The sequence below is a fragment of the Moschus berezovskii genome, chromosome 10, assembly GCF_049115385.1.
Source record: "Moschus berezovskii isolate FMDL1 chromosome 10, NW_MosBer_1.0, whole genome shotgun sequence".
Lineage (NCBI taxonomy): Eukaryota > Metazoa > Chordata > Mammalia > Artiodactyla > Moschidae > Moschus > Moschus berezovskii.
The window spans coordinates 95,777,370-96,930,802 of record NC_142469.1 but is presented as its reverse complement, the minus strand read 5'-3'; the positions used below and the strand labels follow the sequence as shown (position 1 = coordinate 96,930,802).

The following is a 1,153,433-nucleotide window of genomic DNA, read 5'->3' as shown; positions in this document are numbered from 1 at the left end:
AAATCCTAAAATAGATTGGGAGAAGCTGAAGGAATTTATATCCAGTGGAAATTTTAGACTACAGAATATAATTGGTAGGAAAATGGGCCTCGAATGTGTAGATATTCTCAGTGAACTCTTTCGAAGAGGACTCAAACATCTCTTAGCAAATATTTTAACACAACTCAGTGAGATGGACTTAATCAAGTAAGTATTGTTTCTCTGAGTGTATGTATTAGTATAATCCATGAACATTTTTGTTAGATAGAACTACCAACTCATGCAAAGATAGTCGTGTAGTCTTGCACTGTAGTTTCAATTGAGGTGATGCAAGTATGCTTTAATCCAGTTACTTCAAATTTCATATTGTGCTAGTGAAAGCTATTTCTGTTAAGTTGGGATCTTTGTTTCTTTTGGTTCTGAAATAATTCATATCTAAGCTACATCTTCTGGTGATAACTATAAAAAACAATAGCCTAGGGGTCTGCTGTACAGGTCCAGTGGGAATTTTATTTTTCTCACACTTGAAAGTATGAAGTAGTTATTTCTGTTCTTTTTAGACCATTTTCAAGTTTAAAACTGATAAAAATGCAGAATCATACAAATGGGTCTGATTACGACTGTTTCTTAGAAACCTTTTACTGACTGCCCTTTCTTCCTTATCCAACAGGAGAAAACCTTTTAGGATGAGATAACAGAATTAGGGCTTCCCTAGTGGCTCAGTAGTAAAGAATCCACCTGCCAATACAGAAGACTTGGGTTTAGTCCCTGGGTCGGGAAGATCTGGAGAAGGAAATGGCAACCCACTCCAGTGTTGTTGTTTTTTTTTTTTTTTTTAATTGGAGGCTAATTACTTTACAATATTTTAGTGGTTTTTGCCATACATTGACATGAATCGGCCATGGGTATACATGTGTCCCCCATCCTGAACCCGCTTCCCATCGCACTCCAGTATTCTTGACTGGGAAATCCCATGGACAGAGGAACCTGGTGGGTGGTAGTCCATGGGATCGCAAGAGATGACGTGACTTAGCAACTAAATCATGAGAATAAAAATGATTATCCAGAGTATTGGATTAGATTTCCTCCAGCTTGGTTCATTTTTGGCCTTTTGAAAAAATTTTAGAGGTACTCTTTGTTACTTTACACTGGTTCATGAAATATAACTGAACCAAAACAGGCACAAGTATTGATTTTTATTATTGACTAGCTTCTTGAGAAATAATCAACAACATGACATTTTTGTTAACAAGATGGATTTTTAAAATTGATTTCTACTAGTAGCAATGTGTCAAATGTTTAAAATTTGTCTAATGTTAATAAATAGCCATATGGGTTTCTGATTTGATATTTGTGGATATTGTGAAAAAATGAATTGTCAGGGTTCATAAGCCTAGATCTACTTAGAATTACTTGATGGTGAACTTTTTAAAAGGCGTGGGAGTGGGAGGGCCTCTGTAGAGCCCTGGCCCCCATTTTAGACCAATTAAACCCAAGTGCAGTCCACAGGGTCGCTAAGAGTTGGACATGACTGAGCGACTTCACTTTCCATTTTCCCTTTCATGCATTAGAGAAGGAAATGGCAACCCACTCCAGTGAACTTGCCTGGAGAATCCCAGGGACGGGGGAGCCTGGTGGGCTTCCGTCTATGGGGTTGCACAGAGTTGGACACAACTGAAGTGACTTAGCAGCAGCAGCAGACCCAAGTGACTAGGCCTGGGCTGTCCTTAAGTCATAAGTGCATGCCGCAGGCGATTCTAAGTACAGTCAGGTTTGCAAAGCACTGCTAATAGAAATTTCTTTTTTGCACTGGTTGTGTTTCTGTAATATATTCATCTTAGCCTTCATGGTGCTTAATATTTTCCTTTATAATCATTTACTTTTCCAGTGTGTCTAAAGTGAGCACAACTTGGAAGAAGATTCTGGAAGATGACAAGGTGGCATTGCAATTGTACAATAAAGCAATACAAAGAATTACTGTAAGTCTTTGCAGTTGTTTTAAGATATAACAGCTAGTGCTCTCTACCTTTGAAATAGGAGAGGGAAATAGTAAAGATAACATGATCTGGAAATCCTTTACATTCATAACTCATTAAAAAAATTCAAAGATAAAGGGGCTGGGATTTTATCTGTTACAAAGTAGTAAAATTATCTACCTATAGAAGATATTTAATGTAGGAAAGGAATTCATTCACTTTGCAAAATACTTAGTACCTTTGGAGATGTTTCTGAGAATAAAGATCAACACACAATTAAAATTTCAGACTTGGGATTTGGCAGACTAAGGTCAAATGTTGCTTAAATTCTCCAGGTTCAGTTTCTTCGTCCATAAGCTGGTGTTAATGAAAAATTTTCTGCCTCAATAGATTATTTTGAATCCATTCATGGTACTGACGTGAGACTTGAACGTGACTATTGCCATCTACTGGTGGTTGGGAAGAATGACCTTTTGTTCTGGTGGTAGTGCTTTCTAAATCATGTATTAAATGCTGGGTACTAGGAAATGGCAACCCACTCCAGTGTTCTTGCCTGGAGAATCCCAGGGACGGGGGAGCCTGGTGGGCTTCCGTCTATGGGGTCACACAGAGTCGGACACGACTGAAGTGACTTAGCAGCAGCAGCAGCAACTAAGCATGTAAAGTAGCTTTCTCAGTTTGTGATTCGTAGTTTCTCTCAGTAACTTAGTTGTTAGGCTTTAAATGTTTGAATAGTTGTGGGTGGCTGTGCTTAAGCACATGCAGGTAAATTGAATACAGAAATAAATCCTTTATATTCTCATTTGCCCTTTTTTACATGTACAAACATAATAAAGATTTCTGATTATTGAGAATATAGGAGGATATTTTTTAATCCTATTCAAACTTTTTTTTTAATTAGGAAAAAAACATTAAGTTTTCACCACACGCTTCGACCAGAGAGTATGTTTTATTCAGAACCCCTTTAGCATCTGTGCAAAAATCAGCAACTCAGACTCTCCCCAAAAAAGATGCTCGAACTAAGTTACCTGATCCAGGTGATCAGAAAGGTTCTACTTACAGTCGACACAGTGAATTCTCTGAGGTAATTTTTTGTTTATCAATAAATTGGAAACATGAGGTATTGATTGTTAAAAGGATTTAGAGTAAGAAAACCATTTATGACTCAAGTAATCAAATTAGGAAAGTACACAAAGATGTCTTTCTATGCCAAAAATAATAGATATGATTTGGCATTGTTTATGACAGTTCAGTGGTGTTGAGCTCTGATTTAGAAACACTTAAGAAAATAAGGAGAAACCTTGAAGTTTCTTCTAAAACTTAAATACTTAAAACATTTCACAATTATTGCCTTTGATAACTGAGGAAGAGAGCTAAGCAAAAAGTCAATTTTATCAGGCATTACATAGATAGGGAAACATGGTAACCTTCATAGCTATATAAAGGTAAATGCCATATAATGTGAAAGGTGGTTTTTTTTTTTAAAAAAAAAACTAGAGGTAAAAGCAACCAACTCCTGATTTCACACAAAAGGTGGCATTGATGTGGGAGTAGCATTTATGAATAAGAGCATATTTGTAGCATTAAGCAATAACCACTGGGTCAGTTGACAGTGGTATGTTCTCCCATTGAGCAGTGAGCTCCTGAAAGGCAGGAATTGTGTGTGATGTTGGTGCTTTATACATGTATTGGGGAAGTGCCCTTGTTTTGACTAGCTAAATTACATTCAGTTCTTAGTAAAGTATGTGTATGGATTTTCTTCTTTTTAGGTTGCCAAAACTTTGAAAAAGAATGAAAGCCTTAAAGCCTGTATTCGCTGTAATTCACCTGCAAAATATGATTGCTATTTACAACGGGCAACCTGTAAACGAGAAAGCTGTGGATTTGATTATTGTACAAAGTGTTTGTGTACTTATCATACCACCGAAGACTGTTCAAATGGCAAGCCCCTAAAAAACAGTTATAAAATGGGTCCTCTGCCTGGTACTAAGAAAAGCAAGAAGAATTTACGACGATTATGATTGCTTATTACATCAGTTGAGATTGATCATGAAGGCTAGTTAGAAAAATGTTAGGTTTTAATTTAAAAAAATTAAAAATGTATTGTGATGTTCAATTTTATGTTGAAATCAGTGTAATACATGGGATTTTTCCCCCTCAGTGAAAAAAGAGGGTATGCAACTTAAAATATTTTACAATTTAATAGTGAAAAAATCTAAAATTCTAAATGTAAACAAAATATAAATATTTTAAGAAAAAAAGGGAAACTGTGATGATTGTGATTCAGAGGTAAAATAAAATTCATTCCATTTTATGGTAAAGGAAGACCATGTCATTTTACCTAGACAATCTTAAAAGTAAATCTTTACCATCTATTAACAGATTATTTTATTTGCTTTACCAAATTAATAATATCTATTGAAATATCAGCTTCTGGTGTCTCAGTGTAAATGTTTTGTCACCTTTGTTTAACCTCTTTTAGAGTGTATTTCCCAAAAAAGTATCGTTTGTGAAGTTTTGCTTGTTTTCCTTATTTGTAAAGTTTGTGTGTTTTAACATTTTGTACATATGTAAATATTTCTGTATTTTTTATGTCAGAGTAAGAAAATGTCTTTTGTATATATATGTAAGTAATTTTTTTCCTATTAATAAAATTGTTACAAGCTTGATAAATAATATGAGTCTTTTATGTAAGTAAACATTTAAATCTTAGAAACAGCTGAAGAAGCTGTAGAAGACTGACATGTGGAAAGGCATTGAGTGGGTCTTTGTCCCCTTATTGGGAACCTTGTGAGATTGTTGTTCAGTCACTAAAGTGAAAGTGAAGTTGCTCAGTCGTGTCCCACTCTTTGCGACCTCATGGACTGTAGCCTACCAGGCTCCTCTGTCCATGGAGTTTTCCAGGCAAGAGTTCTGGAGTGGTTTGCCATTTCCTTCTCCAGGGGATCTTCCCATCCCACGGATCGAATCCAGGTCTCCTGCATTGTAGGCAGATGCTTTACCATCTGAGCCACCAGGGAAGATCATCTAATTAGTCACTAAGTCCTTTCTAACTCTGCAACCCCATGGACTGCAGCACGTAAGGATCCTTTGCCCTCTACTGTCTCCTGGAGTTTACTCAAACTTGTAGAATTACATATTCCAATTTCAATTTTCTTGCCACCCAGTATCTTAGTAGTGGAGTTGGGTCTTGAAATAGCATTTCAAGATGGATCAAAGCAAGATCATAAAACACACTTTGGGAAATACTGGTGCATTAATTCATTCATCACTTTTTCATTCTCTTCTTTCAAGAGGCTCTTTAGTTTTTGTTTTCTTTCTGCCATAAGGATGGTGTCATCTGCACATCTGAGGTTCTTGATATTTCTCCCTGAAATCTTGATTCCAGCTTGTGCTTCATCCAGCCTGGCATTTCTCATGATGTACTCTGCATATAAGTTAAATAAGCAGGGTGACAATAGGCAGCCATGACGTACTCCCTTACCAATTTGGAACCAGTTCGTTGTTCCATGTCCGGTTCTAATTGTTCATGACCTGCATACGAGTTTCACAGGAGGCAGGTCTAGTGGTTTTCCCTAATTAAAGTCTGAATTTTGCAATAAGAAACTCATGGTCTGAGCCACAGTCAGCAACAGCTACTATTTTTGCCGAGTGTATAGAGCTCCATCTGCTGCAAAGAATGTAATTTGGTATTGACCATCTGGTCATGTCCATGTTTAGTTTGTCTCTTGTGTGGTTGAAGGAAGGTGGTGTTTGCTATGACCAGTGTTTTTGATTCAGATTACCTTGATTAATCTCAATCAATGGGTTTCTCAGAGGCTTAAGGGCTTTGCCCTTGATCTCATGAGTGAGTGAAGTCGTTCAGTCGTGTCCGACTCTGCAACCCTGTGGACTGTAGCCCACCAGGCTCCTCCATCCATGGGATTCTCCAGGCAAGAATACTGGAGTGGGTTGCCATTTCCTTCAGGGGATCTTCCCAGCCCAGGGATCAAACCCAAGTCTCCCGCATTGCAGGCAGACACTTTTACCTCTGAGCCACCAGGGAAGCAGAAAACCAAGATAGAGGATTTATCTTAAATGGATTATCTTAAATGTGTCTTTCTAATGGGATAAAATCTCCAATGAAATTAATGATTTTCTTAAAGGAGCTTTGTGAAATCAACAAATAAAAGCATTAAAGTATGTAATTTGACATACACGTGTGTGAAGCCATCACTTGCCAGATGAAGGTAATGAATATTACCATTTTTTCCTGCCCATTTGTAATCTCTCCTGTTAGTCCCCAGGCAATCACTGATCTGTCACTGTAGACTACTTTGCCTTTCTAGAATTTTCTATAAATGAAATCACTTTGTACTATGTGACTACTTTCAGTGAATATTATTTTGAGTTTCATCCATTTTGTGTGCACAGTAATTCATCCTTTCTCTTAATAAATATACTGTTGGATATGCCAGTTTGTTTATATGTATGTTCACCCTGATAGTTGGATGTTTGGATTTTTCACCCATTTTTTTGCTACCAGGAGTGAAGGTGTTATAATCATTTACATACAAGTCTTTGCAAGTTGTATTCTTTAATTTCTTTTGGCAAATATCTAGAGGGGCTTCCCTGGTAGCTGGTAAAGAATCTGCCTGCAATGCAGGAGACCCCGGTTCAATTCCTGGGTCGGGAAGATCTGCTAGAGAAGGGATAGGCTACGCACTCCAGTATGCTTGTGCTTCCCTTGTGGCTTACCTGGTAAAGAATCCACCTGCAATGCAGGAGACCTGGGTTTGATCCCTGGGTTGGGATTCTCCAGGGAATCTTCCCTGGGGAAGAGAAAGCCACTCTCTCCAGTATTCTGGCCTGGCCTGGAGAATTCTATGGACTGTATATAGTCCACGGGGTCACAAAGAGTTGGACACGACTGAGCGACTCACTTTTACTTTCCAATATCCAGTAGTAGAATGTTTGGGCTCTATAGTCATTATATGTTTAACTTTTTAAGAAAATACCAAAATGTTTCCAAAGTGACCACTATTTTATTTATTTTCGGCTGCACTGGATCTTCGTTTCTGTGCTTGTTCTTTCTTGCGGTGAGCAGCTACCCTTTCTTTGCAGTGCACAGACTTCTCATTTCAGGGGTTTGTCTTGTTGCAGAGGAGGATCTCTGTGGCGCACAGGCTCAGCAGTTGTGGCTCATGAACTTAGTTGCCCCTCAGCGTGTGGAATCTTCCCTGATCAGGGATCAAACTTGTCCCTTGCATTGGCAGGTGAATTCTTAACCATTGGGCCACCAGGGAAGTCAGTGAGCACTATTTCACATTCTCACAAGGAATGTATGAGCGTCCCATTTACTTCATGTGCTCATCAGTACATGGTATAGTCTGTCTTTAATTTTAGCCTTCAAATGTGTTTGTAGCAGTATCTCATTGTGATTTTAATTTACATCTCCCTGACGATGCTTGCCATTGTTTGCCATCGTACATTTTCTTTGATCAAGTGTCTATCAAATCATTTGTGTGTTATTATTGATATTTGAGAGTATACACTCGGTACAAGTGCTTTATCAGCGTTTCTCTTGTCTTTCATTTTCCTAGCGTCTTTGGAAGAGTTTTCATTTTTGATCATATGTAAATTATTAATTATTTGTCTTTAACACATGCTTTGAGTGTTACATCTCAGAAATTTGCCTAACCTCAAAACACTCTCTGACATAAATCAGAGCAGGAATCTCTATGAACCACCTCCCAGAGTAATGGAAATAAAAGCAAAAATAAACAAATGGGACCTAATTAAACTTAAAAGCTTTTGCACAATGAAGGAAACTACAAGCAAGGTGAAAAGACAGCCTCCAGAATGGGAGAAAATAATAGTAAACAAAGCAACTGACAATCTCAAAAATATACAAGCAGCTCATGTAGCTCAATACCAGAAAAACAGCCCAATCAAAAAATGGGACAAAGAACTAAACAGACACTTCTCCAAAGAAGACATACAGATGGCTAACAAACACATGAAAAGATGCTCAACATCACTCTATCAGAGAAATGCAAATCAAAACCACAATGAGGTACCATCTCATGCTGGTCAGAATGGCTGCTATCAAAAAGTCTACAAACAATAAGTGCTGGAGAGGGTGCGGAGAAAAGGGAACCCTCTTACACTGCTGGTGGGAATGCAAACTAGTACAGCCACTCTGGAGAACAGTGTGGAGATTCCTTAAAAAATGAAATAGGACTGCCATATGACCCAGCAATCCCACTGCTGGGCATACACACCGAGGGAACCAGAATCAAGAGACATGTGTACCCCAATGTTCATCGCAGCACTGTTTACAATAGCTAGGACATGGAAGCAAGCTAGATGTCCATCAGCAGACATAAGATAAGAAAGCTGTGGTACATATACACAAAGGAGTATTACTCAGCCATTAAAAAGAATGCATTTGAATCAGTTCTAATAAGGTGAATGAAACTGGAGCCTATTATACAGAGTGAAGTAAGCCAGAAAGAAAAACACCAATACAGTATAATAATGCATTTATATGGAATTTGGAAAGATGGTAACAATGACCCTACATGCAAGACAGCAAAAGAGACAACAGACTTTTGCACTCTGGGAGAAGGCAAGGGTGGGATGATTTGAGAGAATAGCATTGAAACATGTATATTACCAAATGTGAAATAGATCGCCAGTCCAGGTTCAATGCATGAGACAGGCCGCTCAGGGCGGGTGCACTGGGACAACCCTAAGGGATGGATGGGGAGGGAACTGGGAGGGGGATTTGGGATGGAGGACACATGTACACCCATGGCTGATTCATGTCAATGTATAGCAAAACCCACTACAATATTGCAAAGTAATTAGTCTCCAATTAAATAATTTTTTAAAATTTGCTGAACTTAAGAACATATATATCTTTCTCCTATGTTTTCTTCTAGAAGCTTTATAGTTTTAAAATTCATATTTAGGTCTGTGGTCCATCTGCAGTTTACGTTTGGAATGTAGTGGGAGGTATCATTTGAAATGAGTGTCCACTTGTTCCAACATCATTTGTTGACAAGACTTATTTCTTTACCAAAATGTCTTTGCATCTTGGTCAGAAATCAGTTTTACAAAAACATGAGGGACTATTTCAGGACTCTGTACTGTTTAATTGACCTATTTGTCTCTTGAACTCCAAAACCACACTGCCTTGATCACTAGCTTCACAGGTCTTGGAATGAAGTATTGACAGTCCTTTTCTATTTAAAATTTTTTTTCTAAGTTGTTTGTCTATTATAGATCCTTTTTATTTCTACATAAATTTTATAATTAGCTTGTCAATTTCTATAAACATACAAATTGGGATTTTGATTGAGGTTGCAATGAACCTTTTCATCTATTGGATTAGATGAGAAGGAGAGAATTGTCATTTTGACAGCACTGAGTTTTCCAACTTGTGTACACAGTCGTTCTTCCATTTACACCTTTTAAAATGTCTCTTAGCAGTTTCGTCTTTTAATTTTCATGTCTTGCACATCCTGTGTCAGATTATTCCTAAGTTTTATATTTTAATACTATTGTAAACGGTGTCTTTAATTTCAGTTTTCAATTATTCATTGTTAATATATTGAACTGTAATCGACTGAACTTGTAGTCCACAACCTTCCTAAACTCAGTTACTGGATTTTCTATGTAGATGATCAATGTGTTCTGAAAATTAGGACAACTTTATTTCTGCCATTAGTCTATATGTGTTTATTTCTTTTTCTTGCCATATTATACTGTCTTAAACCTCCAGTAAAATGTGACTAGAAGAGCCTTTAAAATATCCCTCAGTGAACCCAGCCTCTTGGTATTTACAACTTTGTGTAATCTCCTTCTACACTACCTCAGGTTTGGTCTCCATGACTAACAGACTACAGCAAAGTGATGGCATGTCACTTCCAAGTCTACGTTGTAAAAGACATGGTAATTTCTACCTCCCTTTATTTCTCTCTTCACCCACTGGGGGAAGGTCCATTGTCAGCAGCCTAGACAGGCCCACACTGTAAGGAATTTAGGTCTTTGAAAGAACTGAGTCTGTGAGTCTTCTTGAAAGTAGGTCTTCCTTCTAGTTCAGACTTCAAATTTTAGTCCCTGCTGATATCCTGAGTACAAACTGAGTCACCCAACTAAACTGATTCCAAATTCCTGAACTCCTCAGGTAATAAATGTTTATTGTTTTAAGCCCCATAGTTTGAGAATGATTTGTTATGCAATTACAGACAACAAATGCAAAGTGGGAACACCTTTCTAGGAGCCTTGGACTAGAGAAAGGTGAATAGAAGTCTTTCTTACACCGTTCAATGAGCTGCACTAATCATTATTAAGAATGTCAAGTCCTCCCCAGGGCTCTGAGATGTGTCATTACCTGACCTGAAATCAACATTAATGTGACTACAGGAGGCTAAGCCATCTTGCAGCTGTGTAGAATGTCCCTGAATAAGGAACACATACCCCCACACCAAACCAGATCACCAAAATGGACTATTGGAAGTCTGCCACAGAGGGAGAATGAATAACTTAGAGATGTTGTGCTTTCACGGTGACTGATACATGTGGTGTTGTTTTTAATGTTTCCTTTTTTTGTTTTTTTTTAACAGAAAGTCACACTACTGGCTTTAAGCTTCCTAAAATGTCTTTGTGTTCTGGTATCCAGGGAAACCCTATATGTTTTATGGATTGAATCTAAATAAATTTTATATCAAAAGATTTCTTGGGATTCCCCTGGTGGTCCAATTCTGTGTGCCCCTTTCAATCTCTGTTCAGGAAACTAGATCCTACATACTTCTGCAGTTAAAAAGATCCTGCATGCTGCAATGGAGATCAAAAATCCTGCATGTGACAACTGAGACACGGAGCAGCCAAACAAATATAAATAAATAAATATTAAAAAAAAGATTCCTTACGTGGTTCATGTTGCGGCAAGAATCCATAACTACATTCAGAAGGGCCCTTGAGCTGACCCTGGTCAAATGCGGTCTCTCATGGGAGCTAGTCTCCTAAATGACCACCTTCACATGGCTTCTCTGGTCAAGTGAGTGAGCAGTCTGTACTCTCTTGGCGACTGACTCTAACACAGTGCTGGGGCCAGTTGGTATTTCTGATGGTCGCTGTTAAAGCGACCATCTAGTGGCAAATGCTGCTTCACTGAGGCTTTTATTCTAACGAAGAAAGTTCAGGTTTGGCAGCTCTGTAGTAGTTCTGTCATCATTTAAATGGTAGAGGTTATATTCTTGGATTTCTGCTAAAATCTCAATGCATTCATAGGCACTGGCCTTGTGTGAGTGTTCGCTTTGTCATATTCCACTGGAGCAAATACCGTACTCATATATTAGCACTAAAGCCTTGCTTGCCTTTGACCAGGGTTCGTGTTAAAATGTTATCTGACACCCAGAGTTTGGCATTTCCATAACCTCTACCTGGCTGAGAAGTTTGTCAAGCCCGGTTCATACAACTCAAAGGTCTGCCTGAAAGATTGCATATGAGAGGCAACAATGATAGTTTCTCCATTATTACTTTAAGAAATTTAAGCTAACTTCTTGAAATCATAATCACACTTTTATTGCTTGGAGTTGTCCCCTTTTCCTCAAATTCGGCTTCAACATTGTAAATAGCATTATGCCACTAGATGGCGCACTTACAACATCACACCCCAATTTGTTCATTCTTGTGCAGTTTAACGTAAAAACGGATGAAACAATGTTACTGTTTTTCTATTCAACCTGTACTGTCAGATTACAGCATAAAGCCCACAACATAGTGTTTATCTAGGATCAGTTCAGTTCAGTCGCTCAGTCGTGTCCGACTCTTTGCGACCCCATGAACCACAGCACCGCCAGGCCTCCCTGTCCATCACCAACTCCCAGAGTTCACTCAAACCCATGTCCATCGAGTCGGTGATGCCATCCAGCCATCTCATTCTCTGTCGTCCCCGTCTCCTCCTGCCCCCAATCCCTCCCAGCATCAGACTCTTTTCCAGTGAGTCAACTCGTCGCATGAGGTGGCCAAAGTATTGGAATTTCAGCTTTAGCATAAGTCCTTCCATGTAAATTATTTACCTTTTGGTCTCAGGTATCAAGAATTAAAAACTTCCTTATCTTCAACACTTACGTCCACTATTTATATCCAAAGCTAAGATCTGCAACTGGCCAATGCAGTAGCCACAGAAAGCTGGCAAACAGTTGCAATGCGGCTCATTCAAATCCAAAAGGAGATGAGCTGCAAATATAAAATACACCTCAGGTATCAAAGACTTGGTATGAAGAAAAACAAAATCTCATGCATAATTTTTATACTGACTACTTGTTGAAATAACGATATACTAGGTTAAGTAAAATACTATAAAATCAGTTTTGCCTATTTCTTTTAATAATTTTTAGTGTGGCAACTAGAAAATGTTAAATTACATATGCGGCTTGCATTATGTTTCTGTTGAACAGCGCTGGTCTAAGATCACACAACAAACATGTAGCTGAAGAATCTTTTCTGTCTCCATAGCCCAAACAGATCACGCTCTAGTAATCTAGTACCAAGATCTACCGTGCTTTCTAAAAATAAGTTTATTCGAGGTATAAAGATAGGGCGTCCCTCCAGGCTCAGCTGGTAAAGAACCCTCCTGCAATGCTGGAGATCTGGGTTCCATCCCTGGGTTGGGAAGATCCCCTGGAGAAGGGAAAGGCTACCCACTCCAGTAATCTGGCCTAGAGAATTCCATGGACTATACAGTCTATGGAGTCTCAAAGAGTCGGACACTACTGAGCGACTTTCACTTTCAGGTAGAGAGAGAAGAGGGTATTTGCTGGAAAAAGAAGGACTAAAGGTCATTTAAATAGACTTGGATACTTTTCTCCAGAGCCCCCAACACTCATGGTTTGACAGCAACTTGCTCCTCATCTGACCTCTGCCCTTTCCTTACTCTCAAACAAACAGGTCACCTCTCATAACAACGAAGGCCAGGTCCTATCTCCCCATCACACAGAAAATGCTTAAGTATTTGTGGAAGAAATGAATAAAAAGAACTACTGACTGGATTCAGGCTGGCATCCCTGGAAGTCAATGAGTACAACTGAACTCGGGCTTTGCCTCCACATCACTGGTGAAACCTGTGGCCCTTTCCCCAGGAATAAACTTTTCCTTTCTTCCAGAGCTTTGAGGGCCATAGGGATCCCATAGTTAGAGGTTTGCAAAAATACTCTTTTGCTAATGCCTTGTTTTGGTTATGAGGGTTTATTTTTTGTTCAATGTCATTTTACATAGTGGACGTAGATGAGCATGTCCAGCTACACTTCGTCATTTGGTTTCAAAAAGATGATAAAATGGATAAAGTCAATGAAAGGAAGGGATGGATCATTAATATTAAAGGGAAGAAGAAGGAAACCACCCCCTCCCTTCTTTTAAAAACTGATGATTAAATATCCACTGCATTTCATTAATGTAATTTTACTCGGTCCTTAAGTCATGTCCAACTCTTTGCGACCCCATGGACTATAGCCTGTCAGGCTCCTCTGTCCTTGGAATTTTCCAGGCAAGAATACTGGAGTGGGTTGCCATTTCCTTCTCCAAAATGTAATTTTATGCTGCCAATATTCTAGGAGTTCCTTTACTACTGTGAAGGAAACTAATTCTCATCACCTGTTTTCTTTACATGACAGAAAAAAACAACTTTCATTTCATGTCAAGAGCTAGGCAAACGCCATAAGAAATCATTTTTTAAAGAACTCAGAGTAGGGTGGCAGGAAAGGAAACTCTGCAGTGGTGCTAGAGTTCATGACCCCCTAAGGCAACATGTATTAATGTTGACCTAACTTCAGAACACAGTTTAGTTTATTTCTAAGGACTAGCACTATTTTTTTTAGGGCTTCCCTGGTGGCTCAGAAGTCAAGAATCTGCCTGCAGTGCAGGAGTTGCAGGGGACAAAGGTTTGATCCCTGGGTCTCGAAGATCCCCTGGAGGAGGGGATGGCATCCCACTCCAATATTCTTGCCTGGAGAATCTCATGGATGGAAGAGCCTGGTGGGCTATAGTTCACAGGGTTGCAAAGAGTTGGACACAACTGAAGTGACTTAGCATGCATGCACTATTTTTTTTAAATAAATATATTTTTAGATTTTCAAGTAAAAATTATAAAAATACTCCCATATTTTTAAGGATGAGTTTTTTCAATCCAGAGGATGAACTAGCACTAAAATAAGTGGAGGATGTATTGCTTGAAGATAAATGAGGGCTTCCCTGGTGGCTCAGAGGTAAAGAATCCACCTGCAAATGCAGGAGACGTGGGTTCAATCCCTGGGTCAGGAAAATCCACCGGAAAAGGAAATGGCAATCCACTCCAGTTTTCTTGCCTGGGAAATCCCATGGACAGAGGAGACTGGCAGGGTACAGTCCATGGGGTCATAAAGACTCAGATGCGACTGAGCGACTAAACAACGAATGCTTGTCTTGCTAGGACTGAGAGGAGAGTGAAGAGAAGCATAAGCGGGGAAGTACTTCCCTCCCCGCCTCAGCTGCCTGAACAGGAAAATTTCAGTGTGATGACTTCACACCAGACACTGGAGGCAAGTTCTGCCGGTCAGTTCACATTTAAGACCTACTGCCTCTAACCACTGGAGTGTATAGTCTGAAAAGTGAAGAAATAATATTTCATTTTAAAGTGACTTTTGCTTGGGAGATGAGAGTAGGGAGCATAGAATCAGCCCTCAGGGCCTTAGAAGGGTATATCCCAGGAACAAATGAACGCTGCAAATTCCAACACTAGGAGGAGGGAAAAGCCACATCTCCTGCTAGTAATTTCTTCCTGAGCAGGCGATGAACAATAGCTTCATGATCATATTTTTTGGACATTCTGACAAACACTTTTTTAAATTAAAGTGATTTCTAGTAAAAATTGTAATTCTCATATTCACTTTTGGAGGTTCTATAAGATTCCATCACAGAGTTGTCCCTGTAGAGACTCTCGTGTGTAACCAGTGTGGGAGATCTACGTCATGCTGATTGTTTAGTCTAACTCAGTATTCTTATATCTGGTTCCTGGAAGCCTTTCCAGTCACTCTCATGAACTTGCAAACTTTTTTAGAGCCCAGAATGTCGGGGAACTTATTGCTGTCTCTTCCTGTTGCCCTGAATATTTCCTTGTGTTTCTTTCTTTGGTTTTCCACCAGAGGGCATACTACACCTGGCTAACTTACAGTTTGGTATGGGCACTTTTGGGGCTTTCCAGGTGGTGTTAGTGGTAAAGAACCCACCTGCCAATGCAGGACACATAAGAAATGAGGATTTGTTTCCTGGGTTGGGAAGATTCCCTGGAGGAGGGCGTGGCAACCCAATCTGGTATTCTTGCCTGGAGAATTCCATGGACAAGGGAGCCAGGTGGTCTACAGTCCAAAGAGTCACTTCTGAAGTGACTTAGCAAGCATGCATGGGCACTTTTAATACGTGAAGTTAGACTTTTTGGAATTACCTAGAATGGTTCTAATTTTATTACTGCAAGGTGTTGTGGTTAAGAGCAGCATCTCTGAAGCCAAACTTTGTGAGTTCAGATCCCAGCTCTACTATTTATCAACTTGTGATCTTGGTAAATTTCTTAATTTTCTTTCTAAGCACTACTGTTCTTATTCTCATAAAATGAGAATAACAACCTACATCATAGGATTAAATGACTGTGGATACATACATTAAGCACTTAGAATCATTCCTGGCTTAAAATAAGCATGAGAACTTCTCTGAAAATGTATGAATATGGCAATTTTACTTACCTGTGAGTTACCTGGAAAACACCAGAAAGTTGAAAGCTAATAAAAACTGCTAATTACTACCATTTTTGAGCATCAGTAATGTGCCAAATCCTAGTGATAGCATTATTTCCATGCAGGGCTTCCCAGGTGGAGCTAGTGGTAAAGAATTTGCCTGCCAATGCAGGAGACATGAGACTCTCCTCTTGGGTCAGGAAGATTTCCCTGGAGGAGGACATGGCAGCCCACTCCAGTATTCTTGCCTGGAGAATCCCATGGACAGAGGAGCCTGGAGGGCTGCAGTCAGTAGGATCACCGAGAATTGGACACTGAAGCCCAAAAGTCATAGGAGGAAGAAGTTTGTGTCAATTTATTGACTGATCCATCCAAAGCTAGATCAGTGGCCAGTACGCTGGAGGTGTTTAAGATATATGTTGTAAATGAATGTAAGATAATTGGTATGAACTGTGTTTTCAGGTAAGAAAACAGAGGCTCAAGGAATTGATGTAAGTGATCTAGGATCACACAAGCAAGTAGAATATGTTGTGTCTAAACCATTGGAGGGACTGATGCTAAAGCTGAAACTGCAATACTTTGGCCACCTCATGCGACGAGTTGATTCACTGGAAAAGACTCTGATGCTGGGAAAGGTTGGGGGCGGGAGGAGAAGGGGACGACGGAGAATGAGATGGCTGGATGGCATCACCGACTCTGTGGACATGAGTTTGAGTGAAATCCAGGAGTTGGTGATGGACAGGGAGGCCTGGCGTGCTGTGATTCATGGGGTCACGGAGAGTCGGACACGAATGAGCGACTGAACTGAACTGAACTGAACTAAAACCCAAATGTGTCTGATTTCAAAAAACATCTTTCCATAAAGTTTTCCTACTTAGAAAAAAAGTTGAAGGAATGGAGAAAATGAGCTGCTGGTTGATTCTTGTAACTGAATTATCAGGCTACATTTTTATAGCTATTGGGGGAGTATAAGAGACATTCCCTATAGTAACACTTATGAGGATAGTTAACCCCAGGATTTAAACAGTGCTTAGCAAAAAATTAACCTGAATGAAGGAATTACTTAATTATTCTCAAACAAGTGTAGCCTATATTCCCCATTCACACTTTCCTTGGGGCATTTTTCACCCTATTTCCCGTAATGGAAAGAGAATAAGCAAAATATAAAGAAAAAAGAAATTTGAAAACTTGCTTGCACTTAAATATGCTTTTTGGAGGGCACAATGGCTGGTTCAGAGTTCATGTTCGATATGTGTTTGTTGAATGCCTGAGGGTAAGAGGGAACAGAAACAAGTAACTGGATTAACGATTCTAGTGCCTTGATAGACCACGTGGCTCTGCTGCCCAACTGCAACAGCATCTGAAAAACTGCTAGCAACGCTAGTCTGATTCCACAGTTTAGTAAGATCCCCAGGTGACTTGGAAGAAAAGCTATGACAAACCTAGACAGCACATTAAAAAGAGAAGACATAACTTTGCCAACAAAGGTCCATATAGCTGTGGTCCATCAAAGCTATGGTTTTTCCAGTAGTTATGTATGGATGTGAGAGTTAGACCGTAAAGAAGGCTGAGTGCCGAAGAATAGATGCCTTCAAACTGTGGTGCTGGAGAAGACTCTTGAGAGTCCCTTGGACTCCAAGGAGATCAAACCAGTCAATCCTAAAGGAAATCGACTCTGAATATTCATTGGAAAGACTGATGCTGAAGCTGAAGCTCCAATCCTTTGGCCACCTGATGCAAAGAATCGATTCATTGGAAAAGACCCTGATGCTAAGAAAGATTGAGGGCAGGAGAAGGGAGCAACAGAGGATGAGATGTTTGGATGGCATCACTGACTCAATGGACATGAGTTTGAGCAAGCTCTGGGAGATAGTGAAGGAAAAGGAAGCCTGCTGTGCTGCAGTCCATTGGGTCTCAGAGGCAGACATGACTTAGTGACTGAACAGCAACAACAAGGTGATTTATATGCACATTAAAGATTCAGAATCACTGTTCTACTCAATACGGTTAACTGCGGAAAACAAATGATTGATTCCACTAACTAAGTAATTAATCATTTCTTATGAAGTATGTATCAAAAAGCAAGCAACTGGAAGAAAGTCAATGCTGGGTGCCATAAAATTCCAAAATATGTGTTTTGGAAGGAAGGGAAGAAGAACTCTGTGTTTAAAAAATGGAAACTACACACTTATTTATTTTTTCTTTTTTAAGGACTTGTGCCCATCATGCCAATATAGGATAGGTGTCTCCAAATTTACACAATGATTTCTTACATGGATTACTTATATGAAAGTCTTGAGTTCTCTTTATTTATGGGTCTATATAGCCTGATGTGATTTTATTGTCAATAATACTTTCATGCTATATATATGAATCATCAAATAGCCTGATGTGATTTTATTGTCAATAATACTTTCACGCTATATGAATCATCAAAATGTGTTTCCTAAATCCAGAGTGGAGGTGAACAATCAAGCTAAAATTTATGGAACTGTCATTCCCTGTGACAGATGTCTCGTGTTTGGTTATAAAAGCTTTCTGTCTATGAAAAGACAAGGAAATCTGCAGTGATATACATAAGTTTCAGTTATTAAAGTACACTGTAAACACACCTCTGCCTAATATACTGTATCTCATATATACATATGTATATACACATAAAATATGTGTATACATCTATAGATGTTATTTTAATCAGATATTATTTACATGTATTTTATATGTAAATATGCATAACTTCCATAAAAATTGTAGTATCTTCTCAGATTTTCGTTTAAAAGTTTATAAGCACCAGGACTTCCCCGAAGGTCAGGGGGTAAGACTTCACCTACCAGTGTAGTGGGTGCAGATTTGATTCCTGGTTGGCTACATGTCTTGGGATCTTAGAAAACAGATAACAGAAATAGTATTATAACAAATTCAATAAAGACTTTAAAATAGGTCCACATCAAAAAAAGTCTTTAAAACAATTGATAGACACCAAAATACAATAATTTGTATCCTAAAAGCACATCTCTGTAATTACTTTAAAAATTATAACCCAGAGTTATATTCCAGTACCGGAATATTTTGGTAGATATCCTTTCCTTTTTAGTATTCAACCATCTCTGTATATAGTCCACAACTAAAAATTGTTAATAAACTAGGAATAATATAGTAATAAGGCAATGCTTCACAAAGTTTCTTTCATTAAATTAGCCACACATATATTTTTCTTTCTACAAAATCAAACTCTGTCTTTTAAAAGTAGGATCTTGATTACTATCCTTGAGTAAGTCACTTGTGCCTCTCTGACTTGAAATTAACTCATCTATAGAAGTAAGTATTTGATTCGGTTACCTCTGAAATTGCAAGTTCAGAACCAAAAAATGGCAGTGTTTCTTTCCCTTTGAATCTTGATGAAATTACACAGTCATAGATTTTTCTGTATATAGTGTTTTGCCTTACTCCAGAATCTAACTGAACGAAACAGCAGCTTTCCTTAGCTCACGGTGCATTTGAGGAAATGCACAAGGAAACAAGATGGCAACACTGGCTGTTGCAACACGTTTACCTGAAAAATTACTAACTTTCCATTTTATATTTACTTCTGCGAAGCAGGAGCTTCATTATGCTGAAAATAGTGTGTCCTTGTTTGTGAAGACAGTTGTCTTCCTCTTCCTCTCTTGAACACTGTTGTAGATGATAAGTCTGTAGAAACGAAAAGGGAGCTTTCGCAGTGTTTTACTGATTGACTGAAGCTACGAAGGATGCAGTCCAAGTAAAGAATTTCCTCAGCAGCAAGAGTTTAGGTCGGTAGGAATGCAAAAGTATTTATGAAGCATAATTTCGGTTATATTTTATTATATTGCTTTTGTGTTTTAATTGGAAATGGTTACAGCATATTATGTAATTCATAGTCAAGGTTCCAACCTTACAATTCAATATGTGTAAGAAAAGGGAACATCAAATATAAGGAAAAGAATACACTGTTGGTTTTGTGCTGCTGCTGCTGCTAAGTCACTTCAGTCGTGTCCGACTCTGTGTGACCCCATAGACGGAAGCCCACCAGGCTCCCCCATCCCTGGGATTCTCCAGGCAAGAACACTGGAGTGGCTAGTTAAATATATTCTACGGGAATTTGATCTATGAGGACTGATTAGCAAAACATTTTCAAGGGGTATCTAGCGACAGATAGTTCATGATGCCCAAATGAAATAGAAGATAAGAATGAGTATTGCTCAAGAGCTTAACTGACTTTCCTCCTTCCATTCCATTTCTGTAAAAGCGATTATCTACAAAAAGTAAATCAGAGCGTGTCCTAGATGCTCCAGAGGAACAAAAGTGTCAGGAAAAACAAAATGGTCTGTCCTCAAGGAGGTCTCAATACATTGATGGCCTTAGGAGAGACCCTGGAGTCAGGGCCAGTTTCATGACTGCTGATCTGTACATTCACACTGAACTCTGCACTCAGGAGTCCTGAAGAGCTTACTGCTCTACTGTCACTCTCCCAAAATCCTTGTAATTTTATCTTTTTAAGAAATTTATCTTTTGTAAATGAAGTCTAATGGGACAACTCTGCCTTGTTATTTCTTTAAACAGATTAAAGGTATTTTCTGCACCTTAGTTAAGAAGATATATTGATATAGAAGCAGTGACAGGTTTTATTTTCATGGGCTCCAAAATAACTCTGAACAGCGACTGCAGCCATGAAATTAAAAGATGCTTGCTCCTTGGAAGAAACACTATGACAAACCTAGACAGCATATTAAAAAGCAGAGATATCACTTTGCCAACAAAGGTCCACAAAGTCAAAGCTATGGTTTTTTCCAGTATGGATGTCAGAGTTGGACCACAAAGAAGGCTGAACAGTGAAGAATTGATTCTTTTGAATTGTGGTGCTGGAGAAGACTCTTAAGAGTCCCTCGGACAGCAAGAATATCAAATCAGTCCATCCTAAAAGAAATCAACTCTGAATATTCACTGGAAGGACTGATGCTGAAGCTGAAGCTCCAATACTTAGGTCACCTGATGCGAAGAGCTGACTCATTGGAAAAGACCATGATGCTGGAAAAATTGAAGGCAGGAGGAGAAGGGGGCAACAGAGGATGAGAGATTGGATGACAGCATCGACTCAATGGACATGAGTTTGAGCAAATTCTGGGAGCTTGTGGAGGACAAAGGAGCCTGGTATGCTGCAGTCCATCAGGTGGTAAACAGTCTCATACGACATAGCAACTGAACAACAGCAAAATAGATATAGATACAGATGATATATATATAGATGTAGACATAGATACAGATTAGATATAGACATATAGATAGATAGATATAGATGGACTTCCTTGGTGGCTCAGATGGTAAAAAAAAATCCACCTGCAATGCAGGATACCTAGATTCAGTCTCTGGGAAGATAAAGCGTGGTTTATCTTTGGAAAGATCCCCTGGAGAAAGGGAATGGAAACCCACCCCAGTATTCTTGCCTGGAGAATTCCATGGACAGAGGAGCCTGGTGGTCCATAGTCCATGGGGTTGCAAAGAATGGGACAGAACTGAGCAACTAATACATTCATTTTCACTTTCATAGACATAGATGATACAGATACACATATATTGGCCATGCCACACAGCTTTAGAGATCTTCGTTCCCTGACCAGGGATTGAACCTAGGTTCTGGCAGTGAAAGCACAAATTCCTAACCACTGGATCACCTGGGAATTCCCAGTTGAGGATAATCATGGCAACCAACACCACTGTGTGCCTTCCATGTGTAGGCACTCAGTAAAGCGTTTTACATGGTACAAGATCATTTAACCTCCACTTCCCTTGCGGCTTCCCTTGTGGCTCAGCTGGTAAAGAATCCGCCTACAATTCAGGAGGCCTGGGTTCGATCCCTGGGTTGGGAAGGTCCCCTGGAGAAGGGAAAGGCTACCTACTCCAGTATTCTGGCCTGGAGAATTCCATGGACTGTATAATCCATGGGGTCACAAAGAGTCAGACACGACTGAGTGACTTTCACTTTTCACTTGCCCCTCAAAAACAAACAAAAAAAAAGGCGGGTGCTTTTTAAACTCTTATTTTACAAATCATTTCTTGGGACTCAAAAAGGCTAGGTATCTTAAGCCCAGGTGCATCTGACTCCTGAGTCTGACCTTTAGGTCTGCATGTGCAACTGATGTTGTTCAGTCGCTCAGTCGTATCTGGCTCTTTGTGACCCCAAACACTATAGCACACCAGGCTTCCCTGTCCTTCACAATCTCCTGGAGCTTTCTCAAGCTCATGTCCATCAAGTCAGTGATGCCATCCATCCATCTCATCCTCTGTTGTCCCCTTCTCTTCCTGCCTTCAATCTTTCCCAGCATCAGGGTCTTTTCCAGTGAGTCAGTTCCAAGCATCAGGTGGCCTAAGTATTGCAGCTTCAGCATCAGTCCTTCCAGTGAATATTCAGGACTGATTTTCTTTATAATTGACTGGTCTGATCTCCTTGCAGCCCAAAGGACTCTTGAGTCTTCTCCAACACCACAGTTCAAAAGCATCAATTTTTCAGCATTCAGCCTTTAAGATCCAAATCTCACATCCATACATGACTACAGGAAAAGCCACAGCTTTGACTAGACAGACATTTGTTGGCAAATTAATGTCTCTGTTTTTTAATATGCTGTCTAGGTTGGTCATAGATTTTCTTCCAAGGAGCAAGCGTCTTTTAATTTCATGGCTGCAGTCTCCATCTGCAGTGATTTTGGAGCCCAAAAAAATAAAGTCTGAAACTGTTTCCATTGTTTCCCCATCTAATTTTCTGTGAAGTGATGGGACCAGATGCCATGATGTTAGTTTTCTGAATGTTGAGTTTTAAGTCAACTTTTTCACTCTCCTCCTTTATGACTAAGACTGACCTTTATAGGGACTATTGGTTTTTTTTCCTCTTTAGTCCTGGAGCTAGGACTGCCATCTTAGATGATAAAATAGAGTAAAAACAAACAAAAAACAAAGACTATAAATGACACAGATATGAGTCATAGGAAGAAAATGGCAATGCAGCTATTCTCAAATGACAATTATATTTGGTCTAATCTACCTTTCATCAAATACAGGGTGTGGACAGAGCTATTATTCTTGCTTTTTCAAAATACTTAGAAGTTTTACAATAACTTTTTAATAAAACTATGAGAAAAACAGATACATCAGATGAATAAAATGATACTTTCAAATTTAGCATCATGTAACTGGCTTTTTCATCCCTGAAGGAGGCATGGCAACGCACTCCAATATTCTTGCCTGGAGAATCTCTCTGGACAGAGGACCCTGGTGGGCTACAGTCCACAGGGTCACAAAGAGTCAGACACGACTGAGTGACTAAGCACAGCACAGCACAACTGGCTCTCATATAGATGATTCTCTTTTGCATATTTACATATAAGCACTGTGTCAATTTAGGAGAATTTATGTCTATTTTTCATTTTTTCTGTAGTTTGCATTCTATACTAAGTTAATCTTATATTTTTAAGTGTTCAGCTTAGATTTTTAAGTTATTTAAAATCATTCAAAATGTGTTTAGTATAATCTTTTGTTGTGACACTGTTGACTTAATTGTTTTTACAGGGCAAAACACTCTTAGGTGGAAATAATTGATGATGTTGAAATATTGAGCATTTTATTAAAAGTGACAGATTTCTTCAGGCAGATTGAATAATGCAAGCATGAATAAAATCTGTCTATATTATTATGAGGTAGAGCAACTATGAGTAATTCATTTCTTAGCTATCATCAGAGTAAGAGAAATGAAATTATTTTAAAATCCTAGAATACTCTTAATTAGCCTGATTTTTCTTTTTAGATTATAATGTAACAGCAAAACACACTGTTATTTTATTTATTATTTTTAATGTGCTAATATAATATAATTAATAACAAAAATCAGAACTGGAAAATAATAACTAGATAAATAGACCAAATATTATCTGTAACCATTATGCAAAACAAATGGGAATATCTTAACAGTCTGCCAAAATATGTTCTCTCTTTATGAATTTGAATATACATTTATTTTTAAAGTCTATATTTCCAATTATTAAAAGCTACTATATATGTTTTTGTTTAAGAATATTTTATGGTATAAAATGAGTTTAAAAATAAAGATCATGAGACATTCTTTTATTTATGAACATTAGAGAGTATGGGTTATATGGTTATCAGGATAATTATCAACTGATGCAAATTAACCTTCACATAATATCTGACTTTAAAATGCAGAGGGCTGTGGAAAATGTAGACAGAGTGGAGGTTGGAAAAATGCAGCTTTGGTGGTGTTGAAAGTTAATAATTTCTTCCTTCAAATGTTTGTTTTATACAGGGTGGCAGATTCCATTAGGCACAGGGGATTCACCTGTGAAGAAGGCAGTTATGGTCCTTGAGCTCACAGCACTTATAGCACCGATTCTAGAGGAGAAAACAGATAATTAATTAGGGAATGGGCTTCCCAGGTGGCACTAGTGGTAAAGAACCCACCTACCAATGCAGGAGACATAAGAAACATGGGTTAGATCCCTGGGTTGGGAAGATCCCCTGGAAGCAGGCATGGCAAGTCACTCCAGTGTTCTTGCCTGGAGAATCCCATGGACAGAGCAGCCCAGCAGGCTACAGTCCATAGTGTCACAGAATCAGACATAACTGAAGCAACTTAGCATGCACGGAAGTAGAAAATGGCAACCCACTCCAGTATTCTTGCCTAGAAAATTCTACGGGCAAAGGATCCTGGTGGGCTACATCCATGCAGCTGCAAAGAGTCAGACATGACTGAGTGACTAAACAACAAAATCCTCAGCGATATCTGACCATGAGTAAATATATCAGGGAGACTGCTATAGACTGAATATTTGGTGGTGATTTAGTTGCTGTCATGCCCGACTCTTGCGACCCAATGGACTGTATCCTGCCAGGCTCTTCTGTCCATGGGGTTCTCCAGGTAAGAATACTGGAGCAGGTTTTCCTTCTCCAGGGGAAATTCCCAACCCAGGAATCAAACCCAGGTGTCCTGCACTGCAGGCAAATTCTTTACTGACTGACCTATGATCACACCTGTGTCCTCCCCACCCCACATTCATATACTGGCTTCTAACCTAATCCCCAAGGTTGATATTAATATTTTGAGATAAGGTCTTTGGGAAATAATTAGATTGTGAGGGTGGACCCCTCATGAATGGGATTAGTGCCCTTAGTCCATGGTATCTTGGGTACAGCAGTCCTAACAGTCAAAGATAGACACCTACTACAGTTCAGGAGAGGGTCAAGAGGGTTTCCATTTGGTCATAATTGAAAAGTATAAATTAAGCTTAAATGGCACAGTCAGTTCAGTCAGTCAGTTCAGTCACTCAGTCGTGTCCAACTCTTTGCGACCCCATGAATAATAGCATGCCAGGCCTCCCTGTCCATCACCAACTCCCGGAGTTCACCCAAACTCTTGTGCATCAAGTCGGTGATGCCATCCAGCCATCTCATCCTCTGTCATCCCCTTCTCCTCCTGCCCTCAATCCCTCCCAGCATCAGGGAGTCAACTCTTCGCTTGATGTGGCCAAAGTATTGGAGTTTCAGCCTCAGCATCAGTCCTTCTAACGAGCACCCAGGACTGGTCTCCTTTAGAATGGACTGGTTGGATCTCCTTGCAGTCCAAGGGACTCTCAAGAGTCTTCTCCAACACCACAGTTCAAAAGCATCAATTCTTCGGTGCTCAGCTTTCTTTATAGTCCAACTCTCACATCCATACATGACCACTGGAAAAACCGTAGCCTTGACCAGACAGACCTTTGTTGACAAAGTAATATCTCTGCTTTTTTGAATCAGTGTCAATGCTCATAGCTTAATTATTTAGAAATTCATTCATTGATTAATTCAGTCAGCAAGTATTTATTGGACAATTATGAAGTGCCAGCCACTCTGCAGTATATTTGAGAAAAAACAAAACCTCTTTGGTGAGATCTCATTTGTGATGGCCAGGTAAATTGCACCATTTGTTTGCAGGTTACCAACTGGCTTATAGGGCTGATTTATATCAATCACTGAATGTTTCTAAGCAGAAAATAGAATGCATTAGCTTTGCAAATACTTCCAAAAATTACTAAGCTCCAAAACTTACTGTTTTGGGCTTCTGTATTTTGCCATGTCTTATTCAAAATACTGCTTCCTTTCTGTCCATTTGCCACTTCTTTCATCACTTAGAACATAAACATTTTAAATTTACCTGTAACAAATCAGTCAATCAATAGATGCCTTTATTTACCACCGGTTCTAAGAGCCGATTCATTGGGAAAGACCCTGACACTGGAAAAGATTGAGGGCAGGAGGAGAAGGGAGCAACAGAGGATGAGATGGTTGGATGGCATCATTGACTCAATGGACATTAGTTTGAGCAAACTCCAGATAGTGAAGGATGGGGAAGCCTGGCATGCTGTAGTCCATGTGGTTGCAAAGAGTTGGACCTGACTTAGTGACTGAACAACCGCTATGTGTAATGCTAATGGCCTTGAGACACGCTTGGAACCTCTCCTCTGCACACTCCAGGACAACAGCCATACTGCGTTATGTGCTTTGGGTGAGAAAAAAAGTTTAAGACATGGTGTTTTGATTTTTAAGGATCTTATGGACAAATCTGAGTGATTTGAGTAATATGTATGACATAAGAAAGGATGTGCATGAATTTAAATGCTGAATTTTGAACTATTCTGAGATTTCAAGAAAAGGAAGACCAGAGGGAACTTGACCTGGTATTGGGTTGTTAGGAGGGAGAAAGATGGAGATTAGGGAAGATTTCATGGGAAAAGTTGTGATTTGACCTGGAATTTGAAGGAAGAGCACTAGGATGGATGAGGAAAAGCCTCTTTGTCTAGGCAAGAGAGGGTAAGAGATGAATGAGAACAAGAAAGCAAGAAGCAGGCAGCTGTGTTCATAGGAATGATGATTTTAGGATGAAGCACACCACTGGAAAAATGTCTTGGGAGTTTACTTGAAAATTAAGTTGTATAGGATAAAGCCAAATTATTAAAAAATCTGGAAACCAGCCAAATGATTTAGGTAGCCACAGAAGCTTTGAGAGACAGATGGATGTTGATCATTATGTGAAAGAAAGGTAAATCTGGCAGGGGTAGTTCAAATAAATAGAACCAGAGGGATTAGGTTTGGAGATCAATCTCTTTTCTCGTCTGATCCTATTCAGAGATCCTGTGTACACACACTCTCCATGCCAACACAAGAAAAAAAGCAATGAAACCAGTGCAATGTCATTAAGTACTATTTAGATATTAAGATACCTCAGTGACTGTCATTTTTTGGCATACTTGAAAGATTTTTCTTTCACTCATGGCAAAAGGACAGGTGCCTTATATATTTTATATTCATAAATCTTCAGATACTGGTCACCGAAAAAGTGTCATGTATTAAAGACTTTGATTAAAAAAATAAAAGCAAGACATATTTTCATTTTTGGTAAAATAGCAGAACGAATGAGGTACATTCTTGAAAAACATTCTTTTTCCCCCCTAAGTAGTCTATTTAAGATCAGAAGGAATATAGCTAACATCAGAGATCTTATTACTACATGACGAGACTTTTTGTGATCCCCCATGGACTGTAGCCTGCCAGGCTCCTCTGTCCATGGAATTCTCCAGGCAAGAATACTGGAGTAGGTAGCCATTCCCTTCTCCAGGGGGATCTTCCCTACCCAGGGATCAAACCTGGGTGTCCCACATTGCAGACAGATTCTTTACCATCTGAGCCACCAGGGAAGCCCATATTCTTTCTACGTGTAGAACAAATAACTTTCTAACCATATGGGTTAAGTGAGACCTGATCTTTTTTGTATTCTTTAAGAGACTGTGCTTCAAAGGTGATGTGGACATTGGCACATTATGAGTAACTCTGTAATGTGAAATGCCACTGATTGGATTTGTGCAGCCCAGATGTCAGAGGCCATTCAACAAATGGAACATAATATTGTTGAAACGCATGACAAAGAAGGAAGGACAAAAAGGGATTAATTACCAATTACGATCTGAATAAAACATTTGTTTATGATTACTCACATTTTTAAAGGTTATTTAGCTGCTACATTTTAAAAGTCTGGAACCATTACACCATCTTTATTTCTTTTCAAAAATGATGAAAATAGGAAATTATTGCTGCAAGGAATATAACTTTAATTTAATATTTCTACATGCATGTGTACTGTAATAATGAGATTTTAATTTTCATTAGGAAAAGATAAAGGAAACAAATTGCTGTTAGACATTAATTTACCCCTTTTGTGTATTAAATGATGATTCATAGGCATTCAACACTGATCAGAATATTATTCATATAACAACTACTTTTCCAAGCTTCAAAACTTTGAGCAATGTAAAAAACTTGAATAGATTTCAGGAGAGAACCAGAATTCTATGCTGTTAGAATACTAATCCATAAGATCCAAGACAGAAACCTAAAGGAAGTAAAATCATTTGCCAGGGGAAAAAATTCAAATATATAATATCTTTTCTAAGAAGATCAGAACAAGAAAAAGCTGTATTAGCCAAAAAAATAAATATTTTTGAATAAATATAACGGAAAGAAATCTTTACAGTTAGTTCAAGATTAGACGGTTAAAATGTGATCCCAATGGTCCCTCTTTGGAGATATTTTAAAACAAGATGGAATCATGTTCGTTCATTCGTTCATTCAACAAGTATTCATTAAATAGCAACTTGGGGGCGGGAGGAGACGGGGTCGACCGAGAATGAGATGGCTGGATGGCATCACCGACTCAATGGACATGAGTTTGAGTGAACTCCTGGAGTTGGTGATGGACAGGGAGGCCTGGCGTGCTGTGGTTCATGGGGTCACAAAGAGTTGGACACGACTGAGCGACTGAAATGAACTGAACTGAACTGAACTGAATGTGTAAAATAGACAAGATTCCTGAACTCTTAGATCTCACATTATATTAGGGGTAATAAATAGTGCATAAATAAACTAAAAAGATAGAAATTTCAAATACTAAGCAGTACTATGAGGACTCTAAGGCAATGGGAAAGAGAATGGCCAAGCTGGGAATTTATCCTTTCAATTGGAAATAAGAGAAGCCTCTTTGGAGGTGCCTGCTGGAGAAGGCAATGGCACCCCACTCCAGTACTCTTGCCTGGAAAATCCCATGGATGGAGGAGCCAAGTAGGCTGCAGTACATGGGGTCGCTAAGAGTCGGACACGACTGAGCAACTTTCACTTTTCGCTTTCATGCATTGGAGAAGGAAATGGCAACCCACTCCAGTGTTCTTGCCTGGAGAATCCCAGGGACGTCGGAGCCTGGTGGCTGCCGTCTTTGGGGTCGCACAGAGTCGGACACGACTGAAGCAACTCAGCAGCAGCAGCAGCATTCGTACTGTAACTTGTGTGATGAGATGGAAACATCAATACAAAATCTAAGAGAAAAGCATAAGAGATGGTAAATGGAAAATTTACCCAGAGGCCCTAAGTTGAGCCTGAACTCAAGTGTGTAGAGAACAGGACAAGGAGAGGATGGGAACGCAAGGCTCTGAGGCTGAATGCCTGCAAGGTTTGTGGCTCCAGTTAGGAGTTTGGATTGTATGAGAGTCCAGTGAGAAGCTAGTGGGTGGTAGTAAATAAGTCAGAGAGCTAGAATAGATAGGTTTTTCAGTTTGTTTCATCCATATAATTTGACCATAGCAACCAAAATGTGTTTTTAAAGTGTTGTCTTTCATAGAAAAGGACTCATTTCAAATTTGGACACAGAATCATTTAGTTTATAAACTAAATTAATAGCATAAAAACAATGTGAATCTTAATCTATTAAAGTTTGTCTGAAGAAACCACAGGAATCCAATTATCTTGTGAGCCTATTTAAGTCTCTTCCCATTTACATACCATTTCCAGACAGCATTCACTATCTAGACTGTGGGCCGTGTGAAAGTGAGGACTGTCCGTCTCTTCATCGTTATTCTTAGTTGCAGGAAATAAGAGATGTTTAATCATTGATTAAATGATTGAATCTATTTATTTCAATTTTTGCCATTAAAATTCTTTCTAAAGTACAGGATCAATCCATTTTGCTGATTGAAAAAAACATAGCTTCAAATCATCAAGAATCTTAGAATGCATCTCAATAAAATTCAGATCATCAATTTTTATACATTTTATACATTCCCTATCTATGGTTCATTGCTTTAAAATTAGAAAGAATATTATTTTAGCATCAAATTTAACTTTATGAATAATACTAGCCAGTACATCTACTGAAATTACTGTGCTTCTTATGTTTTCAGTGTAAATTTGTTCACTAGCTTAATATTGCAGAATCCATATTTCTTATATAGGGAAGCATAGATGGAAAATAATCATTTAATCTTTGGTAAGGTAGAGAAAGAAAGAGGTTAGCAAATATTAGGACTTACTACATCACTTGCACTCCAACTAGAGATTCATCTAAAATACCAAGAAAAAGTGACTATTCTCAGGTCACAGAACGACTTCAGACTACTATCCTGGAATCCCAAATTTCCACTACTTTTCTACAACTTTCTGAGAAAGTTTTGAAAGTTTCTCAGAAAGTTGTAGACTTTCTGAGAAGTCAGATGTGGTGCCCAAACAAAGGCATTCTATACAACCAAGCCCTTAAGTTTGTCTTTTGTCATGGGATTCTTACTGTCAAGATGAGTTTTTATTTTAAAGGAGCATTAAAGGAAATAGATTTGGCTTCTATTTCACCTCCACCTATATTTACCCAAATAGCACTTATTTCAAGGCTTTCTTTTGGTGTTTAAATACACTCTGTTAAAGGGCAAAGGACATGATCATACTCACTTTGTTCTGTGCCGTCACTTAGTTCTGTCCGACTATTTGAGACCCTGTGAACTGTAGCCCACCAGGTTCCTTTGTCCATGGAGTTCTCCAGGCTAGAATACTGGAGTGGGTAGCCATTCCTTTCTCCAGGGGATCTTCCCCACCTAGGGATCGAACCTGGGTTTCCTGAATTGCAGGCAGATTCTTTACCATGTGAGCCACCAGAGAAGCCAAATTTAGTCACTTAGTCATGTCTGAATCTTTGCAACCCAATGGACTGTAGCCCCACAGGGTCCTTTGTCCATGGAATTCTCTAGGCAAGAATACTGAAGTGGGTAACCATTCTCTTCTCCAGGGGATCTTCCGGACCTAGGGATGAAATCCATGTCTCCTGCATTGCAGACAAACTCCTCACCATCTGAGCCACCAGGGAAGCCCCCATATAAATCTTTGTTGTTCAGTCACTCAGTCGTGTTCAACTCTTTGCAACCCCATGGACTACGCCTTGCCAGACTTCCCCGTCTTTCACCATCTCCCAGAGTTTTCTCAGATTCAAGTCCATTGAGTCGGTGATACCATCTAACCATCTTATCCTCTGTTGCCTGTTTCTCCATCCTTGATCTTCCCCACCATTAGGGTCTTTTCCAACAGATCCACTCTTTGCATCAGGTGGCCAAAGGATTGGAGCTTCAGCATCAGTCCTTCCAATGAATATTCAGAGATTATTTCCATTAGAATTGACTGATTTGATCTCCTTGCTGTCCAAGGGACTATCAAGTCTTCTTCAGCACTGCAATTCTAAAGCATCAATTCTTTGGCAATCAGCATTCTTTATGGTTCAACTGACATCTGTACAAGACTCCTGGAAAAACCAGATCTTTGACTATATGGACCTTTGTCTGCAAAGTGATGTCTCTGTTTTATCATATGCTGTCTAGGTTTGTCATAGCTTTTCTTCCAAGGAGCAAGTGTCTTTTAATTACTTGTGCAAACCGGTATTTTTTTAAAATGATTTGAATTATGCATAGAGGAGAAGCAGAAAATACAGGAAGTGTGGTGGTCAGTTGTTGGTGGGATTATGATTAATTAAAATGTTTTCTTGTCTTCTTAATTTTCTATTGTAACATGTATAATAATTATAATTATGATAACACTTTTTATTAACATTAGACAATAAAAATGAATTCCATGATTTTCTGGGTCATTTTTTCCTAATTCTGTGTTCTGGGAAAAATAAATATCCATGGAAAATGGAGTGTTTATCGCCACTCCACTGCCTATGTCTTTTGGCAACAAGAAGCATTCAGTTCTAAAGAGCAGCTGCCAAAGATAGCAAAATAGTCATTAATGAGGTTGTACTTATTCTTCACAATTTCCGCCACAATCTTGAAGACAGCCTTATTTACTCCCAAGATAGCATTTGGTGTCACACATCTGGATTTTGTCATCTCCCATGTAGCTGCATTGTAGTATCAGATCATTGAGTTCTAATTACATATTTTAACTGGGATTCAAATAAAGAAGACTTTGGGGTTCTTTTTCAGCTATTCACAGATTTTATTGTTGTGTCATGCAGCTAGATGAATTGTTGGTGGAATGAAAGTTTCAGCATAGCATATCCTGAAGAGTACAGTGATGGACTGACTAGGTATATATCATCTGCATTTGTAACTGGTCTGTGTTTTAATTATTCATTTCTAAAAATGGATGCAATGGCCAGACTGAACCACAAGAATGTTAGCAAAGGTCCAGGAGCCTGTGAAAATGGGGGTCTATGAAAGGCCCCTTTTTAAGGCCTCCTTAAGGGATAGGTGAACAACTATGAGTTCTGCCAACTGGGCTGAGCCAGGAGTGACCTTCGTAATAGAGAGGTAACTGAGGCTGGGTAAAATGCCATGCTCTCCAGGCAGCTGCATTCCTTACTATGATGGCTCTACAATCAATGAAGAACACCAACTCCCTGTCCAACTCAGACAGGTGGTCCTAAGGGGCTCCCCAGTTATCCATAGGAGAAGGAAGTGGGGGTGCTGCTACCAATTCCACAAGGTTCTCAGGCAAGGGACTCAGCACGGAGGAAGCCACATACTCCTGTAATTTAAAAAAGCCTCTCAGGTCAGGTTTCATCCTTTCCTGAAGGTACCATTTCCTCTTTACCAAGGCAGTATCTGTGGCTGTGGGCTTCCCTGGTGGCTTAGTGGTAAAGAATATGCCTGCAATGCAGGAAGCACAGGAGCTGAGGGTTCAGTCCCTGGGTCAGGAAGACCCCCCCTGGAGGAGGGCATGGCAACCCACTCCAGTATTCCTGAGAGAGTTAATTCTTAGGTAAGTTGGTAAGGAGTCCAAGGGCCCTCAAGGAGGAGAAAGAGAGGAATTTTTTTTTTCCTACAGTCCTTCATCTTAGTCACATAAGACTTTTTTTTTTCTTCTTAAGCTCTGAGTTGTTATGACAGCAATCTATTTTTTCTAAGACTAACTTTCTTTAAGCCCAGAGCTAATGATTACACAACAAAACAACACATCTTGCTCAAGGGTATGTTTTTCCTTAAGCTCTGTACTTATATACAAGGTAAGACTAATCTTAATGTTTTATTGGACTAATAAAATTTTTTAAAAGTTTTATTGGACTAATCTTGTCGTTTTTTGTTTTGGGAGTGGTTCTGATAAGACCTTTCTATTGTTAGTAACCAACTGAAAAAATATATAGGGCTTTGGTAAGACTAGCAAGTGGGACACTCTCCTGTCCCCTTTCTCCATCCCTTTTTCACTGTATGGGCTTCCTTGGTGGCTCAGCTGGTAAAGAATCCACCTGTAATGTGGGAGACCTGGGTTCAATCCCTGGGTTAGGAAGATTCCCCTGGAGAAGGGAAAGGCTACCCACTCCAATATTCTGGCCTGGAGAATTCCATGGACTGTGTAGTCCATGGGGTTGCAAAGAGTCAGACACAACTGAGTGCCTTTCATTTTAACTTTCAAACTTTTGCCACATAAAGCTCTGAGTGCCTGAAGTGTCATCTCTAATCCTGAAGCTAAATTCTCTTCTTCAGAGATCACAAATCCAACACCATTCACTGTAAGCTATCGTTCCTGCCTGGAGAATCCCATGGACAGAGGAGCCTTGCAGGCTACAGTTCATAGGGTTGCAAAGAGTCAGACACAACTGAAGCAACAGAGCACACACGCATGCACAGTGGTTGTGCTGAAATTCTGCCACGAGGCATGTCTAACCCAGGGCATTTTAGGAACTTGGATGCAGAATAGTACATCTGTATCCAAGATGTACTGGTTAAAACTTGGTTTCTAAAAGAGCCCAGAAGGATGTCAAAGTTGGCATGCCAGGGAAATATATTTGGGAGCTGCAGGGAGTAGGTACGTAGTCCAGAACTCCATGGGAAGTCAAGTAGACTCACGGTTGGTCCAGAGACTCCTGGAAACACAATGAGATATCATCTTATGCCTGCTAGAATAGTCATTATCAAAAAAGGATGAGATAAATATTGGTGAGGATGTGAGAAAAGATAGCCCTTGTGCACTGCTGGTGGAAATATAAATTGGTGTGGCCACAGTGGAAAACAGTATGGAGAGCACTCAATAAATTGAAAATAGAACTATTGTTACAGTTAACAATACAATATGATATATCAATGTCACACTGGACATATATCTGAAAAAATAAAATAAAATCACTGTCTTAAAGAAATGTCTACTCCCACACTCACTGCAGCATTATTTACAATAGCCAAGGCATGGAAACAACCTTAGTGTCCATGGATGGATGAATAGATAAAGAAAATGTGATACAGATGCAATGGAATATTGTTCAGCCATAAAAAGAAAACCCTGCCATTCGTAACACCATTGACTGATTGAGAACATTATGCTAAGTGAACTAAGTCAGACAGAGGAAAACAAACACTGCATGGCCTCACTTAGGAAGCCTCACTGTGGAATCTAAAAAATGCTGAACTCAAAGAAGCAGACTATAGAATGGGGGTTGCCAGGGGATGGAGACGGGGCTTCCTTGTGTGCATGGGAGCAACGGGGAAAGGTTAATTAAGGATACAAACTTCCAGGTATAAGATGAATAAGTTCTGGGGATATAATGTACAGCAAAGTGACTATAACTATCAATACTGTATTCTACACTTCAAAGTTGTTGAGAGTAAGTTTTAAAAAAGGTAATTATATGAAGTGATGGAGCTGTTCCATTCAGTTCCATTCAGTCGTGACTCTTTGCGACCCCATGAACCGCAGCACACCAGGCCTCCCTGTCCATCACCAACTCCCGGAGTCCACCCAAACCCATGTCCATCGAGTTGATGATGCCATCCAGCCATCTCATACTCTGTCGTCCCCTTCTCCTCCTGCCCTCAATCCCTCCCAGCATCAGGGTCTTTTCAAATGAGTCAGCTCTTTGCATCAGGTGGGCAAAGGATTGGAGTTTCAGCTTCAGCATCAGTCCCTCCAATGAGCACCCAGGACTGTTCTCCTTTAGGATGGACTAGTTGGATCTTCTTGCAGTCCAAGGGACTCTCAAGAGTATTCTCCAACACCACAGTTCAAAAGCATCTATTCTTCGGTGCTCAGCTTTCTTTATAGTCCAACTCTCACATCCATACATACCACTGGAAAAACCATAGCCTTAACTAGACAGACCTTTGTTGACAAAGTAATGTCTCTGCTTTTCAATATGCTGTCTAGGTTGTTCATTACTTTCCTTCCAAGGAGTAAGCTTCTTTTAATTTCATGGCTGCAATCACCATCTGCAGTGATTTTGGAGCCCAGAAAAATAAAGTCAACCACTGTTTCCCCATCTATCTGCCATGACGTGATGGGATTGGATGCATGATGTTAGTTTTCTGAATGTTGAGCTTTAAGCCAACGTTTTCACTCTCCTCTTTCACTTTCATCAAGAGGCTCTTTAGTTCTTCTTCACTTTCTGCCATAAGGTTGGTGTCATATTGTGGTAATCATTTTGCAGTATAGATTGGTATCAGATCTTAACTTTGTATATCTTAAACTTTTACAATATTATATGGCAGCTATAGCTCAATAAAGGGAAAAAACTAAAAAAAATATCATGGAATTAAAATTTTCACTTAATAAAAAATTTTGAAAATCTTCCCCTTTCAATAAATATAGGATTAATTATTACTCTTAAGATACATTTTACAGCACATATTTTGGTGTGAGAAAATACATGTGAAGTGCCCAGCACAGTGCCAAGCATATAAGTCCTTGTTGAAATATATATTAAAATATTTTAAATGTAGATATTCTTAGGTATAATGCAAGTGGTCTTAGAAGGAACAGTAAGGCCTTTGCATAATTTTGAGCTACAGTAATAAAAGCAAGACCTTTTAGAACTAACACCCCGAAAAGATGTCCTTTTCATTATAGGGGACTGGAATGCAAAAGTAGGAAGTCAAGAAACACCTGGAGTAACAGGCAAATTTGGCCTTGGAGCATGGAATGAAGCAGGGCAAAGGCTAATAGAGTTTTGCCAAGAGAACGCACTGGTCATAGCAAACACCCGCTTGCAACAACACAAGAGAAGACTCTACACATGGACATCACCAGCTGGTCAACACCGAAATCAGATTGATTATATTCTTTGCAGCCAAAGATGGAGAAGCTCTATACAGTTAGCAAAAATAAGACCAGGAGATGACTGTGGCTCAGATCATGAACTCATCATTGCCAAATTCAGACTGAAATTGAAGAAAGTAGGGAAAAACACTAGACCATTCAGATATGACCTAAAGCAAATCCCTTATGATTATACAGTGGTAGTGAGAAATAGATTTAAGGGACTAGATCTGATAGATAGAGTGCCTGATGAACTCTGGATGGAGGTTTGTGACATTGTACAGGAGACAGGGACCAAACCATCCCCATGGAAAAGAAATGCAAAAAAGCAAAATGGCTGTCTGAGGAGGCCTTACAAATAGCTGTGAAAAGAAGAGAAGTGAAAAGCTGAGGAGAAAAGGAAAGATATAAGCATCTGAATGCAGAGTTCCAAAGAATAGCAAGGAGAAATAAGAAAGCCTTCCTCAGCAATCAATGCAAATAGAGGAAAACAACAGAATAGGAAAGACAAGAGATCTCTTCAAGAAAATTAGAGATACCAAGGGAACATTTCCTGCAAAGATGGGCTCGATAAAGGACAGAAATGTTATGGACCTAACAGAAGCAGAAGATATTAAGAAGAGGTGGCAACACAGAAGAACTGTACAAAAAAGATCTTCATGATCAAGATAATCATGATGGTGTGATCACTCACCTAGAGCCAGACATCTTGGAACGTGAAGTCAAGTGGGCCTTAGAAAGCATCACTACGAACAAAGCTAGTGAAGGTGATGGAATTCCAGTTGAGCTATTTCAAATCCTGAAAGATGATGCTGTGAAAGTGCTGCACTCAATATGCCAGCAAATTTGAAAAACTCAGCAGTGGCCACCGGACTGGAAAAGGTCAGTCTTTATTCCAATCCCAAAGAAAGGCGATGCCAAAGAATGCTCAAACTAGTGCACAATTGCATTCATCTCACACGCTAGTAAAGTCATGCTCAAAATTCTCCAAGCCAGGCTTCAGCAGTACGTGAACCGTGAACTTCCAGATGTTCAAGCATGAACCATGAGCTTCCAGATGTTCACACAGGTTTTAGAAAAGGCAGGGGAACCAGAGATCAAATTGCCAACATCCGCTGGATCATGGAAAAAGCAAGAGAATTCCAAAAAAACATCTATTTCTGCTTCATTGACTATGCCAAAGCCTTTGACTGTGTGGGTCACAACAAATTGTGGAACATTCTGAAAGAGATGGGAATACCAGACCACCTGACCTGCCTCTTGAGAAACCTGTTTGCATGTCAGGAAGCAACAGTTAGAACTGGACATGGAACAGACTAGTTCCAAATAGGAAAAGGAGTACGTCAAGGTTGTATATTGTCACCCTGCTTATTTAACTTCTATGCAGAGTACAGCATGAGAAACACTGGGCTGGAAGAAGCACAAGCTGGAATCAAGATTGCCGGGAGAAATATCAATAACCTCAGATATGCAGATGACACCACTCTTATGGCAGAAAGTGAAGAGGAACTAAAAAGCTTCTTGATACAAGTGAAAGAGGAGAGCAAAAAAGTTGGCTTAAAGCTCAACATTAGTTTTCTAACTAAGATCATGGCATCTGGTCCCATCACTTCATGGGAAATAGATGGGGAAACAGTGGAAACAGTGACTGACTTTATTTTTCTGGGCTCCAAAATCACTGCAGATGGTGATTGCAGCAATGAAATTAAAAGAAGCTTACTCCTTGGAAGGAAAGTAATGAACAACCTAGACAGCATATTAAAAAGCAGAGACATTACTTTGTTAACGAAGGTCCGTCTAGTCAAGGCTATGATTTTTCCAGTGGTCATGTATGGATGTGAGAGTAGGACTATAAAAAAAGCTGAGCACTGAAGAATAGATGCTTTTGAACTGTGGTGTTGGAGAAGACTCTTGAGAGTCCCCTGTACTACAAGAAGGTCCAACCAGTCCATCCTAAAGGAGATCAGTCCTGAATGTTCATTGAAAAGACTGGTGTTGAAGCTGAAGCTCCAATACTTTGGCCATCTGATGCAAAGAACTGACTCATTGGAAAAGACCCTGATGCTGGGAAAGATTGAAGGCAGGAGAAGAAGGGGATGACAGAGGATTAGCTGGTTGGATGGCATCACTGACTCAATGGACATGAGTTTGAGTCAACTCCATAGTTGGTGATGGACAGGGAGGCCTGGCACGCTGCAGTCCATAGGGTCGCAGAGTCAGACATGACTGAGTGACTGAACTGAACTAAACAATTTAAAAGCTCATTGAATTTTAATTTTACTATAGGTGGGTTAAAAAGCAATCTATCACGGCTTCTAAATGACCTTTCAAGTAGAAACTTGAAGCGTGTGGTGATAGATACAGAATGAATTCCATTATGGTTCTGGTATCTCATAATTCTGTATTTTATTTCCCCAAATAAAAAAATTAAATGACCTTAATTAAATCTAATTAATTAATAGCACAAATAAAAATTTTAGCATTAAACTATTTAGCATACCTTATCTTCCATCTCACCAAGTATCTGTGTAGCCAGAACAGAAAATTTCAGTATTTGATTTGAACTCATAAACAGATCTCAATGACTTTCTTATAGATGTGTTGAACTAAATAACTGTTTTCAAAACCTATTTTTGGAGACATCCTGGGAAACACTGGAGAGAGCAGAGAAAGAACTAAAAGGTTAATTCATCATTTTAGAATTTTGACAGGTAAGGCAAATGAAATGTTGAAACAAGTGCAAAAAATCAGATTTTATGTCAAGGAGACAGAATAGTTTCAGAAGAAAATTAAGCTGTTAGATTATGAATAAAAAGAAATTTGAATTGTGTTTGAAAATAAAAAGCAAGCTATATAGCAGTTCATCGAAACTTGGCAATATTTGTTCAGAATTTAAATTTACTTATTTTAACTCAAGCGTTATTCTTCTTAGTTGTATAAAGACACGTGATCCACATTGCAGCTCATGTAAATATGAATGTTTATAAGAGCTTTTAGAATAAATATGATGGGTATTTTAACCAAGAAGCTAAAACCTTGCGATCTTTTCCGTCTCCCATACATCCACATTCTTTATTATCCCTTAAAGTATACCACTTGAAGGTCATCCATGGTGGCTCAGATGGTAAAGAATCCTCCTGCAATCCAGGAGACTCAGGAGATGCGGGTATGATCCCTGTGTTAGGAAGATCCCCTGGAAAAGAAAATAGCACCACATTCCAGTATTCTTTCCTGGAAATCCCCATGGACAGAGGGGCCTGGCAGGCTACAGTCCATGGGGTCACAAAAGAGTCAGGCACTACTTAGCAACTAAACAACAATGTTTCCCTTGAAAGGGGATCTAATTAATTGAATTCACCTTCCCCTAAACATATTTATGAAGAACTACTTGACTCTTTAAAATATGCTTGAATAACTTTACAAAACTATTTGACTATGTACCTGTACAGCTTTAATAAAAGCCTAAAAATGAAGAAAAAACAAATAGCTTATTTATGAATGATTAAACATTTCTGATCAAGCCTATGTAAGGCTTTAGGAGATTAACCACAAACAAAGATAAATGAGTGTATAATTGTAGTTGAATACACTATAGTTCACATAATGTAATCTTAATGCTATTCATCTTAAGCTGAGTCATTTAAGGGTGAATCACTAATAAATAATGCATAAATGACACTAAAAAAAAGGAAGAACTTGATTTTTTTTAAGTTATTCATCATTTTTTTTTTATTAGATAATTCAGAGTGATTTTTCCAGATGTCATCATACTCTAGTCTGGTGAGGGGTTTCCCTATACATTTTGACACTAACTCAGAACAATTTTTCTTGTGATGCTCCAGATCAGAGTTGCATATCCCTAATTCCCCAATCGAGAGATATTGACTTCATCATATTTTAATATATTATTCATCCCATCTAATCATAAATATGATGGGTACTTTAGCCTTTCTTTCCTTGTCCCTGCAAATGCTGGTCACTGTGAAAGTCTAACATCAAAACATAATGAGTGTAATCAAGTGTTGGAGAGAAAAGACATCTGAAAATGATTACCCCTTCTCCCCGCCCCCCACCTAATGTATAGGTTCTTGTGAAAATGTTCCTTCTGTTATTTTTAATCCCGAAATAATTTCTCATTGAACAAGATATGGAAAATAAATACATCCAGGTCAGGGTCAACCTGGTCCTTAAAGTCCTCCTAATTTATTAGATAACTTCAGCCAAAAGGTAAATTATACAGTTGTGTGAGATCCGAAAGTTAGAACTGGATATGTGGTGACCTAGAAAACGTTAGACTTTGTCAAATAAGAGTAAATCCCTTTCCTCCCCGTGGCTGGATCAAAATAGCCATTATATTATCCCCTGTGCTTCTGTCCGCACTGGCTTCTTTCATTTAATCAGATTCTCCGTTGAAACTCTGTTTTTCCCCTCTCCAGCTTTGTTTCCTAGAGAGAACTTCTTTCTGGCCTAGATTACCTTAGCATGTATTCTGTCTTTCATTTGGTAATAGAGGAAACAAAGAGAAATTTAATGGGAAGTGTCCAACTCACGGTTCCCATGGTAGTGACTTATAAATATGATGTTTGTTAACACAGTTGAATCCAAAGTTAAAGTCATTTTTTCTAAGATATGTTAAAGTACTACACAGGAACTCTAAAATTAAACAAGTTTATGCAATCAGTTTGTTAAGAAGCAACATATTTAATAGTTTTAACCCTATAGGAAGACTATGCAAATCCGTTAAGCTAAAGGAGTGAATCTTTTCTTCATTTAGCCCTTCCTTTTATTTGGTATTATTTCTTTTTACATATATATTTCTTTATTATTTATTATTTTTATATCATTATTATTTATTAATGTTTATTTATTATTATATTATTTCTATAGTATTATTGTTTCTATATTATTTCTTTATATATATGGTATATTTATATATATAAACATATTTGCAGTATATGTATATATTATACATCCATATATATTTGCTGTATATGTATTTATATATATTTGCTGTTTATGTCTTTCCTATATATACTTATGTATTTATTTGCTGTGCATACATATATACTTGCTGATAGAGAACAATGTGGAGTGGAGTTTATTCTCTCACACCTGTGGCCTCCTTGACTCCCTTACAAAGTAGGAAAACCTTACAAAGGGGTAATTTATTGTCTCCAGAGTCCCTGTTTATAATAATTTCCATTGTATTGCCTTACATCTAATTAGTCCAATCATCAAGGTAAATTTCAAAGCTTCTTTCTAAGTACATTTAGTTTCTGGACCAATATATCACAGACAGAACAATTCATTTTATAAGGGAGTATTTAAGAATTTATGGGCTTCCTTGGTGGCTCAGTGGTTAAGAATCCAACTGCCGATGCAGGAGACATGAGCTTGATTGCTTGGTTGGGAAGATCCCCTGGAGAAGAAAATGGCAACCCACTCCAGTATTCTTGCCTGGGAAATCCCATGGACAGATGAGCCTGGTGGGCTATAGTCCATGGGGTTGCAAAGAGTCAGACAGGACATCATGACTGAAAAACAACTCTCTAAGAATGTTTTTGTGCTATATCATAGGCTTGGCTATTGTTCTGGTCACTAATTTTGTCTTTGCTTCTTTTAGCTATGGATTTAACGATGACTTGGAAGGTTTTGTTAGAGAAATGAATCCTGAGGAATTATTTGAAGTAAGACTAGAAAATTGCATTTCTGCTTTCTTAAGCCTGGTCAGAATGAAAGAATAAGTTGAAAATATTCAATTTTTTACACTATCCAGAATTAAATATTTGAAAAATATTTGGTATAATGAGAGAATCTATTCCATCCACATATGAACAATTTGGACTGATGATGATAATGCAATGATTTGCTTGATTTATTGCCTGTGCATCAGCTCTTTAGCAAAAAGACAATGAAAGGGCTTTTGTCATTGTACTTGATGCAAACAACTCTTGCAAGAGTTACCAGCTGACAGTCTCATGAATACCAACATCATGGGTACATAACATGTCATAAGCAAGGGTCAACCCAGGGAAAGGGACATCATAAAGTTCACATCTCAGTGAGTGAAATAATCTTCTGAATTTTCCTCCATAATCCACAATGTTCTATGAAGTCATTTCTTCCCCTGATATAACTGAAACTTAGGGCACTTTAGAATATATTGTACTCATCAAATCAATTTCTGCACAATGTTTTATTAGCCCTAACGATACTAGGGGAGTGTACATTTAATTGACATGAGGATTCTGGGAAGTCTAAAGGAAAGGCAGCTCAAAAACACAGAGCTTTTAAAAGGCTTCTCAATAGCATTTTCCTCAGCCAAGTGGCACCTGGATATAGTAGGTGGTCAATATATTTTTAAAATAAATCAAAGTGTATTAAATTTGCAACTTAGTGTAAATACAATTGTTCACTTTTCACATGACACCCACTAATAATGAAGTTGAAGTTTCAAAATCTTACATTAAAAAATTTATTCTAAAGGTCCTTTATTGAATGCATTATGGAGAACTTCATAGCCTTATGGAGAACTCCCATCAGTGTTTGAGTAGGGGAAAGATCACATGCCTGAGGAAAATGTTACTGAGAAGCCTTTTAAAAGTTGGGTGCTTTTGAGTTGCCTTTCCTTCATAGCCCAGTTGGTAAAGAATCTGCTTGTAATGCAGGAGACCCCGGTTCGATTCCTGGGTTGGGAAGATCCCCTGGAGAAGGGAAAGGCTACCCACTCCAGTATTCTGGCCTGGAGAATTCCATGGACTATGCAGTCCATTGGGTCGCAAAGAGTCAGACACAACTGAGTGACTTTCATATCCAAGTGCCATGGTAGTACCTGTAAAGGGACAGGTCTGGTACAACTTTCACCCTCCAGGATTTAGGGTTCTGGTGTTTGCTTCTGGAGCCTACATCTGCCATTTGACAAACTAAATGCCACACATTTGGTTTAGAGACTCTGGATACAGAGCTCCTTGGAGGTGCAAAGGATGCTTTGAAATTTGCCAAGTTGCCACATATTATTTGATATAAATAGTGAAGGATGAGATTTATATGCAGAGAGCTATATAAAACTTCTGAACTGACTTTTAAGATATTCATCTTGCACAATTTTTCAGTTGAGAACATCAACGATTTGGGAAAACTTCAAGATTACTACTCTACTACTTATGAACAAATAATGTTATCTTATTACATTATGAGATACAATACACCCCAGTGTGAGTCATTTTTTTCACATATTCTTCAGAAAAGATCTTCATTTTCTTATGGACAATCTGTGTTACCAGCTTCAATATGATTCAAATTAAGACAGGTATTTCTCATAAAAGTTCAGGGAATCTGTCTTTGCAAGCAGAAGGACAGATGACCTCTAGGAAATTCATCCATTGTTAGTAATGGGGGTTGAAATACTAACTAACTACTGCAAGCAACCTTGAAGTAGTCTTCTGTGTGGAGTGCACTATTTCATATGAATCTTTATTCTGAGTGCAAAACTGCAATGGATTTTGGACACTAATTTTTTATATGGGCAATTTTTAATTACTCATCCTCTTGATCTTTGTAAACTACATAGAGTTTCAAATAAATATGGTTACCATTAACTACTAAATCATAGGAAATATTTACTTTACTTGATTAAGTGTTAATAACTGGACCTATACATGACTGAAGCTGAAGTATTGATGACCAGTATTTTGGTCATCTGATGTGAACAGCCAACTCATTGGAAAAGTCCCTGATGCTGGGAAAGATTGAGAGCAGAAGGAGAAGAGGCATCAGGGGATGAGATGGCTGGATGGCATCACTGACTCAGTGGACATGAACTTGGGAGTGCTGCAGTCTATGGGGTTGGAAAGAGTTGGACACAGCTGGGTGACTGAACATACACGACTTCATTGCATATGTATGCACTGAGTTGGAATTGATCTTCTGAAAAATGGACTGCACAGATGTTTAAGTCCAATTTTCCTACAATGATGATTCATGCAGTTTCACCATTCCAGAGATCACTGAGGTTTCTGTTAGTGCCTATTTGGAAAAGCCGCTGTTCAGAAGATAACTTGAGGCCAAGTTCTGTCATCATCATATGTTATCAAAGGGTCTGCAAAAATTTAAACAAGAAGCTGCCCATTCTCCTAAATAACTTCTCGAAGGGGCTGAAAGAAAACAGCAGTTGAGAAAAAAATCAAAACAAATGTTGGCAATTACAAAAATATATATAGGTGATCTCAGTAAACAAAGACCAAAGGTGAGTATGCTGTTCATCAAACATTTTTATAAAAACAAAAAACGAAAAAAAAACCTATATTACCATTTTTCTTAGATGATTTGATCACTTGACTTGTATTCCAACTTCTATATCAAAATTTTTTTTTAGTATTTATGTGTTTGTGTTGGGTCTTAGTTGCCCCATGGCATGTGGGATCTTAGTTCCCTGACCAGGGATTGAACCCACGTCCCCTGCATTGGCAGGTGGATTTTTAACCACTGGACCACCAGGGAAGTCCCTGTATCAAAAAATTTTGATGTATTTTTAGTAACTTCCTTTCTTACATTTAGCCTTGGCAGTATCATGTTATCAGTTATATACATAATATACAGGACATTACAGAGTATGTCATATATAAGTATATATTATATGCTGTATATATCATGCAGTGTTCTGTTTATACTCTACAAAAGATATATGTGTATATATATATTTTTAAAAAATTCAGATAGCTTTACTTTATATAACTATTACATTGAATGAAGAACAAATTGTGAACAGGGAGACTTGTTTATGATTATCAGAGGCATTAATAAGAAATAACTCAATTTAACTTTCCATTATGCCCACGAAATAAGCTGGATTTAGCTTTGCTTACATTGCTGAAATGGTTTTATCTGCCTGGGAGATTTTCAAGTCTGGTCTCCATTAATACAGGCATGCATGCTAAGTCACTTCAGTGGTGTCTGACTCTGTGTGACCCCATAGACAGCAGCCCACCATGTTCTCCTGTCCCTGGGATTCTCCAGGCAAGAACACTGGAGTGGGTTGCCATTTCCTTCTCCACCATTAATACATACATGTATATAAAGTCATAGGATATATGCGTGGATTCAGACTGCATTTCGAAATAGCTCTGTCATCTTCACTAATCATGTCTCTTATCTGATGCTGTTCTTAAGAGCAGAGCTTCAGTGGACAAATACCGTAAGGAGCTGTGGTCAGGGTCAGCCCCGATGTTTCCTCACCAGCACATTAGTATGAGAATGCTAGTCTCATCTTTTGCATCAATGTCTTTAGGTATTTTTGCAATGTTTCTGACATCTACCAACTGCCTGATGTTAAAGAGAAAATGATGGCTTTGGTAGATCTTTTCTTTAAAAAAAAATCAAAATAAAATAAACATTCTTTTTATTTGTTTTCTTTAGTGTATTCTGCCATTTCTCTGTTCTTGCCTGGAAAACCCCATGGGTGGAGGAACCTGGTGGGCTGCAGTCCATGGGGTCACTAGGGGTCGGACACAACTGAGCGACTTCACTTTCACTTTTCACTTTCACACATTGGAGAAGGAAATGGCATCCCACTCCAGTGTTCTTGCCTGGAGAATCCCAGGGACTGCGGAGCCTGGTCGGCTGCCGTCTATGGGGTCGCACAGAGTCGGACACGATTGAAGCGACTTAGCAGCAGCAGCAGCAGCAGCAGCCATTTCTCTGAAGTTTTTCAAACATATGTTTCCTGCCTGGTTTGACTCTTTCTTGTGTTTCAAACTCTCTGTAGTTGCTTCCACATTCTCTCTCCTAAATACAAATTTTTTAAAAATCTCACAAGCTCTTTCAGCCTCACTTTATTAGTCATTTCACCTTTCTCTTATGAGCCATAGAGAACTTGTATCAGAGGTTTGCTCAAGAAAAACAAATCACAATCAAAGCTGAAGTTCTAAAGCAAAACAAAAAGACCAAAAGAAAAAAGAAAAAAAATGAAATGCTGAAATTTGCTAAATAGAGGTGTAGAATAAAGTCATTCTGTGTCTAAATCTTGGATCTGTCACTATGTACGTCAACTTGGGTAAATTACTAAACCAATGAGCTTAAACTTCCTTATCTTTCTTTAGGATTGTAAAAACTATTCTTTCCATCAAGGGATAACCTTGTGAAATTTGCCAAACTGTGCTTGGCACCTACAAGCTGCTTCAATAAAATTCAATATACATTATTTTTGTCAAGCACAGTGCCTGACTCTAGCAAAATGAAGGTGAAAAGATACACTGCTGTTCTCAAGGAATTTACAATGTTATTTTGTTCCCACCATACCCCTGACCCCCCTTTTCTTCAAATCAGCTACCCTCTCAATGGAATACAGGAATGCCAGTGAGTTCTGGTCTTGAAATCTCATGTTGGAGAAGGTCTTGATGTGAGGTTATTGGATGAAGGTTTATGATTTGGAGAACATTCTATTGATAGAACTATAAGCACAGATGGCCCAGAGTTCTTTTTAGGGACAGATTTCTGAACCGTATCCATGGCAGCTGGTTCATATGACATGGTCTTTACCAATGGAAGAAGGAATCAGGTGGCCTGGCTCAATTTCAGCTGGGTGGTGCCCCATGGAATTGGACACAATTTAGCATAAATGTCCTGATTTTTGAAACAGATTGTCCTGTGACAACACTGCCCTTTTCTTCTCAAGAGCAGTTTCATTTGCTACAATGCTGAGCTTGGTTATGTCTTTCTAGCTCAAACTTAACTTCTGTGTGATTTACCAATGCCGTTTGTGTTTCAGATAGAGATAAAATTAAAACGGAAATTAAAGGGAAATTTTGTTTTAAATATAGCATAATGGGATGCGGGGCCATGGAGCAAACAAATATTTTAACCCTGCCAATGCTGTTTGGTTTAAGTTAACATCATAGTCAACACTGCTCTTTGTCAATTGTTACTGTTGGACCACACTTTAAGTATGAGAAGCTATACCTAAATTCATTTCCTGAAGTTTGTTTCCTATTTTGTGGGTATATCTAATTCAAGTCTTGATTCATTTAATACTAGTCTATTCTGCTATAGTTAACATGCCACCCACCTGGCAACGTGATGAAATTTTTCAGCACTGAATCAGATCTAAGTGTCATGTTTTCTATTTCTGACCCTCTTCAATTGAGATTAGTGTGTCCTTTCCTGGATTTTCATTGCTCTCTGTTTCCTTCTTTTGCTAGTTACCATATCAAATCTTATATCATTCACATTTATTAAGAAATTAAGATTTTTAATTTAATTTAAAAATTAATTTAATTTAAATTATTAAGAAACAGCTCCTTGAGGGCAGGCTCTGGATTCAAGTTGTCTATTTCCAATGCTTGGCACAGTAACACAGGACTTGGAACATAGTGGTGATCAAAAGTATTTACTCAATGAGAGAAGGATGGTGCTAGACTTGGACCTGGAAAAATGAGAAAGTTAAACGACTTCCAGAGGTTTATTTTCTTTTTAGAAAGTAGTGATTTGAAGATTTTTCAAGATTTTATTTGAAAATGTCAGTAAGAAGGAAAATCTTTCTAAAAAGAATTGTTGGTTGTAGTAGCAAAAGAAGGAATAGGGCAAGAAGACCTATAAAAGTGACAAAGCTACCTTTCTAATGAAACACAGGCTTAACTAGGAGGTTGTTGATGGATAAGATTTGGGAATTATTTGACTTAGCAACCAAACAGAGTTCTTTAAAAGAGTGTGCTACAGTATCTTAGTCTCTATAGTGGTTGCTTGTTTTTAGGTCAAAACAAACTAAATCAGCTAGCTTCAGAAATTGACTCCTTAGAAACATTTTGAAAAAATGTTTGAAACACTTTCTTTAAAGAGCTGCTTCAACATTTGATGTGATTGTTCCATTTCAACACAAAGAGACCTAAGTTTCTCAGAGTGCTTAAGGAAACCTCAAAAAGCAAAAGACCAATAACATCTGACATTTCTCCCACAGAGCAGTTGATGACTGGGCTCGGACTCTCAGTTTAATGTATTTCTTTTCCTTTTCATCAAGGGAATAGACTAAAGGAAATATTTGTCTTAGTTCCTTCACTTATTTCTCTTTCTTCTATCAGCTCTGGCATGTCACTCTCAAAATGAAGGGGTAAAAGCTAAAGTCAAAGGCATCTATTTCCAAGAAAATTAGCCAGGATCAGGAAATTTCTAATGATCATTATTAGAAACTCTAATGCATTCACCAGTTGGAAGAGTGGGGTATGGAAGCTGATTCAACTTTACAGCAAGACCCCAATGGAAAATCCCATTTAAAGAATAAAAAAGTTTTAAAAAATTATTTGTGTACAAAGATCTGGATGTAAAGGGTACAGGTGGTAAAATTTCGAAGTGATGAACTCAGTCAATGTCCTATTCCAGTTCTGGACCTTATTTGAATCCTCTTTCCTTTATCAGCCAGGATTCTGTCAAGAAAGAGAAACCACACGAGTTCACTTAATAGGACTTGATATGAAGAATCCCCAGTCAGATATTAGAGAAGTGAAAAACGCAACTGCATAGGATTATGGATTCACAGAGGGAGAAACTGAAGGAAGTACATTCACCTCCACGGCCGGGATAAAAGAGTAAATGACTGGAATTATTAAATTTAGATATGCGGAATCTAGAAAAATGGTACAGATGAAACTATTTCCACTGTAGGATTAGAGACTAGGAGCAGAGAACGGACACGTAGACATGGAGGGGAAGAGGAGGCTGGGATGACCTGGAAGAGTAATGTGTGTAAAATGTGTAGCTAATGGGACCCTCTGCACAGCACGGAGAGCTCAGTTCAGTGCTCTGTGATGACCTAGAGGAGTGGGATTGTGGAGGCAGTGGGAGGGAGGTCTAAGAGAAAGCGGATACATGTGGACATACAGCTGATAGCTGATTCACTTTGCTGTACTGCAGAAAATAACACAATATAGTAAAGCAATTATACCTCGATAGAAAAGAAAAAAAATAGAAGTTAATTGGAGAGCTTTATAGAGTTGGGACCAACACTTAGGAAGAAAAGGGCTTCCGGACTACACCTGGTACCAGCTGGGCACCCAGGCAACTTGGGAGACCTGACGGTTACAAGAGGAATGAATTGAAGTCTCAGCTTCTGAGAAAATGCACAAGATACTGGGGAAAGTAATCATGTGCATGAAGGCAGCTTGCAAACTGCGAAGTGCTACATAAAAGTGAATTTATAATATGGTTGTGTGTGTGCTCAGTTGCCTCTGACTCTTTGTGACCCTATGGACTCTAGCCACTAGGATTCTCTGTCCATGGATTCTCCAGGCAAGAATACTGGAATGAGCTGCCATGTCTTCCTCCAGGGGATCTTCCTGACCCAGGGATCAAACCGAAGTCTCCTGCATCTCAGGCATTGCAGGCAGATTCTTTACCCACTGAGCCACCTGGGAAGCCCCTTTAATATTGTTATTTTGGTACATTTTAGATTTATATTTTTCATGACCGTTCAAAGAAGTTATTGTGGGGCAGCCTGAACTTCATGTTTTCTGTCTGTTGTCACGGTGTGTGTTAAATGATGGCACTTGAGTTTTGGTTTGGAACATACAATAATCAGCTATAATCCTATGCATCACAGTCAGCTTCTCAACCAACTAACTGGGACGGGACCTAAACTTACTAAAAGTAATGAAAACATTTCAGAGCCCCCTTCCATCCTTTTTGGTATTCAAGGTCTGTTTATTCTAACTTTCCTGCCTAGAGATTCTGTCCTTGATTCTGTGACCTTCTTGGAGAGGAAGTATGGTTGTTGTCACACCTTTTGAGATATTTTAGATGCACTGAGCAGAGACTGAGTCATTGAATACAGGAAAGAAAACACAAGCTGTGTTACTCAGTTTCTGATTCTGCGTTTTCATTTCGTGGGCAAGAATTTGTTTATTGCAAACTTGAAGAATCAGAAAACAGTTCACAAAGAGTCTTCAAATTCCCTCTTCTTTCAGGTGGAAAATAGCTTCGTATCAATCCTTCTCAGTTCTTCTTGGACACACAGGTGGCAAAATCATTTATATTTTGGTTGATTACAAAAGAACGTGAAATTTAAGTATGAAATAATGGACACAGGGAGCACTTCCTCTTAATTTAGGATAACAATCATTTGCTGCCCCCATTTCATACTAGAAATCAGCTTATTACCATAATGTCACATAATATTCTGCATTTTGTCAGAAAAGAAATAGTCTACAAATATCTGCAGCCTGGATCTCTCCCTGTAATTAGCTTCTAATTATGCAGCTCACCCTTCTCTCCACTCAAACAGTCCTTGACACTAATTGCATAATATTTCATTGTCAGCAGAATGCGCAACAGTGCTCTCGTCACTGAACGGAAGTTGGATCCTTAATCCAGACCTTTTGTAAAATGAAGTGCATTGCCTGGCACCATGGTATTCATAAAGTTTTGGTAGATTTATTGACTATTGCTATAATTAAAATGCAGACATACATTTTAATGATACTGTATATCAAGTATATTTATAGGCTTTCTTCTCAACAATTGATCTCCTGATTGGCCCACTATGTCTCTGGTTTTCTCCTTTTTACATCTTAAAACTATAAATAAATGATGTTAAGATTACTTGTGGAGTTTAATAACTCATCAGAAGCTAAGAATTATAAAGTCTGTATTTAAAATATTTATGGTCTTTTTGCAATTATTATCATCTTCCCCAAAGCAATTGTTTTGATTAATAGTAGCAACATTTAACAGTTAACCATTTTGAATCTTTCCTATATGACAAATAATGCACTAAAATCTTTATGATTATTTCAGTTAATATAACGTGATTATGTCAAAGAATGGCAGTGCCAAAAAATGCTCAAACTACCACACAATTGCACTCATCTCACATGTTAGCAAAGTAATGCTCAAAATTCTCCATGCCAGGCTTCAACAGTACATGAACCATGAACTTCCAGATGTTCAAGCTGGATTTAGAAAAGGCAGAGGAACCAGAGATCAAATTGCCAACATCCATTGGATCATCAAAAAAGCAAGAGAGTTCCAGAAAAACATTTACTTCTGCTTTATTGACTATGCCAAAGCCTTTGATTGTGTGGATCACCACAAACTGTGGAAAATTCTGAAAGAGATGGGAGTAGCAGACCACCTGACCTGTCTCCTGAGAAATCTGTATGCAGGTCAGGAAGCAACAATTAGAACTGACATGGAACAACAGACTGGTTCCAAATCAGGAAAGGAGTATGTCAAGGCTGTATACTATAACCCTGCTTATTTAACTTATACACAGAGTACATCATGAGAAATACTGGGCTGGAAGAAGCACAAGCTGGAATCAAGATTGCCGGGAGAAATATCGATAACCTCAGATATGCAGATGACACCACCCTTATGGCAGAAAGTGAAGAAGAGCTAAAGAGCCTCTTGATGAAGATGAAAGAGGAGAGTGAAAAAAAAAAAAAAAGAAAGAGGAGAGTGAAAAAGCTGGCTTAAAACTCAACATTCAGAAAATTAAGATCACGGCATCTGGTCTCATCACTTCATGGCAAATAGATGGGGAAGCAATGGAAACAGTGAGAGACTTTATTTTCTTGGCTCCAAAATTACTGCAGATGGTGATGGCAGCCATGAAATTAAAAGACACTTGCTCCTCGGAAGGAAAGTTATGACCAACCTAGACAGCATATTAAAAAGCAGAGACATTACTTTGCCAACCAAGGTCCGCCTAGTTAAAGCTATGGTTTTTCCAGTAGCCGTGTATGGATGTGAGAACTGGACTATAAAGAAAGCTGAGCACCGAAGAATTGATGCTTTCGAACTGTGGTTTTGGAGAAGACTCTTGAGAGTCCCTTGGACTGCAAGAAGATCCAACAAGTCCATCCTAAAGGAAATCAGTCATTGGAAGGACTGATGCTGAATCTGAAACTCCATTCCTTTGGCCACCTGATGCGAAGAACTGACTCATTGGAAAAGGCCCTGATGCTGGGAAAGATTGAAGGCGGGAGGAGAAGGGGATGGCAGAGGATGAGATGGCTGGATGGCATCACCAACTCAATGGACAGAGTTTGAGTAAACTCTGGGAGTTGGTGATGGACAGGGAGGCCTGCATGCTGCAGTCCATGGGGTCGCCAAGATTCAGACATGACTGAGACATGAAGAAGTTCAGGCATGAACTGAACTGAATGTGGTTATAATAAGATCCTATTATAAATCCAGTTCTATAGATTAGAAAATCCAGGGTTCAAGGAGATTAAGTAAATAGCTAGAAGATACCCAGTTCAGTCCATGGTGTCGCAAGGAGTCGGACATGACTTAGTGACTGAACAACAGTGACAACACAGTTAGCACACAGGAGAGCCAAGATTCAAATCCAGGTCTTTCTTACAGTAAAATCCATTTTGTAAACTACTGCACTATATGTAATAGAATAAATGGTCAGGAAAAAAAAAAGATCCTTTTCCAATTGTAATAGAAGACCAAATGTTTTCAGAAGTAAACCTGAGTTGGATGTGAAATATAAAATAAGACATATCTTAAACAATTGCAAAATAGAGTCCGAAATTCAGAAAAGAAGAAATCATTTGAATAGTCCATTGAGTCGGAATTAGAAACAAAACAAAAACCAAACCAAAAAATCCAGCTTGTATTCCTTAGGCCTCTGAGGGAATTTTCTTTATTTTCCACCCCTTCGAATTCTCTTGTGTTAGGTATCTGTTTGGCTGACTGTCTCTTTCCCACAAGTCTTTACTCAACTCTTACTTTCTCAAAATGGCTTCCCCTGACCATACAAATATTAAAATTTTGCCAACTCTCCTTCTGTTATTTCTCTGTCCTCTGGTCCTGTCCTCTTTTCCCTAATAGATCAAGCTCAACTTCTTTATTTACCAGCACTAATTACTTTCTGAAGTGCACATTTAGTAATTATTGTGTTCCTTGTTGGGGCTTCCCTGGTGGCTCAGACGGTAAAGCATTGTTGTCAGCCTGTTCCCACTAGAATTTAATCTCCTTGAAGCTAAGGATTTGTGTTTGTTGGGCTCCTTTATGTACCCCAAGCATAATATCTGGTATAATAGTATAATGTTATCTATTATAATAATATAATAATATCTAGTATAGTTATAATTTCTGGAAAACTAGTATAATGTCTGGAAAACTATATATAGCCGGTAAATATTTGTGGGATGAATAACGGTTTAGCACTGAGTTGGAATTTTAAGGGAGTTTATTGCCAGTGGCTTTCATGGTTAAGAACCTGCCTGCAAATGCAGGAGACATAAGAGATGCAGGTTTGATCCATGGTTTGGGAAGATCTTCTGGAGAAGGAAATGGCAACACACTCCAGTATTCTTGCCTGGAGAATCCCATGGACAGAACAGCCTGGTGGGCTAAAGTCCATGGCATCACAGAGAGTAGGACCTGATGGAAGCGACTTAGCAGCAGCAACACTGCCAGTAAGTTCCAGTGTCTGAAAAGAGAACCATACATGGTCCTAAGCAAAGACAATCATCATCCCTTCAAATGTACCAACAGGAAGAGAGGTGGCAAAGCAATGCAGTTTCAGAAAAGGAGTCCTCTCTGCTTCCTCCTGGTGTGGCGGGAAGGTCCTCAAAATCAGGCTGCCCCTGAGGACTTCATTTTACTACAGAGCAGGAAATCACTTCTCGTCCTCCCACTGGGATACACACCTCAGACCCCTCCACTCTCCATGGCCCTACCTCTTCTCTATCTTTAAAATGGAAGCTTTTTGGTGATAGTGCTGTTGCTTATCCTCTACTGTGGCTTTGTGAGCTTGTTGGGATGATCATCTTCATCACTAAGCTAGACCAGTTTATCACTTGCTGGACCATAAGGAGCCACATTTGAAACCCACCAAGAGAACTTCACAGCCTCCAGAGATCTTAAACTCAGAGCACATTTCAGCGACTGGATATGACTTTTTGTGTCTTTTTTTGAGACTAGGATAATACATTTTCAGTTGGGCACAGGTATTGGAACAAGAGCAGATGTGCCAGTTTTGAAACTGGATATACAGAAAAAAGAAAGGGTGTGAATGTGGACAATGGAGAGGGCGCTGGAGAGTAATTGCTCTAAACATAAATTATATTAAAAATAAATTTTATTGACAGGAAATATAATCAGAAATTTGTAAAAATTTTAATGGACTTATTACTTACCATAAAGTAAATCTCATGTGACCAAAACCTAGATCAGGAATTAAAATTACCAGCATTTCAAGCCCCACTGCTCTATGCCAACTACAGCTTCTTACCAACCCAGCAGGGACCACTCTTATTGCCTCTAATACCATATATTACTTTTGTTTACTTTTTGCTTTAATAAATGGAGCCATGTAGTATGGTTGTTTTTTGTTTTGCTTTTGTATCTGGCTTATTTTAAAAGATATTAGGTTTATAAGATTCTTTACGATGTCTCAAATAGAAACAGTTCTTTTCATTGCTGTTTAGCTTTCTATTGAATGAACATATTGTATTTTATTTACCCATTCTACCGTTTATAGATATTTGGACTTTTTTCAGGTTTGAGACTGTGCGAATATTCTTGTTCATAACTTTTAATGTGCATACACATTTCTACTGGTTGTCTATCAAGACTGGATTATAGATTTGCTGAGGCATAGGACATATTATTATTGTTGCTTAGTTGTGTCCAGCTCTTCTGAGATTCTAAGGTCTATAGCCCACCAGGCTCCTTTATCCATGGGGTTCTCCAGGCAAGAATACTGGAGTGGGTTGCCATTTTCTTTTCCAGGGGATCTTCCTGACCCAGGGATCAAACCTGTGTCTCCTGCTTGGCAGGTAGACTTTTTACCACTGAGCCACCAGGGAAGTCCATAGAATATATACTCCTGCATATATTCAGGTTTGACAGATATAAGTAAACACTTTTCTAAAGTGGTTGTACCAATTTATGCTCCCAGCAGCCATGTATGAGAGTTCTATTATTTTACAATGGTTATAAGTCATTAAATTTTAGCCACTCTAGTGAAAGTGAGAGTCCCTTGGACTGCAAGGAGATCCAACCAATCCATCCTAAAGGAGATCAGTCCTGAATATTCATTGGAAGGAGTGATGCAGAAGCTGAAACTCCAATACTTTGGCCACCTCACGTGAAGAACTGACTCATTTGAAAAGACCCTGATGCTGGAAAAGATTGAAGGTGGAAGGAGAAGGGGACAACAGAGGATGAGATGGTTGGATGGCATCAACAGCTCAATGGACAGAGTTTGAATAAACTCCAGGAGTTGGTGATGGACAGGAAGGCCTGTCATGCTGCAGTCCATGGGGTCTCAAAGAGTCAGACACGACTGAGCAACTGAACTGAACTGAACTGAACTGAAAGTGTAGTGGCATTTTATTGTGATTTTAATTTTCATTTACCTCCTGAAAAATAAGGATGAGACCACTTCCTTTTTCTGAGGGGGTCTGTCCATCCAGTTAGTCTATTTTCCTATTGCATTTTATGTTTCTTTCTTATTGGTTTGCAAGTGTTCTTATATATGCAAATCAGTGCTTTTTAATATATAAATTACATATATCTACTCCAAGGCCATAATTTTTCACTTAATGTTATCACTTGGTGAATAGAAAAAGTTAACTTTAATGAATCTTAATTTATCTATATCTTATTTTATGATTTTTGAGTTCTGATTAAGAAATGTTTGATAACCACAAGGTCACATATACAGTCTTTTAAAATATTTTCCAGAAGCTTTATTATTTTCTCTTTTACATATGGAATTTATTTTTGTATTTTATATAAAATATCATCTCAGTGGTCAAAATTCTTTTTTTCTCAGTTTACATTTAGAACAGCACTATTTATTGAAAAACACCATCCTTTCCCTATTGCTTTGCAACTCTACCTTTGACAAAAATCAAGTTTTCATATACATGTGTCTCTTTCTATTTTAATTGGTCTAGAGCTTTTCACCAGTACTATCTTATTTTAATATTGTTAATTTATTACTAATTTTGATTTATGGCAGTGCAAATTTTCCAACTTTATTTTCTTCAGGATGATTTTGGCTATTTCTGTATATATATTTAGAATCATATTGACATTTTCCATTAAAATTCCTGCTAGGATTTTGATTGACATTTCATTAGTTTTTATGCTTTTTCTCTTATCTTAGGTTATTTATGTATTAGGAATATAGACCTTTATTATAACATATATTGCATGCATGCTAAGTTGCTTCAGTTGTGTCTGACTCTTTGCAACCCCATGGACTGTAGCCCACCAGGCTCCTCTGTCAGTGGGAAACTCCAGGTAAGAATACTGGAGTGGGTTGCCATTTCCTTCTCCAGGGGATCTTCCTGACCCAGGGACTGAACCCACATCTCTTATATTTCCTGCATTGGCAGGAGGTATCTTTACCACCAGCACCACCTGGGAAGCCAAATTAAGTTTTGAAATCTGTCATCTGTCTTTTGACCTTGCTATTTGTGATTTTTAATATTTCATACTTTAAAATATTAAAGTAAATTTTAACACTTTAAAATTTCAGTTTGGCTCGTAAATTCTTTCAAGAGTTATTCCCCAAGGAAAATATACAGCTGTGACTAAGAGGCATGTAACATGTAATGAGGGTACTTCAGGATTATGCTTTACCTTGCTTATTGCTTCATGGAGTCTTCGTCTATAAACTTAGGTCAGTACGACAGTCTTCATGGGTGCATCTAGAATGCAGCCTGCACCTCCCAGAAGCATTTGTGAGATCTCTGCAGAGAACACACCACATGGGTAAATAGCTGTGGAGAACTAAAGTAATTTTATTTATTTAGGCTCATGTGATATTATTAAGAATACAAAATGTAGAAATGAATGGTTGGTATATTTTTCCTTAGTAGTTAATGTTTGCTTTTCTAGGGTGCATGTATTTATACTAGTTCTCAAATCTCAATCATTTTTGTTTAGTTTGTATACTTACTAACTCCTTTGTAATTGCATCATTTATTCAAGGATGTATGAAGAATAAGTTATTGTCAAATTCTGCTTATACAGATTTTACCAACTGCCATAATTTGGATTCTTATCACCAAGTTTTAATCACAATGATATTCTTCTAATTTGTCTTCACTGACACACTGTACACTCAATTGCCAGATGAATCTTAAAATATACCTTTCACAATAACTGTTGCTGTTATAATTCTTAGAGGTTCCACATTACTTATTGGGTAAAGTCTGCTCTAAATCCTGAATATCTTCTGCTCCTGACATCAGTCTAACTTCCTGGATTTCTCCTATGTTCATTGTTTCACTACATAATCTCCCATCTGTTCTTTGTTTGGCTTGTTACTTAGCTGCTTAGAATGCCCTTTCACTGTTCATTTCTACCTTTAAATATTTAATACCACATAAAATCTCAATTCTTTTGTGAAGTTTTCTTTATGAACCTGTAGCATTTGTGAACATGCTTTTACCTCATCCTTAATGGTTTTCCTGATGGCTTGGTGGTAAAGAATCTACCTGGCAATGAAAGAGACATGGGTTCAATCCCTGGGTTGGGAAGATCCCCCAGAGGAGGAAATGGCAACCCTCTCTAGTATTCTTGCCTGGGAAATCCCATGGACAGAGAGCCTGGCAGGCTATAGTTCTTTGGCTTGCAGAGACAGACACAACTTAGCAACTAAACATCAACATAATCATATGTAACATTAGGTGACCATATTTGGCAATATCACTTATGATATAAGGATATCACATTTAATCTATAATTGTTCATATATTTAACATAGTAACCCGAGGGCTATAGAAATATTAAATTGATCCACAATCTTGGTAAATGTACCATCTAGACTTTTGAAAAATTCTCTACAAAATTTCTTTGCTAAGAAAAAAAGATTTGGAACTCTCCAAATCTCAAGGAGGGTCCCTTAAATGGCCAAGGCTGGCTGACAGAAGAAGTGGCCACTACATCTTTATCTACACACTGCAGGTCTTTATCCTTCCCCTGGTTGTAGAAATGGGCATCAAGAGTCATTGATAAAGTCTGCCCCATAACCAACGTTAGCCACGGGCACAATGGTTTTGAATACATAATAGTCCGTCCATCACATACACCTAGAAAGTCCTTATTAAGACACAGGCTATTACAGTTTGTGACCAAGTGAAGATTCAGTTCAGTTCAGTCGCTCAGTCATGTCCGACTCTTTGTGACCCCATGAACTGCAGCACGCCAGGCCTCCCTGTCCATCACCAACTCCCAGAGTTTACCCAAACTCATGTCCATCGAGTCAGTGATTATCAGTTGTTAAAACTCAGCATACAAATATATCTCAGTCCTAAGAAATGAACATGATACTCATATTTTAGAGGCAGTTGGCTAGAAGATTTTATACCATATTCTAATTTCTGACAGTGTGAAATGGCGCTACTTTAGTGGAATGAATAAAACTTTAAATTTATTGTAGCACATTTCTTGTGAAAGTTCAAAGCACTTTGCAGTCTATAATTTCATTCATCTTGACACAAATCCTCTAAGGTGGTAATTGTAATTCTTTCTGTAGCTTCTCAGTTTCTTCAATTTAATAGGAAAAGCGCAGACAGGACTGGAAAATAAATAAGGCTTGGTAACTGATATTTGGTAGAAGGAGAAAGAATTCTGAGTCACCAATGGAATTAACAGATATGGAACCTATGCTAAATAAAAATCCTAGGAGAGATTGATTTTAAAACCACATGATATTTTATACATGTTGGACAATCTATAAATATTGGAAGTATATTTCCAATTTTCTAAAACCTAACATTATGATATAAAAGTCCTTTCATTATTGATTGCAAAGGAAAAAGAAGAAACAGTGGTATGGCAGGTTTGTGTTGTAAAATATTAACAATCTTAATAAGCACATTCTATAAATACTTAAATATTTTTGCTACTGTAAAATGAATCTAATTATGACTTTCTAGTGAAATTTTCATTTAATCTGAATGTACAATACAGTTTAAAGATTTTCCCACTGAAACTTTGACCCTTTATTGCACTCAATTTGACCTACTTTTATAGATTATGGATGAAAAACCTTTCAATGAGGTAGACCTCATGTAAGCATCTTGGATTGGCTCAAACTTGTGTCATCAAGTATCAAAAATACATTATTCATTCAATATATATTTGGGGCTTCCCAGGTAGCTCTAGTGGAAAAGAATCCACTTGCCAATGCAGGAGACAAAGGAGACGTGAGTTCGATCCCTGGGTGGGAAGATCATCTGGAGAAGGGAATGGCTATCCACTCTAATATTCTTACCTGGAGAATTTCATGGTGGACTATAGTCAGTGGGGTGGCAAAGGGTTGGACACAACTGAAAGACTAACATACACATAACATATATTTATTAAATGTCTGTCATGTATAACTACCAACTCTTATATAATCTCTTGGAACAAAAACCTCAATCAGAAATAAAATGACTTGGAGGCTTATATGTCTACATCTTCAAACATGTAATATTGGCCCCTGTGAGTACATTTGCCTCATTAGTAAACTAGGTAGGAAAAGAACTGTGGAATTTTGCTTTGTTTTTTAACTTAAAGGATTTGTAAAGAACAAGTGAGATAGTTCATGTAAAAGTAATTTTGAAATTCTAAAATTAGAAATTCTAGTTTTAATCCACTCTATTTTTTATATATCACTAGATCATTAAGACAAATGAATTCAGATAATGATCTCTGTTTTCTTACAGTATTTCTCCATAGAAAATAAACAACCAACAATTTCCCAAGTCTATAGCAAAAAAGAAAAAAGTAATCAAGTGGTAATTTTTGTTTGGCGTCCAGGTATCTCAATGGTAAAGAATCTGCCAACCAAAGTAGAAGATGTAGGTTCAAAGTCCAGAAGACCCCCTGGAGGAGGAAATGACAACCCACTACAGTATTCTTGCCTGGAAAATTCCATGGACAGAGGAGCCTGGCGGGCTACAGTCCATAGGGTTACAAACAGCTAGACATGACTGAATATGCAAGCACGCAATTTTTGTTTAGCTCACATAATTATTTAAGAAAAGACCTTTTGTCTTACTATATTTTATCCTTTCCTAGGTAAATGTTTGTGTCTTGTTTTTGAATTCTCTTTGCTCTAGTCAAATTCTTGACAGAAAGTAAGTGCTCAGTAAGTGTTTTTTAAGTTTAATATTTTAAAAAGCTCTTAGCAGATGACAGAAACTGTCAGCAATGAGCCAAAGGGTTCTGATAAAAGCCAACTTGACCATAATAGTCACAGATATTAGAAATCATAACGACAATCATGATTTTGCAATAGTGATTATCTTAATAGTATGCTAAAGTTGGTGCAGTCATAATAAATGACAGAAGATACTGGAATGTAGAACAATTAACTGGTGTGCTAAGTGTGCCTGGGCAATTACTAGAAAGCTGAAGAAAGCTGAGCAGTAGAATGCCTCACCCTTCATATCCTTGAAGAAGGATATCTTACAGTTTATAGGACAATGCAGAATTCTTAGAGGAGACTAGACAGAAAAACCAAGATAAATGCACTCCATAACAATGAATTCATACATAAACCTCAAGAATTAAAAACATCCTTCAGTTGACAAGCAAATAATACATTGAAATAGAGGCAGAAGTTTATGTAACTCCATGTGAAGTTCACATGAAAAGTCCAACAAAAATGAAATTCTGAGGTGTTCCAGCGCACATGACATCTGGAAGCTATGTTCTAGGCACACAAATATCTGTGCACACAAATTTTATCCATGAACTCTGAATATAGGACAGTATCACCGTGGAGTGTGCATGTAAAAATAAGCTGGCAAATTTATTTTGTAATAGATAAATCTTTTGAAAATCAAAACACTGTGTTTATTGTTATGCTTTCAATATTAATTCTGAGATTTCATTTTTCTAAATAACTTGATGCCTAATTCTCCAGTAAAACAATGCCTTTTCAAACGGAAATATATTTCTCTATGTATAAAATAAACAACAATTGCTATTAAATGTTTGACTCAATAACTTCTGACTTACATTTTAATTCTATCTGTAGAAATAAATCCACATTCTCTAGCATGATTTTCAACATCCTCTACAACATACCCCAAGCAGGTATTTCCAGCTTACTTCCCAACATTTATTGCTCTATTGACATATTTTTTCTGTCATCCAGAACCAGCTCACAATTTAACAGTTTTAATCAAAGCTCCCCTAACAAAAATGGAAAAACTCAAACAAACAACAGCAATAAACAGAATCAGACACACAGCACATGCTATATAAGTTCTTTGACATGACATTTGACTTGTGGCTGCACCTGTATTGGTTTCATACTCCACATTTTGACTTCATTTTGAGTTATAATCAACCATGTTCAGAAGAAACGAATTGGAGTTGACAAGATATTAAGAAATATCTCTTAGGAAAATTCTCTATAGGATGAAAAATACATCGACAACCAGGAATCAATTCTTTGGTAATAGGAAACCAGTGACGTGAGATGCTACGTACAGAATAAGAGTGTTACTTACAGGAATCAGATTTAGACAGTTTCAGAGACATTGTGGTACTAGAAATGATAGGAATTGGACTCTTGCTTGGCATGGCTATCAGGTTTCTAAGTCTGGGTGACAGGGAGAATTGTGTTGCCTTTTATGGAGGTAAGAAATTGAGGAAGAGGCGACCATTTGGTGGAAAGGATTTGACCTGTTTTCTGGACAATCAGGGAGAAATGGAAGCTGGAGTTTGGAGAAGATGGCATAATTATGTACTTCTAAATCAAAAAGGTTAATCCCCTAAGTGAGTACCAGTTAGCCAGACCTAAATTTTGGAACACTGCTTTAGCTAAAGGCAACAATAAAGTAAAATTACTTCTGGAGGACCCACATTATAAAATACACCCATTAGCATTAATAACTGAGAATAGAAGACCATATATCTTAAGAAAAAATATGGTTAATGGCTTTAGCCTAGTCCTACAAGACTGTAAGAACACTGTGCAATTACTTTCAAATGTATGAAGACTGACATTTGTTGTTTTATATTGTGATTTTATTTTGTGTTTTCCTAATGATATTGAGACCCAGGTTTGATCCCTGAATCGGGAAGATCTCCAGGAGAAGGGAATGCCTACCCACTCCAGAATTTTTGCCTGTAGAATTCCATGGACAGAGGAGACTGGTGGGATACAGTTCATGAGTCACAAAGAGTAAGACATACTGAGCAACTGTCATTTTCATAAAGAGGTTGAAATGCTCCACCTTCATATGTTCTTACGTGGTTATGAGCAATTCACCCACCTTCTTTTCCTTTTCTTTCTTTTTTCTTCCTCCTTCCTTCCTCCCTTTCTCTTTCTTTCTTTAGTCTATTTAAATCTTTTGATCATCTTTGGCTTCCTTCTTTTAAAATTAAGTTGTAAGTGAACACACTTTTAAATGGCAAACTCTATAAAATATTTGTATTCTATTGAGCCCCCATTCAAGGAAGATAATGAAAAATAGTTATTTGGGGGAATTTTCAGCAAAATTAAATTTGAAAAAGTTGATGTTTCTCAGGTAAGAGGTTATTTAGGGATACTCTGTTGAGAGCTGATGCAAGATCATCCATCAAGGATTGGGCTTCACTTTCATTATGGTGTGGCCCCTGCTTTCAGGCTTGTAAGCTGGCTGATACATCTCTAGGTATCAAACCATGTTCCAGGCAGAAAGAAAGGAGAAAAGCGAAGGACCAAAGGCGTGTGACATCCTAATTTGGGTTGCTTTTATCTGGCCATCCTACCCAGTATGTCTGCTTTTATCTTGTCCAGCGCTGAGTCCTGTGACATCCCAAGCTGCTACAGAATCTCAGGTAGGGCTAGCATATTTTCAATGTATCTATTGCTGCTCAGAAATCTTTTATTAAAGAATAAGATAGCATCAGGCAGGCAACCGAAGTTGATAGTACTATATTTATGCAAATATATATCTAAAGGATGTTCACCACAGAATACTTTTTAATGGAACATTTAATTAGGAAATGGAATTAGCCAATTTTGCAGTGCCTATCACATTGAATTTTATCCCATTAAAATTGCACTTAAAAGATTACTTAATGATTTGGGAAATATAATAAATGTAAAATGATAAAACAAATAACAAAAATAACCACTATTTTGTTAAAAAATCCTACTTTTTAATGTTTATAAGCAAGTGCAGCAAGTTGTTGATAGTATTTATGACTGTACAAAAATAAAGTCAAATGGTAATTTTTTCTGATTTTGTTAATTTTCTTATTTTTTCCAATGAAGTTGAAATACATTTGTCAGAAAAAAACTCAGTATTTAAATTAAACTTAGAGACAGAACTAAATATTGGTGGAGTGGAGTATACCCTATGGTGTCATTATTAAGTATTAAAAGGAGCAGAATGGGAAAAAGTTTCACACTTGTGTCTTGCCCACTTATTATTTTCTTAGATTTCCATGGCATTCAGTTCAGTCACTCAGTTGTGTCTGACTCTTTGTGACCCCATGGACTGCAGCACACAAGACTTCTCTGCCCTTCACCATCTCCCGGAGCTTGCTCAAACTCATATCCATCAAGTCAGTGATGCCATCCAACCATTTCACCTTCTGTTGTCCCCTTCTCCTCCCGCCTTCAATCTTTCCCAGCATCAGGGTCTTTTCCAGTGGGTCAGTTCTTCACATCAGGTGGCCAAAATATTGGAGCTTCAGATTCAATGAATATTGAAATCCTTCCAATGAATATTCAGGGATGATTTCCTTTAGGACAGACTGGTTGGATCTCCTTGCTGTCCAAGGGACTCTCAAGAGTTTTCTCCAACACCACAGTTCAAAAGCATCAATTCTTCGGCACTGAACTTGCTTTATAGTCCATCTCTCACATCCATACATGACTACTGGACAAACCATAACTTTGATTAGACAGACCTTAGTTGGCAAAGTAATGTCTCTGCTTTTTAATATGCTGTCTAGTTTGGTCATAGCTTTTCTTCCAAGAAGCAAGTGTCTTTTAATTTCATGGCTGCAATCAACATCTGCAGTAATTTTGGAGCCCAAGAAAATATAGTCTTTCACTGTTTCCTTTGTCTCCCCATCTACTTGCCATGAAGTGATGGAACTGGATGCCATGATGTTAGTTTTCTAAATGTTGAGTCTTAAGCCAACTTTTTCACTCTCCTCTTTCACTTTCATCAAGAGGCTCTTTAGTTCCTCTTCACTTTCTGCCATAAGGGTGGTATCATCTGCATATCTGAGGTTATTGATATTTCTCCCAGCAATCTTGATTCCAGCTTGTGCTTCATCCAGTCCAGCATTTCTCATGATGTAGTCTGCATATAAGTTAAATAAGCAGGGTGACAATATATAGCCTTGAAGTACTCCTTTCCTGATTTGGAACCAGTCTGTTGTTCCATGTCCAGCTCTAACTGTTGCTTCTTGACCTGCATACAGATTTCTCAGGAGGCAGGTAAGGTGATCTGGTATTCCCATCTCTTTAATAATTTTCCACAGATTATTGTGATCCACACAGTCAAAGGCCTTGGCATAGAAAATAAAGCAGAAGTAGATGTTTTTCTGGAACTCTCTTGGAAGTTACATATTCTCAGGGAATAGCAACAAATGGATATGTATTCAACTTGGCTCCAGTGCTTATTGACATCCGTTATCCAGGGGCTTTAAGATACAGAATGGGTTTGTTTTGCAGCAGGAGTAGAAGTTAGGGAGAGGACCTCAGCAGGACACAGCGGGTTTGGTGGCAGGAGGTCAAAAAGGTGTAAGGCCATCTAAGACATTTGAATCATTTATTTAGGCAACCATTTATTAGACACCTCTTCATCTTTCTTTTATAGCCAATAGTCTAGTATCTGGTACATACTAAGCATTACAAGCATTTGTTGAATGAATAGATTAATGAATGAATGTGGGATGTCCTCTCTAGAATCTGAGATACATATTTAAGTACAGGACATCAAATGAGGAGAGGCAGAAAAAGCAGATTGAATTGTTCTCATGACAGATGTAGCTAAAAGATCCTTTTATAAGATGCCATATAATTCGGGTATAACAATGGTGCCAACCTTTGCTCCAAAGGGTAACAAAGTCATCGGAGAACAACAATCTCTGCCTCAGGGAATGGTGAGGTAGATTTTCCATATGACCTGGTTGGCATGGACTCTACCTACTCAGTAGTACAGATTCAACTAGGTATTGAATTAAAGCCAATTTTGCCTGCAAGAGCAAGCTGAAGAGAGATCTAGTTTGTTTCACAATTTTTGCTTGACTCTAAATTACTTACTCTTAATAAATTTTCTCTCCAACTTTTTCTTAGAGTAGACTTTTACAAATCTATAAATTATTAAAGGAACCACTAATTATTTCATTTGTATATTAAAAAAAGACAAGCATATCTTGGAATCTATTTACTAACTGACTTTTTGGTACTTCTTATTAATTGCCTTATTTCCCCCACAAAATTTTGCATTAAATAATCTCTTTGATTCTCAGAATTTATCTTTTTTTAGTTATATTTGCCAGCCTTAAGGCACTCTCACTCTCACTCTTGTTCTTTCTCTGTCTCCTCTTTTAAATTTAGTGAAATTGGAAGATATTTAATTACAGATATGTACTAGTCAACTCATACAGAGTTTTACTTATTCTATTATTGGTGACAAGTGGGAGGCAATCATATACAGAGCACTTCCCACATGGGAAGGCTAGAATTCAAGTTTCAAAATTTTCATGAGGATTAATTTGGTAACTCTGGAAAAAAAAAGTATAAATAGAATGGAATAGAAGTTAAAAATGGGAGAGAGGAAGAAAGGAAGGAAACTTACACTTCTGCATTAAGAAAAAGGCTGGACGGAGTATAACGCATGACTAATAAGGAGAGCAATGGAGGAATCCTGAGCTAATGAGAGCAACGTGGAGGGGAAGGAGAGGTAAATTCTTCTGGGGAGCTTGGAAATTAAATGAAAAGAGTATCAGCCACTATGGCCACTTTTGAACACACTTGATTTAGAAATGGTAATAGCTGTAATGACCCTTCAATTCCATCAGAGATATTTTGGGGAGATTGTGAGTTCTGTTTCTGCTAACATAGTAACCTATGCTAGGTAGGGTAGAAATACTTTAGACCCAATAAGAATCACAGTGGAAGGTTGATGTTTGTGCAACATTACGTGCATTAAGGATTAGATGTATTACGGGATTTCCCAGGAAAAAATTCTGAAGTGTGTTGCCATTTCCTTTTCCAGAGGACCTTCCCGACCCAGGGATCGAACCTGTGTCTCCTGCATCTCCTGCATTGGCAGGGAGATATTTTACCACTAGAGCCACCTGGGAAGCCATAAAAAGTCTTAGGAATAAAGATAAGTCACCTAAGAAAGTTTCTGTGTACTGGATTTCCAAGTAAATTTTGACTTTGACTAGATTCAGAACTGTTCCTTGGAATCTTTGGAAGTTTACAAGGCATACCCATTATGCCTTCAAACCCAGCACTTTTTTATCCCCTCAAATGAAGGTTTATATATTGGCGATCTTTCATTATGAAATAGGAGTTAGAGTTCTTAGCCTGAGTCATCCTTCTAAAGAGGCAGCTGGTCTCTTTTACCAGCTGATATTACATATTAAATTGTCCCCCAAATATTTCATCAAAATGGCTTGCGGCACACACCCTACATTTACCTCATGTCCCTTTTGTGGCTCATTGTTGATTCACACAATGGGGAAGTCTGGGTGGCAGCTGCAAATTTTCTGGTTTTCAATACACACAGCATGTTTGTCAGCAATTACATCTCAGCCTCTTATCCTGCATTTGTAGTCTCAGTACTGAGTACTGACGGCAAATTCATTATTCCAATGATCTGGACTGGGCACTCCCTTCCCTATAATGTACACTGAAGCCCCTCCAATTCACAGATCATCTAACCATCAGGAAGCAGAGATAAAGAAACTACAGCCTCCATATATTTTGAAATTCTTTGTGGCTTCCCAAATCTTATTCCTAAAGAGAGCATTCTTTTACCTTTAATTTCCAGATAAATTTACTACCTGTATTCATTGCCTTCAAAGAGCACTTTTAACATTTTTCAGTAGTATACGTTTAACGGTAGAAGAAAGTAAATACTCATCCATGGGAAACAGAACACAGCATAAGATCATGGGAAGGTTGAAAACAATTTAATCCCAAATTTTAGCTTAAAGCTATATTAACTTTACGTTCCAACAAAAAAAGGATAATTTTCCATGTCTTCACAATACTCAAATTACTGCATAGAGGGTAAAATGATAGTACAAATCTTGTGTGAAATTTATGCCATGAATTTGAGGAGACCTTGGCACATCCTCTCATATGCCTGACCCCTGTGCGTTCCAGATTTCTAAAGCAAGGGGAGAGATCCCTCTCAAGGAATCATGACTTATGTTTCTGACTCTTGTGACCCTACGGGACTGTAGCCTGCCAGGCTCCTCTGTCCATGGGATTCTCCAGGCAAGAGTGTTGGAGTGGGTTGCCATTTCCTTCTCCAGGGGATCTTCCTGACCCAGGAATCAAACCCGAGTCTCCTGCATTGCAGAAAGCAAGGGGAAAGATCCCTTACAAGGAACTGTGACTCACATTGCCTCTCTATATATCCAATAAAATTCCTTTCCTTTTCTATTACCTTCTTGAAAAACTAGCCTTTCTAAATTTGGAGGATATTTATGACAGCCTTATAAGTTGTTTCTGGTGACCATCTATAGTCTTGTCCCCTAATGACCTTTTAAATTTAAAAATTCCAAATTAATTATTTTCAGTATGTAAATATATACTTAACATAATTCTTAGGTATGGAGGCTTGAAAATCAGATGATCCAGGTTTGAAACATAGCTCCTTCATTTTCCTGATACATGAATTTGAGTTTCCTAACTACTCTAATCTTGTTTTCTCACCAATAAAATGGAGGAGAATATCACACCTACCTTTTAGGGTTATTGAAAAATTAAATGAAATCCTATATGCAAAATGCTTAGTGCCTGGAAATAGTACATGGGATCCTTATTATTCCTAGATGAAAAATTGGGTCTGGAAGAAGTTCTAACTACAGGAAAGTTTTTAGTCATTTCCAAAAACTGCAACCACACATACTTGTTTCTACAACTCTTCCATTAATTCATAGTCACTATTTCTTTCCAGATATCCATCAATTCTGCAAAATGTTGGCACATCTTTCTATATAGCCATTTTCAACAAAAAGCCCAAAGCAACAGGGTATTGTTGCCATCCTCATAGTGAATCCCAAGACAGAAAGCAACATATGCAACACATGAATTTATTCTTTTTTCATTCACTCATTCCACACCCATGACCAAGGACCCACAGCAGGTTGCTGCATAAGTTGAGTACCACTGAAAGTCTATGTATGTGTCCCATTTTATTACAACCAACATGGTAATCCCTGGTCTTGGGTTAGAACCTCCATTTCTACTTTTGGGTACATTTCTAAGAGCTAATGGTTCAAGTCACAACACTGTACTGAATATTTAAGTCATGCTTTGCAAACTTGTCAGCCCTGGTGGCTCAGATGGTAAAGAATATGCCTGCAATGCAGGAAACAAATGCTGAATCCCTGGTTAGGGAAGATCCTTTGGAGAAGGAAATGGCAACCCACGCCAGTATTCTTGCCTGGAGAATTCCATGGACACAGGAGCCTGGTGGGCTATAGTCCATGGGATCACAAAGGGTCAGACACAACTGAGCAAGACTAACACTTGCAAAGTTAGCTGGAACTTTACTATGCTGAACATTTTTCTCTCTAAGAGTCTGTCTGTTGAGTTACCTCCACAGCTCTTCCCAACCTTCCTCATTTTTAAGCCCTTCAACTCTACTATTATCCCTTTATATTTGCCAGTGATTTATTGAGATTTTATGAAGTTCAAGGTTATTTACAGTAAACAACCTCAACAACCTCAAGCCTCTCCTCTCCTTCTCCAAACTGAGTGATATATGAGCCCATCATCTCCTCTCAGAGAAGGAGATGACCCTCTTTGCAAAGGCTAATCCCTTCGCCTAAATTCTTGACCTGCTCAAGTTCTTTGTTTCACCAGTTCCTGTGCTTTCTCCCTCTTACCTGGCTTCCTCCCTGGAAAATCGAACCTTCTTCCCAAATCCTACTGGTCACTAAACCCAATTGCTGTTAGTATCTCGGTAGAAATTTTCTCTTCCAACATCAGTTCAGTTCAGTTCAGTCACTCAGTCGTATCCAACTCTGCGGCCCCAGGAACCACAGCACGCCAGGCCTCCCTGCCCATCACCAACTCCTGGAGTCTACCCAAACCCATGTCCACTGAGTTGGTGATGCCATCCAACCATCTCATCCTCTGTCATCCCCTTCTCCTCCTGCCTTCAATCTTTCCCAGCATCAGGGTCTTTTCTCATGAGTCAGTCGTTTGCATCAAGTGGCCAAAGTATTGGAGCTTCAGCTTCAGCATCAGTCCATCCCAATGAGTATTCAGGACTGATTTCCTTTAGGATTGACTGGTTTGATCTCCTTGCAGTCCAAGGGACTCTCAAGAGTCTTCTCCAACACCACAGTTCAAAAGCATCAATTCTTCGGCGCTCAGCTTTCTTTATAGTCCAACTCTCACATCCATACATGACTACTGGAAAAACCATAGCCTTGACCAGACGGATCTTTGTTGGCAAAGTAATGTCTCTGCTTTTTAATATGCTATCTAGGTTGGTCATAACTTTTCTTCCAAGGAGTAAGTATCTTTTAATTTCATGGCTGTAATCGGCATCTGCAGTGATTTTGGAGCCCAAAAAAATAAAGTCTGACACTGTTTCCACTGTTTCCCCATCTATTTGCCATGAAGTGATGGGACCAGATGCCATGATCTTCGTTTTCTGAATGTTGAGCTTTAAGCCAACCTTTTCACTCTCTCTTTCATTATACGTTCCTCTTCCAATATAACCATGTGTTTTCCACCAAAAAGATCTAAATATGCAAGTAAAAGAAATTAGAAAGATTTTCAAAACACATTTAGCTAGAAATTTCATTACTTAAGTCAATAATTTAGATTATTTCATAATAATTAGATTTAGTTACATGTAGATTTATCTGTACAACATGAGTAAAATGGTTTTCCTGGTTGCTCAGGTGGTAAATAATCTGCCTACAATGCAGGAGACCCAGGTTCAATCCCCAGGTTAGGAAGATATCCTGAGAAGGAAATGGCAACCCAATCCAATATTCTTGCCTGGAGAATCCCATGGACAGGGGAGCCTAGCAGGCTATAGCCCATGGGGTTGCAAATAGTCAGACATGACTGAGTGACTAACATATGAGTAAAATAAAATATTCTGGCTATAAATAATTTCAAAAATCACACAATATTTTCATAACAGTGGTCTGCATAGAAAATAAGGACCAGCTTATTAAGAATTTTTCATGTTAATCTATTTACTGTGTACTTTCCTGGGATTTGCATGGGCTAGATGCGACGAGTTGACTCACTGGAAAAGACTCTGATGCTGGGAAAGGTTGGCGGCGGGAGGAGAAGGGGACGACGGAGAATGAGATGGCTGGATGGCATCACCGACTCTGTGGACATGAGTTTGAGTGAACTCTGGGAGTTGGTGATGGACAGGGAGGCCTGGCGTGCTGTGATTCATGGGGTTGCGGAGACTCGGACACGACTGAGCGACTGAACTGAACTGAACTGAACTGAGATATTGTAAAGGATTTATTTTTGTCCTTTAAGAGTTTACCTTTGAAAAATGCTATAAGCTTCTCAATAGGCCAATGAACTACCATGGAGGTAGTACATGAAACGAAATTGCTTTATAGAGTTATAATTTTCCAGTACTTTAGGCAAGAAAAGAATTGATATTTGATTCTCGCAGCACTCCAGGGAACAAAAAAAAAAAGAGTGTAGAGATGCTGAGGCTACTTGCTTTTAAATATTTAAGTACTATAATCTCCAGGGGATACAAAATGACTCATTAAGTTGGATTTGTTTCACTTAAATTGTGATGATTAGATTTCTGAGTCTGTGTACAGCAACTACAGATCCATATATCTCTCTTTCTATTTCATTACTCACTGATAATTTTATTTGATGTTGCTTTGGAATTTATCTCATAAAATGCTATATGTTCTCACATTGTGATTTGGTCCCACCACTTGATTCTTGATGACATAGAAAAATAAAGAGCCATAGAAAAAATTGTTCTCTGTTTAGGAACATTTCAAATCTATGGACTTTTGAGAGTGAGAAAATGATCATGTTTTAATAAAAACTCTGGTCTCCCACCTAGAATATGCAAAATATTTCTGATTTCAAAAATATATCTCTAATCTAACAATGCAGAAAATGATAATTTTAGAAAATTAAATTAATAATATGTTAAAGGAATTCTGCTTGTCAGAATACCTGAAGAAAAAGAAAAACTTTAAGTATAAGATGTTTGAGATATAAAGTGACCTGGCAAATAAAGATATAACATGTAGTATAAATTTACAAACCAAATAGGAAACCACTGAGTTGAATAATCTTTCTCAGCTATTAAAGTATTACTTAATAGAGAAATGAGAACAAGTAGATAAAGCCAAAAAAGAAAAAAAAAACAGAGGTTATGGAATAAAGGCATGTGTACCATGGCAATATATTTTTATACAGAATGATCTAGAGTTTGAGAAGTGTTGCAAGTAAAATATGATGGTGAAATAGAGAGAAAAACTTCAAGATTGACATAAAAAGATCTGCTGAACTCAAGGCCTTAGACACGGAGTTATTTTCTAAAACCACAAAAGCTGAAAGGGTGAAGAGTTTTGCAGGAAAGACTGAGGGTAGGCTGTTTTCCTTCATGTATTCTGCCCTCCGTTTAAAAACAACTGGAAGAAAAATATATTTTCTGTATCTAAAAGAAAGATATTATAGTCTTTTATTTTTCTACCTTCAGAAGTTTTCATTTGCTAAGCGCTGTAGTTTTCCCTATTGCAAACTTATTGACATTAGGATCACATGATAAAAAAGGCACTGCGGAGAAGGCAATGGCACCCCACCTCAGTACTCTTGCCTGAAAAATCCCATGGACAGAGGAGCCTGGTGCGCTGCAGTCCATGGGGTTGCTAAGAGTCGGACACGGCTGAGCGACTTCACTTTCACGCACTGGAGAAGGAAATGGCAACCCACTCCAGTGTTCTTGCCTGGAGAATCCCAGGGACAGGGGAGCCTGGTGGGCTGCCATCTACGGGGATGCACAGAGTCGGACGCGACTGAAGTGACTTAGCAGCAGCAGCAGCAGCAGGCAATTCTTTGAAGTAAAACCAACAGCATACTAAACTGAAAAAACTGAACATTTTCATGAAGATATTTTTATTTTGTTTTTATTTTCAGGTTCCATCTTATGTACACTGATTTTTTTTATAGCAAAGAGTACACCCAATGATGGATGTATAATCACATTCAAGGCAAAAGGTTCATTTTAAGTCTATCAATCTGAGAAAGAGAGAAAGTGAGAACTGTGATTACCCATGGTGTTTCCAGAAATTATCAAACAGGATAAAAAGATTCAGTTGTGAATTTGCAGTTCTTCATTTCTTTCACTAAAAATTGTGCTCAGTCGTTGCTCAGTCATGTCTGATTCTGTGACCCCATAGACTGCAGCCTGCCAGGCTCCTCTGTCCATGAGGTTTCCCAGGCAAAAATACTGGAGCGGGTTGCCATTTCCTCTTCCAGAGGATCTTCCCAACCCAGGGATCAAATCCACGTCTCCCGCATTTCCTGCATTGGCAGGTGAATTCTTTACCACTGAGCCCCCAGGGAAGCTGCTTACAAATCACTAGAGAAGATTTTAATTTCTATAAAGCAGAAAGTGACGTACAAATCAGCAGATGCTTTTACAACCTAGAGGTCAGCTGGTGCCCTCTTGTTGCTCTCAAAGTCAGGCGTCTTCAGATTGTCTTTAGAAGTTCAAAGCCACTCTCTTATTAGCCTCAATTCCTCGGAGTTAGCCCTCTCTTCTGCACCAGACTCCCTGATGCACGTGGCTTGCCTTGTTTTGTTCATATCAGCCCAGACATAGATCTTAATCTTTTTACATTTTTTCATAGGAAATCAATACAGGTAAGGCCTTTTGTGAGGTTAACAGTCCTAACTGAAGATTTAATGATGACAGGAAGACATCATGTCTGAGGGTGTGAAGTTTATCTTGAGTCTCTTTCCCATTTTGCCTTTTCTTTTTTTAAAAAAAAAATTATTGTAGTATGGTTTGTTTACAATAAAAGTTACAAGTGTATGTTGCTGCTGCTGCTGCTAAGTCACTTCAGTCGTGTCCGACTCTGTGTGACCCCATAGACGGAAGCCCACCAGGCTCCCCCGTCCCTGGGATTCTCCAGGCAAGAACACTGGAGTGGGTTGCCATTTCCTTCTCCAATGTGTGAAAGTGTATGTTACAGTCATTCAAATTTTTAAAGGTTGTACTCCATTTAGAGTTATTATATAATACTATCTATATTCCCTGTTTTATATATCTTTGTAGCTTATTTTATACATAGTAGTTTGTGTTTCTTAATAACCTACCTCTATGGCCCCTTATCCTTCCCTCTTTTGACTTGTAACCACCAATTTGTTCTCTACATATGCATATCTGCTTTTTTTTTTAATATTCACTAATTTTGGGGTAATTCACATGTTTGGAGGTAATTAACCAGCCTCTATATTTATTCTCTAAGAATTCTACTCTCTCCTCCCATAACGTGTAACACTTCTTATAGGCAGTGTATGTAGGCATGGTCCATAAACCCCAAGTCAAACTCAGGTTTATATCTCTAACATTTATCTCCTACCACCAGGCGTAATTCTGACCTAATGTTCCCAATTTATATGGGAGTTAAACATACCTGGAGAAGGAAATGGCAACCCACTCCAGTATTCTTGCCTGGAGAATCCCAGGGATGGCGGAGCCTGGTGGGCTGCCGTCTGGCCCAGTGGTAAATAATCTGCCTGCAATGCAGGAGATGGGGCTCGATTCCTGGGTTGGAAAGATCCCCTGGAGAAGGAAATGGCTACCCACTCCAGTATTCTTGCCTGGAGAATTTTATGAACTGAGGAGCCTGACAGGCTACAGTCTATAGAGTCTCAGAGTCAAACATGACTGAGCAACTAACACTTTCACATTCACTTAGACATATATAATGGAAAGAGAGTAAGGATGTCCCTTCTGAAATATTTCTTTAATAGTTTGTATTATAGACTCATCTTAGTTCTTGAACCAGGAACTTCTAGTTCTTTCTGCTTGTCTTAAATATTTTGTGTTTATAAATGTCTGTCGCAATTCATATCTTTCTTTTGCAATAAGTGCATCTCTGTTAAAATGAATAAGCGAGACCTGTCTAAACACAGAAAAGATCTCTACTTTATAACTGAGCAATCCAAGAAAAGTTGACAGAAAATCCAACTTTAGGTTTAGTTGCCATGGTCCAGAATTTACCTGAGGTTTACCATGCTTAATTCAGAAATGCTGGCACAAATCTTTTATAAGTTATGATAACCTTGCCTTCACTCAATAGTTAACTGTTTTGCACTGAAATAGATCCTCAGTCTAGGATTTTAAGGCTTTATATCTGTCACGGTGTCTACTCTCTTTCCCAGATATAATCATTTTAGTAATAAAGTGTTTTTTTCGTTTAAAATAAGTTTTCATCCATCATCCTAGATACTTCATGATTAAGTCCCAACCTCCTCTACTAGAATAGATTTTAGACATTGAAACATATAACTCAATTGTGCAATTCAGCATTGATCTCTGGGTTTTGTATGTCTCCAGTAGAATTGCTTAAACTACTTGACATTAAACTATGAAGCCATTCTGTCATTTTTTAGCAATTTCCTGAATAATTTCCAATTTCCAAGCCATTTATACACAGGAAACTGCTGATTAACAAAGGTTGTACCCAATGAAGTCAGTAGCTTTTCATCTAATTATGAGCATCCCTATTATCTTCAATTAAGTCTATTGTGACCCTGAAACAACTTTGCATATTTGAAGCTAAACTATGGAAATATGCTAACAGGTATCAGAAGCACGACTCACCTGCCCAAGCAACTAAGAGTTAAGATTCTGTCAAAATCTCTGCTGCAGAGATATCTGGGGCTAGTAGTGGTTTCTAAATAAGAACTGAGGGAGGCCAATACTCTGGCCACATGATACAAAGAACTGACTCCTTGGAAAAGAACCCTGATGCTAGGAAAGACTGAAGGCAGGAGGAAAAGGGGACAACAGAGGATGAGATGGTTGGATGGCATCACCGACTCAATGGACATAGGTTTGGGTGGACTCCGGGAGTTGGTGATGGACAGGGAGGCCTGGCATGCTGCAGTCCATGGGGTCACAAACAATCGGACATGACTGAGTGACTGAGCTGAAGATATGTTGAAGGAAACATGTAAATGAAAGATCGATTATTTGGCAACCACCATGATGGCAACTGTTTCAGGCAAGAAACTTCAGTGGAAACCCAAGCTGGAGGATATAAATTTGATAAGAAACAGGATACTTACATGGTCTTAACGTGTCTTCTCCCTATGATACCTCTTAATTACGAAGTAAGAATAGTGACTTTACAGTGAAAAAACCTGACAGATGCCACCATGACCATGAGATCAAGAGGATCAGTAATGTGGAAAACAGATATAACTTCTACCCTGATTTGATGCACTAAATATACAATCTCACTTCTGTGGTATTGCTTCTCAAAAACACATAAATCTAATCATAAGGAAACATTAGAAAATCACGAAGTGGGCAAAATGCTTTATAATAAATGGCTTGTGTTATTAAGACAGAATGGTCATGAAAGAGTAAGGAAAAGTCCCAGATCAAAGGAGACTGAAAATGCATGACAATTACATTTTTTTATGACAATGAAATTTAAAGGTGAATCTTGGATTAGATTTTGCACACATGCAAAGATACATTTTATCTTTTTTATAAAGAACATTAATAAGAAAATTAGTGAAATTTGAATAAATCCTGTACATGATATAATAGTATTAATTAATTTCCTGATTTTTATCATTGTTAGGTGGTTATATAAGATAGTGTTTTTGCTTTAAGAGAAAGCAAACTGAAGAACTGAAATATAAAGGGAAATCTGTCCACTCTTAAAAGGTTCAGAACAAATTTATATATGTACATTTTACATATAATATACAACATATATACAGAGAAAGCCTAAAGCAAACATGGCAAAATGCTAATTCTTGAGAAATTTTAGTGAAGATATTATAGAAATCATTTTATGATTTTTTCAACTTTTTAATAAGTGTGAATGTTTTTTGAGTTTGTATGAATTTCAAGCCTTACAGAATCCAGTAAATTTTGCTTTTATTTCTTGGATTTATTAGTCAACAGATTTTAGAGAAAAGTTAAGGAATTGAAATGGACAAAACCATGTTTCCAATTCTAGCTGAGCATTGACTAGTAATCTCCTTGAATTTCAAATATATATATAACTGCATTTTTAATATACATGCACTCATTTGCCTCATCATACTTAATAATTTCACATAGCAAGCATAAGCTAAATCCTGTCTTGTTTTTAAAAGAAGATTGGTGGCAAGAAACTGAACAGAGAATGACTATAATCTCAAACAACAATTCTTAATCTCAGTTTGGTAACATACTAATATGGTGTACTGCAAGTCGTTTATTTCCACAAATATATAGACGCTTACTCCTTGGAAGGAAAGTTATGACCAACCTAGATAGCATATTAAAAAGCAAAGACATCACTTTGTCAAAAAAGGTCCATCTAGTCAAGGCTATGGTTTTTCCAGTGGTCATATATAGATGTGAGAGTTGGACTGTAAAGAAAACTGAGCGCTGAAGAATTGATGCTTTTGAACTGTGGTGTTGGAGAAGACTCTTGAGAGTCCCTTGGACTGCAAGGAGATCCAACCTATCCATCCTAAAGAAGGTCAGTCCTGGGTGTTCATTGGAAGGACTGATGTTGAAGCTGAAACTCCAATCCTTTGACCACCTGATGCGAAGAGTTGACTCATTTGAAAAGACCCTGATGCTGGAAAGATTGAGGGCAGGAGGAGAAGGGGACAACAGAGGATGAGGTGATTGGATGGCATCACTGACTCAATGGACATGGGTTTGGGTGGACTCTGGGAGTTGGTGATGGACAGGGAGGCCTGGTGTGCTGTGGTTCATGGGGTCGCAAAGAGTCAGACATGACTGAGCGACTGAACTGAACTGATAAGGTAAAACTTAATTTGATTATTTTGCTTTGTAGATTAGAGCACAGTTACCAGGGATTGCTTCCCTGATAGACTATAAAGAATCCGTCTACAATGCAGGAGATCTGGGTTCCATTCCTGGGTAGGGAAGACCCCTTGGAGAAGGGAATGGCAACCCACTCCAGTAGTCTTGCCTAGAGAATCCCACAGACAGAGGAGCCTGGTGGGCTAAGAGTGGGACGTGACTTAGCAACTGAGCATGAGTGCAGGCACTACTCTAGTAACAACACTGATTTTTCTGTAAGTTTTCCTGAGAGGCCAAGGCCCTGGAAATTGTATACAATCAACAGCTGATACTCCAATCTGTGATTGACGTATAATTTATAAATCAATAAATATGGCATGCGTGAATCATTGCAGTACTTCATATCTGTAAATACTGGTTTTCATCAAAACCTAGTAGCAAGCATAGGAGGAAGTGTGTCCCATATGTGAACATGGTTTGTCATGTATTTATGAAAAAATATTTTAAAAATTGCTTGGTTAAAAATACAAATGATTTTTAAAACTATAACTTTGGTTTATAAATATGTCCATAATTTGAAAAAGGTTTATAAGGGACATTTCAGTGTTTATAACTTATGTAATTATAAAGTGAGAAATCTATTTTTTATTTACAGATAAAATAATTTTCAGAATGAAAACATTTTAAAGATAATTTGACTACAACATTAACTAGAAGAGATTCTGGGTCATCTCAGTTAATATTCCTGTAATAATTGCAAACAAACTTCGATTTGATGAATACGTTATTGCTGGGGTCTGCTCTGGTGGCTTAGAAGTTAAAGCATCTGCCCGCAATGCGGGAGACCTGGGTTCAATTCCTGGGTCTGGAAGATCCCCTGGAGAAGGAAATGGCAACCCACTCCAGTATTCTTGCCTGGAGAATCCTATGGACGGAGGAGCCTGGTGGGCTACAGTCCACGGGGTTGCGAAGAGTCGGACATGACTAAGCGACTTCACTTTATTGCTGCAAAGCTCACACTTAGCTGTTTTAAATTAAATGCCTTTGTTTGAATAGAATTGCCTGGGTCAATGGCTACATTACAGTGAACTAGATTTTACTTTCAAGAGTTAGGATAATCCCTTCATTCAGAACCACAGAGATGATAAGTTGATTCATAATCATCAATTATAAATATTGTTATATAGATACATTTATGTATCAGTCCACTGTTCTCCTACTATTTTGTTAGTCATGTTACCAAACTAAGGTTTGCTTGCTTGCTGCTCATTGGTTGGAAAGGAAGGACGACTTTACCTGGGAGGTGGGCAACCTGGAGAGATGACATTCTTATGTCCAAAAACCAACTCCGAAGATTCTGCTCCAGTTTGAAAGTTTTCAAAGGGCATATCAGTTGGGGAGGGGATCAGAGTCCACAGTGGGTTTCCCGATGGCTCAGCAGATAAATAATCTGCTTGCAATGCAGGAGACACAGGAGACTCGGGTTTGATCCCTGGGTCAGAAAGATCCCCTGGAGGAGGAAAATGGCAACCTACTCAGTCGAGTCCAACTCTTAGCGGGGCTGGGGACTCTAGCCCACCAGGCTCCTCCATCCATGGGGATTTTCCAGGCAAGAATACTGGAGTGTATTGCCATTTCCTTCTCTAGGGAATCTTCCCCACCCAGGGACCCATGTCTCTTATGTTTGTATCTTCCTGGAGGAAGAACTGGGATCCTGTCCCAAGGCTACACTGTTGTTTAAGTGCTTCTCCTTTGAAGCATTCCCTCCCTTCCCCAATAAGCAACTGTTTGAATATGCCCTTTGGAGCTCTGGGAAGGTCAAGGAAGTTGAATGAAACTATTTCCTACAAATAAGAAATGGGAGAAGGTAAGCTAATGTGGGTCCTGAGGGCCCCACAGGGTCCTGCTCGGTTTCATGACTATGGCTCCAGCTTCCTGGCATCTTTGGCTCAGTTTTGTGCACCTGTTCTCCCCAGTGGGGTCGCAAAGAGTCGGACATGACTGAGCAACTTCACTTTCACTTTCTCCCCTTGGGAACATTCTGAAGTTGCCTGCTGCCCTCTCATTTGCATTGCTGTCATTTTAAGTTCTCATGCTTGAGCGCTGTGAGAATGATGTCGATTAATGTTATAAACCTTTTACACAAATTTCATCCAAGTAGTAAGTAGCCTGTTTTGAAAACTGGTCCAGATTGGCTGCTGCTGCTGCTGCTAAGTCACTTCAGTCGTGTCCGACTCTGTGTGACCCCATAGACGGAAGCCCACCAGGCTCCCCCGTCCCTGGGATTCTCCAGGCAAGAACACTGGAGTGGGTTGCCATTTCCTTCTCCAATGTGTGAAAGTGAAGTCGCTCAGTTGTGTCCGACCCTTAGCGACCCCATGGACTGCAGCCTACTAGGCTCCTCCATCCATGGGATTTTCTAGGCAAGAGTACTGGAGTGGCTTGCCATTGCCTTCTCCGCCAGATTGGCTACTCACTTCTAAAATAATTGGAGGGGAGGGGTGATTAGGGTCAAGTTTATAATCTGGAGTTGGGGTGGGGGTGGGGGTGTTTTCCTAGTAGAAGTGGAGAACTACACACAAGTGGCTGTTTCTAAACACCATTTTTTCGCTTGAATCAAATGCGCTTGTAGCAATCAGAGACTCTTAAAGCCAGAATTTCCCCTGACTCTATAAAGGGGAAGACTGAGTACTCTCACAGCATCCTAATCATGTACACCCTAAACATTGTTTATTGTAAATATATTTAGTTTCCTTCCATCACTTTAATACACATATTATGTTATTTATTTAACCTTTTAAATTTCTTATAAGTTTTAAAGCATTTTATTTTACAATATACTTGCTATCGTGAATTATTATCACCACACTTGAAAGTACATTGTGCAATCAAAAAATGTTGACAACTCAGGATGATAGGCAAAATATTTCCACTAATGTCATCTCTTTCAATATATTGTCTGTATTACTCACCAGCTAGGCAAATCTGAGTAATCAACTGAAATGTCTATTTCTTAGTTTTCTCATTATAAAGTTAGGACATGATTAGTATCCACCTCTAGGGACCCACTGAATGTACATGTGCAAAGTGCCCAGAACACTGCCTATTGCACAGCAAGTGCTCAAACCAGCAAGTGTTAACCATCATGCTTATCATTATTAATATGCATGGGGTTCTCCACTTGCAAGTACATTTGTCTTCTTTTGTCTAAATTGTTTCTCATGTTGAATGAATTGGGTCATTCCGAATTCAAAACAAAGCTCAATTACTGTATTAATCTTCTCACTTTGTGAAATGAATTAATGAAAGGGGTATCACAACTTACCGAAGAAATTTTTCTCTTTGTTATTGAATAACAGTAAGTTGGGGTTTTTCCCTGGTGGCTCAAATAGTAAAGAATCCACCTGCATTGCAGGGGACCCGGCTCAGTCCCTGGGTGGGGAAGATCCCCTGGAGAAGAGGATGGCAACCCATTCCAGTCTTCTTGCCTGGAGAATTCCATGGACAGAGGAATCTGGTGAGCAGAGTCAGACATGACTAAGTGACTAACACATACATTTTCTAGAGTAGTAAGGTCCTACATATGACAAAGGATTTGTCTTATTAGGAAATAAAAATAAGGAATATAGTCAGGATGTTCTTTTTGTTATATTTTCCAGACAGGAATAGATAGGAGCTGCTAATTAAGTGATACTGAAAATACTCATTTAGATAGAGCAGGGACACAAAATTCTAGAGTTCTAAGTGGATCTCCTCTGACTGGAAAAAAACATTTTATAGTTCTTCAGATTTGGAGATTGGATGAGACGATCTTGTCTTTAGGAAAATGATGGACAAAAATGAAACTTAAACTTGGAACAGCAGAATTCCACTCACTTAGTCATAGAAATTTGACTATCCTGAAGGGATCTTACAAAATATATAGTTTTATACCTACATCATGTTTTGAGGTATAATGCCAATCCACATAAGCCCATACTGCTTAGGGTAGACCTTGGTCTTAAAACTGTGAGTCTTAGCATATCTAAAACTTGTCTTCCATATCAATGCCTTTGGGACTGAAATTGTATCAAACTCATCAGCAGTGAACTTTGTTCCTAATTTCTCACCTGAACGACTATATATCTGTTATATAAAACAAATGACTTAATGGACAATACCATTTCAGACTTGTTGTTGTTTCAGAGACATTTTGTATATTTATCTTATCATTTTGTATATCTTATATTTATATTTGCTCTTTGGATGAAGCAAATAGCCAGTGGAAGGCTGCTGTGTAGCACAGGAAGCTCAGCTGTTTGCTTTGTGATGACCTAGATGGGTGGGAGGAGGCCCAAGAGGGAGGGATATATGTATACACACAGCTGATTCACTTCATCATACAGTAGAAACTGGCACAATATTCTAAAGCAACTGTACTGTGATTAAAAAAAAATTGAATATGTATATGCTCTTCAACCCAGCAGTTTCACTCCTGGGATTCTGTACTAAATAAATAAAATCATTAGTCCTTAAAAGAAAAGTTATTAATTTGAAGCAAAGGAATAACTCTTATCTTTCTCAAAAAGAAATATCTACATTTGGAAGAGTTATGAGAAGAACTTCTCTCTATCCTTGTTTTATTCTGCCTTTTCACAAATCAAGCATAGAAGGTAAGTTTTTCACTGTAATAACAAAGGTAGCTACTGTTATTAGGAGCTTCTTGTATGTCTATGCACATTGTCTACTTCAGTTCCTATAATAATCATACAAGTTAGAGATTGCTCGGCCCATTTTATCGAGGAAACAACTTAGGAAAGTGGTATGACATGCTCAAGGACACAGTTAGTAAACTGGACCCAGATACTTCTGACTCAGATTTCCATACATTTAATAACTATGCCATAATGCAAAATTTTTCCTTTTTCTAAAAGACATTTAGAAATAATTTATACATACAACTTTTTAAACTATTTTCTTCACTATTTCTACATGTAAAAAATCTTAATGACTTTTAGTCAGATTGTAAACTTCAAAATAGGAATTCTGTATAATAGGCTCCAGTTTCATCCACCTCATTAGAACTGTATACGAGACAGCAAAAGAGACACAGATGTATAGAACAGTCTTTGGGACTCTGTGGGAGAGGGTGAGGGTGGGATGATTTGGGAGAATGGCATTGAAACACGTATGTTGTCATATGTGAAATGAATCACTAGTTCAGGGTCAATGCATGTTATAGGATGCTCGGGGCTGGCATGCGGGGATGACCCAGAGGGAGGATAAAGGGAGGAAGGAGGTGGGAGGGGGGTTCAGGAGGGGGAACTTATGTAAACCCGGGGCGAATTCATATCAATGTATGGCAAAACCAACCAATATAATATTGTAAAATAATTTGCCTCCAATAAAAAATAAATTAATTACAAAAAAACAAAAAACAAAATAGGAATTCACTCTGATGTCTAAAGCCAAGAATTTCTTGTTATAATTTTTTTCAATGCTACAAGTAGATTATTGCTTGTCTTTTTAATTATAGCTTTATTATTTAATATAGATTTAGAGTAAAAATATATGGAGATAGGTAAAAGGAATCTATTCAGTTCTAAGAACAGTATCTGTAAAGTGAAAAAATCAGAATGATAAGTTTCTTTTAGCTTTTTCATGATTATCTATGAGGACTTGCAAAAACAAAGTTTCAGGAGAAAGATTAACTCTCCCTTTCGGAATGCTGACTCCAGGAAAGGGAGGGGGGAAAAAAAGCCTACTACCTGTTTTTGGAGCTTGTGGGTAAGAATGAAGGAGACACAGGTGTTTGATATTCATTTAAAGATTTCCAAGAGTAGCACTTATAAGAACTCATAAGAACATGGTGAGAAGAACCCTGCTCTATTGTGCCAGGTGAGAAGACGGAGGCAACCCCACCACTCCATTCCAGGTCTCCACTGTCCTCAGACACGTGAAAGAGAACTTCAGGATTCTTGTATTCTTATATGAAGGAACATGAATTTAGGGGAGAGGGCAGAACATGTCCCACCTAGGACATTTATGCACCAAGCAAGGTAGAGGCTCAATGTGAGTGGGCCTAGCCATTGGTGGTGCTATAAGGAGAAGAGTTTGTGTCTCACTGGGAAGTTTCTAAAGATCCTCTAAGAACACCATCCATATGATTAGTAGGGATGCTCCAAGGTGTGGAGACCACCAGCAGCCGAAAAAATAGCTTGCACCAGAGGGAGACCCAGGTAACTTGATGGAGCCAACATGGGGCCAGAGTTGCCTCTTCATTACCAATACATGGCCAGGTTAGAGAAACGTGAAGATTCTCTAGTTACCCCATTTTCCTTTCTACCATGGCCCCAGAAGAGTTAGAGCCCCAAGAGAAAGAAGGTGTGTAACTAATGGAAACGCAAGAACCTCCACCCTTGCCCCCCATCCTATCCACTTCAAGATGCTGGTAAAGAAGGACGGGAAGAAAGGTCAGACTTTGTGTCATCCTCACACCTGTTTTCCCCTTGCTAGGAAAGGGGAGTAGCCTTCAGTTGTTTGAAACTGAAACCTTAGACACACGATGACGTGATGGGAAAAGGCTATTACACAGGATTTTGTTAAAGGCAGTGCATGGTGAAAAAGAAAATGCTCATGTCTATATCTTACTGAGCTATTGTCTCCATAAACCAGGTACACTCACATGAGATGCAAGTAGCATGGTGTGAATCTTGCTGTTTTCTTCCTTTAATGATTTTACACAGAATTTAGATATTGCTAGTAATCTTAGTCAATGGTGTATATGCTAAATATTAAATCTAGCAAATTTAATTGATTCAGCCAATGCAATATAATTCAAAGTGTTACGTAAGATGGAAGGCACAAGTTATATAAGATAAGGCATATCTCTTTCTTTTCAACCTGCTAGGGTTTACAATCTGCTAATGCTGGGAAAGATTGAGGGCAAGAGGAGAAGGAGGTGACAGAGGATGAGATGGTTGGTTGGCAGCACCAATTCAGTGGACACAAGGAGCACACTCAGGGAGACAGGGAAGGACAGGGAAGACTGGCATACTATAGCCCACGGGATCGCAAAGAGTCAGATACAACTTAGTTACTGAACAACAACAAGGTAATGTATAAGCACTTTTTGAGTTACACAACCAGACTGAAGTCAGTTAATGATATAAATTCAGCCGATATTCATATGAGACAATTTTTCAAATACTACATTTGTGTCACCTTAGGAAACATTCAATGAATTTCTCATATTTTTTTCAGCTACCTCTTATAATTCTCTTTTGAGTCCATTTTCTTGTGTGTGTGTTAGATCTGGTGATAGCCTTCTAGTTATCCCTATTAATAACGAGAGTGAACAGAATACCAGTGAAAACAATCAGTATTTGACAGACTCTTCAAATAGAAATTTTTCCATTAAGAGCCAGACTGAAAAGGTCAAAACCCTCCTGTTTATTGTTTCTAGAATTTAAACTTGAGACAAAAACTACTCTGATCAATCTTTGCTTATGTGACTATCTGCTTTCATTGTCTTTTTCCCAGAAGGTGCCCAATTAGCCTTTCCTGGAGTTCCTTGATTCTGATGCTTTGCCCAGACAACCTCTTACCACCTTTCATGTCTTTCTAGTTACTATGCTCTCTCCTAATCAACCTAGACGTCTTGTCTTGTCTGAAGCCAGAAATACCTTTAGTGTATACTCAGCCTTACTTGACTAAGTTTCTAGGCTTCACTCCTTCTTGACGAGGACCATGTATAACCACTTGTTGATTTTTTAACAACCTTTTAAAGGTATAATTGATATTCAAAGAATTTTTATTGTTGTTCAGTTGCTAAGTCGTGTCTGATTCTTTGCAACCCCATGAACTGCAGCACACCAGGCTTCCCCATCCTCCATTATCTCCAGGAGTTTGCTCAAACTCATGTCCATTGAGTTGATGATGCCATTCAACCATCTCATCCTTGCCGCCTGCTCCTGCCCTCAATCTTTCCAAGCATCAGGGTCTTTTCCAAAGAGTTGGTCTTTCACATCAGATGGCCAAAGTATTGGAGCTTCAGCTTCAACATTAGTCCTTCCAATGAATATTCAGGGTTGATTTCCTTTAGGATTGATTGATTTGATCTCCTTACTGTCCAAGGGACTCTCAAGGGTCTTCTCAAAGCACCACAGTTCAAGAAAGCATCAATGGCACATACTTTATAGGTAGAATTGGATGAGTTTGGACATATGCAAACATCCATGTTATCATCACAGTAGTAGACAAATTACCACAATTGGGTAATAAATATATGCAATACCCCCCAGAATTTCCTTGTGTCCCTTTATTAGTTTGTTTTATGGTGATAAGTTGTTTTGTGGACTTCCCTGTAGCTCAAACGGTCTTTTTGGCCTTTTGAATTTGCCTGCAATGCAGGAGACAAGAAATTGATCCCTGGGTTGGGAAGATCCTCTGGAGAAGGGAATGGCAATCCACTTCAGCATTCTTGCCTGGAGAATTCCATGGACAGAGAAGTCTGGCAGGCTATAGTCCATGGGATTGCAAAGAGTCAGACACAACTGAGCGACTAACACACACACACACACACACAGCGTGAGAAGGCAAGAGATCTCCTCTCTTAAATTTGGAAGCACACAATACTGCATTGTTCTCCGTAGGCTCTATGCTGCACAGCAGGTTTCTAGACCTTACTTACCCAGCATAACTGAAATTTTATACCTATTGAACAACTCTGTAAACTCTCAATCCACAGACCCTGACAGCCACTATTGTTTCCTGCATATAACTGTTTTAGTTATGTAGGTGGAAAATCACGCAGCTTGCTCTTTCATGACTGGTTTATTTCACTTAACACCCTCAACATCCATCCATGTTGCCACAAATGGCAGGATTTCCTTCATTTTTAAGGCTGTGTGTGTGTGTATACAATATTTTATTTGCATATACATAGACAATTTTCTTTATCCATTCTGCCAATGGATACTTCGTTTGTTTCCATATCTTGGCTATTATAAATAGCATTGCGATGAATGTGAGCATGCATACATCTCTTACAGATCCTGACTTCTGGAGACACAACTTGAAATGGGATTGCTGGGTCACATAGTAGTTCTATTGTTAATTCTTTGATGAATCTCTACACTGTTTCCCTTAAGTGTTATGCCAGAGACAGTGAAGGACAGGGAAGCCTGGCACACCACAGTCCATGGGGTTGTAAAGAGTCAGACATGACTTGGTGTCTGAACAACAACAGTGTAAAAATTTCTGACCAACACTTGTTATTTTGTCTTTTGTTTGCTTTGTTTTGTTTTTCTAAGAATAGCTGTCCTGTAAGTGTGATGTAATAACTCACTGTGGTTTTGAATGACATTTTCCTGGTAATGAATGACATGGAGTTTTTTTCATATACCTTTGGACCATGTCTATCTCTTCTTTGGAGAAATGTCTGTTCAAATTTAAGTAGCAAAGATCCTACCCAATTTTCCATCTGTTTAGGGTAAAAATCCAGTTATTCCCTTTTGTGTCTTTCTTTCCTGTACATCTCTATTTTTACTTAATGATACACTCAGACAGGACACTTCACTTCTGACACTTCTAGTTATCAAATATGAGGTGGTTTTTCCCCCACTCCAGGCAACTCTGTGGCACCAGCTGGGTGTCCTACAATTTGACTCAATTGCAATACTGTAGACTTGGCGATAGTGTTAGATTCCACGGGACTATTCTCAGTCCCACAAGACTGCTCCCACCCTATTTAAATGCATTTGTACATAGTAGAGTTCCAAGGTAACCCACAACTTTTGTCTGATTTGGCTACAAATCAGAGCTTCCCATAATGCCCTCTTCAGGTTTAATTAATTTCCTAGAGCAACTCACAGAACTCAGAGAAACATACCTACATTTACTGATTTACTAGTTTATTATAAAGGATGTGACAAAGGATATGGATGAAAAATATCACAACATCCTTTGTTCATTTTAAAAACTGGATTATTTGCTTTTCTGCTACTGAGTTGTAGAAGTTCAGTATTTTACATGAATAGAAAAAGAAGCCCATAATACATACAGAAACTCAAAAGACCCGTAATAGCCAAAGTGATCTTCTGAAAGAACATAACTAGAGGCATCATACTTTCTGACTTCAAAATAAATTACAAAGCTGCACTATGATACCAGCATAAAGATAGATTATAAGGGCCAATGGAATGCAATAAAGATCCTAGATATAAACCCACAAACACAGTGAGCTTATCATTGAGAAAGGTGAAGAGAACACACACATAGAGTAGTCTCTTCAACAACCAGTGTTGGGAATACTGAATATCCACCCGCAGAAAAGGGAAGGAAAGGAGGAAGGAAGGAAGATGAACCCCTTTGTGTGTGTGTGTGTGTACACCATATACATGAGAACCCCATGAAACTATGAAAAGGCAAAAAGATAGGACACTGAAAGATGAACTCCCCAAGTCGGTAGGTGCCCAATATGCTACTGGAGCTCAGTGAAGAAATAACTCCAGAAAGAATGAAGAGACAGAGCCAAATAAAACCCAGCTGTGGATGTGACTGGTGATGGAAGCAGGGTCCAAGTCTGTAAAGAGCAATACTGCATAGGAACCTGGAATGTTAGGTCCATGAATCAAGGCATATAGGAAGTGGTCACACAGGAGATGGCAAGAGTGAACATCAACATTTTAGGAATCAGCGAACTAAAATGGACTGGGATGGGTGAATTTAACTCAGATGACCATTATATCTACTACCATGGGCAGGAATACCTTAGAAGAAATGGAGTAGCCATCATAGTCAACAAAAAAGTCTAAAATGCAGTATTTGGATGCAATCTCAAAAATGACAGAATGATCTCTGTTCGTTTCCAAGGCAAACCATTCAATATCTTGGTAATCCTAGTCTATGCCCCAACCAGTAATGCTGAAGAAGCTGAAGTTGAATGGTTCTGTAAAGACCTACAAGGCCTTCTAGAACTAACACCCCAAAAAGATGTCCTTTTCATTATAGGGGACTGGAATGCAAAAGTAGGGAGTCAAGAAATATCTGGATGTAACAGGCAAATTTGGCCTTGTAGTACAGAATGAGGCAGGGCAAAGGCTTATAGAGTTTTGCTAAGAGAACGCACTGGTCATAGCAAACACCCCCTTCCAACAACACAAAAGAAGACTCTACACGTGGACATCACCAGATGGTCGACACTGAAATCAGATTGATTATATTCTTTGCAGCCAAAGATGGAGAAGTTCATACAGTCAGCAAAAACAACACCAGGAGCTGACTGTGGGACAGACCATGAACTCCTTATTGCCAAATTCAGACTTAAATTGAAGAAAGTAGAGAAAACCACTAGACCATTCAGGTATGACCTAAATCCAATCCCTAATGATTATACAGTGGAAGTGAGAAATAGATTCAAGGGATTAGATCTGATAGAGTACCTGAAGAACTATGGACAGAGGTTCCTGACATTGTACAGGAGACAGGGATCAAGACCATCCCCAAGGAAAAGAAATGCAAAAAGGCAAAATGGTTGCCTGAGGAGGCCTTACAAATAGCCGAGAAAAGAAGAGAAGCTAAAGGCAAAGGAGAAAAGGAAAGATATACCCATTTGAGTTCTTTGAGAGTTCCAAAGAATAGCAAGGAGAGAGAAGAAAGCCTTCCTCAGTAATCAATGCAAAGAAATAGAGGAAAACAATAGAGTGGGAAAGACTAGATATCTCTTCAAGAAAATTAGAGATATCAAGGGAATATTTCACGCAAAGATAGGCTCAATAAAGGACAGAAATGGTATGGACCTTATAGAAGCATGAGATATTAAGAAGAGGTGGCAAGAATATACTGAAGAACTATACAAAAAGATCTTTATGACCCAGATAATCACAATGGTGTGCTCACTCACCTAGAGCCAGACATCCCGGTGTGAAGTCAAGTGGGCCCTAGGAAGCATCACTATGAACAAAACTAGTGGAGATGATGGAATTCCAGTTGAGCTATTTCAAATCCTAAAAGATGATATTGTGAAAGTACTGCACTCAATATGCCAGCAAATTTGGAAAACTCAGCAGTGGCCACAGGACTGGAAAAGAAAGGCAATGCCAAAGAATGCTCAAACTACTGCACCATTGCACTCATCTCACATGCTAGTAAAGTAATGCTCAAAATTCTCCAAGACAGGCTTCAACAGTACATGAACTGTGAAATTCCAGATGTTCAACCTAGATTTAGAAAAGGCAAAGGAACCAGAGATCAAATTGCCAACATGCATTGTATCATTGAAAAAGCAAGAGAGTTCCAGAAAAACATCTACTTCTGTTTTACTGACTATGCCAAAGGCTTTGACTGTGTGGACCACAACAAACTCTGGAAAATTCTGAAAAAGATGGAAATACCAGACCACTTCACCTGCCTCTTGAAAAATCTGTATGCAGGTCAGGAAGCAACAGTTAGAATTGGAACAACAGAATGCTTCCAAATAGGGAAAGGAGTAGGTCAAGCTGTATATTGTCACCTTGCTTATTTAACTTATATGCAGAGTACATCATGAAAAACCCTGGGCTGGATGAAGCACAAGCTGGAATCAAGATTGCCAGGAGAAATATCAATAACCTCAGATATGCAGATGACACCACCCTTACGGCAGAAAGCAAAGAACTAAAGAGCCTCTTGATGAAAGTGAAAGAGAGTGAAAAAGTTCACTTAAAACTCAACATTCAGAAAACTAAGATCATGGCATCTGGTCCTATTACTTCATGGGAAATAGATGGGGAAACAGTGGAAACAGTATCAGACTTTATTGTTTTGGGCTCCAAACTCACTGCAGATGGTGACTGTAGCCATGAAATTAAAAGACACTTGCTCCTTGGAAGAAAAGTTATGACCAACCTAGACAGCATATTAAAAAGCAGAAATATTACTTTGCCAACAGCAGTCCATCTAGTCAAAACTACTGGTTTTTCCAGTAGTCATGTATGGATGTGAGAGTTGGACTATAAAGAAAGCTGAACAATGAAGAACTGATGGTTTTGAACTGTGGTGTTGGAGAAGACTCTTGAGAGTCCCTTGGACTGCAAGGAGATCCAAGTAGTCCATCCTAAAGGAAATCAGTCCTGGATATTCCTTGGAAGGACAGATGCTGAAGCTGAAACTCCAATACTTTGGCCACATAATGGGAAGAACTCTCATCGGAAAAGACCATGATGTTGTGAAAGATTGAAGGCAGGAGGAAAAGGGGACGACAGAGGATGAGATGCCTGGATGGCATCACCAACGCAATGGGCGTGAGTTTTGGTGGACTCCGGGAGTTAGTGATGGACAGGGAGGCCTGGCATGCTGCTGTCCATGGGCTCTCAGTGTCAGACAGGACTGAGCAATTGAACTGAACTGAACTGATATATCTGATAAAACCTTAATTTCTAAAGTATAACCACTTATTCTGAAACATCTCTCACACACGCATATGCACATATACACACCACGTAAAACCTACAAAGTATTTTGAAATCACAGTCATCAGTACAGTCTCATGTTCACTTGATATAAACAATGCTGTAGATTAGAAAATCATATGCAAAATGAAGTCAGTGTATTATTATGTCCAGAAATCATTTTTTAACTCATTTGAGAACATTTTTAAGCTGACGTCAAGCATTGTAATATGATTTTCTTGATGGGAGGGTAAAATATGACAAGCAAAACACTTGAGAATGTTTAGGTATTTTCTCAAATATATTAACATGATGAGATAAAATTTAGTCCTCAAACTGGAAGAGAGCAGTTAAGGTAGCAGGCCCTGGCCCATAATCAAACTAAGGCTTGCTCATTAAATTGTGCTGCAGATAACAATGCAAGTTGATGATGCCCAGCATTCCATGATTGTCACAAATTGCTGTTACTTATGAAACAGAGCAGTAGCTTGAATATTTTCCAGACCAAAGAGAACTGCTTGCGTATGCACATATGCTTACAGGTGTTTGGTGGCTATTTCTAACTATTTTTAAATGGATATTTTAATACACACAGCAAACTTTGGATATTTTTTTCCTGTGGATTGACATTGTCAAGTACACCATCACTGACAAGATTAAAGCTGGAAATCTGGACTGTCATATACATGTGAATGCATGTATTTTGCATCATGTTTCTATTAGTGTGGTCATGTATCTCAGTGTATTAGAACAGGTGTTAGTCACTCAGTCATGTTTGACTCTCTGCCACCCCATGCACTATAATCCCCCAGGCTTCTCTAACCATGGGATTCTCCAGGCAAGAATACTGGAGTGGGTATTCAATACCAATTAGCAAATGGTACTCAGTTTTAATTCTCAGGATGTAAGTATACCTTAAACCAGTGTTCCCCCCACCCTAGTAAAAAAGTCTTTACCATTCTAAAGAACTCACTGGACGTGGGACATGCTGCCTTAAGAGGGATCTTCTCAACACTCAAAATATTCCTGTGTACCCTAAAAATCCATGTAGCTGTGATGTTAAATTGGAATTTCAAGCACAAGGTAATGGTTAACCATGTTTTGGCTGACTCTGAAGTCCTAATGTTAAAAGCTTCATCACAGAACACAGCAGATGAGGGTCTGATTAACTGACCTGTGCCATGCTGGCAAAATTCAGTGTAAATGACAGGTTCTACAGGTTTGCTGAGAACTGGTTTCAAGAGCACAGAAAAGCAGTCATATGAAACCATGGCTAAAGTGACAACTGGCCTCAGTCCTCAGATTTATATACAACTGATATTTTCAACACTGGATCACCTGGACAGTAGATCAATCAACTGGTTAGGAGAAATTTCTCTAACACACACAATATGGTGGACAATCTAGGGAATGTTTCTATGAAGTATATCTGTGCTATGATTTATGCTCTAACTGATGACAGAACCTATGAAATGATCATTGCCCTGGCTATATCTTTTTATATCACCTTACACCTCTCCTCAGGCTTCCCTGATAGCTCAGTTGGTAAAGAATCTGCCTGCAGTGCAGGAGAGCCCAGTTTGATTTGGGATGGGCAGATCCACAGGAGAAGGGATAGGCTACCCACTCCAGTATTCTTGGGCTTCCCTAGTGGCTCAGCTGGTAAAGAATCCACCTGCAATGTGGGAGACTTGGGTTCAATCTCTGGGTTGGGAAGATCCTTTGGAGAAGGGAAAGGCTACACATTCCAGTATTCCAGCCCAGAGAATTCCACGGAGGATATAGTCCATGGGGTTGCAAAGAGTTGTACACGACTGAGCGACAGTCACACTTTCACACACCTCTCCTCAGGAGGCTTATTATATCTATCAATTTCACTTTTTTATGTAAACTTTCTATTTTATATTGAAATATAGTCAATTAACAATGTTATGATAGTTTCAGGTGCATAGCTAAGCAACCCAGCCATTCATATACATGTATCCATTCTCCCCCATAAATTTCACCTTTTAAGTGATCATTTGATGAGTGGCTGAATCCCTCCACTTAACTGAAGCCATGGCAACGGGACTGCTGTTAGTTATCACTCTGCATTGTATATCTAGCACTTAGTAAAGTGTCAGGCACAGCACGAATGCTCAAACATTTACTGAATAAGTAAATTGAATGAATTTAAGTTTTCTGGGCTCCAGTTTCTTTGTATGTATAATAAAGAGAAAGGATTGTGGACTATTCCTTCATGGTCCCTACCCTTCAGATGCTTAGCAACTATTTAGAAATAGAAGACATGTGAATGAAACTACTAGAGAAAAAAAAGATATAGTCAAAAGTCAAGTGATTTGGGAGAATAGCACTGAAATATGTACATTACCATATGTAAAACCGATGACCTATGCAAGTTGTATGAAGTGAGACACCCAAATCCAGTGCTTTGGAACAAGCCAGAGGGATAGGGTGGAGACAGAAGTGGGAGGGGCAATTCAGGATGGGGGGGACACATGTTTACCTATGGCGGATTCATGTTGATGTATGGCAAAAGGCATCACAGTATTGTAAACTAATTATCTTCCAATTAAAATAAATTAAAAAAAATTTTTTTAAAGTCAAGTGTCACAGGTTGCTGACTTCAGAAAATTTTAAAAAATTATGTTAGAAAGTAGAATTTTGTGATTTGTATAAGGAACATATATGGGAAAATATTTCCAGGTTATCAGTAGAGAAATGACAAAAGCAAAGACAGAGGCAAAAATAAAGATGGGGGATGCTGGGGAATGTGAGGAATGTTTTGCATATTTGTTTCATATTTGCATATTTGTTTGATTAAAATCTTAACTTATTCTATTAATGTTTCTTTCTGTATGTAATTAAATGATGAAGTAAATGTCATAGCCCAGATCTCTGTGACTGGTCTCATCAGAATTATTTAATTGTATTTGCTGGCTCCTGGAAGTTCGGATTACAAACACCACATCTCAAACCTTGGGCAGATCAAATGACAATGCAATACTCTCAGAAGAAAAAAGTGGCCATCTCCATCACTCTGTGTGGAGGCAGATTGTGACAATAGAGATGTTTGCCTCCTTTCAAAGATAAAGGGGAAAACTATAAGTGCTTTAGAGTCCAAAAGGCCTGTAGATAGTAACAGTTTATAATAGTCTCTGAAATGCCCAGAAGGAGAATTCCAATTGCCTTAAATGATTAAAAGGGAGACTTGAACCTGGGAAATTCAAAGGCTCTTTATATAGCCATGGCCCTCAGATTTCTTTAAGGATATATGTGATCCCAGGCACACAATTGTGCAAGTAGAGCATCCTTTTTGCTCGCCCACAAGAATATACAGCCACTTGCACAATGCTTTTGACTAACGCTACTGAAAGTAGAAAGGAGGAATCCAAGCGGGAATCAAAGCCAACTAAATAACACACACAATAGCAAAGAAGGCTCCATTTGTTTAACATGGAGAGTGAAGTTGAGGACTACTCTTTATTTTTAGGTTTTTTTTTTTTTAAAGAAAAGTTAACAAAGTATCTTTCAACAAGTGAAAGCCCTCGTGTATGCTCCTTAGTTTTGACCAGAGGACTGAACAACAACAAGGTACACTTAGCAAATTTTAAACTAGAGATGATTAGAAAAGAAAGTACTTTCAGTGAACTTCACACTAATAAATGAACACATGAAACAAGGATTATAGCAGCTGAGAGCAGAAGGATGACTGGCATCCCACCTTGAGTGACTGTGGCTTAATGAGTAGGACAACCTTTCGGGAATGGAAGATGCTTGAGAAAGGTGGAGGGGAAGAAAGATTGATTTAAAAAAAATGAAGATCATGAATAAAATGAGTAAATACCATAATTTAAGGTCTTCTTCAATATCTGCAGATGTTCTCAATTTTCCTAAATGCTAAGTTTTCCCGTGATCTCTAATATCTTGGGGCCCAATGATTTTCAATCTTGGATTACCTTAAGTTCAGTAATATATCTGACTTTGGAAAAAGCAGACTAATCATGGAGGCTGGCCTAGAGTTCAGAAGAGGATTCTGAAAGCAATGCTCTTATTTTACCAGCAAGCCCTCATTCTCCAGTGGGAAAATGATGTTTGTATTTAAGTATCATTTTTAGTATCTGCAAAGGTCACATACAGACCTTTTGTTTTTACTTCTACAAACTGCACATAGTGTATATTGAGTTAGAAGCCCTTCCAGATTTAAGAGATCTATTTACCTTCCTGCAAAAATATCCTTCACTGATATATGGTATAGACTCATCAAATATCTATCTTCTAATGTAAAGATATAAGACAGTGAGCTAATAATTCTCTACATGCTTTTAATATTGATAAAGAAGGCAATTTTTTTCCCTGTAGCCACTTCTCATAGAAGTAGCAATATGCACTGTGTCTTCAAACTGAATTTCGACTTATTTAAAAATTTAAATCACACTTTGATATAATATGACAATAACATTGAGTATTGTTTTTATTTTAATTTTTTTTAAGTTTCACGGATAAGTAAAGCAATTACCTGTAATTTCACGTTATGATATGCCTTTTTCGATTTATGTTTGTTCATGTGCTGGTTTGTCTATATGCAGTTATAACCCACATACAATTTACCAATTTGCTCTTTCATTTAATGCTGTATTACAAATATTTTTCCATGTTTCTATGGCTTAAAAAATATCTATAATAGTGTCAGTAATTAAACTTATTTCATGCACTTTCTAAATGCTTCTTTTAAATCTTCCTCTTAGTAATCTTTAAGAATTGACTTTATTCAGTTCAGTTCAGTTGCTCAGTCGTGTCCAACTCCTAGCAACCCCATGAACCGCAGTACGCCAGGCCTCCCTGTCCATCACCAACTCCCAGAGTTCACCCAAACCCATGTCCATTGAGTTGGTGATACCATCCAATCCTCTCATCCTTTGTTGTCCCCTTCTCCTCCTGCCCTCATTCTTTCCCAGCACCAGGGTCTCTTCACATGAGTCAGCTCTTCACATCAGGTGGCCAAAGTATTGGAGTTTCAGCTTTAACATCGTCCTTACAATGAACACCCAGGACTGATCTCATTTAGGATGGACTACTTGGATCTCCTTGCAGTCCAAGGGACTCTCAAGAGTCTTCTCCAGTACCTCAGTTCAAAAGCATCAATTCTTCGGCACTGAACTTGCTTTATAGTCCATCTCTCACATCTATACATGACTACTGGACAAACCATAACTTTGATTAGACAGACCTTAGTTGGCAAAGTAATGTCTCTGCTTTTTAATATGCTATCTAGGTTGATCATAACTTTCCTCCCAAGGAGTAAGCATCTTTTAATTTCATGGCTGCAATCACCATCTGCAGTGATTTTTGGAGCCCCCCAAAATAAAGTCTGTCACCATTTCCACTGTTTCCCCATCTATTTCCCATGAAGTGATGGGACCAGATGCCAAGATCTTAGTTTTCTGAATATTGAACTTAAGTCAACTTTTTCAATCAGAGGCACGTTAGTTCTTCTTTGCTTTCTGCCATAAGGGTGGTGTCATCTGCATATCTGAGGTTACTGATATTTCTCCCGGCAATCTCTACTCCAGCTTGTGCTTCATGACTGTAGGCAGTCATAAATTTCTCTGTTTTTACTTGGCTTCCTCTTCCTTTTTTCCTTTCTGTGTCCCACCAACTTTATACTTCCCTGTACAAGTTTTCATGGTGAAAACCTAGGACACATCATTCTTTAAAAATACAGGATAATGTTTTACACACTTATCTGCATCTTTATGCACTCAGCAGCTCCCAGTGGCAACTTAACCAAGTGGCATGATTTGTTCTTTTTTTGGTTACAAGTATTCTTGCCTGGAAAATCCCATGGACAGAGGAGCCTGGCAGGCTACAGTCCATGGGGCTGCAAAAGAGTCAGACACTATTTAACAATTAAACAACAACAAAAAAAACTCATATAAATGGATTCCTTATATTTTTTTGATTGGCATTTTGTCTTGTTTTATAAATTTCTCTAACATTCAAGAGTATATATAACATACATTTAATAATTTAAATAGCAACAGTAATAACAATAAAATCTTTGTGTACCCATTAGCACTTTCAAAGCCTTCTCTGGGGCCAACACTTCCTGATCACAGCATCCTCTCCCTCTGACCCCATCCAATCTCCAAGGTAACCACTATATTGAGATTTTGTGTTAAGCACTCCCTTATTTTCTTTATTATTGTATCATACATATATGAATCCTTAAGCAATAGTTTAGTTTTGCCTACCTTTAAGTTTTCTATAAATAGAATTGCATGTGTGCTTCTATGACTTATTTTTTCCTCCTCACCATTCTATTTGTGAGATTCATCCATTTTCATGCATGTGGCTTTGTTTATTTGTACTTGAATGATTTAATCTTCTGGCAGTTATTTTCCTCTATGGTCTGAGGTAGGGACAGAAGAGTAATTTCTCCCCACATTTATTAAAAACTCCACCTACTGTTTTGACATTCTACTTTTATTATGTATTTAGTTTGTGTATATTTGTCTTACTTTCTCAACTTTATTTCATCAATCCTTCTATTCTGTTATCAGTATTTCACCTGTTCTGTGGTAAATTTCCATTATTCTCTTGAAAAATCTTAGATATGTAGGAATTTTAACCAAAAGTAATAGCATTTTGAAATATCAGTTTTGTTCTGTGTTGGGGAGCACATCTATTTTATTTGGGAATCCATTTGTAAAATCAGTGTACAATTTACCTTGAAAACAAGAGTCAAATATGAATATTTGTTTTGAAAGTGAATCTCATATAAAAGTCAAATTTTCATTTAAAAGACTTTTATGGGGTTTTGTGACATTTGTTTATATGAAGTGTTACTCAACAAATAATGTACCCTTGTAATTAAATAATAAGAAGAAAAGATCATGAATCTAAATGTGATTGGAGTGAACTATTGATAATAATGTCATGAAAAGGCTGATCATGATCTTTGTTGAGAGGTCTGCTTACTATCTATGTCTGGCTAGCATCCAGCTCTTCCCAATCATTAGCAATGTTTTTTTATCTGAGCTCATTTAAAAGCACTTCTAAGAGTCCGGACAATAAGGGCTAGATTGCTTAGATGCTATCTCTGTGGTACACAAGAATGAGTCATATTGGATGATTTCACTCTAGAAAGGCAAGGGTATGTGTGTGCGTGTGTGTGTGTGTGTGTGTGTGCTCAGTCATGTCTGAGTCTGCTACCCCATGGATTATAGTCCGCCAGGCTTCTCTGTCCATGGAATTCTCCAGGCAAGAAAACTGGAGTGAGTATCATTCTCCTCTCCAGGGGATGTTCCTGAACCAGGGATCAAACCCAGGTCTCCTGCACTGCAGGCAGACTCTTTACCATCTGAACAACTCATCTTACAACCCCAAATATTCAGCATTTTTATTCATTCATAGAAATCCATTTATTCTTCATCTTTCTTCTGGATACTTAGGGTATGTCATTGGTTTTGAGGTGAATATAAAATATACAGGTGAAAATGCAGAGTAGGACATTAAATATATGGGTCAGAAGATCTGCAGAGATGTGTAGACCAGAGAATTAAACTGGGGAGTCATTGATTTAGTTTACAATAAGGCAGTTGATAACATCAACCAGAGAGAGGCTGTAGAATTAAAATAGAAGAGTACGGCATGAAACTCTTCAGGAATACCAAATTTAGGGTGTGGGTAGTAAAACAGAAACCAATAAAGGAAACTAAGGAAAAGTTTTCAGAGAAAGAAATATGTGATGAAACCAGGATACAAGAATGCCAAATCTTCAAAATATAAAAATAATTGACTAAAAAAATCCATTAGATTTGAAAATTAGTTGGTCATCTGTTCACTTATCACAAGGCATAGCAGTATGAGGTTGTGAAGACAGCAACTTGAATAGCATAGATGAGTGCGTAGCAAGTAAGACATGAAAATATTGCTTTGCTTCCGTGGAGGGGACTGGGAGGAGAGGAATGTGACATCTAGTAATGTATGAGGGACATGTGGAGGCAAGAAATATATTTTAAAGGAGTAGAATCTTGAAGAAACATCTAAATAGAGTCAGATGGCATAGAGAGAGTGTTAAAGACTAATAGAATAATACAGGAACACTGCTGAAGGAATGGAAGGCAGTGTTCAACAGCATAGATAGTGAGATTTAACTATGAACAGGAAGAAACGTATCTTCACTGTTGAGAATGATTATGGCTTTAAAAAGCATACAATGAGAAGAGCTGGAAGTTGAATACATTTCCCTGTAAAATTCAAAATAAAGTTCTCTGCTGAGAAATGTAAGGGTGGAGGTAAAATGGATCGCTTCACAATGGTGGTGTAGGTATTATCAGTCATTGAGAACTCTGTGAAAGGAGTTGGGAAGTAATTCAGTTTGAGCCAATAATTGTAAATTATGAGATTCCAGTTGCACAATCTCAGATTATTCTCCAATCATTTTTCATTCATATGAGTGTGGAAGCAGAACTGGTGGAGAGCAGGACTGGTCCAGAGATTGAAATTAGTAGAATAGACAAAGAAGATCACAGAGATGAGTGTATTGCTCAGAGAATGTCCAAGTGACTTGATACAGGTTAAGTCTGGGGAGGAAGGTATGAAATGGGAAAGGTAAATTGCAGGGAAACAGGGAACTGAATAGACAGTAAGGGTCCAGACAACTGAAGAAGAGGAGAAATAAGAGGATAGGACGTTTTCACTGAGAGAATGGAATATTGGAATTTAAATTTTCAGATGGTGATGACATGATGGAGTCTTGTAAGAGACTGAGTTTATTAACCATAAAGATGTTTGTAGTTAAAGAGATCAAGAAACTTAAATCATGTCTAGCAGGTTAGCGTACTACATATTTCACTAACTCTCTTGCTGAAAGAAATAAACCAGAAAACTCAAATTACTGGATAAAATATTTTTAAAAAATCATTTGAATATATAAATGAGCTGAAAAACAGTGATAAATCTCCAAAGGTCAAAAACTAAGTGAAAAGGAAAGTCTGAGAGGTAAAATAAAATGGGGCAGTGAAGTAAGCTTTCCTGGAGGCCATGTGTCAACATGGGTTAACTTGAATTTTGGATTCCATGAGTTATGGGACACAAAGATCAGGAGATTAAGCCCAAGATCAATGAAAATTTATGAAATTCTAAGGAGAATCAGAAAAAGTTGTATGTATTACATGTCACTGTTTTTGTTTTAGTCTGTAAGTCATGTTCGACTCTTTGCAATCCCATGGGCTGTGGCCCACCAGGCTCTTCTGTCCGTGGGATTTCCCAGGCAAGAATACTGGAGTGGGTTACTATTTCCTTCTTGAGGTGCTCTTCCCAACACAGGGATGGAACTCGTGTGTCTCCTGCATTGGGAGACAGATTCTTTACCATTAACCCACCAGGGAAACCCCATATATACGTGTGTGTGTGTGTGTGTGTGTGTGTGTGTATTCTTACAAATAGCTGAGACTAAAGAGAAGTGAAAGGCAAAGGAGAAAAGGAAAGATATACCCATTTGAATGCAGAGTTCCAAAGAGTAGCAAGGACAGATAAGAAAGCCATCTTTAGGGATCAATGCAAAGAAATAGGAGAAAACAATAGAATGGGAAAGACTAGAGATCTCTTCAAGAAAATTAGAGATACCAAGAGAACATTTCATGCAAAGATGGGCACAAGGAAGGACAGAAATGGGATGGACCTAATGGAAGCAGAAGATATTAAGAACAGGTGTCAAGAATACAAGGAAGAACTAAACAAAAAGATCTTCATAACCCAGATAATCACGATGGTGTGATCACTCACCTAGAGGCAGACATCCTGGAATGTGAAGTCAAGTGGGCCTTATGAAGCATCACTACAAACAAAGCTAGTGGAGGTGATGGAATCCCAGCTGAGCTATTTCAAATCCTAAAAGATGATGCTGTGAAAGTGCTGCACTCAATATGCCAGCAAATTTGGAAAAGTCAGCAGTGGCCACAGGACAGGAAAAGGTCAGTTTTCATTCCAATCCCAAAGAAAGGCAATGCCAAAGAATGCTCAAACTACTGCACAATTGCACTCATCTCACACGTTAGCAAAGTAATGCTTAAAATTCTCCAAGCCAGGTTTCAACAGTGAACTTCCAGATTTTCAAGCTGGATTTAGAAAAAGCAGAGGAACCAGAGATCAAATTGCCAACATCCATTGGATCATTGAAAAAGCAGAGAGTTCCAGAAAAACATCTATTTCTGTTTTATTGACTCCACCAAAGGCTTTGACTGTGTGGATCACAAAAAACTGTGGAAAATTCTTCAAGAGATGGGAATACCAGACCACATTACCTGCCTCCTGAGAAATCTGTACACAGGTCAGGAAGCAACAGTTAGAACTGGACATGGAAAAACAGACTGGTTCCAAATAGGGAAAGGAGTACATCAAGGCTATATATTGTCACCCTGCTTATTTAACTTATATGCAGAATAGATCATGCAAAATGCCAGGCTGGATGAAGCACAAGCTGGAATCAAGATTGCCGGGAAAAATATCAACAACCTCAGATACTCAGATGATACCACCTTATGGCAGAAAGTGAGGAAGAACTAAAAAGCCTCTTGATGAAAGTGAAAGAGGAGAATGAAAAAGTTGGCTTATAGCTTAACATTCAGAAAACTAAGATCATGGCATCCAGTCCCATCACTTCATGACAAATAGATGGGGAAACAGTGACAGACTTTATTTTTTTGAGCTCCAAAACCACTGCAGATGGTGACTGCAGCCATGAAATTAAAAGACACTTGCTCCTTGGAAGTAAAGTTATGACCAACCTAGACAGCATATTAAAAAGCAAAGACATTACTTTGCAAACAAAGGCCCATCTAGTCAAAGCTATGGTTTTTCCAGTAGTCATGTATGGATGTGAGAACTGGACCATAAAGAAAGCTGAGTGCTGAAGAACTGATGCTTTTGAACTGTGGTGTTGGAGAAGACTCTTGACAGTCCTTTGGACTGTAAGGAGATCTAACCAGTCAATCCTGAAGAAAATCAGTCCTGAATATTCATTGGAAGGACTGATGTTGAAACTGAAGCTCCAATCCTTTGGCCACCTGATGAGAAGAGCTGATTCATTGGAAAAGACCCTGATGCTGGGAAAGACTGAAGGCAGGAGGAGAAGGGGATGACAGAGGATGAGATGATTGGATAGCATCACTGAGTCAATGGATATGAGTTTGAGTAAACTTTGGGAATTGGTGATGGACAAGGAAGCCTGGCATGCTGCAGTCCATGGGATCACAAAAAGTTGGACACGACTGAGTGACTGAACTGAATTGATATATATACATATATATATATGTATTATATATACATATACAGATATATATATATATCTTATATATATATTATATAAGGACTATTCCAAGGACGGAACAGAAGATTTTTGTATTTTAAAAAAAAAAGAAAATCTCAGGAGCAAGAAACTGCAAAAAATGGTCTACAAAGGGAAAGAATAAATTATCTTCAAAGGAATAACAACAAAACAATGGATAATTTCTTAACAGAAGAGTGTAAATCAGATGTCAGTGAAGGAAATGCCAAACTCAGAAAAGTTAATTCTTCAGTAGCTACTTCCAGGTTTCACATAAGGCAATTTTCTGTCTCTGAAATGCATTTAAAGTACTATGTATAATGTTTTGGTTCAGTACTCGTGATCATGATTTAAGTTTTATCAATAAGAAAGTTAAAAATGAAAGAAAAGACTTTTATCATCAATTTCATAGATCTAATTCACTGGCAGAAGCTTATAGGGCAATCAGAACTCAGTTTTGTCTTGGCTGTAATGAAATTTTAAGTCTGCATATCAAGTCAATGTATAGCATTGTCCTCTAATGAATTAAAATTTTGCTTTTTCCATTGTGGTCTGTTGCAAGGGTCAAGTTGGCCTCTAATTAAGACTATTTTCCTTAGTGTTTTCTTATATTTATAATTGATGAACTAATTCAGTGTTGAAAGTGTTAGTCACATCAGTTGTGTCCAACTCTTTGTGACTCCATGGACTGCAGCTTGCCAGGCTTCTTTGTCTATGGAATTCTCTAGGCAAGAATACTGGAGTGAGTAGCCATACTCAGGGATGATATCAATTCCTTTGTTTTGGTCATCTGATGCAGAGACAACTCACTGGACTAGTCCCTGATACTGGGAAAGTTTGAGGGCAGAAGGAGAAGAGGGCATCAGGGGGTGAGATGGCTGGACGGCATCACTGATGCCATGGACATGAACTTGGGCAAACTTCGGGAGATGGTGAGGGACAGAGAGGCCTGCTGTGCTGCAGTCCATGGGGTTGCAAAGAGTTGGACACGACTGGGCGACTGAACAACAAAGCATTAAAAAGCGTTCAGACATGATGAATACACTTATTTAGAAAATAATCTCATGATTCTGCTAGCAAATTAAGAGGTATTTTGTAAACTCTAAAAATTGAATAATTTCCACTGTAAATATTTTCAATTTAACTTAAAGAGATTAGAAAATAGTAGAAATCAAATTCTTTTTTCAAACTCTGCTGTATCTTTAGATGTTTTTGTATTATTATTGAATGGAAAAAATTAAAAGTGGTAATCCTCAGGTTAATGAGAAATAATGAATTAATTTATAAATAAGTTGGAGAGAAAATATTACCTATCCTACCTCATTAGAATTAAATCTGTGGTATCTACAATTCACTAAATAGTGCTATTATTGTTGAAGTTACATCTTAATTTTTTGAGCCCCCAAAAGGATTGTTTATTCAAAATGTTTCCTTTATAAACTTTCATGAAAATAAGCCAAGCAATAGAAAATTTTGTTTTTTTTTAATTTTTGCTTTTCTATTTCATGTAAAGTTAAAATAGAATTAAATGAACTGAAAAGAAAATATTGACTTAACCCTATCTATGACTCAGCTGTTCTTCTTTCCAGGTATTTCCTCCAAACATTTATTGATGTGTAATTGTGATTTTGGACAGTTGAAATAAGGGCATTTTTGGTGTTTTTGTGTTGTGATATTATTACTCTGACACACAAACATTAATTATTATACAAATAATGTTTTTCTTTTTTTTCTACTGACTTGTCAGAAATGTTAAGCTCATATACCAGTGTAAACAACAGAGGTTACATAGAATTGGTGGTTAAAAGAATGCCTTCTGGAGACAGACTGCCTGAATTAAATCCTAGATCAGCCACTTAGACAAGTTATTTAACTTTTGTGTCTGATTTAATTTACTGGTAAGATGGATATGTTATGTCACCTTCTTCACAGGGTTATTATGAAGATTAAATGAGATGTAAAGTTTAAATTTATGTAAATTTCTTGGATTAAGCTCATGTAAGTCTTCCCTGGAGTAAAGTAAGTAAAAGTATTAGACACTAATATTAATCAGCAGAGAAATGGACCTTTAAATAAAAAGCTGTAAAACATCTGTTGAAATTTTATTAAGGTGCTTGTTCTGACACTAATGTTTTCTTTCTACAAAAGAGATTGGAAAATAGTAGAAATCAATTATAAAACCATACTATATCTTAGAAGATAATTTCAAGTGTTATTGTTGAATTTAAAAAAAACTAATAATATGTGGTGATGTATTCTCTGTCTGACATCTAGAGAAGAAACAGTATGTATGTGATATTAAATTCACCACTGTCTCCTCCTGCTGAGAAAGACAAGAATAAATGAAACAGAACTTCAGAACTATGTTCTATTACAGAGTAAATGATCATCAATCAGGGAAGAATTGTTGCTTTAGGGAAAGTTCAGAGATGACCTGTCTGGTCCCTTTCAGTCAGAAGATTCTAGGATTCTAATATTCCTTAAGACATGATCCTAGAGTGACTCAATGGCTTTAGGGACAAACATCATTCTCTGATTCACTGTAACCCTTTTGCTGTTTGCCAAACTGGCTGAGCAATTTGTGACTTATTTGTCAAATGATTAGCAAAACAGATTCAGTCTGGAAATTATTCAAGCAAAATAACAAAAAGGCATTTGGAGGAATAATTAAAAAGACAATTCACAGTGGCACTATAAACTAGGCATTTTAGTGGTATGCTATTTGTGTATTTATATGAATAAGGAATGATATGGGTAGTAGAGCTCCTTTAAGTTCTTTCCATTCCTAAATATCTATAGGATTTTAGATAAACTGGCCGGGACTTGAACTATATAGACTATGGACGTTTGCTAGAGAAGAAATGCTTAGCACATGGTATAAACAAGAGAATGCAGGATTTACATTATTTCTTATTTCACTTTTGCCATTGATTGACTCTGTGACCAGGTACCAGTCACTGAACTTTCATTGATCTGTTTTCATAACTCAAGAATGGGCTACTGCTGCTGCTAAGTCACTTCAGTCGTGTCCGACTCTGTGTGACCCCATAGACGGCAGCCCATCCGGCTCCCCCGTCCCTGGGATTCTCCACTGGAGTGGGTTGCCATTTCCTCCTCCAATGTGTGAAAGTGAAAAGTGAAAGTGAAGTCGCTCAGTCATGTCTGACTCGTAGCGACCCCATGGACTGCAGCCTACCAGGCTCCACCATCCATGGGATTTTCTAGGCAAGAGTACTGGAGTGGTTTGCCATTGCCTTCTCCGCAAGAATGGGCTGCTGCTGCTGCTGCTGCTAAGTCACTTCAGTCGTGTCCGACTCTGTGTGACCCCATAGACAGCAGCCCACCAGGCTCCCCCGTCCCTGGGATTCTCCAGGCAAGAACACTGGAATGGGTTGTCATTTCCTTCTCCAATGTGTGAAAGTGAAAAGTGAAAGTGAAGTCACTCAGTCGTGTCCGACCCTTAGTGACCCCACGGACTGCAGCCTACCTGGCTCCTCCATCCATGGGATTTTCTAGGCAATAGTACTGGAGTGGCTTGCCATTGTAATGCTAATTTTCTTTCATTTCTAATATTAATCAATTTTTAAAAATCCATTCCTTTAAAGAATATTAGACACCTATGTTGCTAGCTAGCAACATACCAGACATGATAAATTACATTGTGATTATAAGGAATTGTTTCTACCTCAATTAGGTTAAATTCAAGAGCAATGCTTCCCTAGTGGCTCGGTTGGTAAAGAATCTGCCTGCAGTGCAGGAGACCTGGGTTCGATCCCTGAAGGGAATGGCTACCCACTCCAGTACGCTGGCCTGGAGAATTCCATGCACTGTAAAGTCCATGGTGTTGCAAAGAGTCAGACACAAGTGAGTGACTTTCACTTCCACTTTCAAGAGCAAGGACTGTCCAGAGAGACTAAGAACTAAAAATTTTAGAAATATGAAGAGGACATGAGAGAATGGTGTCTTAGATTCCAAGGAAGTAGGAGATTTGAGAGAATATAGATTATTCAGTGTCATAAGCTGAAGATTGGCCTGGAAGGTGAGGATGGATCTTCACTAAGAGGTTTGGACTGGGTTTCACTTTGGGGCTGTTACTGGTAACTTAGCATAAGAATAACTGTAGTTGGTAAGAAGGGGCAAAACAATACTGGAAAGAGTTAAAGAATAAATGTTCTCAAAGAAAAAGAGAAGGTAGAGATGACTCTTCATAAAAATTAGCCACGTGGGGAGGAAGGTAAGGTAATTTAAGGAGGAGTTTGGACTTCCCTGGTGGCTCAGGTGGTAAAACGTCTGTCTACAAAGTCATGCTCAAAATTCTCCAAGCCAGGCTTCAGCAGTATGTAAAACGTGAACTCCCAGATGTTCAAGCAGGTTTTAGAAAAGGTAGAGGCACCAGAGATCAAATTGCCAACATCCGCTGGATCATGGAGAAAGCAAGAGAGTTCCAGAAAAACATCTATTTCTGCTTCATTGACTATGCCAAAGCCTTGGACTGTGTGGATCACAATAAACTGTGGAACATTCTGAAAGAGATGGGAATCCCAGACCACCTGACCTGCCTCTTGAGAAACCTGTATGCAGGTCAGGAAGCAACTGTTAGAACTGGACATGGAACAACAGACTGGTTCCAAATAGGAAAAGGAGTACATCAAGGCTGTATATTGTCACCTTGCTTATTTAACTTATATGCAGAGTACATCATGAGGAACGCTGGGCTGGAAGAAGCACAAGCTGGAATCAAGATTGCTGGGAGAAATATCAATAACCTCAGATATGCAGATGACACTACCCTTATGGCAGAAAGTGAAGAGGAACTCAAAAGCCTCTTGATGAAAGTGAAAGAGGAGAGTGAAAAGGTTGGCTTGAAGCTCAACATTCAGAAAACAAAGATCATGGCATCTGGTCCCATCACTTCATGGGAAATAGATGGAAAGACAGTGGAAACAGTGTCAGACTTTATATTTTTGGGCTCCAAAATCACTGCGGATGCTGATTGCAGCCATGAAATTAAAAGACGCTTGCTCCTTGGAAGGAAAGTTATGACCAACCTTGATAGTATATTAAAAAGCAGAGACATTACTTTGCCAACCAAGATCCGTTTAGTCAAGGCAATGGTTTTTCCCGTGGTCATGTATGGATGTGAGAGTTGGACTGTGAAGAAAGCTGATCGCCGAAGAATCGATGCTTTTGAACTGTGGTGTTGGAGAAGACTCTTGAGAGTCCCTTATACTGCAAGGAGATCCAACCAGTCCATTCTAAAGGAGATCAATCCTGGATGTTCATTGGAGGGACTGATGCTGAGGCTGAAACTGCAATACTTTGGCCACCTCATGCGAAGAGTTGACTCACTGGAAAAGATTCTGATGCTGGGAAAGGTTGGGGGTGGGAGGAGAAGGGGACAACCGAGAATGAGATGGCTGGATGGCATCACCGACTCTGTGGACATGAGTTTGAGTGTACTCCGGGAGTTGGTGATGGACAGGGAGGCCTGGCGTGCTGTGATTCATGGGGTCGCGGACAGTCGGACACGACTGAGCTACTGAACTGACTGAACTGAACTGACAATGCAGGATACCTGGGTTCGAGCCCTGGGTTGGGAATATCCCCTGGGGAAGGAAATGGCAATCCACTCCAGTACTATTGCCTGGAAAATCTCATGGACAGAGGAGGCTGGTAGGCCCCAGTCTATGGGGTGGCAAAGAGTCGGACGTGTCTTCACTTTGGGGCTTTTTTGAAAGCCCTCATTCATAAAATGAATGATTTTATCATTTTACTTAATATTTCCAACTGTCAGTGATTGCTTCCCTCTTTGAGATTTTTACTACCTCTTTTTTTTTTTTTTACCAACAACTTAATGAAACAGAGGCATTTTTGTTTTTACATTGAACAATGTTAGAGAATTGTGTCATTGTTACATAGAGAAGTATGACCATTTTCAAACGACTCTTCAGTAAAAGCATTCTAACAAACGGGACAATATTTGAGGGAACCCTACTTCACCTACTCACAAACCTGCTGAGATACAATTATCTACCCTCTGAATTTTCTTATTTTCATTCCCACAGTTTTATTTCTCAAATTACACATTAATATACTAACAGATTTATATTGAGAATTTATTTGCTGACTCTCAAGTGGGGAGGAAGCAAGTAAGTGAAATTATGAAAGGTCAGGATGCTCCTGTCTACCTCAGAAAATACATCTAAAAAGTCTGCAGGGCTTCGCAATTTAAAATATGCAAAACCACCATGCTCAAAAGTAGTATTTGCGTATGTGCAGTTGCTCAGTCATGTCTGACTCTTTGCAAACCATGGACTGTAACCTGCCAGGCTCCTCTGTTCATGAAATTTTCCAGGCAAAGCACTGGAGTGGATTGAATCTCTTGCATCTCTTGCATTGGCAGGCAGATTCTTTACCACTAGCTCCACCTGGAAAGCCCATGTTCAAAAGAAAGCATTATATTATTTAGCAATAGATTAAACGTCTACAAGCATTAAGGAAAAATAACCAGGAATAAAGACTGCAGTAAATATACAACTAAGATAATAAATACAGCAGCTCTCAGAAAAAGAACCTCATTTCAGAAACAATGTCAGAGAAATGGAAGAGAAAAGCACAATACATAATATCAAATTAGTATTCCACAGACGCTGTCCCTGGGGCTTCCCTGGTAGCTCAGTTGGTAAATAATCCATCTGCAATGCAGGAGACCCCTGTTCATTTCCTGGGTCAGGAAGATACCCTGGGAAAAGGGATAGGCTACTCACTCCAGTATTCATGGACTTCCCTGGTAGCTCAGTTGGCAAAGAATCTGCCTGCAATGTGGGAGACCTGGGTTCAGTCCCTGGGTTGGGAAGATCCCCTGGAGGAAGGCATGGAAACCTACTGCATTATTCTTGTCTGAAGAATCCCCATGGACAGAGGGGCCTGGTGGGCTACAGTCCATGGGGTCACAAAGAGTCAGACACAACTGAGCGACTAAGCACACAGCACATATGATGTCCCTGAGGGTGTTTAAGTGACCAGAGGCACATTCTGCATGGAAATGCAGGTGTTTGATGTATGTTAATAATATCAAATACAATATGTTGTTGATTTTCTAAGATAATTGCGTGACAATTTGACCAGAGGGACAGTGGGATGATGAGCTGGTTTTCTCTGAGGATTAAACAGAAGTGGAATCAACACAGAGTAATAATAATTAACAAAAGCATCCTTCATGTACAAATGACAAGGGTGCTTCTTGGCATAGGCTATGTGGTGCAGGTTATAGACTTGCCAGCTCTCTCTCATTAAATTTAAATGTCACAGGCAGCACCTCTTGGGGAAAATGTTCCTTGGGGCTGTGGATAAGGAATCTTTCCTTCCTCACAGAGCAGGGCGAGTCCACATACATATCTTCTGTACACAAGGGAGCATGTGTCTGGGTAAGCGGGCAAAGATGAACACTTTCATAAAGATCATCATGTTCTCTAATTGATTTATTTCACATCTCCTCTTCTTGAATTCTTAAGAAAGAAAAATATATACACTATGTGTTTCTTAAACCAATTTCCCAATGTCATTTGCCAAGTTACCCTAGCAAACAAGTGACACACAACACAGTTGCTTGTGTCCTATTCTGATTTTTGACATTTAGATTTTTAGATCCAAGCTGCTGGTCTTAGACGGTGGCCTGGGGGGACAACAGTTATCTATGTGCAGGCTCAATGAACAACATGCAAGAAAGAAAGCTCCCTAAGACCCTGTAAGTCCAAAGTGAATTCTCAATATAAATGCTTATCCTTTTTGAATCCTGTAGAGAATTGAAAGAATACAATAAGATTTTCTGTCATTTGTGAATCATTTAAGCCTGAAACCAAATAATACCCCTTAGCTTGAGAATTCTTTAGAATAGGGATCCATTTGACATCTACAGAGGCATCATACTTGTGAGACAAGGGAAAGAATTCTTAGTTTGGGGGACAATTTATTTTCTTGCCCCTGAAACATATTCTTGTTAAAGAAGACTAGAGTTTAGTTTGAGAACTCACATCTGGATTCCTCTTTGATCAAATGGACACTACTGCTGAGCAGGATCCAGGCTCAAATCTCTAAGAAAATCTCAGAGGGGAGATTCTCTGGGCCAGTGGATGGCGGGTGGAGTGACACTCCTGTTTTCAGCACAAGGCAAACACAAGCCATTTCCCACAATGAGACATAACAAACATAACTGGCAGTCACATGACCACAGATCATCTCAGAAAGTTCCCAGGAAATACTGTGGTCTCTCTGAAAATGTCTAATTCTGCAGAGAAATCTTAAGAAACGTAGGCCTTTCAAGGCTAGCTGCTTATTATACAGGACTGAGAGTCTGCACCAAGCATTGGCTTCATACAGAGGTTAACAGCCATCTTATAAAAACAATCCACTGAGAAACAAAAGCTCAAAAACTGTCCTTCAACCCCCATCCACCTCCAGCTCCCATTTTCCATCTGTTATTCCAACATTCACACCCAAGCATCTTGAAGGCACAACTTGCTTTCACAAGTGCTGAGTATGTGGCCTCATTAGCAACTCTGAGTAAAACAGGCATGTCACGCTCATTGCCTAGCTTTATGTTAGACTTTTAAATCTACTATGAATCCTTTAAAATATTTCTTTTTTTTTTTTTTTGGTGAAAACAGCATATATTAAAATTTATTAACACAAATAGTTATGATAGGGTAAGAAAAAATTGTATTTTTAAGGTCGAAGACCAAGAAGTATTATGAATTAAAACTTTCTTTATAATAAATATTTTTTAATGAAAAAGATTAAAAACAAAAACTTTGTTGGGAATTCCCTGGTGGTCCAAGAGTTACTGGGAAAGAACCTGCCTGCAATGCAAGAGATAAGGGTTCGATCCCTGGACTGGGAAGATCCACCAAAGAAGGGCACGGCAACCCACTCCAGTATTCTTGCCTGGAGAATCCCATGGCAGAGGAGCCTGGTGGGCTACAGTCCGTGGAGTCAGGGTTGCAAAGAATCAGGCATTACTGAAGCAACTTAGCACACACCAACAGTTAGGACTTTCACTGCTGAGGGCCCAAGTTAGGGGAATTAAGACACTGCAAAAACAAAAACAGAACACTTTGTTCCTTTAGAACCAAAATTCCTCTATTTTGAGACTCAATTTTTTTGCCCTTATTTTTCACTATGAACTGGGGAAGAAGAGCCTCATAAAGGGTCATGCTTACATCTCTGTATTTATGACTTAGATGGAGCCTGAAAACTAGCACACATCTGTGAGGGAAGTCAGTTACTGCCAGATTAGTTCACTGACATTTGGGACAGGGACGGAGAATTTAAAATGGTTAACCCAACACATTATGAACAGAATCCTTGGAATGAGTCTTAAAGAGCAGAAATGTTATGGTGTTGAGTCAGAGTTTGGAGGAGAATAAAGTTTTGTAGTAACAGGTTATGGAGTCACTTTTTTCATACAAATTTTCAAAGGTAATTGTGTCTAAATGCTCCTCCCCACCCCCAACCCAACCCGCTTCATTACATTTCTATAAAAGTATTGACTGTGAAAATCACTACTTGTACTTTTCTTTCAAACTTGTTCATTCCAGGATACTTTTATCAGAAAAAAGCATATCTTAAATGATTTTTAAAATAATATGTATTTTACTGGATGGTTAACACAAATTCAATTATATATGTTATCTCTTTTTTCCAATTTAAAATATTATCAAATATATTTAACATAGGTACTCCATGTTGTAGTATACTATATATGGATAAATTAGTATTTAACTATAGATTTGTGTGGGGCTTCCCAGGTAGCTCAATAGTAAAGAATACTCCTGTCAATATGGGGGAGGCAGGAGACCCGGGTTTGATCTCTGGGTTGGGAATATCCCTTGGAGGGGGAAATGGCAACCCACTCCAGGATTCTTGCCTGGAAAATCCCACAGACAGAAGAGCCTGGTGGGCTACAGTTCATAGGGTTCCAAAGACCCTAAATAACTGGGTGACTGAGTACACACATATAGGTTTGTGTATAAATATATAAATATAATGAACAATGTATAATGCACATTATGAGCAGCTTCAGGTATTTCTTTTTTTGAAGAGGAAATTTGACTTAATACTATTTTGACTTTACTTGCTAATTTTTAAAATAATCCTTAAGTAAGATAAGATGCTATTACGAATGTATCCTTGCAATTGGTTTATACAGTTTCTGCATCAGTGCTGCTTTCATAGGAGAGCTTACTCTCTCCTTCTATGTGTTTCATTTTTTATATTCCAAGTACAAGTGAGATCAAGCAGGTTTTTTCTTTCTGTGTCTGGTTTATTTCACTTAGCATAATGTCCTCCAAGTCCATTCATATTTTTGCCACAGGCAGAATATTTGTCTTTGTTAAGGCTGAATAATATTTCACTGAATGTATATATACTTCAGTTTCTTTATATATGTGTCCATTGACAGACACTTAGGTGGAATGTCTCCCTTTGAGAAGTCAGGATCTTTGGAAAGAAGGTGCTCTTCATTTTACAGCAAAACAATGTTCATGTTGAGAGCCTTGAGGGGGCTATAAGGGCGGTGGAATCTATTAGAAAGGATTCACTAGAAGAATTTCAACTGTATTCTATGCTTATTTTAGTTATTAGTTTAGGCCTTCCCTGGTGGCTCAGACAGTAAAGAATCTGCCTGCGATGCAGGAGACCCAGATTCCATCCCTGGAGGAGGGAATAGTTACCCACTCCAGTATTCTTCCCTGGAAAATGCCATGGACAGAGAAGCCTGGCGGGCAACAGTCCATGGGGTTGCAAAGAGTCAGTTTTGAGTGACTGAAAATGAAATAGTCCCACGCAGCACATTGACTAAGTATTTGGATTTGTTATTCTTTTCCACTTAAACACTATTCTCCCCCCTCCCCATTTTATCACCTTGAGTGTTCACTTAACAAGATGACAGTTGAAGACTCCTCAATCTTTGAAATATAGGTAAAGTTGCCTTCTCTTCCAATTACAATGTATTTCCTTTCAAAGTCCCAATTTCCCCTAAAATTTCTCCAAATTCTACTGGAGTGTAAGTTGGTAACAGGTAAAATGTGTAGTGTACCAGGGCTTCACACTCCTGAGCTGCTCAAATTAGTTTCAATTATGAGTCATCTCACCATCTCAGAAGCTCTGACCCTATTGGGGCAATACATTGACTCAATTATGAAATTTGTCTTAATAATGCTATATGTGACCCCTCCCTCCAAACTGTCCCCTGAACCATTAGAAATTGAACAGACATTCTAATAATCCAGTACAAGGTGGGGGATGGTCAACGTAACAATACAACTTCAACACAGTCATTCAAGTTCCTAAAAGTCCTCTATTTGACCAACTCAAATTTCTGTCTTGCCTGTTGCTCTCTGAATACCGCCCAGATTCATTAATTCTTTCTCTCACTTGCGTTGCTTCTTTTTCTCTCTCTCCCAAGCTATCAACTAAAATCAAATCACTGTTACAAAGCAGTTTGATCATTTTTACCTTGACTCCTGGTAATACCTGTGCCCTGGAGGTTTCATCTTTTACCAAAACTTTTTAAAGCATTCTCCTCCAAAAAGAAAAAAAAATTCTTAGGCTAAACATTGAAGTTATAAAATTTTCACCAGCAAATCCTCTTTTCTGCTCTCTCCTCTTATATAAAGCTCAACTCTCTGGATAACATTCAAATTTTCTAAAACAAAATGATGAGCGTACAATTTCCCATATCTTTGACTTTGTAAGTTGAATGGACTGTTGTGAGCTGAATGGATTGTTGTGAGCTGAATGGATTGTTAGAAACAACCAGTTCTAAACATTACCTTATGAGATGCATGGCTGTTCTTTTCATTTGGATTTAGCAATATATATAGAATGGCAATTATATATGAAGAATTGGCTGAAACAATCTCATTATACATTCCTCACAAACTGCATATTCACAGAATTTATTCCTTACTCAATATAGATAGATGATATTTACCAAGCCTATTTTCAATTATGACTCTGCCTCATGGAAAGAGACAATTCTTCACACTCACATTATTTTCCCCTAGCCTATGATTATTTTTTAAAATGAACTTCAACTCATTGCCCCTTTGCAGTTCAAATTAGAACATTCATACAGACAAACCTATGAGAACTTTTCTTACCTTTATACATACAAAATGGCATTTTAATGTGAGTGTTTTGTTACCATTGATAAGCACTTAAGAAATACCCACTGGTGTTTTTCTGTTCAGATATAATAAGCTTCACTAGTGATTAAAAAGCTATGAAAGAAAGGACAGAGTATGAAAACCAGAACACCGATAAAAGGGAGGAAGGGATAGTTGGGGAGTTGGGGAGCAACATGTACACATTGCTATATTTAGAATGGATAACCAACAAAGACCTACTGTACAGAAGGGTGAACTCTGCTCAATGTTGTGCAGTAGCCTGGATGGGAGGGGAGCTTGGGGTAGAGTGGATACATGAATATGTGTGGCTTAATCCGTTTGCTGTGTACCTGAAACTGTCACAACATTGCTAATCAGCTATACTCCAATAGAAAATAAAAAGGCCGTAACAAAAGCACCAATAAAAAGAGGATGTGGCTATGAAAGATGGCACAAAAGAAACGACTGAAATTATAGGCCCAACTGGAGAAGGAAATGGCAACCCACTCCAGTATTCTTGCCTGGAGAATCCCATGGACAGAGAAGCCTGGTGGGCTACAGTCCATGGGGTCACAAAAGAGTGGGACATGACTCAGTGACTAAGCAACAACAGAGGCACAATAAAACGACTTGACCAAAATAAAATTTAAAAGCAAAACTTGGGGAAGGGCTGCTTGGGTTTGCCCTCTGACCCAACAGTTCTAAGCAGGGTTATTTGGGGCAGCTTAACTTATCCTGGGTGTTCATTGGAAGGACTGATGCTAAAGCTGAAACTGCAATACTTTGGCCACCTCATGCGACGAGTTGACTCACTGGAAAAGACTCTGATGCTGGGAAAGGTTGGCGGCAGGAAGAGAAGGGGACGACAGAGAATGAGATGGCTGGATGGCGTCACCGACTCTGTGGACATGAGTTTGAGTGAACTCTGGGAGTTGGTGATGGACAGGGAGGCCTGGCGTGCTGTGATTCATGGGGTCGCGGAGAGTCGGACATCACTGAGCGACTGAACTGAACTGAACTGAACTGAACTTACCTCTCAGTGGCTCAGTTCCTTCATCTCTAAAATAGGCACAAAAATAAGACCTTCCTTATAGATAAAGTAACACAAAATGTTAAGCATGGCTTTGGAACAAAAAAGAGCTCAAAAATAATATTATTCTGGTGCCAATAATAAAAATGTAGCTAGATTATACAATTATGCAAGTTATGAAGTATAGAATTTTTTTTATTAAGAAGAATGCAATTAGCCACAGAATAAACCATGGTTTCACATAGCTGTCTCAGAGACCATAAAGTAAGCACTATCATTGTTCACATATCAAAGCCTTTGACTGTGTGGATCACAACAAACTGTGGAAAATTCTTCAAGAGATGGAAATACCAGACCACCTGACCTGCCTCCTGAGAAATGTAGGTCAGGGAGGTCAGGGAAGCAATATTCAGAACTGGACATGGAACAACAGACTGGTTCCAAATCGGGAAAGGAGTACGTCAAAGCTGTATATTGTCACCCTGATAATTTAACATATAAGCAGAGTACATCATGCAAAATGCTGGGCTGGATGAAGCACAAGCTGGAATCAAGATTACCGGGAAAAATATCAATAATCTCAGATATGCAGATGACACCACCCTTATGGCAGAAAGTGAAGAGGAACTAAAGATCCTCTTGATGAAAGTGAAAGAGGAGAGTGAAAAGATTGGCTTAAAGCTCAATATTCAGAAAACTAAGATCATGGCATCCAGTCCCATTACTTCATGGCAAATAGATGGGGAAATAATGGAATCAGTGACAGATTTTATTTACTTGGGCTCCAAAATCACTGCAGATGGTGACTGCAGCCATGAAATTAAAAGACACTTGCTCCTTAGGAGAAAAGCTATGACCAACCTAGGCAGCATATTAAAAAGCAGAGACATTGCTTTGCCAACAAAGGTCTGTCTAGTCAAAGCTATGGTTTTTCCAGTAGTCATGCATGGATGTAAGAGTTGGACTATAAAGAAAGCTGAGCTCAGAAGAATTGATGCTTTTGAACTCTGGTGTTGGAAAAGACTCTTGAGAGTCCCTTGGAGTGCAAGGAGATCAAACCAGTCAGTCTTAAAGGAAATCAGTCCTGAATATTCATTGGAAGGACTGATGTTGAAGCTGAAACTCCAATACTTTGGCCACCTGATGGGAAGAACTGACTCATTTGAAAAGACCCTGATGCTGGGAAAGATTGCAGGAAGGAGGAGAAGGGGATGACAGAGGATGAGACGGTAGGATGGCATCACCAACTTGGTGGCCCTGAGTTTGATTAATCTCTGGGAGTTGGTGATGGACAGGGAAGCCTGGTGTGCCACAGTCCATGGGGTTGCAAAGAGTCAGACATGGCTGAACTGAGCCTCTGACTGTCCTCTAAGAATAGGACTTTAAGAGGCAACACCCATTTAGCCAAGGGCAATTATCAGACAAAAAGTACAACCGTAAGGTCAGCAATCAACCCTCACAGCGACTGGGTGGTGGGTGACTGTGGTGATCTGGGTGGGTCCCCATAACATTGGTACCAATTCCACATTGCCAACACCAGGCTACTCCAATATTCATTGATTTCGCGCAGCTCATAACTCCTTCACACCTACAGTTTGTTCTTCACAGGGGATTGAATTTGGGCATTTCAATGTGCTTATCAATAATTTTATATATGATAATTTGTCTGCCCAACTCTATGTCTTGGCATTTGAAAGATGAGTTGATTTTTCTCACACTTTAAGTCACAGTGTTGAACTCTTGCCTGAAAATAATAAGCATGAGGTAATTAGTGGAGTTGCAGTTTATGGAGTATTACTCACTATTAATACTATACTTCTAAGCTTATAATACATACTTTGCTGATCAAAGACCAACAGAAACTGAATGAAATTGAAAAAAATTGAAAATTAAAAATCAATAGGAAGATAAGAATGAATAACGGAAATTCTCTATTGATAGTGAAAGTGAAGGATGCTCAGTCGTGTCCGACTCTTTGCAACCCCGTGGACTATACAGTCTATGGAATTCTCTAGGCCAGAATACTGGAGTGGACAGCCATTCCCTTCTCCAGGGGATCTTCCCAACCCCTGGATTGAACCCAGGTCTCCCACATTGCAGGCAGATTTTTACCAGTTGAGCCACAAAGAACAATCAATAATTTTAGGCAGAAGTTAAAACATTTGAGCAAATGACACAGAAAACCATTTGATGTTCTCTACCAGGCAAAATGTGAAAGATTAAGAATATGAGATTTTACATTTAAAAAAAATCTAAAAACATCTTAAGGACTTCCCTGGTGGTCCAGTGGTCAAGAATTGATTTTGCAAGGTGAGACATGGGTTAGATCTCTGATAGGTCCCACAAGCCGCAGCATAGATCCTTAGAGCCACAGCTAAGACCTGACACAGCCAAATAAATAAGTAAACAAATATTAAACAAAAGTAAATGCACTGTATGTTTTACAACTGCTTAAATTTGCTTAGTACAACAACCGTAAAATGGATTGTTTTTCATGCGGTGAACAAAAGATAGGAAAGTAATCAGAAGTAATTAACTATATTTTTATAGAAAACAAATAAACTGGATGATGATCTAGAATATATGAGGCAACTGGGATAGAGAATGGAATGTTCCAGAAGACTCAGACTGACACATCTGGAAACTAAAAGGAGTGGCTATTATTCAGCATCATAGAAGAGGAAAGATTCCAAATACAATCACGTAATTCACGAGTGTTTCCCTCCTGACCTTTTAAACAGCTAAATATTTTAGACAGTGACGCAAATCTTCAGTGAGACTCAAATGCATTATTTAGGTGAGCAGGTGTCTCTGTAATCATTTCAAAACCTCTCAGTGTACAATCAAAGAAAACAGGTTTAGTTCACAAAGAACAGTTTTAATTACTGCGACCACAGTGTTATGACATAAAGTCTTATTTAACTATTATTTCTCCAAGGCCCAGCTCCCATGGATTCCTGTTTCAGTCCTCTAGACAAGAAATTTAAGTGAAAATAGCAAGTGTCATTTTATTTAAGTATCTCTAAGATACTGGGCAAAGAAGCAGCACCCCTCTTAAACCCACATAGCAAAACAGCACTGTCGGTAAAATTACACACTGTGTTCGCAAAGAACACAGCATAGCTTCAATAATGAAGATCTCAGGAGATCAGAGGAGCCATCTTTGACACATAAAGAGCTTAGCTGAGCAGTAGAGGTCAGTTTTAGGAGGCAGTGGGACCCATCAACCCCAAGGTACCATCCCCAAGGTACTTTGAAAGCATTGAGTGGTGAGCACATAGGAGATATTTCCCAGGGTTTTCATGACAATGCTGGAGGCAAGACTCTGCACACAATCCTTAGAGATCCAGAGATTTCACAAGTAGAGGGTACACCATTTAGGATTTTCTGCTTGGGAACTACACACAGCAACTCATGTGATTCAACAGAAAAGAAACTCACTGGAGCAATCAGCACAGGGGTATGGAGGGGGTGGGGGCCCTCATATTTAAGGGGGAAACAGGAGATCTGGGCAAGAACCAGTGTAGCTGTAGGCACCTGTAGATAGTCTGGTCTCAGACCTGCTGCCTCTATAATTTTCAACTCTACCTTCAATCCTCTTCTCAATCTGTTAGTGATACAAATTCCAGGAAGAACAACTAATCAGTCTAATGTCAGTCACTTGCTTACTCTTTGGCTAAGGAACAGCCAAGTACCTTGACTGACAGACTGCATTTCGTAAGGCAAAAAATAGACTGTATTCAATGGAGTAAAGATAATTCTCCCAAAGGGAAATCAGAGTGTTGTTCTAATATCAGGCATAGTTTGGTGTGTGGGAGAGGAAAGGTGTTAGAACCACTGAAGTTTAGCTGATTATCAGTACACTTATATTGACATGGGAGACCAAAGAGAAAAAGTGACAGGAGATTAGAGTCCTCAGTGACCACAATGTGGGAAAGGAGGTCAAGGAGAGGAGAGGGAAGGCAAACAAGTGGAAGTGGAAGAAAAAGATAGAACTAGAAACCAACTTTTGTAAGTTCCTGAATGCAAATGTGATATGTTTGAGGACTATGTTTTATTTACATTTATTTTCACAGTTCACCACCCACCCCGCCAATTATAAGTAGATAGATGTTCTAAAAAGGTTTGCTGAATTAATGGTGACCAAGTGAGTAAGTGATTAAATATATGAGCAAATGGATGGACAGATGGATAAATTGAAGATTGGTGGAATAATCATGCTAATTTAGAGAAATTAAAGAATCTACCAATAGACACAGACAGGTATTAAGCTAGGTTGCTCCTATTAGAACAGAGACTCAATAACTAAGGTAAGACCATCAGGTGAGCTTCAAGGCTTATTATGACCCACAACTAAATTCCTAAAATTCTGTAGGTTCAATTTTCTTCAATTCTGTGCATTCAGAGAGCACAGTTGGTCAGTCTCAAGCAACCTGTGTTGCAGAAGGTTCTTGATTTTCACGCCACAACTTTGGGAAATGGCCCAAAACACACTTGAATCCTTTCATTTTCTAAAATCATCTATATTTAGTGTCTAGCTACTCTGTTTGCTGTTTTCCCCAGGAGGTTTTCTAGAAGGAGAGCTAGAATGACCGTTATCAGTTCAGTTCAGTCACTCACTCGTGTCCCACTCTTTGCGACCCTATGGACTGCATCATACCACGCCTCCCTGTCCATCACCAACTCCTGGAGCTTAATCAAACTCATGTCCATTGAGTCGGTGATGCCATCCAACCATCTCATCCTCTGTAATCCCCTTCTCCTCCTGCTTTCAATCTTTCCTAGCATCGTGGTCTTTTCCAGTGAGTCAGTTCTTCGAATCAGGTGGCCAAAGTATTGGAGCTTCAGCTTCAGCATCAGTCTTTCCAATGAATACCCAGGACTGATCTCCTTTAGGATGGACTGGTTGGATCTCCTTGAAGTCCAAGAGACTCTCAAGAGTCTTCTCCAACACCATGGTTCAAAAGCATCAATTCTTCGGCACTCAGCTTTCTTTATGGTCCAGTTCACATCCATACATGACTACTGGAAAAACCATAGCTTTGACTAGGCAGAACTTTGTTGGCAAAGTAATGTCTTTGCTTTTTAATATGCTGTCTATGATCAACCTAGCTTTTCTTCCAAGGAGCAAGCATTTTTTAATTTCATAGCTGCAGTTATCATCTGCAGTGATTTTGGAGTCCAAGTAAATAAAGTCTGTCACTGTTTCCCCATCTATTTGCCATGAAGTGATGGGACAGGATGCTATGATCTTAGTTTTCTGAATGTTGAGTTTTAAACCAACTTTTTCATCCTCCTCTTTCACTTTTATCAAGAGGTTATTTAGTTCTTCTTTGCTTTCTGTCATAAGGGAGGTATCATCTAAATATCTGAGGTTATTGATATTTCTCCTGGTAATCTTGATTCCAGCTTGTGCTTCATCCAGCCCAGCATTTTGCATGATGTGCTCTGCATGCTGCTGCTGCTGCTGCTAAGTCACTTCAGTTGTGTCCGACTCTGTATGATCCCATAGATGGAAGCCCACCAGGCTCCCCCGTCCCTGGGATTCTCCAGGCAAGAACACTTGCCATTTCCTTCTCCAATGTGTGAAAGTGAAGTCGCTCAGTCGTGTCCGACCCTTAGCGACCCCATGGACTGCAGCCTACCAGGCTCCTCCATCCATGGGATTTTCTAGGCAAGAGTCCTGGAGTGGCTTGCCATTGCCTTCTCCATAGAAATTAAATAAGCAGGGTGACAATATACGGCCCTGACATACTCCTTTCCTGATTTGAAACCAGTCTATATTCCATGTCCAATTCTAGCTATTGATTTTTGACCTGCATACAGATTTCTCAGGAGGCAGGTGAAGTGGTCTGGTATTCCCATCTCTTGAAGAATTTTCCACAGTTTTTTGGGATCCACAGAGTCAAAGGCTTTGGCATAGTCAATAAAGCAGAAACAGATGTTTTTCTGGAGCTCTCTTGCTTTTTCAATGAACGTTTTCAAATTGTACCTGAATCTTGATTGAAAATGGGAAATAATAAGTTGATCCAACTCCACAGAAATCTTGGTAAAATTGCCACAACTCAGCAAGGATCATGATTATATATAGACTTCCTATTTCAGGAAAGGAAAAGGGAAAGACTGTGTCTCTCTGATGGCTTAGATGGTAAAGAATCTGCCTGCAATTCAGGAGACCGGGGTTCAAACCCTGGATTGGGAAGATTCCCCTGGAATCCCCATGGCAACCCACTCCAGTATTTTTGCCTGGAAAATCCCATGGACAGAAGACCCTGGTGGGCTACAGTGCATGGAGTCACAAAGAGTCAGCCACAGCTGAGCTACTAACTCTTTCACTTTTCTCAGTAACCTAATCCCATGTAATCAAAATCTGGGGAGTGAGTTTATATGAGTTTTAGTCTTGGAGCAAAGTTTTGCTTATTAACCTATGGACATTTTTATCTCTTCCTCAGCTTGTGGTGCTTACTTAATGTGATATTTTCAGACAGACCAGCTAGAAGTTTTTTATGTTTTCAACAGAATGTACATAATCTTTTTTAGTATCCAGTTGTAAATACGTCTTTCACTTGTCTTCAGGAAATTTTTACATCTGACTTTTAAGTAAGGTTAAGGGGAATACTGTGAGCATTAAGACCATAGTTAACAAAAACGATAATGATAAAAAAGCTACCATTATTGCATGCCCATTATGTGTCAGGAGCTGTGTTAGGTGCTCTACAGAAGGACTGAGGCTCAGCAAAACTCTTTTAATTCTTGAGGCTCTTATGTTCCAAACATCAGTCTGTAATCTAGAAAAGGTGACATTGAATAATTGCTCAAAATATTTGTATTTCTTTGTACTATTGCATGCTTTGGCTCAGCGCATGTTATGGATCACATGTATACCATTACAAGAACCTCACAATGCTTTTGAAAGATACGACTTGAAATCATCTTCTTGACATGAAGTAATGGACGAGGCTTAACATTTCAGGATTGGTAATCTGCCTTTTAGGAGTGTCAGAAAGCCAGACCATGTAGGTGCAACAGGATGGAAGAGATGCCTCAGAGCCAAAGTGGAAAATGGAAAGTAGAGGAGAATGTCTGACTGACTTTTATGCAAAAGTGCACATCCCTGGTTAGGAACTTAACTTTGCCATGTGTGTGATAATAATTCAGCCTTCTAAGGCTGACATTACTCTCTCTCTGATTTGTTTCTGTTGTATGCTATAGCATACAGGGAACTGTATGTATATATAAAATTTGCATATCCATATGTATAAAATCTGTGTCCTCTGCACTGGAAGTTTTAACCACCGGACTGCCACGGAAGTCCCTCTATCTATTAGTGAGACGTTTTGGAGAGGTTTTATAAGAGAGGAAAGCAAGGTGAATGGCATCCTGTTGCTAGAGAGACAGAGAAGTTGGTTCTAGGTGTGGATGCTACAAACTGCACCTCTGGATAACAGGTGAAGCCGCAGAACACGGGAGATTCTTTGTTATTGGGTCTTGGCATCCTTTGACCACATTAAATCCTTAACAAATGGAGCGACATCTCTCAATGCTGCTCACAGGCCTCTATCTCGTTTCCTCCTGGGCTGTGTTTGCTCTGACAGTGTATTCTGCAGCCACCTTAGACTTGTTTTCTTCTCCTCTTCTTCCTCTTTTCCAGCCCTCCTCCAGCTCTATCCTCAGAGCCTTTCCAGTGGTAAATGATTCATCCTAGTTTTCTGTGCTTTCTCACTGAGTCTTACTTGTCCTTCTGGTCTCAGCTCAAATATCATATCCTGAGGGAATTCTTCTTTGCCATCAAGTCTATGTGCAATCCCCCTGTTACAGATTCCCAGAGCGAAATGTGTCTTTATGGATGGAAATTGCCTTACTTATAACTTACACTTATATGCATGATTATCTCTTGTCTGTTTTCTCCCTGTACCACAAGCCCATGTTCCCCATTCTCCACACAGGCTCAAGGCATAGGATAAGTATTTGAGGAAAAATTGTTCAGTAAATGAATGGTCAATTACACATCTCTCAGAAGGGTGATTTCTTGGCTTCCCTTGTGGCTCACATGGTAAAGAATCTGCCTGCAGGGCGCAGGCGCAGACTCGGGAGACGCCCGGCTCGGGCGCAACCGACCACGTGCAGAATCGTGGCTGAGATGAGCTACCCCGCGCCCAGGGTTAGGGCGGTGGCCGAGAGGAGCTGTACCACGTTCAGGAGGCGGTGGCTGCTTGGGCACCGGAGGGCCGAGAGGAGCTGCTCCACATTCAAAGCAGGAGGCACGGCCTTGAGGAGATACCCCTCGTCCAAGGTAAGGTGCAGCGGCTGCGCCTTGCTGGAGCAGCTGGGAAGAGATACTCCACGACCAAGTGGAATATAAGAATCCAGTGTTCTGGGGAGGAAGGAACAAGATGGTGGAGGGATAAGATGGCAAGACCACTTTCTCCCCCACAAATTCATCAAAAGAACATTTGAACGCGGAGTAAAGTCCACAAAACAACTTCTGAATAATGGCAGAGGACATCAGGCTCCCAGAAAAGCAGCCCATTGTCTTCTAAAGGAGAGAGAAGAAATCCAGCTCCACCCACCAGAACACCGACACATGCTTCCCAAACCAGGGAACCTGGACAAGTCACCTGTCCAACCCCACACACAGCGAAGAAACTACGTAATAAAGAGAACTCCACAAACTGCAAGAAGAGGGAAAGGCCACCCCAAGCAAAGCAATATAAGCAAGATGAAGAGGCAGAGAAATACCCAGCAAGTAAAGGAACAAGATAATTGCCCACCAACACAAACAAAAGAAGAAGATATAGGGAATTTACCTGATAAAGAATTTCAAATTTTGATGGTGAAAATGATTCAAAATCTTGAAAGCAAAATGGAGTTACAGATAAATAACCTGGAGAAAAGGATTGAGAAGATGGAAGAAAGATTTAATAAGGACTTAGAAGAAATAAAAAAGAGTCAATATACAATGAATAATGCAATAGATGAGATCAGAAACACTCTGGAGGGAACAAACAGTAGAATAACAGAGGCAGAAGACAGGATAAGCGAACTAGAAGATAGAATTGTAGAAATAAATGAAACAGAGAGGAAAAAAGAAAAACGAATTAAAAGAAATGAGGACAATATTAGAGTCCTCTGGGACAATGTTAAACGCTCCAACATTCGAATCATAGGAGTCCCAGAAGAAGAAGACAAAAAGAAAGACCATGAGAGAATACTTGAGGAGATAATAGTTGAAAACTTCCCTAAAATGGGGAAAGAAATAATCACCCAAGTCCAAGAAACCCAGAGAGTCCCCAACAGGATAAACCCAAGGCGAAATACTCCAAGACACATATTAATCAAATTAACAAAGATCAAACACAAAGAACAAATATTAAAAGCAGCAAGGGAAAAGCAGCAAATAACGCATAAGGGGATTCCCATAAGGATAACAGCTGATCTTTCAACAGAAACTCTTCAGGCCAGAAGGGAGTGGCAAGACATACTTAAAGTGATGAAAGAAAATACCCTACAGCCCAGATTACTATACCCAGCAAGGATCTCATTCAAATATGAAGGAGAAATCAAAAGCTTTACAGACAAGCAAAAGCTGAGGGAATTCAGCATCACCAAACCAGCTCTCCAACAAATGCTAAAGGATCTTCTATAGACAGGATACACAGAAAGAGTGTATAAACTTGAACCCAAAGCAATAAAGAAAATGGCTACGGGATCGTACTTATCAATAATTACCTTAAACGTAAATGGGTTGAAATTTTCAAAAAGGCTAGGAAACAATTCTCATAGCCATCAATAGTTCAGTGTTGAGTTCATGAATAGTTTTTAAAGTTTGGGACAAACTGTAGTATTTGCTATTTGAAGTACTATTTGTAATTGGCATATTACGATGTAACATTGGTCTTCATTTCCATCTTAAAACGCCTAAAAATGCCTAACAGGTTTTTAGATTTGTGAATTTTAGTTGAAATGTATTTTACGATGTTACTAAACCTGCAGAAATATTGAAATATTTCAGAGAACTTATTCACTGTACATTTAATTTATTTTATTTATAAAAGTTATGAACTGTAGAAAGTTTTACTTGTTGGGTCAAATGCTTGTTGCTTCAAATGCTTGTTGCATTTGAAGTGCTAGTTACAAGAAAATCAAATACCTTCAATGTATAAATGCTATTAAGTTTTTAAAGGACTCTGGAGTATAAGTAAGTTTGTTTAAAGAAATTTAGTCTGTTCAACTTGAAAAAAATAAATAAATTGGAAAAAAAAAAAAAAGAATCTGCCTGCAATGAGGGAGACCAGGATTTGATCCCTGGGTTGGGAAGATCCCCTGGAGAAGGGCATGGCAGCCCACTCCAGTATTCTTACCTGGATAATCCCCATGGACAGAGGTGCCTGGTGGTCTCCGGCCCACTGTGTCTCAAAGAGTCGGACATGATTGAGTGACTAAGCACAAGCACAGCACACAGAACAGTGAAGAGAAATGAAGAGACATGAGGGCTTTATATAAATTATTCAGTTCAGTTCAGTTCAGTCGCCCACTCGTGTCCGGCTCTTTGTGACCCCATGAATCACAGCACGCCAGGCCTCCCTGTCCATCACCAACTCCCGGAGTTCACTCAAACTCATGTCCATCGAGTCGGTGATGCCATCTAGCCATCTCATTCTCTGTCGTCCCCTTCTCCTCCCTCCCTCAATCCCTCCCAGCATCAGAGTCTTTTCCAGTGAGTCGACTCGTCACATGAGGTGGCCAAAGTATTGGAGTTTCAACTTTAGCATCGGTCCTTCCAGTGAATACCCAGGATTGATCTCCTTTAGAATGGACTGGTTGGATCTCCTTGCAATCCAAGGGACTCTCAAGAGTCTTGTCCAGCACCACAGTTCAAAAGCATCAATTCTTCGGCGATCAGCTTTCTTCACAGTCCAACTCTCACATCCATACATGACCACTGGAAAAACCATAGCCTTGACTAGACGGACCTTGGTTGACAAAGTAATGTCTCTGCTTTTTAATATGCTATCTAGGTTGGTCATAACTTTCCTTCCAAGGAGTAAGCGTCTTTTAATTTCATGGCTGCAATCAGCATCTGCAGTGATTTTGGAGCCCAAAAAAATAAAGTCTGACACTGTTTCCACTGTTTCCCCATCTATTGCCCATGAAGTGATAGGACCAGATGCCATGATCTTTGTTTTCTGAATGTTGAGCTTCAAGCCAACCTTTTCACTCTCCTCTTTCACTTTCATCAAGAGGCTTTTTAGTTCCTCTTCTCTTTCTGCCATGGGGGCGGTGTCATCTGCATATCTGAGGTGACTGATATTTCTCCCGGTAATCTTGATTCCAGCTTGTGCTTCTTCCAGCCCAGCGTTCCTCATGAGGTACTCTGCATATAAGTTAAATAAGCAGACTCCTATATCATTGTGTCCCTCACTTCATTTGTGGGAGGGTTGCTCATTTCACAGAGATGCTCCTCTTAATTGCAACCATGGTGAGACTTCCCTGGTGGTCCAGTGGTTAAAACTTCAAGCTCCCACTGCAGGGGGCACAGGTTTAATTCCTAGTCAGGGAACTAAGATCTCGCATGCCGTGTAGCACAACCAAAAACAAGAAAAGACTGCATGAATTTGAATGTTCTCTGGAGAAACCCAATGCTCTGGAACAACTATAAATTGCACCCTTTGTAATAATATAAGCCTCAGTCTTGGGAATTTTTACTTGTTATGGTATTGATGAGGGAGGGAATGCTGAAATGACATTCCCTTATTGCTGAGGTTCAATAAAAATGGGAAAACTAAAAGTTAGAGAATGAGAAAAGTATTTATGTCTTTAGGTGTGCTACAAGAGCTCTGATTAGAGACAACTTTTCCAAGTTCTTAGAAAAAGAAACATCTCAACAGTGGACAAGGGAGTGATTTCTCAGGTTACAACAGTTTTGAAGTGTTAATTTTTGGAAAAAGGCAATTTTCTTTTATGAGTCTCTGTTTGCCATATCTTGGTATGCATGCAGGTTGACTCCTGAATGTGTGTTTTCCACCATAAATTAATAAACTGATAATCTACAAAAAAAAATAAGTTAAATAAGCAGGGTGACAATATACAACCTTGACGTACACCCTTTCCTATTTGGAACCGGTCTGTTGTTCCATGGCCAGTTCTAACTGTTGCTTCCTGACCTGCATACAGGTTTCTCAAGAGGCAGGTCAGGTGGTCTGGTATTCCCATCTCTTTCAGAATTTTCCACAGTTTGTTGTGATCCACACAGTCAAAGGCTTTGGCATAGTCAATGAAGCAGAAATAGATGTTTTGCTTTCTCCATGATCCAGCGGATGTTGGCAAATTGATCTCTGGTGCCTCTGCTTTTTCTAAAACCTGCTTGAACATCTGGAAGTTCACAGTTCACATATTGCTGAAGCCTGGCTTGGAGAATTTTGAGCATGACTTTACTAGCGTGTGAGATGAGTGCAATTGTGTGGTAGTTTGAGCATTCTTTGGCATTGCCTTTCTTTGGGATTGGAATGAAAACTGACCTTTTCCAGTCCTGTGGCCACTGCTGAGTTTTCCAAATTTGCTGGCATATTGAGTGCAGCACTTTCACAGCATCATCTTTCAGGATTTGAAATAGCTCAATTGGAATTCCATCACCTCCACTAGCTTTGTTCGTAGTGATGCTAAGGCCCACTTGACTTCACATTCCAAGATGTCTGGCTCCAGGTGAATGATCATGCCATCGTGATTATCTTGGTTGTGAAGATCTTTTTTGTACAGTTCTTCTGTGTATTCTTGCCACCTCTTCTTAATATCTTTTGCTTCTGTTAGGTCCATACCATTTCTGTCCTTTATCGAGCCCATCTTTGCATGAAATGTTCCCTTGATATCTCTAATTTTCTTGAAGAGATCTCTTGTTTTTCTTATTCTGTTGTTTTCCTCTATTTCTTTGCATTGATCGCTGAGGAAGGCTTTCTTATCTCTCCTTGCTATTCTTTGGAACTTTGCATTCAGATGCTTATATCTTATATAAATTATTAGTGATTTTTTTTCAATATGACTAAATTTTAAACAGATTTCTTCCTGACTGTGTACTCTAAAACTCCCTTTTCTCAATTTTCATTTCAAATTATCTGTGTTGCCTTCTGCCTCCACCACTTTAAAATGTAGACAGATCTTTTAGCCTCTGACCAGTTTTACAACCCAGGAATGCGTTTAAACCCAAAGCTTAATAAGGACCTGGGAGTCATTTCTTTGCAATGCCATCATGGAAAGACACAGTGCCTCAGTCTCCCAATCTCAGTGGAAAAGTAGAAGCCGAACTCTGATGAGCATCTATTAGCAAACATAGATGGCCTCCTCACATTGATCAGTCTCCTAACGTCCTGCAGTCTTTTTCCACCAGCTCACTTCAGTGCTCAAGAGCGCTCTCATCTTTTGTTTCAGCAGAGTTCAGTCTCTCTCCCCTATTGCCACGGTGTAAATAAAGTCTCCCAGGCCTGTTTAATTCTATTTTGTGCAGTTTTTCTTTGACATGATACAATTGAGCATCAGTTTGGCAGTATCTTTGGCAAAAGATAATATTCTGCTTTGCATGCCAAAAGAATGAATGTGTACCATTAGCTTTGTAGACTTTCTGTGACCAAAGCTGAGAAGCTGGCCAAACTACCTTTCATCCACCCCTTAAACATGAAAGATCTTCAAATGCTAGGGTTGCTTAAGGGATGGCTCTGCCTATATAAAGACAAACAAAAGACTAATTCACTAAATTTACATCTAAAAATACAATTTTCTGACTTAAAAATGTTTTACTCTCTTAAATATTTTTGGGTTTAGCTGTGTCCTACTACCTATGGCATTTCCTTGTTCTCCAAATGCCCTTATATTACTTGGAATTTTAACATCTAGAACTAATTTCACTGAAATGTTTAACTAAATGAGTCAATCACTTAGTCCATCTTAATGAAATGTTAAATTGCTTGTCTTCACTGGAGCATATTTTTCAAAATGGCTTGGTTAGCAGGACAAATCTAATGCTTGACTCATCCTTGTTAGATAACTGGATGCTGAAAGTGCTTTTTAAAAATGGGAAGCCAGATCTTCCAAGAGAAGGACAAGTTGTTTAGGAAAGTTTTAACTGTAGAAATCAGGAAGTTTGGGCAGAGAATTGAAGCACTGGAGTTGGGCAACCAGACAGACTAGTGGAAGGGCTAAGTAGGTGGGTGGTTTGCATTAAAGAAATTTACTAATACATGTATTTCCCTCCTTTCTTCCCTTCCTTTCTTCTTTCTTTTCTCTCACAAGGGTATTTACTGAAAAACTATGCCAGATACTTTTCTAGGCTCTGGGGATACAAAAGTGAGCAAAACAGGTTAAACAAGAAATTCTACTATCATAGAGCTTACATTTTAATGTAACAATCCTTCTTTCTTTTCTAGAATCTGATTTCAGAGACAGAATCAAAGCTTTTCATCGGTCTGACCATTCAATTTAATTCCCAGGAATGAGTTTAAACCCAGGATTTAATAAGGACCTGGGAGCCCTTCCTTTGAAATGTAATCACGGAGGGAAACAGTGCCTCAATTTCCCAATCTCTGTGGAAAGGTGGGAGTCTAGCGGATCTTCCCAACTCTGGGATTGAACCTGTGTCTCTTATGTTTCCTGCATTGCAGGCAGATTCTTTACTGCTGAGCCACTGGGAAGATTTAATTTAGTTCCAGATCAAATGAAAAACAAATGACGTCAGTACATCAGCTCAGTGCTGGGCCTGAAGACTTCCATTAAATTTCCCCAGATTTTATTTAAGCATTCATTATCACTCATGAAGACATATCTCTAACTCCTAGGGATAAATTTATTTAATTTATTTAATTATTATCCTAATTTAATGCTAGGCATTAAAAATTAGGATAATGTTTCAGATTATTGGATTTTAAGTTCAAAATTATCCCTATTACATTCTGCCCTGTGACCCAGAAGAGAAAGATTGCCCCTACTAGGGTAGGGCAACTCTATGAAGAACCTAACATTCAATTGCTTCACAATTTAAATTGTGGTTTCAGCTTGGCTGTGCTGCCCACTGAAAATAATAACCACCCCAAGAGCATTCTATTTTCTTATCTTCTTGGACTCTGTACCATATCTCAATTGTACATGAATACATGAAGCCTTCTTATAGTAAGTCAACTAAAAATCACATAAGTTCCTAACATTAAATTTTTATGTTGGAAACATTATAATTGTTCGCTGGCATGGAGGGCGTATTGGAAATTTTAGTGAGTGCATTGCTAGGCATGAATGTGATTAACCAATTCCATGAGCGTTTGAGAGTATAATTACTTATGATCTGCAATATTTATGTTCATCCTAGGGATCATTATGTTTTCCTCTGTGAGCAACTTTATAACTTGTGTATCCGTAAAGGACCAAAGATATTCAAGTAAGTTTTACTTAATTCCATTCAAAATATCTATATTATATTCATCCTCAACTTTACAAAGATACAAATGAGGATTATGTGAAACTAGTCACCAGAACATAAAAAAATTAAGTATAAACATTTAAAAATAAGTTTGACTTCAAATGATACATGATAGTTTTATAAGCATAAACTATAAAATATGTATGTTACATAAAATGTGAAAATACTAACTTTTCTATAGGTAATTATTACTGCTACTCTTTCACTAATTTGCTACTTATTTTTAAAAAAATATTTTAGAATATATTGACATTGGGGCTTAGCACTGTGCATTCCCAAAAGAAACAATCTCTCCTTTTCAAACAAGGAAGATGACATAATTTGTATGCAGCCAGAAGAGTAGATTAATGAATATATGTGGAATCTAGGAAAATGACACAGATGAACCTATTTGTAGGGCAGGAACTGAGATGCAAACATAGACAATGGATGTGTGGACACACTGTCGGGGGAGAAGGGGCGAGAGAATCTGGGAGACTGGGATTGATTCAGGCACATTGTTATATATAAATAGATGGCTAGCAGGAACCTGCTGTATAGTGCAGGGGGCTCGGCTTGGTACTCTGTGATGACCCAGAGAGGTAGAAAAGGCGCAAGGGGAAGGGAGGTCCGAGAGGGAGGGAATATATGTATACGTATAGCAGATTCACGTCATTGTACAGCAGAAACTAAAACAACATTGTAAAGCAACTATACCCCGATTTTTTTTAAAGTAGATTTAAATATACAAGGACTCTAAGGGAGTAAAGTTAAAGAGTATCTGAACTTCATGTGTATCATTATTAGCTCTTTCCAGCTGAAACTATTACAAACAGTGCTACTATACATTCATGTACAAATGTGTAGCTGGACATGTATAAGAGTTTATTTCTATTGTCTTTTTTGTTCTAAGGCCTACAATATGAAGTTGAATAAAAACAATGATTTTGAACATCTCTAATATGTTCCTAATTTTAAAAGAGGTTATTCTAATGCTTTGCATTGAGAATGATGTAGTGTAGGCTTGGGGATATATAACCTTTACCAAGTTACATGTTTCTATTTTTAAATTTTTTAAAATCATAAATAGGTACTGGAACTTATCAAATGTTTATAGTTGCCTCTTATCCTATGGTTTTAGCTGCTTTAACTTGTTAATGTGGTGAATACCATCCTTAGGTTAATATTAAAACATTCTTACGTTTCTGGGATAAACCCAGCTTAATTGATTTGTGTTATCTTCTTAAACACAAATGAATGTGTTTTGCTAATATCTGGTTTGGGATTTTTCATCTATATTCACAAATGACATGGCCTGTAGTGTTCCCTTTTCCATGTGTGTTGTTTTTGTTTTTACTTTTTTCTTAAAATCTAGTTTTGTTATCAAAAGCTATGACTTCATAGAATAAGTTTAATAGTGGATCATTTTTAAATTTTCTGGAAATTGGTTTAAGATTGGACTGATCTGTCTCTTGAAATTTTGATTGAATTCAAATATATAAGACACTGGGTCTGAGGTTTCCTTTATGAAATTATGTTTGTCTTGCTCCTCTGGACCTGCCACAACAAATACCATAGAACAGGTGGCTTAAACAACAGAAATGTATTTCATTACAGTTCTCTAGACTAGAAATCGAAATCAACTGGCCCACATGTCCAGTGAGCACCTGGCTTGTACATGACCTTCTTGCTGGGTCCTCACATGGCAGGGAAAAAGAGAGAGCAATCTCTCTGTATTTCTTCTTAAAAGGGAACTAATCCCATCATGAAGCCACCAAACCTCATGACCCCATGTAACCCTAGTTTTTTCTGAAGGATCCCATCTCCAAATATCACCACACTGGGAACTAGGGCTTCAACATATGAATTTGGATGTGACACACTCAGTCCACAGCAATGTTAACTTTTAAAAAATGTATTTAATAATTGCAAAGGTTATTTATTCTTCTAATCCTACCTAAATGCATTTTGATAAAATTATATTTTTGTAGAGGTGTGTCCATTGCACTTATAATTTCATGTTTATTGACATAGAAGTTGCTCTCCCTATTTTCTTCTTATATTTCTAATCACTTTTCTATACACAATTTCTCATTTTCATGCCTAATATTTTGTATGTGACTTTGATCTTATTTCTTTTCTGAATTAGTACAACTAGAAATTTCTTTAAATTTCATTAATATTTTCAAATAACAAGAAAGATTGCACAGCTCTTATAGACCTTTATTATTTCCTTATTTTCTACTTTATTGATTTCTGCTACTGCCTTTATTTTTTCCAATACAGTTTATTCTAAGGATAGTTTTCAAACATTATGAATAAAACATAAAAGATTTGTTGATAGAGATATTAAGTAAAATTTTCTATCATTTTTATTGGTTTTCGTACTTTCACACTGATTTAGAAGAGAATAGAAAGAAAATAACTCTCTTCTGGGTGTATACCTGTACTAGTTGTTAATTTCTTGTCTTTTAATTCCAAAAACAGTGTGTATTGCTCTGCTTGAGATACTGGAGTTGGAGGGCACTGGAAGGAACACTACAGAAGGCAAATACTTTTTCCCTGGATGAGGTATGGTGTCTTTCCTTTTGTCATTGTAGTGTTAGGCTAAGCCAGTATGATACCCAGTGGAGTTCACCTCCAGCCAGTTTCAGCAACATCCCCTGTGGGCATTTCCCAGCATCCCCAGTAGGTTACTTCCCAGGATTTCTTGTGGGCATTTCTCAGTGTCCGCTGTGAATGACTTCTCAGTGAGTCCTGTGTGTACTCCAGCCCGACTTCCAAGAAAGTGAACTTCCAAGTCAGAGGTTCATAAACTTCACTTAGAGCAGGCTAATCTGAGATAACAAGTCAAACAAACCTCTTGTATGTGGGAAGGTAGCCATTCCACTCAAACTGCTGAGCTCACTTTAGGAACAGTGGGATCAATTGATCTATGTCAGGGTACAGTGAGAAACTAGGTAGTAAGCTGTGATCCCCATAACTTTCCCATTCCCACAAATGCCTGCCCATCTGAGCCATGCCCCAGTTTCACCTCTTCTTGGCTATGAAGACCCAGAAATTTAGCTATAGTTTGTAGACTATGACCTTTCTAGTCAACAGATGTGGGAAATAATTTACATAACCAAATACTCTCGAGAAGTGTCTCACAGTAGTAAGGACAGTTCGGAAGACTAGCGGTGGTCATGAGAATCCAATTATCACCACAATTTTCCCAAGCCCTTTAAATTTTCTAATTTCCCCCCTTATTGAACCACAAGTTTTATGATTTTGTTGTTTTGTTTTGTTTTTTTAAGACTGTCATTAAATGTCTGAGAAGATCAACAAATAAAAAGTTTTTTTAGTAGCAAAAGAAATAGAAATGCAGTTCTAAACATTATAAAGTTAACTAATTTCTACTTTATTTCGTTGGAGTAGGGAATTTTGAATTTGTTTTGGCTCTGGTATGCTATGCTACTACTGAGAACACTGGGTTTTGACTATAATAAAGTAATATTCTATTCATTACATATATCTAATAACATTTCTTTAATTTTGGCTCTCATAATAATTTATGAATTAAAATAATCTCATTAAAATGATTTAGAGCAGGATTAGCTCATATTGAATAATTCCAAATTCTGAAACTATTTTCTGTGCTCTGACTCAGTTAGAATTAGGATTGGATTTCTTTTATCTGAAATGAATTATGTTTCACACATGAATTACTTTCACTAATAATTTTCTTTTCCCTAAATCCTATTCTATGAAATCTTCACCAGCATTTTGAACATAAGTGAGGAATAGTTAAAGAAATATGGAAAATGGAAACATGGAATAGAGATCTATTTGTGTGAACTCTTGTAGCTATGTTTCAGAAAAAAATAAACACTGAGAGTCAATATTCCCTGTGTTTTAGTTAAACTGAAACAGGAAGAGCTATTTCTGGTTCTGTTGGCCTGTGGGTAGAAATAGTAAGCAAAGAATCTTTGCAAGTTGTCGTGGGAGCAGGAGTAAATTGTTGACCCAAGTTGAAGGTCGGCTCTTGGGGCCATTCAATCTCCTTCTGAGCAGAAGTGCCAGCCTTGTGCTGGCAAATGGACCAGAGAAAGGTCACTGGGCCAAGAGAGACCAAATACAAGCCCTGAGCTGGGCAGCTCTTGAGCTACAGAGCAGCCCTTGGGAAGGAACCCTATGCAAACAGTCTCCTAATTTAGTACCCTCAGAGTCTGATTCCTGGAAAAGTTCGTCTTGCTTCTCAGCTTGCCTGCAGATGTAGATGTCCATGACAGTTCCTGAGCACTCATTTCAATATCCTGAAGCTAAAATTATTTTTAGGAATCCAGAAGGTAAAGATGATATTCTCAGGACTCCTTGAGTCAGTGGGGTAAGCTGGACTCTGCTCTTTCTTATAGGAACTCAAAACTTTAAACTGGAAATGATGAAGTGTGCTTCATTGCTCAGTCGTGTCTGACTCTTTGTGACCCCACAGAGTATAGCCCACCAGGCTACATTCCATGGGGATTCTCCAGGCAGGAACAGTGGCATGGGTTGCCATGCCCTCCTCTCGGGGATCTTCCCAACCCAGGGATCAAACTCAGGTCTCCCACATTGCAGGTGGATTCTTTACTGTCTGAGCCACAGGGAAGCCCAACTAGTAAACTAGGCAGTTTATTATTCGTTATGCAGCAACCCCTGATTCACATGCTCAGTTTCAGTGTGGGCACTAGGTTGCTCTGGTGTGAAGTTCACTGTGATTCTATAACAGGCTCTGGCTCTTAGTTACATTCGGATACTCTTCATTTTCATAGTCATAGACCAATGCTTCATTGTCAGACCCAAGAATGAGTTCTTGGGTGCCAATGAGGATGTATAGTGATATCAGAAGTTATAGAGCAGAGAGGTCCCTAAAACACTCATCTTTACACCCCAGAGCCACCCAAACACATAGACTAGCATTTCAGTTCAGTTCAGTTCAGTTCAGTCGCTCAGTCGTGTCCGACTCTCCGCGACCCCATGAATCACAGCACGCCAGGCCTCCCTGTCCATCACCAACTCCCGGAGTACACTCAAACTCATGTCCACAGAGTCAGTGATGCCATCCAGCCATCTCATTCTCCGTCGTCCCCTTCTCCTCCCGCCCCCAACCTTTTCCAGCATCAGAGTCTTTTCCAGTGAGTCAGCTCGTCGCATGAGGTGGCCAAAGTATTGCAGCTTCAGCTTTAGCATCAGTCCCTCCAATGAACATCCAGGATTGATCTATTTACCCTGCTAGAAAACCAGGGCATGTTATCTGCTAGTCACCCATTTCTTTAGAGTCATGTTTTCTTTCTCATGATATGGACTCAAGAAGTGGCATTAATCAGCAACTTTGCTTATCACAAACACATGAGTGATAATACTGTCTTCCTGGTTTATTCAAGCTAATGTGTGGAAAGTGTTGGTCACCTGTCTCAATGAACATTATCCATTGAGACAAGCCTCTCCTATTTAGCCTCTGTCATGAGTACCCCACTGAGAGCCTTGGGATGCTGCACAAATATGCTGCTTCTGCTTTACTGTTTGTTCAAATATATCTATTACCATCGATATGTGTGAATTACTCCCCAAAAGAAAGTGGGAACAATGACATAAACTCGAATTTACCTATTCACCTATGATTCATTAAATTAATACGATCCATGTAAAATTTGGGAAATAAGATACTCATATTTCATTTTAAAAAACCATTATGTAGCATCATCATAATGCTTTAAAATAAGATTACTACAGTAGCCCCTTCATGGAAGCCAACTTTTGCTATTACCTTTTATTTACCATTTTTCTTCTACTTTGCAGGTATATATATTTTTAATTTATGTATTTTAACTGGAGGATAATTTCTTTACAGTGTTGTGCTGATGCAGGTATATTTTCTTACCAGCTGCTTAACAAGAACTGAAATCTTAAAACAGGAATTTTCTCAGTTGTAATCATTGCCCTTATTTTCACTACCTGCACACAATTTCAAACTTACCCATCTCTGATAAATTCTCTTTTTTTGAGAATATGTTTGCTCCTCCAAACCTCTATCCCAGTCTACAAAGAAACAGCTAAAGTTCATCATCTATGTAAAGTGTCAAGATAAAAAGGAAATGTCTTCCAGGTACTAATGAAAACTAAGAATAATGACATAGTTATTTCCCCAGGAGTAAATTATAACCTTATATGCAATGGCAACTTCTAGCTTGAAGATGCTATGTTTTTTTAACTGGAAAGATAAATAGAATGTAAATTAGGAAATCTATTTTAATAAGTGTCACCTGTGTGTAGGGTCCAATGGAAAGAAAAACTAAGAGACAAAAAGAAATCTTGGGAGATCTATGTGAATATTCTGTCACTGGAACAAACGAGATGGATGTATAGGTAAGGCAAGCAGCAGGAGCTTCCCTGGTGCCTCAGCAGTAAAGAATCTGCAGGCAGTCCAGAAGGCACAGGTTTGATCCCTGGGTGGGGAAGATCCCCTGGAGGAGGGCATGGCAACCCACTCCAATATTCTTGCCTGGAGAATACCATGGACAGAGGAAACTGGTGGGCTACAGTCCATAGGGTCGCAAAGAGTCAGACACAATTGAAGCAACTGAGCAGGCACGCACGCTCGAAAGGCAAGCAGGAGAGCAAGGTGCCCAAGTAAATGAATCCACAAGTCTATAGAGAACAGAAGAGCAAAGGGAAAAGGAACAAAATTATGAAACCAGGGCGAATTTCCAAGAAAGAAGAAAAAAAGAAAAAGCACAATTGTGTGGCGGAAAAATGAAAAATGTTTAAGTGTGAAAGGAGATGACTCTTGCAAGCGACTTGCAATTACAGAAGGCAAAAGAGAAAGACACAGGAAATATTTTCTCTCTCATAGTCAGGGAGAGAAAGCTGTTAACAAAGGACAGTCAAAAGGCAGATGCTTTTTATGTGTCTTTCCCTCTCTCTTCTTTCAAACAATTGCAGCTGCTATCGGTTAACCAGAAGGGGTACCATCTGAGTGTGGAGCATCAGACAAGAATAGGCAAATAAATAATTGGAGTGTCTTTTTCTAAAAATTTAATTCTACCAAAATTTGCAGCTCCAAGTGTTCTCAGGAATTCATAGATATTATTATAGACATTTTAGTCTTTATCCTTGAGATATCCTGTTAGCATAGTTCCTAAAACCCAGAAACAGAATGTGCATGTTTGTGCTATTATTATTACTATAGAATATTTTACATACAATAGTATGTAGTAATGTTAACAGTAATTAACGTTATACTGTTTTAATATTGATAGTATAGTATATACTATGGTATATAGTAATATAAGGGCATCACTGGTGGCTCATCTGGTAAAGAATCTATTTGCAATGCAGGAGACATGGGTTCGATCCCTGGGTTGGGAAGATCCCCTGGAGAAGGGAAAGGCTATCCACTCTAGTGTTCTGACTTGGAGAATTCCATGGACTTAATAGTCCATGTGGTTACAAAGAGTCAGACATGACTGAGTGGCTTTTGCTTTCACTTTCATAGTAATATAATAGTAATGTATACTTTTTTACATAAAAATTTATGGAAGAAAACATGTAACCTTCCTTACTAGACTAAATCAGTTCAGTTCAGTTCAGTCACTCAATCGTGTCCAACTCTTTGCGATCCCATGAACTGCAGCATGCCAGGCCTACCTGTCCATCACCAACTCCCAGAGTCCACCCAAACCCATGTCCATTGAGTCGGTGATGCCATCCAACCATCTCATCCTCTGTCACCTCCTTCTCCTGCCCTCAATCTTTCCCAGCATCAGGGTCTTTTCAAATGAGTCAGCTCTTCGCATCTGGCGGCCAAAGGATTGGAGTTTCAGCTTCAACATCAGTCCTTCCAATGAACACCCAGGACTGATCTCCTTTAGGATGGACTTGTTGGATCTAGACTGAATAGATTCACTTTAACTCTTACAGGGTTTTAGAAAACTAGATATTTGAAATTGATCACACCCAGAAATTATAATATATGCATATAATATAAACATGCCTAAAATACTTTGGCTACCTCATGCAAAGAGTTGACTCACTGGAAAAGACTCTGATGTTGGGAGGGATTGGGGGCAGGAGGAGAAGGGGAAGACAGAGAAAGATATGGCTGATGGCATCACCGACTCGATGGACATGAGTTTGAGTGAACTCCGGGAGTTGGTGATGGACAGGGAGGCCTGGCGTGCTGTGATTCATGGGGAAGAGTCGGACATGACTGAGCAACTGAACTGAACTGAACTGAAGATGCTTGTCATTATCAGTGAAAATGTGATACATTTACAAAAGAATATAGTCCTAAATCGACAAATTCAACATGCTAATTAGACAGCATGGGACAGTGAACAGAATATACAGCATGCATTCACTGATAAATAGGCATGTTGTTGGACCTCACAGGAAGTACAATCGAGGGAAGGTAAAAATGAGTTTTCTGATTTTTTAAAAAATTGTTTTCTGCTGTCTCTTTTCTCCATTCCCTTTTTTTAAAACTTCTGTTTATCAGATGCAAGTACTTCTTCTTTTGATTATCTAAGACTCTTTTTTTTTTTAATTTCCAAATTTAACCCTCACTGTTTAGTCAATTTGCTTGATTTTGACCTATAACTCTTCAGTTTTAATTCAGGCAGTTTTATATAGTTCAAGAGGTTTTTCTTCTCTGTTCCTTCATCAGGTTCTTATATTATGCATGCAGTATTTTTCTAATTCTCTCTTAGACTTTATCGTTTCTTCTCTGACATTATTTTCTTTCGTGTTCGATTTTTAACTCGGGTGTTTTCTGCTTCAAGTTTTCCTTAAGTGCCTGGAGATACCTGGTTGTTCATTCATATTCAGGATTTATAACAGCACCTTCTATCATTAACTTAAGGCCTGTTTGGATAAGTGATTAAAAAACCAAAGGGAGGAAAAGCAAGAGGAGGAGCAGCTAGAAAGTCTGAATTGAGTTGCTGTGAGTAGATGAAGCTCTTTGAAGGCAGGTTTCTTTCCAGGCTGAGCTGAGCAGGATGCAACTCTGAGTGGCCCAGAAGGAACAAGACTTAATTCTGGGGCATCATCTCCCACATTAACCATCCTAGTTCTCCCCAGCAAGTTTTTGTTTTCCATTTTTTAAAGGGAATAACCCACAAAATTTCTTCCTTCAAGGCATCTAGGTGTTTCTGTATTCTGTAGCAAGCATAAGTTGGAGTAGGAAATGGCATACCACTCCTGTATTTTTGCCTGGGAAATTCCATGGACAGAAAAGTCTGGCGGGCTACAGTCCATGGGGTTGCAAAGAGTCAGACATGGCTGAGCATGCATGCATGCATGCAGCAAGCATGGGTGGTCAGCAGTCCTGTGTATAAACCTCCTGTATATGTGCATTGGTGCCAGTCCATCTACAATTTTGCCCTCAGTTGTAATGTTTCCAAATTTCTGAAGATATTAATCTTTCATGTGCAGGAAAGATCAACTAGAACTGGACAGGAATTCTTTAAGAAATTCCCAAATTGTAAGTTGTTTCTTATTTTTCACAATATTCAGATATTTCTAAAGTAATAATAAATAATCGCAATAACAAAAGTGAAGATTTTTCTAGGCTAAGATCACACTAAAAGTTTCAGAGGTTTTCTACCACAAAGACTACATAATAATAAAGACACAGTTTGTTATTATTATATGCTGATATATTGTGACAAAATGATATGTTTCAATGATATTGAAGATTTTTTTTTCCTAATACAGACATTTGGTTATAGAAAAACATTATAAGAAAGGTGCTCCATACATCAGTGTTTCCTGCTCTTGGTTTTGACTTGCCAATAGTGGTGCTATGGACTCAATTACATTCTCTGAAAGTTCACGTGTTAAAGTCGTAACCCCCCTCCCCACCCCACTCCCTGGTACCATAGAATGTGACTGAACTTGGGCAGTAAATGTAATTCAATTACAAAGAGATCATGTTTTTAATTGTGCATTAGCAACATTAATTTATAAATGTAAGCCAGGACAAAAATAAAAGTTTCTCTGCTCCCCAAGTCAATCATCAGCTTCAAAGCCATGGTAAGGATTCCATGCAAAGACCAAGCACTGAATTCAGTGTTTTTTAATATACTGAAAGTCCTTTTTAATTCAAGAGATAACTTCTTTAGAGATTGTCTTCTTAGAAACTTTTGCAATAAAAACTATTTGTATCATTTCAAGAGAAATAAACTGGTCTATTCAATGATAGGCATTTTCCCACCCTGGCCTATCTTTTGAAACACAGCATAACCCAGAACCTCCAGAGATTTCAGCTATATGTGACTACTCAGGAAAGTATTAGTTTGTAATAGCAAAGAACATGCAGGGAACAGAGAGAGAAGGAAGGGAAGGAACAATTGGAAAGTGAGACTTGAATAGAGAAATAAAGTAGCATAGGCTGCTTGGAATGGGAATAGTGATCGCTGATGAAATCCTTGTGACCCGTAGCAAGCTCTGTCCAAGTCCAGATAGAGATCAAGTACCAAAGAGAGAGCTGGGATACAAAAGGGAAAAGGGAGGCAAAGGTGATGTTCTCAGATAAGGCCCATCTGAGACATCATCATATCATCCATGTGTTGAAGATGAGATAAGGAAAAGTACAGGGCAGTTCCAGGAACGTTTCTGCAAAGAACTAGCTGAGGCTGGGTTTCAGGGCTAGGCTTCTGAAAGCAAGAGATGAGGAGAATCTGAGTATACATGAGGTGCCGGCAGGGGGGAACCATAAAGGGAGCTTCACTGGTGAGGTGAGCTCTCTGGCTTCTTACCTGTCTGGCCTCTGAGATCCTTTAGGAGAGCAGGGCAGCCTCTACAGAGATGGGACCAAGACTGCAGGGGGCTTTGAGGAAATCCATGTACTATGCATTGAATTTTGCCAATTTCAGTACTGGATGTGAAAGAGTAAGACGAAGAAAGCATCTGAGGTCAGTCCCTGCTCTGCCACTAAATAATTATGGTATACTGGAAAAGTCACTTAGTCTTTCTGGGGTCTTAAGTAAGACCCATTAGGGGGTCAGTGTTCCAGAGGGTTTCTATAACCAAAAACAGCATAACAGTAATGACCCATGTGGGGACTGCATGGAGTATTTCCACATGAGCTTCCAGGGCTAAGAGTCTGCTTCTCCTTTGTGTTTTAGCTCCCTCATCTAAAAAAAATGGGTTGAAGAATAATACATGCCTTCTAGACTTGATATGATTTAACAATGTGAAGTCCTTAGAAAAGTCCCTGCTGTTAGCTATCTCTACCATTTCCTTTCGTTTCTCATTACCACCAGTCTAGCTCAAATCCTTATCATCTCTGTCGGATAACTTTAATGAGGCTTCCCAGGTGGCGCTAGTGGTAACGAATCCACCTACCAATGCAGGAGATGCAAGAGACAAGGGTTCAATCTCTGGGTCAGAAAGATCCCCTGGAGTAGGGAGTGGCAACCCACTCCAGTATTCTTGCCTGGGAAATTGCATGCAGACAGGAACATGGAGAGTTACAGCCTGCTGCTGCTGCTGCTGCTAAGTCACTTCAGTCGTGTCCGACTCTGTGTGACCCCATAGACGGAAGCCCACCAGGCTCCCCCGTCCCTGGGATTCTCCAGGCAAGAACACTGGAGTGGGTTGCCATTTCCTTCTCCAATGTGTGAAAGTGAAAAGTGAAAGTGAAGTCGCTCAGTCATGTCTTAGCGAGCCCATGGACTGCAGCCTACAAGGCTCCTCCATCCATGGGATTTTCTAGGCAAAAGTACCGGACTGGCTTGCCATTGCCTTCTCCGGAGTTACAGCCTATGGGGCTGCAAAGAGTCAGACATGACTGAGCACAATAACGATCTCCATACCATTTCCCCATTTGCAGTGACTCCAACAAGGACTCAACAACTAGAGTGGGACTTCTTAAAGACCAATCAAGGAGCCTCCTAAAATTCCATGCGTGGACCTATAACATTCAGGGAATTCTCTGAATGCACACAAAGAGTGTGTATTTCTGAGAAAAGCCCTTTAACTTTTATTAAACTTTCAAAATAATTTCAAAACAAGAGAAGTTACCGCAATGAGAAGCCTACACACTGCAACTAGAGAATAGCCCTGGCTTATTGCAACCAGCAATGAGGACCCAACACAACCAAAAGTAAATATAAAAAATTTTTAAGAAAATTATTTGACCTCTTTTTTCCCCCACCAAGTTTCTCCTCTTTTCTTTGCTCCTCTATGCTGGAAGAAAACTCTAGGAGTTATAGATATTCATGGTATAGACCCTTCCTCCCTTTTCTCTTGGGCCCTTTCTGACCTGGCTTTCACCTACATCAATGGACCAGGACTATTATTGTGAAGGTCACTGGTGACAGTTCTCTAATGGCCTCTCATCTCATTCAAAATAAAAGTCAAAGTTTTGCAATGACCTATAGTGTCCTCTGAGGCCTGGTTCCTCATAATCACTCTTTGTTTCTTCCATCTTCTCTTAACCATTCTGTCCACTTCTGCCAACCTGGCCTCCTCTCTGTTCCTCACTGTATTAGGATTGCTCCTCATGCCAGGGCTTTTGCACCTGGAATTCCCTCCTCTAGGATGCTCAAACTCAGAGAAGGCAATGGCAAGCCACTCTAGTACTCTTGCTTAGAAAATCGCATAGACAGAGGAGCCTGGTGGGCTGCAGTCCATGGGGTCACTACTAGTCGGACACGACTGAGCGACTTCACTTTCACTTTTCGCTTTCACACATTGGAGAAGGAAATGCCAACCCACTCCAGCGTTCTTGCCTGGAGAATCCCAGGGACGGCGGAGCCTAGTCGGCTGCCATCTATGGGGTCACACAGAGTCGGACACGACTGAAGCGACTTAGCAGCAGCAGCAGGATGCTCAAACTACCACATAATGGCACTCATCTCACATGCTAGCAAAATAATGCTGAAAATTCTCCAAGCCAGGCTTCAGCAATACGTGAACCGTGAACTTCCAGATGTTCAAGCCGGTTTTAGAAAAGGCAGAAGAACCAGAGAAATTGCCAACATCTGCTGGATCATCGAAAAAGCAAGAGAGTTCCAGAAAAACATCTATTTCTGCTTTATTGACTATGCCAAAGCCTTTGACTGTGTGGATCACAGCAAACTGTGAAAAAGTCTTAAAGAGATGGGGATACCAGACCACCTGACTTGCCTCTGGAGAAATCTGTATGCAGGTCAGGAAGCAACAGTTAGAACTGGACATGGAACAACAGACTAGTTCCAAATGGGTAAGGAGTATATCAAGGCTGTATATTGTCACCCTGCTTATTTGACTTATATGCAGAGTACATCATGAGGAACGCTGGGCTGGAAGAAGCACAAGCTAGAATCAAGATTGCCGGGAGAAATATCAATAACATCAGATATGCAAATGACACCACCCTTATGGCAGAAAGTGAAGAAGAATTAAAGAGCCTCTTGATGAAAGTGAAAGAGGAGAGTGAAAAAGTTGACTTGAAGCTCAACATTCAGAAAACTAAGATCATGGCATCTGGTCCCATCACTTCATGGGAAATAGATGGGGAAACAGTGGAAACAGTGACAGACTTTACTTTGGGGGGCTCCAAAATCACTGCAGATAGTGACTGCAGTCATGAAATTAAAAGACGCTTACTCTTTGGAAGGAAAGTTATGACCAACCTAGAGAGCATATTAAAAAGGAGAGACATTTCTTTGCCAACAAAGGTCTATCTCGTCAAGGATATGGTTTTTCTAGTAGTCATGTATGGATGTGAGAGTTGGACTGTGAAGAAAGCTGATCGCCGAAGAATTGATGCTTTTGAACTGTGGTGCTGGAGAAGACTCTTGAGAGTCCCTTGGATTGCAAGGAGATCCAAGTAGTCCATCCTAAACGAGATCAGTCCTGAGTGTACATTGGAAGGACTGATGTTGAACCTGAAACTCCAATACTTTGGCCACTTGATGCAAAGAACTGACTCATTGGAAAAGACCCTGATGCTGGGAAAGATTGAAGGGAGGAGGAGAAGGGGACGACAGAGGATGAGATGGTTGGATGGCATCACCGACTCAATGGACATGAGTTTGAGTGAACTCAGGGAGTTGGTGATGGACAGGGAGGCCTGGCGTGCTGTATCCATGGGGTCGCAAAGAGTCGGACACGACTGAGCGACTGAACTGAAGTGAACTGAGGATGATCTTCTCATAGAAACTCACGGCTGATTTCCTCACTTCTCTAAGGGTGCATCTCAAATTTACCTTTCTGTAAGAATTTCTCTGGGAATCTCAAGTGACATTTTAAACTTCTTCTTGAACACTTCATGTTCTGTTTCCCTGCATTACTTTTTTCTCCTCAGTATATATCATTTTCTAACATAGCATGTGTTTTACTTATCTATTTATCAGATCTTTTGCTTAATAGAATGTAAGCTACATGGGGGCAGGAATTTATGTCTGTTTTTTTCACTGTTAAATCATCAGAATCAAGAAGAGTGGTGGGTTTGCAGCAGATTCCTTAGATATAGTTGCTTAAGAAATCGATAAATGAATTTCATTTTACATAATAACAGCATTTAAATCTGTTAAGGGTGCTTTCTTCCTTGAACCATTTTCTTCCCTTGTTTTCCAGAATTACTCTATTCTTTTTCCTATTTTACTAGTGTTACCAAAAGGTATGTGTGGGTCCAGCTACTCCCCACTCAAAAGTCAATAAATACGCCAAGTTGAAGGGCAGGAAAGTTTGCTTTATTTCAGATGCTGGCAATTGGTGGGGGAGGGTGGCAGATATCTGTTCAAAGGCTGATTCCCCCACAATGACAAGCAGGGGGTGAGAGCTTTAATAGACAGATTGGGGGAGAGGTTCTACAAGAAGAAACAGCACAGGCATCTCTAAGTCATCTATGAATCGATCATCAGTGAGTGGTCTTACCAGCATCATCATGGCTGTTTTAGGTACAGCTAATATTCAGTCCATTCTAAAGGAGATCAATCCTGGGTATTCATTGGAAGGACTAATGCTAAAGCTGAAACTCCAATACTTTGGCCACCTCATGCGAAGAGCTGACTCACTGGAAAAGACTCTGATGCTGGGAGGGATTGGGGGCGGGAGGAGCCGGGGACGACAGAGAATGAGATGGCTGGATGGCATCACCGACTCAATGGACATGAGTTTGAGTGAACTCCAGGAGTTGGTGGTGGACAGGAAGGCCTGGCGTGCTGCGATTCATGGGGTCACAAAGAGTCAGACACGACTGAGCGAGTGAACTGAACTGAACTGAATATTCACTCCCAGGATCCATTTGTTCCCATTTCTTTGCAGCCAATTCTCGGAATGGTGGGAGCTCATGTCCTGGTATAGTCTGATCATCATGTAGTTAACTTCTCCACCTGGTGTTTGGGAATCTATAAGACAGCTCACAGGATATGACTCTATTATCCACAGCCCTCGAGAAAGGACTAAAGGTCCCTGACTATGCTTCATGACTACATTATTATTACTTAGTCTCCTTTGACTGTTTTCCTTTGTTTCCACATTTCTCACTTCTCTGATTCAACTTATTCTTTGACTATAGTTTTCCACAGACAAAAGACAGGCAGAGGACATGGTCTGTGTGTGATGGGGTGTAAGAACCATACGGTCTGTTTCACTAGCTTTTCTTTTTAGTCCTTTTTACTCCATTTATTCCTCAATAACCCAAACTATTAATGTTGGCAAGTCTCAGTGCTATGGTTCAATTGTTGTGTGTTCAGTCATGTCTGACTCTTTGTGACCCCATGAACTGTAGCCTGCCAGGCTCCTCTGTCTATGAAATTTTCCAGGCAAGAATACTGGAGCGGGTTGCCATTTCCTACTCCAGGGGATCTTCCTGACCCAGGGATCAAACCCGCATATCCCACAGCTCCTGCATTGGCAGGCAGATTCTTTACCACTGAGCCACCTAGGAAGCCCATGGGTTCATTTGTGTCCCCCCAAATCCATATGTTGCAGTCCTACTCACCAGAGCTTCAGAAAATGAACTTACTCAGAGATTGGTTTTTACAGAAGTAGCCAAATTAAAGTGAGCTCATTGGGAAGGATTCCGATCCCATATGACTGGTGTCCTCATAAAAAAAGGGAAATTTGAAGACACACAACACACAGGGAGAACCCCATGTGAAGATCAAGCCAGAGATTGAAGTATCAATTCCACAAGCAGAGATTGCCAGCAAACCACCAGAAGCCAGGAAAGAGGATTCAGTTCTCCGTCACTGTGCTTAGAAGGAACCAACCCCACTAACAGCTTGATACCTGACTTCTAAAGTCCGAAAACAATACACTTCTGCTGCTTGAGGCTCTCTGTATGTGGTGCTTTGTGATGCCAGCCTCATTGAATGAATACACTCAGGGGTTTCAGGTGTTGAGATTTCTTCTCCAGCCACATTCAGTCCCTTGGTGATCTCACTCTTTTGTGTCTTTAAATCCCCTCTACACACTGAAGGGAGAAGGCAATGGCAACCCACTCCAGTACTCTTGCCTGAAAACTCCCATGGACGGAGGAACCTGGTGGGCTGCAGTCCATGGGGTCGCTAAGGGTCGGACACGACTGAGCGACTTCACTTTCACTTTTCACTTTCATGCATTGGAGAAGGAAATGGCAATCCACTCCAGTGTTCTTGCCTGGAGAATCCCAGGGACGGGGGAGCCTGGTGGGCTGCAGTCCGTGGGGTCGCACAGAGTCGGACACGACTGAAGTGACTTAGCAGCAGCAGCAGCAGCACACACTGAAGACTCTCAGTAGTTTATCTCCAACCCAATGTCTCCTCAACTCCTCACAGTTATCCCCAACTCTCCACAATATCAGATTAACCCATCCAAAACAGACCTCATCTTCCCCAGGAACCCCCTTATCATCTCACTTAATGGAAACCTCATCCTTCAAGATGCTCAAGTCGTTTACCTTTAGAATCATTCTGGACTTTTCTCTTTCATATCTTCCATTCATCAACAAAAAGCTTGATTCTCCTTTTGAAGTGTATTCAGAACACTTCTCACCACCTGCGCTGCTGGTGCCCTGGCAGCCATATTGTCTCCCCCATGATTCATAGCGGCAGTCTCCTCGCGTGTCTCCGTCTTCCATCCTTAGCCGCCTCTCACCGTCTTCCCAGTACAGCAGTCAGATTGATCGGGACAACATGCATTTCAGAAAATACAAAAGTCTGCATTGTTTCTTCCCCTCACTCCTCAAGCCCTTAACAGTGGCCTGTGAGGCCTCACAAGTTCTGTGAGGTGCGCTTAATTGCTCAGTCTGTCCGACTTTTTTCGACCCCATGGACTGTACCCTCTCAGGCTCCTCTGTCCATGGGGATTCTCCAGGCAAGGGTACTGGCGTAGGTTGCCATTCTCTCCTCCAGGAAATCGTCCCAACTCAGGGATCAAACCCAGGTCTCCAACGTTGCAGGCAGATTCTTTACCGACTGAGCCACCAAGGAAGCATCGTAAGTTCTAGTCCTTGATAACATCTTTGACCTTGTCTCCTCCTCAGCCCTCGTCCAGCTCATACTGTTCGGGGCATCCTGCCTTCCTTGCTGTTCAGATGTGCCAGACTGTTCCCTCACTTGCTCTTGATCTTGCTTCTGCCTAGAACACTCATCTCCCAGATATCCTCTTGGTACATCACAGTCATTCAGCAAATGTCTCTTGAAGGAATAGGGAGTCAGTTGAGAAGATTCATATTAATGAGATAAAATCAAAACTCTTTAGGGAATTCCCTGGCAGCCCAGTGTTTAGGACACCACATTTTCACTGCCAAGGGCCTGGGTTTGATCCCTGGTCAGGGAACTAAGATCCCACATGCTGTGTGGCATGGCCTGGAAAAATACATAAATAAAATAAAACTCTAGATGCACATTCAAATTGCACTTCAGTGATGACCAACTTTGATCTTTATAAGCTTCTTGTGTGCAAATAGCATCTAGAAGTTTTCTGTTTTCACTGCAGTGAGCGATTTGCATAGAAAAGTCACTTAACAAAGACCTATAATTTGTGAAATCAGATATGAAGGAAAGGAAAGGTACAGTTAGTCCAATTCATTTCAATTTGTATAAACTATTTTCCAATTACTAGTAATTCTAGACGAGTGTCTCTCCTCATGTAGCCATTTGTTCTAATTGTAGCAAATGAAACTGAGCAAGGTTTTGCCTGTAATGATGATGATTCTTCATTAATAGGGGCTACCTGATTCTACCTAACCTGATTTTCCTTGTCATTTCTTTAAGCCTTTTTGGTGAGAATTTAAGATGTGTAGTCTGGGATTTTAAAAAAACCCCTACATGCACCTATTCTTTTTTTTATCATTTTTTGGGGGGCTTTTATAGTTATTGTTGTTGTCTCTGTTTAGTAGCTCAGTCATGTCTGACTCTTTGCAACCCCATGGACTGTAACCTACCAGCTTCCCTGTCCGTGGAATTCTCCAGGCAAGAATACTGGAGTGGACTGCCATGCCCTCCTCCAGGGAGGGGGAGTTATAGGTTTAGAGTTTGTAGAGTTATAGAGGAGGGATTTATAGTTATAGAACCTTGGTTTTTCACTGAGCACATGATCTTCCAGAAAAAAGGAAAGTTCCCAGCCTCTTTTGCAAATGACTGTGACTATAACACTATGTTCTACTCAAGGGAATATTAATGTAAGATATCAGGTAAGAGAGAATCAGTATGCACTCTTTTTTCCCTTTCCTTCTATGCTTCATCCTCCATCCTGCTGCCTTAAATGCAAGTGTGATGGGGGAACCCTAGCTCAATTTTAGATAATGAGAAAAAGGGCCATGTCCTTGAAAATGAGGGGTGAGCTAGAAGGGGTTTAGATTACTGAGGGACTCATGGAGCAGAACCATCATGCTAACCCTTGACATTTTACTTCTGACCTTGTATTAGAAAGAAATTTCTCTATTACTTAAGTCACAGTTATTTTAGAACACAACAAAAGTCAAATATAATTCTACCCTAAACATAACAACAACTATTTAGTTCCTGGAACTTTGGAGCTACAACAAATTACTTCAAAGAATCAAAACAATAGAAAGAATCAAAACAACAGAAAGTGCCTGCAATGATAATCAAAGGTCTTTATTTTCTATATTTAATTTCTTACAATCATTTTGGAAAAATAGTTGTTTCTCCAAATGTACTTTCACTGAGAAAGCTGATATGACCTAAGCATTATCTGAGAGACAATGGAAAAAATATTTATCACTGTAAAACAAGTGTTCTGTTCAGTTTACACGTTACACATACTTAACACAAGCATAAAGGAAAAGTTCAGTGTCAGAAATAGAGGCCATTCTCCTTAACTGAAACATTCAATCAGAAGAGTATTTGGCAATTAGAGATTCAAATTTGAAAGATTTAAACATCTCACTCAAAATAAATGCTGCCTAAGAATACAGAAACACATAACATTTTTTGAAAATCTTTTTTTAAAAGAATTTTTTTTATCTTTGCTTTTGCTATTCTCTTAGACACTCTGAAGTTTATTTAACACAGCATTCTATCTGCTCAACATTCAAATTTAGATGTGCTGATTATCTCCTCCACTCTTCTGAATAGTTAAGTATGTCCTATAAATAAACACATCAATTTTGCTAGATTACTATCCTTCCAAAAAGCCTCATACAATTGAAATTAACCTAGTATTTACTTATCATTAAATATATTTTTATTAGAAAGGATACACAGCACATGAAATCACAGAATTCTCATGAGTTAAAGACAAATTTCAGAACTCACAAATAATATTTACAATGTAAACATCACAGTTATTACATCAGAGTAAAATAAATCACAACATTCACAACACAATGCATTTTATTTGGTTTTGATATTGAAGTAGTTTTCTTGAATTACTTATGAAGAACTCAAAATAAAATTACTTCACTTATTGTTTTCCTTCAAGAATTCTGAAAAAGAAAGAATTAGTGTTTTAAGCATAAAATCATTTTTATTCACACCCTCTGACTTTCATTTACTGATCCACTCATTTAATAAATATTTTTCTTTATACTTGATTAGCAGCTTTTGAGAGGGGATCACATTTTGGAATATCAAGAGAGACTCTTCCAAAGAACTAACTTATTGTTGGGAAGGGAGCCAGAATGTGAAGGGGTTCTTTAATTAGTCATACATAATTACTTATTTGTAATTTTCACAACTGACTGACCAGCAAAACTTCCGGTTAAAAGAATTTGTCCAATATCACCCATTCAAAATAGCAAAAAATGGAGGATGGAATCTCATAAAGGGACAGAGTAATGAATCCTCTGTTATATTGTAGTGCCTATTGTATTTCTTAATTTAATGGAAAAGTCTGATTTGATAAACTCCTTTGAGAATCTGTATGTTGCTCTCTTTTTTGAGCATTCAAGGAGTTTGTTTCTCTGAAATGTCTGTGCACAATGAGGAAAGGGCTCCTGCAGCACTCTTGACCACATCTCTCTCTTATAGGGATCTTTCATGGTACAGAAGCAGAGTTGAGCAGATGTTACAGAAACCAAAAGTTTGTCCCCAGAGTCCTTTAGAGAAAAATTGTGACAACTTGATATAGTGATGCTACAAAATTTCTTTAAAGACTTGCCAAGCATTATAAAAATATTTTATGAGCTACTATAAACATTAATGTAACTCAGGAAAGAAATATGCCTTGAGTCCATGTTCACACAAAAACAATTTTGAGAACAATCTTGTCAACTTATCAAAGAAAAAAAAATCTATTTGTGTTTTTTCTACTCCAAAAATGTTTTACAGTGGATAGTATTAGAGTCGTAGTATCTACACTCACCTTATAGATAAAATAAACTAAATTTGACTTTTACTCCATGAAGTTTATTATGCTTCAAGAACTACAATATCTGCTGTTCACCTGAAGCTCTCACAACTTTGTTAATTGGCTATACCCCAATGCAAAATAAAAAGTTAAAAAAAAAAAGAAACACAATGAGACCCAGGGTGTCTTGGTGATTTCACAGTAACAAACCACACTGTAATTTGGTAGTATTTCCTTATACTTAAATGAGATGCTTACAGTCAATTGTGAGACTGGAGTTTGATAAAAGCAACATGGCTTTACTATCAAAGAGAAAGCCAGTTTTTCTCTGTAGTGTGATTCCGTCTCTTTTTTCAATATTTCTTCAAAATGACAGAAATGAGTCTGAGCAAAGTAGGAGGTACTGAACTGTTTACTCGTGAGCTGTCTCTTTCACGCTATCAGAACACTGCATGAATTGTTTCAGGCTCTACTAAGCTGTGATCCACTTAGGTAGAAGCATCCTTCTTAGATAAGGTCTCACTGGGAGAACATTACGCTGTTTTTTACCAAGTCAGTCCAATCTACTTAAATACTGAGATGATTGCTACTAGCATAGAAGAACACACAGATATACTCACCACTGGGAAGTTGTCAGCAGCTTTGCTCCAGAGAGCTTTCTCATCATTTTTCTAACTCCTCAAGAAAGTCAGGAGACTCTCCTTCACTGCTGCAGACCAGAAAGAGAGAACAGTGCTTGTGAAGGCTCTTGGATGAGAAAGCTTCTAAAGAAAAGGTGATGCATGGCCTAGACTGTACAGGGCACTCAGTTAAGTGCTCTGGGGGCTAAACACCTGTTTCAGGTGAGTCATTACCTATGACTGGCTCTTCAGTCTTAAATTGTCTAAAAGCTTTCTTAAAGAATTATAATCTGGTGGGCAAAGAGATCCATCTTGCTTGATCTCACCCAAACAGAATTGTCTCGCGTACTCCCCATCCAAACAAAAATAACTGGAATAAAAGAAAGGATCGCATTTCCTATATATTGTGTTCCAATATTTGCATGCCATGGAAAGACATAGGTTTTACTGAATCCGAGAAGACAAAATAATTCATGGTTTAATTTTGTAAAATACAGATAATTTAATTTGCAGGTAAAAAGAGAATTCCATGTGGTAACAAATAGCTAGCTGACTGTCCTTCACATGTTTTAAAAAGCAGCACTTTTGATAAAACCTGTTCCTAGACCCAGACTATATGTCTCTACAGTCATCATTTTTAACCCTGGAGGCACATTAGCATCAACTGGGGAGCTCAAAAAATACCAGTGTCCACAGCCACATGCCTAGGGACACTAATTTCCTGGCAATTGGTTTTGGGTTATGGTCAGACATCAGTACTTTTTATATTCTCCAGGGTAATCTAATGTTAGCTAAGGTTTAGAATTACTGCTTCAAAGGTAGAAAGGGAGATATGTCTCCATATGCAACTACTATTTTGAAAGTTAGTTATAACTTCTCATGTTAGCAAGTTCTCATTTCTTTACCTTCGCTTTCCATTTAGAATTGAGTTCAAGTATTTCTTCACAGCCATTTGTTTTCGAAGGCGTGTGTAATTGTCAGTGAAGACAGCATCTGAGTGGCGTTTAATTGGTCCCTGGTCTTCTGAGATGCTATTGCTAAGAAACATGAGGATAAGGAAGTCAAATAATAATTTCTTGGAGTCAGATTAAAAAGGAATTCCACACCCAACTCATTTTCTATCACCAAAAAACTGAAATAAAAAAGCATCTAAGTCTAAGGATGGGGGAGCATGGAATAATCCAATGTACTTTGACCTTTACTATGGTGCCTTTAGACATTCTGTCCTAACTGAGCGAATAATTTATAAAAAAGAAAAAAAAAAAGAGGGACTAATTGAAATTGTGTTCTTCCATTGGAAGAAAGTTCTTTAAAAGTAAACACTTCTTAAAAATGTGAATGAATGCTTCTTCATGAAGAGATGCCAATTTAAGTAATGCCATATAAAATTCAGTTATGAACCACTTAAAGACAAAATCTTCCAATGCTTAGTTTGAGCAGGAAGTAAAATACAAAAGGTATGGTTAGCCTTAAAATTTGCTTCAGCTTAGTATATGTCTTATTTTGTTTTTACTGTGTTTAGTTTAGTTTGTTTGCCAATTTATAAATGATTATTATTTAAGAAAAATAAGTGTGTCTGGAGCCTATGAATATGATATTACTAGGAAATCTTATTTTCTTAATCTATGGGTCTAGTATATTTTATTGAAGTATATAAATTATTTTATAATGAAATTAAACATTATCAAGAATTATCAGTTTTGAATAAAATAAATTTCTTACAGTGAAAATATAATTATCCAATTTAATAACCATAACATGTTTTTTAATAGTAATAAATTCTCTTTACCTAACTCGTTTTCCAATAAGGGACTCAAGGTATTTTTTGGCAGAAAGTTGACCCAAGAGTCTACTATAGTCACTGGTAAAAACTCCATCAGCATGTCTGACATTTCTGAAACAAGGAAAAAAGGAGAGTCATTATTTTGTAGTTTGCTAAAAGATTATTTTGGCTCATTAAATAAAAAAGAAACATCAACTTATTTGATAGCTTCTCATTCAAACTGAAGTCCAAAATGAAGTTTTTAAACAACTGAATAAATAATATATTCTAATGACTTATTTCCAGCCCCAAATTTTGAAAAATTGAAGAAATTAGCTTTTTTTTTTTTTTTACAATATTACATTGGTTGGTTTTGCCATACATTGACATGAATTTTCCCAGAAATTAGCTTTTTAAGGAGCATATCTCAATATTAATGCTCCCTGGTAGAATCTGTAAAACTAATTCTTTTCTAAGAAATATTGGTGAGAAGATATATTTATTTTCTATTTATTCATGGTGATTTATTTCTTCTACTCTGAATAAAGATATATGCAAGGGGAAATTATTTTGATTTTAGCAAACCTTATTATCCCTTTTGCTATTTATTCTGCCAAAAGGTTGTAAACAAATTCTCTTAAGATAGACAGACTCTAAAAGTCTATCAACCAAATTTTCCATCCAAATGAAAAATACTCCATGCTTTGCCTTCTGGATAGAGTTATTCTGTCTATACTGGAATGTTGCTCTGGACAATATTCTATGAAATGAATAGCTTTTATTATTAGACACCCTTTCTTTACATAGAAGTGAAACTCTAACCTTAGAACTTTTTCCCTCATGGAATCTCAAATGCTGTAGTTTTACTACAGTTTGCATAATTTCTGATATTAAAAATTTATTCAACAGAATATAGGTGGATGACTTGCTTAGCTTGGCCTGTTACAATCTCTCCAAGTAAAAATCATGCAAGCGTCAAGAGTTTCAATAAATCAGGCTGAATGAAGCCACGACACATGGAAACTCATAGTGCAATGCTATGAGGATAGCTTCATGGCAACACAAAAATAAAATGTTTAGATTTCAAAAAAGTATTTGCTAAAATAAAACTCAATAAAAATGAACTCACCTGGATACATCATAATAAGGTGTGTCATTTTCAGGTAGTGCATCTTGTAAAACGTCAGTGTCTGCTTTTAACGAAACTTGATCAGGTTCACTTGCTCCTTCAAATGGCATTCTGTCCCCCATCCTGGTAGGAAAAGATACAGTAAAGTAAAATACATTCCTTTTTCAGAAGCTGGTGCTTATGGTTTTACAGTCATTTGAGATAAGATACTCAAAATCTTAGGAAGTATCACCCACTCATAATATATGGATGGCAAAATTGAATTAATGACTTCTATAGTTGGACAGGGAGGCCTGGCGTGCTGTGATTCATGGGGTCGCAGAGAGTCGGACACAACTGAGCGACTGAACTGAACTGAACTGATAGTTTATGAAAGTGCAAACAGTAAAATTCTCATTTATCCCATAAAACAGATGCCATACAACGTTTACAAGCTGTGTGTAACAGAAGTTAGAACTACTTAGCTCAGTCTTTCAGAACATTAAGCAAAGTACACTTCCTTGGCAATAAGTAGCTTCACTTTGCAAAGTACACAGGTAGAAAGATCTTACACAAAATAGAAACTTTGGAAATTTTTTTATATTCAATATGAAAATTGCAAGCAATTGACATATTTCATGATGGCCAGTATCATGTGTCTCAACATTTCTCAAGATCTGAGTATTAACTATTTTTCTTTCTCTGAGTCCATAAATTTTATTTCAAAGACTCTGGTGTGGTGCATTTCTATGTATTGACCAAGTCCGAAGACTCTCTCTGTCTCTGAATAATCATTCAAACTCAGTGAATTTTGTTTTCAATTCCATGTAGTAGCACAGTTTTAATAAAGGATATACAGTGCTTCACTGGAAGGCCAAGAATTGTCCTGCCTATACAAGGACTATGTCGGCACATGCACATTTTGAACACCGCACACTGTTAAAATTATATGTGTGCATGTTTTCACTGTTACCCTATTAAGAACTGTGTTGGCTTCTGGGCACTTATGTATCTTTGGGTAAGGCAGTTCTTGGTAGTCAGGAGCAAGCAGCCCTCTTTCAGAGTGAAGTTTAGCATTAATGTAAGCTTCAGCATTCTTGAGATTATTCATCTCTTTTGATATAACTGTTCAGATAGACTAGATCTATCTAATTATCAAAGCAACATACAATCTGGCTTTAAGCAAATTTCATAGAAAACCACTAACAGCTAAGAGATTATTCATTCTATTGAGCAAATGCCTACCTTGAACAAAGAACTGGAAATGAGAAAATAAGCAAAGACATGTAAACTGGAAAGAAAAATAAAGCTAATGTAGTTCCTTTTACTCTTTCCTTCTTTAGCATAAATTTATTTCAAAGAAAGCTTTAAAGGTGAGTTGTATTATGAATTTGAAATATGAAATGCAATGTAGAGAGCAGTAAAACTAAGGATTTATGGTAAAAACTAAGTACCTTAAAATTCACTCTTTGGGGAAAGGTAACTCAGTAGATTATATCACAATTTTTAATATTGACAAATTGATTCTGCCTAGATAGTCTGTCCAGCATGATTTTATACATATTCCACTAATCTACTGCTCATGGTTATTTGCTGCTTGCTCTTGAAAAATGAATTCAAATGAAGTGGGCAACTAGACACCTATTTTTCTATCAGAAACTGAACTGAAGTGAGGTGACAATGGAGAACAGCTAATTACTCAACTGAAACTGGTTTGAATGAAAGGAAATCCAAGACCTCTTTCTGCCTTGCTTGGAAATGTGATCCCTCTTATGCATAAAACTAGTCATCGGCACTGTCTCTCTGGCCCTGAGAGTGAATTCCAAAACTCAGAACAATCATGTTGCCCTGAAGTTGAAAAAACTTGCTTAACAAGTCAACCAACAGATATGAATAACTAATACATAGTTTACAAAATTGAGCTGTCTGAAATAACATATCAGAAATTCCCATTTACGTGGAGGAAGAATGTTCAACTGTTTGAATTGAGAAAGAGCCTACCTCAGAGTTGAAGGTGCTCCAAAAAGGGGCCACGCCAAGGTCTGGGAGAAGAGCACACTGAACAGCATCAGGAACACAAAAAGCTGGGGCTTACTTCTTGTTTCCATCGCAGGACCTGGAAGGGGAGACAATCACAGCTGTAAGTTTTTCCAACCACAGCTGTGCCTGAAAGGTAACTCTGTGTCTAGCAGTAATTCCTGAGGACTCCTGAAGGGTTTAGAAAAAGCGATTTACATCTTATAGAAAAGCATTAAGCTGCGGTATGATTACTTTTTAAATCAAGAAGGTTTGGGGGTGTGTGAACAGTGCTTGAATAAAGATTGGGATCCTTTCAACTTCTGCCTATCTCTCACTAGGCACAAGATTGAATGCAATACTTTCATAGTACTGGAAGCAACCATAAGGGCAATTTTCTTATAACAGAGTTGTAACATCCATGCTTAGTATATTTTCTAACTATGAAGCAGCTTCAAGAAACTGACATTTCTTCTTCTACTTTAAGTTTTTATTACCTGAGTAATAGAAAAGTGGAGTGTCATCTATATAATAATTTGTGTATACTAATACATAGATACAGATCAGTAAAATTATTTTGTATATAAATTTTTCCTCTTTTAATTATAGATTTTACTGGGAGTTTAATCTCCTTAAGGAGTTTGGGTCTGAACAAACTAATTCGATTAATAGTGTAAATTAATACCAAAAAATCACTGAGGCTTGTATTACCACCAAAATAACTTCTGCCATAAAAGGAAAAATATATCAAATGCAAAGTTTGTATATTTTTACATCTAATTTACTTACACATTTCATTTGTAAATAGGGTGCAGATAGAAACTTCAGAGTTTGATGCTTGTTTTTTGTGCTGTTTGTAAGACTCACAGCATTTAAACTCAGAAGAAAATAAATGCTTTGTAAGTTCACATAATTAACAAATGAAATGGAAAGAACAGCACTAAGTAACAAGTTGAAACTTTCAATGCATATGTACCCACTGAACTTTCAGTTAAAAATTTATAAACAAGCCAAAAAAAAAATCCTACTTGAAGGCATTATTTTAAAGTTGGCATTGAGTAAAAAATCAGGATAAAGCATTTTCCAACTAAATAATTTAGAAAACCCATTCATATGTGAGAAGTTGAGGCATTTCTATACTTACCAGGTGACGAGAAACTTGCCTTTTTATTGTTGTAAAGAAGGAACACCGTAAAGTTATTTTTCAAGATAAATAAAAACAATATATCCCAAGAAAAGTTCCAGAGTCAGGGGGAGAAAAAAAGAAGAAAGGTAAAGTTTTCACTTACTTTGCCAAGTAGTGTCCTTTGAGAGCTTTCTGTTCTGAGACTGAGAGCTGTCTCAGGTGCTGAAGTCCTGGGAGTCGACAGTCTTCACGAGTTCTTTTGCCCTAACAGCTGAACCAGAACTTGGTGCTGGCTGAGGTTGGCTACTATTGCCAGCAACTGCTTCTCACTCTACCCTGACCAGCATTTCAAGCCCATCATTTTATAGGGCTTATGCGTTGGGCTGAGCAATCACACAGCTCTCGGAAAGACGTCACAGTAGTACTCTCATGGGATGAATAGGACTTGAAGTTCTTATTAAATTGTCATTATGCTTGATTTATATAAATTTAGAGTGAGTAACTTCAAGATGTAAGATATAAAGAGGAAATTTCTTTAAACAGAAAAAGGTACTGAACTTCATGTGAAATATTTTAATCTCTAATTAGTAGTAATGAAATAAAAGACTGATTAGTATTATGCCCAGGGCCACTGGGAATGCCTTTAGAAAATAAGAATTTTATGTGTAGGAACAGATGCAGAAAGCAACAAATACTTAGGCTCATGGGCTTACCAATGTATAATTCTCCTTTATTACAAGGCATCAATTGCCCTAAAGCCTTTTTATTTTTATACTATTCATATAGACCCTGACTTAATCTTTTCTGAGATCTAAAAGCACCAGAAACAGATTTCCATATTTTTTCTATTATTACATTTTCCTTATATTGAAACTAATCCCTGGATAAATTTTCAAAAAACCTCTAAGAGAGTGTAATACGGACACTGTTGCATAGAATAGTAGCAGTACTGCTGTTTCGCATCAGTAGAAAATGTCATCATTCCTAATGCATTTTCACATACATGATCTCAAATGAGCCAAAAAACTTAATAAATTATCATACTGGATAGCCCCAAAGGGTCATTTTTTCTTTCTTTTTAAAAGTCATACTATCAATTTTTTAAGTTCTTGCCCCATGTGGAATTTTATGTATCCCTGAACATATACCAATATCCATAGCAGCTTATAACATTTCCAACTCAGTCACTTGACAGGTGATTTCAAAGAACTGGTTGGAAAGCTTTTATGGAGTACTTTGACAAGTACTTAATTTCTATTTGTGGGTTTCTAATTCAAAGTAGCCTAGCATACATTCAATCAGAGTTTAAGGTAAAAGACACAGAAGCCTGAACAACTTCATGGACAACAAAGTAAAATGCTATCCTTCCTTTTACTTAAAAAAATGGCCGGGATATGTATTTTTACATTTTTCTTTGTAAGTTCCTGAGGGAAGGGGTAACAGCTCTTAAGCCCCCTTTCCTTCTACTTTATGATTTCAGTATCTATTTGCTTCATTCAAATCCAGTAAAAGAATATCCTGCTATGCTTCATCATATTTTCTAACCCAGTTACAAGAAAAATTAAATGAATTAAATTTCAAAATGTCTGGAAATTTGTTTCCCAGTTGACAGCTCTGACTTAAGCCAGAGTTCCTGTGGCTTAATTCCAGGAAATCTTTTTTTACCTGATGGTTACAAGCTAGAGGTTGACATTATTCTTATATGGAATCTTTTTATCTTTAGCTTTTCATCACCTAATTCCCAGGGAAGCAATTTTATTTAAGAACAGCAACAGCAAAATATGTTGATTGAGAGTCTCAGGAAATCCAATGCTGAAGGGAAGCAGAAAAAACCTAAAAGTAAAAAGACTTAAAAGTTTATTTACTTGGTCTAAGCAAGCACTTAGCATTTACACAGAGTACCCACAGTAGGTTTTCCAATGGTGAAGACAGTGTCTCCAATTATAACAATAAATTATAATAATAAAACACAAAATAGAATTAATTCAACCTTAATACCTCTGAATAAAAGTAAATCAAAGAACTGCATTTTCTCCTATGAATTCAAACTAATAGAAAGCAAAACTGAATTTCAAAATGGCATCATAGCACCATCTGCAGGTTCATAAGTCTTAAATCACAGATTTTTTTTTAAATGTGTGGGTTTTTTTTTTTTTTTCTCTTTTCTTGAAGGAAATAGATATAAACCAGAGGTCTTTTAACCAGCTAAATTATGGAATTTTCCAGAAAAATAACCATGTGAAAAAATACTGTAGCTGTTTATCCTGAACACTTTGTTACTATAAAATTCAGTGAAACACAAAACTACAAATACGAATTTACTGTTTAAATCTGCTTTCCCCCCTACTTTGGCGTATCTTCCCGTAATGTTCCCACATCTCTAGCAGAACTTATTTCTTACCTAAGACTTTTCATTAAAATAATATTATAAAAGGAACAATCAGCACACAACAGATTCATTTCAGTGCCTGAAAGCACATTTTTAAAAGGCTGAAAAATATTAAAAGAAGAAAAATGCTTTGTTACATTTGAAAATTATACGAAACAAAATTTCAGTGCTCATCAATGAAGTTTGATGAGCTGGAATTCGTCGTGAGTTCCAACTCCGTGAATTAGAACACGGAAATGCTTGTCAAATATGTATTATCTGTGGCTGCTTTTGTGATGCGATGACCAAGCTGTATAGCTGTGACAGAGACCGTATAGCCTGCAAGACCTAAAATGTTTACTATCTGACCCTTCACAAACAAGCTTTGTGGCCATCTGGCCTAGAGCCTCCTGTCAAGGAAGATATTTAAGAAGTCCTGTTAAACTTAGCATCCTTAAATCCTTTAGATTTCAATAACTTGTACTGGGAAATATATGCATGTGTGTATATATATACTTTTAATATACACTACGGATAATATAGCTTCCCTGGTGGCTCAGATGGTAAAGAATCTGCCTGTAATACAGGAGACCTGGGTTCGATCCCTGGGTGGGAAAGATCCCCCAGAGAAGGGAATGGTTACCCACTCCAGTATGGAGAATTCCATGGACAGAGGAGCCTAGCAGGCTACAGTCCATGGGTTGCAAAGAGTCACATACAACTGACTGACTTTCACTTTCACTTTCTTGGGTAATATGCATGTATGTAAATACCTATGTGTTATATGCATAATGTATGCATATATCAAATGCCTCCCTCTACTGAATACTCTCCAGTTGCCCCTTTGCATCTGTTCTCTGCTCTGCTATGCTCTGTGGTCCTCTGGCTTCTGGTTGGACTTAGGCAAAGGGAGGCACTAGTAGAAAACTAAGGGACTGAAGATTAGAGAAAGAAGTGTTCTGAATATTTATTCTCCATAAGCTATGGTTTGGAAGAGACTACATTCCTCTCTTAAGACCCAGAATCTGCACAGTGGCCCCTCTCCTGCAGCCCTACAGGTGCCAAAAGCTCAGGGGCTGAGGCTATGCCATGGGTCCTTTGCCACCTCATTAGTTCTCAACATATTTACTAAATTCTCCTCAATCCTTATTAAACTCTGCCATATCTTTATGAAACTCTTTTCATCTAACCTCTGGAGAGACCCATGTGTGTCCTCCTCAGACCGTATCTCAACCTCACGCTTCAAAGAGTAACTGGAGACATTGAAATTTGGATTCAATAGCTTCAGAAAATAAAATCTGTCACTGTTTCCTCTTTTTCAGTGACATACTTTATTTCCTTGGACTCCAAAATCACTGTAGATGGTGACCGCAGCTCCAAAACTGAAAGATGCTTGCTCCTTGGAAAAAAAGCTATGACAGATCTAGACAGCATATTAAAAAGCAGAGACTTTCACTTGGTCAGCAAGGGTCTGTATAGTCAAAGCTATGGTTTTTCCAGTAGTCATGTACAGATGTGAGAGCTGGACTATAAAGAAGACTGAGTGTCAGAGAATAGAGACCTTCAAAATGGTGCTGGAGAAGACTCTCGAGAGTCCCTGGATAGCAAGGAGATCAAACCAGTCAATCCTAAAAGAAATCAATCCTGACTATTCATCAGAAGGACTGATGCTAAAGCTGAAGTTCCAATACTTTGGCTGCCTGATGGAAAAGCTAACTCATTGGAAAAGACCCTGATGCTGGGCAAGATTGAGGGTGGGAGGATGAGGGGGCAACAGAGGATGAGATGGCTGGATGGGATCACTGACTCAATGGACATGAGTTTAAGCAAACAGGGAAGCCTGGTGTGCTGCAGTCCACTGGGTCGCAAAGAGTTGGATTATGACTGAGCAACTGAACAACAACAAAACTTCAGAAAACTTTCTTGTTTTTAAAGTTCTAATATATTAAACTTGAGAGAATCCTTCGCATAATCAATGTGGAAGCTTATAGGAAGGTCACTCTAGCCCTGAGCATGTCTGCCGGACTGGTGAACAATTAGTTTTTGAAGGTTGTGAAACACACATAAACAAGAAGCCCTTTCAGACCCTGTTGTTACTCAGGTCCCTCCAGGAAAAGAGGCTGGATCTATTGTGACACATATCAGGAGGAAAGGTCATTGTACTGCCAGAAGCCAAACACCAAACCCTGATGGTCCTGGGAAGGACATCTGAGGCCATAACAGCCTCCACCTCCCAGGGCTCCTGGCGCCTGGTCCTCAGGAAATAGATTCTCACTGTCTAGGAAGCAGGAGATGTGGCCATTTGATAAACTTTATTTTTTAGTTAATCATCATTCTAATATCCTGTATCTGTAGTCATTTCTCTGTACTTCCCAGGCTGAGAGACTGATGTTCTAATTTCTGACTCATAAAGCCATGATTTTTAGGTAAAAAGAATGTAAGATAGTGTTTTATCTTATCTGCCGGTTTGTTTTGAGAGATTGTCAGGCTTTGATATCCAAAAGAGGCATCAGTTTCTATTTCATTTAGGGACACAGAGTTGAAAAGCCAAACTCTGTTTCCTATCTTAGCTCTCTAGGGGAGCAAAGATCAATGGAAAATAGAGACACTGAATACATAATTATAAGGTTTATGAAAGGCAGAGCAGGTATTTCTGAGAGCATGATATCAAACCAGAGATTTACTGAGGGCGTGAGCTTTGGCTTCAAAGGAGAAAAAGAGGGACGAACATTCCATATATAAAAACAAAGCAATAACACATTTTAGAAGAGTTGGAGGTATGACACACATGAGAAATTGATATGGAACTTCATCTTAAGGAAAAGGAGCACCAATAGGTAGGGAGATGATATGAGCTTCTATTTGCTTTGTCTGCTGTAACAGATAACTTACTGGGTATAGAAAGACCAGAATGTCAGTCTGCTGAGACTAGTGTTCTAGTTCCAGAGGACACTAAAGCAGATTTTCTGTCCAAAAGAAGAAAGGAAAAAGCAGAGTCCTTGGGATCTAATAAGGAGAGAAACTGCTTTAATCATTGATAAAAATAAGAGTTAGAAATTGGATGCTATCATCAATTGTAGTTTCTTCTAAGAGATAGTACGTTTCAAATGTATAAGGACTTCTGTCTTTACAAAGATCCCACCAAAGTCAATTCATCCATGAATTGTGATTTCGAGTGTAAAAAATGGCCAGGGTCTTTCAAAAATCTCCCTGTCAACATTGTTATGTGACTCACCAGACATGAGTTTGAGAAAACACCAGGAGATAGCGAAGGACAGAGAAACCTGGCATGCTGCAGTCCACGGGGTCGAAAAGAGTTGGACACGACTTACCAACTGAACAACAGACAACTTTTGTTAATCCAAGTGGCATCAGTTAAATAGCTGGCTTAAGTTACTAAACTAATACAGGTATGGAGAAGCTAAATGCTTTATAAAGCCAAATTGAGAAAAATATATCTTAGCTTTGCCTCAATAGCTTTAATCTTGCATATTTCCCTCATTCTCAGAAACCATTTGGAGGACCTAGAAAATGTCAGTAGTTTGAAAAATAGTAATTAAATAAACAGTAAGATCAATAATTAGAATAAATTAAACAAGATAGTCACTAAATGTGGAGAATCTTAAACTAGAGAAATATCAAGTGTATCACAAAAACTATACAGTATCAGATAGTCTAAAGCTAGTGCCTCTGAGTTGGAGGATAATTGTCTGCTTGCTTGTCTCCTTTTCTGGGGTAAGAGAGGTGAAAGTGAAGATGGTGGATGGCTTATTAGAAAGGAAAGATAGAGAAAATAGAAAATCTTTTTTTAAAAAATTTTTTAACTCTCCTGACAGCCTTAACCTATAAAGAGCTTTCAAAATTAACCTTGCATCCCTAAAACTATTTTCTAAAGAAGGTGTTTATGGCTAACAGAAAAATATATCTGTAAATCGATATGACTAAATATGCTTTCATTTTTATATAAAGTACCAGCTTTTCAAAGATGAAGAACATTTGTCATTTTGTTCTTCCTTCCCAGTAAGACACCCCAATCTGAAAATGATTTCCTCTGAGAGAAGCCCACTTGTTTAAAATGACTAAACTTCAGCTTCTTTTGAAGCAGAGTAGTTTACTTAAATGTCTCACACATTAGTGCAAAATCTAAACACTTCATAAAATGGTAACTGAATTTGCCTCTTTCTTTCTCTCTCTCTTTTGTTTGTTTTTGGCTGCTCTGGGTCTTCATGACAGTGTGGGAGACTTTCTAGCTGTGGCATGCAGGTGGAGTTGCCCCACGACATGTAGGATCTTAGTTCCCTGACCAGGGATCAAACCAACATCCCCTGCATTGGAAGGGGGTGGATTGTTAATCACTGGATTACCAGGGAAGTCCCTGCTTATCGGTTTCTTTTTGGTTTGTTTTGCTTTTTAAACGTATACTGTGTAGTGGGTTTCCCTGATAGCTCAGACAGTAAAGAATCTGCCTGCAATGCAGGAGACCTAGGTTCGATCCCTGTGTTGGGAAGATTCCCCTGGAGGAGAGCATGGCAACCTAAGCCAGTATTCTTGCCTGAAGAATCCCCATGGACAGAGGAGCCTGGCGGACTACAGTCCATGAGGTCACAAAGAGTTGAACATGACTGAGCAACTAAGCACGACTCAGCACATACTATGTAATAGGAGACATTGTATTAAATACAATATCATTTGATCCAAACAATACTATGGGCTAAGTGCTATTTTCTCTATCTTCAGCAGGGAAAAGAAAATGCCATCTAGGGGAATTAATTAGTTGGTACAATATTGTCCTACTAATGAGTGGAGGACCCAGTATTTAAAAGATAAGAAGTCCACTAGTGACTAATGAAATCCTGAAAAGCTCTAATGAAAACCCTGGAATTTGTCAAGGAGTTTTCAAATATTTATGAAATAAAAATCACAAGATCAAGGAAAGAATGAAAAATATTTATAATCCCATTACACAATGACTATTTCCATTTCTTTCACATTTTTATATATATATGTTTTTAGTTGTCGAATGTATAACAGTTGTTAAGTATATGTCTATAACAGTATTTTGCTATCCTTTCTTGATGCTTAGTCAGATGTTTTCATGAGTTTACAAATTTTTATAACTTCATAATAGTTTTATAATATTTCACTGTGTTGATATGGTGGCGCTAGTGGTAAAGAATCCACATGCCAACACAGGAGATACAAGAGACGCGGGTTTGACCCCTGGGTTGGGAAGATCCCCTGGAGGAGGAAATGGCAGCCAGCTCCAGTATTCTTGTCTAGAAAATTCCATGGATGGGGCTATAGCCCATGGGGTCTCAGAATCAGACACAACTAAGCAATTAGGCACATACAGACATCCCCCTTAATATAGCATCTCTGGGAGGTGGGAGAGGGGGTTCTTCCCAATATTTTCTTATATTCTCTTATAAATAAAGACATGCTGGATGTCTTCATGAATATATATAGCTCTTTTGCTTTCCTTAAATAGCTTCACTGGGATAAAATCCTTGAGTAGTATTGCTGTGTCAACTCTGGTGTAAACAGTCATACAGCTGGCTGGAGAAATTTGAAAGGATGAAGAATAAACCATTTAAGTGGATGCTCTTAATTACATACAAATGCAACAATACTTCCTACACTTAAACAGTAGCTGACTAAAAGGAGATGTCCAGCTCTTCTGTTAGCAGCTCTCAACTTCTCTCAGCTGTGCAACCATAAACAGAATGATCACTGTACAAATGCTCTTGAAGAACATGCTTGTGTGCTCAGTCGGGTCTGACTCTTTGCGACCCCATGGACTGTGGCTTGCCAGGCCCCTCTGTCCATGGAATTTTCCAGACAAGAATACTGGAGTGGGTTGCTACTTTCTCCTCCAGGGGATTTTCCCTATTATCTTGTTCTTCAATAATTGAATAGCATTTTGAGTGCAATAGATGAGTTGTTCCTCTTCTAGACACACACAGTGGAAAGGCATATTCTTTTAAAAGTAAATAGCGTGATGGCATTTGTCTCTTGTATCAAGTCTCTCGTGTCTCCTGCATTGACAGGAGGATGCTTTTACCACTAGTGCCACCTGAGAAGTCCCATATATTTTGTATATTTTATGTATTAAGAAAAATATATTAGAATATACACACATATATTTATATAATTTCATACTATGGTTATATAAATATAAATTATATAAACATATAGTATATATTGTTTACGTTAAATATAAATTAATTATATTTATATTAATAAAAATATTAAAACTATATTTATATAGCTTTAATATATATACAGTCTTAAGGTCTTGGCTAGATTACAAATATAAAAATTTATTATGCATCTTTTGTGTATGGGTACAGCTTAAGATTTCCTATATATTTTATTTATGAATATACATAAATGAAAATATGTATTGACTTTATATCTTTTATCAGGGCTTCCCTGGTGGCTCAGACGGTAAAGAGTCTGCCTGCAATGTGGGAGACCTGGATTCTGTCCCTGGGTTGGAAAGATCCCCTGGAAAAGGAAATGGCAACCCACTCCAGTATTCTTGCCTGGAAAATCCCATGGACAGAGGAGTCTGGCAGTCTACAATCCATGGGATTGCAAAGAATCAGACATGACTAAGCGACTTCACTATCACTATATATCTTTACAACATACTTAATATATAAAATATATATGAAAATTTAAGTTGTATCCACACACAAAATACACAATAAATACTTATACTTATGATTGAACCAAGATCTTAAGAAACTTCTGGCCTGACTGGCTATTTCTAGAAACAAAACTTTTAATTTTTTTAAAGCTAACAATACCATTCAGCAAGGTATCTCATTCATTTACAGAGGAATACACTTTGCAAGCAATTTCCGTTAGTATATTGTTCCAGGAAACTACATCACTCAAAGCCAGACTGTCTATGGGTGATTTATTCAACGTTTCTTTTGTAATGTTCAAGATAAGCTCCTGATTACACCAGCTTTAAAATATTCATGTTATGCTTATCAACACACTGACTGAACTTTTTTCATTTCATCTGGAGTATACGCAAAATTATTTTCTATAAAAATTTTTATCTTTCTTGAAAATACACTTGGCCTTACCTCTGAGCATATATGAAGCAGATTTCTCTTCCAATCAGTCCTAAATCAGCACCTCAGATTTTATAAGAGGTCAAGTCAATGGTGCTAGTGGTAAAGAATTTGCTTGCCAATACAGGAGACATAAGAGACATGAGTTCGATCCCTGGGTCAGGAAGATCCCTTGAAGGAAAGACTGGCAACCCACTCCAGTATTCTTGCCTGGAGAATCCCATGGGTAGAGAAGCCTGGCAGGCTACAGTCTACATGGTTGCAAAGAGTTGGACACAACTGAAGCGACTTAGCATGCACACACAAGTCTGCTATATTGAACTGACTCATGGGACATATGTTTTCTTTTTTTAGGGGACATGCAGAATTTTTTAGTTCTGAGAAGCAGGCAGAGAGCATACTCTCAAAACTCATTATCATATATATTTTTGAAAAGCTCATTAAGAAAACAGTATCCATGGACTTCCTTGGTGGTCGAGTGGCTTAAGAGTCTGCCTTCTAATGCAGGGAACACGGGTTCAATCCCTGGTCAGAGAACTAAGATCCCATATACTTCTGGGCAACTAAGCCTACATGTCACAGCATCTGAGCCTGCATGCCTTAACTTAGATTCAATCCATTCAAAAATAAGAAAATAAATAAATGTGTTTTTTTTTTTCAAAGAAAAAGATATCCATAATGGATATGCAGCTTCTTTACTTTTGTAAATCAGTGGTTCTCAGTCTTTCCTCGAGCAAAGATCCTTCTGATAAAAGTTACAAACCCTGTCCTCAGAAAAAATGCATTCATGCCCACTCACGACCTCTTATGTACACAACTTACAGGACCCCTAGAACTTTTCTTATAATGTTTATCGATCAACTCCCTTTGGGCTTTTGAAACTGGTGAAAAAGATTTGTTCCAAATACTCCATCTCTCAAGATCTCTAAGATGCTGTTTATCTGGATGATACTATAGCATTTCTTCTATGCTTCTAAGTGATTATTTTTTGTCATAAGGACAACTGCCTAAATTAAGATACATTGTCACCAAACTCTGCAGTAGCTGTCCTAAGCATATTGCTTAAGGTTTTGTTCATTTCATCACACAGATCCTGTTTAGGATAAACTTCAAATCAGAAGATACTGTGCCTCTTCTTTGTGAATAAGTTGCCTTTATTTTATGAGCACTCTGAATGATATGACTATTCATGTTTCTGTTTTTAAATTTTCAGCTGAAAAGCTAAAAACCAAATCCATGGTCCTTTGCTGGTAAGTGTTTAGGATGTTTTGAGCATTAATCTCATTACTGACTCTGTTTTACTTCCTTTGGCCCTAACTTTACCACATACTTTTTATTTATGTTACCTTGCTTAAAACCTTTTATGAAAATTTTATGACAGTTCAGTTCAGTTCAGTTCAGTCGCTCAGTCGTGTCCGACTCTCCGCGACCCCATGAATCACAGCACGCCAGGCCTCCCTGTCCATCACCAACTCCCGGAGTTCACTCAAACTCATGTCCACAGAGTCGGTAGAAGGAAGAAAAAAGACAACAAAGGAAAATATAGAAAAGTTTTCTTAAATTAACTGTTACATTTCTTTAATGGCAATTTCTTTAAAAACAAGCAAGTAATCAAATATTTAATTCTGATTTATATTTTAGTTTTATATGGTTTTAGAAAATTTAGGGAAAAAACAGAAAAATGGTAATAAAATTTTGTTAATTCACATGTGGCAAAATCTCAATTGTTAAAACATTTTAAAGCTATGAAACACTTTAAGAAATTTTTATTATTGAAACAACCAAATATATAGACAAGTAGAGAAAATGGTATATATGAATACTCCTTTATACACCCATCTCCTAGATTTCAAAATTTTGCCATCAGTTCAGTTCAATTCAGTCACTCAGTCGTGTCCGACTCTTTGCGACCCCATGAATCACAGCACGCCAGGCCTCCCTGTCCATCACCAACTCCCGGAGTTCACTCAAACTCATGTCCACAGAGTCGGTGATGCCATCCAGCCATCTCATTCTCTGTCATCCCCATCTCCTCCCTCCCCCAATCCCTCCCAACATCAGAGTCTTTTCCAGTGAGTAAACTCATCGCATGAGGTGGCCAAAGTATTGGAGTTTCAGTTTCAGCATCAGTCCTTCCAATGAACACCCAGGATTGATCTCCTCTAGAATGGATTGGTTGGATCTCCTTGCAATCCAAGGGACTCTCAAGAGTCTTCTCCAGCACCACAGTTCAAAAGCATCAATTCTTCGGCGATCAGCTTTCTTCACAGTCCAACTCTCACATCCATACATGACCACAGGAAAAACCATAGCCTTGACTAGACGGACCTTGGTTGGCAAAGTAATGTCTCTGCTTTTTAATATGCTATTTAGGTTAGTCGTAACTTTCCTTCCAAGGAGTAAACGTCTTTTAATTTCATGGCTGCAATCAACATCTGCAGTGATTTTGGAGCCCAAAAAAACAAAGTCTGACACTGCTTCCACTGTTTACCCATCTGCCATGGGGTAAACATGAAGTGATGGGACCAGATGCCATGATCTTCGTTTTCTGAATGTTGGGCTTCAAGCCAACCTTTTCACTCTCCTCTTTCACTTTCGTCAAGAGGCTTTTGAGTTCCTCTTCACTTTCTGCCGTAAGGGAGGTATCATCTGCATATCTAAGGTTATTGATATTTCTCCCAGCAATCTTGATTCCAGCTTGTGCTTCTTCCAGCCCAGCATTCCTCATGATGTACTCTGCATATAAGTTAAATAAGCAGGGTGACAATATACAACCTTGACGCACTCCTTTTCCTATTTGGAACCAGTCTGTTGTCCCATGTCCAGTTCTAACTGTTGCTTCCTGACCTGCATACAGGTTTCTCAAGAGGCAGGTCAGGTGGCCTGGTATTCCCATTTTGCCATATTTGCTTCTTCTAGTTTTCTTCTGTCAAAGTATTTTAGAGTTACTGAAATACAAAGCACACAAAGACTCTTCATACTACGCAAAGTATGAAAAGACATACAGATGAGTTTTTTGTCAGACAGAAAACAGAGAAATTCATACTAAATAATGCATCAAAAACAATGGCTGTAACACACCCAGGAGATACACATCTATCTGTAGGAAGCAGAAGAGTTTTCCCTAGAGAAACCACTTTCAGGAGATGATTAGGTGGACCTCTATCTGTCACTTGGCAAGTGAGAAATCATCTTCAGTATGTCCTTTGTCATTGTCTTATATGTAGGTGATGATGCAATTGCAAATGTAGTCCCATCATTACTGAAGACAACTGATGTGATGCTGGAGGGGTATCTATGGACCCAAAATATTTACAAATCCATCAGAACCACTCATGGCAGGCACATTGTTGATGTTAAAACAAATGGCATTGACTGGAGAAATCCCCTGGGTATTTTTTTCTTTTAGCCTTGGACACGTGAAAACAAGCTTCTACTGTGCCTCAGGACTCAGCAGGAAGTATTCAACAGCCACTTGGCCTCCAGAAGAGCTTAATACATAACTCTGCTTGTTTGAAAATGCTCAAAGCAGTGAGCCTGGTACCTGAGGTTGGACACCCAGCACTGTTGCACAGAATCCGTGCTCTGTGATCCCACGTTAATACTTTACGGCCCGCCTTGCTCGCAGTCAGCCATGTTCAGACACCGAGAAGGTTCTAGCACTGTAAGGAGTTCTGGGGTTCCACGGATTAACTGTCAATCGCAATGCCCAGTGACCACCACCGTCACTTCTGGACAGAATTCACCGCACCGATGCGGCATCATGCGTTCCAACAAGATTTTCTTGATCAGTGTTGGAATCATGCATTTTCAGTCAAGGGTTCAATCCCCCACTCAAAGTGTGTTTTGGATCGTTGAACACACATCCCAGACAGCGCTGGATGCTGGTACTTGAGCCGGACAACCGGAACACTGCAGAGAGGCATCGCTGAATCCCGGGAGGAGACAAGCAGGAGCTGGTCTTGGGACTGAACTTCACCAAGGAGACTTTTCCTTAAGTGGGTGGTTCACACTGAACTCATTACAAGCAAGCATAACGGGCTTCTCTCAGAAGTGACTTCACCGCCGTCTCCTCCCGACTTCCCTCAGACATTACAGTTTTCACCTTTTAGCGTGCATCTCTGAAATGGAAACATCTTTCTACAAAATCACAATAACATTTTCACACCTATTAAAATTTATAATAATCTCCTAGTGTCACACTAAAACTGTCACCAAACGTGTGTGTGTGTGTCTGTGTGATAGCTGTTCAGTCATGTCTGACTTTTTGTGACCCCATGGATTGTAGCCTGCCAGACTCCTGTGTCCATGGAATTCTCCAGGCAAGAATACTGGAGTGGGTTGCCATTCCCTTCTCCAGGGAATCTTCCTGACCCAGGGGTCGAACCCAGGTCTCCTGCATTGCAGACAGTTTCTTTATCTTCTGAGTCACCAGGGACATCCATGAGTTCAGTTCAGTTCAGTCGCTCAGTTGTGTCCGACTCTCCGCGACCCCATGAACCACAGCACGCCAGGCCTCCCTGTCCATCACCAACTCCCGGAGTACACTCAAACTCATGTCCACAGAGTCGGTGATGCCATTCAGCCATCTCATTCTCCGTCGTCCCCTTCTCCTCCCACCCCCAACCTTTCCCAGCATCAGAGTCTTTTCCAGTGAGTCAACTCGTCACATGAGGTGGCCGAAGTATTGCCGTTTCAGCTTTAGCATCAGTCCCTCCAAAGAACACCCAGGATTGATCTCCTTTAGAATGGACTGGTTGGATCTCCTTGCAGTCCAAGGGACTCTCAAGAGTCTTCTCCAACACCACAGTTCAAAAGCATCGATTCTTCGGCGATCAGCTTTCTTCACAGTCCAACTCTCACATCCATACATGACCACTGGAAAAACCATTGCCTTGACTAGACGGACCTTGGTTGGCAAAGTAATGTCTCTGCTTTTTATACCGACTCTATATTCAAATTACCCAGTTATCCATATACCTTTTATAACTGCCCCAAATTCTTAATCTTCGACTATTTGAGGTAAGCTACTCAAAGTTCTTCTTCACTTCCATTTAACCATTTTGTTCACCTCTAAATGCCAATATATCTCTAAATGGTTAAGAAAACAAAATGATGAAATTGATTGTATTGTGGTCCCATTCAACAGTAAGAATTAATGACTCTGTAAGTCATTAATAAAAATTATCTTCTGGGAAAATTTCAATTTTCAATATTACTACAAAATAAGATGTCATTTATTATGAATTTTCCAAAGGTTCTAAATATTAATTAAAATCAATATACATTGGCTTTTAAATATAGGCTAAATGTACCAAAAACCTTACTATGTATAGCATTTTTAACTTTGAAATAAAGAGAAACTTCTCTGTCTGTTTTTTTTAACACAATGCTAAATATTATCACCCCTGTAACATTTGATAATGCTCTCTGCCTCCCTTTTAAGAAACTAGATTCGATCATAATAACTTATACTGTTCTTTGTATATTTTCTGCTCCTGTTGAACATAGTCATACTCTTCATGCATTTTAAAAATGTTAGACATAAATTTCTTTTTAAAAATTTCTTTGAGGAGCATTATCTCATAAGCATTGCCTAATTTTATAAAGCAGCTGTAGATCAGGGATCTGGCCTATGTTGTTTTATTTTTAAAAGCAAATTTCCAGTAAATGCAGTTTTCAGTTTACACTTACGAAGTCAAAATGTCAAGATGACTCAAAAACAATAGGTTAAATTGCAAGTGAACTTTACAGATTTGATTTGGTAAAGATAGCATGAGATTCAGTGAGGCCAGACCCTGCATCTACAATACAACAGGCCTGAGTGAGCAGTCAGAGATCATTCAGGAAGATAACGTCAAAAGGCCAGACCCACACCACTTATGCAAATACCTTCGGGGGGAATTAACCTAATAGGATGAAACATTTTCCTCAAAAAAAAAAAAAAAAGATGTCAAAGCATGTGGGAAATGTTACTAAAGTGTCTCATCTAATGAGAAATTCAGAGAGGAAAAAACTATGGAAAAGCATACACTTCAAGGTAGGACTCAGAATAAAAAAAATATCCCTGCACACAAGTCTCATCACCTACTTCTACCACTGGATGGCTGTGTGTCCTTCCAGTGAGATGAACAGAAGTGTCTAAACATAGACTGAAATTATCTCAAGCAGCACCTTTGATCTTGATGTTTATTACACATGAGCATCTCCTCTTTCAAAAACCTTTGGGGAAAGGGATTGAACTATAGAATTCTATAGTTGTCCAGAAGAAATAGGTTAAATGAAATTGTGTATTTAGCAGGCAAGTTGGAGGACTGAAAGAGAACCTTGGGAAAATGGTCCAGATTTTGAAACTGAGATACAATGTGATGGTCTTTTAGCCAACGATTGGCATTGCATATCCTTTAAAAAAAATTTTTTTTATTGTGGTGAAAGTTTCATAATGTTTTATGCTAAAGAATCCGCCTGCAATGCAGAAGACCCCAGTTTGATTCCTGGGTCAGAAAAATCTGATGGAGAAGGAATAGGCTACCCACTCCAGTATTCTTGGGCTTCCCAGATAGCTCAGTTGGTAAAGAATCCACCTGCAATGTGGGAGACCTGGGTTCGATCCCTGGGTTGGGAAGATCCCTTACTGATGGGAAAGGCTACCTATTCCAGTAGTCTGGCCTGGAGAAGCCCATGGACTGTATAGTCCACAGGGTCACAAAGAGTCAGACACGACTGGGCGACTTTCACTCACTCACTCACTCAACCATGTTTAACTGTACAATTCAGTGTTACTGAGTACATTCACACTGTGGTGCAGCTTTCACCATCATTCACCTCCTGAATTTTTCACTTTCCTAAACTGAAACTCTGTTCCCACTCAACATGAACTCCCCATTCTTTTTTTTTTTTTTAATTTGTTGATTTTAATTGAAGGCTAATTACTTTACAATCTTGTGGTGGTTTTTGCCATACATTGACATGAATCAGCCACGGGTGTACATATGTCCCCCTGTCCTGAACCCCTCTCCCACCTCCCTCCCCATCCCATCCCTCTGGGTTGTCCCACTGCATTGGCTTTGAGTGCCCTGCATCATACATCGATCTTGGACTGGTCATCAGTTTCACACATACATGTTTCAATGCTATTCTCTCAAATCATCCCACCCTTGCCTTCTCCCACAGAGTCCAACAGTCTTGTCCTTTAAATCTGTGTCTCTTTTGCTTTCTTGCATATAGGGTCATCGTTACCATCTTTCTAAATTCCATATATATATGCATCAATATACAGTATTGGTGTTTTTCTTTCTAACTTACTTCACACCATTCTGTTTCAACTCACAAGAGATTCATGGCTGAGAAAGGGTTGCCATTAAAATCAACCAACTACTCCCAAAGGATGGTTAACTCTCACCTGTCATTTCATATCATAACAAAAGCAGAGGCAGGGGCATCACTACAGTATTTGGGTGAAGAAATGATAGGTTGTTTCTAATGTTTAGAACCTATGTCCTTAGATTTTTACAGCACTTTTGTCTAAATTCCAAGATAAGCAGAAGCACTTTTGGAGTGAACAGAATGAAGACCTCTGAAATTTTTCTCCTTCATAAAAGCAAAGAGGACACTGATCAAAATTATGAACTTTTTCAGTGGTCTGGAAATTAGCTAAATACTTGCAACAACTCAAGGAGTATTTATTCAGGAAAAACAGCACAATCTTGGTAAGAACACTGAATTGTGTGGCATTTTTAACTTACCTACCCCCAGCTCCTTCTTGTCAATTCTGTCATAGCTTGAACATCAGCAGCCTTTGCAATCACACTGGCGATGAAGATCAACAGCCTAACAGTCCCTGAGAAGTCAAAGTTCAGTTCAGTTCAGTTCAGTTCAGTCGCTCAGTAGTGTCCGACTCTTTGCGACCCCATGAACCACAGCACGCCAGGCCTCCCTGTCCATCACCAACTCCCGGAGTTCACTCAAACTCATGTCCATCGAGTCGGTAATGCCATCCAGCCATCTCATTCTCTGTCATCCCTGTCTCCTCCTAACCCCAAACCCTCCCAGCATCAGACTCTTTTCCAGTGAGTCAACTCGTCGCATGAGGTGGCCAAAGTATTGGAGTTTCAGCTTTAGCATAAGTCCTTCCAATGAAGTCAAAGTGGGTTTTGTCAAAAAGCAAACAGAGCTGGACAGTAAAGTGGTAAAAGCGGATTTTATTCAGAAAAGCTATTAGCATAGGGGAGAAGAGACCCCACTGGAGAACTAGGTTCAATGCTGAATACAATAAAGAATACTCACAATTTATAGTCAAGGAGCAGGGTAGGGTTCAGTGGGTGGAAAATTACTAAGAGGAAACATCACGGTTAAGAAGGGAAACTGGCTAGATTGGCCTATTGAGATTCTTAGTTAAGACAGGCCAGAAGAGCAAATATTACCTGGGGGATGGCGGAGGAAGAGGAACCTGATTAGATACTAACAGTGATCAAATATCAAGAGTGGAGGAATATGGGTTAACTGCCTTAGCAGAATTCTTGCTAAATTTGGACTATGCAGAGACAAAAATGGAAGCCCAAAAGTCAATTTGAGAAGAACACTGGGGGGAGCCTGAGTAGAATTTAGGCAAGGAGAGAATCTTTGTCTGTTTAGAGTTCGACAAAGCCCCATGCTAACAATTTGACCTGACTGGCAGCTAACTCCCTGAAAAGCCCGTCTACAAGGCATATCTTCACATGGCCTCATTCAGAGCACACTTAACTCTAACCTTAGTGTTAGCAGCTCAGTCGTGTCCGACTCTTAGTGACTCTATAGACAGAAGCCCACCAGGCTCCTCTGTCCATGTAATTCTCCAGGCAAGAATACTGGAGTGGATTGCCATTCCATTCTCCAGGGGATCTTCCTGACCCAGGGATTGAACCTGGGTCTCCTGCATTGCAGGCAGATTCGTTACCAACTGAGCCACCAGGGAAGCTCAACCCTAACCCTAGCCCTAACCTTAACCACTGTCCAGCCCTTTGCCTCAATTAGGGACCACTCTGAAGGACCATGCTAGCTCTGTCCACAAGACTGGCTGAGATTAGTATTGGAAAAGCCACTCATTTTCTTTCCACCCTGTCCTGCTTCCCTGGCTCATTTATATTCTTCCTGAGATCCCCCATTCCAAATTTTTGCATACAGATCAGTATTTGAGTCTAATTTCCAATGATCTCAATTTAATTTGGAATTATTAATGCCAGAAATACTAGTACTTGAACCAGTGAAATCATTAAGAAGGAAAGAGGGAATTAAACTAAAAGCACTAGTCAAATATTGACTGAAAGAGGGACATTTTCTCCACTTTTTTTTAATAAGGTCTATTTGATGTGTACCATTTTTTTAAAGGTCCTTGTTGAATTTGTTACAGTATTGCTTCTGTATTATGTTTGTTTTTTTTTTTTTTTTGGGCACGAAGCATATGAGATCTTAGCTCCCTGACCATGGGTGGAACCTGCAACCTCTGCCTTGAAAGATGAAATCTTAACCACTGGACCACCGTGGAAGTACCTTCATTTTCGTAAGTAGGGTGGAAGGCATAGGGACAGGTGGGAAATGATAACTGAGAGTTATTATAAGGCCATGTCAAATGAAGAATGTTTCCGCTAAGAAAATTAGGTAAGCAAAGCCAAGCAAGTGAAACACTTGTCCAGTACAGGTGGAACTCAAGACCACAAAATAAATCTCAGAAAGAGCTGGAAACCGGAGCACTAGAGAGCTGTGGGGAAAACAGGAAGGATTCCCGTTTTCTCGTCTTCCCACTTCAGTCATGTTTCTCTGGTAGTCTGTTTTCCTTTTTCTCCTTCCACTTTGTTTATTCACCCTGGTCAGATTTATACGGGCTTCCCAGGTGGCGCTAGTGGTAAAGAACCTGTCTGCCAATGCAGGAGACACAGGAGATGCGGGTTCGATCTTTGTTTTAGGAAGATCCCCTGGAGAAGGTAATGGCAACCTACTCCAGTATTCTTGCCTGGAGAATTCCACGGACAGAGGAGGCTGGCAGGCTATGTCCATGGGGTCACATAGAATTGGACACGGCTGAATAACCAACACTAACAGATTTATACTGTCCACTTCATCTTTTACTTCTCCACGACCTCTGGTTCTAGGTCCTACAATTTATTTGTAACCCCTGTTTAATACCTACTTTGCTGTAGGACACCGGGCTTTTCTGCTTGAGCATTTGCAGAACGTGACCTGTATCTGAGTTCCGAGATTTGGGTTTATTTTCTCAGTACAGTGTACATAGTACAGTGTACAGTGAGAATTTTAACTTTCACTCACTCCCTCTCTGACTGTAAATTTAAATCCCAGTTCATCTCACTAGTCAAATGATGACTGAGGAAGCTCTAGGTCAAAAGCACATTTTTAGTCCAGTGGAGACGTAAGCGGGCTTGGATTTGGGAAAGGGGCTTGTTTTTATGATGACTAGTCAGTGGAGGCTTTGGTTTAATAATCATCAGGTCTCTGAGGAAGTAAGTTACAACATAAAATTTTATAATAGCTAGGATTACTTTTCTAGGGCAAATGATTGTTTAATCCTCAAAGAGTATTTATATGGCCAAAGTCCACTCCAGAAAAGTTAATTTCAAGGCCATATTAGCCATTTTAATATCTTTATTTTGCAAAAGAACTGATCCATTGTGCATTTTTCACTAAGGTATTATTTTTCTGAATTAAACAGTAGAATATTCAATCCATACTAAAGCTCCTACTCACAGTTCATAATTTGCCTTTTAATAGGCTTTAAGAGCATCCTCTACTTAGGTAATGTTTAATCTTTTTTTTTTTTTTTAGATTCTTAAAAAAAGCTTTTCAGAGATTTCCACCTCCAGTCAAAATAGATAAAAGACATAAGATTACTCTTCTGACAACAAACAAGCTATAAAATTGAGCATATTTAGCTACAGGCAGTTTTTAAACAAATGAGGGAAGTCTGACAATCACTCCTATTTCTTTTTTTGGAAGACGTATTCCAGGGCAGGAAGAAGGAATGCTAAGCACAGCACACTGGTCTCACAAGGCTCGGCACAGTTATTATACAGTAGGAACGAACCAGGTCAGAGATCTTTCTGACTTCGGGGTGGATGTGTGTGAGCTCAGCTGCTCAGTCTTGGCCAACTCTTTGTGATCCCATGGACTGTAGCCCACCAGGTTCCTCTGTCCATGGGGCTTTTCAGGCGAGAATACTGGAGTGGGTTGCCATTTCCTCTTCCAGGGGATCTTCTCGACACCGAGATTAAACCCCCGTCTCCTGCAGCTCCTGCATTGTCAGGAGGATTCTTTAGTGCTGCGCCACCAGGGAAGCCCTAAAAGCTGAATAGGCTAGCAAATAAACAAGTCATAGTGGATGCATTCAGTGGAATATTATTCATCTACTAAATAATGAATCCATAAAAAAAGTAAAAATAAAAAATGAATCTTTGAAACATGCAACAACATGGATAAATTTCAAATACTTATCATGAGAGAAAGAAACCAGAGGCAAAATAGCACATATTGTGTGATTTCATTTGTAGAGAACTTAGGCACAAATAAACCTAATCCATAATGACAGGAAGTACATCTAAGTATGTTTAAGTGTTGGTTGCTCAGTCATGTCTGACTCTTTATGATCCCATGGACTGTAGCCCACCAGACTTTTCTGTTCATGGGATTTTCCAGGCAAGAATACTGGAGTGGGTTGCCATTCCCTTCTCCAGGGGATCTTCCCAACACAGGGATACAACCCAGGTCTCCTGCATTGCAGGCTGATGCTTTACCATCTGAGCCACCAGGGAAGCCCACATATGTTTAAAGATGGAATTAGAAAATGAAGGTTGATTGGGAAGGAGTATAAGAGAACATTTTGTGATGATGGAGGTGTTATCTCTCTTTCTTTTTTTTTTCCTTTTGGCCAAGCCATGCATCATGTGGAACTTTAGCTTCCCGACAGACCAGGGGTCAATCTGGTGCCCCCTACAGTGGAAGCACAGAGCCCTAACCACTGACCTCCAGGGAATTCCCAGTGTTATGTATCCTGAATATTGTGACGATGATATGGGTGTCTGTGTTGTGTGTGTGCTTAGTTGCTCAGTTGTGTCCAACTCTTTGTGACCCTATGGACTGTAACCCACCATGCTCCTATGTTCATGGGGATTCTCCAGGCAAGAATACTGGAGTGGGTTGTCATGTCCTCCTCCAGGGGATCCTTCCAACCCACGGATAGAACCCAGGTCTCACACATTGCAGGCAGAGTCTTTACCATCTGAGCCACCAGGGAAGCTGAAGAATGCTGAAGTGGGTAGCCTATCTCTTCTCCATCAGATCTTCCTGACCCAGGAATTGAACAGGGGTCTCCTGCATTGCAGGCAGATTCTTACCAGCTGAACTACCAGGGAAGCCCTTAACATGGGTGTCAACCTATTTAAAAATGGATCAGATTCAACACTTAAAATGCAATGAATCTAACTGTATATGAATTAAATCTCATAAAGTTGACTCTAAGTATAAATTGTAAATAGCAAGATTTATTAAAAATATTAAACTTCAAAATTAAAAAAAAAACGGATTAAACACTATCCAAACTCACTCAGAAAAATTATTTCCATGTAAATATTTTTTAAAATATTTTTCTGTTTTTATTATATGCCTTTATTTTAATGGTTACATTCATTCTTCATTTTAAACTTATTTTAAGATAATGAGAGAGATATTTTTCTCTTTCACCATCTAGTTTCCCCCAAAACATTTGTGAATCAGTTTTCTCATTTATTAGAAATTCTACCCTCAAGTAATTTTCCATACATACTTTGTTCTATTTCTGTATCGTTTATTCTATTAAGTTGATTTTTACATTATTTTCTTTTGATTTTTTGTTGAATGATTACTTTAGCTTTAAGAATATTTTAATAATAGCCCAAATTCTTTCTCATTACTCTTCTTTGTCAGAGTTTTGATGACATTGTCTCAAGTTTTACTTCCAACGTGACTTCCATCTTCATCTAAGTTAAAATACAAACAAAAACAGATACAAAAAGCAAAGCATAAACCCTTACAGAAGGATTCTGATTGAAGTAGGTTGAATGTGTAAATTAATTTAGGTATAAAATGTCTTAAAATATTGAGGCTTCCTAGCTATGATTAAGGCATGTCCCTCACATGTATTCAAATATTTCTTTATATCCCTCAGTGTGTTTTTAGTTTGCTTTATGAAGACATTTCTGGTACTTTGCTATTAATACTAGCTACCTAAGTTTCAAGATAATTTATATCCTCATTGGGATTATGGTTTTTAATGTTATGAAGTGATACTCTTTATTCACATAACTTTCTCTGATGTTGGTAATAAGTGTACTTTATTATATCTTTGCCTTTACTTTGTGTGTGTGTGTGTGTGTGTGCTGGGTCTTCGTTTCAGCACCCTCTTCATTGTGGCATCTGTGGGCTCTCTCTAGCCTGGTGGCTGAAGGGCTCTAGGCGTGGACTCAGTAGCTGTGCCACATGGGCTTAGTTGCCCCAAAGCATGTGGGGTCTCAGTTTCCCAATCAGGGACAGAAGCTGTGTCCCCTCCATTGGAAGGCAAATTCTTAACCACTGGACCACCAGGGAAGTCCCTGTCTTTACTTTCAGTTTTTCTGAATCACTTCATTTTAGGCAAGATTTACAATTGGCTTACAGTTGGAATTTTTTGATCCAATTGAAGCTATAATTTTGTGTATTTATCTCATTTGTGTTAATTTTGTAAAGAATGGATTTTATTTTAATAATATTTATGTAGATTTATTAAATTCATTTTGTTGATATTTTATTTTAAATCTGATATCTGACACTTTCACTTATCATTATTTCCTTTGTTTTCTATCATTTGTCATCTCATCTGTTCTTTGCCTATTTTCCTAAAATAGATACTCTAATTTTACCAGCGGCTGCTAATAAAATTTCTCATAATACACTTATGCCCATATTTCTTAATTCATCAGCTTCACAAATAAAGCAGAATATATTAAATTTCTGTTTTGTTAGAAACCTTTTCGGCAAGTGATTGTAGTCTAACTCAATTTGATCTATAGAAAAATGAGAATTTGCTAGAAAGCTATTATAGTATTCAGTTGAATCCAGGAAAGATTTTATTACTCTTGCCTTATGAAGGCAAGGAATGTGTCCAGCCTTCAGGAGCTACAAAAACTAAGGATTTCAAATCCATTGACTATACCATTTTTTAATTTCTCTCTGTGGATCAGTTTAATTTCTTTCCTATCACATGGCAGGAAAAAGCTTCTACATCTTACTTCTTACAGTTTTAACCATCTAAGAGATACCGATCTCTCTCGGGATCCCTACCACAAAATCCTTTTCAAAGGACCACAGAATTGGTTTGATCAGAGGCCTTCTAGACCAGTCAGTGAGGTTACACTGGATGTGGTTATAGTTCCTGCTATAATCACATGGGTAGGTAGTCAGGGAAAGGAATTTGGTTTTCAGACTAGTAGAGGATTTGGCAGCCAAAAGAGCATGTCCTGTACTCTCACTATGAAAGATAGGCAACCTATCCCTTTTGTTCCCGACACCCAGTAGCTAATTAATTTTGGTAATTTCTAGCTTAATTTTTTTTCTTTCTTATATGTAAATCAGATACTATTTGCACTAAAATTAGACACTTCTGTAGCTCTGCAGTTTCTTTTTCTTGCGATTTTCATGCATTACTAGGGTTCTTTTTCTTAATTTCAGAAAGTTTATTTCTTGTTGTTTCAAGACTAGGCAATATATACATTAGGCAAAATTCCAAATGAACTAATAAGACTGTTTACTGATATCAGAGAACAGAGAGTCAGACATGATGAGGAGGGAAGTGGAGATCAAAAGGGTGAAGCTTGTCAAAAAAAGGCATAAACATCTAGCTATGAAATAAACAAACCCTGGAGATGTAATGTACCACATTGTGCTATAGTTAATTGTACCATATTGTAAATTTGAAAGTTGCTGAAAATAGATCATATACATTGTAAAGATGGATATATCCAACCAGTCCATCCTAAAGGAAATCAGTCCTGAATATTCATTGGAAGGACCGATGCTGAAGCTGAAACTCCAATCCTTTGGCCACCTGATGGGAAGAACTGATTCATTGGAAAAGACCCTGATGCTGGGAAAGATAGAAGGTGAGAGGAGAAGGGGACGACAGAGGATGAGATGGTTGGATGGCATCACTGACACGATGGACATGAGTTTGTGCAAGCTCCCAGAGTTGGTGATGGACAGCGAGGCCTGGTGTGCTGCTGTCCGTGGGGTTGCAAAGAGTCAGACACGACTGAGCGACTGAACTGAACTGAACTGAGAGTAGATCCTCAAAGTTCTCATCACAAGTAAGTGTGGCTGCAGATGTTAATTAGAGTGGACTATGGTGATCGTTTTGCAGTACATGGCACATACATATGAATGGCACATACATATATCAAATCCTTATGTTGTACACTTAAAACTAATATAATGTTAAAAGTAAATTATATCTCAAAAAGTTTATTCTCTAAAAAAATTAATTAAACAATTCTGGAATTGTTTATCTAGTGAGATAAGAATCTAAATTCATGTTTTTAACAAATAACTTATTTTTCATCTATATTCATTAAAAATTCTGTTTTTTTCTTTGTGATCATACATTTTTTCTGTTATACATTATTAGATAAAACAAGGTTTGTGTCTCTGGAATAGTTTATAAAGAATGATTTTTTTTTCCCATTTTTTAGAGAATGATCTTGATTGAGTTAAAATACCAAAAAAATAGGAAACAGTCACAGGCTACTCAATAAATAAACTCTGAATCAAAATTGACATCAGTTTAATTTTATTTCATAATCAACTAAATATTTCAAATAAAATAATTACATTAAGAAAAGGCCTCCAGTTTTTGTTTTAATTTCACGTTTTATAAATTGCACATTTACAACATACTCATTTTGATCATTTCATAACTTGGTGAGGGAAGAGGTAATAATTCTTTCACATGGTTAAATACACCAGAGAATTTCTACTCTCGTTTTCCTTATTTGAGAGAGATGAAGCAGTTTTTACTCTCAACATAAATTCTACACAAAAACCATATACTTTGCTTACCTCGCATTTTAGACATTAAAGATGGCATACAGGCAAAGATAGAATTGAATGGCACCCCTGACTCAGTGGACATGATTTCCAGCAAACTCCAGGAGATAGTGAAGGACAGGGAGGCCTGGTACGCTGTCCATGGGGTCCCCCAGACTTGGACACAACAAGCAAAGATCTGTTGAAATTTTATGTGTCTATAAATAAGCTTTTATAAAAAACCTTGCAACAAATTTGCTATTTTTTGAGCTTTTTTCTCTTTCCTTCCTTCCTTCCTCTGTCCCTTCCCTCCCTCCTTCTTCCTTTCAGGTATATTGCTTTAGAAAGCATCTCTTCGTAGACATTTACTATAGACATCATTAAGCATAACTGTCCTTAAGGAACAGTGGAAAATGTAAGCTAAAAAAATAAAAATGCTATATAGAATCTTTTATTGCGTAAATATCTATTACAGTATTGAATCATATTCAGACACCATTAGCTGGGACTGCTGCATTGCAGAAACTATCAGGAGAGGACATTTTTCTTCATGGAAAACCCCAGTGTTCAGAGAAGAAACAGCAACATAAGCTAAATATTCACTATATTAGAAACAAACCCCAGGTCTTTTGAGTAATAATTCTGGGAACTCATGTCCTTAAATGAAAAAGACCAGCCAGGCATCTCTGGCCACTGAAGCCGTCTTCCTTTAAAAGGGCAGCTTCTTGTGGAAATGGACTCCTTAAATAACTGTCTGCACCAAGAACCAGTTAGCATGGTTTCATCTTTGTACAAAGACTCTTCACAGAAGCTGAGGTTGAAATCCATAGAGAAGTAAATAAAAGATGATGACTGATGGGCCCATCCAGGAAGGAAGATTCTTCACGGCTGTAACATCTAATTTGGATTACAGACTTTCTCTCTACTAGCACTCCTTTGTTTGCCTGTGAAGTTACAGAAAATCCATAGGTAACCAACTTTCCCCTTTGCTAGATTTAAATGTAAGAAATAAAGTTTATCCCTTAAGAAAAATGTAAAGTCAGTATTAAAGTTTGTTTTTAGATCAAATGAATTGGATTTGCTACTGTTTTTATAACAATATAACGAAAACAGTAAAGAAAGGTCAAATCATCAAGTGAGTAAATCCAAGGATTTTGCCTCAGTGAAGAGGATAACTATTCTTAGGAAAAGAACAAAGGGAGTTGGGGGAAAAATAAGTGTAAGAATTGCACTATTCTGTAACACTCACTGATTTCAGCTTCCTTTGCTTGATTTCCTCACATCACAAATGAGTGAAATCAAGGAACTTTAGAATCTCCTATGTTCCATCATTTGATGTCCATAAAATCACTAAAAATCCAAGATTGTCAAATGATTCACTTGTCTTTCTAAAGAAAGTTAAATTAAAATCCCTTAAGACAGGAATTTTTTTAAGTTACACAGTAATTTTTCCCCCTTTATAGTCACATTGGACATTGAGTGAAGATTGTAAACCACAAAAATCCAAAGATTTTGTTTTAGTCTAAAAATATATACTGTATTCAGCTGATTCTTAGGTAAGAATCACTATCTTTAAAAATTCCCACATTGAATACAAAATACATAAATAATAACTATTTGGAAAATATTATTTTTGTGTGTGAGACAAAAAAAAAAGGAAATGTTTTACACTGTGATGTCAAACTTGTGTGTGCACATTTCAGCTTGGAAACTCATTAGGCATTTGGGCCATGTCCTCAAAATTCTGTTTGCCTATTACTAATTTCCCTTCAATAAAAAACAAGAAAAGAAAGAAACAGAAGCACCCTACTCAAGAGTCTGAGAAAGCCTTTATGATGGACTCGTAGGCAGGTGGGGGTGGTGTTGAAATGCCAGTCCGAAGATTGTTATTGGACCAGTGGAAATCCGGACGGCCCAGGCTGTGGGAAGTGTTGATGGTGGAGGAGGTAGTGGGTGAAGGGAAAGTTACCAGCTGACTCTCAGTTTCCACAGGAAGTGGTGGGCATTGCAGAAAGGGGTGGAAAGTTGAGCCCCTGAAGCTTGATTTTCTTGGAAAGGAATTGGCTTGTTCCAGGGAAGCTTGTCGCTGGAAAGTGAGGCTCGCCAGGCTGAGGTTGCTTCGACGTTCACAGCCACTGTGGCGGTAAAATCCATTTCTGTTGAGGCCGTGGGTGTACGAAGATCTGGATCGCCGGCTTGAACTCCACTGCGAGATGGGGGCGCTGGCCCTTCTTCGAGACAAACAGACAGACAAAGCCCAAATAAATCCTCCGATTACAAGTACCGTTGCCACGGATACCGTGAAGGACGTTATCACATCCTCTGAAACAAAGAAAAAAAAATAGGTAATATGATTTATAGATAGGTGTTCAACTAAATATATAGGCAAAATGCAAATGAGGACTATGGAATATGTGATTAACTTACATTTTGGATTTGGGAGATAGAAGATGGTGTTGGGTGGGTATAAATAAATGAAGCTTATACGCTTCCATTTATCAAAGGAAAACAAAAAAGGATGTAAAATGACATCTTTTTAACTGCAACATTCCACATTGCTTACAATATTTTCTTATCTTTAAGAAATTAATAATCAAAAAGTCTTGTATTTTGAAAAAAGGCTCTTCTTTATTTAGCTCATAAATTTTTATAGTTGCAAATATAATCCAAAGATTACTTCCTTTTGAATTACAGTAGTAACCAGTGTGCCAAAAATTGATAAAGAATTTCATAGATACATTGACTTTGCCTTTTCCTCTGTCTGCTTTCAAATCCCCCACCAGTGTCTCCCACCCTGCAGGCTGCATGATGCCTCACATCCTGTTCTCATTCTGAGACAGGAAGTGCTGGGCTAGAACCATCTGGGGGGCTGACTGATTTATGTCATATTTCCAGAACTCCTGGACTGTCACCTTTATCTTTGACTCATTGATGACATGGGCTATACAGACTGCTGAGCTCTTTCTTGGTCCCCAAGCTGGTTCATGCTATTATCATGCCCTTGTGATCATGAAATTCCTATCCCCTAAACCTCCATAGGATCTCTGCTATACACCAGTATCCTGCAGTTCACAGAACTTGTCCAGATTTCCTGTTGTAAGGAAGGAAAAATGCCTTTCCCAAATACCATATTGCTTCTTTTTGTGAACTAAAAACATATACTTGAATAAAACTGGGTAGTGGAAAGACATGCTGAATATTAGAAGACCCCTCCACCCTTATCATCCACCACACACAGACACACACACCCATGATCTAACCCACAACCCATATTGATTTTCACACTATCCTAAAATCTGTTGTTCTCACTCAAATTCCATACATTTCAGTATATTTTCCCCTGATACCTGGATATAATTTTAGAATTTTCTATTTGGAAAACTCAGTATGTGCTGAATTTTTAAATACAGTCAACCCACCAACTGAATATGGTTCATGAAAAAAGACCAGCAGAAAATCCGTCAAGCTGATCCCAGCCCAAGTTGCCCACCCACAGAATTGTGAGCTAAGTAAATGGGGTGGATTGTTACACAGCAAAAGCTAATTGATTCAGGGTTCCAAACTCAGAGCTCTATTCCTAACATTCTGTGTGATTTTTATAAAAATTTATTTAGATTCACTTATTTTATTACTTTCTTCAAATGAAGGAGTTAAGATTTTATGATGACAAAAGTTCTCTCCAGTTTGTTAATATAGTCTATGACAGTATGCCACAGATCCATAATATAGAAATAACAAAACAAGCCAATATTATAAATAAAAAGAATATTCATTGTTCCTTAATTTTTGGATCTATTTTAGCATCCTTCTACTTTATATTGTCATGTTTTTCTCCTGTGGAAAGACCATGTTTGTTATGGTCCAGTGTTTACAATGATCACAAATGCTTGTATCAAAATCTCTAAAACAACTCTTTATGTCAAATCTAGGCAATGAATTCTTTATAACAGGAAGATGACTTCTGAAATACAAGATGATTTATGGCAGATCTTCTAGACCCAGGATTGTTCTTCAAAATTGTCTCTCATCTAATATTGAGTCATGGCCTTAAAGTGAAATCTCTTGAGACTGGAGTTTCATAGAGTTAGGCTTTATCTGGAAAAAGCAATAAGCACAGTCAGAACCTACAATTAGCCTTATTGATAATACAGTAAAATTCCAAATTAACTTGTAACTATCAGTTCCCCCAAATATTTGGAACTTAAAAAGGGAATTATAGAAAATCTGGGCTGCCAACACAATGAGACCATGTAAATCAGGATTTTCCAAAGTTTCTTCTGAAAAACAATAGAGGACAACAAGATGACCAAATAAAAAATACAAAACCATGCTTTCAGCAGAATTAGAAGATAACAAATATCCAAACTCCAATTTATCTAAAAGAATAAATGATGGAAAATAGAAATCAATAAATTATCTCCCATACTTTTACCATGTTGTAATGGAGAAGAAGGGCAAACCTGGAAATACTTTAAAAATAAAATGAAAAGGTGTTTTGGTCCATGAGCATGCTGACCAGGAAAGAGACTTACAAGTGAATATAAGAATGGGAAGAGGCAGTCTTGGAAAGTTCTTCCTGTGAGGAAGAGTCCTATCACAAAAGGATCACACATTTTATGATTCTACTCACAGGAAATGTTCAGAAGAACGACATAGAAAGAAAATAGATTAGTGATGGTCTAGGGCAAGGGGCTGAGGTGAAAGGGAATGGGAGGACCTCTAAGTTGGGACAGCGTTTCTTTTTGAAGGACGGAAGTGGTGAAAGTCGCTCAGTTGTGTCCAACTCTTTGTGACCCTATGGACTATACAGTCCATGGAATTCTCCAGGCCAGAATTCTGAAGTGGGTAGCCTTTCCCTTCTGCAAGGGATCTTCCCAACCCAAGGATCGAACCCAGGTCTCCTACATTGTAGGCGGATTCTTTACCAGCTGAGCCACAAAGGAAGCCTAAGAATACTGGAGTGGGTAGCCTAGCCCTTCTCCATCAGGGAAGCCCTTTTTTTAAGGACAAAATGTTCTTAAATCAGATGCTGGTGGTGGTCACACAACTCCTATAACAAAACCATTTAATTGTATGCTTTAAGTGGGGGAACGATATGGTCTGTGAATATATCTCAATAAAGTTGTTTAAAAAAAAGACAGGTGCTTTTTGGAAACCACACAATGAAGGATGAAACAGGTAAGACTGAGGGGAAACTGGAGGATACTTCAAAACAAAAGAAAATTTGAAACAAAGGACATGCAATTCCTCCTAACTCCACTCTCTAAAAATTAAAGTCAACCAGCAAAAAGCAACCGACCAAACACACACACAAGCACACATGCACACACAGTCAGCCAATAAAAACACCGCATTTTGCTCCCCTGAGGACAGGATGAACCTAGAATGACTCCCAGGTTCTGGTGTGGGCAAGTGAGGGTACATAGGTGCTTACTAGTATCGTTTGTCCCAATAGGGAAGTAATGTGAGTCTGTAGAACTGGGGCTGGAACTGATATTAGGAAGATGTTGAATTTGCATGTCCCTGGAGTATATATTTGAAGAAGGAAATGGCAACCCACTCCAGTGTTCTTGCCTGGAGAATCCCAGGGACAGGGGAGCCTGGTGGGCTTCCGTCTATGGGGTCACACAGAGTCGGACAAGACTGAGGTGACTTAGCAGCAGTAGCAGCAGGAGTATATATTAGGGAATTCAGGGTTAAATAAATATGAAGTTAAGACGATGCAAAATTCAGAATCTTCATGCTGCAAGAGAGTTCAACTATCCAAGGAACGTGCTTCTATTGAAAGAAACGAATGTGTTTATAGAAGTGAGTTGAGAACAAACTTCCAGGAAAACCAGAATTTAACAGGTGGTGGAGGTCAACACCAGGGAAACACAGAAGGGCTAATTAGGATGGCCCACAGAGACAAGAAAGGTTACTAGCAGTGAATCAAAGTGAGAAGAGACTTTTAGGGACAAGTGATTAGCAACCAGGAGCCCCAGAGAAATTTTTCAATTCATTTGTTAGCATATAAAGCACCCACTAGATACCAAGTACTGCTAAGTACAGAGAGAGCAGGGAAGAAAATAGTCTGTAGTGGAGTTAACATTCTAGAAGACTTAGTAAGAAAAATGTCCTTTAGATGGGACAGTGAGTGGATCATTGGCCACTTTACGCACAGTAGGTTGGGGGTCAGATGATGGAAGGCTCTGAGTACTTCTCCAAGAAGCTCAACCTCTTCCCTGTGGGCAAAGAAGAGGCTTGAGCAGTTACCCATAGGAAGGATAAAGATGGAGCTGGTGTTGGTATCTGCGGTAGACTGAAAACAGAGAAGCAGGGAGGAGAGGGAAACAGTATTTGAACATGCAATAACAATGGCTTAATCTGGGAAGATGTAGTAAGAATAGGAAAGAATCTGATCATGGGAGTCTCAAAGTGAAGAGAATATAAAAATTATTCCATAGTATCACACCATCTAATGTCCTAGAGATAAGACATTGAGGAGCCTAATGGTGATAAACTGAGGCTTAGAAGCTCTTGCTCCTAAAATCTAAATAATAATGTTATTTTATAGTAATAATTTGATAATCAGATCAAATTTTAATGTTTTAGAAATTCTATCATCTGCTTACTTGATATTTACTTGCCTTTGCCATTTTATGCAGCAGTAGTTTATCAGAGAATAGATTTACTAGATAAAATTTTAATTTGTATTATAATCATTGCATCTTTCCTTGAAGTTTTGTGTAGTTTATAATAGCTATCTAAATTCTGGATTTCACTGAAAAATGTTTTAATTGTTCCTGTAAGAGAACTAAGTAAAAATCATAAACTACTCAAATACTTCATAAAGCCCAGTCCTTTGTCTTCTTCCAAATAAGTATGTGAACCCAGAAATTTTACTAAATTTGGTTCTTTTGTTAAGAAAACTACCTAATTTTACTATATTTCAGTGAGGTTTAGCAATCTTTGTTCCTGTGAGGTGTATTGCACAAAATTTGAATAATTTATTGTACATTATTAAGTGGTCAGTTGTCTCTGGAAGAGCTTATGCATTAAGTAGTTTATGCTCCAGAGGATCCATAAGTGGATTACCATGATAAACACTTTAATCAAAGAATATGAATAAAGTCACTCAGAAATTCTTTCTATTTAGAATAGATGAATGAGAGATATATTATGATTCATTTTAATGTTATTGTGTCTTTGAGTAGAAAAATAATGCATTAAGTTGAGACTTAGTTGGTAAACTGTATGCTCCTTCTAAATTTGAACTATCATTCTAAGAAAGGTTTTACTAAAACTAAGATTAAGAACATTTTTATGTTGGAATGCATGCAGTTTACAAAAAGCAACCCTATTTTTATTTAACTATTTTGGTAAACAGTAATATGCATTTCTAATCTGATTAATTTAATATAGGGTCTCGGGCACTATTTAAGTGTATTACATCCTTTAATTGTCAAACAACCCCAATTAGGGAAAAATTCTTTGGTGTGTTGTAAGAAAATATCAATCTGAAATGAAAAATTTGAAATGCATAAAACTGTATTGATTTAATACCAGATTGGTAGCCAATTACAGATAGAAATACTTGGGGGAAATGTGGTAAAGCAGTGTTATATATTCTGCAATTGCATTTCTGAATCAACAGCCTCCACTGGAGAATTTTAAATATCAACAACTTCAGATATAAAATCAGAGATATAATGTTTCAACTAAAACAAACTGTTGCCTCCGCTCAAACTCATGAGTTTTTTCATATTGAAACAGAGTCATGCTTTAGAATTGTGTGCTGAAGAAGACTCTTGAGAGTCCCTTGGACAGCAAGGAGATCAAACCACGCAATCCTAAAGGAAATCAACCCTGAATATTCATTGGAAGGACTGATGCTGATGTTGAAGCTCCAATAAATACTTTGGCCACCTGACATGAACAGCCAACTCACTGGAAAAGACCCTGATGCTGGGAAAGATTGAGGACAGGAGAAGGGAGAGACAGAGGATGGGATGGTTGGATGGCATCACCAACTGAACGGACACGAGTTTGAGCAAACTCTGGGAGATGGTGAAGGGCAGGGAAATCTGGTGTGCTGCAGTTCATGGGGTCCCAAAGAGTCAGACGTGACTTAGCAACTGAACAAGAAGATTTATGCTACAGGTGTGTGTGTCTGTTAGTCGCTCAGTCGTGTCTGACTTTGCGATCCCGTGGACTATATAGCCCACCAGACTCCCCATGGGCTTCTCCAGGCAAGAATACTGGAGTGAGTTACCATCTCCTCCTCCAGGGGATCTTCCCAACCCAGGGATCAAACCCAGGTCTCCCACATTGCAGGCAGATTCTTTACCATCTGAGCCACCCACTGCACGTAAATAAAATATTTAATTTATTTTAATAATTGAATATTGACAACCAACACCAGCCAGGGGACTGTTGCATTCACTCAGGTATGACATAAAGTGAGAAAATAAATATTAAAGTCTGCAAAATATTGGGTTGGCCAAAAAGTTCATTTGAGTTTTTCCATAAGATGTTACAGAAAACCCAAGCAAACTTTTGACCAAGCATGCTCTTGCTTTTGTGTATAAACCTGTGTAACCACTAGAGTCTGATGGAGGATTCTGAATCTCTCAGTATATAAGCATGTATAATAGATGAGATTAAAGAGACATACTTTATTTCAACTAAATGAAGCTAAAAATCTTAAAATCCCATAAAAACATTCAAAGTTTACAAGAGTCCCTTAACGTCTCAGTGCATATGCCCTCTGAGCCCTTCTACCACGGCCTCGTCAGACAGTGTGTTCTGAAAGGTTAATCTACAGCCAAAATGAGCGTAAACTTCATTTCAAGAAAAAATTAGAAACTTTTAAAATGTAAAGTCAAGGGGAAACAATTTTACTTCAAGTAACAACAATTATAATGCAACTAAAAAGGTCAAATGATTGCTTTGAAAATGACAGATCCCCCTTTAAAGGAAAAAAGGAACAAACTAACATTAGTAAGACATGGCATATAACTTAAGTGTTATCCTATTTTATAACTCATGTCTGTATACCTACTAAGGGGCTGGCACATTGGTCCTCAAAGAACGACAGCTTTTATTACTAATGGATGTATAAGCTTTTCTGTGTCATTTGACTCTTCCTAGCCTAATAATGGCAAGCCACTCCAGTACTCTTGCCTAGAAAATCCCATGGGTGGAGGAGCCTGGTAGGCTGTAGTCCATGGGGTCGCTAAGGGTCGGACACGACTGAGCGACTTCACTTTCACTTTTTACTTTCACACATTGGAGAAGGAAATGGTAACCCACTCCAGTGTTCTTGCCTGGAGAATCCCAGGGACGGGGGAGCCTGGTGGGCTTCCGTCTATGGGGTCACACAGAGTCGGACACGACTGAAGTGACTTAGCAGCAGCAGCAATCCGTACCTAAAATTCTGGCCACTAGTATCAAAATTTAGTAAACGTCACCACCTAGTGGCCTTGAGTTGAATTGTTCTAATGTCTGAAAAGTGATTTTATCTTTGACAATAGAACACTGATCAATTCACAAAATCCTTTGCAATCTTAAGAATCATTAAGCTTAGCTATTACTGAAGTAGACTGTGCTATTCTTGATACCCTAGAGAATATGGCAGGATGGTTCAGACAGTAAGATATTGGCAAAAATTGTTTTTAGGAATAATTATATTTAAGGTTCAGAAAACTTAATTACAATAATTTAAACAAAAGCAAGCATTTCCTATGTGTATCTCATCTCCCAGAAAATCCTCTTGGCTCTATTGTCAGGACGTATCAAGAATTCAACTTCTCAGTATCTGCTCTGCTGCCTTCCTGATGCAAGTCCCCATCATCTGGGACGTGGACTATTACTATAGCCTTCTCTCTGGTTCCTGCTTCTTCCTTGCTCAGTTCTCGGTACAGGAGCCAGAGAGAGGTTTCTAAAGTGTTAGTCAAATCACATCACTCTTTCGTTCTAAACCATTCATTTCTCCCAGAGTATGATAAGATGTGAACTCTCCCAAATAGCCTTGAAGTTCCACCTTGATCTGTTCCCTGTTATCCGTGCTCCTTACCACTCTTCCCCTGGCTCATTCATCTCCATCCACACTGCCCTCTTTGCCATTCCTTAAACACATCATCTGTGCTCCTGACTTAGAGCCTTGTGCGAATTGGAACCTATGCCTGAAACTCTGCTCAGCTGTTTACACGGGTGACTTCAGGTCTTCACTCATGTCACCTCATTGAGAGCTACCCTGACCACCCTATTTAAGGGTCGTCCTGTCCCACCCCTGATCTCTAACTGCCCCTGTTGGTTTTCTTTTTTTCTTTCTAGATTACTAGAAACTAGACTAACTATATTGTGAGACAAATGAAAAATCTTGGAGATTTGGAAATAGTTTTGATCAAAAGAATAATAAGTCAGACTATGAATATAATTATTCAACGGTACTGTTAGAGTAGAAGGTGAGTTAAACTATGTTTAGAAGGAAGAGGGTAGACCATCACCTTCTGTGTGTGATAAACCAACTGTATCAAACAGTTGGGACCAATTATAAAATACAGATCAAAAATATATATTTTAAAATCTGGGTGTAGTCTTTAGGGGGCTTCCCAGATGGTACTAGCGGTGAAGAACCCACCTGCCAATGCAGGTAGACATAAGAGATGCAAGTTCAATACCTGGATCAGGAAGAGACCCTGGAGGAGGGCTTGGCAACCCACTCCAGTATTCTTGCCTAGAGAATCCCAAGAGCAGAGGAGTCTAGTGGGCTACAGTCCATAGCATCACAAAGTGACATGGCTGAAGTGACTTGACTTGTAGTTATTAGAGACCTATCCAAACTGCTAACTTCAAGGAGAAAATTTTAAGAGAAAAGAAAATCCCTTATCACAATAATCTGTAAAGAGAGGCAAAAAGTCTGAGTAGAATTCTGTGAAATCTCAGTAGGTTCGGAACACAAAAACTGGAGTTCAGGTGATACCAAGGAAGGTAGACTTTGGGAAATATTCTAGACTCTAAGTTGGGCTTCCAAAGAGCTACTCCCTAAGAGTAATAGCAAATAAGGAAAAAAAGTAAACCTCACAAAGATAGAAATACTGTTAACCCTTGAACAACATAGGTTTGAACTGCACAGTTTCACTTATACATGGATATTTTTTCAATAAATACATGGTAGTGATTTCCTCTGGGGATGATGTAATCAGGGTTGACTAAGAAGTGTTATTATTAGGGAACTTTTCAGGTTGGAGATAATGTTCTATATCTCTTCTGGGCTTTGGGTTACTCAGGTGTGTATGTCTTTATAAAAATTCAACAAATATTCAGTTATGATCTGTGCACTTCATTTTTTGATCATTTACACATTTTATTGATGTACATTTGACCTTAAAAGAAAAAAAACTAAAAATATTAAATTCTTATTAATATTATAAATGCTAAATTAATTAGGGGGAAGCATACTGATATCCTCAATTTTCTTAGAAATATAAACTAAGATTGCTTGATAAAATGAATATTATAAAAATATTAATAGTAGAATCTAGGAGTAAGTATATGGATACTCACTGCAAAATTCTTCAATTTTTTCTGTATATTTCTTTCATAATAAGTTTTAGAAAAGTATATGAGAGAAGGTCATGAACAACTTTATGGCAACACATTTAGAAATTTAATTCAAATGGGCAAATTCCTACAAGACACAAACTGCCCTAAAGTAATCAAATGATCAGTAGGAAATCTGAATTATCCAATATTGTTAAACACACTGACTTTTCACTTAAAACTTTCTTATTAAAAATACTACAGATAATTACACTGGTGAATTCTTTCAAACATTTAAACAATAAACAATGCTACTCTTACACAATTTTTTCCAAATAGAATTTTTTTTCACTTCCTAACCTGTTTTAGGAAACCTGCCTAACATTGATACCAGAATCTGACAAGGCTATTATAAGAAAAGACTATTATAAGCAAATTTCTATCATTAACATAAATGCAGAAGTTCTAAAGTCAGGAACCTATTAAAAAATTACATTCTTCTAAGCTCTGCCTCATCCTACTGAGCCAATCTCTGAGCATGGAGTTCAGTGAGAGATGAAACATGAAACTTCTATCTGTGGAACTGAGATACAGCAGTTTTAAAGACAAGCATTTATAAACACTTATCAATCCAACTTCCTAGGTAACTGATATAAAGCAAGTAATTATCAGGCTGTTAATATGAAATGTTGCATAGATGTCCAAGAGTTTTTAAAATACAAATTAAAAATACACATTTGAAACATAGTATCTGTTTACTATTTAGGAAGAGGGGATATAAAGAACATTGTTGGGGTGCATGCCCAATCTATAAGCTTTCTCCCTCCTCAACCTCTCTAGAAACAACCTTCTTCCATCTTCTGGGGATGATGGAAGATCAAAGATCCTTCTTAGATCCCTAAGTGACATATTTTTCTCAGGTTATGAAATAAAGTTTTCAGCTATTAACCAAGGTTTGCTGCCCTTGACAGCACTTGATTGCCCAAGAAATCAATTAACAATCCTCCATCTCTTCAATTATCTTGGAGAGGATTAGGGCTGTTATTAAAGATGCACAGAAAAAAAGAAAAAACTGGTGCTCAGAATTACTAACAAGATTATTAAATCCTTAGAATAGAAGATAGTCTTGAAAACAAATTGTTTTACTCCAATCAGCAGACACTGTGAAAGACACAAGAGTGTTTTGGGTTTTTTGTTTGCTTGTTTGTTTGCTGCCATTTCAAAACACTGAGCGCCTAAAAGACTCAAGAACATACCTTTTACTATAATGAACAGTGCTGGAAAAATAAACTGTGGTCCATAAGTCATGCCCAGGTCAACTAGGGCTGCTGTTTAAATACCACAGACTGGGTGGCTTCAACAACAGACATTTATTTCTCACAGTTCTGGGAACCAGGATGCCCAGCACCCAGGTGCCAGCATGACCAGACTCTGGTGAGGGCCCGCACCCTCATCTCAGTGCTAGCACACAGACGGAGAAAGAACAGTTCTCTCTCTCCTCTTATAAGGCCATTAACCGCATCACGGGGGACCCACCTTCTAATTTGATCCCAATTACGCCTCACAGGCCCCATCTCCAAATAACATTGCCTTAGGGGGTTAAGGAGTCAACATTGAATGGGGGAGGGGACTTAAATATTCAATCCGTCACAAGTAAATTTTCAGAAGCAGTGTGAAGAGAAGTTTTGGAGACCAAAAAAGGGCTATGTGACCAGTGAGGGTCCTGGATAAGGGGCCATTACTCCATTTCTGCCTGTGAATGAGCTACAGATTCATTTAGGGAATCCCAGAGAAATTGGTATCCATTTCCAACTTCTTGGGATCCAGATGGGAAAAATGACAAATCCCTCTGAGAAACTCTGGGTCCCTGGAAAGCAGAGTAGGGATGAGGAAGTATTGACATTACTATATCCAGATCTAAGGGTCTTATATACAGACCAAATGCCCTCAGGTCCAAGGTTACGGAAGAGCATTCAACATTGTTCTGTGCCAGCTGAGACAGATGGAAAAGAGCCAATAGACTAGAAAGGAAAACTCATGCCATTAGCCAATGTCGCACAGATCATCAGATTTTATGGTAATAATCTTCAGCAGTAAAGGCAAGAAAAAAGGGCAATGCCCCTAAAGCAGGTGAGAAATACACATCAGTAGAGTCAACAGAGACCAGAACTTGACCAAGAACCATAGCCCTCTCGTTCCAACACACTTGATAGTGTGGAGTTCCCAGTTCTGTCTCATCCCCTTTCCAGCTTTAGAGGAAAATAAAGAGGGAAGTGGGGGAGCTTGAAGTAACTAAATTAAAAATAATTAGGTTAAATCAGATCTCCTGCATTACAGGAAGAGTCTTTACTTCTGAGCCACTAGGGAAGGCCAAGGTTAATCAGGTCTCTGTCCACAGAATTCTCCAGGCAATCTTTTACAGTATACTATAATACTGGAGTGGGTAGCCATTCCTTTCTCCAGGTAAACTTTTACAGTAACAGCCAAAACTACACAAATCTCTCTCAAGTCATTCAGTTCTCTGAAAACTCGGCTTGTGTATTTTTAACTTCTGTATATTTGCTGATAACACTTTTTCCTAAACTTCCTGAAATTCTCCAACCATGCCATATTTATCTCACAAACACTAGGCACATTGCCTAATATATAAGGAGTGGTCAGTCAATGCTTCTGAGTAAACTAATGAACTGGATAGATAAACAGATGAAAGAATGATTTAATAAGATAATATAAGAAATGTGAGTGACTACAATGTTCTTCCTAGAATTGTCTCCCTATTTGAACCTTATCTGATTTATAGAAACAGGTAAAGCCTCACTTTTTTTTCGGGGATCAGGTGGTTCAGACAGTAAAGAATCTGCCTGCAATGCAGGAGACCTGGATTCAATCCCTGGGTCAGGAAGATCCCCTGGAGAAGGGAATGGCTACCCACTCTAGTATTCTTGCCATGGAAAGAAGAGTCTGGCAGACTATAGTCCATGGTGTGACAAAGAGCTGGACACAACTTAGGGACTGACACTTTCATTTTTCTAACTCATAACATTCCTTGCCATTTTACTGAATATTATCTTGCATTATTCCATAGCAATATAGACATATGTTGCAGACATATGTTTGCATATGTATGAACACATAATCTCCTCCAAAAGTGTAATCTTCTTTAGGACAGACATTATAGATTTGATAAGGATTAAATCAGGTGAATAAAAGCAAATTCCTAAACCCATAAATTCTCTAATTTTTCACAATACTAGCCAAAACCACACATGGTAAGGCAAGAAGTATAACCAAATGGTCTTATTTAGGACTCTAAATACGAAAAGACTAAGTTTGATGACACTTGTCTACAATTTCATTAAAGCAGAGTGCAGCAAACTCTAACAGGTTATGTTTCCTGTTGCTTTCATTGGGATGGTTTATAGAGAAGGGAAAAGCATCAAAGAAAGCAAAAGTGAGAAATGCAAGCCTTCAGCTGTGTTGTCAGGCCAATTTTATCGATTGCCTTTTCACTAATTACTGTCATGTTTGTACAACATTTAGTAAATTTTACTGGGTGATTATCAATAAAATGTAAACTATCATTATTGGTAATAACCTGATATCTTTATCTAATTTTTCAATATTCTTTAAAGTAAACCAGGGAAATTACATTTGAAAAACAATTTTTTGTGCAACCTTATCATAAGTCTGGGAAATTTGTATGGTTTGATGTACAAGTTTTGCTTTTCTTTCCCTATCTTCTGAATTCAAAATGCCAACAAGCAGACAATTGATTTTGGAAGCAATAGACAATGCATTGCACCGCACTTTACAGGATTTTCAAATAACATTTTTTGTGGAGACAGTGGACATGATAGATATCAATTTAGACAGAAAAAGGAAATAAAAATTTTAAAGGTCAACATTCATATTTTAGAAAATTTTTACATTTCATAGATTCACATTTTTGCATTTTACACTTAATATTTTTTTTTACCCCAGAAGACATAATGGGATCTTCTATATATTTTCCCCTCATCACCAAACATTATAATATTATATCTGCAAAACATATCTGTTTGGCTTTGTTAATGTTTAGCAATGTAACACTCCCCTTCCTGGTTTTCATTATTTCCATCTACTTTCCATTGTATTCACAAAGTAAGATAAAGAAACACTCAGAACTATCTTTGGAACAATAAGTTTGAATTCTTTCTTAAGCATAGATTTCTATACTAAAAAAACGTTATTGTAGGATTGGTAAATTGCCACTAAATATTCCGTTTTTAACTGGGGTTATTTTATGATTATGCTCCGTGTTTTAATCAGTGGATAATTATTTTTTCCCTTAAATCTTTATATAGTCTTGAAAATTTGACTTTGGTCTGAAAAAAAATTGATTTGGCTTTTACAGGTAATTTTGCAGTAAGAATTACTTTTCAATAATTTATACATCATTTTTGCAATGAGGAATTAGTGTAAACACATTCTCACTATTTTTTAGCATCTGTTTAGCACATTCACTTTCTCCATAAAGGAGGACAGCAAACTGTATTGTAAGAAACCCATGTAATTAAGACTCTCACAATTCAGACTTGTCTTTTGGTGTAAAGTAGAATAACATTAGCAAAAGCCATTCTTTACAATATGCAAGTATAATTTACTTTCTTTCTCTTAATTATTTAAGAATTGCAATAGGATATCTACTAATATCTATCATTTTCAGACATGAAATGAACATAAATGTTGATGGTAAAAAAAGAATTCATTCCCTCCATGAAAATTTCTGTGATGGTAGAAAACCAGGTAGGTGGTTAGGTGCAGGCAGCACCCCTGCCCATTTTTCACCTGAGAGTTCCCCAAACATACTTTGGAATCACAGCAGAAAGTGTTAAATAGTTCCCTTGGGGAACTGATCTCTTCATGAACTCCACGATCTCCTTTAAAATTTTTTTTCTGGATTTAACCCAACTTCTCCCTTTATTTTTAAAATTTCCCTAAACCCAAGCACCCACATCAGTTTCATGTCTCAGCCCTTCTTCCCTGAGAATGCAGCCTTGGAAGACACGGATTTTACCTCGGCTCCATTCTGTTGCTCAGATTGACTAGAAGTGGTGTCTGAACCCAGCCAGAAACTACTTTCGCATTGTTCCCTTTTCCCTGTGATAAGCTTTCTTTATTTGTGATGTTATTTCCACTTAACTTGTTCTGTTACAGTTTTTCCCTCTAATTTCATAATATGATTTTTTTATTTGATCATGTCATCACATTCCTTCAGTACATTTATTATTTGGATTCACTTTGGAAATTAAAGAGTATAACACTAACAATGTAAGTTAAAATTAATCTCTGTAGAAATTCTTAGTGTCATTAAATAAGATACATGATCTGTATAACCATAAAACAAAACAATTTTCCAACAAAATCCATATTAATATTTTCCAAACAGCGATGACTTTCATTTTTTTCATTTTTATTCTTCTTATTTTCTAATTATCATTTCCTATTATTTTCTTATTATTTTGTAACACCAGCCAAAATCTTGTTGCCCAGATTCTACTTGAATGATTTCACAGCCCATATTACAGACATTTTACACGAACAAATTTTTTTGTACTAAATCTATGAAAACGTTAGGTTGTCAGTTTAGAGTAAGCAAAATGGCTCAGGGATTTCCAAGGTTTTAATCACCTCTAGGCAGTACATTTCTCCACATTCTAATTTTAAATTAAAAACAGCTAAAGAAAATCTTACCCCAAAAGTTTTCTGGCCATGGGCTCCCTAAACTTGTTGTGTTATTAGCCATAATATCCACAAAGAAGAGAAGAGAGAAGAAAAGCCAGTGTTTCCAGAAGAACTTTGAGTCTGTGCCTTTGTAGTTCGGCAGGAGAAAAATAATTTTCACACAACCTCTCATATACTTGTGTTTGCATGAAAGGAAATAAGTGTTTCATGTTTCCTGCTTTTATACTCAAATTAGCAACTGTTTTTCTTATCTTGGAATTCCACACAGTTCCTGAGACACAAAACAATTTCCTTCTCGTCATTTCCTCAGCTCAGTTGCGAAGTGCCCGCCTTTCCCCCACCTCCAAACTGCTTTGGGGACATGAGACTCCTTTCTATCCTTATCTCCTACTGACATGTAGAGGATGATTTCAAACTCTCAGCTACAACACTTGGGGTTAAATTTGTGTTGGATAAAGAAATAGACTGAAAAAAAGGACTGCCTTCCAATGTTTAAAAACTATAATATTGTTTAAAAACTTTATTTATATAGTAAGTTGGGGGTGGGGAGGGAACTCTTCAGAAATCCATAGTCTGTTCCAAAGCAATTAATTTTATCCAATACCTATTTTTTATAATTCTCATTTACTTACTAAAATTCGAATGCCTTTGGCCCTATTTTGCATATTGAAAAGGGAATTCTGTTTTTCATAAATGCCTCTAAAATGTAATCTATATTTAATTTTTTAATTTAAATTGGTGTGTAAGTATGAGAAAACAGCAGTTTCTATATTGATGGGCCTTATTTAAAACCAATTAGGGGAAACCTAAATGTAAACATTTAATTACAACAGAATGTTAAGCACTACGTTGTAAGGAGTACGAGGATAACTATGTTTTTCTTCATGATGAAGTGATGACTTTGGTACTGTGTATGACAGTATGAAAATGATTGTACCAATTGGAGAAAGAGTAAGACAGCAACATCAACAAAGAGAGGAGTTCTGACCACACTGGATATTCTGGATATCACTGCAGTGAAAGTGGACTCTGAGAAGGAATTACATGAGACGTCTCGGGAAACATAAGTTAGTTAAAATTTCAAGAGTCTTTGCAAGTTTTACTACTTAGATTGGATTCTCTGAGCGTTGGGAAGGCATTGGAGTAGGAATAGCAGTGCCACGCCACTTATAACAGCACTCCCTGGTGGCTCAGAGGTTAAAGCGTCTGCCTCCAATGCGGGAGACCCAGGTTCGATCCCTGGGTCGGGAAGATCCCCTGGAGAAGGAAACGGTAACCCACTCCAGTATTCTTGCCTGGAGAATCCCATGGATGGAGAAGCCTGGTTAGGCTACAGTCCACGGGGTCGCAAAGAGTCGGACACGACTGAGCGACGGAACGGAACGGAAACTGTTAAGAGTCTGGTTTCCTCCATCTTTGATCAACTCCAGCATCAACTCTTGCATCATTCTCATTCATCCCAACTGTCATCACAATATGATTTAGTGTGAGGCAATAATAATCTTCATGAAACCTGTCATATATTCCTGAGTATCTCTAAGAAAATCTGAAAAACCATAATATGAAGTTGATCCCATATAAATTTTTACAGTCCTGATTCTCTAAAATTAGGTTGTTTCTGCTCATTTTTAAAATTTTGATATGTTTGCATCAACTTTAAATTCATTGGAAATTAAAATATAGCCACCTAAAGGAGAATAATGGAATGTTATAGAAAATTTAGAGACTCCACTGTGTAAATATGAAAAGTCATCATCTCTATAATAGTCTTGCTAACGTTTATTTCCGTATAATTGAATAACTAAGATACTCATTTTTTGCTTAGGAAAAACAAAAAAAAGGGGGACTCACATTTTAATAGTTACTTTTCAATATTTTCGACAGAATTTATAAAAACATAAAATTAAAAAATTATCTTATTTCTGGAAAAACATAATCAGGATGAAAATATGTTGTCTAAATTCTTGTGGGATTTGTCAATCATTAGTTTTTTAAAGTATTTATTTATTTGATCTCTAGTTACATCAGGCAAACTCTTAATTGTGACATATGTGATCTACTTCCCTGACCAGGAATTGAACCTGGGTCCCCCTGTATTGGGAGCATGGAGACTCAGTCTTAGCCACTGGACCACCAGGGAAGTCCCTACGTTATTTTTGAGTGCACATGTTGTATTATCGGCTACCTAAAACAATACACACTAATTACAAACATGGATATGTTTTTATAAAGAGTTATATAGAGTGCATTTGATCTAAAACCACAAACCAGATGAGTGGAGTAGATGACTCTGGTGTGCTAGAAGTGCCTTCTGTGTGGAAGCTGGTCTCATTCCATTTCAAGGCTGGGATACAGGTTGAGACTTCCTTTCATTGTTTCATGTTTAATTATCTAGATTTTCTCCCAGTTTTCACTTTTGCAGATGTTCAGAAGCCAGTAAAAACTCTGAAGAAATTTATTTTCTAGCGCTTTATGGCCTAGGAATATTTTTCTTTTCTGTAAACAGATGTGTGTAACATTTGCTCTTATCTGTGCATATAATTTGCTTGGTAAAAGATTCCTATTTTTTTTGGCAGGGATCTACAGAAGTGAGTATTTATGTCTATGCCATTTTCAAATATCATGGCTTGTAACAACAAAACAGGAAATTGATTTTTATCTGTAAAAATTTGTTAGGTCTTTTCTTCTCCCATTCATTATTTCAGAAGATAGGTCTTTAGATCTGGATTCCCCAGTAATCATACAACACATCTGGAGTCTTGTTCTTCCTTATAGAGGTGGCTGAGACTGTAAAGAATGTGCCTGTCATGCAAGAGATGCAGGAGACACAGATTTGATCCCTGGGTGAGGAAGATCCGATGGAGAAGGTAATGGCACCCCACTCCAGTATTCTTGCCTGGAGAACTCCTTGGACAGAGGAGTCTGGTGGGCTACAGTCCATGGAGTTGCAAAGAGTCAGACATGACTGAGCATACACACATATAATGTTGTATATGTATACACACATACAATGTTATTAAGAGCACAACAGGCTTAATAACAGGCTCATATTAAATATTTGTTTAATAAGAGAATGAAATAATTCCAAGGAATCTGAAGATGAAAGTGTTACTAAACCAGGCTTGTCTGCTGTGCAGCAAGCTAAATGCTGAGATCTGCAGCACAAAAAAGGTTTTTTTCAAGAGGCAGCCAAGCAAGTAGATGGCAAAACAAACTTCAAATCCACCTCCCCAAAGGTGAGGGTCTTGGGATATTTACAGGCAGAGTACAGGGTGGTCAGAGGTTCAGAGGAAGGTGACTGAAGGCAGGAAAAAGTGAAGCAATTGCTGCTCTCTACAAGTCTATCTACATTACCTGTTTCTTCCTGGGATGCATGTTCAGAAAATAGCAGAATTAACATAACCCGAGGGTGGAGTTTTTGGCCCTCTGACGTTGAAAGGTTGTCCACTGGATATTTACATAGGTCCAATTGAATTGTGAGTGGTCTAGATTAACTTGAGCTGGGCTAGAACTAATTCCAAGTTGCTGAAAAACAACTTAGGCAATCATTAATATTCTGGCCCACACATTAGAGGTGTTATCTATATGGGACACTTAAAGGAGTCTTGTGATATACTGTCTAAGAAGCTATGTGAAGCTTGGATGGTATACAGTTTGCAAGAACAATTAAAGTGAGCTTGGTTAGTGAAGGTAAGTTATAATTTACTGTTTATTAGACAAGCAAGTTATAGTTTAATGAATCTAATCCTCAGTTTCAAAAGTATTCTGGACATCCCAGTGGAAACCAGAAACAATGAAATAATACCCAAGCAACTGATATACTGTGAACCCATTTTTCAAAGATAAAATTAAACTACAGATAGTTTAAAACAGAAATTGAGTGATTTTATTATTCTAAGAATTACCAAAGAATAAAGATCAGAAAGAAAGAAAATCATTCTAGAGAACAAATGTGATATAAATACTGGCAAATATGTGGGTCAACCCAAATGTTTATATTATGAAAATAATAACAATAAGTTCAAAATTATTGAATTATTGGGATAAAAAATCAAGACAGAACTAAAAGTCTGTAGGAAAATAGAGTCTATAAGTAAAAGGTACAAAATGAGCTAAAATATTCAGATGACTCACTTGTCTGAAAAAGGGATAAAGATATTGATGACATAGTCTAAAGAAAAGAGAGAAACTTTTCTTAACCTGAAATGTAGTATGAACTAAGAAAAATTCAGTTAAAATTATAACTATAAAGAAATACTAAAGCACACCCTTTATAATTCCTTTAAAACATTCCCTTTAGAAACAAGACAAATCTGATCACTACCAACATTTGCATTCAACATTGAGCTGCATAGACTTGCCAGTACCATAAGAAAAAGAAATAAATATATGATGTAAGATTATTGAAAAGATAGAAATGAAACTATGTTTTTATATAGATTGTATGATTCTCTACGTTGAGTTTAGTTCAGTCACTCGGTCGTGTTCGACTCTGCGACCCCATGAATCTCAGCACGCCAGGCCTCCCTGTCCATCACCAATTCCCGGAGTTCACTTAGACTCATGTCCATCGAGTCGGTGATGCCATCCAGCCATCTCACTCTCTGTCATCCCCTTCTCCTCCTGTCCCCAATCCCTCCCAGCATCAGGGTCTTTTCCAATGAGTCAACCCTTTGCATGAGGTGGCCAAAGTATTGGAGTTTCAGCTTTAGCATCAGTCCTTCCAATGAGCACCCAGGACTGATCTGGATCTCCTTGCAGTCCAAGGGACTCTCAAGAGTCTTCTCCAGCACCACAGTTCAAAAGCATCAATTCTTCAGCGAACAGCTTTCTTCACAGTCCAATTCTTACATCCATACACAACCACTGGAAAAACCATAGCCTTGACTAGATGGACCTTTGTTGGCAAGGTAATGGCTCTGCTTTTTAATATGCTATCTAGGTTGGTCATAACTTTCCTTCCAAGGAGTAAGCGTCTTTTAATTTCATGGCTGCAATCAGCATCTGCAGTGATTTTGGAGCCCAGAAAAATAAAGTCTGACACTGTTTCCACTGTTCCCCATCTATTTGCCATGAGGTGATGGGACCAGATGCCATGATCTTTGTTTTCTGAATGTTGAGCTTCAAGCCAACCTTTTCACTCTCCTCTTTCACTTTCATCAAGAGGATTTTTGGTTCCTCTTCACTTTCTGCCATAAAAGTGGTGTCATCTGAATATCTGAGGTTATTGACATTTCTCTCAGCAATCTTGATTCCAGCTTGTGCTTCTTCCAGCCCAGCATTCCTCATGATGTATTCTTCATATAAGTTAAATAAGCAAGGTGACAATATACAGCCTTGATGTACTCCTTTTCCTATTTGGAACCAGTCTGTTGTCCCATGTACAGTTCTGACTGTTGCTTCCTGACCGGCATACAGGTTTCTCAAGAGGCAGGTCAGGTGGTCTGGTATTCCCATCTCTTTCAGAATTTTCCACAGTTTGTTGTGATCCACACAGTCAAAGGCTTTGGCATAGTCAATGAAGCAGAAATAGGTGTTTTTCTGGAACTCTCTTGCTTTCTCCATGATCCAGTGGATGTTGGCAATTTGATCTTTGGTGCCTCTGCCTTTTCTAAAGCCTGCTTGAACATTTGGGAGTTCACGGTTCACATATTGCTGAAGCCTGGCTTGGAGAATTTTGAGCATGACTTTACTAGCGTGTGAGATGAGTGCAATTGTGCGGTAGTTTGAGCATTTTTTGGCATTGCCTTTCTTTGGGATTGGAATGAAGACTGACCTTTTCCAGTCCTGTGGCCACTGCTGAGTTTTCCAAATTTGCTGGCATATTGAGTGCAGCACTTTCACAGCATCATATTTCAAGATTTGAAATAGCTCAACTGGAATTCCATCACCTCTACTAGCTTTGTTCATAGTGATGCTCTCTAAGGCCCACTTGACTTCACATTCCAAGATGTCTGGCTCTAGGTCAGTGATCACGTTATCATGACTATTTTGGTCGTGAAGATCTTTTTTGTACAGTTCTTCTGTGTATTCTTGCCACCTCTTCTTAATATCTTCTGCTTCTGTTAGGGCCATACCATTTCTGTCCTTTATCAAGCCCATCTTTGCATGAAATGTTCCCTTGGAATCTCTAATTTTCTTGAAGAGATCTCTTGTTTTTCCTATTCTGTTGTTTTCCTCTATTTCTTTGCATTGATCGCTGAGGAAGGCTTTCTTATCTCTCCTTGCTATTCTTTGGAACTCTGCATTCAGATGCTTATATCTTTCCTTTACTCCTTTGCTTTTGGCTTCTCTTCTTTTCACAGCTATTTGTAAGGCCTCCTCAGACAGCCATTTTGCTTTTTTGCATTTCTTTTCCATGGGGATGGTCTTGGTCCCTGTCTCCTGTACAATGTCACGAACCTCTGTCCAGAGTTCATCAGGCACTCTATCTATCAGATCTAGTCCCTTAAATCTATTCCTCACTTCCACTGTATAATCATAAGGGATTTGATTGAGGTCATATCTGAATGGTCTAGTGGTTTTCCCTACTTTCTTCTATTTCAGTCTGAATTTGGCAATAAGGAGTTCATGATCTGAGCCACAGTCAGCTCCTGGTCTTGTTTTTGCTGACTGTATACAGCTTCTCCATCTTTGGCTGCAAAGAGTGTATTCAATCTGATTTCGGTGTTGACCATCTGGTGATGTCCATGTGTAGAGTCTTCTCTTGTGTTGTTGGAAGAGGGTGTTTGCTATGACCAGTGCATTCTCTTGACAAAACTCTATTAGCCTTTGCCCTGCTTCATTCCGTGCTCCAAGGCCAAATTTGCCTGTTACTCCAGATGTTTCTTGACTTCCTACTTTTGCATTCCAGTCCCCTATAATGAAAAGGACATCTTTTTTGGGTGTTAGTTCTAAAAGGTCTTGTAGGTCTTCATAGAACCTTTCAACTTTAGCTTCTTCAACGTTACTGGTTGTGGCATAGGCCTGGATTACTGTAATATTGAATGGTTTGCCTTGGAAAAGAACAGAAATCATTCTGTCGTTTTTAAGATTGCATCCAAGTACTGCATTTTGGACTCTTTTGTTGACCATGATGGCTACTCCATTTCTTCTAAGGGATTCCTGCCCACAGTAGTAGATATAATGGTCATCTGAGTTAAATTCACCCATTCCAGTCCATTTTAGTTCACTGATTCCTAGAATGTCTACGTTCACTCTTGCCATCTCCTGTTTGACCACTTCCAATTTGCCTTGATTCATGGACCTAACATTCCAGGTTCCTATGCAATATTGCTCTTTACAGCACCGGACTTTGCTTCTATCACCAGTCACATCCACAACTGGGTATTGGTTTTTCTTTGGCTCCATCCCTTTATTCCTTCTATAGTTATTTCTCCACTGAGCTCCAGTAGCATACTGGGCACCTACCGACCTGGGGAATTCCTCCCTCAGTATCCTATCATTTTGCCCTTTGTTACTGTTCATGGGGTTCTCAAGGCAAGTATACTGAAGTGGTTTGCCATTCCCTTCTCCAGTGGACCACATTCGGCTGTGGTCCATGTGATCAGATCGACTAGTTTCCTGTGATTATGATTTCAGTGTGTCTGCCCTCTGTTGCCCCCTCGCAATACCTACCTTCTTATTTGGGTTTCTCTACCTTGGGCGTGGGATATCTCTTCACAGCTGCTCCAAGAAAGCGCAGCTGCTGCACCTTACCTTGGATGAGGTGTATCTCCTCAAGGCCGCCCCTCCTTACCTTGAACGTGGAGTAGCTCCTCTCGGCCACCGACCCTGGCCTCAGGCGTCCCGTGGCTCCTCACGGCCGCGTCTCTTCGCATGGTCGGTTGCACAATAACAAGGAGTTATTAATAGCAACAAAATACAGAAAAGAAAAAAAAATTGTGCAAAATTTATATGGAAAATGATAGCATTTATTGAAGGATGTGAAGGAAAACTTTTAAAATTTGGTGATACAACATATTCATAGATGGGAGTAATCAATACTGAAAAGATGTCAATTTTCAACATGCATATATTTTTCAGGCATGTTGTTTTTTAATTCCTTAAAAATTCCTAAGGGCATTCTTTAATAAATTTGGCAAATTTATTCTAAAATATATATGAAAGACCAAAGGGCTGAAAACAGCCAAGACACTTAAGAAGAATTAGCTTCAGTTCATTCAGTTCGGTTCAGTCACTCAGTCGTGTCCGACTCTCCGCGACCCCATGAATCACAGCACGCCATGCCTCCCTGTCCATCACCAACTCCCAGAGTTCACTTAAACTCATGTCCATCGAGTCGGTGATGCCATCCAGCCATCTCATTCTCTGTCGTCCCCGTCTCCTCCCACCCCCAATCCCTCCCAGCATCAGACTCTTTTCCAATGAGTCAGCTCGTTGCATGAGGTGGCCAAAGTATTGGAGTTTCAGCTTTAGCAATTAGGGGACATATAAAGATATTATGACAGACTTCCTCTGTGGTCCAGTGCTTAAGACTGCCTTCCTCCTCCTTCTGAATTACAGGAGTTGTGGGTTTGATCTCTGGTCAGGGAAATCAGATCCCACAAGCCATGGGGTGTGACCAGAACTTTAAATAAATAAATAATAGTTAATATATTTTCAAAAGATATCGTGGCTCATTATAATGTGCTGTAGTTAGTACAGTAAAATTTTGATTCAGGGGTGGAATGTTGTGGTGGTTTAGTAGCTCAGTCGTGTCAGGGTCTTTTCTAATGAGTCAGCTCTTCGCATCAGGTGGCCTAAGTACTGGAGCTTCAGTTTCAGCATCAGTCCTTTCAATGAATATTCAGGACTGATTTCCTTTAGGATGGACTGGTTGGATCTCCTTGCAGTCCAAGGGATTCTCAAGAGTCTTCAACTCCACAGTTCAAAAGCATCAGTTCTTCGGTGTTCAGCATTTCTTATGGTCCACCTCTTACATCCATGCAGTGGTAGAATAGCAAAATAGAGAATTCAGAAATGGATCCTTGGTGGATGACAGATCTTGGATTGATACAATTATTGTTAATATTGAAGGTCTTACAGCCTAGACATATTTTAATAATAAAACTAATTTAACATGGCATGACTTGCTCTTATTGCAATAATACAGGCTCCTGCAATTATCAGTGTTCATTCAAAAACTCATTCTAAAACTTTTAGGATTGATGGCAAAAATTTACCTTAAATTTTAGGAACCAATTTCTTATTAAAACTGAAAATTTTCCTATTCTCCATGGCTCTCTAAACTTACATTTAATGTTAATATTCAAATTCCCAGTATGTTAGAAACCAGCAAAAAGGGGGAACAAACCATTGCAACATGTAAGTTGGATGAATCTTGAGGGAATCGCAAAGGAATAAGCGCACACACTCACACTCACACATACACACACTCACAGACACATGCACGCATGTAAGACTGGGAACATCTAAATAAGATCAAGGGATTGTTTCAATGTTAATGTCCTGATTACAATGCTCTCCCATTGGGAAATACTTGGTAAAGTGTACATGGGATCCTTCTTTATGATTTCTTACAACTGCATGTGAGTCTACAACGATCCAAAAAGAAGGAAAAGGAATTTCCAAACTTTGTGAAAGATTGAAATGAACTATGAAGTGGTTATTAATGAAACAGGACAGAAATACTAGATGGGGCCTCCAGGAATCAAGTCTCTGTCTCATCAAACCTCAGAGAATCTTGGGATGCAAAAATGCTTTATTTGAGTAAAAATACAAGAGATGTGGGAATCAAAGTAAGTCGACTGATTGTAAATACATTTTTGCAGCTCAATACCAGTTTCCCAACAAGTCCCCCAACCTAAGAATAACTGAAAACCAGATAAGCAGATTCTACCATCTCCCAACTCCTACTCCACCACTACTCCCCTACTCCTCCATCCTACAAAAAGTGATTTTCTTTTCTAAAGTGATTCTATATAGTTTCTGGGGAAAACTAGAGCACCTAGTCTGGGAGTCTGTGTTCCAGAGCAAAGTTGATGAATTCTAGCATTTACAGAGCTACAGCCATCTTGTCACCTAAAAACTGGGTTTACCCCTTGGTCAGACCACAAGATATAACCAAGCCAAAGATCAGGAGAAGGAAGAATTTATTACTTCCAGCAACTAACTGCTTCCCCAAAGCAGTGTCTTCCTGAACAGCAAAACTGTGGGAATTTTAAGTTAACAGTACATGCATATTCATGAACAGGCTTGGGCAGTTGACAGTTCCAGTTTTAACTGACTGAAGTCAGGAGGTCTAAAGCCAACATCATCCTACCTTATCTGACAGCTGTTCTGGTGATTGAGTGCTTCAGACAAATCTTTATCGTTGAGACATCCCTGGGAGCCTTTACAACTGATTCATTATCTTTGCGTTAGTTACTTCTCTTGTATGCTGCTGCTAAGGCGCTTTAGTCATGTCCAGCTCTTTGTGACCCTATGGACTGTTGCCCACCAGGCTCCACTGTCCATGGGATTCTCCAGGCAAGAATGCTGGAGTGGGTTGCCATTTCCTCCTCCAGGTAATACTCTCAACCCAGGGATTGAACCTGGGTCTCCTGAGGTTCCTGCATTGCAGCAGATTCTTTACCACTGATTCACTGCCACTGGGGGAATTCTACACTCTTGCATGATAACAGTCATTTGTTTTTGCATTCTTTTGTTCCCTTGAGATCATTAATTGCCTGAGATCTATTCAAGGGCAAGGGTTGTGGCCAGGTCAAGAAGGGCATGACTGTTTCTCTTTCTCCAGGGACGTCTCCCTGCTCCTTGCGATCCTATCTGCTTCTGATTTCCACATCCACTCATTGTCAAGCAAAGGCTGTATCTGTAAAATGGAGATTCTAATATCAGGCATGAATGGTTATGTGCATGCATCAGTCATGTCCAGCTTTTTACGATTCCATGGACTGTAGACTTTTAGGCTCCTCTGTCTAGTAGTTCAGGCAAGAATTCTGGAGTGGTTTGCCATTTCCTCCTCCAGGGGATCTCCCTGACCCAGGGATTAGGATGGAACCAGATCTCCTGTGTCTCCTGCATTGCAGGTGGATTCTTTACCTGCTGAGCCATTAAATAAGAGAATTGATATGAATGGAACCTCAAAAAATGTTGACAAGATATGCAAAATTTGGTTAGTAAAAGAAAAACCTATAACTTTACAAAGTATGATATGCCATGTGCATTTGGCAAATAAAAATGCAAGATTTGATTAATAATAATATTGTTAAATCTGTTAATGTAACAAGGAAAAATCCCCTCTATTATACTGAGAGGATTTTAACGCCATAGTAATTTTAACAAAAAGGCTGAGCACTAAAGAATTGATGCTTTCATACTGTGGTGCTAGAGAAGACTCTTGAGAGTCCCTTGGACTGCAAGGAGATCAAGCCAGTCAATCCTAAAGGAAATCAACCCTGAATATTCATTGGAAGTACTGATGCTGAAGCTCCAAAATTTTGGCCGCCTGATGCAAAGAGCTAACTCACTGGAAAAGACTCAGATCCTGGGAAAGACTGAAAGTAAAAGAAGGGAACAGCAGAGGATGAGACGGTTAGATAGTGTCACCAATTCAATGCACACGAATCTGAGCAGACTCTGTAAGATAGTGGAGGACAGAAGAGCATGGCGAGCTGCAGTCCATGGGGTCCCAACAAGTGGATGTGATTTAGTGACCAAACAACAACCAGATACTTAAACTTTGTTTGCCCTATAAATTTATTTTACATGGAAATCGGTTGTCTGAGACCAAAAAGGGTTTATAATGGAATACTCAGAAAGCAAGAGAGCTTCAATTTTATCTTTCAAATCATTTCTAATCATAGATTGGATATTTAATTTCCTCTTGCATAACAGATTTTACCTCTTTTGTTTTTTGCCTATTGATTTCTTTCTTTCATTTTTTCCATTCTTTCCTAGGTCTCTGAAGTTGAATTTCCTTATATACTAATTGAGGTGATTATAATAGTCATCCTAGAACTGACAAGTGATTTAATGAAAGGCCTTGTTTAAAACGTTCAGATCCCAAGGTCAACATATGGTAATTTTAATTAGTGCCTGATCTACAAAAATTCTATTCTTAATGTCTTATAAAATGACTTATATTAGAAAATTTCTAAGAACTATTCTAGTTCTTATTTTAGCTAATTTTATGGTGATAATTTCCTAATTATAGTGACTTATTATACTGAGTTCTCATTGTTTAACTGTCAGGCTATTTATCAAGGAGATAAAAAGTTAAAACGAAACAGTGGCAGTGGACTTCAAGAGTACTGAAATGGGTCTTCGTGACCCCATGGGCTATAGCCCACCAGGCTCCAGGCAAGAATACTGGAGTTGGTTGACATTTCCTTCTCAAGGGGGTTTTTAACGACCCAGGATCGAACCCAGGTCTCCTGCATTACAGGCAGATTCTTTATCATCTGAACCACCAGGGAAGCCTAAAATGGGTCTACTCAATATCTAAATACATATTTTAGTAGAAATTATTTTATATACAGTGACAAAAAAAATACATGTCTTATAGAAATGGAAAAGGAAAACAATAGTAGTATTTTTTGGTGAATATTAAATCTTGAACATAATTTACTGTTGTTTCTTACATGTGACAGTAGCATGATTTTATAATTTTGAATAATTTAAAATAAATTTTACTTGAAGATATATACTTACACAAAAAAAGAGAAAGATAGTTTGTGTTATCCCACATGTGGGTAAAACACCTCTATCACATTTACTTGTTTCAAGAGAATTCATGACACATAGAAGCTTATGGCTAACCAGCTTGAATGAATTGTCCAGACAGAAAATATTCTCAACAGCGTTCTCTGCAAAATGTACTTTTTGGTTATAAATAAAATGTGTCTAAGCTTTGAAATGGTGCTATTAAATTAAGAGAAATATAATACTCTAAATAACTATTATTTTTCCTCTGACCTTTGCTTCCACCACCTTTCCCCCTATCTTTTCTAGGTCATGAAATTTTTGAAAACAAAAAGCGAGCTGGAACTGCAGTGGTTGTTTTTAAGTTTTATTAAAGGCTCATTTCCTCTTACTTGGCTCACACCCTAAGGGAAGAATTCTAAGGGAGGAGACAGTGGAGAAATGTCCTTGAAAAAGCTATGTATAATCAGTAGAACTGTATGCTCCTGAAAGTGATTTTTTTTTTATTATGCACAGCTTACATTAGTGAACAACAAATGCCCATACATTCAGAGTTCTCAATGCCCAGATACTTTCATTTTGTAACTGAGATTGTGTTATACACTCCCAAGTATGAACTCTTCCTTGAAACAACTCTGGTTTGCTCGTTACTATATCCTAAATTGGCCCTTATCAAAATAATTTCAGATGTATTATATGTAGGCAATGGATATACTCCCCAGATATACATTATATAATCTCTTCTTAATAAAACATGGTAGTTCATTATTAAAGGAGCCTTTGGAGGATTACTTTTGGTGAGATAATGATTTATTTTAAAATACAAAAGAATCAAACGATAAATACTATTGTGAAAACAAGATGGATACATACTCTATAGGTCCACATTACGTCTTTACATAATTTGGTTTTTATGGACTGCAAACAGATTTCATTGTGTGTTTTGGTTTGTTAGGCAAATATGTATATGTATACACCCGCCCACACACACACAGATACATGTATCAGGGAAGTCCCCAAGCAGATATATTTTATCAACAGCATGTTTTAAAACATGTGTGTGAATACATCTTACCCCCAATTCATTTTGAGTTTTTTTTGATATATAAGTTACATGGCATAGAGACAATATCCACCGTGTCGAGTGCATAACCTCAGCCTTTTTGAGCTTTAAATACTAAATGCCTGAGTACAAAGCATTAAGAGAACAAGAGATGATGCCATGGGGTAAAAAAAAAGAGAAAAAAACCTGCCATGAATCAGTGGTGTTAAAGAAAACCTTTACATTACACATTGAAGCTAATTAAGTCTCAATTAAAGACAAAAGTGTTGAGTTATTAACATTCATTGTAAAGAAGCTAACCAAGAGCAAAGGTGTATTGTGATGACATCGGTCATGACTGAGCGACTGAACTGAACTGAACTGAATATTGTTCTTAGAAATTAAAATTTAAACATAATTTCCACTAATACCCATGACCATGATTATAAACAGACTCTAATAATTTATTTTGCCCTTCTCACAGTGATTTCAAAGTGGCTAAAAGGAACAGGAAGATCTGAAAGTGGGCAAACAACGCTGTGAAACTACTACAATAGGAAACAATTGTAGGAATGCTTGTACATCCTATAGCTACCCTAGCTAACGTGGTAGTCACATTTGGCTGTTTCAAGCTAAATGTAAATTATTTCAGATTAAATTATAAATTCAGTTTATCAGTCATACAAGCCACATTTCTTTGTTTAAGTTTTATTTTTATATTGGCTTATAATTGATTAACAATGTCGCATGAGTTTCAGGTATATAGCAAAGTGATTCAGTTATACACATATGTGTATCCATTCTTTTTCAAATTACATTCCCATTTAGGTCATTAGGTGACTTCCCTGGTGACTCAGATGGTAAAGCGACTGTCTACAATGTGGGAGACCTGAGTTCGATCCCTGGGTTGGGAAGAAGGAAATGGCAATCCACTCCAGTACTATTGCCTGGAAAATCCCATGGACAGAGGAGCCTGGTAGGCTATAGTCCATGGGTTCGCAAAGAGTCGGATGCGACTTCACTTCACTTTAGGTCATTACAGAACATTGAGCACAGTTCCCTGTGTTATACAATAGGTTTTTGCTGGTTATCTCTTTTCAATATAACAGTGTGTGTATGTTAACCCCAAACTCCTAGTCTATCTCCCCTCCTATTAACCATAAGTTCATTATCTAAGTCCATGCCTTACTTAGTCTGTTAGTCTGATTTTGTTTTGTAAATAAGTTCATTTGCATTCTTCTTCTTTTTTAAAAATTTCACATATAAGCATATGATATTTGTCTTTCTCAGTCTATCTTACTTAGTATGATAATCTCCAGGTCCATCCATGTTGCTGGAAATGGCATTATTTCATTCTTTTCACTAGCTGATATGTTCCAGTGGCTGGTATATATGTACCACATCTTCTCTATCCATTCATCTGTCAATGGACATTCAGGCTGCTTCCGTGTCTTGGCTATTATAAACAGCTCTGTAATTAGCAATGAGGTGCATGTATCCTTTTGAACCATGTTTTTATCTGGATGTCTGCCCAGACATTACTGGATCATAGGATGGCTTTATTTTTAATTTTTAAAGGAACCTCCATACTGTTCTCCGTAGTGGCCACACCAGTTTACATTTCCACCAACAATGTTAGGAAGGTTCCCTTTTCTCAACAAACTCTCCAGCATTAATTATTTGTAGACTTCTTGATGGTGGCCATTCTGACTGGTGTTTTTTTAATACTGAGCTTCACAAACTGTTTGTGAATTTTGGAGATTAATCCCTTGTCAGTTGCATCAGCACACCAGCCACATTTCACGTGCTCAAGCTACATGTGGCTAGCAGCTGCCATATTATTGGTCACCATGGATATAGATGTCCATCATCACAGAAAGCTTTACTGAACTGTGCTGGCTTACAGTTCAGAAGAAAGTTTCCATGAAACTTGTACTGTTTGTAAATGTCTTTGAGGTTATTCAAATTTTATAAAGAAGTGATGAGATAGAAATATGCTTCTACCATTTAGGTTCCTACAAAACCTAGTTTTAAAAGATTATATAATCTCATGAGAAGAACACAAAACTTAGTGTCAGATAATTCTGAGTTCTAATATTACCTCTGCTGAGTGATCCTGGATATATTATTGTTAGTGTTTGAACCTTTCTTCCTTATGTGCACAGCATAACCTTACCGAATAAAAAGTTTGTAAATATTAGAAATAATGTACGGAAAATGATTAAACAGTACCTGACACATCAGTTCAGTTCAGTCGCTAAGTCGTGTCTGACTCTTTGTGACCCCATGTATTGAGTCGCCAGGCCTCCCCATCCATCACCAACTCCCAGAGTTTACTCAAACTCAAGTCCATTGAGTCGGTGATGCCATCCAGCCATCTCATCCTCTGTCATCACCTTCTCCTCCCTCCTTCAATCTTTCCCAGCATCGGGGTCTTTTCTAATGAGTCAGTTCTTCACATCAGGTGGTCAAAGTATTGGAGTTTCAGCTTCAGCATCAGTCCTTCCAATGAATATTCAGTGAAGAGAAAAAGTTAAAATTTTATGTAAACTCCTCCTTCTGTCTCTGTAACTCAGCTTGCCCCTTGCAAAGTCTAGATCATTTAGGTCACGTAGTCTCAGAAAGTGAGTACTGGCAATACTAGGAACTGGAGTTTATCTCACCTACCCTTGTCCTGCTCTTTGCGATCATCTGGCCCCTGATAACTTGCTTAATCATGCCTGTCTGTGTAAAAACCAGGCATCTCTCTCCCCATCTTGACTGCTATTACTGAGCGCGTAAAAACCCTTAGTTTAAACCAGCCTATTAACATCTAGTGTTGCCCACTACAGTCTGTCTATAAAAACCCTGTAATCCCTTTGTTTGGGGCTCAGAGCTTGGAGTGTTAACTCCTCTGGGCCCGCTGGCGTAATAAACCTGAGATCTCAACTCTCCGAGTGTGTACTTGGTTTCTAGAGTACTGGTTTCTGCAACATCAGGACTGATCTCCTTTAGGATGGACTACTTGGATCTCCTTGCAGTTCAAGGGACTCTCAAGAGTCTTCTACAACACCACAGTTCAAAAGAATCAATTCTTCGGTGCTCAGCTTTCTTTATAGTCCAACTTTCACATCCATACATGACTACTGGAAAAACCATAGCCTTGACTAGACGGACCTTTGTTGGCAAAGTAATGTCTCTACTTTTTAATAGGTTGTCTAGGTTGGTCATAACTTTTCTTCCAAGGAGCAAGCATCTTTTAATTTCATGGCTGAAGTCACCATCTGCAGTGATTTTGGAGAGCAAAAAATAAAGTCTGTCACTGTTTCCACTGTTTCCCCATCTATTTGCCATGAAGTGATAGGACCAGATGCCAGATTTTCGTTTTCTGAATGTTGAATTTTAAGCCAACTTTTTCACCCTTTTCTTCGCTTTCTGCCATAAGGGTGGTGTCATCTGCATATCCAAGGTTATTGATATTTCTCCTGGCAGTCTTGATTCCAGCTTGTGCTTCATCCAGTCCAGCATTTCTCATGATGTACTCTGTGTATAAGTTAAATAAGCAGGGTGACAATATACAGCCTTGACATACTCCTTTTCCTATTTGGAACCAGTCTGTTATTCCATGTCCAGTTCTAACTGTTGCTTCCTGACCTGCATACAGGTTTCTCAAGAGCCGGGTCAGGTAGTCTGGTATTCCCATCTCTTTCAGAATTTTCCACAGTTTATTGTGATCCACACAGTCAAAGGCTTTGGCATAGTCAATGAAGCAGAAATAGATGTTTTTCTGGAACTCTCTTGCTTATTCAATGATCCATCGGATGCTGGCAATTTGATCTCTGGTTCTTTTGCCTTTTCTAAAACTGGCTTGAACATTGAGAAGTTCATGGTTCACATATAGTTGAAGCCTGGCTTGGAGAATTTTGAGCATTACTTTACTAGCATGTGAGATGAGTGCAATTGTCCGGTAGTTTGAGCATTCTTTGGCATTGCTTTTCTTAGGGATTGTAATAAAATCTGACCTTTTCCAGTCCTGTGACCACTGCTGAGTTTTCCAAATGTGCTGGCATATTGAGTGCAGCACTTTCAACATCATCTTTTAGGATATGAAATAGCTCAATGGAATTCCATCACCTCCACTAGCTTTGTTTGTAGTGATGCTTCCTAAGGCCCACTTGACTTCACATTCCAGGATGTCTGGCTCTAGGTGAGTGATCACATTATCGTGATTTTCTGGGTCATAAAGATGATTTTTGTATAGTTCTTCTGTGTATTCTTGCCATCTCTTCTTAATATCTTCTGCTTCTGTTAGGTTCATACCATTTCTGTCCTTTATCGAGCCCATCTGTGCATGAAATGTTTCCTTGGTATTTCCAATTTTCTTGAAGAAATTTCTAGTCTTTTCCACTCTATTATTTTCCTCCATTTCTTTGCATTGATCACTGAGGAAGGCTTAGGGATTTAATTATGGTAGTTATCATTGTTTTCAATTAAGAATTGGGAAGAGACAGAATTGTTAATAGTTGCACACAAAAATTATACCTTTGAATAAAGTGTGAGGTTTTATTTGCTTAAAAAAGTGTCTTAAAAGGCCTCAGTTCATACCAGAAGCTTCATACCAAAAATGTTTAGGATCATGGTAATCACAGGATAGGAGGGAAATGACTGAGCTAGGACAGGAAAATATATAAGCACAAAAGAATCAGTGAGTCAGGAAGAGGATGATGAGAATATGAACTGGTAGGAATGGAAAAAGGAGAGAGGGTAAAAGAAAGGATACAGATATACAGTGTAGGAAAGGGAAAAATAGTTCCTCTTGGAAATGTACCAGAAAGGAGTGTGAAACATAATGACATAATCATATAAGGAAGGAAAAATCATCGCTCACTACATGACTGGGAGGAAACAGCTTTTCTACAAAATTATTTTTCTTGTTCTAGAGAGGCACATATATCTAAAAGATTCAAGATAAAAAAAGTGGCAAAATTGGTGAAGAATATCTTCTGGTGTCATTTCAGCCTTAAACAAATCACTCTAAACTGATGTGCTGCTGTTTTATGAAAAACAAAATGCACTTGGTAAACTAATTGATATTTAATCCCTCCAGACTCACTATGTAATACATGCTGAGAGTAGTTTAGCTCTGACAACCAAATGTGCATCCTCTGAGATCCTTCATCAGAAAGAGGCAACCCAGGAAAGACACAAGTTCCACCTGCAAGAGGAGCGTGCGTGAAGAATGACACGGTAATGGAGAACAGAACTGTCCCAGGTCACTATGGTCAAATCTTTTAAATAGAAAATAAACAAATCAAAAAGATAAAATTTCACCACGGTGGAAAGATCTCGGGCATTGTCCATGTATTATTTCATGGGGATAACATTAAGTGCTTGAAATTAAGCAAGATTTTGGAAGAGGAAGCAAGTCACCTCTTTCATAGCATAACTGGGGCTTAACAGCCAGCCAGAAGTAACAGAAATATGTTGGATAAAAAAGGTAACAAGGTGAGGAGCTTAGAAAATTGTGAGATAGCCCAGAGGCTTCAGACTCAGGAATCAATTTCCATTTGATTCTAAAAAGCCTAAAGTCAGACTATATAAAGACAATAATAAAACCTATTTTTGTACATATACTGAATACCCAGATTGTACCATAAATAGTGCTACGTATTGAAGATGCAGTGATGAACAAAACAATCATAATCCCAGCCCTTTGAAACTTAAAAGCAGTCTGTGTCTAAAAGTAGGTGATTCTATCGGAATTCCTTGGTGGCCAAGTGGTCAGGACTTTGGGCTTCCACTGCTGGTGGCCCAGGCTTGATCCTTGGTTGGGGAAATAAGATCCCATAAGGGGAATTAAGATCCAAGCCAAGTGGCATGGTCAAAAGAAAAGAAAAACTAAAAATAAATAATTCTCTTTCAGGCATATTTTACTTTGTTAGCTTAATAAATTCATATATTCATATTGATAAGGACATTAATTAGGAAAGTCAGCCACATTAAAGATCTATTGTGAAATCTATCCACCATCCGATTAGGTACTACAAATATGGTATGAAAGTGACGTTGCTCAGTCATGTCCAACTCTTCGTGACCCTGTGGACTGTAGCCTACCAGGCTCCTCAGTCCATGGAATTTTCCAGACAAGAGTACTGGAGTGAGTTGCCATTTCCTTCTCCAGGGGATCTTCCCATCCCAGGGATCGAACCCAGGTCTCCTGCTTTGCAGGCAGATGCTTTACCGTCTGAGCCATATACCTACAAAAATATACCTATGATGAAAAAATTTTCCTATTCCAAGAGTAAAGCAGAAAGCAAGGGAGAAAGGGAAAGATACAACCAACTGAACGCAGAATTCCAGAGAATAGCAGGGAGAGATAAGAAGGTCTTCTTCAGTGAAGAATGCCAAGAATTAGGAGAAAGCAATTGAATGGGATAGACTAGAAATCTCTTCAAGAAAACAAGCAGAAGAGATTAAGAAGAGGTGGCAAGAATACACAGAAATACTATACAAAAAAGGTCTTAATGACCCAGATAGGATTCTCCAGGCAAGAACACTGGAGAGGGTATCCAGGGGATCTTCCCAACACAGGGAGCGAACCCAGGTCTCCTGCATTGCAGGCAGATTCTTTAAAGTCTTAGCCACCAGGGAAGAAACATATTCATATAATAACATGATAATTAGCAATATAAAGTTATAAATTATTGGTAAAAGAAACAATATGAATGAATTGTAGAATCAGTATGTTTTGTTTGCTTTGTAAAAGAAGCCAGGCACTAAAGGATGCATATAATATGATTCCATTTCTATAAAATTCTACAAGATGCAAACAAATTTGTAATAACTGAAAGTAAAACAGTGGTTGCCTGGGGAAGGAAAGATGGATTACCAGGGGACACAAGAATTTGTAGGGAATAATTAAACTATTTTTTTAACTTGATTATAAAAAATGTCTTTACATAGGCATTTGTCAAAAGTGATAAAAATGAACAGTTTAAATATGTGATATTTATCATATCTGGACAAAGTGTTAAAAAAATTAACCAATAAAACTAGAAATAAACAACACATAAGATATCCAAGTACCCGCCCATGTAACACTTTGAATACCCTCTCAAACAATGATTCTTTCAGAGAAAATAACCTTCATGACAATTACAGAAATTGAGAGAAAAATAGTTATTACAGAAACAAGTTAATAACAACCACTGGAGTTAATCAGAGCATGAAGATTTTTCTCTGAAAACTGGAAACTCAGAGAAAATAACTAAATATTTGTTTTGTGTTTCCTGAACGAACTATACATCTGGGTAACTCCAATTGAGGGAGCAAAGGCTTTCTTACAGAAGAATCCCAGCTACAAAATGTAAAAGAAATGATCAAGTTTTTTTTTAATTTTAGAGTACCATTTAAATGTCATCATTGAGTAAACCCATCAAAAGAGAGATTAAAATGAAAAATTTACTGTTAAAGTATCAAGTTTTGTCATCTGAGCCCACCAATCATTTTTCCCCTCAGGTTATTAGAATTAGGTTTTATTGGTAAAAGCAGAGAATTATCAAACCTTAAATACACGAGTGTAATTTTCCATCAAATAAAATATAGCAGAGGCAGGTTGCCAGAGATGATAGGATGGCCTTACAGCATCCGGTGTTTCTTTTCTATTTTATTATTTTCAGTGCCAGCTTTCTTCCTGAAACCCCCACCAGTCATTTTTAACTTCACAAAAAGGCCAGCCAGACATCATGTGTCTCCATACATGAGGTGATGTCAAGCACACAACAGCACGGATGAAAAATTTGCAACCTGAAAGTGTTCCTGAACTTAATCAAAACTTTGGACCCGATTTCCACTTGCATGGACTACAACACTACAAAGAAGTAAAGAGATAAATCCAGAATGTTAGGCATTATGCAAGACAGTTGACCTAGTTTCGGTAAGAAATAATGGCAGGAGAAATCAAGAGGGAGGAGCAGGACAATTGCTCCAGATAGAAATCTACTTAAGAAATTCAATAATTAAATACATTGTGTAGACCATGTTTGAATCCTGAGTCTAAAAAAGAGAAAAGGGAATCAGTGCAAGGGGCCCAGATTGGATCCTTGTGTGGGAAACTAGATCCCTCATGCCACAACTAATGATCCCACATGGATGAATGAAGATCCCACGAGCCACAACTAAGACCCACTGCAGCCAAGTAAATAAATAAAATATTTTTTAAAAATTTAGAGATGCATACTGAAGTATGGAAGGATGAAACAATTCAATACCTAAGATTTGCTTTAAAATACTTTATCAAAGTATTTTTAAACATGTTAAATATTTGGATAAAGCAAAATCTTGAAGATTCTTAAAAATAGGTGATGGGTATATTGGGACTTCCCTCTGCTTTTATATTTGTTTGAATTTTTTTCATCACAAAATGTATCAAACCACACATAGAATCTTATTAATATAACATGAAAAGAAGCATCTGGTTCAAGACAGCAAGTAGTGTACTTATTTGCCTCTCATCCATTTGACACTCCAATGAAATTTAAAAAATAAAGCATGAAAAAGGAATAACCACAAAATGAGACAGATTATAAGAGAGAGTATCTTTAGCATAAGAGAGACTCCAACACATTTCTGGAAGACTGAAGGGTGATGGATGGACTCAAACTGACTCAGGTTTTATCAGATTTCTCTTTTACGACCTCAGAGTCTATAAGACAACCAGTTTCAAAATTCTTTGGGAAAATGACATACAGGAAGAACAAGTTTCTATAAGAAGAAAAATTTAGGTGTAATTTGGCAGAAACAGAATTCAAATGCCCTATGAGGATATTCACAGCCTCTTTATTAATTTTCACACCCAAACCAGCTTTGCAAAGAGAGTTTAGACTGGAGGAATTTCTTTGAGAAAGGGTCTTATAAACTGACCACAGATGAAAACTGTGACTCTTTGCCCAAGGCTGTTTAGCAGGATTACTGGAGACAGGGGAAAACCAGACCTTCTGGAAGCAATCGGATTCTGTCCTGATTTTGGGTGAACGCCAAACACCCAGTCCATTGTCAGATATGGGACTTGTGGAGTCTGTGATGATCTTGTCCATGTCTGTCTTCTAGACTTGGATTACTCTTTATAGATGCTTGACACTGCAAATTTTCTTTTAATAACCCAATATTCATTTACACATTTAGTTTTTAATTTGCTAAGTGTTAGTAGGTTGGCATATATTTTTGTGCAATTAAGAAAGTTAAAATTATTTGCAAGATTTATTATCAATGAAAGTGAAAATTAGTCTCACAGTCATGTCTTACTCTGCGATCCTAAGGACTGTAGCCTGCCAGGCTCCTCTGTCCACGGAATTCTCCAGGTAAGAATACTGGAGTGGATAGCCTTTCCCTTTTCCAGGGGATCTTTCCAACCCAGGGATCGAACCCAGGTCTCCTGCAATGCAGGCAGATTCTTTACCAACTGAGCCACTAGGGAAGTCTGCTAAGTGAAAGTAAAGGTCACTCAATCGTGTCCAACTCTTTGCAACCCCATGGACTATACAGTCCATGAAATTCTCCAGGCTAGAATACTGGAGTAGGTAGCCTTTCCCTTCTCTGGGGCATCTTCCCAACCCAGGGATTGAACCCAGGTCTCCCATATCGCAGGAGGATTCGTTACCAGCTGAGCCACTAGGGAAGCCCAAGAATACTGGAGTGGGTAGCCTATCCCTTCTCCAGAGGAACTTCCCAACCCAGGTATCAAATCCGGGTCTCCTACACTACAGGCAGATTCTTTACCAGCTGAGCTACCAGGGAAACCCTTATTATCAACAATAATTTCAAATTTAAATCCCTATATAATAGAAGTAGAAGTAGTTAGATTGCCTTAGAAATGAAGCTGAAGCTTATTTTTTTTTTAATCTTCAGCACCTGACAAATAATATATAAGCTAAGAAGTAGTTTCTTCTGTCTAGTGTGATTAGTGTTTTCTAAATATAATGAGAAGGTATTTTTACCCAGATGCAGCAGCTTTTTAGGTTTTGTTGTCTTGTTTCCATTTAGGGGCAGGGATCTCATTTTTTACTGTATTATCATGACATTTCTCTCCTAGATTTGCTTGTAGATTGTTCCATCTTGTGTACTTCAAATAGCAAAGTCAACAGAATTGACTTATCAGCCATTTTTTGTAAGAAGAAATTACAGTAGTTTCTAAACTTGTCTTATCAAAACCAGCTTTGCTGTACCTGAACCAGTATTCAAGTCTTATGTCAGACACTGGAGGATAGTTACTCTTCTCTCAAATTGGCTCTGAACCTGGCTATGCGTCCAGACTTGCTGAGTTTATGTAAAGCACTAATTTTCATGCCTTATCTTAGATCTAGAAAATCAAAATGTAGGAGGTTGGGAGTCCAATAAAACCCCATACCTTTAGTAAGATCCTAAGATTATTCAGATATAATAATATTCGGAAAACATTGCTATTATATACATCTCAAAAACTTAGAAAAATACCTTCAAGGAAAATAATTTCCATTGTAATCAATTTTCTAACAATTTTTCATGAATTTTTCTAGCTTTCATTCTTATAATATCCTATCTGAGTTCCCTCATTTCTGACTTTGTACCGACCTATTCATATTTTAGTCAGCATCACTTTGGAAAATTTAGCTCCAAAAGTACAATTTATACTTTGTAAAGGAATGCTTCTTTATTTGTATTATGTTTCTCTCCTTTCAAGCGATTTCTTTGCATGGACACTATGATCACTTTACAAGCAAGAGCTTGGACAGAATGATTCTCGAGGGCAGTAACTGAAAACTAATAAGAAATGACAGCAGAGATGGAAGGGAAGAAGATTAACCAAGAAAAAGAGATGAACTTGTAAACAAACAAAGCGATCAAAAGAAACAACTGCAGTGCCTGAAAAAGTAGGAAGAGGGGCAGGAAAGAAACAGGTAGAAGCGACATGCAGGATTTGTTTGCTGGCATTATCAAGGAAGATTAACCTCACAGGGAATGTCAGAATTTCTGCTGCTGTAGTCAATTGGAGGAGATGGGAAGCAGAGAAAGATAATGGGGTGGAGGTGGCTTCTAGAGAAAATAACAGAAGGACGAAGTGAAAGAGGAAAATACACGTTTTAATACAAAGAGGCTGTATTTTTGCTTAAGGACATTATCATTCTCCTTGTCACAGAGCCTCAACACTTGTGATTTATCATTGATTCCCCTCTCTTGGTCTCTATAGCCAATCAATTGCTTAGTCATTGTAGCCTTTATCTATGAAATGACTTTCCTATCCATCTTCTTTTCCTTTCCACTATGATTACTTTGGTTCAGATCCCAATTTCCTCCCACTTTCGAACTTCGGTGCTGGAGAAGACTCTTGAGAGTCCCTTGAACAGCAAGGAAGTCAAGCTAGTCAATCTTAAAGGAAATCAATCTTGAATACTCATTGGAAGGACTGATGCTGAAGCATCAATATTTTGGCCACCTGATGCGAACAGCTGACTCACTGGAAAAAACCCTGATGCTGGGAAAGATTGAAGGCAGAAGAAGAAGTGACAGAGGATGAGATGGTTGGATGGCATCACTGATGCACTGGACATGAACTTGGGCAAACTTTGGGAGATGGTGAGGGACAGGGAAGTCTGACATGCTGCAGTTCATGGGGTCATGAAGAGTTGGACACTACTTGAACACTGAACAAACAACAAGAAACTTAAAATGCTATTCTTCCCTCTGGAGAAGGAAGTGGCAACCCACTCCTGTTTTCTTGCCTGGAGAATTCCATGGACAGAGGAGCTTAGCAGGCTACAGTCCATGGGGTTTCAAAGAGTCAGACACAATGAAGCAGCTAACACATGTTCTTGCCTCTGTTTTCATAATCCTCTATTATGGACTGAATTGTATCTCCCCAAAATTCATGTATTGAAGCCCTAAACAATGGGACTATATTTGGAGATATGACCTTTAAAGAAGCAATGAAGGTTAAATGAGGTTGTTAGGGTCCTTATAAGAAGAGGAGGAGCCACCAAGGATGAGTGTGCATGAGTGTGCATGTAATGTGCACATTAATATTGGAAATGCATCTCTGCTGTTTAAGCCATGCAGTCTGTGGTGTTTTGTTATGCATCCTCGGCAGACTAGCACACCTTCACACTGATGGCTGATAATACGTTTTAAACTGCAGCATGCATACTGTTCTTCTCTTCCTCCCAAAGCGTTAATGACACCCCATAGGGATTTCTCACCTCGGTTTTCAAAGGCATTCTTCCTGGATTTACCTTTCACCATCCCATTGTTTCAGTGAGATATCATTCCTCACCATTTCTTCACAGGTCAAATAATTTTTTACTTCCACAGCTTTCACAGTCTATGCTTCTCTATAAGGAAATGTACTTCTTTTCTCCAATCTCAGTAACAGTCAGGTGTAGGAGAAACCCTACCCAGAGAAGTCCCAGGGAGCCACTTCCATGATATACATGATGACCAGACTGAGTACACCACCAGAAAGTCATGGGAACAGCAGCCAAAGCAGCAGAAGTACAAAAATCCTTCTGTAGCTTATCCCTGACCTTCCAGTCCTGCTAACACTCGAGTCTTTGAGAGTGATAAGCCCCTGGTTTTTAACTTGCTTGGCTTCCAGTCATGAAATCTGCTTTACGCTCCAGTTGGATTTCCCAACACCAGCCCTGGCTGAGCAGAGACAATACAAACAGCATTAGGACAAGAGCTCAATATCTAGGCATCACATTGGCTATACTGTTGCTCCAGCCTGCGGTGCCCTAGTCATGTGTTTGATTCTCTGTAACTAGATCTCTTTCAGAACCAATGAATTGCTTCCTTGTTTTATGATGATCAAGTTACTGCCCAATACTCAGAGTCCTATTGTTGTTGTTTAGTTACCCAGTCATGTCCAACTCTTTGTGACCCATGGACTGTAGCCCACCAGGCTCCTCTGTCCATGGGATTTTCCAGGCAAGAATACGGGAGTGGGTTGCCATTTCCTTTTCCAACTCAGTCTATTGAAGCCAGAATGACCACAGTTCACATTTCTAGGCATCTCTGAAGCCTCTCTGCCTAAGCCTGTATTGGTCACCTGGTGTAGACCTGCTTTTTCCTAGCCATTCTGGCCTCACCTTAACTCACTCTCAGTCTCATCCTGTATTAAGAAATTTTGCTGTTCCATCCATCCCAGTTGGCCCAGAGTTTTGCTTGTGTATTGTTCCAGGAGAATGGCCTGCTTTCAATTTCAGACCTGTAAGAGTTCATGTTGTCTACAGAATCCTTTGGAAACTTTGGAAATACTCTGCTGGTCTTTTTTTTTTTAATAATTTTATTTATTTTTGGCCGTGCTGGGTCTCTGTTGCTCTATGCAGGGCTTCTCTAGTTGCGGTAAGCGGGGCTGGGGGCTACTCTTTATAGCAGGGGCTACTCTGCATTGTGGAGGACAGACTCCAGGCACATGGGCTTCTGTAGTTGCGGCACACAGGCTTGGTGGTTGCAGCCCACAGACTCTAGAGTTTGGGCTCAGTAGTTGTGGGGCGTGGGCTTATTTCCTCCACCGTATGTGGAATCTTCCTGGACCAGGGATGGGACCCTTGTCCCCTTCGCTGGCAGGCGGATTCTCATCCACTGCACCACCAGGGAAGTTCCACATTCTGCTGCTTTTAATGTCCTAATGACTTTTCTCTCATGAGCTACAGCCAGTCTGTGAATAAATTTCAGTCTTTCCCTTCAAAATACATTCAGAGTCGAATCACTTCTTACCACTCACACTGTCACCATGCTGGTGCAGGCAACAACCATCTCTCACCTGCTCTTCTTCAATGGCCTCCTGACTGGTTTTTCTGCTTTTGCCTTTGCTAACACAGTAGCCAGAGTTTTCCTAAAATGCAAGTTATATCGTGCTATTCTTATACTCTGGTGGCTCAGATAGTAAAGAATCTGTCTGTAATGCGAGAGACTTGGGTTCGATCCCTGGGTCAAGAAGATCCCCTGGAGAAGGGAATGGCAACCCACTCCAGCATTCTTGCTGGGAGAATTCCATGGACAGAGGAGGCTGGGGGGCTACAGTCCATGCGGTCGCAAAGAATCAGACATGACTGAGTGACTAACACTTTCACTTTCATTCTTATGCTCAGAACTCCCCAGTGAATTTCCACATTGCTCAGAGTGACAGCAAAATCCCTAAAACGGCTAATCAGGACTAAACCACCACTGCTCACTGTTTCTCTGGCCTCCTCTCCTATGGCTCTCCCTACCATTCTCTACACTCCAAAAACCAGCTTCCTACCTATCCCTGGAACAGAACAGCAAGTTTTAATCTCAGGGCCTTTGCACTTGCCCTCTGCTCTCCTTGGCATGCTTTTCCCAGTTATGCAATCACTTCTTGATTCGCTTCCTTCAGGACTTTTCTCACAAGTTGCACTTTTAGAGCTCTCTTTCCTGACCACCTTAACTAAACTTTCAGCCATTTACTGAGTATAACTTTTATCTTTTCTATTTCGTATTTTTCTTCATCACATTTATCATTATACAATACTGCATATATTTGTGCACATATTTTTTGTCTCCTTCCCCATCTAGAAGATAACTGTATGAAAGAAAAAATGCTTTCTGTTTTGTTCATTGCTCTAATCAGCACAAGGGACATTGCCTGGCCTGTACATAGTAGGCACTTAGTAAATATTGAAAGAATGAATGTTCTGGGCCCTAACTCTGCTTCTCTTCCTACATTTTGAGTCCTGCTTTTTCTGATCCTGCCTCTCATTCTATGCTTGTGTCCCTGTCATGCCACGTGAAGGCGGGAAAGAAATCTGAGGGCCCTGCTATGCATCACAATGCCTTGACCATCCGAATTTCTTATGGCCAGTCTACACAGAGATGGAAATGTAATCCACTGGTCCAACAACCAAAACAACTGTCACAATAATAGTCACCCTGGGACACCTTGTAGTTCTACCTGGAAAGGAAAATTAAATTTATATCCATTTGTAGGCCCTGTTGGTTGCCAGGTTTATCTTAAACCATAGGCAGAGGAATCAGAAAACTGTGCTCAAAAAAAATTCAGGGACAAAAACTTTGGGATTTAACAGATCCTACGGTCAAAATTCTTCCTCTATTTAATCCAAATATTTCGTTCTAAAAGTAAATTTATTTCCTCTTATTTTATGTTCACAAAAGATAGGTAATAGAAGGTCTCTTTCATCCACATGATAATCTTTCATGTGCCAAATACTTTTGTCTAGAAAACTTTCCTAGAAGTCATGTGATATGTCTTAATTCAGTTCAGTTCAGTCTCTCAGTCATGTCTGACTCTTTGTGACCCCATGAACCACAGCACACCAGGCCTCCCTGTCAATCATCAACTCCTGAAGCTTTTGCAGACTCATGTCCATCAAGTTGGTGATGCCACCAAACCATCTCATCCTCTGTCGTACCCTTCTCCTCTTGCCTTCAATCTTTCCCAGCATCAGGGTCTTTTCAGATGAGTCAGTTCTTCACATCAGATGGCCCAAGTATTGGAGTTTCAGCTTCAACATCAATCTTTCCAATGAACACTCAGGACTTATCTCCTTTAGGATGGACTAGTTGGATCTCTTTGCAGTCCAGGGTACTCTCAAGAGTCTTCTCCAACACCACAGTTCAGAAGCATCAATTCTTCAGTGCTCAGCTTTCTTCACAGTCCAACTCTCACATCCATACACGACCACTGGAAAAACCATTGCCTTGACTAGACGGACCTTTGTTGGCAAAGTAATGTCTCTGTTTTTTAATATGCTCTCTAGGTTGGTCATAACTTTCTTTCCAAGGAGTAAGCATCTTTTAATTGCATGGCTGCAATCACCATCTGCAATGATTTTGGAGACCAAAGAAATAAAGTCTGTCACTGATTCCATTGTTTCCCCATCTATTTGCCATGAAGTGATGGGACCGGATGCCATGATCTTAGTTTTCTGAATGTTGAGCTTCAAGCCAACCTTTTCACTCTCCTCTTTCACTTTCATCAAGAGGCCTTTGAGTTCCTCTTCACTTTCTGCCATAAGGGTGGTGTAATCTGCATATCTGAGGTTATTGATATTTCTCCCGGCAATCTTGATTCCAGCTTGGGCTTCTTCCAGCCCAGCATTTCTCATGATGTACTCTGCATATAAGTTAAATAAGCACGATGACAATATACAGCCTTGATGTACTCCTTTTCCTATTTGGAACCAGTCTGTTGTTCCATGTCCAGTTCTAACTGTTGCTTCTTGACCTGCATACAGGTTTCTCAAGAGGCAGGTCAGGTGGTCTGGGATTCCCATCTCTTTCAGAATGTTCCGCAGTTTATTGTGATCCACACAGTCAAAGGCTTTGGCATAATCAATAAAGCAGAAATAGACGTTTTTCTGGAACTCTCTTGCTTTTTCCATGATCCATCAGAGGCTGGCAATTTGATCTCTGGTGCCTCTGCCTTTTCTAAAACCTGCTTGAACATCTGGAAGTTCAAGGTTCGTGTATTGCTGAAGCCTGGCTTGGAGAATTTTGAGCATGACTTTACTAGCGTGTGAGATGAGTGCAATTGTGCGGTAGGTTGAGCACTCTTTGGCATTGCCTTTCTTTGGGATTGGAATGAAAACTGACCTTTTCCAGTCCTGTGGCCACTGCTGAGTTTTCCAAATTTGCTGGCATATTGAGTGCAGCACTTTCACAGCATCATCTTTTAGGATTTGAAATAACTCAACTGGAATTTCATCACCTCCACTAGCTTTTTTCATAGTGATGTTTCCTAAGGTCCACTTGATGTTGCATTCCACAATGTCTGGCTCTAGGTGAGTGATCACACCATCATGATTATCTAGGTCATGAAGATCTTTTTTGTACAGTTCTTCTGTGTATTCTTGCCACCTCTTCTTAATATCTTCTGCTTCTGTTAGGTCCATCCCATTTCTGTCCTTTATCGAGCCCATCTTTGCATGAAATGTTCCCTTGGAATCTCTAATTTTCTTGAAGAGATCTCTAGTCTTTCCCATTCTATTGCTTTCCTCTATTTCTTTGCACTGATCACCAAGGAATGCTTTCTTATCTCTTCTTGCTATTCTTTGGAACTCTGCTTTCAGATGCTTATATCTTTCCTTTTCTCCTTTGCTTTTGGCTTCTCTTCTTTTCACAGCTATTTGTAAGGCCTCCTCAGACAGCCATTTTGTTTTTTGCATTTCTTTTTCTTGGGGATGATCTTGATCCCTGTCTCCTGTATAATGTCATGAACCTTTGTTCATAGTTCATCAAGCACTCTATCTATCATATCTAGTACCTTAAATCTATTTCTCACTTCCACTGTATAATCATAAGGGATTTGATTTAGGTCATACCTGAATGGTCTGGTGGTTTTCCCCACTTTCTTCAATTTAAGTCTGAATTTGGCAATAAGGAGTTCATGATCTGAGCCACAGTCAGCTCCCAGTCTTGTTTTTGCTGACTGTATACAGCTTCTCCATCTTTGGCTGCAAAGAATATAATCAGTCTGATTTATTAACCATCTGGTGATGTCCATGTGTAGAGTCTTCTCTTGTATGTCTCATTAATTAGCTAATATTCTTTCTGTAGTTGTTGACACTATGATAATAATACGGGGGAAAGTTGCTCAGTCGTGTCCAACCCTTTGTGACCCCATGGACTATACAGTCCAGGCCAGAATACTGGAGTGGGCAGCCCTTCTCTTCTCCAGGGGATCTTCCCAACTCAGGGATCAAACGCAGTCTCCCTCATTGCAGGCAGCTTCTTTACCAGCTGAGCCACAAGGGATGCCCATGATGACAATAAATGCGATTAATTAGGAAAAGTCCATGCCTCGATTGGGGCAAGAGAATACTCCTAGGCATATAATGTGTTATTCTAAGGATTTTAAAGAAAATACAGTTGCTTCCCTGAATATCATAGGAGTCCATAGTTAGACTAGTGAGTAAGATACTTCTGATCTGTAGGGAATGTTGACTGGTTGTCTCCCCAGGATTTATTATTCCCTGCATCCTTCTTCAAAGTACCCAAATTTTGATTCAGATACTGTCCAGAGCATAATCATTTGTCCTCCCAGCTCTGTTCTCTGCCCCTTTCCACTGTGTGCCCTGCCCCAGAAGGCTGAATAGCATGAGACACATCAACAGGACTTCTGCACCCTTAGTGCTGGTCTGGTTTGGACAATGGGAAGCCCCAGTAGAAACAGGAAAAAACAAGAATATTGGAGCCTTAGTTCCCCTCGCTCCCTCTCAACCTCCTCTGAAGTTACGTGTGTTCCTAACAGCTCACTATTCCTTTCAACACAGCGTCCTCCACATGATCCTCCTTCTAGGTTCCCGCCCCTCTTTCTTTGGCCTCAGGATTAGTAATGGCTCTGTGGTTGCTCTCTCCAAGTTTCTGTGCTAGGCCTTACAGTTCTACTGCACACCTTCGTTATCTAGCCTTTTGAATTGAAAACAAAAATCAATACATCTCACCTCAAATTATCCTAATTCTAACTGATCCTCGTGTGGACTCTGACAAATACAGATATCTAGTTTGTTCATGTAGACCACTGACTTTGGAAAACTATTTTGTCATGTTTAATACCCAATATGGGTCTTCATTGGTGAAATGAGAACATTTTATTCTTCTTGGCCACAGAAGTTGGTTGGGATGAGAATGTTAGGCATATAACCTAGGCCAGCCCATTTGGGGTGGGTTTTAGAAACTTCGCCTCAAACATTTAGACAGACATAAGTGTGTTATTTTCTAATGGGTGAACCAAGATGTATGCAGTCCAATATTTTGTTAGAGTTAGTCTACAACCCTCAGGGGAATCAGCCTTAGGGTGAAGCCAACACGTGGGCAGCAGAACAGAGAGGAAAAGAAACCAAATCCTTGATGGAAACTTTGGGCGAATCCTGAAACCTATTTTTCAGACTTTCACGAGCTAATCATTTTCTTTGTGGGTTTTGTCAGTTTCAGTTGGGTTTTGGGCTGCTTGCATCATAATGTGAAACATGATCGCACGGAGACTTGATTTTGATGATTTCTCACAAATTTTTCAGTTGGAAATGGGCATGGGTAGTGAAATAAACCAAGAAGAAGAAATTCACAAGTAATTCTCTCTGTTCCTTATTCCAAGGCTCCTTGAAGTATTTCCAAGAAGCCAATAAAACTGTGTGTACCAGTGAGCTCATTCAGCCATTCTGAAACACTCTTTGTAGGAATCCAATTAAGAAGTTCTTCAATCCATATGATCCTTCCCCACTGCAAACCCATCTACAACCTGATGTCATTACTGGCACAGTTATCTTATAAACAAAAGCTCCATTCAAAACAATGCTTAGGAAAGTCACTATCAAAAGTGAGGAAGAATGGGGGCAGCCTGTGAAATTATTTTTTAAAGTATCCATAAAATGTTAATAGTTTTTTGAAAAAGAAAGGAATAAGGACAAAAGTAGATGATCTTAATATAAGATATGTGGGGTTTCCCTCATAACTCAGTTGGTAAAGAATCTGCCTGCAATGCATGAGATCTGGGTTCGATTCCTGGGTCGAGAAGATCCCCTGGAGAAGGAAATGGCAACTAACTCCAGTATTCTTGCCTGGAAAATCCCATGGACAGAGGAGCCTGGCGGGCTACAGTCCATGGGGTCACAAGAGTCAGACACGACTTAGCGACTAAACCATCACAATATAAGACAAAGAACAAAGAAAAGACTCCAATATGACTAGACCTAGACAGAAACCCAATGGAAATATGAAAAAAAGCACAAAATTGAAGTTAATTTATCAGGGGATTTCAGAGATGTCTACTTATCAGGAGCCATGGCATGCATAAAACTATACATCCAAATAGAGCCAAATGTACAGCAACCAGTGTGCTTTGGAGTAGCACTTTTTGTTCTACTCCAAAAAAGAAAAGATAGAATGGAGAGTTGAAAAGAAAGAAAATCAATATTAGAAACGTGGGGTTATTCTGTGCTGATGGCCCACTGAGGCCCTAGATACCCTGGAGGTTTGGGTAACAATTTTCCAAATGTAAATTGATAATATTGTAACAGTATAGTTGATGATTTGTAGAGTTTTATAATGTATAGTGAGATTGATATATTATTCATTTATTTATTCATCAAATACTTATTGAGCTACCTTTTATTCATCTGTTTTAAAAGCTAGGAATATAAGAGTTAATAGATAAAATATCTGCCTTTGTAGCAGTTAGACAGAAAATAAACTAGATAAGGGAATGTACACACAATGTTGCTGTTAAGTGCTGGAAGAAAAAAATAAAGTGGAAAGAAGGATAGAAAGTTCAAGGTAAAGTGATGAATGTTTAAAATCTTATATAGAAAAGAAGTGACTAGTAAACCAGATAAGGTAGGTAACTCACAGCAAGTTGGGGGAGAGAAATGGCCAACAGTGAGTACAGCCAACCCTTGAAAATAAGGAAAGAAATGGGTAGTGTTTAGAGTTCAAATGGTAATCAAGAGGGGTTTTTTTTGTCTTTTTTTTTAGTATGAGATAAATAGCATATTTCCATACTGATGAGAAAGAACAAGTAAAGAAAAAAAGAAACAATTCTGGGAAGAGAGGAAAGTATTGTTGGCAAGAAGGATGGATTGAGTAGGTAAGTGGAGGAACTGCATTATCTAGGAGCTTGAAGAACTCTTGTGTAACAATAGCAGACAAGTCTGAATATTGTATAAGTCACTGATGCAAATAGTGCAGATGTCAGTGGAAGCTTATGGAAATTCTCTGGATTGCTTAAGATGTTCAACAGAAATAAGAAGAAAGGTTGACAATTGAAAACTTAGATGTGGGGAAAACTGTTGGAAATTTGTGGAAATGGGAAATGTATGAAATTTGTATAGGGAAGTGGGAGAATGTGTTGATCAGAGAAGCAGAATATTCAGGTGTATGTGGTTCTGTGATCATAAATGCAAAGAGCAGTTAGTATGATTGGATTTTTCTCCAGCCATAGTCAGCACTCTGAGTGCTGGCACCAAACAGGCAGAGGTGCGTGGTTTAGCCAAGTGAGTAGGAGAAAGGGAGAGGAAAGGTACTTGGGATAAATGCAAGGAAAATAAGGAATTGAAATCATTTTAGGAGGGATAAACATAAAAGGGGTGGTGGACAAGGAAAAAAAAATGGTAGGATCAATAGTCACAAGCTACCACATATGATTAATATAGGCTGTGTACTATATATACCTAGGAATACCCCTTCTAACTGGATGCTATTCATATTTGAAATATTATTTGCATATTTATTATAATAATTATTTGGCAGATGGTACTCAAATGTCTTGCTTTGTTTAAAAAGTGTCTTTTATGACATTTGTGATTGTCTTTCTAATTTCTCAAGCAATATATGTTCATTTCTGATAACTGCGTGCTAAGTTGTTTCACACCAACCCTTTGTGACCCTATGGACTGTAGCCCACCAGACTCCTCTGTCCATGGGATTCTCCAGGCAAGAATGCTGGAGTGGGTTGCTATGTCCTCCTCCAGGAGATCTTCCTGATCCAGGGATCAAACCCGTGTCTCTTACATCTCCTGCATTGACACGCAGGTTCTTTACCACTAGTGCCACCTGGGAAGCCCTTCTGATAACTAAAAACACATACAAAATAAAGTGAAAAAAAAAACCAACCAATCACCCATAATCCCTACTTCCCACATATAACCATAATTGGCATTTTGATTCATTGCTTCCCAGGGTTTACATATTTATTTGTTTATCTTTAATGCTTTAGATTTACTTTTATTTTTGGCTGCACTGGGTCTTTGGTGTGCACTTTCTCGAGTTGAGGTGAGTAGGGCTACTTTCTGGTTGCAGTGCTTGGCTCCTCACTGTGGTGGCTTCTTTTTCTGTTAGGAGTTTTATGGTTTAGGGTCTTACATTTAGGTCTTCAGTCCATTTTGAGTTTATTTTTGTATATGGTGTGCAAATCGTATTCCAGTTTGATTCTTTGGCATGTAACTGGTTCTCATAGATTTTGGTGGTCTTCTTAGGATTTTCTATCTATAGTATCATGTCATCTGCAAACAGTAATGGTTTTACTTCTTAAAAAATGGCCTACTATAACAGTCTACAAAAGAATGAACTGAAGCATCTTGAGGAAGTCTCCCTCTCTAATACAAAGTCATCATAAGGGCTGGCAGTGGCTTTATCAGGGGCTATAAGGTCCTATTTAGCTGAGGAATTCCTGGAATTGAAGAAAGAGAATAAAGGGACTGGAAACAAAAGAGGAAGCAGTCAGAGAGTGGAATGTTAACATCCAGATTATCAGTATCAAATGATTGTTATTGTTGATAATGACAAAATCAAGGCCATGGTCATGGGAGAGTATGGTTAAAGCAGTGGAGAGATAATACTAGTCTAAAAAGGAACAATGGGGAGAAAGTGACAAGATTACACTGGGTAGATGTCATCTTAAAATTCATCAGATATGCTATTTTTTGTGTTCTTTTAAAAAACAGTCTTAAAATTGTGGCTCTTGAAATTCTAAAATACTATCAATATGAGAGTTAACAGATTTAAAAGACTCAATGTTTTAAACTGGAGTTCCTATGAGTTATAATTTAAATATGTTTGCTTTTCTCTCCAAGTGTGTGTTTGTACTGAATATTGTTTGTTGGAAAACAATCTTTGCTGTTCATTCTATGCACACTCCCTGCATCTCAGAGGTTGGAAGTATGGGGATTACGTTTCCCAGGCTCTTCCCTGGGGAAGGGTGGGGTGGATGAAGCATACATTCTGCCAATGTTCTCACATGAGACTTGGAAGGCAAATGGATCATGGAGAAATTGGCCCTTCTGCAGCTATGACAGCAGTTCTACAGTGATTGACAGCAAGCTCCATCACTAGGAGTCACAGCAGAGACAGTTGTGACGCAGATAGCCATTTGCTGCAGCACCTTGACCTCTAGGTGGCAGCAGTGAGTCGCCGAGGTCTGAATTGCGCCTGCAATGGCAGGTGCAATGAAAGACAATGGAAGAAGGAAATGGCAACCCACTCTAGTACCCTTGCCTGGAAAATTCTATGGACAGAGGAGCTTAGTAGGCTACTGTCCATGGGATCACAAAAAGTCAGACACGACTGAGCAACTTCACCTCACCCAGCCTTAGCAAAAATTTTGAACAACTAAATCCCTGTTTCAAAACCTCAAGCTGCTTTGATTTTTCTTTAATGAATCCTGGCTGACACACTATTTCATGCCATGTCATGGTCCAGACCTTCAAAGGTGAGACTCTCAAACTGGTTAGTTGACCTGTCTGGGTTCACATACAGGGATGAAGGATGATATGATTCCACTGCACAAAAGAATTCTAAAGAGACATCACAAGGAGGGGGGAAGAAATTAACACTGGGAATTAAGGGCCTCCTGAAGATAAGAATTTGGAGACCAATTTGGCTACTGTTGTGGAATCTTACAGTAGGAAAGAGAACTAGGAGAACTATGGGATGTGTCAGTTACTTCTGACAATGAAGACCATAAAGAAAAGAAAGAGATAAGTTTAGAAACTTTACAATCTTAGATCAAAGCATGGTCAGAGGCCAGATAGCTTCTAGGACTCTTACCCTTGCAGTTATTACAATTCTGGAAGAGCGAAAAATCAGACAGACCTAAGGTGTGTTGCTGTAGCTTGCAAATTTATAATGTAAAGTGAGTTCAAAGGCTTGCTAGGCCTCTTATGTGAAAGTGAAGGCCCTGTTGAGAACTGCAAAAGGGACATCTCGGCGGATTTGGTTGAACCCTCGTTCTTTGGACCCCAAATCCTCCTGAGCTTTCCTTCAGGTAAACCCCTTCCTCCTTCCCTGGCTGCCCTTCCCCTCCCCTTGGCAGATGGTAGTAACTCCACAGAGGCAATTACCACTAAGGGGCTGCCAAACCCAAGCAGACCATTACTGACTGTGTCAATGCGAAGCCCCTTTGCCTTTAAGAAGCAAGAGCCATTTTGTTTAGCGTTTCCCTGCACTGTGCATAGAAGTTTGTTTTGAAGGGACTTAAGACTAATGGAAGCAGGTGGAAGAAGAGGCCCGCTTATTGAATTTCACTTGTGCACATCTCTGAAAGAGGCACCTCTGGTAAGACCCTGGGTTGTTGCTTTCAATAAATCGATAACATATTTAATTGTGGTAAATCTTTGCCATGGTATTAAGAAAATTACATAAAAGGGAAAGGATAGCCATATAAGGGATTCGCTGTTGATTTCATTTGGCCATTGGGATTTATTTTACAAATACAGGGAACACAGTGATGCAACCATGGGGATAATGCTGAACTGAAACCTGGTGGCACATTTTTGCTGTTCTTTTCCATCTCCTATTAATGCAGGGAAGAGGTATTGGTGGCCCTGTTGCCATGATGCTTAGGAGTAGGATTCTGTGTGAACTTGGAGGGTCTGAAGAGTAAACAGATGAGGAGGACAGACCTCGGGCTCCCTGGAGGAGGAAATCAAGTTGCTACCCAGACTGCTGTCTCTCAGCGTGTGATGGCCCCATGGGTTCTATTTTGCTGCTCTCAGAAACTGGTGTTCTAGTTGCAATCAGTCCAATCAGCCTGTTGCAAAGTGAAGTAGAGTCAGTATTTCCTTTATTTGCCAACTTTAGAAACATCTAGAATCATGGCAATAATAACTATAACTATAAAAATGGCATTAACTATATTGCACTTCCTGATCGCACCAGGCTCTGAACTATGAAATCTTGCCAATATTAGCTCATTTACTCCCCACAACAGCGCTATGAATGAGATACACTGTTATAATCCTGATTATGGGTTTGTAAAATCTGAGCTTGTGAGAGGTTAAATTACTAGCTAAAATTCACACAGGTAGTTAATGATGGAGTTGAGACTCAAGTCCAAGCCTTTCTTATTTCAACATCCAAGACTTTAACTTTATACTATTATGATTTCCTTCTGCCACATATGACCTTATGTCTCATACACTTTATCTATTAAACATCCCTTGAACCCACGCACTTTCCCCACCACCATCACTGTAATGATGAGGGCTACGATCTTTGTAAAAGATTACTGTACAACTTCCTAACTGGTCCACCTTTACGCATTTTGGCCCCACTTCTAATCTGTTCTCCATATTGTAGCCAAAGGAAAAGCTTCAAGACTTAAGTGTTATCACATTGTACCACTGACAACACTGTAAAGACTTCCCCTAACAATCCAAAATCACTGCAGATGGTGACTGCAGCCATGAAATTAAAAGACATTTACTCCTTGGAAGGAAAGTTATGACCAACTTAGAGAGCATATTAAAAAGCAGAGACATTACTTGGCCAACAAAGGTCCGTCTAGTCAAGGCTATGGTTTTTCCAGTGGTCATGTATGGATGTGAGAGTTGGACTGTGAAGAAAGCTGAGCGCCAAAGAATTGATGCTTTTGAACTGCGGTGCTGGAGAAGACTCATGAGAGTCCCTTGGACTGCAAGGAGATCCAGCCAGTCCATTCCAAAGGAGACCAGTCCGGGGTGTTCATTGGAAGGACTGATGCTAAAGCTGAAACTCCAATACTTTGGCCATCTCATGAGAAGAGTTGACTCACTGGAAAAGACTGATGCTGGGAGGGATTAGGGGCAGGAGAAGTAGGGGACGACAGAGAATGAGATGGCTGGATGGCATCACCGACTCGATGGACATGAGTTTGAGTGAACTCCGGGAGTTGATGATGGACAGGGAGGCCTGGCGTGCTGCGATTCATGGGGTCGCAAAGAGTTGGACACGACTGAGCAAATGAACTGAACAATCCATCTCTTTGGGATGGGTTTTAAGACGTCCACAATCTGCCCTTCATTTTGTTTTGAGTCTCAAGGGCCCCATTTTCCCCTGAAGTCCTGTTCCCTCCCTTGCTTTCTCTTCTGCAGTCCCATGGGTTTTCACTTCTTCAAAAGCACTATGTGCTTTTCTTCCATGGATCTTTTGCCCTGGAGCGTTACTCTAGACCCCAGTCTATCTGCTATGCTCTTAGTTAATGTTTCTTTTCCTGCAGATCACAGTTCAAAAGTCACTTCCTTAACAAGGTCTTCCTGATCTTTAAATTGATTCCTTTCATTGGAGGCTTTCAAAATATTTGCCTTCTCTTGGAAGCTGGGGTTTTATAATTATTTGTGTGGTTTTTTGATAAATATCTCTCTTCCTGATTATACTGGAAGCTCAGTGAAGGCAGGAACCAGGTTTGGTTTTATTTACCATTGTGGCTCCAACAGTTAGGACGATATTTGGGATATGGTAGGTGTTTGAACAATATGGTTGAATAATGAAGCTACAACACACTTCCCTGGGGTCTATGAAAAAAGACAAGCCTTTTCCAAAAGTCGATGATGTGCTTAGTCCTTTGGTGGAGGGTAAAAATGAGCTGAGAGTGGACATTTAGTTCATCAGGCAACCAATGCCAGCCAGAAAGCCCTAGGCTCCTGCCTGTCTGCTCCTGGGAGAAGAGCAGCTGAGTCTAGGGAGTGAGTTTCAGTTGGTGAGTGAGCTGGTTAGATGAAAGCACAGATTGCAAAGAAGAGCTCAGCTACCCTCTCACCCTCTCCTCCTGAGTGGCAGGCAGGATCTCAGTCCAGTCATATGCAGGCAGAGGGTAGTAACTGCACGACTAGGGTGTTCTGGGCAGCCATGCAGTGTCACCCTGAGACAGAGGATATGTGCAGAGTGGCCCCCAACACCACCCTCTCCAGGCCCGTCTCCCTGACGCAACCAGTTTCTGCAATTAGAGAGTCATTCCTTCGTCTCCAAAATATGTAAATACAAGGAAACATAGCACATCAGATTAACTCACTAGATTCATTTCAGATATTATTATTTTGTTAGAATCCAGAAAGAAAAGACTGAAGAAAATGCAAAGCTAGAGTGGAGTGTTGGCAGCGAGTTAGGGAAAGGCAGCAGGCAAAAAAACTTCATCCACTGAAAAGCTCCAGCCTCCCATCCTGCAAACATAGATAATGGGAAAAACTATTTGTTCAGATTGAAAATTCGAGAGAGTAATTATTATGTTTAAAATTCTTGCAACATGGCTGTAATTATTTGAGTTGCCCGCAGTCCCGTTGGACCTGGGCTTCCTTGTTGGTGAAGAGAGGTTGTGTTTGATTTTGCCTGGAGACCATGAAACCACAACAAAATAAATTCTTCAGGAGGCTACCCGGCAACCCCAGGATCTCCTCTACACCTTGAGAAGGACTTGTGATGACAGAGGCCGAGAGAGCGAGGAAAGAACCTGAAGGCAGTTCTCCAGCGTCATCTTCACGAATAACCAAGACGAAATGTCATTAAGAGGTCGGGTGTCTCCTCAGGAAACCGAAGCTTTATAAACCACAAGAACAGAAACCTATAGTCTGACCCGTCTCCCTAAAATTGCTTGCTACGGAAGAGGTCAGCCGTTAGGATCTTTTTCGAAAGTTGATTGAAAAGGATCCAGAGAAATGTCCTCAGTGAACCGCATCACTTCCTTCCTGGGACCATCAGCGAACCTGCCCAGCCTTTCAAGATAGGTTCTGCCCTGAAAGGTCAGCCGGGCGGTGGAAACCCCAGGCAAAAGTTAGCAGCCGGGGCAGAGCATCTCCTTCCCGGCAGGCGCTCTCGGCCATTTCTTTCCTCCTCGACCCCCGGGGAGGTGGACCGGGTGGAAAGGCTCCCCGAGAAAGAGAGCCGCGGAAAGCCTTTGCGGCTGCAGCAAGACGCTGGAGGCGGCCGAGCATCTCCCGGAGGTAGGCGAAGCCGGGGAAAGAGCCCGGGCGCCCGCCGCCAGCGGCGCCGGGGACCCGCGCGTCCCGGGCGCGGCGCGGGGAGGGGCGTGGCGGCGCGCGGGCCGCGTCGGGAGCCTGCCCGCGGGACGAGCCCGCCTCCCCGACCTCCGCCAGCCGATCCCCGTGCGGGTCGCGGGGAGAGGCCTGAACCCCCCTCCCCGGAAGGAGGGATCGCCCCCCGAGGGCGGGCGCAGGAGTGAGTGAGTGTGCGAGCGGCCCGGGAGCGCGGCTGCGGCCGATCCGCCACCGGCCGGGGAGCCGGCCCCCGCGTGCCGTCCTCGGTCACCGGCGCCCCGCAAAGCCCCGCAAAGCCCCGCAGCCGCGCGCCCCGGCTCCCGCCACCGCCGCCGGCCCCCAGCGCGCCCGGCCGCCGCGGGTCCGCTCACTGCGCTGCCCGGCACCTGGACGAGCCCGAGAGAGAGAAGGTACGACAGAGGCTTTGGGTGCCAGCCGAACACATTGCAGACAGACTGGAAGCAAGTTTGCACTTGCAGGCTCGGGTCGTGCGTGCTTAACGCGAGGGAGAAGGGGGTGATGGTGGCGGCGGTGTGTGTGCGTGTGTGGTACTCAGGGAGACACGGAGGCGGGGGGCGTCCTGCTGGCATCGCCTACGTACAGACCCCTATTAATATCCGCCCCCCACCCCACCCCGACTTGACATTTCGGCTTGTGGCACTTCTCCCGGGGTCCAGCGACGCAGAAGCAAAAGGCAGCCGCCCTCTTGTTGATGGTCGGGGCTGCTGCTACTATCAGATGGGAGATGTAGGGCGTTGAACAAATTCCAGGAGCCTCCCTTCCTTCAGACTATTTTAGGAAGGGCTGGGGGAGGGGACATGGGTAGCGCAGCCCCGGGGGCTTGAAGAACCGAGGAGGCCGGGGCTTCAGACTACTCCAGCTGTCGCCTGCGATGGCAGGCAGGCGGAGCCTACGCTAGAGGGCAAGATAACTTTCATCTCCTTTCCAGAAAGACACGTTTCAGACAGATTTTTTGCATCAGTGCCAGAGGGAGTTCTGTGAAATGGTGGTTCGCCGAGTGGCAGGTGTATGGCAAAGGGCACGAAAATAATGTGAAATAAAGCAGCTATTAGCCATCAGGGAGAGAAAGCCGGTTGAGAAACGGGGTTTGGAGCTCTGTCTGGGTAACAGATCTGAAAGGCTTCAAGTTCAGGCCCTTTTTCATAAATAGAGTTAGGTTCAGCAGGGGTGCAGGGTGGGGGGTTGGACAGGAGGGGTGAGGGCGTGCGGGGCAGTGGGGAGACACCAGCTGTGAGGTTTAGCATCCTAGAATGTTCATTTCTGAGCTTTTCGGTTGGGGGTAGAAAACCTGTGTGCATCTGAAATTTTTCTGTGCATGTTAAGAAAGTTCAAAATGAATGATTTTTTTTCCCTCCCCCTTCCTTAATGCTTGTCTATTTTTGTCTTCATCTGAGATCCACTTTTCCAAAGAGAACATTTGTATGCAGGAGCCAGACTTGTGCAAGAGAAAGTATGATAATTTTCGACTAAGCAAAGGTTGTTAATATGACCCCCATCTGTATAAAATGCTGACTTAACCATGAGTCATGAGGATTGTTCTTGGAGAGGCTTGCTGTTCTCCATGAGGAAAAAGATTAATAAGATCCTGACATCACCAGAAAGGTGTCATCAAACAACATTGCTATTTTGTCTTGCATTTTTGAGTCTGTTTATTACTTTGTGGCAAATTGAGAACAAAAGTGCCCGATCAGTGCTGCCTGAATATATTTATTTCACACTGAAGATAAAGGCACAGCCTCAGACTGACTCAGATAATAATATTGCTAGCCTTTGGAAATACTTGCTCAGTTATTACAGTAGAGCTTCACTTTGATCTGTCTTAACTAATGATTTCTTCACAAAATGGTTTATGTCTTTTTTGTTGTGAGAATTTTTTTTCCCCCACTTGATTCTTCTCTGCAAAGGAGTAAGAATTGGGAAAAGGTGGTTTGCTGTTTAAAAATGTTCAAGAATTGCTGTGTTCAGTGGAGAGGGTGCTGCAGTAGGACCTGATTTCTGATAATCATGCAGCCCACACAGCTGCTTGGAGGTGAAGGAGGTGTCGCCGGATGTAAGAAGCCCATGATTGGGCAAGGTTGGTGACAGTTTCTCCCACAAGGCAGGCAGTACCAGCCTAGAGACTGCAGCCACACCCTGTGGTCTGAACGGCAGTCCTACAGGACCCAAGACCTCTCTTTGAGGAAATCGGCTTATCTTCTCTTAAAAGTGTCAAATGTGTCCTTCCTTGTTCTCTAAACCAATGAGAACTTCTGTTTGGCACCAAGTGCAGTCTAGACTCTAGCCAAGCGGGGAGAAGGGAGCAGATATCTCTGGGCGGGATTTACACTCCAGGCGGACTGAAAAAAGTTCAATCACGATACAGCATTTGTCATGCACGTCAGCTCTGTACTTTTTTTAGTTAGTTCTTCATATTTTTGTTCTTCCAAGGACAGGACCAATTTTTGTTTGTTGCCCTGTAACATTCATAGATCATGGGTGCTTGGTCACGTCTGATTCTTTGCAACTCAATGGACTCCTCTGTCCATGGGATTCTCCAGGCAAGAATAGTGGAGTGGGTTGCTATTTCCTTCTCCAGAGATCTTCGCAACCCAGGGATCGAACCCATGTCTCCCGATATTGGCAGCCGGATTCTTTACCACTGTGCCATCTTGGGAGGAGGTGTAACACTCATAACAGTGAATAATTACCAGCACTACACACTGATAGGCAGTACACAGGTGTTAGTAATATATTTGTAGAAACTACAGGATATCCCTCTTTTTTTCCCCGCCATTTAGCTGTCTTGGTATTCATTAATTAGTGCCATAACTAAAGGACGTATAGAGAAAAACAATAATTAAATGTAAAATTAGACATTATGTGACTCACTCCGGCTGAGGACTGATAGAAGGGGGTGTTGGAATGTGTTCATTAGGTTTTACAATTTTTGTTTAATAGTGGATTTTAGCGGGAGTGCTGCTGTACATATTGAGACACCTAATGAAGTGCTGCCTACAGTGTGAATGTTTTATGGTCTCAGTTCATCTTTTTCGCCTGGAAATGAGCCACATCATTTCTGGTTGTTGCAGAGGTTGTAACTTTCTGCTGTAGTTTCCTAATACTTGTTACATTGCTTGAAGATATAGTTTTGCGGCTTAGCAGTGTTTCTTCTAGTGTTGTTGTTCGGTCACTGAGTCGTGTTCGACTCTGTGACCCCATGAATATCGGCAGGCCAGGCTCCCCTGTCCTTCTCTGTCTCCCCGAGTTTGCTCAAATTCATGTCCACTGAGCTGCTGATGCTATCCAGCCATCTCATCCTCTGCCACCCCCTTCTCTTTTTGCCTTTAATCTTTCCCAGCATCAGGGTCTTTTCTAATGAGCTGGCTCGTCTTATCAGGTGGCCAAAGTATTGGAACTTCAGCTTCAGCATCAGTCCTTCCAGTGGATATTCAGGGATGATACTGAATTCTTTTCTAATAGCACAAACAGGAGACTGCTTTAACAGTCAGTTGTCCATTCTGCTTAGAGACTGGAAAAAGTCAAGTTGTGATGATTCACTCCTGAGCTTTTCACAGGTGTCGGGGTTAAGAAGAGCCCTTTGTTCAGACAGGAGGATCCCAGATAGCAGATAGTCTAAATTCCCTCTGCAGCCCACACGGTAAATGCAGCAGATGGTATTGATTGGATGTTCTCTTTGCTCCCACAGTACCCTGCACTTTTCCATTACAATACATGACCTACTTTGTTATAATGCTGTTTATATCATCTTTCTCTCTGGGACACAAACTCTAAGGGGGCTTATCTATCTTGTTTACTGCTGTTTACCCAGTACCAGTGTGTCCTTTACATGTGAATTCTCAATGCATTTCTGTATGAAATAATAAATACAGGAATCTCACCTTTCTGCTAGATGTAGTGGACGTTGCTTGCCACTTTGAAATCTTAGTTCCTTCTCTGGAGAGGATTTGGAGACAGCCTGAGGACTATTAATTGGTCTATGACCCGTCAATGTTGCTCGAATTCTCCTTTCCCATCTCCTTGCACCTCTGCCCCTACAGTATATTGCACCCAATTAAAAACTGTTAATTACCCTGGGGGTAGTGAGCTCGCTGATGGTGCTGGACCTTCCTCTGATGCTCTGGTTCCGTAGATCATGCCTACATGGACAGGAAGAGGCAGAATTAAGAGTCACTTCCATGTCTTTTTAGTCCAGAGTCTGTGCCTTTATGGGGACCATCCTGCACATGTCAGGAGGTTGTTGAGGACGTTGCTGAGAACCTCCCTACACAGAACCAGCTCAGAATCATCCTGATTGTCAGAACAAAGTGTTAGTCACTCAATTGTGTCCGACTCTATGCGATCCCATGGATTGTTTCCTCTGTCCCAGAAATTCTCCAGGCAAGAATACTGGATAGGTTGCCATTCCCTTCTCCAGGGTATCTTCCCAACCCAGGGACAGAACCCGGGTTTGCTGCCTTGCAGGCAGACTCTTTACAGTCTGAGCCACCAATGAAGCCCAGTCAGAGCAAAACTAAGTTTGAACTCACATCTTCTAACCTCCCAAACACATATCTTGTAAAAACTTTCTTTTATGATCATTGTTAGATTCATTTGAAATTTCTTATCAAGTTAAAGGGGCATATTTTCCCCTTTAAATTTAAGTATCAGTAAAAAGCAAGAATATCAGAATTTCACAAAATAGGAAATGATGTGTGTACAAGAATGATGAAAGCAAAATATTTAATCTCATGCCCAAAAAGGGAAGGATATTGCATCAACATCTTCTACTGTGGGGAGGAACGAGTTTTCTGGGGGTTGTTCTGCAGAGGTAAAGTAATGTGAACATTGTTCAATAAAACAGAAATATGTTTTAGGGGCTAGGATGTGTTCAGGGATGTAGTTGATATCAATGGGTAGGATGTCAAAGCAATAATAGTTGTAATCTCTGTGCCTGCAAAAGTTTCACAGCCTGGTTAGAGGGAGACGAGATTAATCGGTGGGGCTATAAGATGAATCGCGCTTATCAGAGTGTGGATTGTTGACGCAGAAGGAATAGAGGAAGCTGTGCTGTGTCTAGGTGTGGCTTCACACACAGTGTGGGTCCTGGGTCCAGCGAACCTTTGGGTTAGATTAGCTGAGAGTGTGAAGGAGTCATTAAGAAACTGCTCAGCAAGAATGTGAGGGTATGAAAGGCAGAGTTTGGGGAAATAATAACTTGCACAGCCGCTCTAGTGCTGAACTCAGCCCATGACACCATAGCCCACACAGAATCTCAAGTCAGAACCCTGAGAGTCCTCAAGATCCCCTGGCGACCCCACCTCCCACTTCCCGTCTCCCCTCCGCCACCAGTCACCAAGTCCTGCATATCTTGCCTTCTTAAGATATTTTGGATTTTACCCTCCTTTCATTCACTATCCTGTACATCATGTTTTAGCTGGGCCCCTAAGATGCTTTCCTGACTGATCTTCCTGGAGCTTTGTGTTGTCAACCTCAAATACACCCTTTAAAAATGTAGCTAGAATAATCTAAATTGCACGTGATCACTTCCAGCTTAAAATCCCTCGGGGTTTCCTGTTGCCTCCTGGGGACTCAGAACCTACTTCTGAGCAGAGCACTCAGCCATCTGGCTTCTCCCTCCTTCTCCAGCCTCAGCCCCAGAATGTCACCTGGTCGAGTCCCTCACTATTGGGGACTCACTGTTGGTCAAGCTGTTTCTTGTGTCCATGCCTTTGCTCAAGTTATTCATTCTGCCTGGAATGCATCCCATATTTTTCACCTGATTAACTCTAACACCTTTACCAAGGCTCAGGGCAGAAGCTGTTCCCTCCCAGGACACTCTCAGAACCTCCAGATTGGTTCAGTGCCCATGGTTTATATCCCTCATTTCTGTATTTGCACTGAGCCATGATTTTTTTGTTGAATTATCTTTTCTATATTCTAAGCTTCTCAAACAATAGGTTATGTATTGTATTCATCCTGTTTATCTAGCACTGAACTCTGGCACTCAGAATGTATTAGTTATACCGTGGAAGTAAGACCAGGTACATGAACTAAAGATGGACTCAAACAGAGAAATTCTGAGTTTAATGTTCAGTTGCTAAGTCATGTCTAGCTCTTTGTGACCCCACAAACTGCAGCATGCCAGGTTTCCTTGCCTTTCACTATCTCCTGGAGTTTGCTCAAAGTAATGTCCATTGAATCAGTGATGCCATCCAATCATCTCATCCTCTGTCATCCCCTTCTCCTCCTGCCTTCAGTCTTTCCCAGCATCAGGGTCTTTTCCAGTGAGTCAGTTCTTCGCATCAGGTGGACAAAGTATTGGAGCTTCAACTTCAGCATCAGTCCTTCCAATGCATATTCAGAGTTGATTTCCTGTAGGATGGACTGGTTTGATCTCCTTGCAGTCCAAGGGACTCTCAAGAGTCTTCTCCAACACCACAGTTCAAAAGCATCAATTCTTCATCACTCAGCCTTCTTTATGGTCCAACTCTCACATGACTACCGGAAAAACCATAGCTTTAACTATATGGACCTTTGTTGGCAAAGTGATGTCTCTGCTTTTTAATACACTGTCTAGGTTTGCCAGAGCTTTTCTTCCAAGGAGCAAGCGTCTTTTAATTTCATGGCTGCAGTCATGGTCCACAGTGATTTTGGAGCCCAGGAAAAGAAAGTATGTCACTGTTTCCACTTTTTCCCCTTCTGTTTGTCAAGAAGTGATGGGACTGGATGCCATGATCTTAGTTTTTTGAATGTTGAGTTTTAAGCCAGCTTTTTCACTCTCCTTTTTCACCTCATCAAGAGGCTCTTTAGTTCCTCTTCACTTTAAACTTTGCTTTGAGTCTAATGTGGTATCAAAATAAAGACAGACATGTCTGAGAGAGGGAGGGAGAGAGGGAACTATTTCAGTCTTACTCCACCGAGAAGATGGACATGATCTAGAAGGGCCAGGAGCCTGGTGATCTGCAAGGCAATGGCATGAAGAAATCCCTTTTAATTCTCTAATTCTTGATTGATGGTAGGGGCCTTGTCTTAATCATCTGTGAAATCCAGTGCTGAGCAGGGCCTGGTGTGGGGTAGCTATATTAAAATTAATTTCTTCCCTCATTTCTACCTAGTATATCTGTAGCTAGCTAGCTAGACTTCAGAAAGTTATAATCTTGTATTTGGAGAACCTTAATTTGTAACAGTTTAGGAAAGCCATTTGTAAGATCCTTCAGGCATTGCTCACTGTCCATCAGTCTTCAAATTAAGTTAGCTTTGGTATGTGGGCTGGTGGAATGCTTTTCCCCAGGACATGGAGGCTACTAATGGGCACACAGCTCCAGCAGGACTAAGATCTTGATGGATTAGGGCTGGCTGGTAGTAATTATTTCTTCTCTAAGAATCCCTGGGGGAACTGCCCCCACACAGATACCTCTCTAGCTCAGAAGCTGCCAAATATTGGGTCCTACTTCCAGTATCTTTGCAAGTAGCCAAGAGAAATCTGTCTTTACCTTCTTATGAGGTAATGCTGTTCACTGCATCACAGCCCCCTAACTTGTTAAGTAGCCAGTACACCCTTTCTGGCCCCAGAAATGTGCAAGGTAGCAGCAGGGTAGAGTGTTTTATATCCTTTTTAAGGTGGTAGTCTAAAAACGACTAAATGCTCTCAGCTTATTCATACAGTTCAGCCAGGTACCAGTATATGCTAGTATTAATGCCATTTTAAAAATCCACTGTAATCTGTAATCACACTGTATTAACCAATTCTTCATAAATATTGCGGGCTTTATGACCACACATTCACGTTATGATGTTTGGTTGCCCTCACAGACTCTTCTTTTTTCCTTGCTAAAAGTGGACTGTCCCACACAGAGGAACTGTTTTCTTCACAGTTTTGATTTTGTCCTTTCCTACCTCACCCTATTTCTTTTCTTCACCTTCATCATCACAGTCCAGAGATGAGTACGAATTGTAAAAGTGTCATGTTCGCATCGGCCCACTTGGTTTGGCGTCTTGGTTAAATTTCTTTCTCTGTATACATTTTTCATGCTCCTTTTCTTTCTGTCATTGATTGTCCTATTCGTGGCAAGACCTCTGCTTCAGTCAACCCTAGGGTAAGAAGGGAGAAGGAAATGGCAACCCACTCAAGTGTTCTTGCCTGGAGAATCCTGTGGACGGAGGAGCCTGGTGGGCTGCTGTCCGTAGGGTCTCACAGAGTCAGACACAACTGAAGCGACTTAGCATGCACGCATGCATTGGAGAAGGAAGTGGCAACCTGCTCCAGTATTCTTGCCTGGAGAATCCCAGGGACAGGGGAGCCTGGTGGGCTGCCGTCTATGGAGTCTCATAGAGTTGGACACGACTGAAGCAACTTAGCAGCAGCAGCAGCAGCAGGGTTAGGAAATCCTTGTTCAAAGCACATGTCTCAATGTCAAAATTTCATCAACTGCTCTCCTACTTCTTTTTTACTTCCCCAGCCCAACATGATGAATTAAACTTGACCAAAGCAGAGAATTCTGGAAGAGGTTAGAAGAAAAATGTTCTCTCTTGCTTAGCCCCCAACCCCACCACAGCCTTACAGTTTAGAATCTTTCTATGGGGAGGGAAAAACGAAATCAAATCCATTTGTCTCCTTAAATGACAGAGTCTCAAACTCAACAGGGAGGCCTGGAGTGCTGCCGTTCATGGGGTCACAAAGAATCAGACAGGACTTAGCAATTGAACAGCAAATTTTATATTTATCCTGTTTCAGTTCATCACATTTTAGGAGCTAAGATCTGATCTCATTCCTGAAAAGTGTACAAACAAAACAGAGCAGAGTAGGTGTGCAAAGCTGGCTAAAATAGCCCAGATAAGAGAACTTGTGAATATTGAAAAATGCTTGGTGTTTTGGGTAAAAGTACTTTTACTTTCATGGTGAAAAGAAGACGAGTTTAAAAAGAAAACATGGAAAAAAGTGAACACTTCTTCTTTTAGCAGCCAAATTTATTGTGTATGTTTCAAGTGTTTGTTTATCAAGCATCATGGGAATTTCTCACATTTGGCCTGTGCTGTGCTGTGCTCAGTAGGGTCCAACTCTTTGAGACCCCATGGACTGTAGCCTGCCAGACTCCTCTGTCTGTGGAATTTTCCAGGCAAGAATACTGGGGTGGCTTGCCATTTCCTACTCCAGGGGATTGTCCCAAATCAGGGATTGAACCTGCACCTCTGGCATCTCCTGCATTGGCAAGATTCTTTAGCTCTGAGCCACCTGGGAAGCCCTCATATTTGCCTACCACTTTATAGATTTTTAAGTATTTTACATTAGTTATTTCACTTGGTAATGAATCATTTCTTCAAATTAAATAAACATAGCTCTACTTTTTGCACTTGGGTGATCTATATTGATTTTTTAAAAAATATTGAACCTTTTCTATTTGGTTTTCAGGATCCTGAGTTCATTTAAGAAGACAGTCTTAAAGTAAGAGAAGAAAAAGAAGTGGTTGGATTTCTGGGAGATTTCCTCCCGGACTGCTGTGAGTGCCTGGGACTTGGCAATCGTCTGTCACTTGAAAGAACTGGAGAACTTCAAGTATGTTTTCTGGAGTGGTCTAGGGACACACCGTGCTGGCCACAGAGTCTCCCGTAGTGGTTCCACCCGCAGGAGCAGCCATGGCCGCCTCCAGGGCAGCCTCGCGGGCCCCTCGGGACATCGCCAACGTGATGCAGAGGCTGCAAGGTAAACAATGCTTTGAGGGTTTTTTGTTTTATTTTACTAGAGGCTCTAAATTTGCGATACTGACTTACCTCAGATTCTTTCCAAATTTGCTTGCCTTTTTATTCGATTTTACGAAACTACAGCAAGGGAGTAACACAATGATGGCTTTTATCCTAGTGTTTTCAAACTAGTCCGCACTGTTTTAAGATGCTGTCTTCTTTAAGTAGGAAAAAAGACAAAGCTCTTGTTTTGGTGTTGTGTCTGGTTGAGCATGACCTTAATGGCTCTTAGTCCAGTGTCCATATGGGAATTCCGAGGTATTGGCAACCTGTCCTTCAATAAGAAATGAAGACGCAGTGCCATGACAAGACCCTGATAAGGATATCATGACAATGGTGAACAGTTAACTGTGTGCTAAAGGCAAGTGGTTCACTTATCCTAGGGAGAAAGCTCTTAGATATTTAGATAGAAAGTCTGTAAGTAAAAAGAGACAAAGAGATCCAGAGGGGTCATGTGATGGGATGAGGTTAATGACTAGCAGCCTGGATGGACTGGAACCACGTCTCTTACCTGTGTTCTTTCTCGGACAGCAAACTGTTTTATAGAAGAGAGTTAGCAGTAAAATGTTATGGCAGCTGATAGATGAATTTCTAATTCTGAATTTTCTTTAATATGAATATTTCTGGAATCATAAAAAAAATCATGTACATGTACGCATATATAAAAATATTGCTCTTTGCCACAGTCATCACTTCTCTCAGGCTTCACGTGGCTATTTTCAGGATATAAAAACACCCATACTTAGCAAGGTTTTGCTCTAATCTTTGTCAAGAGAGCAACATAATGCAGTTGCTTGGCTTTTAGGTTTTCTAGTGTCTGCAGTCAGTGAGCCTGTGGTTTGGCACCATAGCCATCACATTAAGTGGGAAAGCCCGACTTTGCTTGCTTATAATGCATTTAATGTGCATTGTGGTCACTTCCAGTTGGGCACTTTTGATTTTCAAATACAGACCGAGATTCTACATCTGGGTGTTCATGACCTGGTACATGCTTCCAGTTATAGAAAATCAGGTAATCAGTGAAGCTGAACGTTTTTCTTGCCTGAACAAAGACCAGGAATCTGACTGAAGCAGTCAGATGCCGTCGTGTGGCCCCCACCCGCATTTGTCTGCCTGGGCTGATTTGTGGTGGCCAGTGCAAGTGGTACTTGTTTCACATTGATTATTGAAAAATCCCACTTGTCCTGCTGGATAGAACCTGGTTGGATGAAAGACCGATCATTGCTTAGTATGTGCAGAAACCCCCTCCACAGGCTGAAAAAACCTCCGACTGGGTCTGTCCAGTGCCAAGGATCTGCAGTTTAAGTTGTGTATCTTTTCTTGGGCAGATGAAACACTGAACTTAGAGTTCCAGTCCACTGTCTGTGTCTGCCTGGGTGCAAAGACTGAACCGTTTTGTGCCTCAGTAACCTCAGCTTCAAAATGATAAGCAAAAGTGTGAGGAAGATAATTAAGTAATAAAGCAGGTTATCCTTTGAGTGATTAAATGTGACATTTCCCTGGATAAGATACATATTGACAACAATGGAAAGTTGTAGACAGTAAATTTCAAAACACTTCATTCAGAATCAGATTATGGTTGTATGAACATGCTACTCTTTATACTTACTTTTCTTTTATTAAGGTAGTGGTTGCGGATGAGAGGAGAGAAAAATATATACCTCAGTTTTTAATTTATTTTTGGTAGTACAGCAACAAGAATGAACTTAGAGGCCATTATGCTAAGTGAAATAAATCAGACAGAGAATGACAAGTTTTATAGGATATTGCTTATATGTGGGATCTAAAAAGCTATGGTTTTTCCGGTGGTCATGTATGGATGTGAGAGTTGGACTGTGAAGAAAGCTGAGCGCCGAAGAATTGATGCTTTTGAACTCTGGTGCTGGAAAAGACTCTTGAGAGTCCCTTGGACTGCAAGGAGATCCAACCAGTCCATAAGAATCTTGAGAGTCCCTTGGACTGCAAGGAGATCCAACCAGTCCATTCTAAAGGAGATCAATCCTGGGTGTTCATTGGAATGACTCCAATACTTTGGCCATCTCATGCGACGAGTTGATTCACTGGAAAAGACTCTGATGCTGGGAGGGATTGGGGGCAGGAGGAGAAGGGGACGACAGAGAATGAGGTGGCTGGATGGCATCACCGACTCAATGGACATGAGTTTGAGTGAACTCCGGGAGTTGGTGATGGACAGAGAGGCCTGGTGTGCTGTGATTTATGGGGTCGCAAAGTCGGACACCACTGAGCTACTGAACTGAACTGAAAAAGCTACAACAGACTATGAATATAACAAAAAAGAAGCAGACTCACGGATATAGAGTGCAAACTAATGTTTCCCAGTGGGAAGAAGGCAGAGGGGAGGGGCAGTATAGGGCTAGGAGAGTAAAAGGTACAAACTACTATGTATAAAATAAGTAATCTACAAGGATGTTGAAGCCCACAGGGAAATTAGCCAGTGTTTTATGATAGCTATGGAGTCAACAGTGGCCTGACCCTGGGGTCAGGGGCATGGCAGCAGTGGTCTTGGGAGGCGTGGTGTGTTGGCATAAATCCTCTTGAAGGAGGTCACCGTTAGCCCTACCACAGAGTCTGCAGACTCCAGGACTGGGCTGCCTCAGGGCAAATCTCAGGCAGAGAGCACAGCCCCACCCAGTAGCAGAAAATTGGATTTACAGAGCATGGCTCTGCCCACCAGAGCAAGACCCAGTTTTCCCCACAGCCAGTCCCTCCCATCAGGAAGATGGAGTATCACCTTTAAAAAGTGTGAGTCACTATATTATAGGCGTATAATATATAATATTGTATAGTGACTGTGCTTCAGTAAAAATATTTAGTTAAGGTAATGTTTAGGGGTGAGGGGAGAGAAGGGTACTGATGCCTCAGTGTTTTGTTTGTTCTTGTGGGTGGGGACATAAGTGGTTTTTCTTGAGAGGTGAGTGAAGTGTGGGAAAGTCCTGGAGCCCCACCCTCACCCCACCCTCACCCCACCCTCACCCCACCCTAGACCTGTGATGATAAATGTCCTAATTCACATCTATGAGTTCAGGGACCCCCACTTGCAAAAGGTGGACTGTTTTTACCTTGCTTAGCTCTCTCAAGATTGTTGTCAAGCTCAGTGAGATAATAGACAAAAAGTGCTTTTAAAGGTGTGAACACTGTCGCATGACAAACTGTCCCAGTAGTCATGGAAGAAAATTGGATGAGAAGATGTGACCCTAACGGTTTGCCACAAATTGGGCTCATCATGGAAATTTGGGGAGGAGTGTTAACTTTTTAATATATTCTGTACTCCTTCTGGAGAAGGAAATGGCAACCCACTCCAGTATTCTTGCCTGGAGAATCCCAGGGACAGTGGAGCCTGGTGGGCTGCCGTCTATGGGGTCGCACAACGTCGGACACGACTGAAGCAACTTAGCAGCAGTAGTACTCTATAAAGCTAGTCATTTTATTACATAATTGACTGTACTTGCTGTATAATTTTTTTCTTTGTAGTATAAGAGTTATAACATGTCTTAAGGGTACCTGACACATTTAGAACAGTAAATCTTACAATTCAGGAGAGAAAATTCCTTTGCACGAGGTATCATTAACTTTTAGCATCAAGTACTTCATAAAATAGGTTAATTGGTGACAGTGAAACTTAAGGTCTGCTCAGCTACAGGATGCTACCCATCTAATCTGCATTCAGTTTAGTTCGGTTCAGTTCAGTTGTTCAGTCGTGTCCGACTCTTTGGAAGCCAGATGGCAGAGGTGGAAGGAAAGTTGATCAGGGGGACTTCTCTGCTAACCTGCTGATCTCCTGGGTTAATGCTGCTGATTCAGCTGGAGAGGCTTCCTCCTCAGCTTAGCTCTCACCGTGTCCTTCTCTTGCTCTGAGCCCAGAGAGGCGTCAGCCTCCCCTGATGGAGGAGACCTGTCTTCTGCCAAGGGTATTGAGCAACTGTTCTTGCCTGTTAGAATCTCCAGACCAATGACCAAGATCCTAATAAACGAGGGGCTGCCATTATTGCCCAAATAATTAGGACAAATGAGTGAAATTTCTTTGAGGAAAAGTAAATGCCTATTGGGCTTCCCTGGTGTCTCAGATGGTAAAGCATCTGCCTGCAGTGTGGGAGACCTGGGTTCAATCTCTGGGTTAGGAAGATCCCCTGGAGACGAGAATGGCTACCCACTCCAGTATTCTTGCCTAGAGAATCCCATGGGCAGAAGAGCCTGGTGGGCTACAGTTCATGGGATTGCAAAGAGTGAAACATAACTCTTTTACTATATACTGTTTTATTTCTATTAACTTAAATAGAATCAGAGTTACTATTAATATTTTCAAAGTTCAGTTCCATAAGAACATTCTTCTAGAATCCTCATTACTTTGCTGGATAGATAATCCATGTAACTAAGGTTTTTTTTTTTCCCCCTCTTGGGTTTTACTGTCATATCAGCTCCAAGCCACTCCAGTACTCTTGCCTAGAAAATCAGCTCCATAAATAACTAATAAAAAGTATGGAGATCTGAATAATGACACCTTGGCTTTTCTCTTACTTATTTAGTTTACATTCATAATTGTTGTCTGTTTTTTTTGTCTTAGTTTTTGTTTCCAGTGCTAGGAAATTAAAGCATAAGCACAGATTGCGACATAAATTAGCTCCTACTATAGCAGTTCAATATTTCACCTTTGCCAATATTTGTGCTTGTTTGGGCTTAATGTTTTAGGCTGGGATCCTGAATTATGGATAAGCAGACAGACTGCAATGCAGAGTTTCATTTGCTGTTAAGAAAAATGAATGTTTCTGTAACTTTCATCAGTTTAAATATAAGCATTTTAATATTTAAATAAAAGAAAATAGTAGACACTGGCATAGTACAGGGCATTAAATTTTAATTGCGAATAATATGTACATACATTTTCTGCTCTTAAAAGACTTGCTGTTGTTGTTTAGTTGCTAAGTCATGTCTGACTCTTTGCAATCCCATGGACTGTGGCATGCCAGGCTCCTCTGTCCATGGGATTTCCCAGGCAAGAATACTGGAGTGGGTTGCCATTTCTTTCACCAGGGGATCTTCCTGACCCAGGGGTTGAATCCATGTCTCCTGCATTGGCAGGAGGATTCTTTACCACTGAACCACCCGGGAAGCCTAAAGGCTTACCAGGGGAATCTGTTTAACAGGTGGTTCATGGAGTCACTTTAGTTTATGGTGGTGGTTTAGTTGCTAAGTTGTTTCCGACTCTTGCGACCGCATAGACTATAGCCTGCCAGGCTCCTCTGTCCATTGGATTCTCCAGGCAAGAATACTGGAGTGGGTTGCCATTTCCTTCTCCAGATAATCTTCCCAACCCAGGAATCAAACCCGGGTCTCCTGCATTGCAGGCAGATTCTTTACCGACTGAGCTACAAGGGAAGCCTGATCTTCCCAACCCAGGGATCAAACCTGCATCTCTTACATATCTTGCATTGGCAGGTGGGTTCTTTACCACTAGCGCACCTGGGAAGCTTCTTTAGTTTATAATCACATCTGAAAAAGTAAATGTTGAACTGTTCGGATCATAAATTTCTTTAAGATAGTGACAAGAGGTTAAGGCTTTTGTCATTTTCTCTAGGGCTTCTGCATAATGTTTGCTTTAAAAGGGTTCGTTGACTGACTTTTATCAATTACATTGTTTTCATGTGAAGATCATCTAGAAAGATTTTTATATGAAGTATCAGTGTGGGTTATTTGAAGGCAGGGTAGCATTCATGCAACTTGATAGAGCAAGAGGTAAATGCCAGAGAAGACCAGATGGGCGTGCTAGGGTGTCACCCGGAGATCAATTAAATAAAAAGAAGGATCCTTGATGGTAAGGTTAAACTTTGATGTTTGGGGTGGGGGCTGTGCTGGGTCTACTTTGCTGCGGGGGCTTTTCTCTGGTTTTGGGGAGTGGGGGCCGCTCTGTCGTTGCAGTGCGCAGGCTTCTGTTGCCGTGGCTTCTCTTGCGGAGCACGGCTCTAGGGTGTGTCAGGACTTGCTGCCCATGGACTCAGTCGTTCCCCTTCCTGGGCTCTGGACCACAGGCTCACTGGTGTGGTGCACGGGCTTATTACGTGCTCCACAGCATGTGGGATCTTCCCAGACCAGAGATCAAACCTCAAACCCGTGTCTCCTGCATTGGCAGGTGGACTCTTCACGGCTGAGCCACAAGGGAAGACCCTGAGCTTTGATTTTTAAACATTGTGAATAAATTCAAAGAGAAACAAATGAGAAGCAGGGGCGTGGGGTGGGGTAAACATTGACTCTTGGAGATACATCTATGAAATTTGCTAACTGTTCAAAAACCATAATCATGACCTTCCCCTAAAATTGTTTTTAGGCGCAATGTTAAACTTTTTTGGCTACATATAGTATTTCCCACAGATACTGTTTTGCGTTCATTTTACTGTTAAAGATAAAAGACCTCAGACTAAAAAAAAAAAAAAGATGACTGAAAAATAGAATAACCGATTTTCTTTTAACATAACATTAAACATTGCGTGGAATGTAAAAGTTTGTCATCTTGTAACGATTCTGATTTTTTATAGTGCCTTGAAGATTACTTTTTATACTTTGTTACTCTGACTTAATGACTCTTCTTATTAAAGTACAAAGTAGTGTCAAAGATCCATGTATCACATCTAGGTTGAACTTCTCCTTTTAATTTAATCTTTCTTCCTATAATGTATATTATATGGTAGCATCTCAAATTTAAATATAACACAAAGCTTGACACAAAACAGTGATATGTTGGAACATGTTAGTTCAATGACTATTTGATGAATGACTAGATAAATCATGATCTCTAAATTAAAGAACTGAAGATGAAATTAGTCAAAACATATGTTAAAACAAAGGACGAAACCATTTAAATTGGATCCTACCTTATTTGCCTTCTTTTGAAAAGTCTTTTTCTGAGTTTTACTCAGAATTGGGCTTTGACCATAGAATCATTTTCAGGACGCATGTCCAGCCTGAGTGGGTGACTATGGTGGCCCTCGGATATGTGCGTGGTATTTGAAACTGTAGTGCTTTAAACACATTTCTCCTCCCTAAAGGTGTATTGCACCCTCCAATTACTTTTCAATGTATCAAAGTGTTTCCATTGTATAATGCCCTGTCCTGTAAGCCTTTCCTTTTGCAGAGCCTTTTTATCCACTGTGCATTATGGAGAAAGTGCCTGGGGCCTTCAGGATTTTTAAAGGCCTGTAAAAATATTGACTCTCAATTAGAAAAAGAAAACTGCTAAATCAAAATTAACAAGGGTTTACAAATGCTAAAATTATGTGAACTAGTCAAATGTAAATCCAGCCAATTCAAAAATTATTTATGTATAAAATGTATTTGACATGGGATATTTGTGCACTTTCTTGCTGTTGATACAATGTGTGGCAGGCCTTTAAACATAAGGGCCTCTAAGGCTTACCAACAAAACAAAATATTCCTACACTTTGCCTCCAAATTAATTCTCGTTGACATACTACTAATTTTGTTACATTCATGATGAAATTCTTCCTAGACTCTTGGTCTCCCTATCAAATCCCAGCTTCTTGGCTTGGCATCCTATTCTAATTCCATCTTAACTGTCGAGCATTTGTTTCCTCTGAATCCCCTACCTATCCCCAGATATCTGTCAAATGACACTAGCGGTGCTCTCAAGATGTATGACTTTCCTGTCTCCTGCTGGGACAGTGTTGGGAAAGACTACACCTAAAACTCCGCTTATCTTCAAGGCCCAATCTAAATACAGTGTCCCCAATGAAGACCTTACTGACAATACATCGGAAACTCCCTCCCCTCTTTCTAAATACCTTGTTGCACTCTTATGTCCATTGTTTGGATTGTTTGGTACTGCTTTGCATTATGTTATGTGTAATAAACACCTTGAAGGCAGAAATTAGGTCAAATTCATGCCAGTGCCCTATACGTTGATTAGCACAGTGCAATTCATAATATGGGTACTTCGTAAGTATTGTTTGAGAGCATATAATATGAATACTTAACATCATACTGATTTTCAGTAGTGGAAGCAGGGAGGCCTGGAGGGTCAACTCTGGTAAGTCAGAAGAGATAAGAATGGTTTTGACTGGATATTAAATAGTGGATAGAGAAGTGGTGAAAATCTAGATATAGTTTGAAAGTAAAGCCGAAAGATTTAGCTGATGGATTGGAGGTAGTCTGTGAGAGAGAAGAGTGCAGGGTAGCACCTTTGTTTTTCATTTGGAAATGAGGAAAGGCATAAGACTGTTGGGAACAAGGCTGAGAAAGAAAATCAAGAAAGTCACATGTAGTGTCTAATCCACCCACTCAGAGGATAAACACCTTGAAGGCAGAAATTAGGTCAAATTCATGCCAGTGAATCAATCTAAAATGAAACATTTTAGATGGCTGGTGGACATTCAGGACAGTAATTGTCTATGACTGTAGATCGAGAGAAGACACGGCTGGGAAAAGAAACATTTGGAAATCATAGGCGCCCGTAGTTTTTAAAGCTGTGAGATGGGCTGATACCTCCCAGGGAGCAAGGACAGATAGAAAAGAGGTTAGAGGAACAGAACATCCAGCATCGGGGGCTGAGGAAAGCCCCACATATGAGGCTGAGAGCTGCAGCCTACGTGATCAGAAGAAAGAAGACAGAAGCCGAAAGGAGGGAGTTCAAGGAGGGAGTGATCAACCGTGTTCTCGCCGTTAATGTTCTTAGCATGTGCAGGATTCATTGTTTATAGTATATACAAATATTGTGTGTTTTTTGTACATAAATATCGAGCCTGAGTTGGTGCAAGGACATATGCATATCATTTCAAAATAATTTCGGGAAGAATAAGAGAATGGTCCTGTGTGTTGCCCATGGAGAGTTACGAAGTTCTTGGAAGTTCATTGGATACGAGCAATTCCTTAAGTATTAATGAAGTCTAATTCTGTATTGACGTTGAACCCAATCAAAATTGCATCCTAAGGATAAAATAACTCTCACTCAGACTAATCAGTTCTCCACCCTCGTGGAGTTGGCGGCCCTGCTGTGAGCTGAAGGATTGTCCTCGTGAGAAGGGTGCGCCCACGGATGCCGTTTTGGATGCCTGTGTGTGACTTATGTCTCAGCACGCCTCCTCCACTCATAATCTCCACTTGCCTCCCTTGGTATTATCTTTCTAGATTCATTCCCCATAACAAAACTAATAGCATTCCCCTCATGTTTTGGAGAAAGTCTTTATGGAGTTGGTGTCATCTCTTTGCATTGTTTTGGTCATGGTTGAGTTAGCTCCTCTAGGACTTAATAAAAATATGATTTTAGGAGTGTTTGTATTATTTGGTTCTGGGATTTTCCACCAAGACTGAGGTGGTAGGTTGTTGTTATTTAGTTGCTAAGTCTTACTGTCTTGCCCCACTTCCCCAAGGCAAAGGCAATGAGAACTTGCATAGCTGTTTCATTCAATAGTGGTCTGTTGTTGTTATTTGATCACTAAGTCATGTCTAACTCTTTGTGACCCTGTGGACTGTAGCTTACCAGGCTCCTCTGTCCATGGAATTCTCCAGGCAAGAATACTGGAGTGGGTTGCCATTTCCTTCTCCAGGGGATCTTCCCGACTCAGGGATTGAACCCTTGTCTCCTGCTTGGCAGGCGACTTCTTTACCACTGAGCCACTTGGGAAGCCCTTCCCCCAAATGCTGTAACTGAATTTGGGAAACCTATGTTTGCCTTTAGGGGAATTCTTTCAGTCACTGTTCCGGTAGCTATTTAACCCTGCCTGTGTTGAGTCAGACCTGGGGTCTTGTGTTGTCCTCTATAAGAAAAGTTCAGGTGTCCTTGAACTTAAGACTTTCATGAATGTATAATTCAGGTAATAGATACTGATAAAGGGGAAAATGCTAGACTTTAAATGTCCTGTGCTAAGTTCCTCGTATATCCTAAGAGCCTTACAAAAATAATTCACACACCCTAGGTTATTATTTTTCTCTTATATTTTCCTTCTAATTGGAGCTAATGAGAAATGTTGACACTTTTTTTTATGTTACTCACACCTGAATACACAGTTCCTGATCTTTGCATGGCATTTTATAATTTAATTAAGCAACTATTTATCATAGGATTCAGTTAATCAAGCATCCATTTAGTTTAGAAGTTATCATGTAAGAATCTATGCAGTTTTGCCATGATTCTAAGGAAAGGCAAATAGTAATTTTCTGTTTGTCTTACTCAAATCAATGAATGTAAATAACAGGGAAATGAAGGAATTGACATCTGTCTCAAGCAGGGTCAAAGACAAATGTTTTATGTAATGTTTTTAATTCCTTGGATATAGTGAAGTACGCTTTAGTATTTTTTAAATGGTTTCTATGGTAACCTATGTTCTTTTTCCCCCCATTGTTTGTAATGACCTCTTGGAGTAAAAACAAACAACTTCCTTCCTCTACTGATATTAATCTTCCATGTTTAGTAAACATTGGTCTCCACCCATGTTTTTTAAAAATCACTTACCTTGAACTATACAGTTGTTCTCCATTCTTTTGCTTCCCTTCTCCTCACATGTGTCACCAACATTGTTCACGTGACATTTTGAATCCCTTTTATCTGTTTATTCTTTATTATACTGATCACTTGTTTTCAGGACTTATTTTGTGAGTTTTTTGTTGTTGTTGTTACTGATGTTATTATTTTATGAGCCGTGGTGTTCATGTTGCCAAGAATTACACTAATTACATACTCACGGTCACATTTTCATCTTCTTTACTTCTTTGAGAGTTCTCAAAAATTATCTCATTTTATCCCATTGTGGTTGATAGGAGCATTCATTGCTCTAGTATTGAACAGAAAAATATAGAATTCTTACCCAGAAATTTGGGAGCTAAACTCCACTGTCCCCTAGATATTTTGATGAGAGAGCTCATTCAAAGTACAACTCCAAGTGGGTCTTTTGCCCTGTTTAAAAGCCTACAGTGACTTTGGACTTCCCCGGCGGCCCAGTGGTTAAGACTTTGTTTTCCAGTGCAGGGGTGGGAGTTTGATCCTTTGTCAGGGAGCAAAGATCCCACGTGCCTCTGGAGCCAAAAACCCAGAACATAAACAACAGAAGTAATATTATAACAAATTCAACGACGACTTAAATACTTGGTAAAAAAAATACAGATAAAAGCCTACAATGACTCATAACCTTCAAGACAAATTTATTGTTCAGAATTGATCTTCGTATGTGACTCCTTTTCATTTCTGTTTGTTTCCAGTCACTCTACATTGATGATGTCGTCTCCGTCACCCTGAACCACTCTAGTTCCCCTCGTGTGACTTCCTTCTCACTTCCACGTCTCTGCACGCTCTCTTTCTCTGCCTCTCTCCTTCCTTCTTTGTGATTTTTCTAGACTCTGCTCAGGCTCCATGATCCAGCTCATGCACTTTCTCCTCTGGGACACCTCTTCCAATACCGCCAGCCAAAGTGAAAGGACTCCTCCTTGTCCTCTACGTTCAGTATGTCTCTGTTAAATTATCGATTATATCAGGCTGTCACGGTTTGTTTCTTTCCCTCTGTGTCCCATTAGAATATTCCTGAGAGTAGGGGTCTTATCTTAGTCAGTTTTGGATCTCCAGCACTGATCGTAAAACTCGACATGTAGTAAATCCTCACTTGTTCATGCCTGCATTTAACAAATATTTTTTGAGCATCTGCTATGTCCAAGTCCTCTGACAACAGATGTGAATATGATAACATGGGGTTCTATCTTCATGGGGCTGGAGTCTACTGGAGTGACATGATAATTAACAAGGAATTTATAAACTGGGTGATAGATATGATGGGTGAGTATATGTTTGATAAAATAATGAATGACTAAATTAAATTTCCATAAAACACTCAGATGTAATTAAGTACATTGACCAGACTAGCAAACCATTTAATGGTCTGAATTATTTTCATATAATCTTTTACTCTGAATGTTGACAACACCTTATTCTTGCAAGCTCAAGTCCTCAGTTTTATGGAACTGGTGTGATTGTTTCAATTGGAAGGGACTTAGTGTTTATAATTTGATGTACTTATTCTACAGATGAAATAACAGCGTTCTTAAGCATGGAAGGGGTAAGCTAAGGTCATAAGTAGATATTTGAGCAACTCTAGTCTCTGAGAAAATTGAGGGGTAACCTGCTTTTCATATGTTAGTGCATATTCCTTCAAGATTATTCTTTTGCATAGTTGTTAATGAGCACTGTATCATTATGGATAGGAGACAAGACTGGCTACATAATTTTTTGTTTTGTTTAGTCTATTATTGAGCTTTAAGCCATGTGTGGGGCCGTCTGAGTGCAGGGCCCCAAAGAGTACTCAGTCACACCTGCCATGAGGTCAGCACTGGTAGGAGACCAGAATTGGGGCCGAGAGGATATTAGGGCCATTGCAAAGTAAAATTAAGAGGTGGAAGAGGGTCAAGAGGAGAGGAAGGAAAAAATCAAAGACATCTTTAACATCTCAAAATTGTATTTGGATCAGCCTATAAAAGGAGGACTCTTTCCCTCATCCTCATCTCAACTCTCCCTTGACCAGAATGCAAAGCTAGTCCTTGAGCACGAGAGAGAGTCAACTGATCTGTGAGTTAAACATACTGGGGTTAAATGTAACTCACAGTTAAACATCTGTGAGTTAAACATACTCCCCATCACTTACAATCTTATCTTTCTGGGTTCACAATAACTTATCAAAAAGATGATTCATGACCACGTAGTGAATTGATGCTTGCTGATGTATTTCCTCAAAAGGAAAGATCGTTTCGGTTGTTAATTATTTTAGTATCCAGTTTTCTACCAGAAACATTTGGGTTGTACTGAATAATCATGATGAGAAACTAGCAATAATTTTCTTATTTCTAGATATTTTTGTGCTAATGATTTCCCTTTAATTTCTCTGCTCTACGATTAGTAGCACTACAGTGTGATTTGTAAGGAATGGGACATACGGTGTATAGAAAGATTTGGTGAAAATCTCTTGTCTCTTGACTTCATCTTATTCAGTAAAGTTGTGAAAATTCCCTGAAGAGTGCATGGCTCTTGTGTTTACAAGTCAGAAGGCGTGAAAACGTAGTTTGAAAGCATTGCCAAATTCATAGATCTCATGCAGTGAGAGTCAGGTATTCTGAGATAATTTCATGTTCTGATGTTGCGATACTTCTTTATTTTCATAATTGTGGTAGGAAAATACCTATGCATAGCCAGTGAATTTATTTTTTTTTTTTTACAATGCCATTCTCCCCAATCATCCCACCTTCACCCTCTCCCACAGAGTCCCAAAGACTGTTCTATATGCCTATGTCTCTTTTGCAGTCTCGTATACAGGGTTCAGGTTACCATCTTTCTAAATTCCATATATATGCGTTAGTATACTGTATTGATGTTTTTCTTTCTGGCTTACTTCACTCTGTATAATTGGCTCCAATTTCATCCACCTCATAGCCAGTGAATTTAATAAATTAATGTAAAAGATATCTAAATCAGACTGGAGATTGTAAACAAATAGCACTCTTTTTAAAAAAAATTCTTTTCCATTATGGTTTATTACAGGATACTGAATATAGCTCCTTGTGCTCTACAGTACGACCCTGACGTTTATTCGTTCTGCATATAACAATTTGCATCTGCGAATCCCAAACTCCCAACCCATCCCTCCCCCACGCTCCTGGGAAACTGCAAGTCTGTTCTTTATATATGTGAATCTGTTTCTGTTTCATTAGATACATTCATTTGTATCCTAGTTTAGATTCCACACAGAAGTGATATCATATGGTACTTACCTTTCTCTTTCTGACTTAGTTCACTTAGAATGATAATCTCTAGGTCCATCCATGTTGCTGCTAGTGGCATTATTTCATTCTTTTTTTATGGCTGAGTTTATTCCATTGTGTGTTAATAATCCAAATGATGTTTCCTTTTGAGGAAATGTGTCAGCAAGCTTTAATTCACTAAGTGGCCATGAATCGTTTTTTGATAAGCTGTTTTGAATCCAGAAAGATAAGCTTGTAAGTGATGGGAAGGCTCCCAGGTCCCCAGTATATTTAACCCTTAAATCCATTATTTCTTCATTTATCTGTTGATGGACATTTAGGTTGTTTCCATGTTTTGGCTGATGTAAATAGTGCTGCTATGAATATAGGTGCGCATGTATTTTTTTCAAATTATAGTTTTATCTAGCTATATGCCCAGGAATGGGATTGCTCGATCGTATGATAGCTCTGTTTTTAGTTTTTTGAGGAACCTCCATTTCCATAGTGGCTATACCAATTTACATTCCCACCAACAGTGTAGGAGGGTTCCTTTATCTCTACACCCTCCTCAGCATTTGTTATTTGTAGACTATTCAATGATGGCTATTCTGACCAGTGTGAATTGGTACCTCATTGTAGTTTTGATTTGTATTTCTCTAATAATAGTGATGATGGACATCTTTTCATGTGCCACTTGGCCACCTGTATGTCTTCTTTGGAGAAATGTCTATTTAGATCTTTTGCCCATTTACATATAGCACTTGTTAAGATTTTCTATTTGGTTTTATAATGTCTATTTTCCATGAAATACACGTGTCTCATCTTTGTGATAAAATGGCTCCTTTTCAAAATAATAGCTCACCACCACAACAATAATCAGACAAAAAAGGAGTGGTATTTCTGATATATTTTAAGCCTTATATATTTTCTTCTTTTGAAACTTTATACTTTCAGAAAGAATAGTTTCATGACAGGATTCAGTCTTGGTGATTCTTTTTGAGTTAAATATGATGATGACAATGACCACATAAGTATCTATAAATATTTGGAAGATGACCAGTTATATAAAAATATCACTTTGTTTATTTAACATTGCCTATAAAAAAAATCTTCATTTTTAAAGATTTTCTAGGTGACACTCAAGGTTGAAAGCTAAGTATCCTGAAAGGGTTATAAAATCTTACAATTTTTGAGGGAAAAATCTTAAAAGATCTTGTCTAACTCTGATTTTTAAAGATAACAGATTCCTAAAGATTAAGTGACTTGTACAAAATCATGCATTTAGTTAAGGCAAAATAGGACTTGAACCTTAGATTATCTGTCTCCAGAATTATGAAATTTTATGAATTTTCTTCTCATGATAAAATTATATGACCCATTAATAAGCATTGTCTCTTTAGCTTTGTTCTGAGTTGAAAAGCAAAGTTGATATTTGGTGTATGTTTAGTTCACATAAAACCATGCACTTTATATTTACCCCTACTTAGAGCACTTTTTACAAATACTTGGTGCTGTTGGGGGCAAAACAAATGTCTTTCTCAGCTTTGCAGAATATGGTAAATGTTCACCAAGTATCTGCTGAATGGATATTACGTTAGTTACATTAGTAAATTCACCTCCTCTTCAGTGAGCCTTTGAAGAGAGAGACAGAGTCAGAGGGACAGAAAGAGAGGTCTTTAGCTCATCACTTGATTTAAACTATTGTTTCTATAAGGCTGTTGCAAAAGATTTCTCTTTGGGTACTACTTACTTGAACTAGCAAATATTAACTATGGGCTGTACTTTTGAAAGTAATGTTATTCTCAAGAATGCTTTTTCTTCTGAAAGCTTTGTCATACTAGTTGCTTTGCATTTGTGTGATCTTTTGTTTGTAAACTGCAGTAAAGGATGGCCGTTCAGCAGATATTCCATTCCTATAGCAAACATAATTCAGTACCTCCTGTGTTCCAGATCCTGTGTTAAGCGTAGAGGATCTTACTGTGAAACTGACGTCCGTATCCTGGCCCTTCCAGGACGCAAATCTAGTGACCTGCTTGTAACCACAACTGTCACGACTCACTCTGGACAGGGGCCAGAGCAGCCCTTGGTGGTTGGTTGAGATTCCCCCCCGGGCTGATGCCAGCCGTGGCCCTAGGAGTCTCCGGAGCTGCCGCAGTTCTTGCGTTGCGTCTTGGGTACGGTCCTTCCTGGTGTTAATTCTTATGCCAGGTTTTGGGAACTAGGCCACAGTCTGACAGAACTGCCAATGAGCACCCCGTCTTGCCACGCTCCAGATGGAATGCTGGTTGTGGACAACAAACTGTGGCTCCTTCTCTCCAAGAATTGCCAAGTCACAGACGGGGAGGACGGAGGGGTGAAGGATGCTCACTTCCTTCCCCACACGCATCCACGGGTGCATTTATGCCACAGACTTGTAACACTACCTTAGTTCTCATTATGCCAGGGAAAGCTGGCTGCGGTTCCATGTCCAAGACTTATAGGAATAGTAATTGTTAATTATTACTTTACCGAACTTATGGGGAAGGTATGGACTTGTTGAATAGCATACTCTGCCCATTTTATTTAGAAAACCAAGCATTACTCTAATGAATGCATAAGTAAAAAGCTCCAAGCCTTAATCGTAACTATAAAAATGTCTTTAAACATCTGCATTTAGAAAAGCAAAATTGTTCCTATGCTCCAAAGTATAAAGTCTTTCTACCCATAAAGCTATGTGTGGTTCCAACCTGATGTGGTTTTGATTGGCTTAGTTATTGATGCCTAAGAAAGGGAGTTTTACAAGGGAAAAGTCAAATCAGCCTTAAGTTCAAACCACTGGATTCACGTGTTGTAATGCAGTTCTTTTTGGCACTATTGCTTCATAACCAGCTACACATTAATGAGGGCTTTTATGTGTTTGTTAAAGATAACTATTTCCCGTTATCCCAAATGGCTTCTATGTGGGTCAAATTATCACTGCGGAGCATTAGACACTCCCTTTACCTTTCAAGAACAATTAGTGCTTTGAAAATAGCCAGTGGCTTTTGTTTCTGGTTTGAGAGAGGAAATATGAGTCTATTTCTCAAAAGCATCTTCATTGCTGTTTGGTTACTTACTAACTTATCATAGAAAAATGTGATGTCTAGAAAATACAGAGATTTTATCATTACTTTTTTAGCCATGTGAGCTGAAAGAAATAAGTCCAAATGGAAAGCTAGTAAGATTGCTGTACTTTAAACAAAAATATTCTTCATAAACTACAGTGATTATTTTCAGCACTTTATCAGTGAGGTTAAACAAACAAAAAAATTAGGTCTATAATTTTTTTCCAAAATTTAGATAGCTTAATTTTCTCAGATTATACAAATAATATGTTTGTTAAGATTCAACCAGCATAGAAAAATATAAACAACAAAGTGATAATATCTCCAATACACCTAGGTAGATGAATAGATGCCTGTTAGAAGATGACAGCTAGATGTATCCAAGTGTTTTGGTAGGTCTCCTTCTAAATTCATATCAATGTATGGCAAAACCAACCAATATAATATTGTAAAATAATTAGCCTCCAACAACAACAAAAAATCAATGTTTTTCAGTGCACACACCCTATAAATGATGGAAAATGGCTATACACTATGAATACTCTTTATTCTTTGTAGTGTTTTTTTTAAGGGAACAATATATTGTACACTTCTCCACACATCAATGAGTATAAATCTACATTGACACTGAATAGCTAAATAATATTCCATTTTATTTTTTAATTTAAATTTATTTTTAATGGGAAGATGATTCTCCTACAGTATTGTGTTGGATTCTGCCATACATCAACATGTGTCAACCATAGGTATACATACGTCCCCTCCCTCCTCAACCTCTCTCCCACCTCCCACCAATATTCCATTTTAGATGTTCGCCATTGCTGGTTTAACTGCTCCTCTGTTGGTGTCTCGCTTTTCACTATTGTAGGTAAGAATAATAATCCTTTAACATGGGACGCTCTTCCTTCTGTATTGGATTTTACTTTACAAAACATAGACTAGAGACTTCCCTGGTGGTCCAGCGGCTCAAACTCCATGCTTCCAATGCAGGAGACGTGGGTTTGATCCCTGGTCAGGGAGCTGAGATCCCGTATACCCGGCAGAATGAAAAAGAAGCATAGACTAAATGTGAGACAGTTTTATGCCTTTTAAGAATCAGTTGTATAATTATTTTAGTGAACAAGTTTTCCAAAGAATAAGATGGTAAAAATCTAATGATCATTATCAGTAACTTAAAGTTTGAATATAAGTTGGCATATCACCCCATTACTGTGAAATAATTTTCACATGGTGTTCCCAAGCATTTTTCTTCAGATATAATCAAACTACCTAACCCAGAAGAAGAGTTTTGCTCTTCTAGTATTCGCATCTAACTTAAACGGGTGCTTCTGAAAGGAGATTTATGTCAGGAGCTGATGTATCCTTTCCTTTGATCAGATTGATTCCCATGAGGTGAAGGTTAGTGCTATCAACAGCATTTTATTGAAAATAATACAAACGTGTGCAAAACAGCACTACCTGTCTTATAATAACACTGAATTTAGTCCCGATATTGTAGAATATAACCTTGAAACTAAGGATGCAGAGCAAAAAAAAATCTCCAACTGAGGTAGTAGAGTTTTGTTTTCCTTTTCCTTAGATCACCCAGACAACTGGCTCAGCTCTCAGTTTTATGCTGTGAGTGGGAAGGAGAAGCTGGGAGAAGTCAGGAAAATGATCAGGGCTGAGATGCTACAGTCTTGCCTTGTGTTCCTTCCAGGGCTTATTTCACCTGCAGGGCAGTTCCTTTAGTCTGACATACCCAGACCATCTTCCCCGGCTGGCCCCGGTCAATGCTTCTCCGTTCTGTCCTGTCTCACAATTGCTCCTGTTTTGTTCTTCAGCTCATGGTTAGTGGCCCCAAAAGGGGGTGCCTCTGTCTCCAAGTTAGCTCTTATGGTAGGGCTCATCCAGCCTCTTCCTCCCTCCTGCCCTCCCTCACTTCTCTATATCTATCTCTGAATAGTAGCTACTTAAAACTTGATAGATATTAACCAGAAAAGAAAGCACCTCTGGATCTGGTTTCAGATGACACAGATTTGTTTATTTATATTCTGTTTGTCCCAGAAAGAACTGAAAATGCAAAAGTGCACTCAACCAACTGCAATGTGGTTGTAAAGGAGGAAGCGAGAGCCATGGAAAGTACTAATTAACATTGCCTTCCTTCTTCACTCCATGCGGAGCGTCCAAATTTTTCTCCTGCTGAAGGCTGAAGGAGTCAGGCTGGTGGAGGAGTGGAGGCTGGAGATGATGCACTGAGTGTCTTATTTCCTGGTTGCTGAGCACCAGACTTTGGCATCAACTGAAGGAACATAATATGAGTGGACAACTGGGGGTCAGGACAACCCAGGACAAAGAACATCTGAATAAACAGAGTGGCTGGGGAACCCTGGGGGTGAATTTGCAAAGCCTCTGTAGCCTTTTGCATACACCCTGTGACTGACTGTCAGGATGGAATCAGTAAGGAATATGTACCCCACCCGCCTCCCCACCAGCCTCCCCACCAGCCTCACTCTTTGTTTAGATATTCTCAATTGCACAGTGCTTAGACCTCATCTTATGAGCCATTTCTCTCAGTGCTGTTTCATTTCTATCCCTACTGGAACTACTGCTAAATCTAGTGACTTGCAAATCATTTCAGATCATGACTTGTCATCTTGTCCACAGGGGTTCAGGGTGCCCTCGGCCTGTGGCCTGAAGGTCACTGTTACTCTTTAGCTATTCAGCAGAGCCAAATCCTACAGGGATTTGTTCTTTGGGAAAGAAAAGCATCTGCATCCTTACCAAGCTGTGGTTGCTCATCTGCCTTAGGCTGGTGCCTTTCATCTGCTTCGCTTGCTCCTACCATTCGCTTCTCAGTGGCACTGCTTGTTGAAAGTTGACCTTAACATGTTGCTTCTTCTTTGGTTTGTCTGAAATGTATTGATCAGCCCAAGGTTAAGGATGAATGCCCAATGTAGGTGAGCCTCAGTTTCTTCAATTAAGTTAACCGTTTACCCAGCTAGGTCTACTATTGTTCAAGGTTCTGACAACTAGCACTATCATCCATAAATTCTGTCTCACAACTGTTAGCAGAGGCTTCTCTTCTCCCTATTTTTAAGCATATAACTGCCTGTTGAACTTCTACCAGTGTTCCTGCTTTTGGGATAAGTAAGTGCTTCCTTACTTGGTTTAAATCATTAGAATATACCCTGTACTCAGTTGAATGAACGAAGCTTCCTCATGTCAGAATAAGTGTTTTTCTCATTCTTAGGTTCTCTTTGGTGCCTCCTTGGATTTGGAAGGTGACCTTCCCCAATTATCTAATTTTAGGTTTGCAACGTGAAGGCAGTATAATTTCAGTGGAAAGTGAAAGCATAGTTTCCATCAAGAAAAGAAGAAAATTATTTGTTCCTGCCCTCACTGGACATTTAGTTCTGGATTGAAATCTCATTTTTAGTGTAGCTACCTTTAAGTAAGAGCTTTTTAATTTTGTGATGCATAGCTTCATATTCAGACTATCTGAGAACTTCATGATTACATTTTTCCCTCATGAAATTAAGAGCTATCTAGAGAAAAACTTTTCTCCAGTGATTCCAATTCCTTCCCATCTCTCAGTTTCTCTGAACATCAAGAAAAATTTAGACTGCCTGAGGTCAAGGCCAAGAAAAAAGGAAAAAACCCGATCATAGTAAATGGAGCTAAAAGAGTGTCATTAGTCAGCAGGAAAATGCAGAGACAGATTTTCAGCAGATCTATTTGCTGCTTTAAAAAAAAAAAAAAACCAAAAAACTATTGCCAGCATATAAACACTTCCACTACAGGGGAGAAAAGTTATCACAGCTTCACTAATCCTAAAATTTTGCCTCTTATTTTTCAGAGAAGATAGAGGACACTGAAAAAAGATTTCTATTTTGGAGTTTTTTTGGTTTGTTTTTTAAACTAGGAAACTAAAAAAAGAAAACCCACGTTATTGCCATTTACTAGCCACTTAAATACAAATTTTTATTTGGATAGTGCACTTTATTGTCCTGTGTCTAAAAGAAAACTATGCAAAGGTGAGATTTGTTTGGATGATCAGTCCCTTGTCCCCGCAGTGGTGGCAGCTGCTCCTTGTAGCCTCTCGCCATCTGTTGTCTTGCTTTGTCATCTTTTCAGAGGTTTTTTTTTGCCACATCAGAGCTGTCCTTTTATGGTTCAACTCTTCACCTCTGTTACTGTTTGCCAATTTCAGGGCTTGTCAATAGCTACTACACTTAATGTAATGATCAGTCCCAACATTACTGAGCTTTGCTGGCTCTTGCTGCTACTAAGAGAGACATTTCAAACGGTTTACTGAATCTTTTCAAGTCCCACATTATTTTGAGGTTCACTTCAAGTAGCGCTCTTCATCATCCAAGTAGTTCTTGTGTGTCCACTTATGTCATCTTTCACTTTTGACCTACCTGATATCATTCCAGGTATTTAATACTCATCTGCTGACTTCTAGCATCTGACTAGAGTACCTGTGTCTAACCTTCAAGGCTATAGAACAAATAGACAATTTAATGCTTGCCATAGCTTTCTTAGGATGAGTAAGCAAAGAAGACCTAGTGATATAAATAAAATATATCTGTGAATACCCTTGACTCAAGTAAACCCAACAAATGGATTTTAATTCTTGCCCTAGACCAGCGGTTAAAACTCAGTTGTATAAATGATCAGTTTTATAATCAGTAGTTACAGATTGTTGCCAAAGGAATTGACCAAGCTTTTAGGCAATGTTTTTGCAGTTTATTCATCTTTATCTGCAAAGTAAGAGAGAAAACACTGACGTATCTGGCCACGGTAGATAATGTCTACAGCCCTGATTCCAAGATGTATATCTATTTTATGTTTAAAAGTATATTTGCCTCTATATTCTTAATGGGAAAGCATGTTCAAAACTCTAATGTCTGTTGGTTTACTAACATATCTAGAGCCTCCCAGAGAGGTGCCTTTAAATGAGATCCACCATTTCATATTGACATTAAGAACAAGGTTATTTTTAGTTCTTTGATCTGAAAGTGTCACCCATGTAGGATTGCTCAGTATGTCAAGAGAGGGAAGTGGGAGCCGTTCTGGAAAGGTGTGGATGTGTGATAACCTAATGTCATCAGATAAGAAGATCCAAATAGGATTTTAAAACAAATCCTTCCTCTGTGTTTCAAGCACTTATTAGAACAGTCACAATGATGTTTTCTTTGGCAGGGCTTGTAGAGCATTTATCAGCCAGTGGGTTCTACACTCTAAAATTTATGATGCTTTGAGAGACTCACAAAAGCCTGTACTTAGAGCTTTAAATAAAGTCAAAATGATAGCTTTTCTGCCCTGTGAATTTTCATTATTGAAATTATTAAAGGAGCAGTAAACTTTCCTGCCTTTTTTCCACAGTTTCCAGCAAACTGTGTTGCTTCTTTATCTCATGTGATGGTTGAAAATCAAATCCCCTGTTTATTCTCAGTTTGTTTTTTGAATAATGTGGACAACATAGAAGAGGCATCTGACCTATTACAAAAGAGAATGACATCACTTGAATTTACTAACTGTTCTGCTTCTCTCTGGGACAACACATGTGAACAGCAACAAAACATCTGGGTTAGCAAGGAAGAGTAGCTAGATGAAAAACAGCACTATTACTTATGTCATAAAATACTCTTGTTGGTCAGTGGAGCAGGACAGGCAATTCTGGACCAAAAGGTGATGGTGCCTGGAAGCTGCTCTGGCCTAGGGGGATGTTGTGGAGTAAAGGAGGGACATATGTCTTTAAATAATGTGTTCACACACACACGCAAAAGTTATGAATATATGTGTACATATTATTAATGCTCTATCTACCTGATTCTTTTTCTGCATAAAAATAATAGATTCATCTAGACTCTTAAAGGCTGTTATTAGCTGTCAACAGTCATGAGTAATTGCTACATTGCCCCTTCCTCTTGTGTTCTACAAGTAGTAAGCTTTCTTTTAACCTTGAAAATTAAGAGTATACCATGATGTTATTTTGAAAATCTTGAAGCTGAAACCATATTTATTTCAGGAGATATTGCTAAGAGACCATGGGACTTGTGAAAAAAAAAAAAAAAGACAGATGTGAGTTAATTAATGTAATTATTTTAAAAAGAATGATTTTAATTTTCTAATGTGTGTATTCAGTTTCTGAATTTGAGTTTCCAAACCTCAGCTTTTTACTCCCTAAGCCCCTGGAAACATTTTCTCTGGAAAATCCCAGGGACGGAGGAGCCTGGTAGGCTGCAGTCCATGGGGTCACGAAGAGTTGGTCACGACTGAGTAACTTCACTTTCATTTTTCACTTTCATGCATTGGAGAAGGAAATGGCAACCCACTCCAGTGCTCTTGCCTGGAGAATCCCAGGGACGGGGGAGCCTGGTGTGCTACTGTCTATGGAGTTGCACAGAGTTGGACACAACATTAGTGACTTAGCAACAGCAGCAGCATGGATCAATTCCTAGTCTCAAAGAAAAATGAATTAATATATATATGAAAGAATTGGGCTTCGCTGGTGACTCAGGTGGAAAAGAACCCACCTGCCAATGCAGGCGGAGAAGGCAATGGCAAGCCACTCCAGTACTCTTGCCTAGAAAATCCCATGGACGGAGGAGCCTGGTAGACTGCAGTCCGTGGGGTCGCTAAGGGTCGGACACGACTGAGCGACTTCACTTTCCCTTTTCACTTTCACACATTGGAGAAGGAAATGGCAACCCACTCCGGTGTTCTTGCCTGGAGAATCCCAGAGACAGGGGAGCCGTCTATGGGGTCACACAGAGTCGGACACGACTGAAGTGACTTAGCAGCAGCAGCAGCAGCAGCAGCCAATGCAGGAGACATAAGAGATGCTGGTTCGATCCCTGGGTTGGTCGGGAAGATCCCCTGGAGAAGGAAATGCAGCCCACTCCAGTATTCTTGCCTGGAGAATCCCATGGACAAAGGATCCTCTGGGGCTACAGTCCATGGGGTTGCAGAGAGTTGGAATACAACTGGGCGACTAACACACACATAAAAGAATTGGGGCTTCTCAGGGGGGGCTGGTGATAAAGTATCTGCCTGCCAATGCAGGAGGCCGCGAGAGATCTCTGAGTTTTATCCCTGGGTCAGGAAGATTCCCTGGAGTAGGAAATGGCAACCTGCTCCAGTATTGCCTGCAAAAATTATATGGAGAGAAGAGCCTCATGGGCTACAGATCATAGGGTCCCAAAGAGTTGGACACAACTGAGCAACTGAGCACACACACAAACGTAAAAGAATCTTTATCATATTCAAAGTAAATGATTCTCAATACCACAGTTGTCACAGGGACTATGAACAAAAAAGGGAGTTTTTCTAAAGGAGAAAAAATTTTCCATTTGACTGCGATGTGTACTACATATTCAAGCATTTATTTTGATCTTTTTCTTATGAACATATTCATAATATTTACAAAAAAAGAAAGAATTCCTCACCTGTGGCTATTTTCTCATTAGACATACACTACAAATTGGATGATAGTCAATAATAGGGTCTTTAGAGCTCATACTCACTCAGCCCTAGCATCACAGGTATCTGGACTGGGCAATCAAATCCAATTCAGCAAGTATTTATCTTGCACTTTCTAAAACACATTTCATAAGGTATAAAGTTTGAGGAAAAAAGGAAAAGGCTTTACAGAGTTTTAGTTACTGTTAAGATACGCGTCTGTTTGACATTTAAAGGTAAATTTGCCTACTTATGCTTAGTGGAAAAACATCATTTAGCAAAAAATTCAAATGTCTGTTGGTTTACTAAAAGATCATCTAGATTAGTACATGAAAGCAAAAATCCACCATTCCACATTCAATTTAAGAAAAGCCATCTAGGGGATTCCCTAACAGTCCAGTGGTTGGGACTCCACACTTTCACTGCAGAGGGCCTGGGTTCAATGCCTGGTTGGAGAACTAAGATCCCACAAGCTAGGCACCCTGATCAAAAAAAGAAAAAATGCCATATTATTAAATAAATATCTGTGATTTAAGAATATGGTAAGAATAGTTTTATTGGACTTTATCTACCAGTTTGACATCCACATTTCCTTGGGCACATAAAGCACTCATGTTCCTGGCATAGATTTTGAGCAGTCTTTACCTGTTCCTTTGTCTGCACCTTTATAGAGAACCAGTTTATTATGAAATAGAGCAGTATTACAGCATATTAGAAAGTCTGTAATGCCAACTTTACTTAAGGTTGTTAAATTCAACAGGAAGGGACGATAATAGGAAGGAAGATCTCTTTTCCAATTAATTTTTGAAAACTTTGTTTTATACATCCCATAGTTAAGACAATGTCCATGAAACAATCCTATAAAAAGCATGCTTCCTGTAGCCTTTCCTTTCACTCTGCTTACATTTAACATTTGCCTTGAATATAGTGATGGTTTAATCATTAAGTCTCATCTGACTCTTTGGGGTCTGGACTGTAGCCGGTCAGGCTCCTTTGTCCACGGGATTTTCCAGGCAAGAATACTGGAGTGGGTTGCCATTTCCTACTTCAGGGGATCTTCCTGACCCAGGGATCGAACTTGCGGCTCATGTGTCTTCTGCTTGTAGGTGGATTCTTTATCACTGAGCCACCGGGGAAACCCCTTGAGTGTAATTGAACAGTATTAGCTTGCAGTGTTAATACTTGCAGTTACCATGTGTATTCTAATTTAAATAATTAGAAGTATAGAAAGAGAATCAAGTTAGAACAATACTATAAGATTTTTAAAATGAGAAAATAATTGAAAAATATCCCATCATGCCAAGTTGGCCTTAGACAATTCATTCTTATCCAGGGAAGTTCTAGCCAAAGAAGCACAGATCGGAGGGGGCCATCTCTTTTTATTTTCTTGTTTTGATTGTCATTTGCTCCAGGTACACCCTTCATACCTTTTTGAGAGAGACGTGCAAGGAATAGTGAAGAAGATCAACTTCAGCCTTCTACCTGTGATGGTCTTGATTAGAGCACTCGGCTCAGTCTTCATCTCATTCCATGTACAGATGTGTGTCAGGCCAACATCCCCAATTACTTACTTAGGACACAGGGTATTTGAAACGTGAAAGCATAGAATTCTAGAACTGGATGGGACTGTGAAGAGCGTAGACCCAACAGCGGCATCTTTATAGATGAGGCAGCTCTGGCCTTGAAGCCTCAGGCTTTGTTGAAACCTAGACTCTGGGTTAGTGGCTGCTGTCACACCCTCTTTATTGAGTTTCCAGAGTTCCCTCTCGGGGCAGATAAAGAGCCAAGTAGATTTTCCCACAACAGCTCTGTTAACAGATTTCTGTTCCACTGTTTCCAAATTCAAGAAAGAATATATAGTTTCTGGCAAGGCATTTTGGAATAGCTAGTGGCAGCATTTTTAAGTACTATGATAAAAAGAGATCAGTGATTGCTCATTTATTCATTCACTAACCGTTTAATAGGGCTTCCCTGGTGGCTCAGAGGTTAAAGCGTCTGCCTCCAATGCGGGAGACCCGGGTTCGATCCCTGGGTCGGGAAGTTCCCCTGGGGAAGGAAACGGTAACCCACTCCAGTATTCTTGCCTGGAGAATCCCATGGACGGAGAAGCCTGGTAGGCTACAGTCCACGGAGTCGCATAGAGTCGGACACGACTGACCGACGGAACGGAACCATTTAATAAACTTCTGCAACACTTTTTCAACTAGGGTTGCCATCAAAGGCGTGTGTAAGGGATAACATTTGATCAGAGACCCAAACAAGAGGGACAGAGTCTTGGAATGAGGACGGCATTCCAGGTCATATAAGCGCAAATATAAAGCTGCTACTGCTAAGTCACTTCAGTCGTGTCCGACTCTGTGTGACCCCATAGACGGCAGCCGACCAGGCTCCGCCGTCCCTGGGATTCTCCAGGCAAGAACACTGGAGTGGGTTGCCATTTCCTTCTCCAATGTGTGAAAGTGAAAAGGGAAAGTGAAGTCGCTCAGTCATGTCTGACTCATAGCGACCCCATGGACTGCAGCCCACCAGGCTCCTCCGTCCATGGGATTTTCTAGGCAAGAGTACTGGAGTGGCTTGCCATTGCCTTCCCCGAAGCACCATGGATCAAATGTGTTCAGTGTATCTGGGATTTAGAAGATGAGGCATAGGGAATTCTTTTGCAGTTTAGTGGTCAAGACTGGGCACTTTCACTGCTGTGGGCCTGGGTTTGATCCCTGTTCAAGAAAATAAGTTCCTGCAAGCCATGTGGTGTGGCCAAAAATAAGAAAAAGAATTATGTATATAAAAAAAAGAAAAAACTGAAAATTATGTCCCACTCAATGGCAAGCCACTCCAATACTCTTGCCTAGAAAATCCCATGGATGGAGGAGCCTGGTAGGCTGCAGTCCGTGGGGTCGCTAAGGGTCGGATACGACTGAGCGGCTTCACTTTCACTTTTCACTTTCACACATTGGAGAAGGAAATGGCAACCCACTCCAGTGTTCTTGCCTGGAGAATCCCAGGGATGGGGTAGCCTGGTGGGCTGCCGTCTATGGGGTCACACAGAGTTGGACACGACTGAAGTGACTTAGCAGCAGCAGCAGCAGCATAAACATCTCCCATTGTGAAGATGGGAGTAGGGGCAGATAATGGACAAAAGTTATCTCTATAGTCTTTAGTGGAAGGTATTGATCTGGCAGGGCCAGGAGCATGTCAATGGCATATGAACTGGATTGGCACACAGGTGATAGTATTGTTCAATAGGAATAAATAATAATTTAAAAAAAGAAGAAGAGGTATGGAATCAAGTGCTGTGCCTTAGAACTGTTCACGGTGAGATGTTGTGAGATCCAGTGGTGAAGTCTATAAAGCAGTTTTACCAAACAGGCTGGAACTCAGGGGAGAATTCAAGGCTGGGGATGAATGTTGATGATTCAGGAGCATATGGATGATGTCTTGCTGGATGAGAGCTACTGAAAGAAGAATGTCAGGGAAGAATGAAGTGATCACTGCTCAGTTGATCCTCTCCAATATTTGAAGTTCAGGAAAAGGAGAGGAGACAGCAGTGGAAACTGGAAAGGCAAGTAAGGAAAAAAACCCAGCTAAACAATCAAGAGAAGAGGATGACTTGGAATATAAGTCTGATAGAGTTTCAAGACTAGGAGGGTACCTAGCAATGCCTGTGTGCTGAGACAGCATGTAATCTGAGACCTGAGAATGAATTGCTGGGCTTGGTAAGGTGGAGATGTGGCTCTGACAAGAGTGTTTTCATTGACTAGAAGTTTGACTGGATTAGGCTTGAGAGAGACTGGTAAGGAAGTGGAGGTTGATATATTAAAAATTCCTTGAAAGAGTTTTTTTCTTTTTTTTTTTTAGCACAAGACACTATGGAAATTGATGGTAATAGATGGAGACATGACATCTAAAGGGGTATTTATGTAATGAATCTTTTTAGAGGATTTTCAGTAAATTTGCTATGGAATCAGTAATTTAAAATAATAACTGCGCTCTGTGTGTGTGTGTGTGTGTGTGTGTGTGTGTAGGCCATGCCAGGCAGCATGCAGGATCTTAGTTCTCTGACCAGGGATTGAACTCATGCACCCTGCAGTGGATGCACAGAGTCCTAACCCCTGGACCACCAGGGAATTCCCATGTTTGCTATGTTATATGTTGTGTGACATCAGATGAAAATAAGTTCCCTAAATGTTTCATTCAGTTCAGTTCAGTCAGTTCAGTCGCTCAGTCGTGTCCGACTCTCCGCGACCCCGTGAATCACAGCGCGCCAGGCCTCCCTGTCCATCACCAACTCCCGGAGTTCACTCAAACTCATGTCCACAGAGTCGGTGATGCCATCCAGCCATCTCATTCTCTGTCGTCCCCTTCTCCTCCCGCCCCCAACCTTTCCCAGCATCAGAGTCTTTTCCAGTGAGTCAACTCCTCACATGAGGTAGCCAAAGTATTGGAGTTTCAGCTTTAGCATCAGTCCCTCCAATGAACATCCAGGATTAATCTCCTTTAGAATGGACTGGTTGGATCTCCTAATGTTTCATAGATTTATTTAATATCAGTGTTAAAATAAATTCTAAAGATAGAATAATCTAACCTCTTCCCAGACCAATATCCCTTCCTATAAGGCAGCACATCGCATCTTTGTACAGACCAAAGAGTCAAAAACAAGTTCTTCATGTGTATGAAACAGAAATCTATCTTGTAACCTTTTGGATGTCCTAGTTTTATCCCATTGGGCCACACAAACCTGTCTAGCTGCACCTGAGGTGACCCTGGTGTCCTTGGTGCCTCTCTTTTACAGGCCAGCACTCCCATCCCCCATCCACTCTTTGTATAATATCATTTTAAATCCCTTCACCAGTCTGACAACCAATCCTTTCTATTGGCCCAGGTCCCACATACAACAGGCGTAACCAGCAGATCTCCTCTATGGATCTTTGCCTCTTCTGAAACGTCCCTGTATTCAGTCACATAAGTCTCTCTGGAATCCAAATAAATAGGAATTGAACAGAATGGGGATGGAGGGAGGAAATGAATGTGTTTCTGATCCTAAATGTTTTTCTAAAAAAGTGAATGACAAGGTGAGTGGGTGCTTCTTGGTGGGGAGTTTGGCTCAGTGGGCCCAGCGCGGTTGCCTTCGGACCTTCGTGTTTGAGGAATCCCGTGTTATATGTGCTGTGAACATATAACACGTCCAGGTGCTCACAGAGTGATCAAATGTAAGTTTCGCCACTCCATATGCAGGTGTCTCTAATCCCTGCTTAATGAAGAAGAAAATAAAGGCCCAGAAACTCTAGATAATTTGTTCAAAGTCACATGTTTTGCAAGTGGCAGCATTGACATTTAACTGAAGTCTGTCCGACTTCAGAGACTCTCTTAGACTTGACCTGAGTTCTTGGCAATGTGCTTGGATCATATGCTTGGGGCACCTTGGATGTTTTCCTTTCTCTGTGGGTCTTCAAAGTGTATAATTTCTTTTTAATTTTTTAAAACTGAAGTATAGTTGATATACTACATGTGTTTCGTGTGTACAGCAAAGTGACTCAGATTCTTTTCCATTATACGTTATTATAAGATATTATATATAGTTCCCTGGGCTAAGCAGTAGGTCTTGTTGTTTATCTGTTTCGTGTATAGCAGTGTGTATTTGTGAATCCCAGATTTCAAATTTATTCCTCTCCCTTTCCTCTTGGTAACCATAGGTTTGTTTTCTGTCTGTGAGACTATTTCTGTTTTGTAAATAAGTTTGTTTGTATCTTTATTTTGATTCCACATATAAGTGATTAAGATGTGTCATTTCTTAGCATGTTTCATTATATCGTACTTTTTATTATGGTATGCTCTTCATGATACTATTTTAATCAGATGTTTCTTTTCTAAAACATTACATTATATTATTCTGTTGACACCTTCTCTGGGTCCAACTCTGTTCAAGGCAGAAGATGCTAAGACAGGAAAAACTCAATCCCTGACCCTCAGAGGTTGATGAGTCTGTGGAAAAGATAACCCAAATAATTATATAAAGCAAAACAGGATGGATGATTCTGAAGAGAGGCACAAATGAGTGCTCTTGCCTCTAGAACTATGTGGGAGTGGGGAGGCCGTGATCAAGTGGGACACCTTGACAGTCTTCATGAAAAAGTTAGAATTTGAAAGGATGAATGAGTGAGATTGTTCAGGGGAAGGTGGGGCATAGCCACAACTCAAGAACAGCGTGGACAGTGGGAAACCTTAAGATAAGCTAGGAGGCATCTAGTGATTTAGCTGGAGGAAAAGACACACATCAGAAATGGCAACCCACTCCAGTGTTCTTGCCTGGAGAATCCCAGGGACGGCAAAGCCTGGTGGGTTGCCGTCTATGGGGTCGCACAGAGTCGGACATGACTGAAGCGACTCAGCAGCAGCAGCAGCAGAGATAAATGATAGACAGCTTATCAATAGGAAAGACAGGACCATACTGGCAAAGGTATGACTGTTATGCACCTGGTAACAGGAAACCTTACAGGATTTATTTTATAAAAAAAGTAGTGACTGTAGTATGTATAGGAGGCGCATGACTTTTTGGATTTAGGACTTTTTTGTGTTGTTAAGAGAAGTTACATCTTTAATTATAGTGAAAGTGAAAGTGTTAGTTGCTCAGTCCTGTCTGACTCTTTGTGACCCCATGGACTCCCGCCAGGCTTCTCTGTCCATGGGGATTCTGCAGACAGGAATCCTAGAGTGGGTTGCCATTTCTTCCTCTAGGGGATCTTTCCGATCCAGGGATTGAACCCAGGTCTCCCACGTTGCAGGCAGATTCTTTACCGTTTGAGCCACCATTTAGCATGTAAGAATAGGTCATGTGCTATGACCTATTTGGAATTGATGGATTTGCCCCATCAGTTTCTTGAGTTTTCTTGCAGTCTTAGATCTTGCTTGCTATATCTTCAGGTGACTATTTTAAAATGAACACAGTTTGCAAATTTATTGGTGATAAAAAATAAAAATTATTTTATTAGTTCTGATTCCCATTTAAGTGAAATATACTTTTATATATAAAAATTGTAGGTTCAAACTAACAAGCAAACTGTTTAAATATGAAAGACTGTGCAAGGGAAAAAATAATGGGTTAAATTAAGATTTGCTAAGCCCTTTATTCTATTTTGAGTTTATGTTCCAGGTGAATAACTGTACTTCATGTTTAGTTAGGAAAACCACACTGGATTGTCACACTGCCCCTTTGCTGTCCCCCTGACATCCCTTAGGGTTGGGAACATGATTCTTGTTTGACTCAAAGCTGTCAAAAATTAATGGCAATCTGAATTGGTGGATAAACTGTTGACTGCAGACTTCTTTGACAAAAAGTCCCCCTTCAGTTCTGTTTTTGTGCCTTTCAAATTATAATTTATACCATGAGCCTCTGTCTGTTTAGATCCGTTTGATACCCAAATTCACTTCTGTGATTGCTTTTCTAGTAAGAGGATGAAAAGTTTTCACATTAATGGGTTTTACTTAAAGCCTGTAAAAGCTGAGAATTTGAAATCAGCTAGACTTATATTAAATTTCCTGATAGGAAATGGTTCTCTAGATTACTAGTTGCCTTTTTTTTTTTTTTAGAATACTTAAAGCTATTAATAAACCATCTCTTTATTACGTCTTCCTTCAATAACACCACAGAATGGTTATAAAATAGTCCCAATGTCTCTTAAAAAGAAGGACTGAAATTGAAACATTTAAAAACTCTGGGCTTTCCCAGTTTTGCTTTCGCTGTCTATTAGAATAGCTGAGTAACTCTGTTTACTGTGTGGCTGTAGAAGGATGTCGGCTGTCTCAGAAGATGTTCTTAAAGCTGGCCATCCTTCCAGGGGTCCAGCTGGAGGAATCTTTCTAGTACAATGCCCCCCACCCAACCCACCCCTACCACAGGCCTACGTGGATGCAGAGTAGGGAGGGGAGCTTGTTTAAAACTTGCCTGCGTATCTCCCCTGACCCCCGCCTAAAGTTTACCAGAATTGCAGCAGGAGGAAGCCGAGGCCTGCGTGTTGTCCAGGAGATCCGCTGGTACTCTGCTCTGTCTGCTGTAACCCACTGTCCCCACCTCCATCATCAGTACCATCTGTAATGACCCACTGAGAGGACACTTTTTCCTTCCTCAAGTCTCATCTTGACCTTGCTTGCCCTCCAGCCCTGTCAACCACTGGTCAGGATTCTTATTGGCGGTCCAATTCACTCAGGGAGTGAAGCTATAAAGCAATTCAAATAAGAGAACCAATAGAATAGCTCCAGGTTTTCTGTGTGATACTATGCCACAGATAATTTTAATTTTAGAATATTTTATGTATTGTAAATCGTCATCTATATGGAAGTGATCTATTTAATCTGGTACAGTGGTGTTTGTGCTAAGTCCCTTTAGTCGTGTCTGACTCTTTGCCACGCTATGGACTGTAGCCCGCCAGGCTTCTCTGTCTGTGGGATTCTTCAGGCAAGACTACTCGAGCGGGTTCCCATTTCCTCCTTCAGGGGATCTTTCCAACCCAGGGATCGAACCCACATCTCTTACGTCTCTTGCGTTGGCAGGCAGGTTCTTTACCACCAGTGCCACCAGTGGAAGACTTTTCAAGGAACAGATCATATGATACATTTCTTTGCTTTTATTTCCCAGGGCAGAGTCTCAACATAGCAGTTATTGAAAAGTTCCTGTGATTTTTATTGCTGAAACTGATGTTTTCTTCTCTGCTCTCTGCCTTTAGCACTCAATCTGGCTTGAAGCATCTGTATCTAAAGCAGTGGATGGATGGTTGGAGTCACAGAGTCTTGACAGCCAACCAGACTGGTTGTCTGTAGGTCATTAAAGGATTAAAGTGAAGCATTTAAAAATTGTTGTGGCATTTGCATTTCCACTCCATCCTAAAGGAGATCAGTCTTGAGTGTTCATTGGAAGGACTGATGTTGAAGCTGAAATTCCAATACTTTGGCTACCTGATGCAAAGAGTTGACTCTTTTGAAAAGACCCTGATGCTGGGAAAGATTAAAGGCAGGAGAAGAAGGGGATGACAGAGGATGAGATGGTTGGGTGGCAACACTGACTCAATGGACATGAGTTTGGGTAAACTCCGGGAGATGGTAATGAACAGGGAAGCCTGGCATGCTGCGGTCCATGGGGTCGCGGAGAGTCAGACACGACTGAGTGACTGAACTGAACTGAACTTGCATTTAAGATAGGTGACCAATAAAATGTTGCTATTGTTTTTGTTGTTCAGTCACCCAGGCGTGTCGGACCCTTTGCACCCCCATGGACTGCAGCACACCATGCCTCTCTGTCCCTTGCCATCTCGCAAGGTTAGCCCAAGATTACATCCATTGGATTGGTGATGCCATCCAGCCATCTCGTCCTCTGATGCCCTCTTTCCTTCTGCCTTCAATCATTCCCAGCATCAGGGACTTTTCCAATGAGTCAGCTATTTGCACCAGATGACCAAAACTGGAGCTTCAGCTTTAGCATTAGTCCTTCCAATGAGTATTCAGGGTTGATTTCCCTTAAGACTGACTGGTTGCTATCATTAGTCCTAAACAAAACAGCACAGGCAAACCCAAATTAGAGTTTGCTTCTTTTATTCAGGATGACTCTAAATTGCTGCAGTGTCCCCATAATCATAATTTATGGGAGCTGAGCTCCATGTGACATAAAAGGAATTTCTTCCAGATGGTAAGTCTAACCTAAAAAACATTTCTGTAATTACTAATGGAGCCCTGGTAACTTAGCATCTTACACATTGATTGAGAGAGGCGTTCTAATCTCTCACGGCAATATTGCCGCAGCAGATAGATCTTATATGAGAGAGGATGTGGGGAGGAAAAAAGAAGAAGGTACTAAACAAGAGGACCTTGCCCAAGAGATAAAGTTGCCTTTATGCTCCTTTCTGCCTGAATAGCTTACCCCTTAAAAGTAGCACAGTTAGTACCTTTTCCATTATTTTTCAGGCATCCTCTGCTTTTCTGCCAGTCTTTATTTGGTGAAACTGAATTGGATCTTCTCTCATCCTGGTCTTTTGAAATGCTACCTCTTTTCAATGATATCTATCACAGTGAAAATCTGAAACAACCTAAATATAAAATACAGCTGTTCAATGCAACATTGGACAGCCTTTAGAATAGTGTAGGTGTTCTGGTAAAAGAATGTGAAGAAGGATTCTTTTTTACATCTCTCCCTGAGACTTATCAAAGGCAACAGAAAAGAATGTAAAAACAATGGGAAAAATGTTAACTAATGTAATAATCTTGAAAATACTAGCATGATCCAACCCTACCCCCCACCCCCCAAAAATACCAGCCGGAATAGTGACTGATATGGATCATTGTGACTCAATGGATCATTGAGAAGGACTTTGAGAACCAACACACACTTATCCAAAGCTCAAGCAAGGCATGGGCCTCTCAAGAATTAGGCACTGGGCTCCCTGGTGGTCTACTGGTTAAGAATCCACTTGCCAATGCAAGGGATAGGGGTTCAATCCCTGGTCCAGGAAGATTCTACCTACTGTGGAACGACTAAGCCTGTCGGATGCAGCTACTGAGCCCGGGTGACTCGAGTTTATGCTCCGCAACAAGAGAAGCCACTGCAGTGAGAAGTCCAGGCACCACAACTAGAGGGCAACCCCCACTGAGATAGCTAGAGAAAGCCTGTGCATAGCCATGAAGAACCAAAAATAAATAAATGGTAAACATTTTTTAAAAGTAAGCATCTTTTATAAAAGTAACTGATGGGGCCTCCCTGCTGGCTCAGTGGTGAAGAATCTGCTTGCCAGTGCAGGAGTCATGGGTTCAATCCCAGGTCTGGGAAGATCCCACGCGTTGAGAAGCAGCTAAGCCTGTGTGCTACAACTACTGAGCTTGTGCTCTAGAGTCTGGGAGCTGCAACTCTTGAGCCCAAGTGTCGCAGCTACTGAAGCTTGCATGCCCAGAGCCCGTGCTCTGCAATAAGAGAAGCCACCGCAATGAGAAGCCCGCATACTGCAACTAGACGATAGCCCCCATTTGCTGCAGTTAGAGAAGACCCAGCACAACCATAAATAAATAAAATTATCAATTAAAAACAAAAAAGAAATATCCTCACTTAGGCAACATACTTCCAAGTAAAGATGCATAAAAACATCCAATCAGCAATTTTGCTTCTAGGATTTTATCCCCTGGATCTATACACACTTGTATGCAAAGTTATATTACAGACTTGTTGATTATGGAATTTTTGCTGTATATATATATATATTCTAATATGTATAGCCTAATATATATGTATCCTAATATATACATTTATACATCCTAATTTCTCCCATAGGGAGCTCCTTATAAATAGTAAAATGTATCCATACCATGAAATATGACTCTATTTTAAAAATGAGGAAGATTTGTTTTGATGTAATGTGAAGTTGTGAAAGTGTCTGTACTTTCATCCCCAAAGTAATCTCTGCGTATGTTAAGAGTGTGTGAGCATATATAAATATTGAAAGAAAGTAAAAGTGTTAGTCACTCAGTCATGTCCAACTTTTTGCAATCCCATGGGCTATAGCCTGCCAGGTTCCTCTGCCTATGGGATTCTTCAGGCGAGAATACTGGAGTGGGTAGCCATTCTCTTCTCCAGGGGATATTCCCAACCCAGGGATTGAACCTGGGTTTCCTGCATTGCAGGCAGATTCTTTACCTTCTGAGCCACCAGGGAAGCCCATATAAATATTACATCGTGGTGGCGCTAGTGGTAAAGAACCCACCTATCAATGTAGAAGACATAAGAGATGTAGGTTCAATCCCTGGGTTGGGAGGATCCCCTTGAAGAGGGCATGGCAACCCATTCTAGTATCCTTGCCTGGAGAATCCCATGGACGGAGGAACCTGGTGGGCTACGGTCCATTGGATCACAAAGAGTTGAACACAACTGAAGCAACTTAGCACCCATATTTAACAGTTTATTAAAATTGTGAGGCTAACCAAGAAGCTGTTAATATTCATTGACATCAAGATAAATTAAGTAGAAAAAGTTAGGTCAAGTATAATATGATTTTATCTGTGCTCTCATTTTCCTTCCTCTCTCTCACTGCCTTTATTGAAACTTTGTACCAAGCACTGTTTTAAGTGCCTCATATGGGTAATCTTATTTATATCTCACAACAACCTTAAAACCACCCCAAAGAAAACTTTTATTAACACATTCCCAGTTTAGCCATGAGGATATTGAGGTATAGAGTTTAATAATTTGCCAAAAATCTGAAAGCTAGTGAATGCCAGAGCCAGAATTTGAAACCAGGCAGTCTAGCTTTAGAGCTTACGTTCATAACTCTTAGGCAGTCATGCTGTCCTATACACACGTGCATCCATCACACAGCTTTACACATAAAAAGTGGTTGGCAGAATATAGCTTTAGGGCATTTTTAATAGAGTGCTTTTATTTGTACTTCTGTATGTCAATTGCACAATCTGTGGCCATTATACAGTTGTACTGTATTACTCCTCTTTGTTTGTTTGTTTTAATTGGCCACCTCATGCGACGAGTTGACTCACTGGAAAAGAGTCTGATGCTGGGAGGGTTTGGGGGTGGGAGGAGACGGGGACAACAGAGAATGAGATGGCTGGATGGCATCACCGACTCAATGGACATGAGTTTGAGTGAACTCCAGGAGTTGGTGATGGACAGGGAGGCCTGGCGTGCTGTGATTCATGGGGTCGCAGAGAGTCGGACACGACTGAGCGACTGAACTAAACTGAACTGAATTCCCTATTATGTACTACAAAAAACCTAAAGCACACAGGCCAGCCTTGTCCCCTGGTGAAGAAATCTAGTATGTTATCCGTGGGCTTTTAAACTTACACTTTCACTGAGAAAGTGGCTCTGTGGGCCTCCCGCTGGAATGTGAGTCTCCTCTGCGTCTTAGCTGTGCAACCTTGGACCAGTTATGTAACCGCTCCACCTTTGTTTGCTCCTGTATAACATGTGTTATCGTGAAAAGGATAGGCTTCTTGATTTATTGTGAGGATTAAACGTTTATCAAGTGTCAGCTGCCCAGAACAGCAATCAGCATGTTCAATAAACGTCAGCTATTGCATTAGATGGGCACCTAAGTAAGTAAACCTGAATTTACATTGAACCTGGAAGGGTTGGGAGAGAGAGAATGAACGTTGGTCTGAATGGTCCTGGTGTCTCTGCCAGACTTTTCCTGGCCATGGACCGAGTCTGGGAAGAATGAGATGGGAGTCCAGAGCCAGTGCTGTTCTCGGTCCGTCTCAGTCTCTGCTTACCTCTTAGTGTGGGCATCTCACCTCCGAGGATGACTCTAGACCTAAAGAGATGCAATTTTCATAGGAGATGGCTAGCACCGGCTAAGTAGATCAACCTATGAAGCTGCCTTCATTTGACTGTTTTAGATCCACAAAATTAGCAATTTCATGTGGTTCAGCCTAATAAATTATCAGTTGCTAGCTGGAAGATTCATGGGTTTTGCTTTTACTGAGAAAGATAAGACATTAGGTTTTCTTTTTTTTTCATCTTTGCTTTTATTCCCAACATGGATCATGTTTTCTGTTTTTCTCCTTCGTTAAGTGGTCATGTCTATTTTCAAGGAAGTTTTGAGTAGTGGAAATATGTTCTTGATGACACCTGACCTCCAGTCCATCCCTGTGTCTTTACTCTTTGCCTCAGGGCTCATACATTGTCTAATCCATCCATGTCTGCTCTCAGGAAAGAACCTAATAAATTCTGTCATGGAGAGGAACAAATGACAAATAGGACCTAGTGCTCTCCTGCAAGAGCTGTGCAGATTTCAATAATCACCATCTTTCATAAGAAGAGCACGAATCATGGGTTCTAGACTGGAAGGCTCTCTGTGTCCTAGCGTTGGAGGCTGATAGTTGGAATTTGAAAGAAGAAAATTTCTGGAACCTGTAAAAATAGATATAGCTTGTTTCTTAGCCTCTGAGGTCCAGAATTCCCTGATTCCCCAATTTTTCTGATAGAGGCTTTAAGACCACATATTGGGATTGTTGTAGATAAAGTATATAATACTTATAGATTTCATATTATTCTACACAACCCTCACAATAACCTTAGGAAGCTGGTGGGCACTATTATTATCATCATTTTAGAATTAAGGAAATGGAGACTTATAGCAGTTAGGGTACTTGCTTAAGATCATTCGACTAGTAATGGTAGAAAGTCCCTTGGACAGCAAGGAGATCAAACCAGTCAGTCTTAAAGGAAACCAACCCTGAATATTTATTGAAAGGACTGATGCTGAAGCTGAAGCTCGAATACTTTGGCCACTGATGCAAAGAGACCACTCATCAGAAAAGTCCCTGATGCTGGGAAAGATTGAGGGCAGGAGCAGAAGGGGGTGACAGAGGATGAGATGGTTGGATGGCATCATTGACTGGACAGACATGAGTTTGAGCAAGCTTCAGGAGATGGTGAAGGACAGGGAAGCCTGGTGTGCTGCAGTCCATGAGGTTGCAAAGAGTCAGACACGACTTAGCAACCGAACAACAAAGAGAAGTCACAAGTCTATAGCTAAGGCTTGGGGCCATGAGAAATAATGTCAGTTGTGATGGTCCTACAGACTTGTCCCCTCTAAGCTTCCTTGATTTTAGGATATGACCATGAGGCCGCGATGTACTGGAAGCCCTGGCTCATTCTGGTTCTCTACTGAGGACCACTATTTAGGATCTGAGTGCAGATAATTCGTGATAAATTTTAATATATTCCTTTTTAGTGAAAAATAACTTTTAGTTATTTAGTAAATACATTACTAGCATTGACACGACTTATTTATTGTTACCAATAAGATAGTTAGAAAATGTGTGATAAGATTTGTAACACTTCAAAAGTCTTCTACTCTAATGAAAGTACTAATTAAATTTGTATAGCCCTCCATGATTTTGTCCATATTTATAGCAAAACAAATCTAGATATAATGATTTGATTAAAAGCATTTAAAATATTGAATGATTCCACCTTCCACAAAGTATTTGGAAATAATGAAATACATTTGGACTGCAGAATTATGACTGTCAGCAAATCTTGAAAAGACAGCAATATGAGTGGCCAGTCGTGTTTAAAGTGCAAGGAACTGATTTAAACATACTTGTGCAAACAGGAAAGTATAACCTTTGTATTTGGGGTTATTAAGTATTTATATGATGAGTCATAGTTTGTCAAGAAAAGAAGTATAATTTTCTAGAAATTAATAAATAAAAGCTAGTTTCTTTTTAGACTGATTCCAACTTTAAATTATATTTTGTGCTGTATTATTTATATTATTTATGAGTCAAGATAGCCATTTACATTTCAAAAGCCCTTTGAAGCTAGACATTAATAGAATAAATCATCACAAGGTGATATAACATGATTTCCTTTTGAATTTCCTGCTGAGATAACTTCATATTTGCAGCTGTCAGGACCATCATAAATTATAAATTTGATCTTTCTTTTTAAATTTAGCACTCTTTATGTGTGTCTGCACACACATACACACACACAAAGATCTTTAAGCCCTTTTATGGAGTGAGCAGGGCTAGCTAATGTGGAAGAATAGGTTAGTATTGATGTTATTAATACAAAGAAGGATGTGAGACCTACTATGAAAGTATTTAAGACAAGGTGCTACAGATTTTGAGAGAAAGAGAAAGAGAATGCCCAGGTGTGATATCATGGGAGAGCTTGCCTTTGAACTCGGAGCTGAGGAAGAGAAGGAGTTTTACCAGGTGCAACAGAGAAGCTGGAGGTGTCCAAAGTGGCAGAGCCAACTTGAAAAAAGATGGAGTCAGCAGGCAGCCGGCAAGACAAGCCCAGTCTGTGTTCAGAAAGTGTGGAGGGCGTACAGATTGGCAGAAGGAAGCTGCAGCGCAGTGCAACCAGCTCTATGTGGGCTATTGGTGACCTGACCAGAAAGTAGGTTGAGGCCAGGTTGGGAAAAGCTTTGAGTCCTGGGATATGGAGTATGAACCCTGCTGAGCGGTGGTAACCCATTTTAAGGTGGCAGGGGAATGACGTTGTCAAGAGATATGCTCTGAAAAATTAATCTTGTGTTAGTGAGTAGTGTGACACAGATAGCAAAGAGAGGGGGAGTCAGGGGAGGCTGAAAGAGGTACATGAGAATCAGCTGCAGCGTCTACACACATCTGCACCCAGGCCAGACCTCAGCAGCAGTGATTCTGATTCGGTGAGTCTGAAGTGGCCCTGTGGTCTCGGTATCCACAGGGACCCCAGATGAGGCTCAGGCTGGTGGAAACTGTGCCCTGTTAAGAAACACTGAGAGAAAGTTAAGAGGTGTTTGAACTACAAATGAAATGGGAGTGGCCTGCAGAGAGAAGGAATGGAAGCTGTCAAAGGTGACTGAGTTTGGGAACTGGGGCCGGGAGAGAGGCTTAGTTTGGGGACTCATCACGCCGTCCCCGCGTGTTTGCACGATCACTTCCTGCCCTGAAGTTGCCCTGGCTCCTCTTAAGACGCAGCGGGCACTCAGGAAGTGTTTGTGGAATGGCACGATCTTTTGCAGGCTCAGAGATGGCTGCAGTGATCTAGCCTCTCTTGTAGAGGACCGACTAGGAATTCAGTCAGCTGGAGGCACTGGTTGAACATGGTGGCTCATGGAAGAGCACTCTCGGATGCTCCCCGCCCTGTCCCTGTGTGACCAAAAGTGCTACGTCACTAGGCCCATCGGCAGCTAGCCAGGAATTCGATTCATTGCGAGCGCCACTTGGGGGACAGTCTCAGGCAGGCAGTTCTTTGCACCCTTAGATTCACCCATCAGTGGCTCCTGAGGCCTCCTGGGACAGCTTTTCAAACACTTCCTTTGTGACTGGCTTTGCAAGGGTAGATTTTAGTCAGGTTTACCAAGTGAAGAGAAACTGGCCAATGAAGAAAGTGACACATTGTTTAAATAGCCAAGAGAAAAGTGACATAGATGTTAATGCGTGCCCCAACTTAGGTGACAAATAGCCTTTCGCACACGCTGAACGCTACATGGGCATCCTAGTTATCCATGGCTCTGTAGCAAGCTACAGAAGCTTCGTAGCAGAGAATATTATGCCCAGGCACTTGGTCGATTAGGAATTTGGACAGGCCTTGGGAGGGATGGCCTGTCTCTCCTCCACCACGTCTGGGTCTTCAGCCAGAAGACTTGAAACCTGGAAGTTGGAACCATTGCCAAGCTCTCTAAGCACATCTGGCAGCTAGTTGGCTCTTGGCTGACACTTTAGCTGGAGCACCTGCCTGTGGCTTCTGCATGTGGCCTGATCAACCTCTGAATATAGGGCCTGGGTTCCAAGGGCAGGTGAGGGAGAGAGCCAGGGAAAAGCCTTTTTGCCTCTAAGACCCAGACTCAGAAGTCACAGGGCATCACTCCAGATACATCCTGTTTGTCACTGGGTAATCATTACCTCCTCTAGGGGATCCTCCTGACCCAGGGATCGAACCCAGGTCTCCTGTATTGTAGGCAGATTCTTCATTGTCTGAGCCACCAGGGAAACCCTCCTCTTTGTCAGAGCAGTTCCTATAGGCCTTCCCAGTGTCCCGGGTAGGAAAAGTACTCTTTACCTCCTTATGGAGTAGTAGTAGCAAGGTTCTGCAAGAGCATGGAGGATTAGAAATATTGTTGTCTTATTCAGAAGATGCAATCCTCCTCAAAATGGTGAAAAAGAGAATATTCTTATGTAACTAAATTCCAACCGATGGAGCCTATTTAGTGAGAAGCAGCCGTGAAGCATCATTATACTTTCAGATTTACATTTCTCAGTTTGAGGCACATGCAGTCAAATGTCTTCCGAAACGAATCAGAATATTAAATAATACCCATTTCTAAAGACTTCAGAGGTTTTTAAGTGGATAACCTAGAAATAAAATGTGCCTCTTACTGTTTAAAAATGTTCATGAAATAAGTAGTAGTGACAGTGACATAAAATATTGTTTTATGAATAATACATACATTTTATAGAAGAGATCTATTCATAGTGCTTAGAGGTCAAAATTATTCATTTTGAAAATTAGTCGGAAAGCAAGGCTAACCAGCCCCAAACCTTCCAAGTAGGGAACTGTGAAATCAAAGTCAGAATATTGGAAGTGAAGACTAAAAAAGTTTGAGACTTCCCTAGCCATCCAGTGGTTAAGACTCTGCCCTTCCACTGCAGAGGACATGGGTTCAGTCCCTGGTTGGGAAACTAAAATTCCACATGTTGTGCAGCATGGCCAGAAGAGGAAAATATGATAAAATAAGTATTAAAAAAAGTTTGCTCTGGTTTTACTGCTGATGATAGCAAATAACTGTTTTTGCTGTCTAGATGTATATGTGTAATAGAAGGGATGACACTTTACAAATACACAGGCATACACAGACACACATATGTGTACCCACAGCCGCACCAACCCTGTGTTACATTATAGTTAGTATATTCAGGGAAGGAAAATGCAAGAAGTAAAAGAAGAGGTGGGGCTTATTTCAAGAACTGTTTGTTTCAGTTGTTTGCTTTCTAAGTGAGGCCTACTAGTCTTCTTGTAAGTGGATACTGTACAGTGTTTAAAAAAAAAAAGTAAATTGTATATATATATATAAATATAAATTTTGACCTATTGCTTTGTAAAGCCAAAAAAAAAATGCCACTCATATCTGTAAGAATGAGATATGATACCAGTGACTGGATTTCTTCACTCTAAAGCTGGTCTGAAAAATTGTCATAATGAAACATTTCAGTGTTAGAAAATGATTGTGATCTAAATGTCACAACCATGTCATTTTTAGACTCAGCTGTTTTCATGGATCTTGATGAATCTTCTTTACCAGCAGCATACACAGCCTTTCTCAAAATGTGTGGTGGTTGTGCCCATGTTTCTGCCTGTAGACATGGGATTCTAGCTTAGCTGTGTAACTGTTCTAACATTCCTTACAGCTCCCAATAAAATCCTTCCTATTATTGAACATATACATTACCATGTGTAAAATAGATAGCTAGTGGATATTTGCTGTATGACTCAGGGAGCTCAAGCCAGTACTTTGTGACAACCTAGTGGGGTGGGATGGGGTGGGAGGTGGGAGGGATGTCCAAGAGGGAGGGGACATATGTATACTCATGGCTGATTCATGTTGATGATGGATGGCAGAAACCAACACAAATTGCAAAGCTGTTATCTTCCAATTAAAAATAAATAAATGAAAAAATCCTTCCCATTATTGAACCACTTGCAACAGGTTTTATTCTCAATAAAAACGTTAGAAAGCATTTCATTATCTCCTGTGATTATGAATAGCCATCTTAGTCAATGCTTGATTTAAAGACAAGAGAATCCCTTTTTAATATATGGAAAGTGATGGTTGACAGTTTAAAGCTGGCATTTTATGTCTCCTCCGTTTGTTTTTAAAAACTCTTCTTGTATGAAAATGATTAGTATAAAACATATTTGCATTGCTCACAATCTGTTTGCCATAGATCTTTTGTTAATGCTCAATTATTAAGTTAAATTGTACCTTCATTTCCTCTGCTTGCTTTGAGTGTTAGCCACTAGTCTTTAATATAATTGGACTAAATAGGAATTAGATTTGGGGAATCCCAGAGACATAGCCAGATTTTCTCACTGATTTTTTGACAGTCAGCTTTGGGAGATGTAAGATAATGTCTGCAATACCTCTAGTTCATTTCAATAGGAAGGTCAAGAATCTGATCATCTATTTTTATACCTGTTATGACCCAAAGTATCCAATCAAAGTTTTTTTAGACATTTATTTATTTTTATTTATTCATGTGGCTGCACCAGAGCTTGGGTGTGGCATGTGAGATCTAGTTCCCTGACTAGGGATTGAACCTGGGCCCCTCTGCATTGGAAACTTGGAGTTTTAGCCACTGCACCACCAGGGAAGTCCCTCTAGTTGAAGTTTTGAAAGCCCTTTGGTCTGTTTGTCACTGTGTTACTTGGAAATACCTGTGTCTTTTGGGGAGAACCGCCATTTTGTAGTAATGATTCTTTAGATAGCGCTGACAAATTTGAATACCTTTGAAGTTATTTTTATGGAGAAATGACTAGGTGTAGAAGCATGAGCATACCAAGTTACAAAGGATTAGTCATCAAGAACTTAGCATATAATGAACTCTTGGAAATTAACTGATTGAACCAAACAAAAATAACATAATCTATATCAAAGTGTTGTCCTGTGCCTAACAGAACTCAAAAATCAAGACTAGTGTATGTGCTAATATTTCTGCCATAATTGCCTACTAATCAGTAATTCTGTGTCTGTGGTGGGACCTGGGGCATCCTAACTTGTCACCTGTTCTGGACCACCTGAGAATCCTCATATACATAACAATTTTTATTTATTTTGGGTATTCCCTAAAGCTGTAGAATACAAATACATACCCCAAACTGCACACAGCAAGCAGATTAGATTCAACATTAGTGAAGAAAGATGGGTTGGTACATATTTAAAAAAGAAAGAAAAAGAAGTCACAGAAGGAACAATTAGATAGCTGACAGGCTACCAGAAAGGCATGCACAGGCATGTTTCTGGATTCGTCAGGGTCCACTTTGTTCTTATTTGGTGGATTATGCAAAAGTTGTTTCTCAGAACACTGCTGATACTGCTGCAGGACTTAGAAATTTTGTCTAAACTGGGAATTTTTAAAGAGATTAATACTAACATCAGGCTGCTCACATGAGGGGTAATAATAATAATAGTAATAGTAATGTTTACCATAGATTAAGTACTCATTATGTTCCAGGCACTTTTCTGTTTGATTTACTCACACATTACTCTCAGCCACCCTGCGAGGTAGCTGTTGCTACTTCCTCCGCTTTAAAGCTAAGGAAACTGATGCCCAGATAGGTTAAGAAACTTGCTCTAGGTCACACAGCTCATATGGTGGGAAACCTACGTGGTTCTGATTCCAAAGATCAGGTTTGTTCCCATGACAATGGACTCTAAAAATGGAGAGACATTTTAGATCATGACTGATCTATGTGTGGTTATGTGCTTAGTCGTGTCCGACTCTTTGCAACCCTGTTGACTGTAGCCTGCCAGGATCCTCTGTCCATGGGATTTCTTAAGCAAGAATACTGGAGTGGGTTGCCATTTTCTCCTCCAGGAGATCTTCCCAACCCAGGGATTGAACCTGTGTCTCCTGAGACTCCTACATTGACAGGAGGATACTTTACCACTGAGCCACTTGAGATAAAATATCACTGCTCTCTTGACTATTACCAGCAATTAACATAATGACATAATCATACGGAAATTTTAAGAATCTAATGCACTGGTTTTTAAACTTTGTTTGGATAAGAGTCACATGAGGAGTGTGTCTAAGCCTCATCTGAGCTGTTCCCAAGCAAGACTGAGCTTGGGGACACCACACATTTTTTTGACACTCTCCAGTGTCATCAACTTCCAGATGTTCAAGCAGGTTTTAGAAAAGGCAGAGGAACCAGAGATCAAATTGCCAACATCCGCTGGATCATGGAGAAAGCAAGAGAGTTCCAGAAAAACATCTATTTCTGCTTCATTGATTATGCCAAAGCCTTTGACTGTGTGGATCACAATAAACTGTGGAACATTCTAAAAGAGATGGGAATACCAGACCACCTGACCTGCCTCTTGAGAAACCTGTATGCAGGTCAGGAAGCAACAGTTTGAATTGGACATGGAACAACAGACTGGTTCCAAATAGGAAAAGATGTACGTCAAGGCTGTATATTGTCACCCTGCTTATTTAACTTATATGCAGAGTACATCATGAGGAACGCTGGGCTGGAAGAAGCACAAGCTGGAATCAAGATTGCCAGGAGAAATATCAATAACCTCAGATATGCAGATGACACCTCCCTTATGGCAGAAAGTGAAGAGGAACTCAAAAGCCTCTTGATGAAAGTGAAAGAGGAGAGTGAAAATGTTGGCTTGAAGCTCAACATTCAGAAAACGAAGATCATGGCATCTGGTCCCATCACTTCAGGGGAAATAGATGGGGAAACAGTGAAAACAGTGTCAGACTTTATTTTTTTGGGCTCCAAAATCACTGTGGATGCTGATTGCAGCCAGGAAATTAAAAGACACTTACTCCTTGGAAGGAAAGTTATGACCAACCTAGATATCATATTAAAAAGCAGAGACATTATTTTGCCAACCAAGGTCCGTCTAGTCAAGGCTATGGTTTTTCCCGCGGTCATGTATGGATGTGAGAGTTGGACTGTGAAGAAAGCTGATCGCCGAAGAATTGATGCTTTTGAACTGTGGTGCTGGAGAAGACTCTTGAGAGTCCCTTATACTGCAAGGAGATCCAACCAGTCCATTCTAAGGGAGATCAATCCTGGGTGTTCATTGGAAGGACTGATACTGAGGCTGAAGCTCCAATACTTTGGCCACCTCATGTGACGAGTTGACTCACTGGAAAAGACTCTGATGCTGGGAGGGATTGCGGGGAGGAGGAGAAGGGAACGACAGAGAATGAGATGGCTGGATGGCATCACCAACTCGATGGACATGGGTTTTAGGGAACTCCGGGAGTTGGTGATGGACAGGGAGGCCTGGCGTGCTGTGATTCATGGGGTCACAGTCGGACACGACTGAGCAACTGAACTGAACTGAACTGAACTGAATGTCATCAACATATATATATATATATATAGAAGATGTATGTAACTATGCTCTATGAAACATGGTAGATTTGCCCCTCTTTTTCATTCCTCCCCTGTTTTGCGGCTCAGGTTATAGTTATAAACTGGTATTCATGTCCACTCTCACAGGTCGTAATCAGGAGATTCTTGCATGCCTGGACATTCTTGCCATTTGTTACTGAGAAGCTGTAACTGGTAAAGAGATGACTCAGAGCTTGTATAAATATCGTTAAAGTTTTACCTTTGTGTGTGTGTGTGTAAATTTAAAATATATTCTGTGGTTCCAATAGGGGAAACAGAGTCAGTGCTAGTCTGAAAACGTGTTTGAAAATGAAACCATTCTGTTTCTTAGTAATAGAAGTTAGCCTACTGGGATAAATGTTATTTTAGGATAAGCAGGCTATTATCACAATTAGTTTGCTAATCTTAATCAGTTGTTTTTTTTAAAACGATTGACCTCATTTTCAAATACATGTATTAGAGCACCAGGATAATGAGTTTTTATAGGTAAATCCTCAGCAAATTCATAAAGAGAAATTATTATTTGTGAAAATCCCAAGATTACATGGTTAACATTTTTTGAGAATGAGCTTTCTAGAAACTTCCCAAACATTTATTTTCATGTTCAAAATTGGAGAATAATAGTTCAGGCCTATGCAAGGGAAGGGGAACTGTGAGAAATGGACTCCCACCTTTTTCATCCTCTCTCTCTAGTTTAGGTACCTAAACCACCTTAGAAAACTATTCCTTTCTTTTTCCCCATCCCTTATTTCTCATTGCCAGAGGCTACCGGGCAAGGTGTTGTCTAATGAGAGCAATTGACAGTGAGGTGTGAATGACAAAATGCCTACCCTTTCCAGGAGGTATTTTCATCCCTGAAGTGTTTATTAGACCAAAAACATCTCCCTGCTTCAGAATTTGTGGCTGAGATAGGTTTCACTGGTGTACTTCCTGCCTGCCCTAGGAAGCCAGGTGACCAGGAAGATGTACAGAATCCATTTAACACAAAACACCAATGAGCAAACATCATGGAATCAGTTTTATTTTATAATTTTGGGCATTTCATTAATTGATTCTCTTTTCTTCTGCTCTGTTCCTTTTTAAGTGAACTCCTCTACCCCTGACAGAAAGTCCTTCAGTTTTCAGTTCAGTCGCTCAGTTGTGTCTGATTCTTTGTGACCTCATGGACTGCAGCATGTCAGGCTTCCCTGTCCATCACCAACTCCTGGATCTTGCTTAAGCTCATCTCCATCGAGCTGGTGATGCCATCCAACTATCTCATCCTCTGTCATCCCCTTCTCCTCCTGCCTTTAATCTTTCCCAGTATCAGGGTCTTTTCCAGTGAGTCAGTTCTTTGCATCAGGTGGCCAAAGTACTGGAGTTTCAGCTTCAACATCAGTCCTTCCAATGAATATTCAGGACAGACTTCCTTTGGGATGGACTGGTTGGATCTCCTTGCAGTCCAAGGGACTCTCAAAGAGTCTTCTCCAACACCACAATTCAAAAGCATCAATTCTTTGGTGCTCAGCTTTCTTTATAGTCCAACTCTCACATCCATACATGATTATTGTGGACAAACCATAGCTTTGACTAGACGGACCTTTGTTGGCAAAGTAATATCTCTGCTTTTTAATATGTTTAATATGCTTTGTAATAAGCTGTCCTTAGGGAAAGACTTTTCCTTTGGCTCATGTTTCTGACTATAGAGGAAAGAGCTCTGGGGTATCAGTCAGTGAAGAGCATCATCTCTGACTCTCTGTGGCTAACTGGTTCTTTGACTCTGGGCAGGTCAGACATGAGCTAACTCATACACAGTGCTCAATTCTAGAATTCTTTTATTCTAGGAGTCCTCTGATTCTGTTTATTTGTTTTGAAACCATTCCTGTGAGCAATTCCTCTTGTAAAAGCATATGAAATGAATTGTTTTACAAGAAGCAAGTCATCTACAACTGAACTGAATTGTTCTAACAGCTAGGTAGATCACTGTGTGTTGTGGATATGTATAATTAATGGACCTCACCTTTAACCAGGGAAATGAGAAGAAGGGATCATCAATTGACAAAACTGGCAAAAATATGAACAAACATTGACTTGTAGCAATTTCATTTTCTGTTAGTAAGTATTAGTTGCTCATTCATGTCTGACTCTTTGTGACCCCATGGACTGTAGCCTGCCAGGCTCCTCTGTCCATAGAGTTCTCCAGAGAATACTGGAGTGGGTAGCCATTCCCTTCTCCAGGGATTAAACCTGGGTCTCCTGTGTTGCAGGCAGATTCTTTACCATCTGAGCCACCAGGGAAGCCCCTTATGTTAGTAAAAATAGACCTTAATTGTCATGTCTATTACAGTAAAATCCTAAGTATTGTAGTGACAATGGAAATATCACTCAGACACTTTTAAAGAATGTCATTTAGGATGTAGACATTTTATTTTTAAAAATATCGATTTCTGTTTGCCTTCTCAGATGCTTAAAGCAAAAAGCCAGTCCAAGATTGTGATTTTGAAGGCACCCTCCGTCTCCATCCTGCCTTATTCAGGAAGTTGCTGAGGAGAGTTTTGTCATTGTACCTACAAATATGATAGTCTCTTCACAAGGGCATTGTGAAAAATCTGTTATGATAAAAAGCCTAGCACTGAATATTTTTTCCAAAAATCTATTAAAAATAACAAGTCAGTTGCACCTAGCAAGTAAGCAGGAAACAAATTTAAAAGTAAGTAGAATCAGAGGTTATGTTTTCCTTTTTACATAATTTAAGAAAATAAAGCACTGATATTTTCTCTACCCTTCTGTCATAGTAATTGGTCCAAGACAAATACGGCTGAAATTAGACAGTTGTGTGTCTAAGAACTGTTTCCCTTCTTCCCTCCTGTGGACACATCACAGTCCCAAATTTTGCAAATAAGTTAGATCACACTGTTTTTCATAAGAAGGGAACACACATGCTTTGTTCTTTTGTTAGAGTAAAAAAGTATATACATATGAAAATTAAATACATATTCTTCCCTTATACTGCAACTCTTATGAAATGTCTCCAAAGGACTGTAGGTGTATAGCATTTAACCTCTGAGATGCTGCAAGATTCATGCACACACACATGTATATGATCCATTCTTTAAGAAATCTCTGGCCTTTTTTGTTTCTACCTGATGTGTCTTTCTGGTTTGCTTTTCTAAAGTGCCATTTCTAACCTGGAGTTTACTGCCCAGGCTATTAAGAAAGCAAGGATAGTAATGAGTACTTTGTTTCCCATTCTTAAGCAATCTCAGAAGACAAGAAAACACATTTCCATTAGTATCTTGGGTTAAGAGGAACCCCCAAACCGACCATATTGTAAGGTGACACTTGCTGGCTAAATTTATTGCAACTGGGTAGCTGAGATAAGGGCTTCCCAGGTGGCACTAGTGGTAAAGAACCCATCTGCCAGTGCAAAAGATGTAAAAGATGTGGGTTCGATCCCTGGCTCAGGAAAATCCCCTGGGGAAGGAAATGGCAACCCACTCCTGTATTCTTGCCTGGGAAACCCCATGATCAGAGGAGCCTGGTGGGCTACAGTCCATGTGTCACAAAGAGTCAGACATGACTGAGCTTCTGAGCACATAGCTGAGATAAATTGTCAGTTGAAAAAAAAACAAAAAAACTCTGTATTCCTACATGGGTCCAAAAAGTCCAGATTAAGAAGAATATTAAAGAAACAATTTGATTTCTGAGCAAGACCCTTCATGTCTCCTAGTTTACAAACCAAAGGGATGAAAATCCCCTTGTTTATCCCTTCCTGAGACTGGGCAGAGAGATTACACTCAAATCCCTCCAGATCCGGGCCTAATTAGGGGGAGGGTCCTGGGAGGCTCTTATACTGCTGTGGGGAGGGAGTTGGTTTGTTTTCCTTTTTAGGGATGTGGGCACCACTGGAAAGGTTTCTTTCCTTGCTCCTAGGGACTGAAATATCCTAGACAGTTCTTTATAGATTTGTGGTGTTACCTGATAGGGAGAGTCGAAGAGGACCCTTCCTTGTGGGCCTTGGTTCTTGGTAAGGACATAAAAATGAATCTGAGGTCTTACCTGTAGCAAGCACAAGTTTATTGAAGAAAGAACAGAAAGAACACCTCAAGGGAGTGGTGGGCCACGCCAAGAGAAGCACTGGGCCCAGAATGTTGGGGTACACAGGGTTTTCAAGACAGGGCTTTTACATATTTTGTCTATGTAAGTGTGGACCAACAGTTTTCATGGACAGTTCCAAGTTGCGTAACAACAGACTCTATTGCGCATGTCTTTCCCATAATTCTGTCTGTTATAATCAGATGCATGTAGGTATAGAATATTTATGAACCCTTACAGGCTCCTGGCGGCCTGAGGTCACTTGAGGACACCGCTGTGCATCGCCAGCACATAAGCAGGAGCTGGAGAAGTCCCTCTGGTTAGTTTGCATCCACTGTGCCTTAGGGCGCAGAATCTCTGTGGTTATTTTGTAGTGTCACTCTCATTAGCCATGAGAGTGGGCATGTTTGGTGTGGGGTTGAAGAGATAAGTTTGAATCTTTTTCAGGTAGGCTGCGCCTTTTTGCTTATGCCTAACTTCCTACCTAACAGTAGAAGGAAATGAATTCCATCTTTTTCAGTTGTCTCTGACTGAAGGAACAATTATAGTTTGGGAGTCTGACTTTCTGGTGGGAGCAGATGGAACACACCTGCCCATCCCAAACGTGTTAGCCATGAAGGAAGAAACGCTCAAGATTCAACATGGCCTCAATCCCTTTCCTAGTGATGCTAAGGTTGGGCTTCCCCAAGAGGTTCAGATTGACAACTTCATTCTTCCACAATCTCCTTGTTTCTAGTGGGCCCTCGTAACTCCCTCATCTACTTGACCCCAAATGCACAGGTAACTAGCTCCCTGGGTAATCTGTTCTTATCAAAGGAGCTAAAAATTATACACAGAGATGGAGGAGCAGACATTTGAAATCTGAGAGAGTAAACATTTTATAGGCAAGTATTCAAAAGATTTTTGAAATCTTAACAAAAGATATTTTAACATTTTGAAAAATCAAATACCTGCACAATACAGAGAAAGTAATAAATAATACTTGAATTTTTATTTCATTTAGTCTTGAGCAAGAGTAGCTAAAACTAGAAACTGCAAGACTGTATTTTCCACTTATTTTGCTGTGACTTCATGATAATTTATTTAGTTATTGTTAACAAAATAACTGAAGAATTTAGTGGAGTTGTCAGACAGAGTCTAGACAACACTGAAGCAATTACTAGACTTACACTTTTTGTTTTTAAATTATTTCAGTAACAAAATGGTAAATTAGAAGAGTGACTATTAATAGACTGAACTCACTAAAAACACATTTTGATGACAGGCTCAGATCATATTTGCCTCACTTATAAATTAATAAAGGGTTATTTATTTTTCAAAGTAGGGCTTCAAGCCATGTCTCCAACAGATGCTTTATTAGCATAGAAAACAAAGGGAACACAATCTTTGCCATCATCATAATGAGTTCTCTATTCCCAAATTGTTTTAGACTGAGCATAGGAATTTGTACTGCTAGGCTTACCTCTAAGAAGTTCCTTGAATTATGTGTGGCCCTTGACTGTCAGAGTATTTGAGAATATTCTGGATGCCGCCTGTGTATATTCTTTTTTCTTTCTCTTATTCTTATCATTCCTAACTTCTCTTACTAACCTACATTTCTATTATAGATATGCAATGTAGTGTCATTTTTAATAGTGTAATTATTATTTTAAAAAACCTTGAATGAGATTTTTTTCCCTTTTAAACATTATTTGTTTTAAAATTTTTATATGACAATATGGCTAGACTATGCCAAGCACTGTTTTGTATCCTTTGGGTACTGTGCTGGGGGCTTCCCAGGTGGTGCTAGTGGTAAAGAACCTGCCTGCCACTGCGGGAAAGATATGACAGATCTGGGTTCGATCCCTGGGTCGGGAAGTTCCCCTGGAAGAGGACATGGCAACCCACTCCCGTGTTCTTGCCTGGAGAATCCCATGGACAGAGGAGCCCGGTGGGCTAGAGGAGTCTGGTGGGCTACAGTCCATAGGGTTGCAAAGAGTCCGACATGACTGAAGCGACTTAGCGCGCGCACACACACACTGCTGTCCTCCGAACAGCCGTATGAGGCGGGCGGCATTACTCTCCCCATTATACAGATGAGGAAACTGAAAGGTGAGAGAAAGAGGTGATGCTGGAACTTAGACCAAGGCATTCTGGACACATGCTGTATCTAAAACACTGTGCCACAGAATTTCGTTATGATCCATGAAGTTGTCCCCACACTTGATTCTGTATAAGAATCACTGGGAAGTCTTGTTAAATCAGGTTGCTGATCTGTTTCTATAGGTCTGGGTTGGAGCTGGACTGTGTGTATTTCTAACAAGTTCCTAGGTGATGCTGTGAAGGCACTTTGAGAACCACTGATCTCCCATAATATTGAGACTATGGGAAATAAATAGCTAATTTATTAATGTTGCTTAAGTTTTATTATAATAATTGAAAATATTAGCTTTCAAAAATAGGAGCTCTTTGCAACTCAAGATCTTCCTGTTTAAAAATTACCCCCCAGAATTCATGCTTATCTCACTGTTGTAATCTCTACTTTTCAAGTAATCACAAACCTTATTTCACATATTTTAAAAGCCACTTTGTGAATTGCTGGTTTATGTGAAGTGCAAGTTGCTCTGTCATGTCGGACTCTTTGTGACCCCATGGTCTATACAGTCCATGGAATTTACAGGTCAGGATACTGGAGTGGGTAGCCTTTCCCTTCTCCAGGGGATCTTCCCAACACAGGGATCGAATCCAGGTCTCCTGCATTGCAGGCCGATTCCTTACCACCTGAGCCACAAGGGAAGCCCAAGAATAGCTAGTTCATATTGCTTAACAGTGTAATAGGATTTAAAGTTTTTTTCCATTGATTTTATTTAAATTTTGTACTATTATATTTTTGGCAAATATTTCCTCATATACTCTTTAATTATGGTTATGCTTTCTCGAGTCTGCAATTTTTGTTTTTATGCAATGAAATCTCTCCTTCTTCTTTTACTTTTTTAGTAAAAGAATAAAGAATATCTTTACTTTTTTAGACCTAGAAGATCATTACTTTTAGACCTAGAATATGTTTCTTCATTTGGTAAACATAGATACTAATAGGTAATTATTATAGTTATTTTATTTTCTTTAATTCCCTAACCCATTTGTAAATTTCTGGGGGCAAAGTGGGGTGTAAGTGGATTTTTCTGTTTAATTTGCCTTCTGTTGCTGCTGCTGCTGCTGCTAAATCACTTCAGTCGTGTCCGACTCTGTGTGACCCCATAGACGGAAGCCCACCAGGCTCCCCTGTCCCTGCCGTCTACTTTTCCCTTAACCTAAGTAATCATTCCTGAAGGCTAGGTAATCATTCTCATTTTTAAATGAGCCTAGAGTGTCTTTCAGGATTATGTATTCCATTCCATTTGTGGTTTGTTCCTTCTCTGGTATCACAATGTTTTAATTAATTTAGCTATTTATTTTATTTTAATACTTGGTAAGATAAATCTTCTGCTTTCCTCATCATTATGTTTCTTTTCTATAACCAAGGTTATCTTTGTAAAGGAGTCAGATCTCCCTCCTTTTTTCTTTTTTTTTTTTTTTCAGAAAGCAGGAAGGAAGCTGTTTCTTGGCCATTCAGTAAAGACATCTAAAGTCTTGGATTTTGCAGAAATATCTATATATTCAAGGCAACTGTTATAATAACTGTTTGACACTGGGATAACAGGAGATTTTAGACTAAAGATCATGACCAGTGAAAAAATATTCTTTTATTCTTCTCTGTTGCTTCTGCTTCGGGGAATGGTAAAACGGGAGACAGAGAATTCAACAGACGCATTCAAAGTACCTGTTGTATATACTTCAGCAAGGCTTGTAGAACAATCCGCTGATAAAGGTCCTCAGTATTAAAGAAAACTATGAGTTTTAAGACAACAAAAGAATGTACACTTTTATCTTATTATAAGAAAGGAAAAATCTATTCCATTGATGAAGACTTAACATTTTTTTTCTGTCGCTCAGTCGTGTCTGACTCTTGGCAGTCCCTTGAACTGCAGCACGCCAGGCTTCCCTGTCCTTCACTATCTCCCGGAGTTTGCTCAGATTCGTGTCCATGAACACAGTGAACACAATGAAAAGGCAAAAAGAGTTAGCACGGTTTGGTTAATATTTAAAATAATGTGTAGTAAACCACAGGTTACTTTATAGTGCCACAGAAATCCAAGAGATTGGTTTTCTACCACTGAGATTATAACCTTAAATGATGAAGAGTCTCTCTTATAGCTGCTTTTGTTTGTGAAATTAATATTTGAGTCAGGCCAAGCTCTACATGATGTGATGCTGTAAGGACACCTTGCTGAAAATGAGCCTGTGGTTTCTCTTCCTGCCTGATGTCCATTTGGCATCCACACTCTTGATAATTCCACTAAGCCTTATCCTAGAGTGTCGTGAATTGGAAATGTACTGCCAAAAATGCTATTTCAACCATGCTTTTAATATAATTTGAAAAGTGGTGGATTGGACTCAAATTACCTTTGAATCTATATATTCCTGCTCTGTGTTCCTCTGACCCTTTCTCACCTCCTTCCTATCAGAACTTCTCTGTTGTTGCTATTTTTTAATGTGGATATTTTTTTTTCTCCATGTTGATATCGTTTCTTCCTGAAAAGAAGCAAAATTTCCCTTGAGAGTGCAAACTTACAATAAAAGGGAAGGTCATGCTCCTTGCTTGCTCCAGAGTGAGCAGAGAGAACACATTATTCTCAAACAAACCAGCATCTTTATCTTGCCCTCAGCTTTGACTGTTGCTTTTCCCTCTGTTAAATAATTTTTTTAAAATCTAAGCATAGTTGATATACAATATCATATAAGTTACAGGTGTGCAATATAGTGATTCATAATTTTAAAGGTTGTAGTACATTTATAGTTATTCTGCAATATCGGCTATAATCTCTGTGTTGTACAGTGTGTCTTTGTAGCTCACTTTATACCTAATAGTTTGTTCCTCTTACTCCCCTACCCCTGTACTGACCCTCCCTCCTTCCATCTCCCCTGGGTGTGTGTATGCTAAGTTGCTTCAGTTGTGTCCAGCTCTTTGAGACCCTAGGGACTGTAGCCTGCTAGTTTCCCGTTCTTTAGCCATTTATTTTCAGATGGACCCTTAGGCTGTAGCAACTGAAGTGCCTTTTTGCTCTTATTTCAGTGGGCTTAGTTGCTTAACTCTTTGCACGCGCACCACAGATTCAAGCTTTTGGAGCAATAAACTAAATGGAGGTTACTGTGTTTGCATGATGTTTCTTCCCCTTACATACATGCACATAGACACAGCCTTGCTGTTGGGAGGGGGAAATGCTTTTATGGGATATGAAGGGGCTAAGTTTACAAGTTCTCCTTGGCTGCCTTTGCCTCACCTTCACCTCCCAAAGTCATGAATATACCTAGTCATTGCCTTGCACGTAATTTGTGTGCAGTAAATCATGTGTGCAGTTAAATCATTACAGTGATTCTGTGGGGTTTGTGTTACTATTTTTATCCTCAATTTATGTATGAGTAAGGATGAAGAATTGATGCTTTTGAACTGTGGTGCTGGAGAAGACTCTTGAGAGTCCCTTGGACTGCAAGGAGATCCAACCAGTCCATCCTAAAGGAGATCAGTCCTGGGTGTTCATTGGAAGGACTGATGCTAAAGCTGAAACTCCAATACTTCGACCACCTCATGTGAAGAGTTGACTCACTGGAAAAGACCCTGATGCTGGGAGGGATTGGGGGCGGGAGGAGCCGGGGACGACAGAGAATGAGATGGCTGGATGGCATCACCAGCTCAATGGACATGAGTTTGAGTGAACTCCGGGAGTTGATGGACAGGGAGGCCTGGAGTGCTGTGATTCATGGGGTCACAAAGAGTCAGACACAACTGAGCAACTAACATATGTAAGTCAACTGAGGCATAAATTGGCCAAGTCACCTTTTTAAGGTCTCACAGTAAATGTTGATCTTAGGAATCCAAACCAGGTCTGTTTCACTTCCAGAGTCCAAAGTTGACTTCTGGGAAAATTAATCATTCCATTTTGCCTCTACTGAACTACAAGGATTTTTTTTTTCTATAAGTCATGGAAATAGTCAGCATTCTATATAAACAAATTTTGGGGATTAAGTTTTATCTCACAGTAAAGGTTCCTTACTCTAAACAATATAGAAATATGAAGACAGTGTTATTATTAATAATTTTGTAGTGTTGTTTAATGGGCATGAGTATGGCTGCAACTGATTCTATTTTGCCTTAAAATCCTCAGTCAAAGAATGATTTTACTTTAGCCTGTAGAGATACATAAGTCTGTAAACATTTATTGCTTGGGGATCTAATTGCCTTAGGAAGCATAACATGGAATTTTTAAAATACTCTTTGTGGATTCTTGCACTTATATATATATAGTCTTTTTTTCTGGAATGGCTTTTTCTTTAACTGATATTTGTGTAAGATAATGTAAAATCTCTCCAGTATTATTTACATATATATTTTTTTTAAAAACCAGTGTGATTCCCTTGGTAATTGGCTATAAGGTATATTTCTAATATTGTGATTATAACTTTTAATATGTGTCCCACAATGACACTTGGAAAAAATCCAGCAAATTCAAAGAACAGATTAGAAATAAATCAGTTTATATGCTATGTAAATATGAATATGAGAAATTAAATGCCAGTGTAGTATTGGTCTACAAATTTCTACCTCTCAAATTCTGAAATTAAAACTTTACACATATATCCAAGGTTAAAACTGGGGACTTTGAATGCATTTAATTTTTTTTCCACATAATAAGAATGCCTGAATTCTAAACACTGACTGAAAAAGGTGTCATTTTTTCCCCTTGAAAATGCATCTGAAGCACTTTTTATTAATCCATGTGAAAACTGTCTTTGTTGAAATGTTGGCATTAGGGAGCGGTGCATTTGGTCAGTAAGCAGGGGGTGAGGCCGAAGAATGAAAGGAGAATAATATGCTTTTATAGAGGGGTTGCTACAGGGATACTTGAGGGGAGAGCTTCTGGGGGAGCTGGAAGTTCCCTTGGTGAAAGCTGTGTTTAGTTTAGATACTGATTGAATTAGGACAACTCCCAAAAGCCACCATAAAAAGTGGAATATGATAAAGACAACCTTCAAGACTCCGGGTGCGATAAAAGGTACTTTTTGTTGTTGTCTTTCTGTGTGTGTGTGTGTGTGTGTGTGTGTGTGTGCACTTTTTCTTTTAATCATATTTCAGTCTTGAAATAGAATTGGCATAGAATATTGGGGTTATATAAAGTAGATTTTAAAGCAACTCTAAATTAAGCATTTTTTCCTTCCTATCTTATCTGAACCTGAAAATCAAAGAAGTAAAATGAATACTACTGACTTATGCTTATGATTTTGGAACACTTAAAACCATTATTTATAGTGAAAGTCTGAACTGTGCAAATTTTCTAGGAATACTGAGATATAAGCCAAATTTTAAAATAGAAATGTAGATGATTTATAGGTAAGTATTTTTATGCTTCTTGAAAGTTAAGACATCAGTGTCATAAGTGCCATTTATGACAGAGATAAATATCTTTCTCAAATTCATGAACAAAAGTTATTCTTGAAGCTTTCAGGTCAAAAATTTGTCATACTCTGTTATGACTTAATTTTTTTTAACTTCCAGTTATTGTCTTTTAATTCTAAGTTTTGAAGTCCCTGACATTTCATGTTTTTATCTGAACCTAATGGAGTTTTTTCATCTTATTTTTAATTTTATTGTTTTCAGACTTCTTATAAAATATGAGGATGACTCAAAATTTCACCTCCTTTTGAAACATTGTGTATAGATTCTCAAGGATGATAACCAAATATGCACCCAACTTTGCTTCTGGACTCCCAGCAACTGTTCCTACGTGGTGACCCTCAAAAACATACTTAGTTAGCTGAGCCATTTTACTTACTAGGAAACAAATGTAGATACAATGGCAAGTCTTATGCTAATACTTGGCTACATGAAATATACCAATTAATTGTTGTTGATATGTGCTTTGGTGATTTCCAAACTTTTATATCAAATGTACCAGGAGGTTTTATAGCTGATTGAAACTTGGGATCCGGTGCTTGGTTATATATAAAAACACCAAAATTTTAGACTTCATATACATGTATCAAAATATACATTTCTTGTATTTATATCTTTACATTGCTAACAAATAACTTTTATTTAGTTCTGATTGCTCTGAGTTTCCTTGAAATAGTTCAGTTGAAATAGTAAACTTATTTAAATTTATACTAATTTAAAATACTGGATGGTGGGGTAGAAAAAGTGAATAGAAACCTCTTCTACTTTCCCCAAGAATATAATTAAAATAACCAAATCAGAAAACTCAATAGCTTCTTTTTAAATTGGGAGAGTCTTTATTCTGCTTATTACCTCTTCCTGTGATTTCTCATCGGGTTCACTCCTTACCTCCCTTCCCATCTGTGAGTATATGGAAGTCAAGTCTTTCTCTTTTCTAGATGTTTTAAACTCATTTACCTTCAGGTGATTTGAGATATGGCTGGTTTAAGGAAATCTAGAGTAATAAATCTGTGGGAAACTAGGAAATGTTAAGTCACACCTAAAAAAGCATTCAAATTAAAATGTTTTCTTAGAATATTGCTGGTGAAAGAAAACCGATTTTCAGCCCAGATTCTTGCCCACATGCCACTATTTGGCAACTCCTTTTTTTAAGAAATTGAAATATAGTAAATTTACAATGTGTTAGTTTCAGATATATAGAAGTGATTAAGGTATATATACATATATATATATTCTTTTTCAGATTTTTTTCCCCTATAGCTTATTATAAAATATTGATTATGGCTCCCTGTGCTATATAGTAGGTCCTTTTTGGTCATCTAAATATAGTAGTCTATATATTTTAATCCCAAACTACTAATTTATCCCCCCACCCCCACCTTTCCCCTTTGGTAACCATAAGTTTGTTTTCTATATCTGTGAGTCTATTTCTATTTTGTATATAAGTTCATTTGTATCACTTATTTTTTTTTTAGATTCCACATATAAGTGATATCATATGACACTTGTCTTTATCTGGCTTACTTCACTGAGTGTGATAATCTCTAGGTTCATCCCTGCTGCTGCAAATGGCATTATTTCATTCTTCTTTATGGCTGAATAATATTCTATTATATGTATGTACCACATCTTCTTTACCCATTCAGCTGGCTCCTGGTCAGTGCTGGGTTTAAGAGCTGGGAAAGAGATTATCTGTGGAAGAGGGAATCAGACAGGTTGGACAGTGATCCAGGGTCAGACTCAGGCCAGGACTAGTTGTTGGAGTTGTCTGGTCAGAGAAGTAGAAAAGGTACCTAGGCAGGCAGGCAGACTTAGAGGGGAGAAAGGCGGAACCAGCCTTGATTGGTTGGCTAGAGAAACCATTGGGATCGTTGAGCAACCATTCACACTGTTAGAAAAACAGACATCTGAGATGGTTTAGAGACCTCCATGTAACTGGCTGTATCATGAGAGGTGTGGCCCTTTCCCTGTCTTTGCACAGTTCTCATTGCTGCCACCCTTCTAATTCAGTCCTTAGAAAAGTTCGACAGTGGGACTGCAAACGGTGTTCATTTAGAGACAAATGGAGAAAGCAGCATCTCATAGCGATAAAGAGTTTGACTCTGGTGTCAAACAGATATGAAAGCAAATGTTCCCTCCCTCTGTATTCATTGTGTCTGCCACGAAACAGAGCTGATGGGAGCTTTATTCTCTTGGTTGTTTGAAAGCAGCGGTTCTGGAGACTTAGTAGCTAACCGTGTAGCTGATATATTAATAGCACAAGCTGTCAGGAGCAGCCTGGGCACTGCTCTTCAGTTCTGGGGCCCTGATTCCCCCAGCTGCCCAGAGTGCTACCCACGGAAGGCTCAGTCCCCAAGCAGGATATGTCCTCAGTCCCAGGGATTTGCCTCACCTGAGTTGTGCCCCTGCTCAGGGTAGCTCATACCCAGCCAATGGGTACAGGGTCGCTGCCCTTGCCTCCATGTAGGGCATCCTTGAAGGACTACCTCAGCTCTCTGCATCTCAGGTCAGCATCTCTCTCTGCCCAATTCTGCTTCCCCCACACCTTCAAGGTGTTTTTTAGAGTACATCCCCCAAAGCACCTTCTAACTGACAAAAATCCTTCCAGAGTCTGTTTTCCCTGTTATCCTGACCCTGATAAATGATCATATTGCAGCAGATACAAATATACAGATGGGGAACGGAAATCATTTGTAGGATCAGGGTCTTTTCCAGTGAGCCGGCTCTTCGCATCAAGTGGCCAGAGTATTGGAACTTCAGTTTCAGTATCAGTCCTTCCAATGAATACCCAGGACTGGTCTCCTTTAGGATGGACTGGTTGGATCTCCTTGCAGTCCAAGGGACTCTCAAGAATCTTCTCCAGCACCACAGTTCAAAAGCATCAATTCTTCAGCGCTCAGCCTTCTTTATGGTCCATCTCTCACATGCATACATGACTACTGGAAAAAATATAGCTTGCTATAAAAATAGACTTGAACATGTGAGGTTGGGCTGACACCCAGAACCCGCTTTTGACACTCACCAGCTGCTGTCTCACATAGACGCCCCTGATACTGGCAGGGTGGTCACAGGTTCTGTGATGGGGAATCTTCCTCTACGGTGAAGGTCACTGGTGTCACCCTGGTCTGGAAGCAACAGAAAGTCCCAGCACCATCTGGTGTTCTGTGTGTGACTGAACACTGAATTGCACATCTTCCCAAGGGCTCATTATGTGGGGGTTGAATTTCTAGCATCTGCTCCTCAAACTCTGTGCTTTGATCTTCTTTTTCAATTTTACTCTTTTCAGCTCCTATTTTAAATCATTTCATCTCCTTTTCAAGTTTAGGGATTTTCTCGTTAAACTTGTAGCTCTCTGCATGGCTTTTTAAGAAGACATGCAGTATAAAGTGGAAGATAAATGTGGTTGTGTCAAATGTTTGTGTCTGTGCTTAGATTGAAAATAAAAGGAAAAGAAAATTTAGATCACAGGGTGAAAAGAAAATAAAATTAGTAGTGTTTAAAGTAAAAGTCTCAAAGTATGTGATTGTAACCCTTCAGTTCAGTTCAGTTCAGTTGCTCAGTCGTATCCGACTCTCCGAAGGGTAGTAATTTAATGGAAAACAAGCAAGCAGACTTTGAAGGCACTATCTTGGGGAAAAGTCATATATATTTGGGAGAGTGATATGTTTTTTTAAAAGCCTAGACTAAATATTAGATGTAAAATATACGAACACTTTGGTCAACTACTATTCCCTACTCAAAATTAAACACTGCGTTTTGATTGAAACAGTAGTACAATTTAATGTTGAAGTAAAGTGTTTGTCTGAAGATAATACTTCAGGACATTTTTCAATATTCACTTTTCTTCTACTGTGCTGGTGTTGCTAAGCGCTCACAACAGGATAAGATTGCAAAGTTATGGTAATGTTCTTGCAAAACCAGGAGACAGGCCCCTTTTTACAGTAGGGAGTTCATCCAGGGCCAACTTGAAGGTCTTTTCACAGTTCCTGTGCTAATTGGAAATAAGGCTTCATCGTGATCACTTGTCCTTACTTTGCTTTGTCACTTTCCTTTATATGTCACTTATCAGGAAACATCTTAGATATAGAAGCAGAATTTTCCCATTAGTTGCAAACTGTAAGGACTGGCTTTTATTTTTTCCACATTCATGTTGCCTTAAATTTCCTTCACTGTGGTCTTTTTTTATCCACTCGCATATTCCATGCCCGTTCTTACTTTGCGCTGTATGTACCGAACTTGGGCTGTGATGTACTTCCTTTTGAATGGTGTCCTCGTTCCTGGACCGTAAGGAACCACAGCCACATCCATCCTCTCTGATTGCACCCATAGTTGGTCAGAGGTGGATGCTGGTACACAAGAGGGGCATACTGACATTTATTAAATACATGAACCAAACCGTCAGTGAGGATCAAAATTAGGAGTCAGTCTTCATAAACTCTGGCCATGCTTCTGAAACTTTCTTGCCCACATTCTAGTTTCTAGATTTCTGGCATATTTCTTAACCCCACCATGGTTCAATGCCTATTTCCTTCGAACTAATGATACCTCCTCTGTCTGTGTGGCCAGGCTACTTGTGTGAATTTAAATGAGAAGTATACAGGAAAACAAGAGTAAAATTCAAGTTGTAAAACTATAAGGTATTTTTTATTAATTTGCCATGTGATTATCTTCTTCTGCAATGTTTATACCCACAAACAGAAGAAGAAAAATGGTAGAGAAAGGCACCAAATTTCTGCCAGAACTATTCACATCTATTGTCTTTGTTTGGAACTAGAAGATATGGAAGGAAGCCCCAGCATGAATGGCCATATGAATTTTGTTGCTTTCAATCTCTTATTATATCTATTGCTTATGTTCTCTTTAATATTATCATTACTCCTCTATAGGATACATCGCTATCATTGTACGGTCCTTTGTGCAGAAGTCTAAGCTTTGTTGTTTTCAAATTCAGAATCTTTTGGAGTTTAGAAATGTAATATGGTAGGCACGCTACCCAGTGTGTATCATCCCCAATCAGGGACTATGACACTTGGTAATCAGAGACATTAATATTTATGCAAGGGAAAGTATGAATTTTAACATTAAGTAGGATAAACAAAGATTATAAACAGCCTTTCTTGATGGTTTTTTCTTCCCCACCAAATGATTTTTACTAAAAATATTTGAAATGGAGGCCTCTTTAAGGGTTCAAAGCTGATGTATCTGTTACCTTCTCTCCCTCAAACCTCCATACATACCTAATTAAAATTCCTCATGGTAAGAATGCATTTCCTTTCCCGGTTGCTTGTGCTTAGAGACTAACCCATTGCCTGGGCTGCTGCCTGGCACACTGTCTGACCTAGGGGTCCTTGGAAAATTTATGTAACTGCCTCTGAAACAAATATATGAAAATTCTCTAAATATTTAAATGTTTTTCTAATTGCTGACTGACATATGCTATGCTTTTCCTTGCCTGACAGTGATAAAATTAAAATGATATAATGAATGTTTCAGACTATATTTTTAACTAACAAAAATCAACTGAAGCTGAAAAATTACCTTTCATTTTGTGTTGTTTTCTACATTTCTGAAAAAAAAAAAACTTTAAAAGGTTTCAGTTTAGTTCAGTTCAGTTGCTCAGTCGTGTCTGACTCTTTGCGACCCTATGAATAATCACAGCACACCAGAAGGTTTAGAAAAGTTAAATAAATCAAACACAATATCAGGATATATACACACCCACTCCCCATCACGTATGACCAGATTTTCCAGATTTGAATGTTAGTACCACAGGCATAGTAGGATATTGTATTCATATTGGAAAAATCATGTAATCCTTTTAGCAAATATGCTAGACTTACTGCACTCTGCCATTTCTTAAGTATATCTCAGGGTTAATTTTTGTCTAAATAAATGTATAAACCGTGGGAATAACCCATTATGACCATGACTTTTGGGTGGAGTTAATTGGACAATAATAATTCAATTGAAACCAATATAAAATTTTCAAATGTTCATGTGACTTCATACACATAAATGCAAAGGACACAGCTTAGGCCAGTGATTCTCAACTGGGGTAATTTTTCCCCAGTAGAGTTTTGACAATGTGAAGACGTTTTTTATTGTCACAACTTGTTGGGTGGGGAGAGAGAGGCGTGCTCTTGGCAACTAATGAGTAGAGCCAAAGGATGCTGCTAAACATCCTATAATGCATGGGACAGCCTCTCAGAACAAGTAATTATCCTGCCCAACTGTCAATAGTGTAGAGGCTGAGGAATTTCTAATTTGGGAAACAAGATAATTATACTATTCTCATCCGTTGTGCCTTAGATTTAAACTGAGATGATACTAAATTTTGCAAATGTAACTTTAATAAAATGGGCTCTTTTAATCTAGTCACTGCTTTTACATATATTTGACATACAGCTCCACTTCCAGAAATCTTCAGAGCAATTTATCTTTACCAACATGTGCTCGAAAAAAATTGAACCAGTGATTAGAGCACTCAGTAGAAGCAAAGATCCTTAAAAATTTCCCATACTCGTCGTTTTCCTCAATCTCACTCTTTCATTAGCTCTCTTCTCCTCTACTTCTCTGTCCCTTTTTGTCTTTGCTGAACTTGTGCAGAGTAACTTTGGATGCCCTTGTTCCTTGCCTCTTTTCTCTGCATGGCTCATCTGATCAGAAAACCAAAGACCCAGCAGATGGAGCCAATCAAGCAAGTCTAGACTCTTTTTATTACAGAAGACAGAAGGGTCTTCTGAAGAAGTTGTGTGTGTATGTGTGTGTGTGTGTGTGTGTGTGTGTGTGTGTGTGTGTGTGTGTGTGTGTCTGTCACACAAGTAAATGCTTCTGCTGTGTTACAAACCACTCCAAAACTTTGTGGCTTGCACAGTCATAATTCATCATTTCTCATGATCTGTGGGTTGGCTGGTTAGTTTATACTTTAAAAATGAATGGTTTTCTGAGGAGTGCATATGTGAGACAATGTGCTAGGCAGTGGGTTACTTTCTAGAGATACAGTGATGGGGAAACGCTTTCTTCCTGGGATGACTTTGTAAGCAGGTATGTTTGGGGGTGTGGGAAGGAGGAGTTAACAGATGCATCAACTCTGAAGCCTTAGATAGGTCTCAGTTTGCTGGTTTCACCTGGCCTGTGTTCATCTGCAGAGTTGGCCAAACTAGAAGGTCCAAGATGGCTTCACCCCATGTCTGGCAGTTGGTTCTGGCTATTGGATAGGGCATTTCAATTCTTCTCCACCTGGACTCTCATCCTCCCATATAGACCACTTGCTTTGCTGGTGACTTTAGGACAGAGATACAAGACAGCTAAAATAGAAACTATAAGACTTCTTAAGCCCTAGAATCAGATGATGTAAAGTCATTTATGCTGCATTATTGATCAAAGTCAATACAATGCAAGATCAGATTCAAGGAGAGAGGAAATCAATTCTACCCTTGAAGGGACGAAGGACAAAGCCACATTGCAAAAGAGGACGTATTTTGGAACTGGAGGCGTTTGTGTCCATAATTTAAAATCTGTGCTCTGGTCACTATGATTTATATTCTTTCTACATCAGAATGCACTCATGCCCTCTCAAGAAATCAAAAATGTCATTGAATTATGTCAGCAAGCTCCAACTCCAGTGTCGTGTGATCTTCATCTGGTCCAGACACAGGTGAGGCTCCTCAGGTGCAATTCCTCTCAATCCCTAGGCCTGGAAACTAAAAAGAGAGGTTACTGCTTCCCATTCATCCTACATGCAGTCTTGAGACGGAAGGACCATTGCAACAGATGCTTCTGTTCAGAAAAGGGAAGAGTGGAAAGGAGATGGCAATCATGCTCTGAAGTTATCCTGAAATCCAGCCAGGCACAGGTGGCCCGTCCCTTTCATTTAAGAACAAGGGTCATTCCCTGTCTTTTTGATAAGAAGTGGCTCATGTTTGTGGCTGATAGTCTTCTTAGCTTCTTCTTAGCCATATAAATTTGTGGTTCCAAAATCTTCTCACTTTGAATTATCCGGTCCCTTTAGTTCCAATGGGTGGCATTTTTGCTTAAAAGATTTGTTGGCTCTCCCTAAATCTGCTTGGCGTTTATCCTGTGCCCTCCAAACCCAAAGTCTGAATTAAACTTTGCATCACAGGCGAGGCTGCAGTTGGCAGTGCCCTTAAGTTTCTCAGAAGCTGGTTTGTCTGGTTGGGATCATCAACCAAGCTCTGCTTTAAATCTTTCCAAGTTCTTCACAATGGTCTTACAGTCACATTCTTGATGTACTGTTATCCTGAAGCTGTTTTTTGCTTTGCAAATCTTATTCCATGAGAGACTGACAATGACAGAACAAGGAATTTTTCCACTGCACCATATCAAAGGCTTTCTATGGTTCCTCTAAATTCTGTTTGCAAACTTAATAGTTTCTCCTTTGGTTCATCTCCTGTTCTTCCGGGACCTTATCAGTTCAGTTCAGTTGCTCAGTCATGTCTGACTCTTTACAACCCCAGGACCTTATAATGTGCAGTTAAAAAAAAGTCAATTGACAGCTTTCTACAGGAAAATCCCCCTAGCCAGTTGCAAAAGTTCAAGTTACTTCCAATGACAGAATGGATAACGCATAAAATATGTGTAGTTCTCTTTCTAGTCCCGGTTGGCAGTTTCCTCACTGTTCTTTCAGCCTTGACCAACAGTCTCTTTGTGACCTTCAGCCTCCTTCCCCACCTCATCCCAAGGCCAAGGCCACATGTTGTTTATTTCATTTAAAGCAGCACTGACCCCCAGTAGCAATTTCTGTTTCAATTAGCCTTTGCTAAACCACCATCAGGACTTAGAGAGTTAACGCAATAATACATATGGTTCCTGCTAGTCCCGTGGGTGGGCTAGGCGTTTCCTCTGTTGACTGTGCCTGGGAACATTCACTTGGCTACATTCAGCAGGAGGATCTGCAGGGCTGGCAAGTCCCTGTGTTCACGTGTCTGGCAGCTGGTTCTGGCTGTCACCCTGGGTGCTTTAGGTCTCTTCCAAGTGTGTTTGTTCCTCTAGGATGCTGTCCCACCACCAGGACAGAGTTCATAGAGAGCCACGATGGATCCTCAAGACCTTGTAAAGCCCAGCCTCTGATGTTGGATAAAATCACTTCAGCCATGTTATTGATCAAAGCAAGTCTGAAGGCCCAGCCCAGACCCTGTTGTTGTTGAGTTGCTAAGCAGTGTCTGACTCTTTTGTAACACCATGGACTGTAGCCCACCAGGCTTCTCTGTTCATGGGTTTTCCCAGGCAAGAATACTGGAGCGGGTTGCCATTTCCTTCTCCAGGGGATCTTCCTGACCTAGGGATCAGTCCCACATCTCCTCTTTGGTAGGTGGGTTCTTTACCACTGAGCCACCAGGGAAGCCCAGCCAGACTCCCTTGGGGTGGGGGAAGCTGTCTCTCTATCCTGATAGGAGGAACAGCAAAACCACGTTGCAAAGGGTGTGCTGACCAGAGTGGCAGGGATTTGTGGACATATTTTGTAATCAGCTATAGCCTGGTCCTGTAATTTTTTTCATGTATAAGTGAAAGTGAAGTGAAAGTTGCTCAGTCATGTCCAACTCTTTGTGACTCCATGCACTATACAGTCTATGAAATTCTCCAGGTCAGAATACTGGAGTGTTTAGCCGTTCCCATCTCCAGTGGATCTTCCCAGCCCAGGAATTGAACTGAGGTCTCCTGTGTTGCAGATGGATTCTTTCCCAGTTGAGATACCAGGGAAGCCCCTTTTCATGTGTATGTTTAATTTAAAATCTAAACATTGGGTAATGTTAAGCTGTTTCATTCTGTTGAAATATTCGATATACCTTAGACCCTACCTGTATTATATAACAAAACTAGAGATGATTTTAGTAACTATAAATCAACAATTTGGATCATGTAATTTTGATCCCGAAACAACTAAAATTTTAATTTAGATTACTGAATTGAGGCTTTTATTTAATGGATAATGGTTATATTGCCATCATATCTTTTTGTTGTTTTTTCCTTTATAGCCACATTTGATTGTGTTGAGAAATTCAACCTGCTTATTTCTATTTATAAATTGATTTCCAGCTTTTTTGAGGTGGATATATCTGCATCAGAAATGATGAAAAAACTTTATTAGTTGCAATTAAGAACAATATTATTTTAAATATTTGGTTTGTTTTAAATTAACATATTTACTCTTAGGAGACTTAGACATCATTGTCATTAAAGCATCCAAAGAGTATAATTAGAGTCTGCAAAAACTAAAAAAGTTAATCATAACTTATTACAAACTGTGAATGTATTAATATATGATACCCTAATGTTTTTGTCAGAGATGGCAGTGTCAGACTTAACAACTGTTATCTATTTAAACAGTCTTTCTTCTTGGTATTTCTCTATTAAAGATGACATTGATTAAGAATGGATATACCTAGAAATCCAGTATTTTGCTGTTTGTGATTGTTCATAACTGTGATAAAAATGTTCATGTTTATGTGCATACCCATGAATGCAATGCTGTGTATCTCAGAAATAAATTCTTATGGACAAATTTGTTAAATATATTGAAATATGCTAATTTTAATTACTGCTAACATTTTAAAAGATACCATCTGTTAAGAGGATATTGGGTTTTATGTTAATTTTTTTAAAATTTAGTAATGCTAGTTAACAGCTGCTGATGGTTGGGTTCTGTGTCACAATTTTACATAACATTTATACAGCATAAATTTATTAATATCGTAAAATGAAAATACAGTTAACACACTTCTAGGCAGCAAATTTTTCGTGATTGATTGCAGAGTCTCTCAATAACCCAGGTCACCTTTTCCTGTGGTCTCTGGGCTTCCAGGCGTGTGTGCAAGTCACTTAGGACAAACCATGGTTGTGAGAAATCAGCCAGTGTTTGTTACTATGACTCATCGGGAAAAAAGCTATTGACTGTAGTCAGGTGGCAGTTTCTGAATCGTCAGATGTAATCACCTTTGCTGCATTTGGCCCATGTCTGCACGTGTCATGATCTTGCCCTGAAGTGGCAGAGTACTGAGGAAATATATAGACGGGGCCAAGAAATACAGAAGCTGAATATGAGAGCTAGCTGTCTTTATTTTTCACTCATTTTTTAGAGGGATATTGCCGTGGGATTGGGGGATTATCACACATAACGACATTACCCAGGGCCGTGTGCAGCCAGCAGCCTTCCTAAGTAGACATCCCTCTAAGCCCTGAGGTCTGCAGGACCAACTATTATTGAAACAGAGGCAGTGATAGAAGCCGCAGGGTTGAAGGACCTAGAGAATTTTCATAACTAGTTTTGTGGGTTATTTTTTTTTTTTGTCTTTACAGTGTGGCTTTTAGAAAGGAATCAAGTCCAAGCTCTAGGAGAGGGGATTTTGAGCTGCATCTGCCCAGTAACCTTCACCTGGACCAAAACTTGGTCTTGAAGCAGAGCCCACTGCTTGTTCCTGTCAGGGGGACACCCACCTCCTAATCTTCTCATCTCATCTCTCCTCCGTGCTGATGCTGCTGTTCCATCCAGATATTTCATGATGCCTTTGCAGTGGGCATGCATCCTCGTCATCTTCCCTCTCCAACCTGCTCCTTTTTTCCTCCCTCCTTGCTCCTTTCCCTCCCTCCCTCCCTCCCTTTCTCTTCCTATTTCAGAAACTTGTGGAGTCTTGGCACCCCACAAAACTTGGCACTGCCACTGAGTGGCCTTGGTGAAAATGTTTGCCCTCTGTGTACTTTGCTTTTCTTTCTTTTTGGTTTTTGGTCACACCAGCGGCTTGCAGACCTGCGCTGCCTGTCATGGAAGTGTGGACTTTTAACAACTGGATCACCAGGGAATTCCCCCAGTTTTCTTATTTGTAAAATGGACATTAAAGTAGTTCCTGCTTGTAGATTTGTTATAAGGGTTCAGTGAGCTGGGAAATATTTATTACACAAGATGTAATAATTAATCAATTTAAATATAATGTGATCTATAAATAAATAGGGAAACAAGTGCCTGATACATAGGAAGACTTGACCATTATTATTATTTGGGTTTGTTTCTGGTAGGTGCTTGAAAGTTAAAAGTGCATGTTTAATGTGATTACATATATGGTGTTCTTTAAATTTTACGAATATATCCAAATTTTCTTTAAATTTAAAGACTTGCTGTGTATTTTCGTCATTCATTCAGTAGGATTTATATGTCACATTTGTAGGCATTGGGAACAAAGTTACTGTCCTCGGGTGTCTATATTCTACCAGGCAGTCCAGAATTCTGACCTGAAGTCCAGGAGAGGTCAGCTCCAGAGATGAAATCTACCTCTCTAGAGCTTATTTAGACTTCAGCCAAAAGGTTTTTTTGTTTGTTTGTTTTTTAGTTTAGAAAGTTGAAGTTACATTTCTTTGAGCATCACCTTTCAAAGATGAGGAATTGAAGTGATATCTTTTTCATCTGTGATCCTTATAACGATCAGTTTATATAGCAAACAGTTGACACTCAATAGATGTATGGTGTAGAGAGTAGAATTCAACTTTTCCTTGAAAGTGGTTTTACCATTTCAATCATTTAAAAACTATTTTATCTATTTTATTTAATATTTTGGGCTGCATCAGTTCTTAGCTGTGGCATCTTTCATTGCAGCCCAAGGCCTCCAGAGCATGTGGGCTCTGTAATTGAAGTGTGTAGGTTCAGTTGCCACTGGCATGGGGGATCCTAGTTCCCCGAACAGGAAATGAACCTATGCCCCCTATATTGGAAGGCTGACTCCCAGCCAATGGGAACCAGGTGGACTTCCACCAGGGAAGTTCCCTGGCCTTCATCTCTTTATATCTCTAATTAAAGCCTTCTTGAAGCAGACCTGTTTTTCTTTATATATTGGGCTTCCCTGGTGGCTCAGAGGGTAAAGCATCTGTCTGCAGTGTGGGAGACCCGGGTTTGATCCCTAGGTGGGGAAGATCCCCTGGAGAAGGACATGGCAACCCACTCCAGTATTCTTGCCTGGAGAATCCCATGGATGGAGGAGCCTGGTAGCAGTTTAAAACAATGTTCATTTATTATCTCCAGATTCTTGTGGGTCAGGAGTTCATGCAGATAGCTGTGCCCTTTGCTCATGGTCTCATGAGTCCACAGTCAGGGTGCTAGCTGGGCTGCACTCTCGTCCAGAGCCTGAATAAGGAAGAATCCACTTTCAAACTCATCCAGAATTCATTTCCTGGTGTGTGATGGAGCTTCTTCCGGGCTCTTGGCTGGAGGCTGCCCCCCTCACCCACTACTTCCAGAGGCAGCCTGCAGTTCTCTGCTCCAGGACCCTCTCCAGGGATTGGTCACATCTTGGCAGTTTGGTTGTTTAAGCGAAAAGAAGAATCTCTTACTCCAGTCAGCTCACAAGGAGTCTTACATGAAGTAACACGTTCATGGGTATGGCATGTCATCACCTTTGCTGTCTTCTGTTGATTAGAAGCAATTCACAGGTTCTGGCTGCAGTTGTCCACACAAAGGTTGTGGACTCTAGGATGTGGGAATTTTTGGAGGTTACCCTATAGTATGTTCCCCAGACTCCCCAGTGGGATGAAGTCCCCGTGATGCTTCTATCTTATTATATTACTGTACCCTCCACTACATACTTTCCCTTTCTTATTTCTCTCTACCTCTAAATATTTACTTTTATTGTAATTTTTTTTCTATTTTGACTTGCCTACCTTTTTCTTCCAGTTTTATTGAGACATAATTGACATGAAGCGCCATATGAGTTTAAGGTGTAGAGTGTAATGATTTGACTTACACACACCATGAAATGATTATCACAGTAAGTTTAGTGAATATCCCTCATGTCATATAGATACAAAGTTAAAGAAATAGAAAAAGAAAATTGTTTTCCTTGTGATGAGAACTCAGGATTTATGGTCTTAAAACCACATAGCAGTGTCAATTGTGTTTATCATGTTGTATATTACTGTAGTGTGGTGTTCGTTGCGTTGTAGCAACAATAAAGTACTTAATTTATCTTTTAACTGGAAGTCGCACCTTTTGACCACCTTCATCCAGTTTCCCCCCTACCACCACTTCTGCTAACCACAAATCTGATTTCTTGTTCTATGAGTTTCTTTGTTTTTGAAGTATAATTGAAAAATATAAATACTATGATAGTTCCTATTACACAACACAGTGATTCACTATTTCCATGCACTTTGAAGTGATCCCCATGATAAGTCTAGTTACCAACAGTCACCATACAAAGATATTGCATAGAAATTAACTATATTCCCCACCCTGTACATTTCATACCTGTGACTCATTTATTTTGCAACTGAAAGTTTGTACCTCTTAATCTCACTCTAGTTCTTTCCTCCCCTCAAAGCCTCTAAGCAATCACCTGTTTGTTCTCTGTATCTAGGATTTTTTTTTATTTTTAGATTTCAGATATAAGTAAATCATACAGTATTTATCTTTTTCTTTCTCACTTATTCCATTTAGCATAATACCCTCTGGATCCATCCATGTTGTTGCAGATGACAAGATTTCATTCTTTTTAATGGCTTACTAATATTCCACTTTATAAATATGGATTTATACTACATCGTGTTCTTTGTTTTTTTATCCATTCATCTACGGCACTTAGCTTGTTTCCATAGCTTGGGTATTGTAAATGATGCCATAGTGAATATAGGGCTGCATGTATCTTTTCTAAATGGTGTTTTCATTTTCTAAACATCCAGGAGCAGAATTACTGAATTGTATAGTAGTTCTGTTTTTAAATTCTTTGAGGAATCTCTATATTGTTTTCCATAGTAGCTGCACTAATTTATATTCCTTCTAATAGTGCATAGGGTTTCGTTTTCTCTGCATCCTTGTTATTTTCTTCAACACTTGTTATTTGTTGTTTGTTTTTTTTTTGTAATAATAGGTGTGAGATAATATCTCGTTGTGGTTTGAATTGTGTTTCCCTGATAATTAGTGATGTTGAGCATCTTGTCACATACCTGTTGGCCATGTATATGTCTTCTTTGGAAAAATATGTATTCAGATCCTCTGCACACTTTTCGACGGAGAAGGCATTGGCAAGCCACTCCAGTACTCTTGCCTAGAAAATCCCACGGATGGAGGAGCCTGGTGGGCTGCAGTCCATGGGGTCGCTAAGGGTCGGACACGACTGAGCGACTTCACTTTCACTTTTCACTTTCCACTTTCACACATTGGAGAAGGCAATGGCAACCCACTCCAGTGTTCTTGCCTGGAGAATCCCAGGGACAGGGGAGCCTGGTGGGCTTCCATCTATGGGGTCACACAGAGTCGGACACGACTGAAGTGACTTAGCAGCAGCAGCAGCAGCAGCACACTTTTCAGCTAGATTTTTTTTTTTGATGTTGAGTGATATGAGTTCTTTGTATATTTTAGATATTAACATCTTACGAGATACATCATTTGCAAATATCTTCTCCCATTCTGTAGACAGCCTTTTTGTTTTGTTGATAGTTTCCTTCACTGTGCAAAAATTCTTCAGTTTGATATAGTCCCATTTGTTCGCTTTTGCTTCCCTTGCCTGAGGATGAGTATTAAAAATATGTTACTAAGACCAGTGCCAAAGAGCACACTGCCTATGTTGTCTTCTGGATATTTACCTTTAGAGTCATTGTGGTAGAGACCATGTCCTGTTTATCTGTCTGCATCCCATAGAAGTTAGTTGGTCTCTGTGAACTATTTTTTTTTTTAAAAAAACAGCTTACTGAGTTTAATTATTCAATGAGTTTTCAGTAAATGAATAAAAATAAACATATGGCTAAAATTTCACAAATTTTAAAGCATTTGCTGATGATTTCTTTAAAAAATTGTCAAATTGCTTAATATATTTGGAGCTTTATTGATTTTTCCTTCAAGATAATAATTGGCAAGATGAATTACAAGATATAATAATCTATATATATTATTACAGATAATTAGGGCTTCCCTGGTAGCTCAGTTGGTAAAGAATCTGCCTTATATATAGCATATATATTATATATAATAATCATTTCTAGAATTGTGTGACTGTGAATTTTTTCATGATACAATTTCCTGACTTGTTATCTAACCAGATAATTATTTTTCTTCTAGATGAGCAAGAAATAGTACAAAAACGTACTTTCACAAAATGGATCAACTCTCATCTGGCCAAGGTAAAGAAAACTCCACAGAGTTCTTTGTTTATTTAGTTTGAGCCAATAAATCATTAAATTCACAGTATAAAATAGCACTACCACAATCATTGTCACTCTTGATTGTCACCTAAGTGTGGCATTTGCTAACCTTGCCTTTAGATAATCAACAGATAACCAGAGTAAAGAGCAGTTACTTCACTTCAGTTCCATGAATCCTAATGGACTATTTCATCCACTTCTTTCTTCTGTACTAACCTGTGTGCCATACCAGAAGGGGAATTCATGCTAGATTTTTGTTTGTATTTGTTTCTGTTTGGAACAGAAAGAAACAATGGATGGTCTACCCTGAGCAGAGAATTTTATCTGAAGAGATTGTGATGGTGTCTAGACTCCCCTCTCAAGTGCTTTTATAGAAAAGTAGCTGTGGGGTCAGGACACTACAAAGACTGATCATTCTGAGGTTATGCATACTGGTGTTGGGTGGTGTCAGGAGACTATGTAGTCATTCATTGTAATTATGTTGAACATAAATACTAATGTAAAACAAATTCCAAGCTAGGTACATTACAATAAAATTAATCTCTTATAATGCTGATGAACAACTGTGAACCAAAAAACATTGCATTTGTAAAAATAATGTTGATGATACAATGATTTTCTGTATTCAGTTAGAGGATCTTTGCTGAGGTGCTGCCTGTAGTGTTCAAGGTATAATCCTACTAACATGAGCTATTTTTGACTGGGGACTTCCCCCAAAGCTTCTTTTATCATTCAGAAGCAAAACACAACAACTAATTTCAGTGGTATGGTACACATTTACTGCTTACTGTGTGTCTTCACTAGGCTTTGGAGACAGGAAAGAAGATTGTAAAACACTTTCCCAGGCCTTGGGAAGCTCACAGTTCAGCAAAAACTGGAGACTAGCATAACATGTGTAGATACAGGATTCAATAGGATTGTCTTTTCTAGGATATATCTCCAAAAACCTCTTCGTAAGATGGGAATTCTCTGGCCCAGTGGCTGCACCCAGAACCGGTCCTGTGACAAGGCATTGAAGGACTTTGAGGCCCATTTTCTCAGGCTTAGGAGGGTGCCATCTCTCCATGGCCACTACTTACACTAGAGACTGGTCATCTTTTGCAGAATTCTTGCTTTTCCAAAATAAAAATAGAGTTATTGTTTTTTCATATTGTGAAATGGTAGGAATACTGGAATGGGTAGCCATTCCCTTCTCCAGGGGACCTTCCCAACCCAGTGATCGAACCCGAGTCTCCTGCACTGCCAGTGAACTCTTTACCGTCTAAGCTACCAGGGAAGCCCAATGAAAGTAAAAATCACCTTAAATCCCACAATCCTGATGCAACCATTATGAAGTATTGTTCACTGTTTCCCTTCACATGGACAATGCACAATATCATGTAAATGCCTCTAAAGGATACTGTTCTGTATGCTTGACTTCACTCAGCACATCCTCCCATGTCAATAGATACAGAGTCATAGAAACATTTTAATGGCTGAATAACATTTTTATTATAAATATAATAAAATTATAATTACAAATTAGCTATAATAGTTGCTTATTAATGATTACTTAGGTTGTTTCCAATTGGTTAATATTATATAAAATACCACAGTGAAAGCCCTTGGACATGTATATATCTGTACCCTTGTGTTATTTGTTTCTATTTAGAATAAATTTCTAGAAGTAGGTGGATAGTCCACAAGCATACACATTTATGGGCTTCCCTGGTAGCTCAGCTGGTGAAGAATCTGCCTGCCATGCAGGAGACCCTTATTCAATTCCTGGATTGGGAAGATATCCTGGAGAAGGGATGGGCTCCCCACTCTAGTATTCATGGGCATCCCTCATGGCTCAGACAGTAAAGAATCTGCCTGCAATATGGGAGAACTGGGTTCGATAACTAGATTGGGAAGGTCCCCTGGAAAAGGGATGGGCTCCCCACTGCTGTATTCATGGGCGTCCCTCATGGCTCAGACGGTAAAGAATCCGCCTGCAATATGGGAAAATTGGGTTTGGTACCTGGGTTGGGAAGATCCCTTGGAGGAGGGCATAGCAACCCACTCCAATATTCTTACCTGGAGAATCTCCACGGACAGAGGAGCCTGGAGGGCCACAGTCCATGGTGTTGCAAAGAATCTGACATGACTGAGTACAGCACAGCACATGCACATTTATAATTTTAATAAATAACCAAGAACTTATAAGAATGCCTCTTTCCTCACACTATTAATAATCTTTAAGATTAGCAGTATTTTTAAATGTGAGTGGTGAAAAGGTTTTAAATTATTTTCATATTTATTTTTTAATGAAGTTGAATATCTTTCTGGGAGATTTTAAAGCAGAATTCCTGGGATATACTTATTTACATACTGAATTCTTAAAAAGAAGTTAAAATCAGAATGTGTGCCATGGCACACAGTATACAAAGGCCTTTGTGGAGAGATTGTAGGCCAGGAGCTCATTTTCTACTTTACTTTTATCACCATTTTTTCATTGTTTCAAATTGCTTTGCATATTTTTGTGTTAAATGGGTATTGGAATACCAGTGTGTATCCTTTTCCATTCTTTTTCTTAGTCCTGCTAGGAGACCTCGCTCCTGCTATTTCCTGTCTAAATATCTAAGTCCTACCTTTCTCATTCGTAAAGTCATTTCTGACCACACGTGAAACAGTGAACCAGGCCCCAGCAAATGCTCCAGAATATAAGCAGTTTCCCTGGCAGTCATCCCCCAGCACCATCCCCCTGTCTTGTCTGTTATTCCTGCCTCTGGTTTGGTATAATCTGAAATCTCATCACTCCTCCAGAACCTGCAGCAGGTGGAGAAGTTCAGCATGTCTTAAGCGATTTCATACTATTTCATATCTCACCTTCCCAATAACGCTGTGAAATCTTTAAGACGTGCTAATTATTGGAATTCACAGTGGAATATTACTTAGCCATAAAAAGAAACACGTTGAAGTCATTGGTAGAGGTGTGGATGGACCTAGAGTATACAGGTCATACAGAGTAACAGAAACAGAAAAATAAATATTATATATTAATGCATGTATGTGGAATCTAGAAAAATGGTACAGATGAACCCATTTGCAAGGCAGGAATAGAAATGCAGACATAGAAAACGGACATGTGGACACAGGGAGGGGGAGGAGGGATGGGTGAACTGGGAGATTGGGATTGACGTATATACACTATCACCTGTAAGTAAAATAGCTAGTGGGAAGCTGCTGTATAGCCCAGCGAGCTCAACTCGGTGCTCCGTGGTGACCTCGAGGGATGGCATGAGGGTGAGGTGGGAGGGAGGTTTAGGAAGGAGGGGATATATGTATACATATAACTGATACACTTTGTTGTACAGCAGAAGCTAACACAACATTGTAAAGCAAGTTATTCACATTAAAAAAAGAAACCGTAATAGCTCTGGGCACAACACTAAGCACCATTTGCTTAATAAAACAGCAACAGCAAACAGTCTTTATCTTTGCTTACTTTATGAGACTAGTAAAGACATCAATCACATGAGAAAAAACAACGATTAATTTCTGGCACTGTGCTAGGTGCTTAACCCAGGTTATTTTATAGCGAACTTCATCATACCCCGGGGTCATTGGTGCTGCTGAAGTTTTAATGCAGATGTAAGCCTGAAGTCCACTTGGTTTCCCTACTTTACACCATTTTATGTTGATGGTATCATTTTGAAAGACCCAGAAAGTTGCTGCCTCTGCAACTGCTCCATTAGAACCTTACTGCCATAGAGATTTTGTTGGTGGTGTTTTCTCCTCTGTACTTATTATTTGTTTTCCTGTCTCTTGACAACTGAAACAGTGATGCCGATACTTGTTATCCAGAACTTATCTATAGTGACATCGTAGTATCTTGCCAAAACCACAACTTCTTTGGAAAGTATGTTCCTTTTTCTGATTCGCTCATAGTTGGAAAACATTTTGAAAATCAGATCTGATCCTATGACCCTGCTTTGACACTTGGGAGTTTTAGGAGAGCTACAGATGCATGTTTATGACTGTGACTGTCTTGGCAGCTGATCCCGTGGTTCCTTGTTCCCCTCTCTCTCGTCCCCACCCTCTGCTCACCTCTATCCCTATCTGAGTTTCGTCCTACCTGAGTTTCCTATTCCAGCCTTGTTTCTCGCTCATCCTCCCACCCTGCTCCCATTCCTGTGTCACCTCCATCTCTCCCACCCTATCTCCTCCATTGCACATCCACCCAACTCCCTTCCGTCTGTATCTCAATCCCCCATCCCTGCTTTATCCCCATTTCCATCTCTATTTCTCTCTGTATCCCTTCTTTGTAAAAAAAAAAAAAATGCAACCTATACATCCTAGGCTTCATAGTATGGTTGAAATCACATTTACATATCCACCCAAATTTAAGTGGGAGCACACACTTCCTTCCCCAATGCAATGCGCTCACTTGCTTCTGAGACTAAGGCCTTTCTTGCAACAGAAGCAGGATCAGGTTCATATCTTTGATCTGGCCTCTGGACATTATAGGGCTTCCCTGGTGGCTCAGCCCATAAAGAATCCGCCTGCAATGCGGGAGACCTGGGTTCAGTCCTTGGGTTGGGAAGATCCCCTGGAGAAGAGAAAGGCTACCCACACCAGTATTCTGGCCTAGAGAATCCCATGGACTGTATAGTCCATGGGGTGGCAAAGACTTAGACACTACTAAGCAGCTTTCACTTTCACTTTCTGGACATTGCGTCACTTTTCCTGCTGTCTCTGTGAGAAGGCTTGCTCCCAAAGCCATTGTGTGATGCTGGAGTGTGTCCGTCAGTCTGCCACCCCAGGTGTGGACAGCTCACGCCTGTACAGACACACAGACACACACACATTGAGTTACCTGGGTTCCACAGAAGCATGTGTCATGCCCAGAGTCTTAGTAAGTCTCTTGTGAAAGCAGCTTCTTAGATTTTTGGTCCTCAGCTCCTAGTTACCTTTTTTTCCTCCCTTATTTTTTTTTAAATTGGGGTATAGTTACTTTACAGTGTTGTGCTAATTTCTGCTGTACAACGAAGTGAATCAACCACATGCTTACATAGACCCTCCTCCCTTTGGATCTCCTCCCCTGTTCCTCACACCCCATCCATCTAGGTCACAGAGCACCGAGCTAATCTCCCTTTGCTATACGGCAGGTTCCCATAGCTATCTGTTTTACTTTTCAAAGATATAGATATCTCCCTTAGCCTCTACTTTTCAGTCATAGAGCAAGTCCCAAACCATACTTAGAATAAAAATGTTTCTCATTAGAGAAGGAACCACAGAGAGGCAATTTGATCTGCCTCAGGGTCTTTTCTTATCCTCTAGAGATTCAGGAGCCAACTTTTCCTCTTCCTTCTTACTTATTAAATACCGAAGGCCAGTGGTTTGTCCTGTAACTGACAGTCTGTTCCACGGAGGGAGCCCTAATTGCTGTCAGCCTTGAAACGACCTGGTGTTTTGTAATTTGTTGGGTCAGACTGAGTCCGGCTTGGTGTATTGTTTGTCTTCATTTACTTTGTCCAGTAAATATGCAGCCAGCTTAGACCTGGTATTAGTCAACTGTGGCCATAGACTATGTGACTTAAAGAAGGCAAATTTATTTCTTGAAATTCTGGAGACTGGGAAGTTCAAGATCAATGTGTCGACTGATTCGGTTCCCAGTTCTCTAAAAATGAGATAAGAGAAAGGTGCTAAATTGGCAGGAAAAAGAAATGTTTCAACTTTTTTCTAGAATGCAAATTGTAAATATTTTGAAGGATCTCTATTGCCTGAGAGATTGTATACAAGTCATGAGGATTTTTATGGTTTCAACCTAGGATGATATACCATCTCACCCTAGATTCTGTGATAATGTCTTACTACTTAGTGCCTTCTTTAAAGGCAAAATTTTATAGTTTGTTTAAGCAAGCTAAACAAAAATAAATAAAGCTTTTATTTTAAAGAAAATTTACAAGACTTCTTATTTAGACAGAAACCTTTGTGTGTCAATTATATTTCAACAAATTGGAAGAAAACGATTGTAACTGTTTTCTCAAAGTCTTTTTTAGAAATTGACCTTTTCCAAAAACAGGTGGTGACAGGTTTAAGAGCTGCAATGTTGAATTGAGAAGCAAGAAAATTTCCTATTCTGTCCTATGGTCATTTAGTCTTGGCTGCACTGAGAGATGTTCAAAAGATATTTCATGGACATGAATTTGGGCAGGCTTTTTATTTCAGTTTTGTTCTAGACTGCTTTTCTCAGTTGCAAATAAGTAAAGTAATTGCTGCTAATTAAATAAAAGAATAAACTCTTTCATGGATGACATTTTATTCAATTGAAACAGTTCTTTATAAATATTTTGACAAGAGTATGAAGTGATAGGGTGCAAATGAGAGAGCAATCTGTTTTCAAAAACCATGCTTTGCTCAAAACAAAAGTTTTGTTAAAAATAAGAAAAAAGCCTGAGAATTTTCTGTAGATTGTTCAAACTTGTGGATACAATTATCAGTTTTTTAAAATATTCACTGTTTTCAAATTGAACAATCTATGCTTCTATAATTATGCTAAACATTGTGAACCACAAATTGTCGATACAATGTGGTATAACGTTAACAAAAGGTAGTGAATTCTGTTTATTTCATATACCTGGTAGTTCCTTTCCAGGAAGGGAGTTTCATATTTAAATGTAGACCCTATAATTTTCTTCCTTTTTAAGAAGAAACCTGACTCTTTGTTTTGTTTACTCTGTCAGTGAAAGAAGGTAGGGTATTTGTTTTTAATTAGCCCAGTATTGATTCATGTAATAGTTTTTCAGAGTTAGATCCTGATTCAGCGCTAGCTGTCACTACTCATTGCTAAATATCTTTCTAAATTCCAGGGCTGCTGTTCATTGGACTCTTACCATGTGCCAATTACTGTGCCTTAGCTGCTTTATCTTTTATTTAAATCTCACAACAGCAATCAAATAGAAGTATCATTTTCACCATTTTATAGATTGTGAACCCAAAACTTAGAGTTAGTTAATAAGCTCAAGGTCATATAACAAGTAGGTAGAAAACTAGATTTCAGTCCCAGGACCACAAAATTTGGGCACTAATCACTGTGTTATATGCCCATGCTTCATTTGATGAACTATTCATCTAGCAAATACTTTTCAAGCACCTCTTACGTGCTAGGGATTGTGGGTACTATGGTGAACAAAAACAGCTATAGTCCATGCTATCATGGAACTGACAGTGTAGCAGAAGAGACAGCAATTACAGACATGTGTGTGTATGTGTGTGTGGAAAATTCCAGGAGTGGGGAAGTCAAGGGTGTTAGGGAGCACAGGGCAATTGCAACCAACCACTCAAGTAACCTGGTGGAGGTCATTAGGTTTTCGGAGGAAGAAACATCTGGGACCTGAGAAATGTCTTGAGATTGGATAGGTAAAGGAGCTAATGCTTTCAAAAGTTGAAGGGTAAGAAAGAACTTGGTACAGTAAAGGAAATGGAGGAAGCTCAGAATACCTGGAAATACAGGTTCCAGAAATGGGCTGGCAACAGAGAGAACCGAGACTCAATTGAAGGTCAGCCATTAAACGTGTTCGGATGCCATGTTATGGGCGCTGGGACACATTAAAGACTCTTAGGAAAAAGAAACGGTCACGCTGGACTAAACCCCTCTCTCGGTCTCGTGCTGTCTCCCTCCCTCCCTCCTTTTTCTCCCTCTCATCTCTCTCTCCCGCCCCCTTTCTCATCTCCCCACACCCTCTCACATAAACAAGTAAAAGTGAAGTTGTAGTGAACTTGCATTGAGTCAGATGATAGGTGAGGATACTCTGGACTGAAACAGTGCTGGGGGGAGGTGGGGAGAAAAGTGGATAGATTGCAAAGTGTTATCCAGAGGTGGATTTGATACAACTGAGTCATTCCTGGGAAGGTCGGGGGAGAAGGAGTCAAGAATGACTTCTAAATTTCTGTCTTGAACAAATGATTAGGGTCATTCACAAAGACAGAATGTAAGACACTTTGGGGGAAAGCTAACGGGTTCAACCACAGATGGAGAAATTAACTTGGTAGAGATGGACCCATTTGATCTGGCAATTCGGAAGTCATTAGCCATCACTGGGAGTGACCAAGTCATGGCAGAAAACCGACTCTGGCAAATTGATGAGTAAATGAGAGGGAAAGATGCTAGGATTTGAGAGTGTATTACATGTTCAGGAGTATTAGCTAAAGTAGAACATAGGGTCTGGTAAGAGCTGTTTCGATAAAGAGTGGTCCTAAGTGTGTGTTTATGGAAGGGGAAGCTCAAAACTGGTGGGGATAGGCTGATAAAGAAAGACAACAAGATTATTTTAAGACAGAAGTCTCCTGAGGAGGCAAGGTGGGGAGAAAATCTGGAGCATAGGTAGAGGGTGGATATTTGCACAGAGATAAAGAATACTTCCACCATCTCTGAGGCCAGAGTGGTGATGGGAAGGAAGATGTGGGTGTGCCCAAGTTTGAGATGGGGGAGAGAAAATCACAGAGTGGGGTGGACTTGAAATTGAGGGGATTCCCACCTGAAGACTGCATGCAGGTTTTTTAGGTCTAACACAATAGTCTACCTTTCTGAGCAGACAAATTTATGAAAAACATTTTTTAAACCAACAGTTAAAATGTGCTGTACAGAGTGAAGTAAGTCAGACAAAGAAAAACAGATATCATATATTAACGCATGTATATGGAATCTGGAAAAACTGTACTGATGAACCTATTTGCAGAGTGGGAATAGAGACACATGCAGAGAACAGACTTCGGACACAGCGGGGGAAGGAGAGGATGGGAAGGACTGAGAGAGTAGCACTGAAGCATATACATTATCATTACATATACATACACATTATCGTATATAATGGGAAGTTGCTGTATAGCACAGGGAGTTCAACTTGGTGCTCTGTGACAACCTAGAAGGGTGGAATGAGGGAGGTTTAAAAGGGAAGGGGCATATGTAAACTTATGGCAGATTCATGTTAATGTATGGCAGAAGCCAGCACGATATTGTAAAGCAGTTATCCTCTGATTAAAAATAAATTTAAAAAAACCTAAATAAATGTGTTCTTTCACATTTTGAAATGTATCTATCATGGCAAATTTCTAAATTTTAAGCAAGATTCAAAGGCTATTGTATAGTGTCACGTTGGCCCCGAAAGATACCAGTTTAGAGATGTGTTTTCCAAAAATATCTGCCCCTAAGTTTGACTTTTAATTAGAAAAGGATAGTATAAATAATCTTAAAATTAACATTGACTACCCCTGGTGGCTCAGAGGTTAAAGTGTCTGCCTCCAATGCGGGAGACCTGGGTTCGATCCCTGGGTCGGGAAGATCCCCTGGAGAAGGAAATGGTAACCCACTCCAGTATTCTTGCCTGGAGAATCCCATGGATGGAGAAGCCTGGTAGGCTACAGTCCACGGGGTCGCAAAGAGTCGGACACGACTGAGCGACGGAACGGAACGGACACTCTGTTATCAAATGTTAATAGTTTCACTTTTCTGTAAATTTGCCAAATGGAATAGAATGTTATATCTGTATTTAAATACCTTGGGTTCATTCTTTATGATACATGGCTTTGAAATAAATATATGGTTTGACACTAAGTCCTTTGGGAAAAAAGATAGGTCTGAAACAGCCATTGTTTAGTGTTTCTATAAAAGGAGCATCTCTTTCAGGATGCAATAAGCAACCCACTCCACCTCTGCCAGCCTCAGATCTAGGGGGCTGTGAAGAATAGGAACTGAGCACTGTAAGTACTGACTCTCAGATGACCTCAGTCACGAGCATCTCCTCGCTTTTCAGATGAGCTGGAAACAAAAGCACCATTAGCATTATTTACATTCTGTGTGAGTTTTCCATAACCAAGTGCAACAGACTGGGTACCTTCAAATGAGAAATTTGCTATCTCACCGTCCTCAAGGTTAGGCAGCCATGCCGCCCTCTGAGACTCTGGGCAGGATTCTTTGACTCTTCTTCGCCTCAGGTGGGGGCCTGGAGTATATGAGATTCCTTAGTTTGCAGCTGCATTAGTCCAATCTCTGCCCCCGTGCCTGTGTGAGACTGTGTCCAAATCTCCCCTTTCTATAAGGACATTGGTCATATTAGATTAGGACCCCCCCCCCCGTGACCTCATTTTATCTTGATCACTTCTCTAAAGATCCCACTTCCAAATAAGACCACATCCCAAGGTACCTGGAGTTTAGACTTCCATGTATCATGGAGGGAGCACAGAGTTCAACCCATAATAGGTTCTATTAAGAGCACATTTTGAGACTAAGTCAAATACATAGACTCCTTTAAAAGGAACACTTGACACTCCATGCTTTTTAATAACCCATACTAGTAATGACTTTGATCGACATCCTCACAGACATAAAATATCACTTTGGTGGCTGCTTTTGTTCTTCTTCAATTGTCTTTCCACCACTGGTATTAAAAGATAACATGGAAATGTTCAAAATTGAAATTTGATCCTTCGGTTTCTTGTACTCACTTTGGTGGGATTATTAATGAACTAAAATGAGGAGATTAACGAGGCAAAGAGAAAAAAGTAAATGTAATAATACACCCCAGAAACAATTCTTTAGTTGATTTTGTAAAACTAGTTTGGTAATCCTAAGCATACTGATAAATTGTTTCCAAATACGCAACTAAAAGATTAAAAGAGAATCGTCATTTCAAAGTAAATGGCATTTATTAAGAGTTGGACATGACTGAGCAACCAACATTTTGGGCTTCCCCAGTGGCTCAGACAGTAAAGAATCTGTCTGCAATGTGGAAGCCCAGGGTTCGATCCCTGGGTTGGGAAGATCCCCTGGAGAAGGGAATGGCAACCCACTCCAATATTCTTGCTTGGAGAATTCCATGGACAGAGGAGCCTGGAGGGCTACAGTTCATGGGATTGCAAAGAATCGGACACGACTGAGCAACTAACATTAACAATGACTTGTTAATAACAGAGATGTAGACATAGCAAAGTTTATGCAGATTGCCAAACGTTTTGATAATGTTTATCAAAGTTCCCTCTTTTAGAAATATTTTTTCTTAATACATTTATTTGACAAATGTTTTTAAATGTTTGAGTCGGACACGACTGAAGCGACTTAGCAGCAGCAGCAGCAAGATTTTGGATACTGAGACTCCAACAGTGAACAAAACAGGAGGAGTAACCCTTTCACTATGATGCTTTTATCCCATTTGGAGAGATGGACAGGAGAGAAAGAAAATAGCTCCTCTGTTGAGAATAGACTGAAGAGGACACAGGATGAAGGAAGGAGATAAGGTAGGAGATTGTTGGGTCATTCAGGTGAGAGAGGACTGGCTTGGACCAAGGTCATAGCTGTGGAGGTGGTAAGAAATGGCTGGATTCTGGGTGAATTTTGAAAATAAAGTCAACAATTTGTTGATGGATCAGCTGTGGAGTATGAACAGAGATGGGTAAAGGATACCTCCAGCTTCATCCTGAATAAAACAAATAACTTGAGGAGTATGCTTCTTTTAAACTATATAATGAAAAAGAACGATTACACGTGAAAGTTGTTAAGAGCAGTTTTTCAAGCAGATTAAAAGTTAAGCCGGAGGGGAAAGTTACTGCGTTTCGGATATTTATTCCAAATTGAATTAAATAATTAAGGAAATGGAAATACTTATGCTATCTGTCATAGGAAGCAGTAAAGAATGGGAACTCTCTTCTCATTTTTGCCAAACGGAGGTGGAAAATAATCACAATAGTGCTGTTATCAAGGGAGAGAAGGATAAACAGATTATGCATAGCATTTTTTAAAATTACTTCGCTTTGTTTCTGGAGATATTGGTAATGTCTGATTAGATTTTCTGAATAAGATGACAGAACCTCTTAGATGTTGAATTAATTTTCTCTGGCTCCTGTCAGTGGTTATAATCGCAGTTTTACTCATCTAGTCCAGCTGTTTCGGTGTTTTTAGCAGTTTTGTGTGGTGGGCTTCTTGCCAGCCGTTGGGGGGTGACTTGTTCCATATTTGCAGGTCAACCTCACTTCCCTTCCCACTCTCCTCTCTGCCCCTGTTGTTTGGTTTATTGTTCCTGCCCATCAGATAACCGGCAGAGCGTGTGGACATGCTCGACTGGTCCTGGGATGGGATGTCTCCCCATGTCCTGTTTCTCAGCCTCATATAGCTCCCCCCTGGAACTCACGTAAACCAGAGGCAGGAGTGATTCGTCTCACTCACTCTAGAAGTGAGAGGCCTTTGTGTAAACAGAAGTGTCGAGGTACACAAAATACACCTTGAGATCCAGCCTTTTTTTTTAGACGTCTTTATATACTGCACAGAAGGCCATCTGGGGACTATCTCAGGCCGTGATTACACATCATGGTCAGCAAGCCTGATCGTGCCCGACAGCATGTGTGTTTCAACTGGAGTGAAGCATTATCTGTGCTCCAGACTTTCCTTTAGGTCTTTTCCAGTTCAGTTTTATTGGCATCGCTAGTTATGTAGAAATCACGAATTTTAAAGCTTGAGATATGTATTTAGCAATTTAAAGTAAAATGCTATAAGTTTTATATTATTAAATGCACGGACATGGCCACAGGGGGACATGGTGTGAGTGGGGCCTATTTGTGTCTATTCCAATGTATATGACTGATTTGTGTCTATTTCAGTATTTCTATACATTTCAAAATGATCACTGCAATAATCTAGTTATTGTTACCATAAAAAGACATTACACAGTTATCAACTATTTTCCTCACACTGTACATTTCACACCTATGACTCATTTATTTTGTAAATAGAAGTTTGTACCTCTATGCTCCCTCACCTATTTTTCTCCTTCCAAAACCCCCCTTTCTTCTTGCAACCACCTGTTTGTTCTGTATATCTTGAATCTGTTTCTGTTTTGTTGTTTGTTCATTTGTTTTGTTTTTATTTTTTTTAGATTTCACTTATAAGCGAAATCATACAGTATCTGTCTTTCTGTGATTTATTTCACTCAACATGATACTCTCTGGATCCATCCATGTTGTCCTAAATGGAAAAAAAAATCATTATTTTTTTATGACTGAGAAACATTCCATTGTATATTTACCACATCTTAATTCATCTCTTGATGGGCACAAACTAGAATAAAATTCTAGGATGTGTATTAAAAGACAAAAGACTCTGAATAGTCCAAACAATCCTGAGAAAGAACAAAACTTGAGGCATCAATCATACGCTCTGATTTCAAACTATACTACAAAGCTACAGTAATCAAAACAGTATGGTACTGACACAAAAACAGACACATAGATTAATAGAACAGAATAAACAGCCCATGAATTTGAGCAAACTCTAGGAGATAGCGAAGGACAGGGAAGGCTGGCATGCTGCAGTCCACAGGGTAGCAAAGAGTTGGACATGACCTAGCAATTGAACACACACACACACAGAGCCCATAAATGAACGCACACTTCTATAGGAAATTAAATTATGATAAAGGAAGTAAGGATATACAATGGAAGAATGACAGCTACTTCAATAAATAGTTTTGAGAAAACTGGACAGCTATATGTAAAAATATCAAATTGGACAACTTTCTCATGTCATACATGTAAATAAATACAAAATGGATTAAAAGCCTAAATGTAAAACTTGAAATCATAAGATTTCTAGAAGAAAACATAGGCAATCCACTCACTGACATCATTCTTAGTATTTTTTTTTTTTTTTTGATATGTCTCCTTGGACAAGGGAGACAAAAGCAAAAGTAAACAAACAGGACCATATCAAACTAAAAATCTTTTGTATAATGAAGGAAATGATCAACAAAATGAAAAGATCAACTACTAAATGGGAGAAGATACTTGCAAATGACATATCTGAGAGGGGATTAATATCCAAAATATACAAAGAATTCATACAACTCAATATCCAAAAAACAACATGATTGAAAAATGGGCAGAGGATCTGAATAGATGTTTCCCTAAGAAGACATACGAATTGCCAACAGGCACGAGAAAAGATGCTCAACATTCTAATCATCAAGGAAATGCAAATCAAAACAATGATGAAATATCACCTCACACCTGTCAGAATGATGATTTCTATATAGTTTTTAAAATGTGAGAATTCCTTAAATTTCCGTTTCACAACAAGTAGTTATGCCTTTTTTCCTCAAAATTATTTCATGTTCCTTTTTCTCCTGAGTATTGCAACTTTCTGAAAGTGAAAGTCACTCAGTCATGTCTGACTCTGCAACCCCATGGACTATACAGTCCATGGAATTCTCCAGACCAGAATATTGGAGTGGATAACCTTTCCCTTCTCCAGGGGATCTTCCCAACCCAGGGATCGAACCCAAGGCAATTTTCTAGGGACATAAAATCAACATGTGGCATAGCAAATATGATCTTCCTATGTGAGTGAAAATATGAAAGTAATGGTCGATAAGGATTAAACATATACTAGAGAAGGCAATGGCAAGCCACTCCAGTACTCTTGCCTAGAAAATCCCATGGATGGAGGAGCCTAGTAGGCTGCAGTCCATGGGGTCGCTAAGAGTCGGACACGACTGAGCAACTTCACTTTCCCTTTTCACTTTCACACATTGGAGAAGGAAATGGCAACCCACTCCAGTGTTCTTGCCTGGAGAATCCCAGGGACGGGGGAGTCTGGTGGGCTGCCGTCTATGGGGTCACACAGAGTCGGACACGACTGAAGTGACTTAGCAGCAGCAGCAGCAGCCCTTATAGTGGAGAAGGAAATGGCAACCCACTCCAGTGTTCTTGCCTGGAGAATCCCAGGGACGGGGGAGCCTGGTGGGCTGCCGTCTATGGGGTCGCACAGAGTCGGACACGACTGAAGCGACTTAGCAGCAGCAGCAGCACTTATAGACTAGTAAATGGTCACACGTTATTCTCATACACACAATGACAGGGAGTAGATTATTTTTCCCCAATATAGGCAATGCTCAGTAAAAGTTATGCCAAAGATCCCTGTGTTTTCTCAGATTTCATAAAGTTGAAGGAGAAATATTTGGTCTCCTTTTTTAAGTTCTAAGAGTAAAGGAATAGATCTCACTGTATGACATTAAAGGGGCCACAAAAATAAAGGAGGAGGAGAAAAAATTAGAGAAAAATACTCTGTGAGGTCTGTTCCGCTCATGAGTTAACTACCGAGGGCACAGCCAGGATGTGCCTTTTCCGGAGTTTCAGAGACTTTAGATAATCCTCTGACAGCCAACACTTAGGGCTTAAGTCTAGTTTGGGGAGAGCTTCTAGAAGGGAGTAGCCACGGAAGCCAAGTACCTTTCCCTTTTGTGTTTTCTCCACCTCCCTCTCCCCTCAGTCAGATTCACCGTGAACCTCAGATTCATCATGAGCTATCTGTAGAATATCTAAATGTGATTTCCAGAGCAAAGAGTATAGTATTTCCAAACACTGCAAAAACTAAGAGCTTATTGTAATTTTATCTTAATGAAAAATAGATAGTTATGGTTTTAAAATGTGCCTGGTAGATTTCTGCCTAGTGCTTGAAGCTGTACATTGTCAAGCCGTCAGAATAAACCACATTATCTCTATTTTCCATTAAGTCAGACTCCAGTGAATTACCCTCATTTCTATCTCTTCTTTTTGGCCTCTAGCACCATGACCTGAATCCTACAAAGAAATCAGATTGATGCTGTGAATACTTATATATATGACAAGAGAGGCATTTTAGATGAGAGGTTTTCTATTAAAAGATTGTTTCAAAAAGTAAATACACTGTTGTCATGATAGTAAAGGTCCCCTCTAGTTGACCACTTGCTACAGATAAATGGTACTTCATACAAAATGGGAGAGCAAAACTTGTCCAGTAATTGCTAGGACTTCTTATTTTAGTATAATCTTTGATAACATCTTTTGATAAATAAAGTGATCTTACACAGCATGTGCATTATGTAAAATTGGATAGAACTTGTAGAAATATGGAGATCATTTTCTGGGATTCATTTTTGCGAGGCCTTTGCAGTCAAAGGTTTGTTTTCTTCCTCTTTTACTGGTTGAGATATTAAGTCAAGAAATTATTACATACTAGGTTCTATAATTCTGTGTATTGAAAATATAATAGTTGCATATTATAAATTACATAAACATTTTTGTTTTAAAGAAAAATATTTTGTCCAGTTTCTAATTAGTCTGCTAATAGTCATCAGACTGCATCTCTTTACTTTGTGTAGGAAGCTTTGGTGAAAAAAATTTCAGAAGCAACTTATACTTCCTATAAAAAAAAGAAAATTTTGCTTCATGTCCTTATTTTGCTTCATATCGTTATCTCTCCAAGATTCCAAAAGGTAACTTGCAGATAAGCATCACATATCTCTGTTGAGATATCTATCTATGGGTGAGGCACTGTTCTTGGTATTATGTATATAAACATATATTCAACTTCCTTCTCCTCCAGAAGTCCATGATCTGAATTCCTGAGGAGACAAACTTGTGAATAACTAACTGTAATGCAGTATGATTATTATAATCTGAACCATGCACTAACACAAAAGTGATTTAATTCCAGTTGGAAAACTGGAAAAGATAAATGTAAGACTGTGTCATAAAACTGACCAGGAATTTGCTAAATGGGAAAGTAGGAAAGTGAGATTATTCTAGGTATCTATGTTCTTGCAATAAAAACTACCTGCTTTTTTTCTTTTTTTTTCCCCATGTGCAGACTAGAAATTTCATTCATTTCTTCAACAAGTTTTTAATGAGTTCCTACTGTGAATAAGACACTCAGAAACAAGATGCTTCTATGCACTGCCTTGTAGTCTGGGATTGCCAAGAACCTGGAGATCATTTTTCTTTACTCATCATATATGCACATCATTTTAAGAATCATTAGTATGTGCATAGGGCAAAGAGCAATGTTTAAGAAACCTGCATTCATTCAGTCAGTCAGTCAGCCAGCAATATTTGTTGAGTGCCTGCCTTGTGTTCGGCAATGCTTAGTAGAGAACGCTTACCTGGAAGGAAGGATTCAAGAATCATGTCTGTCCAGACAATTTTTTAAACAACAGAGGAGCTGGGATTGGGTTTGGTGAATGGCCACAGTCAGGAAGAAAGAGCGAGAGAGAAGTAGAAGAGGCCTGTGGACCAGGCAGGCTGATCAAAAGGGCTTGGGGAGAAGCAGCTCGAGGAGAGGCCAACACGGCCTCAACCACCACCACTGCTGGTGCCAACAAGGCCCAGTGCAGTGGGATGAGGCATCACTGCTTGTTCAGAGGTCAGCGCTGGTCTGGAGGCCACTTCTAGGAGAGACGAAAGGTGCAGGGAGCGTGTGGAGGACAGATAGGGATGCAGAACACAAATGAGGGGCAGAGGTTGGGTGAAGACAAAGTGTTCTTCAGGGACTTCGCTGGTGGCTCAGTGGTTAGGACTCCACACATCCACTACAGGGGGCCCGAGTTCAAATCCTGGTTGGGGAACTAAGATCTTACATGTCTCGTGACATGGCAAAAAAAGGAAATGTTCTTCAAGGTGACAGAAAGTGAAGTCGCTCAGTCGTGTCTGACTCTTTGCAACCCCATGGAATGTAGCCCACCAGGCTCCTCCATCCATGTAATTTTCTAGGCAAGAGTACTGGAGTGCGTTGCCATTTCCTTCTCCAGGGGATCTTCCCAATCCAGGGATCAAACCCAGGTCTCCCGCATTGCAGGTAGATGCATTACCGCCTGAGCCACCACCTGTGTATGTTTAAAGGCGTAATGGATGGATGCAATTTATCTTTTATTTTTGGTGTCCAATTTCTTGGAATCGTTATTATTTTGTGAAAATTCCCTGCCTTGTTTAATTTTTAAAATATGTTTCCAGTTAACACAATGTATGAAAACCCCCATTTGTATTTGCTTGCGAATGTATCATGTATTTATTAACTTTCCCCCTCATTATTTCACTGTTATTATTAGGATACAAAAGGACATTTCAAAAGACAAATAGACCATATTTTTAAGGATGATATATCAGTTCAGTTCAGTCACTCAGTCATGTCCAACTCTTTGCGACCCCATGAACTGCAGCAGGCTAGGCCTCCCTGTCCATCACCAGCTCCACAATTTTGACTGTTATCATATTGAATATTTTTCATTAAGAAAGGTTCATTTTATTCCTAATAATTTTATTTAAATGCTTAGCATTTAAGTCACTATTACGTTTTTGCTGTATAAATAGTAAGCAGTGTGAATAGTGGAATTTAAAAGACAAAGCTTGAAAATTAAAACTCTGTCATTTTTGAACATGTATTTCACAGCATGAGAACATAATGTATTCAGCTATTCATTTTATAAAGAGAAAAATGCATTTAAAATTAGAATTGTACCATTCAGAGACAGTAATTCATGCAGTCATAAGAGAAATATAAATGTGCCATTATCAGTGGGCAGAGAAAAAATCATGTTTCAATAAAACATTTGGTGATTATATATCTCTGAAAAAAACTTTCTTTCTAGAAAAAGAAAGAAAGACAATTGAAAGTCAGGTATACAGCATTAGGCTTTTAACATGATCAGGGAGAATTAGAAAATTACAGAGCATGAATCAGCTATAGACTTCTTAAAAATTCATCTTCTGTGAGAAATCTGAGGTCACATAACTTCTGTTGACCATCAACTTTAAGCATCACTTTTTTTGCTTCCTTCTGAGCCAAAAGATACCTTAATCCAAGATTTCATAATCTCTAGTATATGTGTGTGTGCTAAATCACTTCACTTGTGTCCAACTCTTTGCGACCCTGTGGACTGAAGCCCTCCAGGCTCCTCTGTCCATGAGATTCTCCAGGCAAGAATACTGGAATGAGTTGCTGTGCCCTCCTTCGGGAGATCTTGACTCAGGGATCAAACCTAGGTCTCCTGCATTGCAGGCAGATTCTTTATCATATGAGCCATCAGGGAAGTCCAGGTATTACGATAACCTTTGTAAAATAATAAAAATTCCCCATGAATTAAGTATGGGCTCATTTTTCCAGTAGTGGCGTAGATTTGCCCTGATCAGGCTGTACTCTTGAGCTTACGATCCTTTGGGTTCAATGCCACACAGTGAGAGAAGGTTTGCAGGATTTGCCAACTTGTGAAACAGAATGGTTGTGGCCAGCTAACCCACAGGAGAGTCAATCTGCCACCCTGGCTGAGCTAACAGTGTCCCCACAGCAGGTCCCTGAGCTAACGAGGCTACCTTGGAGAGAATATTCGTAGAAACTTGGCACCTGCCTCAGTCCAGCAGTGTGCTCACTCAGGTAAGGAGGTTGCTCCAGTTTATCTGGGGTACCTCCTGTTCCCTTTTACATCCTGTTTTAACCCCTCTCTTATCTTTTATGGTAATAGCACCCTCTTTTCCTCCTTTATCCCACACCATCTCTTGCTTGTCAACACTCCCTCTCTATGGACTTCCTGTGGTGGTCCAGTGGTTAAGAATCCACCTGCCAATGCAGCAGAGACAGGTTTGATCCCTGGTCTTGGAAGATTCCACACGGTGCAGAGCAGCTAAGCCCATGGGGCCACAACTGCTGAAGCCCAAGCACCCTAGAGCCCTGCTCTGCAACAAGAGAAGCCACCACAATTGGAAGCCCAGCAACTAGAGAGTAGCCCCTGCTCGCAGTAACTAGAAAGAGCCCATGGAGCAGCAACCAAGTTCCGGAGCAGCCAAAAATAAATAAAGAATGAAAGGAAGAAAAATTTAAAAAGTACTCCCTTTCTAACAACATTGGTATGTATGTAAAAACCCAAACAGGAGGTTTTTTGAATGTTAAGTTTATCTCCAAAGGGTCATTTTTCTCTTTGCATCTATCAAAATGGATTGCCAATCACATCCTTCATAAAGGACTTTGACATTTAGATGTTTTTCACCAGATTTCACCACAGTGAGTACCAAATGTCTGTCAGAGAGTGAGAAAAGCATTTTTTGCATTAACTCATTTTTTAAATTTTATAGCGGAAACCTCCAATGGTGGTAGATGATCTTTTTGAAGACATGAAAGATGGTGTGAAGCTACTTGCTCTGCTGGAAGTCCTGTCTGGGCAGAAACTGGTAAGGATGTTTTCTATGACCAGATTTGTCAAATTGTTCCCATTTGGAATTTGGGGAGTATAGGTTGGGGAGTATAAAGAGTGCTACCCATGTAAAAGTTTTTCTCTTTTGTAGTTGGTAATACATAGGAAATGCTAGTCTATCGGTCACTTCTGGGAGCAAGGAATAAATTTTCTTTCTTGTTCCTGGACACCTGAAGTAGCTTTAAAACATTATGTATAGTAGTAGCAACTTACAAGTAAAGGTAAAGAGCTTCATCAATAATCAGTCCCGGTTAACTGCTGCATCTGTGCGGTATCCAGGAAGATAAGTTGGAAATTAATATCTAACACATTTTAAGTGCTTGCTTTCCATTTGGAAAGGATTTTTGGTCCAGTTGTTTCCATAGTATTGAAAATTAAGCTTGAAAGCAACATGACATTTTTCATCTATTGGTGGACATTCTCCATCATCGGTCATTTGTAATGGGAACAACGTGTTCAGAATCATTTGATTTTATGTTCAGCAGAACTAGCAGAGTGAAAAACAAATTGCCACTGACCTATAAAATGTCTTTTTCTTCATTACTAAAATAATAAAATATTTAGTTCTTTCTGGCTTACGTTTTTTTTTTTTTCATTTTGGAATAGTAGAAAAGTGAGTAGTTTGCAAACATAAATTATTTATGTGACATTTCCCACAATTTTTCAAAGGCGCTTAGGAAATAATCTTCAGAATATTGTATAACACACTAGATGCAGTGTCTAAAATTAGATGTACTCATTTTTTCTTAATCTGTTGCATCTTGACAAAGAGCTGCTCGATCATTATTACTTGGATAATTGAGATTTTTAAAATGTTTTTGCCTGGTCATAAAATTCCAGTTAATTTCATGGAGGAGTCTTCAACACAGCTTTTATAAACATAAGATAGTTTGTTGGAACATACAAACTGATGATTTTTGTGTAAGTCCTTATCTATTTGCATTCATATAACAGCAGAGGCTTTTCAGCTCACCTCTGATCTAGCCATGGCAGAGGTGGACACGACCCACACCCTCCATCAGCATCTCAACTCAAGGTCTGGCAACGGATGTCTGAATTTCTGCCCCTAGGGCTTTTATCAAAGCCACCGTTTGCACAAGGCAGCCCTGAAGTGTGGGAAAGTTAGTGGTTTCAAAGGGGATGGGAGTCTGTGAGTAAAAACTCCAGCCTGGCATTTGTAGGAGGGACAATTTCAAGGCTTATTTCACACATCAGGGAGTGCTCCCTTGGATCCTCAGCAGATCCGAGCCCCATTTGCCCACTGAGGAGACCCTCAACAGCACACGGAACTATTATAGATTGTTGTTAATTAGTTTTTCTTCCTTCTTTCTCTCAATCTCCATACATCCTCATTCTTGCTACCTGGGATCATCTCCCTAGTCAATGCATGCACCCATGTTCTTATCTCAGGCTCCGCTTTGGGAGAAATCAAACAAGACACATGTGACAATCCAATTTGGAATGAGTAGATGTATGCATGAGCTAAATAAACTGGATTAGCATTAGGATGTGAGAGTCATCGAACTGAAACATTTACCTCCTTGATGGTCAGGTGTAACTAGCCATCTTCATGTATCCTCCTGAATTAAGCTATTTACTTACATGAAGGAAACTTCATTATAATTCAAACAAAATTTAAGAAGTGTCTCATTCAAAGTGTCATTATAATTGTGCCACTCTACTTGGCCAACAGTATACAGAAACCTTGATGGGCACTAACTTCCAAGCTAAATGAATCTAGAGAAAGCATACATTTTGACATAATAATTCTTTCTGTTTAAGTGCCCTGGTAAGTGCCATGGTAAGAATTTTAGAATCTTGAAGCTAGAAGCAATTTCAGAAACAATCTCAGCATTCTTATTTAACATAGAGGAAACTGGGACATAGAAATACAGTTTCTGTTTTAAATTTCAACATGCAAAAAAAGTTCATGGCATCCAGTCCTATCACTTCATGGCAGATAGATGGGGAAAATGTGGAAACAATGTCACATTTCATTTTCTTGGACTCTAAAATCACTGCAGACAGTGACTGCAGCCATGAAATTAAAAAGTCGCTTGCTCCTTGGAACAATAGCTGTGACAAACCTAGACAGTGTATTAAAAAGCAGACACATCACTTTGACCACAGAGGTCCATCTAGTCAAAGCTATAGTTTTTCTAGTAGTCATGTATGGGTACGAGAGTTGGACAATAAAGAAGGCTGAGCGCTGAACAATTGATACTTTCAAACTGTGCTGCTAGAGAAGACTCTTGAGAGTCCCTTGGACTGCAAGGAGATCAAACCAGCCAATCCTAAAGGAAATCAACCCTGAATATTCATTGGAAGGACTGTTGCAGAAGCTGAAGCTCCAATACTTTGGCCACCTGATGCGAAGAGCCAAATCATTAGAAAAGACCCTGTTGCTGGGAAAGATTGAGAGGAAGAGGAGAAAGGGACAACAGAGGATGAGATGGTTGGATGGCACTACTGACTCAGTGGACATGAGTCTGAGCAGACTCTTGGAGATGATAGTGAAGGACAGGGAAGCCTGGCATGCTGCAGGGCATGGGGTCGCAAAGAGTAGGACATGACTTAGTGACTGAACAACAACAAAATTAATTAATTAATTAATTTTTTTGGCTGTGCCATGCAGCATGCAGGATCTTAGATCCCAGACTAGGGATAAAATCCATGTCCCCTGCAGTGAAAGCGTGGTGTCTTAACCACTGGACTTCCAGGGAAGTCCCTTTCATTATTTATTTTTATTAAACCCTTCAAAATTCTGAATGGCATACAAGGAAATTACTCTGAAATTATAAATAAATCTTGGTGATCATTATTTAAATTTTGTACATGTGGGCATTTTGATCCAGGATCACGTTAAGATGAAAAGCATCATTTAAGGGACTGAGTGTCTGAGGCATTCTTGTAGAGCTTTCAAAAGGAGAATGTGAACAAAAGCATTTCCCTCAGGAATGTTAGCAGAATTTAGGAACTCTATAATTATCTCATACGTAGAACTCTATTAAGAACACTATACTTAACATCATGATTCACATAGCCTAGGACTCTGGCTTTGACCATGATCTTCTGGGAAATGCAGCCAAATACCTTAATATTCTCTTATCATCAGCATCTCAATGTAAGAGAAAAATCTCAATATCTTAGTTTCTTTTAATAACCTACTGTGACTCTCTTATCTGTGATTTTATTTCAGGTACTAGGGAATTTAAATGTTGTGGAATTATTATCCTTGGATTTCTCTACATCACTTGATTATTATTTGTAGAACATTTACTCTTTGAATGGATCCATGATTATATATCTTTAATCACACATAAAGATAGGAATACTAAATTTAATTTTATACTTAGGGTTTTTTAAAGAATGTGAGGAATTGCCATCGAAAAATTTAAAATAGTAGAAGCAATATGAATAAAGCTTAAGGACTACAGAGAAATTTATTTCTTATCTATTTTGTTAATCTTCTGTACAGTGCTTTTAAAGACTCCTTAACACTCTGCATTCAAGAAGAGTCTAAAAAGCCACTTAAAAGTACACAGTGGGCATTCTTAGGAAATTGGGATCATCACAGGCTCCTGTGCATCCATCAGGTGACTTTGTTAAGCATCAATCATATATTTATAGTGAAACTTGTGTGTAACTGGGTTTAGCATTAATCTATTGACGTTCAGCTAGCATATCTGGAGTCGCTATTAATGGATAAGACACTGCCTTTTGCCCTCTAAGGAGAACAAAGATAGATGAGGTATGGTTGGTGCCCTCAAAAAGCTTGTAGCCTGGTAGGGAGGATCATTGTGTTAGTTAATGGCAGGTCAATTGTGTTAAAATTGATGCAAATATGAGATAGTTGCCATGGTGTAGGAAGGCAGGAGGATGAGATGAAGGGTTATGTTGGGTGATCTGGCTTTCATTCTTAATTTCTGGGTCCTGACTTGACTTTAGTTGCAGGTTCCTAGATGCTTTTTACATTTTAAAAGATAATTAATTAAATAACTAAGTGAGCCATGCAAGAAAAGAATAAATTTTAAAAAGTTAAGTATATTTTCTATCTAAATATTTGTTTGAAATCATATCATAGAAATCACCTGTTACTAATTGGAAATGAAAAGATACTTGGTTTTGAGCTCTAACAGGAAATTGTTTATAGAGTTCTGGTGTCACAGAGAAGAGACCAGTCTATCAGCTCTGCAATCATGGACTTGCTATCCTCTCAGGCCCTGTAAATGTAATGCTACTGACTTCATTGAAATTATTTTGAGTTTTAAAATGAACAGTGTGGCACATAGAAGTCACTTAGTATTTTATTATATTTATTAAAATATGTATTAATTTATTACATTTTGCTAAGTTAAATGCAAGTAACTTAGTATCCTTGTACCAGATCGTACTGTATTGTGCAGAACATTTTCTTTCTCGCATTCCTTCTTTTTAACCTTGGCTCATATAAACCATGTGGGCTTCCCAGGTGGCGCTAGCGGTAAAGAACCTACCTGCCAATGCAGGAGACATAAGAGACGTGGGTTCAATTCCTGGGTTGGGAAGCTCCCCTAGAGTAGGAAATGGCAGCCCAGTCTAGTATTCTTTTGTGCAGAATCCCATGGACAGAGGAGCCTGGTGGGCTACAGTCCGTAGGGTTGCAAAGAGTCAGGCATGACTGAAGTGACTTGACATGCAGGCATATGCACCAGGCATTTGGTTGTTCAAACTGAGAAATATCACTAACGCTGTCGGTAACTTTCATGTTGATATAACTGAAAAAAAATGTGAGTGACCAGTAGTACTTTTGTTAAGACTTTATTTTTCAGAGCAGTTTTAGGTTTATGACAAAATTGAGAGGAAAGGAGAGAGATTTCCCATGTTTCTCCTGCCCCCTTACATGCACCAAGAGGACTTCTCATGAAAATACTTCCTAACTTACAGGGGGAACAGTCTCAACAGACAGCATAGGAATTTTGTGAATTTCTAACCTTCAGTTCAGTCGCTCAGTCGTGTCTGACTCTTTGCGACCCCATGAATCACAGCATGCCAGGCCTCCCTGTCCATCACCAACTCCCGGAGTTCACTCAAACTCATGTCCATCGAGTCGGTGATGCCATCCACCCATCTCATTCTCTGCCGTCCCCGTCTCCTCCTACACCCAATCCCTCCCAGCATCAGAGTTTTTTCCAGTGAGTCAACTCGTCGCATGAGGTGGCCAAAGTATTGGAGTTTCAGCTTTGGCATAAGTCCTTCCAATGAACACCCAGGATTGATCTCTTTTAGAATGGACTGGTTGGATCTCCTTGCAGTCCAAGGGACTCTCAAGAGTCTTCTCCAACACCACAGTTCAAAAGCATCAATTCTTCGGCGATCAGCTTTCTTCACAGTCCAACTCTCACATCCATACATGACCACGGGAAAAACCATAGCTTTGACTAGATGGACCTTTGTTGGCAAAGTAATGTCTCTGCTTTTTAATACAGAAACCTTAAGGTGCATTCATAAGCTGAGAGTGAATGTTTATTCATTGAGTCAATTATACACCTTCCAAGTGCTGTGGGGATAATGCTCCTGTAGGTATTGGCTAACCTTTAGAGAAATTGAGTAATGTTGGCTGTTCTCAAACATTCTTCAAGTATGTTTTGAATCCATTTAAATAGCTTTTTATAACTATAATTTTAATGTGTGCATTTTTATTTATTCTTGTCTGTCTCCCTTTCATAGCCATGTGAACAAGGACGCCGGATGAAGAGAATTCATGCTGTGGCGAACATTGGCACAGCACTGAAGTTCCTTGAAGGAAGGAAGGTAAGAGGAACAGAGACGAAGAAGGTGTGGGCATACCAATATTTTCAATGTTGATTTTGGGGGTAAAAATACTGCATGCAATCTATATAACATAAAAGTGTGGTACTATTGTAAAATCATTTTAGATTTGCAGAAGTGGCCAAAAAAAGGCACAGAGATGTCATGTCTGTACTTTTGTCAGCTTTCTCTAATGTGAAAACTTATTTATATATGTGGTACATATATGTAGGGTTTCCCAGGTGGCGCAGTGTTAAAGAATTGGCCTCCAATGCAAGAGAATCAAGAGACTCAGGTTCAATCCCTGGGTCAGGACGATCCTCTGGAGGAGGAAATGGCAACCCACTCCAGTATTCTTGCCTGGAAAAATTCCATGGACAAGAAGAGCCTAGCAGGGACATGAAGAGTCCATGGGGTCTCAAAGAGTCAGACATGACTGAGCACACACACACACGCAGTACAGAGGAACACTGGTCACTTATGCGTATATGTAATATGTATAACATATATGTAGCATATACGTAACATAGTAAAGCTATCAAATAAGAAAATTAAAATTGAAATGATACTGTCAAGTGAAGCACAGACACTAATCTCACTTCATCATTTTTCCCTCCAGTGTCTCATTTCTATTCCAGCGTACAATCCAGTAACACATTTGTCTTCAATTGTTGCTCCTTTGTCTTTTCCATTCTGCCGCCCTGTCTTTCTGTGTCTCTCATGATCTTGATGATAACTGCTAGGCAGTTATTTTTCAGAATGTCTTCAGTTTGGTTTGTATGATATTTTCTCATGATTAGATTGAGGTTATTCATTTTTGACAAGAATTCCAAGGAAATGATATATTTTTCTCAGTATATCATGTTAGAAGGGACAGGATTCTATCATGTCTTATTACTGGTGATGCTGCCCTCAACTACTTGATAAAGTCACCAACTGAGTTTTTTTAATGGTAAAACCAACTACTTTTCCATTTATAATTGAGAAATAACTTAGGGAAGATAATTGAGATTATGCTAATATTCTGCTTCTCCTCAAATTTTGCTCACTGGTTTTAGTATCAGCTGCCTTCAGTAATACTTCTGTGCTGTTCACCTGATGATGATTTTGTTTTTCCCTCATTTCTTTTATACTTATTAATTGGAATTGTTAGGTAAGAAAAAGACAAACTTTCTTCTTCCCCGTTTATTTGTTCAATTGCTTATTTACGTCATTGTGGACTCATGTATATTTATTTTATTCTATAGTTTTAATCCAATATGAGTACTATTATTGTTGATGTTATTATTATTTTGTTGCTCAAATTTTTCTACCTTTGGCCATTAAGAGTTCCTTCATGCTGACTCCTGTACTCTTTTGACATGGACCCATTCTTTTATAGCCCACATGCAGATCTGGAGATGTGTGTGTTTACGGATCTGGGTATACACAGATATCTACGTTTCTCTCTGTGTGTTTAGTCTGTCCTGTTGTTCAGTTCAGTTCAGTTGCTCAGTCGTGTCCGACTCTCCGCGACCCCATGAATCACAGCATGCCAGGCCTCCCTGTCCATCACCAACTCCCGGAGTACACTCAAGCTCATGTCCACAGAGTCGGTGATGCCATCCACACATCTCATTCTCCATCGTCCCCTTCTCCTCCCGCCCCCAACCTTTCCCAGCATCAGAGTCTTTTCCAGTGAGTCAACTCGTCGCATGAGGTGGCCAAAGTATTGCAGTTTCAGCTTTAGCATCAGTCCCTCCAATGAACATCCAGGATTGATCTCCTCTAGAATGGACTGGTTGGATCTCCTTGCAGTATAAGGGACTCTCAAGAGTCTTCTCCAACACCACAGTTCAAAAGCATCGATTCTTCGGCGATCAGCTTTCTTCACAGTCCAACTCTCACATCCATACATGACCATGGGAAAAACCATTGCCTTGACTAGACGGACCTTGGTTGGCAAAGTAATGTCTCTGCTTTTTAATATACTATCAAGGTTGGTCATAACTTTCCTTCCAAGGAGCAAGCGTCTTTTAATTTCATGGCTGCAATCAGCATCTGCAGTGATTTTGGAGCCCAAAAAAATAAAGTCTGACACTGTTTCCACTGTTTTTCCATCTATTTCCCATGAAGTGATGGGACCAGATGCCATGATCTTTGTTTTCTGAATGTTGAGCTTCAAGCCAACCTTTTCACTCTCCTCTTTCACTTTCATCAAGAGGCTTTTGAGTTCCTCTTCACTTTCTGCCATAAGGGTGGTGTCATCTGCATATCTGAGGTTATTGATATTTCTCCCAGCAATCTTGATTCCAGCTTGTGCTTCTTCCAGCCCAGCGTTCCTCATGATGTACTCTGCATATAAGTTAAATAAGCAAGGTGACAATATACAACCTTGACGTATACCTTTTCCTATTTGGAACCAGTCTGTTGTTACATGTCCAGTTCTAACTGTTGCTTCCTGACCTGCATACAGGTTTCTCAAGAGGCAGGTCAGGTGGTCTGGTATTCCCATCTCTTTCAGAATGTTCCACAGTTTATTGTGATCGACACAGTCAAAGGCTTTGGCATAGTCAATGAAGCAGAAATAGATGTTTTTCTGAAACTCTCTTGCTTTCTCCATGATCCAGCCGATGTTGGCAATTTGATCTCTGGTGCCTCTGCCTTTTCTAAAACCTGCTTGAACATCTGGGAGTTCATGGTTTACATACTGCTGAAGCCTGGCTTGGAGAATTTTGAGCATGACTTTACTAGCATGTGAGATGAGTGCAATTGTGCAGTAGTGTGAGCATTCTTTGGCATTGCCTTTCTTTGGGATTGGAATGAAGACTGACCTTTTCCAGTCCTGTGGCCAGCGCTGAGTTTTCCAAATCTGCTGGCATATTGAGTGCAGCACTTTCACAGCATCATCTTTCAAGACTTGAAATAGCTCAACTGGAATTCCATCACCTCCACTAGCTTTGTTCGTAGTGATGCTTTCTAAGGCCCACTTGACTTCACATTCCAAGATGTCTGGCTCTAGGTCAGTGATCACGTTATCATGACTATCTTGGTCGTGAAGATCTTTTTTGTACAGTTCTTCTGTGTATTCTTGCCACCTCTTCTTAATATCTTCTGCTTCTGTTAGGTCCATACCATTTCTGTCCTTTATCGAGCCCATCTTTGCATGAAATGTTCCCTTGGAATCTCTAATTTTCTTGAAGAGGTCTCTTGTTTTTCCTGTTGTAGATGTGTGTAAACCATTACTTCAAACTGACACTTCTGATTTCAGTCCAACACCTCAAGATCCATTTCATGCTGATTCTTTTCTGCTTTCTCTGACAGTGAGAAACCTGGCTCTCATCTACAATATATTCTTTTCTTTTTCACCCCTAATATGTATACACAAAGTAGTTCCAGAACTACTTTTGTTAACCCAAATTGTATAAATAACAGATCTACTAACTGTTGAGTACTTGTGTACAGTTCTTTCCATCTTCGGTGTTACAGTATCCAATCAAAAGACTGTTGTCCAAATTTCCTTAGATGACTTCTGTTCTGCACATCCCTTTCAGTGTGATTATGTTATTAATTTGTAATAGAATTATGTGATAGAGTTATGCTTCCCTGGTGGCTCGGCTGGTAAAGAATCCGCCTGCGATGTGGGAGACCTGGGTTCAATTCCTGGATTGGGAAGATCCCCTGGAGAAGGGAACAGCAATCCACTCCAGTATTCTGGCCTGGAGAATTCCGTGGACGGTATAGTCCATGGGGACACAAAGAGTCAAACATGACTGAGCAGCTTTCACTTCACTAATAGAGTCATATTCCACTTTGGGTAATCACCACACACACACCCTAGTTGACGTTTTTATTTTAGAGAATGAGACATTACTATGATTCAAGGTAAAAGTTATACTTAGAGAAGTGGCATCTCCTCCTCATCCCTACTTCTCCATACCCACTCCCCTTCCTTTTGCTTCTTTCCTTACCTCTTATTCACCAGTCTCTCTAGTTTCTGATTTGTCTTCTCTATATTTCTTTTGCAAGAATGAGCAGGTATACTTTCATATACCACCTTCTTCCTTACATGAGGGTAGCATTCTAGAGATAAACCAATTGTACTTTACCATTTTCGTTTTACATTATGCCCTGGAAATCACTCAAATTAATTCTTAGAGATCTTCCTCATTCATTTTCACAGCTACATACTGTTCCATTGTCTGGATATGGCAGAGTTCATTCAACCACTCTTTTATGAACGAGCATTTAGCTTGTTTCTAGCATTTTTCAAACAGAAACAATGATGCTGTTAATAACTGTGCATAAGTACTTTCATATTATGGGAAGTGCATCTTCTGGGTAAATTTTTAGAAGTATGATTGCTGGATCAAAACGTAAGTGTATATTTTGTTTTGTTAGGTGTTGACATATTTCCCTCCAAAAGGGTTGCACTACTACTTTTAGATTTAGCCTTTTCTAACTTGTGGAAATTCAAGAAGTCTGTGTTTAGCAGTACCAAAATCAGCTTTATGAATGATATCAAATACTTCTGGAAAAAAGAATAATTCAATTATTTACTTCTCTATCTTTATGCACTAAATTAATTCATTTACTCCACAAGTGCATCATTGAATACTTTTTGTAAAATAGGAACTCTGGAAAAATACAAAATTAAAGAAAACTGTATTCTGGCTCTTAAATAATTTACATTTTGATGAGTTGATAGTGCGGTGAGTCAGGATAAAGCTCAGTCAGGTGTGCTAACTTCATGCCAAACAGAGAGTCTAGGCACTGCAGTGTGTAAAAAAACATTCTTAGTTTCTTATAGAAGACTGGACATTATTTCCAGGTCACTCTAACATCATCCTAATGGAGTGTTTCTCTTCTTCCTTCTCTTGCTCAATGAGTTTTTCATGGAAAGCTGAACAAAGCCTTATTTAACAGAATAGTTAGAGTTTTCCAAATCATCCTGACTTCTATTTCACTGATATAACAATAGTGTCCTTCTTTGTTCTGGTGTGTATTCATTGATGGGGCAAACGTATCTGCTCTTCTCGTTCTGATGTGTATTAATTTACTAGAATATGAAACAAAATTGTTTTTTAACTAATTAATGGCTTGGAGAAAAATGCAGTAGACCCTGGTTTGATTCCTGGGTCAGGGAAGATCCATCGAAGAAGGGATAGGCTACCCACTCCAGTATTCTTAGGCTTCCCTTGTGGCTCAGCTGGTTAAAGAATCTGCCTGCAATGCAGGAGGCCTGGGTTGGACCCCTGGGTTGGGAAGATCCCCTGGAGAAGGGAAAGGCTACCCACTCCAATGTTCTGGTCTGGAGAATTCCATGGACTACAGTCCATGGGGTCGCAGAGTCTGACACGACTGAGTGACTTTCACTTTCGCTATGAAAGGCATCATTTGTAAAGAGGACCAAAAAGCCTTATTTTCACAGAAAACTTCTTTGTAACATCTCCATTTTCATAGAACAAACCTAAGTAAATTTTAGAAAGTAGAGAATTCAGATTTTAAATATTATATTTGTTAAGGGCAAAAAGTAATACATTTGAGTCTTAGGACAAAAATCCCAAGTATTTTCTGTCTCCACAAATCTCAAAACCTGTTAAAAATCTACCTGAAATACATGGTTTGGGCTTCTTTTTCTTGTATTTATTTACCCCATTGGCTCACAAAATAAATGACTATGAGATAGAAGGAGTTTTTGAGAACTCTTTGGTTCCCTCTCTCTTACTGTTTATTTTTGTTCTTTATAATTATATCTCAAACATATTTTCAAGAATTTTTCTTTAATGTTTATATTTGCTTTGTTCCCCATTTAGATTATTTTTCTTACGTGATAGATTTGTTTAGTACTTGGCTTCTAGCTTGATTTACAGAATAACAAATACAATATTCAAGTTTTAGTGAAGAAAACCCTACCGTTCTGTTTATTTTCCACTAGTTTACATAAAAAGGGATATGTTAGTATTTAATAAGACTTGTATGACTGATGAATAGATTCATCACTACTTTCCATGGGTTTTTCTCCATTGAGGGGTCATTTATGTGATTCATCCTTTCTGGTCTCTGGAATTCTTGAGTCTCTTTGGATGTCTCTCTGTTGCCTGTCCTACAATCTTAGATTATTAAGTTTATTGTACATTTCATAGGATTTTGCAAGGTAGAGGAGGTAAAACAAACATAAACCTGTGCTCCTCAAACCCATTATGTAACAGTTTTTAAGAGAGAAAATAATTCTGAAAAACATTTTTTTCTTCACAAGTTGAGCAAAAGATCTTTAGATTCTACACTAAGCTGAATATGTAAACTTCATTGTATAATTGGAACTGGGTTGAGGTAGGAAATACAACTTATATATTCAATTGCATTTTAAAAAGAATGATATATAAGAAAAGAGAAAAAATTTGTCTTCTATTAAATCCATTAATCTTGTGGTTATTAGCATATATTATAAATTTGTGGCCCACAGATACTAAAATGGATGTGGAGAAAATTCTGGAGAGGGTGTAAAACAGAACAATTAAAATGAATATAAGAGATTGCAGTAGGTTCTGCCATAAAAGATTAAAGAAATGTGATTTATACTTTAATCTTTTATTATTATTAATACAACAAAAAAGTATTACATATCTCATGTGCTAAGTTTTAAAGAAATAAACACCTAAGCTTGTAATCTATGGGAATTCTCTTTTTTTGTTTTTTTGTTTCTGAACTTGATGAATGAACTTCACTAGTGAAAAAAATCCCATGGGTATGTCTCTATTTACAGTGACTTTGATGCTAGCTTTTACTTTATTCTTCTGATATCTAACTAGTACCTTTAATTACTCAAGAGTAAAGCATTTGTGGGATATTTTTGCCTCTGATAGTTTAAAAAGGTAAACCATTTACAGACTCCTGAACTTTATCATTAAGACCACACCGTATTAAATCCTGCTGAGAATTATTGAACTGGAATCTAAGGAGTGATTTATTTTTTCCTAATTTGTTCAGTGGTTGTGAAGAGGACGAGGAGCAGTTGTCAATTGTGTTCTGTAGAGACTGACTAAGCTGGACCTACCATACGAGTCCATTTTCCCGAGACTTAGGAAGTCACATTTCTTGTAGTTGGGAAGTCATTGAAATGAATAAGTGAGGACCACTGTAGGCAGATTAATCCTGAATGCTTTTCCGTTGTCAGTGCCCCAAAGTAGGAAACTGAGTCCCGCAATCACTTTCTGCTTTACTCTTTGTTGGCTTTCCTTTGTCTTTAAAATGTGTTCTTCAGATTATGCTCTACCTTCACCACCCACAGTTTTTACCCCCTTTGAACAAATAACGTGGATTTTGAAAGACTATTTATGTATATGTATCATCTTCTTCCTTTGTTTTTCATGTCAGTCCATGTACAGAGGATCACCGGTTAGTACAAACTTTAGAATTTTTAACTCCTGACTTTTATAGGTAAAAGAGAACATAAGTTTCATGCTATTTGGTAACAAAATTCAAAGTAAGTGCATCTTCTTAAAATACCCCTCACAGTTTCTTTTATGTTCCAGTCAACCTCTGAATGTAAAGAATAACCTCTTTTTTTTCCTGTCTGGTATTTTGTTAGTAGTTCCTTGCATGATGTCATAATTTTTTTCAACTTCAAACTAGTTTTTGAAATTCATTCTGTAGTTGTGTTGGTTGTGTGCACCTAATGAATGCCCTGGAATTTCCACTGAAACCATGTGCTTGTTTGTTTTTTATGGCTCACCTCACTTACTCTTGTGTACCACTGCACAGGCATGACCAGATGTTATTGATGTCTAATAAAGTGCTCCTTATTGCATAATGAAATGGTCTGTAATCTTCTAGTACATTACTAGTACAGTTTTTCTTTTTGAACAGATTAAATTAGTCAACATTAACTCCACTGATATAGCTGATGGTCGACCCTCCATTGTTCTCGGATTGATGTGGACCATTATCCTGTATTTCCAGGTACTGTACTTCAGCTCCCTTTTCAGTTGATAGAATGTCATGGATGGAAGTAGTGGTGGACATTTCCATCATGAAGATACCCTCATTTTCCATACTTCGGTGATTAATCCTCAAATGAGCAGAAACGTGACCTTCACATACATATTATTTTTCTTGTGAGCAGGAAAAGGTCCTTTATCCTCTGTTTAAGTGTTATATATGGAAGTCCCCAAAGAACTCTGGCCTAGATACCCGATCTGAAAAGTGCTCAGGACATGATGGAGATGAAATATTGGTATAGAAAGACTTCAGGAAATTTTACTTTGTCCTCTGGAAGGAAGAGGTTCTATACTCCTTTTAAATATTGAAGGGAGGAATTAACTTGCTAATCTATCCAGGATATTTCTTTTAGCCAGTAGGTTAGTTTTTAAAGAAAAGCACTTTATTTTTTAGAGTAGTTTTAGGTTCACATAAAAATTGAGCAAAGAGGACAGAGATTTCCCTTGTACCCCCTGCACCCACAACATGCATAGATAGCCTCCCCCTTAACAAGCACCCCTCTTCAGAGTGGAATAATACTTTGGTTACAATTAATGAACCTCTGTGGACACATCACTATCATTTCAAGGTTCATAGTTTCCATGAGGGTTCATTCTTTTTCTAAGTTGGAGTATAGTTGCTTTACAATGTTGTGTTAGTTTTGCTGCACAATGAAGCGAATCAGCCATATGTATACATATGTCCCCTCCCTTTTAGGCTTTCCTCTCACTCCCATATCCCGCCCATTGAGGTCATCGCAGAACACCGAACTGAGCTCCCTGTACTATACAGAAGCTTCCCACTAGCTAGCTATTTTGCACTTAACATTGCATATACATCAATCTAAAACCACAGAGTTCACTCTTGAGGTGTACATTCTATGAGTTTGCAAAACCATTAGGTTTTTTTTTATTCATTCATGTGTGTATTTGACAAGTGTTCATTACTGGGTCCAAGGTCCCATTTTAGATGTGGTAGGAAGTAGACAGAGGAGTAAGACACCAATCGTGCTCTTTAAGAGCCTACGTGGTCTGGGCGTGTTAAGGATGTTAAGATCAATCAAGTTGGAAAAGTAAAACATCTGATGAGAGAATCGGGATAATGTTGATATTTTTGCTGACTTGATGCACACACAGATCGAGGAGTTGACCAGCAACCTGCCTCAGCTGCAGGCTCTGTCCAGCAGCACATCCTCCGTGGACAGCGTGGTCAGCTCTGAGACCGCCAGCCCCCCGAGCAAACGGAAGGTGGCCCCCAAGATCCAAGGAAACGCTAAGAAGGCGCTACTGAAGTGGGTCCAGTTCACAGTCACCAAGTAAGTTCCTGGCAGGAGCTTGTTTAAAGAAACCCTTGGAAAATTGAAGTTAGTTTATGACTGAGTACTCATTGCAGTGGCTGTAAAATTTGTGGAGACATATGAATGAATGGCTTTGCTTCAGGTCTCCTTTCACTCTTGTCTTGAGTTAAAATGTAGACAGAAATCACCCCTGATACTCTAGAAAAATGCTCTAATAAAACTAATTCCTTCACTCGTGTGATGGGACCCGATTAAGGTGTTTAATCCCTACACTCTGATTAGCATGAGGACTAATTCTATTTAGGTCATTGTTTGGATTTTCTGCTGCTATTAAATAATCTTTCCACAAATAAATTAGAGGTTTAAACATGATTATCTCTTCATGAGACTACTACATGCTATTCAATAATATTATGAACTAAGGTCCACATTCTCAAATAATTATAATTTGTTTTTATGTCCTAAAACTTGCCAGCAATTTTATTTTTCATTGTTTCCTTTGATCTCATCTTTTGTCTGGAATGTAGATTATTTTGTCAATTCCAGCTTATGGACTGGGAATTTGCTTCTAGTTTTGTTTGCCTCAGTTCAGTTCAATTGCTCAGTCGTGTCCGACTCTTTGCGACCCCATGAATCACAGCACGCCAGGCCTCCCTGTCCATCGCCAACTCCCGGGGTTCACTCAAACTCATGTCCATAGAGTCGGTGATGCCATCCAGCCATCTCATTCTCTGTCGTCCCCGTCTCCTCCCGCCCCCAATCCTTCCCAGCATCAGAGTCTTTTCCAGTGAGTCAACTCGTCGCATGAGGTGGCCAAAGTATTGCAGTTTCAGCTTTAGCATCAGTCCTTCCAATGAACACCCAGGATTGATCTCCTTTAGAATGGACTGGTTGGATCTCCTTGCAGTCCAAGGGACTCTCAAGAGTCTTCTCCAGCACCACAGTTCAAAAGCATCAATTCTTCAGCGATCAGCTTTCTTCACAGTCCAACTCTCACATCCATACATGACCACTGGAAAAACCATAGCCTTGACTAGACGGACCTTTGTTGGCAAAGTAATGTCTCTGCTTTTTAATATATTTGAAGGTTGGTCATAACTTTCCTTCCAAGGAGTAAGCGTCTTTTAATTTCATGGCTTCGCTCAGCATCCGCAGTGATTTTGGAGCCCAAAAAAATAAAGTCTGACACTGTTTCCACTGTTTTTCCATCTATTTCCCATGAAGTGATGGGACCAGATGCCATGATCTTTGTTTTCTGAATGTTGAGTTTCAAGCCAACCTTTTCACTCTCCTCTTTCAGAGCGTAATAAATTTACATGTGTGTGCATATATGTGATAATGTTGTTATTGTTTAGTCACTAAGTTGTGTCCAATTCTTTGGTGACCCCATGGACTATAGCCTGCCAGCCTCCTCTGTCCATGGGATTTCACAGTCAAGAATACTGGCGTGAGTAGCTATTTCCTTCTCCAGGAATCAAACCTGCATCTTCTGCATTGCAGGAAGATTCTTTTCCGCTGAGCTACCAGGAAGGCCATATGCATTAATACTGGATATAAAATTCCTGGATATAAATATTCCTACTGGATATTAAAAGTACCTTCTCATAGCAATTTCAGTAGATTTTTCAATTGATCATACAAACATTTTGCAGTCAGATGTGGTCAGTAATAAGGTCTATTCACATAGAAGTTGTGTTTTTGTAAGATTTTTCTAATGAAATGTAAAGTTGACTCAGTTTCTATTTTGCTTTGCATGCCTAAATCTAATCTGAATTTAATGCTCTACTTCTGGAAAATAGTTGTAAACAAGTACTTATCATAATGAAACACTGAGGCACTAAACGTAGGGAGTTCTATTTTTAAAGCATTTGAAGAGCAAAAATAAGGAGCAAAAAAATAAACATAGAGAAGATATAATTAGTGTTACTAATTTATATAGTTTTGTTTAAATTTTCAAGTGTGTTGGTTGTTTTCTAATTGGGGGTATATTTTGATGATTCAAGTTGCAATCAAAAATATTTCTGAAAGCGAAGCTTTGTGGCTCTTGGGACTCTAGTAGGGATGAAATGGAAAGCCCTTCCTACATCGTTGGCATGCTCTTTACATTCCACCCACAGTGGGCATCACTGATCTATTTTAAGCTTAATGGAACAGGGAGTAGAAAGGTGCTGGGCAGGAGAGGATGTTGATCACATATATGCTGTGACATATATCATGATGCTATCATGATAAAACTTTGCAGTAACGTCAGTATGATAGTCTGTTGTCTGTTGATCCACATGGCATTTAATTATGCAAGCTGAGTGTGTGCTGGTAAAACAAGGTTTTAAGTGAACTTTAAATTTTGCAGAGAAAAAATTTAAGGGCATTTACCAACTTTTTATATTAATGTTTCAGTAAGATACATGGTATTTTATAATTTGTGGAAATTTTGAGAATATAGTAAATAAAAAGAATTGAGTGGTATTATTCCTGCTTTATTTAGAAACATATAATAAGGCTAATTTTCTAAAAAGAAATTACCAGAGTATTTATCTATTGAATGTTACTTAATTCACTGATCACCTTTAAAGGCTCTAGACTTAATAAAAAATGTTGTTCAAAGACATATTTGCAACATTTTTGAAAGTGTCTTTATAGTTGATAAGTTACATGTAGAAAAAAAATTATTCATTTTGAGCTTGCCTCGCTTCTGTTTCAACAAAATATTACCACCAACTTGAATCTTTTCTTAATTATAATAACTGACTTTGAATTAAACCCACTATGAAAGAGCAAAGATTTGTCACCAGTGCTTTGTCCTCAAGGCAATTCTAAAAAGAAGAATTTAAAACACAATTTGATCAAACAGTTTGATTGGTAGGGTAAATTAATCTTGCTGGTACTTGTGTGCAGTTCAGGCTTTTTTGTGACTAATTTAGAGAGATGACCACATCTCTCTGCATTTTGTTCATTCTACGACACTTAATGTGGTTCAGCCACATTATATTTGTCTGATATGATCTGTGCATATAAACACAGGCTGCTTGTCATTGTCATTAGAAATGTGTTAGAGGCTTCTTAAAAAAATACACAGAGGTGAATTATTATCAATTGGGGTGTTTTTTAAAATGTTCCTTTTTTTACTTTGTTAGGTATTTTTTTCTCTCAGTTGAAAAATGTGCTTTACATTGAGGCTTTCAAATGCCTGAAAGCTCTAATCCAGAAAACTCTTAAGTATAGAACCAGAATTTCTACATCTTGTTTCCATGTGGCAATCCATGGGTTTGCAAAGAGTTGGACACACACACATCTTGTTACCCGCTAAAAATTTTGATTATTTTTTCTCAAAACCAGTTAACTGATATAGAGCTATATCAGAAATCAGAAAACTCTTAAATAGGGAACCAGAATTTCCTGCTAAAAATTTTGTTTTGCTTATTTTTCCTCAAGACCAGTTAACTGCTATAGCTGACCGTACGTCACCCATTGTGGAGGAGGCTAGATTGAGTCTTTGAGGAAGTGTGTATTACCTGTTTAGAAAGTGACATTGTCATTTTTTTTTTTTAAAGGCAAAGTGGAATAGAAGTAAAAGACTTCGGCCGGAGTTGGAGAAGTGGAGTGGCCTTTCATTGTGTCATCCACGCTATTCGGCCGGAGCTAGTGGACTTGGAGAAGGTGCAAGGAAGGCCTAACCGGGAAAACCTGGAGGAGGCTTTCACCATTGCTGAAATGGAACTGGGGATCCCACGGCTCCTGGACCCCGAAGGCATGTAGAGTGATTCTGGCGCTTGTGTCCCTCAACTCAGGAGGGCTCTGTCTTAAACCCAGAAATTACAGACACGTCCGAGAGCTCAGAAAATTTTGGGAAGTGAGAGGAACGGTATCTTTCTGCACAGATTTTCTTTTGGAGTAATCTGTGTCGCTGTGTTGTGTCCAGCTCTTTACGACCCCATGGACTATAGCCCACCAGGCTCCTCTGTCCTTGGGCTTTCCTGGGCATTAATACTGGAGTGGGGTGCCATTCCCTTCTCCAGGGGATGTTCCTGACCCAGGGATTGAACTGAGGCCTCCTGCACTGGCAGGTGGATTCTTTACCACTGAGCCACCAAGGTGGCTGTTTGATGAGGTTTCAGAATGAATATTTCTAGCTCTCAAAACACTGTGCCTGCTTGGCTTCCATGTGATGATGGCCAGCATGGAGATCCCTTGCCATTTTAGTGACCTTGTTTCCCCTCCTTGCCTGTTCCCCTACCAGTTTCCACTGTGTTCCTTGTTTCTGTACACACACACACACACACGCACACACGCACGCACATGTACAAGCCACTAGTATCCAGGGCACACCTCAGTTCAAGGGGAAAGACCACAAACATCCTAGCCCTCAGCTTCAGAGAATACATCCGAGCTGAACTTCTTCCTATAGTAGAGTAGAAGGATATAAATGGTTCTTTCAGATTCACTAGGTCTTAATATTTTCTTTGATGATCAGAAATTCAGTTCAGTTCAGTTCAGTTCAGTCGCTCAGTCGTGTCCGACTCTTTGCGACCCCATGAATCACAGCACGCCAGGCCTCCCTGTCCATCACCAACTCCCGGAGTTCACTCAAACTCATGTCCATCAAGTCAGTGATGCCATCCTGCCATCTCATTCTCTGTCATCGCCTTGTGGATCACAATAAACTGTGGAAAATTCTGAAAGAGATGGGAATACCAGACCACCTGACCTGCCTCTTGAGAAACCTGTATGCAGGTCAGGAAGCAACAGTTAGAACTGGACATGGAACAACAGACTGTTCCAAATAGGAAAAGGAGTACGTCAAGGCTGTATATTGTCACCCTGCTTATTTAACTTATATGCAGAGTACATCATGAGGAACGCTGGGCTGGAAGAAGCACAAGCTGGAATCAAGATTGCCGGGAGAAATATCAATAACCTCAGATCAGAAATTGAGTTTGCCCAAATGCAAGCTTAACCCAGATATAAAGTAATAATTTTCTTAATGAGAACTCTCCCCCTCCAAAATTTTTAGCCAATTTGAATGTATAAACTTGTAGGAATACAGATTTAATAGACCAAATACCAATATCAGTCAATAGCAATTGTTTTATGATTTAGTCCCGTGTATACTGAAAACACGTACTGCAGTGAATCATACATTGACTGTTGCTTTCTTTCCACGTTTACATGTTATGAAAGTTGTACTCTTCACATGCACTGTCCACATCAGTGATCTTATTATTTCTAAAATCCCCTTTGAATCATCTCATGAATTCCAGAATACATTATCTTTGTTTAAGTCTTTTGAGTTGTACCACTTCTTAAAGCCTACACTGATAATCCCTATAAATTATATTTCAAATCACAGGAAACAATACAAAATATTAGGGACGTTTTATATCTTGATTTTCATGGTTTCTGTTTGTTCAGTTTCTTTTGCTGTAGTTGCTCTATAAGTGTATATATCGTATTTGTAATCTCCAAATGTATCCAGTCTTACCCTGATTTTGTAATTATTAAATTTGTATAAATATCCTTGCCTGATTTTTACTATTTTTTAGATGAACATCTATATACTTAAAAATGACAGTGATTGAGATCTTTTCAGCTCTCAAATTAAGTACTCATTGTTCAACGTACAGTGGCTTAGACAGAAGGCTTCACAATGGAGAAGCTATGTAAGGACTTGGACATAAGGCATCTCCTTCTTTTCTCAAATAAATTAATACATGACCATATATAGTATACAAACTATATAGTCATTTATCATTCAGTGCTGTGACTGTAACTTGTTATACTACCGGTTTACTCTGATTCTGTAATGTACATATTATTGGTATTTTAGTAACTAGACAAAATGTATGAATAATTACATGTATATCTCATATTTCTGATGAGTGTTGAAATTATTTAAATGAAACACATACTACTTTCCTAACAGCTCTTGGCTAAAATGTGTCAGCTTTCTGAGTCATCAAATTTCCATTGTATATTATCCAGACTAAACTGGTTTTCCCTCTCTCCATCTCGAAATAGTATTCTGTTTTTCTTCTGCATTTAGGACACTGTCTTTTGGTATATTAGCTAGATTTCAAAGTTTGTATTATTAAAATCTTTTAAAATGCTTATTAATTTCTCATATTTGGGTTTGGTTCTTTTCAGATGTTGATGTGGATAAACCAGATGAGAAGTCTATTATGACCTATGTAGCCCAGTTTCTGAAGCAGTATCCTGACATCCACAGTACAGGCTCTGATGGGCAAGAGAATGATGTAAGTATCTGTTTTTCTTTGAGCATTGGTAACACACTCAGTGAGTCGGGATTTTAATCATGCTGTGTTCAGAACATTAAACCAAATGCATGTTAATATGAGAGCAAGTGAATGAAGACCAGTATCACCCACACTTGGGAGGAAATTAGAGGGAAAACTTTCTCCGATGTGTTGGCTATATCAGAGAAATCATCGTTAATAATAACTGCTGGATGTATAATACGTATAATATTAACTGAAATCTAGGAAAGATAAGAGTGTCGAGAAACTTTATTTTAGCAATTTGACCAGTGAACTAATTTTATATCATCATATTATTTATGCATTTACATCCTGAGTTTCCTTCTTCTGTTCAATCTGATAAAACCCAATTTTGACTTTTAGATTTATTATGTAAGTTGCTTGGAGAAGGGAATGGCAACCCACTCCAGTGTTCTTGCCTGGAGAGTTCCATAGGCAGAGGAGCCTGGTGGGCTACAGTCCATGGGATCGCAAAGAGTCGGATATGACTTAGTGACTAAACCACCACCACCATGTAAGTTGCTACTCAGTGTAAACATATGGAAGTCAGGCAGACTTATGAAAGTTCTAATTATTCACTGTGCTTAGATTTTTCAGCCACTCAGTAGTTTAAATAACATATTTTTCATACTACTCAAATGACATGTTTGTTGTCATAAATAAAGAAAAACAAAAATTGGGGGGGAAAAGGAAAAGAAAATTATTTGTACTTAACCTTCTGTAGAGAATCTATTTTTAAAAAAATTAATACTTTGGTGTGAGTTCCCTGTAAATGTAAACATATAAAATATTTTAACAAAAGTAGAGTCGTGGGACTTTCCTGGTAGCTCAGTGATAAAGAATCTGCTGGCCAATGCAAGAGACACAGGTTCAGTCCCTGGTCTGAGAAGACCCCCATGTGACTTCCATATGTTTACAGTGAGTAGCAACTTGCATGGTGGTGGTAAGCCCATGCGGCACAACTATCAAGTCTGCGCCGTAGAGTCTGGGAAGCTGCTGAGCCCTCATGCCACAGCTACTGAAGCCGGGATTGCCTAGAGCCTGTGCTCGGCAACCAGAGAAGCCACCACAGTGAGAAGCCCACACATCTCAACTAGGGAGCAGTCCCTACTCTCCACGACTAAAGAAAACCCCGCACAGCAGCGAAGACCCAGTACAGTAAAAAAATAAGTAAATAAATAAATAAAAATTTAGAACATAGAATCGTAGTATATATACAATTTTATTTTTTCTGTGATACAAAACCTTTCTCATGCCATTCTCTCTAGAACATAAAGATGGACGGTAATTTATCCAATATTAATTGTTGAAAATTTCTGATTTTTTGCTATCATAAACATACTTCCATGAACAATTTTGTAATAAGAACTGTTCTACAACTCTTTCTTAAAGAGGAATTCCTAGACTAAAGAGCATGCAGTTTTGTCAGATCCTTTCAGGAGGATGTCTCATTTTACGCTCTAGCCAGCACACCAGAATGCCTATATTCTGTCAACAACAATGGATGTTACATTCTCCTATTTTTTAAAAGTACTCTATTAGGTTTTGGGATTTTTTTGTTTTTAGAGAGAGAGGTGGATTTGCTACTGAATTTAAAATTATTTATTAGGCAAAATGACATCAGGGAAAGTAATAAATGAATTCTCAAGACATGTTAAAAACAATCACTCTGTCTTTACGATTCAGGTCTCAACCAGGGTTTACTGTTCAGGTCTTAACTATAGTTTTCAGAGAGGTTTGAGATTATAATGAAGAGAAGCAAGAAAAACAAACAAATGAAAAAATGCACTGTGTTTCTTAGAAACAGATCTAAGGAAGGAAACAACGTTTTCAAGTAGGAAAAGGTTTTGCAGTAATAGAAATCTTTCTAAAAGAATTAAATGAAACAACGGTAACTGGTATTTCCTAGGTAACTTGGATGAAGTTAATCTGGTATTTGATAGAACTATGTTAGTTATTTTAAAAACTGTGGTTTCAAAAAACTGTTTTCTTTGTTCCTTGCCCAGCTTGGAAGGAACAAGTATTGATCACCAGAGTAACTTATTCTACAATAGGCAAAATAATGTTTCTAAGAAGCACCACTGAAAACAAAAGACTCTCCTTGCAAACTCCAGTGTGGACTGAGTCGTGTGCATGGTATTCATTTGGTGGTTTCTGGGTTTTGAGAATGTGATTGGGTATGGATGGTGCTCTGTGAATAAGAAACTGTATGGAGGTCTATTCGAACTCCCTCATAGGGCACAGAGAAAACCAGTTTTCCATCTGATTGTCATATCTAAAGTTCTTATGTTGGCCAGTTGGATTTATTTCTGACCTGATGTCTAAGCTTGTACTGTTTTAATTTCTCTGACATTAATCATCTCTCCAGATCAGTAAACATGGTGGCTGGTAATGTCTGAGAAATAAAGGGAGATACTTATGTTAATGCTCATGAGCAAGGATTTAATGTAAAAATCCTCAGAGATTTGAAATACACACCTGCTTTAAACTTGTTAATATACTTGACTAAAGAGCTTTATTGTTAAGCAATTAATCTCATTCTCTAGAAAATAAATTCTGATTTTTCTTTTAAAAGCTTCCATCTCTTTCCTAAAAGAAGGCTGCTTCAGGAGAGTTCAAAAAATAATTTTGAGGAAAGTGTGTTATAAGTGTTACCCTTTTTAAAATGATGGATAATGTAGAGTATGAACATCTAAATATGAATATTTTAAATAGAAAAAAGATTTTTTATGATGTATGACTTATTTTTGTTTAAAGCAACTTAATGGCCCTCTCATTCTATGTAATGAACCTTGATTTTATAGACTATACAAAGTAGGGTTGATGTCATCCCCTTGAAGTCCTCATTACTTTTGTACTCAAGTTTTAGTAAATAGTTTTTTAAATTCATTTTTGAAAATACTGGCCTCAATACATCTATCAGGCTTTCATTTTTCCTTCTTTTTCTTCCTTATTTCCCCTTAATGAATTTATTTAAATTAGTTATTTTATAGATACTATTTTAAATCTGATTTTCTGATTGGAAATAGATAGTGCCATGTTTGTCTTACTTCAGTCAGTAAAATTGATAAAGAACTTTTTCCTTAAAAGTATTCCTTGGATAATTAGTGCTAAATTATTAATAAATGCAATAGACCCACTGGTTTTTCGCTCTCATTTCTCAAACTTTCAATTATTTATTCACTCATTCCTTCCCCAATCTCAATAAATTTTACTGTTTTCAGAACCACAGCTCAGTCTGAGTTGTATAGGAATACACGGATGTATGTCATGACAGTATAGAGAAAAATATGAATCCGTATACCTTTTCTTTACATTGTTCTCCCTTCAAAATATTTACTCTTTTAAGACATGTGTGTTATATATATATAGTCACATATTACTATTAAAAATTAAAGCAAAACCATCAAATGCCAGAATTCTACGTTGCCTTACTTGATTCAGTTTGATACTTTCAAAAGTTGTGAAAATATCTTAAAATAACCCTACCCTTCCAATTGTTGCCTATTTATATAGACAGATGCCTCTTCATTTTTTGTGTTTCCTATATACTTTTTGTCCATGATTTATGTTATTTTTCTATATGTTATCTTTTCATGTTGTTAGGAAATATTTCCAAGTTTCCCATCTTTCACAAATTCTATCCAAATTCTTAAGGTAAGATTTAAGTCATCTTGAATTAGTGACTTCTTTCAGACATTCTGCATTCTATATAGCTTGTTAGCCATCCCTTTGCATGTATTTGTCTTTATATACACATTTATTTTAATACCTTTATTCTGTTATTTCCTTTTCCTTTCTAGTAGAAAAATAACATATGTATTCTTAAATATTAGTTACAGCCTAAGCTACTCCCATGGACTTTCCCACTAATCTTTAATTATAAGATGGCATTAATTAATTTCTTTTTAATAATAATAGCACTAACAAAAGGAAAAATTAAAATAACTATTATTTCTTTATGTGTGACTTGGAAAATAAAAATTAAGTTAAAACTTTATTTTTTCATTTTAAAGTATTAATAGGAAATAATTAATTGAAAAAGGTAAGTTTTCAATTAGCTTGAGTTTCATCACAACTCTTCTGCTCAATATCGAGTAGCATGGTTTAGTAAAGTTCATGGAACATGGTAAGTGCTCAAAAAATATTTGTGGAATTCATGATTAAGAATTCTTTCCCATGTCCAAGTTACTTCCGTTTTTCTACTTAGGCCTGAAGTTAAGGATTTATCAACACAATAGACTTTGTGCCAACACTGGAATAAAAAATTAGAAGTAAAAATTTTATTTCATGCTTCATGAAGCATGATTTTAAGTATATATAAGTGCACTACAAAGCATATAATGTATGCATTTCAGTGAGTGAGTGAGAGAGAAAAGAAAAAGTAGTGAGAATGCTAACAGTTTGGTTATTTGGCATTTAGATGGTCTCTAGGCAAACAGACCTCCATGTCTCTGAATGTGTGTGGAAGTTACCAATTGAAGAAAAACCACTCAACTAAATGAGTTTTGAAATCTAAGTCTAAATCTTTCATTTTCCTTTAAAAGGAGAATGCTAAGTGTATACAGAGCTGCATGCTTTTTAACCTTATTGCAATTTGCACTTCCACACCAGAATAAAAAGTCATTTGTTGAACATACTCTAATAAAGTTATCTTAAGAACACATTTTTTTTCTCTCAGATGATTTTGTGAAATAATTTCAATTGGTGAAGAAAAGCTTATGATGAGCCTGTCTTTGGAGAGTCAAAGCCGCATGCTCACTTTGATAAGCTCCACCAGTGGTCATATTGAGCTCAGGTTCCTTGAAGGTAGAACAAGAGCTTTGTGTTCCTCTGAGCTCAGAAAATATGTCATTAATGCTGTTGTGCGCATGAAAGTCAACCAATAACAGAACATGCGCCTTGATACCATTGCCTTATTCATTCAGAAGAGCCATCATGGGAAGTGCTGAGACTTTGGAGTCCTCCTATTCCATTTTGTCCTCTGACTATGTTACCAATCAAATTTATTCCACAATTATCTATTGAGTGGCACCAGGTGCCAGACTGCTATTTAGTCTGAAGAAAAAAAGATACATATGTGGTTTGGAATGCTGAATGGAGGATGGAGGAGGGACAATGAAATACAATGTATTTGGGGTGAATATTTGAGATCAGATTGTTGCAAGATCATAGAAAAATGTTCTCAACGTGTGGTCCCTAAGCCAGCAGCATCAGGTTCACCTGGAAACTTGTAATAAATATACATTCTCAAGATACACTAAGCCAGAAAACCTGACTGGTGTGCCCAGTCCTCTCCTTCGCAAGCTCTCCAGGTGACTCTAGTGTTCACTAAAGTTTGAGCACCACTGGCAAAACAGAAACTCATAACTCAGATCTGTGGATCAGAAAAAAGCTTCTTAGAGAAGGGTGCACCTGAGCTGAGCTCTGAGGAAGTCATCACCCAGGGGAAATTGTTCCAGGCAGAAGAGGGTTGTCTTTGTAACACCAGGAAGTGAAAGAGGATGCAGATCACGATAGCACTTGTGGCAACCTCTGCTCTGGATGTGTTGACAAAGAATCTCTAATTCGCCTCAAAACCATGTGAAGGGGGTGCCATGACTACCCAGATGATGGTGCAACAGAACAGAGGATTTTAAAAAATTATATCTGAATTCACAGAGCTAACACACATCAGGACCAGAGTTTGAAACCAGTTTCGCCTGCCTCCATAGCCAGCACTTTCTCCTCTGCCATTTCACCTGTCAGCAGACAGCCATTTCAATCTGTCGTAGGGCTGTGATCATCAGATGAGATGTTGTAACGGAGAGTTAAGTGCCAAAAAGTCATGTTAAATGTGTCTGTGATTACTCTGGCATTCTTACCTGATAAGAAGTCTTAACGACAATTTAGGATATTTTCACTACATCAGTGCTAGACTAGCTACTACTATTTGTGGAAACAAGTATGTAACTCTCCAGTTCCTTTTCATTTTTGAGATGTGAGAGGTAGCTTGTATGCATTCATTCAGCGGATGATCTGGTAAATATCTTATAGGTTTCATGTTGCCAGGGTTTGGGAATGCCATATTGAGCAAGATAGATGTGCTTTCTGCCCTCATGGGGCTTATGTTATCGCATAATGTTTTTAAACATAATGTACACAAGTAATCCAATGTTACTCTGAGTGTAACTCCTTTAATTCAGTCAAAATTAATCTTATCTTGATCAGTCCTCTGGATTATCAAGACGCAACCACAGGCCTATTTCCACTCCCATTCCAGCCACTGCTTTTTCTGAGTATTTTTGGGCTTACCACATTTCCTTGGGAGAATATTTTCTTAATTAAATTAATGTTTCTTGAGAAGAACAATGGAGGTAGACAATTTTGGTATTCACTATGATAATTAAGATTTTTTATAGAATTAATTTTTGCTTCTTATTCTCCGGAAGAGGTGAGGGCAGGGAAGGAGAAAGTTTTTCAGAGACATTTGGAGCTTATTAAATATTCAGTGTATTCCAGGATCAGTCAGGCATTAATCAGCAATTAAGTAAATGCACAGTTACTAATAAAATTGTAATGTCTGCTGGTTTCTAGAGAGAAGACAGGCTAATTTTGAAGGAGATGAAAGTTTGGATAGAACAATTTGAAAGAGATTTGACAAGGGCACAGATGACAGACTCAAGTTTGCAGGATGAATATCAGGTAATGTATGGAAGAGATATTTCACTTTTCTTAAAAGCCTTTCATGAGTAAGAGCCACATATATCATTTAATCTATGTTTAATCTTTCAAGTGATGTTAATGAGAAATGTCTTTTAAAAATAATATACATTATCTTAAGTTTCAGTTCAGTTCAGTCGCTCAGTCGTGTCCGACTCTTTGCGACCCCATGAATCACAGCACACCAGGCGTCCCTGTCCATCAACAGCTCCCGGAGTTCACTCAAACTCATGTCCATCGAGGCGGTGATGCCATCCAGCCATCTCATTCTCTGTCGTCCCCGTCTCCTCCTGCCCCCAATCCCTCCCAGCATCAGGGTCTTTTCCAGTGAGTCACCTCGTCGCATGAGGTAGCCAAAGTATTGCAGTTTCAGTTTTAGCATCAGTCCTTCCAATGAACACCCAGGACTGATCTCCTTGAGAATAGACTGGTTGGACCTCCTTGCAGTCCAAGGGACTCTCAAGAGTCTTCTCCATATAATTAAATCATATTTCTATGTAAATACGTAGTTTTAAATTTAATGCATTTATGTATTGTAATATGTTTGCCGTTATAACAATAATTAGCACCTCTATTTTGTGACATTATTATCGTTTATTTTTAGTGGATGAGATGTTTAAGTTCCAGTCTCTTAGCAATTTTGATGAAATTCTTGCCTGGAGAATCCCATGGATGGAGAAGCCTGGTTAGGCTACAGTCCACGGGGTCGCAAAGAGTCGGACACGACTGAGCGACGGAACGGAACGGAACGGATTATAATACTATTGTTCATATTCACTGTACTGTGCATTTGGAATCTAGGACTCATATACCCTAAACCTTTCCAGTCTGTATACTTAAATATCCATCCTGTCCCCTCCACCCCCAATCTCTGGTAACCATCATTTTGCTCTCTGTTTTTAGGAGTTTGACTTTTTAGATTCCATATATAAATGATATTATACAATCTTTGTTTTTCTCTACCTTATCTTGCTTAGTACAGCATCTTTAAGTTTCACCCATGTTGTCACTTCCTTTTTTCTCATGGCTGAATACTATGCCATTGTATATATACACCGCATCTTCTTTGCCAGTTCTTCTGTTAATGGGCACTTAGATTGTTTCTATCAATTGACTGTGGTAACAGTGCTCCTATAAATGTGAGAGTGCATGTGTGTCCCTTTGATACTTTGTTTTCATTTGCTTTGGATATACACCCAGAGCTGGAGTTGGTAGTGTTAAATTATATGTGTCACGTTATGTAGAGTTCTGAGGCTTCATAACTTTCCCAGAACTCAGTCTTGTAGACGATCTAAAACACAAATCTAGCCATTGTTTTTATATAACACATGACCTTACAAATGTTACCTCATAAGAAATTCCACCAAAATGTGACTTCAGTGGCAAATTGAAAATTTCTATAGGATAAGCTGAATTAAATAGAAATTGCAAATAAAGAGTTGGAGTAGGTCCGTTAGTAAGATCAGTTTCTCCTGCTACCTGCCTCACTCAACACTGCTGCATTCAGCCTGAGTCCAGTGTTGCTGCTGTTGTGGTTGCTTTTTCTCCCAGTTTCATCACACTGTCATTAATTAGATTTCAGCTTCCAATTTCCACTTCCAAAATCCTCTAAGAAGTTTTGGTTTTTTTCCATTAAATTGTGACGTACTCTGTGTAGCACTGACATTTTCTCCTGCTTAAAATATCATTGCGTTTCAGTGGCAAAACTATGGTATATTCTAATTTACAATGTATTTTGACAATTTTTGCTACAAAAAAAAGGTGAATGATGTAAGAGATGTGAAACGGCAGATGATAAAAGATTTAGCTGTTAGAATTAGTGTGTGATTTTATATAATCATATCTATAAAGTGTGCCTGAATTTAGATGGATGGTTTCATCAGTATTATATTTGATGGACTTGGAAATGCAATAAGTACATTCTTATATGTGTGTTCCTTTTGCTGAAGCTCATTATAATTTTTCTCAAAAAAGATAATTTTCTGGGAACATTAAAATGATTAAATCAGTAAATTGAGGCTACGAAAGCAAGAACAGAATGAATGTCCTTTTTTAGTCCATTAGTGAGTTTCAGTTTTAGCATAAATTGTCAAAAAATAAATTCCAAGTTATAAAGTTACCATTGTACAGAAGTTAATTTATAAGAGGAAATCTAAGTATCAGAAAAGTATAAAACAGAAACATTCCTTTCAGATCAGTATCTTAAACAGGGTTAGACCACATAGGGAATATTTTCTTTCATTTGTATGTTGATTATGTAATCAGAATCTAATGTTTGTACTTATCAATTAATAGTGTTTTTTCCAGTTTTTCTGTAGGTAGAATTCTGTAGAATAAAATTTAAGACTGACTATATGTTTTGGTACTTTAAAATTACATTAAGTTATAGTGAATGGTAGGTAAAATTTGTGGTAAAATATTTATTCACCATCTCCCCCAAGTGTTCTTCACGTGAATTTACATGTTTGTGTACTTAGTGATTTAGAAGTTCTTTCAAATGTACTATCTGTTAGATTTCTATGGGAGCTATTCTCATGTTCCTTATTATTTTTAATATTAAAGACATTAAATGCACATTCAATGACATTGTCAATTCATATGTAGACTTTGAAACATATTTTAGGGTGGGTTAATATGATATAAAATGCAGGGGTTTCATTAAAGTCACTAACCTTTCTTAGGTTATATTAATATTAGACTTACAGTTAAGTCTACATGTTACAAATTTATGTTAACCATACTGTGACGAAAGAAAGATATAACATTTAGTATTTTAACATCATAAAATTAAAGCAAAGGGTTATTACAGAAAGTAAACCTCTTTATACAAATTTGCTTAAATACAAATTAGGATTCCACTAATTCTGTATTTTTTTTTTTTGATGTATGCAATTTCTATTTGTAAACTGGTACTTTAAAGTAAAACAACAATTTTGATTATGAACATAGCTTTATACTCTTGTTTATTATTTCTTCATGAGCAGGGACTGGTTTGTAGATTATTTACCGAGGAATGAGAAATCCTAGCCTTGAGTGCTGTCTCTACTGCTTGTGTTTGCCAAGTCGCCCCTGGGCTTACTGTGGTAGTGATACTGGGGCTTGTCTAGCTTGTAGTGTGATGGGAAGCCAGAGACGATAATGTGCAGGAGGCACTTAGCAAGGGGCCAGGGTCATCCTCAGGGCTAGATGAATGCTGGCTGTATCATGATTGTCGTTATTTATTATCAGCAACATTTATTGAACGTTATCCAAATATAAAGGATTGTTATTTAGGAAACATGGTTTCCTTTGCTTTTGCTTTTTTTGACTGACTGCCATGTTCTTGCTGTTTTTCCTCTTTTAGTCATTTAAGCATTTCAGAGTTCAATATGAAATGAAGAGGAAACAGATTGAACCCTTATTACAGCCATTACATAGAGATGGTAAATTGTCACTTGACCAAGCATTGGTTAAACAGGCCTGGGACAGAGCGTCCTCCAGGGTAAGTCCTCCGATAATCCGTTTCACTGGGACTCAAGTTAGTCAGGAGTATTTCTATCATCTCTTTCTTCACCGTGATGTTCCATCAGGTCCTCATGCTCTGGCTGTGGTGGGAAGTTTCACCAGTGGGATGGTCTTGGTTCCCTTGTCATTTCCCTTCAAGTTAGTGGAAGTGCCTGTTTAACCGCTCTTTCCCTGCTTTGCCTGTCTTATTGTAATATCACCGTTGACCCACTGAAATCCTGAAAGACCATCTCTCCTTTCATCCAATTGAATCCTGGGTTGTTTAGAAGTACCTCCCCACAAGTGAGGCCTCAATTTCTCCAAGTTCTGTAACAAGATTTCATCAACAGTTAATTATCTTCCTGTATTCACCTTTATTTTTATATTATTTAATTTAAGCTTATGTTCTTATCTGGTCTAGAACTTGAAGGAAAATTGCTCTGTAACTTTCATTTTAATATTTTTCAAACATTAAGTCCGAAATTTCAAAACCTCTGAAACTTCTCTCCCTCGTGGGAATATTTGCCTCGTACTTATTCCTTTTTCATTTTTATAATCCAACTTTTTCCATTAAACTCTATTAAAGAATAAGTTAGATCCCAACCCATCCCCTGCATCATTCCAGTAAGCTGTGAAGCAGTACCTGAGAATCAGATAAGTGGGAGAAATGATGAAATCATTAGAGAATTACATTTTTGTAGAAAGAATCCTGAATTCTCATTTTCCTGCCGAAATGTCTAGATGACCCTGATTTTTCTGGACCTGTTCTCATTATGTAGGAGATTTTGAAGGAAAGTATCTGTGTTCTGAACTTTTCAAAACATTAGATTAGGACACAGATATTTTCTTACTTGGTATTTATTAAATTAACCCAAAATTAATAACTTAGAGCATTTTGTAGGCTTTTAAATCATTTGGGGGAATTTTAGGAATTGTCTTTTGTGTTAAGACACTGTCTTTCTACTTTGTATTTCAGCTCTTCGATTGGCATATACAACTTGATAAGTCTCTTCCTGCACCTCTGGGCACAATAGGGGCCTGGTTATACAGAGCAGAGGTGGCCCTAAAAGAGGAAATAACCATTCAGCAGGTTCACGAGGAAACAGCAAACACAATACAACGGAAACGTGAGCAACACAAGGTAAATACTCTGGCTGGAAAACCTTCCAGCGTAACGGTTCTAGTGTTACCAAATCAGGTGTGTTTGCCCATTACTCAGCAAGTCAAAGGTTGAGACACTAAGATTTGCAGCAGAGAAAGGGTTTATTCACAAGGCAGCCAATTGAGGAGATGAGAGAACAAATTTCAGATCCATCTCCCTGAAGGTGAGGCGTTCTGAGTATTTATGGGATAAAGCTGAGCGTGGGAAGGGTCACTGGAGATAAGGTGATCCTCGTTCTGTGCAGATGCGATTAAGGCACAGACCTCTTCATGGGCCCCATGTTCAGGAAGTGTGGCACTAGTGTGATGAGAGAGTGGAGTTTTGGGCCCTCTGACATCACAAGGTCCCCATGCGGACATTCGCCCATGGTCAGATGGAAGGTCAGTGGACCTAACCAGTCTTAACCAGCTGGAGCTCAAACGGGACACAGCTGACTCCAAGTTCCTAAATTCAGCTTGGCCAACATCTTTTTGTTAAGGTTGTGTGATACTGGGAGGTTTTGTTAAGGTTGTGTCATACTGGGAGGACCTACAAATTTTATTAAAGCAAACCTGATCAATGAAGGTAGATTGTTGTTGTTCAGTTGCTAAGTTGTGTCTGAATCTGTGACTCCACGGTCTACAGCATGCCAGGCTTCCCTGTCCTTCACCATCTCCATTGAATCAATGATGCCATCCAATCATCTTGTCCTCTGTCACCCCCTTCTCTTATCCTCAATCTTTCCAAGTATCAGGGTCTTTTCCAGTGAGTCAGCTCTTTGCATCAGGTGGTCAGGGTATTGGAGCTTCAGCAGGTTACAATTTATTATTTATTAACAGCTAACTCATAATACCCTTGTTTCACTAGTATAGTCTGGAACTTGTGCTGACCCAGGCACCCATTCATTCTGGTTCAGAGATGTCCCATTTTCCTAGAAATTCTTTGATTTGCATTTCCCTCTTCTGTACTTGTTATGACAATCTCAGTAGATTCATTTCCCAAGTTGTTTTCCGATAGCTCTGTGTTATTTTTTCATCTGCATTTACTTTTGTTATTTCTTTTGCTATATTGTTGTCTTCGAAAATATAAGGCTGTAGACAGTGTGTATTTACATAATAGTGGGATTGGCCATTGGCTCCAGACCTCTTTTCCACCTCCATTCTCATAGGAAGGCAAACCAAGTCACCAAGTTCTTACGTCCTGGTGCTTAAGAAGTGAGGATCAGGGTGAGGGGAGGGCTTACTAGTAGCCTTCAAAAGTGGTGGGATTAGGCCTTGATGATCTCTTAGCCATTTGAGACTTTATTTTCTCAATTCATGTTTTGTTGTGCTTTGTGTAAGTTCTAACACTCTTCCTCTGCGTCTTGTGATAATACAGTCCTAACTTAAAATGCTGTTTTTTTCACTAACATCTCACTGATGCAACCCTGCATCTTGTGCAGTTGAATTTGTGTATCTCATTTACTGAGTCATGGTGGGGGTTAACTGTATATGTGGAAAATAAACCAACAACCAGGTCTCACTTTGTTCTTCTCTCCTGGTTAAACAAGAAAAAGTGAAAAGTGTTAGTTGCTCAATCATGTTCAACTCTTGGCAACCCCAGGGGACTGTAGCCCATCAGGCTCCTCTGTCCATGGAATTCTCCAGGCAAGAATATGGGTTGCCATTCCCTTCTCCAGGGGATTTCCAGAGCCAGGGATTGAACCCAAGTCTCCTGCATTGCAGGCAGATTCTTTAACATCTGATCCACCAGGTGACTTTTTGGTTAAAGCCAGCTCTCAGCCTAGCTCCTGCCCACGTTCGTGGAGTTGAGTGTGGTTAGAGATAAACACACCCCCAGGCACTCTGACTAACCCAAGTGGGCCCTTAATGCTCCCTGGCACTCCAAAGGCATTTTTGGACTCTCTTCCCTCTGCATTTCTGGGACAACTATTTTATACCTTTTCTCCTCAAACCTTCCACACCTCCTCCTTCATCCTTACTCTTAGCTGATGACACCGCTTCCTATTTCTCTGAGAAAATAGAAGCAGTCGAAAAAGAATTTCCGCAAGCTCCCACGACCACATCAACCCACCTACATGCATCTGTGACCGAATACTTCGTCTCCTCTCCTGTTACTATGGATGAACCATCTGTGCTCCAAGCTGAGGCCAGCCCCTCCGCATGTACAGTGGATCCCATCCTCCCAGCTCTGTTCCAGAAGATAATTCCTCTAGTACTTTACTTCTTTATTTTTTCTCTCTCTTTCTCTGCTGGATTTTCCCCACCCACATGAAATATAGTGTCATTATTCTTAATAGCCTCTTTCTTAACCTTACCCCTCCTTTCAGCTATTATCCATTAAAAAAAAAAATTTTACTGGGGTATAGTTGCTTTATAATGTTGTGTTAGTTTCTGTACAGCAAAGTGAATCTGCTATACATGCATGTATCCCCCTTTTTTTAGATTTCCTTCCCACTTGGGTCATCACAGACCAATGGGTAGAGTTCCCTGTGCTATACAGTAGGTTCTCATTAGTTATCAATTTTATACATAGGCTCAATAGTGTATTTATGTCAATCACAATCTCCCAATTCATTCCATTCCTTCCCTTCCCCCTTGGTATCTACATGTTTGCTCTTTACATCTGTATCTTTGTTTTCTGCTTTGTAGATAAGATCATCTATACCAATTTTTTCAGATTCTACATATATGCATTAATATACGATATTTGTTTTTCTCTTTTTGGCTTTCTTCAGTCTGTATGACAGTTTTTAGGTCCCCCTACGTCTCTACAAATGACCCAGTTTTGTTCCTTTTCATGGCAGAGGCAGCGTAATATTCCATCGTATATATGTACCACATCTTCTTTATCTATTCCTCTGTTGATGGACGTTTAGGTTGTTTCAGTGTCCTGGATAATGTATACAGTGAGCTACTGTCCACTTTTTTCTTTCTTTGACAAAAGTGAAGTTCTCTGAAAGTGCTATCTGAAATCTCCTTTGGTTCTGTACTTCTCCCATTCTTTCTAGAACCCCTTCCAGTCAAGTTTTCCCTGGACCGTCTGTCCGTGGCAGGTTCATGAGGGTGCTTTTTGATTCTTACTCAGTCATCAGTTCTCAGTCCTCATTTTACCTTTATTGGAAGCATTTTAGACTCTGAACTACTTTATCCATTTGGTTTCTTAATTTTTTTCTGTTCTTTCCAGTGTTTGCAGTTAGCCCACATTTGGTCCAAAATGTCCATGAGTATATTTGTTTATGGGACAAATAGTTTTGGACAGGGCCAAATATCAAGGACCTTTTGATGTGGACCAAATATCTCCATGGGCATTTTGGATAGGACCAAATATAACCAATTATCAAGGACCTTTTGGCATAAACTGGATATTTTATGGTAATTTTGAACAGGACCATATGGTCCTGAAATGATTTTTTCTCTCTCTTTCAACAAATATTTATTGAGCTGTTTCTATTTGCAAAGTAGTGTTCCAGGCATTTGTGATATACCCATAAGCAAAACAGACAAAACCTCTACCCTAATATAACTTGCCTTTTCATAGGAGGAGGCAGTTAAGAAATAATAAATATGATAAATAAAGGCATTTTATATTAGAATAGAAGATGGAAGGACAAGGAAGATAAGGTGGTGTTGCAATTTTAAGCAGGGGAGTCAGTGAATCCACACTGAAAAGAGAATCTCAAATATGCAAGCGTGTTCCTACTCGAAGGCCTTTGCCCTTGCCAACATTTCTGGAATGTTCTTGTCTCTTTGCCTGAAATATTTTCCAGGCATTCTTCCTCATCTCCATGGGCCTTTACTGAAAAGTCACCTTTTAGTCAATCCTTTCTCGGCCCCTCTTTGAAAGGACAACATCCTTTTCCCTTTCCCTATTCAGTTTTTCTCTTTAGCATTATCTTCATCTCAAATGCTAATTTAATTATTTATCTTATTTATTGCTTGATCTCCTGTAGTATAATCTCAACTCTGTAAGAGCAATCATTATTGTTTGTTTTTTACTCTTGTTAAAAAAAAAAAAAAACAGCCTCCCTCCATGGGGTCGCTAGGGGCCGGACACGACTGAGCGACTTTCACTTTTCACTTTCACACATTGGAGAAGGAAATGGCAACCCACCCCAGTGTTCTTGCCTGGAGAATCCCAGGGACGGGGGAGCCTGGTGAGCTTCCGTCTATGGGGTCACACAGAGTCGGACACGACTGAAGTGACTTAGCAGCAGCAGCAGAAGCAAAAATGGTTTAAGAAATAGTCAGGCTTTCAAAATTATAATTGGGTCAATAATGCTAATCATACTTTCTGAGAACTTGTTCCTTTGAGTAAGTTTTCAAAATTATTGGCATAAAATTATTCAAAATATTCTTGTGCCTGTAGTTAAGCCTCCATTTTTTCCCAGTTTTGTTTCTTTGCACTTTGTCACATTCCTTAAATGCACTTTTAGCATCCTTAATTTTCTCTGTTATATCCTAATGGTCTTTTCCCATCTACTTTCTTACCAGAGGAATGACAGAATCACTCTTTTAACAGCATCATTCTGGTGCTGTGTGAGGATATGGCTAGACTGGTCATAGAGGGGATAAGTCAGAGAAATCATTTCAGTGATCCGGGGAGAGTGGCTTGAACAAAGGTTGTAGCTATAGAGATGGTAAGAAATGGATTCTGAGTATATTTCAAGGGCAGAACAAAGATAATTTTTAGCATTAGATATTGATTATGAAGGAAGGGGAGTCATAAATGACACTATGATTTTTCAACCAAGCAGTTGGAAAAATGGAGTTTCCATCAGTTGAGATGGAAGGGCAATGAAGCAGATTTGGGAGGAAAGATGGAGTTCAGTCTGGGGGAAGGTAAGTATGAGACTGTTTCACACCCCAGCAAATATGCGGAGTGGGTAGCAGGAGATAAGAGACAGGAGGGGGCCAAATATTCAGAGTCCTTGGTATATAAAGGGGTGTTAAAAGCTTGGAGACTTAGATTAAATAAGTAAGTATAGACAGAAAATTAGTCAAGAGCTGAGCCCTGAGGGAACCCGGTATCAAGTAAGCTTCAGTGCTTATCGTTGTTGCTGTTCAGTCACCAAGTCAGGTCCGACTCTCTGTGACCACATAAACTGCAGCACGGCAGGCTTCCCTGTCCTTCACCATCTCCCAGAGCTTGCTCAAACTCGTGTCCACTGAGTCAGTGATGCCATTCGACCATCTTATCCTCTGTTGTCCCTGTCTCCTCTTGCCCTCTATCTTTCCCAGCATCAGGGTCTTTTCCAGTAAATCAACTCTTTGCATAAGGTGGCCAAAGTATTGGAGCTTCACTTTTAGCATCAGTCCTTCCAATGAATATTCAGCGTTGATATCCTTTAAGATTGACTAGTTTGACCTCCTTGCAGTCCAAGGGACTCTCAAGATTCTTATCCAGCAACACAGATGGAAAGCATCAGTTCTTTGGTTCTCGGCCTTCTTGATGGTTCAGCTCTCACATCCACACATGAGTAATGAAAAAAGCATACATTTGACTATATGGACCTTTGTCAGTAAAGTGATATCTCTGCTTTTTAATACACTGTTTATGTTTGTCATAGCTTTTCTTCCAACAAGCAAATGTCTTTTAATTTCATGGCTGCAGTCACCATCTGCAGTGATTTTGGAGCCCAAGAAAATAAAACCTGTCACAGTTTCCACTTTTCCCCATCTATTTGCTATGAAGTGATAGGATACTTAACAGTATCTAGATTAGCAATATAAAGAAGCATAGTGGGATGCTTTTCTGTGTTAATGATCTCTGTTCATTTCCAAGGCAAACTATTCAGTATCACAGTAATCCAAATCTATGCCCTGACCAATAATGCTGAAGATGCTGAAGTTAAATGGTTCTGTGAAGACCTACAAGACTTCTAGAATTAACACCCCAAAAAATGTCCCTTTCATTATAGAGCACTGGAATGAAAAAGTAGGAAGTCAAGAAATACCTGGAGTAATGGGCAAATTTGGCCTTGGAGTACAGTATGAAGCAGGGCAAAGGCTAACAAAGTTTTGCCAAGAGAATGCACTGGTTATAGCAAATACCCTCTTCCAACAACATAAGAGAAGACTTAACACATGGACATCACCAGATGGTCAACACCATAATCAGATTGATTATATTCTTTGCAGCCAAAGATGGAGAAACTCTACATAGTCAGCAAAAAAAAGACCAGGAGCTGACTGTGGCTCAGATCATGAACTCCTTATTGCCAAATTCAGATTTAAATTGAAGAAAGTAGGGAAAACAACTAGACCATTCGGGTATGATCTAAATCAAATCCATTATGACTATACAGTGGAAGTGACAGATTCAAGGGATTAGATCTGATAGACAAGAGTGCCTGAAGATCTATGGATGAAGGTTCATGACATTGTACAGGAGGCAGTGATCAAGACCATCCCCATGAAACAGAAATGCAAAAAGGCAAAATGGTTGTCTGAGGAGGCCTTACAAACATCTATGAAAGAAGAAAAGTGAAAGGCAAAGGAGAAAAGGAAAGATATACCCATTTGAATGCAGAGTTCCAAAGACTAGCAAGGAGAGATAAGAAAGCCTTCATCAGCAATCAATGCAAAGAAATAGAGGAAAGCAATAGAATGGAAAAGACTAGAGATCTCTTCAGGAAAATTAGAGATACCAAGGGAACATTTCATGCAAAGATGGGCACAATAAAGGACAGAAATGGGATGGACCTAACAGAAGCAGAAGATATTAAGAAGAGGTGGCAAGAATACACAGAAGAACCATACAAAAAAGATCTTCACGACACAGATAATCACGATGGTGTGATCACTCACCTAGAGCCAGACATCCTTGAATGAGAAGTCAAGTGGGCCTTAGAAAGTATCACTACGAACAAAGCTAGTGGAAGTGATGGAATTCCATTTGAGCTATTTCCAGTCCTAAAAGATGATGCTGAAAGTGCTGAACTCAATATGCCAGCAAATTGGGAAAACTCAGCAGTTGGCCACAGGCCTGGAAAAAAGTCAGTTTGCATTCCAATCCCAAAGAAAAGCAATGCCAAAGAATGCTCAAACTACCGCACAATTGCACTCATCTCGCACAGTAGCAAAGTCATGCTCACAATTCTGCAAGCCAGGCTTCAACAGTGCGTGAACCGTGAACTTCCAGATGTTCAAGCTGGATTTAGAAAAGGCAGAGGAACCAGAGATCAAATAACCAGCATCCGTTGGATCATAGAAAAATGAAAGAGTTCCAGAAAAACATCTACTTCTGCTTACTGACTATGCCAAATCCTTTGACTGTGTGGATCACAATAAACTGTGGAAAATTCTGAAAGAGATGGAAATACCAGACCACCTGACCTGCCTCTTGAGAAATCTGTATGCAGGTCAAGAAGCAACAGTTAGAACTGGACATGGAACAACAGACTGGTTCCAAATCAGGAAAGGAGTATGTCAAGGCTGTATATTGTCACCCTGCTTATTTAACTTCTATGCAGAGTACAGCATAAGAAACACTGGGCTGGATGAAGCACAAGTTGGAATGAAGTTTGCCAGGAACCTCAGGTATGCAGATGACACCACCCTTATGGCAGAAAGCAAAGAAGAACTAAAGAGCCTCTTCTTGAAAGTGAAAGAGGAGAGTGAAAAAGTTGGCTTAAAACTCAACATTCAGAAAACAAAGATCATGACATCTGGTCCCATCACTTCATGGCAAATAGCTGGGGGAACAGTGGAAACAGTGACAGACTTTATTTTTTGGGCTCCAAAGTCACGGCAGATGGAGACTACAGACATGAAATTAAAAGATGCTTGCTCCTTGGAAGAAAAACTATGACCAACCTAGACAGCTTATTACAAAGCAGAGACATTACTTTGCCAACAAATGTCTGTCTGGTCAAAGCTATGGTTTTTCCAGTAGTCATGTATGGATGTGAGAGTTGGACTATAAAAAGAACTGATCGCCGAAGAATTGATGCTTTTGAACTGTGGTATTGGAGAAGACTCTTGAGAGTCCTTTGGACTGCAAGGAGATCCAACCAGTCCCTCTTAAAGGAAATCAGTCCTGAATATTCCTTGGAAGGACTGATGTTGAAGCTGAAACTCCAATATTTTGGCCACCTGATGGGAAGAACTGACTCATTTGAAATGACCCTGATGCTGGGAAAGGTTGAAGGCGGGAGGAGAAGGGGATGACAGAGGATGAGATGGTTGGATGGCATCACCGACTCAATGGATATGAGTTTGAGTAAACTCTGGGAATTGGTGATGGACAGGGAGGCCTGGCGTTCTGCAGTCCATGGGGTCACAAAGAGTCAGACACAACTGAGCAACTGAAATGAACTGAATGGATGCTCAAATTTTCAATAGATGTATGGGAAGTCCAATTCCATTCAACATATACTTGTTAGGATATACAATTAATTTTAGAACCAAATTCCAGGATATACAATTAATATTAGAACAAAATTGTTGGCTCTGCTTTTTAGTATGCTGTCTAGGTTTGTCATAGCTTTTCTTTCAAGTAGCAAGCATCTTTTAATTTCATGGCTACAGTGATCCACAGTGATTTTGGAGCCCAAGGAAACAATAATTAATTAAGCAGTTAATAACTTGTAAAGACTTCTGTTCTGGAGTCTATTTGTCTGATATTGATGCACACATATGAGACTTCTTTTATTAGAATTTGCCTGGCTTGTTGTTTTCTATTGTGTTAATTTCAACCCATCCTTGTTCTTAATGTTTAGGAATATCTCTTTTAAAAAGCAGATAGTTCTGTTTGTCTAATCTGACATTCTCTGCCTTTCGATAAGGAAATATATATTCCATTCATATTTATTTATAATTACTGATATATCTGAATTTGTTTCTACCATTCGTTTCTATTTGCTCTACTTTTTCTTTCTTTTTCCCCTGCATTCTTCCTGTTTATAAGTTGATTGAAGGTTTTTTTTTAATTTTTTAATTGGAGGAAAATTGCTTTAAAATGTTTGATTGAGGGGTTTTGTTGTTGTTGTTGATTTGTTTGCCTGTTTATCTTATTCCATGTTTTCCCTCAAACTGTCTTCAAGTTATAAACTGTAGTTGTGTAATGTGATTGTCCTTGAAATTATACCATAGGTACTTAATGAAATTGAAAATCAGTGTCTTGGCCTCCTCTTAATCTATATAAGGAATTAAGAACACTTTAACCAGGTCCTACTCTTCTAACTTTCAAACTGTTATTGTCAAGTATTAAATTGCTTACATTTTTCTAACACTGTGAATGTATTGTTTCTGCTGGTTCTCACTCATGGTAGCGTGTCTCCTGTGTTTGGCGATATTTGCATTCTTCCTTTTGTGTTTGCGTTTGCTATCAGCCAGGGACACATCAGCTCTCTTTGAGGGTTCTGGCTAAATGTTGAGTTCTCACTTTCAATATTTCTCACATTATTCAAGTCCCAAGACTTGCATGGTATTGATATTTGTCTGGGACAATCAGCTTTTTCAGTGATTTTGTTCATAGGTCTGTGATTCAGTTTGGGGTCATGTTTTCTGAAAATGGGAGACTTAAAGGTTTCACTTACTTCCTGTGAGAGTACTAGTGAGCTAAAGTCATACGCTGTGCTCAGCATCTGGTTGCTTTGTAGTGAGACGGCCTTTCAGAGGACCCAGCAGTATCACAGCATCTGTATTCATTTGTCATGTTTAAAAATGTTTTTGTTTGTTTTGATTTCTTGTCAAGATTTCTTTCAAGTCATTAGATATAGAAAACTACAACAGGCAGAACTTCTTGGAAGACAACTGGACATTTGGAAATCCAGCAGTCACAGATCCCCACCCATATCATTAACATGTAGTCACACAGAACAAATAAGAGGTGGGAGTGGTGGTGGCTCTAAACTTGTCCTGAAGTCATTTGGGGGAGTTTCGGTCAAGATATAAGCTATAGAACTGTGTCTACAGGTTAAGAAGGAGGCAGACAAGTGACTGAAATACTCAAGGCAATAGCTACTCTAGGATGGTCCTCTGTTCTCTGTAATCAGCTCTGAGATGCCTGTGGTGCCCTCCCACTGGGAACAGGGAACTTGTGAATGTCTGTGCCATTACCTACAGACTCAAAGCACATCAGAAGGTGATAATAGCAAATACATATCAAGATAGAAATAGTTTGGGGCTTGAACTTTTTTCTACAATGTAACAACATCCTCTGAACTAAAAGAAAATTAATCCCTTACGTTAACAAACACATATGACTTTAGCATCTTAATTTATATATGAAAGCCTTCATTTGTACCTGTCTGTCAAGTGTCTTTCTTATGTTTTAGGCTGTTTTCTTCCTTCTGTTTTTCTCTGATTAATCTACTAAATCTTAGTGTGAAACACTATTAATTAATGAAAAAATATACATTTTTATTTGGCACATGAGGTCTTCGTTGCAACACATAGGATCTTTGGTCTCTGGTGTGATATGCAGGACCTTTAGTTGTGGCATGTGGGATCTAGTTCTCTGACCAGGGATTGAACCCAGGCCCTCTGTATTGGGTTGCAGACTCTTAGCCACTTCTTAGCAGGGAAGCCCAAATAGAGTGTTGATTTTTCTAATTCACTCTGGTAGGTTAATGTATCTTATTTTTCAATGAGTGACAATCTGTTGGCTATTTACTCTGCTGTTGAGAAACCACCTAAGCTCTAGAAAATACAGCATGAATCTGCTTTCACCTCTCTCCTTCTTTGCTTTTATGTGAGAAATTAGCTAGGAATTGTGAAGGACTTGTGAATCTTCATATGTCTTCTGACAATGACAAACTCAGAAAACAAATCTAAATAAATTATTAAAAGTTTTTGGAGTTCTGTACAATCTAGACAGAATGTTTATAAACATCACATTTAGTCTTCCTGCTGTGATATCTATGGGACATTCCTTGTGCTTATTTGAAATCGTCTAACCATAAGGGTGTTTTCTTAATATGTTGTAATGTAATTGATTTACTTTAAGATGGCAAGCAAGCATGACTTTTACAGTAGCCTGCACACACTCAGAATAAAATAGAGAATTTAATATTTTTAGTTTTAACTTTAAAGGGTTAAACTACTTGTACCTAGTTTTAAGCTTTGGAAAACCAATAGATTCAAAATCAGGGAAAGAGAAAAATGCTAACATTTATCATTTATAGCACTAACTACATCTTCCTTTGGACCATGTGCCTTTAAAATGTCTGAATGCATTGCTGTGCAAGTGTCATGTGTGTTTAAAAGATGCCATAATTATTAGCTACAGCTCTAGCACAGGACCTTATGGACAAGCACTCAGGCTCCTGTACAAGGTAAAAGCCTGTGCTTGGCACCAAGCCGTGTATGGCTGTGGCAGCACCATAAAATTGTTGAATACATTGACTCATCCGTGCAGGCTGAAAATTATGCTTCTTAGCTTCCTGTGAACATGTTTCCTCATTTTTAATTTTTTTTTTAAATTGTATCTTAGGATCTGCTTCAAAACACAGATGCCCACAAAAGAGCATTCCATGAAATCTACCGAACCAGGTCTGTGAACGGGATCCCAGTGCCACCTGATCAATTAGAGGACATGGCCGAGAGGTAAGAGAATGTCTGATTTTGAATGAAGTGTAGTTAAAAGGCTCGGTGGATGCTTTTTTCCCATGTCTTTTCTTTCTGAATTAATTTTTTTTTTTTTTTTACGTAGATGCTTGCATTTGGTACATAAAAACTGGGTTCCCATAGCACATGCTAAGAATGCTAACGTTCTAATACATGATTAGTTGAAAAGAATAAACCTGCATGTACCCACAGCCTGAAAATCACAGAAATGGTTTCTTCAGAGGCTGTATTTTTATTCAGTACTGTGAGGAACATTATGTAATATTGCAAAAACAGCTTCTAAAAGAAACAGATGAGCGCGATCTTGGCAGGAGGAAGAACTAAATCAAAGACTTCAATCAATCGTGATTTGCCTTTAAACCCAGAGCTAGAAGCTGAACCAGCTTTCCTGAGAGTGACTGATCAGCCAGAGTTTAGAAGACCTTGTGCCTGCATTTTATTTAATACTGACATGTAACAGGTTAAGTAAGCCCGTTCTGTTACTATTAGTTGCATTCTGTAAATTCTCTGTGTTTGTTCCTAGGTTTCATTTTGTTTCCTCCACGTCAGAGCTACACTTAATGAAAATGGAATTTCTAGAGTTAAAGTACCGTCTGCTGTCACTGCTGGTTCTTGCAGAGTCAAAGCTGAAGTCTTGGATCATCAAGTATGGGGGTAGAGATTCAGTGGAGCTACTTCTGCAAAACTACATCGTAAGTCTCCCTGCGGCTCTGACAGAGGTCAGAGGACCCCTGGGTTTAGTATCTAATACCTTCTAGTTTATTGGACATTGTTACTTTTATCTTGAATTTAAACCTCAAGTTACCAGTGTGTAAAATGGGTTTAATGTAAATCTGTGAGCTTTTCACAGCAATCTGAAATATACACCTGTATTCTTTGGAGTATAAAATGTTTTACAGCATTAATCCTATTGAACTAATTTTGATAAGCTTTCTTGCTTAAAAAAGTTTTTGTATTGCATACAACTGATTGTGCGCTCACCACTGAAGTTGACTTAAAATAAACATTATTTTAAGCTTTCTAAAATCCAGTCATGAGTAGTTTAGGACAATTCTCAGTTATTCAGTGGGAACTATTTGTTTTTTTTTTAGATTAGTTCAAGCATGCCTTGTTTATGGCCATTCTGTGAGTTTCATTACTTCCTATGTGCGCCTAGGAAAAGTAAAATTCTGTCTGTGAACCTGTAAGAACTTAATTTTTGAAGAGTATTTTCTACTTTGGGCTATCAGTATAGATAATCCTATATGTACATAGACTAGTAGCCCTGCATTAATGAGGGAAGTAGGTCCTACTGTAGCTAGCAGTTTCCATTTACATGTAATCAGAGAGTTATAATTATTAAAAGTAGTTTATTTCTCTTAGTTAAACATGCTCCTCAATTAATTAGCAATACAGATATGCTCACAAAATTAATAAACATCTCAGTTCTTTGTTTCATTTGTATTTATTCAGAAGTTCTAACCGATAAATTAATTCATTTAAAATATAAGCCCATTTCTAACCTGACTAGTGTCAGTGGTTCTGTTACCAACATGACTGAATATTTATTGAAATCACATTTTTACTGAAGCATCCTAGAACCATAATATATTTTGCTACATTTTAATGTTATTTTCTACATGCTAAATGAATAACATGCATTTAAAAAAATTTAACAAGTTTGCAATAAAAATATTTCTCTAGATTTACTATAATTTTCTAGGAGACATTTGTCCAAAAATGTGAAATATGTGACAATATGTTGTTCCCGTATTCATTTTGAATGATTTTGGAAAGTAATGAGAAATCTGATTTTTTTTTTAACTTTGAGCATTTACATTAGTCCTACAAATATTAAATACAGATATGCATGTATATTTTCAGATTTAGTCATGTCAAATGATACACTCTGAGCTCAGTAGGTAATTATTCAGGATCCGTCTTTGTTCTTGCTATTTAAGGACAGCCAATTAGATTGAAATGCCTAATGAGACTGTTTCACCAGGTTAATGTTCCAACACAAAGATGTTAATAATTCTTTGAACTTCTCACATAAAGCCTTGCCTAGAAAATCCCATGGATGGAGGAGCCTGGTAGGCTGCAGTCCGTGGGGTCGCTAAGCGTCGGACATGACTGAGCGACTTCACTTTCACTTTTCACTTTAACACATTGGAGAAGGAAATGGCAACCCACTCCAGTGTTCTTGCCTGGAGAATCCCAGGGACGGGGGAGCCTGGTGGGCTTCTGTCTATGGGGTCGCACAGAGTTGGACACGACTGAAGTGACGCAGCAGCAGCAGCCAAAGAATTATTATTAATGATAAAAAGTCAGTACTTTTTACCTACTTCATAAATAGACATTCACTGAGCTGGTAATTTTAAACTGTTTTGTAATGTGACTCGCAAAATTATTTGTAAGATTGCTAATAGCTCTATAAATATAGCGGGCTTTAATTAATATTTCCTGATATTCTTGTTCCCTGATGAAAGATGTATATTTATCACCTAAACTTCTATTCCAAAAGAGGTTTAAGATAGTTATATTTTGATAGTTTTAATAGTTAGAGGATGTGGGATATTTTCCATGTGCCTAGTATTTCACATGTGTCATCTTGCATCTCAATGACGGCCCTATGGGCTGGGTATTTTCACATTGTTTCATTGATGAAATGGGCCTTTTGAATGTTCAAGTCACATGTTCCAAGTGGCATAGTTAATAAGAAGTGGAATCTGGATTAGAATCCACATCTTTCTGCATCGAAAGCCTTTGTGTTTATGAATTTTATGGGAATTCCCAGGTGACACTAGTGGTAAAGAACGCGCCTGCCAGTGCAAGAGACATAAGAGGTGTGGGTTCAAGCCCTGAGTCGGGAGGATCCCCTGGAGGAGGGCATGGCAACCCCCTCTAGTATTCTCGCCTGGAGAATCCCACAGACAGAGGAGCCTGGTTGACTACAGTCCTTAGGGTCACAGAGAGTCAGACATGACTGAAGTGACTTAGCATGCACTGAACTTTAATCTCTAACAAAACTGGCTGGGAAAAAAAATTTTTTTTTTAAACTGAAAAGTCCAAATAATTGAAATGATATTCTGTAGCTCAGTGAACTAAAGAATGCCATTCACATAAACAGTTCCATTTAATGTTGGTCCATAATTGACAGTATTTTACATTTCCATGCTGCTGCCTATTAGTTACTCTTATGTTATTATAGGCAGCATGGTATTGGGGCAGGGTGTGGTTGGATTCTTGGGGAGATTATTGGCACACATTATTGGGATTATTCTATGTGGCCACCGGTGACATAGGAATGTATTGAATCAGGACTCAGCTCTTCACTACCTATGTGACCTTATACATAACTTAATGTCTAGAAGACATAATCTTTTCCAAAATTTTAACAATAATAAGCATTCTTCTAAGGAACAAAGACAGACACTTCATTGTTTTCCTTCTATCTCACACGCCACAAGGCTTCTCTCATTCTTCTGGAGTTTTCGGGAAAATCATTCTCTTTAGAAGAGACTGTTTCAAAGTGCATGAAGATTAAAAAAAAAAACACATAAAATCAGTTTCTTAAATATAATTCTTTACTTGGTTTCTAAAAAAACATTATTGTAATGAGCCATATGCTGCTACATCATCAAATAAGCAAAGTAATATTTGAGATATAAGAGTTCCATAATTATCTTTTCCTTCATCTGAATTCTCAATTCTATTCTATTTATCTACAAGAAAAAAAAAGATACTTTTTTTAAGAGTTGGGAAACTAAAGAATGTGTTTCCTCCTTAACTCTTTTAAGAGGCACTTAGGTACACAGCCCCTAAGTGCTCAAGGAATTCTTAGAAAATATTAATACTTCACGAATGCTTGTTGATTAAATTAGGCCACAGGATCCTGGTAAGAAATTACATACTATAATGTAAATAAGAAGATGATTGGTTTGGTTCTTGATGTCAGAACTGTTCGTGACATAACCGTGTTACTTAACACATGCTCCAATTTTATAGTGGAAGAAATGAGACAGTATTTCATTCTTTCACATAGAAGAGAAGCTCTTGGAAGTGTAGATAAAGTGAATGCAGCATATGTAGTATGAACATTTAGTCTAATATTTGTAATGATTTTATTAAAGTCAATAGGCAGGTCTAATGAAAGTACTTCTCACATCTCAGTTGATTTTTTAAAATCTTAAAGTGTCTGGTTTAGCTCTCTTTGAGTGAAATTAATGAGCTTTGTATTTATTATATTTCTCTTTTCAGAGTAGAAATTTACTCCCTTCCAATACTTTCAATTTTGTAGCATAAAGAAATAGCTTCCTTTTCTTGAAATGCCATCAACTTTAAAAGTCCCTTGACCAACACCGCTTATTTGTTGAACTTGATTTCCAAATGCAAGCTGTATTTTAAAAGAAATAAACTAACCCCATCACTGGTATTTTAAACATATATTTGTGCTTAATTTTGCATTCTTCTGAGAGACCATCTAGATGGCTCACAGCGAAAAAGGAAATTAGCAGTCCTCCTGCTGAAGTGATTCTAATAGACAAAATAATTCATGTTACTAAATGGAGTTACTCAGGACTCAGAAAGAAAGGGCAAAAATGTATGAAACAATTTAAAAACTAAAATAACAAATAAGGCTTCTTCCTTCAAAAATTTATTATTTAGTTTTCCTCGTTCAGTCGCTAAGTCATGTCCAACTCTTTGCAACCTCATGGACTGCAGCATGCCAGGCTTCTCTGTCCTTCACTATCTCCCAGAGTTTGCTCAAATTCATGTCCATTGAGTCGGTGATGCCATCCAACCACCTCATCCTCTGTTGTCGCCTTCTCCTCCCGCCTTCAATTTTTCCCAGCATCAGAGTCTTTTCCAATGAGTTGACTCTTCACATCAGGTGGCCAAAGTGTTGGAGCTTCAACTTCAGCATCAGTCCTTCCAGTGAATATTCAGGGTTGATTTCCTTTAGGACTGACTGGTGTGATCTCCTTGCTGTCCAAGGGATTCTCAAGAGTCTTCAGAAACATTAATTCATCACTGCTCAGCCTTCTTTATGGTCAAATTCTCACATCCGTACTACTGGAGAGACTATAGCTTTGACCATACAGACCTTTGTCAGCAAAGTGATGTATTTGCCCTCATAGGAAAACTCAAAAGTACTTTAATGAATTTCTACATTTATAATATTCTTAAAACATTCTTCTCCCCACCCATACCAAAAATGAAACTGGAAATAACTTTTCTCTCTTGTTCATTTATAATGAATTTGTAAATCACTCTGTCTAAAGCATGTGTATGTTTTAATGTCCGATGTAGGCACTGTTTTCCATTTATTTGACACTTTGAGCAATTGTTTTCCCATTAGCTCCTTGAAACTGTGTCCAAACTAAATGGACACTATTTTAAAAACTTTGCTGAATGTATTTGTTTCTTCAATTTCTTACAAGGTCCTGAAAATTAGGTGTAATCATCCACGTTTGTTGAAATCAGGACCTACTTATTTGTGAAATTGTTCAAAATTTAAATTGCATTAAGTTACTCTTTCTCCATTTGGGGAGCAGGCAGAGGTTAAGGGAATAGGACATAAGGCTAAATAATGAGCTAACCAATTCTCATCAAAAATAAGAAAGCCTATTTCACTTATTGGATAAGGTATTCATCAGGAAATCCCTCATTCCAGATAATTCAGAGCTTTATTCAATATATCCATGAAGAATAGTTGCTATGTAGTAAATGCAAACATAAAATGGTATGAAATGTATTATATGTAACTTTTTAAATATAGTCATGAAATGCTATAAATTTCTATTAATAAAATCTAGGGACGCCTATGAAATTGTTATATGAATAGTTTTGCATCTGCACACAAGCATTTTGCATCTCCATATTAAGCATTCATCAGCATCCTATTCAGAACTTCAGCTAGTTTTTGAAGACCAATTTTATGTTTTATAATAGTGACACAAAGTATTTTACTGAGTTTAAATCATAGGAACTAATTACACTATTAAAAGGAATTAAGAAGCTTTTGGTAATATGTTGTTATCTGTAATTGCTTTAATTTTCTACTTTTAGAAAAGTAGGAATAATTTTTGAAACAGGAATTATTTCATATTTCCTGGAGTTAGCAATAATAAAAGTCACCTGTGTGTCCTCCATATTAGTCTCCATTTGCTTATAGTAACTCTGATGCATACGTAAATTGCATACAGGCATATTAGATATAGGGGCTCCCCGGTAGCTCAGTGGTAAAGAATCCACCTGCAATGCAGGAGACGTGGGTTCAGTACCTATGTTGGGAAGATCCCCGGAGAAGAAAATGGGAACACAGTCCAGGATTCTTGCCTGGAGAATCCCATGGACAGAGGAGCCTAGCGGGCTAGAGTCCACAGTGTTGCAATAGTTGGACATGACTTAGCAACTAAACCACCGTGTTAGATATAGTTGTATCTAATCTTTAATTTTTCTACTAGGTTAATAGACATATGAGAACATGGATAACATGGATAGAATGTATGATTATTTAGCAATTTTCTACTTGGAAATATTTTTGTATTTGCTTTTTAAGGAAGTGTGCCTGTGCCAGTTATTTTTACTCTGAAATACCTCAGAATCATCATCCACCAGAATTATTGTTCAAAGAGCAACAGAATTCCACAGCTAAGACCCAGTGGGACACTTTCAAATGTTGCTCCAAATTTAGTGCTTTCTAAATGTTAGCCCCACATACTCTGGAGAAGCTTATGTCTCTTCTAAAAACAAACCCTTGGGTGGAGAAGAAGTGTAATGTTTTCTCAGTCTAGGGGTGAATTAGAAGCAAAAGTGGGGAATAAAGTTAAATTCTCAGAAATAATCAGGTTATTTATGGCAGTTGAATCAAGTCGATGTTTTGAAGAAAAGTGAGGTTGGTAAATCTAGGTAACATATCCGCATCCCTGCACTGCAGAAGTCTGACTTTGGCATGTATGCATAAGCCTATATCAGTTATCATCTAACTGTTCCCTCTTTTTTCTAGTCTTTTATAGAAAATAGCAAGTTCTTTGAACAATATGAAGTGACATACCAGATCTTGAAACAGACAGCTGAGATGTATGTCAAAGCTGATGGTTCAGGTAAAACACAAGACAGAATTTGTTGTAGTATTGAATACAGTAGAATTTAGAACCTACATGTTTCTGTATGATTAAGTCAGTTTTTCTCTGCAGAATCTTTGTGTGACCATGCCATTGGCCTGAAAGGTCATACTGGATTCAGTTTCCTTGACTTTGTGTTATGCCTGTCCTGCGTGTGTGTATGTGAGTGTGTGATTTTCTAAGAGAAAGGAAAATAAGTTTTCATTTTCTAAATTGTAATGGTCAAACCTATTTTAAATTCCAATGGTTAAAGGCAAAATTGGACCAACCTGAATATTATAATAAAATAAATGAAAACTTAAGTTCGTGGAAAGACACAATTGTAAAATATGTCTGTTTCATTTTGCAGATATATTTCTCATATTTGCTGAAAATGAACTATAGCATTTATGATTGTACTGTATATGTGTATATCTGAATGCATATAAAATGTAAACAAATATATGCCATCTATTATTACTATATACCATTTATCAGAAATTTTAAATATTCATTGTCTTTAATCTATAAATATCTATGAATAAGATATACTGTATCCCCAACATTAGCTGAATGTGATTCTGACGTTACATCTGTTAAATTTAAAATCCTAAGAAGAATCATGAATGCCCTTCAGTAGACCCTAGAAAAAAGGTGTGGTGGATTTAAAATATAAAACAAGGATTATAATATCTGTTTCAGTGGAAGAAGCTGAGAATGTGATGAAATTCATGAATGAAACCACTGCCCAGTGGAGGAACCTCTCGGTGGAAGTCAGGAGCGTGCGGAGCATGCTGGAGGAAGTCATCGCCAACTGGGACCGATACGGCAATACCGTGGCTAGTCTTCAGGCTTGGCTCGAGGATGCTGAGAAAATGCTAAATCAGTCAGAACATGCCAAAAAGGTAAGACTGCTACTTACAATAGGAAACAAGCAACAGCAAAGTTCTCTAGGGAATGTTATGTGTTTGCATATGTGTCATACAAATCCCGAGTTTGCCTTAAACGCTGCACTTTCAGGTTAGTAAATTATTTTAGACCAAGAAGTGTTCTGCTTTTTAAAGCTTAACGTTAAGACAGTATTGGACTTTTGCATTCAGAGCGCCATAACTGATGGAGGGGCAGCCAAACCCAGTGGGCAGCAGAGGGCGCTATACACACAATAAGGTCTGACTTAAAGGGCTCAGCCTCTGTGGATTTCCTAATTTAAGAGAGGATGAAAAAAACTTTGGGCTTCCCAGGAATCCACCTGCTAAGGCAGGAGACGCAGGAGACATGGGGTCGATCCCTGAGTCAGGAAGATCCTCTAGAGGAAGAAATGGCAAGCCACTCCAGTATTCTTTCCTGGAAAATTCCATGGACAGAGGAGCCTGGTGGGCTACAGTCCATGGGGTCAGAAAGAGTCAGATACTCTTCATTCAGACCGAGCGACTGAATGCTGATCATTTAAAACAATTTTGGCTAACATAGCCCTAAATCTGTGTGATGGCATTATACAGATTCAACAGATGGGTCACCACATTTTTGTCTCTCTGGAAGTTTGTTTTTGGATTTTATCAACTGTCAGGTCTTCTTCTGGTAGGAGTGATTTTCTTTCCTCCAGTTACAGGTGTGTGCAAGAATTGCTGTCTTTAATATCACTTACATTAAACTATCACATGAAATGGACTGATTTCTGTATATATACTTCTCAGTGGGAGTCTGGTATTTTCTCATGGAGAAACAACTTATATGTAAAACATTAAAATGCCAGATCCCCATTAAGAGGTATAGCACTTATATTAGAATTACTGCTTGCCATTCAAAATTGGTTCTTTGATTATTATGTTATACAAGCAGATGCATAATTTATATATGTTTCCCATTCTATATGTCACACAGATTAAGTACTTTCGTGTACCTGAGCAACTGTAACCCACACAGATTTTGGCTTTTCTGATTAGACTGGCAGTACCCTAGCAGATGTCCTATGTGTTAATTTCATCCAAGGGGATATAACCACCAGAAGCAGAATTGTTCTCATCAGTTTATGTAGGAAGTCCTCCCACACATGACTTGTGAAATCGATTTTGAATTATGGTGTTCTTGGTTTTTACCATGGTGCATATGTGTGTGTGTACAGAGGCACGCAATTTGAAATCCGGTGGAAGCTGCTCCATCATCAAATGTGTAACCTTAAATAAGGAAGGATGTCATTGTATTATGTATTCTTGCCCCAGATAATTACTTTTTTAAATTTTCCTTGAAGAGTTTATCTTCATGATTGTTAATTATCTTCATGGACTATATTCAGATTTTAAAATTTGATTTTAATATCAAAAGTAATCAGTAAAATGTGCTTGAGAAAGATACATATATTCCCTAAAGCTATATATTCCCTAAAATATTATACCTTTTATATGACTCTGGCACTGGTATTTACTAGCCTGAAGAATAGAGACACAAGTCCCTTACATTCACAGAAATTCAGCTTTTTCATCTGTAAAATAGGAATAACAGAATATGGTCATCATGTTTTGTTTTGTTTTCAGCAAAATATGTGGCATACGTGTTCTTGTGAACAGGCACAATTTCTAGTTCACATTTTTTAAGTTTTTTGTTAAAAATTTCCATTTTGAAAAGAGAGTTAAAATTCCCCTTAAAATCTGCACAAATTTTAGAACCAAGGTATTTCTCATGGTCTGGTTACTTTCATATCACTTATTAACATTGGTTTATGATTTACAATAGTATGCATTGTTTCTTGTTTAGGATTTTTTCCGAAATTTGCCTCATTGGATACAGCAGCACACTGCCATGAATGATGCTGGCAATTTTTTAATCGAAACATGTGATGAGATGGTTTCCCGTGATCTCAAACAGCAATTACTATTGCTAAATGGGCGATGGAGGGAGTTGTTTATGGAAGTCAAGCAAGTATGTTTTTCAAATATGTTTATGCTTAGAACATGGATGTGTCATAAATGTTGTGATAAACAGTCTGTTTAGAGACTCTTTATTGTTATAGCATGGGCTTATTAAGGCAGAGTACAGATGTGTTTAGAACTGTTATGTTTCTGTTTGGTCCTTTATTCTTTCCAATTTGTAATGGAGGAACATGACAGAAATGTGTAGTTTGAATAAGGATTATGTTGACATATGGAGCTTACTTACATGGAATGATTCATGCTTTAAATTGTAATTCGTTGCTTCTATGCTGGCTCCTTTCTTCTTTTCACAGTAATTTGACTAACTTCAAGTATATCTAAAATAAGAATCAGGAATCAGAGTCTTTCCTACCACCTAACAATTCCAGATAGTATGTAGAAATGAAAGTTACAAGCTTCCTGAGTCTTGGCTTAATCGTTTTCTGTGTTGCCCCACTCCCTTTTCTGAACAGTATGCTCGAGCTGATGAGTTGGACAGAATGAAGAAAGAATACAACGATTGTGTTACTATCTTGTCTGATTTTGCAACCGAAGCCCATAGGAAACTTTCAGAGCCCTTAGAAGTCTCTTTTATTAATGTCAAGTTATTAATTCAAGACTTGGAGGTGAGCTGGTTTTTTGAAACACAAAGTGAAAAACCTATTCTATTGTGTAAAGAAAGATCAGTGGAGTTACTTAGGTCATTACAAGAATTGTTTCTGTGTCTGCTTGGCATCACTGAGACATGTATGCATGTCCTGATTTCTGCCTTTCATTAAAAGCTATCTAAATTTTTTAAGATGTGTATTGACCATAGGGTAACTTCAAAATAGTTTTTTAATAGAAATTTTCATTTTCTACAACCAATTTATAGTACTCTTGCCTAGAAAATCCCATGGACGGAGGAGCCTGGTAGGCTGCAGTCCGTGGGGTCACTACGAGTCAGATATGACCGAGTGACTTCACTTTCACTTTTCACTTTCACACATTGGAGAAGGAAATGGCAACCCACTCCAGTGTTCTTGCCTGGAGAATCCCAGGGACGGGGGAGCCTGGTGGGCTGCCGTCTATGGGGTCACACAGAGTCGGATACGACTGAAGTGACTTAGCAGCAGCAGCAGCAGGGAAAAACAGATGTCTGGAGATACCTCTACATAAATGCCTCCAACAATAAAAGATTTACTAAATGAATTATGCTATTTATAAATTTTGAATACCCTGCAGCTCTCAAAAATGAAGCAGTGGAAGAATATTTAATGATACGGAAAGACTTTTCCAATATATCATTAAGTAAGAAAAGCAAAACAAAGCATCATCCTTTTTTTTGTAAAAATAAAAAATAGGAGTAAATACACACAGGAAAAATATTAATTTTGTTTAAGTAATTTTAGCAGAGCCTTGTGGTAGTAGGGGTGTTGGCTTTGGTGTGAGAAGACTGTATTAAATTTTAATTATTATCTCTAATTTATAAATTTCTGCAGTGACAATGTGTTACTTATTTTAAAGAAGTTGTTTCATTTTTAAAATCATAATTGCCCCAAATTGTTAACATGCATTTACCTGATATAATGTTTACAGATTACATTAATATGTATTTTGAAAGTGTAAAGATTACTTCTGCTTATCTTTATGTTAACCTAAGGATTTATGGTGATATTTAAGGAAATTTATTTGTTAAATTCTATTCATTTTTTTATTTTCTTATATTTATTTCTATTTATTTTCTTATATCAATATATCATATATTAGTAATGAAGGAAAGTAATCATTGGACTCTCCAAAATATTATTACAAGTATAGAGTTTTATTCAGTACATACTGATTTGTATCCATTTGTGAAATCTTGAAATTAAGAGTAAATGTATCATGTGTTAAGATAGCTGTTTCAATGATTCATGTAGGATATTGAACAGAGGGTGCCTGTGATGGATGCTCAGTATAAGATGATAACAAAGACAGCACACCTCATTACCAAAGAGATCTCTCAAGAAGAAGCTAATGAAATGTTTGCAACCATGTCTGGGCTCAAAGAGCAACTAACCAAGGTGAGAAAATACTTTCAAAGCATGAAACTCCATTCAGGACCAACATCACTTTCAGCTTGTCTTACTATTCTGTCACCGCAGGCAACTCATTCACTTGTTAGCAGATCCTGTATATTTCTTATTGGGATTCTTCATCTAGTAACTTTGTCATGAACTTTAAAAAATGGAACTATGGAGATGCTAACTAAACCTTGCCTCTTTAATGTAGAAGTACTAGTAGGTGTACTTTAATAGGAAGATAAGCCTCCTCTGGAAGAACAGAGGACCAGTTAGAAGTGATGAAATGGAAAGCAAGGGGAGAAGAGGAGGAGGAAGACATCATATATTTAAGTGAGAAAATTCCAGCATACTCTTGGATTGGGGTGTATTGATATTGGACATACTTACATGTTCTTTATTACACCATTTCTCTTCACTTGCACAACCACAAAATAGTGAAATTCCGCCCTCTTTCATCTCACAGAGCTCACTTTGGACTTAAGATGCATACATTTATGTCACTTCTGTGTAGGAAACTCAAAGAATACCAAATGACCGATAAGTCATTTCTGTTCTATTGAGGGGTTTTCCTTAACAGCTTTGGAAGTGTCATTAGGATGTTTTATCCATCTAAAGTTGCATTTTATAAAGATGATATTGTTCTCAAAGTCCATTTAAACTGGGTAATTAATGCCTGGTTTTTTCCTTTAAAAAAAAGGAGTGATTATATAAGTGAAGAGAAAATTTTGTAATGAAGAATTGGAAAACAAAGGGAAATAAAACAGAAAACGCTGTTAATTAGGAAAGGAAATTTAGAAAGAGAAAGACCAATATGAAAATATTAAATCAACTGTGGAAAATTCATTTAAAAAAGGAATAAATGAGGCAGGTAGAAATAGGAAGAATCAAGGCCATGGAAAGAAGAGAAAGTTTTGTCAAACTGGTATATACGAGAATGCTAATTTTAAATCCTTTCAAATATTCAAGATTATTTATAAGGATCTGGTACAATTTGGAGTCAGCATTATCAATTGGATAACCTTCAAGCAGCCTTTAGAGCTGTGTCTTGGGCTGGCACATCTCAGCCTAGGTTGGGTTTAGTGATTTAGGACAACTTCTGAGAAAGCAAATTGCTCCTTTAGACACAGTTAAGTCATCACACTTTCTTAACTGCTGTGTTAGATGTAGAGCATCTTGGTAAGATTCCTTTTGTGTCCTGAGAAGATTTAGAAACATACCAATTATTATGCATGTCAGCAGATTCTCTTTATTTTGTTCAGTAATTTAAACAGAGCCCTGTGGCATTTAACAGTTAAAATTTAACATTTTAACAGTGGCTTGCTTTCTATGAGTTTCTCCTTCATTCGGTATATCCAAGAGCATGAGAATAATTACAAGGTAAAGAAAAAAATAAATGATCTACTGGCAGATACTTAATTTCCCCTCCTTGGTTTCCAAAAGCATTGGGTTGACCAAAAAGTCCATTTGGGTTTTTTTCATACCACCTTAGGGAAAATGCAAATGGATATTTTGGTCAACCCATAATACTCTAGAGCAACTAGAGTATTTAGAGCAATATTTAGAGCAACTCTAAATAAAACAAGGTGGGGCAGGAAGTTCTTGCAAGATTATATGAGTTCCTGGATTCCAACAAATATGACAAAGCAGAAACTTGATGGAGATCTTCATCTTCAGGAGTTCATCGTGAAGATAAACGCAATGCAGATGTGTGAATTAATAACATCTTTTAAAAAGAGAAGTAACAGATGAGATCTGGGCCAATCTAGATGAGGGAGAACCAGCATGAGAACCTTTGTGAATAAATTTGTATATGACATGAGTGCTTGGCGTGAGTGGGATATCGATGGGGAAAGAGTGGCTAAGCATGGAGCTTGGAGGAGGTTAGGAGAGGCACAGGACCTCCCTGGGAGGAATGCATCAACAAGTTTGTAAGTTTGTCTAGAGTTAAGGGGTCAAGTAGTGGAGTTCTTAGAAATGAAGTTGGAAAGTCCAGGTCGGCTTAGATAATGGTCATTCGTGACTGTCTTAGGTCAGATTTTGAGCCCAACGTGAAGATGGGTTGCAGAGTTCATAAAATGGAATTTGATGCCATCTGGCTCACTGACATGATTTAGATGAGCAAGACCTATCCAGGTGGATGATTGAGGTGTATTTTCATGAGAAAGATCCATAGCATTTACTTGTCTCAGTGGTACAATAGTAGTGCTTTTTTTTTTTTTTTTTGCATCAAAATTTAACAATACACAAGAAATATCATTAAAGAGTATCTCTGGAGATCTGGAAGCACAGAACGACCCTATAATGAAGAAAACATTCCTGAGAGCTATGAATAGTGCCCTGAGCTTATGGTCTTTCATGGCCTTCGATGGAATTTGTGTCTTTGTTTTTTTAAAGGTCAAAGACTGTTACTCCCCACTCCTTTCTGAGTCTCAGCAGCTGTTGGTACCGTTGGAGGAATTAGAAAAGCAGATGACAGCCTTTTATGACTCACTTGGGAAAATCGATGAGATTATGACAGTTCTTGAACACGAGGCACAATCTAGTCCTCTTTTTAAACAGAAACATCAGGTAAGGAAATTTTTCTTTCAGGAGACCTGGTTAATTGAATGCATAGGCGGTAACACTGAGGTGCATATAACGATAGACATTCAGTGATAGGAGAAGAAAACTTTTAATAGAATAGTACTGGCAACTCAAAACAAAAACTCATGGCCAAAGTTGAAAACTGTATGCACAATAGAATAAAAAAATGTTATATCTCTCTATATATTTATATATATCAGTGTATTTACATAGGGGCTTCCCTAGTGGCTCAGTGGTAAAGAATCCACCTGCCAGTGCAGAAGCCAAGGAGATATGGGTTCGATCCCTGATTTGGGAAGATCCCCTGGAGGAGGGCATGGCAACCCACTCCAGTATTCTTGACTGGAGAATTCCATGGACAGAGGAGCCTAGCAGGCTACAGTCCATGGGTAGCAGAGGGTCAGACACAACTGAAGTGACTTAGGCATACCTGCATATTTATGTAGATAAAAATTGTATAGATAAATTTTAAATTGTATATATTTAGCTATGTACAGAAATAAATAATTGCATTCCATTTCTGTCCACTGTCTATCGTCTGTCTTATGAGATTTTTTTCATGCCTCTAGGATTAGACCAATCAACATGACCATAGCATTCTGGAAAGGAGTGAGAATCGTTCTTCTTTGTCTCAGTTTTAGTAAGCAAATCTGTATGCAGAACAGCCTCCTACTGAGTGTGACAGTTAATTGTCTTATTTAGTTGTTTTATTATAAATGAACTTAAGCAACAGAGGGTGAAACTGATGGGCAAAAGGTTTGCCACTGTATTCATCAAAATAGACTCATGGAAGGAAGGCAGCGTCACTTAGCAGAAAGAGCAGAGAACATCTGAAGTGAGTCAGACAGGTATTCAGATCTGATACAGCAAATTACAAAGCCTCGATTAGCTTTATTTTCTCACGTTGAAATGGGAGTGGTGGTACCTAAGTTGAGAACTTGTTGTAGAGATTACATTAACTATTCTACAGTATGACTAACACATTAGGGCACATACTCTATAACTGGTAGCAATTAACCTTATTATTATCATTAATGATAAGTCACAACAATGATGCCAATGCAGGAGATGCAAGAGACATGGATTCAATTCTTGATCCAGGAAGATTCCCCTGGAGATGAAATGGCAACCCACTCCAGTGTTCTTGCCTGGAAAGTTACATGGACAGAGAAGCCTGGTGGGCTGCAGTCCGTGGGGTTGCAGAGTCAGACACGACTGAGCACACACACAGTGATTGAACCACCAAACCTTATTCTAATGGGCTCTGATCATATTGATTAAAGACTGTCTTTCATTTTGAAATCATAGTGCCATTTCCTATGTTCCCAAATTGCTATATGTCTCCATCAAATAATCCTTCACAATTAAAATTGTATTTAGTATTTTTAATGATAAAATATGAGTAAGATTTTTCTAGGGCTTGCCTGATAGCTCAGTTGGTAAAGAATCCACCTGTAAAGCAGGAGGCCCTGGTTTGATTCCTGGGTCGGGAAGATCCGCTGGAGAAGGGATAGGCTACCCACTCCGGTATTCTTGGGCTTCCCTGGTGGCTCACCTGGTAAAGAATCTGTCTGCAATGTGGGAGACCTGGGTTTGATCCCTGGGTTGGGAAGATCCCCTGGAGAAGGGAAAAGGTACCCACTCCAGTATTCTGGCCTGGAGAATTCCATGGACTGTATAGAACACAGGGTCACAAAGAATCAAACACAACTGCCCGACTTTCACTTTCACTTCAAGATTTTTCTAAAATATGTTACTCTTTTACTTCCTAAATGTTCAAAAAGAACGAGTATATCCTTACTCTGTCTTCCCCAAATAAAACAGAAATCTTTCTCTTAATATTTGCATCTAAGTTACCCAAACTGTTATCCACAGTTTGAACTATTTTTTCAAAGTAATCAAGGATGCTGAAGTGCAAATGGTGTGGATTCAAGTCAAAAAAATGACTGCTTGCCATGGAGCTGAATAATTTCCATGCTGTCTAAGGCAGAAGAAATTGCCAGGATCCCAGGATCCAGTCAGGCATAAAAGGCCTGTGAGTCACCATTGCTTCTCATCTGCAAATGTGTGACAACTGCCAAGTATTCCCAGGCCCACTAGTCTGCTGCCTTTTGTGTTAGAATCTGGGGTCCACTGGGTAGCTCAGTTGGTAAAGAATCCACCTATAATGCAAGAGTCTGCCTACAATGCAGAAGACCTGGGTTCGACCCCTGAGTTGAGAAGATGCCTTGGAGAAGGAAACGGCAACTCACTCCAGTATTCTTGCCTGGGAAATCCCGTGGACAGAGGAGCCTGGTAGGCTACAGTCCATGCAAGAGTCAGACATAATCCACCAACCAACCTGGGGTTCACCGTTTTATTAATGAGGTTGATAGTTTGTGAACCTTAAGAATTCAAATGTTGTATATTTTAGGATATACAAATTATATATACTGCTTCAACTAACTCAGTAAAGTATAATATGCACTGGTATTAAATTTACTGAGGCAGATTATAGCCTGATATGTAGATTGGTTTCATTATTGCTTTTACAATAAATTATGGACCTGTTGGTTGGTAGAAGGAAGGCATGCACCAGGCAGAATAACAATTTTGATGCTCTGTCATTCTCTTGATATTAATAAGGTAGGAGTGAAACGTAAAAGATTTCAGAAACCTCAGCGTGACACTTAAATGCCTTATATAAAAGGCACTGACTTCCGTGATTGCTTAAAACTGTGCTCTTCTGAAAAGCACCACCTCTCCATACTTTCGGTTTCACTTATTGCTGATTAAAAGCCTAAAAGCTATATAATGCTGTTAATGTTTTGTAACGGTTACTCTCATTCTTTCTTGCCCTGTTAAATACTATTGTTGTGAGTTCCCTTTCCTTGTAGGAACTATTGGCTTGTCAAGAAAGCTGTAAGAAAGCCATGACTCAAATTGAGAAAGGCAGTCAGAGTGTTCAGAAGTTTGTGACCTTGAGCAACGTGTTAAAGCGTTTTGATCAGACGAAGCTACAGAGAAAGATTGCAGATATGCATGTTGCTTTTCAGGTAAGTTCACTGCCTGCTTTAGAGATGTGAATGAGGAAAATTCCAAGAAGAAAGACTTGTAATTACCACATTTTACGTCTTCACTCTTGACAAACAGCTCATCTACTGGTGTTTGGAAACCAGTCATTTTACTTCTTCTTTCTCTGGTATTAATATTTAGAAGGGTTGACTATTCTCATCATAATGACATATATTCCTTCCAAGTGTTTTTTGAAAGAAACAGTATTCTTTAACAAATGACATTTTCAGTGACTAGAGATCAATATCCCATTATGGTTATTATTATTTTTTTAATCAAGAATATGGTAAAGAAAACTGGAGACTGGAAGAAACATGTGGAAACCAACAGCCGCTTGATGAAAAAGTTTGAGGAGTCTCGAGCCGAGTTGGAAAAGGTGCTCAGGGTCGCTCAGGAGGGCCTGGAGGAAAAGGGGGACCCGGAAGACCTGCTGAAGAGACACACCGTGAGTGCATCCCACGTGGGCCCGTGAGGACGTGAGGACATGAGCAAGCCATCGTGGGTGAAAAATAAAAAGAGCGTAATGATCTAATACAGAGAAGGAGAGAGAGACAGAGAGAGAGGGAAGAAAAAGAAAATGGAGGGGGAGGAGAGGAAGGGAGGAAGGAAGGGAGGGGAGAGGGAGAAATGAGTCAGGAGCAGGAACTTGTTATACGAGTCCCGAGGAAATGACAGCAAAAAGAACCTCAGAAGCAGTTGATAAGCTGCCCTATAACTGGCCATTCTTGAACCCCTGGAGTAGCAGAGAACCATAGGAGAGAGAATTCAGACTCTCCAAACTACTAATTCATTGTTTAGCTGAAACACTCTTTCATGACCAACATATGCTTTCTAAGAGAGAAGTTTAGGGGGATGGCGAAGTCTTTGTATTTATATCAAACTCTGCCATCTCACACATGGTATAGGTGCCATGTCACTTGAAGTTTGACAGCTGATCTACAACTTGAGACAGTATTGTGAAGCCATCTGCCTGTTAATCATACCCATTTAAATTATATCAGTATTGAGAATATGAGTAATCTGTTAAACAGCATATGGAGATGATTCCCTCTGACAGTGTATACTTTTTTCCTGAAATTTCAGTGGATATTTATGTAAGCCACACTCTCAAATGATGAATGCAATGCATTTGTGATGCAGCTGATGGATTTAGGTTTGATGTCTATGACCATCCAACATCTCATTCAAATTTATGCATCCCTACTCTGCTGTTCTTTCTTTTGAATCACTGTGGCTTCCCAGCATACATAATCCTAAGACTTTGTGAGACTTAACCATGTATATTTGTGCAGTCATTGCATTCATCTGCCCAGGCTACCATTAAAAAAAAAGAAAAAAAAAAACACTGGTTTAGTGGCTTAAGCAATAGGAATTTATTTTCTCAGTTCTGAAAACTAAGTCTGAGATAGGGGAGTAGCCTGGCTGGATTCTGGTGAGGACTCTTCCTGATATGTAGTTGGTTACCTCACTGTGTCCTCACATTCCAGAGATAGGTAGAGGGGAAGATCTTCAATGTCTCCTCTTGAAAAAGGGCACTAATTCCTTCATAAGAGGCCCACCCTTAGATATCATCACACTGCAGGTTAGGGCTTCAACATATGACTTTGATAGGATGGGACGGTGGGGAGGGGGCAACACAATTCAGTCCACAGTTTATGTGCTTGGTGTGAATGCAAAAATGGCTCATAATGAACCAGCAAGGCCTGGAACACACTGCAGTTAGGGAGCGAGGGATCGTGAGGTTTAATCCTGGCTTCCACTCAGCTCTTCTGGCTTTTACCAAAGAGGAACTACTCTGTCCCTGTGGGATCAAGTTTTTAGGATCTCCCATTGGCTGTCTAGAATATTCCATCAAATCTGAAAACTGAAAAGACTTTTTTTCTAAAAAATAAAAAAGTCCTAGTTGAATTTCAGATTGAACGGCTTCTGATTCATCACTGTGGATAATTACATTTTGTTCCTGAAAACAAAATGGTAGTCACCCGGAAGGTTTGAAGAGGGCAGCAGCTGGCTAAGAGGCTTGTTTAGAGGCGTGACTACTTCACTGTCTGGTTTCTGATGCTGCCTTTTCTTCTGCCTGACACTCGTGACCACTCTCCCCGTTCTCCATGTCAGGAGTTTTTCAGTCAGCTGGACCAGAGGGTGCTCAATGCTTTCCTGAAAGCGTGTGACGAGCTCACTGACATCCTCCCTGAGCAAGAGCAGCGGGGCCTGCAGGAAGCTGTCAGAAAGCTCCACAAACAGTGGAAGGTGAGTCAGGACCACACGGGAGGTGAGGGAGGAGAACGTGAGGGTGTGAGGGTTCAATGGTCAGAGAAATTTAGGAACCAGGGAGTGTTGTCATAGTTTGTAATACCTTTCCCACTGAAAAAGCTGAGCTTGAATAAAACAGGATAAACTATGATAGAATTTTGCTTTTCCTGTTTTCTTAAAGATTTTTTTAAATTTATTTTATGTGTGGTTGCACTGGATCTTCTTTGCTGCATGTGGGCTTTCCCAAGTTGCGGTGAGCAGGGGCTACTCTCTAGCTGGCAGTGCATGCGCTTCTCGCTGCAGCAGCTTCTCTTGTTGAAGTGCTCAGGCACTAGGGCACTCTGGCTCAGTAATTGTGGCACACGAGCTTAGTTGCCTAGTGGCACGGGGGATCCTCTGGACCAGGGATTGAACCCATATCCCCTGCATTGGCAGGCAAAGTCTTTAACCACTGGACCACCAGGGAAGTCCTGCTTTTCCTATTTTTAAGTGTCATCAATTTCATTATATTACTTAAGAGTATGCTTTCTTTTCCTGATTATTTTTGGGGATGGGAACATCAAGGCATTTAACTTTTTTAGCGACATTTCATAAACTTTTCCCATCTTAGTTATGTTAGGTGTGCTATTGAAATGACAAGAAATGTTTCTTATAATTTCAGTAGCATGGTGTATGAAATACATCATATGTATATGAATATATATTCTGTATTCATATTTCATGTGAAAGCATCATATATATACATTATGTATGAAAGTGTAAAAGTGTTTATTGCTCACTCGTGTCTGACTCTTTTTGACCCCATGGACTGAAGCCCACCAGGCTCCTCTGTCCACGGAATTCTCCAGGCAAGAATACTGAAGTGGTTAGCCACTTCCTTCTCCAAGGGATCTTCCTAACCCAGGGATAGAACCCAGGTCTCCTGCATTGCAGACAGATTCTTTACGATGGTAAAGAATGGTAGCTGAGCCACCAGTGAAGTCCTATGTATTATACATATTTGTATATAAAGTCTGCAATTATGTACTATATATATACATAGAGATAGATAGGTATATACATATATGTATAGCTATATATACATATAGATGTATATATATATACACCTATATGTTTGAGATTTTCAAGGATTTTGCCATCTGGTTTAGCTTGTTATGATCTGAAACATATAAATGAAAACAATTTATTGGTTAAGGATTCAGTGATGAACAAAGCATAATTCTTTCCCCCAGAGAGCTTAGAGTCCAGTAAGGGAGATGATTAGTTGCAAAATAATAAAAGTACAATATATAATAAGTTCCAAAAAGTATAAGTAATACATTGATGAAAGCTTTGAAAGAGAGAAGTGGACCACTTGGACGGCAGAAAAGAATAAGGCAGGTAATTAGTTTTGAGCTAGGACCTTAAAGAAGCAGCAGAGATCTGGGGGAGGCAGGGAGGAAGAAAGCAAGCTGGAGGGTGTGCCAGGGGCATGCGGGTTTCACTAGGCTCACTGTGATTGGAGTGTCTTGCGTGGGCTTGTCGCATGGAAGCCGACTTCAGAATCTGCATGTCAGGGGAAGCAACTGTAGGTGACGGGGCCCTTTGAAGGTATCATCCTTGGGGCAGACTGGAGGAAGCTACTCTAGCAGCAGACTCCCAAGTGATGCTCTAAGGGAATATTGAGTGGTGAATTTCATATGTTTTAGCTGAAGGAGTCATGAGATCCAGAAAATAGGCAGCTGGAACACTCTCCATCAGGTTATGTCACTTTCTGGATTTTGTTTTTCTAACCTCAGTAATATAGGTTAAAAATTTCAGCCCTGTGCATAAGAAAAACACAATTAAAGAAATACCTTTTAAAATAGATAACCAACAAGAACCTGCTATATAGTACAAGGAACTATAATCAATATTTTGTAATAACCCATAAGGGAAATAATCTGAAAATATATATATGTGTATATATTTTTATATATTTGTATAATAATTGAATCACTTTGCTGTACACCTGACATTGTAAATCAGTTATGCTTCAATAAAAATAAAAAAGAAATACCTTTTTATTTGCTAAATTTGAATTTTTTTAAAAAAAGATGCTTACAGAAATCCAAGCTTTTAAAGATGTCTTTGAGGTTTAACGTTATCAAAAATGTACTGTGCAATAGAGACTAATTGAAGGCTGTATTTTATTTTACATACACACACACACATACATTCAACTCTCTGAGATATAACCTGTCCTAGTCTTTCCAAAGCCTTAACTCATTTTTCTCATCCATTATCTCAGTGTTTTATGTTGAAGGTAATCTTTTAAATGGCATAGGAGACAAGTAGGCTAAAAATAAATTGTACAACTAAAGGGAATGATGAAGCTTATCCTGGTATCAAAGAAGAATGTAAAAAGTTTCCCATTGTCAGGGAGCCACTGTTTGTGTGCTGGCTTGCTTGTTTTCTTAGTGTATGCTCTGAGGAAAAGAGGATGTGACAGGTGGTCAAGCCGTGGGCTGCTTAATCCTGGCTTTTTCACAATAAGGTGCACCCCCTCAGCCCCTGTGTAGTGAGCATAATATCTGTCCTTCCTACATCATAGGGCTGTTGACAAAATTTAAAAGGACACATGCTAGGGAGAGGGTGTATGGAATCAGTATGTGATTTAGAATCAAATCCAGCTTTTCTACTTAACCTTGAGCCTCAAGGGCCTGATCTTTAAAATAGGAATAATAATACCATATAGGGCTATTAAAGTTAAATAGGATAATCACTGTGGAAACACCCAACTCACAGCAGGCTGAAAAGATTGGCTGTGGTCCTGGTACTTGGAAAAGCACAGAGTCTCAGTGCTGATGATAAGGGATTAAGTCACATTTGGGCTAAGCTGTCCAGGTGGCTCAGTGGTTAAGAATATGCCTGCCAATGCAGGAAAGGTCAGAGAAACGGGTTCAATCCCTGGGTTGGGAAGATCCCCTGGAAGAGGAACTATCTCATTATTTTCTGCCACTTCAGTGGGAAATGTACATGATCAGGAATGGTATCCTATTTTCTGGACTCTTCCTATGGCATGCAGGATCTTCAAGCAGAAGCTCCGTATCATTTGCTTCATCTGAAGATTGAGGTGGAGAAGAAGAGGTTCTTAGCTTCTGTGGAAGAGTGCAAAGCTGAGCTGGACCGAGAGACCAAGCTGGTGCCCCAGGAAGGCAGCGAAAAAATCATCAAAGAACACAGGGTATGTCCCAGGAAGTCCCAGTGTCCCTTCAAGTATATCACTGATGCTTGCGTTTGGGTCTGAAAACACTCAATAGCTTAATTACTTTATACTGCTAGACTAGATAGGAATAGGCCATGAAAATATGGCAGTCTTGTGCGGATTCTCACAGAGATTATATAAATGTTTACTGCTCACTAGATCTTCTTCAGTGACAAGGGCCCTCACCATCTCTGTGAGAGAAGGTTACAGCTCATTGAAGAACTGTGTCTGAAACTTCCAGTCCGGGACGTAGTCCGGAACACACCTGAGGCCTGTCACGTGACCCTCAAGGAGCTCAGAGCTGCCATCGACTGCACCTACGTGAAGCTGGTGGGAGACCCAGACAAATGGAAGGACTACACGAGCAGGTAGTTGTGGGTGGCTCCCAGAGAAGGACATGGTCTTTCATAATTATTTTAATTCCAACATCGTTGCAAAACAAATCATGAAATACGTTTCATCTTACGCAAAGAAGAAAATCAGATGGTATGATTTTGTACATGCTCTTGTACAAAAATGCTTCATTGAATTTAAAGAATGAGTTTCAGTTACAAAACTGAAACAGGGCTTCCCTGGTCACTCAGCTGGTAAAGAATCTGCCTGCAATGCAGGAGACCCCATTTTGATTCCTGGGTCAGGAAGTTCCCCTGGAGAAGGGATAGGCTACCCACTCCAATATTCTTGGGCTTCCCCTGTGGCTCAGCTGGTAGAGAATCCACCTGCAATGTGGGAGACCTGGGTTTGATCCCTGGGTTGGGAAGATCCCCTGGAGAAGGGAACAGCTACCCACTCCAGTATTCTGGCCTGGAGAATTCCGTGGACTATACAGTCCAAGGGGTCGCAAAGAGTCAGACTCGACTGAGCAACTTTCACTTTCACTTTCAGTCAGAAACGAGTGAAGCACATTACTTCCAGGTGACTCAGATGTTGTTCCTTTGAATCAGAATTCGGCAATCTCTTTCTCTCTGATTTCCTCATGTCCCCGCAAAAGGGACTTCTGCCTCTTTGGGTTTCTGTTCCTGGTGGAGACACATGAGGACAGACAGCATACCTTCCTAACTTCCATGTGCCCAGACTCTGCAACGCATCTTCCTCCACCACTGAGCTCCATCTGCTCTGCTTTTCCTTTGGTTCAAGTGACTGAGCCCAGAGGTAGTCTCTCCTGCCTTGAGCTTCATGTGGAAGGAACCATTGCCAGGAAATTTGTTAATCGGTTTACTAATGAGTTGAAAGAAATGTGTTAACCCATTTTCTCATCAGTTGATTATCAAATTTCCATGCATAAATTCAAAATAGAAAATGTATTCTAACCCCGGGGATATTTTTTCCCTAATAAGAAAATACCTGTTATTTCAGAATTTCTGAGTTCTCCTCTTGGATATCTGCAAAGGAGACCCAGTTAAAGGGGATTAAGAATGAGACCATTGATACTGCTAATCAAGGAGAAGTTAAACGTGCTCTGGAGGTAAGTTCTGGGCCACTTTTTTTTTTGTTATTAGAAAATAATAAAAAAAAATAATGGCAACAGTCTAACTGATGTCTTGTTTTCTTTCTATTAAAAAATTGACTTCCTGAAAATTGTCTTAAAATAAGCCTCCCCCTGTTACTGTGGAGAACTGTAGGGGTGTTCTCTATGGAATCATTGTTAGCTCTGAGATTTAGTCATGTTCAGTGGTGCCTCTAATTCCTCTTTAGCTAATGGGGAATATTGCGAGGAAAATTGTATGCATGGGCATACAACACAGTGGATATCAAGAATAGTCTTGGAAAACAAGAACACTGAAGGTCTTTGTACGTTTTCAGCCACTCAAAAGCTGGGTTACAGAAGATGAGAGAACTGGGCACAATCTCTAAGCATCGTTTCTATGTCACTTGCAGCTTGGGTTGGATCAGTCCCTGCGAGCATGGGTACTGCCTGATAAACCCAGCCAGGGCAACAGAACCTCAGGCCTGAATCCAGCTTGCAGTCTGTGAATGGCACACAGCAACCCTCTCCCTCTTATCTTGGCTCTTGCCTTTGTAGACACACACTGTTGTGAATGTTATTTATCTTTCAGTATTTTGAACCACTGCAAGTCACAGAGTTGTTGATGAGAATATGTTGTGTTGTTTAGTCGCTAAGTTGTATCTAACTCTTTTGCGACCTCACGGACCTTAGACCACCAGGCTTCTATATCCATGGGATTTCCAACACAAGAATACTGGAGTGGGTTGCCATTTCCTTCTCCAGGGAATCTTCCCTACCCAGGAATTGAACCTGAGTCTCCTGCATTGGCAGGCAGGTCTTTACTGCTGAGCCACCAGTGAATCCCTGATAAGAATGCATTTCCTTTCTGTTCCCTCCTCTGATTTTCATTTTTTCCCTATTAAATTTGTAATCCCTTGGCTTCCCTGGTGACTCAGAGGTCAAAGCATCTGCCTGCAATGCGGGAGACCAGGGTTCGATCCTTGCATTGGGAAGATCCCTTGGAGAAGGAAATGGCAACCCACTCCAGTATTCTTGCCTGGAGAATCCCATGGAAGGAGGAGCCTGGTAGGCTATAGTTCACGGGATCACAAAGAGTCAGACACGACTGAGCGGCTTCACTTTCACTTTCATGCTAGAAGTACTCAACAATACCAGTTCCGTCTATAGACGGATGTCTGTGTTTGCTCTTGGTTGCTCTTGTAGTACCAAAAAGTTCGTATCTTGAAATGAAGAAAGCATTTGCTTCTAAAACCAACTATTTCCTCTGTAGGTATTGTCTCTGTGAGACCCTCTTGTAACAACACAAGCAGTCGGAGTCCACAGCTCTCAGCTACCCAAAGCAGATGCAGGAGGGAGAGGCAGCCCCAGGCACCATTCCCCTGGTCCGCAGTCCTACAAGGGCTGATGCCTAGGGTCTTTCTGGTATCATCTTAGCTAGTTAGTCTTCTCTTCCTGGATTAGAGCTGAGCTCCTGTTTGTGCACCTTACTATCTGGGGTGTTGACTTCCAAAAACCAACCAAAGTGAAACATAAAATATGAGCTAATGATGATTCATGGGGTCACAAAGAGTTGGACACGACTGAGCGACTGAATTGAACTGAACTGAATGAATTTAAAATAAATCTTTGTGCTCAGCTGCTCAGTCATGTCTGACTCTGCGGCCCCATGAACTGTATCCCACCAGGGTTCTCTGTCAGTGGCACTTTTCAGGCAAGAATACTGGAGTGGGTGCCATTTCCTACTCCAGGGAGTCTTGCCAACCTAGGGATCGAACCCGCATCTCTTGTGTCTTCTGCACTGGCAAGTGGATTCTTTACCACTAGCACCATAAATCTTTAGAGCATCCATAATAATATTAACCAACTAAATTCTTCAATGAAAGAAACCCACTAATTTAAAAAAGGACTCTGTCAATTTCCTTTTTTTTTTCCAAAAAAATACAGTATTCCTTCCAACTCACAGAAAATAAGGTGAAAAAGTATATGTTATAATTTCCAGTTCTGTGTCACATATTCTACAGTGCTTTTGGAAGCATCTTTGTTGTGATCAAGGAAATGTCTGTAAATATGTAGACATCTAGTTACAGAGGGAATTTTTGGTATAGAGAACACTGATTTTACACATCGGGTTTTGACATTGGGAAAACAGTTCCTTCTAGCATTCATAGACTTTGGTTAAAGACATGAACAAAAAGTGAAATAAGTAGGCACTGTGTTGGTGAATGAATGTCTGGCTCGTCTACCTCTGTGTTACAAACCTTCTTAGCTTGAGTTCTTTCTTACTGGAAAGTTATGATTCACAGTTTTGTTTTGCTCATCAAAAGTGTTCTTTCATTCCAGGAGATCAGAAGTGGTATTACCAAAAAAGGGGAGACTCTCGGCTGGCTGAAATCCAGGCTTAAAATTCTGATTGAAGTTTCTTCTGAGGATGAAGCCCAAAAGCAAGGAGATGAGCTGGCAAAATTATCTAGTTCTTTCAAGGCTCTCGGGACTTTGTTGTCAGAGGTAAACTATTTATTCACACACTAAATGGAAGCTCTGGCTGAAGAGTCTGGAAGGTTCCTTTGGGTTTCTAACAAATAATTTTATTTAAAATGTGTATTAATAGTTTAAACTGAATGGTTATAACAAACACTTATGTATATGGAGATTGGTGGGGAAGATGAGCAGAATCTTTGCTCTGGTAGTCTGTGCCATTATTGGATATGTTATTAATAGTTCAGGTTCACCATCTATATTTAAAGTGCAAAGCTTCTAAATCCATACTTTTACTAGAAGCATTATTTCATGGTCAGTTTCAGGTAAATTACAGAGTTTAAGAACCCAGGTTTGAGAGTCAGACAAGCCCACTGGTAGAGTTTAACTCTGATACCCCATCTCCTAGTTAACCATGAGCTTAAAATGGATAAAAATACCCCAAAAGTTAACTTCAAGAATTGAATGCAATACTGTATGTAAAGCACTTAGTACAGTGCCTGAAGTGAAGTGAAATTCGCTCAGACGTGTCCAACTCTGCAACCCCATGGATTATAGTCCCTGGAATTCTCCAGGCCAGAATACTGGAGTTTTGGGTAGCCTTTCCCTTCTCCAGGGGATCTTCCCAACCCCGGGATCGGACCAGGTCTCCTGATTGCAGGCAGATTCCTTACCAGCTGAGCCACAAGGGAATCCTGTACAGTGCTGCTACTGCTAAGTCACTTCAGTCGTGTCCGACTCTGTGTGACCCCATAGACGGAAGCCCACTGGGCTCCCCCTTCCCTGGGATTCTCCAGGCAAGAACACTGGAGTGGGTTGCCATTTCCTTCTCCAATGTGTGAAAGTGAAAAGTGAAAGTGAAGTCACTCAGTCGTGTCCGACCCTTAGTGACCCCATGGACTGCAGCCTACCAGGCTCCTCCATCCATGGGATTTTCTAGGCAAGAGTACTGGAGTAGCTTGCCATTGCCTTCTCCTGTACAGTGCCTAGAACAGAGTAAATAACTGATGCTGTGCTGTGCTCAGTCGTCTCCGACTCTTTGTGACCCCATGGACTGTAGCCCGCCAGGCTCCTCTGTACGGGGAATTTTCCAGACAAGAATACTTGAGTAGGTTGCCATTTCCTACTTCAAGGGATCTTCTTGTCCCAGGGATTGAAACTGCATCTCTTGCCTCTCCTGCGTTGGCACTGAGCCACCTGGGAAGCCCAAATAACTGATAGCTAATAAGAGCAACACATTCACGTTGAGCCAGCAGGCTGGTAAAATCTCTTTTAGGCAAGATCTACTCACTTTAAACTTCTTTATATACATTTCAATGTTTATAGTCCTTTGTATACTACACAAGACCATCTATTTCATTTCTAGTAAGGCCACATTTGGCTTCTCTGGTGGCTCAGCGGTAAAGAATCCTCTGGCAATGCAGAAGCTTCAGGAGATGTGGGTTTGATCCCTGAGTCAGGGAGGTTCCCTGGAGGAGGGCATGGCAACCCACTCCAGCATTCTTCCCTGGAAAATCCCATGTACAGTGGAGCCTGGCAGGGTACAGTCCATAGGGTCGCAAAGTCAGACATGACTGAAGCAACTTAGCATGCATGCACAAGGCCACGTTTACCCTTAGCAAGAATATTTTTACTGACCAAGTTGTCCTACGAATCTGATGACTTTGTATTTGGGAAGATAATGTAAGAATGTAAAGTACAGCAAATAGTTATCAGGATTTCTTGAAATCATTTATAAACTTGGATAGAAAAAAATAATCATTTGGCTGACTTATAGTTCCCTGATTCTGAAAGATCTGAAATTCTCTATAGATGTTCCTAATCTAACAGTTTGATTGATTTTCATGAAAATCTAGGTTGAAAAGATGTTAAGCAACTTTGGAGACTGTGTCCAGTACAAAGAAATAGTCAAAAGTTCCCTGGAAGAGTTAATCACTGGCTCTAAAGAAGTCCAGGAAGAAGCCGAGAAGATCTTGGACACTGAAAATTTGTTTGAAGCACAACAACTACTCCTTCATCACCAGGTAGAATGCCTCTTTACTCTGGGGCATTTCTGCAAAGTCTACTATTTACTGAGTTCCAGATGGAGGAAGAGTAAGACTCTCCGCTGACTTGAGTGGGGAAGATGGGGAGCTTGGGAAGGAACTCAGTCGAATAGTTAAAAGAACTTGGCGCTTCGGTTCTCTTTATTAAATATTAAATATTTCAGAATATCTTGAAAGAAAAATTCTTAGCCAGTGTGATTTGATGATACCAAAATGTTCAAGGAATATTGTGGAAGGAAAATTGATTTAGCTATGAAAACTTTCATAAAACACTAAATTATCCTTTTGTTGATAGAGAGGGAAAGCCTAAACAAACTATCTCATATTTGAGATGACTATTCTTTTATTATGTTACAATCTTTGATCTTCAGTTTACAACTTTGAATACATCTTGCTTTGGGAAATTATAACTAACATGCAGTACCAGTCCTTTCTAAAGAATGTGCTCCCACAAAGGATTAAAACTGAAACTAAAGAAGCTCTGGTACATGTATTGATAATTAGCAATTTTAATCAGCTTTACTTGTCAAATTCAAGAGAAGTGAAAGTATGATTCAAATTAATCTAATGGCAGAATTTTAGCCGACTTAATGTATAGGAAAATGTTAAGTAATTGTCTATATAATAATATATCAAAATGGAAGTTGCATTGAAGTAGTTGTAAAAGAGCAGCCTTTAGACTTCAAAAAAATGCTTAGTGCTATATTGTTTCAATCACTGGTAAAAATGTTGTTTGGGTTTCAGTTTACTTTAAATCAGAGAAATATGAAATTATAGCTATCACAGTAATATATTAATATTAAAACTCTTCATTTCTTGAACCAACTGCTTGGTTATATGGTGTGTTTACTTTGTGAAAATTCGTAAGTTGTATTTTGAGATTTGTGTACCGATTTTGCTTGTACATCCTACTTCAATAAAATATTTATTTTAAAACACACCTTTCCTCAGATATCTTAACATATTAATAATACTGAATATACCCTGGACTTAAATCTCTTAATATTAGCATTTTTACAGCATGATTGATTTTTAAAAATTGGAATTGGGACTTTGTGTTTCTAGGCAGAATATAGTTCTTCAAGGAGAATTATGCCAAATGAATAGTTTTGCCAGATTTCATCTGGGGTATTGCACAAAATATTATATGTTGTCTAGCTCTGCACACAGTTAAAACACTCAGACCAAATTATGTTGTTTCCCATTAAAAAACATAAAATATTTATAACTAATGCCCATATTTGACTATCACAGAGCCTTCATTACCATCTTAACTATCCATCTTAAGTTTAAAATGCAATTTAGGTCCCAGCTCAGGAGATTTTGCCTTTCTGTACCTCCATTATAGCGTGGGTGTTTATGTCCCTACTTAGTTGCTTAAGAGAGTTAACATTTCTATCCATCTGTTGAACAAATGCTTCCAGCAAAAGACAAAGAGAATCAATGCAAAGAAGAAGGACGTGCAGCAGCAGATCGCGCAGGCTCAGCAGGGAGAAGGTGGGCTGCCTGGGCGAGTCCAAGAGGAGCTGCAGAAGCTGGAGAGCACCCTGGACAGCGTGGAGCACAGTAGGGAGAAACAGGAGCGCCGCATCCAGGTGGGAGACCGGATATTACGTCATAGGCTGCATTGTCTTCCGGGTCACAAGTTACCTCTCCTACTAGCGGGAGCAAATACTTATTTTTCCTGCCTCCGAGGTGCCAACGTTCTGTTAAACGCTCCATGAGTGATCTCTTTTAATCATAGCATCAGCTTTGTGAGATGGGTACTGTAATTAGCACGTTTTCCGAGAGTGGATGCTTAAAAATAGAGTTTGAGGATTTTCCCTAAAAATCGATAGTAAAGCTAGGGTTTGAATCCACTCCAACAAATCCAGAAATTTGTTGCTGGATAATTTCACTTTTCTGGACAGTCCAACAGTCACATCTTTATGATTTATTGTGCCCTTAATGCATACAAGTTAATGTGTTCTTGGATTTTTATTTCCACCTACTGACTGCCCGCTCAAATGGGAGTCTGTCTCCCTTCTTCCTTCTGTCTCTCTCTTCTCTCTTCCCTTTAATCCTTTATTTTCTTGAGATACATTGAAGGGTTTCTTTCCCTTGTCCCATACCTACAGTTAAGTAATATCCTTAGATTCATAGGGCTTTGTAGCAGATAGAAAATTTTGAGTCCTAGGCCACATATCCTTTTTGTAGGTGAACTGAGACTCAAGAAGGGAAATTCTTATAGAAGATGTAAGGATGATCTTTAGTCAGTATAGTCGTTTGACATTGGAACTGAGAGTTAACTGGAAGTTCACAGCCTAACAAATGAATGAAAATGTGACTGTATTTTGTGAGGCATTGAATTCATTCATAACATGATATATTGTTGTTTTTTCAAATTCAGGTCACATTAAGAAAATGGGAGAGATTTGAAACAAACAAAGAGACAGTGGTCAGATACCTTTTTCAAACAGGTTCCAGCCATGAGCGCTTCTTGAGTTTTAGCAGTTTGGAAAGCTTATCTTCAGAATTGGAACAGACAAAGGTATATTGGCAAGACCATATAGTCCTTTGGTACCGTTGATTCCCATGAAAAGCTGTTTCTACTTCATCATGTCATTAATTATTGTAATTATTCATTTAGTCAATTCTTATTGTTTATGGTTCATTCTTCAATACATTGGTCAAGTCACTCTGGGGAATGAAAACATAAATAAGATTTAAACATCAAGATGTAAGAGCAAGTTTTCATTAAAGTGGAAAATGATTAGTTTCCTAGTAGATGGATAAAGTTCTAAAACCTCTTTCTGAAGGCAGTGATATTTTTAACTAAACCTTGAAGGGCAGAGAAGACACAGAAAAGCAGAGTTTGGGGCAGAAAACGAGCATTCCTGTAACAGGAAACGCCGTGAAGTATTAAAGTGTGAGAAATGGGAATTCGCTGTTGTAAAGGAGAAACAGAGAAGTGAAGTTTTAAAGGAAATTTGGACTGCATGGCAAAGACTCTTGAAGGTCTCTAGCATTACTCTCTACCCTTAAAGTTTTGTAAGAAAGAGTCACATGACCAGAAGAGCTGTACTTTGGGGAGATGAGGGAGATGAGTTTTTAAGCTGGTGTAGAACTGTCTGGTCATGGGTTCTGATTATAAAGTCATTCATTGCTTGTGTACATGAAGAAGAACGTGAATTAGGGTAATGGGGTTGGCAATGGATATATAAGAACAGATGTAAAAGGGACAGAATGAAGGAAGAGAGGATGATATCCAAGGTTCTGAGCCTGACAGAGATAATAGTAGCAAGACAGGAAATTGGGTTAGCTGTTAGTAGAGGGAGATGAACAAAATGTGAAACATCACATTTACTATTTGCTGGTCTAATTAGTTGATGGCTGTCATTTTCTTTAATCACCAAAATAGTCCTTAGAGATAGATGCCATTATTAATCACGTTGTATAAATGAGAAGATATAGGGTACAAAATTGTTACTGAATTTATCTTAGATCTTGGAATTACTAATTGGTGAGGTGGGGATTCAAACTCAAGAGCTCTGAGTCTCGAGCCCATAACCTCACATATAACTGTATTATATTTTCATTAAAAAAAACTGAGCTACTTTACTGGTTGTTTATATATGCTGCTGCACATGCGTATGACAGCTGGAATAATTGTTCTCTCTTTCTTTGTTTACTTATTGTTAATACAGCTTTCATGCCTGTTGTAATCCTTGAGTGGCCATACTGAGGAACTTGAGGGTTTTCTGTCTGCCACTGCGTGTTTATAGCAATGTCATGTTTAGTGTTCATAACAAGGTTTTACTGATGAGGGAATGGGAATTCAGAGTTACGTGGCTCAAACACCTAAGTTATATGGCTGTCAGAATCCATTCTCTCTTGCTGCTTCCTGCCACCGCTCATGTCTTCTTAGCATTTAGAGATAAAGCCTTATAACAGTATTCTCAGTTCTGTTCAGTTCAGTCTCTCAGTCGTGTCTGACTCTTTGCGACCCCATGAATCACAGCACTCCAGGCCTCCCTGTCCACCACCAACTCCCGGAGTTCACTCAAATTCAAGTCCATCGAGTCGATGATGCCATCCAGCCATCTCATTCTCTGTCATCCCCTTCTCCCCCTGCCCCCAATCCCTCCCAGCATCAGAGTATTTTCCAGTGAGTCAACTCGTCACATGAGGTGGCCAAAGTATTGGAGCTTCAGCCTTAACATCAGTCCTTCTAGTGAACACCCAGGACTGATCTCCTTTAGAATGGACTGGTTGGATCTCCTTGGAGTCCAAGGGACTCTCAAGAGTCTTCTCCAACACCACAATTCAAAAGCATCAATTCTTCGGCAATCAGCTTTCTTCACAATCCAACTCTCACATCCATACATGACCACAGGAAAAACCATAGCCTTGACTAGACGGACCTTGGTTGGCAAAGTAATGTCTCTGCTTTTTAACATGCTATCTAGGTTGGTCATAACTTTCCTTCCAAGGAGCAAGCGTCTTTTAATTTCATGGCTGCAATCAGCATCTGCAGTGATTTTGGAGCCCCGAAAAATAAAGTCTGACACTGTTTCCACTGTTTCCCCATCTATTTCCCATGAAGTGATGGGACCAGATGCCATGATCTTAGTTTTCTGAATGTTGAGCTTCAAGCCAACTTTTTCACTCTCCTCTTTCACTTTCATCAAGAGGCTTTTGAGTTCCTCCTCACTTTCTGCCATAAGGGTGGTGTCATCTGCGTATCTGAGGTTATTGATATTTCTCCCGGAAATCTTGATTCCATCCTGTGCTTCTTCCAGCCCAGCGTTCCTCATGATGTACTCTGCATATAAGTTAAATAAGCAGGGTGACAATATACAACCTTAACGTACTCCTTTTCCTACAGTATTCTAGTTTTATCTAATTTGGTTTTTATCAGCATCATTCTGTTCTTCGGATTCCTCTGCATTGTGCTTTCCCCATATGTGGCTCCCACAAAATGCTCTTAGATTGAATGTATATTTTTGTTATTGTTCAGCTGCTAAGTCCTATCTGATTCTTTGAAACCTCATGGACTGCAGCACGCCAGTCTCCTCTGTCTTTTACTGTCTCCTGGAATTTGCTCAAATTCACGTCTGTTGAGTTCATGATGATGTCTAACCATCTCATCCTTTGCCACTCTCTTCTCCTTTTGTCTTCAATCTTTCCCAACATGATCTTTTCCAGTGAGTCAGCTCTTTGCATCAGGTGGCCAAAATATTCAAGCTTCAGCTTCAGCATCAGTCCTTCCAATGAATATTCAGACTTGATTTCCTTTAGGATTGACTGGTTTGATCTCCTTGTAGTCCAAGGGACTCTCGAAAGTCTTCAGCATCACAAGTTGAAAGCATCAATTCTTTGCAATGTATCTAAGCATTTTCAAACATAACTCTTCTTTCTCCATTTTTTTCTGGGTTCTGAAAAATACTAGGAGGAAAAAACACTATTTTACACTTCTGATTTTGTTCATGGGGTTCTGCTGTTATTCGCAGTTTAACATATAGTGATAGCATTTAATGATTTAATAGATGCTTATAACCACAGAATTTAATGTTTTGACAGTACATACTGTATTTTAGGATATTATAAATCTCTCTGTCATAAGGAAGCTGTACTTACTGATCTTTTATTCTTTCAAATTTCAGGGTACTCTCTGAAGTAATGTTGATAATCTATGAGGACGTTAAATCTTTCAAACATGAAGATGCAATAGTATTATGTAGTAACTATCTTATATTGCATTATGTAATAATTCTGAGAGATGTGTAAGAAAAGGCAACTATCAGAAGTTTGATTTTTCAAAATCATTTACATTACTTATTTAAGAGAGAGGAGTTTATGATCAAAATGTAAACCTTCTCTGATATAATCCAGGAGAAGAAATGAGATGCTAAGTTACTCAAAATTGTCTCTGGGTTTACCTTTCCTAATTCAGTATTCAGTAGATTTACGAGGCAAAATTGAGACAACTAAAATTTCCTTATACCTCAAATATACTAAGTTAATTTTTGAATTAAGGTAGTTCACTATTATTGAAAATCAGTGTGTGAACTTCATAAATGATTTTGTCCTCAATTTTATGTGATGGACATAAAAAAATGATAAGTACCATTGTCAGAGTGCCGGGTACTTAAAAATGAAGTTACTAGTGAAATGCTAACAGTGACCTTAGTGAGAACAGTTTTACTATCTGCATTTTATATAAAAGAGCCTGAAAAATAATTTGTCAAACAACTAGTAATTAGCAAATCCAGAATCCTAGTTCAGGTTTGACTGGTTCAAAATTTTTCTTCTTTCCTTTGTGTAGTATATGGATATATGGTAGATAAGATTTAACAGCATCAAGATCAGTTTATAACTCTTTTCAGAAAGCTAGTTAACAAAATGTTTCTTTAAAGATCAATGATACTCTGTATTGACCAAAATATCCTTCAATTAAATAAACAAGTATTTATAGGCACTGGTCTAGAAGTCTGTTATCTTTATGACTGAAAAAAAAAACAATCACTGTTGCTGCTGCTGCTGCTGCTAAGTCTCTTCAATCGTGTCCAACTCTGTGTGACCCCATAGACGGCAGCCCACCAGGCTGTCCCGTCCCTGGGATTCTCCAGCAAGAACACTGGAGTGGGTTGCCATTTCCTTCTCCAGTGCATGAAAGTGAAAAGTGCAAGTGAAGTTGCTCAGTCTTGTCCGACTCTTCCTGACCCCATGGACTGCAGCCTACCAGGCTCCTCCATCCATGGGATTTTCCAGGCAAGAGTACTGGAGTGTGGTGCCATTGCCTTCTCCAGTCACTGTTGACCATTGCCTAACTAGCCTGCAATAAGCTGATATAGGCATGCACAAGTTAATTATTATCATGCAGCTAAGAATTTTAAACAATAAACACAAACCAGGTGACCATTGAGTCAACATTTTTTGGAGAATTGTTGGATAAATATGAAAGTAGTTCTCTAACTATGAAGGTCTGGTGTGGTTTCACTTATATAAAAGGAAAATAATTTAACAACGTGTCTATTTTGGCCATAACGAAAATGTCTGTTTTATTGCTAAAAGTATCATATGCCAGTATTCATACATGTTTGAATCTATCTATTCAACTCCATCTATTCTGATGAGACTGTATATTCAGTTTATTTGAGGGCAGAGTTTAATAGAAGAGGCTGCCTTTACAATTATAATATCTTTTTTTAGGATTTTTCTAAACGAACAGAAGGTATTGCAGTCCAGGCTGAGAATCTTGTGAAGGAAGCTTCAGAGATCCCACTTGGGCCCAAGAATAAGCAGCTGCTTCAGCAGCAGGCCAAGTCAATCAAGGAGCAAGTTAAAAAATTAGAAGACACCCTTGAAGAAGAGTATGTGCTTGACAAGTCCTAGACTTTCTTCTCTGAGATTGTTTCATAGCACTCTTTCCTGTATATTGTATTCAAAACATTCTTTTAAAATCAAAGTGTTTGTGTATTTCAGCATGTTTTGAGGAAGCAACTTGCAGTTCAAAAGAAAGCATCGGCAATAGAGAATCAAACATCTATAAGTCAGGGAGGTGGTTTTTGCATTGTAAACTGATGCTGTTCATGAGAAAGCCATATCTATAAAATTCAAGTGGCCTTCGTACACTGGAAGGGAGAATCTCAAAAAAGAACCAGTATTTAAAATAATTTTTTTTACTGTGTTATTCTGCTGTCACCAGAGGGAAGGGTAGATTTTTGGTTGCGTAGATTCTAGGTCTAAACACGTAGACCAAGCATCTCCAACTCCAAGGAGCTCACAGAGCTTTCTTACACTGCCTCAGTATTCAAATTGTCACTGATTGTATGCTGTTTCCAAAAATTAACTTCAAAAATATATTTTATTTTTAAACACTTAATGTTTAAATATCTAAAAAGAAAGAAATGATAGTTTGGCCTGTGGCATCCTGTTAGGTACAAAACAGACACACACACAAATTTGGAGGGGATAAACATATGGCCAATAATCAAAATAACATGGCTTAACAGTTCTACTTGAAAGGTTATTTAGTGGCATATCACCAACATGTATTGTTTTTAAGGTATAGGGCATAATTTCTAAGAGGGGCTTTAAAATGCAAAATTTGTTTTTGATACAATGAATATCTTAAAATTCATGTTGTACATTTATCTAAACTTTAAAATTTGTTAAATAATTTATTTAAAACAAATTGTGACTTAACCTTCAAATATTATCTATTGGGTATAAATAGTAAAACAGTTTATTAGAAAGGAAGCTACATCTATCTATATTAGAAATATCCTTTTGAATCTGTATTTCATTTAAAAATTACAATATAATACAGCTTGCATTACCTGTGCTGATGAGAACATCGGTATATCCAGGGTATACATTTGAGATTGCAATATTATTGAATTTGACAATCATTGATGCCATTGTATTTTCCTGATATCTTCAAGTGCCTTTTGATAAACAGGGAAATTCTTTTAACCCAAGGACTTAATAGTTCAATGATATCCTCTTAGTTTCCTAGTCTTTTTCTAAACTGAAAGCCATAATCTCTTGCTTAGATCTGTATAACTACCACATGGTTATATATACATAATTAATATAAACTGGGAACCTATAGCTGAAATTTTATTCACTAGATTTATTACAAATAAAGCCCAAGTTGTCTAAAAGCAGTTAGAGTGTTCATGTGCAAGAATTTATAGTCTTTTGGAATCAAGATCATCCAGACTATTAGAAACAGTTCCTGCATGACAGCATGGGATTCAGACTACAAGCTCTATCTTGATTCATAGAGATGTATTTTAGAAAGATCTCTGAGTATAAAGCACCACTAAACATCTCTTCTCTAAGAGCAAAAGGACCATGTTGACAAAAGTGGGACTGTTAAAAACGTTATGTGCTCTGTAATCAAGGCAGGCAGTTTACTAAAATAAGCCTTGACAACTACTGGTCACGTGTAGTGTTTAACGAGGTTATACCTGGATTCAAACCGTTTCAACCCAGCAGTATTTTCTTCAAAGCACAGTTCCGTTCATAATATAGAGTAGTGCTACCTCATTCTCAGAGGAGACAGGAAAACTTGCGGACTGACTAATTCAAATCAGAGGTGCATTTTCCCCTGTTTTATAGTTTCAGCTTCGGTGTGGTCACAAATGTCTTCACTGTCCTTTCACTTGGTGATTTAAAGGGAGATGTATTTTTCTCTATTAAAATACTGCATTTTATTTACTTAATTTGGTTAATTTTAGTATTAAAACCATGGAAATGGTGAAAAACAAGTGGGATCATTTTGGCACTAACTTTGAGACCCTGTCCGTCTGGATAACTGAGAAAGAAAAAGAACTCAATGCCTTGGAGACGTCATCATCTGCCTTGGACACACAAATCAACCAAATTAAGGTGACCTGCTCACAAGTTACATTTATAATCCATCTCTAGCTTTTAAGAGCACGTTTCTTACATTTCATCAAATGCTATCTGACCCCAGGACAAATCTTTCATTGCTATGTGACTCTATTAAAATTAAATTCACACAAAATGCTGAGCTAAGAGGTCTTGACTGATACTGGGCAATGCTTAATAGATGGAATTATGTATTAATACTGACTGACTTATGCATTCAAAGTCATTCTTGTGTGCAATATCATTAAAATGTTTTTATGGTTACATTATTCTTTTCCTTGATTTTGAATTAGCGCCATTGGAGTCCCCTGTTGATGGATTTATATGCCATGAAATATATTCATCATCTACAACCTTCCTTTGTAAGAACTAGTCAAAATGTCTAGCTTAAGTATTAGTAGCATTTACCTTCACCAACCACAAAGAAGTGTTCAAGAAATTGCTTTCTTTAGGTGAAGCAATCAGATTCCATTGCTCTAACACTGGCATTTGTGACACCTTTGGGGGTGTGGACCAAGATGTTCTGATATGCTATCCCACAGTTCTGGACCGAGATGTTCTGATATGCTGTCCCACAGTTCTCAGATAACCACGTGTATAAACTACCATCATCCACTTCATTCAAATAGCGTACAAAAAAAATGAGCTGAAAGAAATGAATTCTGCATGTTCATTTCTTTCTTCTGTGTTATTTTTATACAACTCATTTTCAAACTCCAGCCACTTCTTTTTCTGTCTCAGCTCATTTTTTTGGAATGGGAAAACCCTCTGCCATTTCATTTGATTAAATATAGTAAAATGAATAACAAGGTGAGGGAATGTTTCACATTATGACTCAGAAGAAGTCATTGCCATGTGCATGGTGGGAGGTGCAATATGGTTTAGCTAAGATTACATGCCGGACAGATTGCCTATCAAACATCTTCTGCAGTCAAGGGTACACGGAGTTTGGTGTCTGCAGTCTAACTTATGTCCTATGTGATACACTAGGAAAAACAGATACCCAGTCATTAAAGAATATCCAAAAAATATGTTTAATTTTTAAAACTGTTTGTAAAGTTGCCATTTAATCATTTCAACTAAATTTTAAGAAAACAAACAATAGCTCATTTAAATAGTTTCATCTCAAATTTTTTCTTTCAAATAACTTTGACATAAACCCTTTTAACTTGTTTATCCTTTCTTTAAATTCACTTTTCTATTTTTTAAACCTTAATTCCACAACTTCTGAAATACATCAGTAATCAAAAGTATCACATTGTTACTCTTTAAGAAACAAAATAATGATGTATTTTATTTTTAAGTGTATAAGCATTCAATTGTGGATTGCCATGCTGTCAAGCTAGAAATACATTTTAATATTCTGATATGGCACTTTGAAAACTATATAAAAATGAATACAAATAATAGGAAAAAATACATTTGCTAGAAATAAGCAAAGATAAGAGTTGAATTCATTGTACAGTAGAATCGTAAGTTCATGTTCTATTTCCAAACAGAGGACTGGGTTATGGGAAATATTCAAAATATGTTAACACTTGTCATAGTATTTTCACTTTAAAACAGTTTTAGGATTAAAATTAATAACTCATTTGCATGTTACCATGAAGATATCTATAATCTCATTTTTGTTATTTATTACATGCTGTTCCAGGTTGACTGGAACAACAATTTCTTATTCATTCCTAATTATAACTCAAAAGTGATAAGACCATTCACTGCGTTCATCTTCCACCTCCTCTTCTTGGAGTGGAGTTTTTTCTGCCACAACCCAGCTATATACTTATATAGTTAGCATCTATGAATTTGTTAATGGCATATATTATGCTGAAAACTAAAAATTTTGATCTTAACTGAGATTATTTCACTAAGGTGTTGGAAAAGTCTAATACAACTATTAGCACATAAAAAACTCAAAATATATTTGTTGAATTTTTGGGTAACTTTTCCAGAAAAATCATCTTAAAAGCAAAACAAAGAAAGATTGTATCAATGCTCAAACAACAAGCATCCATTAGCTATATCACTTTAGTCACAAACATAAAAATACAAACAAATAAATGATGTATCCCTGGCACTAATCTGATGCCAGTTATTTCTGACTGTCTTATCTAGACAGAAGTTATTTCTTACTCTGTTGCTTCACCTGGACAGAAGTCATATATTTTTCTGGGGTAGCAGTATTTTCTATTTAAATTATCTGGAACTGAAACTTGTCTAGATTTTTGGCTTTATTTTGATTGGATTATTTGGATTTTTTTCTCAGAGAAATAGTTTTTCTCATACTTAAATAAACATCTATGTTTATAAGAAACCTCTGTCCACAACACACATACACACGCTCAGTTCTTTCGCAGTTTTCAGTACTCTTTCTGAACTGGCTAATAGAGAAAATGTCCTCCTGCCCCAAACAGAAATCATAGTCTGTAGGTTCTTGATTGTCAAGTCCATAGCTAGTGAACAAAGCAGTGATCCCCAGAGTGGATTCCCTATATCAGCAGCAGTGTATCACCCCAGAAGTTGTACAGCTGCAAAGTGGGCCTCACCTTACACCTAGTGAATCTGAGTCTCTGAGGATGGGGCCAGGTGACCCTAATATATTCCAAATTTGAACATCATTGGCATAAAGATTAGTTGATAAACTTTAAAAGACTGGGTTTAAGCAGAAGCAGACAATTTTTTTAGCTTGGTAAAATATGAAAAACTATATTCTAGGAAAATTAAATGTATGTCAATGTTAGCATTCCTGTGAGTTTGGGAACATACTGCTTCCCAGGACAATTGGTCAAAATTCTCGACTCATAGAATAAGAAGAGAACTTTCTGTGTCTTCAAACAGACAGTAAGAGTTCCTGGGACACGTTCCTGCTGCCTTCACTTCAAGCAGGGTTGGGGTTTCTCCTTACTCTCCAGCCAGAGAGTGTGTCCACCGCCAGTGTGTGTCTTTCCGACTTTGTGTGCCTATCCTTCCCAAACAAGCTCAGGGAACCCGCGGTGTGTGTTTGTAGCTGCTCTACAATGGTGCAAATATATTGAAATGCCAGTTAAGGAAAATTCTGCTGATTTTCTCTCTGCAGATGATTGTGTCATTTCAGGAAGGCAAGCTTGCTCAGCCTACCTTGTCATTTTTCTTGTTTTAAATATTAGATCATGATTAAGGAAATAGAAAGTAAGATCAGCAGCATCACAGGACTAGAAGAAGAAGCTCAGTCTTTTTCTCAATTTGTTACCACTGGAGAATCTGCTCGCATCAAAGCCAAGTTAACACAAATAAGAAGATACTGGGAAGAGCTCCGAGAACATGCACAGAGTCTGCAAGGAATAATCCTGGGACATTTATCTCAGCAGCAGAAGTTTGAAGAGAATCTTAAAAAGGTAAGAATTGGCCCATGCATGCTAAAGTTATCTATTTCACATTGCATTTTATAAATCACCCAGAAATAATGGAATGAGGGGAAAAGACACAATTTGCCAGTTCCTTACCAAGTTGTCAGTGATGACTGAGTTTATAATTTATATGTAACCTTTTTGGGGGGGGAAATAAAAATGGCATTATATGTTGTGTTCAGAAAGATATTATGGCTTAATTACATTTCTTTCAAATAGTGGGATACATTGATTTTGGGTTTTTTTAAAATTTATTTTATCATCACATTGAAGGTTATCAAAAAAAGATAAGTATGCTGTTTCCCCTGCAACCTTTTCTGCCTTGATGTATGTCTTCCCCACCATATTTTCATATTTTACCAATGTTTTAGATCCAGCAGTCTGTGTCTGAATTTGAAGATAAACTTGCTGATCCAGTTAAAATATGTTCTTCAGCTACAGAAACATACAAAGTTCTCCAAGAACATATGGTAATAGCATGTTTCAACATTTCTTCTTATTTATCTGCTCAGAAATGTGATAATTCCTGTTTGAAAAGAAAACAGTAAATATTTCTATGACAGTTACATTTGAAAAAAAAATTGTATGTTACTTGAGGAATGATATGATCAAATATATTCACTTCATATACTACAAGAAATATAACTATACAAATAAGTTTTCGTTAAAAATGTTTATTAAAAAGTAGTCATTTAAGATATATTTCTCTCATAATTAAAACATGTAACTTTTTCAGATTTATAGCTTTAATAAATCCTGTTACCTCTTGCCAACATTATAAAAAATGAAATGTGCAGAAAAATATGCATATATTTGCATAACAGATTTCAGATTTTAACCCAATTGACTCAGATGTGCAAAGACTATGTACTCACTGTACTCATTGGCTAGCTTTCTTGGTCTGGTCCCTGAACTGGTAGCCACTGTGAAAGTGGAGTCACTCAGTCATATCTGACTCTTTGCGACCCCATGAACTATAGCCTTCCAGGTTCCTCCATTCATGGGATTTCCCAGGCAAGAATACTGGAGTGGGTTGCCATTTTCCTCTCCAGGGGAATCTTCCCGACCCAGGGATCAAACCCAGGTCTCCTGCATTGCAGGCAGACTCTTTACGGTCTGAGCCACCGGGGAATCCCAACCACCATGAGATATGTTGCAAAGCAACAGATGCTTCTGGCAGAGTTTAGAGGAAGGAGCAAAGCAAGGGAACATGGGCAAAGAAATACTCAAAAGAAGTTTGTTAACTAATACACAAAATATGCTGTTGTTGTTCAGTCGCTAAGTCACGTCTGACCCTTTGTGATCTCACAGACTGCAGCACCCCAGGCTCTTCTGTCCTTCACTGTCTCCCAGACTTTGCTCAAATTCACGTCCAACAAATATATAGATGTGTGTATATGTATGTAGCACATATATATGCACGTATAATCCCTATCATGTGTGCATGCATGCAAACAGATGTATAAACGCAGAGAAGGGGATACAGTAATAACAAACAGTTGACAAAAGCACAACTGGAACGGCAAGTGGAATTTATATCATTTGAATTTTTATGGTAAGAAATGCATTATTTTGTTACTTATACAATTTCTTAAGAAATAACCCCCAAATGAGGAAAAGTAAGAAAATCGAACTTGATGGAATTGTTTTAAAAGACAACCAAATTAACAGTTGAGTAGTGTCAGACTTTATTTTTTTGGGCTCCAGAATCACTGCGGATGCTGATTGCAGCCATGAAATTAAAAGATGCTTACTCCTTGGAAGGAAAGTTACGACCAACCTAGATAGCATATTAAAAAACAGAGATATTACTTTGCCGACCAAGGTCCATCTAGTCAAGGCTATGGTATTTCCCGTGGTCATGTATGGATATGAGAGTTGGACTGTGAAGAAAGCTGATCGCCGAAGAATTGATGCTTTTGAACTGTGGTGTTGGAGAAGACTCTTGAGAGTCCCTTGGACTGCAAGGAGATCCAACCAGTCCATCCTAAAGGAGATCAATCCTGGGTGTTCATTTGTAGGACTGATGCTGAAGCTGAAGCTCCAATACTTTGGCCACCTCATGTGACGAGTTGACTCACTGGAAAAGAGTCTGATGCTAGGAGGGATTGGGGGCAGGAGGAGAAGGGGACGACAGAGAATGAGATGGCTGGATGGCATCACCGACTCGATGGACATGAGTTTGAGTGAACTCTGGGAGTTGGTGATGGACAGGGAGGCCTGGCGTGCTGTGACTCATGGGGTCGCAAAGAGTCGGACACGACTGAGCGACTGAACTAAAGTGAACTGAACCAGAGAGAATAATGCACTTTTTTTACCATTTGGATTTCCTAAACCAAGTTGTCTTTCTCTTCTTGACTTTTTGACCTATAAAATGGGGGCTAATGAAAGAGCATACCTCTTAGGGTTCTTCTGAAGAGTAAATGAGTTAATGTACGTAATGTGCATAACACAGCACCTGCCACATTCTCAGGTTCCCTAATTTTTGTTATCATGGATTCTTGACGTCAGCTATGTCAGTCATAACTTCCCATAGATATTTCTAAATAAAATTACAGCATGTTGCATGTAGCTCTTGTAAATTCGAAATACTGTTTTTAAATACTTGTGCTGTAACATGAATAACAATTTTCACATATTACCTAAATCCTTAAGGGAAAGTTAAAATTATCCCAATCGACAGGGACAGTTTCTTATTTGGGGAATAGTTTCCATTCTCATCTTTGACTTCTGCATTTATGAAGTAATTGTCACTCTGTCTTGCTGAAAATCACACACGGAGACATTTTTTAGTGCCACAACTGTTTATTGTGACATTGGGGAAATGTTTGGTGATAACTGGTCTCGAGGGAAAATACGGGTCTCCTTCCTTGATGCTGGGACTTTATTGCACTCTTTCGCCCTCGCGTCAGGATCTCTGTCAGGCCCTGGAATCGCTGACCAGCACGGTGGCTGCCCTGTCAGCCAGCGCTCGGAAAGTGTCCAACAGAGACTCCTCCATCCAGGAGGCTGCAGCCATGCAACGGAGCTATGAGCGTTTGCTGGGTCGGGCGAAGGAGAGACAGACAGAGCTGGAGAAGCTGCTGGCCCGCTGGCAGAGGTGAGCAGCCTTCCTTCTCCCGTTGGCAGCCAGGGTATCAATAGCTACTCTTTAGTGGAAAATTCTGAACTTTGAGGGATGAGAAGTGATCATCCCACACGTTAAACTCCTCAGCTCATGTGCCTACCATGGGAAGACACCGATCTTCATTATAAGATGAAGTTCCCTAGTTGTGGAAAGGATGCGTGTCTGTCTTTACACACGGCACAGATCTAAGCACATGGGCAGGTTCTTCATACACAAATACAAAAGGAGGGGTTTTTGGACTTTCACACCCAGAAAAAGACAACCAACACTGTGGTATTTATCGTGTTTACTGTTGAACTCCCTGACTTCAGAAAGGTTTAGTTTTCAAGTACGATAATTTTGCGAGACTTTGTTTCCTATCTCCACTTTCCATAGGCTAGAGAAAGAACTGTCGACCTTTTTGACTTGGTTAGAGCGGTGTGAAGCTATAGCCAGTTCACCAGAAGCCGACATTTCTGCAGACAGAGTCAAGGTGGAGAGTGAACTTCAGGCAATACAGGCAAGTTCAAGGAAGTGTGAGGAGAATGAAATGCTGTTTGTCATGGTTGCATTGTAGAAACAAAATCAAGAACCAAACCCTCTCTCCAGCGTAGCTTCTTATTTTCATTTCGTGATCCTGAAGAGAACAGCCCTGACCTGAAAGACAAAGTCATGGTGAACGTTGTGATGATCAGTTTCCACAGTGTATCAGAAAATCTTGTAGCGTAATGTCTGGCACTTGAATATAAATTATCCAGCAGGGGAGTTGAAGGAGAAGTGGGTGGAAACATAGATGAAACAAGGTTGACTCTCAGTGAGTAGTTTTTTTTTTTTTGGCTGCACTGAATAGAATGTGGGATCTTAGTTCCCCAGCCAGGGATCAAACCCATGCCCCCTGCAATGGAAACACAGAGTCTTAACCACTGGAATGCCAGGGAAATCCCGCAGTGAATAGTTTTTGAAGTTGGATAATAGCTATATTCTTTCTGCTTTTGTATTTGTATAAATTTGGGGTAAGTTTTAAAAAAAAGAGAGAAGGAATGCAATGTAGAAAGAAGTGTTGGTATTGATTATTTTCCAGCAAGACACCAAGAAGTGAATAAGCCAAGTACAGGAGATAGAAAGATGAAGAATTCTAGCTTATTACATCCTTAAGAAGCCAACTTTTTAAACTTTAAAGAATCTCTCAGTATTATTGAAACTACAGACAATGCTACTGATTTCTGGAGATTAATAACTTGCTTTAAGTGATGCCATCTGTGCCAGGAAATTCAACAAGCAAAATTGCTTCAACAAAAAGATTTATTGTGTAACAGATTTGCACCCCAACTTTCTCCCTTCCCCTTTTATAAAACACTTAAGAGGAAAATGGATTATTTTACTTTTTGTAATTTCTTCTCTAAAAACTCCATCAGTGCACGTCTGTGGCTTCTGGTTCTATTCCCCCAACTTCAGATGTTCTCCTACTTTGACTTTGAGGGTTTCCCGTGCTCTTGGTTCTCTTGCCTTTCTAGTTTATGAAACACAGTCTATTAATGCAGTAGTTCTGCATTAATCTTCCCAAAAGTCCCCTGCTCAGAAGTCTCCAGTGACTGTCCTGTCTGGGTAATCCGCAGTCCACACTCTGGTGTTTATCTTCTTGCAAATAGAGTGTGGGGAGTTCTAAGAGGGAAAGCCATTGCTCCTGTTCATAAAATTATCTGCTCATATCAAAATGTATTCTTACGTGTCTCTAAATGGACAACAGGTCTATTCAAGTTGTTGCTGCTGCTGCTGCTAAGTCACTTCAGTCGTGTCCGACTCTGTGTGACCCCATAGACGGAAGCCCACCGGGCTCCCCCATCCCTGGGATTCTCCAGGCAAGAACACTGGAGTGGGTTGCCATTTCCTTCTCCACTATTCAAGTTAGAGAGCCACAAAGGGGCTGCAGGCCCTCATCCAGGAACTGTGCCAACTAAGCTGCTCCCTGCCCCAGTCTGAACCTTCCTTGTATGTTCCAACCTCCTGGCCTCATGTCCATCTTACTCAGATTCTGCTTTGTTATCTTTCCTGGCTTCCATAGACAGTCCTTCCTCTGATACCTTTAGCAATTTTGCTTTTATCACACATGCGACCTCCTGCAAAGGGGGAAGAGCACCATCTATGTGCCATGGTACAGCTGTCCATATAGTGCTTCCTGTTTGTTGTATGAAAGTAAAATGAAGAGCCTTTAAGCTCCCTGCTTTGGCCTAATGTCGTCTCTAAACCCAGAGACACACTGTTCCCAGTTCCTAGACTCGCACCTCTATCATTGTTAGATATGCATTGTTTCTCCTCAGCAATAGTTATTCTTTGATTCTTTTCCCCTACTCAGTTTCTTTATTCTGAAAGAAATTCTACAGCTTCTAAATTTGCCTAACTTAATATAACTCAGACAATTAGAAAAATTTTGGGTTTCAGAAGCATTTTTAACATTGCATTAGAGGTTGTGCTGTGTGTGCTCAGTCGCTGAGTCATGTCTGATTCTTTGGGACCCCATGGACTGTAGTCCCCTGTCCATAGGATTTTCCAGGCAAGAATACTGGAGTGGGTTGCCATATCCTTCTCCAGAGGATTTTCCCAACCCAGGGACTGAACCTCTGTCTCTGAGGTCTCCTGCATTGGCACACAGATTCTTTACCCCTGAGTCACCTGGGAAGTCTTGCATTAGAGGTTAAGTGGATCCAATTCTAAATTGAGGGATAAAAACTCTTCTTAGCTTGGTCCTAATGACCTCCATTTTGCAAGAACACAAAGCCTTTGGACAATAAGTACCTGTGTCATGTGGTCCTTCCTGGTCAGTCTTGTTAGGATAAAATCTGTAATCCATTCTTTTTTTCTCAGGTGCTGCAAAATGAAGTTGTGTCCCAGGCTTCCATCCACAGCAACCTATTACAGCTAAAGGAATCCCTCTTCTCAGTGGCCTCCAAAGATGATGTGAAAATGATGAAACTACAGTTGGAGCAGTTGGATGAGAGATGGAGAGATTTGCCCCAGATAATTAGCAAAAGGTTGGGTTTCAAACAAACTTCTAGTATTGCTCATTTTTTAAAACAGTGAGCATATAAATTAAGAAAACTTAGTTTTGTTTACTTTTACTTAACCCCATTATTTGAGCATAAAGAGAAGAAAACGAATCATCATTTATAAATCAAAGTGCTTAAAACTAGTATTTCAGATGACCCTCAATTCAAAATTTTAGTCTTGCAATCAAGGCAAACGATCAAATTAGTTGAATGATATTAAAGAGTGTAGAATTATTCATGTTTTAATTATTATTGCTCAAGTTGTTTATATATAGGAAAAAAATGGTAAATAAAATTTTACCTTACATGATATTTCTCAACAGAGGATATGTATTTTTCCCATTTCATTCCAGTATTATAGAGAACAGGAAAATTATTATTATCATATTAAAGGGAGACAAACATGGATTAAATCTTAACTGACTGGATGGTTAACAATTGACATCTACATTTCTAATATGCCAGAAAACAAGTTTTTGTCTTAAATTGGTATTGATTACCCATGTAATCTTGAAAAAAGCAGTTAACCTTTTTAGTCAATTTTTGATTTATTTTTTCAGCAAATATTTACTGAGTTTTAATGAGTAGCGTGCTCTTCTACGTGCTGAGGTTAGCAGTGTAAACAGTCCTGCTCTTTACCTCTGTGGAGCTTGTATTTGTTCTGTCGTCTGTTATTCATATATTCAGTTAGCACATTTATTGGGTACCTGTTGAGTATGAGACAACATATCAGACACTGAAACCATAAAAATAAGTAAAACCTGAGGCAAGTATTTTATAGATCAGCGTGGGAATAACAAGAAACCCAATGAGGGGGAAGCACAGGATATTATGGAAGCCAAGAGAAAGGACATTTGAATGGGTTCATGAAAGGCTGATAAAAGGTTTTTGGTGCCAAACTCTTGAAAGATGAGTAACTTTCTACAAAATAGAGGAGGATCTGCCCTCCACCGCCCTCCCAGAGAAAAAGTAAAGGATTTTAAAAATGATGCAAAGGTATGAAAGCATTCAAAATACAATCTAGGCATGTAAGGATAACAGGTAGAAGATTTTGTAAGGATTAAAGCATGAAAGTCTATTTAAAGAGTTGAACTTTGGATATGAGCCATTGTAACAAATGCATTTTATTAAAGTGTTATTCTTTTTTAATTAGTTGATTGCTTAATTTTGGTTGTGCTGGGTGTTCATTGTTGCATGAGGGCTTTTCTCTAGTTGCAGTGAGCTGGGGCCACTCTCTAGATGCAGTGTGCAGTCTTCTCATTGCAGCAGCTTCTCTTACTGTGGCTCTCGGGCTTTTGAGCTCAAGCTCAATAATTGTGGAGCACAGCTTAGTTGCTTCACAGCAGATGGAATTATCTCGGACCAGGGATCTAAAGCGTGTCCCCTGCATTGGCAGGCAAATTCTTATCCACTGTACCACTATGGAAGCCCTAAGGTGTTATCCTTAATGCCAACCTTGGGCTCTGAACTCAGATCGCCTATTGTTTGTCGATCTAATTTATTCATTACACAAGCAATGATTGATCCCTGACCCTATTCCAGGAACTTTTCTAGGTACTGAGTGTACTGCAGTAAGCAAAACAAGACTTATGTCTTATTGGGTGAGGGGGAAGGTAAATATGTCATTAATCAAAAGAATGAACAAGACCATTTCAAGTGGTGTTCAGTAATATGAAGACAACAAAATAGGATGACATGGGAGGGGCTGTAGACTGGGTGGCCAAGCAAAGCCTCTCAGGGGACTTGACATCAGATTAAGATCTGAATACTGTATACAAAGCATGTTCGCGGTACTTTGGGGACAAAGCATTTGGGCAGAGGGAGCAAAAAGGGCAGAGGCTCTTAGTAATGAGCTGGGATATTGAGGAAGCAGAGATGAGTGAAGCACGGGGCAGCGCTGTATCAGATGAGGTCAGAGAAGGTGATTACCTGGGATCCCTTGCAGACCAAGTAAGGAGCCCTGGAGTTTTGCCTTCTTGTGTGCAACAGGAAATTGCCCCCATGTTGAAGCTTGGCAGGGGATGTTCTGATTATATTAAGATAATTTCTGGTTGTTACCTACAAAGTGGATAGTAGGTAGGCCACGGTGGCAGGAAGGAGGCTGGAGTGGGAGGCTGGTAGAGCAAGAGATGAAGAGATTTAGGCCAGGGTATAGAAATGGAGAGAAGAGCACAGAACATACCGTGATGGGGTGTTGGCAAGATCAACACAGAGCAGACGTGGTGGCAAAGACAAGGGGATGAAGAGTGACTCGTAAAATCATCTGGGTGGATGTGGGGACGTTAACTGAGATGGGGAAAATTGGGAGAGAAATTTCCCCAAGTTCTTGAGAAAGAGAAAACATCAATAATTCTGGTCTGGCCATGTATGACAGCATTGCTTTTGCCCTTGATTAGAAACATGTCATTAATTTTTTCTGTCCAGATGTGGGGCATTTTAACGCTAACACTTTTCGTACATAGGATTAACTTCCTTCAGTCTGTGGTCGCCGAACACCAGCAATTTGATGAACTGCTGCTTTCCTTTTCTGTCTGGATTAAGCTGTTCCTCAGTGAATTACAAACTACTTCTGAGATAAGCATAATGGACCATCAAGCAGCTCTTACACGGCACAAGGTAACGTGTGTTAAGACTGAAGAAGAATTTATTCATAAAATAGAGTTCTTGAATTATAAAGGGAGGCAACATTAAAGAGCACTTGGCAACAATTTAACTTCTTATTAATATGCAAATGTTTTAATAATTGAGTATATGGGTCCAAGCAACATGTTATGCAGACAAATTAAACACATAAAGCCACTTCAGAAAAAATAGGCAACCACCTTAAGAGACTGCTCCTTCAAAGTAGAGGAAATGATTTCTAGAGTGAATGATATAAGAATGTTCATTTTTGAGCTTCTAGTATGCTTTGTTACAGTGCTGAAAGCTAATACTGAATTCTGATGCTTTAATGATAGAGTTTTGCTGAATTACCCTTTAGCTTGAAAGTTATTTAAAATTCATGATTCATTTTCCTTATTTATAATTTATGTAAAACATCTGTTGAGGCATCAAAAAATAAAATATTTAATAAGATTCTGACCATCAAGCATTGGGATAGTTGGACATAAGCTATATAATAAGTTTATAACAACATTTAGTAATAAAACATTTAACATTTGTTGAGTGCTAGCTCTATGCTGGGTTTGCTAATTGGTTTTACCCAAAGGAAAAGTACTTTATCTCATCTTCCTGTTATAAGACAGGGGTGCTATCTTCCTTAATGATTTACATTTCAAAGAAATGGCTCCCCCAGTCCCTGAAAAAGATATTCTGAGTTATAAAATTGGCCAGAGGCTTTAAAAATATTTATCTCACAAAGGGGCAGAGAGGGAATTTGTACATTTTCTAGTGTAAATGCTCAAAGAAGCCCTCAAAAGTTTAGCAGTCAAGCTAAGGAGAACAGGCATTAATGTTCATCTATTCCTATACTCCTTCCCTATGAATTGTTGATATTAGCGCTAATTATAATTATAAATACTATAATTTGTATATAAATATATTACTATAATGTATAAAATATAAATATATGTGTTATATATAATAGAGTTTAGCTCTAATATATATTATAATTTGCATATAAGTGAATTATTATAACATATAAAACGTAAAGTGTTGGCCAAAAAGTTCATTATGGAAAAACCTGAATGAACTTTTTGGCCAACCTAATATAATATCAATCATAGATCATAGAGCTAATTCCATAAATTAGTAATTCTAAATAAAATCTAATGAATTCTAAAGTAGAGCTAATTCTGTAAATATTTTAGTTATATTCTGCATATATGTATAGTTGAATAGCTTCCCAGGTGGTGATAGTGGTAAAGAACCCACCTGCCAATGCAGGAGACCTAAGAGGCGTGGGTTCAATCCCTGGGTCAGGAAGATCCCATGGAGGATGGCATGGCACCCACTCCAGTATTCTTGTCTGAAGAGTCCCATGGACAGAGAAATCTGGCAGACTACAGTTCATGGGGTCGCAAAGAGACAGATACAGCTGAAGTGACTTAGCATGCGGCATGCACATATAGTTAAAAAAGTTGAAAATTTGGATGATTTTAAGAGTATATATATATGATGTATTTATATAATACACACATATATTTGTTGTTGTCGTTAGTCACTTAGTCATGTAGGACTCTTTTGTGACCCCATGGACTGTAGCCCGCCAGGCTCCTCTGTTCATGGCATTTCCCAGGCAAGAATACTGGTGAGGGTTGACATTTCCTTCCCCAGGGGATCTTCCCTACTCTGGGATTGAACCCATTACTCCTGCATTGACAGGCAGATTCTTTACCACTGAACTACCTGGGAAACCCATATATAATTTTTTATATATATATTTCTGTCCATGGAGTAATTATTTTCCATGGAATGAATTATTTCCAAATGAGAGTTGGGTTTTATGTGAAATATATAGATAAGCAAAACAGGAGAAATTTTAAGAATGTTTCTACAAGATTCCCCATAGTTGACCTTTAAGTACTATGCCATCCACTGCATTTAAAATGTATCTTGACGTCACAAATCTGTATCTGTGTGAGTTAAGCACACTGCATCTGGGAAATCACTCTCTCTGCTTTTTCAGGACCATGCGGCAGAAGTAGAGAGCAAAAAGGGAGAACTGCAGAGTCTGCAGGGTCACCTGGCGAAGCTGGGTGCCCTGGGCCGCGCCGAGGACCTTCATCTCCTCCAGGGCAAGGCAGAGGACTGCTTGCAGCTGTTTGAGGAGGCCAGCCAGGTCGTGGAGAGGCGGCAGCATGCCCTGTCCCAGCTGGCCAAATTCCTACAGAGCCATGCCTCTCTGTCAGAGAGTCTCCACCAGCTGAGGCAAACAGTGGAAGCAACCCACAGTATGAATAAGAAACAGTCTGACTTATTAGAAAGGGACCTAAACGATGCTATTCGAAATGTGAAAACACTAGAATCTGCTGCCATCAGTCTTGACGGCCTTCTTACCAAAGCCCAGTACCATCTCAAAAGCGGAGGTTCTGAGCAGAGAACATCCTGCAGAGCCACCTCAGATCACCTCAGCATGGAATTAGAGAGGATCCAGAACCTTCTGGGAACCAAGCAGAGTGAGGCAGATGCCCTGGCAGTATTGAAGAAGGCCTTCCAAGATCAGAAAGAGGAGCTGCTGAAAATCATCGAGGACATTGAAGAAAGGACTGACAAAGAGAGGCTGAAAGATCTAACCCGACAAGCACTTCAACAGAGGTGAATGGCAAGTGCCTGGAAGTCGGTTGCCAAGAGTTAATTCCTTTGCTTGTCATTTGTTCTGGAATTAACTCTTGTGCAAAACTATAATAGTACAGTTACTTGTTTTTAAACTATTTTGAGGGGACTTCCCTGGTGGTCCAGTGGTTAAGACTCCACAGTTCTACTGCAGGGGCCACAGGTTTGATCCCTGGTCAGGGAACTAAGATTCCCACATGCCACAGGGCTTGCATATATGTGAAAGAGTCGTGTCTGACTCTTTGCAACTCCATGGACTGTAGCCTGACAGGCTCCTCTGCCCACGGAATTCTCCAGGCAAGAATACTGGAATGGGTAGCTGTTCCCTTCTCCAGAGGATCTTTCCAACCCAGGGATCGAACCCAGGTCTCTTGAATCACATGCGGATTCTTTACTGGCTTATCCACCATAGGATAAAATTAATGACTATTTTAGCACTTCAGTTCAGTTCAGTTCAGTCACTCAGTCGTGTCTGACTCTCAGCGACCCCATGAATCACAGCACGCCAGGCCTCCCTGTCCATCACCAACTCCCGGAGTTCACTCAAACTCATGTCCACAGAGTCGGTGATGCCATCCAGCCATCTCATTCTCTGTCATCCCCTTCTCCTCCCGCCCCCAACCTTTCCCAGCATCAGAGTCTTTTCCAGTGAGTCAACTCATCGCATGAGGTGGCCAAAGTATTGGAGTTTCCGCTTTAGCATCAGTCCTTCCAATGAACACCCAGGATTGATCTCCTTTAGAATGGACTGGTTGGATCTCCTTGCAGTCCAAGGGACTCTCAAGAGTCTTCTCCAACACCACATTTTAGCACTTAAGAATTACTAAAATGTCTTTGTTTTTCTTAAGGACTTTCCTAAGAGCTATAGATAAGCCATTTTGAGATCTTATTTACAATAGAGTATATTGATCATATTATCTATTTTTAAGCAGTTTTTAGCTGATAGAAGATGGGACTCATCTTCTTTAGCAAGAATGACAAGCTGAGGAGAAAGGAAGTGAAATGGAATTTGTATTTCTGGTGGTAAAATATGAGGGAATTTTTCCCAGTGGCTTCTAGCCTCTGAGAAAGTACTGGAGTGAATTCATTAGTTGACAGTGAGTGATAGGAAACTGTGGGTAGAAAATGCAGCAAGAAATGGAAAGGAAGCCTCTGGCACTTGGTAAGTGATATGCTGCCATTTGAGATTTATATTCGTTCACTTAAAGTGGAACCAGTCAGCCTGGCAGAGCGGTTCTCCCCAACTACTTTTAACAGTTTGCTTGGAAGTGTGGATAAGGCAGAGAAGTAAGTTTAAGCAAAGTTGGTTGTTTTGTCAGGAAAGTTTAATAGAGAAGCTAAGAGGTCAAAGGTATTCTTTTACAGTAAATTTTCTAAGTAATGTTTTACTGTAGCCTTCCTTGTAATCCTATTTTTCCTTCTTACTAGAACTTCTCCCCACTCATCTCAGCATCACTTTCTCTTCCATTTTTTCAGGGAGCAAAGAAACAGCAGGGATGAGTCATACCAAGACATCCATAATTGATAAGGATTAGATTGACCCTGTCAAGATCTTTGCCATTTGCTTCCTTTTAACCAGAATCAAACATTAAACTAAAGGTGTTGGTTAGGTGATAATGACTACTGAGGTTGTATTCCTCATGGGCAATAAGCTATCTGACTAGTTTAACAACAAATTTACAAAAAGGAAATAAGATTTGGGAAGGAAAAATGGTCTCCAGAGTAGGGATAGAAGGAAGAGCCAAATGTGACAAAGGAGCAAAGAGTTCACCCAGGAAATGTGCAATAGGATTGGTGCTGCATGGCCCTCCCTAGCCTGCTCAGGCCAAGCTGACCAGGAGATCCTAAAATTGCTAAAGTCGCCCTGGGTTGGGTTCAAGGGCCACCTCAGTACACACAACACTAAACTCCCCAAAGTTGTACAGAGGCTATGGAAAGTGTTGCCTGGACTAGATTGTTTTTTAAATACCGGTCATAGCATGCCTAGGTGTTACTGGGTAGCCTTGAACAAATCAGCTCTCTTCTTAAGAAATGGAGCTATTGATAATACCTGTTCCTAGCCACTTTGTTTGGGGAATTAAATGAGATAACGCACACATTCACCACTATACCAAACTGCAAAAACTAAATGAGTTTTTTGGCTAAATGGCTGCCTCTCTGTGGCCACTTTTTGCAAATACTCAAATATTAAGGACCAAAAACAACCCTTTCTAGTTGTAGTCTTTAAAAAAAAATAGGTAAAGTTTTAAAAACATACTTATTGTGGAACTCAGTAAAGCCATTTTTATTTTGAGTGAAATGACTTTGATTTTTAAAAATTACTTTAATATGAACCTCACAGCATGAAAGAATTTCTTACTGATGACCTTGCGATAAGTACTCAACTACTTTACTCCAAATGTTGGCCCTGGTTTTGAAATTCTCATATCAACAAAAGAAAATAGAAAAAGAATACAAACTTAACAGAACTTTGAAGGTCAATGGTAAAAATGACTTCAAATGTTTTTTAAGGTACAGTCTGAATTATGCAAAATTAATCGTAAAAGTATCTTTTTTCATTGATATACATAAATTGCTTTGTCAAAAGTTTTTCTAGCTATTGATATGCATGCTTTTTTTATGGAAGTGAAAGTCACTAAAGTTGTGTCCAACTCTTCGTGACTCCATGGACTGTAGCCCATGAGGTTCCTCTGTCCTTGGAATTCTCCGAACCAGAATACTGGAGTGGGTAGCCTATCCCTTCTCCAGAGGAATCTTCCCAACCAGGGATCAAACCCAGGTCTCCCACACTGCAGGCGGATTCTTTACTGTCTGAGCCACCAGGGAAGCCCTTATTTACAGAAATGAAATAGTAGTTAAACACTTGTAGTAAACTAATAGTAAAATAACATTTTAATTTGCAGGTTGAGAGTCTTCAATCAGTTAGAAGATGAATTGAATTCTCATGAGCATGAATTATGTTGGTTGAAAGATAAAGCTAAGCAAATTGCTCAGAGAGATGTAGCGTTTGCACCTGAGGTTGACAAGGAGATAAACCGCTTAGAGGTCACCTGGGATGATACCAAAAAACTAATTCATGAAAAGTAAGTAAAAAACTTCTCAGTTTTTTTTTTAACTTCCTATTTATTTTGTGACATTGGGCCATTGCCCATTGATTTGAGTTGGTCTGATCAAGAGTTTAATATCTTTTGCCATCTTAGGTATTCGCTGTCTCTTTAATAACATTAAAAATTTAGTCCTACAGAATTTTATTGAGGAAGTTTTCTTGAGACAGCAATTACATGTGAAATTTGATACTTGGAAGTAAAAATTGTCAACGTTTACAGGGTACCAGTAGGAGAGTCTTAACCACTGATTTTCTTTTTTTTGTTTTGTTATATTTGTTTATAATTGAGGTACGATTTACATACAGTAAAATTCACCCTAAATGTATACCCTTAAACTGTAGGAGTTTAACAAATTTATATAGTTGTATAAATATCACAACTATCAAATGGTAAGAGTTACAGCACCTGAAAAATGCCCTCATGTCTCATTGTAATCAGCCCTTCCTCACTTCCAATCCCTGGCAACTGTTGATCAGATTTGTCTCTGTAGTGTCTTCTTTCTTAGAATCACACGTAAATGGATTCTTTCCAGTTTGAATGATTATAAATAAAGCATCTCTAAACACTCATGCTCCCTTTTCGTGTGTACATCAGTTTTTACTACACTTGGTTAAATACCTTCTTTTGCTTAGCATAAGTACATTGTGATTTGTATCCATAAAGTGCATTCTTTAACAGCTGAATGACATTCCATTTCCTAAGTGTACTGCAGTTGATTCTTTCACCAGTTGATAGATATTTGGGATCTTCCCAGTTTGAATTACTACAAAAGCATCTGTAAACATTTATTTTTTATGTGTACATAACTTTTTTATTATGCTGTAAACTATTAATGTAGACTTTAAAAAATATAATCCTGCTGCACAAACTTTATTCTGTGTTATTAAACATTCTCCAAATTGTGATTTCGTAGATGTTGCATGGTATTCAATTACAAGAATGTATCACAATTTATTCAATTATTGGCCCATTTTAAACTTTGGAGTTATTTCTAATTTTTCTCCTGTTATAAATAATGGTGTAAAGAATAGAATTGTACCCAAATCTTAGTGTACACCTTTTTCTTTGGAAAAATACCTGGATGAAGAATTGTGTGCTCAAAGGCATTTTAGTCTTTTAAACAAAAATATTTCATATTTTAGCCATCCTCAGGGGACTCATAGTCAACGAAAATTTGTGTAATTTAAATGGAAAAGAAAATCTCACGTGAACTTTAATTATTGAGCAGTATTTTTTGTTTGGTTGGTTTTTTCTTTTTTTTTTTATTTTTGTGGCAGTGAGGCAGGTGGATTTTCTTCCCTACAACATATAACTATGAAGTAATTAAATCATGGAATAAAATTTTTTTTAATTAGCAGATTTTTTTTTCACTTTTTGGAATTATTTTATTGATGTCTGATTTCCTTACTAGACTCTAAGCTTTTTTTCAAACCTAAATATTTTTATTGCATACTGGGGCAAAGCAGATTAACAATGTTGTGATAGTTTCAGGTGAACAGCTAACAGACTGAGCCATAGGTATACATGTGTCCATTCTCCCCCAACCCCTTTCCCATCCAGGCTGCCGCATAACAGAGTTCCATGTGCTATACAATAGGTCCTTGCTGGTTATCAGTTTTGAATATAGCCATGTGTACATGGCCTTCCCAAACACCCTATCCCTTCCCCAGCAACTTTAAGTTTGTTTTCTGTAACTTTCTTTCTGTTTTGTAAGTAAGTTCATTTAAAGAAAATTTTTTTTTAAATTTAACAGACTTTGTTTTAATGGTATGGCTAATGGCTGTGTGGATTCTTCATTCGTGGAGAACATTTTGGACACTAGAGTTGTCAGACTGACCAGAATGCTTTTGGCCTCAGTTCAGTAAAAATATGGTTTACCTTCATTCCAGCACTCATCAGAATACAGCGATGCAGTTATATATCAGGTCAATCATAGGGAACTCTTCCCTATACTGATATGTGACAATAAATGATGTATTTTCTAATTATTACAGCCAGGGTCAGTGCTGTGGACTTATTGATTTAATGAGAGAGTATCAGAATTTGAAGTCAGCCATAACAAAAGTCCTAGAAAAATCCAGCAATGTGATTGCAACCAGAACTACTATAAAAGATCAGGAAGACCTTAAGTGGGCTTTATCAAAGGTAATAATTCATAATGTGTTTATTTTTTAGACTTTTAGTAGATTTGCTTTTTACTCATAATGCATTCTCTTTTCGACTCTAGACAGTATATTTGGAGATAGCTAATTCATGCTCACAAGCTCAACCTTTATTTTTTATGACTACTTATATCCTAGGATCTTAGCAATTCGAGAAAATTATATATTTTTTTCATTATTATCACTGGTTTCTGCATAAGGTCAACCACGAATTAAATTTCTTAAAAGGCAAATGATTTTAAATTCTTGACTTATTACTGGCTGTTTTACTAACTAAGGAAACATTTATGTCCACAGCATGAAGCTGCCAAGAATGAAATGTGTAATAAACAGAAAGATTTGGATAACTTTACCAGTAAAGGAAAACAGTTTCTGTCTGAGCTGAAAAAAATTCACAGTGGTGATTTCATCGTGGTGAAAACAGACATGGAAAGCACAGTGGACAAATGGCTAGATGTAAGCTCATCCCCTGCGATTCTATGAATAGTTTGTGTGCGTGGTCATTTCAGTCATGTCTGACTCTGTGACCCTATGCATTGTAGCCCGCCAGGGTCCTCTGGCCGTGGGATTCGCCAGGCAAGAATACTGGAGTGGGTTGCCATGCCTTCCCTCAGAGGATCTTCCCAACCCAGGGATTGAAGCTGGGACTCCTACATTGCAGGCAGATTCTTTACTGCTGAGCCACCAGGGGAAGATGAATAATTTAAATATTTACATTTTTCAATCACATTTTTAGGCAAAGGATTATTTAGAAATGTGACTTTCATTGCTAACTTTTGATACTAAATTCAAAATCATGCTCTAAAGGAAAATAGTTTACATAGAATTTATACATAGTTAAAAATTTATTTGTTTTGTTAAAACTTATTGGCAGATTTTCTAGAATTTCATGTAATAGCTTCAATCATAACATATCAATAACTTTGTTTTTCTTTTACACACTCTGGGATCATGGATAAAATAGAAGAATAATTTATAAACATCTTTCAGGATATTAAACCGTAATATAAAATAAAGTAATAAGACTGTAATTGTGCATTGAGAAACACTGGAATTTACGTCTTTGGCTTTTAGTTCTTGCTTTGTCATTTGTTAGCTGTGTGCCTGTGTCATACAAGAAGATACTTGATTTCTCTGGAGCTCTCCTCTCAATCTATACATGTTTTACATTGTTTTCCAGCTCATAAATCCTGTGATTCTGTTACCCCTGCCCTGTTATTTCAGTATCTAGGTTCATAAGTTTAAGCTAAGTTTAAGTGGATTCCTTCACTTAAGCTAAATTACTGAAGTTAGATATTGATGTTTGCATATCATAATGAGATAATTTAGGGACTTGGGAAAACTTTATCTGCCTCCACTTTAAAAAAAATGGCATTCTTAGGACTTCCCTGCTGGTTCCAGGGTTAAGTCTCTGCACTTCCAATACAAGGGGCATGGGTTCTATCACTAGAGAGAAAAGATCCTGTATGTCACATGGCATGGCCAAAAAATAAAATAAAATGGCTTTCTTAGTATGACAAGATTGTTAAACAGTAATAATTTAACCATGCAGGTGGCTTTCTTTCTTATGTATTTACTTATTCTGTAAATCGGAGAAGGCAATGGCAAGCCACTCCAGTACTCTTGCCTAGAAAATCCCATGGATGGAGGAGCCTGGTAGGCTGCAGTCTGTGGGGTTGCTAAGGGTCGGACACGACTGAGCGACTTCACTTTCACTTTTCACTTTCACAATTTGGAGAAGGAAATGGCAACCCACTCCACATTCTTGCCTGGAGAATCCCAGGGACAGGGGAGCCTGGTGGGCTTCCGTCTATGGGGTCACACAGAGTCGGACACGACTGAAGTGACACAGCAGCAGCAGCAGCATTCTGTAAATATATCCAAGTCTAATTATGCACATTTTTATATCTCAGCATTACAAGTAACAACAACAACTTTTCGTAAAACTTTGTTTTTCTGTCAGAATAGGAATGAAGCATTTTCATATTTATTACTTTAATGGCCAGAGAGCATCTTAAAGCCTTGGATTTAATGATAAGGTCTTTCTTTTCTATCCCAGATAGCAGAGAAGATTGAGGAGAACATGGACAGGTTGAGGGTAAGCCTGTCTATCTGGGATGATGTACTTACAAGGAAAGATGAGATCGACGGATGGTCAAACCATTCCATCCCACAGCTGACTGAAAGCATCAGCAACCTGAATGACAGCCTTAGAGCAGAAGAATTCCTGAAAGAATTTGAGGTAAAATGACTACAGCCTTCCTATGTGAGCTCGTTGACCAGAATATGAAAAAATTGTCTCTTGTAATTGCTTTCAGGACACCTACTATACTCAATATTTTGTAATAACCTATATGAGAAAGTAATCTAAAAAATAGATACACATGTAAGTACAACTGAATCACTTTGCTGTATACTTGAAACTAACACGACATTGTAAATCAACTGTACTTCAATTTTTTAAAAAAGAAAACAGACCACTGGGGAGAAAAATAAAGTTAATTCTTCCTTTCAAGACAGATATGAATGTAATGGCAACCCACTCCAGTGTTCTTGCCTGGAGAATCCCAGGGATGGCGGAGCCTGGTGGGCTGCTGTCTGTGGGGTTGCACAGAGTTGGACACAACTAAAGCGACTTAGCAGCAGCAGCAGCTGCATGAGTGTTATAAAACTCTGAACTATCTTTTGCTGTTTACTTGAATGTTGACTAGACTACTGATTCGAGAGGTTTTTTCTTTTTTGTGTCTTTACCATTTCTTAATTGGGTCTCTTTCACTTCAAGTATTAATAGAATAGTAAAGATGCATAAAATCTATAGTTTGTCCCATTCTTCTGAGATTAGGGGACTTTCCTATCAGAGAATCAAATGGAAACTGTTTGTAACCTAATAATATTTATTATGTATTCTTCCTTCATTCAGACAAAATGTTAACTGAACAGTCACCACGAACTGACCACTTATGTTAGGTGCTAGATTCTTCCACTGGCTTTTCAGAAATAGAAGAAAATTGGAGACTGGAGTGTCACAGGCTTCCATGGAAAGTAGGCTTCTAAAGTTCTGGTCATCAATTTAATAACTCATTTTATTCCCATTTCTTGCATTCATGTATTCCTCCCTTCATCAGATTCCCAGTGAGCACCTAAAATATGACAGGCACTGTTTTAGACGTTGAGAATTTACTAGTAAAACAAAGTTACTACCATAATGGTATTCACAGTATTTGCATTACAACATATATGTAAACTGCCAAGCAGTAACAGGGCCATGATGAAAAATGAAGCAGGGTAAGAGAAAACAGAGTAATCAGAGGTAACCCATCTCACAGAGCACAGGACTGACTGTGCCCTTGGTGAGAGAAGAGACTGTTCACATTCTGTCCTCAGGACTCCAGCCCAGGGCCTGGCACATGGTTGGAACTTGACAGGCACATGGAAAAGTGACTGTAGTTTGAATAAAATGTAGTTGAATCATCTGTATGTTCTAAGTTATCACCTGTCTTTGACCCCAAGAACATTCTATAGATTATCCCTATTTCTGAAACCAAACAAATAGAGGAAAGTATTCAGACTAAAAGTACAGTCAGGAGAGGGATTGATTGCACAGCCTGTTTAGGTGTTATCTTTGATGTTAAATTAGCATAACAGCTCAGACAGTGGTGCTAGAGTACAGCTTGCACCAGCTCACAAGAGTCATTTGTTATATTTTCAGGAATTTTGCAAGCCAGTGCTAAACACAATCATTATTTAAAATTAAGTTGTAGGGACTTCTCTGCTGGTTCAGTAAAGGTTCTGCCTTGCAATGCAGGAGACATGGGTTTGATCCCTGATCAGAGAACTATTGTAAGATCCCAAATGCTGCGGAACAGCTAAGCCCAAGAGTCACAACTACTGAGCCTGAGTGTTCTGGAGCCCATATGCCGCAATTCGTGAGCCTTCAGGCCACAGCTGCAGAGTCCATGCACCGCAAGGAAAGATTCTATATGACACAACAAAGAGATTCCATGTGCAGCACCTAAGACCCCGTGCTGCCAAATAAATAAATATAACAAAATTAAATTGTAAATAGCTATATCAACCTCAGATACGCAGATCATACGCACCCTTATGGCAGAAAGTGAAGAACTAAAGAGCCTCTTGATGAAAGTGAAAGAGGAGAGTGAAAAAGTTGGCTTAAAACTCAACATTCAGAAAACAAAGATCATAGCATCTGGTCCCATCACTTCATGGCAAATAGATGGGGAAACAATGGAAACAGTGAGACTTTCTTTTCTTAGGCTCCAAAATCACTGCAGATGGTGACTGCAGCCATGAAATTAACAGACACTTGCTCCTTGGAAGGGAAGTTATGACCAACCTAGACAGCATATTAAAAAGCAGAGACATTACTTTGCCAACAAAGGTCCATCTAGTCAAAGCTACGGTCTTTCCAGTAGTCATGTATGGATGGGAGAGTTGGACTATAAAGAAAGCTGATCACCGAAGAATTGATGCTTTTGAACTGTGGTGTTGGAGAAGACTCTTGAGAGTCCCTTGGACTGCAAGGAGATACAACCAGTCAATCCTAAAGGAAATCAGTCCTGGTGTTCATTAGAAGGACTGATGCTGAAGCTGAAACTCCTATACTTTGGCCATCTGATGCGAAGAACTGACTCATTGGAAAAGACCCTGATGCTGGGAAAGACTGAGGGCAAGGGGGAGAAGGGGACGACAGAAGATGAGATGCTTGGATGGCATCACCGACATGATGGACATGGGTTTAAGTAGGCTTCAGCAGTTGGTGATGGACAGGGAAGCCTGGCATGCTGCAGTCCATGGGGTCGCAAAGAGTTAGACACAACTGAGTGACTGAACTGAACTGATATTAGTAAAGACACTGTATTAAAAATGAAAGCAATCAATTCACAAAGCATCACTTCCTCATTACTTTTTAGCAATTATCTAGGTTCTGAAGTAACTGACATTCATTATATGATGAAAATATTGTAGAATATGTACTTCTAGTGCCTTGTGCTATGGCATCGTGTTGTAGCTCAAAATGGTGGTAAATGCTGTAAGTCAGGGCCCGTGGTTCAACGAGTCTGGAGGACGCTCCTGCTGCTCACCTCTGGGATACAAGGAGCCAGTGGGCATCAGCCACATTCACAGTGTCAGGTCTGGTCACTCAAAGGAATGAGTTTTTCGTGTTACTCTCTGTGGTGCACCAGTCAATAAGATCTGTGAACTGGATTCAGCTCGCTGCCTAAAGTGTCGTTGCCGCAGTTCAGGAAATGAAGGGGAGGCGTGTCTGTGTGACCCCTTAAGTGCCCAGGCTGCTCCTGGGGAAGGCCAGTGGGCCTGACAGGAAATTCATCACTTCTTCCTGGGTGAGCAAACCGATTTCTAGATTGAAGACATCAGGAGGTTTGTTAGTGTCTACAAAGCACCGCAACACCACATTTCAGCTGAAAGGGACACTTTACATATGTTCCTTCATGGGTCCATTGCCTGGAGAATTCCATGGAGAGTGGCACCTGACGGGCTACAGTCCATCAGATCGCAAAGAGTCGGACACGACTGAGCGGATAATACTTTCACTTTCGTGGGTCCAGATAAATAATGAAGTTTCCAAGCATCTAATTTGTTCCATAATGATTCTCTGGTTATTCTTTCTGCTTCTTGTGTTAGTGTTGACAGGAGGAAAAAAAAAAGAAAACAAAAGGCAGAATGTTAGATGCCAATTCCTAATTAACCTGAATTCTGTTTTAACACCCTTGAAATTTCTAATTGAAGTATTTCTTCAATTACTGTAGACTGTATTACATATATTATACATACTGTATTACATATATATTACATTATATATATGTAATACATACTATATTACATTATGTATATGCAATACATACTATATTACATATAGTCTACAGTAATGAAGAGGCACTCCTGATGTGTATTTGTTTTGAAATGCTTCCCCAAGACTTAAATAGTAGCCAGTGATATTAATGCTAATAAGTAAACGACAGTTAGTCTGCTGAAAATTCCCACTGACTCAAGACTTTCAGTTAGTGTTTCATTTTTTCCAGAAGTTTTTATTTTCCCCAATAAAAGAGGGTGGGGACAAAGTTCTGCATACTCCCTCACATTCCCAGTGAAAGTTAATGGTGATATTGTTCCACATTCACAAATAATGAGAATCCTCAGAAAATGGAGCAGAATTTTGTTTTGTTTTTACCCTGGGTTAAAGTTGGGTCTTTTTGACAGAGTTAATGCTTGAAATTATGAAATGCCAAGTAAAACATGTCATTGGATTAGTTATGTTTTTCCCCTTTGTCTTTTATCTGGCAGTCTGAAGTTAAAAAGAAAGCATTGAAATTAGAAGAACTTCATTCTAAAGTTAACGATCTTAAAGAATTAACTAAAAATCCAGAAACACCCCCAGACCTTCAGGTAAGCACTCCATCAAGTTTGTAATAACTCTATATACTGTTAATATAAATTCTCAAAAAAGTGTGTGTGTATATATATACATTCTATGTATTTATTTATAAGTGCATGTATATGTATATGTGTGTATATTCTTCTTATTATTATTGTCATAATTCCAAGCAGACACATAGACCTTATCAGACATGAGAGTTAAAATATAGCATCTTTAGAATTCCTTGTGCTAGTTCCAACCGAAATATTATAATAAGATTAGTAATTTTTTTCCTTACTAAATTTTGGAAATCATAGCATTCAGCTTTCCTCATGGACCATTTTAAGTCTAGACAGAGACAGAAACCATATTTATGGATATTGATATCCTAATTCATATGTTTCTGATCCTCCTTACTGAATAATTGCGTTTGGAGGGATTACCATCACGATGTTTCCCTTCATTCCTCAAGGCTCTTGAGATGGCATAAATCCACAGGTACTGGAGGCAGGCCAGGCAGACGGGGCTTAACCGGGAACCGGGGATGCTTCAGTGAGGGAGCGTGGGCACAGCCAGCACCAGCGTCAGGGCCAGCGGTTCTAACTCATTACTTCAAGCTATTTGTTGCTGCTTTCATTTTTTCTACATTTTCTCTCTTCCTATCTTGCCTTTCTCCTTTATCTACTGTTTCTTACTAACCAGTAAATCTTGTTTGATCACCTATACTTTTGCTCTGGCCCAAGACCAGTTACCTATCAGTTAATTACATTGGTGGATAATATACTTGTACCAGAAGGTTAGACGCTTCACCTGACGCAAGAATAGGCAAAAGGGGTGCTGATAATCGGCAAAATTAAATAGGAGAGCTTGTGCTTATCCAGGGCATAAATGGACAACAGTTGGATTTTGGCAGAGTGAAGATGGAAGCAGGGTTTTGAGAGAGAGCTACTGTTGTGCTCTGTTTTCTCTCTCTCACACAAGCTCACACACACACACCCCTACCCCTGCTCACGGAGGAGGCATGGAGGTCCCTGCACCTTACCTCAGAATGGAAAGGATTTCAGTGATACTGTCTGGAGAGCATGACACGTGCCCTGTGCAGTTGGCAGACACAGGAGACTAGTATCTAATCCTCCACAAAAAACCTTAGGGTTGAGAGACAGGCTGGCTGACTGCTGATTTATTTGCCAAGGATACATGATTGTTTTGAGTGGCCTGCATCTCAAGTCATCTGGGGTGAAATGCCAGTGTGTGACCTCTGGCCCGGAAGTGAATGATGAAAGGAAAGGAAAGAGGAGAGCTTCGGTGTGGGCATCTCAGGGTCCCTAAGAGGCTTGCTGGGTGATGAACAGGCCTCAGCAGCAAGGAGTCAGAGATGCCCTCAGGCTGCACGAGGAGGAAGTAAAGAACCTGAGAGGAATGTGCTGCCTATCTCTGGGGAATTTCAGTAGGAGGGGGCAGCAGTGAGGGGAGCCTCAGGAAGCCCCACACACGAGGCCTGTGACAGGAGTGAATGTGAACTCTCACCCAGGAAGCAGAGAGGCCAGCTCCCAGCAGTGGCCACCCCCGTCCTACCTGTCCAAGCCTACAGGTGTCAAAGGCTGTTGAAAGTGGGGGAGTAGGGAAGAAAGACGAAAAAAGGCACCTGCCCCCTTTTTCCCCTGGAGGCTTTGTGTTTGCAGCAGGTCTGAGCAGAGGATAAGAAAAAAACATCTCTAAGTTTACCTTCAAAGTTTTGATTGTTAAATCAGCCTGGATATTCTCAGTGTGGAGTTGAAACTGCTTTGCTGTTAATCAGGATTATAAGTTCTTTTATTGTTATATGTGGGAAAGTCCAGGGCTTCCCAAAATCAGTCATCCAGGGAGGAGAGAAGAATTAACTTCAGTGAATATTTTAAACGGGAGACAGATATGACATTGTTTCAAGATAGAATTCCAAAGTAGTGTTTGTTCAAAGTAGTGGCTACCAAAGGGTGAAAAATATGTGTTTCCCTGGGAGAATGAAGAGCAGGTTTTCGGTCACCAACTTGGTAACTCTGTGTAGGTCTAGTTCTGTTTTGAAATGAGATCTTGTGGATTTCCTGGAATCTCAGTCAAAACTTCCACTTTAAAAACCCAGTATTAACTATAATCCTCACTCTTTCCATTTCCCCATTACTCAAGATATTTGGCAACTTGAACCCACTGATTTTCCTCTTAAAAAAGTTGAATTAGCATCCTTGGTGAGGCTTCTGTGATTTTTACTGTTAAGCTGCACATGAACAGAATCCCTATTGAACAAAGGCTCTGGTCTTTACAGATTTTAATGAAATCTCACTTTATGTTTTAGTTTATAGAAGCTGACTTAAGGCAGAAACTGGAGCATGCCAAAGAAATTACTGAAGAAGCAAAAGGAACCTTGAAAGAGTTCACTGCTCAGAGTGCACAAGTGGAGAAGTTTGTTAATGACACGGCAACCTGGCTGACAAAATTAGAAGAATCGTTGATGAACTGTGCCCAAACTGAGACTTGTGAAGGGCTGAAAAAAGTGAAGGTAAGTCATAAACTATCACTAAGTCTTTACCTTTCAATAGTAATATTAATTCTCCTGCTTTTCAGTGACTATAATGAAAATGTAACCTCTGTTCTGTTACCCCTATTAGCACCAAACCAACTAATTCATGATACAGGAGACAGCAAAGTAACAGATGGAGAATTGAATGCAGGTGGTAAGAAACTAAACACGAATATTCTAAAAATGGAAAGCATGCATTGCTATAGGGCCTGCTCAAAGATTATACTTGTTAACATACAGTACATATTTTTTTAGTAAAAAGGTGGGAGTCTAGAGAAGAACTATTTGAATTTCTACAAATTTTCAAACTTGAATGCCTAATAGTTTTTCATCACTTAATTATTTTTATTGGTCAATGTAACTGGTTTCATACTGAGAAGGGTCTATGTTTTAAAAATGGTTGAAAAGATATGTGTAGTTTGTGCTCTTTTAGCATATTTTCTCACTGTTCTTGAGACTGAGGACATATACTTCTCAAATTTGCTACTGGTGCTTTTGGTGTGGTGACGTGATCACTGACCTAGAGCCAGACATCTTGGAATGTGAAGTCAAGTGGGCCTTAGAAAGCATCACTACGAACAAAGATAGTGGAGGTGATGGAATTCCAGTTGCACTCTTTCAAATCTTGAAAGATGATGCTGTGAAAGTGCTGCACTCAACATGCCAGCAAATTTGGAAAACTCAGCAGTGGCCACAGGACTGGAAAAGGTCAGTCTTCATTCCAATCCCATAGAAAGGCAATGCCAAAGAATGTTCAAACTACCACACAATTGCACTCATCTCACATGCTAGTAAAGACATGCTCAAAATTCTCCAAGCCAGGCTTCAGCAATATGTGAACCGTGAACTCCCAGATGTTCAAGCAGGTCTTAGAAAAGGCAGAGGCACCAGAGATCAAATTGCCAACATCCGCTGGATCATGGAGAAAGCGAGAGAGTTCCAGAAAAACATCTATTTCTGCTTCATTGACTATGCCAAAGCCTTTGACTGTGTGGATCACAATAAACTGTGGAAAATTCTGAAAGAGATGGGAATACCAGACCACCTGACCTGCCTCTTGAGAAACCTGTATGCAGGTTAGGAAGCAACAGTCAAAACTGTACATGGAACAACAGACTGGTTCCAAATAGGAAAAGGAGTGCGTCAAGGCTGTATATTGTCACCCTGCTTATTTAACTTACATGCAGAGTACATCATGAGGAACGCTGGGCTGGAAGAAGCACAAGCTGGAATCAAGATTGCCGGGAGAAATATCAATAACCTCAGATATGCAGATGACACCACCCTTATGGCAGAAAGTGAAGAGGAACTCAAAAGCCTCTTGATGAAAGTGAAAGAGGAGAGTGAAAAGGTTGGCTTGAAGCTCAACATTCAGAAAACAAAGATCATGGCATCCAGTCCCATCACTTCATGGGAAATAGATGGAAAAACAGTGGAAACAGTGCCAGACTTTATTTTTTGGGGCTCCAAAATCACTGCAGATGCTGATTGCAGCCGTGAAATTAAAAGACGCTTGCTCCTTGGAAGGAAAGTTATGACCAACCTAGATAGTATATTAAAAAGCAGAGACATTACTTTGCCAACCAAGGTCCGTCTAGTCAAGGCTATGGTTTTTCCTGTGGTCATGTATGGATGTGAGAGTTGGATTGTGAAGAAAGCTGATCGCCGAAGAATTGATGCTTTTGAACTGTGGTGTTGGAGAAGACTCTTGAGAGTCCCTTGGACTGCAAGGAGATCCAACCAATCCATTCTAAGGGAGATCGATCCTGGGTGTTCATTGGAAGGACTGATGCTAAAGCTGAAACTGCAATACTTTGGCCACCTCATGTGACGAGTTGACTCACTGGAAAAGACTCTGATGCTGGGAAAGGTTGGGGGCAGGAGGAGAAGGAGACGACAGAGAATGAGATGGCTGGATGGCATCACCAACTCTATGGATGTGAGTTTGAGTGAACTCTGGGAGTTGGTGATGGACAGGGAGGCCTGGCGTTCTGTGATTCATGGTGTCGCAGAGAGTCGGACACGACTGAGAGACTGAACTGAACTGAACTGATTATCCTAAAAGAAAGGCCAAGTAACCCAGGGAAAGATGTGAATGCAGGAGGCTGACTCTATTAATAGTTTCTCATCAACTAACTAAACCCAAGATTCTGGGCTGGAATCCACAGAAGATATTTTCAGTTTGTTTTCAATCCTAGACTATAACCCAAATCCTAACTATCTCTCAACAGCTGTTTACAGGTGTAGGCAAAGTTGTATATACATCACTGAGTGGATTTCAACAACGTCACTTTCCAGAAAACGTTGCAGTGTGTGGTAGATGAGATATTTCTCTTGAATGTAACGAATATCCATCATGGCATATTTTATTCTTAGGACATACAAAAAGAACTTCAGAGTCAGCAAAGCAACATCAGTACAACCCAGGAAAATCTCAATAGCTTGTGCCGCAAGTACCATTCAGTGGAGCTGGGGAGCCTGGGCAGTGCGATGACGGGGCTGATAAAGAGACACGAGGCTATGAGCCAGTCCTGCTCCAAGATACAGGCCAGTCTTCAGGATTCTCTGGAAAAACACTTCAATGGTAAGTTCTGACAGGCCTTCGCATGAGTAGTTTGTTTACAAGACATAGTCCAAACCAAATGCTGCCTAGAAACGGCCAGAAAACTTTCCACAAGAGTAGCATTTTAAATTTGTGTCTGCGTGGAGATTTGAGCAATAAAATTATTGTGGTTGGGCTCTCACTGTTGGCAGGATTCTTCTTCTTTCTCCCTAAGAAAGTAGGAGTCCGCCATCTTGATGAATCTGAACTTCATGTGGATTTTCTACGTAGAGCTCCTTTGTGTGGAAAATGACTCCCACTGCTATGAGGAAATGACACTGTAAGCTTGATATTAGGAGAGCCTATAACACAGCAGGCACGTAATTCAGGGAACTGTTGGTCATTTATGTCCCTGACTCGGCCTCCAGCACTGCTGTGCATCTGCTTTGATGTCTGTGTGTGACACTCTAAGTCAGCATGGCAGGGGAGATGGCTCCTCCCTTTGCCATAGAAATGGCTTTAACACCTCAAGAGCATGGCTCACTCTTACACAGTCAAGCAATTATCTTTCTTCACCAAGAGGAAAAAACAACACAATGGGAAATCACATATGTCAGGAATACAAATTTCTTTTCAGTCTTACATCTGAGATAATTTCTCAGTTCTACCATGAGAAGTCATGGATGTAGGTAATACTGTATTATATTCTATACTATTATTAATATTGTTTTCTTTCTGGAACATGTTGTAAGGCAGGATGTAATGGGCTGATCACCAGAATTAATTCATTGTGATCATCCTGGAAGCTCTTTCAATGTTTTTCTATGTGTTCCTTATTTTTGCTACTTTCCACAGAGTCTATGCAAGAATTCCAAGAATGGTTTTCTGGAATAAAGGCAGCAGCAAAGGAATCATCAGATAGAACTGGGGACAGCAAGGTTCTGGAGGCAAAGCTCCATGATCTTCAGGTATGCAAGCTGGCGCTACTTTTTCCTAAAGTGCCTTCAGTCAGACCTAAATCATCTATTTCCCCAAACCTTATTTTCTTCTAACTTTTCTTCTTCCCTAACAGAATTAAATTTCTTGGGTCAGAAAGAGATAGGAAGTATGAAAAGTAAGTTGATAAAAGCGTTAGAATTTCATTCATGTTGATGTAAGGCAGAAATCAAACCAATATGAAAGCAACTACCCCTTGAAAATATATAAAATATTGAAATATATAATATTGAATTATATTGAAAATATATAAATTTTTTAAAAAGTTAAAATTTCAGAATTTCTAGATTCCATTCCTCTCTTTTTTAGTCTATTACTCATTCTTCGGCAATCATTAAGAACTAAACTTAATTTTAGTTTTTATGGCAGTAAAAGCGTAAATAATTGTACCTATTTTACATCATTGTCATGAAGAAGTTTTAAACAGAAGACATGGCTTGTGTTTTTTTAATAACCTATTATCTGAATTTGGAGCTAGGATATATTCAAATAAAAGCAATAGATATTGTAGGTTTTAAAGGTGTGACAGACAATGAAAAATGTATGAATTCTGGTAAGGGAGGGCCACTATGCAGCAACATTAAGAATGATTGTCAGGAGCCTAAGTTCAAAGTAAGTTTTGGCCAAGTTTTTCAAATGGTTAATCTGAGCAAAGCACTGTGTTAAATATTTATAAAAATATTTTTTTTAAATTAATGGGGAAAAATTAATGAGGAATATAAGGATTTTGTGGCTTAACGGGTGATGTGATGGCAATTATGTAGATAACTCATTAGCAGCCAGGGAGGAAGATCGTTATAATACAGGAAGCTGGTTTTGCTGGAGGCATGGTGAATTCAGATGTGGAGCTGGGCTCTTTAAAGCTTGAAATGCAGAGGATCTCCGTGAAGCAAAGTCTGAGTGACAGTCACAAATGCCTCTGTGAAGCTCAGGGTGGAGGCAGGACCAGCATAGCGGTTCTGGACTTCTTTTGCTCAGCAGAAGCCATGCCCATGTATATGACCTTCCAAGGAAGAGGTGCATACCAAGAAAAGAAGGGATCTGAACACAGGATTTTGTGTGCAGTGTGGGTCAGACAAGGAGGCAGGGTGGAGACAATTAACCGCTTGAAAGGTGTCACATTAACCGTTTGAAGAGGGGGAGGCTGGACCAGGTTGAGATGGTGAGAATGGGAGGGACTGAGAACAGACCCTGACGAGAGCATCCTTCTTTCCAGCTCGATGCAGTTGGTCCTCAGTGGTTCCAGGGACTGGCTGGCACCATCCTCCATTCTCAGTCTCGACTGTATCCGATTGTATACATCATTCTCACTGCAGCTTATTAAAAGCCTTCTTCCTCTGGGCTGTTTATCTTCTCTTGCTTTACTTTCTCAGGTCAGAGTTGTAATTAATCCTCCTATGCAGTAGGATCTTTGAATAATAGCAAATGCTTTGTATTACCTTTGTTTCCCGAAACAGAACATTTTGGACACGGTCAGTGATGGGCAGAGCAAGCTTGATGCGGTGACCCGAGAAGGACAAACTTTGTATGCACATTTGTCTAAACAAATTGTCAGTAGCATTCAGGAACAAGTTACAAAAGCTAATGAAGAGTTTCAAGCATTTCTGAAACAGTGCCTTAAAGACAAACAGGCGCTACAAGACTGTGCTTTGGAACTTGGGAGGTAAGTTTTTTCAACAGGTGTAGATTTCATCATCCATGTATCATTTCTTCAGTGATTTAAAGTAAAGAGCCATTGGGAATAAACAAAAAATATTTTAAATTGTGAGTTTAAATTATAATGTTTTGACTTTAAGTACATGTTCATACTAGGACAATAACTGATTGCTCAAACTCTGATGGTATCATTTGGCTTTATTTTCTATACAGAAAAAGAAAGGAATTATATTCACTAATAATTATGAATGACATAAATGATATGTACTTTTTGTCTGTGTGGCTAACTCTAGATATTAGAATTTTAACACCCGAATGTTTGATTATCCAAATCCTTTCCTCACTGTGTATACTTCAGTGAGGTTGAAATTATGGCAGAAAACACTGATTATATCTCTCTGAATCAAGATTCCAATCAGGAAGCTATATCAACAGGGCTGGATATAAAATTAGAAAAAATATTCTGTTGCTAAGAAAGGAAAAATGTCAGTATAATCAAAATGCCTTTTTTGGTTGGAGGTATTTGCCTGACTTTTGTCAAGGTTTCTTACAGAATTTACGTTGTTTTTAAAACTTAAGAACCCCAGAGTCTTGTGCCATATTCAAATCCCCGTAAGATACAAAGACCCAGAGATGACTTGCCCTTCTGTTCTAAGGGCTTCCACTGCCCCATTTTTCCACTGGCCCCAAGTCAGGGTCTTTGTAGTAAGATGCAAAGTTAAGTGCACACAGGCATGGAAATGTAATCTTAATTACCAGCTAAGATTATCAAGATAGAGTGCTTCTTTTTCTGCTTGGATCTTGAGAAAAATGTCCAGAATTTGTCATTTTGTTACTGAAATAAGTGATTATTTGAATGGGATTATTGTCAAATTTTCTACTCGAAAATCCATGAGATTTTAATTGCCATAGACATTGTGACCTCAGATATTATAATTTATTTATTATAATGAACACATAAGAATTTCTCTAAGGTGTTTTGTTCTTTTCTTTAGCTTTGAAGATCAGCACAGAAAATTGAACTTATGGATCCATGAAATGGAAGGAAGATTAAGTACAGAAAACTTAGGAGAGAGTAAGCAACACATTCCTGAGAAGAAAAATGAAGTCCATAAAATTGAAATGTTTCTGGGAGAACTATTGGCTGCAAGGTAGGATGTGGAAGTGGAATAGATGCTTTTTCTACTAGCAAATGTTTGTTTGTCTGGTTGGTTGGTTATTTGGGTTGTTTGTTGGCTGGTTAGATGGTTAGTTGGGGTGGTTATGTTTCTATATCTAGCACACAAATGATTGTATAGTGTTTCCATGGCAGTGTAGTGATCTGGAGAGAGTACTGGGTTGGAGGTAAAGAGCTGGTTTTCATATAACTATATCTCCCTTTGTTCAACACACTGGACAGGCCACTCATTTCCTATATTTTTTGATATTAGCTTTCAAACATTGAGAATAATAATAAATATATTTTCCTCCCAGAGATTATAAGGATATAAGATGATTATAAAAATATCCTTCATTTACAAAAATAACACTATAGACCCCAATTTCCATGTATTTTTCAGACACTTCAGCCTCCAGGATTATTTCCAGTCCACCGTATCCTCATAATATTGTTAGTAAAGCAAAAGGTATTGTCATGAAGTCTGACTGCCCTAGAGATTCATTTTCTTCACTGCAGTATTTGTCTTCTCATTGCTTGTCAACTGAGCAAATGTTTCCTGCTCCTTCTCAGGCGGTTCTCTGGCCTATGCTTTGGACTCCACTTTCATGGCTTTGCTCCCTCAATTCACACTACACCACTGGCATTTTCAGTTGCTTCATTGGAATTGTTGCACTGGAAGATAGAACACTTTTCACTAGGGGAGGGAAACTTGGCCCAAAACTCTATCTCACTGTTGCTTTGGTCCTATCTCTGTGAACCTTTACCATGGAGCAAACATGTTGTTGATTTTGTTACTGAATTCAGGTTAAGCTGCTCATCCTCAAGAATCTAAGAGTGTTGAGTAAAAGGAAAGATGGCTTTATTGAGGCAGCTGGAAATCTGTCAAGAAGGTGGACTCATGTCCCAAAGAACCAATTCCCCATTGCTGATCAGAGAGCAGATTTTAAAGGAAAACTTGAAGGGTGGGCAGGCAGAGACCACAAGCAGAACAGTTAGCTTTGAGAATCATCTTGAAACTGGTCATTTAGTGGTCTGGTCAGCATCATCTTGATTGTTTTAGGCACAGTTAATCTTCAGTTCTAAGGTCAGTTTGTTACCAGTACCTTGAAGTCAGTTCCTGGAATTGTGCAAGCCACATATTCAGTATTGCTCAAGATAGAGCATCTTATGTCATGACTACAGTCTGGTCATCATGTGCTGTGCTTAGTCGCTCAGTCGTGTGCAGCTCTGTGACCCCATGGACTGTAGCCCACCGCTCCTCTGTCCATAGGGATTTTCTAGGCAAGAATACTAGAGTGGGTTGCCAATTCCTTCTCCAGGGAATCTTCCCAATGCAGAGATCAACCCCGGTTTCCTGCACTGCAGGAGAATTCTTTCCATCTTAGCTACCAGGGAGGCCCAGGAATACTGGAGTGGGTAGCCTATTCCTTTGCCAGGGTAACCTCCCGGCCCAGGAAGCGAACTGGGGTCTCCTGCATTACAGGCAGATTCTTTAACAGCTGAACTACCCGGGAAGTTAGCTTTTTCCTTCTGGTGGCCATTTTAGTGTCTGCGGAACAACTCAAGAATGTGAATCAGACTTTGTTATTTATATCCTTCAGGGAGAAACTAAAGATTCTGTGACTGTGTTGTCCTAATTGTTACCCGCTTGAGCCTGCTTTTTTGTGACTCAGGGGAGACCTGGGAGACTACAGCTTTTCTACAAATAAGAGACAAGGGACACAGAAGGGCTTTAGTATCTGGGAAGGCCCCACAGAGTCCTGCTCAATTTCAGTTTTTTATACATTGAACCCAATAGTGGTTCAATTAAATTGAAACTCACCACCAACCCAGTGGTGAATTTCTCAAGGTCATGGACCATCAGGTCTTTATGATCCCTAGTATAGTGCCAACAATAGAAGATATTTGCTAAATTAATAGAATAGTAGCATTATTCTAACCATAAAACTTTCTTAAAATTGCACATTTTATTTGCTTTCTAAATCTTGACTCCTGTCTAGGTACAATATAACATGGTCAAACCTATTTCTCTCCTCCTTTCAAACATTTGATATTCTTCTTGAGCTGTTTCTCTGATATTCCAGGACCAGATACTGGGACTTTAGGTATATTTGCTCCCATATTCTTTCCACCTGGCAGCTTCTCTAGACAATCCTAATGCGCTCCACTGGTATCCCAGCTTCTCCAACTGAGTCACCTGACTTCTTTCACTTGTTGGCCACTTGCTCTTCCCAGTCCTTTGGATTTTTTTTTCAATCATAATATTCTGCAAGTACTTTGCATATCTTGCGGGAATGTCCAGTATTTTTAAAAAGAACCTCAGACTTAAGAATCGTTGATTTTTATTGTCTATTAAGCAATTCTCCTTGTGGTAATATGTGATATCTGTCCTCTTGAATTATTATTTAACTAAAGTCATTGTTTAAACCATCTTCATGTCTTACCTTCATGTCTCAAGCAGATTACAAGTATCAGTTCAGTTTAGTCACTTAGTTGTGTCTGACTCTTTGCAGCCCATGGACTGCAGCATGCCAGGCTTCCCTGTCCATCACCAACTCCCGGAGCTTACTCAAACTAGTGTCCATTGAGTCAGTGATGCCATCCAACCATCTCATCCTCTGTTGTCCCTTTCTCCTCCCATCTTCAATCTTTCCCAGTATTACAAGTATAAGAGATGTACTTTAAAGTATATGTAATGTTGTCTAAGTCTTATATATCTCATTGAAGCACATAGGATTCTGTTTAGATAATAGTTGCTCAAGAAAAAGAAAAAGACGAGGTAGGAAATGGGCTTCCTAACCTTTTTCTGACATTCACAACAGCTTGTGTGACAGCATCTACAGTCTCCCTTCTGATATCCCAGGCATTTCCTGAGAGATATGTTGATTCAGAAATCTGTAAAACAGTATAAAGCCAACCCAGCCATAGAAGATTATGTTTTCCCTTGACTTAATTAACATAACCTCAAACTGAGATGAGCAGAGTTCCCAAGATACAACAAAGAAACCCATAAGTATTCATAAGATGGCCTTTTGAAAGAAGCTTTCTTTGGCACTTTGTCTCTGCCAAACATTGTGCTGGATGCTGGGGATATGAGATGAATGTAATCGCCCTGGCTTCTAGAAGGTGAAAGCCTTGTGGATGGAGACAGACAGGGTGTATGAGGTGACAGAAAAAGATAGAAAGAGGGCACCCAGAAGGGGAGTCAGCATCATGCTTCCTGGGGATGTAAGCCCTGCGCTGAGATTTGAAGGGCTTCTTAGAAAATAAGTTGAAGAGTGGTTATGAAGGAGGAGTCTTCGTGTGTACACAGCAGGGTGGAGTGCCTGGGGAATTTCAGGAAGCTGTTTATGATTAGAGCATTAACTGCTGCTGCTGCTAAGTCACTTCAGTCGTGTCCGACTCTGTGTGACCCCATAGACGGCAGCCCACCAGGCTCCCCCATCCCTGGGATTCTCCAGGCAAGAACACTGGAGTGGGTTGCCATTTCTTTCTCCAATGTGTGAAAGTGAAAAGTGAAAGTGAAGTCACTCAGTCGTGTCCGACTTGTGGCGACCCCATGGACTACAGCCTACCAGGCTCCTCCGTCCGTGGGATTTTCTAGGCAAGAGTACTGGAGTGGCTTGTAACTAGGAATGAAGAAAAGTCAGAGATCAGCCCGGAGAGACAGGCCTGGGCCATTTCCTGAAGTGAATCCCTAACAGTACAGAGGGCTGGGATCCAGGCATAGTACAGACTGAATGAGACCCCTCGAGGGGAAGTGACTGCATTCAGATAAACCACAGAGAGCCAAGTATCCAGCCCTCTGAGGGCGCCCAGCACCATCACTGAGAGGCGTGTCAGCTGTGAGCTCTGGTCTGGTGGCTGCTCCAATGTCAACAATCATGTGTCACTCCCCTATGCTCCTGACTGTCAGAATTCTTTTTTTTTTTCCCCCTGTTTTCTTTAGAGAGTCTCTGGACAAGCTGTCCCAGAGAGGGCAGCTTCTCAGTGAAGAAGGCCACGGCGCTGGGAAAGAAAGCCGCCTGTGTTCCCAGCTCTTCACAAGCTATCAGAACTTACTCCGGATGACCAAGGAGAAGCTCCGGAGCTGCCAGGTGGCCCTGCAGGAGCACGAGGCCCTGGAGGAGGCGCTGCAGAGCATGTGGTCCTGGGTGAAGGACATGCAGGACAGACTGGCCAGTGCAGAGAGCACCTTGGGGAGCAAAGACGCCTTGGAGAGACGGCTGGTACAAGTGCAGGTACGCGGGGCGCCAGCCTGAGGCCTTCCAAAGACTGCTGGATTAGACTCCCGGGTGTTTGGGGTGTCCCTGGTGGCTCAGACGGTAAAGAATCTGCCTGCAGTGCAAGAGACCCGGGTTTAACCCCTGGGTGGGGAAGATCCCCTGCAGAAGGGAATGGCTACCCACTCCAGTAGTTTTGTTTGGGAAATCCCATGGATAGAGGTGCCTGGTGGGCTACAGTCTGTGGGGTCACAAAGAGTCGGACATGACTGAGTGATTAACACACACACACACACACACACATGCATACACACAGGTGTTTGAGTTAGGTCCTCATCGTTCAACTGTGAGCCTGCCCAGGATTATGTGGGCAAAATGAAGAAAATGGGCGAAAAAAAAAAAGGATTTGGAGGGATTGTTTTTCTCTTCTGTTAAGGAATATTTTTGTTCTAATAGCTTTAAAATAATTTAAAAAAAATTTTTAGTAAACATTTTTAGCAAACATTATGAATACCTACTCTACTCCAAGCACCATGCAAGTTGATTGGAATATAGAGACAAAAATTAGTTCTTGTTTTCTAGAAGTTACCACTTAGTGGAGATCAACCTATAAGTTGTTACTTTCAGTGTAGCCTGTAGGAGGGGCCCTGAATGAAGTACGGAGGAGGCCACAGACCAGCCTGCAGTCAGTGGAGTTTCCTTTGAAAGGCAGAAATTACCCAGGCAATGGAAATAGGGATCTGTCAAGTTTTGGACAAGGGTGTCTTCATTTTCAAAATGACTTCTCTTTACTGTGATGCAAAATTCAATAAAGTTCCACTTCTAGGCTTGTGGTCCAGAATTTTCCAGGAACTTAAATCAGAGTTAATCTCTGACTTCCAGACTCCTGAACTTCTAATATTTAAGTAAGGTGTTATAGGGTCATAGGGTCCAGAGTTTGATACTGTTGTTTCATTTTAAGGTAAGGTATGCCTTAGCTTGATTCTCATGGGAAACAACACATCAAAAGGTTTTAGTAATCCTGCTGATGATTATTCATTCTTCCTTCACAGGAAATTCTCCTGATGAAAGGGGAAGGGGAAGTTAAATTGAACATGGCCATTGGCAAAGGGGAACAGGCCTTGAGAAGTAGCAACAAGGAGGGTCAGAAAGTGATCCAGACTCAGCTACAGACCCTTAAAGACGTGTGGGCTAACATCATGGGCTCTTCCATCCATGCCCAGAGGTACAGAGCCTATTTTTAGTGTGTATTTGCCTGAGTCAAACCCAGTGGCTTAGTAAAATGACGGAGTAGTGCTGAAGGTATCCTGCAAGAGAGTTACCAAGTGTATTATTTTAGATAGTTATGTGGATGCCTGTCTTTGCCTGACTGAATTTTCTGTAACTGCAATGGCTGGTTTTGTTTGCTTGCTTGCTTTGTGTGTGTGTGTGTGTGTGTGTAATATTTACATCTCCCATAACATCTCTCATGGAATCTGGCACCCATGGGCTTAATCAGATGCCTCCTCTAAATTCATCAAAGAAAGACTATGTGGTTTAACAACTTTAATAACTTTTTGCTTTTAAAGGAAAATTAAGTCATTGGCAACTTTTGAGCTTACATACAGGTCTTTTTCTCAACCGGAGTAATATCCCTGACAATGGGGTTACAGAGATGTTGGGAGAGTATGTGATAGCCCCAGTGATGGACTATCCTGACATTTAGAGTAAGGCCAGGGGAACCAGCCTCCTGCTATGGTGAACACCTTCACATGAGCAGCAAGCAGACCACATGACCCCATTGCATTAGACGCTGATGAGAAAATAGAGAAGATTCTCATTGTTACACAAGGTGGTGTTGTTGTTGTGTTATATTTATGACTGAAAGACTTTCATCACCTCCCTCTTCTCAGAGGATCTACAAATAATCTGACTGGCTGGTTGGACAGATGACTTTCAGTCAGTATTATACTAACACACATTCCAGAAGTCACATTCTAAAGGTTATATGTACTGTTCAATCACTGAAGAAGTGTGTACTCAAATGATCTTCATAAATAGATGAAAAGAAGGTTAGAGCTCATCGCAAAAATACACTCCAGTTACTCACTGCAGTGTAAACAGTGAACCACAGGGACAGCTAAAATTTGCGGAGTTGTGCTTTGTTTTGTTTCCTTTAAGTATGGAGGGTAGGTGGCAACTCCAGAAGTCAGCAGGACTTTGAATCTTCATCACAACTCATGGTCAGCAAAGGAAAAAAAAAATCAGATTCCATAGTTCCATTATTCTATAGATCAGATTGCTGGAGCATGAACTAAATACCCCAATGCTTGACAACAGGCCAACTTCATAGGAATACGGGTGAATATTTTCTGGATGTTAGAATAACATGTTAAATACAGGAAACGGATTTAAATCCTTGATTCTTCTCTTTCAGCAAGGAATTAACTTTGGCAACTGCATTCTGTGCAGTAGCAGTGCTCAAATTATTGTGCTAAAATAATGAAACAAAGTAGTTTTTGCCCTCTCAGTGCTCAAAAGCTAGGGTAGGATACATTCAAAAACAAACAAACAAACAAACAAACCTCTGACTCAGATTGTGTTCCTAAAATGCTGTGGACTGTGGAAGAGAGTAGGGCTTGGATGGCTTCTGGAGAAGTGAGATGGATTTGGACTTTCCAGAAAATTATTTGCAGAAAGAATAGGGCTTTAAGGCATATTTGATGAGGTATATATTGGTGCAAAGGGGAAAATTTGAGCAAAAGAAGCAATTTGGAAGTACAGTCACCTCAGATATAACTTCAGGATCATAGAATTATATGCACGGGAGACTGGGAGGGTCACTGAAGATGAGTTAGACTAGTTTGTAAAGCTAAATGTTGGAGGTATTTTAAAAATGCCGGTCTGGAGAGCCTTTCAGTTGACTATCAGGAGAGCTATTGACTTGACTATTAACTTAGGTGACTATATTTCTAATACCGTTAGCACACTGAGCCTTCATCCCTTCACACATTCAACACAGAAGCACTAAACATTATACATTATATCTGTAAGTGAAAAAACCAATCTAATTATGTCATTTACCCAAAAGAATACTTTACATTTGAATTCCATTATCTTTAACATTAATAGGATAAACCAAATCCAAGGAAGTTCAGAATTGATGTATATTAAATAAAATATAACTGGTGCCCCAGAGCTGATGTTTTGACAATGTAAAAGGTATATGTGTCTATTCATTTAGGGCAATTAGCATTTGGAACACAAATCTCCAGATGCATATGCGGCTAAGACATCTTCAAATTTTGGCATAAATTTATTTTTATTTGTAAGAAGCTATATTGTAGGTCAGAAGAATAATGTTTTCCCCTTCACTTAAAACAGTGTTTTCATCACTTACAATACCATTCAGTGAAAGAGCTTGCATGGATGCAATGCCCTCATGGTTGGTTTTTAGCAGAAATGTGATGATAACTTATTTTTGTAATATGTGACATTGATTCTAGCACTTTAGAATCTGTGATTAGCCAGTGGAATGACTATCTAGAGTGGAAAAACCAGGTGGAGCAGTGGATGGAATCGGTGGATCAAAAAGTAGAACATCCCTTGCAACTACAGCCTGGTCTGAAAGAGAAGTTTTCCCTCCTGGATCACTTTCAGTCCATTGTATCAGAGGCAGAAGATCACGCCGGAGCCCTGCAGCGACTCACGGCAAAGGCCAGGGAGCTCTACCAGAAGACTGAGGATGAGGCTTTCAAGGATACGGCTCAAGAGGAACTGAAAACACAGTTTACTGACATCCTGACCGTTTCCAAGGTTAGTGCTTTATAGCAAAGGAGAAACGTCAAGGTTCAGGTAAGGAATACACTGTAGGTTAAATTTTAGGGGAATTGGTGTGGAGGTTGCGAGGGAGGCTGAAGAGGGAGGGGATATGTATATATTATTATATATACATTATGTATAGTATATTAAAAAGCAGAGACATTACTTTGCCAACCAAGGTCCGTCTAGTCAAGGCAATGGTTTTTCCCGTGGTCATGTATGGATGTGAGAGTTGGACTGTGAAGAAGGCTGATCGCCGAAGAATCGATGCTTTTGAACTGTGGTGTTGGAGAAGACTCTTGAGAGTCCCTTATACTGCAAGGAGATCCAACCAGTCCATTCTAGAGGAGATCAATCCTGGATGTTCATTGGAGGGACTGATGCTAAAGCTGAAACTGCAATACTTTGGCCACCTCATGCGACGAGTTGACTCACTGGAAAAGACTCTGATGCTGGGAAAGGTTGGGGGCGGGAGGAGAAGGGGACGACGGAGAATGAGATGGCTGGATGGCATCACCGACTCGATGGACATGAGTTTGAGTGAACTCCGGGAGTTGGTGATGGACAGGGAGGCCTGGCGTGCTGTGATTCATGGGGTCGCGGAGAGTCGGACACGACTGAGCGACTGAACTGAACTGAACTGATATATGTACACATTATGTGTATATATGTATATATACACACATATATATATGGTTTATATGCTTTGTTGTACAGCAGAAACCAACATAACATTGTAAAGCAATTATTCTCCAATTAAAAATTTTAAAAATAGAAATGAAAAATGAAACTATATCTTTAGTGAACAGGTATAGAAAGAGTCATTTCTCGCCAATGGATGCCCATGAATTTTTCTGTCTATGCAATTTTGGGATAATTTTTTATTCTTTGTTTTTCATCTTTCTCCACTCAGAATGTTAAACAACCCGTTTCTTTTCTTTGTAAGACTGTCTGAGACTCCACTGTCAGTTTAGAGTTCTTTTGCTTTTGCTGCCACTTATATTTGTTATGTTAGGTGCAAGTCTATTTACCTCCCAGATTTCAGTCATGTACCAAGTATTGTATTTCTCGTTTTAGTAAAACCTTCATTTTTCTGTTCTCCAAAAAATTGGCTGCTTCGTGTAATATGAAGATTTTCTTTCAATTCTATCTCTGAATCATTTACTTTCCTCCATGACTTCTTTTGTATATATGTGAGAATGTTAAAGAAGATAAGGGAGAAGGTTTTTTCCCTCTCTTGGCTTCCTTTGGCGGAACTCTATTATTAGTACAGTTAGTTTATCTTAATTTTAATTTTGGTATGATTAAGAGTTATGACTTCAGTTAAAAAGACCTACAAATTTGAATTCTGGCTTTGACGCTATTTCGAATGTATGACTTTGGGCATGTTACTTAACCTCTGTAACCTCTAAAGGTCCGTTCTCATAATATAGTTAAATAATATTATCTATATCACGTCGCTGTTATGAGGATTAAATGAGCAAATTTATTTTAAGTGCTGAGCAGAATACTGTACACAAAGGCAACACAAATAATTGAACAATAAGAACAGTTATAATAATAGTAATAATTAAGTGGATTATCAGTGAGGGATGTTAGTCAACGTTCATTAAGCATAGGTTTTTATTCTAAGCTAGACCAAGGAAAACTTAAAGGAAAATGATTGCTTCTTCACAGTCTTTCAGTCTAATTAAGATTCAGTTTTTTTTCATTTTGAGATATTAGACATAGAGAAAATTCAAAAATAAAAAATATTTTAAGGTCATTAAGACACCTGCTGCCTTGTTTGGTTTCAGATTCTGAATAATGATTACTGTTAAAGTACTCTTCTTTCTCTACCAGGAGAAAATGAGGAAAGTAGAAGAGATTGTGAAAGACCATCTTATGTATTTAGACGCAGTCCAAGAATTCACGGATTGGCTCCATTCAGCAAAGGAAGAACTTCATCGGTGGTCAGATATGTCAGGAGATTCACCAGCCACCCAGAAAAAGTTATCTAAAATTAAGGTCAGAAAATAGACAGATGGTATAACTGCATTGGTTCTTGGGTACCACATTCCTATGATGAAGATTCTGCGGATAAGATTATTTAATATATTTTCTTCCTGTTTTCTATTTGTTAGCATTTATTACTTGTACCTCATGAATCAAAAATATAAGTAGGAGAAAAAAGGAAATTCAAAGCATGGTATACTTGTGAGGAAAATGGACCACTGTCCATGGATGCTTCTGTGTGCAAATGTGCTTATTACTGTAGCCTCAAGGCCTATGAAATATGCATCAGATTGGTGGGCTGACAAAACCAGATACTATTTTCTAGCACAGTGGAAGAAAAGTTTATAAAGTAACTTGGTTAAAAGTATTTGAATAATTCACTTGTTTTATTCTGCTTTCTTAGCCAACAGTATGACAACAGAGTAGAAATGAGTAATTTTAAGGGCATTAAAATAGGTTCCTGCTTATAAGGTCTACTTAAAAAAAAAAAGAAGTTCACATATCTGAGGGCACTGGAATAAGTATATTTCTATTTACTTGACTATTAAATTGCATTAATTTCCTCTCTGTGGAAGTAATAGATTTTAATCTGAGAACCAGGAAACAGTGATATTTTCAATTGTTTAGTTGTACATGAGGGATTCCTGGAATACATAGTATAAATGTGGTCAGGAATAGAAGACTGGAATTGTGTTCTGATACCTGGAAATCAGAACATAAAAATACTCGTTGATGATAGCAACAATAACTACATTTTGAAAGTTTACTCTTAAATGTTCAGAAAGTATTATCTTACTTAAATCTTACTACGACTGCACAGGTTCTAAATGAGATAACCACAGAAAGCCACTTCTAAATTCTTATTACCTGTGTGACTCCATAAGTGCTTTGCTGTTCTTCACTAATATTTTGATTTGTTCCTCCATTTATTCACCCGTTCATCTATCCATTTATTCAACGAAGGTTGTGCAACCCTCAAGGAACTTGAAGTGTGGGAGGGAATGAGGATGCACAAACTGATGCTTATAAAATCATACAGCAAATGTAACCCTAGCTCACGAGTTCAGGCTCTAGAATCAGACCCTGATGCTACATCTTATCCTTACTGCTTTTCTTAGTAACTGCAAGTTACTTGATATCCTCAATCCTCAACCTCTTTCTTCATCTGTAAAAATCAGAGTAACAATAGTACCTGCCTCACAGAGTTATTTTGAGGACTAAATTAGATCATGTGCCTAAAGCTGCTTAGCAGTCCAGGAGCTAAGTCATAAATTTGTATTAAAATTAACAAAAATAATGGATACATAAATATATAAACATCAGAATAGATTCTGTAGAAGAATCTATTCTTAGCAAGAAATACCACTATTTTACCTAATTAGCAGTACATAAGTTTATCTTGCTATCTTTTGGGGTATTTGTGTGCTTTAAGCCTAAAAGTTGCAGTTAAATTGTTGAATTTCTAGTGAGCTTCTCGAAAGTAAGAAGAATAGTAATAAATGAATGCTGTGTAAATGTTGTTTTGAGCTTTCAGCTTAAGTATGTCTGTGAATGATTTTAGTTGCTATACAAATATTTAGTTAACACGCTGAAAGTGAAAGTCCCTCAGCTGTGTCCAGTTCTCTGCGACCCCACGGACTATATAGTCCGTGGAATTCTCCAGGCCAGAAAACTGGAGTGGGTAGCTGTTTCCTTCTCCAGGGGATCTTTCCAACCCAGGAATCAACCCAAGGTCTCCAGGATTGCAGGCAGATTCTTTATCAACTGAGCCACAGGGGAAGCCCAAGAATACTGGAGTGGGTAGCCTATCCCTTCTCCAGCAGATCTTGCTGACCCAGGAATTGAACCGGGGTCTCCTGCATTGCAAGTGGATTCTTTACCAACTGAGCTATCAGGAAAGCCTGCATACCGAACTATTTCATACTTAAAATATGCCATATGAAAATATTAACATACTGAAGTATTTGAAATTGAGGAGGGCTTATTCTTTTGTTGTGATGGCTTAGCTTGATTCCTAGTGGAACAGAAGTGTCATTTAAGCCACCACCTCAGGAAGAAAATGGAAATGGGGCAAAGACGAGCAGAGGAGAGTTCTGCCGCAATCCTTGTTCACTTGTCGTGATGTCAACTTAGCGAAAAATAAGATGCACGCATTTATAGGAGCAATACACCACAGGCAAACATTCAAATCACTGTCAAAATAGTTTCACATATTCCAACAACCCCGGATTTCAAGGTTCCCCTTTAGTCTGTTTCAGGATGTTGCAGATTCCTCAATTTACTTCGCCACACACCTTGACACTCACAGTGACAACTCTACTGTAATAACTTAGGAGGGGGAGGATGAATTGAATCCGGTTCCTTGTGGCACATTTGCTAAAACTTCCTAGCAGGACAGGGTCCCACTCTGTACACATTTGGAAACTTGCAGGCCAAGTGACTCAGAGCCTCCTCGGTTGCCATGGTGATATTCCATTACAGGAGCTGATGGATTCCAGAGAGATTGGTGCAAGCCGCCTAAGCAGAGTGGAGTCTCTGGCCCCTGCCGTGAAACAGAACACGACTGCCAGTGGCTGTGAGCTCTTGGACACAGAGATGCAGGCCCTGCGTGCAGACTGGAAGCAGTGGGAAGACAGCGTTTTCCAAACGCAGACCAGCTTGGAGAACCTGGTTAGCCAAATGGCCCTTTCGGAGCAGGAGTTCTCAGGCCAAGTTGCTCAGCTGGAGCAGGCCCTTGAACAGTTTAGTGCCCTCCTGACAAGCTGGGCTCAGCAGTTAGCCCTCCTGGAAGGCAAGAACACAGATAAGGAGCTAGTGGAATGCTGGCAGAAGGGCCGGGTAAGTTGGCTTCCTGTTTTCTGCTGGGGAGTTATGCTAAAATGTTTGTTTGCCTTTCTTTATTGCTAAACAACAACAAAAGATTCCTTGCTAACTAAAAACATGCAACATTCAGACTTGGGAAAGAAAGTATTAATCTAATTAAGTTTGTAAAGCTGCTCCCTTTCCTTTTTTCATAAATCAAAGTACTGTAAAAATATAGACATAAGGGAGAAAGAGGTTTTCTTTCTTTTTACCATAAGAAGCGTTTATTGATAGTGGGAATATTTTACTTTCATTCTTATGGTGTAAGAGTTTGTAATGTTGTTTTCAGCTATTCAGTCTGAAAAAAGTGGCCTGTGGGTAGAGGCATAAATAGACAGAGAGTCATAGCTGTTTTCCTGCCAGGGAATTATTTCCAACAATTAAATGATTGAATTTATAGCTTTGAAAGAAATGTTTGGTAATCTCCTAAAGTACAACTAATAGTTTTCACCCTGATTAGCTCTCCTGTGTGTGGATTTGACAGCTGTGTTTGAATTAATCCGTTAACAGAACTCCTAGTCATGCTCGCCAGTTGCCTTGTGAACTTTTTTTTTAAAACTAATAGCCGCCCTTTCAGGATGTGAGGAAGGAAAGCATAAAAGGAAGAGTGACTAATGGGCAGAAGCTTGAAATCTTCTTTCTTTTACTGTTAAATAATATCTCAGAAAGCCTTTCGATATGTGCAGTTTTAGAGTGCTCTGAATCATGGATGTCCATAAAAGGAAGTTTAGTAAACTTCTCTGTTTCTATTTATGTTATATTCATTTCAAAACATCTCCAGCCAGTAAGAAAGGCTTGCAGTATTTCCAATACTGTCTTGTTTTAAATCAAGTATATGAAACAAATATAGCACCCACAAAATAAAACTTCATAATCATCTCTTATACTATTTAATTTATAATGTTTCTAGGATTTTTGTTTTCTCGCGTTTCCTATCCTTTGGGCTTAAGCTCTGGAATAAAGCACAGAAAGTAGCTCTGTAACACAGGGACAAGGAAGTCGATAATTGACCCATGTGGTCAGTATTATTCACTCTGGTATAAAAACATGAGTTATAATGCTTTAGTTCTTTTGTGTTTCCTTTTCTTTCTCTTCCATTAATACGATGAAATTTTTTAAAAAGAAAAATTTGGTTATATTTAGATCAAATTATTGTTTTGAGCTATCATTTTTTTATTCATACTACTAATGAAAGTAATAGGTGAAACCTATAAAAAATACACACGATAATGTAAAGAGAATATGGACTTTTTTATTTGCTTTAGAAGTCCAGTTACCTTGAAGTTTGTTTAAACAAAGAGAAAAAGGTCATGTTTTCATGCAATACATAGTTTGTTCTTTAAGTAACACTTGTGACAAATAACAGAAATAATTAAGGAATGCTGCACTTGTGATCCATACAAAACACCGACATTTGGGGTTGTACATAATTTAAAGAAACGTCCCAAACACTTTTCAAAATACCTTAGTAGCCAATAAGTAGAGGCATGCCTTAGGTGGTCATAGGAAGGTAATTCAGAAAATTAAGAAAAAAAAATACATACTGGAACTACTTAATTCATTCAAAATCACTGAGCAAGAAAAACAACCTTGAACTTCCATACTGATTTTACATAACTTGTATATAGTACCTTGACTTAAATTCAAGAGCAAAAGTTAAGACTCTCCTCTTCTATCTTTAATAGACAATTGCCTGGTAAACTAAGATAAACATTTCTCCCTGGATTTTACCTTAGAGTGGCCTTTTTAATTTTCTTTTCAAAAGAGGACAGGTTTGGCACTTTTATACTGGTGTTACCAATGTTAACATTTCTTGGAATCTCAGGAAGAGAATATAGACTTTTATTTGTGCCGGTAATCCAGTGTTGCCAGCCCTTTGCTTAAATCTACTTCCAGATTTGGCTCCAAAGTTCATACTTTAGATGATAATACTACATCACCTCCCAATTTTTAATAATGATATTTTAATCTTAAAGCCGATAACATTATGCTGTATACCTTAAACTTATACAGTGCTATATGTCAATTATATCTCAATAAAACCAGGAAAAAATAAATGAAAAGATAAAAACAGAGATAATAAATTTTCTCACCACACACAAAAATAGAAATGGTAATTATGTGATGGGATGGAGGTGTGAGCTAATGACCTAGTGATAATCATTTACAATGTATAAATGTATCTTATCAACATGTTGTACACCTTAAATTTATACAGTGTTGTTTATCAGTTGCATTTCAATAAAGCTAGGAAAAGCTTTTTATTTTAAAAAATAATGATAATACTTCCATATCGATGGATGCATAGGACATTTTACAAAATAATGGATTTGCCAGGCAGGGTTCTTTGACATTGTTTCGCTGTTTGTTGGAGGTGGGGATTGTCAGTGTTGAAAATCATAATAGCAGACATAAAATTCCACAAGTGTTTATTCTCTAGTCTACAATTAAATGATGAGACTCAAGAAATCTTTAAAAAATAAAAATGGGTCATCATCTATGCTGCTGCTGCTGCTGCTAAGTCACTTCAGTCGTGTCCGACTCTGTGTGACCCCATAGACGGAAGCCCACCAGGCTCCCCTGTCCCTGGGATTCTCCAGGCAAGAACACTGGAGTGGGTTGCCATTGCCTTCTCCAATGTGTGAAAGTGGAAAGTGAAAAGTGAAAGTGAAGTCACTCAGTCGTGTCCGACCCTTAGCGACCCCACGGACTGCAGCCTACCAGGCTCCTCCATCCATGGGATTTTCTAGGCAAGAGTACTGGAGTGGCTTGCCGTTGCCTTCTCCGGGATCATCATCTATAAACTATGCTAAATTCATGTTGCAAAGTACCTTATTCACTGTGTTTGCAAAACTCATATTTTTTTAATTTCCAAGGTTATTAACCTTCAGTTCAGTTCAGTTCAGTCACTCAGTCGTGTCTGACTCTTTGTGACCCCATGAATCGCAGCACGCCAGGCCTCCCTGTCCATCACCAACTCCCGGAGTTCACTCAAACTCATGTCCATCGAATTGGTGATGCCATCCAGCCATCTCATTCTCTGTTGTCCCCTTCTCCTCCCGCCCCCAATCCCTCCCAGCATCAGACTCTTTTCCAGTGAGTTAACTCTTCGCATGAGGTGGTCAAAGTATTGGAGTTTCAGCTTTAGCATCAGTCCTTCCAATGAACACCCAGGATTGATCTCCTTTAGAATGGACTGGTTGGATCTCCTTGCAGTCCAAGGGACTCTCAAGAGTCTTCTCCAGCACCACAGTTCAAAAGCATCAATTCTTCAGCAATCAGCTTTCTTCACAGTCCAACTCTCACATCCATACATGACCACGGGAAAGAGATTTAATAATTGTATTAACCTATATAACCTCTAAGGGGGGAAAAATACATTTTAAGATTTAACTGAAACAGAATTATACAACCTGATATTTATAAAATGAAAGACTGCTAAAATGCTTTAATTTATGATGAAGTTTAGTGTAGTGAAGTCGCTCAGTCATTTCCAAGTGTTTGCAACCCCATGGACTGTAGCCCACCAGGGTCCTCCGTCCATGGAATTTTCCAGGCAAGAGTACTGGAGTGGGTTGCCATTTCCTTCTCCAGGGGATCTTTCCAACCCAGGTATTGAACCCAGGTCTCCTGCATTGCAGGCAGACGCTTTACCTTCTGAGCCACCAGAAAAGGTGATTTATTTATTTATTTTTTAGTATAAGTTTTTGGTCAAAGGCTTTCACTTTTCATATCATCTAATTTTTAAATGACTATTTTGAATCTCTGGTTCTTTTTACTTTTTTGGTATGTGGTAAATTTCTTTAGTTCTTATAACATTTTCCCTTAAATAAAAGGTTCAATGTGGTGTAAAATAGTAGTTACTAGTGATTGGAGTTTTGGAGAGAAACTTTCTAGTTATTATTTATGAATTTCATAAATAAAAACATCTTATACTCCTCTGTAGCCCAGCCACTAACCTAAAAAGAATTTTCAAATCAAGGGAACTTCATCCCTCCTCTGAGAATCACGGTCTAGGTGGAAAAGCCAAGAAGTTCGAGACCAGTGGGAACGCTGGCTGCTGATGAGTGTGGACACGGTGCTGTGTGTCCTCAAGATAATCCCCTAAGAGGTGGGACAGAGAGCAGAGAATCCTTAGAGGATCCCTGATTTGAGCTGAGTCTTGAGGCCTGATTACAAATTGACCAGATGGGAGAGGTGCAGGAACAGTATCAAGATCCAGAATTACTGAGGAATGAGAAAACACAGGCAACAGTGGAGAACGGGATTCGCAATCAGAGAGCACTGTGCCGTTCGAGAGTAGACAGGGGCGCTGAGAGTCAGGAAGCAGAGGGAAAGAGAGCTGATGAAAAGAGTTAAGACACGCAGTGGACCAGACCTCATTCATCTTGTGTGGAGTGAGAAGTTTTCTGATTCCGATCAGTGGGAGGACAGTGGAGCCCTTTTCTAGGATGAGAAATACAACACAGACCTACTTTGTTGAGAGGCCTGGTTTTCCTACAAATCTAGGCCAGGTCTTGATAAATATCTCTGAGAACAATAATAGTAACAGCAATAGCTATCTGAGCAGTTACTCATCTTCTTGCCCCTCCTCCTTTATTTTTTTTTTTAACTTGGAGATAGTATTATCTACATAGTCCCACTTAAATAGCCTGCTGTCTTTACTAATTAGGCACTTGACGTGCCAGGAACTGTGCTAAGTATTTGACACTGAAGATCTCACATGTTCCTTGTGACAATGCTAGAAGAAAACTCTGATTGCAAAGCACGTTGTGTAACTCTGTAGACCATGTGATTTCGGTGTCCTTGTCAAGTCCCAACACTTTGTTTTGGATTTAAGATTCACAATATTGTGATTAATTACATCTCTCTGTCTCATCTATTAAATTACGAGCTCTTCAAATACAAAAATTATACCTTTAGTTGTTTTGAGAGTGAGAGAATCCAGCAAAATGATTCATACATACCAGATATTTAGCAGATATTTGATGACTAGATGAATGAAACTATGAAAGTAATAAATTATGAGTGAAATTAGACCTCTGAAATATAAGACATTCTTAATGTAAAAGTTAACTGTATATACACTACATAAATTCAGTTGCTACATGTATTTTTTTTTTTTTTTTTTGGAGAAGGCAATGGCAAGCCACTCCAGTACTCTTGCCTAGAGAATCCCATGGATGGAGGAGCCTGGTTGCTCTGCTTTGAAATGATTTCTCTTCACCTTTAAACAGCATATACCCACGCATGTCTTCCAATGGCCTAGTCAGAATGTTTTTGAACAATTTAGGCTATTCTTGTTTTTCTTTTTCTCATTCCACTTTAAGTTACTTAACCGCTTGATCATTTGACTATCTGGCAACACTGGATACTTGAGAACCTAGCTCTTCCTAGAAAAAGATGCAAAATAGCCAGGTGCTCTCATCTGCCAGTGGGAACCCTGAAAATAGACCTCATCTCCTTACTGAATCTACTGTGTTGGTTCTTCCTTCACTAATAATTTATTATGTGATTTATGCATGCATGAGACGCGGATGTGGAAATTACCCAGTTTAAACACCTGCTCCTCTGCCTATCTCCTGATAGGAGATACTGGATGCTCTACAGAAAGCAGAGCCTCAGACGGAGAATCTCAAGTCTCAACTGAATGAACTTTGTCGATTTTCCAGAGACCTGAGTACATACAGTGGAAAAGTTTCTGGCTTGATTAAAGAGTATAATTGGTGAGCATAAACCTTACTGGCATTCAAAATATTTTTACACAAATAAGTCAGAGATTTGTTTAAGTTGTGAGTTCAGTAATAATATAAATTAATCTTTAAATACATTAAAGTGAGTGTGAGTGCATACTAAGGGCTGTTAATTTTCTTGAACATTATTTTGATCTACTTTATCACGTTTTTCTCCCGTTAAATGCTTCAAATCATTGTTCCAGTCTTTGTTTGCAAGCATCCAAGGGCTGTCAGAATAAAGAACAGATTTTACAGCAAAGATTTCTGAGAGCCTTCAAGGATTTCCAACAGTGGTTGGTTAATGCCAAGATCACAACTGCTAAGTGCTTTGACATACCTCAAAATATCAATGAAGTTTCAACGAGTCTTCAGAAAATACAGGTAAGAGTGTGATCAATTAATTCTAATAATGGTGCGGAAAATTCTGTAGTGGTCCAGTGGTTAGGACTCTGTGCTTCTACTGCAGGGGATGTGCATAGGTTCAGTCCCTGGTCAGGGAACCAAAATCTCACAAGCCATATGGTAAAAATATATATATATATATATAATAACAGTGTCTCCAGGTGACTCAGAGGTAAAGAATCCACCTGCCAGTGCAGGAGACTCGGGTTCAATCCCAGACTCAGGGAGATCCCCTGGAGGAGGTTTTTGGCAACCCACTCTAGTATTCTTGCCTAGAAAATTCCATGGACAAAAGAGCCTGGCGGTACTGTCCATGGAGTCCCAAAGAGTCAGACATGACTAAGTGACTGAGTATGCATCACTGACTTCTAGGTCTTATTATAAGCCTATTAAAGTTTTGCTTAAGAAACTCAGATTTCGAGTAAATCCCTGCTTGAAACAATTGATGTGTAAGTGAAAAGAAACTAGTCCATTCATCTAAATGCATGCTATTTTTATATATTAATAGGGATTTAGGAGATAATAAAAGCTCTTTGTATGTGAGAAACATTGTGCTTGAGCATGCTAGGCAGATTTTCTCATTAATTTTCACAATACCTATAACAGTTACATAAGATTATTATTAGATACAATACATACATAATACACTAATGCATAAGAGTATTATTGTACAAATAGGGTAAAAGAATCTTAGTCAATTAATATATGCAACAAAAATTGTTTATTTCTTTTCTCTGATTTTACTGAGAAATAAGTAGGAAATTCATGTATTTTAATGTATAGATCTTTTTATTATGCCTAATCTCTTCTTTAAGGAATTTTTGTCAGAAAGTGAAAATGGACAGCACAAGCTAAACATGATGCTTTCTAAAGGAGAACTTTTGTGTACTCTGTTGACCAAAGAGAAAGCTAGTGGCATCCAGGCCAAAATTGCAACTGCAAAAGAAGATTGGAAACATTTTCATTCCAGTCTCCACCAAAAAGAATCTGCTCTGGAGGTATACTATAGCCAGCCATGTGGACATGTTCTGTGTTATTTGTTGTTGTTTTTGTTAAAATCCAATGTATTATATCCAGTACATCTTGATATCCTTGTCAAAGATTTTGGTCATCCCTCTCTGAATATGATTGGATAACTGGATAATCTTAAGAATCAGCTCAGTGTTGTAGTGTGAACCTCACTGAGGAATTTAATAGCTTCCTGCTTGATAGAGGCAGTTATTACAGGCTTGCCCATGCACCAGCCTACCAAGAACAACTGTTTTAGTTTTAGGCAATATCATTTAATCTTTATTTGAAGTCCCTCATTTGTGAAAGTTGTTCTAGGAGAACTGAACAGAAATATCCATGCAAGGCTGCAAAATGCCACGGATGAGACAGTATGTTATAACTAATGCAGATACCAAGTACTGAATAGTAGATTTTAGTAATTCAGTATGCAGAGAGACAAAATAATTTTACCTAGGGATAATATAACTTGAATTTATTATAATCATAATTACCCCATAATGCAATTATTTTCTTCTTGAAATAATCTGTTTTGTGTACCAACTCTTCTCTTAGAGGAAAGTTAAGCTTCATGGCAAGTATTTTTTTTTTTTCCTTTTAAAATGCTTCCTAACAGAAGAGAGTCTTAATTTAATTACGGCCATAATCAATGAAGGATGGAAAACTAATAATAGGGAATTAATATCTGGAAAGAGAAAATGCGCATTTCCTCCATTTTTCCCTAACCAGAGACCGTTGTAGTTCTCTACGTTAATAGTGGCTATCAGTTCGTGGCAGGCATCCTCCATGTAATAGAGAGTAATAACCATTTTGCAGAGACCCAGATGGCTCAAGTGGTAAAGAGTCTGCCTGCAATGAAGAAGCAGCAGGAGATATGGGTTCAATCCCCTGGAGAAGGAAATGGTAACCCACTCCAATATTCTTGCCTGTAAAATCCCATGGACAGAAGTGCCTGCTAGGCTACAGCCCATGGGGTCCCAAAGAGTCGGACACAGTTGAGCATCCGACACAGATAAAGGAACCATCTTGCACTGCCTAGAAATTTGCTCTCAACCCTGCAGGGATCGTTAGTGCAGTGTGGCCTGAGCATCTCCTGTTGAAAGCGGTGCGTATAGTATAGATAATGAGGTTACCTAATTCAAGAAATGTCCAGTAGGAGGTCAGGAGTCGCTTGCCTTCCTGCTTTTCTTATTTTTCTTCCTTCTTTCTTTCCTTTCCTTCTTCCTTCCTTCCTGCCTATCGCCCTTCTTTCCTTACTGTCTTCCCTCCTTTCTTCCTTCACTTATATTAAGAATACACACAATAATACACATAGTAATACTTACTATGTGCCAAGCACTATGTTAGGAATATGAAAGTGTTAACCTTTTCCTTCTCCTCAGGGAATTCATTTTCTAGAGAGGGAAACAGTATATAAAGAGATGGTTGCAATATAATATAGGTATACTCAGGATGTGGGAATTACTAAAAGAAGGATGAAACTGACTCTGTTTGGAGAAATCAAGGAAGGTATCCAGAAAGGCGACTTTCTAACTGAATCTGGAAACTAAGCATTCTTTGAATTTGCCGAGGCCAACGTGCATTTCAGTTGGAAAGAGCTGAATGTGCAGGGCCAGGGTGTTGTTAAGTGTCAACTATTAGTGGAAGACTGAGATATTTGACATTCACGTGAAATATTGTGGGAAGAGCAACAAAGATAAGACCAAGGATGAAGATTAGGACCTGATAGTAGAAAGTCTTGTGTACTAAACAATTTGACCTTGAGTCTTGGATAGGATTCCTTTTCTGAACCCCAGAACAGCACTTATTTTCTCCATTTTGCCAAGAATGCAACATAACCTATGCCATTCTAGGTGCACAGAAGAGACATTAGTTCATTACATGCAATGAATGCTTTAGGACACTAGGGCTTAATTCTAAGATTGAAAAAAGCTGAATGAAGAATCTTCTGGTCTTTCACAGACAAATATCTCAACTCTCTGGCCACAGTGTAGACCAGAATGGTAAATAGTAAGTAACTGGAAGACCAGAGAAAACTTTTCAAAATGGTCCAGATGAGAGAGACAAGGGCCTGAATTAAAGAAACGATAATGAATGAGGGATTTCTTTCTAAGAGAAAACATGGCAGGATTTGATAACTGATTTAACAAGGGGCTCGAGGAAGGAGAAGTTAAGTTTAAGTCTTTAGTTTCTCATTTGGAAGATAGCTTGAATGATGATGCCATTACGGGAGTGTTGAATATGGCATAAAAAGTGGTTTGGGAAGAGATAGAAAAATTCATTCAATTTAATATATATTAAATTTGATGGGCCTGCAAGGTAACCAGTGGTTAATGGCCAGGAAAATAGCAGCGAACATAAGTGTGATGTTCAAGAGAGAGGCTAAAGCTGCCAAAACAGTGAAGCTGAACATTTATCAGCTGCTGTTGTAGGTGCCTGCTTAGCATGTATTAATGTGTTCAGTCTTCATCACCATATTTCTATTTTATGGATGAGGAAATTAAAAGACTCTAGATTTATTAACATTTCTTTTTGGTCCCTAACACTGTATAAAAACTCATAGAATCTAAAGATCCAAATGAAGGACTTTGAAGTAAGTGCTGAGCCTGTACAGGACTGGCTGAGTAAGACGGAGAAGATGGTTCATGAAAGCAGCAATCGCCTGTATGATCTGCCAGCCAAGAGACGAGAACAGCAGAAGCTGCAGGTGATGAGCCCCTGGCCGGTCTGACCCTCCATCCACCGCGCATTCAGATCAGAGGCATGGGGGCACCCTAGAGTTAGAGGATGCTCTCTTGAGACTGGGTGCGCCCTTTCCTGAGTTCAGAGCTCCCGCTTTCCTTTGAGGTGTAATTTGTCCGGTCCTGGAGCCCTACACTGTGTGTAGCTTGGAAATAATAACGCCTTTGGGCCATGTCTGTTACTCTCCAGTCTGTTTCCGCGGTCTTGGGGCCAAAGCTTTGTCTGCCGTGTGCTCTTCCCCAGCCTCTTAATAGTGACTTGCTTGTGCTTTTCAGTCTGTCCTTGAGGAAATAAACTGCTACCAGTCTCAGCTCCACAGGCTGAAAGAAAAAGCTCAGCAGCTGTGGGAGGGCCAGGCGGCCAGCAGGAGCTTTATGCACCGGGTGTCGCAGCTGTCTTCTCAGTATCTAGCGCTAAGCAATGTAACAAAGGTAACACATGCCGTGTGCTGTGTGTGAGTGTGCGTCCTGGTGGCAGAGCTGGGGCCCGGGAGTCCCGGGGGCCCCGGGGGCAGGGCTGAGGCGTGCAAGCGCTCTTCCTAGCCTTGCAACCCCGGCCAAACATGTGTGCTGCGTCATCTCAACGTGCTTGTCTAAAAACAGCGAGGGAGGTTTCAAACATCCAAGAGACTTCCCATCTCTATGGTTACACCAAGTATTCCCTTTAATCCTGAAATGTTTCCCCAGAGCTCTTATTTTGAAGACTCAAAGCATAAATAGAAGGCAGACTTCAGAGTACTGGGTCTAAAGATACACAGATTAAATTACTTTCAAAAAAACCAGAAATTCGAAGCTGTTTTTAAATTTTAGTGGACTCAACAAGAGTGAGTTTTAAGGATAGTATTTTTTGTTTTCATTTGTCTCAGTTCTTTATATTTATTACATGGTCATCAAAGATGTGTTGATTGAGAGTTTCAGTTCAGATTCTGGAGCAGAGCTCAACATTGGCAGGGATTCCCATCACGGATGAAAGCTCTTTTCTAACAACTTAGAAAAAAAGTAAATGGGATCCGACAGTGAGCTCACTTAAGCATTCAGCAGACCCATCCTTAATTGTGGAGGGCCAGACCACCTTGAATTTCATGGCCTTGTGACATTTGTTCCCTTTATTTCTCTTTTGCATTTCAGATCTGAGAAAGTAGGGAACCTGCTGGAACTTGGCTTCCCCTGTTTGAGTGTGGGCTTACTCTTAGCCTGCTGTTTGCAGCCCCAATAAAACATTGTTGAGGCAGTCATATAGTATTAGCCTGGGAGTGAAGAGACTATGTTTACAACTATTTTTGTTACTTTTTTTGTTTTTAGAAAATCTGGCATAAATTCAGAAAATCTAGAGTAAATTAGGACCATCTTTCTATTGCTTTGTATTTAGGTACCAAAAAATCAAGATCTTCAAATGCTTTATGTGCTAAAAATTATATTCATAAAATCTTCATTGTGTTGGGTGTTAACTTTAATCAATAAATAAAACCACATTTATGGTCCCAATTTAGGGGTATTACAAAACCTCAGATAATTGTTTTTTTTGAATTGGCTATCATGTAGGTCATGTGGGTATGTGATATTGAGTCAAATATGATGCTCTGAAAGCAGAAACTACTTCAGTGGGTTTCCCAGACAAGGTGTGAGGAATAAATTAATGAAATTTCTGAAAAGTATCCCCAATTGTCATAAAGAAGAGTAGCAAGTAAGTTGAGGGGCAGTAAATTGTCATTGTGATCTTTCTGCTTCTTGACCCGATTATTCTCTTATTTTTACTCTTTAGAAAGCTATTTCCCATCTCACAGATTAATACAGCCTTTATCGTATCTATGTAGAGTACAAACCCATGGCTGATTACAGTTATTTATACCAGGGATTAGCTTTACAGTCTGCGTAGCTGTAGGCTGTGAAGCCTCTGTGGAAGGGACAGCTGGATGACGTTCTCTATCATTTCTAGGAGAAAGTGTCAAGACTAGATAGGATTGTTGCAGAACACAATCAGTTCTCCCTGGGGATTAAAGACCTACAGGACTGGATGACGGACACGGTTCACATGTTGGATTCTTACTGCCACCCGACCTCTGACAAGAGTGTGCTGGACAGCAGGATGCTCAAGCTTGAGGTATGTCTTTTACAAGAAATGTCTCTGATTTACAGAATTTGTTTTTCTCAAAATTTCTCAACTCTCCATCTGCCTGGTGTGATAAGAAGACCAAGAATGGGGACTTCTCTGGTGGTCCAGTGGTTACGAATCTGCTTTGTGATGCAGAGGACACTGGTTGGATTCCTAGTCAGGGATCTAAGATTCCACATGCCACAGAGCATCTAAAAGCCCGCACACCACAACTAGAGAATCTGTACTGTAACGAAAGTGTCCGCGTGCCACAGCTAAGACTCTATGCAGCCGAATAAATGAACACATAATAAAATATTGAAAAGAAAAAAAGGAATCCAAGAATACTCTGCTGATATGATTCTGTTGACACAGGGAGGCCTTGCCTAAGCGTTCCCAAATCGTTTGAGCCCAGATAGACTCACCCATCAATACTTTACAAAAAAAGAAATAACAACCCGAAGGTGGTTACTTGCCTGATATAGCCAGTGAATGGACTAGTTTCAAATAACATCAGACATATGTATTCTGAGAAAATACTTCAATGAAACATTTTATCAGGCAGAAACATTTCCCATCTTGTTCAATTAACTTGCCTACTTATATCAGTTAGTCCATTCTTCTCCCATCATAAGCAATTTGTTCCACATGCGTTTCCATTTGTGATAAGGCGATCAGCCTTCATTCATTCACCTGTCATTTATGCACCGGGTGTCTTCTAGGAGACGGGCACTCGGTCTTGATACCAAGGATTGAAAACTGAATAAAGTGTGGTCATTGTCCCGAGGGTTTTATAGTCTGAGGCTGGAGGCTGCAGCACAGGAGCCTGATGGGGCTGTGGGCACATGGAGGACCAGAGCTGGGCGAGGACAGATGGTGTTGAGGGTTGGACCAGATTTCTCAGAAAACCTGAGACTTGAGGATGGACCCCAATGAGCAAAAGCTGAAGAAAGCCAATGGTGTGGTGTGTGAGTCGCTGCTAGCACTTTCTGCTGCGGCAGAAGTTGACGGCCAGGAGTGGCTGAAACTGAATCTGCAGAGACGGGCAAGCTCCAGATGAGGGAGAGAGATGAAGCTTTACCTTTTAGGTGATAAACACCAGTTTTATAACTTTGAATTCAAACCTCTTTTTTATATAGGAAAAGAATAGTGCTTGTGAAGAACTTGAAATGTATAAATTAATATATACTAGGAATTTATCCATTTCTTTCAGTTTGTTGTACAAGAGACCTTAACATTCATAGAGCTCTTCATCCTGTGACCTTTGAGAATTTAAGAATCCTACTGTTGTCTATTTTTTGCTTATTAAAAAACAGTGAACTTAAACTTCGGTGGAAATCAGGGATTATTCATTCAGAGAATAATAAAGATCTGAAAGGCCAAGGCCTCTTGGAGACCAGTGAGTGACTGGTAACTGGTTACTGGTTCCTGATACCACCAACCAGTGACTCTTCTGGCCTCCTTCTGATCAGCCCAAGATACCCAGGGCTCCACATGACTGCAGGTCATCTGCTATCCACAGGGACTCTGAAATATTTAAAGCTAGTGATGTTAAACATACAGATGACAAAGGACTTCTGTATGGGCTTTTACAGGCTCTGTTATCAGTGAAACAGGAAAAAGAGATCCAGATGAAGATGATAGTGACCAGAGGGGAATCTGTCCTTCAGAACACCTCCCCGGAAGGCATCCCTGCCATTCAGCAGCAGCTGGCGAGTGTGAAGGATATGTGGGCGTCCCTTTTGTCTGCAGCAATTCGTTGTAAAAGGTTCGTGAAGCTGAAGGGCTACTGCCAAGTCATTGCTAAAAGATTTGTAGAATAGCTCGGGAACACGCTGTGCGGGGTTTCCCCTACCCTCTCTTTGCGACTCTTTCCCTCTCCCTGTTGCCCTGCTCCCTTATTTTTTGCTTCCTTCCTTCCTTCCTTCCCTCCTTCCTTTCTTTTCTTTTTTTCTTCTTGGAAGAAAAGAAACTGGCAGGTGCAACCTTGAATTTACGTTGACCTCCAGTACTGTGTCTGTGTTTTTATGTAACTATAACTACATGTTTATTCTGGTTGGTGTTCACTGCTTAAAAAACCACAGGATAAATATATATTTAATCATGTGAAGATGTATTAGTTAAACAGTTTCCTTGGAAGTGGCCCCAGAACACACCAGTGGGTGGTGGGAAAGAGCCATGAGGAAAAGAGGGCAGTCAGTAAAGGGTGGGGGCTGGAATTTACCTCCGCCCCCGAAAGGCACTGCTGGGAGCCAGTGTAGACAGAGCGTCTCTGGAAATTACCCACGGAGAGCAAAGGGGTGAGGGGTGAAGCTGGGATGTTTGTAGACAAACTGCCATGAGTCAGCTTCCTGTCTTTTAGTCCTTTTTTGTTTCTCTCCTCTGGTGGAGTTAAATGTTGATACTCTTGTTGCCTTGAGTCTTGGCTCAAGAAAAGCCTTGCTTGGGGCACCTCTCCTTTGGCCTTCAAACCTCTTCCAGTGTCTCACGTGACCTGGTTACTGACTCCAGGTTTTATATCCTGTCCCACTTCTCCACCTGTCCGCCTGGGCTTCACCATCTTTTGCTTCTCAAAGCTCTGCTTTCCAGAGACCCAGGCTTGGATTTGATAAGCTGTGACCGTTCGGTCCCCCTCAAGCCTGCCGAGACCTGATCTATGGGCTTCCTGCCAGGGAAGTGGACAGAGCAGACGCGGTGATAGAGATCAGACAGACTGCATGTAGACGGCTTCTCAGTGTAGATTACTGTCCTTTCAATTACCTTTCAGTCAACTTGAAGGAGCTCTTTCTAAGTGGACAAGTTACCAGGATGATGTTCGACAGTTTTCCAGCTGGATGGACGGCATGGAGGCCAGCCTGAACGAGTCTGAGAGGCAGCACGCGGAACTGCGGGAGAAAACAGCAGCTCTCGGGAAGGCCAAGGTGGGCTGGGTTTCACGTTCGATTCGTCCTCTGCCTCTGCTTCAGAATTGCCACAGCTATACAAATGCATTCTGGAGAAGGAAATGGCAACCCACTCCAGTCTTTTTGATTGGAGAATCCCCATGGACAAAGGAGCCTGGTTGGCTACTGTCCATGGGTTCCCAAAGAGTCAGACACGACTGAGCAACTAAGCACATACAAAAACATGCCCATCTATAGGCTAGGGCCATCCACATAGGTGAACTCTGTTGGGGAAGTTTACTGTAATTTCTAATGGCTTCTTAAACAAACTTTTGTTTGTGGCTATTTTATTAGTGAGTGAAAATGTCCCTTTCCAGGAAAACATCATAGACCTATGTTTTATGAAATATTTAAAGTTTGGCAACTTCTAGTATGTTTTACGGAGAAGGCAATGGCAAGCCACTCCAGTACTCTTGCCTAGAAAATCCCATGGACAGAGGAGCCTGGTAGGCTGCAGTCCATGGGGTCACTAAGTCAGACACGACTGAGCGACCTCACTTCACTTTTCACTTTCACACATTGGAGAAGGAAATGGCAAACCCCTCCAGTGTTCTTGCCTGGAGAATCCCAGGGACGGGGGAGCCTGGTGGACTGCCATCTATGGGGTCGCACAGAGTCGGACATGACTGAAGCGACTTAGCAGCAACAGCAGCAGCAGCAGTATGTTTTAATCAGACTTCCCTAGGTGGTGAAGAATCCACCTGCCGATGCAGGAGATGTATATTCAGTCCCTGGGTTGGGAAGATCCCCTGGAGAAGGAAGTGTCAACCCACTCCTGTATTCTTGCTTGGAAAATCCCATGGACAGATGAGCCTGGTGACCTACACTCCGTGGGGACACAAAAGAGTCAGACATGACTTAGCAACTAGACAACAACTACAAATGACTTTTGATATCTTTAGCCTGTTTATCCTTAGGAAGTAAAACTATTTTTCTGTCACATCTTCCATTTTTCACAGTACCTGGCAACCTTAACTTAACTTTCTGAATTAGTTCAGAAGCCCCCATCTTTGCTCTGAACCACCACCACTGGAGGCTTAATTAGTTCTTCTGGTCTCTGTCTTTCTCATCTCTTGATGAACAGAGACTCTATACTTACATTGCTCTCTCTCTCTCAGTGGATAAAGGTGCTCAATTTTCTTATCCTATGCACGTGGCTCTCTGACACAGAACAAATGCTGAGTAAAGGTTAGCTGAATAACTAAATGGCTTTGCATGACCTTTGCCAAGCCACTTAACATTTCTGGGTCTGCTGTTTGCATCTGAAAATTCATATAATTATTGACTTCATAGTATTATTATGATGATTACTTACTTTATTGCGTTATTCATCTAGTCAACAAATACTTATGGAGAACTTGCTACGTGCAGGCATTGTGCTTGATTCTAGGTAAATAAAACAGACCAGGGTTTCACCCTGGAGGTTGCACGTGGACTTATTCGAGAATGATTGAATAACTGGTGATAAGTGATATGAAGAAAACACTGCGTGTGATGAGAGAGAGTCATTGGGATTGGGTTGATAGGGACATCAAGGCGTTGGGGGTGGGGAAGGACAGGAAAGGCCTCTTGAAAGAGGAGGTGGAGATGATGCCCTCAGGAATTCAGTGCAGAGAAATCAGGTTGGGGAGGAGTTGGGAAAGGAGGATCTCAGATGGGATAATCCCCATGTCCACAGTCCCTGGGGAGGAGAGAACCTGGGTTGGATTGAAGGAAACTGTAAGGAAGGCTGGCTGTTGCTGGAGCAGAGACTCAATGAGTGGGTGTCCAGGTGACATGGTAGAGGTGGCAGGGACCAGCTCTCACGCTGTTACGAGGATCCAAGCCTGTGGATTTCACACTTGATCCCCACAGCCTGGGGAAGATAATCAGTGTTTTGACCTGGAAAGCAAAACGATCCCCTTTAGAATCTTAAAGCCTTTCATCACTCAAGCTGCTGTGTGGAAGGTGGACAGAGGAACAGTGCAGGAGCCGGGGGCAGGGAATCTGCCCAGCAGGATGTTACAAAAGTCCAGGGAAAAGATGATAGCAGCAGGGGCTGGGGGCTTGCAGGAGACAGGAGGACGCATGTCAGGATACAGTGAGAGAGATGGATGCAGGGACAAAGGGCGACTCCAGTGTTCTCAACTTACTGGCTCAGTGAGAATGGTAGCGTTTACTGTTTGACAAAAAGACCGAGCGGAAGGAGGTTTGGTGGTGGCTGGGGATGGATGGGAATGGAGTAGTGCTCAGGGGCCAATTTTTGGACGAATTAAATTTGAGATTTTCAAGTCCACTCAGACAAAGTTCTGGGCCGGATATCAAACACACACACCATTCATATATCTATATAGAGATAGATGGTGGATAGAGTGTAGCCTGACAGATAGATAACCTGAGATCACTTGTTAGCTATGCAGTTAAAATATCCTAATTTTACAAGTTAACATTGATATGATGACATATGCAGTAATTCCTTTATTTAAAAAAAAATGTTCTCTAGTTATTAAACGAGGAAGTGCTGAGTCACGGCAGCTTACTGGAGACCATTGAAGTGAAAGGGGCTGGCATGACGGAGCACTATGTCACCCAGTTAGAATTCCAGGACCTGCAGGAACGATATGGAGCCATCAGAGAACGGACCAAGGTATGACTCACTGTGTTCCACACAGACCCACTGAAAGAAGGGTGTTTGGAGTGGTGCTTATTAAAGACTCATTTGTTTGGGGGAATGACAGGCTTGTGAAAGCAAATAGGACAAAAAAAAGCAAAATGAATTTTAATACTTGGAGTACCCTACTGGCAAAACAAACAAAAACCCTCAACTATTGTTAGGATATGAAAGTTGTTGGAGGAAAATAGTTCTCAACTAAAAAGTCCTCCAAATGTACCTATTGAAAAAAAATTGGGGGGAGCTTCATAAGGAAGAACCATAAATATCTTCATGTGTCTGGTGATGAAAACTTTCTAAAGCAGGAAATAATTGCCAATAATATTTATCATTCTTTGCTTAAATCTCACAAAGAAAATAAAAAGAACTTTTCAGAGCACAGCCTACTTTATTAGAGTACATGGAAAATTGAATCTACAGTGAATCCAAATTCTCACTCAAGGAATAATATGAAAATTTCAGTTTTCCTCATTAGCAAAAATGTATTTTTATGACAAATAAAGTTAATTCATTTTTTTGAATATCCATTTTACATTTCATAAAGAATTCTGAGATCAAGAAGTTAATTCAATGAAATGATCTTTAAGACCCTCTCTGGTGACTCAGTTGGTAAAGAATCTGCCTGCAATGCAGGAGACCCGGGTTTGACTCCTGGTTGGGAAGATCTCCTGGTGAAGGAAATGGCAATCCACACCAGTACTCTTGCCTGGAGAAGTCCATGGACAGAGGAGCCAGGCAGGCTACAGTCATGGGATGGCAAAGAGTCAGAAATGACTGTGTGACTTTCACTTTTTAGTCAGATTATGTTTTTTTCTTTACATAAATCTTGACATTTTATTCTTCTAGGAAATGATTCATGTTTTAATGATTTAATAATCATGCTTTTCTAATATTCCAAAAGTGAATTCTTAACAGTCGGTGTAAACCGCGGACTGTTGTAATGTTTTCCCATCTTAATCATCTTAAATGCTAACAATAGGAAGCAGTAACCAAGTCGGAAAAACTAGTTCGCCTGCACCAAGAGTATCAAAGAGACTTGAAGTCATTTGAAGCTTGGCTTGAGAAAGAGCAAGAAAAACTTGATCGATACTCAGTTCTTGAAGGTGATGCGCACACTCATGAGACGGCGCTGCGGGACCTTCAGGTAAAGTCTGCTTCATCGTAAAACAAAGGACTTTTCATTCTGAACATGGAACCATTATTTTAAGTGAGAAGTCACTATGATCTTAAAGCCTATAAATAGCTGATATATATTAAGTGACATCCTAGTAAGGTCTCATCTAGAGTGTTCTGGGACCTCAGTAGAGTATGCTAGTCTAAATCATTTGGTATGTAGTTCAGACTGAGCAGGACTGGCACATGAGGACTTTGTCCAGCTACAGGCTGGCCTCTGATAGGAATGGCTAGTGGTCTAATTTATGGTGTTGACAGGCCCACCTGCCTGTTGCTCCCTAAAGGACTGAATTAGATGTGGGACACAGCTGCAGGAGTCAATAGCATGTGACACTTCTCAAATTCAAATTGATGGCACCATCGTAGGCCCTTGGTTTTAACCCAAATCACCCACATTGCTGAGGATACAGGCCTAGAATCAGGGACCTAGAAGAAGGAATTCAAGGAGGTAAGAAAAGTACCAGTACTCAGGCCAGCAGGCTGTGATTCAGGGCAAGATGGCAAACCTCATGGGCAAAGTCATCCTAACCCATTGACTTATTGCTACTGCAGGTAGAGATAATTAAAACATTATTCCTGCTTTCAAAGAACTTGCATTCTAAAGAAGTTCAGACCCATTGATGGATCATTACAAACAATGTGATGAGGACAATAATAAAACGACTGTATTATTGGGGATCTTATGGAAGCATCAGAAAGAGCCCCTAATCTTACCTGCAGCAATAGGTAGCCATCAGAGGGTTCCCAAGAAGGGGAGACCAGACACATAGTAGAGAATGGAGAGAAAGGCCGACAAGACAGTGCTGTGTTGGAACTTATGGCTGTCAGCCCTCACTGGAATTGGTTCAGGATTGGGCAAGATCTACCCACTGCTCTAACAAGGTGGAAAAGCAGGACCGAGGTGGTCATTGACATATAACATTTCTGCCTATTTCAGTGGCTCTCAGGGTGAATTGAATAATGGCAGGAGTGCAAGGTTGGGATTAGGAAGTTCAGACTCTGATTCATGGTGAGACCCGGTCCTGGATGACTTTGGGCAAAGAAGAGCTTCCCTGACTCAGTTTTCTCTACAGCATTGTTCTGAGGAAGGATTAAATGAGATGGGAGAAAAATCTTACTTGAACAGTAGTCCATTCTTGAAATAAATATCTAGTACTCTTGCCTAGAAAATACCATGGACGGAGGAGCCTGGTAGGCTGCTGTCCATGGGGTCGCTGGGAGTTGGACACAACTGAGCGACTTCACTTTCACGCATTAGAGAAGGAAATGGCAACCCACTCCAGTGTTCTTGCCTGGGGAATCCCAGGGATGGGGGAGCCTAGTGGGCTGCCATCTATGGGGTCGCACAGAGTCGGACACGACTGAAGCGACTTAGCAGCAGCAGCAGCAAATGTTGGAAGGCTCACAGTTTCATTAGCTTCTTTAAGGATCTCATCCATTTTATTTTTAATAGTAGCATATCCAGGTCTCTTAGGTTTAGCTGTTATAATTTATCTTAGCCAAATGGGCTTTCTTTTTTGTCTATGACCTCTCCCAGTATTCCCTGCAGACTTTCTTGGCAAGCAAATACCAACCTCTCCAGACTTGTGTGGAGGAACTGGGCCAAGAAGTCACTTGTCATCAGTAGATATTTCTCCTGTCCCAGAAAAAAATATCTCACTTCGGTCAACGTTATTCTGGCTCAAACCAAAACCAGACTCCAACCTCTCATTTCACTGTGTATTAATTCTTATTGACACTGTCTTATTTTGAGTCACCACAGATTTAATAAAGGAGGGGAGACACAAGAAGCCAAAACTGGTGGTGGAGGATGGTGACATTCCACCTGCACAGCAGAACTCCTTCAGGGTCCTAATGTCCCACAGCTGGCTTAGTGATCTGGGGGTCTGCCAGCAGTGTGGACCACATTTAAAATTATTATATTCGGGCTTCCCAGGTGGCACTAGTGGTAAAAAAGAACCCATCTGCCGATGCTGGAGACATAAGAGACATGGGTTCAGTCCCTGAGTCAGGAAGATCCCCTGGAGAAGGAAATGGCAACCCACTCCAGTATTCTTGCTTGGAGAATTCCATGGATAGAGGAGCCTGGCGGGCTACAGTCCACCAGGCTCCTTTTGTAGTCACCGACAGTTTAATTTGGGTCATAGAACATAGAGATTTTTAAAATATTGAGACCAGATTCTAAACTAGTACCTTTGGGGACTTCCCTGGTGGTCCAGTGGTTAAGACTCCATGCTTCCACTGCAGGGGCTAAGGGTTTGATCACTGGTCAGGGAACTAAGATCCCCCATGCTGCACAGCACAGCCAAAATATAAAACTAAATAAATTTTAAACATATATATTGACCATATTTCCCCCTCAGAATAAATCCTTGAAATGTGGGATATATAAGAATTTCTCTAATACAGTAGTGATTTGTAGAATAGTGAAAACTGCTGTAAAATAGGGAAAGGGTGATATGTTGAGATTAACTAGGGCACAGATCAGTACACTGTATCCCGGGACCTGTTCTTTAAATAAAGTTTTGTTGAAACATAGACACACCTGTTCATCTCTGTAGCATCTGTGGCTACTCTGATGCCTCAGATGGCAAGGTTACAGAGTTAAGTAGCTTCAGCAGAGATTGTATGGCTCACAAAGCCTAAAATATTTACTATCCAGCCCTTTACAGAAAAAGTTTGTCAACTCCTGAATTAAGCAAAGAGATTGTATAAAATTAGCTTTAAATTTTGGAATAAAATTTCTGTTTGTGGTTATTTTGACTAATATTTTACCATATAAATTGTCCTTCTTTTCCAATTACATTTTTGTAGTGATATCATAGCTAAGGAAAGTGTATCTATAATCTGAACTATAAACGATCACTATTTCTGTAGGTAAAAGTGGTCAGATATCAGCAATTTCATTAGTATTAAAGATTTTAAAATAATATTGTACTAAATAAATGTGATGGTACTTTTAACGGTCTTGGTGGGATTTGACCTGGCCCCTTTCAACCTTAGATGATCAGATCAGGTAACACAAGGATATAGTGTTTTGCCAGGACTTTTAAGGGTATGAATTTTCTATCAAAAATAGCTGATGCTCTTAAAAACTCGGTTCATACAGAATTTGTAGGGTGCCTTTCTGGGACTGTGCTTTGGTGGAGGGAAATATGTTTGTACCTAGGAGTACCTGATGGGCAGGGGCTTCCCAGGGGTTGCTAGTGGTAAAGAAACCTCCTGCCAATGCAGGACATATAAGAGACATGAATTCCATTCCTGGGTTGGGAAGATCCCCTGAAGGAGGGCATTACAACCCACTCTAGTATTCTTGCCTGGAGAATCCCAAGGACAGAAGATCCTGGTGGACTGCAGTCCATGGGGTGGCAAAGAGTCAGACACCACTGAAGTGACTTAGCATCCATGCACGTAACGATGGGCAGGTGTGATAATTCAACCTTGCAGGTTTATATGCCCTTTACCCTCCAGGGCCAACTTCTCTTAGCCATCACATTCCCTAGAACAGCTTCAACAAAGAATCCCTCCTTAGCAGAAGGAAGGTCTGTTGTTCTTTTCTCAGCCAAAAGTGGAGCTCTGATCCCATTCAGTATCAAATTCAATGTCAAGCAAGAAGACTTAGGCTCTTTAAACAGATTAGGGGCCGCAAAACTCCTAGGTTATTAGACTAAACAATAATCCTTTAATCACAGTGCTTTTGCCTCCAAGCTAAAAAGCCAGATTTCAGAGGTTGTTTCTAACATTGAGAAAAATACTTCTCGCTATGTGTGTGTGTGTGCGTGTGTGTGTGCAGTTTGACTATTTTAACTGGAAACATTTCAGAATCTCTCTCCTGACTTGGGAAACAGTGTTCAGTGTTAGGTACACATCTTTGTCGGAATCACCTTGTTCTTTCCTAATGTGAAGCTCAAGAGGGCGCATTTGGCTTGAGTGAGACATACTCACCTGTGCAAGTGTAAAATGTGAACGAGGTGTGACAGCCACTCCTTCCCCTGCAGGAGCTCCAGGTGCACTGCGCGGAGGGGCAGGCACTGTTGAATTCAGCGCTGCGTACCAGAGAGGAGGTGATACCGTCAGGCATCCCCCAGACAGAGGACCGGGCTCTGGAGTCCCTCCGGCAGGACTGGCAGGCTTACCAGCAGAGGCTGTCGGAGACCCGAACTCAGTTCAATAATGTGGTCAACAAATTGAGACTGATGGAACAAAAGTTTCAGCAAGTAGATGAGTGGCTGAAAACAATGGAAGAGAAAGTGAATCTCAGAACTGGACGTCAGTCTAGCCGAGCTGCCAAGGAGATACAGTTACATCAGATGAAGGTACTGTTGGTGTGAATTCCTGATGTTTGTCAAAGTAGCAGCTGCCTTGCATAGTTTGTTTCTTCAACTATTTAATAAATTTTGGTCCAAGGTTTAGATTTTGCAAAATCTCTTTCTACTTGCGAGAAAGTTGATATAAATTACAATGGAGCATTCTTCTATGAGAAATTATTTATTAGAATCCTAAGGTAGTCTATTTTATTGATAATAGAATATAGTTTAATGAAGTATTTTATATTTTCCCACACTTTATTACCTTGCTTGGTAAAGATACATGAATGCTAGTGTTGTGATAATTTAAGTTTATGGTTCTGTCTTGAAATTGCTATAATGTACTACACTTTTATGCAGATTCAGTGCACATGATCAAAATTATGCTTAGGCCTTTGGAATTCATTTTCCTTATTCATCTGTTTTAAAATTTATCCAAGTACAACAAAAGGTATAAAATGTATGTAATACAGACAGAAAAGCATTCAAACTCGTGTGCAGTTTTATAATAGTATAATTTTTTATGAAGGTTATACATGATGTGTTTTCAAAATCATATCACAGAATAAATATATTCTAAGTATTCATAGAAATCATTTTCTAGTAAGAAGATATATATATATATATGTTTATATAAAGTTATACATGATGCGTTTTCAAAATTATATCACAGAATAAATATATTCTAAGTATTCATAGAAATCATTTGCTAGTAAGAAGATATATATATATTTATATATATTTGTCTTAGGGCTTCCCAGGTGGCTCAGTGGTACAGAATCCGCCTGCCAATGCAGGAGACATGGGTTCAATCCCTGGGTCGGGAAGATCCCTGGAGAAGGAAATGGCAACCCACTCCAGTATCTTGCTTGGAAAATTCCACGAGGAGCCTGGCGGGCTACAGTCCATGGGGTCGCAACTTAGGGACTTAGGGACTAAACAAAATATTTGTCTTACTTGAGAATCCCTCAGACTGAACTTTCCGCTCCTACATGGTGTCATTTCAGAAGTGGCATGAAGAAATCACCGCATACAGAGATGAAGTTGAGGAAGTGGGAGCCAGAGCACAGGAGATCCTGGACGAGAGCCACGTGAGCAGCCGAATGGGCTGCCAGGCCACGCAGCTGACGTCCAGATACCAAGCGCTGCTCCTCCAAGTTCTGGTAAGCAGGCCACCGCAGCTCACTGTAGGCCAGCAGACTTCACAACCCAGACATTCTTCCTTTCACTAACTTCCAATGAAGACACGCGTTGATCAAGAAAGGCACAGGCACAGGTCTTCAATTCACTTATTCCATGTTGTCTCTTCTTCCGAAGGAACAAATAAAATTCCTGGAAGAAGAGATCCAGAGTTTGGAGGAATCAGAGTTATCCTTAAGTTCCTATTCTGATTGGTACAGCTCTACTCATAAAAACTTCAAGAATGTGGCTGCCAAAATTGATAAAGTAGATAAAGCGATGATGGGGAAAAAAATGAAGACGCTGGAGGTAGGCATGCAAATATCAAAGTTGTCTGCCAACTGTTCGTTCCTCTTTCACTGAGATCTTCCCATCTCATGCGTAGAACTGGGATCATGTATGTTCTTCCCTGCCCAGTATGGTTGGTGATCCCTGGTTCCTCATTTCATTCTAAATTGCAACTTAAGATCTCTTTAAACCAAAGATTGCCTTCCATTTACTTATGCTGTGATGTTATCCCAATGACTTACACATGACTGTGCATGAAATTCTTAACTAAATTCCAGTTTGACACTAAATATTGAACAAAAAAAATCTTGAACTCATGACACTGTGCATTAGTTGTGTTTTAACTCAGAACTCTAGGAGCTCTGTTAAGGATGAGAAAAGCATCAAGACTTCTTACGAAAGACTTCTTCCATAAGTCTCTGATTGGGAAATGATGTGCTAATAGAGATTTTTAAAAGACCTATGTTGAAGTAAAGAGGCTTCTCTTTGCTGGTGGGCCAAATCTGATTATAAACTTCAAATCTGATTATAATCTTCCATCCTGATTGCTGATGGGCCAAATCTGATTATAAACTTCAAAAACATATGGTAAGGGGGAATTGGTGAGCTGAAGAATGGACTTGCAAGGCTTTACTTTAAAGGGAAGGACATAATGCCAACCAATTTGGATTTGTTTATTTGTTTGTCTGTTTGTATTACATTTCTCCCCATTCTTTCTCAGGGTTTGCTGAAAGACATGGAGAAAGGCCAGAGCTTGCTCAAATCAGCCCGAGAGAAAGGCGAGAGGGCTCTTAAATACTTGGAAGATGGTGAGGCAGAGACGTTACGAAAAGAGATCCATGACCACGTGGAGCGGTTGAAGGAGCTGACCAGCACTGTGCGGAAGGAGCATATGACCCTGGAGAAAGGCCTTCATTTGACGAAGGAATTCTCGGATAAATACAAAGCACTAACTCAGTGGACAGCAGAATACCGAGATATTCTGCATGGTCCTGAAGAACCCAAAATGGAGTTATACGAGAAAAAAGCTCAGTTATCTAAATACAAGGTAGTGTGTTGTTACTGACAGATGTGTGAGGAGGTCACGTAGGACTGAACTGGAGGGGCGTGATTTCTGGTGTGTGTCTCCCTTAGTGGGTCCTGGGAGATGTCCTTAGCATGCCTCTTCTACTGGTGGGGGCATGCAGATTTATAAGGAAGCTGCCTGCCAATGCAGGAGACATAAGCAACACACGTTCAATCCCTGGGTTGGGAAGATCCCTTGGAGAAGGGCATGACAACCCACTCTAGTATTCTTGCCTGGAGAATCCCACAGACAGAGGAGCCTGACAGGCTACAGTCCATAGGGTCGCAAAGAGTTGGACACGACTGAAGCGACTAAGCACATACACAACATTAGACTTATTTTTCCATTCAGGTACTATGTTTGTCTGATATTCAAAGGTTGTATCAATGGATGGAGATCTATTCTGACAGTGTGATCCAGACACGTGGATCCTTCAGATAAACTTTCCTGGCATCAGGATCTCACACCTATAGATTTTCTCTGTTTCATCTAGAGTCTCTCCTTCATCTTTTGGTACAGAAAGCCTATAAGCAGATCTATGGTAAATTCCAAATGAGACTTAATACTCCTAAGAAAATAAATTCTAATTAACTAAGTATAGATAAAACATTTTAGAAATTAATTTTTGAAAAAATAAATGGTGATATAGATATTGCAATACACGCTGTAGATATAAATATCTCACCTGCTCAAATTTGTGAAACAGTTATTAAAGCTTATACATGGATTAGTCTGCTTTTAAAATTTGACCCAAATTATTTAGCAGTAATCTTTAAGAATCACAGTGTGATGTCTTACCTCAAAGCTTTTCCTGGCGGAAGCTTTTTCCTCCTCCAGCCAATATGTCTATTCCTGCCCTTGGTTTTTCTGCCAAGCCTGACAGTGTGTCTTTGAAAGTGTAATATAAGAATCACAACTGCTTCTCCTTTTTTTCTTCTCCCTGAGTTCTTGATCTATTTAAACAGCACTTTAAAGCTGTGACAGCAACGTTGCAACTGGAATTTGTCTCCCAAACCTCACATCCAACTCAAGCTGCAACTGACTTCACAATTCAGAATCAAAAGATAACACCTCTCTCCCTTCATATAGCATTAAGATTTATTTCTCTGCTGAAAGGAATGAGGTGGAAGCCAGCAATATGCATTGTGTTAAATTCAGTCAAATACAATTCTTTTCTATACTTCTCTTTGCACGTGTGAGGACTATCCTATGTGTTACTTTTACTCTGTACTGAAAAAAAAACTGTATTCACCATAAAAGTCATTTTCTCTTTATTGTTTTACATTTGATTTATAAAATATATATCTGATCTTTGTTTGAGATAGATCATCTTATGTATGGCAGTGCATGTGTCTGTATTCTCCTCGATCACATGAATGAGCTGGCTCTTGTTTTTTCCTTTGTAATTCAAGTCACTTCAACAAACAGTGCTGTCCCATGAACCATCAGTAAAATCGGTGAGAGAGAAAGGTGAGGCCCTCTTGGAGCTGGTGCAAGATGTCACTTTAAAGGACAAAATCGATCAGCTTCAAAGCGATTACCAGGATCTCTGCAGTGCAGCAAAGGTATGGAAAGATCAGAAGTACAATAAAACTGTGTTGTTTGCCACAGAGGGAGTCTTGACTCCATTTTATCTGTCAGACAATGTAGGACTGGTGTGGGTCAGTGTTTTTCCTTTTCATTCAGGTGGGCACTTTTAAATGGCATAGCAACTCTGTGTATGTGTGTGTGTTTTCTGTCCCTAGTAACGTTCTGATGTGTAAGTCTACCCACTCTATGAGTTGCCCTGGGACTTTAAAAATGTTAAAGTTTTGAGTAGATTTTTGGCTGGAAAGTCACTTCTAACAGGCACCTGGCTTCACAGGAACATGTCTGCAGTCTTGAGGCGAAAGTCAGAGACCACGAAGATTACAACAGTGAGCTCCAGGAAGTGGAAAAGTGGCTGCTGCAAATGTCAGGACGGCTGGTGGCGCCCGACCTCATGGAGACAAGCAGCCTTGAGACAATTACCCAGCAACTGGCCCGCCACAAGGTAGGCCTGATCTCCAAGGAGCTGAAGAACACAGGGTGGCTTTGACAGGCGTGCCGTGTGTGTGTTGGGAAGCGGGGGTAATCTCTGGATCATAATGACTGTACTTAAAGACTCAGGTCTGAGTCCCAAGAATGCCTGATAGTTGAGAACAGTTCAATTTAATATTTAAGTGACTCGACAACAGCTGAATCCTGGCATTCAACTTCTGAACACATTGTAGTATATTTCCCAGCTAATAGTTGTTTTTTTTTAATTTCAAAATATAATCTGTATGGAGTAATTTATCAGAGAAATTATCTTTATTCTAGAAAAGTACAGCCAAAGATAGGATATAGAAATAGTAGTCAAAGAGTCTAAATTCTAGCCAAAGTCTCTTCTTGCTAGTTAGGGGGATGTAGCCTCTCTGAGCCTCCTTTTTCTCTTCTGTAAAGGGTGATAATGACATCAGTCCCAATACATAGCCACTGTGGTCATCAGAGAAAATAACATATCTGAAAGTCTTTTGTAGACCACAAAGTACAGTACTGATATGCAATGTTCATGTCTTTATTAATATATATTTTTTAGTAATCATATGTGCCAAATGACAGATATCATATGCTCACAACTTTATGAAGCTATTTTGGTAAACTTAATGGGAAACTGAATTTAGGTTGTAACCTGATCAACATCTACTACTGTGTCTTAGGAAAGCCAGTTAACCATTTCAGGTTTCAGGATCTGTAGGAGAAAATTTTATTTAGCAAATGCGAACAGAAAAGTTAAGGACATGATATAGTCTATTTGGTACTGGGTAACAGTCGGACACGACTGAAGTGACTTAGCAGCAGCAGCAGCAAATAGCCTTAGTAACCACATGATGTAGTGGTTCCATTCCAGCTTGAAGATAAATTGGTTCTTTTCAATATGGCATGTATAAGAACTGTTAACCCAGCACCATTGGGAAAAAAAGTGGTGAACCCTGCACTGCTGGAGGCAGGCCCACGGTTTCCCTTAGATATCGATGTGTTAGCCTGGGAAACTTTGTGTTGTACCGTGTCACTAGTCACTAGCATTGTATTGCAGTAAGGAAGTTAGAACCTGACTTGAAAAAGTTGGGTCCCCATCTCTAAGTGATCTCTGAGAAAGCTCACTAGAGAACGCAGGAGGGCATGAAATGTGAGCTGGAGTCAGGCAGAAACGGGTCCAAAGCCAAAGCTCTGCCGTTTACTGCTTGTGTGACCTTGAACACGTTTTGCAACCTCATCTGTAAAGCAATAATAATAATAACTATTTATCACGGCTTATATACAGTCCCTGGGCTATCGGTGATTAATAAATATTAAGTGGTAAATGTTTTTACTTTTATCAATATAAATATTAGATGTAAATTAGATCTTACACAGTTTGGACATTAAGCTATTACATAAATCAGATAACATATTATTAGATAAATTAGACATTATTTAATTAAATTAAATTATAATTAAGCTATTTTAGACATAAATTAGGGCTTCCCTGGTGGTTCAGACAGTAGAGAATCTTCCTGCAATGCTGAAGAACTGGTTTTGATCCCTGGGTTGGGAAAAGCCCCTGGAGGAGGGCATGGCAACCCACTCCAGTATCTTGCCTAGAGAATCCCCATGGACAGAGGAAATAGCAGGCTGAAAAGCATCAGACATGACTGAGCAGCTAAGCACAACACACAGATATAATTTATACCAGAATTATAATTTTTAAGAGTTGAAAAATATATGGACATCTTTTTCACTGGTAATATGTCCATGGAGCAGGTCTCTAACTGAGGTCAGTCTTATGAATTCACTCTTAAAGTTTACTTCATCATTCTGTGTAACTTAGTCCATTATTGGGGGATCCCTGAAAGTATACATTTTTTATTTGTTGATATGCAGACACCAAGACATTTATTTCATTTCGTTGATACCAAAACAAATTGCAAAACTCTTTTAAAAACATATTAAACAGTGAGATAATTGATCTTAAACTTTCTGTTTGGTGAATAGAATATTTAAAGACTAAAAATGGAATAATGAGAACTGAGTATTTGTTTCATTTTTTAAGGCAATGATGGAAGAAATTGCTGGTTTTGAAGACCGTTTGAACGACCTTAAAACTAAAGGAGACAATTTGATTAGCCAATGTGCGGATCACCTTCAAGCGAAACTTAAACAAAATGTACATGCTCACCTGCAGGGCACGAAGGACAGTTACTCAGCCATCTGCAGTACAGCCCAGAGGGTGAGTCCTGCTGGAACGTTCTAGAATGATGAAGAATGAAGGAGAAAGGCTATGCAGGCTGAAGGTCTTTTAAAATAGTTTTTATGCGTCACCCTTTGGATAGATTTCCCAGTCTATGTGTACACAGAAATAACATATTATATATTTGATTAATGTGATGAAGTAATGAATTTCAGACATCTGGTTTTATGCAATCCCTTTATTCCATGAATTATGAAAAAAATTAATTTTGTTTGTTTTTATTCGCACACCATCAATACTTCTAATTTGTCATTTATTCTATAACACCAAAATAAGTTTATTCTGTAAGTCTCACAATAATTATTTTCTTTTTAACCCTCTGTAACCCAGGTTCTACTCTAATTCAGTATTTCTGTGTATTCATATAGAAATTGAGAAAAGAAGCAAGCACCAGTTTTGAAGTATACTTCAGTGGGTATTCTTCCAATAGAATAGAATCATTAATGTTATAGATATAAGTCTAAGATAAATAAGAATTGCCTTTTTTAACAGCAACTAAGTAAAATTAGTGGATTACTTTTTATTATTCTAGAATTTATAAATGACACTGAGAAAAGTCCATGTATTTTTGTTGCTGGGCTATCGAGTAAGAACTGGAAAAATATAAGTGACACAGGGAAAATTATTTGTGTTCATTATGATAATTAAAAAATGCTGGATGTTAGTTGATCCCTAGACTTGGAAAATTCACTTTCAAACTGTTTATTTAAAAAAAGAGGGATAAAGGAATCTAACAATTAACTACAGAAGAAGATGAAGGGGAAAAGGGGAATGAGACAAGGAAAATGGCAGCATGAAACTTTCTGGTGAGCTCATTCATTCACTCACTCAACGGAGATTTACTGAACACCATCTTTGTAGCAGGCTTTTTTTGTATATTGGAGAAGGAAATGGCAACCCACTCCAGTGTTCTTGCCTGGAGAATCCCAGGGACGGGGGAGCCTGGTGGGCTGCCATCTATGGGGTCACACAGAGTCGGATGCGACTGAAGTGACTTAGCAGCAGCAGCAGCAGCAGGGATATAGCTTAATTTTTTTTTAAAGCTGGTAAATGTTCGAAAGACAAACATATTTTAGAAATAAAAGTTTTAAAAGCAGATGAAATTCTAAGAACAGAGTCAGAACCTTAAATTTAAGTTTGCAAAAATGTTAAAGAAAACAAAATACCTTTTCCTTTTTAGTTCTGCTTGAAATAAAAATAAGGGATATTCCCGATAGCAGATAAAATGATTAATTTAATAAATGAAAGAGAAAAGCAGAATTTAGTTATTGCTTCTGTTGTCTCAATAACCAAAGAAAAGTCAGTCAACCTCATATTCTTTTCTTTTCTTTCCTTTTTTCTTTGATGTGTAACTTGCTCAAAAAACCATCATAGGTATATTTACCTTGGTTTCAAGGAAACATGTAATAGTTTCTAAACATGTCTTTATGGATAAAATGAAAATTGTTTGGCTGGTTGAGGAACTATTAATTGAAATGACATATTAGAAAATGTTGGATTTTTCTGGATATATAATTTTGGATTATTCTGGGTTATTGTTGTCCTGGAATATTGTTTCTGAATGAAATGAGGGCATCAAACTCTTCCCTCCCCTGTGTTATAATTTAGTTCCAATTTACCTACCCCTAAAGAGGAAGCATTTCAGCTGAGAGATATTGGTTATCGTTTCATAAACTGGCAGTTTATTTTTACTTTTAGTTCCTCATTTAAACAGAAAGTGCAATTGTATACAATCGGGAGAAGCTGAAAAAGCTTTTGGTTTAGGGCTGACCAATTTACTTCAAAGATTCTATACATTCTAACACATTTCTACTGTTATACTAACCCTTCCCACCTTCTCTTTCCATAATCAGGATATTAGTGTTGTAATGCATGAGTTGAGAAGTTAGAAACTGGGGCATTGACGTGCTTTGCAACATTTTGGAACATATGCAAACTCCATCGATGTGTTTCTGATGTCAGGGAGCATGGCAAAGAGGGATCCATTTATGGTGGATTTATTTCATTTGCTTCTAGTGATATTTGCAGCACTGTAAAACAGCTCTCACAACTGCAGCATGATTTTTCTGTCTCAGGTGTACCAGAGTTTGGAACACGAACTTCAGAAGCACGTTAGTCGACAAGACACCCTTCAGCAGTGCCAGGCCTGGCTTTCTGCGGTTCAGCCAGATTTAAAGCCAGGCGCGAATCCCCCTCTTAGCAGGGCAGAAGCTGTCAAGCAGGTAGTTTGTGATTCCTGAAAATTTATATTACACTGTGATTCATTCATTTGATGGAAACATGTTAAGTACTTGTTATGTGCAAATTGGGCTGAATATCAAAATATATATAATAACTTGATCCTAGTCAAGTTCACATTCTAGCCAGGGAGATGAACACACAACTAAGGATCAATCTGGTAGAATAGAGCATGGGCACCGTGGCCAAAAGATTGCTTCTAGTACCTACTCAATAGGGTCACCGTGGATAAACCATTGAATTTCTCTGTGCCTTAATGTCCTAAGTGATTATAGGACTGAAGGTTATGAAGAAATTCAAATGCCATGCTATAATGTACCTGATTTGCTAACAGAAAAGCAAAATTAGCCTCTTCCATCTTTTTTGGCACAGAATAAATTGTTTGTTAAATAATTATCAAATGAATGCTGAATGAAATATTGTCATGTAAAGGATTCTGTGGCATATTAATTTGACATTTACATGCTTAAAATGTTGCTGCTGAGATTTCATCAGAATATTTGAGATATGTTTTTGAAACTTTTGAACTAAGCAACTTTTCTATGTGGTTTAAAGAAAATATTTGAAAGGTATTTAATTATAAAGGTTATTGCTGCCAGATATGAAGTAATAGTAAAAATTCAATTTTTACCTCAAACTGAAATTAAAATAATATGCTTTTTCATTTAGTCCACAAAGAGAATGTGTTCAGTTTATATGCCCCCTAAAGTATGCCTTTTGGCTTAAATAATTTATATTATTTAAGTCATAAAATGATTCACAGAAGTGCACCTATTATACCTTGTAAAGAATAGAATATGGACAAATCTGGATAGAATCTGGACAAACAAATCTAGACTTTCCTTGAATCAAGAAATGAATTAAATATTATCTGCATTCTGCTTTTTCATTAGATTGTGAGTTTCTTAGGCCATTTATTGTCTTATGGATATTTGTTTCCAATGTAGTTTATTCAGAACAATCCAGACCAAAGCTTGATTTTTCTCCTTTGTTCCCAAAAAAAGAATTAAAAGAGAGGGGGTAAAATAGTATTCATCTAGAATAGGAAGTTTCTACGTCTCCCTGCATCAGTCATGATTGAAGGAAAACACTGATCCTTCTAGGGGCCCAGATTCAATGACTGTATAGTTTGGTTTTTGCTGCCTGCCCTTTCTGCACTATTTCTCAAAATAGGCTGCCCTCTTCAGAAAACAGCCAGAGAAGAGAATGAGAAATACTGGGAAACCAAATCAACTGCTTCGATGGTCTGCAGTTGACTTTGGTCATTGTCCCAGATGCACTGTGTACCCCCCATGGCCTCCCACATGGTAAACACTCAATACATATGTAATAACATAGCCCCCACTACCACTAGTCAATGACAGACTGATTGGATTCCATAAGAGTGTCATTTGTTTTTATAGGGTATGACATGTGAATCTGGGAGAATAAGAAAAGAATAAGAATAATAAGAATAGTAAAATAATAAGAATAAGAATAAAAATATAAGAATAAGAAAAATCCCATCAGATTTGGCTTCCCAGGTAGCTCAAATGGTAGAGAATCTTCCTGCAATGTGAGAGACCTGGGTTCAATCCCTGGGTTGGGAAGATCCCCTGGAGAAGGGAATGGCAACCCATTCCAGTATTCTTTTCTGGAGAAATCCATGGACAGGGGAACCTGGCAGGCTATACAGTCCATGGGGTCGCAAAGAGTCAGACACGACTGAGCTACTAACACGTTCGCTATCAGATTTGCCCTAGAAGTTGATTTTAGCAAAAATCTTCTGAAACTGTTTTGTCATTGAAAATCAACAAGTTGCTTCCAATGCTTTTAGAATCAGGCCAACTCTGTACATTTTAAAATAAATCACTATTCTTTTTAAAGTAAATACACTTATAAAATAACAATTCTGATATCTTGTTCTCTTCTTATATCCAAAAGCTGTTTGGGACAGATAATGTTCTCTGAGTCACAGGTACATGGTGGGGTACATTAGGTTAGCAGCTGATGATGCTAAAATACCAGTCAGTTTGTATAACGAATAAAATGTTAGGTGTTGCTTTTAACTTAATGGGAAATTGATCTGTGCTTATTCCATCTACATGAGGATGGTGTGCCTGGGCAATCCACACAGCTCAGAGAAAAAGACACTGAGATAAAGGTCAAAAAGTTAGGCTGCCTTATTAACTATGATTTTGGAAAATCACCTAATGTTTCTGTAGGTCACCTTTATCCTGTGCAACTTGCAGCCTATACCTCCTTCCCCATTTATCACAAAGATGTAGTAAGAACCACTTATCACCACTTCTGCTATCCACCACCTTCCATCAGGCCATCATCAGTTTTCATCTGACTCCTAAAGTAGCCTAAAAACTGGTCACCTACTTCCACTGCTCCTGTCACCCCTTACCCCATAGTAAGCATGATTTTTTTAAACCTGTGTTGGATCATTTCTTCAATACCTTCCAATCACGTGTGTGCATGTTCAGTTGCTTCGATTGTGTCCAATTCTTTGAGACCCTGTGGACTGTAACCCTCCAGGCTCCACTGTCCATGGGATTCTCCAGGCAAGAATACTGAAGTAGGTTGCCTTGCCCTCCTCCAGGGGATCTTCCTGACCCAGGAAAGGGTACAAATGTAAAACTATTTGAACTTACATCTCCTACATTGGCAAGCAGATTCTTTACCCACTGAGCCACCTGGGAAGCCCACCTTTCAATCACACTTAGAATAAATTCCAAATTTCTTACTACAGTCAGTGAATACTTCGGTTGAATAATTTGTTTTCCAAAACTGAATATTTGCTAATAAGGAGGCCACGTTTCATAACTGCAGTTGAGATGAGACTGGTGGTTCTCAACCAAACAGGAGAGGTGATTTTGTTGCCCAGGGGAAATTTAAAACAGTCTCGGAAGACGGTTTTGGTTGTGACAACTAGGACTGGTGGGGATGCTCCTGGTATCAGCCAGGGGTGCTGTTGAACTTCGTGCCATGCACAGGACAGTCCCACGGCAAAGAACGATTTGTCTTCAGATGCCAGCAGTGCCACAGTTGAGAAGGCATAAAAATATAAACTCTGCAAATTGGGATGTATGGTCAGTGTCCCTGTGAGGGCCTCCATGCTTCGGCCCTTGCCTACCTTTTAGACTCTGCTCCTACCTAGGTCCCTCTGCTTTAGCCTGGAGTTTTGCACTTGCTATCACCCATCACGCCCAACTGCCTGGAATGCTCTTACCCCATGGCATGACTTCCTCCCTTTCCAACTCAAGTCTCTTTTTCAGAGAGGTCTTGGGGGTACATTCACCCCAAAGTAACAGTGCTTCTTCATTATATTAGTACTTCCCTACCCTTACCTTGGCCACCTGATGTGGAGAGCTGACTCATTTGAAAAGACCCTGATGCTGGGAAAGATTGAGGGCAGGAGGAGAAGGGGATAACAGAGGATGAGATGGTTGGATGGCATCACCAACACAATGGACATGGATTTGGGTGGACTCCGGGAGTTGGCGATGGACAGGGAGGCCTGGCGTGCTGTGGTTCATGGGGTCGCAAAGAGTCGGACATGACTGAGCGACTGAACTGAACTGAACTGAACCCTTACCTTACTCCATGGTGTTTATTTTATCACTACCAAACATTGCATTGCATATTTGTTTCTGTTTTTATGTATTATCTGTCTTTCTTATGTAAGCTCCACTGGAGCAACAGTTTTGTTTTGGAGACTGCTGTACTCCTAGTATCTAAAACAACACCAGCAGGGCCTCTAAACATCTTCAAAGAAGCACATTTCTCTGTGCTTCTGTGTGTAAATCAAGGATTCACCTGGAGATGCCTTTCTTGGGCTTATGAAAGGGAAGACACTATGTGAATTTTCTGCAAAGAAAAAGAGCCCAGCCATGTGCATTTTTACCAAACTCCAGTGAAACCTACAAGTGCACAATAACCTTTTATGTCTACAGAATATGCAAAACCATGTTAAGAAACAGACCAGAGTAGCCTATTGATTCTCTGAAATTGAAAACAAGCTAGAATGTGAACAGAGAATCTAAAACAATTGTGGATGTTTCTTGGGTGTTCCCCTTTCCCAGAATTTACAGACTAATTAGAATAAGAAATGGCTGGCGGACAAATGGCTCTTTGCCAATGAGCTTTGAAAGCTTTCTTTTGAGTACTTAATATATGTCATTTATAGCAATGGTAAAAACACTGAGTATAGCAAGATTATTTTTGAAATGTCAACAAAATACCGCAAATGTACAAATATTTTCTATCTAAATATAGCATGCCTCTCTTGCATTCTGACAATTTTTTTCTTTTTTTTTTGAGGTCAAACACTTCAGAGCTTTGCAGGAACAAGCAAGGACCTACCTAGATCTCCTTTGCTCCATGTGTGACCTGTCAAACTCTTCAGTGAAAACCACAGCAAAAGACATTCAACAAACAGAACAAATGGTAAAAAGTTTAAAAAATGTGACATTGGATATGTCTGTTCGACCATATTCCCTTGCTTGCACATTGCTGGTGCTGCTAAATTAGATGTGGAAAAAAAATTCTCCTTGGGTTATTCTTGCTATAACGCTCCTTCAGGCATTATAATAAGTATGTATTGAATTTCAACTGAGTCACAGAAAAGTAGGCGCCCTCTGATACTGACGCCTCTGAATCGGAACTGAAATACTTAGTCCCATTGAACTGCTGAACATTTGTGCCTCTTTCCTCTTCTCTTTTCTCTTCAGTTAGCATTCTTCTTCTTTTTTCTGATCTTTTTTGTTGTTGTTGTTCTTTTCCATCATTTTCTTTAGGTCATACTAAGTATGACCTAAAGAAAGTGTGAAAGGGACTTACTTTCATACATATGTATGAAAGGGTCATATAAAGTGTGTATGAAAGAGTCATACTTAGTATGAAAGGGACTCCTGACCCTTGCATTCTCTTAGGATAGCAAACATCCGTCATGACCCTTCTAATTCATCAGCAGTGGCTGAGGGTGGTGTTGATAAGAATCCTGAAGCTATATTTGGGCTTTTTGGACAGGGTTGTGATGAATCAGCAGTACCTGTATGCAGCGGATAGATGGCACTATCTATCATGTGCCTTCTGCTGTTGCCTTAAACTCTGCAACTCAATGTGTTTGGATTAAAAAAAAAAAAGACCTGGTTTTGATGTTTAATTGATTAAATATTCCAGAAGAGTAAAATATTCTAAAGGAAAAAAGAAATTAAGATAAATAATTATAATATAAATAATTAAAATATCATTTTTTTAACTTTTATATTTTACTATATTACCAGAGCAAGTCTGTTTTTAAATCTTTAAGAAAGATGATATAACTTCTATATTTTTTACAGAAATGGTTTATTGAAAAAAGTTGCATGATTTCAAAAACCAGTGAAGCAGATCTAAACATATATCCAAAACATTAATAACTCAGTGTTCTATAAGAGGTATCAGCAAATGTGTGATAGAGAACAATATAAGTCTTTTCTAGTTAACCCCAAGACCACATTGATGAGTCTGTCAAACAGATGTGTCTACTGAAATGCCCAATGTGGAAAACCACCAGGGCAGCTTCTGACCTAATGAATTGGTAGAACTTCTAAAGCCTCACAGCACTGATTGAAATCATATGGCATAAGTCTTCGACACTTGAAGTCTTTAGAAAACCGAAACATAAAATCTGTTTTTCTTGGAGCAAATAATTTGGGGGGATTTATCACTGTGTGTGTGTGTGTTTGTGTGTGTACCCAAGTGTTGGTCTGCGTACATAGGCTGATTGACTGAACATAAATGTTTCTGTCTATTGCCGCTGATTTTTGCCTCTGTGTTTTCTCCAGATCGAACAAAGGCTTGCCCAAGCGCAGAACCTAACTCAGGGCTGGGAGGAGATCAAGCACATGAAGGCTGAACTCTGGATTTACCTCCAGGATGCCGATCAGCAGCTGCAGAATATGAAGAGGAGGCACTCAGAACTAGAGCTAAACATCGCACAGAACATGGTGTCTCAAGTAAAGGTAGGAATTCACATGTCTCCAGGGGAAACAGAGGCAACCAGCATGGGTATGTGTCAGCCAGTCCTTACACAGAGTTAAAGAATAAGATAGACTCAGAACCACTTTCACTTGGTACCAGAAGAGTACAGATCAGAAAGTCAACATTCAGATATTTTCTTGGAGCTCCCATTGGCTACTTGCTTTGAAGGACATTCACTCTGTAGCTTGTTTATGAACAAAGCAACTATAGTTCAGCTGGCAGAACCAGAAGTCTGTATCATTAAACAAACACAGAGCCTTACTATTTATTAGCTTCTCATCCCCAAAATTGCTAAACCTGTAGGACTGTAAATATATCAATTTATTAAATATATATTTAGGCACTTCAGTGGTTAGGACTCGGCGCTTTCACTGCTGGGTCCTGGGTTTAGTCCCTGGTTGGGAAACTAAGATCTTACAAGCCACATGGCACAGCCAATAAATAAATGAATATAACATGTAATATATATGTATTAACATAGCTAACTTAAATGTAATAAAATATTTGTATATTTAAAATGCAATAGAAAATTATTAAATTAACCTGATTGGAAGTTGTATCAGATTTTTAACAGACTTTAAGATTTATATTTTCCCTGTGATAATCAGTCATTTATATTTTCTGCTGGAATGTTGTCTCCAGCAGAAGATATATCTCCTGGAGATAAATTAGATTTTTTTTTGAAAACCATGAACCTTAAAACATTTTAGAAAACTAAGGATACACTTTAAGATAAAATGTTAACTTTTTCTCTTAGTGACTACAATATTGTTCCACATTTATCAGTTTTTCTTTTTACTTTCTGAAGTAACACAAGAAGATACCACAGTTTCCCTTTGACTCTTATATACTTGGAAATTTGTGTTCATAAGAAAGCGTGATGGCTTTCTTTTTGTCCCTCAGTATACGTTCTTCAGTTACTTAAAGTGTTCAGAGGTATTGCATGTGTGCTTCAATCTGTATTTATTTGGGGAGTGGGTTATGACATATTGTTTATTTTACTGTTGTTATCCTTTAGGATTTTGTTAAGAAGCTACAGGGCAAACAGGCATCAGTGAACACTATTACAGACAAAGTGGATGAGTTGACCAAGAAGCAAGAGTCCCCTGAACACAAGGAAATAAGTCATTTAAATGACCAGTGGCTAGATCTGTGCCTTCAGTCCAACAATCTGTGCTTGCAAAGGGAAGAAGATCTCCAGAGAACACGAGATTACCACGACCGTATGAACATTGTCGAAGGGTTCTTAGAAAAATTTACTACAGAATGGGACAACTTAGCCAGGTAACAGTGGTTCTCTAGTGGGTCACCGAAATGCTAAGCCAGAAATTTCTTAATTTCTATAAAAATCAAAAATATCTGTCTTACATTTTAAACATACATTTTCTATCATGGATGCATAAATCAAATTTCAATACTGATAAAACATTATTAAGAGTCTAGTGTGATTGTATGCACACAGAATCATGATTTTCCTCACCCAATATTACTTTCAGTTCAGTTCAGTTCAGTCGCTCAGTCGTGTCCGACTCTTTGCGACCCCATGAATCACAGCACGCCAGGCCTCCCTGTCCATCACCAACTCCCGGAGTTCACTCAAACTCATGTCCATTGAGTCGGTGATGCCATCCAGCCATCTCATTCTCGGTCGTCCCCTTCTCCTCCCGTCCCCAACCTTTCCCAGCATCAGAGTCTTTTCCAGTAAGTCAACTCGTTGCATGAGGTGGCCAAAGTATTGGAGTTTCCGCTTTAGCATCAGTCCTTCCAATGAACACCCAGGATTGATCTCCTTTAGAATGTGGATAAAAGGAAAATGTTTGAAAACAGCACCGATTCTACCTGTGACCTCAAGGAATATTTCAGGGTTATTACACTTTGACTTTAAAGTACATCACAAGAATATTTCTAGTTTTAATTACCTATTATGGGACTCTTATCTGTAAATTGAGGACACGAATCCTTCTTGAAAGAAGTTCCATAGGTTTCTTGCCAATTCTGTGAAGTAGCACATTCTGTGTAATTCAGTCTAGTTTTTTCTTGTACTTGTGGTATTCTGGAACTTAGTGAATAATCTGATGGCTGATATGGTCAAGAGTCTGCCTGCAATACAGGAGACCCGGGTTTAATCCCTGGGCCAGGAAGATCCCCTGGAGAAGGAAATGGCTACCCACTCCAGTATTCTTGCCTGGGAAATCCATGGACAGAGGAGCCTGGAAAGCTGCAGTCTATAGAATCACAGAATCAGACGTGACTAACACTTTTTTATTTTATAGCAACTGAACACCTCTTAACTTTTTCTTTGAAAAGGATTCCCTCACCCCCCACATACACAGAGTCATACATATAAATCTTTCTGTAATTCTGATTACTATGATTTATTAAAATCTGTACTTTTTCTGCCCAGATTTAGTAATTTGTAGCAATTAAAACTGAAAACATATTTTAGGTGTAATTCAATCGTGGGTTTTTTGTTTATGTGGATTTCTGTTTTAGGGGAAGTACACTACCTTCTGATGTGTTTACTTTTTCTTGCCCCTCAACATTTTACTAGTCTTTGGGACAAACCCAGTGTCAGCGAAAGCCTGTATTTCAACCTGACAGTAGCACCTGGGTCTGGTTAACCCACAAACACGACAGACTTAATATGTCCATGGCAACCCACTCCAGTATTCTTGCCTGGAGAATCCCCATGGACAGAGGAGTCTGGTGGGCTACAGTCCTTAGGGTTGCAAAGTGTCAGACAGAACTGGGTGACTAAGAACCGTACCATATGTCTCAAACGGAAGTCATCATATACTCTCCCAACACTCTTCCTCATACTTCAGAACTAATTGTTTTGTAAGTGGAAAAGATTCTAAGATTCAGTTTTTCTCATATGTGTCTTGTAGTCAAAGGAATGAAAATTCTTTGCATTTCACACTTACTCTTAAAGCTTCTAATGATATATAAAAAATATCTGAGTTATACCAATGAGCAGCTGTTAGGGTCATTGGTTATAGCTTGCTGCTGCTGCTAAGTCACTTCAGTAGTGTCCGACTCTGTGTGACCCCATAGACGGAAGCCTACCAGGCTCCCCCGTCCCTGGAATTCTCCAAGCAAGAACACTGGAGTGGGTTGCCATTTCCTTCTCCAATGTGTGAAAGTGAAAATTGAAAGTGAAGTTGCTCAGTCGTGTCCGACGCCCAGTGACCCCCATGGACTGCAGCCTACCAGGCTCCTCCATCCATGGGACATGGCATATTGTCTGTTTGCTGGAACTTCTCTCAGGAAAGCACAGAAATCACAGATCACGTAATTCCTTTAAGTGCCATTGTTACGAAGGCAGTAGATCAGTGTTTCTCAGTATTTTGTGTTTCCACAAATCATCAAGGGGTCTTGCTAACATGCAGATGCTGTTTTGTTGATGAGAACCAGAGGAAGAAGCTACAAGTACATGTCAGATGTGATGAGAGGGCAGCCTTAGCTAAAAGATGAAAAGCAGAAAAGTATCCAGGCAAACTATCTTGGTTCCACTTCTGCTATGGAAATATATGGGTCTTATATTCTATAATGGAGAAGGAAATGGCAACCCACTCCAGTGTTCTTGCTTGGAGAATCCCATGAACAGGGAAGCGTGGTGGGCTACAGTCCATGGGGCCACAAAGAGTTGGACACGACTGAGTGACTAACACTGTATTTCATAGTAACTACAGAATCTCTGTCAATAAGCCATGAATTGAGTAATTCTAAGCTAAGAACACCCACTTAAAGAAGATGGTAATGTGCAATTTAACATGATACAAACAAGCACAGATATGGATTAAAGTTAACTTGACTTTATGTGCTTTAATATAGATCTGATGCAGAGAGTACAGCTGTTCACCTGGAAGCTTTGAAAAAGTTGGCCCTGGCATTGCAGGAGAGAAAGAAGGCCATTGAAGATCTGAAAGAACAAAAACAGAAAATGATAGAACATCTGAATTTAGATGACAAAGAATTAGTCAAAGAACAGACAAGTCACCTTGAACAACGCTGGTTTCAGCTAGAGGACCTCGTTAAAAGAAAAATCCAAGTGTCCATAACCAACCTGGAGGAGCTCAGTGTAGTTCGGTCCAGGTTTCAGGAGCTGATGGAGTGGGCAGAAGAGCAACAGCCCAACATCGCCGAGGCCCTTAAGCAGAGCCCTCCACCTGACATGGCTCAGAACCTGCTCATGGATCACCTTGCCATTTGCAGTGAACTGGAGGCCAAACAGATGCTCCTGAAATCTCTCACAAAGGATGCTGACAGGGTGATGGCTGATCTTGGTCTCAACGAGAGGCAGATAATCCAGAAGGCACTGTCTGATGCACAAAGGCACGTGAGTAGTGTCAGCGACTTAGTGGGCCAGAGACGAAAGTACTTAAACAAGGCTTTGTCCGAGAAAACCCAGTTTCTCATGGCGGTGTTCCAGGCGACCAGCCAGATTCAGCAACACGAGCGCAAGATAATGTTCCGTGAACATATCTGCCTGCTACCGGATGACGTGAGCAAACAGGTGAAAACATGTAAGAGTGCACAAGCCAGCCTCAAGACTTACCAAAACGAGGTCACTGGACTTTGGGCCCAGGGTCGCGAGTTAATGAAAGGAGTCACAGAGCAGGAAAAGAGCGAGGTACTGGGGAAGCTCCAGGAATTGCAGAGCGTCTATGACACCGTTTTACAAAAGTGCAGCCATCGGCTACAAGAGCTGGAGAAAAATCTGGTTTCTAGGAAGCATTTTAAGGAAGATTTTGATAAAGCCTGTCACTGGCTCAAACAAGCAGATATCATTACATTTCCTGAGATCAACCTAATGAATGAGACTGCTGAGCTGCACACACAGCTGGCCAAATACCAACATATTCTCGAACAGTCTCCAGAATATGAAAACCTCCTACTTTCCCTGCAGAGAACTGGACAGGCCATCCTGCCCACGCTGAATGAAGTGGACCATTCCTACCTCGACGAAAAGCTCCATGCGCTGCCCCTGCAGTTTAACGTGATTGTTGACTTGGCTAAAGACAAGTTCTATAAACTCCAGGAGGCGATGCTGGCTCGGAAAGAATACACCTCCTTGATCGAGTTGACAACCCAGTCTCTGCGTGACCTTGAAGACCAGTTCTCCAGGATGAGCCAAATCCCCGGCCACCTGAGCGTCGAAGAGGCTCTGTCTCTTCAGGATGGCTGGCGAGCTCTGGGGGGCGAGGTGGCGGGCCTCGCCGAAGCCGTGGACGAACTGAATCAGAAGAAAGAAAGTTTTCGCAGCACCGGGCAGCCTTGGCAACCGGACAAGATGCCGCAGCTCATCACCCTATACCACAGGCTGAAGCGACAGACAGAACAGCGGGTGAGCTTCTTAGAAGACACCACCAGTGCTTACCAGGAACACGAGAGGATGTGCCTCCAGCTAGAGAAACAGCTAGAGGCTGTGAGGATGGAGCAGTCCAAGGTGAATGAGGAGACGCTGCCCGCAGAGGAGAAGCTCAAAGTGTATCACTCCCTGGCGGGAAGCCTCCAGAATTCTGGAATTCTCCTAAAACGCGTCACCAGGCATCTCGAAGATCTCGTTTCTCATCTCGACCCTGCAGCTTACGAGAAAGCCAAGCATCAGCTCCAGGCCTGGCAGGAGGAGTTAAAACTGCTCACCTCTGCCATTGGCGCGACAGTGACGGAGTGTGAGAGCCGCCTGGTGCAGAGCAGAGATTTCCAGACAGAGCTGAGCCGCTCCCTGGACGGGCTGCGGAGCGTGAAGGCCGCCCTGAGTGCACCGCTGTGCCTGGACCCGAGCCTGCGGGACATCCAAGAGGAGATCCGAAAGGTCCAGATCCATCAGGAAGAGGTGCAGTCCAGCCTGAGGATAATGACTGCGCTGAGTCACAAGGAGAAGGAGAAATTCACAAGAGCCAAGGAGCTGATCTCCGCCGACCTACAGCGCACGCTGGCAGAGCTCTCAGAGCTGGATGGGGCCCTGCAGGAAGCTCTCCGCACCAGACAGGTGGGTGCCATGGGGCTTCTGCTCCATTTTTCTCACTTTGCTTCTTTGTAAACAGCTGTGGGGCTTCCCTGGCAGCTCAGCTGGTAAAGAATCTGCCTGCAAAGCGGGAGACCTGGGTTCAATCCCTGGGTTGGGAAGATCCCCTAGAGGAGGGCATGTCAACCCACTTCAGCATTCTTGCCTGGAGAATCCCCATGGACAGAGGAGCCTGGTGGGCTACAGTCCAAGGGGGTGCAAAGAGTCAGGCATGAAGCTAGCAGCTAAGCACAGTAGCAAACAGGTGTGAGTTATGTTCATGGTATTCATTTCAAGTGATTTCCATGTTGATATGACTTTCGTTTTAACACAGGAACACCTTGGTTCTCTCTCTTCTTTTATAGAGGTAATAAATAATAGAGTGGGTGCTAAGTGGCTTCAGTCCTGTCCAACTCTGTACAACCCTATGGACCTTCAGTTCAGTTCAGTCGCTCAGTCATGTCTGACTCTTTGCGACCCCATGAATCACAGCACGCCAGGCCTCCCTGTCCATCACCAACTCCCGAAGTTCACTCAAACTCATGTCCATTGAGTCGGTGATGCCGTTCAGTCATCTCATTCTCTGTTGTCCCCTTCTCCTCCTGCCCCCAATCCCTCCCAGCATCAGAGTCTTTTCCAGTGGGTCAACTCGTCACATGAGGTGGGCAAAGTATTGGAGTTTCAGCTTTAGCATCAGTCCCTCCAATGAACATCCAGGATTGATCTCCTTTAGAATGGACTGGTTGGATCTCCTTGCAGTATAAGGGACTCTCAAGAGTCTTCTCCAACACCACAGTTCAAAAGCATCGATTCTTCGGCGATCAGCTTTCTTCACAGTCCAACTCTCACATCCATACATGACCACGGGAAAAACCATTGCCTTGACTAGATGGACCTTGGTTGGCAAAGTAATGTCTCTGCTTTTTAATATACTATCAAGGTTGGTCATAACTTTCCTTCCAAGGAGCAAGCGTCTTTTAATTTCATGGCTGCAATCAGCATCTGCAGTGATTTTGGAGCCCAAAAAAATAAAGTCTGACACTGTTTCCACTGTTTTTCCATCTATTTCCCATGAAGTGATGGGACCAGATGCCATGGTCTTTGTTTTCTGAATGTTGAGCTTCAAGCCAACCTTCTCACTCTCCTCTTTCACTTTCATCAAGAGGCTTTTGAGTTCCTCTTCACTTTCTGCCATAAGGGTAGTGTCATCTGCTTATCTGAGGTTATTGATATTTCTCCCAGCAATCTTGATTCCAGCTTGTGCTTCTTCCAGCCCAGCGTTCCTCATGATGTACTCTGCATATAAGTTAAATAAGCAAGGTGACAACATACAACCTTGACGTACACCTTTTCCTATTTGGAACCAGTCTGTTGTTCCATGTCCAGTTCTAACTGTTGCTTCCTGACCTGCATACAGATTTCTCAAGAGGCAGGTCAGGTGGTCTGGGATTCCCATCTCTTTCAGAATGTTCCACAGTTTATTGTGATTGACACAGTCAAAGGCTTTGGCATAGTCAATGAAGCAGAAATAGATATTTTTCTGGAACTCTCTTGCTTTCTCCATTAGCCTGCCCAAAAGTTTACTTGCTTTAATACCTTGGCCCATTTTCCCCACATCTGCTCTCAGTCCTTCTGATTCTATGGAATTTCAACCAGCCATAATATTCAAGATGTATATATTTTTTAAAATTCATTCATCTGTGGATAGACACTTATTTATTTCTATACCTTGACTATTGTAAATAGCACTGGTATGAACATGAAAGTACAGATTTCTCTTTGAGGTAATGATTTTGTTTTCTTTGGGTAAATACCCAGGAGTGAGATTGCTGGATCATATTGGTGGTTAATTTCTTGAGGAGTTTCCATACTGTTTTCCATAGTGGTTATACCAGTTTACATTCCCACTGGTATTGTTATACTCCTTCCTACCTGAGGAACTGGGTCTTCCCAGGTGGCACAGAGGTAAAGACTCTGCCTGCCATTGCAAGGAGATGTTAGAGATGTGGGTTCACTCCCTGGATCAGGAAGATCCCCTGGAGAAGGAAATGGCAACCCACTCCAGTATTCTTGTCTGGAAAATTACATGTGCAAAAGAGCCTGGTGGGCTACAGTCCATGGGAGTTCAGTTCAGTTCAGGGTTCAGTCCCTCAGTCATGTCCGACTCTTTGCGACCCCATGAATCACAGCACACCAGGCCTCCCTGTCCATCACCAACTCCCGGAGTTCACACAACCTCATGTCCATCGAGTCAGTGATGCCATCCAGCCATCTCATCCTCTGTCGTCCCCTTCTCCTCCTGCCCCCAATCCCTCCTGGCATCAGTCTTTTCCAGTGAGTCAACTTTTTGCCTGAGGTGGCCAAAGTATGGGAGTTTCAGCTTTAGCATCAGTCCTTCCAGTGAACACCCAGAACTGATCTTCTTTAGAATGGACTGGTTGGATCTCCTTGCAGTCCAAGGGACTCTCAAGAGTCTTCTCCAGCACCACAGTTCAAAAGCATCAATTCTTTGGCAATCAGCTTTCTTCACAGTCCAACTCTCACATCTATACATGACCACCGGAAAAACCATAGCCTTGACTAGACGGACCTTGGTTGGCAAAGTAATGTCTCTTCTTTTTAATATGCTATCTAGGTTGGTCATAACTTTCCTTCCAAGAAGTGCAAAGAGTCAGATGTGACTGAGAACACACACACTACCTAAGGCATTATTTCACTTTGGTGAATATTCATTCTGCCACATATTGCTAAGCATTATACTTTTTCTTTAGAGAGAGGACATTTCAGAACCATCATAAATTTCTATTCTATGTCCTTGCTTGTTTATTTTAACTGAGATAATAAAATTATAACAAGAAGAGCTGAAGGGAAAGTAGAGAATAATAAAAAACAAATGTCACCAGCTTATCAGTTCACTTGCAGTCATATCACCACGAGACTGAGACCTGAAAAGAAACGGACGGTGTAAACTATTTTCGGGAAACACACTGCAAATGAGCGTTTATTGTATTTGCTGTTGCTGTTTTTCAGACTACCTTGACTCAAATATACAGTCAGTGTCAAAGGTACTATCAAGTGTTTCAAGCTGCTAACGACTGGCTTGAGGATGCTCATGAAATGTTACAACTGACAGGCAATGGCCTAGATGTGGAGAGTGCGGAGGAGAGTCTCAAAAGCCACATGGAATTTTTTAGTGCAGAGGATCAATTCCGCAGCAATCTGGAGGAGCTCCAAGGCCTGGTAGCCAACCTGGACCCACTCATCAAGCCGACCGGAAAAGAAGACCTAGCACAGAAAATGGCCTCCCTGGAAGAGAAGAGCCAGACGATAATACAGGATTCACATGCCCAGTTAGATCTCTTGCAGAGGTACAGAAATTACTTTGTTCTTTATATTCTAGTGAAATGGATTTTCACATGGAAAACAGGAATGCATTAAAGATGTACGTGGCTCAAACGATAAAGAATCTGCCTGCAATGCAGGAGACCTGGGTTCGATCTCTGGGTTGGGAAGGTCTCCTGGAGAAGGGAAGGACTACCCACTCCAGTATTCTTGCCTGGGAAATCCCACAGACAGAGGAGCCTGGTGGGTTACAGTCCATGGAGTCACAAAGAGTCAGACATGACTGAGCCACTAAGCAGGAGCAGGAGTGCAAGGATGTATATTATCATGTAAATTCATTCTTCTGAGTATCCCTAGACATATTGACCTCAGAGCTCTTGCATAGAAATGTGTGATTTTAAGTTGTCTCTTGACTTCTGTTGGATTTTTTTCAAGATGTGCAGCTCAATGGCAGGATTATCTGAAAGCAAGGGAAGAGGTTATCGAATTGATGAATGAAGCTGAAAAGAAATTGTCTGAGTTTTCTTTATTGAAGACTTCTTCCAGTCACGAAGCGGAAGAAAAACTGTCAGAACATAAGGTTAGTTTGCTGTTGCTGTTTATAATACTCCTGTCATTGTAGCTGTAATGGGTCTCCACACTATGGTAGTTCAAGAAACAAGTCAATAAATCCTCATTTCCACGATGGCTTCTTAAACACAAAAAGGATATGCTTAACCACATTTCATAGCAGTTTTAACTTAATTAAGTGCTGTCACTCATTTAGCATTCCGTTGGAAATGCATAGCTAGGTTTAAAAAGGTATGTTCAGAGAAATTTGCTTCTGATAAGATGTGACACAGTAGATTTCAGTAAATACTTTCTGATGTAACTTGGATTACTTCAATTGAAATTCAAAAGTTAACAACTTGAGTCTCACTCATATATCACAGCAATATAAGGTAGAATGTGACATACTTAAATATTAAATTCTGTTCACTTATACTTTTGCTAATTAAAAAAAATGGGATAATGTCATTCAGATAGATAGCAGGTCAACTTTTTAATAAATATTAACCTTATGGCTTTAGAAAACTCAAGCCTAACTCAATTTCAAATTAAATGTAAAAGTATGAATTAACAGAGGAAAATAAATGGATGTAGGAACATTTTCTTTTGCAGGTAATTTTGGACTTTACCAAAATCTGTAGTTTTGGAAAAAAATCATCTCTCCCTTCAACTTCTTTTCTCCTCTTCGCACTCCAGGCTTTAGTGTCAGTAATAAACTCTTTCCATGAGAAGATCGTGGCTTTAGAGGGTGAAGCTTCAGAACTGGAAAGAACCGGAAATGATGCCAGCAAAGCAGCCATAAGCAGGTCAACAACAGCTGTATGGCAGCGTTGGACACGACTCCGCGCTGTGGCCCAGGACCAGGAGAAGTTACTGGAAGATGCAGTGAATGAGTGGACGAGCTTTAACAATAAGGTAATCGCCATTACTGATGGGCTCAAAGTAGTGTCTCCTCGCTGATGAGAATGTATCTTGAAAGCAATGTTTTGTCCCTTTTTTGAAATTGGCCTTATGAAAGTAAAAAGCCTTTAAAAAAAAATCTCTATCTCCATGACTTGAAAACCAAATCATGAAATAAAATACATAATGCAATGTGCAATTTGGTCCAAAGTCCAGGTCCATTTAGTTTAATAAGAAAGAAAGAAACCAAGCAATTGCAGTTTGAGAGGAGAGCAAGCCAGTTTTGCCCCATTTGTGGGGCTCTTAGTGAAACTTTCTTTCCTGGCCCTGAAAAAATGCGAAACACTTTATCTTTCCATGAAATAAGGAAGGAATTTAACTCATTTTTCAAATCATGTTTAGTATCTTCTATTTTTTAAACAGCGTTCTGTGTTTTAAGCCACATTTCCCTTTGTGACTCAAAGGCACATATTCATGTTAACATAAATATTGAGGAGAGTCTTTCTCTTATCTGTTTAGTAAAAAATAAAATTAAACCCTTTTCTATGTTATGAAGTCCCTGATTGCCCTAACATTATTTTGAGATTAAACCTTGAAACCTAGAATAATAGAAGTGGTCTTTTCTTCCATGTTGAGAGAATTGTTCATGTTTTAGCTTCCCAAGATTTAGAGTTGACACCATCGTCTCTACCGTGCATCAGTGTTTTAGTATCAAATGTGGCATTTGTTGCAATAGTCCCCTCTTTTTCATTTTATTTACTTTTGAACTTCATAGTGTGTGCATCTGTCATCAGGTTAAAAAAGCCTCTGAAATGATTGATCAGCTGCAAGATAAATTACCAGGAAGCTCAGCAGAGAAGGCCTCAAAAGCAGAACTCGTAACTCTCCTTGAATATCATGACACATTTATCCTGGAGCTGGAACGGCAACAGTCGGCCTTAGGGATGCTGCAGCAACAAGCGCTGAGCATGCTCCAGGATGGAGTCACACCATCCTCTGGGGGAGAGCCACCCACGGTGCAGATCACAGCCATGCAGGACCGGTGCCTGAAGTAACTATATGCCTACCCCCATTCTCTGTTTCTAAACTTGACCATGACCAAAAGGGACAAATGTGGTATTAAGAGTCTTGGGGGAGCTCCACCATGCCACCTTAAAGACATGGGGATCTAGTCCTATCATCCTTGCTATCCAGTACATATCTAGTCACATTAGAAATGTAGTGATGAAGCAAACAGATTCAATCTCTACCTTCAGGCAGTTTGTAGTAGACAACTAAAGAAGCATTTAGGTGGAGCATTTGAAGGGGGCTAAGGGAAATCAAAGCAGAAGCAACTAACCTAGGGGAGAAGTCAAGTAAGGCTTCCCCTCAGAAGGGATATTTAAGCTGAAAACTAAGCAGACTTGAACCAGCCAATGAGATAGGAGGAGAGTTCTGAAGACAAAGGAACAGCAAGTAAGCCACCTTGGAAGCATATCACTTTCAAGGAACTCTTGGGTGATGGGGTAATTCATGGGAAATGAAGCTTGAAAGGTTAACAGTTGGGAGCTACTGAGAGTTTGGTCTTGATAAATCTTGATTACTCATTGGCTAAATTGGATGACAGAGACATTAGAGCAAGGATGATACCAAAGTCCAGGTAAATAAGAGTCATTTACTGATAGTGAACGTAGAGAAAGTTAATGATATATAACCAGCTTGATTTACTTATTGGACCAAACAGGAAATGTCACTGTATAGTTTAACTCCTGAATTGACTAATATTATGTGTACTTAGTTGCTCAGTCATGTCTGACTCTTTGCGACACCATGGACAGCAGCTCACCAGGCTCCTCTGTCCCTGGGGCTCCTCCAGACAAGAATACTGAAGGGGGTTGCCATGCCTTAGTCATATGTCACTCATACATATCCTGCATTCACCCCTTCAATTATAGATGAATTCAGGATAATCTGACTCCACTTATTTAAACTTTGCAACCAAATTATGTCAATTCAAATAAAGACTTATAATTTGGATGCTGAATGTTATTAATCATAAAATATCCAAAATTTGATTCTTTATTTAAAGGCTAGTTTCCAATAGGCACAAATATTCCAATTATACATTAATTTTTAGGGCAGATGATTCTATACCATATAAGTAGATTTCCAAAGAGGAAATTAAAAAAAACAATCTCCAGGTTATTTTAGATAGTAAAATGGATTGTAGTGTAGTGGCATAGGAGTATGTCAGCTCTCCATTTTCTAGGGATAAATCATTCACTTCATATTAAGTGTATTCTTGTTGTATTTAAAGTAAGTTTAAATGTTACTGAAAATTATCTGGCAATTAGGGCGAAGTGTCTTTACTTGGAAAAAAAATAGAAGGTTTCACTTTTTAACGTCTGTTTTTGACAATATGATGTCATGTACTGGAGGTTTCCTTTCATTTCAATCCATGTCTGCTTTCTCCCCTTAATGTTTCTAAAGCATGCAGGAGAAAGTCAAGAAGAACGGGAAGGTAGTAAAGCAAGAGCTCAAGGAGCGAGAAGTCCTGGAGACACAAATTGGTTCAGTAAAATCTTGGGTTCAGGAAACGAAGGAATACTTGGGGAATCCAACAATAGAAATAGATGCTCAACTTGAAGAACTTAAGGTACAAAACTCATTCCCTAGACTCATCATTTTAAAAAACCATGCTAATTTTAATCAAATATTCTTGTTTATATTCAACGATATATTGAAGTGAAATCTTTTAGAAATGTTTTACGTGAAAGGCTCTTAGTTCGTTGGACATTCTTTTGTTCCATATAAAGTGGACATGCTTCTTATTTAGAAACTAAAGAAATGTTTGCTTTTTGTAAATGTGTTTTTCTAATTCTACACTTAATCCAATTTTGAGGAAGCATACATATCCTTGTCTCTGTACCTGTAAAAATCAATTTCCTTATCTGGCTCCTAGAAATTCTTTATGTTGATCTTTCCTTCAGATTCTCCTAACAGAAGCCATAAATCACCAACAGAATGTTGAAAAAATAGCTGAAGAACAGAAAAATAAGTACCTTGGTCTTTATACTATATTACCTTCTGAACTCTCCCTTCAACTAGCTGAAGTGACCTTGGACTTAGGAACTATCCATGATCAGGTAAACCTACAGTCAAGAAAGAGTAACTTTCCATTCTTTATTGGCTCAGTATTCTTATATAACAATGCAGGATTTTCACAGTCATGTCTTCATGGAAGCAGAGTTAAAAAACAGATCAGTATTAAACAATAATATTAAAGGTTTTATTCATAGGTAAAAATCATATGAAATGATATTAAATGTAAACAATAATGTCAAACATTAAAGATAATTTATATGATTTCCCTAACCTTTCCCCCAAAAAATAATTACTCAAAGAAACAAAGAAAGCAAGATGTATTTCATGTATTCAACAAATATTTATTGAGTACCCAGAGTCTGCCAGGCACTCTTCTATTTGTTATTTTAGTTCAGTGGCTCAGCACGATGTAGTAGGTGAAGATATTTGAATAAAAGGAAAACAGTTAAAAATAAAGTAGAATCAGGAATGAGATTTTTATCCAAAATTCATGCTGTAGGGTCCTGTATTTTATTTAGAGGAAGGTCTGTCAGTCTAACTTCCAAACAACCAAGGAAGGGAATGAAACATAATATATTTATTATATACATATATAAAATCTTTTCTTTTTAAGGAAAGTGATGCATAGCCATTCATAATACTTAGAATGTGGAGATTTTTATATGAGACCTCATAAGGAGGACGCACTTACATGTATTTCATGAAAATAGCTTCAGTAGCATCTGTTTGCAAACATAATGGGTTTTAGGACCTTCTTGGTGGCCCAGTGCTAAAGCAATTTAGTTAAAACTGGTCGATAGACATAAGAGAGGATAGTTCTCAACTGCTACATGAAATGGAAAGCAGTATTGCACTATAGAGACTATAATATTCATGCAAGTGTGCTGTCCCTTTTGAACTTGCCAGTGTATGATGCAATGTGTTTAAAAATTCTCATCAAAATCCAGTTCTACTGCATCATGCATTTGACCTAAATTAAAATGCTATTTTCTGTTTTAAATATTTAATTTACTTATTTGGTTTTTCTTCTTAGACATTGGAGGGTTTGTCAGCAAGGATGACTTGTCAAGTTCAGATCTTAAAATAAGAAGTTCAAATCTCATTTTTTTTAACCCCTCTGGATAAATTTCCCTATTATAAAATTGTTCACATGCATTCCATTTATGTTAGCACTCAACTGGAAATAATGAAGTCAAAGAAAGGTATTCATTTCTTGATATATTTCCTCGCTACTGAGGAGATTTTGCTTTGCCCACATGATGTGAAGAGCCAACTCACTGATGCTAGGGAAGATTGAGGGCAGAAAGAGAAGGGGGCGACAGAGGGCGATATGGACAGGGGAGAGGCCATCCACTCGATGGACATGAGTTTGAGCAAGCTCCAGGAGATGGTGAATGACAGGGAAGCCTGGCATGCTGCAGTCCATGCGGTCACAAAGAGTCAGACACGGCTTCACAACCAAACCACAGCAACAAAGGAGATCTGATTTGACAAGACATCTACTTCTGCTTCATTGACCACGCCAAAGCCTCTGTGTGGACCACAACAAACTGTGGAAAATTCTTGAAGGGAATACCAGACCACCTTACCTGCCTTCTGAAAAATCTGTATGCAGGTCAAGAAGCAACAGTTAGAACTGGACATGGAACAACAGACTGGTTCCAAATTGGGAAAGGAGTACGTCAAGGAAGTAGACTTGCTTATTTAACTTATATGCAGAGTACATCATGCGAAAGGGTGGGCTGGATGAAGCACAAGCTGGAATCAAGATTTCTGGGAAAGACATCAGTAACCTTAGATATGCAGATGGTACCACCCTTTTAGGGCAGAAAGATGAACTAAAGAGTCTCTTGATGAAGGTGAAAGAGGACAGTGAAAAAGCTGGCTTAAAACTCAACATTCAGAAAACAAAGATCATGGCATCTGGTCCCATCACTTCATGGCAAATAGATGGGGGAAAAATAGAAACAGTGAGAGGCTTTATTTTCTTGGGCTCCAAAACACTGCAGATGGTGACTGCAACCATGAAATTAAAAGACACTTGTTCCTTGGAAGAAAAGCTGAGAGAGTCAATTCCTAGGCAGATTGATAAGAAGTCCGGGGTCCCGGAGGAGGAGAAAGGGGTCTGGAGTTCTCAAGGAGGAGGAGGAAAGGACAAACTTTTTTTTTTTTCTCTACATTCCTTAGTCTTAGTCCCATAAAATGTTTTTTTTTTTCTTTAAGCCCAGAACTGATGATTACACAACAAACAACTCAGTTTGTTGTGTACTAGGGATTATACAACAACAATGTATCCTGCTTGAGGACAGTTTCTCCTTCCTGAAAACCTTCTGACTAATCCTGATATCTTAAAATGTAAATTATGGGAGTGGGTCTAGTAGGATCTTTCTGTTGTTAAGTTCTAAACCTGTTATCCTAAAATGTAAATTGTGGGAGTGGGTCTGGTCAAGTTTTTAAACCTTGAGACATTCTTTTGATTTATTGTAATAACTGCAAGGAGATCCAACCAGTCCATTCCAAAGGAGATCAGTCCTGGGTGTTCACTGGAAGGACTGATGCTAAAGCTGAAACTCCAATACCTTGGCCACCTCATGAGAAGAGTTGACTCACTGGAAAAGACTCTGATGCTGGGAGGGATTGGGGGCAGGAGGAGAAGGGGACGGCAGAGAATGAGATGGCTGGATGGCATCACCGACTCAATGAGTTTCGGTAAACTCCAGGAGTTGGTGATGGACAGGGAGGCCTGGCATGCTGCGATTCATGGGGTCGCAAAGAGTTGGACACAACTAAGCGACTGAACTGAACTGAGCTGAATGACTTATTTAAAAAGTATATAACTCCCTTGCTAACACTAGCGAAGGGGGCACTCTCTGTCTCCCTTCTGATGTCTATGTCAGAACCATTCTCTGTCCCTTTTTACTTTAATAAAACTCTGCTACACAAAAGCTCTTGCGTGATCAAGGCTGGTCTCTGGTTCCGAAGTTAACTCTTCTTCTTCGGAGGTCAGGAATCCGATACTGTTCACCATAAGCTATCAAAGCTATGACCAACCTAGACAGGATATTAAAAAGCGGAGACATTACTTTGCCAACAAAAGCCCATCTAGTCAAAGCAATGGTTTTTCCAGTAGTCATGTATGTTTGTGAGAGTTAGACCATAAAGAAGTCTCAGCACTGAAGAACTGATGCTTTTGAACTGTGGTATTGGAGAAGACTCTTGAGAGTCCCTTGGACTGCAAGGAAATCCAACCTGTCCATCCTAAAGGAGATCAGTCCTGAACATTCATTGGAAGGACTGATGCTGAAGCTAAAGCTCCAATACTATGGCCACCTGAGGCGAAGAACTGACTCATTAGGAAAGAACCTGATTCTGAAAAAGATTGAAGGCCACGATGGAGGACGAGATGGTTGGATGGCATCACCAAGTCAATGGACATGAGTTTGAGCAGGCTCTAGGAGTTGGTGAAGGACAGGGAAGCCTGGCGTGCTACAGTCCATGGGGTTGCAAGAAATCGGACACAACTGAGCAACTGAACAGCAACAATATATTGCAAAATGAGCAGCACAATAAATCTAGTTAGTATTCAAAACTACATGTAGTTATAAAATTTTTTTCATGTGATGAAAACTTTTAAGAACTACTCTCTTAACAACCTTCAAGTATGCAACATAGGAATGTTAACTACAGTCACCATGCTACTATATATTACATCCCCAAGACGTAAAAATATTTTTAAAGGCCTTTCATTTATGTAAAGGAAATATTTCTTTACCATCTTCTCTTCAACATTATGAGCAAAATATGTTATCACGTCAAATTAAAGCCACTGGAAATGTATAAATATTAACTGTTATTTTTTATTTTCCTTTCCACTAGATGTGTTCAGTGCTTTTTTTGTCATACTATAAGATGGTAATTGTAAGTTAGAAAAAGAGTTAACAGGTCATTAACAGCTACTTATGAAAAGGTGCACAGAAGCAAATATGTGTGCCTCCAGTTATCTGGAAGCGTTTTCCAATTTATGAAGAAAAAGGCTTAGAAGAGTTTGTGTGTTTAGGGTCACACAGTAAATGGAGAAGATAGAATTCAAACTCAGCTATCTACACTGCTATCTGTAAACATTTGATGAGTGAATCGTTGTACATGTGTTGCTAGCTCCTTTTCTGAAATAGCAGAAAGCGCAGTGAATACATAAAAATGGCAGGAAGTAAGGCTGCAAGGAACACCATGAGAGCTTGTAACTGTACGTGGCTGGTCTGAGGAGGTACATGGATACCAAAGCAGCACTGATGACCTACAATGCCTTTCAGCAACATCTGAAAATTGAGGTTATTAGTATTAACTATTCAGTTTTAACCATGATTGGTTTTCCCGTTTTTATTGATTGTTTAGATCCAGGACAAAGTAAAAGAAGTTGAACAGAGCAAGGCCATGAGTCAGGAATTCAGCCAGCAAATTCAGAAGATAGCCAGAGATCTCACAACTATTCTAACCAAGCTGAGAGCAAAGACAGATAATTTAGTTCAAGCTAAAACTGACCAAAAGGTAAGGAAGGGGAAGTGGAGATATAAGGGATGCTATTCAATGCCTTAAATATTTTGGGTGCATTAATTTATTTTGAAAATATTAAAAAATAAAACCTTTCTTACCAGGCTTCATCAAAACCAGACAATAAAGGCAGGCAGTTTGTAGCTCAGCTTGTGAAGAATTTGCCTGCAATGCAGGAGACCCCAGTTCAATTCCTAGATTGGGAAAATTTCCTGGAGAAGGGATAGGCCACCCCCTCCAGTATTCTTAGGCTTCAGTAAAGAATCCACTTGGCAACGCAGGAGACTTGGGTTTGATTCTTGGGTTGGGAAGTTCCCCTGGGGGAGGGCATGGCAATCTACTCCAGTATTCTTGCCTGGAGAATCCCCATAGAAAGAGGAGCCTGGCGGGCTATAGTCTATGGGCTCTCAAAGAGTTGGACATGACTGAGTGACTAAGCATAGCACAAAGAAATTTTATAAATACAATAGTATCATTTATTATCATAGTAAAACTGAATCATAAATATGCATGTATATGTAGGTAAGAGGGAAGAGTGTCAAAGGCCTAAATGATGGTTGAGTAACTTAAGTACATATATACATTTCAAAATGAAGGATATTCTTGGTACTTAAATCTGTGTTCTCACTCTGCCAATGAGTAAAGTGAGTAATCCTTTTTCGATGGGACAGAAGGGAAATTTTAGCTCTCTCAATCTCATAGGAAATAAACACCAGAGTTACAAAACATCCTGCTCTCCCTTTCCAACCAAAGAAACAGAAATGAGCAGATCATAGTAGAATTATTCTTTACAGTGTTTGCCTTTTACAATAATCATTTAAAATACAATCCTTCTGATTATAGAAAATCTGGGAAAATTTATTTTCAATAGTCTAATGTTCTTTCTTTTTGATGACCATCCAGGTGCTAGGAGAGGAATTAGATGGCTGTCACTTAAAATTAATGGAACTGGATAAAGCAGTGCAAAAATTTTCTGAACAGAATGGCCAGCTAGGTAAACCACTGGCCAAGAAGATAGGAAAACTGACTGAACTTCACCAGCAGACCATTAGACAGGCCGAGAACCAGCTTTCCAAGCTCAACCAGGTATGTTTTCCAGGCCGGTAATCAACATTCTCTATGGCCGAAATTCAATTTTCTGTTTTTTGCTTTTAAAAATAAGTAAAAAAATAATAGCAACAATAAGAGTAATTTAAGTGTAGTTTATCTCATATCATGCCTGTATTCCTAAGATTTATTTATACATGTAAACCTGACTTCATATCAAACCATATTATAAATTAATTCACAAAGGTGTTCATATAAATGGACTTTTTAATAAATATATATATGTTTGTCTTTACTTAATTGGTTCAGGTCACACTTCATCATAATTGTTGAGTATAGACTGAAGTTTTGCAAATTGATTATGTTGTTTTTCTGTAGTCAAATATGAGTTAAATCAGAATTTGCAACCAGTAAATTATAATATTGAAAGTTATAATCCTCACCTACCACCTCCTTTGAAAAAGGGGAGAGAGAAGAGCTATATGGAAGAATAAGAGATGAGGGGAGATTTTTTTTAAAAAAGACAGATTATTCAAGCGTATTAGGAAATTGGACTTCATCCTAATGTCACTGGGAAGTCTTTAATGGGTTTTCAATAAGGAAATTATTTTTCATGATACCTTTAGATATCATAGATATTATAATGATCAACTGCCAGGATTATTGTATCCAAAGAGAAATAGAAGACTGATTTCTAGCTTAAGAAGCAGAGTATCCATTTCTTATCTGAATGTTATGATTTATTTTTCAGGCAGCATCCCATCTAGAAGAATACAATGAAATGCTTGAGTTAATTTTAAGGTGGATTGATAAAACTAAAATCTTGGTACATGGAAAGATTGCATGGAATTCTGCAAGTCAGCTTCGAGAACAATACATTTCACATCAGGTAACTTTAGGAAAAGTAGTTTTCAAAAGGTAACTAAGAGGGTAATTTGATTTAACTGGCTATATTGACAGAAAATTTGGAGGAACATGATGGAAAATTATTGAAGATGCCAAGAAAAATGAAAGCCAAGGTAGCTTTAACAACTTGTCCTGGGGATTTAAAAAAGAAAAAAAAGAGGCAGCTACCCATGAGATTTCATAAGACTGAATAAGTAAATAAATATCCTCTATCACCTCTAAATTTTCCACTCCCTAAGACCAAAAATAATCATCCATATAGTATCTTTTTTTTTTTTTGGCAGCTTCTTTGAAACAATTGTACACTGGAATATGGTGGGAAATTCTACCCTTAGGAAGAGATGTAGGGACAGGTGGAGAGATCACAGGCTCTAGACTCAGACTGATGGGAAAACCAAGTCCTGCCACTTAGGGCTGTGTACTTTGGAGCAAGTTACTTTGCCTTTCAGAATCCAGTCTTCTCATCAGTAAAATGGAGATGTAAATGATATGCATATTGCAGAGTTGTCACGAGGATCAAATGGTTTAACATGTGCAGTCATCAAGCACAACACCTGGCACCTGTGTGCTTGGTCAGAGCCTGAATCTCATGCCTGCTCCTTCCAGCGCTTCCGCCTGGTCACAGTGGGCTGACCTGCAGGAAGCAGGGGCCAGCTGGAATGAGTCCACATGCAGGCTGCATGACTTCACTTCCTCTGAAGTTTTCTCTTGGCCATGGCATCCAGGAAATTATTTCATCTTTTTAAATTTAGGCTTCAGTTAGATACAGATATCTAATAGCCCAGTTATCTGGCCATCAAATACAAAACAGTCCTTATTTAAGTTACATGGATATCCTCAGGTATGTTAGATTTTCTCAGTATGTTCTGATTTATGTATACACATGTCTTTAAAATACATCCTCTTTTCCATTCCTGTTGACAGGGTTCTAGATCAAAACCTCATTTTCCCCTTCTGGGAATGCTTTAACAGGCTTCTAATTGGTTTCCCTGTATTTATCCTTCTTCTCTAATCAGTCTTGCACTCTCCTCTCAAGAAATCGTTCTTAAACAACTGCAGAGTTGTTCTGCTTGAGGGTCTGCATTATGCATTAACAGACAAGACTTTAAGTTACAACTGGTGGTAGACAATAGAAAAATATTCACTAGAGATCTAGAATGCAAATTTAAAAGAAAGCATTTTCATTGTCAAGTTAACACTATTATTTAAAAGCTCATATTTAAGGAAGAGAGAGCTCTCAGACACTGCTGGTAACTTGGTAAAATCTCTGAAAAACAATTGGAAAATGTATCATGCTCATCAAAACATTACTACTCTGTAATCCAAAATGCAGGAAATATTTTATATGAGTATTAATAACTATACTGAAATTTTAAAGAAAACTTAAATAATGTTAAAAAGGTTTTCTGAATAAATTTTTGGATTTAATAAAATATAATGTAGTTTTTTAAATGACCATGAAGGTTTTCTTCTTTTTAATTTTTAAAAATAGCCCCTATTCTCATTCATTTATTTAGTCAATAAACATTTATAGAGTGCTTTCCAAAGATAGGAATTTTGTTAGCCATTTGGAATACAAAGAATATTCTGTGCCCCTGCCCCAGGGAGTTGACGAATGAAGGGAGGAAGAAGATAGAAGGGGTTCCCAGGTGGTGCTAGTGGTGAAGAACCCGCCTGCCAATGCAGGAGACCCAGAAGACATAGATTTGCTCCCTGGGTTGGGAAGAGCCCCTGACATAGGAAATGGCACCCAACTCTAGTATTCTTGCCTGGAAAATCTCATGGACAGAGGAGCCTGGTGGGCTACAGTCCAGCGGGCTGCAGAGAGTCAGACAGGACTGAGTGACTAAGCACCAGGAGATCGGTTAGATTAAGGAAGGAAAGAAACTGCGCTCCCCAGCTGGCAGTAGTTGGAAAGAGCCTACCTGCCAGTGCGGGAGATGCAAGAGATGTGGATTCGATTGCTGGGTTGGGAAGATTCCCTGGAGGAGGGCATGGCGACCCACTCCAGTATTCTTGCCTGGAGAATCCCATGAACAGCAGAGCCTGGCTAGCTACCGTCCTTGGGGTCACAAAGAGTCAGACATGACTGAAACGACAGCACAGAACAGTAGCATAAGGAAGGAAAAGGTGATTTTGAGCTGAGTCCTGAAAGACACACAGCCTGAAACGCAGGTGAAAATCCAGCAGAAAGAGGGAGGGGAGCTCTGCCTGGTGCCCTGAGGAGGGGCTTTGCTGAGAGCTGGGCAGAGGCCAGAGAGATGAGAGACGACAAAGACAGATCATGAGAGCCTGTGAAGATCTTGACCTTTCTCCTGAAGCCACTCCAAGCCTTTGGCAGACATTCTGCAGGCAGGTGGCAAGCTCAGACTTTGAGAAAGGTGACTTAGAAGCCTGTGGAAGACTGATGAAGGTAAGACGGTGGTTTCAGTATTCCAGTAGGCAGCCTCACTTAGGGGGCTGAGAGGACAGAGGTCAAGGGCTTTACCTAGCAAGAATTCTGGACTTGGAGGCTTCTGGATGTGGGTAAAAGAGAGAGAGAGGAGCCCAGGATGGTTGCCAGGTTTTTCTGACTTGGGCAGTTGGCTGGGTTGGGTGCATCGAGGGCACAGGGGGACAGAGGTCAGGTGTTGGTGGTGACCTCACACAGATGCTCAGGAGAGAACTCAGCCTGTACACGGTGTTCCAGGGAGTTCTTTCATGCCTGCCTGCCTTAAGAATTAATGAAAACTGCCTGGGTTTATCCAAAAACAATGCACAGAAAAATGCATGTGTTTTAATGCCAGGTGAAAAAGACAGGAAATTATAGGTATCTTATGATCTCAATCACCTAAAATTATACCCAAATTGAACAGCAGTTATCCCTTACTTAAAGTCATCCCTGGGGTATGGGATTGTGGAGTATTTTATCTTCTTTATTTTTCAGTGTTTTCTAAGCTTTATGATATATGCTATATAATACATGTATATGATATTGCGAGAGAAAGTGATGTACTTTACTTTTTAAAAAGGGATCTGTTGCAAAAAGAGTAACGTCCCGCCTCCGGTTTCTCCTCTGTACACATCGCACGCCCCAGGAACTGCACGTTTTGTGCCCACTCACCTATGTGCCTTTGCTTATGCTGTCCCTTCAGCATAAAAGGTCTTTCCTTTTCCTCTCCATCTGTACAAATACAAATATTCTCTGACTTAGCTCAGATGTGACTTTTCCAGGAAGCCTTCTCCCAACCCTCCTACAGGTAATAGCGCCTCTCATTTCCGGCATCCTGAACCCTTTCTTCTCTGTCACTCTACTCATACAACACTTATTATTCCATTCATGTGATTTTTAGTCTCAATAGATGATGCTGTCTTGAATGACAAGGGCTTTGTTTAATCCCAAATAATTTCTACCCCTTTGTCTCACTTTAAGCATTTGAGTCTTATTTTCGTATCTTAGATCCATATATGCTTAGAGCTTAGCTATAGAATATGAGAGCCGAAAAGCATCTCTTTAGTTGAATATGAGAAAAGAGAGGGCAGTGAGCTGATAAAGACACCCAATGCCTCAGAGCATCACCACAATATCCCTGTCCTGATTCTCACCAGGGAGTATGTTGGGGTGGCAGACTGAGCACTAGCCTTATGGTTCAACACATATGGCCTCAACAGATTGTTTACAGCTCCCGAACTTTGATTTCTTTTCCTCTGAAAAGGGGGTGACAGGAAGTGGGAAGCAGGCACAGGGCTGTGAAGTTTAAACACAGTAAAATACACAATCTACACAGTGTGCACGGGAAATGTAAATTAAGTCTCCTTATCCCTTTCCCAATCTGATGGTCTTTCACCATACTGTACTTATTACCTCTTTACCTACCTATCAATGTCCTGGATGTTGATAATTCACTCTAGACCATGCTAGAAGAATCTGAAGATATTCACAATGATCTGGAAGCAATGACCGAGAAATTACAGTACCTCGATAGTGTGTACCATACAGAAACAATGTCTCAGCAAGTGGCAGACCTGGGACGGGAGACTGAGGAGCTGCGACAGGTGATCAAAATTCGTTTACAGAGTCTCCACGATGCTGCCAAGGTAAAAAAAAGAAAAAAAAAGATTATTTAAATGGAAAAGTCTATCATTATGGGCTTCCCAGGTGGCACAGTCGTAAAGAATCCTCCTGGCAATGAAGGAGACACAAGAGATGCAGTTTCGATCCCTGGGTTGGGAAGATTCCCTAGAATAAGAAGTGGCAACCTGCTTCAGTATTCTTGCCTGGAAAATCCCATGGACAGAGGAGCCTGGCAGACTATAATCCAGGGGGTCGCAAAGAGTCTGACATGACTGAGCGACTGAGCACACACATCATTAAAAACAACAATGATGGGACGTCCTTAGCAGTTCAGTGGTTAAGACTCTGCTGCCAATGCAAAGGACATGGGTTCAATCCCTGGTGGGGGAGCCAAGATCCCACATGCTATGACCATAAAATAAAATATATAGATACATTTTTAAGGTAAAAACAAATGGTGGTAGAAAGTGCAGGTAGAGTGCTCACCTCTAATGAACCTTCTTGACTATGAATGTTACCCTCTTACGCCTGACACATGGTGAGGTCTCACAATACCATACGTTGGAGTTTGAAGCAGACAAAGGTTTATTACAGGGCTGTGCAAGGAAGCAGATGGCTCATGTCCAAAAATCCCATAACAGGGTTTCAGCAAAGTATTTTTTAAGGCCAGATGAGGAAGGAGTTTTGAAGCATCTGTGATCAGCTCATGCACAATTCTCTGACTGACTGATGGTGAGGTGACAGGGTGGTGGCTTAACATTATCAGTCCTTAAGCTCCAGGACGTCTGGAGCTGTGTGCTCTTGGTCATCAAGTAGTTAACACCATTCATTTGGTGGGGGATTTTAACATCTGTAAAACAAGTCAGGAAATGTACATCAGATACTATTATCTGGGTACCTCAAAAAGGAGCTAAAATAGAGCATATAGGGGGAAGGCTCTGCCCCAGAAGGCCCTATAGGGGGTCATGCTGTTCCTGGTGAATCTGAGGTTCTTGGATGTCTTCAAACAGAAAGAATTCAGTAAGAGATAAAGTTATAGGTAAGAAGTGGATTTATTTAGAGAGAAACACACTACACAGAATGTGGGCCATCTTAGAAGGTGAGAGAGAGACCCAAAATATGGTGGTTCATTTTTATGGGCTGGGAAGTTTCATAGGCTAATGAGTGGGAGGATTATTCAAATTATTTTGGGGAGAAAAAGTGGGGATTTCCAGGAACTGGGCCACCACCCAGTTTTTGACTTATGATTGGCCCCGAAACTGCTCTGGTGCTGGCGCGTGTGTCATTTAGATGCTAATGTATTACCAATAGAATGTAACGAGGCTCAAGGTCTACTGGAAGTCGGATCTTCTGCCATCTTGGACCTAGTTGGTTCTAACCAGTTTTTGTCATGTCCTATGGTATGTCATTATATTAATGGTTGTACCCTGCCCCCTTCCCTCTTGTTTCACTGCCTGATTACATGTAACTAGTCTCCAGCTATGAGTTTGGTTATATATCAACTTTGATGTCACTCTTATTCTGCAGGATATGAAAAAATTTGAAGCAGAGCTCAGAAACTTACAAGTTGCTTTGGAGCAAGCCCAGGCAACCCTGACTTCTCCAGAAGTTGGACGTCTAAGTCTCAAGGAGCAACTCTCTCACCGACAGGCAAGCAGAAATAATTCAGGGGAAATGAGTGGAGAGCTATATTTTTTTAAAAAGAATGGACAGTTAAGAAAAATGATTTCTAAACTATAGTCTGAGCACTGTATGCAGTATTAAAAAAAAATTCTTGGGAAGGTTTTTATAAGTTTGGACAGACCTGTAATTTAGTTAATGTCTCTTGCTTATGAAATAAACTAGTAAAATGTAAAATTCAAAAATATTTTAGAATATATCTTTTAAATGGGGGAAAATTTATTTTTTTTTTCCCTCTTTGGTTGTGCTGGGTCTTTGTTGTGGTGTGTGGGCCTCTCTTGTTATAGAGCACGGACTCCAGAGCTCAGGGAGTCTGGGCTCAGGAATTGAGGCACATGGGCTTCTCAAGTTGTGGCGTGTGGGCACAGTTGCCCCACAGCATGTGGGATCCTGGTTCCCTGACCAGGGATCAAACCTGAGTCCCCTGCATTGAAAGGTGGATTCTTAACCACTGAACCACCCAGGAAAGTCCCAGAAAAATGTATATTTTATATCTCAGTTCCTATATCTTACATAAATAAATTGAAATCAAATTGTATAAATATAGACTTTTTAAATTTAAAATGAGAATTTGCACTTTCAGCATTTGCTGTCTGAAATGGAGTCACTCAAGCCAAAAGTCCACGCGGTGCAGGTCTCTCAGAGCGCGCTCCGGATCCCCGAGGACGTGGTCACCAACCTGCCGCTCTGCCACGCGGCTCTGCACCTGCAGGAGGAGGCCAGCCGGCTCCAGCACACGGCCATCCAGCAGTGCAACATCATGCAGGCACGTGCAGCTGGGCCAGCCAGCATCTGCAGGCTGTCCCCACACTGCCAGCAGAGCAGCAGCAAATGAGTCATGGGCTGCTTTTCTTAGCGCTTGCGTGGGCTTAGCCATCAGAACACATCCAGAGTGTTAACTCTGACAGCTTGTTGTGATTATATAAAATAGGGACTTGAAAGGCTATCATTTAGATCACCCACAAATGCCCGGGGCAAACTCTATTAAAAATTTCTTTTGGTGAAAACTATCTTTTAGCAGCATATATATACACATATATATGTATGTATTTTGTAAAAAACAACTTGTAAAGGTTAATTTTACATTCAATCATATATTTTTATATTATTATTCATCTGAAAGTTATCTAAAACTTTGTAATAAGACTTTACTGCTAAGGCATACTACAGAATTATTTTTTTCTTATTTTCACTTATGATGTATTTTATTGCCTGAGAAGTACACCCAGCTATAACTCTTAGTCCCTTCACCCTGCTGCTGCTGTTGCTAAGTCACTTCAGTCGTGTCCGACTCTGTGTGACCCCATAGACGGAAGCCCGCCCTAGAGACCAGTTATTTACTAGGAAGAAATGAAACTATCTCATATCTGCTTTCAACTAATATTTCACCTACTTTATCCAAAAATTGTATACATGCCCTCTCATTAAACCACTAATGGTCTATTTGGTCAACTCTTCTTGCATTATCTTATAATTTGTTAGACAGTAAATTCCTGAGTGTAGAAGTCACACTTCATTCATTTTTTATAAATTTGTATTGGAGTGTAGTTGATTTACAATGTTGTGTTAGTTTTAGGTGTATGGTAAAGTGGTCATGTATGGATATGAGAGTTGGACTATAAAGAAAGCTGAGTGCCGAAGAATTGATGCTTTTGAACTGTGGTGTTGGAGAAGACTCTTGAGAGTCCCTTGGACTGCAAGGAGATCCAACCAGTCCATCCAAAAGGAAATCAGTCCTGGGTGTTCATTGGAAGGACTGATGTTGAAGCTGAAACTCCAATATTTTGGCCACCTGATGCAAAGAGCTGACTCATTTGAATAAGACCCTTATGTTGGGAAAAATTGAAGGCAGAAGGAGAAGGGGATGACAGAGGATGAAATGGTTAGATGGCATCACCAACTCAACGGACATGAGTTTGGGTAAACTCCGGGAGTTGGTGATGGACAGGGAGGCCTGGCGTGCTGCAGTTCGTGGGGTCGCAAAGAGTCGGACACAACTGAGTGACTGAACTGAATTGAACTGAAAGTGAATCAGTAATACATATACATATATCCACACTTTTTTAGATTCCTTTTCCATGTAGGTCATTATAGAGTATTGAGTATTGTTTCTTTTCCATATAGGTCATTATAGAGTGTTGAGTAGAGTTCCCTGTGGTATACAGTAGGTTCTTGTGTGAAAGTGAAAGTGTTAGTTGCTCAGTCATGTCCAACTCTTGTGACCCCAGGGACTTTGGCCCGACAGGCTCCTCTGTCCATGGGATTCTACAGGCAAGAATACTGGAGTGGGTAGCCATTCTCTTCTCCAGGGGATCTTTCCAACCCAGGGATCAAACCTGGGTCTCCTGCATGGAATGGAGATTCTTTACCATCTGAGCCACCAAGGAAGCCCCAGGTCCTTATTCAGTTCAGTTCAGTCGCTCAGTCGTGTCCGACACTTTGCGACCCCATGAATCACAGCACGCCAGGCCTCCTTGTCCATCACCAACTCCCGGAGTTCACTCAAACTCATGTCCATCGAGTTGATGATTCCATCCAGCCATCTCATTCTCTGTCGTCCCCGTCTCCTCCTACCCCCTGTCCCTCCCAGCATCAGAGTCTTTTCCAGTGAGTCAACTCGTTGCATGAGGTGGCCAAAGTATTGCAGTTTCAGCTTTAGCATCAGTCCTTCCAATGAACACCCAGGATTGATCTCCTTTAGAATGGACTGGTTGGATCTCCTTGCAGTCCAAGGGACTCTCAAGAGTCTTCTCCAGCACCACAGTTCAAAAGCATCAATTCTACGGCGCTCAGCCTTCTTCACAGTCCAACTCTCACATCCATACATGACCACGGGAAAAACCATTGCCTTGACTAGACGGACCTTGGTTGGCAAAGTAATGTCTCTGCTTTTTAATGTACTATCTAGGTTGGTCATAACTTTCCTTCCAAGGAGTAAGCATCTTTTAATTTCATGGCTGCAGTCAGCATCCGCAGTGATTCTGGAGTCCAAAAAAATAAAGTCTGACACTGTTTCCACTGTTTTTCCATAGTTATGTATCTTATACATGGGCTTCCCTGGTGACTCGGATGGTAAAGAATCTGCAATCCCAGTCTCCCAATTTATCCCCCATCTTTCCCTCCTTGATAACCACAGGTTTATTTTCTACATTTGTGACTCTCTGCTTTGTAAATAAGTTCCTTATTTGTACCATTTCTTTTTAGATACCACATATAAGTGATCTCATGTAATATTTTTGTCTGACTTACTTCACTCAATATGACAACGTCTAGACAATCTCCACCTTTTTTGCTACAAATGACGTACTTCATTCTTTTTTTCTATCTCCTATTCCAGCACTTAGCGGAGTCCCTCATAGAATTTCCTTGACAGAAAAATGAAGTAATCGTGTTTTTCGTACTAGTTTTCTACCATGTTCTGGACCATAACATTGTCATCTTTAGGACAATAAGGAGAAGAAGGAGGATCTAACCACTTCAGTTCAGTTCACTTCAGTCGCTCAGTCATATCCGACTCTTTGCCACCCCATGGACTGTGGCATGCCAGGCTTCCCTGTCCATCACCAACTCCTGGAGTTTGCTCAAACTCATGTCCATTGAGTTGGTGATGCCATCCAACCATCTCATCCTCTGTCGTCCCCTTCTCATCCTGCCTTCAATCTTTCCCAGCATCAGGTTCTTTTCCAACGAGTCAGTTCTTCACATCAGGTGGTCAAAGTATTTGGAGCTTCAGCTTCAGTCCTTCCAATGAATACTCAGGACTGATTTCCTTTAAGATTAACTTGTTTGATCTCCTTGCTGTCCAAGGGACTCTCAAGAGTCTTCTCCAGCATCACTATGTTCAGTCCATCAATAATCTTGACAAAATGTTTTAGAGAGAAGGCTCTGAAATATCAGCAGAAAACTGGGAATTTGAATCATCTAGGAATTTTCCCATCATTTTTTGCTCCCTTGACTCATGGGTAAATAGACATTAACACCAGAGTTTTTCAGACAGCAACACTGGAACACACACACAGTTATTGATATCGACAGATAATCGTTTATGCTTTTGTTTTTTCCTTCAAAGGAGGCTGTGGTGCAATATGAACAATATGAGCAAGAAATGCAGCACCTCCAGGAACTCATAGAAGGAGCTCACAGAGAGATTGAGGATAAGCCTGTGGCCACCAGCAACATCCAGGAACTGCAAGCCCAGATTTATCGGCATGAGGTAAGGCAAGCCAAGTTCAAGGGCAGGGCCCTGGCTTGGTGAGAATATGTGATTGGTTTTTAGCAGATGAAATGGAAAGATTTTCCCTGTCCGGGGCATAGCGTGTTGGGTTCTTGGAGAGCTTCTTTGGCTGTCTTTGCATTTTGAGTGCTATTTTTGCTGATGTTCTCTAAGACCCAGTAGCATGAGCCCTCCACTTAATTCCAAAACCTTTTAACACAACATTCATGACATGTCTGTCTCCACCATGACCCACTGACTGCTTCCAGCAGAATTCTCACAATTCATACACCAAAACACACTATGCTCCCTGTCTTCTTTATTTGTTTATCCATTCATTTGGCCTCTCCATGCTGCGTATGGGATCTTAATTCCCTTACCAGAGATTGAACCTGTGTCTCCTGCACTGAAGTGTGGAATCTTAACCACTGGGCTGCCAGAGAAGTCCCTGTAGTCCCTGTCTTTACAGATTATGAGGAACAGCAATGCTCAAAGCCTTGCTGCTTTGATGGCCCTCATTAAAAAGAAGGGATATTTCATGTTAAAGAGAAAATTATTTGCTCTCTCACATATAGGTCATTTCACCTCCTTTTACCGAAATCAGTGAATGGCTCATATTGTTGGTTTTGACGATTACTGTGTTATGACTGTTAGCAGCTTTTCCATTTTCCGATATGCCTCCTTCCTTGTATCTCTGGTATCATTATGACCTTAGAACTTGAACACCCTTTGTGCAAACCTGGCCTCAGCGATCATATACCTTGAGTGTTTCAGTTCCTTCAGGAGAGCAGTGACTCTCCTTTCCTGACCTGTTAAATCCTGTATAGGTCACATTTACTCTTTCCTTGGGGGCTGATTACACCATCATGAATTTTGGGAAGTTACTAGGGGAGGGCGTGTTTTCTTTCTCTGTGCCAAGGATAGACATTTAGCTTATCCTTCCATCTGCTCTATTTTAACTGTGTTCTCATAAGAGCAACAAAATTTTCCAAACCAAATATCACAGTAAGGTTCTCATAAGATTCAACTGTTGAATTTTTAACAACTATTGTAAACAACTGTTGGAAAATCTCACTCCCCCCACCTTGGCAAATGCAGATCTTTAATTTCTTGTCACATCCAATGCATCACATTCATGTATGATTTATAAAATAATGTAAATAAATATCCTACCGCCATTTACTCCTATACTGTAGATAATCATCTATGTTAACTATTCATTTCTCTTCTGTCACTGGTTAAATGAAAAGATGTTTTGCAAATACTTGAAAACTATATATAAGGCGTACATTAGACTTTATAATACACATTTATTCTGAAACTGCTTTTAATCCCACATTGTAACATCCAGAATTTTGTTGCAACAACTTTTCAACCACAACAGAGAAAATATATTTTTTTAATCTATCTGGAATGACAATAATTATCATTACTATAGATTTTTTTGTTGTTTTATGTGTTTTAAGACAGTTTACAGTGTTTTCAGATTATCTTTCACAAAAACCCAATGAGCTTAAGAATTTTTGTTGGTGTGAATTGTCTCCATTTTACTGATAAGAAAACAGAAATTAATTTTTAAGAATGACTTCTTGAGCTTCCAGATGTAGTAACTGATAGAAAGCAGATTCTAATCTGGTACATTTAGGGACTTCCCTCGTGGTCCAGTGGTTAAGACTCAGAGCTTCCACTGCAGGGGGCATGAGTTCAATCCTTGGTCAGGGAACTAAGACTGAAAAAAAAAGAATGACGGTCTGGGAGAATAAATGACTTGCCAGCTCTCAGCAGAGTCAGCCATAGACTGCCCTCTGGCTCCTGTTCAATGATCTGTTCATTTTGTCCCATCTTCTTCTCCCAATTCTAAACATTAGTGCAGACTTGTGTTAGTTCTGGCGTGTGATTTAGAGTGCATTTGCATGTTTATAATGACATAGTCCTGCATCAGGCTCATTGTTTGTGTAAAACAAACACAGGAAGGAAAGTGCAGTGGGGGTAGGGGTGGCGGGGGTAGTCTTTGGGGAAGCCTGATTTATAACAGGGAATTCTGGGAGAATGTTTTTTCCTGTTTTTTTTTTTTTTATGTCCTTTTTTAATGGATTTTCATCTTGAGGTGAGGCTAGTTTCCATACACTTAACTTTAACTCATAAAGATGACTAATCATTTGTTCATTTCTAGGGAATTCACTTTTTTCCCTGTAATTTTTCAAATGTTACATTTAGTTAAAAAAAAAAATGATCCTGTCACTTTCAAAGCATAGGAGAGACTCTCAGAGCTCTCTGCTTTCCACGTGACACAGAAGGCATGCTCCTGGGTGCACGTGGTTGCCCAGAGGGCACCTTCCCTCAGAGCAGCCACTGTACCCGAATTCCCACCTGTGCACTTATCCCTTGACATGATCTTCAGAAACACTCAGTTAAAACTACACGTACATATGCTTCCGGAGCATGGAGAACACATTAAGCCATCCATGCTCCATTTTAATTTAGCGAATTTGACCCCAAACCCACAAAGCTCCTGGGATAGTGGCAGGTTTCTTCTTACAGAAGAAAGTTCTAGAGAACTATTTCTTCAAGGGAGTCTCATGGACTAATGATAAAAGGCAGATTTTCATAGGCCTAATAAATCAAAATCTTTTGGAGCCTAGACCAGAACTGCATTGCTAACAAGCAACTCAAATGAGTTTTATACCCAATAATTTGAGAACATCGAATTAGAAAACGAGCATCTGCTCTCAGTGTGCTGAGCAGGGGACTGCTATAGGGGACATGACCATCCCTGTGAGCATGAATGGTAGAAGGACTGAGATTAATTCTGTTTCTCACAGAGTCCTCAATTCTACTGGATGGGCAGCCACGGTATGAAGGCTCAGTGGAGTATATGAGGGAAATTTTCATGAATGCACAAAATTTTAGCTGAAATTCAAGGAGTCCAGTGAGCTGGTAGATGACTTCCAAACACGCCTGTTTACTAGTTATTATAGAGTATGTTAGGCACTAAAGCATATGTGATAAACAGCTATTTAATCATTATTTTAAAAATCCTATTAGGGGAATTTCTTGGCAGTCTGATGGCCAGGCCTCGGTGCTTTCAATGCCATGGGCCTGGGTTCAATCCAGGGAACTAAGATCCATCAAGCTGTGAGACTTTGCCAAAAAAATAAAATCCTATTAGGTTTAACTAAGTATCTGCAACCCTGAAAGGTAAAGAAGTGATGGTTTCTACTTTTTAAATCTTAGATTAAAAAATTCCTGTACTTCCTACTAGAAGTCAGGAAGCCAGGCTGCTAGCTGAATCCTGCTGGATCGTTTGCCCTCATACCGACACAGTCGGCTTTGGCTAGGAGGGGAAAGGCAAAATGACAACGATCACAAAATGGTGTGTTTGTGTGTACATATACATATACACATGTATCATTTTGCTATTGTTATTTTGTTTCTGAACTTCAAGTTCAAAGCTGTAGTTTAAGTCAAGTTCAAAGCTCTCCTTTGAGTGAATACACACACATTTTAAAGGCTCACAAAATGTGTACCGTACAAACACTAAATGACAGCTTTTCCAGTGAAGAAACCAAATAAAAGGAATAGAAAAAAAACAGAGATTTTGTACTTTTAGGATTAATATTTTTGTTTCAGTTCAGTTCAGTTGCTCAGTCGTGTCTGACTCTTTGCGACCCCATGAATCACAGCACGCCAGGCCTCCCTGTCCATCACCAACTCCCAGAGTTCACTCAAACTCATGTCCACAGAGTCGGTGATGCCATCCAGCCATCTCATTCTCTGCTGTCCCCTTCTCCTCCTGCCCCCAGTCCCTCCCAGCATCAGAGTCCTTTCCAGTGAGTCAACCCTTCGCATGAGGTGGCCAATGTATTGGAGTTTCAGCTTTAGCATCAGTCCTTAACAAAGAATGCTTAAATGTTCACTTTTTAATCTTTGAAGTAAAGGCAGTATAAATGTAACATTTTAGGATTACCATTTTAGATTATTTTAGAATTTTAATACTATAATATTAGTTTTTTAAAAGCTGTGTGCTATTCAAAATATATTTTCAATTAGCTCCTTGTAAAAATTTTAAAACCTCTATCTCTCAAAACAACTTTTTTGACTAACGAAATCAAAAGGCATTAAAATTGAACCGAACTTCAAGTTCAAAGCTCTAGTTTGAGGCATCAGAAACATTAAAGGCATAATGGAGTGCATGAGGGAAAATTTCATGAACGCACAAAATTTTCTTTGGGGAGTAAAATGCATCAAAAATCAGGATTTCCTAGGTAGTCTTTAGCTTATCTGCAAAAAAACAACTCGCCGGGGTCACAGGAATTCAGGAGCAGTTTACTTTATGACTCGTCTGTCACAAATGACTGCTCTGTTTGACATATTCGAGATGGTAAGAACCGAGCATTGCATTTTTGGCAGTTTTAGTCATCACATGACCTAATTTCCATGGCATGAACCATCTGGCAATTTCAGATTCCTCAGGCATTTTAAAGAAAGTTGCCAGTCTTTAACGTTACCCAAATGCCAGTCCAGCCCCGAGCATCTCTGGGATTAGAATCCCGGCCGCCTGGCTCCAGGCCTCCCCGCCGCGCGGTCCCCACCGGCCCTCCCCGCCCCGCCGCGCTGTGGTCTGGCTCGGGCGCGCGGCAGGCAGGCTCAGCGCTCGCACCGTCCACATCCTGCCTCCCCGCCGCCCGGTCTGGCGCGGCTCTGTGATTTCATTGGCCAGCCCCTGAGGAAGATGAACGCTGCTAGCTCTGTTTCCTTCTGATGCTGCTGTGACACCCCGAGGCGGGGGGGAAATGTTTCCTCAGGAGCTGGCTCAGAAAATCAAGGGCTACCAGGAGCAGATCGCCTCTTTGAACTCCAAGTGCAAGATGCTGACCATGAAAGCCAAGCACGCCACCATGCTGCTGACGGTGACCGAGGTGGAGGGGCTGGCGGAGGGGACGGAGGACTTGGACGGGGAGCTCCTCCCCGCGACCTCGGCCCACCCCGCTGTGGTCATGGTGAGTAAGGGTCAAGGCCGGCTTGCCAGTGCGCTCTCTTCCTACTGTCTCCTGGCTGGTGGCCTGAGCTCCTTTCAGGGGGCTTGGTATTAGAGATCTTGCAGATAGGAACTGAGCAACAGTCCCCTTAACTCTCTGACTACATTTGGGCCGAAGCCAGTCTTTGACGCTGTAAGCAGTGGCAGTTGAGATGAAGCTGTTTGCTTGAGACTCCTGAATTACTTAACGGGGCTGAAGGTCAGCCCTGCATTTGTTTATAATTTAGCAATAATGCTCAGAGGCTCTGAGCGTCAAAAAAAATTCCTTTGCACAGTTTTCTAGTTTTCTGGGGGAATGGGAGAATCACGCTACATATATTTGTGTGTGTGTGTGTGTTTTTCCTGGTAATGCGCTGGGTGACTAGGTATGTTTGCCTATTCCGTTGTCTAAATGTTTCATAACATACCGAAGAAAAGCTATTGTTAGAAGAATGAGATAAGAGAAAATCCAACAGTTAACTTTGGGTTAATATAAATTCCATTCATTTCTATCTGCAATGTTATTTCCCCCATCACTGTGCATCTAAAATGAGTTCATTATCCTCTTAATTCATTGTTTTCCAGCACTTATATTTTCACACATATGTGCTGTGTCTTCGGTAGTGTGTAACCAAATCTGACCTCTTTTTGTGATAGATACTTTGGGTGCATTTATCTCGCTGGAATATTTGGAATTTGAAATATCTACAGAAGACCAAGCTTTAATTCATGGACCCTTCTCTCATTTGTATGATTTGTGATTTTTAATCGTTATTTATAAAGATATAGACAATCAAGAAACGGAACATAAGTTAAAGAAATATTTAATTGACTGAAACTCCGTAATGTGACGTGTATCCCCTACCCACGATTGTTTTACAATGGTCCCTAGCAGCATAGTCATATAAGGACAAAACTTTCAAATAGTAATACAGAATTTGAATGTAAATTAAGATCTCAGTAACTCTAACTTCTGTTGTGTAGTTATCTCTGTTTTGACTGGTGCCTGGTCAGGTGTTTTGTTAATATAACTAACCGATTTTCGTGTCCTTTGGACCACATTCTATGTGACAGATGACTGCAGGTCGCTGTCACACTTTGCTGTCACCTGTCACTGAGGAGTCTGGGGAGGAGGGAACGAACAGTGAGATCTCCTCTCCGCCTGCTTGTCGCTCCCCTTCACCTGTGGCTAATACAGATGCCTCTGTTAACCAGGTACTGCCCACTTGGCATTCCTCTAGCTCAGATCTCTGAACGGATGCAGGACTCCATTCTCTGTTCTTATTAGTCTGTGGGTATGAATCGTAGACTTTGAGAGTCACTTGCGTAAACTGTGATTATCATGTCAGACCCATGCTGGCTTAACCTACCATCTCTCCTGGGCTACTGAGATGAGATGAGCAAAAATTAGGTCACAGAAACGAGAGCTGCAGAAGGGCCTGTTTTAAGGCATTATGGCTTTAGCATATAACAGCTGTTTGTAATGGAGTACTGCATCCTAATAGAAAATGAAATGTTCATGTCACCTTTGTAAAATAACATGATTCTATTGCTGTTGTTAGCATTCATTGAACAAAGTTTTAACACTTGCCAGCTCAGATTTTGAAGATGGAAAATTTATCTTCACCATATAGTATAACAAAGACTTCTTCATTATTTACTAATTGCCAACCAATTTGAAGGCCGTCTGTCAGTATACACATTAGTGCCTAACTAGATATGTGTTTTGAGTTTTCTTATCTGTTGATAACCTTAAGTTTTATCTTTTATAAAATGGGGACAACAGCTTCTCATTATGAGGTGCCTTTTTAGTGTACATTACATTAAATATAGATTATACTAAATTAAATATCTCAAAAATTTTTCATGAAAATATTGCATAGAAATCAAAAGGATGTTTTTACAATAACCAAATTGTTTAATGCCTATTGAATAATGCTTTCTTTTTCTTTAGCCAAAGAACCAAAAAAAAATTTTTTAATTGCTTTACTATAAAATTACTCGTGTTCAAAAAAGCTGAAATTTATTATCAAGGAAGAAGCATTGACCAGAGCAAATGTTCTATAAGCTGTATTACAAACCAGTCATATTATTTTATTTTAAAGCAGAAGCATTCAAAATAGAATTTCTGTGATATAGAGAGCCCGCCTCCCTCCAAACAAGAAAAATAAAGTAATGAAATCTTTTGATAAAACAATTCTCTTGGTAAAAATCTATGGAGCTCTAAAAAGGTATCAATTCATTCATTATCAGCTAGCTAGCTTGCTTGGCATGAAATCTTGTGCTGGGATCCAGAGATATAACAAAGGATGAAATAACAGTGGGCCCTGCTTTCAAGCGCCTTATAATTGAGTGAGAAAAGTGGCCATAAGTTGAATAATAACAAAAGTATTAGGGGAAATTTTTAAAAAGGAGAAGTTCACAGTGTTCTGGAGGATTTGGGAAACTGTTCTCCAAATTCTGATTTTAAAATATGAATTGCTCATTCTTTGATGATGTGTTCTTCCCTGTGGCCACAGATGTCATTAGAATCATAGAAATATGGCTAGAGTCAGCTTTTTATTGTGTAAGAAAATGTATCCTATATGATGGGCTTAATGTTCTTAAAATTTTCAAATTGAACAATGAACACTGACCGTTGGATTAACACTGTGGAAAGAATATCCCTTTTCTAAAATTATAAATCTCAGTGCTGCATCTTATGAAGTGTCTTTCCTTGTACATGTGAAAGTCTTCTGTAAATGACATAATATGCAAGCATTTTCATGACAGTTGCTTTAACTGTCAAGCTCAACCAAATCCCCAAATTATGAGCAAAATTGTGCTTTGTCTTCATTGCATTTTGACCCCCCTCCCAAATCACAGGAAAACTTTGATTTAGATTTTAATATTAACCTGACATAGTATTATATGGTCTTGCAAATTAGGGGGAAAAGATCTTTATTTCGTTCATGTCAAACAACTTTACTCGCGGGAAGTTTTTAGAAAGCAAAAGTGTTATGCTTAGTGTTACTCAAACAAATTGACCCCTTCGTTCCAGCTACATGCAATTCTCATCGAGTGATGTCAGAGGAAAATGAACAAATACTGCAACATGGCCAGTGATGCCTGCATTTACAAAACTTTCTCTTGAAACTGAGGGAAGCGTTTAGAATTCACATAAGTTCCAGTTTGCAGACTCAAAACACTGCACAGAATGTACACAGCTGTTTCAAGGAAGGGCCAAATATAACTGCTTTATAAAATCGCAGCTGTTAAAAAAAAGACTGTGCTTGCTACTTCTGTAAGTGGATCTCCATTATATAACTAACTGATCTCCCCACAGTCAGTGTGCTCTGTTTCTGACAGTAGCTATTAGCTGAAATGTGATAGCAGTTTAGTTTACTTGAGGAGAGAAATAAAGAGGCATCCCCAGACTTTGCTGTAGGATTCTTGATCCTGTTAAAAGCAAGCCAAGACTTGGGCTCCTCCTCGGAAGAGCTGAGGGAAGTAGAAGTTTGAAAAGAGCAGTACTGTAGTGGGTACTGTCTCCAGTTTAAAAGCTGGGGATGTATCCCAGCTCTTCTGCTAAGCTGCATGTACCTGTAAAGTCCCTCATTTGTAATGGGAAGCAGTGCTACTTAATTCACCACATTGTGAAAGTTAAATGCAATGTGAATTCTGAAAGCACATTTTAGACTGGAAAAGGAATCAAAATGTAGCAGTTTACAAATTTAATTCCTTAGGAATCTGCTAGATAATAACTACTTTAATGTAGACACATAACCAACGAGATATTTCTAGGGGTGATTCCTCACTATAACAAATATTTAGTAGTTACTTATAGAACTGATCGATTTATTTTATTAAATCTATGTAGTCCTCAAATAGATGCAAATTATTAATCTATAAAAGGTGATATTTTCAAATTATTTTAAGAAATTTGAGACACACACAGAAACCAGAAGACAGATTTTTTGGTAACAAATGTATTTTATTCTTTCGGGCCTTCATTATTTATACTAGAGTATTTAAAATTTTTACATCAAAACAACTTTTTGCTTTTCCTTGTGGACACTCATAGTACTATTAATACCATTCGTGTAAGCAAAATAATAGAGTTTAAAGAAGTGTTTTTACAGAACATCCCTTGTGGTCAATGGTTAACACTCTGCATTTCCAATGTAGAGGGTTCAGCTTTGATCCCTGGTTGAGGAGGTAAGAAGATCCTAAATGCCATGCAGTGCAGCAAAAAGAAAAAAAAAAGTGCTTTTACATATACAATTTTTTATGAATGTATATGCTATTGCTGTATAGTTGCTAAGTGGTGTCTCTTTGTGACCCCATGGACTGTGGCCCGCCAGGCTCCTCTGTCCATGGGATTCTCCACTGAAGTGGCTTGCCATTTCCTTCTCCAGGGAATCTTCCTGACCCAGGGATTGAACCCGAGTCTCCTTCATTTCAGGCAGATTCTTTATCGCTGAGCCACCAGGGAAGCCCAATGAATGTATATCAGTTCAGTTCAGTTCAGTTCAGTCGCTCAGTCGTGTCCGACTCTCCGCGACCCCATGAATCACAGCACGCCAGGCCTCCCTGTCCATCACCAACTCCCGGAGTACACTCAAACTCATGTCCACAGAGTCGGTGATGCCATCCAGCCATCTCATTCTCCGTCGTCCCCTTCTCCTCCCGCCCCCAACCTTTCCCAGCATCAGAGTCTTTTCCAGTGAGTCAACTCGTCGCATGAGGTGGCCAAAGTATTGCAGTTTCAGCTTTAGCATCAGTCCCTCCAATGAACATCCAGGATTGATCTCCTTTAGAATGGACTGGTTGGATCTCCTTGAATGTATATACCTGCCTCTTATTTGCCAAGCACTCCATGGTATGCTCAGATTCAGACACTTGCACAGTTTTTAAGGAACTCATAGTCTGTGTGAGAGCAAACACACGGTGGCCGTGGAGTGGGACGAGTGCTGTGAGGGTGGGAAGCAGAATGTGAAGGAAGGATACGCGGTAAGTACCTAAACAAGCCTGGAGTTCAGTGGGTCGGGGATTTCCCCCGTTAGTTTTAAAGCAGTATAAGTCAGGTACAGTTGGAGTGCTCTAGAGTGAGGAGAAGTCTTTCAGGCAGAAAGAAGCACGTATCGGAAGTTTTTTCAGGCAGCAGGAAGAAAAACGGCCTAGCAAGGCAACTGCAAATAACATCAGTAAAATGGGAGAAGCATAGATTTGGAGAAGGAGGTGGAGGGAGAAATAAGCTGAGAGGGATGTAGGAAACACCTGATGCCACACAAAAGAATCTGAACTTTGTCCAGGAGCTAATAGTTAACCAACCACTGAAGGAATTTAACTAGAAGTTCTGCACAGAAGTGAGCTTTAGAACAGATTCTTCAGTATCAGTGTAGACAGGAGGACGGTGATGGGCAAATCTAGAGCCAGGGAAGTGAGTGAGGGACAGAAGTTTACACACTCTGGCGTCTGGTCCGCTCATTTGGTATCTGGTCCGGTCATTCAGACTGATGACTGATCACCAGTCATTTACTGGTGATGGAAATGAAAGAAACAGCCGGGGGGCTCTGGGGCCCTGACAGAGCCTCCCCACGTGAACTAGGCAGCCTTTCCTCTCTTAGAATTATTGTAGGCACGTGAACGCGGAGTCCTGTCTTACCTGGCTTCTGGTTTGCAGAGGAAGCCATGAATCGGGATTCTTACAAAAGCTCCCTTTCTGGTTGAAGAGAAATTCAAAACAATTTAAAACACTGTATCAGTTCAGTTCAGTTCAGTCGCTCAGTCGTGTCCGACTTTCCGCGACCCCATGAATCACAGCACGCCAGGCCTCCCTGTCCATCACCAACTCCCGGAGTTCACTCAAACTCATGTCTATCGAGTCGGTGATGCCATCCAGCCATCTCATTCTCTATCGTCCCCTTCTCCTCCCGCCCCCACACTGTATAAGCCAAGCTAAATATATGCAGGCTAGATAGAGGCAACCTGTAGGCTGCCAGTTTGCAACCTGAGAGTTAGGAAGTTGTAGCTGTAACGTGAACTTGAACCTGTGTTGTGGCAAAGGTATAGAACTTCATCCTTATATGCGCAGCAGTGGTCAGTGAGAGAAGGAATGGAGAATAAATCCCAAGTGAGGTGATTAGAAAGATGGATAAAACTTCATTCATTGAAAGATGGACAAAACGTCATCATTTTTCCTAAATTCATCTCTCAACCTCCATGTGGTTTTTTTGGTTTGTATGTTTTGTTTTTTTCAAGTATTGAGTTTGAAGAGACTATGGGATCAACTCGGAGAAGGCAATGGCAAGCCACTCCAGTCCTCTTGCCTTGAAAATTCCATGGACGGAGGAGCCTGGTAGGCTGCAGTCCGTGGGGTTGCTAAGGGTCGGACACAACTGAGCGACTTCACTTTCACTTTTCACTTTCACACATTGGAGAAGGAAATGGTAACCCACTCCAGTGTTCTTGCCTGGAGAATCCCAGGGACGGGGGAGCCTGGTGGGCTTCCATCTATGGGGTCACACAGAGTCGGACACGACTGAAGTGACTTAGCAGCAGCAGCAGCAGCAGCATGGGATCAACTGGTACAACTCATTATGTGAGTCTGGAGCTCATAAATTGAACAGTGTTTAAGGAGAAAGACTGAATGGTGAGAGAGGTAGGAGGAGAACAGAGATGTTAAAAGGAAAGTATTTTCCAAGAAGGGATGATCAGAGGTACTGAATTCCAGTGAGAAACCAGACAAGAGAAGATTAGAAAAATAATCATTTTATATCACAGAAGACAGCCAGTGATGATTATGGCCAGAGCACTTTCAGTGGGGTCACTAGAATCAAGGCTCAGTTGGGTATTTAGAAGTGGACAGGTGAACATATCAAGTGTTTACACTTGAATTATGAAGCAAAAGGGAGAAAACAATGGTTACAAATGTGTGTGCAAATTGTATTTGTGTGTAATGAGTCATTATGTTTTGATTTGGAGAACTTTATAATATATGCTACCCTGAAAGAAAAAAACAAAGGCTGTGTGTATGTGTTTTCAGACGGAAAATATTTATTTATATGCTAAGGGGAAAGTCAGTGGAGAGGGAGTGGATATTAATGAACCAAAATCCTTGAGAAAGGGAAGGTGGATGAGGTTGTAGGGGTAGGTAAGAGGATTATCTTTACTCAAGAAGACTAGAAAGAGTGAAATAGAGGTGAGTCTGAATGTAGACAGTCCTTTGAAAATTTGAGAAGTTGCAGAAATATCCCAATTTGTGTGTGTGTATACATGTGTGCGCACATACATGCCTTCTGTAAGGAAAAGTTGGATTGAGTCATAATTGGGGTTTTCCAAGTGGTTGAAGCAGAACTTAAAAGGGCAAAGGAAACACAGCTGTTGGCAAGAGAACGGTTTATATCACTTAGTCAGAAATATACTCAGGGTGAATCAGTTCAGTGATGACAGCCTATCATGTTCAAGGAGGGCAAGTGGGCGAGGATGGATGGATATAAGGTTGTCAGGGACTTGAAAATACCAAGATGATCTGCTCAAGATGAGTGACAGGGTTAGGGATGAAAAGGAACCACTCTCCATGCTCCAGTGTCATCAATAAATGTGGAGGACTTACCTAGAGGCCTCAGCAATAAGAAGAAGATGGTAGAGGGTCTCATGGCCACTCAGGTATCACTTTCTTTAATCCTCGAATCCACCCAGATTGTGCCGATGCGGGAGTCCATGCACAAGATGTGAGTGACTTGCTTCAATTCTATGGTGGTGGTGGTGGTTTAGTCACTCAGTCATGTCAGATTCTTGTGACCCCATGGACTGTGGCCCTCCAGGCTCTTCTGTCCATGGGATTCTCCAGGCAAGAATACTGGAGTGGGTAGCCATTCCCTTCTCCGGGGATCTTCCCGACCTAGGAATCGAACCTTGGTCTCCTGCATTGCAGGCAGGTGATTTACTAACTGAGCTGTGAGGATCCAGTTCTCTAGCTACTTAGGAGGTGAGTTTCACCTGGGCTCTCAGGTGTCCCGACTCCTCCAGTGTCAGACTCCTGTCTGAACTCATTCTAATACACGACCCTGCTTCTGCCCTAGTATTGACCCCAAGACACCAGGCTCCTTCCTGCTGTTGCCTTGGTTTTTCCCACGTATCTGGGGCCTTCAGTACTTTTTACCAAGACATTATCATCAGTAAGGCTCAGGTTTTTAATCTTAAACAGTGCAACTGTGAAGTAGTGAACATAATAGCATTTTCCACAATGTAAACAGTACTCCCCTTCAGTTTCTATAAATATATAGATACACAACCATAAAAACAATTAAAAGTGTATGAATTATGTATCATGATATAGTAAATTCTATTATCAATACTAATAAAATATGTCATGTTACTTATTGCCCAAGAAAAAAAAAATTCAAAAACCTCCTATTTCAGCATCCACTTTGTTTCTTGTGTTTTTCCAGGAACTGAATAGAAGAAAACCTCTTTATTATTGTTTCTTAGAGTAGTTTTAACCTCCCTATTACATTTTCCCTTATTAAATATTAATATATTTATAATTTAAGTAACATATTTATTAACATGGTTAAGACATTTAAATAACATATCTAACATTTAATTTCTGCGATAAAAGAATTATTGAAAATCAAATATTGAATATCTGGCTATACCTGAAAAACAACTTTTCAGAGATTTAAATGTATTTAAATCAAAGGTTTTTAAAAATTATTCAAAACTGATCAACATATTAATCAACATTTCAGGAAATACACAATTTAGATTCTCCTATTTTTCTGGTTAATCAGTCTTGAAATGTGTATACCAGTTAACTTCTTTGTATTTTAATTTTGCCAAATATAAAATAGGAATGAGTTTTGGCAACTTGAAATATTGGTAAATTGCTTTTTATATGAATCAAAATTTGAAAGCAACTACAGTGTGCTTTGATATGACCTTCTTATCACAAGAGTTTACTGACTTTCATAGTTGTAGCCCCCGGGGCCAGGTATGAATCCTAAAACTTTCCTCTGCATGACAAGCACAGTGACCTAAGTTTTGTCTTTCTCTTGAATCTAACACTGTACCTTGCTCCCACAGGACATCGCTTATTACCAAGCCTTATCTCCTGAGAGGTTACAGACGGATGCTGCCAAGGTTTCCCCCAGCACATTGCCAACCCAAGAGCTCTATGAACCAGGACTGGAGCCTTCTGCTACTGCGAAGCTGGACGATTTGCAGCGGTCTTGGGAAACCTTAAAGAATGTGGTAAGTCTGCCAGATGTGGGATTATTTAGCACACAAGACAGAGGAGCCTGGCGGGCTGCAGTCCTAGGGTCGCAAACAGTCGGACACAACTGAGCATACACACAAGACATCAGATTTCCTTAGTGATTGTCTTATGAAATAAATGCCTAATGTTTACACATCCCATGTACAGTTGAATAGCCTCTGTTGAGTCACAGAGGTAAAGCGGTGAGGAAAGAAATGTTGTAATCTAGAAGATAAGGGGTGGGAAACATTTAGTAATATCCCTTTTCTTTAGATCAGCGAGAAGCAGCGCACACTCTATGAAGCCTTGGAACGCCAGCAGAAGTACCAGGACTCCCTGCAGTCCATCTCCACGAAAATGGAGGCCATCGAGATGAAACTCAGTGAGAGTCTGGAGCTAGGCAGGAGTCCCGAGAGCCAGATGGCCGAACATCAGGTAAGAACAGCCATGACTTTAGCTTCCTGCTTGATCAAACCGGTGCATGCTTATTTATGACTGACTGGTCAAGCCGGTACATTAGAGAGCAGGCTGGAATATTTCACCGTATCAACTGTTACAGAGTTAGCAAGATTCCAAGTGGTGGTTTTGTTTCCATCATTGCTTCAGGGAGGGATCTAAGAGCGGAAGAAAGAAATTCAAGTCTTGGTGTTGCTTTTTTACCTTTATTACATAAACTGTCTTTCCTTATTGTTGCTACATTATTTTTATTTCGTTTTGAACTATTACCATAAGAATAAAAGGCATCCCTTTCATTTATAACGTCTACCCTCTCTGGGTATTGTGGTTTTTTTTTTTTTTTAATTAATGAATTTATTATTTTTGGCTGCACTGCCCAGCCTATGGGATCTCAGTTTCCTAACCAGGGATCAAACCCGTGCCCCCTGCAGTGAAAGCAGAGTCCTAACAGCTGGACTTCCAGTGAGTTGTTTAAAGAAACTTAGCCAGTGTGTCCCTGGAGGAGGGCATGGCAATCCACTTCAGTATACTTGCCTGGAGAATCCTATGGACAGAGAAGCCTGGCGGGCTACCATCTTCGGGGTTGCAAAAGTCAGACAGGCCTGAGCCACTGAGGTGCACCCGGTACCTTCTTATCTCTTAGAATAGCTCTGAGTCTTCAGCGGGCAAAGAAGCAGTTAAAGAAAAAGGGTTTCCAAGTTATAATCCTGCAGTTGTCCCAGACTTGAATCATTTATTAAAAGGTACGCTGGGAAAAAAATAAAAAGGTACACTGGATGACGCTTCAGCTTTAGGTGAGAAACAGAGGCGATTACGTTAACCTAGCTCAGATACTGTTAGAAATGCATCGCTTTATAATGCATTCTGAGTGCATAGGTTAGGGTCTGGTTAATGCTTTAGCAACATTATCAGATTACTATTTATGCACAAGCAGGTGTAACTGAGTCCAAGATGCTGACGCGTGCAGTCACCTAAATATTCAATCACCATGGTTCAAGAAAATGCTGCCTGCCCCTGACCAGATCTCAGAAGCATATGACAACCCTATCAAAGGCAGAGGGAAAGAGAGATACTTTTAGATGCTAATTTAGAGCTGTGAAAGCATGATATATATGTGTCTATCAAATAAAGACTGGGAAATTTGTCAGCTCTAAGAATGAAACTTTGTACTCTGTCTTTACTTAACATTCTTATTGTTTTGGAACCCACGGTAACCTTGGCGTACATTGCCTGTTTATGTGTATAGTCCAGGATAAAATTGTACTATTTCACAATAAACGGCCTTGAAGTCTTAACACAAAAGTGAAAACATTTCATCTAGAGACAATATTGAGAAATAGTGGTTTCAGGTTTTTGACACTCTTGTAGCTTCTTAAGATAGACGTCAGAGTGTCCAGCATCCATTTTTACAGGCCTTGTTTTGGTAAAATGACCGTCTGTGGGTCTTTCTGCTATCTTAAAGTCACCCACAGTCCATTTGGCTTGGGGAGGGTGCTATAAGAATATGAAATTAAAACTAACCTTTGTTGACTTGGATCAAGCCAATCACAAGGACAGTGAGGGACTTAGGTCTCTGTTACCATTCTGTGTTTCTGTGAGCACCTCAGTCCTTTTTAACTGATACCTTGGTTTTGTAATTGTCAACATCCACTTCACTGTTACCTGAGGGGGCTCTCCGCCTGGCCCCAGTGTGCTTCCCGGGGCTCTGTCTGCTCCCCCACCTCTCCAACACTTCACTGTACGTACTAGCCAGAGAACATCCATGCATTTGATTACAGCTTCTTTTAAGCAACCAAAAAGGATTGGGGGTTTCCCAGGTGGCGCTAGTGGTAAAGAACCTGCCTGCCAGTGCAGGCAGACTTCAGAGACATGGGTTCGGTCCCTGTTTCAGAAAGATCCCTTGGAGGAGGGCACGGCAACCCATTCTAGTATTCTTGCTTGGAGAATCCCATGGACAGAGGAGCGTGGAAAGCTGCAGTCCATAGGGTTGCACAGAGTCAGACATGCCTGAAGCAACTTAGCACTCATGAACAAAAAGGATTGGGGATAAGTTGTCCAAAGGCTTGATTAGAGTGAATCTAAGTGTCACAGGCTTAGTCAGCGTCCCAGGAGAGGGTTGACAAAATTTGACTCTCTACTTTCAGGTACTTTCTGATCTCTGTGTTTGTGCAGGGCTCATCATTCTTGTGTCCCAGGTGACAGACCACAGCTCCAAAGACCCTTCACTGGGTCCCACAGCATTTATTAACTGAAAGCAGGATCCTGGTGGTCTGGCTTGACCTTCCAGAGTTCATAATTAAGATGCAAATTAACTCCCAATCACCAGCATCACCCTGCCTCTCAGGCATTAGTATGAAAACACACACAAACAGAATGTACAGCAGAATTATTATTTTGTTTAAGGGATCTAATGGCAAAAACTCAAAATTGCACATTAATGCTAAGTATTATAAATTAGAAACTATCCTGTGACTTTTCTTGTCATTAAGGCCAACCACATGATTTTCGTCTCTTTCTAAATTGAGAGGTGATGTTAACAATTATAGCACTGAGGAGATGTAATTCTCATTCAGTGCTTACCCGTCATTTGAACTTAACTAGTATATTAATGCCCTAAGGAGAGGGAAAGAAATATAAATACTGTGTAATTTCTTGTGTCACCACAAACCCAGCGTTTTCCATCTGACCTACTTTTGCTAACTTTTGCTGTCTGCATCTAAATTCTCAAATTCTGGGACAGTGCTGCCCACCTGGAAAGCTAATGGTATCATAATATCTAAACTGGTTTTTGGCTTCTACAATGATACTTTAAAAATCCTAAGATATGATAGAATTACTCTAGTTTTTTTTTTTTTTTTTTGATGCTGCAAAAAAACTTCATTGTTCCCATTTGGTCCAAGGCTTGAGAAAGGGCTCCAGAGTGTTAAAAAGATACCTAGTGGCTACAGAGAGGGGTTTCAGGCAGCCCTGATATTAGGGGGACTCCTCAATGGCCACTGGTCTCCAGATCTCCTTTTCATGCTCGAGGGTGAGCCTTTTGAAGACATATTTGCCCAACCCAGCTGGGGGACCAGCCGGCCTGCGGAGGTGGGTCAGCTGGTCACCCATCTTCTTGATGAGTTTCACCTCCTCATCTAGAAAGTAGTTCTCCAGGAAGTCACAGATGTGGGGATCTGTGCAGGCAGAACCCAGGCCATGCAGATCCAAAAGGGCCTGGTTCAGGTTCTTCTCTATGAGAAGGGCGGCTTCCCTAGCGTCCTGGGTTTTACCCCACTCATCTTGACACGGCTTCCGCATGTCCAGAAAGAGGTTGCGGCTGCCATACTGGTTTTGCATTTTCAAGAGATGCTTTTCACCCTCGCCCTTCTCCTTGGCCAGTTTGCAGAAAAAAGTGGCCCACATCCTCCAGAGCCACATCGTCACAGTCGAAATAGAAACCCAGAGAGAGGGAGGTGTAGGAGACCCGCAGATGCATGTTAACCAGGCAGTTGACGGCGGCCTCCACCTCAGTGGAATAATTCTGACGAATCTGGGAGCTCATGGTTGATCAGTAATAAGGAGTTAAGCTTAAAAAATGGAGGCTGGTCCCGGTGATCATGGGCGACTGAGTGGCTGATGCCAAAGGTTGCGACTTGAAAAAAGGTTGGAGGGTGGTCAGAGGCTGGGGCAAGGGGCGTCCCTGGGTCTGTTCCATCCAAGCACTGCTGAAGCAAGAGACGGATCTGTGGGACTGTTGAGCACACTTCGAGAATTATTCTTTTTAAATAAAGACCAATGGAATGTGGGTAAGAAGGTCCAATATGATTTTAGTACTTTCTAAAAGTTAATAAAAATACTTCAATTATTTTTTTTTCCCCAACATGCTCTTGGAAGTAATGTTTCTTTAAAGAGCTATCTAATTCCTATGCTTTTCCTCTAAATACCTGTTTAAATCTACTGAATTTGGGTGGAGTCTTGTGCCTTTCCTGTTACCCTCTTGAAATTGAACAATAGGTTTAATTTGAAGACAGTGCAGTTCATAAGCTGACTGGTGGCTGTTCTGCGTGTTATGGGACCTTCCTTATCATGGGCAGCTAACCCTTTGTGGATGTATGTTATCTTTGCCACCCAAACCTAGTGGTGGTCTGGAGGCAGAGCTCTGAGGTTATTTTGGCTGTGTTTCTTTAATATATGTAACTGCGCAAAGTTTGAGATGGACTGAGCTGATGTAGACAGTTATGAAATTCACAGTGAAATTCATGTTCACCTTTCTTGTTGAACCAGACGTGCACTCCATGTTCTCTCCAGAGTCAGTTTAGAAAAGCTCAAGGTACTTTAAGCCACAGACTGGTCATACACATGCCCTCCTTATAAACCCAAGTTAGAAACACAGAGAGGAACATTTCCTCTCCTTAGTTTTGAGTCAGGTGCTGTAGGGAAGGAAGCAGCTGGTCACCAGTTGAAACGAGTTACAGATCAAAGATATATTCAACTGCTGGATTTTTTTGTTTTTTAGATTGAAGTGAAGTTCGCATCACATAAAATTAACCATTTTAAAGTGTACAGTTCAGTGACTTTTTGGAAAAGGAAATGGCAACCCACTCCAGTGTTCTTGCCTGGAGAATCCCATGGACGGGGGAGCCTGGGCTGCTGTCTATGGGGTCACACAGAGTCGGACACGACTGAAGTGACTTAGCAGCAGCAGCAGCAGCAGCAGTGACTTTTAGTTCTTTTACAATGTCATACAATCACCCCCCTCTATCTGGTTTCAAAATATTTACATCACCGCAAAAGGAAATCCCATCTCCTGGTAAGTTTGTCTAGTGGGTCTTGAAGTTAAAACTTAACAACCTTCCCCAAAATTTCCACTCTCCCCTGAGACTAAACTGCAGCAGGAACAGAGAGGCTTGACTCTAACAGTATGGAAGTTAGCAGTTCTAGGATTCCTAATTCCTTTATCACTTACTTGAGGATATTCAGATAGCTGCTTTACAACATTGCGAGTTTGAAAAGGAAGTAGTTCACTGCACTCTATACCTTATTGGTCAAATCCACTGAGATTAAATGAATGAGGAAGCTTTTTTTTTTCTGGTTGCTCTGTGATTCAATACCTGTTTTGTCTATAATAAATTGGAATTAATTCAACTAGATATGCAGAGCACCTGTGTTCACAGCTGAAATAGACTTTTTCATTAACATATGATTGAGGGGGTGAAGTGAATAACCAGCACGTTATGCATAACCCAGCGAGATGGCTGTGTGTTACAGTGGTGGGAGGTAAGTGAAAGGAGACTCTAACAGATCCGTTGGGAAAACAAGGATCTTGAAAGTTTGGAATCGTGACAGGAGTCGGTAGGAGGCAGTATTGAACATGTGAGAGAGCATGACCGTGGTGTGCATTGCCACAGGGGGCTCATCTTGTACAGAGAATCAATGCAAGAAAAAGGGCAGTAGGTCAGTCTAATCATGGAGAAGCCCTTAAAACAGACCAAATGATATGAATTTTATATTTTTATATTTTTGGCAATCAAGTACCAAAAATGATTATAAAATAGGAGAAAATAACTTCCTGGATGAAAAGCATTTTGAATGTATGCTGCTGCTGCTAAGTCACTTCAGTCGTGTCCGACTCTGTGTGACCCCATAGATGGAAGCCCACCAGGCTCCCCCATCCCTGGGATTCTCCAGGCAAGAACACTGGAGTGGGTTGCCATTTCCTTCTCCAATGTGTGAAAGTGAAAGTGAAGTTGCTCAGTCGTGTCCGACCCTTAGCGACCCCACGGACTGCAGCCTACCAGGCTCCTCCATCCATGGGATTTTCTAGGCAAGAGTACTGGAGTGGCTTGCCATTGCCTTCTCCGTTTGAATGTATAATTAAGCAATAATAAATTGTAAGCTTATTACAATCCTATGAAAACATCCTAGCAAGTCCTTTGGTAGAGATTGATAATTCTAAACTATATTGCAAATGTATGAAAAAATATGTATTGAAAATGAAAAGAGTTAAGAATCACCAAGACAGCCTTGAAGAAGATGAATAAAATTGAAAAATGAGAGTGAGACATACAGCTGTTAATTATGAGAGTGTTACATTAGCAAAAACACCTCATGAGTCAGTGGAACAGAGCTAGAAGCCGGTACATGCCTGACTCTTTGTGACTCCATGGACAGTAGCCTGCCAGGCTCCTCTGTCCACGGAATTCTCCAGGCAAGAATACTGGAGTGGGCTGCCATTCCCTTCTTCAGGGGATCTTCCCAATCCAGGGATCAAAGCCGGGCCTCCCGCATTGCACGAAGATTTTTTACCATCTGAGCCAGCAGGGAAGTCATCAGGGAAATGGAAATTAAAGCTGTGATGAGATAGCACTGCTGCTGCTGCTAAATCACTTCAGTCGTGTCCGACTCTGTGTGACCCCATAGATGGAAGCCCACCAGGCTCCCCTGTCCCTGGGATTCTCCAGGCAAGAACACTGGAGTGGGTTGCCATTTCCTTCTCCAATGTGTGAAAGTGAAATCGCTCAGTCGTGTCCGACCCTCAGCAACCCCACGGACTGCAGCCCACCAAGCTCCTCCATCCATGGGATTTTCCAGGCAAGAGTACTGGAGTGGCTTGCCACTGCCTTCTCCGGAGATAGCACTAGAAAGGCTTAAACGGACAAGACCCTGAAACCAGGTGATAGTGGAATACAATGCAACCCTGCAAAGGGTCCGCTCGTTCTACCTGCATAGTCGCAATCGTGGAGGGAGTGAAAGAGGCCAGGCACAGAAGAGTACATCAGAAGTGACTCTGTTTCTGGAGAGCTCAAAACCAGACAGGAGCATCTATGGCTTTGCAAGTCCGCCCCGTGGTAATCTCTGGAAAGCAGAAAGGCTGAAACAGGATGAAATCCAAAGGGATTACAGAGTCCTGGGAATGTTCACTTTCTCAGTCTGGGTGCAGGGGCATGAGTAGATACAGTTTGTGAGAATTCATAGAACTGTACACTTACTGTCTGCACTTTTCTAGACGTAGATAAACATTTCAGTATCATAGTTTACCTAAACTGCGATTGGACATGATGACATCCTGATAGGGGAAAAAGTGGGTTTGTTTTTTGGGTTTAATATCTCTTGACAGCCCAGTCTGAGGAGGCACTTGGCTCACAGCAAAGCCTGCGGAAGAGATGGGAATCATGCCAATAGGGGTACACTGCAAACTGTGAAATATTGGCAACTATAAAATCAGTGATTCTTTACCTGGGTCATGATTGTCCCTCCTGTGGAAGGGCTTTTTTTTTTTTTCCTAATGCATCATTGAAATCCCAAATAAGAATTTCTCCTGTCAAGAGTCTAGCTAAGGACTTCCCTGGTAGCCCGGTGGTTAGGACTCTGTGCTTTCACTGCAGAGAGCACAAGTTCCATCCCTGGTCGGGGAAGCTGCATGGCACAGCCACAAAAACGAAAAAAAAAAAAAAAAATTCCAGCTAAAGAGCAAATCATAAAATACAAAAAATGAGAAATACAGTGTATAATCGTGATGACTGTTAAACAGGAAATAGGATGCTATTCAAAGAGAACAATAGCATTTTGTTTTGCTCTGTTTTTTGAATGAGTAGTCATGAAGGCAATGGCAGCCCACTCCAATACCCTTGCCTGGAGAATCACATGGACGGAGGAGCCTGGTAGGCTGCAGTTCGTGGGGTCGCGACAAGTCGGACGCGACAGAGCGACTTCACTTTGACTTTTCACTTTCCTGTATTGGAGAAGGAAATGGCAACCCACTCCAGTGTTCTTGCCTGGAGAATCCCAGGGACGGGGGAGCCTGGTGGGCTGCCGTCTGTGGGGTCACACAGAGTCGGACATGACTGAAGCGACTTAGCAGCAGCAGCAGTCATGAAAGGCCTTTCTGAAGACGAGACAATTAACCTAAGGCTCCAAGGAGGAAGTGACTCATCTCAGGAGAGTGAGGAGAAGAGCATTCCAGACCTTGAGGGAATAGGATGTGCAAAGGCCCTGAGGCAGAAAGTATTGGGGATCCTGGAGTGATTGAAGGCAGGGATGCAGTGAGCAAGAAGGAAGCCAGATACCAGGGGCAGCCAGGTGAGAGAATGCATGAATACTGTAAGGAGTTTGGATTTTATTTCACAGGCAGGAAGCCACAAAGTATTGTAAAGCAAGGGAGTGAGAGGATCAGATTTATTTTTTTAAAGGGGTTTAAGCAGATACTCCACCCAGTAGACTATGAGAGCAATTCAGATAAGGAATTGGTTGTGACTTAGGTGGAAGCAGAGGAGACAAACAAGATGTTTTGGAGGTGAAAGCAGTTGTATTGCAGGAAGGGGGACCCCTTCCAGAGTCTGAGAGTGGTCCTTGTCTAACACAGAAATGAATTGCCCGAGGAGACATAAAGCAAATGCTTGGGAAGCATGTGTTAGCTGGGCCATTCAGAGACAGAGGGATGCAAAATGGACTCCGTATGACTTTCCCTCACCACATCCACTCCTATTCTTTGCAAATGTCTTCGAGATAGATTCTTTAGGTAGTTAGGTCAGAGTTTTTTTCTGAGTCTTTTGGGCCTTGATTGTTCTCAGCTCAAAATAATCTGCATGCCAGAGACCTTTTGGAGTGGGAGATTTTGTTCTCCTACCTAAGTGTCCCGTGGGAGAAAGGAATTAAAGCCTTGGCAATGGGCAAGGCCTGGGAGAGATTGTAAAGAGAGAAAACAGGGTCCAGAAAGTAGCCCTGAGAAACTCCAAATTTTAGACCTGGAGAGAGGAGAAAAGTAAGGAGAGGGCAACGCCATAGAAGCAGGTGACAGATTCTTCCTGTCTGTATGATATGAGTTTGCGATTAAAATGCAGCCTTGTTCCAGACTCAGGGAAATTTGGAGTGGGAGGAGTCACATTGAGGAAGAAAGTGATGAATTTTATTTTCAACACAGAATTGTGGACTCAGACAGAATTAATTGCACATACCACCCCCCCCAAGCCCCGCCCTGTCAGATTACAGATGAGCCTGTTGAAAGCCGGATTAATTGACTTGTCCCGGATTAATTAACTTTAAGTTACCAATGCAAATGATCTTAAAGTCAGAAACTTCCTGACTTTCAGTCTGGCGATGTCATTTTGAAACTTAGGTTAGAAGGCCCTGTATTTGTTGGTTAAATGACTTCCAAGTGAGCTTGGCTAAGTGCCACGATTCCTCAGTGCAAAAAATTGCACACAGGAGTGTGATTCCACAGTCTTTCCCTCAGGCTCTGATGGATGAGATTCTCATGCTCCAAGAGGAGATCAGCGAGCTGCAGTCGGCCCTCGCGGACGAGCTGGTATCCGAGTCCCCGGAGTCCGAGCCGGCAGAGCAGCTGGCCCTGCAGTCCACGCTCACCGTCTTGGCGGAGCGAATGTCCACCATCAAGATGAAGGCATCCGGGAAGCGGCAGCTTCTGGAGGTAACAGGCCACCCTGGGGGTCCCCCTCACGTCCAGATTAGCTCCTGGGGTTGGGTTGACAAGTATGTCGACATGTCTGTTGTTTCCCACTCAGAAGAAGCTGGTATATTGTGTGTGCAGGGCCTCGTGAATAGAGCCCTGAGTCAGTGTGGAGCCATGAATGTGTCTTTTCACCCGTTTCTGACTCATTTCAGGCCTGCAGAACTGAGGCAGCGGAGAGCCAGTACTGGGTAGACGTGAGCTTTGTGGGGAATAATTGTAGAAGGTTTGCATAATAGTTTGCTATGTTTAAATAAGACCATTTTTATGAATAGCATTGCTAATGCTCTGAAAAATAAATCCTTAGTCACTGGAAGCCACTTCAAGCACGTTAATTCACGAGAATATTCTTGCAGTTCTGGTTCTCATGTTAACTTTAATACTTAATAAATAAATTTTAGTTACACTACCATATGTGTTAAAAATAAGTTATTTTCCTCTAGTTGTTGTTTGCTTACCTTTCCTGGCCTTAAACATGTATGATGTTCATATTGTTGATCCTATGAAGTGTCTGTGTCCTTGTATCTCTAGGGTCTGGCAGTTTCTCTAGCACAAAATCAGTTATTGCTACCTGCTTAACATTATTTTATTTAGCTGCGGATTATACCATAATTCAATTAACCTTTGTCCTATTGTTAGGGACATAGGATATTTCCAGTTTTATCTGTTTTAAAGCAGGTCAAATCATGTATCCATATATTTTCTTGTTTTGCAGAAATTTTAAATCAATGTTTCCACTCTAATCTCTAAACAATTTAATAAAAATTAATTAAAAATAATGGATTATTAATAGAGTAACTTTTAAAGTAAAATACTTAGAGTATCTTAATAATTAACCTTTTAATTCATTGATATTGTCCCCAGTCACTCTATGAAACCCATGTGGAGTTGTGAAATGAAGTGATTGGCCTGGATTTTTAAAAAAATATATGGATTATTTGCCATCGCTAAAGAATCCTTAGAGACCTATCCGAATTTTTTGAAGTTTTGCCTTTGCTCTAGAAAGCGATAGCACTGGGCCACTCCTTCCTGTAGGAGATCACATGCCTGAAACTGCGTGGTTCTAACCTTTTAGGTGAACCAAATATGTTCTTCAGTTGCCATAGTCCCCACTACACTCTACAGTCTCCCGAACTCTGAAGTCAGGTTACCTACTGTCTTACACCATTGGCCATTTTCTGTCATCCACATTATCTGCCTTGTTCTGTAGGTATATTATTTAAGAACAGATAACTCCAGGCATACAATCATTGTGGGAGTTTTTAAAAAATGCTACTCTTGAGGCTCACCTCCTGAAATTCTGATTTACAGGTCTGTACCATGGTCTAAACACCGGGGATTGTTTTTGAAGTTTCGCAGGTGGTTCTGATGTGCAGTCAGGGCTGGGAACCACTGCTCTCTGTGTTGAGTCCTGGTGATTTTGCCTCAGGATGATCTGTGTTCCCTCCTACTTAATTCATCAGGAGAAACTCAACGATCAGCTGGAGGAACAGAGACAGGAACAAGCCCTGCACAGGTATCGCTGTGAAGCTGATCAGCTGGACCACTGGCTCTTGAGCACGAAGGCCACTCTGGACATTGCCCTGGGGTCACCCAAGGAGCCCATGGACATGGAGGCCCAGTTAGTGGACTGCCAGGTACAAAAATGGTCTCAAAGGAGTATGCCAACATCATTAGGCAAACTTTTTAAAAGTGTATCTATCATTGGCTGCATCGAGTCTTAGTTGAGGCATGCAGAATCTTCCGTTGGGGAGTACAGATTCTCTAGTTGTGGTGCATGGGCTCTGGAACATGTGGGCTCGGTAATCATAGCACACGGCCTTGCTCCTTAGCACGTGAGATTTTAATTCCCTGACCAGGGATCTCAGGGGGCTTCCCAAGTAGCTCAGTGGTAAAGAATCTGCCTGCCAATGCAGGAGCGACAGGAGATACAGGTTGATCCCTAGGTTGGGAAGATCCCCTGGAGGAGAAAATGGCAACTCACTCCAGGATTCTTGCCAGGATAATCCTACGGACAGAGGAGCCTGGCGGGCTACAATCCGTGGGGTCGCAAAGAGTCAGACACGACTGAGTATGCACGCACATACACTTGACCAGGGATTGAACCCACGTCCCTGCATTGCAAGGCCAGTTCTTAACTGCTGTACTACTAGGGAAGGTCCCACAAGACATGTTTTTTAACTGCGGAAAAGTGTACTGGTAACAAACTGTGGTATGGATATGTGATTTCTCACAATCCATATACTTTCCAGATTTAGAAGAAAAACAGTGTCTTATAAAAGCTTAATTGAAATCAGATGTGGGCTTAGTCTTTTGAAAATTTTACCAAGAGTATCTACTCTTTAGAAAATTTTCAGTTTCCTGAAGGACATTTTTTTTTAAAGACTTGTTGTTTTCAGTCACTCAGTCACGTCCAACTCTTTGCGACCCCATGGACTGCAGGATGCCAGGTTTCCCTGTCCTTCACCACCTCTCGGAGCTTGCTTGAACTCATGTCAAATTTATAGTATCTGTTTCGGTGGCTAATAAGGAATATAAGTACCTAATGCACAGAATTAGTATCAGTGACTGGATATACAACAGAATAGGTGGGCCGTTACAATTTTGTTTTTAATTCAGAAATGTTATTTGGAAAACTTGGCGAAACTGTAGTTATAGGCAGCCAGACTCAAGATGGGAAGGTTGTCTTCTTAATTTCCTTCCTGAACATGCAGTCTTTAGCAATTAATGTAAGCGGTAATGACATCAAGGTTTTTACTGTAATATTATTTTCTTACCTGCTTATTATGGAAACATTCAAGCACGTGTATAAAGCATAGAGAATAGATGCTGAACTCCCATGTACCACTCATTGACTTCAAAGAGTATCATCATAGTAGACTTTACACTATGGGTGGGTGAAGTTTGTTTTAAAAGCTCTTTCATTTAACCAGCAGCAAGTCTCTAGAAAACCCAGTCTAATCTGCAAGGATAAATATCAGTGTGCATGACTTCATGCATGTGGGACTGAAGGAAATATGCACAGACATTAATTATGAACGCCATCTTTTTTCTTAATACATAGTATATCATTCTGGTCATCCCTTATGACTGAGATTTTATAATATTATTATAATTTAGGTTTTTTAATTCTTTGTACAACTTATAAGTTTAAACTTTTAAACTATTTTATTTATTTATTTAGCCATGCTGTGTCTTAGTTGCAGCATGTGGGATCTAGCTCCCGGATCAAGGATCAAACCTGGGCCCCCTGCATTGGGAGCACAGAATCTTAGCCTCTGGACCACGAGGGAAGTCTGTGGACAATTTTTTTAAGTGTCTTCAAAGTGTCTCTGCCCTGATGGTGGAGAATAGAGAGCCATGTGCCAGTGTTTTCTATTTCTTATATCATCTTTTCTAAAGTTACTTTTCTGAAAAGAGACATGTATTTTTAGCATTGCCTTCTAGCACTTGAGATTACCACATGCACTAGCATTTCAAAATTATGTTTCATCATTACTCCCACCTCTTCCTTTTTGATGTCTCTATTTTTATAGTTATACGTAAGGTGCATAGTTTAGATAATATATTTCAGGACTCTTACAAAGTATTGAAGTGATGCTTTGGCAATATTTTTCAAAACTCAGAGCCTATGCAATCACACAAATACGTGATAGTTCCTCATGCAAATAAATCTGGCATTTGAGCCAGTAGTATAATCATAGCTGTGGCTATTATATGGAATTAGGGTCCTGTTATGACTTTTGGGGCCCAGGGTACTTTGTTTCCATGAACCTCTTATATTTGTATTTTGTAAGTGGTTTGGGTACAGAGACTAATATAATCTAGGGTAGTTTATCGTGGGTGCTTGCTAAGTTGCTTCAGTCGTGTCCCATTCTTTGCAACCTCGTGGACTGTAGCCCACCAGGCTCTTCTGTCCATGGGATTCTCCAGGCAAGAATATTGGAGAGGGTTGCCGTGCCCTCCTCCAGGGGATCTTCCTGACCCAGGGATCGAACCCACACCCCTTATGTCTCCTGGATTGGTAGGTGGGTTCTTTACCACTTGTACCACCTGGGAAGCCTGAGGTGATATCATTACATGTTAATTATTATCATAATCACTTTTCCTCTGATTTTAAAAGAAGTGAAAGACATTTTCTTGGGCCCCTTGGAGTGTTAGGGGCCTTCAGCTCTGTGACAGCCGTGCCTAATGGAAAAGGCAGTCTTGCACAGAATAATATTAGTTTCTCAAAAGTAATCCTCAAGAAATGACCCTTTAAGGCCCATTTCATGAAAAGTTTCACTCTTCCGTTTACTTCTAGGTTTGGGGATCTCACTTATGTTCTTAGAAGCTGATGGTAGTGATTCTGATTTTGTACAATCCTTTCTTATTAATATATAATTGAATATAAATTAGAAAGTACATTTCAAAGAGTTCAGACTTAAGGTATAGGAAAGCAGAAGAGTTTCTGTAGAAAATAGTATGGTTGTTATTTGTTTTGGTAGATTTTTTAGTTTTTCTGTTTTTGGTTTTTGCTTTAAATCTTGAGACGTGGGGAGACTATTTTCACTTCTTTCCTGGATTTCGCCTCCATTTTAGAAAAAAATCTTGTAACACTAGAAAGTGAATGTGAAATTCTTAGGAAAACTTTCAGAAATGTGAAGTTAAAAATGCGTTATATATTATAGATAAAAACAGGGGAACTTCCCTGGTGGTCCAGCGGTTGAGATTCCACCCTTCCAATGGAGGGGGCATATTTCAATTCCTGATTGAGTATCTAGGATCCTGCATGCCAGGTGACATGGCCAAAAAAATAAAAAAAGACAAAAATAATAAAAATCAAGTAAAAAGAGCACTAGTCTGGGAAAACTCCCTTTCGAAACATTTTTCTTTGAAAAAAAAAAAAAAAGATTCCTTTTTAAATTGACACAAAGAGTCGATGATGTGATGTCTTCACTGTTATTAGCCACAAGCATAATGTGTGCACATGCATTGCATACATGCTCAGTCACTCAGTCGTGTCCAACTCTGCGACCCCCTGGACTGTAGCCCTCAGGCTCTTCGCTCCCTGGGATTCTCCAGGCAAGAATACTGGAGTGGATTGCCATATCCTCCTCCAGGGGGGTCTTCCCAAGCCAAGGACTGAACCTGGATCTCCTGCATCTCCCGCATTAGTAGGTGGATTCTTTCACCATGGAGCCACCTCTAACACTAAAATAATAGAACAGTCATAATGGGGTAATGCTAAGGCCTAGTCTTTTCTCCTTATCTGTTGGCTATACACAATGTGCTTCCCCTATGTTGTTTTTTGTTTTTTGTATAACATCTAATCTTAAATAAGAGAAAAGTTAGGAGGCTCAAAGAATTGTTAAAACCTATATACCACTCTTGAAGTTTGTACGAAAACTAGGGGGAATAAAAGCAAACCAGGAGGCAATTTGTTTTGATGAAACACTTAAGGAAGCAGTGGGTTTCACTGTGAGACACGGTCTTTGCAGAGGCGCCCAGGCTGTGTCAATTTCAACCTTATTTCTGTTGTTCTAGAATATGCTGGTGGAAATAGAGCAGAAGGTGGTGGCCTTATCAGAGCTTTCGGTCCACAATGAAAACCTGCTGCTGGAGGGGAAGGCTCACACAAAGGACGAGGCCGAGCAGCTGGCAGTGAAGCTGAGAACCCTCAAGGGGAGCCTCCTGGAGCTGCAGAGGGCGCTGCAGGACAGGCAACTCCACATCCAGGTGAGGCTCCAGCCACGCCATGAGCATGGCGCTATAGAGAGGCTCATCTTTGCCCAAGACTGGTCTGCCCTTCTGAGCACAGGACACATGAAGGGGATGGCTGGGGAACAGCACATACTTATGTATGTACCTGCTTCACACACATTCTGGCATAACTTTTTGTTTGTTTTTAATATTTATTCATTTGACCTCTCTGGGTCTTAACTGTAGCACTCAGGATCTTCGGTTTTCGTTGGGCTGTGTAGGGTCTTAAGTTGTGGCATGTGGAATCTAGTTGCCTGACCAGGGATTGAACCCAGGCCCCCTGAATTTGGAGCTCCGAGTCTTAGCCACTGGACCGCCAGGGAAATCCCTGGCATAGATTTCCAAATAGGCTTTGTAAGAGTTGTTTGAATCCAGAGACCTGGAAATTGCAGCATAGGAAAAGAAAAGAAAATGAAAATAATTACCAAAAGCTAGCAGCTGTATCATTTAAAAGAAAATGTTTAAATATAGATAAACATAGATTAAGTCATAGATTAAGATACCCTGTGGCAGTGTTATATTTCTCCTTTATAACTCCTATGTTCTACTTTCCAGATAGACTGTTTTATTTACTGCCCACAAGTTTAGACTTGTCATGTATTCCAGGTGAATTGAACATTTTTACTATCATGCAGTGTCCTTCATGTTTCCCAATAGTGATTTTTGTTTTAGATGACTAGAGCTTTTTTTTGGATAATATTTGCCTGGTATATCTTTCACTTTTCCATTGATTTAACCCTTTCTGAGTCCTTATATTTTAGATTTGTTTCATATAAAGAACATTTAAGTATATTTTGTTGGCTTTAAGCACATCTAATCAGAAAAACTCTGACTTTTAAAGAGCAGGTTTAATCTATTTAAATGTTTACTGATATGTCTGAAATTTTATTCTTACTTTTTTTTTTCTATTTTGTCCTGCTCTTTCTATTCTTCTTTCTCCATTTTAACTTTCGCTTCTAGGTAGTTGAATACTTTCCTCTGTTTTTTCTCTCTGCTTTTTACCACGCATACCTAATAAATTCTAAGTTGTTATTTTATTCTTGCTCCAGATCAACATAAAAAACTCATAACACATTCACTCAGATTTCTCCCCATGTACCTTGCATACTAGTATTGTCTAATATTTTGATTTTGTTTTTCATCTCTACATATTAGAACTATTATCTTACACAAATATTAGGCAAATGTTTATTGCGAAGCCACTATGTGCCAGCCACTATTCTATATGATAGAGTGAAGGAGCAAGGGCAAAATCTATCCATATGTGTATATATCTGTATAGTCCATCTTCAAGAGATTATGTTTGGGGGAGACAGTAATATAAAATTAAGGTGTGTTATTATATGCTAAGTTAGAAGATGATAAGAGCTGTAGGTGAAATAGTATAACGCATATAAATAAAGAAAGCTGGGACTGGGTGGATTTGCAGTTTTAAACAGTGTGACCAGCGAAGCCTCCCTCAGCTTACGTTTGAAGGAGTGAGCCGCGGAGGAAGAGCATTCCAGGCTCAGAGAGGGGAAGCAAGGGCAGAGGCTCCCAGGTGGGCTCCTGCCTGGTTTTAAAGGAGCCCAGCAACTGGAGCGGCGTGGGAAAGGTGAGAGAGGTCAGCCAGGTAACGAGGGCCCAGGCTGCAAAGGGCCTTGTAGGCATCGTGTGAACTTTGGCTTTTACTCTGGGGAGAATAAGAAACCACTAGAGTGTTTGGGGACAGAGGAATGACAAGATCAGATATAGCTACTGTAGGGACCAGGGTGGAAGCTGAGAGACCAGTTAGGAGGTCAGAGGCGATGAGCACTTAGCAGGTTGTAGATAATTAGGAAATGAAAACTCTCGAGGAACACTTGGGGAAGGAGAAGTAATTAGGCCACTGGTTTCATTTTGGACAGGCTAGATTTGAGATGCCCATCCACTGTCAATCAGCTGTTGGGATTCAACTGAACTGTCAGCCTCTAGAGATTCTTTGTTGTTGTTCGTGCCATAAGTCATGTCTTAGTTCCCCAACCAGGGATCGAACTCATACCCCTGCATTGGGAGCTCCAGGTCTTAACCCCCGGACTGAAGGGAAGTGCCTAGATGGTCTTTAAAGGCTTGAGACCCCATGAGATCACCAAGGGAGTGAGGAGAGATAGAGGACCAAGGCCTGGGGCACTCCAGTGTGAAAAGTTAGGAAGATGGGGAGGAACCCACAAAAACAGAGTAAGAAGGAAATACCGGTGAGGTGGGAAGAAGTCCAAGATTTGGGCTTGGGAGACACTTGAGGGTAAGTGGGGTAAGATGAGACCTGAGAACTGACCACTGGATCTGGCAACACGCAGGTCTTCTGTGACCCCAACTACAGCTATTTCAGCGAAATGGTGGAGGCAAACATCACTCTGAAATGAAAGTGAGAAGGGAGAGAGGAGTTAGAGAGGAAGAGGGCGGGAACAGGAGTTTCTCTGTCATGGGAGCAAAGGAATGGAATAAGCTATAAGAGGCAGGTTAGAAGAAATTCATTCCATTTTAAGATCCGAAGAACAATGACGTGTTTATAGGGAGACAGAAACAACTCAGTAGAGGAAAAATTGATGAGAAAGAAGTGAGACTGCAGCAAAAGTCTTCTTGTGCAGAAGGGAGAAAATAAGATCCAAGGGGCAGGGGAATTGGCTTGGAACCAGTGTCAGGAGCAACTGACTTGAGTAGAGGTGCTGGCAGGGGACACGGCACAAATGCTGTGGTGAGAGCTTTGTGCACATTCACTGCGATTGCTTCTGCTTTCTCAGTATAATGATCTTTCTCTGGACTAAACTATGTATTTTCAGTTCTTTGCTAATCATATGATTATATGATCTGGAACATCAAACCTAGTCAACAGAAAACTATTAAAAGCAATGGAAGAATTTAGTAAAAAAAAAAAATTTATTAAAAAACTTCAAATGGAATTCATAACTTTCCTATATATAAATTAAAAGCTAGAGAAATAATATGCAATACATTTCCATCTAAATCATGAACAAAATATAAAATATATGAAATCTCAACACTTTAAAACCTGAGTGTTACCAAAACAAGTGGAAATACAGAGATTTTATTTTTAGATAGGTGATTTCAAATTTTTCTCTGTTAAAACATGAATTTAAGTTATTCTCAATTAAAATACTGTGTATTTTTGAAATGTGCCAAAATGACGCCAGGTAAACCCGGCTGCCGTCCATGGGGTCGCACAGAGTCGGACACGACTGAAGCGACGCAGCAGCAGCAGCAGCAAACCCGGAATAAGGGGCTTCCCCGGTGGCTCAGTGGTAAAGAATCCACCTGCCGATGCAGGAGACAGAAGAGTTGCGGGTTTGATCCCTGGGTTGAGAAGATCCCCTGCAGTAGGAAACGGCTACCCATTCCAGTATCCTTGCCTGGAAAATTCCATGGGCAGAGGAGCCTGGCAGGCTACAGTCCGTGGGGTCACCAAGAGTCAGACAGGACAGTGACTGAGCACAAACACACGCGTGAGTGCCGCCTATCAGTGAATAATCCACTCCGGTGAATCCCCTCCACCCTGCCCCAAGATTGTTTACTTCTCTGTCATTTCAGTTGCTCAGTTGTGTCCGACTCTTTGTGGCCCCATGGACTGCAGCACGTCAGGCTTCCCTGTCCATCACCAAACTCATGTCCATCAAGTCGGTGATGCCGTCCAAGCATCTCGGTCTCTATCATCCTTCTCTATGACACAGGCATCCAATGCCTCTTGAATTATGTGATATCTTTATTTGTAATAAGCTTGTCATTTTCACACATTATCATTCATCCAAGGTGCAGAGTGCTTTCTAAAGAAGTGTTTTAATGTTTAGCATTTTCCAATCCTCACTAGTCTTCCAAGGAATGTTCCTGGCAAAAATGGTTACTCTTCTAGTATTTCCAAAATAAACAGCTTACATAGCCCCACCCAAGCAGGAGCCTGGTGAAGAATAAAAGCCACCTTATTTCCTATTCCCTAGATAGGTCAGAAAACTGTTATCAGACCTCAGAGAGTGTAATTACCATTATTTTATTCCTTAGGTCAGTACCTTCATATCTCAAGGGGAAAGAGAATGAAATTTGAACTGTTCCTTAATCATTTTTTGCTTCCTGTGGTCCAAGGGTTAGGTTTCAAAACAGTGAAATCAGCCAGAGAAAAATTCATTAACTGAGAAACCAAACCTAACCACAGAGAAAATACATACTAGTCATGTGCTGTTGATGCTGATAAATTTCCTTTTTTTTAAAGCCATGGATTCAATTAGTCAAATAGGAGTCCCTTTCTTAGATTTTGTTTTAGAATCTAAGTATGTGTCTGTGCGTGTATGTGGTTAAGCTGCCCTGTAGACCTGACATTTCAATTGTTATTTTCCCAAGTACAATTGGTCTCTTTCGTTGGTGTGAGGAATTTGAAATCAGAGCTCTCAGTCAACTGTAGTTAACCTGCAGAGAAGGGTGAGCTGGAGCCCTGAGAAGTTTCCACGGGAGTCTCCAGGCTGGGCTGTGAAAGCAAACCTTTACTGAAGGGCAAGACAGAGAGGAAGTGGCAGGAATTCACAAAAGAGAGTCAGCAGGTCGTGGCTATGGCCACTGTTTTGTCGCCAGGCCTCTGACTAAGGACAGCTTTCAACTTGTCCCACTGACTTCTTTGGGGTCATCCTCTACAGGTCCCTTCTGACTTTCTGTTTCATCCTTGCTTGGAAAAGGCAGCATGTCTCAGAGCTTATTCTGGGTCAATGGAGCATCCTCAGATAGGAAAACTCTGCTTCATGCAGAAATGTGTGGGCTTCGGTCCTGGAGGAATGCCTGACCACCCCAAGCCTCCCACCTTCAGGAAAATTACTGCATGCCTGAAAGAGGCGCTCCTGGGAGGGTGGGGAACCTACTGAACACTTGTCATCTATTCTGAAGACCCTTCAAAATGCAGGTAGCATGTTTTAGACCAATGGTGCTCCCACTGTTCTATCTGAAGCACATTCTTTTACTGGCGAACTGGATCATCTTAAAGGAAAGAAAGCACCTGTGAGCTGAGGTGGCTCGGAATCCGGGAAGGGATGAAGTGTAAATATGAATGGTACCTGTAGGTTTCACTGCTGCCTTCACTGCCCCTCAAGTGTTGATACCACTGATTGCAAACATTTTAGTTTAACCATGAGATTATAATGAGTAAGACAGAGGGAAACAGACCTCATCTATTTCCCTGTAAGGGTTACTGTAAGATTCTGGAAAGAAAAGGAAGGGAAGGGTCCTGTGGGCAGTCAGGTGAGGTGAGCTGTTGTGGCTGGACCCCACGCTGAAGTCAGATTTGGCAGAGCACAGAGGCCAGGGGGGCAGCGGTTCAGTAGGATGACTCCTCCATGGAAGCACCCCCGAGACTGTTCCCTTCCTGTGTGCCTGCCCCGGCCCCTCCCCATGCTCCCGTCATACTTGCCCCTCCTCTGCTGTCTCTGAGGCACCAAGTTTCTTTCCCCTCTGGCCTCTGCTCCAGCGGATCCATAGGCCTAGAGGCCCTACCCCTCAGTCGGTCAGTATCAGTGTCAGTTGCTCAGTCGTGTCTGACTCTTTGTGACCCCCATGGACTGTAGCCCACCAGACTCCTCTGTCCATGGGATTCTCCAGGGAAGAGTACTAGAGTGGGCTGCCATGCCCTCCTCCAGGGGATTTCTCAACCCAAGAATCAAACCCGGGTTTCCTGCATTGCAAGCAGATTCTGAGCCACCAGGGAAGCCCCGTCTTTGGCAACACACAACACAGCTGTCACCTCTGAAGATGCCTTGCTACCCAGCCTAAGAAACCGTCCCCCTTCACTTTCCAGCCCATTCTCTAGTTTCACATTCTTTGTTAGTCTTATCACCATCCCAGTTTATCTTGTCTGTTTATTGTCTGTTATCACAGCAGGGCCTTCTGAGCCAAATAAATCCCCTCCAATTCCTGCCAGTGCCCCAAACAGTGCCTGACACACAGTGGGTGCTGATAAGCACTTAGTGAATGTCTAACCAACATGGTGTAATTTATCCTTTGGAATATAAATACACATTAGTAGAAAGGTGCTCATTCAGAACTAACTCCATTCTAATGCAAAATATTTTGTTTGTTGTTTAGTCCTGTCCAACTCTTTTGCAACTTATGGACTATAGCCCACCAGGCTCCTCTGTCCATGAGACTGTCCAGGCAAGAATACTGGAGTGGGTTGCCATCTCCTTTTCTAGGGGATCTGCCTGACCTAGGGATTGATCCCACATCTTCTACGTCTCTTGAGTTGGCAGGCAGATTCTTTACCTCTGAGCCACCAGGGAAGCCTATGCAGTGTTTTCAGTTCAGTTCAGTCGCTCAGTCGTGTCCGACATTTTGCGACCCCATGAATCACAGCACGCCAGGCCTCCCTGTCCATCACCAACTCCCGGAGTTCACTCAAACTCATGTCCATCGAGCTGGTGATGCCATCCAGCCGTCTCATTCTCCGTCGTCCCCGTCTCCTCCCATCCCCAATCCCTCCCAGCATCAGAGTCTTTTCCAGTGAGTCAACTCATTGCATGAGGTGGCCAAAGTATTGGAGCTTCAGTTTTAGCATCAGTCCTTCCAATGAACACCCAGGACTAATCTCCTTTAGAATGGACTGGTTGGATCTCCTTGCAGTCCAAGGGACTCTCAAGAGTCTTCTCCAGCTTTAGGGAGAAGAATGTTAAATTCCATCAGAATAGTCTAGCAGGAATAATAAACCCCTGCCCAGAATCGACATGAATCTGAAGTGACTTAGCAGCAGCAGCAGCCCAGGTAATAGGTAATTACTTTGGCTTTCTCCTCTGTCGAAGCCAGAGTGGCAACAGATGGCAGTGGAGTCTAGTCCTCGTGGGGATAGGAAAGGGAGTAAGACCTGGAGTTATATTCTTGTGGAAGAAATTCCAGAATAATGTCTGCTGACCACATCAGTCAGCTAAAAAGCCTAGCCTCGACATGGCAGTGCCCCCCCCCTTAATATTTCTGAGTATAATCATCTATTTGTTGTTCTCCTTCCTGCAAATGCCATAATAAATTCCATGGGTTTTGTGTTACCTTTTTTTTTTTTTTTAATGTGGTTTTACATCCAAATGGAGGCACTTTGGTTTTATTATTCAGACCACACTAAAGGAGCCATCACTCTGTTTTGGATAAGGTCTTCCTGTGGGTAGTATGACTCTTGATTTCTCCCTCGTTAAAAGCAGGGGACAGCCCAGGAGAAGGAGGAGAGCGATGCTGACCTGGCTGCCACTCAGAGCCCCGGGGTTCAGGAATGGCTGGCTCAAGCTCGGAGTGCATGGACCCACCAGCGACAGAGCAGCCTCCAGCAACAAAAAGTAACACACTTCCTGCCTCTTTTACCTGCAGATCAGCCAAGCATGCACCTTGAGAGAAATGTTTTAGAAGGACAAGTTCCTTCTGTGCTGAACACAGAGTGCCCCTTTATCTTCATTTTGGACAGAAGCAGAACCTGGCTGTTTCCATTTACTTATGGCCACTGGGAAGACTGGTCATTTTAGAGTCGGTTCTCTAAGAAAAGCTTGTGCTTAGTTTTAAAGTAGTGTAACTCAATTATAATCTGCCCTCTATTTCTAGCTTGCCCCTATTTGAGTCTATTATATATAATAAAAACCTCAGGAAAGCCTCGGAGAATTGGTAAATATCTAAGTTGCACTTTTTTATGAAATTTGCTTTCAACTCTCAAGTAGATGCCATCACAGACCAGGATTGCAAATTACTGCCTATGAAGCAAATGAGCTTTGATTACTCAAAGACTGACATCTCATTAATACCTTCGCTTTATGGATAGGGCATATTAAAATACTTCTCAAAGTATTTTAATACTTTTTCACCAATAGTGAAAAAGTAAAACTGAGTCCAATGGTGATCCAGTTTATCAAGCAGGTGGGAAATTGAAGAGAGCTATTGCTCTCATGCATCTTTTTTGGCTTGAACAAGGCAGTATCGATTTTGAAAAGTGAAAGTGCATTTTTGACCACTTGGGGGCGCCATTGCCAAGCAAAATTTTCTTTTCTCATTCCCGCCCCCCTCCCCACCCAAGGTTATTTAGACATTATTTTATCAAAGCCAAAGAAAGCTACAGAGGGCTTGGAGACACCTCTGAACAGTTACCTAAGCCACACCTTTTATGTAATGTGCTAACTTAAAAACATACTATTGTACCAAAGTTCTCTGAGGATTTTCTAGACATACAACTGTGTTTGGAGACAATAATCATAAAGTAACAAAGATGTTCTGATTTTTCCTTTTCCTTGAGCAGGAGTTGGAACAGGAATTGGCAGAGCAAAAGAGCCTCCTCCAGTCTGTAGCCAGCCTTGGAGAGGAAATTCTAACGCAACACTCAGCTGCAGAGACCTCTGGTGGTGTTAGGTATGTTTCTTTCATTCTTTGGGGGTTTTTTGTTTTTAATTCACCAGTTTGTTTTATTTTTTAGATTCCACATTTAAGTGATATCATACAGTATTTGTCTTTCTCTGTCTGACTTATTTCACTAAGCATAATACCCTCCAAATCTATCTCTATTGCTGCAAATAGAAACATTTTTCATTCTTTTTTATGGCTGAGTAGTTTTCCTTGTGTGTGTGTGTGTATGTGTGTGTGTGTGTATACACATATCACATCTTCTTTAACTATTCATCTGTTGATGGACACAGGTTGCTTTATCTGAACATTGGGGTACATGTATATTTTTGAATTAGAATTTATTTTCTCCCAGTATATACCCAGGAGTGGAATTGCTGAATCTATTGCAGTTCTGTTTTTAGCTTTTGAGAAACCTCCATATTGTTTTGCATAGTGGCTACACTAATTTACATTCCCACCAAGAGTGTCCATGACTCTCTTTTCTCCGCATCCCCACCAACATTTGCTGCGTATGGTCTTCCGACAGGTGTGAGGTGGTGCCTCCCTGTGGTTTCGCTTTACATTTCTCTGATGACAGTCCACTGTGCTCTTCTTATTACTGTTCTCCTGACATTTGAAAAATGGTCCAGTGGTTAGGACTCCAGCTCTCACTTCCAAGAGCCTGGGTTCGATCTCTGGTCAGAGAACTAAGATCTCACATGACCTGTGGACAAAAAAATAATAAAAGTAAACATCTTCCTTAAAATTTACTTTGAACATCTTTTGCAATAATTTAATCATTTCATAATTACTTTATGATATTAAATCTACTTGTATTTTGAACATTTAGTTGAGCAGCATAAGTATAACTAGTAATTACAATGGCTGACTTCCTTTTCCTCTCTCTAGTATGCTTAGCATGTCTGACCAGTGATGATGCTTATTTAATGCTTCATTTTTGAAAGTCAGATAATAAATGCATTATAAAATTAGATTCATGATGTTTATGACTGCATGATTTTACCTAACTGCAAAACATTTCCCTTACAAGAGCTTATCTATCTTCCTCTAATATCATTCTGAAAAATAAATGTATGTGTCTTATAAGTATCTTGACTTTGTTTTTTTTTTTTAATTTGATGGCACCATGAGGCTTGTGGGATCTTAGTGTCCCAACCAGGGATTGAACTTGGGACTACTTCAGTGAAAGCCTGGAGTCCTTTTCACTGGACCACCAGGGAACTCTTCTTGATGATCTGTTTCTACAATTTCTATATATAAAGGCATTGAGCTTTGAGTCCTGGTTTGGCGTGAGACTGAAAGTCTTACACACAGGAAAGTAAAGTGTTGAAAGAATATTTAAAGAAAGTGGAGAATTTTCAAGTTGAAGGGTCTGGTTTAAAAGGTAGGAAGGAAAAGAAACGGAAGCAGAGTGTGAGTGTCCCTGTATTGTGAGGCAGGTCTGGGTTTTATTCTGCTTCTGCACATGTCACCTTGGAAAAGGAACTCAACCCCGAGACTTCGTTTGCTCGCCAGTAGAATGAGAGTAATAATTGACTGCCATCATCATGGAAAGGTTGTGAACACTGTGAATGTCAATTGAAAAGATACATAGGAGAACTATCTTTAAAATCTAAAACATTAAAAAAAGTTTCAGCAAAACCTCTGTGTTCATGCAATATTAAAGGTTAAAATTCAGTAGTAGCATCCTTTGACAACCATCATGTCTCAAATAGCTTTAATCCCGTGGACTCCAGTGCTCTCAGTTCTGGGCATTTGTTTGGAGGAAATGCATATTATAAAGATGATTTTGGAAATGCTATTTATAATACCATATAAAAAGACAGAAATACCTATTAGTAAAAAAAAAAAAAAAAAGAAAGCCTAAGAAAATATTTTTGCCTATATAATCTTAACAAAAATTACATAACGATACCAATAACCGTCTGTGATATCAAGTAAAAAATGTTATATAAATTGAGTATATAGTATATGTATGGGTAAGACCCTGACTAGATGTAGACGATCAAAATTAACTTTATTAAGGTCAGCTTTGGAGAGTTTTCTTTCCTTTTCTTTTTTTTTTAAATTTAATTAATGCTGACATAATGTTGCTGACATATGACAAAAGTGTTGACTATAAATGTGTATACATTCGAGGAAATAGGAAGATATTCAAGGGGGAAAAGGAATAAAAAATATTGATAGCAGCTAATAGATAATCAATTTAAAAGAATAGAGATGAATAAGATTATAACATCTATAATCAGGTACTCCATTAAAATAACCCTAATACTGTAAAAATTGTGTTACAGTATAATGGAATTTTAAAATTCTTCTGTTACGGCCATGCTTAGAAATGCTGATAAGACCGTAACATGTATCTGTGTAAATCTAAAACGAGGAACTGTTTCTTCCATGGTGACTGAGTCGAGACTTGCCGCCACTTTGCATTTTCTGTTTCCGGTTCTTCTAAGATGTTTACTCATCCCTCATGGTTTTCTGAATATTTTTGCCAAACTCTATTTTTACAAAGAACCCGTCCACACGTTGCTTCCTCATCAAACGTAGAGTCATGACAAACAGCTGTAAGAACCTTCTGCAGCTTTCTTGCCATATTTTTTTTTTTCTTTCCTTAGCCTTTAGCTTTGGAAAGGGCCCAGATGAAAGACAAACAACTATAAATTGCTCTTTCAAATCTAAGACTATTTTAAAGAGAAATCTGCGGTTCAGTACTGGCTTTCTGTGTAAGATTTAGTCTAAAGACTACTTATAAATTCTTTAATTTTTATGCAAATTCTTTAGAAAAATATTTAAGCCTAGTTGATTACAGTTCAGTCATGCCTTTCAAGCCTCGGGTAAATATACCAATCAAACAAACAAACATAAATTGAATAATATCCAGAAGCTAAAAGAAGAACATGTTTATATTTTTAAAAGAACAGAATAACATTTGTGGGGAAAAAGTGTATATTCAGCCTTTAATCAGTATTAGCTGATTTTCTAAGACTATCAACTGTGAATTGGTTTATGTAAAAATCCCTTTGGGAGTGGTGTGACTTGCTTCATGGTTACAGATTCATTGAATAAAGAAGTACTTTGTGATGTACTGGATAATTGAAGGGGTCCTTTCAAGATTACTAAGAAAATTCAACTGGAAATTAATCAATATAAATATCAAAGGGAATGAAGAATATTTTCTGTGGGAAAAGAAAAGCTGTATTCTAATTTAAAACTGACCTGCTGGTGGCATTTTATGTGTCAATGATTCAATATAAGACTATATAGATATTAAATCTCCTCTGGTTTCATATACTAAATTGTTTTATAAATATGAATGAATTAAAAGTGTTCCGATAGTCCACCATCTCAAAAGAACACAATGGAGAAATATAATTTCAGAAGAATTTTTGAAAGTGATTTTTATGTAATTAATTATGTTTGGCTGTGATGGGTCTCTGTTGCTGCTCGGGCTTTCCTCTAGTGGCAGCGAGCAGGGGCTACTCTCTAGTGTCTCTGCGCAGGCTTCTCGTGGCAGTGGCTTCTCTGTGGCTCCTGGGCTCTAGAGCACTGGAGCAATAGTTGTGGCGCATGGGCTTAGTTGGCCCATGGGCTTTAGTTAGTTCATGGCTTAGTTGGTCCATGGCATGTGGGATCTTCCCAGGCCAGGGATTGAACCCCCGTCTCCTGCATTGGCAGGTGGATTCTTTACCACTGAGCCACCAGGAAAGTCCTAATTTCAGAAGAATTTTAAAACATTTTTCATTTTAAAAGATTTTTTTAAAAAGCAGATAATCCAGAGACTAACATAACAAACAAAATTAGAAGTATCAGTTTTATTTTTTAACTTAATATTACATTTTTAGATCAATGCATGTTGATACATATAGATCTAGTTTTTTCATTTTAACTGCTTAACAGTATTTTATCTTGTGATAATAACAACTCCTCTGTTTTCTTCTTGATGGGCCTTTACACTATTGCCATTTTTTTTTTTTGGCTTTTCCTAGCATTTTTTTATTTTAGTTTTTGATTGTGCCCTGCGACATGTTGGACCTTAGGTCCCCCCAGGGATGGAGCCTGTACCCGCTGTAGTGAAAGCACAGAGTCTTAACCACTGGACTTCCAGAGAAGTCCTTACTAGTACTGTTGAACTTAACTTTCTCACATGTCTTTAGGTGTGCAGGTGAAAAAGATTCTCTAAGATATATCCTAGAAATAGGACTCTTGCATCATAGCCTTATAGATCATTTTTTAAGGCTTTCTTCAACAAACTTACTTGAAGAAACCATTGTATTCAATACTTATTCTGAAATGAGTTGGTTTTGGTGTAGTGTGTAATATTCTGCCAATAAAGTTTTTATTTTTTTTTCCTTCACTTGATCAAAAGTTTCCATCAAAGTAACAATTACTGTCTAGCATAATACGGCTTTTGGATGACATGATTCTAGTTAGGACTTCAGTACCCCTGAAGACAAACTAGGACCTATTGGAACTAGAGTCTCCCAGGTTCTTATCATTGCCGTTAACATCAGCGTTAGGCCCCACTGATTTAGTGGCTGTTTTTTTATCAGATAGGGTCAGAGGCGTTATTCATCTCTTCTCCAAATTTAGTTGTCATACTTCTGCACAGTAAGTACAGTCTTCATTGTAAAGATGAGAAAGCGGAGGCTCTGAGAAATGAAGCAAATTGCTCAGAGTCACAGATCTAATGTTCTGTGGAACCCTGCTGTGTCTCACCTCAAAAGCCATAGTCATTCCTCTGTAAGGATGATACTGCTGTGCCTTCCTTCCACCTTCTGTACTCCTTTTCCATGTCCTGAAACCTGGTCTGTAGTATTTTCTTTAGACTCAGGGTAAAAACTCTCAATAGACTGGGCAATATTGTTAGGGTTTTTTAATTTGTGGGCTCTTTGTCAAAGGCTACTGCTCTGATCATATGCTTTCTGATTCTAAAAGTTACAATTATTTTTATCTTTAATGCTGAGCTATTTTCAGGGTTTTTTTTTTAAATTTATTGTCCTCATGGTTCAATTTTAAGATCAGTAAGAATATACTTGTTTTACTATTAGTCTCAAGTTTTCTGTTTTAATTTATATTTTTAAAGTGTAAGCCAATGTCTGAGATAATCTGGTTCCAATTGCAGAGGCCAGATCTAGTGCACGTAATAAATTATCTAGAACTTACTGCCTTTTTATGCACATTGTAAACTTAGATTATTTATTCTTCTAATAGCGAAAAACCTGATGTGTTATCCCAGGAGTTGGGGATGGAAGGGGAGAAATCACCTGCTGAAGACCAGATGAGAATGAAATGGGAAAGCCTACATCAAGAATTTAGCACCAAGCAGAAACTACTTCAGAATGTTCTGGAGCAGGAGCAAGACCAAGTGGTACTGAACATTTTGCTTTTACATGTTAACTAACAGAGAAGATTTACAGCTTATGCTATGGGAATGAATATAACTGTGCAGCAATCCATATTTCATTATCAATTCCAAAATAAGACAGAAAACAAATGAGTCATCCTACACTCTTCTTAACAAGCCTGTTTCACATGTCCCTTTATAATTATATATTTGTATGTAAAAATTTATGTGACTGCTAGATACTGTTCTCAGAGCATATTAATAGCTGATGACTCATTAGCAAAAACCATTACATATAAATGCCCCGCCCCTGCTTCTGTGTCCCACAGCTTTAAAAATTAAGGATATACACATCCAGGCCAAAAGAAATGCCACAAATCTGTCAGAAAATTATCATGTTATGTTATTTTCCATTGCTACTTCCAGTATTTAATCATTTCAGAAGATCTTAATGGGAAACATACTGGGACCTCAGTGGAGCTAAAGGAAGGGGAATTCAGAGTCAGTTACAGCGGTCACCAACCCCTCTATAGGCCGGTTCCCAAGATGGGCGGGTCCTTGTGTGATGCTGGACTTGATTCCACCAAGCAAGCCAAATCCAGTGGAATTAAGTATAGCGACAGAAGGTTCCAGATAGATAACAGCTATTCAGTTCAGTTCAGTTCAGTCGCTCAGTCGTGTCCGACTCTCCGCGACCCATGAACCACAGCACGCCAGGCCTCCCTGTCCATCACCAACTCCCGGAGTTCACTCAAACTCATGTCCACAGAGTCGGTGATGCCATCCAGCCATCTCATTCTCCGTCGTCCCCTTCTCCTCCCGCCCCCAACCTTTCCCAGCATCAGTCTTTTCCAGTGAGTCAACTCGTCGCATGAGGAAGCCAAAGTATTGCAGTTTCAGCTTTAGCAATGAACACCCAGGATTAATCTCCTTTAGAATGGACTGGTTAGATCTCCTTGCAGTCCAAGGGACTCTCAAGAGTCTTCTCCAGCACCACAGTTCAAAAGCATCAATTCTTCGGCGATCAGCTTTCTTCACAGTCCAACTCTCACATCCATACATGACCACTGGAAAAACCATAGCCTTGACTAGACGGACCTTTGTTGGCAAAGTAATGTCTCTGCTTTTTAATACACTATCAAGGTTGGTCATAACTTTCCTTCCAAGGAGTAAGCGTCTTTTAATTTCATGGCTTGCAAAACAGCTATTAGTTCACCCTAAACTGAAACTCCAGTACTTTGTCCACCTCATGCGACGAGTTGACTCACTGGAAAAAACTCTGATGCTGGGAGGGATTGGGGGCTGGAGGAGATGGGGACAACAGAGAATGAGATGGCTGGATGGCATCACCAGCTCGATGGACATGAGTTTGAGTGAACTCTGGGAGTTGTTGATGGACAGGGAGGCCTGGCGTGCTGTGATTCATGGGGTCGCGAAGAGTCTGACACGACTGAGCGACTGAACTGAACTGAACTGAACTGAAGCAGAAGCCAGAGAACAAAAGAGTCAGAGGAACCCACCCCTTAAAGATCTAATAGGGGAAGGCTGTGATGCTCACCACAGCTGTGGTACAGTAGGACGGTGAAGATAGAAGTCTTGTCTCAGATCCCAGGTCAGCTCTGCACTGGCCACTCCCGAGTGGCAGCATCGTCAGAGTACATTCTAGGACCTTTACTGGTGATCTGGGGAGCTGCTGTTGTCACTGATCTGGCCAGGATTAGCTTAGGAGCTGGGAGAGACTGAGCTGGGGAGAGAAAGGGTATCAGTAGTTACAGAGCATCAGAGGAGGGGAAGGCAGGAGGTGATGAAGCAGGAACTAGGACAGGTACACCTTGCCCTAATCACCTGCAGGGGGCCGGTCTAAAGGTCAGGGTCTGCTGGGAGCCCTGTATAAATGCTACAGAGCCATTCATTTCTGTTTCTTCTTACAAAATTTTGGGCATTTCATACCTTCTCACTCCCTGTCCAGGAATCTTCTCTGCTTCCATCCACAAGAATGCCTTGCCTGGAGAATTCCATGTGCAGAGGAACCTTGTGGGCTACAGTCCATGGGTCACAAAGAGTCAGACATGACTGAGCGACTAACACCTTCACAGGAATGTCACCAGCTCTGGTCCTGGGGAGCAGAAAGCCCTCCCTTCCCAGAGGCCTTGTCCTGGAGACAGACTCCACCTGGCACACAGGTCCCTGTACCTTTTGCCTAGACTTCCTACCTCTCTTTGAAAGAACGCTTCTTCACACCCCTGATCAAACATTGCTCAGACTCATGGCTTGAGTTCCTGGTTTCTGATACAGTTCTCCTGTGCTTTACAGCACTATGCATGTTGTAGGATTTCCCCTTTCCTTTGTTTATGAGGAATATCTACAGTCCTGCATCGGGGACTGCAGCCTTTTCTGATTTTTGTAAGTCAAGTGAAAGTGTTAGTCACTCAGTCGTGCCCGACTCTTTGTGACCCCATGGACTGCAGCCCACCAGGCTCCTCTGCACATGGGATTTTCCAGGCAAGAACACTCAAGTATTGATTGCCCTGCCCTCCTCTAGGGGTCTTATGGACCCGGGAATTGAACCCGTGTCTCCTGCATTGGCAGACAGGTTTTTTACCACTAGCACCAACTGGGAAGCCCAGAATAAAAACAGGGGACCCTGTGGCCGCATGGGCTGGGAAATGAGACTAGGCCTCCCGCATGGCAGGCAAGAATTCTACCACTGAACCACCCATGCACCCAAGGCTTGGGAAGATTAGACAGTTCCTCAGGGTCTCATGATTAAGAAGAGGCAGGTCTGGGATGGGGACATAGGTGTGTTTAACTCGAAACTTCCTCCTTTTTTACGTTAACTTACTGACAGTTTGTACACTGGATGGTATACTACTATTCTCAATTGTAAAAGTAGGCACTTTTATTTATTTCCTTTTTTTTTTGGTCTTATGTAGACTAGGTTGAAAGGCATCTCTCTCAGAGCAGTGTTTCTTTGTTCACCTTCACTGCATTTAGCGTCTCTGTGCAGAACACCCCACCTGGCCTCAGGATGAGATATGACTTCCTGCTCCTAGGTACCTGTAACACTAAGAAAATGTGTTCTACGTTTCTGAAAAATTAAGCAGCCAGGGAGGCTCCATAAGCAGGAATTGAAAAGGAAACAAAATTTATTAAAAAGTGGAAAGCAGCTAGGTAGGGTCGGTGTGGAATTTAAGACCGTGGGTTACAGAGAGATGTTGGGTGGCGGGCATTCTAGCCACAGTGGGGAAGGAAGCTGGCGAGCTTCGAGGATAATGAGCAATCAAGCTGAAAAGTAAGATGAGGACGAGGTGATCTAAAAAACTATAGGGCACTGAGTTTGATTGGAAACATCATTTAAGAGTTTGAGTGCTAGGTCATAGCCTGGTCCTTACTGGGGAGACATTATGCTCTTTCACTTCAGTCATGTCCAACTCTTTGTGACCTCATGGACTGTAGCCCACCACACTCCTCTGTCCATGGGATTATCCTGGCAAAAATACTGGAATGGGTAGTCATTCCCTTCTCCAGGGGATCTTCCCAACCCAGGGTTCGCCTGAGCCACCAGGAAAGCCACCTAGAGTTTAGGGGGAAAGTAAAGGAATCATGAGAGCCAAGGGGTCAATCTGGTTACAGTATTTCGGGTGGATTCTTTATCACACGTGCGTGCGTGCTGAGTTGCTTCAGTTGCGTCTGACTGTTTGCGACCCTGTGGACTGTAGCACACCAGGCTTCTCTGTCCGTGGAATTCTCCAGGGAATAACACTGGAATGGGTTGCCGTGCCCCTCTCCAGGGGATCTTCCTGACACAGGGATTGAACGCAGTCTCTTATGTCTACCTATACTGGCAAATGGGTTTTTTTTTAACCACCAGTGCCACCTGGAAAGCCCCTAGTTATCGTGAGTAGTGTTAAAACCAGGGCTTTCCAGGTGGCTCAGGGCTGAAGAACCCACCTGCCAATGCAAGAGACCAGGTTCGATCCCAGGGTCGAGAAGATCCCCTGGAGAAGAGAACAGCAACCCACTCCAGGATTCATGCCCAGACAATCCAGCAGACAGAGGAGTCTGACGGGCTCCAGTCCATGAGGTTGCAAAAGAGTCAGACACAACTGATCGACTAAAACAAGAGGTGCTAAAACCAAGATAAGTTGAGAGGAAGGCTATAAGGAGAATTCAGACAGTTTCCCCACTGTTTTCTTTACTTTTTTGGTCCATCACAGGAAGCATTGCCACTGCTGAACCTGGTCGCCATGTTTAGTGGACACTGTATCTTGTAGAGGTCATCTTTCTCTAGCAGAGGTTTCCATAAACACAGCTGTTCCAGCGTCTGTCTCAGTGTGCATGTCTAAATGAGAACACCTGGACAGAGTACGTCTGGTCCTAAAGAAGCTCTCCTGTCTGCCTCCAGCTCTGCAGCAGGCCCAATCGGCTCCTGTCTGGCGTGCCACTGTACAAAGGCGACGGGCAGGCACAGGATAAATCTGCGGTGACGTCTTTGCTGGATGGATTGAACCAGGTCTTCGAGGAGGTTTCATCCCAGGTGGGGCTGTGTGCTTGGTCTGTGGATCTGGGACCCCATGAGGTTGCCCCATCCCCTGAGCTGAGCTGTTGAGACCGGAAAGGCAGAGCCACTGGACCCCAGCATCTCATCCTGGTATCTTTCTTTGACTCCTCAAAACACTGTAAAGACTTCTTTGTCCTTCCCTTTTGTTTCTCAGGGTGGAGGGACAAAGAAGCAGAACATTGACTTGGAACAGAAGTTGTATGATGGGGTCTCGGCCACCTCTACCTGGCTGGATGATGTAGAGGAACGATTATTTGTTGCCACAGCCCTTTTACCAGAAGAGACGGAAACTTGCATCTTCAACCAAGAGGTAAGTTTGGCAGCTTGTGTCTGTGAGGGTACATTACAAGGCACTTGAAATGATGACATTGGATAATTAATGTTATGTATAAAGAAGGTGAAGCATAAAACAGTTGTAATAAGGTATAAATGTGTATTTCCAAGCAGCGTAGAGCGGAAAAGAACTGCCTAAGTAGAACAAACTCTGAAACATACTAGTTTTTGTATTTTTGTTTTTTGATTTACAATTAAATTTTTTTACAATGTTGTATTGGTTTTTGCCCTGCAACAATGCAAATCAATCATAATTATACATACATCCCCTCCCTCATAGGCTTTGAATATTTATGCTTTTTTTGTGTGTATGTAGGAGGCAGAAAACACTGAAAAGTCTGTAGAAGCCTTGTTCTATACTGCAAATGTATGATATAGAAATATATGAATTACATATATAAATATATTTGAAAAACAGACTAAAAATAATAATTATGAATTTCTAAATAGCACTTTAGAAAACTCATGTTTTCACCAAATATTAGTATTATATTTTATTATTAGTGAATGATATAAAGTTTCTGAGAAAAATCTCTCCAGCAGTAACTTGCCTAATGTTTATAGAAGTATATGAAAGTGGTCCAGCTTGCCTTGGACATAATTATCACTGAACAGTAAGAAACATGGAATGGGCTTTCTTCGAAGAAATGACTCATGTATAAATTCATAGATCTAAACACTGACGTGCACTTTCTTATCAATCCCAGACTCTTGCCAAAGATATTAAGGAAATGTCTGAAGAAATGGATAAGAACAAGAACTTGTTTTCCCAAGCCTTTCCAGAGAATGGTGATAACCGAGATGTTATTGAAGACACTTTGGGTTGTCTCTTGGGCAGGTTATCTTTGCTAGACTCAGTAGTAAGTCAGCGATGTCATCAGATGAAGGAGAGACTTCAGCAGATACTAAATTTCCAGGTAAGGCACTATCAAGAGATGTTTCACCATCTTCCAGCTACATTCAGCAGTAAACAGGATCTTACTGAGGTGTGATCTAGACCTCCTTTCTTTCAGAGGTACAAAATGCATGAACATTACAGAAGAAGAGATTGAATTCGAGGAATAGAAAACAAAATGTTTTATGCTTTCCATTGAGGAAACTAGCCAGTCAGACTGAGGACTGAATAGAACTTTAAATTCAACCAGTAAAAGCCATATGTCTGGCACATTATAATGATAATTTCCAGTTGACGTTGAGTTCTTTTCAGTTCAGTCGCTCAGTCTTGTCTGACTCTTTGTGACCCCAAGGACTGCAGCACACCAGGCTTCCCTGTCCATCACCAATTCCCAGAGCTTATTCACACTCAAGTCCATAGAGTTGGTGATGCTATCCAACCATCTCATAAGACCAAAGAAGCATACAGGAAGTGCTGTAACACAGAATCAACCCTAGATACGTAATACCGGTGGGGGCCGCTGAAAGTGACTGTGCCCTGATTACTCCTATCTGTGTTAAAAATGCATTCTGTTACTTCCCAGTCTTCACTCCATAGACTTACTGTCTTTTAGTCCCAGAGACGGAGAAGGCAATGGCAAGCCACTCCAGTACTATTGCCTAGAAAATCCCATGGATGGAGGAGCCTGGTAGGATGTAGTCCATGGGGTTGCTAAGGGTCGGACACGACTGAGCAACTTCACTTTCACTTTCACACATTGGAGAAGGAAATGGCAACCCACTCCAGTGTTCTTGCCTGGAGAATCCCAGGGACGGGGGAGCCTGGTGGGCTTACGTCTATGGGGTCACACAGAGTCGGACACGACTGAAGTGACTTAGCAGCAGCAGCAGTCCCAGAGAAGGAAATGGCAACCCACTCCAGTGTTCTTGCCTGGAGAATCCCAGGGACGGGGGAGCCTGGTGGGCTTACGTCTATGGGGTCACACAGAGTCGGACACGACTGAAGTGACTTAGCAGCAGCAGCAGTCCCAGAGAAGGAAATGGCAACCCACTCCAGTGTTCTTGCCTGGAGAATCCCGGGGACGGGGAAGCCTGGTGGGCTGCCGTCTATGGGGTCACACAGAGTCGGACACGACTGAAGTGACTTAGCAGCAGCAGCAGTCCCAGAGAAGGAAATGGCAACCCACTCCAGTGTTCTTGCCTGGAGAATCCCGGGGACGGGGAAGCCTGGTGGGCTGCCGTCTATGGGGTCACACAGAGTCAGACACGACTGAAGTGACTTAGCAGCAGCAGCAGTCCCAGACTGGAGTTTCACTACCAACTGAGTAATTGTGTGCTTAAGCGACTTTTCTTATGACTACAAACTTCAACAAATGCAAAAGCCACTGATAAACTTTAGGGTTTGTTTTCATTTCTAATAAAAAGCATCTTTGAGGAATACTCAAGGCTTAATTGAACTTTATTTGTAGCAAACATAGAAAATTTATAAAATAGATTTATGTAATACATGTAATTAGAGCCAAGCAATCGATGTTAAATTTTGATTTTTCAGGAAAAAAGTACTATAAAATGTCAAGTAAATGTACCATTAGCCAGGAACTGGAATTTTCTAGATATTCATCTAGAGGGACAGATTATCCCTGCCTGCCTGCAGTTTGCCTTCTTAAATCTGTAAACATTTGTAGGCATCACTGGAAAAGACTCTGATGCTGGGCAGGATTGGGGGCAGGAGGAGAAGGGGACGACAGAGAATGAGATGGTTGGATGGCATCACCAATTCGATGGACATGAGTCTGAGTGAACTCCGGGAGTTGGTGATGGACAGGGAGGCCTGGCGTGCTGCGATTCATGGGGTCACAAAGAGTCGGACATGACTGAGCGACTGAACTGAGCTGAACTGATGTATCGTTATTCTATTCACAAAAAAAATTTCATGTGTATTATTGACATAATAATAGAATGATAGTTTATCACCTGCTGCAGTATAACCTGAGCTCCTTCTCTGACTTAAGTGTCCTCAACTATTAAATCATGCCCATATTAACTGCCTTTTAGGGCTTTGTGTGGATAAAATGAGTTAAAATGTGTCAAATACTTTGCAAAGTATCTGAAACATAGTAAACACTCAGCATGTTTTATTACTATGTTGCTGTTAATGATACTAGATATAGGATCTGAAACCAATGAAAAAGTTAAATATTTCTCCAAGTTTATCTAACCATGGAGAACTAAAGCCAGGATTTGACTCAAAGATTATTTGTGTATTTTATATTGTTAGGGTGATGGCAAGGGAGATAGAGAAAAGAAAACCTAGTCAAGGTATATTTGGAAGGCAGAATCAGTAGGGGAGCACTTGTTGATGGTTGGATCTAGGGAACATGGGAAAGGGGGCAACTGAGGAACTCCGGTGACTCTGACATGAGCATCTGCAGGGGTTGGGGGGGTGGGCACTGGCCAGCAGTGAGGACATGTGGGAGCCTTGCTCTTGACCATTGGGCAGGACTGGGTTGCTGGCAGGACCACTGCTGGGGCAACCCTATCAGGTAGAATGAAGATACTCAGGTGAATAGTCTCAAATCTGTGGCTTTGAAAAATGACCTACGTTGGATCATTGCATTTGTATTCCTTGTGTTATATAGTACACAGAGAGGAAGGAACATTTCCCTTGCAATCTGAAAACCTGGCATTGATTATTTGAGTACTTTGTCTTGAATGCAAGATCTGATTGCATGTACGTGTACACAGTGTATGTCTGAAATCAGCGAAACTTGTATGCAACTTACAGAAACTTGTTTCATTACTCTAAAATTCCTCTTGCATAAAAGAACGCACTGAGTTTTAACAGCTTTCTAGTCTATTGACCATGACTGAGGTGGCTTAAAAGTGCAAATGGGTATATCCCTAGGGCCCCTGTTTCCCTTTTTCAAATTGCGTTCACTGTGTCTTTGGTACTTTTAGATAGTTCCTGCTAATCACAGACAGAGTAAAAGATGAACTAAGTGTGAATACTCTGGAACTTATTTTGGGTAGAGGACCAAGAGAAGAACAAGTCATCTTGAAATTCTGTTTCAATCATGTTCTCTATTTTTCTTCTGCCAACAAGTTTCTACTTGTTGGTGGCCAGCTCACAAACAAACACTGACCTTTCAAAATGTTTGTGCTCGAATTTAATTGGGAGAAAGACTTCCAATGTTAATATAATTAAAAGTCAAGTTGTGCATGCGTGCTTAGCTGCTAAGTCATGTCTAACTCTGAGACCCTGTGGACTATAGCTCCTCAGTCATGGAATTTTCCAGGCAAGAACAATGGAGTGGGTTGCTGTTTCCTTCTCCAGAGGATCTTCCCTGTTTGAAGATCAAGCCCACGTCCCCTTAATTGGCAGGCAGATTTTTTACCACTGAGCCACATGGGAAGCCAAAAGACCAGTCACAAGTCATTTTATTTTCCTTTGCACTGAGCACCTGATGCACCATCACCGTTTCGTGCTTATTGGAACTGTAGCCTTGATTTTCCAGTTAACTTCTGAGCATTAGCTTTTCCAAGACTGCTAATATTACCCTATACCCAACAGACAATCTGGAAGAGTGGGTAGGTGTTATGTAGATATATGTTATCTACACATAATCACAAGTTATTTATCACCTCTTCTGTATTTTAAAAGCTTTTTCATAGACTTAAACCAAAATATATTTTATGGACACTCTTATAATTGAATATTTCAAGTTATTTAAAAAGGTAAAAAATGAAAGAATTTCTTATTAAACGATCAGGGCAGCACAAATGATTTTAAAATTCGAGACTTTCTTTGGTCCTGTTTCTTAAACAGCTAGAAGCCTGCCTTTTCATGCTCTCCAAGTAATTCCAGTAACTGTAAGAAAACAATTGTGATGTCTATTATATGTGTAGTATATAGATACCTTAATTGCCTACTGTATCACAATTGTAGGGCATCCCAGGTGGCTCGGTGGTAAAGAATCCCCCTACCAATGCAGGAAATGCAGGAGACCAGGTTTGATCCCTGGGTCAGGAAGATCCCTTGGCATAGGAAATGGCAACCCATTCCAGTATTCTTGTCTGGAAAATTCCATGGAAAGAGGAGACTTTCAGGCTATAGCCCATGGGGCCACAAAGAGTCGAACATGACTGAGCAACTGAACATACACCACGAGTGTGGTATTAAGAAATGGTTAAAGCCTTTGGATTTTTATTTTTAATAAAATATGAACATCCATGTGGCTATAAGCACCTCTTAAGTCTTTTATTTTTGTAAATAATTATTTTGTATTATAACACAAAGTATTTTTCAAATTTTAAATAGAATATGCTTATGATCAAACTGTTCTATCCAGACAGTTTGTTGTTGATTAGTCACTAATTCATGTCTGACTCTTTGCGACCCCATCAACTGTAGCCCTCCAGGCTCCTTTGTCTATAGCATTCCCCAGGCAAGAATACTGGAGTGGGTTGCCATTTCCTTCTCTTAAAGTCTTTTATTTAGATACTTCCTTGGTGGTCCAGTGAACAAGACTCCAGGCTCCCAATGTAGCAGGCATGGGTTTAGGCATCCCACATACCGCATAGCATGGCCAAAAAATAAATAAATAAGATAAAATAAAGTTTTTTATTAGTAACTTTTAAATCAGCCCTGTTGTCTGCTTTACTGTCTTCTTGCCTAATCTCTTCTAGTAATTATTGCAGCTTCCGGAAATGTGAACTATCTTCTCTATTACCTGGAGGAGGCCTAGCGGCCCGCGGGTTTCAGCGCTACGTCACAATCAGTCGCTGATTTCCAGGGCGGGTTCATCTTTTCTCATCTATGAATACTCTTGACCTTTTCCTAAACCTTGCTGCAAGGCTTTGGTAACCGGCGGCCCCGCAGAAAAGCCAGCCAGTTGCACAGCTGCATTACCGAACTGGAATACAGGAGTCTTATCTGTCCGTTGATTTTTAACACATGTTCCACGTGCTTACAGAACAGGCTGATGGGACACTACTGGACTCTGGGGTATCAGGGAAAACACTGTGTCTGCTCAGGCTCTGGCGACGTCAGAGTGTTTGAAGTAAATAAAAGGCCTTCGGGAATCCCATCTGCTGGCTGGCCATGCCGGCTGCTCTGCGTCCCGTGCGTCTCACTGTAGCCTGCGAGCTCCTGGGATGCTTGGCTTTCACTCAGGCAGTGGAGGGATTGCTGAGGAAGGTTATGATGCCCTTGGTGACAGATGGGATTTGAGTTACTTTATAATCAGTAAGTCCCTGCCTGCCAAGAACAGTCACACCTCTACTTTGCCCGTTCCCGAAGGTGATGGAATCAGCTACCGTCGTCCTTTTGTGTTCACGTCTGGAAATGTTTAAGTCTATACCGAGCTAGTGACCAGTGACCTAAAAGTGTTTCCCCTAGTAAGATGGACTTTCCTAGAGAAACCTGAGGACTGCGTGCTTGGTATATTTTAAATGTTATGTTTTATTTAAGAGGATTAAAGCCCTGATGTTATTTTCCTACGTTCAAAAATAAAAAAAAAAATATGCTTTTAAAAATGTAAAATTGATCTACAGATAATACACACACCCTCTTCATTTCTTAACTCATTTAGAGTAACTGAACTAGTGTTTTTCTAAATGCATGTAGATAACAGGAACTTGATTTCCTTTGAATCTGTTCAAGTGAATGAGAACATCTCTTCTTGTGCGTGTAAACAGATAACTGGGTCATGGTGCTAATGGCCGCGTGACCTGGCCCTCCACACAGCTGAATGACACAGGCATTGTCATAACTCCAGCGGGACCCTTGCCTCTGGCAGCGTTTCTTCAGTGCTCTTCTTACAGTTTCTCCTTTAGTCCGCAGCTGGGCTTGCAGATAGGTTTGAGTGTTGGTTTGGGCTTCCTTGATAGCTCATCTGCCTTCAATGCATGAGACTCCTGTTCAATTCCTGGGTCAGGAAGATCCTTTGGAGAAGGGATAGGCTAACCACTCCAGTATTCATGGGTTTCACTTGTGACTCAGCTGGTAAAGAATCTGCCTGCAATGCGGGAAACCTGGGTTCCATCCCTGGGTTGGGAAGATCCCCTGGAGAAGGGAAAGGCTACCCACTCCAGTATTCTGGCCTGGAGAATTCCATGGACTGTATAGTCCCTGGGGTCGTGAAGAGTCAGACACTGAGCGACTTTCACTTTGGGATAATTACTGTCTCTTAGAATAGTATAGCTTTTCTCTAAATCTCATGTTCAGTGCTGTTTCTTTACTTTTCTTTTTTTCTTTCTTTTTTTTAAACTGCATAATTCACCTGCTAATTTGCTTTAGCCTTGTGTTTTGTATTATAATGCTTCCACGAATCCTTAAAGACTTTCTTCCTTGGTGTGATTATCATTCTCCTGAGACAGAATTGTTGCATCTTGGTGACATATGCACGTGCGATCAGTTCCCAGTGAAGAGAGTGTGATGAGCTGAACTTCACACAATGATGAGCAACCAGACCATCAGAGACATTTTTAACTAATAAAAAAATAGAGTATATTTCTTGATATTTCAGGAGAAACATGTAAAAATTTATAATTCATATTTTGTTCCAGTTTACTATTCCTTTTAGAACTGAGTGTCAAAATTCTGATAGTTACCTCCTTTCTGTACAAAGTTAACTCAGTTCAGTTCAGTTCAGTCGCTCAGTCGTGTCCGACTCTCCGCGACCCCATGAATCACAGCACGCCAAGCCTCCCTGTCCATCACCAACTCCTGGAGTTCACTCAAACTCATGTCCACAGAGTCGGTGATGCCATCCAGCCATCTCATTCTCCGTCGTCCCCTTCTCCTCCCGCCCCCAACCTTTCCCAGCATCAGAGTCTTTTCCAGTGAGTCAACTCGTCGCATGAGGTGGCCAAAGTATTGCAGTTTCAGCTTTAGCATCAGTCCCTCCAATGAACATCCAGGATTGATCTCCTTTAGAATGGACTGGTTGGATCTCCTTGCAGTATAAGCATATTTGGACATTTAAATGAGTAATGTTTATGAATAGGCTTAGCTAAGAGCTTTTTTTTTTGTCTTTTCATATATCTTTGGCCACTGTGAATAATGCATATTTTCTAAACTTTTGGATGGCTTTTTGTAGGCTTGTGCAGATTCTTTGAAAATAGGAGGAAGAAGGAAGTGAGGGCAGAGAGGGAAGGAGAGGAAAAAGGAAAAAAAGGGATCATAATTATTCTTAAGAATAATATTTTTCCCCAAAACAAGAAAACATCTACATGTAGAAGTCCTTAGTGCAATGCTTCTGCTGCCATATTTCTGTTTAAATGTGCTCATTTATTACAGAAATAGCAAGAAGATTAAAGTGGCCAGTACCGCTTTTTATTTGTAAACTTTGTCTCCTTCATCTGTGTTGAGTTGGAAATGCTTTGTATAATAAATTCTTCAAAAGTCAGTTTTAGCACTTGTATAAATTGTTACCAGTTCCTTTTATCTTCCCATAAGATAATATTGTTTCTTCTGGAAACAATTCAATTCCTACAGCTATATATTATTTCTGAGAATGTGTGTTATATTTATAACCATTTTAAGTTTCCCATTACTCATACTAAGTCTTCCTATTGCTTTCCTCCTTAGAACGATCTGAAGGTGCTAGTTACATCACTGGCTGACCACAAATACATCATTCTGCAGAAGCTGGCTAAAATGTTTGAACAACCTGTGGCAGAGCAAATAGAGGTATTTACAGCTGCTGCTTTTTCCATAAGAGCAAGCACAATGAGTATATCTGGTTTACTGTGAACTTCCATATAACCTATGGAATATGATGACTTGCTGTCGCATTTTTTGTTTGTCATCTATTTTGTTTTTAAGTGCCAGGTTTACATCAGATTGCACTGACTCTGCCACTTACTTCTGTGTAACCAGGAAATGTGGGAGAGAAAAAGGTGTCAGTGACAGGTGCTGACCTGAAGGTGTGTGAGATTAGATGAGAACCTCGGTGACATTTGACAGGCAGCCACACCATCCTGGCAGTGGTACAGAGGAAGCACTGTGGGTGTTTAGAAGATGGGTGGATTGCCTCCAGCAGCAGTAGGATCAGGGAGAAGTTTTATAAAGGGAAATTCGAGCTGGACTTCGAAGTTTGGGCACACAGAGATTGGGAAGAAAGATATTCTAGCAAAGAGCGGAAGAACAAAGGCATAAATGTTAGATCATTCAGGACACTGTGGGAGAAAAGCAAGTAATCCTGTTTGGCTGACTTAACAATGAACCAAAGTGACTGAGGGGAAGAAAGGATGGGACGAGAAAATTTGAGGCAACCTGTGCAGCCTATTAAATGTCAGAGAATTGGAGCTTGTTCCACAAATGAGTGGTCAGCTTTATTGATTTCATGCTTCATTGGTTAAAACAATAGGCACATACCACAATGTATGTATATTTACTTATTTATAAATCATAAACGGGTACTGTGCCATAAAGTATACATGAAAATGACCATTTAAAATGCATGTGGTTGAATATAAATGAAAGACATAGTGTTTCACTCTCACAGACCTTCGTATTCATTTCTGAGTACTTACATTCACCTCAGAGACCACTGTCAGCGGAAAGTCACTTGGGATGTTTATAGGGTGAGGATGAGTGGCAGTGTCACCTCCTGCTTCCAGGTGGTTGGCATGGCAACTCCAGGGTAAGAAAGCAGGGTATCCATCCTGAGGCCTCCCATAACTGCTCTGAGGAAAAGGAGTAAGAATTCAAACTATTATAGTGGCAGTGAAAACAGGGAGGAGAGAAGAAATGGCAAGGATGCTACAAAGAATATCCCATTTCACAAGCCGAGTCATTATGAAAGCATGTGTTTTAATAGAATTGCATACCTTAATTTTAGCAGACTGCTAATGGTTCTATGGGTAGACCCTAAGAAATCCCCTGAAATAGAAATCACCATTTGTTCAATTAAATAATCAAGAAATATATTTTTATCTTTGGAATTTACATCAGTTATATCTGTCAGTAATTAGTAAAAGTGTTGATTGTGATCATACTATCATAAATACATACCATAGAAATCACCCCAAATATTTCTCTATAGAAGGAGATCTTTCTTTTTCTCTTTCACCCTTTAAAATAATTTGCAAAATTATATCTGAATATGTATCTTTCTTTACCATAATTTCACCTGTTTTTTTTTTAAAGAGGTCCCTCATTTTCCCCAAATTGAAAAATAATTCTTTCATGTCATATCTCCTACTTGAAAGGACCTTAATTTTTATTTTCTGGCTTGTTATGTTACCTGATTGTAAACAAAATTTGAGCAGCCCAAAGAATGCTTTGCTTTGAATTTCTAATGTGAAATTTAGGATAGGTATCATTACAAGTAACACTTGTACTATTGACCAACATAACCAATGTAAATTTCAAAGATAAAAAATTGCTCAGTTATTTCATTGAATAAATGGATTATTTTTCTATAACTGTAAAAAGTGCTAATTCCATTCCTACCCTCCTTGGGTTGAGGCAGTAACAGTGGTAGAAGGCAAGGGGATATGTTCATATTCTGAGTCATGTCATTCTGACCTAGAACAGACCTGTGTCATGACCGTGGTGCACAACTGTCTCCTGGGATCTCCCTTTTGCTATCGCTCTGAGAATCCCCTTCACCTCTCCCTTCTGTTGGGTCTTGTCTTCCTGAGTCCAGACCACGTCTTTCTCTATTGTCTTGCTTCCTTGTTTTATCAGTGTACATCCTTACTAAGAATGGCTGCGTGCTAGATATATTTTTCAGTATTTTCCATGTCTCAAAGTGTTCTAGTATTGTACTCACATTCTATTGATAACTTGGCTCTTTATAGAATTCTTGGTGGACTCTTTTTATAGAGTTTTGAGGCTTCTCCTGTATTGTTTTCTAGTTTCCAGTGTTGGCTTGAGGACTGTAAAATTGTTCTGATTCCCAAAGGTCTCAGTGTTCTGAAATTTCATGATGACATGCCTTGGAGAGAGTCTGTTTTATCCTCTGGGCTGAGAACTCAGGGGGCTCTTTTGATGTGGTGACTTCATCCTTCCATTCTGGAGCATTTTATGAGAGTATTGAAATATTTTGCATCCTTCTGTTTTATCTGTCTCCCTTTCTCAAACTCCTTTTAGGCAGATGTTGGATGTTCTGGTCCAGTCTTCTAACTTTCTTATCAAGGGATGTTTCTCTCTTTGCTTTTTTTGTTCTGCTTTCGGAAGACTTTGTCGGTTTCAGCTCCAAACTTTTCTATTGACTTTGATTTCTACTCTCATGCATTTAACCTTCCTAGAGCTCTTTTTGGTTCTCCAAATGATGTGTTCTGTGGTAGTAGTATCTTATTCTTTTTTAAATAGATACATTGTCTTCTGTAATCTCTCTAGGTAAATTAATGATTTGGGAGTTGAAGATATTTTGGGAGACTTTAAAGTTTTTGTTTGTTTGTTCGTTTTTCCTTCATTATCTATTTCCCTCAAGGTTGCTTTTGTTTGCTTATTTTAGTTTCTATCTTTCATGTTAGAGGCTTTTCTAGGATACATGGATATGCTGTCTCTTCACATTTAGGATGAGGGAGTAATCAGCTGAATGGGAGCTTCACGAATGGATGGGGCTTGACGATTTTGAGATTTATTGAAGGATGATCTATGTGGGCGCTTTGTTGGAGAACCCTTGTCTCAGTTTTTTTTTCAGATCTTTTCATTTTCTCCCACCCATCTTCTTCTGTCTGGAAAATAGAGACAAGGCTTCAGCACTCTAGGAGATTCAGGAGATCCACATTCAGCAATCATTGGGCATTTGGTCACTTTATCCCCTTGTTTGCAGTCAAGGACTCAAGTGTCTGGTGCCGCTCAGTGCAGAGACTGTCTTATTGGGTTGGCCAAAAAGTGCATTTTAATGGAAATACATGAACAAACTTTTTGAGCAATCTAATACCTTTTTCAGAAATTGTAAAGATCCAATGTGGAGTGAGGAAGAGGGTCTGAGAATCCGAGTATTCTTCAAGCATCTTTCCACCAACCCTCAAATTATAGTTAGTACTCATCCTGCATTTTCCAGAGTTCCTGAGGTTCCTTTTGCTTCAAACTGGTGATGAAGAACCCCCGCCAGCTTAGAATTCAGCTTTGTCAGATTTCCTGAGTCAATTCCCGTGTATCCTTCTGATTTTCAGCTTGCAGACTTTTGTTGGTATCATCTTCTTTCCTGTTTCCTTGCCCTTGCAGATTTACTGGGGGGAAAACACACCAGAAAACAAGCAAACAGAATATTGGCGACTCAGGAGAGAGAAAATAGGACACATGTGTTTTATCTGCCATCTGGAGTCCGTGTTCTTTTCCTCCTTCAAAGGCAGCTGAGGTTGCTTGTCTTCCAAAAGCCTTCTCTGACTGTTCCAGAATTCACTGCCTGCTCCCAAGACCTCTCACAGGGAGGAGTGGAAGCAAGCTTAGTACCTAACTGTATTCAGCCTTGTTTCATTTTCTTCTCTTTACTCCAGCTTCCTAAGCAGACTGGAAACTCCTCGAAGGCCAGGTTGAGGTCTTGTCCTGCTTCAGTAGACCTCACTCTGGGAAGACAAGGCTCAGCTCTAGCGGTCACCTTCATGCTTTATCGCTTGTCCTTCTGCTTTACAATGAGTAAGCTCTCCCTGACCATGCTGTAATGTACTTTCCCCTTTCCTCACTGAATCTCTCTCCAAAGATGCTCAAAACTGCATTTCAGAAAAGCAGAACGTGATCTGCTAGAACATCTTAGGCAAATGCCCTTTTCTAACTTTGTCTTAAAATCATGCTTCTTTTTCAGGTTGCTATTCACCATTTCCCTTATTTGTTCAAGGAAGCCATTGTTCTCCCAACCCTCCACGTTAAGCTTTTCCAACCTCTTTACCTTTAAAACATCTGATCTGTAGTATAATAAAGAGCCTTCTTCCCTTTTCTAGATAATAGAGGAATATCGTTTTTATGTTGCGTGGAAAATGTTTTAGGTGGAGATGGGAGGAACAAGAAGCCACGATAATCATATTATGCATGGGAAATTGTTTATGGGAGTTTTAATGACAGTCATAAATCCTCCATAGGCAATACAGCAGGCTGAAGATGGGCTAAAGGAATTAGATGTGGAAATCATTGAGTTAAAAAGGCGTGCTGACAAGTTGCAGGTTGAGCAGCCTTCCATGCAAGAACTCTCCAAACTCCAGGTACAGTTTTCTACTAATGGCATTCAGCTTCAATGGTACATCCTAATTGGAAGTCAAGAAAAAAATAAAAATTATTTTCTCCATTTTTGTCAGGTTTTCTGTAAAATTCATGTCATTTAGGCCCTAATTTTTTTGCAGGTAACTCTTGTAACATTTTCTAAAACATTTATCATATTAATATTTAGTATAATAAAATAAATGGACACATTTTGAGATTTACTGAAGGGTAGTCTGTGTGGGCTATTTGTTGGAGAACTTTGTATCAAATATTTAGGTCTTTTCTTGTATTTTTCTTGTAGTCTTATGTTTCTAAGATTTTTTTTGTATTATTATTATGATGATGGTTAAGCATTATGGTATAATTTATTTGTGGCCTATTGGTTTCTACTCCAGAAAATTTATTAATTGGCAATCTTATTAGAGAAAATCCTGTATTGTACTGTAGCCAAAAAAAGGTTTTAAGGAAAAAATACTTAAGCTGATACCTTTTAGAAAGTGTATTTTCTCAAGTGTTCAAAATTATAGTTTATATTTCATACATGGTTGAATGGAAAAGACATTGTTTCAATTCCAGAACAACAAAAAATTAAGCTCAGTTCAGCTCAGTCGTGTTCGACTCTCCGCAACCCCATGAATCACAGCATGCCAGGCCTCCCTGTCCATCACCAACTCCCGGAGTTCACTCAAACTCATGTCCACAGAGTCGGTGATGCCATCCAGCCATCTCATTCTCTGTCGTCCCCTTCTCCTCCCGCCCCCAAACCCTCCCAGCATCAGAGTCTTTTCCAGTGAGTCAACTCGTCGCATGAGGTGGCCAAAGTATTGCAGTTTCAACTTTAGCATCAGTCCTTCCAATGAACACCCAGGATTGATCTCCTTTAGATTGGACTGGTTGGATCTCCTTGCGGTACAAGGGACTCTCAAGAGTCTTCTCCAGCACCACAGTTCAAAAGCATCAATTCTTCGGCGATCAGCTTTCTCCAAACCGACTTCCCCAGCATCTTCCAGGAGAAGAGAATAACACTTTGGATTGGTGTTTTTAAATCTGGCACCTAGGCAGATAGCTGGTATCAGATTGGTAGGAAGATAATGAGATAGTAAAGCCAACGAAGTGTAGCATCTGATAACACAGATAATTTATATTAAGAAAAAATGTGCATGTATTAGTTTTTCTGCACTGTTGAGTCCAGTATAAGGTCACACATTCTTTTGAGAAAATAAAATACCTCTTACATTAAAAGAACATTTTTATTTCAACTGTCTCATTCCATTATCTAAGATTTCATAATGTGATGAGCCCACGGCCCCCACTCTGTCCTTTGAGATAGTTTTCCGACAGCACTCAAATGTCAGGTGTAAGAGTCAAGCGTCATAGCTGTAAATAGGCATTAAAGTTGAACTTTTCCAGATTGAGCCATTTTGGCCTACTCAACCTTAATATGATACATTAATCAGGTCCATATGGCTCAAATAAATTTTGTTTTTGGTGTATCATCATCCGCTAAAATGTCTTTCCAGTTAGTTATTTATTTACTCCACCACATTTGGCAAAAAAAACCACCCGAATACATTGCTTTTTTCAAGTTTTAAAGTCTCTCTGCTCACTTGAAACTGCTGTTTCTGTAGCTCTTTATTTAAGGAATAGTCTCAGATCTGATTATTTCTGAAGCAGACCCAATGTTAAGGATACTCTATTCAGTTACTTCAAAATTAGAAAATTTGAGAGCATGATAAAAATTAGAACTGCATTCTCCATGACATGCCTCTTAGCTGCAAGAACAGCTTTTCAGCATTTTAAACTTCCATGAATTATTTACATTCTGTGAGGACAGGTGTCAGACATACCCCGTATAGTGTGAGTTTGAATTGAACATGAGTTTTATCTGTTTCTTAGGACATGTATGATGAACTCATGATGACTATTGGCTCCCGGCGGAGCGGGCTGAACCAGAATCTTGCCCTCAAGAGTCAGTACGAAAGAGCCTTGCAGGATCTGGCCGACCTACTGGAAACCGGACGAGAGAAGACGGCAGGAGATCAGAAAATTATCGTGTCTTCCAAAGAGGAAATCCAACAACTACTTGATAAACATAAGGTTATTAAAAAAAAAAAAAAACAGAAAATGTCCTTAAATACATGCTCTTCTGGTTACCATAGTCCTCATGAGTTTCCTCCTGGGGACAAATGCTTTTACTACATAATCAAACTTGGTAGACCTGAGATTGTTCCACCAGTATGTACGATAACCAATTTCAGGTTAGACCCTGTTCCCTTCATAAAAGATGCTTAGTGGGCATGTCTGCTGTCCTGTCCAACACTTTGCGACCCCATGGACCATAGATTGTCAGACTCCTCTGTCCATGGAATGCCAGTTTAATTCAGAAACACAAATTGCATTTTTAGTAACATTACAAAAATAAAGGTTTTGCCACTTCAAATTTCTCATAAGGAAACTTTTTAAAATTCCCTTGGGTTATAGATGGTTAACATTCTACCTTTATGTAGCTCTTTTTTGACTTATAAAGGTAGATTTGGATTGTGGGGGGGCAGCACACAGAGAACTTTACTTCTTGCTATTTTTCCCAGAGGTTTTTGTCCAAAACTTGTGATTTATTAAAGCTTTATCATTTGGCTTTGAAAGCATTGCTTTAAAGTCAACAGCTGGTTTTTCTCAAATCTTTGACCATAGCAATAAAATATCATCCTGAGTTATTCCAGAGGGGAAATTGGGATCAATGAGTATAAATAACAAAGAAATAAAGCTCAATAGATGAAGAACTCTAAAAGGATAGGCTGCCATTAAACGGATAGCCCTCCTGGCCAGAAGTCCGTCCAAGGCTGTCGGGGGAGATGGAGTTGTGAAACAAGTATCAGCTTTCTGCGAATGTTGGGCTAAGTGACCTCCCAGTTCTCTTCCAACTTGGAGATTGTATGATATCATAACTGTCCGTTAAAAATAATGGTTCTAGTTCCTCTTGACCAGACCATTTTCTGAGAGAGAGCTCTGCGTGAGTGGCTCAGAGTCTGTAAAATGGGAAATTAAAACTACATACCTCTTAGGGCTGTGATAAGGATTCAACAAGTTAGTCACTGGAGTGTTTATGGTGTCCAGCACATAGTACACACTCAGTGTTAGCTGATGTTTTCAATTCCCAGTCGGAGTTCCATCCTTGGTGCTGGGAACAGGAAATGGGATAGCCCTCTCTATCCTCTGGGGGAGCTTCCCAGGTGGCACTCGTAAAGAACCCGCCTGCCAATGCAGGAGACATAAAAGATGTGAGTTTGATCTCTGGGTTGGGGAGGATCCCCTGGAGGAGGGCATGGAGATCCATTCCAGTATTGTTGCCTGGAGAATCCGATGGACAGAGGAGCCTGGTGGGCTACGGTCCATAGGGTCACAAAGAGTCGGACCCAACTGAAGTAACTTAGCACACATCCTCTGGGGACATTTCCATATAGAAAGTAACATTTTGAAATGCATTTGTAGGGCTGTGCAAGGCCTACAGTTCTACTGTGTGTAGGCATTTTATGAGGGAAATCTAAATATATTGATACCAATCAGTGTGTGTCCAGTTAAGCTTGGGATTGAGTATAAAGTACAACAAATGCTCTGAGAATTCAACAGAACAGAGCTCCAGTCCCACCCTGGAGGAAGGAAAGTCATGACATTGTCGGGGTGGGCATCGCAGGAAGTGGAGCGTGAGCAGAGGCTGAAGGTGGGGGTTAGGCGCTGATGTGTCCCAGGGCCAAGGGAGGCCGGGTCTGTGTGGTGGCGGAAGCGAGCGTCCACTCAGGTGGTACAGGGATGAGGAGCTGAGAGGGCGGATGAGTTTTTCAGCAGCTACTCATGTATGATGGGTTCTGTTTGGGGACCAGAGCAACTGCAGCTCAGCAGTGTGTAGGTGCTTTGAGTGAGGGGCCAGGAGAGGCCAGTCAGGAGACTAGAGCTCCCCTGTCCCTGCACAAGCCTGTGGGTTCCTGGCCGAGGGGAGGCCAGCAGGGGAGGACCGCTGTTGCCCAGGGATTGGCTGAGCTCCAGCAGCTTCCGGGTTTGAAGCGGTTTTTATCATCAGGTAGTAAACACATGAGTTGCTGACCCCTTTCTATCTGAAAAATTGCAGGAATACTTTCAGGGTCTGGAATCTCACATGATCTTGACCGAAACCCTCTTCAGAAAGATCATCAGCTTTGCAGTCCCACGGGAAACTCAGTCCCACACAGACCTGATGGCACAGGCTTCCGCTGTGCTCAAAGGGGCTCACAAGAGGGGTGTGGAGCTGGAGTACATCCTCGAGGTGAGACTCTCCCCTCAGCACGCTCCGGCTGCGCAGCAGAACTGGCAGGCGAGACGGCTTCATTCCTGCGATTTGTCTCGTGTGACCCGAGACATCACAGGCTGGGCATCACATGTGTGTGCCCCTCCTGTTTCTGTTTACATTTAGGTAAAAGCTGTGCCTTTCTGTAAGTTCAGTCAGAAGAAGACTGATTCCAGAATGGGCTCGGTGATATTTACAGTCTTGATACACTTGCCTTTGATATAAATTATTGAACAAGACTTCACATGATTAAAAATATTTTTTTTCCAATTTTAAATAAAAAAATAATTTTAGAACAAGTGATTTGAAATTTCTTCTTAATAGACTGTCTATACTGTATATTCATATTTCTTAACTGTCTATGTCAGTTTTTTTATCTGCAAATGTGAAGTATTTAGTTCACTTACTCTGGGAAGTTAACAAGCCTGTTCCTTTCACTTAAGTCATTGGTTTATCCTCACTGCGGGGAAGGATGAAACCGTGCATTTCAGATGCCCACTGTATTCAAATGTGCTGCATATATTATTCTATTTAAGCCTCACAATGGACAAGACTGTTAGTATCATCACCATTTATTTTAATGTTGAAAGTGACGTTCAGAGACGCGCAGTAGTTTGCCCAGGTCTTACAGCTACTTAGCTGCAGGTTTGAGAGCCGTGCACAGTGCTTTTCAGGGTGACTTTCTGATGACTTCCTTCAAAGCCATCTTTTGCTTCCCAGAGCAAAGCCCCAGCACAGGCACCTCTGACATGTCTTTGAAGGACTCCATCAGGGGCGTGTGTGCACACAGAAAGGATGCTGTTCCTTCATGAGGGTCTTCAGCTCACATACTGATGTCGTGTTTCTAGACATGGTCCCAACTGGATAAGGAGCACTGGGAGCTTAGCCGGCAGCTGGAGGTGGTGGAGAGCAGCACCCCAAGTGTGGGTTTGGTGGAGGAGAGCGAAGACAGGCTTATCGACCGGATCACAGTCTACCAGGTCAGCATCCAGAAGACGGTTGCCACATCGCTTTTTGAAGCTTTCCCATGGTTTTAACAGATCTACTCAAACTTTCAATCCAATATTTCGTTAAGTACTTTTACTTTCAGTGTTTGGTTCATAACAGAACATAAAAAGATATTTTTTCTTTTTTTAAATGAGAGCCCCTTATGAAAATGTAGCCTTCAGCAAGTGTTTTCCACTTGTTATGCTGAAGTCTCACTGTCTTGAAATAATTACAGATGCTTGTTTTATGATAGAGCATCAAAAAGAGCCCGCCCTTTTTTTTCTTATTTTTGATGAGAGAGAGCTCTTTTGAAAATTCAGCCTCCACCAAGCATTGCTTTGTATTTTTTTGTTGGTGTCACACTATTCTTAAAATAATGATATGTCAATAGTTTTAAGTACCCCCAAAGTTATATACTTAGATGTAGAAACATCATGAAGTAGAAACTTCAGTGTAAATAGTTGAAATCTGACTCTTGGGTAAGGGGAACATTATGGAGAAATTATCATCTATAGGGTGAAAAATTGCATTATCTGAACTTTGACCAAGTATTTTCAATCATTTTAGCATTTGAAATCCAGCCTTAATGAATACCAGCCCAAATTATATCAGGTAATAGATGATGGAAAACGACTTCTGATATCTGTTAGCTGCTCAGATTTGGAAAGCCAGCTAAATCAACTTGGAGAACACTGGTTAAATGATACCAACAAAGTATCTAAGGAACTTCACAGATTGGAAACAATATTGAAACACTGGACCAGGTAATACTTCAGCAAATTTTTAAATTACTGCTGCAGTGTTTATAAGGATGTTGGGCCTCGGAGTTGAAAAAGATGTGGTCCCTCGAGGAACATACCACAGAGTTTGGGAAAGAAAGGCAAACACAAAGCTTCCAATTGGATTCTTGCATAATTGTATAAACATGTACTTAAAAAAAGGGTGAGGGAGGCAGGCATTATGCAATATATCTAACCTTTGAGCCGTCGTCTCCCCTGCTTATTGATGTACATGGGTGGTCACAGTAAATCTTAGAAGGGGAGAAAGAAGAGTGTGTTTTGTAAAGGTAGAGTTTTCCTTGAGGGCAATAGAAGGAAGTCAAGAGAGTTGGAAGGTTGATTTTATATAATAAAATCCTTGTTTTTATGCCACCTTTATGTCTAAGAACTTTAACAATCATCTAGTAGGTAGCCTCAACATGAAGCAGTAGGAGAAAGATAGTTTTTTATTTTCGGCTTAGAGATGGGAAAACTGAAACACAGAGAGACTGACCTACTTAAGATACAGATATTAAGAGAAGGGAATTTGAGAGTGTCAGCCCAGGGCATGGTTCTCCCAAATCCTGACCAGTCTCCTTTTAAAATTAGCATTGGCGAATACCATAGGTGAGCACAAAGTTGGGATTGAGTGTTTACTTAATAGGCTTATTATTATCCTTACAGATATCAAAGCGAATCTGCAGATCTAATCCACTGGTTACAGTCTGCAAAAGACAGGCTAGAATTTTGGACTCAACAATCTGTGACAGTCCCACAAGAACTGGAAATGGTCCGTGATCACCTGAATGGTTTTCTGGTAAGCTTAAGAATCTAAAGGATTTGATTCAGTTTTACTGTTTTTAGGCCTTTAGGTAAAACCTGACTTAACACCAGTAAAAAGATCAGCTGTCAATGGATGTACTTAGTAAATCAAACTGTAGAGAATTTGTCATCGTTAACTCTGTGTGTTGAATAATTCTGCAAAATACTAAGCCTCCACATTGCCTCCTTAGAGTAGTGTCTAAGGGAGGTTGGCTTTCATTCAGGGCAAGGGTCTGTTGCTTTTATTTTCCTCAGAGTGCTTAATATCGCCACTCTCCTTCAAGATGGAAAGAAAAAACTTTATGTAATAAGTTAGTCTCTTTCCGTAAATGTAAGGTCTGGCTACTTAATCCTGATTTGACTGTTGGTACTTCTTCTAGGAGTTTTCCAAAGAGGTGGATGCCAAGTCCACGCTAAAATCATCTGTTCTGAGCACTGGAAATCAGCTTCTTCGGTTAAAGAAAGTGGACACAGCTGCCTTGCGTTCTGAGCTGTCCCACATTGATGGCCAGTGGAATGACCTGCTGACAAATATTCCAGCCGTACAGGAAAAGCTTCACCAGGTACAGAAATAATCAGCAGTTTAATTGTTCATAACTGATGTAAGTGGTATTAGATGGAAAAGTACGTTTATCTGCTTTTGCTCACAAATTTAAATCAGCTATGTCTTGGACACCCTGTCTTTTATATCTTCCCTTATATTGCATATTAATATTGCTATACATAGAATAGATAACCAAAAAGAACCTACTGTATATCACAGGGAACTCTACTCAATATTCTATAATGACCAGTATGAAAAGAATCTATAAAAGAGTGAATGTCTGTTATCTGTATAACTGACTCACTTTGCTTTTCAATAGAAGGTAACACAACATTGTAAATCAATGTACCCCGTGCCCCCAAAAAACAAAAGAGTGAATGGTTCTGCAAATGCCCAATCTACAAATTCCCTGTCTTCCAGTGGCTTCTTTATTGTGTGTGTGTGTTAGAATCCTTGTCTGTCCATGTTTAAATTATTTGTTTTATCATAAATAAGATGACGGTGATTATGCCTCTCTCAAAAAGTAAGTAGTTATGAAGATTTAATAATAGTATATGTGAAAGTGAAAGTCACTCAGTCGTGTCTAAATCTTTGCGACCCCATGGACTATACAGTCCATGGAATTCTCCAGGCCAGAATACTGGAGTGGGTAGCGGTTCCCTTCTTCAGGGATCGAACTCAGGTCTCCCGCAAGGCAGGCGGATTCTTTACCAGCTGAGCCAGAAGGGAAGCCCAATAGTATATGTAAAAGACCTATAATCTTACCTACAATACAGCTGACATCCAACAAATAGAATAAGGAAAAGTAAGTAGTTTCCTTATCTGGAAATATGCTTCTTAGCGCAGACCTCCCAGCTATTTTATCTGCATCTCTCTTTGACATTCATCACTGTGTGAAAGGTGTGTTTCATATAAATGTTTCATCCCTCCTAATCAGTGGCTGAACATTTCTAGAGGGCAGGAAATATCTCACACTGACTTCTATGTCTTTCTGCACTATCTAGAAGTCCATAAATATTTTAAATGATTGCTTTTGTCCCCCCAGTCCTTCTAAGTATTTGCATAAATGTTTGATATGTTAAGGAAGATTCAGGATTCTAAGTACATTTTAGTGAAAGATGGAGGAAATTGGCTATACTCTTCAGAACAAATATCAGAGTGCCAAAAATCTAGAAAATGATAGTTTGTCGTGTGGTGGTATTTTTCTTTCTTCTTTGAACATTCCTGAGTCGTAATACACAGAGATTTTACAAGATAATTAATAAAATACATCTGTTGAGTGTTTTGTAGTTACATTTTTTTATACTCATAAAACTAGCTATAAAATAAGAATAATATTTTCTTCTTGCTGGTGTTTTAATTAATTAGGTAGTATTTATGCAATGTTTATAGTATTCGATGTCAAGTGAACATAAGAGGACTATTACTGTTCAGTGTTTGCCTGATGTTTAATTTCCAGCTTATAACAAGGTTAATATCCAAAAATGTTGTTAAGACATGTTATTCTGTTGGTATTTTAGGAGGAATTAATAGAATTTTAAGTTAACAGAAATCAGTTTGAATTTTAACATTGTGATTCGTTCTATCTCTGACATGGGCAGCTCCAAATGGATAAACTGCCTTCTCGCCACGCCATTTCTGAAGTCATGACTTGGATTTCTCTTATGGAAAGTGTTATTCAAAAGGATGAAGAGAATATTAAAAATTCCATCGGTTACAAGACAATTCATGAGTACCTTCAGAAATATAAGGTAATTAAACATTTTTGTTTGTTTCTGGCTTTTTGTGTTTTAGGACTGCTTTATTGGAAGAAACTCAAAAACTCAAGTTATAGAAATTAGGTCTGAAAGTGTATGCTTCATGCATAGTGACCAGAGAGGTTTCCAATAGTAAGAAAACTGCCTCCCTCGTTATAGGCATAGGAGCATTGTCTGGTGTTAGGACAAAGTTTTGAATAAGATTTTGTGTCATTTTAAGAAGCCATAAAAATAAATACTATAATTTATATATATTATATAGTGCGATTATGTAGTTTGTCCACTTCTACTTACTCTTCCTAAAAATATATATATTTATACTCAGGTATTCCCTGATGGCCTAGATGGTAAAGAATCTGTCTGCAATGTAGGAGACCTGGGTTTGACCCCTCGGTCGGGAATATCCTTTGGAGAAGGGCATGGCAACCCACTCCAGGATTTTCACCTGGAGAATTCCATGGACAGAGGAGCCTGGTGGGCTACAGTCCATGGGGTCGCAAAAAGTCAGACACCACTGAGCAACTAACACACACACACATATTTATACTCAATATATCTATATGTTCAAATTTTCACAAATTTAAATTTGATATATTTATACATTCAAAATGTATAAAATCAATTTATATTCAGTATATTCATATGTTGCATGTTTGCATATATATTCAACTTCTGAAATAATAGATTATATTAATATACACAAATTGTGCCATTTGGACTAAAATCATGGAAGTGATAATATTCATCTTAAGCTTGCTTAAGGCTTTCCAACTCCTGGTAAAATATAAAAAAGTGAAAGTCGCATCCAACTCTTTGCAACCGCATGGGCTATATGGTCCACAGAATTCTCGGTCAGAATACTGAAGTGGGTAGCCTTTCCCTTCAGGGCATCCTCCAAACCCAGGGATCAAACCCAGGTTTCTCGCATTGCAGGTGTATTCTTTACCAGCTGAGCCACAAGGGAAGCCCAAGAATACTGGAGTGGTTAGCCTATCCCTTCTCCAGCAGATCTTCCCAACCCAGGAATTGAACCAGGGTCTCTTGCATTGCCGGTGGATTCTTTACCAACTGAGCTATCAAGGAAGCTGATATGTATAAAATCATATAAGAAATGTATACATATAACCTTATTTTCTTATTTTCTCCTCTCCCTTTTCAGGGTTTTCAGATTGACATTAACTGTAAGCAGCTGACTGTTGATTTTGTGAACCAGTCTGTGCTACAGATCAGCAGTCAGGATGTGGAAAGTAAACGCAGTGACAAGACTGATTTTGCTGAGCAACTTGGAGCAATGAATAAAAGCTGGCAAATCCTGCAGGGTCTGGTCACTGAGAAGGTGAGCCAAGCGTTCCCTGTTGTCCATGTTTCATGAAAACTCCAAGAACAGGTATACTCAGTAGAGAAAACTCATTCCACAAAATAGTATGGCTCCACTGGGCATAGGACTGCTTCTGAAGGGATAGATCCTGGAGGTTTTCATTTTAACTGTTCTTCAGCCTTGTTCATTGTTTTGTCTCTGTACCCTCTGCTCTTAGAATATTTCATATCGTTTTCCTTTATTTAAGGTCTTAATATCTTTTTCCATTGCTTCAAAGTTGGCTTAAGTTCTTTACTTGTTTACCAGTAATGGTCATTGATTTACACTCTTTAATATTCATTCTTAATCATAGATACAGTGGACTTTTTTTTTTCTTTAAGAATTCTTAGTCTGGAGGAAATAGTGATCTGCCAATAACTGGATTCTAAAACAAAATTGCAAATTTCATTTTATTATGTTTGTTCAGATTCAGCTGTTGGAAGGCTTATTGGAATCTTGGTCAGAATATGAAAATAATGTACAATGTCTGAAAACGTGGTTTGAAACCCAGGAAAAGAGACTGAAACAACAACATCGCATTGGAGACCAGGCTTCAGTTCAGAACGCGATGAAAGACTGTCAGGTAACTTGTCCGAGTGGCGGCCAAGCACCCTTCACAGTTTGATGGCACACGCCAAACAAGTTTGCAAGTCCTGACAATTGAGAGTTACATATTAAAAATGCTGCATTTGGTAACAAATTTCTCCGATTACATGAATTATAATGTTTTTCCACCTGTTTTTATAAATTTGAATTTAGGTTTTTTCCCACCTGTTTTTATAAATTTGAATTTATGAATAGAGAATAGAAGTTCTAACCCCCCATACTGATCATTTGGGCTTCCCAGGTAGCGCAATGGCAAAGAATCTACCTGCCAAGGCAGGAGACCCAAGAGACACAGATTTGATCCCTGGGTCGGAAAGATCCCCTGGAGTAGGAAACGGCAACCCACTCCAGTTTTCTTGCTTGGAAAATTCCATGGACACAGGAGCGTGGCAGGCTGTAGTCCTTGGGGTCACAGAGAGTATCGGGTAGGACTGAAGCGACTGAGCACGCATACACACACTTCCTTAAGAAGCTCGTCTCTCACCTGTCTTTCCTATATAAATGGAAGTCAGCATTAGAGGCTTGATTGAATTCTGGTTCAACTCCAGTGAGCCAGTGCTTCCCAGGGGAGAGTGTTGCCCCCCTACTGTGTCCCATCAGAAAGACCAGACAGCTCCTGCTTATTCACAGTTAGCGATAAGGATGTTGGTTCAGGTGGAGTGGACTAACTAAATGTTTTCCAGTGACTTGGGACTCCTTAGTATTTCCTTAGGGGTTCTTGTTTATATGAAAGAAATGTATGCTATTACAATTAATGATGTAATTAAAAAAATAATTCAGTAATTTATGTGTTACAGATTAGCTGTGATGGTTCTCTGTAGTATTTCCTAAGGATAGTTGAAGACTAAACTGTGAAGCAATTCTACAGAAATGCTCCTTACCCCAAATCTGTTTTTCTATTTCAGCTTTCAAAAAGAAAGGCCTTTGATAATGATCTTCCCTTGAAACAATGTTTTTTTCTTTGGGGGGTATATGTAAAGAGATATATTTAAGCTCTCAATCAAAGCCTTTGGGTTCAGAAAAGAGCACGGGCTTTTGCACTGGGCTGACAAGCTAATGAAGTGCAATTTCAAGGATGCATGAAAATGGCAAAGGAAACTGTCATACAGAGAAATAGTTTGAAGAAAAAAAAAACACTTCACATCATAGATGGGTGTGTAGGGACTTCCTTGGTGGTTCAGTGATTAAGACTCTGTGTTTCCACTGCAGGGGCACTGACTGCTTCGATCCCTGGTCAAGGAACTAAAATCACACATACTTTGTGGCATGCCCCCACACCACACACATACCCCTCTCCCTGCAAAATAAGATGGTTGTGTAAAAGATGGAAGACCAAAAACATGCATTAGCTAGTCTCATTGCCTTTCCAATTTTCCAGGGTCCAGTAGTGTTTTAACTTAGGCTATCAATTCTAAAATGTACAAGTAAGCCAGAATTTCAGAATTTTACTTTGAAGAATGACTTCCTCAATTAAAGTTTTTATTAAAATTAAAACATAATTTTAGAATGAACATGAGAAAGATTAGTGCTTCCTTATGACCTTGTTGTAATAAGCTTGACTATGAAAAGACTGAATTTATAGGTTAGCTTTTCTTTTCCTTTGTTTTTCCTTCTTCCTTCTCGTTTTTTCCTTTCTTGCTATTTTTTGTTCTCCTTAATGTACTTTTCTTCTGCCATTTTCCATTTTCTTTTTATGTAATGTCTTCTGTTTAACAGAGAGAGAGAGAGGAGATTGCTAGATGGAAAATATAGCAGAAAATTGACCAAGTTTTACTCCTTTTCCGACCCAAATTTTAGTCTCCCAAAGGGTCACACCAAACAGTGTCAGAAAGAAAGCTTCATGTGTGGTTGAAAGGACTTCACTCCAATGCCAATTCATGATTTCAAATGAAAAGTCATTTAAAAAAAAAAAAGACAACAGAATTAAAGTAGCCCACAGTTATTTTGGGGTATCACAGATAAATCACAATAGCCTAACTGGCAGGTTCCATTTGACAGCACCACAAACCTTGGTGAAAATTTATTGTCATTCTTGAGAAATTGTTCCTCTGGACCAAAGTATAGAATTCAAGCCAGCATACTTACATTGATGACTGGATTCAAGCTTTATTTTGTTTAAAAGGTCTTGGATATTTCTTTAATTTTCCATGAGTAATTTATGAACTCAAACCAACCTAAAAACTGATATTTCTGAATTAGCCCAAGTTAAGAATGATTTATTATAGCAAAAAATGTTAGTTTTGGCTTTTCCCTTCATTGATCAGAAACAGAAGCATCTTTTAATTATTATTGGAGAGAAATGAAAACATACCTTTGTTTTGCACAAAATATATATTTCACTCCTGTTTCTCTCCTGGGTTGTGCTTTAATGCCAACATAAATGTGCAGGATACTTTTGAGGTGTGTTTCTAAGCAGTGGATCATTTATTTAATATTGCTCACTTAAAAAACTAACATCTATGGATAAATGAGAATAAGTTTAATTCCAGTGGTTGAATTTTAGAATAACACTAAAGACATGTTGGAAGGATTACTTGGTTATGTAATCCTTTAGAGAAGTAGAGAAAAATAAATCCTTAAGTAGTAAAGATGATTATGTTTTCTTTGCTGTATATAGGACCTGTTACCCTACTAATCATTATGTTCATTCTCAGGTTAATTATCAAAGCTGTCAACAGACTGGCACAATTATAAATCGTAAATAAAAGACCAGTTATTAAAAACAAAAATTATCTCTTTAGGCTACTGACTGCAAGAACCTCTAATTAATACATCAAAACAAAAATAGCTTCCTGATAATTAAGGAGAGAAATATAAATAAATTTTCAGTGAAGCAAACAGATTACCAAATGGCTAAATAAAATAATACTCTTACATTTGCCTAGTTTTTAACAGCTTAAAAAGGATCTCATAGATATATGTAGCCAATGTTATCTCTTTGAGGTGAGCCAAATGTATTATTATTCCTATTTTGTATGTAAGGTTGAGGGCTTCCCAGGTGGCACAGTGCTGAAGAATCCACCTGCCAGCGCAGGAGACGTAGGAGACTCAGGTTCAGTCCCTGAGTCAGGAAGATCCCGTGGAGGGCGGCATGGCAACCTACTCTAGTATTCTTGCCTGAAAAATTCCATGGACAGGGGAGCCTGGTGGGGTCCAGTCCATCATGAGGTTCCAAAGAGTTGGACGTGACTGGGCAACTGAGCACACACAGCAGACCCACAGCGAGTGATGGAAAGACCAGACCACACAGAAATGAGAACTAAAGGGGCGCGTTTAAAGTACACCAGAGGCCCATGCCCGTACCACCACCCAAAACTGCGGGTGATCCATGTATGGATCATGACAGGGAGGGGAAATCTTTGTCACAGAATTGAGACATTATCCAAGCTTAAAATATTTTTCAGTTTTCTTCACTCTGAGCCCCAAGGCCTATACATCTGCATACCTAGTTCTGGGGATATACTTCTGAATATGATTATATAACAGGTCTCCATATACTACAGCTGCTCACATCACCCAACATAGGTTTACACCTTCTCCATGACTCCTATCCAATGACCCACCTTCAGCACTGGGCTGGAAGTCAGTAGGCTCAAAAGTCTTGGGTTCTGATTCCACTTCTGGCCCTTCTGTGACCTGAGACAGGTTGTATGACTTAAATCTCCCGCTTGTTCATCCATAAAATGTTGATAGCATTCTCAACCTGGCTCAAGGTGCTTTCCAAATTTTCTAACGAATTTAAAATCTGAGTTAGGGTTATGGTTAAGTATGATCTCTATATCATCATCTCATTTTCTTTTTAGAACATTTCATGGTGTTGGTGGTGATGGTTTAGTTGCTAAGTCGTGTCTGATTCTTATGAACCCATGGACTGTAGCTTACCAGGTTTCTCTGTTCATGAAACTTCACAGGCAAGAATACTGGACTGGGTTGCCATTTCTTTCTGCAGGGGATCTTCCTGACCCAGGGATTGAACCAGGATCTCCTACATTGCAAGCAGTCTCCTACACTGTAGGCCAATTCTTTACCAATTGAGCTACCAGGAAAGCCCGGACATTTCATGCTGACCATTATAAATGCAAATCCTAAAGAAGATGAGGATTTGACTTCGTGAAAAAAAAAACCCATACAACCTTTCTGAATCACTTGAGTCAGAGTATTTTAGGGAGAAAGAGAGGTTAATGGAGACTCTGGTTTTTTCATTTGAAGAAACTGAGACCCTATGGAAGTTTCTCACTTGTACAAAGTGGCTCAGCTTAATGGTCACAGAAGTTGAACTAAATCTCAGATACTGGGGTCCAGAACACCATTCTATTGCATTTCATTCCAGAGGCTAGGACTGTGAAACTTTTCCAATAGCAAGATAAATGAATTTAAGGATATAAATCATGTTACCATTTCCAACATATATTTCTTTCCTTGTAGCCTGTTGAAAAAAATTCCATATTGCCATTTCCTTATCTATTATGTAATCAAGTTTTGTATTTTTTAAGTTACACTCACCTCTCAGGGAATGAGAAGAGAATTTTTAAAATTTAATGTAGGAAGAAGGATCGTTCTGGCGACCCTCTCCTGAGAACAATAAGCTTTTTGGATTAGTAAAAGGATTTTTGGGATATGAGACTATCATGGCTCAATTTCAGTGCACCCCAGAGTTCCATAATAGAATAATTTAAAATGACTATTTCTTCATCTTGCAGGATCTGGAAGACTTGATTAAAGCAAAAGAGAAAGAGGTAGAGAAAATTGAGCAGAATGGACTTGCTTTGGTTCAGAACAAGAAAGAAGAAGTCTCTGGCATTGTCAGGAGCACGCTTCAGGAGCTCAACCAAACTTGGGCAAATTTAGACCACATGGTAATGCTTGTGGAGACCTGGCTCCAAGACTGTGCTTACCATCTTGTGTCCAAATGTGAATGTTACGTGGGCTTTGATTTTCGTAAAGTAACTGAAGAAATAATCGCTGAATCTAGACAGCATGTATTTATACTGTTAAGTCCACTTGTTAACCTTTAAGAAAGAGCCTAGCTTCAGATGTTTCCTATAATAAACATTATTATGGACATTCCTTTCTCAGTAAGCTTATCTATTCTGGGTCTGTCGATACCATTTAGGCACAGATGGTTCTCAAATGTGTATACCCAGGTTGAACTTCTCCCCTAAACTCAGTCAGAGACAGACACAGAGGGAAGTCCTCTGTCAACGTCTCCACTCACGTGGCCAGTAGACGTCTCAAGCTTCCTGCCCAGCCAACTCCCATCAGCCCCCCTCAAGCCTGCGCTTTCTGCCATCTCAGTTCATGACGTCTCTGCTCTTTCAGTGGCATGGGCTGAAACCCTTGGAGTCGTTCTTCATTCCTCTTTTTCTCTCAGACCCACCTCTGGTCCATCAACAGTCTTGTCAGCCCTATTTCAGGATAGACTAGAATCTGACCTCGTCCCTATCTGTGAAGCTAACACCTAGGTCGAAGTCACCTCTTCTTCCCTCAGTTTCCTCATCTGTAAGATGAGTTCAGATTCCATTTACCTCAAAGGTTGTTACCAGGATAAAATGGGTTAATGAATGTAAAACACTCATTTAATATGTTTCCGAAATCGTGGCACTAAATATATTGAACTTTTATCACTTATATATATATATATATATACATGCTATAGGCTCAGATCTTGAACTTCTTATTACAAAATTCAGACTTAAGTTGAAGAAAGTAGGGAAAACCATTAGACCATTCAAGTGTGATCTAAATCAAATCCCTTATAATTATACGGTGGAAGTGACAAATAGATTCAAGGGATTAGATCCGATAGAGTGCCTGAAGAACTATGGACGGATGTTTGTCGCATTGTACAAGAGGTGGTGACCAAGACCATCCCCAAGAAAAAAATATACAAAAAAGCAAAATGGCTCTCTGGGGAGGCCTTACAAATAGCTGAGAAAAGAAGAAGCGAAAGGCAAAGGAGAAAAGGAAAGACACACCCATCTGAATGCAGAGTTCCAAAGAATAGCAAGGAGAGATAAGAAAACCTTCCTCAGTGATCAATGCAAAGAAATAGAGGAAAACAAGACAATGGGGAAGACTAGAGATCTCTTCAAGAAAATCAGAGACACCAAGGGAACATTTCATGCGAAGATGGGCTCAATGAAGACAAACAGTATGGACCCAACAGAAGCAGAAGATATTAAGAAGACAACTATACAAAGAACACACCTACACAAACTATACAAGAATACACGGAAGAACTATACAAAAAAGATCTTCATGACCCAGGTAACCATGACGGTGTGATCACTCACCTAGACCCAGACATCCTGGAATGTGGAGTCAAGTGGGCCTTAGAAGGCATCACTACGGACAAAGCTAGTGGAGGTGATGGAATTCCAGTTGAGTTATTTCAAATCCTGAAAGATGATGCTGTGAAAGTGCTGCTCTCAGTCTGCCAGAAAATTTGGAAACCTCAGCAGTGGCCACAGGACTGGAAAAGTCAGTTTTCATTCCACTACCAAAGAAAGGCAAAACTGAAGAATATTCAAACTACCGCACAGTTGCACTCATCTCACACACTAGCCAAGTAATGCTCAAAATTCTCCAAGCAAGGCTTCAGCAATGCATGAACTGAGAACTTCCAGATGTTCAAGCTGGATTTAGAAAAGGCAGAAGAACCAGAGATCAAATTGCCAACATCCACTGGATCATAGAAAAAGCAAGAGAGTTCTAGAAAAACATCTGCTTTTTTGACTACACCAAAGCCTTTGACTGTGCGGATCACTACAAATTGTGGAAAATTCTTCAAGAGGTGGGAATACCAGACCACCTTACATGCCTCCTGAGAAATCTATATTCAGGTCAAGAAGCAACAGTTAGAACCTGACATGAAACAACAGACTGGTTCCACAGTGAAAAAGGAGTACGTCAAGTATGTATATTGTCACTCTGCTTATGTAACTTATATGCAGAGTACATCATGCAAAACTGTGGGCTGGATGAAGCACAAGCTGGAATCGAGATTGCTGGGAGAAATATGAATAATCTCAGATATGCAGATGATACCACCCTTATGGCAGAAAGTGAAGAGGAGTAAACAGCCTCTTGATAAAAGTGAAAGAGGAGAGTGGAAAACCTGGCTTAAAAGTCAGCATTTAGAAAACAAAAATCATGTCATCCAGTCCATCATTTCATGGCAAATAGATTTGGAAACAGTGGAAACAGTGACAAGACTTTATTTCTTCTCCAAAATCACTGCAGATGGTGACTGCAGCCATGAAATTAAAAGAAAATCTGTGACCAACCTGGACGGCATATTAAAAAGCAGACACATTACTTTGCCAACAAAGGTCTGTCTAGTCAAAGCTGTCATTTTTCCAGTAGTCAGGTATGGATGTGAAAGTTGGACCATAAAGAAAGCTGAGCACTAAAGAATTGATGCTTTTGAACTGTGGTGTTGGAGAAGACTCTTGAGATTACCTTGGACTGCAAGGAGACCAAACCAGTCCATCCTAAAGGAAATCAATCCTGAATATTCATTGGAAGGACTGATGCTGAAGCTGAAACTCCAATACTCCTGATGTGAAGAACTGATGCTGGGAAAGACTGAAGGCAGGAGGAGAAGGGGATGAAAGAGGAAACATATTTTATGACTTTTTGTTTTAATGTATAATTTTTTAAATTTGAGTTTACTTGCAATGCCTGAAACCCCAGTGAATTTCTTAAATGTTAATGTCTTTTCCATCAAAGAATATACATTTTATCATGTAAAATAGTATGCAATTATAAGAAGTCTCTGTCTCTTCCGAAAGGTTGGCCAACTCAAGATCCTGTTGAAATCCGTGCTTGACCGGTGGAGCTACCATAAAGTGGCGTATGATGAGATAAACAGTTGCCTCATGGAGGCCCGATACTCTCTTTCTCGATTCTGTCTGCTCACTGGCTCTTTAGAAGCTGTGCAAGTTCAGGTGGACAATCTTCAGGTAGGAGTGAATTGACCCCATCCTTAGCATTCTTTTTAATGAGAGGATTTTTTTAAAAAGTGAACAAATTCAAACATCGTGCTGGAATGTTGGTCTATATTGTTTGCATTTAATTATTTTCAAAATATTCAAAATTAATTTTACTTATTTATTTGTTACATAATCAAACTTGCCTGTGGATACCAGATTTTGGAGTAGCTGGTATATAACTAAATGATTTTTTTTAATTACATAAATATCCTGATGGATATATTTTATCAAATGACTTTATACCTAAATCCATCTTCTGTATCTATTATCACTGCCTTTTATGTCTTCCCTTTCTCTTTTTTTTAATCCTGCTTTTCTAAACATATTCTAAGGGATTTAAAAGAACACAGAAAGAAAAACTGCAAAAGAGTAAAATTTTGAATGATTAAGTTATTTTCTTTGCATTCAGCAGAATGTCAGTGGTCTCTCCAACGCATACATGTCATCCCCGTTTTCTCGCACTTGCTGCTCTGTTTCCTGTGTGTCTGTTATCATGTCCTTCATCCAGAAGGACATGGCTATTGTTGGATAAACAGCACAATCTCCTCATTCGGGCCACTGCCCTCAGTTGACTGCTACCCTCATCCCCTGTGTTCATGGGCACTGGGCACTCTTCACTTGCTACCGACCTTTTTCCCTGGATGAATAGTGCAGCCAATGGCATGGGCATGGCAGGCCTAAGGGATGAGGGGTCAGCAAGAGCCCAGCATGAACCCTCCTTACCTCGGCCCACATCCTTCACTTGGCAATCAGAGTTTGTATGTTGCTGATCTGATATCTGATGAAGAGAATCCCCTTTTTTCAGGTGAGGCAGGAGGCAGGAAGGATAAAATAAGTATGTATAGTTACATGAAACCTTAAATAATTATTGCAAATACTAAAAATCACTAAAACTTATTCTGAGTCTAGTAAGTTTAAAAACACATTTTACCCCTTTGAGGAGAAATACCTTTGAATTTAGCCTACTCTGTGTTTCACCGCTTCTATCTGAAAGGACTCGGGGTCTGTTCCTCATGTGTTTCGATTTGATGGCAACCAGAAAGCAGTGTCAGGTAGGGATGGATTTTTGCAGCCTGGTTTACCTGAGGAGTTTTACTAAGAACTGAATCTATCACTTCAGCATTTCCTGGGAAACATCCTTCTTTACTGGTTCTTGGTAGAAGACTCCGCCAAGCCTATAACAAAGATTCTTTGCAAGGAAGAACACTCAGAGCTAGAACTTAGATGGTACTCAGAAAAGCTATGGGGCTTCCTGGGCAGCTCAGTGGGTAAAGAATTTGCCTGCAATGCTGGACGCGGGAGACTTGGGTTTGATCCTTGGGTGGAGAAGATCCCCTGGAGTGGGGCATGGCAACCTGCTCCAGTATTCTTGCCTGGAGAATCGCATGGACAGAAGAGCCTGGTGGACTATAGTCCACAGGGTCACAAAGAGTCAGATTGTCATGAGTGAAGCAACTGAGCGTGCACGCATGCATTAAAGCTATGATATCTTAAACTGTCATCATCAGAAATTTCTGATAGAGCAACTCTCGGTAAGTAGTAGAATACAGATCTGGACTTTGATCTTGAGCAATAAAGAGAACCACAGTGTGCCCAGTTGCACACCCACCAGCCCCACGGCTTCCTCCTGGATGATGAACGGGGGCTCCCTGTGTGAACTTTCCTGGCAGAATTACCCATCCCACTCCAAGGCTCAATTGTTAAGAGTCCCTCCTCATACCCACAAGAACAAACTCATAAAAAAGGAAAAATGATTATCTCAAGGAAACTTATGAAACATTGGGGCAAAAGTCACAGTTTATGTATTTGTGTGTGCATATTTTCACATTGTATGAAAGCAGCTATATTACTTTAAAATTTGATCATTAGAATTTTTAGACCCTGTCATGTCATCTGTGGCCTTTTCTTTGGGCAGAATCTTCAAGATGATCTAGAAAAACAGGAGAAGAGCTTGCAGAAATTTGGCTCTGTGACCAATCAACTTTTAAAAGAGTGTCACCCACCTGTGACAGAAACTCTCACTAATACACTAAAAGAAGTCAACATGAGGTATGGAATGTGCTGGTTTTACACTGTTGTTCATTATTTATATCACAATCTAATTATAAATAATGATACAATTAAAACCCTAGCATTTTGAACTTGAACCTTATAGGCTCTATTCTATTAATGTTTTTCTTTTCACAAAATGAATTTAAGGAGAAACAAATGTAGTGAAGATGGGGCTTCTCAGGTGACTCATTGTTAAAAAAAATCTACCTATAGTGTGGGAGACCTGGGTTCGATCCCTGGGTTGGGAAGATCCCCTGGAGAAGGAAATGGCAACCCACTCCACTATTTTTGCCTGGTAAATTGAATGGACGTAGGAAGCTGGCGGGCTATGATTGCGCACACACACACACACACACACACACATACACAAATGCAGTGAAGACATTTGGAAAGGAATTGTAACTGCAATATACCCCAAGATTGACCCCTTTTCTACTATCTACCCTTGAAATATGAGTGTGAAATGTTACTTTTTATTACGTTAAATAGAAACGAGACATCTGCATTATTTCCATATTCACATGAATCAGGATCATGAAAAATAAAATAGCAAATAACAGCATTTGGTGAGAGGTGGGAATCAACCCATGAGTGTTGGCTGTCGTTTCCAGATGGAATAACTTGCTGGAAGAGATTGCCGAGCAGCTGCGTGCCAGCAAGGCCCTACTTCAGCTTTGGCAGAGATACAAGGACTACTTCGGACAGTGTGCTGCTACAGTTCAACAGCAGGAGGGCCGAACCAATGAGTTCTTGAAGGCAGCCACCAACAAGGACATCGGTGACGACGAAGTTGCCACCTGGATCCAAGATTGCAATGTATGTTCAAGAACTGTCGCGAGTTCTCAGCTTGCCAGGCTCAGACTTCTCAAGTTAACAGGGCGAGTGCTGCTGTGTGCAAGCTTTTGTTATGGCTCTATGTGGGACAGCTTTCCAAAAATAATTGTTTCAAATATCAGAGAGCCTGCTAGGTTTTCAGAACACAGTTGCACATGTATCAGAGTTAGAGAGATTCCCTCCCATTGCTTTCTTTTTAAAGAGTCATTTTCCCATTTTTCCTAATGGAATACAGTCTATGTGAAAGACTTAGGATCTCTGTTTTTACAGAGATGGTCAATATAAGAAGTAACCATATGAAGAGTAATGTTACATCTTTTAAAAATACACTGTTAAAAGATATCATCCAGTTAGGGCCATTATCTCTTATGTAAGCCTCAACACAATAATTTCTTCTAAGAACTTAGTGGTAAGAAGAGGTCTTTCTCTCCTGATTTATGAGTATACTTCTTTTTAATAGCTTTTTAATATTCTTTTTTTCACTGCAGCTGCCAATAACCTACTTAAAGTTTTCAGGAATTATTCTTCTCTTGTTTCACCTATCACATGCCTCTTACTGTTTGTCTCGTTTGTCTTTATTTTAATGAACTTATTTCAAAGACTTTCTTATAAACTTTCCCAAATCAGGTTATTAGAATTAGGCAGGTTATAAAAGACATATAAATAAAAGTTTAACTTGTTCTAAGTCCTTCACATGAAAAATGAATAATCCCTTGAAAGCTAGAGTTTGTTTTACTATGAAGTTAATTCAGTGGTTTTTTTTTTTTTTTCTCTCTTTCCACATAGCTCATCTTTATGAGATTTGTCATTTTCCATTTTCAGTCCTCCTGAGTTGAGAGATACTTGTTTTACAGTCAAGGGCGCCAAATGATGTCTGTCAATTTTCTGATCTCTCTATCAGGATTAAAGTTGTCCTTTGTTTTTCCCCTCTCACTGAAGTCCCCAGGCAGGCTCTGCTCTTTCCATCTATCTGTGAGTCATTAGCAACAGGTAGAAGAGCCAGTCAGTTGTCATCCCTAAGTGGTAGATGGAACTGAAACAGGGAATTTCCACCAGCTTATAATTTGGAGTATATACGAGGGTCCCACAAAACCTGGAGGCAAGAGATGCCATGGAAAAGAGTGGAGTCCACTCTTGCTGCTGCTCACAGAGCCATACCTAGGCTTTTGAGCCCACCGGCCAGGGAGGCGGATACTGTAACCACTATGGTGTGACCACACATACAGCTCTTCCCTTGTGTGTCTAATATTAAGTCCTAGAAGGTAAAATGTAGCACTGGGTTTTCAACTTTATATCAGTTACATGAAGAGGCAGGGGGAAAAATAAAAACAACTACCAAAATATTTCTAGTTATTGACTCTGCTGCTGCTAAGTCACTTCAGTTGTGTCCGACTCTGTGTGACCCCATAGACGGAAGCCCACCAGGATCCCCCGTCCCTGGGATTCGCCAGGCAAGAACACTGGAGTGGGTGTTTCCTTCTCCAATGTGTGAAAGTGAAAAGTGAAAGTGAAGTCGTGTCCGACCCTTAGCGACTCCACGGACTGCAGCCTACCAGGCTCCTCCATCCATGGGATTTTCTAGGCAAGAGTACTGGAGTGGCTTGCCATTGCCTCTACTTGTAGATAATTTTTTTTTTCTTCTTTATGTAAGTTTTTCTGCATTTCCTCCATGTCTTAAAAGGAACCGATGTGGCCTTTGTAATCAGAATAGCACTTTTTTTATGTTAATACACATGATTTTGAAAATGGAATTCAATTCTTGATTTTTTTTTTCCCCCTGTAGGGGGAGGTTATTTAGTGTAATAATTGGACAAGTAAGAATGAGTGTCTGTAATTGTATACAGTAATGAGTACACTTAACCTGTTGTTTCATGATGAACATATTTTCGTCTTCTGTAGGACCTCCTCAAAGGACTGGGGCCGATTCAGGATTCTCTTGTAGTTCTTCATGAGCTGGGAGGGCAACTCAAGCAACAAGTGGATGCTTCGGCAGCATCAGCCATTCAATCCGATTGGCTGTCTTTGAGGCAACAATTACATGCCCTAGAACAGGCTCTCTGCAAACAGCAGACTGTGTTACAGGTACAGAGCTTATGTTCAGCGGGTGTTATGAGTTAGGCATCCTATAAAACCTGGGCATAAATAGGAAAAGGAGAACCTTCATCATCAAACTAATGCTTCCTTCAAGATAAAAAAATTTAAAACTAAACAAATTTGAAAGTTCCAGTGGGGTCAAGGAAAGCTGGGAGTCTTGCCCTGTTCTCTACTGTGTAATTTTGTCCTGAAATCAGTGATTTGCCCCATGGTAAAATGTGTTCGGTTAATAAATGTTAAGTAACTTTAATGTTAACACTCATATTTACCTAAGCTTTTGCAAGAATCAATATATCTCTCTTGATGATGTATTAAAAAACACTTTAATTGGTTAATTAATGGTACATAGAAGTAATTCTAAGCTTTAGGAAAATTACATTAATACAAAGAAGAAAGTGTAAATCATGGCAACCTCGTCTTTTTAGAAATGACATCTGGAGAATGGCAATTTGACGCAAGAATATGAAAAATAATTTTAACATCCACTTGCCCTTTCACTAGATTTCTAAATACCAATTTTCTTTTGTGGAAACAAAGGCTGGCGTTCTTGACTATGAAACCTTTACCAAGAGTTTAGAAACTTTGGAGACCTGGATAGTAGAAGCTGAAGAAATACTACAAGGGCAGGACCCTAGCCACTCATCTGACCTCTCGACCATCCAGGAAAGGATGGAGGAGCTGAAGGTAAGTGTGTTCAAATCCTCGTCCCAGATCTAGCTTCTGCTTCTTCTTCTTTTCTTATTTTGGCCAAGCATGTGCATTTTAATTGTTTAAAGTTTTACTTCCTCTACCAGGGAATCGAGCCCCTGCCCCCTACAGTGAAGTCTCAGAGTCTTAATCACTGGTGTGCCAGGGAAGTCCCCCGGGTCTATCTTCTATACTCAGCATCTTAAGGGTAACTCAAAACTCCTGACATAGGCCTACCGTTTGTTCCCAAGAGAACTCTTGCCAACTCTGCTTCCCTGTTCTCTTGAGAAGAGTGATGTCTGTGAGCACAGCAGATGTCATGGTCTGTGATAGGGGATCCCGGGAGCACTGCTCTGCATCTCACTCTTCTTCCTCCTCCCTGTGGTCCCTCCTTACACCTAGTCCATGACCTCTGTCAATGTTCTTAAACCTTTCGGCTTCATCGCTACCTTCATCCACTCCCTAGTTCAAGTTGCCAAGTCTCTCTCAGGGGCCAAGGCCAAGCTTCAACCTCCTTGGTCCTCCTTGAATCTATCTCTCTCCCTCCAACCCATAATGCTACAATGATCTTTTCCTTTTGCAGGGATTTACTTAATTATGAACTATTTTAAAGTAAGTAAAATAATACAATAGACATGCCCATTTTTATTATATTATCCCTCTGCTTAAACCCTCTATGGGTTCCTATTGCTCTCAGGATGAAGATGATGTGAAGTATCAAGACCACCCAGCTTCCACCCTCCTAAGGATCTCATCTTCACCACTGTCCCTGTCACTCTCCAGCCACTTGGGAGCTGCGGTGTTTCCCAGTGTCTCTGGGCAAGATGTGCCCTGGCTTCCTTCTTCCCGGAATTCATTCCTTATCCCCACCAACTCCATGCCCACCAAAAGGAATCAGCTCCTGGTCCTTTTGTTCAGTGGTGCTCTCAGAAAGCCTCCCCTTCTGTCCATGATCAGGCTCCCTAGCAACACACTGTCAGACCCACTGTTCTTTCTGTTCAGAGTTTCATCGTATCTTCTAATGATGCTCATGCGATTAAGTGACTGCTGCTCACTCCACTACTGGAATAGTGTCTTACACTCCATGAGCACCATGTCAGTTTTGTTCGCTGCTGATACGTACCCGTGGAAATTCTTTCATCTAACAGGTTGCTTTTGGCTTTGACAGTTGGAAAGATTTATTCTCTCTCAGGGTTATGAGCCTTTTTTCAGAGCACATAAAGTGGAAGCACACACAGCCAAAGGTGGTCTGATCTTTTCTTCTTCCTGTGGCCAGTTTCCTCGATGGAGTTAAGAATGCCCACAGGAAAAGGCAGGACAGGCAGCTTTGTCCTGTGTGTGGAGGGACCAAAGAGAGCAGAAAGCATAAACTGCTTTCTCAGTTGAGTCTCACCAACTTTGGGGTTGGGGTCTAGAAACGAAAGCTGAAGCTCTTGAGATGACACATGGTAATTTCAGAGCATAAGTGAGTTTGCGTTGTATCCAGGGAGAACCCATCAAGTCTTGCTTATCTGGCTCTCTCATGAGCTGGGTGGTCGTGAGACTTTTTAATTTCCTTTAAAAGTCTGTGCCTCATATTTCTTGTTGTAAATCAGGAATAGTAGTGGTTCTTACCTTATGGGATTGTTTTGAGGATAAAACGAGTTATTATCTGTAAAGCTTTTGCAACAGTGCTTGGTTTATAAAGGCTCAATAAACGTTAGCTATTACTGCTATAACTATTATTGTTATTATTAAATAATAATGGAACAGATTAACATGGATAAATGACATATAAAGGGTAGGAAATAAGTTTTTTCAGTCATCAGCACAATTTTCATCCTTTATCAGTTCAAGCAAGAATTACTGCTGCGTAAATGATGCAAGTGAATAACACACGCAAACTACGAAGCGTTCAGTAAAGGACAGCGAGTAGCTGTGCAGCAGGAGCAGCGGCAGCCTGAAAGCTGACGGGGAGATGCCGTTTTGCTTTCTTTGCAACTCTGGAGATGGCAAGTGGGTGCCTAGAAACGCAGAGGAGACCAAAGACCCGCTTCTCCCTGAAATCAGAAGTTCACTGTCCACTCTGAAAGTCCTCTGCCTTTTCTGACTGCAGTGCTAACCTAACCCATCTTGCTTCCAGGGACAGATGCTGAAATTCAGCAGCATGGTCCCAGATTTAGACCGTCTGAATGAGCTTGGATACAGGCTGCCCCTGAACGATAAAGAAATCAAAAGGATGCAGAATCTGAATCGGCACTGGTCTCTGATCTCCTCCCAGACTACGGAAAGATTCAGGTAGTGTAACCCAGAGATGTTTTGGCCACTCTGAAATATCCATACAGATAAGTTCATGATTTGTGTATATTTATACATTCTAGGTGTTTCCAGTGATACAAAATTTGAACTAAAAGTGGGCAACTCAAACTGTGATATGGTTTCCCGTGTTGAATATACTGAAGAATGTTTAATTTTGTTTTTATCAAAAAGTAAAGCTTTTATATATGCTTTAACCTTTGAGCCACCAGGGAAGCCCTTTATATAAGAATATGTAAAAGATAGATAATTTTATCATTAAAACATTTTTCTTCAATTTTCTTTTTATTTTTAAAAACACTTTACTATCTCATGGGAGAGATTTGTAGAGGTCAAATTAAAGTTGGAGGCAGAGAATATTTAATCTAGTTTTGTGTGCTACAGGTATAAGAAAAAAGCAGCAACATCGTCATTCTTTTTCTTTCCTTCTGTCAGTAAGTTGCAGTCATTTTTGCTACAACATCAGACTTTCTTGGAAAAATGTGAAACATGGATGGAATTCCTAATTCAAACGGAACAGAAGTTAGCAGTAGAGATTTCAGGCAATTATCAGCACCTTTTGGAGCAGCAGAGAGCACATGAGGTAAGATATGCCAGTCCAGTTTGGGCTGAGAAAATAGTGTCAGGCCTTTGGAAGATGCTGCAAAATGCCATGTGGAAGGAAGTCCTGTACTGTGCACGGAGACTGCCCAAGGTCATGCAAGGTGTTTGTCTTCTTTTTTGAGCTTAAAGTTTTGATATCTTAATCCCAAAAACGTGGTTGGTTATAAGCATGGGACAGGCTTCAATACCCTGCAAGGTAACATGTCAGAATTGTGGTAAGATAATTTCCAAGTTGAGTTACAGACTACAATAATATTTCCAAGGCTAGTTGCTTAGAACTTGCACTTTGGTCAAAAGTCTTTAATAAATTAAAATTCTGAGTTCTTTAAAAAGCACATACATATTTTTATACTAGAAAATCAAGCTACCAAACATCTCCCAGTGTACTTCCTGATCAAATTGCATTATAATTCTTTCTCAAGAAACATCTAGAGAGAATTAGATACAGAAAGCAAATTAATAAATTTGCTGTTCGTCTCTATTTTGCTGTTTACTAGTGTAACTAAGTTGCTCCATGTGTTTATGAAATACACACAAATGGAGATCCAGGATTCCTAGGGCAGAGAAAAGCCAAAAGCTGGAAACTGGCTAATGAGTATGGAGCTTTGGGAGGGGATAGTGAAAATAGTCTAAAATGATTGTGGTGATAGTTGTATAACTGTAAATATAAGAAAAATTATTGTACACTTTAATCAGGAGAATTATATGATATAGAATTCTGTCTCAATAAACCTGTTAAAACAGTGAAAATTTGAAAGTCTTTTAGTGGTGAAACGATTTTATTAACTAAGCTAAATTGAAAAACAGTGAGTTTATAAAAATGGTGGATTTTTTCCATTCTTCAACTTTTTAAAAGGTTTTAGAACTATTCTGTCTTAAAATGGACCATATTCTGCATATAAAATAAACCAGGATACAAATTATGTATTAGCTAACTTTATTGGGTGATTTTTGAAAGAAAGAAGGGAAACATAATTATACTTTTAGTCACTTAGTAAACAAAAACTAAACTGTATCTCTAAGTTTATCTTAACAGATAGTTTTCAAAATGTTCTTACATTGCAGGATTTTTTATATTAATACATCCTGATTCATCTGGAAGTGTTTTTCATAGTCTTGCTTAAACCAGAATTTTTGGAAAGTTTTTGAAGAACTGGTCACTAAAATTAGAAACTCTAAATTATGTTTTTCTTTTTTTTTTTAATAATAGTTGTTTCAAGCAGAGATGTTCAGCCGTCAGCAGATTTTGCATTCAATCATTTTTGATGGACAGCATCTTCTAGAACAAGGTCAAGTTGATGACAGGTAGGATCTTTGATATTGTATCACAAAGAAAGGTTCCAGTAAATCAGTCATTTTCTTTGAGCAGATTAGAGAACATATGCCTAAAACAAGTGTCCCACAAAGGACCCTCAGTAGTTGGAGGAAGGACTTGTCTGAACCTCTGAAATGACTGAGAATTGAATCCTTTTAAAGAACCTCTGTTGTGTTATATGAAGGACATAGAGTAACTGGAAATCACCTAGCCAACCTTTGCCAGTGGTCTGTGCTGCTGCCAAGTCACTCCAGTCGTGTCCAACTCTGTGCGATCCCACAGACGGCAGCCCACCAGGCTCCCCCGTCCCCGGGACCCTCCAGGCAAGAACACTGGAGTGGGTTGCCATTTCCTTCTCCAATGCATGAAAGTGAAAAGTGAAAGTGACGTCGCTCAGTCGTGTCCGACTCTTAGCGACCCCATGGACTGTAGCCTACCAGGCTCCTTCGTCCATGGGATTTCCCAGGCAAGAGTACCGGAGTGGGGTGCCATTGCCTTCTCTATAGGAGACTGGAATTAAAATAGATCAGAATGAATTGTGTCAATGATGTATCAACAGATGCTGGTAATATTCTCATACAGTTTCAGAAATTTTATTCCTCAGAGGAGCACAGGGATCACTAGACCATCTCTCTTACAAATGGAAAATTGAGGCCCAGAAACATGAACTCATTTGACCAAGGTCAAATAACTAAGTAGCAACAGAGTCAAGCCTAGCCCTCATGTACCTGGTTTTTACTCAGGAAAAGCCAGGTTTCCCTTACCATGATTTGGAAATGGTTTGCTACCTTAAGTCAGATTACACTCAGTCTGAAACCCTGCTTTCTCTTTATTACTTAGCAAAATATCTCTGTATTAAAAATGCAGAGGTGAATCTAGCCCCTTTTTAGGTTTATGGCATGTGAATTGGCAGCTTCGTCCTACATTACCTTTCGTAGGAACAGTGTTTACTCTACCCAATCAATTTTCTATGGTGATATTTGGAATACAAACCTCATTTCTTTTATCACATTTGTATGTCTTTTCCATAATTAGGACCAGTAGTTGTGGTTATAATTAAATTAGTTTCCCCCCTTCCCAAAATAGAAAATAAGTCATTATTTTGATTAAGAGTGGTTTTTTTTTTTTTCATGTTTTGGAACCAATTTTAGTCTTAAGTGGATATTTCTTTGGAAGTACATGAAAGATTTTCATGGTTAAACTTGGAACAACAAAATGTGATGCCATATTTATTCTATTCTAAGGAAGCCAAACTTAAATGTGAACTTAACTGAGAATTTAAGGCCTTTAGAATAAGACATATTCAAATGCAATAAACTTATCTTTTGCTTTATCCTCCCTTCTCTGTGACAATATTATAAAAGCTCACATCATTAAGTAAAATAAAATTTAAAATTCATGTGCAAGCCAACATCTATTAAATTTTAAATGTTAGCAGGGAAAAACACCAAGGATATGAAAATACGAGGATTGGACCTGAGAATAATTTTGAACGTTGCTAGTGAAGAAAAAAAAAAAATTTCAGATGAGAGCATGTTGACAAACCTTTAAAGGTTTGTGTTTTAAAGTCTGTGTTTTCAAGGTTTGTTTATACATTTTGTTTTTGAGAGTTCAGGTTCAGCAGTGAGCCCAGTGTCATGTTTTGAGTAGCTCCTCATGCTGTCAGATCGTTCCGGACAACTTGGTTCTGCAAAGAGAAGATGAGGCTCCAGAGAGATCCTGAATGCTAGCTGATAGGGAAGCAATATGTGTGGCACTCTACATTTTTACAGACCATCCTCAAGTCCTAGAGTTAGATGCTGTCAGAGATGGCGGATGCTTGCGCCTTTTAAGGAAGTGTCATGAACCTAATTCATCATATTTGATCTTACAGATACGTCCACCTATTCTGATACACTCACTGTTTGCAAACACTGATAGTTTAACTGTTATTACTTTTTTTAATTCATCATATTTAGTTCTTTTGCAAGTAGATTATAAACATTAGAATTTTCTTTCAAAAACAGAAGCACTTAATAACATATTTGGTTACAAAATCAAAGTTTTTAGTGTGTGTGTTAGTCATTCAGTCATGTCCAATTCTTTGTGACCCCATGGACTGTAGCCCTCCAGGCTCCTCTGTCCATGGAGTTCTCCCGGCAAGAATACTGGAGTGAGTAGTCATTCCATTTTCCAGGGGATCATCCCTATCCAGAAATGGAACCCATGTCTCTTAAGTCTACTGCATTGGCTGGCAGGTTCTTACTGTCTGAGCCACCAGGGAAACCCAAGTTTATAGTAGCCCTCGGTAATATATCAAGAATATAGGAGTCCAGAATAATCTAATTCAGATTAGAACCCATCTGTAAGGGGAAAGAAAAGTAAAATGAGTAAAATAGAGAAAGAGCAACTAATGCTACACTTTAGTACTAAAATGTGTGACTAGCACTATAATCTACAAAGAAACCCAATCTATTTGATACTGGACAAACCAGTTCGAGAGCCACAGTTGGATGCTAAAGAAAACATAATTAAAAAAAAAACTACCAACATTTTTTAAAGTTAGGAAACACAGAGGTAGGAAGAAGCAATTAAAAGTTCTGAGATTAGTCAGCCTGATATTGAGAAAGCTTAAATAAAATTTAATGTCTCTAAGTATATGGACAACCTTTATTCAAAAATGATGACTAGAAAGTTTACATTTTTCTACGAATGGGTAAGGTGGGCTTAAAATGTAGAAGGGATGTTTTAGAATGTGAAATATTTTGCTAAAGATCAGGGCTGCCTATTGTGAGGGGATAGTGAGAATTTATGGAGTACAGTTTTTTAAGTATTTTTAAGCAATTTTATTTAAGTGGTTTATGATTCCAGCTAAAATAACCCAGTTTTGTTCATCCAAAGTGGTTTATAATTGTAGCTGGAGACAGAGGTTGTAAATAAACTGGTTTCCTCACTTTCTCCTGCTGTGACATATGTAAGATGCTGTCACGTGCTGCATAAGTTGTGATGGGCATGTCCAGAGGGTCATTCCCATTGAAGCTGCTGCCTTATGTTCTATCCCCTCTCATGCCCTCAGAGTGGAGGACAGTGACACACTGACTGTTTGCAAACTGATAAAGTGAAAGTGAAGTCGCTCAGTCGTGTCCAACTCTTTGCAGCCCCATGGACTGTAGCCTACCAGGCACCTCCATCCATGGGATTTTCCAGGCAAGAATACTGGAACGCGTAGCCATTTCCTTCTCCAGGAGATCTTCCCAACCCAGGGACTGAACCCAGGTCTCTCACATTGTAGGCAGACGCTTTACCATCTGAGCCACCAGGGAAGTCCTGGTGGACTGGTAGTTTAACTGTTTATTAATTTTTTTAATTGCATTCAGTAGACCTGATAGTAGATCATAGCATGATATATGAAAACCTCTATCCTAGATAGGGCTTCCCTGGTGGCTCAGATGGTAAAGAATCTGCCTTCTGTGCAAGAGACCTGGGTTTGATCCCTGAGTCAGGAAGATTTCCTGGAGAAGGGAATGGCTACACACTCCAGTATTCTTGCCTGGAGAATTCCATGGACAGAGGAGCCTGGTGGGCTACAGTCCATGTGGTCGCAAAGAGTTGAACACGACTGAGCAGCTAACACTTTCACAACACTTTCATCAGGATAACAATGGTTTTCCTTATGTAATTATTTCTTCACCAGGGATGAGTTCAACCTGAAATTGACCCTTCTCAGTAATCAGTGGCAGGGGGTGATCCGCCGGGCCCAGCAGAGACGGGGCATCATCGACAGCCAGATCCGCCAGTGGCAGCGCTACAGGGAGATGGCAGAAAAGCTCCGTAAATGGCTGGTGGAAGTGTCCTGTCTGCCTGTGAGTGGTCTGGGGAGTGTACGGATACCACTGCAGCAAGCAAGGGCCCTCTTTGATCAAGTGCAGGTAAGGTGCAAAGCAGGCTGTTTTTAAACCTCTTCTGTGTTCACTGCATGCTTTACCTTAACCCCGGTTCTTCAGGATTCTAGAGTGACACTGGAATGACGATAAGCATTGTTGTCAAATGTCCGCAGAAATATACAAAATGATCCATTACAGAGTCCATATTTAACAGTGAAAGTCCCAGCTTCTTCAAAGACTGCCTGCACTTCACCCCCAAAGCCCTCTCAGCAGCTCAGTGAGTCCCAGCATGGATGGAGATGCAATGGCAAGGACAGGAAAACCGGCATTGATAATACATGTTTTACTCATGAGCTGTTTAAACATGAACCTTAAATATTCCAGAAAAGGTGAAAGGGTCAGCCCCAGTGGGCTGTTTGTCCATTCCCCTTACTTTCACCACCTGGGAGTTTGGGACTCCAGCCTCTTAGAGACCTCCTCGTCCTCTCATCAGTCCCTCCCAGTATATTTCGTGGGCTTCACTTTCTTAAAGGTCATTCTCTGCTTCCTGTCTCCTCCTCGCTTCTCTGGGAAATCCCATCTGTACACATGGCTTCCGCTACTCCCTACCAGCAGAGAAAGGGTCACTTTGGATCTTTGGTCACATTCACCTCCTCCATGAGCCTCCAACTCATGCATCCAGCCGCCCTTTTAGCTTTATCTGCATCGCAGACATAATACACTTGGTAGGTTCCAATAGCATCTATGATCCCTGTACCAACCATTCTCCATCAGTCCATTCCATGTGTCCAAACCAAGGAAATGTCATCACTGGTCTATATCCGTCAGCAACCCTAGAGTCCTTCTAGAGCTCTACTCCTTTTTTCTCACGCTTCTTGCATCTTATATCCCTCAAGTCTTCATCCCCACTGCCACTGCCTTAGGTTAGGTGGTCATGATTTCTTCCCTGGATAGGCAAGCACTTCCTAACCTATCTTTGTTATTATTGTTTAGTCTCTAAATCATGCTGACTCACTCTCTTGCAACTCCATGTACTGTGGTTCACCAGGCTCCTCTGTCCATAGAATTCTCTAGGCAAGAATACTGGAGTGGATTGCCGTTTCCTTCTCCAGGGGATCTTCCCAACCCAGGGATCGAACCTGCATCTCCTGCATTGGCAGGCACTTTCTTCACCACTGAACCACCAGAGAAACCCTAATGTTTCTTAGGGTATCCAATGTATGACCTTCTTCCACTCCATTTTCTCCCTGATGGCTGAATACTCTTCCATGAATCTCAGTCAGTTTTGCTATAAAAATCAATCTCCTCTTCAAGGTCTGGTCTTGCCTTATCTTACAGCACTCACTTATAGGCATCATACATTCCAACCACTGACAACTGAGTCCAGTGTCCCGAACTCCTCATAATTTATCCTGTCGAGTGAGTTTGCCCATCCTCATTTCTCTATGCGGAAGGTGTTCTCTCCTTGACTCCTGGCCTCATCACACCAGATCCTTCTTCATCTGGTTATACCCCTGTGTCTTTCAAGACTCATGAAGCTTTTGCCTCTTGAAGAAGCCTCTCTGTGCCCTCCAAGTGGGTCAGCCGTCCCTCTGTGTCTCTTTGCATCAACCTCATAGAGAAATCTTCCTGTTGCATCATGACTGTTTAAAAGTTGGCAACAGAAACTAAGCCCTGTCTGTGGAATTCTCGTTTATTTATATGTTCCTTCACTGGGGCCCAAAGTATAGGGTCAATAAAGCTTTGGGGGAAAAAAGAAGGCATGTTATGGATGCAGAAATTTAGGATTATTTTAAAACACTTATAATGGGGATATGGTGAAGAGAAGAATGAGAAAGTCAAAAGTCTCTGGTTTCTTTCAGTTCAAAGAAAAAGTGTTCCTGCGGCAGCAAGGCAGCTACATCCTCACCGTGGAGGCTGGCAAGCAGCTTCTGCTTTCAGCTGACAGCGGGGCTGAGGCCGCCCTGCAGGCCGAACTCGCTGAGATCCAAGAGAAATGGAAGTCAGCAAGTGTGTTTCTGGAGGAGCAGAAGGAAAGACTGGCAGGCTTGCTGCAGGTAAGTTCAGCTCTTCCCTCCTACGGGCCTCATAATAGTTGTGCTGCTTCCTCAATGCTGTTATCCTGCGAATCAAATAATGCGGATCATTACATCAGACCTTGCAGTATTTTGATCCCCTGTGTCTCGTTTAAGACTTTGTCCTGTCTTGCCTCAATGGGAAAAGTTTCCCAATCTTCAGCAGTTTGTCTTTCAGGAAAATCCCCCAACAGAGTAGTTTTAAATCTAGCAAGACCGTCCAAGTGATGAACTCTTGATTCATGGTCAGTGCTAAGCCAGAAGCCATGAGATGACTTTATAAATCCAGACAAGAATGCAAAGAGCAGATTCCACTCCCTAATCTAAGACTCTTAAGTGGTTTTCGAGATTGATATCTCTTCTTTTATAGCAGGGGAAATACTATCCAAGAAGACATTCTTGATTTGATCTTAGCTTATCCAAGCAAGTTGTTGTAAGATAAAATCTCCAGGAGGTAGATGAAGCCTGCAGTTGGATGCAGACAGCATGCTGATCATACAGAAAGTTTAGGGAAATGTAGATTTATCAGACCTCCCACAATGTGCTTTTCTCCCTCACTTTCCAATTCTTTGCATAAGACACAATTAAATCGGCAGTTGAGTGAAGGTATGGGGCTCTAAACTCAGATAAACCCAAGTTAAAACCATAAGAAACGAGGTAACCTGGTGAATTCAAACTATCAAAGCCTCAGTTTCCTAATCTGTAGAGTGGGTATGATCACATCTCTTTCATAAGACATTGTGAAGATTTAATGAAATAATGAAAATGAATTATGTATCAAAATACTTGGTACATACTGAGTACTCAACAAATGATAGTAATTATTGTTGATATTGTTAACATTATGAAACTGAACATGACTAAATACCAAAGTTCTATATACATTGATAATCACCAACACTTTAATGAGATCACTTATTAAGTTCAGCCTGTCCATTTTTGGATCAAAGGTAATAATAATAAAGTTAATAAAACACATTTTGCTTTTTTTTCTCTGAATACTTAATGTTTGCACACTCATTTTTTTTCCTACTGAATTTTATTGAATAATATATTACCTTCTGTGTGGAAGCAATGAATCAAAAATGCCACCCAACATATGTTAGAGAATCATTATTTGCACACAGCACAATTCATCAGTAATACAATATGCCTAATTCGTTTTTCTTCTTTTTTGGCTTTCAGGAAAGAATTAAAAACATTGTAAATCATTCTGTAGAGAGCATGTTAATCATATATTTTTTTCTTTATTTGTGATTGACTTTTGGACACGTTTCTAAGACTTACTAAGATGAGATGGCTGAGTCATTTCATTTGCTTTCCTTGTCTGTCTTGTTCATTGGCATATAAAATATCTGCTTTGATAAATGTTTGCAGACCATAACATTTAGTTATTTCCTTATAATTCATTTAGTAAAACTCTTGGTTATAGCTTTAGAATCTAACCCATCCTTGGAAAGGGGAATCCTTATTCTCTTGTTAAAGTTTTTTGGTTTTTTTTTTTGATCACGCATTAGATCCTATTTGCCTAAGAAAGAATTTATGGAGCTAAATTCTAATGTTTATATAGTCTCTTTTACTGTTTATATAGTCTTTTTTTACTGTATCTTTTCACCATAGCTATGATGCTTACCTATTTTCGCTTTTAATTGAATGCTGAGTAAATATACCAAAAATACACTCATCATAATTCTATGCCCTGTATGTTTACCACCTTCACTATTACCTGTTAATTCCATTATGAAGAATAAAAGCTGACCTTTTCTCTTTTTAGATCAGTGAACATTTCTTGCCCACATGTTGAGAGATTTCAGTGTGTGAGATGATTTAACTGAGAATGTTGTTCAGCTTAAGCAGAAAGAGAGTCTGTTATCTGCCCTAACTGTGCTTAGCGTTGATGAACTAAGCATAGCCTGGGAACACCAAGATATTTTAATAAAGGGGAATTGGAACAATTCTGTCCAAAACAGACAGCTGGGACTTTTGGGTTTTGTTTTTGTTCTTTCTGGTGAATGGGAAGGAGAAATGTGGTTATATACTCTAGGAAGTTCCCTGAAGGAATTTTTTTTAAAAAAATGAAAAGTTTGGGCCAAACTGTCAATTCATTTAGAAACCAAAAGACATAATGAGCAAGGAGGTAAGGTGGCCATTATGTCTCAAAGAAGACAGTTGAAATAGCAACTGTGTGTTGCTATGGTGAAAATAAAGCATCAGGAGAAAAGATAGACAGAACTCAGACAGGAAAAGACTGGTGATGAAAGATAGTCCAGAGGATAATGTGAAGAGAAATACAGCAGGATTTGGCACCAGGCTGACGACTAAGAACAACTCAAGTTGTCTCTGGAGCTCAGTAATTTAAGTTGTGGGAGGGGGAGGGGAGGCCAGGAGTGTGGGGTATCAGACAAACTGAAGGAGGTTTGATGAGTTGAATTTAGTTGGCACAGAGGCCCTATTTGTAGATAGGGTGCTGTAAAGAATCAGGTTTCCATCATGGTTGCTCTCTTTTTTTTTTTCCTTTTACTCTCTGTTTTTAATTACCCAAGAAGTCATGTGTCTGAAAAAAATTCAGGTAAGAACTGAATTATAGACAGTAAAAAAATGAAATTTCGCCTACACGACACCACCACCCAAATCCAAATCCTAGGTAGGCTACGGTCCATGGGGTCGCGAAGAGTCGGACACGACTGAGCGACTTCACTTTCACTGCCACTTTCATGCATTGGAGAAGAAAATGGCAACCCACTCCAGTGTTCTTGCCTGGAGAATCCCAGGGACAGGGGAGCCTGGTGGGCTGCCATCCATGGGGTCGCACAGAATTGGACATGACTGATGAGACTTAGCAGCAGCAGCAGCAGTACATTTCCTAGAGGTAACCTTTGTTACCTTTGGCGTGTAATGTTCTGAAACACAACCACAGCATGTATGCTTTCTCTTGTCAGCACCTAGAGATCTACCACATTCCTTACCGCCATGCTCTTACCTCTTTTTTTTTTTTTTAATTAATTTATTTGGTTGTTCTGCGTCTTAGTTGCTAGATCTTCAGTCTTTGTTTCAGCATGCGGATCTTTAGCTGTGGCATGCGGGATCTAGTTCCTGACCAGGAATCAAACCTGGGCCCCTTGCATTGGGAGCATAGAGTCTTATCCTCTAGACCACCAGGGAAGTCCCAATACTCTACCTCTTTACCTGTTAAGTTCTCCTTCAGAGTACTGATCCGTGCTGACATATAAGATGTGCATTTAAGAGTTTTGAATTCTCACTCTTCCTCTGCTTGTTTTGCTTTAGTTCATACTGTTTATGTATTGAATTGAATCAGAGCCAGGTTTAAATTCCCTTTACATTTCTTGTCACTTCTCTTACCTAATGTGTATGTTCGCCCTGTAAGAGATTCCTTATCTTCTTTTCTATCCCTTATCATGTGTTGAGATAATAGCGAGTGCAGTTCTGGGCGGGCTGAGGAGAGAGGCTACGTAGTGTGTTTGTACTCTTACCTCTGCAGACAGATCTGGATGCAGAAAACATTCTTGAAAAATCATAATATTCCGGGCATTGTCCTTGACATCCTGACACCTATCGTTTCCTCGCATTCTCCCACAGTTTTTGAGAGTTTGTGTTATTTTGGTTTTCGTAAGGAAACACTGAGAAACAGCGCCTCACCTGCTTGAAGTCACGCAGATGAGAAAAGTTTAGAACTCAGCTCTTCTGCTACTGATTCCCATGGCTGTGGATGTGGACGCCTTCGCAGTGCTCATCAGTGTAACTTTAATCCATTCTCTGGGAGTTGAGAAGAGAGTTTTTCTTGTTTGCTAACTTCCTATACCTTAAAATTTCTTTCTCTGCCCATTCTAGGACTGGGAAAAATGTGAGAACGGAATAGCTGATTCTCTGGAGAAACTGCGAACTTTCAAAAAGAGGCTTTCCCAGCCTCTCCCAGATCATCACGAAGAGCTCCACGCGGAGCAGATGTGCTGCAAGGTAAACCACTGGACTAAGCTTTTAACTGTCAGCTACCTGTGCTTCTGGGCTTCCCTGGTGGCTCAGATGTTAAATCATCTGCCTGCAATGCAGGAAACCAGGGTTCAATCCCTGGGCTGGAAAGATCCCCCAGAGAAGCAAATGGCTACCCACTCTAGTATTCTTGCATTGAGAATTCCATGGACAGAGCCTGGCAGGCTATGCTCCAAGGGGTCACAAAGAGTTAGACACAACTGAGTGACTGACACTTCCACTTTCTTGTGCTTCTAGTGTGATACCTTTGAAAGCATAATTCAGTTGAGCTCCTTTAATTGTCTACATGTAGGTGCAAGTTTCTGGTATCTTGCATTAGGGCAGGCAACTCTGGTGAAACTTGCTTATTGATTTACTACAGTTGATGAAATTATAGACTAGTTTATGGCATACCATGAGTGAGTCAATGAAAATGTAAAATACGACATTAAAAGACATTTAAAACCTAGTTTGAGAGCAATAAAGACAATCATTCTAAACCATCCACACTGGACAGTCATTCAGCAGAAGAGTCTAGCTCACATGTAGAGGAGTGAGGCTCGGCAACATGGAAATTCTGTAGACCATGGTCCTTGGAGAAGCACAGCCTGCCCTCTGGGCTCTTTTCTGTAAGAAAAACAGGAACTGTAAGAAGCTGATTTCACTTACTGCGTTGAGACACACAGCCCTTTGTATCTTCAGGGCTCTATCACTTTAAAGATCGTGATCGACACCTCAGACGGCACTTGGAAGCCAATCAGTAGCTAATACAGACTGCTCCCTGCACAGGGCACTCACTGCGACTGACATGATTTAGTGTCTGTAGGATTTGTTCCATTCACTCCTGTGTAGCCAAGTCAAGTGCCAAGACAGCAGTTCCGTGCTGAGCAATATGCAGATCCAAACAAAGTTATCTTTAAAGATGCTTTTTCCCTCCAGTGAAACATGTCTCTTGTTCTCCAAGTCATTTGTAAATTACTGCACTGGAGTGACTTTGTTTAAAACTTCACACAGACATAAATGATTTAGATTTTGATCAGAAGTTCTCTGTTTCACTTTGTCTAAGAAGTCAGAAGCCTTTAAGAAAGATTAATTTTTTTAAAAAAAGAGTTATTTATTTATTTGGCTGCACCAGATCTTACTTGCAGCACATGGGATCTCTGATTGAGGCATGTAGAATCTAGTTCCCTGACCAGGGAGCAAACCCAGGTCCACTGCATTGGGAGCTCCAAGTCTTAGCCCCTGGACCACCAGGGAAGTCCCAAGGAAGATTAATTTTTAAAGAAGTCCAGAAATCATTAAAAGAGTAGATATAAGACTTTTTCTTCGGTATTAAAATGTGAGGATGATCTTTGAAACTGAAAAGAGGCAGATTTAGGAAAAACAAAGGTAGTATACTTTACAGCATGGGTAATAAGGGAGTGAAATATTATCAGAGATGTAAAGTCAGTGCTATGCAAAGATTAAAAAATATTTAAGTCTTTGACTGTAAAGACTATCATCTATGACAAATATGATTAGAGAAAACTTTCAACAGGCAGGAATGGGCATTTAGTGGGCCCCTGTGTGCCCATGACTGCCTAGTGTTATCTCAGTTGGCATGAACGCAAGCTCCTGAGGACAGTCTGTTATTTCCCTTCTACAGATGTGGAAAATGAAGCAGCTAGAAGTTTAATAACTTTTCAAGGTTGGTAATTATCAGAGTTTCCTGAATCCAAAGGCTGTATTTTTATCACACAAACATCTAAACTGGAATCCATGAGTCTGTAATAGTTGGTCCCTGGTGGTGGTGTTTCTTTTTTAAACCCATACACGAAATCTGATATTTGAGTTTGGGGTGGAGTTAAAAATTGGTATAAAAAGAAGAAAATCTTTACATTGATATGGCAGTTTAATATGACTACAGATATAAACAGAAATGCTGCATATTTAATACTCCCGGATGGTTTGGTCTTTCAGCCAAACACTGTTACCATGGGACCTTGTGTCCCAAAATACACAACAGTTACAAACACGCCCTGCTATTAAGTTTGGAGATTAGAAGGATGCATTTCAGTCCAGCTTTCTGCTACTCTTTCCCCCAAACCACCTTAGCAGCAAAACAAAGCAATTACCTAGAAAATTCTGGCTAAAACCTAGTTTGCTTAAATTGCCTGAGAAGTTAGCCTCAGACTACTGTTAATTGCCTTTGCCTTTGGAAACTTGTCTCCTGTTTGATGAGACAAAAGAGAAGGTAAAAGCCATGTGAACTATTCTATTCGTGAACAAAATTAGCTGGAATCTAAAAACATCAACAGCTGGCAAAAAGCAAGAGCTAGACAAATTGCAAAACTAGTCATCTGTTCAAAGCATTGCAAAAACTGTTGAAAAAACATTCAAATATTGGTACGTGGATTTTTTTCTCCTGAAATTATTCCCTGAAAGGACAAAATACATATTTTACAAGTAACTGAATGATCTCTCTTCTGCAGTAAACATATTCAGTCCATTATTTTAAATCAAGTAATACCAGCAATACATCTTTTTAGCTACAGTGTATCAATAAGTCTGTAGCAATTGATGGTGTTTGAAGATGAGAGTTAAATCTAGTAGTTTAGATTTTTAAAAAGTATTTCACAAACATGATCAGTCACTTGAAACAAAGGTAAAGGATTTTATGAGGCTGATTTAGAAGTAAGTAAGATCAATACAGTTATGAAACTTGAACTAGGAAAGACAATCAGAAGTGGTCAGTGAAGTGGAAAATAGATCTCCATTTCCAATTAAGAAAGATTCTGCAAGCAACCTGGTACTATATCAAAAGAACCTGGCAAATTATCAGATTATGTAGGAAGCAAATAAAGTGTTGAGTTGGCCAAAAAGTTGATTCAGGTTTTTTCATAACATCTGATGGAGAAACCTGAATGAACTTTTTGACCAACCCAACAGATACCAGTTTGGGGTGTTCAAATAGAATGGAATGGAAAGGTAATGACATCAAGTGCCACTGATAAGTCACTTTCATTGTGTCTAACTCTTTGCGACTCTGTGGATGTAGCCTGCCAGACTTCTCTGTCCGTGGGATTCCCCAGGCAAGAGTACAGGGTTGACATGCCCTCCTCCAGGGGATCTTTCTGACCCAGGGGTCAAACCCAAGCCTCACGTTTGCTGTATTCCCAGGTGCCACCTGGAAGCCCAGAGACATCAAGAGAGGATTTCAAATACACTTGAGAAATTGGTGATGATAGATGCCCACGGATATTCAAGTTTTGTGCTTTTCTTTAAAAAAAAAAAAATCTAGGAGTTGGAAAATGCAGTTGGGAGCTGGACAGATGACTTGGCACAGCTGACACTGCTGAAGAGGGCTCTCTGTGCTTACATCAGTGCAGATGACATCTCCATCCTTAACGAACGAGTGGAACTTCTGCAGAGGCAGTGGGAAGAACTGTGCCACCAGGTGAGACAAACTCTAGACACTCGGCATCTGCTCAGAAAGGATGAGAACTAGAAGATGATTTGAAATGTCTGTGGCTGTGTCCACGTTTGGACCCATCCCATTTGGGTAGAGGAAAACTCTGGGCTTATGACAATGCTTCAAATTTAGACATTTTATCTTAACACTATTTTAAATGTATCCAAACTGGATTCTCTAGCTCTTTCTTTTGCTGGCTGTCAAAATATTTTTAAAAGAAAGTACAGTTATGTGGTACACAGATGTTGTTTTGCTAGGTAGATGTTGGTAGTCCCTTTCATACTTAAAACAGGTAAAAAAGCATGGTTTTATTTGCAGTTTCAGCTGATGCTATGAGTGGTTTGTATGTGTATGCATGCTCAGTCACTTCAGTCGTGTCCAACTCTTTGCAACCCCATGGATCATGGCCCACCAGGTTCCTCTGTCCATAGGATTTTCCTGGCAAGAATACTGGAGTGGGTTTCCATTCCCTTCTCCAGGCAATATTCCTGACCCAGAGATCAAACCCATATCTCCTGCATACAAGAAGGTTCTTTACTGCTGAGCCACTGGGGAAGCTCAGTTTTGTACATTTAATATTTCTTATTGCTCTTGACTTATGATAGTTGTTTCCTCACAGTTCATGGGTATATGACATTTTTAGCCGTACTTGACTCATTTAGTAAGTGCATTCAAAGTGCATGCAGGGTAACTCACTTCAGTTGTGTCCAACTCTTTGCAACCCTATTGACTGTAGCTCACCAGGCTCCTCTGTCCATGGAGTTCTCCAGGCAAGAACACTGGAGTGGGCTGCTGTGCCCTCCTCCAGGGGATCTTCCTGACCCAAGGATCGAACCTGCCTGTTCTACATCTCCTGCATTGGCAAGCGGGTTCTTTCCCACTAGTGCCCCTGGGAAGCCCACATTCTGTGTGCACAATACCTTAAAAGAGATCCCAGATTGGGTTTTGATTTGGAAATGAGAGAGAAAGATTGCTGGTGTGACAAGGAGTGGACACTCAAGGCAAGTAGGAATAATAGGACCCATAAGTGAAGAATGGCTCTGACTTAAGGCCTTGAGATCATACGTTTCAGGAAGCAGGAACCATGTCTGTAGGGTTCCTTACTGCACCTTCATTGCCTTGCCTGGCACAAAATAGGTTATGATGCATAATTGTTAAATGAATCAGTCACATTAATTATTGTGAATTTCACAAGCTATAGTAGATGTCCCTACTGTGTAGTTTACCATTGAGCTGAGACTAAAATCCGTTAAAAAGAACTTATACAGTGAAGAGGAAAACCAGGTATAAGTAAAACAATATACAAAAATGTAAGCAAACTAAGGACAGTGTGGATTGCAGAGAACAAAGGAAGTGCTTATAGAACTGGATAAAGCTTGAATTGAGTGCTGAGATCAGAGTGGAAAAGACAGCTTGGTGTAGGGGGGAAAAGTGGATGCGTTAGACAAGGTTGGAGCTTGAAAAAGGTACAGGAATAGAGCAGAGAGAGAACCTGGCTGGAGAAACGTAGCTGTTGGAAGGATGAACTGGAGAGAAATTTTGGAGTACGTTTGGCAAATGTGCATGTGTGTGTGTGTGTGTGCTTTTAAAAGAAAGAATTGTAAGAGATGATTTTCATTAAGCACGTTAATGATTTGCATTCAAAATTCATTTAGCTACTTTTCCCAGGGTTGTACGTTCTCAGAAACTTACATGGAGCATGTTAATATTCATCACACTTTATTCTTTTCTGAGTCTTCAATCCAGAATCTATACCATCTAGTAAACTAGTATATACTTTTTAATGTAAAGATTTTATCATAGCATATATAAATAAAAGATATTTGGTGGATATAGTCATCCGAGAATGGTCACCGCAATGTTAAGTTACCCTTGTGAGCTTTGTTCATCCGTTTCTTTTTAAACTGAGACAAGTCTAGCACTGCTTGCTGACTCAGTACTTTTTAGTAATCATGTGAAATGAATTAGACTAGATCCATTTCTGTAGCTAATTGAGGTCTGTGAAGCTTTCAGAGAGATAACACTTTAATACTGGCTCCTGTCACCTTCCCAAACCTACCATGAAATCCTCTACCCCAAGATCTTGCTCAGGCCATTCTTCTTGCCTAAACTTCCTGCCTAGGCTATTCATTCCTCCTTTTTTGATTTTCTAATCTGTCCTCTTCTCTTGAGTTCCCGCACTCCTGTGATGCCACTGTTTGAGATTCTCAGACCTCTGTATTGTCCTGTTCCTCTGAACTCCCGACTGCCTTTTGGTCTGTGCCATCATGTGACAACACACGGTTCCTTTGTTCCTCCCTTCTTCTCCTCCTTTTTTTTTAATGTTTGCGACTTGATTTGAAGACTCTGAAGCTCTTGAGGACAAACCTTTTCTTTGCATCTCCAGTACTTAGAATAGCTGAGGGTTCATTTATACTGTTGATTATTAAGATAGGACTTTAGGACATTTATTTTATTTCTTACGTTCCTCTAAATGTAAAATAATGACAAGGTTTCTGAATATTTTGGAGGGTGAGAAGACTATGAGTATGTACTACTTTTTGGCTTAGGAAGACTAATACTATGTAAGAAGACCATCGTGTATGGAGGATGCTCACTTCCAGTTACAAGCTGAACAAGTTTCAGGGATTTGATGTCCAGCATGGGGACTATAGTGAACATACCAGATTGTATACTTTAAAGTTGCTAACAGAGTATATCTTAAACTTTCTCACCACACATCAAATAATGGTAATTATGTGAAGTGCTAGAGGGATTGATTCTGTTCCGTTCCGTTCAGTCACTCAGTCGTGTCCGACTTTGCGACCCCGTGGACTGTAGCCTACCAGGCTTCTCCGTCCATGGGATTCTCCAGGCAAGAATACTGGAGTGGGTTACCATTTCCTTCTCCAGGGGATCTTCCCGACCCAGGGATCGAACCCGGGTCTCCCGCATTGGAGGCAGACGCTTTAACCTCTGAGCCACCAGGGATTTCACAGTATATATGAGTATCAAATCATCACATTGTACATCTTAAATTTACACAATGTTATATGTCATCTATATCTCACTAAAGCTACGAAAGGAAAAAAAAGTCATGTTGTAAAATTTCTCAGCAGACTTACATATACCTAGACAACAGTCTGTTTAGAAATACATTTTGAAAGCTCCTGTTGATCATATTAGAGATTAATACCTTGCACCTGTGAATAGACTAAGACAAGTAAAAAAAAAAAAAGGAAGCAGAAACAGTGTTTCTAGAAACATTCTATATTGAGTATCTTAAGGCCTGAAGCTGAAGCATACCCATCTCACATTGCTTCAGTCTAAAGATTCCCTTGTAGCTCGGTCGGTAAAAAGTCTGCCTGCAATGCAGGAGACCCAAGTTTGATTCTTTTATTGGGAAGATCTGGAGAAGGAAATGGCTACGCACTCCAGAATTCTTGCCTAGAGAATCCCATGGACTGAGGAGCCTGGCAGCATAGAGTCTATGGGGTTGCAAGAGTCGAACTCAACCGAGTGGCTGAGCACAGCACACAAACAGTTCAATCAGCAAGAGTTTAGTCATGTGTATTCGTACCAAATTGCCAGGGTTTAACCGGAAGGAAAAGGATAGACCAGTTACTACTTCTCAAGTTAGTGTTTCCGGAGAACTTCTGTCAAGCATGAAACCACAAAAGGAAACGAGCTTGTGCCTATGTCTCATTTTAAAAAGTTAAAAACTTTAGTGAAGCAAGGCATAATCCCCTTGTTAAAGACCGAGTAGTGTGTTCGTGTTCCAACGAAGGCAACTTGTAAGAAGTATGAACTGACTGGGGCTCCAGACGAGGAGGAGAGGGCTGCCCTGTGTGTGACCACTGCAGAGTTGAGGTAACAGAAAAGCGTCCTGCCTTCAAGGAGAACCCCCGCAAGGACTGCTGTGCCTGTGGATAGTCATGGCTTCTATTTGCTTTCATTCCTGCTTTGGTTTGTAGAGCTGTGTGTAATTCCAGCTGAGATAGAAATATATCATCATTATAATTGCTCGGTGTTCTTTCAGATTGTCATGGTAAAAATATTTGAAGCAGAAGAGGATGTGTTTCCTGTTCAGCTGCCTCACGTTCTGGAGGTTTTAGCTGGTGTTTGTCAGCTGTTGGCAGTGCAATGTGTTTAAACCCTTGAGAAAACATAAATATGTGCTAAACTGATAAATAAGTTGAGGGCTTCCGCTGAACTCAAAGAACAAACCAAAAGGAAAATGCTGTCCCCATTATTAATTTAAACCTTTTGAAAAGCTTTTGGCACCAGTTTGTAACCAGTGTTTATGGCCTACCTGTTCCTTCTTTCAATTGCTACTCTGCGTAAGCAAGTAACATGAAAATAACACTTGCATGGTGTTTGAAAAAGACAAGAAATGTGTATTCAAGCTGTTTCATGAATATGTGAGTATCAAAGAGAAAAAAGTGTTAAAAATGCAAATTTCGTATATAGTTGTACTAGTAGTAATAGTAGTTAAGTAGACAACTTTTGTTGGGCTTCCCTGGTGGCTCAAGTGGTAAAGTATCCACCTGCAATGCAGGAGACACAGAAGACTTGGGTTCGATCCCTGGATTGGGAAGATCCCCCAAAGGAGGGCATGGCAACCCACTCCAGTATTCTTGCTTGGAAAATCTCATGGACAGAGGAGCCTGGTGGTCTATGATCCGTGGTATTGCAAAGAATCGACACAACTGAAGTGACTGACCATTTAACTTTTGTTAGCTCTTTAGGATGTACTGGTCACTTTCTTGAATTATTTTCTTGTTTGAAGAATCTATTCTATTATGAGCCTACAGCGTTCCAGTGCATAAGACATTTCACATAGCAGACACATGTTTACTGCAAACCATAGACATTTGTTTCATGAAATTTGGGACAAATGAAAGATTAATTTACAAACAGTGAAAATAAAGCTTAAGAAAGATGAGTAATCTTGCCCTGGTCATAATCAGTAGTAAGTGATAGAGATTGTGTTTGAAAGTCATCTGCCTCTGGGTATTTGATCATAACATTATATTGTAACATGTATCAAAAACTCAAGCTTCTCTGGTCAACAAGGCCCTCAAATGTGTCTAACCTTCTTTCTCCCTGTCTCTGAAAAGAGGGTAATTCCTACTTCTCAAAGGAGTAGATACTATTTTCTGTTGTGTGGTCGTCTTCCCAGCAGTGTTGTGCTAAAAGCTCTAGAATTTATTCTTGCTCATGGCCAGGATTTGAGGAAAGACTTAGAGAGACACTGCACATAGCAGAACTACACATTGTCTGTAGTCTAAAGGGCAGGGATTTCTAAGTTTGTGTGGAAAATAGTTGCTTTGGGCAATTTCAACTATGAAATTATAGCTTCAGCTTGGATAGCAGTCAAAGCAAAAATTGTAATGTTAGCACGATTCGGATACTCTGTGAATGAAAAAGAAAGTTATATATACCAAAAAGTTGAAAATCTTAGCATTCTCGAGATGGAAATGCACTCTGCTGTCAGAGATTGAGAGGAAAATGGTGCTGGAGGAGTCGTGCTCTTCAGGACGGTCTTGGAAGAACTTAATATAGGTGAAATTTGTCTCTAAAATTTTTAATCTGCGTTTTCTTTTTTCCATTCCCATCAATACCCACAACAAGTAAATGTACTATTGTTCTGCCTTGAAGAAAAATTAATGGTAAACTGAATTATACCAATGGGGAATACTTGATGGATTCATAAGTGTCACCTCTACCCAGAGAAATTTTTAGTTTAAAATATCATATCAACTCAAAAGAGTGAATTTCTAATGGTAACATTTCAAAAATTATGGCAGGTTTTAGGGTTTGCTCTCTAGGCAGTTCAGTAAGCTGAACCTGGCAAGAATATCCTGGGCTTATAGTCTAATTCCCAACTGTTTTTTTATTTTTTTGAGAAAACTTCTTCAGTATTTTTTTTCCAACTGTTTTTTAAATGGAAATATAGTTAATTTACAATGCGGTGTTAGTTTCAGGTTTTTAGAACAGTGATTCAGAATATATGTGTGTGTGTGGATATATATATGGAGAAGGAAATGGCAGCCCACTCCGGTGTTCTTGCCTGGAGAGTCCCAGGGACAGGGGAGCCTGGTGGGCTTCCGTCTATGGGGTCACACAGAGTCGGACACGACTGAAGTGACTTAGCAGCAGTGGATATATATATATATATAATTTTTCAGATTATTTTCCACTATCAGTTATTATAAGATAGAATATATTTCTGTGTGCTATACAGTAGGGCATTGTCAGTTATCTATTTTATGTATAGTAATGGAAAAGACTCTGATGCTGGGAAAGGTTGCGGGTGGGAGGAGAAGGGGACGACAGAGAATGAGATGGCTGGATGGCATCACCGACTCGATGGACATGAGTTTGGGTGAACTCTGGGAGTTGGTGATGGACAGGGAGGCCTGGCATGCTGTGATTCATGGGGTCGCAAAGAGTCCGACACGACTGAGCGACTGAACTGAACTGAACTGAATGTATATATGATCATTCCCTTCCCTCAGTCACTGTTTCTTTTGATAACTGTATTTGTTTTCTACGTCTGTTAATCTACTTTTGTTCTGTAAATAAGATCATTTATATAATTTGTTTTTAGATTCCACATGTAAGTGGTATCATATAATATTTTCCTTTCTGTGACTTACTTCACTTAATATGATAATCTCTGAAGCCATTCATGTTACTTCAAAGTAATTATTTTATTATCTTTTATGGCTAAGAATAATTCATCTGTTGATGAACACTTAGATTGCTTCCATGTCTTGGCTATTCTAAATAGTTCTGCTTTAGACATAGGGGTACATTTATCTTTTCGAATTACATCTGTGCCCAGGAGTGAAGTTGCAGGATCATACAGCAACCCTATTTTTAGTTTTAGTTTTCTTTTAGTTTTGAAAGAACCTCCATACTGTTCTCCATAGTGGCTACACCTATTTAAATTCCCACCAACAGTGTAGGAAGGATCCTTTCCCATACTTTCTCTAGCATTTATTATTTGTAGACTTTTTGATGATAGACATTCTGACAAGTGTAAATTGATACCTCATTGCAGTTTTTATTTGCCTTTCTCTAACAATTAGTGATATTGAACATTTTTCATATGCCTGTCAGCCATCTGTGTGTCTTCTTTAGAGAAATGTCTATTTAGATCTTCTACTCATTTGTTGATTGAGTTTCTTTCTTTCTTTTTAATTGAGCTGTGTGATCTGGTTGTATATTTTGGAAATTAATCCCTTGTCAGTTACATTGTTTGCAAATATTTTCTCCTATTCTGTAGATTGCCTTTTCATTTTGTTTATGGTTTCCTTTGCTGTGCAAAAGCTCTTAAATTTAGTTAGGTCCCATTTGTTTATTTTTGTTTTACTTCCAATTACTCTATGAGATGGATTGAAAAAGATATTGCTGGAATTTATGTCAGTAAGTGTTCCATCTGTGTTTTCCTCCAGGTGTTTTTATAGTATTCAGTTTTACATTTAGGTCTTTAATCCATTTTGAGTTGATTTTTGTAGACGGTATTAGAGAATGTTCTAATTTCATTCCATGTAGCTGCCCAATTTTCCCATCAACATTTATTGAAGGGACTGTCTTTTCTCCGTTGTATATTCTTGCCTCCTTTGTTGTAGATTAATTGACCATAGGTGCATGGGTTTATTCCTGGGCTTTCACTGAACCATGTCCCTGTTTCTGTGCCAGTACCATACTGTTTTCATTATTGTAGCTTTGTAGTATAGTCTGAAGTCAGAGAGTCTGATTCTTCCAGCTTTGTTTTGCTTTGTCAAGATTTCCTTGACTGTTCAGTCTTCTGTATTGCCATACAAATTATGAAATGTTTTGTTCCAGTTGTGTAAAAACTGCCATTGGTGATTTAATAGGGAATACATAGACTCTGTCGAGTGCATTGGATAGTGTGGTCATTTTAACAATGTTGATTCTTCCAACCCAAGAACACAGTATTCTTTCCCATCTCTTTGTGTAATTTTCAATTTCCTTCATCAGCATCTTACAATTTTAAGAGTACAGATCTTTTGCTTCCTTATGAAGGTTTCAGTTCAGTTCAGTGACTCAGTCGTGTCCGACTCTTTGTGACCCCTTGAACTGCAGCACGCCAGGCCTCCCTGTCCATCCCAACTCCCGGAGTCCACCCAAATCCACGTCCATCGTGTCGGTGATGCCATCCAACCATCTCATCCTCTGTTGTCCCCTTCTCCTCCTGCCCTCAATCATTCCCAGTATCAGGGTCTTTTCCAAATGAGTCAGCTCTCTGCATCAGGTGGCCAAAGTATTGGAGTTTCAGCTTCAACATCAGTCCTACCAATGAACACCCAGGACTGATCTCCTTTAGGATGGACTGGTTGGATCTCCTTGTAGTCCAAGGGACTCTCAAGAGTCTTCTCCAACACCACAGTTCAAAAGCTTCAATTCTTCAGCGCTCAGCTTTCTTTATAGTCCAACTCTCACATCCATACATGACTACTGTAAAAACCATAGCCTTGACCAGATGGACCTTTGTTGGCAAAGTAATGTCTCTGCCTTCGAATATGCTGTCTAGGTTGGTCATAACTTTACTTCCAAGGAGTAAGCATCTTTTAATTTCATGGCTGCAATCACCATCTGCAGTGATTTTGGAGCCCAGAAAAATAAAGTCAGCCACTGTTTCCACTGTTTCCCCATCTATTTCCCATGAAATGATGGGACCAAATGCCATGATCTTAGTTTTCTGAATGTTGAGCTTTAAGCCATTTCTAGGTATTTTATTCTTTTTCATGTGATTGGCTCCCATTCTTTTCTAAGATGCAGAATCACAGAGATTTGGGGTTGTAATCACCGACTCTGTGGACATGAGTTTGAGTGAACTCCGGGAGTTGGTGATGGACAGGGAGGCCTGGCGTGCTGTGATTCATGGGGTCGCGGAGAGTCGGACACGACTGAGCGACTGAACTGAACTGAACTGAACTGAAGGGACCTTGAATATTATTTACCTAATAACAGAGCCAACCCTAGACAGAATTGCTAACTAGGAAGTGTATAACACCTTAAAAATATTTTCACATTCATTTGAAAAAGAAAATCCATTCAAAAATCATTGAAAAGTAGAATAGATCTATGGAAAAAAGGAATATATGTATTAAAGCAAAATGTAGCAAAATGTTAATAGTTTTAGTCTAAGGAGTATGTCATAGCTGTTTACCACAAGATTCCTTCAACTTTTCTGTGTGTCTGATGTTTTTCATAATAAAATGTTAGTGTAGAAAGGAAAATTGAGAGGTAAGTGTTTAATGCAATGAGATGAATGGCAGAAGTCTAGCATTATCACTTGACTATGCAGAATGTCTGCAAAAGTGGATCATCTTCTTGCCACTCAAATAACATTGTATTTTACTAACATGCAGTTTAACTCAACTAGAAGCATTCCATATTATCTCAACCAATACTGCAAAGAAAAGAGTATTATGAAATCAGAAAAGTTTAGAATTCTCAAAAGGATCATTCTAGACCTAGAAATAAGAAAACAAATCCATTGTATCTACAATGTATAAAGAACAAAGAAAAGTCAGTAATAAAAAAAAATTAAGAAATGGGCATGGAATTTGACCAGAAAGTTCTCCAAAAAAGTCATACAAATGGCCAAGAATATGAAAAGATTCTCAATATCATTAGCCTTCAGGGAAATGCAAATCAAAACCACAGTGAAATATCACTTTATATTCACTGCTGCTGCTGCTGCTAAGTCACTTCAGTCGTGTCCGACTCTGTGTGACCCCATAGACAGAAGCCCACCAGGCTCCCCCATCCCTGGGATTCTCCAGGCAAGAACACTGGAGTGGGTTGCCATTTCCTTCTCCAATGTGTGAAAGTGAAAAGTGAAAGTAAAGTCGCTCAGTCGTGTCCGACCCCTAGCGACCCCACGGACTGCAGCCTACCAGGCTTCTCCATCCATGGGATTTTCTAGGCAAGAGTACTGGAGTGGCTTGCCAGTGTGCTCTACTCACTTGAAAAAAATATATTCAGTAATTAAAAGGAATGAAGTACTGATGTCTGCTCCAGTAGGGAAGAACCTTAAAAACATTATGCGAAGTGAAAGGAGCCAGTCATGAAGATCACATATCAATTGATTCTGATTATGTGAAATGTCCAGAATGGATAAATGCATAGAGATTCAGTTCAGTTAAGTATCTCAGTCATGTCTGACTCTTTGTGATCCCATGAACCGCAGCATGCCAGGTATCCCTATCCATTACCAACTCCTGGAGTCCTCCCAAACCCATGTCCATCGAGTTGGTGATGCCATCCAACCATCTCATTCTCTATCGTCCCCTTCTCCTCTTGCCCTCAATCATTCCCAGCATCAGGGTCTTTTCAAATGAGTCAGCTTTCGCATCAGGTGGCCAAAGTACTGGAGTTTCAGCTTCAACATCAGTCCTTCCAATGAACACATAGGACTGATCTCCTTTAGGATGGACTGGTTGGATCTCCTTGCAGTCCAAGGGACTCTCAAGAGTCTTCTCCAACATCACAGTTCAAAAGCATCAATTCTTCGGTGCTTAGCTTTCTTTATAGTCCAACTCTCACATCCATACATGAACATTGGAAAAACCATAACCTTGACTAGACGGACCTTTGTTGGCAAAGTAATGTCTCTGCTTTTGAATATGCTGTCTAGGTTGGTCATAACTTTCCTTCCAAGGAGTAAGCATCTTTTAATTTCATGGCTGCAATCACCATCTGCAGTGATTTTGGAGCCCAGAAAAATAAAGTCGGCCACTGTTTCCACTGTTTCACCATCTATTTCCCATGAAATGATGGGACCAATGCCATGATCTTAGTTTTCTGAATGTTGAGCTTCAAGCCAACTTTCTCACTCTCCTCTTTCACTTTCATCAAGAGGCTTTTTAGTTCCTCTTCACTTTCTGCCATAAGGGTGGTGTCATCTGCATATCTGAGGTTTCGGATATTTCTCCTGGCAATCTTGATTCCAACTTGTGCTTCCTCCAGCCCAGCGTTTCTCATGATGTACTCTGCATATAAGTTAAATAAGCAGAGTGACAATATACAGCCTTGACATATTTCTTTTCCTATTTGGAACCAGTCTGTTGTTCCATGTCCAATTCTAACTGGCTTCCTGACCTGCATACAGGTTTCTCAAGAGGCAGATCAGGTGGTCTGGAATGCCCATCTCTTTCAGAATTTTCCACAGTTTATTGTGATCCACACAGTCAAAGGCTTTGGCATAGTCAATAAAGCAGAAATAGATGTTTTTCTGGAACTCTCTTGCTTTTTCGATGATCCAGCGGATGTTGGCAATTTGATCTCTGGTGCCTCTGCCTTTTCTAAAACCAGCTTGAACATCTGGAAGTTCACGGTTCACGTATTGCTGAAGGCTGGCTTGGAGAATTTTAAGCATGACTTTACTAACGTGAGATGAGTGCAATTGTGCGGTAGTTTGAGCATTCTTTTGCATTGCCTTTCTTTGGGATTGGAATGAAAACTGACCTTTTCCAGTCCTGTGGCCACTGCTGAGTTTTCCAGATTTGCTAGAAAGTAGATTAAGGTTGGGAGGAAGGTACTGGGGTGGGCAAGGGAGTGAGTTCTGATGGGTATGGGGTGGGGCAGGGGCCAGGTGTTGTTTTGATGAAAATCTTACAACATTGATTGTTCTGGTAGTTGTAAAACTCTGTTAATATACAGAAAAACCACTGAGTTGTACACTTTATAAACAGACAAATTGTATGGTGTGGAAATTACATCTCAGTAAGGCTGTTATATGAAAAGAAAAGAAACACGCGTACATAAATAGAAAAAGAAAATAAACAGGGATATAAAAGAATTTGCTCAAAGTGATCAGGATAGAGCTGATCAGGAACTGAGCCTCTCCCACTGTGTCCCTTGGTCCACCCTCTCCAGACACCTGAAGCTCAACTAATTCTGCCTCCCTTCCTTTCTTCCCTATTTTTCTTGCTTTTCCCTTTTCCTTCCTTCTTTTGTCTTTTCTTTTTTTCCTGCCCATTCTCTTCTCCCTTTTCTTATCCTTTTCTTGTTTCTTGTTTATATTTTTTTTAGTTAAAATACATTCAGTGATCCCGTATCATAGCTACAGAACCAACTATAGTGAGAAGCTGGATTGTTCAGAACCTTTTATAAGAGAACGTGCATGTGGCTCTTGGGAGGAAGTAGAGGATTCAGTGTCTCCCACTCATACTTAATAGCAAATCCAGGTTGTGAAACTCACTAGGCTAGAGCAGTGTCCTGGGACTGAGCCTCCGGGGACAGTGGCCTAAAGAGATGCCCAACCACTGCTTGTCTTAGTCCACCCAGCAGACTTCGTTTGCTTCTTCCCTCAGGCTGTGAGTTCCACTCTGATTATCCTGTTACATTTTCTCCCATTTTGAACTTTTCAGCTCTCCTTAAGGCGACAGCAAGTAAGTGAGAGGTTGAATGAGTGGGCCGTCTTCAGTGAAAAGAACAAGGAGCTCTGCGAATGGCTGACTCAGATGGAAAGCAAGGTTTCTCAGAATGGAGACATTCTCATTGAAGAAATGATTGAGAAGCTCAGGAAGGTAACAGATGGTGGCTCCCTGTGTTTTACTCTTCGTAGTGTTTAGGCACTGGTACGGAAGATGGCCTTACTCCTAGTTACCTTCCTGACAAAGGAGCACTGTGTTACAAACACTTCATCTTTATGATATAAAATTAATGTGCCTGGAAAGGCTTCCTTGACATATAAATCATATAGAATATTTTCAATTTGTGATGAAATAGATTGTCTGCTGATAGATAACGTTCAGTTTTTGGATTTTATCTGCCTGTTCAGTAGGAATTATTTATGTGTATTAGTCTTCTTTGTTTTTAATCAGAGTATAATTGATTTATTGTTTGTTTTTAAAGAGGTAAAAATCACTAGAGAGGAACTAAAAGAAAAAATTCCTAGGATCCATTAAACTGACATTTTTCTCTATAAAACATGATTTATAGACAGTTACAGGAATGAGGACTTTTCTGGGAATTTTAGCTTCATATTAATTTCAAGTTACATATGATGATGAAAGTATTTTTCTATGTTCAAATGGATCCAGAATGTTTTTCATGTCTATATAGGATTGGTCAGATTTAATAGCATTTTTAAATGTTTTTGATGGTTCCAGTGGTATTTCCACAGTGCATTTGAACAATTAATCATTTAAATTTTATATTTCTCTTAAGCACATATTGCCATCTGAAATACAGTGCATGTTCCTGATTTACTTGTTTGTTTTCTGTCTACACTGGAAGCCCCACTGGACTGTAAACTTTATGGGAACAGGAACTTTGTCAGTTTTGTTCACTGCTGTAGCTCCTGACTTCTCAGAAGTACTCAGCCATTATTTATTGACTAAATAAACAATAGCTTCACTCATTCTGAAAAGAGATATAAATAAGGATTAGGAGAAATTATCTTTGTCTGTGAAGTTATTTATATTATATGCTGGCTTTGGGAATTGTGTTTTTCTTTTCTCTATGGGTGTGCACAGGCACATACGCAGAAAAACAAAAACTCTGAAGCCAATGTGTGACGTTAATAGCTTTGTAGGTTTACACTTAAAAGTGCAAGTTCTAAGCATCAGCATTTCTATTGGGTCCGAGTAACCCAATAGAACATCTTATGGAAAAATCCAAATGAACTTTGCGATTAACCCAATGTATTTAATTGGAGAAGGCAATGGCACCCACTCCAGGACTCTTGCCTGGAAAATCCTATGGGCGGAGGAGCCTGGTGGGCTGCAGTCCATGGGGTGGCTAAGAGTCGGACACGACTGAGCGTCTTCACTTTCACTTTTCACTTTCATGCATTGAAGAAGGAAATGGAAGCCCACTCCAGTGTTCTTGCCTGGAGAATCCCAGGGACGGGGGAGCCTGGTGGGCTGCCGTCTATGGGGTCGCGCAGAGTCGGGCACGACTGACTCGATGCAGCAGCAGCAGCCCTGTATTTAACACTGTAAAGCTTTAAAATGTGGACGGAGACCATGCATGTTTCATTTAAGCATCGGGAACAGTCCTGCCCTTTGCTTGGTCATGGGGTCAGAGAATGTTCTATTAGACATGATTAACATAATAGGTTTTATAGTGAAATTTGGTATAGAATAGATTTTGACCAAGCATGTTTATACTCCAAATGATTTTATCATGAAATTTAAGATCCATGTTTTAGGGGTATGGAAAAAACTGACTCTTGAGCAAAATGCAATCATAATTTAAAATTTAGAAAAACTGTACCTCGACACACAGATAATTTTGTTACACTGTTTCAGTTCAGTTCAGTTCAGTCACTCAGTCATGTCTGACTCTTTGTGACCCCATGAATCACAGCACGCCAGGCCTCCCTGTCCATCACCAACTCCCGAAGTTCACTCAAACTCATGTCCATCAAGTCAGTGATGCCATCCAGCCATCTCATTCTCTGTCGTCCCCTTCTCCTCCTGCCCCCAATCCATCCCAGCATCAGAGTCTTTTCCTGTTTAGTAACATTTAAAGTATCAACTATACCATTTTATATACATATATAATAAGTTATGGATTCTAAAAAAATCTTCATGAGCTTACACCATGTGGTGTCTCTTTTGTAAAGAAAAATAATAGTCTTGGTAATTTTTTCAACTTAGGATAAAGAAATTAATAAACAGACTGTAGCTATGATATGGGTACCTACTGGCATTAACACTCAGTATTTTGCTTTAAAAGACAACCTAGGCAGATTATTTTACTATAAATACTGTTCTAGGGTTGAAGTAATTCCATTGATGTTAAGCGTTTCCCAGTAAAATGATCTCAAATTTGTAAAGACATATTGTAACTATTAATAAGCATTCATTTCATTGGTCTTTGACTCCCACGGGGCTGAAGTAACATAGGAAGGGGAGTGGGTGGGGTACGGAGCCTGAGGACAGCATTCAACCCTGAGTAGAAGGAAATTTCACTGGCTCCTCCCATTCTTTGGGGTCCTGACTTGAAAAGATCGCTCTGTTCCCAAGGTAATTTTAGAGCAATAGAAGGTTAAAATACCCATATCCTTATAATACCTTATAATATATATAATACATATAATACAGGTATTATATGTATATTATTTTGCTGAGAAAATATTTGCTGCCTGCCTAACAGAAGCTTAAGCCAAAAATGAAAAAGTTGATTCTAAATTTTGGCAAGCAAGTAAGAGGACCATTGGTCCAGAGGCTGGGGGAAGCGAGAGGGGGACAGATAGGGGTCAAGAGGAGATGGTCTTTATCATCCGTTAAATCATACTGTTCAGTGGTCTATTTCAGTGACCTTATTGTAGACCTGAGAGCCTGTCCTGCTTGCCTAAAACAGTCTTTAGGAGGAGCTCTTATAGAAACTGGGTAAATGAGGGAGATTTGAGGCCCACTGATCTTCTAAGACTAATGGTCATTATTCTTGAGACTTATGTCAATGGTTTATGTGTTGTAAAATCAGTATTTTACACTGTATAGAGGATAGCTCCTTAAAATGAAAGTAATCTTTTAAAACATTCTGCACAAGTAACAATTCACATTCACACACACACTCACACACACATATATATTTATTTATTTATTTATTTTAATTTTTTATTGGAGACTAATTATTTTGCAATATTATATTGGTTGGTTTTGCCATACATTGACATGAATCCGCCCCGGGTGTACATGAATTCCCCTTCCTGAACCCCCCTCCCACCTCCCTCCTTCCCTTATCCTCCCTCTGGGTCATCCCCGTGCAGCAGCGCCAAGCATCCTGTATCATGCGTCGAATCTGGACTGCTGATTCGTTTCACATATGATAATATACATGTTTCAATGCCATTCTCCCATATCATCCCACCCTCACCCTCTCCCACAGAGTCCCAAAGACTGTTCTAAACACCTGTGTCTCTTTTGCTGTCTCGTATACAGGGTTATCATTTCCATCTTTCTAAATTCCATATATATGCGTTAGTATACTGTATTGGTGTTTTTCTTTCTGGCTTACTTCACTCTGTATAATAGGCTCCAGTTTCATCCACCCCATTAGAACTGATTCAAATGCATTCTTTTTAGTGGCTGAGTACACACACACTCACACACATATATATATTTAGATATGCATGCCTGCAGACACATCTTATAAGCCTCTTGGCAGTTATTTGTAAGAGGATTGATTCTAAATATAACATGTGGTCAGTGGTTACAGCAATAAGGTATAACTTCCTGGCATTGAAATTCTTTAAGTTTTGTCTTTTGTTTCTATGTATATACTTACATTGGTTTTTTTTTAATGCCTATTTTAAGTAAAAAGTAAGCCCTCTCCCCATTCCCTTTAAGAACATCTATATGAAAACCCGGGGCAGATTCATGTCAATGTATGGCAAAACCAATGCAATAGTGTAAAGTAATTAGCAAAAAAAGGAAAATTCAATCTGGACTTTGCCTAAATACTGAAAATAGCAGGTACCATTAATTCCTGTGTACTAGGACTCATATTCACATTGTGTTCCCTATGCCCAAACTATTTCCAAGTCGTAGAAAACTGTAATTACCCTGTTTCTAGTAGAGCTAGGCTGAGTGCATCAAGAATATGCTTTCTGACCTCTGTGATGGCTATTTATTACACAGGATTATCAAGAGGAAATTGCAGTTGCCCAAGAGAACAAAATACAGCTCCAGCAAATGGGAGAACGTCTGGCTCGAGCCAGCCATGAAAGCAAGGCGTCGGAGATTGAGTACAAACTTAGCAAGATCAGTGACCGGTGGCAGCACCTTCTGGACCTCATGGCAGCCAGGTAAAAAGGACCCCTGTCAACAGGACACATGTGCAGAATCTCAGTGCTTTCAGGCCACCTTCCATTTCAGCTGCAAGTCATCCGATGAATCTCTGCGTTCCTCATCCCACCACTTTAGTTCATGCTTGTCTCATAAATGTCACTTTCATTAACTTTAAAATTCCCCTTCTTGCTTCACAAAGTCAGTGGTGTTTTCATTTAACTAAAAGAGAGAAAGTCATATCCAAACAAAATCCGTTACTGAGGGAAAAGTCTTTATTCTGAGGCTTCATGGTACTCAACTTCCTATAAGAAAGAGTAAAACTGCTGACAAGTATCTGTGGAGGGTGTGTTTGTCTGAAGTGGCAAAATATATATATATACATATATGTATTGTATTATACATACAGTGTGTATTTATATATTATATACATTTATAAAATATATAAAATCATATTCCTATTTCTTATTAGTAAGATGTGGGAATGAAGCTAATTATTATCACTTTGCTTAGATGTAAAAATAACCTGCCGCATCACTGCATTTTGTACTTAGCTTTAGTGATATCTGTAAGTGTCCGCTTCATGTCTGAGAGGAATGTTGCATCAATTTTTGTTGTGGGATTGTTACTGAAGGGACGAGGTAGGGTTCAGCTGCTCACTGCTCAAAAGGCAGTAAACAGGCCAGGCTGGTGAACAGGAAAGTTTGCTTTATTTCAGATGCCGCCAACTTGGGGAGGGGCATGGACATCTGTCCAAAGGCCGACTCCCCCCCCGCCACCAGCACACACACACACACACACACACACAGCAACCAGGGGGCAAGAGCTTTTATAGACAGAAGGCGAGAACTACATGCAGAAACAGCGCAGTCAGCTCTGACAGTCATCTTCAGATTGGTCATCTGTGGTCTGACCAGTGTCATGTTGATTGTTTCAGGTACTGTTAATCTTCAGTTCCAAGGTCCATTTGTTCCCATTTCTTTGTGGCCAGTTCTCAGAATTGTGACAACTCATGTCCTGGGTACAGTCTGGTCATCATGTAGTTAACACTTCCACCTGGTGTTTGGGAATCTATAAGACAGCTCACAGGATATGGCTCAGAATGTTATCTATAGCCCTTGAGAAAGGACTAAAGGTCCTTGACTATACTTAATGACCCCATATTGTTATTATTTAGTCTCCTCTGACTGTTTTCCTTTGTTTCTATATTTCTTACTTCTCTGATTCAGTTTATTCTTTCCCTAAGGTTTTCCAAAGACGAAAGGCAGGCAGAGGACATGGTTGGGGGGTGGGGAGTAGAAGGACCATAGGGTTCTGCTCCATTTCAGAAGGCAGAGTGAGAGAAATATAAAAGTCAGAGAGAAAAAAAAAATCTGAGAAACTTTACTAGCGGTGTCAAGTCTGATATGCTTGAATGAACTATTATGTTATTTGACATAAGGGTTATTGTTAAAGGGAAAAGCTGGATAGATGCTTTACTTTGCTTCATGTTGAACTATAGCCTCCATGAGGGCAGGCGTCTTTGTCCGTCTGGGTATCACTAGCACCAAAAACAGTGCCTGAACACAGTTTGGACTCAGTAAATGTTTGCAAAAGTATGAATGGATATTTGAATGGACGGTCTTCTTTATAGCAGTTAGGCGAGTTAGAATGTCACAAATGCTTCTGATTCACAGTTGTTTTGGAGCCATCCCATAATACACTTTATAAAAAAATCTGGATTATTTTCCCTAGCCATGAAGGTAGATGTGAAATAGTGCCTTTTGAATACTGTGTGCCCGTAAAAACTGCATATGGGCATGACAATTCCATATGTTGATTTTGAAAACATTTAGCATAGGTTTTTTTCTATAAGGGCATTATCAGAAAGGGTCTAATTTATGAAGCAGATGAGGCTATAATTTTAGTAAGAATATAATAAAAAGGGAACAAGTGTTAACCAGGTTTTAAAATGTTAAGACAGTAGGACTCTAATAGCTAACGCTGAACCTTTAACTTGTCCCAGTGACCACGCTACAGGCTTCATGTGCATCTTCTTGTGCGTTTACAACATCCTTTGAGATGGATTTTATTGTTATACCCATTTTCCAGGTGTGGAATGCTGAGGCTCAGGCTTGCTCCTGGTCATGCACATACTGAGTGGCAGAGTCTGCATTCTTTGACTCTACAGCCCATGCCTGGCACAATTCTGCCTGCCAAGTTTGTGACTTCTTTGTCCCTGTTCTGGAGAATGCAATTAAAAGGAAATTAGGTTGTTATTTATTTCTACAGGCTTTCCTGGTACCTTAGTGATAAAGAACCCACCTGCCAATGCAGGAGACGTGAGTTTGATCCCTGGGTCAGGAAGATCCCTTGAAGAAGAAATGGCAGCCCACTCCAGTATTCTTGCCTGGGACATCCCATGGACAGAGGAGCTTGGCAGGCTACAGTCCATGGGGTCTCAAGAGTCAGGCTGATTTAGTGGCTGAACGACGACAACAACAATTTATTTCTATAACTGAACTTTCCGGTTCTATTTGTAAAGGACTGATAATGACTGTGAGAGATTTCGGGGATGCAAAGACAGAGGCCCCTTTCTTCAAGTGGGCATAGAGATATGCAAAGAAATCAAGTAAAATGACTCACTAAATGCCCTGATAAAAGTATGTAAAGAGATGGAAACTTAACAGTTCAGCTTAAACTACTTGAAGTATTTAGGCATATGTAGGTTTTAGAACCTCAATACCATATTTAGCCTCACTTCTCAGGCACTGATAACCAAACCTTATTTCAGAGGAAGGATCTGAAGCCTTTGTGCTAAAAAATACCCTTCTTTGGGAAGCCACCTACTTGGTAAACATCCCTGGATTTTTTTCAGTCGGATTATGACTTAAAGATTGGTTTGGATTGCCATGTAATCCAGTTAAAGTAGTTAATATTCTTTTCCAATTTTTAGTGCTTCAATGCTGTGGAATATGGGGTTGCATGAAATCAAAATTTTTTTAATTTAATATAATCACAAGCAGTTAATTTAGTGTACGCCCAGCTGTTAGCCAACATTATATAAAATGAACTAGGTGTTTACTCCTCAAAGTCATGCTTATTTATAAATTTTCTGTCCAGTTTTTGTTTGTTCATTTTTTGTCTTGGGGGGTATTTTTGGCCACACGACATGGCCTGTGGGAACTTAGTTCCCCTACCAGGAATTGAACCTTCACCCATGCATTAGAAGGGAAGAGTCTTAACCACTGGACTGCTTAGGAAGTCCTCTGTATAGTTTATTCAATCAAGAATTTTTTAGATATTACTTAGTTTATTCTTCCAAAGACATATTAGTAGATTTGAATCAATTAAATACAGGGTATACAGGCTTCCTAGGTGGCCCAGTAAAGTATCCGCCTGTGATGCAGGAGACTCAAGAGACGTGGGTTCAATCCCTGGGTTGGGAAGATCCCCTAGGGTAGGAAATGGCAACCCACTCCAGTATTCTTGCCTGGAGAGCCTCTTGGACAGAGGAGCCTGGTGGGTTACAGTCCATGGGGTCGCTCGGAGTCAGACACGACTGAGTGACTGAGCCCAGAACACACACAGTCTGGCGTTTTAGTCCCTAAAATGCTCCTGTTTCTAGTTTTGTGGTTTCGTTGTGCACAGATGTGATACATATTGTCCATTTCTAATTGTCTCTTTCCGACATGGACGGTATGACATACTGACTGTTGGTTTGTCCTGAGGTTTCATGCCACGCTGAATTCATGGTTCTTGGAGTGTCTCCTAAATGGCCCTCAGCCATCACATTTGCTTTCTTTCCATTGTTTGGTTCATTGGCATTTCGCTCGCACACAGGCCCGATGCCCATCTCCCACACCCGTCTTCCACTGTGACCTGCCAGTTGAAATACTAAGTTTATATGATTCAGTCTCATTCCATCCACCTCCCTCTTCTAAAAATTTTTTTTAACATTGATTCATTAAAGCAGAACATAACTTGTCTTTTGATATTTTTATGTTGTTTTCAAGTTGTTATTGAAGATGATCATATTTTCAGGTGAACAGTTTTCCAGCTAACAGGAAATGGGGGGAAAAAAAAAGAAAGAAGATTCACAGATAATAGTTATGTATGAATAGAATGCATAACTTTGAGTCACTTTCCTGTGACTAGTCGATTAGCTAGCTTAGACCATTCTAAGTGCACAGTAGATGTGTTTTGCCCTGAATTTTTAAACTGTCACCAAGCATTGTCAGCTTTTTAAGATAACAAAAAATTTTGCAGTTATCTTTAGGGCTCAATGAACAATGTTCCAGTATGCTTTCTGGTCCTACTCAGTCCAACGTAACAGTGACTGGCTTACATGCTATTTAATGGCTATTTAAATGATCTGAAATGGAATAAAATTCATTTAGAGTTTAATTTTAATTATGGTCAGTTGCACAAGGCATATTTCCAGTGCTCAGAAACCACACGAGGATAGTGGCTACCTTGTTGGATACTGCAGACACAGAACATTTTCATCATCCCAGGAAGCTCTGTTGGTCAGTGCTAGCCTAGACAAAAGCATTTCTGAGCTTTCACCTTTAATTAAGAGTCAACATAATTAACAGTCAGTGTAACTGATAATTTCTGTAATACTGTCTTCGAGGATTCTAGCTCTCGTTTCTGAACCCTATGCAAAAACCCAAATGGCAGTTTTCCAGAGCCTGGACAGACAGAAAATGTCCTGTAGGCTTAGTTGTTCAGAGCTTCTAATAAATAGAGAATGCTTTATTCAGCATTTCAATAATAGGATATTCTTCTTTCCTCACCAAACCTAAAATACTCATTACCAGAATAAAGCACACATTAGTTATATGTTACTTTAATAATGAAATTGTTAGTCCCCCAACTCTTTGAGATCCTATGGACAGTTGCCATCCAGGCTCCTCTGTCCATGGGATTTCTCAGGCAAGAATACTGGAGTGGCTTGCCATTTCCTACTTGAGGGGATCTTTCCAACCTAGGGATCAAACCCAGGTCTCCTGCATTGCAGGAAGATTCTTTACCATCCGAGTTACCAGGGAATCCAGTAAAGTTATTGTTTTAATAATAGCTTTATTAAGATATAGTTCACATACCACTTACCTATCAAAAGTATTCACTTCAGTGATTTTTACTATGTTCACAGGACTCTGCATCTTTCAACATTGTTGCTGCTCAGTCCTTAAGTTGCGTCCAACTCTCTCTGACCCCATGAGCTGCGACACACCCGATAGTCCTTCACTATCTCCGAGTTTGTTCAAATTCACGTCCGTTGAGTCGGTGGTGCCATCCAACCATCTCATCCTCTGTCGCTCGCTTCTCCTATTGCCGTCAATCTTTCCCAACATCAAGGTCTTTTCCAATGAGTCAGCTCTTCGAATCAGGTGGCCAAAGGATTGGAGCTTCAGCTTCAGCATCAGTCCCTCCAGGGAATATTCAGGGTTGATTTCATTTAGGATTGACTGGTTTGATTTCCTTGCTGTCCAAGGGACTCTCACGAGTCTTCTGCAGCACCACAGTTCCTAAGCATTAAATTCTTCAGTGCTCAGCCTTCTTTATTGTCCGGCTCTCACATACGTACATCACTACTGAAAAAAATCATAGCTTTGACTAGACGGACCTTTGTTGGCCAAGTAATGTCTCTGCTTTTTAATAGGATATCTAGGTTTGTCATAGCTTTCCTTCCAAGGAGCAAGTGTCTTTTAATTTCACGCCTGTAGTCACCACCTGCAGTGATTTTAGAGCCCAAGAAAATAAAATCTCTCACTAGTTCCATCTTTTCCCCTTCTGTTTGCCATGAAGTGATGAAACAAGGTGCCATGATCTTAGTTCTTTGAATGATGACTTTTAAGACATCTTTTTCACTCCCTCTTTCACCCTCTACAAGAGTCTCTTGAGTTCCTCTTCACTTTCTGCCACTAGAGTGGTATCATCTAGATATCTGAGGTTGTTGATATTTCTCCTGGCAATCTTAATTCCATTTTGTGATTCATCCAGCCTAGCATTTCACACGATGTACTCTGCACATAAGTTAAATAAGCAGGACAACAATATACAGCCTTGTCATACTCCTTTCCCAATTTTGAACCAGTCTGTGTCCCATGTCCAGTTTTAACTGTTGCTTCTTGACCTGCATACACATTTCTCAGGAGACAGGTGAGGTGGTCTAGTATTCCCATCTCTTTAAGAATTTTCCACAGTTTGTTGTGATCCACACCATTAAAGGCTTTAATGTAGTCGATGAAGCAGAAGTAAATGTTTTTCTGGAGTTCCCCTGAGTTCTCTATGATCCAGCAGATGTTGGCCATTTGATCTCTGGTTCCTCTGCCCTTTCTAAACCCAGCTTGTACATTTGGAAGTTCTCAGGTCACATAATACTGAAGCCCAGCTTGAAGGATTTTGAGCATAACCTTACTAGTATGTGAAATGAGCAATTGTTCTAACAATTGTTCGGTAGTTAGAACGTTCTTTGGCACTGTCTTGCTTTGAGATTAGAATGCAAACTGACCTTTTCCAGTCCTGTGGCCACTCATTGCTGAGTTTTCCAAATTTGCTTGCACATCGAATGCAGCACTTTCACAGCATTCTATTTTAGAAGTTTACATAGCTCAGCTGGAATTCCACCACGTCCACTAGCCTTGTTTGTAGTGATGCTTCCTAAGGCCCACTTGACTTCAGACTCCAGGATGTCTGGCTCTAGGTAAGTGACCACACCTTCATGATTATCTGGGTCATTAAGATCTTTTTTGTAAATTTCTTCTGTGTGTTCTTACCACCTCTTCTTAAGCTCTTTTGCTTTTGTTAGATCCATACCGTTTCTGCCCTTTATTGTGCCCATCCTTGCATGAAATGTTCCCTTGATATCTCCAATTTTCTAGAAGAGATCACTGGTTTCCTTTTCTATTGTTTTCCTCTACTTCTTTGCACTGTTCATTTAAGAAGACCTCCTTATCTCTTCTCGCTGTTCTCTAGAATTCTGCTTTCAGTTGGGTATATCTTTCCCTTTCTCCCTTGCCTTTCGCTTTTCTTTTTTCAGTTATTTGTAAGGCCTCCACTTTGCTTTCCATTTCTTTTTCTTTGGGATCATTTTGGTCACCTCCTTTACAGTGTCACGAGTCTCTGTCCATAGTTCTTCAGGCACTCTTTCTATCAGATCTCATCCCTTGAATCTATTTGTTGCCTCCACTGTATAATCATAAAGAATTTGATTTAGGTCATACCTGAATCACATAGTGATTTTTCCTACTTTTTTCAATTTAAGCCTGAATTTTGCAATAAGGAGCTGAGCCACAGTCAGCTCCAGGTCTTGTTCTTGGTGACTATGTAGAATTTCTCCATCTTTAACTGCAAAGAATATAGTCAGTCTCATTTTGGTATTGACCATACAGTGATGTCCCTGTGTAGAGACTTTTCTTGTATTGTTGGAAGAAGATGTTTGCTATGACCAATGTGTTCTCTTGACAAAACTCTGTTAGCCTTTGCCCTGCTTCATTTTGTACTCCAAGACCAAACTTGCCTGTTACTCCAGGTATCTTTGACTTCCTACTTTTGCATTCCAAACCCCTATGATGAAAACGACATTGTTTTTGGTGTCATTCTAGAAGATTTTGTAGGTTTTCATAGAACCAGTCAACTTAAGCTTCTTAAGCATTTGTGTTTGGGGCACAGACTTGGATTACTTGTGATACTGAATGATTTGCCTTGGAACCAAACTGAAATCATTCTGTTGTTTTTGAGATTGCACCCAAGCACTGAATTTCGGACTCTTTTGTTGAATATGAGGGCTACTTCATTTTTTCAGGGGATTTTTGCCCATAGTGGAGAAGGCAATGGCACCCCATTCCAGTACTCTTGCCTGGAACATCCCATGGACGGAGGAGCCTGGTAGATTGCCGTCTGTGGGGTCGCGACGAGTCGGACACGACTGAGCGACTTCACTTTCACTTTTCACTTTCCTGCATTGGAGAAGGAAATGGCAACCCACTCCAGTGTTCTTGCCTGGAGAATCCCAGAGACAGGGGAGCCTGGTGGGCTGCCGTCTGTGGGATCGCACAGAGTCAGACACAACTGAAGCGACTTAGTAGGAATAGCAGCAGTTTGCCCATAGTAATGGATGTAATGGTCATCTGAATTAAATTCTCCTGATCCCATCCATTTTAGTTTACTGATTCCTAAGATGTTGATGTTCACTCTTGCCATCTCCTGCTTGATCATGTCCACTTGACCATAATTCGTGGATCTCAAAAACAAGAAAAACAAATACAATTTTTAAAAACTATGGAATGCCCCCAGTATACAAAAGTGTTTGAAGTATTAATACTTCCTCTGCATATTACTACATGGCAGAAGCTGGCAAACTCTCTCAGGGCTGGATTCAGTTCAGTTCAGTTCAGTCGCTCAGTTGTGTCGGACTCTCCGGGACCCCATGAATCACAGCATGCCAGGCCTCCCTGTCCATCACCAACTCCCGGAATTCACTCAAACTCTTGTCCACAGAGTCGATGATGCCATCCAGCCATCTCATTCTCTGTCATCCCCTTCTCCTCCCGCCCCCAACCTTTCCCAGCATCAGAGTCTTTTCCAGTGAGTCAACTCGTCACATGAGGTGACCAAAGTATTGCAGTTTCAGCTTTAGCATCAGTCCTTCCAATGAACACCCAGGATTGATCTCCCTTAGAATGGACTGGTTGGATCTCCTTGCAGTATAAGGGACTCTCAAGAGTCTTCTCCAACACCACAGTTCAAAAGCATCAATTCTTTGGCGATCAGCTTTCTTCACAGTCCAACTCTCACATCCATACATGACCACTGGATAAACCATATCCTTGACTAGAAGGACCTTTGTTGGCAAAGTAACGTCTCTGCTTTTTAATATACTATCAAGGTTGGTCATAACTTTCCTTCTAAGGAGTAAGCGTCTTTTAATTTCATGGCTGCAATCAGCATCCGCAGTGATTTTGGAGCCCCCAAAATACAGTCTGACACTGTTTCCACTGTTTTTCCATCTATTTCCCATAAAGTGATGGGACCAGATGCCATGATCTTTGTTTCCTGAATGTTGAGCTTCAAGCCAACCTTTTCACTCTCCTCTTTCACTTTCATCAAAAGACCTTTTAGTTCCTCTTCACTTTCTGCCATAAGGGTGGTGTCATCTGCATATCTGAGATTATTGATATTTCTCCCAGCAATCACTATATGACTAATATTCAAGGCTTTGTGGCCTGAACAGCCTCTGACAAAGCCCTCTGCTGATATATCCCCAAAACAGCCTTAGGCAGTGTGTAGAGAAACAGATTTCAGTAACATCTTATTACCAAAGCAGATAGCCAGGCATAGTTTCCAGACACCCCTCTGGGGATATAAAGATGAGAAAGAAAATGATTCCCCGAACATAAGAGTGATAAAGCCAGGATCCAGGTCTCCTCACCTAAGAGCCTCCCCACCTCTGTTTCATCTTCCTGCTCTTTCTCTCTCTGTCTGGACCAGCCAGCTCCTAATTCTTCTTCATGTTCTTCCTTTTCTCCAGATTAGATCATACCCTTCTTATCTAGGCTTTCTGTATACAGTCCATAGCAGTTCCCTTGTTTATAATAAATATCTCATTTTGAAGATTGTTGAAAGTTTCTTTCCTCTGTTGAAATGTCAGTGTATCAAACTTGATGACCACAGTAACCCCGGAACCTAATGGAGTTCTTTGCGTATAGTAGTCCCTCCAGTATTTGTGGAGCTTCTCGGCCTGAGACACAGCATGTGAAAAGTACCCTACATACAGATAATAATATAGCAGAGCCTGAGCTTGGGGCTTCACTTGCCTGAATTATAAAATGTTTCTGCTTCACCTGCACTGTGATATTTGACAAATTACTCATCTTCTCAGTACTTCAATTATATGGTGTAAAAGGTTATCAGGAGGATTAAATGAGGTGGTACCTGTAAACCACTTAGCACAGTGAAGCGCTCAGTCAGTAAATGTCAATGCTCATCCCAGAGGGAGTTTAGAGGCTCGTGGAGAATAAGGAGGGCTTTGCAAAGTTGAAGCAGCTGCCCCCAGTAGGGATTTCAGTCCAGTGGGAGCTCTGCCCAAACTAGAAGAAAAAGATAAAGTAATTCTTGGAATTTGTGGCTGGTATTACCTCATGGTGATCCATTCAGAAAAGTCAAGCTAGAATCAGAAATGCTTTGATGCAGCAAGCTCAGAAATGACACCATCCTAGCTTTAGTTCACTTTGCTCTGGCTGTGTGACCTAGGGCTTACTGTATAACCTCTGAGTCCCGGATTCCTCATTTTCAAAATGTTCATTAAAATAACTGCCATTTCTCCAGTGAGACAACACAGGGGAAAGGATCATGTATACTATCATATACTCTATGTGCCAGTCTTATTCTTTTAGATCATTCCATAGTTTCATATAATGTGATTTATCTAGTATTTTCCCTACTGATGAAAATTTATATTATTGTCATTTTTTGCTACTACAATAATCATGTCTGTAAAGCCTTGTCTTATATTTAGTTCATTGGAATAAATATACTGTGCTAAGAATAGTGAACATGGAAAAAATTAATCCCTGGAAAAATGCAAATATAGTAAAAGGGAATTAATCTAAAGGAAATAATGGCAATAAAAAATTTTAAAGATCTCAGTTTTTTTTAATGTTGGTAGTAATCAAGAAAAAACAAATTTACCTTCTGTTATGGACCTACAACCAATATTTTCCATCTTGATGAAAACAATATATCAGTGAAGTGATTGTTTTATAAAGAATAAAAGTATTATATTTTAATAGCATTTTTAAAATAATTTTATTTTTAACTAAGTTTTCTGGATTTTTTTAATGTAAAAACTCAGGTTTGTTTTTAGAGAAAATATATTACTATTTTAAAAGCAATCAACTCATATAACCAGAACCAAATGCTTTGTTTTATTTTAATTAAAATTCATCATCAGTTCAGTTCAGTTCAGTCGCTCAATCGTGTCCGACTGGCCTTAAAAAAAACTTAGCAAATGTTTACTGCCTATTTATTTATTCATAAGTCATTTGTGTGTATGTATTTTAAAATCCTAAAAAGATTTAAAGTAGACAGCATTGGTCACATTTCTTTTTTTAATTACCAGTAATGAATCACTTGGGAGCTTATTTTCTTTAAAAGCTTAAATTATAAAGTTTATATAGAATCAGTGTAGAAAATTTAGAAGTTCTTACAATTCCATCCCCCCCCCCAAGTTAACTGAAATTCCGCAAAGCAAATGAACATATTTTTTAAATTACCTTAAAATGAACATGTTATTTTTGTCACTTTATATCATTATTTTTAAAAGAACAAAGGTTGAGGTAAGTGGAAAATAGTATTTCTTCATTCCTTTTCCTGCTCAAATAGTCTATTCAAAGGTGAAGACCAGTCACTTTTCAGCAGAATTTCTTGCCCATCGCAGCTTCCCAGACAACCCCTTAAACTCCTACTTACATCACTTAGCTGCCAAGCAATCTGAAGAAAAATAGAAGTTGCTCCTTTTTGCTACTACAGTTTGCTGTGCTTGTGGCAGTTTTGCTTGTTTGTATTTGGGTCATTTGTCTTTTCAAATATCTTTTCCAACTTAACAGACTGCTGCTAGAAAAGGGGGAAGTTCCTTCCAGAATGGCGATGTGTCTGAAGCCAGTCTTATTTCTGCTCACTTCTTTCTTTAGACCTGGAGCCTCCCCCTCCTTCCAGATTACCCTGAGCCTTTCCCCTTCTTACCCTCGTGGCCTACATTCCAGGAGATCAAGCCTGGCACATGTTAATGAATGTAGGTTTTATTTAGAAGCATGACCACTTGTCACTCACTGCCCAGTGTCATATTATCAGGCAGAGACTTACCAACATTTGTCTGGAGGGAGCATTTTCATACTTCCATACACAGACCAGGGAACCTTTCATCCCCACGCAAGATTTAGCCTTTTGCTCTGCAAACCTAACTTTTGAAAGTGGATCCTTCATGGTGGTGGCAGAAGATTCTTGTGTCCCGAGGATGGCAGAGGATGGCTGTGCGGATGCAGACCTCCCGGACTGTAACTGCAATGTCGCAAGGCAGGCATCTCCTTGAGTTTCTTCCCTTGGGCATAACTTTCTTGTTACGTGGGGGTGATAGGATTGATGCTGGAGTTTAATCCATAATTGTTTTTGCCAGTGTGAAGTGGGGCTAACTGGTGTTAGGAGGTTGCTGGCCATGGACTCCTAAGAGTTATTTGTCGGTTTTTCTTGTCCCTCTACTGGCCTGTGAAACTAGATGGAAAGGTTAATGGGCTTTGTTATGGCTCGGTATCCAGTTGTCTCTGGATTAGAATCGTCACATGAGGGGTATGGTTACAGTAGAGAGTCTGAGACACAGGAAAGGGATTCAGAAAAAAGGTCCAGTGGAAAGATCCTGTCAGTCCGTCATCTGTTATTTAAAGGATGGCTGCTGCTAAAACTAAAATTCAGTCATGGCCAGTTCACAGCTTTGTAACCAAAAGTGTTCCCTTTATGAAATAAAATAATCTCTCATGTTTCAGCAGCCTGGAGGGTTGTGTGTGAGAGAAAGTAGTGACTCTTTAGTTATGTCAGTAGGTTTTGGTCACTGACCAGTATAAAGGTTTTCAAACATACGTGCAAATGGGGAAATGCATGTCTAAAATGGTAAGTTAGTGCATAATGCAGATATTTACTTAGTGATTTTTATTCAGTTAGAATAACGTTACATCAGGAATTTTCACTTTATTTTTCAACATTTTTTTGGTACCATAACATCCCCCAAATAAACCCCTATTGATGAATAGGATTTATTAATGGTACTTTTGGTTCTGATATATTGAGCACATGAATTTTGTTTTGTTTTGTTTTTGGTGTATGTATCTACTAAATTTGTGTGAAGGAAAGTAGTGAGGTATATATGAAATGTGTATGTATGTATGCGTATATGTGTGTATTCCCGTGGCAATATTAAGAAGCCGTACAACTGGAATTGGTATTAGAGCCCTTCTCAATAAAGATCAAATACGCAGGAAGCACAGGAGACTCTGGAAGAGGAACCAGGTGCAGGGACTTACAGGTAGACCAGGTTTGCTAAACTTACCCAGACAAGTGACATCTGTAAACACTTATTTTGAATTATAATCCTGGATGCCACGAAAAAGAATGTTGCTCAAACTTCTTACAGTGATAGATAAATAAAACTATTGTTGACACTTTAGTCAAAGTTGCCTTTAAAGAAATCATGGGGAAAAAAAAAAAAAGTGGGACATTTCTCTGAAAAAAGAATGATCCCTGTCCCACCAATATCAACTTTAGTAGCTCAAGTGTGATGTATGGGGACTTTATCCCCACTTCCTCTCAGTTCATATCAGCACCCCCCACCCCCAACACTTACACGCACAGTGTATTTTGCTATTTGTGGTAAAGTGCACTTTTTTAAAAATGGGAAGGGATAATCACTTAAGCGTTCACCCTCCCTGACTTTACTAAGATTTACACATAAATTTGAAAGAGGAACTTGTCCTTAGTGGACTATATGAACAAGCATTTCCATGTCACGATGCCCTTGACATATTGCACTAACTGCTCTGACTACTGGAACTCCTTCGATACTATACAGGATTACTGACCTGTAAATTATTTGGCTACTATAGACAATATCCGGTGGAACTGTTTATTCATAGCCCTTTGTGTCTTGGATCATTTTTGTAAGTGAATTTTGAACCAAGAAAATCAATTAATTTTTTTCCTTAACAAATATCATTAACAAATGATCTAGAAGAAAATTTAAGTATACTTTTTTTTATTATTAATTTATTTATTTTTTATTGGAGGCAGATTATTTTACAATATTATATTGGTTGGTTTTGCCATACGTTGACATGAATTCGCCCAGGTGTACATGAGTTCCCCCTCCTGAACCCCCCTCCCACCTCCCTCCTCCCTTTATCCTCCTTCTGGGTCATCCCCGCACACCAGCCCCGAGCATCCTATAACATGCATCGATCCTGAACTGGTGATTCGTTTCACATATAACATTAAGTATACATTCAATGTCAAATAAAATATGTTAACAAAATAAAAATATTTTAGTTAGAATACCAATTATTAATGTTTGCTTGCTTGCTTAGTCACTCATTCGTGTCCTACTCTTTGTGACCGATTAGACAGTAGCCCGCCAGGCTCCTTTGTCCATGGGATTTTTCAGGCCAGAATATTGGAATGGGTTGCCATTTCCTTCTCCAGGGGATCTTCCTGACTCAGAGTGAACCTACATCTCCTGTGTCTTCTGCATTGCAGGCAGATTCTTTACCCTCTGAGCCGTCTGGGAAAGTAGATATTTAAGTAGAACCCAGCTTTGTTCAAGGTACTGAGCTTAGTATGGCAGCCAAAAATGGAAAGAGAAAACTCAAAAGTGGAAATTCACAGTTCTGGCTTTCCAGGGAATTTCCCATGGGAAGGAAGAACATGGGCGTGGATAACAACAGAGAGTTTGAACAAGAGTAGGAAGGAAGCAGGCACTGAGTGAGGTGCCCTCGAAGCCTTTTCAGTCCAATTCAGTTCAGCCAGTCGTGCCCGACTCTTTGCGACCCCATGAATCGCAGCACACCACGCCTCCCTGTCCATCACCAACTCGAAGCCTTTAGCTCCACACAAAAGCCTGATGCTGTTGTAAGTTTATTGTAAAGCCCCATCCCAAAGCATGGTCAGCATTCACATCCTACCAGATCTGAAGACAGGAAGCTGGTCCAGTGGGGGAGGTTCCTGAGAGGACATTCTTAACTGGGGTAAAACCAGGACAGACATCTCAGGTCAATGAGCCACTCTTCAGTCCTATTCCACTGGCTTTATTGATTGTAGAATGTCCTTTCCATATGGGACACTGAGGCAGGATGGCCAAGGTCATGTTAAACCCCAAGCCCGTGCCATGATCATTGTTGGTAGCATATGCACCCTGAACTTGATACCCAGTAGCTTCTCTGACTGACCTTCAGGTGAATTTTGTCTGACGTATGAGAGAAATGTGAGTGGGATGTGTGTAAAATCCTTGGAATTATTGTTCAAGTCTAATGTTTTCAAATGCTCTCAAGACAGGTATATATTATAATTAGAAAGCTAATTAGAGAAGTCTTACCTTGAATGGAATTACAAGTCATGAGAAATATATTGTAATGCATGTTTTCTGTTCCCTATCAATTGAATATATTGCAGAATATGAATATAATTTTTGAATACACATTTTTTTAAAACAATGTAAGGTAACACACCTTAACATGCCTTTACACACTGAAAATGTTATTCAAACATAAGGGGTTTTATTATAATTAATGAAATATAGATACTATCAAGAACTGAGCATAGTGGAAATCCTTTTAAGCATTCAAAAAGGAAAAGTGAAGGTGCCATGACTAGATTTTCATTTGCGAGAGAAACGTTGATTTGCAGAAAATGTAGCAGAAGTGATGATATCTATTTTAAGCAATTAAAAATTAATAAAAATTCTCAACATAGTTTGGTTATGAGAGTTTCTTCAGAAAGCTGGCTCCTGACCAGAGAAGCCTGTCAGATTTATCTGGAGAGTTATGGGAGTGAGGAGGCGGGCAGAGAGTTAGCTTTGGCCTGTGTGGCAGGAAAACACCCCTAAGTGACCAATTCTAGCTTGAGAATCCCTTCTTTACCATCTGGGAGTAATAGAATAGAGAGATTTGGTCGCTCTAAGTGCAGGTTATCCATCTTTGAGGACATTCTGTTGCTGAAACCTACCTGAACTATATCACATCCCTAGAGTTGTTACTGTTGCTTTTTTCTGCTGGGCATGTGGAATCTTAGCTTCCCAACCAGAGATCGAACTTGTGGCCCCTACAGTGGAATCAAGAGTCTCAACCGCTGTACTGCCAGAGAAATCCCTATCACATCTCTAGAGTTTTAAAAGACATACTGCTCTTGACATTTTTTTCCAAGCAGATACTTCTTTAGTTGAGCCAGATTGACACCTTGGAAATGGAAGTATTTTGTTTATATGCCATTTGTTTCTATTATAAGCAGTGTCAGTAAGGTGACCACTATTCCTGAACAAAAACGTCTACAATATATTTTTTAAAAAGCTTATGGTCTAAAAGCAAAATTGTATTTCAGATAATGGCTGCATCAGAAATCATTGATCATGTGCTTCCTCTTCCCCATCCCCTTTCTTTTCAGAGCATTCTGTGTACACAAATGCAGCCATGTCAGGCCATCAACAGGGATTCAGTAATGGTTTTTTGCTGCTATTACTTGATATTAACAGAGTTGGAAAGTACAATCTGTGTCCCTCCGAAACTCCTGCTCACACTCTGCCCTCACTGGGAAATTCCTTTCAAAACTTATTTATCTATCCATGCCCTTGTGCATCCTTGCTCCATCACCTATATTCGTGTATCATTTCCCGCCTTTTTCTTCTGCCTTTGGCTCTTATCTCATGAGTTCCTTTTTCTCTGCCCAAAAACATTCTAAAGTGATTCCAAACCTTCAACTGTATTAAACAGAACGAAAAATCAGTTTTTTCTTTTAGCCAGATAATTCTACCTGTTTTGTACCATATTTACTCAACTTCCCTGCCTGCTTTTTTAAAATAATTAACAATCCTCTTTCATCATTAGCGTATTTCTGAAGCCAAATGCCACCTGTGTTCTGTTTTCACGGTGCTTGCTAAACTACTCACTTGGAGTCAGCAGACCTCTTCTAATGGCTCTTTTTAGGCCTCATCATAATGTCCTGCTCTGCCTTTGACTAAGCAAACCTGTGGTTCCACAATTTAGCACACCTAAGGCTTGCTTCTTAAAAATGGAAATTCCCTGGCCATATCCCCTGATGTTCTGGCTCCATAGAACAGTGTTGGGGTCTAGGGAGCTGCACTTTCATGAGGGAAACCAGGTGAACTCTAATGAAGAGGGCATTTAGATCATATCCTGACCAATACTTTCTTCTAAAATATTTTTCTTTTGTTTTTTTTTTGAATTTTAAGATAACTTTTAGTGACTCTAAAGTAATTTCGTAGCTAGTTTGTGTAACATAAAATTTGGAAACATGCAGACATATCCATTAACCTGCACACTAATAAATATTTATCATCTTTTAAGATCACTTTACTGTGGTACGCTAGGTTTCTGAACACCTGATAACCATGGCCTGATACTGCTTTTTGTTTTTTAATTAGCAAATTTACCATACTATGTTCAGTTCAGTTCAGTTCAGTCTCTCAGTCGTGTCCGACTCTTTGCGTCGCCAGGCCTCCCTGTCTATCACCAACTCCCAAAGTTCACTCAAACTCATGTCCATCGAGTCGGTGATGCCATCCAGCCATCTCATTCTCTGTCATCCCCTTCTCCTCCTGCCCCCAATCCCTCCCAGCATCAGAGTCTTTTCCAGTGAGTCAACTCTTCGCATGAGGTGGTCAAAGTATTGGAGTTTCAGAGTTTCAAGTGTAAAGTGATTCACTTACACATATATATGACACCACTTAAACATTATTTCTAACTGAATGTACCTGATAGACAGCATTGTGTAATTCTAAGGTGTACAACGTATTGCTTTGATACATCAGTAATTTATAGTGTGGTGGCCGTTGTAGCAATGTTTATCACAGTATGAAATTTTAGTGCGCTCTTGCTATTTATATTCATTTTACTGTGCATTCAATCCGTGTGGCTTATTACTGCTTATGACAAGTTTGTACCTTAAATACCATCAGTCTCATTCCCCAGTCCACAAGTTCTGTCTTGAAACTTTTCCTGCCTTTATTTTTTGCTACACTTATCTGCTTCACCTCCTTCCGTTCTATTTTTTCTTCACCTATGATTCCTCCTCCTTTAACCTTTTGAAGTTCATTCTTCTTAGTCCACGCCCTTTCAGAATGAAACACATCCTTTCATTGGGCTTCAACTCTATGCCACAGTATGTAAATCAATGCAATACACTCTCGTCTTTTCTGGACCTAAGAATTATTGTTTCCATACATGGCTAGCTGATCCTTCAGACTCATCATATCCTAAACTTTGTGCCCCATTAATCCCTAGAGCTTGCTCCTCATCATGTATCCTCTGAGGCAGCAGCATCCATCTAATCATTCAATTGGAAAAGACATCATTTCTAGCTCCTTCTGTCTCACATCATGACGATTTGTGAATTTAGCAATCCAGTCCTTGCCTCTAACCCCTACTGTTTGAAAGTAGGCTTTTGACGTAAACCACTTGAACTATTTTATTTACTTCCTAAACGGACTCTTCTAACAGCCTCGCCTCAAACTTCTGCACTCAAAATCAGAACCGATCTTAACATTACTCCACAAATAGACCTTGGAAAAAGTTCTTATTAATCTTTAAAACTACAGACAAATTCATTGTCATGTCACTACAGGAGCCTTATAATCTTACTCCCATCCACCCATCAGTCTTGTATCTTAGCATATCTCATCTCTTTTCTGCTTCTCTTCCCCATTCTTTCACCCCTAATCTCCTGAGGGCTGTGACACTCTTTGCCTTCAGAATCTCAACTTTTCTTCTTTGTGTTTCGAAAGCCAGAAACATTCTGCTTGGTTTGTATCTCCCTCTCAAGGTGCAGCTCACATATCATTTCTTCATTTTCTCTTTTTCATCAAAGTCTAAGCTCAAAGGCAAGGGTGAAACTTTAGTTGTCAGTGTTTACCTAGCACTGTACATGTTTGTAGGAGGAATAAAGAAATGAACAAGTGGTGAATGAATGAATAATTACTGAACATGGCAAGACAGAATTGATCACTCCTTATTTATTAGCCAGAAACCTGGTTCATTTCTTTAGTTCTTACCATATTGTTATATTTCATTGTTTCCATGCCAGATTTCTGATCAGATTGTACATTTCATTAAGAAAATAATCAAATCATTTATTTTGTCTTTCTGGCACCTGACTTCTAAAGTGTTCACACATTATTGTTAGGGGAATGGCAGTCTTAAAGAAATGAGTTTTTACTCCTTCCTGGAAAGAATGGGAAAGCAGCATTTTGTCACTGTTGTTTTTTAGGCATGCCGTGTAGTGAATACTGGGCTTCTCGTGGCAAAGCCATGAAGAATCCTCCTACCAATGCAGGAGATAAAAAGAGAATCAGGTTCAATCCTTGGACTGGGAATATCTCCCGGAGTAGGAAGTGGCAACCCACTCCAGTACTCTTGCCTGGAAAATTCCATGGACAGAGGAGCCCGCTGGGCTGCAGTCCAAGGGGTCGCAAAGAGTCGGACGCAATTGAGCGTGCATGCTATCACCACCATAGTGAATAGTGGACCGAATTAGGCTCTGCAGGTGGAAGACTGGATAACAGTAGATCTGGCACCTGTCTTCTGCCACTTGACAATCCAATAGGTCCGTAGTTACCGTTTACATGATCTGACATCATGAAAACTCAAATTGCATAAGTGCATGCAATAACTCAACTGATAGTGGATCTTAAGTGTGTTTTCTTCTTTAAACTAAGTTTCTGCTACAGTGTTGCTGAAACATATCCCAGTGGAGCTGAAGTGATCAGAACCATGGATACTGATCTGTTTAGTGACAAATCATTGGAAATGTTAACTTTTTCTCCCAGTTATTCTTGGTAGAAGTATACATTATATTATGTGTGCATAGTACAGATTATATTATTGATGAAGTTACAATTTCTGTGACAACCATGAGGTTTCTATCACTGTTATATCATTATAGCTGTGTTGAGGATAACCATGGCTGATATTCTTCTTAATGTTTCCCATGAACTGGCACCTTCGTTATTCACCTAATTTGAATCTCATGCATACTGTTACTTCTTCTCTATTTTATAGACAAGGAAACAGAGACACAGAAGGGCTATGCCACCGCCCACAGTCACACAGACAGTAGGTGGCTGAACCAGGCTGGCCTCTGGGTTTAGACCCAGCGCTGGCTTCTGCTCATGAGGGAAGCATGAATGAGGCCTCTCCCTGAAGTTGACGTCTCTCCTTTTCTGCCCACAGGGTAAAGAAGCTGAAGGAGACTCTGGTTGCTGTACAGCAGCTGGATAAGAACATGAGCAGTCTGAGGGCGTGGTTAGCCCACATCGAGTCTGAGCTGGCCAAACCCATCGTCTACGATTCCTGTGACTCAGAAGAGATACAGAAAAAGCTTAACGAGCAGCAGGTAAAGTGTGAAACAATAGAAGGGAAGAGTCAATAGGTTCTTGAAGATTGGTCCTCCTGGGCAGAATAGAGACGTGAGTGTGAGATGGTGAATTGGGGTGGGAAATCTGGAGGAAGCTGGGCAGGATTGGTGAGAAAGGGGAGGCACTGGCTAGACAGGTGTTTGGGGCAAATACATTCCATCTACTCAGAGCTGACTCTTTAAAAAAAAATATTTATTTACTTGTGCTGGGTCTTAGTTGCAACATGTGGAACCTTTAGTTGTAACATGTGGGATCTAGTTCCCTGACCAGGGATGGAAGCCGGGCCCCCCTGCACACAGAGTTTTAGCCACTAGAAAACCAGGGAAGTCCTCACAAAGTTGACTCTTAAGTAGATCTGCCATCATAGGGTTAATGTCACGGGTCCTCCAAGAAGCCATCCGAAGATGGAAGCTTGGGTTGAGCTGCAGTGATATATCCAGAACAGTGCTAACAGTTTTGTTTATTTATTTGTGAGTCACTAACCCACGGCCATAGTCTTAGGAGCCCTTTTCTGTGTTGTGCACACAGTGTTTTTGAGAGAGATCACAGTGCGTACTTATCGAGTTTCTAGAGCCTAAATAATTTAATTTTGCAAGGAGGATTGCATGACCTACAGACCACAGACTATAATGTCATCTTCACGTGTGTAGCAAACACAGCACCATACCCAACCCAACAAAGCAAAAGAGGGTGACCCTGAAAAGTACATGCAGAAGGGATTTTCACTTCCCACTCTCACTGCTGATCCTTATACAGCATGGTAGACTCCAGCTGTCAGTAATCAACACCATACATCCCCCATAAGATGTATTGCTATTTCATGCTTTTAAATTATCTTGGAAAATTCTGTGGACCTGGGTCATTTCCATTACATTAAGTCATTGTATTTAAGTTCCTTACTTTTACAAAATGTATAAACAGACCTGTTTATTCAGTCCTATGAAATGTTTTATGTACTTTATTTTATAAACTATTTAAACCAAAGAGAACAGATATTAAAATACAGTTTTTAGGAGTTGGGGTTACTTTGATATTTAAATTAGCATTTCTTTTGTAAGAAATTGTTAGCAGGATATTTTTCACTGTTTGTAAGATTAAAACCCTCTGAAGGACTTGGATGAGTAACTCTGGGGGTTGTGGTTTGCCTCAAGTTTCCCACATTTTCCTGGAGAGCATGGTAATGATGTAGACAAGTGATAAGAGTTAAAATGCTAATCACCAGTATTGTGATTTAGCAAATGTGAGAAAACCAAAACAGTATCTAGTTAAAAATGGTAAATGGATGACATGCATTTACAGTTCCACCTGTTACTAAAACCCCAATAAAATGATAGTAAAGGGGATAAAAGGTCAAAACCCTAAACATCAAAAAGAACAGAAGATAACAGAACTGACAGACATCCAAGGGAATTTGGAAGATGGATCGTAGATAAACAGAGATGCTGCTAGCAGAATGGAGGAGGAAGACAGCTGCTTCCTGCTGCAGACGGAGTTCCCAGAAGTCTCCCTCAGGAAGTGGAACTATCAAGTCTGCAGGGCTTTAAAGGGAAGATTGCTCAAAGGTCAGAAAAAGGAGTGGTTCAGTGAGCAGATTCCACCTAAGCCCAGCTAGTCAGGCAAACCAGAGGAACCTTTAATTTGATAATACAGGATGCCACCAGTGCTTGAACCACTCTATTAAAAATAGAGGGAATAAGTGGAAGACTCTGTACTAAATGGTCTGACTCCCACCACACTGCGTCCCCTCCCACGATGTCACTAGCCAGGATTCGTGCAAGAGTTTCAAAATCCAATTCAGTTATGCTGTAAAAGCCCTCTCCCTCTCCAAAATAAAGTGGAAAGGAAGAAATGATCAAAGGAGTAACGCAGGAAGAAAATTCCCAAAATGAAAACTAAACACTTCTAGAGTACAAACCCTACAAGCGCCCTGGAAAATTAACACAAAGCAAAGCTATTACGAAAGTTCAGAAGATGGTGGATAAAGAGATTTTAAGGTTTCCAAGATGAAAAAGTTTGATTTTTCCAAAACCACGATGGCAGCTAGTATACAATGGCAGAATGCCTTCTAAAAGTTAGAAGGGTGTTAATGATTTAGAATATTATATCTGCCACTTAATATATAAAATAGTTAACCTTCTCTGCACACATTCACAAGAATATAATGAAGGATATTCTACGTATAGTGAAATGAGAGGAAAAATAATATTCAGGAGAGAAAGAAGGAAATCCCCAGGATGATGGTAAAGGAAAGTCCCAGATGACAGTGGTTCTGTCATCTAGCAAGAACCTGTCCAGACAGGAGTAGGGAATCTGGGCGCCCTAGAAGGGATGTCTCCAAGGAAGAAAACAGCTGAACTAGGGGACCTGATGGACTTAACCATACTGGAAGGAGTTGTTTTTTTTTTTTTTTTTTAATTATTTTGCATTGGGATATAGCTGATTAACAATGTGATAGTTTCAGGTGAACAGCAAAGGGACTCAGCGATACTTATCCATGTATTCATTCTTCCCCAAACTCCTCTCCCATCCAAGCTGCCACATGATATTGAGCAGAGTTTCCTGTGCTCTCAATAGGGCCTCGTTGGTTACCCATTTTAAATACAGTAGTATGTACATGTCCATCCCAAACTCCCTACCTCCCATCTTCCCATCCTTCCCCCTGGCACCCAGGAATTCTTGGAAGGAGCTTTATTGCTCTCTCCTAAGAGAAAGAATGCAATACAAACTCTAAAGAGAAAAAGAGAGCAAGGGAGAGAGAGAAATGAAGAACTATTGATTTTAGAAAACAAAAAGTTGCGTAAGAAAAGAAATATAACCATAGCATATTTTGTAGCTCAAGTGTGAAAAATATTAAAGAACTAATCTTGCAAAGAAATGATTATTGCTTTAGCTATAAGAGGTGCTAAACCAATAATTGGAGCCTGGTGAGTCATGTAGGAGTTTATTCCTTCCCTACTCTAGACTCACTGATAATGTCTAACATTTAAAAATCAAGAGATACTAATATAAACATGTTACTTAGAAAAACAGAAGTAAAAACCAGAAAACTGAACTACAAGAGATGGAAATGGTTGTTTCTGGTGAAGAATCTGATGTGAAAAGGGCATTACTTAATTAAAGGGTCAGTAGATTTTTAATATATTAATAAATGTTCATATAGACTTTTAAAGTTTAATGGCAAAAAGATAACGTACTATACACTAATAGTTAAAAGTAAACACTTTCTGGATTCAAATATTGACCTCATCACTTTTTTGTGTGACTTGGAACAAAGCAATGAACTCTTTTAACCCTCAACTTCCTTATATATAGGATGCTAAGAATCAGAGTACATGACTCACAGTGTTATTACCGAAGTTAGCAAGAAAAGCACTTAACACAGTGTCCAGCACAAAGTGGGTGCTTAGCAGATTTTACTTTAATCATATCATATTTACTTGTTTCCTTTATGGAAAATATTTGACCATAGATTTTGTAAAAAATAAAAAATAGAGCATAGTGGATCCATGCTTTAAAAAAAACAGAAAAAGTAATCTGTCTCCAAAGGGGAAAAATTCTGACAAATATTTAAATGAACAGATTAAACTGATAAGAGATATATTTTCTTCCATTTCCCTATGTGGAGTTTCTATATGTCTGTCTTGCCAATGTACTTAATTCTTACAAATTTAATTGGGCAGAAATATATAGAGGCTTGAGGTGGCTTCAGAGGATGTTTTGTCAAATTTCTCTGTGTTATAAATGAAAAATAATGAATCCGGAGACACTGTGGGGCAATTGGAGACCGTTACCAATGGGAGTTAAAGCTGAGACTAAAATGATGATCTGTGTTTCATTTCTTATATAACTATAAAATCCCTCAAGCTTTATTTTTTAATGTTGATTTGAACAAAAACTTTTGAGCAGAAGCACATGGAGCCTTTTCTCCAATAGTTACTGTGGGAACCTGGCCAAGCACCTGGAAGTAAATCTCACCAAACTGTGAAAGGCCCCCATGACTGGGTTGATCAGAGGTGTCAACGCTGGGCCTCCAGCCATGTGTCAGAGTCTGGGCTTCACACACAGTTGCTGGTTCCCACTCTTGGGTCTCTGCTCTGAGATAGACTCAAAAGCGTATAGAGTGATGTTGTCAGGATGGTGGCCTAAGCCATTCCTGACTCAAGTCCCCGTCACAAGAAGACCAACACGCAACCATCTGTAGACAGAGCATCACTGTGAGAACCCCAGAACCCAGGCTGAGGCTGTGGTACCCCCTGGACCACAGAGACTTGGATGGCCCACGTTAGAAGATGACAGGAGTGGCACACTCTGCCCCCATCACCTTCCCCAGGCTGGCACAGCCCTGTACCAAGGGGACCCCCCGGGCTTGTGTGATGCTTCCCAGGAGGCCCAGTGGGGTCTCACTTCACGGGGAGGAAATCTGTAGGGCTCATCTGCAGGGGATCTGATAAGATGGAGAAGGCATGGGGGCTTATGGCACCCACACTCAGGTCTTGGTGGAACGGCATTCCAGCTTGCAGCTGCACCCAAAGAGAGATCCTAGCCAGCGCCTCTGCTCGTCAGCAGAGCCCAGCTAGTGGCCCTGTCTAGCCTGCAGACTCACTTGGCAGCTCTGCCTGATTTGGGTCCCCAGACAACTGGCCTTGATCTTTCTCGGCCTGGGCAGGGAGGCAGATTCCCAGCCCTGCCCAACAGCTGAGCACTGTCTCCACCCGACCCCACCAGGAAGCCTGGCCACAGAGCCCAGGCAGCCATGGAGCCCATCCAACAGCCCTGTTTGGGCAGGAAGCCAAGCCAGTAGCCCTACCAACTGCTGGGCATAGCCTCTGGCCTTGCATAGCCAGGGAGCCTGAACAGTGACCCTGGACAGCCTCAGCCCAACCTACAACTGCTACTCAGTGGTGGAGTCCATCCGAGGGCCTTGTCTGATTGCTCTACACAGCCTGAAACCTAGGCTATGGCCCCACCCAACAAAGGCTTTCTTGTCAAGAAAGCCTAGACAACAACCCAGCTCGACCATGAAACAGTCTCTAGACCCATTCACTGTGGGATTCAGCTGGAGGACTCTCTTAACCAGAGAGTCTGGCCAATAATCTTGCCTAACAGGGGTGCACAGCCAGGGGCCTACCTGATGGCAAAGCCCACAGCCAGGGGCCTACCTGATGGCAAAGCCTTGTTTATGGCCCTGCCTAATTCCAAGGCTGTAGCTTTGCATGATCACAGAGCACAGCCTGAGGCCTCACCTGAACACAGAGTCCAGCCAGCAGCACTCTCTGGTCTGGGATCACAGGCTGAGACCCCATCGAGAGCAATTGCAGAGACCAGCCTATAGCCCGGCACAGTCACGAGTCCAACCAGTAGCACTGCCTTGCCAGGAAACACAGCTTGTGACCTCATACAATCAGAGGTGAATATAGGGCCCAACCAGTAGCACACCCTGCCCCACCCCAATCTCAGAGCATGGAACATTTTCCAGGATAGATTATGTTAGACCACAAAACAAGTCTCAATAAATTCAAGAAAGTGTAAATTATATCAAGAGTCTTTTCCAACCACAATATGACATTAGACATCCATGGCTGGTTCAGGTTGATGTATGGCAAAAACCACCACAATATTGTAAAGTAATTAGCCTCCAATTACTTTACAATACATGGAAATTAAACAACACACTCTTAAACAACCAGTTGATCAAAGAAAAAATCAAAAGAGAAATTAAAAATATCTGGAGAGAAACAAAAAAGGAAACACAACATACCAAAACTTAAAGGATATAGCAAAAGCAGTTCTAGGAGAAAAGTTTGTAAGAGATAAGCACCTATATTAAGAAATAAAGATCTCATATAAACAACCTAACTCAACTCAAGGAATTAGAAAAATAAACACAAGCTAAGCCCAAAGTTGACAGAAAGGAGGAAATAATAAAGAGTAGATCAGAAATAAGGAGAAGGCAATGGCAACCCACTCCAGTACTCCTGCCTGGAGAATCCCAGGGACGGGGGAACCTGGTGGGCTGCCGTCTATGGGGTCGCACAGAGTGGGACACGACTGAAGCGACTTAGCAGCAGCAGCAGATCAGAAGTAATGAAAGAAAGAATAAGAAAACAATACAAAAGATTAACCAAACTGAGTTGGTTCTTTGGTACTAGAAACAAAATTGACAACAAATTTTAGCTAGAGTATCTGCTGATTCATCGAAAAAGCAAGAGACTTCCAGAAAAACATCTATTTCTGCTTTATTGACTATGCCAAAGCCTTTGACTGTGTGGATCACAATAAACTGTGGAAAATTCTGAAAGAGATGGGAATACCAGACTACCTGACCTGCCTCTTGAGAAACCTGTATGCAGGTCAGGAAGCAACAGTTAGAACTGGACATGGAACTACAGACTGGTTCCAAATAGGAAAAGGAGTAGTACGTCAAGGTTGTATATTGTCACCCTGTTTATTTAACTTATATGCAGAGTACATCATGAGGAACGCTGGGCTGGAAGAAGCACAAGCTGGAATCAAGATTGCCAGGAGAAATATCAATCACCTCAGATATGCAGATGACACCACCCTTATAGCAGAAAGTGAAGAGGAACTCAAAAGCCTCTTGATGAAAGTGAAAGAGGAGAGTGAAAAAGTTGGCTTAAAGCTCAACATTCAGAAAACGAAGATCATGGCATCTGGTCCCATCACTTCATGGCAAATAGATGGGGAAACAGTGTCAGACTTTATTTTTTTGGGCTCCAAAATCACTGCAGATGCTGATTGCAGCCATGAAATTAAAAGACGCTTACTCCTTGGAAGGAAAGTTATGCCCAACCTAGGTAGCATATTAAAAAGCAGAGACATTACTTTGTCAACAAAGCTTCGTCTAGTCAAGGCTATTGTTTTTCCCGTGGTCATGTATGGATGTGAGAGTTGGACTGTGAAGAAAGCTGAGCACGAAGAATTGATGCTTTTAAACTGTGGTGTTGGAGAAGACTCTTGAGAGTCCCTTGAACTGCAAGGAGATCCAACCAGTCCATCCTAAAGGAGACCAGTCCTGGGTGTTCATTGGAAGGACTGATGCTGAGGCTGAAACACCAATACTTTGGCCACCTCATGTGAAGAGTTGACTCATTGGAAAAGACCCTGATGCTGAGAGGGATTGGGGGCAGGAGGAGAAGGGGACGACAGATAATGAGATGTCTGGATGGCATCACTGACTCGATGCGTATGAGTTTGGGTGAACTCTGGGAGTTGGTGATGGACAGGGAGGCCTGGCGTGCTGTGATTCATGGGGTCACAAAGAGTCGGACACGACTGAGTGACTGAACTGAACTGAATTAAACGAAGAAAAAAAGATAGAGACCAAAATAAATTATTTAAAAAATTATAAATGAAAATGGGAACATTACAAGAAACATCAAGGACCATAAAAGACGACTATGAGCAGTTTTAAGCCAACAAATTGGACAATCTAGGAAAAATAGGTAATTCCTAGAAGCATACAATCTACCAAGAATGGATCTTGAAGAAATAGAAAATCTGAACAGAGCAATAATAAATAAGGAGGTGGAATCAATAATCAAAAACCTCCCAACAAAGAAATGTCCAAGACAGGACATTTCCATGACCTGGTATCACAGGTGAAATCTACCAGACATTTACAGCCAATTAATCTCACTCTTTCAAAAAATTGAAGGGAAAAGAATGCTCTCAAACTCATTTTATGAGTCCAGTATTACCCTGACACCGAAACCCGATAAGGACACTATAGGAAAACTATCAACCAATATGCCTCATGAATATAGATGAGAAAACTCTGAATAAAGTACTAGCACACCAAATTCAGCAACATTTTAAAAGATTATAGACTGTAATTAAGTTGGATTCATTCCTAGAGTGCAAGAATGTTTCAACATATGCAAATCAGTAAATATAATACATTGAATTACCCAAATGAAATAAAAATCATATGATCATCACAATAGATGCAGAGAAACTACTGACAAAATTCAAATGATAACTCTCAACAAACTGGGTATAGAAAGAAAGGCAATCAACATAATAAAGGGCATATGTGACACCCCCAAAGCTAGCATCATGCTCAGCGATGAAAGGTTGAAAACAAGACAGGGGTGCCCACTTTCATCAGTTCTATTCAACCTAGCACTGGAAAGCCTTGTCCGAGAAGTTGGGCAAAAAAAGAAATAAAAGGCATCCAGATCAGAAAGGAGGGTGTAAAATTGTCTCTGTTTGCATGTGGCATGGTCTTACATATAGAAAATTCCTAAAGACTCCACCAGAAACCTTTTATAACTAAAAAATTCAGGAAAGTTGTAGCATATAAATTCAACATACAGAAATCATTGTGTTTCCAAACACTTAACAATGAAGTATCTGGAAAATAAAGAAAAAGCTTCCCTTTACAATGACATCAAAAACAATGAAATGCTTGAGGAATAAATTCAACTAAGGAGGTGAAAGATATGTACTCTGACACTGTAAGACGTTGATGAAAGACATTGAATAAGACACAAGCAAATGGAAAGATATCCCATGGACTGGAAGAATTAATATTGCTAAAATGTGCATACACAACTATCTGTAGATTAAATGCAATCCTTATCAAGATTCCAATGGCACTTTTTAGAGAAATAGAAAAAAAAAAAAAATCCTGAAAGTCATATGGAACCAAAAAGATCCCTAATAACCAAAGCAGTCCTGAGTAAGAAGAACAAACCTGGAGGCATCACACTTTAGGATTTCAGGTTAATTTTACAAAACTTTTGTAATAAAAAAAAAGTATAGTACTGGCGTTAAAAACAAACACATAGACCAATGGAACAGAATAGAGAGCCCAGAAATAAGCCCACATATGCAGTCAACTAATATTTGACTAATAAGGATACTCACTGGAGAAAAGATAATTTCTTCAAAAAATTGTGTTGGGAAAATTGGATATTCACATGCAAAAGAGTTAAACTGGACCTCTATCTTACACAACTTAGACAAATTAATTTGAAATGCATTAAAGACTTAAATTTAAGACTTGCAACCCAGAGGAAGACATAGGGAAAAGGCTGCTTAACATTGGTCTTAGCAATGACTTGTGGAAGTTCAGCCAACAAAAGCAAAAATGAAACAGGTGAGACTAAATCAAACTCTGAAGCTTCTGCACAGCAAAAGTCATGATCAACCAAATGCAACCTCAGAATGAGAGAAAATATTTTCAAACCACATATCTGATCAAGAGTTAGTATCTAAGATGCACAAGAGGCTCATATATACACCTCAATAGCAAAAAAAAAAAAAAATTATCCAATTTAAAAATGAGCAAAGGACCTGAACAAGCATTTTCTAAAAGAAGATAGTCAAATTGCCAACAGGTATATGTAAAGATGTATATATTGTAGAAATACAAATAAAAAACACAGTGAGCTATCACCTCACACCTGTTGGATGGCCATTATCAAAAGACAAGAGATTAAAAAGTACTGGCAAGGATTTAGAGAAAATGGAACGCTTAAGTACTGTTGGTGGGAATGTAAATTGGTGCAGCCACTATGGAAGAGAATATAGATGTTCCTCAAAAAAGTAAAACTAGATCTACCATATGTCTAGAAATTCCACTTTTGGGGTATGTATCTGAAGGAAGCAAAATCACTGTGTTGAAAAGATATCTCCACTGCCATGTTTACTGCAGCATTGTTTACAAGTGAATACGTGTAACTAGACACAAGAAAATAATTCTGTCAAATATTTCTGTTTCACTAAACTATCCTTTCAAATCTCTTGCACAACCTCTTTCAGTTTTATGGGATCTATCACATTAATTGCTGGTCCTAAAACATAAATATTACAAGAATTTAATAATTTAATTAATTAAATTTAATTTATTATCCTATTTCATATCTTCCTGTTTCTGTCCTACATTAAATTTGTTCATTGAAGAAGCTGCTGATGGTGATGGTTGTCATACATGATAGAAAACCAAGGTCCCTTAAACCGTGGTACCTTTTTATGATAGTGGAATTAACTGTTTAACACAGTTTGCAGATCCTTGGAGATCAAAGTGAGTGCCAACTCTTAACAGGAGCACACATACTCCTTTGATTGATCTATGGATTGGAATGGAAGTGATATATCTGTGAAGTAAAAACTGGGGCAAGATTCATTGTTCAGCCACTAAAAAAGCTCATTTTACTCTGTACAGTTGATGGAGTCTTACTTGTTCAGTTGATATTTTGGCATGGTTCACATAGCCCAAATATTTCTAGACTCATTTTCTCATACTTTTGAGCTTGCAGTATTTCATAAAGAAAGTTGAAGAAGCTTCGTGCATTCAAGGAAATGAATGTCAAGGTTTTGCCTAACCATTTCTGAGTCAGTGAATACAGCTGCAGTTTCTCCTGTCAGTAAACAAATGTTTGAATAAGCACGTCTCCTTCCCTGCAGGAGCTTCAGAGAGACATCGAGAAACACAGCACGGGCGTGGCCTCCGTGCTCAACCTGTGCGAGGTCCTTCTGCACGACTGTGACGCCTGTGCTACAGACGCCGAGTGCGATTCCATCCAGCAGGCCACGCGAAACCTGGACCGCCGATGGAGAAACATCTGCGCCATGTCCATGGAGAGGAGGCTCAAGTAAGTGGGGGTGTGCACACAGCTGAAACGGAGGAAGGACCAGAAAATCAATAATAAATGTATCCAGGGTATCTGCTGTTCACCATTTCCTTTTGGTTGCAATGTCCAAAGATAGCCGCGGTTCCCCAAACTTGTCCTCTACGTTCAGTTGGAAACATAAGTAGGTATAAAGGTCACTTATAAATTTAACAAGCCAAGTGACACCTGACATAACAGTTTAAATATAATTAGAAAAATTAAAATATGCCCTTGCTGAACAAGTATTACATTACATAATCCGTGGTGTGAAAAAGTAACTTTCTTTCGTTAAAAAGGAAATAATAAAAGGACTTCTCTTGAAACCTTTTGAAATTCAAGGTGGTAAAAAGTTAGTGATGTGTTAGAAAGTGACCACAGTGACTTAAGGCACAGAATCTTCATGCTCTCTGGGGACCTTCTGAAAGCTTAATCTTTGTCTTGCCGTCATTGGTTGATTTTGATGAGGGTGACTTTGACGTTCAGTGAATTTTCAAATGTTAGTTTTAGTCCAGCAAACCTCGGGATGAGTGTACACTGAGAGCAGAGTGTTACACTTTTAAATTTCCTTGCACATACCCAGAACAGTTCACACCATGTGCTTATCAGACTCAGTTTGACGCATAACAAACCCAGAGCTGCAGGACGTGTGTTTAAACACACACACACACACACACACACTCTCACACACACACACACTCACACAGTTGTTTCATTTTAGCTCAGACAGTTGTTTCTTTTTCAGTCTGGGCAAATTTGACTCAAGGCACAGTTAGTTTTTGTTTGGCACAGCAGTTGCTTGTTTTGGGCACTCTTAATCCTGTTGCAGGCATCAGACAGGGCTCTGGAGCATAAACAGCCTCAAACAATCAGATGCTGTTCTTTCCTTTCTGTCTCAGAATTGAAGAGACATGGCGATTGTGGCAGAAGTTTCTGGATGACTTTTCTCATTTTGAAGATTGGCTCAAGATCTCAGAAAGGACAGCTGCCTTTCCCAGCTCTTCCGGGGTGCTCTATACAGTTGCCAAGGAGGAACTAAAGAAATTTGAGGTGATTTTCAATGCCAAATATTTCATCTCTATTTTGCTGTGAGAGTAGCGAGCTGGTCTTTGGTGTCTCAAGACCCAAATAAACTGTTTGCCCACATATTATTTGTTCAGACAGCTAGGTGGTGATGACTTTCTGGTCATCTTTCTTGTTACATCATGATAGGCAAAAAAGAGAAAGGAAGTTTTTACTTTAAAATTATCAAGAATTACAAGTAAAGTAGTAATGAAGAGAAACTCTGTTAGAAAATGGAAATCATGATTCCCCAAAAATGATCTTGGCATTCTTTTGTCACAGTTCTTTATAATCAAGCTTCTAAGACTCAAATATGATGCCGTACTATAACAACTATAATATATATATGTGTGTGTGTGTATTCAATATATTTTCTTGATTTTTTTCACTTAACTGGAGTGTATGTGTATGTATACATATATATGTATATGTGTGTGTTCATGTGTATATGTGTATAAGTGCATGTTAAGTTACTTTAGTCATGTCCAACTCTTTGCAACCCTATGGACTGTAGCCCACCAGTCTCCTCTTATCTTTTATCATTGATAAATAGAATTGACTCCAGATTTGATCAAATATTTTAAATCATAAACCAACTGTAATTATAAATGAGGAACAGTGCCATTGAGTCACTAAGATTTTTCAGATTTATAGAGAAAAATAGCAGCAGTATAATCATATTCATCAAGAAAGCAATCATTCAGTAACTGATTCTAGTTCCTTGCCTGTATGGGCAGTCTCAAATCCACTCTATCACTATGATAGGATGAAACTCCAGTTCTCAACCTCTGATTCTCACCGAGGACTGGTCCCTAAAGTTGACCATTTTTTAATTTGAAGTTTCTTTGCCAGTCAATATCCATTGATTGGCAGTTGTGTTCTCATATATACTAACTGTGGACAGTTCCGATGCATGTTATCTTACAAAAATCTTTCTTGGTTGCTAAGTCTTCCCCAAGCTCCCTGAGATATTTTAAAATAAGACTAAAAAATCCAACCAAATTCAGCTGGATTCATTTTTACCTTGTAATAGCAATTAACCAGGCATTTTGTTTGTTTGTTTTGAGGCCTGTTACAGTAAATGTGAAGTTTGGTTTTTGTTCTTGTGGGGTTTAAAATCTAGGCGTCATAGATGGGTAGCTACACAAAGCTATAGAAGTGTTCAAATACTATGTGAAATAAATAAGAGTTATTCTGCTGTCTGAATATGGACCTGTATATAACTATTCCACTAAATCCCAGGGGGGAAAAATTCCTATCTAAAAGATTTTTCCTTAGTAAAATTCTAGTAAAAAGCCACAGTAAACTCTGCAGTAGATTTCAGATTATCCCGGTGTGAACCAGTGCTGGTGGAAATATTCTTGTCCTGCATCTTATTACTCACAGCTTCATAAAGGTTAAACCTTCTATAATCGGCTTCCGCTGCAAAGAAGATTATGTAAGATCTTTTATGATGCTATTTTAGACTCAAGACTTTATGACAAAGGTTAGCCATATAGTTAAGCTTATAATGCTATTTATATAACTAGCTATTCATATAATGCTGTATAAATATAGCATTATACAACTAGCTAATTATAATGATTGATTTTATTATTTATCAGGGTGATTTTTGCCTGTTCAATTGCACAAACATTGGGAACAGATCTAGGTGTGCTGGGGTCCCCACCTGTTGTGCCCACCTTCACCTCAGTGAGAACATATATTCTGTGACTTCCAGTAATTGCAAAAGTTGAACTTCCCTTACTGTTTCCTTTTCTGGGGAAATAATTTGAAGTTTTATAAAATAGATGGCTGGATTTACTCAGACGACGGCTCTTAAAATGACTCTCAGAAGGAAAGCCATCTCAGAGGTAGCATGTAAACAGTGTGATGAGCCAAAGGAAGCAAAAGTTTGGGATTTCGATGAGTGCAGTTCAATTAGTCACACAATTTTCTGTCCAATGCCAGAATAAAAGTCGGTCATAAATCACACACCTAAGTTTGAAATGTAAAAGCTTCATTTTATTTTGGCCAAGTGACTCTTATTGCTAGGTTAGACTATATTGCAGAGGAAAAGAAGTACTTGACCTGCAGAAACTGTAAGGTACGCATGGGGTAACCTCCAAAGTAGATAGACACTGCTCTGTAATACTCTGTAAGGTGTCGCATCAGCTCTAAAGCATTTCATACAAATCCAAATCATTCGTGGGCACACCAAAAAAACAGAGCATGTTTGAAACATTTTTCTTTGTGAGGTTACTTCTGTTTTACTAAGCTGTTGTTCTTAAAAGTCAGTAATATTTTGCGTTTAGAAGACATTTTGCAAAAAGTAGTTTTATTTTTTTTAAGAGGACACCAGAATTGAGGCAGTTTCTGGATTTCTTAGGAAATAACATATTTTATAAATAAAAGAAAAAGTTTTATGATAGATTTTTTTTCTCAGTATTGACGTCAGAAACTTGGAACATTTCAAACTCATGTTTCAGCATACATACATGTTTTTGTGGGCTTCCCTGGTGGCTCAGTAGTAAAGGACTCACTTGCTAATGCAGAAACACAGTTTTAATCCCTGAGTTGGGAGGATCCATGGGAGAAGGAAATGGCAACCCACTCCTCTATTCTTGCCTGAGAAATCCCATGGACAGAGGAGCCTAGCGAACTATAGTCCATGAGGTCACAGGAGTCAGACATGACTTAGTGACTAAGCAACAACATATTCTTGTAATCTGTTTGCTTTATGGGAAAGTTTTTTTAGGCTATTATTTTAAAAGCTATATTACATATGTATATCGTGTGCATTATATATGTGAGTGAGTGTGTGACAGTCGCTCAGTCGTGTCCAACTCTTTGTGACCCCATGGACTGAAGCCCACCAGGCTCCTCTGTTCATGGAATTCTCCAGGCAAGAATAGTGTAGTCGGCTTCCATTTGCATATGTATATATAAGTATGTGTTTACATTTTATATGCATGTATCATATGAATATGTGTGTGTTCTACATGTATATGTACATATTCTATATGTATATCATGTATGGATTTGTATACATACAGATATTTATTACTGTTTGCCATTTTCTTTTGTATTTTTGTTTGATCAACTCCCTTTCTTAACCACATGGGTAACATGAGTTTTCTTTAACCAGGGAAAGTTTACGCTGGTTACCAAGTGTCTTTTCCTGTTTGAGGGGAAGAGTTGACCTCCCATTCTGTCTAACATCACGACACCATGCCCAGACACCCTTGCTGAGAGCGCTCCTCACATCTCCCCAGCTGATGTGCTTCTTTGTGGTCGTAGGCTTTCCAGCGACAGGTCCATGAGAGCCTGACCCAGCTGGAGCTGATCAACAAGCAGTATCGCCGCCTGGCCAGAGAGAACCGCACAGACGCGGCCGGCAGCCTCAAACAGATGGTTCACAAAGGCAACCAGAGATGGGACAACCTGCAGAAGCGCGTCACCTCCATCCTGCGCAGACTCAAGGTCCATGCTGCGCCTCCTCTGTAGCTTAGAGGCCGGAGGCCAGAGTGGGTCCATTTGAGTACCATGTTAGGACATGACTTTGTAAGACTGGGATGACAAGACGGGTATCTGGCATATGATTTTTTTTGGTAAAGTATTACGGTGTTCTCGTTGCTCATTGAGGAAATGACTTCCCAGGAGGAGGCTGGAATTGGCGGTTGCATCTCAGCATGTGTCTGTGGCTTTTTCACTTGTGTTCTTTCCTTTCCAGCATTTCATTGGTCAGCGGGAGGAGTTTGAGACAGCACGGGACAGCATTCTGGTGTGGCTGACGGAGATGGATCTGCAGCTCACCAACATTGAGCACTTCTCCGAGTGTGACGTTCAGGCTAAAATAAAGCAGCTCAAGGTAATAGAATAATAGTGATTTTTTTTTCAAATTGGTATGCAGAGAGTCTGAAGAGGAAATGATTTATAGATACTTTGGTGAAGAGCATACTAAAGAACTGTTCTTTTTTAAAAAATTATTTATTTTTTAATTGAAAGATAATTGCTTTACAGAATTTTGTTGTTTTATGCTAAATATCAGCGTGAATCAGCCATAGGTATACATATGTCCTCTTCCTCTTGAACCTCCCTCCCAGATCCCTCACCGCCCCACCCCACCCCTCTAGGTTGCTACAGAGCCCCTGTTTGAGTTCCCTGAGTCATACAGCAAATTCCCATTGGCTATCTATTTTACATATGAGAATCTTTGCTTTTTAAAAACATAGATCTTCTTGACTGAAAAGAAATTCAGAAAAAAGAAAAATATTAAAAATGAAATAAAGAGCATTATCAAGAGATACAACTCCCCTTAACACATACACTTTAAGTATGAACTTGATTTGCAAGGTTGTCGTTTTCATTTTTGATGGTGGTTTTTTCTAATTGGTTTCAAGCACTTTCAGATAGTTTGACTCCCATGATCCAGACCAGTTCAACTTTCTTATATTGGAACTTCTTTCCACACAGGCTGCATTCCTAGGTGCCAAATTAATGTTTAAGCATATTTGGTATGTTTCATATGTAATTCAAAACCAGTGACTAGTTCAACATTTTACGTCAGTTCAGTTCAGTCGCTCATCGTGTCCAACTCTTTGCAACCCCATGGACTGAAGCACAGCAGGCTTCCCTGTCCATCACCAGTTCCCAGAGCTTGCTCAAACTCATGTCCATTGACTCTGTGATGCCATCCAACCATCTCATCCTCTGTCATCCCCTTCTCCTGCCTTCAATCTTTCCCAGCATCAGGGTCTTTTCAAATGAGTCAGTTCTTCACATCAAGTGGCCAAAGTATTGGAATTTCAGCTTCAGCATCAGTCCTTCCAATGAATATTCAGGACTGATTTCCTTTAGGATTGACTGGTTGGATCTTCTTGCAATCCAGGGGACTCTCAAGAGTCTTTGCCAACACCACAGTTCAAAAGCATCAATTCTTCAGTGCTCAGCTTTCTTTATAGTCCAACTCTCACATCCATACATGACTACTGGAAAAACCATAGCTTTGACTAGACGGACCTTTGTTGGCAAAGTAGTGTCTCTGCTTTTTAATATGCTGTCTAGGTTGGTCATAGCTTTTCTTCCAAGGAGCAAGTGTCTTTTAATTTCATGGTTGCATTCACCATCTGCAGCAATTTTGGAACCCAAGAAAATAAAGTCTGTCACTGCTTCCATTGTTTCCCCATCTATTTGCCATGAAGTGATGGGACCAGATGCCATGATCTTAGTTTTTTGAATGTTGAATTTTAAGCCAGCTTTTTCACTCTCCCCTTTCACTTTCACTAACCTGAAATATCAATAACCTCAGATACACAGATGATACCACCCTTATGGCAGAAAGTGAAGAGGAACTAAAGAGCCTCTTGATTAAAGTAAAAAAGGAGAGTAAAGCATTTTATGTGAGGAGGGATATATATTAGATATGAGGATTCCCTAAAAGGAAGAATGTTTAACATCTTGAATAATATTCAGTGAGGCTTATGAAATTTTCATCCCAAGATAGGATAGGTATATTTTTTTAATAAGAATAGTCACATTGCCTTGGAGAAGAAAATGGCAACCCACTCCAGTATTCTTGCCTGGAAAATCCCATGGACAGAGGGGCCTGGTGGGCTCCAGTGCATGAGGTCGCAAGAGTCAGACACAACTTAGCAACTAAACCACCACGCATGGTGCCTGTGACTTTAAAGTTGTTGTAATAAAACAAGGAAGTTACCTTTAATCCTAGATTCTAAGAATAAAAAAATCATAAAATAGCCCCAGTAGTCTGACCAGTCTCTCCATCCTTCCCGTTCACCTCAACTCTCCCAGGTTGTTTCACAGGTAAGTAACTATTTAAAAGCTTCAGCAGGAAATTTTTACCAAGTGGTAGTTGAATCTTTTCTTTCTGGACTCTGGCAGGGTCATAGCATTTATAACCACCCTCTTTCTCCCTTGGCAGTCTTTTTATTATTGGGCAATTTCAACTCTTCCAGAGTTTATTCTTGTGTTGAATTAAAATTTATCCCTTGAAATGTATTCCCTGAGGCTTAACTGTTTTGAATCATATAAAATAAGTCTAAGAAATCCAGAATTACCAATTTTTCAAATAATTACAGTTTTTCCTACTTATGTCCTGAAATAGTCAAATCATCTGAGAAGAATTTGTGATATTGTGATTTGGATGGTTTTTCTTACTCATGTTTGACATCTTAGAAAATCTAAAATTTAAATATTGAATAGAATTCTTTAAAATGCTAAATTAATTTCGGTGGCTCTCTGTTGCTTGCCATTACTTTTCATCAGGGATAACCAGTGCTCTCAACTTTATGATGGGTTTGAAAGTTTTTTCCTATGATTCTCTTACCCACACTATCCATGGTGGTAAATTTTATTAGGCAAAGGTGCCTCTCTGGTTATGGAATTCTAACAATTCCATTTCTGCTTCCGGTTCTGATTTCAAAATTTTATGTCTTACTTTAGAAAGTAGTAACCTCTTGGCTTGTCTTTTCTATGGTAAACTTAATATTCCCTACATGGTTTTTCTTAATATGTATCTTAGAGTTACTTCATGTTTATGTGAGTAATGAAAAATTAACATGAGAGGTGTGCTCCCCAGGCCTTCCAGCAGGAAATCTCATTGAACCACAATAAGATTGAGCAGATAATCACCCAAGGAGAACAGCTGATAGAAAAGAGTGAGCCCCTGGATGCGGCCGTCATTGAGGAAGAGCTGGATGAGCTCCGGCGTTACTGTCAGGAGGTCTTCGGGCGTGTGGAAAGATACCATAAGAAACTGATTCGCCTGCCTGTACGTGACACTGGGTACCGGACTCTGGAGCTTGGTTTCATATACCTTGCCTTAGTTTCCTTAATGTAAAGCTGGCTTAATAACTGTAGCTACCTCGTAGAAAGGATTGGTTTGGGCATGGAATGAGTTTATACACACACACACACACACACACACACACACACACGCATATGTGCAGTGTTAAACAGTGGTGCAGTTGATGTGGTTATTTAGCTGAATTTCTTCTTCTTTTCCTTTTCCCTAATTGCTACCATAATCATATCTCATTGTCAAGATGTTATTATTAGAATATTTGTCATCTTCTGTGATAAAGTGTATTTTGTATCTGGAATATAAGGTGTAAAAGGACCAGGGTTTTATGTAAAAGGCTAGGGTTTTATCAGTGATTCCCTTTGGCTCCTGATCTGTGCCACTCAGTACTTACTGTGCTCTAGGTTAGGTACTAAGTTATCTTTATTTACATTAACTTATTTAATCTTCTGTCAATTTTTTGAAGTAGGTCTTAATATTATTTCTATTTTACCAGCAACAAAACTGAGAATTTACTAGATTCACATATAAGGCATTTTGAAAAGTGATCAGAAGATACTTATTTATTATTCGATGATAGGAAGTTCAGAGTTAACCCTACCAAGATAGGGATGTGGTCCAGCTAGGCTTGGGTGCTGAACATTGGTGAGAGGCAGAGCACAGAGTGGGGAGGGGACCAGTTGACCGCTGCGGTAACAGGCCTGTCTTGGCTGCGTTTCTAGCTCCCAGATGATGAGCATGACCTCTCTGACCGGGAGCTGGAACTGGATGAGGCTGGAGCTCTGTCAGACCTCCACTGGCGGGACACCTCCACGGATGGCGTGCTCTCCCCGCAGCCTTCCTCCAACCCCTCCCTCTCACTCGCCCAGCCCCTCCGGAGCGAGAGGTCTGGACGAGACACCCCCGCCAGTGTGGACTCCATCCCCCTGGAATGGGACCATGACTATGACCTCAGCCGTGACCTGGAGTCCGCTGTGTCCAGAACTCTGCCCTCTGAGGATGAAGAAGTTCCAGAAGATAAAGATTTCTACCTCAGGGGAGCTGTTGGCTTATCAGGTAGGAAAGAGCTCCTCCTATGTGTATGCTAGTTTGAAAGAAAATACAAAGGAATGGATACTGTCCCAAAAACCCATGGGCTAAGCAGAATCATCTTCCTTCTCCCATCAGGGGAACTTGTACTCAATGGCATAATGGGATATTAACATGATTCACAAATGCAAAATTGATATGACCACTGATTTATCCCACGTATACTTACATTCTTACTACATGACTGGCACTTTATAAGTACTGGAAATACACAGTTCCTTTTCTTTTCAAAGAGCTTACATTCTAGGGTGGTAGTGTGGAGGTGGTTTAGTCTCTGAGTCGTGTCCAACTCTTTTTGATCCCATGGACTGGAGCCCACCAGACTCCTGTCCATAGGATTCTCCAGGCAAGAATACTGGAGTGGGTTGCCATTTCCTACTCCAGGGGATCTTCCCAATCCAGGGGTCGAATCTGCATCCCCTGTATTATTGCAGGCAAATTCTTTACTTCTGAGCCACCAGGGAAGCCCTAACGCTCTAGGGTGGAACACAGACAAATAAGAAACACCTGTGTGAAATGTTTGGCGTGGGAGTAGCACGGTACACCCGGTGGTGCGAAAACTCAGCCCAGGGATGGCTGAGCCGGAGCTTTGGAGAAAGGCTTTAGAGAAGAGACCTGTGCTGAGGCCTGAAGGATGAACAGAAGTCAGTCAGGAGGATGCGACAGTGTCCAGAGGAAGAAAGGAGAGGACACCCATCTCGGCTTTATGGTCTGCCTCAGCACTTTCGGTCACCTCCAGTTTGTCCAGAATGACAGGGCTGTAGACTGAGAGGTGGAGAGTGAACAGAGAGGAGATGGAAAGGCAAACCAGGGCCTGGTCATATAGCAACCTGTTTATTATGAAACGCAGTGTTACCATGAAGACCCTGGACAGTCACAGCAGGGCTCTAAGGAGGGAGGCAATGTGATCTGATGTCTATATTCAAAGAACCTGTCTCAACAATATTTAGAGAAGGGCACATTGAAAGAAAGTCCAGATGGAATCACTTTACAGTCCAGGACACAGATGTGGTGGTGGCCTGAACTAAGATAGCAGTGCTGGGAATAGATGAAAGAGCTATTGGAAATCATGAGACGGTTCCTGCATGACTGCTGGCTGATGGGATTGCAGTTGAAGTGATTTTTCTGGTGTGAGCATCAAAAATGATGCAGGTGGTCCTAGGCTCTGAGGACCATGAGTAGGGGAGAATGTTCTGGGTGTCTGTGGGGCCACGGGGGCAGGGCAGTGAGAGAGCAGGAGGCGGTGAGTTCCTCTGTGCACGTCCTGAACTTGAGATGCTGTGGCCTATCCCACAGAAAAAAGCCAGCAGTGGATGGCTGCATGGATCAGGAAGCAGAAATGTAGATTAGATAGTTATCCACATGTCAGTGGTCCCCAAGGAAAGGAAGGGGAGACTGCACAGAAAGAGTGTACATAGGGAAACAAGACATATGAGACCTCAGGAAACATACAGTGACGGGCGGACGGGGACAGAGGAGCATTTTAAGAAAGGTGAGTCGAAATAGAATAAATAACCAGAGGCCAGCTTGGAGCCCTTGTAAACGCATCGCGCACATCCCCTCAAGGACAATTTCTGCTTTTTCTTTGTGTGATGGTTCACATTTGGATTCCCAAGAGGCTGACGCTAAGTGTGTAAAATATTAATAATAGTACTTATGTTGATTACATGTTATACTTTAGATTCGTTGATTGAGTAAAATTAAGTATTGAGTTTATTTTCATCCCTTGACTTGTCATTGTGGCCCTTAGACTCTTTAAAACAATGAATGTTATTTCTGTTGGACGGCACCGCTCTAGCACCTGTATGGATTGCAATTCTAGTTATGCCACTACTAGCTGTTGAAACTTGAATGGGTAACAATTCCCCTGGGCCTCAGTGTTTTTCATCAATGAAATGAGAATAACACTTCCACACACCCTGTAGGGTTTCTGTGAGGATAAATGAGTGCCCAGAACATCACCTGGCTCATAAAACACTCTCCATCAATGCGAGACTTTATTGTGATTTATTTCAGGAACCCTTTGGTGGTTGGACTCAGACTTCTCTGTATGTTCAAGAATTATCGGCCCAGAATGATTAATTTCCTTTTTTTCCCCTAGGAAAGTTATTTTCTTGCCATCAGGGGATCCAGGTTTCCAGACCTAAGCTGTCAACTTAGACTGTGCTCTTTTTGCAGATGTAACGATCCCTGAAAGTCCTGAGGCCTATGTTAAACTCACAGAAAGTGCAATCAGAAATTCCTCTGGTAGGCACCAAAGCCAAAGCAGACCTGCCCTGCTCACCTGTAACCAGCCTTCTCCTCTCTGAGCACCGTTACCCACCCTCTCACAGCTCTGTGCCACAAGCATGTTAAGGCAGAACCTTCTTCTCTGACTGCTGTCTCAGAAACAAAAACCCAAACCACTTGGTTGATCCACACCAAGAGTAAAACTTCAGTGAAAGTGAAAATGTTGGTCGCTCAGTCGTGTCCGACTCTTTGTGACTCCATGGCCTGTAGCCCGCCAGGCTCCTCTATCCATGGAATTCTCCTGGCAAGAATATAGGAATGGGTAGCCATTCCCTCCTCCAGGGGATCTTCCCAACCTAGGGATCAAACCTGGGGCAGATTCTTTACTGCCTGAGCCACCAGGGAAGTCCATTGCTTCAGTAATCAAGTGCAGGAAAACAGCCATTCAACTTGTGAAATGGTAGTCACTCTCAGTAAGTGTGAACTATGATGCCCATTAATGGCAGAAAATAGGAGATGGAAGCACTAGTCTTAGCATTGGTGCTCTAGCCCCCTTGCTTGGTTGTAAGAGCTCTGACTTTATGACTTCAAGGAGGAATTGCAGACCCACCGCTGGCTGAGGGGTCAGGGCTCAGGGATTCAGTCCCAAGTTCACTAGCCCCAGGCCCACTGTTTATCTTCCTGATCTCTGGGGGCCCATAAAAGACAAAGGGTGAATCAGGTATTCAGTTCCAAAAAATTAGGCTCTCGCTCTAAACAAACTGTAGTTCAGAGTCTGTAATTTGCAGGACAATGGAGAGAACAGGGTTGGACCATGGTGATAGGATGTTGAATTGTGAGATTATTAGTTTACACTTAAGTTTTTGTAGAAAAGCAAAAGGATGGAAAATAAAGATCATTACTAAAATGGTGACTACCTGAGTGATTCCCAGTGAGAGACTTCTTCCAGGTGTACTTAGAAGGCCTTCTTTCCAAAAGAGAATTAATAAAGCTTGCTAATATTTACTCTGCTTTCACCCTGTGCTAGCTTCACTCTGACGGTCATATTCTTGTTGAGTTCAAAGACTGTACCGCACATGCACACACCCATTTCCAAAACAGCGTCACGTCTCTCAAAGGAGGTAAGCCAGGAGTTCTAAGCTCTGAGTGAGAACAGCACACCTGGATGGAAATGCTAAAATTTTTGCTTTCTCCTGATTTTGTTTCAAGTTTCAGACAAAAGGAAGTCATTGCTAGTGTGGTACCTCCACACACACCTTTTCTCAGTTTACTGAGGTCTTGCCTTAAGTGAACGATGCAGCCATCTGAGACTTCAGAGGCACCATCTTCTACTGAGATGCAGAAAGGAAAATAAGATGGTGTGACTTTCTGTTTGATAAGTGACTGCAGAGGGAGCCTGAGACGTAACTGACTCCTAGTTATCGGGGAGCAGAAGGGACCACCTGAGGTTTTGAGAATGGCCCTCCCCAACTCAGAGCATGCAGATTTAAGAGGAAGCAGACTCACAGGCTGTGAGAACCTACCGCATAGCCCCTGGGGCAGCACCCAGCCAGCTCAGACTCTTGGTCAAGCACATTCATCAGTCTGGTCATTTGAACTCCTAACCCACCAGCATGTCAGTACTAAATGTGCTTTATGATCACCCACACACGTGCCATCTCTCTGCTGTCCTGCCTTCCTGTAGAATTTCTTAACCATCTCCTCGAATGTCAAGCTTATCGAGATTCTCATGGTTGACCCTGCAGGGGACCCTGGTGCCTTGGAGTCACAGATCCGACAGCTGGGCAAAGCCTTGGATGACAGCCACTTTCAGATGCAGCAAACGGAGAATATCATCCGCAGCAAAACACCCACAGGACCAGAGCTAGACTCTGGCTACAGAGGCTACGTGAGTATCCGGGCCCTTCTTGATCCTCACACGTCCCTGGTGATCACAGTTGTGTGACAAAGAGCCATCTGTTTGTGGCATGAGGTCTGTGTCTACTCTCCGCCTGCCAAGCTGCCCATGAACTCATAGGTGTGTGTGCAAAAAGAAGCCCTGTTAGCAGGTTACCTTTTGTGCAAAAGTGGTCTGTGCTCAGACCCGCGATCTACCTTAAGAACCAGCCTGTTCCTTTACACAGAGAACTGAAAGTGCAATTGTTAGTCCGTCAGTCGTGTCAGGCTCTTTTTTTGACCCCATGGATTGTAGCCCGCCAGGCTCCTCTGTCCATGGGATTCTCCAGGGAAGAATACTGAAGTGGGTGGCCATTCCCTTCTCCAGGGGATCTTCCTGACCCAGGGAATCGAATCCAGATCGCCTGTGAAATCTTTTCACAGATTGCTTTGGCCCCGGAAGGTGATTAGGCATTCTTTCAAATTCAGTTAATGCTTTTCTGACCAAGCTTGTGCTTGGAGCAGCGGATTTCAGCTGGTATATTGCTGGGATAGAATGGGTTAGTTCTTTTCCTGGGTGTCTTTTGATTCACTTGATGGTCCCGGGACTTTTTTATCCTCTTGTTTGTTCTCTCATTCTGGGGAAAACAATTCTGACAACGAAATTTGGGGAGAAGATGGCAAGAGATTGTGTGTATTACTAGTTCCATTTTTGAAGCTTTTTGTAAAGTATGTAATAGCTTTGCTCTGCTCAAGTTACTGACAGAATAACTTCCCAGAGAAATACTCAGAGAATTACCTGTTTTCTTACGCATACTTAAGCAAGAAGATTTGAAAGTAAATCTCTTCAAGGCCTTCTGTCATTTCTTTTCACACCCAAAAAACTGCCTCGTAAAAGGAAAGAAAAATTAATTTCCCTAAGCCTAATGACAATTCACACATACAGCTTTTTTGAAACCAGGGAAGAGAACCTTTTATGCTGACGTTAACATCCTCACAGTCACAGAAGAGTAATTAATTAATCATGAGTTTACTTCTTGTTCAATTTGGCCTCGTATCCTGACTTCTATTATAGTGAAACCTCCTTTTGAAAAATATAATACAGTTTCACAATGAGTGTGCTGAAATCACTGAGATTAGACTTAACACCAATAAAAAGCAATCAAAGTAACTTAATAGCAACGTGATTTGGTAAAGGCTTTGAAAGAAAACGTTATGATCAGGGTAGCAGGCGTGCCTTGAAATGATTTGTTCCTTTAGTCTTTGAATATGTGCATGATATTAAATATAGAGTTGGAAGCTTTTCTTTTGATGTCAGAATTTATTCCCTTAGTATCTATTAAGCATTGCTTAGATTTTCTCATGAAACAGCTGGTGTTGATATTGTTTTATTCTTTGAAGCATTTTAATTACTTAATTCAAATAGATGCTCCTGTGAGATTTGTGGTAATATCACACTATTCCCACACTTCAGTTTAAGAAAAAGGGAGCAGCTTGCCAAAGACAATATGTTATATTGCCAGCTGGGGGCTCTGAGTGTTAAATCCCAGATCGATTTAGTCTGTTTTGATTCATAAATTTTAAAAGAAATTGGGAGGACTTGTGCAAAACCATGTGTGCCAAGTATATCTCCAAGGCATTGCTTTGTGTAAATATGAACATGTCACATGTTTTAGAAGCATGTTTTTGAACTTGACTTTTTTGTTTCCAGCAGAGCAGCTTACTCTTTTTTGGCTGTGCAGGGTCTTCATTGCTGCACTGGTGTTTTTCTAGTTGTGGCAAGCGGAGCTGCTCTGTAGTTGTGGTGTAAGGGTTTCTCATTGCAGTGGCTTCTCTCGTGGAGTACAGACTCTCGAGCACGGGCTTACCTGTGGTGCTCGAGGATTAGTTGCTCCACAGCATGTGGGATCCTCCCAGACCAGAGATGAAACCCATGTCCCTGAACTGGCAGGCATCAGGGAAGCTAAGAGCAGCTTACTCTTTACAGAGAGGTAGCACTTAGCCACTGTCCTTTTTGAGTAGCTCCAAAGATATTTTCCCCAGGATCTCTTGCACTCATGACAGCTTGAGAATTTTGTGACAAGGGAGCCTCTTTTCTGTGTCTAAACAGATGAAACTGCTGGGTGAATGCAGCGGCAGCATAGACTCAGTGAAAAGACTGGAACACAAGCTGGCCGAGGAAGAGGACCATTTTCCTGGCTTTGTTAACTTGAATAGCACTGAAACCCAAACAGCTGGTGAGTGAGTTGTGCTCTATTCAGGACAGAGTGAAATAGAAGATCTCAGAACCCTTTGTTGCCTCTGAGTTCCAGTGTGTTGCTTACCTCAATCTATACTATTCTGTCCTGAGAACTTTCCTCCAGGTTACAGGGATCTCTGGAGGTAGAACACGAAGGTGAAAAGTATCACAGTGGTTTTTCCCCAAGTCCCATATATTTTAAAGCATCATCTTTGAATCGCTAGTCAGGAATCTTCTATATACATGCCCAGTGCTCTCAGAGCTCTATTGCAGAAAGAAACCAAGAACTGAAAGTTATCTTCACCAACTTTATTGTTGTGGTTTTTTTCCTAATATTTCTGTATGTATTTATTTTGGCTGCCCCAGGTCTTAGTTGCAGCATGCAGGATCTAGTTCCCTGACCAGGGATCAAACTCAGGCCACCCTGCATTGGGAGCAGGGAGTCCTAGCCACTGGACCACCAGGGAAGTCCCGATGTTCACTCACTTTAATGCTGTCACTTCATAAATCTCTTTATAGTATTAAATCTTATGTAGCTGATTTTTTCTTCCCCATCGTTGTTAAAAATGAAGATAGGAAAAATACAGCCACTATACTGTTACTTACAGCTGACAGTAATAGAAATGCCCAGTGGCGTTACTTTCTTTTCTGTTTTAGAGTTAGCTCCCATGTCGGTTTCAAGCATTTCCTAAACATTCCGCCTGGAGAAAAACCCCTCGCTCTTCTGTGCGTTTTCTGTCTTGCCAGGTGTGATTGACCGCTGGGAACTCATCCAGGCAGAGGCGCTGAGCAAGGAGCTGAGGATGAAACAGAAGCCCCAGAGGAGGCAGCAGTTGGATTCAGACCTGAATGACATTCTGACCTGGCTGCAGGAGACGGAGGGCGAACTGGAGCAGCTTCAGCGCCTCCAGCTCAGCACTGACATCCAGTCCATTGCGCTCCAAATCCAGAAGCTGAAGGTAGCTGCCCTTGGCCTTTCCCACGATGCCAGACAGAAAGCTGCCATTTGGAAGGCTCAGTCAGATGAAAATCACCAGCCCTGGCTGTTACACACTCACAAAGCAGTGGGCCGGTGGTTGGTGGAAGTGGACAGGAATGTTTCCCCCACCATCCTGAGTCAGAGTGTTCCTAGGAAGGCTTGGAAGGGTTGAGAGCTGGATTGATTACAGAACCAGCCCCATAAAAATGTGTGTGTGTGTTAGTCACTCAGTCACGTCCAACTCTTTGAGACCCCATGGACTGTAGCCCACAGGCTCCTCTGTCCGTGAAATTTTCCAGGAAAGAATACTGCAGTGGGTAGCCATTCCCTTCTCCAGGGGATTGTCCCGACCCAGGGATCCAGTGCATGTCTCCTGCCTTGCAGGTGGATTCTTTACCATCTGAGCCACCAGGGAAGCCCCTCATGAAAATAATAATGATTTAATGACCAGTTAAAATTGCATAAAACCTCTAGCTACCTCTGGGACCTAGTTAACCTGTTTTAAGGGAAACACAGCTATGGCCAGGATCCTACAAGTCTGTCTAGAGCTGGAGAGGAAGCCTCTCCCAGATGGTATACGTGTGAGTTTGTGGAGACCTAAGGAAGCCACTGTGGTGCTGGAGAAGACTCTTGAGAGTCCCTTGGACTGCAAGGAGATCCAACCAGTCCATTCTAAAGGAGGTCAATCCTGGGTGTTCACTGGAAGGACTGATGCTAAAGCTGAAACTCCAATACTTTGGTCACCTCATGCGACGAGTTGACTCACTGGAAAAGACTCTGATGCTGGGAGTGATTGGGGGTGGGAAGAGAAGGGGACGACAGAGAATGAGATGGCTGGATGGCATCACCGACTCTGTGGACATGAGTTTGAGTGAACTCCGGGAGTTGGTGATGGACAGGGAGGCCTGGCGTGCTGTGGTTCTTGGGGTCGCAAAGAGTCGGACACGACTGAGCGAGTGAACGGAGCGGAACGGAAGGAAGCCACTTGTCATTCTGGAATCAGCAGAACTTCTGAAATGGATTATGATAGTGGCAGAAGCAATTTTCAGTGTAATAAATCCAACTAAATAAAACCTGTGGAGTAATCCTGCTAAAACACCTGACATTTCTATTTGATTTTGACCTGTTGGGTGTAGTACAGAAGATAACCTTCTGTAACTCCCTCTCTAGATCTTAAAAATCCTCCTCAGCCCAGCTATTGAGATGCACTGAGATCCATCTGTGGAGACTTTTGTAAGCGTACTATGGATGGAGAGCTCAATGTCTTCTTAATAGCTCTCTTGGTCCTGCCTTTTTATTTGGAGAACGTCAAGCTGTGCTCTTCCTCAGATGTAGCTACTGGGCCCTTTAGACTCAAGGATTAAGCAAAGCACACTGCCTTTGTGTCTCCCTGGTTTCTGTGTACGCTGGTTTTCTTTGGGGCTGATGTTTTTCTGCCTTGTTTTAGCTTTTTTACCTTGTTTTAAAATGTGTTTTAAATTTTCAAACAGTGAAATGAGTCTTCTCGACCACTGCTCAGACTTCTTATAGAATAGCCTCTGTACCAGCTCCATCAATTTCAAGAGGAAGCATCAGATGGGAGATGCAACTTACATTCTCTGGATTACATTTTATTTTTTTTTTAGAGTGCTTAAATTACTTGAGTGTCTCTCCAGGAAAATGCAAGGCAGTGTTGCATTATAATCAGTTCCTTAAAAGGTTGATGAAGCAAACACTGGCCAGAATCTGAGACCTAAGTGAGATCAGAGTGGAAAAATTGAGACCTTGAAAGTCAGCCTGTGTGATAAGAAAAAGTCACCCTCTTATGCATCCCTCCCCTATCTTTCCTATCTGTTTTCTGAGGATAAATATGTGGAATAACCTAGTATTTTCTACAATATTTGCAGATTTTTGTGCTGTTTCTGTGGTTAGCTCTATATCATGGCATGTTAAGAATCCACTTAAAAGTGAAAATTAAGACAAGTTGGAAACATAACAGAAATGGTGAGAATTATAAGAAAATGTAGCCTGGGTAAATGTGATCTATAGGGTCACTGACTCTACTTTGATCTGGGAACATTTAACCAGTACCAAGATATTCAGCGATTAATATATAACCTTGTACTCAAGTTCTTGAAATTTAGTTCTAGATTTTGGGGAAATACACACAGTCACCTATTTGTTTTTGTTTTGTTTTTTGTGAAACCAAGCTAAATTTGTGAGCTGATGAAATACTATTTATTCTCTTTATCATCTCAAAAAGTCTGGTCTGTGGCAGAAGCAGTGTTCCCAGGCTGTGGACCACTGACTGTTGGTGCCTGTGACGTCAGAACAGCTGGAGGCCAGGGCCTAGGAATCTGCTTTCCTACCAAGCGGCGCATTTCATACCTATGCGCACAACTTTGAGTAGCATTGTTTTCAGCAGCTAAGTCTTGCCTGCTTCTTTGCAGAAGCAGACCCCATGGACTGCAGCACGCCAGGCTTCCCCGTCCTTCACTATCTCCCAGAGCTTGCTCAAACTCATGTCCATTGAGTCTGTGATGCCATCCAGCCATCTCATCCTCTGTCACCCTCTTCTCCTCCTGCCCTCAATCCTTCCCAGTCTTTTCCAGTGAGTTGGCTCTTAGCATCAGATGGCCAAAGTATTGGAGCTTCAACTTCAGCATCAGTCCTTCCAATGAATTGTCAGGGTTGATTTCTTTTAGGATTAACTGGTTTGATCTCCTTGCAGTCCAAGGAACTCTCAAGAGTCTTCTCCAGAACCACAATTCAAAAGCATCAGTTCTTTAGCACTCAGACTTCTTTATGGTCCAACTCTCACATCCATACAGGACTACTGAAAAAACCATAGCTTTGACTGTATGGATCTTTGTCAGCAAAGTGATATCTCTGCTTTTTAATATGTTGTCTAGGTTTGCTATAGCTTTCCTTCCAAGGAGCAAGCGTCTTTTAATTTCATGGCTACAGTCACTGTCCACAGTGATACTGGAGCCCAGTGAGTAGCATTAGTCTACGGAAATTGAATCTGTACGCTGGAACTAAGAGCACATTTCCTGCTGCTCAGAACTATTGGACGATGTTGTGTTTGGTTTGTTTTGGTTGGTTTGTTGTTGGACTCCCATGATAGGGGCTGAGTTCATCGTTCTCTTTAGTTCATTGCCCAGGATCATCTTTGCTTCCTGCAAAGTTCCTTAATTTTATTTATCTATCCCTTTTCTCCCACTGTTTCTTAATCCTCAAACCCATAGCAACCATTCCAAAATTTTAATATTCTTTTTTCACATGTATTCCTGGAAAATGTGGATTTGTGTGTGCACAATATATTTTAAATTGCATAAGTGCTCTTTTGTAACCTATAGCAATCTGTTTATGACTCTTTCACTTACAACTGTATTTTCTTAAGATCCATTTATGTCAGTAAGTCTATATCTGATCCAATTCTTCTAGCTCCAGTGTGGTCCCCAATGGTGTGTACCTTAGCCATCTTGCTAAGGCCAGTGTTAATTAATGGATCTTTTTAATTTGGGTGAAGCATTTCCAGAGGTCTCAGACTATATCTCTTGAATGTTTTTATTGTTGTTTTCCTTGTTTGATTATTCTCCTTTCTCTTTGCAGGAGCTCCAGAAAGCTGTGGACCACCGCAAAGCCATCATCCTCTCCATCCATCTGTGCAGCTCCGAGTTCACTCAGACTGGCCAGGAGGAGAGCCAGGATCTTCAGGATCGCTTGTCCCAGATGAACGGGCGGTGGGACCGTGTGTGCTCCCTGCTGGAGGAGTGGCGGTGTCTTCTCCAGGATGCGCTCATGCAGTGCCAGGTCTGTGGGGCTTTGGGCAGGCCATGTTCCAGAATCCAACATTTCCAGTGTGGCTGAGTCTGTGACTCAATTTATCAAGGTCACTAGAGGGATGCAGTTACTTCCCAAAGTCAGTATTCATGTGAGATAATTTTGTGCCCAGTTTTCATTTTACTGGAGAATGTGTACATGTGACCCAGAGTTGAAAAAACCCCATCTCCTTTAGAATTTGCAAGAGACTGTTCCCATCAATTTATCTCAGCCTCACCATTCCTCCTTTGATTCATTCAACAGATATTTTCTGAGCACGTTAGGAGACATTCAAGTGAGCATTACAAATATTTACCCATTCATTCAGACCACAGTTACTTGCCCGGTGTTTACAGACATGACAGACACTGCACTAAACAGGCAGGATATAGCCCAGCCTCTGCTTTTGTTGGGGAAGATGGACAACAAAAATGCAAATAAATGCTTAACCAAGCTACTTCCAGATGATGATACGGGTAACCGAATGAAAGCATGTTGAAATGGTGGGCAGGGAAGTTGTATGAACGTCTGAGCTGACACCAGAAGGATGTTGCCATGAAGGAGGTCAAGCAAGTGGCAAGTCTCAGAAGCAGGAAAGGGCTTAGCATCTTCAAGGACAGAAGGAGGCCAGTGTGATCGGAGAAGAATGGCCAAGAAAGATCCAGGAGGTGGTCAAGAGACAGATCATGCAGGGCTTTGTGGGCAGGGCCAGGAGTTTGGTTGATAATCCGAGCAGGATGGGAAGCCTATATTCCAGGATTGTAGGTGCCCCCAAGAGTAACGGCTGCTTGAAAGCAGGTACCCAAGCCATGGTTTCCCCCATCTCTAGTTTAGCGTCTCCCACCATGGAGATCTTCCATGATTAAATGAACACATGGATATGTGGAAAGAAGGGATTGAATTTAGGCCTTCAAGGATGGAAAGATTTGGGGACATCCCTGGTGGTCCGGTGGCTAAGACTCTGTGCTCCCAGTCCAGGGGTCCTGGGTTCAATCCTTAGTCAGGGAGCTAGATTCCATATGCCACAACTAAGACCCAGCACAGCCAAATAATTTTTTTTTTTTAATGTTGGAATGATTTCAATACAGGAGGAAGAGAGAGAAGGAGAGTTCTTCTCTCCAATCTGTGTTAGAGCCCTAGGAATTCAGTATTTGAATTCTGGTTTTCCTAATGACTAATTTTTCCCTAGAGTAATAAATTAGATGCTTTTTGATAAGAACTTGAACTCAGATAATTATAATAACTTCTGTGCTTGCTTAGAAAGGCATTGTGTATAAGATCTGAAAACCAATGGTAGGAATTGTAATGCATGGATATTTAAGCTGTGAGGGAAAGAAAAATGTCTCATTCAAGACGATTTTATGTTCCATATTTTTTTTTCCATAGGATTTTCATGAAATGAGTCACGGCTTGCTTCTTATGCTGGAGAACATTGACAGAAGGAAAAATGAAATTGTCCCCATTGATTCTAACCTTGATGCAGAAATACTTCAAGACCATCACAAACAGCTTAAGGTGAGATACGTGGACTTGGATGGCCTCTGCTTATGTTATAGGTGGTTCTACTTGTTCACCTTTCGTGTTGTAGTCTCTTAGTCTTTCTTTACCCCTCATGATTTCTCATCTCCGTGAAGCAAGCATGTGCGTGGAAGATGGCATATGCTGGCTTTAGAATCTTTTTCTAAAGTCGCTGCTCATCTAAAAATGTCTTCACCTTTTTTGTTTTTTTAGCTAAGTTTTTAATAGCCTTTTGTAAAAAGTTTTTTTTCTGAGACTTTTTTTTTAAAGTCTTGTTGCAATCTTGCTCCTGTTTAATGTTTTTGGTTTTTTGGCCATGAGGCATGTGGAATCTTAGCTCCCTAACTAGGAATCAAACCCACATCCCCTGCATTTGAAGGCAAAGTCTTAACTGCTGTACCACCAGGGAAGTCCTCAGATGGTCTTCATCTTAATTAGCCTGTTTTCATCAAGGCAGCTCTATGCTTATTTTCAATTTATTTCTAATTTAAACTTTATATATTGAATCTATGTTCCAGTACCATTTCGGGTAATTGATAATAAAAGGACATTAAATCTATTAAAATAGAGACTCTGTTAAAATAGAGACCATTAAGGATTCTTAAGAAGAATTAAGTTTGTAGATTCAACCTCAGCATCAAGTTTTCTGAAATCTAAGACAAGGGAAACGTGGTAAGTTAAACGATTTTCATTACCTGACAAAAAGGAAACATACTAGTTCTCAAGGAATAGGAAACTTTTTCTAGTACTAAATTCAAAAGGATATTTGCAGGATTTTTTTATAGATTCCTATGCAAAGAACTTCAGACAATATAATGTGCCATATACTTAAGTGATTTTATGGAAGATAAGGAAGCATATTTGAGTTCCATTAGGAGAAAATAATTTGCACTTTGTCACTTTCTGTATTTTTAAAATGCTATTTCTTAACATTTAACACTCACAGTGACCTAACCAACAGAATTGGCAGCTTTTAGTTCAGTACTGTAAAGGTCTTAGAAACCCAGAGGAAATAGCTATGCAGCTACATTTTTACCAGACTTTTGACCTCAGGCATTAAGTTGTGAGTGATGAATCACCCATATACCTTTTTAAAAATCTCAAATGGATATCAGGGTATACCTCAACCAAGCTGAGTTTTTCTGCATTTATATGTTAGTTTTACTTTTCTTTTTAAATGAATATTTTATGTCTCATTTGCTTAATACTTTATATTTTAAATACTTTGACATACATTCACTAATATGCACCTTCCAATAATACTGTGGACCAGGCAGGAGTTAATATCACCATTTTACCTAAAGGAAATCAACCCTGAATACTCATTGGAAGGACCGATGATGAAGCTGAAGCTCAAATATTTTAGCCACCTGATTTGAAGAGCCAACTCATTGGAAAAGAGACTGATGCTAGGAAAGATTGAGGGCAGGAGGAGAAGGGGGTGGCAGAAGATGAGACAGTTATATAGCATCACAGACTCAATAGACGTGCATTTGAACAGACTCTGGGAGATAGTGAAGGACAGGGGAGCCTGGCATGTTGCAGTCCGTGGGGTCACAAAGAATTGGACATGACTTAGTGACTGAAAAACAACCACCTCCAAATGAGAAAACTGAGGTCAGAAAGGTTCAGGGATTTTATAGGATGCTTTTGGGGAGCGGTAGGATTAGAACATAGGTCCCTGATCCCCAAAGGCCATGGCTGCTATACCCTTCCTTGTGCGATGCTTGGGTATAATTGTCCACTGAGTTAAAGTGATGTCATCCTGCACATGGGGACTTTCTCCAAGTATCAAAAATTCTTAGAAAAATATTTTTTATTATATTCATAGCAAATAAGGCATGAGTTGTTGGAATCTCAACTCAAAGTGGCCTCACTGCAAGACATGTCTTGCCAACTGTTGGTGAATGCTGAAGGCACAGACTGTTTAGAAGCCAAAGAAAAAGTCCATGTGATTGGAAATCGACTCAAACTTCTCTTGAAGGAGGTCAGTCGTCATATCAAGGAGTTGGAGAAGTTATTAGACATGTCAAGCAGTCAGCAGGTAAGCTCTCAACAGACATCATTGTGTCAAATTTCCTGCAGGAGACCAAATAAGCACCATCTTTATCCATTTCAGAAAGACTCTGAATGGAGTACTTGTCAGAAGAGTGTCTTTTCCCTCAATCACTGCTCTTACAAATCTCTCTCAAAATAAAAAAGCGACTCGAAAACTTTCGTAACAGGACACTACTTTTGATTCTGTTACATCCAAAAATCCTCTTGTAACTGTTACTGCTGACCCTGTTAGCACCACTATTGTGGCATTTTATTTTACCCAGTTTATTTAAGAATGCATGTGCTTTCAGTAATGCAGCAAGAGGAGGTCACAAGCAATGGTGCACATGAGTTTCATATTCAGACCTTAGAAGGCATGAATTCGCCTGACACAGATGACAGTTAAGTCATAAGAAGTGTTCTCCACTAGCTATTATTTATTTATCTATTTGCTTGTTTGTTTATCTCTTTATTTATTGGTAAATCTACTGCATCGTAGTAATATTGTTGGTTTTAAGAAATGCTTTTGCAGGTAAGACTTCAGACATTCACTTGTGAAATCCTGTCATGAACACACAAACATGCTGCAGGCAAAAGAATTATGTACTCCCAGTAACAGCAGGTGCCAGAAACAGTACAGTTTCTCTGATGCTAAAAAGGGTAGCTCCTGGATGACCGACATGCTGTCTCTCTAGCCTGATCACCCTGCAGCTCTAAGGCAGATTCCATCACCCACTTCACGTCAGTCCATTCCCGTCACTGAGAAATAATAAAGCTTCAAGTGACCCAGTAATGACAGAGCTATTAAATACCTAGCTATTAAAACGTAGCTGTTAAATAAATAAATACCTCTATTTTCCAGAAGGCCCAAACTCACAACCAGGAAAGTCCAATGCGCTAGAAGAATTAGGTTCTGTTTTTCCTGCAACTGTCCGATTCTATTTTTTGTTTTTTAAACTGGGGTATAGTTGCTTTACAGTGTTGTGTTAGCTTCTGCTGTCCAACTAAGTGAATCAGCTGTATGCATGCATGCATCCCCTCGTTCGTGGACCTCCCTCCCACTCTCCACTCCCACCCCGCTCCTCTAGGTCACCACGGAGCACTGAGCTGAGCTCCCTGTGCTATCAGGCAGAGTCCCACTAGCTATCTGTTTTACACATGGTCGTGTGTTTATGTCAGTCCTAATCTCCCATTCATCCGGTGTGCCCCCCACTCCCCGCCACATCCATACATGTCATCTCTACGTCTGCATTTCTATTCCTCCCCTTCTCTTTTTCCCAAAGATGAGGATGGGGTGGGAAATACTTTGCAGATCCCAAAGCCATCATGGCTCTGGGACGTCGCGTCATTAAGAGCATCTGTTTCTCGTGTAGGATCTGTCTTCCTGGTCTTCTGCTGACGAACTGGACACCTCGGGATCTGTGAGTCCTACCTCGGGAAGAAGTACCCCAAACAGACAGAAAACGGTAACTTCCCATGGGTTACTTTCAGTGGGCCCACGGGAGGGAACACGGGGGCGCGGCGGCCTTTGTGCCTGACACAGGGTCCAAGGGCTCTCCCCTTGCAGAGCAGGGGTCCCCAGGCAGCATGGGGCCGTCACTCGGTGACACGAAAGAGCTCCATTTCCTCAGTCCTGCCTTGAACCCCCTCCACAAGCACTCAGGAGCGAAAAGAGCAATTCTGTTCTTCAGAAGAATCAGGGTTCAACGTTGCAGTTCATAAGCAGGGAGACGAATTATTTTTCTTGCTCCAAGGGCCATTTCTAGCAGCACAGTGCCCCCTGGCCCCTTTGGCGGCCCCTCCCTTCAAATCACCACCGCCACAGTCCAGCTCAGAAAGGCAGGCTCCACATAAAGGGGTGCCTCAGGCAGAGGTGGACAGAACCAAGCAGCTCCTGAGACCACTGAGTTTATAAGACCAGCGGGGGCTCTGCTGACTCTCAAGCACAGAAGCTCCTGAAGGTGGTCTTGAAGTTTTCTGTGATTGTATGGCCCCCAGAGCGGCACCAGCTCAAGATAACTCACGCACAAGGCCTGTAATGGGGCTGTCTCCCTGGCACACGATGAGGAAGAAAAGACCAGTTTTGGCCCCTGCTACCCTCTCTACCTTGATTTCTCTGTGTAATTAGAGGCTCGTTTTTTGTTTTGTTATTTTTTTTTTTTTTGGTCTGGCTTTATGATTATATTCATTTTGATTATCATTCCATTTCTTTACTTTTTAGAAATATTGATTTCATTTATATTTTTTGTTATAAACACTTAAATTCTATGCTGATAAATGTTATTATCTTTTTAGAATTTTTTTTTACTACATTCACTAGTTTCCTATAGATCCTAGTTTAAGAATGTGAAGGAATACTGGCTTTTCGAGTCAAATTTTAGCCTTTATTTGAGTATTTAACTTATTGAGTCTTCACTATACACAGAACAGTCTCACTTTATCATTATTTTTGACCTACCTGCTGGAAGATGAAAAAATATGTAAAGTATATTTGAAATATGTAACATAACATATTGCAGTTTGTATTCATTATAATTACATATGCAGAGATCTTTGGGTGGTGTAGTCATTTATGTTTTTACCATGAAAAGGGGGGAAATGTACCCACTGTGGTGTGCATACCCAAACCACCATCTGTGTTTCTTCAGTGATGAATAATATAGATGTTAATTGATTTTGCTTCTTCAACCAAAGAAAAGCCAGTTTCCTTGATTCATGGGTACTGATCATTTCATTTGATTTATATTTCCTTTGCTGCACTTTTAGTTTAATTTTCATCAGTAGCTCGTCTTTATTTGCCTGGACTGAACATTCTTCTTTCTTTACCCCTGTTCATTGCAAACAGCCACGAGGCAAATGTAGTCTCTCACAGCCTGGACCCTCTGTCAGCAGTCCACATAGCAGGTACCTTATTCTCCTGGTTTCCACACTGTTCTAGAACTCCAAGAGGATGATGAAAATTGTCCATGGTTTAGTCAGGCCTGTATTTGATCTGCCTCAGGGTAGTTGAGAAACTACTCTTTTCAGTCCACACCCTTTCCTAATAAATTGAGAGAGAATTTTCTAAGTGGAAAGTACAAGAAAATCTCAGAGCGTCAAATATTTGGACCCCGCCAAAATTTTGTTTAACTATATACAGGCCATCCAGTACTTTTCATCCGATGGTGTTTTTTCTGTGTCCTTGTAAAGATTCGATGTCACTGATGGCACAGTGCCATTTGATTCATGGCAGAATTTTATCATCCTCTTTATTTCTAGATTTTACAATAAGATAGGTGATAGATCAATGAATTATTTTACCATCCCCAGAACCCACAAATCTGAATAAAATCTACTAACACCCCCAGCTTTTTATTTTATTTTCGTGTTTTATCCAGATGGTGGGTTTTGGAGTCTCAACACGGCAAGTCCTAATCTGATATCACTTAAAATTTATAAGCACCTTCTCTCTTCTGCTTCTCCTAAAGCTCCTCTTCAGCCAGCACACACACTTACCTTCCTGACACTCCGGCCAGCTCTTTCCCTCCAGAAACAAGAGCAGTCAGTCGCCCCCTCTCCCGGGGACCCCCAGACAGCCTCCTCACAGCTGCCACTCTGCTTTACGCCTGGCTTCCAACAGTCCGTGTCTCCGCAGTTAGCAATGCTTTGCCTTCTTCGTTGTCGGTGTGATGTCTGCACCCCCGGCCCTTCCACTAATCAGTTCACATTTCCCCAGATAACTTTTTGAAAATGAAAATACTGTCCTTGGAAGCTGACTCTTCATTCCAGTCGCCAGAAGTTCACTGTTAAAAGTGGTTTGTCTCATCACTGAGCTGGAATCTCAGTTCCTGGAAGGAGGGTGGGGGATGAGGAGGCGTAAACAGGCCCTGAGTCAGAGTGTTAGCTTTCCAGCTGTGTGCAAAAGGGACCAGCCTTTGCTTCTGGTCGTTTCCACTCAGCTGTGTAGTACATATCATGATCTGCTTTCTGGTTTTAAGCTTCCCTTCACTATGTTTTGCTTTTTTTTTTTTCTTTCCCTTTGATTTGGTTTGATGACAGTTTTGTGGGGTTTTTTTTTGGGGGGGGGGGTTCTGTAACAATATCAATAATAAAACATGAATGGAGGAAAACTCATGGGGATTTTTGAAGATCACGATGGGCTTCTCCAGGTGCGCTGATGTTTTCTTAGCACCCTATAAAAAAAGACATCATGTACTGTAGAGAGATCACTGTTTCATAAAGTTCATCTTCTTGCTACAAATTACTGATGTGTCATGAACAGAGACGGGGCATCTTGTCCCCGCAGCGTTCCTTTAAGGATACCAGAGGTCAACTCTGTAGTTGACATAAACGATGGTGATGAGAATGGGAAAAGCTCTTGTGTTATTAATAGTATCCATACTGGTAGCAACCGCCCTTTGGTTCCCAATGTCCCCTGTTCTTTCAGACAGCCACCCGGCCTTCTGAAATGTCAAAGGCCTCATTTCTCAGGGCAGCAAGGGCTTCGACATGTCTCCTAACAGGGCTTTGCGGCTGGGACACACTGTGACATCCGCAAGGTGCCTTCAGCTCTGCTCTGTCCAGCAATGTTTATTAACATCTTTCTGAGCACACAGCACAATGTCCACTTTGCTGCTTACAGGACCTGAAATGCAAATGATCCTCACCTGAACGGCAAACGTCGGCAAACACCTTGGCAGGCGGGTTGTGGTTGAGCATTCTTGGATCCTTAACTCCTTGGCACCTCTCTTTGGGGTACACCCACATGGACAATAACATGGAGAGTCTGCTGGGGAAGAATTAACTTCTCTCACAATCCAGGCTGTCACGGTGTTCCTTTACATTGGACTGGAGATTACCCTGCGTTTGATCTTGCACTGGCCCAGCGAACTTGAAAGTTTATTGCCAAAGCACAAACAGTTTAGAATGTTGACCCCAGCGATCTGTGATGGGGAAATTTTAGGCATCTATTGTTTCTGAGAGCAAAGAGGCTGACTTGAAAGAAGCTGGGTATTTGTTTGAAGGGAGGGTGCTTATATTCTTTTGGTGGTTTAAAGTCAGATATTAAGAATATCAGTTGTTTGCCTGCTGTATATTTCGGATTGATTCTAGAGCCATTGTTCTCTGTTCTCTTACATGATATTCTAGGCCTAACAATGGATTGATACCAGTGTTTACCATCCACCTACTATGTTTAGGCCCAGGACCCACAAAATTAATACAGTGTGGTTCCTGTCATAAAAGAATAGCAATATGTCAAGAATCTAGGGATCCCCTAAATCAAGACTCTTTAATATTCAAAACATTTGAAAGCATACATTCCTGATAACTCTTCACAATTTTTGAGATTAAACATACTTAAGATGCATGACTTTTTGAAGTCATGTTTATGATGGCCCAGCTGACACTTTTTCTCCAGTTTTGATTTGAAATTATCTAACCTGAGAGCCAATAACTGTTCAAAATTCTACCATAGATTAGCTGAAGTTCACCCATGGGAAGATTTTACTCCAATTTCCTGCAAGGCAAAGGAAAAACTCCTCCATAGTATGCATAGCGGGAAATGATGACTTCATGCCAAAGCTGAGAACTGTACCATGTAAATCTTCCCTGGGCGTCTTTAGTCTTTGGCACCTTCTGCACAAAGAGCTGAGACAGAATAAGACTGGCTGAAACGCTGAAACAGAGGGAAAAAGGACCTCATTTTAAAGTGTGCTCAAGGGAGCATTTAAGCAGGCACAGTGGGGTTCTTGCACGTCCATGAGGGCCTCACTGTAAAAACACTGTTCAATTTCTTGTGGAATTTTTTTTTTCAGGTCTTTTCTGTCCTCCCTGGGGATTTATTTATTCAAAGCTCTCAAAGTGCCTCAGCCTAAAACAACCTTGCCCCCGAGGCAGGTTGGACACCCTGGCGTAAGACAGTTAGTTATAGGGGCACGCTCCACTATGTTTCTTTCATATTTTGAGGTCTGCATTCCCAGTGTTTCCCGGGAACAAGTAAGACACTTTGGAAAAATGCATCACCTCTTTGAAAATACTGCCATAAATCAGGACTATTTCCCTGGAAGAAAAGGCTGAATCTAGCAATATCCCTAAGGGTATGAGTCAGCACAGCCATGCTTTAATCATACAGATAAGAATGATAAGTTGCTGACATTTATTTAGCATTTAGTGTATTCTAAGGACCATGCTAAACGTTATATATCTGTTTTCTCATTTCCTTATTTAATCCTCCCAACATGTTCATTCCCAGTTTTATAGACAAGGATTATCAGGAGATAGAGGCATGAAGATGTAGAATTTGAAACCAGATCTCTCTTACTCTGAATCCTAGCTCATTAACCACTCCAGCCAACTGCAGGCTCTTAACGGGTGTGTGTGTGGGGGTGTGGGTGTGGGTGTGTGTGTGTGGGGGGGTGTGTGTGTGTGCGCGTGGGGGGGGGTGTGTGCACGCGTGCATATGCGCTCCGTTGCTAGGTCATGTCCGACTCTTTGCAACCCCGTGGACTCTATAGCCCACCATCCTCTGTCCATGGGATTTCCCAGACAAGAATACCGAAGTGGGTTGCCATTTCCTTCTCTAAGGGATCTTCCCGATTCAGGGATTGAACCCGCCTCTCCTGCATGGGCAGGCGATTCTTTGCCTTGCACCTCCCCCTGCGAGGGTTACTTTAAACAGCAGCTCCAGGGCTGGGGCTGCCGTGGGCTGCCTGCGGTAGCTTTGGACCAGCCAGGATGTTCATTGTGGAATAAGGGGAGACACACCCTAAGTGGATTCTGAAAATGTGTCTTGAACCACATACCCAGGGAATGATGGACAGCCTGATATTTCCTCACAAAATTTTCTATTCCTCTGCTGCCAGTGTTTGCTCACAAGTTACAAGATGAGTGCCTTTTCATTTGTGTTTCAGTGATGTATGCACAGAATTAACTCATTTCCTTGGTGACATAAAGTTTTTGAGACGAGTCGCACTCGCCATGCACACTCACTCCTTAGGCTTCTCACAGCCCTTCTGAGACTTTCTTTGCTGTGGTGCGTTCATAGGTATGGGCTTCCCTGGTGGCTCAGCTGGTGAAAAATCTGCCTGCAATGCAGGAGACCTGGATTTGATTCCTGGGTTGGGAGGATCCCCTGGAGAAGGGAATGGCTACCCACTCCAGTGTTCTGGCCTGGAGAATTCCATGACCAGAATTCCCACAACTACACATATTTTGGGAAAGAGATGAAACAATGCCTGGGCAGTTTTTTTACCCTCAAATTTGAAAGAGTGAGAAAAATTATAAATGTTTACTTGTAGAGAATAAGCATATTTTTGCAGGACAGGGTTACCCAAAATATCTCCATTGATTAAGTTCCTTAATCTAGCTTACACATTTAGTTTTTTCTCTGTCAACACAGCCTTCACTGCATCTGTTTGTAGAGTAAGGCCCTTGGAGAGGGATGAGTGAGAGATCTTTGTTCCTCCTGTCAGATTCCCCAAGACTCTTGAAACTTAATTGAATTTAGATTAATATATTAAATATTAAAAGTACTCACTTACTTGGTATCATTAACCTGCTAGTATTAATACTAGAAGGGACAGGTTCATCCTAAGGAGAGAGAACTTTGGGCTTGTTGAAACCTTAGTAATTGCCCCACACGGGTGGCATTGTTTTCAGTAGACCAACTGGACATTTCTAAGAGCAGTCAGCTGCATGGAAAATCACTAAGCACTGTGTGTTCTCTTTGTCCCCATCTTAGTCCATTATTTCTACCCAGGTTGGCATTCTTCAACATCAGAAAGCTTGCACTAATTAAATGTTAATACAGAATGCTCTGATGCTGTTAAATGTGCCATGTCCTTCAGTAGACTCTGTAACATCTGAGCCTGTCATCCAAAGATGGTGACCTTGTCTTGCTTTTCTCAGGAGTGGACTAGTCAATGTGTAGCCCTTGTTTTGATCTCGATCTTTGGCTTAATTGTTCAGAGAAGCTAATAATTGACAAACAGGCTGTTCAGCTCTGTCAGTCAGATTCTTAATGATTTGCATGAATCTGCTCATCATTAATGTCCTGAAGTGTCTCCTAAAGAAAAAAGTCAGCTTGAAATCTCCCTCATTTTATTTAGATACTGAAAAATAAGGAAACGTGGCGCTCTCGTTTGTGTTCTTAAGTCGTCAGACAGCTGACAGGTGGAGAGTGTTGTTCACCAGGGCCTATTTTCAGATCATTCAGTCCAGAGCTCATGGGTGACTGTCTCATCCTTCTCCAGACACTTTAAACCACTGAATTCATAAACTGTCAGAACCAAGAAGTTTTTAGGAGATCAATGCACTCTCATCTCTGCAAGTGAGAAGACTGAAGACCAGAGAGATTAAATTACTTGCCCACAGTTGTACAGCTGCCTCAAAATAGAATGTCCCTGTGTCCATATACTGACTTTGTGACCTTATGATTAAAAGCATTTATTTTAGACATGAGGAAACCACTCACCTCCAAGTATTTTGAGACATTGCCTTCTTTGCATCCACATGGGAGATACCTGTGACGTAAGTATGACCTGGATGACCTTCATTCCTGCCACCAAACAGCAAAAAATTACAGAGACATGCTACTGGAGCTCTTCGTTTTGTCTTTCTTTACTTTTTGGCTGCACCTTGAGGCATGTGTAACCCTGGTTCCCTGACCAGTGATGGAACCTGCGTCCCCTGCATTGGAAGGCAGTCTTAACCCCTGGATCACCAGGGAAGTCCATACAGCTCCTCCTTTCATGGTCAACTGGGGCAAGTGATTTACTCTGTTTATAAAGCCTAAGTTCTAAAAGTTAGAATACCAGCGTTGAAATTTTCATTCTATGCCATGCTAGCTGTGTAACCTCGAGTGGGTTGCCTAACTTCTCTGTGCCTCCTTTACGTTGGCTATAAGATGAAGGTGGGACAGGAACACCAAGGACTGCTGTGGGGATGAAGTGAGAGGCAAATGCTTCTGTCATCCAGCAGTTAGAAGAGTAAATGTGAACTTTTGTTAGTTATATATCTACAAAATCGGAAGATGGATTAGCTACTCTAAGGCTTTATCTCAGCACGATATTTTACAGTTAGGTAGCTAGAGAAAGTTCTGTTTAATAGATATGTGACAGACTTCTTTTATGCCCTGGGTCAGGAAGATCCCCTGGAGAAGGTAATGGCAAGCCAGTCCAGTGTTCTTGTGCCTGGGAAATCCCATGGACAGAGGAGCCTGATGGGCTACAGTCTATGGGGTCACAAAGAGCCAGAGTTGACTGAGCATGCACGCACGCGTATCTTCACAAAATACAGTGTTTCTGAGTATTGGTCCTAGCAGAGGGCAGTTAATCAATTTGACCACTAGATGGTGATTGAACTCCTGTGGCCTCCCAGTTGGTAACCTCTTTATATTCACCAATTACTAGAAGACATAAAGTGTATAAAACATGGAGCTTGCAAGTTGGAAGCCTGTCTAGTCTAATTTGCAGGATTTGAAGAAGAGGTTGTAGCATAGAGGTGAAGTCAGTTGTTCAAGGTTTGTAGACCCGAAAAGAACACAGTCCCAATTTAGGCCAGGGGTCTGTTGTTTTCAGTCACGCTCTGAGAGCTGCAGTAGAAACCCAGTATAGTACACGGCTGCTCAGAGCTTCTACAGGACCGGTCTAGACTGTTTTTTTCATGTATTTTTTTGTAAATTTAATGAAAGAGTTTTGAGTAGTCCCTCTGTTTCCTTTTAAGGGGACTGCTTCTATTTTTTATCTTAACATTTTCTTTGGTGCCACTCCTCACTGATAACGGTGTAATCTGGCTTCCGAAATTAATGGCTAATAAGGTAGCTCTGATAGCTCAATTGGTAAAGAGTCCGCCTGAGATGCAGGAGACCCCAGTTCAATTCCTGGGTCGGGAAGATCTGCTGGAGAAAGGATAGGCTACCCACTCCAGTATTCTTGGGCTTCCCTTGTAGCTCAGCTAGCAAAGAATCTGCCTGCAAAGTAAGAGACCTGGGTTCGATCCCTGGGTTATGAAGATTCCCTGGAGAAGGGAAAGGTTATCCACTCCAGTATTCTGGCCTGGAGAATTCCATGGATTGTATAATCCCTGGGGTCTCAAAGAGTGGGACATGACTGAGCGACTTTCACTTTTCTTTTCGAGGTAGCTGGAGACAGTGTTTTCTCATGAGATGAGCATACAGAGTGACCAATACAGTGTTCATACCAGTGTACCTCTCCTGTGGTCTCACAATCAATGCCCTTACCATTAAACCATCAGAGAATTCAGACTAGCTGTGGGGAATGGGTCTCCTTGGTACATCTGTTCCTTCTGCTTCTGCAATGTTGTGTGTGTGTGTGTGTACACAATTCCTCTTATAAATAACATTGCTTTCCTCCTCTTCTCTACTAGTAACCAAAACATTAATGGCTGCTTACAAAGAGAAAGCAGTACTTCCCACCCAGAGCCTATTTCCATATTCAGTGTTTCACAGGCGGTCTTTCTTATGAATTCGGAAGTTCATGCTTCATCTCTAATGCGATGTTTCAAAAGTAGATGGGGGAATTTTAAGAAGATAGGAAAACGTGGAACATTGGGTCTAGAAGGAGCCTTCAAGATACAATCTATCTTCAGAAACAGTGTGTCTGTTTCCCAAATTGATGGACCAGTGACAGAGGGATCACCCTGGATTTAGTATCATTCAGCACCTGCGTTGTGTGGATTGACACCACTGCCACACTTATTCTTACTGCCTTGGAATTCGCTCATGTTAGGGCCAGTCGCTGACTCAGTGCAAGATGAAACTAGGGTATACTCTAAGGTTAATTCAACTCTGTGGGTCTGTACAAAATGACTGCAGCTGTCCTTGTCCTTGCTACATGGACTCTGGCACGTCCAGGACAGCTAGACGGGAAGAAGACCTTGTGTCATCCCGACAGCCACTAAGTGTGCCTAATGTTGCTCTTGATATTCTTACACCAAAAATGTACTGCATCAAACATCTACATTTTAATTATCCTGGGTCTACTTAATTTATGCTGGTGGAGTGTGTGTAGAGCAATTGTCTTTGTTGGAAAAGGTTTTGATAATCGAGGGGTGGAATTTGAACCCAGTTAAGTTACCTTTAACCGACTAAATGTCTGCTTTCCCTCAGTGCAGTTTCCAAACAACTCTTCATTTGGTGGTGGGCAGATCACCAGGGTTTACTGCAAAAGGCTGGCAGCTAACTGCCAGGTTGGGTTGAGTTTGTCCTAACCAAAGGGGAGGAAGCAAACAGCATCCACCCAACACTGGAGATGCTTGAGTTATTGATGTCGATTCTTCTCTCAGGTCCATAAAAGGTGGCTCCGATTCCTCCCTTTCTGAGCCTCGGCCAGCCCGGTCCGGCCGAGCCTTCCTGTTCAGAGTCCTCCGAGCGGCCCTTCCTCTTCAGCTCCTCCTGCTGCTTCTCGTTGGGCTGGCCTGCCTAGTCCCAATGTCAGAGGAAGACTACAGTTGTGCTCTCTCCAACAATTTTGCCCGATCATTCCACCCCATGCTCAGATACACGAACGGCCCTCCTCCGCTCTGAACCAAGCAGACGCTCTCTGCAGCTTGCTGCTGGCCGCCAAAGGAGGAATTTGGCCCAGGGCAATCCCAAATGAGCAAAGACAGGACGTGAGTCTTGGAGGACGCCCTCGGTTCGGCAGCTGACGCTCCCCTCCGCATCCCATGTGTGCAAATCATGGCTTCGGAGGTGACGGTAACTGGTGATGGAGAGAGCACAGAGAGGACAGGAACTGGGAAGAAATCTTGATTGAGCCTCAGAGTCAGGATTCCCACCGGTCCCTGGACACGGGAACTCTGGGCCCTAGGCCCATCCTGTGTGCGCCCGGGCACTTCCGGAAACCATCTGGGCAGCTTTCCCACAGCGCTGCTCCATCCATTCAAGTGATGCTACCTGAGCACCATGTTGGCATCGAGCAACCTACCAGCCAACCAGTGCTGAAGAGATTTGAAGACCCTGTAACATAACGGTTTTTAAGAGCTTATATGGCAGCTTCCTTTTTACCTTGTTTTCTTTGGGGGCATGATGTTCTAACCTTGCATTAGAAGCACAAGCTGTAAATCTGAAAGGCACTTTTTTTTAAAGGTATAAAGAAACATTGGATGTAATAAATAAAAATCATGGAAGGCTTTATGTGAAAAAAAAGTTGAATGTTATAGTAAAAGAAATGATATTTATGTATGTACAGTTTGCTAAAGCCAAGTTTTGTTTGTATCAATTTATTTGCATTTATTACAGATACTATGAAATATTTTGTCTGTGTTTTTTTTTTTTCCTTCCTAAAGAAATGACTCTAAACTTCCCTATTAAGCAGGCACTTCTCAGAATGCAACCTGCTGCTGCTGCTGCTAAGTCGCTTCAGTCGTGTCCAACTCTGTGCGACCCCGTAGACGGCAGCCCACCAGACTCCCCCGTCCCTGGGATTCTCCAGGCAAGAACACTGGAGTGGGTTGCCATTTCCTTCTCCAATGTGTGAAAGTGAAAAGTGAAAGTGAAGTCGCTCAGTCGTGTCCGACTCCTAGCGACCCCATGGACTGCAGCCTACCAGGCTCCTCCGTCCATGGGAGTTTCCAGGCAAGAGTGCTGGAGTGGGTTGCCATTGCCGTCTCCAGAATGCAACGTAAATTATCTTTCTTTTGTAGAATAAATGAAGCTGAAACATAAGCATATGAAAAAAGGATGAACAGAGGTAGTGCATACGTAGACAGAGGGAACTCTGGATAACTTCTCCCTTCCCCACCCACCGCCAGGCCCATCTCCCAGCTGTCTCCCAGGTGCCTCCAGCGTCTTTCACACCTTTCCTGTTCTCCTTTCTTTTCTGCTCTCCCCGCACAATTGGAGGAACCGCCTCTGATCTCCTGACTGGGGCCCCGTCTCCATTCTATCCCAAGGCTTACCAAGAAACCACGGGAATATCCCTGAAGCACGCCTCCATGCAGACCCCTTCTTTGCTCCAGAATCTTGTTTTCATCATCGAGCGGAGGAAATTGAATTTTACTTTATCATTCAAGCCCTCAGACAATCAGATTTTATTCTGTCCATCTCATCTTGCCAACTCGTGGCTCTCGTGGAGTTGTTTGGTGCTCATGGTCATTTAATCCACCGTTGAGTAATCAATGGAGGAAGATTTATTTAAAATCCAAGTTTCTGGCTTCTCTTGCGAGTGGAAAGCTCACATGTCCTGGACACATATTCCCACATGACAGTAATGGCTGGAGTGATGTGACCCTTTTCCTTTGAAGAACAAGAGGAGACAGTTATTACATTTGCACAAATGGCCTATGAGACTCCCTCATTACCTGTACCAGCCTAACTCCCAGAGTTATTTAGTTTACAGATCCTGCTCTAAACTGAGCATTTAAACCTGATTGAGGCACTCAGAATTACCTGGAATTTCCTTCCATAGTTTTCATATTCATAGCCTGTGCCTTCTTACCTAGGGGTTCAGAGGTTTTTTAAAGGCTTTCTGATTTCTGGGCTCACAGCAGACCTCCTAATTAAGTCTCTGGGGGTCCAGCCTGGGAGCTGACATGACAGTTGCCTGAGGTAGTTTTTAATCCTGTGAAGGGAAAGTCGCTCAGTTGTGTCCGATTATTTGTGAACCCATGGACTATACAGTCCTTGGGGTTCGCCAGGCCAGAATACTGGAGTGGGTAGCCTTTCCCTTCTCCAGGGGATCTTCCCAACCCAGGGATCAAACCCAGTCTCCCACATTGCAGGCAGATCCTTTACCAGCTGAGCTATGAGAGAAACCCATTTGTTTGTTTAAGTCCTGCTGACTATTGAAAAGCAGTCCTCTATACCATCTTAGCTCCAACTTTTTGTTCTCGCTACTCATTATTTCCTGCCTCACAAGACAGCTCACAAGTCACCTCCCTGATGCCTTTGCAGATCACTGTTGGACTGACTTCCCTGGACTGAACTGACCTCCCATGGTGTACTCCTGCTCTGTGCTGTCAAGTTATTCCTTCTTTCCTGCTTAGGGAACAGATCGGAGGTGAGATGTTCTTTTCTAAAGAAGACACACACCTGTGTGTCACGATTTCTGTCTTTCTGCTTCGGGGAAGGCTGTGAGCAGTGGCGGACACTGGATTTGAAAGATGCCCTGTGCCCTCATCTGAGGTGGTTCCTCTCCAGCCGGGCTCTTCCCTCATTTCCCAGTCGCCCCAGCTCCGAATACCTGGAGGTCCTGGGCTTGCTTCTAGAGCAGTCTGGCCTTTGAAGAGACGTGTGTCGCCACATGTGGTTATGGAAATCACCACCCAATGAAGCATCAGTCTTGGTGGAGGCCAGCCCACAACCTTCAGAGTCACTTAGTTAACTGACTTAACTACACATTCCCCATCACCGAAGAATCAGATATTAAATGTGGCTGAGAAAGTGATGCAGCTTTGACTAAAACAACTCTTCAAGTCCCATTTCTGCCTTTCTGAAACCCCTGTGAAACACTGAACGGAAGGCACATTTTCAAGACTTGGAGGAAAGGACATTGGAAAAGGACAGAAGTGGGAATCCCCTGTGAGGGTAAACTTTATTTTATTTTTAATTTTTATTTAATAAATGGTACAAAGAGGGTAAACTTTAAAACCATGAAGTGCTGTCTTCCCCAGATGGCAACATGACCAGTCTAGCAAGGAGCAAGCCAGCCACAGAGAAGACTAGGATTTCTGTCTAGAGCTCACACGGTCTCCATGCCTAATGAGGGAGGGGACACAGGGTACCATTTGGAGCATCCGCGCCTGCACCAGCAGCTTCCCTGCAACAGAGAGAGAGAGATGGTCAACAAAGGCTTTGTGGGTGAGGAAGGGGTTTTGGAAGAATATTAAGGGACTAAAAGGATACTGATGGCTGTTAAAGAGGCTCTGACTTCCAGAGTAGGGATTGTCCAGAGCCCTGCTGTGGCCCAGAGGTAGGGAGTCAAGTCCCCCCACCCCCAAGTGGTGAGTGAGGAAGGGCATGGTGAAGAGATGAAGGATAGGATTAATAGTATCTTGGTAATGAAGTTTGCACAAACTGCCGGAAGAGAAAACCCATAAACCGGTGATGAAGAGGGAAAATAAAGAGAAACTAAAAGTAGTGACTTACTGAAACGGCCATGGAGAAGTGAAAGGTTTTTGTGGAAATTGTGCCCAGGGAGCAGGAATGTTGCCTCCTGGAAAACGGGGCGGTTCAGCTTCCCTTGTTTTTGTAAGAACTGAGAAGAGATGCCTTCAAAAGTCTTGGATGGGCAGTTCAGCAAGCCGAGGGCTGAGATTTACTGTCAAAAGACAGGTGGGGGCAGACAGATTTACAGCCTGTGCCCTAGGGCCAAGTAGTAAGAAATTAGAGCTACAAAATTTTATTGGCAAGCCACTTAAGAGATCATAAAGCAAAGAAAGGTGGAGGGAATAGTTTTATGAGAGCCAATCACGACTAGAAAAGCAGGGTCTCTAGCTGGTCTGGATGGACCAGAGAGCAGTCCCAATAGCTGGGTTCCCTGCCCCTGCCCACCAGTCCACCATCACCAAATATGCCCCTAGGGAGTTAGACAGAAATAAAACTTTCTCAGAGGATATGCTGAATAGAACCCAAAATCCCCCGGGGCATAGCAACATACACTCACATCACAAGTATGTATTAAATGCCCAGTGTGGGTGGCAGAGATACTTCAAACTCTTCCGGAGTCAAGTTGCAGCTGAGCCCTCATCCCTTCCTGTTTCATTACCCTTTAAAATGCCATCCCTGGGCCTTTGACATACAAGAGCATCTCTATTTTCCTCCACCGATTCTGGCCTGAAATTTGGGATAAAGGATAAATGAGGACACTAGAAGGGAACCAAACAGAAGCAATCTCTAATTTGGAAGAGAAAAGGGAAATTAAGCCTGGTTCGGTCTGTCTTCAGCCTCTGTCAACCAGTTTCCTCTCCTTTGTCATCTTTGTTGTAGAGGGGTGTTTTTTGAAAGAGTCCATGGACGTGGAGGCAGGTAGAGTGGCTTGCAAGCACACAGAGGCAATTTTCGGCTTAGTCAGATGCAGCACTCAGACATTAATTTGGGTGGTGAGAGAAGGTGCTCCACCCAGAGTGGCCATTTCAATTTTAGATTTAATAATATATTGTGATGACTGTGACCGATTGTTGTACCTCAAGTAACCCAGAGATGGTGAAACCTAAAAGGAATGACGTTTATTCTTCAGTTTCTGGCTCCTCACTGACCTGTCCCTCAGAGTTGTAAAATACCCACCAGAAATCTATTTGGGAATACCACAGAGGGCCGTAAACTTGGGGGAGAACCCTCCTCATTCAGATGAGCAAGTAAGGAACTGGGGACATTGAGGGGGCACTTCTGGGAGCCTGTTCTCTGCAGGGCAGCTGAGGGCTTCTCAGAGGGGGAGTTCTGTCTGCTATTGGGTAGAAGGTGGGAAGCAGAGGAATTCACTTGAACTCTGTGGTTAGGCAGGAGCATCTTGGAAGGCTAAGGAAGTTGGAAAGTTGAAAATTGGCTAATGAAAAACAGGGCGATATGCTGTAACACAGGCCGAACAATGAGGAACATTTAATCTGGGGAACCAAGGATGCCAGTGGGACTTGGATAATCTTTCTAAAATATGGTCATAGTAAAAGGACTCAGATGCAATTTTTTTTTCTTTTTACCTGTTACCTAACACAGAAGCAGGATCATAATGGAATGTAGAAAGCCCAGTTGTATCAGGAGAAGAAAGTCCTGGGTCAGCTGCACAGATGCCTACATCTGATGCCATAGGTGGTGTAGAAGAAATCCAAATCTCCCAGAGGAATCCTCACATTAGGGCCTCACAGATGCAAGTTCCCAGCCCAAACTTAAATCCTGCTGGACACATTCTTGAGGCAGTGAGTGGCTGGACACAGAAAGTGAAGCTGCCAAAAGCTGCAAACACCGAGGACAGGTCCAGACCATTACCCCCAACCCCAAACCACCTGGCACAGCACACCTCCCACCCCCGATGCCACACCTCCTTGTGGGATTTAAAAGTTCACCAGAAACAGTAGGGATGTATCATGCTACAAGCAGTCTGTCCAGGCCAGTGGTGTTTCCAGTGTGACCCAGGTCAGCAAGACTTCCCTGTAGCTCAAATGGTAAAGAATCTGCCTGCAATGCAGGAGACCCAGGTTCAATCCCTGGGTCGGGATAATCCCTGGAGAAGAGAATGGCAACCCACTCCAGTATTTTTGCCTGGAGAATCCCATGGACAGAGGAGTCTGGCAGGCTACAGTCCATGGGGTCACAAAGAGTTGGACACGACTGAGTGTTATGTGTCATCAGCAGCAGCAGAGTCACCTGGAAACTTCTGCCCACTGTTGGCTCTAGAGCTGGGCTTCCAAGCCACCACTGCCCTGGATTTCCTTGTCTTGGGACCCTTTAACTCTTGCCAGCTGCCACACCACCATGCTATGTAAACAACCTCCCCCAATGACTTGTAATGTCAACTTCATCCAATAATAGGTTTCTGTATAAAACTGGATTTTTTTATTCTGGACTCTGTCTTGTGTTCTTTATCTACTTTTCCACTGCTGTCTTAATTATATTAGCAGTATGTAGTTAATTGTATTAGCAGCATATAGTTATATTAAGAGCAGTATATAGTATAACTGAATGTATTAATGATGTATATATGCAACTATATATAATTATAAGATACATAATAATAATGATATAATAGCGTAAATATTAATTCATTATTAAGTATAGTAGGGTATACTAGTTTGTTATAAGTTTTAATACATCTTAGAATAAATTCCATTTCTGTCTTTTTTATATGTGTCTATTTTAAAGGCTGTTTTAAAAGATCAACTGTTTGAATGACAAAAGATTCTCTTGTTTTCTAAAGGAAAGTTGTTTTCTATCTCCTCCTTAATCATCTCCCAATTTGATGTGACTTTTCTATGTCTTGATTTTCTCATTCAAACAGCATGCACACATGTTTTTTTAAAACTGGATCTATTTATATTGTTCTGTGACGTGCATTTTTCACTTACCAATATTCCACAGACATATCGATACATATGTGTCTATTTCCTCTTCATTGGACATCTCAGAGTCTTTTATTTTCCAACTATTTCCAATTGTTTCCTTTCAGATTTTTGCTATTTAAGCAATGCTGCGGTAATCGTGCTTGCTCATATTTTGTATAATGCTGCTTTTTTTCCCCAAGATGTACTGTTCAAGGTGGAATTACTGAATCAAAAAGGTATGTATATTATAAACTTTAATAAATTTTAATAAATTCTGCCAAATTATGTTCTGAAAAGTGGTAATGATTTTCAATCCCACCCAAATTAGAGAAGAGAACCCTTTTTAGAGATCCTCCCTAAATCTAGAGCGGTGTCTTGCAAATTATGGGAACTCATCCCAAATTATTAATGTTCAGAATTGTACATTATATTCTTTGAGGGAACTTTAACAATGTAGAGCCCCCGGTATCACCCCAAACCAGTTAAATCATGGGTCTCCAGCTCTCAGTGTCTGTCTGAAGCTCTCTGGGTGATTCCCTTGTGGAGACAAGCTCTGAAGGTCTGGACTAGATGTTTTCCATTTTCTAAAATATTGCATGATTGAAGCAGCATTAGGTCTTTTATTATTATTATTTCACTCTTCTTCTTTTTTTATCTTTTGGCAGTGCCCTATGGCATGTGGAATCTTAGTTCTCCAACCAGGGACTGAACCCATGTTCCCTGCATTGGTAATTCAGTCTTAACCACCAGACTGCCAGGGAAGTCTCAGCTCACTGTTTGTAAAATGTGCATTTTCATGACCTGGTTGTATGACTGACTATTATTCCAGTTTATTCTCTGTTTTTCTGGTGCTTTTTTCAAAAAACTTTTTAATACTATTTCCAAGGAACTCTTTGCATATTAGAAAATTAGCCTGTAATTCATATCATTTATGTGTACAGTTCCTGTAGTCACACAGGAAGTTTTAATTTTTATGTCATCAAATCTGACAGGTTCTTCTCCCTTCCGAGATTCTGACTGTTGTATATTAAGATGGCCTTTTCCACTGTAAGACTATGCATATTTTTGCATGTATTCTCTATGAGTAGGTCTGTAATCTATCTGGAATTATTTTTGTTGTTGCTGTAAAGCAAAGAACCACTTTGTTATTTTCCAGATAAATAGATAATTGTCCCAATGCTGGTCAGGAACAAGAACTAGTCTATTATCACTAGTTTTTAGCAACTAAATGTCAGTCAGCGTGGGGTTTGTTGAATAAATTATAGTGCATATATAAAGTGTTTACTATAATGCAACTATTTTTTTAAATGAGATCAACCTATATTTGTTAGGGAAGATGTCTAAGCATTTATTATTATTTTTTAAATTTTTATTTATTTATTTTTGGCTGTCTTTGTGCTGCACAGGGGCTTTCTGAAGCTGCAGAACAGGGCCTGCTTTCCAGTTGCGGTGCGAAGCTTCTCACTGAGGTGGATTCTTTTGTTGCAGAGCACGGGCTCTAGAGCACATGGGCTTCGGTAGCTGCAGTGCGTGGGCTTAGCTACTCCCAGACATGTGGGACCTTCCCGGACCAGGGATTGAATCTGTGTTCTCTACATTGGCAGGCAGATTCTTATCCATTGGACCACCATGGAAGTCTTGTCATATATTCTTAAATTTAAAAAAAAAAAAAGATATAGAATGGTTTCTTTAACGTCCCCATTGAAAAGTTTTTTTTTTAATTTTATATTTGAGTATATTTGATTAAAAATGTTGTATTCGTTTCAGGTGTACAGCAAACTGGTTCAGTTATACATACACATGTATCTACTCTTTTTCAAATTATTTTCCCAGTTAGGTTGTTATAGAATATTGTGTTCCCTGTTCTGTATAGTAGGTTCTTGTTGGTTATCTATTTTAAATATAGCGGTGTGTACTCATTAGTCCCAAACTCCCAATCTAATCCCTACCCGCCCTTACCCCCTGAGTGGGACGGTGCATAAATTCACTCTGTAAGTCTACAAGACTATTTCTGTTTTGTAAATGAGTTCATTTGTATCATTTAGTTTTTCGATTCCACATATAAGCAATATCATATGGTATCTGTCTTTTTCAGACTTACTTAGCATGATAATATCCAGGTCCATCCATGTTGCTACAGATGAATATGCCCCCACTTTAGTAGAAGGAGAACTGATAATTGTTAAAGGCAAGGGAAAAATTTAGAAAGTTATATGTGAAATTCAAAACTTAACATTGTGAGTAGAGTCTCAGGGGAAGAAACAATTTTTAACACATTATTTAACTTGTGACAAGGAGCGTGATTTGTTTTTGAGATTCAAAATTGCTGCACCAATAATAATTTTAAAAGACAAGAAAAAAGTAATTCTGTTCTTTCACGATGAGTCATTTGATTTGCCTTTTAATTAACATTTTTTTATATGCCCAAAATAAATTGTGACAGATCATGTATTAAAAGCAGCAGAATCTTAATGTCTGACTCCACTCCAGGTGGTCATCCTGGATTTATTCTTGGTTCTAGGACTCATGAGCAGAGGTGGTGCAAGCCCCTGATTTGAGACAAGGAGGCTCCCAGACCGGGAGACTTGCTGAGTCCTCGGAGAAGAGCCTCCTCGGGAGAGATGTCCTCCAAATGGGACTCTTGTTCAGGAAAAAACCTCCACTTCCTAAATTTACTCCACCTGCAGAAGTCACCCTGCTTGCAGGTGAATCCATCCGGGACAGCCTGATCACAGAAGGAATGGAGGCGGAAGCCCCAAGTCACAGGCAGCTTCTACTAGGGCAGGTGCCACAGATTCACCCTGCTCTCCTTATTCCTTGCTATCTGCTCCTACTCAGCAAGCTCCTGAGGCTTTGAGTTAGGCTCAGACCCTCATCTTCTTCCCCTACCCCTATTGAGTCTGTGATCTGAACAAGAAATTGATAATAAAACACAAACCCCTTCCTAGAAAGGGTCTACCTGTAGCAGAGACTCCGGAGCCAAAATACCTGGACTCAACCCACAGTTCAGCGATTTCCTAGCCCTGTAACCTGAGAATGTTACTTAACCTTTCTGTTCCTTAGTTTCTTCCTCTGTAAGATGGGATAATAATAGTACCCACTGCCTGGGGTTTGTTATGAGGATTATCTACAGCAGTGTAAGGGCTACACACTGCAAGGCGAGTACTAAGGGACGATAATGCTGGACAGTTCATTGTTGTTTATGCCAGCTTCTAATTGATTTCAGAAACGGTTTTTGAGAAGAGCTTTCTACATTTTCTTCCCACACTCATTTTTAACCTTTTTTGGAAGGAGAAGGACTCTTCGGAACTTGAAAGCCCTGCTGATACCCGGGAATCAATAAGCAGGAACAGATGAGCACCTCCTGGGTTTGCATTTCTGAGCTGCCAGCCCCACCCCTGCTGCCTCACCAGGTGTAGTTCTCTCAGGACCTCACTTCCCCAGACTCTCGCCATCTTCTTAGCTGGATGGGAGTGAGGGGACCTGGACCCTGAAGCTGCCTGACAAAGTCACAACCTATAGACCAAGGCAAACTGGTTGGCCCTTACAGGTTGTGGCCTGTTTCTGTAGGCCCTTGACCTAAGAATGGGGTCCATTTTTTTTAACTGTTTTATTTTTTTGACCACACCACAAGTTCCTTATGTTAGTTGCTTGAACAGAGATCAAACCTATGCCCTCTGTATTGGAAGGGCGGAGTCTTAACCATTGGAGCACTAGGGAAGTCCCAGGTTTCATATTTTTTAAGGGTTGTAAAACAAAAAAAGACGCATGAAAACGTTGCCAGCCTCATTAAGTAAGATACTTACTCTCTGGCCCTTAACGGAAAGAGTTTGGTTCCACTGTTGTGGTGGAGTTGTTAGTGAGAGGGTGGCACTAAAGCAGCACCCTGAGATTTTCAGACTCCTCCTGACATGACTTCTCTGAAGGTCATCTCCACCGAGTCAGCTCAGCACGAGATCCCTCAGTCTGGCTGCCCCTGGGAAATTCTTCCGCTGAAAACACTTCTATGACAGCCATAAAGAAGTCTTTCTTTCTCCCCCTCAAATTTTTTTTTGTTGGATTTTGAGGGGGGTGAGGTAGGGCCAGCGCTTTCATGTTCATCTTTGGAATGAAAATGGCATCTTTCTTTCATGAGTAATAGGCACAGAGGGTTCTGCAAATCCTTTGGCCTCTCAGAAATTGCACGTTCAAAGTCCTAGTTGGGGCTCCTGCCAGGTCAACGGTCCTTGCTGTTCCCTCAGCTCTGGGTGCCGACGTGAGAAAATCGAGGTTTCGGGCCCCTCTGCAGAGCTTGTTTCTCAGGGTACTTCCCATTGGCAGAGAGAGTGCATATGTGGCTTCCCAGAGCTCAGCAGGGATGAAGTATGGGAAGTATGGTACCAGGATGGTGACACAGTTTAGCAGGTGATGAACTTGGTGTGTTCAGGGTTTTAGCTCCTCTTTATTGGCTCATTGAACTCCTGGCATCATTCCCCTGGGGGCTGCATCATTCCCCCTGAGGGGAAGCAGTGTCTTCCCTTGGTGTCCTTGTGTTTCCCAGAGGTCTATACTGCCCTGGCAACTGTTGTGAACTTGTGTCTCCAAGGTCACAGAGAGGTTGAGGCGAGGGGTCGGGGAATAAAAAGGCTCACCTTTCAGAACACTGTATCCGAAACCAGACTCAGGATGTTTGTAAGGCTATCTCTTTTATCTTTCTGCCTCTAAGCAATCATAAAAAATAAACGGGGAAATCTCCATACAGCTTTAAACTCCCTGATACAGGCTCCCCTTCATTTTTTTAAATCAAGGCCAAGGCTCAGCAGCTTTTCCCATAGGACTCAGCTTGGATTCACCTGGGGTTCTGTCTTTTCAGGGTCCAGGTCGTTATACTTCATGGACTCTGGTTCTGTGATCCTGGGCTAGAAGCAGTTGGTACCTGCTTCTACACTGCTAAGTACTGAAAACCGATTTCTCTATCTGAACCTCCTGTGTTTTCATAAATTTGCTTTTCCCTACATACCTTCTTTTGTTTGGTTGGTTTTTTGCATTCTTTGGCTTGTAAGGATTGTTAATGACTGTTTTTGAATATTTAATAATAAATTCAAAGATGAATGAATGGGTCATTAGCTCTAGATTTTAATCCCATCTTAATGAAGCATCTAGCAGCCCGTTTGGCACCTTTAGCCCTTCCCTTGTTTTGAACAAAGTGGCACCTTAGCCTGGTCAAACCCCAGAGACCCACCAGCTCCTGATGTCCTCAAGGGACTGGGAGGGCCCGCAGAGCAGCTCCCAGAGGCCACAGCACGATCCCCCCGATGACTGTGTTATCGCCTTGTCCCACCTTTTTCCCCTCCAGCCTGTGATCTGGGGCCCTGGGTGTTGACACGTGGGTTTTCTGGTTGTAAATCTGGGAATACGCAGGAATCTGGACAGCGTACACCCCATCGAGCCTGAGTCCTGCAGCCCGTAAAATGTTAACCAGCTCACAAAGCTTTCATGGGCCTTCCCCACAATCATTGACTTCTCAGCAAAAAGGCATCTGCTGACAGGTTGCAGAGCTGCCTAGGGGCCTCTCAGAGAGCTGCGTCTGGAAGGCGCTCAGAACACTGTGTGCCCCGGGGCCTTCTGGGAGACTGGCTCTCGACCAAGGGTCCAGGGCTGGCCAGCAGCTTTGGAGTCCCTTCCTCTGCTCCTCCGGCCCCTTGAGGACATCCCACCCTGATTCAAAATCACCTTTTAAAGTGTTTGCTCTCAGTGTTTCCCTGCTCCGGTTTTTTTTTGTTGTTGTTGTTCTTTGTTCATTTTGTTTGTTTGTTTGTTTTTTCCCCTCAATTTCATCTAGTTAGGATGAAAGCTCCTATTTTGTCAGTTCTATGCAGAAACCAAGTGCCTAGGCCAGAGCCCGTGGTCCCATTCCCAGGCCACAAGCTAGGAGCTGCTCTGGGGGCAAGAGAAAGGGGTGAGCCTGGCCCAGGTACTGTCACCCTGAAATAGGGTTTGCTGCCAATGAGGGTGCCACTGCCTCCGACTTCAACATCTCGGGTCATCAGCTGGATAGAGCCTGTCCTGGTGCCAAGGGACAGAGGAACATCACTCTTCAGCTTACCCACTATTCCTGGAAGAAACCGGGGACAGGAAGGGTGCCTGGATGACCTCAGAGACCAGGAACAGTGGCACCGAGTTCCGGGGGCATGAGCAGAAGAACGACTGTCAAACTGTCCTACTCAAGGGCCACCCATTAGCCAGAGAGGAGGACATGTCTCCCCAGAACTCAAAGGACAGGACACGAAGCATCCTGCCCAAAATGCCATATTTCTAAGAGTCACACTGCCTTAAAATTCCACAGGAATTTTTCTTTCTACTCATCAGATACAGAATAAGCAATGGAGGCCAGAAGGCAGTGGAATGATGTAGTCAACATACTGAAAACAAAACTGATGACCAGGAATTCTACATTCAGAAAAATCATCTTGCAAATATGAAAGTGAAATAAATACATTACCAGACAAACAGAGAATTCATTACTAGTAGACTTGCCCTAGAAGAAATGCTCTTAAGAATTCCTTCAGGCTGAGAAAAAATGATACCAGACATGTGACTCAAATGCACAGGAAGAAATAAAGAGCGCTGAAAATGCTGAGTATGTGCATTAATATTTTAAAAAGCGCTAAGTCATGTCTGACTCTTGCAATCCCATGAACTGTAGCCTGTCAGGCTCCTCTATCCATGGAATTCTCCAGGCAAGAATACTGGAGTGGGTTGCTATTTCCTTCTCCAGGGGAACTTCCTGACCCAGGAATTGAACCCAGGTCTCCCACACTGCAGACAGATGCTTTACCAACTGAGCTACACAGGAAGCCTTTATATTAATATTAAAAAGCCTTATAAACATATATATTTTCTCATTTTGTCTTAGCTTTTTTAAAAAATATAAAGTTGTACAAGCCAATAAATATAACATTACTGGGTTTATAACATCTAGATACATATGACATAATAATATGAAGAAGGGAGAGAATGGAGCTACAGTATGGTGGAGCAAAGAGTTTTATCAAATTTAAATGGGTATTAATCTAAAATAGACTGAAAAGTTACAATGCATGCTGTAAAAGCAACCACTAAGAAAAGAACTTTAGTAAAAAAGAAAATCAACAGATAAATATAAATGATACCCTGAAGATATTTATTTCACTAAAACAAAGGAAGGGCCAGTAAGGAGGAATAGAGGAATGAAAAAGACAGGAGACATATTCAAAACAATCACAAAGTGGTAAATGTTAATCTAAACCTATCAGTGATCCCACTAAATGTAAACGCTCACAGAGCATAACAGTTACATAATTATGCCTAACATGTGTTAAGAGCTTACTACGGGCAGGTCCTATACCAACACTTGAGACATTCATCTCTTTTGATCTTCATAATAGCCCTGTCCTGAAGATTCACTGCAAGGACTGATGTTGAAGCTGAAGCTCCACTACTTCGGCCACCTGATGCGAAGAACTGACTCATTAGAAAAGACCCTGATGCTGGGGAAGATTGAAGGCAGGTGGGGAAGGGGATGACAGAAGATGAGATGGTTGGACGGCATCACCAGCTTGATGGCCATGAGTTTGAGCAAGCTTTGGGAGTTGGTGATGGACAGAGAAGCCTGGTGTGCTGCAGTCCATGGGGTCGCAAAGAGTTGGACACAACTGAACAACTGAACTGAACTGAATAGCCCTGTATAATAGGTATTGTTCTTATTTATATTTTAGATATAAGGAAGCCAATGAAAATCAGGATTGAAGAACTTGCCCAGGGATGACAGAAGACAAGTTTTTTGGAATCTAGATGACAATGTGAAAAATTAAACTCATCCTAATAAAGAGGTGAGTGCAGACACACTGTCGGAGAAGATTCGGGAAGAAGCAATGCCAGCTGCTATCCTTTAGTGTTCTCTGTGAATTAAACCATGTAGTCTTCTCAACAACACTTCCAGGCAAGTGGTACTATTGTCCATCTTTACAGGTGAAGAAACTGAGGCACAGGGAAATTACCTTACCCAAGTTTGCATCATAAATAGCAGAACGAGGTTTCAAATGGACTAATCCAGCTGCAGACCCCATGTGCATATTATGTTGCCTCTCAGTCCTCCCATTATCCCCCTCTCCCCAGTTCACCAGTTAAATCACAGAAACAATGGGGCAAAGAGAACATGCAGGGAAGAGAGTTTTTTCTCTTCAAAGGGAAGAGAGTCCTAAAATGGAAACCAGAGATGGGGTGGGGTTGGGATGAGCCAGTCCTTTTCTGCTTTGGGTGCATGATGGGGGCGAGGTTTCTGAACAATTATGTAAGTTTCAGATGCATTCACGCAGTGCTCAATCACCTCCAACTCTGTAGCCCCATGGATTGTAGCCCACCAGGCTTCTCTGTCCATGGGATTCTCCAGGCAAGAATACTGGAATGGGTTGCCATCTCCTCCTCCAGGGGATCTTCCCTACCCAGGGATCAAACCTGTGGTAGGCAAGTTCTTTACCACTAGCGCCACTTGGGAACCCCCTCCTAACTACTCTGAAGCTTTCTACTTCCCCACAAGGAAGGGGTTGGGATTAGGCATTAGAAAATAACTACTAGTTTTAAATTTTTATTTATTTAAATTGGAGGCTAATTACTTTACAATATTGCAGTGGGTTTTGCCACACATTGACATGAATCAGCTATGGGTGTACATATGTCAACATAGTTTAAAAAAAAAAGAACTACTATTTTCACAAGCATCTCATGTAATCTTCACAATTGTCTGTGACTTAGGTGTTACTGTTATCACCTTGCTGATGAGGAAGCAGAGGCTCTGAAAATTCATGACCAATGGTCATAAAACTTGCATGTGCCGGAGCCAGGAAGTGTGGCCAGATATGCCTGACTCCAAGGACCACACGTTCCCTTCTGTGCCTGGGGCGGGAGGTCAGTGGGGGTTGGAGGGGAGCCTGGCATCAGACTGATCACCTGAATTCGCTGCACTCTGACGATCCATGTCACCACTCTGATCTTGGGCAGCCAGCGCTAAACCACCAGCAAGAAGGGGGCTGACACAGAAACAAACAAAAGGCTTTCATTTAATTCTTTATTTGAACATCAAATAGGTAGAGAAAATTGTTTAAGGTGCTTGAGCATCCCACTGGATTCTTTTTTTTTTTAAGGTGCAAAAGAGGTTTACAAGTGTGTTTCATTAAACAAAGCGAAGCTACAACAAAACAGAATCACATCAATAATAGTATGCATCGGCGTATTAATCCATCAAACACAATTTGGCATTTGAGCTTTTCCCCGTAAAAACAAGAGCTCTACACTGAAGAATACGTAGTGCACAAAAAGCGCTGTTTAGAAACCGTGAGAGAACATAAACTGGCATAATGTCACTTATTAATTCAAGTCTCTATGACCAATGACCTCTCTGTGAATGCAAAGGGGTCCGTGCCTCAGGCACCTGTTCATGGGGCTGTATGTGGTTTCCAGGGTACACAGCTCTGTAAAAACACACTGAAGATGGGTTTGAAACATGGCAGCATTTACATATTTTAAAAGTTCAGGCACATTTGGATGCAAAAAAAAAAAAGAATAGAAATTTTTCTTGAATCTCTGAAAGACAGTGCAAACTTGAAGTGCCATAATAGAGACAGCAGTTACTTAGAAAACAATTTTCAGTGACTTAGAAGGAGGCCACATTCACTTTAATCCGAATGGAAAGGAACTGCAGTTAGAAACAGAGAAATAACAGTAATGAAAAGGTGGATGCGTGGGATGGCACTTAAGGTCATTTGCTCCAGTTGACAGTAAGTTTTCAGGGAGTTCACCCAGGAAGCGTGCAGTGTCATCTGGGTCATCATCCCAAGACTTGAACCCGAGAGAATCACGGTTGTCTCAGAAGCTACATGTGACTCTACATGTGTTTCTAATAACTAGTTTCCAGAAGCAAATCTGCCTATGAATATCAGACGTTAACTGTGGCCCTAGTGATCACTCCCAGTACCCACAGTCCATCTCAGAGGTGGGGAGTGTGACTAGGAAGGGATTGGGGATTTGTTTCATGTAGGGGTAGTCTAAACCAGTGGCCTAAACCAACAGCCATTTCAGTGTATAAAGATTTTAATGCAAGAACATCTTAACGGGATCAGAAGTTGGATTATCAGTTAGTCCCTTATTTGTTCAGCCCTCAAAAGGTAGGGGCTATGGCATGGTTAAACATAGTTGCAAAGTTAATAGGGAAATTGAATCAATGACTACACTTCCTCAGGGGCTGGGTTTTGCAACCTACGTAGGGTCTTCTCTTTGGATGAACTAGCCTCTCTGATGGTTGCGTGAGAGCGTTACGGAATCATTACCGCAAGCCTGGAGCTAGGCAATGGCTAAAAGAAACACAGGCCACTAGCTATTTCTTGGACTGTACTGCGCATGCCTCTAGTTCTGCCCCAGAACTCCAGCTGCCATTATAGGATCAGCTGTCATATACAGCTAGTTATTCATGGTTAACAGGACACAGGTGAGACACTGAACCCTGGTGCATGCCCCAAGTGCCAGTGCTGATCCGCCTCAAAATACTTTCAAGACTCTTATTACGATATTTTGCATTCTTAAAATGCCCAAGCCCATTTCCCCACTCTAGTCTAACCCCATCACTCCCTCTCTGATTGACCATGTCTTTCAAACTTTAAACTGCATCAGAGTAGGGGGGAAAATACAGCATATTCCCTACATCTGAGTAACATCAGCTGCAAAGGATCAGCTCTCCATTAGTGGCACTTCATATAATAAGAGATTTCTAAAATTACTTGAAACTCCCGAGCTAACATACCAACCATCTGGTGTTCTCCGCCCATTTCAAATGTAATAGTGTCTTTATATGAATACAAACATCTTATGTGAATAATGTAAAACCCTCTGCTGGATTATTGTTTGGATTTAGCTGGTATTACATCATCTAGAATCCTAGAATTTTTTTTGTTTGTTTTTATTTTTTTAAAAGAAAATCTAAGTATAAACATTAAAAAGAACCCACTGACCCATTAGCTACTGTCCAAAAATATTACTACTTATATTTTGGTAAAGCAAAATTAGCTGCCCTGAATAATTTTCCTTTTCAGGCATAATCTCTGCTACATATGATTGTCTATCATTCAATATCCAACAATAGGCATCTGGATTAGTGCTATTTAGTCTACTGTGGATATAAAAGTTGATATGAAAATGTGATCATCATTTAAATGAATAATCACCAGGCCTTAGGCATCAATGACTACATGACAAGGTAGTAATACAAAAAAAGTAAACATAGTTTTTGTTGGCTTTGAATGTTAACCCAGTCAAATTAAATCCAAAACAGAATCACTACATTCAGTTGTCTGATAAACAAGCATTGCAATTTCAAAAAAATATATATTATACTATATAAGGTGCTTCTTAAACAAAAACAACAAAAGAATTATGTTCTAAACATTCTTACTGCAGATACATAAAATCGCCCCCAAATTTAGACGCACTTGTGAAAAAACTGTTTTTTTTTTGGCCTTCCCAGGTTCCCGGCCCTTTGGTGATCACTTACTGGGTAATCAGATGAGTGAAATCCACTTTTGAAACAGGCATCTCAAGAGAAGCCCTAGAAGCTTGGCTGGGTTTGTTGACTAACACATTGCCTATCGACAGGGTTCGAGTTAGACAATATAGTCACCAGAGGAAACCAAACTTTCTTTATAGCTGAGAAGGGGAACTAATTCATAATTGCTTTAGAGAAGCAAAGACCCAGGGAAGCCTGCCCTGTAACTGGAGTGAGCTTTTCTTGTTAAGCCTATAGGTCCAATGGATTCCTATGGCCCAATTATAGTCTTTCTCTCTTGGCTTAGGAAGTTTAATGAAACAGTCTGGAGAAGTTTTGTTTTGTTTCTTCCCCCTCGAGGCTAAACCCTGATTCTTCCATGAGCTCTAAACAACCAAAGGCAGGTGTGGTCTGACCAGGCCCCAGGCAGCCTGCGTTCAGAAAGCTCCAACCCTGACCCTCCTCCTACAAGGAGCACTTGCCTCCAACCAGGGTTACTGGGAGCACAGAAGGGAAGAGGAGGAGGAGGAGGACAGCCCTCCATGGACCCAGGGCAGCCCCGTACTGCACTGTGGGGTCAGCCCGTAGCACTCCTAAGTGGCTGCAGCCTGTGGCAGGGCCACCCTGAGCCTCACAGTTTTATCCAGTTTCTGCCCCGTTTACCTCTTTGGTCTCTAGCCCCTACAGGAATCATGCATGTTTACTATGAAGCCCAGTGCCCCGGAGCTAAAAGTGTCACCAGAGTGCCTGCTTCTTTGCCCTTCGTCGCAGCCTAGGCACTAGGAATTCACCTTGTGAGTGACACACCGGGAAGAGCCATGTAGAGCGCCCTCTGCTGGTAGGAGTGAGATCGCACTAGAACAGGTCCTGAAGCCCATTTACTGCAAGTCCTGGGCAGGGGGAAGCAGGGGGAGGTGAGGCTTTCTTTTATAAAATGAAAATGAAAACAAAAGACAAGTATCTAAACTGGTGGATGTGGAGGTTACTTAACTGGGATCAACTTTGCTGCTTTCCATGGATCCATGGAAAGCGAGAATTAATTGGAACCCATGACCTATACATATTTAGTGCTCTCAATGGTAAAGCATTTAGCAAATTTGAAGGTGCAGTGTACTAAGCTGACGAAGTCTTGATAATTAGGGGCGTTCCTTCCCTGTGTGCATCTTGTATTCCTTTAGGGGAAGTGGGTGGACAATCACTGAATATTCTGCTATAGCCAGGCAACAGAGCAAAAGCGTTAATAAAATGATGTGGACCTACAGGAATACAAGAGGACGTTATAGTGAACCCTGGGCCTCGCTTTCTCCAAGTCCGCAATTAAAGGAGCCACTTTCAGTTCTTTCCTGTGGCTGATGCTCAGATCCATTGAAAAGTGCTTCACGTTCACGGAGGTGAAATGTCCACTCTCCAGGCCTGGGTCACAGGTAGCTAAAGTGCACAGTCATCTGAACCCAGCTCGGAGACCGAGCTCAGTCATGAAGCGCTAGCTGAATCCTCGTGCTGAGTAAGGTAGCAAAGGCAGAGAGAGAGAGAGAACGGTTACAAAGAAATGAGCCCTGGAATCCCATTGGCTGTTCCCAAAACAAGGTGTGCCACGTAGAACTGAGCGAGCGAATGAATGGCCATCCATATCAGAAAGCCAGTGGTGGGTGCATGCCAAGAGTGTGTGCAGGGCAGAATTCGGCTAGAGTGATGCTTGACGTGGGTAAAGTGCAACAGGGATTCTCAGAACCTTGGGGGGGAGCCTGGGAGCTCTCAGACTGTGTTGGGGAAATTCTCTGCCTCCCCGGTGATGTAATATGTTTGCAAGGAATGCGATGAAGTACAGCCGGTGGTGGCCAGCTGGCTCTGATTCACGTCCTCCGGGGGTGCGCTCCCGAAGTTGGCTGGGGCGTGCAGGCGGTGGGCATCCAGCATCTCCAGCAGCAGGTCGTAGAGAGGCACCACGTTCTTGCACTTCATGTTGTATAGATGCTCCATGCCTTTGTTGCTGCAGGAGGGAAGACACACACAGGACGGCTCAGACCAGTCTCAGACCCAGGGCGGCTGAAACCCTGAGGACGGGCAGCTAAGAAAAGCCCCAGGACACCGATATGCCAACCTTGCTTCCTGCTTCAAGAGCCAGTTTAGGGTTTACTATACAGGTGACTTTCTCCCCTCTATCACCGCAACATCTAACAAGAGAACACTTGCGTTTGTTGTTGTCATTTAGTTGCTAAGTCATGTCTGACTCTTTGCGACCCCATGGACTGTAGCTTGCCAGGCTCCTCTGTCCATGGGATTTCTCAGGCAAGAATACTGGAGTGGGTTACCAGCCACCAAGTAGGAAAGAGGTTTTATTATGGGGGCGGGGTGGGGGCACATCGCTTGGCATGTGGGATCTTAGTACCCCAACCAGAGATTAAACCCAGGCCCCCTGCATTGGAACCATGGAGTCTTAAACACTAAGATTGCCAAGGAGGTCCAGGAAGGAACTTTTCAAATACATAAAAGAGTTCAAGAAGTTCCCTTGCTCACAACTGTCCAGCTGCTTCTCATTTAACTCAGAATAAAATCTAAATTTCTGTCTGTGCTGTGCAAGGCCTGACTGACACGCCTTCCACCCACCTCTCAGACTTTGTCCCTCCTCCCTAACCCATACCTTGAGCCAGCCGAGTTTTCATGCTGCCCCTTAAAGACACCAAGTTCTTTATGCCTAGACTCAGGGCACCTGCGCTGGGCCTTCCCCGCCCCCGCCTGGAGGCACTTCTCCCAGATCTCCGGGTGTCACCCGTTCTGAGACACTCGCCACAACCCCAAGGGCAGAGGGCTCAAGGCCCTGCGGCTTTAGCCATTCTCTTTCAAGGTCACTCCATTTTCCTCCCAGCATGCATGTCAACCTGAAATCCTTCTATGTATGTATTTATGTACATAGGTATTTTTATTCTTTCTAAAACACCTTTACTTGTCTGTCTTGGGTCTTAGTTGCGGCATGTGGGATCTTAGTTCCCCGACCAGGATTCGAACCCTTGTCCCTGCACTGCAAGGCAGATTCTTAACCACTGGACCACCAGGGAAGCCCCTGTGTTTTTATTCTTGCTCCCTGAGCACAAGTGCATACACACAAGCACAGACACACACAGGCCCGACACACACAGTGCAAGTTCCACGAGGGGAAGCAATTTCTCCACCCTGTTAGGCCTAGAACAGTGGTAAGAACATGGCAAATCCTCAGAAGACACGGGACAGACGGAAATGCAGGCAAACGGCATTTCTCCTTTGACCACTCTCCCCTACTGGCCTTCTCCGCCAGCCACGCTTCTGCTTGTCTTCTCCACCACACCACCAGCAGGAAAAAAAAGCCCAAACACTGTTATCTAGCTTGAAATTTCTTTTAAAAGAATCATGTATCATAAGAAGGCAGACCAAGAGCCTCCTAAAAATTACTTGCATTTTCAGTCAGGGCAAAGTCAACCCTTGTTGGAGACGTGCCATGAAAACAATCGGGCTTCAGAGCAATTCGGGCTGTATAACAGCCACCAAAATTACGTTTTTAAGTGGGATTTTATGGGTTTTTTTTTTTTTTTTTTTGGTTTGTTTGTTTTAATTTAAAATGCTGTTAAAGTTAAATGCCCCTGGATCTGACACCGTCTTTCTCTTGCAACCTGATGAATCACATTTACCGTGAGATGAAATCTGGTGTTAAATGCTCTGAATGATAGCATATGGTCGGGGCCAAGATTACAGAGTTCTGTAATTTAGATTGGCTGTAATGCACCACAATATTGCTGTCGGTGTTGGGGTGTGTGTGTGTGTGTGTGCGTGTGTGTGTGAGAGAGGGAGTCTGCAAGGCAGCTCAAAGCTTGCAACAGAATAGCAACTTCTCTTCAGCCCTTCACACAATTCACACAGAAACTCCCACTGCCATTGCACTTGGCCACCTGTGACCAGTAAAACTAGCAAAACTTGTATATTCAGTGCAAATATACTTTGGTATTAACTAATGAGGCTTCCTAATGCTGACAAGCAGTTAATGGATCTGAAAATTCAGCAATTCCAACCACCATCACCAAAAAAAAAAATCCTTCATCCGTGATACACGGTTTCTCCATCAAATTCCTAGCTCTGCTGCTGCTGCTACTAAGTCACTTCAATCGTGTCCGACTAGTAGCGACCCCATGGACGGCAGCCCACCAGGCTCCTCTGTCCATGCCATTTTCTAGGCAAGAGTACTGGAGTGGCTTGCCATTGCCTTCTCCGATTCCTAGCTCAGAGTAAAGCTAATATATTTTCCTCAAGGGGAAGGCAACTCTCTCAGCCGGGAAATTTGGTAGAGGCTTATGTTATTCTGATCCATCCCCCTCTTCCCTCTGTGTAATACTCATCAGAAGAAATGGACGGGAAAGGACTGAAAATGTATACTCCAAGTGCAGTAACCTACTTAACCTGGCCGGATTCTCAGGGACTCCTGGGAACACAGACTGCAGTCACTTTGACAAGTGAGATCCATCGTTTGTGAATTTCAGATTCATGGGGAAAACCTCAGGTAACTTGTCTGTTCATTCATGAGTGACAACTCCTTCACTCAGTAATAAAGTTATGCTCATATACCACTTGTAAGACTTCAGACATGGCACTGAGTGGGGCCAATTAAAGACAGATACATTTATTTTCTCAAGACGTGAACAATTTGTGGAGTTAGAGCCAGAAAAAGGAGGCACCTGGGACTCTGGTGGGATGAACTTCTTGCCACTTGACTCACAATTTTTCAAGGTTTGAAGACCCCCTAAAAAATTAATCTCTTCCCAGACACCTTGGCCCTTCCCTCAGAGCCACTGAGAAACAGAATCTCTTTTCATTCCTGGAGGCCTGGTGTAAGCCCAAGGTCATAGGGACTTCATCACGCAGGTAAATCATCACTTTATCATGTGGTCTTTCTGGAGTAAAGAATCTAATACTTTCTTCATCTGTTCCCTGAAGGATAAGTTCTGCTCATGGGAACAGTGCCCACTAAGTCCCTGGCCAGGCATTTAGAATAGAAACAAGGCCATTTTCGCCTTCTGGTGCAGAAAGGCTCTATTTCCTCTGCTATCAACCTTCCTTATCTCCTATAGAAAATATTTATTGAACAGTTACTCCGTGCCAAGCCCCATGCTTCGGGGTACTGGGTCCACAGAGTAAGCCAAACGGGTTGTGAGAACTGCCTCACAGAGGTTACATTTGTAGTCTAATGGTGCTGAAAGGTAATAAAATGGGCAATAACAATCTGGAAGAACAGGGTTTAAATCCCATCTGCGTGTTAAGGGTCAGGAGATGCTTCCTGCAAGGAGTCGTATCTAAGCTACGACAGGCCAGCTTACTGTCCAGGAAGATTCACTCTGTGCCCTGTGTTCATGATCCTTGACTTTGGGTGTTATTCTATGACTGGCTCGTCCAATGGGATGTTCGTGGACATGGACTGAGCTAAAAGATTAAAATGCACTTCGCCAAACTGACTCGCCCTCTGGTGCCTCTGCTATCAATATGAGAAGAACGTGTCCCAGCTCTCCTGTTGGTACAAGGAGAACAAAAGACACTCAGGTTAGTCACCCAGCTGACCTTCAGGCCTGCAGTTTGGCGCAGAGCCTCCAGCTGTGCCCAGCTTCCTTCACCTAACCTTCAGATGTGCAGCCAACCTGCAGCCTGCAGCACCTCCCCTTTGACTCAGAGATCAGTGCCAGAGCCTAGACTACCAGAAAGTCCTACAAGTTAAGTAAGGCTACAGCATAAGAGGGGCTTCCCAGGTGGCTAAGTGGTAAAGAATCTGCCTGAAGGAGTCTTAGGTTTCATCCCTGGGCCAGGAAGATCCCCTAGAGAAGGAAGCGGTAACCCACTCCAGTATTCTTGCCTGGGAAATCCCAGGGACAGAGGAGGCTGGTGGGCTACAGTCTCTGGGGTCGCAAAGAGTCGGAGATGACTTAACAACTAAAGAGCAGCAGCAGCAGAGGATAAGAAGTAATGGAAGAAAAGTAAATGGATTTATATTTTCATCTAAAAGCAACGGGAAGCCATTTCAAGGCTTTAAGTATGAAAACAGTGTGATCAGATTTGGTATCAGAATGATCACACTGGCTCTACTGTGGAGAGTGGATCAACAAGGCTGTTAATGGATCTGAAATTAAATCTGGAGAGATAGGTTAGGCAGCTGGGACAGACATCTAGGAGGAAATGATGGGGGCTCGGACTTGGATCATGGCAAAGGGGGCGACAAGAAATGGTTTGAGAGGGCGAGATTCGAGGTTGACCGTCCACGAGGGGTTTGTACCCAGAGTGTCTCATTTAGAATTTACACCCGTAAGTAAGAAGAGTGTGACACGGGAGCTGTAACAGATGTGCCCAGTGCCTCCTGAGGATGACAGTGCTCACAGGCTGCCTGCAACTGGCTGGGACAAAGAGAGCAACCAGAGAGGATTCCCCTGCCCTGCGACCTGCACGCCACACACTCTCCCCACCACGGAAGATGCTGCATGGGCTCCAGACCCAGCGTGAGGTACCGCTTCCTCTGTGAAGCCTTCTCTGACACCCGCCCACACCCCAGACAGATTCGGGGCCTCCCTCCACCACCCTCCCACGGTGTTCACGCTCATCGTGGGCCAGAACTGCCCCAAGTGTGTTATCTGTACGCAGGCATCAGCCCTTCCTGGGCCCGCTGCCACACAGGGTTGGGGGCTGGATTCCTTTATGTCTTTGCTGCGAGAGAAACCCAAGGAGGCCTCACCTCATGTGCCGGAAGTGAGAGAGGATGAGGAGGAGTTGGGCCAGACGCCGGTGCTGCTGCTGCAGAGTCAGGCCCGCTTTGGCCATCAGATGGATCAAGGTGTCTGTGATCTTGTCCAGGACACGGTGGATGTGGTCCTTCTCTTCCAGGGACCTCAGAGTGCTGGACAGAAATGTGTACACTCCTGAATGTGCAGAGAGACAGAGAGAGAGAAACTCAAAGAGGATAAAGTCCAGGATGATACTGAGCCAGTGCCACTCTGAAGCCCCCACCCTCCACGCCAACCACTGAGACGTTGAGGGTCTATTTGGTCCAGGCAACTATGCAAAACTCCTCATGAATATACATGTGAAAGCACGTGTCTAGGAAACTCAAGTCACCTCCTGTGTGTGAGCCAGTTTCCAGGGTTTGTCATCAAGATTTCCTAGAAAGGCTCTGCTTGCTTTGGGGCCGTGACGGTTATACCAGCCATCTCTCCTCTGACAGCATTGGCCTTTCACCAATGCTAACTATCCTGTTAACGCTGATGACAGCCCCAAGAAAGCAGCATTATTGCTCCATTTCACATGAAGAAACAAAAGTGAAAAAAAACGTTATTAACTTGTGGAGTGAACTCGACGGGACAGAGCAGAGTTGCGAATAACCCCAGTGTGCCGACTCCACATCCAGTCTTATAATGGAAACTCTCAGAAGACACGTGACACCCTCTGCGAGATGCACAGAGCAAGTAAAAGGGGTTTGCTAAGTGATTGACAGGTAACATTTGCAGGTAGGACTTAATCTGCTGTTGCATTTCAGGTCAGGTTTGGGGCTTTTGTACTTTTCAGGCTCAGCTGAAAGGTTTATGATAGGAAGGGCGAAAGGACCCTGGGAAGTGCTGTTTTTCATCTCCACGTGTGGATTTATGCCCTCTTGCTTTTTTCTGGTAGTAAAACCCTGTTCTTGGAGCCACAGGTAGTCTTCAGACTAAAATTAGACAATCGGGTCACTCGATTCTTTTGGATAGTATTAGCCTCACACTAGACAATCAGAGCTTTTTCTAGGCTTGTATATGGCTTCCTTGGGCTTCCCTGGACGGTAAGATGGTAAAGAATCTGCCTGCAATGTCAGAGACACAGGTTTGATCCCTAGGTGGGGAAGATCCCCTGGAGAAGGGCATGGCAACCCACTCTAGTGTTCTCGCCTGGAGAATTCCAAGGACTGAGGAACCTGGTGGGCTACAGTCTACAGGGTTGCCAAGAGTTGGACACGACTGGACACAACAACAACAACAAATACGGAAGCTGTGGATGGGAATTCCTTCCTCTAGGGTGGAGGTGCTTGGAGGATGAGGATATGGGGCTTGTAAGTGCCACCTTCCCAGCAGGAGGAGCTCCTCCTGCTGAGTGGAGCCAAGTAACAACCTGCAGAGGTGATAGTTCTGTGGGTGGGGGAGGGGCGGGGAAGGAGGGGCGAAACCGTGGTTCCCCGCTAAGGTCCTCGTCCCTACTTCTGTCATTTGACCTTAAAGCTTCCATCGTATCCTTAACACACAGATCCATAAATTTCCTCTTTGCTTAAGATAGTGTGAGTTAGGTTTCTGTGACTTGCAGCTGAAAGAATCCGGCCTCTTTAAGTTGGGAGTTCAGGAGACAAGGAAGGTGAGTGATAAGAGGGCAGAAGTATTGAAACCAAAAGGAAGGCAGGATGGAGCAGTCTTGTCTCGAGACTGCAGCGATGGATGCCCGAGCAAGTGAGCACTGCAGAAGCCAACTTGTCCCGCTCAAAGCACATCCCCTCGAAGGGAGCAGATGAGGCGGTATTTACCTCCAGATGTACATCTCTTTAGCAACATTATTTTCGGTCTTATTAGCCCACTGGCCCTCCCATATGTATATTTCTCCTTCTCCCCTCCCCCCATCCTCACTGGGTATGTACAAGTTAAAGGCCCCAGTTTATGAATCCCCGATGGCGCAGTGATGAGTTACTGCTCGTGCCGCAGCCTGCAGGATGAAAATGGGGAAAACGCCCACACAGGGGAGCTCATAGTAAACACAGTTGTAACTGCCCAGAATGGGAAACGGCTAATATTCAAAACAAATACAGCAACAACAAAACCAGAACGGCCAGGCTCCTGGCTTACAGGCTGTAGAATAGAATAATGTAGCTTTTGGTACTCGGAGGCGTTCTTGTCCAAAGGAAACAGAGCCCAGGATAAGTAAGCAGTGGACAGGCAGTGGAACGAGAAAGAAATTGCTAGATTACTTATATTCCCTGTGGGCTTCTGATAGAGAAAGGTTGTGCCCATTAGAAAAAAGGGCACATGTCCAGTGGCCTTGGGGTGGACTCTGAGGTAATGGGTGGCCAGGGAGCTGTGCACAGCGGGTTGGGGGGCCCGGGACAGCCCCTGCTGAGCCCCACAGCTCTGCCTCTCCCTGCCCTTATGTCATCACACACATTCTAGCCTGGTGTCTCTCAGAAGCCCTGCCGTCTGGCTGGAATACCCTGGGAACCTGCCCAGGCCACAGAGCTGACTGAATCCAACTTGGATGATGCATTTGCTACCAATTTCCTTTTTTTTTTTTTTTGTTACCACCCAGGATGCTGGCCTCGCTCACCAATCATCCCATTCTTGTTCAAGGAAACCACAGGACGGAGGAGCTTCCATGCCTCTGCACCTGCTCGTCCTGCTCGTGCGCCCGGGGTGAGGGAGGCCGGTACATTGCTGCAGACGTGCTGAGACCCCGCGTGCTACCCTCCCCTCGCCAGGAGAGGCCGGAGCCCTGGCACACAGGCTCCTGGAAGTGCAGCCCACCTCCCACTGCTGGTTCCACCTCCTGCATGGGTCCTCCCTCCAGCCTGCTCTCCCTGAGAACCTACTGTGCGCGTGCACTGCGTTAGGAGACAGGGATTCCAAGCTTTCTTTTAAGTGTTAATGTCGTAAGAGCAGCTACTGCCTCTGGAGGGTTGATTTTCTTAACTGACTTTCCGGATACCTGCCATTCTCAAAACAAGCTTGTTTTTCTAGTCCTGTTTTGGCACCAACGCAGCTTATCATCTCATCCTTGTCAGCAGATGCTTCCTAGCTGTGCGAATATACTTAGAAATAAGTATACATTCCTGCTGGAATGCCAATAATCGACAACAGCAGCCATCTTCTTTCTGGGCTTTTCTGGCAAGGAAAAAAAAAAAAACAAGTGGTCCCGGTTTGTTATCTATTGCTCCTAAGGGACCAGTGGAGAGAAACAACAGAAATCCTAATTCCCAGAAGGCTTCAGGTGCTCTGGCAAGAGCCAAACTAGGGCTTCTGGTAATTTCCATACCCCAGGTGGTCCCTGCCTCCCTGGACAGCTGTGCCACTGTTCCCAGCAGCACGGAGCCAGTGATCAGACAGTGCGGGCCTTCAGAAACGGTCTTACAACAAGGCAGGCTTTTGCAACTCCCCAGGCTGCTCCAAATCCCCAAGATGGAAAAAACAATCTGTATGTCATTATCCAGGCTCGAAGCGCTGTTGGCAAATCCGAGCTTCTACGTATTCTGAATCTTGCGGCCAAACACTGGGAGTCTCGGGAAGACTCTCTGGAGAAAAATCTGGTGGTAGAAAGGAAGGGGGAGCGGAAGCGCATGGACACCCGGTAGAGAAGAGAGCTCAGCCTTTCGCCCTCTCTGGCTCTCACTGCCCCGTGCTTCTGAGCGTACCTTCCTCCTCCTGCTCTGCTCGGACACTCTCTTCCTTCCTTCCTTCGTCTTTTCCACTCCATCCTGTAGGAACGCTCTTGTTACCCCTTCATCAGTTTTCCAGATGATGCAGGCTTCTCTTCGGGAAGCTGGAAGAATGCAGATATGGAGACGGCCGTGCACTGACCGTATCCAGAGGAAACACGAGCAGGACCCAGGGCCACACGCCGGGCGCTGACCTCCACTGGGTGGGGGTGCGCATCCAGCTGTTCTCGGAGAAGTGAGGAAGGATGATACTGATGCTTCAGAGCACAGTCTTCAAGTAAGGCCTTCTTTTTTCTCTTCTTTTCCAGAAGGACAAATGTGACAGTGGATCCTGGGAGAGTCCTTGTGTCCACAGCAGCTTGACCAGAAAAGCAAAGGGAGTGACTCAAAGGAAAACAGAAAACTCCTTAAGCCCCCAGCTCTAAGTGGCCGAGACCTGGAAGCTGCTGCTCTGCTGGAATGAAAAAGGAACTTTTGGGGGGACTCGGCGATTCATCCGCAGAGCAGCCTGCTAGGTGCGTAGCTGGGCGTGGCTCCCACAGTCAAACTGGGGTGTTTGTTCTGAAGTGCCTTCCCGGTGGACAGTTTCACAAGTGCCACGTTTGTTTTAGGCATCGTGTCTGACGGCTGCTCCTCCCGGTACTGTGGGTCCTGTGGGATGCTGGACGGCTCGTGGTGGCTGAAGCTAGTCAGTGAGAAGGGCTGTGCTGGATGTCCTGCAGTATGTGGGACAGTCCCAAAGAATGAAGGACTTCTTTTCTCTTTCTTTTTTTAAAGGGCAGATAATTTCATATTTAAAGTTAGGAATTCACCTCACCAAAACGGATACCATCCATCATTAAAGATGCATTAACCATCAAAGATTTTTGAGTTCCAGTTTGTGTGTGTGTGTATGTTCTGTGGCAGAGTTCTCCTTTTTTTAAATTTCTGATTAGAGGATAATTACTTTACACAATGGAGCACACACATGCACGCATGCATCAAAGTGAAAGTGTTAGTCACTCAGTCGTGTCCCACTCTTTGTGACCCCATGGACTGTAGCCCACCAGGCTCCTCTGTCCATGGGATTATCCAGGCAAGAATACTGGAGTGGTTTGCCATGCCCTCCTCCAGGGAATCTTCCTGACTCAGGGATCGAACCTATGTCTCTTATGTCTCAAGCATTGGCAGGCGGGTTCTTTACCACTGCTGCCACCTGGGAAGCCCATGCATTATAAATACATGTAAGCATTTTACTACTTTATCAGTTTTTATACTGTAGTCAAGCCTGGGCATCTGCATTGAAAGATACAGCATTTTATTTTAAATTAGTTCAATATTATTCTTCCTTTATGACTATTTTGAAAGTATCTGAAATTACATTTTTGTAAAAAAAAATAAAAGATGTACATGTATAGACTATTATTTATTTTGTTTTAGGCTAGTCAAAGGAATATGTATGTTTTATTGGACTGGTGTTTGTTCCTTTTTTATTCTTTTTTATTTTCCTGCATTCAGGCTTAATTGTATATTTAATGGCTTTTTCCTTAAGCACAGTTTTATTTTATTTTTAATTTTTGTTAGAGCATAGTTGCTTTACAATGTTGTGTTAGTTTCTGCTGTACAGCAAAGTGAAACAGATATACGTGCATCCCTTCTTTTTTGAATTTCCTTCCCAGTTTCAGTCACCACAGAGCACTGAGCAGAGTTCCCTGTGCTACATAATAGGTTTTCATCTGGAGTGCCTGGCAATTCTAAGAGATTTATCTCAAGAGTTTGTGATGCCCAAGCATGGCTGTCTTCTCAGTCTCTTCTGTGGGGTTTACCAAGATGTGGCTGTTCAGGTTCCAGCCAAATCTGCTGACCGAAAGCTGGGGCTGGAGCTCGTGTATCTGTGCTTCTTAAAAACTCCCCATTGGTGGGTCTGATGCCTAGCTAGGATTAAGGATCACATGATCCACTACTGTGTAAGCTCTTAGAAATATGGACTATATCTTCAGGGAAAAGTGTCTTATTCCAAAGCTAAAACTACTTTGAGAATTTCCTTTCCAACTTCCTCGCCATGTTGTGGTCCCCTATGCCTCTTTCCCCCTTCTGGCTGGCTTGATTAGAATGGAGAGAACTCTTAGGATGACCATGGAAGTCACCCAATGAATACTGCAGAGTCCTTGCACAACCACACGGAAGAAGGCTCTGGCACTAACCTATTCAAGCACCCAGCGATATTAAGTCAACAAGAAACAAACCTTCATGTGTTTGCACCATTATACCTGTCGGAGCCTATTTGTTATAGTTGTCCTACTCTAAGGCAAGAGAAGTATTTTATGACTTACTGACTGTATCAATGAATAAACTGTATAAATCAGACAAAGTCAGAGTGATGCTCGGTACACCTCCTTTTGTTGCCATTTTCTGCATTACTAAGGCCTTAGGTTGCACGAAAGTGAAAGTGTTAGTCACTCAATCAGGTCTGATTCTTTGTGATCCCATGGACTGTAACCCACCACTGTAACCCTCCTTTGTCCATGGAATTCTCCAGGCAAGAATACTGGAGTGGGTTGCCATTTCCTTTTCCAGGGGATCTTCCCGACCCAGGGATCAAACCCGGGTCTCCTACATTGCAGGCAGATTCTTTACTGACTGAGCCACCAGGGACATCCTTAGGTTGCATAGTCATAAATCATAACAAAATGTGGCAATATTGGCATTTGGGAAGAGAAGTGATTTATAACTTAGGTCGCATAGTTATAAATCATTTCTCTTCCCAAATGCCAATTGCCACATTCTGTCATAGAAAGCATGATCTAGAGTCTAGAACCACTTCATCATTTCCGTCATGCTAACCATTCATTCTGAATACTAACAGAATTCATAGCAAACAGTAAGTTCAAAGAATCAAGAGGGAAGCCCAGGATGTCAGAATGCTTAGTTAATCATCAGTCAAAGATGCAGCTCCCAACATTATTAAGATTTCAGAGACTGCACTGTACCATGCAGGAACTGATTTCTCATTTCATGAACTGAACAAAAAGAGTATTGCTTTGAGCAATATTTGTCCATAGGCAGGAAACGTCCATCCTTCTACCAGCGTGTGATTATTTACTAAAAGGTGAAGAACTTTTCCTAACTCCCAGTCCTTGAGCAAATGTTTACTATTACTCTAGTCTTTACAAGATCACACACTCCTCCAGTCATCTCCTAAGTGGTCTCACAGTGAGAGGAACCACAGTGAAGATAAGTATTCTTGTCACAACACAACAGGGACCACAGCAGTCCTTTCATTTTGGCGTCACTATAATACCCACGAGAACTCCCTTGGCACAGATGACTATGAACTCATCCACAAATGATTCAGTGACATTTATCAATTTAGCATACTTTTTAGTGAAATCTAATAGATATTCTTCTTAGTATATCAATGCCTTCAAGCTGACTCAAAGGACAAACCTCTACATGATTTCAGATGGTGAAACTGATGACTTGATTTTAATTGACCTGAAAAAAAATCTCAGAAGTGTACTTAAAAAAAAATTATTTTTTTTCTTTTTAGGACTTTCCTGGTGGTCCAGTGGTTAAGAATTCACCATTGCAGGGGACACAGGTTCAACCCCTGGTCCGGGAAGATCCTGCATGCCTCAGGGCAACTAAACCTGTACACCACAACAGGAGCCCATGCTCCAGAGCCCAAGAGTCACAACTACTGAGTCAATTGCCCCAAGTACTGAAGCCCTCGCCTAGAGCCTGTGCTCCTATGCACAGCAAGAAGGACCGAGCACAGACAAAATAAATAAAATGTTAAAAGAAAAAAACAATTTTAGTGGTATCCATGTGCCTCACTCCGGTACATAAAATCAGTCTTTACGTTTTGTAATAAATAGTCCCCAGCCTCATACCTTTTAGGATGAAGCCATTATGAATCTCTATTGCTGACCCAAGGACCAAATCCCCGTCTCCTGTATTTCATGCAGATTCTTTAGCACCTGAGCCATCAGGGAAGCCCTATATTGCTTAGAGGCCTCCTTTTTGTTAATTATGTCTGTAATATATGAAGAAACAGCCAGGTTTCTGATTTTCCTATTCCTCAGCCAATTACCACCTTTCTGAGATCAAGAAGAAGACAGTCTGAAGAGATAACTTGGTGGAAAACGGGTGGCCTATCTAATACAATGGAGTCTGTTCACCAGTTCCATGTGGCACGCCAAGTCCAGGTGAGCTGGCCTGGTCTCAAGAGGTCTTGAGGGTTTCTTTTTTTCCCCAGAAAACATAGGTTAAAGCAGTCTGGATGGATTTGTTTCCCTGCATCTCACTTTTTCTCACTTGCCATTTCAAAGACAATGGAGCAATAGTGTAGAGCTGGAAGTGGCTCTTTACACACATGGGGGCAGATTTATTTTCCAAAAATGATCACAACAATATCTCCCATTCAACATGGGTTTCCACAATGTGATCTTGGCACTCCTGTCATGGAGATGTGTGAGTTATGCCCCTCCCTGAAGGCTGGGTGGACCCGTGACTTGCTTGCAACCAACAGAATGGGATAGATGACACTGCCTGGCTTCCAAGGTACAATATGCTTGTCATATAGGCATACAGCTTCTGTCAACTGGGACATAGCTTCTGGAGCCCTCGCTGCCTTCCTTGTAAGAGGCACGGTGCAACAGGCCACGAAGAAGCCAAGGCCACAGATGAGCATCACATTTGACTGTGGGCTGACGTGCCAGCAACAGCCAGCATCAGCAGGCAGCATGTGAGCAAAGACCTTGAAGATGTCTCTAGCCAATGACCATCAGATTACTGTTAGTGGACAACCCTCACCTGACATGATGAAGAAGGAACAGTCCATGCCCTCTGTGCTCTATCCAAATCCACGGTTAAGAGAATCCAAACCCTTTTTCTCTTTTCTTAGCCATTACGTTTTGGGGTGATTTATTACACTGCAGCAGAGCGCAGAGCACACCGAGGTGTCTGCGCGAGACAGGCAAAGTAGAGACTAGACTCCTGGTCTGGTACATCGTGAGATGAGACAGCATTTGAGTACTTCCTACTCCACACGAGGAATCCTCCCAACCACCGATGCCTCAGCCCTGCCCTGAATCTCCACTCTGGTTAGTATAATGGTCAGGGCTTGAGCTCATCCTATCAGACACTTGCACAGTTAACAAATTTCATAGGAGGTATTTATCCCTAACAACTGCCCAGCTGATGATCAAAATAAACGGATCTTCCCCTAACTGGCAACCTCATATATCGGCACCCTACTTTCTTATCAGAGGAATTCCCAGGTGATGCTAGTGGTAAAGAATCCATCTACCAACGCAGGAGATATAAGAGACATGGGTTCAATCCCTGGGTCGGGGCGATCCTCTGGAGGAGGGCATGGCGAGAGAATAGGACACTCAAATTCTCAGCTTCAGCATCCTTATCAGGTGCTGATTGTAATAAATAGACCTTGTAGAGATTCGCCTAAAGGAGACTTTTTACGTTGAACAACTAGTCTATTTTATTTTTATTAAAAGCCGGTAGACCTTATAATGGAATGGATTCTCTTTGCTTTGGCCCATCGAAAGAAGTTGAGAGTCAAATTTGTGGCCCACTCCTAGGAACTGTACAGATGGACTGCTGTGAGCTACTCTGACTCCTGAATTTATTATTTTCGTCACATTATTTTCCCTTTTTTCAGATTGTGTCAATTACTGCCTTCCTTGTTTTGTGTCACATGAAATTCAGTAGGCCATTTCAAATCCTTTGTGGAACAAAGGCAATACATAAACAAAATAATGAACACCCCACCCTCCTCTGTCAAAGCAATAAACAGGGTTAGCATGAATACAAATGTTTATCAAACATCATTAAACATTCATCTGACTTAACCGCAAAGACAAAAAAAATGATATATGATCTAAGAATATACAGCTGGTTGAATGCACATGTTCTTGTCATTCTGAGTTGAACAGCACTGTTTAAAAATCCTGCGATGATCTACGCTGGTCACTGTGAAGTGACACCTTGTGTGATTATAAAGGCCACCCCTTCTGGTTTGGGTTTGCATGTTTATCTTCAGAACCACAGAGATTCAGATATATTCTCTCCCCTTTTCCTAGATAGAGAATGAAAATGGTGAAATGGCTGACACTTCTCACTGATTATTTTGAAAAAGATAATTACTGTCCAAAATTACTGTTTCAGAAAGATAAGTGGACATGTAGATGATATCTATTCTTCAGATATATCAGTTCCATCATTTCAAGAGAGCTCTGCATTAAATGAAAATTGTGTTGAAAAAAGTATCACGTGACTCTGACAGGTCTGTCTCGTTTCTCCTTAACAGAGCCTTGTGAAAGGATGTATTACATCGTAAAAAATGTAATTTTTTAGGAGACACAGAATTCTAGAATTGTGGATTTAATTTAAGTTTCATGGTTTTTCACACCATTTGGAGGAACAAAATCCTTTTAAAAGAGTGAACTTCCCATGAAACCCTCACATATAAACTGAATGAAGTCAAATCTCTCTGATTAAAGCAGGAGAAATGGGGAAGGGGAGACTAGAGGTTGGTCTCCCAGTCTCTCCCTGTCTGATTCACGCCCCCAAGCTCTGGTAACCGGAGGCTCCTTTTGACACACGAGGCTCGAGCAAAAGGTTTAAAAACCACTGATCTCAGGACCACGAGAACACAAGCCACAGACTGGGAGGAAATAATTGCAAAAGACACATCTGCTAGAGGACTCTTAGCAAAATAAACAAGAACTTGAAACTCAAGAAAGAGAAAATCAATGACCCAATTAAAAAATGGGCAAAAGACCTGAACAGAGACCTCACCGAAGAAGAGATAGAAGATAGGCCAATAAAAAGATCCTTCACTTCATATGTCAATAGTTGCTAACGTTCAGTCGCTCAGTCGTGTCCGACACTTTGTGACCCCATGGACTGCAGCACGCCAGGCTTCCCTGTCCTTCACTATCTCCCGGAGTTCGCTCAAATTCATGTCCATTGAGTCAGTGATGCCATCCAACCATCTCATCCTCTGTCATCCCCTTCTCCTCCTTCCCTCAATCTTCCCCATCATCAGGGTCTTCTCCAATGAGCCAGGTCTTCGCATCACGTAGAGAATTGAAAATGAGAACACCAGTGAGATACACCTACACACCTATTAGAAGGACCGAAATCTAAAGCCGACAACAGCAAATGCTGGCAAGGATGCAGAGTAGCAGAAACTCTCACTCATTGCTGGAAGAGATGAAAAACGGTGTAGCCACTTTGGAAGACAAATGGGCAAATTTTTACTAAACATACTCTTTGTATATAAGCCAGCAATCATGCTCCTTGATAGTTACCAAAATGGGTTGAACATTTATGTCTACACAAAAACCCGCATGTGGACATTTATGGCACCATTAATTGCCAAAGCTTGGAGGCAAGATGTCCTATAGTAGGTAAGTGGATAAACTGTGGTAAATCCAGACAATGGAAGATTATTCAGGGCTATAAAGAAATGAGCTATCAAGGCATCAAAAGACATGGAAGAATCTTAAATTCATATTACTACATGTAAGAAGATAATCTGAAAAGACTACATAATGTATGATTCCAACTACATGACATTCTGCAAAAGATGAAACAGAGAAGACAGTAAAAAGTATCAGTGGTTTATAGGGGTTAGGGAAATGGGTGGGATGAATAGAGCACAGAGGCTTTTTAGGGCAGAATGTCCTCAATGTCTTAAATATCATGCAATGTGGAGACTACTCCATACAATACTGTACTGAAGGATACATGTCATTTTACATTTTTCAAAACCCAGAGAATGCAGAACACCAAGCACGTGCATGTGAAAATGACCCTTAAATTAAACTACAAGCTTTAGGTGACAAAGGTATGTAACCGTAAGTTTATCAATTCAAACAAATCACTGATACATCTCTGGTAGGGGATTTTGATAGTGAAGGAAGGGGTGGGGATGGGGTTACATGGGAAATCTCTGTACCCTTCCCTTGGCTTTGCTATGAAACTAAAAACTGCTCTAAAAAATAAATTTTACAAATAAATGTTTTTATTAATTTTTAAAATTGAAGTATAGTTGATTTACAATGTTATGCCAATCTCTGCTGCACAGCAAAGTGACTCAGGTAAACACACATAGACATTCTTTAAATAATTTTTTTCTTTTTTTTCTTTTCTATATTTTTCTCTTGGTCCGCACCGCACAGCATGTGGGATCATAGTTCCCTGACCAGGGATGGAACCCATGACCCTTGTGTTGGAAGTGTGGAGTCTTAACCACTGGACCACCAAAAAAAAATTATTTTTAATGTAAAAAGGCCCCCTACTGACCCATTCATTATTTTACTTGCTGGGAAACAGAGGCTCAGAGAGATTAAGGAGCTGGGGCTAGTAGATGCTGTTGCTGGGAGGGTTTTCAGATAGAACATAAGGCTGGACTTGCCAGAGGTCACCCTGTGGGTATAAATGGCAAAGTTGGAACTAACACTTATACCCCTCATTCCCGGCCAGTGGTCAAAGGCTACACAAAGAATTTCCTAGCTTCCAGTTTGTGTGACACTGAAAATGACTGGCAACGATAGTCTCGCCTCCAGAGATATTTGCAAAAACTAACAATTTCCCTGGGATGATTTAGGAGCACTCCAGAATTTCCAAACATTAGGTGCAAGATGGCATGGCACAGAGGTGCTGATGGACTGAGGCCTCTTGTGCCTCTTTAATTAAGAATGTTTATCGAGATGTTAACAAAGGTTACCTTTGTGTGGTGAAACTGATTACTTGGGAGGTAATTTTTCTTGGTGGCTTTTCTGTATTTTCCAAGTTCCCTGCCTTGGGCATGCATGCCTTTCATAATCTGATAAAAGAAAATGCTATTGCAAATACAAAATCAAAGTGTCTTTCACTTCCATTATTTCACAAGCTTTGTCAATGCCTGGACTGATGAGAGGGAAACCGAGCTGATGAATGGATATCCCAAGGACTAAGGAGCTTGGCTTCCCTGATGGCTCAGAGGTTAAAGCGTCTGCCTCCAATGCAGGAGACCCGGGTTCGATCCCTGGGTCGGGAAGATCCCCTGGAGAAGAAAACGGTAACCCACTCCAGTATTCTTGCCTGGAGAATCCCATGGACAGAGAAACCTGGTAGGCTACAGTCCACGGGGTCGCAAAGAGTCGGACACGACGGAAGGGAAGGAGCTTGCTGTAGAGATAATCCTTGTTACTATTTTCATATTTTTATCATCTGTAAGGCTGCTCACGTTTCTGAAACGTCTAATTTGCCATTTTGGTAGAAAATGGAACTAACAAATTTGTTACTAAAGCTTCTGAGAAAAATTTTCTTAGTTGGAAATAACTCCAACATGTCATCAGTAACCTGAGTTAGTTATCTAAGTACAAAAAAAGATCAGCCTCAAAAGACTGGTAACCCATCTTCCTCCAGGACTGGCAAGCTGAACTGCAAAGGAAGCAGAGCATTAAGGTCTTACTAGAAGGAGCTGAGTGTCTGGCTTTCACTGGGTGTGAAGGTTATATTCTCTCACTCAAAGAGTAACATCTGCTCTACCAAGGGTAAGTAAGAGCAGATGCCTCACCATCTAGATGAAGATGAATTTGCATTCTGGATTGAATTTATCAGTACTGTTGCTGCCAATTTTAAAGACTAAACAAACTGTTGCTGCCATTGCCCCCTCCTGTCAGTCATGCTTAGCTCCTTGGTCCAACAGCCCATTGTCTGACTGCTTCCAGTTCTAAGAACTGGAGACTAGATTGCATTTAGTCCTTGGGATCTGTGACATCAGACAGGGCATTCTTGGAACCAGCAGTTTCTTGATCACTAGAGAAGGGCACAGCTGGAGGGGCTTTCCTGGTGGCTCAGATGGTAAAGAAACTGCCTGCAGTGCGGGAGACCTGTGTTTGACCCCTGGGTTGGGAAGATCCCCTGGAGGAGGGCATGGCAACCCACTCTGTATTCTTACTTGGAGAATCTCCATGGACAGAGGAGCCTCGCGGGCTACAGTCCATGGAGTTGCAAAGAGTCAGACACAACTGAGCACCTAAGCACACAGCAGCCATGGGGTCACACGGTAAGCTGTTTGACCAAGCTGGTTATTGACAAGGAAAGGTCACGTCAATCACACAAACCCAGAACCCAGAGCACATGAAAGCTTTGGGAGAGTCAGGTTCTCCTTCCAGAGATGAGACTGTAAAGGGAGGTTAAACTTACAGCCATTCAACCTTTTGGCTTTCTGTTTGTAAATATTCCTCAATAAAAACAGTGGCAAAGGGATCAAAGACAGAAGGTAAGAAACTAAATGCCAGCCCTCTGTGCCTCCCGACTGCCGGGAATAAGAGCAGTTCACCAGCAAAGTGTCTGTGCCAGTCACAAAACTGAAAAACGATGTAACAAACAATGACGTGCATAACAGATCATAAGATATGACAACACTCTCCAAAACAATAAATTGCTTCAAAAGGACTGAGCTTGGGGTGTTGCAATATGATGTTTATAATATGCTCTGTGTAGAAACTGCTGCCTGGGGGTCTTCACAGCTGAAGGCAGTAGCTTGGGGGGAGGAAGCTGTCTACTGTCTTTGCTGTTCCAGGAGATACTCCACTTCTGTCTTCTGCATACATGATATACATGATAAGGTTACATTTATATAAACGTGTAATTTAATAAAGCTTTCGGGACAGTAGGTAATATGTATGAAAAGATTTAATGAACCTTATACTCTTTTACTAAGGCCAAAGAAGCTGAATGGTTCTATGAAGATCTACAAGACCTTCCAGAACTAATACCAAAAAAGATGTCCTTTTCATCATAGAGGACTGGAATGCAAAAGTAGGAAGTCAACAGGTACCTGGAATAACAGGTGAGTTTGGCCTTGGAGTACAAAATGAAGCAGGGAAGGCTAACAGAGTTTTGCCAAGAGAACACACTGGTCATAGCAAACACCCTCTTCCAACAACACAAGAGAAGGTTCTACACATGGACATCACCAGATGGTCAACACTGGAATCAGATTGATTATATTCTTTGCAGCCAAAGATGGAGAAGCTCTATACAGTCAGCAAAAAACAAGACTGAGAGCTGACTGTGGCTCAGATCATGAACTCCTTCTGGTCAAATTCAGACTTAAATTGAAGAAAGTAGGGAAAAGCACAAGACCATTCAGGTATGACCTAAATAAAATCCCTTCCAATTATACAGTGGAAGTGAGAAATAGATTCAAGGGATTAGATCTGATAGAGTGCCTGAAGAACTATGGACAGAGGTTCGTGACATGGTACAGGAGACAGGGATCAAGACCACACCCAAGAAAAAGAAAGGCAAAAAGGCAAAACAATTCTCTGAGGAAGGCTCACAAATAGCCGAGAAAAGAAGAGAAGCTAAAGGCAAAGGAAAAAAGGAAAGATATACCTACCCATCTGAATGCAAAGTTCCAAAGAATAGCAAGCAGAGATAAGAAAGCCTTCCTCAGCGATCAATGCAAAGAAATAGAGGAAAACAATAGAATGGGAAAGACTAGAGATCTCTTCAAGAAAATTACAGATACCAAGGGAACATTTCACGCAAAGATGGGCTCGATAAAGGACAAAAAAGGTATGGATCTAACAGAAGCAGAAGCTATTAAGAGGAGGTGGCAAGAATACACAGAAGAACTATAAAAAAAGATCTTCATGACCCACGATGGTGTGATCATTCACCTAAAGCCAGACATCCTGGAATGTAATGTCAAGTGGGCCTTAGAAAGCATCACTACAAACAAAGCTAGTGGAGATGATTGAATTCCAGTTGAGCTATTTCAAATCCTGAAAGATGATGCTGTGAAAGTGCTGCACTCAATATGCCAGCAAAATTGAAAAACTCAGCAGTGACCACAGGACTGGAAAAGGTCAGTTTTCATTCCAATCCCAAAGAAAGGCAATGCCAAAGAATGTTCAAAGTACCACACAATTGCACTCATTTCACACGGTATCAAAGTAATGCTCAAAATTCTCCAAGCCAGGCTTCAACAAGTATGTGAACTGTGAACTTTCAGATGTTCAAGCTGGATTTCGAAAAGGCACAGGAACCAGAGATCAAATTGCCAACATCTGTTGTATCATAGAAAAAGCAAGGAAACTCTAGAAAAACATCTATTTCTGCTTTCTTGACTATGCCAAAGCCTTTGATCACAATAAACTGTGGAAAATTCTTAAAGAGATGGGACTATCAGACCACCTTACCTGCCTCTTGAGAAATCTGTATGCAAGTCAAGAACAACAGTTAGAACCAGACATCAAACAATAGACTGGTTCCAAATAGGGAAAGGAGTACATCAAGGCTGTATATTGTCACCCTGCTTATTTAACTCATATGCAGAGTACATTATGTGAAATGCCAGGCTGGATGAAGCACAAGCTGGAATCAAGATTGCTGGGAGGAATATCAGTAACCTCAGATATGAGGATGACACCACCCTTATGGCAGAAAGTGAAGAAGAACTAAAGAGCCTCTTGATGAGACTGAAAAAGCTGGCTTAAACTCAACATTCAAAAAACTAAGATCATAGCATCTGGTCCCATCATTTCATGGCAAATATATGAGGAAACAGTGACAGACTTTGTTTTTTGGGCTCCAAAATCACTGCAGATGGTGACTGCAGCCATGAAACTAAAAGAAGCTTGCTACTTGGAAGAAAAACTATGACCAACCTAGACAGCATATTAAAAATCAAAGACATTACTTTGCCAACAAAGGTCCATCTAGTCAAAACCAGGGTTTCTCCAGCAGTCATGTATGGATGTGAAAGTTGGACCATAAAGAAAGCTGAGAACTGAAGAATTGATGTTTTTGAACTGTGGTGTTCGAGAAGACTCTTGAGAGTTCCTTGGACTGCAAGGAGATCCAACCAGTCAATCCTGAAGGAAATCAGTCCTGAATATTCATTGGAAGGACTGAAGCTGAAGCTGAAGTTCCTACACTTTGGCCACGGGGTGTGAAGAGCTGACTCAATGGAAAAGACTCTGATGCTGGGAAAGATTGAAGGCAGAAGGATAAGGGGACAAGAGAGGATGAGATGGCTGGATGGCATCACTGACTCGATGGACATGAGTTTGAGCAAGCTCTGGGAGTTGGTGATGGGCAGGGAAGCCTGATGTGCTGCAGTGCACGGGCTTGCAAAGAGTCGGACATGCCTCAGCGGTTGAACTGAACTGAAGGGGTCTTCCTCACCCACAGATCGAACCCTCATTTCCTGCATTGGCAGGAAGTTTCTTTACTGCTGATCTACCAGAGAAACGCAAGCTAGTGTATGTGTGGTGCTAAGTCACTTCAGTTGTGTCCGACTCTGTGCCTCTGTGCAACCCTAAGGACTATAGCCTCCCAGGCTCCTCTGTCCATGAGATTCTTCAGGCAAAAATACTGAAATGAGTTGCCATGCCCTTCTCCAAGGGATCTTCCCAATCCAGGAATTGAAACCATATCGCTTACTTCTCCTGCACTGGCAGGCAGATTCTTTACCACTAGTGCCACCTGCGCAGACCCTAATATACAGTAGCTTATAAATCAATGAAAGTGAACATTAGTCGCTCAGCTATGAATGACTCTTTGGGACCCCAAGGACTGTAGCCTGCCATGCTCCTCTGTCCATGGAATTCCCTAGGCAAGAATACTGGAGTTGGTTGCCATTTCCATCTCCAGGAAATCTCTGTCTTTCTTTCATTAGAAGAAAAACGGAAAGAAAAGTAGATATAAAGTTAAAAACTCAGAGAAATTAGAACCGAGGCAACCCTCAAGCTACCCCAACATACAAAAGTAGCCATCCACTCCCTGGAGGAAAGCATAGGCATCCATTCCCTGCAGGAAAGAGTAGCCATCCACTCCCTGCAGGGAAGATAATCATACAGTCCCTGCAGGAAAGAGTAGCCATCCACTCCCCGCAGGAAAGAGTAGCCATCCACTCCCCGCAGGAAAGGGTAGCCATCCACTCCCCGCAGGAAAGGGTAATCCACTCCTCGCAGGAAAGGGTAGCCATCCACTCCCCGCAAGAAAGGGTAGCCATCCACTCCCCACAGGAAAGGGTAGCCATCCACTCCCCGCAGGAAAGGGTAACCATCCACTCCCCCCAGGAAAGGGTAGCCATCCACTCCCCGCAGGAAAGGGTAGTCATCCACTCGCCGCAGGAAAGGGCAGCCATCCACTCCCTGCAGGAAAGAGTAGCCATCCACTCCCTGCAGGAAAGCAATGAAGAAAGCTGAGGCTGATGCAGTGTTCAAGGACCAGGACTCCAAAGAAGAAGCAGAGAGTTTGTTTTCCCATCTTTCTTTCAACCCAAGTGAAGCAGGCAGATGTAACCATGGGCCCATGCATGAAAGTCAAGGCCCAGAGGTAGGTCTTCCAACTAAGTGTAGGGATGTCTGGTTTAGACCGAAAACTTTACAGTCTGGATTTCCATGGAAAGATTTAAGGAAACATATATATTCCATTTTGGCTTTTACTTGTTCAGTGAGTAACATGGAGGGAAAGAAAACTCCATTGAAAAACAAGATTGCATTTTCCTTCCGAGCTCAATAAATTAGTGGGGGTTTGTTCTTGTTTTCTCATGGTTTCCCTCAGTTCAAGTGTTGACACTCTTTTAGATTTACAGTTCAGTGTTCCAGGCATGAGGGCAGACAGAGGACACTTAAGGCCCTTCCAAATATAGGGCCTGAGTGTAATTCTCATCCTATGATTAGAACAGGGAGATCCTGAACACCAGAATCCCTGTACAGTATTGGGTTACATAATATTTTCCCTATTAAAAGTAACAGGCTATATTAGTAATGATGATAATAGCTAATGTTTTAAAGCTATCTTGTAATAACAAACCTATAGGGTTAATAGAACTGTTTAGAATTATTATGTCTTTTTAAAAATATTTATTTATTTGGCTGCACTGGGTCTTGGTTGCAGCATACTCTCAGCTGCAGCATGTAGGACCTAGATCTCTGACCAGGGGTCGAACCTGGGCCCTCTACATTGGGAGTGCAGGGTCTGAGCCACTGGACCACCAGGGGAGCTCCTAGATTATTATATGTATTTTATGGTTGAGGCAATCAGGGAAGAGCAGTCCAGTGGCTTCACGCTAGTTTAATGATGCAGCCAGAACTCCCCCCACCTTTCTCCTGCCTCTAGCCAAGTCCAACTCACGCTAAAGCCGAAGCCTCCTTTTCAGGTAAGGACCCTGATGTCCGTCTCTGCATCACTCTGCTTCCTTTCATCATGGCATCCCCTCATCTCCTGACAAGGAAATGATCTGTTAACTGCCTGTGTCCCCTGCCCAAACCAGTGTGTGAAAGGCAGGCCCACAATTCCTGTCCCCAGTGCTGAGCACCCTTTTGAGCAGTTTTCCCTCACGCTTTGTAAAACGGTTCATTTTAAAATATACTAGAGAACCAGTTTAATTAGGTGACATTTTTCACCTACAGCAGTAGTTTTCAAACTAATTTCCACACACCTCTGAGAATTAAAGGTGGATTCTCAAAGGTACTAAAACTCTTAGCCTTTTAAAATTGTGTGTGATTAGAGATACCAAGAGAATATTTCAAACAAAGATGGGCACAATAGAGGACAGAAATGGTATGGTCCTAACAGAAGCAGAAGATATCAACAAGAGGTGGCAAGAATACACAGAAAAAATATACAAAAAAGATCTTAATGACCTAGATAACCACAATGGTATGATCATCACTCACCTAGAGCCAGACATCCTGGAATGTGAAGTCAAGTGGGCCTTAGGAAGCATCACTATGAACAAAGCTAGTGGAGGTGATGGAATTCCAGTTGAGCTATTTCAAATCCTGAAAGATGATGCTGTCAAAGTGCTGCACTCAATATGCCAATAAATTTGGAAAAATCAGCAGTGGCCACAGGACTAGAAAAGGTCAGTTTTCGTTCCAATCCCAAAGAAAGGCAATGCCAAAAAAATGCTCAAACTACTGCACAATTGCACTCATCTCACACTGTAGGAAAGTAATGCTCAAATTTCTCCAAGCCAGACTTCAACGGTAACATGAACTAAGAATTTCCAGATGTTCAAACTGGATTTAGAAAAGGCACAGGAACCAGAGATCAAACTGCCAACACCTGTTGGATCATAGAAAAAGCAAAAGAATTCCAGAAAAACATCTATTTCTACTTCATTGACTATGCCAAAGCCTTTGACTGTGTGGATCACAACCAACTGTGGAAAATTCTTCAAAAGAAGGGAATATCAGACCACCTTACATGCCTCCTGAGAAATTTGTATGCAGGTCAAGAAGCAACAGTTAGAACTGGACATGGAACAACAGACTGGTTCCAAATCAGGAAAGGAGTACGTCAAGATGTATATTGTCACCCTGCTTATTTAACTTATATGCAGAATACATCATGCGAAATGCTGGGCTGGATGAAGCACAAGCTGGAATTAAGACCACCAGGAGAAATATCAATAACCTCAGATATGTAGATGACACCACCCTTATGGCAGAAAGCAAAGAGGAAGTGATGAGTCTCTTGATGAAAGTGAAAGAGGAGAGTGAAAAAGCTCGCTTAAAACTCAACAAATTAAAAAACTAAGATCTTGGCATCCAGTCCCATCACTTCATGGCAAATAGATGGAGAAAAAAAAAGGAAACAATGACAGACTATTTTCTTGGGCTCCAAAATCACTGTGGATGGTGACTGAGTCATGAAATTAAAAGACACTTGCTCCTTGGAAGAAAAGCTATAACCAACCTATACAGCATAAACATTACTTTGCCAACAAAATCCATCTAATCAAAGCTATGATTTTTCCCATAGTCATGTGTGGATGTGAAAGTTGGACCATAAAGAAAGCTGAGCACTGAAGAATTGATGCTTTTGAACTGTGGTGTTGGAGAAGACTCTTGAGAGTTCCTTGGACTGCAAGGAGATCCAACCAGTCAATCCTGAAGGAAATCAGTCCTGAAAATTCATTGGAAGGACTGATGCTGAAGCTGAAGCTCCAACACTTTGGCCATGGGATGTGAAGAACTGATTCATTTGAAAAGACCCTGATGCTGAGAAAGACTGAATGCAGGATGAGAAGGGGACAAGAGAGGACGAGATGGTTGGATGGTATCACCAATTTGATGGACATGAGTTTGAGCTTGCACCAGGCATTGGTGACAGACAGGGAAGCCTGGTGAACTGTAGTCCATGGGGTTGCAAAAAGTCGGACACAACTGAACGACTGAACTGAACTGAACTGAAGAATAACATGGTTAGGGTTTTTGTAGTTGGAGAGTCTACAAACTGACCTATGATGTGCCAGGCACTGGGTGGGCAGAGTTTCAATAGTCACAGCGCTCCTCTCTGTCATGTATCATTATCTCCATTGTACAGGTATATCTCGGGGAAGTGGCTTACAGAAGGGCATCCATTATCTGCTAAGTGGCAGCATTGCTTCTCTTCAACGCCTGGCCTTTCTAAGACAAAGTCCATGGCACACCTAATGTTCAAGAAATTAATGAAGGTGGTCCAGTGACCACCAGGGAAGACACATGCTCCCAATGTAGGGGACCCAGGTTCCCCCCCGATCAGGGATGCAACTACACGTTGCAACTAAGCATTCGCATGCTGAAGATCTTGCATGCTGCAACTAAGGACCTGTGCAGCCAAATAAATAAATAAAAATAAACAGTAAAAAAAAAAAAAGGAAGAAATGAACCGAGGCCATGAGGCTTAAGGCCACACCAGAAGGTGGGAGCAAGGAAAGGCTCAATCTACTGCCAACAGAATCCATCAGCCAGCAAGAAGACGGTGAACAACATAATAACTATAAAGAGCCATTTATCTCAAAATTATGACAAGACAATAGGCAGGGTCCCTGGAGAGGAAGTTTGGTATTACAAAGAACTCAAGAGACAATACAATCAAATCTCCGCTGTGACAGCAATGGGCATACCTGACAATGCGTCTATATGAGATTCCAAGGCTTGTTCCTACCGGAGAACTTTAACAATTAAGAAATAATGATCCTTAATGTTTACAGTCAGTATGTTTCTTAAGTGTCCTAATGTCTAATAATTAACAGAAAGAATGCAAAGAATTCAGGTCTGGAGAGAGGAAATATTCTTTGTGATGGGAGCCTGTTTTAATTAATCATGATTATAAATGCTTCTTTGAGCAGAGCGCAGCTTCTGGTGAACATACACAAAGCAAATGTCATAACCTTCAGCACCAGATGTTTCATCAAGTCATCAAGACGTGCCATATTAACAAAGAACTTAGTGACACACAAGAACTGGCACCATTTTTATGTTTATGCTTAACATATATGTACTCGTGTGATATTCCACACCCTTTTTTCTTTAGATGAACACCAAGATACACACTTTAGAGATGTTGTCATAATTCTTCCTTTTTGGCTTTTCACTTTCCTTTAATTTTTCGCTTTGGGTTTTAAGTCCCTATGGTTTTGGCTCTCTTCTGCTCTCTAACATTCCATCAACTGAAAGAGAAATATCTGAAGATCAATTTTGGATGAACAGGTAATCAAGGGTACGTTTCTACAGCAGGAGCTTGTCCAGGAGTAACCAACAGGCCTGCCAAAGATACCATGGGGATCCAGCAGACACAGAACTGGAGTAACCAGAGTTAGTTTGTGCAACAGGAGAGGAAAAGAGATCCACTGTAATACAGAGAAGGCAGAGGAACTAGAGCCAGGGTCTGACAGGTTCTCCAGGGAGTCAGTTGGATAAAGTTACCAGGGAGCAAAGCAGATGAGGCTCTTCAGAATTATTGAGACATATAAAGAATGGTGATCAGAAGAAGGTTAAGAAAATGGACAGAAATAATTATTAAATTGAATTTGAAAGCCAAATCCAGCATTTATCAGTGACTGTAGATTTATACATATTGAGCTTTGACTCTTGAATTTTTACAAGTCTTGAAAAATTCCCTAAAAAGGTGGTGTTCTGAATGGGAGCAGGTTCTGAAGACTTTGTGAGGATCACACGTGTGGGGAGAGGGGATGCGAAGAAGCAGAGTCAGCCGACAGGGAACAGGGACGCCACCAGTGTTCATAAAGGTTAGCCAAAATTAAATAAGAACTCATTATTATCTATCAGATAAATCTTGCTCTAAAATTTCTCTAAATAAAATTAAATAGCACAATTAACAAACCCTCAGGAGAACAACTGCAAACTCTATTGTTATTACCCTCCTGTCCTTGCATATTTTTTCAAGCCTAGTGAGAGGGAGGCTTTTAAACTAAAAGCACTTGTGCGTGCTAAGTGACTTCAGTCGTGTCCGACTCTTTGTGACGCTGTGGACTGTAGCCTGCCAGGCACCTCTGTCCATGGGATTCTCTAGGCAACAATACTGGAGGGGTTGGCCAAGCCCTCCTCCAGGGGATCTTCCCAACCCAGGGATCTAATTCTTGTCTCATGTCTCCTGAATTGGCAGGTGGGTTCTTTACCACTGGTGCCACCTGGGAAGCCCCAAAGTACTTAATTATGTTGAAAAGAGGCATGAGCTGACTCCGTTTAAGTCAGAGATTCTCATAAGTGATGATGACACTTGTCACTGGCTGAGGACCTACGAAGTTCCAGAAAGTGCATTACATACTTTTTATTTATTTAGGCTGTGCTGGGTCTTCGTTGCTGCACACGGGCTTCTCTAGTTGTGGCATGGACTTGGCTGCTCTGCAGCATGTGGAATCCTAGTTCCCCCTTCCAGGGACCGAAACTGTGTCCCCTGCATTGGAAAGTGGACTCTCAACTACCAGACCACCAGGGAAGTCCCTGCATTACACACTTTATACACAGTTTCCCCTAGATCTCACAATAACCAGAGGAGACAGACATTATTTTTTCCCATTATCTAGATCATTAATAAACTGAAAAGGACGACATGTTTCATCATGGTGGGTACAGTACAGGAAAAATGGGAACTTTCTAGGTGCCTCTGGTCACACCCAGCAAATAAGCATCTGTTAAGTGACTAGATGGTATAATACTTGTTGGCAGTTCACAGGCTCTGAGGAATACAAATAAAACATTAATGATTTATAGAGAAATTAGGACACATGGGTAAAGACTCCACATGGGTTAAAAAAAAAAAAAAACTGGAAAACCAAAACCAAAAAACCATGTCATTCATTTTCATTTGGTGGTGGTATAGTTGCTAAATCTTGTCCGACTCTTGTGAGCCCATGGACCGTGGCCTGCCAGGCTCCTCTGTCCATGGGATTCTCCAGGCAAGAACACTGGAGTGGGTTGCCATTCTCTCCTCTAGGGGATATTCCCAACCCAGGGAATCAAACTCCGTCTCCTGCATTGCAGGCAGATTCTTTGCCAACCGAGCTACCAGAGAAGCCCTACACATCTTTGTATACTTGGTGTAAAGTTCACAGTGGGCATTCCATCACTGATGAGTTCTTGAATAAGTGAATGAAATGACTGAATTAATGAATGGAATCAGCCAACCAACTGACTAAAAGCGAGTGTGAGGTATTAGCTCTAAGAACTAAAATCGTCTAGAGAAGAAAAACTTACTACAGACTTGGGTCGCAACAGGATTTCCTGAATGAGGTGAGATCTGAACTGGGCTTGAAGAATTTGAAATACTGGAATTACAAAGAAGAACTAAAGTCCCATTGGATAGCAGGAATACTGTAAATGGACACAGAACCTCCTCCCCTCTGTAGCTCCAGCTCCATCCTCCTCTTCCACTGCTGCTCCCTCAACAGCATTTTACCCTGAGTTCATCTGCCCTGTTTGCATCTATCCTACCTTGAAGCCTGTCCAGCTAGCTCTCAGCATCCCTTGACGCTAGTGTTGATTGGGTGAAGACATCTTGGATTAACCAGGGATGCCTCTGTCCTTTGGTGGAGAGTGGAAAAACAGTGCGTGTCCTGTGAATGATTGGAGACTTTTGCAAGCAAAGGACTAAATTCTTCTGTCTCAGAAATGATGAAAATCTCCCACTCCCAAATAGCTGTGAAGAGGCCTTCCCATGGAAACGCTGGCACCTGGGAGACCTTTTCAAGGCTTCCAGAAACACATTCCTAGCAGGCCCTCATAACAACCATTCAACTCCCCCTGTGCCTCTGTGCCAAAGTCAAGGCCAATATAAACACACCCTTCTCAGACTTTAGTGACAGGGGCTCAACACGAAACCCCAGGTTTCTCTACACACTGAGGTTTTGTTTCCCAAGTATCAGGAAAGCATCTTCCAGCACAGTTTTCCTGAATCATTTCTAGCTTGCCCTCTGTCAGAGATTCCAGGAATCAGCGTCACTTTATAATTTGTCTCACAACAGGTGAAGAATGGCCCCTGATCAGAGCTATGGCTTGGTTGGGTTTTAAGAAAAGTCCACACCTCCAGTGGTTAGAAAAAAGTGTTGATCGTGGTGACCCTCATATCACTGATCGCTGCTGTGAAAAAGGCCCGGAGCGCCGCATCACAGTGTTTTGGAGTCAAGTCCTTTTCAATTCTGCTTTTTTCAGGAACAATATGAAACGTTGGGAGATGTGCTCAGCAGGCAAATCCACTTTTCCAAAACAGAAATCACTTTGGGGGTGGAAAGACTGATTTCACTTTTCCCAGGTTGAGAGACAGCTTCTGTTTTGCCACAGCCCCTGAGCCAGCAGTACTGCTCTTGGGAGAAAAGATGAGCTACTGGCATCTCAAGAAGAAGACAACTACACACTGTCACTGAGATGCTGCCTTGTTTCTCCAAAATAGCATTCCAGCCCTCCCGGTGCAAGGCAGCTCACAGAATATCCTGAGAAAGAGGTGAAGGAACAAGGATGGAGCCGGCAAGTTTAACTGGTGTCAGGAGGCAGCAGGTGGAGGTCCAAATTCTGTGGCAAGAAGTACTGTTTTTGAGATGCCAGTGCCAGTCTTTTCATAAAAGAGTTTCTTGTGAGGGCTGAAAGTTTTTCCCTCTGGGATTTAAAAGGCTCAGGCCTATAAATCCAATATTTTGATGGCAAAAGTTCCCCCTTTTCTATTATATAATATGAAAAAAATATATACACCCTCTCACAGGCATAGACCAGTAATACAGGAAAATACGATACGTATCTGAAGGAAATATTTTTGATCACTAAGGTCAGAGCATCTACTTTCATTGATTATGTGACTCTGGCTAATTTCACTTCCTGTCCAGGGTATTATTTCCTGGTAAAAGTAGGGAAAAAAGTCCCAGCACTTTATAGCCCTGCCTTCCCTGAAATTAACAGATTGTCCACAAGTGAGCCATCGGCGTGTGCCAACCCTCCAGCGAAGAAGGAGCAGGTTCGGGACCTGGCACGGTGCAGCCGAGTGGCACTGCTCCCAGAACTCTCCTCCAATAAAGAGCCATTGTGGGCTCTGGACCCTTCAACCAATAGCACAAATGACGCAAATGAAAAGCACAATGCACGTGAGTGGAACCTGAAACTTGAATGGCACGGTAATCACTTCCTTAGTAGAGATGCCATTATTTTTCATGCAACTTCATTCTGCAATTCAGTCCTTGCCTAGTGTAACGGTACAGATTTCCATTTATCAGTTGATAAGGGAGAATGATTACTATCAGAACCATTAAGCAATACAGGTTACAAGCACTGGTGGGGAGAAGTGGAAAATTGTCAGGGGAGGTGGGAAGGGATTGACATTCATCAGCAAAACACCTCAAAAGACAAGCAAGTGCCAACTCTCCCCAAATGGGGATCAACACAGACTCTAGTTCAGCTACTGGGAAATTTCAGACCGTATCAAAGGGTGTAAGAAGCTAAATCTAAAATCAGGTCCAGGGCTTCAAGGCAGCCGTGATTTCTGTGTGAAAATGAGGTCTCCAGAAGGAGGCTGGCCTAGGGCTGGGGGGCTAAGGTCAAGGTTAAGGGCATCTAAACTGTGCAGCTGACACCCCATTGTCAAGCATCAGGTGTTATAGGCTGGAGATCAAGTGCTTAGATTTGACTGCTGAAGAGGCTGGAACGAGTCAGGGTGCTAATTCAGGCTGAGCCATAGTTTCCATCTGGATGACCTGGAGTGACTCATTATGCAACAGCCAACCTCACTAGCAAAAAAAAAAAAAAAAGATGCCACTCTCAGCTAAGATTTCTCAAATAAATAAATAGGAAAGGACAGTTGAATTGGATACCACGGATCAAATGAAAACCACTCTTTTAGCTGGACCAACATACCAAATTCCATGTTCCTTGGTTTTAGAATTAGGTTTTTCTATCTCTGAGTCAATGGTATTTTTCAGCTAATCAGTTTTGACCAGAAACATAGTCTGTTTCCTTATGATCTGAAGCTTGGAACTGGTCACAATATCCTAACAGGGTCAACCACTCTACTTACTTTCTGACACATACAACTAACAACAGACTTATGTCTATATACTTGTGTCACTTTAATAAAAAATAAATAAATAAACCCATATCTGTGGAAGGATGCTAATATTTCAACAAGGCCACCTGATTCAATGTTGAATTTTTGCTTTCGTTCATCTTATTTGATCAGCATGGTTTTGCCTCCATAAGTCATTTACAAGGAAGATGTGTCTGTGCTCACCTGTGCCAGCCTCTTTGCGACCCCATGGATTCTAGCCCATGAGGCTCCTCTGTCCTTGGGATTTTCCAGGCAACACTGGAGTGGATTGCCATGTCCCCCTCCAGGGGATCTTCCTGACAGAGGAATCAAAATTGCATCTCTTGCATCGCCTGCATGAGCAGGCAGATTCTTTATCCATAGTGCCAAAAAGATAACTAATTTAAATGTACGTCACTTGCTGTTTTCAATTTGTGATTATGCCTTTGTAATAGGTAGCTTGTATCTGGTTGAAAAATACAAATAAATGTTTCTTCCGGTAACTTGGCATTAAATTTTCCCCTGTGATTCACTCACCAGAATTAAGCAAGATGATGGATTTGAGGCACACAAACTCCTCTCCCTGGAGATTCATCATACGGAACCGAGATGATGTAGCCAGCAACATGTCAAAGATCTCCACCATGCCTTCCACACATTTTCCCTGGTTCCTATGAAAACACACACAGACAAAAGTATTAAAGAACAAAAAAACTCCAGAAGACACGATAAGGTTCACATTCATAAAAATCTACTGGTTCCAAATCTGCAACAAAAAACCACAGTCCATTCTCTTCATGGAGCATGAACATTCACTTGAGTTCTAGAAGGTAAGATGAAAAAAGATTTTCCATCAACAAAAAGACTTTCATTTAAAATTCTTTTATAAAAGATGTCTTGTTCAGTCCCCAAATCTGTTGTGTTAAATACGAAGTTCTTCAACCTATGGATAATTAAACATGATTTTAATTCAGGTAAATACATTTTTCTAATAAATATTTATCAATCACCTACTATATTCTAGTTGTTGTGATAATAATAAGAATAAAAATAGGGCCTCTAATATCAATATGCTCATGACCTTGAGATAATACAATTTGTATTAACAAACGTATATAAAATGATTTGGAGATACAGGACCAACTATGAAAACTATGAGCTGTAGTTGTGTGGAAACCATTAATGTTGCCTAGGATGACAGGCAAAGATGCTGAGTAGGTGGCATTGAGTGGACACTTTAAGAAAATGTAGGATTTCATTGAGTTGAGGTATGAAAGCATCATTGGAAGAGCTTCTAAACATGGAAACGAGGAACAGTGTGAAAAAATCTGGAGGGAGAAGGAGACAGAGCAGTAGTCAAAAAAGAAGATGAAAGAGGTCTTACATCATTATAAGAAGTTTAAGCATTTTCCCTGTACAACAGAGCTTTGACGTCAAGGATTTAACATTAGCAGTTGTAACTATTAAATAAGCAAACCCAAAGGGAAGTTCCCTGGTAGCTCAGACAGTAAAGCGTTTGCCTACAATGTGGGAGACCTGGGTTTGATCACTGGGTCAGGAAGATCCTCTGGAGAAGGAAATGGCAACCCACTCCAATACTCTTGCCTTGAAAATCCTATGGATGGAGGAGCCTGGTGGGCTACAGACCATGAGGTCTCAAACAGTCGGACATGACTGAGCGACTTCACTTTCACTTTTCACTTTCAAAGTTTCAAAACATGCAATATCTTCAAAAGAAAGTATTAGTACATTTTTCAATAGGATTGGTATAGAAACTAAATGCAGAGATGATACATCTGAAAGGAATGCATTCATCTAGTTATTCATTAACTGAATTTGGGGCATGATGAGCTTGGGGCATAGGAAGAAGTTAAGATATTCTATGCATAGGCAAACATATGTTTGTGACATATATAAAAATTTAAAACATGAACAGTAAACACATTGTCCAGAACTTTATTTTGTTTTTAATTGATATACTTTAGAGTTCTTTATCAACTGTTTTTAACAGCAGCACAGTTTTTCACCAAACAAAACAATTTTATTTCTTTAATCAGTTTTTTGTTGTTTGACATTTAGTTTGATTTCAAGTACTGTGCTGTTACAAACATTTCATGCAATGTCTATACTTATGTTTATGTCTAGACACATTCAAAATGACTTATGGAGGGCCCATTATATATGAGGCTTTGTGTTAACATTAGGGTACAGGGAGGAAAACCATGGGCCTTGTTAACATAGAGATTGGGATGGGGGGGTGAGATAAATTAGAAGATTTGGATTAGCAGACACATACTACTCTATATACAATAAACAACCATATCCTACTGTATAGCACAGTATAGTATAACTACATTCAATATCCTGCAATAAACTATAACAGAAAAGAATCTGAAAATGAATATATATATGTATATATATAACTGGATCACTTGCTGTACACCAGAAACAAATGCAATATTGTATACCAACTTTACTTCAATATAAATTTTAAATAAAGAGATTCAAAACAGAGTCAAGACAGACAAGAAAAAAGATGAGTGCAATACAACAAGGCATATTCCCCAGAAGATGTGTGTTACATCGAATAACGGTCTCTCCGAATTTAACCCTCATCAATATTGAAGCAATTGTCATAAAGTTCTCAGTTAAAGGTAAATGAATTTTTATGTAATGTGCTTAAATGGCATGGAGCACACCATAGGGGCCATATTTAAGTCTTAGCTACAGAAATAGTGATAAATAGGTAGAGCCTGGCCTTTTACCCTGACGTATCCAGGAAACAATCCCCAAAGTGCACTCTGATAGATATCAGATAGATATCAGGGTAGAGCCTGGCCTTTTTACCTGAAGTATCCAGGAAACAATTCCCAAAGTGCATTCTGCTTTGTGGAAATCTGGGTGCATGAGAGCTCGACATCAGCAGAGGGGAATCTTGAAAAGATATATTGCTCCACGGGAGGAATGAGCTGGTGGTTACAGCAAAAGGTGAGTGGGCCTCAACCCCAAGTGAGCCTTAAACCAAAAGTGGCCTTAATCTACAAGTGAACTTTCCTGTACTGTAGCTGATTTTTTTTTCTTTCTTTCTAGTGAAAAAATAAACAAGGAGAGGGGGAAATGTTTGGAGGCAAAAGCTTTAAAAATAACAACTCATAGCCAAAATAGAGAAATGTTCCTTTCTCAGTATAAAGTCTTTGTTTACTTAACAGACTGCACACCGGCAGGGGACGGCTTCTCAGTGTGGGAGGGAGCCTGTGTCTGCCTGCTGTGAGCAGAAGTTCAGTTCAAAAAGGGAGATAGTGGAGTCTTAACAATCCTCTTTTCTTCTCATCCCCTTGCGACAGTCTCCTACATTTTCTCACGAGGAGTTTGTTCTTCACTCTGCCAGTGAGAGTGTATTCTTCTCAGCCTCTTCTCATCGGATGCTATCCTGGCATTTCTAAGCAGCAGTTATTACCCAGCCACAGCACAGTGCTGGCACTTCAGCACACTTTAGGACCAAGCCCTCAGCCATGGCACACACCCACGACTCTCAATTCAGTTCTTAATGTGTATCTGTGTGTGTGTGTATTTCCACGTATGTTTGCACGCACATGCATGTTTTCTTTTAGAGGGCATGGAGGGAGCATACACTAAGTATAAATCACTGAGACAATTTGATAGAAGGACCCTGGGTCTAACCTTCCAAGCAAACAGAAGTGCTTCATATGTGCTGGTCTGAGTTTCAACTCTGAGGCTCCTGAGGGAACATTCACTAGAGTGAAGCTGCAGTTTTCTAAGCCATGCTTTAAAAGTCTGGAAAAACTTGACACTGATGTCTCCATAAGAATGAACTCACTGTCTTTCAGTGGAAAAACTTCATTTGGTCTAAACACTTCAGCCAATCCATTATTTGTGTAGTAAGTAAAAAGCATGTACTCTGAGAGCCCTGATGATATTTTCAGTGAATCACTAGAACATCACCTGCATGGAAATGACTGATTACATGGTATGTGACGGTCTCCCATCGGCATTAACCAGGTGAAAATGTTTGCCAAGTGAGCTAGTAGACAGCTGATTTCTCACCCTAAGGTCAGGTACAAATCCAGATGGATTTGGAAGGTTAACAGGTGCTCGTCACCTGCCTGACACAAAGGTATCATTTACTATCCACGGAGGTCATGACACATTGGGGTCGGCGATTCATTTTCAAACCCTGATGACACACCCTGCACTAACTTTGAGAAGCCAATTAGACTAGCACAGTTAACTCAGTATCAGAGGGAACAGATGAGTCAATGGCACCAGCGATGGGGTGACTGCTAAGAATCTGGAGGTAACCTGACTACAATAAGACAGGATTAGTCTAAATCCCTGAGGTATGCCTGAGGCTGTGAGACATGTGGGCTTTTAAAGAACAAGATATATATATCTTACCAAGCAGACCAGCCCATGACTCCCACTTCGAGACACATCAGCCTGCAGTGATGAACTCTCCTCGTCGCACAGTCTGCTGTTCAGAGCACCTCAGAATTGCCTTGATGGAAAACCTCATTCTTCTCCTTACCCTCTCCCAATGCAATCCATGTGCACTTAAGTTACGGGGAAAGAAACGGGTTTGGAAAGCGCGTTTGCTTATGGAAGGTTCTTCTCTACAGAAATGAATGCCCATTTTATGGACACCCTTAAGTACTCTTTCCTCAATGGCAACCCACTCCAGTGTTCTTGCCTGGAGAATCCCAGGGACGGGGGATCCTGGTGGGCTTCCGTCTACGGGGTCACACAGAGTTGGACACGACTGAAGTGACTTAGCAGCAGCAGCAGCAGCAATGAGGATATGCAGCTCAAACCTGCACTTGCATATCTTCAAAAGTAATCTTAAAATGTAAAGCTACCCCTTGGACTTTGTTGTTACTGTTGTTTAGTTGCTAAGTTGTGTCTGACTCTTGTGCGACCCCTTGGACTGTAGCCCATCGGGCTCCTGTATCCACAGGATTTCTCAGGCAAGAACACTGGAGTGGATTGGAATTTACTTCTCCAGGCGGTATTCCCGACCCAGGGATCGAACCCTCATCTTCTGCATTGGCAGGCAGATTCTTTACCACTGAGCCACTAGGGAAGCCCAACCCGTAGCCTCTCTGTATAAATGAATATTGATAGATGGAGACAGAAAACCCAGGAGATCAACATAAGACATTCAATTTAGCTATCCTGAAAAATCATAACATGATGAGAAAAAGGATACAAATTAAGATGCCGTTGAATATCAGGAGTATTAACTTATATGTGTAGAATCTAGAAAGATGGCACAGAAGAACCTGCCTCTAGCACAGGACTAGAGACACAGACATAGAGAATGAACATGTGGCCAGAGCAGGGGAAGGAGAGGGTGGCACAAGCTGGGAGATCAGGGTGACATATAAACATTACCATGTGTAAGACAGACAGCTAGTGGAAACCTGCTGTAAAGCAAAGGGAGCTCAGCCTGGGGCTCTGTGATGACCCAGATGGGTGGGGGTGGCGGGTGGGAGGGAGCTCCAACAGAGAGGGGATATATGTACACATATAGCTAATTCACTTCATTGTACAGCAGATGCTAACACAACATTGTAGAGCAATCATACTCCAACAACAAAATAAAGAGTTTCGGCATCTTTGATGCTACAAAATCTCTCAGCACATTCTCTGACATACTATGACTCCATAAATATTTGTATGATCAAGAGGTTTACATATACAACCCTTTGATGTATGGAACAAAATACTGAAGATGGCAAATTGTAAGGTATCTTGAAAGATACAACATTTGAATGGCTATATCTTAAAGCTGATCACTTGAGCGGAAAGTGGCTAAGACTGTGGAATCTGACTGCCAGGTCCAAATCTTGAGACCATTATTTACCAATCATGTCACCTTGAACCAGTTACTTAAATTCTGTGTGCCTGAATGAGTATATACTCACAGTGGACTGTAGGTTAAATAAGAAATAAGTCATTAATATATGATTGTTTGATATAGTGGTTGGTTTATGAGGATCAATAATGAAATTGGCCCTGGAAGTGAGGTATTGATATAGAAATATTTACCCCCTTGATACTGAGTAATAAGAAACAGATATAGCAAGCTAAACAGCCCTATCAGCAAACTGTCAGGTAAAACCATGGTCTGAAAGAACCTGGAAGGCAGACCACTCACCTGCAGAAGTGGATAGAGGGAGTCCAAGTGATGGTATGTGGCTGTCCATACAAAAAAGAAGTGAACTCAGGCAAGAATGAAGTGGTTCTGAAGCAGAAACTGAAGGAAATGGGGGAAATCCCAAAGATAAATAGTCTTACAAATTTGGAAAAGCCAAATGTTCCTGGCTATGAAATATTAAAGAGATGAAGTCAAAAAGCATTCTGTATTTGGAAGGCCTGGTAAGACTCTTTGATTTACAAGGTTTAGATTTAGAGTGTTTAAAGCACCTCAGGTGGTAAAGGGTGACATCAAGAAGGTCTTACCTCTTCATCCAAGCCTGTGGTTTCAAATAGCCTCAAGATTGTCACCAATAAGTCATGAGGGAGAGACCAAAGGACAAAGAAGCAAATGAGAACATCAGACTTGAGAACTATGTCGAGGAAAGACTTTGGGTGTGGTTACAAGCAGATGAAACTGACAAGGGCAAATGGAATAGAAGCCTACTCTTGTTCTTCTTCTTCTTTTTTAGGACAACCGTACTACCAAAGAAATCACAAGTATGAACTAATAAACAAAAGCCTTTGATTGTTCAAGTCTCTAACCCTAAAATTTAGGCTGCTCAACACAATAAAAGTGTATTCCCATCTCAGGTCATTGTCCAATGTAAGCATCTTCCTTGGTAAATGAACTTCCCATGCAGGGACCTGGGATCCCTCTAACCTCTAGCTCTGCCCTGTAGAGGTCCTTGAAGTGCTCTTCATTCAGAAAGGAGATGGAGAAAGGACTCAAGCAGACTTGGAACGTGTGCCAACAGGATGTGCTATGAACATGGCAGAGCTCACTGAAAGGAGAAGCAGTCTCGCTCTCACTTCAGCTGTAGCCAGTGTGGATGATGGAAAGAAGGAACCTTCCAGAAGGTGAAGTCAGGGTTCTCGAAGAAGAATGGAAAGTTCCTTCTCCCCAGACAGCAAATTGAGGAACTAATTAAAGAACTTTCAGGCTCCTCAGAGTAGAAACCTCCACATTCTGTCTAGTGGGCTTCCCAGGTGGCACTGCCAGTGCAGGAGAACCTAAGAGACATGGGTTTGATCTCAGGAGGATTCCCTGGAGGAGGGCATGGCAATCCACTCCAGTATTGCTGCCTGGAGAATCCCATGGACAGAGGAGCCCGGTGGATTATAGCCCTTAGGGTTACAAAGAGTCAGACACGACTGAAGTGACTTAGTACGCACATACATTCTATCCAGTATGATGTTATGACTGGTATGAAAGAGTATGTGACAAGGAAATCAAAATGGAGCCAGTATTGCTAATAGAGCAATGGAGCCAGGAGGCCACGAAGGAAGTGGAACTTAAGCACATTTCAGCCTGGATGGATTGACATTTCACCACTCACTGTCCTAAGGAAGATATCCAGAACCTTTGCCAGAAACTCAAAATGTTTATCAGATTCTTATTCTAAAGCAACTCATGACAGCCTATCCGTTAAAAATAAATATTTCTTTTCTTGTGTCAGAGGACGGCCTGGTGACTTCTGCCTTTAGAAATTCCTGACTCTTACCCAGAACACTCTCAGCTTTATCTGAATCTGTATCTCCTGAATTTCAGTTCTTAAGATGTGAAATAAAGCTCTTGGTTTTTTGCAGTCTCGATACCGACTATTGTCTGACAAATGACACAGGCTATTTCTACTTCCTTGTTTCTCAATTGACTTTTTATTGCTGTTCTTTCACCCCTACCCCACCGTGTGATACTGAATGTATTTGTGGATTGAGGTTACCAAACCAGGAGAAGCCATATCCATGCTGGACAGAGGGGACCACACATTCCTGAGAAATCAGTGTGCAGGGTTGACTTGGAATCAAGCACGTGGCTGGAGGCAACTCTGAATTCTCTCTCTTGGAGAGGAACAATGTGAATTTTGGGTATGGGGGGAATGGATATTTGGTGACCAGAAGTGAAAGATTGCTGTATTGATTACAACACATTGCCTTTCCCTCCTGGGCTTCCTCCTAGACATACAAACATTTCCCAATATCTCCTGGAAGTTAAAAGTGGACAAGGGACTCGGTTCTGGCTAGTGAAAAGTGAGGGGAAGCAACTGGGACCACTTCTGTGATAAAGTGGATAGATAAGAAACAGACATGCCTCTCCAGTCCCTGTTCCCACCTACTGCCTGAATACAGAGCATTCCATGGACCTAGTAGAGGGCAGAGCCTGAGGTTAGAAAGGCCCTGGGTCCTTGAGTTGGAAGGTCACCTGCCAAGGAAGATGCCTGCATTGGATGGTAACCTGAGTAAGAAACAGATTTTCACTGTGTTGAACAGCAGACATTTTAGGGAGAACCGTGACAACATTTAACCTCTACACCATGACACAGAATAGATGCATATATGCATCCTCTGTGCTCCAAGCCGCTCAGGACACAGCAACTGACACACAAATACACTTAGGATGCAAAGATGTGCTCTTCTGAGACATGGTGACTACTAATAACTGACCAAAAGGATACAAAATTGTATCTCTGTGACATCTTGCTTTAGAGAAACCACACACTTCTAGCTGGCATCATTAGGAAAGAGGTTGATGAGTATGTAGCATAAGGGATGGAGAAATTAGAGGCTCCAGGGGCTGTATTCCTGGAGAGGGAGCCTCCAAAAGATGATACTGCTGGTGACCAAATAACTGAAAAGGAGACTCTTACAAGGACTTCCCAGGTGGCTCAGTGGTAGAGAATTTGCCTGTCAAGCAGGAAACTTGGGTTTAATCCCTGGGTCAGGAAGATCCCCTGGAGAAGGAAATGGCAACCCACTGCAGAATTCTTGCCTGGGAAATCCCATGGACAGAGGACCCTCGTGGGCTAAAGTCCATGGAATCTCAAAGACTCGGACACAGCTTAGCAACTAAACAACAAGAATCTTACGAACACTGATATCAAGGTTCCTATCATCATAACAAAGCCCAGTATTAAGTGACTGATTTAGAGTTGACCTAAATCAGTCACTTAATACTGGGCTTCTAATAAGGTGGATGAAACTAGAGCCTATTATACAGAGTGAAGTAAGCCAGAAAGAAAAACACCAATACAGTATACTAATGCATATATATGGAATATAGAAAGATGCAAATGATAACCCTGTATTCGAGACACCTATGTATAGAACAGTCTTTGGGACTCTGTGGGAGAGGGTGAGGGTGGGATGATTTGGGAGAATGGCATTGAAACATGTATATTATCATATGTGAAATGAATCACCAGTTCAGGGTTGATGCATGTTACAGGATGCTCGGGGCTGGTATGCGGGGATGACCCAGAGGAAGGATACAGGGAGGAGGGAGGTGGGAGGGGGGTTCAGGAAGGGGAACTCATGTACACCCGGGGCGGATTCATGTCAATGTATGGCAAACCAACCAATATAAAATTGTAAAATAATTAGCCTCCAATTTAAAAAAAAGCAAAAAAAAAAAAAAAAACAGTATAAAAAAAAAATAGAGTTGACCAAAGGTCTGAGTGTTTCGAAAAATTACCCAGGACTCATTTGTTTCTGACTCTTCAAAGACCTCCTAGGTTTGAAGGCTTTTCTTCTGAAAATGATTCTGAACAAAAGCAATGATCTGATGTCTTCAAGGATGTGCTGAACAAACTCACTAGAAGGAGGGCATATCTCTCTCAGCACTCAGCCACCCCTCTGTGTGCCTGAGAACATGTAACCCATGTGGCTTTGGATCAAAGCCTATGCTCTATATGTGAGTGTACTTTACCCATCACAGGCTATATGTCAAGGCAAATAAGCTAAGAACACATCATGATAACTAGCAAAAATGTCTTTCCTCTTAGAAAGGATAGTGGTTAAGCAGAGAAAGGAAAAGTGGAATACAATAAAAACCATAGGGGAAATTTAAAGAATATGGCCGAAAGATCATCTTCTGAGAGTTACTCTGAGAAAATGGAGATAAAAACTATGTTCTATGATTCATTTGGAAGAACTGGATTTCAAGTGGTCCATTACCTTGAGGAGAGTTGCTATGAACTGAAAGCCAGTGCTGTCTTCATGGAGAGTTGGAGGATTAAATGCATGGGACAATTTGGGAACATTTTAAAACGTAAAGTTCTCAGAAGGCACATTGCAAGTCAAGCAGACCTTCCTGAAGAAGTAGGAGAGGTTAACAGTAGGAAGGTTTTCAGGCCTCTGCTTTTCTCAGTTTCAATCCATATGAAGCTTTGTTGCTATTGCTGTTTTCCTCAGAAACATATGGGAGTCTACTAAGAGAAGCCAGTCAACATTGGTGCCCAGTAAGTGGACTTCCAATAAATTGGGGAAAAAAGCCAAAAAGATTCTTCCAGCATAAGGAAGTCCACATTCATTAAAATCAAAGAGAGGAATAAGGCTTTCTTTCAGGCAGTGTCCGAAAGATACATTTAGCTCAAGAAAAAAATAATTCTTTAGGATTTCCTTGTGGTCCAGTGGTTAAGAATCTACCTTCCAATGCAGGGGACGCAGGTTCGACCCATGGTCAGGGAACTAAGATCCCATATGCTGTGGAGAAACTAAGCCCAGGAGCTCCGGAGCCCTTGTGCCACAACAAAGATTCCACGTGCTGCAATTAAGATCCCATGCAGTCAAATATTTTTAAAAAGAGAAAAATCATTCTCATTCAGAGACTTGCCTTGCTGAGACATTTACTCACTGATGACTTAAATCTTAGAATGACTGGCCATCCACACATATCTAACCATGTATCCAATCCTTTCCAGAAGGAAGACTCTACTCATGCTCCGCCCCCCAACATCATGCCCTGACACAAGGCCAAGAAGACTCTCCTCTCGCTTCATTTCAGTCACTAGGCGGGGTCATCAGCCTCAAAAGAGTCGCTGTGAGCCTACCTCTAATCCTGGGAACAGAGTACAGATAATTGACACGCTTATTACTCACCCAGAAGGATCCAGACTCTTTCTATACATACTGGTGCAAATGGTTGTCATGAAAATTACACAGGGAACATTACAGTGGCCTGTCTGAAAGATGTATCTGTATATTAGCTTCACACACTTAGTCATCTAATGTCCAATTATCTTTATTAAGCCACCTCTCACACAGGAGTAAGACTCTATGGAATTCGTTGTTTATTTACTTTTCTCACATTAGTAGGTTGATAGTCAAGAGTTTTGAAGGCAAGAGATGTTTTCTAATAAACAGAAAAAGCCTTAACATGGACTCTTTTCATATACTTTTGGGTGCTAACATAGCAAGAAAGAAGGTTACACTTGGCTATTATAGGTGCTTCTGTCAGAATGTGTAAAACACACTTCTGGGTTTGAATGGTTTCCCAAAGGGAGATGGAATTCTGTACTTCTATAGATAATGATCCACTTGAGTTTGCTTGTTCAGTGTATACAGTTTAAGAGCTAAAGTAAGTCCCTAGAAGAAAATTCTCTAATGGTTGTGTCTATTCAAATATCCAGTTGAAAAGAGAGTAGATCAATCTTTTAAGATGTCTACATCAAGTATGTAAAACATCGGGAAGAATTCCCTGGTTATTCACTTTTCATTTGGAAACACTGTAATTACCCAAAAAAGTTAGGTAGTTTTTCTTGCATGTACTTCAACAAACAGATTTTATTAATTGAAATGAAGGCAAACAAATTAACAGAGAGAATGTGGTTTGTATGAGAGCAGGGTTTCTATTTTTGATAAACCAATAATTGTTTCTCTGTGTATGATAAACACTTCTTCATTAACTTGATTTTAGTTATACACTTTTTTTAAGCCTATTATATATGTCGGATTCAGGGCTAGACACTAGGAACTCAAAGATCAAATGTATCCATTCCTTTATTCATGCAGTGAATATTTACTACATCAGAATCTACTGTGCTCCATGCACTGAGCTGAATGTTGAGGGTTTAACAATAAGCAAAACATTGTGCTCCTGCAGTGTACAATTCAGTAAGGTAGACAGGTATTAAACACACACACACACACACACACAACTACAACAGCAACAACAAAATAAAACTAGTAATTGCAATCAGTTCCAAGAAGGAAGAGTATAGGGTCTTACAAGAGAGTAACAAGAGGGCTGACTGCCTTAACCCAGATGAAAGGTGGGTCTCAGAGAAGACCTTTTTGAAGAGGTGACACTTAATCTGAAACCTACAGAACTTGGAATTAGGAAAAACTTTGGGAAGAGTGAATCAAAGAGAGAGAAGTGTACATAGGTTTGGGAAGCAAAAACAAAGTGCTTGATGAGTTTGAGACACTAAAAAGAAGGCCAACACTTTGGAATGGTGGAGCTCACTGTGATCCCAGGCACAGTGGTCCTGAGGAGACTTACGAGGCAGCCACAGAAACAAGGCCTTCAGGTTGCGATTGGGAGGGTGATCTTTAGCCCCAGGCCAAGAGAGGCCGTTGCAGTTTTAAGAGAATTCTTAGGATAACTTAAGAGAAGATCGACCAAGATTTGTGTTTTTCAAAGACCAGACTCACAGGGGTAATATTTCCTCAAGTCTCTATGCAAAGAAAGTGAAAGTGTTATTGCTCATTCATGTCTGATTCTTTATGACTCCACGAACTGTAGCCCGCCAGGCTCCTCTGTCCATGGGATTTTCCAGGCAAGAATATTGGTGTGGGTAGCCATTCCCTTCTCCAGGGGATCTTCCTGACCCAGGGATCAAACTCAGGTCTCCTGCATTGCAGGCACAGTCTTTACCATCCAAGTCACCAGGGAAGCCCCAAGTCTCTACAAAGTGAAAGTGAAAGTTGCTCAGTCATGTCTGATTCTTTGTGACCCCATGGGCTATACAGTCCATGGAATTCTCTAGGCCAGAATACTGGAGTGGGTAGCTTTTCCCTTCTCCAGGGGATCTTCCCAACCCTGGGACTGAACCCAGGTCTCCCACATTGCAGGCGGATTCCTTACTAGCTGAGCCACAAGGGAAGCCCAAGAATACTGGAGTGGGTTGCCTATCCCTTCTTCAGCAGATCTTCCCAAGCTAGGAATCGAACTGAGGTCTCCTGAATTGCAGCAGATTCTTAGCAAGAAGAAAATAAAATTCATATTTCTTATCCTTGCCATTCTAATTGCAGCACACACACATACACACAAAAAACCAAACCAAAATGCACCACCAAATGCTGCTTTATGGTGCAGAAGTTAAATGTAACATAATCACTTACGGCCATTGAAATGTCCGAAGAAAAAGCAATTCCTTTCTTATCCTGTCTTTTACTCGCGACTCCTGGTTTATAAAACCAGTGCTCTAACCCCTGAGCTATAGGGCCTCGCCTTTCTTACATGGAAAACCTTAATCTGTTCACTATCCTCTAAGACAAATGACACATATTCAATAACAAGCCAAGAACTAAACTAATGACCTAGGATTTCTCATGGGGATTCTGGAGTCATTTAATTAGGATTTATCAAGCTCTTATTTAGATCCCAAGCACTCTGCAAGTTAGTCAAAGTCCCCACTTTCCAAAAGCTTCCATTCACATGGTAAAGGCAGAAAAAGAAAAGTAAATAATGAGCAGGATAACTCCAACTGTGAGAAGTGCTTTCACAGGTACTGAACCAGGGAGCAGTGGGACAGTGTGGCAGAGGGCCACCTCCAGCTAGCTTGTCCTCTGGGCGGTGACATCTGGACTGAGGCCCAGGTGACAAGATGTTTTGAGATAACCCAGACTCTAATTTTAGAAGAGAAAATTTTCAAGTGTTTTTCATCAGGATAAGAATTAAGGTAGTCATTTTAAAGGTTGCTTTTAAGGCTAGGAAAAAGTATTCTGGCTTTAAAACCCAATAAGGCACATCTACACAGACAAAACACTGTGCCAAATAATCCAAAAAACTGGAATTGAAAAAGGAGAATCAGAGGCGGCCAGAACACTGTCTTCCTCTTAGAAGCTCCAGTCTTTTTCACGCTAAAACTGGACCTACAACTGTTAGGAGAAGAATGGTTTTCCCTGGTAGCCAGTTCACAAACTCAGCCCATGAACAGTTTATAGAAGGTGGCGGCGGTACTTCTTAGCTGACATTGGAACCAATCCTGTTTGATAGAATTCATCTTTCTTTAATGTTGAAAACTCACGTGGAGTTATTTGGTTTACTTCATTTTTAAAATTTTATCTTTTCTTTTCTTCCGGATGATCTTTGCCTTGACTTCACCATATAATTTCTACTTTCTAACTTCATTTCATTTATTTCAATCTCAGGTTTAGCCAAATAAAAATACGGATAGAAAACATTAATTTGAAGAAGAGTAATGGACACTGAACTCATGGTTCAGTAGTAAAAGATCTGCCTGCCAAGGCAGAAGATTCAGGTTTGATCCCTGGCTTGGGAAGATCCAAGGAAAAGGAAATGGCAACTCAATCCTGTATTCTTGTCTGGGAAATCCCATGGACAGAGGAGCCTGGCAGGCTACAGTTCTTAGGTCGGAAAGTCAGATACAGCTGAGTGACTGAACAGCAACAACAAACTGACACTGAGAGCTGTTTTCAATGTGCTCGGATATGTGTGCAGAGAGTTAAATACTAGTTCTCGAAAAAAAAAAAAAACGTTGGCCACGCCATGTGGCATATAGAATCTTAGTTCCTCCACCAGTGATTGAACCCATGCCCCCTGCAGTGGAAGTAGAGTCTTAACCACTGGACTACCAGGGAAGTCCTAATACGAATGTGCTCTTGATTGGATTTGTTTTGTGTGGCTCTTACATATAGGTGCTGATCTGTTTTTCAAGTTTTCTTTTGATTACGCAGTAGGTAGCATTATGTAACTAGTGACAAGCACGGTACCAGAAGGAGTGGCCTTGTGTTTCTTGCCACCCTCTGGCAGTAGCTGGCTGTATAACCTTAGGCAAATGGCAACCCACTCCAGTATTCTGGCCTGGGAAATCCCATGGACAAAGGACCCTGGTAGGCTATAGTCCAAGCAGTCATAAAGAGTCGGACACGACTGAGCGACTTCACTTTAAACAAGGAGGCTGGAGTGAATCAATAGTGTTCAAACTGTTTTTAGCAATGATATCCTTATTAAATGAAATAATAGGTGGCACTTCAATTATAAGGCAGAACAAAGTGCATCCTCTTTGGAAGGACTCTAAGGGTGCCCCGGAGACCACATCTTCCTCCTTCCTCCAAGGCAACTTCTTAGTTACCTCCTTGGAAAGACCCACAGAAGGCAATTTGAAAAGCCATGCCCTAGGTCTTAAATGTTATTTCAGTTCTAAGTGCAAACAAGATAAGTCTCCAAAATCATACTTCACAGAATCAACATTTTGTACACTTTCTAACCTCTGTGAGAAAGTAAAAGGTTCACTCAGCCCTTTAATTATAACACTAAGCTCCACTTTTGGGGATGAAACATCTTAAAATACAGTTACTCTTAGCACTAATGAAGTCTCCTAGGTTGGACCATGTTGTAACTTAACTCAACTACGAGTCCTAACAATGACAACAGAATAGCAATGAAAGCCAATGTCTATTCCATTCTCACTATGTGATAATAAATGTAGTCTAAAACCTTGGCATTCACTCCTTAAATCCTTATAAAACTCCATGGAGGGCTTCCCTAAGTGGCCTAGTGGTTAAGAGTTTACCTTGCAACGCAGAGGTACCAGTTCAATCCCTGTTCCAGGAAGATACCACATGCTGCAGAGCAACTAAGCCCATGAGACACAACTGCCAAAGTCCACGTGTCTAGAGCCCATGCTCTGCAATAAGAGAAGCCACTGCAACGAGGAACCCGTGCACGGCAGCTAGAGAGTAGTCCCCGTTCACCACAACCAGAGAAAGCCCGAGTGTAGCAACCAAGACCCAGGGCAGCCAAAATAAATAAACAATAAATAAATCTTAAAAAAAAAAAAACAACAACCAAAAACTCCATGGGAAGAAACGGAGGCACAGAGATGTTAAGTGACCACCCAAAGTCACAGCTGGTGGGTGGTCAGCTGCAACCTAGCTCCAGAGCCTGGGCTCTCAAACAGAACACTGAAGAGCTCCCCCCACCCCCTGCCCCTCCACACCCGACCAACCCCTTCTCCAGTTAGGCTCACTTTCATCTGCCTCTATCTCTACCACACCCCTGCCCACATCCAACCCTTCCCAGAGGGACTTCCCTTTCTGCGACTCCCCTCGAACCAATGTATCTGAACATGAAATTGGAGAAGCTTCTGTTGCTCTGAAACTTGACAAATTCCTATGCCTCTCTTTTCAAAAGGTTCCAAAGGTTTGTTCAATGTCAAGGACATCATGCCAGTTCTGGGGCTAAGACTCGGGAGCTTGGCACCAAATTCGTGGACCGTAGGTTCCACTGCACTTCCATCTTCTTCCTGTCCCTGGGGAGTGAACCACGCATCTTCCTACAGTAACTATTCCTCCTGCTTCACCATCCACTACTCCCCACTGGCAGTTCTCTCAAGATGAGATCTGAACTAAGTATATACCCATAGCAAGCACTTACCACCTCAATGAGTGGGTAGCCATTCCCTTCTCCAGGGGGTCCAGGGGATTCTCCCAACTCAGGGATCAAACCTGGGTTGCCTGCATTGTAGGCATATTCTTTACCATCTGACCCACCAGGGAAGCCCCATTTGGCACTTCAGTTCAGTTCAGTTCAGTCGCTCAGTCGTGTCCGACTCTCTGCGACCCCATGAATCACAGCACGCCAGGCCTCCCTGTCCATCACCAACTCCCGGAGTTCACTCAAACTCATGTCCATCAAGTCAGTGATGCCATCCAGCCATCTCATTCTCTGTCGTTCCCTTCTCCTCCTACCCTCAATCCTTCCCAGCATCAGAGTCTTTCCGGTGAGTCAACTCTTCGCATGAGGTGGCCAAAGTAGTGGAGTTTCAGCTTTATCATCAGTCCTTCCAATGAACACCCAGAAATGATCTCCTTTAGAATGGACTGGTTGGATCTCCTTGCAGTCCAAGGGACTCTCAAGAGTCTTCTCCAACACCACAGTTCAAAAGCATCAATTCTTCAGCGATCAGCTTTCTCCACAGTCCAACTCTAACATCCATACATGACCACTGGAAAAACCATAGCCTTGACTAGACGGACCTTGGTTGGCAAAGTAATTTGGCACTTAGCTACTTGTTATTGACACATTTTAAGCCTTATATATTCATATAACTGTCTTACTACACCCCACACCTCTAATAGATTATATTCTATCAGAGGATAGGGTTGTATCTTATTTTTCTCTATATTTCTAATTCCCAGGTAAATGTTGATATTAGTAATCTAGATCATTAATGATGGAGTGAAAAAACATTCTGGCACCATATGGTGCTACAGAAGACTCTTGAGAATCCCTTGGACAGCATGGAGATCAAACCAGTCAATCCTAAAGGAAATCAACCCTGAACATACATTGGAAGGCCTAATGCTGAAGCTGAAGCTCCAATACTTTGGCCACCTGATATGAAGAGTTGAATCACAGGAAAAGACCCTGATGCTGAGAAAGATTGAGGGCCAGAGAAGAAGGGGGTGACAGAAGCTGAGATGGTTGGATGGCATCATCAACTCAATGGACATGAATCTATGCAAACTCTGGGAAATGGTGAAGGACAGGGAAGCCTGGCATGCTGCAGTTCGTGGGGTCACAAAGAGTTGGACACAACTGAGCAACTGAACAATAACCAAAAAACACTGCCGCTGGAGTAAGGAGTTTTGATTCCTGCCACTCGAGAGCCTTACAACTGTAAGTAGATACATTAACAGCCATAAACCTCATTTTCCCAGGGGAAAGGTGAACATTGTAATGTCGATGTTAATATCCTCAAAGAGCCATTTCAGGGATAATGAGAGAATGTGGAGGTTAGCACATTAGGAGCCACAAGTATGACACACTGTAGAATCATAATTATTACTTAAAACATAACCTTATTTTCTAGAAGGGTTGATTCTGAGGATTTTTTTGAAGCAATGCAATCTAGGAGAGGGAAAGGTTATAGCTCATGAATGCTTATTAGAAACTGAAATAAAAATTAAGAATAATTCACAGAGTTTCATTAACAGCAAGACACAACATCATCAATGTGACCTCAAAGGCCAGACGAACCTATTCTACTCCAACCAGAGCAGTGTGCGCTGGCATTTTCCGGAGAGAAATGAGAAATTATCTACATGTCCTTTACAGATAAGTGCGTCTTTCTCAGCATCCTTACCATAAAGGGCAGGGTTTTGTTTCTTATTCTGTTGTTCATTTGTTTTTATGATACACCTTTCTTTTTTGCTGCCTCTCTCCCCTTATTAAATATTCCCAGGGCTGCAGAACATGTAGAAATTGTATCTATCATCTGACAGAACAGCCTAAACTAGGCCAATGGCATCGCTCTAATTTACCAGAAGCTTCTAGAAGAAACTAAAGTAGGGGTCTAAGTATCATTTCATCAGTGACTGGCACTACAACACATTGTTCCGGGAACAACTGGTCAACAAAACTGCAGCCTGTCTCGGGGCTTTTCGAAAAACATTTTTATCTTTTCTTTCCTGGCCTGGTGTATTCCCAAGGACTTCGTGCTGCACTCTGACCCCGGGGGCCTCAGTGATAGTTAAAATTGATTCTGAACCAAGGTAAACAGAGTTCCTCCCCATAGCCTGGAGAGCTCCAGTCGGCAGAAGCTAATGAAGCCCTAGAAGCAGGCTGCTTCTCTTCCACGAACCACCCTTTATTGAAACTGCTTTTGAGTCTTATTGTGTTGTAATTACATACCATAGGAAATTCAACCATCATCTATTTCAAGGATTGAGCCCATGACTCTTACGAAAACATTTCAATTCCATTTTCTGAACATACATTTCTAAATGCATCTGTGAGGGCCCTTCACAAGTATTTCCATTTCACATTTCAGAAAACTTAAGAGTGGCGCAGGTTCCTGACTGAACTGATGATGGATATAAAGGGGTGCTCATTCTGGGCTGTTTAGTTTGTTCTGTTTCCTGACTTCATTTTCAGCCTAATACTTGATTCATACAGCAGGATTTTGATCATATATGTTTTATAAAACATAATGAAAAAATAAATACCCATTTCTCCAGCAACCCACCTTATTTTTATTTTCTTTTTAAAGTTGCTCATTTTAGAGATCAACTTTAGCAATATTTCTTTCAGCATTAGTACTTTTTGTGCCCTGCTTAGACAGAGCACAAAAAGGACTGTCCTTGAGTTCTCAAGTTCATTCTCAAATCTGAGATAGATATTTTCCTACCTTTTCCTAGAAAACTTTAAATTTTATCTATCAATTAAATCTTTCATTCATCTGGAATTATTTTTTTCACATGTTATGAAATCAAATCAGATTTCTTTCTTTTTTTTCCTGTGTAAATGACCAGTTGTCTCAGAACAATTCATGCTTTCTTGCTTTCCCTCCCAATCTTAATGCTCTATCTCATGTCAATTTTTCATAAATGTCAGTTTCTGAACACCCTTTTCTATTTCTTTAGTCAGCGTGCTTATTTTCATGCCAGTACCACATTGTCTTAATTATAATAGCTTTATGACTTTGTAATTCAATTATTATAATTTTTAACCCAATATCCCCCACCTTAATTCAGTCTTCAGAAACATTTGGCTATTCTTGGTCTTTGACCTTTACCATATAAATTTTAGAATTAACTTGAGATTTTGATTATAAATTCACCAAATTAATAAATCAGTGAATAATAATAATAATAATTTGTGGAGAACTGGTATATTTTCAATAATGGATCTTCCTAACCATAAACATGTAATATTGTTTTAATGCTTTATGTTTTCAGTATATTTCAACAGAATTTTCTAATTATGTCTACAAAAATCCTGAAATCTCTCAATGAAATTTATTCCAAAATACATTAAACATCCTATTATTACTGTGAAAAGTATATATAATTATAAGAAGTGTTTATATAATTATATATATAATTATATTTTATATTTATTGCTGGTATACGGAAAGTGAGTTGGGTTTTTCATATTGATTAACTAAACTGTGGTGTTGGAGAAGACTTTTGAGAGTACCTCGACTCCAAGGAGGTCAAATCAGTCAATCCTAAAGGAAATCAGTCCTGAATATTCATTGGAAGGACTGATGATGAAGCTGAAGCTGCAATCCTTTGGCCCCTGATGTGAAGAACAGACTCATTAGAAAAGTCCCTCATGCTGGGAAAGATTGAAGGCAGGAGAAGGGGATGACAGAGGATGAGATTGTTGGATGGCATCACTGACTCAACAGACATGAGTTTGAGCAAACTCCGGGAGTTGGTGATGGACAGGGAAGCCTGGCGTGCTGCAGTCCATGGGGGAACAAAGAGTTGGACATGACTGAGTGACTGAACTGAACTAAACCTTCTTGTAAACATTCTGATGGGATTGAATATCAGAAAGATAGCAAGGGCAGTTCTTATCTAGGAATGTTTTAAACCAGATAAATCAAGTCTGTCTAAATTTCTCATGGCTAAACAAAAACCCTGAAATTTTCAATTTTACGGGAGACAGCTGCTAGAGAATAGAAATTAATCTCATAGGCTTTCTATCTGCCTAACAAAATATAAAAACTGAGTAACTTGAAATCTAAATGACTTCTCCTGAGTGAACTTTTACCACACATATAGCAATCATCTATTGCTCCAAAATTTAAAACACATTTCAGAAAAGAAAAAGGGTCTTTTGAAAGCTCCATCTGATGGTTCAGAGTCCTTCTAATGAAGGATGATGATATGTTTGCTTAATGTCCATTTTTAACATGTATCTTTGCTGCTGCTAAGTCGCTTTAGTCGTGTCCGACTCTGTGCGACCCCATAGACGGCAGCCAACCAGGCTCCGCTGTCCCTGGGATTCTCCAGGCAAGAACACTGGAGTGGGTTGCCATTTCCTTCTCCAATGTGTGAAAGTGAAAAGTAAAAGTGAAGTCGCTCAGTCGTGTCCGACTAGTAGCGACCCGACGGACTACAGCCTACCAGGCTCCTCTGTCCATGCGATTTTCTAGGCAAGAGTACTGGAGTGGCTTGCCATTGCCTTCTCCGGTATCTTTGCTAGTTGTTAGTAAAAACTTGGTGTGATTGAGATCTACGATTCATTGCGGTCTGCTTTGACAATTCAGCACATTTAGGTACTGCTGTGATTCATGGGGTCGCAAAGAGTCAGACACGACTGAGCAACTGAACTGAACTAAACTGATCCACAAAGCAGATGAAAGCTATAGCTTAATCTTTAAGGATAAGTTAAAAATACTGGAGACAATAATCGAAGCTTTGGAAGAGTTGCACATTTCAGAAACAGAAAATGCAGAAATGATAGGATCAGGCAACATAGAAAAAATAAACAAGAACTGAGACATTCTGGAAATAAATTTTAAAATAAAAGAAAAACATTCAGAAAGATAGACTAAATTAAGGAGGGCGACTGAGCGACTTCACTTTCACTTTCCACTTTCACACATTGGAGAAGGAAATCGCAACCCACTCCTGTGTTCTTGCCTGGAGAATCCCAGGGACGGGGGAGCCTGGTGGGCTTCCGTCTATGGGGTCAGACAGAGTCGGACACGACTGAAGTGACTTAGCAGCAGTAGCAGCAACAGCAAATAGACACCATGGACAGACAGCCCAGTGAGGGGAATAAAGGATGGAAACATAAAGAGTAAAAAAAAAATAAAAAGATTTAGAATAAAGTTTTAATTATAGAGTACAGTAAAGGATCCCCACTGTATGTATAAATGAGCCCCTGAAGAAGCAAACCAAAGCAATATAGCAAGTTACTCAAAACTATAAATCAAGAGTCAAGAAGTAAAAGAAGATTTCAATCAATGTATTCAAAAAGACATACCATGTACCTTGTATAAGTAACTTAAAATGGTCAACACAGAGACCATTAAGAGGCCGTATCTAAATAAAACTTAATAAATATTACTGAAATTCAAGTCTATGAAAAACAAACTTTATCCAAGCATTCAGATAAAAGTCCAAATCACTAATGAAAGTAAGTCAGACTGCCACCCAACTTATTGACAACAGCATTTCACACAAAAAAACTAAGAAGCAATTATTTAAAAGCTACTTAAGAAAAATGTGAGTGAGCATATCAGAATCTATACATAATTAATGCAAACTAGAGCTCTGAGAAAATTCTTTGCATTAATTACCTATGTTATGAAGTGAAAATAAATGAGTTATATATCAACTCAAAAAGCTAGAGAAAGAATTACAAGGTTAACTGACTGGAAGCAAAAGGAAGCTCTCAGTAAATCTAAAAATATAACTGAATTAGAAAGTAGAAAACCAGTAGAACTAATAAAAAAAAAATGAGGGGAAAAGAATTGACAAAATGGGGAAATCACTAGCTGACCTAAGTTCTAAAAAAAGATAAATATACAAAATAAATTATAAGGTGGAAGTACCCATCAACCTAGAGAAAAAAAATTTCTAAATCATCAGAAACTACTTTGTCCAACTCAACGCAATAAATTTAAAAACCTTTTTGGAAAGCAATCCTTCCCTTGGAATCAGAGACTTTGGGCTCCTACCTCTAAAACAACTCTGCTTCAAATCCCAGGCTAAGATTCTTTTCCGCTTATAACTCTTAAAGCTGAGCATTTTAAGAAGTCTTTCCTCAGCCTTATGGATGCTACATTCTCCAGTATTTGCCTACCTGTCTCATGCATTCCGCACTTTCAACTAAGTTCAGTTCAGTCGCTCAGTTGTGTCCGACTCTCCGCGACCCCATGAATCACAGCACACCAGGCCTCCCTGTCCATCACCAACTCCCGGAGTTCACTCAAACTCATGTCCATCGAGTCGGTGATGCCATCCAGCCATCTCATTCTCTGTCGTCCCCTTCTCCTCCCGTCCCCAATCCCTCCCAGCATCAGAGTCTTTTCCAGTGAGTCAACTCTTTGCATGAGGTGGCCAAAGTATTGGAGTTTCAGCTTTAGGATCAGTTCTTCTAATGAACACCCAGGACTGATCTTCTTTAGAATGGACTGGTTGGATCTCCTTGCAGTCCAAGGGACTCTCAAGAGTCTTCTCTAGCGCCACGGTTCAAAAGAATCAATTCTTCGGCGATCAGCTTTCTTCACAGTCCAACTCTCACATCCATACATGACCACGGGAAAAAACATAGCCTTGACTAGACGGACCTTGGTTAGCAAAGTAATGTCTCTGCTTTTCAATATGCTATCTAGGTTGGTCATAACTTTCCTTCCAAGGAGTAAACGTCTTTTAATTTCATGGCTGCAATCAGCATCCACAGTGATTTTGGAGCCCCAAAAAATAAAGTCTGACACTGTTTCCACTGTTTCCCCATCTATTTCCCATGAAGTGATGGGACCAGATGCCATGATCTTTGTTTTCTGAATGTTGAGCTTCAAGCCAACCTTTTCACTCTCCTCTTTCACCTTCATCAAGGGGCTTCCTAGTTCCTATTCACTTTCTGCCATAAAAGGTGGTGTCATCTGCATATCTGAGGTTATTGATATTTCTCCCAGCAATCTTGACTCCAGCTTGGGCTTCTTCCAGCCCAGCGTTCCTCATGATGTACTCTGCATATAAGTTAAATAAGTAAGCAGGGTGATAATATACAACCTTGACGTACTCCTTTTCCTATTTGGAACCAGTCGGTTGTTCCATGTCCAGTTCTAACTGTTGCTTCCTGACCTGCTTACAGGTTTCTCAAGAGGCAGGTCAGGTGGTCTGGCATTCCCATCTCTTACAGAATGTTCCACAGTCTATTGTGATCCACACAGTCAAAGGCTTTGGCATAGTCAATGAAGCAGAAATAGATGTTTTTCTGGAACTCTCTTGCTTTCTCCATGATCCAGTGGATGTTGGCAATTTGATCTCTGGTGCCTCTGCCTTTTCTAAAACCTGCTTGAACATCTGGAATTTCACAGTTCACATATTGCTGAATCCTGGCTTGGAGAATTTTGAGCATGACTTTACTAGCGTGTGAGATGAGTGCAATTGTGCGGTAGTTTGAGCATTCTTTGGCATTGCCTTTCTTTGGGATTGGAATGAAGACTGACCTTTTCCAGTCCTGTGGCCACTGCTGAGTTTTCCAAATTTGCTGGCATATTGAGTAGATGATTCAAATCTTTTATCTCCAGCTTTTAATCTCCATCTCTCTTCTGAGTTCCAACTTTCTGAAGGACACAGCCTTCAGTATACCCTCCCTGTACCTGAAGTCCAACATATATAAGGAAAAATTCATCAGATTTCTCCAACAAATTCTTTTTCTGTCTTCTGTCAACAGCACAGCCATTCTTTCAATTCCTAGGACCACATACTTGAAGCTTTCTTCATTCCCCGAACTTCCCACCACACCCACACTAAATTAAGCTCTCCCTCAGGCTCTGCTCTCTTCAAAGGCTAAAAGGGACCAGGCACAGGCTCAACTTCACACACTATTAAGTTTGTCCTTATCAAACCTGGAGATACAGAAGAAGCCTCTTTCTTATCAGTGATATGAGTAACCTTTCCTTATTACTGTCACATGTCCATGGCATCATATTTTCGAATGATGAAGTCATGATGGATCTTAGAATCTGTGCCAGTGGAGAGTGGTCAGTATTGCTGCTGTGTTTGTCGCCAGTCATGTCTGACTGTTTGCGAACCCATGGACGGTAGCCCATCAGGCTTCTCTGTTCATGGGATTCTCCAAGAAAGAAGACTGGAGTGGGTGTAAGCATTCCCTTCAGGGGAAATTCCCGACCAAGGGGTCGAACTAGGGTCTCCTGCATTTCAGGCAGGTTTTTTACCATCTGAACCACCAGGGAAGCCCACAATATATAGCAGGTTAAGCAACTGATTCTCTGCCGTGGCAAAAGACCAGAGAAAATACTGACAGTGAGCTTTTCATCTCTCTTGTGTTTGATAAAATAAAAACAGGGGTAAAATAATGAATAAGAATATAAAATGACTTAGAAGTGTCTCTTGAAGAATCACAAGAGAAATATGACCCTTAATCTTTGGATTAGGAGCCCATAGGGAGAAGTCAATAATACCAAAGAAGAGACTGGAACTCAATTACAGATCATAAGGGCATATAACCATGACACTAATGATAAAAACAATTACAACTTTAAGAAATGGAAATAGGCATACTAACTTCATTTGCTTTGAAGTAAAATTCTAAATCCTTCAGTTCAGTTCAGTTCAGTTGCTCAGTCGTGTCCGACTCTTTGAGACCCCATGAATCACAGCACACCAGGCCTCTCTGTCCATCACCAACTCCCGGAGTTCACTCAAACTCATGTCCATCGAGTCGGTGATGCCATCCAGCCATCTCATTCTCTGTCGTCCCCATCTCCTCCCGCCCCCAATCCCTCCCAGCATCAGAGTCTTTTCCAGTGAGTCAACTCTTTGCATGAGGTGGCCAAAGTATTAGAGTTTCAGTTTCAGCATCAGTCCTTCCAATGAACACCCAGGAATGATCTCCACTAGTCATAAAATTAAAAGCTGTAATCATAGAAAAATATCCTAGAAGTATTAATACCTTGCCATAAGTAATATTTCAAAAATGTGTAAACTGTGGTTATCAAGCACAGAGACTTGACAAATCTCTGCTAAAACCACACGTTGCCCTCCTACCATTCCCAAAGGACCAATATATGGAATGATCTTTTAGAGCTATCTACATTAGCATGCATTTTTAGGCAAGATAAGTGTAAAATGAGTAGAGCTATGATGGCATGGAAATGTCAAGATTGAATCACTTTATAAATGTAAGTGTAAATCAGGGTTTGATTTTCCCCTTAGAATTCATAGTTGTTAGAAAGGGATAGAGATACAACTGATACAACAGATAAATGAAGAATCACGAGATTACTGTGGACAATTACGTGCCAACAAATAGGACAATCTGGAAGAAATGGATAAACTCCTAGAAGTGCACAATGTACCAAAATTGAATCACGAAGAGACAGTAAGTCTGAGCAAATTAATTACTACTAAGGAGAATAAATCAGTAATCAAAAACATCCCAACAGAGGGATGGGACCAGATGGCTTCACTGGTGAACTCTACCAAGCATTTAAAGACAGATTAATACCAAATTCTCACAAATTCTTTCAAGAAATATAAGAGAAGGGAATAATTCCAAATTTACCTTATAAGACCAGTTTCACTCTGGTACCAAAACCAAATACACTCAAGAAAAGAAAATTACAGGCTAGATCTCTGATGAACAGAGATGGAAAAGTCCTCAACAAAATGTTAGCAAACCAAGTTCAATAACACATTAAAAGAATCATATACCATGATCAAGTGAGATTTATTCCAGGGATGCAAGAACGGTTCAACATTCGCAAATCAATCAGTATAATACACCACTTCAACAAAATGAAGGACACAAATTACATGATCATCTCAATAAATGCAGGAAAAGCTTTTGATAAAATTCAATATTCATTTATGATTAAAACTCTCAACAAAGTAGGTGCAGTATCTCAACATAGTAAAAGCCATCTATGATAAGCCCACAGCTAACATCATACTCAGTGGTGAAAAGGTGAAAGCTTTTCCTCTAAGATCAGCAATAAGAAAAGGATGCTTTCGTCACTTTATACAAGGTAGTATTGGAAGTCCTTGCCAGGGCAATTAGGCAAGGAAAAGAAATAAAAAGTATTCAAATCAGAAAGGAAGAAGTAAAACTAACACTAATTTCCGATTACATGTTATTCCCCAAGAATACTGGAGTGGGTAGCCATTCTCTTCTCCAAGGGATCTTCCTGACCCAGGGGTCGAACCCAGGTCTCCCACACTGTAGGCAGATTCTTTACCATCTGAGCCACCAGAGAAGCCTGATATTATATTTAGAAAACCCTAAAGATCAGACTCTTGAGAGTCCCTTGGACTGTAAGGAGATCCAACCAGTCCATTCTAAAGGAGATCAATACTGGGTGTTCATTGGAAGAACTGATGCTAAAGTTGAAACTCCAATACTTTGGCCACCTCATGCAAAGAGTTGACTCACTGGAAAAGACTCTGATCCTGGGAGGGATTGGGGGCGGGAGGAGACGGGGACGACAGAGAATGAGATGGCTGGATGGCATCACCGACTCGATGGACATGAGTTTGAGTGAACTCCGGGAGTCGGTGATGAACAGAGAGGCCTGGTGTGCTGTGATTCATGGGGTCTCAAAGAGTTGGACATGACTGAGCAACTGAACTTAACTGAAAGACCAAAAATCTGTTAGAATAAATGAATTCTATAAAGTTGCAATCTTCAAACTCAATATATCAGTTGAGCTTCTATGTTGACCTAAACTATTTAGAAAGAGATATTAAGAAAATAATCCCATTTACAACTGCAACAAAAACAATAAAATATCTATGACTAAATTTAGCTAAGGAAGTAAAGGACTGAAAATTATGACACTGATGAATAAAACTGAAGATGACACAAATAAGTGGAAACATATCCATGCTCATGGATTGGAAGAATTAATACTGTTAAAATGTCCATAATACCTAAAGCAATCTACAGATGCAATGAAATCCCTGTAAAAGTTCCAATGGCATTTTTCACAGAAAGAATAAATAGTCCAAAAATCTGTTGAACCACAAAAAAACCAAAAGCAGCCAAAACAATCTTGAGAAAGAACAAAGCTGGAGGCATCACATTTCCTGATTTAAAACTATACTATAAAACCATAGTAACCAAGATAGTATGGTATTGGCACAGAAACAGACACATAGATCAAGGGAACAGAATAGACAGCGCAGAAATAAACCCACACATATGCAGTCAATTAATTTGACACAGGAGTCAACAATATACGATAGGAAAAGGACACTCTTTAATCAGTGGTGTTAGGAAAACTGAACAACCACATGCTAAAGAATTAAACTGGACCACTATCTTATACCATACACAAAAATTAACTCAAAATGGATTAAAGACTTGAACACAATACCTGAAAGTACAAACATGGGTGGTAAGCTTGTTGATATTGGTCTTGGCAATATTTTTTTTTTTTTTGGATTTGAAACCAGAGCAAAGGCAGAAAAAGCAAAACTAAACAAGAGAGACTCAGTTCAGTTCAGTTCAGTCGCTCAGTCGTGTCCGACTCTCCGCGACCCCATGAATCACAGCACGCCAGGCCTCCCTGTCCATCACCAACTCCCGGAGTACACTCAAACTCATGTCCACAGAGTTGGTGATGCCATCCAGCCATCTCATTCTCCGTCGTCCCCTTCTCCTCCCGCCCCCAACCTTTCCCAGCATCAGAGTCTTTTCCAGTGAGTCAACTCGTCACATGAGGTGACCAAAGTATTGCAGTTTCAGCTTTAGCATCAGTCCTTCCAATGAACAACCAGGATTGATCTCCTTTAGAATGGACTGGTTGGATCTCCTTGCAGTCCAAGGGACTCTCAAGAGTCTTCTCCAGCACCACAGTTCAAAAGCATCAATTCTTCGGCGATCAGCTTTCTTCACAGTCCAACTCTCACATCCATACATGACCACAGGAAAAACCATAGCCTTGACTAGACGGACCTTTGTTGGCAAAGTGATGTCTCTGCTTTTTAATATACTATCAAGGTTGGTCATAACTTTCCTTCCAAGGAGTAAGTGTCTTTTAATTTCATGGCTGCAATCAGCATCCACAGTGATTTTGGAGCCCAAAAAAGTAAAGTCTGACACTGTTTCCAGTGTTTTTCCATCTATGTCCCATGAAGTGATGGGACCAGATGCCATTATCTTTGTTTTCTGAATGTTGAGCTTCAAGAGAGACTAGGCCAACCTAAAAAGCTTTCATATAGCAATGAAAACCATTAACAAAATGAAAAAGCAACCTACCAAACAGGAGAAAATATTTGCATATCATGTATCTGATATGGAGTTTATATCCAAAATGTGTAAACAAGTCATACAACTCAACAGCAAAAAAACAATTTGATTAAAAAGCAGGCAAAATATCTAAATAGACATTTTCTCAAAGAAGATATACCGACGGCCAACAAGTGTCTGAAAAGGTGCTCAAACACCATGAACCATCAGGGAAATACAAATCAAAACCTGGAGCTATCAAGTCACACCTGTCAGAATGGCTATTATCAAAAAGAGAAGAAATAACAAGTGTTGGTGAGGTTCTGGAGAAAAGAGAACCCTTTTGTGCAATTTTAGTGAGAATGTAAATTGGTGCAGCCACCATGGAACACAGGATGGAGTTTCCTCAATAATTTAAAAACGGAACTACCATATATCAACAAATTCCTCTTCTGGGCATTTATCCAAAGAAAATGAAAACATCACTTTGAAAAGATATCTGCACCTCCATGTTTACTGTAGCATTATTTACAATAGTCAAGATACAGAAGTAACCTAAGTGTCCAACAATGGATGAATAGATAAAGAAAAAGTATGTGTATCAATATAATGAAATATTATTCAGCCATAAAAAAGGAGGAAATCCAATCCCACCATTTGTGATAACATGCATAGACTTTGAGGGCATTATGCTAAATGAAATAAGTCAGATAGTGAGAGACACATCACAGTAGAATCTTATAAAATAAAAAAATCCACCAAGCTCAGTGATACAGAGAACAAATTGGTATTTGCCAGAAGTGGGGAGTGGGCAAATTGAGTGAAGACAGTCAAAAGGTACAAACTTTTAGTTATAAGATAAATAAGCTCTTGGGATGGTAATGTACAGCATTCCACCCCTGAGATTCCCTGGTGGTTCAGATGGTAAAGAATCTGCCTACAATATGGGAGACCTGGGTTCCATCCCTCGGTTGGAAAGATTCCCTGGAGGAGGGCATGGCAACCTACTCCAGTATTCTTGCCTGGAGAATCTCATGGACAGAAGAGCCTGGTGGGCTATAGTCCGTGGGGTCGCAGAGAGTCAGACACTATTGAGTGACTAAGTACAGCGATGTACAGGATGGTGACTACAGTTAATAAAATTTATTATATAGTTGAAAGTTGGTAAGAGAGTAGAACTTAAAATTTCTCATTATAGGAAAAAAATTGTAACTATCTGTGGTGATGGAATGTGAACTAGACTTATTATGGTGAACATTTTATAATATATGCATATATCAAATCATATGTTGTATACGTGTGCTGTACAACGCAATGTCATGTCCCTTGTATCCCAGTTGAAAAGGGAAAGCGATGAAGAAGGATAAACTAGACAGGGATAATGTGGGATGTGGTGGAGGTTTGCTTACGATGTCTTGCTTTTGCTTATACTCATTTGTACACCAATATTACTCCTCCACTAGACAGTGAATTCCCTGAGGCAAGATCTGCCTGTTACACATTTTTTCCACATCCTCCAGTATCAGACAGAACCCTATAGACATGGTCAAACTCAACAAATATCTATTGAGTTGACGGCAACCCACTCCAGTATTCTTGCCTGGAAAATTCCATAGACTGAGGAGACTGGTGGGCTATAGTCCATGGGGTCGAAAAGAGTCGGACATGACTGAGAGATTTACTACTTACTACTTTTTTTTTTTTTCATTGAATTTATTTATTTATTTATTTTGGTAATTAATTTATTTTTTATTGGAGGCAAATTATTTTACAATATTATATTGGTTGGTTTTGCCATACATTGACATGAATTCGCCCCGGGTTTACATAAGTTCCCCCTCCTGAACCCCCCTCCCACCTCCCTCCTCCCTTTATCCTCCCTCTGGGTCATCCCCGCATGCCAGCCCCGAGCATCCTATAACATGCATTGACCCTGAACTAGTGACTCGTTTCACATATGACAACATACGTGTTTCAATGCCATTCTCCCAAATCATCCCACCCTCACCCTCTCCCATAGAGTCCCAAAGACTGTTCTATACATCTGTGTCTCTTTTGCTGTCTCGTATACAGGGTTATCATTTGCATCTTTCTAAATTCCATATATATGCGTTAGTATACTGTATTGGGAGTCAGTTTAGTAGTAAGTAGTATATATGCGTTAGTATATATACTACTTACTACTAAACTGACTCCTAACTAACAGAGTTGAAGCTAGGTTATCTCCTTTTATCACTGGATTTTAACTGCACTCACCCAAACAAATGAGGATCTTTCCAATGCCAACTATAGACAGGCAACTGAGATTAAAACAGATATGAGAGGGAGATTACATGATTACCTCTACGGAGCATGTGTGACAAATAACATCAAGATATTTTAGAATTAAACTGTCAAAAACATTATGCTGAGTACATTTGAGATCAATTAGCAAAGCTTAATTGTTAACAACATATGGCAAATACAAAAACAATGTGGTAGGTAAGCACATAAGAAAAGTCAAAGCAAGCCTCTTACACAGGATTAATTCTTTGGTTGGAATTATGCCTTTTCCTTTGGAGCATTTTTATTATTTATAGGTTTATTCCTCTTGAGGAGTTAAAGACTTGTGGCTTAGCAGGCTTATAACACTGTTCTGTTCAACTGTTTTTGTTTTTAAGGAGCAATCATGATTTGAATATTTTGTTTTTCACCTTTCTCCAGTAGAACCCCTACATGTGCTTTCATGATTGAAGGTCTTGTTGGTCAAATTGATTTTTTCTAAAACTCCAATATGTGTGTGTGTTTAATATTTTTATTGAGATATAATTCACATATCACATAATTGACCCACTTAAAGTATATAAAGCAAATGAGATTTAGTCCAATAGATATTTTGATTCCTTTCTAATTTCTCTCTTCTTTTGGCCTCCATTTTCCTCTCTGCAGTTTACAGTTTCATATTTCCAGAATTTGCCAGAATGCTACACCAAAGACTTTTACAAGTCAACCTGGTGGCATCTGCTATTGAGTAACAAAGGACTCATAACTGGAAAGAACCAACAGATACAGAGCCAGAAATATAAACTTGTAAAACCCTTTGCTCCCTGTATTCTCGTATCATGAATAAAATACAGTATAAAAGATAACTCAACACACTACTGTACAGATTAAAGAAATTATATCAATGTTGGCTTCCTTTCTTTCTTCATCCAATTCTACAAGGTAGAGCAAAAAAAAAAAAGTTATGAACTAAGTCCTTGAGATCTGAGTGGGCCAAACAGGCATGCAAACCACTGCACATCTGGAAAGTTATGAGGCAATCCAGCAAAGCCACTGGAGTAACCAAAACCCTAACCCAGGACTCACTTTGCTGGTGAGTTGACCACTCCGCCATCCCCACCCACTTGCTGCCTCTGCTACTACAATATCCCCCTTCAGCAGAGGACACATTTTTCAGAGAAGAGAAATCTTAAAACAGGAGTATAAAGGGAGGTCTTCCTTTTTATACCCAAGAAACCTTTAAACAAATTACATTCTGAATTTATCAGCTTATTCCAGAACTTTCTTTTTTCACTCTTCCAAGTTAAAAAAAAAAAAAATCTGCAAAGAATTTACATCAAGCTTTACACAGGAAAAAATTTTTAAAGGCCAATAAAAAAAAAAAAGAAAGTCCAGTAAAAGCATTGCTGGAAGCATTGTTTCATTTGCATGTATTTATTTGCATGCTTTGTTTTCTGAAACATTGACAATAAATAACTCGAGCATGTTCTTGCTTCTAGAAAATGACTTGTTTTTCTTTTTAAAATGAATTTATGGTCTGAAAACAGTCAGCTATTTAGAAGAAGCAGCAAAATATCCTTTCCCAGGGCAGCAACCTGTTTTTCTCTTAAGGAAGAGAACTTATTCCTATTCCATGCCTACAAGTCAAAGAACTTTCTGTTGTCCAATATTATTTCCTACAGGCAGAGCCTCTTGATGCAGGAGTGATGGAAAGAGCCAGATCAACAACCTTCTGGCCAGACACTTGGTAGAGAGAATATTCTGCTTGTCGGATTAAACTCTGCTTTTTAAATGGATGAATAGCTTTTTTTTTTTTTTTTCCTGAGAGCGAATAGGAATTGAAAGAGAGTGCTTTGGCCTCCCTGAGAAATCCACAAATATTTCTCAGAATTTGTTAGCACGGATGGCGCTAGCAAAACAGAATTAGACAGAGCTCTGGAAACTGGATGGTCTTACTGAACTGGCAATTCACATTGTTTCCTCTAACATCACATCTGTCTTCCAGCGATAGTAAACTTTACTTCTGTGAAAACAAAGAGATCCTACATGGAATGACATATCTTGAAGCTTTTGCTTCTGTTTTTGGTCTCTATTTTTCCAGGGTGAGCGCTCAAACAGGACTCAATGAGGAGGCGCATTCCTAGTTGACACAGAGAACATATTTTGTGTTTTCTGGTGCCAAAACACACCAAAGGATTAGGTGCTAGAATGGAAAATGAGTTTTCTCCATTTCCTGATGACTTTCACAGGCGTTCTTATTATCTTTAACTCTCCTCTTGTAAAACACACACACACACACACACAAAGAGAGATTATTGGGTTCTCTATTAATACCTTATAATAAGCTTTATTTCTTGGTTTTCACAGAAAGAGATGACTGCATTAAGTCACTCACTTTGGAACTCACTCCTGCAGGCTATGGGGGAAGAACTGGAAATTGTGGGTAGGCTAAGCATGGCAAGGATAAAATTAGCCTTTGAGCATACGATTACCAGGAAAGTTACAAACTACCAGAATCAAGATATCATGGCCTGTCATCAGGGAGTAAATCAAGCAATAACTCTTTTTAAATGGATGCAAGATAAGAAATATGTCCTCTGCTCACAAACATGAGACAGCAACCCAGCAGATTTTTATATTCCTATAATCGCTAAACCCCACGTTACCAGTGCTAACATTTGAGTAATGGAAAGACTGGGAACATTCTATCCTCTTGATAGCCTTGGAAAGCACAAATGCCTGTATTTGCAAAGAAGGTTTGAGAAAACAGGACATCAATACGATCTATTGCAGATAAATCCCTGTCTCCAGTTAGCAACGTTGGTAATCCAAGGGTGACAGGACTCCTCGGGAGTTCTGGCTTTCACTCATCCCTGTGTCTATGAAGATGTAAGCACCCAAGGGAGACTGACTTTGCAAATGTGGTATCACCAAGGTTGAGATAAAACAAAAATGATGCAGCTAACACTCATCTTTCGCTTACCAGCTCTCGAACACTTCGTTTTGAAACTCATGGATTTCTACAGCTTGTTACCAAAAAGTGTTTACAATGTGCAAAAGGATTGGAAAAGGGCAAAAGGGAGATCAGGATGACTGAGGCTAATCAGAGAGCTGAATGTTATCAGAGGGGATGGGAGCCTGCAGGTCAAAAACATAAACAGTGTTTTTAGCTTTCACTCAAAAGCCATCTTTCAGATTTCAAGTGAGTTACTGCTCACAATATTTTTTACTGTTATGACTATATCAATGTAATGAAAAGGAGTTATCTTCTAATACCAAGAGAGTAATTTAATAATATTGATTTTTTTTCATATTTCGGTACATGATAAATAGAAAAGTATAGAAAATTTTATACCATAGGCCATAATTTTTAACATATTTAATATTAATTATTTATATAACTCATGAGGCTTCCCAGGGGGTGGCGCAGTGGTAAAGAACCCACCTGCCAATGTCGAAAACACAGGAGACGTAGATTCAATCCCTGGGTCGGGAAGATCTCCTGGAGTAGGAAATGGCAACCAGGTCCAGTATTCTTGCCTGGAGAATTCCACGGACAGAGGAGCCTGGTGGGCTACAGTCCATGGGGTCTCAAAGAGTCTCAGTCATAACTGAGCAACCGAGCACATATAATTTATATTTACTTATATATTTTTCTAATCACTAACATATATGTAAATGTATGTAGATCGTGAGGATTTTACTTGATAGTGGGTCTAGTGAGGGAAGAAAAGTAAGATCCTTTGTTTATCCTCATTCAGAATTTAACAGGTCTGCGGAATAAAAGCAGAAGTGTTAAGCATGAACCAAGTGCATTTAGTAATTTGAAAAATCCTCTCAAAACATATGCATCTTAATTTCTTCAAAGTCTAGAAGGGACTAAGCCAGGAATTGTTGAGTAGCTCTGAACAAGAGGTGAGTGAGTATGATGACAAGAACGATCAAAATGACCATCAGAAGATGTGGTTTCTCCTGACTCTGACATGAGCCACTCGAGGGGCCTTGGCCAGTGGAAATTAACAAATACTTATTGGGGATCATGAAGACTGTTCACTGGAGGGAGCAAAAAGGACAAACAAGATCTGGTTCCTGCCCACAAGAAGTTCATGAGCTGGAAGGGAACATAAGACATATGATCGTAACTTTCAGGCAGAAGGAGAAAAAGAGGAGCAGACACTAAACCTAGTGAGAACTTAGACAGAGGAAAGGCTACTTTCTAGCTGAAGAGGAGACACTCTAAAGGAAGGTTTTCCAGAAGAGTGACAACGAAAGAGAGCCTTAAAGAAGGTCCCAAGACTCTGACAATTCTAAGGGTACAGGGCCTTTCAGAAGCAGTGAAAAAACTCCTTGAAGAGTGAAAGTAAGTTCATGGCTCTCAGGCTGAAGTCAGGGTCCAGGTGTTTTCAGCCTGGACAAGAGCTCACCAGGCTCACTTAATCCCCAGAACTCCTTTTCGGACTCACAATCACTGGCCTTCCCCATTACATCATTGGCCCAGCTCTGCAGATGTTCATGTCTATGACACTTGCAACAGGGATTCATGACTATCAAGATAGAAAGTCTAGAGAGTACTTTGTAAAGAAGAGAGAAAGCCAATGAAAGCTGAGTCGGGCAGCATCAGGATCGCAGCTGTGCCTTACAGAGAAGTATCTGGCAGCCCTCTGGGAAGAGACTGAAGGAAAGAGGGCTGAGGGCCGAGAAAGAGGCAGTGCTGGCCAGGCCACACTTTAGGGAGGGCTGATTTGGACCTGTGCTAGGGGAGGCATGGAGACAAAGGGGAGGGTGGATTTCAGAGACAGAGAGGGAAAGACTTGACAACTAACTGGATAATCTGGTGGGGGTCTGGGGAGTGGAATCCATGGTTAATTTGAACTTGACAACTTCAGTGTCTAGGTGAATGTTGATGCCACTAATAGACAACAATAAAGAAAAGGAACACACTTGATGAGGAAGATTCCGTGACAGTTCTTGTGAGTCTGAAGAGTTTAAAGGATATTGAAATAGGAAAATCTAGAGTAGTGGTTCTCAACCAGGGACAATTCTGTGCCTCCTCTGCTGCCACACACAGGGGACATTTAAATAGAGCATAGGTAATTTTTGTTTTCTTACTGCCCTATACATCCGCATTTAAAAACTTTTCACAGATACATAGCAAGGGAAATGATGCAAATAGACTGAGAAATTTTTAGTACTGATTTTTAAACAGGAAACAGTAAAAACACCCATCAGGAGGAATAATCAAGAGAAAAAGAATTTATTGTGAAAAGAATCATAAACCACCCCAATCATCATCCATACAAAAAATAATTTTAATTTGGGGAAAATCCAATAAATAAAGAGTTACCACTTATAAAAAAAAAAATAAGAAATGTCTAGATGGGCTTTCCAGGTGGCACGAGTGGTAAAGAAGCCGCCTGCCAAGGCAGGAGACATAAGAGACGAGGGTTCAATCCCTGGGTTGGGAAGATCTCCTGAAGAAGGAAACAAAAACCCACTCCAGTATTCTTGCCTGGGAAATCACATGGACAGAGGAGCCTGGTAGGCTATGGTCCATGGGGTCCAAAGAGTCAGACATGACTGAGCAACTTAGCACACATGCAGAGGCATTTGGGATTGTTATCTCCAGGGAAGGGAATGCTGCTATGAGAGCAACTAGTAGGTCAAGTCCAGGGATGCTCCTAAACATCCTAAAACACACAGGATAGTTCCCCATGAGAGAGAACAATCCAACGAAAAATGTCAATAGTGCAGAAGCTGAGAAATCCTGGTCTAGAGGTGGTAGGAACTGCACATCTGGAATATAAGAAAGTAGGAGTGGAGAGAGATGAGAACTCTTAGTCACTCACACTGCAGTGAGAGACAGGGGAGAAAATTAGCCACAGTGAGAATATACAGGAAAGAGAGATAAGAGGCTGTATGATAAAACTAGGCAATATCACCTCATGGCAAAGTGAGTTCATTGGGATGAAGTGATGTCAAAAACCCTTTCACATCTAAAATGCAACAACTGATGATTGCTTTCAGGAAGTGTGTACCCAAGAAGATAAACATGGACTAGGCAGTCATCGTGAAATCATGAGACAGATCAATTCAGTCATGAATGTCCCCCAAATCCTCAACCTTCAAGATACCTCCCAGTCTGTAGTGGGGAAACATTATATGTGGTCTGTGATTTTCATTTGCAAATTTGTTACAATTCAGTCACATGACTGTAACAGGAGAAAAAACAACTTTTTTAAGAGTAGAAGAAGGAGGAGGGAGAAAAGAAGGAAGAGAGGGGTGAAAAAATAAGGTAAGAGGAAAGCAAAGGAAGAAAGAGAAAAGAGGTGGAAGGGAAACATGACAAGACAAGAGAAACAAGAGAAGGGAAAGGAAAGGAAGAAAGGAGAAATGAGAAGCACTGCAGAGACATCCTTGAAGGTAGACAGGACACTGTGTGAGGGGCTCTACGGAACAAGACCAGTGGCCATCCTCAATCATTCCAAGAAATTGTGACATGGGATTATATTCCATGGAAAGAGAGTTGCTTCTTGAACAGCATCATCACTGTTTTTCAAAAGCTATAATAATACAAAATGATGAAATGGTAACCAATACTTACGCAACTCTCCAGAATGAAATAAATGTTGCCAGAAGTCCGCTCCAGGGGGTTTGGCAGGTATAAGGAAGGAAGCCAGAGCATGACAGGAGATGGGGAGGCAGTGTGGTGCTCCAAAAGGAAGGAAAGCACAGAGATGCATTGAGAGCAACCTGGCAACCTTGGACTGCTGAGCAGAGGCATACAAAGTCATCAAGAAACTTTAGAAAATGGTTCTGTCCCATTCATATGTTTACACCATCCATAAAGACAAGGTATGCCTGGAAAGAAAAGGTCACAGCAGCAGACCAAAGAAGGCACCCTGATGAGGAGGGAATGTGAAGAGCCACGCACAGGGCAGGAGGAAACATGTTATGCCAGAGCCAGACAGATTTGAATTCCAGTCCTGGCTCCACCATCAGCTCGTTCCATGCTTTAGCAAGTAGCAGAATGTGTCTGAAACTTAGCTTCCTTTCTGGTAAAACGGGAGTGATAAAGCTTCCCAGGAGTGCCGTGAGGATTAAATGAGATCATGTATGTAAAGCCTTCAACACAGCAGTTGGTGCTGGGTAGGAACTCTGTCAGGGGTAGCTGCTGTTAAATAATGTCTAACTCCAATTACTCTAAGTAATGACTGGGTAAGAACAATAGGACTCACATTCCGAGTCAACCCAAGTAGAACACGTGAAATAAGGTAGCACATTTGAAAACTGAAATCTCCATTTTCAAAAATAAGCAAGGTAACTTTTATGAATTCGTAAAACTGGAAGTGGCCTTTGGAACTCTGATCAAATTTCCTCATTTAATGATGGAAAAATTAGAAGAGGAAATGAAGACTATTGTGGTTTGGATGTACATGAACCAAAAAAAGATTTTAATTACAGGAAAGCTACTCATCATTTTTTTATACAACACAAGATGAAGATGGGAGTTGGAAAATTACAGTTCATAATGTTATGTGCATGCTTGCTAAGTCACTTCAATCATGTCTGACTCTGTGCGACCCTATGGACTATGGCCTACCAGTCTCCTCTGTCCATGGGATTCTCCAGGCAAGAATACTGGAATGGGTTGCCATGCCCTCCTCCAGGGGATCTTCCCAACCCAGGGATCGAACTCATGTCTGTTAGGTCTTCTGTACTTGTAGGCGGGTTCTTTTTACCACTCGCAACCCCGAGAAGCCCTCATAATGTTATAAATACAAGCAAATACATGTGTATACGTAAATCCATATATGTATATTTTAAACACATATACAATATTCATATGCCTATGTTAGAAATGATAAAGCTAACCTGTGCAGACATCAGGCAGACAGTTAACCTTAGCTATCTGTGAACTCAGTTACCCTACCTCACCCGAATTCACCCATTTGTAAACATATCTGATAAAGGTCTTGGAAGTTTCATGGAATGCTGAATAAACAAGCTTCAGTATAAAACTGGTGACTCTCAGGGATGTACTTTCCCCAAGCTACAGCCAGGTCACTCACCTGTCCAGGAGAAGGTTAGGAGCAAATAGGAGCTTCCCTGGATGCTCCATGGAGCGCCAGACAAGACCAATCATGAGGATCTCTAGCCAGGCACATTCCAGAAGGTGGACTTGATCGTGGAGGGCCAGATCCACAAATCCTGAAACGAGACAAGAAAACCTCCCTGACTCAAATGAAAAGGAATTGCTGGTGAAATAAATGCAACCAGGGATTTGAATGGTTAGGGTCTATTTTTTATAAGATGCTAAAACATACACTGGAAGCACACTTAGGAAAATCAAACAACTATTTTTTAAGCCTTGTATATCAATGAACATTAATGTGGCATTTTCTTAGTGTCACCTTTACAAAAATATACTAACTTATGTAACCCACTTAGCTTTCTATAAAGTTCTGAACTTAAATGGTATTTACATGTGTATGTTACTTAGGCATTTCTAACAGCCTTATGTGATTATTATACTTCATTTCTGTTTCATTTGAAGATATTTAGGTGTAAGAAATTTAAATTACCTGCACTACACCAAATAGGTACTGAAGAACAGGCAGGACCAAAGTCACTCAATTTCTACTTTGCTGCATCACTAAGTCATGCTCTTTTTTTCACACCATGTAAAAGAAAGACTAGTAAAATAGCATATGTACATAAATCACTTGGGAGAGAATGAGTCAGATGAAAAAAAAAAAGTGACATTCTGATTTCTTGTTTTCTAATGGCTCATTGGGAGAGTAAAGCTTTTTCCAATCATCACTGATAATATGGTGGATGCCTACTAATAATGAGAAAGAGGAGGAGGAGGAGGAGAAGGAGAAGAGGTGGAAAGAAGAGGAAGATTGATTCACTGAACCTCCACTATGGGTTAGAAGCAATGCTGAGTACCACCATGCCAAAGTTTAAACGTATTTACTAGTACAGTAATTTCTAGAGAAAGGAACCCACAGGGATACCATTTTACAGATAAGGAAACAAACATTCAGAGAGCTTAGATATCTGTTAAGGTCAGAGACAGGAATAGAGTCTCCAGAACCTATGCCCTTGACCACAAGTGTCATCACTTCTTGTGAGCTTCAATTAATTATAGACTATGGATCAAGTGGCTAAATAAACCTAACCACACAAATTAAGACATGCCAGAGTGAGTGACCAGGGCATTGCATAAACGAGATGTCCATAAAGGCTGCTGCTTTCCAAATCAGTTCCCTATGCTTTTGCCCAGGGACATCCCATCACATTTCTTTCCTCTCCCTCTCTGCCCTCAGCTCTTTTGTTCTCTCTCATCCATGAGGCTGCGTCTAGGATTTCCATTTTTGTCTTCTTTATTCTTTTCTCACTATTATTATACTTCCATTAGTTATCTATGCTTGTATTTACTAAAAAGCCAAACTGTAAGCTCATTTTCTTTAAGCAACAGTATTGATGTTTTGCCTACTAAATGTTTCCTCTTGGGGATGTTGGTTAAAAGAATCAGTACTAAACAATTAACTCACCATTTCTTTCATACTTAAGTGTTCTCTTTCATGAAATCCTTACCACTAAATAGATGATGATCCACAGAGAAAAACCCAATCTAGGGAAAGACCCTCTAGCCACTATTCTATAACCAAGCCTCATAAATTTTATCTTTCAAATAATGATAAAATTATTTTTCTCCAATCTATATGTCCACCACTGCTGCTGCTACTGCTGCTGCTGCTAAGTCACTTCAGTCGTGTCCGACTCTGCGTGACCCCATAGACGGAAGCCCACCAGGCTCCCCCGTCCCTGGGATTCTCCAGGCAAGAACACTGGAGTGGGTTGCCATTTCCTTCTCCAATGTGTGAAAGTGAAAAGTGAAAGTGAAGTCGCTCAGTCATGTCCGACCCTTAGCGACCCCACTGACTGCAGCTATTTAATTCCTAAGAGGCTCTCACCTTTTTGCCTGACTTCTTTAACTCAGCATAATTGAACCGCTCAAGTTCGGGAAACCAAAGGAGCATTTTCTGGTATCCAACCTTACAGATTAAACTGAATCATACTTTCTAATTCTCACATCAAAACTTCAGTGCTATTTAAGTCAGACAGTTTTAGTGGCCTTTGGGGAGCCTCTGAAGCTCAATAACCATTTGTACCACAGAAGTCTGGGGATTATGAAATCTGCCTGAAGTGCGTCTGCTGGTAATAATGTGCAGCCTGAATCCAGCAGAATCGCTGGGTCCTTCTGTTGAGATGATGTGGATCTCTCAAAAAGAAATCATTGATTTAATTATCTTTCCCAGCTGTGTATATTGCCTCCAGACATGGGTTACTGTGTCTCTTGCAAAGGATCCTCTGCAAGGTCCTGGGGCGGGGCTACAGGAAGTGCGCGAAGACTGTCAATTAACCTTCTCAATGAATGTGAGGGATTCCAAAGAGGGTTACCGGATGGAGTGTCTCCTTTCTTCCAATATACTGACCTCAATATTATTTTAACCACATAGACACTAAATGTTCTTTTGGAGTAGAATAAATGTCCTTGAGTACTCTAACTTCATATCCAGTGAAGAAAAATAATGTAATAAATCCCACACAAAATTGTAGTAAGCCACCTTGTCTAAAGGGGCTTCCCAGGTAGCTCAGGGGTAAAGAATCTGCCTGCTAATGCAGGAGATGCAGGTTCAGTCCCTGGGTTGGAAAAGACCCCCTGGAAAAGGAAATGGAAACCCACTCCAGTATTCTTGTCCGGGAAATCCCATGGACAGAGGAGACTGGTGGGCTGTATGTAGTCCATCGGGTCTCAGAAGAGTTGAACATGACTCAGTGATTAAACAACAACTATCTATAGACATCAAGTTTTGATCCTTTGGCTTGTTTTCCTTGTAAACAGGAAGAATAATCTAATATGCAACTTCAGGGAAATCTCCTATCATAACTTAGAGACATCCAACAATGTCTTTTTTAAAAAGTAGTAGAATACCAAGAGCTTTACTATTGCTTTTTTCAATTTCTTTATTTTGAGTTGAAGGATAATTGCTTTAGAGTACCGCATGGGTTTCTATGCCTTTCTTGAACACTTGAAAGTCTTCCCAATATGAATTGGGAGCTGTTCGCATCTACGGGATATGAACAGAGGCGTCAGAGACAGATCTCCTTGCAGCTGACACTGTGACTCACACCACCACTTGGGGACCCTTATCACAGTGACAGTGACACAGGCCCCTGGGCGGTGGAGTCCACGCCATTCAGACAGAATGCACATGTCAAGAGTAATTACAATGGCTGACTGACAGCAAGTGAAGTCATACGCAAGGACACCTCATTCTGTAAAATGAAATTTCAAAAGACAGTGAACGAGGGCCTTTTCCTCTGGTCTGCACTCACCGGTCTAGCCACAGAGTGCTCACAGATAGGATATACTGGAAACAGAAATGCCTCAAGTCCTGTTCCCCACTTGCTATGTGGACATCGATCTGATGAAGCTGAGGGAGCCTTCTTTCAGAGGAAAAAACTCTCTCTGTACAGTCAACCAGCTTATTATTTCAAGCCTCATCACCGAGTAAAGATATTCCTGCCTTCTTTCTTGGTTGCAAAGTAACTGTTCTTCCTCCAAGAGTTTTAACCGAGTTTTGACTGTGAAAAGAGCTCGTGGCATGTCTCCCGCACCCCCTCCCTTGGGCTTCATAAGATCCTCTTCCCCACTCTGCTGAGGAGTGCCATACTAATTGCTTAATTTGCCTTGGCACACAAGAAACATTTAAAGCCTTACCCACTCTTACCGGGTGTGGCAAGATATTGAAAAGTGTGCCAAGAGCCTAAGGCAAAATGACTAATGTAATATGAATGCCGGTTAAGTTCTGCACTGCGGTTGTATAAAAGATAAACCAGCATGGCTCTTCAGTAGAGGCATGAGAAAAAGGAAAAAGAATGCTACAGTAATTGTATTTCTTATTTCCATGGGATACACTCTATTTAGATTCAAAACAAAGTAGAATCTCTCTGAAGAAAAAAGCAACTTTTTCCTGGGGAGCAGTTCTCCCAAAACTCGAAACCAGGTGGTTGGTTCCCTTAGTAAATCCATTGGAAAAAATATTAGTGTCCTGACCTTCAAAAAATTAATCATGTGCTCAGTCATATGATGACCCCAATGTTCTCCAAAATGTCAGTTATAAAATTGCCCGTTGCATTCTTTCTGTATTGCCCTAATTCAATGAAAGAAGATTAAATAATTCATCTCTTTTCCCCTTGATGCCAAAACAAAATAAGGTTAAAAAGAAAGAAAGAATGTAATGGAACGTGAGACTGTAGCACAAAACAGATCCACATTGAATAAAACATGATATCTGGGATAGAACAGATAATATCAGAAGAACCTAGATCCTAGGTCAAACCCTAAGCAGTCTTCACATCCTTCATTTTGTAATTTTATTTTTCCTTTTTCTCCAGAAGATAGTAACTTAATGCCATACTATGAATCACGTACCCCACGGTAACCTTCCCCCTCCAAATTAAGTTTTGGATTCTCTTTTATAGTGGAATCATTACGGAAGGATTCATTAGAACTGTGATCCTCACCCTATATACTTTAAGATGTAAGCACTGAAAAATTCTTTTCAAAGAAAAGAGTTTAAGTCATTTAAGAAATGTCATGTACCACTCTTACCAAATATGTACCACGGTTACAAAATAATAGGTAATCGAGTATCACTTTGATACTGAATCCCAGTGCCAGAAACGGGCCTCCTGCCGAGCCTGCCCCACTTCCCATCCTGTGCGTATCCTGGCTTTCCTCCCCTATAATAAAAAGAAGGTGCCCAGGCCTATCTGGCACAATATCATGGATCTAAAGCCCTTATGCAAACACTGTCCTAAACATCCACCTTGCCAATACCAAGTGGCCACTTTCCAGAGGTTATCCTTATCCGCAGGCCTGGTTACTAGTTATTTCCAAGTCACCTCCCAGGACGGCACTTTTTGGAAGTTATACCTCCTCACTGCTCTGCAACAGAATGAGGAGGACAGAATAATTGAAAGAGTATAAAGTGAAAAGTCACAGACCTGGCATGAAATTCTTCCTTGGCCCACAGCCAGTTAGTTAAGGTCTCTGAAAGCTCTTCCCAACTGTAAAATGACCACTTAGGGCTACTGTTAACATTAAGGAGTTAGCAGATGTTCCCGAGTACCATAGTCGCTTCTCAATGAAATTTGTTCTCTTCCCTACTTTATCCTGACATTCTGGAACTTCCCGTCCAACAGAAGGGAAGACTGCTTTTGCAAAGCACCAAGGAAAATGATAGGCTTTAAGATATTGTAGATTTAGAATGTCGAAATTCAACTGGGCACTTTGTGTTTGTCCTAAGTCACACACATTGTGTTTTTTATTTTTTTCTATTTATATGTTAAAAAAAAAACTAATAAAAAGGATAAAAGACTTCCTGGACATCAAATGGCTCTTATGAAACAACATTTCCATGATTTAAAAGTGGAGGGAACAAGAGCATGTGGATTATATTTCTCCTAAAATACATATGTGGAAAAAAATGAAAAAAAAAAGCACGTTTGGGGTTTTGTTATACACAAAGCATTTCAAGATGGTTAGCAAATCCAGAATGCAGCTGTCTTTGTGCACCCCCAAAATAAATGGCTGATGATTTTCTACTGAACTCAGAAAACCACACTGCGCTGCCCCTTATTCACCTTGGGGTACAGAGAATAGATCTTACCCTGCGGTAACTGCCTGCCTTGGGAAATAAAGTGGTGTTCTCAAGGCAATGCTAGGCAGTGAAAAACAGTGGGAAGTGAAGAATTGAATGTGACAAAGTTGATATTTTTAAAAATATGTCACATTTAGCATAGTTGACAGCCAAATGGAATAAAGATTGAAGAATTCAGTCCAGAGATTTTAGGGTAAACAAAAGTACTACCTTTTCAAACTACTGGTACATCCTTCAGACACCCCTTACTCAGATAGACGGCCATACATCGAAAGAATTAGAGATGATGCAAGTCATGTGCATGCTCAGTAGTATCTGACTCTTTGCGACCCCATGGACTGCAACCCGCCAGGGTCCTCGTACTGGCATCGCTTGCACTGCAGGTGGATTCTTTACCACTGAGCCACCAGGGAAGCCTGATGAAAGTCAAGGTATCTATATAAATCCATGAACTTTCCAATTTTGACTCTGTAGCCTGACAAGGGTGCTGTGTTTAAGCTGACATACATGATGAGGACACTATGATATAATTATTACTCCCTTCAGAACAGGACGACAGAGCTTAATGCATCTTATGCTGAGAATTATTTTTATGTGCACAGATTCGAAGCTTCTGTTTATGGTACCTCCAAAAGAAAAACAAATAGTGCTGTTTGTGGTTATTCTATTACACGTCTTCCCCATTTTTATCTAAGTGAAAGAGAACCCACAGAGAGCTCGCTTGGAAGGACCTGAGATATTTCCCAGATGTCTCTCTTACAATGCATACATGCTGCTGCTGCTAAGTCACTTCAGTCGTGTCCGACTCTGTGTGACCCCATAGACGGAAGCCCACCAGGCTCGCCCGTCCCTGGGATTCTCCAGGCAAGAACACTGGAGTGGGTTGCCATTTCCTTCTCCAATGTGTGAAAGTGGAAAGTGAAAAGTGAAAGTGAAGTCGCTCAGTCGTGTCCGACCCTTAGCGACCCCACGGACTGCAGCCTACCAGGCTCCTCCATCCATGGGATTTTCTATGAGGAAAGGCTAAACGCAGAAGACTCTTTCCTCTGTAAATACCTTACATACAAAGAGTAGATTACTCACTCAGACAGAATATCCAAAGACAATAATTATCCTTTTTTTTTCATACTTTTAACAATACGTAAGGTATGTGATGACAAAGAAGTTGTTCGTCAGGAGAAAAGAATTAATCTCACAACTATATCTGAATCTAGAAAGAAAAATAAGTCAAGACTTTCAGATATGAGGATCATACTCAGGGATCAAAAAAAATGTCCCTCAGAGAAAACAAAGCAGATGGCAACTCTACCTTGTTACCAATCCCATCTGTATTATACTCGAAGCTTTGGTTCATGAAGAGATGGTTGTCATGACAATAAGCATTTGAGAAGAGTTCTGGAGAAGCTGATGGATTTCAGAGTGTCTCCTAGCTTCCCAATTTTCCCAACACACACAAAAATCCCATCCCCCGCATCCTCCAAATAAACAATTCTATCACTTCTCGTATTGACTACAAAACCATATCCTATATTGATGCTATAAAAATTTGCACTCTCTCATGTCCCTCCTCGCAGGGACAAAACAGCTTTTTACTCTGATACAGCACAGCTTGAAAGTAAACTGGTCTTTTATGTTTATTCAGCCAAGCAATTGTATTAACTACAGCTTAATTTTTTTCCCTTCCAAGCTCAGAAAGAAATCAATTTCAGCTTAAATGAGAAAGGTGGAGGGGGAGGAGTCAAAGAAATTATTTTCCAGTTTCTGAGAGAAGATGGCAAACTAAAGAAGGAAAAAAATTAATAAACTATAAAGTACTTAAGACTGTCCTTTGACATGCTTATCAAATGGACAGGAAGGACAGCACTGTGGAGCAATTCTGAGTTCCCTGATAAAGAGCACGGGCTGGCTGCATTTAAAAGTCAACAAGCACTTGTACCTTGGAACATACATTTTTTTCCTGTCTACCTCGAAGCAGACCTACAGAAGCATTTCAAATACTATTGTCATCAGTCTGAGTTTTCCGGATAACCGTGGGCTCCCAGTAAACACTACAAATGTCATCAATACAAAGGCTGAGAGGGAAGCAGACAATCTCCTTTTAAGGGCAAGTCCCCCAAACAAATGAAAAATGATGACTTCCTCCTACATCCACCCCGCTCAAATCCCTCAATGAAACCCAAATTGACCCTGATCATTGTAGGGGGGCTTTTCCTCATACATATGCACATGTACACACTTGATTTAAAAACTAGAGGAACACCTGTTGTTGTCAATTACCCAAGGACATCTAGTTCTAGAATGATGAATTAGGAGCAAAAAAAAAAAAAGGCTTATTCTCCCTTTGCTTTAGTCTACCGCAAATAGGAAAAGGAGTACGTCAAGGTTGTATATTGTCACCTTGCTTATTTAACTTATATGCAGAGTACATCATGAGGAACGCTGGGCTGGAAGAAGCACAAGCTGGAATCAAGATTGCCGGGAGAAATATCAATAACCTCAGATATGCAGATGACACTACCCTTATGGCAGAAAGTGAAGAGGAACTAAAAAGCCTCCTGATGAAAGTGAAAAAGGAGAGTGAAAAGGTTGGCTTGAAACTCAACATTCAGAAAACAAAGATAATAGCATCTGGTCCCATCACTTCATGGGAAACAGATGGGGAAACAGTGGAAACAGTGTCAGACTTTATTTTTGGGGGCTCCAAAATCACTGAAGATGCTGATTGCAGCCATGAAATTAAAAGACGCTTACTCCTTGGAAGGAAAGTTGTGACCAACCTTGATAGTATATTACAAAGCAGAGACATTACTTTGCCAACAAAGGTCCGTCTAGTCAAGGCTATGGTTTTTCCCGTGGTCATGTATGGATGTGAGAGTTGGACTGTGAAGAAAGCTGATCGCTGAAGAATTGATGCTTTTGAACTGTGGTGTTGGAGAAGACTCTCGAGAGTCCCTTGGACTGCAAGGAGATCCAACCAGTCTATTCTAAAGGAGATCAATCCTGGGTGTTCACTGGAAGGACTGATGCTAAAGTTGAAACTGCAATACTTTGGCCACCTCATGCGATGAGTTGACTCACTGGAAAAGACTCTGATGCTGGGAGGGGTTGGGGGCTGGAGGAGAAGGTGACGACCGACAATGAGATGGCTGGATGGCATCACCGACTCTGTGGACATGAGTTTGAGTGAACTCCGGGAGTTGGTGATGGACAGGGAGGCCTGGCGTGCTGTGATTCATGGGGTCGTGGAGAGTCGGACACGACTGAGCGACTGAACTGAACTGAACATGCAATAAAAGCTGGAGAGGGTATGGAGAAAAGGGAACCCTCTTACACTGTTGGTGGGAATGCAAACTAGTACAGCCACTATGGAGAACAGTGTGGAGATTCCTTAAAAAACTGGAAATAGAACTGCCATATGATCCAGCAATCGCACTCCTGGGCATAAACACTGAGGAAACCAGAATTGAAAGAGACACATGTACTCCAATGTTCATCGCAGCACTGTTTATAATAGCCAGGACACGGAAGCAACCTAGATGTCCATCTGCAGACGAATGGATAAGAAAGCTTTGGTACATATACAATGGAGTATTACTCAGCCATTAAAAAGAATATATTTGAATCGGTTCTAATGAGGTGGATGAAACTGGAGCCTATTATACGGAGTGAAGTAAGCCAGAAAGAAAAACATCAATACAGTATACTAACGCATATATATGGAATTTAGAAACATGGTAACGATAACCCTGTATACGAGACAGCAAAAGAGACACAGGTGTATAGAACAGTCTTTGGGACTCTGTGGGAGAGGGTGAGGGTGGGATGATTTGGGAGAATGGCATTGAAACATGTAAATTATCATATGTGAAATGAATCACCAGTCCAGGTTTGACACATGATACAGGATGCTTGGGGCTGATGCACGGGGATGACCCAGAGGGAGGATATTGGGAGGAGGGAGGTGGGAGGGAGGTTCAAGAAGGGGAACACATGTACACCCGGGGCGGATTCATGTCAATGTATGGCAAAACCAACCAATATGATATTGTAAAGCAATTAGCCTCCAATAAAAAAAAAAGAAAGAAATTGGAAGGTTAGAATGGGAGTTTTGCAAGCCCAAATCTTCAAGAAGTAAAAGAACCGCTGAGTATCAATTCACATAAGAATACCTTTGCTGAGAAATCAGAGGACAAGGTCCAGGGCGCCGTAACAAGAAGAGGCAGGCCTGCAAGTCTGGCGATGTGGAGGCCGGAGGGTCTCACAAGCATGTGCGGGGATTTATTTAGACAAGATTGCTCCCTCTCCTCCAGTCTTCTCAAAGTGCCCACGGCCCACATCTTCCCATTATCCTACACAAATTTCAGCCCCAGAGAGAACAAGCAACAGAAAGGGGAAAGAACAGATTTCAGCATCTTCCACCCCATATCTGAAGTCAATGAACACTGACCTTAGCTACACCGGTGTTGAGACAGGCCAAAGGGAGATAGAAAGTCAGAGACTACATTCCTTTCATCCACGGGGGATCCTTTTATAAGCACAGCCGTTCTTGCCACTCCATTAAATAACAACTCTAAAAATAAAGTGGGTAACTAAGAAAACCTGAAAGAGAGATTCTCTAAATGCCAGTTACCTTCAAAGCAAGAATGATTTCATGTTTATGCTAACTCAATACAGCCCATGGCTTGGTATTGGGTCTCATCCATAATGTTGACTGCCTAAGGTTTACAACAGGAATGACAATAGTATTTTCCAGTCAAAGTAAAGAGAAGCTGTATTGGTTTTCTAAGGCTGCAATTACAAGGTTCCACAAACTGGGTGGCTTAAAACCAGAACACAAAAAACTAGACTTCTGGAAACAAGAAATTGAAATCAAAGTTGCAGCAGGGCCATGCTCCCTCTGAAGACTCTGGGGCAGCAGTGTTCCACGCCTTTCTCTCAGCTTCCGGTGTCACTGGCAATCCTTAGCATTCCTTGGCTTGCAGATGGGTCATTCCAATCTTTCCCCCACCATCACATGGCTTTCTCTGTGTGTCTCTGTGTCTTTTCTCTTTTTATAAGGACACCAGTCATATAAGATTAGGGGCCACATTAATCAAGTAGGACTCCATCCTAACTTGATTACATCTGAAAATACTATTTTCAAATAAAGTCATATTCACAGGTTCTGGGGGTGAGGACTTCAGCATATCTTTTGGGGAAGATGCAATTCAACCCACAGCAATAAGAAACTGTAACATTTTGCCTCTTACCTGGTCATGCTCAATATTCACCAAATATTTCTTGAGCATCCCCAAAATATATAAATGTGGCAGGAGGCTGGGTACTGTGGGTACAGAGATGGGACAATGTTCTCATTCTCAAAAAGCTCCTAGTCTACAGGGGAAGCAAAGAAAATGAACATATGATAATAACAGCAGGTGTTGAGTGCCAAAACATAGGAAAATATCTGAGGCATAGACACCTCAATCTCTTGAGGTTACAGAGAAGGCTACTCCTTGGGCTACTGCATATACTTTCCCTCCTCCCAGGACACTCTTCCAATGACTTAGCACTCACAGCGTCGAGATTAAGTTCTTATTCGTAGGGTTGCTCTCATCTGTGAATGCCTGTGCTCTTTAGCATCACTCACCAGAATGGAAACAGACTGAACACAGGGGCTGTCTTGATGGCATTTTACCTGCAGTACTTAATGCAGTGCCTGGCTGAGAAAAGGCCCTTAACAAACATTTCTCAAATGAATCGGGGTGGGGTGGGGAGAGAAGCCAATGAATGAGGTCATGAGTGTAGGTGAATTATTTTCCAGCAGTAGGTGTGGCAATTTGAAGGACTCCCTGTAAGAAGGTATCCAGTATCTCAGGGAAAAAGAAGGGGAGCTAGTCTTTAGCGGGGCAAAGGAGATGACAAGGTGTTAGAGTAGCAAAGGCAGGGGACTGAAATAATTGCTGTGGAATAGGCAGAAAGCAGAGCAGGAGGGAGAGGGAGAGAGACAGAGACAAAGGCAGAGAGAACACGCTAATAAGACAAGAAGAATACTTGGAGGATTTAGCTGTTAGACCTCCCAGTCTCTAAAAACAAGTCTAAACATGATCATGGATTAAAATAGAAAGGTATCTTTCCCTTTCATTGGGAAATTGTCCTTTTGAGTACAGTGTTGCTTAAGTCTTAAAAAAAGTCCATAAAACCTTTGCGCAAACCCAACGTTTTAAGGAACAAGACGTGAAATTTAAATACCCAATCCAACCACTAAAAAAAAAAATGCATATTGCACATACAGTATTTCTGGAGTATATACAAGCATAAATTAGTTACAGAAAAATGAATTTCTTCACTTTTTTGAACACTACTATGTGTCAGGCACAGTATTAATGTTATGGACAAAAATTTTAATATGTCTTGGTCTCTGACATCAAAGCTAAAAGAAAAGATGGTCCAATTTTTTAAAAGATTGCAATCACTGCTGCTGCTGCTGCTGCTGAGTCACTTCAGTCATGTCCGACTCTGTGTGACCCCATAGACGGAAGCCCACCAGGCTCCCCAGTCCCTGGGATTCTCCAGGCAAGAACACTGGAGTGGGTTGCCATTTCCCTCTCCAATGTGTGAAAGTGAAAAGTGAAAGTGAAGTCGCTCAGTCGTGTCCGACCCTCAGTGACCCCACGGACTGCAGCCTACCAGGCTCCTCCATCCATGGGATTTTCTAGGCAACAGTACTGGAGTGGCTTGCCATTGCCTTCTCCGCCTTGGGCCTGAGTTTCTCCCTTGCAATCACTACTACATATAAAATAGATAAACAACAAGGATCCACTAGGAACTATATTCAATATCTTGTAACAATCTATAATGGAAACGAATCTGAAAAAGAGTATATATATGCATAAATATTTATACATAAATATATGAATAAAACTGGATCACTTTGCTATTATATACCTGAAACTAATACAACTTTGTAAATTAACTATACCTCAATTATGAAACGGTTAAAAATAAAATAAAAAAGTAGTATCTAAGATCACATTAGAGGACTGTCCAGGGTTCACTGGACGCAACAGGACTGGCGGCTAATCCACAGTGGCAAGCCTTTCTCATATTTTTGATTCAGGTCTTGATGGCCTACTTGATAAAGGGGAGGCAAACCTACAGAGGGACTAGAGAGGGTGGAACATTCCTAGAAGTGTCCCTAGACCAGATAAGCCGGGGCACAGAGGAGAGGGAGGTGTAGTCAGAAACGGAGCTGGAGAAGGAAGACAGGGCCACTTGGTTGCCACGGAGCTTAGGCTTCACTCTGGTGCAAAGAAGAGCCACTGGAGGATTTTAAAAATAAGAGCATTAACTAGGGTGACTCGTTAAGACTTCATTCCCCGAGAATGAACTGAAAGAGACCCACTGAGGAGATATTAAGGAAGGTGAATAAAATGAATTTAGCAACTGATGAGATGAAAAGAGGGAGAGAAGAGGCCCAGCACCTCTGGAGGATCTAGACAGTGGAGTTGGCCATGTGATGGGCAGACAGAAGGAAGAGGAGGTTCACAGGGGAAGGCAGTGCGCTTCGGGTGGAACATACTTAGTCTAAGCTTCATAAGGCGCAACCACATGGAAAAGTCTAGTGGTGGTCAGTCTCTCAGTCATATCTGACTCTTTGTGACCCCATGGACTATAGCCCGCCAGGCTCCTCTGTCCATGGGATTTCTCAGGCAAGAATCCTGGAGTGGCCATTTCCTTCTCCAGGGGATCTTCCTGACCCAGGGATCGAACTCTGGTCTCCTGCCTCTCCTGCATTGCAGACAGATTCTTTACTGCTGAGCCACCAGGAAAGGATCAAGTCTAGTGGATTGCTGAAATAAGAGTCTGAGGCTGAGAAGCCTGGTGCAGCCTGAAATCATAAATTTGGGTTTTATTAAAAAGTAGGTGAGAAGTGAAATCATGTGATTGATAGTATCAATTAGAAAGGATGTGCAGAGAAAAGGACACCAAGATGCCATGAAAAATGCCAGTGCATCAGAAAGATAGCTGTTTGTTCCCCCATACTGAAAACAATGACTTGATAACTTTAAAAGAGAAAATAAAAATCAGCATGGGACTGGCATATGCTTTCTTTTCTTTGTACTCATTATGTCCAAAATTATTAAACAGATGTCCAGAAAGGGAAAAATAAACATCTGTTATTTACTGATTCCGGAAAAAAAAAAAAAAAAACAACACAACTCTGGCCATGCTTGTGACTTTTTATCAAAATACTTTCAATAATAAGAATTCAAAAATGGCATAAAATACACTGCTGCCTGAGAGGCAACGCTTCCATCCACTTTCTCACATTAGGAGATGAGCATGAAAAGATCACGTGTGCTCTTTTTCTTTAATCCCAAGGGAATCCTGAGGACAGACAGGGTCCCAGCCTCAAGGAGCCGATGCAGTTGGGTTCTCCCTCCCCCAGGACCCTGGGAAAGTCCACTTAGACTGCAAAAGGAGCTCCGGCCTATGCAATGTTGTCACCTCGTGCCTCCCAGCAGACCCTGCACCAGCTTCCTCTTTGGGGACAAGAGACATGGTCTGACTGCACTGAGGGGGCCACCTGCCTTGGAGCCATCCACTGCTCGTCCCAGAGGGGAGCAGGCAGAGCCAATGGGGTAGTTTTGTTTCTTACAAACCTGGCAACCAAAGTATCAACCTGGAATGACGTTTGAGGAAAATGAAACTTGAAATTGCTTTGTCTATTTTGAATTCTTGGAACTAAACATATTTTGAACATAATTATTTCTTCTTCTTGTGGAGACTGTTGTTGTTTAGCTGCTAAGTCATGTCTGACTCTTTTGCGACCCCATGGACTGCAGCCTGTCAGGCTCCCTTCTCTGTCCATGGGATTGAAGCTGTGTCTCTTGCATTACAGGCGAATTCTTTACCACTGAGCCTGCTGGGAAGCACTCTTATGGAGAAGTTGTCTTTATTTTTACAAATTAAAATTAAAGAGAATATCCATGCCCACTAAGTCTGCATTAGTCAGATGTCCAATCTATAACCCCCTGTCATAAACCCAAAGGAAAGAATTTTTTTTTCCCTTTTCTCTTCCTACCACCTATGAATAGCAGTTAGGGTATCCTCCAGGTTATAATGGGTTAAAACTCTTCATCACATTTTCAACTGCTCTTGTCAAGATCAGCTTCTCAAATCAGCCTCCAATCCACAAAGAAGAGTTGAGCCAGATTTGGACAAGGGCATGCAGTGGCTATTTTGATTCCAAGAAATTGTGTTTATCATCATAAACATGGATAACACTCCACAAGGAAAATATAATCTGTCTTCGAGACTGTAAAGTCTCTTGTTCTAACTGTTCCAGAAGACAAAGAGAAAATCACGGGATCACTAAAAAATTCGAAACCACTCCTCCATACCTTTCCCTCCCCACCATACACAAACCAATGGCACATGAGCCAAATTAGAGGCAAGGTTTATGACTATTTAATGAGGAAAATCCCATGGACGGAGGAGCCTGGTAGGCTGCAGTCTGTGGGGTCGCGAAGAGTCGGACACGACTGAGCAATTTCACTTTCACTGTTCACTTTCATGCATTGGAGAAGGAAATGGCAACCCACTCCAGTGTTCTTGCCTGGAGAATCCCAGGGACGGGGGAGCCTGGTGGGCTGCTGTCTATGGGGTCACACAGAGTCGGACATGACTGAAGTGACTTAGCAGCAGCAGCAGTGAGGCCCAGGGGTAGAAATGTTTTCTTGAATTCACAGACATACAGATACCATCACTGAAAATGACATATCATTCCATCTCATGATGATAGACTAGTGATGGTCCTAAAAGAGAATGAGCTTATTCCAGATTAGACTCTGGTTTGCTCAGGCAATGCTAGAATGAAGAAAAGTATATGCAGAATTACTAATATTCTGCAGGATAATTTAATTATGTTTCATTTTTATACAAAGGAAAAAATATCTGTTGGCTACCTTCTTAGAGGTCTGTATTTTTCAGTAGGATTTTTTACTTTTCTAATGCAGAATCAGAACTATGAAGATGCAACGTGAGATGGGGGTAGTGGGGTGGGGGCAATAGGCTTTGTTGAGCTCAACTTTGCCACTTCCTAGTGATGTGACTTTGTGTGAATTATTTCATCCCTGATGCCTAGCATAATGTCTGCTTTTAATGTATTGTTTCAATAACTGAATTGCCCTGGGTTTCAGTTAATTCACCTAGAAAATGGGAATGATACTATCCCTACAGTATGTTGTGGTTAAAACTAAAAATATTGACATTGAAATACTGGCAGTTGACAAATAAATAGTAGCTATCATTGCTTTGGTTTCTTTTGAATGAAAAAAAATGTGCCACAAATATTATGACATATTTTCTTTTTACACCATGCCCATGAGTTCCATCATCTAAATTTGTAGGTTGAAATACATTTATGACAAGATTCTTAAACATTCTGCTCAATTTAGAAGTCTGATGAAGTCCATGGACTCTTCTCAGAATAGAGTTCTAAATACATAAAAGAAGATATTTTAAAAATCACAAAATAAAACCCGTTATACTGAAATTGGGCTTCCCAAGTGGCTTGATGGTAAACAATTTGCCTGCCAATGCAGGAGAAGTGGGTTTGATCCCTGGGTCAGGAAGATCCCCTGGAGAAGGAAATGGCAACCCACTCCAGTATTCTTGCCTAGGAAATCCCATGGACAGAGGAGCCTGGCAGGCTACAATCCATGGAGTCACAAAAGAGTCAGACACAACTTAAGGACTAAACAACAAAACAATACTGACATTCAGTTCTTTTTTAAGAACTCTGTGGGTTCATGGACCCTGGGTTAAGAACCCCTGGTAGGGAGTGATAGCAGTCAGTGACTTCCCAGATACACAGAGGATGCTAACAATTTCAAGCACATCACATTACAGCAGGGAAGTTCTCTTTCTTCCCTCACTTTTCTTGGAATGCTCTGAAAACATTATTGAAGAGCAAGAATATTATCAACTATTGGAATGCTTTGTGCATAAGAGACAAAGAGATAAGGAAAAAAGTTATAACACAGATCTTGTTGTTTAGTTGCTAAGTCATGTCTGACTCTTTTGCAACCCCATGGACTATAGCCTACCAAGCTCCTCTGTCCATATGGATCTATTAAACAAACAAACAAACTGCTACTTAGGAGCACGTACAGGAATTGGCCTTAATGACTCACACTCAGTGACTCACTTCATACGCTATTAATACTAAGGGAAACCATTTATACCCTTACTTAACTAAAGAATGTCTGTGAAAAATTTATCAGGATTTGAAGACTACAGGTAAATGGCAGGTCTTCAAATAAAGAGGTAATTTAATGAATTATAAAATGACTTTAAGATTTAAGAGAGTAAAATCGACCATGAAGTTATACACAAAATAGGCAAAACCTCAAAAATGTATGCTCTTCAACTTTCATATCTCTTATAAAGACATCTCAGATGTGTGAGTTTTTCTCCAAATGTAACTGGCCAGCTGAGAATTGGCCAGGGGGACAGGACCACCCACTTGGTCATTAACTTTGACACAACCATTATAAGGGGTGGCCAGGACAAATGAGGTAAGAAATGGCCACCCAATCCAGTTTGAAGGACTTCTAATATTCTGTCCAAGGCATCTTACACACCAATAAAATTCAAATTTTAGGACTAGAAACTGATAGTGAGGCCAAATCATCTGAAACACATGCAGGTGTGTGATAGGATTCTGCTTGAAATACAATGAGAATGTGAAGAATACCTAAACTTCAGAATGTGAGCTGGCAGGAAGAAAACAGTTCTTAGTCATAAAAACATGAAGACATAAAAAACAGTTCTCAGTCTTAGGAGAACTGATTATATTTGGCTAAGTAGACCAATGATGTCGTCTTTATCTGAAGTTTGCAAAACTGTGAGTGATTAACGACATGCCTTCAGAAAAATGTAACTGATTTTCATTTTACATTAGGTTTTTGATCCTTTCTGTCAGCCTTTGTCCAGTTCTAGAAGATACCACCCCTCTAATGCGTGAACTTACTGGAGAGGAAGATGCAGGCTCACTCATCTTTGTTTTCCCCAAAGAACCCAGAACAGTGCTTTTCACAAAACTAACATTCAAGAAGATTCTGAGTAAATGTTTGCAAGGGTCTTGTTGCTGTTGTTTGGTCACTAAGTCATGTCCAACTCTTTGCAACCCTGCAGCCTGCCAGGCTCCTCTGTCCATGGGATTTCCCAGGCAAGAATATTGGAGTTAGTTTCCATTTCCTTTTTGAGGAGATCTTCCCAACCCAGGGAGTGAACTCATATCTTCTGCATTGGCAGGTGGATTCTTCACAACTGAGCCACCAGGGAATTCCCCTTGCAAGGGTCTAGGAATCAATTAAAAAACATAATGCTGATTTTATTGGCAACTATAATATCCTAATGGTAGAATCTCTTGGGCTAGGCCTCAATATCTTTGTGGCTATATGTAAATAGCATGTTTCCACATACAATTTACCTAGCCATTTACTACCTCCCTTTTGGAATGACTCAGAGAAATAACAACGAGAAAAAGAACAGTCTTAACCACACAGAAAATATGAAAGCAATACATCTGAAAGCAAATAATCTTCCTAACAACAAAATTCTAGCAAATACCAAGGAGGGCTAGGATCCCCTCAGCACTTCCAGAAGACTTCAGGAACACCTCCAAGTGCCCTTTCCCTCCCCCTGGCTTTCAGTGGCCTGTTTGTTAATCTTTTCAGGATGGTGGTGGTATCTCTAAAGTTTTTCCATTCCCTTTTCTTTCATTTCTATGTTTTTTTCTTCTGCTACCCCATCCAATGGACTTTTAGCAAAGTGAGCTTGATTTGAATTTTGAATTCTAACAAAAATTTCAAATCACTTTTGCTCTGCTAAAAGCACAGTCAGTGTCAAGAAAGAGGCAGACAGTGGAATGATAGTTTGTTGAGAAATAACTTAAATTCCTGGATCAATCAGCTTCCAGCAATCATAACTATTCTGCACATTACTTCTCAGGGGACATTTCTCTTCTGATGCATCAGTGTTAGAGCTTGCAATGGGTTATACTTGTCCATGTGAAGTTCTTACAGCTACAGTGTTAACCCTCCGGGACGCTTTGTGTCCTCCGTCTCATTGTGCAACACTAGGACTGAGACTGAAAAGAAGAAAACAACTTTTTTAAAAAAAAATCAGAGTGAAAAGCCTCTTGATGAAAGTGAAAGAAGAGAGTGAAAAGGTTGGCTTGAAGCTCAACATTCAGAAAACTAAGATCATGGCATCTGGTCCCATCACTTCATGGGAAATAGATGGAAAAACAGTGGAAACAGTGTCGGACTTTATTTTTTGGGCTCCAAAATCACTGCAGATGCTGATTGCAGCTATGAAATTGAAAGATGCTTACTCTTTGGAAGGAAAGTTATGACCAACCTTGATAGTATATTACAAAGCAGAGACATTACTTTGCCAACCAAGGTCCGTCTAGTCAAGGCTATGGTTTTTCCCGTGGTCATGTATGGATGTGAGAGTTGGACTGTGAAGAAAGCTGATCGCCGAAGAATTGATGCTTTTGAACTGTGGTGCTGGAGAAGACTCTTGAGAGTCCCTTGGACTGCAAGGAGATCCAACCAGTCCATTCTGAAGGAGATGAATCCTGGGTGTTCACTGGAAGGACTGATGCTAAAGCTGAAACTGCAATACTTTGGCCACCTCATGCGACGAGTTGACTCACTGGAAAAGAACTGAACTGAACTGAAAGCATTCTAAGTTTCCTAAGGTTACTACCAAAAACAACTGTGGAATTGGAGCACAACAGTTTGGGTTTATAGACATTTGATGTCTCAATTCCTGTCTTGAATGGGCTACCACAGATCTTTTCACTTACTAGTTGATTGGTAGATTATATGTTAATTAATGGGCAAAAAATAAATGAGTATATTACGAGAAAACTAAGGAGCCAAATATATATTAATATTGATTTTCCCCAAAGAATGATCAAATCTAGTCCTATTAACTAAGATTGGGCAAAACAATAAACAGGGAGAAGCTCTTCACATTGTCTTCTTGTTTTATTTTACCATCTTGCTCTTCCTTTGGCCAGGACAAGGAAGGGCATTTAGGTAGGGAGAAAATAGCACCTGCTTATGAGAGATTATTTGGCCCATTTTGGTCAGCTGGGACAAGTATTAGAATAAATACCTTCAGATGGGCTGAAAACCTTCTTGTCACTCAAATCTCCTTTGTCTTTACTAAGGAGACAGTGGCTTCCCACCTGTTTAAGATGATTCAAAGGATCAGCTTCTCCGTACTGTACTCCAACTGTGACACTTACGAGATTTGCTCACGAAACCAATATAACAAATGTGATTCCCCCAAATATTCACTGACGATCTGTGATGTTCAAGGCATGTATTAGGGACTGAAAACAGTGCACTTTAACTTATTTTGCATATTGGGATAGACCCCAAAGTTCTAATTTTGCCTCTACGGACATGTTTATTATTCAATTGCTACAAAGTAAATGATCTATAAAGAGTTATATATATAACATGGTCTCATAGGATCAAAATGAGGCACTGCGAGACTTGGTGCCCAATCCTGAGGCACAACCTACAAGCTTAAAGCATTTCGAGGAGAGGAAAAGCAATGGAGAAGCGGTGTACTAAGCGCAGGGGGGTGGTGCAGACCGTCAGATACGATGGAGACGAAAACACAAAGACACAATGAAGACAGTGGGGCAGAAGCAGCAACACGGAAACCACACGAGCAGAGACCTGAGCCTGGGCACGCGTATAACACATTTAGATGACAGAGAGGTGGCTGCTCTGGCGAAAGCAGAGGGTATGTGCTGAGAGAAGGAAGTATGTGTCCAGGGGAGTGCAGTCAAACTGAGAAGCATCTCAACACTGTGCAGAGAAATTTTAATGCAATTCTGTGGTAACCACGGCCGGCAGTCATGATCTCCTCGTTTTTTATAGACAAGAACGTTGGTTCAAGCATGCTGTAAGGACTAATACGATGAGCTGTCTATGAGAAGATATTAATATGCTTGGTAGGCAATGTCTTTCCTTAGGAAACTGCAGTAAAGCAGATAATACTCAGTATGACACAGATGTGAGCACGGAAGAATGTGGCCTCTCATCACCTTCATAGTGGAGAAACTTTGAGAAAGCGGTGTAACTTTTCCGTGCCTCGGCTTCTTCACCCGAAAAGAAGAGAATTAAAAACAAAAGCCCCTTCCTCAAAGCGTTGCCATGGTGAGGAAACAAGCCAGTAAACAGGAAGTGCTTAAACAGTGCCCAGTGTCTGGTGATCATTCACTGCTGCTGCTGCTGCTAAGTCGCTTCAGTCGTGTCCGACTCTGTGCAACCCCGTAGACGGCAGCCCACCAGGCTCCCCCATCCCTAGGATTCTCCAGGCAAGAACACTGGAGTGGGTTGCCATTTCCTTCTCCAATGTGTGAAAGTGAAAAGTGAAAGCGAAGTCACTCAGTCTTGTCGACTAGTAGCGACCCCATGGACTGTAGCCCAACCAGGCTCCTCTGTCCATGGGATTTTCTAGGCAACAGTACTGGAGTGGCTTGCCATTGCCTTCTCATTCATTAACTGGGAGCTTATTAATAGTCACAGTACTCACTAGGATTCAAGGTGAGAGAATCAGTTTGCCGTGTAAGTAATTTTGTTGCGAAGGTATTCAGTTTCCCCTACAATTCTTGCCAGTTAGGTGAAATAAATCCAATACAGTAACAGTATGGATGATTCAGTTTGTGAAGGTTTGACCAAAAAAACTAAGAACACAATATATTTAGAATTTCAGTGCTGAACTTTAAACTGCTCTCATCAAATAATTGACATACATTTTAAATCATAACCATATAGCATTTCTCATTTGAAATTCTTACTTATGAGCTTATGCACCTAGAAGAGTTGTATACAGTTCTCTTTTCTATCTCCTAAGTGTTCAATAAATCCTGGATAGATGGTCAGAAGGAAGAAAGACAAGCAGTTAGGCTGATCAGTAAGAGTTGTTTGCTTTTCCAGCATGGGAAGTCAAAAATCCTTTGGCAGACTCAGGAGTTAGGTATCTAGAGCAAACACCCCTGCTCCTAAGGGCTACTTTTCACGCAGATGTTGACCTTGAGAACATAGAAGGTGATGCCTGAGCACACTGAAGCTTGAGTGTGTGCCCATCTGTGCCTTCTCTACTTGTGCATCCCCTCAACAAGGTTCCATGCTGAAGTTTGTGAAATGCTGAGGGTATGTGAGGGCACGTGACAGGCCTAAAGATCTCTTCTTTGCATCTGGGAAAATGACATTATTTAAATAGTATTTATAAAGATTCATTTTAAGTCAAGGTAAGAAACCTGCCTTGGAAAGTGGGGAAATTGATCCTTTCAATGATAAATTCTCAAACAAATGTACCTTAAGCAAAAAATGGGCAGGCTTAGGGAATCTGTCTCTCTCCTGTTCTCTCTCTTGCCTCTTTCTCAATGAGCACCTCTCTCCTGGTTACAAAGGTTTTTTTAAAATGTGATTTAGTAAGCTTTCCACTACAGGTCACAACATACTTTACTGCATAAAGAGAAAACAAGAAAGCCACTTTACTTATTTTGACATAGTTTCCTGGACCCACTTTTGATGGAGGGCTTTTGAAGCTGCCTGCTGTCACATATGCAATAATAAGTGGGATGGAGTTGAAAACCCACAGTCCTGGATCAGCAGCCTGAGGAGTGTGTTAGGACTTTAGTGGGCTCTTATGCTTTGCTTTCACTTTATTGGGAGGACTATTTTCCATCTTAATTTAACAACTTTTTATTGAGTATATATGTGCCTAGGATTTCTTGTGGGCTTCCTAGGTTGCAGTAGTAGTGAAGAATCCTCCTGCCAGTGCAGGAGACATAATGAGACATGGGTTTGATCCCTGGGTCTTGAAGAACCCCTAGAGGAGGGCATGGCAACCCACTCCAGTATTCTTGCCTGGAGAATCCCATGGACAGAGGAGCCTGGCAGGCTACAGTCCATAGGGTTCAGTTCAGTTCAGTCGCTCAGTCGTGTCCAACTCTTTGCGACCCGATGAATCACAGCACGCCAGGCCTCCCTGTCCATCACCAACTCCCGGAGTTCACCCAAACTCATGTCCATCGAGTCGGTGATGCCATCCAGCCATCTCATTCTCTGTCGTCCCCTTCTCCTCCCGCCCTCAACCCCTCCCAGCATCAGAGTCTTTTCCAGTGAGTCAACTCGTCGCATGAGGTGGCCAAAGTATTGCAGTTTCAGCTTTAGCATCAGTCCTTCCAATGAACACCCAGGATTGATCTCCTTTAGAATGGACTGGTTGGATCTCCTTGCAGTCCAAGGGACTCTCAAGAGTCTTCTCCAGCACCACAGTTCAAAAGCATCAATTCTTCCATAGGGTTACAAAGAGTCAAACACAACTGAAGCAACTTAGCACGCGCACACACATACACACACACACACACACACGGGGTTTCTGGTGCTCACCCAGAAATAAAAAGAGGAGACCAGAGATTATATTTGGAGATTCATATATAAATATAAGTATATTCTATAAAACTATCTGAAGTTGGAGCCTTTAATTATATTGACCTCACAATTAAGCCCAAGTAGCAAACAAAGAGGGCTTCCCTGGTAGTTTAGCTGGTAAAGAATCTGCCTGCAATGCAGGAGACCCCAGTTCGATTCCTGGGTCAGGAAGATACCTTGGAGAAGGGATAGGCTACCCACTCCAGTATCCTTAGGCTTCCCTGGTGGTTCAGACGGTAAAGAATCAGCCTGTAATGTGGGAGATCTGGGTTCGATCCCTGGATTGGGAAGCTCCCCTGGAGGAGGGCATGGCATTCCACTCCAGTATTCTTGCCTGGAGAATCCACATGGACAGAAGAACCTGGCGGGCTATAGTCCATGAAGTCACAAAGAGTTGGACAGGGCAGAGTGATTCAGCACAGCACAGCAAGCAAAGAAGATAGTTATTTACTTCCATTCTTCACATTATTTGGGGAAAGAATTACTATATGCATTTATGAGACACCCAAGTAACAAAGAAATAGATGCTTAAAAGACAGATACAGTATAGTTTTTGTAATTAGTACTAATAATCCAAGAGCCTATTAAAATGATAATGATATACAGGAGGGACGCAGTCTTAAAAGTGCTGCTAACTGGAGGAATATAACATTAACCAACCAAACACCTTTCACAGAATTCCTGGAAGACAAATGATTGATGGGTGGGATGAGATGAAGTAGGGTAACAGAAGCCTAGCAGAGATCTGAAATCCTAGGGCTGCTGCTCACAAAAAAGCCCACCAGTACTTAGGCTGGAGGACAAGGAACAATCTGCAAGGAAATGTAAGTGATCTTCCTGGAAAAGGTCAAGGTTTCCAGCATGAGAATCCTTCCCTGTAAGGAAGATGGGCAGGCAGCAACTCTGACCTATCTTCTTCCTGAACTATCTTCTAGACAAAATAAACCCAAGAGCAGGCATATAACACACACACACACACAAGCACATGCACACACACTTGTGCATGAAACAGAAATTGATGGGTGGAGAAAGGGGAAGGGAGAAGGAATCGAATAAATGATCTATATTCTTAATCTTCTAAAGCAGGAAGTCAGGACTCTCTGTTTGCTGTGAAAGACACAAGCAAATCATTTAAAATATGGCCATAACCACTGGGTTATAACCTGGGTTCAATCCTGGGTTGGGAAGATCCCCTGGAGGAGGAAATAGCAAAACACTCGAGTATTCTTGCCTGGAGAATTCCATGGACAGAGGAGCGTGGCGGGCTACAGTCCATGGGGTCTCAAAGAGTCACGACTGAGCAACAGACATTTTACTTTCATAGCTGCCAGGAGAACTGGTGGATTAATGAAGGAGTGAAGAAAAGGTAGGAAGGGACGCTTACATTTCTAAAATGTAATACCCACATGCACTTTAATTTTTTGCTTTTTACATTATACCTAACAAGGTTTTCAAAAAGAGATTTTCTAAAAATAACTACTTAGCCCATGAAATGTGCAATTTACCTATTTAAAATCACTTTTAATCATAGAAACAATACTTGAAAATAGTAGCCCCTCAGTGCTCAAATTATTACAACCAAGAGTAGACAACAGGTTCTGAATCCGACTGTCTGTTCAAGTATGGCTGGAGCTTAGCAACAGAGGTTAAAATTACTTTGTGTAAAAAAGATGCATTTGTACACATAGATGCTATAACTGCTGTCTTTATCCTAGCTTTCAATGCCAAAATTGATTACCAAATTTGCTATTTCTAGTGTTTTGGTTCCCAAATTGAATTCTACTTAGATATTTTAATTTCTCACAGTTGGTTTTGAATGTCATCTCAGCCCATATTTCTCAGAAGATAAGAGAGCTCTATTACTGATGGGAAGTAGCCTTATTAAAGACATCCAATGAGAAAATGGACATATGTATTAGATTTTAGGAAAAGCTTCCTGTAACCAGAAGGATTATGAGATATTGAAAAACATAATCAGGGATGCAATGGAAGTCTCCTTTAATGAATATTCGAAGGAGTAGACAATTATCTTGTAGAAAATAGTTTTTCTTGAGAATCTTTCTAGAATTACCAAGCTGTTTCTTGTCTATTTTGCTGGTGTCTTTGTTTGTTTGTTTTGCCTAATGTTCAGAGAGAGTTGGTGAAGACAAAGCAACAGGCAAAATCTATACACTCAATTGGACAGAAATCGGCAAATTTGAGAGTTGACTTGATACATATACTAAGGACTCAGAATTGCAAAATTAAGTAACGTGCTGATGACTCTATGAGGGTTTTCACTAGCAGCAGAAATGATTCATCTGAATCTAAGTCATCTTCTGTTTGTCTCAGGGACAGGTCCAATATCCCAGACAGCTAACAGAACAGCAACCACTCCACCACTGCCCAGGTATTAAAAGAGCCAGACAGGAACGAGATTTAGCTCAACCCAACAGCTGACAGTTGAAATGCCAACAAGCAAATGACTACTAGAGCTAGATGCCACAGGAAACTTCCAGTACAGGCCATACCAATTATAAGCAATAATAAAACAAGAACAAAACAGCTTTTTTCACTGGAAATGAATAAGCAAAGTAAATTTGCTTATAGCTCCAAAAAGTCCTATTCACAAGGATCCTTTGAAGGTAATAAGCTAGAAATCTGAGCTACAGAGGCGAGGCATTTTGGCATACCCAAAATGACACCCACATCTATCTTTCTGAAAAACAGGCCCAAGAATCACAGTTAGTCTCTAAGCTCCTTAAGCTCAAGGACCACGTCTAGCTAACTGAAGCCCCAACACCTAGCCCCTGCATCTCACATGATGTGTGTTCGATGACTTGCTGTTAAATGATTAAATGAGTCTACTGTTGCTACTTCACACGCTTCCAAGAGATCAGATGGACGTATTTTCCCTCCTCCTCTCTTCTTGGTAAGTTTCTACTGGGTTTTCAAGATCCACTCCACGGACTCCTTCCTTAACTCCCTAGAGCTCTCTGCTCATGCCTCTGCTATAGCACTCATCTTACTGAGCTGTCATTCTTGAACTACACTACCCAGTATGATAGCCACTGGCCCCCTAAGGCTGCTGAGCACTTAAAATGTGGTTAGTGTGAATAAGGACCAGAATTTTTAACTTAGTCTTAGTTGGACTAAATTTTAAAATTGATGCTCAATTCAGTTTGCAAAAACCTTTTATTTGGATCTACTTGGGTCCGTAAATCTACTTTTTTCCACCCTAAAATTTATGAAATCTACATACAGATTCAAATACCCTCAAATTGCTAGAAGTGTAAAATACAAAGCATATTTCAAAGACAAAACAAAGAATGTAAACTAGCTGATTCATAATATTTTATACTAATGACACATTGAAAAGCTAATATTTTGGACATACTGAAGTAAATAAAGGGTTTCCCAGGTGGCACTAATGGTAAAGAACCCATCTGCCAATACAGAAGACTCAATCCCTGGGTCAGGAAGATCCCCTGGAGGATGGCATGGCAACCCACTCCAGTATTCTTGCCTGGAGAACCCAGTGGACAGAGGAGCCTGGTGGGCTATGATCCATGGGGTTGGAAAGAGTTGGACATGACTGAATATTTTGGACATACTGAATTAAATAAAAAATATCATTAAAATTAATTTCATTGATGCCTTTTCACCTTTTTAATGTGGATACTAGAAAAGTTTAAGTTACATATGTGGACTAGGTTGCATTTCTATTGGATAAGCATTGCTTTAGACTATTCTATGAACACTTCCTAAATTCTATTCACTAAGATAAGCATTTTATATGTAAAACCTGTTTTACCAATAAGGAAACAGAGGCTCCTAAATAAAAGTCATGTAACATCCCCTGGAGCAAAGTTAGAGTGGGATTTGACCCCGGTCTCCACGGCTTCTGAGTTCCAGCCCTCACCTGCTCTTCGTTTCTGCTGTGTACATGCTCAGTTCAGTTCAGTTCCGTCGCTCAGTCGTGTCTGACTCTTTGCGACCCCATGAACCGCAACACACCAGGCCTCCCTGTCCATCACCAACGCCTGGAGTTTACTCAAACCCATGTCCATTGAGTCAGTGATGCCACCAACCATCTCACCCTTTGTCATCCCCTTCTCCTTCTGCCTTCATTCTTTGTCAGCATCAGGGTCTTTTCAAATCAATCAGCTCTTTGCATCAGGTGGCCAAAGTATTGGAGTTTCAGCTTCAGCATCAGTCCTTCCAATGAACACCCAGTACATGTTAGCCTGCCCATTAAACTGTGAGCTCTTTCAGAGCACAGACCCTGCCTTAATCATATTTCTGTCTTCCTCAATTTGTACATAGCAGGCAACCAGTGAGTGCTTGTTGATGAATGAAACACGAAGTGAATTAATTAAATGGGATTATCTATGTAAATATATTAGTATCATATGAAAAGAATCTACATAATGTTAAACCCAAGTTTAACAATATATAGAGGATGAAGACACATCTGATTTGCCTAGAAACACTGAAGAACTTCTTAGTGTTGAGGTTTACATTTGACCAAAGACATACAATCCTTTTGAGGGAAACATGGTCATTATGAACGTGAAAGGTTGAGCCTAATGCCAGATGGATAAGCTGCTGAGAAGCCAAGTTGGGCAAAGGCCTACCAAGAAAGCAAGAGATACTAAGTTTTCACACATCTGAATTTTTAAGGTCAATATAGTTGAACCTGCTCAAGTTAGAGCAGCAATAACTTAATGTGAACAAAAGAACAATCTTATATTCTTAGGTTTATACTTCACAAAGTGAAAGTGAAAGTGAAGTTGCTCAGTCGTGTCTGACCCTTTGTGACCCCATGGACTGTAGCCTACCAGGCTCCTCCATCTGTGGGATTCTCCAGCCAAGAGTACTGGAGTGGGTTGCTGTTTCCTTCTCCAGGAGATCTTCCCAACCCAATCGAACCCGGGTCTCCTGCATTGAAGGCAGACGCTTTACCATCTGAGCCACATTCAACACATATTTCTCAAGTTCATTCTGTTGGCCTTGATCTGTCACTAAGGAAAGTCTTATGTTTAAATGTAGTTTGTTTTACAATGTAAAGCTCATGATCCATAAGAAGAAGGATATATAGAAATTTTAGTCTTGATGTTTCCCTTAGATGAAAAATTTCTATAATACTATTTTCATCATTGTCATTTACTCTCTAAAGAATTCAATTCAACTCTACAAAAATTGACCAAATACCTCCTGGGTGCTAGGTACTGATTATTAAAAAGTGAACAAGGCCATGAATAAGAAACTCCTCCAGGTCAATGGTTTTATCATTTCTTTCCATTCTTACCCACTACTGAAAATTTGTCATTACTTTAGGAATGGCACTATGGAAGGAAAAATAAAACAAGTTTGTAAAGAAGCAAGGAAAGGCAAAATACCTCTAAACCTTAAAATGCAAGTATAGAGTGAATAGGAAGAGCAGAACCACGGTACAGTTACAAATAGAAACTGCTCAGAACATCCTGTGCAGGACATGAGAGACCAAGCATAACCCTAGAGTTCATGATCTGGTCATTCTTTCTAATCATTAGAAACTAAAAAGAGTCTCTTACTGAGACATCTGCAGCCATTTTAAAACTTCAGATGACTCCAGTTTGCAAAGCTCATCTATCTGAATTTCTTTTGCGCAAGATAACCTAGACATGTCGGATATTACCAACTGCTGGTCTAATTCTGCCCTTCATGACTATCCCAAAGAGAAAAGATCGCTATGGTAATTGACTATGCCAAATAGTTATCTGTTCTTTGTCACCTATCTAGCAAAATGCTTTAGGCTATTTAGACAAAAATGATTTTTGTCTCCTGTTTAAGAAAGAATATATATTCTTTCCTTCATTTCTTCTTCCCCTCCTCCAAGACAAGAAATTGTCCTTGAACAAATGCCAGACACTGAAAATTATTCAAGGCATTACAGTGACACATCAAAGAGAAGACACCAGGAAATTAATTGCAACAATTTCGTTTGAACACTCTAACAAGTAACTGGTGTGTAGGAGTGTCAAAATCCAAGAATGCAAAAGGGGAGGACGGTTAGAAAAAGAATACAAATTGAAATGTAGCTGACCATTTGAATTTATTTGCTTGTCTAATAAAATTAGCAAGCAATAGGTTCTAAGAAACCCATCACTTACTAACCAACCAAAGGGCTATTATTTTTCCTAAGAACTCTTCCAAAATGTGACAACTAAAAGTGCACTGTTTGTCTGAATCTTTCAACTGCTGACACGCAAATATTGAGTAAAATGGCTGTCATTAAAAAAATTATGTGCAATGAACTGGGCAATAACATTATGCAACTTGGGAAATCTGTCCTTCTGATTATTTTTACGGTTCTTAGATGACCCGTTGTATTACCCATTAAAGGGCTTCATTGGTGGCTCAGTGGTAAAGAATCTGCCTGTCAAAACAGGAGACACGGGTTTGATCCCTGGGTTGGGAAGATCCCCTGGAGAAAGAAATGGCAACTCACTTCAGTATTCTTGCCTGAAAAATCCCAAGGACAGAGGAACCTGGTGGGCTACCATCCATGGGGTCGCAAAGAGTCAGACAGGACTGAGCAACTAATCCCTTCTCATTATATCACAAAATATTTCTTAACAAAAAACCAACAGCAAACAGAGATTATGGATTATTCTTGTTGAGCGTACAGCCCTAAAAGCTCAGTAAGCTTTAATTCCACATGCAATTTGGTATTTAGAAAGCAAATGTGTCCTAGATTTATGTTCCATTATTTAGAAATAAACCCAGGTTAATCAAGAAATGCAATATTCCAAACAATACTGAAGAAGAGGAATATCCTCTGTGGTTAAAAAAGATTATTCTCAAGAACTTTGGAATTATTAATTAATTTTTAATTATCAGTTGCTCCTGAAAGGAGGTTTCACACTCTGCTTTCTTAATGTGAGTCACAATACAGGCTTGAAAATAAATTAAAATACTATTTTTCATGATGTTATTCCCTAGAAATGATAGTTTTATAAGACTAAAGTAAGAAGCACATAACTGAGTTATGATATAAAGCCTATTGTTTATTTTCTTGAATTTTAAAAACATGTCCAGTCATTCAGTTCAGTCCAGTTCAGTCGCTCAGGCGTGTCCAACTCTTTGCGACCCCATGAACGCAGCACGCCAGGCCTCCCTTTTCATCACCAACTCCTGGAGTTCACTCAAACCCATGTCCATTGAGTCAGTGATGCCATCCAACCATCTCATCCTCTGATGTCCCCTTCTCCTCCTGCCCTCAATCTTTCCCAGCATCAGGGTCTTTTCAAATGAGTCAGCTCTTCGCATCAGGTGGCCAAAGTATTGGAGTTTCAGCTTCAACATCATTAATAAAATCAAAAAGGAGGAGAACTGACATATTTAATATCCATATTCTCAAAAATCATCTTAGGTTAAATAGCCAAGTTCAATCCTCCAAAATAACTTTGGTCTCTTCCTGTTTCAGATGATGGGATTTTACTGCAAAAGTTGTGTGGCTACAGGCTGAGAGGCAGCCCTCCCCAAAATCCTATGTTGAAGTCCTGACCACAAGTCCTTCAGAGTATGACTACTTTGGGATATAATGCTTTTAAAGCGGTGATTAAGTTAAAATGGGGCCATTAGGATGGGACCTAATCCAATCTGACCCCTCTCCTTATAAGAAGAGAAAACCTGGACATGAAAGCGATACCAAGGATGTGAGGTTCATAGACCACTTCAAGTCGCATCAGTCCAACTTAGATATTATTATGGTCCCATATTTTAGTTCTACTTAACTACTGAACCTTCAAATTAGACATTATCATTGCTCAATTAGTCCATGCTTATTTTTATTTACTCACATACTTTTTAATATTTTAGTTATGATTTCTTCTTATATATCAAACATTCTTTCTAGAATCTTATTCCATAAGGTGGCAAACTGTAGGTTTCTGAATCCAAAGATCAGTGATTTTAACATTTCTGGACACTTATCAGCCATTATATTTCTTGAATATTATGTTTCCATTCCCTTCACCATTCCTCTAATCATTGTTAGAATTTATTACACCTTCATATTCTATTCTCCATGTCTCTTAAATTGAAGTTCATACCTGTCATTTATTTATCTCCTTAAATTTCATTCCTGATCAACTATTTGAATGTATTTTTCAGTTCACTAAATGTCTGCTATATCCCTTCTACTGTTTAGCCCATCTAGCAATTATTTCACTATAATTATTATCTTTATTTCCAGAAGCTCTCTATTTTAGTCTATTTTAAAATATGTATCATCATTTTTATAACTTCTTACTATTTGCAAATATTTTCAGTGCCCCTTTACTTCTTAAACATATATCTTTTGTATTAAATGTCTAAATCTCCAACATCTGAAGTCTCTGAGTCCAATTCTATTGTCTGTCTTTCTTTTCCCCTGATGGCTTACTCATAGTGGTTTGTTTCTGGCAGAGGTGGGTGTTTGGTGATTTCTGACTGTGGGTGCATATTCTTTGAAGCATTTTAGTGGGAATTCTTTGAGGCCCAACTTGAAATTCCATCCCCCCATGAGGATTTGTGTTTCCTTTTCCCAGCACCCTGTGGTCACTATCAGCCTGAGTCCACATTAAAGAACAAAGTCTGCCTGTGGTTTGTCTGGACCATAGTCCGAGCTGAGCACTCACATGAGGGCCAGCCTGTGGTTATCATTTTACAAGGAAGATATTTTCCTTTCCTCTATCCAGAACCATAGTTGTGCCAGGCAAGTTTCGTTACTGTTCTTGCTGCAGAGAGAGCTGTTTTCTCATGCATCGTAATACTGAAGGTATAGTGTTAAAATGTCCATAGTACCCTCCAAACATCTATAGAGTCAGTGCAATTCCCATCAATGTGCCAATGGCATTTTTTACAAAAACAGAGCAAAGAATCCTAAAATTCACATGGAACCACAAAAGAGCCCAAGCAATCCCAAGATATAAGAGCAAAGTTGGAGGTATCATACTTCAAGGTTTCAAGCCATATTACAAATCTATGGTAATCAAAACAGTAGGGTACTGGCATGAAAAGAGACATATAGACCAATGGAATATAATTGAGAACCAAGAAATGGATCTATGCATGTATGTCAACTAAAAATGACAAGGGAGCCAAGAAAGGATGGTTTCTTTGACTAACGGCTCTGGGAAACTGGATTGCCACATGCAAAAGAATAAAATTGGACCCCTATATTACACCACTCAGAAAAGTTAACTCAAATGGTTTAAACAATATATATTTGTATATATACAATATACACATACATATGAATACTATTTAGCCAGAAAAAGGGAAAAAACCTGACATTTCCAACAAATTGGATGGATTTTGAAAGGAATTACATTAAGTGAAAAAAGTCAGAGAAAGACAAATACTGTATGATTTCACTTACACATGGAATCTGAAAAAGCTGAACTCAGAAACAGAGAATAGAATGATGGTTACCAGGGCTGAGGAGCAGAGGAAATCAAGAAATACTGGTCAAAGAGTATTATTTTCCAGTTATAAGATGAATAAATTCTGACAGTATGCTGATTAGTTAGCAATACTTGAAAGTTGCTAAGACAATAGATCTTAAATGTACTCACCACAAAAACTGTAATTATGTAAGGCAACAGAAGTGTTAATTAACCTTATTGTCGTAATTATTTCACAATAGATACATGTATCAAGTCATCACATTATGTATTTTTAACTTCGGTTCAGTTCAGTCGCTCAGTCATGTCCGACTTTCCGTGACCCCATGAATCACAGCATGCCAGGCCTCCCTGTCCATCACCAACTCCCGGAGTTCACTCAAACTCACGTCCACAGAGTCAGTGATGCCATCCAGCCATCTCATTCTCGGTCGTCCCCTTCTCCTCCCACCCCCAACCTTTCCCAGCATCAGAGTCTTTTCCAGTGAGTCAACTCGTCGCATGAGGTGGCCAAAGTATTGCAGTTTCAGCTTTAGCATCAGTCCTTCCAATGAACACCCAGGATCGATCTCCCTTAGAATGGACTGGTTGGATCTCCTTGTGGTACAAGGGACTCTCAAGAGTCTTCTCCAACACCACAGTTCAATGTTATATGTCAATTATATATTAATAAAGCTAGCGGAAAAGATGAGAAAGCTTTAGAATTTTTTGGAGCCATTTAAAAGGGAGGAAATTTCATTCACATAAAAATCACTTGGAACAGTTTCATAATTTTATATCTCAAATTACTGCCTTTTATTTTTCACTCAACTGTACATTTGAAAGGACAAACCTTTAGCTATTACTGTTGGAACTATTATTGTTGGAGTTACGCACGCAGAAATATATACTCAAAGAGCGCAGAAGGTACAAAATTAAAAGTGAAAACCTCCTAGTTCTATTCTTCAGAGATATTATATTTTATTATGTCCATTTCTAGTTCTCATGGTTATTCTTACTGCATCCATATTGTTTATTTACCTCAGAAGGGGCACACATTTTGAAAGCTTATTAAAAGCTTGAATTGTGTACAGAATGGTATGGCATATTGTGTTACTTTTACCAGGACCTATTGCCCCCATCACAGGTTTTAGAAGCAGACTTCAATGACATTTTCAGCAGAGAGCTCTAAAGTGTTGATGTTTAATGTAAAAGTTACCTAACACAACTATGAAGAGCTTCACTGCAACCATTGTCAAACAGACATTAAAATATCTATGTAAATTATATTTGAATACATTTCACGCTTTGTAAAATCTAAAGAATCTTTTAAACTGATGTGGTGTTACATTTCAAGAAATAAATTTGCACTTCAGACCAGATTTATCAGAATTTAGAGAGGCTATATTGTGGCATAAATGAATGCACTATAAATGCTGGGGGAACAAAAAGAAAAAAAAATCTATGCTTGTGTGTGCTCAGTCACTCAGTCATGTCCGACTCTCCGCGACCCCATGAATCACAGCACATCAGGCCTCCCTGTCCATCACCAACTCCCGGAGTTCACTCAAACTCATGTCCACAGAGTCGGTGATGCCATCCAGCCATCTCATTCTCTGTCGTCCCCTTCTCCTCCCGCCCCCAACCTTTCCCAGCATCAGAGTCTTTTCCAGTGAGTCAACTCATCGCATGAGGTGGCCAAAGTATTGCAGTTTCAGCTTTAGCATCAGTCCTTCCAATGAACACCCAGGATTGATCTCCTTTAGAATGGACTGGTTGGATCTCCTTGCAGTATAAGGGACTCTCAAGAGTCTTCTCCAACACCACAGTTCAAAAGCATCAATTCTTCGGCGATCAGCTTTCTTCACAGTCCAACTCTCACATCCATACATGACCACGGGAAAAACCATAACCTTGACTAGAAGGACCTTTGTTGGCAAAGTAATGTCTCTGCTTTTTAATATACTGTTAAGGTTGGTCATAACTTTCCTTCCAAGGAGTAAGCGTCTTTTAATTTCATGGCTGCAATCAGCATCTGCAGTGATTTTGGAGCCCCAAAAAAATAAAGTCTGGCATTGTTTCCACTGTTTTTCCATCCTGTTACCAGTTTATTATTCTGAGATAACTAGGAAAGCATTTGCTAACATTGTCTACTCTTATTTTTCAATAAATAACAGTTAAAAAAATAAATATTTCAATCAGAGCATGCTCTTCCAACTTTAAGGTCACTAAAAGAAAGAATTCAGCTAAGAGAAAATAAGCTAATTATGGTGCCATAGTTAGCAATCAGTTAAATCAAGTCTGTGCAAATGTTAATTGTTGGCTTACTGTTGTGTTAAACTCCTCTCATCTATTAAAATGGAACTGGTTGATAAACTTATTATTTTATTTTGAAGCTAACATAGACAGTAACTGAACTCGGCCAAGATTTCTCGTAAGCAGAACAGAATACCATCAGTTCAGTTCAGTCGCTCAGTCGCGTCCGACTCTCCGCGACCCCACAGAATACCATAGGTGAAAACAAAGTTATGATGCTATCAAGTAACAGGCAATCGCACTTCTGTAGATTATCTCTTTTCCCCCATTTTTTTTAAGAGTGAAGTTTTTTAATTGAAAAAAGAAGAGCTCTTTACAATTCTTGAGCTGGTAAAAATAATACACACCATCATCTCCATCACTGACAAAAGTTCTTTCAAATTAGTCAGTGTGATATTATATGCCTGAAGTCAAACTGTGGGAACATCTACCAGGCAGGTGAATTGGAGAGAGAAGCACACTCCAGATGTCTCTTGTTGCCTCTGACTTAAGAAGGGGTTCCTTGATCTCAGCATTCTGCAGGACATTGTTCAGAATGACCAGCATTTCTCTCTACTTCTGGTTTATATATAAGCTATAATGGCAGGTTACTGATATCAAGTGAGATGGCTAAATTCATGTGTCAACTTGGTTAAACTATGGTGCTCAACCTCTGGTCAAATACTAGTTGAGATGTAATCTTTTTTAGTTGTGATTAACAATTATAGTAAGGACATTAAGTAGAGCAGGTTATCCTCTAGATTATCGTGGATGGACTTTGTCCAATCAGCTAGAGTCAAGAGCAAGGTCTTGACAGAAGGCATTCTGTCTCAAGACTGCAACCCTTCCTGAGTTTCCACCATGCTGGCCTGCACTACAGGAGTTGCCAGCATTCACAATCCCAAAAATCAATTATTTAAAAATAAGTATCACTCTGTAGATAGGCAGATAGATGATGGATGTGCTTAGTTGCTCAGTCGTGTCTGATTCTTTGCAACCCCATGGACTGTAGCCCGCCAGACTTCTCTGTCCATGGAATTCTCCAGGCAAAGTTACTGGAGTGGGTTGCCATGCCCACTTCCAGGGGATCATCCCAACCCAGGGATTGAACCCAGGTTTCCCGCATTGCAGGCAGATTCTTTACCATCTGAGCCACCAGGGAAGCCCATGGATGATGGATACATATATACAAAGATACATAGATCCTATTGGTTCATTTCTCTGGAGACTCTTTACTAATACAATAAATCGATACGGACATTTGTTCCATAAAGAGCCGATAAGGGAGCTGAGGAAAAATTAAAGGGGGATTTACTAAGCACAATACTGTAAATTGAGTTGCTTGAGTGGGAAAAGGTGTAGCATTTAAGGTTATACCAACCCTTTTACTTTGTGTGTTTTTCTTTTTTTCCAGATGGAGAGATATGTACCATTCCATCCCTGTGAGTCAGGGCTTCTCTGATGCCTCAGATGGTAAAGAATCTGCCTGCAAAGTAAGGGACTGGGTTCAATCTCTGGGTCGGGAAGATCCCCTGGAGAAGGAAATGGCAACCCACTCCAGTATTCTTGCCTGGAGAACCCCATGAACAGAGAAGCCTGGCGGGCTACAGTCCACAGGATCACACAGAGCTGACATGACTAAAGCAATGTAGCATGCATGGATCCCCGTGAGTCAGCTACTAACATCTGGCCAGAAGCTGTGAGGAGGGATGGAGGCACTGGGAAAGAGAAGCCTCAGAACTGTATCAGCCAAGTCTTTAACAAGACATGGCTATCTGAGAATCACACATTTCAACTCCATAAAAACATAACTATATTTTGTGCCCTCGAACCTCTTTCTTTGCATTCCAGCCTCACTCTACACACCCTATATCCACCCAGCCTAAGTGATCGAGGAAAAGTCCTTTGAAAAAAGTTTGATCTTGCTCAACAGAGCAAAGGAGTGAAAGAATGCACGGTAGAAATAGAGACACAGATGTAGAGGACAAACGTATGGACACCAAGAGGGGAAGAAGAGGGTGGGATGAACTGGGGGACTGGGACTGACACAACCCCTGGAGAAGGGCACGGCAACCCACTTCAGGATTCTTCCCTGCAGAATCCCATGGACAGAGGCGCCTGGCAGGTTACAGTCCATAGCATCTCACGGAGTCGGAGACAACTAAAGCCACTTAGCATGCATAGCATGTATATACACTGCTGCTGCTGCTAAGTCGCTTCAGTCGTGTCCGACTCTGTGCCACGCCATAGACAGCAGCCCACCAGGCTCCCCCTGTCCCTGGGATTCGCCAGGCAAGAACACTGGAGTGGGTTGCCATTTCCTTCTCCAATGCACGAAAGTGAAAAGTGAAAATGAAGTCACTCAGTCCTGTCCGACACTGCTATGCATAAAATAGATAACTAATGAGAACCTATTGTACAGCACAGGGGACTCTCCTCAATGCTCCGTGGTGATCTAAGTAGGAAGGAAATCCAAAAAAGAGGGGATCTATGTATAGCGGATTCACTTTGCTGTACAGCAGAAACTAACACAACATGGTAAAGCAACTATACTCCAATAAAGATTGTTTTAAAAAAACGATGAATGGTACAGCTCTCCTTTATAGCAGAGAGGAGTCTAGATAGATAACCACAAACACCTAGAAAAGGTAAGTGCTCCAGGGCTGGGAGAGATCAAGGAGAAAAACAATGAAGATTGCTTTAGGTGTCAACACCCTGATAACCCTCTTGGTGCTACTGCTGCTAAGTCACTTCAGTCGTGTCCGACTCTGTGTGACCCCATAGACGGAAGCCCACCAGGCTCCCCTGTCACTGGGATTCTCCAGGCAAGAACACTGGGGTGGGTTGCCATTTCCTTCTCCAATGTGTGAAAGTGAAAGTGAAGTCGCTCAGTCGTGTCCGACCCTTAGCGACCCCACGGACTGCAGCCTACCAGGCTCCTCCATCCATGGGATTTTCCAGGCAAGAGTACTGGAGTGGCTTGCCATTGCCTTCTCTTCTTCTTCTAACCCTCTTACAGGTCAAGAATTTCACAGCTTTTCTTAAAAACTTTTACTTGCTATTACACATTAAAAAAAATTACTAAGATTGTTTTCTATGTCTGTGGGTCTGTTTCTGTTTTGCAAATAAGTCCATCTGTATAATTTTTTAGACTCCGCATGTAAATGATATCATATTTGTCTTTCTATGCAGGGCAGCGGGGGGAAGGGAAGGGATAAACTGGGAGTATAGGAGTAACAGATGCTTACTATTATATATTAAAAAGCAGAGACATTACTTTGCCAACAAAGGTCCTTCTAGTCAAGGCTATGGTTTTTCCTGTGGTCATGTATGGATGTGAGAGTTGGACTGTGAAGAAAGCTGATTGCCGAAGAATTGATGCTTTTGAACTGTGGTGTTGGAGAAGACTCTTGAGAGCCCCTTGGACTGCAAGGAGATCCAATCAGTCCATTCTAAAGGCGATTAATCCTGGGTGTTCATTGGAGGGACTGATGCTAAAGCTGAAACTGCAATACTTTGGCCACCTCATGCGACGAGTTGACTCACTGGAAAAGACTGATGCTGGGAAAGGTTGGGGGCGGGAGGAGAAGGGGACGACAGAGAATGAGATGGCTGGATGGCATCACCGACTCGATGGACATGGGTTTGAGTGAACTCCGGGAGTTGGTGATGGACAGGGAGGCCTGGCGTGCTGTGATTCATGGGGTCGCGGAGAGTTGTACATGACTGAGCGACTGAGCTGAACTGAACTATTATATATAAAACAGATAACAAGGATTTACTGATTAGCACAGGGAACTATATTCAATATCTTGTAATACACTATAATGGAAAAGAATCCCCAAAAGAATACATATGTGTGTGTGTGTGTGTGTGTGTGTGTGTATAACCAAATCACTTTGCTTGGAGCTAATATTTCAATAAAAAAGACTAAGAATTATCCAAATAACAGACTAGGAACTAACAATGGTACAGTGTTCACAGTTCTTAAAGCACATTCATATACTTTCTTATCCTCCCATGAATCTCTAAGGTTAGAAGAACAATTTCTATTAGTTCAGTTCAGTCACTCAGTCGTGTCCGACTCTCCGCGACCCCATGAATCACAGCACGCCAGGCCTCCCTGTCCATCACCAACTCCGGGAGTTCACTCAAACTCATGTCCACAGAGTCGGTGATGCCATCCAGCCATCTCATTCTCTGTCGTCCCCTTCTCCTCCTGCCCCCAACCTTTCCCAGCATCAGAGTCTTTTCCAGTGAGTCAACTCGTCTCATGAGGTGGCCAAAGTATTGCAGTTTCAGCTTTAGCATCAGTCCTTCCAATGAACACCCAGGATCGATCTCCCTTAGAATGGACTGGTTGGATCTCCTTGCGGTACAAGGGACTCTCAAGAGTCTTCTCCAACACCACAGTTCAAAAGCATTTCTATTAGTACTCCCCCTTTATTGGTGGGAAAACTGAGGCTCAGCCTTAACATAATGTGCCACGGAACAGAGCTGGAATATAAACCCCATTTCCAATTGTAAGTCCCATGCTTTTCCCTCTCAGTTTAGTATTATTGTTATCTGCATAGATGCTCAAGAATCTTGTAATCAGACCGCCTGTATCAACACACTGGCGACATGTAACCTCTGGCAGGTGCTCTGTCACTCAGTTTTGTTGGCTGTGAAAGCGAAAGTGAAGTCTCAGTAGTGTCCGACTCTTTGCGACCCCATGGACTGTAGCCTACAGGCTCCTCTGTCCATGGGATTTTCCAGGCAAGAGTACTGGAGTGGGTTGACATTTCCCTCTCCAGAGGATCTTCCCAACCCAGGGATTGAACCCGGGTCTCCCGCATTGTAGGCAGACGCTTTACCACTTGAGCCACCCAGGCTGCTTACTCTTGGCTGTAAATGAAGACAATAATAGCACTTGCTTTATAAATAATATGAAGCCTGTAAAGTGCTTCACAAAGTGCCTGCCACTAGCAAACACTACGTGTGAGCCGCTATTATCTCAACGATGAAATTAGATGGTTGTGTCATCAATTTAGTCATTTCCTGCCTGGTAAATTTTAGAAAAATGCAAAGAACACAGACTCAAACATGGAAGCATCTCAGAAACACAGCACATTTCAAATCAGGAGTGAAAAAGCCACAACCCAGGCCGATCCCCTCACTTTTTCCCAATCAAGTAGGATTTGAGCACGGGCACGCCCCTTGTCCACAGATTGTCTCGGCTGCTTTCCTGTCTGTGGCATAGTTGAGTGGGAGTGACAGACTGAACAGCCCACGGAGCTGAAAGCACTTATGATCTGGCTGTTTACAGATAAACTTCGCCAACTTCTGCTCTCATTCAATAATGAAAATTCAAACAAAACAAAGCAAGTGAATAACTCTGCTAGGTATCTGACAGGAAGTAGAGGGAATTACAAAGATGGGAAGGGTCTGTGAACCATCGGTGAATCTAGAAAGCCAAGTTTTCCTGTCCTGTCTCACCCTGGTCTCAGATGGTAAAGAATTTGTCTGCAATGCAGGAGAGCCATGTTTGATCCCTGAGTTGGGAAACTCCCCTGGAGAAGGAAATGGCAACCCACTCCAGTATTTTTGCCTGGAGAATTCCATGAACAGAGGAGCCTGGCGGGCTACAGTCCATGGTGTTGCAAACAGTCAGACACGACTGAGTGACTAACACTTTCTCTCCCCTGAAAACATTCACTGAATGTTTACAGTACCCGAAGCTTTACTTTCTATCAACAGGACATGCTCATTGGCCCTCTGATGAATTTGTGTTTATTTCCAAAAGCATCTGGCAAACTGTGGCAACTTACATGACTTTCTTAACTCCAGCTTCTAACACGATGCGTACCCAGGAAATGATGATATGCACGGACAGCACAGTAACAGCTCTGGGCATCCCAAACTCTCAGTGTAGAAAGTCACTCGAGGCAACTCCCCCTTTTTGGCCTCAAAGTACGGTGAATCAAGCTATCAAAATGGGAGTAGACTGAAAATCCAGCTATATTCTTTAGTTTGTTTACAATTCAGACAATAATAAACCAGCGCCCACTCAAACACAGACAGAACACAGTGGCTCTACTCTTTCCTTCCAGCAGTGTATCCTTGGCAAGTTACTCAACTTCTTGTTGAGGAAACCTGCCTGTTTCCTTCTCAGTAAAATGAAAATAAATACCTACTTCACCAAGTTGTCATAAGGATTAAACGAGATTTTACAGTTGTTATTACTATTTTTCCATGCATGCTCAGTTATTTCAGTCATGTCCGACTCTTTGTGACCCTATGAACTGTAGCCCTCCAGGCTCCTCTGTCCACGGAATTCTCCAGGCAAGAATACTGGAGTGGGTTACCATGCCCTCCTCCAGGGGATCTTTCTGATCCAGGGATCAAACCCGCATCTCTTGTGGCTCCTACACTGCAAGCAGATTCTTTACCACTAGTGCCCCTTGTAGACTATCAGCCACAATTAAAAATTAGCTATAGACATTCTCTTCTGGATTAAAACCTCCACTATCCAGGACAAACAAATGATCTCAATTTAATATAAATCCATTCCACAATATCTACTGTTCATCTATGGTGTAAAAGGTACTATGCTAGACACTATGGAGAGTACAAAAATGAATGAAATACACTGAGTCTGGAAGAAATAAAGCATATCCACTAAAAATCCTGATATAATTCTATATTATAATAAAAGTGTAAACAAACAGCTAGATGGATAAAAGTTTTTTATTGGGACACGGGTGAGGAATGTCATAGAAAAAGTAGCATTTAAGCTTGTTTAGGAGGATCTTATGTGCACTTAATGGCTTCCTTGATGACTCAGTGGATAAAGAATCCAGCTGCCAGTGCAGGAGACACAGACTCGATCCCTGGATTGGGAAGATCCCCTGGAGAAGGAAATGATGACCCACTCCAGTATTCTTGCCTGAAGAATCCCAAGGACAGTGGAGCCTGGCAGGCTACAGTCCATGAGGTCACAAAGAGTCAGACAAGACTGACAGACTAAGCATGTATGCACACGTGCGCACCTGAAGGGGAGAGAACGGTGTGGCAAAGGCACAGAAAAAGGAAAAAGGAGTGAGTTCAGCAGGAAAGGAAATCACCCTGTTGGGCAGAACAGAGAGTGTGGATGAGCCACTGCACAAGACTGACCACCTTGCTAAGTGCAACGTTTCATTTCTTCCAGCGCAGAGTTGCCTGGTCAGCCGTCCAGTGTTTCCCCATGTAATCAGCTACTAGCAATAAACTGTGAATGATTCTCTTTAAAATATAAATTCAACAGAGTGAAGTAAGCCAGAAAGAAAAACACCAATACAGTATACTAACACATATATATGGAATTTAGAAAGATGCAAATGATAACCCTGTATACGAGACAGCAAAAGAGACACAGATATATAGAACAGTCTTTGGGACTCTGTGGGGGAGGGTGAGGGTGGGATGATTTGGGAGAATGGCATTGAAACATGTATGTTGTCATATGTGAAACGACTCACCAGTTCATGGTCGATGCATGTTACAGGATGCTCGGCGCTGGTGTGCGGGGATGAGCCAGAGGGAGGATAAAGGGAGGAGGGAGGTGGGAGGGGGTTCAGGAAGGGGAACTCATGTACACCCGGGGCGGATTCATGTCAATGTATGGCAAAACCAACCAATATAATATTGTAAAATAATTAGCCTCCAATTAAAAAAAAGAAAAAGAAAATATAATATAAATTCAAGGAGTTCCACAGCACTGCCTGAAGTAACATCTTTCATTATCTCAGCTCTGCTTTCTACAGGAGGAGAGAAAGAAGTCCACTTCATGTAAGTTCCAAGGCTGGGACTGCTCCATCACTAGGCTTATCTTCAGGGAGCCCAGAAAGAAGAAGCCCCAGAGGGATTTGGATCCTTGCAGATTTATGTCTGTTTCTATAAAATAGACATCTGTTCACGAGAGGGCTTCTCACATATCAGTGTCCTTGGCCAGGCATGTTGTGACAGGAAGACAGAGGTGCAACGGGCCAGTGGTGAAGAAGGCATAGAGCCGGGAGAGCAACAGAAGAATGCATGCCCTCATTAACCTCCATCCTCTGCCAGCTCTGTATCCTTGATCTTCATTAACCTGAATGACTGAATGCCAAGCATGTGGCAAGCCTGCACAGGATGAAAAGGGTATGGAACAGGGATATTCTCTTTGCAAAGGGTCTAATCTGGTCATCATCAGAGTCATGCATTGGAAGGGCTTCTGTGGAGGCAAATTTAGAAATCATGGGAAGAAGCAACTAGAAGGCAGGAGGTCTGCAGAGACTAGGGTAAGGGTCCAAGACTATGGCGACTGTGCCATAGCACTGTCTCCAGAAAGGGGGAGATCCGCAAGGGTGACAGTGAGTAAGGTAAAGTTAGGGAAAACTAGGGTATGTTTCAAAAGGCAAGTCAAGTGGGGAGGGCAAGGACCACTTACAAAGAGGCATATAACAGGATCTGAGGAGTGGGAAGAGACCATGAGTTTCATTGCACTTCGTGAGTTCCAGCATCCTGAAACAAACTCTCTCAGGCTTTTGTGGCTCCCAGTGGACACAGGCTAAACAAGTCAACCACAACTGCCTTCGTGACTGTTTGGGGGAGTTGTCAGGTGCAAGAGAAGAGGTAAGTGGAAGGGAAAGTCATTTCCTGATGACTTGTTACTCCTACTGTCGATGCTGGCTCATGCACAATTCCTACCACAGCCACTGCACTGCAAATGGCGAAATTACTACCATCAGCCACCCCTCAGTTGCGTGTGCCAGCTGGAGAGGCGAGATGAGAGGAGACACGGAGAAACGGTGGGGTGTGTGTGTGTGTTCACACCTGCACGGACACACTCTTTTGCAGGGACTCATGCCTGCTGTACACCTGAATGGTTCATTTAGAAAAACATTCCAAAACATTTTGGAATATACAGAAGAACATCATTTCAGTCTGCTCCTTCCTTGCATGTGAAAATGAAAGCTGATTTTTTAAATTACAGAATTATAAAGGTTTGACTCTGGACCCAAACACTAATAAGCTATAATAGTAAAGTTCATGAATCTGTAAAAATATAAAATCTTATTTAAAATATATCAGAAGGGTTTCCAGTTCAGGGGAAGGGATAGAGCACATCCATGCATCTCCCCTCTCCCCAAGGTCAGAAGCAGGTGAGATGAACTGGAACAGAAATTAGAGCAGAGGTAACGTTTACTCCTTGGAAGGAAAGTTATGACCAACCTAGAGAGCATATTATAAAGCAGAGACATTACTTTGCCAACAAAGCTCTGTCTCGTCAAGGCTATGGTTTTTCCAGTGGTCATGTATGGATGTGAGAGTTGGACTATAAAGAAAGCTGAGCGCTGAAGAATTGATGCTTTTGAACTACGGTGTTGGAGAAGACTCTTGAGAGTCCTTTGGACTGCAAGGAGATCCAACCAGTCCATCCTAAAGGAGATCAGTCCTGGGTGTTCATTGGAAGGACTGATGCTGAAGCTGAAACTCCAATACTTTGGCCACCTGATGCGAAGAGCTGATTCATTGGAAAAGACCCTGATGCTGGGAAAGATTAAGGGCAGGAGGAGAAGGGGATGACACAGGATGATATGGTTGGATGGCATCACCAACTCAATGGACAAGGATTTGGGTCGACTCTGGGAGTTGGTGACGGACAGGGAGGCCTGCCGTGCTGTGGTTCATGGGGTCACAAAGAGTCAGACATGACTGAGTGACTGAACTGAACTAAACTGAACACACCAGAGCTAATGGGGCTCTTGCTGAGAGCTAGAAGTTCATAAATGCTAAGCACCCTGGAGCAATTATCAGAATAGTTCATTAAGAACTGCATTCAGAACAGCTTGGAAAACCATATTCTTCTTGCCTCTCATCCAATAAACCTGAGCCTTTCAGCCTCCACCCAGAGACTGAGCTCTGTTTGCTAAAAATGTGGGTGATTTGTTTGAAGAACATTCCTGCCAGGGGTTTTGATGCCAGAGAAAGACTAAGAAACTAAATTATCAACTGTAGACAGGAAGAAGAAAAAATAAATCAAGCAGGCAGCTCTGCCCAGGACCATGCATGGAGGAAGTTTTCTCTAACTTGACATTTTTCTAGCCTGTCTCCCTGCTAGGTTCCCATCCATCAGTCTGAAGTATGCCTACAAGAGGAAATGCTCCATCCACTGACCCAGAACTAGATCAGCTTGCCCAGAATGGGGAGAGGTGCGGTGGGGGAACAGATTCCCACAACTGCAAAGAAGTCACTGACCAGCTGCCTGTTCCAACCTTGACTCTAACTAATAAATGGGAACACAACAAACAGACCACCATGGACCACCGGATGTTTGAGGAAAAGCAAAAGCAAAAAAAGAGAGAGGACATAAGATAAACAAATGAAATTAATGAGTCATGAAAGAAATAAAATAGAGATGATTCTGGGAATAAAAGAGTACTTTTAAAACTGCCTTCTCTGTCCTCAGAGAGATCTGAAACAGGTTGGTACATTCATAAAATGGGCGAAGACTGCAGTGAAACAGGAGTATAGCGGGATTGAATTCATCTTCCTTCATAGTATCTATTTTTCTCACCTCACTCTAAGAAAGGGAATGCAAAGCAGTACCAGCAATGAAGATTTGAGGGATGAAAGCATGAAATGGAAGTCCACTAGTCCCAGTACAAAGAGTGATGGTGATGAGACAGAGAAAAAGGGAAAAAAGGATCTGGAGGGACATGACAACTTTTGGACACTGGTAGGGAAACTAATACAATGCTTGCCCCATCATATCTGCACTCAGAGTGTACTCCTACTTACCTATGAATAAATTCTTTCCAGATATCGTGGGATATAAAAGCAGGGTTTCAGGGAAAAGTCGAATACAAGCAGCAAATTCTTAGAAATTAAAAATATAGTTAACCATAACTGAAATTAAAATTCAAAGATAGATTTACTAATAAAATTGACATGACTAACGATCTAACAGGTGGTATCCCAAGGTGAAAGAGTATTCTGAATGTAGTGTAAAGAGAAAACAAAGATATAAAAAATATGAGATGATCTCCAAGACATGGAAGAGAGCAATACAGAATCCAATATCTATCAAAAAGGCATTCAAGAAAGAGAGAAGACAGACAGTAAGGGGAAGGAAAAAACATAATAGAAAATTTCTCCAAGTTGAAGATGAGACCTTATTTCAAAGACTTTTTGAAGATTTACAGAACTTAAACAAAAGAAATACTCATACCTAGAGACAGAAAAGTTTCATCATTCAGAGGATAAATAATAGTTTCCTAGAAGGAAAAGTCAAGTGATCTAAAAGAAATGACTCAGACCGACATCTAAATTTCTCATTAGCAGCAACAGATTCTAAAACACACCTGGGCAGTATCTTCAAAGTTCTAAGGGAGAAATAATTTGAACCTAGGAAAGTGATAACAAACCTAAACAGCGTATTAAAAAAGAAGAGACATCACTTTGCTGACAAAGTTCCATATAGTCAAAGCTATGGTTTTTCTAATAGTCATGTATGGATGTGAGAGTTGGGCCATAAAGAAAGCTGAGCACCAAAGAACTGATGCTTTCAAACTGTGGTGCTGGAGAAGACTCTGGAGAGTCCCTTGGACAGCAGGAGATCAAACTAGTCAATCCTAAAGGAAATCAACCCTGTATATTCATTGGAAGAACTGATGCTGAAGCTGGAGCTCCAATACTTTGGCCACCTGATGCTAAGAGTTGACTCACTGGAAAAGACCCTAATGCTGGGAAAGATTGAGGGCAGGAGGAGAAGGGGACGACAGAGGATGAGATGGTTGGATGGCTCAATGGACATGAGTTTGAGCAAACTCTGGGAGATGGTGAAGGACAGGGAAACCTGGCATGTTGCAGTCCACAGGGTCATGAAGAGTTGGGCATGGCTTAGTAGCTGAACAACAACAAAGAAACAGCTTCCCTAGTGGCTCAGTGGTAAAGAATCCACCTGTCAATGCAGGAGACATAGTAGACTTGGGTTCGATCCCTGGGTCAGAAAGAGCCCCTGGAAAGAAAATGGCAACCCACTCCAGTATTTTTGCCTGGGAAATCCCATGGACAGAGGAGCAGGGTTACAGTCCATGGAGTCGCAAAGAGTCAGACCATGACTCAGTGACTAAACAACAACAGAAACAAGAAAAAATAAACAAAGATATAAGTAAGTAATCAATTTACATACATACAAGTATATGAAGATATTAAAATGCTTAAAAACTATAGCAGTTTAAAAAAAATTAGAGATACAGGCCATGGCTTGGAAAGAGAGTCACAGCATATTAAGTGAAAAACAGCAAGTTGCAGATCAGATGGTATATGATCTCAAGTGTATAAAAATTAATTAGGTGTGTATATGTGTGAAAATGCCTAGAAAATACCTGGAGAGAGTTTCATAACACTACTCAACAATGTTTATCTACTGGAGAGTGGTTTTGGAAAAGACAACATATCTTTTGCTTTTTAATTTATAAACTTTTTCATCACTTAGATTTTTTTCAGCAATCTGGCAGGCACCACATAATTAAGAAAATAGAGAATAGGATCTATTACTCCTAAACAAAGAAAGTTCTCCATATTAGTATGAAAAGTCCTACAACAGTGTATGATTTAATTGCTAGGTTAACATCAACACAGTGATTGGTAAAACAACGTTTATTTCTAAATGGATAGCATTGATTACATGTTATCAAGAGTCCTAACAATTTCATAAGTAATGAGCTACTCTGTTTAGTATGAAAAAATTAAACTGTATCTGTAAAGTAATTATCTTCTTTGCAGGGTATTTACACACTTTTTGTCTTAACACCTAAAATTACTAGTTTAAATTGACATCCAGTGGTTCAGTGTTAGAGGCTGCAAGCGAATGTATCTAATTCCCATTGCTTCCCATTAGAGCTATAAATGTACAATCCAGAATACAACACAAACGAACATATATACAAAACAGAAACAGATGCACAGATGTAGAGAAAAGATTTGTGGTCTCCAGTGGGAGGGGGGGTGAGGTAGGGAAGGACTGAGAGTCTGGGATTAGCAGATGCAAACTATTATATACAGGATGGATAATCAAGGTCCTATTATATAGCACAGAGAATTATACTCAATATCCTGTGACAAAGCATAATGGAAATGAATATGAAAAAGAATATCTATGTATTCATTTATATATAACTGAATCACTCTGCTATACAGCAGAAACTGTGTTACATTTGTAAATCAATAAAATTTTTAAAGAAGAAATATTCCAATACTTTGACCACCCAATGTGAAGAGCCGACTCATTGGAAAAGATCTTGATACTGGGAAAGATTGAGGGCAGGAGAAGGGGGTGACAGAGAATGAGATGGTTGGGTGGCATTACCGACTCAATGGACATGAGTCCAAACATGATTTTCAGCAAACTCCAGGAGACGATGAAGGACAGGAAACCTGGCGTGTTGCAGCCCATGAGGTTACAAAAAGTTGGACACAACTGAGCAACAAACAACAACAAATATTCTCTATATCACTGTAGCTGTTGACAGCAGGGAAATGGCAAACCAAGTGGAAACTTGTTTCTGATGTGTAGTTCCTGAGATGATGGTACCAAACTAAATATATGTATTGTCTCAATCCTTTCAACCCCTTCCAAACCTATAACATGTATACTAGTACAGATGATAGAAGTTTTGAGAGACTGATTCACACAAGGTTAATCAGCTATTTAGTAGCAAAGATTGCTTTTAATCCAGGATCTAACCAACAAGTTTGAATGCTTCACCGTTGAACAACCAGCTTCAGACAGCCTGCTTCTGACCACCTCTGAAAGGACTGTTGTGCAAATGCCATCAGTAAGTAGCTAAAAGCTTTGCCCCAATTCTCTGCTCAAATCTACGGATCATCTGTCCAGCTCCATTTTGGTATGTTTCCCAGTGTCACATGATTTTGTGATGACAGAGTTCGTCAATAATACAGATATACAGTACAATTATCTATGCTCATTTTTTTTCCTGTTTAGAGGTAGAGTAAGATCTCCACATATCTTCTCTTGCAGAAAATTGAAAATCATCATGTAGCTTCATGTAAAACCATGTCCTTTGCCTTCTATTAATAATCCGGTAGCCCTCAAAGAGTTTCCTGGGTAAAACTTTACTGGTTTGATTTAGTAAAGACAATAAAGTTACATTAGTAGCTGCTTTTGAGCATGCGTGCTGCAGAATTTTTACTTATAAATGTGAAGTGCTTTGTTTTAAGCATTGACTGGATTATATCAGGGTTCTTGGTGTTAAAATGTTTTATGCTTTTTTTTTGCTTGTTTCAGGTTTCTTTTCTTCTGCCACAGTTTTGGTTTTGGTTTCTAAGGGAAAGAAAACTCAATCAGTTTAATTCTTGCTAGTTTGCTATAGTTCAGTTCAGTCAGTTCAGTCGCTCAGTCGTGTCCGACTCTCCGCGAACCCATGAATCACAGCATGCCAGGCCTCCCTGTCCATCACCAACTCCCGGAGTTCACTCAAACTCATGTCCACAGAGTCGGTGATGCCATCCAGCCATCTCATTCTCGGTCGTCCCCTTCTCCTCCCGCCCCCAACCCTTCCCAGCATCAGAGTCTTTTCCAGTGAGTCAACTCGTCGCATGAGGTGGCCAAAGTATTGCAGTTTCAGCTTTAGCATCAGTCCTTCCAATGAACACCCAGGATCGCTCTCCCTTAGAACGGACTGGCTGGATCTCCTTGCAGTCCAAGGGACTCTCAAGAGTCTTCTCCAACGCCACAGTTCAAAAGCATCAATTCTTCGGTGATCAGCTTTCTTCACAGTCCAGCTCTCACATCCATACATGACCACAGGAAAAACCATAGCCTTGACTAGACGGACCTTAGCTGGCAAAGTAATGTCTCTGCTTTTTAATATATTATCAAGGTTTGTCATAACTTTCCTTCCAAGGAGTAAGCGTCTTTTAATTTCATGGCTGCAATCAGCATCTGCAGTGATTTTGGAGCCCCCAAAAATAAAGTATGACACTGTTTCCACTGTTTTTCCATCTATTTCCCATGAAGTGATGGGACCAGATGCCATGATCTTAGTTTTCTGAATGTTGAGCTTCAAGCCAACCTTTTCACTCTCCTCTTTCACTTTCATCAAGAGGCTTTTGAGTTCCTCTTCACTTTCTACCATAAGGGTAGTGTCATCTGCATATCTGAGGTTATTGATATTTCTCCCAGCAATCTTGATTCCAGCTTGTGCTTCTTCGGAAAGGAGTTTGATCAACTAAGAGCCCTACATTGCACCTGAGGATAGGTGCTGAAGGCTGTGATCACATCAAAGCAGGGAGAAGGCTATCAGAGCAGCAAAGCCATTTCAGGAGGCTGTGGGGTGTCCTCGCAGGAAACACAGTATGGATCTGGTATAAGCTGAGGTAACCCACTTTGGTTTCAAGCAACCACAGAAATTCTGTTACTGGAGCCTCCCAAGAGGGGGCCTCTCCCTCCCCTCTCTCCTGTTTGCAATTCCTTTCCACCCAGTTTCTATGAATTCACTCAAACTGGCCTTCGCCCCGACCACTCTATAAAACTCCTGACAAGATCACCAGTGACCTCCACTTTGCAGTGACCACCAGTTATTGATTCTCAGAGTACTTGACCTAGGAGTGATATAACTGATCACTTCCTATATTTTCTTCATTTGTATTTCAAGATGCCACAGAGGACTCCATCTCTATGTCCTCGGCCAGATTCCCCCCTTCACTCTGACCTGATGTCTGAGTGTACCAAGGCCTTGGCCTTTGGTCTCCTTTTTATTCAACCTTGTTAAAATAATCTTTCTTTTCAACCTTGCTGAATATAGGCAACTAGTGGTAACCAAAACTATTAGGATGAAAGGCTGACAGGAAACTTAATAACAAACAAACTGTTAACATTGGAATTGCTGATTAATATTAACATCTCTAAAAGTGATGCTTCCAAATCTTATCACCTCCTGATGCAAGTTCATTCTTTTCTTATAAATAATACTGAACAAGAATCTAATCAAGCTTTAAGATCCAATTAACAGGTATCAAATAATGAAGAAAGTAGAGGAGATTATGCTAAATGTCATCATAAAGATTCAGCTGACTGCCTCAAAACTGTAGAACACTTTACAGGATATATTTCCTGGTTTTTTTTTGTTTTTTCAGTAAATAAATGGTGAGGAAAAAATTGGAGGGTCACACCGACCAAATGCATGGTTTGGACATTGGATCCTGACTGGAACAAGCAACTGTAAAGGGACATTTTGGGGATAGCTGGCAAAAACTAGGAATTTAATACTAAAAAAATTATCATTTTCGCCTGTTAAATATAGTTATGATATAGCACTCTACTTTTAAAAGTCTTTCCCTAGTAGAGATATACACTAAGGTATTAATATTTATGAGTGAAGCTTTTTTTTTTTAAATACACATACATACACAAGTGTATTGGAGGGAACTGTACCATTTTCTCCACTTTTTTTCAGGTGTTGGAAAATTTTTATATGTTAAGAAAAAGTGGTATAATCCAACAATAGAGTAGATGCGTAAAATAAAGATGAAGATGAAAACATTAGTCTCCTTCTCTGTTTGTATACTCACATTCTTGGTGACTTCAATCATCTTTATGCTGAGGACTCATGACATTATATCAAGTCCAGAATCACTTCCAAACCCCAGGACATCTCTGCTTGAACTGTCTGAAAACACCTCAAAACTGAACTGATTTTTTTCCCCCGGAAAACTTCTACCTGTAGACTTCTCCATATCAGGTGCTGACAACCCCACCTTCCAATTATTCAGGCCAAAATAACCGCACCCATTCTTGACATTGTTCTTTCTCTCACACTCTACAACCAGCCTGAGGAAAATCATGTCACCTCCTCTTTCTGTCTCACGTCTGCTCCCCTGTCTCCATTTCCTTTGCCCACTGTCAGCTTCCAAGTACAGGTTGTTCACCATGTTGGGCTTTTTCTGTCTCTCTACTAGACTGTAAGCATCCAGAACAGTGCCGGGCCTGTAGCATACTCAACGACAATCGCTAAATGAATCGTTTATCAGTAAACTCAGATCAGATCAGATCAGTCGCTCAGTCGTGTCCGACTCTCCGCGAACCCATGAATCACAGCACGCCAGGCCTCCCTGTCCATCACCAACTCCCGGAGTACAGTCAAACTCATGTCCACAGAGTCGGTGATGCCATCCAGCCATCTCATTCTCCGTCGTCCCCTTCTCCTCCCGCCCCCAACCTTTCCCAGCATCAGAGTCTTTTCCAGTGAGTCAACTCGTCGCATGAGGTGGCCAAAGTATTGCAGCTTCAGCTTTAGCATCAGTCCCTCCAATGAACATCCAGGATTGATCTCCTCTAGAATGGACTGGTTGGATCTCCTTGCAGTATAAGGGACTCTCAAGAGTCTTCTCCAACACCACAGTTCAAAAGCATCGATTCTTCGGCGATCAGCCTTCTTCACAGTCCAACTCTCACATCCATACATGACCACGGGAAAAACCTAGTAGTTGCCATTTCCAAGCATACTCTGGGCTCATCAGCATTTCTCCACATTTTAAAATTCAGGACTCCACTGGAACATCAGTAGACTTTGAGGACCCATCTGCAATCCCCCTTCCCTAAGCACGCACATTAATCTCTTTTTAGTGAGTGTTGAGTCACAAAATGCTTAGTAATAAAAATATGCTCAGATCAATAATGTGTAGACCTTTGAGAGCTGCAGGTCTCTCAAAAGCCGGTTCCTAGACAGGAGTCACCCATGGCACAGCACTGGCCATGACTCTCCTGAGACATGTTGGAGTACAGAGACTGAGAAAGGATGATTTGTGGGGTGGGGTGACAAAAGAAAAGAGGCTGTGACTATTTAGCAAAAGAAACATTTTTTTTTTAAGTCATGAGAAAAATCAGCTTTTGAGTTTGCATTTGTTCATGAAAAGATGTGTGCCACACCAGTGATTTCTAACAATGAAGAGTTTACACTTTCACAGATGACTAAGGGATCTTTCACGACCGTTGATTAATGGGATGATTGAAACAAAGATGGAAGAACAAGCCAAGTTCTACCCCTGAAAAGGTGTGGTCTGAAGGGGGCATTTCCTGTTGAAAATTTCTGTCCTGAGATGACCAGCTCATACACTGGGGGGTGTTTGCATGCTTATAAAGGTGAGTGGTTCTGGAGCCCCAGGGAGAAGCCAGTCTTGATCCCTAATTCCTCGTCACGCTTATCTCCACTCCACACCACTCTACTTGCTAATGGCAGCACTCCCTGAAATCGCCTGAAATTTCTGTAACCATACACACACACACACAAGCAGTTGCAGAAACGTTGTCTCCTCCAATGGAAGAAGTAGAACTCTACTTCAAATTCATCAGGCAAAAGCAAAAGTGATGCAAAAACTAAAAACTTCAGACCATTGAAGCTGCTGGCTCTCAACCAGCACTGATACCGAGTCCTGGAACTCAGCATCTGAGGGCTCAGCACCTTGAGCCCTCTGAGAACAAGGATGCAATATTTGTTCACTACTTGTGCTCAGAACATTCCCTCACATACAGAAGACCTTCTTTCAAGAGCCATCCTCAGGGGTAAATGTGAGTGTGTGTATTTTGAACTACTGCCCGCATTAAAAAAAAATTATGCATCACATGGGTACAGAATCCCAGTAGTCAAATCATTTGAATGATCAGAAATTTCTCACCAGACCATAGAATGATCATCGATGCTCATGATGACCAGTTGCATTGTCCTGAAATACTTCAACATCCTGAATGACAAAATGAAGCAATGCCATTGAAGGCACACTGCTAGGAATCAGACTTCCCAAAGCTTTACCACTTCTTAGCTTATGCTGCTTGGAAAAGCTATTTATCATCTTGATGACTCTATTTCTTTTTTTCAACATGGCCACAAGGATAGTACATAACTGATAGGAATACTGTGACAACAATTTACCCAATGCTTAGGTAAACATGCAGTAAGTATTAGCTTTTCCTCAATAATGGTTTCATATGAATTTTGTTTTTTCACATTCTGATTCTTTTTTAAACTGATGACCTATCTGTATTATATATTCATGCTCAGCAAGTCAGAATATTCATTAAAGAGGATGTCCAATTCTCAAATTATATGAAGATAACTTGTAATAAGGACTGCTGCTACTTGGCTACCAAATATCCACTCAACTTTTATTTTTACTAACAGGACTCAGATTTTATTCCAGGTACAATGTGCATAGCTTAAAGATTACATTTCCTAGTGTCTCTTGCAGGCAGATGGAGCCTAAGTTGCCACCAATAAGATCTAAGAGGAAGGGCTCGGTAAGACTTCCAAGAGCTCCTTAAAGGAAATTGCTTCAGTGAAGTGTGACACTACTGACTTTTTCCTCTTCCACTTGCCCATGGGGCTTCCCGGGCAGCATAAGTGGTAAAGAATCTGCCTGCCAATGTAGGAGACCCAAGAGACGTGGGGGCCTGGACAGAGGAGCCTGGAGGGCTAGTCCATTGTCACAAAGAGTCAGCACAACTGCAGCTATGATGGTTGAAGCTCCAGTAGCCACACTGGACTAAGAGTTGACCTTGAGAATGGAAGCCCTGGGCTAGGCTAGAGAAAAAAGAAACTCAGAAAGAGTTTGGGTAATTTGACTCTGGAGCTTCCGTACTACTGGTAAAGAAGTCCAGATTTATTTTATGTGAGGCCAAAATAAGCTTTGTGTATTAGACCACTATTACATGCAGGGTTTCTGTTATATGTGGTTGATTCTAATCCTAAAAAGAAAATTATATTTGAAATAGAATTTCTTCTAAAATAGATACTATTTTTTTAAATCCCATAGTCTTTCCAACTTCATGTAAATAATTGTAATACTTTAAGCTTGTAGGATAATTTAACGCATTTAAATGTAGCCAAAATCTCTAGTTAATATTAACTCAGAAAAATTGGCAGAAGCTGATATAACTCAGGAATTTTTTTTGCTTAATTGTAACAACATGTAAAAACAAAACAAAGGCAAAGAAAAGTCAAATCTCAATTAGTTTTGATTATATTAATACAAACCCTCTTGATGATATCTTTGTCTTAAATGGCAGGAGAAGCGGGGGGGTAGAAGGTGTTTGTTTTTTTTTTAATCTAATAGTGATAAAATGGTACAACTTTTAAAAACTGTGTAATCACTTTTTTAGCCTATTCTAAGAATTTCACACAGGAAAGTATTCCAGAATGCTGTTTCCCTAATACTAAATTTCATTAACCTCTCTGTCCCTCAGTTTCCTCTCCTATAAAATGGGGACAATAAAATCACTCAGTTGTTAATATCAATTAACTGCTTAAGACAATGCCTGACACCTAGTTGGCTACTGTTTTGTAAGGTAAATTGATAAAGTCAGCTCCGCTTCTTCATCTGGAAAATGGGCAAACCATAATAATTGCATTCACATTCCTCATGTGACAGCTAGCAGAGTGAAAGAGAAGCTCCGAGAAAGCAGGAATTTTGTCACTTTAGCTCTCTAGAATATTCCCACACCTAGAACATAAAGGAGGAACTCATTAAATCACTGTAAAATGAATAAAACTGGGCTCTTATTACAGAAGACTCTATAAGAACCTAACATATAAACTGTTACAGTTCACTATTGCACTTCATTCACTGGTTTATTAATTTATCTTTTTTACAATGTGTTTGCATGCTTACCTAAAAACCAAGTTATGGATAAGACAAATGATCTCTGAATTTGGTATCAATTTTCTCTATTACCTTTTTGCTATGCAATGCCTCTTTCTTTTTCATGTATCCTACAAAAAGTATTATACCTCTTCTTTTATTGTGGCAAAATATACACAACATAAATTTACCATTTACCTATGTTTCAATGTACAGTTCAGTAACATTAAATATACTGTTGTGCAATCATCACCACTACCCATCATGAGAACCTGCCTCTTTTATAAAAATGTAGCTTCTAGGACACCTTAAGTTCCATTTACTATAATCAAGACAAATCAGAAAATGATTAACGAGGCTATTGTTCCCTGTTCCAGTTCTGACAGTCATTTTTACACTAAAGATTCAACCAAAGTGGTCTGTTATTAGGAAGGAGAATTAAAAGATATTTAAGTAAATCACTCTGATTTCATGAGATTGTGAGTCATGTGTTTTGACACACATTTGTTTGACACTAATTGATTATATAGCTACACATTTGTAAACCTTTTAAATCTGAGATCTTTCATAACCAGTCTCAGTGGAGCCTATTACTCTCACAGACCCCATCTAAAGATAGCATTTTTCTGGATCATAGTTTGGGGAACTTCAGATCCACACAAGAACGGTATACCTCTTTCAGTTTATACCTCTGAATTGAGCTTAGCAATAAACTAAAAAAAAAAAAACTAATTATATCCCATTTCTGCCTCATCGATACAAGGAAAAATACCCCTCCAGATACAACTTAAATGCATACATTCAAGGCCACAGCTCAAGGTCTTGAACAATTTTTCAAGTCCATAGCATTTATCCACTAATTTTCAAAAACGCCTTTCAAATCGCCTAAGCAAATTTAGCAAACATCTTGATTGGGTGAAAAAGAACCAAATGTTATTACATGGCATGCTATTCTATGAAGATACACTTTTAATACCCTCCAGAGAAAGAAATTGTCCACCATTTTAGTAGATTTCAAGTTTATGAAATGATCACATGATAAACACACACTGTACCACAAAGAAACAATTCAGTTCACTCTAAAGAAGAGCACTGCTGCCATTTTATTAGATTTCATTTAGCAAACACACTTCTAATTTTTCATATTATTGTGCTAGGGATTCTGCCAGGTACAACTAGGTGAAAAATCCTAGACCGAAACCACAAGGCCATTTGTTTTTTGAACTAAATCGTGGTGAATTTGACTCAAGAATTTTTAAGCAGAAATTAGATTTTAACACATCAATCAACTGACTTCCAAAGGAGAATGTTCCTCAGAAAAGTACCCATAGGAAGTTGAGCAACCTGTATGGAACCATTTAGTAACCAAGGCAACAGAATCGAACCTCTAAGATTTCCTGGAACCAGGGGTTCCCAACAGGAACAAGCTAATTTTGTCACTTATCCTTTTGAAGAAAATGAACTAACACTAAGCTGCTTGTGGTGGCTCAGGTGAGGTTAACAATCAAATATAAACAAGCCCAAGGTTGGATCAACCGTACTATTACTGTTAAAATGCAAGTAGTAAAAGGACTTTACCACAGCACTTTTGTTAATTCCCACCCTCTGTGAAGCAGGAGGGTATAGAGCGAGCATCTATTCACCTAATGACTATGAATCACCTTGACAGAACAGTTACACCGCCTTCCCTGGGAAATAAAGTATTTGATTTAGAGAAAAGGAACACATTCCTATATCTGCTGCTGCTTAGTCGTTCAGTGTCTGACTCTCTGCGATCCGATAGACTAGCCTGCCAGGCTCCTGTGTTCATGGGATTCTCCAGGCAAGAATACTAGAGTGAGTTGCCATTTCCTTCTCTGGGGAATCTTCCCAACCCAGGGATTGAATCTGGGTCTGCCTGCATTGTAAGCAGAATTCTTTACCCTCTGAGTCACCAAGGAAGCCCTCTACCTTCTTAGCAAATACCTCTGTCTATTCTTCCTTGATATTCAATTCAAACTCCCTACACCCACCAAACTTTCATTCTGGATTCCAGTAGTCCAGAGATCAGCATCAAGCTGTTTCTTCCATGCCAAGATTCTGAAGGTTGTTCATTCATCCCCAAAGTTAAGAAGTCACTAGGTTTTACAAGATGCTATAAATAAGTGCTAATATAATATCTCTAGATTAATATCAATACTTTCCTACCTACTGCATTGTTTAAGCACTTGCCATAGGCACTGGATTTATTTTCACACTGGCAAGAGAAATGCTTAACATGAATGCTTGAGAGATGTGGGTGTGAGGAGGTAAGGAGAGAGAGAGAATAATTGTGCCCCAAAATAATCTGGTTACACTATAGTCTAACATAAAGACTGCTGCATAAACCTATTGATTAGAGCTCTCTGGTTCCCATGAAATAATAGAGTGGTGGCAGGAAACAAATTTCAAATCTACTTATTGAGATATGCCTAGAAATCATTGGTTATATAGAGTTATGTAGGAAATAGGTGAATTATTTTAATTCTACTCCCCTACTGCTTCCAAGGTTCTCATCATTGCTGATGGCTCCTCCTCTTTAGATTTCATTGGAGTCAATACTGATTTTCTCTCCTTTTTGCAGCTTTCTAGTCTACAATCCCCTAAAGAAAACTAACATCTTACATCACTGAGGTATAACTTCCACTGGGTAGTAGGGGAGTTGAAACTTTCGTTTGGCCATGGTGATGCTCAGGGCACAGAGGCTAAGCCCATAGTGGGCCTAAAAACACCCCTGTTAGGAATAAATGAGGGCAGGGGGCTTCCCAGGTGGCTCAGTAGTAAAGAATCTGCCTGCCAATGCAGGAGACATGGGTTCAATCCCTGGATTGGGAAGATCCGCTGGAGAAGGAAACGGCAGCCCACTCCAGTATTCTTGCCTGGGAAATCCCAAGGACAGAGGAGCCTGGCGGGCTACAGTGCATGGGGTCTCAAAGAGGCAAACATGATTTAGCAATGGAACAACAGAAGCAAAGGAATGAACGGATTCCGGGGTTCTAGACAGAGAACTGATTAAGCCAAAAGATAAGCGCTCTCAACCCAGGAAGTTACCGCATGTATCTTGGAGAAGACATACGGTTTCAGGGTCATTCTGAGAACGCAGCAAATGATCAGAACACTGAGAAATCTCAATTTCTGAAGAAGCATATTTCAACAAAAAGGAAAACACTTGTCTGTCAAATGAAGGCTCACTTCACATATCCATATCTATAGCCGGTTTTATATAAGTGAGACACACTTCCTATAATTAAAATATGATTAATTTAATATACATTCATTTTGCACATATAGAACCTTCAAAGAACAAGTTCATGGCTTAAGCCAGTCAACTCAGATTGTAAAAATACTTTTCCTCTGACAAAGTTCCCTAGACAAAAAGAGACAGTGGCCAACAAAAACTTCAACTTTCCATTTAAAAGGAGAAATCCAACCACAGTATTAAATGAATGATCCAGCCTCAAATCTACTATTAGTGAAATAAGAATACAGTTTAAAAGCTCTTATTGTGCTTTAGACCCTGGTTGATTTAGTTCACATATATACATCTGACAAGGCACCCTGGACCATGGATTGGTTATCAGGTGATGGCACACTTGATCCGAGATTATGTTAGTTAAGCTAGTTTGAAGTTTCAGAAAGGAAGTAGAAGTGTCCCTTTGGGGGGACAGCGGGAGATGCAGGTATTCAGACAGAAGAAAAATAAAATGAACACACCATGTGGAGCAGAAACTGGCAGGAAGAAAGGGTGAGGCAAGGAGATTGGGTTGGAAAGTAGAAATCAAATAAGATGAGAGTGAGCCAGTGGGTCTTCCCAAGGCTCTATAAAAGACTAACCTGGGATTCGGCGCCCTGTGGCATAGTCTAACTCTGCATTTTAAATTTCAAGGACACCATCACTTTTCTGTTAAAGCCATTATTACATTAGACAGTCAAGTCTACTGCCAAATTTTTAATTGAATAGTTGTCTCCCCTGAAACACATATTCACCCAGAACCTATGACTGTGATCTTATTCAAAAATAGTCTTTGGAGATTTAATCAAGTAGGATGAGATCACACTGGATTAGGGTGGGCCCAGGTGTCCTTATTAGAAGAGGGAAGCTTGGATACAGACACACATGAGGAAACATCTTGTGACAACAGCAGTACAGAGACTGGAGAGAAGCTCTGTAAACAAAGGATGCCAAGGGCTGCCAGAAGCTTCCAGAAGCCAAGAAGATACCAGGAAAGCTCCTCCCTGCCTTCGGAGAGAGCACAGCACTGTTCACATCTTGATTTCAGATATGCAGCCTCTGGAACTGTGAGAGAACTGCTAGCATTTTAAGCCATCCAGTTTGTGGAACACTGTTATGGCAGCCATTGGAAACTAACATAGGGAATGGAGCATTTTGAAATGATGATTTACAGACATTACTCTGGCAGGGATGAGCAGGAGGAATTGAAGGGAGGAGAGGTTGGAATCAAAAACAGACCAGCTAGGAGGATACGATAGTAATGTGGGCTTGCAAAACAATGGGGATGTGGACCAGGCTGGTGACAGTGGAATGAAAACAGAGCCAAAATCTAGAGATGTTGAGGATGAAGAAGTGACGATCCACAGTGAAGAAGCGCCAGACACAAAGAGGACTGCAAAGCTAGATGGACAAGAAGGCTGGAGCCCTCGGCAGAAATGGGGAGCATTAAGAGAAACAAATGAGTTTGTTACAAGGGCAGAAAGAGAAAATGACTAGTTTGATTTTAGATATACTGGTAGCAATGCGGGCATTTGAAAGTGGCAACTGGATATTTAGGTGTTGGGACCTCCAGAAAGAAATCTGGAATCATGAGCCTAAAAATTAATAGCTGAGGCTCTGAGGAGGCTAGCTTTTCAAGTTGGCTAAAGGCAGCAAAGTGCTCAGGGACCAGTACTGGAGAATCTGGGAAAAACCTTCAAAGAGAAGGGAAGCTTGGTGGAGCCTTCTTTTTCTCTCCTGGGAACAATTTTTCTGTCCTGTGAATATTAAATGGTAATTCTATTGATTACCTCTTATCAGCAGTAATCTTTTCTAAATGTGTCACATCTTATGAACTTTTCCTCCATATTTATAAAATCAACGGAATGTTACAAAATATATCTGCACAAGATACACAAATCACATTATATATTCAGCTAATATAAATTAAGCAAAATTTATAGCTTGTGAATAAGTCCTTTGTTTTTTTATTTCATAATTGGGGGGGAAATAATGAAACATGTAAACTAATGGGTCATATCTATCACTCTACTTTAAAAGTGCTTAAAAAAATAAATAAAAGCTCTTAATAGTAAACTTGGAAGGTCAAGAAAAGAAGTCTTAACAATAGTTCTGTAGGAGGTGGTTCAATGAATGGAATCGAAACAACTGCGCAGCCGCGTGTAGAAAGATGTTGGAGCGCACCTCACAGTGTAAACCAGGACGAATTAAAATGGATCAAAGACATAATGTAAAAAAGGAAACTATCAAAAGACCAGATGAAAACATTCTTTTGTTGGTTAAAAATTTTTACCAGGCATTTGCCAGGTAGGCGCACAGAAGTGTTGAAGCTCTAAACCAATTTCAAAGTCAGAAGTTCAGGGAACCACTTGGACAGGCAAAGGAGAGAATCTACAGAGTAAATGATTAGCCAAGCCTCCATTAGATGAGCCCAACATCCTTTTAAATAAAAAATTCCTTCTTTTTTTTGCCTTAAAAGTCAGCTTTTTATTTTTATAACTGTTGGTGAGGTTCCCTAGTGGCTCAGTGGTAAAGAACCCATGCAGGAGACATGGGTTCGATCCTTGGTCTGGAAAGATCCCACATGCCAAGGAGTAACTAAGCCCACGTACCGCAGCTATTGAGCCTGTGCTCTAGAGTCCGGGAGCCACAGCTACTGAAGTCCACTCGCCCTGGGGTCCTTGCTCCCTAACAAGAGAAGCCACCACAATGAGAAGCCTGTGGAGGGCAAGTAGAGAGTAGCTCCCACTTGCCACAGTTAGAGAAAAAGCCCACAGAGCAAAGAAGACCCAGCACAGCCAAGAATAAATAAATGCTTGGTAATCGGTTGCTAGGACTTTCATGCAAACTATAAAATAACAACAGAAATGAGTCTGAAATCAAGGTGACAGGGCCCTGCTCTCAGAGGGCTCTAAAGGAGGGTCCTTTCTGACCTCGTCTCCCAAATTTCCTCTTTTTAAAAGTATTCAGGCTCACTCTAATGAACTCACTTGAACTTTATCTACCCTGTAAGACCCTATTTCCAAATAAGAGCATGTTCTGAGATAAAGGGGTTAGAATTTCCACACATATTTTGGGGAGATACAATTCCACCTGTTTCAACACATTTCAACAGCATTACATCTGTTTAGCACATATATATGTGTGTATGTGCTAAGTCACTTCAGTCATGTCCGACTCTTTGCGACCCCATGGACTGTAGCCTACAAGGCAGCTCTGTCCAGGGAATTCTCCAGGCAAGAATACTGGAGTGCATAGTCATTCCCTTCTCCAGGGGATCTTCCCAACCACAGATACAAAAAAAACCCTGACATTCTCCATGCCAAATTTCCCCCAGAAGTAGCAGAGCCAAAGGCCCACAGCTCCCCATAGGGTGGCTTGAGAACCCAGGGCCCCAGCCCAGACTCAATGAAAAAGAACCCTGAGGAGAGCAGGGCAAAGAAGCCCAGATGGAGCATTTTTCTCAAATGCTCTCAAAATGAGAAAAGGATTTTAAAGGTTTAACTGCATCTGGGCCAACAAGCTTCTATGGGGTTTCAAAGTTTCAAGCGAAAGAAAAAAATGAAGTAAGTAGCTGCCTTCCTTGGATTTCAACCTGAGCTTCCAGAGGAGCAGTGAAAACCTGGGCAAGACTGACTTGGAAATGGAACACTCCAATGAAAGCTCCCAGGGGGCTGCCACCATTCATGCGGGGGTTTCTAACCCAGTCCCAAGGCTCTTATGATAGAAAGGTTGCAAAATCTAAACCACAAATCTTACCCTTAAACTATCTGTTGCCTCTCTGGGACATCACCTATGCTTCCAAGTCACTTCCAAGTTATCATTCATCACTGTGCCATGCTGAAACAGGCTGGAACACTAGGACAGCTTTAGAGTAGGGTCCACTGGTCTGATTACAGGTTGGGAATCAGAATACAGGGTAGGACTGCTAAGTCCCTGGAATCCACCTCCCAGAATAGAAACGTATCCCTTAAAGACGCTCCCAATTTCCAGACTGAGGTACTGTGCTCTCCTCTTGGCCATACCCATTTTAAGGTTTAAATTACACTCTTCTGAAGTGAAACTGCCTTGCTGCTGGCCAAGGAAGCCTGTTAAAGTCCTCAGCCCAAGCTCTGTCCATGCCTCTGGATACTGCTTCTGGCCCTCATGGCTGATTTATGTCAACGTATGGCAAAAATCACTACAATATTGTAAAGTAATTAGCCTCCAATTAAAATAAATAAATTAAATTTTTAAGAAAGAAAGGTTGGAAATGAGCCTCATGAAGGCAGCTGTGAGAGGATTGTCAGAACAGCAGGTAGTTTCTGAAGGAAGGAAAAAAAGAGTAACACCCCTACCTTAAAAATCGTATCGACTGTGGAAAAACTGAGTTCTAACAGGGCTCAGAGAGTTCTTAAAAATCAGGGGTTTCAAAGAGCATCATTCATTCGTTCATTTATTAATTCATTCAACAAGAATGTCCTGAGCTCAGTTCATTTCTAATTTGAATGAGGAGGATGAGTTACAGTCCAGGAAGCTAATTACTAGACTCCGAGTAAACACAGGGGCAGACACAGCCTTCAGCCCTGGAACAGCTACGACAAACTTGCACCCTCAGAGACAATATAAGAAGCTCCTGAGAAACCTGTGGTTGGGGTTGATGGAGGGGTATACCCAGGAAAAAGTGAAGTTCTCCCCTCCCCCTTGGACCAAACAGAGCAAGAAAGGAATGCACAGTCAAATGATGGGGAGTCAGGGCTCAGAAGGAAGTGGGGACTCGCTAGTATTGAGTAGAGAGGGCCTTGGGCAGGAAAGGAGAAGGAGAAAAGTTATCTAGTTTACCACTGAAAGAAGAAGTGGGTAATGTAGTATGTTTCCTATGAAATTGAGCTCAACTGTTGATATATGTCCCCTGTATTATTCTTCCTGGGCCAGCAGCTTCAGCATCCTCATAACCCTCCCAGATGTCCCTGTGGGTCAGTGAGACTGTCAGGCTTCTATTTATCAGCCTTTAAAAGGCAGTGAAGAGCCCAGGGCTAGATATTTGTCCAAATATCCACTAGACAGAACTAGAACATAAACACGAAGTATGAAATTGCCCTTCAGGTATGAAAAATTATAGTGAATTTTGGAAAATGCATAATTTTTTATAAGTCAAATTAATGGTTTCATGATGCAAGTCAAGCTTCTGGGGGTAAAAATCAAATGGACTTGATTCACACTGAAACTAAGAATCAGCCAGTCAATGATACAGAAATTAAAAACATAACAACTTTGCAGGCATACTTCTTTTCCTTGTTGACCTTCAGATAATGATGTTGCATTTGCTGACATTTCACCATGTATATGATAATGATAAATTGAGATTTAACAATCTCTTAAAACTAATTCTCCATCCACAGATTATGTAAAGCGCTTCTTGTGTGCATGTGTTGCTTCAGTCGTGTCCAACTCTTTGAGACCCTGTGGAGTGCACCCTGCCAGGCTCCTCTGTCCATGGGATTCTCCAGGCAATAATACTGGAGTGGGCTGCCATCATGCCCTCCTCCAAGGGATCTTTCTGACTCGGGACTGAACTCACATCTCATTATGTTTCTTGGCTTGCGCATGGGTTCTTTACCACTAGCACCACCTGGAAAGCCCAAGTGCGTCTTAAAGATTAACAAATTCAGTGGAAACAATAAAGAGAAAGATCCTTCTCTATAGTTAGATAGCAAAAAGCAGGTATGTAACATGTGTTATGAACAAACATAACTTGTTGGAGTGGGGTAGGTAGGTAGGTTTTTATCATTTTCCTTGCTGCTGCTTTTTTAAATCACAGAGAGGAAAAAAATTAATGTCATGATGTGATCTTTAGCTAGGTTAAATATAAGTAATTTACAGATAGGAACTTGATTATCATTCTTGCATGATGTATTTTATCATAATGCTCTTCATATCTTGAATCTAAGTAGAGAGACATTACAAGCCAAAAATATGCCCTAGATATTAAGATAAAGGGAAATTCAACTTAAAATCACCAACATTTGAAAATTCGGACAGTATTTTATTACTAAAGTATAATTCTAGAATAAAATAGTCCAATGAATTGACTGTTTTTTAAATTAAAATTCATCATGCAAAATGAAGTCAACAGGGGTTATGGTCCAAGATGGAGATGTAGGAGACCCCTGAACTCATAACTTCCCATGGACATATCTCCACTACACGCAGAGTGATTTCCCCTAAAAGAAATCCAGAAACTAGTTGAGTGATTCCTTCACTTTGGGCAAATGAAAAAATACTCACATTGAAATGGGTAGGAATGACTGAGACATACTCTTACCATAAACACACTCAAACCTCGTACAGCACTGTACAATCAGGAGGGAACTCACAACTCCTAGCCTCTCCCTGAGGAGGGAAGGGTTGGTCCTAATATCTAGCACCCCAGGGATATGACCCCAAAACACACTGCTCTGAAAACCAACAAGGCTTATATCTACCATACTCACAATACTAAAGCAAACAAATTGTTCTTAATGGGCTCACAAGGACTCACAATCTTCTCAGGGTTCAGTACAAAAGAAGCAAACAGACACATTCATCTCCGAGTTTTTCCTGAAAAAGGCCCATTTGCATACTTTAGGAGCTGCTATCTGAGAGTCAGGTTTCTAATTTAGCACCATCTAGAGAATGACCGGAGAAGGCAATGGCAAGCCACTCCAGTACTCTTGCCTAGAAAAGCCCATGGATGGAGAAGCCTGGTAGGCTTCAGTCCATGGGGTCACTCAGTCGGACACGACTGAGTGACCTCACTTTCACTTTTCACTTTCACGCATTGGAGAAGGAAATGGCAACCCACTCCAGTGTTCTTGCCTGGAGAATCCCAGGGACGGGGGAGCCTGGTGGGCTGCTGTCTATGGGGTCGCACAGAGTCGGACACGACTGAAGCAACTTAGCAGCAGCAGCAGCAGCAGAGAATGACTGATTATCCCCCAGAAATTGGGAAAGCATTACAAACCATCTCTGCATTCTCCTTGTAACCTGTTCCAAATCACTAATATCTCTCTGGAAGGAACTTGTACATATACTTGGTACCCTAGCTTCTGCAGCTGCCACCTAAGGAAAACATAACTTGATCATCTGGCTCTAGTGTCCAACAGAGCTTGCACTTATCAGCCCCACAGGTCTTTAACAAACAAAGGGTTCTTAAGAGGTTATCCTTTCAAGACTCAGCACAGAAGAAGCAAACAAAATCCCATCACTCAGTCTTCCCCTAAAAGAAATCTATTTGTATACATTAAAAGCTGGTACCTGAAGGTCCAACTCCAATTAGTTTGTATCTACATGCTCACTGAGATCCTTCCCTTTCAGATACTGACAGGTCTTGGCATAACCTCAACTACTGGGAGCCTCTAAAAACAAAGATGTCACCTTGGAAAATCATAAAGGTCTGAGAGACAACAAAGAGCTCAGGCTGGGCTGATCAGTAAGGTTCATCTCCAACATGAGATCATTCTATCAAGACTGGGAGATGTAATTGTTTTATCAAGGCAAAGAAACCAATGAAGGGAGTCAAGGAAAATGAAAAATCAGAGGAATATGTTCCAAACAAAAGAACAAGATAAAATCTCAGAAATAGACTTTAACGAAATGGAGACAAGTGATTTACCTAATAAAGAGTTGAAAGTTATGATCACAAAGATGCATACCAAGATCAGAAGAACAAGGCAAGAACAAAGTGAGAAATTCAACAAAGACACAGGAAATAAAAGTACAAAACAGAAATCACAGTACAAAAGAATACACTATTAACAACTACAGTGAAAAATTCAGTAGAAGGGTTCAATATCAGCTAGATCAAGCAGAAGAAAGGATCAGCATATTAAAAAACAGGGTAGTGGAAGTCATCCAATCAGAAGAGTAAAAAAAAAAACAAACATGAAAAAGAGTGAAGATGGTTTAAGGAATTTATATAAGGACAACGTCAAGTAAACCAACATTCACATTACAGTGGTCTCAGAAAAAAAAAGGAAAGTGAAAGGAGTAGAAAGCTAAAGAAATAATCACAGAAAATTTCCCTAACCTGGAGAAAGAAACAGATATGCAGATCTGGGCTTCTCAAAGAGTTTCAAATAAGATGAACCCAAGGAGACTCACAGCATGACATATTAAAATTAAAGTATCAAAAGTTAAAAAACAAGGAGATAATCTTAAAAGAACCAAGAGAAAGAACAACTTGTTACATACAAGCTAGATAAGGCTATCAGCAATATTTCAACAGAAACTTTACAGGGCATCGTACATTCAGAGTGCTGAAGAAAAAAAAGATTGAGTGCAGGAGGATGAAATGGTTAGATGGCATCACCGACTCAACGGACATGAGTTTGAATAAACTATGGGAGTTGGTGATGGACAGGGAGGCCTGACGTGCTGTGGTTCATGGGGTGGCAAAGAGTTGGACATGACTGAGCGACTGAACTGAACTGAAGAAAAAAAAAGAACACCAACCAAGAATACTCTACCTAGCCAAGCTTTCCTTCAGTATTGAAGGAGAGGTCAAGAGTTTACCAGATAAGCAAAAACCGAAGGAACTCATCATCCCTAGACTAGCCTTTAAAGAAATGTTAAAGGTATACCTTCAAGTTTAAGTGAAAGGATGTTAATTAGTAACAGGAAAACATATAAAAGTATAAATCTAAGAAACAGATAAACAAGGACCTGCTGCATACTACAGGAAACTATATTCAACGTAATAACCTATAATGGAAAAGAACCTGACAAATAGAATAGATAGATACACATACACAGCTGAATCACATACACTTGAAACACTGTAAATCAACAATCCCTCAATTAATTATCCTTCAATTAAAAAAAGAAAATATAAATCTCAATAATAAGGTAAATATAGAGTTAAATTCAGAATACTCCAATGTTGTAACCATGGCAGGCATATACTAACTTTTAAATCTAGTATGAAAAATGGTAAAAAAGAAAAACTATAACTACAGTAATTTGCTAATGAATACACAAGGTAAAATATAAATTACAACATCAACCATAAAACTGAAGAAGAGTAAGAATATAGAGCTTTAGAAGTTGTTAACGACTTAAAATAGGCTTATAAGTTGTTATATAAGTTTCATGGTAACTACAAAGCAAAAACCTGTACTAAACATACAAAAGATCATAAGAAAGAAACCTAAACACACCATTCAAGAACATCACCAAGACACAAAGGAAAAGAGCACAAGAAGAAAAAGGAAACAGAGAAATACAAAACAGGCCGAAAAAATCAACAAAATGGTAATAAGTAAATGTCTGTCAATGATTAATTTAAATGTAAGTGGACTACATTTTCCAATGAAAAGACAGACAAAAGGCTGAATGGATCATAAAACAAGATCCAACTATATTCTGCGGCTGCTGCTGCTAAGTCACTTCAGTCGTGTCCAGCTCTGTGTGACCCCATAGATGGAAGCCCACCAGGCTCCCCTGTCCCTGGGATTCTCCAGGCAAGTACACTGGAGTGGGTTGCCATTTCCTTCTCCAATGCAGGAAAGTGAAAAGTGAAACTGAAGTTGCTCAGTTGTGTCCGACCCTTAGTGCTACTTACAAGATACTCTCTTCAGGCTTAAGGACACGCATCTGAAAGTGAAATGATGGGGAAAAGATATGCCATACAAGTGGAAACCAAAAGAAAGTGGGACAGCTATACTTATTTCAGACAAATATTTATAGAATGCAAAAAAAGACTTTAAAGAGTGACAAAAAATCATTTTAAAATGACAAAGGGGTTAATCCAATAAGATGATATATAATAATATTTGCAAACATTTATGCAACCAACACTGGACCACCTGGACACATAAAACAAATATTAACAGACCTTAAAAAGTGGACAGCAATACAATAACAGTAGGGGCTTCAATACTCTACTTTGAACAATGGATGGATCACCCACACAGAAAATCAATAAGGAAAACACTGGACTTAAACTGTATAAACTGCAGAGGAGACCAGATGACCTTCTGGTAGCAGCAGAAAACATTTTTCTCAAGAACACATGGAAAGTTCTCCAGGATAAATCATACGTTAAACCACAAAACAAGACAATAAATTTAAGCAGACTGAAATATAAAGTATCTTTCCCAACCACAATGGTATGAAACTAGAAATTAAGTACAAGAAGAAAACTGTAAAATTCACAAATATTTGGAAATTAAAAAACATGCTTCTGAACCACAGATGAGTCAAAGAAAAATCAAAAAAGAAATAAAAAATACTTGGACAGAAATAAAAATTGAAATAAAACACCAAAACTTACAAAATGCAGCAGGGCAGTCTAACAAGGAAGTTTACAGCTGCATTAGGAAAAAAAGAAAAGTGCTCATTACATTGAAGAAAAAAAATGGTGCTCAAATTAACAACAAATTTAATACTGCAAGGAAGTAGAAAAGAAAAACAAACTAAGTCAAAAGTTAGTAGAAGGAAGGAAATAACAAAGGTTAGATTGGATATATGAAATCAAGATTAAAGATACCAGAACAGATCACTGAAACTAAGAGACAGTTTTCTTTTAAATATATACAAAACAGGCAAACTGTTAGCTAGACTTACCAAGAGAAAATAAAGTTCGAAAAGAAAGAGATAATATTATAACTGATACAACATAAATGCAAAGGATCATAAGAAACTACTATGAATCATTATATGCCAACAAGCTGGACAAACAGGAAAAAAGCTGATAAATTCCTGGAAATATACAAGCTTCCAAGACTGAATCATTAAAACAGAAAATTCTAACAGACCATTACTAGTAAGGAGATAGAGTCAGTAATCAAAAACATACCAACAAAGACAAGCTCAGATTGCTTCACTGGTGAATTCTACCAAACACTTAAAGAAGAATTTCAAATTGTTCCAAAAAATGGAAGAAGAGAAATTATGCCCCAAATCATTTTATAAAACCATAATTACCCTGATACCAAAACTAGACAAGGAAATCACAAGAAAAGAAAATTACAGGCCAATATCCCTGATACACATAGATGCAAAAGCTCTCAACAAAACAGTAGCAAACAAAATTCGACAACATATTAAAAGAATCACACACCATGAATAAACAGGACTTATTTCAGGGATAAAAAGATGGTTCAGCAACTGCAAATCAATCAGTATAGAACATTAACATGAAGAATAAAAAGTATATGACCATATCAACAATAGAGAAAAAGCATTTGCAAAATTCAACATCCATTCCTAATAAAAACGCTCAATAAAGTGGGTATAGAGGAAGCATACGTCAACATAATAAAAGTCATATATACAAAGTCCACAGCTAGAATCATGCCAAACAGTGAGAGACAGAAGTTTTTAGTCTAAAATTAGGAAGAAGACAAAGGTATCCAGTCTCAAGACTCCTGATTAATATAGTACTGGGAGTCCTAACATAGTAATTAGGCAAGAAAAGGAAATAAATGACATGCAAATTGAAAAACGAAGAAATAAAATTGTCTCTATTTGCAAAACAACAAAAGCAAAAACAAACAAGTGAGACTTCATCAAATTAAGAAGTTGTTGCATAGCAAAGGAAACCACCAACAAAATAAAGAGCAGCCTACCAAATGGGAGAGAATATTTGCACATCATGTTATTGGACAAAAGGTTAATATCCAAAGCATATGAAGGACACATATATCTCAATAGCAAAAGAAAGAAAAAACCCAGTCTGACTAAAAAATGGGCAGAAGAACTGAATAGACCTTTCTTCCACAGATATACAATTGCCAATGGATACAAGAAAAGGTCCTCAAGCAATCATTAGGGAAATGAAAATCAAAATCATAATGAGATATCACCTCATACCTGTTACACTGGTTATCATCAAACAGACAGCAAATAATAAGTGTTGGTAAGGATTTGGAGATAAGGGAATCCTTGTAAACTGTTATCGGGATTGTAATCTGGTGCAACCACTGTGGAAAACAGTAAAGAGATCCCCATTCCTGCCAAAATAAAACAGAACTACCATATGATCCAGCAATCCCATTTCTAAATATACATCCAAAGGGTTTGAAAACAGAATATCAGAAGAAATATTTGTACTCTCATGTATCCAAGATATGGAAACAAACTAAGTGACCATCAATGACAGATGAATGGAAAAAGCTCTGATAAATCTGTATCTACGATGATATACATAGTGGAATGCTATTCAGCCATGAGAAAGAAAGAAATCTTGCAATTTGTGACAGTACAAATAGACCGTGAGGGTATTATGATTAAAAATAAGCCAGTCAGAAAAAGATAAATATTGCATGGTATCACTTATACATGGAATCTAAAAACAAGAGTCAAATTCATAGAGAGTATACAAGTGGTTGCCAGGGTTTGGAGGATGGGACAAATAGAGAAAGATTGATAAGAGTGTAACTTTTCAGCTATATGATGAAAAAAGTCTGAGGATCTAGTATAAAACACTGTACTGTATAATTGATTTGTTAAGAAAGTAGAACTTAAAGGTCTCATTAGAGAAAGAAAAGGTAAATAGGTAAGGTGATGGATATTTAGTTAACTGCTGCTGCTACTGCTGCTAAGTCGCGTCAGTCGTGTCTGACTCTGTGCAACCCCATAGACGGCAGCCCACCAGGCTCCGCTGTCCCTGGGATTCTCCAGGCAAGAACACTGGAGTGGGTTGCCATTTCCTTCTCCAGTGCGTGAAAGTGAAGTCACTCAGTCATGTTCGACTTTTCGCGACCCCATGGACTGCAGCCTACCAGGCTCCTCCGTCCATGGGATTTTCCAGGCAAGAGTACTGGAGTAGGTTGCCATTGCCTTCTCCGATTTATGTAGGGAATACTTTTACATTGTCTATCAAATGACTGTAACATATACTTTAAATATTACATCTGTCAACTATACTCAATTAATGCTGAAAATTTTAAAAATGAAGTCATTTCACAATTTCTGTTATACTGATAGCCGTCTGAGGATATCCAAATGTTCCATGCAGCTATCATATAGTTAATTCCAGGTGCCTCTACAACTGGCTTTCCTACTACTCTTTATACTAAGGCAAAAAGTATATCTATATAAGATAAATGTATATTAGATTAATATTATTGTTAATCTCAAACTATGACCATATAAATGTAGTATTATCTATATTAGATTTTAGATTTCTGGTGTGAGTTGGGTTTTTTTTAATGACAGATGGTATCTGGATGTAAAAAACTTTTCAAAATGTGACTTTGTCAAATTCTCTGAAAAACTTGACAATCATCTTCAAAGATGATTCCAGAAGACTATTTTTCCCTCATTTTTCATCTTATTACCATAGCATATATATAATTTCATTTTCATCTTTATAATTCTTTTTTTTTTAAAACCATCAAATAACAAGACATAGTTTGGACCAAGGACTTTGGAAATGTTTAAGTCTCCTAAACAAATCAAGTTATAAAGTGGTTTTTCTGTACTTCTCATTACCATAAATGCGTTTAGTTCTGGGGTTTAACAGTGGAATGGTTAAGCATGGACATGATATTTTCCTTCCCTTGATTTCCATCTCCATTTTATTCCTAAATACAGAAGATTCTAAGACGGTATAAGAATCTGCCTGTAATGCTGGAGACCCAGGTTCAATCCCTGGGTTGGGAAGATCCCCTAGAGGAGGGAATAGAAACCCACTCCAGTATGCTTGTCTGGAGAATTCCAAGGACAGAGGAGAATGGTGGGTTACAGACCACAGGGTCACAAAGAGTCGGACACGACTCAGTGACTAACACTTTTACTTTCACAGGTGATTATTGCCATGAATTCTTCATTCATTAGTAACGTGCACGGATGCTGTTGATTCAGTCATGTCCGACTCTTTGCAACCCTATGGATGGTATCCCACCAGGCTCCTCTGTCCATAGGATTCTCCAGGCAAGAATACTGGAGTGAGTTCCCATGCCCTTCTCCCACTGGTTTTGTATCTGAACTTAATTCCCATTGTTTCAAGTGTCCTTCAAATTTTTAGATGTGTAAAAAATGTCAAGATGGAAATCTACTGCTAAGTATGAAAGATATATATTTGACTTCAGCAGTGCTCTCAAACTAACATTACCAAACCTCATTAGGAAAAATACAGGCTTATATACAACAATAAAACTTAAGAGCAACTAAGAGCTGGCTCTCAGGGATATGACCGTTAGTTGTTTGTTTGTCTGTGTTCTTCTCCTGAACTACCTTTCTACAAAATGAAAGCAATAATAAATACAAAGAGAAAACCTATAACCACATTACATTTAATTTCCAATATTTACTTTTCATGTATCTGCCTCACAAAGGAATATTAAGGTAGAGAAGTGATCATTAAAACTCTTAATTCCAAACATGGCTGGGAGTCTTTATTTGCCAGTTGGACTGACTCAAAATTTAAATATGCCTGTGAATCCCCATGTTTCCATGTAACCCAACCTCTGCCACCTAAATAGATGCCCTCTATCCAGTTTGGATCACAACATTGCTGGCTCCTTATTCAAAGGACGACATGCTTCAGTTCAGTTCAGTTCAGTCGCTCAGTCATGTCTGACTCTCTGCGACCCCATGAATCACAGCATGCCAGGCCTCCCTGTCCATCACCAACTCCCGGAGTTCACTCAAACTCATACATGTAAATGCAAATCTAAAGCCAGATATATATTCACTTGGCATATAATCTCTGAAATGTAAGTACAAAACTCCTTATTTATTTAGTTTAATTAAAAAAACCTATGCTTCATAGATAATAAGTTCATCTACTAAAAAAAAAAAAAACTCACAAGATAGTCACTATCTAAATTCATTACTTGTTTGATCTATAAGCCCAGAAAAGAAGATTTAACTTCCTCTTGCCTTGATTCATCTATGTTAGCTCCTGAATGGATATGATGGGGCACGGAGGAGGTCATTTTCTAGTCTTGTTTCCATAATAACTAGAGTTCTTCCCCCTGAACAATAAGAGCAACAGTCATGTTTTATAAGAACACCAGTTCTGAGAATATCAGCTGAAGAATCAAGTATAACTTCAGCCACTGTTATCTTTCCATAAGCTCCTCTCAGGGATGAGAACCTAATTGATTTTTCTATTGCATTATCTTGTTCCTAAAATGTTAACAGATGGTTAAATGAATATTTGGCATTCAGTTTAAAAAAAAACTTATTATTTCTTTAGCTCATAAATACCTGAAAATAAAATCTTGTAAAGTAAAATTGATGATTCACAATTTAGGTGTTTTGAACAAAAGCCCTCAACATTAAAAATTTATAGGACACAGATCATTCAGTGTTAAAAATTTCTGCCACAGTGAACATATAATATTAAATGAATTTATTATCTAGTGTTCACCCCAGATTTTGGGGGTAAATATTGATGGGTTAAAAAAATAATGTCAAATTAAAGACTTTAATCATCTAGATTTTTATTTCAAAACACTCTTTCCTAATTTCCAGGAGAATTAAGAGCGTATAGATACTGAAAATTATTCAATTCTGATATAACCTTGAAATCAACTAGATAACAAGCTATTGTGTCCCACTATCTCACCCATGGTACATATGGCAACCTGTTCATGAATAGTTAATGGCTCTTCAAAATAAAAGTCAAGCTTAGTCTTCTTACCTGGCACCCTCTTTGCCCAGTTGATCATGTGGACCAGCTCCCTGTCAGCAAGGCTGGTCAGCAAGCCCATCATTGACGCCTCACTGAAAGGTCTGGTAGGATCGTACTCAGAATAGATTATGGGGGGCTCAGCCTCCAGCAAGGCACTGATCATCTGGTCAGCTGTCAGGGACAACACCGGGCTGTTCTTCTTAGTGTGTTTAATCATGATTGGGCTTGGCCAAAGGTTGGCAGCTCTCATGTCTCCGGAGGGCACCGCGTCGTTCCTGCCCTCCCCATCATCTCTCTGGCGCTTGTGCTTCAACATTCTCCCGCCTCTTCGGTCTTTCCGTATTCCTGAGAACACACACACACAAATAGCTTATTCTTTTGCTCATATAAACTTTCACATGGAAACCATTTTTAATGCTAACAGCCCTTTATTTCATTTAAGGAAAGAGTTTGGGACACAGTTGTGCTGCTAAGTGTTTAATAACCAGCTGTCCACGAGAGGGGTAAAAAAAGGCTTTGATTTGTAGCATTCACCAATTTCCATGGTGTAACTACTCCCACCATGGCAAATTTCAAGCTTCTTGTCTGAGATCAAGCAGTGTACCAAACTCCTACAAATTTAACAATAGGCTTTTGTGAGCCAGTACAAGCTGCTCTTACAAACCGTTGCAGGATATGTGTGTATGTGTGTGTGTGTGTGTGTGTGTGTGTGCACGCGTGTAACAGATGCTATAAAAAAGACAACATAATAATTAGCTACTCTTGAAATATGACATATCAAAGATTGCTCCTGCTATGAATATTCTTTCAATAGCAAATTTAAAAAGCATCTTTATAAAGTATTTAATAAATGTCCTTATCACCCAAGTAGACCTCTTAATGGAAGACACTAAAGAGGAATGATTTATCCAAAATGTACCTGACAGTCTCTAGCCTCAACAGATATTTAGTCAGTCTTTTATTGCTGCTAAGCTGTACCTCATCACCTGAGTAATCGACCCAAGACCCTCAACTTGTTGACTAGGTTCTAAGATGTCACAAACGTCTTTCTATTTTCCTAATATTAAAGTTTTAAAAGAGTTGAAAATAGTCTTCCCCCAAAGATTTACCAGCTGTGGTTACCCCTAACTAATTAAGGAGAAGAGACTCCATTTTTTTTTTCGCAGAGATTCTTTGAGGCTTGGTTCAGCATCTTAACCTAGAAAACACCAGGCTAAATGTACTAAAATGTATCAGCAGAAACAAATATTTTAAAGGACAAAAATGAACACAAGGGTCCATATTTTCAAAAACTCTAATCTCTCCAAAATAGACCAGAAAGCAACATTTCCCAGATTTGTATAAAAGAAATAATTATTTTGGTAAAAATCTAATACAATTATTTTTAATATTTAAGACATGAGAAGTAAAATTCATTGTAACAGATCACCTGTCCTCTGATTCCAAAACAAATGAATAACTAATGTCAGAACTTTGCTCTATTTCGTTCTGTCAAGGAGTTTGGATAAATGTTGACTGGTGAGTTTTTATGCATAGCTTTTATTCTTGTAGATCTAGATTAGATACATTACATGATATTAAAAATATAATGATGCCACAGACCCTTCCTTATTTGTTCAGTATCCAAAAAAGCATTTCTTGGAATAAGTAACAGTCATAAAGATTATTATCACTAACATACACTGAGCACTCACCATGTGCTTAAGCACTTTAAATACACTTTACATGTATGCATTTTACAACTAATTTAGTCCTCACAATAACCTTGCAAGGTAAATGCCAGAAAACTGCTCCTTTAGAAAGATTCATGAACTGGTCCAAGACCATTCTCTATTAAGTATGATCCAAGATCCAAGCTACTAAATGAAGTTTGTGGTTTTTTCCCCCAGTTACCAGAGTTTCAAAATTGTATCCCACACAGCTGACAAATTTAAGGACATCTACGAGTAAAATGGGCTTCCTTGGTGACTCAGCAGTAAAGAATCCACCTGCCAATGCAGGAGACACGGGTTCAACCTCTGGCTCAGGAAGATCCCCTGGTGAAGAAAGTGGCAACCCACTCCAGTATTCTTGCCTGGAAAATCCCATGGACAGGGGAGCCTGGTGGGCCACAGTCCGTGGGGTTGCAAAAGACTCAGATATCATTTAGTGACTAAACAAACAAAACAACAAAGAAATAAAATAGGTCAAATGAGAGTAATCATTGCATTTGGCCAGTTGCTGTCCTTGGTCAACTCTTTTCATCACTAGATATGCTAATGTGAGTGTAATATCTGAATTAAGGAAGCGAAACACACCCTACTCTCAGCTCATCAGAGCACACCTGGACCATCACACGCAGTGCTGGATGCTGCAGAGACAAGCAAAACAAACCCATTCAGAGTAACGAGGATGGTGAGGAGATGTGAAATCAGGTCACACGGAGAACCACTGAGGGACTAAGAGGGGTTAGCCAAAGAGAAAAAAAGACATAGAGGAAACATGAGTGTCACCTTCACATGGGCTCTACCTTATACAATGGCATTGTGGTCTGAATGTCTGTGTCCCCCCACAAATCTGTATGTTGACATCTAATCCCCAGTGTGATGGTTTTCACACTTTGAATCCCATCCCAAAGGTATGAGCCTTTGGGAGGTCATTAGGTCACGAGGGGAGAGCCTTTACGAATGGGATTAGTGCCCTTATATATAGAGACCAGGGTGCCAACTTGCTCTCTCCACCCTGTAAGGGTATGAGAAGACAGCTGTCTACAAGCCAGAAAGCAGGCACTCATCAGACACCAGATCTGCTGGCAAGCTTGGAGTTCCCGAGCTCCAGAACTGTGAGAAATGTCTGCTGTTTAAGCCATGAAGTCTGTGATATTTCTATTCCGGCACCCTAAACTGACTGAGAGAGATGGGTTCAACTTGCTCTTTATGAGTCCAAAGAGTCATAGAAGAAATATGTGGAAATCATGAGAAGCCAGAACTCACTACCAAGACTCAACGCTAACAACAAAGATAGAATCTGCTGCCATAGCAAAGGATGTGCTGGATCACTGGAGGTTTCCAAGAATAGGCTAGACGAAGACTTTACAGAGGTATTACCAGAGGTATTCAGTTACCCAGTATTTGTACTACGTGACTTTCAATGTACTTTCTCTCCTGAGAGTGCAGGATTCCACGATCTCCCTGTTAGATAGAATGTAAGACCAGTGGCCTTGGATGAAAAACAGGAAAGGAAGATCAAAAGCAAAGAACTACTAGAGATTTGCATTTCTTAGAAACTTTGAGGTCAGACTTTTGAGAGGATGATGCTGACTGTTATTTACCTACTTTTGGTGGCAACTAGAGTGAAAAAATGCTTTGTTCTTCAATATTAGGCAGTGTATGTGTATAACTCAAATACTCTTTGACTCCCTCTCTGTAACTTTAGAAAGAGAGAGAGAATGTAAACAGATAGAGAATGTAAACAGATGTAAACAATACAATCTTTTAATATCAGATCTACATGGAAAGATAAAGGCAAGTGATCTGAACAAAGAAGAAATAATTAAAGGTGATTCTGTTCACCCTAAGATGAAACAAAGTTACCTAAGTAATCAAGTTATAACTATACACACGCATTTTACTTTTTAAAAATGAAGTTGATGATTTCTGTTATCATTGCAATTTATCTTCATTTTAAAATATTTCCAAGATAAAGACAAGTATACACAAGGTATATTAAGCAAAACAAAACGCAGTATTGCCCCCACTTTAAAAGGTCCCAGCAGTCATACTACAGACAAATCTGTTTTCTAGAATAATTTTAAACTCAATTCAGGTTCTAAAAGTGACAGTTATTAAAAACTGCTTATCAAAGTGTTCATTTTGTGAACATTTGTTCAATACTAACAATGTATATTCACAGGTGATGCGATGCTAAACAAAGACAGTTTTTGGCTTGGAGGGAGAAAGACAGGAATCAAAAGTTGTTCTGTTACTTGTGGAATGAATGAATGAACTGCCCAAAACACAATGGAAGAGAGGCAGTGAAGCTAGGAAGAGGTGACAAAGATCTTTAGGAGACAATGTTACATTTTAGCCAATACATGAGATTTCCTTTCTTGGAGAAATTTAGAAGTAGACTCTTGAGATGGTTTAGGTATAGCACTATTACAGAGCTGAGTCTCAAATATTTGATTCGCACTGTTGAACACAAGTCAAAAATGACCACAGACCTGGAATGCAGAACAATTAAATACAACTGGAGAGGTGGAGATGAGAGCTGAATATTTATAAAATTATCAAAGAGACAAATATGGCAAGGCAGGTTCAGTTAGCACTGACAGATATTTTCTTAAATTTACCCCTAGATGCTCTGTATTTTTCAAATGCCAAAGGCTATATAAGGTGTGCAAACAGAGCAAAATTAGGAAGCTGTACATATTGTGTGCCTGACGGCAAAGATAGGATCCCAGGGCCCAAGTCAAAGAGGAAAGCAATCGTGTCTACTTGGAAGCAGTAATAGTCGTGTTAGCTGTGACATGCCAGTGATAATAATGCATATTTACAGTAGTTCAAAAAATTTCAAACTGGAATCGAGTGCAATAGGTGAAAAATGTACAAATTTCCAGTTCTATTTTAACCTAGGTTAAATGAGAATTGCAGATCACAACGAATAATTACAACCTGTGTCACTATGGAATATATAGCCAGTTCCTAATTATATATAGTGACAGGGTATATGAGTGGCATGCATAACTGAAATCCAAATAAAGTTAAAAAACTCGTTCTATGTTCCCTACCAAGGATTTTTCCAGACAACATAGATTAATAAGTATTTTACTTAAGCTCACTTTCCTTTGTCTAAATTATTTCAACCATTTTGGTATTTTAACAAATGTTCACAAAGCAGAGAGGAAAAAAACCAACTAGCTTAGATCATGCAAATATTAAACAAACTCCTTAACAGCCCAGATGTTTATTTGTAACAGATAGCACTTTGGCTTGTAGCACCATATAAGCAGGTGTATTCAGTACCCCAAAATGTCATTTCCCAGAATGACTGAGCAAAATATTTAGCAATGCAATACAGATGTCATGTAACAGATTTGCTAGTGGACAAACATTATTAGATCTCAAGTTGTGTCACTGATTAGACAAGAGTTATATCACAGCAAATTTCTTTACATTCCTTTAAAAAAAATTTTAACTTGCAAAATTCAAGGATTACCTTCAGGCTTGAGATACAAACTCTATCATCGAGCAAGCCCACCATTCAGGTGAAATGCCACCACTTTGACTTGCATGCCCTTGGGGTAAGCCTTTCTTTAACATCTTTGTTGTACTGTAGTTAAGGATTTCTAAGCCAACTATAGAACTTCCACTTAGTAGTACTTAATGTGAATTTGAGTGATTCTAATCCACAAGGAAGCATTAATTGAAGAGAATTATTAAACTAATAAGCACAGATCATTGGAATGAAAATGAAAGGGAGAGAGATGATGCCCAGGGCACTCTCTAAGATCCCTAAGGAATTTAAGACTGCCTGGGCTTGGGGAAGTTCATGGTAAGGCAGTGTAGGGGTGAAGTCCTGGCAGGGAGAAAGGGTCTGAAGATATATTCACTGCTTGAACAATTATGCCCTGGCCCTAAAATAAAAATGTCTGTCCTAATGTGTCCAACTAGGAGTTTCGAAAGACTTACTTCTAATACTTTAGAGTTTACTCAATTATCCTTTTTTTTTTTTTTCATTTTTGAAACTCTTTGGTTTGGCCATTATATCTCAGGAAAAATGAATGCTATCTGAATATTCATTACTTAATTGAATTTATTAGGTCATTTGCTTCTAATGCATTCTGCTTTTTAAATTTTCTTTTCCTGAAATGATATTTTTTCTTCTTAATACCTTTTGCCTCTACAAAAAGCTACTATAACTCCAGTAAAGTTATTTCTCCAATTTCCTAAGACTACTTTAATGTATTATTAAATATTTCAAACATTTGCATAATCACCTTTCTTTTGTTTCTCAATAATTCCATATTATTCATGAGGTATTAAAAAGCCAGACAGAGAAACACTCTAAAAGCTTTCTAATTCAACGTGTTGAAGAAAACAGAAGTGGTGATTAGTTAAGAATTAAATAACGATAATAACTAATGAAACTTCAGCCAAAGAAACTCCCCTGCATCAATTTGAATGCTTTCCTTTCAAATATTAGAAATGAAGCCTATAAAGTAGGCACTGTTAGAGTCCCCACTTAACAGAAGAAAGACATTTACAGTAACTATCTTGCCCTAAAGTCATACCAAGGGCATCCCAGAGATTTCAACCCAGGTGAATCATGCAATTACAGATTATTATTATCATAGCCTCTAAGTGTATCATTGATATGTCACCATCAGTGATACACTTCAGTTCAGTCACTTAGTCATGTCCGACTCTCTGCGGTCCCATGGACTGCAACAGACCAGACTTCCCTGTCCATCACCAACTCCCCTGAACGGTACGACAAGGCAAAGGGATGATGCACATAGAGGCTATGAATTACCTAGTTCATTTAAAGCTACTAATGCTCTTTCTCTTCCTCTTTTAGCATCCAGCATATCACCCCACCTGTATTTCCTCACATAGCTAACAATCGGGAGAGATACCAGAAGAGTCCAATGCCCAGGCACTCCCTTGGTTCCCACTGCTCAACTGTGGGACTACAAAGATGCATGCCGACAACGGAAGCAGCCCACTTTGCCTCCAGCGACTGTCTTAGCTGGATGGTGACTCCTGATACCGCCCTTCTCTCTTTCCCCCTTTTTGCCTAGATTGATGCAGCAGCTTCTACTGTCTCCTTGCCTACCTTCGATCTCCCTTCCAATCAGATCAACTGTCAGTTGATTAATCTCCCTTACACACATACTGTATCCTCTTATTGTCCATCAAAAGCTCTAAAAACCTCAAGAGTGTTTTAACTGTTCTTTGAGAACTCTTGGCAATTCTAAGCAGGTATCAGAGGCAATGTGGTTGGGCTTCTGGTTGTCTCATTTCCTCCATTTGTCTAAAGCAGTTGCTTATATATATGTATGTATGTATATATATGTGTGTGTGTGCGTATGTGTGTATATATATATATATACAATGAATGTATATATATATATAGATATGTATATATCTATACATATATATAGATTAGAGAAATAACTTATTTTTAAAAGAGTTTGCCGGTTGTATTTTAAATTTAAAAAGCCACTAACCTACGGAATAAAACCAAACATGACACTGACTCATGTATTTCTGCAAATAATCCTAAAGTGCTTTTCCAAGCTCTCTTTATAAATCCCCTCCACAAACTTTCATTCTTTTAATGAAATAGGGTTGAGCCATGCCACTTTTATAATACTTCCCAACATCACCACCATGAGCAATTTCTACTCCTCTTACATTGGCCACCAAATCCCAAGTAAAAGCTCATTTCCTCCATAGTCAATCTTGGACCCCACCACAGCCTACTGGCTCTAGCTCATTCCTTCTTACAGCTTTTCTTCCCTTTGTCATTCACTGGATAACCATCATGTTTTAATTTCTGTTTGATTACACCTGAGCTCCCCCTCCCTGGCTATGGCTTTGAATTGCTCTCCAGGTAGGAAGCTGGAGCGGCAGCAGGACTCATCTCATTTATTTCCCTTTCTCATGAAACACTGCCCCACACTGCCTGATATCTAAGGTTTAAAACATATATGATATGTTTCATGTATCATATCCATTTTTTAAGATACTTCTTTAGGGAGGCAATAAGGTTACAGCTGAAAAGCAAAGTAGATAAATCTTCTATTACAGTTGGAAACGTCATTATCTCCTTGTCAATAACTGATTAAGTAAGCAGAAAATCAATATGAATGGAATTGACCTCAATAATACTATCAATCAACTTGATCTAATAGAAATTTATAGAAGACTCCAACAAATAACAAATGAATACACATTATTCTCAAGCCCCAGTGGAATATTCACCAAGGCAGACCATATTCTGGGCCATAAAAAGTTCCTTAATTGTTATAACTTTACCAACTAGAGTATGGAGTTTATGTATAACTCCTTTACCTTTAAATGTTACAACAACTGTGAAACCACTATTAGGCATATTGGAATTAATGAAATGAATGGCACATGGTGAGAGCCAGGTTTCACACTGTTGGAGTAAGAAGTGGAAGGTAAGAGAAGTTTAGAATGATTCGTGCTACAATTGATTAGAGCTGGAGACATCCGTGTGTATTCATGGTGAACTTAATAGATACAGATGTTAAGCTGTATAAAAAATATAGATAAAATGTTTATAAATAGGTGCATACATATGGGGTAGTATAAAAACATATATCTCTATACACTGTCAGCTTAGAGGCTCTAGAAATAACAATACTCCCAGGAACAGCAAGTACATCTATTGCCCAGATCTTGGTTCCGAATGAGAACCATGTCTCCATGGAAAAATGGCTTATTCTAGGTCTGGGGCAGGAAATATACAAGATGAGTCTGAACCATCTTGTAGTGACAGAAAAGAAAGAACTTGCTCAAAAAAAAAAAGTTGCATAATGATTTGTATGTCAAAAGAATACTTCTGTTTTTAACTCATAAACTTCTCAGTGCCAAGGCTGGAACAACGTGAGAAGCAAAATAAATGAGTTCTATTACACCCCAAAACATAAACATCCATAAATCTATACTAACATAAATACATGATTGAATAAATAAATTAATGTAGAACAGATGACTCCATTAATTTATGTTAGTACTCTCTTTTTAAGTTATACATTTAAGGCACAACCCACATTCTTTAAGTATGAGTTGCAGATAGGGACTTCCTTCCAAAGCAAAATGTATGGAAAAGGTGAAGGAAATAATAACCTTACAGTATAGAAACCTGACAAATCCTGCCTCAAGGCAGATGATCAGTGTCAACATTAACTGCGAAAACTTGTACTGAATGTGTGTGCCCTTGAAATGATGTGATGACAATGGCATTTTACATCTGTGGTCTCCCTCCCCAAAACGCATTAACCCCAGTCTAACCATGAGAAAAACATCATACAAATCCAAATTGAGAGATATTCCACAAAATATCTGACCAGCGATCCTCAAAACGGGCAGGGTAATCAAAAACAAAATCTCAGAAACTGTCACGACCAAGGGCAGCCTTAGAAAGCATGAATCCTAAATATAATATATCCTGATGGGATCCCAGAGCAGAGGAAAAGTACTAGGGAATCTGAATAATTATGGGCTTCAGTTAATGATAAAATATCAATATCAATATTGTTTCATTCATGGTGATAAAAGTTCTATACAGTAACACAAGACCTTAATCAAAGAGGAAACTGCGTATGGAGCATCTGAGAACTCCCTGTGCCATCTCTACAGTCATTCTGTAAATCTAAAACTGATCTAAAGTGAAAAGTTTAGTTTTTAAAAGTCAAGTGCAAAACCCTGAGCAAGAACAGTTTTTATATAATATGAAATTTAATTTTATACTTCCCCTTGATTGTTTGGAATAACTACTCACTGTCATTCAGACTGCTCTGTTGAGGGCAGCTGAGTTATCTTAACCAAGACTTTGAGTCAAAGTATAATTCTACATTCATGATGGCATTGGGTATGGAGAAGACCGTGGAGCTGATCAATAGGAAATGTTAAGGCTGTCAGAAACACTGGCCTATAAATTGAAACTACAAAGATTATATCTTTGCTGCTTAAAAAGTTTTCAGGATGCAGAATAAGCTTTGTAATTGGGCACATAAATTTAATACTGTTGTAGTTTTTTATCTGTTTCTAAATATACATAGGGCTTCCCAGGTGGCTCAGATTGTAAACAGTCTGCCTGCAATGCAGGAGGCCCAGGTTCGATCCTTGGGTTAGGAAGATGCCCTAGAGAAGGGAAGGGCAACCCACTCCAGTATTCTTGCCTGGAGAATTCCATGGATAGAGGAGCTTGGTAGGCTACAGTCCATGAGGTCGCAGAGAATCAGACACGACTGAGCCACTACACTTTCACACACACACACACACACAGAGACATGAGAGAGAGTTAGTTATGTTCAGTGTTAGCACAAGTTAAAATTCTAAGAGTCTCCTTTTAAAGACATATAACCATCACAACAAATTAGCAAAGATGACTGAATTACAAACCACATGAAGGCAGAGACTGTATCTGTCTTGTTTACCATTAGACATAATTATCTACTAGGCTTCAATAGATGTGTTGGTGGAATACATAAATGAGTCTTGGCATGACCTAGAATCACACTGAATATGTTAAAAGCAAAAGTTTGATATATTAAAACACCTTGGCCACCATCAATTGTTGCAATTTTATTATAGCAGTCTTTTAAAATAGGTCTTTCTGGTAAGCCAACTTACTTTCTATAATCAATTTAAGTAACAAAAGTCTTAAATAAATTGCTAAATAAAAGAAGTAAGTAGGGATCAGTCTAAGCTCATGACTTGATTCCTCTGTCTCCTCCCCACATTGTTAAGGTATTTTTTTTTCATTATCTTATATAACTTTGGGATAACTCTGTTAGTATTGGAGAGAGGGTTATGTACATGACCCAGACAAGATTGGCTAATTAGTTTAGTTTTCCTTTAAAGTAGTGAATTCCAACTTTTCCACCATATTACCGTCACCACCACCAGTTAACCTCAATTGTCCCAAGTGCTGTGCACCAACTCATTTTGTCCTTCTCTTCCAGACCAGGGGCTATCAACTTCTCAACAAACTGCAGTACTTAGGAGGAATCACAGTATCCCATGGTGCTGTCTGCCAGCACCCAAATTCAAATAAACTGGCAGGTTCTACTAACAGGAGGCTCCTTTGGGGTGATTAACTATTGTGAGTTAATTGTCCTTGATGAGTAAACTTGTGTACAGATGAGCAGTGTTTCCTCCTGTGGGTGCAAAGAGCATGTTTCCTCCCCCTTTCCTTCTAAACTAGGACTCCACTTGTACCTGCTCTAATTATTTCCTTTGCATAAAAGTAATCAGAGCCCGCCATGGTGGTTAATCATGCTACCCCTTTCCAGTCTTCACCCTTCTTCCCAGGTCCCATAGAGCGAGGTTCTTCTTTGCTATGACAGTAAGGACTCAGCGATGATGGAAGGGAGCAGCTGCAGCTCTACGATGGAAGAAAACTTAATTAATATGCTGTCAGCCCGGCATGGTCATGCCTGCTCCATTGCAGAGCGTGTGCCCAGAAGTTTACAACAACCCACATTTCTGCCCTGTTGAGCTGGAGCTGTCTGCCTGAAAAGCACTTCACAAACACCAACGTCAGAAGTATACAGTGATTCTTCTCTGCAATTACCATGTATTTACATTTACAATCTGGAAAACAAAACCCATATGTGCTATTGTTTTTGCAAGGAATCCTCCTGCAAAGTAAGTGGGGAGAGAGTATGTCTCCCTCTTCAACAAATCATCTTGGAAAACAATAACTGGCTTTGATGATATTTGACAATTTACCAAATCTACTTTGATGAAATTGCACTTAAAAATGGACTGCATTTGTCCTGCTCTGACGTGTTGTAGAATTGGTTTTAAAACGTCCCTTTTGTAAGCTGAAGCGACCAGAGAGGTAGCCCTCATATAGGAATTGCACTGTTTTGGAATTTTTCTAAAGGTGTAGGCAGGGAATGCCAAAAAAGGGAAGTCAATCAAGGTTGCCTTTGGATGTCATTGGATGTCAAATCATGCTGCCTTATCCCAGCCACAAAACCAAGTGTATGAAGCAAGTCCCAATCACATGTGTTCTCGATGACATCCGTTTTGACTTAAAAGTATAATGGTCACCCATAAAACTACTGTGCATTTTAATAAAAATGCAGCTAATAAAACCTTGTTTCTAGAGAGACAGCTGTGGCAGGCTGTTCTATAAGAATCTGATTCATTAATAATAAAATTTATGGGGTGAGGAGAAAAGCAATACATATTTTTCTTGCCTGGCTTCATTTCCCTGTAATATCTTAGTGATGAGTCTCCTGCTGGCAGGCATTCTGTAGCCAAGAGGAATAAATAAGACACCAAGGTTTAGCCTGTGAAGCTCTTTGCTTTTCTCCCACTTCTTAGCAGGGCTGCTACTCAGACCTGCAGTTTTCCTTCTTCAACTTGTGAAAAGAAACAATTTGTCTCCCCACCTCCCCATGGGTCTCCTCTCTGTCTCATGCTGATCTGTGCAGAGCTGGGTACAAGTAGAGTTCCCGTTGTCTTTAATTTGGTCGTGGAGAAGTCTTCCCATCCTCACTTGAGTCACCACCACCCAATTACATTCTCCTGGACAAGAAGTGCTTGCCAGTGGGACAGTCATCTTACAACAATTCTACGACTAGATCAACAAACTAGTTCACCCTCACCGGTGATTTCACAAATCCTCCAGTGGGTGCGTGGCATATTTCCTGAGGCTAAAAAGGGTCTATTCCTTTCTATAAACTCATTTGTGAACTCTATCACATTAAATATATTGGAAATCTTTGAAACGCCCTACAGCCCAGAGCTGGGCAAATTAGGGGCTCAATAAATATATCGTTATCTCTTCTTGCTATTCTTTGGAACTCTGCATTCAAATGGGTATTTCTTTCTTTTTCTCCTTTGCCTTTTGCTTCTCTCCTTTTCTCAGCTATTTGTAAGGCCTCCTCAGAAAACCATTTTGCCTTTTTGTATTTCTTTTTCTTAGGATGGGCTTGATCACTGCCTCCTGTACAATATCATGAACCTCCATCCATAGTTCATCAGGCACTCTATCAGATCTAATCCCTTGAATCTATTTGTCACTTCCACTGTATAATCGTAAGGGATTTGATTTAGGTCATACCTGAATGGTCTAATGGTTTTCTCTACTTTCTTCAATTTAAGTCTGAATTTGGCACTAAGGAGTTCATGATCTGAACCACAGTCAGCTCCCGGTCTTGTTTCTGCTGACTGTATAGAGCTTCTCCATCTTTGGCTGCAAAGAATATAATCAATCTGATTTCAGTGTTGACCATGTGTAGAGTCTACTATTGTGTTGTTGAAAGAGGGTATTTACTATGACCATTGCATATTCTTGGCAAAACTCTGTTAGCCTTTGCTCTGCTTCATTCTGGACTCCAAGGCCAAATTTGCCTGTTACTCCATGTATCTCTTGACTTTCTACTTTTGCATTCCAGTCCCCTATAATGAAAAGGACATCTTTTTTGGGTGTTAGTTCTAGAAGATCTTGTAGATCAGCTTCTTCAGCATAACTGGTTGGGCATAGACTGGTGATGCCTTAGGAAGCATCACTACGAACAAAGCTAGCGGAGGTGATAGAATTCCAGTTGAGCTATTTCAACTGGATGATGCTGTGAAAGTGTCGCACTCAATATGCCAGCAAATTTGGAAAACTCAGCAGTGGCCTGAGTTTCCAGGACTGGAAAACATCAGTTTTCATTCTAATCCCAAAGAAAGGATGCCAAAGAATGCTCAAACCACCTCACAAAATGAGCTCAAAATTGAGCTAGCAAAGTGATGCTCAAAATTCTCCAAGCCAGGCTTCAATAGTACGTGAACTGTGAACTTCCAGATGTTCAAGCAGGATTTAGAAAAGGCAGAGGAACCAGAGATCAAATTGCCAACACCCACTGGATCATGGAAAAAGCAAGAGAGTTCCAGAAAAACATCTAATTCTGTTTTATTGACTACGCCAAAGCGTTTGACTGTGTGGATCACAACAAACTTCTTCAAGAGATGGAAAATTCTTCAAGAGATGGGAATACCAGACCACCTGACCTGCCTTTTGCGAAATCTGTATGCAGTTCAGGAAGCAACAGTTAGAACTGGACATGGAAAAACAAACTGGTTCCAAATTGGGAAAGGAGTGTGTCAAGGCTGTATATTGTCACCCTGCTTATTTCACTTATATGCAGAGCACATCATGAGAAATGCCAGACTGGAAGAAGCACAAGCTGAAATCAAGTTTGCCAGGAGAAATATCAATAACTCAGATATGCAGACGACACCACCATTATGGCAGAAAGCGAAGAAGAACTAAAAAGCCTCTTGATGAGAGTGAAAGAGAAGAGTGAAAAAGTTGGCATAAAACTTAACATTCATCACTTCATGGCAAATAGATGGGGAAACAATGTAAACAGTAGCAGACTTTATTTTCCTGTGTTCCAAAATCACTGGAGATGATGACTGCAGTCATGAAATTAAAAGACGCTTGCTCCTTGGAAGGAAAGTTATGACCAACCTAGACAGCATAATAAAAAGAAGAGACATTACTTTGCCAACAAAGATCATATAGTGAAAGCTATGATTTTTCCAGTAGTCATGTATGGATGTGAGAGTTGGACTATAAAGAAGGCTGAGCACCAAAGAATTGATGCTTTTGAACTGTGCTGTTGGAAAAGACTCTTAAGAGTCCCTTGGACAGCAAGGAAATCCAACCAGTCCATCCTAAAGGAAATCAGTTCTGAATATTCATTGGAAGGACTGATGCTGAAGCTAAAACTCCAATACTTTGGCCGCCTGATGTGAAGAACTGACTCATTTGAAAAGACCCTGATGCTGGGAAAGACTGAAGGTGGGAGGAGAAGGGGATGACAGAGGATGAGATGGTTGGATGGCATCACCAACTCAATGGACATGAGTTTGAGTAAACTCCAGGAGTCGGTGATGGACAGGGAGGCCTGGCGTGCTGCAGTTCATGGGGTTGCAAAGAGTCAGACACGACTGAGTGACTGAACTGAACAAAGATGAATTTATTACTTAACCTGGTAGCTAACAGATAGCACTGGGGGTCCTTTCCTAAAATGTTGACCTGAACAAGTACTAATATTACAGGAGGAGACAATAGCACTATCAATAGCCTTAAGGGTCACAAAATTCTACCTTAATAGAGAGCTCAGCAAAAGGACATGAATTGGAACAAACTCCAGGAAATAGTGAAGGACAGAGGAGCTTGGTGTCCTGCAGTCTATGAAGTCATAAAGAATCGGACACAACTTAGTGCCTGAACAACAACAAAAGGAAATGTTTATTACTTATCACTGATATAACAGGAGCAATTCTTTCTCACCATACTGAAGCCAAAGGAGGTGCTTACTGCCCAAAGCCAGAAGTCTCTCTCTCTGAAACATGCCACGAGTTGAAAGCTTCTTAATGAAAAGGACTGTACCTAGTTCTTTGTATTTCCGACCATACTTAACTCAGTGCCTTGTAAATAAACTAGCTTTCAATGAATGTCCCATGTACTGACCTGAACCAGAGCCTTTCAAAGAAGACAACATTCCACTGAGGGTAGAAGCATCATCCCGGGTCAGGCTCTCCTCTACAGAATCCCCATTTTCTTTTCTTAGACTGTATTTCAGTATTAGCAAGTCCTCATTCAATCCAAACAGAGTAACAAATTTATGTTACTGTGATTTATCCCTGAATATCAAATACCTTGCCCCATATGATTTGAATTCTATTATTTACTCTCACAAGCTGTTATCCACTTTTCAGGGGAAAAAATTAATGCATCTGATGCAGGAAGTGTGTTCACATCTGTTAGATTCACCAAATATCAACTGTATCCTTTGCTTTCAATTGCCAGAGCTGAAATTCTATTGAAAATATCTTAAGCAAGCTTATCAAATATCAAATGCTAAATACATGCTTCTCCAGAATACTTTTCCTTCAGTGGGAAGATACTTAGCAACCTGGCATAACTATTGGTTTCCTACATAACCTAGATTTTTCACAGCTGGGAATGGAAGAAGAGAGAGAAAAAGAATGAAGTCCTCAGTTAGAATGCAAAACTTCTATCAGCAGTTGGGACAGGAGAAGAAATTCCAAAATAAGCTGGCCAGAAGACTCTTAAACCCAGATAAGATACATGTGCAAACTTAAAAAAAATCTGTACAAAGAGCTGAAGACTCGGATAATTCATCAAGCATGGCTAACAGAACCATCATAAATCTAACTTGCAGAACGAGGTCCATTTCATCATGTGATACTTTGAAGTCCTGATACTTTGTGAAGACAGTTAGGTGGTTCCCTGGCCTTGTCCATATTTGTACTTGTATCATTTCTAAACACCAGTCCTTTTGCCCACGGTTAGTGCAAATTAAAAGTTTTTTTATAAAGGATAAAGTGTTGAGCATCAGAATGAAGATTGTAGCTCAAAAAAAAAAAAATACCCCTACTGCTGCAACTTCAGAGAAAAATTCCTAGGCACTATTTGTAGCTCAAGATACTATAGTAATCGGGACATATTTCAAAGGAAGATATAGATGGAAAATTAACAGCAGATTTCCAAGCTTTCTCGGTAAGGAAAGGGCTTCTCCAGAAGCATATTGTCCCTTTTGGAGGGAACACAGGGGGACTTCTGCCCTTTCTCACGAAGGGTAGTGCCACATAGACAATCAACTTCATCAAATTCTTTGATTCTTGACAACTAGTAAGTGTATAACGTCTTTCAAGCTTACTCTACTTTTGGAAATGGTTATAGTATATGTGAATATATTTTTATTGTGATTCCAGAATTTTCAGTAACCAATCTGAAGTTATCCTGTTTAAGTTGGCAGGGCTTTCATTCACTTAAGAAAGAAGTTATCAAAATTGAACACATGGACTTTTAGACCTATCATGGGAATATCTCAGTGGCTAGGGCCTCCAGTCTTCCAGAAAAGGTTTACCTAATCATTAAGTTCCTTGAAAGGAACTAAGGAAAGCTACGAAAAAGCTAGATAGGGTATTAAAAAGTAGAGACATCACTTAGCCTACAGAGGTATGTATAGTTCAAAGCAATGGCTTTTCCCGTAGTCATGTACAGATGTGAGAGCTGGACCATAAAGAAGGCTGCACTCTGAAGAATTGGTGCTTTAGAATTGTGGTGCTGGAGGAGATCAAATCAATCAGTCCTAAAGGAAATCAGTCCTGAATATTTATGGGAAGGACTGATGCTGAAGTTGAAGTTCCAATACTTTGGTCACCTGACACAAAGAACCGACTCATTGGAAAAGACCCTGACGCTGGGAAAAATTGAAGACGGGAGGAGAAGGGGGCGACAGAAGATGATGATATTTGGATAACATCACCAATTCAATGGACATGAGTTTGAGCAAACTCCAGGAGATAGTGAAGGAAGAACAACAACAAACCATTAAGGTAGTGATGACTGCCTGTATGGTCTGACTAGAGAAAAAGTAGAAGAAATTGTTTCAAGTCAGGTGACAGACATGCTTTGTAACTTGAATAAGAGATATTTTTAAAACTAGAAAGAATATTTATTTGAGATTTGATCATATGGGATATTCCATCTAACACTTTAAGAGCTGATACCAAGGCTTTAGCTGGTAGATGAAATGAAAGGGAGTGTAGCTACCCATGTAGTACATTTACACAATGAAAGGGAAAGTGAAGTCGCTCAGTCATGTCCAACTCTTTGCAACCCCACGGACTGTAGCCTAACAGGCTCCTCCGTCCATGGGATTTTCCAGGCAATAATACTGGAGTGGGTTGCCATTTCCTTCTCCAGGAGATCTTCCCAACTCGGGGATTGAACCCCGGTCTCCCGCGTTGTAGGCAGATGCTTTACCATCGAAGCCACCAGGGAAGTCATGACAATGAAATGGTTTTATACAGGCTCAAGTTCACCTATCCTGATTTCAAAACAGAAGTTTCTATTTTCTGGAAGGAAGAGAATTATCATTACAGAGGGCAATTACACTATGTTCCCTGGAGGACACTTTACACAGCACTTCACTGAAGCATCTGAGATATTAATTCTGATTTTATAAATGAAAGAGCTCAGGGAGGTAACGATGGCTTTACCCAAAGGCACACAATTAGGAACTGACAAAAAATTAGAACTCAAGACAGTTCATCTCAATGTCCGTGTCCTTTGACTCACTATTGCTGATATTCAGTCACTCAGTCGTGTCCAACTCTCTGTGGCCCCATGGACTGCAGCATGCCAGGCCCCCTGTGCCTCGCCATCTCCCAGAGCTTGCTCGAACTCATGTCCATTGAATTGGTGATGCCAGCCAACCATCTTGTCCTCTGTCATCCCCTTCTTCTCCTGCCTTCAATCTTTTCCAGCATTAGGGTATCATTATACCATCCCCTGGTAGGCTGCAGTCCGTAGGGTCACTAAGGGTCGGACATGACTGAGCGACTTCACTTTCACTTTTCACTTTCACACGTTGGAGAAGGAAATGGCAACCCACTCCAGTGTTCTTGCCTGGAGAATCCCAGGGACGGGGGAGCCTGGTGGGCTTCCGTCATGGGGTCACACAGAGTCGGACACGACTGAAGTGACTTAGCAGCAGTAGCAGCAGCATACCATCCCCAATACTGCTATGATTTGTCAAATGTCATGATGATTTGTCTCATGGGCTTGTTGATTCTGCCCTCAGGATACGCAGATTCCCATTATTATTTCTTGATAGCATATTCATTATGAGTTATTTTACTTTGACTTCATTGCATATTATGCAATACCATGAATATGCTAGAAAATTTTTTCCTGGTACATGATGGTTTTTTAACTCATTCAGAAGATACACATCCAATATGATTAAGCAGGACACAAAGTTAGTTTCAGTCAACAAGCAGATGAATTTTCAATATGGCAATGTACATATGATGAAGTCCAAAGAAGGTTGAAGAGTTTTTTTTAATTAAAAAAAAAAAAAGTATACACAAGGACAAAGGATAATCTGAGAAGCTCAAAGAAATTGCGAGCCCTGAATTGCAGAGAATGGAGCAAAGTAAAAAGTTCCTTAAAGTAGACAGGAAAAAAAGAGAGAAAATTGGCTCTCTGAAAATGATGAGGGAATTGAAGACAGGGATACGGAAAAGACAGTTATTTTTCCCATGATTTTAAAGTGAAGGAATAGAACACAGAGCTCCTGAAACTAAAGATTTTATTTTTTCACAGTGAAAGCACATAAAGACCACATGCAGCAGGAGAAAGAAAAATTTAAGTTTTGATGAAATATCCTAAATGGAAACAAGGAGAATAATGGGCAGACAGGGGTTTCTAAAGATGCTACTTTGAAAATTACAAGATTGTCACAACTTTTAAAAAGGAATCATTTTTGAACTAAGGACCTGATTGTTAAAAGAATTTTCTGGTAATTTAGTGATGCTTATAATTTTTAGCTCAGTAAGTGAAAAGAAGATCTGATATATGTTATTCTTATTCACAGTGTTACAATTTCTAAAATATCACACTGGAAGGACTCAGCCGTCTTTGAGAGAACAAAATTAAAACTGAAGATAAGTGGATAAAAATGGGAAAAAGAGATCACTTTGGTTACCAGGTCCTATCAGAAGAAGCTGTTCATAGGTATTCTAAGAGAATAAACTTCCTCGATTTATTACCTACATACTATCAGCTACTCATTACAATTATCAAATATAATAACCAGCTTATCTGCCAAAAATATGAGTTAAACTGTCATTTTAATAATTCTTCTTTGTACCAGCAAATGTCATTTATTTGAAATAGGGTCAAACTTAAGAGAATGAACTTGTTAAAAATAAAGCGAATGCATCTCCGCGATCTTAATTATAATTACATAGTCATTTGCGATCATTTCCAAGAGTTCTTGGCAAAGACAAGTGAGCATAATGAGTTCCATTAATGGACTGATGTGTTCTGTTTGCATGCAAGGAAGGGACTTTTTGAAAGTGTCCGAAACAGCAGGAGGGCACACAAAGTGAAACACGAGATACTGGTGAAAATCTACACAATGGTGTGAGTAGAAGCATCGGGTCATGAATAGGATTTCAAGTAATTTGAAATTTGGATTTCAAGTAATCCATCCCTGGATTTCACAAATGTCACAGTACAAGGCAGTGACTGGCACCATATTTTCCTTTGGTGGGATTAGAAACCTTGGGGCTATTTTCACCAGCTGTTCACCTTTTCCGTAAAACAACATAGATTTCAGAGGGGATAACTTCTGTGATTCAACTGTTTTTAAATGACACACGCAACAAGAACTGAGGCAGGGATTAACTGAGATGCTGCTAGAAGCACTCTAACAAGGGAGATAAGTTAAACAAAGGCAGGCTAAGCCACTGGAATCCCTGGTAGCTCACGTGGTAAAGAGTCTGCCTGCAATGCAGGAGACCCGGGTTCAATCCCTGGTTTGGGAAAATCCCCTGGAGAAAGAAGGGAATGGATAACCACTCCAGTGTTCTTGACAGAAGAGCCTGGTGAGCCCACAGGGTCACAAAAAGTCAGACACAACCAAGTGACTAAAACCTCCAATTCCAACGCTAAGCAAATCATATAAAATCAAACCAGTACTTCACTTAAATTAACTAAAACTCATTTCAACTGAATCTAAAAATTAAGGCATTCATAAACTAAGCTCCAAATGTAGTATAAGACCCAGCATCTACCAACCACCCAGAAAGGTTGGTGTTTCTATTGCATTGTATGAGCCCTCCTTCACTTCTCCAATCTGACATTTCCCAGTTGGTAACTTAACTCAGTGGACTTCTATGTGATAATGGAAATGTTATGTTGCTGGGCTGGAAAATATGGCAGTCACTAGCCACTCATGAATGTGGCTGGTGCAACCGAGGAGTGGTATTTGTAATATTATTGAATTTTAATTAATCAATGTTCAGATGGCCACAACTAACAAGTAACTATTGCAAAGAGTTGACTCACTGGAAAAGACTCTGATGCTGGGAGGGATTGGGGGCAGGAGAAGAAGGGGACGACAGAGGATGAGATGGCTGGATGGCATCACCGACTCGATGGAGGTGAATCTGAGTGAACTCCAGGAGTTGGTGATGGACAGGGAGGCCTGGCGTGCTGTGATTCATGGGGTCTCAAAGAGTTGGACACAACTGAGTGACTGAACTGAACTGAACTGATTGGGTTATGCAGTAAACAAGTGTGCAAAAACGAAGTAATATCTGATTGTGCTTAACAGTGCTAAAGGAAAACAAACAGCATGTATTAGAATCACGTGGGGAGTTTTGAAAACAATTCTGGTAGCCTCTCTCAGTATCTAACCTAATTGGTTTGGAAAGAGGCAGTGGAAACACGATTGCTATCTCAAAATCAGAATGATACATGTACTTAAGAAGATGCTGGAAGAAGATGCTCCCAGGACTAGCTTCTGACACTGTGTTCTTTTTACACCACTTGTGGAGGCAGCTGTGACGGAGGCCCTTTCCAAGTCAGAGAAGGTTATAAAGTGAGATGAAACAATTTTAAAGCTTCTGATTGATTTTCAGATATTGTTAGAGGTCACTATAAAGATACAGGAAATGAAACATTGGAGAGATACAGACATGGGAAGAAACAGGAAAATTCACTGAGCATAAAAGAGCTATGAAACTTAAAATAAGTGAATCGGTTAATATTGAAGTGAAAGTCGCTCAGTCGTGTCCGACTCTTTCAACCCCACGGACTATACAGTCCACGGAATTCTCCAGGCCAGATTACTGGAGTGGGTAGCCTATCCCTTCTCTAGCGGATCTTCCTGACCCAGGAATCAAACTGGGGTCTTCTGCATTGCAGGTGGATTCTTTACCAACTGAGCTATTAGGGAATTGGTTAACAGAGTTATTGAAAAACCTATAAAGAAAAGCTTTCAGTAACTCTACTTTCCCTGTTACTCTGATATCAAAATATATGAGTTTAGGGATATTCAATCATATCATTCAGCCACAGGACAAGTTTTGTCTGTAGTATACACTGTTGAGCAGAGAGTTGTATTTTTTTTTTTTACTACATATCTCTATTAAGAAAAAATACTTGAGCGAGCACCCCTAATAGATGTACATATTTAAATTAGAAACACAGAAGATTCGGGTTTGATCCACACTCCTTTGCCCCACTCTGAATGGCTAGCAGAAGCCCCAAGGAGTCTGTGTCAAGGCAATGGAGCTTTTCCTTTGAGTTTCACCACCCTGTAAGGGGATCGAGCCCACGACCTTGGTGTCATTAGCAACCAAGCTCTCCTCAGCTGAACTAACCCGTCTCTTAAGTTTCAGTGAAAGTTTAAGGTCACAGAGATTGGGTTGCCTTTTTCCATTTTATTCTCTGAAGATGGAGTGAATTACCTTGACTGCAGAAGGTGCCCAAATAAAAATATTCAGCATTGCAATATTTCAGAATGGGGTGTGCCGCTTAGCGAACATGGAGCAAGCGATCAGAATGAATGTGTCAGTTACAAATCTCTCTGAAAGAAAACCCAATGGTACTGGGATGCCTTGCTGAGAAAAAGATAACTTGCAACATAAAACCATCAAACTGCCAGTAATTGCCTTAAGAAAACACATTCAAATAAAAGGACGGGGCACATATTATTGTCTCAGAACAACTTTTTTCTCAATTGTTTGGAAAGCTTTTATTGTTCACGAAATCTCTTTGTGTTGTTTACCTTCAAGAGGGATTGAAAACATTCTGATAAGGAATGGAAAAATTAACTTATTTCTCTACAGCTTTATGAAGTACCTCATGAGTGAATCACTCTAGTCATTTGTGCTTCAGTTTTAAGCAAAGAGGGGGAAAGAGTAGGCAGTAGTGGATTTCATGTATTCTTTTCACTTGCTACCTTTGTAACCAACAAGCACAGTAATATACATATATAAAACATTCTTTGGTTATTGACATTTCAATATGATAATGCTGATGTTGAATTAACTCATTCCATGATCTTTCTGAGCTTGCTTAAAATATATTTAAGTATCTAATGGGGAATAAAATAATTACAGTTGTGAAATTTAGCAACTAAAGACAATGATCATAATGTACACAGTTGTTAGAGTAATACAGCTGGTCAACCTCATTCTTAAAAGAGCGAAAGAAACACATTTAAACAACCGCCATGAAGAAAAAAAAAACTGCCATGAAGAAAGCTTCCTAAATATTAAAGAAATGAAGGAGAAATATTATTCCACTAAACCTATATAAAGATATCAAAGTTTAAAATTTTTTATTTATAAATAATTCATGTGCATTGTTGAAAATAAGAAAGAGAAGAAAAAAGTAGAAAATAAAAACCATGCAAATTCCCTTCCCCACATGGGGTTGCTAAGAGTTGGACACGACTGAGCGACTTCACTGTCACTCTTCACTGTCATGCATTGGAGAAGGCAATGGCAACCCACTCCAGTGTTTTTGCCTGGGGAATCCCAGGGACGGGGGAGCCTGGTGGGCTGCCGTCTCTGGGGCCACACAGAGTCGGACACGACTGTGGTGACTTAGCAGCAGCAGCAGGGCTAACTGTTGCTGGCTTCTTGTGGAGTACCCTTCCAGAAACACATATTCATTCACTCATCCACTCTCCTCTTTATTGCTCAATATAAGCATAAGTAAAATAAAATACTTAAATATCATTTATAATCTGCTCTCTTCATGACATAGCCCACATCAAGAAATACATTTTATTTTGTAATTCATACCATGTTCTTTTATGTGATATTATGATTTCTGAACCAACACTGCTGGATGATTTTAACTATATCAAAAGTCAAAGGAAAAGAGCACACCTTTTAACTCAGCAATTTGAGTTCTAGGAATGAATCCTAAATAAATAATTATTGTGGGGTGCAAAGATTTATCAAGAAAGTTGTTTTTGGTCTTGTTTAAAATTGCAAACGTTAGAAACAATGTAAACACCAATAATCAGGGAAATAAATTATAGCATATCTAGTTTGGAATATTAATGCAAAGACCCCAAAAATCTTATGCTGAAGGATACTTAATAACATGAGAAAACTTTGCATGAATAAGCAATGCAACCCTGAATTTGTAACTTTTTTGAAAATTATATGTCTAAAACAATAAGATAAAGCAAATTTTTAAAAAAGATATGTCTTTAAAATACAACTAGCATGAAAGAGCTAGGAGTAATTATTTTTAATATGTAAGATCTTTTGGAGAGAATTTTAAAATTTTATCAAAAATCATTTTAAAATATCTAAAATAAATGGAGAATTATATGTCAATGGGTGAGAAAATTTCATAAGATGTCAAAATTCCCTAAATTAATTTATGCAGTTTCGTTAAAAGTTGATTCTAAAATTCCTTTGGAAGCAAAAGTGGCTATAAATAGCCAAAACAGTTTTAAAGTAGAACAAAGTTTCTTCAAGAAGGATCAAAAATGAAAACAGTTATAAAGTTATAGAAATTAAAACTATGGTTTTATTGACAGAGCAATAAAGAAGAAACAGCAAAGAGAGCTCAGAATCAGATTCTTTTTTATGCAGGATCTTCATATAAAAAGGAAGCAGCTTTACAAATCAATGGGGAAATAATGTATTATTCAGTTAGTAGCTCTGGGACAATGTGATTATCCAAATGCAAACAAAATAGAATTGTCTTCTTACTTTTGACTTTTTGGAAATTTCTGAATTTTTTTCCCAAATATTTTTCATCCACATTTGGTTGAATCTGTGGATGTGGAACCCACAATACAAAGGACTGACTGAATTTTATTCTTTTAATATTCTTAGTATTTTTGAAATTTATCTTACTAGAGTTTTGCTGTTTGGTTTGTCTTGTTATTTGTCTTTGTATCAGTGAAAGTGACAGTCGCTCAGTTGTGTCTGACTCTTTACGACCTCATGGACTATAACAGTCCATGGAATTCTCCAGGCCCGAATATCGGAGTGAGTAGCCTTTCCCTTCTCCAGGGGATCTTCCCGTCCCAGGAATCGAACCGGGGTCTCCTGCATTGCAGACGAATTCTTTACCAACTAGCTATCAGGGAAGCCCATCTTTATATCAGATGATTCTCTAATTTTTCTCTTAATTTAAATAAAAAAGTCACCGAGTACTCATTTCCCTACCTTCCCAGCGGCTTGCATTTCAAAAATGTCAGTTATCTGACAGACGCGGATGGGCACTTTTCTGACCCATTACCATTACTAAAAGCCAAAAACTGACATTGCTTTGGGAGTAAACAGCACATCCATGTGAAGGGAATCAGTTCCACATGGACAACATTTAATTTTGGGAAGGGCTGGAGTAAATAAGTGGTGAACTAAAGCCCTGGAGCAAACATAGCTAAGTTATTCCAAAATCAATTATTAAGGGAAATGCTTAAAATTTATTTTTAAAGAAATCTTTCATTTAATGAATTGAAACCATATTGAGAGAGAGAAAGAGAGAGGGAGAGAATAAAAATGTGCACAAATATAGTCTGGTTGTTTTTTTTGTTGTTTGTTTGTTCTAAATATAGTTAACCTCTGCCTGCAAGAAAGAATACCTGGAAAATTTATTATGAAACCACTATACTACAACTAATATTTTATAGAAAATTCCCATGTATAGCAAAATGTATACTTTGAATTCTCAAGAAACAAAATAATGAACATAAAAGTATTGGCTAAAGGAAAAACAGGGATCATCCAACAGTAAAGATGTTATACCTAGAACTTCTCAAGACAAATATCTATAAAAAGTTTCCTGGTGGCTCATCTTTAAAGAATTGACTTGCAATGCAGAAGACACGGGTTCAACTCCTGGGTTGGGAAGATCCCCTGGAGAAGCCCACTCCAATATTCTTGCCTGGGAACTCCCATGGACAGAGGAACCTGGTGGGCTACAGTCTGTGGGGTCACAACTTAGCAACTAAACAACAACAATAAAAAGTTTTAACAAGCAACAAAATAGTTCATACCTGTGATACTGAATACTACCAAAATAATCCCATAATGAGGAAATCGTAACTTAATAAACTTGGAAATGGCTTCTTTTTACGTCCTAAAAATTTCCTTTCTTTGACTTAATCAGTGTACAGTTTCATATATTTGTCATGATAATTTCAAATAAATAGTATTCAGTGTCATTATTTTTTATGCCTAAAATTACATAATAATTTCCCACAAGTCTGTGCACTATGCAGAGAGAGAGAAAGAAGGGGAAGGAGAGGTCCTTATGATGAGTGGTGTTACTTCAGTCATGCTTAGGGATCTGAACAACAGACTAATGCCCAGAGAATGACTTATCTAAACACTAAGATAAACCACTTCTCCTCCTTTTTCCATTATCATTAAACTCACCATCAATAACAACTATTTATAAGATATCACTGTGCTACGAATAAAACAAGAATGTGACAGTCTCCGCTTCCAGAAATTAAAAAGCCAACTGCATAGATATGCCTGCAATGCAGGAGACCAGGATTCAATTCCTGGGTTGGGGAGATCCCTCGGAGAAGGAAATGGCAACCCACTCAGGTGTTCTTGCCTGGAGAATCCCATGGACAGAGGAGCCTGGCGGGCTACAGTTTATGGGGTCCTAGGAGTCGGACACGACTGAGTGACTAAGCACACACATAGATATGAGATATGAGATGACCGTATTTTTAAAATAAAATTCCAAAATCATTAACTCGGCTCAACTCAACCTGGCACCTAGAAGATGAAATCTATATCCCATTCAATTAAGTGTTTAATAAACAAAGATACATTAAGGGCAGTGCCAGGCAGCTGGCTGGCTGCTGGGGAATAGCACAATCAAAGAGGGTCCGAAGCTAAGGGGCATGGACAGTCTGCCACTTGGGAAAAGATTCCAAGACAGTATTGAGGCCAGAGCTGAGTGGTATGCCTAACCATGGGTAAGTGACAGAAAAGTCTAGACATGATTCAAGCAATGAGAAATGATCAGTCAGATAAATGACCTAATAGTCAAAAATCAAAGCTTTACGTAGATGGGATCATGCCAAAGAGTCAAAATGAAAGGAAGGAGAAGGCAGACAATGAAGTAAATATATGTTAAAGTCAAAGGCAGTGAGGTCAAGCAGCAGTCAAGTGCCTAGATAGCAGAAACTGGTCTCCTGCAGTTGGAAGTGACTGCCCACCACTGTATTCAGCTTGTCCTTAGACTGGCAAGGTTCAAGATGTTCCATACCCGGGTTAACACCAGGATTCTGACAGCAGATCACAGGTGGACGAACATAGAGCCTGTTAGAGGGAAGTAAGTCAGAAAGAGAAAAACAACTATCATATAATAACATGAAATTAGAAAAATGGTACTGATGAATCTATTTGCAGGGCAGGAATAGTGACGCAGACATAGAGAACAGACTTACGGACACGGTGGGGGAAGGAGAGGATGGAACAAATTGGGAAAATAGCACTGAAATATATAAACTACTGTAAAACAGATAGCCAGTGGGAAGTGGCTGTATAACACAAGGGGCTCGGCTCAGTGCTCTGTGATGACCAGCAGGGTTGGATGGGGGCGGGTGGGATGGAGACTCAAAAGGAGGGGACATATGTATATTTATGGCAAATAATTCATATTGTCGTAAGGCAGAAATCAACACAGCATTATAGAGCAATTATTCCCCAAGAAATACATTAAAATAAATTTTAAAGAATAGATGTGATTCAGAAGGTAACCCTTATGGCACAAAGCTAAGAGGAACTAAAGAACCTCTTGATGAAAGTGAAAGAGGTGAGTGAAAAAGCTGGCTTAAAACTCAACATTCAAAAAACAGAGATCATGGCATCCGGTCCCATCACTTCAAGACAAACATATGGGGAAACAGTGGAAACAGGGCAGACTTTATTTATTTGGGCTCCAGAATCACTAAAGATGGTGACTGCAGTCATGACATTAAAAGATGCTTGCTCCTTGGAAAAAAAGCTATGACAAACCTAGACAGCATATTAAAAAGCACATTACTTTACCAACAAATGTCCGTATAGTCAAAGCTATAGTTTTTTCAGTAGTCATGTATAGATGTGAGAGTTAGACCATAAAGAAAGCTGAGAGCCAAAGAATTGATGCTTTTTAACCGTGGTGTTGGAGAAGACTCTTGAGAGTCCCTTGGACTGCTAGGAGATCAAAGAAGTAACCCTAAAGGAAATCAGACCTGAATATTCATTGGAAGGATTGACACTGAAGCTGAAACTCCGATACTTTGGCCACCTGATGTGAAGAACTGACTCATTTGAAAAGACCCTGATGCTGGGAAAGATTGAAAGCAGGAGGAGAAAGGGATGACAAGAGGTTGAGATGGCTGGATGGCATCACCGACTTGATGGACATGAGTTTGAGCAAGTTCTGGGAGTTGGTACTGCAGTCCTTGGGGTCACAAAGAGTTGGACACGACTGAGCAACTGAACTGAACTGAGAAGATAAGAACTCTGAATGCCAAGGTGGACAGGAGGTTAAATTACAGGTTCCTGGGGGTGAAGCAACAACATTTTACATATCACTGATTTTCCAAACTGAACTAAACACAAAATAATTGATTACTAAATAATTCTTAATTAATTATAATAGTATAGTGGAATTGCATTTTATATGGAGATTAGATTAAGTAGACAAGGCAAAAATTGAGTGTACTCTTTATCTTTTCAACTTCATTTGAACATTCATTTTAAAATGGCTTTTTGCTTCAAATGGGAAAACAACATCTTTAGAACAATGTTTGCAGTTTTCTTTTTGAACTCAAAATATTAACCATTACTTCCCAAGGTCATTAAGAGGGCCAAGTTTGGGAGAAATGCTACATATAAGAAAAGCTTATAATACAGAAACACCATGGCACAAACCATCCCTCTTTATTTCTCTTCCTCATTTGCTCCCCTCTCCCCTCCCCAAAGAGTGACTTTCAAAGCATCCAACAGGACGTAACATATGTACCTAGGATGATCGACAGCATTTCTTACACTGACATCACAGTTTTGGCAGTGGACTTCGCTAAATGACATCACTGGGAAAGCCCAGTTAGACGGAGTGCACACAGATACTCAGTGTTGCCTCATCTCTAGAGAAACTAGCACCTGCCAGAAGTCTGCTTCTCATCTTCAAATGCCCTCCAGTGTTCACAGGTAACCTGCATCCTTAAGTCATCTGTGCATAATGGTCACTGGTCCAACCCAGAGGCCTAAGTAATTATATACTATAAATTATAATTAATAATTATAAGCTATTGCATTAACATTACTAACTTGTTGATAACTTCCAAATTCTACCATCAAAATCATTAAAGTCACTGAGTTTTCAGAGTAAAGACATGCTATTTCATGTCACATTTCTTCAGAGGAAGTCAGCTTTATTCCAGCCTCTAGAAGATACTCTGCATTTAGAAGATACTCCAGTGGGGAGGGGAGGTTTATTATAAGTTAAGAGATCAGTTCAGTCGCTCAGTCGAGTCTGACTCTTTGTGACCCCATGGACTGTAGCACACCAGGCTTTGAGGAATAAGTGTTAGAAAAGAATATCTTTAAGGTACATCTCTGAAAGCAACCAGGGAGAAAATCAGCAAACAGGACCACTGACCAAAGTGAATCAAGTAGAAATACTAACTGTCCTAAGTTATAAAATATTAAGGATGACATATAGACAATGTATTACAATTTATTAGGTTTTTCTGTTTTAGTGTTTGGACTCAATTGTGGCCTTAATAGCCTATAACTTTAACATCTTCAGGCATCACAGTACATAGCACCTCATCTGATTAGGTAGCACAAGACCAGTCAACCTGTCAACACACAGTAACGATTAGCATCACAGTCATGGCCATTTGCTGTTTTATAATAATGTCAATCACACATGTAAAGATACTCAGTATTTTGTGGGGGTTCTCTGATGCAGCCGTGCAAGTTATTATTCAAGAAAAGTCTCCCTGACCAGGCCTAATTGATGACAGACACCAGCTGATGCCATTGTCACAGGTAAGTCAAAACTCTGCCTTCTATTTAGAATGACAAAGGTAACAAGTCTATGAAGCATGATTTTCTCTTTGGGGTACCCATCCTGACACCTCCACAGACATCCCCCCTCTATAACTTGTACCATTATCTATCTGTCCAACATCCTGCTTTGACCCATTTGAAAGCACCAAGTAAGAATGGTTTTTAGGGGTTTGCTCAGTGAAAGGCAAGGGGGTAAAAGAGTGGATAATGAACAAAGTGACAAACAGAGGGAAAAAAGAAACATTCCAAACCCTTCCTATTTAATGGAATGGCCTTCACAACACCTCTCAGGCTGGAAAAAGAGGTTGATGTAAAGAATTTCATTCTGGTGAAGAAAGATTTGTGTGACTGAGTCAGGCAATTTTTTGACTTAGCCCCACCCACTAACAGATTTTCCTAAAATTCTGTGGGATAATCAGAGAGGACGCATATGCCTTCCTTTCCAAATGGGGGCAACACGACGCCTTCCAGAAGGAAAGCTTACAACACTGACTCCAGAATTGGAAGCCACCCCACCAGCCACTCTGAAACAGGCAGCTGGAGCAGCACACCCTGGAACCTGTCAGGTCTCGAGTCTGATGTCTGAAGTGTGTTTTTGTCCATTTCCTCTTCAGTGAGGACCAGCGGTGTCCAGTGTCGGCAGTCAGCATTCTATCCTTTGATAACAGCAATTGGCCTCAGATTAATGGGCTTCTTGTTGACTCCAGGATTACGGCAGGTGTTCACCACATCTGTCACGCTCGTAGAGAACTCAGGTGCCTCTTCTGTGACCAGCCTGGGCGAGGCAACTTGGATTACAATTCCCACATCTGCCAATTTGTCTAGGACATCCTGGAAATCTAAATTACGTCTTGACTCTGCTTGGGACAATGCAAAGCCCGCTCCATGATAAGTTGTTCTAAAGGCCTCAGTCATGCCCTGCTCAGTGCCAAGTCAGAACAGAACCTCAGGTTCCCATGGTGCCACCAATGAGCACTGGTTGTCCAGGGAGCTAGAAATCAACTGCAGTGAGGGGATGGTGAGGAGGGAAGGCTGAGGTGGACCCCTTCCTGTGTACTAACAGAGTCCGCTCCTTCCCATCCATTACATGTTGTTCTACTTTGGCAATATTGTGAGAAACATCATAGATCACATGTAGGTCCAAGTCGTCAGGGGTTGCACTGAAGACCTTGACAAAAGCCTGACGGGTTAAGAAGGTCATGGAAGAGCAGTTCACCCAGGCATAGTTCTCAGTTCAGGTCAATTTCTCAGTTGTGTCCAACTCTTTGCCCAAGGACTGCAGCATGCTAGGCTTCCCTGTCCATCACCAACTCCCAGAGCTTTCTCAAACTCTTGTCCATTGAGTAGGTTATGCCATCCAGCCTTTTCATCCTCTGTCATTCCCTTCTCCTCCTGCCCACAATCCCGCCCAGCATCAGGGTCTTTTCTAAGGAGTCAGCTCTTCGCATGAGGTGGCCAAAGTACTGGAGCTTCAGCTTCAGCATCAGTCTTTCCAATGAACACTCAGGACTGATTTCCTTTCTCAGCTGCTGCCATTGCTTTCAGGTAGTCCTGACCCTTTGGGGAAGCAATTCGAGCACAAGCCAACTGATGATCATTGACTATAATCCTGTCCCTCTTCATAGCTTTTTCCATAGCTACAAGAGCATCTGTGACTTAGTGGCCCAAGCTTCTGCTTCCACTTTTGATCATCACACACACCTGTCTCTTATGGCTGATGCTCATTTTCTTAGCAACAAACTCATTGAAAAATCTCATCAACAAGTTGAATTTCTACATAGTGGTTGCCTTCTCCCAGAGTCCCCAACTGGGGAAGGCTTCTTTTCTTAGCCCTTGCTGAGATTTTACTGGGGTCAGCTTGCAGCATCCTTCTGTACTCCTCACAATGCTCCTTGTCCTCTGCCCAGGCATAGCATTCTCTCAGGAATTAGTCTGTACCCATCTCCAGGGCTTCCTCCAAGTCTTTGGCATTCGTTGGGATGACACCTTTTGACCGCACTCCAACAGGACTATGGTCAAACATAGCTTAGACAAGTTGCTCCTTCAAAGGCTGAATACTACTTTCGCCTAAATTGGTTCCCAGCAAGCAGACACCACAGTTAACGTCAAATCCGACACCATCTGGAGATACCACTGCTTCAGGGTCATTAATATCAAAGACTGCCTTATTTCCAGTAGCAAACCCATAAGCTGAATGGACATCAGGAAGACCAATGGATCGATGAACAATCCCAGGTGCGGTGGCCACAGGGCCAGTTTGTTTCATGGCTGGCAGGAAGGCACAACCACTACCATCTCGACAGACATTCCCTAATTCTTCGAACACTAATTTTTCCAAAGCATCATTCACACAGCAAACTCCTTCAACCTGCATGTTGGGCATGAAGCCCTTCTAGATTCTCCAGCAGTTTTTATTGATCTTTTCCCAGAAGTGCAGCTCATCATTATAACAGCAACTCATGGTGGTGAAAACGCCTGAATTTTGAGTGTACTTATTATTATTGCAACCAACTTATATGGAGGGCTCACTACAGGTCAAATACAATAATAAAAGCTACAGATTAATTCTTGCACAACTATATTCAGTTCAGTTCAGTCGCTCAGTCGTGTCGGACTCTGCGACCCCATGAATCACAGCACGCCAGGCCTCCCTGTCCATCACCAACTCCCGGAGTTCACTCGAACTCATGTCCATCGAGTCGGTGATGCCATCCAGCCATCTCATTCTCTGTTGTCCCCGTCTCCTCCCACCCTCAATCCCTCCCAGCATCAGACTCTTTTCCAGTGAGTCAACTCGTCCCATGAGGTGGCCAAAGTATTGGAGTTTCAGCTTTAGCATCAGTCCTTCCAATGAACACCCAGGGTTGATCATTAGGTAGGTATTATTATGGTCCACTGAGGTCTGGAGAGGTTAAGTATCTCGTTCATGGTCATTCATTTCTAGGCAGAGCAAAATTTTGAAGTCCAGGGAGACCGATTCTAAAAGCTAAAGACATAAATATCATACTACATGATAAATGAAGAATCAAACCTGATATTTGTGTACCAACTTTTCCATATCAAAATATAATCCATGCCTTTGATTCTTGGGAGAGCCTGATGATACAGTTAATGGATTCATACAGGAATGTTTTCTGTGAGACTGGGACCCACAAAGAGATGGAAATAAATCTAGGATGGGAAGGACTTAACTTGGCAATAAGACATATCCCCATGAATATCAGCCAGAAGTCAAAACCACAAAATACGAAAGGTCAGCCAGCAAACTTGAGCTTGATTCCTGGGAGTACAACGTATAATAGATATCACTAAGGTTGGAACTGGTGGATAAACTGAAACAGCAGGAATAATTAGGGCAACTTAAATTACAGGTCTTTTGAGGGAAGGAAGGGGGTTGGTCACCTTTTAAGTGAAAGGTCTCTTTGAATCATAAGGTTGCCTAGACACTGTGTTCAGTGATCATGTTTTACCCTTGTGTCTCCAAACACCTTCACATAGTAAATGCTCAATAAAGGTTACCCTTATTTTAAATGATTTAGGCAAGAAGTTTGGAGTTGGCCTGACATTTGTTATATAAAATTTTCTAAGTAAGACTGCCAAAAATTTAATATAAAATAAATATAATAGTAACTAGTCTTAAGCAAACTTTTAAAGATACAAACCCCTAAGTATAATTTGCATATTTCTCACTCCATGTGTTGTCTCCAGGTATAACCAGAACCATTCTTTCCACGTGTCTCATCACTTTACCTTTAAATCTCTTTTAGGGTTGGCATATATTTTCAAGATTTCTAAGACATCTCATCTCATGTGTGTTGGTTTATACCTACTGGATAAGTTTTCAAGTCAAAATCACCAGGTTCATTTGTCTGGTATCTAATCAGGAACTTCTCAAAACACTATCTTTTCAGCCTCTTCCTTTCTCTGTTCCACAAAGCAGACACTGTAAAGTTTCACCAGCTCTTGGGACTCAAGTCTTAAGCATAACTTTGTTGTTGTTGTTTAGTTGTTCGGTCATGACTGACTCTTTGAGACCCCATGGACTATAGCCCACCAGGCTCCTCTGTCCATGGGATTTCTCAGCAAGGATACTGGAGTGAGTTGCCATTCTCTTCTCCAGGGGATCTGCCCAACCCAAGGATTGAACCCACCTCTGCACTGGCAGGCAGATTCTTTACCACTAGCGTCACCTGGGAAGCCCAACTACAATTAATACATCTCTAGAGATCAGTCCAGAGTGCTCACTGAAAGGACTGATGTTGAAGCTGAAACTCCAATACTTTGGCCACCAGATGCAAAGAGCTGACTCATTGGAAAAGACCCTGATGCTGGGAAAGATTGAAGGCAGGAGAAGAAGGGGATGACAGAGGATGAGATGGTTGGATGGCATCACTGACTCAATGGACATGAGTTTGGGTTAACTCCGGGAGTTGGTGATGGACAGAGAGGCCTGGCATGCTGCGGTCCATGGGGTTGCAAAGAGTTGGACACGATGGAGTCACTGAACTGAACTGAATACCAAAAAAGAGGTTACTAATCTTCTCAAAGCCCTATCTATCTCAACGAACTTTGTTCTTAATCTGTTTGATGTAGTGGTGTTATAGCCATCTGTTCCTATCACTTTGAACATCAATCTCATTTTGGTGACACTCTTCACTCTGAAGACATTCACTTTTCATGCTAATCAATGAAGAAAATAGCTTTGTCCATTCCAACAGGTTTTTCCAGTTTTAGCTGCTTTGAAAATTTAGCCTGAAAAATAAATATTGATATGATAGCTACTTCCCAATATGTTCTTCATAATGGGACACTCATATACATAACTTTAGCTTTAGATTCTAACTCTCTCTTCATAAAATATAAAATTTAAGATTCAAAAGATGCTCTAGAGACCACTCAATGCTAAGCTCCTATTTTTTTACAAATGAAAATTGAGTTCAGAAAAATTAAATGATCTGTCCAAGAGTCCTTGAAAGAGCCAGGTTCAGACTGGACCCTTAGCCAGCCCTTCTTTTTACTTGGTAAAGTTACCATTTTTTATACTAGAATAGTCTAAATATTAAAAAAAAAAGAAAGAAAACAGATGGGCTTTCAACAAATATTGTCATTGTTATCCTTGGCCTGAAGGAGAAAATGTCCTTTTTAAATTATATTAAGCAATAGGAAGTAATTAAATATTAAGTAATTCTTTTTAAAATAACCAGTACATTCTCCATATAAATTTATTTTGGTGCTTCTGTTGTGTAATTAAGCCAAATGTGTTAATATTTTTGTTGAAGAAGAACAGGATTTGGAGCCCACAGTAAGGTTTCCTAAGTCATAATTTTGGTCTGTGTGATATTAGTATCTTACTCATGCATGCGTCTATTTTTCATGACGCTCTAAGTCCTCCAGGTCAGCGAGGTAGTGCTAGACATGAAAAGAGCCGTGAACTAGGTGTCAGGAGTCTTGGCTTCCAGTCTGAGCAGCTACCTAGCTGTGTAACTTGGAGAACAATGAGCTGAAAAACAAAGAGATGGACTAGGTGATCTTTAAGTTCTTTCAGCCCTAAGCACCATTTATTATCCTAATCACAATCGCTGAAATAAAAAGTAAACACGTGAACATTTATGAGGTTTTAGGTTTACAGAACTTAAAAAGTAGCAATTTATTCATACAATTACTGCCCCCAAAGTTCTGCATTTTGTAAGTTCTATCCACAGAAAGGGTCCTTACATCATCTCAAGAAAGCAAATTATAGGAATATATAAGAAATACCCAGTTCTGGAATTTTTGTAAATATCTGTCAGCATGTCTTTGAATTATGTCTCATTCAAGGTGAGACATGGTTATCCTTGAAAAGGTAAATGAAGATCCCTCTTTCTGTCCTTTAAAAACAAAAGTGCAACCTAGATGTCCATCTGCAGACGAATGGATAAGAAAGCTGTGGTATATATACACAATGGAGTATTACTCAGCCATTAAAAAGAATGCAATTGAATCAGTTCTAATGAGGTGGATGAAACTGGAGCCTATTATACAGAGTGAAGTAAGCCAGAAAGAAAAACACCAATACAGTATACTAACGCATATATATGGAATTTAGAAAGATGCAAATAATAACCCTGTATACAAGACAGCAATAGAGACACAGATGTATAGAACAGTCTTTGGGACTCTGGGAGAGGGTGAGGGTGGGATGATTTGGGAGAATGGCATTGAAACATGTATGTTGTCATATGTGAAATGAATCACCAGTTCAGGGTCAATGCATGTTAGAGGATGCTCGGGGCTGGTGTGCGGGGATGACCCAGAGGGAGGATAAAAGGAGGAGGGAGGTGGGAGGGGGGTTCAGGAGGGGGAACTCATGTAAACCCGGGCGGATTCATGTCAATGTATGGCAAAACCAACCAATATAATATTGTAAAATAATTAGCCTCCAATAAAAAAATTTTTAAAAAATAAAGTTAAGTTTGAGACTCCATAAAAGTCTCAGCCAAAAAAAAAAAAAGGGTCTATGGTTATATAAATAATCAGGTCAAGTTTATTGAGAACAGATCTATTTTTTAAACAAGTCTTAATTTGGTTATATTTGGTAAAAATGAGAGTGATTTTAGGGAGAAAAGGATGTTTCAATAAATGTTAAATCCCAGTTTGTTAATGGCGGTCTACTAATGGAGGTAGTAAGACTCATTTCTTGGATAGTTCCTTGTTGTTATGTGATATTAATGTAAAATTTAATTGAATCCTTAAAGAACACCCTAAGTTTGTTTCTGAAGCTTATCTCAGTGATCTATCTTTGGATGAAGATCAGATGCCTCGTGACCTGCAACCAGGACTAAAAAAAAAAAAAAAAGGACATAATTTAAAGGACTGTCTCCAACCTGGATGGAAGGACTTTTTTCAGAAGAAACTACACTACACCAGGATGAGAAGACGACAACATCAGAGGTAGACAGCTTGCCCAAGATGCTGGACCTGATTCGTATGATCATTTATAATGTTTTCTTGACTTCTTAGCCCTCTGCATATAAATCAAATGCTCTTCTACCATAGGCCTGATCCTATGCTAGTTTTAGAAATTAATCCAATTGTCGGGTTTGCAGACATGTAAAAGCTCATTCTGCTTATACAAAAACTCTGTTAGACTTGTGCCATCCTAATGTCCTTAAACCATGGCAACAGTCCGCTTCTAAATTGGAAAATTAAAAACAATAGTTGGAAATCAGAGTCAGGGCTATGGGAAATCCAAGATGGCTGCTTGGCTTTTCCCAGCTCCCTGACAAACCTCATTTTTTATTTGATGGGTTGAAGCCTCCCTGGCTACAGGCCCTCCATAATGAAAAATCAGGGAATATTAAGTTTTGTAAATTGTTAAATTAAGTTTCTAGTTTTGTTAATGTCTAGTGTTTACTAAGACTCACTGCTGAGACAGTTCCTTGTTACGTGATACTGCTAAAAGATTTAATTAAGTTATTAAAAAGGACACTCTAGGTTAGTTTCTAAGGCTTATCTCAGTAACCAATCTTCAGATAAAGGTCGGATGCTCCATAATGTACAACCAGGAGATTAACACCAGACTATAATCATTTAACAAATGAAGTCAGGTGACTTGGGGTATACCAGGCTTTATCTAATGAAAGTTCTTGACTTATAATTCTTATTTTACTAATAACTGCTAGCTATGGCTATATTATTTTCTATGTCACTTGTTTCACTGAGCCTGTGATATAATGCTGAACTGACAGTTCCATATGAGATCAATAACTGTAATAATGTGACTCTGGGTATGGGAAAAAGCAACAAGAGGAATTATTTTCCTGGACCAGGAGGCTAGTAAGACAGTGGTCCAGAGACTTTTGCTACTTGCAAGGCCTGGTCCAATTTTAGCACACTGAGTGGCCCATCACTTCCCTAGACCTGGGAATGAGCCTTCCCAGCACCGCAGGACACAATGGCCATGAAATGGTGTCACATGGTCAGATATGTGGCTATGAAGGGACCCTGCTGACTGGAAGTTGGTACTTGCCAGCTGCCTCTACAAAGATTACATCATGACCATTGCAAGCTGCTGACCTTCAACACCCCCTGAAAGAAGTTCAGGGTGAAAATCAGGAATGAGGCACTCTGTGCTCTGAAAAAAAAAAAAAATGGCAGAACAGGCCTTCAGATAGTTAGATCTTTTCAGAAAAAGGTTTTATGAGTTCCAATTCTTGCATCTTCTCATACCTAGAAAAACACTGACATCATTAATGGTGACATCTGCTTTGGCTATTAAAAAAAAAAATTTTTTTTTTTACAATTAAAAGTCAAAATAGAGTAGCTATGGTTCAGACATCCTGGGAAATAACTATTTCCCAGATATCCTGAAAAATGATATTATGGGTATGATTTCAGATTAGACGCTGTGACCTAATGTAGAACTTAATGCTCCTGTAATGCATTTTTGCTTCTGTACTTTGCTTGCTGCTCGTAAAACCAAAGTTACTCCATTTTAAGATAAGGTTGTTTTTAAGTAAAGATTCCTAAAATCGTTTTTGAAAAAATAAATAAAATAAAAACAAAAGTGAAAGTGTTAGTTGCTCAGTCTTGTCTGATTCTTTGTGACCCCATGGACGATAGCCCACCAGGCTCCTCTGTTCATGGAATTTTCCAGAGAACACTGGAATGAATTGCCATTTCCTTCTCCAGGGTATCTTGCTGACCCAGGGGCTGAACCCAGGTCTCCTGAATTGCAGGCAGATTCTTTGCCATCTGAGCTACTAGGGAAGTCCAAACCTACATCTAAATGAATTAGTGAAATATGGCATATCTAAAACAAGCCCTTATTTTTCCAGAATTACTGGCTCATATCTACTATCCTGGGTTGGTTTTTTTTTTTTTTGCCCAATTGTGTCCACTCATCATGTATATGAGGTGTGAACACAAAATTCACATCTGCACTCAGCACCCCAACACAGCTGTCAGCAATGCTAGGTGGGGATTCCTACACTGGTTATGGAAGAATAAATGAACCATAGGTCCCTTCCAAGTGTAAGAGTTTGTGATTTTTGAGTCCAAAATCTGAAAAGTTCCTATTTCTGGTTGTGATAAGATTACAAAAATGGTTCCAATTTTGTAGCTTTTGCCACACAATTCTGAAGGCCCCTCTCACGAAGCCTAAGACCCAGCCATCTGACTGGCTTTAGTCCTTGGACATCCGTGGATAATGCAAGCAAAACCCTGGAATGCGCTTGCAGTCTGGGGCTTGTTCCCTTCCATGCCTCAGCCCTACCATGAGAACATGCCGGGACAAGCCTGCTGGAGAACGGGAGACATGTGAAGCAAAACTGAGTCATCCCAGGTGCTCCAGCCAAAACAGCCAGCTGACCTCCAGACCTCAGAGGGAACCCAGCCAATGCCAGCATCTAGGCCATCTCCTTGACGTGTGAGTAAGATATGCTTCTTGTTGTCTTTCCATTGAGGTGTTGAGGTGAGGTTCTGCTATGCAGTAAAAGCTAAGTCCTATACAGGTTTTAATTTCCAAGCAGATATTCTTAATTAGAAAAACAGGACTCTTGACACTCAACCTATTCTCAGCTCAACACTTAACAATGCACTTTTGGTTGTGCTCGTTCACTCTATTAAGTTGCGTATGCTACAACTATTTCTTGATTGTCTATTAGATGCAGGCACTGACTTGAGTGCTTGAAATGTCATCAGTGAACAAACAAGCATGTTTTACTTGTTTGTAAGCTCCCATCTGGAGCTTATGTTTTAGGGAGACAGATATCAAATAATAAATCATCTAAAATTAATTATGTGACATATTAAAAGGTGCAGATGCGGGATGGGGACATAGGAAAACTCAGACAACTGCAGGATGCATGAGTGAAGCAAACTATCGATACAATGGTCAGGATAAACCTCACTGATAAATTGATAATGCAGCAGAATTTGAGAGAGGTTTCAGAGTTAGGCGCACAAACATTTGGGGGCATCACATTCCAGGGAGAAGGAAAAGTCAGAGTAAATGCTTCAAGGCAGAAGTGCACCTGGCGTTTAAGAATGCCCACCTGGTTGGAGTGGAGGAAGCAGGATAGAGAGTAATAGGAAAAGAGGTGAGAGAAGTAAGAAGAGGGAGGAGACAGGGTCTTCTGGGCACTGTAATGCCACAGCTGAGTGAACTGGGAAGCAATGCAAGGTTTTGAGAAGTGCTTTGATTATTTTCCATTTTTAACATATCTTTAGTGAGTGAAGTGAAGTCGCTCAGTCGTGTCCGACTCTTTGAGACCCCATGGACTGTAGCTTACAAGGCTTCTCCATCCATGGGATTTTCCAGGCAAGAATACTGGAGTGGGTTGCCATTTCCTACTCCAGGGGAATCTTCCCGACCCAGGGATCGAACCCAGGTCTCCCACAATGCAAGCAGACGCTTTACCATCTAAGCCACCAGGGAAGCCCCCAACATATCTCTGGGTGTGGGGGGAGACTACAGGGAAGCAAGGAAAAAAGCAAGTAGGACCTCAGCAATAAAGTGGGAGAAAGATGATGTTTCAGACCAGAGTGGCAACAATAAAGGTGGGGAGAAGTGGTCAGAGTCCTAAAATATCTGAAGGCAGAGCCACCAGAACTTCCCAAATGTGAGGTATGGGAGAAAGAAAAGAGTTGAGGATAATTCAGTTTTGGGGGTCTGAGCAATTCAATAGATGAAATCATTAGCTAAGATGAGAAGGATCACAGAAAAAGCACACTGGAGGATAAAGACAAGAAATTCAGGTTTGAACAAACTGAGTTTGAGATATTTATTAGACACTCAAGTGAGGAACACACATGAGAAATTGTATGTAGAAGTCATAAACTTGGGAGAAAGTCTGAGCTAAAGGTATAAACTGGACACATGTGCGTGCTAAGTCACTTCAGTCGTGTCTGACTCTTTGCCACCCATGGCCTGCAACCCTCCAGGCTCCTCTCGCCATGGGCTTCTCCAGGCAAGAATACTGGAGTGGGTGGCCGTGCCCACTTCCAGGGAAACTTCCCAACCCAGGGATCTAATTTACGTCTTTTACGTCTCCTGAATTGGCAGGCAGATTCTTTACCACTAGCACCACCTGGGAAGCCCATAAACTGGGCTGCTGCTGTTGCTGCTAAGTCGCTTCAGTCGTGTCCAACTCTGTGCGACCCCACAGATGGCAGCCCACCAGGCTCCCCCGTCCCTGGGATTCTCCAGGCAAGAACACTGGAGTGGGTTGCCATTTCCTTCTCCAATGCATGCAAGTGAAACGTGAAAGTGAAGTCACTCAGTCGTGTCCGACTCGTTGCGACCCCATGGACTGCAGCCTCCCAGGCTCCTCCGTCCATGGGATGTTCCAGGCAAGAGTACTGGAGTGGGGTGCCATTGCCTTCTCCGATAAACTGGGCAGTCATCAGCATACACATGGTATTTAGAGGCATGGGACTAGGTAATGTCAAAACGGAGTGAGAACAAACAGAGGACAGAAGAGTTCCCTAGACTGACTCCCGGGCCACTCTAATATTAAGAGGTCGGGAAAGAAGATGAGAAACACTCAAAGCAGATCTAGAGAAAGAGACAAATCGGGTAGGAGGGGAAAAAAAGTACATTGTCCTGAAAGGTAAGTAAAATCAGCACATTAAGGAGAGAATTACCTACTGTGACCAATGCTGCTGATCTATCAAGAGGAGGACTAAGAACTGACTGCTAGATTTAACAACTTGAAAGTCATTGGTAACTCTGATGGAAGAAATCATTAATCAGTAGGGCAACAGTCTTTGAACTGAGATGATCCCATCATATTCTGCCAAATTTTTAAGAAAGTTGTTCAGTCCACATTAAAAGATCTGAAGGATGGAAACACCGGGTTGTCTGCTATATTCTTTCACTCACCTGAATTTATTAATCTTTAAGGTCCTATATGTGATTCAGTATATTTCTTTGTTTGAAAATGAAAAAGAATAATAAGGAAGAAGTTTTGCATTAATTAATTATTCATAATATAAATTAGTAAAAAGATATTTTTAATATCATAACTATCTAAGTTGCTTCTTAAAACAACCAGAACCTCTTTGGTCAAGAGCAATTAGCTTTCCCTTAACATTATTCTTAAATCAATTCCTAAACATGAATTCTCAACCCTGCCTTCTGAAAAAGCTTTGATTCACGTGCAGCTACAGTTCTCACAAGAATTGTTGGACTATCCCTACGAAGAAATTCACATTTACATTTTTAATTCATTGACTTGGTTCTCTGGTCATTAACTTTAATAAACACTTGACTATTTTGGTAAAGAAAAATAGCCAGTGTAGGATCAAAAGAAACCTAATATTCTGGACTGGAAGCCCATCCTATCAATGAAACTAATTATAGTTACTCAGGACTATAATTACTAAGCTCAGAAAAATAGGAAACATTTTATTTTCCAGTTCTTCATTCAGCATCTCAGTTATTTGAAACACATAACATACATTTCTCCATCTATATGATTAGTATCTTATTTCCTCATTTTAAAACTGTATTGTTAGTTAAATTTATTTATTGTTTGGGAGTATTTCTCGAAATTAAACTGCAACATTGTCACCAAAGTAAACAGTAGTGACAATTATTACTTTATCTTAAATTTCTTCTTAATATGTAAAAAGGAACTACAACCAGGATGGGCAGTGCACATCAATTAATTTCTGATGCCAATTTCCTCCTCTGAAAAATGAAAACCTTTCCACCAACACACTTCTGAGTCTATGTGAGGAATTTTAGACAGTCTGTGTACATCTATGGCATCTATGGCAACGACTCTGCTCGACAGTGTCTGGCGCGTTGAGGCCTCGTCCAGCGTCTAAAAGAGGAAAAGGCTTCCTCTGCCACGGGCCCAGCATGTGCCTGTGGTTCAGGGCCATGCTGTCCCCTTCACCAGCAGATAAACACTGATCTAGCTCGCGGCAGCGGAGAAGGCAATGGCAAGGCACTCCAGTCCTCTTGCCTAGAAAATCCCATGGATGGAGGAGCCTGGTAGGCTGCAGTCCGTGGGGTCGCTAAGGGTCGGACACGACTGAGCGACTTCACTTTCACTTTCACACATTGGAGAAGGAAATGGCAACCCACTCCAGTGTTCTTGCCTGGAGAATCCCAGGGACGGGGGAGCCTGGTGGGCTTCCATCTACGGGGTCACACAGAGTCGGACACGACTGAAGTGACTTAGCAGCAGCAGCATGGCATCATAAAATGATAAAAAAAAAAAAAATCCCACTCATGAAGCTATACTCAGCATATGACACCAAAAAGTCAAGAAGGAAAAGCAGATGTAGCTTAGCCAGGGGTCGACTTTCTACAAAAGAATTAGATATTTATACCCAGTACTAGTGATAAAATTGCCATTCTCTTCCTCCCCACCCCCACCCCCCCAAAAGAAAACATATCTGTGCTAGGGATTATTTTTAGGATGGAAGATATACGGGCATACTTCGTCTTGCTGTACTTTGAAGATACTGTATTTTTCACAAGTTAAAGACTTGTGGCAACACAAGCAAGCCTATTAGTGCCATTGTTCCAACAGTATTTACTCACTTTCTGTCTCTGCGTTCCTTTTTGGTAATTTTCACAATATTTCAAACTTTTTCTTTAATATTATATTTGTTATGGTGAACTGTAATCAGTGATCTTCGATGATCACTTTTATGACATTTATGACTCACTAAAGACTCAGATCAAATTGCCAACATCCACTGGATAATAAAAAAGCAAGAGAGTTCTAGAAAAACATCTACTTCTGCTTTACTGACTATGCCAAAGCCTCTGACTGTGTGGATCACAACAAACTGTGGAAAATTCTGAAAGAGATGGAAATTCCAGACCACCAACCAGCCTCCTGAGAAATCTGTATGCAGGTTAAGAAGCAACAGTTAGAACCAGACATGTAACAAAAGACTGGTTCCCATTTAGGAAAGGAGTACTTCAAGGCTGTATATTGTCACCTTGCTTATTTAACTTACATGCAGAGTACATCATATGAAATGCCGGGCTGCATGAAGCACAAACTGGAATCAAGATTGCCGGGAGAAATATCAATATCCTCAGATATGCAGATGACACCACCCTTATGGCAGAAAGTGAAGAGGAACTAAAGAACTTCCTGATGAAAGGGAAAGAGAAGGGTGAAAAAGTTGGCTTAACACTCAATATTCATAAAACAAAGATCATGACATCTGATCCCATCACTTCATGGCAAATAGATGGGGAAACAATGGAAACAGTGAGATTTGAGGGTGGGGGCTCCAAAATCACTGCACATGGTGATTGCAGCCATGAAATTAAAAGATGCTTGCTCCTTGGAAGAAAAGCTATGGCCAACGTAGACAGCATTAAAAAACAGAGACATTACTTTGCCAAGAAAGATCCATCTAGTCGAAGCTACAGTTTTTCTAATAGTCATATATGGATGTGAGAGTTGGACTGTAAAGAAAGTTGAGCACTGAAGAATTGATGCTTTTGAACTGTGGTGTTGGAGAAGACTCCTGAGAGTCCCTTAGACCACCAGATCCAACCAGTCGATCCTAAAGCAAATCAGTCCTGAATATTCATTGCAAGAACTGATGCTGAAGCTGAAGCTCCAATACTTTGGCCACCTGATGCGAAGAAATGACTCACTGGAAAAGACCCTGAGCTGGGAAAGACTAAAGGCAGGAGAAGGAAATGACAGAGGATGAAACAGTTGGATGGTATCACCAACTCGATGGACATGAGTTTGAGCAAGCTGCGGGAATTGGTGATGGACAGGGAAGCCTGGCATGCTGCAGTCCATGGGGTCACAAAGAGTTGGACACGACTGAGCAACTGAACTGAACTGAACTGAAAGCCTCAGTGGATGGTTAGCTTTGTTTTTTGTGTTTTTTTTCCTTAGCACTAATGAATTTCTTAATTGGGCTTCCCAGGTAACTCAGGGGGTAAAGAATCCACCTGCAATGCAGGAGACATGGAGTAGACATCTTGGTCAGGAAGATCCCATGGACAAGGAAATGGCAACCCACTCCAGTATTCCTGCCTGGGAAATCCCAAGGACAAAGAAGCCTGATGGGCTACAGTCTATGGGGTTGAAGAAGAGTCAGGTACAACTTAGTAACTAAACAACAAACATTTTTTAACTAGGTATGCACATTATTTTAGGCAAAATACTATTATACACTTAATAGCGTACAGTGTAGTTTAGACATATCTTTTACATGCACTGGGAAACCAAAAAATATTTTTTCTGTGATTGGCTTTATTGCGATATTTACCTCATCGTAGAGGTCTGGAACCAAGCCTGCAATATCTCCAAGGGCTGCCTGTAACCACTAACACTTGTGTGGTACTTTAATAAGTACTTCACATGAATTGTGATCTTTATAAGAAACTTGTTAAGTACAAATTGTTTATTTTTATTTTACATCTGAGGATAATGAAACTCAATAAAAATGACTGTAACAGGATTGCTCGGCAAGTCTGAGGAGAAGCCAGTATTTGGACCAAGAATTCCATCTCTGAAGTTTTCCCCTTTCATCAAACCAAGATAGAAATGCCATGTTCTTGCATAATAATATACGCTTTGGAAGTAAGATGGTCTGAGTAACACTCTGGGTTGAACTAAACCCAGTAGTGACTGGCCAAAGCTCTGAGCTTCCACTGACAAATGGGCTTCCATTCTCATTCTATCTTCCATCCTGGTCTTAACTTGTCGTAAGGACTTTATTTGTCACGTGATGAGCAAATGTCTTCTTTGTATAGTGAGGATCCTGATGCAAGGGACTGGGTGTTTATTCGGGTTTGCACTCTCTGTAGTAGCTCACCCCTAAGCAGTCCTAAACTAATAACTATTTAAATCAGTTATGCTGTTAATTCATGGGGAAGGAAATTCTTGAACACTCACTTTGTGACTTGTTTAATGCTAGATCAGTAGACAGGACAGAGAGAGGAGCCCTCACCACTGCAGAGTTCACGGACAGATGTTGAACAATGAACAATAAAGTAATGAAAACTCAGGGAAGAGACGTCTGCTATGAAAGGGAGAACACAAGGGGCTAACGCAGAGTGAGGCAACAGGGGAAAACAAGAAAGTGAAAGTCACTCAGTCGCGTCCAACTCTTTGCGACTCCATGGACTATCAGTGCATGGAATTCTCCAGGTAAGAACACTGAAGTGGGCAGCCTTTCCCTACTCCAGGGGATCTTCCCAACCCAGGGATCGAATCCAGGTCTCCTGCATTACAGGCAGATTCTTTACCAGTTGAGCCACCAGGGAAGCCTAAAGCAACAGGGAGGCTCTCCCTAAAGAATAGACGTTTAATTTGCCACTTAAGGTTGAAGAGGAGGTAGACAGATGAAAAGGAAAATACAAGTTAGGCAGAGAAAACCAGCACTGGTACTAAGATGGGCAAGAGCATCCCCTAAGTTCAGTTCAGTTCAGTTCAGTTCAGTCGCTCAGTTGTGTCCGACTCTTTGTGACCCCATGAATCACAGCACGCCAGGCCTCCCTGTCCATCACCAACTCGGGAGTTCAATCAAACTCATGTCCATCGAGGCGGTGATGCCATCCAGCCATCTCATTCTCTGTCGTCCCCGTCTCCTCCTGCCCCCAATCCCTCCCAGGATCAGTCTTTTCCAGTGAGTCAACTTGTCGCATGAGGTGGCCAAAGTATTGCAGTTTCAGTTTTAGCATCAGCCCTTCCAATGAACACCCAGGATTGATCTCCTCTAGAATGGACTGGTTGGATCTCCCTGAAGTCCAAGGGACTCTCAATGGTCTTCTCCAACACCACAGTTCAAAAGCATCAATTCTTCAGTGATCAGCTTTCTTCACAGTCCAACTCTCACATCCATACATGACCATGGGAAAAACCATAGCCTTGACTAGATGGACCTTTGTTGGCAAAGTAATGTCTCTGCTTTTTAATATACTATCTAGGTTGGTCGTAACTTTCCTTCCAAGGAGTAAGCATCTTTTAATTTCATGGCTGCAATCAGCATCTGCAGTGATTTTGGAGCCCAAAAAAATAAAGTCTGACACTGTTTCCACTGTTTTTCCATCTATTTCCCATGAAGTGATGGGACCAGATGCCATGATCTTTGTTTTCTGAATCTTGAGCTTCAAGCCAACCTTTTCACTCTCCTCTTTCACTTTCCTCAAGAGGCTTTTGAGTTCCTCTTCACTTTCTGCCATAAGGGTGGTGTCATCTGCATATCTGAGGTGACTGATATTTCTCTGGGCAATCTTGATTCCAGCTTGGGCTTCTTCCAGCCCAGAGTTCCTCATGATGTACTCTGCATAGAAGTTAAATAAGCAGGATGACAATATACAACCTTGACGTACTCCTTTTCCTATTTGGAACCAGTCGGTTGTTCCATGTCCAGTTCTAACTGTTGCTTCCTGACCCACATACAGGTTTCTCAAGAGGCAGGTCAGGTGGTCTGGTATTCCCATCTCTTTCAGAATTTTCCACAGTTTATTGTGATCCACACAGTCAAAGGCTTTGGCATAGTCAGTGAAGCAGAAATAGATGTTTTTCTGGAACTCTCTTGCTTTCTCCATGATCCAGTGGATGTTGGCAATTTGATCTCTGGTGCCTCTACCTTTTCTAAAACCTGCTTGAACATCTGGAAGTTCACGGTTCACATATTACTGAAGCCTGGCTTGGAGAATTTTGAGCATGACTTTACTAGCATGTGAGATGAGTGCAACTGTGCGGTAGTTTGAGCATTCTTTGCCATTGCCTTTCTTTGGGATTGGAATGAAGACTGACCTTTTCCAGTTCTGTGGCCACTGCTGAGTTTTCCAAATTTGCTGGCGTATTGACTGTAGCACTTTCACAGCATCATCTTTCAGGATTTGAAATAGCTCAATTGGAACTCTATCACCTCCACTAGCTTTGTTCGTAGTGATGCTCTCTAAGGCCCACTTGACTTCACATTCCAAGATGTCTGGCTCCAGGTGAGTGATCACACCATTGTGATTATCTTGGTCGTGAAGATCTTTTTTGTACAGTTCTTCTGTGTATTCTTGCCACCTCTTCTTAATATCTTCTGCTTCTGTTAGGTCCATACCATTTCTGTCCTTTATTGAGCCCATCTTTGCATGAAAAATTCCCTTGATAGCTCTAATTTTCTTGAAGAGATCTCTTGTTTTTCCTATTCTGTTGTTTTCCTCTATTTCTTTGCATTGATCGCTGAGGAAGGCTTTCTTATCTCTCCTTGCTATTCTTTGGAACTCTGCATTCAGATGCTTATATCCTTCCCTTTCTCCTTTGCTTTTCACTTCTCTTCTTTTCACAGCTATTTGTAAGGCCTCCTCAGATAGCCATTTTGCTTTTTTGCATTTCTTTTCCATGGGGATGGTCTTGGTCCCTCTCTCCTGTACAGTGTCACAAACCTCCGTCCAGAGTTCATCAGGCACTCTATCAGATCTAGTCCCTTAAATCTATTTCTCACTTCCACTTGATTTAGGTCATATCTGAATGGTCTAGTGGTTTTCCCTACTTTCTTCAAGTCTGAATTTGGCAATAAGGAGTTCATGATCTGAGCCACAGTCAGCTCCTGGTCTTGTTTTTGCTAACTGTATAGAGCTTCTCCATCTTTGGCTGCAAAGATCATAATCAATCTGATTTCGGTGTTGACCATCTGGTGATATCCATGTGTAGAGTCTTCTCTTGTGTTGTTGGAAGAGGGTGTTTGCTATGACCAGTGCGTTCTCTTGGCAAAACTCTTCATTTCTTGCTCCAACACCAAATTTGCCTGTTACTCCAGGTGTTTCTTGACTTCCTACTTTTGCATTCCAGTCCCCTATAATGAAAAGGACATCTTTTTTGGGTGTTAGTTCTAAAAGGTCTTATAGGTCTTCATAGAACTGTTCAACTTCGACTTCTTCAGCATTACTGGTTGGGGCATAGGTTTGGATTACTGTAATATTGAATGGTTTGCCTTGGAAATGAACAGAAATCACTCTGTCATTTTTAAGATTGCATCCAAGTACTGCATTTCGGACTGTTTTGTTGACCATGATGGCTACTCCATTTCTTCTAAGGGATTCCTGCCCACAGTAGTAGATATAATGGTCATCTGAGTTAAATTCACCCATTCCAGTCCATTTTAGTTCACTGATTCCTGGAATGTCGACGTTCACTAAAGTATGTCTTAAATCCTGCGTCCTACTGAGCCATTTTCCCTCAGGACCAAATCTGACAATGATGTTGGGATTTTCAGGGTACAGCAGGTATCATAAGAGATTAAAATAATTTCTTCGTGTATATGAACCATGCACTCTTTTGGATCTCGGGAATACTTTAATAAACATATTCAGCCTTGTTCTAAAAGTAAGGGATACGTTTGTGGTTCTCTTTTATCTGAAATGAAACATTTTATTTCATATGTAGAAATTCAATATTATAATTGGTCTCTAGCCTGGTTCAGAAACTGGATTCTTGTGAAACCGGTAGGAAAACATTGTAAAGATTTATTTAGTCACAGCTGTTCTTTACAAGTAATTTCTGATTTTATAGTTGGTTATAACTGCACTTCCAGCTGTAAATTAAGTCTTTATTGGGTGGGATTTGGGGAGTTGTTACACAAGGTGTTATAAGGTTATGTGTGCTATCCCATAATTTAAATGTAATATAAATTACATTGCTTTATGGCAAGTACTATACACATAATTAAAATGAGATGTTCTCACAGCCTATAGTTTTACAATTTTAAAGCTTGCCGTAAAACTTATACACACGTATAAACTGCCAGAAAGACACATGTTTTCATTTTATGCAGACGGCTACTAACAACTGCTAAGGAATCTTACAGGAAATTGTTATGGACTGAATTGTGTCTCCTCACTATTTTTAAACAGTACTAAATTCAAAACAGTACTAAATTTGGATATAGGCTCTTTAAAGATGTACTAAAGATTAAATGAGGCCCTAAGGATGGGGTCCTAATCCAACATGACTGGTGTCCCTCAAAGAATAGAAAACACATACACACACACACACACACCATGGATGCACACACAGAGAAAAAAGGCCATGTGAGGGCAGAGAGAAGGGGACCATCTTCAACTAAGGGGAAAGGTCTAGCGTGAAACTGAACCTGCTAACAGCTTGATCTTAGACTTCCAGTCTTCAGAGCCATGAGATAACAATTTCTATGTTTAAGCCACCAGTCTATAGATTTTGTTATAGCAGGCTCAGAAAACCAATGTAGTAGCAGACTAACACAGGTATATATTTTACAGCCATAAATATACATGTATTCGAATATGTATATGCACTTAGATTGGCTATGTGCAGTAATTATCCAAAGTCCCATTTGAAAGCAGTGGGGAGATTTTTATTATGTCTTTGCCTGTTAAATTTTTTGTTATATTAAAAATGAGTATGCATAATTTATATTTATGCAGTCAAACTGTATCTGGATGTTAATCAGGAAAAACAGAATTGTTTCTATGAAGTGGGGTCAATGTATGGGTAACCTCAAAGGAAAAAAAAAATGTCTTGGACCTATTTACAAGTTGATTATTCCAGCTTCAAGAGAGAATTTAAGAGGCTGGGCTTAATCTACCTATAATTGCCAAAGAAAATATTAAACTTGGACTCACTCTTTCAAATTAAACTTTTTACATGTAGCTGGTATATTCCTGTCACTTATCAAGTTACCGTAAGAAGCTTTTTGTGAGTTTAATTAAGCCTGACTAATTCTCCAACAGTACAAAGAAAGATGAATTCCTTAAATATTTAATCCCTTTATGACTCAAAGTGTCATTTTCTGAATGTGACGGTTAAATTCTTGGAATTAATTACCCTTTGAATTAAAGTTGCTTTTTCAGACTCTCAAGACATACAGTCATAGCTCACACAATGTGTAAATTCAACATTTCATCTGTTCACCAAGAGAATTTATTCCAAATGCTGTATTCAAAAATCTCAACCCAGTAGGTTTATTTATGATAGCTAACTAAGGAATCTTTGCCTATAAGCTCAATTATATAATCATCAAGCATGATTGCTGGTTTTTCCTCTGCCTCCCACTTTGTCCAAGTATTAATGAGTTAAAGGTTAGCTGCCCTCTATTTGCACAATCACTTACCTTTGTCATGGCAACTTTGCTCTCCTTAACTAATCTCAAGCCTCCTCTCCAGAGAGCTTTTCCCCATTATGTTCAGCAGGCAGCGCCATCACAGTCTGTCTCTCTTCTTTGTGCAGTTGTGCTAAGTTGCTCAGTCATGTCCGACTCTTTGCGACCCCACGGACTGTAGCCCGCCAGGCTCCTCTGTCCATGGGATTCTCCAGGCAAGAACACTGGAGTGGGTTGCCATTTCCTCCTTCAAGGGCTCTTCCCGACCCAGGAATCAAACCCATGTCTCTTATTCAATCTCCTGTATTGGCAGGCAGGTTCTTTACCACTAGCGTCACCTAGGAAGCCTTCAGTCAGTTCAGTTCAGTCGCTCAGTCTTGTCCGACTCTCTGCGACCCCATGAATCACAGCACACCAGGCCTCCCTGTCCATCACCAACTCCCAGAGTTCACTCAAACCCATGTCCATCGAGTCGGTGATGCCAACCAGCCATCTCATTCTCTGTAGTCCCCTTCTCCTCCCGCCCCCAATCCTTCCCAGCATCAGAGTCTTTTCCAGTGAGTCAACTCGTCGCATGAGGTGGCCAAAGTATTGGAGTTTCAGCTTTAGCATCAGTCCTTCCAATGAACACCCAGGATTGATCTCCTCTAGAATGGACTGGTTGGATCTCCTTGCAGTCCAAGGGACTCTCAAGGGTCTTCTCCAGCACCACAGTTCAAAAGCATCAATTCTTCGGCTCTCAGCTTTCTTCACAGTCCAATTCTCAGATCCATACATAACCACGGGAAAAACCATACCCTAAAACACTGGATGTGCCCATTCCTTTATTTACACATTTCCTCTTTGTTCTCTCCCGGTATTTTGAAGGCTATTCAAGACTAAAAGTGCTCTTCAAAAGTAGATTCCAAAGAATACAAGGAGATCAATGAGGAAACCATATTTATGGAGCACCTAATACCCCCAGAACAAGACACTGGATTCCTGTACGAGAAAACTAGAAGACTGGACACATGAGGAGACAGAAAGCCATACATATACATACTCACAGCCACAGAGACACAAGCACCGGAGCACAAATCCCAGCCATCTCGTGATGGTTAGTACTTGAAAATCACTGCATTGCCCCCAGCACCATGCTACACACTGAGATCATGGGAGCAGCTGGCTAACTCAACTTCTAAAGGAGAAAGCTGGGGTCGACGGGAAGATGGCGGAGGAATAGGACAGGGCGGCCACTTTCCCCCCAACAAAATCAACAAAAGAACATTTGAACGCTGAGTAAATCCCACAAAAAATCTTCTGAATACCGGCAGAGGACATCAGGCACTCAGAAAAGCAGCCCATAGTCGTCGAAAGGAGGTAGGAAATAGATAAAAAGATAAAAAGAGAGACAAAAGAGGGAGGGACGGAGCTCCCTCCCGGGAAGGGAGGCTTAAAAAAAAAAAAAAAGAGAGAGAGAGAGAAGTTTCCAAACACCTGGAAACACTGGCGAGTGGATCCTCAGAGGGCCGCATAACTGGGAGACAAAAGACATAAATAATTAAAACTCACAGACTAAGTGCCCAGAGGAAACTCTCAGCGGAGAAGCGGCGCAGACTCCCGCGCCCCTCACTAGCAGGCGGGGGCTGGGCAGGGAGGCGCCGGCAGCAGCGCTCAGAGGGAGAGCCAGCGGCGGCGGCGCTTAGAGGGAGAGCAGGCGCCCGCGCGTAGAGGGAGAGCCGGCGCCCGCGCTTGGAGGGAGAGCCGGCGCCCGCGCGTAGAGGGAGAGCCGGCGCCCGCGCTTGGAGGGAGAGCCGGCGCCCGCGCTTGGAGGGAGAACCGGGCTTGGGCGCCCCAGCCCCCGCCGACGCGGGCGGGGAGGGCAGCCAGCGCCGGGGCGGGGGCAGCCGCGGCCCCAGAGAGGCTTCCCGTACCAAGCTGCAGGCAAGCTTCCTTGCTGGCCAGGACTTCTTGGGTTCGGGCCGGTCGATATCCACCTGAGAAACTGCACCGATTGTACTCCCAGAAAACCGAGCGGCGGGGACCGGGAAGGCGATAAGTCGCAGCGACTACGCTCGCCAAACGCCTGGTCACCTGAGCTGCTAGGACCGGGGATGGCACAAAACGCAGGCCCAGCCAAGTCTGCCTTTGTCGAGTACCCGAGGACCTGAACCTGAGCCAATCAGACCTGGGAAGTGCATGCAACCCAGCGCCAGCCGCGGACAGCTTGCAGCAGAGCAAACTAAAGCCTAAGCAGCATAAACAGGGAAAGCACACACGCCTCGAGCGGGAGCATTCCCAGTGTAGCCGAGACACCGCGAGCACTCCCCACAGACGCCAGGGGTATTTGTTAGTTGTTCCTCCCTCCCTACAGCGGGACTGAATAGGAGAGCCTGGGGGAAAAAAAAAAAAAAAAGTGTCCACCCCCGCATCCTGGAGTCAGGACGGTAATTAGACACTGAGGAGACCAGAAAACAGAAGAGGGAGAAGCCTTGAGCCTCCTGCAAGAATAAGACTGAAAACCAGAGGCAGAGGCTTAAGGCCAAATCCTGAGAACACCAGAGATCTCCGGTTCCAGAGAACATTAATTGATAGGTACTCATCAAAGGCCTCCATACATACACTGAAACCAGGCACCACCCAAGGGTCAACAAGTTTCAGTGAAAGACATACTACGCAAGCTATCCAGCAACACAGGAGAATAGCACTGAACTTCAATATACAGGCTGCCCAAAGCCACCCCAAACCCACGGACATCTCAAACTCATTATTGGACACTTCCTTGCACTCCAGAGAGAAGAAATCCAGTTCCACCCACCAGAACATCTACTCAAGCTTCCCTAACCAGGGAACCTTGACAAGTCACCCATCCAACCCCACACATAACGAGGCAACTACATAATAAAGAGAACTCCACAGACTGTCAGAAGACAGAAAGGCCACCCGAACACAGCAATATAAGCAAGATGAAGAGGCAGAGAAATACCCAACAAGTAAAGGAACAGGATAAATGCCCACCAACACAAACAAAAGAGGAAGATATAGGGAACCTACCCGATAAAGAATTTCGAATTTTAATTGTGAAAATGATTCAAAATCTGGAAAGCAAAATGGAGTTACAGATAAATAAACTGGAGAAAAGGATGGAGAAGATGGAAGAAATGTTCAATAAAGAATTAGAGGAAATAAAAAAGAGTCAATATACAATGAATAATACAATAGACGAGATCAAAAACACTCTCGAGGGCACAAACAGTAGAATAACGGAGGCAGAAGACAGGATAAGCGAGCTAGAAGATAGAATTGTAGAAATAAATGAAACAGAGACGGAAAAAGAAAAACGAATTAAAAGAAATGAGCACAATATTAGAGGCATATGGGACAATATTAAACGCCCCAACATTCGAATCATAGGAGTCCCAGAAGAAGAAGACAAAAAGAAAGACCATGAGAGAATACTCGAGGAGATAATAGTTGAAAATTTCCCTAAAATGGGGAAGGAAATAATCACCCAAGTCCAAGAAACACAGAGAGTCCCTAACAGGATAAACCCAAGGCGAAATACCCCAAGGCACATATTAATCAAATTAACAAAGATCAAACACAAAGAAAAAATATTACAAGCAGCAAGGGAAAAACAACAAATAACACACAAGGGGATCCCCATAAGGATAACAGCTGATCTTTCAGCAGAAACTCTTCAGGCCAGGAGGGAATGGCAAGACATATTTAAAGTGATGAAAGAAAATAACCTACAGCCCAGATTACTATACCCAGCAAGGATCTCATTCAAATGTGAAGGAGAAATCAAAAGCTTTACAGACAAGCAAAAGCTGAGAGAATTCAGCATCACCAAACCAGCTCTCCAACAAATACTAAAGGAGCTTCTCTAGACTGGAAACACAGAAAGGGTATATAAACTTGAACCCAAACAATAATGAAAATGGCAACAGGATCATACTTATCAATAATCACCTTAAACGTAAATGGGTTGAATGCCCCAACCAAAAGACAAAGGCTGGTTGAATGGATACAAAAACAAGACCCCCTTATATGTTGTCTACAAGAGACCCACCTCAAATCGAGGGACACATACAGACTGAAAGTGAAGGGCTGGAAAAAGATATTCCATGCAAATAGAGACCAAAAGAAAGCAGGAGTAGCAATACTCATATCAGATAAAATTGATTTTAAAACAAAGGCTGTGAAAAGAGACAAAGAAGGAAACTACATAATGATCAAAGGATCAATCCAAGATGAAGATATAACAATTCTAAATATTTATGCACCCAACATTGGAGCACCGCAATATGTAAAACAATTACTAACAATTATGAAAGGGGAAATTAACAATAACACAATAATAGTGGGAGACTTTAATACCCCACTTACATCTATGGATAGATCAACTAAACAGAAAATTAACAAAGAAACACAAACTTTAAATGATACAATAGACCAGTTAGACCTAATAGATATGTATAGGACATTTCACCCCAAAACAATGAACTTCACCTTTTTCTCAAGCGCACACGGAACCTTTTCCAGGATAGATCACATCCTGGGCCATAAATCCAGCCTTGGTAAATTCAAAAAAATTGAAATCATTCCAAGCATCTTTTCTGACCACAATGCAATAAGACTAGATCTCAATTACGGGAGAAAAACTATTAAAAATGCCAACATATGGAGGCTGAACAACACGCTGCTGAATAATGAACAAATCATAGAAGAAATCAAAAGAGAAATCAAAATATGCATAGAAATGAATGAAAATGAAAACACAACAACCCAAAACCTCTGGGACACTGTAAAAGCAGTGCTAAGGGGGAAGTTCATAGCAATACAGGCACACCTCAAGAAACAAGAAAAAAGTCAACTAAATAACCTAACTCTACATCTAAAGAAACTAGAAAAGGAAGAAATGGAGAACCCCAGGGTTAGCAGAAGGAAAGAAATCATAAAAATTAGGGCAGAGATAAATGCAAAAGAAACAAAAGAGACCACAGCAAAAATCAACAAAGCCAAAAGCTGGTTCTTTGAGAAGGTAAATAAAATTGACAAACCACTAGCCAGACTTATCAAGAAAGAAAGGGAGAAGAACCAAATCAATAAAATTAGAAATGAAAAGAGAGAAATCACAACTGACAACACAGAAATACAAAGGATTATTAGAGAATACTATCAGCAATTATATGGCAATAAAATGAATAACTTGGAAGAAATGGACAAATTCCTAGAAAAGTACACCTTGCCAAAACTGAACCAGGAAGAAATAGAAAATCTGAACAGACCCATCACAAGCACGGAAATAGAGGAAGTAATCGGAAAGCTTCCAGCAAACAAAAGCCCAGGTCCAGACGGCTTCACAGCTGAATTCTACCAAAAATTTAGTGAAGAGCTAACACCTATTCTACTCAAACTCTTTCAGAAAATTGCTGAGGAAGGAAAACTTCCAAACTCATTCTATGAGGCCACTATCACCCTAATCCCAAAACCTGGTAAAGATCCCACAAAAAAAGAAAACTACAGGCCAATATCACTGATGAACATAGATGCAAAAATCCTTAACAAAATTCTAGCAATCAGAATCCAACAACATATTAAAAAGATCATACATCATGACCAAGTGGGCTTTATCCCAGGAATGCAAGGATTCTTCAATATCTGCAAATCAATCAACGTAATACACCACATTAACAAACTGAAAAATAAAAATCATATGATTATCTCAATAGATGCAGAGAAAGCCTTTGACAAAATACAACATCCATTTATGATAAAAACTCTCCAGAAAGTGGGAATAGAAAGGACATATCTCAACATAATAAAAGCTATATACGACAAACCCATAGCAAACATTATCCTCAATGGTGAAAAACTGAAAGCATTTCCCCTAAAGTCAGGAACAAGACAAGGGTGCCCACTCTCACCACTACTATTCAACATAGTTCTGGAAGTTTTGGCTACAGCAATCAGAGCAGAAAAAGACATAAAAGGAATACAAATTGGAAAAGAAGAAGTAAAACTTTCACTGTTCGCTGATGACATGATCCTCTACACAGAAAACCCTAAAGACTCTACCAGAAAACTACTAGAGCTAATCAATGAATACAGTAAAGTTGCAGGATATAAAATCAACACACAGAAATCCCTTGCATTCCTATACACTAATAATGAGAAAATAGAAAGAGACATTAAAGAAACTATTCCATTCACTGTTGCAACGAAAAGAATTAAATACTTAGGAATATATCTACCTAAGGAAACAAAAGACTTGTACATAGAAAACTACAAAACACTAGTGAAAGTAATCAAAGAGGACACTAATAGATGGAGAAATATACCGTGTTCGTGGATTGGAAGAATAAATATTGTGAAAATGAGTATACTACCCAAAGTAATTTATACATTCAATGCAATCCCTATCAAGCTACCAACGATATTTTTCACAGAATTAGAACAAATAATCTCACAGTTTGTATGGAAATACAAAAAACCTCGAATAGCCAAAGCAATCTTGAAGAAGAAAAATGGAACTGGAGGAATTAACCTGCCAGACTTCAGGCTCTACTACAAAGCCACAGTCATCAAGACAGTATGGTACTGGCATAAAGACAGAAATATAGATCAATGGAACAAAATAGAAAGCCCAGAGATAAACCCACGCACCTATGGACACCTTATCTTTGACAAAGGAGGCAAGAATATAAAATGGACAAAAGACAGTCTCTTTAACAAGTGGTGCTGGGAAAACTGGTCAGCCACTTGTAAAAGAATGAAATTAGAACACTTCCTAACACCAAACACAAAAATAAACTCAAAATGGATTAGAGAGCTAAATGTAAGGCCAGATACTATAAAACTCCTAGAGGAGAACGTAGGCAAAACACTCTCTGACATAAATCACAGCAGGATCCTCCAAGACCCACCTCCCAGAATATTGGAAATAAAAGCAAAAATAAACAAATGGGACCTAATTAAAATCAAAAGCTTCTGCACAGCAAAAGAAACTCTAAGCAAGGTGAAAAGACAGCCTTCAGAATGGGAGAAAATAATAGCAAATGAAGCAACTGATAAAGGATTAATCTCCAAAATATACAAGCAGCTCCTGCAGCTCAATTCCAGAAAACTAAGTGACCCAATCAAAAAATGGGCCAAAGAACTAAACAGACATTTCTCCAAAGAAGACATTAAGATGGCTAACAAACACATGAAAAAATGCTCAACGTCCCTCATAATCAGAGAAATGCAAATCAAAACCACAATGAGATACCATTTCACACCAGTCAGAATGGCTGCTATCCAAAAGTCTACATGCAATAAATGCTGGAGAGGGTGTGGAGAGAAAGGAACCCTCTTACACTGTTGGTGGGAATGCAAACTAGTACAGCCACTTTGGAGAACAGTGTGGAGATTCCTCAAAAAACTGGAAATAGAACTGTCATATGATCCAGCAATTGCACTCCTGGGCATACACACCGAGGAAACCAGAATTGAAAGAGACACATGTACGCCAATGTTCATTGCAGCACTGTTTATAATAGCCAGGGCATGGAAGCAACCTAGATGTCCATCTGCAGATGAATGGATAAGAAAGCTTTGGTACATATACACAATGGAGTATTTTTCAGCCATCAAGAAAAATGCATTTGAATCAGTTTTAATGAGGTGGATGAAATTGGAGCCAATTATACAGAGTGAAGTAAGCCAGAAAGAAAAACATCAATATAGTATACTGACGCATATATATGGAATTTAGAAAGATGGAAACCTGAAACCTGTGTACGAGACTGCAAAAGAGACATAGACATATAGAACAGTCTTTGGGACTCTGTGGGAGAGGGTGAAGGTGGGATGATTGGGGAGAATGGCATTGTAGCATGTATATTAGCATATGTGACCAGTCCAGGTTCGACGCATGATGCAGGATGCCTGGGGCTGGTGCACGGGAATGACATGGGGGGAGGATATGGGGAGGAGGGAGGTGGGAGGGGGGTTCGGGAGGGAGAGCACATGTACACCCGGGGCGGATTCATGTCAATGTATCGCAAAACCAACCAATATATTAATGAAAGGTAATTTGCCTCCAATAAAATAAATTAAAATTAAAAAATAATAATAATAATCATTTGTATAACAGGAATTTTTGTATACTGTAATGCATGGTGATTCATAATAATTCAGGAACATAATAGTCATAAGAAAAAATAATGATATTTGATATTTTCATATTATAATAAAGATCGGTAAGTTAAAAAAAAAAAAAAAAGAAAGCTGCCTGTCTATTGAAATTCAAATTTCCTAAGGAATATGAAGGGATTGAAAGATTATAAATTAGCTCTTTCAGTTTAGTTCAGTTCAGTTGCTCAGTCGTGTCCGACTCTCCGCGACCCCATGAATCACAGCACGCCAGGCCTCCCTGTTAGTTTTTAGATATACAAGTCTCAACGAAGTGAAGGTGTCTTCCCAGATATTATGATCTAGCATTAGCGATATAAAACAGCAACTGAAAAGTATTTCTAGAATAACTCATTGAGCAGTTTTCCTTTCCTTCCACCACCACCTCCCACAAAACTTTGATTTTAAACATTATTTACATTAAAAATATGAAACACAAAATGGCATGCTCAAATTTCTAACTTTTTTAAGAAAATGTGTTATAAAATACTTTCATTGCAAAGAAAAATAAGAGTAGGAAAAAAATTAACTAGAAGAGAAATCACTCCACTCCCACAGTTACCAGAATGGAAACAGCCAGCAGTGGGTGATGGACAAGGACATCATGGCAGGTGGGAGGGTGGGTGCCCTGGGTCCAAGGTACCTACCCCCTTTCATCATGCCCACTTCATAGCACTTGCGTAGCCGGCAGGCCTGACAGCTCTTCCTCCTGTTTTTATCAATTGTGCACTGGTTGGTGGCCGGACACATGTAGTCATTATGTCCTATGAAAAGCAAGAGGACAGAATTAGTATTATTTCAGGAAATTCAGCTGGTCTGAATCTATAGGGAATCTACAGGAAAGATGTCTAGAGGAGGTTTTCCATCATCACTTACTTGACTTTTCCATGTTGCTACCTCAACCCACTGTCCTTTTTGTGTCCTTCTTGAAGTGTTACAAGAGAAAAAAAAAAAAACTCTCCTAGACTGAATTTCTACCTCTCCCACTTGCTTTGAGAGTTCTATGCAAAAATTCACTTTGGTTCACATAGCCTGTATTTGGGGGCATAATGTTTTATATATATTCACAAAGTTAAGCTTTCTTAGTAGATAAACAACAGTTTGTTTGGTTGGTTTTTTTGACTCAGACCACTTATCAAAATTGTTGTCCCAATAAAGTCGTTGGAACTTCAGACAGTTTTGAAATGCTCTTTCTTAAAATATAATTTAAAGACTCTTTAAGCAGCTATCCAAATGCAGCACAAAACACCTAAATTTAAATCAGGGATGGCAGACTGGGGCAGTGGCCAAGTTCATCCTTTAATAAATTTGTCCATCACTTACTAGCTGAAGGACACTGAATAGGTTAGTTAACATCCCTAAATCACACTTCCCCACTCTAACCTAGAAAACACAACGGCACCCACTATATAACACCATATACATTATAACGTAAGAAACATATTATGGGAACACATGTCACAGTTAATTTTTAGCCCAGTGCCCTGGGTCTAGCAAACACTGAATGAATATTTAGTTGTTATTGCTGTTGTTCAGTGCTGTTATTTCACTCTAAATCCTCTTTCTTTTCTCTCGTTTTCTGAATCTCTCTCACTCAAAGGCTTCTTTCTCTTTGGCTTTTATCACATCAGGCAGGTCTGTCCCACAGAAATGTTCCCCCTTAACCCACAACACTCTCCAACTTCTATCAGATATCCTCCCCTCCTTCTAAGCTCAGCTCCTCACCGATGTCTACACCAGAGTTCTTCTTCCTCCTTTTTCTCCTGCCTGCCTCAATCACATCAATCTTTCCACTTTTGTTGCTCCACAAACGTCGCTTCCTAGAAACCATCCACGACTTCAGTGGCTGAGTTCAACAGCCACTTTCAGCCCACTTCATGCTTGACCCATCAGAAGCATCTGACAGTCCCTCCTTCCTCTTGAAACATGCTTTCCCCTCAGCTTTTGTAACACAAAATGCTCCCAGCACTCTCTTTACCTCCCAGGCTGGGGCTTCCAAGACTTTGTAGATTTGCCTCCCTCCATCCAACAATAATCCAGAGATGCCTGGGGCTCAACATCCAGCCCTTTTCTCTTCCTGTGACCCTGAATTCTCCCACCAGAAAATTCTGCCCCACAACTACGGCTTTCATCGCCACTAAATGTGGATGATTCACAGACTTAAAACTGCCACCCCAGTCCTCTTCTCTGAGTTTTGGGGAAAGATATCCAACTGGCCACATGAAGTTCCTGCTCTAAGATTTAGAAGTCACCTCCATTCCTCTACCCATCAAAAGAAGTCTGGTTGATACTGTGCAGAATATTAAATTTTACAAATCAAAAAGTATCATTAGCATAGTTTTATAAAGAAGCCCTTTTATATAAGCCTAAATTCTTATTCCTCTGTGGAAAACAACCTGAATTTAGACTAAAAAGATGATATGTACAGTTTCAAAATGTTTTCCCTTCACAAAAAAGGTAAGTGTATATGTGACCTTCTAATTCAGATTCTCTAAGTTTTTATTTTCTCATTTACTAAGGGCAAGCCAGAACATGTAGTGAACTACAGACCTCTTTGTTCTTTATTTAAGGGTCAGTCCAATTAGAGTAGGGTGGAGTGGGAAACTGACAAGAAATACTGGTCTCATAAAACTTGATTCTCTATCTTTAGACATACATTATAAAAGCCATTGTATAAACAAGCTTCAGATTAAGTTAACATGTGCATTCCTCTCTCGCATAATATGAAACAACAAACTAGTCAACAGAGTTGAAACTTTGTAACTTCAGTAAAAGACCACACACTGCCTCAAATACCCACGCATAGTCATTATCTTTAGAATCTTCCCTATTAACAGGGACAAATTGAAGAAACAATAGATCTAGAAATAAAATTTACCTGGGCAGATGTAAATGCTAAGTAAAAGTTTAAAACAGTGAAACTCTAACATTCTTCTGACACGTCAAATTCAACTCTTAAAAACAAGTTTATATTAAGCCTCAGAAGAAAACAGTCAACAATCATTTGAATAAAAAAAATTACTTCGATTCAGTTTCTCTCCGAAAAGCCAGATGTTTTGCAAGCCAGATGGGAGAACTGAATTGGGTTAGAAGTCACTTGGTTAAATCTTATGTTTGGATTGGCCAGCCATCATACGCGCATATCTTTATAAAACCAAAATGAAGTTCTTGAACTAACATGTTTAATAGACAAAACACACTGGATTTGTACAATCAAATTCACCCCTTAACAAGAATTAAAATAGAGGCACAACAGAATCATGGTTGTAATGCCAACCTTTTGTGACAAAGCTGGGTTTTCTCCTGCCTAAACTACATTAAAATTTAGACTTGACAAATTGGCAACAAGAAACAACTAATAATTATGTCTTTGATCTATACATTTAAAACAAAATTTTCTTAACCAAACACCATTAACCACTGTTTGTCAGTCTTAAACTTACATCAGAAAAAGAAAAACAAAAATTTTTGTTCCCTAATGAGTATAATTTGGTCAAGGTGTGTTCTTAAAGCAACCGATTTAAGTTTCTTTAAGAAGAAACTTCTGTTTAAAGGTTACTATTCGAGCCTGTGAAATAATTCAAGAGAAAAATCTTACGGAAACCGAGTTCATTTAATACTCACACCAACTATATTGATGAAACATACAGTGTCTTTGCTAAAGAGACTGAAGAACTCTGTGTACCTATGACCAAATCAGCCCAAAAATTCCTCTTGCACAGAATATGAAGTACAAGAGGACAAATCCATGATGTAAGCTGCAGGATTTAAGTCATGACCAGAAAACTTTAAATTACATATCAACTCTTATTTTATGATTTTTTTAAATAAATGAGCTCAATAAGATATACACAGTACTCTGGGGGGAGGGGGGAATGCATTAAAATCAAGACGACTCTGATGAGGTCAGGCAAAAAGTCAAGTATGGAAGGTAGTGAAAGGTAAGGAATAAGCACTTAACATTCTTTATCTCACATATAAGCATTTATCTAATTATTCATATTTTTAAGGCATGAAAATGAATTCTCAAATTAAAGATAATCTCCAGTCTTTAAGCAACCACAAATCCAAAAAAGGCCCAAATATAGCTAATCCTATTTAAAAGCCTCATTGGAAGGTTCCAACAAAATAGTATTTCATTTTCAAAGTCCTGTTCTTTCATATCTGATTAATCCATAAATTTAGCTAACATCTATAAAGCTTAGATAGCTTTAGAGTCTTTTCATTAAAGGCTTTCACTGACTATCTGCATAAAATTAACTAGCACTTATTAAAATCTGAAGTATCCAAGAGCCATACACAAATTAAGGTGCCAAATAAGGTGGCAAAATCAGTATTTCTTTCTCCTTCTAAGAATCAACATGTACTTATACAGTTTCAAATTTGATAGGAATCACATAATGTTATACATGCACGGCCCAAAGGAAGCCTCTAACTTTTCACTTTATCAGTGAAAGATGGTATTTTTCTTGAGGTGTTCAAGTACAGAAAACATGTCAAAATACAGTTTTGAGATTTAGCACTGGGAAAATAAGAGTTTGACCATGAATTTTCAAAGCACTGAATATAAACAAGCAACCACTTCGACCTGAGAGGGGGCCTCCAGGTACCGCCCCTCCTCAGTTTGTTCATTTCACACTCATGCATGAGATCGTCCGATGAAACAGCCTAGTGGCTAAGAAAACTGACCCATCTGGGTACTGACTGGGCTCCCCTGGTGGCTCCGACAGTAAAGAATGCGCCTGCAAGCAGGAGACTGGTGCTGACTACGATGCACCAGGCACTGTGTTAGTTCATTTAATTCCCCAGCAACTCTATGAGGAAGGGATTATATTAATCTCCGTTTTACAGACGCAAAACTAAGATAAACATTATCAAGTCTGTTCAAAACCACACAGCAAGCAAGCAGCACAGACAGGTTTTGAAGCAAAGAATCCCTTATGCCAGAGATTGAACTCATGCATACATGGGGAGCTCAACATCCCCAAAGGACAAGATCTTCACTGGGGAACTGTAGATCTACTTCCAAAGGCAGTAATGATCAGATGCTCTGCAGCTGGTGGAGCACCGTGTGTTCTCCTTCTTAGGAAGCTCGTGCATGAGAAAGTGAAAAGTGAGGAATTAACAGAACCAATGTTACTGTCTTCTATTTAATATATCTGCAAGAAAAATACTGTGCAAGGCCAAACCAATACTGAATTCTTTTGGCAATAACATTTGACTTAGATGACTGGGAGGAAATGAATGGTCCAACTCTCCTGGACATGAGAATACAGAGGAAGAGAAATCTAACTGTCCCTTACACTCCAAGGAAAATACGGACTTCCTGTATTATCCCCATCTACTCCAACCCTGACTCAGGACTGAACCTTGATCTCTGCTTAGCAGTCTCCTGCACACTCATTTGCTGTGACCAAAGGAAAGAAGTGTTACAAGAGTTGCTGGGTAGCAGGGAGAATCAGTCCAAATACGGATGTTGTTGGGATCTACCAGCAAAGGGAAAAAGAAGACTGGCAGGCAATCTGTTGTCAAAATGAGAGTTCAAAAGAGTATTTAATGAAAACGCGGGTGTATGATTTTCATTAAGAAATGAAGAATTTAAAACTATTCGAAGTTATACCAAGGGAAAAAAATCATACCAAAATATGCACTAATCATCTCTGAGTAGTAAAGTAGATGAAGCAGAGAGAAATGTGAAGAGGTTTGAAATAGCTTTGCAAATTCTTAGGGCTAAAGAAGAGGAGGAAGAAGTCAAAGATACTCGTGGTTTGTGCCAGTGGGTCTTGAAATCTATTCTTTTAAGTAGAAAGAGGATCTGATTTTGGAGGCGGGTGGGAAAAAGACTGTTATGTTAAACACACTGTATTTAAGATTTCAGTAGCATACCAGTAAACAACTACCAAGCAAGCCATTATAAATGTAGTACTGAAGCTTGGGAGGCAAGTCAAAAGGAAGCTGGAAGTTATGTGATCCAGAAATTCTACTTTCCGGTATGTGCCCAAAAGAAGTAAAAGCAGACTCAAAGAGGTATTTGTGCACCTATGTTCACAGAAGCATGATTCACTACAACTGATGAGCGGGAACAATCCAGAAGTCCACTAATAGACAAATGTATAAACAAAATGTGGTGTATACAGCAGTCCTCCCACCATTCACAGAGGATAAGTTCCAAGAACCCCAGCGGGTGCCTGAACCACAGATAGTATGTACATCATGCTTTCTTTTTTATTTTTTTTCGCATATTTTAAAATCTATGATAAAATTTAATTTATAAATTAGGCCCAGTAAGAGAATATCCAAATTGCTAGCACCTATACCCTTGCTCTTTGGTACCATTATTAGGTTCAATAAGAGTTACCCGAATACAAATACCACAGTACCCCAACAGTCAACCTGATATACCAGATGACTACTGAGTGACTAACAGTGGGATACACTAGATAAAGGGAAGATTCACATCACTGAGCAGGACAAAGCTGGACAGCAAAAGAGTTCATCTCATTACTCATAACTACATTCAACTTAAAACTTATGAATTGTTTATTTCTGGAACTTTCTGTTTAATATTTCCAGACCAAGATTAACCACAGAGGTATCTGAAACCAAGGAAAGTAAAATTGCAGATAAGGAGGGACTACGTTAGTAAAGTCATGCTCAAAATTCTCCAAGCCAGGCTTCAGCAATATGTGAACCGTGAACTTCCAGATGTTCAAGCAGGTTTCAGAAAAGGCAGAGGAACCAGAGATCAAATTGCCAACATCCGCTGGATCATGGAGAAAGCAAGAGAGTTCCAGAAAAACATCTATTTCTGCTTCACTGACTATGCCAAAGCCTTTGACTGTGTGGATCACAATAAGCTGTGGAACATTCTGAAAGAGATGGGAATCCCAGACCACCTGACCTGCCTCTTGAGAAACCTGTATGCAGGTCAGGAAGCAACAGTCAGAACTGGACATGGAACAACAGACTGGTTCCAAATAGGAAAAGGAGTACGTCAAGGTTGTATATTGTCACCCTGCTTATTTAACTTATATGCAGAGTACATCATGAGGAACGCTGGGCTGCAAGAAGCCCAAGCTGGAATCAAGATTGCCGGGAGAAATATCAATAATCTCAGATATGCAGATGACACCACCCTTACGGCAGAAAGTGAAGAGGAACTCAAAAGCCTCTTGATGAAAGTGAAAGAGGAGAGTGAAAAGGTTGGCTTGAAGCTCAACATTCAGAAAACAAAGATCATGGCATCTGGTCTCATCACTTCATGGGAAATAGATGGGGAAACAGTGGAAACAGTGTCAGACTTCATTTTTTTGAGCTAAAAAATCACTGCGGATGCTGATTGCAGCCAGGAAATTAAAAGACGCTTACTCCTTGGGAGGAAAGTTATGACCAACCTAGATAGTATATTAAAAAGCAGAGACATTACTTTGCCAACAAAGGTCTGTCTAGTCAAGGCTATGGTTTTTCCAGTGGTCATGTATGGATGTGAGAGTTGGACTGTGAAGAAAGCTGATCGCTGAAGAATTGATGCTTTTGAACTGTGGTGCTGGAGCAGACCATTGAGAGTCCCTTGGACTGCAAGGAGATCCAACCAGTCCATTCTATCCTGGGTGTTCATTGGAAGGACTGATGCTAAAGCTGAAACTGCAATACTTTGGCCACCTCATGCGACGAGTTGACTCACTGGAAAAGACTCTGATGCTGGGAAGGATTGGGGGCGGGAGGAGAAGGGGACGACAGAGAATGAGATGGCTGGATAGCATCACGGACTCGATGGACATGAGTTTGCGTGAACTCCGGGAGTTGGTGATGGACAGGGAGGCCTGGCGTCACAAAAAGTTGGACACGACTGAGCGACTGAACTGAGCTATACATAGAATGGAGTTATATTCAAGCTTAAAAAGGAAGACTTTTTAATTTTTATTTTATACTGGAATATAGTTGATTTACAGTGTTGTGTTAGTTTGTGGTGTATAGCAAAGTTATTTAGGTATACATATATAAAATTCTATTCCTTTTCAGATTCTTTTTCCATATTACAGAGAATTAAGTAGAGTTCCCTGTGCTATACAGCAGGTCCTTGCCGATTCTCAATTTTACATATAATAGTGATACATGTTAATCCCAACCTCTTAATCTATCCCTGCCTCCAGCCTTTCCCCTTTACTAACCGTAAATATGTTTTCTAAGTCTATAAGTCTGTTTCCATTTTGTAAACACATTCATCTGTATCATTTTTTTTTAAGATTTTGCATATAAGCACTATCATATATTTGTCTTTCTCTATCTGACTTACTTCACTTAGTATAATAATCCCTAGGTCCATCCATGTTGCTGCAAATGGCATTATTTCTTTTTATTTCATGGCCAAGTAATAATTCATTGTTTATATGTACATCTTTTTTACCCAATCATCTGTTGGACATTTAGGTTGCTCCCATGTCCTGGCTATTGTAAATAGTGCTGCAATGAACATGGAAGTGTATGTCTCTTTATGATTTTCTCTGGATATATGCCCAGGATTGGGATTGCTAGATCATATTGCAACTCTATTTTTAGTTTTATAAGAAACCTCCATATTGTTTTCCATAGTGGCTGCACGAATTTGCATTTCTACCAACAATGTAGGAGGGTTTCTTTTTCTCCACACCCTCTCCAGCATTTATTGTTTGCAGATTTTTGACGATGGCCATTCTGACAGGTGTCAGGTGATACCTCATTATAGTTTTGATTTGCATTTCTATAATTAACAATGTTGAGCATCTTTCCATGTACTTTTTGGCCATCTGTATGTTTTCTATGGAGAAAAGTCTATTTAGATCTTCTCCCCATTTTTTTTTTTTTTGCTTGGGTTTTTTGTTCTTTTTGATATTGAGCTGCATGAGCTATTTGTGTATTCTGGAAATTAATCCCTTGTCAGTTGCATCATTTGCATATATTTTCTCCCATTCTATGTGTTGTCTTTCCATTTTGTTTATGTTTTCCCTTGTTGCACAAAAGCTTTTAAGTTTAACTAGGTCCAATTTTTTGTTTTTATTTTATATTTTTGTTCTCATTACTCTAGGAGGTAGATCCAAAAAGGTATTGCTACAATTTACATCAAAGACTTCTGCCTATATTTTCCTCTAAGAGTTTTATATAGTATCTGGCCTTATATTTAGATCTTTAATTCATTTTGAGTTTATTTTTATGTACAGTGTTAGAGAATGTTTTAATTCTTTTACATGTGTCTGTCCAGTTTTTCCAGCACCACTTATTGAAGAGATTGTCTTTTTTCCATTGTATATTCCTGCGTCTTTTGTTGTAGACTAATTACCCATAGGTGTGTGGGTTTGTTTCTGGGCTTTCTAACCTATTCTGTTGATCTATAAGTCTGTCATTATGCCAGTACCATAATGTTTTTCTTACTGGAGTTTTATAGTATAGTCAGAGAGCCTGATTCCTCCAACTCTGCTTTTCTTTCTCAAGATTACTTTGGCTATTCTGGCTCTTTTGTGTTTCCATACAAATTTTAATATTTTTTATTGTACATCTGAAAAAAAATGCTATTGGTAATTTGACAGTGGTTATATTGAATCTGTACATTGCCTTGAGAGGTATAGTCATTTTGACAATATTGATTCTTCCAAAGCAAGAACATAGCATATCTTTCCATCTGTTGTGTAATCTTCAATTTCTTTCATCAGGCTCTTACAGTTTTCAGAGTATAGGTCTTTTGTCTCCTTATGTAGATTTATTCCTAGGTATTTTTTTTTTTGATACAATGGTAAATGGAATTGTTTCCTTAATTTCTCTTTCTGATCTTTGTTGCTGCTGCTGCTGCTGCTGAGTCACTTCAGTCGTGTCTGACTCTGTGTGACCCCTTAGACGGAAGCCCACCAGGCTCCCCCGTCCCTGGGATTCTCCAAGCAAGAACACTGGAGTGGGTTGCCATTTCCTTCTCCAATGTGTGAAAGTGAAAAGTGAAAGTGAAGTCGCTCAGTCATGTCCGACCATTAGCGATCCCACGGACTGCAGCCTACCAGGCTCCTCCATCCATGGGATTTTCTAAGCGAGAGTACTGGAGTGGCTTGCCATTGCCTTCTCCTAGGTATTTTATTTTTTTTTGATACAATGGTAAATGGAATTGTTTCCTTAATTTCTCTTTCTGATCTTTGTTAGTGTACAGAAATTCAACAGATTTCTGTGTATTAATTTTGTACCCTGCATTAATGAGCTCTAGTAGTTTGTGGCTAGCATATTTAGGATTTTCAATGTATAGTATCATGTCATCTGCAAACAGTGACAATTTTACTTCTTCTTTTCCAGTTTGGATCCCTTTTATTTTTCTTCTCTGACCGCAGTATTATTTATAATAGCCAAGATATGGACACATGCTAAGTGCCCATTAATGGATGAATGGATAAAGAAGAGGTGACGTACATATACAATGGAATATTACTCAGCCATAAAAAGATGAAATCTTGCCATTTGTGACAACATGTATGGACTTTGAGAGTATTATGCTAAGTGAAATAATTCAGACAAAAGTACAAATATCATATGATCTCACCCAAATGTGGAGTATAAATCTATCCATCCATTAATCAATTAAGCCAAACTAAACAAAAACAAGCACACAAATATAGAGAAATAGAGTAGTGGTTACCAGCAGGGAAGTGGGGAAGGGAGACTCCCCACGAACCAGGAGCTGTGCTAAGTGATTTCAGCCCTTTATCTCATTTAGGCATCATAACTGGGGATGTACGTAAGGCAATACCCATGTAATAGAAGCAGAAGTTGAGACTTCAAAACACTGGATTACTTACTGAAAGTCACTCAGCTGGTAGCAGGCAGAACCCTGGCTGAAATTCAGGTCTGTGTCATTCACAAATCCTGGTTCCCCAAGTAACACCATAATAGGGTTGGTGAAATGGAAAAAACGCAAGAACTACTGAATCAGAAAGACTAAATATTGTTACAATTGACACTGTAATGTAATAATATAATTATCTAACGTAATTACTCTATTACTATTATGTCTTTGGGAGGACATCTCAGAAGCAGCAATGAAATTAAATAAAATCTGTCATTCCTAATACTTCCACAGATAAAGCTGTGTGAGCTTAATCACATGAAATACATTCACTGATAGGTTATAACACATTACAAAAAAAATATTTTTGGAAAACCTTTCAGCACACTCCAGCATAAAATAAAGAAAGAGAAAGTAGAAAGTCAAGTGTTGAGGAAGAAAATTAAAAAATTACATTCTATGAAAAAACAACTGGAGTATTGTGTTTGGAACTAAAGCTTGACTCAGATATTAAAGGGAATATTTAGTGATTCACAGCCAATGTAATGAGCCAAACAAAATGGAATAGAATTTGGCAGTCTCAGTGAACACATTCCTAAAAATCCAGTGAGGATATTCAATGTGCCATGATTTGAAAAATTTCAAAAACACATCTGTATGTAATGGCATGCAAATGAAAACAGTATGCCTTCATATGCATCCCCAAATTATATTTTTATAGCTAATCAATTCTAGTATATCTTATCAGTGATAACAACCACCTGCAAATGGCATTTTACTTTTAATTTTTAATGAAAGTATTTTTAAATAAAAGCATTATTTATATCTCAGTCTACCGTGAAAGGAAACAAATTTTAAAGGAATTCTAAGAAAGTTAATTGCCCCGCAAAGTTTCTTTTTCTAAATAAAGTAAGGGAAACTCTTCAATCTATTTGCCTTCGTCAGACCCCAACCTTCTAAAAATTTCTGCCAGGGTAGCAACATGACCCATCTCCTTGTCCAGCCTCGTGTACGATGTGCAAAGCCACAACTGTTTTAAGCCCTCGGCACAGGAGCAAACCGACAGCTGGAATAAAGAAAAACATAATGAAATCAATAACCACCAGCTCACTGTCATAGCCCAGAGACAATGAACCACTTTCCAGAACGTCTCCTCGGGCTCAACACAAAAGCAAGTGCTGTTTCACAGCCCAGAGAAAGACTTTCTGAAATTGCTCCTCCTGGAACAACGGCAAGTGTCAAATGAAGAGGAGACCAGAGTGACAACTCAAGCAAAGAGTTCTATGCCAGGCTGCCTTCAGCTCACCTCTCCTCTACTTTTCTCTCCTCAGCAATCCACAGACCAAGCAATAAACTTAACCACTAGAAACTCACTAGGCTCTGTTCAACTGTTTCCAGAGAGTTCTTTAAGCTTTCTTCCTATTTGCATTGACTTATGGCAACCCACTCCAGTATTCTTGCCTGGAGAATCCCAGGGACAGAGGAGCCTAGTGGGCTGCCATCTATGGGGTCGCACAGAGTCGGACACGACTGAAGCAACTTAGCAGCAGCAGCGAAGCCCACACAGTGGTGGCCAAAAGCAGTAGAAACAATTTCAAACTGTTCTGGTCTCAAGCTGAAGAGCAAGTATAAAAGACGAGTAATCAGAGCAAGAGGATGAAACTCAGAGACCCTGAGCAGAGCTGTGCTTCTGGTCCTGGATGTCTTGTTGTTGTTGGTTCAGTTGCTAAGTTGTGTCTGACTCTTTGCAATCCCATGAACTGCAGCACACCAGGCTTCCCTGTCATTAACTAACTCCAGGAGCTTGCTGAAACTCACTTCCACTGAGTCAAGTGATGCTATCCAATCATCTCATCCTCTGTCGCCCCCTTTCTCCGCTTGACCTCAATCTTTCCCAGCATCAGGGATGTCTAAACCCACGAAAAAGTGCATTTTCCTACCCTCCTGTCCCTGGGTCACTGCGGTGCTTCAAGGAGAGAAAGGAAACACTGTTTACTAAGGTCTGGTGGGGTGTGGAATAGGGATGTCCTTCAGGCTGCCACATCTGAATGTTCCCTTGTAGACATCTGACCATCAAACTGCTACATAAGGAGATTCATCCATCTTCAGGAGGCCTCCAAAACGAATGCCCAGGGGAAGTTCCTCTCGGGCATCCTGGCAAACGTAATCAAAGAAGCAGCAAAAGCTTCTGAATCCATGGTCAGAGGTCTCTTCTGGCATGCTTTCACAGAGGAATTCAGTCATTTTTTAAAAAACTGAAGTCCAGTTCAAAAACATGGAAATAAACCAAAAGACAATCTGTCGGACTTAGTCTTCTGTCTCAGCTTGAATAACAACTTCTCCTAACAAACAGAAATAAATGGACGTTGCTTTTCATTCATTGTGCTGCCAGTGAACCTTTGCAGGATGGTTATTGGATAAAACAAAACACAACCTAAGCATAAGGAGAATTGTTTGGTACTAAACTGTACTTATTTGCATGGTAAATTTAATCCAAAATAGCACAGATAATCAATCTCATGCATTTTATCGTCCTCATGATGGGGGATAGTTTCTTCACCATGTGCTTCAGGAGCCCTGCAGCCTGGCAAAGAGCTATGCGTACATTAGACACTCCATAAATGAACGAGTGGGAAGCAGAAGTGGTATTAAAATGCACATTGCCTGGGCATCCAGATAGTTAGTCTACTTGGTCATACTGTCCCAGAGGGAGCATTCTCTTAGACAAATCACCTCTTTGTGCTTGTCGAGTTTTCCCATTTCTCAGGGGTCTATACGCTGTCCATGCCCCATTGTGGCTGATGAGAATGAGCGAGCCTGGAAAAATAAAGAATCTCCTTTCCCTCTGCTCTCCAGAACTAGCCTCAGGAAAGGAAATGGCATAGCTGTAGGGTATGAACAAGCTCTCTGATGTCCTGGCTCAGATCCTTATCTGTATGAGGAAAGGGCTGAATGAGTTGATCATGGGGGCCCATTCTAGTACTAAACTTTTTATTCTCTTTTGTCACTTTAATGAGGTATACATTTCCTTGTCTAGCCTTCCCTGATGACTCAGATGGTAAAGAATCTGCCTGCAATGCAGGAGGCCTGGGTTTGATCCCTGGGTTGGGAAGATCCCCTGGAAAAGGAAATGGCAACCCACTGCAGAAGGGAAATCCCATGGATAGAGGAGCCTGGGAGTCTATAGTGACAAAGAATTGGACACGACTGAGCAACTAACACTTCTTCTACATTTCCTTGTCACCTGGCTTCTTGAGGTTCTAGATTGAAGAATTTTTTTACAGTTTCCAAGAGTTGACCTCCACTGGTGGTCATGGAACTAAATGGAAGGAACATGAGCATATTTAGGGAATGTCAAAGTGTTAGGAGCACAGAACTCCTACTTGAGTCCCAGGCACCATGCTATCCTGGGTGAACCTGGCAACCCCTCTGGACCATTTGATACCTTCCCTCATGGCTTCTGTGAGGCCCAGAAAGATAATATATGCAATGCTTGATCAATCATAAAACTCTGTGCCAATGGAAAGCACTGCTATGGACTAATATACAGCCATTCAAATAAAATGAAACCAGTACATACTAATGGGGACAAATCTCCAATATTCCTTATGCAGTGAGAAAAACTAGGCACCAAATAATGTGAAGAGTAGAATACCATTTATGTTAGCACGGGGCTTTCTAGGTGGTGCAGTGGTTAAGAATCTGCCTGTCAATACAAGAGGTGCAAGAGATATGGGTTTGATCCCTGGGTCAGGAAGATCCCCTGGAGAAAGAAATGGCAACCCATTCCAGTATTCTTGCCCGCGAAATCCCATGGACAGAGGAGCCTGGTGGGCTACAGTCCATGGGGTTGCAAAGAGTCGGACATAACTGAGCACAGACATATGTTACCAAAACATACATAAGTGAGTAAGTGTATGTGTACACACATTTATGTAATTTTTGGAAGAAGCTGTTAACACAGTGTTTACCTATCCAAAAAGGAAGTATGGATTCTGGGAATGGGACCAGAGGAAGACCTTAACTTTTCATCATACACCATTTTGTACTATGTAACATATAACTATGTGTATTTGTGTATTCATCGGGGTTTTTTTTGAATAACGAAAAAAGAAAAAAGTATTTTTAAAATACCTAGCCAACATCAGCCTGGCGTCAACAATCTTCATTTCTTTTCTGGTTCTGCTACGATTTCCATCCAGTGGTTACTTCTCTCTACTCAGAAACTCATGCACCAAGCAATAAACTTAACCACCAGAACCTCACTAGGCAAGAGAAAACATCACATCTCTCTTATAAAGAATGGGGAAAAGGCTAACTGTGACTTGCGTTTTGGTCTTTAGACGCTCCAGCAGAGAACGAGTAGCAGGAGCCCAAACCACAGGCAGACGCTCCTGTTTCGAAGCCATCCTGAAGGTCTGTCTCTTCTGCTCCTCCCTGGGTCTAGCACCCCTTGCTTTCTGCTGACACAAACCTTTATCCCGAAAGGGTTTTGGTTCCCTCCCCATATTGAGCGTAAAGTCATCATTCACTTTTATCTTATGCCAGTAGGATATAAGTAGGCACAGAGGGTGGTCCTCCCTGGTGGCTCAGCAGTAAAGAATTTGCCTGCAATGCAGAAGACCTGAGTTTGATCCCTGGGTTGGGAGGATCCCCTGGAAAAGGGAATGGCAACCCAATCCAGTATTCTTGCCTGGGAAACCCCATGGACAGAAGAGCCTGGGGAGCTACAGTCCATGGGGTTGCAAAGAGTCATAACTTATCACACACACAGGCGTGGAGATACAGGATAGTAATACAGCTCCATTTTCCCCTGGCAAACAGGACTAACACCAGTCAACTGTACCTCGCTTTTCTTGCCTGTTAACCTAGTGGGAAAAGAAGCCAGTGATGGTCAGTGACAATCCTCATCTTCCGCATCCCCTTTAGAATCATTTCTTCCCTGGGGAGATGCAAAAGAATACAGTGGCCAGTATAACACAGTGAGTTCTGCAGTCCCATAGCTGGGTTCAATACTGGTTTTGTTTCTTATACACCTCAGTTTCCTCATCTGTAAACGAGAGTAATTTTAGTGTTGATTCCCTAGACTTCTGTGGAAGATTAAATGGGATGATGTGTGTGTTGTGTGTGCTAAGTCACTCAGTCCTGTCTGACTCTTTGACTCCTTGGCCTGCGGACCACCAGGCTTCTCTGTCCACGGATTCTCCAAGCAAGAGTACTGGAGTGGGTTGCCACTTCTACTCCAGGCAGAGATGATGCATATGAAACCCAACAGAATTTGCCTGAAGCACAGAAGACCCGGGTTCAACTCCTGGGTTGAGAAGATCCCTTGGAGTAGGAAATGGAAACCTTGCCTGGAGAACTCCATGGACAGAGGAGCCTGGTGGGTCACAGTCCATAGTGTTGCAAAGAGTCAAGCATTATCGAGAAACTAATACTTTCATGAGTTTGAGTGAACTCCGGGAGTTGGTGATGGACAGGGAGGCCTGGCGTGCTGTGATTCATGGGGTCGCGGAGAGTCGGACACAACTGAGCGACTGAACTGAACTGAATACTTTCATATGAAACCCTAACATAAAGCCTGGTGCAGGGCAGGTACTCATTAAATATGAACCATCATTCTTATTAAAAACTCAGTTTCCAGACCAGGAGAGCTCAGCTTTGTAGGGACAGCATGTAAATGACAATATCTTCAAACCAATTTGTAATAACCTATCATTTCCTAATAGTTAAAAAAAAATCTCTTTTTTACCCTTAAGTAATTCTCTTCACATTATGTAGCATGCTAGGCAACATTTATATAGTCAAGTGTAAATCATCCAGAATACTTCATCCACTTCATCCTACCCAAAAAAGTTCAGTTCAGCCAGCATAAGGCCAACTGTCAGAGCCGGAAACTATTCTAAGGCTTGAAAAAGCAACTGAAAATGTAAGAGAAATAGCTATTTAGTCGAGCCTCTTAACAAAACACATTCAAATACCTTTCTTAAACAACCAAGAATTACAGCCTAACTGTCCAAGAATACAGAAAAGTCATAACATGTCTCTGAAAAGAACTCAAAAATAATTCACCTCTGGACTTGAAAGTGAACATGGCTGCCTCTTCTGTCCAAAAAGGTAAAGGACAAAAGTCATCTAGTCAGTAAGCCCCAAACTACTAAGCCAATCGGTACTCTGATTCCTGATTCTCTGATACCTGAATTAGCCTCATGGCTGACAAATGAGAACATGGAAGAAGGGCTACATTTTATTTAACAGAATTTATGTCAAGAAGTGCTATAATCACTTTTTTTGAATCTATTCTGATTAATAATTTGGTGCCATTCCAAATTCCCATTTTGAAGCAGCAATTATTAATACAAAGGTTATTGTGGATTTTTTTTCCCTACTTTAGTGCAAAATGGGGCTTTCCTGATGGCTCAAGAGGTAAAGAATCTGCATGGGATGTGGGGGATCCAGGCTCAATCCCTGGGTTGGAAAGATCCTCTGGAGAAGGAAATGACAACCCACTGCAGTGTTCTTGCCTGGGAAACCCCATGGACAGAGCAGCCTGGTGGGCTAAAGTCCAAGAGGTCACAAATAGTCAGACACAACTGAGCAACTGAACATTTTGACTTTAGAGCAAAATGCCTGTTTAGTTTGGAGGCAGAACTCTTTGGGAATGTGCTCATAGAGGTTGTATTCTTTGGTATCACTCTCAGGACATAGCAAGATTTAAAATGGACCATTGCGATTCAACAAATCATAAAAGAAAGTTGATTCCAATAATTTACACATCCAACAAGTGTAATTTGAAAAGCGTTTGCCTCTAATTCCATACTAGAGCTTCGTTTTCCTGACCCTTCTGGATCCACTGTTACATTGGCAGGTACAAGGCAGATAGCCCCATGATGGCTGCTCCCATAAAGATTTTCTTAAAAGAATGCTATTGTAACCTGCTCATTAGCCTTTTTTATAACAGTTCACCCTACGTAATTGGTCACCAAAACAAAGCCGATTTTGAAGGAACAAGTTTCTACTAGTGGGAAATGAATCAACTAAGACATCAATCTTTAAAACATTTTTTTATTACACATGTAAAGATACTTATTAGAGAAATTAAAATACAGATTAGCAAAAAGATTAAAATGTAGTCATACTTTCAGTGACTCAGAGATACCCACTGCTAATATTTTGCAGTAAGTTCTTCTAAAGTCTGTTAAGTACTTCTGTCCCTCTATATATGTGTGCATATAAATATGTGTCTTTATGTGTATACCTATGTGTATGTACATAAGAGCTTCCCTGGTGGCTCAGGAAGTAAAGAATCTGCCTGCAGGAGATCTAGGTTTGATCCCTGGGTCGGGAAGATCCCTGGAAGGAAATGGCAACCTGCACCAGTATTCTTGCCTGGGAAATCCTGGACAGAGAAGCCTGGTGGGCTACAGTCCACGGGGTTGCATGAGTCAGACATGACTTAGCGACTAAGCCAGCCAGCCATGTGTATGGACATATGTATGTAAACACGCACAGAGCACACACACAGACAAAAGGAAGTACTTACAAGAAAGCTCTGATGCCAAGACTTTATCCTGCCTTATATTCAGAAAAAATGATTCTCTAAGAAGCATTTAATGAGTCATGGATGGTCCACAGGGCCCTCAACAGTACTTGTATTTCTAGGAAAATGGATCCAAAATCGGGGATTGTGACTGATGCATTCGCTTGGTTCAGGAAGGAAATACAAAAGCAAGAAAAAGGAGCAGGGTACCTCAGTCCCAGGGCTGACCGAGCAGCCAGTCTGCTCCTCCTGTCTTCATGTGGATTACAAAATGTCAGGAAGAAACACAGAAAGAACAGGGGGCAGAGTTTGTTGTTTTTTTTTAAAGCCCATTTCTGGGACCTAAATTTACATATTAATGTCATCTCATGGCTTTACATCAATTGCACCAACAGTACTGATCTTATACAATACTATAAAGTATTGTATAGAAAGAATGGAGGAGTGAGGAGTTGAAATCCTTTAAATGCCTTTGCAAAACCGATAAAAGGTGACCAAATCATTTTTTTTCTTCTGTAAGACCTGGTTTACTGTCACAATTTTAAAAATTAAAGGATGCATCTTAGAAGTGGTTCACATCATAGGGAAGTTTATGCCAAGGCTTAGAAGTGAAAGTCTTAAAAACACCCTTTCATAAACATCTCATTAAATTAAAACCAGGAAAAAACATAAAGAAACTTGAAGCATAAAAATTACAGAATCTAAATTAAGCCTACTTAAATACATCTTAGCTTGGGACCAATTGTTTTCTTATACATCAAATATCAAATGCATTTGCCCATATAATAGCTATGTTATATATTACTACAGAGGAACATCTTCAGATTTTTATTAATATCACTCCCATGTCCAATTTTAAAAAGCAAACTGTAATAGCACATTATCCTGGAAATGAGTAAAGTATTATCAACTTTTGAATACATGCCAGACTTACTAGTAATGCCAGCAGTACAGATACACACATGGGATATGTTTTTAAAATATGTTACAAATAATAAAAACCCATATGTATGAATGTGTGTGCGTGTATATATATATATATATGCGTATATATATAAATAACTGAATCAATCTGCTGTACACCTGAATCTAATATAACAATGTAAATCAACTAAATTTCAATAAAAATTTTAAAAGTAAACTACAGATAAACTTCAAAAAAGTTTAAAAAATAAAAAAACTCATACTCTCCTAAAATGTTATATAATGCTCTTTAGTATTAAATATGCAGAAGTGAGCCATGCAGTCACCATGTAAATCATGAAGCCCTTACAATGGAGTAGAACTCAGCCTGACCCTCTGATGCAGAGGATCAATTTAAACACCAAAATGGTTTCAAGTTCACGCCAGTGCACAGTGCCCAGGCCTTCCTCTCAACTCAGAACCTTACCTTCTCAGATGCCCCTTTGTTTCTTTATAGTGCTGTGAGGCATCTCCTGTGGCACCGAGTTTAATGCTTCTGTGGTTTAGTGTGTATTATTATAATCTTTCCATTTTTGTACAAACTGAATTTTAAATTGGATCTAGAGTCTATGGCATTTCTATTTTTGCATTTCTCCCACGGTTAAAATAAAATGGTCATTCAAGAAATATCTGTGGCATAAAAAATCTTGTTCAAAGTGTCTGAGCTCAAAGAGCTAGCCCTCTTGGGTGGAGAAGCTGTGAGAAACTTGAACAGGGAGGTCTGTAGGCTAAGAAAACATGAGGCAAAGCAACAATTGAGTCTGCTTTGAGAGACAACGCTTCTTAGAAGTCAGGTTGGGTGGCGAGAGAGGAGAGAATGGCTTGTATCAGATAACACAGGCAGAGGGAAAACAACTCCCACAAGGGGTTGGTAAAGACATCCACCAAATTAACTTGATAAGAAAAAGGCCAGTACGAGGAACTGCACGTGATGAGGTCTGTCCAGAGAGCAGAGACCGGGCGGGTCTGCAGGCACTTGTGTGGCGGGAAGAGTGATCAACATGCTGGCAATCGAAAAACAAAACAGAGAGGAAAACCATCTCCAAGGTGACTACAATCAACTGTCGTGTCACTGGTTAGCAGTGGTGGTAAGTGCGCTTTTACATAATTTTCAAATGAAATCTCTCATTAGTAACTCTACTGTGTCAAAGGGACAAAACAGTGATAAACTCCGATTATCTTCAGTTCAGTTCAGCCACTCAGTCGTGTCTGACTCTTTGCAACCCCATGGACTGCAGCACGCCAGGCTTCCCTCTCCATCACCAACTCCCAGAGCTTGCTCAAACTCAAGTGCTTTGAGTCGGTGATGCCAAAGAATTGTAATTTATCTTCTCTGGTTTATAAGGAAAATATTGTTAAATTCATTAAGTGAATTTCAGTTCACTTAATGAAATACAGTAAAGTGCATGCAGGATTCTTTTAAATCACTCTACTTAAATTTGAATCACAAAAAGATGGATATTTATCAATATAACCTAGCCACTCACTCCTGGGGGGCGATTTAAGAATTTCTTTACTCATTCACTCCACACTTTCTAATACATGATTTTCAAACTGCCAAATGAATCAGATAAATATGTTTGTTTGGATAAAATTTAAAGTCTACATCCTCTTTCCTCAAAGAAAAGAGAGAAAACAGTACCTATGGCAGAGAGAAATTATGATTTAATAACTAAATTGTTTACTTCTTTGTCCCTTTATTTATTAACAACTGAAAAAAATGAACTCTCTTGTTATTGCAGCTAAAGGAAGATGAAAATGTAAAGAAAACAATACAAATCCTTCCCCCACTATACTTTCTCAAGCAAAACATTTCCTTTCTTTAAAAACATTAAATCTGCTCTAAAACTTACACATGAGCAGAGAATTAACATAATTGCAAGAAAAAGCTTTACGAAGTGGATGGCAGATCTATGAAATAGATTTTTCTTGAATGTTGTTATTTTTCAGTCAAAAAAGTCAGGCAAGCAGGTTATCATATAACTTGTATACACAGTTCTGAAATGGCAAAGTATAATATAGAGATCAGAAATGAGCAGACTATATATCTCAAAGTATACTTTTCTCTGAATGAGCATGAGAGATTCAGGCCACTCTCTCTAAAAGGACCTGAAAGGAAATAGCATTTTAAAGATATCAACAGCAACTTTCTATGGAGAGGGAAATTCAGGCAGCATTAGGCCATGGGCCACCATCAGCAGGAATTGTAACAGCAGAGGTAGCACATAATTTTGAGGGTTAGTTAATGCCCTTTGAAAACGTACCTATTAACAGCTATCTATAATTTTAGTGTGAAATCACCGCTGCTCATAAACAAGGCTTTCTAATGGAATTGATGATAAGCTTAATCACTATATATGGGCATAAAGTCTACTCCTTTAATGGAAACAGTCAATGCCATGACCAGGACAGAACCATTTAGTAGGGAAATTGGAAATTTAATTTCAATCAGATGAACAAAAAGATGAAAAAGAATGCTTGAAGTGGTAGCATAAAAAACACCAGCGATTAAAAACATTTGGAACCTTCGCTTACCTTTCAAAGGCATTTGTTGCCATGGTTTTTAAAGACCTCTGAAAGCTTCAGCTGTGTCCACAAGAGCTGCCAAGAAATAGGGGTCCTATACTGATTTTATTTGTCAAATGCATTTTGTCTTAATTATCTCCAAGATAAAGATTTCTTGGCCGAAGGATATAAAAAAAAAAATCCAGTGTTATTTCACAGGTAGAAAGACTTTTTGCTTTTCTGAGCCATTCTTCAAATGCATGCATGCACCTCTAATTTTCATACTGTAGCATTTAAGAGTAACCAGCACTTAAAACTGGTAATAGGGATGGCATTCTTATTGAAGGAGGTTTTTAGGTCTTAAATTTTAGGGCCGTGCCTTCCTTTCTCTCTGTTGGCAACAAGGAGCCAAGCATCTGGCAAATTTATCAATAGTTGGAGGTAAGACTTTTAGAAAGTTTCCCTATAAATGCTTTCATTTGAAAATTACATGATAACTCATATGTATACATACTAAAACTCTTCAGCCTTTTGGCCCCAATAGTTTTAATTCTCTTGCAAAATTTGCATGTTTCTGGGTTAAAAAAAAGATGTCTATGGACTCCCACAGTATTCATAATGTGGGGGAAAAGCTTGCTTTTTATTTGAACATCATAAAAGTGCTTATATTTGTTCCTGCTGTTTACTATTTTTATAGCTAATGTGTTGGTACCATCATGTTCTCAAACTGGAAGATCCTGGAGAGCAGCATTTGGTCCTATTGGGCTAATTTGTGATTTTCCTACTTAGAAGGGCCTTGAACATAAACTTTTAATAATGAGAATAATAATTTTAAAATTAGGTTTTGGTAAGATCCAGGAACTCATATTATCCTGAGAATCAAGAGGGTGTTTCTGGAGTTGTTTCTTCATTATTAATGGACAACCGTGAGGAAGTAGTTAAAACATTCATGTCATCAAGTTTCTTTAAAATTTATTGAGGAAATCGATTCCAACTCCCACCAGAAAATATTACTGCTTCTGTCTCTATAGCTGCTGGATAATTCTATCTGTATATCCAATTATCATGTCAAATTCAGTATGTCTGGAATGTAACTTTCTCTTGTTTAGTTGCTAAGTCATGTCCAACTGTTCCTGGGACCCCATGGACTGTAGCTCACCAGGCTCCTCTGTCCATGCGATTTCCCAGGCAAGAATACTGGAGTGGGTTGTTATTTCCTTCTGGAGGGGATCTTCTCCACCGAGGGATCGAACCCACATCTCCAGCATTGGCAGGCAGGTTTTTTTACCACTGAGCCACGAGGGCTACTCCTTTCTAATCAGCCTTCCTCTTGTTCTTCCCAGTTCAGACAGTAACAACATCATTTTTCCTCTGTTTCTTAACCTGTTCAACTTCCTTCTTTTCCAGATATTTCATATTGAATAACCTTAAAACAAGGTTAATTCTTTCATTTATAACAACCTTCATGCTATTTCTTTTCCCATTTCACCAATACCAAAGTCAAGATTTAGTATGTAGTATGTATAAGGTATGTGAATAAGAGCCAAATTTATCCTCATGCCTTTTTAGTCGCTCCCTTCTCTGGTCTCTCCCATATGCCTTTGGCAGATAAATCTTAATTAAAGACTGTTTTGTCATCTCCCTCCCATGACTGAAAAAAATGTAATGGTTTTGTGTTGCCTAATCCTAACTTTCTTTTCATTCTTATATTTATTCATTGAGTGACTCCTGTAATATGAAATCTTGATTTGGAGCTTGCTTTTGGGAGACTCATAGACAGAGAAAGACACACACACAAACATAAGCAGACCTCAGAGATTTTAAGGGCGAGGTTCCAGACTACTGCAATAAAGCGATCATCACAGTAAAAGGAGTCACACAAATGTTTTTGTTTCCCAATACATATAAAAGTTATGTTTATACTATACTGTCATCTATTGTGTACAACAGCATTATGTCTAAAAAATGTACATGCCTCAATTAAAAAATACTGTATTGCTAGAAAATGCTAACCATCATCTGAGCCTTCAGCAAGTCACAGTCATTTTGCTGATGGAGGGTCTTGCGTCCATTTTGATGGCTGATTACTGATCAGGGCAGTGGCTGCTGAAAGTGACAATTTCTTAATATAAGACAACAAAGTTTACAACATCAATTGAATTTTCCTTCGTCTTAAACAATCAGAGGCCACTGCATGGTTATTAATTAGCCTAATTTTAATAGTGTTGTGTCTCAGATAATAGAGAGACCCAAGGAGAAGGGCAGAGGGTAGGGAACAGGTCATCACTGGAGCAATCAGAACACACAACATTAATCAATTAAGTCAATTATCATATATGGATTCGATTAATGATGCCCCCCAAATTACAATAGTAACATCAAAGGCCACTGATCACAGATCACCATACAAACATAATAAGAATTTAAAAGTCTGAAATATTGTGAGAATTGCCGAAATGTAATAAAGTGAGATAAAGTGAGCAAATGCTATTCAAAAAATGGCACAGATAAGACACTTGATGTACGGTTGCCAAAAACCTTCAATTTGTAAAAACACAGTATTTGCAAAGAGCACTAAATCAAAGTGCAATAAAACCAGGTATGTTTGCACCTGCCATCCTAGGCAACGGGAACAAAATATAGTCCTCCCAGAGTATCCTCGGGGAATTGGTTACAGGACCCCTTCGGATACCAAAATCTGTTCGAGTGCCCTATATAAAATAGCCACAGCATTTGCATATATGCCACACCAATCCCCCAGTATTCTCTGAATCATCTCCAGATTACTTATCATACCCAATATAATGTAAATGCAAATAGTTGTAAGTGCAATGTCAATACTATGTAAATAGCTGGCACAAGAAAAATTCAAGTTTTGCTTTTTGGAACTTTCTGGAAATTCTCTTTACTATTTTCAATCTGATTTCAAACTGATTTCCAGTGTGAAGATGGGTTTAGAAGGAAACCAAATGAAGTAAATGACTTAAATGGAGAAGGCAGAAGAAAAAAATTAAATTACTGCAATGATCATGGTGAAAGTTAATGGGGCAAACTCTGAGTAGTGGGAGCTGAATAGATAGACATTAAAGAGATAGACTCAACAGGATAACACGACACCTCTGATGGGACCCATCACAGGGAAGGAGCGCAAACGGAAAAGATGAGGATAATAAGCTCCGTGCTTCTGAATGTTGAGGGAACTGATATAAAGGTAGTCAGGAGGAGGAACTAGTGTTGGGGACACACAGGAGTCACGAAGTAGCAAAAAATGGTTAAAACAACATTAAGTATTACCTCACACTTCTGGAGGCTAAAAGTCTAAAATCAAGGTGTTGGCAGAGCCATGCTCCTACCGAAACCTGCAGGAAAGAATTACTTGCCTTCTGGTGTTTGCCAGCAATCCTTGATGATCCCATGGCTTGCAGATGCATCACTTCAATATCTCTCTCCATCATCTCTGCCTCTCTGCCCAAATTTCCTCTTCCAATAAGAACATTAGTCCTCTTGAATTAAGGCTCCACCCTACTCTAGTCTGGTGGAGTACTCACCTTAACTAATTATACCTGCAGTGACCCTATTTCCAAATAAGGTGACGTGCTGAGGTACTGGGGGATAAGGACTTCAACATATCTTTTGGTGGGACACAATACAACCCATAACACAGCAGCCCTCAACCTTTTGACATCAGGGACCATTTTGGTGAAAGACAATTTTACCATGGACCGGGGGAGGGGAATGTTTTCAGGATGATTCAAACACATCACATTTATTGGGCACTTTATTTCTATTATTATTACACTGGGCTGTATAACAAAATAATTATACAGCTCACCATAATGCATAATCAGTGGGCTCCCTGAATTTTTTTTCCTGAGCTGAGGCGGTAATGTCAGTGATGAGAAATGGCTGTTAATATAGATGAAGCTTGGCTGCTCACCACCGCTCACCTCCTGCTGAGTGGAGTAGTACTGGTCCATAGCCCTGGGGTTGCGGACCCCTACCATAACAGATATACATGACAGTGCTTAGGAAGCTGGGCGGAGAAACAGATCAGAAGGTGAAAGGAACAAAGGTTGAAAACTCTGGGGAATGCCTGCACGTAGAGAGATGAAGAGGGAAAAACAAAGAGTCAGGGAGAAGACAAGAAGCCCGTGGTTCTTTCACAGTCAATTTACTCAATTTCCACTGTGCATTTCTTGGTTTATGCTGTTTCACATTTCTGGAATTCTTCTCCAAACTTCTTAATGCCTATGAAAATCCTCCCATTCTTTTCAGGCCTATATCAAACATACCACTTGCATTAACACTTCTCTTGCTAGTCTTACTCAATGAAAATAACTCCCTTTTCTGAGATCTTCCTATAGGTTTTATCTGTCATTCTTTTGACTTCTTGCCATATTCTCTTATTTAACAGATGTGTGCTCAACAAGACTATAGTCTATGGGAGATACTGCAACAAACAGGGCTGGAAATCAGTTCTCACTGAGCTTCCATCCAAGTGTGGGCAGGAATATTTGACCATGACACATGTTGCATGCATACGTGCTCAGTTGCTAAGTTGTGTCCGACTCTTTTGTGTCACCATGTACTGCAGCCCACCAGGCTCCTCTGAACATGGAATTTCCCAGGTAAGAAAACTGGAGTGGGCAGCCATTCCCTTCTCCAGGGGATCTTCTTGACTTAGAGATTGAACCCTCATCATCTCCATTGGCAGGTTGGTTCTTTACCAGAGGGAAGCCTGGCACTTGTTGCAGACAGATAATAATCAATCAAGTGAATAAACTTTAAAGTTCATTAAAGGTTTAAGGGCCTTAAAGAAAAGTAAGAAAAGTGCTTTTAAAAAAAAAAAACTGAAGGCAAAGATTTGTAGAGTTATTTTTGGTGGCATAATCAGGGGAGACTTCTCTGAGAATACAATCTTGGACAGGATTGACTGATAAGAAGCCAACCAAGTAGAGAGCTGAAAGCAAAGAAAAAAATAAAAGGGAACCACATGTGCTGAAAAAGGAACACATGTGGTGTGTTGGGGGAAGAGAAGTATGGCCAACCTGGTTGCATTACAGTGATAGGGAGAGAAGTGGGCAGGGATACGACCATGCAGAGTACCTGAAGTCATGGAAAGGGATCTGGACTTTAACAGCAGTGAGTGTTTGAAGTACAAGAGCATGTGACCTGATTAATGCATCTGAAAGATCTCTGCTGCTGTTGCGTGGAGACTAGACTGTGGCGGGGCAAGTGGGGAAATATGGAGACCAAAGATGTAGGAATTTTCTGTGAATGTACTGCCAGAACCAAATCTGAGCCATATCTCTGAAAGGACTCCAGAGATAAGACAGCTCTGAAACAAGAGAGCAGCCTCCACTTCTATCCCATCCTCTGGCCTTTTCTAGACAGGGGTGCAATGGCAACCCACTCCAGTATTCTTGCCTGGAGAATCCCAGGGACAGAGGAGCCTACTGGGCTGCTGCTGTCTATGGGGTTGCACAGAGTTGGACACAACTGAAGCGACTTAGCAGCAGCAGAAGCACATGTCAAGACAGAAGGCAACTGGAAATGGGAAACTAAACATAAAAACTAAACCATCTTGGGCAAACAACACTGACTTCCTGAGGACAAATGAACTAAGTTATCTTTTCACAGACCAGTCGAACAGGCCTGAGGTTCCATGGAAAGTCAGTCTCTGCTCATCCCTGCTGTTGAGGGAGCTATCCAGGGTGCTGGACTCTCACCCTGAAGCTTTCTAAGGCCTGGTGGGTTAAAATATCGGTTGTCCTTATGGGACCTAAGGCCCCCACTGTGTTGAACATTGGTACCATGTCCTTCTGGCCTTAGCTAACCTTTAAGCCCCAATGTGTGCCTGGGCCATGTCCATTTGGTGTAATGTGAAGTATCTTCCAGAGACGCCTTAGAAAGAAAAGTGGCAGCATAGCTAGGGGTGTATAATAGGTTTGAATCTCCACTGTGCCTCATGACCATTTATAATATGGGCCTTTATAACATTTATTTGTAATACTATGACCAAGCAGAAAGTTCTGTGGAGTCCTTTTTACTCCAAATAATATTCAAGGAAGTACCTGGTTGCTGAAAGTGACAGTGAAAGTGTTAGTCGCTCAGTGGTGTCCAACTCTTTGTGACCCAATGAACTGCAGCCCACCAGGCTCCTCTCCCCATGGGATTCTCCAGGTAAGAATACTGGACTGGGTTGCCATGCCCTTCTCCAGGGGAACTTCCTGACTTAGGGATCGAACCTGGGTCTCCCACAATGCAGCCACCAGGGAAGCCCAAGTACCTGGCTGCTGAACCTATTTATATAGTATTTATATATATGACATATTTATTATCTATATATTTATATATAAATATTTATTATTTTATATATTTACTTATATATAAATAATATTTATTGTTTAAATATATTTATATTTTTATATTTATTTTATTTTATTTATTATTTATTATATATTAGTTTATATAACTCATCTAAGAGTCTCTGCCTACAGCACATCTTAAGGAACACTGCCTCTCTACCTGCAATGATTAATAAGTTCACAGAATATTCAATTTCAGCCATCTCCCTTAAGTCATGTCCTTGACTTTGCTTTAAAAAAATAAAAAAGTATGTTTGACTGGAAGCCATTACTAGATTTCTTGAGTAATCAAGCTCATACACTAAGTAGGGGATGAAACTCTGTATGTTTTCAAGTCAAACACTTTACCTCTTCAACTAAACACTTAGAACACTAGAGTAATCTGATGGATACTCATTTCTAGCTCTTTTCTTAAGTAAGAAGAGAAACAGGAAGAGCTACAGCATCTTCAGAACTTTCTACCTGCATCATGTCAGACCCTTCACTGTCCTTAAATAGGTTTGAGGGCCAGTGTGATTTATAAAGAGTCATAGAAGTTCAGTAAAACTTTTTAGCTCCAAGTTAACAAGACTATGATGAGAAAGACTCTATTGCTCTGGTGTTTTCCTTTTCTGTGCACAAACAAATCGAATAGATGGAAATGCCACAAAAGTAAAAAGGAAATAAATTACTTTGTTTTTACACAGCCTAAGAATAAATACATGGCCCAGGAATGCCTTTGTTTAATCAAATGGTATTAATTTTGTTAACTTTTCTTCATGGAACTCCCCAAACTCTATCTTATATCCTAGTCTTTGCTCACATACTCAGTTCTATTTTCATATGCCTGAATACTCATCCTGCCCTTCTTTTTGCTTACTTGCAAAATCCTCCAGACAATTTTAAAACAGGAAACATTCTCTGAGAGTCTGACTAAACCCCCACCAGGAATGAGTGAAGCTTGGACCCCTTAAGACCTGCATTCAACCTGTCTTGGTACTTATTATACTGTAATTTAATTGCTGGTTTATTTGTCCATCTCTTCCACTACCTTTAAGCTCTATGTGGATAAGGACTATGTCTTGCCTATAACTATATCTCCAGGACCTCACATAGTGCTTTGCCTAGTAGGGGCATTCAATAAACAAACTAATAAATTAGTGACCTTCATGACTTATGAGGTTCCCCCCATCTTTAAAAGTCTTTTTTCTGTGTTTTCTGTTCTGATGCCTTGATGTCTACAGATAATACGAAGTTCAACACGGTGTTACATAGCACAATCTTAAATGCTGAACATATGTGATAAAAAGAACTACATTAAAATACTGTCATTGTTATTTGGAGGAAGGTCATTTCTACCTTCAATCTCAGCCTTTTTACATCTATAACTGCCAATATTTTCTTTCCCTATATTCATGGATTGTTTTCTCTATCTGTATCATAGCATAGCTCTTTATACTGACTTTCTAATTCTCTCATGAGAAAAAATACCTTTGCCTCCTCCCCAAACAAATTCTAAATTTTGTGGGATTATGGATTATGTCTTACACACATTTTTATTTCCCTCAGAACATCTAGCACAGGTACAGAGAAAGTTCTCAATAAACATGAACAGATAAAACATTAGATTTTGAAATCATCAATTTCTCTTTTCATACATTAAATCAGGAGTCAGCAAATTAGGGCCCACAGGCCAGTTCTAGTTAGTTACCTGTTTGTGTATATAAAGTTTTATTGGCACACAAATAAAAAAATCCTTTCATGTACATAGTGCCTGTAACTTCTTGCCACAATGCCAAAGGTGTGCAGCTGCTACAGACTGCATGACCTGCAAAGCCAAGATAGTTCCTCTCTGGTCCTTTGCAGAAAACCTTTGCTGACCACTCTTCTAAATCATTTTTATAGATGAGAGAACTCAGTCTCAGATAAATGACTTGCCCAAGTTTGCAGTTGAACCTATCCACTAAATCTACCTCAGGTGATTTTTCCATGCCAGATTAAATGCCTGATAAAGAGAATGATATCTTAGATTATATAAAAGTAAATAAAAAGGAGGACCACAAATGAAGATGGCTGTCAAAAGACCTTTAAGGATTTACACTAACTGAGACCAAAACACAGATATCATTTTCCTAAATGAAATAGTGTCTGCTAGTAAAAATTAAATAGTCTATGTTGATATGTATATTCATATAAAAATTTACTTGTATATATTATAAATTTTAGTAAAATGCTGACAAAAAAGGTCCAAGCCTTACAGCAGATTTCTAAAAGATGCTGAAAGTAATAGCTGTCCAAAGAAAGTGCTTTTAAAATGGACCAAGTTGACCTCACACACTGCTCTATTAAGATATGAATAGCCTTTAAAAAAAATCCATCCACTGGCAATGGAAGGAAAAATAAATAGTGTGTATCATTGCCCAGCTTTCACCCCACATTAGGGCAGTGAAGAGCTACAGCAAAAAGTCTGTGAGAATAGTGATTCATTCTCTATTCAAAAGTGTCTGCAATCAGTACCTCTTAATTTAGTAGAGTCCGGTTTTCAACAAGTTACTTCAGTCTCAGGTTCCATACAGGGAATCACATAAAAATGCCATCGGAAATATTCTTAGTGCTTATATACTAAACCTTGCTTAAGCTGAAATGTAAAGGAATAAGAACAGAGAAAAAATGGTCCAGTATTAAAACAAAAGATTAATCTAGCTAGACTGCTGTCAGACCTCTGTTCTTGTCAAAGGATCTTTAGTATAGATATTTTAGGTAGTAAAAATGATTGGTGTCCGCCCCCCTCCCAGTACATCCCCTCTAGATAATATAGCAGAAGTATAGACACTCCTGGAGTAGAAATGAAATGTAACTGGCAGTCTATCAGAGAAACTGCACTTGGAAAAGGGTCAAAGCAGACACTGCGAATGAAATGAATGAAATGTTATAGGTGCATACTTAATAACTATTTGGTACAAATAATACATCCCTTATTACTGAGTCTTCTCATTTCAGCAAAAGGTCATGTTATCCATTGAGACAACAAAGAAATGGAAGAAGAGCAAGAGAAGAATGAGTTAAATTAGAACTGGTCTGGAGCACAGATCAGAACACAATGCTTATCTAGGTAAAGCCAAGTTGGAGAAACAACTATGTATGGATAATTAATATCACACAACATCACAGAAGTCTAGCTGCCTACAACACACAAATATCCACCTGACACCCCCCAGTCACAGCACGGACAACGTCTCAGAGAACCAGCTATTGAAATCCTCTTCCTGTAGAGTTGCTCAAGACTGCTGGAATCTTGCCGGATGGAGGAAGCATAATTACTCAGCCACAACTACCCCGACATTTGCCAACCGCTTCTCCTGGGGCCTTATCTCTTCTCCATGTTTCTGTCACAGATACTCATGGACTCACCAGGTATTAGTGTTTTGTACAAATGGCTGATCGTATGTCTTCCTCTGTTGCTTCCCCTCTTAGGGTTAAAAAATGGGATAAGTTGTTTGCAACATACTATTACCTTGAATACTTCTCTTGAAGAAGGCCTTACAGCCCTCGCAAGACCAAACTCCGTAATGGTAGCCTGAAGCATAGTCATTGCAAACTGCACAGTAGCGAGTCTCCTTAGCAGATTCCATGGCCATGCTTCCCTTGTCACCGGTACTGGCCAATCTCTCTCTGCCGCCCTGGCGTCGATTATCTGAATTTGGCCTGGGGAAAAAAAATAGGAGAAAAAAACAAAACAAAAAGAAAAGTGAATCCATTAGCATTAGAAAAGTAAAACATGCACTATCCTCTAAAGAATAAGAGGCTTGGAAGATGTAGCAGATCCACTTTATTCTGACATTTTGAAATAATGAATCATAATGTAAGCTAATCTTTCATTACCTCTGCAACCGTCTGTTGCAGCAAAAGGTGTTTGCCTATTATATTAACCTTGAAGGGAAATTGTTTATTGCAAATCTGCTTAAAAAATGGACTGCCTACACCAGAATATATTATTCAGAAAATGACAAAATGAAATTAGCTGGTTTCTATTAGATTTATTCATTTTTTTAGGGGTTCACAATGAACTCAGAGCCATTAGAGACCAATGCTGATTCCAAATCCAGACCATGTTGAGGGTCTTTAGAAAGTGGAGACAAAGCATAAAAAAGGGGAACATTTGAAACTCAGATGAACCAATGAGCCATGTAGAACAACTGTAGAAAGACAATTCAAATTCAGATTTTTATGTCACTGTTATCAGATAGGTATCAGTTGTCTGGACTTGGCTATAACTAGAGCATACTAGTCAATGTTCAATATTCCTCTTCAAGAACAGGCAGAATGAGAACAGAAGAACACAAGTGATTACACCAGCCTTGAAAATTTTTCGGGAGGAAGCACATCTCAGAAAAGAAACTGAGAAAGTACAAACAAAAAGTTCTGGGAGACCCAAGGAAATGGGGAAGCAAAAAGTTTAAAGAAGTAGAAAGCTTTAAGAAGGAGAGATTGATAAAGTGAAGTTGTATTTGACATGAAGAACACTTGGCAAAGTGTTCAGTAGACAGTACAAGCCAACCCAGTGGGTGGAGAGTGGCTGGAATATAAGGAAATAAAAATAAATGAGGGCCATTTCTTTGAGAACTTGATGCAAACGGGAAGAGAAAGAGATAGCGTTGTCACTAAAGAATATAAAGACAAGAAAGGACTTTCTCCCTGGAGGGAACTTGAGAAGTCACGGAGATTGAAAAGAATGGACCAGCAGGCAGGGAACGGTGGAAGGTACAGGGAAGGGAAAAGAGAATAAAATCAGGAAGAAAAGTAAAGAAAGCTTTGGTACATATACACAATGGAGTATTATTCAGCCATTAAAAAGAATACATTTGAATCAGTCCTAATGAGGTGGATGAAACTGGAGCCTATTATACAGAGTGAAGTAAGCCAGAAAGAAAAACACCAATACAGTATACTAACACATATATATGGAATTTAGAAAGATGCAAATGATAACCCTGTATACGAGACAGCAAAAGAGACACAGATGGATAGAACAGTCTTTGGGACTCTATGGGAGAGGGTGAGGGTGGGATGATTTGGGAGAATGGCATTGAAACACGTATGTTGTCATATGTGAAACGAATCACTAGTTCAGGGTCAATGCATGTTATAGGATGCTCGGGGCTGGCATGCGGGGATGACCCAGAGGGAGGATAAAGGGAGGAGGGAGGTGGGAGGGGGGTTCAGGAGGGGGAACTTATGTAAACCCGGGGCAAATTCATATCAAAGTATGGCAAAACCAACCAATATAATATTGTAAAATAATTTGCCTCCAATAAAAAATAAATTAATTACCTAAAAAAAAAATGTAAAGCAGTCGGGATTAAAGACACAGGTAGAAGGAACAGCCTCACTGAAGATACCTTGAAGAAGACAGGGAGAAGTGAGATCAGGAAAGGAGTAGATGAGCCTAGGCCTGTGTCTCTCATGGAGCCAAGGAGAGGAGCAGAAATTACCCTGACCCCAGGAGTTGCTCGGCATGCACGACAGAATAAAGGTAGAGCATGGGGAGCATGTGGCCAGCGCCCAGTACAGTGCCTGGTATGTGGCTGGCACTCTATACTATCTTGAAATGAATAAACAGTGTTCCAGGGTATATAGAGGGAAAAAAGAAGTAGAAAAATATTTGAAGGAGAAATGGAATGAAGCCTATGACATTTAAAAAGAAAAGGAAAATAAGATGAGATACAGTGAACTGAAGATAGAACTCCCAGGGTCTCTTGGTTAAGGAAACTCACACTTCCTGCCTTCCACTGCCTGCCCAAATAACCAGACCATCATTCCCTCCTTTCACAAGCCTTGACCTTCCTTTGAGGGCTTCCCTGGTAACTCAGATGGTAAAGAATCTGGCTGCAATGTGGAAGACCCAGGTTCAAATCACAGGTTGGGAAGATCCCCTGGACAAGGGAATGGCAACCCACTGCAGTATCCTTGCATGGAAAATCCCATGGGCAGAGGAGCCTGGAGGGCTACGGTTCTTGGGGTCACAAAGAGTCAGACACGACTAACCTTAGCATACACATCTTTCCTTCTAGTTCAAATTTTGCAGTCCTTCCCTGCTCTCCTCACTCATTAATACTGTCCACAATTTTGTGGCAGTGGTTCTCAAACTATATTTGCCATATTCACAAAACAACTAGCTCCTTGGGTTGAGTACGTTTGACTTGTCAATTTTTTTCCATTCTAAATGACTGAGCTCTTGGGTTGGCAGCCACAAATAGGAGTTCTTTATTTTTTAATATCCTCAGAAAGCACTGCCTGTAGTTCATTTTCTTACCCATCTCTTTCCATTTCATCACCATGCCATCCACACCCCCCTTCAGTTTAGTTCAGTCTCTCAGTGGTGTCCGACTCTTTGCGACCCCATGAATAACAGCACGCCAGACCTCTCTGTCCATCAGACTCCATGAGTTCACTCAAACTCATGTCCATCGAGTCAGTGATGCCATCCAGCCATCTCATTCTCTGTCGTTCCCGTCTCCTCCCGCCCCCAATCCCTCCCAGCATCAGAGTCTTTTCCAATGAGTCAACTCGTCACATAAGGTGGCCAAAGTATTGGAGTTTCAGCTTTAGCATAAGTCCTTCCAATGAACACCCAGGATTCATCTCCTCCAGAATGCACTGGTTGGATCTCCTTGCAGTCCAAGGGACTCTCAAGAGTCTTCTCCAGCACCACAGTTCAAAAGCATCAATTCTTCGGGGCTCAACTTTCTTCACAGTCCAACTCTCACATCCACACATGACCACGGGAAAAACCATAGCCTTGACTAGACGAACCTTGGTTGGCAAAGTAATGTCTCTTCTTTTTAATATGCTATCTAGGTTGGTCATAACTTTCCTTCCAAGGAGTAAGCGTCTTTTAATTTCATAGCTGCAATCAGCATCTGCAGTGATTTTGGAGCCCAAAAAAATAAAGTCTGACACTATTTCCACTGTTTCCCCATCTATTTCCCATGAAGTGATGGGACCAGATGCCATGATCTTTGTTTTCTGAATGTTGAGCTTCAAGCCAACCTTTTCACTCTCCTCTTTCACTTTCATCAAGAGGCTTTTTAGTTCCTCTTCACTTTCTGCCATAAGGGTGGTGTCATCTGCATATCTGAGGTGATTGATATTTCTCCCGGCAATCTTGATTCCAGCTTGGGCTTCTTCCAGCCCAGCGTTCCTCATGATGTACTCTGCATAGAAGTTAAATAAACAGGGTGACAATATACAACCTTGACGTACTCCTTTTCCTATTTGGAACCAGTCTGTTGTTCCATGACCAGTTCTAACTGTTGCTTCCTGACCCGCATACAGGTTTCTCAAGAGGCAGGTCAGGTGGTCTAGTATTCCCATATCTTTCAAAATGTTCCACAGTCTATTGTGATCCACACAGTCAAAGGCTTTGGCATAGTCAATGAAGCAGAAATAGATGTTTTCTGGAACTCTCTTGCTTTCTCCATGATCCAGCGGATGTTGGCTGTTTGATCTCTGGAGCCTCTGCCTTTTCTAAAACCCGCTTGAACATCTGGAAGTTCATGGTTCACATATTACTGAAGCCTGGCTTGGAGAATTTTGAGCATGACTTTACTAGCGTGTGAGATGTGTGCAATTGTGCGGTAGTTTGAGCATTCTTTGGCATTGCTTTTCTTTGGGATTGGAATGAAGACTGACGTTTTCCAGTCCTGTGACCACTGCTGAGTTTTCCAAACTTGCTGGCATATTGAGTGCAGCACTTTCACAGCATCATCTTTCAGGATTTGAAATAGCTCAACTGGAATTCCATCACCTCCACTAGTTTTGTTCGTAGTGACGCTCTCTAAGGCCCACTTGACTTCACATTCCAAGATGTCTGGCTCCAGGTGAGTGATCACGCCATCGTGATTATCTTCGTCATGAAGATCTTTTTTGTACAGTTCTTCTGTATATTCTTGCCACCTCTTCTTAATATCTTCTGCTTCTGTTAGGTCCATACCATTTCTGTCCTTTATTGAGCCCATCTTTGCATGAAATGTTCCCTTGATAGCTCTAATTTTCTTGAAGAGATCTCTTGTTTTTCCTATTCTGTTGTTTTCCTCTATTTCTTTGCATTGATCTCTGAGGAAGGCTTTCTTATCTCTCCTTGCTATTCTTTGGAACTCTGCATTCAGATGCTTATATCTTTCCTTTTCTCCTTTGTTTTTCACTTCTCTTCTTTTCACAGCTATCCGTAAGGCCTCCTCAGACAGCCATTTTGCTTTTTTACATTTCTTTTCCATGGGAATGGTCTTGGTCCCTGTCTCCTGTACAATGTCACAAACCTCCGTCCAGAGTTCATCAGGCACTCTATCTATCAGATCTAGTCCCTTAAATCTATTTCTCACTTCCACTGTATAATCATAAGGGATTTGATTTAGGTCATATCTGAATGGTCTAGTGGTTTTCCCTACTTTCTTCAATTTAAGTCTTAATTTGGCAATAAGGAGTTCATGATCTGAGCCACAGTCAGCTCCTGGTCTTGTTTTTGCTAACTGTATACAGCTTCTCCATCTTTGGCTGCAAAGATCATAATCAATCTGATTTCGGTGTTGACCATCTGGTGATGTCCATGTGTAGAGTCTTCTCTTGTGTTGTTGGAAGAGGGTGTTTGCTATGACCAGTGCGTTCTCTTGGCAAAACTCTATTAGCCTTTGCCCTGTTTCATTCCGTGCTCCAAGGCCAAATTTGCCTGTTACTCCAGGTGTTTCTTGACTTCCTACTTTTGCATTCCAGTCCCCTATAATGAAAGGGACATCATTTTTGGGTGTTAGTTCTAAAAGGTCTTGTAGGTCTTCATAGAACCGTTCAACTTCAGCTTGATGGCTACTCCATTTCTTCTAAGGGATTCCTGCCCACAGTAGTAGATATAATGGTCATCTGAGTTAAATTCACCCATTCCAGTCCATTTTAGTTCACTGATTCCTAGAAGGTCGACGTTCACTCTTGCCATCTCCTGTTTGACCACTTCCAATTTGCCTTGATTCATGGACCTAACATTCCAGGTTCCTATGCAATATTGCTCTTTACAGCATCGGACCTTACTTCTATCACCAGTCACATCCACAACTGGGTATTTGTTTTGCTTTGGCTCCATCCATTCATTCTTTCTGGAGTTATTTCTACACTGATCTCCAGTAGCATACTGGGTACCTACTGACCTGGGGAATTCCTCATTCAGTATCCTATCATTTTGCCTTTTGATACTGTTTATGGGGTTTTCAAGGCAACATAACCTCAAATCTTTTTACTGTTTGTTTACTCATGTCTCATGCACAAGTCAAGTCAGCATATAGCAGCTGTGACTATTTCACTATAGAAGCTTAGCATCTAGAGAAGGAAGGGGTGGTTAGCAAGTGTGACATTCACAAACAGTGTCTTATTTTTTAAGTGCTGAAAGTGAAAGTCGCTCAGTCGTGTCCACCTCTTTGCTACCCCACGGACTATACAGTCCATGGAATTCTCCAGGCCAGAATACTGGAGTGGGTAGCCTTTCCCTTCTCCAGGGGATCCCAGGAATCGAACCCAGGTCTCCTGCACTGCAGGCAGATTTTTTACCAGCTGAGCCACAAAGGAAACCCAACAATAGTGGAATCGGTAGTCTATCCCTTCTCCAGCGGATCTTCCCAATCCAAGAATCAAACCAGGCTCTCCCACATTGCAGGCAGATTCTTTACCAACTGAGCTACGAAGAAAGTGCATTAAGTGTTGAGCCCTATATTAATGATTAGCTTAGCACCTAACACAAAGGAAGCATTAAAAACACGTTTGATGAATAAATGAATGAATAGTATGTACATGGGAAAAAGTTCCAAGGTATTAAGTATCCTCCACCCATCCCTGCATAATAAGATACTGTATTTTTTTAAATAGTGGTAAGATACACATAACATTAAGAAGAGGTGGCAATAATACACAGAAGAACTGTACAAAAAAAGATCGTCATGACCAAGATAATCATGATGGTGTGATCACTCACCCAGAGCCAGACATTTTGGAATGTGAAGTCAAGTTGGCCTTAGAAAGCATCACTACTAACAAAGCTTAGTGGAGGTGATGGAATTCCAGTTGAGCTATTTCAAATCCTGAAAGATGATGCTGTGAAAGTGTTGCACTCAATATGCCAGCAAATTTGGAAAAGTCAGCAGTGGCCACAGTTCTGGAAAAGGTCAGTTTTCATTCCAATTCCAAAGAAAGGCAATGCCAAGGAATGCTCAAACTACTGCACAATTGCACTCATCTCACACGCTAGTAAAGTCATGCTCAAAATTCTCCAAGCCAGGCTTCAGCAATACGTGAACCATGAAATTCCAAAGGTTCAAGCTGTTTTTAGAAAAGGCAGAGGAACCAGAGATCAAATTGCCAACATCCACACTGGATCATGGAAAAAGCAAGAGAGTTCCAGAGAAACATCTATTTCTGCTTCATTGACTATGCCAAAGCCTCTGACTGTTTGGATCACAATAAACTGTGGAAATTTTTGAAAGAGATGGGAATACCAGACCACCTGACCTGCTTCTTAAGAAACCTGTATGCAGGTCAGGAAGCAACAGTTAGAACTGGACATGGAACAACAGACTGGTTCCAAATAGGAAAAGGAGTATGTCAAGGCTGTATATTGTCACCCTGCTTATTTAACTTATATGCAGAGTACTTCATGAGAAACTCTGGGCTGGAAGAAGCACAAGCTGGAATCAAGATTGCCAGGAGAAATATCAATTAACTCAGATATGCAGATATGCACCACCCTTATGGCAGAAAGTGAAGAGGAACTAAAAAACCTCTTGATGAAAGTGATAGAGGAGAGTGAAAAAGTTGGCTTAAAGCTAAACATTCAGAAAACGAAGATCATGGCATCTGGTCCCATCACTTCATGGGAAATAGATGGGGAAACAGTGGAAATAGTGTCAGACTTTATTTTGGGGGGCTCCAAAATCACTGCAGATGCTGATTGCAGCTATGAAATTAAAAGACGCTTACTCCTTGGAAGGAAAGTTATGACCAACCTAGATAGCATATTAAAAAGCAGAGACATTACTTTGCCAACCAAGTTTCGTCTAGTCAAGGCTATGGTTTTTCCCATGGTCATGTATGGATGTGAGAGTTGGACTGTGAAGAAAGCTGAGCACGGAAGAATTGATGCTTTTGAACTGTGGTGTTGGAGAAGACTCTTGAGAGTCCCTTGGACTGCAAGGAGATCCAATCAGTCCATTCCAAAGGAGATCAATCCTGGGTGTTCATTGGAAGGACTTATGCTAAAGCTGAAACTCCAATAGTTTGGCCACCTCATGCAACGAGTTGACTCACTGGAAAAGACTCTGATGCTGGGAGGGATTGGGGGCAGGAGGAGAAGGGGACGACAGAGAATGAGATGGCTGGATGGCATCACCGACTCGATGGACATGAGTTTGAGTGAACTCCGGGAGTTGGTGATGGACAGGGAGGCCTGGCGTGCTGTGATTCATGGGGTCCCAAAGAGTCGGACACGACTGAGCTACTGAACTGAACTAACACATAACATAAAATCGATCATCTTTCCATTTTTAAATGTGCCATTCAGCGATAAGTATATTCACATTGGTGTACAACCAATCTCCAGAAATTTTCCATCTCACAAAACTGAAACTCTTTACCCATTACACAACAGTTCCTCCTTTCTTCTTCTCCAGCCCCTGGCAAACACCATTCTACATTCTGTCTCTATGCATTGGATACTCTACATATTTCACATAAGAAGAATCACACAGTATTTGTCTTTTTGTGAGCGGCTTGTTTCACTTAGCATCTTCTATGCATGAATTCCTCTTTTATCAGTTACCCCTAATGCGCACACACTGGAGGTAACATATCCTTGTTTTGAATTCAATAGCCAGCCTTTATTTCTCTTCTGCTACTTACAACATTATCACTCCTTCAATTGCACACTTTCATCTTCATTGCTGTCCACTAGGTTCCCTGTGTCTTATTCATCACTGAAACTCTGAGTGTTCACAGCACAAAGCCTCTTTCAGAATAGGAACTCAATAAATATTGATATCAAATGAATTAATCAATGGCTGAGTCAATAATGTACAATTTTCAAAACAATATAATAGGCTATGCATATACTGTTTTTAAGAATATTGGTAAAAGATGTAAGAGCAAAAGCCCATTTTTCCCAGACCCAGCACAGTGGTGTGCTGTCAGCAAAGTGCCTTTCATCTACACTTTATCTTTCAGATAGCCCTGGAGTACTGAAAATTCACTGCAGACATAGGGTTTAAGACCAGAAGGCTTCAGAGAAGATGAGGGGGAAATTACACAGGCCACATCTCTTCTCTATTAAGCAACGCTTTCATCCAATTGGGAAATTCATGTGAATAACACTGTCAGTCATCATTTGAGCTCGGCCTTGCTCTACAGGGACTCTCAAGCCAGGGTCTCATGAAAAAATAATAATAATATAATCCAAATCAAGTAAAAAGGCAAGTGAGATCCTCTCACAGGCCACGAAGCCCTGTAGCACCTTAAAATGCCACAGTCAAGGCTGTTGAGTTAAGCCAAGTTCATCTGGCCCACCTGCATCCAGATAGAGATCTGTGTCCTCTAGAGAAAGCAGACGAACTTGGCCAGGTAAACTGCAGTTGAAAGGCACAGAGTGGGAGGTGCCCGTGTCTGGACACAGACCAAGAGTGCACCAGGCACCACCCCGAGGTGAGACCAGTCCCAGGGCTGAGCTTACTTATGGACCCCGGACCCGTCTCTTCCATCTGTCCTCGGCCTGGTCTTGCCCGACGGCAGCCGTCACAGACCCGGGACTCTTAACCTCACACCTCGCCAGTAGCGAGGTAGGTGCTTCTGTTACACTTAGGGCAGTCTTTCTTCCTCTTCCTCTGTCTGCCTTGCGCTTTTTTATTTTCATAGGATCAACATCAACTACTCTCTTTAGCTTGTTCCAAACGTCTTCAGCTTCTGCCTTCCTAGCAAGAGGCTTCAGAATCCTTAACCATGCCCTCTCCCTTTATCTTAAGTGAAGATTTAACTTACTTTTGCCAAATTCCCAAAACATCTCCCTTTTTGTAAAACTCATATTTCTCCCTCAGTTCAGTTCAGTTCAGTTGCTCAGTCGTGTCCGACTCTCCGCGACCCCATGAATCACAGCACGCCAGGCCTCCCTGTCCATCACCAACTCCCGGAGTTCACTCAAACTCATGTCCACAGAGTCGGTGATGCCATCCAGCCATCTCATTCTCTGTCGTCCCCTTCTCCTCCCACCCTCAATCCCTCCCAGCATCAGACTCTTTTCCAGTGAGTCAACTCTTCGCATGAGGTGGCCAAAGTATTGGAGTTTCAGCTTTAGCATCAGTCCTTCCAATGAACACCCAGGACTGATCTTTAGAATGGACTGGTTGGATTTCCTTGCAGTCCAAGGGACTCTCAAGAGTCTTCTCCAACACCACAGTTCAAAAGCATCAATTCTTCGGCGCTCAGCTTTCTTCACAGTCCAACTCTCACATCCATACTTGACCACAGGAAAAACCATTGCCTTGACTAGACGAAACTTGGTTGGCAAAGTAATGTCTCTGCTTTTTAATATGCTGTCTAAGTTGGTCATAACTTTCCTTCCAAGGAGTAAGCATCTTTTAATTTCATGGCTGCAGTCAGCATCTGCAGTGATTTTGGAGCCCAAGAAAATGAAGTCTGACACTATTTCCACTGTTTCCCCATCTACTTCCCATGAAGTGATGGCACCAGATGCCATGATCTTTGTTTTCTGAATGTTGAGCTTCAAGCCAACCTTTTCACTCTCCTCTTTCACTTTCATCAAGAGGCTTTGAGTTCCTCTTCACTTTCTTCCATAAGGGTGGTGTCATCTGCATATCTGAGGTTACTGATATTCCTCCCAGCAATCTTGTTTCCAGCTTGTGCTTCTTCCATCCCAGAGTTTCTCATGAAGTATTCTGCATATAGGTTAAATAAGCAGGGTGACAATATACAGCCTTGACGTACTCATTTTCCTATTTGAAACCAGTTGTCACCAAACCTTATCATTTCTTATCCTGGACACTTCCTCATAAGAATTAGATGAGAAGTTGACTAGTCTATCAAGCTAAGTATTAAGAGATCAGCTGTGCTTTCAGTTCAGTTCAGTTGCTCAGTCATGTCCGACTCTTTGAAACTCCACAGACCACAGCATGCCAGGCTTCCCTATCTGTCACCTACTCCTGGAGCTTACTCAAACTTATGTTCATTGAGTTGGTGATGCCATCCAACCATCTCATCCTCTGTTGTCCCCTTCTCCTCCCATCTTCAATCTTTCCCAGCATCAGGGTCTTTTCAAATGAGTCAGTTCTTCGCATCAAGTGGCCAAAGGACTGGAATTTCAGCTTCAGCATCAGTCCTTCCAATGAACATTCAGGACTATTTCCTTTAGGATGGACTGGTTGTATCTCCTTGCAGTCCAGGGGATTCTCAAGAGTCTTCTCCAACACCAAAGTTCAAAAGCATCAATTCTTCAGCACTCAGCTTTCTTTATAGTCCAGCTCTCACATCCATACATGACTACTGGAAAAAACATAGCTTTGACTAGATGGACCTTTGTTGGCAAAGTAATGTCTCTGGTTTTTAATATCCTGTCTACATTTGTCATAGTTTTTCTTCCGAGGAGTAAGCATCTTTTAATTTCATGGCTGCAGTCACCATCTGCACTGATTTTGGATCCCAAACAAATAAAGTCTCTCACTGTTTCCACAGTTTCCCCATCTATTTGCCGTGAAATGATGGAACCAGGTGCCATGTTGAGCTTTAAGTCAACTTTTTCACTCTCCTCTTTCACTTTCATCAAGAGGCTCTTTAGTTCTTCTTCGCTTTCTGCCGTAAGGGTGAAAGTTATTGATATTTCTCCCACAAATCTTAATCCCAACTTGTGCTTCATCCAGTCCAGCATTTCACATGATGTACTCTGCATATAAGTTAAATAAGGCTGTCAATATACAGCCTTGACGTACTCCTTTTCCTATTTGTAACCAGTCTGTTGTTCCATGTCCAATTCTAACTGTTGTTTCCTGACCTATATACAGATTTCTCAAGAGGCAGGTCAGGTGGTCTGGTATTCCCATCTCTTTCAGAATTTTCCACAGTTTGTGGTGATCCACAAGGTCAAAGACTTTGGCATAGTCAATAAAGCAGAAGTAGATGTTTTTCTGGAACTCTCTTGCTTTTTCCATGATCCAACGGATGTTGGCAATTTGATCTCTGGTTCCTCTGCCTTTTCTAAATCCAGCTTCAGTTCAGTTCAGTCGCTCAGTCGTGTCCGACTCGCCGCGACCCCATGAATCATAGCACACCAGGCCTCCCTGTCCATCACCAACTCCCAGAGTACACTCAAACTCATGTCCACAGAGTCGGTGATGCCATCCAGCCATCTCATTCTCCGTCGTCCCCTTCTCCTCCCGCACTCAACCTTTCCCAGCATCAGAGTCTTTTCCAGTGAGTCAACTCGTCGCATGAGGTGGCCAAAGTATTGCAGTTTCAGCTTTAGCATCAGTCCCTCCAATGAACATCCAGGACTGATCTCCCTTAGAATGGACTGGTTGGATCTCCCTGCAGTCCAAGGGACTCTCAATGGTCTTCTGCAGCACCACAGTTCAAAAGCATCGATTCTTCGGCGATCAGCCTTCTTCACAGTCCAACTCTCACATCCATACATGACCACGGGAAAAACCATTGCCTTGACTAGACGGACCTTGGTTGGCAAAGTAATGTCTCTGCTTTTTAATATACTATCAAGGTTGGTCATGACTTTCCTTCCAAGGAGCAAGCGTCTTTTAATTTCATGGCTGCAATCAGCATCTGCAGTGATTTTGGAGCCCAAAAAAATAAAGTCTGACACTGTTTCCACTGTTTTTCCATCTATTTCCCATGAAGTGATGGGTCCAGATGCCATGATCTTTGTTTTCTGAATGTTGAGCTTCAAGCCAACCTTTTCACTCTCCTCTTTCACTTTCATCAAGAGGCTTTTGAGTTCCTCTTCACTTTCTGCCATAAGGGTAGTGTCATCTGCATATCTGAGGTTCTGGAATTTCACAATTCATGTACTGTTGAAGCCTGGCTCGGAGAATTTTGAGCATTACTTTGCTAGTGTCTGAGATGAGTGCAATTGTGCAATAGTTTGAGCATTCTTTGGCATTGCTTTTCTTTGGGATTGAAAAGAAAACTGACCTTTTCCAGTCTTGTGGCTGTTCTTTAGCCCTACAGAATACCTTTAAGGATTCTCTGAAAAGAAGTAGGGTTGATGCTTGAGTGAGACATGGAGGGGTGTTTCGCATCAGTGACTTAACAAATTACAACTCTGATGCACATTAATTACTAAGGAGTGGAATAAAGTCATGGCAGGAGAAAAGCAGAAACTGGAGAGCATCAGATAACAAAAGATACCACCACTGCACCTATGGAAACTAGAAACCCAACTGATTTAGATTTAGTTCCATTTTCATTACATCAGTTTGACAACTAAATATTGGGTTAGCTAAAAAGTTCGATTTTTTTTCCTTTAGCCAGCTCTAGCTGTTTTCTTTAATATCATTTGAAACAGTTTTGTTAGACAGTAAGGCAACAGCTGTCATATCAGTGAGCATTTTTAAAAAATTTTATTAGAACTGGTGAATTTGGGGGCAGCCATTTTAGACAAAAGAAAAAAAGCAACATTTTTGGCATATGTGTCTTTTGTTTTTACTTAAAAAACCAAAGGAATATTTTGACCAACCTGATATTTTCAAATGGATGCCCCACTGATATTACATATTTGATATGATTTAAGAGAGATGTTGGAAGTCATTCATATGGGGGTCAGAGAGTGGAGTTTCTTGGACCAAGTAAAAAACAGAGCCTAATAAAAAGAATTTGCCGGGAAGATTTTCATTAATCAAAGGAAAAGTCTGAAGCTCAATGTAATCAAATACTGTTGTTTTTCCAACCATAAATCATGGTACCAGCCATCCAAAGCTCTATTCCCCTGATTAACCAAGCACTGAAAAAAAAAAAAAAATTTAAAGCCTTGGTTTCTAAAGGAAATATTTTTGCAAAGTTAAATTAAAGGAACCAACAAATACCCACTCTCTAGAAATGTGGGAGTAATTGAGTGCTAGTGGAATAACTTCGTGAGCTTCCCTCACCAAGATCCCAATGTTGTGAGCCAAGTTCCCTGAACTTTCTTTTCATGGCATTTACCACAATTTCCAGCCCTATGTTTGAGTGATTATTGACAAATATATGCTCCCCATGAAGGCCATGAAGGTCCATAAAGGTGGGGACCATGTCTCACTTGCAATTAAAAACTCCCAATTTTAGCTGACACACAGTAGGTCCTTAATAAACATTTGCTAAATGTACCTCCTGCATCTAATCCATAATCAAATTTAGTCCATCGTTTCTGCAAAACACAAGGCCTATCCTTCTTTGTATTCCTGGTTTTCATCATTCTTGCCTGAGAAAACAATACTCCATGTCTCAATTACTAGAATTTATGTCTGTCTCCTATTAGTGGCTCAGAAGATTAAAAAACTGCCTGCAATGAAGGAGACTGAAGCTCGATCTCTGGGTCGGAAAGATTCCCTGGAGAGGGAAATGGCAACTCACTGCAATATTATTGCCTGGGAAATCCCATGGATAGAGGAGCCTGGCAGGCTACAGTTCATGGGATCACAAAGAGTCAGACATGACTGGGCAACTAACAGTCCCAGTTTCAGTTTCCCATCATTCCTCAAATTCACCCTGCCAACCAATGTCCAAAGAACTGTCATAAAAGACAACATTCATCTCTCAATGATTTCTCATTGCCTATACCTAGAGATCATTACCTTCTGGGGGCTCGTGGACCTGTTTGATGATCTAATGAAGATTCTGAAACTACCTAGAAAATACACATAAACAAATTTTCAAACGTCTACATATAATTTTGGGGGAGTCATAAACCAGCAAAATTCTAGTTAAAAAATCATCAACAAATAAAATTAAGCCCAAATGCCTGAATTCCCTGCTCCAATCAGTACTGATCTCTTTTTAGCTTCCTGAGCAAAATTTTATCAAATCCACCTCTGAGAGACTGCTCACACTATGTTCCCCACATAATCACTGCCTATCAACTAGACATCTCAGCTATCAGATAAAACCAAGCTTCCTTCCCCACATTCCATAAGGTTTATTTTATGTATCCCAACTAATATTGGCTTAGCTTTAAATTCTTACAGCAGGTAAAGTCTTCACCATTTCTCTGGACACCAACTTAGATCTCGCTGGCGACTACTCCACCACCATTAATATTTCCTATGCACTTCCTTCCCTCACCAGGCTCCTAAATGTCAATTATTCCTTGAAGCTCTGCCTCCAGCCCTCCCCTTCTCAGCTGACAGCTCTTCATGGGTATCTCAGCCCTGTGTGTGGCCACACAAAACTGCCAACTCATACTCTTCTCCTGGACAACAGACCTAGATGCTAACGACCCACTCTGCAGCTCCTACTGATCTACCCAAAGAAACCTCAACCTTAATGTGTACAAAACTGAAGTCAGGATCTTTCCGCCAAAGGTTGTTCTTACCCTTGCATTCCCAGTCTTGGCCCCTGGCCTAGTTTATCCACCTGAGGCATTCAAGCATACTGTTCCCTCTGCCTAGAACAGCCTCTTCCTCACCCGCTGAAGAACTCACATTCATCTTCCAGTTCAAAGTTTAAACTTAACTTCCTCCAGGGGGCTTTGCTGATCCTCATGAGCTAGGTTAGATGGACCCCAAACTCCCCCAATTGTAGTAGAGGTCTTCACTCCCTATGATATTGTGATTTTTTATTAAGAAATATATATTTGGTCTGTGCAAGGCCACAGAGCTCCTAAAACCCCAAGTGATGAAAGCAACAATGGTGTCTCTTGTTATGTTAGTGAAGTGACTTTTGGACCCCACCTAAGGAGGGGGGTTGTTTGCCAGGGGAACCAGCCAAGCCTAGAGGGTTGGAACTTTCAGTTCTACCCGCCTGATTCAGGGGGAAGGGGAGGGTCTGGAGGTTGTATATATCACCAATGGCCAATGATTTAATCAGTTGTGTCTATGTAATGGAGCCTCCATAAAACCCCATAAGAACGGGGTTCAGACCTTCTGGGTAAGTGAACACATGGAGATTTGGGGAGAGTGGGGCGGCTGGAGAGGCATGAGAGCTCTGAGCCCCTTCCCCATATCTTTCCCTATGCATCTCTTCCTTCTGGCTATTGAGCTAGTGAGTCAAATGTTTATAATAAACCAGTAATTCAGCAAGCAAAAGGTTTCTCTCAGTTCTTGAGCCTTTCTAGCAAATTAATCAAACCCAAGCAGAACCTCAGATTTAAAGCCAGTTGGTCAGAAGCACAGGTGATGACCAGGGCTTGCTTGTGACCAGCATTTAAAGTGAGGGAGTCTCATGAGACAGAGCCCTTAACCTATGGGATCTGATGTCACCTCCAGGGAGCGAGTGTCAAAACTGAGTTCATGGCATTGGTGGTGTGCTAAAACACGCACACATCCAGAGTGGAGTCAGAATCACCCTTTTGAACTGTGGTGTTGGAGAAGACTCTTGAGAGTCCCTTGGGTTGCAAGGAGATCCAACCAGTCCATCCTGAAGGCAATCAGTCCTGAATATTCATTGGAAGGACTGATGCTGAAACTGAAACTCCAATACTTTGGCCACCTGATGAGAAGAACTGACTCACTTGAAAAGACCCTGATGCTGGGAAAGATTGAAGGTGGGAGAAGGGGACGACAGAGGATGAGATGGTTGGATGCCAACACCAACTCAATGGACATGAGTTTGAGTAAACTCCGGGAGCTGGTGATGAACAGGGAGGCCTGGTGTGCTGCAGTTCATAGGGTCGCAAAGAGTCGGACAAGACTGAGCGACTGAACTGAACTGATTCAAAGCCCTCATGGCTTCCCACCACATTGAGAATAAAATTCAAAGGCCCAGCACCATCTGTCCCCCGGCCGCACTCTCACCTGACCCCTCACACTCCTTTTCTCACTCACCAAGTTCCAGGTCCTGAAATCACTGCTGCTCCACAAAGATCAAGTGCATACACGTCTCAGCACTCTTTTCCTGACATACTTCCTCCAGCAGGGTTTCTCACCTCAGAAAACCTCTCCCGACCTAACATAAGACTCCTATTACTGCTCACCCTAATGACAGTTTGGTTTTTCTTTACAGCCACCTAATACCAAACCGAATGCTAACATTAACATAATATGTGTCTTCCCTGAACATGAGCTTCCTTTCCCCAAAGCCTTGAAGACAGCCTGGCAAAGAAAGAATTGCTGAATGCACAAGTACATAAATAAATAATTGAAGCAATAGACCAACTCTTTTGTTGTGCTCTGTTTAATTATCTATCTCACCCATGCACTGTAACGTCTGCCTTGGCAGAACTGCAGTAACCTCATTCCGTGTGGTTTCTCCCAGCTCATGTTCAGCACAGTCTGACACACAGGTAAGTGACTGATAAACATCTGTCATCTGAGTTAAGGTACAGACGCAGTGATTTTTCTGGAAAGTTTTCCCAACTTGCTGCCTATAACCCCGACAACACAACCCTGTCCTCCATAACACAGCAAGAGCAAAGTGGACCTCGATTTGAAATCCATCACATCTCTCCAACATCTATCATAAAGCTTCTTAACCTTCTTCCCCTGGGTGGACTCCAGGAAAACACCCTTATTTCCAGAAACACATATTTCGCTTATAAGTTTTGGTGTGTTCATGGGCACACAGAAGTCCATTAAAAATGAAAGTTTTACTCGCTCAGTCTTGTCTTTGCCACTCATGGACTGAAGCCTGCCAGGCTCTTCTGTCCATGGAATTCACCAGCCAAGAATACTGAAGTGGGTTGCCCTTCCCTTCTCCAGGAGAATCTTCCTGATCCAGGGATCGAACCCAGGTCTCCTGCATTGCAGGCAGATTCTTTACCATCTGAGCCACTAACAGACTCATCAGAAAGTCCATGATAGGTCTTAAAAGACTTTAGACTAAGAGTGCCCACCCCAGGTCTATGGGAGAAACGCAGGTTCCTTAGCATCAGCCATTCTGACTTGTCCAGTCTCCCTATTCCTCCCTGGGCTAATTTTAAGTGTCTCACTTCCCCAGACAGACTAGCACATGTCTGAGCTTTTGTCCACACTGCTTCCTATCTTGGCCAAATAGCAAAAATATTCTTAGTGAAAATGGCCCCTTCTGGTAGCAATCACTGAATTTCTCAATAGAATCAGCATACACTCCTAGAGTATCACATCCATAACTACTCTGAAATCTTCCTCCTAGTTATATGTATTCAACGTGAGTCTCCAGGAAAGAGATCCTAATTGTATCATATGCTTCCTAGTTTCCAGCGCAGTAATGACAACTAGTAGTAAGCATTTGATAGCTGACTGTGAATGAGTAGGATTACATGTTTCATATTGTATGTCTTGCCTTCTCAATTAGGCTGTAAGCTTTTCAACAATATGGAAACTATAAGTATTTTCTGTGCTGTGCTGTGCTTAGTCATTCAGTCATGTCCAACTCTTGGCAACCCCATGGACAATAGATCACCAGGCTCTTCTGTCTTTGGGGATTCTCCAGGCAAGAATACTGCAGTGGGTTGCCATGACCTCCTCCAGGGCATCTTCCCAACCCAGGGACTGAACCCAGGTTTCCCACCTTGCAAGTGGATTCTTTACTGTCCAAGCCACCAGGGAAGCCCAAGAATATTGGAGTGGGTAGCCTATCCCTTCTCCAGGGGATCTTCCCATCCTAGCAAGCAAACCAAATTGCAGGCAGATTCTTTACCAGGGAAGCCCAAGTATTTTCATCTCCACCTCCCAAAGCACTTGTTATGGTACTTTGCAAGAAAGTATCCAACAAAATTTACTGGACAAATTAATCAGTAAAGAATTAAGAAAAAATATGCAAGAGACACAGCTATTGCAGTACCAGAATGCTGTATCAAGAGAACAAGAAACCAATTATTGATGCCTGTGTGTGTACCAACATACAAACCAATCAGAACACGTTTTCTTAGGTACCTCTCTCTGCTTTAAATATCAGCATAAATGGCTGTCAACTAGAGGTGGTTCATGTCTTTGGCCAGAACTTACTTATGGGTATTTCTACTCTCTAGGCAATTTGGAAGGAAAGTTATGACCAACCTAGATAGTATATTAAAAAGCAGAGACATTACTTTGCCAACAAAGGTCCATCTAGTCAAGGCTATGGTTTTTCCCGTGGTCATGTATGGATGTGAGAGTTGGACTGTGAAGAAAGCTGATCGCTGAAGAATTGATGCTTTTGAACTGTGGTGCTGGAGAAGACTCTTGAGAGTCCCTTGGACTGCAAGGAGATCCAATCAGTCCATTCTAAAGGAGATCAGTCCTGGGTGTTCATTGGAAGGACTGATGCTAAAGCTGAAACTCCAATACTTTGGCCACCTCATACGACGAGTTGACTCACTGGAAAAGAGTCTGATGCTGGGAGGGATTGGGGGTGGGAGGAGAAGGGGACGACAGAGAATGAGATGGCTGGATGGCATCACCGACTTGATGGACATGAGTTTGAGTGAACTCCGGGAGTTGGTGATAGACAGAGAGGCCTGGCGTGCTGTGATTCATGGGGTTGCAGAGTTGGACATGACTGAGCGACTGAACTGAGGCAATTTTATATTGTATTTTAATATGATTTCCATTTCTTTTCCAAGGCAGTACATATATGTTCTTCAAAAGAATAGACAAGTTGATGTAAAACGGTAGAGTCTAGAGAACAAAAACTTTGAATCTCATTTTTAGAAAAGTTAAAATTAAATAAGTCCTGGGTCACATCTGGGCAGCCCAGTAAAACAGGCGGTAGTTATGTTCTGATAGACAAGTAAAGGGGCTTCTCAGGTGGCTCAGTGGTAAAGAACCCACCTGCCAATCAGGAGCTACAAGAGACATGGGTTTGATCCCTAGAGAAGGAAAGGGCAGCGCACTCCAGTATTCTTGCCGGGAAATCCCATGGACAGAGGAGCCTGGTGGGCTACAGTCCATGGGGTCACAAAGTGTTGGACACAACTAAGCAACTGAGCATGTACACACACCAGTTAAAAATTATTTTCTGGATGACAAATATGGGTCTTTTCAACTCTGTCAGAAAAAGACTCTAGCTCATTTACACTGCTTATCTGAAAAGTTACTCCATCTCTTGCCTCATATTATCCATTTAATGAGTATAATTTTTATTTGCATTTGTTGTATCTTCTGGTTAATAAACAGAGGCAGATAACGTTCTTCCCTAAACAGTACAAAAGAAAAATCCTTCTAAAAAGTGACTAGAGATAAATGCAGTTCACTTCAACACTATGAAATTATCCAGGGAGAGAGTTATAGCTGCTATTTCAGTTTCAGCCCAAAGTTCAGACAACACCCTGGACTTCTGGAGAACCCAGCATGACCCTCGGTCTAGCAAGACAAGAGGAGCTGGAGAAGTAGGCAAGCAAAATTTCACACAAAATTGATAGTTATGGCAGGCACTATGTCAAGTGTTTTCATGGAATTAAATCATTTGGCCTTCAAAATTATCCCAAGCAATGCAATTATAACTACACTTGTTTTTAAAATGAGGTAACCAAGGTACAGAGAGATTAGCTAACTCCCCAAGTCATGCAATCAGAAAAGGATGGTGTCAAGGACCCAGGCAGTCTGATCCTAGAGCCCCGCTCCCTGAACAAAAGAGAATCCTTGAGAACTCCACCCCAACTCACCCAAGCCAACAGTGTCACAACTAGGAGCAAAGTCATTACCTCATATCTCATCGCTAAACTCAAAAATAGCAATCCCATTAGAAATTGTCCACAATTACGTATTAAAGGCCAGTAATACTTTTTTAAGGGAAAATGCTAATTCAATTTGTAGTGCAAAGGTTGAGAACTCTGTTGAGTTTCATGAAAACAGAGCTAATGGAGCTGACACTCATACAGAAGAACATTTTGACGAAAGTTTTAATATCTCCGAAAAATATGATTTCAGAAAATGTCTATTTGAACTCACAAACAAAGAAAAAGTGAGGTGTCATTAGTGCTCTGTATTACAAGAGTCCTGAAATTCTTTATGCACAAAGAATACTAGCATTTGCCATTCAAAACTTAAGTCTCTCTGTAAAATGTCAAGAGGTTTTCCCACTCACTTAAAAAAAATCTTCACCCCCACAATACAAGCAAGGGTTGATTTTCCACACTAAAGGGAAACAAGAGAAATCTGGCATAAAATTCCCTAAAAGAAACCCATTTAGCCAATATGTTTTTATCTTTTATCAGTGACTAATGTGTCACCCATCAATGTAATCAGAGTTTCATCAGCTCTCCCTTCTCTGCTTGTACCAATCCAACGGTTGCAAGTGCCAATGAACAGTGAGGACGAGGAGTCCAACTAAGAAGCAAGGAGTAAGAAACATGGGTGACACAAAGGAGGTAACGAAGGAGAGAGCTTTGATGCCACACCTCCCAAAAACAAGGGCTTCCCTGGAGGCTCAGCTGGTGAAGAAGCCGCCTGCAATGCGGGAGACCCGGCTTCAGTCCCTGGGTTGGGAAGATCCCCTGGAGAAGGGAACGGCTACCCACTCCAGTATACCGGCCTGGAGAACTCCATGGACTGTATAGTCCTTGGGGTCTCAAAGAGTTGGACACAACTGTGCAACTTTCACTCCTTAAAACAAGTCTGACTCCCAGTCTAATTTCCACAGAAGACAGGACACTACGTCAGCAGAGGACTAATCTACTCGCAGGCAGAAACATTAAGAAATCCATTCATTCATTAACTCATTCAATAGCACTGGGAAAGTGTCTACTTATTACCAGCCACAGAGCATCCTAGGACATGGGACAGATTCAAAAGGAGGAGGAGGGACAGTAAGGAGAGAGGGACAGAAGGAAGAGAAGAAGGATAGGTTTTTTCCTAGGAAAGCAGGCAACTCAGCTCAAGGAGGAAGACATGGGCCTTTGGGAAAAGGCACTCCAGGCACAAAACACCAAAAACAGTCCTGGAGCTCCACCACTGGCCTCTGGTTTGCTTCTGAATGTGATCCATAAATCATTCCATAAATTGAAAACTGATGACCCCATCCAAGAGATAGAACAATAATACATCATCACATAAAAAGACCACACAAACATGTCTAGAGTTGCACATGGAAAGTTTTCCTTACAAAAATTATTTGGGAATCTGTATGTCATCTGTATGTCATTAGGGATCGCAGAGCTGCAAATGTAATAAACTTCAATTAGGGAGGCAGGGTATTGTGGTGGAAAAATTCTACCCTGAGTCAGAACTCTCGGGTTCTAGATAAAAACCTGCCAGTAACAGCTGCATGGCTTAAGCAAGTCACCAGCCTCTTTGGGTCTCAGTTTCTTCTCTGTAAAATGAGAAGTCTCAACTATGTTTTCTGAATTGCTTTCCAGCCACTACGCTGGGTGACCATGTTTCCAACCAACAATAACATCTGTAAGCAGCTAGGATTTCTTCAGTGGGTCTCGCCAGTGCACAACCCATTTTTCAAAACTCTTTCCCAAGAGTAATAAACTGTGTGAAAGATAAGTTGGTAAGAGGCCCTAGCACTGTATTTAAGCCTGCTCAGTGCTCAGTTCAATGACCAATCAAAGATGACGAACACCCATTCTATCAGAGAGCTGACAGTGATGGCCATTGTGTTTCTAACTGTAAAAGTGGCCTGCCCACAGAAATGTCACTTCTCACTAATATGAGGCATGAAAAAACAGGAAGGAAAAAAACTAGATGGAAAAAAGACAAGAAATAGAGAAACAAAGAAACGGAGGGACATATTCAATACATCTGTATATTTGACATATTCTTATTTCACTGAGCTCTATCGGTGACTGAGGTGGGAACCTGGGTAGAAGAAAATATAGCTGAGCTATCAATGACAACAGACTGGTTCCAAATAGGAAAAGGAGTCCGTCAAGGCTGTATACTGTCACCCTGCTTATTTAACTTATATGCAGAATACATCATGAGAAACGCTGGGCTGGAAGAAGCACAGCTGGAATCAAGATTGCTGGGAGAAATGTCAATAACCTCAGATATGCAGATGACACCACCCTTATGGCAGAAAGAAGAGATAAAGAGCCTCTTGACGAAAGTGAAAGAGGAGAGTGAAAAAGTTGGCTTAAAGCTCAACATTCAGAAAACTAACATCTTGGCATCTGGTCCTATCACTTCTTGACAAATAGATGGGGAAACAGTGGGAATAGTGGCAGACTTTATTTGGGGGGGGGCTCCAAAATCACTGCAGATGATGATTGCATCCAGGAAATTAAAAGACACTTGGAGCCTATTGGCTGCCATCTATGGGGTCGCACAGAGTCGGACACGACTGAAGCGACTTAGCAGCAGCAGCAGCAGCAACTCCTTGGAAGGAAAGTTATGACCAACCTAGACAGCATATTAAAAAGCAGAGACATTACTTTGCCAACAAAGGTCTATCTAGTCAAGGCTATGGTTTTTCCAGTAGTTATGTACAGATGTGAGAATTGGACTATAGATAAAGCTGAGCACAGAATAATTGATGCTTTTGAACTGTGGTGTTGGAGAAGACTCCTGAGAGTCCCTTGGACTGCAAGGAGATCCAACCAGTCCATCCTAAAGGAGATCAGTCCTGGGTGTTCACTGGAAGGACTGATGCTGAAGCTGAAACTCCAATCCTTTGGCCACCTGATGTGAAGAGTTGACTCATTTGAAAAGACCCTGATGCTGGGAAAGATTGAGGGCAGGAGGAGAAGGGGACAACAGAGGATGAGATGGTTGGATGGCATCACCGACTCAATGGACATGGGTTTCGGTAGACTCTGGGAGTTGGTGATAGACAGGGAGGCCTGGCATGCTGCAGTTCACTGGGTCGCAAAGAGTCGGACATGACTGAGCAACTGAACTAAACTGATCGATGAAAAAGGAGACATAATTCATCTTCTGGGGCTCTGTTTAGATTAGCATTCATGGCTGGAGAGAGAGTTCCCAAGCAAATGTAATATCCTGGAATAGAAGACAATTCAGACATGGTTTAAAAAGAACAGAGGTTCTTTGCACAGAACCTTCCTCAATGGCCAAATTGTCCAACATAATCAGTGACTAGAAATGTCAACACCTCTGGGTAGGGACTAAGAGCTCACTTAGAAAGGGATGCTAGAAAAAAATCTGCAGGGTTACTTTGATTTTTTCCAACCCAGTCCATAGGAAGCTTCCCAGGTGGCACTAGTGGTAAAGAACCCACCTGCCAATGCAGGTGAGAAACCCAGTATCGATCCCTGAATTGGGAAGATCCCCTGGAGTAGGGCATGGCAACCCACTCCAGTATTCTTGCCTGGAGAATCCCATGGACAGAAGAATATGGTGGGCTACAGTCCATAGGGTCAGAAAGAGTGGGACACAACTGAACCAACTTGGCATGGCCATACTACAGGATGCAAGCTCAATGAGCAATCTGTTCTTTTGCTGTTGGTATTTTGCTTACTTCTGAGAAGACACAGTAGATCACTCTGAGGTGTAGCAGTGACAACATTGGAAGACAGTGTCATCCAAAGACACCAGGAACACATGGGACATTGACAGAGCCACAGACGACACTGGTCTCGTGGACAAACGTCGGACAAGATTAGGTATGTATGTGTGAAAAACCCTATCGGGGGCTGTTGTTACCTCTTTGACTGACGGTACAAGATGCAAAGTGCTCTCTGCAAAAGCTTGACCTCTGCCTCCAGACTCATCTCCGGCTGCTCCTTAACCTACATGCCAGGTACCGCATACTTTGGCAGCCAACTGCATGCACTTCCCAACTTGCCATGTCTTCACTCTTCTCATGCCTTTGCTCGTGTTGTTTTCTGCCAAGAATGCCCTTGCCCAGCCCCTGCGAGCCAGAAGAACTCCTGATGGCATCCAGACTCATTTCTTCCCTCTGCTACCTCTACACCTGGTATTCTCTCTGCCTCCATTACGCTGATTGCAATTACAGTTCCAAGGTTTCACGCCTGTTAGACCTTGAAATCCTTGTAAATGACATCCAATATATAGGAGGCAGCCAATTAATCTTTTGATTTTCTTTAAATTCAATCATTCAGCTGAGTTATAATACATGGAACTATATCCATGACAGCTCTTTAAATGATTTAAAATACCTTGAGAGATTAGGAAATCTGTCCAAATATATGTCTGACTGTCTGCCCAAATTTCTTCTAGAGAAGAAGAGATAATAGAGCAAAAGAAACTTCAAGTTTAGGTAAGTCATTCTCAGTTTACCAGGATTTTCTAAACCACCATTTAAGGGACTTTAGAATAAATCACTTAACTAGTGAGCAATTCTGTGCTACTTTTCCACCTTTGAAAATAGCAATACCAATATCTTCTCTAGCTGAAGAATTGATGGTATTGGATAATATTTACAAAAAGAAACTAAAAATCCTGAAGCTAGATGCTGATGTTAATCTTTAAAGGAAACCAGATTTGAAAGATACATGTACCCCAATGTTCATCGCAGCACTATTTACAATAACTAGGACATGGAAGCAACCTAGATGTCCACTGGCAGATGAATGGATAAGAAAATCATGGTACACAGGCACAGTGGAATATTATTCAGCTATTAAAAATAACACATTTGAGTCAGTTTTAATAAGGTGGATGAAACTGGAGCCTATTATACAGAGTGAAGTCAGAAGGAAAAATACCAATACAGTATATTAATGCATATATATGGAATTTATAAAGATGGTATTGATGACCCTATATGCGAGACATCAAAAGAGACACAGAGATAAAGAACAGACTTTGGGACTCTGTGGGAGAAGGCGAGGGTGGGATGATTTGAGAGAATAGCATTGAAACATGTATATTACCATTGTGAAATAGATGACCAGTCCAAGTTCGATGCATGAAACAGGACACTCAAAGCCAGTGCCCTGGGACAACCCAGAGGGATGGGATGGGGAGGGAGGTGGAGGTGGTTCGGGATGGGGGACACATGTACACCCATGGCTGATTCATGTTGATGTATGGCAAAAATCAGCACAATATTGTAAAGTAATTAGCCTCTGATTAAAATAATTTTTAAAAGACCTAGTTTGAAGTACATATATAGTAGCATTCCAATAAATGTATGACACTAAAAAGGATTTTAATTACTATCTAATCCTTGACTCCTCTCTCACAAGCTGCATCAAAGCTGTCAGGAAATCCTATGAGTTTGACCCTCAAAATATAAATCAATTCAAATCCTTGATATTTAAAGAAATATTGTTAACTTTTAAATATGATAATCATAGTATAGTTGTATTTTTACAAAGTAGTCCCCATACTTTAGACATGCATACAGAAATATTGACAAACTATATTATAATGGTCAAAGCTGGGTGATGAAAACATGAAGGGTCATTGTGCTTTTCCATTTTTGTAAAGGTTTTAAAACAGTCACAATAAAAGCTCAGATCAGGTCATTGCACTCTTTGAAATCATCTGATGAATCTCCCACTCATTTGGAGGAAAAGCCAGCATCCCATCAATGGTCTACAAAGGCCCTATTCACTCTGAGGCCTACACTCCTCTCCATCCTCACCTCCGACTTGGTACTCCACTTCATCAGCCCAGCCTCCCTGTCTCATACACAGCAGGCACACTCCTGCCTTGGGGTCTTTTCGCTGCTGTGACCTCAGCCTGAGATACTCTTCCCTGAGATACTCTCCTGCTACCATTCCCTAGCTTATTTTAAATCCTGGTTTATATGTTGCCTTCATATTGGAACCTTTCCTGATAGGTCTGATTTGTTCACTGGTCTATTCCCAGTGCCCAGAATAATGCCTGGCATAGAGTGGACGGCCAATAAATACTGACTGAATGAATGAATGAATGGGCAAACTGAGTCAGCCATCCAATGCACTAGGTAGAGGTCCTACAACATCACCAGGGTGAAGTAAGAGTATGTCAGACAGGCTACATTGGTGACTCTCGAGCAGAATGGCCAACAGTGACTTCAAATACTCCTTGGACCGATGGTGCAGTGTGGTGCTCAGGAAGTCATCAAAGTTAATAGAGCACAGTTGTCCAGAGCCTGAGTCTCAAGTAGCCAGGAGATGGAGATGGGCCTTGCACTCCACCAAGCAGCTGGCCACTGATATCAACTACCTGATCACATGATGGACACCCTGGGCCTGCAGGTACCCCACACCTTCCAGAACATCCCGACACTCCTGAACACCAAGCCTGAGGATTACAGACCGGTCAAAAAGGGCCCATCCTTCATCCTCGCCACCACAGTGGCTTCCGTGCAGAGTTCAGACTACAGATCCCTAACACCCCCGCTGGGAAGAAGGTCAAGGCTGGGGTTCTGAGGCAACAACGACTCTCCAGAAGGGATCTGCTCTATACATCTGCTCAGAATTAGGCAGAATTTGTTTTTTAAAGACTTGGTTCATTTGTATAATCAAATAACAGTCATAAATTAGAGGAATATTGTTTATCAGAGAAGAATTTTTGGATGATTTTTAGATGATCTGATCCTGAAAATTGAATTAAGAAATACTATGAGATGAAGAAAAAAGAAAACAGCTGCTCTGAAGCTCCTGGGAAACATCAGTGCCTCAGGCCTCCTGGCACAAGCTGGTGTGTTCTAACCTTTGCATTTGCAGTTTCCTCTCATTTCTAGACAGCAGCCTCTTGAGCTTCCTCCAGTTTCTAGACAGGACCCTCTGATGGCTTTTTGTAGAAGGTACAGTCAGAAGCAATATGACATCTCTGGGGGAAGGGCTCAAATTCCCAGTCTCTATTCCACTTGCTCAATCTTCCTGCAAGACTTGGCACTGGTCAGAGGGAAGTCAATACTATACATCGTTACTACCCTTATAAGTGGTATTTATGACTCGTTCTATTTAGCTCTGAAATACTCTTGATTCTTCTGCCATGGTTCTGCAAGGTATAAGCATGCTATGAAGCAGAAACAATCAAACCAACCTTCCATTTACTCCCCTCCCATCCCCAGTGCTCTGCTCAAACCTGGCTCACATCCAGTTGGGGCAAAATCACTCAGCTGTTAGCCAGCGGCCTCAGCTGCCACCAGCTCAAGCAACAAGTTTCCCAAGCGGCTGAGAACCTTGCTCCAACTCTCCCTGCTCCACCCCACCAACCCCAGCTATGCCTTGGCGTGTGCCTCTGGGAGCTATTCAATGTCCTTGAGTTAGGGCGGAGTAAAAGGAAATGTTTCCAAAGGCTGTGGCTTCTCACTCACACTTTGTTCCCCATGGTCTCACCCAAAAGACTTCAGAGGACTCCCCCCATCCAGAAAATTACACACATACAATTAGCCAGACATACACAGATGATGGCTGGATCACTTCCTCAATTCACTACCTCCCAAGCATCTCTTCCCCCCTCCCCGCCGCCTTAGCCTTGATTTCTTTACAAGCCCCCTAGTATCCATGCATTTGCAGGTCCACATGCCATCCCAACAAGCCGGTTTGCAGCCATGAATTGAGGCCCCTCATGCAGCAAGCCACCACTGCCAAGCTCAAGTTCTCCTGCTAGGGAGTCAGCCACCCCAACGTGCTAAAAAATGAAGTGGAGAAGAAGGGAGTGCAGATCTGTTTAATGCTCTATCTAGATAGAAGCTGTATTGTTTTCTTCTAAATCTTTCACACTCTAGAAAGCATTTCCAAGAATAATTTTTCTAACCTACTATTTTCTGAAATCAATCATCATGCTGCAAAAATAAGAGAATTCCCTCCAAACAACCAAGAAAAGTTCACTCACTATATTACTCACAAAAGTTATCTAATCAATAATTCTGATGACAGATCTTTTTTAAACTAGGCCCTTATCCTTGGTTTTCTCCTCATGCAGAATTATAATACTGTAATATTGTATTGTAATATTTTCCCTTGTAATCTATCATTCTGAGTAACAGAATGAACAGCTATGTCATTCTGGGTTTACTCTAAATCTATGTCCTTAATTGTAATCAAGAATGACGACAACTATTAAATGTGCAGATTCCTCATCAGTGTGCCTCCTTTCCTGGTAGGAAAAGACAGGCGGACATCTGTGTTGGAAGAGAGAGCCATAAAACATAACCTTCAGGCTTCAAAAATGAAACTCAGTAAACAGTGAGGCAACACGGCCAGGGCTGCCAGATTTACCCAATAAAAATGCAAGACACCCAGTTAAGCTGAATTTCAGATCAACAACAAAGAATCTTTTAGTATAATATCATGTGGGACACAGTTATACTAAAAAAGTTTCTCTGTTTGTTATCTGAAATTCAAATTCACTTGAGCACCCTATATACACCAGACAATCCAAAATACGAAGCTTTTAAGAGCAGGCAGCAGAGATACACGAGTTTGGCAGCAATGACAGAGTTGAGTTCAGGACAGTGGGAAAGGTTACACCACAGGCTTAACCATGCTTTTCTGGTCAAGAGACAAAAGACTGCTTTAGACAAAATTAGGCAATTTTGAACATGCATTAACTCTCGAGCCAATGGGATTTCACATTAAATTAATGCTCGCTCATTTACTAAAATTATTTAGGAGTTCAAAAGACTAATGCACCAGCCGATTCACGTGGATTAGGTCACCGAAGGGAAGCTCGCTCTGCACTGAGGATGATCTTGCGCCGCACCATGAGGCCTGTGGCCTCGCATTAATTGATCTTTCTCACTTTCTGTCCACCTGCTGCTGTTCTCCTTCATGTAGATCCAATTAGAGAGTTTTAGCCCAGACCTTGAGAAGATTAAAATGATCATGTTCTCAGGAGAAATATTGACTTAGAAACAGTCACCATTGACCTAATCATCCTTTATACATAGCATCCCCAGGCTGCGAGGAGCCACCAGAAGTCAGAATGCAGGGCCAAAGCGCTCCACAAATCACTATGAAAGCTTTGTCTTCAACTTCTCAGCAAAAGTCTTTTTGCCGAGAGGCTGCTGACAGCATTTTCACAACTGGAAGAAAATACATTGTGGTCTACAATTTTTCACAAAAGATAAAAGAAAAATGGGAAAGGTAACCTCAAGACGTCTATAGGAACTTCTGCCACCTCAAGCTCTTCTTCTTTCACACGTATAAAAGTCATCCTTTCCATGAAGAACAAAAATCATTGAATGCTAAATGTAAGCATAGTTAATTGACAATTAATTAATTGATAATTTTAACAGTTCTTTAATTAATTTAAAAAAGAAATTGAAAAAATAGTATAATTTTGTTTAGCTATAAATCCCAGCCTGAGAAATATAAATTTCTACAGAATAAGTGGTTTCAAATTATCTTGGTTTAGTACAGTTATAACCCATCAGCCATGCCCTTCTTTAACACATTTATCAGGAACATTAATTATACTTGGGACATACGGTTCCATCAATAACCATTCTTATTAATCTTACATTTCATTTCCTGGAACAATATTAACTACAAGGGGGAAATTTTAATAGTAAACAGTGTATAACCAGAAATTAGTCCCAAAGAAGACACAAGATTTTCAACATGGGACCCTGTTATAAAAATTGTCTATTGTAACAAGGCTGCTGGATCAAGTGCAGATTGAATTATTTTTTAATTTTGCCAGTACTGAGGTGAAATATCAATAGAAATATCTATTATGAAATAATTCAAGTTCCATTTTCACTGTGGTAATTATGGAACAAAAATAGCATCAAACTGCTTTAGAAATCTGAAAGGAGTCAGCAGAAGTCTCCAGAGAAGTCCAGAAAGGTAATGCCGAACTTTTAAGCTCAGGAAAAAGAAAAATGGAAAACAAGAAAGGAAATCTTCCACCACAAAGTAACAAGATACGGTTGTCCCTTGACATTTGACTGCAGGGGATTGATATTGGGGCACCTCCACCCTGACTCCCACCTAAAATCCATGAATGCTCAAGTCCCTCATATAAAATAGCATAGTATTTGCATGTAACCTATGCATATACTGGAGTGGGTTATCATTCCCTTCTCCAGCAGATCTTCCTGACCCAGGGAAGGAACCTGGGTCTCTTGAATTGTAGGCAGATTCTTTATGGTCTAAGCTACCAAAGACCCTTAAATCATCTCTAGACTATATATAACACATAATATAATAAACAGTTGTGAATACGATAAAATGCGAGTAAATAGTTGCCTGTGCACAGCAAATTCAAGTTAAGCTCTTGAGAACTTTCTGGACTTTTTTTCCCCCAATATGTTCCATGGGTGGTTAATTGGATTCAGAACCCGTGGATACAGAGGGCTGACTGTATAATTATTAGAACTGACAGGATGATCTAAATATAAAAGTCTCCCAGATTCTTAAAACTATAGTGTCAAAACTAGATTAAAAATTCTCACAAGGACCAAACACCAATTAAACTGATGGTCTGTGTAGCCAGGGATGGCTGGTGCATTCACTTAAGCCATTGTTACAGTTTTGTCATGATCAGCATCAGGCATTCATTCATTTTACTTTGCTTCAGTTTCTACTCTCCATGATAGAATTACGAGTAGTAGGGCATGGCCCTGAAGTCTTCAGTGAACAGAAGCTGATCACACCTCCAGCAGTTAAGCATGAAGTAGCGGGCTGCAAGCAGAAGGCAGACATAGGTTCTAGCCTTGGCTCTGCCCACACTAACTGGGGAACTTAAGGGAAGTCACCTCATATCTATAGACTTGAATTTCCTCAACTGGAAAATAAAGAGGTGGAAATCCATCACACCTAAGAGATCAAATTGCCAACATCCGTTGGATCATCGAAAAAGCAAGAGAGTTCCAGAAAAACATCTACTTCTGCTTTATTGACTATGCCAAAGCCTTTGACCATGTGGATCACAACAAACTGTGGAAAATTCTGAAAGAGATGGGAATACCAGACCACCTAACCTGCCTCTTGAGAAACCTGTATGCAGGTCAGGAAGCAACAGTTAGAACTGGACATGGAACTACAGACTGGTCCCATTTTGGGAAAGGAGTAGGTCAAGGCTGGATATTGTCACCCTGCATATTTAACTTATATGCAGAGTACATCATGAGAAATGCTGGACTGGATGAAGCACAAGCTGGAATCAAGATTGCCAGGAGAAATATCAACAACCTCAGATATGCAGATGACACCACCCTTATGGCAGAAAGCAAAGAAGAACTAAAGAGTCTCTTGATGAAACTGAAAGAGGAGAGTGAAAAAGCTTAAAGTTCAACATTCAGAAAACTAAGACCGTGGCATCCAGCCCCTACACTTCCTGGCAAATAGATGGGGAAACCACGGAAACAGTAGTTGACTTTATTTTTGGGGGCTCCAAAATCAGTGCAGATGGTGACTGCAGCCATGAAATTAAAAGATGCTTACTCCTTGGAAGAAAAGTTATGACCAACATAGACAGCATATAAAGAGCAGAGACGTTACTTTGCCAACAAAGGTCCATCTAGTCAAGGCTATGGTTTTTCCAGTAGTCATGTATGGATGTGAGAGTTGGACTATAAAGAAAGCTGAACGCTGAAGAACTGATGCTCTTGAACTGTGGTGTTGGAGAAGACTCTTGAGAGTCCCCTGGACTGCAAGAAGATCCAACCAGTCTAACCTAAAGGAAATCAGTCCTGAATATTCATTGGAAGGACTGAAGCTGAAGCTGAAACTCTAATACTATGGCCACCTGATGTGAAGAAAAGACCCTGATGCTGGGAAAGATTGAAGGCAGGAGGAGAAGGGGATGAAAGAGGATGAGATGGTTGGATGGCATCACCGACTCAATGGACATGAGTTTGAGCAAACTCCAGGAGTTAGTGATGGACAGGGAGGCTTGGTGTGCTGCAGTCCATGGGATCGCAAAGAGTCAGACATGACTGAGTGACTGAACTGAACTGAACAGTTTTTTTAAAAATTGAAAGATAACTGCTTTACCATGTTTTGTTGGCTTCTGTCATATAGTATTACTGTTATTAGTAATTAATTCTGAAGTCTGAAGTGTTAGTCCTTCAGTCATATCTGGCTCTTTGCAACCCCATGGACTGTAGCCCACCAGGCTCCTCGGTCCATGAGATTCTCCAGGCAAGAATGCTGGAGTGGGTTCCAATTTCCTTCTCCAGGGAATCTTCCCAACCCAGGGATTGAACCCAGTTCTCCTGCATTTCAGGCATATTCTTTGCTGCCTGAGAAACCAGGGAAGCCCCTATAATTAATTGTGTGTGTTAGTCGCTCAGTCATGTCTGACTCTTTGCGACCCCATGGACTGTAGCACACCAGGCTCCTGTGTCCATGGGATTCCCCAGGCAAGAATACTGGAGTGGGTTGTCATTCCCTTCTCCAATATGTAATATGTATGATGTGAATCCAAATCAGGAAACAGAGGACGCAGAGTTACTCTTCCATGTATCAGTTGTATAATCCTGGACAAGTTACTTAACCTCTCCCAGCTTTGAATGAGAATATTATCTATCTCACAGGGTTACTGAGCAGTCAAGTGCCGTAAAGTACTTAACTGCCATCCAGAAGTGCTACATGTTGTCAGTCCCTTCCTCTTAGTGCTCGTTGCTGCTGCTGCTGCTGCTGAGTCACTTCAGTCGTGTCCGACTCTGTGCGACCCCATAGACGGCAGTAAGAATTAAATAGATCGGGGAGACAAATCTATCCACAACTATAGTGAAAGGCATTCCATGGTGACTTCCATCATAGAGGTACCCAAGAAGGTGCTCCAGGGGCACAATACACTGAAAGAATGCCAAGTGGAAAACTCATCTGGCGAAGGAGGCATTGGAACTGAGCTCTGACTTTTGTGTACCCTCAGTCTAAAATAGGTGGGACAAGAAGAAAGAAAGGTACATGGGGGAGATGACTGAAGAACAGAAGTGGGAATGTGCCCGTTCAGATTTGGTTTTGAACAAGAGCTTCATGGAGTGGAGCTGAGCTGAGTGGAGTGGAGGAGATGAGTTGGAATCAAATGACAAGGTCTTTGAACGCTGCACTACAGAATATGCCTCTGTTCTGTGATTAGGAGAAGCTACTAAAGGCTTTGAAGCAGAGGAAGGACCCAATCAAATGCATAATTTGGGTAGGAAGCTCAGGTAAACTGGAAAATTTGAGTTTGCAAGCTCAAAATCTGCAAAACCTGGATGGAATTATTACAGCCATAACAGAGAGCTGGTTGAGTGCAGAGAAAGGAGAGAAGGACGTGAGAGGCATTGGAGAAGGAGCATCTTTGTGTGTTTTCAAGACCTGGAAATGGACGCCTCATACCGCCTTTCTATGAACTATATAGTTGTCCAACATTAAAAGCACTAGAACCTGTGAATGCTTCCACCAGCCACCTGACATCTTGGCTAGCATTTTCTACTGTCAAACACAGATGCCTTTGATGAGAGTTGGGCTCGTTATGGAAAAGCAACTTTGGTCTCATTGATCTCAACTACTGAGCATCAGACACAAAGAACGGGAGAGCCCTGGTCCTGTGGGCGGATGGGGCTTCATGGTGTGGCACCTAGATCATCTTGTGGACATCAGAGGAGCCCTGTGCTCACTTCTAACCTGAGGATCTACAAGTATACATCTTTCTGAGATTTCAAAGGCTTGCTTTCAGCAGATTCCGGGCAGAGTCACACAAGGAAGACTGAGCAATGAGGGAACTTTACCAAGCTGAACTCAAACTGCTGATGTGCCAAGGTCAGGTGCCTGGATGCCCATTTCCCTCACCAATGACTTCTAATTCTATCTACAGAAAAAATTCTGCAAACACGTCCCAACAGAAATGAGTACACAGGAAGAGTTTTAATTAAGCCCTCCACATTAAAATGTTCGAGGAACTTTCCAAAAACACAACTGGAAATCTGGCGCAATCAATCAATTATCCTGATATTGATATTTAGAGGTTATATCAACAATGCTAGAGTTTGGGAGTGTGGCAATGATCAGAAGATGAGAAGAGAAGTGAACCCTATTGAAGGGAAGGTTCAAAGACTTCAGTGACCATCAATTATCTAAACCTTTGACAAAAACCCAAATCATGCCCGCTAATCGGCATAGGTACGTATACGTGACTCTTGAACCAACACGGGGATTGTGGTTGCCAATCGACTGCAATTTAATTAAAAATATTCCTAGTATAACTTATAGTCTGCCTCCATATATGTGGTTCCTTCTGTATGCCTACTTCAGCATCTGAAACCTTCCACCTATGCATGAATGTGAGCAGTTCAAACTTGTGTTGCTTGAGGGTCAACTGTATTTACATCCCTGTTTTAGGTTGTTTCCTAACTTCATCTTCATAGCCAGTGGCAAAAGCCTGCAGCCTCATACTCTTAATGCAGCTGCATGCTTGATACATTATTTTGGAAAGACGAGGAGTAGAAATTAATGTTACTGTCATTTTTCTTTTAGGCATTCCTTTCTCTCTCTGCTTCTGAAACCCAAGTGGCTCAGTGAAATGGAGACTCAGAAAGCAGGCAGCCCTGGGTCTGAATAGTTCTCCTCAGGGTCAGAACACAGCCTGGGGCCGCTGTGATGGACAGGCCTAGGAAGATTAAATGTGATAAAGCTTTCAGAAATGCTGGGAGACGGTGAATCAGCAGACTACCCAGGAGGAAAGCCTATGGAGTTTTGTTGTTTTGTTTTGTTCTCTTAATTGCTTATTTCCGCTTCACTCCCAGAGCAGACATCAACACTGCTGAGATAGGGCCCAGGTCTCTGTAGTTTTTTTTAATCATCTGGGTGATTCTGAAATCATCCTTGATCCAAATGTGCAGCTGGGTTGAAAATCAACTTTTCTAGACACTCTGTACATTCTGGCTTCGATCCCTCCTTCGTCTCTGCATCCTTCTTTCCAGATCACAGAGAAATCCTCTCCTTACCTTATACGTCGTAACTTTTCCATAGACTACTTACCTGAGTTTCAACTACTTCCCTCTCTGGAATTGCTTCAGTCCAGAATATTTCACGTCTTTTGTTCTTTTTTTTTTTAAACTGAGTTACTTTTTTTATTTATTTGGGATTTACTACAGCTGCTTGGTTTCATTTTGCTCGCACAGTAGCTGGCATATACTAAGCATTTCGAAAAATACTAGCTGCCCGTTTCCTTTAGGTTGGAAAAGTTTAACTTCTAATTGCAACAGGGTGTTAAAGCTGGTCCCTTGAAGGCAAAATAAACACACATAGGGAAGTTACAAACACTCCAGACTCTTAAAGAGCTCTCATATTCAGCTTCTTCTGTGTAGTCAATTCTCCATCAAAGAAGTAATAAAAAAATCGTGGCTGGCTATGAGCTGGGCATGTTGTAAACCCTTGACATCTCTGAACTTGTTTAATCTTCCCAACTACCAAAAGATGTAGGGCCTATTTTGACTGGTATTTTACAGATGAGCAAACCAAGGCACATGAAGTCAGATATTACAACTGGACAGGGATCGAGAAACAAGGTGCTCGTCTCCCAAACCTGTGCCTTCATCACTCTGTTATATACAAGCTTATGTCAGTAATTGCAGTTACATTCTATCAGGCACCACAACCTCTGATTTAGTGGATACTGAATCATCACTCCTAGGGGAAATACGGAGCAGGAAATGGCACCCCACTCCAGGATTCTTGCCTAGAGAATCCCGTGGACAGAGAAGCCTGGTGGGCTGCTGTCCATAGGGTTGCACAGAGTCGGACACGACCGAAGTGACTTAGCATGCATGCATGCACTGGAGAAGGGAATGGCAACCCACTCCAGTGTTCTTGCCTGGAGAATCCCAGGGAAGGAGGAGCCTGGTGGGCTGCCATCTATGGGGTCGCACAGAGTCGGACACGACTGGAGCTACTTAGCAGCAGCAGTAGCAGCAGGGGAAATACAGGGTTAGGTTCTTGAGAGCCTCTAGTTGTAACATTTTCATCAACCAAACAATATACAGCCTTGCTTCGCCTGTGTGTGTGTGTGTGTTTCTGTTTAAAGATATCTTATTTAACACACATTGTTGGTTTGTCGACAATAAAATTATGGCCAACAAACAGCACTATACCCCATGCTGAGCGAAGTTTATCCAACCTGTACGTTCTCCATAAGGCACGTCACAGCGTTCTTGCACTGAGGAACACTAGACAGCACTTCAGCACTAGGCTTTTTGAAGAGCAAAATCACTAAATGAAAAGCACAAAAATGCAAAGACACACACACACACACAAAGTGGCAGTAAACAGACCTCAACCAGGACACTTGTTTACAGCCTGAGATCTGAAACAAGCAGGCAGAGCTCGCCTGGTGTGACCTCAGCTGGGAACGCGCATGTCGGATGACTCAAATTTTTCACTGCTTTGGGCATGGCCCACGCTGCTGCAAATGACCGAGAAAGTGACCAAGTACTGCCTGATTGGAAGGTGACAAAAAATGTCAGCGAGCAGGTGAATTTGTAAATGTGCAGTCCGTGAATAATGGGAATCAATGAACTTGAAATGCCCGGTGGAGGAAAGGGGATTCTCAAACTCCTCACATTCTTCCAATCCCATCTAAAGATCTCTTCCTCACCAGCCTTTCTCCCTGCAAGAGGCCAGAGGGAATCAGGGTAACTGGTACTTCCCGCCCACCACGCTTCTAGGCACTTCATGTGCCATGCACTTTGCTAAGGGCTCAAAGAAATACTGTGATGAATAAGATCAGCTTTCTGTTCAGACCAGAGCTCAGGGATTCCTCCCATTAGAAATCCAAGAAGCTTCTGGAGGCCCCTCAGGTTTTGTCAGATAACTGAAGAAAACACCTTCTCATTGTAACTAAATTGAATCTTGCACTCAAATCAGAATGCAAGATTAGAATGCACTTCTCTCTCTGAAGTGCCTGAAATAGTCCAGCAGAAACAGAAGGTGTTCAAAAAAAAAAAAGTCAAACTAGCAGCTTCCCAGGTGGCTCAATGGGTAAAGAACCCACCTGCAATGCATATGACATAAAAGACGTAGGTTCAGTCCCTGGGTCAGAAAGATCCCTTGGAGAAGGAAATGGCAACCCACTCCAGTATTCTTACCTAGGGAATCCCCATGGACAGAGGAGCCTGACAGCTAAAAGTCTATAGGGTCGCAAAGAACAACTCGGCAACTAAAACAACAAAAATAGCCTTTAAAATCAAGTACATTTCTGACAATGCTGTGCAGCGAAAGTTATGCCAAAAAAGAACCTAAATGTTAAGTAAAATGAATCATGGACGGATCTATGACTATTTAAAAAAAAAAAAAAGTGTGTTTTTGCTGACAAAGTGAGAAATTATAGTCGGCTTTAAATGGGTAGTGTAAGCTCATGTGGATATAGGCTCCTGAAACGTAGACTGCCAGAAGACAATAGCCAAGGCTGCACTTTCTGTCACCTCCTTGTCAAATCCACATGCAGAAGACTGTGGCCCTGGGATTGCAGCCATCCATGCAGTAAGGCTCCTGGCTGCTCTGTGCTAACACTGATGTGTGAACTGCTAGGAATATAAACACACGTTTTATTTCATCTATGCCCCTGGTGAATGTATACACTTTGGAACAAGCGTGTAGTTAGCCAAATGAATGAATAAGTTACCGGAGCAATTTCACTAAGTGAAATTTTTGTCCTGAATTTTTGTTAAGCATCTCTCCTTAGAGACGAGAAAAAAAAAATCATTCTTGAAACTTTTACTGTCATTAATGCCACTTTTAACGTCATGACTGGGTTATTAAGGCATATTCTTACACCACTGGCCTTCCTAGGCTAGGGAGGAATTCTGCTGAACCCTGTTCCAAATCTTATTAAAATAACAGACGACACAGGTCAATAAAGAAATAAACCAGAAAAGATGGAAGGAAAAATCTGGGACTACACAGATGGAGTGACTAAAACAGAAAAGAGAAAAAGAAAGCTGGATAGCGGAAAAGAAGCCAAGAAGAGTTTAAAAGGAAGAACGTTAGAAAATAGAGCAAAGAAACGAAATAGGAGAAGGGACTATTAAAACAAAGATCGGTGGAGGAAAGAGAAAGGATGCCAACGCACAAATGACTATTTCTAACATTATTTGGTTGCAGGGAATCAAAAGAGAATTATCTTTTACTTTCAGGGTCTTAAAAGAAACTCCAAGTCTTTATGTGAGAGAAGTGAGTCGTGAATTGATTTGCCAAGAAAACTGCCCAGGAAGTAGTGCCTCACAGGAACACGTAAGACAGCTGCTGTGTCCCTGTTGGGGGCGAGGGGAAAGAGGGTGAAGGGTGCAATCTAAACAGAACCTCAACTACAGAGAGGGAGCCTCTGGGCCAGGCAGCTCTGTAGCTTCCAAGCTGAAGTTGCGACTCTGAACATGAAACCCTCGTGGGCTCTCTGGCTCCTCTTGGAGGTGACAACTTTGGGGGAACCCTCAGCAAAAAGGACCCCCATCTGAATTTTTTGAGGGCTCATTGAGAAATGTCTAGTCCTGAAAATTTCTTAATTAACTTTCATTGAACTACTCTAATTTTCTCAAGTCTAAACCACCAGAGTTTCAGAAAGCAGAAAATGACAAGACGGAGTTGCCTACTACCTCCTGAAAGATGACACATTTGATTCAAGGAAATATTATAGGAACAAACTAAGGATGCACTGTGTTCCCCTAAAAGGTTCAGGAGAGAAACAAGGAAATCCAGGATGGTTTGCATTGTTCATTTTGAATTTCTGTATGGCAATGAGAGATATTTAATAGATTTAGGATATCCGTGTCATTGACAGTATTATTACGGAAAATTTTGACTATGTATCTAAATTATATCACCACGGAAATGAGCAAAGTACATTAAAAATGTTTGATTTCTGTCTGGATAGATATCTCCAGGCTACGTAACAGACATTCAGAAACACTGCCTACCCAAGCTGACATCAGCACCTCATTGCTGCTAAGCCACCACCATCACCATCACCATCCCCCTCTTCCACTGCCAGCACCACCATCATCGCGGCTCCCACCGTCACACCACCATATCACCATTTACTAATCTCAGAAGCTCAGTAAAGTGAAACGCTCGAACTAAAGTTCGTATAAGATTTATTTTGTGTAATATTAAACACTGATTTTGATTAAAATCCTTAGTCTTCCTCATTAACCCAGATGCAAAATAATGACTGACTACAGAATTGTGAAATAATTTTCTTCTAGCATTGAGATCTAAGTCACTGAGAGTTTACAATGGATTAGGCACAATATTTTTTAAAAAGTCTGCAGTATTTTGTTTAAGCTTTACAATCATCCTAAATGAAGAGAATTTGATTGTCTCGTTTTTTTAAAAAAGGGAGAAACTGAGGACTGGGCAGTTTGGTTGAACTCTCACAGGTGGCCCACTGTCAAGCTGGGACTGTGTGCCTAGAAGTTTGAATCCAGAGTCATTGCTCTTAGCTACTGAAACCTTACTAAATAACTCTCCTTTCACGCAATCATTCTTGATGCCTGTGGAGTCAGTCCTAGTTTTTCTGATTAAATTATTACTTTGTTAAAATAGATAAAATTTTGTCAATTGGGACCAAAATAGTTGCCTTTCTAGCCTTTGTATTTTTAACAGGGTCTAAACATATACACATAATTAAAACTGTTGTTGATTTATGTAAAATATCCCCCCCTTGTAATTCCTACTAATATTCTCGAAGATGAGAACTCGGCATTCGTGGTTTCTTCTCTCATGAGATCAAGAATATCATAAAGGTGTTTGCAGGCACCTCCAGCCCACTTCAGTCATCAGATTCCAGACGACACTGTGAGAATATGTTTTAGAGACAGAGTGTGGGAAGTTCAGACACGCTTCTTAAAAACTGACTTTACGGGTTAACTCATCAGCAGAGTTTAAAATATAAAACAAAACTACTCGATGATTTTGGTGGACTGCCTCCTTTCCATAAAATTCTTTACACTTTCACTTTAGCTGGTGTGCGTTCAAGTGACTGAATTCTGGGGACTTACATGGCACTTTTTTTGAGTATGATTTTTGGTTCTAAACAGTTACAGCACTCCGTTTTCCTTTCTCCGATAAGCAAACTGGGACTTGGAATTAAACAAAATGAGTAATTTGCTTTTATCCATTCAATGCAACCTACAGGAGAAGGGAACATACTTAGCCCGCTGCCTTCTCCACTGGGTCCTTCTAAAGTTACATTAAAAATAATACTGAAGTCATTGGAAGGATTTAGATTTATCATTTTTGTGCTGAGTACACATTTTAGAAAAAATATAATTCATATACTTTCTTATATAAAACTATTTTCACATAATCAGGGTTTTGACTTTTTAAAAAATGTATGTATAAGATAAATTTTCTTTATGAAAACCCAGACTGCAAACAAATGTTGCAGATGGTAATAAAGATTTTATTTAAATTTGGCTTCCACAGAAAATGAGTTTATATTATCATCAATCTATATTTGTAGGAAACTCCTGACCATTTAAGTCAGTTCTTCTCTACAGTATTTTTTTTAGCTTATAAAAGCACCAGAACAAATACTAACATGTGAATAAAATCGCTTGTATAGCTTATGCATTGATTTTACATATACTAGCTCACTTGACAAAAGTACTACTATCTTAGCCTTATTGAAAAGTTTGATATCTTTTATAGTTTTTCCTGTATCTATGGTTCTTATCATGGTCAGTTTCTTACCCCTGTCTTTCATATCCTTAAAATTTATAAGAAACCAAAATGCTGAACCTGAATTTTCCTAACTTATGAATGTTACATCTTAAATATATTCACAAAAGCAATTCAGAGATCCAAATTAGCTGAGTGTGAGAAGACTAGAAAAAGTGACAATTATCTTTCAGGGGCTTTCTACCAAACACGTACAAGCCACATAGAATAGGTGAAAATGAAATGGGGTTTGAAGATGTGATCCTGTTTCAATCCAAAATATATTCATTCTAGAAGCAATCTGTGGCTCCTTAAACTATTCGTAGACCCGCACAATCAAGTACACAGTAACAATTTAAATAACTGAAAAAAAGTAAGACCAGGAAAAAAGGGTGCTAAGATATCACCTAACTACAAAGAATTACTGAAAACTTGAAACTTAACCATTCAAACCTCTCTCTAGAAGTGAGCCTTGCTTAAAATTGAAAAATAGTTTAAATGTTCACCGATGCACAGACTAGGGACTGAAAATATGCATACAGCCAGAAGACAAATTTCTAGGGCTTTGGCTTTGATGTAAAAGTTTGTATATGGGTCAATTTTTTGGAAAAGAGGGCAATATTTCACCTTTAAGAATACTGAGTGATAAAACTGAAACTAGCATGGAGTATTATATACCTCATTTGAATTTTTTTAACATAGTGGATATAATTAATTTTCATCTTCAGTTTTATTCAAATCTTCTAAGATGTTTAAACATGCTAAGGAACTCAGGATAAGGTAACTCCCACTTGCCTTCATCATGAAATTTTAGCTAAGACATATTTTGCAGGTCTTGCCTATTTTGCACAGCTTGCCTATTTACAAATTTATTCCGTTTCAGTAACAATTTGTTGGGATGTATAACCATCTTTCTCCCATTACTATATGCCCAGGGCAGTCTTATCTGTTACATTTCTTCATACATAGATATGGCCAACAGAAGAAACCACCTGTCTCATCTTAATGATAAAATGATGTGAACTCCACATAAACTCTTTGAAGATCCCAGTGGGACATTTAGCTAGACAATCCACACAATAGCATTTTACAAATGGAAAAGTTAAGAATAAAGTTAAGTAATAAAGGGTAACCTAACTGACCTAAAGTCACCAGCTAGTTTGTAAGCAAAAAATAAAATAGAAACAATCAAAACTGTTTTTTGGTTTGTGTCTATGAAACAACCAGCCACTTACCTGAACTTTTTGCTTTCTACTGACCATAACATTTTAGGTCAGTAGCTTTCAAACTTCTTTACCTCAAACCACAGCAAGAAATACATTTTAATCACAGCCAGCACACATAGGCATGGATAATTAAAATAAATTGTCAGGAAACAAAATCTGCTCTTATTAGATATTACCCACTTCAGTATTTTTTATTTTTTTTAATATTTTATTCCTTTAAAAAAATGTTCTAGACTTACTAAACTAATTTCATGATCCTCTGGATCATGACAAGCCATCTAAAAACACTTGCTTTTGGCCCCAAAACTTTTGATAACTACTGAAGAAAACTAAGCGTTCCTAAAAGAATCTAATCAGCTCTTTTCTTTTTACCCAGTCATTCAAAAAGTAAAATTGAGAGGGGGGAAAAATATTAAGTAACGTCTGTCTATTTGAAATAATTCTATTTTATAGAGTCTTCTTTTCCTCCCTGGGTAATAAAAGGCAAAATTCAAACATCAAAAAAAGGATGTTATGGAAAATAAATGCCAAAGGAAAAAATTATTCTAAAAATGAATTTCCATCCAGAATCCCATACGCACTGAGTTTTTTACCTTTACTATTTTTGAAAGTTCCCTTTTATAAAAAAAAAAAAAGTACCAGAATATTATCTAATGCAAAAAGTTTAAGATGGGGCATATTATAGGGATATTATTTGCCACTGGGATGATGAACAATTTTGAATAAAATGTGATCCCTTCTTCATTTGACCATTCTCACTTTGTAATTACTGGCAAGGCAGTAAATAATCCATTGAGAAGCAGTCTCATTAGTGCCCATTGAAATTCAGTGGCACTAATTTGCAATAAAAGAACTGAAAATTAAATGGAAAAGAAAATAGTTTCTGGAGTCTAGCAGGAGGTTATGGAACTCACATCATACCAATGCCTTCCTTCACATCAAGGAGTTTAAAAGGTGTGAATCAGACTTAATCGTTAGATTTTGTTCTAACACTTAAAAAACAAAAAAAAACCAGGCAGAATAAATTCTTTTTCATTTTCTATTTTAACCCTGAATTAAAACAAGTTAAATTAATTTGACGGATGCCAACTTGTGAAAGTTTTGTTCATCCTAGTGAGGCTTCTAAGGAATAACTCAGGCTGGACCTGCCTGGCTCTGGGGTGTTCTAAAGTCTTTTGAGGGGCTAAAGGATGTGGGGTGTGCTCAGGTAGCGCATGATCCCCCCTTCAAATTCTCTGGGGCCACCTGGCACCTTCTTCCTGATGCTTCTGCTATAAATATCTCTGGAAATAGAACACTGAATGGAAAATCATCCCAGCTTGCAATACAGAAGGGTCCGAGTTAAGGATGAAAGGCAGATCCAGACACCAGTGTACAGTCAGGCAGTGCCTAACTCAGCGCCCAGCCACGTGGGTGCCCTAAGGTCTCTGAAACCCACTCCAGGGCACCCCTGTCCAGAGCATCGGTATTCCCCAGGACGACATGCTTAAGCCCTTTTGGAGTCCACCAGGAAGAGAAGGGAGAAATTGTCAAAGGGAAAATGAGAGCAAGAAGGGAGAAGGAAAGGGTCATCTCTACGAAAAAGGAAAGGCAAAGAAAAAACAAAAAAAAAACGAAGACATAAAACATTTGCCTCTAAGTCACAAAAGTGTCCCTGTGTACCCTGAACTACCATCTGCTTCTTCCCCGAAGGAAAAGCACAGAACCGAGCTGAACTCGGGCACAGCACTCCAGGGGGCATTCTGCGCCCCATAGGCCAGAAATGAAACTTAGCTGGCAGGAAAGTATTTCAAAACACTCGTGCTTCGATGTGGCATGTTTCAAACTCACAGGACACTTATAAATCTCGGGATGTCAGAAGTCTTCTGCCAGCACTGGGCTCTGACTCGGACTCAAACCGGGTAACTCAGAAATCAGAAAATTCCTTAAGACCCATCCAACTCTAGGGTCTTCTGAGGGGCGCGTTTCAGCCCCGCAGCCCTCCTAGGTGGGACGGGGAGAAAGACGTGCCAGGAATCGCTCCCCGAGGAAATCACCTTTGCCACCACCATCCTCACCATTATCAGAGCGTGCACATTTCCAACCCGAAAGTCGAGGAGCAGGGAAATTTGGCACGCACAGTAAAACAAAATTGTTAAATACTACAACTAATATAAGTAAATAACACTCTGAGCTCAGCGAGTCCCAAACACCTCCAGCCTTAAGTACCAAAGCGGGACCTTTTCTAGGGACTCAAAGCACCTTATGTGTACTGGCTCTGGGGCGTCCCCCTCCCCAACCGAAAAAATCTCGGCTTTGCACGGTTTTGCAATATTTGTTTAGTTAGGAAGCACACGGGGTTTCAGATCTGCGTCTCAAGCAGACATGGGGGGGGGGGCGGCAGTGGAGAAGAAAAAAATAAAAAATTAAAAAAAAATTTTTTTTTTTTTTTAAGCTGCTGGGCGAGAGAACTTGACTCTCGAGAACACGCGATGCACCCGTGACCCCAGGCCGGGCGGCGCGCTAGCCCTCGGGTCGCTCGGCCCCAGCTCGAGCTGAGGCTGCGGCCGGGAGCCCAGCCCCGCGGCCTGCGGGCCCCGCTCCCTCCGCGCCGCGCGGCCCCTCGCCCCCCGCTCCCTCCCGCCGCCCGGCTCGCGGCGGCCACCCCGACGGGGCGCGCGGGCGGCGCGGGTTACCTGTAGTAGGCGGGAGGGCCGGCTTCGCGCACCGCATAGCCGCTCGGCTCGTTCTCCAGGTAATAGGGCACCTGTTGGCCGTGCGGGTGCAGGAAGGGCGAGAGGGGCTGCGGCGGCGGATGCAGCAGCACCAGCGGGCTCGGAGACACGCTGTTGAGCGGCGGGAAGGCCCCCAGGCCGTTGGCGCCGAATGCCGCCGCCTCGGACCCGGGGCCGTAGGGGAGGCCCGACTGGCCGTAGACGGGCGCGGAGGCGGCAGCCGCGGCGTTGAAGTCGTACGCGGCGCCCTCGGGGTAGTTGTACACGGCGGGCTTGCCGTTGTCCACGTACATCTCGCCCAGGGGCCGCTCCAGGGGGATCTTGAGCTGCGGGCGGTTCAGGGGCTCCAGCTCGTTGGCTTGGATCTGGTGCAACAGGGCCATGCCGGACGCTTTGGTGTGCAGGGTCATGGTCATGGTGAGCGGCCGCGGGCCGGGCGCAGACCTTCTCCCCCCGCGGCAGAGGGCTCAGCAGCCGGCAGGCCACCTGGAAGAAGAGCACAGCCCGCGGTTAGAGGCGGCGCAGCGCATGTCCCGCCGCGACGCGAGCGCCGGCCGGGCCCCGCGGAGCCGGCCCCGTCCCGAGGAGCGCGGCGGCCGCCGGACGCGAGCAAGTGCAGCCCTGCGCGAGCGCGCTCTGCCAACTCGCGGGCTCGGGTCTCCAACTTTAAGTACCGCTCTCCCGAGCTCATAGGCATGACAAAGGTGCTGGCCCCCAGCCAGGGGCTGCTGCCTGGCCCTGACGTTGCCTTCAACATCACTCCAGGCGCGCAGCTCGTTTTGGAGCGATCCCAAAGAGCAGCTTCCCTGAACTTTACTTTACTTGCCGCTGCTGGATAGAGGCTGGATTTCACGGCAGGAGGGCGGGGGCGCCGAGGGATCTCCTAAAGGTGGCCCGGAGAAGACGGGTTTCAAACCAACTCGGAAGACTCATCCCGGGGCCAGCTTTCTCTAACGTGCTACCTTATGTGCCCCGTGCCAGGCTCCAATCTATCTCTGTTTGTCTCCGGTGCTGTTTGATTCACGCTCCTCGCTGGCTGGAAATACGTAGTGTGTACATAGAATGACCCTGGGGAGGACCACTCTGTAACCGAGATATGGTAGATAGAGTAGGGTGTGCGGTTGCCCGTGCAGACAGCTATATTTAGCAGCTTCAGAGACTGATCGCAGGCTGCCGGGGAAAGGGGGCGGAGATTCAAGGTGTACGTATAGGAAGAGCCGAGTTTTGCCTTCTGGAGAGTGCTACCTGACCTCAGTTTCCCTCGTCTAAAAAATTCTCCCCAAGTGGTCACCTCCAGCCGCGGATCTGCCGAGATTCTCCCAGCCCGCCTTGTCTGTGTGGGACCACAGTACTGTACTTGCTTCCATTAGGAATTCTAATGTGAATGACGATTTACCAAAGCCTTTCCGTTAGGAGGACATGGGTCTTCATGCTTTCCACAGACTATGCAACCAGAACTTCAGAAAACTGAATATGAAATGTGACCCTTCCATAAAAAAAACAGAACCTCAGATCATTAACCACATCTTTAGCAATTATGTTGCACTGATGGTCTCAGCAACAAAGTTTAATATCAGCAACAAATTCTGAAAGTCAGTGATGCCTTTCTGTTCCTTTTTCCTCCAACTGGACCTTCTTGGTTCACTTGGACTAGGATATGAAGATTCAAATATCCAGATTGAAAAAGAAACAGGAAAAAGTTTGGTACTGAATTAAAAGTTAAACCTGCTCAAGTACATTTTTTGTGTATACATATATTTAATATATTAGAATAAATTATATAATATAATGTGTATATGCAAATATATATAATGTGTATGTACAAATATATATTAAAAAGCTATGGTAAATACATTGTGCACCTATAATCATGGACAATTTATACTTTTTAATAAACTTCCTTGTCCCCAGTCTAATGAACTCTGATACAACTTACACTTGGCTTTAACTGCTATCCCAAACACCTGACAGAATACCTGACAAAATTTCCATGTCATATATAAATGCCAAAGATGCTATCACTGATAGTAATATCTGGGGATATCTTTATGCTAATAAGTACATGGTTACCTAATTCTTATAAGAACAGACAGAGCATTTGGGGATAATATGCAGATATAGCTGATTGGCTATGAAGCCAAAACTGAGCTCAGCATCCATAAGTATAACTAGAATTATAAGCAAAGAAAGGGTTAAAAACACATTAGGTAAATCACAGATATTTCTCTTTATGGCAGCAACCATTACTTTCCAAAGCAATCTTTTTACAGATGACTTCGTTTCCGTAAATCTCACTTTCAATTTTCAAACATCTTAAGAAAAAAAAAAAAAAACATGCACAAGCACTTCAGAGGACTCTGAAAAATCTGAACCTGCCGAATTCTATGTAAATTACACAAAGAACCCTATGGGTCCTGAAAACAGAAGGAGATGCACACACAAATCCAGGGAAAACAGCAAATCCTTATCTCCCTGCTCGGATACAGACACTGGTCAGAAAGGTGAGTTGCTTTCTCAAAATGCTAAAGCTGCAAAGAGAAATAAAACAGTCCTACCCTGCTGGATCAAGAGCGTCTTTCCAGAAATGTTCCATGGGCTTGTAGAAGTCAAGGGCTGACACAGTGAGAAGGAAGGGAAGAATGTGCTCCCGTGTGCCTGTGGCTCCGTGTGTGAGCAAGGCAGAGCGTGTGGGGATGTGTTTGCATGTGGGATGGCAGGGAATCGGGAAGCAGCCAGTAGGCAGGGCACTTGGCAGCCCCTCCCGGCAGACGGCAGACAGAGCAGCTGGGCTGCCGCACAGAGCTGGATGAATGGCAGTGGAGAGTGAGGAGAGGCTTGCTGTCTGCTCACAGAGAGCAGGGTGGCACACTCGTCAGCGTTATTGGATGGAACCAACACTCCCAAGCCTTTCTGCTCCTTCTACTTGGAGCCTAGAAAGTATGCCATGTTTTCTGCTGCCATCCGAGGCAAGAGGGAAAGCAGGCTTGCTGTAAATCATAGGCTTATGGCTAAAATAGAATGCCCGTCAAAAGTGCGTGGATATCAAGTTTACAAAATGTGACATGGGCGGTTTTTCCTGAAGAATATAATTTAACAGTAAAAGCCTTCTGGGATCCACTTGGATCAGACGCCTTGCTGGCCCCAGCCCCCCCACTCCGCCCCCTTCTCCATCCCCCTGTCTCTGAACAGACACACTGTTGCCGTGCCTCCCATTGCACCAGGAAACCAGACTTTGGAATAAATGTTTTGGCATTCTAGGGATGTGTTTCCAACTGAAATGTAATATTCCTCCACCTCGTTAACCAAACCCACAAACCTTTCCACGAATAGCTCAGTTGACTGCTTTCAGTAAACATGAAAAAATATATCATTAAAATCCCAGAGTAGGAAGATAAGACAAAGGTAGGTACCTTTGTTTGGCACTGATTTTAGGCTTTCCGGTTGTAGATTCACTGAGCATGGGTAGAGGGTCTCTCATTTCCCAATGGTGCCCACACAGAGCCATCAGGTTCTCAACGTTTCTCTTGAGCATGGTACTGACACACAAAGAAACTGTTCCCAGTGGCCCTCACCAGTGTCTAAGGACGTGTGACGCCTGCTGGAGCCTTTGTTGCCAGACATTAGTCACTGCCTTGGGTATTAAATGGTTCTAATCACAATGCCAGGAGGGCCCTGGTACCTCATGCAGTTACCGAGAGATTTATGAGTGGCTCTTAAGACCAGTACAAAGGAAGAAGTGAAAAGTTATTTTTAAAAAAAAGTTACCAAAATGTTAATAATGTCATAATGCAAATAGTATTTTGTGCTTTGCAAGTCCCAAAGTATTGCCATGTTAGAGCACAGAACCCTTTGTTGCTGATGGCTGTGAATATTAACTCCTCCTTTTAGGTCAACCATGGCCATGCACTCACTAGGCCAGTCCAAAATAAAACAAGAATGGGCAAAGAATGGAAAGGGAAGGGAAAGAAGGGGGAGGAAGGAGAGGAAAAAAAGGAAGGAAGAAAGAAAGGAGGGAAAGGAGGAAAGGAACTTTGCAACCATTCTCCTTGAACATAGGAAGGATAAGAAGTCTCTTCACAGACTTTGATTATTCTACAACCATCAAAGTTAGTCCCAGATGTCCGATAAAGTCAGTTTTCCAGAACACTCTCTTGCCCATATTCTCTTTCCTATTCCTGGTAAGAATCATCACCCAGGCTTGATGATGGTGGGTGGGAAAGGACAGCGGACCTTGCCAGTTTTGCTCTAGTGCTTCTGGCAAACAGCCTTACAGCCTGGTTCCCTCCCCAGCTGCACAGGCTCACACTCCCCTCCTTGACTTCCTGGCATTTGCTGGGGAATTAGGGTCAAGTCTATTTCTGTAGCGCCACCATTGAGAGCATCTCCAGACCACTTTTCCAACAGTCTCCTGGGCATTGCCTGCTCGTTGTAAATGTGAGTCATCATTCTCCCTTCCCCCAGACATGGGGCTCCTCTCCAACCCCCAAGTCTGTGACTAGCATCACTATCCCTGCAGTCACCCAGGGCACTCCTGTAGGCTTTCTGTAGCCTTTGGCACTCCTGAGCATTCTAGCTTTGCCATTTATCCCTTCCCCTGACACTCCTATGCCCCTCCTGCATTACCTCGCCTGGCAAAAGGATCTCTTTGGGACATTTGCCCCTGCACACTGCTTCCTAGATCCTGCTGCCTTATATTTTGTTGGTTTTTACAGCTTTGAGATCCATTTTCTCATGATCAGCTCCATTTTTCACCCAGATCATAGCTTCCTCCAGAGTTCAGGCCTTCCTTTCTTCCCATAATATCTTGTCTAGTGTATCTCCCCCTGATGTGTAACCTGTGCGTCAGTCGAAGGGAAAAAAAGAAACCAACTTGAGGCACCAAGCACTCAAAGCTTTCCTGATGACATCCCCTCTGCCTAGAACCCCGCTTTGCTGGCTTGTCAGGGAAAGGTCTTTTTTAAACTTCAGTCCAAATGCTGTCACAACAAAAGTGCCCTCTTTTATTCTTTATTCAAAGGTGATTTCCTCTCCTCTGAACACCAGTGATATCTCTCATGCGTGTGTTACATCTTCCTTGTATTAATATAGAGATTACACATCCCCTTCTGCTCAGAACTTCCTTGAGGACAAGGTCTGCAAAGAGTTATTTGGGAATTTTCTGAGTCCCTAGCACTATGCCTAGTCATATTAGGTCACCAAATATTGGCTAATTTATTCATCCAGATACTTAAAAGGATAAAATAATATTAGACTTATCTGGATAAACCCTCTCTAAAAGCAAACTTTCCATGTAATGTTCTACCATCTTCAAACTGTTTTTCCTAAATGATTATCTTGGTATACTCATACTGACTGAGGCCATAAAGTCAAAATTTAAATTCATACAATCTTGAGGATTAAGCCTGCAATTCTTGGCAGCATAATTCACGAGAAAGCTCTGAATTTTTAGTTAGTAACCAGATAATACTGTGACCAAACAAAGTTTCTTCTCTAGCTCCATTAAAAGCTTTTTACATTTACAAAAATATCATTCCTCCAACAGAAACATGAAAGAAAATAAATGTGGAAATATTTCCAAAATAGCTTCCACTCCTAGAAATGGTTCCTTCAGTCTGAGATGTGGAGCTCCAGCTCTGTTCAAACTGATCATTATTTTGATGATAAAAATGCTCTGTTTGGGAGGTTTTTCTGCACATTTATTTGACACCATTTATTTTCCCCTAAAGTAGAAGGAAAAGAATTTCCTTTTAGGTTTCCGCTTTTAGCTCCTAGATTTTTTTTCAACTGACATTTGATTTTTGTCTTATGAGGTAGGTTTTATATGCAGGGAAATGCACATATCTTATATGTGCGATCTTGATGAGTTTGGACATGCGCACATGACAACTGTCTCAATGAAATAATACAGTATTTCCATCGCTCAAGAAATGTCACTTCACGCCTTGTTCTAGTCAACATGCAACCCCTCCTGGCAACCACTGCTATGATTGCTGTCATCGAAGAGTTATTTTGCCTTCTGGCCCAAAATGTGGCCCGTGACCTCTTTCATACTGGAGCACATAATCTACCCCATTTCCATCCATTGGCACAACAGTGTGATGCTGGGCACACAGCATTGTAAGGGCATCAAGGTACATAGCCATCCTCTCAGTCAGACCCCTCTCCCTGGGATCAGCTCCCTCAAGACCCCAGAATTTTACTTACACTCTATTCAGGGACCTTTTTAACTATAACAGCCTTTCCTTGATCAGGTGTCACATGAGCCTGCCAAGATACGAGTTAATGATGAGGAGCCAAATGAAATCAGGATTCTTTACCATGTTCTTAAACAGCCCATCTAAATTTTTTTTTTAATTTGATGATTTTTAAGCCTAGAATCAAACCCCAAGTCCTAATTCTCATGAAAGTCAGGACCTCGGAAGAAATTCCCTGTCTTTCTACCCAGAACTTGATGGGGTGGTTTGGATTTTTGGTTGTCAGGCAGAATGGCTACTCTTTATTGTGAATCAATGAGTCGTTCAGATTTAATTCACCAGCTTAAAATAATTTAGTAACTTTTCATGTTACATTTTATAGAAAACTGTTAATGTAATTTAACTATAAGACAAGTAGCATAAGACAGTTGAGAAAGTACTTTCTCTATAAGTGCCATGAGTGATGAAAGAATTCCGATTATTCCAATTATTATTACACTGTGCCCCTCTTCCTCCCTTTATCTATTGTTTACTTGAGGACCTTTGTATTTAGTCCTACTGTAACGGCCCCTCCTACTCAGCCTCCCTTAGGAGCAGCCTTGCCTCTGTCGGCCCACAGTTGTTGGTATTCCTCTGGGTTCAGCTCCAGGCACTCTTGGTCCCTCTATACTTCTCCCTCTCGAGGGTCTCCACCACTCCCAGGGTTCTAAGTTTCACCTGTACATTGAACCCTTTAAGATAGAAATCTCCAACCCAGAGGTCTCTGCTGGCCAGGAGCAATTCCAGATACCTCTTAGACATTTTTACTTGCATGTTCGTTCATTCAGTAAAGACTTCTTGAGCACCTACTATGCACTCACCATTTGCAGCTCACTTTGTTCAAAATTAGTTTCTCTTCCCCAGACCTACGCCTCCCTCTGTTTCCTGTCTCAGCAGACAGCACTGCTATTCACGTAATTGTGCAAGCCACAAACATCCAGCCTTCAGCCTTGACCTGCCTGTGTTTAATCTCTCACAAATCTTTTTTATCTCCGTCTCCTTGATCTCTTTTGAGTCAATTGCATTGCCATTATTATTTTCAGGCCACTATCTTCTCTCCCAAGATATGCCTCCAGACTTTTTCTTTCACTGTCTATTCACCATACTATGGAAAGAGTAATCTATCTCAAGAGCAATGGAACTTGAATCATTGTTCTCCTTTCTCCAGAGTTCTCTCCCACAGATATTGTGCTCCTGCCATACTGAATTATTTTCTGGTTTCTCAGACTCTCTCAACTCTGTCTGAATAAAATATTCATATTTTTTATTCATTCTACCTGGAATCTTCCTCCTATTCCTTTTCATCTGACTTACTCCTATGCATCCTTTAAGTCTCCCTTCAGATATCACTGCCACCAGGAAGCCTTCCTTGATTTTCTACTGTGTGCCTGACTGTGAATGCCCATTGCTCCCTAAAAATCTCTGATCATTGCTCTTATCCTGATGTTGGAATTTCCTGTGTATTTCTCTGTATCCTCCCACTGACCTATAAATTTTTAACAGGCACACAGGGACTGTCTTTTTCCAAATCATGAGCCCATTGCTTAGTAAATTTGTGATGAATAGTTGGCCCCAATAAATGCTATTTGAATAATGAACATTTAAACCTCTCCCTGATATCACATTTGCTTTGCCAGCTCAATTCCTCAATAACTTTATTCCAAAGAACTGATTATAAGGGCTAGAATTCAGAACCAGAGCTTAGAGAAGAATTTGGAAGCAGATTCATATTTTCTAGAACAACTCAGATTTCTTATCTTATATAAATCAGTTATTAGAATTAATGGCCCCTTTATGGATTGTCAAGTCCAAACCTGAATTGTCTCTATAAAGAAAGACGATTTTTGCTGAATGTCTAGTCCAGAACAGCTGAACTAGAATCTGGATCTCCGTATTTAAGGTGTATCACCCATCCTACCCCACCCCTATTCTCTTCATGTTGATAGTGCCTTCCTTCTTTTCATGTGGGGCCGTGATCTGCATAATCAAATTAAGATGTAATCTTAGTGGCTCAGTGGGCTATTCTTAGAATCTTAAAATTTTCCAACTCTGGAAAACACAACAAGATTGCTTCACATTCTCAAATCACTGATAAAGAAATGGGGATAAGGGTTTGGGAATGTAAGCTTAAAATACTGAAACAACTTGTGTTCAGAGAAATAACTTGCCTTATGAAACATAAAGAAATGAATTCTCATGCATTACTCTTAGAACAGAGTTTATTAAGGTCTGACCCTGATGCCTATTAATATATCTATCATTTGAATCAAATTATCTAGCTGGGGAAAAACTCTATAGCCTTTCTGTATCTTCTAAATTGTACAAACTTGCAAATAGAGCATCTTTAACCTAGAAAATGCTTTACTGTATTTGACACATTCCAGTTTCTAGGAGAATCTAATTTGAAAGACATTCAAATACCTTTCCATTTTTCTGTCATACTCATCAGGGAAATTACATTATGATCCAAAAGTGCTCATCTTCCTAAAAGCCAAAGTTTCTTAAAAGAACTGGAAAAATTGTTGGGAATAATATTATAAACATTAGACTCAGAAAAATATAGTGGCAAATTTTTGGTTGATTCTCAAATAAAGACATTAGTTTTTGTGACACTTTCCAGCAACTTTTGTACATAAATGTGAAGAAAAAAATAATTCCAAATGCTAATGAATGGCTAAAATGTACAAATTGTCTTTTTTCTTCCTGTGCTCTCCATCCTGCCTTTCTTCTCAATTTTCTGTCCTTAAAACATCTACCTCTTCCCTATCTGCTATCAAGCCTGCCTCTTCTCTGAGACCAGGCCTAATCAACATGGATCACCCTAGTGAGACCCAGAATTCTAATCAGAATTCAGAAAAAAAAAAAAAAAAAACCCGCCCAGTCATTCTGTTCTCTACCACATGTGATGTGTGTCCTCAACTCCCTTGCCTCCCCTTTCAACAGTCCCAGTCACAACACTCCTTCAACACAAGCTTCTCGGGCCTTGATTTGGGGCAGGGTGCCCAGAGTTCAAGTTGGACAACTGTCCACGCTCCCAACCCATCTCATCCAAATTCTAGCTTGTTCAAAGTCTTAACTTCAGCCTGCAGTTTGTAGAAATGTATCTGATTGAACTAATTGCTACTCTCACTTCACATGTAGGTATTTGAATTTTTTAAAATGGGACATCTCATTAAACTAGAGAAATCTCTACTTGTAGAACTGCAAAAGGGCCTGGGAAGAGGTATCTATAAGTAAAGCATATCCTGCCCTTTTCTTTCTCAAGACTTTCAAAAATTCCAAACTATCTCCTGGTTAACCCCCAGGGTGCCTGAATGAACTGTTCTTCACATTTCAACAAGAATATGTCCCTATTCTCACCTGGATGGTCTTTGTTTTTGTGTAAGCAATTAATGATCTGTAATAAACAAGCCCACACTGTGCCTGGGAGCAAAGTTGTGGCTTTCATAGGATGTGTTCCATTGCAGTTACTTCCCAAAGAAAAACTGAAGGTGAAACTATTCCAAATACCTAAAATTTACTCCCTCAGTACATTGAGATGCTACAGGCAGAAGACCATAAAAAGCAATAACGTCATTTTCTGAGTGCTTGTGTAAAACATGGAAAAAATTAGGTCTAATAGTCCCTTTCCCATTGGTTTCTCTTTCATGTAAAATGTGATCTTTGACTCTTTCTGACGTGGTAATTTAGCTTTTTCAGAATGGGCGTAAGAAAAATTAAACTAAATATAGCTCTTGCTCATGAATCTGGACATGCTTATTCTTGAAAATAAATGCTGCATTCATTCAGATGAATGTTTCCCAATCAGCCCAAATTCACCCTTCACTCTATACTTAACATACTTTTCCATCTCTGCCCACCAGCCCGATTACCATTTTGGGTAATCTAGCATTTGCTGACTGGTCAGTTGCAACTCCAGTTTCAAACTCTTCACATTGTTTAAAGAAGTTTTTGTAGAAACTCAACCAGAATCTCATGACTCTGAGCCTGTAGTTGCCTCACAATGGCTATAATAGCTTTGTGTATATTCTTGGAAGTTTCATCATCTGCCACCCCATGCCCCTCCCCCCGCTTTGTCTGTATGTGGGGAGGAAAGAGGATGGCAAAAGAAATCAGATTGCCTTAGCCTTTCTCTTGCTTGGAAACTCCCATGGACGGAGGAGCCTGGTAGGCTGCAGTCCACGGGGTCGCTAAGAGTCGGACACGACTGAGCGACTTCACTTTCACTTTTCCTTTCATGCATTGGAGAAGGAAATGGCAACCCACTCCAGTGTTCTTGCCTGGAGAATCCCAGGGACGGGGGAGCCTGGTGGGCTGCTGTCTATGGGGTCGTACAGAGTCGGACACGACTGAAGCGACTTAGCAGCAGCAGTAGCCTTTCTATAAGCTCGGCTGTTGTTGGGGTAGGGATTATTTCTGTTCACAGTGGGCTAGTGCAGTATGAGCCAATACTCTGTTTTGGACACTTTTCTTTCAGATTGGTTTGACTACAGTGGAGATATCCCAAAACAGCCTTTCTCTAGAGTTGATTCCTTAATTAATATCTTACTAGAAGCCTAAGGTGGAGAAGGAAATGGCAACCCACTCCAGTGTTCTTGCCTGGAGAATCCCAGGGACGGGGGAGCCTGGTGGGCTGCCGTCTATGGGGTCGCACAGAGTCGGACATGACTGAAGCGACTTAGCAGCAACAGCAGTAGACTAAGGTAAAGCCTGATGCCTATTCATCGAGCATCTAGCATGTGCTTTACAGGTATTATTTTATTTAAAATTTATTTTTACTTTATTTTTGAGTATGTAATGGAGACGGGGTTTTAATCTTCAATAGATATTTCCATAACCATTTTGATAGAATTTCCTCCCACCTCTGTGTGCCCCCTACCAATTTCCCCTTTCTAGAGGCAACAGGTGTTACCTGTTTTTAAAAGACTCCTTCCAAAGATATTCCATGCATATAGAACACACAGATTTCCACATCCTTTTTTAAAAATAGTAACACGTACTCCATTTTGTACCACGTTTGTTTTCATTAACAATATATTCTCTGTTTTGCTATGTAAATATATCCCTCGTTTTTATGGCTGCATAATATTCCATTGTGCAAAAGAATCATAATTTATTTTGTGAGTTCCCCATTCAGGGCAATTAAGTTTGTCCCCAATCTTTTGCAACTTTCAACAATGCTACAATTAATAATCTCGTACATAAGTCAATTCTTATAGGATTAATATGCACATTATTCATTTTAGCTTGTGTGTGCTTAGTTGCTAAGTCATGTACGACCCCTTGCAATTCCATGGACTGTACCCCACAAGCTCTTCTGTCCATGGGATTTCCCAGGCAAGAATACTGGGGCAGGCTGCAATGCCCCTCTCCAAGGGATCGTCCCAACCCGGGAATAAAACCCACATCTCGAGCGTTGGCAGGCAGATTCTTTACCACTGAGCCATCTAGGAAGCCCATTCATTTTAGTAGATGCTGCCTAAATGCCCTCTATATGAGTAGTTGAACTCCTACACCCTCACATATATGATGGATCTTTGAACTTTTGATATTTCTCAAAATATCTCTGTTCAGTTTTAATTTGCACTTTTTTACTATGAGTAAGGATGAGCATCTTTTCATATGTTTTAGTTTGGATATTAGGTTGACCACTCAAAGGCTGAGTGAATTTGGACAAATTAAAGTTTTTGAGATCAAAGAATCGTTGCAAGATTAAATGCAGTGATATAGGAAATGCGCATTCTTCTTGCCAGCTTCCACCATTATTTTCCCAGTAGTTGACAATTACAGGGGCCCTAGAAATAAAAGCTAATGATGTATTAAAAGTAATAGAAAGCATGATAAAAGCCGGGGTTGTGGTACCAGAAGGTTTTAGATGAAATAAAGAGCTGCTGTTGAAGCCTTCCTTGCTTATTGCCATTCCAAAATGACAGTTTGCTTAGCACAACCTCATTGAAATTGGGCACAAATCAGGACTGCTTCCCTGAGGATGAAAAATAACTCTGCATAGTGGCACCTTAGGTGTGGAACAGAACATTAACACCAGAAGCAAGCTATGTAAACTTGAAAAACAGAGACTCACTTATGAATCCAGTGTGTTTGAGGAATGAATTGTTGAAATGCCAGTTTTAACTATTTTACAGTGTTTTCAGACTCATTGCTGAAACAACCTTCTCCTGCTTCCACAGAGGCATTGTACAGACAAGTAAATACTCATCATCAAATTTTAAACCTCTGTAAATAAGTGGTAGATTGTTGACAAAATCTTGGCTGCCATGACAGGAAAAGGACTGTGGCTTTCACAAAAATAAAAAGAAATATTTTGAAGTATTGTAAATATCAGGTATGAGATGCTTTGATATGCAGCTAAAATGCTTGCGACTCAAACGGCAAATGTGTCCACAGTCTAATTTGAAATCCCTTTATGTACAGATTATCAATTAAGTTGAAACCACAAACCACCCATTTTTAAGACCATGTTTTGGTCTTGCCATTTATGTTCTATCAATAAATACAACCAGTGAATCTGGAGAATGTGGGTCCCAATAAAAGACAGGAAAACAGGAATACATTGTGACCTTCAATGTATTTTCAATGAAAAAAAAAAGAGGTTTTACATTTATGACTAATTTTTCATTTTTGCAAAAGAAGCCAAATAGTTATTTTTACATTAGAAAAAAACGCTATTGCTATGTATTCATAAGCTTTCTGATCCATCACATAAATGTCAAAGGAGGTTTGATATGACTTCTTTCCACAGTCAAATATACTCTAGTCCCAATTTTTAGAACTCAATTAAAAGACAATTAAACAGCTTAGCATTAAAGATAACATTGTATTCCCCTAATATTTTTTTAAATGTTTTTATCTCACAAGTACATGATCTAAAATTAACATCTGAACCAGATCTAATTCTTCATGGGGAGTAGGTAGGTGACCTGCTACTAGAGGATTTGTCACTTCGAATTACACGTATTGTTTCTGTGTTGTGTTTCTTACTCGATGTTGAGAAGCTTGTGAGTCCTTTGCTTACCACCTGGCACATATTTGCTGCTCATTACATATATTGGAAGAGAATACATGAATAAATGAATTAATTAACCTTCAAAAATCTAGGTTCATGGGATCTGATCAAGGCAAATAGACGGGGAAGTAATGGAAACAGTGACAGACTTTATTTTCTTAGGCTCCAAAATCACTGTGGTCAGTGACTGCAGCCATGAAACTGAAAGATGTTTGCTCCTTGGAAGAAAAGCTATGACAAACCTAGACAGCAAAGACATTCCGTCTACAGAGAAATGGATAAAGAAGATGTGGCACATGTACACAAGGCAGAGTCAGCCATTAAAAAGCGTGAAATAATGCCTTTTGCAGCAACATGGATGTGTCTGGAGATTGTTATACTAAGTGCAGTAAATCACAGAAAGACAAATATCATATAATATCACTTGTTTGTAGATCCAAAAAAAAAAATGATGCAAATGAACTTATTTACAAAACAGAAACTGACATAGAAAATGAATTTTTGGTTACCAGGAATGAAGGGTTGGGGTGGGAGGAATAGATTGGGAGTTTGGGATGGACACATACACATTAATAGATAATCAACAAGGAACTATTATATAGCATATAGCACAGGGAACTGCTTAATATTCTATAATAACCTAAATAGAAAAAGAATTTGAAAAATAATAGATATGTGCATAACTGAATCACTTTGCAGCACTTTTGAAACTAACACAACATTGTAGATCAACTATAGTCCAATGTAAAGCAAAAATCTTTCTTATAAAAAAACAGAGACATTACTTTGCCGACAAAGGTTCACATAGTCAAAGCTATGGTTTCTCCAGTAGTCATGTATGGATGGAGAAGGAAATAGCAACTCACTCCAGTTTTCTTGCTTGGAGAATCCCATGGACAGAGGAACCTGGTGGGTTTCAGTCTTTGGATCGCAGGAGTCGGACACAACTGAGCAACTGAGCACATTTATGGCTGTGAGAGTTGGACCATAAAGAAGGCTGAGTGCTGAAGAATTGATGCTTTTAAACTGTGCTGTTGGAGAAGACTCTTGAAGAGTCCCTTGGACTGCAAGGAGATACAACTAGAGATCAAACCCTAAAGAAATTAAGCCTGAATATTCATTTAAAGGACTGATGCTGAAGCTGAAGCTCCAATACTTTGGCCACCTGATGTCAAGAGCTGACTCAATGGAAAAGACCCTGATGCTGGGAAAGATTGAAGGCAGGAGGAGGAGGGAACGACAGAGGACAAGTTGGTTGGATGGCATCACTGACTCAATGGACATGAGTTCAAGCAAACTCCAGGAGATGGTGAAGGACAGAGAAGCCTGATGTGCTGCAGTCCATGGGGTTGTGAAGAGTCGGACATGACTGAGCAACTGCATGACAACAATAAGCCTGTTGTTTTGAGTTATGTAGCACTGTTGTTATTGTTCAGCTGCTAAATTGTGTCTGGCCCTTTGGGACTCTATGGACTGCAGCACACCAGGCTTTCCTGTCCTTCACCATCTCCAGAGTTTGCTTAAACTCATGTCCATTGAGTTGATGATGCCATCCAACCATCTCGTCCTCTGTCACCCCCTTCTCCTCCTTCCTTCAATCGTTTCCAATCAGGGCCCTTTCCAATGAGTCAGCTCTTGACATCAGGTGGCCAAAGTATTGGAGCTTCAGCTTCAGCATCAGTCCTTCCAATGAATATTCAGGGTTGATTTTCCTTAGGATTGACTGGTTTGATCTCCTTGCAGTCCAAGGGACTCTCAAGAGTCTTTTCCAGCACCACAGTTCAAAAGCATCAATTCTTCGGCACTCAGCCTTCTCTGTGGCCCAACTCTCACATCTGTACATGACTGCAGGAAAAACCATAGCTTTGACTATACAGCATTGACCGTATTCAGTTTATTACTATCTGAAATATGGAATAATATCACTGCCTCAAGAAGTATAGGGTGAGATGAGATGTTCTGATCGACAGATGCCCTGGAAACCACACGTCTTCAAGTGTTTCCACCCTGTCTTACAGCTCAGGAAAGGTTCTTTGTGGTAGCTGCAGAGTCACCTCTGAGATCTTTGCATCCCAGGTCAGTCCACCATGGCCTTCTCTTAATGACCTTCAGGATCTCTGTAACAATGTGGCCCAGGGACCCCAGGTCCACCACAGTGCTGACAAAGTCAAGAGGAATGAACAGAATGCCTCTGAGGCCCCCCGTACCATGTACACAGCAGCAGGCCAGCTGGCTTTCTCTGTGCATGACCAGAAGCAACTGTTCTACTCAATCACCATAAATCCCCATGATCATAAATAACAGTTATTATTAATGGTCCTTTTGGGAAATCTCATGACATCCAACTCTATACTGTCTTTTATTCAAGTCCAGAAATTCCAACTACAAGGCCAATTTTGCAAACATTCCTTATAGACATTCCTTGAAGGTGGAGACTAAGTTCAGGAATCAAGTCAGGATAACACGATGGAGACTCCTGGTGGTACAAAGTTTGACCTCATTAATTCAGTCTCTTTATTAACTGAATCAAGTGATTGGATGGTCAGTAGGTTAGAAAAAACTGCCCCATGTTTATTTGGTCAAATGTATCTGGTTTCCCTTGTAGTTCAGCTGGTAAATCTGCCTGCAGTGTGGGAGACCCGGATTGGATCTCTGGGTTGGGAAGGTCCCCTGGAGAAGGAAAAGGCTAACCACTCCAGGATTCTGGCCTGGAGAATTCCATGGACTGTATAGTCCCTGGGGTCGCAAAGAGTCAGACACGACTGAGTGACTTTCACTTTCAGTTTTTACTTTTATACGACTGAGCGACTTTCACTTTCAGTTTTCACTTTTATACATATATCTACAAACAAAATGTTAAAATGGAGCTGTTTAGTCCCAGAGTTGAGCCAAGCTCCATAAATAATAGATGGCTCGATCCAACAGCAAGTTGAAGTCACCAAGCAGTGTTTGGGAAAACAAAGCAGTTGGCAAAGAGGATTTTACTCCTTCCTATCACACACCAAGAGTATGAAAGGAGTCAAGAAAGGAGAATTTGGGGAGAAAGTGGTTTGCTGTGCCTCCCCCTCAAGTGGAAGAGGCAGAATGTGTCCACCCTCATCTCAAGCCCAAGGAAAAAGCAACCTTAACACACCTTTAGATGATTCAGCAAACCAATTTCCTGGTGGTCCAGTGGTTAAGGCTTTGCTTTCCATTAGCACCTAGTTGGGAAGCTAAGATCCTACATGCCTCCTGGCCCCAAAACCAAAACATAAAACAGAAGCAATATTGTAACAAATTCAACAAAGACTTTTAAAATGGCCCACATCAGGAAAACCTTCAAAAAAAAAAAAAAAGATTAGATAAGTATCTCTTGAGAACTGGCAGATACAATGGTCTCATGCATCTGATCCACTGGAAATCTTTGGGACAAAAGACCTTGGCTCGCTACTCTGATAGCAAGCAAGGAAAACAGGCTGTGCTGGGACTGGGCTGTGCTCCCAAAGTCTATGGAGGCAAAGGATGGCGCTAATATGGGCAACAGGCAAGAAAGAACCACTTGCAGCTTCAATTTGTATCTAGCCCTTGAGATATGCCTAAAGTGGAGAGGTGACCTCAGAAACAAGAGCACTGCTGATTCCCAAGGCCGAGGGGGAACGATCTGTTACCAGCCAGAGGATGTGACCTTACCTGCATGGAGGGATCCACAGGTGAGAGGTCCCCAGAACTGGGGCATAGGGTGTGAATCAGAAGCACCATACATGAGCTTCAAACACCTGCCAGATCCAGAAATCACACCACCAGCTCACCACAGTATTTCCTGGCCCTTTCCTCTGCTTCTAACCCACCCCTTTCAACCCTGAAAGCGGGAGTGTTAGCTGCTCAGTCGTGTCTGACTCTTTGCAACCCCATGGACTTGTAGCCCACCAAGCTCTTCTGTTCATGGAATTCTCCAAGCAAGAATACTGGAGTGGGTTTCCAGTGCCTTCTCCAAGGGGTCTTCCCAACCCAGGGTTCAAACCTGGGTCTCCTGCATTGCAGGTAGATTCTTTACTAACTGAGCCACTAGGGAAGCCCTTCAACCCTAGAGATATCAGAAACTCAACTGGCAAGCTGCACAAAGACGTAAAATGTAAGGAAAGAAAAAGAAGCCAACTGCCCTTTATCCCACTGCGCATAGCAAACTTGTTCAAACACGAACTGGGGAAAGAGAGGAGATGGAATATTACGTGAAACTCACATGATTTGGCATTCACAGTGGGAGTCTTTCTCAACAGTTAGCTAGAACCAAAGCATATCAAATACCTCAACAGATTTACCATGACTTGTGTGTTCCTCCTTGCCAATTACAGTTAAGTAATTGATGAGATTTTTCCAATACAAATATTGACATTAACAAAGTGACTAAATGAGAGCATGGGCAGCCTTAACCACCAGTTGAAAAGCACCCCTGTAAAATACTGTTCTCGGCAATATGCGCATGTGTGTGTGTGGTCGCTCAGTCATGTCCAATTCTTTGCGACCCCATGGACTCTAGCCTTCCAGGCTCCGCTGTCCACTCAATTCTTCAGGCAAGAATACTAGAGTGGGTTGCCATTTCCTTCTCCACAGGATCTTCCTGATTGAACCCAGGTCTCCTACATTGCAGGTACCTGATTGAACCCAGGTCTCCTACATTGCAGGTACATTCTTTACCATCTGAGCCACCCGGGAAGGCCCTCACATGGGACTGGGTATATTAACTAGTGAGTAGAGGGCCTCTATTACTTGAAGTAACCAGAAAGCCTTGAGATTTGCTTCACATTTCACCCAAGGAAACAACTGGCCCTACAAATTTGAAGTCACAGTGAATACTCTCTTCTTATTCCATGAGACCTGCTTTTCAGCATAATGGTAACATTTATTTTCCTTTAAGGAACTGAAGCTTCGCATGCACTCTGCCCTGCACTGCTTTAATAAATACAAAAAAATGGTTCCCATAACAGAGTTGAGACTAATGAGAGTGAAATGTGCTGATCCAGGTAAGTCAACATATCTACTATTTCTTTTCAAGGACACACTTGGTGCCTACTAGGATAAAATGTCTTAATAACTGTTCATATGTCAAATTACAGATTTTTAAAACAAGTCAACAAAAGGTTCTCTGAGAGGTTCAGTTTATACCCTTGAATAAAGAGGTTTAGCTCTTGTAGAAAGTCAAATGTCTCCTTCACCAACATTTGCGTATATAAATGGTTATTTGTTGTTGATGTTTAAAAACAGAATTGGGAGAAAATGGGCATGTTCTTTCATTAACTGCTCTCTAAATCAAGTCCAGTGAGGATGAGATGAAGAAAGGTTGTATTCAGTTAAAAGAGCCCCAGACTCCTCCAGGTCTCAAGCTCCTGGGACCTCCGCCCTCCAGTCCAGCTTCCTGACCTGCAGCTCACGTGGAACTGTGTCAAGGCCGTGAAAGGCAACTTTGGCTGCACAGTGGATGGGCGAGCCAGGCACATGGACTTTGCAAAGAACATCTGACTTTGGAGATTGATCCTGGCTCCAGAGCATCAGGAACGTCCTCTCAGGAAATGGACCACTCCCAGCCACTTCTCTGTAGCAGCTGTGCTCTGGACCAGTCTTGTGACTTTAATGATAAAATTAGGTCAAAGTCAAGAGCATTGTAAGCAGGCTATGGAGTCAAGCCAGGATATAAGGGCTGGGCAAGATCTTAGAGGTCACCTAGGTTAATGAGCCACAATCTCTTCCCTGCTGCCCATTCACATGAAGGAAGAGACAAAAGCTTGAACATCTGTCCAATCCCAGGTTCTCTGCAACCCTTGTCGCACCAAGATTTTTCTCCAATATAAGAAGACTTGATGGCTGATTTGCATTGTTGTACAGCAGAAACCAACACAACATTGTAAAGCAATTTTCCTCCAATTAAAAAATAAAGTGCAATGCAACACACCACTCTTAAAAAAAAAACTTGAGAATTAAAAGGACATTAATATGCAAACCTCTTCTTTGCACAAAACACATATACACCATTAGATAACAAAGGACCTGAATCACACCTCCCAATCAATCTCACTACACAGAATTTCACCACAGTGCATTTCTGACTTGCTTGACCATTATAACCTCTTCTTTGCATCGATTGGGAACTGAGTTCCTACAGGGTTAAGTCACTTGCCCAGAGTGATAACCTAGAATCACAGTCTCATAACTCATTAAAAATGGATGGAACTTGTGTTTCTTTTCATTTCCAAGAAAGCCAGTCCTTACCTATTGTTGTTGTTGTTTAGTCACACGGTCAAGTCCAATTCTTCAGAGACCCCATGGACAGCCCACCAGGCTCCTCTGTCCATGGGATTTCCCAGACAAGAATGCTGGAGGGGGTAGCCACTTCCTTCTCCAGGGGATCTTCCTGACCCAGGGATCGAACCAGTGTCTCCTGCTTGGCAGGTGAATTCTTTACCATTGAGCCACCAGGGAAGCCTGGTCCTTACCTGCAGCAGCCCTTTATCTTTTCTGACAGCAGTCCTAGCAGTCCTAGGATCTTTCAAAACTTTCTTCTCAAGATTTCACCTCCTCAACAAAACTCTCAGCCTCTCAGAGAATGTGAGGAAGGCATTTTGAGGAAAAACGTTCTGCGATGTTAAGGGACCTTCCCAGATTAACTGCACAATCTAAGAACTGAACTCTTAAAATCCATGGTTCTCAGAAGTGTAGTACCCAAGGCAACAGCATCAATATCATCTAGGGATTTGTACAAATACAGATTCCTCTTTCTTCCTTACTTTGCCATCTCTTGGCTCAAACGTCACCCCCCACCCCGCCATGAACACGCCAATGAACATGCATCCTCCATTCCCCCTTCCCCGTTCCAGCCTCTCACTGAACCATCATTAGGCTGTTTTCCCACTCATTGTACTTTTCTGTCCCGGTCCCTGTAATGGTTGATCTTACATGTCCACACGTCTGTTTTAATCTCCAGTGATTGAATCTGACACTAGCCTAGGTATTTCTGTGAAGGTATTCTGTAGGTATGATTAACATCTATAGTCAGGTGACTTAAAATTGCCTTTTATAATGTGGGTAGGTCTCACCCAATCAGTTGAAGTTCAAAAGAGCAAAAACTGGCATTTTCTGGAGAAGAAATCCTGCCTGAAGATAACAGCATTGACTCCTGTCTGAGTTTCCAGACTGCTAGCCTGCTCCATAAATTTCAGACTTTCTAGCCACCACAACTGTGTAAGCCAACTGATAAATATTACTGAAGATCTGTGCAAAAGACATGGCTTTGGGATAGGAGACATTTCAAAGAGAGAGAGAAAGAGAGAAATGAGTATATGCCAAAGTTTTTTCATGGGAATGATCATATGTTAAAGGCACTTTAAAAAGTCCTAGCAACTGGAACCCAGTGAGGGAGGTGACAGTGGCCACACCACAGAGCGCAAGAATAACCACGTTGAGAGTGTCACCTTTATCCCAGGAGCCACGGGGTCACCAAGGAGATTTAGACAGAGGCCTGGGGAAGGTACTTCTTTTCACATTGAGTCACGTATTGCCTACCTCATCCTTGAAAACTTGTCATTTGTCCTCTGATCTTAGCACATTAGAAAACAAACACTAATTTTTACATTATAAGCAATCAGAATTTTATTTTCCAGAGAATGGTACAATTGAGACCAGTTAAGGGGAAGAAGATTTTCTCCTATTACTGAAGTTGACTTAGTTCTTTGATAGAGTGTTTTTATATTAAAAAATATATCTTCCTCTGAAGCTGGAACAATTTGAGCAACAAAATAAATAATATAGTAGTGAATTATAACCCAAAGCATAAAATAAATATCCATGAATCCATACTGATATACATGATTGAATAAATAAAACGAATGGAGGAGAATAGACAAACCTTCCATGCTGAAGAATTCCCAGTAATTTACATACATATCCTACCCTCCAGAAGCAGAAGTTAACTCCCAACTCCCTAAGCGTGAGTTGTGTGTAGTGAATTTCTTCCCAAGAATACAGTATTGAAAAAGGATAACTTTATAGTGAAGAAACCTGACAAAACCCACCTCAGTCTGATGGTCAAGGTCAATGTCAAGTCAAAAGTAACATAAATGTTGATGGTATATACCCTTGATGAGATGTAAGGTGAATAACATCTCACCTCTGTGATCTTCTTTCCTCCAACACCTTTAATCCCCCTCTAAGCATGAGAAAAACACCATAAGAATTCCAAATGAGGAATATTCTTACAAAATACCTGGCCAGTAAGTCCCCAAACTGTCAAGAATACTGAAACAAGGAAAATCTGAGAAACTCTCACAGCCGAGACATAACGACAAATGCAATATGGCAACCTGGATATTGAAATAGAGGATATTAGGCAAAAATTATGAAAATTGTTATAAAGTATGGAGTTTAGTTAATAATAATATATCAGTATTACCTCTTTAATCATAGTAAATTGACCGTATTAATGGAAGATCTTACTAATTAAGGAAACTGATGTAGTGTATACAGGTAACCTCTACTAGCTTATTCTGTGAATCTAAAACTGTTTAATAATACTCATATGATTATCTCAATAGATGCAGAGAAAGCCTTCGACAAAATTCAACATCCATTTTTGATAAAAACTCTCCAGAAAGTGGGAATTGAAGGGACATACCTCAACATAATAAAAGCTATATATGACAAACCCACAGCAAACATTATCCTCAATGGTGAAAAACTGAAAGCATTTCCCCTAAAGTCAGGAACAAGACAAGGGTGCCCACTCTCACCACTACTATTCAACATAGTTCTGGAAGTTTTGGCCACAGCAATCAGAGCAGAAAAAGACATAAAAGGAATACAAATTGGAAAAGAAGAAGTAAAGCTTTCACTGTTCGCTGATGACATGATCCTCTACACAGAAAACCCTAAAGACTCTACCAGAAAACTACTAGAGCTAATCAATGATTACAGCAAAGTTGCAGGATATAAAATCAACACACAGAAATCCCTTGCATTCCTATACACTAATAATGAGAAAATAGAAAGAGAAATTAAGGAAACTATTCCATTCACTGTTGCAATGAAAACAATTAAATACTTAGGAATATATCTACCTAAGGAAACAAAAGACTTGTACATAGAAAACTATAAAACACTAGTGAAAGTAATCAAAGAGGACATGAATAGATGGAGAAATATACCGTGTTCGTGGATTGGAAGAATAAATATTGTAAAAATGAGTATACTACCCAAAGTAATTTATACATTCAATGCAATCCCTATCAAGCTACCAACAATATTTTTCACAGAACTAGAACAAATAATCTCACAATTTGTATGGAAATACAAAAAACCTCGAATAGCCAAAGCAATCTTGAGGAAGAAGAATGGAACTGGGGGAATTAACCTGCCGGACTTCAGGCTCTATTACAAAGCCACAGTCATCAAGACAGTATGGTACTGGCATAAAGACAGAAATATAGATCAATGGAACAAAATAGAAAGCCCAGAGATAAACCCACGCTCCTATGGACACCTTATCTTCGACAAAGGAGGCAAGAATATAAAATGGAGAAAAGACAGTCTCTTTAACAAGTGGTGCTGGGAAAACTGGTCAGCCACTTGTAAAAGAATGAAACTAGAACACTTCCTAACACCATACACCAAAATAAACTCAAAATGGATTAAAGATCTAAATGTAAGACCAGAAACTATAAAACTCCTAGAGGAGAACGTAGGCAAAACACTCTCCGACATAAATCACAGCAGGATCCTCCAAGACCCACCTCCCAGAATATTGGAAATAAAAGCAAAAATAAACAAATGGGACCTAATTAAAATCAAAAGCTTCTGCACAGCAAAGGAAACTCTAAGCAAGGTGAGAAGACAACCTTCAGAATGGGAGACAATAATAGCAAATGAAGCAACTGATAAAGGACTAATCTCCAAATTATACAAGCAGCTCCTGCAGCTTAATTCCAGAAAACTAAGTGACCCAATCAAAAAATGGGCCAAAGAACTAAACAGACATTTCTCCAAAGAAGACATAAAGATGGCTAATAAACACATGAAAAAATGCTCAACATCCCTCATCATCAGAGAAATGCAAATCAAAACCACAATGAGATACCATTTCACACCAGTCAGAATGGCTGCTATCCAAAAGTCTACATGCAATAAGTGCTGGAGAGGGTGTGGAGAGAAGGGAACCCTCTTACACTGTTGGTGGGAATGCAAACTAGTACAGCCACTATGGAGAACAGTGTGGAGATTCCTCAGAAAACTGGAAATAGAACTGCCATATGATCCAGCGATCGCACTCCTGGGCATACACACCGAGGAAACCAGAACTGAAAGAGACACATGTACTCCAATGTTCACTGCAGCACTGTTTATAATAGCCAGGACATGGAAGCAACCTAGATGTCCATCTGCAGATGAATGGATAAGAAAGCTTTGGTACATATACACAATGGAGTATTTCTCAGCCATCAAAAAGAATGCATTTGATTCAGTTTTAATGAGGTGGATGAAATTGGAGCCAATTATACAGAGTGAAGTAAGCCAGAAAGAAGAACATCAATACCGTATATTAACGCATATATATGGAATTTAGAAAAATGGTAACCTGAACCCTGTATAAGAGACTGCAAAAGAGACATAGGCATTGAGAACAGTCTTTGGGACTCTGTGGGAGAGGGTGAAGGTGGAATGATTGGAGAGAATGGAATTGTAGCATGTATATTATCATAAGTGACCAGTCCAGGTTCGACGCATAAATTTTCCTCTGTTCAAAAAAAATAATAATAATAATAATAATACTCATGGTCACAGATACCGTCTATAAAAAGTAAAACATGGAGATATGAAATTACTTTCTAAACAGACATGTACAGAATTGCTAACACCACTTTCTGTTTGACAATTCTGGAATCATTCCATTTTGGTTGTTGTCTACACTCAGGGCTTATGAGGTTTCTGAAGCCCCAAGAGGGTTTCCTCTGTCTGATCGCCCTGCAAAGACCAGTGGCATTTAAGAAGCTGGCTCCTGGCAACAAAATACCCTTCCTGTTCCAGCCAGAAAAACAGCCAGCATCTCCCCAGGAAAGGGGGCAATGGGCAAGGAGCTGCCAGCTCCTTTGCAGAAACTGGCAGAATGTGCCTCTTCTTCCAGGCACACACAGCCTGGTGCAAAGGTGTTGGTTCAGGTTGCAGATGACGGCTGGATGTCAGCCACCCTCTGCCCTTTCCCCCAGCCCACATCGTTGTGGTGGCCTTGGGGGACTCAGGGTGACACGTAGGCGCTATTGGGTGACTAATGAAGGCCATGGCACTGGAGCAGAAGCCAGTTTACAGGGTTTGTTACATGGTTTGTTAAAACCACCAGCTCAGAAATCTCAAGTGTCATACAAAATAAGATTAAATTTTATTTCAAATTTCAGTGAGTGGATATTGGGAAGAACATGGATAGAGTGGTGAAACGAGAGGCATATTGAAAATCCAGTTGACTTGGATTTATATTTAACACTTTTCCACATTAAGCCAGGACTTAATTGTTCATTCACACATATACTTCTTGTGTTTAAATGATTAGATTGCAGGAAGAGAGTCATAGCAGCAGGGTAGCTTGATTTCTAGAAGGCAAACAGAGTGACAGAGAGTGGTGAAATGGGCAACTCCACACACTTTTAAATTCGTGTGTGCATTTCTGGAAGGAAATCTGGAAATATCTATCAAGAGTTGTATATATATTTATACTTTACTTTTTAAATTATTTGTCTTAAGGAACTAATCTAAAATATGCACTAAAATAACAAACAGATATTTAAAACTTGGAAGTAGACTGAAAAAAATCTGTTAATGAGGAGCTGGCTAAATAAATCATTATCCATAAGTATAAAATTATAAATTGAATTATAATACTTTTCTTAAAAATAATTTGTTCAAAAATAGATTTGCAGTCTTACTGTAAAGTGAATAAATTGGACTATAAAAGTGCACCTGATACTTGCCTCTTTATAATCTTTAACATTTTCTAAATTCATATTTCTACATGAACATATATTACTTTTATAATAAAAGGAAAACAGTGACTGATAAGTTCCTTCCTTCCATTTTTTCATATCCTAAATAAGAAGGATAGAGAATTATTTAAACTCCAGTTCCAACAGGTTGTTGACTGACCTTTAGTCAAAGAAATTTTGAAGTCCTAGTTTTTAAAACAAAGGGTTTGAACACAATAATCCAAGTCCTCAATGTTTTTATGATTTACATGACTATAATATACATTTCTGTAGCATATTACAGTTAATGATATATATAATATCATTTATATAGCATTTTACAATCTGCCCATGTGTATCTAATCTTTTAGGATTTTATTATTTCTTCAATACTACTCACCTCTGCTTCAGACTCTCACAGAAAAGGAGAGTAACAATAAAATCAGTTATATCAGCTCCTCTTAAGAGTTCTGCTATTTCCACTAAAATTTTATTTGGAAAATTAAATTCTATCCTGAATATGTATCTACTGCACAGTACTTTTTAAACAAATATTTGCCACCGTTTATTAGAAAAACATTTTGTTTTCTCCACTAAAAAAAAAAAATCCTAAAGTTGTTCTGACCTGTCTACACAACATGTGCATGTATCCATTAGTAAATATATTTTGAAATAGATGAAAACAAAGGACTACAAACGGGGGAAAGGCAGGGTGTAGGAGAAAGAACATTCTCAATTGGGAACCAGCACTTAAGGGTTCTGGTGTAGTGATTGTGTGCCCTAGAGAAATCATTTCATCTCTTGGGCTCTCAGTCTCTAAATTTAAGATTTAAGAGGTTATACCAAAATCATCTTCAAGGGTTCTTTCACCTACATAATTCTACTTCAAAGGAAGTTTGAAAGAACTTTGAAAGGAAGCTTTAAAAGCAAAAATTAATTTAAGAATACAAAGACTTAGTTTTGCTAGTATTTGCTTTCTACAGCAATGATAAACAAAATCTGAATATTTATGACCCACTTATATTTAAGAACTCTCTTATTAGATTTTGATTAATAATCACTTTTAAAAGTAAGACAGTATCTAGCTGGAAATGTCCACTGCACTATGATTATATACACAAAGTAGCAAAAACACTTTCAGGACTGTTAAGTATTAGACGCTGACCGGGGGGGTTGGTAGTTTTGTCTCAAGATTTTGACGGCAAATGCCCTCCTGGAAGGCATTGAGTGAACTGAGCATGAACAGTCAATGGCATCAAACGCCAGCCTAATGCTCATCTGACTTCTGCCCAAGTCTGGGCTTCCCCTTTCCAGAAGAACAGAGAAAACTTGAAAGTCCAGTGGCTTTTAATCCTGGCTACACCTTAGAATCATGAGAGGAGCCGTTTAATCATTTTCCTGGCCAGAACCCACCTCATGGGAATGAAGTCAGAATCTTGGGGAGTCACCTGTATGCTCTGTCTTTAGAGTCAGAGTGATTCCAATGTACTGCCAGTCGAGAATCACTGGGTTAAACAAGAATCATATGATGAAAAGGAAGGAATGAGAACTGTCAAAACTCAAAAAAAAAAAAAAGAAAAAGAATAGGTTTTTCTCAGCAATGTACTGGGTTGCACCGGTTGTGTTTGCTTTTTTATAAACTATGCACAAAGAAAGGGGGAAAAAAAGGGAACCTGCATGACAAAAAAGTAGATTTCAAGAATGACGGAAAGTGGAAACTACTTTTAAAAATTAGGCCAGGAATGAATCCTGTCTTGGGGAGCTGAATGCCAACACGTGGGTTTCCTGGTTTTACATAATCTATGCTTAGTCACTCAGTCATGTGCGACTCTTTGTGACCCCATGGACTGTAGCCCACCAGGCTCCTCTATCCATGGGGATTCTCCAGGCAAGAATACTGGAGTGGGTTGCCATGCCCTCCTCCAGGGGATCTTCTCAACCCAGGGATCAAACATGGGTCTCCTGCATTACAGGCAGACTGCTTACCATCTGAGACACCAGGGAAGCCCTTTGCATAAGCTACTATGCATTTTAAGCAGACACGGTCACCCACCACTCTGGCCTCTGTTCACCAGAGGGATTCCTGACCTTCACATGCCCATTCTCATGTTAACACCATTCTGACCACAACCTCTTGCTCTTCACATCAGTGCGAGTTTCACCTCTTCTTCACAGTTTCCACACCCCCCATCCTCACCAACACCGTTAGTTGAGATAAAAGGAAAAAGCAAACTCAAAGCTCAGAGCTGCACATGATTTTCTCTGGGTTTTCATACCCCAAACTAGCTTCCCTACAAGCCTAGATTAACCTTTCTGAGATGCCACTCTCATCCTCAAATTAAAAAAATAATAATTTTTTTAACTGTTTTGCCTCTCACATAAAACCCAGATACTTATCTGCTAGCCCATCCATCATCCCGATTCCCTATTTTTCCCTGTATACAGTTCCTTCTCCAACCAAGTCCACTCGGTGGTCAGAACACGTTTTCCCCTCCATCTGTGTAAGTGAGAACTCACTGCTGTTGCTCCTGTAGTTAATAGCTGCCAGCACCCACAGCTCTATGGCTGGCCTTAGCTGCCAAATAATCCTGCCAGTCTGTTCATAGGAAGGACAAAGAACAGAGAAGACTCTGCTTTGGTATTTCTCATCGTAAAATTTCTGCAGTAACCATTGACATCGCCCCTACTAATCCTTTCCACCCTGAACTGAATTCCCAGGGCTCCTTTGCCTAATATTTCAGTAGGGGTTTCAATTACTCGTGCTGGCCTCTGTCAGCCAGGGCACTGCCTGTTTCCCCAAACTAGTCTCCAGTCCTCCCCTATGTTCTCCAGGCATCCTACTAATAATGGATCTGATTCCTACTGCCAAATCCACTTGGACCCAGCTTCCTTCCTTGAATTTGCATCCTGTTTGCCCCTGCCTCCAAAGTCTGGAACCCCTCTGTAAAAGTCGCTCCATCGTGTCCGACTCTTTGCGACCCCAGGGACTATACAGTCCATTTAATTCTCCAGGCCAAAATACTGGAGTGGGTAACCTTTCCCTTCTCCAGGGGATCTTCCCAACCCAGGGATCGAATCAAGGTCTCCCACACTGCAGGTGGATTCTTTACCAGCTGAGCCACAAGGGAAGGCCGGAACTCCTCTACTTAAAACTAAAAGTGCCCATCCATCCCTTATCCTCTCCATTTGGCCTCCTTTTTGGAATTTAAGGGCCTTACATATCCTTTCTTAAGTGACTGACTCCCTGACCCCACCCTTGCTCTCCAAATCATAAAAATTTAACACATCTTCAGGGTGGACCAGATGCCTGGGACTGACTTCCCTTGGCCTGCCCAGTGCCGGTGTGATTTGAGACTTTAAGTCAACAGGCCTTGCGTATCTATCTCTTGCAGGAGATTTTGTTCCTCCCTTGCCAGGAGCTCTACGCTGTAACCTCCAGGGCTATTTTAACTTGCTAGTACTTTTCTCCACCGATGAACAGTTCTGTTGTTTTTGGGTATGTCTGCTCCGTATGAGAGATTGTGTTCTTTTTAATGTCTACTTTTTATAGGCATTGACTTTTCCTTTTCTCTCTCCTGACACTTCAGGCCTTGTCCAGTGAGAGTGGTCATGCAAGTAACATTTTGAAGTTTGATGTTCCCTGAAGTCAGTGGGATACATTGGACTAGATGTTGGCTCAAGATCCACCTAGCCCTATTATTTCACTTATTTCCCTGTGTTAAGATGAAGGAAAAGTTGATTAAAATGACATTAAAATAAAGTCAGTGACAAACCAAGAAAAAAGCAGTTTGGGTCAATCTATAGTTATTTAATGGTTACCAGTGACTTCACTGAGGCTCAGGTTTTTTTCTACCCATCTAATCAGTTAACTATGTTAACGTACCAGTAAATGTCTAGAGAGACATTGGTTTCTTTTGGTTACACCTGAAAATATTAAACACCATGGATAGGAAGACATTTTTCCTAAATACAGACGGACTCAACTGATCATCTCTAACCTCTATAATCATCACAGACTCCTGAAGATGCTATTTAGTGGTAAAAAGCAAAGACAATCCAGCCTTCCTAATACTGTGCAAACACTAAGCTGAGAGTCCATCACAAGCAGCCTATGGTTTTATAAACTGAAGGAAGACCACCATGCAGTGCCACCACTTCTCAGCCATGACTAACTGGCTCCCAGTGATCCAGAAACTATTACCCATTCTTGGCATATGATGCTTTGTTCAGAGGCAGAAAAGTTCAAACAGTACAACTTAACTTCAAACAAAATGTCAAAGTTATTCATTATTGCAGAAGAGCCCTTTGTTCTCACCATCCCCACCAACCCCGACTTCATTGTTTCCTCTGAGATGCTGTGCTTCCCAAAACGGCACCATTCAGAGTGACCAGAGCAACCTCAAGGAAGTAAAACAAGAGCAAGGGAGCGGAAGTCTCTATCTCTTGTTGCTAATAAATTTTACCAGCTAGTGAAATGGCTTCAACACAACGCCATTGCAACATGAACCAAAACTGACCAAACCTTTCCAGAAACTTTCTCTAACTCCCTAATGACAATGTTCCTTATGACAGCCCTGCTTAATTCACTTATTCCACAAATAGCTATTAGATACATGGAATTTACAAGAATATTGGAGGGAGTTGCCATTTCCACTCCAAAGGATCTTCCCAACCCAGAAATTGAACCCGCCTCCTGTATTTCCTGCATTGAAGGCAGATTCTTTACCCACTGAGCCATCCAATTATATACTTATTTTGTGCAAAGCATTGTGTTTAAATCTGTTCCTTGTTCTTACTGTAGAACGCGTTCTTTTTACCAGAGATGCTATGTGTGTTTATTTGAAAGCCATAACACAATATGGAGAATGGCATGGCAATATACTCCAGTATTCTTGCCTGGAGAATCCCATAGGCAGAGGAGACTGGCAGGCTACAGTCCATACGGTCACAAAGACTCGGACACGACTGAAGCAACTTAGGACACTTGCACCCATGACACCATAACACTACTGATAACAACGCAAAAATCAACTCACCCTTTGGACTTGACCCAGGGATCAGTTTTCCAACTAGAACCTTCACAGCCCAATAATTTGCCAACAGAGGAAATAAGAGGTTGTTGTTGTTCAGCTGCCCAGTCGTGTCCAACTCTTTGCAACCCAATGGACTGCAGCACACCAGGCATCCCTGTAAGTTTTTTTGAAGACGATTGGACTCTATCTGAAAACTCTGTTCTTGACTTTACAAGCAGGATCTCCCCCTAAATCAGTGAAAAGGAGAAAATGCCTCAATTTCTGTTTGTGCAAGATCCATGAAGCAAGGAAACAACCCTCGCTTTCTGGAGTCACCTGGTTGCTGCCCAGTAGCGGCCTTCAAACATACTCTTGAGCAAAGGTAATTCATCTTCATCAATAGACTGTCTGCTACTATAGGAGAATGAGAAAGGATTGTTCCAGAGAATGAGGGTCATCACAGGGGAGAAAGTATATTCATTTACCAGGCGCATCATAATGAAGCACCACAAATTGAGTGACTTTACAATCACTGGGCATTAAGCCTATCCATCTGATAAGAATACAAAGTTGGCAGTCATTGATTTACCAATCTGAATTTTCAAGCTGGCAGAACTGTTTTGAATTGCTCGCCTGTATGGAGATTATCATGGGGCAATCATCATTCTTCACTCTTTCGTCTCTCTGGCTTCATTGCTCTCACAACTCCCTCAAAGGGGGCCTCTACTGTAAATCCCCTGAAAAGCAGATACTGTCTGGCAAATAGTCGGAGAATCTGCCACATATTTTGCTAAGTGAAGTGAAAGTGTTAGTCACTCAGTCGTGTCCATGAACTGTAGCTCTCTAGGCTCTTCTGTCCATGGAATTCTGTAGTCAAGAATACTGGAGTGGGTTACCATTCTCTTCTCCAGGGGAATCTTCCCAACCCAGGTCTCCTCCATTGCAGGCAGATTCTTAACCATATGAGCCACAGGGAAGGCCATATTTTGCTAAACCTGGCCTTTAAAAGTTAAAACCAAAAAGAGATCAGCCTCTAGCTTTCTGTTTGGTTGTTTGTTTTGCACGTGGCCACACAAGATACAACCCATCCTTTCTATCTAATGTAAAAGTTACTACAAAAGTTAATAACAACTCATTTGTCCTCAATAATTTGTGGTAGAGTCAAGATTCAGATTGGTGCATAAGCCCAAAGAGCCACTCTTCCATGATTTGTGTGTGCATGTCACAGCGCCCGGTACGGTTAAGCAGTTGGGACCCCTGTCGAGACTTTGCTTCCTGTGGCCCCACATCTCCCTTCTTACTCCAGTCTGATAAAGCAGCTGTTACAAAATGGTTTCCCGTTGACTCTGGTGGTGTGCACTGCCCTGTTGAACACCCACATTCCTTGATTTACCTTCCAAAAAATCTGCATGTAGCATTTGTCACTAACAAAACCAAAATGAGGAATTTAGGCTGGAGGTGGGAAGGTTGAGCTGTTCATTTAATTAGAAACATTTACCTTCCTTTTTAAAGCAACCTCCTGAGAAAAGCAGGGGAGTTTTGATTTAGCAAGAGAAAATAATAGTGAAGCGGTATTGACAAATTAATTATTTAAACATATTCCATTCCAAGTAATTTCTTACTCCCTGGAGTTTTTTTGTCAGTTGTTTTTGTTTTAATGACAACATAACACTTGCTCATTTTAAAAAATTCAAACAATACAAAAGAGAATAAAAAACATAATGTAAAAAGTGAAAATCTTTCCTCATGCTTCCTCATCTCACTCCCCAGTGGTAATCACTCTCTAATTAAGCAAACCTCTGAACATATATACTTAAATGTTACGTATAGAGTTGCTTACTCAAAAAAATAAGAGTTTATTCAACTTCTGCACTGTAAGTTGCTTTTGCTCACTTTACAATATAGTATGGACTTTCTTCATGTCATTCCATGTTTCTTTTCAAAGGATGTAATTTTATTTTTTGATCACTGGTGAAATAGCAACCAAAGGTGTTACTACATGAATGTGGACAGCTAGTCTGCCACAAGAAATTCCAGCTTTATTTCTTATACAGGACTAAATTTTCAACAGGTTATACTGGGAAAAAGTGGAAACTTTAGAACAAAGCTGAGTGAATAGTATCTCCTGGGCTGTTGTCAAAGGTGGGGGATTTCATTACTTCCAAATGCCCAATTTTTCTACTAAGAGAGGATAAACGCTTTCAATTACGTGAATTCCCATCAGGCAGACAACAATAGCATGGCCATGATTCTATAGCTCTTGAGCAATAAAAAGTATATCACAGATGGAGAATGGGACAAAGAGAAACAGCTCTGCCTCTGTAATAAGGTAGAGAGTGAGGATCGTTACCTGCAAAATACTCCGAAGGTACATTAACTGAAAATTTTAAGCAAATAAGTTGGACACTATTTCTCAGTGATTTACAAGACTTTCATAGAAAATTCTAGTATAATCCATCTGCTGGTGCATATCTGGCATCTTTAACTGATCCAGATGCTTCCTTTGTATTTCTTCTTTTTTTTTTCCCTTCAAACTTTACCCCTCTGATCTGAACACTTTTCCTTTTTTCTTTCTTTAAGCTCAGAGAAACAGCTAAAATAGGCAAGCTAATCATCTTCAGATCTAATTTGAGGTGCAGAGAGACTTTTAGAGCTTCATCTCTCTAACCTTTTTTTGCCTCCCACTATGGCAAAATCTTGGATTTCCCCAGTGGCTCAGATGGTAAAGACCACCTGCAATGCAGGAGACCTGGGTTTGATCCCCGGGTCAGGAAGATCCGTTGGAGAAGGGCATGGCTACCCACTCCAGCATTCTTGTCTGGAGAAATCCATGGAGAGAAGAACCTGGTGGGCTACAATCCATGGGGTCACCCAGAGTCAGACATGACTGAGCAAACACTTCCACTTTTCGTGGCAGAATCTTTGTGAAAAAAAAATTGACTCGATTTGATTTATAATAGCAAAATTATATACTAACTAATCAATAATATAAAAAACACTGCCTGAGATGATCTATATTGGTTTAATTCTTCTTTGTTTCATACATATTAATCTCATATCATCATCACTTCTTGGAAAGAACTGGTCAGTTTTATAACTTCAGATAGTTTACTTTTAACATTTTTCACTTATCAATTATATTTCATCACATTCATATTAAATTAAATGCTATAGTTAAATGAAATATTAGAGTTATCAATTATATTTAACAAATGGACTGTTATAATATAGTCAAAATTCTGCCTGTCTTTGTTAGTGATAATTAAATGTTTAATGCTGCATAATAAATATTTCCAGAGCATTATACTTTAATTTAATAAATAATTATAATGAAATTTCTTCCAAGCAAAATAGATATTTTTCCATTTTAATTGCATTAACACTCTCATTTCAGCTCTTAGAAAAAGATAGCAAATGTGTAATATTTTATTACTTTGTCATTTAGTTGCTCAGTTGTGTCCTTCTCTTTGCAACCCCATGGACTGCAGCAAGCCAGGTTTCCCTGTACTTAACCATCTCCCAGAGCTTGCTCAAACTCATGTCCATTGAATCGGTGATGCCATTTCATTTTTATTACTTATAAATGAAAAATTAAGACCACATCATGTTGAAATCACTTTTCCTAGATCTACTAGAATGTCATCACATAACTGAGGTTCATAAACCATCAGAGTTGGTTGTTGAGGTAAAGAATCTCCATCTTAACTCAGCTATCATGCCCCGGTCCCTATACCCTTCTATTTTATCCAGGCTAATACAACCTGACTTGCACCACCTATCTTTAGTGTTTTTCTTTAAAACTTTTCATAGCCAGTTATGCCACCATATCTTATTAAGATCTTATTTTTCTATTGTTTGAAGAAGTCTTAAAAGCTCCTTTTCTCTGAAGCGTACTGATTGATGGGAACATAGACCAAAACAGCCAACTCCTGATTTGACATCTTCACATGGACATTTTATAGAAAACTTGTTACGGACTGAATGTTCCTGGAAGTTCATCTTTTGAAGTCTTACCTGGCAATGTGATGACATTGGGAAGTGGGGTCTTTGGGAAGTTAAGGTCATAAGTGTGGCGCCCTTATGAAGGGATCAGTGCCCTTACAAGAAGAGGAAGAACACAAAGAGGTCATGTGAAGACAAAGAAAGATGGTGGTCATCAGCAGTCTAGGAAGAGGGCTTCACCAAGAACCAAATCTACCGCAACCTTGATCGAGGACTTCCTGGTCTCCAGAACCATCCAACAAATGTCTGTTGTTTAAGCCACCCCGTCTATGGTATTTTGTTATAGGCACTCCTGAGGTGACAAAGACAAACCTCAAACTTGGTGCCTCCCTGATTGAATTCATAATCTACCTTCAGCCTATCTCAATCTCTTTTCCCTTCAGGCTTCTCTATGTTTTTACATGCCCTCTCCCACTTTCAATTATTTTCAAACTAGAAATTCACAGTCCATTCAATCAGTCACCAAGCCTGTCAATTATAGATCTAATCTAAATGCTCCACACTATTCCATTACTCACAATTTCAACTGCCATTATGACAACCCATGGAGAAATAAAGATGGTTCTATGCAAAAGTCAATGTTACAAACTATCCATTGATGAGGCTGTTATTAGTATCAGGTTTACCAAGTGCAAGTCATGTGTCCATCTCTTTGTGACCCCATGGGCTATACAGACCACAGAATTCTCCAGGCCAGAATACTGGAGGGGGTAGCCTTTCCCTTCCCCAGGGGATCTTCCCAACCAAGGGTTCGAACCCATGTCTCCTGCATTGCAGGAGGATTCTTTACCAGCTGAGCCACCAGGAAAGACCAAGAATACTGGAGTGGGTAGCCTAGCTCTTCTCCAGTGGATCTTTACGACCCAGGAATTGAACCAGGGTCTCCTGCATTGCATGTGGATTATTTACCAGCTGAAATACTTATAAGTGCAGCTAAATGAATTAATTTGTAGGCTTAGACTGTTTGGCATTGTTCATTTAAATGTTGGGGAACGTCTACTCCAAACTAAGAGTTTAAGTCTGGGTAATTTATGCTGAACTGTTCCTTCTGATAACAATTAGCTAGAGTTCAACCACCTCTTAGCAAAATATCTAACCAAGACAAACAAATTTATACCACTAGTAATATGACTGAGCGACTGAAATGAACTGAACTGAACTGAGTACCCAAAAAATGGGCTTGTCTTCTATTTCCTGTAACAAGATGGAATATGCCATTTGCATGGCTGTAAGGGAAAATGGCAACCCACTCCAGTATTCTTGCCTGGAGAATCTTATGGACAGAGAACCTGGTGGGCTATGGTCCATGGGGTCACAAAGAGTCAGACACAACTGAGTAACTAACACTTAAACGTTTTTTTACTATAACTGAAGTGTTCAAGTATAAGCTTAAGAAGAAGTCAGTAGAATGCCGTCTCATACCACTGAAAATAGGAACTTATTGGTCCTCTAGATTATAAACTTTGAAATACCAAAGACCTTGACTTGTTGCCCATTGCATCATTAGCAGTTAACACCAAGCATAGCATGTGATTCAGTTCAGTTCAGTTCAGTTCAGTCGCTCAGTCGTGTCCAACTCTTTGCGACCCCATGAATCACAGCACTCCAGGCCTCCCTGTCTATCACCAACTCCCGGAGTTCACTCAAACTCATGTCCATCAAGTCAGTGATGCCATCCAGCCATCTCATTCTCTGTCGTCCCCTTCTCCTCACACCACCAATCCCTCCCAGCATCAGACTCTTTTCCAGTGAGTCAACTCATCGCACGAGGTGACCAAAGTATTGGAGTTTCAGCTTTAGCATCAGTCCTTTCAATGAACACCCAGGATTGATCTCCCTTAGAACGGACTGGTTGGATCTCCTTGCAGTCCAAGGGACTCTCAAGAGTCTTCTCCAGCACCACAGTTCAAAAGCATCAATTCGGCGATCAGCTTTCTTCACAGTCCAACTCTCACATCCATACATGACCACGGGAAAAACCATAGCCTTGACTAGACGGACCTTTGTTGGAAAAGTAATGTCTCTGCTTTTTAATATGCTATCTAGGTTGGTCATAACTTTCCTCCCAAGGAGTAAGTGTCTTTTAATTTCCTGGCTGCAATCAGCATCTGCAATGATTTTGGAGCCCAAAAAAGTAAAGTCTGACACTGTTTCCACTGTTTTTCCATCTATTTCCCATGAAGTGATGGGACCAGATGCCATGATCTTTGTTTTCTGAATGTTGAGCTTCAAGCCAACCTTTTCACTCTCCTCTTTCACTTAAGCATGTAATTACAGTTTAGTAAATATTTTCTGAATGCATGCATGCACAGCTCCATTGTCTCTTCATTTTATGGTTATATTGTGATGCAAACTCCAAAGGATCAGTAATAATTCTAAATCAAGGTAATAGTTTGAATTATAATTATTTCTAGCAATGAACTCAAAAGCTATTGGGAAAAAATCAATGGGCATTGAGAATAGCTTTAAGTTTTCTGGGCAAAATTTTCAAGTCGATAAATTCCACATAACATGGCAAATAGTGATTAATGTGTCCAAAATGTATGTTTTCCTTGCAGTGAAAATGGCTGATGCCAGCTGAAAATCCTTTTTCTTCAGTTTAAAGGATTCACAATTTAAACTATGTATTCCCCCACCCTTAGCACCAACAATCCCGGCTTCAGAGGGAGATTCCAATTAATGCAAACCAATCCATTGGTTCAGGGGTGAGGACACTGCTTAAATTGAAGGGATCAACTAACATTCCATGCTTTTATAAAGAGTTTTTCTCTGTCCCTTTCTTGATGTGAATTTGAAAACATTATTCCATAGGCTTGTGACCTCAGTTTTTTGGCCACTATGGAGAACAGTATGGAGTTTCCTTTAAAAACTAAATATAGAGTTACCATATGACCCTGCAATCCCACTCCTGCGCATATATCTGGAGAAAAACATGATCCAAAAGGATACATGCACCGCAATGTTCATTGCAGTACAGTTTACAACAGCCAAGACATGGAAGCAAGCTAAACATCCATTTGCAAAGGAATGGATAAAGAAGGTGTGGTACATAGATACAATGGAATATTGCTCAGCCATTAAAAAGAATGAAATGATGCTATTTGAAGCAACATGGAAGGACCTAGACAGCATTATACTGAGTGGAGTAAGTCAGACGGAGAAGGAGGAATATTGTATGACATCCCTTATATGTGGAATCTAAAAGGAGATGATGGAAATGAACTTATTTAACAAAACGGAAAGAGACTCACAGACTTATAAAATGAACTTATGTTTGCCAGGGGAAATGGATAGTTTTAGGGAGCTTGGGAATGAACATATTGTACATACTGCTGTATTTTAAAAGGATAACCAACAAGGACCTATTGTATAGCACAAGGTACTCTGCTCAATGTTTTGTGGTAACCTGGATGGTAGAGGGATTTGGAGGAGGATGTATACATGCAACAGTCAGAACTGTACATGGAAAAACAGACTGGTTCCAAATAGGAAAAGGAGTATGTCAAGGCTGTATATTGTCAGCCTGCTTATTTAACATATATGCAGAGTACATCATGAGGAACACTGGGCTGGAGGAAGCACAAGCTGGAATCAAGATTGCTGGGAGAAATATCAATAACCTCAGATATGCAGATGACACCACCCTTATGGCAGAAAGTGAAGAGGAACTCAAAAGCCTCTTGAAGAAAGTGAAAGAGGAGAGTGAAAAGGTTGGCTTGAAGCTCAACATTCAGAAAACAAAGATCATGGCATCTGGTCCCATCACTTCATGGGAAATAGATGAAAAAACAGTGGAAACAGTGTCAGACTTTATTTTTTTGGGCTCAAAAATCATTGCAGATGCTGACTGCAGCCATGAAATTAAAAGACGCTTACTCCTTGGGAGGAAAGTTATGACCAACCTAGATAGTATATTAAAAAGCAGAGACATTACTTTTCCAACAAAGGTCCGTCTAGTCAAGGCTATGGTTTTTCCCATGGTCATGTATGGATGTGAGAGTTGGACTGTGAAGAAAGCTGATCGCCGAAGAATTGATGCTTTTGAACTGTGGTGTTGGAGAAGACTCTTGAGAGTCCCTTGGACTGCAAGGAGATCCAACCGGTCCATTCTAAGGGAGATCAATCCTGGGTGTTCATTGGAAGGACTGATGGTAAAGCTGAAACTCCAATACTTGGTCACCTCGTGCGACGAGTTGACTCACTGGAAAAGACTCTGATGCTGGGAAAGGTTGGGGGCGGGAGGAGAAAGGGATAACAGAGAATGAGATGGCTGGATGGCATCACCGACTCTGTGGACATGAGTTTGAGTGAACTCCGGGAGTTGGTGATGGACAGGGAGGCCTGGCGTGCTATGATTCATGGGGTTGTGGAGAGTCGGACACGACTGAGCGACTGAACTGTATACATATATGTGTATGACTAAGTCCCTTTGCTGTCCACCTGAAACTGTCACTTTCCTATGTGGCTACACACCAGTACAAAAAAAAAAGTTCAAACGAAAATAAAGATGGTGTGATTTTGCATGGGTTGAAATTCTTTTTTCTTTAGTGTTGTTTATAGTTAAACTTATTTCATTTATATGAGATCTTTTATTGCAAATAGATTTTATTTTTTTGTAAACAGATTTTAAAAACAATTTGAGGGTCAAACCATTTCCTGAAAACTTTTTTAAGTTGCTAGTAACTAGCTAATCATATCTTAGCTTGGAAATATAATTGGCTTTCATCAAAGGAACCCCCAGTAGGCTACAGAGTTCAATCAATCTTCATCAATAGAAATTTATATCTTTATAATTTCTCTTGAAATAACACCTGAGAACAAGTATACTAAAACAGTCTTGAGCACTGCATCTAAGAGATAAACCTGAAACCTTTCACAGGCACTTATTTTAATACATGCTTTGAACAGACAAATTATTTATATGAGGATCTAACCTTAATAAGGTTCACATAGCTTCAACTTGATTTTATTTTTCTTTGGAGCCTTGACAAATATATGAGGGTCTTTTAGTTAGGGATGTCTCTTTTCCTACCACACAGCATCTGATTTCTAAGGCAAATGACAGTCAGACTGGTTCCAACAAATCTAACATCTGGAGACATCAAAATGATCTTTTAAAATTATAGGAATCTTACTCCACTTTAATCTCTTCATTACTATAACCTCACTGTGTGTGTATGTGTGTGCGTGTGAGTGTGTGTGTAAACACAGTGGGTACATGCACACAGTCAGAGTCAAGACCAATGATACTAAGAATCAGAATTACTTTAATAGTAATCATCACTTTCAGAATGTGTTAAACGATTAGGTAGTCATTTACTTTCAAGAAATGAAAGTAGATATTTTCTCCCAGAGGCTCCAATCAGTACTATAAACTCTTGTCAATAAACTAATTCGATCAGATCTTTTCTTCTGTGGTTCAAGAAAACATGCTTGGAGAGATGCCTTGTGCAAGTAAACTTGTAAGACCAGATTTTCCAATGAAGTTTTGGAAAACCATTGATAATTTGGACATTCAAATCTACCCAAACATATAAGAGGATAGCAAGATAATAAAATGTTTCCGAATCTGCAGGATTGGGATGCAAATTAATAGACAGTATCCATACATTAGGGGATACTCAGATGACACTAGCGGTAAAGAACCTGCCTGCCAACATGGGTTCAGCCCTTGAGTCAGAAAGATCCCCTGGAGGAGGGCATGACAACCCACTCGTTTTCTTGCCCGGAGAATCCCAATGGACAGAAGACCCTGATAGGTTATCCGGTCCACAGTGTCGTAAAGAGTCAGCCGTGACTGAAGCGACATAGTATGCCTGCACACACATCCATACATTAAAGCACAACGGTGTTCTCTTCTTAGCAAAAGGGGATCAAAATATGCAGAACTATATTCTTTCCACTTGGCTCAGAAACTCCTAGACTTATGTTCTGATGTTAACTAAAATACCAGCAGGAACCCTGCTTGTCACTACATTCAGTTCAGTTCAGTTCAGTACAGTCGCTCAGTCGTGTCCAACTCCTTGCGACCCCGTGAATCACAGCACGCCAGGCCTCCCTGTCCATCACCAACTCCCGGAGTTCACTCAAACTCATGTCCATCGAGTTGGTGATGCCATCCAGCCATCTCATTCTCTGTCATCCCCATCTCCTCCCACCCCCAATCCCTCCCAGCACCAGACTCTTCCAGTGAGTCAACTTGTTGCATGAGGTGGCCAAAGTACTGGAGTTTCAGCTTCAGCATCAGTCCTTCCAATGAACACCCAGGATTGATCTCGTTTAGAATGGATTGGTTGTACCTCCTTGCAGTCCAAGGGACTCTCAAGAGTCTTCTCCAGCACCATAAAGTCCTTTAATAAACAGAAAAGCACAACGCAAACAAAAATTTGGACCTTTCTTCTTGGTTTTATAAGAATAAGGTCTAAATGATATTTTCATTTTGAAATTATTTCAAATTTTAAGTAAAATTTTGTAAAAATATTATAAAATATTCCCATGTATGTTTTACTTGCTGCTGCTACTGCTGCTAAGTCACTTCAGTCGTGTCCGACTCTGTGCAACCCCATAGACGGCAGCCCACCAGGCTCCACCATCCCTGGGATTCTCCAGGCAAGAACACTGGAGTGGGTTGCCATTGCCTTCTCCGATGTTTTACCTAGATTCTTCAAATGTTAACAATTTATGAGACTGATTTTTTCATCCTCTCACCTATCTGCTATCATTCTGTCATCTGTTTACCTATCTATCTACTTATTTATTATTTTTCCTAAGACATTTGAGAGCAAGTTGCCAACATCAGGATGTACACCCCCCCCCCAAAATGTTTATTTTATTTTACTTAACCACAGTACTCTGATCAAAATCAGTAAGAGGAGGCCCATAGGCATCACCAATCTGTTAAAGGGCTTCAAGACATAAAATGGGGTAAGCTGAACAGGACTGATCTCTGAGTCACCACTTGGTGGGGAGCCACAGGAAAGCAGGTGGGGAATATTTGCACTAAAACTTGTGTGGGAGAGAAATAAGCGAGTTTTTTGATGCTGTTTGTTCAGTAATTATCCTATCCTGACTAACAGAAAGAATGAAATCCCAAATTTGGAAATGAATATGCATAGAAAGAGACTGGAGCCATGGGGCTGGACATGATAACTGAAGAAGAAAAATGTGAAAACTAAGTGCTGAACTTTGGGTAATTATTACATTTTGAAAAAGATGAAAAAACTGTTAAGGAAGCAGACAGAATAGGAGAAATGGAATAGTAGAAAGATAACCAGAAACATATGATGCCATAAAGTATGTAAATGATACCAAGTTTTAATTCCTCAGATGTCTTCATATAGAATAAGTCTGTATATGTGGTCTCAGCTAAAAAGATAACAAAGGTAAGTACTTCAGCAGATTTTCTGAACTGTACCTAGAGATTTGCTAAATGACAGGTGTGGTACTTCTCCAAGTCTAATTTCTTTACTTATAAAAAATTTCTATTCAGATTAGAGAAGGGAATATAAGCAAACACGTGCAAAAGAATCTTTCACATCTCCTGACGTGCACCTATCACTAAATAAAGTTGCCTCTTCCAGTCCTCAAGCTTTCTTCTCTATTCTACCATTTCACGGGCTATGTTAGAATTTGAGAATTATGGAGCATGTTTTAATAATGATAAAATTGAGGATAAGGAGAGGAGGGAGGTGGGAGGGGGGTTCAGAAAGGGGAACTCATATACACCTGGGGCGGATTCATGTATGGCATGAATATATGGCACATTCATATGGCAAAACCAACCAATATAATATTGTAAAATAATTAGCCTCCAATAAAAAAATAAATAAAAATAAAAAAACAAAAAACAAAAAAAGTATAGATATTAGATGCATTATATTAGTTACACTACAAATATTCTACCTATAAAGCTAAATTAAGCAAAATCATGATGAGAATTCAAACCATACTTTGCTATTCTCTTTGAGAAACAGACCGAGTAATAATTACAGAAAATAAAGGCTGTGATTTTTAAATGCCACTCAAAGAGAATCAAAAAACACACCACAACTTGCTGGGCTTTTGTACCAGGGGATTCTCATGAGCTACACAAAAATGCACACCAGTCCTTAGAAATGCAACTTGAATCTCTCCAACCTCTCTTATCTCGTGGTCCATTATCACAAACACATCGTGAAGGGGAGGAGAGGGAGGCTAAAACGTTAAACCACGAACTTTAAACAGATATATATATAACTTTATCTAAATGGTATTTGTTAAGTTCTTTTAATAGTAGATGTGAATGTCTTCCATAGAAAAGAAATATGAAATGTATGCATTCCAAAAAGCTCATTTACAAAGTTGACAGAAAATAAAAAAACAAAAAATAGATTAACATTAGCAACAGTCTGTAAAACAAAATCTACCTCTCATCTGCTTAGAAAAATCTTATTAAGCGGCACTTGGAACCACCATTTCTGAAACGTGGATTTGAGCAGATGAAAGCATTTTGATAAAAGTCCCGTAATTGCATCACTTTCTCCTTTCACCTTCAAGCTGCTTTTCTCTTCCTCAGCTTGAGGAATGTGCAATTTTCTAGATTAGAGGCTAAGAGACTGTTTTCATAATCAGCATCCATCTATGCAGAATGACAATAGAGCTGAAAAGATTCTAACCTATGCCACCAATGAATTCTCCAAAGAACCGACTCTTTCTATGAAAAATGCCACAATCTGAGTCCTAGCAACTCCTCCCCCTTAGAGTTTCAGGAAGAAAGTGCTGCCATCTACAGGAAGTATGTGGAATTAAAGTCTACAAAAAAAGATGGAGAGAGTCTTTTGGCTTTTACAGTTGTAAACAGCTAAAAAGAGGTGGGGGGGGAGGGAGAAAGCGTGACAATGGAGAGTAATAAAACGTCCCAACTTTCCAATTCTTTTACTAAATATATTCTACTTCTTTGCTGTCCAGTAGAGCAGCTTCTAGCCATTTGTGGCTAGGAAGCACTTGAAATGTAGCTGCTGCAACTGAGGAACAAAGGGTTTTTTGTTTTTTTTTTTCATTTTAATTTACTCAAGTGACTTCAGTTCTAAAACTGACATTCAAGTCAATTATTGAAAAACTTTTAAGTATGCTTGTGACTACTTATGTATATTATTCTACCTTTTCAAATGTGTAAATTTTAAGATATTTACATACAGATAAAATATTTCTGATAAAAATTTAGCATTTGAATTGAGATGTGCGTAAGTGAAAAATGCACACCAAATTTTGAAGACTTGGTACAAAGTGAAAGAATGTAATTTATCTCAATAATAATTTTTAGATCAATAACATTTTGAAATTATGACATTTTGGAAATGTTAGATTAAAAGTGTCAAAGTTAATTTCATTGGTTTCTTTTTTCTTTTTAGTTTGATAACTAGAAAATTTTAAGTGACACATATGACTCATACTGCTACTGCACAGCATTGTTCTGATTTACAGATGGAAATTTTTTAAAAAGTAAATGTGTTCTGAATTACACGAAATGCTATATTTTAAAATATTTTTAGGTCCTAAGTGTTTAATTCCTGTCTGGCCCCGAGATTAATAAAAAGAATGCAGTAGACACTCATACTTGTATGTATGAATAGAACACAACCTTGGGGGAATATACCTAACATCACTTTCAATGACCCTCATTGTGATGGATAAATATCTTAACATGGTAGATATTATGGACATTGATGAATATAATTACAGAACCATCTCCACCGTGGTGAAAGAATTGATGACTGAAACCACACATTTTTAAAGAAATTTCAGTTAAGTTTGTCCTCTGTTCCCTTTCTTCCATTAACTGTCTCCAGTCTATACATTCCAAGCGCTGATCCACAGCGATCTTCCACTGTTCTTCCTTCCCACAAGTGCGGGGCACAGACTGTTGTCCATGATCCTTCTCTTTGTCCTTAGCTGGGAAGTAGTCCTCCATCGCCTAACCCTATCCTTCATGGAGGATATCTTCCTCCCAGCCACAAAAATCATACCTCCTCTTTCTTTCTTTTCCATACCTTATCCTTAACATGTTCTTCTGTTACTTGGAAGACAAAAACAAAACAACAGGTACATGATTCAGCTGGCAGATACCCACACAGAGATATGGAGATCAATCTTCCTCGTATGCAAAGCCTGTCCCATTTTAGTATTGAAAGACTCACCTCGCTGGAAACCAGGACGGTCGGTCACCCTACTTGCCAATCTGACCTGTTGACAGCAAAGCAAGAAAGAGGGAAGCGTCAGCTTTGTGCTCCAGGAACACTCCATAGCCTGTGTTTCCTGCAGTTTCTAGCCTGACCATACAGTCACCTTTCTCCTTACCAGTCCCTTAACTGGCCTGATTTCTATCAGGCAATCATTTCTCTTCCAAATTCTTTACCTATTCCTCCAGGCTGAGGTAAATTGTTAACATTGTATTTTAATCCTCTTTCCATCCCCTGGGGTCCTCATAAGCTGTGAGCTGCTTGACGTCAGAACCAACCAGATATAACATCCATTTGCGTCTTCTCCACCCTGTAGCCAAATTTGTGAGTGGATGAAGGTTGGTGTGTTTTAGAAAGACACCTGAGCTTTGGGTAATTTATTTTTCTTTAATGTTTATTGGAGTATAGTTGATTTACAATGTTTTATTAGTTTCAGGTGTACATCAAAGTGAATCAGTTATACATATGCATATATATCCACTTTTTTTAGATTCTTTTCCCATATAGGCCATTACAGAGTATTAAGAAGTTCCCTGTGCTATACAGTATGTTTTTAATAGTTATCTATTTTATATAATGTATATATGTCAATCTCAATCATCCAATCTATCCCTCCCCCTCCCTTACCCCTTGGTAACCATACATTTGTTTTCTAGATCTATAACTTTATTTTCAGACATGGAACAACGGACTGGTGCCAAATTGGAAAACGAGTATGTCAAGGGTGTATATTGTCACCCTGCTTATTTAATTTCTATGCAGAGTGCATCATGCAAAATTCTGGACTTGTTGAAGCACAAGCTGGAATCAAGATTGCTGCAAGAAATATCAATAACCTCAGATACACAGATGACACCACCCTTATAGCAGAAAGATATAAGGAACTGAATAGCCCCTTGGAGAGTGAAAAAGGTGGCTGAAAACTCAACATTCAAAAAACAAAGATCATAGCATCCAGTCCCATCACTTCATGGCAAATCCATGGGGAAACGACTTTATTTTCTTGGGCTCCAAAATCACTGCAGATGCTGACTGCAGCCATGAAATTAAAAGATGCTTGCTCCTTGGAAGAAAAGATATGACCAACCTACACAGCATATTAGAAAGCAGAGACGTTACTTTGCCAACAAAGGTCCATCTAGTCAAAGCTATTGTTTTTCCAGTAGTCATGTATGGATGTGAGAGTTGGACTACAGAGGAAGCTGAGCACCGAAGAATTGATGCTTTTGAACAGTGGTGATGGAGAAGACTCTTGAGAGTCCCTTGGACTGCAAGGAGATCAAACCAGTCAATCCTAAAGGAAATCAGTCCTAAATATTCGTTGGAAGGACTGATGTTGAAGCTGAAACTCCAGTACTTTGGCCACCTGATGTGAAAAGCTGACTCATTTGAAAAGACCCTGATGCTGGGAAAAATTGAAGGTGGGAGGAGAAGGGGATGACAGAGGATGAGATGGTTGGATGGCATCACCAACTCAATGGACATGAATTTGAGTAAACTCTGGGAGTTGGTGATGGACAGGGAGGCCTGGCGTACTGCAGTCCATGCAGTCTCAAAGAGTCAGATATGACCGAACAACTGAACTGAACTGAACCAAAGTACTATATAACACTTAAGGAAATAAATTTCTTTTAGAAATACACAAAAAATTTAAATACATAAATAACTCATATACTAAATATATGTTAATATATTATTTTGCTGTGTATTTTAAAATATCAATTTTAATATAGTAAAATCAAATTTGCATACCTTTATATATAGCAACATTTCAAAATTATTCAAATACATTTTAAACAGGTTTTAAAACACTAGATTATTAGTGCTCATTTTTGAGTGCTAATCTTTTTTATTCTCTTTTTTATTTTTTAAATTATGAAAGTACGGTAACACATTTACAGGAGACTTCAAAAGTACAGAACTAAGTTACATATAGTTCCACAATATATTACAATACTTTTTAAGTAGATAAATTAAGATTTTTAGTTGGAGTTTTAATATTAAACCCTCAAAAATTAGTAGAATGAATAGATAGAAAAGTAGAGGGATACTAGACTTGAAAAGGACTATGAACCAATTCAACATAATAATATTTATACAATTTTCACACAGCAGCAGGATACAAATTCTATTCAAGTTCCAATACACTATAAACCAGGAGACACTGGAACATATCCAGGGACATAAAACATGATGCAAAAATTTCATGGTCTAAAAGTATTGAAATCATAAAGCATCTGTTCTCTTATCACTGTGGAATTATGTTAGAAATCAATATCAAAAGATATCTGAAAATAATCCACGTATATTCAAGTGCAAATATAACATTTACCAAGAGAGATCTTTGACTTAGTCATTGTAAGCTTCAATAGAGTTAAGAGACTGAAAAAAACAGAGTGATTGCAGAGAAGAAAGCATTTAAATGAGAAATTAATACCAAAATGAGAAACCAATATCAAACATATTTTTAAAACTCCATGTTATTTGGAAAGTAAATGTTGAGTGCTTATTACGTAAAATAACTTTAGCTGTATAAATTTCAAAACCTTATGAAGTTAGTTTTATAATTATCCCAATTACAGAGAAAACTGGCACAAAGTACGGACATTAGTCCAAGGTCATAGAATTTGTAAATGGAAGAGCTAGGACTTGAGATTTATCACACCTTAAAAGTTATAGCCCATTTGCAACCACATGGATGGCCCTAGAGATGATCATATTAAATGAAGTTATATAGATAAATTTATTTATAAAACAGATATAGACTCACAGACATAGAAAACAAATTGACCAAAGGGAGAAAGAGGTGGGGGAGATAAATTAGGAGTTTGGGATTAACGTGCACACACTGCTATATGTAAAATAGATAAACAACAAGGACTTACTATGTAGTACAGGGAATTGTATTAAATATCTTCTAATAACCTACAATGGAAAAGAATCTAAAAAAAGAATACGAATATGTAAAATACATACATGCATATGTATAACTGAATCACTTTGCTGTACACCTGAAGCTAACACAGCATTGTTAATCAATTACACTTCAACTTAAAAATGTTTATAAAAATTATTTTCAATAAATTGGTAAAATTCAACAGTTTTTTTAAAAAATGTGATAGCAACCCCCTGGATTGCAAAGAAAGATATCCACACTACTCCCCCAAAATCAAGTAACATATCATCAAAACTAACTTATAAAATAATTTATGAAAATCTATGAAGTCCAAAGCAACATTTCAGCATATACCATGCAGTTTTGGCACAAGATGCACAACATATGTCCCAATGGATTCTCCAAAAATAAGTTAAAAAATGGTTATTTCTGGAGGAATAAACCCATCCATGGAAGAGTAAAGAGTCTTCAAGACAGATTTGTTTCTTATTCCTTTAAGCTAGAATTATAATCATTTTTGACTTGGAAGTCACCTTAGAAGTGGTTTTCAGCCTTGACTGCTCATTATAAGAAACTTGGGAACTTTAAAAACTAATAAGATCTGGTTATCACCTGCAGAGATTGTAATTTAATTGGTCTGGGGTCCACTATTTGAAGATGACATTATGCTATCCACAGAAAACCATAAAGACACCACCAAAAAAAAAACCAAAAAAACTGTTAGAACTAATAAATGAATTCAGTAATGTCATGGGATACAAAATCAATATAAAGAAACTCGTGGTGTTTCTATACACTAATAATGAAATAACAAAAAGAAAAAATTTTTATCCTTTACAGTTGCATCAGAAAGAATAAAGTACCTAGAAATAAATCTAATCAAGGAGGGAAAAGACTTGTACACTGAAAATAAGAAGACTCTGATGAAAGAAATTAAAGAAGACACAAATAAATGGAAAGAAATTTCATTTTCATGGATTGGAAGAATTTATATTGTTAAAATGTCTATGCTACACTAAGAAATCTAGAAATTCAATGCAATTCCTATCAAAATTCCAAAGGTATGTTTCACAGAACTAGAACTAAAATTTATGAGGCACCTCAAACAATTTTGAATAGACAAAACAATATCTAGAAAGAACAAAGGTGGCAACCCACTCCAGTGCTCTCGCCTGGAAAATCCCATGGACGGAGGAGCCTTGTAGCCTGCAGTCCATGGGGTCGCTAAGAGTCAGGCACGACTGAGCAACCTCACTTTCTCTTTTCACTCTCATACATTGGATAAGGAAATGGCAACCCACTCCAGTATTCTTGTCTGGAGAATCCTAGGGACAGAGGAGCCTAGTGGGCTGCCTTCTATGGGGTCGCACAGAGTCGGACACGACTGAAGTGACAGCAGCAGCAGCAGCAGCATACAGCTTTAGTAATCAAAAGAGTATGGCGTTAGCACAAAACAGACACACAGACTAATGGAACAGAATAGAGAGCCCAGAAATAAACCCACACACATATGGGCAATTGTTGTTGTTAAGCTGCTCAGTCATGTCTGACTCTTTGCAATTCCATGGACTGCAGAATGCTAGGCTTCCCTAGCATGTCCTTCAGCATCTCCCAGAGCTTGCTCAAACTCATGTCCATTGAGTCAGTGATGCCATCCAACCATCTCATCCTCTGTCGTCCCCTTCTCCTGGCCTTCAGTCTTCCCCAGCATCAGGGTCTTTTCCAATGGGTCAGCTCTTCACATCAGGTGGCCAGAGTATTGGAGCTTCAGCTTCAGCATCAGTCCTTCCAATGAATATTCAGGACTTATTTCCTTCAGGATTGACTGGTTTGATCTCCTTGCTCTCCAAGGGACCCTCAAGAGTCTTCTCCAGCACCACAATTCAAAAGCATCAGTCCTTCAGTGTTCAGCCTTCTTCACGGTCCAACTCTCACATCCATACATGACTACTGGAAAAGCCACAGCTTTGACTAGACAGAACTTTGTTGGCAAAGTAATGTCTCTGCTTTTTAATATGCTGTCTAGGTTGGTCATAGATTTTCTTCCAAGGAGCAAGCATCTTTTAATACGGACAATTAATTTACACCAAATGAGTGAAGAATGCACAATAGAGAAAGAATACTGTCTTCAGCTGCTGATGTTAGGAAAATTGGACTGCCACAAGCAAAGAGTGAAACCAGACCGCTGTGCTACACCGTACACACAATTAACTCGGAATGAATTAATGACTTGATGTAAGACTCTGAACCATATGCTTCCTAAATGAAAACACAGGAAGTAACCTCACTGGCATAAGTCCTGGTGATGCTTTATGGATCTGGCTCCATAGGCAAAGGAAACAAAAGCAGAAAAAAAAAAAAAGTAGGCTTTACATCAAAGTAAAAAGCTTCTGCATAGCAAAGGACACCATCATCAAAGTGAAAAGAAATGTACTAAATGAGAGAAAATATTTGAAACCCAAAGGAGGTTGATTTAAAGATGCAGACGTTAGGCAATTAAAAGACTAGGACCCAGATTTAAAATACAGCAGTTCATTTTCCCTTTGCCACATGGAGCCAAAACATTCATCAATTCTAAATGAAGCAGGACTAGAATTAACACCAGGACTATGAAGTGTGGGGGCTGTATATTAATTGTAGTCATGTATATTTATGTAAAATCACTTATTTACATATTTATTTATAAAATCTTAACAAGTGGCACCTTGCAGAAGGAAAATTTTCTTCACTTAAAAAAATAACTCAGTGGCATATTAGGTTGTTTTGCTTTTTTTAAGTGCATAGACTCAAGCAAGACCAGGAAGCAGAAAACAAACCAAATGATGAGCTGGAATATTTTCATAAAATAACAATCCAAGACACAATATTACAGAGGCTGGAATTACTCTCAAGATGGAAATAGGAGAAAAGAAGACAGGAAAACAGAGCACCAGGAATGTTGAAGTCTGAATTGTTCAAGAACTTCTTAAGAAGAGGGATACTTTATATTCTATTCTATTTCAAGATGCTTGTTTCTTGTGCTATAAACTTTTTCTTTGGTAAAATCTGGCATTAACTACAAGGTCTTGCCTGGGTGGCCCTTTGTGGAAATCAAAGGAAGAGAATAAATTCTCCCTCTGGCTCCACTCAGTGGACAAGCGGTGCAGGAAGTACAATGATCTGCATGGAATGAAGTAATTGAACAAGTTTTCTGGGAACATGTGTCTGTAGAAGACATAGGGAAATTGATCGTGACAAACTGAGAGTTGTGCCAGTCTTACCTAGATTGTACATGGTGCGATGAACCCTGATCACAGCTTGGTTTACACATGGGCATGTATGCTTCAGTTACGGCTTTTTGTAAACGCTACATGGCTTGACTTGTAGCATAGATTCAGACACATTTGATTAAGCTTTTATTGATTTTATAACTTTCAGGTTTCCACCAATCTTTTCCAGTTGTGATAAAGAAAGGTCCCAGAAGGACCCAGCCTCCTAATGATGGGAGGAATCAGGTTGCACGTCACCGAGAAGGACCCCTGAGTAAGGACCATCCCTACTTAGGTATGTCGCCTGACTCACATCACCCAAGACATTCACCAAGTGGAACCACACGGTGCACCATTTTTATCAAAAATGGATCCCAAGATATCCATTGTTTAGATATCAGCCACCAGGTGGTATTCTGCTGAGCAAAGCTCCATCACTTGGCTCTCAGGGCTGGACATGCCAAGGAAACATTTGAATATTTAAATACAACAAAAAGTATCTAACTTGTAAATGGATTTGTAATATATTATAGTAACATAACCATACTATCTCATGCAATGGAAATCACAAGAATATTTTTTATTTTGAGTTTTCATTGTTGCTGTTGTTACTCCAGAGTACATAATCATTTTTATTTTTCCATATGACCAAAAAATACAGAAAGGCTACTTTGAGAAATAACCTTATGCTATTTTTTTTCATTTTGAAAAATTACCCTTTTGTGATTTAATATTGAGAACAGCTGAGAAATTAGCATAGGCAGCTTTTATAATGCCCAGTTCTGCCAGTAGTTCAATGTAAGACCTTGGGTGAGTCAACCACTCCCCCCATCTTCCGTTTTCCTCCTCTATAATATAAAGGATTGGGCTAGACTTTCTGTTAAGCCCCCTGAAGTTTCAACATACTGTCATTTTATGATTCTGAATGAATGATTACTATTGTTTCTGTTCAATTATTATGGAATAATTTATAAAGAACAAACAGGTTGAAGACTATTAAAGAAATGCATAAAAACGAACTGAAGAGATAAGATTGTTTTTAAGCTCCACTGATGAAAGAAGGCCCTGTGAGGCATATATAGTAATGAAAGTAGTTTGCTTCTTAGCACCTATTTTGCTACCTTTATCAGGAAAAGCAAACAAACCAGCCCATAGCTAACAAAACTGTCCAAAAATTCCTGCCCTATTTTTATCTTGCAGGTGTCTCTACAGAACGCTAAATAGCCAAGACATGAAACTACAAATAATTCACATGGCATGACCCCTACTTTCATAGCAGCACTATTTCCAATAGCCAAGAAATGGAAACAACCTAAATGTCCATCGACAGAGGAATGGATAAAGAAATGTAATATGTATACACAATGGAATATTACTCAGCCATAAAATGGAATGAATTTGAGTCAGTTCTAGTGAGGTGGATGAGCCTAGAGCCTATGGTACAGAGTGAATTAAGTCAGAAAGAGAAAAACTAATGTTGCATATTAATGCAGATGTATGAAATCTAGAAAAATAGTATCAATGAACCCATTTGCAGGGAAGGAATAGAGACGCAGACATAGAAAACACACTTGTGGGTAGTGGGGGAAGGAGAGAGTGAGACAAATGGAGAAAATAGCATCGACATGTATACACTACCATGTGTGAAATAGACAGCTGGTGAGAAGTTGCTGTATAACACAGGGAGCCCAGCCTGATGCTCCGTGATGACCTAGAGGGGTGGGGTGAAGGGAGGGGAGGGAGGGGATATATGTATAACTGTGGCTGATTCACTTTGTTATATGGCAGAAACCAATGACACACTGTAAAGCAAGTTTCCTCCAATTAAAAAATAAACTTAAAAAAAAGAGATAAATGGGGGGAAAAAACATGTGGTACATATATACAAAGGAATACTCAGTTCAGTTCAGTTCAGTCGCTCTGTCGTGTCCGACTCTTTGCGACGCCATGAATCACAGCATGCCAGGCCTCCCTGTCCATCACCACTAAGGCATAAATAAGAATGAAATAATGCCATTTAAAGCAACATGCGGAACCCAGAGATTCTCACACTAAGGGAAGTAAGTCATAAGAGAGGGACATGCCATATGATACCATTTATATGTGGAAACTAAAATATGGCACAAATTAGCTATCTATGAAACAGACTCACAGACATAAAGAACAGACTCGTGGTTGCCAAGGGAGAAGATGGGTGGGAGAGATGGATTGAGAGTTTGGGGTTAGCAGATGCAAGTCACTATATATAATAGAATGGACAAACAGCAAAGTCCTACTGTATAACACAAAGAACTCGATTCAATATCTCTGATAAACCAGAATAAAAAGAATATGAAAAATGCATATATACGTATAATGGATTCACTTTGCTATATGGCAGAAATTAATACAATATTATAAATCAACAATACTTTAGTAAAAGAAATTTTTGGAAAAGAATTCACAGGGCGTGAACATTGAACTTCAAAACTCTCCATGATTTCAGAGATGGCATACAGCTTTCTATTCCTAAGGTTTTATAAGCTTCCTTAAAGTCTATAAACTGCCTTGTTTCCAAATAGAATTGAGGGTAAAAACCACCCTACATCTAGCCCTAGAAGTGGCCTCTGTGTTTTGAAGCAGACTTTAATAGGTTCCTCAAGGTCAGACCATTGCCTTATTATAGGAAAGTTATTACAAGATGATGTCATTTCTGGCTTTCAGTTTGTCTAGAAAACTACCTACTTTCTCAGTTTAATATACCACACTCCAGCATATCTCTTTTTTTGCCTCCTTAGTGTGGCATCTGATCTCAGAACCAAAACTTTCATCTTTGATCTAGTCAGACATAGAGAAACATGTGGGAGAAGACACAAACAAGTGAAGCTTCCAGATGAGAACTTCTCCTTCGGGGGAAACAGCAGCTGAGTGAGTTCTTGGTAATAACATGAGCTCACTCTGTTCGAGAGTAACAACTTGAGTAGCTGACCTGAGGGCAGGATCCAAGGTTCTAGGCCAGCTTCACCCCCATCTGCTCTGACCATAGCACACTTCCTCCAGACTCTTGGGGTCTTGCTTTCAACCATCTGGGTGCATTGAAGAAAGATGAGAAGGAAAGCAAGAGACAAGAGGGATGGAAACTTTTTAATATGTCCCTAAAAGCCTCTTTATAGAGATGAGTAATAAAAAAGATTGAGGCCAGCAAACATATTCAACCTTTCCACATTTTCTCTAAACAGTTGTAAAACTGAGAGTCTTCTAAGGTCAGAGTTAAAGTAATACAGCCATGTTTTTGTATTTTAAATGGTTTTTAGTGGAATGCTAAAATAGCCTCAGCACTAGTAAAAGGCCTAGTCAAGAGTCTTTTTGATCTGACTCAGGAGGAGAAAATAGGACCCACCAAATAGGGAGGTTAGATCACTTTGATGTGAACTCTCACCTTAAAGCCAAGTACGCTCTGTGCATCTCCGTCCACACACCCTCAACTTCTCCTCTAATCAAAGCACAATATACTGTGAGATCACCTAGTTGATTCTGCCCAATCATAATTTATTATTCTTGATTCTTTCAAAACACATTAATTGAATGCCTATGATGTGTCTGACACTGTGCTAAGTTCTGGGGATACAGCAATGGACAGAACGCCAAACCCTGCCCTCCCAAATCCTATAGTCTAGTGTAGGGAAACAGAAAAATAAATCAGTAAGGCACACAGTAGGTTTGAAGGTGATAAAGAGAGAAAATAAAGTAAGGAGGAGAGTGCACTACAAGCAGAAAAAAGGAGGAAGTTGGAGAGGCCACAGTGTCAAATAGGGTGGTCAGGGAAAGCCTTTCCCCAAGAGAAGTATGGATAACGTCCTCAAGAAAATCAAGAGTGAGTGAGCCCTGTGATTGAGGAAAGAGCAAATGTCAAAGTTCTAGATCTTTCAAGGAATATTGACCTCAGTATGCCTGAAGTAGAATAAGTAAGAGTTAGAAGTCAAAGAGGTAAGGATGGATGGGACACAAATTTGGCTTTTACTAAGTGTAACCGGAAATTATTGGGAGCTTTTGAACAAAGTCATGACATTATGTTACTTCTGTTTTAAGTTGTAGGGCTGACAGATTATAAGCCAAAAAGAAAAAAGCAGGGAAATGAGTTACCAGGTTGCTCCAACACTCCAGGTAAGAATGGTGATAGATAGACCCAAGGCAATGGGCATGAAAGTGATGGGAAGTGGTTATATTTCAGAAATGCTTTTATCCTAAACCCAAAAGTATATCAAACCAGTCAATCTTAAAGGAAATTAACCCTGAATATTCATTAGAAGGATTGATGCTGAAGCTGAAGCTCCACCTGATGCAAAGAGCCAACTCATTGGAAAAGACCCTGATGCTGGGAAAGATTGAAGGCAGGAGGAGAAGGGGATGACAGAGGATGAGATGGTTGGATGGCATCACCGACTCAATGGACATGAGTTTGAGTAAACTCTGGGAGATGGTGAAGGACAAGGAAGCCTGGAGTGCTGCCATTCATGGGGTCAAAATGAGTTGGACACAACTGAGTGACTGAACAACAGGATTCTTGGGTGTTTAGATTGAGAGCATGGAAGAGGGGAGTTAAGTATTACTCCGTGATATTTGGCATAGGATCAGAAGGAAGAATTTGCTCTAAGTTAAGATGGGACACACTGTGAGATGAGTACGCTTAGGTATGTTTGTTTTTAGACATGATAAGTTTGAGCAACCTCTTAGGCATCCAGGTGAGTGGTCAAGTAGGCAGGGACAAGTCTAGAGTTTAAGGGGAGAGAAGATGATAGATGGTATTTAAAGCCATGACACAAAATGTGATTGACACCAAGAAGAGAAGTCCAAGGACCAGACCCTGGGGAGCTCCAACTTTGAGAGACTAGAAATTAGGAGCAACAAGCCAAAGATACTAAGAAAGAGCAGTCAGTTTAGAAGGAAAAAACCTTGGACAGTGGACTATACTGGAGTAAAGGGAAGTCTCCGGATGAAGGGGATGATCAACTGGGTCAAGTTCGGCTGACAGGTCAAATAAATAAGGACTGAAAATGGATACTGGGTTTAGCAATTGTGCCAAGTCAGGTCAAGGAGGGCTGAGTGCTGTTGTAATGTGGCCACTAGCCTGAACAAAAGAAATCGATCAAGTCTCTGGCTAATTAATTAGGCTTCAAGGGAAAAGCCTTTATCATCTTCAGTGGCTCTTTGTTTCATAAATATTACTTGAGAAGGAGAGCTTTATTCTCTCTGCAGTGACAGTCAGACTTTAGAGTAGAACTGCTTAGCTCACAATGGATGGTGTCATTTCACGTGAAGTACAGATTGTTTTTGCCTCCTAGACTTTGGAGATCATAGACGGTTTTCTTCCTTAATTGCAATTTTTTCCAAATCTTACCCGGAATGAAAAAAAAATGTATATTTCCTTTGACTATTTTGATTTGAAGGATATTTTTTCCATTTTTCTCTTCTTCTGAAGGTTTTCTGAAGGTTTTATGAGCATCTCAGATTTCTCCCATTTCTCGTCCCTTCCCAATCTCTGATTCCTCTGCACTAGCAAAATCAATTTAACCTTGAGCATAAAATTCTGCATATTCTCAGAGCAGCAGATTGATGTCACTGACAGAATATGATAATTCAAAGAACAGGACAGCAAGAAGAAAGGCAGGTGAGGGGAAGACAAATAAGAGGAAAAGAGAGAAGAAACTGGAGGAGGTGGGCTTAACTGACCACGTGCTTTCATTATTTTCCATAAAAACAGGTTAAACCAGAAACTGCAAGATTTAGAAATTCCATGTCGATAAAGTCCAGCCACACATACACAAACTAAACAATTGCATACATTTAATAAATGAACACTATGGCAATATCTAGGGCTTCCCAGGTGGCACTAGTGGTAAAGAACCCATCTGCCAATGCAGGAGACATAAGAGACATGGGTTCAATCCCTAGGTCAGGAAGATCTGCTGGAGAAGGGTATGGCAACCCACTCCAGTATTCTTGCCTGGAGAATCTCATGGACAGAGGAGCCTGGAGGGCACCAGTCTGTAGGGTCACAAAGAGTCGGACATGACTGAAGCAATTTAAAAATACATGCATGCATGGCAATATCCATGCACCTCAAATAATGATATTGTTTGGCAACTAGCATCAAAATTCACTCAAATAATCAACTTTGAAAAACACTTCTTATTTGCATAATTTTTTCAAGCTGATTTATGTGTATAGAAATTGCTTCATTCTCAGGGGTTGGCAGTACAAACCAAAACAATGAGTCTGAAGGATCTTGCCATGTTATCGCAATCCTAAATCTTAAAGCATACCAACAGTTGAAGATGTCAAGTAGTTAATGAGTATGTTACAAAAGTGCAATTTTAACATTCTCATTTATTCATTATGGTAAATCTCATAGCACAAGCAGCAAATAAAAGTTACCATGCCCTACAATAGATTTGATTTCTTTGGTATTCTTGGCACTTTCAAAAGAAGAAAATAAAGGAAAGGTACACTCTCCAGTTGCAATGAATTAATTACTTTATTTGTCCATTAGTCTTACTAGAACCTTGCAGTTCCAGAAAATGCTGAACTCAACAGATGTATTTTTCCTATGATACCCTTTTAAAAAGAGACAGCAGTGAAGCACTCAGAAGAAACATTATACTGTCAGAACTTGCAGAAATATTTTCTGAATGTAAACAAACATTTTCAGGAAAAAAGGAAGGATATCAAATGTTCAAGGAAATAAATGCTGAAAACATTTTAAAGTACCATGTTTAAAATAGCATTTTAATAGTATATTGTAGTCTTTTCCACTGCAGTGAATTTGACACCTTGAAAAGAAAGTGAATATCTTTTTTTCCCCTGTCTTTGCCATTTGAAACTGTTATTTTTATTATCCTGGTGACAATATTTTGGAAACATGCATGGGGGACGTGCAACAACATTATAAATTTCTAAGGAAACAACTGCAGTATTAATATGAAGAGGAAATTCAAAATTTGGAAGTAATATTTAGGAAAACAGTATTTTAAAGTAAAGCAGCTTGGAAAATAACATTTCCCTCTATATTCTAAATCAATAAAAACATTTTAGATTGCTTCCGTTTTGCCACTGCTGATTTTTTCTTTATTCTCCCAGAGGGTAAGGTTTATGTTATTAAAAAAATAATAAAGCCATATTAAGATTCAGCCTCTAGAGGCTGAATTCCTAGTAACTGCAGGTGTATGGCACTTACTGCTAATTGGATGTGGCTGCTTTTAGCAAATCTGGTAGCTGCTAAAAGCAACTGTTGCTGTAGTGTTGCCTCATCAACACCATCCGCCTCTCCTCTGCCAACGCTGCATATCGGCAAAATCTGCCTGCCAAAATGCCGAGCCAACTCCTTCGTTTGAATGCATAGACACAGAAACCGTGAAGAGCCACCTACAAGGGTACTGCAAGAACATGTGAACCTCTTAATGCACATTACATATTCCTATTAAAACAGTATTACAGTAAATTATCTCCTTGTTATGACATTTTTTCAAGTCTCATGCCTTGTGAAGTGGGCTACAAAAGGAAATGCTGTTAGTATTTTCTTAAGTATCTGCCCTCGAGTGTGCTACAACTGGCTGGTAGACTTGAGTTCTGGAAAATATTGTGAAGTTATACCTGTGTCTCGTATCATCGTTTGGATATATGTAGGATGCTTGCTCTGAGAAGACTAAAATTACTTTGTTAAAAATTGAACCACGGGTTCAATGTATACTTATGGCTATTTCACATTGTGTGACAGAAACCAGCACAGCAATGTAAAGGAATTATCCTCCAATTAAAAATCAGTCTTGAGAATTGGACCACGTTTACCAGTTCCACATAAATTTCCTGGTTTAAATATTAATGCTTTACATTTTTTCCCTAAATTTACACCTTCAGTACATTCTACCAGTTCTACCATCCAACAATAATCTCATGAAACATCAAGGTCAGATAAAAATGCCCTATGTACGTCATCATTCTTATTCTTATTCCAAGACTCTCTTTGTTTTACTGTCTACATTAAATACAGTCTATAGGGATAAACTGAGTTATTGGAAGTGAATAAGTGAAGAGAGAAAAATCCAGAAGTAGTGACTTTAAAATAATCAGACTTTAACTCTCAGATGGCCAGTATGATTTGGACCAATCACATACAAATATTACACAAATAAATATTATGCTTCTTCCTGCTTCATACCTGGGACCCCATAGATCATGACTCACAAGAAATTCCAACCATCTCCCTAAAGAAGTTCGTATCATCATTTCAAGAAAATTTGCCCAAAGTCATATGGTGAAGTCAGGGTTAGCCAAAAACTGAGCTCTCTAATGTTGACTCCTTGCTGGCTCAGATGGTAAAGAATCTGCCTGCAGTGTGGGAGACCTGGGCTCTATCCCTAGGTCAGGAAGATCCCCTGGAGAAGGAAATAGCAACCTATTCCAGTATTCTTACCTGGAGAATTCCATGGACAGAAGAGCCTGGCAGGCTACAGTCCATGGGGTCACAAAGAATCAGGTATGACTGAACGACTAACACTTTCATTGCTAACACCTAGCAGATTATCCTGCTTCCTTAAAAACTTAATTGCCTATTTGACCTTGTTTTAAGTGTCTGAAGACTGGTATTGAGACCATTTATACTAATATATTGCAGTTCATCTAGATTGCCTGTTTCTACTGCATTTCATATGAATTTTTTTCTCCACTTGGGTTTGTTTTCCAGTTTTCTTCTCAAAATTTCTTGGGTTCCTGGAACACATCTTGGTTCCATCCTGCCTAGAGACAGGATGAACAGTATGAACTCTGACTTTTGCTTTCCAGTTGAGAGAATGTGGTTAAAAAAAAAAAAAAACTGGTCCTAAAAATTAGCCCTGATTTCCAGACCAGAGATGACCTGATTCAATGGCTTCTCAAATCCCATGTCTTCTAATCTGATGCCAAAATAAAGCACCTATCAGAGAGGTCTTGCTTTTAGGGTTAGAGTTCCAAAGGAAGGGCTTCTACTTCAAGAAGGTAAGATGGTTGTCTCTTAACTTTGAAGGAAAAGCCCTTTGGAAAGCTTGGTAAAATTGCAGCTGATCATGATAAAAGTTTTCAGTGGAAATCCAGAAAAAGTTCTTCATCTGAGACATCTTTCTGCGGCTTCTAAAGGAAAATGACAAAATATCCCTTTTAAAATACCTAGAAGTAGAGCAAGTCCACCTATAAGACTGAAAGCTCTATGTTCATCAGTGTTGTTAGGGAACATTGGCCCAAACCTGGAAAGGAGGTAAAGAGAGGAAACCCACAGCACCTTACCCCCATCCCATCACTTTCTTCAATTAAAACAATATTTTCACCACTTCATATTAGTTGTGATGGCTAAAATGCAGAAGATGGGCAATAACAAGTGTTGATCAGGATGTGGATAAATTGGAATCCTCATACAGTAGGAATGTAAAATTTTGTAACCATCTGGCAGTTCCTCAAAATGCTAAGCATAGAGCTACCACATGACTCAGCAATTTCATTCTTAGGTACATACCCAGGAGAATCAAAAACATATATCCACACAAAAAGCTTGTAGAAAAACATTCATAGTGGCATTATTTACAATAGCCAAAAAGTGGAAACCCAAACAACCATCAGCTGATGAGTAGAAAACCAAAACGTACTATATCCACACAATGGAATATTATTTGGCAATATAAATAATGAAGTACTGATACATGCTATACCATGAATGACCCTTGGAAACATTATGGTAAGTGAAATAAGATACAAAAGATCAGACATTATACTGTTTCATTTATATAAAATGTCCAGAATAAAACTCCACAGAGAAATAAAGGAACTGAAAATGTGCTAAGATTAGATTGTGGATGCGCTAGGTGGTGGCATAAAACATGGAATATACTAAAAACTCCTGAACTGTATGTACTTTAAATGGGTGAATTTTATACTATGTGAAATATAATAAAAATTATGTGAAACATACATTAATTATACAAATATAATATAAATCTCTATGCTGCTGCTGCTGCTAAGTCACTTCAGTCGTGTCCGACTCCGTGTGACCCCATAGACGGAAGACCACCAGGCTCCCCCGTCCCTGGGATTCTCCAGGCAAGAACACTGGAGTGGGTTGCCATTTCCTTCTCCAATGCATGAAAGTGAAACGTGAAAGTGAAGTCGCTCAGTCGTGGCCAACTCTTCTCGACCCCATGGACTGCAGCCCATCACGCTCCTCCATCGATGGGATTTTCCAGGCAACAGTACTGGAGTGGCTTGCCGTTGCCTTCTCCAATAAATCTCTATAAAGCTGTGAAAAAAATTTTAAAGCATTATCACATACATTATCACATTGGTTCTTCAAATGTATCCTCAGAAACAATGGCTGTAAAGAGCAGATGAGACACTCTATGCAACAAAACACAGAAAAGAAAAGCAGCAGCTACTTTTAAAATGTAAAGTCTGTAGTCATGAAGAGTAGGCTGGGTATTTACCACTCAGAAATATTTCTGTAGTAAAAGAAAAAAGTTACTAGGGGTTTGCCTCCCACAGCCCATCTGCCTGTTCAATGATTCATTCATTAAAGACTCTTGCAGTCACCCAGAATATATCTGTAATGTGCTTGCTGACTACATCCACCATCTAAGAGCTTTCAGGGAACAAAATGTTCCATCCATCACTCTTTCAATTTATGCACTACTAATTGACTAAAAGGAAAGGGGGGTTTAGACCTTTGGTTAGTCTACATTTTACAGCCATTCAGTAAAAAGAAAAAAAATTTTTTGTGTGTGCAAATGACAACATTGATGCCTGAGATATGAGGAATGTTAAACAACCTAAGAATTTGTGGCCAATACTAGAAAATCAATAGCAAAATCTGACATAGCACTTTCTCCATAACTCATAGATCTAGCAAGCTGCATATATTAATTCCAATAAATGCCACAGCAACCCATTATTAACTGTAGTTCACACACGAGAAGGCGAGGCTCTGAGTAGCTTGCTCAGTGTCACGCAGCTCATAAGTGGGGCAGAGACTGGATCAGCACCAAACACTCAGACTCCAGAAACTGTGTCCTTGAGCTAGTCTACTCACTCCTCATCTAAATACAGGTTTGATATAGAAAAGATCTGCCACATATTATGCTTTCTATAATAATATTTTTAGTCAAAATAAAACTGAAAATCAAATTCATATAGTAACCCAAATTTGTACCTTTCATCACCTTGAGTCTTCCTCAGCCAGATTGATTTACGTTACGTATAGCACTTCAGTTGAGTTACCATATCAGTTTAGTGTTTGTTATAAAACACAACACTATGGTGCTGAAGAAGACTCTTGAGGGTCCCTTAGACTGCAAGGAGATCCAACCAGTCAATCCTAGAGAAAATCAACCCTGGATATTCATTGGAAGGGGTGATACTGAAGTTGAAGCTCCAGTACTTTGGTCACCTGATGTGAAGAGCCAACTCATTGGAAAAGACCCTGATGCTGGGAAAGATTGAGAGCAGGAGGAGAAGGGGACGACAGAGGATGAAATGGTTGGATGACATCACCGACTCAATGGACAGAATTTGAGCAAACTCCAGAAGACAGTGAAGGGAATGAAGTCTGGCGTGTTGCAGTCCATGGGGTCTCAAAGAGTCAGACATGACATAGTGACTGAACAACAACAGTGAAACACAAAGCCATCATGAACCATTTAATAAATTTATTGGAACCCGTATATGGATAGTTGTTACAGGGACAATTTTTTTTAATTGGAAAAAAAAATTTTTTTGGCCACACACCATAGCATGTAGAATCTTAGTTCTCCTACCAGGGATTGAATCCTCACCCTGCACTGGAAGTGTGGAGTCTTAACCACTTGACCACCAGAGAAGTACAGTGACAATTTTAAATTATCGTCCTCTTTGTGGCCTATCTCTAAAATAATACAAATCTCACAAAGTTTAAAAGGCAAAAAATCAATCAATCAAACATTGCATCTACATACTTCTCAAGAGAAAAAAAAGCGAGAGGGGATCATTGTTCTCTTCTCATTGAAATAATATATATTTTTTAACTGAATGATGTGTTCCTGGAGTAATAAAGAATTAGCCAATAGCCTATCAGCAAGAACAGCGATCGATCTACTTGTATTTGGAGGGCCACAAGTTTGATTAACTTCAGCACTTCCACTGTTTAAAAAAGAAAGCACAGGCAGGAATTCAAGTAGAATCAATAATTTGTTCATGATTATCCTAATGGAATATGTCTAAAAGGAAGCAAAATATATAGAATTAGTGTATGATCCAGCAATCCCATGCTAGGTATGTATCCAAAAGAATTGAAATCAGGGTCTCATAAAGATACTTGCATAACCATGTTCATACTTGCGTTCCCCACAATAACCAAGAGATAGAAGCAACCCAAATGTCCATAGACAGATAAGTGGTGCATTCATACAGCACTCAATTACCGTCTTATGTCCTTTCTGTATTCCCAGTCTGTGAGACCTGAAGAAAAGTAATAAGGACTTATATTTCTTTGTGTCTATAACACCCAGCACATTCATGCATTTACACAATAATATTGATTGAATGCCTACATTCTTGGCCCTATTCTAGGTGTAATGATCACCAGTGTACAACAAAGACACCGTCACTAAATACATGACTGGTGAACTTGATTGTAATGATTCTATTAAACTGAATTAAAGGGGTTGGCCCTCCTTAGGGTTTCCAGGAAACATGGAAGTGGCCGCGATCGTTGGAGTCTGAACCCTGTTGTGACGATCTCTGGGTGCCCTGTGAGAGAAAAGGGGAGGGAAAGTGTATTGGACCAGTATTAATCATTGGTTTTTTTCTTTACTCAACCTGAAACACAGAAGGAGATGAAGTGTATTCTTCACTGGTTTGCCAGCTGGTCAGGTCCTCAGCGTGAACGTTTCCTTCAGGACCTGGTAGCTAAGGCAGTACCAGGAAAATTACAGCCATTGCTGGAAAGTCTGGAGCAGCTTAGTGTGTCTGGAGCAAACCGACCACCTTGTATCTTTGAGTGCCAGTTACGTCTTTGGGATCAGTGGTTTCGAGGTTGGGCTGAGCAGGAACGCAATGAATTTGTCAGGCAGCTGGAGGTCAGTGAGCCAGAACTTGTGGCAAAGTTTTATCAAGCTGTGGCTGCTACAGCTGGTAAAGAATGACATTAAAAATCAAAGAAGATAGGCAGAGCTAATGCAGCCATGGCCACAACTTTACAGTGAGAACTTCAAATGTATCACTCAGAGATCTGGAGAAGGTGTCCCGATCAGCTGACTGAAACTACCTGACAAGTACAGGCCTGGTGATTTCAGCAGCCTGTCAACTGGACTCCTGCTGTAAGTGTTTTCCATCTGAGCAAATCCAGATCAGCAGCCTGCTTCCTAGCTTACTTCAAGAATTTAAAGACTTCCTTTGCAACTGTAACTGAATCTGTACATTATTACTCAAATCACCCCGGCTTGTAGGGTATCAGGTAGGGCATTTGTACAAGGTCATGACCTAGCTGGATTTGAATGGCCGGTCTCACTATCATTACCAAATTCTGGCATAATTTTGTAACATCCCCACTACTAGCTTTCCTCTTGATGATTTAGTAAAATTATGGAAAAATCAGGAGACAGAGATGTTTGATCCTTCACCCTGATGTTTGTTTGAATCCAAATAGCAGTGACGTTTTTTCTGAAGTATATGTGGCATCTTTTGAACTGGTAGCAGATGTTCCTATCTTATAAGTTTGCTTTACAACAATATGAAAACAAGTAACATTCTTTATAGGCTGAAGGATTTATTTTTTTATATCAAAATAAAGAACGAATTTTCAGAAAAAAATAAATAAGTAAATAAACTGAATTAAACACACACACAGTTAGTCAGTTCAGTTGCTCAGTCGTGCCTGACTGTTTGCCACCCCATGAACCACAGCTCGCCAGGCCTTCCTGTCCATCACCAACTCCCGGAGTTCACTCAAACTCATGTCCATCGAGTCGGTGATGCCATCCAACCATCTCATCCTCTGTTGTCCCCTTCTCCTCCTGCCCTCAATCTTTCCCTGCATCAGGGTCTTTTCAAATGAATCAGCCCTTCGCATCAGGTGGCCAAAGTATTGGAGTTTCAGCTTCCGCATCTTTAGGATGGACTGATCTTTAGAATGGACTGGTTGGATCTCCTGGCAGTCCAGGGGTCTCTCAAGAGTCTTCTCCAACACCACAGTTCAAAAGCATCAATTCTTTGATGCTCAGCCTTCTTTATAGTCCAACTCTCACATCCACACATGATTACTGGAAAAACCATAGCCTTGACTAGATAAACCTTTGTTGACAAAGTAATGTCTCTGCTTTTTATTAGGTTGGTCATAACTTTCCTTCCAAAGAGTATGCATCTTTTAATTTCATGGCTGCAGTCACCATCTGCAGTGATTTTGGAGCTCCCCAAAATAAAGTCAGCCACTGTTTCCACTGTTTCCCCATCTATTTGCCATGAAGTTATGGGACTGGATGACATGATCTTAGTTTTCTGAATGTTGAGCTTTAAGTCAACTTTTTCACTCTCCTCTTTCACTTTCATCAAGAGGCTCTTTAGTTCTTCACTTTCTGCCACGGTAGCAAACATTTAAATGGCCGGATTGTACAGCAGGAACTGTTCTAAGCATCACTATTATTAGCTCCAGTTTGTAAGTCAAGAAACTGAGGCACAGAGAAGTTAAGCAATTCGCCCAAGATTACACAGTTAAGAACTGGCAGAGATAAGATGTCAGTCTCCGCAGGCTTGTTCCAGAGTCAGTGCTCATAATCACTCTGTCTGCTCTGCGTGAATACTTGGCTAAGTTTAAAGGAAACGGTATTAATAATACCCCGCATTTAGCCTGAATGAGCTCGTGGGGGAGCAGGGCAGAGAGAGAGCTATAATATGACATGATAAGTGCTATAACAGAGAGGTAAGTGTAGGAGCACAGAACAGGATTCAATGAATTTTATTCTAAAAATGTGGAGGCTTTAGAGTGAGACCCATGGAAGGTAAGCTTTGATAAAGGCCCCGGGAGGAAAAGGAGTGAGAAGAGAAAAAGGGAAGAGGAGGAGGAAATGATTGTGATAATGGAAAGATTACCACCAGGGCAGAGAGGAGAGGAAACTGACATTGCTGTGGATTGCTAAGGAACAGCGGTGAACGACAGACCACCTCTCATGCCCCTATCAGAAATGGAACATTTTTCTCTCAATGAAGAGACCCGGCTCGCCAGAGGCAAACACAGCCACAGCCAGGCAAACCCATAGCAGCAGCCCCCTGCCTGCTGCCAGTGGCCTCTAGGGATGTGACAGGTGGTCAAAGTGGGCAGAGCGGAGAAAAGCCTTACCCACTGCTGGACCTCGAGCCATATTCACCCACCTGAGAGCGGGACACAGACCTCGATGCTTTCAAAATAAGGCCTAGGCTTTCAGGGAAAGACGTGGAAATGCTAAGTAAATGACTGAAGAGAAATTTTCAGGATGAACCAAATTCTGAGTGTTTGGGCATCCAATTACAAAAGAACTGTGAACTTAGCCACAACCGTGTGCAGTCCAGAAACAAGTTCGGGTGACACTTTTCTTCATTTTTAAAATAGAGAGAAAATTATCAAACTGTATTCCTTTATAACAAAGGAGGCTGTATGAAATGTGAAGAATGGCTGCTAGAGAATAAGAGGGAAGTTCAATACAGAGGGAAATAGATGGAAAAACAGTGGAAACAGTGTCAGACTTTATTTTTTGGGCTCCAAAATCACTGCAGATGCTGATTGCAGCCATGAAATTAAAAGATGCTTGCTCCTTGGAAGGAAAGTTATGACCAACCTTGATAGTATATTAAAAAGCAGAGAATTGCTTTGCCAACCAAGGTCCATCTAGTTAAGGCAATGGTTTTTCCCGTGGTCATGTATGGATGTGAGAGTTGGACTGTGAAGAAAGCTGATCACTGAAGAACTGATGCTTTTGAACTGTGGTGTTGGAGAAGACTCTTGAGAGTCCCTTATACTGCAAGGAGATCCAACCTGTCCATTCTAAAGGAGATCAATCCTGGGTGTTCATTGGAAGGACTGATGCTAAAGCTGAAACTCCAATACTTTGGCCACCTCATGCGACGAGTTGACTCACTGGAAAAGACTCTGATGCTGGGAAAGGTTGGGGGCGGGAGGAGAAAGGGACAACCGAGAATGAGATGGCTGGATGGCATCACCGACTCTGTGGACATGAGTTTGGGTGTACTCCGGGAGTTGGTGATGGATAGGGAGGCCTGGCGTGCTGTGATTCATGGGGTCGCGGAGAGTCAGACACGACTGAGCGACTGAACTGAACTGAACTGAACTCAATACAGAGGTGAAGGCCGAGGTGAGAGCGTTTAGAGGTAGGGGACCACCTTATCAGCTCTGAGACAGTACAGGGGATTAGGGGCCTGGGGAGTGGCATGAACACACAGCCTGTCCATACGAGGCAGAAAATAGATCTATCTTCAGAGAATATTTGTTTCAACAAGGACAAGGAGACCTAGTGAGACGTGCGTGCATGCTAAGTCGCTTCAGTCGTGTCCAACTCTTTGCAATGCTATGGGCTGTAGCCTGCTAGTTTATTCTGTCCATGGGTTTTCCCAGGCAAGAATACTAGAGTGGGTTGCCATGCCTTTCTCCAGGGCATCTTCCCAACCCAGGGAAGGAACCCACGTCTTCTACACCTCTGTCATTACAGGCAGATTGTTTACTGCTGAGCCACAGGGGAAGCCCAATCTAGTGATAATGCAGCCATAAATCTGCATAAACTGACCTGTTAGATCTGCAGTGACAGAACCAGCAAAGACTGTACCCAGGTCCACATCTTAAGGAGCACGGTGCTTTTCACCCAGCAGCTTCTCAGCAATAAAGTGTGAATGGAGAATGGAGAAAAGGGGGGTGAAGGGAGGGATAAAGGGAAAGAAGGGGAAAGGGAGGGAAGGGACAGCTAATGAGGACCACGTCATGGGGGATTGTGGTAGATTGCAACAGATGAAATTAAAAGATAAGGAGGAAAGGATTTCTGCCACAAGAAATTGAACTATGGTGCCTGGAAAGATAGATGTTCAAAAATCAAGTCAGTGCGTGAACAACAAGGTGAAAGAAATAATTTACTTTAATCTATGGCATGGCCATAGTTTGATCTCATGGCCAATGAGATCAAAGAGGTTTGGGATTATAGTCTATAAGGACATCTTATCATTCGAGAATGAATGAAAGTGTCTCAGTGAAAAATCCTTGAGATACACCACATAGGGCAACACTTAAGACTTATAGTCCTGACTCTGCCGACAAAACAGCTGCTATTCACTTTGTTTGCCAATATGCAGTCAAAACTGGACTGCGGATCCCTTCATATTCATGAGAAGCAAGAAAGAAAAAGCTTCTACACAGAAGATAAATAGAAGATATCCCAGCTAGCAAAATTACCCTAAAGAAAGAGCCACGTCATGGTTGTAGACCTTTATCTTGAGAATAAAGTCTGACTGGCCTCAACAATAAGATTACAAGATACAACAAACATCAACAGTCATTCTGTTTATGTAAAATTTACATGCCAAGGACTTTGCTAAATGCTTTCCATGTTTTATCTCTCTGTGAAGACTCACTTTATTTCACAACTCTGTGAATAAGGTTCCCTTCCCTTCCGTCACTCAGTCGTGTCCGACTCTTTGCGACCCCGTGGACTGTAGCCTACCAGGCTTCTCCGTCCATGGGATTCTCCAGGCAAGAATACTGGAGTGGGTTACCATCTCCTTCTCCAGGGGATCTTCCCGACCCAGGGATCGAACCCGGGTCTCCCGCATTGGAGGCAGACGCTTTAACCTCTGAGCCACCAGGGAATAAGGTACAAGTATCTTTATTGTTATTTAAAAGGTAAAAAACATTTAACAATTACCAAGATTGAGAAACCTGACTCCCAATCACCTAGTGCTCAGGCCAAGACACTTAAGCCAGGACTCAGTGAAACCTCATCTTACAAATAAGATAAAACATGAAATACTAGAAGGGATTGAGGATAGAGAAACCTCTACCAACAGTCTCTTTTCCTTGATTTTGAAAATGGTGGAAAGTGTCCTGCTGCTCAAAGAGGCTAGGAAATACCTGCTAAGTCCTGAAAGCAGTACTAATATTCCAACTTAACAGAGGTAGGCAACGGAGAAGGCAATGGCAAGCCACTCCAGTCCTCTTGCCTAGAAAATCCCATGGACGGAGGAGCCTGGTGGGCTGCAGTCCGTGGGGTCGCTAAGGGTCGGACACGACTGAGCGACTTCACTTTCACTTTTCACTTTCACACATTGGAGAAGGAAATGGCAACCCACTCCAGTGTTCTTGCCTGGAGAATCCCAGGGACGGGGGGAGCCTGGTGGGCTTCCGTCTATGGGGTCACACAGAGTCGGACACGACTGAAGTGACTTAGCAGCAGCAACAGAGGTAGGAGGTAAATCAGATTTCAACATTGCCCCAGGACCTTCTTCAGCCACCACCAACTCCCAAGTCAATATGAAGCTTATAAGTCATTTCATCTTAATCAAGTCCAATTCAAATCAAGCCCACTTTGACCACAGACACTGAATTTTAGTTTCTACACTTATAAATTATTGTATAAGTGAGGCATATATAAAATAAAACTAACCCATAAAAGACAGAAGTCCTCCAACAATATGTGTTCATGGACCCATTCTAATTTATGATACTGTTTTTATGAAATACACAACATTGGAGAACTGCTAGTTGCACACTATTTAAAAAAAAGATTCTGATAAATGTGTTATGTTCAAAACAATTGCTTCTCACATCTGCTGTGATGACTATTACCCAAAAAGCCAGAAAATATCAAGTATTGGTGAGATACTAGAACATTTAGTCACCATTGGTGGGATTGTAAAATGATGTAACTTCTGTAGAAAACAGAATGGCAGTTGTTCAAAAAAGTTATGAATAGAATTACTATATGATCTAGAAATCCCACTTCTGAGTACACATCCAAAATAATTGAAAGCAGGATCTCAAAGAGATATTTGCACACCCATTTTCATAGCAGCATTATTCACAATAGCCAAGAGGTAGAAGCAATCTGAGTATCCTTTCACATGCAATGGAATAAACAAAATGTAGTGTCGATAGACAATGACATATTATGTGACCTCAAAAAAGAAGGAAATTCTGTCACATGCTACAGCGCAGATGAACCTTGAAGGCATCATGCTAAGTGAAATAAACCAATCACAAAATTTAAAAACTGTATGAGTCCACTTACATTATGGGTCCAAAGGAGTCATATGCATAGAAACAGAAAGTAAAGTTAGTTGCCAAGGGCTGAGTGGAGGGGGAAAAGGTAAGTTGTTTAATGTGTACTGTTTCTGCTTTACAAGATGATAAAGTTCTAGAGATCTGCTGCACAGCAATGTGAATGCCCTCGTTCACATACACATTATCATAAGGTAATCCTTCCATACTATTTGGAGGTGTTTTTCTTGTAGCATTCTCTTACAGATTTTAAACAATACATCTAAAATATGGATTCTTTAAAAATAAGAAAAAGGAATAAATTATGAGAAAATGACTATATGTAGAAGAGAAAATAAATCTGTTTTGTGTTTATTAAGACAAAATTAGAAGATTCAAGGAGAGACCTTAAAACTTTATTCAGTAAAGAGTTTTATGATAGCTGGCCAATGGAATGTGTTTTGTTAGGTGGTAAGTTTTGGGTCACTGATTCATTCATGCAAAGAAAGACCTTTATCTACCAGTATTGCTATGGGGCTTTTTGCACTGACTGGAAATTTTTCCTCCATCACCTGTAAGGTCTTTCTAGTGCAAATCCTATGATACTATGTCAAAAGAATTCAAGTAAACAAAGGGACAGTGGGAGGTTTTGATCATCCAGGAAATTATTCACAAACAAAACCAAAAAGACTGACAGATTTGATTATATAAAAATAATTTTCTCTATCCACACCAAAACAAAAAACAAAACAAACAATAAAAAACCCATAATCATAAAATGAAACTGAAAGGTCAACAATGAAATGTGAAATAAAATTTGTATTATTTGGTAAAAATGGATTGGCAACCATATTATGCATAGAAGTTTTACAAATCATTAGCAATAACCAAAATAATAAAACTACAGTAACAAAAGGCTCCAGAAATATTGACAGGCAATTGCAAAAGAAGAAATGCCTATAGACAATTATTTAAAATGTTAATATTTGCAACTCTTTCCTTATAATGCAATAGTGTATAGACATTAAAAGTAGTAAGGCAGTTCTTCACTTACTAATATGGAAAAATCTCCAGGATATTTTGCTAAGTGAAAAAAAAAAACCAAGGAAAAAAACGATGTATAGGGTATGTGCTTCTGTTTGTGGAGGAAAACATAAGCACATATATATACACAAACACGCATGTTTGCTCTCATGTTCCTTTCCTGGTTGTTGTTGAGTCACTAAGTCATGTCTGACTCTTTGCGACCCCATGGACTGTAGCCCGCCAGGCTCCTCTGTCCATGGAATTTCCCAGGCAAGAATACTGGAGTGGATTGCCATTTACTTCTCCAGGGCATCTTCCTGACCAGGGTTCAGACCTGCATCTCCAGCTTGGCAGGCAGATTCTACACTACTGAGCCACCTGAGAAGCCCCCCTTTCCTTGCTGCTGCTTCTGCTGCTAAGTCACTTCAGTCGTGTCCGACTATGTGCGACCCCATAGATGGCAGCCCACCATGCTCCCCCGTCCCTGGGATTCTCCAGGCAAGAACACTGGAGTGGGTTGTCATTTCCTTCCCCAATGCATGCAAGTGAAAAGTGAAAGTGAAGTCGCCCCTTTCCTTATATGTGCGTAATTATTTTGGGGAGGCCACTCAATAAAATGCTAGAGTGGCTGCCCCTTGAGAGGGTTACTGAAGGATGTCTGGGAAGCAGGTGTTTAGGTACACAACCTGCATAATAATCTTTGTTTCTTTCACACTTGAACCATGTATATTCGTTCAAGGGATAAATAATGTTTGTTAATTTTTGTACTTCCTGCAAATCAAAAAAATACACACTGAAATAAGAAATCTTTTTCTTTTGCTTTGTCTATTAAATAAGAAGAATAGGAAGAATAATAGCCTAGAAGTATCCAGTGTCCAGGTAAATACGCTCTCTTGTTGGCTATTAGGATTAATGTAATTTGAGACGATCTTTCTGGAGGATAGTTGACAATACAAATCAAGAAACTTAAAATGTGCCTATCCTGAGGTTTGGCAAAGACAACAGAGTAGAAAGACCCTAAGCCTACTTCCTCCCACAGGTACATTAAAATTAAAAATACTTATAGAACAACTGCCTATGAGAATGACTTAAAAACCAGCAGAAAAGATTTTCTGATACTAAAGATTTAAGACGGATCCACAATGAAATGGGTAGGAGGGGCAGAGTTGCAGAATAGTCAAGACCCACACCTCCAGCCATAAAAGGGAAGGATGATTACAATTGCAGAGGTTTGTCCCAAGAAGCAAGGGGGTAGAGCCAGACATTGGGCTCCCCAGCCCACAGATCGTGCACTGGGAAGACAAGCCCCTAAATGACTGGCTTTGAGGCCAGTGGGGCTTGAATATGAGAGAGCCAAGGGACTGTAGGAAAGAGAGACTCCATTCTGTAAGGACAAACAAAAAAACCTCACACACACACACATACGCATTCTGTGTCCCAGTGCAGAGGCTAAGTTGAAAGAAACTTGAGTCAGACCTACCTGCTTATCTCAGAGAATATCCAAACAATCAGGAGGTAACTGGGACTTCCCCTGGTGACACAGAACTGGAAGCAGCCATTTTGGGGGGCTCATTCTACCCTGAGGACACTTGCGCCTGCAGCCGCCATATTAGAGTCTTCCCTCTAGCCTATTAGCACCCGGGGCTTGCCCCTCCTCCCCCCAGCAAGCCAACCCCAGTCTTGCCCACCCTCGCAGTCATGCCTGGACTCAGTCTTGCCCACCACCAGGCCAGTAACAGTCCTAGGATTCCCCAAGCCATGCAACCAGCCATGCTGGGACTCAGCCTCACTTACCAGCAGCCCAGCGGTCACCACATGAGGTAGGGCCTGACAGCCAACAAGTGCACCCACAGCAGGCAGCCCAACCACAACAGAAGGACCCATGCAGCACACACAGGGACACCCCTAGAGCATATAGCTCTGGTGACTAGAGGGATGTGTGCTGCTGAACCTGACAGGACATCTCCTACATAAGACCATTTCCATGAAATCGGGTATTATAACTGACCTACATATTACATAGAAATAAACACAGAGAATTAGTGTAAAGGAGGCGATAGAAGAATGTGTCCTAAACACAGGAATGAAACAAAAACTCAGAGAAGAATTAAGTGAAGTGGAGACAAGCAATCTACCCAATATATAATTCAAGGTACTTATTATAAAGATGCTCAACAAACTCAGGAGAATGAATGAATGCCATCAGAGGTTTAACAAAGAGTTAGAAAACACAGGGGGCTTCCCTGGGGGCTCAGTGGTAAAGACTCCACCAGCCAATGCAGGAGACTCAGGTTCAATCCCTGGGTCAGGAAGATCCCCAGGAGAAGGAAATGGCAACCCACTCCAATATTCCTGCCTGGGAAATCCCATGGACAGTGGAGCCTGGCGGGCTACAGTCCATGGGGTCTCAAAAGAGTCAGACACGACTTGGTGACTAAACAACAACAACAAAGAAAATACAGAGAAGAACTGAACAGAGCTAAAAAAAAAATACAGTAACTGAAAAGAAGACGTCAGTAGTAAATTAGATGATACAAAAAAACAGATCAATGAACTGAAAGAGTACTGGAAATCACTCAAGTTTAAAGGAAAAAGGATAGCTTAAGCGACCTCTGGGACAACATCAAGCATGCTAATGTTCACATTTGTGTCCCAGAAGAAGAGAGAAAGGGTCAAAGACCTTACCGGAAGAAATAATAGCTATAAACTTCACTAACCTGGGGAAGAGAAACAGACTTCAAGTTCAGGAAGCACAAAGAGCCCCCAAAAAGATGAACCCAAAGAGGACCATACCAAGATACATTATAATTAAAATGGCAAAATTAAATATAAAGAATCTTAAAAGCAGCAAGGGAAAAGCAACCAATCATATGAAAAGGAGCTCCCATAAGACTATCAGCTGGCTTTTCAGCAAACTGCAGGTCAGGGAGTAGTGGCACAATACATTCAAAGTGATAAAAGAAAAAATCTATTGCCAAGAATGCTCTACCCAACAAAGCTATCACTCAGATTTGAAAGAGGAATATAGAGTTTACAGACAAGCAAAAGCTAAAACAGTTCAGTATGACTAAACTAGCTTTACAAAAAATTTACAATAGCTAGGACATAGAATTAACCTAGATGTCCATCAACAGATGAATGGATAAGGAAGTTGTGGTACATATATACCCTGGAATATTATGGTGGGATGGGGTAGGAACTGGGAAGGAAGTTTAAGAGGGAGGAGATATATGTATTCATGTGACTGATTCATGTTGATATATGGCAGAAAGTGAAAGTGTTATTTGCTCAGTCGTGTTTGACTCTTTGTGACCCCATGACTGTAGCCCACCAGGCTCCTCTGTCCATGGAATTCTCCAGGCAAAAATACTGGAGTGGGTTGCCATGCCCTTCTCCAGAGGATCTTCCTGACCCAGGGATCAAACCTGGGTCTCCCACACTACAGGCAGATTCTTTACTGTCTGAGTCATCAGGGAAGCCAGGGCAGAAACCAACACAATATTGTAAAGCAATTATCTTCCAGTTAAAAATAAACAGATTTTTTTAAAAAGAAAGTTAAAGGGACTTCTCTTAGAGGAAAAAGATCACAAGTAGAATTGGGAAAATTAAGAAAGGAAAATATTCATTGATCAAGGCAAGCATACAGTAAAAGCAATGAATTAACCCATTATAAAGCTAGCAGGAAGGTTAAAAAGACAAAAATAGTAAAATCATCAATGTAGCTAAGGGAACACAAAACAAAAAGATGTAAATATTATGGCAAAAACATTAAATTTGGGATAGGCAGAGATTGTGATTCATGGGGTCGCAAAGAGTCGGACACGACTGAGCGACTGAACTGAATGAGAGGAAAAAAAGCAGAGTTGTTAGAATGTGTTCAAACTTGAGATCATCAATTTTTAAAAAAATCTTTATCTATATTTATATATGTTGTTTATATATGAACCTCACGGAAACCACAAACCTATAATAGATACACACACAAAAAAGAGAAAGGTTCACTGAAGAAATAGCATAAATGTTTTTAATAAGAAATTTAATTATGTAAATTATTACATAAGTTAATTGTATGTCTTTTAATGAGAAATTTAATTATGCAAATTATGTACTTACATAAAATGGAGCTTTATGCAGCAAAAAATTCACGGTCAAGAAGAATGATTTTTGACATGGAGAGGTATGGGTGGGTTACAAAATTGTATGTGCAAATAAACTCTTTTTTTAAGTTATATGCACATGAAAATTCAGAAAGCAAATGTAGCTCAGTCTTTTACCAGCTTTATTGAGATATAATTGACATACCACATGTGTAAGTTCACTGACTACAACATGATGGTTTCATACATGTATCTATAGCTAAGCTTTAATTGTTTCCATTCCCTGGTGGCTCAGATGGTAGAAAATCCTCCTGCCATGCCTGAGACCTGTGTTCAATCCCTAGGTCAGGAAGATCCCCTGGAGAAGGGAATGGCAACCCACTCCAGTATTCTTGCCTGGAGAATCCCATGGACAGAGTAGTCTGGCAGGCTACAGTCCATGGGGTCACAAAGAGTCAGACTCTACTGAGCGACTTTCACCCTCACCAGATCTACAAATGGTGGTGAAATGGGCAGTTTTTTCCAGCTTTTGAAGTTCTCTGCATTAAACACAGATCAATTATTAGCAATATGAGCTAATAATTAACTTCCCAGGATTCAGACGCACACAGTGTTACTTGTGTTGAGATTTTGTGCCTAACCTCTCTGTGCTTCATTGTGCTTCACTTTTCTGTCTATAAAATGGGGACAGTAATAGTCACCACAGCAAAACATTATTGGGAGTTCAGTGAGCTAACAGAAGTGAACCGCTTTTGAAGCTTTGAATACTGTTGTTTCTACTGGAAAGTGGAACATAATTTTAATATTGTTTCTACTTTTAGAATTAGGGGAAAATCTTTCAAAAACTCATTCTGTATGATTTAGTATACATTTCAACTTTCACTTGATTGCATGTTGCTGAAAATTTGAGGGACAATGAATAAAAAATAATCAGAAAATTCTTGGAATGGAGCAGACTACTATTAATTTGGCCTCCCCAATTTTAAAAAGTTAAAAGCTTTTCTATTATTCATATCCTTATACAAAATCAACTCCCAAACAAATGAACCAGCAAAACCCAGCTCTCCACTAAGGCAGTGTTGTCGCCAAGGAGAAGGCCATCTTGTTTTGATACATGATTGTAGATTCACAAGCAAGTTATGTTTTTCTGCTAAATTGGTGGGAGAGCAGGCTCAACAAAATATGCTCTAGGGATGCTCTGTGAGTGCTAGGAAGCAGCACAAAACTTTTACCAACCAGTGGGAGGCTGGTGATCAAGATGATCCTACTTAAATGAAAAATCCGTTGCTAGGATTCCAATGCCTCAAAAATCTGTGGGACACCGGGGGACTGATAAAACAGGCCTGGCAAAAAAGAATTAGAGACCATGAGCATCACAACACATTATGCTAAGAAACCTAGTCCAGAACTCTAAAAAAAAACAAAACCTGTAGATGTTTCATTGGTTCTATTAGCTATCAGCAATCCCCAAAATAACACAATCATGGAAACTAGGATTCTCCTCTAAAGAAATAATGGCCAAAGGCGATAATGTGTCTGCTCACAGTCTGCTTTACACACATTTTTATTTTAGGCAATTTTTGTTATATCCTCCCAAGGCCCATTAGGACCTAGACTTCATTTCAGTTTACACTTTTTTTTTCTTTTCTTTTTTTTTTAGAACTTGGCTTTGTCCCTGAATAGAGAGCAGCAAGCTGCCAAAAGTGTAGCAAAAAGCCCCAGACCTTCTCATCCAGCTTGAAGTCCTCCCCTGGCAAGGCAGGAGTGATGGACTGCTTCAGACACCAGGGGAGCATCAAGCTGCAGGTTGAGCTAAAAGCAAGGCAATTCCTTTTCAGTTCTCGTAGGTTAACCTTGCTATAGCAGCTGAGGTGGTCACAACTTGGCGTCTGAAGTCATTTCAGGGGAAAATGCCTTTCAGTGACCTCTGGAGTCATAGCTGCCACTCTGGATCACAAAGAAGATGGAACTTGACTTTGGATCGTGCCTACTTCTTTTTCTGCATCTCCCTTCTACATGATCACCCTTCTCATAAGCAGTCAGGTTTCTTACATGGCCAACTGGCTGTCCCAAGGAAATGCTTCCTTATTTAAATACCAGTGTCTTTCTTAAAGTACCCCCATGCTCCAAAATAACTTCTTAATCCTACAACCAATGAAAATGTGCATTTCTGCACTGGTTTAAGCTAGGGTGTTACAAGCAAAACAGTCTAACTGAAAAGTTCCATACTAAGTAGGAAACTATACTGCCTTAAAGTTTCAAAATAGAAGGGATAAACCAGCTTTCTCAAGTGAATGTGTAATCAACAGAATGTGTGGAAGAAAATAATTGTGTAAAGTGGAAGACAGAAGACAGTGAGGACAGAAGGATCATGAGTACAAGAAAGCCAGGGTGAACACCCATAGCTTGAGGGACACAGCTACACATGATCTGAGGGCTCTAGAATCTAACACAAGTAAAGAAGAGATACTAAAACCTGGGGAAGCAAAACTTGTCACACCGTTGGCTTTTTTCTTACCTACTCAGTTCCTTTTTAATTTTCTTAATTTATTCAGTATATAATGTACAATGGTTAAGGGAAAGAATTCTGGAACTCACCAGAGGGGACTTAAACTCCTATTTCTGCCACTTCCTAAAGGCAAAGTCTTTTCAACAATAAAATAGGGATAAGATCAACCTCATTATGATCATTGTGAAAGTTAAATCTAATTTATGTGAAGTGTGCCTGACACATAAATGTGCCTAATAAGTGGTAGATGAAGAGGAGGAGGATGACAATGATGACAATAATTAAGGCTATAGGACAGCTACTATGTGTGTGACTCCAGGTAGTGGAATCACACATCACAAGTAGGAACAATTAAGCAGAAGAGATCAACATGCTGCTGGCTAGTTATGCCATGATGGTGCTATATATTTGATGTGAGTTCAAGGTGTGTGATAGTGTGGTGACCAATTACACGGTTCTTGCATTAGACTCCTGGGTCCAAGTCCCGGCTCCACTACTTGCTAGCATGTGATCTTGGACAAATTGTTTAGTCCCTTAAGGCCCCAGCTCCCTCAACTGTAAAATGGGGGTATGACTAGAACCTCTATCACTGAGTTATTGTGAAGATTACAAGAATCAGTACATGTCAAGTACCTGGAACACCTCACAATATACAGCATGCTTCAGAAGTGAATGTCGTCTGCTATTTTTATCTAGGCTTTTCACAGGTCCAGAGGAGATGAGAATGCCAAGATGAAGGAATGAGAGAAACAAAGGGAGGAGGGAGGTGGACTAGGGCACAGGGCACATGGGCGGGCAGCCCTGGGAGATGCAGCTGGAACATCAGACTCACAAGGTCAAAAACTTTTAGCTCTTCTCTTATCCAAAGGCAATCATCCCTTTCAAACTCAGTATCATGTTTAATACTGTCCATCACAGGTCATCATAGTCTGCAAAATTGGATCTGATGCCTTAAAAAAAAAAATCCTTTCCCAAAATATGCCCCCTGCTAACCTCCATGAAAACCCAAGTCTTTTTTTATCATTGGAGTTAATTTTCTGGGTTAAAGCACTACAAAAAAATTATCTTTAAACGCAATAAGCAGACCGAAAAGATAACCAAATTGAATTAACACTCACTGATCACGAAGAGTCGGACACGACTGAACAACTTCCCTTTCACTTTTCACTTTCATGCATTGGAGAAGGAAATGGCAACCCACTCCAGTGTTCTTGCCTGGAGAATCCCAGGGACGGTGGAGTCTGGTGGGCTGCCGTCTATGGGGTCGCACAGAGTCGGACACGACTGAAGTGACTTAGCAGCAGCAGCAGCAGCAGCATAAAAGCCGGACTCTTGCCTGGAAAGTCCCATGCATGGAAAAGCCTGGTGGGTTGCAGTCCATGGGGTCGCTAAGAGTCCGACACGACTGAGCAACTTCACTTTCACTTTTTACTTTCATGCATTAGAGAAGGAAATGGCAACCCACTCCAGTGTTCTTGCCTGGAGAATCCCAGGGACGGGGGAGCCTGGTGGGCTGCAGTCTATAGGGTCGCACAGAGTCGGACACGACTGAAGCGAATTAGCAGCAGCATAAAAGCATGAATTGTATACATCCCATATAATTATCTACACACCAGAAAAATCAAGGGAACCCTATTGACCCTTAAGAAAATCCTGAAAGTGAAAAATCCTTTTATTTTCATCAGAGACACAGCCATGGTTTATTGTTCACAACCAGGACAACTTCAATTAACAAATATAAGTAAGTTCTTACTTCCTTGGAATTTTATTGGCAAGTCTGTGAAACCACTTTTCACCTCTCTGACAAAAGGTATCACAATATGTGACAAGAAGATATCAGTTCCTTTTTAAATTTAGGTTAATGATTCATATATTTTTACAGTATAAATTAACTGCCTGATGAGACTGATTACCTATGAACTTGACTGGCTGTTTAGAGTGACAATTTTATAATTGAAATAAAAATGCTATCCTAGAAAAAGAAAAGAAGCAAAGTTTTCTAAAACTCTGCTCTAAAATGTTACCATATATAAACATTTTTAGGTTTTATCTTTCTAAAAAGAAATTATGAAAAAGCTCAAAGTAAACAAACTGCAATGTGGGTCTCGAAGCTCCCTAGAAAAAGGGAATGGCTACCCACTCCAGTATTCTTGCCTGGAGAATCCCATGGAGAAAGGAGCCTGGGGGACTACAGTCCATGAGGTTGCAAAGAGTCGGACATGTCTGAGCGACTAACACTTTGACTTTCAAAGTAAACAGCAGCCCAGTTAATAACACTGGTCTAACGTATTGGATGAAGGGGGTGGTTCTCTCTCATTGCTCAAAATTCCACATAACCAGTCTGTTTCCTGTCTTCTAGTTCACAGAGGGCCCATTTCACTAGGACTGGTGATTTCTTTTTCTGATGAGTGGGAAAATAGCATCTTCCACAGATACCCACTACAGCCTATTAAAGCACAACTGTAGATTTAACTTCTATCCCATCCTTAAAGTTGCCTGATGACAGTGGTAATATAGAAAACTTTGTTATCTCCCTGATAAAGGAAGAAGGCAGATGATAAAGATTATTAAAAACCAAAGACCCTGCAACTCAGTCTCACAGTGATTAATGGCTAGTATCCCATGTGTGTGTGTGTGCCTATACTCAATGTCCAACTATTTGTGACCGCATGGACTATAGCCCACCAGGCTCCTCCGTCCATGGGATTCTCCAGGCAAGAATACTGGAGTGGGTTGCCATTACCTTCTGCAGGGGATCCTCCCAACCCAGGAGTAGAACCTGTGTCTCCTGCGTCTTCTGCATTGGCAGGCAGATACTTTACCTCTGCGCCACCTGGGAAGCCCAATATCCCATGAAGTCTGGCTAAAATATAGTTAGTATTCCATCATGGGTAAGTCCTAACTGAGGCACTGGTTCTGAGTAAAGTCCCAGAGAGTTTATACGAAGATTGTGATGGTGGAGGTGGGTGGGGTGGGGGTGGGGCGTGTTGTAGTGGGCAGGGGGCAGGAATCACTGCCTCCAAGATGCAGAGACCTGAAGACATCTCAAACCACCTGTGGCGTGACTCTGTGCTAGGCTGCCCTGTGCATGCTGCCAGGAGCTGTTCCATTTCCATATGGTTCCAGGCGCCAGCCAAGCTCAATTCTTTCTTTAAAAAATAAAAAATTAAAAACCACATCTGCACACACAGTTGTATCTGCTAATCAATTTCCCTGGAACAGAGAAAGACGGTACAAAGAAAAAATGTGCCCCTCGTTTATGGGTGACACGCAGGCACCCTTCTAGAGAAAAGAGGCAAGCAAAATGTCTTTCATTATTAGTTTTATACAAAGATTCTTCTATTTGCAGTTTGGCTAGACAGACAAAAATTGAATCTATTTAATTTAATGACCTATTAAAATTGTGTAAAAGTGGTCTCAGAGATAAAAGAAAAGATTAGGATGAACATTTCACCAGGGAAGACAAGTAGGAATGTTTTAAGTGCCACACTTTATTCTAATAAACATCATATTATCACATGTCCTTGAAACACAGGGATCCTGGCTCCTATTGGTGAGTTCAAGTCATTCAATACGAGCTATTATTTCCTTGTAATCCACTAGTCTGAACTCCAAATTGGAAGTGATTAGTTGTGGAGACACATATTTATTTGATAATGATCCATGCAGTAAGTCCGAATCTAGATCAAGAAAGGAGAGAAATACCAAAAAAGAAAGTAGTGATGAATTCAGATGGTACACATGAGACACGTGCCAGCTATAGGACTTGAAGAAGTCGGAACTTGAGTCCCTCTGAGAAGGCAGACCTTGAGGACAGATCAGCTGTGGATAATTAAAGGCTGGACCAGAATAAGAGAAGATGGCCAGAGAGAGCAGGACCTGGGAACAGGCCAGAACAAGCCAACAAGACAAGGAAGGGAGTTCCTGACAAGAGTGATGAGCAGGCAGGATCTGAGATGCGGAACACGGAAAGAGGCAGGAGGCAGGGCAGAACCAGCAGACGGTTAGCATCAAGGCTCCAAGGGACCAGGAAGAGAAGCTCCAGTGACAGAGTTGGGGACCAGGATGCCTGGCCCTGGCCCTAGGAAAAAGAACAGGAAGAAGGCAGGAGCCCAGTGTCTGGGTCCTCAACAATTCAGGACGTAAAAACTAGACTAGCAGGAAAGCAGAGGATCAAGAAAGAATTCATTACAAAGGCACAGAAATAACCTAAATGTCTACTAACAGATAAATGGATAAAGAAGTATAAATGCTGTAATATATATATATATATATATATATACAATGGAATATTACTCAGCCATTAAAAAAGAATGAAACAGTGCCATTTTCAGCAGCATGGATGCATCAAGAGATTATTAGACTAAATGAAGTAGCTCAGAAAGACAAAGATAAATGCCATATGGTATCATTTATAAGTGGAATCTAAAATATAACACAAATGAACCCATCTATGAACAGAAACAAAAGCAGGGACACAGAGAATAAACTGACAGTTACCAAGCGGGTGTGGGGTGGGAGAGGGTAGAAGTCAGAGTCTGAGATTAGCAGATGCAAACTGGTACATCTAGAATGAATAAACAATAAGGTTCTACTGTATAACACAGGGAACTATATTCAATATCCTTTATTCAATATGATAAACCATAATTGAAAAGAATATGAAAAATATATGTATGGAGAACTGTTACTTTGCTGTATAGCAACATTAACACAGCATTGTAATCCAACTATACCTCAATAAAAATAAATTTTAAAAGGATTTAAAAGATTTTAAATTTTCTAGTTTATAGAAAACTATTCAAACTGTAAATATTAAAGAGAGATTAAATGAGACCTAAATAAATGATTTGTTACTGTTCAGTCACTGAGTAGTGTCCAACTCTTTGCAACCCCATGGACTGCAGCACACCAGGCTTCCCTGTCCTTCACTATTTCCCAAAGTTTGCTCAAACCCATGTCCATTGAGTCAGTGATGCCATCCAACCATCTTATCCTCTCTCGCCCCCTTCTCCTCTTGCCCTCAATATTTCCCAGCATCAGAGTCTTTTCCAGTGAGTCAGCTCTTCACATCAGGTGGCCAAAGTATTGGAGCTTCAGCTTCAGCATCAGTCCTTCCAGTGAATATTCAGGGTTGATCTCCTTAAGTATTGATTGGTTTGATCTCCTTGCTGTCCAAGGGACTCTAAAGAGTCTTCAACACCACAATTCGAAAGCATCAATTTTTTGGTGCTCAGCCTTCTTTAGATATATCATTTTCATGAGTTGGAAGGTCCAATACTGTAAATTACCTTTCTGCCCAAGTGAGTCAGATTTGGTTTCAGCTTCTTAAGACACAAGAACCCTGAAGGGTCCAGAAGGTTGGGATTGAGGCTGCCCTCCCCCATATACCAGATCTCCTTGCCCTCTGTTCATCAAATACACTGCAAGGTTTTCCACTTCTTTATTTTTACTCCACCCTTCCTTCTCCTGCTACCCAAATCCACTCCTCCAACACAATTACACACTTTCATAAGTTTCTGTTTATGCAACTCAATTTAAGTTCATTTCTCTTGCCTTGAATTCTATATTTTTGACATATAATTAGTCTTAAGAATGCTTGCCAACTGTGTGTATTATGTAAATATTTCTTACTTTACTTCTCACAACTCATCTCCCCAACTAGAACACTCACTCTAAGACAACAAATACTCATAATTTATATTTCTTTGCTTTTCTCTTGATAATGCCTTCCACATAGGAAATGCTCTATGCACATGTAAAACTGTGATTTATTTTATACACAATATGTTGCCACAATTAGTGGATAAGAAATAGACAAGTAGAGGCAATAACCCAAGGTCTTAGAAATCTAAGATTTATATAATTTTTCCCCTGTTAATTGGAAAAGTATGATAAAGAGTAGTCTTAGGAGTCTCACCAACTCCAAAGAATTTACCCAGAAAACTAAGAACTAGAGACTTTACCCAGAAATTCTATAGTCCCAAATCAAAGGATATAGCCATAAGGTTTCCTGGAAAAGCAAACAAAAAGACTCAAGACTTTTGAATAAAGTCTGTGTTCTTGGAGTTTTATAATACTAGAGGGATCCAATTAAGCGTACCACCTCTACGTACCTCAAAACACATGAATGGTGGTACAGCAATATTGTTCAGCAAAGAATTGTCATGGAGAAGAGTCTACAATTCCTTAATCAGGGGCCAGAATTGGGAAATTGTAATAAATTTATGGCAGAAAGCCTTCCATGGGATCACACACACAAAATGAAAGCTCATCCTTCTAAATCCTCCATTCTGAATATGATCCATTACACAAATGCTCAGAATGACAATGATAAAGTATCAGGCAAAATGCATAGGATGACAGCCAATGTGTTCTCTCATTTCATTTGTCAACACAGAATACAATACTTAAAATCAGAAAATTTAGCTTTTAGGATAACAAAATAAATGTCTTCTCCTAGGTTTTCTGGGATTCCTAGAAAATGGATTACGAAAACATCCATAGATTTGTTCCAGGTGTTACCACCCATAATAACTCTGGATTTAAATCTAAAGATGAGAAGGAGCCAGGTACCAAGACCAGGAAGAAACTAGTCCAAGCACTGATGCTGCTCAAACCAACCAGATTTTCTCTGTCTCACAAAGATTCGTCTTACAGTTAGCTTGGCCACAAACATGCAACCATTCCTCTGGGCATAGAGTTGCTCAAGAAAGATACAAGATTTCATTCATCCTACATAGTTCCTCCAACAGAACTGGAGTATGTGTGTGCATGTGTGTATGTACTTATTTGTGTATTTGGGTGTCTATCTCTCATGTTACCAGTGTTGTCTGGTGTTCCTTGATTATCCAAGTCATATTTCTACATGTGCATCTCTAATCATGTGGGACCTCACCATTTCATAGAAACTCAATGTCAGTTTCTGAGGGTCCTTTCTCTTGATGTCAGTTTCTGAGGGTCCTTTCTCTTGGATCCTGGATGGTACAAGCCTTGCTGTCAGTATTGAGATGCAAGGGGTGAAGGGTCTCGCATTCAGAGTGACAGCCTTCACTCTATTTTCAGGAAGACCTTTACCCTTCTCCACTAAACTGTAAATGACTCAGAAATTAGAAGGGCATCTGTAGTTCTAATTTCTCCTTTTGAAGATTTTCTTTTTTCTTTTTTCTTGTTTTAATTTTATTTATTTATTTATTTGCATTACAATAGTTTAATATGAACAATCAGAACTAATTAACAGTATAACAATATTTTACAACTGAAATAATTAAAATAAACTATAAAATTACTACATAAAACAGGTCTGATCTAGCTTATTTACTTTCTATAATCTCTTCAGTGCTGCAAAACCATTTATTTCTTTTTTTTTTTTTTTCATGTTTTAATAAACACTTCGTCTTTTTGTATTGCTTTTTTTTTCATCACAATAATAGAAATATAACATCATATATCACTGTAAAACACATTTCCACATAAATGCTGATAAGCACAAAATATTTTTCATCATTTACATTTTAACTGTAATAATATATGGCAGAATTAAAGCTGCATCCATCATGAGTCTAACTCACCTTGCTGTAACACAGTACGCTGGTGGATGGGTGGATTTGGAAAATGGAAATGCAACTTCATTTTTAATTAGATTTATAAACTTCACCACCTCCACCTCCAGCCAGCTTCCCAACCCTCCCTCCCACCACCATTATTTATTTATTTTTTTAAAATGAGGCTTTTAATTAATGTTTGACAGAGCTGATTCAGGTTGAATAGACTAAATTTCTTTAAACAAACTTACTTATACTCCAGAGTCCTTTAAAAACTTAATAGCATTTATACATTGAAGGTATTTGATTTTCTTGTAACTAGCACTTCAAATGCAACAAGCATTTGAAGCAACAAGCATTTGACCCAACAAGTAAAACTTTCTACAGTTCATAACTTTTATAAATAAAATAAATTAAATGTACAGTGAATAAGTTCTCTGAAATATTTCAATATTTCTGCAGGTTTAGTAACATCGTAAAATACATTTCAACTAAAATTCACAAATCTAAAAACCTGTTAGGCATTTTTAGGCGTTTTAAGTTGGAAATGAAGACCAATGTTACATCGTAATATGCCAATTACAAATAGCACTTCAAATAGCAAATACTACAGTTTGTCCCAAACTTTAAAAACTATTCATGAACTCAACACTGAACTATTGATGGCTATGAGAATTGTTTCCTAGCCTTTTTGAAAATTTCAACCCATTTACGTTTAAGGTAATTATTGATAAGTACGATCCTGTAGCCATTTTCTTTATTACTTTGGGTTCAAGTTTATACACTCTTTCTGTGTTTCCTGTCTATAGAAGATCCTTTAGCATTTGTTGGAGAGCTGGTTTGGTGATGCTGAATTCCCTCAGCTTTTGCTTGTCTGTAAAGCTTTTGATTTCTCCTTCATATTTGAATGAGATCCTTGCTGGGTATAGTAATCTGGGCTGTAGGGTATTTTCTTTCATCACTTTAAGTATGTCTTGCCACTCCCTTCTGGCCTGAAGAGTTTCTGTTGAAAGATCAGCTGTTATCCTTATGGGAATCCCCTTATGTGTTATTTGCTGCTTTTCCCTTGCTGCTTTTAATATTTGTTCTTTGTGTTTGATCTTTGTTAATTTGATTAATATGTGTCTTGGAGTATTTCGCCTTGGGTTTATCCTGTTGGGGACTCTCTGGGTTTCTTGGACTTGGGTGATTATTTCTTTCCCCATTTTAGGGAAGTTTTCAACTATTATCTCCTCAAGTATTCTCTCATGGTCTTTCTTTTTGTCTTCTTCTTCTGGGACTCCTATGATTCGAATGTTGGAGCGTTTAACATTGTCCCAGAGGGCTCTAATATTGTCCTCATTTCTTTTAATTCGTTTTTCTTTTTTCCTCTCTGTTTCATTTATTTCTACAATTTTATCTTCTAGTTCGCTAATCCTGTCTTCTGCCTCTGTTATTCTATTGTTTTTTCCCTCCAGAGTGTTTCTGATCTCATCTATTGCATTATTCATTGTATATTGACTCTTTTTTATTTCTTCTAAGTCCTTATTAAATCTTTCTTGCAACTTCTCAATCCTTTTCTCCAGGTTATTTATCTGTAACTCCATTTTGCTCTCAAGATTTTGAATCATTTTCACCATCAAAATTTGAAATTCTTTATCAGGTAGATTCCCTATATCTTCTTCTTTTGTTTGTGTTGGTGGGCAATTATCTTGTTCCTTTACTTGCTGGGTATTTCTCTGCCTCTTCATCTTGCTTATATTGCTTTGCTTGGGGTGGCCTTTCCCTCTTCTTGCAGTTTGTGGAGTTCTCTTTATTATGTAGTTTCTTCGCTGTGTGTGGGGTTGGACGGGTGACTTGTCCGGGTTCCCTGGTTAGGGAGGCATGTGTCAGTGTTCTGGTGGGTGGAGCTGGATTTCTTCTCTTTCCTTTAGAAGACAATGGCTGCTTTTCTGGGAGCCTGATGTCCTCTGCCAGTATTCAGAAGTTGTTTTGTGGACTTTACTCCACATTCAAATGTTCTTTTGATGAATTTGTGGGGAAGAAAGTGGTCTCGCCGTCTTATCCCTCCGCCATCTTGTTCCTTCCTCCCCAGAACACTGGATTCTTATATTCCACTTGATCGTGGAGTACCTCTTCCCAGCTGCTCCAGCAAGGCGCAGCCGCTGTACCTTACCTTGGACGAGGGGTATCTCCTCAAGGCCGCCCCTCCTGCTTTGAATGTGGATCAGCTCCTCTCGGCCCTCTGGTGCCCAAGCAGCCACCGCCTCCTGGACGTGGTACAGCTCCTCTCGGCCACCGCCCTAACCCTGGGTGCGGTGCAGCTCCTCTCAGCCACGATTCTGCACGTGGTCGGTTGCGCCGGGAGCCGGGCATCTCTCGCGTCTGCGCCGCCGGGAGCCGGGCGTCTCTCGCGTCTGCGCCGCCGGGAGCCGGGCGTCTCTCGCGTCTGCGCCGCCGGGAGCCGGGCGTCTCTCGCGTCTGCGCCGCCGGGAGCCGGGCGTCTCTCGCCCCTTTTGAAGATTTTCAATCAGTTCTATTTTCAGCCCCATCCCAACCCTCATCTTCAGGGAGAATGGCTGCCTCCAAATCCCACCCCTTCCTGGGATTTCATGATCTGATGGACTTGCCTTTCAGTGGCTGCACCTGGACAGGCTTGGTTGGTTACCAGTCACCTACCAGCTCTCACATCCTGGAATCTCATGGATCACTCCAGCTTGCTGTCATCTCCTCTTTGTTCTTATGGATTTGTGTCTTTTTCTCAATCCTTTGTTGTCATTTTAGCAGTTTCTCGAGAAGTGAATTGAGCCAAAAACTCCTAGTTAAATGTCATGTAATCTAAAGGGCTTCTGTTTCACAGCTCCATATGCCCAACACCCTTCCTTCATCCCCTTCCTAATCCATAGATCAAGAATGTATGACATTGGCAAGATACAAAAAGCACCTTTTCAAAGAACTACATGGTTCTTTGCTTCCCAGGTGACTCAGTGGTAAAGAATCTGCCTACCAAGGCAGGAGATGCAGGAGATGTGGATTCAATCACTGTGTTGGGAAGATCGCCTGGAGAAGGGAATGGCTACCCACTCCAGTATTCTTGCCTGGAGAATCCCAGGGACAGAGGAGACTGGCAGGCTACAGTCCATGGGGTCGCAAAGAGTCAGACACGACTGAGTGATTGAGCATGCACACACGCATAGTTCTTTATCACTGAGAGCCTGAAACTGTCTAACCTTTAACACTTTGTAGATGTTGTTTCTACATTAGTGTGATGTGTAGCTTATGTTACTGCCACGTTTATATGAGTTTTCCAGGGTAGAGAATGGCCTATAATAAATGTCATGCAAAATACATTGCTAAAAGTCCTAACACTCTGCCTCCCAAGCTTCCTTTACATCAACTATAAAGTGACATGTCACTCAGATAATGAATTCATTTTCAACAGGATTTTGCCTCAGTGGTTTCATGTGAAGATACACAATACCTATAAGAGATATTACTGCTTTATGGAAAGACAATGGGTTTAGAGAATTCTAGATTTGCATTTCCATATAGCAAGACTCTGAAGTTGCTCAAGCCCAGAAATATACTGGGATTTACAGACACTTGGGCATGTTAGTGCCAGAGCTATTACTGGAGGAGGGTCTATGGTACTTCATCCGAACGCACTTTCCTCTCAGCCATGCTCATTCAAATGTCCTCACTCTCTTTCCTACCAAAGGCTTTCCCAACTCACAGAGCTTTGCTCTTTCTTCTGTCTTCATCCATATCTGTCTTTTTCTCCGCATCGTCCCTGCCTTCTCCTGAGGCCCGGCTCTTTCTCATCTAATCCTCCCTATACCTGGGGACTACTCGTGGAAATGCTGGCTCTTTGGTGTGTCACTTTCTTGTTTGAGGAGCCCTAATGACTGTCTGTCACCTACAGAGGAAGTCAACATGCCTTAGCAGGCAGGTCTGTCAAAGTTTCCACAGTCAGAGCCCATGTACTTGCTCCAGAACAAGCCCTCACTCCTCACGGCCTTCCTAGCACCCTGCACCCTCTGTGCTCACCCCAAAGCTACCAGTCTCCTGCTCAAGAGCTGTCACCATCCTCTCAGATACACCCCTCCTCTGCCTCAGTTATTCCAAATTATTTCCCAAGGTCCTCGCTATAATCAATCTCCCAAACAAGACTCTCCCAATGCCACCAGGGCAGGTCAATCTCTTAAGAAACTAATGTGTCACTGTCTTTTGGAAAGCAAATCAGACTTTGCCTGGAATTATACTTGACTAGTTTACATCTGTGACTCACTTCAAATAAAACGAAACATCCCTGGCATATACAGCTAGCTCCCTGACAACCTACCGCAGTGCCGTGTACATTTATCTAACAAACACTTGGAGGAATGAATCTCTTTTGAACAAGAGTGCATTCCTGTTATCATGGATACACCAAAAGCCCGTATTTGTAGCTCTAAACCACTGAGTCTGCTGAACTGGGGTTTTATGAAGGAGGAGTCGGAATCCAGCATCTTCCACACTGACTTGTACTCGGAGCACTGGGCAGCCACCCGGGTCTGAGCAGAGACACTCAGTGCATAGATGATAAACAAGTGAATGATCTGACTTCTTTTCCAAACATTCTAGCTTCATCATTTCCAAAGGGTTGGTATGTCTATCCCAATTTTGCTGCCGAAAATTTGTTTTAAAATATCAACAGAACTTAAATGGTCCAATCTCTTTCTGTCTCCACAAGAATCTCACTCCATCAATTATCCACTCCATCACACTCATACTTCAGGTGGAGTGCTCTTTCTAGACTTGTATCTGATTTTTCTTAATTTGAGTTTTGGTAACCTCCTGGGTTATCACAAGCCCCTGAGTGATCAGCTTACTCCCAGTCTCTCCACAGAACCCTGAGCTCCAGCTGTGACGAACCACTTGCTACCCGCTAATCATGCCAAATCCTGTCCTGTTGCCCAGACATGTTTCATGTTGCCTCTTCCTTGAACACTCATCTCTAGTATGTTACTCTGGTCCTCCTGCCAGACATGTGTGCATCTGTGCTCTCTCCTGTACTCTTATCAACCACTAGATTCTGACCTTAAATTCTCCCTGAAAGCTACGGCTGAGTCATGCAGCTAGGTGAGTCACATTTCTGAACAATCACTAGGTCCTGTACCTCAAACATTAAAGAGAAATACAGAACTATACTCAGTGATAACTTGAACATATTTTTATCTCAGTTGCTCTGGGAGAACACGGCTTTGGTTTTTCGTGACTCCCTTACAATTCTCTCTATTGGTAAATAAAAATGGAATAGAAATTTACAAAACAAAGTTTACCTGGAGCTTTGTTGTTGCTGTTCAGTTGCTAAATTGTGTCTGACTCTTTGTGACCCCATGGACTGAAGCATGCCAGGCTTCTCTGTCCTTCACTATCTCCTGGAATTTGCTCAAACTCATGTCCATCGAGTTGGTGACGCCAACCAACCATCTCATCCTCTGTCACCTCTTTCTTCTGCCTTCAATCTTTCCTAGCATCAGGGTCTTTTCCACGGAGCCAGCTCTTCACATCAGGTGGCCAAAGTATTGGAGTTTCAGCTTCAACATCAGTTCTTCCAATGAACACCAAGGATGGATCTCCTTTAGGATGGACTGGTTGGATCTCCTTGCAATCCAGGGGATTCTCAAGAGTCTTCTCCAACACCACAGTTCAAAAGTATCAATTCTTTGGTGCTCAGCCTTCTTTATGGTCCAACTGTCACAACCATTCACGACTAATGGAAAAACCTTAGCTTTAACTATACAGACATTTGTCAGCAAAGTGATGTCTCTGCTTTTTAATGTGCTATCTAGATTTATCATAGCTTTCTTCCAAAGAGCAAGGTCTTTAAAATTTGTTCCTTCAGTCACTGTCCTCAGGGTTTTGGAGCCCCAAGAAAATAAAATCTGTCACTGTTTCCAATTTCCCCCATCTATGTGCCATGAAGTGATGGGACCAGATGCCATGATCTTTGTTTTTTGAATGTTGAGTTTTAAGCCAGCTTTTTCACTCTCCTCTTTCATCTTCATCAAGAGGAGCTCTGATGAGCCATCTGCTTGTTAACCAAGTTTTTACAGGAAAATAAGTTTTATAGATAATGTGAAAATAAATTTGAGAAAGCTTTTCTTTAAATTTATCCAAAGCCTTACTCTTTCAACTCCCCAGTTGAAAAGCAGTTTACCTATCCCATTCTCTCCTGACTCCTTGACCTTGTCTCCCTTATTGGGCTCCAAGGCCCCTGGCCTCTGATGAAGAATGTGACTCCTCAAGGCTTAGCACCAGCTCTTCCCTCTGCCTGGGAAGTTCTTCCCTGGATATTCGCTGTCTTACTTCTTCATCTCATCCGTGTCTTTGTTCAAATGCTCCCTTCTCAGTGAAGCTTGCCTTAACCAACTTGCCACATCCTGCCTCCATACCCACCTAGCCCCTCCACTCTCTACCTTCCTTTTTTGCTCTTTGCCAGAGTACTTACCACCTCTGACATCTATACCCACTTGTCAGGCTTATTGTTTATCATCTGTCTCCCTCGGCCACAAAATGTAAGCTCCATAAAAGCAAGATCTTTGTCTATGCTGTTCACTCCTGGAGCTGAGCTTCCAAAAGACCACCCGCTACAGTAGGAGCTCAGGACTCACTGAATGAAGATTGAATACTATAAACTGGATCGTCTGAGGTTGTAGATAAAGGCAGAGCTTGATGAAAAGGAGGTGACACAGGGAGGAATGAAGAACTAGCAAGTTTAGGGTTCTTTTCTCTTTTCCCCACCTCACCCTGATTCAGGCTGCTTCTTCACCCTTCCAAAAGTGAGGAACAAGAAAAGAAGCTTGAAGATAAGGAAGAAGAGGGAAGCAAAATGGTAGGATGAGAAAGAGCAAAGGAAAAACTGCAAAGAGCGCTCATCTGGAGACGGGTGGAATGAAGTTGAAATCTTCCAACAAAATAGCAAGCCACAATCCACCTTCCTCAGCTCGTCTCGTCCTGATGAGAACGAAACTGAGAGATATTTTTAAGGCCCAATAAAACCATGTGATTTGAACAGACACTACGAACTGTCAGCAAGCAACAGAAACTTCCTGGGGGCACCATAACCTATTTTTCAGTCATTTAGATAGTAAAACCACTCCATCACCTCCACATTCAACCCACTGACAAGGACAGATGAGGACTTTTTCTCCCAGTCCTTGAATAATACTTCTCACTAGTATAATATATTAGTGATAGAAATCTCATGAATGTTTTTTAAATGAGAAGCCTAATAATTGGAGAAGAAAATGGCAACCCATTCCAGTATTCTTGCCTGGAGAATCCTACAGACAGAGGAGCCTGGTGGGCTACAGTCCATGGGGTCGCGAAGAGTCGGACACAACTGAGCAGCTAAGCAGCAGCCTAACAATGCTCAGTTTTTTGCTCACTGAAAGCAGTCCCATATTTTTAATTACTCTGCTGGGACTCCATAAGCCCCTATTAAGTGCTAGTCTCTGTGCTAGTGTTGCAGCAGTAAGGTGATGAGCTGTGACTTTTAGTTGCCATTCAAAGGTGTGTTTCTCATCCTTTGCACACTGCTGCTGCTAAGTCACTTCAGTCGTGTCCAACTCTGTGCAACCCCACAGACGGCAGCCCACCAGGCTCCCCTGTCCCTGGGATTCTCTAGGCAAGAGCACTGGAGTGGGTTGCTATTTCCTGCTCCAATGCATGAAAGGGAAAAGTGAAGTGAAGTCGCTCAGTGGTGTCCGACTCTTCCCGACCCCATGGACTGTATCCTACCAGGCTCCTCTGTCCATGGGATTTTCCAGGCAAGAGTACTGGAGTGGGTTGCATTTCCTTCTCCTCATCCTTTGTATAAAGAGATCAATATCATGTTTCCTCTCCAGATAGAGTCTTCTGGAAAAAATTGGCGTCCTCTGTACTCTTATTACTGATTCATAGAAGTAGAGATGTATTTTTGTATATTCTCACCAACACCGACATTTCTGTTGAATTTCATTATCTCTTTTCATACTGTGAAACCAATAGATTTTTCATTTTTTCTGCAAATGCGAAGTGTTATAACATTTTGTTATAATGTTTTATAAAATTCATTCATTCACCAACTATTCAGAGTGCTTCTAGATACCAGTTAGATGCCATGGTTAAGATAGTAAATGATAAGGAAAATGTTTTCTTAAAAACTCTAACAAAGAGATTTTTTCCAAGACACTATTATTCCAATTCCTTAAAAAAATAAATTTTATTGACTTTTTACCATTATAAAAATAATGCATGATCAACAGGGAAAAGTTGGGAAATAAAAGTGGAAGAAGCTAAAATTATTCACCCATAGTTCACCAGGATCAACTAATCAATGGTTTGATACATTTCATTCCAGTTTTATTCCTCTTAGTGGACTACTTTTATTCTAAAAAGAAATATAACAAGAAAGATACGAGGGCAAACCTGCATAAAGAAATTAATCCTGTCAAAGAAACTAACACAAGGTCTAAACAAATGTAAAGACCACAAAATTGTCAAATCACTGAAAATTAGAATACATAGTTGAGCTAATTATAACCATACAACCACTGTGCTTTGCTTTTATTTGATTATTTAATAGAATTCCTTTAAAATGCATATGGAATTGTAAGTGTTGAAAACTGAACCAAATTAAGAAGAAGAATGTAGAGGAGAGGCTTTAACCTGCCAGATATTAAAACAAATTACACAGCTATTATATACAAAGCAACATGTCCCAGGCCTGGCAATAGATAAATAGAGAAAAAAATTTTAAACAGATACTAGTATATGTGAACATTTAATTTACTAGAGTAAAGACAGTTTACTGACTATGTGATGCTTAAACAATTGGCTATCCAACTAAAAGAAAATACAGTTAGAACTGCAAACTTTATAGAAAAATAAATTCCAGATGGGAAAATAGTAAAATATTTAAAAACAGAAAAAATAGAATTTAGAATTTAAATTAGAAGAAAGTAAGAGAGGCAATCCAGATTCTGTAAAGAAAGAGAAATAAATGTGATATCATAAGATTTTTTTTAATTCTGTGGAGGAGGAAAATTCAAAAATAAAATCAAAGAACTAATTGTTGATGGGGGAAGATCTTAGTAACTAACATAATCTTCAAAATCTTTCATATTCAATAAGCTTTAAAAAATAATAAGAAAAAAAGCAGCCATATAATGGGCCAAGGATACACGTAGGTAATTGACAAATAAGGAAATCCATAGGAATCATAATAATATAAATAGATGCTCAACCTCATTAGAAGTCAAGAAAATTTAAACTAATAAGGCCTACTCCTTAGACTAGCAAAAACTAGCAAGTAGAGAAATAGGAAAGTTGGTGGAAATGTGAGGAAAATTATATTCTCAAACATTGCTAGTGGGAATGTGATTTGCTATTATATTTTTAGAAAATAATATGGGAAAACCCATTAAAATTTAAAAATATACGTATCCTTTGAACCAATAATTTTACTTCTGGGAATTAGGCCATAAAAATAAAACCAACAAGAGCTAAGAATATGTGTCTATAGATATTTCTAGTGAAAACATTTTTTATGCGTTGAACACTATTCACAACAGAATGTTCATTAATGGCAGAATACCTGAGTAAATTTTAGCAAATTCATACATCATACAGCTATAGAAAAGAATAAGGTATCTTTCTCAGACTCAGAATCTCCAAGATATATTTCAAAGTGAGAAAATCAAGACAGAGTCATACACATACACATACACACACAAATACACACTCACGCATGTACTGTGTATGTAGCCTGACCCACATTTTAAGATAAGTAGGAACCATTCCCTTGTATAACAGTGTATATTACAGTGTGTGACCATGGAGAAATGCGTAGAACACACCAAGCTGTATTCACTGGTTTCTCTGAAGGAGGGTAGGCAAAACAAAAAGAAAGGAAAAATGGAAGAAGAAAGACAAAAAATAATAGAAACTATATATGACAGAATGACAAAAGAAAGTGTAGGAAATAAAATTCTATCCATTATCTTAATAGAAATAATGAATAATAGGGTAAGTTCATGGACAAGAACCAGGGTGATGTGGCCAAATAAAATAATAATTTGATTTCTAGGTGGGATTAAGACAATTTTTGCTTGGAATTTTTAAGGAGAGTTTCTGAAATATAATATTTCAGAAGGAAATAAGAGAAATCTGGCAGTACCTTTTCAAGAACCCTAAAAGTAGCTTTGATTTTGACACTATATTTTCACTTTTAGGAATTATTTTTAAGGAGAGAAATAAAAGAGTTGTAGATAAAATGCATGTTGCAACCCCTGAGTAATTTAATAAATTCTGCAAGATGAAACATAATTTCAATTTGAAAAATCCATACTGTGCATATGTATATATACATATGTGTGCAGATTTTATATATATATGTTATACACAAATACTATACAAATATTTTAATACAAATCCAAGATACAACATAATTTTAATCAGTAAAAGATATACTTTGTGTATGTATATGTAATAAGTATGTTTTTTGCAAATGGAAATTTGTGTTATATTTTGGGGTTTTGTTAACATTATGGGGCTTCCCAGTGGCCCTGGTGGTAAAGAACCTGCTTGCCAATACAGGTAGGCATAACAGAGGCCGGTTCGATACCTGGGAAGATCCCCTGGAGGAGGGCACAGCAACCCGCTCCAGTATTACTGTCTGGAGAGTCCTGTGGACAGAGGAGTCTGGCAGGCTAACGTGCATAGGGTTGCACAGAGTCAGACGTAACTGAAACAACTTAGCACACACACATTAGCCTAGCGCCCCCTAGATTAACAACTTGTCCCACAAATAGCATCTACAGGATTTGAGGATACTACACATGCTCAAATTTCGAGGATGAATCACACACATAGCCAGTGCCCAGAGATGCTACATAGAAAGCATTCCTATGAAAACCAGCAAAGTCATTTTTTATACTACCCTTACTGAACTTCTCACTTCTCTGCCTTTTGGCAAAGATAAAATGTAGTATGGGGGCTTCCCTGGTGGCTCAGTGGTAAAGAATCCACCTGCTAATGCAGGAGCTGCAAGAGAGGTGGGTTCGATCTCCAAGGAGCCTGGTGGGCTACAGTCCATAGGGTCACAAAGAGCTGGACACGACTGGGCACTAGTGAATAACATTTATAGTTTATTTCTTCAGATTTCCAGTTAGAGCAGATACCTCTAGTTCGATCTGAGCTCTCAAAATTGGAAACACTTCCTCTGTTCTTTCTCCATTGGTTTTCCTCCTGGGTAGAAAGATTTCAGCTGAATTGTAAGGGAAAGGCACTGGTGTTAAGACAAACAAGCCTGCAGTGAAGGGAGCTAGTGAGGTCTAATGGCACAGCAAGGACAACCAATAAGCTCTGTTCTTATCCCAGAAAACCTTCCCTAACAGGCCAACAAGATAAACATCAATCCAAGACACTGACAAAGATTCCAGGCTATATCCTGTCTGTCCCCATGGTCTAGTGGGATTGAAGAAAGATTAACAGAAACATGGGTGGATTTCTTTAAAATACACCAGCCAATCTCTTCCACTCCCAAAGCAATTGGAAGAACTGTGTTCGACATATACTCATGCTGAGCAAAATTCAAGAAACTCTTGAAAATCTTTTTAGTACTCAGCGAGTAGCAAAATCCCCTTCGTGGATCCCTGCCTTGTCGTGGTAAAGGGGCTTGTGTAACTCAGTTGAAGCTATGAGCCATGCTGTGCAGGGCCACCCAAGATACACAGGTCATAGTGGAGAGTTCTGACAAAACGTGGTCCACTGGAGGAAGAAATGGCAAACCACTCCAGTATTCTTTCTGGGAGAACCCCATGAACAGTATGAAAAGGCAAAAAGATACGACACCAGAAGATGAGCCCCCCAGGCTGGAAGGTGTCCAGTATGCTACTGAGGAAGTGTGGAGGGCAACTGGTAATAGCTCCCGAACGAATGAAGTGGCTGGGCCAAAGCAGAAACAACGTTCAGTTGTGGAGTGTCTAGTGGTGAAAGCAAAGTCTGATGCTGTAAAGGAGAATATTGCCTAGGAACCTAGAATCTTATGTCCATGAATCAAGATAAATTGGACGTGGTCAAGCTGGAGATGGCAGGAATGAACATCAACATCTTAGGAATCAGTGAACGGGATCACAAAAGAGTTGGACACGACTTAACAACTGAACAACAAAGTACCAAAATATTTACACTTTCATGGGCACTAGCATCACTACTTTAAAAAAAAAAATGTTAGTCGCTCAGTCTTGTCCAACTCTTTGCGACCCCATGGACTGAGCCCACAAGGCTCTTCTGTCCATGGAATTCTCTAGGCCAGAATACTGGAGTGAGTAGCCATTCATTTCTCTGGGGGAACTTAAATAGATGCCCAAATAATGGCGACATGTTTTAATGGGAAGAAAATGCAGAAATGGATATTTCCTCAGCTGATAGTAGCTCCCAGCATCCGGCTGTCTTTGGTATCATAGAACCCAAACTTCCATATGACTAAGATTTTCACTTCTTATGAGAACATGTTGCTGTTGTATACATATAGCTTCATACTGGATAGAAAATTCTAATCCATCTTACTTGCTACTGTGTGTCAGGTCAATATGAATAGAAAACTACTATAATTAGTTGTGTGAGACTGTAATGTAGACAGGTCAAAATAAATTGAATGAACCAAATTGAATCTTTTAGACTTAACTAACCATAATCAAAATGTGTGTTTAGGGCTCTTGTTAGCACATATCCAGACAGATAAATTAATAAAAGAAGTCCCTTCTCTTTGCTCCTGGCATAAAGCCAGGAATTACAATAAACGATACTAGAGTATATTTACTGGGTTGCAATTTACTTAGAGACAAGATTAAAGCCAAAAGATGGAGTCAAAACCAGGAGAAATCATAGCAAATAGGTACCAGTAAGGATGGAAATAGAGCAGAAAAGTAATTTGACCCAAATGGAGAGTGAAGAGAGGATAAAGGTAGCTTATTTGATAGTGAAAATTAGCACATATTGTTATATCGCATTCAATTCTTGGTTATTCATGTGTGATTTACCAATTTTGGATTATCCTTCCTTTTGCCAGTTTTCATACAGGCATCTGAGTAATCTCCTGCCATCTTTAATTCATATGTGCCCAGGGGACCCCAAAATAATGTTTACCATTAACCTACTTCAAACTCACTTAGCAAAGCAAACTTGATGTGGTTTATGGACCAAAGACCCCCTTCACCTCTTTAGAAATCAAGTCTGATGACACATGTTCACTTATGAGAGAGAAGTCAGTATGGGAGCTGAACTTGGTAAATGAGGATACCAGTCAACTAATCCACGCCTATTGTCTTTTTGCTAAGTTAAATTGACCCAGATATAATCAGTCAACTCCATTAAGTGTTATTTACAGGCAGGAAAGCATACTCATGGTTGATGAAAACTAGAAAAGTCACTGCCCAAAGCCTATAAAGGCTCACCCTCAGAGCTCTTGACTTGAGTGGATAGGTTCTAAATAGTATTTAAAAAAAAAGGAAATCATAAGAATGTGTTCCAAGCAATAGGGAAACAGATATTTCACAGTGTGAATTTGAGCTCCTCATTTCAGTGGATTATAAGGTTCTTAAGGGAAGGGACTTTTGAAAATACTGCTTCTGTACTTCCTTCAGTAATGAAGCACTTTGCCTGCAAGCATCATCTGAAAATCCATGTTTATAGTGGTCAAGATCTGGAGTTAATTTTCTAAGTTCAAGTCTTGTTAATAACTGGATGATCCTCAGCAAATCACTTGATTTCTGAGTGAGCCCTCCCTAGAAAGTGGGAGTAATGATACCCATTCCTAGAGATGTTGTAATGACTAAGCAAGGTATTCTCTGTAAGGTGCAAACACTATGATGGGCAGAAAAAGGGACCAATCCATGAATAGGTAATATTACTGTCACTGTCACTATTACTATTACTTGGATGACTGACCCCAGGGATGAACAAAGAAGATCATAAAGGAAACAAGCCTTTAAAGAATTGATAATTTAAATTAGAGAGTTGGATCTTTAAGAAAAAGAGAGAAGACTTCCCTCGTGGTCCAGGGGTTAGGAATTTGCCTGCCAATGCAGGGGACACGGATTCAGTCTCTGGTCCAGGAAGACTCCACATGCAGTAGAGCATCCAAGCCTGAGCACCACAACTACTGAAGCCCATATGCCTTAGAGCCCGTGGTCGGCAACGAGAGGCCACTGCAATGAGAAGTTGGAGCGCCGCAACTAGAGAAAACCCACACACAGCAACAAAGACCCAGCACAGCCAAAAATAAAGGAAGAAAATTTTACAATTTCTGAAAATGAAAGAAATAACAGCAGCAGACAACCCCACGTGTGGGCACTACACTAACCTACTACCATATTTTATGCATTTTATTCTTTAGGCTTTAGATTCTTTCAAGACCAACATTTACTGTTCATAAAGCCAAACAACTTTGGGAGAGGGAGAAGCACTGATGCTCTGTATTGTTTACAACTAGAAAGGCAGTAAAAATTGGGGAGGAGTGATTTTGGTGTTATTGCCCAAGTGACACAAGATATACGAATTACAAAGCCCAGGTTCACGGCCTCTAGAACCTCTGTGGTTTTGTTCAGACCTCTTTCATAGATCCAACAAAGGCACAATCTTGGACTTTTTCAGGATAATCAGCTTCTGATCCAAGACCTCAAAGTGTGAAGAGAAATTCAAGACCACTCCGAAGCTGAAAAGTGTATAGAAACACAACAGTTGAGGAAAGGAATGTGTGTGTGTGTGTGTGTGTTAGTTGCTAAGTTGTGTCCAATTCTTTGCAACCCCATGGAATGTAGCTCTCCAGGCTCCTCTGTCTGTGGAGTACTCCAGGCAAGAATACTGGAGTGGGTTGCCATTCTCTTCTCCAGGGGATCTTCCTGACCCAGGGATTGAACCCAGGTCTTCTGCATCATGGGCACATTCTTTACCATCTGAGCCACCAGGGAAGCCCTGGAAAATTATGGGAGGCAGAGGAGTAATAGCCTTGAAAATTGTTTAGGAACCAAATACCCAATGGTTTGCATTAACTCTACTTTCTTCAGTCCCAGCTGAGTAGAGGATTCATTTTTCGGTTAAAAACCTTTTTATTTCTTCCTCCTCATTGTCTACCTCCTTGTTCTCCAAACTAGATGTCTGCACCAGGCTGGCAAGTAGCTATGAGCACTGTCTCGTTGGAAGTGAGAGGCTCCAGCAGTCCGTCCTGTTCTCAGTTCTCTGATTCACATGAGAGTTCCTTCATAGACTCTTAGTACAGGATTAGAACTATAGCTGTTTAGAATTCCAAAGCCAGAGGAGATTTTTCAGGGCTTCTAAATAGGCAATGAAGAGGAACTAAAAAGCCTCTTGATGAAAGTGAAAGAGGAGAGTGAAAAAATTGGCTTAAAGCTCAACATTCAGAAAACGAAGATCATGGCATCTGGTCCCATCATTTCATGGCAAATAGATGGGGAAACAGTGTCAGACTTTATTTTTTTCGGCTCCAAAATCACTGCAGATGGTGATTACAGCCATGAAATTAAAAGACGCTTACTCCTTGGAAGGAAAGTTATGACCAACCTAGATAGCATATTAAAAAGCAGAGACATTACTTTGCCAACCAAGGTCCTTCTAGTCAAGGCTATGGTTTTTTCCCGTGGTCATGTATGGATGTGAGAGTTGGACTGTGAAGAAGGCTGAGCACCGAAGAATTGATGCTTTTGAACTGTGGTGCTGGAGAAGACTCTTGAGAGTCCCTTGGACTGCAAGGAGATCCAACCAGTCCTTCCTAAAGGAGATCAGTCCTGAATATTCATGGGAAGAACTGATGCTAAAGCTGAAATTCCAATACTTTGGCCACCTCATGCAAAGAGTTGACTCACTGGAAAAGACTCTGATGCTGGGAGGGATTCGGGGCAGGAGGAGAAGGGGACAACAGAGGATGAGATGGCTGGATGGCATCACCAACTCGATGGACATGAGTTTGAGTGAACTCCGGGACTTGGTGATGGACAGGGAGGCCTGGCGTGCTGCGATTCATGGGGTCGCAGAGTCCGACACAACTGAGCAACTGAACTGAACTGAACTGAACTGAAATAGGCAATGTAATTCCCAGGTGGGGCTAGTGGTAAAGAATCTGCCTGCCAATGCAGGCAACACAGGAGACTCAGGTTTGATCCCTGGGTCGAAAGATCCCCTGGAGGAGGAAATGGCATTCCACTATTCTTGCCAGGAGAATTCTATGGACAGAGGAGCCTGGAGAGCTACAGTCCATGGGGTCGCAGAGAGTCGACACAACTGAGTGTCTGAGCAGCAGCAGCTAAACAGCCAGGCCCTTGCAGAGAGGCTCGGCAGGTTCCATGCACCCCCACTCTCGGAAGACTGGCCTGGCCAGTCCCACTGCACTTCAGAGGACAGTGGCCAAGGCTGGCATTGGTGATATTAACATTTTGGTTAGTCACGAAATAAAGTCTTCACCCAGAAACCTTTGTTTCCTATACAGCCGGCCCAATGGAAAATTTTCCTGAAATACTTCATTAAAGCAGGCCAGTTCTACAATGAAGAAGTGACCTCACTGGGTAGTATATGCCAGTTTGATCCTTAGAGAAATCAGGGTTTACTCCACTGGAATCTCTAGCTGACTTGCAGACAGACCTGGGTCCTACCCACTGCCCTCTCTTATAATTTGGGCAGGTTCCATAAAAATAAACCTTCCAGTATTACTCCATTGACTCAGACTTCCTGTGGTTTTAAACATTTTGAAGGAGAGCATGGTATTTACAGACCTAAGGAGCTTTTAATCTTTTATATCACATGCTAGGACTGGATTCGACTTCCAGAAAAACATCTATTTCTGCTTTATTGACTATGCCAAAGCCTTTGACTGTGTGGATCACCACAAACTGTGGAAAATTCTGAAAGAGATGGAAAGACCAGACCATCTGACCTTTCTCTTGAGAAATCTGTATGCAGGTCAGGAAGCAACAGTTACAACTGGACATGGAACAACAGACTTGTTCCAAATAGGGAAAGGAGTATGTCAAGGCTGGGTATTGTCACCCTGCTTATTTAACATATATGCAAAGTACATCATGAGAAATGCTGGGCTGGAGGAAGCACAAGCTGGAATCAAGATTGCTGGGAGAAATATCAATAACCTCAGATATGCAGATGACACCACCCTTATGGCAGAAAGTGAAGAAGAACTAAACAGCCTCTTGATGAAAGTGAAAGAGGAGAGTGAAAAAGCTGGCTTAAAGCTCAACATTCAGAAAACTAAGATCATGGCATCTGGTCCCATCACTTCATGGCAAATAGATGGGGAAACAGTGACAGACCTTATTTTGGAGGGCTCCAAAATCACTGCAGATGGTGACTGCAGTCATGAGATTAAAAGACGTTTACTCCTTGGAAGGAAAGTTATGACCAACCTAGACAGCATATTAAAAAGCAGAGACATTATTTTGCCAACAAAGGTCCATCTAGTCAAGGCTATGGTTTTTCTAGTAGTCATGTATGGATGTGAGAGTTGGACTATAAAGAAAGCTGAGTGCCAAAGAATTGATGCTTTTGAACTGTGGTTTTGGAGAAGACTCTTGAGAGTCCCTTGGACTGCAAGGAGATCCAACCAGTCCATCCTAAAGGAGATCAGTCCTGAATATTCATTGGAAGGACTGATGTGAAGCTGAAACTCCAATACTTTGGCCACCTGATGTGAAGAACTCACTCATTTGAAAAGACCCTGATGCTGGGAAAGATTGAAGGTGAGAGGAGAAGGGGATGACAGAGGATGAGATGGTTGGATGGCATCACCAACTCAAAGGATATGAGTTTGAGTAAACTCTGGGAGTTGGTGATTGACAGGGAGGCCTGGTGTGCTGCAGTCCATGGGGTCGCAAAGAGTCAGATTTGACTGAGCGACTGAACTGAACTGAACTGGATTCACAAACTGCTAAATAAATAGCCTTTCAGATTGGCTTCCAGGCAATGGTGACAATTTGTACTTTCACTGTAATATATGCACAGCTTTTTGAGAGATTTGCTAACTAGTTTAGAAACGTTCCATGGAAAAAATGAGGACTCGGTTGGAAAGCCAGTTAGTTTCTCTTTTAAATTTTAAATAAAAAACAATGTGATTACTTGGTGATCACAAATAAAGTGAAATGGTTACTTGTCCACTTAATATCAGCTTTGTTTCCCCTTATGAACCTGCCAATTGACACTTTGAATAACTGAATTCAGTAGAAAGGATTCTTAATGACTGAGAATATAAGAGTCATGCCTCTATTTTGAGGTAGGTAATTGAATAAATAAAGTTTATATTTGGAAGATGTTCTCCTATTTTAGGGTTAAGTTAAACACACACTGACATGGAAAAGGAAACTATGGTTACCAACGGGGAAAGGGTATAGGATAAATTAGGAGTTTCAGAGTATCATATACACACCACTATATATAAAATAGATAATCAACGAGGACCTACTGCAAAACACAGGGAACTAAACTCAAATATTTTGTAATAACCTGTAAGGGAAAAGAATCTGAAAAAGAATATATATATATATGTGCATATATATATTTCTATGTATATATTTGCATGTATAACTGATCACTTCTATACACCTGAAACAACACAAAGTCATAAATATTTTATACTTCAATAAAACATTTAAGCACACGCACATTTTGCTTCCTATTAGCACAATATACATGGCAGAAGAAAAAGGAGGTTGTGAAATTCAAATCAGGAAATGTTCTTACTTAACTAGTAGCTATGGTAGAGCTCTGAGGGGGAAAAGAATAAAATAAAAGAGCTTTAAAAAAAAAAAAGTTTGGGCTTTCTGTATGTAAAGCGGACCGCTGAGCATTGTAGATACATTGGTTAACATCCCTGATCACACATAAAGAAACTGACCACACAGTGCATACAGAGGATGCAGCTTATAGACTGTATCCTGAACCCGGTCTCAAGAAGCACATCAGTTTGTGCTGATGTTTTTCTGCTGATGAAACTGATCAGTTTCCCTGATCAGTTACTGCTCCACCCCTAGCAAAACACATTTGATAATCAAAGAAACTAAACGAAGAACCCTTCTCCAAACCGAATGGCTGAATTAGGTCTAACATATTCACAGAAGAAGACAGGAGAGAGAAAAAAGCAAACTAAAATACTCACATATGTCTCAGTGGTGATTCCAAATCCAGATTAATGTCTACATCCTTTCTCAAAAAGAGCTTCCTAAGATGTGGTGCTACAACCCTAGACAATGAGAAGTTTGTATGCTTAAGTCTCCTAGTTTGCTTGCTCATTTTGTTTTTAACAGGGAGGGAAAGGCTTGTGTGGGTGGTTTCTAGAGATTTTCATAATTAAAACTGATTTGATTATTTGCATAAGTTAAACAAGGTGGTTGAAGATCAAAGCAGTCTCACTTATCAATGAGTTTTGGTGAATCAATGTTTCACATGACTGTTCAGCTCAAAATTTCCTGATCATTTTTGTTGTTCAGTTGCTCAGTCGTGTCTGACTCTTTGAGACCCCAAGGACTGCAGTGCAGCATGCCAGGCTTCCCTGTCCATCACCAACTCCTAGAGCTTGCTCAAACGTCAGTTGTGCCATCCAACCATCTCTTGTCCTCTGTCATCCCCTTCTCCTCCTGCCTTCAATCTTTCCCAGCATCAGGTTCTTTCCAGTGAGTTGGCTCTTCACATCAGGTGGCCAAAATGTTGGAGCTTCAGCTTCAGTGAATATTCAGGGGTGGTTCTTTTAGGATTGACTGGTTTAATCTCCTTGCTGTTCAAGGGGCTGTCAAGAGTCTTCTCCAACACCACAGTTCGAAAGTATCAATTCTTCGGTGCTCAGCCTTCTTTATGGTCCAGCTCTCACATCTGCCCATGACTCCCTGATCATATTCTTTTACAAAGCTAAGGAAGGCATAAGATATTTGCCATGCATGCCATTAGCAAGCAATCACGTGAAGTTCATAGACCACCACCCACCCTACCAACTCAGGTCCATAAGATGAGTTTTGTTTTTGTAGATCAATTTTGCTATTAGAGCAAAAAGTGCTGGCGCTCAGCATCTCCAAACATGAGTTCAGAACCAGACTTGAACCTGCTGTGGCTGTTTTGTATGGGTTTATCACAGAGATTCCGACATTGCTCTATGACAATAAAAGCAGTCACTACAGAGTAAGTGAGAAATTTAACAATGCCACTTAATACACATTTTCATATTATTTACAAAACAACTTTCTTAATCCTTACTTCATGCAAAATTCTTCTTGAATTTTTACTTTATATAAGGTATTCCAATGGTCTCCCTAGCAGTACTTCAAGAATATTCCATGGGCAATTTTCACTGTGAATTTCAAACATCAGCCTGAGCTATTGAAAAAAGGCCCTGGGTTATTTTTTGGGTTTGTTTTTTTTTTTTCAAAATGCTGTATACAATGGCTTTCAAAGTACAAGACATGATACAGTGAAAAAATATTAACTTCTTAACTGTTTTTCTCTCTGTAATACTAGCCTGACTGTGTTTTTTCTTAATTCTAAGCAGCAGGGAATCTAATTTATGAACTTTTTCTCAATAAAAAAACAACAAATGGAAAGTTTAATGCTGAATTAAGGAGTTTTCAAGATTAACAGGTACACAATGACAGATTTATAGGGGTCAAGGAATGACAACTATATTTTAGGTCTAGGAAGCATCTGCTCAGAGTAAGTAGTTTATGGTTTCCATTTCAAATAGAAGAAAAAAATGACACTGATCTAAGACTTTGGTAGTTTTATTTTTTGTCTTTTAACCAAAGATAATGCAAACCCTATTCCAGTGGGTTTGTACAATTCCTTGATAAATTCTATGAACATCAAGGAGATACAGAAATTACCACATAAGGAAATGATAAAGGTAAGAGAGAATCAAAAGTTTTCAATGGAAAATCCGTAAGCCTATGCTGTAGGTAGAAAAGGTTAATTAAATATAATGTTCAATTAATCTAAAATTTGTTCTCCATGTAAGACAATATGAGTGCATGGGCTTCCTCAGTCACCTCGACATACTAATCTAAAATAGTAAAATCCCTGGAAATACTCGGAAATTGACATGTCAGAGATAGTAATACAGATACAGAGAAATTTTGCACAAATATACAACAACCTTGGTAATGAATTCATCTTCTTTTTAACTCTAGTCTTTATACTCATTCTAGATAATTACACGAAGCCAGGAATTGGCTGTTCCCCAGTGACTTTGGACCGTGGACACTGACCAAACTGCTTGACATTTGACCCCTTCCCTTCTATTTCCAGTCCACATTTTCCCTCCACGGTGACTTTCTGGTTATGCATTATCTGGTTTTGGCCGTCTTTACTGCCCACTTCAGATAATTGCTCAACTCTCAACTTGGCTTCTTGCTGGGTAGGCTTGACCTAAGAGAATGGATGAAGAAAGAGCCAGCATTTTCCTTTGATCTCACAGAGCTCAGGATTCCATTATATAATCTACCATAAATCCCAGCAACAGAGATTGACATCAACTTCCAACCTTGCCATAATATGACACTCCTCATTGATTCATTATAAATCCTGACATTTCTTAATTAACATGAACTCAGTACTTCAGTTCATCAGTGATAAGACTTTTTTTTAAGTTGCCTTCTCAATATTTTTAAGGGTTTCCTTGATTAATTTTTCTCTTCTGCAATCTAAGCCTTAAATGCCAAATGTTCTAACTGGCTATCTGCCTCTAAGGTTTAAGCTCACAGATGTTTCCTTGTGGCCACAGCAAATACCACTCCTCTGAGAATAAGTCTGATAAACAAAATTGGCAATAAATTTAGAACTGAAGAGCTGGATAAGAAATTTAAGGACAGCCCTTGTTAATTACACTTTCGTAAATCTACAAACTTGTCTAGAGTACTCAATTCTCAAATATCAGTGTTGGTGAATTCTAGAAATCCCATCAACAAATTGGAGCCTTAAGCAATCCAAAAACTTGCTTCGGCTTAACAGTATAAATCCCTTCCCCTACTGAACTTTTTACCATGGCTGTTAACAAGTAGAAAACTGGCGCTCTTCAGTTTCACTTCTCTTCCAAGTGCTGAGGGAGGAGTCAAATGGACAGACTCCAGATGGTGAGAAGAAAGTGAAGCAAGGGCCCTGTGTAGTCTGAACATAGATAATTTGTGAGCTGCTCTGAATGATTAATACTCAACTCTATTAATATTGCTTATGCAACATGAATGCCATAGTAAGCAGGAGACCTTTGCTTTCTGCTTTCTCATTTCCTAGAAAACAACATTCTTCTATGAAACCTTTCCCTCACAAACTAGATTTGGAAATACCTCTTGGCTTGATTTGTGAAGCCTAAATAATCTGGAGGGGTAGACCCACAGACCAAAGTGAGCAATGTTCCTCATGCTGAATGTTATGATGTCACCCTGTCCCTGTACTTTTATGCTTAAAATAAAATGCCCCAACATTGCCCACCAGAGAGCATCCTCAGGAGTGGAGTATTATCACTTGAGATTTATTGTAACTGAAATTAATTTATTTAGTGTGCTTGGCCTTCCCCCCCAACTCCCAACCCCCAATAAGTCTTTGCCTTTTCTTTTTTTTTCCATTGGTATCCTTGCCTTTTATTTCTCCTTGCTGCTGCTGCTGCTAAGTCGCTTCAGTCCTGTCCAACTCTGTGTGACCCCATAGACGGCAGCCCACCAGGCTCCACCGTCCCTGGGATTCTCCAGGCAAGAACACTGGAGTGGGTTGCCATTTCCTTCTCCAATGCATGAAAATGAAAAGTGAAAGTGAAGCTGCTCAGTCGTATCTGACTCAGAACAGCACACTCTGACTCCTTCCCTTTATCCTCAAATCACAGGATCCATAAGCACAAAGCATGTCAGGCAGCTGCAAGAAATATCAGTCTTCTTTGTCTGATGAGAGGCCTAAGTCAATAGAATGATGACATGTCTTTTAATCCCAGTGTAGATGTCCATGGGTTTGATTGTGCTTTTATTTATATAAGTATCTCAATTCACTGTTCTAAGTGGAGATTGCTGAGGGCAAGAGTGATAGAATCATAAAGTGGTATAGCAACAGGGTGCACAGGGCACCCCTCATCCAATGCCTTCGTTTAATTGATGAGGGAAATGGAACCTCAAAATTGGAACTTGTTCAAACAAAGCAGGAGGCATAACACTTTCTGGTTTCAAAAAATATATTATCAAGCTACAGCAATCAAAACAGTATTGTACTGGTATAAAGACAGATATATGGACCAACAGAATAGGAGAGTTCTAAATAAATTTACATTTACATAGTTCAACAAGGTGGCGAGAGTACACAATGATGTACTGTATTGTGTTTTGTCTCTTCAATAAATGGTATTGGGAAAATTGGATTCTACTCGAAAAACAGTGACACTGAATACTAACTTACACAGTATACAAAAATCAACTCAAAATGGATTGAAGACTTAAACGTAAGACTCAAAACTGTAAAACTCCTAGAAGAAAAGGGGGAAAGCTTCATGACATTGATCTTGCCAATGATTTAACACATATGACACCAAGAGCACAGGCAACAAAAAGCAAAATAAACAAGTGGAACCACATCAAACTAAAAAGCATCTGCACAGAAAATATTCAACAAAGTGAAAAGACAACCTACAGAATGAAAGAAAATATTTGCAAGCCATATAGCTGAAAAGAGTTAGTTTACAAAATATGTAGGCAACTCATACAACTTAGTATCAGAAATACAAATAATCCAATTTTCAAAGGGCTAAGAACTTGAATAAATGTTTCTCCAAAGATAAATATATGGCCAATGGATACATGAAACAGTGCTCATCATCACTAATCAACAGAGAAATGCAAATCAAAACCACAATGAAATATCATTTACACCGTCAGAATGGCTATTATTATAAAGACAAGTACTGGTGAGAATGTGGAGAAGTTGGAACGCTTGCATACTGTTGGTAGGAACGCAAAACAGGTTCAACTGCTATGGAAAAACAGTAGGAAGTTCTTCAAATTTAAAAATAAAACTACCAGATGACCCAGCCTGGGTGTACATCCAAAAGAATTGAAATCAAGATCTGGAAGAGATATTAGCACTCCCATGTTCATTGCAACACTATTCAAAGTAGTTTGTTCAGTGTGAAGACAACCTGAATGTGTATCCAGAGATAAACTGATTAAGCAAATGTGGTATATATGCATATGGAATACTATTCAGTCTTAAAAAGAGTAAATTTTTTAGTATGTGACAATATGGATGGACCAGAAGGACATTATGCTATAGGAAATAAGCCAGTCACAGAAACATAAGTACTGCATGATTCCAATTATATGAGATATCTTAAATAGTCAAATTAATAAAATTAAAGACGGGCATGGTGGTTACCAGAGGCTTGAGAGAGGAGGAAATGGGTTATTAATCAATAGACATAAAGTTTCAATTAAATAAGCTCTATTATTTTTTTATCTTTATAAATATAAATTTTATTTGAAAGTGGTCTTAGAAAAGTCTATCAAAATTTCTTAACTTTCAATGAACAGTTGGTAAATACTTAATGGTTTACTTTTTTTATATATCATTAAGATATTTTATCTATTTTTTTTAATTTATTTATTTTAATTGGAGGCTAATTACTTCATAATATTGTATTGGTTTTGCCATACATTGACATGAATCTGCCCCGGGTGTACATGTGTTCCCCATCTTGAACCCCCCTCCCACCTCCCTCCGCATTCCATTCCTCTGGGTCATCCCAGTGCACCAGCCCCGAGCATTCTGTATCATGCATCAAACCTGGACTGGCGATTCATTTCACATATGATAATATACATGTTTCAATGCCATTCTCCCAAATCATCCCACCCTCGCCCTCTCCCACAGGGTCCAAAAGACTGTTCTATACATCTGTGTCTCTTTTGCTGTCTCACATACAGGGTTATCGTTACCATCTTTCTAAATTCCATATGTATGCGTTAATATCCTGTATTGGTGTTTTTCTTTCTGGCTTACTTCACTCTGTATAATAGGCTCCAGTTTCATCTACCTCATTAGAACTGATTCAAATGTATTCTTTTTAATGGCTGAGTAATACTCCATTGTGTATATGTACCACAGCTTTCTTATCCATTCATCTGCAGATGGATATCTAGGTTGCTTCCATGTCCTGGCTATTATAAACAGTGCTGCGATGAACATTGGAGTACATGTGTCTCTTAAATAAGCTCTAGAGATCTATTGGCTGACTTTATTTATCTGGGCTCCAAAATCACTGCAGATGGTGACTGCAGCCATGAAATTTAAAGACACTTTACTCCTTGGGAGGAAAGTTATGACCAACCTAGACAGCAAATTAAAAAGCAGAGACATTACTTTGCTGACAAAGGTCCGTCTAGTCAAGGCTACGGTTTTTCCAGTGGTCATGTATGGGTGTGAGAATTGGACTATAAAGAAAGCTGAGCACCAAAGAATTGATACTTTTGAACTGTGGTGTTGGAGAAGACTCTTGAGAGTTCCTTGGACTGCAAGGAGATCCAACCGGTCCATCCCAATCCTGGGTGTTCATTGGAAGGACTGATGTTGAAGCTGAAACTCCAATACTTTGGCTACCTGATGTGAAGAGCTGACTCATTGGAAAAGACCCTGATGCTGGGAAAGATTGAGGGCAGGAGGAGAAGGGGACGACAGAGGATGAGATGGTTGGATGGCATCACCGACTCAATGGACATGGGTTTGGGTGGACTCCGGGAGTTGGTGATGGACAGGAAGGCCTGGCGTGCTGTGATTCATGGGGTCGCAAGAGACACGACTGAGCTACTGAACTGAACTGAACTGAGGGATCTATTGAACAACATCTATAGTTAACAACAATGTTTTTTAATTAATTTTTTAACTTTTTGTTTTGTATTGGGGTATAGCCAATTAACCATGCTGTGATGGTTCCAGGTGAACAGTGAAGGGATTCAGCCATATGTATGGATACATGTGTATGTATGGCTAATCAATTTCTTTTGGAGTAGAGTTGCTTTACAACATTGTGTTAGTTTCTACTGTCAGCAAAGTAAATCAGCCATATATATACATACACCCCTCCCTTTTGGACTTCCTTCCATTCGTTAAAATATAGAGCTCATTTTAAGGGTTCTTACCACAATAAAATATTTTTTAAAAGACTATTCAGCACCTAGTACAAAGTACCTATTTAATAACTACAAACAAATTAAAACAACCTTAATATAATCTAACAGAAATATGAACTCTTCTAAATCTACATTTTGTTTAAATAAAATAATTTTACTAGAAAATATTCCAAGTTAATAGCATTTTACACATATATGAGTAACACATATATATAACTTTTCAAGTTCTGTCACTTAATCTTCATTGTATCACTAGGAACATCTTTAATCAGTGTTTGGTAGTTATTATGCCTATTTTACAGTTGGGAAAACAGAGCCCTGAGCATGCAAGTTGTTTGCTGAGATTATTCAGCACATCAGTGGCAGAGTTATATCTTCTGAATCCTAACCTACTTCTTTTTCTGCTAGTCATTTTGGGAACAAAAATATTCTTTACAACCATAAACAATCAAGATTTTTTAAATTGTATCACACCTCTCTTAAACTGGTGCTTCCCTGGTAAAGAAACCACCTACAATGCAGGAGACACCGGTTCAATTCCTGGGTTGGGAGGATCCCCTGGAGAAGGGATAGGCTACCCACTCCAATATTCTTGGGCTTCCCTTGTGGCTCAACTGGTAAAGAATCTGCCTGCAATGCAGGAGACCTGGATTCGATCCCTGGGTTGGGAAGATACCCTGAAGAAGGGAAAGGCTACCCACTCCAGTGTTCTGGCCTAGAGAATTCCATGGGCCATACAGTCCATGGAATCACAAAGAGTCAGGCACGACTGAGTGACTCTAACTTTCACTTTTCACTTTCTCTTGAACTGGCAACCCACTCCAGTACTCTTGCCTGGAAAATCCCATGGGCGGAGGAGCCTGGTGGGCTGCAGTCCGTGGGGTTGCTAAGAGTCAGACACGACTGAGTGACTTCACTTTCACTTTTCACTTTCATGCATTGGAGAAGGAAATGGCAACCCACTCCAGTGTTCTTGGAGAATCCCAAAGACGGGGGAGACTGGTGGGCTACCATCTATGGGGTCGCACAGAGTCGGATGTGACTGAAGTGACTTAGCAGCAGCAGTGCTCTTGAACTAGTTTAATCACCTCCAAAGTGACAAGCTCAGTCTTCATCTGAGAATTACAATTTACACAGCATTTTCCTAAGGTTAAGTTTTCATTTCATTCCAACCCTACTCTAGAGTGTCTACACCATCAGTCCAGAAGTCTGACAATTACCTCTCAATTACAAAATAATCTCACACCACTCCCCTGCACCCTTCTCACCCATGTTCCCACAAGCTGGCTAATGAGTCCTCAAATCCTTTATCCCCATGCCTTTACTTATGCTCCTGTCTTTCCTTAAATCTTCCTGTGTAAACATTACCCATCCATTAAGGCCATGGGCAAATGTTACTTCCTATGTGAAACCATCCCTAACCATCTCCTCCCTCTCCACCCCTCCTTCCCACCACCCCTCCCCCAGAAATAGATTCCCTTCTTTGCTCCCACACCACATGTTGACTTTCCATGAAGCACTCATCACATTCTCCTTTGCCATATTATAACATGTGACATGATGGTCATTGTGTAATAATCATATATATGGCCTTAGTGACCGTAACTGATAGTGAATGTCCTAGGATCGAGGAAAAGGTCAGGCTCTATCACACACAATTATGTCCCCAACACCCAATGCAGGGCTTCCCAAGTGACTCAGTGGTAAAGAATCTGCTTGCCAATGCAGAAGATGCAGGTTGGATCCCTGGACTGGGAAGATCCCCCAGAGAAGGAAATGGCAACCCACTCTGGTATTCTTGCCTGGAGAATCCCCCTGGACAGAGAAGCCTGGCAGGCCACCATCCACAGGGTAGCAAAGAGTTGGACACGATTGAGTGACTAAACAACAACAACACCCAGTGCATCCCAGTACCCCCTTGGTGCTAGAGTGAGGCGGGCACAAAGCCCGTCATTGCACTTGAGACACTTTCAGTCTGGTTGGGAGCAGAGACTCTGGACAGACGTTAATAAACCACAGCAGGGCCTTTGTAAATATTACTCATTCTTTAAATAAAATCAGGAAAAAAAAAACTGAACAGCATGTGTCAAATTGAACTATATTGGATTCTAAGTAATCTCTAAATATCCTTTAGTAAAATTTGATGCAGGGAAGCCTGGGGGCAGGGCAGGGGTAGAGGCTTTGGGGAAGGGCTTTGTGTTTCTTGCTAAAAAGGTACAGAGGCAGCAGTGAATGTCCTTTTGTCTTGAGTGGCACCAGTTTCACTTGGTGACTGTAGAAACAAAAATAAGCAAAAAAACAAAAATGATGTAAGAAGAATTTTCAGAATTTCAAAGAAATCTATATTTGTCACATAGTTTTAAGGTGAAATATAGTCAAATGGATTATCATGTATGATGTGATCATCTCTGTTACAGTACATGGTTTTAAGGAAAGGAATGCTGACAGATGATTGGCTATAGTAAGTGTATGTTAGTCGTTCAGTCGTGTCCGACTCCTTGCAACCCCATGGACTGTAGCCCACCAAACTCCCCTGTCCATGGGATTCTCCAGGCAAGAATACTGGAGTGGGTAGCCATTCCCTTCTCCAGGGGATCTTTCCGACCCAGGGATCAAACCCAGGTCTCCTGCACTGCAGGCAGATTCTTTACCATCTCAGCCACCAGGGAAGCCCCAAAAGTAGTAAAGAGAGTATAAAAGACAGCTTTCTGTGAGATAAACTCAAAATTTCTTGTGGATTTCTTTGTGCCTTTTTTGAACTTCTGAAAAGAAATACCCCACTGAGACTATTTCTATGAACAGCAGAGGGAAGGAAGAAGGGTCTCAGAAATGTAGTTCATCCATTTGGAAAAAGGCTTTCAGGTCTTCTGAACCAATCTAGGGGAAATAAGCATGTTTAGAGAGCTCAGCTGCTGGTTATTTGATCAGAGAACAGTTTGATGGGATCCAAGGAAAAAGAAATGCCAAAACCCCAGGGGCAACCTACTGTCCCAGCAAAGGGCAGGGACCCAGACCAGGGGCCGTGATGCATAGACTTGTCCATTTCCCTAGGTTGTCCTTTTGTCGGGGCCTGTCTCTTCCCCCTCATAACTGTCAGTTCCCACCCGGGGCTGTGTGTTGTCTTCAGGGTAGTGAGAAAACGAAGCTGGAAGACTGTGCCTCTCCGTCTGCATTCATTCTTAGCAGGAAACCTCAAAGAACTGAGAGTTGCTATGACTATAAATAGAAGAGAGAAGCCAGTCGAAGCTCCTGATGGCCGGGGTTGGTAAAATGAAGCACCAGGTGTGCAGCTGAACCAGTGTTTGTGGTTTTTTACAACAGAACTGCAAAGGCAGCTCCTGGCCACTTGTCTTCTCAGACACATCAGAGAGCATCCCAAGGACTACGGAGATGCCCCAGGGACAAGATTACAGAGAGGGAACAGACTGACTCCCAGCCTGTCTGCCTCTATCCCACCAAAGCCCCACCCCTCTGCCTGCCCTACTTACAACCTTTCCCACCTGCCCCGGGGCGGTGGGGGTGGGGTGGTGGTGAGGGGGTGCCCCAAGCCTCTCCGCCCACACTTCCACCACTGCACAACACTCTCAGGTCTTTAGAGCACAAATGAACACACCTTTCATCCCCATTTCATAGCATCACACCAGGGCCACTCTCACTCACGTGGTGACATGTAACTAAATCATTATTTATACATTCTGAATCCAACACTTATGTCTCAAAAAGCTGAACTTTTTACAAAGTTCTTTTGCTTACATTATTCAATGTAATCCCCATGAATAGCCGTAAAGCTTCTATGAGTCAGATATCATTATTCCCAGTTTACAGATGAAGATACTGAGACCCTGAGGGTGTATGCTCTTATCTCTTATCAGCCTAGAGGCTCAGCTTGCTTCTCCAAGGCAGGGATCAATTCAGTTCAGTTCAGTCACTCAGTCATGTCTGACTCTTTGTGACCCCATGGACTGTAGCACTCCAGGCCTCCCTGTCCATCACTAACTTTCAGAGTTTACTCAGACTCATGTCCATTGAGTTGGTAATGCCATCCAACCATCTCATCCTCTGTCATCCCCTTCTCCTCCTGCCCTCAATCTTTCCCAGCATCAGGGTCTTTTCAAATGAGTCAGCTCTTCGCATCAGGTGGCCAAAGTATTGGAGTTTCAGCTTCAACATCAGTCCTTCCAATGAACATTCAGGACTGATTGCCTTTAGGATAGACTGGTTAGATCTCCTAGGCAAGGATCATATGGATCCAAAACTTTAGAGATGAATGTCCTATCAAGGAATGGCTGGAAGCGTGGGCTTGGGAAACAGAGAAGCCTATCTTCAAGACTTAGAACTGTCCTTTGTAAAGACACCTCACATTGTGCGTGTGACCTAAGTTTGCAAAGCCTTGGTGTACTCATTTGTAAAACTGGAACCATACTGTTGTTTACCATGTGGGGTGGTTGTAAGGATTAAATGTGATCACGCTTATAAAAAGCATGGTACAAAATCACAGCTCCCTAAAAGGGAAATGCTAATATGATTGCTGTTCCTACCACCTCGTAGGCACTAAATGTTTGTTATAGAGCCAGAGGGTAAAATCACCCCAGGTCTCTGGCATCATGTTGAATGAGAAATCAGGGTACAACTGTACACATGTACAGACTCAGGCTTGGCCCAACCACCAAACCGAACACTTCTCCTGACAGCAAAAAGAATGGGAAGCATTTGTACCAATTTCATTCATACTTGTCTCAGCAAGAATTTGCCCATTTTCTTTGCCCATTCTCTTATCACAAATGGATGTAACTACCCTTAGGGTCACAAAGGAGAAGTCATAATGGAGGGGAGGATGTTAGGGATTTCTGCACCTTCTCTTCCAATACTTCATGTTCATTACAGACACAGCAGCATTGCAGCCACGGCAGGCTCAGCTGACAGCTTTTGTTCTTTTTTTTTTCAGGTCAAGTTCCCTGTTTGGTCCAATGGATGCAAACTCCTAGTGGCTGTGATACCGACCATGAGGTCTAGTCATTTATTCCAACAACATTTATTATCAGGCAGTGTAACTAGGCTTAGAATAAAAATGACTTCATCCTATGGAGTTTCTAACATGTGAAGACCACAAAGGGTTTGAGTGGTTTAATCTCATTTATTCCACACAATTAAATCCAGGGGCCACTCCTATTATCCCTACTTTGCAGATGAGGAATTTGAGGCCAGAGGTTAAATCACACTAAAATGTGATGGGTGTGCTGGCTTGGACTCAGCCATCTCCTGTGGGTTTGAATCAAAGCTACCGAATATCTGAACCTTCACCAGAGAAGTCTGATAGGGAAGACCTGAGCAGAAGCAGATGCTTTCCGGCAACATATTTTTAGTGGCAAATGGATAATGCAAGGATCTTCCTAGGTGGCGCTAGTGGTAAAGAATTCGCCTGCCAATGCAGGAGATATAAGAGATTCGGGTTCAATCCCTGGGCCAGGAAGATCCCCTGAGGAAAGGCATGGCAACTCACTCAAATATTCCTAACTGGAGAATCCCATGGACAGAGGAGCCTGGTGGGCCACGGTCCTTAGAGTCTCACAGAGCCGGACACAACTGAAGCGACTTAGCATGCAGGCAGGGATAATGCAAGCCTCTGCATCCTGACTCTTTGAGAGTGAGGAAGAAAAAAAAATTTACACTCCTTAGAAAGAATCATAAACTCACTGATGTGCAAGGTTTTTTCAGGGTCCAGTGGGAATGATCCAAGTGGAAGTCAACTGAATTGGTGCCTAGAAGGCAAGATCACCTTCCTCACCATCACCTTCATCAAAAACCACCTGCTAAGACTTCCCTATGGCTCAAACAGTAAAGAATCTTCCTGCAGTGCAGAAGACCAGGGTTCAGTCCCTGCCTTGGGAAGATCCTCTGGAGAAGGGTATGGCAGTCCACTCCGCTATTCTTGCCTGTAGAATCCCATGGACAGAGGAGCCTGGCGGGCTACAGTCCATGGGGTCACGAAGAGTCGGACACGACTGAGCAACTAACACATACAAGTACCTCCCTCTAAAACTAGCACTTTGTTACACTCTGTGCAGGGAACTCCACAGGGGGATTAAGGACAGAGACACAGCCATGATGGACATGAATGGGCAGGACCATTTCTCAACCACTCTGGGAGAAACTTATGCTATGAATATTTTACAACCAGTATGGATGATCCACTCAGAGCTGGGTCGCTCTCATTCCTGCCTACTAATCTTTGTAGCCAACCTGCAATCGTGAACCAGTGCTGTTCTCTGTTTTGGGCAAACTAAAGCCAAAGCACCAGGCCCTGAGGCTCAGCGGTTGTCCTGATCGACTGGACTAAATGAATATGGACAAATACTGCGAGAAGCCACAAAAAACCACATGAAAATGTTTAGCAGACCTGCAGTGCAAACATTTACATTGTACAGAGGTTGAGAGTGGGTGTTAGCAGAAAGGAAGAGAGTCAATATCTCTAAATCCTAAACTGAATGAAAGGTACAGAGTTAATTGAAATGAAAGATAGTTGTTTGACTTCGTTCTTGCTGCAAGTTTGAGAACATAAGCTTTAATCCCTTTCCTTGACTGTCATTGCCATAAAACAAAACAAATATCTCCAAGAGTCTCAGAAAAAATATCCTGCTAGGAAATATGGCACTTACATTCATATTCAAAATTTTTGCTTTTTTTCCCCTCCATGTTGTTGTCTCGAATAATTATGTTACTTTTCTTCCTAATTTCTTTGAAACCTAATACCCTGTACAGTGTCATATCTAACCACTGGAATAGTATAGTCACATGCATTAAAACCTAGTGGGCAATCTTCATAGGATATAAACAAAATTGGAGCAAACATTTGCTTTGGAGAAATAAGAAAGGATTATATAGAGCAGAAACAGGTTCTGAAGCCTACATCTCATAAGTATTCATCTACTTTCATTTCTTTTGCCTCTCAGTGTATTTTAAGATAAAATTCAAACACTGTAATCTCATATTCATAAGTTCACTTTCAACATTAATAAATATACCATATGTACATCATAAATGTGAGATAAATATATATATATATGTATGTACGTGTGTGTGTATATATATAATATTCAAAACCAGGTGAGTTTCCCAGCAATCTTGTGCATGGAGTTACTTTGCAAGTCAGTTATATCTGGCCCAGAAAGCCAATAAAAATCTGGCATCTTTGAACAGAAATCAGTGCCATGATCCCAAGTCCTGATAAAGCTCAATCCTTACATTAAGATTTTTTTAAAAAATCATGTTGGCTACCACGGGCATGTCTGGGAGAGCGAAGACTGGTTACCCTCTTAATACAGCACAGAACTTAGAACATAACGTGCATTTTCTGAAACATGTGGCATGCCTCTAACCAAAATGAAAGTATGCTGCCCTGTCTTTTGTGACTGCCACATCATTATTTAAGTAGCACTCTGTTTGTGGTGTGGGGAGACACTTAGGTACACACCAACCCACTGTAAAAAGTGCCCAGGAGTTTTTTTCCACAGGGGAGCAAACTGAGGCAGAAAGACCCAAGAGAACTTGCCCTGAAATCACAGGGAAATTTAAAGACAGGGTGGCTGACTTTTGGATTGCTAGATGGCGTAGCTTTTCAGAAAACTTGACTGCCTTCAGGAAACAAGTAATGGCTTATTCAGATTGCTTAGTTTCAACTCACAGAAGTTACGGTACCCAAAGATTACGAAAACAGGTAGCGTGTTCGTGCTAGCCCGTGATCAGTCCAATTAATAATTTTTGAAATTCTGCCACATTTCGATAATCCAGAACCTCCTAGCTAGAGCTGGATCAAATAAACAGGCGTTATCTGGAGCAAGCAGACAGCCTGTCAGTGCAGTGCTAAGAAAAGGGTAGTCGGGTTGCCCTCTGACTCAGCTGAATATTATTTGAAAAGTGAATTTTCACTGTACCAAGTTTAGACTTAACATTTTAATGTCATACTAATACTTGCCAGCAACTTTGCAAAATATCCCTGGAGCATTAAGAGAAAAATGAACATCTTTTCACAGGAGAGGGAAGCTGTAAAGTTACATCACGTTTGTAAATAGTAGCACATATAACAAAAAGGAAAAAAAGTATATATATATATATATACATCTATACTGAGAAGAAGCAATAGGAGTACCTGCTTGAGGTGAAGAATGTCCCTGAAAGACTGTCTTCTTATGCTACAGAAGGGCAAGGGAAAGGAACATTAACCTTTCGAGTCCGTTAAGGAACTTCTGAGCATGGAGCCTTTATTTTCAGTTTTGGTGAAATCCGTTCTGAGGCAGTAGACAAGAGGCTGTTATGACCATGAAATTAGGAAATGCAGAAACTCAAAACTGAAGAACTAGCACCACCATTTGACTAGGAGTGGAAAAGTCTTCTGTACAAAATAGAGGAGGGGGTGGCCTTTCTCCACACGAGGCCTGATTCTCACTGTCCTAGCACTTGGGTCAAGACAGACATTTCACAAGGGTACAAGTCATCTGTTAATCTGCTTGAAACCTTTTTTTGTGTGTGAATACCAGCTCACTTTCTCTTCACTACTA

General features: G+C 40.1%; 6 protein-coding genes, 1 long non-coding RNA gene and 2 pseudogenes across 26 annotated transcripts in view; 3 read left to right on the top strand and 6 right to left on the bottom strand.

Moving 5' to 3' along the window:
• Positions 1 to 4,612, top strand: part of FBXO5 (F-box protein 5) — a 10,601-nt gene extending 5,989 nt beyond the window's left edge. The window contains exons 2-5 of one of the 2 annotated variants that reach the window (XM_055433659.2): positions 1 to 186; positions 1,868 to 1,958; positions 2,857 to 3,039; positions 3,725 to 4,611. The exon at positions 1 to 186 is cut by the window's left edge and continues 529 nt beyond it. In XM_055433659.2, coding sequence (XP_055289634.2) covers positions 1 to 186; positions 1,868 to 1,958; positions 2,857 to 3,039; positions 3,725 to 3,976 — 712 coding nt within the window. In that variant the 3' untranslated portion in view covers positions 3,977 to 4,611. Of the gene's footprint in view, positions 187 to 1,867; positions 1,959 to 2,856; positions 3,040 to 3,724 lie in introns of both variants that reach the window. The other variant, XM_088840831.1, reaches the window with a different exon arrangement.
• Positions 4,613 to 152,071: 147,459 nt separating this feature from the next.
• VIP (vasoactive intestinal peptide) lies at positions 152,072 to 157,006 on the bottom strand. Its single transcript, XM_055433704.2, has 5 exons — positions 156,900 to 157,006; positions 154,920 to 155,042; positions 153,818 to 153,922; positions 152,934 to 153,065; positions 152,072 to 152,117 (listed from the first exon to the last, which is right to left on the bottom strand). The coding sequence occupies exons 1-5, from the start codon at positions 157,004 to 157,006 to the stop codon at positions 152,072 to 152,074; spliced, it is 513 nt and encodes a 170-aa protein (XP_055289679.2).
• A 13,652-nt stretch (positions 157,007 to 170,658) lies between these two features.
• Positions 170,659 to 177,030, bottom strand: LOC129560819 (mitotic checkpoint protein BUB3 pseudogene; annotated as a pseudogene).
• A 6,284-nt stretch (positions 177,031 to 183,314) lies between these two features.
• MYCT1 (MYC target 1) lies at positions 183,315 to 200,986 on the bottom strand. The gene is made up of 2 exons (XM_088840830.1): positions 200,833 to 200,986; positions 183,315 to 185,895 (listed from the first exon to the last, which is right to left on the bottom strand). Exons 1-2 carry the CDS (start codon positions 200,882 to 200,884, stop codon positions 185,384 to 185,386), a joined length of 564 nt encoding a protein of 187 aa, XP_088696956.1. The 5' UTR covers positions 200,885 to 200,986; the 3' UTR covers positions 183,315 to 185,383.
• A 40,716-nt stretch (positions 200,987 to 241,702) lies between these two features.
• Positions 241,703 to 733,496, top strand: SYNE1 (spectrin repeat containing nuclear envelope protein 1). Of its 15 annotated transcripts, none has more exons than XM_055433419.2 (146): positions 241,708 to 242,184; positions 251,648 to 251,938; positions 326,526 to 326,587; positions 346,499 to 346,594; positions 352,327 to 352,410; positions 360,256 to 360,348; positions 361,503 to 361,681; positions 365,215 to 365,411; positions 367,805 to 367,914; positions 371,542 to 371,592; positions 374,512 to 374,619; positions 377,981 to 378,118; positions 379,097 to 379,261; positions 390,701 to 390,813; positions 391,358 to 391,526; positions 397,826 to 397,922; positions 398,625 to 398,827; positions 400,674 to 400,838; positions 401,302 to 401,454; positions 402,730 to 402,873; positions 405,268 to 405,441; positions 408,333 to 408,491; positions 408,791 to 408,955; positions 410,626 to 410,760; positions 413,810 to 413,968; positions 414,149 to 414,357; positions 415,346 to 415,454; positions 417,798 to 417,962; positions 419,789 to 419,956; positions 421,402 to 421,572; positions 422,367 to 422,507; positions 427,172 to 427,332; positions 429,208 to 429,358; positions 432,508 to 432,735; positions 433,119 to 433,217; positions 435,660 to 435,847; positions 436,250 to 436,373; positions 438,716 to 438,882; positions 441,360 to 441,513; positions 443,525 to 444,153; positions 447,075 to 447,254; positions 449,273 to 449,423; positions 449,738 to 449,896; positions 451,500 to 451,682; positions 455,765 to 455,866; positions 458,167 to 458,370; positions 460,768 to 460,975; positions 461,789 to 461,901; positions 463,387 to 463,592; positions 464,581 to 464,736; positions 468,694 to 468,985; positions 470,020 to 470,192; positions 472,453 to 472,762; positions 474,611 to 474,775; positions 477,245 to 477,601; positions 483,215 to 483,351; positions 483,564 to 483,741; positions 484,578 to 484,760; positions 487,334 to 487,477; positions 487,788 to 487,943; positions 489,448 to 489,612; positions 491,199 to 491,371; positions 492,371 to 492,524; positions 495,028 to 495,171; positions 496,175 to 496,339; positions 500,367 to 500,684; positions 501,683 to 501,838; positions 501,993 to 502,163; positions 502,864 to 503,190; positions 504,621 to 504,773; positions 505,073 to 505,240; positions 507,302 to 507,478; positions 509,575 to 509,721; positions 514,046 to 514,171; positions 515,554 to 515,730; positions 516,768 to 517,033; positions 519,584 to 521,744; positions 524,790 to 525,127; positions 525,537 to 525,681; positions 526,347 to 526,565; positions 527,345 to 527,601; positions 529,020 to 529,185; positions 529,520 to 529,675; positions 534,027 to 534,179; positions 535,086 to 535,268; positions 535,981 to 536,118; positions 540,027 to 540,212; positions 541,717 to 541,839; positions 542,453 to 542,635; positions 545,939 to 546,082; positions 550,888 to 551,082; positions 552,174 to 552,314; positions 560,169 to 560,336; positions 560,614 to 560,775; positions 569,996 to 570,202; positions 571,705 to 571,878; positions 575,768 to 575,959; positions 583,174 to 583,305; positions 584,250 to 584,359; positions 589,568 to 589,724; positions 594,106 to 594,237; positions 594,416 to 594,571; positions 595,302 to 595,511; positions 603,080 to 603,181; positions 607,528 to 607,647; positions 609,542 to 609,742; positions 611,769 to 611,942; positions 612,812 to 612,943; positions 613,518 to 613,714; positions 614,393 to 614,525; positions 614,911 to 615,093; positions 616,676 to 616,825; positions 617,991 to 618,167; positions 618,616 to 618,771; positions 623,495 to 623,650; positions 626,588 to 626,758; positions 628,704 to 628,837; positions 629,452 to 629,656; positions 631,574 to 631,756; positions 632,306 to 632,452; positions 634,578 to 634,732; positions 635,186 to 635,333; positions 636,564 to 636,658; positions 640,342 to 640,576; positions 642,394 to 642,588; positions 646,456 to 646,581; positions 649,874 to 650,029; positions 662,437 to 662,595; positions 666,661 to 666,827; positions 686,790 to 686,952; positions 697,406 to 697,593; positions 698,508 to 698,658; positions 701,950 to 702,132; positions 702,383 to 702,520; positions 705,251 to 705,442; positions 706,195 to 706,528; positions 708,740 to 708,808; positions 710,536 to 710,678; positions 712,776 to 712,902; positions 713,652 to 713,863; positions 717,478 to 717,678; positions 719,074 to 719,202; positions 721,037 to 721,249; positions 722,616 to 722,708; positions 724,088 to 724,146; positions 732,526 to 733,496. In XM_055433419.2, the coding sequence occupies exons 2-146, from the start codon at positions 251,872 to 251,874 to the stop codon at positions 732,764 to 732,766; spliced, it is 26,475 nt and encodes an 8,824-aa protein (XP_055289394.2). In that variant the 5' UTR covers positions 241,708 to 242,184; positions 251,648 to 251,871; the 3' UTR covers positions 732,767 to 733,496. The 15 variants fall into 15 exon arrangements, with proteins under 15 accessions (XP_055289404.2, XP_055289403.2, XP_055289394.2 ...); XM_055433417.2 differs by having other exon boundaries at positions 583,171 to 583,305; XM_055433422.2 differs by having other exon boundaries at positions 241,709 to 242,184; positions 570,008 to 570,202.
• LOC148776363 (uncharacterized) lies at positions 584,957 to 725,011 on the bottom strand. The gene is made up of 4 exons (XR_016038453.1): positions 724,738 to 725,011; positions 647,137 to 647,220; positions 604,027 to 604,179; positions 584,957 to 585,056 (listed from the first exon to the last, which is right to left on the bottom strand). It is a non-coding gene; the product is annotated as an uncharacterized LOC148776363 (long non-coding RNA).
• A 14,784-nt stretch (positions 733,497 to 748,280) lies between the features above and the next one.
• On the bottom strand, positions 748,281 to 1,153,161 carry ESR1 (estrogen receptor 1). 5 transcript variants are annotated; one of them, XM_055433434.2, is made up of 10 exons: positions 1,153,025 to 1,153,161; positions 1,078,097 to 1,078,142; positions 1,033,640 to 1,034,164; positions 988,666 to 988,856; positions 957,649 to 957,765; positions 898,149 to 898,484; positions 823,749 to 823,887; positions 785,052 to 785,185; positions 757,500 to 757,683; positions 748,281 to 752,753 (listed from the first exon to the last, which is right to left on the bottom strand). In XM_055433434.2, the coding sequence occupies exons 3-10, from the start codon at positions 1,034,092 to 1,034,094 to the stop codon at positions 752,519 to 752,521; spliced, it is 1,791 nt and encodes a 596-aa protein (XP_055289409.2). In that variant the 5' UTR covers positions 1,034,095 to 1,034,164; positions 1,078,097 to 1,078,142; positions 1,153,025 to 1,153,161; the 3' UTR covers positions 748,281 to 752,518. The 5 variants fall into 5 exon arrangements, with proteins under 5 accessions (XP_055289409.2, XP_055289410.2, XP_055289407.2 ...); XM_055433435.2 differs by lacking the exon at positions 1,078,097 to 1,078,142 and having other exon boundaries at positions 1,153,025 to 1,153,151; XM_055433432.2 differs by lacking the exons at positions 1,078,097 to 1,078,142; positions 1,153,025 to 1,153,161 and adding an exon at positions 1,036,234 to 1,036,360.
• LOC148776362 (RNA-splicing ligase RTCB-like) lies at positions 924,170 to 930,464 on the bottom strand (annotated as a pseudogene).
• On the top strand, positions 1,097,146 to 1,097,454 carry LOC148776361 (uncharacterized protein C14orf119 homolog). The gene has a single exon (XM_088840950.1). It carries the CDS (start codon positions 1,097,146 to 1,097,148, stop codon positions 1,097,452 to 1,097,454), a length of 309 nt encoding a protein of 102 aa, XP_088697076.1.
• Positions 1,153,162 to 1,153,433: the final 272 nt, after the last annotated feature.

What these genes read in the sequence shown, in the direction of transcription:
- ESR1 (XM_055433434.2), bottom strand. Translation starts at nt 1,034,094, where the DNA reads ATGACCATGACCCTGCACACCAAAGCGTCCGGCATGGCCCTGTTGCAC. An exon ending in CTTCAAGAGAAGTATTCAAG is followed by an intron (nt 957,766 to 988,665) that starts GTAATAGTATGT and finishes TGCTTTTCATAG; the next exon opens with GACATAATGACTACATGTGT. An exon ending in AGTGGGCATGATGAAAGGGG is followed by an intron (nt 898,485 to 957,648) that starts GTAGGTACCTTG and finishes GTGTGTTCTCAG; the next exon opens with GAATACGGAAAGACCGAAGA.
- SYNE1 (XM_055433417.2), top strand. Translation starts at nt 251,872, where the DNA reads ATGGCCGCCTCCAGGGCAGCCTCGCGGGCCCCTCGGGACATCGCCAAC. An exon ending in TCAAAGAGCAACTAACCAAG is followed by an intron (nt 402,874 to 405,267) that starts GTGAGAAAATAC and finishes GTTTTTTTAAAG; the next exon opens with GTCAAAGACTGTTACTCCCC. An exon ending in GACGGCTGGTACAAGTGCAG is followed by an intron (nt 468,986 to 470,019) that starts GTACGCGGGGCG and finishes CTTCCTTCACAG; the next exon opens with GAAATTCTCCTGATGAAAGG.
- VIP (XM_055433704.2), bottom strand. Translation starts at nt 157,006, where the DNA reads ATGGAAACAAGAAGTAAGCCCCAGCTTTTTGTGTTCCTGATGCTGTTC. An exon ending in CTTATTGGAAAACGAGTTAG is followed by an intron (nt 153,066 to 153,817) that starts GTAAAGAGAATT and finishes CATGTTTCTTAG; the next exon opens with CAATAGCATCTCAGAAGACC. An exon ending in ATTCTAAATGGAAAGCGAAG is followed by an intron (nt 152,118 to 152,933) that starts GTAAAGAAATGA and finishes TCTGGTCTGCAG; the next exon opens with CAGTGAAGGAGAGTCTCCTG.
- MYCT1 (XM_088840830.1), bottom strand. Translation starts at nt 200,884, where the DNA reads ATGGCTAATAACACAACAAGTTTAGGGAGCCCATGGCCAGAAAACTTT. An exon ending in ATGGCCAGAAAACTTTTGGG is followed by an intron (nt 185,896 to 200,832) that starts GTAAGATTTTCT and finishes TCTTTGTTTCAG; the next exon opens with AGGATGTGATAACGTCCTTC.
- LOC148776361 (XM_088840950.1), top strand. Translation starts at nt 1,097,146, where the DNA reads ATGAAGTGTATTCTTCACTGGTTTGCCAGCTGGTCAGGTCCTCAGCGT.